This window comes from Pogona vitticeps, chromosome 10, assembly GCF_051106095.1.
Source record: "Pogona vitticeps strain Pit_001003342236 chromosome 10, PviZW2.1, whole genome shotgun sequence".
In the NCBI taxonomy this organism is placed as follows: Eukaryota; Metazoa; Chordata; class Lepidosauria; order Squamata; family Agamidae; genus Pogona; species Pogona vitticeps.
This window is the reverse complement of record NC_135792.1, coordinates 14658026-15788470: the sequence shown is the minus strand read 5'-3', so window position 1 is coordinate 15788470 and position 1130445 is coordinate 14658026. Positions and strand designations below refer to the sequence as shown.

The 1130445-nt window shown below is 42.6% G+C and overlaps 19 protein-coding genes, 6 long non-coding RNA genes and 1 other non-coding gene across 61 annotated transcripts in view; 10 read left to right on the top strand and 16 right to left on the bottom strand.

The window, feature by feature from the left end:
• Nucleotides 1–1566: 1566 nt before the first annotated feature.
• EXOC3L1 (exocyst complex component 3 like 1) lies at nucleotides 1567–23959 on the top strand. The gene is made up of 13 exons (XM_020810980.3): nucleotides 1567–2147; nucleotides 7732–7892; nucleotides 10678–10897; nucleotides 12225–12900; nucleotides 13599–13716; nucleotides 14812–14937; nucleotides 15069–15169; nucleotides 16185–16295; nucleotides 16426–16567; nucleotides 18311–18436; nucleotides 18745–18900; nucleotides 19248–19372; nucleotides 23157–23959. The coding sequence occupies exons 1-13, from the start codon at nucleotides 2105–2107 to the stop codon at nucleotides 23341–23343; spliced, it is 2292 nt and encodes a 763-aa protein (XP_020666639.3). The 5' UTR covers nucleotides 1567–2104; the 3' UTR covers nucleotides 23344–23959.
• Nucleotides 23960–31281: 7322 nt separating this feature from the next.
• Nucleotides 31282–109739, bottom strand: PSKH1 (protein serine kinase H1). Of its 2 annotated transcripts, none has more exons than XM_020811001.3 (3): nucleotides 109602–109739; nucleotides 105026–106044; nucleotides 31282–40718 (listed from the first exon to the last, which is right to left on the bottom strand). In XM_020811001.3, the coding sequence occupies exons 2-3, from the start codon at nucleotides 105944–105946 to the stop codon at nucleotides 40401–40403; spliced, it is 1239 nt and encodes a 412-aa protein (XP_020666660.1). In that variant the 5' UTR covers nucleotides 105947–106044; nucleotides 109602–109739; the 3' UTR covers nucleotides 31282–40400. The 2 variants fall into 2 exon arrangements, with proteins under 2 accessions (XP_020666660.1, XP_020666661.1); XM_020811002.3 differs by lacking the exon at nucleotides 109602–109739 and adding an exon at nucleotides 109347–109563.
• Nucleotides 109740–109756: 17 nt separating this feature from the next.
• Nucleotides 109757–111353, top strand: LOC140702196 (uncharacterized). Its single transcript, XR_012081275.2, has 2 exons — nucleotides 109757–109912; nucleotides 110271–111353. It is a non-coding gene; the product is annotated as an uncharacterized LOC140702196 (long non-coding RNA).
• A 30029-nt stretch (nucleotides 111354–141382) lies between these two features.
• On the bottom strand, nucleotides 141383–166107 carry NRN1L (neuritin 1 like). The gene is made up of 3 exons (XM_072980480.2): nucleotides 165576–166107; nucleotides 149441–149615; nucleotides 141383–143981 (listed from the first exon to the last, which is right to left on the bottom strand). Exons 1-3 carry the CDS (start codon nucleotides 165922–165924, stop codon nucleotides 143693–143695), a joined length of 813 nt encoding a protein of 270 aa, XP_072836581.2. The 5' UTR covers nucleotides 165925–166107; the 3' UTR covers nucleotides 141383–143692.
• Nucleotides 166108–186976: 20869 nt separating this feature from the next.
• EDC4 (enhancer of mRNA decapping 4) lies at nucleotides 186977–271320 on the bottom strand. Of its 2 annotated transcripts, XM_020810983.3 has the most exons (29): nucleotides 271148–271320; nucleotides 253390–253546; nucleotides 252465–252576; nucleotides 251108–251207; nucleotides 250278–250467; nucleotides 249389–249536; nucleotides 247500–247604; nucleotides 246661–246770; nucleotides 246449–246532; nucleotides 246193–246288; nucleotides 240853–240955; nucleotides 240094–240274; nucleotides 238822–238894; nucleotides 231943–232034; nucleotides 231169–231365; nucleotides 230081–230169; nucleotides 225994–226147; nucleotides 218461–218924; nucleotides 217135–217233; nucleotides 216333–216485; nucleotides 215119–215155; nucleotides 213517–213697; nucleotides 212180–212335; nucleotides 209790–209905; nucleotides 209328–209493; nucleotides 193586–193772; nucleotides 191545–191764; nucleotides 188298–188461; nucleotides 186977–187819 (listed from the first exon to the last, which is right to left on the bottom strand). In XM_020810983.3, the coding sequence occupies exons 1-29, from the start codon at nucleotides 271221–271223 to the stop codon at nucleotides 187627–187629; spliced, it is 4203 nt and encodes a 1400-aa protein (XP_020666642.3). In that variant the 5' UTR covers nucleotides 271224–271320; the 3' UTR covers nucleotides 186977–187626. The 2 variants fall into 2 exon arrangements, with proteins under 2 accessions (XP_020666642.3, XP_020666643.3); XM_020810984.3 differs by lacking the exon at nucleotides 217135–217233 and having other exon boundaries at nucleotides 271148–271316.
• A 7656-nt stretch (nucleotides 271321–278976) lies between these two features.
• On the bottom strand, nucleotides 278977–308565 carry NUTF2 (nuclear transport factor 2). Of its 3 annotated transcripts, none has more exons than XM_020810989.3 (6): nucleotides 308448–308544; nucleotides 304762–304880; nucleotides 297298–297422; nucleotides 293387–293458; nucleotides 292312–292410; nucleotides 278977–279523 (listed from the first exon to the last, which is right to left on the bottom strand). In XM_020810989.3, exons 3-6 carry the CDS (start codon nucleotides 297394–297396, stop codon nucleotides 279410–279412), a joined length of 384 nt encoding a protein of 127 aa, XP_020666648.1. In that variant the 5' UTR covers nucleotides 297397–297422; nucleotides 304762–304880; nucleotides 308448–308544; the 3' UTR covers nucleotides 278977–279409. The 3 variants fall into 3 exon arrangements, with proteins under 3 accessions (XP_020666648.1, XP_078236510.1, XP_078236511.1); XM_078380384.1 differs by lacking the exon at nucleotides 308448–308544 and adding an exon at nucleotides 307904–308016; XM_078380385.1 differs by lacking the exon at nucleotides 304762–304880 and having other exon boundaries at nucleotides 308448–308565.
• Nucleotides 308566–313850: 5285 nt separating this feature from the next.
• THAP11 (THAP domain containing 11) lies at nucleotides 313851–315036 on the bottom strand. Its single transcript, XM_078380376.1, has one exon. It carries the CDS (start codon nucleotides 314883–314885, stop codon nucleotides 313992–313994), a length of 894 nt encoding a protein of 297 aa, XP_078236502.1. The 5' UTR covers nucleotides 314886–315036; the 3' UTR covers nucleotides 313851–313991.
• An 8771-nt stretch (nucleotides 315037–323807) lies between these two features.
• On the top strand, nucleotides 323808–372979 carry CENPT (centromere protein T). 4 transcript variants are annotated; one of them, XM_072980939.2, is made up of 13 exons: nucleotides 323808–323991; nucleotides 325126–325234; nucleotides 329725–329818; nucleotides 331719–331852; nucleotides 348836–348869; nucleotides 351574–351719; nucleotides 351934–352446; nucleotides 353142–353357; nucleotides 354359–354559; nucleotides 355651–355747; nucleotides 356082–356246; nucleotides 370291–370395; nucleotides 372874–372979. In XM_072980939.2, the coding sequence occupies exons 1-13, from the start codon at nucleotides 323911–323913 to the stop codon at nucleotides 372899–372901; spliced, it is 1923 nt and encodes a 640-aa protein (XP_072837040.2). In that variant the 5' UTR covers nucleotides 323808–323910; the 3' UTR covers nucleotides 372902–372979. The 4 variants fall into 4 exon arrangements, with proteins under 4 accessions (XP_072837040.2, XP_078236497.1, XP_072837039.2 ...); XM_078380371.1 differs by lacking the exon at nucleotides 372874–372979 and adding an exon at nucleotides 371914–372201 and having other exon boundaries at nucleotides 354362–354559; XM_072980938.2 differs by lacking the exon at nucleotides 372874–372979 and adding an exon at nucleotides 371914–372201.
• On the bottom strand, nucleotides 372834–420488 carry TSNAXIP1 (translin associated factor X interacting protein 1). 3 transcript variants are annotated; one of them, XM_020811470.3, is made up of 16 exons: nucleotides 420150–420488; nucleotides 417926–418016; nucleotides 407986–408083; nucleotides 406923–407052; nucleotides 404446–404539; nucleotides 403661–403857; nucleotides 400246–400381; nucleotides 399478–399647; nucleotides 398346–398505; nucleotides 394921–395051; nucleotides 393311–393439; nucleotides 382745–382906; nucleotides 381441–381550; nucleotides 380624–380741; nucleotides 376615–376721; nucleotides 372834–373625 (listed from the first exon to the last, which is right to left on the bottom strand). In XM_020811470.3, exons 1-16 carry the CDS (start codon nucleotides 420176–420178, stop codon nucleotides 373367–373369), a joined length of 2121 nt encoding a protein of 706 aa, XP_020667129.2. In that variant the 5' UTR covers nucleotides 420179–420488; the 3' UTR covers nucleotides 372834–373366. The 3 variants fall into 3 exon arrangements, with proteins under 3 accessions (XP_020667129.2, XP_072837037.1, XP_020667130.2); XM_072980936.2 differs by having other exon boundaries at nucleotides 373230–373625; nucleotides 382745–382858; nucleotides 420150–420241; XM_020811471.3 differs by lacking the exons at nucleotides 400246–400381; nucleotides 403661–403857 and having other exon boundaries at nucleotides 373230–373625; nucleotides 420150–420241.
• LOC144584362 (uncharacterized) lies at nucleotides 385411–568042 on the top strand. The gene is made up of 2 exons (XM_078380369.1): nucleotides 385411–385513; nucleotides 565196–568042. Exon 2 carries the CDS (start codon nucleotides 565250–565252, stop codon nucleotides 567989–567991), a length of 2742 nt encoding a protein of 913 aa, XP_078236495.1. The 5' UTR covers nucleotides 385411–385513; nucleotides 565196–565249; the 3' UTR covers nucleotides 567992–568042.
• Nucleotides 421185–500786, top strand: RANBP10 (RAN binding protein 10). 2 transcript variants are annotated; one of them, XM_072980943.2, is made up of 14 exons: nucleotides 421185–421452; nucleotides 422360–422471; nucleotides 433148–433200; nucleotides 451115–451282; nucleotides 462316–462338; nucleotides 463824–464008; nucleotides 465998–466110; nucleotides 474348–474456; nucleotides 483096–483244; nucleotides 493348–493543; nucleotides 494010–494134; nucleotides 494829–494974; nucleotides 498993–499104; nucleotides 500277–500786. In XM_072980943.2, exons 1-14 carry the CDS (start codon nucleotides 421233–421235, stop codon nucleotides 500405–500407), a joined length of 1842 nt encoding a protein of 613 aa, XP_072837044.2. In that variant the 5' UTR covers nucleotides 421185–421232; the 3' UTR covers nucleotides 500408–500786. The 2 variants fall into 2 exon arrangements, with proteins under 2 accessions (XP_072837044.2, XP_072837043.2); XM_072980942.2 differs by having other exon boundaries at nucleotides 421187–421452; nucleotides 494826–494974.
• GFOD2 (Gfo/Idh/MocA-like oxidoreductase domain containing 2) lies at nucleotides 523795–544175 on the top strand. Of its 2 annotated transcripts, XM_072980944.2 has the most exons (4): nucleotides 523795–523998; nucleotides 531688–531784; nucleotides 536836–537180; nucleotides 541664–543989. In XM_072980944.2, the coding sequence occupies exons 3-4, from the start codon at nucleotides 536922–536924 to the stop codon at nucleotides 542560–542562; spliced, it is 1158 nt and encodes a 385-aa protein (XP_072837045.2). In that variant the 5' UTR covers nucleotides 523795–523998; nucleotides 531688–531784; nucleotides 536836–536921; the 3' UTR covers nucleotides 542563–543989. The 2 variants fall into 2 exon arrangements, with proteins under 2 accessions (XP_072837045.2, XP_072837046.2); XM_072980945.2 differs by lacking the exon at nucleotides 531688–531784 and having other exon boundaries at nucleotides 541664–544175.
• On the bottom strand, nucleotides 550570–559221 carry LOC110088862 (uncharacterized). The gene is made up of 3 exons (XR_012081315.2): nucleotides 559146–559221; nucleotides 555892–556011; nucleotides 550570–550689 (listed from the first exon to the last, which is right to left on the bottom strand). It is a non-coding gene; the product is annotated as an uncharacterized LOC110088862 (transcript).
• A 4294-nt stretch (nucleotides 568043–572336) lies between the features above and the next one.
• On the top strand, nucleotides 572337–614987 carry ENKD1 (enkurin domain containing 1). Of its 3 annotated transcripts, none has more exons than XM_078380374.1 (8): nucleotides 572337–572558; nucleotides 574035–574256; nucleotides 574350–574522; nucleotides 575015–575179; nucleotides 575846–576009; nucleotides 577059–577195; nucleotides 578589–578762; nucleotides 614856–614987. In XM_078380374.1, the coding sequence occupies exons 1-7, from the start codon at nucleotides 572474–572476 to the stop codon at nucleotides 578747–578749; spliced, it is 1107 nt and encodes a 368-aa protein (XP_078236500.1). In that variant the 5' UTR covers nucleotides 572337–572473; the 3' UTR covers nucleotides 578750–578762; nucleotides 614856–614987. The 3 variants fall into 3 exon arrangements, with proteins under 3 accessions (XP_078236500.1, XP_078236501.1, XP_078236499.1); XM_078380375.1 differs by lacking the exon at nucleotides 614856–614987 and adding an exon at nucleotides 596472–596529; XM_078380373.1 differs by lacking the exon at nucleotides 614856–614987 and having other exon boundaries at nucleotides 578589–579564.
• On the bottom strand, nucleotides 598099–614538 carry PARD6A (par-6 family cell polarity regulator alpha). 2 transcript variants are annotated; one of them, XM_072980951.2, is made up of 3 exons: nucleotides 614338–614538; nucleotides 612002–612224; nucleotides 598099–599379 (listed from the first exon to the last, which is right to left on the bottom strand). In XM_072980951.2, exons 1-3 carry the CDS (start codon nucleotides 614398–614400, stop codon nucleotides 598589–598591), a joined length of 1077 nt encoding a protein of 358 aa, XP_072837052.2. In that variant the 5' UTR covers nucleotides 614401–614538; the 3' UTR covers nucleotides 598099–598588. The 2 variants fall into 2 exon arrangements, with proteins under 2 accessions (XP_072837052.2, XP_072837051.2); XM_072980950.2 differs by having other exon boundaries at nucleotides 598099–599382; nucleotides 614338–614536.
• Nucleotides 614988–623863: 8876 nt separating the features above from the next.
• ACD (ACD shelterin complex subunit and telomerase recruitment factor) lies at nucleotides 623864–668868 on the top strand. The gene is made up of 14 exons (XM_020811456.3): nucleotides 623864–624069; nucleotides 626940–627069; nucleotides 629689–629813; nucleotides 630383–630473; nucleotides 637488–637567; nucleotides 641991–642035; nucleotides 655314–655348; nucleotides 656897–657069; nucleotides 657770–657857; nucleotides 661735–661806; nucleotides 664766–664846; nucleotides 666514–667322; nucleotides 668349–668428; nucleotides 668707–668868. Exons 1-14 carry the CDS (start codon nucleotides 624011–624013, stop codon nucleotides 668762–668764), a joined length of 1926 nt encoding a protein of 641 aa, XP_020667115.3. The 5' UTR covers nucleotides 623864–624010; the 3' UTR covers nucleotides 668765–668868.
• Nucleotides 668869–670318: 1450 nt separating this feature from the next.
• CARMIL2 (capping protein regulator and myosin 1 linker 2) lies at nucleotides 670319–831678 on the bottom strand. 10 transcript variants are annotated; one of them, XM_020811446.3, is made up of 36 exons: nucleotides 746483–746647; nucleotides 745250–745338; nucleotides 743550–743600; nucleotides 742963–743022; nucleotides 742447–742568; nucleotides 742058–742155; nucleotides 732605–732675; nucleotides 732171–732244; nucleotides 728299–728374; nucleotides 728022–728110; nucleotides 727034–727128; nucleotides 726776–726862; nucleotides 725359–725468; nucleotides 724572–724649; nucleotides 724365–724441; nucleotides 723911–724015; nucleotides 723629–723698; nucleotides 723193–723271; nucleotides 722317–722413; nucleotides 721613–721670; nucleotides 721286–721461; nucleotides 720741–720809; nucleotides 720387–720480; nucleotides 720163–720255; nucleotides 719912–720037; nucleotides 718751–718817; nucleotides 717457–717728; nucleotides 712806–712909; nucleotides 711645–712050; nucleotides 703764–703883; nucleotides 700548–700584; nucleotides 694196–694267; nucleotides 692806–693147; nucleotides 692509–692616; nucleotides 673532–673636; nucleotides 670319–672235 (listed from the first exon to the last, which is right to left on the bottom strand). In XM_020811446.3, exons 1-36 carry the CDS (start codon nucleotides 746529–746531, stop codon nucleotides 672162–672164), a joined length of 3900 nt encoding a protein of 1299 aa, XP_020667105.3. In that variant the 5' UTR covers nucleotides 746532–746647; the 3' UTR covers nucleotides 670319–672161. The 10 variants fall into 10 exon arrangements, with proteins under 10 accessions (XP_020667105.3, XP_020667106.3, XP_020667107.3 ...); XM_020811447.3 differs by having other exon boundaries at nucleotides 694199–694267; XM_020811448.3 differs by lacking the exon at nucleotides 726776–726862.
• On the top strand, nucleotides 720033–721486 carry LOC140702199 (uncharacterized). The gene is made up of 2 exons (XR_012081282.2): nucleotides 720033–720243; nucleotides 721013–721486. It is a non-coding gene; the product is annotated as an uncharacterized LOC140702199 (long non-coding RNA).
• Nucleotides 758967–809397, bottom strand: CTCF (CCCTC-binding factor). 2 transcript variants are annotated; one of them, XM_020811457.3, is made up of 11 exons: nucleotides 809259–809397; nucleotides 785867–786656; nucleotides 784689–784859; nucleotides 782561–782694; nucleotides 776378–776498; nucleotides 775665–775814; nucleotides 774576–774736; nucleotides 774310–774492; nucleotides 764561–764696; nucleotides 762861–763025; nucleotides 758967–760540 (listed from the first exon to the last, which is right to left on the bottom strand). In XM_020811457.3, exons 2-11 carry the CDS (start codon nucleotides 786645–786647, stop codon nucleotides 760359–760361), a joined length of 2184 nt encoding a protein of 727 aa, XP_020667116.1. In that variant the 5' UTR covers nucleotides 786648–786656; nucleotides 809259–809397; the 3' UTR covers nucleotides 758967–760358. The 2 variants fall into 2 exon arrangements, with proteins under 2 accessions (XP_020667116.1, XP_078236496.1); XM_078380370.1 differs by lacking the exon at nucleotides 809259–809397 and adding an exon at nucleotides 795682–796576.
• LOC110088864 (uncharacterized) lies at nucleotides 808505–819966 on the top strand. Of its 2 annotated transcripts, none has more exons than XR_012081279.2 (4): nucleotides 808505–808626; nucleotides 816754–816843; nucleotides 817459–817626; nucleotides 818964–819966. It is a non-coding gene; the product is annotated as an uncharacterized LOC110088864 (long non-coding RNA). The 2 variants fall into 2 exon arrangements; XR_002302152.3 differs by lacking the exon at nucleotides 808505–808626 and adding an exon at nucleotides 813957–814094 and having other exon boundaries at nucleotides 818964–819783.
• RIPOR1 (RHO family interacting cell polarization regulator 1) lies at nucleotides 817196–974075 on the bottom strand. 9 transcript variants are annotated; one of them, XM_078380364.1, is made up of 23 exons: nucleotides 956472–956611; nucleotides 871741–871867; nucleotides 867698–867850; nucleotides 864928–865006; nucleotides 864171–864194; nucleotides 856350–856403; nucleotides 854723–854875; nucleotides 854571–854634; nucleotides 854104–854147; nucleotides 853622–853747; nucleotides 853384–853532; nucleotides 851779–851908; nucleotides 843907–844623; nucleotides 842116–842237; nucleotides 840909–841089; nucleotides 838199–838334; nucleotides 837887–838048; nucleotides 836879–837037; nucleotides 823021–823217; nucleotides 822699–822782; nucleotides 822372–822462; nucleotides 821805–821868; nucleotides 817196–818125 (listed from the first exon to the last, which is right to left on the bottom strand). In XM_078380364.1, the coding sequence occupies exons 2-22, from the start codon at nucleotides 871839–871841 to the stop codon at nucleotides 821846–821848; spliced, it is 2949 nt and encodes a 982-aa protein (XP_078236490.1). In that variant the 5' UTR covers nucleotides 871842–871867; nucleotides 956472–956611; the 3' UTR covers nucleotides 817196–818125; nucleotides 821805–821845. The 9 variants fall into 9 exon arrangements, with proteins under 9 accessions (XP_078236490.1, XP_078236491.1, XP_020667127.3 ...); XM_078380365.1 differs by lacking the exon at nucleotides 956472–956611 and adding an exon at nucleotides 939299–939582; XM_020811468.3 differs by lacking the exon at nucleotides 956472–956611 and adding an exon at nucleotides 905195–905338.
• A 4960-nt stretch (nucleotides 974076–979035) lies between these two features.
• On the bottom strand, nucleotides 979036–995845 carry LOC110088860 (C-signal). 3 transcript variants are annotated; one of them, XM_020811458.3, is made up of 6 exons: nucleotides 995584–995842; nucleotides 994343–994394; nucleotides 991522–991709; nucleotides 984609–984767; nucleotides 983062–983172; nucleotides 979036–979275 (listed from the first exon to the last, which is right to left on the bottom strand). In XM_020811458.3, the coding sequence occupies exons 1-6, from the start codon at nucleotides 995794–995796 to the stop codon at nucleotides 979162–979164; spliced, it is 837 nt and encodes a 278-aa protein (XP_020667117.2). In that variant the 5' UTR covers nucleotides 995797–995842; the 3' UTR covers nucleotides 979036–979161. The 3 variants fall into 3 exon arrangements, with proteins under 3 accessions (XP_020667117.2, XP_078236503.1, XP_078236504.1); XM_078380377.1 differs by lacking the exon at nucleotides 983062–983172 and adding an exon at nucleotides 982872–983024 and having other exon boundaries at nucleotides 979091–979275; nucleotides 995584–995845; XM_078380378.1 differs by lacking the exon at nucleotides 983062–983172 and adding an exon at nucleotides 982931–983024 and having other exon boundaries at nucleotides 979091–979275; nucleotides 995584–995845.
• A 10938-nt stretch (nucleotides 995846–1006783) lies between these two features.
• Nucleotides 1006784–1008810, bottom strand: LOC144584366 (uncharacterized). The gene is made up of 2 exons (XR_013538564.1): nucleotides 1008721–1008810; nucleotides 1006784–1006918 (listed from the first exon to the last, which is right to left on the bottom strand). It is a non-coding gene; the product is annotated as an uncharacterized LOC144584366 (long non-coding RNA).
• A 35677-nt stretch (nucleotides 1008811–1044487) lies between these two features.
• On the bottom strand, nucleotides 1044488–1084818 carry LOC144584368 (uncharacterized). The gene is made up of 2 exons (XR_013538568.1): nucleotides 1084680–1084818; nucleotides 1044488–1044619 (listed from the first exon to the last, which is right to left on the bottom strand). It is a non-coding gene; the product is annotated as an uncharacterized LOC144584368 (long non-coding RNA).
• Nucleotides 1084819–1103864: 19046 nt separating this feature from the next.
• LOC144584367 (uncharacterized) overlaps nucleotides 1103865–1130445 on the bottom strand; it is a 54753-nt gene continuing 28172 nt past the window's right edge. The window contains exon 2 of the long non-coding RNA XR_013538567.1: nucleotides 1103865–1103984. This is a non-coding gene — a long non-coding RNA (uncharacterized LOC144584367). The remainder of the gene's footprint in view (nucleotides 1103985–1130445) is intronic.
• The window catches only part of LOC110070385 (C-signal), a 24093-nt gene continuing 15242 nt past the window's right edge, over nucleotides 1121595–1130445 (bottom strand). The window contains exon 6 of the mRNA XM_020778062.3: nucleotides 1121595–1122844. Coding sequence (XP_020633721.2) covers nucleotides 1122725–1122844 — 120 coding nt within the window. The 3' untranslated portion in view covers nucleotides 1121595–1122724. The remainder of the gene's footprint in view (nucleotides 1122845–1130445) is intronic.

The window sequence follows — 1130445 nt, the reverse complement described above, 5'->3', positions numbered from 1 at the left end:
GTCGGCCACAAGGGGCCAGGCCTTCATTGCAGTGGCACCAACACTTTGGAACCAGCTGCCAGTGAAGCTGCATCTGGCTGTCTCTCTCCTAACATTCAAAAGGCTTCTGAAGAATTTTCTTTATAGAGAAGCCTTTCTATACAATCCAGCCAGACCCTATGTCTCCTGTCCTATTCCTGCATTTACAAAACAAGCCTCTTCTACTTTTAGTAGTATTTGTTTTTATTTGGTTCAGGAGTTGATTTTAATGATAATTCTCTTCTAAGTGTTTTATTATTATACAGTGGCGCCTTGCTTTACGATTCCCCCACATTACGATGACTCCGCTTCATGACAATCTTTTTGCTATCGCAATTGCGATCACAAAACGATGGTCTAAATGGGGGAATTTCGCTTTGCGATGATCAGTTCCCTGCTTCAGGAACCGATTCTTCGCAAAACGATGTTTTTCTAACAGCTGATCGGCGGTTTCAAAATGGCCACTGGGTAATTAAAATGGCTCCCTGCTGTGTTTAGGGACGGATTCCTTGCTATACAGGCAGCGTAAATGGCCGCCGTATGGAGGATCTTTGCTGGATGGTGAGTTTTTACCCCATTGGAACGCTTTGAACGGGTTTCAATGTGTTTCAAATGGGGTTTTTATTTGACTTTACGATGTTTTCACTTAACTGCGATTTTCCTGGAACGGATTATCGTAGTTAAGCGAGGCACCAATGTATTGTTGACTGCTCAGGATAGTGCTATGTACTAATGGGGCAGTATATAAATGGAAGGGAGGGGAGAGAGAGAGAGAGAAAGAAAGAAAGAAAGAAAGAAAGAAAGAAAGAAAGAAAGAAAGAAAGAAAGAAAGAAAGAAAGAAAGAAAGAAAGAAAGAAAGAAAGAAAGTTTATTCTTTTCAGTTGTCCGAAAAGGTATCACCTGCTTCTGCAAATATGAGATGGATTGACTTCCTGAAGAAAGCCACAAGCTTCAGTTTGCAAGAGCAGTGCTTTTGAGGACAGGGCATTTTGGAGATCACTCATTCATAGAATTGCCGTATGCTGGAGACAACTTGATGGCATGTAGCAACAACAGCCACCCTCCAAGAGTTTCGACTGAGTTCAAGAATTTGAACCCAAGTCTCTTGAATCTTAGTGCAAAACTCACATTATACCTTAGAAATACCTTGTGTTGCTGTGGTGGGTACTAGATTTCTACAAATTACAAACCATTCAGAACTTGTGTCAGCAAATCCATGTAACCTGAAGGAAACCACATAGGAGCCTCATGTTGCAGTGGTTAAACTACAGTACTGCAGTGAAGACTCTGCTCACAATCTGAGTTTATTCATGGGCTCAGGTAGCTGGCTCAAGGTGACTCAATCTGACATCCTTCCAAGGTTGGCAAACTGAGTGCCCAGTTTGCTGGGAGATCAATATGTAGCATGCATAATTAAATTGTAATTCTGAGAGACCTTTAAGCAGGGTGATATATAAGCAGCACGCTTTAACTGTGGGAAGGGTGTGTTGTTCTCCTTGTCCCCATGGAATAGCAACCGGTCAAGCTCAAGCACACTGGGAAATGCAAGGATGTTGCCCAACACATTTTGGTGCCAGAGGTGAACCAGAAGATTGTGCATTTCACCCACCAAAGTCAAGGTGTGTTAGGTTTTCTGCTGGTTATGATGGCTAAGGCTGCTGGGCCAAGAACTATCAACAGTTGGCCTAAACATTTGTACAGATTTTCACAAAGTTATCCTGGAGTATAAACACAACATCCATGTTGAGGGCTACACACCATGGTCAGAGAATGACAGTGGAGACATGACTGGATTCTGGTACAGTAATCGGAACCCTTATGTGCATGCATGACATGACCTTAGGTCACCAAATGCACTTCAGTACAGAATTGTCCTTTATCTACATCGACTGCTCTGTCTGTATTCCCAAAGAACTAAAACTATCAAGTGTGTTTGCAATTTATCCTGCCTCCCTTATTCCTACATCCTGCAGTGTTACAGGACAAACCCCTGAGGAGCTGTGAGCAGTTATCCCTGGCGGAAACTGCTATGGCTGGGCTCTGCTTCCTCTGCTCAGCCCAGACCTGGACACCGCGACTAAAGCAATGGGTACGTCGCCAGAAGAGGACGATTCTTCCAGTCCCAAAGGTAAACAGAAGGGCCCGTTGTCTCGGTTTGTGAAGTATCTTTTCTCTCCACCTTTTCTCTTTCCTCCAGTGGAAGACAGAAATCCTTCCCCTTCCCTGGGAAAAACCGTAAAAGAACACAACCTTACCCACTACAGTTTTTGCTGAGATTTCAGGAAATGTTCTGAAAATTGCATTCTTGGGAGAAATAGTGGGGTGGGGGACTGTCCCTCTTCAGAGACAGACTTGCATCTAGTAAGAATTGTCATATTTTGATTGTGTCGTATTTTGAAAGAGTTGTCATATTTTGCATCTAGTAAGAATTGTCATATTTTGAAGCTTGTCCCGCACTGACTTGGGGAGACCAGTGGGAAATGTATAATTGTTATATTTCATATGATTGTATCTAGTGACTCCCAGCATTGCCCGTGGAGGATTTGGAGAATTGTACTAGAAAAAGTATTTTTTTCCCCCAAATGCTAGGAAAAACAAAGACTAATAGGAAGTGAGGGTGCATGGAGAGATCTGTAGGAGGACAGGTCACAGACTCTGTCATACTTTTGGGTAAGCTCTCAGGTTCCCTGAGAATCACTGGCTGGAATTTTGTTTCAGTCTCTCAGACACAGTAGGGAAACCCCTGTTTACTGATCCTTCTAGAACTGAAAATTTTCAGACTAAGAGTCCAGCTGGCCTGGCATTATGGTACCACAGTAGTGATGCTGTATATTTTGCAGAAGCACACCAAAAAGGATTCTACAAGCAAAATCAAAAGATGGGATGCCCCAAACAAAAAATTGTAACTATGAAATGAGCTCAGATCACCACCAAATTCAGCACAGATGTAACAGAAAGTTTGCTCTTGCTCTTTGCCAAATTTGGGGGACATTTGGGCAAAGGGTGTTTTTTTTAAAAAAAATAACACAGTTTTACCCCTTGTAAAGTGACCAGAAATCTACAACTAATTGAAAAGCAATTTAATATGTAGATAAGATCATTTGCATACCAGAAAATCTAAATTTTAACCTATTTTTTCCATCCATAGGAATTGGGCCATTCTTAGCTCCAATTCAGACCCTTTAATTACTGTTTTTAAACCCATAAAACCTCTGAAATCGCTCATTTTTTAAATAACTTCTGAGAATTCCAAAGGAACCCATTGCATAGCATGGCATAGCACTCTGGCCAATCAGAATGTGCCCCCGGTCAGCCCACAGAGCAGGTGCCTGCCACTTTTAACCCTGCCGTGGCCTTCAGTGTGAAAGAAAGCATTTAACTCCTTCCTCGTCACACATTCTTAGCTCCTGTCTGTGGAAATATTTTAAAAGTTATTTTAAAAAAATAGATAATAACATACAGCAGCTCATTCATTTCAGCTGTGAAATTATGTGTTTTCCCTTTGTAGCTTTGAATTATCTCAAAACATGTTTTACCCAGTTTATTCGTAAGACTACCCAGTTTATTCATGAGTACGTTTACCCAGTTTACTCATAAGTTTTTGGATCCACATTATTTCATTGAATTTTTAGATGTTACGGTATCTTCCCTACATCAATCATAGATCCTATTTACACCCACAGATTACACCACAGAAATAGGTCCTTCGGTGCATGGCTTTGCACTGGTGCAAAAACATGGAGATGGTGCATGAATCCTCATGGATCCACATGATTTTTCTGCAGGATCATGCCCAAACTACTGTCCAGTCATAGGCCCCATCTCTGTCCACACACTAAAACACAGAAATTGTGGGTCCTTCAGTGCATGGCTTTGCAATCACACAAAAACATGCATCTGAAATACAAATCCTCATGGATCTACATGATTTTTACATAGGATTATGCCGCCCATCTGTGTTCACAGACTAGACCACAGAAATCATGGGTCCCTCAATGCATGGCTTTTCAGTGGTGCCAAAACACCAATCCAAGGCATAGTCAGTGTCAGCAGCAGCAGTGGCGGCAACAGCCACCACCAACATCACCTTAGAACTACAGAGCTGGAAGGGACTTTACAGATCATCAAGTCAAGTCCCAGACAAGGCACAGTGGAGAATTGAACTCCCAGCCTCTAGCTCCACAGCCAGAGACCAAAACCGCTGAGCTATCCAATAGTTCTTGGATTCCACTATACAGTCATACACCACAGGGGTCTCCCAGTGCATTGTTTTGCAGTGGTGCAAAACATGGATCTGATGCATGGATCCCCTTAAATCCACAAGATTTTGATGTAGGATGATCACCAAACCACTGTCCAGCCACAGGCTCCATTTGTGGTCATAGATTAAAACACAGAAATCTTAACTACAGACACATTCTGATTGGTCAGAATGCCATGCTATGAAAAACGTTCAGTCACTTAGAATGTTTATATTTCTATTATATGCGCATGGCACCATAGATTCTGGTTGCTCATTTTTGCTTGAGTGAGAGTTCAGGCTTGACTTGATTGAGCACCCACTTTTCTGCTTTTCTAGGTGTCTTTAGTATCTCTGCCAACACCACATTTCAAATGACTTGATTTTTTTTCTTTCTCTTTCTTCACTATCTTAGTTTCACATAGTATGCATGACTTTGACTTTGTGTTCCAGTGACATTTTTGGCTAACTCCAACCTCTTCTTTAAAAAAAATAATCAAAAAGCAAAGGGACATATTTTGGAAAACGTACAACATATCCTAGAGGTTTTGGTCCAATACAGCTTTTCTTCCTTGGCTTGCCTAGCTCAAAGAAGGGGATATGAAATTGGAACATAGCTTTCCAGTCTGCATTTGGCAGAGCGGGCATGGCAACATTAGTGAACTAAGAGGTTAAGGAGTGTGTATTAGAGATGGGCATGAGCCTCAGTTCGGAGGTTTGTACCACTTCATGGTGCCACATGTTCACTTCTTCCCCCCCCCCCACCAGCTGGATGCCAAGTTCTACATAACAAAGGACAACTTGAATATCGACAACACCAATGGTGTGTGGTCCCCACCTATTTTCACCTTAAAAGCTACAAGGGTTCAAATATGCCATTTACTGGTAAATGTAATTTTGCCTTCAGGCCTCATTTAAAGCAGAGTTAGCCTTTTTTTTTTAGCAACTGGAAGTGGCCAACCTGTCACTTCCTATTTCTGACTAGCCAGGGTGTATGTGTTGCATTTAAATAGCAAATGATTCTCTCAAGATTTCTGGGAGACATGAAAAACTAAAAGGCCATGGTGCAGCCCACTAAACACTGGAGGAGGGTAGGTGAGAAACAAAGGTTCCCAGCCTCTCAGAGATTGACTGTTCTGGTATAAAACACATTCAAAGAATCAGAAATTTTCTGTTTCTCAAGGACACCCATAAGCAGATACCATTCATCTTTCTTTGGATGAACCATCCACTACGTCTTCTCAGTGATGATGTGACTTGAAGCATCCTTAGAAGTGCGTATGTCAAGAACTTATGAAGTATTTCATGGCCATGTCACTGGCACAAAGATCAATGGTATACTTATTAGTTTGTTCAGGAGTGGGAGGCTTTTGCCCCCCCCCCATGTGTACTGGAGTTATAAAACCTGTAATTCCTACCACTGGCTATGCTGGGTGAGGATTTTTGGATATTTGACTCAATTGATATGGTGTTCATGCAAGAATAATGTTGTTTTTCACAATTAATTTTTAAATTGATGAAACAGGAAACACATAATGTCTGTAAGGTTGTTTTTATTAGCAGAATTTCAACAGTCTAAGAGAGTGCTGTAGATTAGATGTGGGATATTTGTCTTCATGTCTCCTGGGAGAAACAAAGATGAATCTCGCCAGCACAAGTAGTTGGCGCGATTAATGCTGCCCCCAGAACCCACTGGTCCACTTACTGCTTGCTGTGCAGTGTACATGGCTGGTGTCATCAAGAGCACCCCAATTGTGGCAGTCGTCCATCTGGTGCTGCCCTGTCTCCCTGCTTGGCTGGCTACTCTGGCGAGGGGGTGGGATGATGAGTCTCCCTGCTCAGCTGCTGAGTGGCCAGCCAAGCAGGGAGGCAGGGCAGTGCCAGTTGCACTGTTGATGATGCCAGCCGTACATGCCACTCAGCAAGTGGACCGTCGGGTTCTGGTGGCAGGCATTAATCAGGCCAGCCACCTGTGCTGGTGAGATTCATCTTCATCCCCCTGGGAGACGAAGACGAACCTCCCATGTCTACTGTAGATTCTGTGGCAAAATTGGCAGGGGCTGGTAGGCCTCACAGTGGGGCCTGAGAGAAGGGCCTCCCGGAAGCAGCTGGACTTGGGGGTTATTAGCACACTGGTGGCACTAGACCACAACATTCTGGACAGCTTTTTTCAGGTCTTTCATGTGAAATAGTATGGGGAATCGTGGAATCCTGAGACACTCCACAGGCTAATGATCAAGGTGTTGAACAGGAGTACCCCAGAAGTTGACTCCTTTTTTCATCAGTTAACCATTTTTATCCAAACACAAAGCAATGGCCAGGGCTATTTTTCAACAAGTGTGACTGATAGTGAGCAGAAGAGGGTATCCTGTGTAGACCGTCTGGATGGCTGCCACTGGTGTTGTCAACATTCAGGCTGCCCTTTGCTATGTAAAGCTTGGCCTCCTTTTTCCTGCTGGCAACGTGAGCACGATATTTTGCAGCCACACTGGGCCATTTCCTAGCTTTTTGAATTGTTGGTACAGAAGCACAATGTCCCACATTCATAAACTGGAGGTTTCATGAAGAACTGAATTTCTGAAAGGGTTCTTTGAAATACGTAAATTGTCTTAATCTATTCACCCTAACGTATCTGGCGATTTATTGCTATATAAGACAATATAACAAGACTGGCTAGGAGAATTTTGCTGAACGATGGCTGATCTGTGAGATGGCTCACTCCTGGTCTTGCCTGTCATCACCTAGAGTCATGCAATTAGCTGCATTTACTGTGTGGAACATGGGGATTAGAAGTGTTTCTGCCTGAAGCAGAACAGTGAATGTCATAAATGTGCATGGCATTCAAAGCCAGTCATGTTATTTTGACCCATGAGGTAGAAAATACAAGCTCCTCTCCCCATCCTTGACAGTAAATTCACAACTGTATACTGCCTTGTCAGTTTCACTGTTTACTGTGTCCATCTGATACTGCCAAATGGTAAGGCCAGCCCTGCTAAAGAACCTGTTATTACAGGCTCATACAGTACCACATCTTCACACATCTGGCTGTAGTGGAATGGTAACGTATGTTTTGTACATTTAGTGAGGGCTACAATTTCCCACTCCTCACAGAATTAGTCTTAAACAGTAAACCCACATTTCACTATTTTGTATCTTCCACTCATCCACATTCACCCCGACTTCCTGTTTGAAAGAGAATACCCATTTTTTAACCTCTAACTGCCCTGCATCACCCACAAAAAATTCCTTTTTTGCTTTTGCCTTCCACGATGGCCCATTATGTCTTCAAGCACTAAAACGTGTCACGCATACAGTACAGCAGAATGCCGGTTTGCTACAGTTCATATCTCTTGAACAGGCCCGGGCGGACACATCCTGTTTCCTTCCTGCATACCAGGGAAGCAGCTGGGACGGAAGAGGCATTCCTGTCTGATGAAAGGCACAATCTTTAGATATGTTTTTTCTGTCTTAGATGCGGAATGGCCAGAAGTGGAGAAAGCTGAAAAATTAGCAAGAGGAGCTGCCTTAAAGTGGGCATCTGGGGTGTTTTGCTGCCCAGAAAAACTGGAGGGTCTTGGTCAGTACCGTATCCGGGAGAAACAGCGCAACAGTTTCATCCAGTCCCGCATAAAGGTGGGTGGTCTGGTCATGGCAGAAAAACCTCTCCCAAGAGGTCTTGGGTTGGTTGGTAATGTTTAAAAAGAATACTTCTCCCTTCATTCTTGTTCCGGTGCCCCAGTCTTCAAACTCATTTTTTACATAAGGTCAGATTTCCTTATATCATCCCTTCAATAAAAAGTCCCAGCATGATTTACAATAAAAGAAAATACAAAAGCAATAAAAGTAGAACAAAAACACTTCAGTAAATTTGTGACCAAATAGTCAGAAAAGCACAGGGATGGAAGGCAGCAATGAAAAGCCTAATTTTAAACAAATAATAAGCAAGACTAAACGTATCTCAGAGTAGCTTAAGAAAACAGACAGGTCCTTGTCTGATGCCGAAAAGAAAATGCCCAGACAAGAACTGAAGCACCGTCCGAAAAAGGCTGTCCTCTGGTAGCCATTCAGCTTGCTTTAGACAGTGAGGAAAACTGCAGAAGTTCCCCATCAGAAGATTATAATGCACAAGGAGACGCCACCTGGTCCTCGGATATTGCTGGATTGCAACTCCCACCTGTCATATAGCCAGTGTAATCAATTTAGATCAATCATGGGAGTTGTAAACCAACAACATTTAGACTGCTACATACAGTATTTCCCATCAGCAGCATTCCATTACCTGAAATATAAGGTCAGCATTTGAGATTGAGGGTGGTGCCTTGGCGACGTCACATACATGAGGCGATACAAAGGTTGGGAAATGGTTCGGAATGACTTGTGGCTCATCTGAACTACAGAAATGGGTGCAAGTGTGTTCTGGGTAAAAGGGCCCAGAATTTAAGTAAAATTTGCACAATGAGGCAACACAGCACCCAGGAAAGTTGCTCTGTTGTCGACAGGTCTGTCCTATTAAACAACCACACTCTGATTTAATAGAAATAAGTGTGACTAACACCACCTCCAAAATGTCAAAACAAAAATAATTGCTATAGAAGCTGGTGAGACATGATGGCGAAGGCTGGAATCCCACGCACGGTCACGCCTTGTATGGGAGTTCAGCCTTTGTGGACCTAGTGGGACATCTATAGGCTTACACAGTATGAACTGTACTCGGGGGAAATCCCTCATTCAAATATTAGCTGTTTATGAAGCTTTCTAAATGCAGAATATTCTTAGGAGAGTTTGCCTGTAGGTTAAGAGCAGTCTGTGCATGTAGATAAAATAACTATCACTCCCCCTCCCCTTGCTTGCTCATGTTGAAGGAAGCCCTTCCTCCCATCTTTAACAACATCTGCTTGCATCTCCCATCTGCTTGAACACTGCTAGATGAAAGCTGTGTGTCTAAAGCCATTACTAATCTAAGGATATCTCTGTGTAACTGCAGCAGGCTTAGGTAAAGGTAAAGGTTCCCCTTGACATTTAGTCCAGTCGTGTCCAACTCTAGGGCACGGTGCTCATCCCCATTTCCAAGCCATAGAGCCAGTGTTGTTCTGAAGACTGTTTCCGTGGTCACGTGGCCAGTGCAACTAGACACAGAATGCCATGACCTTCCCACCAAGGTGGTGCCTATTTATCTACTTGCATTTTTACATGCTTTCGAACTGCTAGGTTGGCAGGAGCTGGGACAAGCGTTGTGTGGATTCGATCTTACGACTGCTGGTCTTTGACCTTGCAGCACAGAGGCTTCTGCGGTTTACCTCGTAGCACCACCACATCCCTGTAAGCAGCAGGTTTACAGCTAGATATATATCTACTGGCTAATGCAGGTATGGGGGAGAAAGAGAATTTTTAAAAATGTGGGGGGGAGGCAAGATGTACTTTTAAGCAGCCATGTGTTTTAAAACAATGAGCAGCACAATTAATTAAGCTAATTTATGCCTTGTTCAAAGCGGTTTACCCCCAGGTAAACCCCACTGAACATAAGATTGCAGCAATCCTAGTGATGTTCACCTAGAAGTAGGTAATTTTAATTCTGACAGGACTCATTGCCTATCCCTCCTTACCATCTCCTTATCCTCACGATTTCAGTTGTTCAGTTACATAGCAAAGGAAAAGGAGGAGTAAGATGCCAGCAGAAATGCCATAAAAACCAGTCACTAAGCACTGCTTCCCAACCTTGGGTCCCAAGATGTTCTTGGACAAAAATTCCTGGAAGCCTTCACCACTAGCTGTGCCGGACAGGATTTCTGGAAGTTGTAATCCAAGAAGAACAGGAGACCCAGAGTTAAGAACTTCTGCACAAAGCAGTGCTTTAAAATCTAACTTTTGAGTCATGATACCAAACAGATGCCAAACTTGCATTAACTCTTCCAGTTTTCTTTTACCCAAAACAGTTAGCTCTTAGAGGATCCATTGTTTTATATCTAAAAAGTGGTGGTGAGTCTATGCCCTAACTAACCCCCTGACATTAATTAGAAGAATGCCAAGGTGGCTGTAGGACAAGATCAATGCTGCAAGTGGTAGACCACTTACATTTTATTTATTTATTTATTTATTTATTTATTTATTTTATTTATATCCTGCCTATCTGGTCAACTAAGGACCACTATAGGTGGCAGCAACTTCTGTCACTTTCCAAATCGTTTGGATTGAATCTCTTGTCATCCTGGTCATACTGTTCAGAGATTCAGCCTTGCACAAGTTGAAGAAAAGGCTTTCTAGGCTCACCATGTGACCTCCTGGATGTGCACCACCCTTCAGCACACAGACAAACTGTGACACTTGCTGCCACAAAATATACATTCAATCTTCCATGCTGCCTCGGATGCATCCATTACCTCTTTGCCACTGCGCCACTTTCTTCTCTCTCTCTCCCTAGTCAACTCTCCAGTCCTATTTGGAAGGGATGAGCACGGGTCTGGAGTTGCTACATACAGCCAAGGCAGATGTCCAGCAGGTGCGGGAAGAGCTGGGAAGTGTACAACAGGACTTGGCGTCCAGAGCTGGCTTCTTTCACAATCTGCAGCAGTTGCAGAAGGTGGCAGAGAAACATGCGCAGCTGAGCTCAGTTGTCCAGACACTGCCTCAGCTTTTCTCAGGTAAGAGCCTCCTTGGGTCTCTTGAACTCCCTCCCAGGGAAGGCTAGGCTAGCTGCACCTCTGTTGTCTTTTCATCAGCAGGCAGAGACATTTTTTTTTTTGCAAGCAAGCCTTGGTTGCTTAATTTGGGCTGCTTTTGATAGCGTTCTTGACTGGCTAATGTCACTTGTGTGTGGTTGCTGAACACTTTTTAAAATCTGCTATACCTTATAATTCCGTTTCTGTTTTTATTGGAAATTTAGGGTGCAGTTAGATGGAAAAATAGCTTGCAGTTTGGACCATTTGTGACAAGGTACAGTGTGAGCTATTTTCTAGCCATGACACCATATGTAGAGGAAATGGCAGGCTAGGCTGATCCGGCTCCATGCCCGAGCTTGAACCCTTTTTGGTCTAGCAGTGGGGAAACTCTTTTTTGTAGCTTGGCTGGAGCAATTTTTGTACAGACAGAAGGGTCACTTTAAGGAAAATTACTCGGTGAAGTGACCCTTTCCAGTACCCTTACTTTCATCAACTATTTTGAGTGATACTTTAGGCAGGGAAAAACCCCTCAGGAGTTAAGTGTAATAAATAGATAACGCAGAGTTCATGAATGATGCCTTGCAGTTCCAAGAATGAATTCAGAAGCATATTCACTGTCACTTTTATCGCAGACATCCATATGCACCAAAGCTTTAGCGCAGACATTCTCAGGCTTGCATATTTTATGTCGCATCCCTAGTCTCTTTATTGAAAAAAATCTGGCTCCACCATGATAGAAAAAAAAAGTTTACTTTCCCCTTTAAAAAGACATGTGTTTATAGGCATCCTGTTGTTCTATTTATCAAATATTTACAGGCCTTCTGTTGTTACATTTGCCATTTATGGTAAGTTGGCAGGTAGAAGGAACAGGGGATAAGTTTTAAAAAGACAGCCACTTCACGATACTAGGAAATTAAACAGAGAAGAGGAAGTAAAATATGTGTTTTTAAAACCGTATTATGGCAGCACTGGTGCACTGCAGCATGTAGAAACAAACAAAAATATATTTAAAACATACTCCCAGAAGTGGCAGGATACAAGAGGAGGCAAGGAAGGGGATTTTGTTGTTACTGTTTCCAACAGGCGGGAGGACCAAAAACAGCCACTTGAGGAGAGTGTGGCATTTTGATGCAAGGATTACATCAAATGGCATAACGGACCTCTGCTTGACCTTTAGCAATTAAGCAGACCACTCCAAATGCACCCTTATAGGAAAGCCCTAGTCCAGTTCTTTTCCTTCTTTCATCTAAGTCATGCTTTTGAAATCCTAAACCACCTTTTCTTTCTCCCCTTTCCTCTCCCTATACAGTACATCGACTCCTTTCTGAGGCCTTTGATCTCCTGCAAGGTCACCACCTCCTGGAAGCCCATGCTGGACTCATGGCCCTCGAAAGCTTACGGGATGAAATCCTGTCCCAGTTACATAATCACAAGCTACTTAACTCATTAGACCTGGCTAGTATAGAAACCTACTTTGGGGACCTCCTGGCCCTAAATGAATCCCTGGCCAAACACTTATGGCATGTTGTAGCACATGGCACAAGGGTGGTGTCTGAGGACCCAACTCTTTTTGTATCGGCTCTACGAATTATTGAGCGGGAAGAGGGCATCGATGCGGTCTTGCTACAAAGAGCCCATCCTCCGGGCTTTCTTCCACCTGGGCGCCCCAAATGCTGGCGACAGAGGTTCTTTGAGGTGATCCAGAGCACCATTGTAGCTTCTCATTTTGAGCCCATTCCAAGCAATGTCCAAAACCAGCAATTCTCTAGACATTTAGCCTCCTTGCAGAGCAGCATCCTGGCAGAGCTATGCATTGTGAAAGATCTCATGGTCCAGTGCTGCCCTCCTCACTATGATATCCTCACAGCTTTTGCTTCCATGTATCACCAAGGCCTTGCCAGTCACCTGCGTCATATCCTTACCTGGGATCTGGATAAGCAAGAGATCTTCGCTCTTCTCCACTGGGCCATCCATGTCTATCCTAGGTCAGTGCCATTGCTGACAGTTGTTATAGAATAGATCATAAGGCAGGGGTAATAGGGATTATTAGCTTTGAGGGGTGGAAAGGAAAGGCTGTCATTTTTCTAGCAGCCGTATTACTAGCCTAAAAGCTTTACTCCACCAATGTGTAGAGATGTGGTGTGGAAAATTTTCTGCTCATGTGTATGGTCAGATCTGATACTGTGTCTCTGGAAGTCATCTTAGCAGGGCATTTTTGACACACACACAGGCTCACTGGCCTGGCAGTTGAATCTCACTTGAATACTGCTGACAAGACAACTATCTCTTGTCCTCCGGAGGGTGGCAAACTATTTTGAGGAAAGAGCAGGACATGCTAAGGTTGGGGACCACAGTGTTGTCCACTAACACAGTGGTCCCCAACCTTTTTCCCTCTACAGACAGGTTTAGTATGCAGGGGGAGGGTGTGTGTGCATGGGAGGGGTCGCGTCTGGACCGGTCTGCTGACCGGGGGTTGGGGATCCCTGCTCTAACACCTTGCCATTTCTATACATATTTCCACCTAAAGCAACAGTCTCACACTGACAGCAGAATTAGATTGGCATCTTCACCTGACTGATTTGAGCATGAAGGATAGTGACTGAGCTTGGTCCTCTGTCTGGTATTCAATGTCCATTATATGTGGATATAAGAAATGCTTCTAATACTTTTTGTGGTTCCGCAGCTCAGAAATGATGGCACATCCAAGCCTTCTTCCTGAAGTGGACGTCTCAGTTTTGGGTCCTCTGCTTCCTTTGGAGACAGTCGAGTATCTAGAAGAGATCTACCTTCGTAAAGTAGAGGTGAGTGGGAGAGCCAGGGTCATGATTCTACGTATCAGCAAGCTTTAGTTGATGCCAAACACAAGTGACACAGTCTTGGGACTCTCTGGAATGAGAAAGTAACTTGTAATTTTTTTTCTTTAAAAAAGGTGATTGATGGGGCAAGTGCTAAGTGTTTCCTCCCCACCAGCTACTTCTCTGTTCAAAATGGATCTTGTTAAGTGCTTCCAAATTGTTTTCAACTCACAGCAAGTTGGCCATCCTATGAACTAGTGATCTCTAAAAGGTCCTGTCATCAATGGCTCTGCTCAGCTTTCCTAAACTCCAGGCTAAGGCTTCCTTTATGGAGTCAATCAGTCCAATACTTGATATTTTGCTTTTCCTGCTGTCTGCAGCTTTCCTAGCATTATTGTCTTTTCCATTGGCTCTTGTATTTTCATCATGTGCCCAAAGTATGATAGACTCGGTTTAATTATTTTTGGTTCAAGGGAGAGTTCAGGCTTGATTTTATCTAGAGCACACTTTGTTGTTTATCTGGTGGTCCACCGTACCTGCAAAATTTTCCTCCGATACTACACCTCAAGTGAATCAATCTTTTTCCTGTCAGCATTCACATTCAAAAATAGTAATTGGCAATATCATGGTGCTTTACTTCAAAAAAAAAAAATCAGACATCAGAACAATGTTATGTGAATTTTTGTGTAAGGTGCACTGCCTTTCGTATAGCAGGGGTGGGCAACTCGTAGCCCTCAAGAAAGGGTTTAAATTAAAGCTCACCTCAATCCCAGCCAGCATAGCCAGGTATTAGGGGTTGTAGTCCAGCAAGATCTGGGAGGCCACAGGTTTGCTTATTCCTGCTGTAGAGCTTTCATTGTCTTTTCACAGCAAGAGAGGGAAAGGAACGGAGACAGATTATGTCAGGTTTGCAACACCGCCAGGAGTAACAAGGGAAATACATGCTCTATGTACGGCAGCTATTTGTGTAATGTTACTCATCCACTGGGCATATGAATTTGAGTACAGATGGAGTAATGATTAATAGCTTATATTCAGTGGGGTGTCCCTAGATTTCCCTAAAGAGGAGCAGTTACTGTGTATCGTCCTGTTTTGTCCTAGGCCAGCATAACTGAATGGATGCAGAAGATGCTGGAGATGGAGTTTAAAGATTGGTTCAGTGAAAAAGAACCAGAATCAAATTATCAAGGCTGTTTCCAGACCAGTCTACCTATCATGGTTATGAAGGTCAGAAGTCATCAAGTTAGAAAGGGGGCTAACTAATTTCCACATGAGATTATCTCTTTTTAAAAGCAGAAGCAAATCCATGACTCTCGCCTTCATCTACTTGCTCTCTCTGTTTTCTGTGCTTACCTCAGATGTTGGATGAAAACATCCGGGTAGTATCTCTCATCTCTGATTCTCTCCAGCAGAAGGTTCGCAACATGGCTCTGGGTAGGTTGGAGGCCTTTGTCAGCAGGTCAGTTCTCCCTCTGCACTCCTAACTCGTGTGTGTGTGTGTGTTGTGTGTGCGTGTGTGTGTGTGTGTGGTGTACGGTAGAATAAGAAGCTGTTTTCCAAATAATTTAAAAAAAATTATAGTTAATTTTTGCCCAGTAACTAAGATATTCAGGAAAACAGCTTAGTTGTGGTACTCTGCTGCTTCAGGAACTCAATGAGGAAAAACTTCACTCTTTTTGTGGCATAATTTGAACTTTTTAATTACTTTTACAGTTACAGGAAAGTATGATCTTTGTAAAAGGTGGAAGAGGAGCACCATATGGTTCAAGGACTATTTGTTCCATGCCTCTGCTGCTAAATTAAAAGCATCTAGAATAGATGTTTGCTTTTAAAACAAATAAATTAAAGGCATTTTGCTGACTTAGTTACTTCTGAGAAACAGAAAAGCAAAATGTTACTATTCAAAACTGTATCTGTAACTTAACTGTTTTTAAAAATAGTTTTCTGAGCATGGGGCAGGACAGGACTGCACTTCATAACAGTAAGGCAGGGAAAAAACCTTTCAGCTAGGCCCTAGAAAACAGTACTGTTACTAGCTGGCAATATTTAACTCGCAATTATGGTTTCTATTAAAGGAATCCTGACTTTGTTTTTCCCTTCTTTCATCCGTCTGACATCCCTGTAAAAGTTTGATTGTCCTAATCCACCCCGTCTGTTGCAACATTTCTCAGCTAGAAAAGGCCATTATCTCTTGATAGACTTGGAACAGGCAGAGGTTGGGAAAATGACATTATTGGACTACAGTTCCCAGAATCCCCAGGGAGCAACGCCACTGATCTGTTGGCCAGAGGATTCGTGTAGTTGTAGTACAAAAAAGTAAAATTTCCAGGCTTTGCCTTGGAATACGGTGGTAATGCAGTCGTATATGATTACTTTACGAGATATATCATTCTGCAGTGGTTCCATTTGCTTTTTATTCCAATTTTACTACTGTAAGATCAAGATGCCCTGACACCTGCTCTGCTTCTCTGCAGTCTTTATGAAGAGCTGGTGGAATTTGGCAAGGAGCATCAAAGAGAGAAGGCAGCATCCAAGCACTACACATCTTATGTGCTGGCCACCCTCAACAACTGCCTGGCCCTCAGGTATTCCCCTAAGATTGGCACCTCTGTAGGCCAGTCTTGCCACCGCTGTCATCTTGCACCCAAGCTGTTTTTTTTCTAGCTGCGTGCCACGAGGCTACTATTTCATGGTTGTATTTCTCTCCATGGGCAGTACTTCCATCTCGGTGCTGTATACCAATGGGACGTCATCTCTGGAGCCTACAGAGGTGCCACCATCATTGAATGTCACCCTTGAGAAAGCCCAGAAGAAAGCAGTCAGGCTTTTACTGGAGGAGGTACTGACAGAGCTGCAGGTACGTCTTAACTGCCAGAAACCTGGCCCAGTCTATAGAAAACAGAACACAGATTACTGTCTCTGTGGTGGAAAGCAGTGGTTCTTAACCTTTGTTACTCAGATGCTTTTGAACTGCAACTCCCAGAAACCCCAGTCAGCACAGCTGGTGGTGAAGGCTTCTGGGAGTTGCAGTCCAAAACTCCTGAGTAACCCAAGGTTAAGAACCAATGGTGTAAAGTACCCTTTTACAGTCATATTGGAGAACCATTTTCAACCAGTGGGCCAAAGTGGCCCAGCCTGAGAGGACACGGGGGGCATCACATGCCAAAAGGGGGCATGAGCACTCCCCGAAATTGAGGCGCTGCTGGCATGCACCCTCCTACATTCTTTCTACATACAGATCCACATTCATAGACAGACACGTTCACACATCATACAGACGCAGGTATCATGCATGCCTGAGCAGGAACACGTTACAACCCTCAAGATCTCTCAGCACGTACAGCCATATGGTCCAATAAAGTACCTTTTCCAAATTCTGGTTCATGCATCCATACGCACACACAGGCACACACAGGCACACACACACACACGCACACACACATCATTCATTCTCCGTCATTCAGACAAACACATGCAGCCTGTGTCTCAGTTCCACCTCCTCCACTCATCCATGTGTAACTGCTATGGAAATCCCGATGAAGTGGTGTTTAATCCACGAAAGCTTGTTTATTGTGTGATGATTTTTAGTGGCCTATTTTTGCATTTGGGTACGATGGAAGAGGCATTTTTCTTTTCCATGGAACGAGAGGTCCTCTTTCTTTGCAGTCAGCTGACAACTGGAGAGAAGCCTTTGGCCCTTCCTCTATGTTGGGACCTGGGAAAGGACTGGGATCTAGCAAATCAGAGGGGAACCCATAATTTTGAAATTCCCCAAGTTTGTTTTATGGAGCTGTTATTTCAACAATCCAAACAGGGTTAGTCCTTGAAAATGCACATAGACATGTTTGAATGTCTATTTTTATTTTAGAACAGGTAGCATGTTAGTCTGTACTAGCATATCAGACCAAAACCAAAAGAAAAATAAAAAAATAAAGAAGACAAAAATGTTGTGGCACCTTACAGACTAACTGCTATATTTCAGTGGGAGCTCTCGTGGAGAAGTCCGCTTCCTCAGACCGCAACTTGTTCATAAGAGCTCACATGAAAAACAAAATTTACTTATTTATTTATTTTGTTTTTGTTGTGTTGTGTTGTGTGTATGTTTGTGAGCCCCACCTTTTAACTTGTTTGGTCACCCCATACATTCAAGTGAAGACTATGGCTATTCTTTTCTCCTTCCACAAAAACATTACACCAAGCCTCCCAGAGACTTTTGGGTAGTGTGGGCGGCATATAAGATAAATAAATAAATAAATAAATAAATAAATAAATAAATAAATAAATAAATAAATAAATAAATAAATAAATAAATAAATAAATAAATAAATAAATAAATAAATAAATAAATAAATAAATAAATAAATATTCTGACACTTATGCACTTGTTTTTGAAGACTTTTTAAAAGTTACATATTCGCATATTGCTTTCCCTCTGTCTCTTTCTGGGTTTAATACTAATATGTTATGCCTATAACTAAACTATGTGCCCTCTTACCTGAGTTTTCTCTATGTATTTGTGATGGTTTCGTAAGCCTTTTTTCTTAACTCTGGAGGGAAGCAGGAGGACATGCGAAATATGTATTATCTTTTTCTGCCCCAGCCTCTGTTCACACAGCTACCCTCCCCTCAGTGGTTGACTGATGAATCCCAGCTGATGAGCGACATATCTAAGGTGATGGACAAGCATACAAAGCACTTCTGCAGAACTCAGAGATCCATCAGTGTGGTAAGATCCTCCCACAGCCAAGGATGATGGTTTAAGGGTGTATGGGTTAAGCAGGGAGACCCCATGGGCTGCAGCCAACCTGCGCTATGCCAGTTTCTACTTTTGTTGCTGGGACATTCTGAAAATTGTGGTGCAGCCCACCAGAAGGGCGGAGTTCAAAAAGCACACGTTCAGTTTCACCAGTGCACATATGGGCCTGCAGACGCATACATGCTGCATTTCTGTCCCTTGTCTCGGTGCTGCTGAGTACATATAACCTTTGGAATAACCAGAATGACCAACCCACCTTTTGCTCCCTTGGTGTTCAGCACCTTCTGTCAGAGACTGAGCACCTGGTCGTGAACCAGTACATCAGAGCCCTCCTGCAGAAACGGATGGTGTGCCGTAACGCTGAAGAGAGGAACCAGATGGCTCGGCGGATGTTGCAGGATGCCTCTCAACTCAAGGAGTTCTTCAGCATCCTGGTGAGAGGATGGGAAAGGTGGAAGGACAGTTATGCCAGTTTTTAAAACATGTTAAAGGCAAAGAAAGGGTCAGTGTGTGCCAATGATAGTTAGGGAAACACAGATCGACTCTCCTGACCAGGTAGCAAGCTTCTCCAGTTGAACACAACTTAGCTAAATTGTATGTTTTTTTAAAAAAGGTACAGTTGTGGTTTAGGGAAATGGTATGGCAACTTCATATATCATCCTATCCGTAGCTGCTAGTTGCTGCTATCTATGATTCTAGGGCCTTCAGATTAAGTTTGAAGACAGGATGTATCTATATATTGCGCTGATTGAATTTCCTTGTCCTCCCTTTCCTCTTTCAGGGTCTAGAGGAGAACAAGCAGACCCTCAAAGTAATTGTTGATCTGCAGGAGCTCATAAATCTTGAGGATTTATCCATGCTCAGCCTAGAAGTGCTGGGATTTGTGGCAAAATACCCTGATATCAGGTAAGATGGCCCAAATGCTGCTGAAACTATCATTTTCCCTCTTGCACCATGACTTTCCATGCTATCATGTCATATCACTCAGAACCTAGAATCATAGAATCAGAATTGTTGTAGGGTTGGAAGGGACCTTGGAGGTCTTCTAGTCTAACCTTCTGCCCAAGGCAGGAGACCTCGTACCATCTTGGACAGATGGCTGTGCAATCTTTTCTTGAAAATCTCCAGCAATGGGGCACCCACAACATCGGGGTGAAAGCTGTTGGTTCTCACCGTCAAGAAATTCCTCCTTCTTTCCAGGTTGGATCTCCCTCTGATGAGTTTCCACCCATTGGTTCTGGTTCTCCCTCAGGCGCAATGGAGAATAAATTGATGCCCTCTTCCCTGTGGCAACCCTTCAGATATTGGAAGACTGCTATCATGTCTCCCTTCAGTCTTCTCTTCATTAAGCTAAACATACCTAGTTCTTTTAGTCATTCTTCATAGCATTTAGCCTCCAGTCCCCTTATCATCTTTGTTGCCCTTCTCGGCACCCCTTCCAGGGCCTCAGCATCTTTTTTGTTTTGGGGTGACCAGAACTGGACACAATACTCCCAAGTGCAGCCTCACCAGCTTCAGGTGGAGCATTGATGCCTTCTCTCTTAGTGCCAGGGGGTGGCACTTGAGTACTGGTCTTACAAGGATTTCTGTCCATATTTATCCTTGAAGCCCAGGTCTCTTTTCTTTTTAAAAAATCAGCCTCTCTTCAATAAATTGTTTAAAAGTATTTAAAAAGGCTTGATGACACCCTTAAAATGATCTTTGCTGGGCGCTTGCTTGTTTGCTTTCTTGCTATGGTAGATCAGCATTGAAAGCCCCACCCAGTCCTTGGTAGTTTTGAGAGAGGGGCGAAGAGAACTGGATCTTCCTTCTGACCACGTGGCTTTGTTTCGGTTTGTGGAGGAAGGAAAGTATGCAGGGCTTAGCAGCCGAAGCGAAGCAACCTGTTAAGGAGCACTCCCGAGGGATACCTCTTTTCAACAAAGCGAGGCAGTGGAACCTTGGAGCTCCTAAGCTATTTTGTTTACTTTCCACATAATTCTCCAAATACTGCTTTGTTTCCCTTCCAACTGGAAGCTGTTCATCTCAAGGGCTGCCGATCTGGTGTATACAACTTTGTATGACTTTTCCTCCTGGGCCTGCATTACGGGCTATTTACACATAGTTGTAATGTGGAACTTGTCCCAAACTGAAAAAAAACACGCACCAAACCTATATTGAAATATAGCTGTTAGTCTTCTTTATTATTTATTTTTCTTTCGGCTTTGCCTGATATACTGATACTAGAGGTGCTCAGAAAATGGCAGCAATTTTATTGGCTATAGTAGCAGCATCCCTGGCATGGGTCTGGGATCCGTGACTTGGCCCACAAGCCATCCCAACTGAGGGGGCTCTCCTTCTGTTCAGATGGCATATTCCACACAGCACTGGCCCTAAATACCAGAGGGGGGGCATTTCTGTGGTCACTACCAGGAGGCCTCATGGGGCTCCCAAGAGCAACAATTCTCTTCCCTTGATTGCTTGTGTGCATGTTTGTGACTGTCTTTTGACACCATCTAGTGCCTGCCAACTTTACAAGGAATCATGTCCTTGGATGGGATCTGCGGTGGCTGCATCATCCTGAAAACTAGAGTCACCTTGTACCAATAGACGGATAAGCAAAGTGTGACCTGAAAATCTTTTTGGACAGCAATTCCTAGTACTCGTTCATATTATCTCTGCTGGCTAAAGTTAATGGAAGTTGCAATCCAACAGCATTTCCCAGGCCCACTATAAAAGTGTAACTATACATGACATTAATAATGCATTAATTTGTTGTTTTACTAAATTGTTGGGGGCACAGTAGAGGGCCTTCTCTGTTGCTGCTTCTAGATTTTGGAACTTCATCCAACAGGAGGCCAGACTGGCCCCATTTTGCTGTCCTTCTACAAGCGGACAAAGATCTTTCTCTTCAAGCAAGCTTTCCATGAGTGACTGGATGCCTGAGTGGGATTTTTAAATGGCTGGCTGTGCCGTACTGCTTTGAATGTTTAAGTATTGCTTTTGTTTACCATTTCTCATGAATCCCAAACCGGAATTAAGATTGCCAGAAGAAGTATCAACAATCTCAGATATGCAGATGATACCACTCTGATGGCAGAAAGTGAGGAGGAATTAAAGAACCTCTTAATGAGAGTGAAAGAGGAGAGCGCAAAAAATGGTCTGAAGCTCAATATCAAAAAAAACTAAGATCATGGCCACTGGTCCCATCACCTCCTGGCAAATAGAAGGGAAGGATATGGACACAGTGACAGATTTTACCTTCTTGGGCTCCATGATCACTGCAGATGGTGGCAGCAGCCCCGAAATTAAAAGATGCCTGCTTCTTGGGAGGAAAGTGATGACAAACGTAGACAGCATCTTAAAAAGCAGAGACATCACCTTGCCGACAAACGTTCGCATAGTCAAAACTATGGTTTTTCCAGTAGTGATGTATGGAAGTGAGAGCTGGATCATAAAGAAGGCTGACCGCCGAAGAACTGATGCTTTTGAATTGTGGTGCTGGACGAGACTCTTGAGAGTCCCCGGAATGCAAGGAGAACAAATCTATCCATTCTGAAGGAAATTAACCCTGAGTGCTCACTGGAAGGACAGATCCTGAAGCTGAGGCTCCAATACTTTGGCCATCTCATGAGAAGAGAAGACTCCCTGGAAAAGACCCTGATGTTGGGAAAATGTGAAGGCAAAAGGAGAAGGGGATGACAGAGGATGAGATGGTTGGACTGTGTCATCGAAGCAACCAACATGAATCTGACCCAACTCCGGGAGGCAGTGGAAGACAAGAGGGCCTGGCATGCTCTGGTCCATGGGGTCACGAAGAGTCGGACAAGACTAAACGACTAAACAACAACAACAAATGAATTGATGACCTGCACGAGGCTCTGCCATCAACAGTATTGCTCAGATTTTGCAAACTGAAGACTATGGCACTGCTCTGTGTATCTTGTAGCACCTGTCGTTTCTTTAGATTAGCCTATTGCATGATGAAGGGTGCTACTCCATTGCCAGTAAGGGTCTGCCTACACAGTGGGAAAAATATGGGTTGAGCAATTGTGATTTAAATCCATGAAAATAGGGTTCCCGAGATGCATTCACAGTAGCCATCCAGATTTGCAGGAGTCAGCATGACCAGACATAGTGCTTTAGCTACACTAAGCTCTAAGAGCAGAAACTGCCGTAAAAGGGCTCTTCCAAGTGCTAATTGGCAATTTCCACCTCTCTGTGTCTCTCTGTCTTTTAATTGGTCTAAGTGCTCTAATGAAAGCCTGTTCCAGCACTGAGATAAAAAATATCTAAAAGGAGAAATGGTTTGGAGACAAGGGGCAGTCAGTTGAGAGGAACTGACATCCCTGTGAGTGCCTCTTTGCTTCAGATCAGGCAGTCACATAAACAGAAAGCCGACAAAAGTGATGTCAAACTAATCACAACAAATGTAAACCATTCCTGGCATCTGAAAATCCCTGCTCAAAAAAGACACTTCCACAATGATCTTCTGCGCATTCAGCTTTACGTCATGTAGTTGCTGGCCTTTAATTCCAATTAATCAGTGTCCAATTTGACATAAATTGCAGAGTAAAAGTCCAATGTAGTTGCTCCCTATGTTTTTGTACGTGTAATAGGGGTGGGTGGGGAAAAATCATGCCTTTTGTCTCAGGCAGCAACAAAGAGACCACAATAGAGGTGACCTATTTCTTCTCTGTTCTGTCTTCAGTGATGATCACATTTCCATACTCCTGGACTTGCGTGGTGACATCTCTAAAGAAATCCACAATAATGTCCTGGAGATCATGGCGCAGAATCCTCAAGTCCTGCATGAGAACTATGAACCTTTTTTTAGCAATATCTTAGTCCCTGCTCCAGAGCCACCCTTCTGTCTAGGCAAGACCAAATGTGCCTAATGTTGGTTTGGATGTTGCCGGAAACAGTCAGCTCCATCTGCCTTTCCAGCTGACCTTTTCGTTTCCCAACAACGGCCAATAGCAAGGAGGAGACTGAATGGGGTTTGGTTTGTTGGTTCCAAATTGCAAACAAGATGTTCTCACACAATTAACACTGTCCCATTTGTTCAAAACACAGTGTACCATTTTGTCTGTTTGGCAGGTGAAGTTAACTGAACCTGTTGTGTTGACTGTCATCTACACATTCACAATGTGCTTAATGCAGTGCTAATATTCTCTGTGCGAATGTGCAAGAGTTGTGTAAATCCTAGATATCAAACAAATTTGCTTCTATAGTTGCATCATTCAGTGTTAGTGTCAGTTCAAATGTAGTTTGAAATTATATGTAGAATTCACAACCCACTTGTCAATTCCATATACTATAAATGTGTGCCTATGTTAATGTAGAATGGGATTGTCAAGTAAAGCTGACCTATTTTCCGCTCCAAAAACAAAACATTACACCACTGCTAATGGTTTTTTATATAACTCTTATGCAGGAGAAAATTTGAATTTCTTAAAAACAGAGAGAATGTATGTAATAAATAAATGATAAATAAATAAGTGTCCAGCTCTATTGGCAAGAGTATGTTATGGGCCCACATATAGAGAATGGAAGCAAAAATTTTCATAGTGGGGTTCTAAACTGTAAGAACTAGTGTAAGGCTGATGGTTAACTACCAACCAGTAGCGAACCTCCCTTATTTGGGCAAAGTGTTGGAGCGGGTTGTGGCTGGGCAACTCCAGGTGCTGCTGGATGAAATGGATTTTGTGGATCCATTTCAATCGGGTTTCAGGCCGGATTTTGGTACAGAGACTGCTTTGGTCACCCTGTACGATGACCTTTGCAGGGAGAGAGACAGGGGGAGTGTGACCCTGTTGATACTCCTGGACCTCTCAGCGGCTTTCGACACCATCGACCATGGTGTCCTTCTGGATAGGCTGGCTGGGTTGAGAGTTGGGGGCACTGTTTTACGGTGGTTCTGCTCCTTCCTAGCTGACTGTGTCCAGAGGGTGGTGCTGGGAGACAGTTGCTCTGCCCCATGGCATTTATGTCATGGGGTTCCTCAGGGCTCGATACTGTCCCCCATGCTGTTTAACATCTACATGAAACCGCTGGGAGAGGTCATCAGGAGGTTTGGGCTGAGGAGTCAGCAATATGCTGACGATACTCAGCTCTACCTCTCGTTTTCCACCAATCCAGGTGAGGCGGTTTCTGTGCTGAACTCGTGTCTGGACCTGATAATGGACTGGATGAGGGTTAATAAATTGAAACTCAATCCAGACAAGATGGAAGTGCTGTTAGTGGGTGCTTCGCCGAACAGGTTGGAGGGCCATTTCCCTGCCCAGAATGGGGTTACAGTCCCCCTAAGGGACAGGGTCCGCAGCTTGGGGGTGCTCCTGGATCCCAGTCTAACACTGGAAGCCCAGGTGGACTCAGTGGCCAGAGGCGCCTTCCTTCAGCTGAGGAAATTATACCAGCTATGGCCCTACCTGGACAAGCGGAGTCTCATGACAGTTACACACGCACTGGTAACATCCCGCATAGATTACTGCAATGTGCTCTATGTGGGGCTGCCTTTGAAGATAGTCCGGTGACTGCAACTGGTTCAGAATCGAGCTGCGCGGCTGGTGAGTGGTGGGGCCGCTAGGGAACATATCAAGCCGATTCTGTTTAAGCTACATTGGCTACCAGTTGCTACCCAGGCCCAATTCAAAGTGCTTGTTTTGACATATAAAGCCCTAAACAGCTTGGGCCCTGGATACCTGAAGGACCGCCTCCTTCCATATGAACCTACCCGGCAGTTAAGATCTAGCCAGGGGGCCCTTTTCAAAGAGCCGTCCTTTAAGGAGATAAGAGGGAGGGCTTGTAGAGAAAGGGCCTTTGCCTTTTTATTGTATTTTAAATGTTGTAAGCTGCCCAGAGACCTTCAGGTAGTGTGGGCGGCATATAAGTTAAATAAATAAATAAATAAATAAATAAATAAATAAATAAATAAATAAATAAATAAATAAATAAACAAACAAACAAACAAACAAACAAACAAACAAACAAACAAACAAACAAACTGATGAAAGTTTTGTGTAAGATATGTCATTATAGTAACATTCTAGAGATTACAATGATTTTAAGGTGTGGTGAAGCAGGTAAAGGTAAAGGTTCCCCTTGACATTTAGTCAGTCGTGTTCGACTCTAGTGGGCAGTGCTCATCCCCGTTTCCAAGCCGTAGAGCCAGTGTTTTGTCCGAAGACAGTTTCTGTTGTCACATGGCCAGTGCGACTTAGACCCGGAACACTGTTTACCTTCCCACCAAGATGGTACCTATTTATCTACTCGCATTTACATGCTTTCGAACTGCTAGGTTGACGAGGAGCTGGGACAAAGCGAAGGGAGCTCACTCCATCACGTGGATTCGATCTTACGACTGCTGGCCTTCTGACCCTGAAGCACACGAAGGCTTCTGCGGTTTAGCCCGAAGCACCACCACGTCCCTGTGGTGGTGAAGCAACCAGCACACAAAAGGGACTCCGAATACAGCTATAACCAAACTCCCAGTCCTCATTTTCTTGTGATGTTTAAGAGGCCAGATCCATCTCACCAGACAGAGGAACAGATGGACAGCAAAAGGAAAGGTATCACAAAAAGAATGCTTCCATAACATCCACAACAAGTACCTAATCGCATACTTTATCCACACACTACGTATGTTTCCTTACTTGATGTGCAGAAGCAAATCAAATGGCTTGTGCTATACTGTGTAACACATGTAGCTTCCTCCATCTTTCAGACTAGGACAGCAAAATAGTAGAGGCTCATCAGTGGGATTTAAAAGATGCTGACACACACCGTTAAGTAGACGGGGTACACATGGATGTGCAGCCCTTCCTCAAAAACCCAGCTATTAACAAAATAGCAATATGGCTGAATAAGGACACACTTGTGATGTACTGTATGTTTTTTTTTCACCCTACTTATCCAATGAGGGGTAGTAAACAGGAGTGTTTGGTTCTTTTCACACAAAGACCCTTCATAAAGAATGCAAGTGTTACAGATAGACCATCAAGTTCTCCAGCACACCAAAGAAAACTAAACTAGAAATAGGAAGTCTTGCCTCACGTAGTTCTAAACTTTTGCCTTATACAGTTTTTTTTTAACATTGAAAAAAGTAATTCTCAACTTTTTGTCTTCCACTCAGCCCTAAAAAGGAGGTGCTCATGGGAAACAGGTGGCTCTGTGGTTCTGTCAGGAAAGCCTTTTGGAACTGCACCTGACTGACATCAAAAAGGCCGGCTGCTATTATCAGCGCAAGGTCTTGGGGTGGGGAGAAATTATTGCAGCTGCCAACGTACTCCTGGGCACAGCTGGCAAGCCAGTATGAGATCCGTGGTGCTGGGCACCCCAAGGTTCCCCAGGGAGGCTAACTGAAATGACTTTCCTTTTGGGCTGCAGCTGCTCACCTCGCCTTCCACGGTCTGTGATGGGTAACACCAGCGTGCCCTGAATAAGCGCAGACCTGCTGCCACCTTTGGCTTTACTAGCTTGCTTACTTCATCTTCCGTTATTCAGGTCTGACAGAACATATAGAGGGGCTGAAGGCTTCTGTCCCTCCCTATAAAACGCCTACAAGATGCACAGGACAGAAATCTGCACTATCGGTGGCCTGTCGCCAGAGCTAAAAGCAGTTGTATATTAGGGAAATGTGACTGAGGTAGTCCTTTGCGTTTAAGAAATCAGGTGCCAAAAACATTATATTTACTAATTTAAAATATTGTTACCTCACCTTTCTCGTTAAAAAGGGCCCAAGGCAGCTTACATCAGCAAAATATAATGTTTAAAGCTAAAAACAATAAGTATACTGAAAAAGATTAAACAAACACCGCGCTAAGAAATGGTAAACAAAAGCAATACTAAAAACACATTCAAAGCGGTAAAGCACAACTATCCATTTCAAAAGTTCACTCAGGCAGCCAAGTTCCTGAGGGAAGGCTTGCCTGAAGAGAAAGCTCACGTCCCGCTTATGGAATGAACGCGAAGCCTCCGGTGAGAGGGAGTCTGGGGGGGGGAGCAGCCACGGAGAAGGCCCTCCCCCATGTTCCACCCAACGCACCTGTGATGGTGGTGGGACCGAGAGAAAGGCCTCCCCTGAGGATCTTGACTAGAGATGGGGGGGTCTCTGTATACAGATACGAATAACCCCCTCCCCACACACACAGCTGGATGTCATGAGGATCTGGGCCCCTGGGGGCTCGACCGTCTGCTCTCCCTTCCAATGGGTCCAGAGCTCACGGTCGGCTAGTCACTCCTGGCAGAAGGACGGAAGACGAGTGTTCCTGCTAGGCTGACGAGTGGATGGCCGACCGCGAGCTCTGGAGTAACTGGAAGGGAGAGCGGAGCTTGCAGCAGCAGCCGACACGTGAGTGGATGGCCCGGCCCCAGGGAGCTAGACCCTCGTTATGCTCAGCTGTGCATAACGAGGGCATTGTATACAAATTGTATACAAATACCCCGATCTCTAACACTAGGGCAGGCTCATAAAGGGAGACACAGTCCTTGAGATAGCTTGGACCCAAGCCATTCAGGTTAGAATCAGCACTTTGAATTGTGTCCAGAAATCCATCAGCAGTCAGGGGAGCTGCTGTAATGGGGAGCATAAGAAGAGCCCTGCTGGATCAGGCCAAGAGCCCCTCTATTCCAGCCCCACCAGATGCTTCTGGGAAGCCCACGAGATCCCTGCCTCCTGATCCCCCTTCCCCTGTATCTGGCATTTTGAGGTCCCTTCCTTCTAAGCCTGGAGATTATACACCCCCATCATGGCTTTTAACCTGTGATGGACTTTTCCTCTAGAAATCTGTCCAATCTTTTTCAAGGTATCCAGGTCAGATGCCATTGCCACATCCTGTGGCAAGGAGTTCCACAGACTAAAAACATGCTGGGTCAAGAAATATTTTCTTTGGTCTGTTCTCATTCTCCCAATGCTCCATTGGAGGGGATGTCCCCTGGTTCTGGTATTGCGTGAGAGGGAAAAGGGCTTCCCTCTATGCACTTTATCCATCCCCTGCATAATTGTATACATCTCCATCATGTCTCCCCTCAGGCAACTTTTCTCTAGATCAGGGGTCTCCAAACTACAGCCCACGGGCCACATCTGGCCCGCCTTGCCATTTTTTTCCGGCCCATTCCCTTCAGCCCGCAGACAGGCGGGCAGGCATCCGGGCAGGCAGGTGTGTGTGCATGTCTGCGTGCGTACATACGTCCAGGCAGATAGGCGCGCTCGCGCGCACGCGCGCACACACACACACACACACACACACACACACACACACACACACACACACACACACACACACACACACACACACACACACACACACACACACACACACACACACACACACACGTTCCTTTGGCCCTCAAAAATGTGAAAAATATACAATGTGTCCCTCATGCTCAAAGGTTTGGAGACCCTTGCTTTAGACTAAAGAGCCCCAAACGCTGTAGCCTTGCCTCATAAGGGAGGTGCCCCAGCCCAGTCATCCTTTTAGTCGCACTCTTCTGCACCTTTTCCAGTTCCACAATGTCTTCTTTGAGGTGCGGCGACCAGAACTGTACGCAATACTCCAGGTGCGGCCTTATCAGCATTTTGTACAATGGCCTTATAATGTTGGCTTTTTTAATTTTCAATCCCCTCTTGAATGATACCTAGCATGGAATTGGCCTTCTTCACTGCTGCCACACACTGGGTTGACACTTTCATCGAGCTTTCCACCAGCACACCAAGATCTCTTTCCTGATCCGTCATGGACAGCTCAGAACCCATCAGCTGATAAGTTTTGATTTTTTTTGCCTCAATGTGCATTACTTTACAATTTCTTATAGTGAAATACATTTGCCATCTTCTGGAGCTAGCTCTTCACAATCCCTTCTGGTCTTTACCACCCGGAAAAGTTTCATGTCATCTGCAAACTTGGCCACCTCACTGCTTATCCCTGTCTCCCGGTCATTTATGAACAGGTAGAAAAGCACCGGTCCCAGGAGAGATCCCTGGGGCACACCGCTCTTCACCTCTCTCTCCATTGTGAAAATTGCCCATTGAAACCTACTCTCTGTTTCCTGGTTCTCAACTAATTCTCAATCCATAAGAGGACCTTATCCCCAATTGTGGAGTTTTCTCAGCAGCTTTTGGTGCTATATTGTTTATATAGTGCTTTCCTGAAGCTCATGAAGTATTTATGTACATTATCTGAGCAATCTTTGGAATGCAAAGGAAGCCAGAATTATTATGTATGTATTGAAGATTAGCAGATATGCTGAGACAGTGATTTCCCTAAGGATCTTAGGGAATTTTCTTGACATAAAAATTAGTAAATTCTCCAATAGTAGAGACAGAAGGTACACCAACAGTAATCTAGTTCAGCTTCTTGTCAGTGCAGACAATGCACAGCTAAATCCCCCTTCAGTTTTACAACTCCAACAAAAGAATATGCACCAACTTCTGAGGCTGTTTACAGTTCTTAGTGACACAAAGTTCTTCCCAATGTTTAGCTGAAATCTTGTTTTATGTAACCTGTGGCTTCCCTTCTGGAGCAACAGGAAAAAACATGCTCTAGCTGTCATTTTAAGATAGTGGTGCCCCGCTTGATGATTACCCCGTTTAACGATGAATCCACTTTACGATGGATTTTTTGTGATCGTAAAACGATGTTTTAATGGGGTTTTTCCGTTTGATGATGATCGGTTCCCTGCTTCGGGAACTGATTTTTCGCTTAACGACGATCAAAAACAGCTGGTCATTGGGCTTTCAAAATGGCCACCCGCTGTGTAAAATGGCTCCCCGTTGTGCTTTAGGATGGATTCCTCACATTACAGGCACAGGAAAATGGCCGCTCTATGGAGGATCTTCGCTGGATGCTGAGGTATTTCGCGCATTGGAACGCATTGAACCGGTTTTCAGTGCATTTCAATGGGCTTTTTCATTTCGCTTGGCGAGGATTTCGCTTAACAGCGATTTGAATGGAACAAATTATCCTCATCAAGCAAGGCAACACTGTAATTCCAGTGATTCTCTTGTGTGCCAGAAAGGCTCAACGTGGACCTTTACTGGGATAGTCTCCTGGGGCACCACTTATGACATCTGGAGTCATACCTAGATCAAAATAGTAGATCAAAATAGTAAGATATATTATTTCCTGCCCAGCAATAAAATAAAAACTTTCCCTGTAACCCCACTTTGTGATACATGTTAATGTAGCATTCTAGCTATGTTCAAGGGCGCACTGCAACTCTTGTTGGCTCTGGAAACAGCCTTTTTCAACCAACAAAGAAAACATGCCATGAGTTTGTCTTCATTTTTGAATTTGTTTTCAGGTCAAAAAGACTTGAAAAGATACCAAATACCTTTTGTATTCATTGGCAACTCTCAGCTCTCTTCCTTTGTCAATAAAGTATCTTTGGAATAGATTCAGTTTATATAACCACCTTGCTACCGCACAGTGGTTATGCCCTTATGGGTATAACAACTTTGGATGCAGCAGCTATAAACAGTGTTGTGTAACATACAAGCCAGTCTTTCATGTTCTTCAGCGAATAAACCTTTCTCCTGAACTTTCCCCCCCACGTATTTTACCTTGAACAATCAATTATAACAATCTGCATTTTTCATTACTCATTACATGACAACATTTTATGTGTTTTATCTTTCCTTGGTACAGTATTTACTGATTTGTCTTAGAACGTTTTCATTGGTCACAGTCTTGAGCCAATACATTAACAGCACTTTGCTATTAAAAGAGTACCTGGCATCTCTAGTACGGAGAAGTCACAGTCCCTGCCTTCCTCAACCACAATGCATCCATCACAGCAACATCTTACTGGCCAAAATAAATCCACCAACCACTGAGTGAAAATCAACATTTTACTGAATAAAAAGAATACACATACAAATTGAAAAACAACCTGGATAAACAAAATAAATAATTCTATACACTAATTTCAACATTACAGGTTAATTGACAGTATCAAAATCACACTCTAAAAAGTAGAGATTTCATAATGTAAAAATAAAAAATGTACCAAAGGCAAAAATCACAGACATGAATACTTGAAATAAAAAGAAATTTTAAAATAGTCTATTGTTCCTTGAGAAGAGATGAGATACATGGAATAACCCCTTTCGGCAACCTGGACATGATGAGATGGGGGTGTCTGCAAAACCAAGCAAGTTTCTCAAAACTTGCCATGGAAGACTTCCAAGAGGCACTCTAGAGTGAAGATTGAGACATTCACAGGATAGGGAGAAGGTAAGGTCAGGAGGATGCTTAGCAGTCACATTCCACAGTCTAAAGGCAACCAGAGCACAATAAACTTGTACTTTGTTTATTAAAACATGAATTTCAGCTGGATCCCAGAGAACTCTAAGCTTCTTTGAAAGCTTATTACCCATTCTTCAGTGAGAAAATCACTAACACAAACAGACTTCCTTAAAAGAGAGTTTGCTTCTCATTACCAATTTTCCCCAAGAACACGCAGCCAGTGATAGGTGTGTTGTCCCTCGTAGCTCTTGTATGTATGGATCTCATATATATCATGTAAAATGTCCCATTAAGCCTATTCAACAACCACTTGAACACCATGTCTTTTCAGCAAGTGCCAATCCTCTACAAATGAGCTGGATTAGAAAGAGGCCATGAAAGCAGAAAATCTGAAAGCTACTTATTTAACTGGTCCTATGAAAATTCTGACTATGTCACCCAGAATCCTCAATAGCATGGCATGCTGGTTGGGGATTCTGAGACTTGTAATTTAAAATGTACATTTTCTCAAGCTCTGCACATGTATTGGACCTTTCATCATACAACATTCAGGCAACTGAACAAAAATGAGGTGGAGGAAATAAGCAGGGGATGTAGAAGTAAAGACAGATGATGGCTCATCCACGGGGCCTGCTCAAGTGGCAAGCAGGATATTTTCAATGGTACAGACCAGCCACTCAATAAATTAAAAAAACTTCAGATTCTTTGCAATGTCTCTGCTCATGAGTAATTGATAGCTAGAGGCAAAATCCCAAGAGCAGCTTCAGGGATGTCCAAGAATCTAAAGGTGTCCAGTGAGACATTATATTAAGATCTGCCCCCACCCCCGGTTGAAGCACAGACCGCACATGCCATATCAAACTTATTTTAACACTGTCCCAAGTTTCAAAAGCAGTTTGTAGTAGAACACAGAGAAGGGAGGGAAGGGGATACATATAAAAACATGAAGACTCCTTAGATGTGCATTACTTGTTGTTTCTGTTCTCCATACCTTGTCGTAGGATTGCAACTTAAACCCGGATTTTAACTAGAGAGACTAAGTGGTTTGGCACCGCCTGGCAAACACAGAATAAAATCGATATTAAACATGTAGCAAAGGAAACTTTCCAAAAGGTATAAGCAGAACACAGACAAAGAAATATGCATTCATATACTGCTCTCCCACACATTGCGAGTCATACTGGACTAGGAACTGGGACAAACATTTGTGTCATATAATACTGTATATGCTGGCTCTCAATAAAAAGGAACCCGGAGTCTTGAAAAGTGTCCCTTTCCATTTAAAAGGCAGGGACTGTATTAAAAGAAGCATAAAGATCAGCTCATGCAGAATTCGAAGCTGCAGTCACAGTGAATTTCAGCTGCAAGGATATGTCAGTTTCAAGGAAAGGGGGCCACAACTGCTGAATGGAATCAACTGCAGACAGAGGTGGCTATTAAAGCTGTGTCTGAGCAGGAGCTCTTGTTCCCCCTCAGGATAGGAAAATGGACTGGAAACATGGGGAAATGTTCCTTTGTTATGTTATGCAAAGTCCTTTGTTATGTTATTCCTTTGTTATGTTATGCAAAGTCTATTTGGTGGGTGTAAGGCAGGGATGAACAACCAGCAGTCCTCCAGGTGTGTTGCTAGTCTTCAACTCAATCTCACCATGCTGGCAAGAGCCTCCACCTGAGAGGCTACACCTTGCCCACCTGATATAAGAAAAGGCAGCCATCATAAGATCTGTGAACATTCCCTGGGAGTTAACATGACTTAAGGGAGAGACTCCACGGGGAGTCTTCCTCATTGGGAAGCTTCAAGGCACAACAGACATTATAGCCCTCAACCTTACCCAACTCCCTTTTACTGATATGGGAAAGGCAGCTTCCTTGCCCTAGAGGAACAGACTGTTTTACCTCTTCTGGCTGACACTAAAATGCTATGACACCACCTAAATACCACCCAAATAGTGGAACAGATACCTTGGGAAAAATAGTTTTGAGTCTGAAAAACCCCAGAATCCCCCAGCCATCAACTAACTTTTCAAAATTGTTTCCTATTTAGCAAACATATTGATAAATAGTTAGCATGAAGAATTTGCCCAAGCACAGCATGTGAACAGCAAACATTTAAAGTGAATTGATCTTGTCTAAATGGAGACTGCCATCAGTCAATTGGAACCCCTTTGCCAGTCAAAACTCTGGAATGCCTCTTCCGTTAGCAAAACAGCCCATAAAGCAAAGCTGCCATTGCCTTGGTTCCATCCCTCAACAGACCAGTGGATTTCATCCCACCCCATCTTGAGTTTTGTTTTTGCTTTTAAAGCACAGTATTGCTAAGTTCCAGTATATTTACTGTATTTATTGTTTCAACAGAGAGGGAAGGGGTGATGCAAGATAGAGACCGATCTCAACATCTAGGGATGATTCTCTATCCAAGCACTGCCATCATGTTCCTTGTATTAGTAAACACACACAACAGATCGTCTTATCTATGGAAAGAAAACTGGAACAGGACAGTGTAAAGTAAGCTGACATCAGCTGAATCCAGAAATCACACAAGTGGGCCATTATGATATTTCTTTGCCTAGAAATGTGAGATTTTTTAAAAATCCAAATGATTACCAACTTGTCTGTCATTATCGTCAGTTGTCATTTATTTATTTAATTTATAAGCTTGTATACTGCCTATTAGTGCTGGGCACTGCTCTGGGTGGTTTAGATAAAAAATATAAATATATAACATGGAAACAGCTCAACACATATAAACCAATAATCAAATAAATCAAAAATGATCTGTGTCTCAACTCATAAATAAAACTATCTCAGGCAACATCAGTATAACAAGACAAGACAAGGCATTAGGGGAGAATGCTCTCCAAGGCTTCAGTAAATAGCCTTGTTTTGAGCATCCTCTCAAAGGCTGAGAGGGGAGGCGTCAGGTGCAGCTCTGCCGAGAGTCCATTCCACAGGGGCAGAGCCACAACTGAGAAACCCCAGTTTTTAGTAGATGTTTTCCTGGCCTCTCTTGGTCAGAGCATGGCCTGAGAGGATTGGGTGGCGTGTTCTTGGGGAAAGACATTTCATCAAGTAGCAAGGTCCCCCAACCATAGAGGGCTTTATAGAACAAACCCAAAACCTTGAACCTGTCCCAGAACAACACAGGGAGGCAGGGCAGGCTTGTCAGGACTGGGGAAATGTTATCAACTTGTTCGTTTTCAACACTAACCTGTCCACTGGATTCTGCACCCACTGAAGCTTCTGGGTCAGTTTCAAGGGAAGCCCCACATAGAGAGCACTGCAGTATTCTATCTTTGAGATAACCTATGCATGCGGCAATATCTTCAGGGCTTCCCCATCCAGGTAGGGGCACAACTGGGTAATCATCCTCAGTTGATTAAAGGCAGACCTGGTCGTGGGCTACCCATGAAAGGGCTGGTTCCAAGACCCATGTTGCACACTTGACCCCCAGGAGGGAAGGTTACACCATCCAACTTGGGGAGATAATTCCCTAACCTGTCTGCAGGGCCCCTGAGAAGGAGGACTCTGTCTTATCCAGGTTCAGCTTCAACCTCTTAACCTTAGTCCATTCCAGAATTGAGGCCAGGCATCATATTGATGGCAACATACTCTGAATTTCAAGACAACCTTTCCCAACAGTTTAACATAGATGTTAAAAAGCATTGGGGAAATCGACAATCCTTGGGGCACGCCATACTTGAGGGTACATGGGACCAACAATTCCTCCCCAGACTGTATTCTCTGAACGTGACCCTCAAGGAAGGGTCAGGACCAGCTTAATGCCAGAGCTCCACTCCACACCCCCAACAACCTGTCCAGGAGGATACAGTGGCTGATGGTATCAAAAATCGCTGAGAGATCAAGGAGCAACAACAGGGTCATTCCTCACTTGTCAGGCTTCTTTAAAAGGTTATTGTGCAGCGTGACCAGTGTTGTCTCAGTTCCATGCCACGGCCTCAACCTCAACTGGAATGGATCTTGGCACTCCTCCTCCAGGTACATATGGTGCTGTTCTGCCACCACCCACTCGATCAATTTGCCCATGAAGGTGATGTTAGCAATGGGCCTAAAATTATTTAAGTTATTTGTTGCTAAATTCAGTCATTTTAGGATGAGCCGTATGATGGCTTCCTTCACACAAAGAGAGGAGCAAGCCTCCTTCAGTGAAGCATTTGATATTTACTGCCCAATCCATGCTAACCGCTGTCAGCAGCTTTCGGGAGCCGTGATGGGCATGGTTCGGGCAATGAAGCAGGTCTACAGTGTACCAGTGCCCCGGACGCCTCCTCCAATGTTACAGGCTGGAACTGAACCAACTGGGTTAACAGAGATGATGCACCAAGGATCCCAATCTGATCGGCTAAACTGTCCATGGAGTCCAGGTCACATTGGATGGCCTCAATTTTTGTTTTTAAAAAAGGCTGCAAACTGACCCCTGGTGAAATCACCAAGGGGTTAGTGAGATCCACCAATGATCCTAATATTAAAAGCCCCCCCTCTTTTTTGGGGGGGCAATCTTTTAAGGCACTGGCATTATCTCCTGATCAAGCTCCTAACCACAGCTAGATTATTCTCTGATGGATCTTTCCTTCACTAACTCTCTAGCCATCTCCTCATGGGGGGAGGGAGAGTGAGAGACACTGAAGCAGAGAGGGTGTTTGGGAGTGATCATGTGGACCTCAGCTTCAACAGGCTCACCAATGAGTAATGTTGCAGGTAGCCACCTCAGATAAGATAGGACCCCCATTCCACAATCTATCATGCAAGTCTGAAATTGTGGTTAGCAGCAAACACTACATACGACGTACAAGGTGGTAAGACAAAAGCCACAAGGCCTGCCTCCTTTTATGTTGTATATAGGGCTATTGTAAATCATGGATACCAATCCCATGGATATGGGAATCCTACTGTACAGCAAATCCCTCAACTTGTATGCTTTGGTAACAGGGACTCCTGCAAGTAACAGAGTAACCCCTTTCTAAACTAATACTAGGGTAACTCTTTTCTAAAATAGAGTTCAACCCAAAATAAACAGTAAGAAAAGGAGAGAAGAGACAGAGAAATGTTCTACCCACACTAGATAAATTATATGAATCTACAAGGTCAGCAGAGGGTATATGTTGGTGATGTGCAATTATGTGCATCTAAATGCCAAGCAACAAACCAATGGCACGGCATGAAATCAAGCAGCAATAAAGGCCAGCTCACTGGTTGCTGGTTATCACCATCAAACAATTCTGACCAAACTTGTGTGATTTTGAAAACTAAGCAGAGTCAGGTCTATGTATACGCGAAGGCTTTCACGGATGGGATCAGATGCTTGTTGCGGGTTTTCTGGGCTGTTTGGCGTGTTCTGAGGGTTTTTCTTCCTAATGTTCCACCAGTCTCTGTGGCTGGCATCTTCAGAGTACAGGAGTCAGAACTCTGTCTGTGCTCTAGTGCAGCTTGTTGGATAGTTGAGTATTTATAGCTGTGGAAACAGCTTTTGTCCTTTTTTCAGGAGATTGGATTTCTCCATGCAGTTCATGACCCACAACAACCATCAGAGTCAGATCTGTTTAGCATTTAGATGAGACCACTGAGGAATGCTAAGGATTTCCAGGCAGGGCTAGGAAAGAATCCTGCCTGAAACACTGCCAGTCAGTTGAAAAAGGTAGGCTAGACAGACCAACTGTCTAACTCAGCATAAGAGCTTCTTATGTTCCTAAGAGACTGAATTCTTGAACCACTAGATGTCACTCTGGACTGAGAACTGATTCATCACAAAATGGAACTAGAAAGAGGAAGAATATAGAGATAAACTAATCCCACTGTAGCAGAATTAATTTACATCTTCTTAGGCACAGAAGCAGCATGTTACATCTACCTTTCCCATGCAGAACTGGTACCTCAACAAGGTAAAGGCTAAACCAGATCCTTTCCAACAAGCAACTCGAAGTCATAGTTAGTGCAGCATTCCCAGGTCCTTCTTTGTGCAGTGAAGGAATGCACACAGAAGCATGCAAAAACTGATCTATTGCAACTAACGTACCCTCTAATTTTCAGTCCCACTGGTGGGCTTCCTCCTCTCTCTTTGGCCAACTCTGGCCCAGCGTGTTGTGTCCCCCCCCCCGCCCACGCACAGGGTTCCCTCGCGACCGGAACATAACATGATCACTACACGGAGAAGGAAGACAGCTGTGTGCAGGAAGGCAGAGACGCACATGCACCCATCTTAGATTGCAACAATGTTATTCCCCAAAACACCTCTGGCACTTCCTGTTCTTACCACCTCTGATGAATCGGCATTTCAGTAAAACAGGGCCAGTTTTGATAAGTGCTAATAAAACTTAACAGAATTTAACTACTCAAATGATACAGCCATTAGCCTACTGTAATTGATACGGTATCCTTGAGCTGATTTCTGTTAACATATTAACCCTCAGATAAAGTGTTACTCTCTAAAAGAGTATGTGCCATCATAAGGAAGGAAGGAGCTGGTTCCTGTAATGTACAGCAAGGGCCAAACAAGAACTGGGCAGAAAAATATTAATTTAGAAGCTTCTCTTACAGGGACAATGTAGGAAAGGCTGCAGGGTGGGTTTTCCATTGCATTAAAGGGCACTAAAGGTCTACAGCCTTCTCTACACAAACAACACAAAGAAATTAGCAGAATGTATTGTACAGCTTCACACTACAGATGGGGGAATGTAATTTCTTTATCTACTCTCTGCAAAGAATTATACTTTAAATAAAAAACAAAACAAAAAAACTCTAGCTCATAGGAGAGACATGGAAATGTTTTTCCACTGGGAAGAAAACCACAGGTATTCTCCCACCTGTTGTCTAAAGCGACATAGTCAATTCTTCTATATACACAATTCTTCAATGGCACCTCATCTGGCTGCATATTTCAACCAGACTGGCTAGTGTTTCTGGAGATGCACTGTTATTATTTAGTATAACCTGAATTCTGAATTAGTACACAACTCTAAGAGACAATTCTGGTGTTAGTCATACTACATATGTTCTCTGGCTATCTGCTCACAGTACATTAAAATTAGGAAAAAGTGGGTTAATCCACAGACGAGGGTGGGTGCGCAGTGTAGATTATCTTTGGGTCCCTTTAAGCTTTGTGGCTTAATGACTCATAAGCTGCAGGGTCTGCACCCCACTGCACCAGCTGCAGCAGCAGCATCTGTCTGAACCCACTCAAGCTTTCAAGATTTTAATGGGAGAGAGGTACCTTTGATGCTATCACTGTCACTGATGTGATGTGCACATATGATGTGGGACAGAAGGAAAAAAGGCACCAAATTTTCATCAAACACTTTCAATGTTCTGGTACTGAATCACACAGAAGTGCTTCTGTTGAGTCAGAATGGTGACTGGGTTGGCAAGAATTCATCCTGGTATTAAATGGGAAAAAGCAATAAGGTCCTTCTAGTGTAAATCATATCCAATGTTGTGTAGTAAATAGAGTAACAGACTAGGACTCAGGAAGCCTGGGTTCAAATTCCCATTCAGCTATGGAAAACTCTGGTGGGGATGGGAATGATACAACCACTCTTTAAATATCTCACTTACACTGAAAATCCTATTAAGTCACTATAGGTTGGTTTTGACTTGACAGCACACAGCAGCAACAAGAACACTGTACTGTACATGGAAGATAAGAAGGAAAGACAAAGCCCCAGCCTAAGCCATTTGTAGCCAGATTTGTGTAGTTAAGGACAGACTTTGGAACTGTTACATTTTAAAAACTAGAACTGAGAATTGTCATTGAAAATGAATCCTTCAGCTATGCTAACTACTAGAGGATTTGAAGAGATAGTCCAAACTTTCCAGGCTCTGATTGAGGTACAGCCATTCCTCCAGCCATAGTTATATTGAAGTTTGCCACAAATGATGTGACAATTGACAATCTTTATTTTCTCCCATCAAACTCAAACAATGGCTCTCTTACAGATAGATGGTGGAAAACTGCCATGAAGTGTAAGACTGAATAAAAACGAAAACCATTTTGAAGACAAATTAGCCAGGATCCCCAAAGACATACACAAGCTGTCAGATTCCTTGTGCCTCCACAAACTGATGTTTCATAGTGCTACTAGAAGCTTTGGGTAATGTTAGCTTAATACAGTGCAAGAGGCTAAAGGTGACAGGGAAAGTTGGCCGTTTCTTTGTGTATCCAGAAATGCCCTAGTCACACTCAAAATGGTATTTGATAATGAGCCCATCAAGAGCAACAGCACACTCGTACCCATGCCCACTCAAAAATAAGTCCAACTGAATTCAATGAGGCTTACTTTCAAGTAAGTGCATACAGAACTGAACTTCCACGTTGCTCATCCACCATATCCTGCAGCTTTCATCTGCTTCAAGTCACTAAACAGAGAGAAGCAGCAAAGATTCTCAGGTGTGCAAGGTCTCTCTTATTCTCTCTGGCTCCAGTATTTCAAGCAACATGTGCTGAATCTTTCCCAGAGCAGGACCAAGAGAGATTTTTAAGATCTTGGTGTAGATACTGTAAGTGACCCTCCCCAGGAAAAGTACCTCATACCAGCTCCATTTGCTTCACAACAGTGGAGATGGAGGTGGGTCTCTGATGGACAACAAGGGCAGCTGAGTGCCAGACACAACCCCCACCCCGCTTACAACAACGCAGTGCAGACCACGTCTAACAACAAAAGAAAGAACAGGGCAGCAGGCCGCTTCCTGCCTAGCTGTCAGCCATTGTACTGCTGCTGGTAACGCAGGTTCAGTTCTCGCAACTCCCGCTCCCGCACTCTCCGGGACTTGTTGGATTTGGTGGAGCGGCTGGACCGCGTGGACTGGGCAGATTTGGTGCTTTGGCAACGAGAGGATGCCCTCTTGAGCAGGTTCTGTGAGATGGAGCGGTGCAGGTTCTTCATGGAAGAAGAGGCTGCCATGCTAACCACCCAGGGGTGCTTCAAGGCTTGGAGCGCTGTCATCCGGTCACTTGGGTCCACTGTGAGCAAACGATCGATGAAATCCTTGGCAAGGTTAGAAACACTGGGCCATGGCTGAAAAAAGAAATAAGGAGGTGTGAGGAAAGCATCTGCTATCACTTGGTTAATAAACACCTCTTCTATTACTGGATTGGTAGCGAGCAAGCTTATTGTTCGCTTTAAATGTAAAAACACTTCTACATCAGTTGCTCTGGCAATACATTCAGCAGAAACAAATGGCAATACTGTGCTAGACTGTATCACTTCAAGCTATACATGAAGAACTACAATTGAAAATATCTTTCAGAATCTTTACAGGTACAGACAGAACTATCACCTTGTTAATATTCCACATGTAAGGATTTTCCTCCCCCCTCCGTACATGGTAGACTAATTAATACATGCCACAAAGATACCTTTACCAGCCTCACAAACCTATACACTGTTCCTCAGGAACACAGCAGAATTTGGCTAGAAAACACTGGATCTGCAAGGCTCAGAATGTTATACTGAGGCCTCTCACGTAATGAGTTGACAGTGTCCATGTAATTCTGGGTATCAACAGTAATGTGTTTTTAAGTACAGTATTCAATTTGACATTTCTAATTTCCTTAAACCCACAAACTGAAAGTGTTTTCCTATACAGGACTGCTGTAATACTGTACATCCAATCAAGTTAATTCTTTGTCCGGGATTTATATAGAATAGAACTGAGAACTGTGGGCCAACCTTCAAGTTATATGTTTTTAGCCAGTACAAAAATAAATTATGCTGGTTCACATCATAATGAACCTCCCCACACAATACACAAACACTCCTACAATTTTTGGATAAAGAACTAGGACAATTGGAAATAAATTACCAATTTCAGCCTCAACAGGCAAGTCAGCACTACCAGTCCAGTTAAGTAGAACTAAACAGAAACAAACTCTCAAACAAGCAGGAATTGGATTTCTTGTCCTTTCAATTACTCTGGCATCAAGAGAAATGGGGAGTACAGAGCCCTAGTAATTAGAAATCTCTTGTAGTCAGCAAAGGCAAATAGGTTTATTGATCTGTTTATGGTACTGGAGGCTTCACCTGCTGTACTGTACATATCTTTAGCTTGATTTAATTAAGCTACCCTCTTGAAGAATAGAAAATTACCCTAGTGAGCTTACACGTGCAATGATTTTACCAGTCTCTTGGTCTAGTTCCTGGCAAACTTGATCACCCGTACATCAGGGTGTTACAACTAGAATGGGAAGTAGAGAACAATATCAGCAGAACAGATGTGTGTGCGTGCACGTGTGCACACTCCTGAACGTGTGTACATGAGAGAGAAAGAGACAGAGACAGAGAATGATTACTCTATTTCAACAGAATCTCATTCTGACTGAAGTATGTGTTTTTGGCTAACCAAGATTTTAACCTGATGAATTTCAACTGAGCTTTAACTGATCTGCTCAAGGATGATCAAACTAGACAGGATGCTAAGTATATGTTTGCACTGTGGATTTTGGATTCTTCTCCGGTTTAAAACAAAAAGAAACCACTGCAACAAAGCTGGGGTGAATTGGGTGGGTGGCTTTCAGCAGGAAACAGTGCAGGGGAAAGCATTAAAATTACTGTTATTCCCTATAATTCAAGAAATGCTGCAAGAGGAATTCCTAGTAAATCATGCCATGATTTGTTTATATCCCAACTGACTTCTACTAAAGCAGGTCTTAAAATGCAAGACTCAATAGTTTGCAAAGGGAATGATAATTCTAGGAAGGCCATGAATACTTGATAGAAATAAAGACAGAACATTCAGTTCTCCTAACTACATCAAAAATCAGTAAGGTTTTAAGAATCACTTTAAAAACATGTGAATGTAGATTTATTTATTATTTGTTTTATTCATAGTTCACCTTTCTCCTGATAAGGGGAACCATCATCTTTGAGAACGCACATATATATGGAGACTTAACATGTTGTCCAGAGAAGAGGTCACAGAAATATCAGAGTCACAATTGCAAATTTCTAAAAGGAAAAAACTCCCACTACTACGTTGGCTGTGTAAATGGCTTTAGAGGTAAATGCCTTTTTTCAACCATAACCATGGTTGGGAAAAAATGAAACCATCAACTCAGAAGTAATATATTAGGAAACACTGTCCAAATGATAGCATAGCAAAAACCAAATGAAAAACCAAACTGTATGGGAACAGCTAATACTGAATTACAGAACAATTGAGTTGGAAGGGGGGTGTATAAGACCATCGAGTCCAAGCCCTACTTAATGGAGGAATCCAAGTCAAAGCAGATCTGACAGAAGTTTGTCATATTTCCTCTTGAATGCCTCCAGTGTTGGAGTGCTCACCAACTCCCAAGAGGTAACTGGTTCCATTGTCATACTGCTCTAACAGTTAAGACGATTTTCCTGATATTCAATCTACATCTGGCTTCTTATAGCTTGACCATTATTATGTGTCCTGTACTCTGGGATAATCCAGAACAGATCCCATTACCTTTCAAGGTACAGTGGTGCCCCACATAGCGACGATAATCCGTGCAGCAAAAATCGCTGCAAAGCGATTTCGTCGCTATGCGGTTTTAAAAAGCCCATAGGAATGCATTGAAACCCCTTCAATGCATTCCTATGGGCTTAAAACTCACCTTTAAGCGAAAATCCTCCATACGGCTGCCATTTTCGCTGCCCGGTAAGCGAGGAATCCGGGCGAAAACACAGCAGGCGGCCATTTTTTTAACCCGGCGGCCATTTTGGAACTGCCAATCAGCTGTTGGAAAATCATCGCTATGCGATGATTGGTATGCGAAACAGGGTACCGATCATCGCAAAGCAATTTTTTCCTATTCCAAACCATCGCAATGCGGTCACAAAAGCGATCGCAAAAAATTCGTTGTTATGCGGATTCGTCGTTAAATGGGGAGCCCGTTAAGCGAGGCACCACTGTACTTGAAAAGTCCCATCACAGTCTTTTATCAACATGCCCAGGTCCTTCCCTCTTTCCTCCTAGGACTTGGTTTCCTGTCCCCTAATCATCCTTATTGACCTACTCTGAACTTCCTCCAGTTTATCCTTCTCAAAGTGTGGTGCCCAGAACTGGACACAGTACTCTAGATTAGGGGCCTCCAAACTTTTCACATGGAGGGCCACATAATATATTTGCAATATTTTCAAGGGCCGAAGGAACATGTGCATATTCACATACGTACCCCCACCTGCCCACCAGCGTGCCCATGCTCCTGCCCACATGCCCACATGCATTCCAGGTCACCCACACGCATGCACGCATGCACGCACTCCCACCCACCCATGCACACTCCCAACCGTACAGACAGGCTGGATAAAAAGGCCATACTGTACTTTGGCGACCCTTGCTCTAGATAAGGCCTAACCAGTGCTGAATAGAGGGGAGCTAGCATCTCATGTGATTTGGAGACTATACTTCTGTCAATGCAGCCTAAAATAACCCTTGCCTTTTCTTTAGAATATCACATCATGTCAGGATCTGGGTGGTGGCAGGGCTTCCCCTGCACCAACACCCCAGCAGCTGCAGGATTCAGGCCAGCTTGGTTCTAGGAATAGCCCAGCGTTTGTAGATCAAGCCCTGCCGGGGCAGCAGCTGCTGGGACTCTCACAAGGGCCACCTGGGAGTCCTGAGGGAAGGCCTTAAGAGGGAGAGTCCATCCTAAGGAAGGACTCTCCCTCCCAGTGGCTAACTCAGCAACATAGGTCTTTGGCATGTTTCTGCTCCTGTACTCCCATGCTCTTGAGCCCTGGTGCTCCTGCTCTGGTTTCTGTTCCTGCTCTGAACTCCGGTATTCCTGACCCTGCATTCCTGCTTCCTACTTTGGCTCAGTGCTTGCACTGCTGCCGCCTGGTTCCAGGCCCGATGTTCCAGTTTCCGCTGCTGTGCTCCTATCCTGGCTAGTTGGTCCATGTGTGAGTTTGGGCTTGACCCTCTGCACTGTTGGCTGGGTCCTGGTGCCCTTGCCTCCATTGTTGAAGGCATCCATGTACAACCCGGACCCTGAAAGATTACTGACTTACATTCAGCTTTTGATCTACAACAATTCCAAGATCCTTCTCACTCATATTACTGAATACTAAGTATTCCCCATTTAGTAACTCTGGATTTGTTCCCCCCGCCCGCCCCAGGTGCAGAACTTTGCACTTATCCCTGTGTTAAATTTCACTCTGCTGTTTTCAGTCCAGCGTTCAAGCCTATCAGATCTTTTTGAATTTTATTCCTGTTTTTCAAGGTATTCACAATTTCACTCAGTTTCGTGTAATCTGCAAATCTGATAGGACTCCCCTCTCATCCAAGTCATTATTAAATATGCTGAAGAGCACTGGGCCCAGGACTGAGCCTTACGGTACCCCACTTGTTGCCTTTTCCCAGTTTGAGAAGGAGCCATTAATAACCACTCTCTGAGTACGATTCTGTAACCAACTGCATATCCCACCTGACACTTATTCTATCCAGCCCACATCTAGTTCACTTGCTAATCAGAATATAATGGGATACTTTATCAAAAAACGAGATAAGATCAGGCTGGCAGGATTTGTTCTTGCTTTTAGCACCTCTTGCTTTTAGCATCTCTTACTAAAAAAAGAAAGCATAACTCAGAGCTCTGGAAATGTATAAGATACAAACTGCCATGGTTTACCTTAAAATAACAGCATTATGAATATGGCAACAATAATTCAAGATTACTGACAAAAAAGAAAGCAAAGAGTATAATACCATCAAAGAAAGGGGGGGGGATTGTCTGAAGAAATAAGTATGAAATTTTATAAATTCTGTATTAAAATATAAACCTCAGGCATTGTTGCCTAGGCCAAAGTTGTACGGTTAATTGACTCCCTGCCAAATCAACAAATTAGAGAGAATTTAAGGCAGTCCTAGAAGCCCAAATAACAGAGGCGGGTGTCAAACAAAATTAAAAAAAGAAAACTTACTGACTATGATGGCTTTCCTGTAACATTATATAAGAAATTAGAAGAAAAAATAGTATATCACCTGATAAATCTATTCAACATAATGATAAAAGGAGACATTCCAGATAGTTAACATGAAATATGAATAACCAGGAATACTCAAGCCAGGTGGTGATTCCACCAAAATGGAGTCATATCTCCTGACTGTACTCCTTAACCAGAACACAGAAATAATTTCATTCATAACATTAAAGGGGATCAAGCAGACTTTATGCCAGGAAAAAACAGAGCAGACTCTATTAGGTGGACACTAAACATAATGAATAGCATAAACACAAGAGAATATTGATTATCGCCTGGTGACCTGAAGGCATCTGAAAAATTAATATGGCCATATTTATTCCAACTGGTTAAAAGAAATTCAGGCATAAATTTATAAGCATTTTGAAAAAAAACCTGTATATACATTCAAAGATGGAAACAGAAATGAAACAATTCAGATGTTATTAGGATGAAAAAAAAAGACAAATATGTCTGCTTTCCCCACTACTCTTTGCCGGAGCAATCAATCAAACAAACAAACAAAAAAGGAACTTGCTACACTGCTTCCTGGATGTTGGAGTTCTTTGGGAGCCGAGAGGCAGCTCCAAGGAAGCACCAGGGCAGCTTCCTTTCTGGAACATCGAGAATTCTTATTCTTATTCTTATTGTGGGGTTTCCAGATCCAAACTGAGAGACACCTTGAACATAATACACCAGACATAGTACTAACAGAATGAAGAAGTACCTAGATAACAGACACTGCAATTCCAAAGGATGCCAGAATTGAAGATAAAGAATTGAAAAAACTAACAAAATCCAGAGACCTGGCAATTTAAATATCCTGCTTGTGGATGAAACACAGTTCAATGGTCCCCATCATCATTAGATCTTTGGCAACAAGATCAAGAAATTTCACACAGTAACATAAGCAGTTGCAGATTTCAGAAATAACATCAGATCTAGAAAAACAGCATTATAGGAACAGTATATATACTATGTCAATATTTAACAGATACTGTACTTAGTTTGTAGGTTAAAACTAGCACCTGTTATACAGTACCCTCCATGTTTTTATAATTATGATTGGCTGTACCTGGTATTTTTGAACAACAGCAACAATATGGATGACCTAAATCAGTGGTTCTTAACCTGGGCAATATTGCCCCCCCCAGGGGGCAATTTCGTTTTTCAGGGGGGCAACAGAACGAAAAGGGGCAACATGGGGGTGAAGGAACAGAAGGGGGTCATAGGGGGTGATGGAACCGCTGTGACGCTGCCACCATTGAGGAAGTTATCATCGTCCCCCTACCCGTGCGGCCAGATCCAGAGCAGCTGGTGCTGGCAGCGGATGTGGTGCCGCCGCGCCGCCATTGAGGAAATTATCGCCCCACGGCAGCAGCGCAGCACCACCAAGGGGAGGGGGGAGATGATAACTTACTCAATGGCTCAAGGGGGCGTTTCTTTCAAAAAGGTTAAGAACAACTGACTTAAATAATAATAACATGGATACCTAAAACTACATACAAAAAGTTCCACAGAGACAGAATCACTGCTAAACACAGTGCAAATATTCAGTGAAGATATTCAAATGACATTCAGAATTGACAAATGTATAGCTCTGTCTATACAGTGTGGCAAGATCCAAAAACTAGATGGAATAGAGTTTAAAAATGACTTTATAGAATCACTATCAAGTGATGAAAATATCTTGGAATACTAGAAGCAGATATCATGCACACAAAAGTTAAAGAACTGACAGAAAGGGAATACATAAAAAGACTGCAGAAATATCTTAAAATCAAAATTAAATGGGGGAAATACAATCAAAGCCATAAACAGGCAATTCCAGTATTAGATACCCAGCTGGAACAATAGATTGGACTCAAAATGAACTAGAAGAATTGGATCAAAAACATGGAAACTAATTAACATGCATTATGCACTACACCCAAAAAGTGATTATATTTGCCATGAAAAATTAAAGGCTGTGGATCACTGCAAATACAGGAGGAGGTACTAGAGGAAAAAAGAAGCCTAAATTATTATATCAGTACAAGCAGAGAAAAATTACTTAAGGAAGTGAAAATGGAGAATATTTTGAAAACAACAGAAACAAAGGCTCAGTATAAGAAACAATTTGAAAATAAATGAAACAGCTGGAAAAGTAAACCACTACATGGATAACACCTGAGAAATATTGGTGGAAATAATAGAATCATAGAAAAGGGAAGCTGAAAGGGGCCTACAAGGCCATCAAGTCCAACCCCCTGCTCAATGCAGGAATACAATCAAAGCATATATGTCAGGTAATTATCTACGTTTTTCTTGAATGCCTCCAGTGCTGGAGCACTCACCAACTCACCACTACTGTTGTACTGCTCTAACAGTTAGGACGGTTTTCCTGATATGCAACCGAAATCTTGCTTCCTTTAATTTGAGCCCATTGTTGCATGTCCTGCACTCTGGGATGATCGACAACAGATCTTGCCCCTCCTCTGTATGACAGCCTTTCAAATATTTCAAAAGTGCTATCCTATCACCCCTTAGTCTTCTTTTCTCAATGCTAAACATCCCCAAGTCTTTCAGCCTTTCCTCATAAGGCTTGGTTTCCAGCCCCCCTGATCATCCTTGTTGTCCTCCTCTGAACTTGTTCCAATTTGTTACCATCCCTCTTGAAGTGTGGTGTCCAGAACTGGACGAAATACTCAAAGAGAGGCCTAACCAATTCTGAATAGAGGGGGACTAGCACCTCACGGGATTTGGAAACTATACTTCTATTAATGCAGCCTAAAAGAGCATTAGCCTTTTTTTGTAGCCACATCACACTGCTGGCTCATATTTAGCTTGTGATCTATGACAATTCCAAGATCCTTCTCGCTCGTTGTTTTGCTGAGCCAGGTATCTGTGCAATTGGTTTCTTTTTCCGAGGTGCAGGACTTCGAACTTATCCCTGTTGAATTTTATTTCTGTCTTCTAGGGTATTAGCTATTCTGCTCAATTTTGTATCATCTGCAAATCTGACAAACATTCCCTGCACTCCCTCATCCAAATCATTAATAAAAATATTGAAGAGAACTGGGCCCAGGACTGAGCCTTGGGGTACCCCACTTGTTACCTCCTCCCAGTTAGAGAAGGACCCATTAATCATCACCCTCTGAGTACGATTCTGTAGCCAATTGTGTATCCACCTGATACTTGATCTATCCAGTCCATACCTAGTTAGCTTGCTAATCAGGATATCATGGGGCACTTGGTCAAAAGCTTTGCTGAAGCCAAGATATACTATGTCTACAGCATACCCTCTATCAGGGAGGTGACATGATCAAAGAATGAGATCAAATTAGTTTGACAAGGTTTGTTCTTGACAAACCCATGCTGGCTTCTTGTTATTACTGTGTTGCTTTCTAGGTGCTTGCACAATGACTGCTTTACCATCAGTTCTAAATTTTGTCTGGGATTGATGTCAGGCTGACTGGCCTGTCGTTCCCAGGTTCCACTTTTTGCCCTTTTTGAAGATAGGGACAACATTGGCCCTCCTCCAATCTTCTGGCACCTCAACCGTTTCCCATGATTTCCAGAAAATAATGGATAGTGGTTCTGAGAGTTCTTCAGCTAGTTCCTTCAGTACTCTCCAATGCAGTTCATCCAGCTGTGGAGATCTGAATTCATTCAAGGTAGTAAGGTATTCCTTGACTATTTGTTTATTTATCTCCAGCTGTATTCCTGTCCCCCCCCCTCCCGCACTTCTAATTTGTTTGGAAGTTCATAGTCTGTCTTATGGGAAAAGACTGAACTAAAATAGGAACTGAGCACCTCTGCCTTTTCTTTGTCATCTGTTATCATTTTTCCATCTCCATTGCGGAGCTCTGCCACTGTGTCTTTTGTTTGTCTATATTTGGATGGTGAAAGTTGTGTATATTTTAACTTTTTTTTGTAGTGTTGTCCAGTTTTACCTTGGGGAAGAGCACCTCATTTCGTTGCACCCACTTGTGAGCGCAATGACAAATAAATTTCTTATGTCTTATGCCTTATGTCTTTGCTACTAACATACCTGAAGAATGCTTTTTTAAATTGCTTTTAGTGTCTCTAGGTAATCTAAGTTCATTCTCAGCTTTTGCCCTCCTAATGCCATCTCTGCATTTCCTTGCTACTTGTCTGTACTCTTCCTTGGTGGCCTGGCCTTCTTTCCACTTTTGGTACATGTCCTTTTTGGTTTTTAGGTCTTCTCTGACCTTTCTGTGAAGCCACGCTGGCCTTTTTTGCTGCTCCTCCCTTTTTGGAATTGTTTGTAGTTGTGCCTTTGGAATTTCTTCTTTTAGAAGCTTCCACTCTTCTTGGATCCCTTTTCTTGTTAGGATCTCCTGCCATGGAGCCTTACTTATCCTTGTTCTGAGATTATTAAAACTGGATTTTTTAAAATCCAGCAGAAGTGTGTGGCTACACTCTGCTTTTGTTTCCTTTGAAATCAGGAATTCTAGAAGGACATGGTTCCTCTCGTCTAGAGTTCCCCTTACTGCCACTTCCCCCACCAAATCATCTCTGTTGGTCAGAATCCAGTGAAAGATAGCAAATTCTCTAGTTTCTTTCTCCAATTTTTGTAGGAGAAAATTATCAGACACACAAGCCAGGCTTTTCTTGGAAGGGCCATGCTTGGAAGAATTTGCCTCCCAACATATATCTGGATAACTGAAATCTCCCATCACTACTATGTTGTATCTCTTTGAAACCCCTGCAATTTGTTTTTCAAACATTCCGTCTGCTTCCTCTCTTCGATTGGGCAGGTGGTAGTAGACTCCAACTATCAAGTTCCTTTTCTTTTTTGGCCCAACTAGATGCTCCTGATGGGACAGACAATCTCCTCCTCCTGTATTTCTGTGCAGGAATGTGTATTTTTGACATATACTGCAACTCCACTTCCCTTTTTATTCTCTCTGTTCTTTTGGATCAGTTTATCCCTTAATTGCGGTATTCCAGTCATGGGAGTCATCCCACCAAGTTTAAGTTATTCCTATCAAGTAATAGTCACCCTCCTGAATTAAAATTTCCAGTTCTTCTTGTTTGTTTCCCATACTCCTGGCATTCATATTCAGATACTGGAGGGTGTGTCATTTATGGCCTGTTTGTCTTTGTACATTTTTATGATTATGATTATTATGATTATTGTGATTATTATTGTTAATGTTATTAATGTTATTATTGTTGCCCTTTTTATCATTTTGGTTCATTCCTCTTATTATGTGTAAGGCTTTATCTACCCTTAACTCTCTGCTCCCTCCCCACTTCCACTTCAGCTTTAAGCCCTCCTGATGAAGTTCTTCGTGCAAACACATTCTTCCCAGTCCTTGTTAGATGCAAGCCATCTCTTGCTAGCCATCCTTCCAGGAAGCTTAGCCCAAAAACCACATCCCTCTCATCGACACCACCTTTGTAGCCAGTCATTCACCCAGAGGATCTTCTTTTCTCTTTCAATTCCTCTTTAGAGCACCGGTAGGATTAGGGTTGCCAGATACATGTGTACGAAAAGGAGGACATAGAAAGCCAAAAAGGAGGACATATTGGGGGGCTCTGTGAATGTGGTGGGGTGGGGTGGGGGGCATGTCACTTTTGGAATTAGGTATTGGGGAGAATAGCTCTTTGATCATGGGGCAATACCATAACCATTCAACCTACTCAGTCTTGAAAGGTCAAGACTGGGAAAGTTACATTTTTTGGACTACAAAACTGAGAATCCACTGGCCACTGTGTTTTAAAAAATGTTTAAAAATAAAAACAAAACAAATCTACATACAGTATACACTTACTGGGCTCCCAGGACCAATGGAGACAATCTATTCCTTCCTTTAATGGAGACCCATCCCCCTTGTTTTATTTATTGATTTTTTATTTTAATAAAAGCATAATAAAGTGAAATAAAAAGTTTAAAAAGTTGTGTGACAGATTTGAAACACTTTCTAAAAACCAGGAAAAAACACAGAAGGCGTGGATTTCTCTCAGCTTGAGAAATGCAAAGGGTGGAGAAAATGGATTTGCAGACACACACACACAAACACACACACAAGCCATCTCTGAAAGAACTGGAGGATATACAAGGGCCACAACCAAGGAAGTAACAGGGAGAGGTTCAGCTGCAGGGGGTGGGGGAAGGGGTGGGGGTGGAAATACAAAAGCCGGACATTTTGAAGTTTTTTAGTTTTGCCTGTCGGATGGAGGACATGATCCAGAAAAGTAGGACATGTCCTCCTTTTGCCGGATGTCTGGGAACCCTAGGTAGGATGGATGAAAAAACTATCTGGGCCCCAAAGTCCTTGACTTTCCTTCCCAGAGCTTCAAAGTCAGACAGCAGCTCCTCTTGGCTGCGTCTTTTGTTCCTACATAGACAAGAAGAAAAGGATATGTATCTGTAGGTTTATTGAGTGAAAGCATGACCTTAATTCAACATGGGCATGGCTAAAACTGGGAACCCTTAAGAAACTGAAGGCTTGATTTTTCCTGCACAAGAGCAAGCACTCTAAACCAACATGATGAAAGCGAAGATCCAGGGAATTACTCCTAACAGCAAAGGTCGACTCTGCCAAGAAAAATATCAAATTGTGTCACACTTTATCTGTGAATGTCCAAAGACTGAACAAACAGATTACAAAGTTAAACATAATAGAGTGGCTAAATTAGTGCACTGGTCATTATGCAAATATATAATTTGCCGGCCTCCAAGAAGAGAAGGCATCGGAAAATGAGAAAGTCAAAATCTTATGGCATTTCCGGATCCAAACTGATAAGACACCTTGAATGTCACACACCAGACGAAGTAGTAATAGAATGAAGAAATATCTGGATCATTAGTTGTAATTCCAGAGGATGCCAGAGTTGAAAATAACGAACTGGAAAAACTAACAAAGTACAGAGACCTGGCAACTGAAACATCTTGCCTCTGGAAGAAACACATTTCAGTGGTCCCCATAGTCATTGGGGCTTTGGGAACAATAACAAGAAATTTCACACAGTATTATAAGCAGTTGCAGATCTCAGAAATTACACTGTGAGAGCTACAAAAAAACGGAAATATTAGGAACAGCATACGTACTGCGCCAACATTTAACAGATACTGAGGTTTTTGGTTAAAACATGTATCTGTTATGTAATACTAGTCAATGTTTTTATAATTTTGACTGTGCCTGATGGTTCTGAAAAATGATGATGATGATGATGATGATGATGATGATGATGATGACAGAGTTCTAAGCCAGAATGAATTCCAATAAAATCAACAATGTACAAACATATATAAAAACACAAACACAATGTTTAAGATTGTTGGTAACTGCCATGTTTTATGTTTGTATACACATCAACATAAAACTCCTCAGAAGAGACAAGGATCAAGAAGAATTAACCAACTGCTAAGAAACCAGTTAAAAAGTTAAAATAAACTCTCCCTACACCCAACACCTATGGCTACACATTCAAGAAATGGGTTTTCAAACCTTACTTAAATTTGTCCAACTCTCGTTCCATATGAAGGTGCTGGGGGAGAGAATTCCACAGCTTGAAGCTGTGACAACCCCAGACCTACTGGAGTATACCACCCTTAACTAAGCTGCCACCAACCATTCCCTATAAGGAGTCACACAGACCAGGAATGGATTTTTAACAAATAAACGAACAAGGTTTATTTAAATAACAAACAGGGTAAAATAAAAAGATCAAGTAAATAAGATACTGTAACGTGGCTTAGTCTCAATCATATACATATAATAGTTTGGTTCACACAGAACACTTTAAAGTAAAGCACAGACCCTGAACCTATCAGTTCTGGCTACCTATAAAGAAACCTGAACCTAGCAGGTATGTACTAACTGACACACAGTTGTACTCAGTCTGACACACAGACTCCCACTCCAGCTTCTCCTCCTCCACACAAGCTCCAAATATATATACAGTACAGCTCCTCCCCCTGATGTCCCGCCTTCCACTCCCCATAGGATGGAACTTTCCCTCCAAACCCATGACAGACAGGTACCATCAGTGCTGTATGTAACACCTCCCCTCTTTATAAGTTGTTTTGCAGGGGGAAAGCTAAAGTGCTTTTCTCCAAAAAACAACCAGGATCAAAACACACAAAAACAGTTATACAATAACATACAATCCCATAACCCATACTTACACTCTAGGTTAAACACATCACTTATGCATTTAAACATATTAACATTTACAATACATTAAGTCACCTTTATTAATACAAACCAAGCATGTTTAATAAACAAGTACATTTAACTTTTGGTCACCAACATATACATAGTCCATAGTTTCTTCGCCGTCTTCATTCTTCGGGTCTTCTTGACAAGGCGTCAGCAACACAGTTCATTGACCCTCTGACCACCTTCACTTCAAAGTCATAATCTTGCAGGTTTAAAGCCCACCTCATAAGTTTACTATTGTGGGTTTTCATTGTCTTTAACCACTGCAGTGGTGAGTGGTCAGTGCACAGAACAAAATGTCTTCCCCAGATGTAAGGTTTGGCCTTCTGAATCGCGTACACTATGGCCAGGCACTCCTTTTCCACGGTTGCCAAATGTCTCTCACCTTTCTGGAGTTTCCTACTCAGGTAGGACACTGGATGCTGGTCACCATTCTCATCCTCCTGGCAAAGAACTGCTCCTACCCCACTGTTAGACGCATCGGTGTAGATGATGAACTCCCGGTCGAAGTCTGGAGCACGCAGCACTGGATAATTGATGAGCGCCTCCTTCAACCTCCGGAACGCCTCCTCACAGTCGCTGGTCCACGGGATGCGGTCATCAGTCTTCTTCCGCGTCAGATCGGTCAGCGGAGTCGCCATCTCGCTAAACCTCGGGATGAACTTTCTGTAGTAGCCCACCAACCCAAGAAATGATTTGACTTTTTTCTTGGTGTTGGGTCTAGGCCAATCACGAACGGCTTCTATTTTGGCCTCCAGGGGTTTGATCACTCCTCCCCCTACTATGTGACCCAAGTATTTTATTTCTGGGCTACCCAGCTGACACTTGCTTGCCTTCACTGTTAGCCCTGCTGCACTTAACCTTTGCAGCACTATCTCCAGGTGTTTCAGGTGATCTTCCCAGGTATTGCTGAAGATCCCTATATCGTCAATGTAGGCCACAGTAAAGTCACTGAGCCCTGCTAAGGTCTGGTCCATCAGCCTTTGGAATGTGGCTGGTGCATTTCTGAGACCAAAACTCAGGACTCTAAACTCATAGAGACCAAAAGGGCTGCAAAATGCGGTCTTTTCTTGATCCCTGGGATCAATCCTTAATTGCCAGTATCCCTTTACTAGGTCCAATGATGAAATGAACCGACAACCCCCTATGGTTTCAATCAGGTTGTCTAGCCTGGGCATTGGGTAGGCATCAGGAGTGGTTACGCGGTTTAATTTCCGGTAATCTACACAAAACCTAATGCTCCCATCAGGCTTGTCCACTAGGACTATCGGAGAGGACCAAGGACTAGAAGAGGGGACGATTATGTTCTCCCTAAGCATCTCGTCCAGCTCCTTCCGCACCTTGTCCCTATAGGGTCCCGTCACTCGGTATGGGGATACTGCTTGTGGGGGTGCATCCCCTGTGTGGATCCGATGCATCACTCCCTTCACTATCCCCGGCTTATTTGAAAACACCTTTTGATATTTGGTGAGCAGCACTTTTAGTTCTTGCTGCTGGTCTTGGGTGAGTGCAGGACTGATCTTTACCTCATCTGGGTTGTATTTTACTTCCCCTCTACCCTCCCAGAAGGGTAATTCAGCTTCCTCACTCTCAGCTGCTTTTATTGCAAATAAAACCCTCTGGTCCCCTCTGTAGTAGGGTTTTAGGGCATTCACATGTACCACCCTCCTCGCTTGGTGTTCCTCCTGCTCTATAAGGTAGTTCAGATCCGACATCTTGGAAATGACCCTATATGGTCCTGCCCATTTGAGCTGCAGTTTGTTCTCTTTGCAGGGCCTAAGCCAAAGCACTTCCTCCCCTGGGTCAAAGTGCCTCTCTCTAGCTTTGTGGTCATACCATGTTTTCTGTCTGACCTTCTGAGCTTGCAGGTTTTCTGCTGCCAGCTCTAGGTTTCTCTTTAGGTCATTCATCAAGGTGTCTATGTATGTCACAACGTCTTGTGGGTCATCCTGGGTGATCTGCTCCCAATTTTGTTTGATTAAATCAAGGGGCCCTTTCACCCTTCTCCCAAACAAAAGTTCAAACGGACTGAACCCGGTACTGGCTTGTGGCACTGATCGATAAGCAAACAAAAGGGATTGCAGCTTCTGGTCCCAATTGTTTGGATTCTCTGCCAAGTAAGCCCTAATCATGCGCATCAGAGTCCCATTGAACTTCTCCGTTAACCCATTACTTTCAGGGTGATAGGCAGTGGTTTCCTTGTGTTTAATTCCACAGATTTGCCATAAGCGTTTCATGAGCTTCGATGTGAACGATGCGCCCAAATCTGTGATTATTTCTGAGGCAAATCCCATCCTGGACATATACCCCACCAAGGCATCTGCCACTGTGTTAGTTTCAATGTTAGTCAAGGGAATGGCTTCAGGGTACCTCGTGGCATGGTCCACCATGGTGAGAATGAACCGGTTCCCCCTCTTTGTGGCCTTGGGCAAAGGTCCCACAATATCCACTCCTATACATTTGAACGGGGTGTCAATCACAGGCAAAGGGCACAACTTCGCTTTGGTCCTGTCACGGTTATTCCCCTGCCTCTGACACACATCACATTGTTTACAGAACTCCTTGATCTGCTTCCCTATTTCAGGCCAGTAAAAATTTTGTGTGATTCTCTGCTGGGTTTTGTTCACCCCTAAGTGCGCAGCAAACATGTCCGAGTGCCCCCTTTGTAAGATCATGGGGTGATACTTTTCAGGTACCACTAGCTGACTTCTGATCCCATCTCCCCCTTTTGAGATATTCATCAGGGTCTCTCTATATAAAATGCCCTTTTTCTCACGAAATCTCGCTGGGGTTTCAGGTGTCAGCTGGGCGTCTGTCACCTTTTCAAAACACTTTTGGAGAGTGGCGTCCACCTTTTGCTCTTGGCCAAATTTGCTGTCTGTGGTTAAGGATTCCACCACAGCTTCGGAACTACCCCCATCTGCTTCCGTTTCGGGCTCTCCAGTACCCCCTTGAACTGTCCCCGTGGTAGCTTGTGAGCGTGTAATCACTAGCACCCTTTTCACATGTTCAGCCAGGTCATTTCCCACGAGCACGGCTGCTGGCAGAGTCGATGAAATCGCTAGCCGCCAAACTCCCCTCCAGCCTTGAAAGCTTACAGGTACCTCAGCTACTGGCAGTGAGATCACCTGTCCCTCAATCCCTGCCACCTTTAGGCTCTCATTTGGGATTATATACTCCCTAGGAATAATGTCTGGATGGCACAGGGTCACCTGGGAACAAGTATCCCTTAGCCCCCTATACTGATGGTCAAGTATTCCTACGTCCACCCCTGCGGTCTCAAACAATTGTGAATCTGTTCTCACTAGTAAGCAGCGCTTGACCTCCACCAGAGGACCATTTTCCTCAGCCTGATCAGCAGACGTAACTGTTCCAGATTGAGTAGCCATGGCAACAGGCTCCCTCAGTGGCAAGGAGCTTTGCTCTGTCTGGACACAGAACACAGCTTTTGGCTTGGTTCCACTCAAATTATGAGGCACATTTCCCTTTAGCTGCTTTAATTTCTCACACTCTGAGATTAGATGGCCCTTTCCTTGACAGAAATAACATTTTCTGCTGTACTTGGAGTCTTTCTCATCTGGTTTTGGTTTTCCCTCCAAAATCTGAGGTCTTGGTGGTTTCATGTCTGAGGGCTTCCCTTCACCATGGGCCCCTCCCCCTTGCTGGTTTCTCCCTGGTCCCTGAGAGTACTTGCTGTAGGTTTCTTTGGGTTTACCCATCAATTTCCCCTCAGCACCTAAGGGCTTTCTTATTTGGGAAATAAAATCTGTGATCTCTGCCACTTCTGCCACAGATTTAGGTTTCCTTTCCCTCACCTGGAACTTCAGTTCCCCATGCAGGACTGAATAAAACTGTTCCAGTGCTATCAGGTCTTTGAGCTGCTGGAAGGTCTCTGTCCCCTCCTGCGACAGCCATTTCTCTAGCAACCTCACCAGTTGGGCCCCCACTTGGGTAAAAGTCTGCTCTGGTTTCTTTGTGAGTGACCTGAATCTTTGCCTCAGCTGTTCCGCATTTATCCCATGCCGGGCAAACACCAGTTTTTTAAACTCAGCGAAATCTTTTAGCAGTTCCTCTGGCATCTCTGCATAGACTTCTGCCAGGCTGCCACTGATTAAAGATCGCATAATGGTCATCTTCTCAGTTTCCCTTACTGAGAAGTCCACAAACGCTCTTTCCACGAGGGAAAAGAACACCTCAGGGCAATCTCCCTTGTGATACACAGGGAATTTCTTCAAGTCAGCTTTAGACAATTGGCCCACCTCAGAATCTCTATTGTTATTATTATTCTGGTTCATCATTTCCAATTTTCTTAACTCAAACGCCATTTTCTCTCTCTCCAATTCGAATTGTCTTTGTTTCTCCCTTTCCTCCCTTTCCCTTTCAAACGCCATTCTTTCTTTTTCCAGAGCAATTTTCTCTCTCTCCCTCTCCATTTCTAATTGTTTCATCCTAAATTCATGCTGTTGGGCTAGGTGCATTTTTCTGAGTTCTGAGGTCTGTTCTCCCGTGCTCTCATCCTGCACTGAGCCAAAATCCTCCTCAGAACCTTGGTCTACCTGGGGTTCTCTTACTTCACCCATTTCTGCCATTTGGCTTCGAGTCAAGGGCATAATCCCCCCCCCCAGAGCAGGCTGCCTTCAAAAGTCAAGCCTCAAAATAAAGCGACGACTTTTTTCCTTTTGCCTCAGAACAGCCTTCTATAGATTGCTGCTGTTCCTTCAGCACTAACTTGCAACTGTTGCCAGGCCGAATCCACCCCCCTCTGCTAGGCCTCTCAGCAGACAGGCTAGATCACTTTTACTTCACACAGCTTTGCCTCAGCCCTTTTCCCGCCAAAACAGGTTGCCTCAGAGCTCCCTAATCTAGTCCCCAATCTCAGTTAGCACGTTCTTCTACTAGCCTACCTCCCCGTGAGGTAAGCCTAGAAGATTACCTACGCGCTCTCAGATTGTCCCTGACTAGACCCCCCTTGCTCTGGGCACACTTGCCAAGGCTTTGCTGGACCACTGGACAACTGGACCAGTCGTATCCCACACGCTGGACACCAATCAATGTGACAACCCCAGACCTACTGGAGTATACCACCCTTAACTAAGCTGCCACCAACCATTCCCTATAAGGAGTCACATAGACCAGGAATGGATTTTTAACAAATAAACGAACAAGGTTTATTTAAATAACAAACAGGGTAAAATAAAAAGATCAAGTAAATAAGATACTGTAACGTGGCTTAGTCTCAATCATATACATATAATAGTTTGGTTCACACAGAACACTTTAAAGTAAAGCACAGACCCTGAACCTATCAGTTCTGGCTACCTATAAAGAAACCTGAACCTAGCAGGTATGTACAAACTGACACACAGTTGTACTCAGTCTGACACACAGACTCCCACTCCAGCTTCTCCTCCTCCACACAAGCTCCAAATATATATACAGTACAGCTCCTCCCCCTGATGTCCCGCCTTCCACTCCCCATAGGATGGAACTTTCCCTCCAAACCCATGACAGACAGGTACCATCAGTGCTGTATGTAACAGAAGCCAAGTGAGAAAATCTGAAGTCTGGATTTTGCCACCTTAGTCCAAGAGACAAACTAAAGTCCAGAATCTGTAGACCAAGTCCTCTCAGGAGGAACATGTCATTCCACCAGCTCTGCTAAATACAGTGGTGCCTTGCTTACAGTAACAAGCGCTTCGTTTAATGACAAATTCACTTAGCGATGGCTTTTTCGGAGTCATCTTGCGCTCCGTTTAACGATGTTCCCTACGGGTGATTTTCGCATAGCGATGTTTGGGACTATGCTTCGCATAGCGATGACAGTTTGGGTCCCCCTGTTTCGCTTAACGATGGTTTTGACAGCCTCATGTTGGCTGTTTTTTATATGTTTAAAAATGTTTAAAATGTTTAAAATGCTTGAAATCATAAATGCACTTAATAAACCCTTTGTTAAACTAATCTGACTTTGTTCTGACTCTTTTTAAATTTGTTGTAATTTTTTCCCCTATTGAGTTGCATTGAATAGGTTTCAATGCATTTCAATTGGGGAACTGCGTTTCGCTTAGCGATGTTTCCTATGGCGATTTTCGCTTAAGGACGGCAATCCGTTCCCATTGGAACGGATTATCCGGTTTTCAATGCATTTCTATGGGAAACCGCGTTTCGCTTAGCGATGTTTTCCCATAGCGATGATTTTTTTGGAACCAATTAAAATCGTTAAGCGAGGCATCACTGTAATTAGGGCAAGAAAATGGTAGCAAGAGGAATTAAGTCTGAGACAAGGCCCTGCTGCAGATCAGCAAATGTAGGTTTCTGTAGATGTGTGTCCGTGGCCTGGAATTCCCAGAATTCTCCCTGGGAAATTTGTTCTGGGTGTTAGAGTGGAGAAAATCTGAATGGCACATTCCTAAGGCTCAACAGACTTACTCTATCCTACAACAGGTATGAGAATCAAGTCTGAAAACAAAGGGTGTGAAAATTAACTTAGAAAACTATTTACAGATGGGACCACAGTCTAGCAGAGCTTTCGAAATACTATAAAAATATTATTGTTGTGTTGAAAAGGATGCTAAGTAAAAGGTACTCTGGCTTATATACGGATAGTGTGCACAAACATACAAAAATACTGGCAAGCTATAAAAGCAAATCAATGAAATAACTGATCAGTCAACAGCACAGAAGGGAATTATTGTTATTCTTTGTACTTAGCAGACACAATGAAAAACTAATGGCCAGGAGACTGACTAATAAACTGTTGCCAGCAGCAAGGACAGACATAGCAAGAAACTGAAAATACTTGCCCAAACTTAAAAAATACAGAAATGTGTGGACGAATTAACATAACATCTACAGGTAACAACAGTACAGTGGAACAGTGGTATCCTTTCATACACTACTACACTTAGCAACAAATGGAGAGAAAAGAAACCCAGAAATCCAATATAGAAAAGATGTACATCACCTTTGTATACTCATTGCTTTGTTCTTAAATACTGTATTGTCTTTAAATGCTCTAAGCTGCCTCTGGTCCTTTTCTAAGGAGAAAGCCAGGTCCAAAATATTTTAAATAAATAAATAATAACGCAAAACGATCTCTTCCAAACAAACTGAAAATACTAGAACTTTGAACATTCTTAATAAAAAGCTTGATTCAATTTAAATCTGTTCAAGAATAAATGCAATTAATGCACTAACTTTCTTTGATGAACATTTTCTAGAATTTATGAAAAATTTTAAGAAAAGAGATGAATGGTACAATTTTGTTATTAATAAAACTTACTTAAGTATAAAAAACCCAAACATCCAAAACAGAACAAATCAGAGCAATTTTATCTGCATAGTGTTTGCAAATTATTCATAGGCTGTTAGCAAGCCACACCATCCTCTAATGGGCCACAGCATAACAAGCCTTTGACCACATGAGACAACACTATTAAACAACCCAGAGCAGATGTAGCGCTGGTAAAGTGTGTTTTTTTAGCATGGAGTAGGCATTCTTATGATCTCTAGCCAATATTCCAATTTTTCATGACTCTCACATCCTGCCTATTTATTTCATTGCCTCGTCTCCCTCTAGTAAACCAGGGGCTAGCTTGACTTCAATTTACAGGAGAAGACACTAAGGAGCAATAATATCTACCACACTGGTCATGTCTTCCTTCCTTCCTTCCTTCCTTCCTTCCTTCCTTCATTGAACTTATATATTTACTGAGACTTCTCCCATCATTCCCAGTCAGAAGTACAACACTACTGCACAGCAACTCCAAAGTATGCAGTCGAATTTACCTTGACTATATGCAGTTCCCCAAGACTTTTCCAGCCTTTACACAGAAAACTTCAACAGGTCCAAAATGCAGCAGCCAGATTGCTGCCTGGGGCTGGTTACAGGGATCTCATATAACATCCCCCATCCGGCGGCTGCTGATCAGTTAGTTGCCGGGCACAATTGAAAGTGCTAATTTTAACCTATTTTACCCCTAACTGGCCTGGGTCCAAGCTATCTCAAAGACCGTATCTCCCATTATGAGTCGGCTTGGGTGTTAAGATCATCAGGAGAGGCCTTTTTCTCAGTCCCATCATCTTCACAAGTGCGTCTGATGGGGACACAGGAGAGAGCCTTCTCTGTTGTTGCACCCAGACTTGGCAACTTCCTCCTGCTGGAGGCCAGACTGGCCCCATCCTTGCTATCCTTCTGCAAGCGGGCAAAGACCTTTCTCTTTAGGCAAGCCATCCCTCGGAAAACCAGTTACCTGCGTGTGATTCTTAGATTGTTATGTATTATTGCTTTGACTGGATTTTTAGTATTACAGTGGTGCCTCGCTTAACGTTTGCTTCGTTTAACGTTTTTTTCGCTTAACGTTTATTTTTTCAGAGGCAGATTGTGCTTCGTATAACGTTTTTCCCTATGGGCGATTTTCGCATAGCGTTTTTGGGACCATGCTTCGCTTAACGTTTTTGGTTTTAGGTCCCCTGCTTCGCTTAACGTTTTTTTTGTTTTCAATTTAAAAAGTGTCTTAGAAGGGTCCAAAACGGTTCTAAATGCTTGGATTCGTTAGAGGACCCCTTAAGTCATGTGCAAACCTGATTTGGCTTTGATCTGACGTTTCGTTAATTTTTTGTGATTTTTTGTTTTTTGGCCCATAGGAACCAATGGACCTGTCAAAATCTGACAGCTCCATGCTTTCCTATGGGGGAGAAAACAATTTACAAAAAATTAACGAAAGTTCAGATCAAAGCCAAATCAGGTTTGCACACAACTTAGGGGGTCCTCTAACGAATCCAAGCATTTAGAACAGTTGCTGAGTCTTCATTAATTTTTTGTGAATTTTTTCTTCCCCCATAGGAAATAATGGAGCTGTCAGATTTTGACAGCTGTCAAAAGTTGGGGGGGAAAAATTCACCATTAATTAACGAAAAGTCAGATCAAAGCCAAATTAACTTTTGCATCCGTTTTAGAGGGTGCAGAAGCTAATCCAAGCATTTAAAACCATTTTTGACCCTTTTATGACACACTTAATTTTGCAAAAATTGACTTCGCAAAGCCATTGAAACCTATTGAGTCAGCTACAATACATTCCAATGGAGGATACATTGTATCGTTTAACGATGTTTCCTATGGGTTTTTTCGCTTAAGGACGGCAATCCGTGCCTATTGGAACGGATTAACCGGTTTCCAATGCATCTCTATGGGAAATGGTGTTTCGCATAAAGTTTTTTTCGCATAAGGTTTTTTTTTTGGAACCAATTAAAAACGTTATGCGAGGCACCACTGTACTTGTGTTTTCCATTTTTGTGTTTTCCATTCCTCAGAGTGGCTTTTATTTTGTATGCCTATTGATCTTTGCCTTAATATTGCCTGTTAGTGTTGTAGGATGCTTACTTATTCATTGTTCATAGTTTTAAATGATGTTAGTAGTCTTTTAATGATGTTAACCACTGTTGTACACTCATTGTTTTCAACTTTAAATATTGTATTACACAGTTGTAAGCCGCCTTGGGTCCTTGGAAAAAGGAGGGGGGCATGAATGAATAATACAGCTCACTCAGCTGAAGAACTATGGTCCTTTCCAGCAGCATCTTGTGAACCAAGAGAGAAACAGCAAACCAGGAATAGATGAATCATATATTTTAATTCAAAAGCTATAGGCAAAGACTAAGGAAATGAAAACAACTCAAACATGAAAGAGCTAACTCAAAACCATCACCTATCACCTGGTACTCAAACTAAGGCAAAAAGATAGTTTGGAAGTGATAGCTCAGAAGAAACAGTCTCACACAATAAATTCAACTGTCGAAGGTCTATATTTATGGCCAAAACAACATGGGAAATGGCCATCAGTGTAAAATTTCACGATATACAATGGCAAAACTTACGCACATCTCTCCCTCTCTTCAATCCGTATTGGCTACAACATGAGAACTTTAAAAATAGTTTAGAGACAGGATTATACCACAGCATAACTCCTAAATACAATGTAGAATTATCTCTGTACTGTGGAAGAGGTGCAAGATTGAACATACAGTGCTCCCATACGTGGCTAGAACATCTCAAAATATTGGGGAGAGATGTTAAAGATAATTTTGAAAAAAATATATTAAAACATTGGAGACCCAGTGTGGTATAGTGGTTAGTGTTGAAGAATAAAGCAAAGCGTGCTTATTTATTTATTTGTTTGTTTGTTTGTTTGTTTATTTATTTATTGTCATTGTAAGTATATACACATTATACCCATACAATGAAATTCACAGGCACCCAGTGACCAGACACATGCACACACATAAAATTCCCCAAACACTCCCCACCCACTAAAAGTCCCCACTAAAAATACAAACATCTACACCGCAGGCCAAGTAACACAGTCCAACTAACTATTCACTACTGGTGGTCTTTAAGCTCATTATTAAGTGCAATTATAGCTCTGGGATAAAAACTATTCAGAAAACTTGTGGTCCGAGTCTTAATTGCTCTATATCTTCTGCCACATGGCAACAGTTCAAAAAAGTTATAAGCAGGATGGGAAGAGTCTCTCAGGATGCTGTGTGACTTCCTCAGACAGCGGGATGTGAAGATGTCATCCAGGGTTGGTAACTGATTATGATTCAAATTCTCACTCTGCTATGAAATATTGGGTGACCTTGGGCCACTCACTGTTTCTTAGCCTAATTTATCCCCAAGACTTCTTATTAGGTTAAAATGGGGGGACAGAGAATACACCAACTCACTAGAGGAGCAGTGGGATGGAAATAATAAATACACAGCTAATAAACAACATATTTGAAAAATGCTTTTAGTATCTGAAGCAAATGGAAACAAATTTGGCATTTGACTCAGAGTGGAAAAATGATTATTTGCATGGACTTTTCCCTAATGACATTAATCACTGTACAGTAACTTTTGTCCACCACTAAAGCTAACACGATGAACTACCTTTGAGAAGGAGGCCTTTTACTGAGACATTCACTTCAGTATGAAGACATGAAGATGGAATGGCGGAATAGACAGAATAGCAGCCTACACTGCAAAAGCTGCAGAGGAAGGAAGTTTTATTACTGCATACACAGGGTGGTGGTGGGGAGAGAGAAGGATACAAATGACGTGGTGATTCTTTGTTTAAAGGGTGATAAATTCCAAAATGCTGCTTTGGGTGGAGTTTCCACCCCATTGTGCTCAATTCACTTTAAGATATTTTGCCTGGTATGAACAACTATGCCATGAAATTTTGGGACTTTATCTTGGTACACAGCCTGATGAAGAGGAATAATTATCATTGAAAACGAGTCATCTACTTGATTTAAGAGCAATAAAGGAATTTGTATTTTTGGAGGGATGACCACACAGACTTTTTCTGATTTTTTCCCCTGCTTTGGCAGGGAGGCAGCTTAATCTAGCACTAAATTCTGCTGTGAACTAAACCCCAAGATAGCTTTACTGCAAAGTGGATTTCACAGTGAGGCAAATGAGTTAATGTCTGCTGTAGCACAAGGGAGCTTTCTGGACTGCAAGAAGAAATAATCCTGCAATAAGCTCCCAAGGAGCTGGTCTTGCCACCAGAATGTTCTAATCTTGCTTTTAATCTTACTTTAAGGAAGATTAAGTAAAATCTCAACCACTCATCTAGCTTTAAGAACCTGACCAAAGTTTTTGGTCCATAAGAAGATTTCAGCACCAAGCAAGCAGTTGCTCTATCCCACCATGTACTTGGATAAGATTCTGAACCAGAACTCTTCAAGTATAAAAGGCTTTTTTTAAAAAAAATGACAGAAAATAAGTTTTCTGAACTACTCATCTGAAGCACAGATTAGATTATGGCATCCACTATAAACCTCTCAAAAGTAGATGAAATAAGAGATATCTCAAACTGGGAGTTCTACTGCAATTTCATTTCACTAGTGAAGGAATGTCAGAGCAAGCTCCACTTTTTAAAGGTTTAAAAAAAAACAACACCCAGTATCTCCTCAGAAAGTCTGTCACAGGAACGTCATACATCAAGAGCACCACTCTGTTTTAAGAGATGGAGAGCCTTAGGTCATCCATGCTTCCTGGCCTCTAGTTGTTGTTATTATTCTGCATTTTGCATACAGAATGACTGCTTTATAATCTGCTCCAGAATTTTCCTTGGGATTGCTGTCAGGCTGACTGGTCTGTAGTTCCCAGGTTCCTCCTTTTTGCCCTTTCTAAAGATTGGGACAATATTAGCCTTCCTCCAGTCTTCCAGGACTTCACCCCTCCTCCATGATTTCAAGAAAATAATAGACTGGTTCTGAGCATCCTTCAGCTAGTTCCATCCACTTGGATGCAGTTCATCAGGCCCCGGAGATCTGAACTCATTCAAAGAGATAAGGTATTTCCTGACTATTTGTATATCAATCTCAAGCTGCAATCCTATTTCCTTCATTTGTACCTCACATTTTCTGGAAGGTCATAGACCAGAGGTGTCACACTCAATTTCATTTTGGACAGCATCGGCATTATGGTTAACCCTCAAAGGGCTGTTTATAGCTGTAAGACGATATAAATGTATCTACTCTTTATCATATTAGACATGGTCTAGAGGGGTGGGGTATAAATTTAATAAATAAATAAATAAAAATAAATATTAAATATAATCCTCCTCATTCAATTATTACTGGTTTTAGTAATAATGTAAGTAATAACTGGCTCTGAAAGTAGAAGTCTATTAGCAAAGTCTAGAAATAATGGCAAGCAGATATTCATGTATAATTATTGTACAATTTGTTGGAAGTCCTTATTTTTCACAATATTTGTGAGGCACAACACATCATTTGCAGCAGTCCATGTTCCAGGAAGTGTAGTCCATGATCCCAAAATCTAAATCCCTCATGTCGGCACCACCTTCATAGGCAGTCATTCACCTCGAATATCTTTCTTTCCTTTTCTATTCATCTTCTGAGCATTGGTAGGTTGGACATGAACACTATCTGCGTCCCAAAGTCCTTGAGTTTCTTTTCTAGAGCTTCAAAGGCTGATGTGATTTCTTTGTAGTTCATCTTGACTGTCATTTGTACTCACATCGATGAGAAGAGAGAGAGATGCATCTGTGGGTTTTATGACTAATGACAATCCTTCTGACACATCCCTAATCTGTTATCCAGGGAGACAGGATATCTGGCAGGTCCACTGATCTTCCCAACATATTTCGATTTCAATCCCACACAATATGGAGTTTCCTACTACTGTACAACTACCCTTCTCTTCTTTTTGTAGGATGTGGCTTCAGTGATACTACCTGGCTAAGCTTCAGCCTCTCTCATGTCCTTGTGTGTGATCTCCTGTATATCTTTCTTTGTATGCTGTTGGCCTGACTCCTCTTCAAGAATCTGAAAGAAATTTTGCAGTTCCAAGGGGGAAGAATGTCTTCTTTTGCTTCTAATGTCCACCCTTTTCCATGATGCTTCCTCCACTATGTTCTCTCCTCGTGGTTCTACTCCTCTGCTTTGTCTTGCTGTTCTTCAACCTCCGGTGCCTCCCTTGGCTGCTGCTGCTGCTGCTCCAGAGTTCTGTCTTCATCTTCTCTTATAGCCTCAAGAATGGCCACTTGCTGTTCCAGTTCTCTCACTCTTTCTTCCAACAGTGCTACCGTTTGCTCTTGCTGCACTTGTACACCATGCTGTTCTGAGGCATGAAGACAAACACTGCACCCACTACGCAGGTCACTAATACTGGCTTCTCTTCCCTTCACAATCTATTACCTTTTTAAAAACTTTCTTCTCTCTTGCAGTACTTTGATACCTTTCCCCCTCCACTTGCTAAGCCCTGCTTAGATTTCTTAATTTTGGGTTAGAAAAAGTGGGGGTTGTCTTATACATGGAAAAATATGGTAAGTAAGTAAGTAAGTAAGTAAGTAAGTAAGTAAGTAAGTAAGTAAGTAAGTAAGTAAGTAAGTAAGTAAGTAAGTAAGTAAGTAAGTAAGTAAGTCATTCAAGCAGGTAAAACTCTTTTTTTTAATATAACCCAGAAGAGAAATTAAGAAAACCTGAGGAATGGTAGCAGTCAACAAACAGAAACTTTCTATCACAACTCAAAAAGATGAGAGATGCAGCAGTTATTGGATGGTGGCTTAAACAGCACATTTTATAAAGACTCTTACATGCTCATTTTGTAATGACCAGATCAGTTGAGCTTAGTAATATAGAACACTGGTTCTTAACCTTGGGTTACTCAGGAGTTTTGGACTGCAACTCCCAGAAGCCTTCACCACCAGCTGTCCTGACTGGGGTTTCTGGGAGTTGCAGTTCAAAAGCATCCGAGTAACAAAGGTTAAGAACCACTGATATAGAAGTACAGCAGAAACAGGCAACTTCAGAGAGCCTGGATGCATAGGAGAGCATTTTTTCAACACACTTTATAATTACATCAGACTGCATCACTGTTTCCCATTGAAAATGGAAGTCTTTACTTCTATTATTCATGTGCACACAGGTACACACTCTTACACTTTTTAAAAACTAAAAAGAGAGGCTATGTACCTTAGTTCAAAATACCTTGCTCTTTCTCCTTAGACCACGATTCTCCATGTTTTAACAAGGAAAAACCTTTTAGGAATGGGAGAATTCCAGGGACCACAAATGCAGGAGGGAACTATGTGCACAGTTACCAAAGCAGATAGCACTAATACAATGCCTGACCCTAAGTGTACTCTTTACAGAGGAAATCCAGTAACTTAGCACAGCGTTTTATGACCTTGGGTAACCCAGGTATTCTTGGACTGCAAATCCCAGAAACCTCGGCAAGCACATCTAGAGACGAAGGCTTCTGGGAATTGCAATCCAAGAATACAGTGGTGCCTTTCTAGACGATTGCCTCGCGGGATGGAAAACCCGCACCACTATGGTGCCTTGCAAGACGTTTTTTCTATGACCATGCTTCGCAAGACTTTTTTTTTAAGACCAATGCTTCGCAAGGCTTTTTTTTTTTTTAGACCGATGCATAGGGAACATCGCAAGACGATTTCTTTCATAAGATGACGATTTTCACGGAACGAATTAAAATCGTCTTGCGAGGCTCCACTGTATCTGGGTTACCCAAGGTTGGGAAACACTAACTTAGCATATCATGCAGTGACAGGTCCCCAAGTATTCAAGAAGTATTTATTAATTTTCCTTGTGAACTAAAGATTGAGATGGCAGTAGTACAAGCGAAAATTCTGTCCTACCTGAATTCTCACACCCAGGTGAGTAAAACTGGGGCATTCACTGATAGCAGCCAAGTTGGACTGGCTATCATCTTGCTTCCCAAAATGTTCAAAGCAGACAGCCACTGAACAACTTGCTTGAGCATACAGTACTTTCAAGACTGGAACTCCCTTTGGTTTCTGGTTGATTAGCTACCAAATCACTCTCTAAAACCAATTACTTGAAATATTTGCTCAGATCGCAAAGGCTTTATATGTACCAGTGTAGGAACTCTGCAGGCTGCAAGCCATTGGACATTAATTCATAGAGCAGAGTCTGGAAATGTAACAGCAGTGGGAAGCTTTCTCCCAAGTCTGAAAAACCTAGCATTTCACCAATCAATGCTTGATCACTTATTTGATATAATTCTCAGGTTTCGGCAGAAGCCCACAATTCTTACAGAAAAAAATTACTTTCAAATGAAGAACTAATTGAGAAACAAGTTTAGAAACCCCAGGCTGGCACTCTTCTAGAGCCACAGGAGGTTAAGCAAAACTACCTGTGTGTGGCTCAATAACAGATAAACTGAACCACACTGAAAGAGGCAGGGAAGTGAATCAAAAATAGACAAAATGCTTTGAAGAAGCAGGGTGGAAATATCTGTTCTGAATTTTTCTGGCTTGTTAATTATAAAAGTAAATAATGAACTGTAGACACTGATGGAAGTCCAGCAGTAAATCACAACTAGAAGGCAGGGATGAGGACACAAGTCATGGGACTCACTGCCAAGTCAGACTTAAGTTGCACTGGTGACTCAACTCAGACTTAATTCAGGGGGGGTTCAATGACTTGGACTTCTCACAACTCAGAACCCACCCACCTCTTCCCTTTTTACTGGGGGAAAAAGCTTATTTTTTAATAAGAACCTGGGCTTGGGAGACTCAAACCTGGGGCTTGGTACCAAAGACTTGGGACTCAAGATCCCAAAACATGCCAACATCCCTGTAACTAGACCCAACTGAAGCAATAGAACTTACATAGGTATTAATTCATCAAATCTTCATTGTTCAGTGGGCTTCTCTAGTTAGCAACTTCTCTAATTTCTCTAGTTACTATTGGATTTCAGCTACAGTAGTATGCGTTTATAACACATAGGGCTTACTTGCTGTGATGCAAATGCTGGGGATTAACTAAGTTTGCACATATAAAAATAATCAGATGCATTGAAAATTGTTGTTACGTATCATGAAGTTGCTCCTGATTTCTGGTGATCCTATGAACTGCACTGAAACTAGCTGTGTTTTATTACTTTTTAGAGAAAATGTTAGATACACGTTTTACTTACTACTCTCCACTGTTTTTGGAGAGGTGGGCAGACTACAAACCTCTGTGTATATGTGATGACAACCCTGAGATCCACCAACTGGATCTCCCACAACTAGAGCAATGAAAATTCACAAATTCTGAGTCCATTTTTTCTTCTTCTTTTTGCTCTGCATACCAGAGAAATGGATGGGACGGATTCTCCACTTTTCATATCATATGTTGTACTAGCCCCTCTGTCGAAGAACTTGAGTCTCCCAAAATGCATGTTAATATATTTACAAGAATATGGGTATTATATTCCTCAATTATTGTGAAATTGACACACAGGTGGAAGATAGCATGCCAATACATATGAATAATCTGTGGCAGGCAGATTTGATAGAAGATAGCATACCACCCATACAAAGGACATGCAGATTTAGGCAGAGTACATTTATAACCATTGTTATTAAAATTCTGTCTTTTACCTGGAACATTTATGTGTTTTACTAATGATACATGGAGGACTAATTGATAACTACAGAGCATTTTTCTAGGTGGCAATGCACCCACATAAGAATACTATGCATTGTGTAAGTGGACATCTAAATTGGAGCTAGAAGCTCTGTTTTTGAGTGTGTTTCTGTATATGCTGTTTCATATTATCCACTTCTAAAAAAACACCTTCCTTTTACGATAAGGCTGGGCAACTGTAATTTCCAGAGGCTTTTGGCTTGCAACTTCTACTAGCACCAGCATATTCAATGACAAGGGACTAGATGGACTACACCTGTCTACCACTGTTTGAAGATATACTGCTGCTGTCCCAGTGTTATTCAGAACATGTACGTGAGCCTCAATCCAGTCAAAGCCTATGCTGGGTAATTGTTGAACTGTTTAATTTTATTTAGAAAATGTTTACTGTTGTTCTTCCCTTATTTAAAATAAACAATGTAAAGACACAAGACAAAAATACAACAGCTCACAGAAGCTTATCCACAGCTTTCATTTTCAGAGTCAATCCTGATTAACCTGTTCCTGAGTTCACTATAAGAAAAAGCCTGCTGTGACCAAAAATATAAATAAATAAATAAAATCTCTTGTGACATCAAGACATCCAACATGTTTACCTAGCCAGATGAAAAAATAAAGAGCATTTGTCAGGTTCACTACCTTGGTGCATGCACTCATAATCTCAAGATTAGACCACTGTAACACACTCTACATGGGGCTCCCTTTGAGGCTGATGTGGAAACTCCAGATGGTGCAGAATGCGGCGGCCAGACTCCTTAGTGGAGCAAGAAAATACCAGCATATTTCTCCTATTCTGGCCACACTGCATTGGCTGCCCATTCGCTTCCGCATCGACTTCAAAGTTTTAATGCTTACTAATAAGGCCCTAAACAGTTTAGGACCTCGATATTTGGCGGAATGCCTTCTCCCACCAAGGTCTACCCAGATCACCTGTGGGAGTCAGGAGGTGAGGCTGAGGAGCTTGACGCCGAGAGAGGCCCAGAAGGAAAAGACATGAAATCGGGCCTTCTCAGCGGTGGCTCCTCGCCTCTGGAACAAACTCCCTCTGGGGATTCCTGCGGCCCCTACGCTGGTTTTAAAAAAAAATTTTTTTTAAGTATTTATTTAAGGACAGGGTAGGGAATACAAAAAGTAAGGGGAAATAGGGAAGAGGGGAAAAGGGTTAAAGGGTTAGGGGGATAGGAGAACACAAAGTATACCATCATCCAATCAATCCATATTACAATAACAGATCAACTTTTTGCTTTTTCACAGTTTGATTACCCTCCTGCTTTCATCTTATCTTTTAATTTTAGTTTAATTCTATGTTACTCCAACACTATCTGGTAACTGCAGACATTTATACAATACATCCCATCGTTCAGTTTCCTTTTGAATTGAACAGTCTTTCAGCCCATCTGACAGAATATCCATTTTTGTCACTTCCCATATTTTCACAATAAGATTCTCTTGTTTCAGTATCTCTGCTTTCTTGAGATTTCTAACAGAATGCTTTTTAATTTTGGAAGCTGCATAGGTCACTGGATAACTCTCTATCCCATCTATGTTATCTGGTGTCGTGCCCAATAAAGACGGTTCTAAACTTTGTGCAGCTTCATTTAAGTTTTCTTTGGCATCTAATGTCCCCTCTTTCATCACTTTCATCAGATCTTCTATTTTGCTGAGACCTTCATTCACTTGCTGAAACACTGTTACTATTGTCTTTTGCATAGTAATCTGCCATTCCTTTTCTATTTCTTGTACCACTGTTCCAGAACTTTGGGATTGAACAGATCAAGTCTCCATTTGTTGTCTTAAATTTTTGGAGGCCATCTCAGGCTTACCAATGAATGGTGTTTGTATAAATAATAGTATGCCCTTAACCACAATGATCGCCCCTTATATATCCTTCAACAATTTCTACAATTTTATCAACAATCCAAACCCCTAATCATAAACCTCCCCTTAGATCTCCCTAGAAATCTTTATCCAAACATTATAATATAAAAATCAACTTTTAACCCAGCAAATTCAAAATCAAATAGAACCCTGGCACGATTATTTCTTCTTCTCCCGAGTTTAGCAAGCTTCTATTATCAGTCTCACACGCAGTCCGGCAAACAAAACAACAATCACAGAGTCTCAAACTGTCCAGTAGTTGTCCTTGAAGCCCGTCTTATGATCTTTCCATTAACCCCTTGATGCCCCTCAGTCCAGTCGACCACGTCAGCTCCTTCTTTCTTCTCCAGAAAAAAAGAGGTTACTTACCTGTAACCATAGTTCTTTGAGTGGTCCTCTGTGAATTCACACATATGGGTATTGTCTGCGCCTACGCTGACTCTCTTGGAAGATTCTAGAGCTAAAAGTAACAATTTTATGGTGTGATCCTCCACGAGGTATATGCTCCTCCCACCCACCATCTTCTCCAGTTCCTGAATTTTATCCGCTGGGTATGAAGGAAATAATTAATTAATTATATAATCAACCCGTGACGGATAGAGGGGAAGGATGGGCAGGTTGTGTGAATTCACAGAGGACCACTCAAAGAACTATGGTTACAGGTAAGTAACCTCTTTTTCTTTTTCGTGGCCTCTGTGAATGCACACATATGGGTGACTAGCAAGCTGCACTTACCAGTTGATGGGTCGTCACGGTAAGAAGGATGACAGGACAGCTCTGCCAAATGCAGCATCTTGGCGTGCTCTGACGTCCAGGCGGTAGTGCTTGACAGAAGTGGACGGTGTGGACCACGTAGCGGCACGACAGATGTCAGGAACCTCAGTGCCACATTGAAAGGCAGTAGAGGTGGACAGCGCCCTGGTAGAATGAGCTGTAAAATATTCTGGAGGGGATTTCCCTGACAGGCTGTAAGCAAGGGAAATAGTCTGTACAATCCAATGTGCTATGGATTGAGAGGAGGCTGGGACCTTTTGTGTGGGCCGTGAAAGCAAAGAAAAAGTTTATTGGACTTTTGTCCCTTCGACATAGAAAGCCAGGGCACGTCTGACATTGAGATTATGTAGCATATGTTCTAGGGGCGAAGAAGGAGACTTGAAGAAGCAAGGCAGTATGATGGGTTGGTTGAGGTGGAAGTCAGAGACCACCTTCGGGAGAAAGGAAACGTCAAAATAAAGAGTCACTTTATCGGGGTGAAACTGGATAAAGGGAGGATCGGCTCAAAGAGCGATGAGCTCACTGGCCCGTTTGGCTGATGTGATTGCAACAAGGAAGGCCGATTTAAGGGTCAGGAATTTGAGGTCGATGGACGCCATGGGCTCAAACGGAGGCTGCATCAAGGCATTGAGAACCAGCTGCAGTGACCACTGGGGGATGATACATTGTTGAGGAGGGCGAATGTTGTTGAGCCCTTTGAGGAACTTCTTGACAGTTGGGTGAGAAAACAACTTAGAGGAAGGAGAATCATCTGGCTGGTGAGCCATAATGGCTGAAAGATAGACCTTTAATGTGGACTGGGAAAGGCCGAAACTGAAGAGATGCAGGAGGTAAGCGAGCAGAGTCTTCAAAGAGACAGGTATAGCAGGTAAGTTATTGTCCTGAGTATACTTTAAGAAAGACTTCCATTTATTTTCATACAGAAGGGTAGTGGAAGGTTTTCGGGCTCGAAGAACCTGCATCACGTCGGGAGTATCCTCCATGCCGCAAGACTGAGAGAGGCGACATCTAGGTGAAGAACAAGGCCGTGGTCAAGCGAGAGGAGATCTGGAAGAGGAAGGCGGAGCATGTCCGACGACATCGAGACCAGGTGAGTGAAACATGGCTGGCAGGGCCAGTACGGGGCTATCAGGATCGCGGTGGCTCCGTCGTGTCGTAGACGGATGATTGCTCTCTGGATTAGAGGCAGAGGGGGAAATACGTAAAGGAGATCTCGAGACCAGTCCATCAGGAATGCGTCTCCCAGAGAGTTGGTGTCCCGTCCCGCTCTGGAGCAGAATTGGGGACATTTCTTGTCGGCATTGGCTGCAAAGAGGTCTAGTGAGGGAGCGCCCCATCGTCGGCACAGGTGCTGAAAGATTTATTTATTTTATTATTTATTTATTTTACAATATTTGTTAGCCGCACCATTACCAGTGGCTGCTGGGCAGTGTACAACATTAAAACTTAAAAATATTAAAAACATTTTAAAAGACAATATAAAATATCATATATTAAAATAATTCTTAAAACATTAAAATTAATAAGTCCTGCTGCTCATGTGGCCAGCTAAGGAATACTGTTTAATTAAAATGCTGGCTAAACAGAAAGGTCTTTGCCTGGCGTCGAAAAAGATATCATTCAGAGTCCATTTGTGCGTTCTCGTAGGTACCCGGCTGAGCCGGTCTGCCAAGGTGTTGTTGTAGGTGGAGATGTGGACGCCAATAGGGAAAACATGGTGGGAATAGCACCACTCCCAGAGGTAGACAGCTAGGTAGAGCAGAGAAGGGGAGTTGGTACCTCCTTGCTTGTTGACATAAAAGAGAGCAGTGGTGTTGTCTGTTGCCAACTGCACTACCTGACCTCGGATGAGGGGAAGAAAAGCATGGAATGCTTTGATGATTGCCAACAGTTCTAGCTGGTTTATGTGAAGTGGCAGTTCTTGACTTAACCAGAGTCCGTGGACTGTGTATTGAAGGCAGTGCGTGTCCCACCCCATGGGGCTGGCGTCGGTCGTGACCTGTATGGAAGGTCTGAGAGGTGAGAAAAGCCTGCCGATGAGAAGGTTGTCGGGGAGAGTCCACCAGTCGAGCTGGGAAGCTAGTTCTGGTGTCACCTGCAGTAGGGTGGAAGGGAGATCTATTTCAGGATTGAACAGGGAAAGGAACCATGCTTGCAGGGGTCTCATTTTGAGCCTGGCGTGTTGGACGACAGTCGTCGTCGATGCCATGAGCCCCAGGAGGTGTTGGGCATGATGCACTGAAACGGAGTGATGTGTTTGGAAAAGGCGGACAGCCTTTTAGATTTTCCTGATCCTGTCTGGAGGCAGGAAGGCTCTTGCACGGAGGGAGTCTATATCCATGCCTATGAACTTGGCCGTCTGCTTTGGGATCAAGTGTGACTTCTCGAGGTTGATCTTGAGGCCGAGACTGTGAAGTGTATGGAGCGTTATGTCTCGTGCTTTTATGCCGTCGTGGTACGATGTTGCCACTATCAACCAGTCATCGATGTAGGGATAAATGTTTACTCCCCGCAGCTGGAGGAAGGCAGCCACCGGTGCCATGCACTTGGTTAAAGTCCGGGGGGCGGTGGAGAGCCCGAACGGGAGGGCACAGAATTGGAAAGCAGTGCCGTTGAAATGAAACCGGTGGAATTTCTAATGGTCCGGATGAATGGAGATGTGGAAATAGGCGTCCTGCAGGTCGATAATTATGAACCAGTCTCCCTACAAAAGCAAAGGGATAATAGAGTCCAGTGTAAGCATGCGGAATTTGTGGGGAGATATGAAATGGTTGAGGTGAGTGAGATCAAGGATGGGGCGGAGGCCTCCATCTTTTTTAGGAACAGTAAAATATTTTGAGTAGAAACCATTGAGGGAGTCCGAAGTAGGGACTGGAAAAATGGCATGTTTCTGGCGAAGCTTGGTAACCTCATCCTGCAGAGGAGTAGGGGGTGTATCAAATAAACCCCAACGGGGGTAATTCAGAGAATTCTATGAGGTAGCCAGATGTTATGATGGATAGAACCCATTTGTCTGAGGTGATGGATTGCCAACGATGGAAAAATAGGGCCAGTCTGGTACGGTTCAGTGGGTAAAGAGGAATGTCAGAAAAGGCAGGCATGGGTAGTTGTCAATATTGCTTACCCTTTTGTTGTCCTTACGAAAGGACTGACGCTGCCGAGGTAGGCTTTGAGGCTGGTATGATGCCATCAGAGGCTGAGGGGCAGGTAAGGACCTGTCAGTTTGAGGAGGACGACACTGTCTATAAGGCTGAAACCGTTGATTCTGGTATTGTCTGGGATGAAATTGGCCCGAAAGGTAGAAGGGCCATTGGTAAGAGGTAGATGGCTGAGCCGAATAGGAGTGCGCAGTTTTGCGCTTCTTATGAAAGTCCTCCATGGTATCATTGGTTGTGGAATTGAACAGTCCGGCACCATCAAAGGGTAAGTCCTCGATTCTGGACTTGGTGTCAGAGATCGTGGAGGATTTGAGCCAGGCATGGCGTCGAATAGAGATGGAGGTAACCAAAGTTTTAGAAGCGGTCTCAGCAGAGTGTCGCGCCGCAATCCTCTGATATTTGGCAAGAGAAATGGCTTGCGAATGGATGTTGATGAGATCAGATCTCATGGGTTCAGGAGATGAGTCAATAAGAGGAAGGATTTGATTCCAAAGATGACACTGAAAGGCGCCCATAGTTGCCTGGTAACTGATACTCCTGAGTAAAAAGGCTTGCAGAGAGTAAATCCGTTCTGCTATTGTGTCAACTTTTCTGCCGTCTTTGTTGGCAAAAGTAGGCTTGGACCTAGCCTGGGTTCGGGCCTGACTGGATCCGGTGATAACAGAGTTAGGCACTGGATGTTTATTGAGGAATTCGACATCGACACCGTGGGTCCTATAGAGGCCATCGGTGCGGCGAGAAATCTGCACAGTAGAAGGAGATTTTCCCCAAGTATCCTTAATAAGTTGAAGGATAGACTTGTTAAAGGGGAGACTCAAAGGAACGGGACACTCCTGGTTGATGTCATCGAACACCAGGTCGGCATCCGCGGACGAGGGCTGTTCGGTGTCGCGATTCAGGGATTGTGCCATTTGGAAAACAAGCGTAGAATAGGAGAAGAAGTCATCTGAGGAGGACGAAGCATGGCTGCCCCTCGTATCTGGGACTGGAGGGGGAAACTCAGGCTCATGGGAGGACTCAAGAGTGTTGTGGGGGAGGGGAAAGGGAAGGGAATAAAAAGACCACGGGGAGCCATTAGGCAAACAAAAGACGCAGAGGATCACTAAGTAGGTAATTTAAAGTAAAGATAAACAAACAAAAGCTCAAAGAAGCCTAGAAAAATAACCAAAAGGCAAATAGAGAAGTGCTCAATCTTTCCTGAGAACCGTTCAGCTCGGCGGAAAAAAGGAACTGGGGAAGATGGTGGGTGGGAGGAGCATATACCTCATGGAGGATCACACCATAAAATTGTTACTTTTAGCTCTAGAATCTTCCGAGAGAGTCAGCGCAGGTGCAGACAATACCCATATGTGGGCATTCACAGAGGCCACGAAAAAGAACAACCAGATTCTGTTATTAACAGTTCACAGAGTCCAGGAAAAGGCAAAGAGAAATATGTCCCAGCCAAACTGCATTCACAAAACTCACATCTCTTAAATCCTGTCCGATGGTATTACCATCTGGGATTCTTTTCCAGAAACATAAGATTTATTTTTCCATCTCACTTTCTCGGCTTTGAAATCAGCCTAATATATTAAGAGTTCACTTGGGGAGGAGAGTTAGTTTCGCTTTTGAAGCAGACTGATGAAGATAGGTTCGCCGCTGCTTTTCTTCTTTCAGCCAAATATTTTCATTCTTATTTTCAGCTTAATGGGGCTGTTTCATAAATCAAAGGCTTCAGCTTGCTTAGTTGTTATATATTTTAAGCTTAAATTGGTTGTTCTCCTGTTCCCCGGTAAAGGGTTACTCATGGCTCCGTGCCAAATATGGCTCCCGCTCCGATTCGTGTTGGGTGATTTCTTCAGAGGGAAGAAGTCTGGGTTTGCCTCACATTCTTCTCCTTCTGCTGCTCACCATCTGCTTCAGAGAGACTTCTCCTAGACTCTCCTTCGATCCCTATTTCAAAAGGGGGATCCCAGACCGGACGGCTCCAGTTTTTCCAGAGAGAGCTCTTCTCTGGAGCTACTGGCGGCACCACAACAAAGCCCCGCCTCTGATATCTCGGAGCCAATTAAAGCCAATTAAAAACATGGATGTTTATTCAGGCCTTCCCTCCAGTCAATACTTGATTCTTTCTTTTTATTCTTTCTTTATTTACTCTTTACTCTATTTTTCTGTTTTGTAAATTGTTATTGGAAGATTTATGTACGTAATACTTTTGTGTTATTTTATTAGTTGTTTACATTATATTGGAAGCCGCCTAGAGTGATCACAAAGACCAGATGGGTGGGATACAAATCAAATCAAATCAAATCCTAAATAAATAAATAAATAAATAAATAAATAAATAAATAAATAAATAAATAAATAAATAAATAAATAAATAAATAAATAAATACATTTATTTTAGAATGCCGCAAAATTCTTCCTTGTTTTTGTTTTCAGTTTGTTTACAATTAGAGCAGCATACAAACACACACCACACAACAGCTGTCAACTCAGATATAGTAAAGTGTATGTAATTTCTCTATCTGCACCCCTGGAAACAATTTCCACTCACCAGAGAGAACAATGCAAGTGCCCTTTTCCAAGAGTCAGTCTACGTGTGAATAGGATTTTTACCTGACTAAACAAATCACTGGTTCTGCAGACGTAGCTCATATTGTATGACAGGTGGGCCATCGACTGGGCACAACAGCTACTCAAGGACAACTGTATTAGCCTTTAGTTGAACAGTTACATTTAGGACAGAGAGAAAAGTGCCAGTGTGGGAGGAGAGGCAGAAGAAAAAAGACTTCAGAGCTTCACCACTGAGTGGATATTTGTCAGGATGACCTCTACATTCCACCTCAGGCAGACTATTTCAAGTTCTATTCAATGCATCCCTTTAAAGAAAAGAGTGAGAGAGAACACTCTGCCTCTTGAACAGAACCCTCTCAGGTCATCTGCAGCCTCCAGAACACATTCTTCTGTAAATGGATTGCTCTTCTTCCAGGAGATGGAAGTAACTCTCAGAGGCACTTAAAAGAAGGGCTCTGAGAGCTCTATTGTTTTTCACGGATTTTTTGTGGTGCTATTTGCTCATTCTTGCATACACGAATCATGGTTAAACTGCTATACTGCAGCCAAAAATGTGCTCACGACCTGGGGTTCAATCCCAGGTAGCCAGCTCAGGGTTCACTCAGTTATTCATCCTTCTGAGGTCAGTAAAATTAGTGTGCAACCTGCGCAATTAATTTGTAAACTGCCTAGAGCAGTGGAGGCAAACCTTTTTCGGCTCCAGTGCCCAAAATGAGGGCGTGGGGACATTTTGGAGATCGCTCAGTCTTAATATCACCATAATTTGGAAGCAACTTAACAGCACAGAACCCCGCCCCTGCAAATGCCTCCGTTCCGAATCGTCCACCGCTCTTTACCAGATACAAGAGAGATGTGACAGACAGAGGGGAGGATGGGTGGGATGTGTGAATTCACAGATGACCACTCGAAGAACCAGAGTTAGAGATAGATAACCTCTTTTTCTTCTTCATGGTCTCTGTGAATGCACACAATAGGGCAACAATGGTGAACCTATGGCACGAGTGCTACAGCTGGAATGTGGAGCCCTTTCTGCCATCATGTGAGCCATAAGTCGCCACATCGCTACCCCCCCCCCCCCCGCACAGCCAAACCTAAGCAGGCGGCTGCAACCATGGTGCTGGTGCCTGGACAGGCAGAGGGCCAGGATCCGAAGCAGATGGTGCTGGTGGAGGATCCAGAGTGGAGTCTCGAGAACAACCATTCTCTAGCATTTTTTAAAAAAAATGGAGGCCATCCACCAAGACCTAGACTGACATATTATTGCAACAAATCAAACTACTGTTTGATCTAAAACAACAGTTCCGCCTTGTCCTGTTCTGTTAAATCAGCTTTGAACTGTAATTCCATTAGAGGCTGACAAGGTGCTTGATCGTTGCAAGGCCACACAACCTCCCTAACCTGACCTGGCTTTTAAAAGCTGCCAGGCTGATGATGACAGAATGGGACACATCCATCATTAATGCATCTTTGTTAGAGAGAGGGGTCCCCCAAACCCCGTAGGAGACCATAATTCGGTTCATCTGGAAGACTATTTGGCAACAGACAATTGTAACAACTACAGACGCACCACCAATATCTCATTTTTAGGCAAGCTACTAGAGGGGATGGTGGCTCATCAGCTCTTCAGGCACTTTTGGAGGAAACCAATGCCCTTGATCCATTCCAGTCTAGGTTCAGGTTGCATCATGGCACAGAGATGGCACTGATTGCCCTACAAGATGACCTTTTCTGAGGGAGGCCAATAAGAGCAAAGTGTCTCTACTGGTCCTCCTCAATCTCTCAGTAGCCTTTGACACCATTGACCACAGTATCCTCCTGGGGAGGTCCTCAGGGTTAAGAATCAAGATGCCTGGCTCTTTCCTGGCTCCAGTCTTTCTCAAGGACCAATCCCAGAGTGCAGTTGTGTGAGACTCTCTCTCTCTCTCTCTCTCTCTCTCTCTCTCTCTCTGACTCTAAATTGTGGAGTCTCATATTGGTAACACGCAACTCTATCTCTCCTTCCACTCTTCTGGAGTGGATGCAATCCCATCCCTTGAGTGCTGCCTAGAGGCAGTCTTGGAATAGATGAGGGCTAACACGTTTGCAGTCTGTGTGTCCTTTTGAACCCAGAGCTGTCCATGGAATAGCAGATAGTGTCCGTGGTTCAGTTCGCTTATTTTCATCTTAGGCAGATTGCCCAACTAAGTCCCTAACTTGACACAAGTTCCCTTGTCATGTTGGTCCATGTTCTGGTAATCCTAAGAGTAGATTACTGCAATGCACTCTACATGGGGCTACGCTTGGGACTGATACAGAAACTTCAACAGGTTCAGAATATGACTGCCAGGTTGGTGAGGGGAATAAATAAATACAAAAACATTTCCCCAATTCTGGCCAACCTCCACTGGCTTCCTCGCTAGACGATTGCCTCGTGGGACGAAAAAACCCCAAGACAATTGGTTTTTGCAGTCACTATGGTGCCTCGCAAGACATTTTCTTCTATGACCGTGCTTCGCAAGACTTTTTTTTTAGACTGATGCATAGGGAACCTTGCAAGGCGATTTTTTCACAAGATGACGATTTTCGCGGAACGAATTTAAATTGTCTTGTGAGGCACCACTGTAGTAAGAAAGCAATTTTGATGAGGGCAAGGTATTCTTACTACTCCTGTATGCTTACATGTCAGTTTCAAGGTGATGGTTCTATCATATAAACCCTAAATGGTTTGGGACCTCATTAGATGGTAGAACACCTATTCTCAGTCTGGACTGCCCATCCTACTCATTCCTCAGGCTGGACAGATGAGGGCATTAATCCCAAAGCTAATCCAGAAGGAGAGAAAAAGGACCTGGGCATTCTTAGTGGTTGCACCCTGCATCTGGAATGGACTGCCAACTGAAATTCACCTGGTCCCCTCCTTGACATTTTTCAAGAAACATTTAAAAACACCTCTGTTTTGCCAGGCCTTTCAACATCCACCAATTTAAGAATCTGCTGACTTTCAGCCTTTTATTCAACTGCCGCCAATTTTTAATTTGTTTAATTTATTTAATTAATGTGTTTTAAAAATAAAAATAATAATAAATGTGTGTGTTTCTCTCTTCCTTAGATCATCTGGCATGTATTTGCTGATGCTTGTAATGTGCTCCTCATCCTGTCAAGCTTGCATCTACTGTCACTGAATCTTACAGTTAAATCTTACAGTTAATTCCTACATTTAAACTGGTTTTGTTGGTCTATCATAGGAGTTGTTGTGCTAGTTCAGAGGATACAATCAGTAGTTTGGAGTTGTTGCCCATCAACCTAGTGAAAGAGGCCAGGAACCAGGCCGAAGAGATCTAATTTTCAGACAAGCACATGGGATCCCCGCTGTTTTATATGCCATAAGGCCAAGGAATTGTTTTGCTTTGATTGTTGTGCCTGGTTTGAATGCAATTATCAAGGTTTTTAATTTGTTCATTCTCTCTTCTGGTAAGTAGGCTTTTTTAGTTGTGGAGTCCAGCAATGCACTGGTGTAATGAATCTTCTGATATGGTTTTAAATTCTATTCACACAAAAACGGAGTTCTGCCAAGAGACAGAGGGTCTTTGCCTTCACCTCAGAGCTGACCACAATCACCCAGTCGTCTATATAAGGGAACACCATAATGCCTCAAAGCCTGAGGCAGACAGCAACTGGCACCATACAGTTTGTGAAAACCCCGATTGCTATAGAAAAACTAAAAGAAAGCACTTTGATATAGTTGATAAATGTGAAATATAGAAAGTGGCGACTGTCCTAGCAAATGGGAAAATGGAAATAAGCACCTTTTAAGTTGATCCAGCAAACCATACTCCCTTTTTTTTGAGAAGTGGTAGTATTGTTTCCTGTGTCACCATTCTGAACATCTTGGTTTCTATATAAGAATCTACAGCTCTTAGATCCATAACTGGCCTTAGACCACCATCCTTCTTTAGAACTGTGAAACAGAGGGAAGAGAATCCGCTGAGAAGCAGATCCAGAAGAACAGGCTTTATAGTGTCCTTTTCTAGTAATGTAGCTATCTCCACCTGCAATACCTGAGATGGTGTTGTGGATCTGAAGAGACCTGTTGGTGGGAGAAATAGAAATTCTACGGCATAGCCATGTTCAGTAGAGATAGAAATCCATTCATCATTGGTGACAGTGACCAAAGTGCTAAAATACGGCACTAGAAAGGTAATGGTGTCCTGTGTGGCAAGAGTGAATGGCAGGTGGATCTTAGTTAGTGAGTAGTGAAATATGCTATTTGGTTTTTTGTTTTGATGTTTGGAGCTGGTTGTTTGTTTGCATTTTTGACATTGGGATTGCTGCCTGTAGTACCGTCAAGTAGATGGTAGCAGAGGTCTTTGATGGTCAGATGGAAACTTGATTATGAGTATGGGTAGGGTCATTTCTAGTATTGCTGGTACTGTTTCTGTTGGTACAGTGTATAAAAGCCTATTGTTTTGGCAGTATTTCTCTTTTTAGGTAAATTCTCCATTATATCATTCATTCATTCATTCATTCATTCATTTATACCCCGCCCATCTGGTCTTGTGACCACTCTAGGTGGCTTCCAGATACATAAAACATGCAAATATACACAAAAAATATACACAAAAAGTATAACATCCACTAATAAATTAATAGATTGTTCAAGATGGCAAAAAAAAGGAAGAGGTAATCAAGGGTTAACTGGATGGAAGGCCTGTACAAACATCCATGTTTTCAGTTGGTTTTTAAAGATACCCAGTGAAGGGGCCACATGAATCATTGGAGGGAGATTGTTCCAGAGGCGAGGAGCCACCGCAGAGAAGGCCCAGCTTCTAGTTCTTTCCTTCCGGGCCTCTCTTGGCATCAGGCTCCTCAGCCTCACCTCCTGACTCACGCGGGTGATACAGGTAGACCTTGGTGGGAATACGCGTTCCGTCAAATATCAAGGTCCTAAACCGTTTAGGGCTTTATAAGTAAGCATTAATACTCTGAAGTCAATGCGGAACCGAATGGGCAGCCAGTGCAGCACGGCCAGAATAGGAGAAATATGTTGGTACTTTCTCACTCCGCTAAGGAGTCTGGCTGCTGCATTCTGCACCATTTGGAGTTTCCGTATCGGCCTCAAAGGTAGCCCCACGTAGAGCGCATTACAGTGGTCTAATCTTGAGACTACGAGCGCATATACCAAGGTAGTGAGCGCCCCCGTGTTGAGATACGGCCGCAGATGGGCAATCCGCCATAGGTGGAAAAAGGCTGTGTGAACTACTGATGCCACCTGTGTTTCCATGGTGAGCGTCACGTCCAGATGTACCCCCAGGCTGCGGACCCCGCTCTTCGCGGCCAGGGTCACCCCCCCAAATGTGAGAGAGTCGCCCAAGCCGCCAGGCATGGGGGCACCCACCCTCAGAACTTCCGTCTTATCCGGATTCAGCCTCAGCCCATTTTCCTGCATCCATTGCAGTACAGCCTCCAGGCAGCGCTGAAGGGACAGGACGGCATCACCTGCAGTTGGTGAAAAGGAGATGTAGAGCTGAGTGTCATCAGCATACTGATGACACGATGCCCCTAATGACCCCACCCAGTGGCCTCATATGGATGTTAAACAGCATTGGGGCGATAATCGACCCCTGTGGAACCCCACAATTGAGGCTCCACAGGGCCGAGACATTCTCCCCAAGCTGTACTCTCTGGGGGCGGTCCTCCAAGAAGGAACGGAGCCAGGCTAACACCAAGCCACCAATTCCCAACTCAGAGAACCTCCCCAGGAGGATACTGTGGTCGACAGTATCGAAGGCCGCCGAGATGTCGAGGAGGACCAACAGAGACGTTTTACCTCCCTCAACAAGTCATCATACATGGCCACCAATGCCGTCTCTGTACCATGGCGCGGCCTGAAGCCCGACTGAAACGGATCCAGGGCATCTGTTTCATCCAAATGTGTCTGAAGCTGATCAGCCACCACCCTCTCGACCACTTTGCTCATGAAAGAAACATTGGCGATGGGCCTATAATTGCCAGTTTCGTCCGCCGCCAAATTAAGTTTCTTTCTTATGGGCCTAATGAGTGTCTCCTTAAGGGCAGAGGGAAACCTGCCCTCAAGGAGAGCCCCATTAATTATTGCTGTGGCCCGTTCTGTTGTTATCGCCCTGGCTGTTTCAATTAGCCAGGCCGGGCAAGGGTCAAGGGAGGTGGTGGTGGCCCGAGAGCGATTAAGCACTTCGTCAACAGTGCTTGGCATCACAGGCTGAAAGGAATCCAAAATTACCAGGCAAGACGGAGCGCTGGACATCACTGTATTCAAAAGGAGATAGCTCGCAGCAGATGGCCCCCATTTAGATTTTTTAAATGCTGCAAATTGGTCCGGTGAAATACTAGGGGGAGGCCTGTCACTCAGACCAGTTCCGGATAGGTCACATACTATACGGAATAACTCTGCCTGCTGGTTGGAAGCTTTGCTTATCCGGTTAGCGAAGTATGCACGACTGGCAGCCTTTACCTTAGTAAGGTAAAGGTTAGTAGCGACCTTGACAGCTATCCTGTTGTAATCTGTCAGGTTCTTCCTCCACTTGCGCTCTAGCCATCTCCTAAGCCACTTCATCGCTCGGAGGTCCTGGTTAAACCAGGGTGCAGAACGAGCTCTGCGGTGGAGAGAGCGTTTAGATGCGATTGTGTCTATAGCCTTGGAGGCGGCGGTGAACCAGCTGTCAACCAGAGCCTCAAAAGGAGCGCCAACCAGATCAGCCGTAACACCTCTCATGGCATCCTGGAATCCAACAGGATCCAGTAGCCTTCGAGGGCGGACCATAACAATTGGTCCCTGCTCCCGGTGAGGGAGGAGAGCCATTGAGAGGTTACATTTTATTAGGTGGTGATCTGACCATGAGAAGGGGACTGACACGAGGTCAGTCACCACCAGACCACACTCACTCCAATTAGTGGAAAAAAACAGGTCCAACGTATGACCACCCACGTGCATGGGGCTGTTGACATGTTGGGACATGTTCAAGGAAGCCATGGTTTCCAAGAACTCAAGAGCTGGCCCAGTAATCTCTGCCCCCATGTGCACGTTGAAATCACCCAAGACCAGGAGCCTCGGGGATCCCAACAACGCCACAGAGACAAAGTCGGCCAGCTCCGGAAGGGAAGTGGCTGGGTCGCGGGGAGCATGGCAACCCAGCAAAATCCCAATACCATTCCTGGCTCCAATCGACACGTGGAGTGCCTCTAGACCCAGCCTTACCACTGAGGAGCACCTAGTAACCTCTAAGATGGATTTGTAGACAATGGCTACCCCCCGCCCCTCCAGTCTGCCCTGGTGCTGGACAGCATAACCAGGCGAAAAGATGAGAGCCAGGGGAGGAGCCCCCTCCCCGCCAATCCACGTCTCGGTTATGCATGCCAGGTCTGCATCCTCCTCCAGGATAAGGTCGTGAATCACCTGGGCCTTACTGGACACAGACCTGGCATTCAACAGCACTAGTTTCAGAGTGGAGGGCTGGCTGGGCTAGTTACCTAGATATTGATGGTTCATCACAGTCCCAGAACAATGAAAAGCCTTCAAACGTCTGTTCATCGTTCTTCTAACACGAGTAAGGACTGTGCCAACGCCATATCTCCCTCTACCCGTAATCACTGAGATGTTCATAGGCCCCTTGCTGGGAGAACAGGCCTTCCACTCCATGTCAAAAGGGGGGGGGGAGAAGAAAAGGAGAAAAAGGAAAGACAAATAGCCTAAATTATTACAACAAATTACACAACAAAAAGTGCCTAAACTGATAACAATATTATCTATTAAAAAGAGAGAGAGAAAAGAAAAAAAGAAAAGAAAGAAAAAAGAAAAAATCCAATTTATAAAATAGATTACTTTTAAATAAAAACAGCTATTAAAGACACCCAGATGTGTTTATCCCCCACAAATAGTCCTGAGCTGTCGTCCCCAGCCACATCACTTCGTCCTCTTGAGTGTTACTGGACTTGATGTTATTATTATTGAAATTAGTGACAGTGAAAGCGCTGGAATAGAAGTCTTACCAACGGGACAGTTCACAGAGATCTTAATAGTGAAGGCAGGAAATATCAGGAACACCACAGTCCAGACTAAGGTTGACACTGTCACTGCCATTTCCCTCTCTTGATAATCAAGTAGAATATCACTGTAACACGTTCAGAGTGAGCAAAAGGAGAGAACCGGTCTTAGGAAGAGTAGTGTCCTTCGAGGCCCCAACATGGCGGTTCGCTATCTCGGCTGGAATCCTCTGCAGGTAGCTCTCTCCTCCTGGCAGGTAGCTTTCTCCTCCTCGCAGGTAGCTCTCTCCTCCTCGCAGCTGCCTCAGCTGTTCCCCCACAGCCCCTCCTCGGAGCTCTGCCTCTGTCTCGCCGCCAACTGATGCTCCTGGGCTTCACAAATAGCCTAACACAGAAGTGGAAGACCTGATGATCCCCAGGCTACAGGCTACAGGCTCCAGTCCCAGGTGGCCTCAGGCAGTCCTCGGCAATCCGTCAGGGCAACCTCCGTCGGGGGAAGCTCCCCAGCCGTTGCCCTCCGATCTCCGGTCTCCAGCCCTGGTCCTCTCCCTCCCTCGATGTCCTCCAGGTCGAGCAAGGCACCTCCGAGCTCCGCGGAAAACCCTCAGCGGCTCCGCGTTTCGAGCCTCAGCTCCGTCCACGCTCGCACCAACACTCGCTCCACAGCTTGTGCCTGAAACGAGCCCCAGGACTCAGCGCTGCTCACACTCCCAGCGCACCAGCTAGGTAAGGAGGGAAGGCAGCTTAGGAAGAGAAAGGAAAAAGTAAGATAGCAGAATAAAAGAAATAAAATAAAGAAAAACAAGCTGGGGTGGAAAAGAAACAGAGCAGTGGAAAACGCTAGCCGCCGCCACCGGCGCCATCTTGAGTTTAGCAAAAACTCACAACTGACTTTTGCTCATCATAATTGAGAACGTACATACTGTAAATGTAAATGGCGAGGTCCTCTATCCTATTCCTTGAATCCTCTGAAAAACTAGCCAACGGAATCCATGGCCACAGCCACTGACATATTCTTCATGGTACAGTCTATTGCATGTCATGAGTGATGAGAGACATGGTCTCTTGTTGAAAGGTTTGGGCTAGCACTCTCTTGTCATCCGCCAGGGTGTTCATGAGCAACTGGATCTTGTTATGGTATCCTCTTGTTCTTGTTTGGAATGCTTCCAGAATTATGGAATTGGTTTGGGGGTGTTTAAGGAGGAATGAGGCTTCCTTACTGTGAAGTTTGTACAGTGTCTCCACTTACTGAGAAGTTAATTGTGATAAAAATGAATCTATTCCAATATTGTTTGACTGGGTAAAGCAAGGATGGCAGCATGACAAAGTGGACCAGAACACCCATGTCCTTATCAATCTGTTTGTAAACTGGATACAACCTAGGTGGAGGTGGTCCAGCTCCCACAACTTGGCCATCCTGATCATTAAATCTGAATAGGAGCCGAAGTCCTCTGATGGAGAAGGAGGGTTGATATCTCCCACAGTGGACTCAGGTGTAGTAACTAGAATGTACAGGGAGTCCTTGTACAAATCAGCATCTGAATTCTAGTTGTTGGAACAAGAATTCTCAATAATTATATGTTCATGTCTTGCAGGTGGCTTCTCGGATGTCTCTTGGTTCTGGTGGATGTTTGCGTAAGTATATCCTTCGAAATCAAGGTTCCATTTTTGGAAAGGTCTTATTCAATATGCTCTGATAATGTTGGGACTTCTTATATGATAGGTGACTTTCAGTAGTGTCTCCCTGAGCTTCCATCCTCATTAATGAGCCATTATGTTCAGGTTCTTTAGAGTTTGCAGACTCTAGTTCTCAGAATCTGTCCCAGGGGCATGGAGTCTTTGCAGTTTTTTGAGACTTCTTTGATGCCAAAACTAATGATTGTGCTTGGCACTGGTATGTGGGTTGGTGCTGTTAGGTCTGTTTCAGAGATTTGGACCATGATTGAGACTGGGGTGAGTAATAACATTTATGTGGGACTGAGTGATTCACAGATACAGAAAATTTAGAGCAGTGTTTCTTAAAATCTTTTCAGGAGTGACCCTCTTTTATAATAGCCAAGTTACTTCTGATCCCCATCACATTTGCATAAAAAGGCATTTTAATATAGTAAAGAAAAATTATTAAAAATAGATTTTCACAATAAAATTCTAACCTAATATGGTTTTACTTGCATCTGCCTGAGTGCTTGTTAAGGCCACTCGCCCCCCAAGTCCCTTAATGATTAATTGGATTTTATTGGGGGAGGACAAGTTTTTCCTCAGGAAGGGAACTGTTGCCCTTTTTGTCCTCCCTTCAAGTAGTGGCTCTGCTGTTGCCACCTTAGCTACCATCCCAAAGGTGGTCGCCGTGATGGAGTTGAAGCAATATGGGATATGGGGTCAGACAGGTTCTGTGTGAAGATGATTTGAGAGATGTTGGAATATGTTTTTCTAAGTGCTATGAGAGTGTTTTTCTGGAGATCGGTACAGCGTTCGAGATAGAGCTGAAGGTCGAATCAAGGAGCCCATGGAAGACTCAACATTCCGAGCTAGTTGGAGAAGAGATAAAACTCCTCGACTTTCATGGGAATCGAGGGAGGAGGTACGTCAAACAGTGGCAATCTGGATACCAAGTGATTTGACTCTTGTCTGTATGCCAGGTGAGCAACCTGCTTTGTCCACCTCCATGTGTACCAACTGCCTGCACTATCTGGGATTCAACATGTCCTTGCACCAGCAATCTTGATACAAGACTGCAGTGCTAGTAGGGCAGAATAGAAGAGTATACAGTATTGGCATTTCCCAGAGAGAGCTCAGACACTTCTTTTAGTGAGTCCCAGGAAAATTGTAGAATGGCTTGGGAAAATACCACTCAGGCCCTGGGTAGTAGTAAAGCACAGAGGCACAAAATATGGTGGCAGGCACACTTGATCCTGTTCAACCTCCTGCTTGTAGTAGGTTTTCTGAAGACTTTTTCACTGTGGTATAATCTTTTCCTGAACAGTGGAGTCTGATTCAGGAGATGAACAATGAGAATGATGTCTGCTCCTAAAGATTTCAAGCACTGGTGGTGGAATTTCTTGGGAGTGGAGAGAGCCTGCTGAGCACAATCAGATGCTTCTCCACTTTGGAGATTGGATGAAAGTTGAGGATGAACTCAAGAGGCATGGCGTTTCCTCCTCCAAAGAAGCCTCAAGGTGTATTAGTTTATCTTGTTTATTCTCCGCAGACCATGGAATAGATCTAGCTGGTGGTGGCCCATCAAAAGACTTTTTTGATGCAAGTGACCTGTCCTTCAATAACTTGGACAAGCTATTATGGAGATAATAACATTTTTCATAAACTTATGACAGTGCTGGCAGGTTTGGGGTTGGTGACCCTCACTCAGGCAATATAGTCACTTGGAATGTCCGTTGGTGAAGGGGATCTTGTTGACACATAAAACACCCTTCTTGAAAGAGCCCATCTTTCAAGCAAGAAGGCCTCAAAGGACAAAGACAAATGATGAACAAATGCTAATGGGGAGAATATTAAGGAGAAGACACAATAAGGTTGAAAATGACAAAGGAAGGCAACAGCAGTGATACTCAAAAGTAAGTTTTGACATATACAATAAACTGTTCTAGATATGTGTTCTGAGAAGGTAACAAAGAGATAACCATTAGGCACAGGAACATCCACAGTGGAGGAGGGCCTGACCTTTGCTGTCTTAGCTCTAGGATGTTTCCATGAGGTTTCACACAGCCACACCCACATGTGTGATTCACAGGGACCCCAGTGAAGAACCACAAGAGCAAACATAGAGTTTTCATATCAGGAATCACCAATAATTTTTCTTTTAATTGCACCAAATGAAGCTGGAGTCACACTTGCAGGGAGCGGAGTTTGTTATATTTATCTAAGCAGATGCAATAGCTCTTAGGTAGAGGATAATACACTGATGAGACTTCATATGTTTGCTTTACAGTCTGTATTTGAAACCTTTCATCTGCCTCCCTTTTACACTATTCCTAACCTCATGTCAACCAGCAAAAAATAAATTAATGAATGTGGAACACCATGTTCCAGGATACCTTTACCAAGACTATCTGACGCACATTGTGCATCAAGGTGTTTAAAGCATCATACAATCTGGAGGTGGTATTCATCACAGAATGAAAGTTGATGTGAGTCACAGAGCAACAAGACGACTGGGGGAGACGTTGATGGAGGCACACCAAGAAACGAACGACAATAAGCAATGACAGTAGCTTTCAGCCACTCATTAAATAGAGAAAGATGAAGCAGCCTGCAATCTCAAAATTATCAAGGGGAAAAGGATTATGATGAACCTTTGCAGATTTTGCTTTCAGTCACTGCACATACACCTCAGGGAACATTCCATACAAGTTATTTTCATGCTTTATGCAAATACAGATCAGAGGCAGTAAAATCCAGAGGGCAGAAAGGATTGCAGCACTACAGGCAACAGGTGCATGGCAGGAACTTTTTTTTTTTTAGAATTGCTCCTTCATGTTGATGCACTCCATTTAAGAGGAGAAAAAAACTAGCAAACCAAAGGAAAGGACTCTATAGTCTTCTACTTGCAGTAATGTATTTGGCATCTCCTGGAACATTCAAAAGTGTCATCCTACTGACCTATAATCTGAAAATGGTGGCATCTATTAGCATGCTACATGTTGCTTTTTATGCTTTATATTAAAAAAACAATTTCTCCTTTAGCTATTCTGAACATTTTGGCATGTAAGGCCTATTACTTTCTGCCAGCGTGGCCAAAGGTTAGGGATTATGAAGCTGTAGACCTAAATCGCTTTATTATACACTGCTGAGTTGCTTCTGATGGAAGGCAACCCTTCTCGAGGTCTTCCGAGTACAAAGTATTTTAAAGTGCTTCCTCTAGCGGCATTCTGGGACCATATAGCTTGACTACGGCCACACATATTGGCTCTTCTGGGAGGTATGGTGGGAAACTGAGCTCTGGATACCTAGCTCCACAGGCAGCTGCTTCAACCCACCAGGCGACCCAGCCAAAACGTATACTCAACATACTTTCCTTCTCCTGCAATTACTCAACATAAAACACAGGTTTGTCCACATTAGTCTACTGCTGCAAACAAAATAAATATCACTATGGCATTTGGTGTTTGTTGTCCCTCAGAGCTCTTTCTTATTCCCCATACTATTCTAATCACACACACAAAGCTGCAAGGGGATGTAATTTGAAGCTCTGGAGTGAGGTGGTACCAATCTACTAACGACATGAAGCTTTATTGCTTCTTGCCACCTTACACCAAGAAAGCAATCAATATGTTTTAATGCTGCCTGAGCTTTATAATGGGCTGGATGTGTGAACAAGCTGAATTTAAATTCTGACAAAAGAGCTCCTGCTGGTCAGCAGAAAGCCAGACTTGCAGTTGTACTCACCCTGGCAGAAAGTGTTCCTATGTGGGGGAAGATGTGCTATCTCCGATCCCTACATGGCAAGGATGCTGCTGTACAACTCTGCTTAGCATGCCAGTTTGGACCTTTTTTGAGTCAATCAGACTGGGCAACATGCCTTATTTACACTGCTCGTTGACTACCGCGGTGTGTTCAAAATGGGGCTATCCTTGCACCTGGTGCAATAAACTGCTAGTCTGTTCACTGGTGCATCATATGACCCTAATAAAGAAAGATCTGCACTGATTACAGTTTGCTTTGCAGTGACAATTCCACCTGTTTCTTTCAGCCTTCAAAACCCTAAATAAATGGACCACCCATATAATTATGAAATGATGAGGATGTTAAGATCTTCAGGAGAGAATTGCTTGAGACCACCCCCACCCCCACTGAGACCGCCCCTCAGGAGAGGCATGTGGAAGACAACTTGGTCTGTCATGGCTTTCAGAACTGTAGACTGCATATCCCTCAGAGTTGTGGAGATCGCTCTTTTCAAACTGATTTATTTAATCTGGACAGTTTTCTTTGCAGACGTAATTGACTTTAGTCATTCTATAATTTTCTTTGTTTTAATGGTTTCATGACTAAACATGTTTCTACATGTTTTTTGTTTTTATTCTGTTGTAGGATTTCTGGCTGCCTTGGGCACTTCTCTATAGCAGACAACAGGCATAAATGTAATAAATAATAATCATAAAGTATAATGCATAATGTATGGTATAACCAATATACTATTGTCATAGTGACATTGTAAAATGTAGAAAATTCCTTGTTTAAATATATGTGCAAGACTTTCAAACGCTCATAGTTAATGTATTCACTCTTTCAAGAGTTCAAATGCAATGGCCAGAATCCTATTGGTTACTTACACCAATGTTGGTGCAACAGTACAAAATGCGGCAGAGAACTGCCACTAGTCAACAAGTTGCCACTTGGTGTGTACAGCTGACTGGAATGTGGAAGAGGATACAAGACATACAAGACATCAACTCATTAACTCACAGCAATTCCCTACCATGATTTTGGTCACTATACATATTCTGGCTTAACAAACCAAGAAACTTCTACCCATTATCCATCTATTAATTAACTGTATTACAAAATCCTAATAAGAATATGGCAACAAATATGGGAAACAAAGCAATAGCCCACAGACTGGAAATATTCAATGTACATTACAATCCCCAAGAAAGGGATGCCAAGGAGTGCAGTAAGTACAGGACCATTGCTTTAATTTCCTGTGCAAGTGAAGTGATGCTCAAGGTGTTGCAACAATTTTTTTACCTTATATGAAATTGCTTGATGTTCAAGCTGAATTTTAAAAAAAAGAGTACCCAAGATCACACTGCAGATATCCACTGGCTACTGGAGTGCAACAAAGAGTTTCAGAAAAAGATCAGTCTATGCTTTATAGATTACAGCAGGAGTCCCCAACCTTTTGAGATATGGGGGCCGCATTAGAGTGCCCAATGCCTAAGGAGTGCCACATGTTAAGTCAAAATGCATTAGAATTATTAACCTACTGATTTAAATCAAAAGTAAACATTCAGAGGCCAATGAAGAAATGCTAACTTGAATTCAATCCATTTGGGAACCAAATTTTACTGTGGAATCCTTTTATCCAGCTACACACGCTTACCTAGTGAGTGTGATTTTTGTGGCGGTTTGCCGTTAGCTAAGACTTTAATGTCCAAGTGAAGGTTTGTGACAGATATCCTTGAAATGTTGTGTAAATGTTCATCCATAAGTCTTGACTTACACTTGGATTTCACAATTTTCATCTTGGAAAAAGTTCATTCACACATGGACGTGGTGCAGCAAATTTCTTTAGACTGATAAATATAGCAGGTAAACCAGAATAGAACTCTTAACAGACTGTTTTCTTTATAAACATTTCTGAAATTATTACTGGTTTGCAAATCAATTAGTTGTCTCTGAAAATAGTTACTTGCATCTTCTGGTGATACTTCAAATGGATTCTGAAACATTCTTATTTCCTTTCCATGCTTATATCAATAAGCGAATATGTTATGCAGTATTCCCCAACCTTTTCCCAACCGTGGACTGGTTCGGGGGGTGTGGCACACTGGCAGGGGCAGAGCTTGCTTGCAGGCGCTCATGCACATGTGCTTGCAGGGAGCAGAACACACTCGTGCACATGCGCTTGGCAGGCTTGTGCAGGGGGTGGCACTCACACACATGCACACTCACAGGGGACGGAATGCGCTCACTCATGCATATATGTGCAACAGCGCTCATGGGGGGTAGGAGATCTGTGTTGCGGCCCAGTCCTGGATAGGCCGCAGACCGCTGCCGGGTCCCGGACCTGGGGGTTGGGAACCTCTATTATGGAATTCAACCTGCAATAGGTTCAGCACTTTGGTGTGTCTTTCTACTTCAACACAGTTGTAAACTCCCGTCTTTCTGAAATTTTAGTTCATTGCAGCATAAGAAGTTTGAAAAGTAACTTTCACCAAATTGCTTCACAAAAATGTTTAGTTTTGCTTCAAAAGTTTTCATTTTACAATACATGTCATGCGCAAGATTTCCTTTCCCCTGCAACCTTAGATTCAGCATATTCAGATGCTCTTTGATATTAGTTAAGAAAGGCAAATCAAAAATCCATGTATGATCAAAAAGCACTTATTGACCCTTTCCTTGAGAAAGCCATCAGCTTCATGAGGAAAACTGAAAAAACATTTGAGGACTTTGCCTCTTCTAAGCCACCTGATTTCTGCATGGTTCAATACACCTCCATCTTCTGCATCTATCTTAGAAATAAAATTTTGACACTAGCAATGAGTAAGGCCATGATGCATGACTTAATTTTTGCTAGATACAATAATATGCATCATGATTTCCCATTGAAGAATCTTACTACACAAGGCTTGCTGATGAATGATTCAGTGAAACTAAATGGGAAGTGTACCTTTTAATTTCAATATCTTTTAAGGGGAAAAACAGAGTTAAAAAAACCCCAACAAATCCACTCCACTCTGGCTGCTGTTAGCTGGAGATTTTCATTTTGACCATGGCAAAGAAGAGAAGAGACCCCTGCATCTACACTTTTTAGGAATATTGAGTCATATGCACAAGCTAGAAAGAAATTTTAATGGATTATGACTCTTGACTTGCCAGATGACAGAATTGCAATTCGAAGCACATTGAATACTATGAGATTTATTTCTGCCTTGAGTTTTGAATTTACATATGTTAATAATTTAAAAATTGGGGGCCCTCCAAAAAAGGGCAGGTAGAGAGAAAGAGTGAACGAAAGGGCAGCCTCCCACCAGGAACAGGATATACCAGTAAGCTGACTTCAAATTATATGCAAGAGACACATACACATCACTGCCTCCCAGCCAAGCCTTAATCATGAGAAGCAAAATGGCAGCAGAGGGAAGGGAACTTGGCTGGAGGAAGATGTGGGAAGAGAAATCACACAGGCTTCCCTGCTGAGAGAATACTCCTTCCCTCTCAACCCAAGAGCCACTCATGAGTAGATTCCCAGTTGGAATGGGTGGAGGAGGAAACACAAAAGCAAGCAAGGCAAAAAAAGGTCAGAGTAACCGGCTCTTGTTCAGGAAGGAACAATGCTTTTACCTCAAGCAGCAACATTACCAGCAACCTTGGAAGCCACTTGGAGGAGCCTTAATGGGTGGCGCCTCAAGAGATGTTTAGTAAGCAAAACCCTCTGTACTCTTTTTGCAAAAATACCAGGGATTTTACTCTCCTTTCTCACCTTTTTTGCAAAAACAAGCCAGATATCTCCTGTACACATCCACCCAGCTCTTTTATCTTCCTTACACATATATAGGACATAGTTTTCAACATAGTAATGCATGGAGGGGGAGCGAAAAAGCTAAGTGGTACATGTACCTGAGCACTGCTGGCTAGCAAAGCACCCAGAATGGCCAAAATGCTAATATGAAGGATAAGACCAAGTGGGGACTGCCAAAAGGAACCATGGAGACCAGAAGTAACAACGTAGCCATTACATCCTTTGCAAGAAAGGGACAGTAAAACAGCAGTAGATGGTGTAGCTTGAGGCAGAAAGAATAGTGTAGATCTGAGGGGAATATTGTCTTGAGGGCGATAGCAGTAAACAAGCAGGTTGGAGGGCTGGGAACCCCGGGGCTACAACAAAGTCTTTGTGTGAGGCACAGGAAACTATAAGTTGTTCTGGAAGAAACAGGCGTGCCTCGACAAGTGATTCTTCTGACGCATAACTTGTACGATGGACAAGAAGCTACCAACAGAATGGTTTCCTATAGGCAAAAATGTTACACAAAAAATGCATTTTATCCCCTTATCTGTTCAACCTGTTCTAGCGTTCTCCATTTATTAGATCTATGGTTCTTGTTCTATTATGTAATGGGTTATGAATATTCATATTGCTGTGAGGCGGAGTCGGGAGAGATGCTATAAGAGGCAGAGTCAGAGAGAGAAAGGAGGTTAAGTGAGATTGAGTCAGTGTGAGAAATGTAAGAGTCAGGCAGGAGAGAAAAGCCAGCCAGAGTAATAGAGTGTGTAGTTTGGGAAATTTAGATGTGATTAGCTACTGAAGATATTTATGAATCTCTGTAACCAATAAACCAAAGCTTTATTTAAAAGGACTTGAAGTGTGGACCTGAGTCTTTCTGAAGTAATGGTGATTTAGAGATCACCTGGTGGCAGCAAGTGTAAAAGAAGAGAGAGTTTGCCTTCGTGTGCTCTGGGGCTTGAAGGTCAAGCAAGGGGCACGAGGGTGGACGCCACACCTGTACAAACATATTATGTGGAAAGTTGAACTAGATTCAGATGAAGGAGTGAAAATTGATGAAAGAAACATCAGTTATTTAAGATATGCAGACTACATCATTTTACTGCCAGAAAGCCGCAGTGACTTGAAACAACTTGTAAGGAAAGTTAAAGAACAAAATGAGTGCTAAAGCAGGACTGCAGCTGAGCATCAGGAAGACCAAAATCATGACTACAGAGGAACTACACAACTCTGACACTGACAATGAAGAAACTGAAGTGGTTAAAGGCTTTGTATAGCATCAATCCAAATGGAAACCGCAGCCAAGAAATCAGAAGACTAAGACTTGGAAGGAACTAGAATGAACTGGAAAAGAACATCAAGTGTAAGGATATGTCACTAGATATCGCATACCGACGAACTTTTTGCAATCGCATTGCAATGTTTTAAATGGGAAAATTGCTTTGCGATGATTGGTACCCTGTTTCGCTTACCGATCATCGCAAAACAATGATTTTTAAACAGCTGATCGGCAGTTCCAAAATGGCCGCCGGGTAAAAAAATGGCCACCTGCTGTGTTTAGGGATGGATTCCTCGCTTACTGGGCAGCAAAAATGGCCGCCGTATGGAGGATCTTCGCTTAAAGGTCAGTTTTAAGCCCATAGGAATGCATGGAAGGGGTTTCAATGCATTCCTATGGGCTTTTTAAAATTGCATAGCGACGAAATCGCTTTGCAGCGATTTTTGCTGCACCGATTAACGTCGCTATGCAAGGCACCCCTGTATAGGTGTGAAAGCTGGACAGTAAAGAAAGCCAAAAGAAAAAAAACTGATTTGTTTGAAATAAGGTGCTTTGCAGATACCCTGGACTTCCAGAAAGACAAACAAGTGGGTTTTAGATCAAATGCAGCCTTACCTATCTCTGGAGGCAAAAATGTTGAAACTTAGGCTGTCCTACTTTGGACAACTCATGAGGAGATTGTCTTTTCTGGAAAATCCTATGCTGGGAAAAACTGAAGGCAGCAGGAAAAGAAGAAGACCAGATATGAGATGGATTGTCTCCATAAAGCCATAGGCTTGAGTTTTCAGGGCTGAGTAGGACGACTGAGGACAAGCCATTTTGGCAATCACTCGTTCATGGAGTTGCCATAAATCACAAACAACTTGACAGCCCTAACAATAACAATGCTGCTTTTATTCCAACAAGAGACTTGAAGTGACTCTATAATCCTTAAAATAACCCTGTAACACACACAAATTTTAAGGGGCTGAAGAAGCAGAATTGTCCATGAAAGCTCATATTAAAATATAACAGTTACTCTTTAAGGTGCCACATCTTTTTCTATTTTTTTAATCTTGTTTTGTTTCTTTGGATTTTGCCTAAAATATAGCAGTATTTTAAGTGCTACAAAGTTTTTGTTTTATTTTTTAATTTTTGTTTTGTTTTTACCTGACCTGTAAAACAAGTCAGTGTTATTTCCCCACCCCATACTATGGTCAGAGAAACTCTGAATTCATAGCATATAGTCTCTTCACCAATTAACTACCCACCTACTAAGCATCTGATATTCACAAATCTGAGGTGGCCAACTCTGGGAATCCAAGGGTCAGTTTCCTGTCCCAGGGACACTGGGGCCATACTGAGTCCAACTCACCCCTAACAAACAAAATAAGAGAATGAAAATAAGAATGAAAATAAAAACAAACACAAACAAAAAGGAAAAGAAAAAAGAAAAAGAAAGGAACTAACTAGGAGAGTAATTCTGGTTTCATAAACCTGGGGGGATTTCTTGGAGTCACAGATTTCAGGGGATCCAAAAATTGGACACAAATAGCCTGAGGGTCCGCATTAATACCTGACCCTGCCATGATGCAACAGCCCCTGTACACATTACAGATTATGTCAAGGTGGAAATGGTTCTTTCTGAAGCTACTTCCCCCTTGTGTATCAATGTTTTTCTGAAGTCAGAAGTAGTGACTGGATGTATTTCTGCAAAGCATTTCTCTTGTTTTGCTGGAATCATCAGATGACAGTAGAAAAATGTTTCATATGTGTAGTCTGTAGAATCTTTTATTGTAAAATTTAGACCTTCAGCTTGTTTAGCAAAACCCTGATCAAAGAAGCTGCAGGAAGCAGAATAAAAGAATACAATTAGTTCCTGATGAATAGGCTGCACTGATCCAGCTTTGATGAGCGGTGTAATCCTTACCCAGGGAGCTAGCATCATCAGATATGCTTGCCAAGTCACTTCTCCCCAAGCAGCCTTAAACTTCATGCCTTAGCCATCAACTCAATACCATGCAAGAGCCAGAGAATGATAATCAGAATAGTTGAGGTCAGCAGAACCTGAATGAGCTATTATGGTGTAGCTTGCCCATCAATTGCTTAATAGCCTCTTAAACACAGACCCTATGCTCCAGGAATAGAACCCCAACAGTAAGCTCTCCTCAGCAGCCACTGTATTAATTGGGTGTCAGCTCATTTCTTGTCAAGAAAATGGGAACACTTCACAAGTCAGCTTGAATTTCAATTTTCATTTTTTTTTTCAGAAAAGGCTCTGCAATCTCCATTTAGCACTGAAGCTCAGCCTTGTCTTGAGAAGTAAGGGTAGGGTAGAGTAGGACGGATGAAGCTGGAGAGGAAACAGTCCCTTGTTTTACTTTCATGTGACATTGTACTAGTTTTCTGATTATCTGTGAAATGTTATGACAGCCTATCTTAGAATACTGTACACTTTCACCTTTCTTATACTGTTGACCCAGATGTCCACTGCTGGTAAGCATGCTAATACCATGGAAAGATCTCCACAGATCTATCTCTTGAGAGTATTTCTGTCATGGAAAAAGTCATTTTCCTCTCACAACACTAAAGTAATCTTAAGTTGGGGGAGGAAAAAGAAACTAGAGAACTTTTCCTTCTCTCCTAGTTACCCCTATGTTTTCTCCCATACACTTTGTTCATCAGAGATGTGTATCAAGCAAATGATTTCAAAATCTATTTATTTATTTGATTAAGATGCTACTCTATTATTACAATGCACTATTCTATAGACCCCTATACTGTACAAGAAAAAAACTGGACTTCCCATTAATATCCATCTCTGCATTAAATGAAGGGTAATTTAGAGTGAGTAACCCCCTATCCACTGCAAAGGTACTGGCCAACCTGTCAATTAAATGTGAACTGTCTTTCCTGTCTAAGAACTTCTCTTCCATTTTTGAGTAACCACTGCTCCACTTAGCCAAAAAATCCTAATGCAACAGACCAATAATCACAACAAGAAATATTGGCCCATCCCTCCAATTGAAACAAAACAAATTTTAAAAAAGCATTGAACAGTAAGACCTTGCCTATCCCAACACAGCAAATTTTAGTACTGGTTGGAATAAACTACACTCCAGAAAATATCAGTTCAACCTTCTTTTTTCCAGTAGGAGGAGAGTAATCTAAAGCAGCATATACCCCCATGGTCTAATTAGGTGGGAACTTGTTGCCCTTTTTAAACTACCAATAAACCACTTGCTACAAAAAAAAAAAAAAAACCAGCAATGTAATATAATCATAAATAAGCTCAGCCATAATTTTCTTGTTCCAGTGAACAGCTTTCTGGACAAATGTTGCAGCTGCAGAAACACATATGGCTAAGGCTGATAAGCCCTAGTGAGGAACAATACATAATTTCTGTCATTCAAATCTTCAGAAGCATCTGCTTCATCCCAAAGCCTGACTGAAACAAAAACTAATAGTGCCACAGAAACATCAATGACAGCCATGGGAGGTCTGAACTTTTGACTCTGCCAATCAGAACCAAATTAAATGTCTCTGGAGAAGAAAATAATTACTTCCTGGCCAAACAGACATTAAAAAGAGTTTCTATTTCAGGTATAAAAATATTTTAAAATACATTTTAAAGAAGAGGATAAATATTCAGAACTTCACTGATTTACAATTTAAATAACTAAATTACTATTTTTTGCTTTGTAGCTGAGGATAGTCTGCTCAATGTTAGCAGAGCTTGAGTGCCTATTCCACACATCTTGTCACAATACTATTCTTTAGTAATTACGAAAAAATCTCCAAAGATGCTATGTGCCATCAAGTCAATTCTGATGTGTGCAGACTATATGAGTCACTGACTTCCAAAACGTCATATCATTAACAGTTCACTCACATCTTGCAAACCAACATCTCATATTAAGTTGTTCTCTCTTCCTACTGCAACATCTTGTGCTCACTACCATTCACTTGTGTTGAAAAACAGCCCTGACAATTGCTTTGTGTTTCAGTTAGAAGTGGTTAACTGATTTAAAAAAGCAGTCAGCTTCTGGGATTTTCCTTTGCATGGTGTCACTTTGGGAACTGTAGTAAGCACAAGAGGGTATCCTATAGACCAGTGGTTCTTAACGTGGGCAATAATGCCCCCCAGGGGGCAATTTCATTTTTCATGTGGGCGGTAGAACGAAAAGGGGCGGCATGGGGGCACTGGAGCAGAAGGGGGGCGGTAGGGGGGCACTGGAGCAAGCCAAACCTGTTAAGATAGCTGCAGCCTTTTTACAATGTGCATAAATATATATTTTCCTCCAATCTTAATTTAGTTTCAGAGTTTTCGTCTTGAAATTTTTAGTTCCTGCATTGTGGTTTGTTTTTATGCCCTTTTTATATTTCTTTTTGCGTCTTAAAATTCGTTTGCAACTAAATCATTAAATGTTACTTTTGGGGGGGGCATTTCATTTTCTTATAATTGAATTTTGTTTTCAGGGGTCATTGTATTTAAGTGTCGTAAATAAATAAATAAATAAATAAATAAATAAATAAATAAATAAATAAATAAATAAATAAATAAATAAATAAATAAATAAATCATCACCGCGGGGAGGGGGGTGATGGTAACTTCCTCAATGGCTCAAGGGGGAGTTTCTTTCAAAAAGGTTAAGAACCACTGCTATAGACCAGTGGTCCCCAACCTTTTCTGAGACCATTTGCAGGTGGATGGGGCACACTTGCACATGCACAGAGAAGCAGGGTGCACTTGCGCAAACGGGTGGAACGCACTCATGTGTTTGCGCAAAGCAGCAGGGCGCACTCACAGAGGGGCACTCATGCGTGCAGGTGGCGGGCCGTGAGTAGGGGGGGCGCAAGTGCATGCAGGGGGGTGGGAGATCTGTCTCCGTGGCCCAGTCCTGGCATGGCCACGGACCAGCACCGGGCCACACACTGGAGGTTGGGGACCCTTGCTATAGACCATCTTGACTACTGCCACTGGTATTGTCGACATCCAAGCCACCCTTAGCTACGTAAAGTCTGGCATTCTTTTTTCCTGTTGGCTATGTGGTCACATTTTCTGGCTTTTCATAGGTAGAGAAGAACAATATCCCACATTTAGAAAACAAAGTCTTTTGAAGAACTGAATTATTACTTATTTCTAATTTCATGCAACATATTGTCTAATAAATTCCAGAATATGGCAACTGCCAGATTCATTCACAACTCATGAATAGAGACGGCGATCGAAATCAGAAGCTCTCATTTCACTTGCTATACAGTAAAAGAAATGTAAGTAAACCAAAAGAACACAAAAGTGGGCTAAAACCCAGGGTAATTGCTTACCATTCCAAAAGTAAACAAGACAGAATTTTTAAAAGTAATTAACATTACTGATTAATGTTGTGGTTTATTTAGATGCAATTGGGTCTATCTATTTGCCTCTGCTCAGACCCACAAAGGCACTTCAAAACTACATCTACACCAAGCCACTATTTTATCTAGAGCATGAATGGGCTTGAACCTCCAAGTGGACCCCTGCTGGGCCCACAGGGCAGCAAACCACAGATCAGCTGTTTGGTCAGGAAACAAACTGTGCCAAACCATCAAATCAATGGTTCACACCCATCTTCAATCAAAGAGACATGGAAGCAAATTCATGAGGCTAAAAAGGAAGCAGAGCATATAAGTAAAGTAGAAAATCTGTGAATTTTACATTTTTAATTTGCAGTTGTAATACTTTCTGCCTCGTCAACAAAAGGTAAAAACTGCTTCAACGTTGACTTGTTCTATATGGCCACTGAAGCACAGAAACTTGGAAGCAACTTACATATGACTGTAAGACAGATCTGAACAATAAATAGACATGGAAACTAGAGAACAAAAAGAAGGAACAGAAAGATTGAGCAATGACATTATTTAGAAGTTGCTTCAAGTTCTGCACAACCAGACTCTCTCAAGATAAACTTCTATGACTTCTCTTTCTGCATCACTTTATATCGTAATTTAGTATTAAGACCATTACAGCCTAAACATCACAAAGACATCTATTATTGAAATGCCATTACAGCCTTATATCTCTAAAATGCTAGAAATATTAACCATCCTCTTTGCTTCTGAGATGGTTATTTTGCTGTCACTCCTCATCCCCTGACTGAAAAATTGCTCTCTTACTCATATATAATGTATGGTTCAATTTTTGCTAAGACGCATACAGACCAATAACAGAACTATTTCCACTTCTGAGGACAACATTATGAATGAGACAGAGTAGGCCTAACTTTATATTGCAACACTCTTTTTTCTGAAACCTGTAGCCCTCCAGGCATTTTAGACTTCAGGTATCGTGTTCCCCATCTCTGCTCCAGCGAAATGGACCAAAGAATGGAAGAAGTAGTGAATAGACCAAAATAATAAAGTGATTTTCTGAAATCTTCTATGCCAGAATATCATGAAAAAATCAATGGATTAGTATTTGATATAAGCAGTTGGAGACCTGTTATCGTCTTTTCTTAGCAGTAGTTTCACTGATGAACAACCATTTTAAAAAATTGCAAAGATAACAATTAACACCTCTGAACATTCAACTAAGAGCCATCCTCCTAAGATTACTGTAAAATCTTAAGGTATCATGTTATCACCTTTCAGAGGAGGCAGAAAACCAAAGCTTCCTTTAGCTGTTTAACATGTTAACATTAACTGATGAAAAGGTGGGTATTATTTTAATTGTTATTTAAAACTATTGTTCACAAAAACTCTTTGGCAGCTTTTGCAAATTCAAAAGAAACAAATACTTTTCTAAAATGGATAGAATAAAGACAATCATAATCCATGGACACATGACTGCCAATATCTACTGTATAGTTAACACTTCTCAGGAAAAAAAAGTGCTACCTCTGGTTTGATAAATACAACAGTTATTGTTTTTAAAAAAAACTATACAAAACATTTTCATGATACAGGCATACCTCAGTTTACAAATTTAATGGGTTCTCCGGGACGTTACTTAATGCAAAAAATTCGTAAACCGAAACGCAGATTGCCATAGGAACTGGGGCAACGCTATAAACCTCCAGGCACAATGCATCCTGGGGAAACTTGCTTCATACTGAGAAAAAAAATGTAAACCAAGGCATTATTTTCAATGGATTTTCCTTTGTAAACCGAATATTATGTTAACCAAGGCGTTCGTAAATCGAGGTACCACTGTAAAAGGGTCTAGTTTCCATAGCTGAAATTATACTATGTTCCAAAATGTAGCTTTTTAAAGAATCTGGGTTACAACAGATACCAAGATTGAACGATCGGGGTGTAGGTGTGGAGATGTCTTCAAAAGTAGACATTTGAGACACTAGAGAAGTGAGTTATTTGACATTTCTGAAGGCACCAGATTTCAGTCCGTTGTAAAGTACTCCAACAAAATGTGCACTTTTCTACATGAATTCTGACAAACTTACCTCCCCTGAGTAACTGTACTTTCCTTTCAGAATTTGCCTGTATAAACGGGTGCGATTTTCATCCTCAAACGGCATTGTCCCACTCAGCAGGATGTATGAGATCACACCAAGTGCCCACATGTCCACAGAGTTAGTGTAAGGCTTTCTGACCAAGATCTCTGGAGCAATATATTCTGGGGTTCCACAGGTAGTCTTCATTAAGCAGTCATCTCCCTTCTTCCGAGCACTTGCCAGACCAAAATCTGTGATCATTATTTTAGAATCCATGCCTGGGTGGTAATACAACAAATTCTCTGGTTTTAAGTCCCTGTGAGTTATGCCCAATGTATGTAAATATTTAACCCCGTCCAATACCATCTGCAGAACCCGGGTAGCATCTCTTTCTGTGAAGGAGCCTTTGGCAATAATCCGATCAAACAGTTCACCACCAGTGGCCAATTCCATCACCATGTAGACACGCTCCTGAGTCTCAAACACTTCAATGAGTTGGATGATATTAGTGTGTCGCACACGACGCAAAACACATAGCTCTGATTCGCACACTTCTCTCCCCTCATGGTACTTGGTCTCTATCAGTTTGATTGCGTATGGCTGCTTGGTGGCCTTGTGCTCTACCCGCACCACACGGCTAAAGCTGCCTCGCCCAATCAGAGCTTTGATGTCATACTTGGCTGTCACTCTGGGATCAAATTTGGCACGATACTTTGCCACCCTGTTCTTGCGAGGTTCTGACTGTTCCACATGTGGACTGGTGTAACAGGGAGGAGATGGGATGGCAGATTTAATGCCATCTCCATCACCCTTGATGAAGAGCTTACATACATCTGTTTTATAACCACTGGATGGCTCGACCTTTTTAACAAGATCCAAATGGACATTCTTGGGAGGCTCAGGAAGTACTTTGCTGGTCCCACAGCCCATTACTGAATGGTACTACTCATCCATCAAGGCGTTCTCCCACAGCAGTACCACAGCAACCATGGCCTGAAGAACTCCAACCATTGCAACATCCCGAAAAGCTGGTGGTGGGAAAGAAAGAATTATGAATGTACAATATTTAATCAAAATAAATGTCTCCCTATTCTTCAGACTCAATTCAAATGTCACACCAAACCACAAAAACTTTAAAAACAATTCAATAAAATAAGAAAATTTTAAGCCTAACACTATTATAGATATTCAAATAATGCTTATCTCCACAGTAATATATATCACAGTGCAATGTTTATCAGGGCTTTCAAACATTTTGGGTTCTTAGCCACAGTATTACTTTTCTGGATGTCTACAGAACTAGGCGCATGGAATCTAGCCTATGATTCACTGGTCTCATTACTTTTTCAGACAGAATTCTGAATACAGAACAAATAATTTATTTCCACTGTGCTGGAAAAAGAAAACACTTCAATATGCCATCACTGTGGAGAAGGTTGCTTGACTTACTTTTATCAAAGTGCGGTACTTATAAACTACTTTTTATAATGAAGTCCTCACAAATCAATATACTATATATTACAAACACAAAATACACATACAGCTACTGAATGAAAAATTTACTCAGGACATTCACATTTTAAAAGAAAGGTCAAAGTGAAGCAAAATTTTCAAGGCTGTACTAAACAGACTTAAAATAAATCAGCCAGAGGGAACAGTTTGAATGAGGCACCAGAATCATAGAATATACAATGGGGGGGTTGTTACATATACAGATCTCCTAGCACTCTTTAGCCTAGGAGGGGAATTTTGCACCAAGACCGGAACCATTAGAGATGGGGGTATTCGTATTTATATAAGAATACCCCCGTGCAGCTGGAGTTAACAAGTGTCCAGCCCCTGGGCAGCCTTGCAGGGTGACTTGTCCTCCCCCTCTTTGCCAGGAGTGGCTAGCTGACCAGGAAGAGAAGGGCACGCCAGGAGCAACTGGAAGGATGAGTGGGCCCAGCGATGGACGTGTGGGTGGACATGTGAGTGGACGGTCCAGCCCCAGGGGCCGGACCCTCGTTAACTCCAGCTGCACGGGGATATTCGTATATTAATACAAATACCCCCATCTCTAGTTACCATCACTCTTCCTAAGAAGTTTGCTTATTACTGCAAACAGGAGAGAAGAAACAGAGAACTGTTAGATCAGCAACTCTTTCCTATCTTAGTTCTTCTAAACTTTTAGAAAGAATACCATCATATGGACAAAGCTGGAAGTGCTAAATAATATCAGTCAATTAAACACACAGCTTATTTTTCTGTACTCCACAGGGTCCCTGCATACCATGTTCAAGATCCTGGACTTCATTTCAGCCAGTCACCTGAAAATCTGCCTTTGTCCAGGTCTCTCTCTTCCTTCTCAGCACAGAGAAAAATATTTGACACATAACACTTGTGCTCAGTAAAATATTGAGATTTAATAAAAGCAGAAGCACAGTTATTTATAAAATTCCACAATGATAATATATCATTGTGGAATTTTGCTATACTGACTATAATGACTACTATACCAAAATAATACCACTATCTATAATTGACCACTACAATGACTGCTATACCAAAATAAGACCACTATCTATGATTATGCAATCAGGTCACATTCTTTGCAATCAATGCATTTTCCAATCTTGGAACAACTTGAGGGAACTACTGTCCTATCCCTCTGGATCATAATTTTTTTGAAAGACAACATTACAAAAGCACTGCAGCCAGGATTACTTGGCTAAAATCCTTTTGTGTAGCTACACAAATAGCATAACTTTTGGAGGCAAATTACCCCAATTTAAGAAATCAAAACTGATAAGATCGACAGGGATTTCTTAACTTAGGGCAAAATGTACACTGCCCTGATAACTAGGTAAGATGACTTAGGTCATTAATAATAATCAGTCATACAATAGTTAGCTGTATAGACATAAAATATTAGGTAGCAGGTTTCAAACTGCTGAACAAATTCAAGAAACTAAAGTTCTGGTTAAACCAGTTTGTTAAGATAACACTAAAAAAAATCCCAAGATATTTCTTAAACAGCTTTCATTAAAACAAAATTCACAGAGTAAGTGATCATCTAAGAAGCAGTTTTCTTCTTACTCTTCTTACAGTAAGAAACAATACATGCTTCCCCCTTAGTTACTTATTTTATACAACTCATAGTTCCCTGACATTTTGAAGAAAATAACTCTGTGCCTACACAACTTTAAAGCCTATACTGTACTCATTCTCATTTCAAGAGCATATATTTTTAAAAAGAATAAAAGCAAAAAGATGCAGTAATCTAGAGTAGTAATCTTAATTTCATACATTAAAAAACAAAGAATAATCAAGAAATAACACATACCATAACTACTCTCATTCATTCTCTCCTTAGTTAGGTTTGCAAAAGCATGGCACCTCAAGCTAAATTCTAATAGCAACAGCCTGATTAGGCTGCATTATTCATAATTATGCACTGCCAAGTCAATTCCAGTAAATTGTTTACTGGTCCTTCTTCTGGTGGTCCTCTGAAGCTTCACAGCTTGCCTAAGGCTACAGTGTCAGCATGGCATGTATCTCTGTCAATAGTCACACATGCTCTAGGTGATTTTGGATCTAAGAGGCACAGTGGGGTTCAAACTCTCGGCCTCTGCTTCTTCTGCCAGGTGCTCTAGTCTAAACCACTGTGTTATACCTGCTCTATAGATGGCACAGGGCTTCATAATTACAGTATACTTTAAATGCTTAATAGTTAAGGAAAAAAGCAAACCAAAAACCCTCAGCAAAAAAGGTAAATGCATTTTGCAAACATGATCTTGGATATAAAGCTCACAAGCTCTAGTTAAAAAAATCAGGTAGCAGTTGATAAGAATTAATTTGGGAGCCTGGAGATCTAAATAATAATTACAAGCTGCCAAGTTGATTTTAAGTTATGGCTACCCCTTCCTGGCTTTTCTAATTACAGAGCACTCAGCAGTCGTTCTGTTCTTCTAAGACTGTGGAATTTTCTCTAAGACACACTGGCTGGCTCTTTTCCCAGGAGGCTCACCGGCAAATAAAACTCCAGATCTCCAGCCAGGTACCCAATTCACTGAACTCTCCACCCACCCTGAAGGCCTAGACGTTTAGCGTAAACTGACCTGGTATGTAAGGAAGCTTTCTGTATGTAAAGTATTGTTTTAAGCTCACTAGAAGCCATAACGACAAGAGAATAGAGTTCAAGCTATCAACATCCACCACTATTGTTATTTCAACGATCTGCCTGCTTGGCGTTAAGGGCCAAGGTGCTCTTCTAGAGCCAAAGGTTTGACCTTCCCGATTCAAAAAAAGAAAAAAAAGAGCAAAGCTCTGGATGGGAAAGGGACACCACCTGCAGTGCTGGTTTAGGGCTTCAAGCGCTCATTCCCAAGATCGGAGAAGAGGAAGGGAAGAATCTGCAGGTCAGGCCTTGAACGAGAAGTAAATAAAAAAAAAATATACAGCCCCGCAGGCCCCTATTGATTTATATGAGCCCCCAGGGCCGGGCCTAAAGCATTCCATGGGAGAGTGGAACCAGAAAAGGCAGCAGGCGCCACGCCGAGCTCCGTGGCTTTTGTGGGGCCTGAGACGCCCCACACCGACTCACCTCAGCCCACAGCAGCGTGAGCGCCGGGTCCAGCCCAAGCCCAAATGGGGGGGGGGGGTGGTATGGTTATGGCCTGGCGCTCGCGTCATTGCGTCATTAGTGCGCGCGCGCAGGGACACAGCGCGTGGTGCGCGGCAGGTTTCCTTGCCTGTGATTGGCGGAGGCGAGTCACGGCCGAGCTTGTCGTGGGTAGTCGGGGAAGGGCCGTCGTTGCCATAGAAACCGAGGCCCGCTCCAGGAAATTCATAGGCACTGGGGCTGGGGGGGTAACGTTAAGAGGCCTGACGAGGTCTAGATTTCTGGCTTCGAGGGTAAGAGGTGGCGGGTGACGCTGTGCTCTTCGGGGTTTCCTACTGCATAATTGATTTCTGTGAATAAATTATGCATGTTTCTTTGGACACCCTTTTATATATATATCGTAAAACTCCATTTCATACAACTGACTTTTTAAAAAAGGCTCCTTAAGTCCTTGTAAACGTACACAGAAGTTATAAAACGAATGCAGGAAGAACGAGTGATGGGGAGAAAGATCAGTTGTTCGTGGGTTTAGTTATTCAGTAAAAGTATCGCCCTACCCTTGCAATTGTGTAATCCTGGACCACAGGGCCTTCTCCTAATTCAGTTCTTATTCTGTGACATTTAAAACTACTCTTTTCTCTCTTTTTTTAGAGGAATGGGATACCAACCACCCAAAAACAAAACCCACAAGCCTTCCTTTACCATTATAAGAAGTTTGAATAATAAGTAATAAAGTATAGCAATAATATAAAAAATGTGTTCTTTTGTGTCCGTGATGCGGCATCCTTGCCTGGAAATAAATCCTCTGATGGGAAATACTTCTAAATGGGAAATACCTCTAAGTAGAGGTATAGGAGACTGCTCAGTCTCTGTTTAACTGTATAGGGATTCATATTTTCACACAAAAACATCCTTTTAGGATGTTCATTTGTTTGTAAACTAAATTCGTAAGGTAAGGTGGGTCTGTTGTACCAAACAACCCTTTGGACTATTAATATATATTCAGTTTAACCACTGTCTTGTGGCTAGAGTGGCTGCCTTCCAACTTTTCCCATCATTGTTGTCTTCTCCAGCAAGTCTTGCCTTTTTCTGATGTGCCCAAAGTATGACGGACTCAATTTCATCCCTTTTGCTTCTAGAGAGAGAGTTCAGGCTTGATTTGATCTACAACCCAGTTGTTTGTTTTTGTGACAGTCCAGAGTATCTGCAAATTCAGATGAATTTTTCCCTCTTGGCTTTCTTCATTGTCTAGCTTTCACATCTGTGCATAGTAATTGGGAATACAATAATATGTATATTATAGTTGTATTGATTCTATTTATTCTTATGTAGTTGTTCTGTGTTATTCACATCTGATCTGTTGATCATACAAATAAAATTAATTATGAATGATGTTGGTGTTAGTAACCATTCTTATAACTGAGATCTTTTCTAGTTCCTTCATAGCTGCCCTCCCAAGTCTTAGTCTACTGACTGCATTATGATTTGATTGGATTTATGATTGAACTGGTCAGGACTCCTCAGTAACCACTGGAATGTTGTGCTCTCTTGTTTTAAATGTGTTTTAATATTGATCTTAATTACCATTTTAGTATAGTACTGTACTTGTTTCATTATTTTTTAATATTGGTATAATTACTGTTTTAGCTTCTAAATATTGTTTTATTGATGCAAGCCACCTTTTGGGGAGAAAGGCGGCATATAAATGTTTTGAATAAATAAATAAACCACTCAGCTACACTTTTCTTGCTCATCCTAGTGTGGGAAAGCCTAGGGAGGAGTCAGATGTGGTGAAGGTTATGGAAGAAACACTCCTAACACCCCAGTCTCTCAAACCTGGCTGTTTTCCTGGGAGTCGAACACACACAAAAAGAATCCCCCAAAGCTAGGTGCACCAAACTTGCAAGGTAGCTGCCATCACTCTCACACAAACATTGAAAAATCCCAGCAACTAGTCAATACAAGGACTGGTTTTAGTACTACAAGGCCTCTTAGCCAAAAATCTAGACAGCTGCTTGAAAGGACTTTTATAATTCATTAAAGAGAAAAGGGGAAAAAAGCAGTGGGGGGGGGGAGTTCCAAACTAGTCAAAAGATTTTTCAAAATAGAGGCACAAATTAGGAGACAGACTTACAGGCATTCAAGAGGAACACCTCAACCTTTTGATGGAGGCTGCTATGTTCTGTGTTGCCTTTCTCCAGCCCCACAGCCAAAAGGGAACTTTATATTTCAAAAGCAGGCAATATGTGGAATTGAGGCCGGGGGTGTGTGTGTGATTACAGAGTTATAAACTCCAGGGTTCTCTTCTAACCTTTGTTAGAAGAGCTGGGTGAAAAATTCAAACTATGCTGCCAGAGGTTATGCTTGAGATCTTGCCCACAGGATTTGAACTCACCTCAAGCAAACCTAGCACAGATACCTGCCATGAATATTTAGGACTTTTATTTACAATTTTTGGAACTTTTATTTATGATTTTTCTGCAGTACCCTTAAAATATTGGTGCTGCTAGATGCGTGAGAGTCTCTTAAAAATTGCAACCAATTCCAGCAAGGGAAAAAAAGGTAGAAGAGTCCAATGTGACTTTACAAAAACCTCAGACAGGACCTGAAAACCAAATATAAAGGACACATATAGTAAGTGGGAAGAAGGTCTGGCCAGAAAGGAAAGGTACAGACAGGTAGCAAAGAATTTCAGGGATGGTGTGAGGAAGGTGAAAGCTGAGAATAGAGATGGGCATGACTCAGAAAAATGGTGATTCATTTTGATTCATGATTAATCAAGGATAACAAGTTTCCTTTTTTTTCTGATGAATCAATTCATTTACTTTTTTTACTTATAAAACAGCCCCTCAAACACCTAGAGACACCTAATGTGCAGGGAGGATTCCCCTGACTCTCTCCTACAAGCCCTGCAAATGGGTTTCAGATGTCCAAATTATACACCCACGATTTTCCCCCAGGCACCTAGAGAAACCAAAATCACAGAAAAGCTACTGACTCTCCTCTACAGTCACTCCAACTTTGGTGAAGAGTGGGTTTCAAACATCCAAGTGCACTTTTGCAGCTGGCTTGGGAAAACCCAGTCTTCACCAAACTTGGGGGGATTGTGAAGGAGAGTTGTGGGAGGTTTCCCTGTGATTGTGATGTCTCTAGGGCAGTGGGGGGAACTTTTTGGGGGCTCTTTGTGGGTGTATAATTTGGGCATCTGAAACCCAACCTTCACAAAATATCAATATCTTGATTTGACAAAGTGCCCTATGATATTCTGATTAACAAGCTATCTAGGTATGGGCTAGATAGGACAACTGACAGTTGGTTACAGAATCGTACTCGGAGTGTGCTTATTAGTGACTCCTGAAAGGAAAGAGGCAACAAGTGGGGTAACCCAAGGTTCAGTTCTGGGCCCTGTGCTGTTCAACATTTTTATTAATGACTTGGATTAGGGAGTGCAGGGCATGCTTATCCAATTTGCAGATTACACAAAATTTGGTGGAATAGCTAATACTAGTAGACAGAAACAAAATTCAAAATGATCTTAGGTAGGCTTGAGCGCTGGGCTGAAAACAACAGAATGAAATTTAACAGAGATAAGTGCAAAGTTCTACACTGAAGAAGAAACTGGATGCACAGTGGCAAGGTGAGGGATACTTGACTCAGTAATATTACAAGCAAAAATATATTGGAATGGTTGTAGATCACAAGTTGACTATGAGCCAACAGTGCAATGCAGCTGCTATTTTAGGATGCATTAAGAGAAGAGTCTCCAAATCATGTGAAGTACTAGTTCCCCTCTATTCAGCACTAGTTACGCCACAAATCAAGTACAGTACTGTATCCAGTATTAGGCATTGCACTTTAAGAAGATTGCTGACAAACTAGAACAAGTCCAGAGGAGGACAACAAGAATGATCAGGGGACTGGAAACCAAGCCATATAAAGAGACTGAAAGAACTGGGCATATTTAGCCCTGAGAAAAGAAGACTGAGGGGAGATATGGCAGCACTCTTCAAATACTTGAAAGGATGCCATACAGAGGAGCGGCAGGAGTGGTCCTCAGTCATCCCAGAATGCAGGACACAGGAAGCCAGATTTCAACTGACTATCAGAAAATACTTCCTAACTGTTATAGCAGTACAACAATAGAACTTATTACCTCAGGAAGTGGTGAGTGCTCTAATGCTGGAGGCATTCAAGAGAAAATTAGACAGCCATATGTCAGATATACTTTGATTTGGATTGCTAGATTGTAGAAATCAGCAAGAAATACAATTTATATGCAAATAACATGTTTGATCATAACTAGAAAATATCTTAGTTTAACTTTCTTTGCTTAATTCACTTTGCACAGACACTCAGAGATACACAAACACATGCACAAGCACACGTGCCAATCCAGTGTGGTAATTCCTCCTAACCCCCTACCTGTTAAGCTGGTGTTTTGTTTCAGTGCAATGGGCCAGATAAAATAGGGAATGTAAGTCATATAGACTCAGAACTTGAAGGCAGGGGATAGGAAGTTTTAAATTCAGATAAAATAAAGATTAATGTCATCAGAAAATGATGTCATCACCACTTATGCTGCAGAGTTGCACCAACTGGATTTTAACCATTATATTTTTAATACTGTAATTGTTTCTTCTCATCATTAATTATGATATTGATGGGGGGGACATATTTTGCCCTGCTTGCCCCAGGTAACAAAACAGCTAATTAAGGCTCTGCAAAATGGTTGACAACCTGAACAAGGAGCTCTACACACATTGCAACATTTTGTGGAAGGGCTGATTTGTCATATGATGTGTCTAGTGATTGCAGGAAAACATGCAAAGGAAAGTGAAAACAAATTGTAGAAACCAATGGGGAAATACAACTTGCCATTTTTTTCAGAGATACAAATCAAATACTGTATTTTATCATAACTAGAAAATATCCTGGTCAATGGTTTAGATTCCTTTAGAAGAAATTGACGCAGCCAAAGAGGAAAATTTGACCAAGAAATATAAATCATACAGTATTAGCTAAGTGTTCATAGGCAGGGGTCTCTGGTTTGCAGGGATCACAATATCATCTGCCACCCCATCATACAGCACTGTTCCTTCTGAAACAAGTCACAGTGGAGGATAAGTGATTTTCCCCACAAAAAAATATGTTATTGTGAACTATTCTGAATGAACTGCAAACTACTGTGGGGAAGCTGGGTCTTAAAAGGATAGTTAAAACCTTCTACTTTATAAAAGACTTACTCCTTGAAAATATAGAAATGCTGAAACTGGATTGCTGGAACAGCCTGCATTTTTGGACAATCATAAAACATGAGATTTTGCTATGGCCCCATGCTCGGAGCTAGGAGAATATATGGCTAGGAAGGTGCCTTTAGAACGCAAAGGGGGGTGGTGTTAAGTACTGAATAGGGGAAGGTCAAAAGGGATGGAGTCACATTCAGTTAAATCTATTTAAATCCATCTTCGCACATGCTACCCCGGGGGCTTTCAGGAAGCATAAGCTTATTTTGATGCAAAAAGGCAGCTGGATCTTTTTCTGAGTTTTGTGCTCAGTCATAAAACCCAGGGATACATATCCTTTCCTTCTCATCCATGTGGGAACAAAGGACACAGCCAAGAGCAACTTTTAAGAGATCACACTTTGAAGCTCTGGGAAGGCAACCTAAGGAATTTGGAGCCGGGATAGTTTTCTCAACCATCCTTTTCTAGTACATGGAAGAGGAAAGGGAAAGAGAAATACTGTGGATAAATGTCTAGCTATGAAGGTGGTGTCAAAGTGAGGGATTTGATTTTTGGGACCTAGCTAAGAAGATAGACTGCTAGCAAGAGATGTCTTACACCTCACAAGGACTGGGAAGAATGTGTTTGGCCACAGCATGAAGAACATGATCAGGAGGGCTGATTTCCCTTACTGCCACTTCCTCCACCAAGTCGTCCTATGGGGGGGGGGGACAATAATAGAATTAACATAAATAATAATATTAATTATTTAGGAGATCCCAACAAGAAAACAAGTCCAAGAAGGGTGGAAGCTTCTAAAAGAGGAAATTCTAACGGTACAACAGCTACAAACAATTTCAACAAGAAAAAACTATGGGAGACAGCAAAAAAGGCCAATGTGGCTTCACTAAAAGCTCAGAGAGGACCTAAAAACAAAAATAAAGACATATATAGGAAGTGGAAGGAAGGCCACACCACAAAGGAAGAGTACAGACAAGTAGCAAGAAATTGCAGGGATGACATTAGAAAGGCAAAAGCTGAGCATGAACTGAGGTTAGCTAGAGACACTAAAAGCAACAAAAAGCATTCTTCAGGTACATGAGTAGCAAAAGACAAAGAAAAGGAACAGTGGCTCAGCTACTCAGTGGAGATGGAAAAATGATGACAGATGACAAAAAAAAGGCTTAGGAAGTGCTCAGTTCCTATTTTAGTTCTGTCTTTTCTGAAAGTACAAAGTATGAACCTCCAGACAAATCTGAAGTACAGGTGGAGGAGACAAGATTGCAGCTGGAGATTGATAAACAAATAGTCAAGGAAAACCTTATTACCTTAAATGAGTTCAGATCTCCAGGGCTGGATGCACTGCATCCAAAAGTATTGAAGGAACTGTAGCCAATTGTGTATCTATCTGACACATAATCTATCCAGGGAGGCTACCTGATCAAAAAATAAGATCAGATTAGTCTTCCAGGATTTGTTCTTGACAGATCTCTGTTGGCTTCTACTTATTACTGCATTGTTTTCTAGATGTTTGCATAGTGGGGACCACTTTATAATTTGTTCCAGAATTTTCCCTGGGATTGATGTGAGGCTGACTGGTCTGTAGTTTCCAGGATCCTCTTTTTTGCCCTTTAGGAAGATAGGGGCCACATTAGCCCTCCTCCAGTCATCTGACACCTCACCCAGTTCCCATGATTTCAAGAAAATAATGGACAGCGGTTCTGAGAGTTCTTCAGCCAGTTCCTTCAGTACTCTTGGATGCAGTTCATCCAGCCCTGCAGATTTGAACTCGTTCAAGGTAGTAAGGTATTCCTTGACTATTTGTTTATTTATCTCCCGCTGCAATACTGTCCCCTCCACTTGCACTTCACATTTGTCTGGAGGTTCATAGGCTGTCCTATGGGAAAAGACTGAGCTGAAATATTAATTGAACACCCCTGCCTTTTCTTTGTCATCTGTTATCATTTTTCCATCTACATTGAGTAGCTGTGCCACTATTTATTTTCTTTGTCTTTTGCTTCGCAAATACCTGAAGTTTTTTTATTGCTTTTAGTGTCTCTAGCTAATCTCAGCTCATTCTTAGCTTTTGCTCTCCTAATACTTAAAACAGTGGTGAACGCCCCAACACTGGAGGTATTCAAGAGAAATGTAGACAACCACCTGGCAGATATCCATTGATTTGCACTGAGCAGGGGGTTGAACTCAATGGCCCTATAAGCCGCTTCCAACTTCTTCATTCTATGATTCTATGAGTCTACAAAACACTTTGAAATAAAATATGCTCCTATATCTGCATAAGATGACCAGACGTCCCTTTTCTTTATGATGATCACCAACACATCCTCCCCAACAAAAAAATATTTCCACAAAAATTGCATATGCAGATTTGTATGAATACTGTATATGTAGCTAACTAACATAGATCAGCACTGTGTGCCCTATGACAGATCTGCAAAGGAAATTTGCACATTTTACACGGAGGTTCACTTTGTTTGCTTTGCAGAGAATTAGTCTATGAATTAGTAACCATAACGCAAAACTCTTGGCTAACAATTTATGTAAAAGAACAAAGAAAAAACATAATTCCCACTATTTGTTGTTTACAAGGTAGCTTCATATGGAAAACTAGTAACAGGTAACCAGTTTTTATGACATATAAAGCCCTAAATGGTTTACGACCTCAATATCTGGGGGAACGCCTCCTCCCACCTAGATCTACCCAAAATCACTTGTTCTAGCCAAGACAGGTGGCTGAGGGGGCCTAACACCAAGGGAGGCCCAGAGAGAAAGAACAAGAAACTGGGCCTTCTTGGCAGTGGCCCCTCACATTTAAAACCGCCGGCCTGCAGAGATCTGCCTGGCTCCCTCACTGGGTGTTTTTAAGAGCAAACGTAAGACCTGGCTCTTTAGGCAGGTTTTCCCTCCTGCCATTACTTAGTTACTTTTGCCATCTTGAATTATATTATTACAGTTGTCTTTATTTAATTACATTTGTTTACTTTTATTAATTATTGTTTGCCACCCAGAGTAGACTTTGGTCTGGATGTGTGGGGTATAAATAAATAAATAAATAAATAAATAAATAAATAAATAAATAAATAAATAAATAAATAAATACATACATACATACATACATACATACATACATACATACATACATACATGCATACATGCATACATGCATACATGCATACATACATACATAAATACATACATAAATAACATAAATAACATAAACAATTTCAGCAAGTAATTAATTTCAGCAAATTTATGTCACTAACCCCTTGTTGTTTAAACATATGTCTACCTAAAATTCCTTTAAATCAATTGAGAGAAGAACATAAACGAATCCCAAATGGAGTAGCATCACAACAAGAGGTACTCGATGGAACTAAACAACAAGAAACAATAGAACACCATGGTCTTGGTGAAGTCTCTGCTGAATTTTGCAAAAAAGATAAGAAACTACAGTATAGCTACATATTTGATTCTATTATTTAATGAGATTTTACAGAAAGCAAAAATCCCAAACTCTTTGAATACTTCATGAATTATAGTACTTCTGAAAGCTGGTAAAAAATTTGGAAAAAGTAGAATCTAATCCACCACTTTCTTTCAGTCAGAATGCTGTATTAGTGACTTCTGTCACAGCCACGAGACCAGTGGCTATCCCCAGGTGTTTTCCCGTAGTGGGTGGGTTGGGAGTTGCTTGATATGTGGGCTTTGTATGTTGCTTTATATTGCCCTTGATAAATAACTTCTTTCTCAACCTTTCAGAGTGCCATATTAAAATCAGTGTGTATCTGTATGTAAAAGAAGCAGGCCCTTTGGGGAAGAAAAAAATTCTCTGCTTTTTGAGAAGGGATGACTGGGACTATTTTTTACATACACAACAAGAAATGCCAGTGGATAGATATAATTGCTGCCACTTCTGCAAGAAAAGGAATTTTAACTAAGATATGTCACTTCTAGAGAGCCTAAAGGGGAGGAAAATGGGGAAAATGGAAAAAAAAATCCCACACACAAACAACAAACCCCCAGGAGGAAGACACAACAGCAAGCAGTCCACCTCTTCTGCGATGGGTGCAAGGAAAGCTTTGTGCTGGTGTCTGAGGGGTATTCTCTCTGCTCAAAGGTTTGGCCACCACCTCTTGGGCACTGTGATGCCCTTCTGCTCTGGCCCATCTTTCAGGTTCTTTGCCTTTTCTTTTCCCTACCGGTAACCTCCCCCAGCCTGTTCTCTCCCCGGTTCTGAAGTGGCGGATGTCACAGTCAGCAGCCGGAGCAGCAGGAGGGAAAGCAGGAGCAACATCGACAATGCTGCCCTGTCAGGGAACATCAACAACAACGGCCAGGGTAGATCTCACTGAGTGGCAGAGGGCATGTCTCTGCCCGAGTGCCCCTTCCTCAAGCTCAGTTGAGAGGAGTTCAAAGAACCCCTCAGCCACATCCAGCCCTTGGCTGAGAAAAACGGCATCTTCAGGATCATGCCCCCCAAAGTACTCTGTGAACAAGGGCTCTTGAGGGATTAGAAACGGGGTCCCAGAACTCACAGAAGAAGAAGCTACACTGGTATGAAACGCACTCTCTGCTTCTCTGAATGTAGCCAGCATCCCCAATGAAGTACATGAAGAATTCTGGAATCTGCAGCATGATTCCTCAGCACGTAATTTGTTTTATGAAAAATTGCAGACTCAGTTCTGGTGTCCTGTGTATCAGTCATATCCAGATGTCACCATGTTTGCCTTTCAGGTTTTGCTTCCATTCACCTCTGCATATCTCTGGGAGAGCAGGTTTTCAAAACAAAGGCAAGAAATAGACGGAATGCTGAAAATGACATGAGGTTGGCTTTAACAAACAATCAGCCAGGAATTTGAAGCTGGTTACCCAGATGCAAGTGCAACCATCACATTAAATGTTAGGTTAGAATTATATTCTGGAAAATTAATCTTCAATGTGCATTCTTTACCCCATTAAAATGTCTTTTTATGCCAATACAGCAGGGGATCACAGTTTACTTGGCTATTCCAAAAGAGGGCCATGTCTCAAAAAAGTTTGGGAACCACTGCACTAGACGAAACATATTTATTGCACCATGGCCAAAATTATTTTGCGTTACCCATGACAGCAAAATGCCACCAATTAACAAGTCCCCTCTCCTGTTCATGAGCCAAGCCACCTGACTGGTACACAATTAAAAATCCAAGCAGGGACTTGTTAGTTAGTGGCAATTTGCCACTATAAATTATTCCATCCGGTGACCAGTTTCCCAACAGTGACTCCAGCATAGCATCTCTCTCCCAATCCCACCTTTGTACTTCTGCCACTATTTCTAAGCCAGCATAGGTATGCAACAGGATTTTAACTTAAATATGCTGTAAGTAAAGGCCACATTGGCTTTATGTTGATAAAGCAAATGTCAGATTCAATCAGATGCTCACTTAATATCTTACATTATGCTAGTAGGCCTAGCAGGGTTGTAGTTCAATAACGCTTCAAAGTTCAAGCTCAGAGGTAACAATCAGCCCAGGAAGTTTCATGACCAAAGGGGGGTCGTCACCCAACATTCCAAGCAATACACTGTACTGACTTTGTGACTAAGGGCACAATCCAAAACCCAGGATAAAATGGAATGGGCATAACTTACCCTTGTGCCAGGCTAACCCCCTGTGCTGGCTGATCTCAGATCTGCCATCACAGCTTTGTCAAAAAGGGTCAAAAAGGGGTGAAGGATGGGCAGGGGAGGAGCTGAGTGATGCCAGTTCCAAACCCCACTCAGCTCAAATCCCATACCCTTTATGCCAGCACAAGTTAAAGGTAGTCCTGAGTAGCTGTCAGAACATGGAGCCCAATGGGAGCCACTGAATCATTAAGGCCCCAATCATCCCACATCTCAGGGAGCCACACTCAGCCTAGGGGACTGAGGTTAGGTTATGGCACAACTACGAACCAATCAGATCACACCACCACTAGTATGTAAACTGCATCCAGGAAAGCTCACACTCAAATAACAACAATGTGCTAGGGAACACCATCTCTCTGGCTCCTCAGTGTGCATACTTTGCACTCGTAAGGAGACACCCGGAGTGTGGTGGTGGCTCACTATGGGAAAGGGCACTTTGCACCACAGGACAATCCACAGGGAGATTTAGCATAAAAAACAAACAACACCCCAAATCAGGTACATCTTTTTTTTCTAACATATTTCTGCCTAGTGTCCTAATAGGTGACCCTTCCAGGAATGTAACAGCCAGCCAGAAATGTGGACCTGTGGTTTGTTTGTTTGTTCAGTCGTTTATACTGTGGAATATAGGTTAAAACTTTTCATTCGTAGCGGCTAAACAGGCATTCACAGATAAGCGAGGCAAGAAACAGCAGCCCCCTTCCAAAGGAATCGACTCCCACTGGGCAGGGTGGCTGGACGAGTGCAGGAGTCAAGAAGACACATCTCCCTTTGCCTTTCCCATGAGAGTCCTTCCCACTAGCAACAAACAAGGCTTGTTGAGTTTCCCTCTCAGCGCTGTCCTTGACTCACAAGTGGAATGAAACAGCTGTGCTAGGAAGCAAACACTAATTCCCACCTGTGTCTTCCAGGACTGAAGTGAAGTTGCCGAGAGAGAAAGCTGACACCTGCATGTGCGCAAGAGACTTCAGGGAGATGGCAGAACACGTGGGCCGGAGCACCTCCCTACAGCAGCAGCACCAGTTGTGATGCACTGCCACTTCAAAAGAAGCAACAGCCTCCCATCCTCTCCCTGTTGACTGTTGTCCTTCCCCCATTTCTCTCTCTCCTTTTATCAGGCAGCTGTGCTACAGGTGCAGCTGCCAGACCACTCAGGCTTGTGTGAGCACAGCCATAGCCTTCCTGAATTTTTCACCTGCATACTGGCAGTGGTCTGGTCTGACAGCTATGCACCAGATGCAACACAGCTACACAAAGGCTGTTCATTGTCTAAGATACAAGGGTGCTTCAGAGGGGAGGCACACTCTTTTCCCAGCATCTTCCCTCTGAAACTGCTCAATAAAATGCCATCTACAACAACTGTGAGTCAAGATTGTTTATTCTTGTAAGCTTAGGGCTATTCTCCTAGGGACCCAAGAGGGGTCCAAAATGTCATTTTAATTCATAATATCAAGAGAAGAATAGGAAGGAACCCATGGCTTGCCTTCAAGGTGGGGTTGAGGCGTGAAGGCAAATGCAGTAGGTCTTGCCACCAACCCTGACCTGGTGATAGAGGTTGACAGTGAGAAGGGCCCATACTGGCTGTCCAATCATGACCCATGAGGCTAAGCAGAGAAGGATGCTAGTGGAAGGGACCCAAACTGGCCCCTCACTCATGCCACTGGAGGGGGGCAGGATGTCAGCGGGATGGATTCCAGTTGGCTCCCCAGTCATGAGCCAGGATGCTGATGGAGTAGGAGACCCTATCTGGCTGCCCAGTCATGAACAAGAAGGGAAGGAAGAGTCCATGTTCAGTCCTTGAACATTACCCAGCCAGAAAAGAGGGCAGGAAGATGGATAGTTTAAAGGCCAGATCTTCTCAGATGGACTACAGCCCCTATGATACCTAGGGAGCACAGAAGTACTTTGCTGCCCACAGTACTATCTGCAGAGCTCTAGAAATGATCCTTTCCACTGATCGTTAGCTAGGAGGAAGGGAGAAGATCATAACTTGGGGCCATCCCACAGAAGGAGGATGGCATCACATTCAGAGAGGTGGCAAAGAGCAATCCAGTGGGCTTGCGTAGGCGAGTCACCTGCAGATGCTTGGGTCTGTGGAGGATCAGCTCTCCAGATCCAAGAAAGCGGGGACAGGGAAGGCCTGGCCACAGCCATGCAGCAGCTTGCAGTTCCTGATGGGCCAAAGTATGCATGGGGCATGGGATCCCCTGACAGTATCCCCTGTGGATCCTGGCCCAGGGATGCTTCTTCCCCATGGCTTGCCTTCAAGGTGGGGTTGTGGGGGTCGTGGCTGATAACAGCCCCCACAACTAGGGGGATCTTGTGCTCCAGAACCAAGTTATGTCGCATGGCACACACTCGTAGCACAACCTCTGACATCTTTTCTGCTTTATGGAGCAGGCAACTCACCCCACCCCTATATAGTGCAAACAGCGGTAACACATTTTCAGGATCTCAAAGGAAGGCTTTATTGTAGTTCTTGTCTTTCAGTGTACTTCTTTATAGCAGTGGGTCCATCCAAGAAAGTCCTCAGGGCATGGAATCAACAGGAAGAGTCGGAGAGGGTAGTCCCAGGCACCTGGAGGATGAAAACATGGCTATCAACCTTCCCCCCCCCACGCACTCATCCATTCAACGCACACTAAACTTGCCAAGCAACCAGCCTCAGCCAGTGGGCCAGCTCTCTAGCAAAGCAAGCAGACTGGATGCCTCCAATACCTCTGCATCATGAATCTATCTTGGCGTAGTGCAATTCACACGTGTGAAGGTTCCTTGGACATTACAGGTGGCGACCACATTGATAGTATACTGGTTGTATCTGTTGTGATAAACACAGCCCCTGCCAGGAGAAGCCAGTATGCTCACAAAGTGTCCATCAACAAGACCAATGACCCCAAGAAAACCTTGCAATTCTGCAAAAGGCCTTCCGGGGGGGTCACTGCCAACTCTTCCTCGGTGGTAGGGAATCAGACAAACCACTGGCAGTGGTGAACCATGGCATCCAGGAAATAACCGAGAGCCCTGCTGGTGGAGGATAGTGACACACCTTGGGTCCTACCCACACCCCACTGGTAGTCTCTGATGACCAAGTAATACATCTCCAGAAGGGTATTCTGGAGAACAGGGATGCTCCAGTTTGGCTGGAGTGATCCCAGAAGCTGTGAGCCAAGCATCACACACCAGTCTTGGATGTACACCCTACCAAGACAGAAGGCCCCAATATACTTGGTGTCTGTCAGGGTGAGACTGGTGGTCCATGGGGCTGTTCTGCAGGTTTGTTGTCAAGACTGATGTTCTTGCTGGTCATAGGTGTATGCAGACAGAATTGTGATTTACAGTTCTGTCTGCATGAGTAGTGTATGTGGAGGGGAGGAATGGGAAGACTGCCAGGCTAGGACTGTCCTCTTTCGTATTATGCTGCTCTCTTTCAGGGAAGAAAAGATGGAGGGGGGGGGAGTTAGGACTCTAGGCATCTTCCCCTTGTGCTGTGGTCTCCACCCTCCCCCAATGGTAGTTCCCTTTCTGAGAGAGCCTGGTTGGCATGAGCCATATCAGCAATGTGGGTACTTTCTCTTAAACTGCCCCATCCAGATTGCCCCCTAAACTGCCCCATCAGGATTTTCACAGCCGTTTGTATCGCCCACCCTTGCCCATCCACTCTTACACCCACTTCCTGGAGTTAGTGCATGGCGTTCCCGTGAATCCATTTTTGTTTGGTCTGTCTTCAGCATCAAGGAGTGAATTCCTGAGAGAATCTTTTCTATTTTGATCTGCATGACCTTGGCTTGTCAGATGAGATGTGCCTGTTGCAGGGGAGCAGCCTAGAAGGGAAGATGCTTCCAAAGAGTTTCTGGATGTTGCTAATCATCATAGCCTAAGCAGTGTGGAAGGGACGTGGTGGCGGTGCAGGTTAAACCGCAAAGCCTCTGGGCTGCAAGGTCAAAAGACCAGCAGTTCGAATCCACACGACGGAGTGAGCTCCCGTTGCTTGTCCCAGCTCCTGACAACCTAGCAGTTCAAAAGAATGTAAACATGAGTAGATAAATAGGTACCACCACGGTGGGAAGGTAACGGCATTCCAGGTCTAGTCGCACTGGCCACGTGACCACAGAAACAGTTTGAGAAGAAGCCATTAATCATCACCCTCTGAGTACGATTCTGTAGCCAATTGTGTGTCCACCTTACAGGTGTTCTACCTAGCCCACGCCGAGTTAACTTTCTAATCAGGATATCATGGGGCACTTTTTCAAAAGCTTTGCTGAAGTCCAGATATACAAGGTCTACAGCATTCCCTCTGTCTATCAGGGAGGTTACTCACTCAAAAAATAAGCTCAGATAAGCCTGGTAGGATTTGTTCTCAACAAATCTGTGTTGGCTTCCAGTTACAGTATTACTGCATTGTTTTCTAGGTGCTTACATAGTGACCACTTTACAATCTGTTCTAGAATTTTCCCTGGCATTGACTGGTCTTTGGTTCCCAGGTTCCTCCTTTTCACCCTTTCTAAAAATTGGGACAATGTTAGCCCTCGTCCCTTTGTCTTCAGCCAGTTCCTTCAATACTCTTGGATGCAGCTCATCCAGCCCTGAAGACATTAACTCATTCAAGGTAATAAGGTTTTCCTTAACTATTTGTTTATCAGTCTCCAGCTACAATCCTGTCCCCTCCACTTGCATTTCGCATTTGTCTGGAGGGTCATAATCTGTCCTTTGGGAAAAGACTGAGCTAAAATAGGAATTGAGCACTTCTGCCTTTTCTTTGTCTTATGTTTTTCTCCCCATCTCTATTGCGTAGCTGAGCTACTGTTTATTTTCTTTGTCTTTATCTACACACATACCTGAAGAATGCTTTTTGTTGCTTTTAAAGTCTCTAGCTAACCTCAGTTCATGCTCAGCTTTTGCCTTTCTAATGTCACCCCTGCAATTTCTTGCTACTTGTCTGTACTCTTCCTTTGTGACGTGGCCTTCCACTTCCTATACATGTATTTCTTTTTGTTTTTAGGTCTCTCTGAGCTTTTAGTAAAGCCACACCGGACTTTTTGGCTGTTTCCCATTGTTTTTTCTTGTTGGAGTTGTTTGTAGTTGTTGTACCATTAGAATTTCCTCTTTTAGAAGCTCCCACCCTTCTTGGACTCCTTTTCTTGTTGGAATTGCCTGCCATGGGACCTTACTTATCATTGTCCCGTTTGTTAAAATTGGCTTTTTTGAAATCCAGCATATGTGTTGCTACACTTTACTTTGGTTTCCATTGAAATCAGTAATTCTCGAAGAACATGGTCACTCTCTTGGAGAATTCCCCTTCCTGACGCTTCCTCCACCAAGTCATCTCTATTGGTTAGAATCACATCAAGGATAACTAGTCCTCTAATTTCTTTCTCCACTTGTTGTAGGTGAAAACTATCAGCTACACAAGCCAGAACTTTCTTGGAAGGGCCATTCTTGACAGAATTTGCCAGGTATTAAGAGGTACCAGCAGAACTGAAATCTCCCAAGATTTATCTTTCAGATCAGCCTGGCCTCGTAAAATATGCTAATAGGGAGGGGTCTGCCTCTCTTCCTGAGAGAGCACTCCAGGTTAGGGAGGAGCTAATTACAGCAGAAAGCGGGAGGGGTGGTTTGGAAGGAAATACGTAATGCAAATAGTCCAATGCTCTGCCCACAGGCCCATGGTCCACAGCCTGCACAGCAGTTCTCCCAGTATGTTTCTTCTCTTTGGGCTTAAGTGGCGTGTGGGCAGCTGGAAGGGGCCTCGATGTGGCCAAATGCAATGACGTCTTCCCAGAAGCCTCTCACCACTGATTCTGAACATGGCAGCTGCTGTGGCGTGGTTGCACATCACTGTGGAGGGAGCTTTAAGAAACTTCATGTGCATATGGATCTGCTCCAGTGTTTAAAAAAGGATATGAGGCATAAGATGGCATTGGGGCATGTAGAGATGGCCCTGTTCCTTTGTGATGTGTGGGGCCCAGCTGGCACAGCATCTGTAGCAGCTCCTGGCTCTACAGCTGCAGTGCCCATGGGGGGGGCAGAGGCAAAGGGATCGCCCAGCTGGCAGCTGGCAATGTGGTACTCTGGGGAGAGAGGTTAGGCTCGATTGTGCACCTGCATCCGTGAGGTGGTGTTGGTGGTGCTGCTGCTTTGGCTACTGCTGGGTGTTGCTCCCAGATGGATGATGCCTTCCCTCCTTCCTTTCCATGGTTTATGAGTGGGGTGTATGCACGCAACTGTGCTGCTGAAGCTGGCTTCCCTTCTTTGCCAACTGAGTCCTCCTCCTGCCATGTAGGAGACTGGCGTGAACGCTTGCCATGCCTGCTCCCCACCACCACCAGCACTTTTGGAGATGTGCCTGCCTTCCCCTACTTCCTCTATTGCCATCTCAGATTTTCTGTGCTGGCATTGCAATATATATGTAATTGTAAACTTCTGCAGGTAGATGGGGTTTCAACTGTCTTTGGCACCCTGATCTGTGTTTACCCCTTTCTGGGTTTTTTAAAACATTTATTTCTGCAGTTCAAAAAATACAATTCTTCTTTGGGTTTCTGCTGTGGTTCATTTAGACTGTGCTGTGCATGCAAATATGAGAGAGAGAGAGAGAGAGAGAGAGATGGCTTGGGGGGCACTCTGACTGCACCAGGTACACCAGGAAGGGCTTAGCTTTTTGGACACTGAGAGCACAAACTGCAATGGGTTTTGTGCCAACTGCAGATGAGGCTTGCATTTGGGGAATTACCGAGTGAATAAATAGGTGCCACCTCGGTGGGAAGGTCACGACATTCCACATCTAGTCGCACTGGCCACGTGACCACGGAAACTGTCTATGGACAACACTGGCTCTGTGGCTTGGAGACGGGGATGAGCACCGCGCCCTAGAGTAGGACACGACTGGACTAAATGTCAAGGGGAACCTTTACCTTTTTACTTGCCTTTTGTAAAGGATGGATGAGTGGCTCTCACTGGCTAGCTGTGCTGCTGGGTGGAGTTTAGGGCTGTGCAAGCTGCCATCTGCTGATGGAGAGCTGTTAACACAGTTTCTATGACGATTGTGTCTGATATGTCATTTCATTTTTTTTCTCCTGTGCTATTTTTGTAGTGGACAGAGTGATGGACTAGGATTCTGAAGAATAGGTTTTGAATCCCCACTTGGCCATGGAAACCTATAGGGGCAGGGGAACTGGTAAAATCACTCCTTCAATTTAAACCTACCTTGAAAGCCCTATCAGGGTTGCTATAACTCGGTTTCAACTTAATGCGCAGAAAAATCGCAAATTCTCCTTTTAGGCCAGCTGAAGCCCCTCCCCTCTTGAACTGAGAGGGTTTTGTCACCTATGTCAGGTTCCATCCCTTTTTTTTTAATTTATACCGCTAGAGCTTTGGATATCTCCATTTCAAATTATGCTTGGATAATGTTCTGCTTTTTGCCAAAACAATGTGACAAGACCCTAAGCTGATGCCTAAACTATTTTGCACAGTTTTTAAAGTGTTGCCGGAGAACAGCCTTCTTGTTGAAGATGTCCATTTAAAGGGCTGTCCAAGTTCAGGTCTGGTTTGAAGATTAAAAACCCCTGAGGTGAGAAATCAAGAGGAAATCAACGCTCTATTCCCCCCCCCCTTGTGATGCACAACCTCCCTTTTGGCCCTAAGAGGACTTGGGTGGAAGGCGGCTTCCGATTTGCAGCTGTCCCTCAGACCGTCCTCTGTCTCAGGATGGCTCTCTTTGATCCGGGCCCCAAGCCTTCTTCTCCATAGCAAGCCTTGTAAGGAGGATCCGCATGGCAGTGTGTGCAATCTTAAAAATCCCGGTTGCAGAAGTGGCCTTGCTTCCCCTCACATCCTTTACTCCACGTGTGTTTGCTGCTGTCGCACAGCTGCCCAGAATAGGCTGACCATCTGGTGTCGTTTCCCAACAATGGATCCAGCATAGCCTCTCCCTCCCACCCATCCCCACCCCCGCCTTGGTCCTTCTGTCCCTATTACAAAGAGCGAATTTAAATCATCATCTCCTTTAAACTCTCCATTCTTGTTGATCCTTTTTTTCCCTTTCGCTTGCCCCTCCCTGCTTGGGAAGGTCTGTCCCTTGGAAGGGGAAGGAGGGGCTGGCGGGCAGTGGTTTGGGATAATGTCTGCAAAGCATTTAATCTTCTGCCTGAAGAGCAGCAGAAAGCAAATTAGGATTGACTCCAATTAATTTGCTTTGATGGCCAAAATTTGGAGCGCAGCCATTTCTAGGAATTAAGACAAAAGGCTGGGAGCCTAAAGTAGGTCACTGGAGACTTTCGTAAGAGGTGAGAAGGGTGTTCCTGATAGTGTCAAGGTGCCCTCCCACCAAACGGTACCAGTTTTGAAATGGATAGAGAAATCGATGGATTAAATCTTACCCAGCTAAAAACCGGGCAGAGCCAAATAATATATCTCCAGGTGGGCAAAAGGGGAGACAAGCTAGACTAAAAGGGCAGCTTGGAAAAGTTATATTTAAAGACTAGAACTCCCAAAACTCCCCAGACAGCAGGTGGATTCTGGGAGTTATAATCCCAAAAAGTAACTTGGTCAAGCTCTGGCCCAGAGAAGAAGGCCCCTATATTTCAGACCATGTTCGGACTGGCCTGAGATATTTTCTTGCTTCAGAAGGCAGCAAAATGACACCTCATATACCTAAGCTGAGTGCCCCAAACCAGCCAAATAATTTGGCTGTGAAGGCAGAAAATCCTTCTAGTACTTCTCCCTATCAGGAGCAATAATAATACAGAAATATCAAATACAGTAGAATCCTATTAAAATCACTAGCCGGTTCCTGCCTTTTCATGACATTCCAGAGATGCAGCTTCATTTGGATTAATTGTAGGGCCAAGCCTGATCTCATCTGTACAGTATTGCTTTTGCTGCCCACCATTTAAGGCCATAAAATAGGTACTTAAGTTTAAAATCTTACAGAGAACTAGAATTTCTTCCACTGAAAACAAATGGATTTTATTCAGTATACATTTAAAGAAGCTGGGTTTTCTTTATCTTGAGTTTTCATACACCCTAGTTCCCTTTTGACGGATTCTAAAAAATTAAAACCAATTTGTTTTGCTGTTTGCTTGTTTGCTGATTTTCTTAATCTCAAAGCAAGACTTTAACTCTGCTACAAGACATTAACTTAATGGATGTCCAGCTTCTTCAGACTGTGTCGCTGATATTCATTGCATCAAGCATATATTTGTCCTGATATTCTTCAAGGAAGCACCAGGTGGGACAGCATGCATCAATCTCTTTCCAACATGGTTCCCTTTTACCTCCCATGCAGATAATTCTGAAGAGGTCAATAAAAAATTAAACCCAAATGGAACAGAACATGAATTGTGAATGCAAGAGGCGCTCTTGGGTCACCTACGAAGAGCAGCGCTTGATGGGAAAAGCACACAACCCAACAGATCAATGAATAAGCAACAGAAAGTACAGCTCACAAAGAAGATGTTGTTTATCTAGGTCTGTCTAATTGGTCTTTTGTGTGGTCTATCTCCTGGACTTCTGGAACTCTTCTTCCTATTCTTCCTCCAACCCTCGACTATTTACACACTCCAAGTTTTGCCCACATAATTCAGAAAAACAAAATGCAATTAAATTGAGACAGTTTAGAAAATCACTGTCACATTTTCTGGAGCTAACATATCAGATATGTTCAATTATAACACTGGCTGGACCAGCAGAAGAAACATATTCCTGTTGTCATCTTGCTATGTCATCACACTATGAGGCAGAATGAGTCAGGCAAGGGCAGAGATTCCAGGAGTTGTGAAAAGACAACAAAGGGCTGGCTATTTAATTTATGATGATTGCATTTGTGCCACCACAGAAGGAGAAACACTCGTGGGACTTTCTGGCTCCTGCTCAAGAGTAGTTGTGGGTGCCGTGCACGTTGACTGGGGATGCCAGGAGTGCTATTTGCTGCTCTGCAGCAAAATGTCATGGGCTGGCTTTTTGTAACACCAAATAGATGCTTTTGGGCAGAGGCAGCGTTTCCTAATAATCTGCACTTCTCTCGTTGTTACTGCTAGATTATTGTCATGTGCTCTATGTGGGGCTGCTTTTGGAAAGTGCTCAGGAAAATTTGGTGGGTTCAAAACACGCAGCCAGATGGGGCTGGTTACAGGGATTAAATAACTCCCCGGTTACAGCAATTCCACTGCTGTTGATCCAGTTCTGGGCACAATTCAAAGTTCAGGTTTTAACCTATAAAGCCCTAAATAGCTTGGAACTAAGCCTTCTTCTCTCTCTATGAGCCTGCCTGGGTGTTAAGATCATCAGGAGACGCCTTTCCTTGGTCCTGCCACCCTTATAGGCACGCTTGGTGAAGACAAAGGAGAGGGCCTTCTCTGTCGCTGTTCCCAGATTCCGGAACTCCCACTGGAGGCCAAGTTGACCCCTCATCTCTGCCGTCTCTTCATGCAAGCTTTTCTTTAGTTTCTGACAGTCTCGACAAGACAATTAATAAAATGGCTCATATATTGTTGCCTTTAAATCTGTTTTTCACAATGCTTTTACCTACAATTTTTAATATAATTATTGTATTTGAATAATTTACTGGATTTTAAAAAATGTTGTTTTAAATTATGTAAAACACAATGTTGTCCTTTAATGAAAAAAGCGGGGTAAAATATTTTAGATAAATAAATAATAAATGAATAAATTATTGTTGTACACAAACTTTTTTTAAATTGTAAGCCTAAAATCGTCACGTTTATTATATATTGGTAACAGAACAGAAAAATGCTAAAATTCAGTGTGGTTTCCATTTTATCAGAAGAACAATAAGTCTTAAAAGACAGCAAAGTTATGACATAAATTTAATTAATTTACTTTACTCCACAAAATCTGATGTCAAAATTGGTTTCTTCTCATAGTTAATCTGGTTCCTCTTTTTTTTCTTTTTCTTTCCTTGATGTGAACTATCTCTGTATTTTGTCAGCTGTGCTGAACAAAGTTAAAACATCTAGTTCTTTCTTCCGACTTGTCAGTGCTTATTACTGTGCCACACTGAAAGGGTAAGCAAACACCCATTTAAAAGCCTGTGCAAAGTAGTTACAAATGTATATGTTCTTGTGAATGTATTTAAATTATAAATACAGTAATTTTTCAGTCTGAGCTGGGTATCGTCTCTTGTTCACACACAATTTATAAACTGGCTTATCCTCTTAGCTGAATCCAGCAGAGATCCAGCACTAATTCACTCTTAAACACAATATTATAAAAACTGTAAATGAAGAATGGGCAGATTATCTGCTCTGCCGGCTGCTTTTAAATGCCTTGGGGACCTTGCAGTAATGTCCAGGAAGGCATATTTAAGAATGACAGCTCCCGTTCCAGTCTGTTAACACATTCAGCTATGGGTCATGATGTAGATAATCAAGGGGAGAAAAGAGGTATCATAATATATTGTGGAATGCACACTTATTGCAGTGCATGACACACAGTATTTAGACACTGTGAATTAGCTGTACTCTTAAGTGCAAGCCAATCAATAGACTTCATTTCCCTTCTTTTAATTTTGATGAAAAGTCTTGTTGCAGGCCTGTGTTTTATCACCCCAATATAAAATAATATATAATGGCTAAACCCCTATTGCAATTCTGTTTTTTGTTTGTTTGTTTGTTTATGCGAAACGTAATCTTGTAAATGTTAGAGCTTTTTGCAACCTTGCACGCTGCCTCTATATGTATAGCTGGGAGGGACCTTTCTGGAATGGGGTGACTGTCATAAAATCATAGAATAATTTAGCACAAGGCCATCAAGTCTAACCCCCTACTTAATGCAGGAATCTAAAAGCAGATATCCAATTTTATCTTGGATGCCTTCAGCGTTGGAACGTTCACCACATCCCAGTGTGATGACTACCATTGCCATACCGCTCAAACAGGAAGTTTTTCTTAATATTCAGCCTAAATTCAGCCTAACACTGGCTTTCTGCAGCTAGAACCCATTGTTGCATGTCCTGCACTCAGGGATGATTGTGAACATATCCTGCTCCTCCTCTGCATGACAGCCTTCGAGAATACAGCCTTTTAACTATTTGAAAAGTTTTATCATATCCCCTTTCGGTCTTCTTTTCTCACGGCTAAACGTAAGAAAATGTCTTTCCACCTAGGGCTTGGTTTCCAGCCCCCTGATCATCCTTGTTGCCCTCCTCTGAACTTGCGCCAGTTTCTCAACATCCTTCTTGAAGTGCAGTGTCCAGAAATGGATAAAGTATTCAAGATGGGACCTAATTAGTGTCGAATAGAGGGGAACTAGTACCTCACAGGATTTCGAAGCTGTATGTCTCTCAATGCATCCTAAAATCACATTTGCCTTTTTTGCAGCAATATCATACTGTTGGCTCATATTCACCTTTTGATTTACAATGTAAAGATCCTTCTCATTCATAGTACTACTGAGCTAAATATCCCCATTTTATAACTGTGCATTCATTTTCCCCCTCCCCAGGTGTAGAACTTTGCACTCATTCCTGTTAAATGTCATGGTGTTCTTTTGAGCTCGGTGCTCAAGCCTATTAGATCATTTTGGATTTTAGGTATTAGCTATTCTACCCAATGTTGTGTCATCTGCAGATTTGAACATTCTCTGCACTCCCTAATCCAAGTCATTAATAAAAATGTTGAACAGCACAGGACCAAGGACCGAACCTTGAGCTACCCCCACTTGTTACCTTTTCCCAGTTTGGGAAGGAGCCATTGTTAAGCACTCTCTGAATATGATTCTGTAACCAACTGTGTATCCACCTGACATTTGTTGTATTCAGCCCACATCTAGTCTGTTTACTAATCAGAATATTATGGGGCACTTCATGGAAGGCTTTGCTGAAGTCAAGATATATTATATCTACAGCATTCCCACCATCTACCAGGGAGGTTACCTGACCAAAAAATGAGCATGTACTTGACTAATGCTTTTTTGTTGCTTTTTGTATCTCTTGCAGATCTTCAGCTCATTCTGAGCGTTTGCCTTCCTAATGCCATCCCTGCTTCTTTGCTTCTTCTCTGTACTGCTCTTTTGTTGCCTGACCTTCCTTCCACTTCCTATGTGTCTCTGAGCTTTTTGTGAAGCCACATTCATCTTTTTTCCTGTCTTCCATCTTTTTTTCTTGTTGGAATTGTTTATAGCTATGCCTTTAGAATTTCCTTTTTTAGAAACTCCCATCCATCTTGGATTCCTTTTCTTGTTGGGATTTCCTGCCATGAGACCTTACCTATCAATCTATCCAGCACTAACTAATCATTCCTTCCCTGCCTCCGAGTCCAAAGAGAGCCGTGCCCCTCTGCTCTGTGTGCCTTTTCCCCCTCTCAGGACTCGGTTGGAAGCGGGAAGTCTGCTGAGGCCCTTTGCTGAAGGTAGTCATGTTGTCAGTTTGTTTCATCTGTTCAAAACAATAAAGGATTTCTTACAAATGCACTTGCGAGTTATTATAACTGTAAGTGCCAGTTGATGAGAAGCAGGGATTATCTACTCTGGGAAAGTTGAAGCTAATTCTGCTTTCCTAATCCCTGCATTTCTGCTGTATAGCTAGAGGAGTTTAAACAAAACCCCCACACAATTTCCACCTGCAACTTGTCACCCCATGAATCACATAATTAGTTGCACAATCAAATTTTATGTCATGGCAACTGAGTTCTGCAAATCTGTTTGTTTCAACTTATATACTGCTGCATAGTGCAGCACACTTGCTTGGCAGCTGTCAGCAAACCTCTGCACAAGAAATCAAGGTACAACATATTGTGATCCTTTTGATGCCCAATTCTGAGCAATTTTGCACAGGGAGAGAAAATACTCTGTATTTTGTGCACAATGATAAAACAATTATGTTCAACCCAAGATTTTTGCCAGATGACATCAGTCTGTTCTGCTTAACTTTGAGCACAAGATATCAAAGATAGCTGATTTACATTAGCTCTTAACCATTTGCATTGAGGTCAACAGAAGATAAGAAAAGCCATGCAGAGCTAAATATCTTTAATGTTCTATTTCCACCAGAGCAAGCCCAAGACTGGCCTACAAATCTGCCTTCTTTTGTTATATATACACGAGGTATTTCTCTAATGCAGGGATGGGTAATTAATTTCTATAGGGGGGGCACATGAAAAATCTGAACTGTGTTCGGGGGCCGAACCAACTTTACTTAAAAATAAAATGAAACAGTGATGTTATGATTGTTTTTATTTTAAACTTGTTAATCTTCACAAATACTAAAGAGTTTTTTTGTGGTATGTTAAAGAGAAGCAACTGATCAACTTTAGACAAAAAGCTATAAATGGTTTTGATGTTCAAAACTGTCCGTGGGCCGGACAGGACCAGCTTGCGAGCCGTATGTGGCCCTTGGGCAGCACTTTGCCCACGTCTGCTCTAATGGCTTACTCTGCACGTCAAAGCAGTGCAGAACAAGTCACTAGACAAAGACTGCTTACCGGCTTCAGAAACTTGATTTTGGCATGCAACGCTGGAATGAAGGACTCCACCTTGACAATACACAAAATGGTGCTAATTGTCAGCTAATATTTTTACAAGTTCAAATCACATTTGGAAACACAATTTGGCTTCTGAGACCTCAGATGAACAATAGGCAATAATATGGCCTCATAATACTTGCAAATAAATTTGAGTGTGTACAGGAAACAACCCTAAAATTGTTATGTAGGTGGTATTTAACGCTAGTGAAGCTGATGCATGTAACAAAAAACACTGCAAATTCATTCTGGATGGTTGTGGTAGAACTGATATTCTGTACCATCTCTGGTAATAGTTATCATTGCTGACTTAATTCAGATTTGACATTAGTATTGAAATTACGATTGTTAATCATATTTTGCATTTACATCTGGTTGCAGCTTTGCTGACTATTTTTGGGGGTCTTAGTATTCTCCTTTACAAAGCCTGGTAACATTTTAACAGCTTACCGTATAGCATTAGATAGTGGTGGGTATATGGAAAAGATCTTACTGAGAAAGTGTGATGTAAGTGTTTGGGAACAAGTGCTAGTTGCAAAACTGACTTGGGAAATCAGAACTGACAGAGACCACACTAAAAGAAACGATTTTGACATCACGTGGTTTTCATTTATTTGCACAACCAGTCAATCAGTATAACCAATGAATTCTCTTGGCAGACTATGGCCCCCTCTAGTTTTTTAAGCGTTCCATAATGTCCATATTTTTTCATAGTTTCAGTGATATGACAGTATGTTGATTCCAACTGAATTGTCTCTCACCTCTTATTTCCAATGCAACGGGCTTCATATTTGATGATAACGATGTTTACTAAGCTTAAACATCAGTCTATTATTACTGTACAGTACTTCCATTTTGCTTCTTTTCACTGTTGTTACATTTCATGACCAAGTGCTTGTTTCTAATACTGTTGTTGTTGGTTTTTACTAAGACTTAAAACAAATATTCAAATACTTATAGCCTGCCTTTGTAATGTAGTGAATGATTATATTAAAATTAAACAAAATTGTGATATTCCATTATATTTTAAATGCTATTAAAATGCAGGCGAGGTGTAATAAAGTATAATTCAGCCAATTGAAAGGAAGGAAAAACCTCTCACTGGGGTCTCTGCTTCTAACCTTCCTTGTCATTGTAAAGGAATAGACCTCCAGTCACACCCCCATGAACGTCTTTGTTAGAAGGATGAATTGCAGGTAAGGGTTAGAATTCACACACGGCACGCAAACAAAGTTCCCAGGTTTAGCTCAGTGACATCTCCATGTCTATAAAGGCTCAGATTAAAATATAATAGTCTTTTAAGGTGTCACATATGTTTGTCTTTATTTACTTATTTGCTTTGCTGCTTTATCTGATATACTTGTGCAGATTGACACGGCTCTCTCTTCTAAAACTAGCTCAGTCCATTTGCCCACACTCTGCAGGACGTAGCCAGTAGGGCCATCGGGACGGGACTCGGGGGCAGAAGTCCAGCAGATCAGGCAGGGTAGGGGCTGCCAAAGCCCAAAGAAAAAGAACGTGGTCTGGGTTTTCTCAGCACCTTTTGATGCAAGTTATAACCCATGTGCCACTCTCTGAAAGGGTGGCATGAGGGTCTCCCGGGCTTAGCAACAGCATTTGGAAAAGTTGCTTTTTACATAATTATTCAGCTTAATACAGTCCCTCCTCCTCCATGGCTTGCCCTGACACAACTGCTGCTATATTAGGACTCCAGGAGGAGATTACTGCTCCCCATAGCATGCCAGTGTTTTGTGTTGGAAATAGCCCCGGCCCTGTGGCAGCTGAAGCTCTCAGGAGGTTCGCAGTTCTTGTTTGTGTGTTTCAGAAACTACGGAGCTCACTGCACCAGAGACGGCCGTTGGATCAGAAGCCCAAATGGCCGACAGGTTTAGACCAAGAAGAGCAGCCTGGTGAAAAATCCAAGATTCAAGAGTAGAGTTTGGACATGTCATAGACATAGCTTGGAAAATTTATGTTTTCAACTAAAACTCTGAGCGTTCTCAATGGCAGGGGACCCCAAGAGTAATTTTTGAAAACTCTGCTCTTACCTGTCTCTGGGTACCAGTCCTCTTCTGATTCGGTGACCATTGCTACTTTAACAGCATCAAACACAACTAGGGAAACGACAACATGTGTAACTTGGGAGCTTACTTTGCTGCAGGGGACAATTACTGTATTTTTTATCAGCAGCCTGGGATCTAGAAATAAAGCAAGCTGTGAAGCCTTCTACTTCAATTTGCTTAATGTTTGCATGCGGGTTTTAATAAAGTGTCCCTCTTCCACAGCATTCTCAATCATTCTTGTGAATTAACACAGAAACAAGAGGGTAGGAAATGGAAGAATGATTATGGAAGAATTAGAAAAGATGATGTGGAAGTTCTTCCTCCTTTTAAACTAGCCCTTCAGCTTCTGAGCTTTTCCATATGAGTGTTCAACTATACAACAGTTTTACAGAACACAACTTCTGCCTAAGGACAGCAAAGGTCAGAAATTAAGATGTTTTCCCTGTGATGCAAGGCAACTTCACACAGTTATTTCTGGATTTGAGTAACCTAGATCCATTAACAGGAAAACACTCAGTGCCGTAAGACACCATGAAAGCCATTCCTGTAATTATGCGTCTGGGGAGGGTTCGTGTGGGGAAAGAACACTCCCTGATGACAACTGTGTGTAGTTGTCCTAGCAACATCCAGTTCCAGGGCCAGTCTGAGAGGGTTGGGCAAAATATGGCCTGTGGCCACCAGCAGCCTCAAAGCCCCCCAAAACTGAATAATTTTTAAACTTTAAAAGCCCTTTATCCCTTCCAGATGATTTTTGTCCCATTTTCAGATGGTCATGACGTGCTTGAGGCCCTTATTGTAGGCAGCAGATTATGGGGACAGCTATTCTAGTAATGTTGGCTGTGAAATTTTGGGAGACATTGCCTAAAAAAGTAAATGAAGTAAAGGCGGGTGACTTAACTTCTGACATTTTAGTATGCACTTTTGTGTATTTCTCTTTCTCTGGAATGAAAAAGAAAAAGACTCAACATGCCAACAGGGACAAGCCCATAGCCACACACCCCAAAAGAAGCCATAATCACAACAGTAGGATATACATCTGTATCTGTATTATCTGGAAAAGACAATTAACGCTAGTGATGGAAGAAGGCAGCAAGAAAAGAGGAAGACCGAATACGAGATGGATTGATTGCCTAAAGGAAACCACAGCCTTGAGTTTACAAGACTGTTAAGTACAGGACATTTTGGAGATCACTCATTCATAGGTGGCTTGACAGCACTTTACAACAATATCTGTGCATGACTTACAGTCCATGAAAGCTTAGTAAAACATGTAAGTTGTCAGGGTATCACATGACTCTCTTGATTTTGTTGTAACACACTAACATGGCAACTGCTATCTATGGTACTTTCAAGCATTTCCACCATTTATAATGAAAAAAGCCCTTGTTAAAAATTCCTAGGCCAACCCAATGATAGAGTGATGGGTTGCAGACCGCACCATAATGCCCATAGCCATGCTTCCAAACAGAATCACCCTACCAGGGGAAATATCACACTTTTCTGGCATTTATTCTCAAAGGAAATAATTCTGGTTAAAACCTCCATCATATAATAGGCACATAAAACCGACCAACCATTAAACCCCCCTCCACAATTAGGTTTATACAGCATAATGGCTATAAAGTCTCAGACGTTCCCAAGGAATAACCTCCACTTAACTCCTTCTAAGCACACAGATGCAACTTGTGGGTTTTAGGGACAATGGCCGATCTGCTGTACTGCAGCCAAAAACACTGCTCACGAGCCGAGGTTTAATTCCAGGTAGACCGATCAAGGTTGACTTGGCCTTCTAGCCTTCGGGAGGCTGGTAAAATGAGTACCCAGCTCGCTAGGGGTGGGGGTGCAGCCTGCATAATTAACTTGTAAACCACCTAGAGAGTGCTTTAAACGCTATGGGACAGTATCTATGTAAGCAGCATGCTTTGCTTTGCTTTTGCTTTAAACGCAACTTTTAAAATTCAAATACAAACCACCATGAAAATGAGTGTGACTGTTTCAACCCCTAGCATAAACTCTGACAATGAAAAGACCTCCAGCCCCTGCTTGATTATGGCCCCTATCCTTGGAGTTTGTCCAGACCAGGGATAGGATACCTCAGACCCTGTGGCTGAGCTTGACCTTTCTGGAGTCTCCCAATCTGGCTCTCCTGGGTCCTTCCAGACTGCCTTGCCTGTGACACCATTGTTTAGTGCCGTTCCAGCTTTTGTACAGCATTGTGTTTTTCCCTCTTTCCATTCTAAAAGATTAAATGATGATTACGGCTTAGTTTCTGGCATTTGAGAGCTTTAAGCTAAAACCTGCTGCAATTGATCACCCTACCCTTTCCTCTTTGCCCTGCAGAATGCTGCCCCCAAGAACTTAACTGGAACTGAATGCATGGCTTGGACTGAAAGGCTCATCCTAAGGTTCCCCACTGTCATTCTGCATGGATGGCTCATAAACAACAATAAAACCTGAAAGCTTCATTATCACCTCATTCACTTGCCAGAGTGTATTTCTGCTTATCCTGTGTATCTTTTCTTACATTAAACTGGAAGGACCCTAGCTGTTTTTCTTTTATAATATTAATCTTATAATCTTAGAACTGCAGAGCTGGAAAGGACCGCATGGATCATCAAGTCCAGACTCTGTCAAAGAGTGGAGAATTGAACTCCCAACACCTGAGCTATCCAGCCATTCTTATGCTGGAATGTCCTGAAACTGTTGTCAGTTCTGGCTCAAACATGAACTAGCTAAGATTTGGCCCATTCAAATTCAAAAGAGATGAGAGGGGGGGGGAGAGAGAACAATGAACTATTCCCATTTCACAGAAGCAGGACTTTTTTTTCCAGAACTGGGAGATAACTATGGTGCATATGCAGCTATGCACATGGGAAATGTACGGCAGGTGCCAAGAGATGCACACAGCATGGCTACAAACCTGATGCAAGTACTTAACGGGGCTGAAACCGAGGTGGGTGTTGAGTGCTCAGTGGAGGCTTTCAACAAAAAGGCAGATTAATTACATTATGGGCAAGCAGCACTGAGCTAAAATCCAAGCAAAGCTGTTAATACCCTTAAAGGTGGGGTGGGGGACACGTGCCATTAACAGACTCTCTCTCTCTTCTCCTAAACTAGTGCTAGAATGGATCTGCAGCCTCCTGCATTCTAGGGCAGAATATGGGAAAGACTTTCATTTCATCAATGATGATGGTTTTCCCAGAGAGTGAAAATATACTGTGTTTCCCCGAAAATAAGACAGGGTCTTATATTAATTTTTGCTCCAAAAAACGTGTTAGGGCTTATTTTCAGGGGATGTTTTATTTTTTTAATGTACAGTACAACACTAAAGGACAGAACCTTTGCTGTCTATGGAGAACTGCCATATGAATGTGGACTCTGGAAAATCAGAGATTTAGTGGAAAACCTCTACAGATAACTGAAGCTTTCTGCTTCAGACTGCTACCTTCCTTATGAAGGAAGCCAAAAGAACAAGAAATGGAGGGACACCATCTCCTCGTGTGTTGATAATACTGTACTATGCTTAAAAAACTGAAGAGGACTGATTTCATTCTGAAGTCTCATTCTGATTTCCTACTGTCCTCCAAAAAGCATTTTGTGGCCACTGAGCATACTCAGTCCTGACTAGGTTGTTTTGAGGGTTTATCCCCTCACAGGTACCTCCCAAAGGCTATTTTCAATTTTAAAAATTTTGGGGTACGTTCAGTCCTGTTGATCCCTCATTGCTGACACCCACAACTCATACTTTGGAAAGAGAAGGAATGATGAAATGCTTGCGATATCCAACATTTCTTTACATTAAAAAATTTCTAAAGCCTGAAAAAGAAAGACAGCGAATGGTTTATGAGCCAAAAAAAACCCTCTCCTTAAAACTTCAGTATTACTCTTAAGACACTTATGTAAAAAAAAGGCTGGCTTCCAACACTGTAGAAACTTATCCGAGATGCAGAGGGTCAACATGGCCAGAATCTCTCGCCCAGTGAGCATGCTGGTTGAGGGTCTCTGAGAGTTGTAATACAAGATTAAAATAATAATTATGTTCCATCAAGTCAATTTCAATTTGCAGAAACCTTTTCCAGGGTTTTCATGATACAGAATATTCAGCGTTCACCTCCATTCCCTTTTTCTTGGGAGTGTCCTGGGGCTGTGAAGTTTGCCCAAGGATACACAGGCTGGCTCTTCTCCTGGGAGCCACAGTGGGGAACAGAACTCCCAACGTCGGATACTTAAGCCACTGAGCTGTCCAGCCACCTAATCCAAATCACAAGTTGCAACTGGCAGTATCATGTATGACCTGCAACACACCACACAGGACAAAGCCAAAGAAACGTAAAAGTGCATTTTAATAGAAATATAGAGATACATCTAAACAGCCGCCTAGAGTGGTCGCAAAACCAGATAGGCGGGATATAAATAGAATAAATAAATAAACAGCTAACCCCAGCAAATCGGAGACTTTAGACTTTACACCGCTCGTTCATTATTCATTCTAGTGGATACCTATGTGGCAGTAATAGAGAGGCTTCCCAAAATAAGACTGGGCAGGACTGAACGTCCCCCTGGGAGAGTGTTTTCTGTTCAACCAGTCAAGATTCACCCGCCCACCTGCAACTCACTTCTGCCTCATGAACCCATCCCCTCCAAGGAAAAGGGCGAAACAGAAGTGTGTGCAAGACAGTGGCGGCAGTCACACACACACACACCCTTGCCAGCAGCAAAGGATGGTAACTGGGACAATGAAATACTCTCCATTTATAGTCAGCAGTACAAAGAAACTGCCAAAGTTGCTTTATTTAACCTATAGCCAAGGGGAGTCTGGTAACTGTATGCCAAGGCCGCAACTCCTCTATTCCTACCACCAGAGTCTCATAGAGGCGATCTGAAGGCTGGTATCTTCTCATACGAGCCTTCCAAGCCCTAAAAGACCTTCAGAAGAGGCTCTTCCCTCAGTCCCTTTGCCATCACAGACATGTTCGACGGAGCCACAAGAGAGGTCCTTCCCTGTAGATGCTCCCAGGTTGTGGAATGCTTTCCCTTGGGAAGTTAGTTTGGCCCTTCCCTTTCATTCCTTCCACCAACAGCTGAAGACCCCCTCCTTCAGGAAGCTTTTAATAACCATGAGCCCTGGATGCTGTTTTTTTGTTTGTTTTTTTGCTCTGTTTCTTTTACAAGTTTGTTTTTAAAGGTTAAATTTTTTTATTATATAATGGATTTTTAAAATTATTATTGTAGTTTTTAATCTGTAATTTACTGTGTTTTTAATATTACTTGTTTTAACATTGTAAGCCACCTTGGTTCTCTTCACTGGGAGAAAGGTGGCCCACAAATGATACAAAATAAAATAACAGGTGGAAAACACACCCGCAGGGGCAAAGAAAAAGAATTGTACTCAACCACTGGTAAATTTGTCCTTCAAGGCCATAAGATTGAGGACACAAATCCGCACACCTGTAGAAATGGAGAAGGAACAAGCAGGAAGAAAAGGAAAGCAATCCAACACAGAAGTGACACGAGATTCCAGGAAATCTTGAAGGAAGGACAAGGGAACAGACATACCAAAGAAATGTGCATACACATAAGTCTGCACAGATGGCTGTGCACACAGTTCTGGTCTTTGAGTGCTCGAGCTAATGGGGATACGTGGACTTTGCACCTGGTCTCTGACAGCCACAAATGAATGAGAACACAGAAGGCTGGAAGGACTCTGTCAAGTGAAGAGACAATGGATGCTATTACTTGCCTCTGGCTCTCTTTCTCTCTCACTCTCTCCAACATCAGCCGTTCGAAAACATGTTAGTGTGGAAAAGTTATTTTTCTGGACTACAACTCCCAGAAAACACCCCCTCTCCAGTACAGCCATGCTGCCTAGGGTATTCTGGGAGCTGACGTCTATAAAAATGCCTTTTCTAAGCTCTGAGTGTTTTTGAGACTAGATTTCTAGGGACAGGGTTAAAAAACAAAGAGGTGGTGGTGTTTGAAAGGGAGGAGGGTCAAGGGTGACTAATGCCAGCCTCAAGACGTCTTGCTGACTGAAACATGGCTGGAAATGTCCTCCCCCGCACGGTGTATGGTGCCCAAGGGCAACCAAGTTATTTTAGCATTTGAGACATTAAATTACACACCCACACACCCCTTTTGCCTGTTCTGGAAGTCAAAATAAAACAGGTTCGATCCATGTTTAGAGCAGACCTGTTTCTCACCACTGGACTAATCTAAATCTGGATCCAGGTCAGCTAGAAGGAATTCACAGCTAACAATTTGCCACCTTTCCACGACACCCAAATATGTCCCTGGCGGAGCTGCCTCACGATGCCTCATGCCAGCCTCGGTGGGGGGTGGGGCAGGGCCCTAGAGACCTGTGCCAGTGGAGGACTCCACCTGTTAATTTTAGGGTGCATCTATATGAGAGGGAACACCTTTCATGCAACCTGGCTTCTCTGAGCAGGGCAGAGGTGAGCTCCCAGCCTCCTGCCTCCTCCATACAGCGGCCCAGGCTGCCCCTGCCATCAAGAAGCCCCAAAGACGGTTGCGAAGTGTTGAGCCTGATCCAGTTTTCTGGAAGGGACCTGTGCTGGGCCATCAGTCTGTGGTATACCAGAGAGTAAGGGAGGGATGCCTCCTCACGGCTTCCATGCTAAGCAAACGACATCACGGCCACCAGAGGCACAAATGTCAGCAGAAGGCTCCAGAGACGGGGCTGGAGAAGGAAAGCGGCTCCACGCAGGGTCTCTTTATTACTTTCATCCAGATCGGAAGCTCTCCCATTGCCTGCTGGCTGAGCCCGTGAGCTGCACAGGTCGTGCAGGTTCCCTTGGAACTGGATCTTCCGGGATTCTTGACGAAGTGATTCCCAGATGCTGGCAGCTTCCTCGGGGCAGCTGGATAAGACCTGGGTAGCACAGATATGGAAGTCATCCCAGGACCTGCAAGGAAGGGAACACTGGAATTAGGGCAAAGCGAAATTCTCACTTCATCAGCGCAGAGGGTGTGGAACTTGACCAAAAAAAAATTTAAGGATTAAAATATTCAGTATCACATTATGGCAATTTTGGCAGATGTAATCTGTAAAAGTAATATTTTTTTCAGACTCAGTAAGAGTTCTTCGTTTACTTCAGAAATGAGAAAATCTTGGCCCACCTTTTTTGAAAACCCCAGCCAACATAGCCAAGAGTATGGGATTATAAATGCTGTAATCTGCAATATCTGAAATGCCATCCTTGAATTAAGAAGAAGAAGAAAAGGAGGAGGAGGAGGAGAAATAGTGATGTGGACAAATTTTATTTACCACAAAAATTGGGAGGCTGTGGAATTAGAAAAACTAAAAAAAATACAGAGATTTGGCAATTGAAACATCTCGCTTGCGGATGAAACACACTTCAGTGGTCCCCATAATCATTAGGGCTTTGGGAACAATATCAAGAAATTTCACACAGTATTATATGCAGTTGCAGATGTCAGAAACCACACTATCAGAGCTACAGAAATCAGCAATACAGTGGTGCCCCACACAGCGAGGTTAATCGGTTCCGGATTAACCTTCGCTGTGGGAAACATCGCACTACGGAACACCAAAAGGCATTGGAACGCATTAAACAGCGTTTAATGCGTTCCAATGCCATAGAATACTCACCGTAGTGCGATGTTTCCCAGGGGCCGGCAGCCATTTTCGCGCCCTCCCCTCGCACAACGAGGGCGCCAAAATGGCTGCCATCAGCTGTCCGGCGGGTCCAAAATGGCCGCCGGAACAGCCAAAAGGGGCCGGGGCGCAGCGTTTTCGCGCCCTTGGTAAGCAAGGGGAGCGCGCGAAAACGCTGCCGGAAGCCCCGAAATGGTTGCGCGCAGCCATTTCGGGGCTTCCGCAGCGTTTTTGCGCGCTCCCCTTGCTTACCAAGGGCGCGAAAACGCTGCGCCCCGGCCCCTTTCGGCTGTTCCGGCGGCCATTTTGGACCCGCCGGACAGCTGATCGGCGGGTCGCAAAGCGAAGGTCGGTAAGCGAGCAGCTTACCGACCTTCGCTCTGTGAATCACAGCCTATACGGGCATCGTTTTGCGATCGCATTTGCGATCGCAAAAACGGCCTCGTAGAGCGAATTCATCGCTCTACGAGGCGCCCGTTGTGCGAGGCACCACTGTATTAGGAACAGCATACATACTGCTCCAATATTTAACAGATACTTATATTTTTGGTTAAAACTTGTATCTGTTATATAATACCAGTCAGTAATTTACAATATTGATTGAATGTGCCTGGTGTTTTTTAATGATGATTGTCATCCCCTCCATGGGCACAGGACATGTTGAGGCAGAGGGGCTTGCGTGCTTCAGTGAGGTTGAGAGCTATGCTGAAGGGTCTCCCAAGCCAGACAGGTCTCAGCTGAGAAGCTAGACCAACTGTGTCCACCAACCATCAATTATGATGAGAGGAAACAAATGGAAATCCATACTGGATCGGTCGTTGCCCGAGTCAACAAGGACTGCGTCAGATGCTATAGCCCCTGGACATCTGGTAACAAATGGACTACAGGGCTCAGCAGACACTGTTGAGCGACCACGACAGGTTGCTGCAAAGCTACTGGAATAACATAAATGCAAAACTTGGACTCTCGCCGAAAACCAAGAAGTTCTGAAATGTTATTACAAGGCAAACCAACAGCCACTGGTTTTAAAAAAAATAATGATGGAAATTTGGAAAAGGAAACACCCAAGTAGTGACATGACTGAACAATGATTAATGGACTAGAGAAGGTTTATCATCCGGAGTAAAGTGTTTTTAGAACTGCAATTGTAACTAGAAAAGGTGGCAAAATCAACAATGACGATAATATGGAAGACAAATGGAAACATATCAACAGAGGAACATCTTATGGAACAAACCAGAAATCATGAATTGACAGAATCGCAAACATCACTGAAGGAAAAAATAGTAGCCCATATTCTCCAGAACACAGAAAGACAAAGGATTTCCAACTTGCACCAATTACAAAGTAAACCACTAAAAGATCTGCTGAATGATGCAAATATTGTCATCAGAACAATCTAAACCAACACGCTGAAGGGAACAAACCAGCTCATGTATAGCACAGATACCAATAATAACCACAGAACTTGGTTACAAGCTGCAAAATCCCCAGAAAACTCATGGCACACCAAAATAGAAAATTTGGCTGGAAAGAAAAATAAACAAATTACATGCAGACATTAGCAATTTAAAACACTTGAAATATTCAAAACTTAAAAATGAAAAAGTAAAAGCCAGTCTGTGCAAAATATATGACCTAGAGAGGAAAACAATTGTTGAAACCATGGAAGAATTAAAATAGTAGGTAACAGCTACAGCAAATAAAACTGAAAGATATGATGGATGCTTGAAACAATATAGAGAAAACATGACATTTTGAAATAACCAACAATTATTTTATACACGACTAGGAGAAAATGCAGAGCAAAAGAAATTAGGGCCATGTAAAGACGATGGTCTAAAATTTTGGAAAGAAATGTGGGAAAGCCCAACTGACATAACAAAAATGCCTCATGGATTAAAGACATTTGTAAAGAAACTCAAGGATAACAAATGGATGATATTGTAATAATAACTGAAATGATTAAGAGACAAGTAAAGGCTGTGAAAAATTGGAGTGTACCTGGTCCAGATAAGCTGCACGGGTTTTGGTTAAAGTATCTAAATTCTCCATCAATGTATAGCAGTGCAATTAACCACTTACTTCAAAATTCTACAACTGAAGACCGGATGACAACATGCTGCTCATTTCTGATAATAAAAGATCATCAGAAGGGCAATGAACCCAGTAATTATGAACCAATTATATGTCTTCCAACCATGTTCAAACTCCTCACAGGAGTACTGGCAAGATCAATATAATTACTTAACTGAAAGCTCCCTATACCCAACTGAACCATGGGCCTTTAAGACAGTTTTCCATTTTTCCATGTTTTTCTTGAGGAACTTCTGAATGTTTTTACTAATCCCAAACATTTTTAGACAGGTGTTAATCCAGCTGAGTGGCAATGAGTCAAATACCTTTTTATAGTCTATGCAGGCCATGTTAAGGTTTGTTTTTTGTGTTTTTGCACTCTTCAGTATCATTTTATGAATAAGCACCTGATCTTTTGGGGCCTCTAAGTCCCTTCCTAGCAGTCCTTCTTCCAGGAAACTTAGCTCATGGTCCCAAAAACCACATCCCTCTCATCAACACCACCTTTGTAGCCAGTTATTCACTCAGAGGATCTTATTTTCTCTTTTGATTCCACTTCCGATAGGATGGATGAAAAAACTATCTGGACCGCAAAGTCCTTGACTTTCCTTCCCAGAGCTTCAAAGTCAGACGTGCTTTTTCAGTAGCTCCTCTTGGCTGCGTCATTTGTTCCCACATAGACAAGAAGAAAGGGATATGTATCTGTTGGTTTTATGAGTGAAAGCATGATCATAATTCAACATGGGCATGGCTAAAACTGGGACCCTTAAGAAAGAAACCAAAGGCTTGATTTTTGCTGCACAAGAACAAGCACTCCAAACCAACATCATGAAAGCTAAGATCCAATGTGGACTCGGCCAAGAAAAAGATGAAACTGTGTCACACCTCATCTGTGAATGTCCAAAGATTGCACAGATTACAAAGTTAGACATGATAAAAGTGGCAATGTTAGTGCACTGGTCGTTATGCAAAAAATATAACTTGCCACTGTCCAAAAAGCCATGAGAACATCAGGTAGAGAAGGCGTCTGAAAATGAGGAAGTCAAGTTCTTGTGGGATTTCCAGATTCAAACTGGTAGACACCTTGAACATCACACACCAGACAAAGTAGTAATTGAACGAAGAAAGGTCTGGATCATTGCCATTGCAGTTCCAGGGGATGCCAGAGTTGGGGAAAAAAAGAATTGGAAAAACTAGCAGAGACCTGGCCATCGAAACATCTTGCCTGTAGAAGAAACACACTTCAGTAGTCCCCGTAGTCATTAGGGCTTTGGGAACAATATGAAGAAATTTGACACAGTACTCTAAGCAGTTGCAGATCTCAGAAATCACACAATCAGAGCTACAAAAATTGACAATATTAGGAACAGCACATATACTGTGCCGATATTTAACAGATACTTAGGTTTTCGGTTAAAAGTTGTATTTGTTATATAATAACAGTCAATGTTTTTATAATTTTGACTGTGCCTGGTGTTTTTTAACAACAACAACAACAACAACAACAACAACAAAACAACAACAACAACAACAACAACAATAATAAAAATGTCCTAGTATACAAGATGTTATAGGACTCTTTTGTTATTTCTGCTATTCACAGAACAGACTCACACGTTTAGAATCAGTTTTTCCTTCGGAAGTTTCTCCTCCGTGTAGCAATTTTGAAAAGGTTTTTTTTGGCAGCCCTGAGGCCAACGGGCATTCATAGCAGAAAGTACTCTGGGTTCTTAGTGCATCACTTAAACATTTTAAAGCTATGTTCTTAACTGTTCAGAATGGAACACAGACAACTAAAAATATGTTCTGCTTAACCGCTAGCAGGAGATTAGAACTGATGAAACATAGCCCAGGGTGACCATTAGCCTTTCAAAAGACTTTTTTTGTGCCTGCTCCCTATTGCCATCACTTCCTCTGGCTATTAAGACCACCAAATTGTCTGCCAAAATCTCATTGTAGGGTGTTTTTGGAAGACTCTGCTCTGCAGTCTCATGGGGCTGAATGGTGCAGGAGGATCCTTTCATATTATCATGCATCAGAGACCCGCTGTCATTGGCATTAAATGTTATCACTAATGCTGGTGACAAATTTGGCATCTACTGCCAGAAGACTGGATAGCAGTGGCCTCTGGTGGGTTCTAAGGTCCCAGTGTCCCCCCCAAAAAAAACCATGAAACATTTTCCCAGTCTTCAGACTAGGTTAGTACAAAATAGGAGAAGTCTGAGACCTTTTTATTTTTACCTTCATAGCTACCCATCTGGATGATTACCTACATTTTCCCTCTGTCTTTGGGAATGATGAAGGGTTAACCTCAGGTGGGACTATCTGGAGGCCCCAGATTCACTCTCAGGCCTTCAGTTACAAATGATACAATTGCAGTGTTAACGGTTATTGGCCATATTAGCCAGGGTGTCCTGGGAGTTTCAGTCCACAAAATCAGACTAGGCAAGACTGGCCTCAGGTGGGCAAACAATCTGGCATACCAATGGTTGGAAAAGTGACCTTGTTGAGCTATAACTTCCAGAACTCCCCAGCCAGCACAGTGGGAATTCTGGAATTTGTAGTCCAAACATAACATTTTCAAGCTCTGGTCTAAGGCAGTTTCCCGCGGCCCTTTGGGGTACCTGAATCGTACCTACAAGTGACTGGAGGAACAAATCTTACACTCACTTGCAAATGGTATCCAGCTCCTGTTGCTGCTGCAGATTGCTGTCGTCATCCCCTTGCTGTTGTTGCTGAACGGTCTGAGCCATGCTGTCCCCAAGATTGATCAGGCACTCAGCAAACCCCTTGTAGATCGTGTTGCACTTTCTACCAGCTGCACTCAATGGCCCCTCGGACAGCACTGCAAATGGGTGGAAACGGTGACACTCAGTTTGGGATCATCTCCAGGGTCAGGAAGGAACTCTAGTAAAATGGTTAGAACCCAGTTTGGAAAATGTTTTGAACAATCCACATGCCATAAGGGCCACTCAGTTTCTCAGCTCTGGCAGAGTGTTTGGCTAGAGAGCAGGGCTCACATCCATACGTACTTAGTAACAAAAACCCAGCAGTTGACCATCATCCTCTCACAGCCAAATCTATCCCATAGAGTTATTTCAGAGTTAAAATAGTATCTGGAGAACTATGTGGTCCATCTCCTCAGAGGATGGCATACATGCGGGGTTGTACTGTTTCATGTTCTTAGGCTGCAATTCCCAGAATTCTCCAAGAATTCCAGAATTGCAGCCTACAAACTCAAATCTTCACACCTGTAGGTTTCACACACCCCTCTCTCCGGGCTTTTGAGTTAGTGTACTTGCACCATCAGGTTTTCCAGCCTTTATTGCCTGATAATTTGTTTAAAAAGGAAAGGTGCTGAGGTACTTGGGAGTCATCGTTCTTTGGGAGGGTGCCTTAATAGAGCCTAATGGGAAGCAAGACTAAGACTCCCAGGAAGCATTAAAGGAACTTTCTTCTCTTTCAAATCAACAACCGGGGCCTATGTTCAGTTATTGGAGTCTTTGTCATCTCCTTTTGCAAGCTTTACCGTGAAGGGAGTGCAGTACTTTTCCAGAGCAAGCTAGAAAAGGACAGTAAGGTTGATTTTTCATTCCTGCTGGGCAGAGTGCTGAAAAGCAGGACATGAAGAGTGCAATATCCTAAGAATCTCATATGGAAAGAAATTCATACTTAAGATATTCTAGCAGATTTTGGAGCAGTAAGCCAGAACATGCTGTGACACCTGAGATGCCAGAGAGTAAAAGAAACTGACCTGGTTTCCCAGTAATCAGAGATGAAGTTCATTGTTCATCCACAACTGTCAGGAAATAATGTCCCCATGCTTTGCAACATATATGTAAGACACAGAATACAGTTGCACTTCATGAAAAACTGGGTATTGTTTTTGTTGACTGACAGTAGTTCTAAATGATGGGAGAGGAAAGAATAACTAATAAGGGGGTCTAATAATTGTGTGAGGCTACCACCTTGCAAATAATTCCACACGTGTTACTAGTCCAGTAGAATTTCATTATGCAACTTGCCTACCTACACGGCTTGTGTCAATAATTTGTGGCATGTTGCAGTCCAAAGGAAAACATGTACAGACTCCTTTCACCACTCTCTCGTAAGTACACTGCAGCCACAGCAACAAAGATTTTTCCCCCTCAAGCAGCCTTACTGCTTTTAGCACTAACTACTTAGTATTAAAGTATTTCGTATTACTTAGTATGCGTGAACCTTGTATCACATGCTTTCTTCCTTTGGCTAGCCCATCCAGTATCAGAACTGAAACACTGAAAAAGAGCTTTAGGATTATAATTGTTTTCACAACCAAGATGGAATATAACTGTGTCATTTTCTGGCTTTGTGGGGGTGGATGGACATTGCTAATCCCTGTCTTGCATCCACTGAGCAGGAATTTCATGGCTTACTATATAAATGGTTTTAAAAAATCAAAAACTAGACAGCTATGCAGCTTCAGGAACTGCTGCACCAAGAAAAAGGCTAGGATCCTCCCCCCCCCCCCCAGTTGTATTGTTCTTTGGAGCAGAGAGCTGGACTTCGTGGTCTCTCTGTGCGGAGGGATATTACAGCCACTTGTATTTTCCCGTGATCAGTTCAGCAACAGGAGAACAGAGCTCAGGGGCAGAACACAGATTCAGCTAAGAAAAAATATGCAGAGTTTCACCCCACGCTGGGCAGAGAAGCATGTGGCTTTCGAGATGCTGTTGAACGTAAATTACCACCATTCCTTACCATTGGCTCTGCAGGTTAAACTGATGGGAGTTGTTGTTCAGTAACAGATCCAGGGACATCATATATTCCCTGCTGCCATCTTAATGGCTATGTTGGACATGAACAGGCAGATCTCCTTATCAACGTCCCTATATCTAGATGACAGCCCCCTTTCGCACAAGGATGGAGGGAATCTCACTCAGTACATAAGCTGAATTCAAATTCAGAAAAATATTTGTGTACTGCGTTTTATTGGTGAGCAAAGCCAAAGGGTAAGACCAAAATTACCTGCATATTTAACCTAAAGCTCTTATTGCCTCTCAGGGCCTTCTCAGATACTTAATCTGAGTTGCACACTGATCTTATTGGAAGTTTCCCTAATATCCAGATGATCTTGCTCTATCTTGCTTTGTCTTATTTTTTGCAATGTTTTCCCCCTGGGTCCCTGCACATTTTTCTCCTTCCTCAGATCACAGTTTTATTATTCGTGCTTGCTTGTATCAAGGATGAAGTGTCGTGCTATCGCACTTACCAACCATTACAATGCTAATGTACACAAAAAGCAACAGTCAAGAAAGCACACAGCAGCAACTAAAACAAACACAATGCTTTCAAGATCCTAGAATAAATAAGACGTTTCTCTGGTTCCCCTTCTCCATCCCTTGCAAAACTGTTGTGTGTTTTTTTTAAATAAGCCTCAGCACAATATCCAGTTATCCAACTGGAGTGACTGGAATAAGAAGAGTAAAAACGTGGGGAAAGTCAGGGAGGGAGGAAGAAAAAATAGGAGGATTGTACTGCAGATTGAGATCTCCATAATTTGCCAGCAACCTGATTTAACCCAGAAAATCTTTAAACGGTCCTATTTATTGACTCCCAAGGCCCTTAGAACAGTTTGGACAGGAGTCTGGGTCTACTTCATAATCTCCTGTTATGAAGTGACAAAAGAGAAAGTAAAAAACAAAGGAGAACAAATACTGTATTGAGTCTGCCCTACCTCGTGCTTTAACATCCAGCCAGGCTGCGCAGTGAATGATGGAAAACTACCTCAACTGAGGAAGCTCACCCCCCCCCCCCTCTAGGGCTGACATGTACAGAAAGCAGATCTGGTTCTAACAGGGGAGCACGGAGCTGGCAATGACCTCTGACTCCCAGTAATTCTACAACAGAAGCTACAAAACCCTAGGATTTTGTGTGTGTTTGTTTTGTCCTCCTGGTTACCCTAAGTTACCTCAAGCAGCATGATTTAAAGCAGGAGATAGGACACAACTAACATAAAGGACAAGCTGGTAAGTGGCCTCTGCCCCCCCAACCTCCCAGTGGATGCCATGTGCAAAAAGTAAGTACCATAGAACTGCCAGCAACTCTGCATCTTATGTCAATATTAATGCTGGAATAGCATCCTCCACTGCCTGAGGCTAGCAGGGAGGAGCTTAGGGGTTACACAGAGTAGCTCTAGACATCCTGCACCGTTCAGTTGCTCTTGCCTGAGAGACTGCCTTTGGCTTATCCAATGGTAGGGCTGGGTTTTGCAAGAGAGGGAATTGTTCTGATGTTCCTATTGTTGAATTTACAAGGAGTCCGAAATCTTTACCATTTATTTCCATTTAAATTAAGTGAAGCTTAAAGTGCAGCCCAAAGAAGCTAATTTTTTCCATCTCTGAAAGACACTCTCAAATAACCAAAATTGTTAAGGACAGAACTGGAAGATATGCACCTACTCAGCGAGTCTGACTCTTCCCTTTGGGCTCCTGAACCCTCTCGGTTTCAGAGGAGTGGACTAAGGTTTGGCCAGGGCGCTGTAACTCAGTCGGACGCTGCAGGAGCAACTGCCCCTTCAGCCTTCCTCACCTCAGGCCAGGTTGGTCACGGACTCTCTGACTCTGTAGAGCAGCTTATAAAGACGCTCCATGGCCCAGTTCTTTTTTGTTGAAGAACTCTGTGTAGCTAAAGAAGCCTCCATGCCCCACTCTCAATGAGATTTTATAATAAAAATATATCTGGGATCCCAGAATGGATACTGTCCCAAAGATATTCAACTGTCTGCCTTAGATAGGCCTTCAAATTCTGCTGTGAGAGAAACATGCAGTGGAACCTGATGTGTTGTCCTCTTGGGCAGAACACATTTAATTAAATGAATATAACAGTCAGGAGAACTCTGTCCATCTTATATGCTGTCATTTGTCATCAGGGCATTTCCTATTCCCCCTCCCCCAAGATCTATAAGATGTTCAAGGACTGGGTGTTTTACCCCTTGTCCCTTTCTAGTGGCATTTCCATGGCTGGCTGGTGATTTGAAAACAGCCCTTCTGAGTCCTGCTCTGACACTCCACTCACTACATGACACTAGTTCACATCTTCTAAAGTCATGTGCAGCTCATTTTATTAGCTGCTCTTTGTTGCAATCTATGGGTTCAGTCCCACTGACAAAATAAACCTGCTGTTGTGCCGGATGCTCCTTTTTACAACAACATTTCAGTTGTCCTGTACACACGAGGTATGTGCTTGCATAAAGCACTGTTACAGAGCAGCAAGTTTTTATTTTGGGGCAGACGTGGAATCGATTCATTGGCATCAATTCCGCCTATGTAAACGCTCCATCCACTTTTTTTAAAAAAAAATTCTGCTCAAGAGAACATGAGAATTTTTTTTAAAAGCATCGGGCTTGCAGAAAAACCCTGTGCCTGCCCAGCCATCCTCCCTTGCTCACTTGCCCCCCCACCCACTCAACTGCCAAATTATCCCTTCACCTGCCCAGCTGCCCTCTTGCTTGCTGGTCCCCCTGCCTGCCTGCCCAATCACCCCTTTGCCTGCCCGGTCAGCCCCTCACTTATTTGTCCTGCTCGCCGCCCGCCCATCCTTCTGTTTGCCTGCCCTCCCCAACCTCACCCCTCGCCCCCTTCCTTCTATCTTCTCCCCCTCCCTTTCTGTTCTCCCCACTGACACCCCCCCATCGGACCCACCTGATAGGAGACGGAGATGTTGGCAGTGGTAGTGGTGGCGCAGGGAGACCAAGTGTTTAGAAATATTTTTATCGCATTATTGCTGAAAATTCATGAACTGCATCTTGTATATTCTGAGAAATTAAGGCTGTGCCAACTTGAGATTCCAAGTAACCAAGAAGTACAACAATAAAGTCAGTGACAAATCATGATTAGGAATTAAGTGGTCTAGCTTTCACACACAGTTGATATTTTGCTCACAGGACCCAATTCTAGTCTGAGGCTCTCTATGCAAAGAACTTACAAGCAAAATCTAGATTCAGTCCCTTTCCTTGAAAAAAGGAAGGAACAGCATCACGGGGCATAATGGCTGGGATCCTATTGCTTAGCACAGCATGCCGCAAGTAGAGTAGATCCAGTGAATCAATGGAAACTATGGAGGAGCTGACTCACCACGTCCCCACGGATTCAAAGAGCCTATTCTTGTGTGACTTATTAGTCTAAGCAACTGGATTTTGGCCAGTATGTTCTAAAATAGAGATAGAAATGTAGTTAAGAAATTTCTTAGCTACACTTCTATCACGCTTTTCCTCCAGTGAGCTCAGGGAAGTAGGCAATGTTCCTCCTTTCCCATTTTTACTTCCACTCCAGCTTTCAAGATAGGTTAGGCTGAGACAGAGTAACTGGTTCAGGGTCAACCAGGGGGTTTCATGGCTCTGCGGGATTAGAACCCGGCTCTCCTAAACCCAGTTAAAACTCTATTCACTACACTGTGCTGGTGTAGATGTGTACACATAGGATCCATAGGAGGAACGGCATTAAGGATTCTACCAGAAATTCAGCAGAGGATGATTATGTTTGCTCTTGAAATACTTTGGAGATTAGGAATGGGGAGAATACAGTGGTGCCTCGCAAGACGGGTGCCCCGTTTAACGACAGAACCACATTACGACGAACTTTTGTGATCGCAAAAGCGATTGCTTTACGATGGTTTCAATGGGGTTTTTTCGCTTTGCGATGGTTGGTTCCCTGCTTCGGGAACCGATTCTCGCAAAACGATGATTTTAAAACAGTTGATCGGTGGTTTCAAAATGGCCACCGGGTAAAAAAAATGGCTCCCCACTCTTTTCTGGGATGGATTCCTCGCTGCACAGGCAGCAAAAATGGCCGCGCTATGGAGGATCTTCACTGGACGGCAAGTTTCAAGCCCATAGGAACACATTAATTGGGCTTTAATGCATTTCTATGGGCTTTTTAATTTCGCATTACGACGTTTTCGTTCTACAGCGATTTCGCTGGAACGAATTAACGTCGTAATGCGAGGCACCACTGTACTTGTGTATGTACTTAAGCCTTCTGCACAATGTGTAGAAAGACCATATTACACATCGGGACTCAGTAATAACAACTGTAACTGGCTGGATCATTCCGTGATCATTCAGCTATCCAGCTGCGGAGTCAGCGGTTGGGAGTTCACTTCCCCACAGTGCCTTTGGGACAAAAGGCAGCCTGTGTGAACTTGGGCAACGCATGATGCTCCCAGAAGAAAGGAATGGATAAATCACTTAGAAAATCCTGGAAAAAAAATGTCAGGATAAGTTGGAATTGATTTGGCAGCACACCGTTTTTATTAATAAATACCATAGTAAACAACATTCATCTCATGCTTCATACATCCGAACAAGATAAGATTTCTTTGCTGCATACCATAGAGATGGTCACATAGTGTGATGGACTTATTTGCAAGTTGAAGCTAGCAAATGGGAGAAAATATTAAGAAAGCCATTCACTACCCAGCACAGGATGGTCTTTAATTGGCATTGTTCTGCCAAAAACACAGAACTGCAGAACCAAAGACTGAAGTCACCACTGTGGGAACATAACTACAACAGTGTCTCATAAATGCAACACCCACCAATAGAACCTGTAGCACACACAAGCAATGTATTTGCATTTTTATGAACAGGATACTGGGAAGTTTCTACAGTAGCTACATTGACCAAGTCTCAAAAGAATTTTAATCTTTCTAAATATTTGGTTGCCACAAGTCAGAATTGACTCAATGGCACATGATGAGGACAATGATGGTTAAATATCTGCAGCAAACACATCTGCACATCCTTAGAAATGCCTGTCTGTATACTGTACTAGCCTGTTTGATCAATTAAGGGAAGCTCTTCTCCAAGAATCTAAGGCAGGGTAAGTGCTACCAAGAGAGAGAATTTTCTCAGTCATGAGTTTTCAACCACATAATACCTTTTCCTTTGCCACTGATGCCGAAACTGCAATTGTTTTGGTGCCAGTTCAAAACCTTTCTGTTTGCCAAGACACCTTAATTACCTGATTTTCTTTGTTTTACCGCATCTACTATATTTGCTTTTTTTAAATGACATTTTATTGTTTTGATCATATTTGTATACTGTTCTGATATCCCTAAGTCAACTCTTAAAGTGGTCAGACAAATAAACAAGAAAAAATACACTCTACTCAGAAAGAAAATGGCAGAAGCACTTGGACCTGGTCGTTATTTGAACTGGTCCAAGATGTTTTGCTGCTTGAGGTGAATAACAAAATGGCTTCCTCAACATCCCATGTACCAACTATAGTGAGAAGTGAATCTTATCACAGCACTGGTGACTGAACACATCGTCCACCACACCCGAGGGCTGCAAGGCACAGAAAACTCCACTGTTAAAATTCACTCTGCCCCTTACCACTTCCTGCCCGAGGCAAACCACCTGCTCTATTCTTGGTAGGTCAGGTTCTGTGTGTTATGTTTGATATCCAAGCTAGACACATTGATGAATGGGCTAAATAGAGAAGGGGTTGAGCAACAAGGAGAAGCAAGCATGATATATTATCTCCCACCATTTTAAAATAAAGATCCCCATCCCATAATGTGGCAGGCTCCAGATTACCCAGGCAAGTTTTAATAGCTGAAGGTAAAAGGAGAGCATTTTTGCTGAGACAGCACATCTTTCTTTGTTGACATCTATTTATTAATCTCAGTCACTGAGCAATGGCTGGAAGAATGACCCCTTCTTTAAGATCTCAGGCAGGGCCTGCTATCTCCATAAAAGAATGAGATAACTCTTTTCTTATCCAGGTCTTCTTATGTGGAACAGAGAACAAAAAGCCAAGCTGATGCAGCTCCAGGACAGAATAGAAAGCTTATGAGCATGATATGAAATTTCTTTTTAAAAATGAAGATAATATTCAACAATACAGAAAGTAACACATACTCATCATAGCTGTACCACACGAGGTACTATCATTCCCTCTCCCTGAAGAACATGAAAAGCTCTTATTCTGAGAGGGTGAGACTTCCAAGTCATTATATTTCTTGCACTTTCCCCATACAGTGGTGCCTCGCTAGACAATGATAATCCGTTCCACTGAAATTGCTTTTAGCGAAATCATTGTCTAGCAAAAAGCATTTCCCCATTGGAATGCATTGAAACCTGTTTAATGCATTCCAATGGAGAAGAATCGTCGTTGTCTAGCGAAGATTGGCCATAGGAAAGCCGCTTTGTGAACCGCCGATCAGCACTTTAAATAGCTGTCTTGCGAAGCTTGTGTCCCAAAAACACCCATTTTGCGAGCACGGAGGGAGCTGTCAAAATCGTTGTCTAGCGAAAATCGGTTTGCAAAGCAGGGACCAAACATTGTCCAGCGAAATTCCCCCATAGGAATCACTGTTTTGCGAATCGCTATAGCGATCGCAAAAAGTCAATGTCTAGCGAAAAAACTGTCGTGTGGAGTAACTGTCTAGCGAGGCACCACTGTACTATAATTTTCAGGATTCCTTGGAGGAGGCCAACCATGACAGTTAAGCTGGTATAAAACTAAGGTAGATTTGGAATGTAGATTATCACACATTTGTAAAATGTTATGTGGTTCAGACTTCAAATATAACACACAGAACCTACTGTAGTCACATATCATGGCAAATTATTGTGTGACTTTGCAGGCATCTGGCCTATTTTGACGTACAAATCCAACACTACAAACCCGCCGTGCTTGTAGAGTTTGGAAAGTTACATTTTACGTTATTTATTGCACGGTACTCTGTGAAAGGGACATGTTAACCTAACCTGCTTGTAACTAGCTGTTTTTCAGTTACTCTCAAATTATTTTTTAAAAAATATGCTTAAAAACATAAAAAAACATAAACTAAATGACAATCAAAAAGCAATTAAGAGTTATATTTTGTTTGTTTGTTTGTTTTGCTACCTCTCTCCCAGTGAACGTACCCAAGGCAAACAGTATTAATTACACTACAATTAAATTTTAATGTCATTTTCAATTGGCACAATACTTTGTGAAAGTAACTGTGGTGGTAAACACATTATAAGCAAGACTGCTACAGTATTTCTAACATGTTACTTCTAAGCTCTTGCTGTTAACAAGTCAAACACGAGTAGACGCTGTCTAGAGGGGTGGGGTAAAAATTGAATAAATAAATAAATATGTAAATAAATATGTAAATAAATGAATGAATGAATGAATAAATAAATAAATAAATAAATCTGAATGAATAAACCTTTATTAGTTCTAGCTATTGTTGTGATGCTTGAACTTGTAACCCAGTCTTTTCTCCCAACTACCCATCCTGATACACAAGTTACCCAAAAGAGAAGAACAAACCAGAAAAGGGGAAGATAAATTCAGTTGTTAATCTCTCATGCAATCTGTGGTTTATGCCACAGATTTGAGATCCATAATGAGATCCAACCATAATTAGCATAAACCACACTTTGCTATCACATGCAAATACACCCATAACTGATCAGAAGAAAATGAGTCAACTCAGGGCAGGCAGTGCCTATTTCCCTATTAACCTTAAATCTTCTAAATGTTTTAAAATTTAACCACTCATTAATCAGTTGGGATCTTCCCTTAATATGGAGAAAGGGTATGGAGGAAGGGTGTATTCAGCCTTGAAATCCAGCTCTACAAATAATCAGGGACAGGGACTCACGCTCTTGAGTCTGACTTAAGTCACACCAACAACTTGATCCGGACTTGATTGGGGTCTTTTTTTAAAAAAGACTCTGACTGGACTCATGACTTGGAGCCATTTTTCTGAGTTGCATTTGAAGTCCCTCCCTGCTGCCGCCTGCCTCCTCCTCCTCCTCCTCCTGCCACTGCCACCGCCTCCTGCCTCCCTTCCTGCCACCACTACCACCACTGCCTAGTATCACCTGCCACCTGCTGCCACCCACCACCGATGCTCACCACCACCTGCCGCCACCACCATCCTCCTCAGAGGCGCCAGGCCGGGCTTCCCTTCTAGGAGCCAACTGCTACCTCCACCCATGCACCTGACACCCAGCTGATAGACCGGCGCAGGCACAGAGGCAGGGGCCAGCTCCAAGAAGGGACGTTGGGCTGCTGTCTGTGCAATTGCCCGGTTCAAATCACGAAATCCAAGTCAAATGACTCAAGATTCAGAATTGAGGCTTAGGACTTGGGCCTGAAGACTCGTACTCCGACATGGGACTCAGCTCCAAAGACTTGCCAAAACCCCTGCTAAAAATTAGTTCTTGGATTTTGTAAATATATTGACTTCCATGTCATCACATTCTGTCCTTCCAGAAGCTAGGAAATGCTACAGAAAATATTTTGAGAAGATAATCAAGGCAAGGTATACTGTCACTTAGGTACCAAATTACTCCAGGCACAATGTCTTATGCTGAGATTACAATCTGTAACAATTTTCATTCTACCACTGAATGATCCACAAGACAATACGTCTCCCTGTAGCTTTTTGTTAGGTACTTAACTTTTGCTTTTTAAACAAATATTGCACAAGACCCTACAAGAAGGGGGAAATCAGAATGTACAGATTCTTCCAAGCAAAGTCCCCTACCAAGCAATAGAATTCTGCTGCTATTACAACCGTCTCCTCTAAATGACATGGGTGAAAAAAGATGAACAAAACAGTGTGAGCTCACAGGGAAGTTGGCAGTGGAAGATGGTTTTCCGGAATACATACACATATGTTAACATTCTACATACAAGACAAGGCAGTCACAGCCTACCCCGTGTGTATGTGTATTTTAAAACCATTTGTCAATTTTATTCCCAGGGTGGGCAACAAAAATAATAAAATAATCACAGCATAAATGCAAAAACAACCCCAAAGCCACAGAAGTGTAAAAGGAGCACAAAATAGTCAACAGGATTAAAGCTACAGTTTTAAAAGCCTGGAAAAATAAAACAGACTTTAACTAGCACTGAAAGGACAATAAAGTCTAATGTGAATAACCTTTGAAACCTAAAACCTGATCCCAAAATGAATTGTTTCTAAATCTTATTCCCTTCCACCCCGTAGTACTTCTGGAAATAAAAATAAATGTCTGTTTTTGATTGACTAAAATAATGTTTGCATTCACACATAAATCTTACCGACAGGTAGAATTAGTACATTCAACATGAACTTACTAAAAAAATAAAAGACGATCTGCTCCAATATCGTCCCAAGGTCTTGTCCCAAGAAGAGAAACCATTGTTCAGTGCCAACTTGCCAAACTAGGAACTAGAGCTTATAAAAATTATTTTTTTCAGTGTACATCTCCCAGAATTTCCATGAATTCTATAATATATTACCCAAAAAAGTAACTTTTTCCATCAGGAGACAGGGTCCATTTACATCTGGAAAGACTAGAAATGCCATTCAGCATGATGTTTGATGGCCTGAGGCATCAAACCCATGTACAACCAAGACTAGCAATGGCTGAATGTCCTTCCCTATACCTTCAAGAGGCTGGCTAATTTGGGAGCCCAAAAGAAGAGAAATTATCTGGATGGACAGGAAAAACAGCTAGAGAGCTCTCACTGCTGTTCACTCAACACCTGCTCCCTGGCGCAGTTGCCTCATGCTGCCCTAATGGTACAGCCACTCTTGTCATTCAAAGCCATAATAACCCTATGTTGATTTAAACACACACAAGTTCGTTTTTCCCACTAATTTTCACTGAACAAGTGTATGTGTAAATCAACCATTGTCATCCTGATTACCAGAGTCACTGTAGCATTGTGACCATAAAAATGTCATGACTTCATCTTGGCTTTTCCTAGCATCCTATCTTATATGGATATGAAGATCTCAACTTGCCCACAATTTTGTGTATTTGGCTGGTCCTATTTACAAAGAAAAATTGCTTACCCACAGTTTTGGCTGTTTTTTTTTCCTGATGGACCTACCTAATATACTGGATGTCTTTAAAAATCCAACTCCTGTGCTTAGATTATGAGCAGATCTCATAATAGCATTTCAGCCATTACTTGTTCAGCTATTACTTGTCACAATTCAGAATGATTCAATTCGGGATCACCCACTTCCCACCACTCATCCATTATTCCCTTCCCTTACTTTAAAGTAATAAAGGGAATTACTGCATAAAGGGAATTACTGATCTCTGGTGACATACAGTTTTAAGCTAGTTTAAACTAGTTTATATCACCAAAGACCATGAATTCTGGTATGTGTTACTTGAAAGTAAGGGAAGAGAATAACGGATGAGTGGTGGGAAGGGGGTGATACCAAATTGAATCATTCTGAATTGTGAATCATAATGTATTTTGCAAAATTACTGTTAAAACTTTTTATGTCTGTATTTTGAGACTATGATGTACCTTTTCCATGTTATTTTTCTGTATTTTCCCCCAGAAATGTAGTAGTCTAAGAAGCTTTAAATGAGAAAGCGCGCGCGTGTGCGTGTGCGTGTGCGCGCGCGCGCACACACACACACACACACACACACACACACACCAATGTAGGAAGCTGTTTCTCCTCCCTCGAGCATAAGTGGCTTGAGGGAGGAGAGGTTTTGTGGAGAGAGATGAATGCTGGTGCTACAAATATACCCCTGTCTTTAACAAACATCTGTAGGGGAGGAAGACCGATCGAATTATGAAAAAATGGAAGCACTCTAGAGACAAAAAAAAGCCAGTTTGGCAGCAAAAAGGCTGGACTAATTCAAATCAGTCATGTACGTCATGCAGACAGTAAAAATACTTTGAATTCTCTCATTTTTATAGGAGCAAATTTTACAGTATTTGACCATGTAGTCACCCTCTTAGTCAGGGGAGATTCAAATCATATTAATCCAGTGGCTGTTTGATTAAACCAGTTTTTTTTAAAATAGCCTGTTTAGACCAAGACATTAGTGACACCGGCCTACTGAGTCGGAGCAACAGCCCACCTTGCTTAACTTTGTCACCTCTTCAGGCAGAATTTCCTCCTAGCCCTTCCCGGAGAACTCTGCTGCTCCCCACTTGTTTTCTCCCATCCAAATACTAGCTGGGTTTGACCCTGCTTAGTTTCCAAAATCAGATGAGGCCCACAGCATTCAGCATGAGCACTGGTTCGCTATGATACGAACCTATGAAGAACAACATCAATAAAGATACAAAGTGGAGATTTGATGGAAGACAAGAAGCACTAAGAATGGGGAAGTGGAATCATTTCCACCATGTATTCAGTCCCCATCTGATTACTGCTTAGCTAGACCTTTTCCTTCTGATTCTTCCAAGTTGGAAGTAATTAACTACAACATAAGCTTTCAAATGAACCAATCTTACAATTTAAACTTGAATGCAGGAACAATCACTTTGGCAGATTACAAGCTCTACATGCAAAATACCCCACATTTAGTTTTTGGCATGTCCTATTAAAAGAATGTAGGTGAGAGGAAAGACTGGTACCTAAAACCTTGGAGGCAGAACTGCCAGTCAGAGTGGAAAACACCACTGCAGTGTAGTAGTTAGACATTAGGAGGAATAACACTCAGGCATAATGTTTACTTTTGGATGACAGCTCCCCAAAAATCTGGAAATGGCAGTCCACAACCACTGAAGTAAGGAACAGAAAGCATAAGAAATAAGCAATATTAGGCAAGATGGAAATCTTGTGATCAGCACCAGACTACATTCTACACAATGTATTCACCAAGTGCACACATCTGCTCTTGTTGTGAATGTTCCCTCAATCCTATAGAAACCTGGCTCCCAACGAAGGGTTTGGCCTTTATTGCCCTCTTTCCAGCCTCTGGCTCTATGCCTCTTGCACCAAGTTTCAGTGGAGAGCATTCTTCCACTGCACCCAACACGGCAAACAAATTCCATATGTCTGAAGAGATTCCATGAAGCAGTCCCAGAGAGGGGAAAAGCAGGAACCTTTTGTGTGGGGGGCAAGAATGAGACTACCCATTCCCTTGTGCCTTGCAGTGATGTCCTTTAAAACTGATGCCACAATGCACACACTTTTTAATGTGCCGCTTTATACGTTCTCCAGGGGGCTATCAATAGTAGACTGAGGGCCTGTACAGCTTGGCCCTTTTGGGTGTGGGCTGGATCAGGCTACAAGGGATCTGTTGAGGTTGAGGGAGGAGCCATGTGCTATTTCACATGCTCCTCCTGTCTGAACAGCACATGGCTCCTTGTAGCCTGATCAGCTGTCAAATTAAGTGCATTCCAGATTATCATGAAGTCATTCTCTGCTTCCCAGCCAATCAACAAGGACTGGAAGCTGGCCTTGGTGTCAGAGAGGCTTGCTGCCTCTTTGCTGCTCCTCTTTGCTTCCCAGCTGATCACGCAGCCGCTCTCTACTCCACAGTTGATCAAAAGAGGCGGGAAGCTGGCTGTGGGGCTAGGGAGGCTCAGAGTGACTCACAATTTCACAGCCAAGATTTGCCGCTTGTCAGCCACTCATATCTGCTCCCCAGCTGATCACTGCTGCCACCCCTGCTCCAGGAATCCAGCAAAAGTTGAATTTTGAATCCCACTGAATCATGCCAACGTGAATGCATGCCTTAGTCCTATATAAGAAAAGTGTGTGACAGCTCTTAAAGGGAAACAATGGATTGTTCTAAGTAGAAACACAAGCAGACATAGTCTTTTTTTTTCTGATCCAAACACTGCTATCAACACTACTATCAACATGAATATATTCCAGTGTAGACAGGCTCTAATATGGCAGTTTCCTTGAACACTGATAAACTGCCACTCCATTGCCACATCTGCATTGATTGGTGGGAAGAGCAGACATCAATATGATGTCATAGTGAGAATGTTAGTTTGGGAGTTTTGAGACTCAGGTTCAAATCCCTATTTAGCTACACAGCTTACCAACTGTAAGAGTGGATGATAACCCTTTACTGGTCCACAAAAATGGTTCAATAAAAGGCATCATTCACATTTGTGTAATCTTGTGGACCAGGTAACCTTTTCCTTGTTCTTTCTCCAATGCTTTCCAAGTGAGCTTGGGCCACTTGCATAGTCTCTATTTTACAAGATTGCTGTAATAAAAAAAATGAGGAGAGAGACCATGCACATTCCTTCAGCACCATGGAATAAAGATGAGATATACTGTAAATGAAGCAAAAGCACCACCTATTTTAAGAGGCTAAATTCGATTTTTCCGTTCCTCACATTGCTAAAGCAAGCCCTGGCAAAGTGCAATAAAGTTTTACTTTCTAATTTTACAGCAATGTCTTTTTTCTGAAGAACATCGCTGGGAAAGCGACGGAATTCAAAAAAGTATAACTGAAAAAAACTTTTAACTGAAAATATATGTGAGAAATGAATAGACAAGGCCGACAGAAAACGGCACGAGGCGGTGGAAAATGAGGGAAAGTTTGGGGTGGAGAGACCCCTTGGGAGCCTACGGGGCAAACCGACGCCAGCAGCCCCCCCCCCCCCGAAAGAAGCCTCGCAAGGGGAGATTTTGCCTCCGCAAGCGGCTGTTCAGGAGCCCACAGAAGAGATCAGACAAGCCAGGCAAGCCGCGCCCGCGCTGTGGGGGAAAAACACGCGGGGTGACACCGAAGCCAAAGCGCAGGCAAGAGACCGAAGCCGGGGAGGGAGCCGTCCGGGCGGTCCCCCGCGGGCCAGGCGCGTTGCAGGATCGGATTGCCCCGCGACCGGGGCGGGCGGTCCTGCTCCGAGGGGATTCCCCCTCCAGGGCCAGCGGTCGCCCACCTGCCCCCATTTCGGGGCGCGCCTCTCCCGCCTGCTCAGCTTCCCCCCCTTTTCTTTTTCTTTTCTTCGCGTCTGCCCGGTGCCTTCCGCGCCCCCTCTCCTCCCCTCCCCGCCCCGCCTCGCTCGCCCGCAGCCCCGCACGGCGGCCGGACACTCACCGAGGTGCCCGAGGAGCGAGAGCGCCAGGGAGCCCACCAGCGCCCCGCCGCCCATGATCCGCGCTGTCCCGACGACGACGACGACACGACGACGCGCTCTGAGGAGGGAGCCGAGGGCCAGGGCGGCAAGAAGCCCCGCGGGGGCCTCCGAGCGCCGCCCCTTCGCCGCCTGGCGCCGCCTCTCCCTCCCTCTCCCCTCCCCCGGGGGGGGGGGTCCTTCCCCGCCGCCCCTGCCGGGCCCCCCCCAGCCCGGGCAGCAGAGGGAGGCGGAGAGCCGAGAGGGTCCCCTCCAGAGGAAGGCGGAGGCGGCGGTGGCCGCGTCGGGGTCCCATCCCTCCGCTGGAGCCATTCGGGCGACAGCTGGCAAAAGTTAATTTTGGGGTGACGGCCCCCCCGGACTCCCCGCTCAGCCCTCACGGAAACTCGGGGGGAAATTCCTTTAACTCGGAGTCCCCTCCCCCACGAACATTTCCAAACTCGTGTTTTGGGGACCCGGGACCGCCGCGGATACGAGGGAACGAGGGAGCGCGCCGCGACTGGCGGGAGCGCAGCAGGATCCGCGCGGTTCTCTCTTGGGCGGCTTCAACAACGGCAGGGCCCGATCCGCGGCGCGACGGCTGAACGGGCTGTAATATAATGTTTTTAGAGTCGTGAAAATACGTCGTTTTTAAACGAAACTCACGAACTTGGGAAGCTGATGGACGGAAACGTTCACCACGGATGGGCTCGAACTGGGATTTTGCAGGCGCTCAATCGTGAAGCGGATTCAGGAAGGTCAGTGAAAGAAGGCGCAAGCAGCCGCAAGAGGGAAACCGGTGCGTCAGAGACGCCTTCCATGTTTATACACAAACCAGAATTATGTTAATAGTAAAAGGCAGCCGACAGGTGAAAAAGCAGCTTTTTGTGTCTGTTTGATTTGCTTTTATTTCCTTGTTATTATTGTTATGCCTGGTTAAGTTTCTTCCAATTCACCATGATGCTCTGAATTACAGTCATATGAAAAAGAAAGTGAACCATTCCTTGAAGATGGTTTTAGGTATCAGGACATAATAAACATCATCTGGTCCTTAGCAGGTAAATTCAACCTCAGGTGAACAACACATGACATATTACACCGTGTCATGATTTATTTAGTGAAATATTTATTTATTTTAACAAAAATAAAGCCAAAATGGAGAAGCCATGTGTGAAAAACTTAAGTATACCTTATGATCCAATAGCTTGTAGAACCACCTTGATCAAGCAATAACTTGAAGTAATTGTTTTCTGTGTGACTTTCTCAATCTCTCACAATGTTGTAGAGGAATTTTGGCCCACTCTTCTTTACAATGTTGTTTTAGCTTATTGAGGTTTGTGGGCATTTTTTTATGCACAGCTCTCTTAAGGTCCTGCCACAGCATTTCAGTCAGGTTTAGGTTTAGACTTTGACTGGGCCACTGCAACACCTCAATTCTTTTCTTTTTCAACCATTCTGTTGTAGATTTTGCTGCTGTGCTTGGGATCATTGTCCTGTTGTGTTACCCAATTTTGGCCAACTTTAGCTGTTGGACATATAGCCTCACATCTTACTCTAGAAGACCTTTGTGTACGGAGGAATTCATGGTCGACTCAATGACTGCAAGATGCCTAGGTCCCGTGGTTAGAAAACAAGTCCAAATCATCACTCCTCTACTGCTGTGCTTGACAGATGGTATGAGGTGTTTCCGCTGATAGGCTATGTTTGCTTTTCACCAAACGTGATACTGTGTATTATGGCCAAACTTCTCCACTTTGGTCTCGTCTGTCCAAAGGACATTGTTCCAAAAGTCTTGTGGTTTGGCCAGATGTAACTTTGCAAACCTTTGCTGTGTTGCCATGTTCTTTTTAGAGAAAAGAGTCTTTCTCCTGGCAACTCTTCCAAACCAACTTCTTCAGTCTTTTTCTAATTGTACTGTACTGTCATTAACTTCAATGTTTAACATGCTAACTGAGGCTTGTAGAGTCTGAGATGTAACTCTTGCATTTTTTGCAATTTCTTTGAACATTGCACAGTCTGACCTTGTGGTGAATTTGCTTGTATGTCCACTCTTGGGAAGATTGCCAACTGTCTTGAAATATTCCACTTGTGAATAATCTTCCTCTCTGAATTATCATTGACTTTAAATTGCCTTATAACCCTTCCCAGATTGATGGGCAGCAACAAGTGCTTCTCTATGATCATTACTGATGTGTTTCCTCTTTGGGGAAACCTGAAGAACACACACTAGAATATTCCAGAGCAGGAAACTGGCAGAATTTTGGCTTTTATAGAGGTGGTCACACTTGTTGATGATTCAAGGGCATTTTGTTAGCAGGACCTGGCTGCTATTTAGCCTCTTAATTCATATGGAAGCAGTAAGAGTGTACTTAGTTTTCCACACGTGGCTTCTTCATTTTGGCTATATTTTTGTAAAACAAACCATGACACAGTATAGTATGTCATTTCTTGTTGTTCATCTGAGGTTGTATTTACCTAAATTTCAGACTTGCTAAGGACTAAATGATTTTTATTGTGTCCTGATATGTAATAGATATGGTTCCTCACCGTAACTATGGTTCTTCAAGTAGTGATCCATGTATCCACAGAAAAAGGGTTTGCGCCTGCACACACGCTGCTTCAGAAAGTTCCAGAATCTCAAAAGCAAAAGGATCTTTGCCTGTCCCGCACAAATGCCGCCCCAGCCTCCTCAGTCCCAGTTGTCCTCTACAACAGTGGTCCCCAACCGTGGGCCTCCAGATGTTCTTGGACTTCAACACCCAGAAACCCTGGCCAGCAGAGATGGTGGTGAAGGCTTCTGGGAGTTGTAGTCCAAGAACATCTGGAGGCCCAAGGTTGGGGACCACTGCTCTACAAGACAGAGGGTGAAATAAGAGGGGAAGTGTGCAGGTTGTGCGGATACATGTATCACCACTTGGGGAACCATAGTTACAGTGAGTAACAATATCTTCTCCTTCATGGTTTCCGTGTATGCACACAAAAGGGGGGATTGGCAAGCTGGAATCTAGAGGTGGCAAAACAGAGGATAGAAGCATCTCTCTGAGATCTAATTGTAATGAGTGATAAATGGAGCTGAATGTTTATGTCATGTGAGAACACAACTCTCTATGGAGAATCCTAGGCAGTGGCTAGTTGGCCAGCTGGTAAGTGAGGGAGAGGGTCAAGGTGATCCATGTGGAGAAACGCTGGGAGGAGACTGGGTGTCCCTTTCTCAGATCCTGGTAGCAGACCAAAAGTCTGTTTGCCAAAAGTCCTTTGTTCTGTCCAGGTGAAGTGCCAAGGCCTTCCTGACATCCAAAAGAGTGGAGTGAGCATTAAATGAAAGATTGCAACGTGTGGACATGGGAGGCCACTTTGGGCAGAAATTTTATATTGTTGCAGGAGAAAATTAGGTATGGCAGGTCACCGCGAAGGGCTGTCAGTTCTACTGCCCAGCGACCAGATGTGAGGGCCACCAGAAGAGCTGTCTTAGAGGTCAGGAGATGGAGATTGGCTATTGCCAGTGGCTCAAAAGGGTGTTTGGTTTGTTGGGACAAAAGCAGTCAGAAAGACCAAGCGTCTTGTGGGGGCTCCACGTCAAGGTAGGTGTTTTGAAGACCTTTCAGAAACCTCCTGACCGGTGTGTGAAAAAAACGGCGGCTTGTTGGTGCACTACTTGTTGGTGCACTACTGTAACTGCAAGGTATACTTTTATAGATTTAAAGGTCCTGCTGCTTGAGGTACAGTGGTGCCTCGACTTACAAACGCCCCTACATACAAACATTTCAACTTACAAACAGCTCAATTTGCAAAATTTTGCTTCGATATGCAAACGGAGCTTCAACTTATGAACAAAAAAAAAAAACCACAGCGGGAAATGGACTTTGGACTGCCTGGTACTGTAATTTTAAAATGTAAAAATTGGTTTAAAAGGTGCTTGGTTTGGTTTAAAAAGCTACTTAGTTTTAAAGGTGTTTTGTTTAAAAGGTGTTTGTTCCCTCCCTCCCTCCTTTCCGGCCCTTTTTTCAATCTAAGTCAGAGGTCATCAACCCTTAGTCGATGACCCATTGCTGGGCCGTGGCTTAAGTCCGAACGGGCCGCCAAGACAGACCTCCCGCCCCACCCCCTGCACGCACTCACCTCCGCAAATGGCTGTTTGCGTCTGCACACACTTGTGACTTTGTGAGTTAATAGGTTGAGCTGACAGCTTTTCCTATTAGCAGGAGTATCTCAAGAAGAGCCTTTGGATCTAAACTGGGCAGTTTGGATGATGACGGAGTTACAGGATGTTTGAAGAGAAACATAGCCTTATCCTGCTGGACTCTATAAAAATTCTCAATCCATTGGGACGTAGGGGAATAGAGGAAAGTTTTTGCCATGATTGGATGATGACGATGACGATGACGACGACGACGACGACGACAATAATAATAATAATAATAATAATAATAATAATAATAATAATAATAATAATAATAATAATAATAATAATAATAATAATAATAATAATAATAATAATAATAATAATAATAATAATAATAATAATAATAATAATAATATGCCACATTTCTCCCAACAAGGGACCCAAAGTGGCTAACAACATTAAAATTCACACAATTTAAAAACACAGTAAGTTAAATATTAAAATATAAATTAAACAATATATTATTTAAAATACAATTAAATGCAAATGAGATCACCTAGAGTCTCAAGCATTGCTATCACCATCAGGGTGTTAGAATTTTTTTTTGTGAACATGTGCAAAGACAGAGTTTTTGCTTTTGATCATGTTTTAAAGACGGGGGGATGTAATGACTTTGCCATTCTCTCTATCTGGTTGTTGTAGGAGGAGAGGTTCTCTAAAGGTGAAGGAAGCACAGAGTCCTGGACATCTGAACTCGGTGAGGGGCCCGGTAGAAGAGACGGTTCATTTTCCTCATCTGGCCATGAATTGTATGAGCTGTCATCTGATTACTTGTCTCTCACAGGAATGGAAGTTGTCATCTGGATCTGCTGGCCATCGAGTGGCAATCGTGAGGAAAGTATGAAGTCTGGATCAGGAGGGGGTAGAAGTACCCCCCGTGAGGCAGGTTGGACGGCCAATGCAGTCGCTGCATGGCGTTGGTCCTGTAAGGAGCGCAGTTTGTTCATGTCCTGGGGACGGAAACTGACTCTAGATGAGGGAGCTCAAGATCCAAAATGGCTTTGAGGCTCTTGGTGGTGATAGGAGATATCTCATTGGTCATGATACTGAGGCGATTGATCCCAGGAGCTGTGCTCATATTTGATTTGCAGAGATCAAATCCAGGTACAAGAATGGAGACTGTTGCTGTTTCAAGATCAGTGTGAATTCTGACGAGATGGCGATGGCCAGCCTCTATTCCTGTAGAGAAACTGGGGGGGGGGGGGGAGAACGGAGCATAGTAAGCATCCTTGTATTGAATGTCTATCGAAGGAGATCTCAAGTAGCGTGGATGATGCTTCTGCGATGCAGATTGTGTAGCTGAGTACGATCTTGGGCTTTGGTTATTCCCAGCCACAGTGCCATGGTGAAGGCAACTGTTGGGCCAGTGGGAGAGATCTCAATCTCAACCTTAATTCGTCCTCGGACACATGAGGAGGCAAAGATGGCTCTCAACAAAGAGAAATCTGAGGAGAGGGAGCTCTTGGAGAGATGACCACACTCTGCACCAAGAGGCTGAGGCATTTGCTTTGGAAACCGAGGCCATGTGCTGGGTGTGGGCAGTATGAGCAGAGGCAGGCTTTCAGGTGGGCCACTGGGGGTTTGAGGTGGCCGTGAGAAGCTCGGTGTCAGGAGGCTGCTGCTTTTCCTTCTGCTTGGGGGCCTCAATATCAGAGGCTGCGGGTCGCATGCAGCTACCGTGTTCCAATTTTTTGGTGGATTTTGCAGACAGATTTGAAGTCAAAGGCCGCAGGGCCCAACACTGGGGTCCGGGCTGGTGGAGCTGCCGGGTCCGTGTCTTCTGTGATCGTGGCTTTAGGGGTTAGATGTCCCCCAGGAGTGGAGTCAGTGTCTTGAAGGGATTACTCCCAAAGAAAGAAGCAAAGGCGGGACTGATGATTTTTAAGAGTGAGAGTGGCAAAGCCCTTGCAGACATTGAAGGATTGGAGTAGATAGTCTCTCCTAGACACAGAAGGCAGGTACTGTGCCCATCCAGTTGTGGAATCTTCTTGCCAAAAGTGCCACCCTTTTTCATGAAGGCAGAGGCCATACCTCAGTAGAAAGGGGACAGCTAGTAGCTGTGGGGGGAGGGGGGAACCACGGCAAAAATAATCCTCTCTTTAACTAAAGTGTCCCTCTCTCTCCCTCCCTCTCTTTTATGGGAAAAGGGTTAGGAAAGGTAGAAGTGAAGAGGTAAAAGGAGGCAAAGACATCACAGGAGTGACACAGGTAAGTAAAGAAGAGGCTCCAGAGGAGTCCAGCACATGTTGTCACAGTGGCTGACAAAAAAAGACTGAGGAGAGCAGGGCTGCGCATGTGCGGTCTAGGCAAAGACACATTTGCTTTTGAGGCAGCTCTGGAACTTTCCAAACTGGCATTTGCGCAGGTGCAAACACCTTTTGTGTGCCTACGTGGACACAATAAAGAAGAACCATAGAATTCAAAAAGGGTGTACTTTCTTTTTTCACACGATTATAAATGACTTCCAAAACATCTTGTGATTAATTAGGCCATGGTTTCCTTTGTTGTGATATGATTCCCGTCTGACTGAATGAGAGCCGACAAACTGAAATTTAATCCAGACAAGACACAGAGGTGTTCTTGGTCAGTCACAAGACAATTCCGGGGATAGCAATCCAGCCTGTACTGGATGGGATCATTTCCCCTGCAGAGTCAGCTTGGGTGTGCTCCTGGACTCAATCCTGAGCTTGGGTGCACAGGTTTCAGCCGTGGCCAGGAATGTATTTGCACAGTTAAAGTTGGTGAGCCAGTTGTGCCCATTCCTTGAGATGGCTGATCTGGCCACGGAGACACGTGCCTTAGTTAATTCAGAAACACCAGCGGGTTCAAAATGCTCTAGCCAGACTGTTGACTGGCACTGGTTATAGGGAGCACAGACAGTAACTCCCGGATTCCAACAGCTTCACTGGCGGCCAACCTGTTTCCAGGCCCGATTCAAAGTGCTGGTTATTATCTATAAAACACTACAGTATATGGGTTGGGTCCAGGCTATCTGAAGGGTTGTATCACCGCATATGAGCCTTCTCAGCTTTTAAGATCTTCTGAGGTCTCTTTCAGTTTCACCCAACTCCCAGTTTGAGAGACGGTCTACTCATGAGCAGCTCCCAGGGTTTGGAATGTACTGCCCTGAGAAGCCAGGTTGGCCCCCTTCTCGTCAGGCAAAGACCTTCCTCTTCAGGCAGGCTTTTAAATGCTTTTTAATAGTTTTCAAGCTTGATTTTTAAACAATATATATATATTTTAAAATTTTTTTAAAAATTATATTCATATTGTGTTTTAAAAATTCTGTTGTTTTCTCTGTTGTGAGCCTCCTTGGGTCACAAAATATGAATAACTTGAATGAATAAATAAATATCCTTAAAGTACCAGAGCCCCAGTTTAGTTATTTTTCAACTGACTTTTTATTTAATTTATAGTTGTGGCGATCATCCTTGTTGATCGTCCTTGTTGCCCCTATTTATTTGGCCCTCACAAGGGATCACGTCCTTTTCCTTAACGCTGCCACCAGGTATTCTCCTGTTAACAATTATGTTATACACGTGTGCTGCCAAAACTCAGGGTTATTGAACTTAGGAATCAGAGGTTTAATTAACAAATATTCTTTTATTTTCAAGTAAATCATAAAGGTAAATCAGTATGAATTGTATGAACTGTATCAGGTAACTGGATCATGTATGCAATCACTTTTTCCAAACTACTATGTCCTTTTAATTAATATCTCTCTTATTGTACTTATAACTTCATTCCTGCGTGTTCAGTATATTTTAACCTTCTCAATTCCTTCTCCTGACACTCTCAACTCAATTCACTAACCCTCTCCTTCTCTCTCCTAAGGCCTAACTGCCATTCCACATCCCCAACTGTCTCCCTGACTCCGCCCCTCCTGCCCTATCCTTGGCTCCTCCCTCTTGAGCTTCTGTGATGGACAGGCAGGAATGACATCACCTGTTGGCATTTCGCTACAGTAGTCATCACCTTGTTTTTATTGCAACCACAATAAAGGTGATGCTACAGCCAGAATTAAAACAGACCAAGCCTTGAGTTCTACCTGTAGGTGTTTTTTTTTGGGGGGGGAGGGCTGTTAACAAGACACAGCGGGGGTTCCAACAACGTCTCAGAGGAAGATTCCCCATCCTTGGTCTCCAGACCAGTGGTTTCCAGAGAGGTGTTAACAAAAGTGTCACAAACTGTGCAGCCCTTTGTGGAATGTCTCTAGTGGTAAGACATGTCTTGAGTAAAAAAAAAAAAAGAACTACACAAGCTTAATGAAGAGACGAAATGTTAGAACACCAGTTTACAACTTGTTGAGAGGCACAGTGGATGGTTTCTGTTCCTCCCAGAGGGCCGGCTGAGACTCAGGCAGCTGCCCTTTGTCTTTTGTGAAGAAAACGGACTCCTGGCTCAGGAGCAGAGGCACAGGGAAACGTGACAATCTGTGTATGAGTTCGAGTTGGAGTGGCCACATAAACGGGAAAATAGGCTACTGTATCTTTGATAGTAGAGAACAATTAACAAATAATTGTTAATTTTACAAGAGCTCTTTCCTTCATTTTATATTGCAGGGCTCCCAAGGAATGAACCCCTCCTTCCCCAGTTCTTCTCAGAAGAGAGAAAGCAAGCAGCTAAGCCTCTGAGAGAATGGCATTCCACCCCCCACTCAGATAATAGAGCCAGATGGGAAGAGAATATTTCTTTTCAGAATATTTTAATCCCTAAAACCCTGTGTGGTCTTGTCTCAATTGAAACAACAGCCTGGAGGATGGGATCTGAGACATGTGTTGTGTGTGTGTGTGTGTGAGAGAGAGAGATATGTGTTGTGTGTGTGCGTGTGAGAGAGAGAGATATGTGTTGTGTGTGTGTGTGTGTGAGAGAGAGATATGTGTTGTGTGTGTGTGCGTGTGCGTGTGCATGTGCGCACGCGCGCGCCCACCAAAGACCAGGAAAGATGACAACTTCCCTCCCTTCAAGAGGAATGTGTGGATAACCCTTATCCTGCCCATTTCCTATCCCTTCTCAGGATGCTTTTGCATTGAACATGGCTAAAGGCTTTGTTTTTACTTGATGGTAAATCATCAGGGAGGATTTGCAAAATCAGGGAAGGACAGTGTAACATTTGGAAAATACCCCCCAAATATAGTCACACTAGTCTGTTTCAGTACAAAGAATAAGAATCGTGAAATAGTGCATGATATCAGTTACTGCCATGATGTTTATTCTAATCATGACTTTGAGTTTATGCTAATAACTGTATTAGCATAACATTATTATCATTTTCTATATCATTTTCCCCCTTTACGGATTGCTGCCTTCTCGTGGCAAAGGGGCTTGAGTAATTCAGAGCAGCTATGGGCTATGCCATGCAGGGACACCCAAGACGGACAGGTCATAGTGGAGAGTTATGACTAAACGCGATCCACCTGGAGCAGGAACTGGCAAGCCACTCCAGTATCTTTGCTGAGAAAACTCCATGGACAGAAATAAAAGGCTAAAAGATATGAATGACACTGGAAGATGAGCCCCTCAGGTCAGACAGCGTCCAACATGCTAGTGAGGAAGAGCTGAGGACAAGGACAAGTAGCTCCAGAGCCAATGAAGTGATTGAGCCAAAGCCGAAAGGACGCTCAGCTGTGGATGTGCCTGGAAGTGAAAGTAAAGTCCAATGCTGCAAAAAAAATCCTACATAGGAACCTGGAGTGTAAGATCTATGAACCTTGGGAAGCTGGATGTGGTCAAACAGGAGATGGCAAGAATAAACATTTACATCCTGGGCATCAGTGAACTAAAATGGACGGGAATGGGTGAATTCAATTCAGACTATTACGGTATATCTACTATTGTGGTGAAGAATCCCATAGAAGAAATGGAGTAGCCCTCAAAGTCAACAAAAGAGTGGGAAAAGCTGTACTGGGATACAATCTCAAAAATGATAGAATGATTTCAATAAGAATCCAAGGCAAACTTTTCAACATCACAGTAATCCAGGTTTATGCACCAACCACCGATGCTGAAGAGGCTGAAATTGACCAATTCTATGAAGACTTACAACACCTTCTAGAACTGACACCAAAGAAAGATGTGCTTCTCATTCTAGGGGACTGGAATGCTAAAGTAGGGGGTCAAGAGGTAAAAGGAACAACAGGTAAGTTTGGCCTTGGAGTTCAAAAGGAAGCAGGGCAAAAGCTTGACAGTGTTGTGGTATTTCCAGGAATCACCACGAGGCGCTAACCAATAGAGCTTCCCTGAGATATGAAGACGCCAAGCACCAAAGCAGTGTTGATAGCAGAATAGTTGGATTATTTACAGGATATATACAGATATATACAGCATAGTCCTTGCTTACAGTCCCAAAGTCATGCACAACAGTTTTCACAGAGTTAAGTGCATAAATCAGAGTCAAAGTCCAGTAAATTAGTTCAGCAGTCGTATACCATACGTTCTGTCCAAGTAGCCAGAGTTCCTCTTCAGCACACAGCACGAAGATACGGCTTCCTCCAGGATTCTCCAGTACAGCAACGTGACGACAGAACTCCACAACCACACAAACAGCAACACCAACCTACACCACCACTACACCAACAGAGTGTGTGTGCTTGGTCTGCTATCTTTATCCTAAGGTTGACCAATCCTGGGATTGCTCTCACAGCTGTCACAACTTACTCAGCTGTCTATATTCATGCTTTGCTTATCTTTACAGTACTGGTTCTGTTAAATACTTATTGCTATGCTCAAAACTGCATTTAACAATTCCCTCAGGTTTACCCCAAACCTGTCAATCTCCTCCAATTGTTAAATTCAGTTTGGCTTATATATATAGTTTAAATTGTTTTTCATTATTACACATTACGTACAGTATATTTTACATATACATTTCATTTCATTCCCAATATGTAACATGCTCTTTCATGTTTTGTGGGTCCCCCAATACCTTAGCTAAGCTGTCTGCAACATTCTTCTCAGTCTCACAATAAATTTATTTATTTATTTATTTATTTATTTATTTATTTATTTATTTAATTTATTTATACCCCGCCCATCTGGTCTAAAAGACCACTCTAGGCGGCTTCCAATATAGTAAAAACAGTGAAATAATACAAAAAACTCAGTTACATAAATCATATTGCAATAAACAGAATACAACAATAGAATAGAAAATACATAAGGAGAGAATAAACAGAAAAGTCAGATATGAACTGGAGGGAAGGCCTGAATGTATAGCCATGTTTTTAATTGACTTTTAAAAGTGTCCAAAGTGGGGGCCGTGCGGATCTCAGGAGGGAGATTGTTCCAGAGGCGAGGAGCCACCGCCGAGAAGGCCCGGTTTCGTGTTTTATTAGATTAGTTTTATCAGACCATTCTCTGTACTTTGCTTAACTTTCTGGTATCGTATGTCTGTATGTTTAGACCTGCTTTTAACATTTGGAGATGTTGCAATTTGTATTACAGCCTGGTTATCCTCATTGACTGCTATTGGACCTTCTAAATCAATTCCTAGATCCTGGGCTAGTTGTTTGTAAAATACAAGGTCAGTACAAAGTTCAGATAGTGCTGCATATTCAGACTCTGCAGATGAAAGTGATATAAACTTCTGCCTTGCTGTTTTCCAGTTAACTATGCTTTCACCTAAATGAACAGTCATTCCTGATGTAGACCTTCTTGTTGCAATATCATTCCCATAGTTTGCATCTGCATATGCTGTTATGGTCAACTCTCCCTTGGGTTCTAAATATAATTCCTTGTTTTGTGTTTCTTTTAAATATCTTAATACCCTTTTAGCAGCTTGCCAGTGTTTCTCATTTGGCTTGCTCACATTTCTGGATAGTAAATTTACTGCAATAGATATATCAGGTCTTGACCATCTACTTATTTTCTGAGATATTTTAAATCCTTTCCCATTTTTCTTTATTTCCACTCCTAAGTAGTTTCTAATCTCACACAAATCCCTTAAATTATAATTTCTCATTAGCATTTTAATTATGTTATTGGCAGGTTTTTCATCTTTTGTAAATATGGCTATGTCATCTACAAATACTAATATGATAGCTTTCTCATCCCTTTTGATAAATAGACATGGATCTGCTTTGCCTGGCAAAAATCCATTACCTTTGAGTGTTTTAGCTAAATGCTGATTCCACTCATATTCACTTTGCCTCAATCCATACACGCTCTTTTTAGTAGCCAACATTTACCTTTTTTCTCTATGCTAGGTGGCAACTTCATGTATATAGTGTGTTGCAAATCTGCATACAGGTAAGCTGTTTCTATGTCTACATGTCTAGAAACTAAATTGTGTTTGGCTGCATATGTTAATACAAATCTTAAGGTTTCTGGCCTCAGAGCTGGTGCAAACACCTGGTCATAATCAGTAGAAGTCTGAGAGTAACCTTTTGCAACTAATCTTGCCCTGTACCTTAAATTGCCATTAGCATCAACCTTCTTCTTGAATATCCACCTGCACCCCATAATTTTAGTGTCAGCAGGTTCCTCAGTTTCTTCATATACCTTGAGCTGTTTTAGAGAATTTAACTCCTCCTCTAGTGTTTCCTTCAATTTTTCTTGTTCTGCCTTTGGCATGTTGCAAATGTCTTTGTATGTTTCAGGCTCAGCTACATTTAAACAATAATAATTTATTATATCTGATTTATATCTATCAGGTGGTCTATGCTCCCTTGCTGATCTCCTAGGCATTTCTCTCTCCTCCTCAGGAGTTTCCCTTTCCTCTGATGTAGAAGGTATTTCACTATCTGGCTGTGGTTCAACAGGTTCAGACTCTTTCTTAATTACCTGTTCTGGCTGTGAGCTTTCCTCATCATCACTATCCCCATTCTCCTGCAATTCTGGTGTGTGGATGATGGTTTCTGGTGGCAAACTTATCCTGTCCCAATAAGCAAGCTCATTAAATGATGCACTGCTGCTAATGATTACTTTGTGTTGGGTAAACTAAATCTATATGCTTTTCTATTTTGTTGGTAACCCAAAAATACATTAGCTTAGCCTTCCTATCACCCTTTCTCCTGGTCTCCTTAGGTATATGCACCCATGCAGGTGACCCAAATACATGCAGAAATTTTAAATTTGGTTTTCTTCCTGTCCAGATAGTATATGGTATATTATTAATACCACTGTGCCAAAGTATATTTAAATAAAAATTTGCGCAAAGAATATCCTCGCCCCAGTAATATTCTGGAAGTTTACTTCCTCTTATAGCCTCAGCCATGTTTTGGAGTGACCTCTTCTCTCAATGAAGGCATTCTGTGTTGGAGTGTAAGGTGCAGATTTCCTATGAATTATCCCATGCTTTTTCAATATTGACTGGAACTTTGCATTTGTAAATTCAGTCCCATTATCTGTCTGTATCTGCTTTACTTTTCTGCCTGTCTTCCTCTCCACAAATCTCAACCACTTCTCAGATTCAATGTGTGTTGAGCTTTTATCCTTCATCAAGTAACAGAACCCGAATCTAGACTTCTGGTCTTGGATTGAGAGAATGTACTTTGCTCCTCCTAAAGATGCACGTTTAGGCCCTATTAAATCCATTGACACGAGGTCTAAAATGTTGTTAACTTTTATGTTACTGTGTTTCTTAGCAGGAGCACATTTACTTTTAGCTAATTGACAGGCTTGGCAGTTTATGTACTTATCACACTGCCTTAAATTCACTCCAATTGAATTCTCTATAGTCTTACGTAATGTCTTATAGTTTGCATGCCCTAGTCTCAAACGCCACAAGTGAATACAGTCATTATGAGGACATACATTCTCATAGACATTATTTGCCTTTACACTGTTCAATCTGTATAGATTGTTTCTAATATAGCAATTCAGCTTTTCATTATTTTCACCAGTGATTACACATTTACTCCTATAGAATGTGCTTGTAAATACCTCTTTAGCTAATGAGCTGATAGTAAATTATGTTTTAGCTTTGGCACATATAATACATCAATTGGCTGTGTTAAACATGGTAATTTTACTTTACCTTTACTGATAATTTTAACACTTAACGCCATCAGCCAAAAATACTTGCTGGTTAAATACTGCCTGGAAATTAAATATCAGCTTCTTATCCTTACACATGTTAGCTGTTGCCCCTGAGTCAACAATACATTCTTCATTGTGGTGTTCGGTGTTATAAATAGTCTCTGTCAGGTTGGATGCATCTTTTATCACGTCGTGTTTTTTTTTAATTTACAATTTTTAATCAGATGTCATCTGGAACCACAGGCAAAACATCGCCTCCCAGGTTGGATATTCGCAGCTGTGACCTCCTCCTTAATTTCACTCAGCTTGTTTCTTTCATTAGAAGGTTTGGAGTCACGTAGTTGCAAGTTATCTTTTCTCCTCTGCTCCTCCAGAAGCCTACTGGTTACATTCAATACTGTCAGCTCGGCTTGTGGAAGTACTTCTAAATTGGACACAAATTGGTCATATGTTTTGTCTAGTGAAGAGAGAATTATGAAAGCTTCCTGAAGCTCTGTAAATGTTATATTTTTCTCTCTTAAGTCCATTATCATTGTTTTCATTAGCTCTAAATGTTGGAGCATATCCCCACCAGTTTGCAATCTTGTACGAAATAGCCTTCTTGAAATTTGGATTTGGCTTCCATCGCTGACTCTTACAAAGAGTCCCCTCAGATCCTCCCATGCCTCCTTTGCAGAAGTTTGGCCTCTAAGATGGATTAGGAGATGGTCTTCTAGAGTCAGCCCAATTATTGCAAGTGCTTTAGAATTCTTTGTTCTTTCATTTAGCACAGCTGGTGGCTTCTCAACAATGTCCCACAATGACTCCTTTTGGAGAAGTAACTGGACCTTCTGCTGCCAAATGGAGTAGTTTTCTCCATTTAGCTTCTTAATACTCAGTCCAGACATTAACATCTCACTTGCCATTTTCACAGACTGTGAACAAAGCTGTTTTACTCACTTCTGCTGCTTGAACACTTCTTAGCTCTTTCCTTCTGGATTTACTAAGGTCAACAATCTCTCTGGTAGCTTCTTGGTCGTGTACCTGGGTGTATACCTGGGCCCATAACCATTGACAGAGTTGCGGTATTTCCAGGACACACCAGGAGGCGCTAAACAATAGAGCTTCCCTGAGATATGAAGATGCCAAGCACCAAAATAGTGTTGATAGAATAGTATTATTTACAGGATATATACAGATACTGTATATACAGCTTAGTCCTTGCTTCCAGTCCCAAAGTCATGCACAACAATTTTCACAGAGTTAAGTGCATAAATCAGAGTCAAAGTCCAGTAAATTAGTTCAGCAGTCGTATACCATACGTTCTGTCCAAGTAGCCAGAGTTCCTCTTCAGCACACAGCACGAAGATATGGCTTCCTCCAGGATTCTCCGGTACAGCAACGTGATGACAGAACTCCACGACCACACAAACAGCAACACCAACCTACAACACCACTACACCAACAGAGTGTGTGTGCTTGGTGTGCTATCTTTATCCCAAGGTTGACCAATCCTGGGATTGCTCTCACAGCTGTCACAACTTACTCAGCTGTCTATATTCATGCTTTGCTTATCTTTACAGTACTGATTCTGTTAAATACTTATTGCTATGCTCAAAACTGCATTTAACAATTCCCTCAGGTTTACCCCAAACCTGTCAAGGCTAATAGAGTTTTGTCAAGAGAACAAGTTGGTCATCACACTCTTTTCGAACAACACAAGAGGCGACTCTATACATGGACATCACCAGATGGGCAATGCCGAAATCAGATTGATTATGTTCTCTGCATCCAAAGATGGAGACGCTCTATACAGTCATCAAAAACAAGACCTGGAGCTGATTGTGGCTCTGGTCATCAGCTTCTTATAGCACAACTCAAACTTAAACTGAAGAAAGGAGGAAAAACCACTGGATTAGTCAGGTATAATCTAAACCAGTGGTTCTTAACCTTTGTTATTCGGATGTTTTTGAACTGCAACTCCCAGAAACCCCAGCCAACACAGTTGGTGGTGAAGGCCTCTGGGAGTTGCAGTCCAAAACTCCTGAGTAACCCAAGGTTAAGAACCAGTGATCTAAACCAAATCCCTTATGAATACACAGTGGAAGTGAAGAACAGATTTAAGGAACTTGATTTGGTGGACAGAGTGCCTGAAGAAGTACAGTTGGAGGCTTGTAACATTGTACAGGAAGCAGTAACAAAAAACATTCCAAAGAAAAGAAATTGCAAGAAAGCAAAGTGGCTGTCCAACAAAGCCTTAAAAATAGCAAAGCGAAGGGAAACAAAATGCAAAGGAGATAGGGAAAGTTACAGAAAATTGAATGCAGACTTCCAAAGAATAGCAAGGAGAGACGAGAGGGCCTTCTTAAATGAACAGTGCAAAGAAATAGAGGAAAATAATAGAAAGGGGAAAACCAGAGTTCTGTTTAAGAAAATTGGAGATATTAAAGGAACATTTTGTGCAAAGATGGACAGGATAAAGGACAAAAATGGTAGGGACCTAACAGAAGCAGAAGACATCAAGAAGAGGTGGCAAGAATACACAGAGGAATTACACCGGAAAGATCTGGATGTCCCGGACAACCCAGATAGTGTGGTTGCTGACCTTGAGCCAGACATCCTGGAAAGTGAAGTCAAGTGGGCCTTAGAGAACATTGCTAGCAACAACACCAGTGAAGATGATGGCATTCCAGTGGAACTATTTAAAATCTTAAAAGATGGCACTGTTAAGGTGCTACACTCAATATGCCAGCAAGTTTGGAAAACTCAACAGTGGCCAGAGGACTGGAAAAGATCAATCTAGATCCCAATCCCAAAGAAGGGCAGTGCCAAAGAATGCTCCAACTACCATACAATTGCACTCATTTCACACGCTAGCAAGGTTATGCTCAAAATCCTACAAGGTAGGCTTCAGCAGCATGTAGACCGAGAACTCCCAAAAGTACAAGCTGGATTTCGAAGGGGCAGAGGAACTAGAGACCAAACTGCTAACATGCACTGGATTATGGAGAAAGCCAGAGAGTTCCAGAAAAACATCTGTTTCTGCTTCATTGACTATGCAAAAGCCTTTGACTGTGTGCACCACAGCAAACTATGGCAAGTCCTTAAAGAAATCGGCGTGCCTGACCACCTTATCTATCTCCTATACATGGGACAGGAAGCAACAGTTAGAACTGGATATGAAACAACTGATTGGTTCAAAATTGGGAAAGGAGTACAACAAGGCTGTATATTGTTTCCCTGCTTATTTAACTTATATGCAGAATACATCGTGCAAAAGGCTGGACTGGATGAATCCCAAACTGGAATTAAGATTGCCGGAAGAAATATGAACAACCTCCAATATGCAGATATGCAGATGATACCACTCTGAGGGCAGAAAGGGAGAAGGAATTAAAGAACCTCTTAATGAGGGTGAAAGAGGATTTGCACAACCTGTCTACTCTTGAAATACTGATCTAGGAACAGCACTTCCACCATTGTGAGGAGGCATGAAGGTTCAGTGGTGTAGTGATACATTTTGAAATACAAGTAATCATTGTTATAATCCTCACAGCAACATATTAATTAAAAGTTAAAAAAAACACTGGTATTTCTGTCTTTTCTGTTCTACCGCATTACATGTCTGCATCAGAACATGGACAGCTCACAACAGTAAGATCCAGCGTTACCATCCCACTGCTACTTTATGGTCTCCCAAGTCCAGTCAACAATTCTACCCCAAAGTGGAATAGTATCTTGGAAACCTCTATTATCATCTAAAATGAGGCACATTGTTAGCACCTTTCGAAGCCTCAAAACCTCTTTCTGGAAAAATTAGCATGGAACTCCAATTTTGAGGCGGTGAAAAAAATTAAATATTTAGGAGTGGTCATCACCAAAAAATGAAGCAATTTAATGAAAGAAAACTATTTAGCAATACAGAAAGTGATTCAGAAAAATCTTGAGGAATGGAGCAAACTACAACTCTCATTTAGGGGAAGAATTTCAACAATAAAAATGATGATTTTACCGAAACTCCTATTCTTATTCCCAAATCTCCCAATACTACTGAACTTTAAGTATTTCAAGGACTTGGACAGCTTAACATCAAATTTCCTCTGGAAACCTAAGAAGCCAAGAATAAAACTTAAATTGCTACAAGATCTGAAAGAAAGGGGGGGGGAGTGGGCCTACCGAATTGGCTACTATACTATAAGGCCTGCGCTATGACCTGGATTAAAGAATGGATAACCTTAGAAAACCAAAGACTTATGAAACAGGAGGGACATGACCTAAAGATGGGATGGCACACATATGTATGGTACGGGAGACACAAGGAACACTCACAGTTTGGAGAACATATCCTTAGGTAGGCCCTAAGGATAGTATGGCAAAAATTCCAAGCACAAACCTATAAGAAAATCCCATTGTGGGTGGCGCTTATAGAAGCATTTACATTAAAAGTCTTCAACCAGAAAGGAATGTTGACCACATATGAAAATCTGTTAACTAAAGAGCAGAAGATAAAGGACAAGCAAGAGCTTGAAAAATTGGGTGTAGCTGTTGATTGGTGGTCAATGGTGAAATTAAAATCAAGATATAAAAAGATAGGACTGTAGGTTTCTTTGAGGGCAAAGTACAGGTGGATAGACTGTGGATATATACTGATGAAAGAATAATTAAAAATGTATACATACTTATTAGAATATGATTTAGATGAGAGGGTGAAAGAGACGATGGTAAAATGGGCAATTTTTTTTTGATATAACAAAATGATGGGACTAAAATGTGGAAAGAAGGCTACAAGATGTTTAAACCAGCAAATCTCAGAGAAAATATCCTCATAATGTTTTACAGATGGCACTACACACCTGTAAGACTAGCAAAAATGTCAGCGAGTAACAGCAATATATGTTGGAAGTGTAAAAAAATGCAGGATGTTCACCACATATGATAAAATGCATGTTATCATATGTGGTGGACATGCGAAAAAGTCAAAAATTATTGGACACAGGTGTGGGAGTAAGTCAAAGAAATTACCCAGCAGAAACTAGATATAAAACCTAAAATGGCATTATTGAATGTCATCCCTGGAATTAATGATAAAAAATTGAAGGACTGTCTAATGTATATACTCACAGCAGCTAGATTACTCTGGGCCCAAAAATGGAAAAGCGAAGAGGTCCCAACGATAGAAGAGTTGTTAAAGAAGCTATGGGATATAGCAGAACTGGACACTCTATCAGAAGCACTACGGGAACAACCAAGAGACTATGTAAAACAAAGCTGGGAACTAATATATTCTTGGGCCCAGAGGAAGACAGGAACCTAGGGCAAATTTTACTATATATGTATATCTACTTAGTTTACACTGGAAACCAAACCGGGGAGCGGAGGGTTAACGAGGCTGGAGTCTCTGACTCCAAAGGGAGGAGGGTTTAGTTTAGTAGAAGGTTTAGTTTTTTTTATTATTCTCTTTTTTCTTTCTCTATTTGTTTTTTGTATGTTGAATTTAAATAATAAAAAAGCAAAAAAATAAAAAACCCTTTCTGTGAATCTATTTTGCTCAAATGGGTAATGTAAGCTGTGCTGGGTATAAGGGATGTATGGGAAATGGACCCTGGACCTCCTGAGATGCATCCCTGATTGTGAGGAAGTCAGCTGTGCACAGAAGAACAAAGAATGCTGGGGACGGGGTGCAGAGTAGGCAGCATTATCATCCTCACTAATCGAAAATCCACAGCCACACTGAGAGCCGAGTCTGTGTCTCTCAGCCTATGGAGAAGTCAAGTTCCTCACAAGCCTTGCATCAGAGCGCACTTCCATGTGCCCTGATGGGCGCAGCAGAATTATACTGATACAGCTGTTAACAGCTGTTGAAAGAAAAATACATGGCACAATCTTCAAGTTTTATGACTCGCACTGCAAGTGACAGTAGTATAGCTTGTTTCCCTGGTGACAAAAACCACAGCAAATAGGGATGTGGGATGTTGTAACATTTGCCTTAGACCAGGGTTCCCCAACCCCTGGTCTGCGGCCCAGCGTCTGTCCGTGGGCTTCCCAGGACTGGGCCACAGAGATGGATCTCCGCCTCTCTGGCTGCCCACATGGTGGGCGTGTCGCGCTCTTGGGGGGATGTTGTGCTTGTGTGGATGTGTGACACGCCCATCCATGGGCGCGGTTGTGCCCCCTCCATGCAGAGCACCCCCAACCGGCCTGCGGTTCCAAAAAGGTTGAGGACCGCTGTCTTAAATCACAAAAACCTTGATGCTTTGGGAACAATTGGGTTGTCACAGTTGCAAAGCCTGTTAAATGGCTTTCTTGGTGCTTGGTTAGGAGCAAATGGGGGCAAAACCAAGAGGGTCACAAAAAGAGAGAGGAGGATTTAACCAAGGAAATCTCAAGGGAGAAAAAAAAGATTAGTAGAGCAAGTCAATCATCCACTATTGTACTTTTTTTTTTTGGAGTGCAACTAAATAAAATACTTTTGGGCTATTAAGCTCCCCTCCTATCCACCCTCCCAGTTCTCACGCTGCTCATCAGTCTTAGTTTATCAGGAGCACAAGATTGCAGAAGGAATAGGGTTAGCACATGGCGGAGGATTTATTCTGTGAATATACAGGGCACAGCAGAGATCCTGGATACAACAAGAACTGGGATTAATAGCTGTGTAAGAAAGGTTGCCATTATTGGTAAGATTGTGGGCTATATTAATCATGATATGATGGAAATAACCATGTTCCACAAGAGGGGTGGAGCTGTTGTCTTTTGAAGGGTGCATGCGTGTGTTGGATAGAGATGAAGTGCCAGACTCGAAAAAGAGGTGGATTGCCATTCTCGCCCTCCCTCTTTCTTTTCTTCTCTTGTTCAGCAGGCTGCAGATCCCTTTCCCTTGCCAATCGACCTAGAACAAGGTTGTCCACATTCTTCAAACGTCATGGAGCTGACTCTTGGCTTTGCCCCCAGCTCTGGCATGGTGGAGGGAAGGTAGTGCCCCTTCATCAAGCTGTCTTAATGAGATAGCCTTTATTTGGTTATACTCCTGTAACATGACAGTAGAATAGTTTGGAAAAATTTCAAGCAGCTGGGAATTGTAGGGGGTTTGGGGAGTATGGAGCCAGAATCTTTACTTGGTAGAGATCTCAGCTACGTTTGCCGCCTTCTCCAGCTTCACAGAAGTGAATATGGCCATCAAAAATCAACACGGCCAACTCATGACCCCACAACTAGGTACAAAAACACATCAAGGAACAAAAACAGCAGTTTGTTTTTCCTCCAAAAAGTTGTTTATTGAATTTTTAAATGTTACTCCAAAATCAAAGATAAAGATTCTAGTTAAAAAGGAAAGAAAATAAATGAAAAAGCCAAAAACCAAACCAAACGAAAGGAATTATTTGAACCATGAACATGCTACATCATATAAAGACTATCACTGCTTCCCAGCAAGGGTGAGCTTCATGAACTTGGATACTGCACCAGGGCTGCTGTGATCCTCCCACTCATCATTACCTTGAATTAACACTTCTAGCCTGTTCACCTCAGGTGGGCAATTGAAGAAACCCAAGGGATGTTCACAGAACCTCCAAACCCCAAAGTCCTTGAGAAGAGGGGACTCCAAGCTTTAAAACTGGAGAACTATGGAATTAAGAGTATCTCTCTCTGCACATCAACTTGTGTGAAGTACAAAGAAAGGCAAATGCAGGGTGGGGGGGGTCTGCTTGCACGGAAAAGTAAATATGCTTTGATTAAACATGGCTAACACAACTGGACTCAATCCACAGCACTTGCCCATTCACACACTTGTCATTTTTCTCTCAGTGTGTGCTTTAGAAGATGAAAGGGGGGTGGGGGAGAACCAGCCATGTTCAGTTAGCAATTCCAGGTGCCATTGTGTAAAGGTGGTCAAAGCCTTGTTAAGACATGCCGGGAGTGACCAGGCCTTGAAGCATGATCATAAGTCGGCGTGCAGGCTTGCTTAGGCTGTTGTGAGGCTCTGTTTGCAGGAACTGGAAGAGCTTCTGCCTCACTTGGTTCATAACTGAGCCCATGTGGTCCCGGGTGATGGGGTCACTCTGGTCTAGATGCATCACCGCTTCCTCCAGGTAACTGTGTAGAAGAGAGAGGAGCACGGGCTGAGTGGGTATATTAAAAGCCCATGGAAGTAGAGAGAAAAAACATAACATCTAGCTTTTTGAGCACTTCTTTCTTTCTTTCTGAACTGAAGAAACATTACTACTCACTATAGATGCAAATATGTATTTCATATTGTGAAGAACTGCCATTTTATCTCGGACGTCCAACAGACAGCTGGGTACAATTACCAGTGGGGTCTCACTAGTTGAAACATTGTACTTCACACCTCTGTGACTTGGAAAATTAGATTCACACTACGGGAAACACAATGACATACTCTACAGAAGTTGCAAAGTTAGCTTTTCCTGACACAGAAACTTAACTTTTCTTATATTTTGTTCTTAAAGCATAGACTATAGAAGAATCGATAGTTTGGCTGTTGAGAGCAGATGCCCTTTTCTTTTGGAAATGAGGACTCGCTTGCCTTTACACTTGACTATGCTGTACTCACTTCAGTTTGAGCTCCGTCCGAGCTCCCAAGTCTGAGGAGAGCTGCTGAATGAGAGACAAAAGGACAGGCTGGGACAGCGGGCAGGGATGCTGCCCAAATACTTGCTGAGGGTCCATCGTCTCACAGACGTAGAGAACCAGATTCAAATCGGCTGCCGTGAGGGCCTGCAAGAAAGAGAGGAAGTATCCCAGTAGTATCTGCATATCAGCGGTCTCGAATAGCTGGAAGCTTCAGGAACAGAAACAGGATAAGTGGCTTTTGATCCATCCCTCCTTTCTGACTTTTGGTAATACATGAAGGCAGGAAAGTCTTTCTTTCTCAGTATTTGTGGACTCTCCAGTACGATGGACTTTCCATGTGACTGACTTGTAACATAATGGACAACATCTGTAGCGTTCCCCTTTATTAGGTCAATGGTTCATGTTTTGTTATGTAATCGTTCATGCATATTCATGCTGCTGAGAGGCAGAGCCGAGAGAGATGCTATAAGAGGCGGAGTCAGAAAGTCAGAAAAAGGCAGAGGAGTTGGAGGAGAGTGAGAGGAAGGGAGAAGGAGATAGAGTGTGGAGTTTGGGGAATTCTGAGGTGTGATTAGAATTAGGAGTGTATTATCAAATAGAAGGTTGTGGTTAATAATAAATTTACCTATAGAAGATATTCATTAATCACTATCAATTTCTGTAATCAATAAACAAAAGTTCTATTTAAAAGACCTTGAAGTGTGGACCTGAATCTTTATCTTCCTGAAGTAATGGTAATTTGGTGACCACCTGGTGGCAGCAGTGTAAAAGGGGATTGATTGCCTTCGTGTGCTCTGAGTCTTGATGGTCAAGAAAGGGACACGAGGGTGAACGCCACAACATCCTTATCAGGACTTTCAAAGAGTAAGTAACTATGGAGCGGTAAAAAGGAATGCTGGTAGCCTCAGGAACTTGGGGCCAAAGACTGCCTTCCCAGAACATTTGGGGGGGGGATTATAACCTCCCAATTCTTTAAAGTATCATGAGGACCTTGCTGTCTGGAGATTCTGACAACTGGAATCCAAAAAGGCACTCTTCTAAGGTCTGGTTATTGCTCATAAATCCATCAAGTAACATGAGTTCTGCTACCTTGAGGAGGAAGACCTCTCTATTCATACACTTTAAGCATCTCTGAGTCTTAGCACGTGTAGGGGAGGGGCTGCATACACTTTTTCAACCTGAAGTGCAAATACCAAAGACAGATCCAACACATGGTAAAGAGTTAGTAATCCAAATCACATTACCATGAATACAACGTCTTTAGAATGGTGGCTATGTGTAGCTATATCTAGATTTTATCCTGCGAATCACAAGACTGCTCCGTATGTCCCCTGGTTCAATAGCAGGCTATCAGCAGTCCTCTGAAGAGACTCTCATGAAAGATTCAGTCATAATGCAGACACCAATGAAGATGTTTCAAGCTAGACTTTATAAAAAAAAAAAACCATAGAACAATGGCGTTGGAAGGAGCCTAAAGGCTATCAAGTCCAACCCCTTGCTCAATCCAGGAATCCAAATCAAAGCAGATCTGACAAGTCTAACTTTCACTTGAATGCCTCCAGTGCAGGAGTGCTCAGCACCTCCTGGGGTAATTGGTTTCATTCTTATACAGCCCTAAGAGTTAAGATGTTATTTGCTGATATTCAACCAAAATCTGGCTTCCTGTAACTTAAGTCCATTATTACAAGTCTTACACTCTAGAAGGATTGAGAACAGATTCTGCCATCCCTATACAGTGGTGTCCCGCATAGCGACGTTAATCCGTTCTGGATTGTTGCTATGCAGAAACATGGCTAAACGGAACGGAAAAAGCGTTCCTATGGCTCCCAAACTCACCATTCAGCGAAGTTCCTCCATAGCGCCGCCATTTTCGCGCCCTCGGTGAGGGCAGGGCGCGAAAACACTTGCGGCGGCCATTTTGGAACCGCCGATCAGCTGTTTAAAAAAACATCGCAATGCGAAGATCGGTAAGCAAAACGCTTACCAATCATCGCAATGCGATGCTTTGCCTATTCAGAACATCGCAATGCGATCGCATTAGCGATCTAAAAAAATTGATCGCTATGTGGATTCGTCATTAAACGGTGCGCTCGTTAAGCGAGGCACCACTGTATATGACAATCTTTTAAGAAAGGGGAACCTTTACCTAACTTTTACCTTTTTATCATATCCTTCAGTCTTCTATTCTCAGGACTAAAAAGGCCCAGTTCTTTCACTCTTCCTCACAGGACTTGGTTTCCAGTCCCTTGACCGTTCTTGATGCCCTCCTCTGTGAACTTGTTTTAGTTTGTTGTCGTCGTTTAGCCGTGTCCGACTCTTCATGACCCCATGAACCAGAGCACGCCAGGCCCTCCTATCTTCCACTGCCTCCCGTAGTTGTGTCAATTTCATGCTGGTTGCTTCGCAGACACTGTCCAGCCATCTCATTAGTTTGTTAGTAACCTTTTAAAAGAGTGATGTCGAGAACTGGGCATAGACGACTCAAGAGGAGGTCTAACCAGTGCTGAATGGAGGAGAACTAGTACTTCATGGGATCTGGAGGCAATATTTCTGTTAGTGCAGTCTAAAACCCCTGGTCTTTTTTTTTTACAGCTGCATCATACGACTGCTGGCTCATCTTCAGCTTGTGATCTACAACAATCCCAAGTTCCTACTTGCATGTAGTATTTCTGAGTCAAGTATCCCTCAAGTTGTAACTGCGATTTTGGTTTCTTCTTCATGCACTTATTTCTGTTGAATTTCATTCTGTTGCTTTCAACCCGGTGTTCAAGTCTATCTAGATAATTTTGAATTTTGTTTCTGTCCTCCAGGATATTATATATTCCACTCAATTTTGTGTCATCTGATTAACATTCCCTGAACCTCCTGATCCAGGTCATTAATAAAAATGTTGAAGAGCACTGGGCCCAGGACTGAGCCCTGAGATACCCCACTTGTGACCTCCTCCCAGTTCGAGAAGGAGCCATTAATCATCACCCTCCGATTATGGTTCTGTAACCACCTGTGAATCCATCTGATAGTTGCTTTATCCAGCCCACACCTACTTAGCTTGCTAATCAGAATATTGTGGGTCACTTTGAGCTCCTCAGCTGACTGCAGATGCTGGGGGAAAACATTCAAACTTTGAAACGAACTGATCCCCTAAAGATCTAGTAGATCTCTTGGTCTTCCAAGGGGCAGCAGCTGGGTGAATGCTCGGTCTCTCTGGGTGGAGCGAAGGGGCATACCTGCTGGAAGGCTTGATTCAGGTGTCCCTGTTGCAGGAGCTGCAGCACATGCGCTTGCTGTGACGGGAAGTCCAGGTGAGTGGCGGGGACGGGGGTGCCGGCGGCCGAGCGCATGGCCTGCATAATGCTGGACGTGACAGCCGCCTGCTGCTCCTTCATGGCCACACTGACCTCTCCTTTAATCACTCGCTGCACTTGGGCCAAGATGGATTCCTGCATGCTGGAAGGAAGAGAAACAGAGCATGAGAAGGTAAAGCTGGGATTGTGCAGATCCTTCAGGACTGAGAGTGGAATGCAACAAACATAAGACAGGCTACAAACTGATTGTAGACCCGGCAGTTCTTTCTTTCTTTCTTTGCATAAAGAGTGCCGTACCAGGAAGACAGAACTCTTCACACCACCAACCACTTATGCCAAAGTGTCCAACGCATGGATTAATTCCATGGAATTAGGCAAGGAACTGTACTATAAAAAGTAAGGTCACACCCCAGCCTTCTCCTTACAATGGGGATGATTCCAAATAATACTTCTGCCCCATCCATCCACTTTTTCTACATCATGAATAACTTTACAATCCTCTGACACTTGAAAACATTCACAGAGATAACCCTTCTCTGGTGGATGGATCTAAGGGAGGGAAAAGGTTTCTAGAGGCAAGGGTGCTTCCCATAGGACTTCATCTGGTTAGCACTCATGAAGATTGTGGCAGGCTAGAAAGTTTCAAAAGGCAGGCATAGCTTTACATTACATATATAAGAACACAAGCAGAGTCCTGCTGGATCAGGCCAAGGGCTCCTCTAGTCCAGCCCCGCCTGTCTCACAGGGGGCTCAGCAGATGCCTCTGGAAGCACACGAGACCACTAGATACCTGTCTCCTGATACCCCTCTCCTGCATCTGGTATTTGGAGGTCCCTTCCTTCTATGTCTGGAGATTATACATCCCCTTCATGGCTTGTGACCTGCGATGGACTTTGCCTCCAGGAATCTGTCCAATCCCCTTTTAAAGGCATTTAGGCCAGATGCCATTGCCACATCCTGTGGCAAGGAGTTCCACAGGCTAACAACACGCTGGGTCAAGATATATTTTTTTTTGTCTGTTCTCACTCTCCCAACACTCAATTTACGTGGATGTCCCCTGGTTCTAGTATTACATGAGAGGGAAAAGAGCTTCCCTCTATCCACTTTATCCATCCGCTACATAATTTTATACGTCTTAGTCATATCCCCCATCAGGCACATTTTCTCTAGACTAAAGAGCCCCAAATGCTGTAGCCTTGCCTCATAAAGGAGGTGCCCCAGCCCAGTCATCATTTTAGTCGCTCTCTTCTGCACCTTTTCCAGTTCCACGATGTCTTTTTTGCGGTGCGGCGACCAGAACTGTACGCAATACTCCAGGTGCGGCCTTACCAGTGTTTTGTACAATGGCTTTATAATGTTGGCTTTTTAATTTTCAAGCCCCTTTTGAATGATGCCTAGCATGGAATTGGCCTTCTTCACTGCCGCCGCACACTGGGTTGACACTTTCATTGAGCTTTCCACCAGCACACCAAGATCTCTTTCCTGATCCGTCATGGACAGCTCAGAACCCATCAGCTGATAAGTTTCGATATTTTTTTTTGCCTCAATGTGCATTACTTTACAATTTCTTATAGTGAAATACATTTGCCATCTTCTGGAGCTAGCTCTTCACAATCCCTTCTGGTCTTCACCACCCAGAAAAGTTTTGTGTCATCTGCAAACTTCACCACCTCACTGCATATCCCTGTCTCCAGGTCATTTATGAACAGAATGAAAAGCACCGGTCCCAGGAGAGATCCCTGGGGCACACCGCTCTTCACCTCTCTCCATTGTGAGCTTTATTATGTTTGCATGTGAAGGCTGCACTTGTCTCAACTTGATTGTCAAGCTTAGTTATGGCCCATCGCACAAGCCTATGTCTATTCATCCCGGTTAGAGCAGGCAGAATTCTAATGCGGTGAGAATGCTCTAAAGTTCTACATTAATTCTAGAGGAGAGGCAAGCACTGCTCCCCAAAACTCACTTGCCCACGATGACATGGAGTTGATGTTGCACCTCGGTGTGTACACTGGTTGCAATGGTCGATGCCAGTTGGTCAGTAGTGCTCTGGAAGGAGCTGACCAATTGTCGGAGTTGGCTCAGCTGAGAGTCCCGGGCATCCTGGTCTCGGGCTTTCTTATTCTTCATGTGGGTCTCCAGCTGCTGAATATCTGTAATGGAAGATTCACAAATACTCACTGCAGACTGGGTAGAGCAATGTGATGTAATGGTTAAGAGCACTAGACTTGAGAGGTCCAGATTCTCAAGATGCTACTGAGCAATGAAATTCTCTAGATGATATTGGGGCAGGAACTCAGCCTAGCCCATTGCACATATTTTTTGGTTGTGAAGACCAAGAGTGGAGGGGATAAACTATATACTGCATTTTGCAATGACTACTGGAAAAGACATAAATTCCATTAATTACTTAATTCTCTCATTGATGTAAGATCCTAGTTTTTTTCTGCCTTGCCACCATTAATTCCCACTCCTACTCAAATCCTTCCTCAAACCTGCAAAGGAAAACCCTGTTCCAAATTCTGTAATAAAGTATAGAAATTAAATGATCATGCAAGAATCTAATTTAATGGTTGTGTTTTTATGAAACATGGATGACATAGACTTATTCTGGTGAAATAAAGGGCAATTTACCTACAAAGTAATAGAACTCCTGAATGGCCAACTTAAACTTAACTTCTAAAGCCAATGTGACTAGAAAGCTATTTCAAAGTTTTCTAAAAAGAAATAAGAGGGCCAACTCCCTTTCTTAGATGTCATCGTCATACGCAAACCTGACCTCCTATTGGGACACAAGGTCTACAGAAAACCCACCCACACAGACCGGCACCTACACAAAAACTCCAACCACCACCCACAACAAAAAACAGGCATAATCAAAACACTGGTAGACCATGTGAATTAGAACTGTGAAGCTCCATTTCTCAGCACTGAACCCAACCATCTGAGTTGCCCTACAGGCAAATGGCTATTCCAAGAATGAAATCACAGGAGCCATCAAAACGAGAAAACAACACTGAACTGAAGAAGAAAAGCAGCCACCCATAAATAAAATATTTCTGCCATACATCAAACGGGTCACGGACCATATGGGGAAACTTTTGAAAAAACACAACCTACAAACAGTATCCAGGCCCACCACAAAAATACAACAAATGTTACAGTCAGCAAAGGACAAAAGGGACCCCCTCATCATTGCAGGAGTATACCGGACACCTAGCCATTGAAATCCACAAACATCAGCAAAACTTCAACAAAAAAGAAGAAAGTCTAAAACTCAACAAAGCCTGGCTCCCAGCACTGAAAAATACAGCCTGCAAGAAGGTCATCAAACTCTACCCAGCCACAAGGACCGGTGATCACTGCACACAAAAGACTAGCTAACAATACCCATCAATCACAGTGATAGATCATTTGCCCCTTTATCACAATAATACACTCACAACAAAAGTACCCTGATCACCCAAGCTCCTGAAAAGGACAAAAAGCTGATCCACAGCTATGAATACTCAACCATCCGACACACTACACCAGAACACAGACAGAGTTCTAATTCCTGTCCTCTGAAGATTCCCACCACAGAGACTGACAAAACATTAGGAAGAAAAACCTTCAGAACATGACCAAACCCCCCCCCCCAAATATACAACAACCATTGGATCCCGGCCGTGAAAGCCTTCAAGAATATATTTTCTAAAGACACCTAGGCAAATTTCCAAATAGAAGGACACTGTAGCGGAACCCAAAAGATGATGTCATTCCTGCATGCGAATCAGAAGATAGAGCAGGAGGGGCGGAGTCAGAATGACAGGACAGCTGGAAGAGACAGAGAGTTGGAATAAGACAGGGATAGAGAGAAGTAGGGACAAGAAGTTACTGAGAGAGTGTTAGGGTTTAGGAATAGATTAGAGGGGCTAGGAAAGAGAATTGAACAGTTTACATCATATTGAACAAACAGGAATGAACATATAAGCATAATATAAATAATACCAGTGATTTAAAAATTGAACACCTGAGACAGTTATATTTGATTCTCCTTATAATTTTTGTTCTTTAATAAAAGAAAGTTTGATCAAAACCCCTGATTCCTAAGTCCTTTGAGTAGCTCCTAAGTGTGTGAGAATTGTATTGGTACTAAGAGAATACCTGGTGGCAGCGAAAAGGGAGTGTTCACCTTTGTGGAGCCCAAAGATATAAAGGGCGCAAAGGGGGATCGCCACAAGTGGTCGCAGCGAAAGTGGGATTCGAAAGATAATCCAGTGAGCCAAAAGGTTTCAGTAAACCAAAGAAAACGTGAATTTCCTGAGTGTAGGGAACCTAGTAGTCTGGTGCTGCCAGGGCAGGAGTGGGACCCTTGAAAGTAGCTTGGTGAAAAGCTTAAAAAGGGACTCCTGAGGGCAGACAAGAGAAAGACTACAGAAAGGGGAAGCTCTGAGGGGAAATTCAACAGTTTAAGGTTTACCTCAAGTTTGTGAAAGACCAGGGGGGCTAGCTTTGGGGTCCTGGGCTCTGAAAGGAGAGGGCTGAAGGGACAAGAAGCGGAAGCCGGGGTCAAAACACAGATCTGAGGGAAACAGAAACAAGCAGAGAAGCTTGGAAATCAGAAAAATAAGTGTGTGGCTGAAAGTCAAAAACAAAAAAGAAACAGTGTATCCCACAAGGAGCTCAGGCAGGGCGCCTGGAATAACAAAGTAGTGAAGCAAGCCTGGAGCAGGTTGTCTAAGCTACTGAGTATCTCTCCCTAGCACAAAGAAAAAAATTTAAGTCCCTTTTAAAAATAAGGCTTGTGTTTTGAATCTGCCAGAGAACAGATAAGCCATGCCTCCTAAAAGAGGGAAGAAGTTAACAATGCAGGTTCCCGAAGGACAGGGGTTACTTCACGAAGAGGAAAGTACTCTTGAGGTAGCTGAGCAGGTGGATGCTATTCAGGAGGATGATGATGATGCCTCAAGGGGAGGAGAAACTACTTTAACCCCCCAAGAATTTCAAACATGGAAATTGGAGAAAGAGTTTCAATTAAGAGAATTACAGCTCCAAAATGAGGCAAAGGAAAGGGCTGAAGCCAGACAATTAGCCCTGGAACAAGAAAAAGAAAAGATGAGAGCAGAAATGGCCATGAAGGAAAAGCAAACGGAACATGAATTACGAATGAAACAACTAGAAATTACAGCCCTAAATCAGAATAATAACAATTCAGCCAATGAAGAGATTTTAAAAGTGGACCTCAAGAAATTCCCACAGTTTAGAAAGGGGGATAATCCAGAGGCATTTCTAATTCTATTTGAGAGAGCCTGCTGGGACTATAAAATCCCAGAATCTGATAAAATGATCCTTTTAAGGACCCTAATTAGTGGCGAACTCGCCGAAATATATGCCCGTATGCCTCAGGAAAAAATGAGAGAATACGAAGCTTTTAAAAAGCTGGTTTTTGCAAGGTTTGGGATCAATGCAGAGCATTTGAGGCGGAAATTTAGGGCACTGACCAAAAAGCCTGATGAAACCTATTCTCAATTAGGGACCAATATGCAGAGGTATTTAGAAAAAATGGCTTGAGCAAGCAGGGGTTGAGACCCTAGAGGATTTGAAAAATGTCCTGGGTCTTGAACAATTCTTCTCAGTGTTACCTGAGGAACTGAGATATTTAGTAACAGATAAAAACCCAAAAACTATATTGGAAGCGAGTGAAATCACTGACCGCATTACAGAAATCAAACGTCCAAATTATTCTGAGGTGAAATCTGAGGGGAAGACTTGGGAGGATAGAAAAAGAGAACCTAGAATGTACCTCAGAGACCAACCGACAGTTGGAAGCCATTTTAAGGGCAATCAGGGCCAGCATAAATTTAAAAACTGGGAAGGGAAAGGAGAGAAATCTCCTAGTTTTGAACAAAAAGCTGTTAATGTTTTTCTTGTGGAGAACTAGGCCACTTTAAAACGCAGTGTGGTAAAAACAGAGATTTTGGCCAACAAAAAAGGAATCTAGATGTGCCAAAGAAAGTATATTGCGTACAGCAGAAAGGGGCACCTACGGAGGCAGTCGAAGCAGATGCCATGGCAACCGCAGTTAGTGGCAGAGCAGAGAGCTTAGAACAAGAACAACTCCCAGTAGCTCAAATTCTCCACTGTTACTTGGCTGGAGATAATCAGGAACTTATGAAATATTCTGGGGATATTTATATAAATGAGACTAAATATCAAGCTCTAAAAGACTCATGCTCCCAAGTAACATTATGCCATCCAGAAATAATCCCTTCAGAGTTTATACTGAAAGGAGAAAGCAAAAAAATCAAAGGAATAGGGACAGAGAAAATTACACTGCCAGTGGCAAAAACACCAATAAATTATCACGGGTGGCCTGGTTGGTGGAGAATAGGAATTAGCTTTGAACTGCCAACATCATGCCTGAAAGGTATATAGACCTCTCTGAGCATGTCATATGTGTTTTGGTGAATACTCGTTCACAAAAAGAAAATAAGAAAACATCTGAGGAACAACTTGAGTCCCCTAAGGAAGTAATATGGAGGGATGAAATAGCTGATTTGGTAACACTGAGAAATCCAAATGAAGTACATTTAAAAAGTATCAAGAAAAAGATCCAACGTTAGAACAGTGCTTTAAAATGGTTAGTAAAGATACAGTATCACCTGAAAACCCTGAGAGATACTTTAAGGCAGTGGTCCTCAATCTTTTTCGGTCCACGGACCGGTTGGGGGGGGGTGCAGGCTCCATGCGAGGACCGGTTGGGTTGGGGCACCCCTACCCTCACGGGTGGGTGTGTCGTACTTGCGGAGGGGCATGCCGTGCTGGTGCTAAACCTTCCCCCAGCACCCCTCACAGGAGAGCAGTGCCCCTTCCCTGCGCAGAAGCCGCCGTGGGGCAGCCTACCTGGGAAGCACCGATGGCTGGCAACTGGGCTCGGCACCACCCCACCCAGGGCGAGCGGCTGGGTGGGAGCACGAGCGCGATCCTGCTGCTTCCTGCCTGGCCAACTCTTCCTGAGTGGGAAAGGTGGGCCGGGCCGGGGTTGTCTGCAGAACTTCTGAGGATCTGGGAGGGCGGCAGGGAAGGGGCACTGCTCTCCTGTGAGGGGTGCTGGGGGAAGGTTTAGCACCAGCACAGTACGCAAGTGCGACACACACCCTGGGCGGGGCTGGGGGGTGGAGACCCATGTCCGCGGCTCAGTTCCAGCAAGCCCACGGACCGGCACCGGGCCGCGGACCGGGGGTTGATGACCCCTGCTTTAAGGGAAAAGACCTTTTATACAGGGAGATCTTAATAAACCCAAGAAGAAAAGGGGAGAGCCTTCAGAAACGACTAGTGGTTCCTTCCAAATACAGAAAGCAAATAATGGAAAAAGGACACACAGACCCCTTATCTGGACATTTGGGGATTGCAGGGATTAAGCAGAGAATATCTCAAAAGTATTACTGGCCAAAAATGGGAAAAGACATAAAAGAATTTTGTCAGAGTTGTGACATATGTCAAAGGAAGAGAAATAGGGAAGATGAAGCCAGTAGGGAGGGCAAGAGTAAGGATGATTATTATAATTACATGGAGGACATAAATAATAATTTTAATCAACTGAAACAGGAAACACTAAATTCAAAAATAGAGGAGAGGCAAGGTCCTACAACAGCAAGTCAAAGTATAGACAACCTAGGGAACACTTTGCAGAGACCCCTAGAAAGTGCAGCAGAAAGTTTGCAGGGCCAGCAACAGAAACAAGAGCTAGAGCTGACAGAAAAGCCAAAGGGGTAATATTTAACCCTGAAAAAGAGGATCTGAAGCTAGAAACCTCCAAAGAGAACAAGTTACAATTAGATGAAGCAGATCCACTCAAAATAAACCCCAAAATGAACCAAAGAAATTCCTAACACAAGAGAAGGGAGAACCAGGGCAGAAAGTGGTTCAAACAAACATGATAGGACCAGATTATAGAAGGGAGGAAGAGCTCCTAGGTGCTAGAAAAGAAGATGCCCAAATAAGTCCCTTACTTTCCCTAGGGAAACAAAAAGAAGCGAGAGCCTTGCTGATAAAACAGAAGCAAGTCTTCTCAAACCAACCTGGGGTAGCACAGGGAATAGTGCACCTAATTGATACTGCAGGTGCAACTCCAAAGTGTTCACCAGAGATTAGAGAAATAGCTAGCCCTACAGCTAACCTAAGATATAAAAAGAAAGCTGAAAATATCCAGAGGGCGAGCAACTGCGAGGAGGTCGTTGGGAAGGCGGTGATGGCCGATCGGATCGTGAGAGGTGTAGAGTCCCGGAAGGAGTCCTACGCTGAGGTATCCAGATTCGAACCCAGAGCCATGCTGAGCCGAGCAGATGACGAGGAAGATCATCAGCCAGCTACGTTCCTAAATGGAAAGCTGCAGCCGGGGAAGAGACATCGTGCTTCGAGGGAACGTAAGTGGGACAAAAGGGGGTGGTTGTTACAGGAGATTAAGCTGTGCAAAGGAAAAGGACAATTTGGACTATGCACAGACTCTTTATCTTTAACTGAAATACGAACTGGGAAAGCCTACAAGAACAAGCTTGCAAACTGGAAGAGAAACTTGCAAGGTATGGACTTTAAATTCCACAAGAAAAGGAAGACTCAAAAGATAGCTGCTGAAGCCTGGGCACGAAGACTGAAAGAAGAATAAATGGACTACTGGAAGGAAATGGAAAATGTAACAATATGCTTCCAGTTATGTATAAATAAAAATAAGTAATTGCAAAAGTAATTGTTTTTTAAAAGGAAAGAATGGTAAGAAATGTAGAATGCAATAAGCTGTTCCAGTTATGTGTAAATAAAAGTAACTGCAAAAGTAACTGCTTTTAAATGAAGAAGGGTAAGCAACTGAAAAGCGTAATAACAAACAAATTGAAAGTGCTAATTGAAAATATTAATTGATAAAAGTGCTATAAATGGAAAAATTTGGTAAACAATGGAAAAGTGTAATAAAGAAATTGAAATTGAAATAGTAATTGCAAATGTTAATTGATTGAAAAAAATGTTGAGTAAGTATTAATGTGAATTTAAAATGTGTAATGTTATTATAAGGTGGTGAAAATATTAAACTGCTATAGGTTTACTCCATCGAACAAACTTGCTAAGGGGAGAGGTATGTAGTGGAACCCAAAAGATGATGTCATTCCTCCATGTCAATCAGAAGATAGAGCAGGAGGGACGGAGTCAGAATGACAGTTAGGACAACCGGAACAGACAGTTAGAGAGTTGGAATAAGACAGAAATAGAGAGAAGTAGGGACAACAAGTTATTGAGAGAGTGTTAGGGTTTAGGAATAGATTAGAGGGATTAGGAAAAAGAATTGAACAGTTCACATCATATTGAACAAGCTGGAATGAACGTACAGTGGTGCCTCGCTTAGCAAGGTTAATCCGTTCCGGATTAACCCTCGCTCAGCGAATCCATCGCTAAGTGAAATAAAAAAGCCCATAGGAACGTATTAAAACTGATTTAATATGTTCCTATGGGCTTAAAACTGCTAGTTTCCTCCATTGTGGCAGCCATTTTGGATGCCTCGTTAGCGAGGCAAAACAGCGGTCGCCATTTTGTTTTAGCGGCGGCCATTTTGGAACCGCCGATCAGCTGTTCGCTATGCTTTGATCGTGTCCACGCGATCATCGCATAGCGAAAAAAGCCCATAGGGGCCATCGCTGAGCGAATGCTCCAGCGATGGCCTGGGACCCCTCTGTTACATACAGCACTGATGTTACCTGTCTGTCATGGGTTTGGAGGGAAAGTTCCATCCTATGGGGAGTGGAAGGCGGGACATCAGGAGGAGGGGCTGTACTGTATATATATGTGAAGCCTGTGTGGTGAAGTGGGAGACGCTGGGATGTGACGAAGCAGCAGCTGGGAAGAAGAAGCTGGTGTGGGAGTCTGTGTGTCAGACAGGGTACTACTGTGTGTCAGAGTACCAACCTGATAGGTTCAGGTGTCTGTTGGTTAGCCAGAACTGATAGGTTCAGGGTCTGTGCTCCAAGTTAAGGGTTCTGTGTGAACCAAACTGTGTGTATGTATGAGTGAGAATAAGCCACGTTACTTTATCTTATTCACCTGATTATTTTATTTTCCCTGTGTGTTGTATTTAAATAAACCTTGTTCTTTTATTTGTTTAAAAATCCATCCCTGGTCTGTGTGACTTCTTATAGGGAATGGTTGGTGGCAGCTTAGTTAAAGTGTGGCAGATCCCAGTAGGTCTGGGTTTGTCACATTGATTGGTGTCCAGCGTGTGGGATACGACTGGTCCAGTTGTCCAGTGGTCCAGCAAAGCCTTGGCAAGTGTGCCCAGAGCAAGGGGGGTCTAGTCAGGGACAATCTGAGGCGCGTAGGTAATCTTCTAGGTGTACCTCACGGGGAGGTGCGCTAGTGGAAGAACGTGCCAACTGAGAAGACTAGATTAGGGTGCTCTGAGGCAGCCTGGTTTTGGCGGGAAAAAAGCTGAGGCAAAACTGCGTAGTAACAGTGATCTAGCCTGCCTGCTGAGAGGCCCAGCAGAGGGGGGTAGACTCCAACTTGCTACAGTTGCAAGTTAAGTGCTGAAGGACAGCAGCAATCTCTAGGGAAAGCTGGTTCTGAGGCAAAAGGGAAAAAAAAAAGTGGTCGTTTTATTTTGAGGCTTGACTTTTTAAAGCAGCCTGTTCTGAGGGGGGATTATGCCCTTGACTCGAAGCCAAATGGCAGAAATGGGTGAAGTGAAAGACCCCCAGGTGGACCAAGGTTCTGAGGATGAATTTGGCTCAGTGCAAGGTGACAGCACGGGAGAACAGAACCCAGAACTCAGAAAATTGCTCATAGCCCAACAGCATGAACTGAGGATGAGGGAAATAGAAAGGGAAGAGAAACAAAGGCAAATGGAAAGAGAAGAAAGATTGGAGAGAGAGAAAATGGCGTTTGAAAGGGAGAGGGAGAGAGAGAAAATTGCTCTGGAAAAAGAAAGAATGGCGTTTGAATTAAAAAAATTGGAACTGATGAACCAGAACAATAATAACAATAGGGATTCTGAGGGAGGCCAATTGTCTAAGGCTGACCTGAAGAAATTCCCTGTGTACCACAAGGGAGATTGTCCTGAGGTGTTCTTTTCCCTAGTGGAAAGAGCGTTTGTGGACTTCTCAGTGAGGGAAACTGAGAAGATGACCATCATGCGATCTTTAATCAGTGGTAGCCTGGCTGAGGTCTATGCCGAGATGCCTGAGGAACTGATGAAAGATTTTGCAGAGTTTAAAAAACTGGTGTTTGCAAGACATGGGATAAATGCGGAACAGTTGAGACAAAGACTTAGGTCAATCACCAAAAAGCCAGAGCAGACTTTTACCCAAGTGGGGGCCCAATTGGTGAGGCTGCTTGAGAAATGGCTATCTCAGGAGGGGACAGAGACCTACGAGCAGCTTAAAGATTTGATAGCACTGGAACAGTTCTATTCAGTCCTGCATGGGGAACTGAAATTCCAGGTGAGGGAAAGGAAACCAAAATCTGTGGTAGAAGCCGCCGAGATTGCAGATTTTATTTCCCAAATAAGAAAGCCCTTGGGTGAGGGGAAATCTGTAGGTAAACCCAAAGAAACCTACAGCAAGTACTCTCAGGGACCAGGGAAAAACCAGCAAGGGGGAGGGGCCCATGGTGAAGGGAAGCCCTCAGACATGAAACCAAGACCTCAGGTTTTGGAGGGAAAACCAAAACAAGATGAGAAAGACTCAAAATACACCAGAAAATGTTATTTCTGTCAGGGAGAGGGCCATCTAATCTCAGAGTGTGAGAAATTAAAGCAGCTAAAAGGAATTGTGCCTCAGGATTCTAGTGGAACCAAGCCAAAAGCTGTGTTCTGTGTCCAGAGAGAGCAAGGCTCATTGTCACTGAGGGAGCCTGTTGCCATGGCTGCTCAGTCTGGAACGGCTGCATCTGCTGATCAGGCTGAGGAAGGTGGTCCTCTTGTGGAGGTCAAGCGATGCTTGCTCGTGAGAACAGATTCTCAGTTGTTTGAGACAGCAGGGGTGGACGTAGGAATACTTGGCCGTCAGTATCGGGGGCTGCGGGACACTTGTTCTCAGGTGACCCTGTGCCATCCAGATATTATTCCTAGGGAATATATAATCCCGAATGAGAGCATAAAGGTAGCAGGGATTGAGGGGCAGATAATCTCACTCCCAGTCGCGGAGGTACCTGTCAACTTTCAAGGCTGGAGGGGAGTTTGGCGGCTAGCGATTTCATCGACTCTGCCAGCAGCCGTGCTCGTGGGAAATGACCTGGCTGAACATGTGAAAAGGGTGCTAGTGATTACACGTTCACAAGCCACCACGGGGACAGTTCAAGGGGGTAATGATGAGCCAGAGACGGAAGCAGAGGGGAGTTCAGAAGCTGTGGTGGAAACCTTAACCACAGACAGCAGATTTGGACAGGAGCAAAAGGCAGACGCCACTCTCCAAAAGTGTTTTGAACAGGTGACTGACGCCCAGCTAACACCTGAAACCCCAGTGAGATTTCTGGAGAAAAAGGGGATTTTATATAGAGAGACCCTGAGGAATATCTCAAAAGGGGGAGATGGGATCAGAAGTCAGCTAGTGGTGCCTGAAAAGTATCGCCCCATGATCTTACAAAGGGGGCACTCTGACATGTTTGCTGCACACTTAGGGGTGAACAAAACACAGCAGAGAATCACACAGAATTTCTACTGGCCTGACATAGGGAAGCAGATCAGGGAGTTCTGTAAACAATGTGATGTGTGTCAAAGGCAGGGGAATAGCCGTGACAGGACCAAAGCAAAGTTGTGCCCTTTGCCTGTGATTGACACTCCGTTCAAATGCATAGGGGTGGATATTGTGGGACCTTTGCCCAAGGCCACAAAGAGGGGGAACAGGTTCATTCTCACCATTGTGGACCATGCCACGAGGTACCCTGAAGCCATACCCTTGACTAACATTGAAACTAACACAGTGGCAGATGCCTTGGTGGGGTATATGTCCAGGATGGGATTTGCCTCAGAAATAATCACAGATTTGGGCGCATCGTTCACATCAAAGCTCATGAAACGCTTATGGCAAATCTGTGGAATTAAGCACAAGGAAACCACTGCTTATCATCCTGAAAGTAATGGGTTAACTGAGAAGTTCAATGGGACTCTAATGCGCATGATTAGGGCTTACTTGGCAGAGAATCCAAACAATTGGGACCAGAAGCTGCAATCCCTTTTGTTTGCTTATCGATCAGTGCCACAAGCCAGTACCGGGTTCAGTCCATTTGAACTTTTATTTGGGAGAAGGGTGAAAGGGCCCCTTGATTTGATCAAACAAAATTGGGAGCAGATCACCCAGGATGACCCACAAGACGTTGTGACATATATAGACTCTTTAAGGAAGGACCTAAAGAGAAACCTAGAGCTAGCAGCAGAGACCCTGCAAGCTCCAAAGGTCAGAAAGAAAGATTGGGATGACCAGGAAGGCAGGGAGAGGCACTTTGATCCAGGGGAGGAAGTGCTTTGGCCTAGGCTCTGCAAGGAGAACAAACTGCAGCTGGGTAGCCCAGAAATAGAATACTTGGGTCACATAGTAGGGGGAGAAGTGATAAAACCCCTAGAGGCCAGGATAGAAGCAGTTCGTGATTGGCCTAGACCCAACAACAAGAAAAAGGTCAAATCATTTCTTGAGTTGGTGGGCTACTACAGAAAGTTCATCCCGAGGTTTAGCGAGATTGCGGCTCCGCTGACCGATCTGACGAGGAAGAAGGCTGATGACCGCATCCCGTGGACCAGCGACTGTGAGGCGGCGTTCCAGAGGTTGAAGGAGGCGTTAATCAACTATCCTGTGCTGCGTGCTCCAGACTTCGACCGGGAGTTCATCATCTACACCGATGCGTCTGACAGCGGGGTAGGAGCAGTTCTGTGCCAGGAAGATGAGAATGGTGACCAGCATCCAGTGTCCTACCTGAGTAGGAAACTTCAAAAAGGTGAGAGACATTTGGCAACCGTGGAGAAGGAGTGTTTGGCCATAGTCTACGCGATCCAGAAGGCCAAGCCTTACATCTGGGGAAGACATTTTATTCTGTGCACTGACCATTCACCATTGCAATGGTTAAAGACAATGAAAACCCACAATAGCAGACTTATGAGGTGGGCTTTAAATCTACAGGACTATGACTTTGAAGTGAAGGTGGTCAGAGGGTCAGTGAACTGTGTTGCTGACGCCTTGTCAAGAAGACCTGAAGAATGAAGACGGCGAAAGAAACATGGACTATGTATATATATTTATGACAAAAAGTTAAATGTACCTGTTTTTTGAACTTGGTTTGTATGAATAAAGGTAAATTGATGTAATGTATATGGTAAATGTTTAAATGCCTAATTGATATGGTTAACTTAGAATGTAAGTATAAGTAAGTATGGTATTATATGTATAACTGTTGTTGTGTGTTTTATCCAGGTTGTTTTTTGGGAAAAAGCACCTTAGCTTTCCCCCTACAAAACAACTTATAAAGAGGGGAGGTGTTACATACAGCACTGATGTTACCTGTCTGTCATGGGTTTGGAGGGAAAGTTCCATCCTATGGGGAGTGGAAGGCGGGACATCAGGAGGAGGGGCTGTACTGTATATATATGTGAAGCCTGTGTGGTGAAGTGGGAGACGCTGAGATGTGACGAAGCAGCAGCTGGGAAGAAGAAGCTGGTGTGGGAGTCTGTGTGTCAGACAGGGTACTACTGTGTGTCAGAGTACCAACCTGATAGGTTCAGGTGTCTGTTGGTTAGCCAGAACTGATAGGTTCAGGGTCTCTGCTCCAAGTTAAGGGTTCTGTGTGAACCAAACTGTGTGTATGTATGAGTGAGAATAAGCCACGTTACTTTATCTTATTCACCTGATTATTTTATTTTCCCTGTGTGTTGTATTTAAATAAACCTTGTTCTTTTATTTGTTTAAAAATCCATCCCTGGTCTGTGTGACTTCTTATAGGGAATGGTTGGTGGCAGCTTAGTTAAAGTGTGGCAGATCCCAGTAGGTCTGGGTTTGTCACACCCTCATTGTACGGTTTCATCGCATAGCAAGGCACCACTGTATAAGCATAATATACAGTGGTGCCTCGCATAACGAGCACACTGTTTGACGAATTCGCACAGCGATCCCTTTTTTGGGATCGCTAATGCGATTGCATACTGATGGTTCCAATGGGCAAAACTTGCATTGCGACGATCGGTAAGCGTTTCGCTTACCGATCTTTGCATTGCGATGTCGGGGAATCAGCTGTTCGGCGGTTCCAAAATGGCCGCTGGAACACCCAAAATGGCCGCCCGCATTGTTTTCACCCCCTGCCCTCGCTTACTGAGGGCGCGAAAATGGCGGCGCTATGGGGAAACTTCGCACAACGGTGAGTTTTAGAGCCATAGGAATGTATTAAACTAAGTTTAATGTGTTTCTATGGCGTTTTCTGTTCCGTATAGCGATGTTTTCCCATAGCGATGGTTAATCCGGAACGTATTAACCTCGCTATGCGGGGCACTACTGTAATACCAGTGATTGAATACATGATTTAAAAATTGAACACCTGAGACAGTTATATTTGATTCTCCTTATAATTTTTGTTCTTTAATAAAAGAAAGTTTGATCAAAACCCCTGATTCCTAAGTTCTTTGAGTAGCTCCTAAGTGTGTGGGAATTGTATTAATATTAAGAGAATACCTGGTGGCAGCGAAAAGGGCATTCACCTTTGTGGAGCCCAAAGATATAAAGGGCGCAAAGGGGGATCGCCATAGACACCCACTGGAAAAAAACATTGAGAATGGCCTGACCCTCAAACAGATTAGAAAGTGTGTACCATATTTTTCTGATGCTACTTTTTCCTAAAGTAGTTAAGATTAAAAATTGAGGGTCATCTTATACATGGAAGTAAGCCGAACCTACGTGCCACAGCTGGCACACAGAGTCCTCTCTTTGGGCACCCGAGCCATGCTGCTGCTGCCCATGCCAGCCCGGTGCAGGGCGCGGTGGTGCTCGCTGCCAGGGCTCAGCTCAAGCTCACCTCTCTGCCTTGTCCTCCGCCCGAAGGGAGCCCATGAGTGGCACTGGAAGCAGTGATCAGGCAGCAACAGGAGGAGGCAGATGTGAAGGAAAAGCTGCTCCCGGCTGCCCCCTCGTGCGAAATTTCTGCTGACCATTGACTGTGATTCTGGCACCACAGGAGAGCGAGCGAGTGAGTAGGGTGCAGTGCAGCGCAGGAAGCCCGGGCGAAGGCCCTGCTTATGGGGAAAGACGTCCCCTGGCTGCCCTCTGGAGGATGCGCCAGCCTGGAGAGTGTCTGCTAATTTGGGCAATCGGGCTCTAAAGGGTCAGAATTGGGGGGGGGGGCGTCTTATACATGGGAGGTCTTCTTATAAATGGAAAAATAAGGTAATTGCATTATGCTACTTATATCTCATCATTCCTCAGACAAGTTGAGGGCAGCATACACAGCCCTTTTCTCCCAAATTATCCTCCCAAAATCTCTGTAAGGTAGGGTAAGGATGGCGGAGAGTTGTTTGATTGCCCCAAGGTCATCCCATAAATTTAACAGCTCAGCAAGAACAGAATCTGGATCTTCCAAGTCTAGCACTCTAAGTGTTACATCACATTGGCAGACTCTCACAAAGGCTACCTCTCAGTTGTAGCTCAGGATGTGATGGGAACTAACAAGAGCAGGCCACCTCTGGAGGATGTTGCTGCTCAAGGCTGCAAAGGCATCACAGATTAAAACTAAAACCTTGAATTGTGTCTTAGGTTGCTGCAGGATTCTGAACCAATTACTCCAAAAACTGACCCTAGAGTATGGAACCCTAACACAGCTTCACAGTAATATGGCAAAAACGGCCGCTCTTTAGCATGAGTCCCAAAATCAGAAAGTCCCAGTTTCAACACCAAAAGAGCATAGCCACTGTTGAACCACAAGTTCACTTTTTTCCCTATTATGCTTCTGTAATAGGCAGCAAATGCTTCCAGGCAGCTCACAGGTTAGGCAGTGGCATATGGTATTAAGAGAGAGATTGGACAAAATTTTATTTACATACAATCAGAGTAAATCTGAGCAAAGAATTGCCACTGGTTAAGAAGTGTACACATTTGCTGTTCATGCAGAACCTCATGATTAAGGACAGACAATGCCTATGCTGTATCTTTATGGTAATTCACTGCTGAGATTTACATTGACTGCCATTATGCCAGCATAGTCTTGTCAAGGGGCAAATTCAATTCACAGCATCTTGTGATAAGGCAAAGAGAGATCCCTGAATGAAGATGCACAGAGCTAGTCAGTGCTGACAATGCTGGGCTAAATTGGGGTGGGAATCATTCTTGGCTTTTTCCTGGCCCACAAGAATTTGGAGGCAGGATCGCTCCCATAAAAATGGATACTCACACATCTAGGGTGTAAGGCTGTCCTCTAAAACAACAAAGTGTGAATTTCCTATATTTTGTTTTAGCCGAAATAATTTTTTTAAAAAGTCACAGAAATGTGATTGTGTTGCAACTTGAAGTAACTTGATGCTCACTTCCAATTTCATCCAGAAGGGCTGGTGCAGCTTCCAAAACATCCAGGGGGTTCTGAATATGGCCCCGGACACCTGCTACCTGCCATCCCCTAGGCTATGCAGAATAATGCTATGAATTAGCAAACTACCAATTTTTCTGTTCTACAAAACTAACAGAATATGCAGCTGGATAAAAAATGCGTTGAGTGGGACATACATTCCTGCGTGCCTTGCTTGAAGGTATCATTGATCTGCTGGAACATGGACTGGCAACTCTTCTCAAAAGCTGGCAGGACCACACTCTGAAAGGCCTCCCTGTATGCTGACTGCATGGGTCCCTGCAAGGTCTCAGCAGCTGTTCGGGCAATACTATCTGTTAGATTCTGGAATTAAAGCACAAGCAAACCCGTTACTTATACAGGTATTTCTTTAAAAGCATCAAGGCATCAGTATTTGAAGTACCACCTAACTTATCCGGCTTAGAATCATGACTTTGCTGCTCTAAATACAAAACAGGAGACGATGGCAGAATGGATAGCCAATGTAACACCAAAACCAGTGAGTACATGATGCACCAATGCTACAAGCCAGCTTGGTCCCTTCTGTTTGGAATCTGAAAAGAAGGACTCCCCTCCCAGAAAGGACAAGCCTGCTTTCAGCAGCCAAGCCCTGCCATTACCTTTGATTTCACCAGTTTTGCAACATTCTCCTTCAACGTCCCCTCAATGGCTGTAAGTTTGGCTGCAATTGTGTTATTCAGCTGCCCAGTGACAGGATCCAAAGTCTTGGAGATGCCTAATCAACACAAGACAAAATGAAGGGATACTTCCATTCTACCACCAAAGGAGATCTACAGGTGAAACACATGGACACACACTCTAAACCAGGAATAGATAAAATGCGGTCTACAGATATTAATGCACGCAATTATACTAATATCTACTAATATACTAATATACTAATGAGCCTCGTGGCGCAGTGGTTAAACCGCTGTACTGCAGCTAAAACTGTGCTCACGACCTGGGGTTCAAATCCCAGGTAGCCGGCTCAAGGTTGACTCGGCCTTCTATCCTTCCGAGGTCGGTAAAAGGAGTACCCAGCTCGCTGGGGGGGGGGGGCAATGTGTAGCCTGCATAATTAAATTGTAAACCGCCCAGAGAGTGGGCAAGCAGCAAGCAGATGGAAGGCCTTTCTTGCTTGTTTACTTGGTAATAAACTTGACACCAACACCCCCCTCTTCCTTTAGCAGAAATGAAAGGACCTCCTTTTCATCCAACAGCTAAAAGGACTGTGCCTTTGCCAAGAAAGGCCTTCCATCTGCTTGCTGAAGTGTGGACCCAGGGAGGAAAAGCTTTACAAGTCCTGTCAGTTTCAGTCACTGTAGCTGATAATGAGATATTAAAAAGCGTGCTGCTTATATACCGCCCCATAACGCTTCAAGCACTCTCTGGGCAGTTTACATCTATTTCACTCCCTAAAACCAGGGGAAAATAAACCAAAAACCCAAGGCCCAAAGACTTCCATTAACTGGGGATGTCTCTAGCATGTGGACAGAGCAGCTAAGACAATGGGAAGGATTTCTTTTATCTATGGAGGAATTAAACTTTATTACCTATGGGATCATGGTTGTAAATTAGGGACTGTCAGACATGTGTGCAATGTGTGTTTATTTCATGGTGTGACATTACACATACGTAAATTACTGTGCATGTGTTTTAATTAAGTTGTGTTCATGGACGGAGCTCTAAGATGATTCTGTCTTTGCACCAATCTCTTTTTGAAGAATGTGCTGTACTCTTTTTATATATGTAATAAAGATTAACTTCTCATATAATCTAGCCTGCCTATTCCCTTTTCTTTACAGCACTTGTACAGAGACTTCTCCAATAAAAGGCAGAGCAGCCTTATGCGCTTGGGTGTTGGTTTCAGAGAAAGAAAGCGGTAACACACAATGGACGTCCTCCTATAAGTTGGGGGAAAAAAAGAGGTGTTTCTTCATCTCTGTTGAATGGAGATGGTAGCAGCTCAAGAACAAAAAAGTAAGTCCCCTGTCTACTCATCATCAAAGAGCGGGCTGAAGGAAATCACGGCATCATGAAGTTAGACAGGGCCATCGAGTCCAACCCCCTGCTCAATGCAGGAATACAAATCGAAGGATACCTGTCAGGTGGTTGTCTAAGTTTCTCTTGAAAGCCTCCAGTGTTGGAGCACTCACACCTCTCAAAGTAACTGGTCCATTGCCGTACTGTTCTAACAGTTAGGACGTTTTCCCTGATATTAAACCAAAATCTGGCTTCCTGTAATTTGACACCGCCGATAGTGCTTCTGGCAGGGGCACCGAAGCCCTGAGTCCACCAGCAGCGGTGATGATGGTGGCGGGGGACCCCTGGAGGGGGGTGTGAGTTTTCTTGGGGCGGGTACAGATCATATGGTTTCCAATGCATTCCTATGGGGAATGCATTTTCGACCTACGGACCCCGTTCCAATATGGATTAATTCCGTAGGTCGAGGGTTCACTGTAATAAAACATGTTGAAGAGCACAAGGCCCAGGAGTAAGCCTTGGTTTACCCTACTTGTTACCTCCTCCCAGTTTGAGAAGGAGCCATTAATCATCACCCCCCCCCCCCGAGTATGGTTCTGTAACCAACTGTGCATCCACCTGACAGTTGCTTTATCCAGCCCACATTTACTTAGCTTGCTAATCAATCACAGGGCACTTCGTCAAAAGCTGTGAAACGCCTTCACAGGAGGTACAGCCAAACATCAGAGAAAGGGTCACATATTTTTCACCCATATTTTTCAACCACATCAATCCTTTCAGGCTGATTAAGGTGACAGAAACTGAAAAGGAGAGACGTAGGCCTGCAGAAGACAATCTTTTTGTAGCAAGACATGGCTATTCAGGATCTTCACGGACACAGGCTCCCTCTTTTTCCCAGTCTCCTTACTCAGAGATCCAATGATTTCCAGGGCTTTCATGTTCCCCTCTCATTTCAAAGCAGCTTCTACAAATCAAAGGCTAGACGGTTGATGTGTAAGCAGATCGGAATCTGCAGGGCGTGACTTACAGGGAGGCACGGCCTTCTTCATCTCTTCGCGGATGGTCCTCTCCAATCGGCTGCAGGCGGCTGCAGAGAGGGACTGGGAGAGGTGCTGGGAGAGGTGCTCCTGCAACTGCCCGCTGCGCTGCTGCCTCTCGGCCAGAGCCAGGTCTAGCCTCTGCTCTACAAGCACAAGGGTTAAGGCCCATAAAAGGGACAGGGGAGAGCGGGAGAGCTCCCAGGGGGGTTCCAGAAAGATACGTGACCAGAGGCTGTAGCCCTTTTGGCATCCAGTGAAGACCTTTGAAACTCCCAACAGGTTTCAGTCTTAAAAATCTTGTTACTTCATTTCATATCTTGCATTAACACTACTATCTGTTTTCATGCTACTAGCTTGTTTCATTTATTTTTAGGGTTTTATATTGGCATTTACTTCGTTTTGTGACCTTAATTCTTGCTATAAACTGTGTTTATTAAAAAAAAACAAAGGTAGTGGATGCCTTTATTAATAATAATTGTGTGTTGCCAAGTCAATTCTGACTTATGGTGACCCTTTCTAGGGTTTTCTAGGTGGAGAATATTCGGAAGTGGTTTGCTGTTGCCTTCTCCCAGGGTGCCTTGGGGGACCGTGCTGTTAGCCGAAGGCACCACAGACCGGCTCTTCCGGGACGCGGTAGGAAATTTAACTCCCAACTTCTGGCTCTGCAGCCAGAAACCTAACTTACTGAGCTATCCAAATAGAGATAACTTTATTAGCTCATCAAGATAAACACATACACTAATGAATTAAATATATATAAAATAACATTTTTATTTATTTTTTCTTGATTTCAAAGTTTCTTGCTTTTGTACTGTGTAAGGACCACATGGCTTTAATTTCTTTGTGTTTATTAGGTAATGCATAAATTCTGAAAAGCAAACAAGCAAGCAAGGCATAATCTAATCAAAATGGAAACCAGTGTGGTACAGGGCTTTTATAGAGCTATTTATTTATTTACAAATGCTTGTGAACTGCTAGAGATCCAGGCACCAGTTTCCATTCAGCTCAAGGTCATCTTTGGAAGACCTTGAGCTAGACCTCTCACCTACCTCACAGAGCTGTTGTGAAGATGAAATGAAGAGGTGAGACCCATGGACGCTGATGTACGTTCACTGGGGGGGGGGGGGAAGGCAATATAAATAAAACTAATAATTGACCTGACACATTGTTTCTTGTAAAAGACAGCCAGCGTCATTTAATCATGATGGCTTTAATAGGGATGCAGATCAGGCTGTGATGCCACAATCCCCAGGAAAGTGAATTCTGAAGGAGAAAAAACTCAGGGAAGAAAAGAGACCAGAAGGCAATTTTGTAGAAAGGATACGCTCTTGCTCTTGTTGGGAATCCAACACCCGCTCGATGTGGCCCATAAGGGAGCTCTGCACAGCATCCAGGTGGTCGGTGAGCCTCTGCATTAGCTCCATTTGGTTCTGTTTTAATTCAGCAATCTCCCTCTGCTGGGCCCTCAGCAGGGACATCAGTTCGTCCTGGTATTCAGGAGCAACCTATTAGAAGAGGAGGGAGGAAAAATGGAACCATTCCACCTCAACCTTGTGATCATGGTGGTGGAATATTATGGGAACTGTGTTTCAAGCCCCCTGTGGACACGATAGACAGATAGACAGACAGACAGACAGACAGACAGACAGATAGATATAGACAGACAGACAGACAGACAGACAGACAGACAGACAGACAGACAGACAGACAGACAGACAGGAGCATGGTAAAAGAAAAAACTCAGAAAAAATATTTTCACACGCATTACCAGATCTGGCCACTAGAGAGCATCAGATACCATGCTATGTGTTCTTCACTAACAAGTATTCATAGCTAGGTCTCTGGCTCCCTTTCTTGGCTACTTCTGGTAATACACGTGAAAGCAGTTTTTATTCATGGGCTTTTTTCTTTTAATATTTTCAGACCATGTAAACCAGTGGACACTGATCTCATGGACAAAGGGGCCCTACTATACTGCAACAAGCAAATTGGCAAATCAACAGATTCCAAGGAAACAACAATTAAGACAGGAGTTAGCCCCAAGATTAAATGCACAGTCCACATGAAGCCTGCAATATGGAAACAGAAGGCAATTTCTGTAAAACTAACATACAGAGAAACCTCTGAGAAAGAACCTCCATCCCAACTGATGTTTTATACTTCAATACAGGGAATTTCTAAAGCAGAACAGACAATCTTGGGAGGGTCTCAAAATCATTCCACACTACCCTTGAACCCACCAGGGGGGTCCACAAGCTTCCTTGGTGCTTTAAAAACAAATAAAACAAGGGGTGGAGGCACATCTTGTTCTGGAGCATTGAGAAGTTAGAGGTATGATTCTCCAATTCATTTGAAGATTTTTCCCCCCCACATTGGGCGGGTCTGAGTGCCACAAAAACTGCATTGGAGGTCACATGTGGTTCATGTACTGTAATTATCACACATTCTAATACCAGGGAAGAATACTTCAAGTTATAGACCAATTTCCCTTCTTTATGTGGATTTCACAACTCAGACAGCTGTTTTACCAAATAGGTAACAACACATTAAATCCAAACTGGGGCTGTATCAGGCAGGCAGGGTTTGTGAGGCAGAGGCCAGAATTTAGATCACATGAGATCTCTGTGGGACATTGCTGTGATTTCAAAGGACCCTGATGCAAAAAAAGCTTTTTGACGTGTGAACAGATCTCTTCACTTTCTTGGCTTTTTGACTCCTGTAAGCGAAAACAATCGTTAAAATCCAATGGACATATTGTAGATATCGAAGTGCAGAAGGGAGAAAAGGCAGAGATGTCCTTCACCTTTCCTTTTTCAATTTCATTCTGTTGGATTCTAGATGAGGAGAAGATGGAATAGCAACCCTCACAAGGAAGGGGAAATGAAAATATTGTTGTTGCACAATTTTGTGGAAGAACATCACTAACCTGTTGATCAAAGGGCCTTGGAGACTGTGTCACATCCCTGGAATTCAAGAAAAGGTTTTCATCATCAGCACCAGCACCACACTACTAACCAGAAACATCCCACCTCAAATCACATAAAAATAAAAAACATAAATATTCAACTAATCCTAAACAACTATCAGTAACCAAAGATTTCAATAAGTATCAGTGAGTCAGCCGTGTTCATTTCACACCCCCCACCAAAAAAACACCCAGAAACAAAACAAACAGGTGCATTTGGTGCATACACAGGAAAGGGCCCACTCTATTGCTGCTCCCAGACTGTGGAACTCCCTCCCACAGGAGGCTTGGCTAGCGCCATCTTTGTTGTCCTTCTGCAGGCAGAGCTTTTTTTTCAGACAGGCCTTCCATGAGTGAGTGGCTTGCCGAGAGGTGTTTTTAAATGAAGTGTTCTACCTTAGTAGCTTTGAATCTGTTTTGGTGTTGCTTATATTTTAGGTATGGTATCTGTCTGGCCTTTTTTAGTATTTGTAAACTCACTGTTGTTAGCTTTAATGTTCTGTTTTTATAATGTAAACTGCCTTGGATAATTTTAAGAAGAAAGGCAGGGTACAAATATTTTAAATAAATTAAAAAAAAAGAGTTGTGATACCTTAAAGATTAAAGGACTTATTTCAGTGTGAACTTTCATAAATTACAGTGTGTACTGGAATAAATCTATTTTTTATGGTGCCACCATACTTCTATTTATGCTATAAAGTAATTCTAAGTCTTTGTAATATTCCCTCAAAATAAACAAGATATATATAACAAAGCAATGTTCAACTCTGAAATTTACAAGGACAATCCAAAGATTCTATATTCCTCTGTCTAAATTACAGCATTTCATATAAAACAAACACCTAAAATTGTTCAAGATGTTGTTTTTTGTTGTCGAAACTGGGAGGAGAGACCAAAAGAAAAAAGGGGGTTGTCCAATGGCTACCTAGTGAGCTCCTGACAGGTAAAATTCAAACCGTGCCCTTCCTGACTGTAAACTGCACCTACTAAGCCATCACACTACATAACTTGCTAGGAGAGGGGAGTCAGTGTTGACTAGAGTAGGCTTACTGAATCAATGGAACTTACAGGACTCATCAAATTCCCACTGCTTCAACGGACTGAATCTAGTCGTGACTCACTATGCTAAGCAATAGGCGTTCTGCCAATTTCACCTTATAAGAGTACATGCTTACCCATCATCTTTCTTTCCCTTCCTCTTTAGCTTTGGGGAGGCTCGGGGGGACACCTTTGCTTTCCAGTCTTTTACAGGTAGCCTCTGGGCAGCCACTTTGGCACTAAATCCACCTGATGCTGAAGCCAAGCTTGCTACTTCATCATCATGATCACTGCAAAGAGAAGATGAGGTACTAACGTCGTCAGTGATACTGCCTCAACAGCAATCTCAAACAGACGCTACGATCAGCAATGGAATAAGTCACCTATGCTTGCTCTGTGCTAAGTTATGCTGACACCTTATTTCAGTAAGTCAGCAGCTCATAAACCTTTAGAAAGCTTCTAATTGTGTAGAAGCAGAAAACCGAGTCTGACTTCAACTTCATATGATTATGAACAACCAGTCTGCAACAGCGGCACGCAAGAATAAATGCTTACTCGTACAAACATCTTCATATTACATTTTCTAATACAGAAGTCCTACTGTACAAATTATGGCCCCAGTAAGCCAAGGTGGACAATCATGTTACAGAAAGCCACAATTTGCCTAACTTCCATCACATCATGGATCAGAGAGCTTATGGTCACTAGCATAAAACCTATCCACTTCTCAACAAAATCAAACCTTAAAATATGGAATGTTAAGTTTAAAAGTTAAAACCAAATTCCTAGCTCTCATGGAGGAGAATGTAATGCTGATTTTAATGATCTCCTAATCTTGCATCACATTATTTTAAAGTTAATTAGAGGAGCTGTGGCCAGAAGCACCAGCTGCATCCAGGACACCACTACAGAGAAGGGGTTATAGGCATATGTCAGTACCTTTGCTCAGCACTAGCGTCCTGACTTTCATGCTGCAGCATATGGTAGGTGTGTCTGTGATAAGAGCTCTTGTGTTTCTCTTCAGCTTCATTCCTAGGGCTGAGGATGAAGAGGAGACAATTCCATCACACTGAATTTCTTCGGAATTCCATCCATGCAAATGCTGGGAGCTAAGTGCTCACATACATGAGCAGTGGAATTTTCTTTGTTATGGAAACACCTGACGTAAGTCTGCCTTTATTTCAAGCAGTTTTGTTGGACTATACAAAACACAAACTTTCGAAGCCAATTTTAGACATTGCCTTCTAAAAAACTTTGCAGGGAAGAGTCAAAGTTAGGAACTGTGGATACAACCAGACGTGTGTAAGAGAGACAGCCATCATACAGTGATAAATGCTTTACATATACAAGGTACAAGGTCCATTTGCTGGCACTTCCAGTTTCAAAAAATCAAATAGAAGGATTGGCAAAGGCAATCCTTATGTCGAAATCTAGTAAAGAATTCACACTGCTGTCTATACTAAATGTTGGGCTAGAGTGACAAACCACTTACAAGGCAGCTTGCCACGTTCCTATTTATTTAATTGCACTTTTATCCTACTTACTAACCAAAGTCCTCTGCGGGATGCACAGTCTCTTAAAAATATAAAACAACAATAAAACAGTGACTAAAGAAATGAAAGATAAAATCAAAATGTAAATAGCAGCAGAGAATAAAATATCTCAGCATATCAAATCAAATAAAAACCAGCATTGGGATAAGCATGCACAAATGCAGAAGCATTGAGACATTCTTTAAATGCTTGGGGGAATAGAAGGGAATTCACTTGGTGCCAGAGCTTTTCCCTATATTCTGCACATTTGCTCATCTTGATTGTTGTGGATTTTGGAATTTACCAAAATACAGTCTAGGATATAGTTCAATTAATTGATAGACATTTACTCTGATTTTTATATTGTTATAGTCATGTGGTTATTATTTAATGTGCTATTGTTATTTTATTCTGTTGTGAAACGCCCAGAGTGGCCTTAGTAGCCAGATGGGCAGTATATAAATTTAAAAAATAAAATAAAAATAAATAAAACACCATAATATGAAAAATAAATAAATTGAAAAATAAATAAAACACCGTAAGTCAGAGGACCATCTCAAGGGAAGGCATCCCACATGTGGGATGCTATCATTGAAAAGCCCCCTACCTTGCCTCCCTCGGCAGGTACACCCAGAAGACAAAAAAATCCTAAACACAAAGCTACTAGTCTCATGAAGTCCAAGAAACAAGCGAAAATCAACCACCACCAAAAGGAAGGGGACGTAGCAGTTACCTATCTGCCATGCTGTTCCTGGTCTCTCTGGTGATGTCAGGGGCAGCTGGCCAAGGTTGGCTCATACTAGCATCAGAAGCTGTTGTTTCCTGAGGTAAGGCCGTCTCCAGCAGGGAGGGTGCCATCAGCATGTCCACTTCACTGGGGGCCATGTCCAAGGAGTGATGGCTGTGTTCTGAGTTGTGCCGATTGCGCGGAGACAGTAAGTGCAAGGCTGACGCCGCAGAAGCCATGCTGTCATCATGATGGTTGGAGTCCAGGACTTCTGCATCATGTCCTGAAGAGCTTGTGCCAAAGCCACGCTGGAGGGTCTCTGAGGCAATTTCAGGGATGTCCTGGGACATGGCAGTTGAAGCTGAGGAGATGACATCAGGGGAGCGTTCGCGAGTGGGGGAAGACTGAGGCATCATCAGAGGCTCCACTTCTTGCCGCTCCGGTGCATGCGGGGAGTTCCCTGAGGAAACCTTGATCAGAGAAGGAAAAGGTTCAATCTCCTTTTCACAATAACATCCTCAGGTGTTCAAGAAGTTTAGATTCCCAGCTCTCTTGCCTGTCTTCCTTCCTAATCCCCCAGATATGTAATTTATTACATCTATTTTAAAATAGTATATACTCCTCACTTTTTTTGGCCAATTCATTCAAAATGCTTCACAATTAAAAGTTAACATAAGAATACACAAAAAGAACAATAATGTCCATTAGCAAAATCCATAACAAAGATTAGTTATTGGATCACTGAAACATTCCTGAAACATGAACTCTCAAGTCCTCATTTTGATAAAGGATCCCAAATACTCAAAACCTCACCTTTACAAAATGTTTCAGTGGTCCAACAAGGACATTATGATACCCTGTTTTGGGACAAACCCCCCACGAGATTTGCACATGGTAAGTTTGTGGAACTAGGGCAATGACAGCGAAGCTTTTTGAGCCCATGTGCCCAAATCGGGGGGGGGTGGGTGGTGGGTGGAACAAAAACAACCCAGTGGGCGGTGGCAGAAGCAGAAGTGGTGGCGGAAGGGGGAATCCCGGGCACGGAGGTGCCTCAAGACCCCACTCCGGATCCGCGGCCAGCGCCAGCTGCTCCAGATCCTGGCTTGCCGCCAGTCAGGGTGCTAGCTGTTACATACAGCACTGATGTTACCTGTCTGTCATGGGTTTGGAGGGAAAGTTCCATCCTATGGGGAGTGGAAGGCGGGACATCAGGAGGAGGGGCTGTACTGTATAAATATGTGATGCCTGTGTGGTGAAAGAGAGATGCTGAGAGAGACACTGGGAGACACTGGGATGTGACGAAGCAGCAGCTGGGAAGAAGAAGCTGTTGTGGGAGTCTGTGTGTCAGACAGGGTACTTCTGTGTGTCAGAGTACCAACCTGATAGGTTCAGGTGTCTGTTGGTTAGCCAGAACTGATAGGTTCAGGGTCTGTGCTTCAAGTTAAGGGTTCTGTGTGAACCAAACTGTATGCTTGTATGAGTGAGAATAAGCCACGTTACTTTATCCTATACACCTGATTGTTTTATTTTTCCCTGTGTGTATTTAAATAAACCTTATTCTTTTTATTGTTTAAAAATCCATCCCTGGTCTGTGTGACTTCTTAAAGGGAATGGTTGGTGGCAGCTTAGTGTAACTGTGTGACATATCCCAGTAGGTCTGGGTTTGTCACATTGATTGGTGTCCAGCGTGTGGGATACGACTGGTCCAGTTGTCCAGCGGTCCAGCAAAGCCTTGGCAAGGGTGCCCAGAGCAAGGGGGGTCTAGTCAGGGACAGTCTGAGGCGCGTAGGTAATCTTCTAGGTGTACCTCACGGGGAGGTGCGCTAGTAGAAGAACGTGCCAACTGGGGAGACTTAGATTAAGGTGCTCTGAGGTAGCCTAGTTTTGGCGGGAAAAAAGCTGAGGCAAAACTGCGTAGTAACAGTGATCTAGCTTGCCAGCTGAGAGGCCCAGCAGAGGGGGGTAGGCTCTGACTCGATACTGTTGCAAGTTAGTGCTGAAGAACAGCAGCAATCTCTAGGGAGAGCTGGTTCTGAGGCAGGAAGGAAAAAAGTGGTCGTTTTATTTTGAGGCTTGACTTTTTAAAGCAGCCTGTTCTGAGGGGGGATTATGCCCTTGACTCGAAGCCAGATGGCCGAAATGAGTGAAGTGAAAGACCCCCAGATTGACCAAGGTTCTGAGGATGAATTGGGCTCAGTGCAGGGTGACAGCACAGGAGAGCAGAACCCAGAACTTAGAAAATTGCTCATAGCCCAACAGCATGAACTGAGGAAGAGGCAATTTGAATTAGAGAGAGAGAGAGAGAGAATGGAGAGGGAGGAAAGATTGGAGAGAGAGAGAATGGAAATGGAGAGGGAGAGAGAGAAAATTGCTCTGGAAAAAGAAAGGATGGCCTTTGAATTAAAAAAACTGGAACTGATGAACCAGAACAATAATAACAATAGGGATTCTGAGGGAGGCCAACTGTCTAAGGCTGACCTGAAGAAATTCCCTGTGTACCACAAGGGAGATTGTCCTGAGGTGTTCTTTTCCTTAGTGGAAAGAGCATTTGTGGACTTCTCAGTGAGGGAAACTGAGAAGATGACCATCATGCGGTCTTTAATCAGTGGTAGCCTGGCTGAGGTCTATGCCGAGATGCCTGAGGAACTGATGAAAGATTTTGCAGAGTTTAAAAAACTGGTGTTTGCCAGACATGGGATAAATGCGGAGCAGCTGAGACAAAGATTCAGGTCAATCACCAAGAAGCCAGAACAGACTTTTACCCAAGTGGGGGCCCAATTGGTGAGGCTGCTTGAGAAATGGCTATCGCAGGAGGGGACAGAGAACTTTCAACAGCTTAAAGATTTGATAGCGCTGGAACAGTTCTATTCAGTCCTGCATGGGGAATTGAAATTCCAGGTGAGGGAAAGGAAACCGAAATCTGTGGCAGCAGCCGCAGAGATCGCAGATTTTATTTCCCAAATAAGAAAGCCCTTGGGTGAGGGGAAATCTGTAGGGAAACCCAAAGAAACCTACAGCAAGTACTCTCAGGGACCAGGGAAAAGCCAGCAAGGGGGAGGGGCCCATGGTGAAGGGAAGCCCTCAGACATGAAACTAAGACCTCAGATTTTGGAGGGAAAACCAAAACAAGATGAGAGAGAATCAAAATACACCAGAAAATGTTATTTCTGTCAGGGAAAGGGTCATCTAATCTCAGAGTGTGAGAAATTAAGGCAGCTAAAAGGAATGGTGCCTCAGGAGTCTAGTGGAACCAAGCCAAAAGCTGTGTTCTGTGTCCAGAAAGAGCAAGGCTCAGTGTCACTGAGGGAGCCGGTTGCCATGACTACTCAGTCTGGAACAGCTACCTCTGCTGATCAGGCTGAGGAAAATGGTCCTCTTGTGGAGGTAAAGCGCTGCTTGCTGGTGAAAACAGATTCTCAGTTGTTTGAGACAGCCGGGGTGGACGTAGGAATACTTGACCGTCAGTATAGGGGGCTGCGGGACACTTGTTCCCAGGTAACCCTGTGCCATCCAGATATCATCCCTAGGGAGTTTATAATCCCAAATGAGAGCATGAAGGTGGCAGGGATTGAGGGGCAGGTAATCTCTCTGCCAGTAGCAGAGGTACCTGTCAACTTTCAAGGCTGGAGGGGAGATTGGCGGCTAGCGATTTCATCGACTCTGCCAGCAGCCGTGCTCGTGGGAAATGACCTGGCTGAACATGTGAAACGGGTGCTAGTGATTACACGCTCACAAGCCACCACAGGGACAGTTCAGGGGGGTAATGATGAGCCAGAGACGGAAGCAGAGGGGAGTTCAGAAGCTGTGGTGGAAACCTTAACCACAGACAGCAGATTTGGACAGGAGCAAAAGGCAGACGCCACTCTCCAAAAGTGTTTTGAACAGGTGACTGACGCCCAGCTAACACCTGAAACCCCAGTGAGATTTCTGGAGGAAAAAGGGATTTTATATAGAGAAACCCTGAGGAATATCTCAAAAGGGGGAGATGGGATCAGGAGTCAGCTAGTGGTACCTGAAAAGTATCGCCCCATGATCTTACAAAGGGGTCACTCTGACATGTTTGCTGCACACTTAAGGGTGAAAAGGCCCCTTGATTTGATCAAACAAAATTGGGAGCAGATCACCCAGGATGACCCACAAGACGTTGTGACATACATAGACACCTTGATGAATGACCTAAGGAGAAATCTAGAGCTGGCAGCAGAAAACCTGCAAGCTCAGAAGGTCAGACAGAAAACATGGTATGACCACAAAGCTAGAGAGAGGCACTTTGACCCAGGGGAGGAAGTGCTTTGGCTTAGGCCCTGCAGAGAGAATAAACTGCAGCTCAAATGGGCAGGACCATATAGGGTCATTTCCAAGATGTCAGACCTGAACTACCTAATAGAGCAGGAGGAGAACCAAGCAAGGAGGGTGGTTCATGTGAATGCCCTAAAACCCTACTACAGAGGGGAACAGAGGGTTTTATTCGCGATAAAAGCAGCTGAGAGTGAGGAAGCTGAATTACCCTTCTGGGAGGGTAGAGGGGAAGTAAAATACAACCCAGAGGAGGTAAAGATCAGTCCTGCACTCACCCAAGACCAGCAGCAAGAACTAAAAATGCTGCTTAGTAAATATCAACAGGTGTTTTCCAACAAGCCGGGGATAGTGAAGGGAGTGATGCATCGGATCCACACAGGGGATGCACCCCCGCAGGCAGTATCCCCATACCGAGTAACGGGACCCTATAGGGACAAGGTGCGGAAGGAGCTGGACGAGATGCTGAGGGAGAACATAATCGTCCCCTCTTCTAGTCCTTGGTCCTCTCCGATAGTCCTTGTGGACAAGCCTGATGGGAGCATTAGGTTTTGTGTCGATTACAGGAAATTAAACCGTGTAACCACTCCTGATGCCTACCCAATGCCCAGGCTAGACAACCTGATTGAAACCATAGGGGGTTGTCGGTTCATCTCATCATTGGACCTGGTAAAGGGATATTGGCAATTAAGAATTGATCCCAGGGATCAAGAAAAGACTGCCTTTTGCAGCCCTTTTGGTCTCTATGAGTTTCGAGTCCTGAGCTTTGGTCTCAGAAATGCACCAGCCACATTCCAAAGGCTGATGGACCAGACCTTGGCAGGGCTCAGTGACTTTACAGTGGCCTACATTGACGACATAGGGATCTTCAGTAATACCTGGGAAGATCACCTGATACACCTGGAGTTAGTGCTGCAGAGGTTAAGTGCAGCAGGGCTAACAGTAAAGGCCAGCAAGTGTCAGCTGGGTAGCCCAGAAATAAAATACTTAGGTCACATGGTAGGGGGAGGAATGATAAAACCCCTGGAGGCCAAAATAGAAGCTGTTCGTGATTGGCCCAGACCCAGCACCAAGAAAAAAGTCAAATCATTTCTTGGGTTGGTGGGCTACTACAGAAAGTTCATCCCGAGGTTTAGCGAGATTGCGGCTCCGCTGACCGATCTGGCGAGGAAGAAGGCTGATGACCGCATCCCGTGGACCAGCGACTGTGAGGCGGCGTTCCAGAGGTTGAAGGAGGCGCTCATCAACTATCCAGTCCTGCGGGCTCCAGACTTCGACCGGGAGTTCATCATCTACACCGATGCGTCTAACAGCGGGGTAGGAGCAGTTCTGTGCCAGGAGGATGAGAATGGTGACCAGCATCCAGTGTCCTACCTGAGTAGGAAACTTCAAAAAGGTGAGAGACATTTGGCAACCGTGGAGAAGGAGTGTTTGGCCATAGTCTACGCGATCCAGAAGGCCAAGCCTTACATCTGGGGAAGACATTTTATTCTGTGTACTGACCATTCACCACTGCAATGGTTAAAGACAATGAAAACCCACAATAGCAAACTTATGAGGTGGGCTTTAAACCTACAGGACTATGACTTTGAAGTGAAGGTGGTCAGAGGGTCAGTGAACTGTGTTGCTGACGCCTTATCAAGAAGACCTGAAGAATGAAGACGGCGAAAGAACATGGACTATGTGTATATAATAATGACAAAAAGTAAAATGTACCTGTGTTTTTTTTGAATTTGGTTTGTATGAATAAAGGTAAATTGATGTAATGTATATGGTAAATGTTTAAATGCCTATTTGCTATGGTTTAACTTAGAATGTAAGTATAAGTAAGTATAGTATGGTATGTATAACTGTTGTTGTATGTTTTATCAAGGTTGTTTTTTGGTGAAAAGCACCTTAGCTTTCCCCCTACAAAACAACTTATAAAGAGGGGAGGTGTTACATACAGCACTGATGTTACCTGTCTGTCATGGGTTTGGAGGGAAAGTTCCATCCTATGGGGAGTGGAAGGCGGGACATCAGGAGGAGGGGCTGTACTGTATAAATATGTGATGCCTGTGTGGTGAAAGAGAGATGCTGAGAGAGACACTGGGAGACACTGGGATGTGACGAAGCAGCAGCTGGGAAGAAGAAGCTGTTGTGGGAGTCTGTGTGTCAGACAGGGTACTTCTGTGTGTCAGAGTACCAACCTGATAGGTTCAGGTGTCTGTTGGTTAGCCAGAACTGATAGGTTCAGGGTCTGTGCTTCAAGTTAAGGGTTCTGTGTGAACCAAACTGTATGCTTGTATGAGTGAGAATAAGCCACGTTACTTTATCCTATACACCTGATTGTTTTATTTTTCCCTGTGTGTATTTAAATAAACCTTATTCTTTTTATTGTTTAAAAATCCATCCCTGGTCTGTGTGACTTCTTAAAGGGAATGGTTGGTGGCAGCTTAGTTAACGTGTGGCAGATCCCAGTAGGTCTGGGTTTGTCACACTAGCATCATGGCTGCAGCCGCCTCCTTAGGTTTGGCTGCCGGGGGTAGTGATCCGGCGACTTACGGCTTGTGTGCCCGCAGAGAGGGCTCTGTGTGCCAGCTGTGCCATAGGTTCGCCATCGCTGAACTAGGGTTTAACAGTCTTTTTGATTCTACCTTCTGTTAAGTCAGCTCAGGGTTTTTAGTTCTCTGGTGTTAGTCTCACAAAAACCTTACAAGCTTGTTTAGGCCAAGAGACCACATTTAGAGAGTGATTGTCACAATTAGGCAAGGATGTAAATGTGCATCTTTATGGCCTCAGCGCAACACTCTCACAATTAAGCTGTTTTCTACAGTGCCCATTATTTAGAATCTTAACTTTAAAAAAATGCATTGAAAAAACTAGTAGCTAGTTGAGCACAGAAGTGTTAAGTCGTGTACTGAATGACAGCAAAAGTGTAAAAAAAAAAAACACAAGGACTGAAACGGAGAGCTACATCACTTTACCGACACCTTAGTACTCCTTTGAACCAAGGAACAGCTCCAAGTGGAGTGGTTTTTGGAGATATTTAAAAACTCTAGTTTATGGAAGGCAACATGAAGACTGTTGGGGGAGAAAGTTTGAAGTTCTGGAAATCAGCAAGGCAGAAGCCAGGAGGAGAGGTGGGAAACTAGCACACTCCAGCAACCGAGTACAGGAGCAAATTTAGGGACACAACGGGGATGGTGGTGCAAGCAAGAGAAAATGAAATGTTGGCACGCTCCAAAGAAGAAGTCACTTTACTGGGATGGGAGGCTTTGGGGCCAGCTTGTCAGGAAGGCCCGAGAGGAGGACCGAATGGCTTCGTGGACTTGTCTGCAGACTCCCACTGCTGCTGCTCAGTCCGAGACTAGCATCCAGCTGCATCTTTGGGCTCAGAGACACATCTTCAGCTGATCTGCAGCAGAAATTGATCAAAAGAGATTAGGGTTACCCCCTTCATTAAAAGTAAGCCCCCCCCATTTAAAGTAATCAATAGACAAAGACTCTGTTTATATCATTATCCTACAGCAGAGGGTGTACTATCTCAACCAGCAAGCTTCCCAACTCTTAAACATTTAACAGAAACAACTCGAAAGCAAAATAAAAATAATTCTCCATCCTGTCTACCTTTGTGTTAACAACTTGCTTTAAAATAAAGGGAACCTCTGTGGTCCATGCAAATCAAAATACAACTGCAAGAATAGGCGATACCTTTACAGACCACTAAGAAATCACTTTACAATATGCAAGCTTTTGTGGATAAAAACACCACTTCATCCGGCTTGTACCAATGTGAAGGAATTAAAGTCCAATAGCTCTTGGCAAGATGGATTTCTCCAGGCATATTGTTCTTAGATGTAAATCAGAGAGGTGCAGGAAGCTGTAGTCGTTGTTTTAAGGTTACAGCTGAGGCAGCTGTGGACTGGACGTCACCCACCAGTTCTGCCTTAGTGTTCCTTGCTGTCAAGTGATTGTTTTTGACCAGGCCTTACTGCAGTTCTGCCAGCTAATTCTAAAGCTGTCTTAGTATCCCTGGTCTACAGGAACTCATGCAAATTTATACATAAACATTATCCCAATGTAAGGCTCATGTTAATGTTTCTATTTTCTTAATGAGCATTTTGTGCCTAGCTCCTCCTCCTCCTCCCCTCACTCCTATCCTGCTCCTGGCTCTCAGTATTGGACCTTGAGGCTCTAGCAAACAAGAAGAACCAATAAACTTCTGTCCAATACTGTCTGACCAAACTTGGCATACACAGAGTGGTCTCCACACAGCACCATACATTCCTTGAAAGAACTGCCTAGGGAAGGATGAGTTGTTGACCTGCAACTGCAGTTTTTCAAGGGGTCATCTGTGAATTGACACTTTTGGATTCCTTCTGAACCTGCATAGATATTTTTGGAAAGTAACCCTCTCTCAGTGTGCATGCTCCCCCAACCCAACAGTTGTTCCTCATTTTCTTTGTCTGCCATTGATAAAAAATCTATGTGACAGAAGGAGGGGAGGAGGGGTTGGTTGTGTGAATTCACAGATGACCATTCAAAGAACTACAGTTAAAGGTAAGCAAGCCGTCCTCTGTCTTTGTGGTCTCTGTGATTCACACTTTTGAAGGACTGAGAAGGTATTTACCAGCTGGCTGGATGTCATACCAACACAGATGGTATTACTGCATGGCTGAACACAGCATCACGTTTCGCCCGGATGTCCAGTCTGCAATGTTTCACGAGTGTGGCTGAGACCACATTGCTGCTCTGCAAATATCTGTCACCTGAATGCCTCTTAGAAAAACTATAAATGCAGCAACTTCTCTCATAGATTTTTCTATGAAAAATCTTTCAACAGAGAGAGCCTTCTCTGTTGCTGCTCCCAGATTTTGAAACTCATTCCCTGAGGACGTCAGACTGGCCCCATCTTTGCTGTCCTTCAACAAGCAGGCAAAGACCTCTCTCTTCAGGCAAGCCTTCCCTCAATAACTAGGTACCTGTGTGTGATTTTTAGATGGATTGTTATGTATTACTGCTTTAAGTGGATTTTAAGTATTACTTGTGTTTTCCATTTCTCAGGGTAGTATTTTTAAAATTTTTGTATATTTATTGTATAGCTTTAATATTGTCTGCTAATGATGTAAGATGCCTCTTTATACTCATTGTTATTTGCTTTAAATATTGTCTTTGAATGATGTTAACTGTTGTCAATGTTGTAAGCTGCCTTGGATCCTTTTCAATGAGAAAGGTGGGGTAAAACATACATACATACATACAACTGATTTTCTTTCCCTCCTTTTCTGCTGTGATTTATTTTGTCTTTCCTTCCATCTTGTAGAAAATTTTTCTAATTGTGTAAATTATTTATATACCGTATTTTTCGCACCATAAGACGCACTTTTCCCCCACAAAACAGGGGGTTGGAAAGCCTGTGCGTCTTATGGAGCAAAGAAAACAGATTATATTTTCCTGTTTTCTTCTCCTAAAAAATTGGTGCATCTTATAGAAAGGTGCGTCTTAAGGAGCGAAAAATACGGTATCTGTTTTATATTTTGTGTTGTAAGCCGCCTAGAGTGGTCGCAGTGACTAGATAGGCGGGATATAAATGGAATCAATCAATCAATCAATCAATCAATCAATCAATCAATCAGATAAAGTGTCTTCACACCATTGTCATCTGCATCAGATTAGAATATCGCACCAAAGATTAACATGGGAGGTTGGTGGAAAATAAGTCTTGTTATCTTTATTAACATAAAAAATAAAAGGAAACCATATATTGAAAGAGTTATCTTGGGAATGTGGCTGTTGAAGTAATCTGATCTGATTTTTCCATTAGGGCAACATACTTTATTCTGTTTCTCCATGCATGCAAAATTAACTTACAAGTTCTCTTTTTTTCCATACAGAAAAAGACAACAATTGCAATTGTTAGTTTACTTAGAGATTTATGAATTATTTGATTCACTTTTGGAAACTGGCTAAATGATGGTGAGGTTTGGTTGGTGACACTTCTTCTGATGCCAGCTCTTATCAAACTTAAGTTCTTTATTCTGTGGTAAACACTAAGTTGTTGGTGGCTGGACTACCACTGAATTTCTTTTGTTTTCTGCACCTTTTTAGATTGTGCATAGTTCGAATCAGTTCTCTTTCTTTTTTAATATTAAAAATTTTGATTTTGTTGTTGTTTGGTGTATCTGGAACCAATGTTTGCTGCCTAGATTCCGCTATCTGTTGTCTTGGGCCTTTTTGAGCATTGACTGATGTTTTTAACTGAACTGCTTCTAGCCGAACTTTTTTGGATGCTGTCTTGCAAATTAAAATGGTCAAAACTGATGTCGTTGTTTGCTTTAGTGTGGTATCTACTGCTTTCAGAGGAATCTTCCTAAGATAAAACCTGAGTCTAGACTGCCTGTTTTAAATTGCTACTCTCATAAAATTTCAGCAAATCTGATAGGTTTGAACCTGGTGGACCTCACCCAACAGTTGAGGCACACTTTAGAGGAGCCATAAATGGAGAAAGACTTTCAAAACAACAATTAACCAATTTTTTTTGGAAAATTTAGGAGAGAATTTGAGAAAAAATGTACAGAAACAAAAAGGACAAAAAGATACGGTCAGAATTATTTACAGATGTTTTGATTGAAAAGAGGCTCCAGAAAACTTTCAGTAAACCACCTTAGATCTCCTTATTGTGAGAAAGGCAGCCTGTAAATAAAACAAACAAACAAACAAACAAAGATGTTGCCTAAGCGGCAATCAAAGGGGAACAGAGGATCAATTATTGAGTGGAGGAGCATGCACACTGAGAGAGGGTGAGTTTAAGGGTTCCTAGGCTTTGAAAAGTTCCAAAGATGTCTGTGCAAATGTAGAAGGAAACCAGAAGTGTGAATCAGAGAGCCCACAAAGAAAAAAGGTGAGAAATTGTCTGACCAAATGATAGGAGGAATCCACAGATCTATCTCCTTATGCAACCTGGAGCTATCGCCAATGTGACCTACTGTCGTCTTAACAACAATCAGGTTTCTCTCTCTGTTATTACACACATGGACACATCAAGAACATGCTGGACTCAAATAAAGATGAACTGGGCTGTTACAGGGTCCTGTTCTGTGCTGCACGCTCTTCTATATCCAGGCTACAACTGTATTCCAAGGAACACTATTTCTCTGCCATCCCTTTGAAGTCTACCTTCTTTCCAGTCTAGGGAGGCTTTGGGGAATCAAGCTGGAAGAATAAAAGTTCCTGATTTGAGGACTACCTCTCCATGAACACAGGGATAGGACAGTTGACCCCTGCAACTCTGGAAAAGACACCAGCAGACAATGGATGACACCCCAAAGGAGTTCTTTACAGAGCTTACCTAGGAATGGGGGGATCGCTGACCATGGAACTGCTCATGGTGGTGACAGCTGTGAGGGAACTGATGCTACTTCCAGGTGAGACTGTGATCTGGCACAAAGAAGCCAATAGGTTAACACAGAACTTTGCTAATTAGCACTTTATTAGGATGTACTGTGTTTGCCCACTCCCATTCTTAACACTACCTTTAACACAGTTGCACTACATTAAATAAAAATGAGTATTAAGATTATTTTTAATAGCAATAAAACAAATCAATGCTTTGTTTAACATTCAAAGTTAATCGCCAGCTATGATCACCTGAGATTCACCTCTTACTTTTGTTTTCATTTTACAGGGAACTTGTGAACTCCTATTAGTGAAAGGAACAGATCTTAATAATTGCTAGCCCTGAAAATATACAAGGGATATGTATATATACCAAGACAAATATAGAAGGAAGCTGGAGCTTCCTTATCTCAGTAGGCTTTGATGCAACTCGACTTCTAACCTGGTTACAAACTTCTTTACAAGTAAAATAAGCATTTTATGTTCATAATCTTTGTGCATAAAATTACATTTATAATCTTCATTTCAATAATAATACTATGTCTCTTTTGATAAAGTCACAAAAATCTTCTGGAAAATAAAAACTGTGAATCCCCTTCTATGATTTTGAACTAGCAATGGGGGTATTCGTATATGAATGTGAATATCCCTTCACAGGTGGAAAGGTCGCAGAGTGGCTAATGTATTGTGGACAACGGCACGATAGAAAGACTCAATGGAGCTTGTGTCAGCAGTGGAATTCTGGAAATAACCCTGGTTATTTCCACCTGTGGGAGGGATATTCGTATACGAATACCCCCATCTCTACTTTGAACAGTTTTTTTAAAGAACACGATAAAGTAATTTCCCCTTCATTAAATGTTACCCAGAAATGCCATTTGAATCCTGTCATTACTGCAAGCAGATTTTCTTTATTTTTCTGAAGCTGACTAGCACAGCAAGATCAGTATCTCCTCCCAAAATTATCCTAAATTAGGCAGCAAGGAAAATGACAGAAATTTGTGATTGCATTTCCTGTCTGAAACTGCAGAGGGCAGCTACCTGTTGCAGAGATGTACTTGGAGTCATGAATGCATCTGGAGTCATAAGTTTGGGTTTCGCATCATTTGATGAGGGAAGGAAGTCTACAGGAACAGACAGCTCTGAAATGCGGCGCAGATCTGGCTGGGAGTCATAAATGGATCCCTTCTCCGATCCCAGTCCTTCTGCGCCCAGATCAGCGAGATGGTCCGGGAATGCTACAAAATATACCATAGCGATTACTATAATTATAATCACATACACAGCCAGCTAATTAAAAAATGTTAAACATAGGTTGCAAGTCTGCTTCCAGGAATTCATGAATGCCTGTGTCCATTTCAAGGATTTTATTCTGAAGAATAATTTTTAAGATATATGGGGAGACTTCATCAGTTTTATACTAATAAAAGAGAACGGGCAATGCCCATCACAAGAGTCAAAAAATTCTGGAAGGGAAATTGGGCTCCAGAAGGGCAAACAGTCGCTGCTCCCAAAAGGCCCCTGGGAGCACTGTGCATTTAGCTATTTTTTACTAGATTTTTTGTTTTTGGTATAATTAAAATGCATAAAATTTAAATATTTAAAATAAAATTATTTTCTTAAAGTTCTTTTTCAGACTGTGAATAAAAATAAAACACACCACTTACCCACTTCTCAAAACCAAAACTTGCAGTGAAATATGTAGAACTTAGACAAAACTGGCTGTTTTTTTTTCTTTTCTTTTCCAGTGACAGAATGACAGATACAATGATGAATTACTTATCCAGAACCTTCAACTGAAAGAAGAGGACTCACCGAAATCTTCATGTGAACCATGGGGAGGTACTGGTGCAGCTGTGTCTGGACTATGGAGAGGCTGGAAGCGGATCTGTACATCTTGAAGGGCCCTGTAAGAGACAAGCACATTGCTTCACTTTACACACCTTGTCTCAGTCAACTAAGCTAAATATGTAACATTACTTAATGCCAAGAAAGAAAAGTCCCTTCAGGTGGATCACTTCCATTCCACTCCATTTGGATTTCTCACTTGTAAGGTTCCTGTTTCAATTAGATCCAAGCTATAGCCTTTCCTTTCCTGGGGCCTCTTTAATCTATGAACATACTTAGTAAGACTACTTGCGAGATTACTGTAAAACCAAGTCTTCTCCTGTGTGATTCACTACAATGCACACAGCACAAATAAAGCAATCCAATACAAGAGAGGCATCAGAAAGCAGACCCCTATCCAAGCTACTCTCACAGCAAAAGAAAGTTACCTACCTGTAACTCTTATTCTTCAAGAGGTCCTCTGTGAATTCACACTAATGGGTTAATCTGCGCCTGAGCAGAGCAGCTTCGGAACTTAAGCACATGGTGCCGGGACCTCCCACACCGGCTATAACCCCGCCCCTGCCCCCGAGTGCCTCAGTTCCGTAGAACTGTCCGCTGCTGTGCAGCATGCCACAAGGCACACGTGACGAGCAGCGGGGAGGAAGGGCCGGAAGTGTGAAGTCACAGATGACCACCTGAAGAACCAGAGTTACAGGTAGGTAACTTCTCTCTCTCCTCCGTGGTCTCTGTGAATGCACACTAATGGGTGACTAGCAAGCTACTTACCAGGTGGTGGGTGTCACGACAAAAGAGAAGCCAGGACTGCTCTACCCACGGCGGCTTCCGCCTTGGCCCGAACATCCAGACAGTAATGGACCACCATGTAGCAGCCTTGCAGAGTGGTGGGTCTATTAGCAGGGCTGTTAGTTCACTAGCACAACAAGCCGAAGTGATGGCGAGGAGAAAAACTGTTTTTACAGTAAGTAATTTTAAAGAAGTGGAAGCCAAAGGGTCAAATGGTGGAGACATCAGTTTCTTCAAGAGGGACCACTGGGGGGGGGGGGGTAGGTGGTCTGTAGGCAGGACGCATATTCCTAAGGCCCTTCAGAAATTGTTTCAATGTTGGATGTCGAAACAATTTGGATGCATCTGAAGATGGTGGCTAATGGGTGACAACTGAAGCAATGTAAACCTTGAGGGTTGAATGGGAGAGTCCGTGCTGAAAGAGCAGGAGGAGAAACTTCAGCAGAGCGTCCAACAAGGTAGGCAGGACAGGAAGGTTATTCTTGTCAGCAAAGTCCAAAAATATTCTCCAGTTGCGGGCATAAGGGGCAGCAGTGGATGGTCTCCGAGCTTGGCAGAGAACATGTGCTATTTATGGATCAATCTCCAGGCTGTAAGGTGTAGCGAGTTCAGGTCTGGATGTAGTGTCCTGCTGTTGTGGAGAGAGAGCAGGTGAGGTAGAAGTGGAAGACAAAAGTGGTCAACTGAGCCCTGATGTAGTGGGAGATCCACGTCTGACGAGGCTACCAAGGAGCAATAAATAACACGTTTGCTCGATCTTGTCGAGCTTTGATAACTGCCTTCTCGATCAGCGGGATGGGGGAAACATGCATAGCAAGCCCTCTGTCCATGGTACTATAAACCCGTCTCCCAACGAGTGGAGGCCGATTCCTGCCCAGGAGAAATACTGGCAGCAGACGCAAAGACATTCATACATGGAGTACCCCACTGGCGGCAAAGAGACTGGAACACCACGTCGTCTAACGACCACTCGTGGGTGCAATCCTGCAACCGGCTTAAGCGGTCCGCCAGAAAGTTGTCGGCAGAGGCAACATGAACAGCAATGGGGAAATATGGCGGCTTGTAGGAGGCATTCCGAATGCGTGCCCCCCTGCTTGTTGAGGTACAAAACTGCTGTAGTGTTGTTGGTTGCAACTTACACTACATGTCCTGCAAAGAGACGCTTGCATGCCTGAAAAGCCTTGAAAATGACAAGGAGTTCCAGCAGACTGATGTGGAGGCGGTGCTCTCCTGGTGTCCAAAATCTGTGTATTGTGAGGTCGAGGATATGCGCCCCCCCACCTGTTGGACTGGCGTCCGTGGTTATCTGTATTGTAGGAGTAAGTGGTCCGAGAAGATTGGACTGGCGAGACCACCAGGTGAGTTGTGCAAGCTCTACTGTAATGGTCGGAAGTTTGGAAGGGGGGTCCAAAAGAGGGTTGAAGAATGGCAGGTACCAGGCCTGAAGCGACCGCATCTTCAGCCTCGCATGCTGAATCACTGCAGTGGTAGAAGCCATCAGACCTCACAGTCTTTGTGCCTGAAGAGCTTGAACCTCCCCCCCCCCCCCCGGTAAAGAGGTGAAGTATAGCATGGATCTTTAGAATCCTGTCCTCGGGAACAAATGCCCAACCCAAGGTAGCACCCAGGACACCTCCAATATATGTGACCTTCTGAGTGGGGTGCAAAGTGGACTTCTCATGGTTCAGCTGGTGGCAAAAGTTCAGACAAAAGGGATAAAGTAAATGAAATGTCACGAAGTAGTTTTTCCGAAGAAGATGCCACTGGCAACCAATCATCAAGGTAAGGAAACACAGTGATGCCATGAAGCCAAAGGTGTGCCGCCAGCAGGGCTAAGCATTTTGTAAATAGCCAAGGTGAAGTGGATAAACTAAATAGGAGAGCCTTGAATTCATAAATTGCTCCATCAAGCGAGAACCTCAGGAAACGACGGTATTCCGGATGAATGCTAATGTGGAAATAAGCGTATTTGAGGTCAATTAGAGCAAACCAGTCTCCTCTCCTCGACATCTGGATAATAACGTCCAGGGAGACCATACAAAAATGGGGTGAAGGTCAAGGATAGAGCAAAGTCCTCCATCCTTCTTAGGGACAATGAAGTGGCGTGAGAAAAAAACTTTGTGCAATATCAGGGTTGTGAACTAGTGTAATAGCATCCTTAGAAAGTAGCTTGTCAACCTCTTGCTGGAGAACGAGAGAGGTAGTTGTGTTCCTGATCAGTCCTGTGCATAGTGAGGAATGGAATTCAATTGCATAGCCCATGGCCACAACAGTAAGGACATGATGGCCGTCCAAGCATGCAGGAATGGTGCCAGATGAATCAAGTGGAGAAGTAGTGCTGGTGGGTTTGCAATGTTAAAGATTCTGCTTGGCCTTCCAATCTTGTCAGCAGGTCTCCTGACGAGGTCCTTGTCTAGTAGGCTGCTGAAGAGACTGACCCTGAAAACCAGATGCCTGTGATCTCTGCCGATCGGAGTAAGGTCGGAAGGGATAAGGATGGCACCAAGCAGTCCGTGGTTGGGTCTTTGATGAATAAGAGCAAGCTGTTTTATGGTGTTAAAGCAAGCTCTCCAAGATCTCGTCAGTTTTGGGGTCGAAGAGGCCCACCCCATCAAAGGGCAAGTCCTCAATTGTAGCTTTGACACTGTCCGAAATGTTTGCCGAACGCAGCCAGGCATGTCGACGTAGGGAGACGGCTGTTGTCAGCTGCTTTGCTGCAGTATCTACCACATGCCTGGCTGCGATCTGTTCTTGATGAGCCAGTGACACAGCCTCTAGATTATAGGCAAGGCTTGGAGTCCTGAGATCTTTGAGGGCAGCTTGCAATGCAGGGAGGACACTATTCCATAGATGCCGATGCTATGCACCCATCGCCGCCATGTAGTTTGCCACCCGCAGAACAAAGGTGGCCAAAGAGTACATCCTCCTGCCCAAGACGTCGAGCTTACAACCCACCCCCCCTTGTCAGTTGGTGTTGAGGATGACCTACCCCAGGGTCGGGTCTGTGTGGCGTCAACCACGAGTGAATTTGGGGAAGGATATTTTGAGAGGAAGTCGGTATTTGTCCTGCGTGTTTTGTAAAGATTTCCGACACATCTTGGAATATGATGTGAGGTCGACAGCCTGTCCCATGGTTCTTTGAGAAGGCTCAACAGAGAGGAAATGAAAGCCAAACGGAGCGGTGGTACCTGGTCTTTGGTGATATCCGCATAAACTTTATCCAGTTGCTCCACCGGAGCCTCAAGAACCACAAGGTCCAACACCTCCACAATACGCTTGATAAGTTGCGAATAGGCCTTATAGTCTTCCGATGGCGGAGGATAACTTCCAACTACTGTACATCAGATGCCGGTGTAGGGATGTGTAGAGGAGAATCCTCTCTGATTTCACCTTCATCCGTGCTGGACCCAGTGTCGAGCTCAAAGTCACGTTCAGGAGACTCAGCATACAACTCTTGGGCCTGAGGAGCGTTGAACTCGGAAGGCGCCAGGGCCAAGTAGTCCACAAACTCATCATCCTGACTGTACAAAGCATGATCAGGAGAGAGGGAAGGGATAGTTGCAGTATCTGGATGCTGCCGAAGTAGAGCTGGTAATCCCGATGGTGGCATTTTGGCAGATGCCACTGGTTCTTGGTGGCGAGACCGATGAATCTGGAGATGGAGGTGGGGGACGGGGGTAATCAGGGCAACAATAAAAGTCCCCCGGAAAGGGATGAAACTGAGGTGGAGGGTAAGCTTCCAAGTATGGAGACCAGTGTCGATCTTGGTAATACAGGGCCGGGTCGTATGGTATTGGGTATATGGGACCCTAGAAACCAGAGCTCTGTGGTTGAAAATAGTTCCGTGGGTTGTCCCAGGGACTGTTTTTCCAATCTCTCGATGACGGTTGAGTGCAGTCGGGCTCGGGATCAAGGTGGCGCGTCTTTTGTTTTTTCTTCTGGGGCACCTCGGCAACCAAGCCCGGTGGAGAACCGGGGCTGGTTCAAGCCTCCTGTTGAATGTTGACCGAGCTATGAGCAGACTCGGGAGATAGGCTCAAGTGTGGTGACAGGACCACCTCTGGCCTGAGGGAGGAAGTGATACCGAGGAAAGCTGAAACTATATTTTAAGGTTGATCAATGAATTGGTGACTGAAACTGCATTCAGAGGAAAACCAGGCCTTGGGAGAATTCAACCCTGAAACATTCACAGATAACCCTTAGCAGAGAAAAAAATAGGCATCAGAGAAACTAGGCCCAGGAAGACAACACATAGACATATTAATAGATAAGGGGAAATAGATACTCTATGCCCCAGACTTTTAGGTGCATCCCTGGTGCATCATGGGCATGGGTCAGGGCAAGATGGGGCATAATATGTTTTCTTACATTTAACCAATAGATTAGTGTAGTTGAGATTGTTACCCAATGAGAGAGTGAATCCAAAGTTGGGGCACAAATGACCAATAAAATTGTAGTACTTTTATGACTCTTTCTCTGTATCATATAAAACATATGTACAGTGGACCCTCTACTTACAAAATTAATCCGTATTGGAATGGTGGCTGCAGGTCGAAAAGTCTGTAGGTCGAGTCTCCATTAACCCACAATGCATTGAAAACCGATTAATCCGTAACCGACCGTTTTTATTCCGTTTTTTTCCATTTTGGTTTTTTTCTGGTCTGTAGGTTGATTCTCTGGCTGCAAGTCGAACCTAAATTTTGCGGCCAGAGAAGTCTGCAATGCAGGGAGCCTGCAAGACGAGCCGTTTGTAAGTCGAGGGTCCACTGTACACTGTATTCTTGGGATCTTCTCTGCTTTTAAGGGAAGTCCCAGCTGACCTTTCTCACTCTTTACTCAATAAAACAAATCAGACCTTGGGTACAGCTGCCGCATCTCTGCCTGATTCCTTGCCGGAAAACTGAAACCCAAAATTGGCCGGTAACAGAATGTCCTCATCTCCCGACAGCACAAATACAGACACCATTTTGCACCGGGCATGAGCCATCGACGTTGGTGGCAAGAACAAAGTGGAAGGCTTAAACTCCCTTAGAAGAAGACTTCTTTTTCTTCTTTGATGTCGAGCCCAATGGAGGCTTCGACATCGAGGCCAAGCCAGTCAACCTCAAGCCCGAGGACATGGATTTTACAATTCTACCAGCCTCAGAGGGGGAACGAACTGTAGTTCCCAAAAGAGGAGTACGTGGCAGTTCCATCGTTGAAGAACGAGCCGGACAAAGAGATTTCTCCCACAAATAGGAATGTAATCTCTGCAGTCTCTGCTTCACAGCCGGTTTTGTGAAAGCCTTACAGAAAGAGCAAGAAGTGGGCTAATGTTCGCCGCCAAGGCAGAAAAGGCAGAGCAAGTGGCCGTCGAAAAGAGGTACTTTGTTGTTGCAGGAGGCACAGCGCTTAAAAGGCCCTGACGTGGCCATAAACACTAAACAAACACAGTTTTATGCTACCAGAACAGACTCACAATTACAGAAGAATCGTCAGGCAAGCCGAGGTCAATAAACAAGGAGGTCTGAGATAGTTGAAAGGATTTTTAATAAGGGAAAAGCACAAGCTCCGAATTGCATTGGTGCCAAGGGCAGGGTTATAGCCGGTGTGGGAGGTCTCAGCACCATGTGCTTGAGCTCTGGAAAGTTCCGAAGCTGCTCTGCTCAGGCGCAGATTAACCCATTAGTGTGCATTCACTGAGACCACGAAGGAGAACAAGCCATTTCTCCTAAACTACTTGTCTGAACATAGACTACTTATCCAGAACAATTTCCAGAAGCTGGGAAATGGGAAGATGGCTTATGTCACAGCCTCCTATTCTTCCTTGCATGTCAACAAATAGGCTACATTCAACAGAAACAGTGACAGAAAGCCAAATAGCAAACAAAATATCAAAAGGTCATCTCTTCATTTTCAGAAAAAGTATGGAAGTGGCTGGGAGACTATTACCTGTGACATTGTCCTGATTGTTGAGGACAAAATTAGATGTGCCAACAAGTACATGAAGTCAACACAGTGGGGTAGAGAAGAGATTAAAAGGTGGCTCCTGAAAGACAGCTACCTTAACAAAATACTCACTTTGTGTGGACACAGAAGAGTTTGATCAGCACCCCTGCAGCTGATTCTACAGCTCCAATGCCCTGTGTTCCTTCTGGAAAAGAAAAACATACAGAATCATAATCTGTTTCCTCATTTGGACAAGCTATCACCTGTATCACGTGGACCAGTCAAAGCTGCAGGATGACGACAGGCTGGAGAAATAATAGCAACATCAGCAGCTGATAATACATCTTTCTCCCTTCAGCTGAACACTCAACACAGGCCTTTTCCTTAAAAAGCAACTAGGGTAACGTTTAAAAAGCCTTCCTCTCACGCACATAACTCTTCTACTTTTGTTACATATATATCTCATCTTTCCTCTAAAGAGCCCCTGACATATCAGGAACCACTAAAAGAGGCAACAATGCATTTCTGCTTTCTGTCCAGTCAGGCACAACTGCCTCAGGAGACACAGCAGCCGTCGCCGCCAAATTCATGACTCTCTTGCTCTCCATTTTATCTTTTGAGGGTGGGGATCCTGTGAAGTTCATCAGACTGAGTGGTGTGTGACTGGACCAATGAGCTTTACTGCTGAGTGGGAATCTGAACTCAAGACCCCTTGGACCTAGTACAATACTCTTAACAACTATACCACATTGAAGCACAGGGTTGCTCATTCTACAAATACACATCGACAGTGACTCCTCTAGAGCCTGTCCTGTTCCTTAAACAACAGGAAACATCCAACCACTAACCATTTGGGAAGTAACTACAGTGGTGCCCCGCGAGACAATGTTAATTCGTTTAGCGAAAATCGCTGTCTTGTGAAAACATCGTCTTGCGAAATGCGGTTCCCCACTGGAATGCATTGAAATCCATTTAATGCATTCCAATGGGGGAAAATCGTTGTCGTTTTGCGAAAATCGCCCATAAAGAAACCGTTTTGCGAACCACGGATCAGCTGTAAAAATTGCTATCTTGCGAAAAATGGTCCAAAAAACATCCATTTTGCGAGTCACGGACTGTCAAAATTGTTGTCTTGCGAAAATCGGTCCCCCCCAAAAAAGTCTTGCAAAGCACGGTCCGAAAGATCATCCAGTGAAAATCGCCCATAGGAAACACTATTTTTGCGAAGCGCTATAGCGATCACAAAACTCATCGTCTAGCGAATTAACCATTTTGCAAGGTAATTGTCTAGCGGGGCACCACAGTACAGTGCGATTCTGCTGCTCTAGCATTGAACTATGAACCCCTTCCCATTTTCTTCTTCAGCCTCCTTATCTCAGAAAATGGCCATACATTGCTACTTACCTGCATTCAAGCCATCACTCTCCTCTTCTGCTGGCAGGACCTCTGTGTGCCTCAGCCTACAGCGACTGACAACCTGGATGCCAAAGCTGAGGACTGGATGGGTCAGCAGGAACTCTGAGATGGAACTGAAATATGCTTTGCCCTCCTCTTGGTTCTGCACAAGCTCCATCACATACAAGACCTTGGAGGAGAATAGTAGCAATATTAGCTCCTAATCAAGGAACTGCTACCAGCTTGTAACTGCGCAACAGTCTCCTATAGCAGAAAACATATGTACACACATACAAATTAGCCTGGAAAATATATTAGGAACAAAAGAATAAGAAAAAAGACCTCTTTCTCCAACGTCAGCAGAATATTTGGCCAACAGTACTGAATGAATCTTGACCTTAAATCTACCTGTTAGTCCCAATGAAAGTAGACCCATTAACCAACAGATGAATGGTGAGCCGATGCTTAAGTAAATTTGACACATTCTTTGATGGTTGGAAATGCCAATTTGATTCCTATGTTTCTTCATTTAAAACTAAAAATTCTAGACAACTCTTCTCAGTATGAAGTTTGTCCCTTCCAAAACAGTGTAAAAAATTGTTATAAAACAACTGAGGAACCTAGTGTTTTGCCCAATCAGGAGGCAGCTACTATCTCTAGTAAAATAATAGCAGGCAAGTAGTTTTTCATGTTCTTGTTTATTGTGTAGCTGTGTAACGAATGCCTTTGCATCCTGCACACAACCACTCCATTGCTGTTGATGCCTACCTTTCTCTGAACATCACTCAAAATCAGATACTCGGCAGACAGATCTAGGCAGGCCTTCAGGCTAGGAAGGATACTCATTGAGCTGAATATATCTGGAGAAAATCTGAAATTGAAACAGTGAGAAGACCAAAATAATTACTTTTGAGTTGTTCACAACTAGCTTTTGTTTTGATTGACCAACTACCAAAATGTCAATATATGTGACTTTTTCAGATATTCTGCAAACGTGTGGAAGGGGTGCAAAATCAAGCTGAGTACAGTGGTGCCTCGCTTAACGATTGCCTCGTTTAGCGATGAATTCGCATAACGATGTGTTTTTTTAGAAAATAATATGCACCGTATAACGATGTTTCCTATGGGCGATTTTCGCTTAGCGAAGTTTGGGACCATGCTTCGCATAACGAATGCAATTTTAGGTCCCCTGCTTCACTTAACGATGTTTCTTTTTTCAATTTAAAAAGTGTCTTAGAAGGGTCAAAAACGGTTCTAAATGCTTGGATTCGTTTGGAACCAATGGACCTGTCAAAATCTGACAGCTCCATGCTTTCCTATGGGGGAGAAAACAATTCACCATAAATTAACGAAAGTTCAGATCAAAGCCAAATCAGGTTTGCACACGACTTAGGGGGTCCTCTAACGAATCCAAGCATTTAGAACAGTTGCTGAGTCTTCGTTAATTTTTTGTGAATTTTTTCTTCCCCCATAGGAAATAATGGAGCTGTCAGATTTTGACAGCTGTCAAAAGTTGGGGGGAAACAATTCACCATAAATTAACGAAAAGTCAGATCAAAGCCAAATTAACTTTTGCATCCGTTTTAGAGGGTGCAGAAGCTAATCCAAGCATTTAAAACCATTTTGACCCTTTTATGACACACTTAATTTTGCAAAAATTGACTTCACAAAGCCATTGAAATGCATTGAGTCAGCTTCAATACATTCCAACGGAGGAAACATTGTATCGTTTAACGATGTTTCCTATGGGTTTTTTCGCTTAAGGACGGCAATCCGTGCCTATTGGAACGGATTAACCGGTTTCCAATGCATTCCTATGGAAAATGGTGTTTCGCATAACGATGTTTCACGTAATGTTTTTTTTTTAACCAATTAAAATCGTTATGCGAGGCACCACTGTATTGTGTCCAAGCTGAGACATCTGGCTTGAGTCTTCTCTGAGGAGTCAATGAGGCCAGGTTTGAAACTGGATCCAGGATTCAAAAAGGAATTATGGTCCTGTGAAACATTCATTTATGTAGTGGAAGGAGATCATCCTCAAGAGATTGGTTGTCCCTCCTACTAGCTCCCATAGGTAGAACTGATCAGCCAATCAGGCAGCATTAGGGCTCCCTTAAGAGAGAGGGTACCAATCCTGGGTAAACCAGCCATTCTCTCCAGTACTGTAAATGCTCCTCCAAGGACCTGTTCATAACTCAAGGGAGGGGGAGAATGTCCTTTTGCTTCATAAAATGAATGTTTTATGGTGAGTAACAGCATTCCCTTTTCCTGTCGCAGAGAAGAACATCCTCCAGAGATAAGATTTACCAAATCCTAACCTCCTAGGGTGGGATGGCAGAGAGGTTCACCAACCCCTACAAGTAGAAAACCATTCAAGTTGGATTTAGATGAGGTCCTCCACCACTTGCTGAAGGACTCTCCTCACAGGCACCTCAACCATGGTAAAGCAGTCCATCTGGTAATGCCTGACAAAGGAAGGCAGCACCTCCAAGTGGCTGCCTTGCAAACGTCCTCCGGAGTGTGTGTATTCTGATACTAAACGTGGTTAAAGTGGCCATGCTCCGAGTGGAGCGGGCAGTGATGATTCTAGGCAGCCATGAACCGGAACTCAGGCAGCCCAGACTGATGTTAATCAGCCACTGAGAGTTGATTGAGAAACCCATTTTCCCCATGGTGGAAGGTCACAAGCAAAGCATCTGTATGCCCAAGTTCCAGATGGTTTGAGATTTGAGGGGCTGCCCTCCTTACATTCATGCCAAATCTTTTCAAGAGGCAATGGGGGTAAAAGAAAGGCAGGATCATCTCCTGTGACCAGTAAAAGGTGCAGTTTATATCTGAAACAAAGGATATAGGATAACTGTATATTTATGCAAAAATGCATAGCTCTGGTCAGGCCAATAATGCTTATAGCTCAAATACCCTCCTGTCTGATGTTGTCAGGATTGCAAATGATGCATAGGCCATAGTACTGAAGTTGCATAAAAACATTTAGCTTATATTATTAGAATGTTGTAATAGGTTTATATAACATTTACTGATGTGGCAAATTAACAATCGCTTTACGATTGCCCCGCATTACAACGAAACCACATTACAACGATCTTTTTGCAATCGCAATTGTGATCGCAAAACAATGGTCTAAATGGGGTTTTTTCGCTTTGTGATGATCGGTTCCCTGCTTCGGGAACCGATTCTTCGCAAAACGACGTTTTTTAAACAGCTGATCGGCGGTTTCAAAATGGCCGCCGGGTAAACAAAATGGTTCCCTGCTGTTTTCTGGGACGGATTCCTCACAAGACAGGCAGCAAAAATGGCTGCCCTATGGAGGATCTGGACGGTGAGTTTTGACCCAACTGGAACGCATTGAAGGGGTTTCAATGCGTTTCAATGGGTTTTTTTCGCATTACAATGTTTTTGCTTAACGGCGATTTTCCTCCAACGGATTATCATCATTAAGCGAGGCACCACTGTATTCCTTTGCTAACTTATGGATACTGTATCTCACTTACCGGTACCTCACAGATACAAAGTCAAACAAATCAAAACAAAGCCTGCTATCTGCTATGGTGGCTACTTGCCAGCCTCCCAATTTACAAAGGTCATGGTTTGCTACCCCAGTAAAACCAACAAAAATTCCTACAGAAAATATCTGAACCATGTACAGAGCTCAGTTACTTAATGGCATTGTTAAAAAATGTTGAGTTGATAAGGACTGATAAGAGAGTATAAATAACAGTCCAAGAGGATGGCAAGGCAAGGAGGGGAGAGACTCAGCAAGTGACAAATGTATTTTTCCCCTTTAATATTATAAATGTATGCTGATCTTTATTTACTTAATGCTTTAGTTTATTAAGATCATGTTAATGTGACTTACTTAATTAAGATTTGATTTAGTTAAAATTATTGGATTACTTTTTTGAAACTTCAAATATTTTAGCTAAGCTCCTATTATTCTATTTTTGACATAATATATTAAGTTTGTAAATATAAATTTTGAGAATAATATCAAAATTTGTGTGCTTGTTCAATAAAAAAAAAAATCAACTAGAGACTGGTCTGGACAATCATAGGGAAATAATGTAAAGGATATCCAGAAGAAGAAAGTGAAGTATAGAAAGTGTAAAAATTTTTATCTGGTTCTATAGGAATTAATCCTTTTGGGGGAAAATCCCACCTGTGACGAACACAGGATTCTGAGTGTTTCTCGAGGTTTATTAAGTTCTATAGGGCTCTTAGGGATATTCTCCAGGCATTAGACTTTCTAATCTGACAACATGATACTCACAAGGAAAACAAATTTCCAAGTCAGAAGTTCCAAGGAAGTTTGTCAAAGTGGCTCAAAGGGAGGCTCTGCGAAGGCTTTCATGACTATATGGGGACCCCGGGCCATAAACAGTACCAGTGCTGATGACATCACTGCCTAACCAAACAACACAAGTTTTTATCTGATGTCTAGTCTGTAATGTTTAATAAATGTCATGGAAGGAGACAATGTGGCTGCCTTACAAATCTGTCATCTGTACTCCTTTCATGAATGACATAGAGGCAGCAAGATGTGTGTCCCTTTAAGGAATTGGGCAAAGGTGAGGAGACATTAGGAGAGAAACATGGAGCCCCAACCTTCCTCCAATATTGATCCCAGACAGACTAATTCATCTTGTTTTGAGGCTTTGTGAGATTGATGACTGTGGGGCTGGAGGACAGGTTACTTACCTGTAACTGTCGTTCTTTGAGGGGTTATCTGTGAATTCAGACCACCCACACAACCTCCCCTTTGTCTGACATGCATTGTCTTTTATTCAGCAGGGGGCATGGGAACTAAAAGATAACCATTTAAAATAAATAAAATCAAAAATTTGTTTAGTTTTGATTTTTGACTTTTTTGGTTCATCTGAAATGGTTCTTTTCTCTTTTTTGATACCAATGGCATCAGTTGAAAGTGAAGTGGGTAGGGCTGAAACAGGTTCTTTCAATGGTGTCTGTTGCAAGGTCTCTGATGCCTGTGGAATCAATTCTTCCTAGGTGTTCAGTGTCCATGAGTACCAACTTAGGAGAAGTCTTGTAGATTGTAACTGATGATTCCAGAGTTTTCTTTGATATCGTGTCACTTGCCTTAAGTAACCTTCGCCAAAAGTATAAGTCTTGATCGTCTGTTTCTTATGGCAACCTCGGTGATTTTTTTTAACAAATTTGGCACAATTGTGTATGATGTACTTGGAGTGTCTACCTATGAGAGGCATTTTATTTTTACAAATGTCACACTTCTTAAAAGTGACCCTAGACATCATTAACTGTAGGAACAAAAAGTAGATGGGCAAATACAGAGTTTGCATGTTTTTCAGGTTCAACCGGGGCTAACTGAAGACAAGGATAAGACTGAAGAATTATTTAGAGAAATTATGGTACATCAAACTCCAGATGACTGCTGAGGTGCCACTTCAATCGTGATCAAAACAGAACTGAGAGATAACTGAGAGTATTTCCCTCAGTTCCTCCATCTGCCAATGTACAAGAAAAGACACAGCAGCACGGAATGGTGAACAATAACAATTTTTTAAAAGGAACACACAAAGGAAGAAGGACGATGAGAATGACAAAAGGTAAGGTGAATGGAAAGGAAAAGGAAAGAATAGTTCTAGCAAACGTTCCTATGACTTTCCTCATCTGAGGGATAACCAGTAAGTGTGGGGACACGCACAGTGAAGGAGATATTCCAATAGTTCTCTCTTTAAGATCTAGAATATTCTGACAAGTTTCACGCAGGCTCAGAAACAGCTAATATTTACAAAACAGTTAATATTTCAAGAAGTTACAAAAAATAGTAATGAAGTTTGTCTGGCAAGGGAAAAAAGCTAGAATAAAAATCAAAGCACTTCAAGACACAAAACAAAGAGCAAGCTTTGGATTTCCAGATTGTTTTTTACATTACAAAGCCTGTGCTCTAGTTTGGATAAAGGAGTGGATAGTTTTAGAAAACGACAGAGTGCTAAAACTACAAGGACATGATTTAAACCTAGGGTAGCCTGCTTTTCTATGGTTTCAAAAAGCAAACGACGTACAAATTAATAGCATGTGCATAGCAGAGCCAATAATTCCAGTAATACTCACCGAACAGTCTGCAGACAGGTCCATGATACAGTGCACCACATTTTCAGTTCCCGATTCTGATCTGCTCCTGTAATGAGGAACCTCCAAAACGGAACTCTGGAGTAAGGTAGTAATGAAGAAAGGAATCGAGTTTTAGAAAAGGTCATTTTGTTTACTTCCAGGTCCCCCCTCTCTACTAGAACTAAATTCAAGTAAATGCAAGTAACATGAAGCTCTTATGGAAAGAGGACAAAAGAAAAATAGAACTGTGACTTACTCAGGGTCTTGTTTTTTATGGTTGTCACAAAAGAGCAAGCAGGAGAGCGGCCTGCCGTCATGGGGCTTCCACTCGTGGAGGCATCTAGGAAGGAAATTTCAAGAAATGGTGACCAAGGAGCCAGCTCCCTCCTAAGTGCAGGGATAAAAGGCTCCAAAGAAAGTATGAGAAGCACTGATTAAAAGGCCGCCTTGTTTTGGTTCTGAAATTACCTTGGCTCATCTTGTCCTTCAATGTAAATCTGCCAGAATTTAACATAGCCATCGTGGCTTGCTGTGGCTAAAACTGTTCCGTCCGGGGAGAGGGCTCCTTCACTGAGGCGCTGGAAAGGAACAGGAAAAGAATAGAATAGTTGGTCTTTAAGCCAACAGTGCAGCTTCACTGAAATAGCAGGCAAGTAGTTGGAATTTATTTATTTATTTATTTATTTATTTATTTATTTATTTATTTATTTATTTATTTATTTATTTATTTATTTATTTCAGTCCTACAGAATACTCTGGGCGGGTAACAACATATCATGTAATAATTTGACAAATTAAACTAAGAAAAAAGCCCAAAGTCTCATATATAAAGTTGCTGTTCCATTTTCTCATAATCAGAATTTACATAATCACTAAATTTAAATTATTGATGTGGCCTAGAATGCAAGTTCTTAATTTTCTGTTTATTCCTAACCATAATTTCAGGTTCAGACATCACAGAAGGTTTTCCCTTTTCAGGCTTACTTATCCGCACGAACAAAGGAGAAATGTACACTAAAATATCTCCTTATTCAAAATATAGTTTATTCTGCCAGGATATTATACCTATAATTGGATAACAGCTTGTTCACTCACTCTGGATAAGTTATTAGCTTGCCCTGATCTTCCTGCCACTGTCATTGAAAACCAAGTAAATGTAGCCACCAGACTTTTCAGAACACTGAAAGCTGAAAAGCTGAGGAATTAAGACATACATAGTTTGGGGGTGGTGGTAATTTTAATATCACGTTTCAAAATGATAATGAGGTCATCTGCCTCCTACCTCTGGAGAGCAGCAAAACTCTTACCGTACTGTGCCCTTTGACCACAATAAACCCTTCTTTGATGTTAGTGACTTCTACTGGCCACGAACTGTGATTGGCTCGGATTATGTCAAGATCCCAGACCTCCGCCTAAAAAGAGGATAGCAAACACATAAACTGCACGGTGATGTTCCTCCAGGAATTAAGTCACCCACTAGTTAGTTACCAGTCTGCTTTGCATTCTCTGCCCATATTCCTTGAAATCCTCAGAAGGATTCCTCAGAAGAACAAGTCAGCCAAACACAGTATTGCATTTGCTCATCATTCCTTACATATGTTTTTGCTCTGGGGTGTACCGGTATACTGTGAAGCACAGCAGCAAATCACAGCCAATGTCCTGAGAAGCATCTAGTCACAATTTTGAAAAATACAAATACCCTGATTTTCTGCTAGTTACACAATAGGATCCCTGTATTTGCAGGATCAGTATTCACAATCTAAAACTATTAGAACGAAAAACCCAGAAATATGTACAGTGGTGCCTCGCTTAACGATGTTAATTGGTTCAAAAAAAAAAACCATCGCTATGGGAAAACATCGTTAAGCGAAACGTGTTTTCCCATAGAGATGCATTGAAAACCGGTTAATCCGTTCCAATAGGCACGGATTGCCGTCCTTAAGCGAAAAAACCCACAGGAAACATCGTTAAGTGATACAATGTTTCCTCCATTGGAATGCATTGAAGCCTATTCAATGCATTTCAATGGTTTTGCAATGTCCATTTTGCAAATCTGAGTGTGTCTTAAAAGGTTCAAAAACTGTTTTAAATACTTGGAATCGTTAGTACACCTTCTAAAACGGGTGCAAACTTAATTTGGCTTTGATCTGACTTTTCGTTAATTTTTGCTGAATTTTTTCCCCCACCAACTTTTGACAGCTGTCAAAATTTGACAGCTCCATGCTTTCCTATGGGGAAGAAAAAAATTCACAAAAAAGTAACGAAGACTCAGAACGAAGCCAAACTAAGTTTGCAAAGGTTTTGCAAGGTGCTCTAACGAATCCAAGCATTTAAAACAGTTTCTGAATCTTCATTAATTTATTGTGAATTTTTTCTCCCCCATAGGAAACAATGGAGCTATCAAAAGTTGGGCTCCATTGTTTCCTATGGGGGAGAAAAAAATTCAGCAAAAATTAACGAAAAGTCAGATCAAAGCCAAATTAAGTTTGCACACGTTTCAGAAGGTGCACTAACGATTCCAAGCATTTAAAACATTTTTGAACATTTTAAGACACTTTTAAAATTGAAAAAACGGACATCGTTAAGTGAAACAGGGGACCTAAAAATGCATTCGCTATGTGAAGCATGGTCCCGAAATCGCTAAGCGAAAATCGCCCATAGGAAACATCGTTAAATGATGCATAGAATTCTTTTTAAAAAACCATCGTTAAGCAAAAACATCGCTAAACGAGGCAATCGTTAAGCATGGCACCACTGTATTCCCATTATATAATTACCAGAACTGGCCACTAGAGGGAACCAGAATGAATGCTACATAAAGGTTTTGTTACTACCTGTGGTTTTTGGCATACATTGGCGGGGGGGGCTTGGAACCAACGCCCAGGGATACTGCAGTCCTACTTTATTCACGGGGTAAAAAATTTCACCATAAAAACATACACATCTAATCAATGAAACAAGCCATTAATATATTCCCACATTTGACAGAGTATGACTGCACCCCTGGAAATAAGCTCCAATGACCATAAATTGTGAAACACATTGAGCTTTATGTACAAAACCTTTGTCAGCTGAAATGCATTCTTTGGCTTTAATTAAAATATTCTGAGCACTGATTTTTAAACATTTTTGTCAGGTACACCTATAATTCTCAATGGGGTACAGTTTGGGGGTGGGGGTGATTAGAACCACTTACCCTGTCCTCATGTAACAGCGCCAGAGTCTGACTGCCCTCCTCACAACTGTCATCGTTCTCATCAGGGATAAAGGGGCACCAAATTATCCTTCTGAAGCTGTTCAGAGGTGTGCCCTCGGGTCGTTTGATGTTCACCAAAATCTCTTCTCTGGTTGTGAAGTTAAAGAAGAGCTATCTATTGTTCTCCTTTATAAAAAATCTCCAAGAAATGTAAAGATTAACCATATCTGGACTTATTTCAGATAGGCTCAGCCGGAGAGAACAGGTAATTGGGCCATGTTTTTAAAGCAGATCCACAGAAACTGACACAATATGACTGTTCAATTCAGGATGCTTTCACATGTCATAAGGCCCAGCTACCTTGAAGAATACCTTTTTATTATTACTTTTATTAATTTAAAATGTTTATTCATTAATTTTTTCTGCCGATTAGGACCACTTAAATAACATGTATTTTAAAAATCTTTTAAAACATTAAAAAAATTAAATAAGCAAAGGTCAAATGGAATGGTACTACTCCCTGGAAGCTCATTAAAGATGGAATCAGCAATGTACAGAAATCAAATGGACTGATAGTTGATTCTTATTTCAATGCTACTGAAGGGACAATGTTATTTACCACACCTCCACACCTTGGCAGATGCTTAGGAGTGGAAAGTAGCAGAAGACTGTTAAGACATTGAGGTGTATTTCCCCTCTTGGTTAACAGGGTTCAGGGATGCTGTATGGAAATACAGCCTTGACTTTTGATAATTTCCCATGACTTTCCTCTCCCTGAGATGGGCGTCTTGCTCTGCCTAATAATAGGGCCTGCCCTACAACCTCTGGCCTATACAAGTGCCAACACTAGAAGTCTCTCCCACAAAGTTAGTCTCAAGCAAGGGGATACTGGATTTTTCCATTCTCCATGGTCAGGCGCCAGACAAAAAGGTTTCCAGCTTCATCCAAACAGGCCACCTGATTGGAATTGAGGTGAGCAAAGGCTAGGTCTGCTACGCCACCGGTGAAGCCTTTCAGCAAGGTCCTTTCAGCTGTGCTGACACTGAGAACTCGTACCATGGCAGAGCCATTGCTGGCACCTGTTATTAAAAAGCAAGAAAATGTGAGTGAAAATGATGGCAATGGCAACACAAAGCCATTGTGAACACAGGAGATGTTGAAACAAAACCCCACGTTCCCAAGTTCCTAAGTAAATAAGTATTGTATGTATGTATGTATGTATGTATGTATGTATGTATGTATGTATGTATGTATGTATGTATGTATGTATGTATGTATGTATGTATGTATGTATGTATGTATTTAATCTGATTTATATCCCGCCCATCTGGTATATTCCATGTATAAGATGATACTATTTTCTACAATCTTTAGAGTAAAAATTGAGGGTCATCTTATACACGGAAAGGGGGGAAAGGGATCAAAACGCTGCAGGATCGCAGCGCTATGATCTTGCAGCTGTTTCATCGCTGCTTTCCCCATGACTTCACAAGTCCCGTGAGGAAAGCAGCGATGAAAGGGCTGCATGATCAAAAGACTATGATCCTGCAGCCCTTTCATCGCTGCTTTACCCCTCCACTTCCGCAGCCTTTTGATCCTGCTTTCGCGGGGCTTAGGAAATGGAGGGGGAAAGCAGCAATCAAATTTTCTTATTTGGGGTTGGAAAAGTGGGGGTCATCTTATACACGGGAAAATACGGTAAGTAGAGAGATGCCTCACCTCTAATGGCATATGCCAAATAGGCATTTGACACGGCTATCAGGTTACCATAGTAATATTTCTGCTCCCAATCATACCTGGCCACTGGCTGGATTTTTACCTGGATGGATTAAAGGGAAACAAAGAACAAATGAAGTGTTGTACAAAACCCAACATTTATGAAAAGAGAAAGCTTGTTGTTGCCAGAAACCTGTAAGAGGTCATAAGGCTGTGAGAAAAATAGGAACACAAAACTTTGAAGATGTGGCTTGACTTTGGCTGAGTGCCAGTGTTGTGTAGTGATCATAGCACTTTTTAGGTAAAGGTTCCCCTTGACATTTGGTCCAGTCGTGTCCGACTCTAAGGCGCAGTGCTCATCACCGTCTCCAAGCTGTAGAGCCAGCGTTTGTCCATAGACAATTTCCATGGTCACGTGGCCAGCGTGACTAGACACGGAACGCTGTTACCTTCCCACCGAGGTGGTACCTATTTTTCTACTCTCGTTTACATGCTTTTGAACTGCTAGGTTGGCAGGAGCTGGGACAAGCGACGGGAGCTCATTCCGTCACATGGATTCGATCTTATGACAGCTGGTCTTCTGAACCTGCAGCACAGAGCCTTCTGCAGTTTAACCTGCAGGGCCACCACGTCCCATAACACATTATGACACTGGAAATACATTGGAAGTCCAAGTCTCCAGCAAGCCCATATAAATCACTGGGTGACCTTAGGCCAGCCACACATTCTGCCTGACCACAGGCGTGTCGCAAAGATAAAAGTGAGTAGGAGGAAAACAAGGTACACAGCCTTGAGATCACTTAAAGAAATGCAAGATATAAAGGAATTTCTATCACCCTTACAATTGGGTGTACTGGGCAGGGTAATCAGGGTTGCAATACAACAACAACACCTGAAAGGCCCACCCTCCTTCTCTCTGCTGTAAGACCAGCAACACTTGCTTCAAGACAGCATGTAGAATATAAGACAGTAGAAGCAAGGAAGGACAGAATGAAAAAAAAATGGCTTATGCCTAATTAACGAGGAAGATTCAATGCAGGATGCAGTATAAAAGAAGACTTGGTCAGGTGCACCCTGTGTAATCACTGGTGTTTTGTTCAGATGTCTTTGTGTTCTGACAACAAAAAGGAAGTATAAACAGTTGAAATATAGATGGAGGAATGGTGGAGGGGAGAGACATGGATGTTGAGACTCAGAAGTCAATTGAAAGAAGTTTTGCCCCATAAATAATCTTTAATGATTTATGGCAAATGAATTACTGACTGGTAACACCTAAAATTGCACACCCAACAAATCTGGAGAACATCAGGTTGAGAAAGGCTACTTTAGACACTAACCAAATGGATCTTCTAATTTTTACCTTGTTGCTCCCTCTAGCTTTACTGGTGATACTGGAGTCACTGCTAGCTACTATTTCAACATCTTTTGCAGTTATGACCACACAGGTGGAGCTATCGTCTCCAGAGAGGCAGCTAGAATATAGGAAAGGGAAAGAAAAAGTCAAATCCCAAAACATTATGTTTGGACATTAAGGCTGTCATCAGTTCAAAGACCCTGACCTGAACGAAGGCATTGATTTGAACAGAAATGTTTGTTACCCTGTTTCCCCGAAAATACTACCTAACCTGAAAATAAGCCCTAGTATGATTTTTCAGGGTGCCCATAATATAAGCCCTACCCCCAAAATAAGCCCTAGTTAAGTGAAAACCTGCCCTCCACCACTGTGCAGCAACCAGAAGATGACATGACTGTATTTGAATAAATGTAGATTATTCTACATTTAAAAAATTAAAAATTAAGAAAATAAGCCCTACTGCATTTCTGGAGCAAAAATTCATATAAGACCCTGTCTTATTTTTGGGAAAACACGGTATGCTGATGTAACATTTTTACTGTCTGTCTTCTTGCAGATGGTAAGACTATATCCCATCCATGACAGAATTGTAAGATGGAAAGCAACATAAGGCTGGAACTCGAAACATTTACTTTGATCTCTGATAATGAGAAATGTACACTACCATGTACCCCAAGAACTCTTCCTTATCTGCGAGACAACACTCTAGCTTAAATCTTGCTCATCATGGAAACGGCAAACAATGATACAAAGGTTTAAAGCACCAAATAAAAAAATAAAACAAAAAACAAAACAATCCTAGACTCTTAGAAACCTTAGTAGTTAGAGAAGAGACCGTTTATGAACTAAGCGTATTCCAGCAGACCCATATTAAAAAACACATCAGGCTCTCAGGTTTAACTGCTGTCCCACTCCCAGACAAAACACCTACATGACTTGTTTCTCTTGCAGGGTTCCCACGGGGACTGGTTGGGGGACTGACTTGGTCAAAGGAAGGCCATCCCCACCTGCTAAGGGATCTGGCACTAGCAAACCATTTAGATCTCCATTGTATGAACTGGATGCCCTCTGGTTTTCATTCACCAAACCTAAATTAGGAAATAAAATAAACAGTTATGTTAAGCACTGAAAGTCAGCACGACTTTTCAAAGTTATTTGTAAGGCTATGGCTCAGTATAGTAATCATACTAAAACACAATTAGCAGAAACCCAAGTTTGCCAACAAAATTGAAATCATGGTGCCCGATTCTGGCTTACCGGCCTATATGACACTTACAAGGACACTCTATAACAGAAGTTCTTAACCTTTTTAGTGGTCAGCACTCCCTTGAATTTCAAAATACATTTTCGTACCCCTTTGAAAAATGTGTTCCAATTTGTTAGAAAATTACATTTACTGCGAAACAGTTTATTTACTGAAAAACAGATATTTATTTATTTATTTATTTATTGGACTTATATACTGCCCCATAGCGCTACAAGCACTCTCCGGGCGGTTTTACAATTTTTTAATTATACAGGCTACACATTGCCCCCCCCCAGCAAGCTGGGTACTCATTTTACCGACCTCGGAAGGATGGAAGGCTGAGTCAACCTTGAGCCGGCTACCTGGGATTTGAACCCCAGGTCGTGAGCACAGTTTTAGCTGCAGTACAGCGTTTAACCACTGCGCCACGAGGCGCCATACATGTAATGACATAATATTAAAATAATGTCTCAGTTTGTAGTGGCTAATTTGTTGTTTATTCTTAATATTTTGAAAGCGGGTTTCCTTTTCTGAAAGAGCTACACGTATCTCATCACTTGCATTTAAGTGATTTTTTTCTTTTTATATGCAAAAGCGATGAAAATCCCATTTCACACAGACAGGTGGTAGGAAATGGCAGGTCTGCAATGCTGCCTTCACCAGTTGTGGAAATGGTTCTAACTGAGCCCATGAGAATTGTTCTAAAGTCCAAATTTTCAAATTCCATTTGAATACGTGCACTGGCCTGTATTTCAATAAGATAATCTTTTATTAAATTACAGTAAGCTATAAAATTAAGGTCAAAAATAAATGGATCCATGGAAAAATGTCCATGAAAAGATGCACTCAATTGTTGCAAATATATTACAAGTTGAGGTAAAATTGTAATCTTCTCATTTTCCAGAATAATTTCATCAGCAAGGGAAAGTTTGCAAAATTACGTTTTTCAGTTTGCTGTATCCAAATGTTTAGTTTTTCAACAAAAGCAGATACTTTTTCAGTTGCTGCTATTATGTTTTTTACCATATCCTTGCATTGCTATATTTAATTCATTCAGGTGGGTGAATATATCTGCTAAGTAAGCCAGTTAAAGTATTGCATTTCTTCTTTCAAGGTCTTTAACTAAATTAAAATTTTGGTTAGCAAGAAACCAAAGTAATTAGTAAGTTATTAGTAGTTAGTAATTTCCCCACAAATTTCAAAAACCCTGCTTAGTACACGTCCCTTAGAGAGCCACCTTATGTCAGTACAGTATGGTCAGCACTGTATTCTTCTAAAAAAGCACAAAAGTACGATTTATTTATTTATTCTATCCATATTTATTTATTTATTTAGTTTATATGCCGCCCACTCTACCCAGAGGTATATCCCACCTATCTGGTTGCTGTGACCATTCTAGGCGGCTATGATGATTAAGCATCCATCCTTGGATATAATTTACTACATTTACTCCAGTAGCTAAGTGTTGTTTTAATTTTTCTGGAACGTTTTCGATACAAGTACATGGCGGTACAACATGCAAAGTGTTATTGTAACTTGTGGTACTTCTTTCTTCATATATGCAAAAAATCTGGAATTTTTGCCTAACATTGCAAGAGGCACCATCAGTGCAAATTGATCCTATTACATCCATTGGTATTTGATGTTTTCCCCAAAAAAGTTTTTAACAAGATTGAAAACATCGGTTCCTTTTGCTGTGAACTCGTTGCTCATAAAAGAAAAAAATCTTCCAAAATTTCCTTTTCCTTCATGTACAGTGGTGCCTCGCATTACGATGTTAATTCATTCCAGCAAAATCGCTGTAGAACGAAAACGTCGTAATGTAAAAATAAAAAGCCCATTCAAACGCACTGAAACCCCTTCAATGTGTTCCAATGGGCTGGAAACTCACCGTCCAGTGAAGATCCTCCACAGCGCGGTCATTTTTGCTGCCTGTGCAGCGAGGAATCCGTCCCAAAAAACAGCGGGGAGCCATTTTATTTACATGGTGCCAATTTTGAAACCGCCGATCAGCTGGAGGAAAATCGTCGTTTTGCGAAGAATTGGTTCCCGAAGCAGGGAACCGATCATCGGAAAGTGAAAAAACCCCATTCAGACCATCATTTTGCAATCGCAATTGCAAAAAGATCGTAGTAATGCGGTTTCGTCGTAATGCGAGGCACCACTGTATTGCACAAATACTAATAGCCGACTGCAATTAGCAACATCAGTTGACTCGTCCAACTGAATACTCACTTTCAGAGGACGAGCTTTGATATCTTGTACTATTTGCACTTTCAAAGGACGGGCTTTGATCTCTTGAATGCACAATCAAATCACATTATTTCCTGGTGGAATCTGCTGAATTTTCTTACAATATGTGTTTCAGAACCTAATAGAATTTTCACAATTTCCAACGCACATAGTTTTACCAATTCCTAGTGTGCTCATGTGGTGAGAAGACTTTAAGAAGACTGAGCTCTCTGGGATAACTGAAAATCATGTATTTATTTAAAATATTTTTAAATAGCAAATATTTTAATAAATATTTTACATCAGAATAAGGCTTGGCGAAAAAGTAAGCTTTATGATTTGTTGGTTGAAATTTTGTTGCCTAGGACTGCAGGACAGGTCAGTGGTTTAGACCTCTGGCTGCGGAGCTAGAGGTTGCAAGTTCAATTCTCCACTGTGCCTCCTTTACAGGGGATGGACTCAGTGATCCATAGGGTCCCTTTCAACTCTGCAGTTCTAAGATAGTAGTAGTAGTAGTAGTAGTAGTAGTAGTAGTAGTAGTAGTAGTAGTAGTAGTAGTAGTAGTAGTCCCACTGAATCAGGGGAAATTTGGTGAGTTAGTGCTTCCATAAATTCCATTTATTCAGTGGACCTACTTTAGTTGTAACTTACTACGACAGCAACAGGATTTCAACCAAAGGAAATTTCAAGAAGTAAATTCCATATGAGTGAAAATGAGAAAAGGCCTGTCTTTCTGTTTTATACAATTCACCAAAGAGATATATGGTTTGGAGGCCATGACAGAGAAGGCCCAACTCTAACATTAGCATGCTGTAAAAATCGACAAACTTTTGACTAGATCTGTACTTGTGAAATGAGAAGCCTTTCTTTCACTTTTGAAAATCATGTATTTATTTAAACTATTTCTGGACTGCTTCTCTCTACTCATTAGGCAAAAAATATACACTGACCAAAAAACAATGAGCAACATTTTGTGCAACAAAACCATAGATTAATAATATAACCGGAAGATGGCCTAACTAATAAAAGCTCAACAGAAGAATTCTGCCTTCTCTGGCAGGAAAGTATAGAGGACGTAGTCTAGTAATATCCCTAGTGAAGGAGTTCTAAAACTGACCTGCTGTTACAGAAAAGACCCTGAGCTGGATATCCACCAAGTCTTTGATAATTAATACTCCAGATGCGGACATGTTTGTGCCTGAATGCAGGAGTGGAGTTGGGAGAGGAGAAAAGAATAACAGAAAACAGAACGGAAGAACCAGGAAGCTAAAATTTCAATGGAAACAGTCTACAAGGAGCACGGCACGGCATGCGTGCAAACATCCTGCTTCTGTGAACATGCTTCAGGAGACATACTCCTAGCTTTTGACACAGGCAAACAGCGGCAGGTACAAAGAAACAGCCATGATAACTTGATTAATCCTCACAACTACAGCCCAAACATCAGAAATAGCATCAAATGCTGTAATGGATTGACCCATACCCCGAAAGAACAAGGCTCCTCAAGCTGGCAGGGCCACCTTTGAATGTGGGCATCTAGAGCCCAATTTTAACTCACGATACTGAATGATGCCCAGTAGGAGATTCCTACGTGAAGGCAAAAACGGCAGGACCAGAGAACCCCATTTTGATCCCAGGTAAAATTCCTTCCCAGCATCTTTAAGGAGACAAAGCTCGGTGGAATCCACAAACCAGCCTATGTGGTTCAGAATTGCACTAATGCAGAAATAATTATTATCATGGATAATGCAGAAAATTCTAGATCAGAGTCTCAAACATTCATGGCAGATGTGTGTGCTGAGTCTGTTTATATGAGGTGAGCTTATACGTACAGTGGTGCCTCGCATTACGACGTTAATTTGTTCCAGCGAAATCACTGTGAACGAAAATGTCGTAATGCGAAATTAAAAAGCCCATAGAAACGCATTAAAACCCGATTAATGCGTTCCTATAGGCTTGAAACTCACTGTCCAGCGAAGATCCTCCATAGCGCGGCCATTTTCGCTGCCTGTGCAGCGAGGAATCTGTCCCAGAAAAGAGCGGGGAGCCATTTTTTTAACCCGGTGGCCATTTTGAAACCGCCGATCAGCTGTTTTAAAATTGTCATTTTGCGAGAATCGGTTCCCAAAGCAGGGAACTGATCATTGCAAAGTGAAAAAACCCCATTCAGACCATCATTTTGCGATCGCAATTGCGATTGCAAAAAGATCGTCGTAATGCGGTTTCGTCGTTAAACGGGGTGCCCGTCTTGCGAGGCACCACTGTACGTAACAGTATCACAGTAACACAAAGAGAAGAAGCAAAGTCAACCAGGAACAGAGTGACAAAATCCATGGAGGATTTGTCTTATAGGCAATGAGTGAACCAGAGATAAGAAGTCTTCCTCCCCAGTTCTTTTAAGCAGGATACCCTGACTTGCTGGCAAGCTGCTTTGGAAATTAAGATGCTTAAAGTCACATCCCAGATTACAGAAAATGATTTCCAAGTGGAAATTAGTAGATCACACAGAATGCTGAACAGCAGGATTTCACTTTCGTTTCACTTCCATTCACATGGCTGCTTGTGGTTCCAAAACAGAAAGGAAATATGCGCTGAACAAATTAGAATTCAGAGCCAATCCAAGGAATGGAAACTAAAAGTACTGGTACTTTCCATTTTTCACTAGAACAAAGCCTTCAAATCAGATTTATTTATGAAACTACATTAAAATTCTGCTGCGTAAAACAGTTTATTCCTTGAGGCATATTTTATCACAAATTCACTGTAACTAAAGGAGAAACTGATCCATTTTCTATTTTCTGGCAAAATTAATAGATTGTGTACTGCAGTGCAAACCATATTACTCATTTCTACCACCACAGAGGCAGCAGGTAACATGTCAATTCCTTTCTACAAAACTGGGGAAAGAGTCAGAGATACATATTGACTTTCCAACACAATCTTTAATCAAAAACTGGAAATACAAGCCATATTTTGGCAGCACAGCACACTAACAACCAAACACAAGCACCTGGCATAATAAAACTATGAGGCTATGGTGCTAAATGTGAACTAGGGCAGCAAACTGCTCACATAAAAATCACTGGTTGAAATCCTGTTGCATATGAGGGGGTGCTGACAAGTATTGAGCCTTTCCCAGAAAAAATTGAGCTAGGAAGCTATAAATTGCAGTGTATATTGGCCAATTTGTCTGTATTCAAGGGTGCAAAAATCAACTACCAATGATTTTAACTAATCTTTCATGTTCAGGTCCAAAGTGAACATGGCAACACCTCCAGAAAAGTTCAATGTGGAAGAGCATAGGACCAGAATCAAGTTCCTGTTTCTCCAAGGGAAAGGTGCAAAGCAGATCCATGATGAAATGTCACAAACTATGGGTGACAGTGGCCTTACATATGCAACAGTTAAACATTGGGGTGTCATTTTTAAAACTGGCCATTTCGGTGTTGAAAGTGAGAAACCCAGTGGAAGGCCTGTTTCTGTCTCTGTGCCTGCAAATGTGAAAGCCATCCATGACATGATAATGGAAGACGGCCAAATATCAGCCAAAAGTATTGCTACATATTTGTGAATATCACGTGAGAGAGTTGGTGCCATTATCCACAACAACTTGGAAATAAGAAGGCTGGCAGCAAAGTGGATCCCCAAACTTTTGACAACCGAACAAAAGAGGAAACATGTGGAGTCATCAGTGGCTGTTTTGGAACATTTTGCAAGAAATGAGTCAGATTTCTTGGGCAAACTGGTAACTGGTGATGATGGATCTACTGTTATGATCACGAGGCAAAGGAACCGTAAGGAATGGAGGCACAGTGGTTCCCCCAGGCCAAAGAAGTTCTGAGTGCAAAGGTCGGTGCAGAACCAAACGGCAACAGTTTTTTGGGATAAGAAGGGAGTTCTGCTGGTGGACTACCTCCAACAGGGTTCAACTATCAATGTAAAATATTACTGTGCTTTATTGACAAAGTTGAAGCAAAACATCAAGGAAAAGCATCGAGGAAAGCTCTCCAAAGGTGTCATCCTGTTGCATGACAACACCCCATCACACACTGCAGGTGAAACAATAACAAAACTGACCTCCTTAGGCTTTCAAGTGATGCCCCATCCACCCTATTCTCCTGGCCTGGCTCCCTCTGACTATTATTTGTTCCCCAAACTAAAAAAAAACACCTAAAGGGACAACAATTTGGGAGTGTTCTGGGGGCAACTAATGCTGCAAAGGAGTGGTTACACCAACAGTAGGAAGAATTTTATATGCAGGGATTTAAGAAGCTGCAGAACAGATGTCGCAAGTGCACTGACTTCCTGGGGGAATTTGTAGAACAGTGTGGCCATTGCAGCTTCCTAGCTCAATTTTTTTCTGGGAAAGGCTCAATACTTGTCAGCACCCCCTCGTAGCTGTCTCTGCAGTGGGGATGATGCTATTGGAAGTGGCAGACTGCCACAGATTAAAGCCTTCCTTTTGTGACATGTATGGGCGGGCTGTCCTTGGTTTGTATACTATGGGAACTCACATGGACCCCAAAATTGCAAAAAGGAAGCCTTTGATCAGCAGCAATATACTGCTGCCAATAACGTAATTTCTGTTGCATAAACAGATCCCGCCCAACACTTTGGTCACTGTATTATAGTAACAAAAAAAGGATGGAGAAGACCCAATGTCTAGCAGACTAGAAAAGTCCAGATTAAAGCCCATTTTGAAGAGACCCTTGTCCAGCAGGCCGAGGCCAAGAGGCAGTCCCGAAACCAACAAAATCGGGGATCTGGACAGGGGACAGATTGTATTTGTCTTCAGTGTGGAAGGGATGGCCACTCTCGAATTGGCCTTCTCAGCCACACTAGATGCTGTTCCAAGACCTCTACTCACAGCACGTTCCCATAGTCTCTCGAGACTGAAGGATGCCTGATCGAAATCTAAATAAATTGTTTTAATGGTACTTTGTTCAATTTGAGCTGAAATCTATCAATATCAATGTGAGAGCAAGACCTTCTCTCACTGCTGTTGTGGGATATCAAGCAATAGACCTGTTCCCATGCAAGTGCGAGCATGATCATATTGCTCTAGTGCACTGCCATCATCTATTTATATAACACGGATGTTTGCTCGTTTGCCATGTCATTCTGCCCCATGTGAATGACTTCAAATTTGGTTAGTGAGTTCAGTGATCTTTCTTTGCACATTATGCTTTTTTGTGTATGTTAATATTTGTACTGTACAGTAGTTTTGTCCATTCCCAGTGCACAGAAAGGATTCTGAGTATTCTGCAGCAATTTTGCTTTTGTAGATGAAATGAAACTGACATATCTTGTAAGTTTTCACTCTTTAATTCAATTTCAGTTCATATGCAGTGGTGCCCCGCAAGACGATGTTAATCCGTTCCATTGAAATCACTGTCTTGTGAAAACATTGTCTTGCAAAACATGATTCCCCATTGGAATGCACTGAAATCCATTTAATGCATTCCAATGGGGACAAATCATCGTCGTTTTGAGAAAATCGCCCATAGGGAAGCCATTTTGTGAAGCACCAATCAGCTGTTAAAATCGTTGTCTTGCGAAAATAGGTCCCAAAAAAAAGTCTTGCGAAGCACAGTCTGAAATATCGTATAGTGAAAATCGCCTATAGGAAACACTGTTTTGCGAAGCGTTATAGCGATTGCAAAAACTCATCATGCGTATTTGTCGTTTTGCGAGGTAATCGTCTAGCGGGGCACCACTGTAATTCTTCTGTGATTATTTATTACTAAAGGCATCTGTATTATTTGGAAACCCACGAAGAGGAGCACTAAATGTACAACTGACAAGATTCCTCTCTGTTCCTGTCTGAAGAATACAGATTCTGAAATTCTGTTTTGTTTATTACTGTATTTACAACAACATTTTCTAACACTGCTACTGTTTGATTTTGCTTAGGTCTGGATATAGATGTAATGTTTGAAATAAGGTCAGCCTTGGTAATATGTGTGATTTCACTAAAGCTGTGCTTCCAAAAGAAGGAAAGTTTACTGCATCCCATCGTTTTAAGTTTTTATTTTTTAAAAACTTCATGGAAAGAATGTGGAAACAATAGCAACAAAATAATAGTACAAGTCTTTCATAGCAATCTGCATCTGATTAAAATAGAACACTGACATGGTAGGCTGATGGAAGATAAGTCTTGGTATTCTTCATATCATATTAATTCTTATTAACAGATCCGGGAGATCTAGCTGGCAATCCTGTTGAAGCAGAAATCACCAGGAGGCATACTGAGGTGGGATGGGGAGTTGACACCATTGTTTCCAAATACCCTCTCCAGAGCTCAAACTTCCCCCTGGTTTACCGAGGAACTGAAGCTGGCCAGGAGACAGCTAGAGAGTAGGGGGAGGAAGGACCAGTTAGAGTCGTATTTGACAGCTGTTAAGTCCTTGACCGAAGGGGACGTGGTGGCGCTGCGGGCTAAACCGCAGAAGCCTGTGCTGCAGGGTCAGAAGACCAAGCAGTCGTAAGATCGAATCCACGTGACGGAGTGAGCGCCCGTCGCTTGTCCCAGCTCCCGCCAACCTAGCGGTTCGAAAGCATGTAAATGCAAGTAGATAAATAGGGACCACCTCAGTGGGAAGGTAACAGTGTTCCGTGTCTAAGTCGCACTGGCCATGTGACCACGGAAGATTGTCTTCAGACAAAACGCTGGCTCTATGGCTTGGAAACGGGGATGAGCACTGCCCCCTAGAGTTGAACACGACTGGACAAAAATTGTCAAGGGGAACCTTTACCTTTACCCAAGTCCTTGACCAGGAGGTATGTGAACGCCCTTAAACGGCCAGAAAAGCCTTTAATGTCAAGATTATTGCTAAGGTCAGGAACCAACAATCAGAACTCTTCTGGGTGGTTCGCAATCTCACCAGCCCTGGTCAGTCTCAATCTCATCCTGGTGATTTCACTGCTGCTTATTTTAAGTGCTGCTTATATACCGCTGCTTATATACCGCCTCATAGTGCTTCAAGCACTCTCTGGGTGGTTTACAAGTTAATTATGCAGGCTACACATTGCAAAATGTGCAAAATTGAGGCTACCCAGCTGGGTTTTGGCCCCATTAATAAAGGTCAAATCTGTGGAGATCCCTGATACATCTCCCTCTGCCCATTTGGTCTGGTCTGGTTACATCGGAAGACATGTCCAGGGTGCTGGTCTGTTGTAGACCAGCTGTCTCCCTGCATGACCTTTGCCCAGCCTGGCTACTTAAAAGCTGCCAGTAAAAGCTGTCAGTTCAGAATGGGCAGTGAATACTGATAACACTTCCCCAAGGAATAGCAACCTTCCTTTATGTGTTAAGGAAATCATCCTCTCGAACATTCTGAAATGACCTAATTTGGCGTCGGACAATTCGGCCCTTCCTCAGAGGTCACGTCCAGAGAGTGCAGCTTGAGAATGAGTTGACCGGCTCTTAGACCCTCAATTGTGGGGTCCCCTCTGCGATCATCTATCTTCCCAATGCTCTTCAACATCTATGTGAACCATTGGAGGTCATCTGGAAATTTGAGGTGCAGTATCATCAGTATGTTGATGATACCAGACTCTATCTCTCCTTTTCCACCTCTGCAGCAGATGCAGGAGATTAGAGCTGGCAGCTCAGGCTAACAATAATAATAACAATACTGGCAGAGATGATTCTGAGGGAAGACAGTTATCAAAGGCAGATCTAAAGAAATTCCCTGTTTTTAGAAAAGGAGATGATCCAGAATCATTCTTAGTGATGTTTGAAAGAGCATGTGAAGATTTTTCTGTGAGGGATTCTGAGAGAATGATAGTGTTGAGATCCCAAATTAGTGGAGGCCTGACAGAAATCTATGCGGAGGTGCCTATCGAATTATGATGAGTTCAAAAAGTTAGTGTTTGCCAGGTATGGCATAAATTCAGAACAGTTGAGACAGAAATTCAGGTCTCTGACCAAGAAACCTGATGAGTCTTACTCTCAGTTAGGGGCCAACCTGTCCAGATATCTAGACAAATGGCTGGCACAGGAAAAAGTTGAGACAGTGGAAGACCTTAAAAATATTTTTGGATTGGAGCAGTTCTATTCTCTCTTACCTGGAGAACTGAAATTTTTGGTTAAGGACAAGAAACCGAGAAATTTGAGATAGGCAGGGGAGTTTGCGGATTTCATTTCCCAGATCAGAAAACCAAGTGGTTATGAGGGAAAGGTTGTGAGAAAAGTGTGGGAAGATTCCAATAAATACCCCAGAGGATGATTTAAAAACCAGCAGAACATTGGGGGCCATTTTGTGGGAAAGTCATCAGACCAAAACCAAGCCAGAGGACAAAATTTGGAGGAAAAAGGAGGTAAAGGTGCTGGAAATGATCAATGGAATGCTAGAACTTGTTTTAGGTGTAATGAAAAAGGCCATATTGCATCCCAATGTGGTAAAAATAAAGAATTTGTACCACAAAAAGTAAATTTAGGTAAGCCTAAGGCAGTATACCGTGTGCAACAAGAGCAGAACAATCCACCAAGGGAGGAGTCAGTCACCATGGCAACACAAGCTGAACACTCTACACAAGATGATAATATTGAACCTGATTTCCCTTTTGCCGAGATTAGACATTGCTTTTTAATTAAAACGGACCAAGAGTTATTTCAAACGGCTGGGGATCATATTTATATCTTTGATAACAAATACTTGGCTTTGAGGGATTCATGTTCACAAGTCACTCTGTGTCACCCTGATATAATGCCTCAGAAATACATCTTAAAAGGAGAAAACATGGTTGTAAAGGGAATTGGTGAGAAAGCATGGCTGAGGTACACTTGAGGTACCAGGAATGGGAAGGATCTTGGAGAATTGGGATTTCTTCTCAGGTTCCAGCAGCGGTTTTAATTGGCAATGACCTCTCTGAACATGTGAAGAGGGTTTTAGTTGTGACACATTCCCAACAAGATCAATCTGAGACAGCTGAGGAGGGGAGTGGAAATCAGAGAAAGGGAATGCCTGACAGTAGTAACTCAGCTGAAATATTTCCACTTCATATTTCCCAAAGCAATACGTTCAGTCAAGAACAGAAATCAGATTCCACCCTGAAACAATGCTTTGAGAGCGTTTCTGAAGCAAAATTAACCCATGAAAGACCTGAGAGGTTCCACCTTGAACAGGGCTTATTGTATCGAGAGTCCTTTTGATTTAAAGGATAGATTGGTGGCAGCAAGTTTTTGGTGAGGGGTAGTGAGCACTCTTATAGGCCTGGATGAGTAAGGGCTTGAGAGTGGCCTGCTACAGTCATAAAGCAAAAATCAGTTCCCGAAGCAGGGAACTGATCATTGCAAAGCGGAAAAACCCCATTTAAACCATTGTTTTGCGATTGCAAAAGCCATCACAAAAACCTACTCGTACAGCGATTTCCTTGTTAAGTGAGGCAATCGTTAAGTGAGGCACCACTGTATTTGCTGTTGCCTGAAAATATGCACAGAGCTGGATCTACCATCCTGGTAATTTTTTGCCCTGTGATTACTTCTATTTCTGTAAAAACACGGATCTGAACAGCTGCTTTGGAGGGGATTTCCACCAGTTATGAAAGAATGTACCAATATTCTCACATTTTCTCCTACAAACAGAACAGACTTCGTTTCTGATATAGCTTAATTGGAGTGATGCAAGGGATGGCTAAAGGAGGGAGTTAATGAGGATGAAACAGAACATAATTTATTTTGCCAGTCCTTCCAAACTTTTATATGCGTTCCTAAGGAATAGATCATTTTATTTTAAAAATCCAATTTAAATTTTAAAAATCCATTTTTCCTTAATTAGGATTTTTTAAAAAATAAATTGCTTACTAACTAAAATAAATAAATAAATACTGTATTTAAATTGTGATTTTAATCTCCACCCTGCTTCATAATGAACTTAGCAAAGTGAAATCTAATGATGGAAGATCTATCAAGGTGGATCTGAAGTCAGTTTGATTTAAATTAAATCCACTCTGGAAATGATATTGTGAAATAACCTTCACTGCATCTTGTATAGTATGTACGAACTCCTCACTTAAAACTAATTACATTAAGTAATGCACTCATGTTTTCCGCACAACTTTTCAAGAGCACTGCACATTTGTTGCTAGAGTCACGTGACAAATTTTAACACACCTTTACATAAAATCCAATATTAGAAAAACTCTTAAAATATAAAAACGCCTTAATCAACCATTCAACTTCAACAAAACTCTTCAAAAGATTTCTCAGCCTAACAAGAAAATCTGTATCATTTCAAACACTATGGAATGAAGAGTCCGCAGTCCTTCTCTAGAATACCACTAGGAATGCCCGTTTAGAAAATGATATTCTCAGTCCATAAATATATTTAAAGAAACAGAACATTGAACCCACAGCCAATCACTGTAGTTGCTATCAAATTAGCTAGCTATATCCTTCCCTCCAAGGCATCACCGTTTCAGTACGAGAGATTGAATCCAAAGGCCAATCTGTCATTTTGCAAATTAAAACAAAAACAGATCAACCTGTGCTTCTCATATCTACCCACCCCTCATCCATATAGAGGCAAGCCAAAGGAATCTATACTAGCCACGGTTCTTAAATTGTTTACAAAGAACTACTTTCATATGAAGCTAATTCCAACAGACAACTTCCCAGGCTGCAAAGCACAAGTGAATCTAAGATGATTTTCCTGATTTAAAAAAGACAGAGCTTGTATAACAATTAAAACTGCTAAAAAGTACTTCTGGCATCACCCCTGATACTTTGATGTTGCTCAGATGTTCTCCCCATCAAAAACCAAAACGAAATGAAAAAAACAGTATTAATGTCATAATACTATGACATTATCTTGTACCAGTTAAGAGTCTACTTGATTGCAATTAGCTCAGGACCATACACAGTGCATATAGTATACAAAACAATTTAAATACTTGAAATACAAGTCCAAGTCCAGACACCACAGATAGCAAGATAGGTACAAATAAATGATTAAAACATTTTACTCAATACAGTCTGCAAATTATATTCTTTATCTAAAGAATGCCATGCTATACAGTTTTTAAAATAACTGAAAGAACCAACAGAATCAGTAATGAGAGATCCACACCAAAGTCCAGACACAATCTGTCAGGACCAGTCTCACCATCCTAGTTCCACAGCAAAGCTAAAATGCATTCTGAAGCAGCCAAGAAACAATATTCAGTCATGAAAAACTGGGAATATTTTATCACTACATTTTTTATTAGCACCATCCTGTACATTTTTATCTAAAATTAGGTTTAATGATATCCAGCTGAGCTTAGTGTCAAGCACATAGCTTTAGGACTGAATTAATTTCCCTAATACAGAATTGTTGGATATTTCATGCCACAGCTGGCTGGGCAACACGAGAAAATGATGGCTTTTTGCAGAGAGGCCAGTCTCTGCTTTCTTTGGTGCTACTGCAAATATTTCTATGACTCAAATAGTTTCCATAATTTATTCCTGTTGGACTTAAGCAGCCACAGTGTGCATTGCAACTGTGACATCACAAGCAATCTATCCAAATCCAGTACTAAATCACTCAAGGCAACTGAGACAAGCAGCTGCCTCTCATACTCTCACACAACTAGTGTATCAAAAACAGTAACAAACACAGACTGCATTTTTGTGATTTTAACACAAAGAATTGTGTAGATATCATAGCAAATTACAACCTACTGCTTCTCTGGTTCTCCTTTTACTTCCAGCAGAGTCATTACTGGAAGTTGTAGAGCCATTAGAGTATGCCTGAAGCAAAAAACAACAACAACAAAAAAACACCTCTACGCCGGGAGAGACAAGGAAGAGCCACAACTTCCAGATGTTGGGGGTACTGTCGAGCTAGGGAAATGTGCCGACAGTTGGATGTTCGTTTCCGTAGAGGAGACTGCTGTGGCGACACCTCCGAATTCAAAAGATAAATTACTGTTGCCCGCCCGATAGAGATAGGGCTCGAATGAGCCGAGGCCGGGCTGGATGTGACATCAGCCTCAAGATGGCCATGGCTCGGAGATTGGCTCAGTGTGGAAACCGAAGCCTGAGCCTGTGGAGGTGGTACGGAACTAATCCCTTCAGAGAGCGAGTCTGGGTCTGGCAGGTCTCAAGATGATTCCTCAAGTATAGGTGAAGGAAGTGAAGCTGGAGCCGGAGGAATTTCTCTAAGTGGTGCAGACTTGGAAGAATGTTTATCCTTCTTCTGTTTACTGACTACTTTATTTTTCTTGTGACCCTCTCCAGGCGGTGATTTCGACGTTGACATCAATGTCAAAGAATTCTGCTTAGAAGATTTAGAGGAGGACCTCGGGGACGGAGTAACCGGGACTGAAGATGCAGCTCAGGATGGGGGGGTAGGAGGCAGAACTGAGGTCAACTCCATGGCTGCCGGGCTTGATGGGGAAAGTGATTTTTCTCAGAGGTACGATCGAAGTCTCTGCAAGCGAAGCTTAAAGACCGGTTTGGTCAACTTTTTGCACTCTTGACAAGAATGAATTTGGTACCTCTCACCCAAACAAAATAAGCAGCTGTCGTGGCCGTCCGTAAAGGGGATCTTGTTGGCGCACAATGTACACCGCTTAAACGGGCCTCAGGAGGCCATAAAATTTTTGAAACCCAGGAGAGGTGGAAAGGGAAAAAGGAAGGAAGACTCACAGGAAAACATTAACGACTGTCCAATATCCAAGCCGAAAATCAGAATCCAAATACTGTAATCACAATCACAATCAAGTCCATAATCCAAAAACGATAACCAATCATCAGTCCGGGGGTCAAAACCGAGGTAAACAACGTACAAACCAGAATCCAATAATCGTAAACTCTAGCCAGTCCAAGATCAAAATTTTCCAGAGAATAGAGACAATAATCAATGAGCCAGACCAGAATCACTATCAGGTAATGGAAGAAGAAAACAGCTCTAGGTACAAAGAAGTCCGATCACAGCGGCGGCAAAAAGAAACTGAAGTATTACGGGCAGGTGGAGCATGTGTGCCATGGGGAAACGTACTATGAATCACATGTTTTAAGCATGTTCTGAGGAGTCCTACGCAGGCGCAGTCTTAACCCAATTGTATGCATTCACAGAGGCCATGAAAAAGAACAATTACCTAGCAGCCATACAGAAAGAAAGAGAGCTAGTAGCAGGGTGGATTTGATTTAAATCAAGTCAATTTAAATCATGATTTTAATTTTAAAAATTGGATTTAAATAAAAATTGATTTTTTGTTAAAACTGTGATTCCCTGTTCCCCAAAAAATAAGACCTAACCTGAAAATAAGCCCTAGTATGATTTTTCAGGATGCTCGTAATATAAGCCCTACCACAAAAATAAGCCCTAGTTAAGTGAAACCCCACCCTCCACCATTGTGCAGCAACCAGAAGATGACATGACTGTATTTGAATAAATGTAGATTGTCGTACATGGAAAAAAAATATAAAACATCCCCTGAAAATAAGGGCTACTGTGTTGTTTTGGAGCAAAAATTAAGATAAGACCCTGTCTTATTTTCGGGGAAACACAGTAATAGTGAAAATCCCAAGGCATCTACATCGAACACGCATACATTCTCTGGTCATCATCTCATCCCTCCCAGATTAAAATCATGGAAGAGTCTTTTTTCAAAACATCTGTGAAGGAACCGTGCAGAATATCAGGACTGTAAGGTGGGAGAATTGGCCACCTCTTAAACTGGATGGAACCCCAGGAAAGTCTATCCATTGGTCACATGGAGTACTGAGATACCTGAAGTCATCTAATAAACTACAAAGTACAGCTGGCAAAACTAAAGTGAACCTATGAAAATGGGTTCCATTTTTTTCTACTAACACAAACAGTCCTTTGCAAGCATGGAGAACAGGCAACTTCACATCTACATCAGTGTTCTCTATGCCCTTCAACATGTGCTACTGAAGACGTGATGTTAGCCGACCCACATTTTCTTGATGTTACCCATATATTTTTGATTGTACTGTTGTACTTCTGAAATGAACCAAAAAAGAAAGACAAACAGAAACAATCAACTCACCTGGATGAGATCATGGAAAGAATAGGAACACAGAGAAAGCTTATGTACCTTTAACTACTAAGAGTAAGAAGGGTCCACAACTATGACTACCCAGTAACATGGGACACCAACACAATTTCAAAAGAATAGCAATTTTTGAAAGACCACTTGGAATAAGAGAAAAGTATGCTTCTTTTAGAATGGCACCATGTAACTATATCATGGTTCAAAGAAGGCTGCTGCAACACATTAATTATTTGTTGCCTTTCAATACACAAAATAGCAAAGTATGGAAAATTATTTCATTTTATTTGTATGGAGTGGGAATCAACAAAGTCTTGTTGGCTGTTAGAACCACAAACTGACTACTGACTGATCTCAGGGAAATATCATCTTCAAATAACTGAGGTGGAAAATCAGTTTGTAAACAGAAGACTGTGTTAAACTGAAGAAACTAGGCAGATAAAGTACTTTGTACATTAAATAACGACAAGAGAAATTAAAAAGGGTTCATTTAGAGATCTGAAAGACCAGTTACCAAATCCTCCTTTCAGCATGAGAAACATAGTGATAGCACCACGTAATAAAAAAAATTACACAAGATTTCTGTCACAAGAAATACAATTAGAAGACAACAACACCCAGCAAAAGCCTAATGGCAGTTCCTATGTTAGTCGCAAAAACTAAAGTAACAACTCTCTGGTATCAGTCACAGTTTGAGCAACCTAGACAAACAGATCTGGATCTGCCTTCGCATAGTTTTAAAAAGGCCAGCAGACACCTGACAGCACTCTCTGGCATATTTTAATAGTTGGGGGTGGGGACGGTCCTAAAAAAATTAAACCAAAACTAAACCACCTATTTGGGGCGTCTAGAAAGCAGGGATAAAAACAAAACAAAAAACCCCAGAAGTTTGAGAGGAGCTGTGGGAGCTTCCTCTCACGCGAACGAGCAAGCAGACGGAACTACGAGTGTCACGGCTGCCCGATTCGCTGCTCTCCCGACCGGCGCTTCTCTTCCACCACCACCCCCGCCGACCCCCGCAGCTGCCGGGGCCCCGGACACACGTCCCCGAACGAGCGGAGAAAAAGAAATCCAGCCCGACCTGAAGAAGGCCGTGTTACGCCTTCGCTCCCCGCTGCCCAACACGGTGCGCCGCCCACCCACCCCAGCCTCGTCCCCGCAGGGACGCGTCCCCCACCCCCGGGTGGCCCGAGATCCTCCTCACCGCCCGGCCGGTCCAGCTTCAGGATGTCTCGCAGGTGCTGAGTCGCATCCTCGATATCGATGCTCGCGGAGGCCATCGGGCCCGCCAAATCAGGGTCCGTCTCCAACACCCCTCCCGCCGCTGCTACCGCCTCTTCCTCCGCCCGGACAGGCCAAACCCCGGCGCCCGACCCCACTTCCGCCTCCGTTCCGCTCTTCCCGGCCCCTCCGTCGGCAAACAAGGCCTCGTCGCTTAGGTTCCGCCGGAGCCTTTAAATTGCGGGAGACCCTCCAAGACGTGTAAAGGGGTCATAAACGCCCGAAGGTGCAGGGTGGCGGGGCCCATGTCTCTCCCGGACCCTTCGGGTGTGAGGAGGCTGGTGTTCTTCACTTGAGCCATAAAATGTAGGTTACACAAGTGTGCCTGCGGGGAGACAAACCGTGTTGAACACGAGGCGGGTTATTTCTGTGGCAACAGAGCGACGGTCGCATTGCCGAGTTAACGAAGAATAACTGCAGGTGAGAATCAGACAGTTTTGCCCGTTTTGAGCAGGGCAGGCGGACCTTGCGAGGCGGGGCTCCAGGGGGGGAAAAAAGAAAAGAAACGCCTCCCTCTTTCTACACAGTTGGCAACAAGACCGGTGCGCTCCCAGCCATCCGTTTCTACGTCCAGCCCGTTCCGTGTTCCGTGCCGGCTGTGCCCGGGTGTTGTGCCTTCGGTGCTCTCCAGTCGGGAACAGACTTGGAGCGGCCCCAACAGGCCTTTCAGGGTGAGATATTTGAAGAGTGATAAATTCACACACTGTTCTCCAGAATCCTAGTCTGTCACTCTGACCGATATCACCCGTTTTTAATCACTGCGTAGCTTAATTACAGAACATAAGACTTGGCTCTGAAAGAATTACCATGTATGTATGTTTCCCCACTTTTCAATAATAGTTGTTCCTTGGGAGATTAAATCTCTACAAAAAAAAGTGACCTCACCACGTTTGCTTTTTATTTATTAAGACATAGTGATCTCTGCCAAAAATTTGTTCAGGACAGATAGAACCAAGATCTTTGCAAAACTCTGTAAACAAGCGTTTCATACATTTCTTAACACATTCGTGTTCATTTAAGGTTCCAGAACAAGTATCCTTGGAGGAGCTAAATCATAATCGAGAAAATTGGTGCCTCATATATGTGAAAGTAATAGTTGCAGAACACATTTTTGGCATACAGAAGGCTTTAAGGTTAATCCTTTACATCCAAATTATTATTTAATGTTCGTACTGTATAAAGGAAAAGGTTCCCCTTGATATTTAGTCCAGTCGTGTCCAACTCTAGGGTGCTCATCCCCGTTTCCAAGCCGCAGAGCCAGCGTATATCTGAAGACAGTTTCCGTGATCACATGGCCAGCATGACTAGACACAGAACATCGAGGTGGTACCTATTTATCTACTTGCATTTACAGTACATGCTTTTGAACTGCTAGGTTGGCAGGAGCTGCAACAAGTGACGGGAGCTCACTCCGTTGCGTGGATTCGATCTTAAGACTGCTGGTCTTTGACCTTGCAGCATAGAGGCTTCTGCGGTTTAACCCGCACCGCCACCACGTCCCCTCATACTGTATACTGTTTAATATAATAAAATCCAAGTGCTTTACTTTTAAAAAAACATTTAATGAAAAGCATCTTACATCAAAAAGACATCTAGTTTAATAATAAGTAATATTTTTTTACGGTCATATTATGGACATTTAGTTGAGGTAGTGAATCTTGAAGTCTGCTGTTCAAGAGTTGTCAGATCAAACACTGCATTAGTTTCACATCCACATATTAAATTCAGGATTTCTGCCCTAGAGCTCTGATTGGTGGAACAGCATGGAAGATATTTGTTTGCTACAAGGAAGATAATACCATTTAAAAAATCCTAGATTTTTGGGAAACAAAACTTTCTAAATGTGTCCATAGAAAATAATGGCAATCGTTATTTCTCTCAATTCCCTCAAGTGACACATTTTTCATTGCAATCAGTGTTTTTTTTAAAAAAAAGCCGAAGCTTTTCTTGACATTTTCTTCCTAGGTGCCTTAAATCAGTGGTTCTTAACCTTTGTTACTCGGATGCTTTTGAACTGCAACTCCCAGAAACCCCAGTCAGCACAGCTGGTGGTGAAGGCTTCTGGGAGTTGCAGTCCAAAACTCCTGAGTAACTCAAGGTTAAGAACCAGTGCCTTAAATTATACCCTGACACACAATCCAGCTTGAGCTGGGATGGAATTTATAGTCCAACACACTATGTAAATTCTAGATAGGCATCCTTGGTATTAATTCAGTGGACAAATTGTCACATAATTCCATCCACCACCTGGTACTGAGTAAATTCAACAGAAGTAGGATCAAAAATTACAAATTCTTCCATGATGCTTTGGGTTACAGATTGGTTAGAAGCATTACAGAAGGTCCTCTTAAAGACCATGTTCACTGGCAGCATACCTTTGAACATTTGCAGTGGCAATCATAGACTCTTATGAAACATTTTTAATATACTTTTCTAACCCAATGTATCCTAATGGTGACTGTTATAATTCAACCCAAGCAGCCATTTCCATCTCAGGCATTTATATGAGAAACCAAAGCTGGACTCTGTAGCAACTCAGTTAAAACTGGCCATCTTATCTGCACAAACATTGGGCAGTCCAGTACCTAAGCATGCTATCATTTCACTTTTATCAAGGGCATCATTTCTAAATGGCAGTAGATACATGGAATGCCATATGGACATGTTTTGTTTTTCATCAGTGCATAATCATAATAAAACATCTGTTTATGGAATGCTACCCATCCTCAGGGTCAGACAAGTAATAAGAGAAAAACATTCTTGTTACATAGAAAAAAATAATGAACGCACAACCATCACCATTACATGCCCCAAAATATCTCCATTCTACCTTGCTATTACAAGAAGTGAAGCATTATCAGTTACTTTTATTATCACTGTTCATCTCACTTGATGCACTGCAACAGATACAACACAGAAATCTGCATTAAACAGCTTAAGATAAATGTAGTGTCTTAAAATGAGGTACAAGGAAAATTTATACACTTCCTGTTTATTTGTGGCTGTGGCGTTTACCCCGTGGCCCCTGCTTGTTTCACCAAACCCAGAGCTCACAAAGGTATCCCAACACGTCTCTTGACACGCTGCCACCAGTTGCTCTTTATCAACCTATATGTCTTTATGAAAGACTAAGGTCCGTTCAGTACTGACTGTTTAACAGAAACAGGTTTATTGATTACACGTGGTTTCAGGAATAATTCTTAAGCACATTCTTGAAGTTTCACAAAGCTTCAAGATTTTTGTTTAATCTCTTCTATATTAATTAACACAGGTCACACTCTGCCTAATCACTCTTTAAACACTCTACCTCAAAACCCCAAACTATCCTCTTCTTTAGCTCTCCCTGACTCTCTCTCTCTCTGGCTCTGACTGAACTTCTCTTCCAGGCTCCGGCTCTTCAGCTGCCTCACAACCATATTAACATACAACTTATGAACAATGCATAACTTATAATACATAACTTAGGGTGGATGCCACAGTGGCCTACCTATGTGACAGGATATTTATCTTGTACTGACAAGGACCCCATTTCACTCTTCCTGTATTAAGAATATTTTGAAATTGGTGATTTTTCTACTCGATCTGCCTACCTACTTTTTCTGTCCATCATGTGGCATTGAGAAGAATTATTGAAATCGTATGGGGAAAGCTTTCCCCTTAATAAAGAAGCTATAGTAATTCTATGCATGAGCTGACTTAGCTCAGTTAGGTTTCCGGCTGCAGGGCCAGAGGCTGAGTTCAATTACCCATTGTGCATCTCAGAAGAGGCAGCCTGTGTAGCCTTGGGCCAAGCTGCACAGTCGCAGGATGACCCCCGGAAGAAGGGAATGAGATACTACTGAGTACCTTCTACCTAGAAAACCATGAAAAGGATTGCCGTAAGTCAGAATTCACTTGACGTCATGCAATTATTATACTGTATTGTAATTCTATGGTTATCTTTTTACCACTGAAAGTAGGATAACTTCTTCACAGGTTTATGGTTTTAGAAATGAATTCTACCTCACCAAATAATTTAAATAATATATATAAATAGTTGGCTATCCATTTTGTAATCCAGTGTTTCAATGAAACAAGGGCAAAACCCCACCTTTCCTTACCTTTATTTTTATCATTACTTTGGATTTTAGGCTTAGCTTTAAAGCCACACTATTTGTTAAACAATCTTTATTTATACATTTGCCACAGATACAGTCTTGACAAGCCAAGTATACACAGTAACTTCTGGTTGCTTCTTGACAAAGTCAGTGTCACTCTTCAGTCCATGCTCTTAGGATATTACTAAAACAAAGCTTGCTTTCCACCTGTGTACACAGGTACCTGCTATGTAGCAGCACGTAAACTGTTACAGTCACTTAGATGTGATACTTCTACAAACACACCACACCCAGTAGTACATAAGCAGTTTTAGGTGCATCACTGTATAGCCAGCAAAACAAAGAAATGCGGAGGGGATTTTAAGGTTTACCCAATTTACGACCCAGGAAGCTTTACCTAGAAGAGAGGAAAGATCCTGGTTTTCTTCTTTATCCAGAATTATAAAAGCAGACTGTAAAACACCTGGTGACAATACATGGCTGATGGGCTGTTTGATTTTGCTGAGTGCAGATCTGTCCTATATTACAACATATTTAGTTTTTTAATGGAAAGTGAGTACAGTGGTACCTCAATTTACGAACTTAATCTGTATTGGAACGGTGTTCGTATCTCGAAAAGATCGCAAGTCGAGGCAAACTTTGCCATAGGAATGCATTGAAAACCATTTAATCTGTACCTGCTGTTTTCTGTTCATGTCGAGGCGCTGTTCGTAGGTAGAGGCATTAGTTCCCATAGGAACTAATGCAAAGCCGGTTAATCTGTACTCTACCACTGGGGGAGATTTTTTTTTTAATTGAACTTAGGTAAAAAAGGGCAGGAAAGTTTTTTTGTTCGTAAGTCAAGGCTCCGTTCGCAAGTTGAAGCAACTTTTTCGGAGTCGTTCGTAACTTGAATCGTTCACAAGTGGAGACGTTTGTAAGTTGAGGTACCACTGTATTTCACATCATTTATTTAATGAGCAGTCATCTATATTCCCAGATCAGACATTCTTATTCTTCCTCCTTTTTTTATTTCTTGATGAAGCATGTCATTTCCATTGAGCAATGCAGGCTGGATCAACTTTTTTCTCCTCCACTTTGATTTGGGGAGGGTATATCCTGTTATTATCCTCCACCTGGCTAACAAAACTGTCTTGTCTTCATGCACCTCCTTTAAGTTCATAATAGAATGCCACATGCTCATGTTGGGAGTCCAAAGTCAGTATGATTTGTTGCATATGGATAACCATCACTCCCTTTGTATGGATGACAAAAAACACGTATTTACTTAGCCAAAGAGTAATGATTCCTTTCAGGCAAAGCATGAAACTCCTATTTCAAGAATTTTTGGTAAGGCATTTCTGTTTTAATATGGCTATTAAACAGGGTCCCTCTTAAGGCCTATACAAGTTCCAAATCAAGACATGGCACAATGAAATGGCTTTAGAAATGAACATCTGTATCTGGACAAACCTTCACAAATTCAAGCCAGCCTCTGTTTGCCTTTTAAGCTGGGTTGGACAACAGCTGCCTTAGGTAGACATGGTATATTCAATTAACAAACCAAATGCCAAGATAACTAAATTCAAACTATAACTGAAAATCAGAAGTTTAAAAAAAGATATTTCTTCTGTTTGATGTTGTGTGCAGTCAAACTGCTTCCAAATTATGGTGCTTGTAATAAGATTTTTGAGATGTCTGCTATCTTCAGTGAGTTTCCGTGGCCAAGCAGAGATCTGACACAAGGTCCTGGTCCAATACTCTATCCGCTATATTGTACTAGCTCTCTTATAATTTTTTGGTATTGTAAGCTGTCAAGTTGGAACCAACCATAATAGAGCTGTCAAGGAAAGTGAGCAATGTCCCCTCTAATTTTCAGCCCTGCTGGGTGAAGCTCTGCCCCTCTTGTGTGCGACTCAGACCTGCCTGTTGGGGCTTCTTCACAACCAGAACCAAAAGGGCTCAAAATGCTCACTGTGGGTGTGTGGAGAAGGAGGAAAACTGCACAGAGGGAGATGGAATTGCACGTGCTCGCACAGCCGCACACCTTAGAGGTAACCTTGTGAGATATATAAGGAGTGCTTTTTACAAGTTCCATACCTGTTGTGAGCTTCCATGGCTGAGTTGGGATTCAAACACAGGCCTCCTGTATACTAGTCTGTTTCTCTATCCACTACACCACACTGAGGATCTCCTCTTCTAACTATTCAACCACATTTGGAAACATGAAGTATCACCTTGAGTACTCAGCACACCCTGGAAACTGCTTAGAGTTCTGAAAGTATCTTAATACTCTGTTCCCAGCAGATACAAGGCAGCTCAACTCATTTTAATAAGTACCTGAATAAATCTCTTAATAAGTTATTGGCAGTTTTTAAAATAGTTGTTCTCCACCTCTCCTAAGCTACCCCCAATAAATTAGCTTTGTAGCTGTAAATATTTTCTAGAGAATTTTCCCAGCAGGTTAGGAATACTGGCACTATTTAATTATTGATACAATGTTATTAGTTGCTGATGGCTACCACCTACTACAATTAGGAACACTCCGCAATGTAAAATACAAGCAAGCATAAAAAGTGTAGTTATCAGTGCCTCAGGCCAAACGTATAGCTTGCTTTGAAACATGCTTTAGCAAGGTAAAAGCATTTCAGGCTAATGAGTGTTGCACAGATTGAGTTCTTGGACAAAAAAAGCAGCAAATGGCATGAATATGTCAGATTAGGAAGCTTAGTGCCCAGAAGGGAAGCTTGCCAGTAATATATACGAGACTGCCACTTTTATTCATGGTCTCCCCAATGCATGGTACAGTATTTTTGTATACAAGAGTGAAGAAAAAAAAGTTCAGTATAATGATCCAATAATGTATACAAAAATACAGATTTATACTATGATTTTTCAGGGAGAGGGAAGGCATCTATTAGATATTAAAAGCAATTAGTAAATTTACACTTTGAAAGTGGTAATCAATAAATCTTCTGTAATTAAAAAATCTGCATTTTAAAATTGGCAACAGAGCAATACAAATTTAGGTTGTTTCCTGCCTTGAACAAGTGGTTGGTTAGACTCAATAGCCTTATACGTAATAAGATTCAAGGAAAATATATTACACCTCTCTTAAAAGATATGGCAGGTCAATCGGACTCGGACTATTGTAACCAATTGTTAATTGACCAAAATCGGAATACTACGGAACTGGTAGCAAAATTTTGGGCAGCATGCTATAGTAGTCAGAACAGACAGCTAAACTCATAAATCTTGGTCTTATATTGCTATATTTGCTGTCTTAGATGTTTTGCTTTTTCGTTTGTCTGGTATGGCTCTTTGTAGTGCATGCCAGTTTCTGAAGTTTTGCATTCAATTTTGTCTTATTTTTATTTATGGCTCGATGCCGTAACAATAAAGTATGTATGTATGTATGTATGTATGTATGTATGTATGTATGTATGTATGTATGTATGTATGTATGTATGTATGTATGTATGTATGTATGTATGTATGTAATAGCCTTATAGGCCCCTTCCAACTCCTTTACTCTATGATTCTATCAGCTATAGAAATTTTTAAAAATTCTATAATTATGTCCAAGCTGTGTATTCCCAGGGCCAGGTATTAAGATAAAGGATTGAATATACAAGACAAGAGGTTACAGACTAGTTACAGACTGAATATTCAACAATTTAACCTGTTAGGAAAATTGCATGGTTTTATTGTTTAATATAGCAGTGAAACACTGGAACAACAAAAAAAAAACCCCAATATTTGAACTGGATTCAGGCTGCTGTTCTTTTTTTTCCTTTTACTTCTTTGGGTTATTAGAAAAACCTGTCAGTACAGAAACACAACCTTTTGTATTAGGATTCTTCCCGAGGCATGCTGGTAAAACACACACTTCCTTTGTCAAATGCAGCTAAGTCTAACTTCCAAACATCATGCACAAGGAACTCTTCTAGTGACACAACATAAACTCTTCGGAAAGACATGTCACAGGTCTCGCTGGCTTGCCATGGTGTTGCAGGTTTGTGTATGATATTTGGAATGTTCCATGAATGTGATTAATATCTGTAAGGAGGAGGAAAAAAGAAATGGACAGGTGCCTCGGAGATGCTGTCTCAACCAAAGTTGTGCAATGCTAGCCTGAACATGTCATTGGTGCAAACCCAAGCATCATTGATGTTCTTTAATAGAAATATCTGGTGGAATCCCATAATAGGATCTTCATCAGCCTGTGAAGATAGAATAAAAAACAATTTAGATGCACTGCATGGCAACAAATATATTTCTGATGGCAAATTCCTTCAAAGGAGCTAACTGTTTCACACATAACATTTCTCTCTTGCGAGAGAGAAAGAGATGTTTCTGACATGCACTATTCAGTCTCAGTGACACAGAATTATTACAGCAGGGACAATAATCAAGCTAACAAAAATTTGGGAAGTGATCCCAAATAACAAATATCAGTTACAATTAATGCTAGATTATAGATAATATCTATGGTGCTGAATGTTTGTGGGCTATAAGCTTCTGGGGATTAAAACACTTTTTAAACAAAACCAAGGCAGTAGTACTATGGTCATCCAAGTATAGTCCAGTTACAAAATTAGATATCATAATTAGTTGTGTGAACTAGTAAAGTTGTTCTTGACATTTGAGGAAGTCAGGCCTAACTTTTCTAGTTCACACAACTAGAAAAGTTATAGTTGTAACCTGATCTGCTCACACATTAAGCCTAAGGCTTAGAATGTATAAGAGGATACAGTTATAAAGAAGTGTCATGTCCCCATAACTACTAATAATCATTCTTTAGTATAAGAAAGGAATGCCTTCGAAAGCAGCAATAAAAGGCTTTTCCAGCTATATTACAATGACATTAGCTATTTGCTGGGATAAATCTTTATTTTTATTACCACCTGGGATGAAAATGTGGTTTCCATCTGTCACCATGAACTAAACTATCTGTACTGCATTCTCGAAGACTTTTACAGCCCGGATCCTATGGCTATTGTATGTTTTTCCGGCTGTTTGGACATGTTCTGGAGGTTTGGCCACGTTCTCCAGAGCATGGCCAAACAGGCTGAAAAACCTACAACTTATCTGTATTGCCTTTGCTTTAAAACAACCAGTTTTAAACTTTATAGTATCTTTTCCTACAGTCACCAATAAAGACTCTGGCACATCTGTTGTTAGGTCAAATAAATGCATCCAGTGGGTAGCCTCCTGAATCCTGGAAAACCTACATGTCCAAAGAAAAATACAAACCCATATTCTACACACACATTACATAGGAATGGCATTTTTTCCAAGCCTGAAATAAGAAAGAATGCTTCTTGAAAGCATCTTCACAAGAGCTCTGCAGAATTATATACAGAAGTGCTTTTTAGAAGCAAATCCTTTTATTACTGAAGGTTTCCCAAAACAGCAACCTGTCTTTTCCTTGCATATCAGCAACAAAATCAGGAGAAGGCAGAGTAGCCACATATTCATGCTGCATGCTCCACAAATACATCCACAGTTGCAGTTTAAACACACCAGGCCAAACCCTTTTTAAAAATCCAACTGTTCTCTAATTTTAGGTTTAATTGGGCAACTTTCCTCTTAGTTGAAAAGAAGCCTGTGTATTTTCAACTGTGTTCTTATTTGCCCTTATTTGCTTGGGCATTTCTCTTTCCCATTCTCTTAACATTTTTGTAACTTTGATTGTAAGTTTCTGGAGCAGAGGCCTGGCTATTTATTTCTTTGCTACATAGTCTATGGTGCCTTAAAGAGGAACTGGACCTTGGCTCCAGAACATTACCTCAATCTGCAAGGAAAAATGCAAATACACCTACAGGCTGTAGCTAAGACTGACTGCTACAAACATAAGGAGGCAAGCATTCATAGTGTGCTACACAAACATCCCAGATTTTGAAGCAATATTAGGTCCAGGATGTGTTAAGCAAGCAAATGCTGGCAAATAGAAAATACAGTTAATCTGAATTAGTTTTGCAATACCACCTTCCTAATAGAAAATTGTCCCTGCTGACTTCATGAGCCACAATCTGAAGATGGGTTCTCATTCTGCAACCCTGCTTTGATAACACAAGCAATGCTCATGCTGTTCAGACTGCAAAGGTCAACTATGATACAGGAGCAAGTAGAGGACTTCTTACTCAGTGACACTGTGAAGATCAGAGGTAGGAGAAGCAGAGGCTAAACATTGTGGAGTGCTAGCCTGAAGACTTCATTGGTGCATACCCACGCACCTTGTAAGCTTTTCAACAAAAAAGTCTGATGAAAACCTAGAACTTGGTCATCATCTGCCTGAGCAGAAGAGGAAAGAAGCCATTAATGTTATAGTCTGTAAATACAGAATGCCTGTGTTTTTGTGGGATTCTGTTATATATTCACTATGTTTTAAGCTTAGGCTTTCTTATGATGCACAGGTAAAGAACTATAATGAGGTGGTAAAAGTAAGATTCAAAGTTAAACTGCTGGACAGCTCAGTGGTTTAGATCTCTGAGTGCAGAGCCAGAGGTTGGCACTTCAATTCCCCCATTGCCTCCTTAACAGAAGCTGGACTTGATGATCAATAGGGTCTCTTCCAGCACTGCAGTTCTAAGTTTATTAGTAATACAAACTTCATCATTATCTCAAAAAAATAATTTAGCTAAAACTGTAGATTGTTTTTCTTTAACTGTTTTGCTGGAAGTATTCCTATAATGGCATGTTCTTAATTCATTATAATAAAACTTGCAAACACTTAACCAGCTATCTGCTGGCTTGAAATTAATCCTAGCCGGGGGGGGGGGGGGTGTTGCAGCGGGAAAATGCCCCATCTGTTAAGTTTTGAACATATGAACATGCTTTACCTAAAGTCAAACTACTGGCATTTAAAGTATAATGCTATCCACTACATGTGCCAGAAGCTCTTCCCCAGCCCTTTCTACATGAGATTTTTTTAACTGTAGGAGACACCACTAGGAGCTGGGACCTTTAATATGTAAAGTAGGTGATTTGTCATGAAGCTACCAGCTCTTCTGGTTTTATTCTGTTAGACTAAAAATAAAAAAATAGTTTGGAAAGGTGTGTAAAAAAACTTACAATATTAGAACACCTGTGAACTTAAACTAAACCTTTGTGTTGAATTCTTTCCACCTACAGTAGTTCCTACATACAAAAAGATCTGCATATTCTTCTGCTGGAATTCTGCTACATATGACAGTAGTGAATGCCTCCTTGCAGCAGGGTAGCATCCCAGCATGTTTAAAGGAGGCAGCAATAAGAGCATTATTGAAAAAGCCCTCATTGGACCCCACAGTACTGGATAATTACCAACCAGTCTCTAATATCCCATTTTTGGGCAAGGTGCTAGAGCAGGTTGTGGCTTCTCAGCTCCAGAAGTTCCTGGATGAGACGGATTATCTAGATCCATTTCAATCTGGCTTCAGGCCTGATCTTGGGATGGAGACTGCTTTGATCACCTTGGTGGACAACCTACGCCGGGAACTAGACAGAAGGAGTGTGTCCCTGTCAGTCCTGCTGGACCTCTCAGAGGCTTTTGATACCATCGACCATGGTATCCTTATGGGCTCTCTCTCTTGGGTGGGACTTGAGAGGCATTGTTTTACAGTGGCTCTGGTCCTTCCTGGGAGAACCCACTGGGTAGTGCTGGGGGACTCCTGTTCAACACTCTGGCCTTTGGCCTGTGTTGTCCCTCAGGGATGTTTTGTCCCCTGTGCTTTTTAACATCTACATGAAATTGCTGGGAGAGGTTTCTGAGTTTGGGGGTTCGATGTCACCAGTACAGTGGTGCCTCGACTTACGACCAATTCGAGTTACGACCAGCCCCGGCCGCAAAATTTTGCTTCAACTTGCAACCTGTGCTTTGAGTTATGAACGGAAAAAAGGCAGGGAATTTGAACTGCTTTCAGTTAACCGTTGGTCAGCGAAGAGGCTGCTTCTCCGTAGCTCTTTCGCCCCAGTGGTTAGAGAGTGTGGGTTCAGAGAGAGACTTTGGACTGCCTGGTACTGTACTGTATTTTTTTTTTTTTTTGCATTTTTTTTAAAAAATTGCTTTTGGGAATTTTTGCTTTTTACTTTTTGACTTTCTTTTTTAAAACAGGGAGACTACCTGTTCTGGGTGAGCACTGTATGTACAGGGTTTTTGCACCGTGGGTTTGGGCTGGGGGGTTATGTTTCTGTGCTCTGGTGGGTCTTGCAGTGTGTAGTTGTAGCATTCTGTCCCTCCTAGAATGTTTTTTTTAATTCTGTGGCTCCTAAGGTTTGTGTACTGTGACCTCTCCTCTGTTTTAAAATCTGTTTGGTTTAAAAGGTGTGGGTTTAAAATGTGTTTTAGACTCCAAAGTCTCCCCTCCCCCAATTGTCCTCTCTCTATCCTCTCTCTGTTTGTGCTTATTTATTTATTTAGTTGTTTGTCTGTTTGATTTATACCTCGCCCATCTGGTCCAAAAGACCACTCTAGGTGGCTTCCAATATAGTAAAACAGTGAAACAATACAAAAAACAAAAAATTACATAAATCATATTGTAATAAACAGAATACAACAACAGAATAGAAAATACATAAGTCAGAAATTAACTGGAGGGAAGGTACAAACGTTTGTCTGAGGGGTCTGTGTGCCCCAGTGATGACCTTCTTTCTTTCTTTCCTCTTTTTCCCATTGTTCCCTCCCTCCTTTCCTGCCCTTTTTTAAACCTGTCATCTTAGTGTGTGTTTTTTTAAAAAGTCTCCCCCTAGTGGTAGTGGACAGATTAACCGCTTTCCCATTAGTTCCTATGGGAACAAATGCTTCGACTTGCATCCGGCACCCGAGATACAACCAAAAAATGGCCGGAACAGATTAATCGCATTTCATTGCATTCCTATGGGAAATGGTGCTTCGACTTACGACCATTTTGAGTTACAACTATCTTCTGGAACAGATTAAGTTCGTAAATCGAGGCATCATTGTACGCTGATGACACCCAACTCCACCTCTCCTTCCCATCGAGATCCAAAGAAACTGTTTTGGCTCTAAACCAGCGTCTGCTGTCAGTAATGGATTGGAAGAGTGTGAATAAACTGAAACGCAATCCAGACAAGGCAGAGGTGCTCCTGGCCAGTCGAGATGCAGATCAAAGAACAGGGTTGCAGCAGCCTGTGCCGGATGAGGCCACACTCCCTCAGAAAATGCAAGTGCGCAGCTTGGTCAGGTGCTCCTGGATTCCTCTCTGAGCCTGGATGCCCAGGTTCTGGCAGTGGCCAGGAGTGCCTCTGCACGGTTAACAGTAGTGTGCCGGCTGTGCCTGTTTCTTGAGAGGGCTGATCTGGCCCCACGGTGACACAAGCCCTAGTTACATCTTGACTGGATTACTGTAATAAGCTCCACGTGGGGCTGCCTTTGGAAAGGGTTTGGAAACTCCAGAGGGTCCAAAATGCAGCAGCCAGACTGCTTACTGGGACTGATTACAGAGATCTTGTGACACCCACCCACCCACCCCCGTTACAGCGGCTGAACTGGCTGCCGATCCATTTTCAGGCACAATTCAAATTGCTGGTCTTAACCTATAAAGCCGTAAACATCTTGGGTCCAATCTATCTAAAAGACTGCATCTCTCTCTATGAGCCTGCCCAGGCATTGAGACCATCAGGGAAGGCCTTTCGCTCGGCCCTGCCTCCCTCACAGGTCTTCTCAATGGAGACACGGGAGAGGGCCTTCTCTGTTGCCGCTCCCAGACTCTGGAACTCCCTGCCAAGGGAAGCTAGGCTGGCCCCATCATTGCTGTCCTTCCGCAAACAGGCGAAGGCCTTTCTGTTCTGGCAGACTTTCCCTTAATAACTGGTGGGCTGAGAATTAATTTAAATTAATGGTTGTGCTCTGTTCTTTTAAATGTGTTTTAGTACTGATTTTATTACTGTTTTTAATGTAATACTTGTTTGATTCATTTTTAATATTGTATACGTACTGTTTTTAGCTTCTACATATTGTCTTTTTAATTATGTAAGCCGCCTTCGGGGTTTTTTTAAAAGAGAAAGGTGGAATAAAAATATTTTCAATACATAAATAAATAAATGGCTGAATCTAGTATCTTCTTTGTTACTGTTGTTTATACTCATTTAGAAACTCATAAGCATTCTACAGCTTGAATGCATTTTAGCATGTTTTCTTTCATTCATTCAATGTGTCTCTGATCTTAATAACTCCAAAATAGTGTTCAAGGAGGTCAACAGTAATAAAAATTGAAAATAACAAATATTATTCAAACTCCTTTCAAGGAAGAAGCTACTGAAGAATCAAAATGGAGAATGGAACATATAAGGCACTTTTTAAAGCTTTAACTTTTGCAATTGTTCCACATTCATAGCAATTTCCAGAGGGATGACCATCAAAACCAAAGTCTCACAAAATAATTTTTCACAATATACTTTTTTTACAGACACTAGTCCATGAAAGCTTACTCACACATTAAATTTGTACTTGAAGAGTTATATATCTCTTTGTTGGTTTTACATTCCTAGCAGACAACAGAAGACTGCACTTTTTGCTTACAGTGGTCTAGCTCACTGGTTCTTAACCTTGGGTTACTCAGGAGTTTTGGACTGCAACTCCCAGAATCCTTCACCACCAGCTGTCCTGACTGGGGTTTCTGGGAGTTGCAGTTCAAAAGCATCCGAGTAACAAAGGTTAAGAACCACTGGTCTAGCTCACGGCTCAACATGCCTGGCTTTAAAGTGTAGCCTGACATCCTACTTCAGGTTGTCTAAATGGCAGCCTAAGCTTTCTGAGAATACCCTTGTAATGCTACCTAATCGCAACTACATTTCAGTTCCCAGAAGAGGGCAAGATAAAGACTCTTGAGATTGATGCCTTCCAGATGATTCTCTTTAAGATCCCCTGCCACAGCAGGGCATGGCTGCACGCAAAAGCTCTATCTCTGAATGCTAAGCTAGTTGAAACATAGCTCTTCCAAACCAACCACCACCAACAGCATGGGACCCTTGCCACACAAGCAAAGTGTGTCCCGATTTTACTTTAGTCTTTTTGAAGGCAATGAAACAGACCAGAAGGAATGACTATGGCAAGAACCGATCTGAGCAGGAAGCTTATCTCACTTAGCAGTTGCTTCTTCCTCAGCCATTCTACTTACATGACCAGACTAAACCTTATCATTTGCATACTGAACAACCTGCCTTCATACTTTAGGCCTGACAGAACCTATCAAACCACAGCTTGGCTTTGAGCTCGTATATACTTTCTTCCCAGTGTTCTCATTCTCTTCCTACTTGGGTCTGACCAAACTGCAGAACATGGAAATGGAGACAGGTTTGAACCCAAAGTCTATTCACAGTAGCTAAACCATGGTGTGACGTGTGCCATGACGTCACCTGCCTGTCTTGGCTAAGGCTGGAGTTTCCTGGCCTATGGCAAGGCAGGAGGTGGGTCTTATAGGGGTGGAGCTTGTGTATATAAGGGGGGTGTACAAGGAGAGATGAGGGTTGTTGAGGGTTGGTTGTTGGGGAATTAGTGAGAGAGTGAGAGGGTTAGGTATAGGTTAGGTAACTGTGTGTCTAGTAACTAAGAACTGTGCAGGGTGAAGGTCTGTTAATATAGTTTGATAAGTGATTCATTTACCCAGTGATTTTCATTTTATTTCTGTAATCAATAAATCATCCTTTTTATTTTAAAATCCATACATCGTCTGAAGTGTCAGGTTTATGTATGGTTGGTGGCAGCGAAGTACTGTGTGTGTGTGAGAAGGATCGTGGCCTGTCATCTCTTGTGGTGACGTAAGAGGAGGTGGCAGTCGCGACAAAACTGGTGCCAGCGTGTGGGATACGAGTTGTCCAGTTGCCCAGTTGCCCAGAAAAGCCTTGGCTAGTGTGACCAGAGCAAAAGGATTTCAGTTAGGAGCACCTGAAGTGGGGTGTGGGTAACTCTCTAGGATTTGTCTCCAGGGGGGAGCAGATCTAGTAGAGAGGCACCTAAACTTCAGAGTGAGGGAACTGACTTATGAGCTCTAGAAGGTCCATTTTGTGAGGGAGATTGAGCCAAAATAGAAGGCTGTTGTGACTTGATCTGAGAGTCCAGAGTTGGGAGAACTCTGAAGGGACAGACAGACCAAGGGCAGCGAAGATTTGGAATCTCCCTAGTGAACTACAGAACCTGAGAGAGGGTGAAGCTGTGGTGGATTTGAAAGCAGAGCCAAGGGCAAAAAAAATTAAAGTAGCTCTAAATCTGGCAAGAGGCCCAGTGAAGGGGCAGAAGCCATTAGAGACTACAGTAACAAGCCTAGCCATATCTGTTGATATACCCTGTTAGAGAGTGTCAGACCTTAGCACAGGAAAGGAAAAAAAAAAGTGACGTTTTAAACAGAGGCTTGAAAATAGAAAAGAGCCTTCTGTGTGATTAAAATGCCTCTCACGCGCAGTCAAATGGCAGAAGTGAGTGAACAAAGAGACCAAGCAATGTCAGACTGGTCTGGGGATGAGTCAAATGGTGAGGGAAGAGTTGCCTCAGTGCAGGAAGAAGCTAATGGTGAACAGTTATCAGAAATTAAGAAAATTCAATTAGCCCAGGCACATGAATTTCAAATGAGACAAATAGAAAAGGAGGAAAGAATAGAAAGGGAAAGAATTGCCCTAGAGAAAGAGAAGATGGAAAGAGAAGAAAGATTGGAGAGAGAGAGGATGACTTTTGAACTTAGGAAATTGGAGATACTGAACCAAAACAACAACAACAACAGAGATTCTGGTACTGAACCTAGCCAGTTATCAAAATCAGATTTGAAGAAATTTCCTACATATAAACAGGGGGATTGTCCTGAAAATTTCCTTAAAATCTTTGAACGAAGTTGTGCTGATTTTTCTGTGAGGGAAACAGAGAAAATGATAATTTTGAGGTCTCTCCTGAGTGGAAAAATGGCTGACGTGTATGCTGATATGCCAGTTGAGCTCAGTAAAGATTATTCAGAGTTCAAAAAAATGGTTTACAATCGTTTTGGCATTAACTCAGAACATCTCAGGCAGAAGTTCAGAAAACTTACAAAAAAATCAGAGGAATCTTATACCCAACTTGGTTTTAACCTAGAAAAGTGTTTGGATCGGTGGCTTGAACAGGAGAATGTAAAAACCTTTCAGGAATTGAAAAATGTTGTGGGCCTGGAGCAGTTTTATTCCTTACTCCATGGGGAACTTAAATTTTTAGTTCAAGAACGAAAACCAACTGATGTTAGAAACGCTGCTCAAATAGCTGATTTTATTTCTCAAATAAGGGGTCCTAGTTGTTATGAGGGGAGAAGTGTGAGGAAAACATGGGACCCAAAGTTCTCTAAAGAACAAGCACAGAGACAGACTAAAGTAGGCGGCCATTTTAGTGAAAAGCCCTCAGAACAGGGCCAGCACAGTAAACAAGTTTTGGAGGGAAAAGAGAAACTTGAAAGATTTGATGGGAAAAGCTCATGGGGGGAGAGAATCTGCTTCATTTGCAAAAAGAAAGGCCACATTGCGGCACAATGTTTTAATACAAGGCAAAATAAAGAAATTCCACCTCAGAAAGTTAATGTAAAAGAAGCAAAGGCTGTATTTTGTGTTCAGAGTAAACCTCAAGCTTCTTCTAGTGAAAGCTCTGTTGTCATGGAAACCCAGGCAGAGGCAGTTAGGAGCTCTGAATTGGATACATTGAAGGAGCTACCTCTCGCTGAAGTTGTCCATTGTTATTACATACAGACCAATGCTGCTTTACTGGAATCTGCTGGGGACAGGATAAAAGTTTTTGAAAATGACTATTCAGCTTTGAGAGACACCTGTTCTGAAATTTCCATATGCCACTCAGACATAGTACCACAAAGTTGTATGATTGCTGACCAGACTCTATCTGTGAAAGGGATTGGGTCAGAACTAGTTTCACTACCTGTAGCTGATTTGAAAATTGAATATCAAGGTTGGAAGGGACTGTGGAGAGTGGGGGTGTCTTCTGAGATCCCTACCCCTTTTCTTATTGGTAATGACTTAACAAAGCATGTCAAGAGTGCCCTAGTGGTAACACGTGCACAATCAGTACAAAGTGAAGCCAGTAGTGGGAATGACTCTCAAGAGCCAGAGAAATTTGTACCACAACCTGAGGCATTCTCAGTTGAAATACCTCAGAAAAGCCTCTTTGTCAAGGAACAAACAGCAGATCCCACCTTAAAAGATTGTTTTGCAAAGGTGACTGATAAAGATTTATCACCTGAGTGCCCTGAACGTTTTATTATCAAGGGTGGTTTACTGTATAGGGAAAAACTGAACAATATTTCAAAAGGGGGGCCTGAAGTTAAGAGACAGTTGGTGGTGCCTGAGAAATATCGCCCTATGATTCTGGAAAAGGGACATGCAGACATTTTCTCAGCTCATATGGGGATCAACAAGACCAAACAAAGAATAGCCCAAAACTTTTACTGGCCTGATATGGGTAAACATATTAAGAGTTTCTGTCAAAGATGCCATATTTGTCAGAGACAGGGCTCTAATTGTGATAAAACCAGAGCAAAGCTATGCCCATTACCAGTGATTTCAACTCCTTTTACACGTCTAGGGGTGGATATCATAGGTCCAATGCCCAATGCCACTAAGCGGGGGAACAGATTTATTTTAACTATAGAGACCCAGACTGTGGCAGAAGCCTTAGTGAATTACAGGAGTAGGATGGGTTTTCCTTCTGAGACAATCACAGACTTAGGAACCTCTCATATATCCAAACTTATGAAAAGGTTAGGCAGGGGGGTCATTCACATAAATGCCCTGAAGCCTTATTACAGAGAGACCATCCATGTGCAGTTTGCAATAAAAGAGGCTGATAAGGAGGAACATGGGTTGCCCTTCGGGGAAGGGAGGGGCCCACAAGAGTTCAATCCACAAGAGGTGCAGATCAGCCCTGCTCTATCCAGAGAACTGCAGAATAGTTGTAGAGCGCTGGTTACAAAACCTCAAGAAGTGTTCTCAAACAAACCTGGTGTTGACAAGGGAATGCTACCCAGGACTGACACAGGGAATGCTTCTCAGTCTGTAACACCATATAGAATAAGAGGTTGTTACTTTGACAATATTCGCAGAACGCTAGACGAAATGCTAAACGATCAAATTATTGTACACTCATCTAGCGCTTGGTTAGCCCTTGTAATTTTAATAGACAAGCCGGATGGCAGTGTCAGGTTCTGTGTGTACTACAGCAAGCTATCTTCAGTAACCAAACCTGATGCTTATCCTAGGCCTAGGCTTGATGACATAAGTAAGATGATTGAAGGAAGAAGTGATCCTAAGGCCCAAGAGAAAAGCACATTTGGTAGTCCATTTGGCCTGTTTGAGTTCCGGGTCCTCAGTTTTGGCCTGAGAAGCTCACCAGCAACGTTTCAAAGGCTCATGGACCATACTCTGAAAGGGCATAGTGACTTCACAGTAGCTTATATCGATGACCTAGGGGTCTTTAGCAACACCTGGCAAGATCACCTACATCATCTAGAGTTAGTGCTACAAAGGTTGAAAGATGCTGGCTTAACTGTTAAAGCTAGTAAGTGTCACCTAGGTAACTCAGAGATGAAGTACCTAGGTCACATAGTAGGAGGAGGCCTAATCAAACCTTTAGAGGCCAAGGTAGAAGCAATCGTGAATTGGCCCAGACCTACCACTAAAAAGAAAGTGAGGTCCTTTCTAGGTCTGGCAGGGTATTACAGAAGGTTTATACCCGGTTTCAGTGAGATTGCTGCACCTTTATCAGACCTGACAAAGAAGCAGAGCAGCAACAGCGTTTCCTGGTCGGAAGAGTGCGAGATGGCGTTTGGACGGCTGAAAGATGCTCTAACCAACCATCCAGTGCTGCCTGCTCCTGATTTCAACAGAGAGTTCATCATCTACACAGATGCGTCTAATGCCGGTGTGGGAGCGGTACTGTGCCAACAGGATGACAGCGGAGACCAACATCCAGTGGCGTACCTGAGCAAGAAGTTGCTTCCCAGGGAGAAGAATCTTTCTACCATCGAGAAAGAATGTTTGGCGATCATCTTTGCGATCCGGAAGCTGAAGGCTTACATCTGGGGTCGACATTTTACCTTGTGCACTGATCACTCACCTCTATCGTGGTTGCGAACTATGAAATCACAGAACAGTAAACTGATGAGGTGGGCGCTTCTTTTGCAGGACTATGATTTCGAGGTTAAGGTGGTCAGAGGGACTATAAACTGTGTGGCTGACGCCTTATCCAGAAGACCAGAAGACGACACCTAAAGGACTTATGGACTCTGTGTATGGTATATGGCAATGTAAAGTGTTTAAAAAGTTATGTATTGTGTATGATAAATGTTTTGCTTTGCATGTTTTTATTTACCTGTATAGAGGAAGTGTAAGTATATCTGTAGTTGTGTTAAAGTGTGTAATAAATGTAATGCTGTGTGTTTGTTGCAGTTGTTTTGGGGAAAAAGCACCTTAGCTTTCCCCCACAAAACAACTTATTAAAGGGGGAAGGTATGTGACGTGTGCCATGACGTCACCTGCCTGTCTTGGCTAAGGCTGGAGTTTCCTGGCCTATGGCAAGGCAGGAGGTGGGTCTTATAGGGGTGGAGCTTGTGTATATAAGGGGGGTGTACAAGGAGAGATGAGGGTTGTTGAGGGTTGGTTGTTGGGGAATTAGTGAGAGAGTGAGAGGGTTAGGTATAGGTTAGGTAACTGTGTGTCTAGTAACTAAGAACTGTGCAGGGTGAAGGTCTGTTAATATAGTTTGATAAGTGATTCATTTACCCAGTGATTTTCATTTTATTTCTGTAATCAATAAATCATCCTTTTTATTTTAAAATCCATACATCGTCTGAAGTGTCAGGTTTATGTATGGTTGGTGGCAGCGAAGTACTGTGTGTGTGTGAGAAGGATCGTGGCCTGTCATCTCTTGTGGTGACGTAAGAGGAGGTGGCAGTCGCGACACATGGTTTGTTCATTTTCATTTGAACTGGGGCATATGGAGCCCTAAAAACTCAATTTCAGAGGACATACGGCTAGGAACAGTACATACCTTGAGCTGCCCAACCACCATACTCAGTATACAGCTATCAGGTGTAGGTTGATGATCTTGCGCTGTGATACTGTGTTGTATTTTCTGAAAGGGAAGGCTCTGTAACAGGAACAAAAAATGCACAGAATCTTACAGTTTGGAAGTTCATGGCAAAAAAAGGAAGACCCTTCACCCTCTGGGAAAGATTCATTGCTACTTTTTTTTGTCTATGACTGACTTCTGCTGTGCTCACCAAAAGCTTTTTAAAAAACTCAACTAATGAATAGAAGACAAGAAGAAATGGTATTCAGTGATGGGGAGGTAGATTTAAACTAAAACCTTATTATTGGGGCTCCAGAGCACAACACAGCAACCAATACTTTGTCTGCAGTATAATTCAATAATACACCCATTTATTTTAAGTATATAGCAGCTGAATACTGAGGCTACAATCCAGTGGTATGTTCCACTGCTCCTAAAGCACTATAAGTGAGAAGAAAATTGCCCCTGATCCTGCATAGCTGCAAGGCAGCAGCAAGGGAAAAAACACTGATCTAGCAATGATAGTTGATGTTCTGTTGCCAAAACTCCCAAAAAGCTGTGGCCTTATTGTGGTCATAATGAACAAAGCTCTGTAAAACAACTCAAAAGACACTACTACAAGTGGGACGATGCATTTCTCAGCTCCATCAAAACTGATTACATTAGTTGCTTTCAATATATTTACTCAGATTTGCTCTGTATGTTTACCAGATGGCACAATCCTTTCTCAACTACTGTTCTCAAGCAAGGCAGGATTCGTTGTAAAGACTCCAACCGTCACAGGTATGCCAACAGCATGCTTAGTATAACACTCAGACAATGTGCCATCTAAAGGTCCTGCTATCACTAGTGCAATATGGTTAAGAAACTGTTGGTAAAACATCGGAGCAGACACCACAAAAGAGGCAGCAATCATACCCTTTGGGGAATGTGCAACGAATACTGAAACGCAAATAAAATTAGAACCTGGCTTGCATAAAAGACTTCAAGAGGGGACATTTAAGAGCTGGGAGAGAAAACTTACCAAGCAATAGTTACTAGTATAGAAACTTACAGAGAGTTTTTCAACAATTGCTGCTTTGCCCTGAAATTGTTGTCCTTCCCATGTAAGGCATGAGGCATCTATCTGAAATAATAACAACAGTATCAAAAAAAGCAATCATAGTCTGCTTGGAAGATTTTGCTTTATGTAAAGGAAACAGTAATTGTTCTTAGCTCCAATCGACTACACAAAGAACTATGAAAGAATAAACTTCTATCATGTCAGCAGAGCACTAACTGATTCAATCCCCAAACCAGCTGGAATCCTACAAACAATTCATAACAGACATCCCAACTAGATCAAACTAGCTGGCTTTACATAGTTTTATTACATAGTCATATTGCATGGGGACAATTTGCTGTTCCACAGAATGCTTCGTATATTTTGACTTGATCTCTTATACACAAAATACAATCTCCCCTGCCCTCAGGGCCAAATTTAATTATTTTGTTTGTTTAAAATGTATGTCTTATTCTTATGTAATAAAAGTCAGGTTGTAATGGGGGCCCCTATGCAGCCATTCCCAGCTAGTGATGAAGGCACCTGGGGATTTTAGTCCAGGAACATCTGGGAATCCAAGGCCGGGAACCACTGCTCTACAATGAACTACCGGTACCCAGTATAATTAGAAATCTTGCATGTATTTCTAGGAGTCAAATGCTAGACGAGAATGCCATTTTCTATCCCTTCCTGACATATCATAGTCTGGAACAGGCAGAGACACCTATCCCCTCTGTGATTTCCTTTGCCTTCAGTCACTCAAACCTTCAATGTTCTGAAAATACATTTCATTTTCTTGCATGCATAGTGCTATGGTTGCTCTATGGATAACTTTAACCAATTCATTTTCTTCCAATCAAGTTTCCAGGCCAATACAAACACTTCTTCATACTTATCACAAAACACTTTTTTATTCTTTTTAAACATTAAATTCAGACAGAATCCACACAATGTTAATTTTAAAGTCAGTTATAGACTTTAAGCTTTTATTTGCAGACATTCTACATACTGAAATAGAAAACTAATCGCAAAATTATTTGGCTTCACAACTGATGAGGGATATTGGTGCTCATGCCATTGATGGACCCCTGAATCCTAAGGTAAATAAGAAACAGCTTTCCTCCCATTGCAAATACTGTCTAAATGGCACGAAGAAAAAATAATAAACTTCCCCAATCCCATGGGGACCATGCTGCTGATGTGGCATAAAGAAGTGCATTGGCTATACAGTACTTCAATTCCTCAAGTCAAGAGGTGGTCACTATATACCTGGAGCACTTAAATTGTTTGAAGCCAAGTCAATAGCCCAACTTTTCTATGGAGCCCAGTTAGGCCCCCTTTCCAATTTTGCACCACTAGAGCTTGTGCAATCCAAATTTATAAAATCAGCCCTACAAATTCCAAAATGTTTCTCTAATGCCACTCTGAGACTAGAGCTGGGCCTTATGAAAATGGAGGCCAGGGTGTGGGTGGTTATCCTTAATTATTGGCTTAGATTATCTCTTCACCCTTGGGACTTGCCCCACTAACCTTAAGAGATGATTTTAAGTCCATCTGGAAAAGGGCTGTGGTATCCAAAATTTCATTCCTGTTTTTTTCCCCAGGTCTCCTACTCAGTGTGGGATATGATCAGGCCAATGCGCTCATTAAACAGCAAGTAATAGACACAGAGCGAAAACTGGATTTAGCCAGATCTCCAACGTTTATTATCAATGAATCCAGTAGGTATCTTGCCTCCCCTACGATATATTTATCCAAACTTGAGATACCAAACCATCGGAGGGCCTTTACCCTGGCACGATGTCATGCCCTCCCCTCAGCTTCCTTGAGGGTCGATACTGGAGGATTCCCTACTTGGAGAGACAATGCCCCTGTGGGTCTGGCCACATAGAATCAACAGAGCACGTGCTCCTTCAATGTTCGTTTTATAGAGATATTCGAACTAATCTCATCTGACCAACAATCCATAAATATCCAGGACGCTCAGGTCAATTTTATACCTCCTTGTTGCTGTCAGATATGTATTACAACATATAATGTTGCTAGGTTCTGTGCGGCAGCAATTAAAATTCGCCAGGTGGTGACTAGCATCATAAACTAGTATTTATATTTATAGTATTTAATACTGGATTAATGCCATTATATATGTGTGTGTATATCTATAATTCCTTGGAATTATTTTATGATTGCACCTTTTATTTATAGATACACTAACTGTTAAGAGTCACAATACTTATTTAACCCTGTAGAATCCTTTTCTTTTCTCTTCTTTTCTATTCACTGCGCCCTGGATTCTTATATTTTGTTTTTTTTTAGAATCAATGTAAGGTTACTTGTTAAATTTTAGATTGCTGTTCAATTTGAGTTATGGCTTAAATAGAGTTTGTAATGGGCATATCAACCGTTTGTATCCTATCCTCATTATGCTGGTCAATGACTGCAACAAAGATTGAATGAACGAATAAACTTCGCCTCTTTTTTAAAGGCTCGTAAAGCAAAGAAGTGAGAAGCAAAGCAAAACCTTACATACTTTCTGACAGAAAGCATTGAAGCCAAAATTGAGGTTTATGTTTTGACCAAAAAGGAATTAGCAATTTGCTGTATGTCTTCTTATGAGATGAATAAGAAATTGAGATCAGATTAATTTGCATTGATCAACGAGCTCAAACATCAACTAGCTTTCCCTGCTACCTTTTGCAACATCTTCCAGGTGTGCTGGACTACAACACCCATGTTCCCAGCTTGCATTGCCATTCCTCACAAAAAGAATGTTAGCTTGAGGGGCTTTCCTCGAAAGAACAATGTAGTAAAGGTTCATGGAGCTGCTGAGAAGTAGCAGCAGATGAGAAATTCTGCACCCATGCGATTCCTTAAATATCTCAGGTTCCAAGCCAAATTGTGGGCAATTCGCTCCTCCCTCAACAGCTGCCCACTCCTAACCAATTCCACATTGTTGAACAGCAGTTTGCTAGACCACAAGAGATATTTGGGGGGCATACATAGCCTCAAGGGATAGGAAAGACAGAACAAATTCCTTCCATTAACTTTATTATGTTTACGGTGGTGCCCCGCAAGACGGGCGCTCCGTTTGACGACGAAATTGCATCACGACGAACTTTTTGCGATCACAAAAACGATCGCAAAACGATGTTCCCTATGGGGGAATTTCACTTTGTGACGATCGGTTCCCTGCTCCGGGAACCGATCATCGCAAAGCGATGACTTTTTTAACAGCTGATTGGCGGTTTCAAAATGGCCGCCAGGTAAACAAAATGGCGGCCCGTTGTGTTTTCGCACGGATTCCTCGCTGCATGGGCAGCGAAAATGGCCGCGCTATGGAGGATCTTCGCTGGACGGTGAGTTTGAAGCCCCTAGGAATGCATTAATCTGGTTTTAATGCGTTTCTATGGGCTTTTAAAAATTGCATCATGACGTTTTCGTTCTACAGCGATTTCGCTGGAACGAATTAACGTCGTGATGCGAGGCGCCACTGTACTTATCTTTAAATATAATTCTATGTTTTAGAGGGCCTATTCTTAAATTAAGCACTTCTTCCTTAGCAACTGCTTGCAGCTTGCAAATTTTATAAAACCTCCAAGTTTATGAGACATACTGATAATCTAACATCCTTTTTTATTTCATAGTAGTAATCTACTTTACAATGTCATTTGGAGGACAAGCCCAGACCTATAAAGCAGCCTGTATATCAGTGCAGGGTAAATAATAAAAGTTCCATACAAGTAACTAAACAGTGTCTACAGTATTTCTTCTGGAGTTAAGAATAATCATCAGATATTCCCAAATGTTTCAAAGCAAAGAGAAGAAAAGTGGAGCAGAAAGTAAACAAATAAACATGGGGGAGGGGGATGAGGAATGTGAGCAAATGAAAATAATGAAACAACTCTCTTTTATCAATTACTTACATATATTGCGCCTAACTGAGTCCTATCTGTATCAAATAACTGGTAATAATGCTGTACAAAGCTGGAACCAATCTGTTCCCAAATAGGCTTGTCTCCCATTCTGAATCAACAGCTGGAGCCAGCAACTGGCAGGGGAGGGAGAGAAAGAAAGACAGATTAACGGGAGTATGTAATAGTTCAAGTACAACAGACTAGCATTTCATCAGAACATTCTATATTTTTCATGTAGCCAGCATTTTTCTCTTGTGAAGTATGAATGAGAACTTTTCCCCATTCATATTGTAGCAGTAAAACAATCTAACTGCAGCCTGATTACTGACACCAGAACTGAGACACTCCTCCTTACATCACAATACTGAGGAACAGAACCTCTGAAAAGAAAAACATAACGAGACTCCTGTTCTGTGACAGCACTCAGCTATAACATTTTTGGTCAATATCCACAAACCAGAATTCAAACTCAATACTGTAGTATCTAGAACCGTATCCCACTGAGGGACATTTGCCTGAAACAAACAGCAAACACCACTGGCTAATCAAGTGTCAAATCCATTTGATGGGCTATCTGCTCAGCTTTGTAAACAAAGACATTTAGAAGCCCATCGCAAGTGGCTTGAGAGTAGGCTGTATCGCCAATATTAGGCAATATTGTGGAAACACAATATTTTGCCTCAGCACTGAAAATATATACATAAAGGGGTCCACAGACTTTTGCTGATAACTAAAGTGAACTAGTCCTAACACAGCGGTGCCCTTTCTAGAAAGGATACAGGATCCCCTCTGCCAGTAGAGACTGAGCAGGAGGCCAAACAAAATGAGGGAAAGACAAGCTCCTACACTTGGCAGCAAGCAGGGCTTCATAACCTTATTACACTAAACCTTGAACATATTCAGGAAGTAGCAATAAGTCTTAGTAAATATTGGGGAACTTCCCACTCAAGAAACATGTGGAGTTTGCCTTGAATTTATTCACCTGTCCTAGTACGAACTGCCCTATATGAAAAGCATGAGGTCTGGTCTACCACAGAGTTGTGGCCCTTTCTTCAATCCCTTCTCAATGTTTCTGAAGTCAGCAGAATGTGAAGGAAACCGTTCCTGAGAAGGGCATGAAAGCTCCTGCTGGAATACTGCAACCTATACTGTGCATATGATGCCTTCAAGAGGTTTTGGCTGGGAGGGAACGTCTCGGACTGGGGTGGATGTCAGTCAACTCGGGAGCAGCCCTGGGTTCCCTCTCTGCCTCAGGTTCTTTTTCTTGCCCGGATTCTGTCCGGGTTAGCAATAGAACCTGAAGACAGAGTGATCTGTTTTGTCAGCTATGTAACTGGTCACTTAGTCAGTAATGGAGCTGGTTAACCAGTTACGTTCAGTGATGTAACAAGTTAATAGTTTTACAAAGATGTTTGTTTTTACGTAAGAGCTGTGAATAAACTTATATGTTTTATTCTTTTTTATCACCTGAGTCTCTGAGTGAAAGATTAAGACAGCAAGTGCCAGTTGAGGTAAACGAACAAATAAGGGGTGGTCTACTGAGGGAGACTTGTCGTTCAATCTGCTCTGTAGGTTCCTGACTGAATCATTTTATTCACTGCATAATTAGAGGAAGTTTTAATTTATTAAGGCTACACTCAAACATCCTCTCACAACGCTCTGCTCCCAATAGCTTCCCTGGTGCTATATTCTTAACAGAGGTAAACATCTTTCAGAAATGTAACACATGCATCCCTTTAAGAGAAGGTGTAAGAGGCAGAACTAGTATGGACACAGATAGTTGTGCTATAGAGATGTGCTGAAATTCTACTCTGCTTTCTTTCAGCATACAGAAAGCCCAGGAACGGCAACATTACTGAATTATAATGTACATTCCTTGTTCTCAATTTGAGCAAGGAGGAAAGCAAGCATTGCCTCCCTATGAAAATATCAAACTCAAAGCATAAGAGCAATACATGAATGTTTGGATTACTGAGCTGAGTAGCTCCATAGATTGGAGCATCAAGCTGCAGAGGCAGGGACTGAGAGTTTGATTCCTCAGCATGCCTCCCAGGAAAAGAGCCATGATGTATGGCTGTGGGCCTCAGAAGACTTACAGAAGGAGGAAGTTGTATACCCATAAAATTCCAGGGACACTGACAATATTGACATGTTCTTAGACCCTCCCGAATTTTTTGGGAAAACTTTTAAAAGAATTTGGCCACTAGAGGTCACAAGGGTAAAACAATTTTTAAAGCCTTTTTTTTGTAAAGCAAAATCTGTGTTTCAATTAACAAAGACGCTACAGCCACCTTTACAAATAACAATAAAAGCAACAAATTAAATAAAATTAACCTCCATGACCATACCTCTCCCCCTTGAGAGTGCAGCACTTGGACTGTTGACAAATGTGGAAAATGGCTTTCAGCTCCACTAAAATTACAGTGGACCCTCTACTTAAGGAATTAATCTGTATTGGAATGGTGGCTGCAAGTCGAAAAGTCTGTAAGTCGAATCTCCATTGACCTACAATGCACTGAAAACTGATTAATCCCATAACCAGTGGTTTTTATTCTATTTTTATTCCATTTTGTTTTTTTTCTGGTCTGTAAGTCGATTCTCTGGCTGCAAGTCGAATCTAAATTTTGCAGCCGGAGAAGTCTGTAAGTTGAGCCGTCTGTAAGTCGAGGGTCCACTGTACTCACTCCCATCTGACCCAACAATGACAACTCTATTCAGAAGCAGTTCTCAAATATTTAGAATTCTTTCCTAGGATTATCTACAGAACCTCTGTATTCCTTGGTGGTCTTCTCCAAATATCAATTAGGCCCAGCTTTGCTCAGCTTCTAAAATCAAATGAGACAGGGTGCATGCAAAGCAATATGGTAGCTGGGTGACTGTTCCCCAAATATTCACAATACTGAGTTAAAGCAGAGGTTGCTACAATCAGGGTTTACAATCCAACACTGATTAAATTAGGCTGAGTATCTGACTTATCAAACAAGCATCTAACTTTTTTTTAAGTATTTAAATTTTTAAGTTATTTTTATCATCAAAAAGTTTGATACTTACTCCAACTAAAAACAGATTATTTCACTCTTGTTAAAAAAGAAAGGTGTCAGGTCAGAAACTATGAGACCAGCATTTCCCCAAGAGTCCTACCGAACATTACAGACCTCTTGGAGGAGAGGGAAGAGACAGAAAGTTGCGTTCATCACAGCTAGCATTTATCCCAAAAAGGGTTAAGTCCAGCATGGCCCAGAAGAATATTTTGCACACTATATAACTTACTCCCTTCTTCTGAATATCCTCTAGTTTTTCTTTTTATTGAACAGACGTCTGCAGGCAGATACATTTGTTTTATTGTTTTCTATCTATTGAACACCTGAAGACAGTGATTACACAACTTAAGACAATATTTTAGGAACGAGGAGAGCTTAGGGGATTAAATGGAAAATATATGTACTCTAACAAAACTTAGAGACTTTTGCAGAGTGCGGGCGGCATACAAGTCGAATTGATAGCTAAATTAATTAATTAAATAAATGAATGAATAAATAAAATCAGGCAAAACCCAAAGGAAAAAGAAAAGAGAGAGAGCCCTCTGCAAGGTTCTTTTTTTTTAAAAGCGCACTAGAGGACAAAAAACATTTTGTCTTCCCCCTCTGCACAGCAATTCCATTAGGTTCTGGTCATGATGGAACCCTGCACCGGGGGGGGGGGAGAGAGTTGTGCGCGCAGAAGCAAAGTCACGCATGAGAGGCAGGGCCCTGCCCAGCGGAACTGAAAGTTAGAGGGTACGTTGGGTGAAAGTTGTAGGACTGGTCCTTCAAATTCCAGGGATGGGCACATGCAGCACATCTGGAACTAGTGAACTTTTCCCTGGCAATCTGGCAACCAGAAGTAATCACTAAATCTACAGACAGACTTCGTAAAGATCAAAACTAAACAGAATATTCTACAGAAGATTATTGTCAGAAGGCCTGATCAGCAATGGTGGATACTAGCCTATAATTCCAACCAAACATCACAGGAACACCACAGAGTAAAGAAGCAGTTTGCAGGTATTCTAGAAATATACTAGAAGTATTTAGAGAACTCTTAACAGTGGTGTTTGTGGCATGAAAGGTCAGACAGAACAGAGAGCCACAGGATGTGCATGAAGAAAATTCAGAGCTGAGAGCTAATCTGTCCAATAAGCTAGCACACACAGCTAGACTTCCACGTTCCTTATCAGGGATTAATGTGACCATGGAAATGCGGTCAGTCAGTTCACAAAAGTCTGTAGATTATGAAAGGATAACAACTATGATGTCATACAAAGAGTAAAACCTATTCTAAACTACAGTTTTTTTAAGAAAGCCAAGATGACATTTCTTGCAAGTTGGGCAAGAAGCATTTAAATCAGAACCCAGCAATAAGATTACAAATGCAAGCTTTTCCAATATGAACATAAAAATATCTGAAGGGACTGGTAATGAATTTTCTAATGTTAACTAATAAAATAAGGACACCTGAAACAGACAGGAAACATATAGTAGTTATAGTTGGACTGCAACCCCAATACATCCTACCCAGCAAAACAAGCATAGCTGATGATGAAGGATGATGGAAGATGAAGTCAAATAGCATCTCAAGGACCACATATTCCACATCCCTACTCTAGATGTTCTGACAAGTCCATTAGTGAACTACATTGTTTATCTGTCGAACACGCTTCGTTGAGTGACTGTGCTTCCTTGTCAAATAAATTTTCCATTTAGCTTCCTTCCTATGGGAATGTAGCCATGACAAACACAGATTTTTAATGTCATATGTAGGGATGTTATTCCTGGTTTGTCTGTCCTCACATGCAAGGAACAGAATTGTAACATTCCTCTCCTGGCTAGCAAGGAATTTTCTTGTGCCTTGAACAAGAGCAATGTTTTGAACAAAATGTTTCATATTTGTGTACAACTGCCTGGAATTTTGTGCAGCCACACTAGTAGTAGGCTGTCTGCTATTTTATTTAAAAATCTTCACTAAATTAGGGACACTAGATAAAGTTGTTTGCTTCTTAACCATCACCTTTCTGTGCTTGCTCTGTCAGCATGTGTCTGCACACTCAGTTTGTGACTCAAACGGAAAGGACACTACAGAGGAGAAAAAAAATCTTACTTTCTCAAAGTGTCTAATTGTCAAGACAGGTGAATTCAATGAGAAAAAGAAATTTAATGTGCATTCTTTTCATCCCAACTGATTTTTTTAATTTCACTGATGGGCTACTGAATAATTCTGACATATTTGTAAATTTTTCATAACTTCTTAGAAGAGTAATATATTTGTTAGCTTGTTCACAAATTCTGTTTCTCTCTTAATACTTTTTTTCTTGAAAGGAAAAGCAATAAAATCTCAACAAGAGTTCAAAAAAAGATAATTCTAGTGTCCTTCTTTAACTCTATCTAGTGCTTACTTGGCAATTTAGCCAGGCTGCAAATTAGTCAAGCAACTAGCTTACTTTAATACAATTCCCAAAAAACAGTTTCCCAAAGGAAGATCACATCCAGTTCTTTACAAGACTATTTGAAAAAGGTGCAGGAGGAAGATAACCATCAAATCTTAGGGAGAATCTTATCCCCAGAAGGCTTCTTGGGCGCGATTCTGAATTTCTGTGCCAGAAAAAGGAAGAGAGCTTGAAAAAGTGTGCACTGGAAGCACAGGTCACACTGTAGAATTCTCATTGCTGCTCCAAAGTGCAAGATGTCAAAATACCACCATCTCCTTTATAGCTTGTACAGTATTTGAATCTTAATAAAGATTTGGTTTTGCCTTTTCCAATAATACACAAAAATGCACTTCCAGAGGAAAGAGAAAACCTATAGGGGAGTGCCATTCAGATTTTTTGGGGCTCCCAACTCCTAGAATTCTTGGAATTGCAGCCCACAGACCGACACCTATACTTCCATAACCAGGGCCTGTCTTGGAGGCTCCATCCCTGATCAAGCTACTGACATGGTATTTTATGGGCACTGCATTTTTAAGGAGGTACCTCTACAGAGCCTGAAGGACAATTAGACCACAACTTCCAGAAAGCAACAAAGGTATTTCCATGTTTGTACAACAGGACTCCCTTAGCCACGGGATCACCTTAGTCCACTGATTCATTTATTCATGGTCTGAAAATTAAAAACATTAAAAGAAAAATCCCAAAATACACATATATTTAAGAATGAAGTTACTAGAATTTGCCATTAGAAGGAGGTATGTACAGAGGTCACTATTAAAAGAGTGTTCTGTGTTTTCCAGTATGGAGCGGCTTGGAACTGATCCCCTGCAGATATGGGGGTGCTACTGTATGCCAACAACAGGTAATAGGCCCAACACAGACCCTGGTTTAGATGAATGCAATACAGATTTCTGTAGAATTTGCCTGAGAAATCTGTGGAGAATTATGGGACTCAAAAGTCCAAAAAATCCAAATAGCATATGCACATTGTTCCACCATCTGTTGTTTTTTGCCCACCTGACAAAACTAACTAGCCATGTTGAGATAATTTCAGATTATTACTAGCTTTTCATATCTCAACACCTTCTTGGACCAAATAAATGCTTCCCCACTATAAGCAGTCTTTCACTCTTTTCCAAAGGTTCTTCTAACATGCGACATTACAGCCACATTTAACCCTATTCTTGCATTACCATTCAATATTAATATTAATCAAAATCATGATAGCAAGCTTGACAGAAAATGCTGCACTGCTCAAACAAATCCTTAGGATTTGATTGAATGAAGCTTGGAAGTGAGTCACCTCTTCCTGTAACAAAACTTCTCAACCCAGTTACAATCATGGTCCAGGGTTCAACAAAAACACAATTCTGAAATTGTACATATCCTTCTTAGCCTTACAAATATGATCAGTTCCACATATTTTACTAGCTTATACATCCATCCATCCCCAACTGTATCAGTCATTTCAGGTTGTAGCACCACATGTTTTTCTTATACCTCCTTCAGACTGCTGTAATATTCAACACACAGCTGCCCTTAAACAGTGTTTCAGCACTTGACCTGGATTGTACACTAGAGCCACTTACAAGAAGCAAAACTCAAAGTGCTGGTTACTACCTATAAAATCTAAAATTACAGTATATTACTTGAAGAGCTGTTCTCTCCTTGCTGGTACTGAGAAGCTTTCAGAAGTCTCGGTCAGCAACTGCATCCAAGTTCTGAAAATCCCATCCTAAGAAAGCCCTCCTTCCTCTCTCTCTCTCTAAACACACACACATACACACTTTGCTTGTCAAACTGATTTTTTTAAAATTGCTTACTGTATCACATTTCAATGTTGTCAGAATTCGATATGTTATCAATGACTGATTTCAACTCTTATTTCTAATTTTATTTTTACAGATTCTTTCATTTTCATTACTACATTTTTATTACTGTACTGTTGATATTGGCTATGCACAGTGCTATAACAGTAAAACATAAATGTAATGAAAGGAAGATTCAACCTTTATAATGCTTTGGTGCCTGCTCCCCTGCAGAAACTCATATTCACCACAGACAAGTGGCCATTCTTTCTCAAGAATAATCCACTAGGCAGAAAACCTCACTGTCTTCCATCTTTTTCCTAATGGAAGGCAAAAGGAACCAATGTTTCAATACTAATATTCAGTCTTCAAGACAAATTAGTACTGTGCTTTTAACATAACATCAAGAAGATTGTTTACAAGAATAAGTACAGGGCACATAGAAATCCAATTCTGCAGATACATTAAAGTTAGAGGGAAGAACTGTTCTATTACCGGAATACACGTTCATCAGAGAATGTATCTAAAGAAAAACAGTTACTGGCTACAGCCAACCACAAGAAGCAATATGTAAGAATTGCCCACTTAATTTTGGTTCATTGTCTTATCACCTTATAAAACTACAAGAGTTTACATACAGTGTCCATCACTGTGCTATTTTTCATTAACTTAAGGGTTGCCTCCAGTCTTTGTTTCATTTGTCAACCTAACTGCCGACTCACAATTTTTTTTTTACATTTGCCAATTTTAAACCCATGGGTACATTTCAACTATCCCTAAACCAAAGAACAATCCTTTGAAGAGAAGAACCAACACCAAAACTGCCAAATCAAATGTTCTGTCACCAAAACAGAAAGCTAGGCATAAACAGAAGAAAAAAAAAGAAATAAAAAGCAAGTGACACAACTACGCCTGACCATACTCTGCAAAACGTGCCTGGCCCCTAACCATCCCCCCCTCTCCAATAATAAAAGACTATGCTCACTTTCATGACATGTTTGGGGAGGAATGCCACTTGTGTAGTTTTATCAACTTCATTTATACTTCCACAACAAAGAAGGACTATAACTAAGAATATGATCCAAACTCAGAGATACACCAACTGTAGTAAACTTGGAATGAAGCAAAGCCCCCTGTGTCAGCACAGAGGCCCTTAAACTGGCACACACACCCCTTATACTGGCTACTCTTGGATTTGCCAGCACCACTGGATCTGATGGAATGGAATATCCAAAAAGGGGAACAACTATGTTATGCCAAATTCAAATTCCTCTCAGCATAGGCCACAGTCCCACTGGCAATAAGAACCACGGTTAAATCAATGTAAATAAAGTTACTAATTTCCAGGCATAACATGTGTATGAAACTGATTTATTTGGGCTGCAAACCAAAGCTTTTTTTTAAAGGGCCAGCAGGGATTTTTTAAAATACCTCAGACCCTAAATCGATTAAATCCAATGCGGTTTTGTGGCGGAGGACACTGCTGTCATTTTAATTTGTGCCTATGCGGATTTTGGGTGGCACAGGCACCACTGTTTTTCCTTTAAATGTTTTCAAAATTCCTTCTTATGTTCATCACTGCATCACGTCATCAACATGTTAGGCATTACAGCCACCTACCCTGTTCTATCCATTCAGCACAGAGCAGGTAACAGGACACAGAGGATGGATGGTCAATGTGCCAGGAGTAGAGATGGGGGTATTTGTATATGAATATTCCCCCCACAGGTGGAAATAACGAGGGCCCAATCCCATGGGGCCGGACTGCTCACACCAGCTCAACCGAGCCTTCCTATCGCGCCATTGTCCACAATAGATTAGCCAATTCTGGCAGGAGGTGGGATGACAGGCCTCTCTGCCAGGTCGCAGAGTGGCTAATCCACTGTGTACAACAATAGGAAGGCTCCATCAGCAGCGAAATAATGAGTGGCCAGTCTGGTTCCATGGGGCCAGACCCTTGTTATTTTCACCTGTGAGGTATCTGTATACACGAATACGAATACCCCCATCTCAAACCAGAAGCATTGCCCCGCAAAGCAGCTGACCGGCCCACTGAACCAGGAAGTGGCTTCACCCTGCTCAACAGCTGAGCAGTGTGTTGGCAGGCACAGAGCAGGCAGAGAATGGCTGGCAGGCTAGGAGCACCACCCCTTCAATGTGACTAATAGGCCTACTGGCCAAGAGATCAGCTGGGCAGCATTCTTCATCAAATCACCTGTTTGATGTTCTGCTGAACAGTGGGGAAGCAGGAGGCAGCTCTAGGAAGTACAATAGTCACCTGTTCAGTACTAAGAGATTTCCCCTTGCTGGAAGTGATGGCAGTGGGGATGAAAACATGACCTGTGAGCCATTCCCCTCCCAGATAAACAGCATCCAGGACAGCCATGCAGGGACTGCAATTCCAGCATTGGCTCCCTTTCTGCTGAACCTGCTGGAAGCCGCCCCTCCCATTCCCATTTTTCCATCATTAAACAAACAAACAAAAATCAAACAAGAGTATGCTAATTGAATGGAAACTGGTTCCGGTCTAGCTTCCCAAACTGGTTTTAATTATCATAAATTTATCAAAGTTGTTTAAGTCAAAATAATGCACCTACCAAGTTATATACGTGACTTTACAGCAGTTTTAGAAACCTTGGGACTGAAATCAATGTAAATTGGCTGTGTGACCAAGCCCACAGACTCACAGCCATAGGCCAGGATCAGTAACCAAATAATTTCAAACTGACTACATTGGAAAAACTAGGGGTTTGGGATGATCTGATTTGCATTTTTCCCCATTGACCACACAACGCGAAGGGAAATAAAAACCAGCCTGGAGTCCTGTTCCCCCCCCCCACACCAAATACATAGTTGTTCCTCTGGAGCTACCACTTTTTAAAAAACTGATCTATCTGCATCGATTGAGACATGTGATCCCTTGAACCCATTGCAGAAAAGCCACCGTGCTAACCTCACTCACTCTTTTTTTTAACATCAGAAAAGGAGGCAAGAAGACAAGGAAGCCCCTGCTGCCTCCACTTCCGAGGAGAGCATGTTAACCAGGAGGGGAAGCGCACGAGCTGGAGGACGGCAAAGATCCAGCCCATAACAAACGAAGGCTCCCTTGACGCCCTGCAGTTGTCTGCAGACTTCCCTCACAGAAATCTGGAAGGAACCGCCCGAGCCTCTCAACGCCCAGGGAAATCAATGGGGAAAATGGGCTCAGGAACTTTCAGCAGCGAAGCTTCTGCGAAACCTTTTAAGAACACCTTTTTAACCTCTGCAGGGTTCGATGCCCAGCATTCCTTTTTAAAAAAAAAAAAGAAAAGCCCTTCTCAACTCTCTCTCAAGAGGCACGAACCTCAGGCACTGCCGCCCTGGGTGCCAACGAGCGGCGGACGCAATGAATGGGAGCCCAAAACGTCTTCGCCCGAAAGGCAGAAACTTTCCGAGGCCCACCTTCGCCCGCGGACGGCGCTCCGAAGAAGCACGTGGGAAGCGCCTGCATGGGGACGGGGGGGGAACCACCACCCGCGCGAGGAAGGGGGGCGGGGAACGAGACCCGCGCCCGCCCCGGGTTACCCGCCTCAGTCCCAAAAGAGGCGAAAACCGGGGGGGGGGGAGCGGGCGGCCTTCAGGAAAGGGAGCCCGTCCCGCGAGGCAGGCGGAGAGTCACGAGGCGGACCCAAGAGTTCGCGGACACGCCCTGATCCGCGCCCGTCTCCGCTCTCAAAGAAGCGGGAGCGACGGGTTGGGGAAGAGAAAAGACAACCCCCCCCTTAGACGGCCAGGAGCGGCAGGCGGCGCCCCCCCCTTCAGTAGGCCCAGGCCGGGCCATGGAGAAACTCGGAAAGGCCCCAGTTCCTTCCCTCCACTTCCGTCGCGCGGGACGCGGCAACACTCACCTCACAGCGCCCACTGGCCTAATGGCGGCGGCGGCGGCGGAATAGCGGCAGCAAACGCAGCCCAGGCCCGCTGAGGTTCCCTGACGTCACAGCCCCCCCCCCCGCTCGCCCCTTCCGGTCACGCCCTAAGGCTGCTGGGAAGGCGAGTGTTATCGCCAAAAAGTAGGGGGGGCCCCTCCCCCCCCAAAAAAGTGGCCGGACTACAATTCCCAGCGCGAATGGCGCGGCGAGCTCTGGATCCCAGAGAGATGTAAGAAGTCACAAAGCATTGTGGGAGAATATTTTTGAGCGGCACCTCCTCGCGCAACCAAAGCGGTGAGCGTTGCCTGCTAAGGTGTCGAGTTCGGCCGGCCCTGTGGAAGCGGGACAACAGACTAAACGGGAGAACATAGCTATCCATCCCCAAAATAGCTGCTGCTCGCGGTTACACCACGTTGTGCATGCCCAAGGCCCTGGTTACAATTTGTCATTCTGCACTTACTTTGTAGAGGATTAGCTAGCAAGCAAGAGATGCAGAAAAGCCTCTGCTTCAGATCCTGGAGAGGTTGCTGCCCTGCAGAACAGACAGCAGTCAGTTGGTATTATCAGAGGTGTGCATATTTATGTTTTTGGACTGTAACTCCCAGAATTTCGTAGGAGAGCGACAAGGCGGCTGAATGCAATGAGTATGAGAAGAGGCTGTACTGTACTGTACTTGTATTGCTGTGCAAATAATTGTATTCCTATTTTGTCTGAACTTGATAGTGCACTAAAATACTTTTGCATTTGAAAGTAGAATTGAATAAAAATAGTTTTATATGTGCAGAGGAAGTTCCTTATTTATAATTAAATTCATTGTGGCTGTAATTCACCCACTCTTTTCAAATACAGCACTCCTGTATTTCACCTGCAAAGCTTTCTCCAAACTGTTTTGTTTATATCTGTGAGCCACGTTACCATTTTTCCTCAATCCCTACCTTTTCTTCATATGTTTATCTTGTATGCTCCTCAGCAAAGTCAGTTATTAAATATTAGCAATATACATGTTTGTAAAATATAAACATTTTGCACAGTGATTTTTTATACAACATTTGGAAGTGCAATCAAGTTTCTTGCAGAACTTATCATCCAACAAACACTATGTACTGTACATGTATGTCTCAAGAGAATATTAACGAGTACTGTAGAACAATTTCAGTATTTGAAATCCAAAAGAGTGAAATTGGATAAGAGTTCCTAGTTCATTGGCAACTTCAGCTGGTGCAAAACTCTGCAGCCAGACTACTGACTGGAGCCAGCTGCAGGGAGCATATAACACACCTGTTACAAGAACTGTACTGTCTACCAGTCTGTTTCCAGGCCCAATTCAAAGTGCTGGTCATTACCTATAAAGCTCTATACAGTCTGGGTCCAGGCTACCTGAAGGACTGTATCTCCCTATATGCGCCTTCCTGGTGATTAAAACCAGCAGAGGAGGCCCTCCTCTCGGCCACACTGCCAGCACAAGCACAGCTGTTGGGGACATGGGGGAGGGCCTTCTCTGTGGCAGCTCCCAGGCTATGGAACGCTCTCCCTTGGGAGATCAGGATGGCCCCTTCCCAGTTATCCTTCTGAAAAAAAGCGAAAAACCCATCTCTTCAGGCAGGCTTTTAACAGTTATAACTGAATCCCTGAACCCCATTTTAGCAGATAATTTTAATCTTGTTCATGTTTTCATGTTTTAATCTTTTAATTCTATTTTAATCCATATACTGTATCGTTTAATTTGTCTTTTAAGATTCAACTTACTGTGTTTTTAATTGTGTGAATTTTAATGTTGTGAGCTGGTTTGCATCCCTTATTGGGAGAAATGCGGCATCATTATCATCATCATCATAGTTCATTAGAAGTGGTTAAGTAAAAAAAAAACTACAGTGGTGCCTCGCTTAATTATTTTAATTGGTGCAAAAAAAACATCGCTATGAGAAAACATCGCTAAGTGAAACACATTTTCCCATAGAGATGCATTGAAAACCGGATAATCCATTCCAATAGGAACGGATTGCCGTCCTTAAGTGCAAATCGCCATAGGAAACATCGCTAAGCGAAATGCAGTTCCCCAACTGAAATGCATTGAAACCTATTCAATGCATTTCAATGGGGGGAAAATTACAACAAATTCCAAGAGTCAGAACAAAGTCAAATTAGTTTAACAAAAGGTTTATTAAGTGCACTTATGATTTCATGCATTCTAAACCTTTTAAAAACATTTTTAAACATTTAAAAGACAGCCAACACGAGGCTGTCAAAACTATCATTAAGAGAAACAGGGGGACCCAAACTGTCATCGCTATGCGAAGCAAGGTCCCAAACATCGATATGCGAAAATCGCCCATAGGAAACATTGTTAAATGGAGCGCAAGATCGCTCCGGAAAACTAATCGTTAAGCGATTACATCGGTAAACGATGCAATCGCTAAGCCAGGCACCACTGTACCCTATATTTTAAAATATAAGTTACCTAAAAAGTGTGCTTTTTTACGTGACATCATTGAAAATTCCACCAATTAACATTTTAAAGGAAAAATGATGAAGTGACATTAAGATTAATGTTACGTCTGAAAAAAAGCATTTTATGTCAAACTTGAATCAATTATAATTGTATTCATCTTGAAGGGTAGGCAAAAGCCTTGTAACCCAAACAGCAAGAAAAAAAAACAGTGTTTACAGGTGAAAATAAGATTGTAGGAAGAAAGTGTAGGAGATTGTAAGTATTGCACACAACATACTCCAGAATAACAAAATGAAATAGACTTTATTCAAATTAAGCATGTTTGTTAGCACCTCAGAATAATCAGGAAAATAGAACAGTCCAACAGATAACCAGTCCAATGATTCAACTAACTGAACATACTGTATTTTAGTGCATAATGACTGTAGGAAAGTACCACAACTATCACAACACATGCCTTCAAAACACTCTCAGTCAGCTAGAATGCAGAGACTTATTTACAAAAAAAGATCAAAGTGTTGCTTAAGATCCCCAATAGATACAAATAGAAAAGGAAAAAGTAAAAGAATAGTTCTGTAACCAAACCTAAGTGCAGCACTTTGTAGCAAGCATATCTGCAATTTCCTTCTCTACTTCATAAGCATAGGACTGAAGTCTGCCAGGTCTGGGGGACCAAAAAAGGAATTAAACCGAAAGATAAGAGTATATAGCAGACAACATTCTTGCAACTCCTAACCAAACAACTGGATAAGTCTACTTATGTTGTTCAAAGTACAGTCCAAATCTTCAACAGCCACAGCAGGGCATCCACAAAATCCATTGAGAGTGTACAGTGTACATTCTTCTGGTATATTCACAAATAAATGGCACAGTGAATTACAGCAGTCCTGGGAGAGAAAAAAGTAGAAGTCTTATTACCCATGTATAGTAAATAGAAGCAAGGGCCATGTTAGACATCCATTCTCTTCATGGTGCATTTTTTAGCATTTCAGTGTAAGCAATCTTTTCCTTTTTTTCCTTTATGTTCACTGCTCTAGGTATATACAACATGAATAAGCAATATACATTTGTGACTTCTGTTTGTGATTGTTGTTTAATGTGTAACTAGTCAACAAATAAAAAGAAGTGGACACATGGCCATCCGAATACTAATTAAATGCAGCAAGTCACAATAATTTCAATTAAAGATACTTACACAGTTCAAAATGCCACACATCCACCAAATTGTGAGCCAATTTAATATTAAGCAGTTTTGTTCTTTAGTTACCAGATGGGGTTGAGAGAATCAAGAACTATATCCATTTGTTTCTCTCCTTCTTAGTACAAAAGAAAAATCTATACATCATTTATCGAGTAACACAGAGCACATATGCAGCAGGTTCTTACATGCTACCATTAACCACTCTGCATGTATTAAGGGGAAGCATCTATTTTATTCTGTAGTCTAAGGGAGTCCATTACATTTCTAACATGTGATTTGGACTGTAGCACAAACTCTTTTTTCATTTCCATTCATGAAAGCAGATAATTAAAATCTGGGCAGTATAAATATCTCTAACGAGTAAACTTGTTAGTCCACACTTGTTTAATTCAAATACAGATAAAAACAAAATAAAAATGTAGTGGCACTTTTAACAACTGTTATATTTCAACATGAGCTTTCATGAGATTTCTCCAAAAAAGCTCACACTGAAATTTAAGTTTGCCTTTATGGCACCACTATGTTTCTCATTTCATTTTGTTTTTGTCTTGCACAGACTAACACAGCTACCTCTCTAGAAACTTGTATCATTAATTTTTGTCAGTCAACAAGCACAGATTGCTAGCTATGCTAATGTACTCAGATGTAGTACTGCATATGTCCAGCGTTTTATAGCAAGTGGGTCACTGGAAATTAACCTAATTCCTCTTACGTTAGCCATAATACACCCCAGAACATGAAAGATACTACACAGGTTGTACCAGAGGAAACCAGGCATTAGCAGAAATGAAACAACTGTTGAATGCCACAAAGGGCATGTATCCAACCTTATGCCATTGCCACAACAATCACTTATCAACTTAGAGAAACAAAGGCAAAAAGCAACTACAAAGCAGGGATACAAACTATGTGCTCCTGCTGTCCTCTTTGCTAAGAATTTATCTGGGCACCAAAAATAGCAAACTCTGTATTTGGGGGGGGGGAGGATTGTGCAGACTGAAAACACCAAGTTTTCTTTTCTTTGATATAGAGGGACAAAAAAATGCATTGATGATCACAATTTCTAAGGTGTTAACCAACATTTACTGCAGAATATTTGTCATATAATACCACCATGAACAACAAGTACTCTAGTGTAAATGGTGTAGAGCCCAAATATGTTTGTAAAAAGTAATGCATCTTCCTCAAAACTGATTTTGTAACAAGTGTAATTTGAGTGCTAGTAGCAGGAGTTCCTACACCCGATTATTGGAAACATGCAAGTCTACCAAAGACATTTTCCATTGATGCTACAGAGGCTTGAGTTCCAAAAGACATCACTGACAGTACCACAGCAGCTGTTGTCTGCCGCTGTCCTTTGGATTCCATAATCCATGGAATATAGTGTCGCTCTCCAAAAATCCAGGCTTATGTTTTAAAAAATATGGTAGCCAAGGATTGTTGATTAACTCTCACAGGAATACAGTTTAAAAGTGAAGTCTTAAGTCCAGTTCAGAGACAACCAGTTCACAGCAATATGTATGGGCTTCCTGGATGGAGAGGGAAATGTTGTCAATCTACTGGTGTAAACTGACACTCTTTCTGTCAAAGAGTACACCTGGCTTAAAGGAACTAGAAATACAACTTGGGCATTAACACTACTCCGGAGCACCATTTGTCTTTACAACAGCTTCTTTTCCCCCTCAACCCCGAGCAGTCTTTTCGGCTGGGCTTTCGTTGCTGCCACAGTAAGTAACCGATTTCCATCGCTTCCTTTTGAACCTGGTCCCTTGCCCTCAGCAAAACAGGTCACCCAAGGAGGAGGGGATCCCCAGCGAGTAGGAGGACGAGGAGGAGGGGGGGTCGGCGGCGGCCAGGGGCGGCCAGGCATGTCTCAGAGGCCGTGGCGCTTGCGAGAGCCTCCCCCGAGGCTGGCGGCGTGGAGCAGGCGGTCCTTCTCTCGGATCTCCTCCCGGAGCTGGGCTTCCGCCAGGCGGAGGCGGCGGATGCTGCCCTTCATCTCCTTCATCTTCACCTCCAGCAGCGCAATGATGTCCCGCTGCTCGTTCAGCTTGCGCAGCAGCTCCTCCGACGTGGTGCCCGACGAGAGCGAGTACGAGTGGTCCGGGGGGCTGTCCGCCAGCGGCCCGTTCTCGGTCAGGAAGGCCAAGCCGACGGGAGCCCCGACCATGGAGGCAGGACCGCCCAGCTCCAACTGGACCGTCAGGTCGATCGGCTTGACATCCTCGCCGGGGACCCCGGAGCCCATAGAGACGCCCCCGCCGCCGCCCCCCATGCCTCCTCCTCCTCCTCCTGGTCCTCCTCCTCCTCCTCCAAGGGCGATCCCGCCCGCGGCGGCGGCGGCGGCGGCGGCGGCTCCTCGGAGGGCCTGGGCTGCCTCCTGGGCGGCTCCTCCCTCCTGCAAAGTGAGCAGGACCGCGGCCTGGGCGGCGGCGGCGGCGGCGGCGGCGGCCGGGTTGGCGGCGGGGGCGTGGCGCGCCCTCCGGCCCCCGCGGGCTCCTTTCCGCTCGTTGACGCCCCGCAAGGGGAAGATGGTGGGCACCCGCACCAGGTAGGACTTGCGGCCCCCCGGGAAGTGCTCGGAGCAGACCCGGTGGCCCGTGGTGGGCTGGAAAGTACTGAAGCAGCCGCTGACGCCCGCCCGGGACACATTCTTCAGCCAGAGGCGGCGCAGCTCCGCGTCCTTCGGGAAGGTGTAGAAGTGGAGCGCCTTGTCCCGGTGAGAGTTGTTGTAGCAGCCGGGCACGCAGCACGTGAACCCGGGCATGGTCTGCGCGGTGTGCCGCCTTGCCTGCCTGCCTGCCTGCCTGCCTCCTCCTCCCTCCTTCTTCCCCCGCCGCCGGGCCCGAGGCAGCCGCCGGGACTACAGATCCCACAAGGCCTCCCAACGCCGAGCCCCAAAACCGGGCGGTTCCACCGCCGTCACCGCCACGGGAGACGCGCCTTCCGCCTACAGCGCCACAGGAAATGGAACTACCCGTCCCACAGAGCACTTCGGCGAAAAGGAAACTACGCTTCCCAGAAGGCACCGCGAGCGCGGCTGGGATAGGTCCTCGCGCATCATCTTAGGAGCCGCCAGAGGGTCCGTCAGATAATTCGAACTGCTCCTCCCAGAAGGCCTCGGGCCGGGCCGCCTTCCCGCGGTCCTTCCGGAGGCGTTCCAATCAGATTTGTGGACGCTTAAGTACTAGTTAAATGCCGCATGAAAATCGAATGTAACTTTTCGTCGTAAACCTCTGTTTTTATCCTGGACACAATGCCCAGGGAAAATTTTTATTGTTTTAAATTTCTAACGCGGCATCAGCTTTATCTGCCCGAGGGAAGAAGCAGAAATTTAACTGAAAAGTGTCCCACACTGTTAAATAAGAAGACACGAAAGTGTTATCAAGCTGCCTTGAACACTACCTTGTGGTAGAACAAGGAGGATATTGATCTAATTCATAGTATTTGCTCCCTCAGAAATATGTTTTATCTCCTGTCCTATATGTTCCGAAACTCCAGTTTCCAAATACAAGGATATTGACCCATATCCTTTTGACCTGTATGCTACACTTATAAATAAAGGTCCAGACTTCCATCATATGGGGTTGTGCAACAACCATGAACCATGTTATTAACAGAATATGGTTCTGCTTATAGAAAGGAAGTACAAAGGTTGATACTTTGGTGTAAAGAAAATCATCTCACACTTAACATCAAAAAAACTAAAGAACTCATAATTGATTTTAGGAGGAAGAGAAATGTACATTTACCACTGTACATAAACGGTGAGGAAGTGGAGAGAGTTGGTAGTTTTAGATTTCTGGGTACTTACATCTCAGAGGACCTCTCATGGACTATAAATGCCAACATGCTAATGAAGAAGGCACAGAAGAGGCTGTATTTCCTGAGAATGCTCGGCAAGTTAAATTTATCTCGGCATTTACTTCTGTCATACTATCGTAGCACCATTGAGAGTGTCCTAACCTATGGCATTCTGGCATGGTTTGGGAGTAGCTCTGTAGCGGACAAAAAAGCTCTACAGAGAACCATTAAAATTGCCCAGAATATCATCGGGCTCCAGCTACCAACCCTGGATGACATCTTCACATCCCGCTGTCTAAGGAAATCACATAGCATCCTGAGAGACTCTTCCCATCCTGCTTATAACTTTTTTGAACTGTTACCATCTGGCAGAAGATATAGAACAATTAAGACTCGGACCACACGTTTTCTCAATAGTTTTTATCCCAGAGCTATAATTGCAATTAATAATGAGCTTAAAGACCACCAGTAGTGAATAATTAGTTGGACTGTGTAACTTGGCCTGCGGTGTAGATGTTTGTATTTTTAGTGGGGGACTTTTAGTGGGTGGGGAGTGTTTGGGAATTGTATGTGTGTGCATGTGTCTGGTCTCTGGGTGTCTGTGAATTTCGTTGTATGTGTATATACTTACAATGACAATAAATTATTATTATTATTATTCCTGTTATATTTATAAATGGTTTAAGACCTCAATATCTGGCAGAACGCCTCCTCCCACCTAGATCCACCGAAATCACTCGCTTTAATAGTCTAGATGGGCGGCTGAGGGGCCTAACGCCAAGGGAGGCACAAAGAGAAAGAAGAAGAAAATGGGCCTTCTCGGCAGTAACCCCTCTGCCTTTGGAACAATCTCCACCCAGAAATTTGCCTGGCTCCCTCGCTGGGTGTTTTTAAGAGCCCACTTAAGACCTGGCTCTTTAGGCAGGCCTTCCTTCCTGTCAATACCTAATTTATATGTTATTTTCAGTTGTATTGATGATGATGTTTTGTTTTATATTATTGTGATTGGGTTCATCTTCGGCTGGGGGTGGCCCCTGAGTTTGCGCGGGAAAGATAGTTGGAGGCAGTTCTGTATTCTTAGCATTTTTCTTTTTATTAGTAAACAAGTTCAACTCAACAGTCTCGAAGGGGTCCAATAAACTTAACTCAGGCAAAATTCTATAACTTCTTACTTTTACATCAGGCGTTCTCAGGTCACTTCTTATAGAGGGGCCGGACTAAATCGCTCTCGATCCGTCATTGGCCTCAGCGGGATGCTCCTCATGGCACAGACTGTCCCACAACATGGGTGTCTCGCCCAGTCCCCCTCGCGTGGTTGATGGAGTAAAGAAGGACTGGGATGGATCACCTTCCTCCCCCGACGCTGGCTGCGTGGGTATACAACCACAGTCCATATGGGTTCTAGGTCTTCTACTCTCGCGCGACAGTCCTCCCCCGAGCTGGAGGTTCGGAAAGTCAGCAGTCCGTGCAATTCTTCTTGCCCATAGCTTAGCTAGGTCTGAACCGCTCAGTCTCTTCTCTCGGCTGCTCTCCGCCCGTTACAATTCTGAAACTTTGTGTACTTTCCCCCTCTTTTATAACATCCTCCCAGACAATCAAGTCCAGCTCCTCCCCTTTCTCATCGGCCAGACACACATCCAATGACCCCTTCCATTCCTCTCCCTCCTAATCTATCTCCACTAGTATGCCTTCTATGCAGCCTCAACTTCCCTTCGGCTTCTGCTCAGTAGAGGATGGCACACTGGCCTTCTCACCTTCACAATTATTCTTGAGTGTTGTTAGCCCCAGACTAGACTTCGGTCTAAATGGGTGGAATATAAATTAAATTAAAATAAAATAAATATTTCTGTCTCAATTATCATGGCTTCACTGCAAAATACGATAGATCACTAAATAAAAACACTAAAAAGTTTTTATTTTCATGAGTAATATGTTTTGCTTTTGTTTTGTTTTGCTTTTGTTTTTAAAAGCTAGATTTTACAGTACCTATGAAATACACAATAAAGCATTGGACACCAGACAACAGACATGAAACTAATAGATAAAAACATTATCTGGGTTGTCCAAGCAGTGAAGGAGGCAGCAGCGTTTTCTCCTGGTTGCCTCCTTATTTTATATTTAATCCAGTCTTTAAAACCTTCTAATCTTTTTATACATGGCTATAAATAGCTTTTATCATTTCAGTTTTAGATAGCTTTTAACATCTTTAATTTTAGACAGCTTTTAAGTTTTTTAGTTTTTAAAATCTTTGAACCTGCTCTTTTGGAAGAAGAAAAGCAGGGAGTAGCCGGAGACTCTATTCTGTGGATACAAATAACCCGGCTCTTAGCAGCAGACTCATTAACTTTGTTTATGCCTTTGAAGATAAAGGAACAATAATATTAGGAATACTACTGCAAAAATACCATATATATTTGTGGCCTTGGAAAGAAATGAACCCGATTACTGGATTATTGGACTTATCCGAATTACAATGGAAACAAGAAAAGGAGCTACTTCTCTGTGAGTAACAGAACAATGCAGCTAAACTAAGAGAACTTGGGGGTTGTGGACTGTTACCAGTTTCAGTGGATATTTACATTCTACCTTTTTCACAAAATGGAAATACTTGATCTTACCCTGTCCCCTCCAGTGTTGAGACAGATACAACGTGGCACTCCAATATCAATTACACCTGTATTGGACCTGGGAACCAGCAGGACAGGTGGAGGCAATCAACTTTCTAAACCATCGCAGGCCCAGTTATGTGGCCACAGCGTTTCCAAGCCTTCTACTCCTCCTGGGAACTTTAACACATACAATGCCAAACATTGTGTTAAAGTCTACCCTGTTGCCCCGAGGAAATTGAAGCAAATCAAGATAACTGACTTTGTTAGTTCACTGAAACCCTTAACAATCAACATAGAGAATTCTGTTACTCCTCATATCGATTTATCTGACAGCTTTTTGACAAACTGTCATTTACTGGAAAGTAGCCAGTTAATAGGCAGCCTGCTAAACAGTACCGTGAATGTAGATTTTGGCCAGTTGAGACTGTCAGCTTTTGCTTCGGATCTGGTATTGGGTTCCAATGGTTTGTTCTCGCCAGACGACTCTGGGACCTTAAGAGAGCAGAAGTTGAACTGTATAAATGCTGAGATGCCAGAAACTAAAGGCACTACACCAGTAACAGGGGAACATGATTCTTCTCAATCCTGTAAATTAATCACATTGGACTGTGATAAAGCAACTCCAACAAAGGATCCAGGGAGCACTAGAATACAAGGCTTTTTAGCACAAATTAGAAACACATTAAAGGAAATAAATCAATCTGTGGCCACTATAGCAGATCATCTGATGGAAAATAAGATGCATCTTGCAAAAAAAAACCAACACACACACACACCAGTAGACCAGTTGAGCCAAAGCCAGGCTGAACATACACGGAGTGTGTCTGATAAGATGAACTATTACAATCTGTCCCCAAAAACTATTGACAGAATTGACAAGCTTTCACTAGAAGAGTTACTTCTATGTGTAAGTTCTCAGACAGAGGTTAAGGGAAATCTTATTACCGCTGTGCCACCTAAAGCGGATTCTCTAAAACCTTTGTCTGCAACCGTCTCTTCAAGTGCAATACATTATCCTCCAGGAAAGGATCCCACCAATATTGGTGGAAAAGCATCTCCCTTACACTCAGCAAAGGCCAAGCCCAAATCTGTGAAGACAAAGGAGGCTCGGAAACGAACATCCAAAAAAAGAAGAACAAATTTTAAACCTTTATTTAAACTAATAGAATCAGCAGAGTGTGCTGCAAAAGGGAAGGAACCCGGCGTTAATATCCAGCACGCTGAAAGACAAGCTAAGGATGCCCAGAGAGAGAAACCTGACTCCAAGAGGCCTCTCAAGAATAGTAGCACTGAACAATTTAAGGACTGCACAACTCTGGATTTAATCCACTCCTCCAAGCAGAGGGCTCAACACTCTAAACAGGGCTCATAACAACTACACCCACAGACAAATAATATTTCATCCATGAACCTACCAAGCGTGGATCCGGACTTGGCTGTTGGATACCCAATTCCAGTCATTATAAGAAATAGGGGCTTGAATCCAAGATTTAAAAAGAAGAGAAGCAGATGGAATGATGAGACTTTAGGTCAAGCTAACACCCATTGGCTTTTAAAACAGTCCTTTGGCCAAGTCATTTGCTATTACCGCAAGGACTGACATGGGGACATGAGCAGGTGAAGAACCCATTGGGCCTAGAGCGTGTAGGCGATGGAGAGAAACCCTGTGATGCCAAGCATACTACGACCAATGTCTCAAGAAATGAAGTTAGCATGCAAACTCATTTTAATTCAGTTAGTTCAGCTTCTCCCTTTCATTTAGCGCCATCATTAGCTCATGGCTTGGGTAATGACTCTCCACCTCCTCAGCTACCCGACTTGGAAGATCCCATGTTTCGGCATAAGAGACCCACAATCAAATTTTTATCTTGGAATATTGTGGGCTGGCAGACGAAGGCCTCGGAACCTGCCTTCATTGAATATATCAGTAATTTTGACATTATTTTACTACAAGAAACGTGGTCTTTAAATGATCCAATGTTAAATGGTTATGTGGCACATTCCATTAATGCCTCACCCAGTGATAGAGGAGGTCAACCCAAGGGTGGTATGATCACTTTCTTATTAACAAAGCTACAGGCAACAGTAGTGGCATGGAATTTTTCCAACAGGATAGCTTCTGCCTTGACACTGAAGACTGCTACGTGTTTGTTATTACTTATTAATGTTTATATTCCTCCGCAACAATCTCGTGTGATGACGGATGTCTTGTGGGTTAACCTAGAGTACAGTACTATATTGAGCATTTAACACAATTGTATCCTGATGCTTCTATAATAGTCGCTGGGGATTGCAATGGAAGGATAGGTACAAATGACGAGACACTTTCTGCACGGTTCAATGTGACCTTCCCAGAACCTATTCTTCATCCAAATTTTAATCACAGGCAATTTAACTATGCCAGTCTACGCTTTATGTATATGATCAATAATTCAGGTTTATCCCTTTAAAAGGGTGCATAACCGGTGATAGACCTGGTGAATTTTACCTTTACCTCTTTAGCAAGCCCTTCCACAATAGATTATGTTTTAGTTTCCAGGGACTTGATGGATCGAATACATGATTTTAACGTAGTATATCGTGCAGAAAGCAACCATCTACCTTTGGTTTTAAAGATCTATTTTAATAATTATAATGTGTTTGTGGACCTTGTTTCTATAACAGCCATTGCAGTCACTACAAGAGGGGCCCACATTAAGTGGCCAGAAGAATTGGATGCATCTATGAGACAGCTGCTGTTTTCAGAACCTTATTTATATTTCAGTAATTTAATTACTTCTCTAAGTTCAGTGGAACCAGTCTTAGAGGCCTATAAACACATGGTACAATCTTTGCAAACTCATCTAACATGTAAAAAGCTAGGCAAACCGACTACTGGTCTTCTCCATACAAAGTCCTGGTTTGATTCAGAGCGCAAAGCAGCTAAAAATGAGTTATCAGTCACCTATGGGACCTACAGAGAACAGAACTTGGCTGGAATTCCAACAGATTGGTTTACGCTTAAGAAAAAATATAAGGCTCTGGTAAAAAGAAAAAAGCTTCAAGCACAGAAGGAAACCTGGCAATGTTTGATAATTGCTTTGACTTTGTAGGACTCGGCTTCCTTCTGGAAGATGGATACAAAGGGAACGCTAACTTATACTCCCAGACAAGATTTCTTTATATTGCCTAGTATATGGGAAGAAAATTTTCGAAGTATTTACACAGTCCATTCAGCTAGTACTTTAACTTCTCAGAATTATCTTGATCATATACCTGAATGGCCCCCAGTCACTACAAGGGAAATCTTAATGCTCATTAAGCAACTTAAACCAGGCAAGGCTCCTGGAACTGACTATATTCCACCTGACTTTATAATGTCTAACTCTGACTGGTGGGCTCCAGTTCTTGCCTCTTTATTCACCTGGATTGACAAAACAGCATGTTTTCCTGAGGATTGGGGCCCATTGTAGTCCCAATTTACAAAAAAGGAAATAGAGGGAATCCTGTTAACTATTGACCAATAAGCCTATTAAACACTATTAGTAAACTATATGCAAGGCATTTATTGGGTAAATTACAAGATTGGTACTTGAGGAGAATATACTTGCAGAGGAACAAGCCAAATTTAGGCTGGGAAGATCCACCATAGACCAGGGTCTTATTCTACACCACCTGTCATCTAAATACTGTGCCCTTAAAGGTGGTGCTCTATATGCAGCCTTCATAGATTTCAAATCTGCTTTTGATCTCATACTAAGGGAACGCCTGTGGTCTAAATTTGAGACCACAATTATTGATAAACGGCTTCTCCTGTTGATGCAGTGACTTCATGAAAATATGCATTTGCGGGTTCTTTGTAACTCCGCGGGGATTTTATCCAACCAAGTCCCTGTGCTTAATGGAGTGAGACAAGGATGCATACTAGCCCCCACCTTGTTTAATGTCTACATCAATGGCTTAGTTGGAAATTTAAGTAACCCCAATTTTCACCAACCCAAACTTGCCTCTCGCCCAATTTCAATTCTACTTTATGCTGATGATGGCGTTTTATTGTCAACTACATGCATAGGATTTAGAAGACTTCTGAGATCTTTCTCCACCTACTGTAATGAAGAACAACTAATAATTAACTATGTTAAAACCAAGATTATGGTTGTGAGTAAAAGGAGAATAAAGCACAAATGGTCTCTAAATGGGCACCCTGTAGAGCAAGTAGCATGCTATAAATACCTTGGAATAGTTTTTCACTCTTCAGGATCCTGGCTTACTCATGTAAACCATGCAGCAATGAGTGCCCAGAAAAATACTGGGGCAATAACAAGATTTTTTCATACTGTTGGGGGTAAACATGTACCATTGGTAATACAAGTTTTTAAGGCCAGGGTTATTTCACAAATGCTTTATTGTTCTCAGCTATTCGCTTACACTAATCTACGATCTCTGGAGATTGTACAGACCAAATTTGCGAGAGCCATTCTTGGAGTTCCACCTTGTACTTCCAATGTGGCTCTTCGCTTAGAGGCTGGGTTAATATCCATTAAAGCACAGGCTAAAGTCCTTATGCCTCCTGAACTGGAAATCTCACCTGCCAGCACTGTATCTTATTTCATTTTGGGTTGTCTCATTGTCGGATTTTCAAGATACTGTACAATATATTCATAAATGATTTACTGTTGCCTTGGCTTTGGGCAAGCTGCACAGTCCCAGGTGGCCCCCAGAACAAGGGAATGGTAAACCACTTGAGTACTCTTTACCTAGAAAACCCTAAAAAGAGCCACCATAATTCAAAATTGACTTGACAGCACATCATCATCATCATCATCTTCTATGCAGTAACAACAAAAGTTAGCTTCAGTCACTCCTGGTGTCTCTGACAGATTCTCCACAGGTGTCACCTCTTCCTTTTGCAGCTCTCCATGACTAGCTGATCTCCAGGAGTTTCTCTGCCCCCATCGGCTTTCGAACTATCCATCCTCTGCTGCTGATGTGACCCTTAACCCAGAAGAGGGTGGTTGCATCTAAGTCAGGGGTCTCATCTTTGCGGGTTGTGCCTTGAGTGACCCTGCTAAGAGTTCAGACCGGTGGAATTAAATCTAGCCTTGCTCTTCGCTGCCCTGACACAATCAACCCTTCTCATCATATTAAGGCATGCTTGCAGGAGAGGCCACTCATGCTTTAAAAAGGATAGTTCACTGCAAAACTAGGCGCTCGGGAGGACTACATTTCCCAGCAACGAATGCACGCGCGAGCCGGAAGTGGGGAATATCGCGAGAGGTACTCGGCGCGGCTATTTGAACCGCTGAGCGGGAGAGGAAGTGGCCGTTGTTGTGTGAGAGTTCCTCCTCCCTCTTCGGAGGCTGCTGCTGTGGGCCGAGGGGGGCAGAAGCGGGCAGAGCTATGGCTGCTCGAGGGGGCTTGCGGAAGGAGCAAGAGCCTCCTCAGAAACGGAGGCGGTCTTTGCGTTTGGAAAACAAGAAGGTATTTTTTTTTCGGGGGGTGGGAGCCGGCCAAGCAGCCGCAGAAGATGAACGGTGGAGAGAGAGAGAGGCGGAGGGGGGGGGAGCTGTTGGTGTCGCCAACGGCTTAGCAAACTGGGGAGAGGGAAGGATACGGTTTTGCAGCGGTGTGTGCCCGCGTTGTGCAGTCAGGTCGGAACCTACAGTACTTATAGCGACCCTAGCAGGGTTTTCAAGTGAGATACTGTACGTATTCAAAGAGTGGTTTTGCCAGTTCGACCCCGCCCAACCCCAGTTTCCATGGCTGAGCCGGGATTCGAACCCTGGTCTCCAGAGTTCTAGTCCATCAGTCTATCCAGTACACTACACTGTGCAGTTTGCAACCTTTTAGGACGTATTTACTCATGGATGGTGGAAAGGGGGAGCGGAAGCTGTCACCAGCACCCCAGTTTTTGGAAACCCCCCCCCCCCAGATGTTTACCTGGAAGGCACAACATTTTTGAAGGGCAAGGTAGTTCTTTGTCTTTCTGATTGTTTGAGGTCTCTTATATTTGCTCCCTTGGTGCTGTTTTTGTTACTTGGTACAAAACAAGACTAGGCTTTTACTCTGCCGTAAATTCTACGGTAGAGCAAAATTCTACCACTTTAATTCTGCCTTTTTAAAGGGAGTTTATGAATGGTGTGGCTAATCTTTGCAGCTCTCCCGTATTTTCCCAGTTGTGTGGCTTTTTTAAAAAAAGAGAAAAACTATTTAGGATAAAAGACTGTATAGCTGTGACACGAAGCCCTGATGTAGTATGATCAGAATTTACAAATTTGGTCTACTTGAAGATTTAAAAATAGATAGAAAAGCTTTTTCAGTGAAGTAGTTATGTTGCTCTTTTGCATATGAACAAGTTAGCTACAGCCCACAAAAGCTTATGCCAATAAAACATACAGTCTTAAAGGTGCCACAGAACTCTTTGTGTACAGTACCTTGAAAAGTGTTACTTTGCTAGAAGTATTATGGGTAAGTTAGACCCAGGGAATAGAAATTAATTTTAAACCAATGTAAGTCGTGTTTGTGTGCGCGCACATGCTTTTGAACTTCTGACATGTATTTGTAAGCTTGTACAGTTCCTACTTGGCTTCAGTGCTTGAATTACTATTTCCCCAGAATCTACCCTTCGATTATAAAAGATTTCTGGCCTATCAGGGCCCTACCACTTCCGAAATTACACAGTACGCAACACCTCGGACTCTAATCAAGAAACTGCTACAAACCTGTAAGTAAGGAAAAGATGGGTGGTGTTTGAAGGGAACTTTTAAAAATGAGACACTGTGTTTATAGGATTATATAATTGTTCTTGAAAGAGCTATCATAAAACACAAGGCATCTTTAAAAAAAGCACTGGTTCTGGTCACTATATACAAAGCAAAGCAAAATTGGAAAAATGTGTAGATGGTGTGATAAGCAAGATATGGTCTTTATTAAGGGCACCCTGTCTGGTTTCTTAAACAAACAGACATATTAAAAAGCAGCTGCCTTGGTAAGGCACTGTTCTTTGACTAGCTTTTTAACTATTGAGTAAATTACTTTTTTAAAACATAGATTTTAAGTGTTATATATTTGTATTTCAGACTGCATTCATGTACAGTTGTAGAAATCATATGGACTGTTATGAGGGATCCTTATTCTTGGATTGTTTGATCAGTCCCTTAATCTATGAGCCAATAACAGAATTTGCATTATTGTATTTTTCATGTTACAATAACCTTACAGAAATTTAGACAATTGTTTTGCCATAGTTCTTTTGAAAAATGTCTCTGTGTGCGCATTCTATTAAGTTTCTTAAACATGACTTATTACACCTAACATTTGGAGTTCACTGGCATGAAATATCCCTGCTATTTAATCATTCTGTCATAATATGTCATTATCATTGCCCTCTTCTCTTTCTTCTTATCTGAGTGTGGGATAATTAGAATAGCAAGCATTCTCTCCTGTCAACACTTGGGGTTGGAAGCAAGGCCCTCTAAACATGCATAGTTTGAGGAGAGTTGTTAAAAATGGGAAGTGAAGAAAGGCATTTTTAATTTATCCTAAATTCTAAGTCTTTGAATGTTTTCTTTAGGCTTTTATGAAATTTTGATTAATTAGCAGTATACTTTCCATTGACAGAAATCAACTCATTAGTTGTGCATTCCCCCATCCTTATAAAATGTTAATCTGTACCACTTAGAGCAGTAACTTTCTTCTTCCTATCTTTACACTTTTTTTTCCTGTTCTGAGGTGAGATTGCTGGCAAGGAGCTCTGGCTCTATCAACAACTTTACTTGATTAAAAAGAAAGAAAGAAACATTATCCCAATCCAGATCAAGTTGCCAGGCAAGAACCTGCCATTGTGATTGCTTTTGCCAAGGAATTCCCTGCTGCTGAATGTCCTTCATGAGACATCTCGAGGTTTACAAAATGGTCAAATTGCATGGTTACGACAACAGATTTCCCTGCATCCCCTGATCTAGGTCATTAATAAAAATGTTGAAGGGCACTGGGCCCAGGACTGAGCCCTAGGGTACCTCACTTGTTACCTCCTCTCGATTTGAGAAGGATCTGCTAATCATTGCCCTCTGAGCACGATTATGTAGCCAACTGTATATCCATCTGACAGTTGTTCTATCCAGCTCACATGCAGCTTGCTAATCAAGATTTCATGGGGCACTTTGTCAAAAGCTTTGCTGAAGTCAACATGTATTATGTATACAACATTCCTTCTATCAGGTAGGTTACCCAATCAAAAAATGAGTTTAGGTTAGTCTGGAAGGATTTGTTCTTGAAAGCCATGTTGGCTTCTAATTATTGCTCTATTATTTTCTAGCCGCCTAGAGTGGTCCGGTGGGCCAGATAGGCGGGGTATAAATTAAATAAATAAATAAATAAAATAAGTGCTTGCATAGTGACCATTTTGTAATTTGTTCCATAATTTCCCCTGGGATTGACATCAGGCTGACTGGGTTGTAGTTCCCAGGTTCCTCTTTTTTTTTTTTTTTTTTTTTTTTTTTTTTTTTTTTTTTTTTGCGCTTTTTGAAGATAGGGACATTAGCCCTCCTCCAATCATGCGGCACCTCACCTGGTTCCCATGATTTCAAGAAAATAATGGGCAGCGGTTCTGAGAGTTCTTCAGCCTATTCCTTCAGTACTCTCAAATACAGTTCATCCCTGGATATTTGACCTCATTCAAGGTAATAAGGTACCATGTATAGCTGTGGTCCCCAACCTTGGGCCTCCAGATGTTCTTGGACTACAACTCCCAGAAGCCTTCGCCACCATGTCTTCTGGCCAGAATTTCTGGGAGATGAAGTCCAAGAACATCTGGAGGCCCAAGGTTGGGGACCACTGATGTATAGGACACCCCATGTATAAGACGGCCTTCCCACTTTTCTAACCCAAAATTTATTTCATTGCAAGAAAGTGGAGGGGGAAGACAGGGATTTTTTTGAAAAGCTGCTTTCCCCCTGCACTTTTTGCAAAGAAAGTGGAGGGGGAAAGCACTTTCCTTGTACAGGTAATAAAGTGGAGGGGGAAAGCGATTCCTGCTTTCTAAAGTGGACTGGGGAAGCAGGAATCGCTTTCCCCTTCCACTTTCTTTGCAAAACATAGAGCTGGAAAGCAACTTTTTGCAAAGAAAGTGGAGGGGGAATCGCTTTCCCCCCTCCACTTTCATTGCAAAAAGTGGAGGGGGAAAGCAGCTTTTTGCAAAGAATGTGGAGGGGAAAAGCAGGAATCACTTTCCCTCCCCATTTTCTTTGCAAAACGTGGAGGGGGAAAGCAATTTTTTCAAAAAAAAGTGGAAGGGGAAAGGAGGAATTGCTTTCCCCCTCCACTTTCTTGTGAGGAAAGCAGAGGGGGGAAGGAGGGATCAAAGCCCTTTGACTCCCCTTACTTCCATGTATAAAATGACCTTCATTTTTTCCGCTAATTATTTTAGGAAAAAGTGTTTTATACACAGAAAAATGAGCTATTTGTTTATCAATCTCCTGTTGCAATCCTGTCCTTGCACTTAACATTTGTCTGGAGTCCTTTGGGAAAAGACTGAGCTAAAATAGGAGTTGAGCACTTCTGACTTTTCTTTATCTGTTGTCATTTTTCCATCTCCATTGAGTAGCTTTTTCTTTTTGCTGCATACATACCTGAAGAATGTTTTTTGTTGCTTTTAGAGTCTCTTTCAAACCTCAGCTGATTCTCGGCTTTTCCCCTCCTAATGACATCCCTGCAATTCCTTGCTGTTTGTGACCTGTCCTTCTTTTCACTTCGTATATACCGTATTTTTCGCACCATAAGACGCACTTTTTCCCCACAAAACGGGGGGGTGGTGGAAAGTCTGTGCGTCTTATGGAGCAAAGAAAACAGATTATATTTTCCTGTTTTCTTCTCCTAAAAAATTGGTGCGTCTTATGGAAAGGTGCGTCTTATGGAGCGAAAAATACGGTATGTCCTTTTTTGTTTTCAGATCTTTTCTGAGCTTTTTATGAAACTACACTGGCCTATTTGCTATCTCCAACCTTTTTTTGTGTAGGAATTGTTTGTAGTTGTGACTTCGGAATTTCCTATTTTAGAAACTCCCACCCTTCTTGGAGTCCTTTTCTTGTTAGGATCTCCTGCCATGAGACCTTACTTATCCTTATTCTGAATTTATTAAAATAGGTGTTTTTAAAATCCAGCATATATGTGTGGCTACACTCTGCTTTGGTTTCCTATGAAATCAAAAATTCTAGTAGAACATGGTCACTCACCCAGAGTTCCCCTTGCTGCCCCTTCCTCCACCAACTCATCTCTGTTGGTTAGAGTCAAGTCAAGGATAGCTAGTCTTCTAGTGTATTTCTCCACTTTTTGTAAGGGAATATTATCAGCCACACAAATCAGGAATTTCTTGGAAGGACCATACTTGGCAGAGTTTGCCTCCCAATGTATATCTGGATAACTGAAATCTCTCCTCACACTACATGAAATGTCTGAAATCCTTGCAATTTCTTTATCAAAGATTTCATCCACATCCTCTCCTTGATTTGACAGTCATTAGTAGACTCTAACTACCATGTTCTTTTGTTTATCACCCCAACTACATTGATCCAGATACTCTCAATGGGACAGCCAGTCTCCTCCTCCTATATCTCTGTGCAGGAATGTGTATTTTTGACGTATGCTGCAACTGTTTGGTACGTTTCTCTTATTGTGTGTACGGCTTCATCTCTCTCCACCTCTGTGTTTGTGTCTCCCACTTCCAATTCACTGCCTGATGAAGTTCTTCATGTTGTGGCCAAACACATTCTTCCCAGTTTTTGTGAAGTACCAGTCATCTCTTACTAGAGTCCATCTCCTAGGAAGCTTAGCCTGTGGTTCCAAAAACCGTATCTCTCACTTCAACACCACCTTCCTAGCCAGTCATTCGCTAGGAGTATTTTCCTTTCCTTTTCTATTCCTCTTCCAAGTACTGGTAGGATGGATGAGAAAACTATCTGGGTCCAAAAGTCCTTAAGTTTCCTTCAGAGAGCTTCAAAGTCTGGTGTGATCTCTTTGAAGTTACTCTTGACTATGTTTTTGTATACCCAGCTGCTAATTATAGCTCTAAGTAAATGATATAAAAAAATTTGGAGTGGTTTTTTTTTGTTATTGATTGGTTGATTGATTGCTTCTCTAGCACTTGTCTAGCTCAGATTCCTGCTGGAGTTTTAATTTAGAAAACTTTAAACATGCAACTTGATATACTTTTGACAGTGCCAGTAACTTCTCCACTTGTTCCTGTTAAACCCGATACCTCCAAACCAGCAGAGCCCGTTGTTCAACTCCCTTCAGAACATATTCCTTGCAGGTAAATGACTTTTTGTCTATTTACAATAAATAATCCAAGTAATTTGAATAAATCCTTGGGGTTCCACACCATCAAAATTTCCGTTCTTTTTTCCTGATTTGACAGTTGAGTAGGATAAAGAAGTATAATGGTAACCACGTGGAAAAGTTTAACTTACATTTGACAAAGGGAACCTCTCTAAGCATGTCTATAAATCCACCAATTCTTTCTTAAATATATTCATAATTTGACTAAAATGACAACAAAAATAAATGTTTTCCCTTTTCTATTACTGGTACTCTTTTGCTATACAGTGGTGCCTCGCATAGCGACGATAATCGGTGCAGCAAAAATCGCTGCCAAGCGATTTCGTCGCTTTGCAATATGAAAAAGCCCATAGGAATGCATTGAAACCCCTTCAATACGTTCCTATGGGCTTAAAACTCGCCTTAAAGCAAAAATCCTCCATACAGCGGCCATTTTCGCTGCCTGGTAAGCGAGGAATCCGTCCCAGAAAACAGTGGGTGGCCATTTTGGAACCGCCGATCAGCTGTTAGAAAATCATTGTTTTGCGATGATAGGTAAGTGAAACGGTACCAATCATCGCAAAGTGATTTTTCCCCATTTAGAACATCGCAAAAGTCCGTCCCTATGCGATTTCATCGTTAAAGGGGGCGCCCGTTAAGTGAGGCACCACCATATTCTGTTTAATGACAAGCATAAATTTGTTCAATCTCCAAAATGGAAAGACAAAGATGCATTTGGATACAACATTTCTTTAATAGCATGAATCAAATCAATTTAATAGCATAAAGAACAGTTAGGAACAATGTCTCCTGCCTGGTTTCAGTTGGTTACTCATTTCATAGCTATGTGGTCATTGCAGGAGCAATGAGCTCTCATTTTGAATAATTCATCTTAGTTATGGCTGATAACAAGAGAGGTTAAATTATATAATCTTCTAATGGGTTTTTTGGGTGTGAGTATGGGGGGAAAATGTCCCGTGGTGTCAAGTCATGGGAATATAGTATGAATATTGTTTACTGACCCTATAAGAGAAAAAGTGGGATACTTTTCCAAACAAATCCAGTTCCTGTAAACTGAAAGGGATAATAATGAATTGATGTAGCATTTTTTGGTTATAGATATTTTACTTCATCACAATCTTTCTACAAATCTATGAAGGACTCTAGGGCAGAGGATTTCCTTCATTCTAATGAAAGGAAAGCAGCGCTCAAAAATATTGTTCCTTGACACTGTGTTCTTGGGGCACTCGGGCGTCTTCAGCCCATCATTCCAGGAGTGCAATGTTGCAAATTTTGTGTATGCCATTATGTGACAAATAAATGTTCCATAGATTTTCACAGAATACCAATTGAAAGCCTTGCTAAAGTACATAAGATAGCAAGCAGAATCTTATGAGTGCACAGTAATAAATAATGAGAATAAATCCAACCCCAGTATTACTTTGTTTTGTTATTACATTGATATCTATAAATATCTGCTCCCGGAAATACCTAATTTTTGTACAAGTCCATCACGTGGAGGCAGGAACACATTTCCTGGCACCCTGTCCAAAACTTAGTCATGGAATGATTGTTTGAAGCTACAGTACATAAAGGAAAATGAAATAACTCCACCCCAAGAGTCCTTTACTGATTTGTGGAAAGAGTGAACTGAAAAAAAAATCAAATAAACGTAGTCTCGGCCCTGATATTAGTGCTCCTGAACAATATTAATTCCCCTCTTCAGTTCTACTATACTGTAATTTTCCTGTTTTCCATCTAAGGAGTCACATTCACAGAGAGATTCACCGATAGAATGACCTTCAAATGCCTTCAAATTGAATGGGGAGATGTTGGCACATTTCCTGATAGATTATACAGTATTGCCTCCACTAAAGTCATATTTTATCTTCTAGTGACATAGAAATCAGTTTGTCTGAATCTGCACCCAAAAAGAAGTGTCAGACTTCATTGCTCAAAACTAAGTCAAAAAAGATTAGTCTATCTGAGTTTGAGAAAGGTCTCAATAAGCAGTTTGACTCAAACACAGGTGAGTGAAACCTTTGATTATTAGATACATCAGAAAATCTGAAGAATTTATTAATTCTGTTGGTCTAAGATAAATGGATGAGGGAAACTGCTGAAGTATGTTTTGTATTTTCCTCTTTTTTTTGGAACATGGGGCAGTTAAAAAACGAACAAGTAAGAATGCCAAACTAAGGCCACAGCTCTAACCAAACTCGTTGTTCTGATGGTTAATAAATGAGCAGGGTGGCATAAAACCAAATCCTCATGCCAGCACTAAAATTCAGCCGAAATGTGCAAAGTTGTCCACAGCACAATCAGAGATTGACAACACAGGCAAACTGATGTTAAAAAAAAATTGGGATTGTCGGGGGGGGGTAGGTAAAAGCTGGAGGAGTATAAAACAGACTTCTTGATAAAAATTGATGCCAGAAACAGCTGGAATATGCTGGACCAACATCCAAACAATATTGAACCCAATGGATATTGCTCTTTCATTACACCTTTATTACCCCTCCCCCCAAAAACCCAGCCAGAACGGAACACAATGGCACATAATGGCAACTTTCAAGTAGGAAACTGGTGCAAATGCTTGTCATCTCCTGGACTGACTATTGTAACACTCTCTATGTGGAGCTTCCCTTGAGGCTGATCCAGAGACTGCAGCAGGTCCAGAATGCAGTAACAGACTGGTGGCTGGTGTGAGGTTATTTGATCACATTATTCCAGTTTTGGCTCGCCTTTGCTGGTTATCCATTCTGTCCCAGATTAGGTTGAACTTTCTGATGTTCACATATAAAGAAAGCCTTCCAGAATTTGGCACCACACTGCTTATTGGAGAATCTCTCCCCAGTGTTATCTGTCTGACCACCAGATCCTCACATACGATGCTCCTCTGTGTTGCCATTTCAAGGGAAGCCCAGAAATCTTCTAAGACGCCTTCTTCACATTGGCACCAGCTCTGTGGAACCAGCTCCAAATGGAGTGGCATCTTGCCCCCCCCCCCGCCAATGTGTAAAAGACATATTTAAAAACTGCTTTTTGGGGAGGCTTTCCATAAAAACTCTGCCTGATGTAAAACCTGTCTACATTCTCATAGAGATAAAGTTCCTGGTAACACAGGTGGTTTTGGTGGTTTTGTGCCTTTTACTGTTTTTATCTGTTTATCTTCTGGCTATTTTACTTGTTGTGAACTACCCAGAATAGTGCATTGCACTAATGGGGCAGTGCATGTGTATAAATAAAACACAATCAAATTCACCATAAAAAGGTGTCCAGATGAGATACATATGCAGCAAGCCACATATCGTCTGCAGAAACAACTCTGGTACACATTCTGGGCAGAAAATCAATATTGCAAAAAAACAGCCTGGAACTGAGATTTCCAAGTAGGACAACCCAACCAAATTCACCAGACCCATCCAGCTAAAGGGAACAGATGGAAGCAACCATGAAACACCCCCAGGGGCAACATTCCAGTACCTGTCCCAGACAGAAAATTGGTCTTGCGAAAACCAGCCCAGAATGGCATCTTCCCAGTAGGCCAGCCCAACCAAATTGATCTGCCCTTCCAGCTAGAGGTGATTGATGTTACCAGCCAAAAAATGCTCCCAGATACAACATTCCAGTACCTGTTCTAGTCAGAAGATCAATATTGTGAAAAACAGCTTGGAAGAGTCATTTCTGAATAAGCCAGCCCAATCAAATTCACTTGCCCCATCTGCTAGAGTAGACTGATGCATCCAGCCAAAACAAAAAAAACCCAAAAATCCCAAGAACAACATTTTATTTATTTATTTATTTAACTTATATGCCATCCACTGTACCTGGTCCTGACAGAAAATCAATATAGTGAAGCACAGCCTAGAGCAGTGACTTCCAAGGAGGGCATCCAAATGTAATTCAATTATTCCTTGCATTTTCCCATTCAATTCTGTTTGACTGGAGAATGTGTTTCCCTTATCCGCCTTATAAACTGCTGTTTTGAGATGCTATACAGAAAATAGTTTTTCAGCCCAGAAAAAAACCTTCTTATAGTTCCTGTGGATCATTTGTGGCTACTTACGATTTACATGATAGGTATGATGTATTCATATGGGACATGATGGCGCTGTGAGTTAAACTGCAGAAGCCTCTGCTGCAAGGCCAGAAGACTAGCCATCATAAGATTGAATCCACGTGATGGAGTGAGCTCCCGTCGCTTGTCTCAGCTCCTGCCAACCTAACCGTTCAAAAGCATGTAAAAATGCGAGTAGATAAATAGGTGCCACCACAGTGGAAAGATCACGGCGCTCCGGGTCTAGTTGCGCTGGCCACGGAAACGGTATACGGACAAACGGTGGCTCTACAGCTTGGAGACAGGGATGAGCACTGCACCCTAGAGTCGGACACGACTGGACTAACTGTCATGGGGAACCTTTACCTTTATGATGTATTCAGAAGTTGCAGTTCCAGGATGCTTTCTGGAATGTAGGACTTTGGCCAAGAAAAGATACTAGAATATGGTACCTTAGGATGTTTTGTTGCTAGAACTGGGACCAAATTCTAAAAATGATGATTTTCCATTATTTGTAATTCATCAAGGTCGCCAAATCGCCAATTGGCACCGTCCCACCATCAAGGTCGCCAATTGGCACCGTGCCTGCTCGTGTTAGAAGAACGATGGACAGATGCTTAAAAGCTGTTCATTGTTCTGAGACAGTGACCAACCCCCAGTATCGAGGTAGCCAGACCAGTCGCCCCTCCACTCTACGCTTGGTGTTGTTGAATGCCAGGTCTGTATCCAATAAGGCCCAGGTAATTCAAGACCTTATCCTGGAGGAGGATGCAGACCTGGCATGCATAACCAAAACATGGATTGGTGGAGAAGGGGGTCCCCCCCTAGCACTCATCTGTCCGCCCGGTTATGCTGTCCAACACCAGGGTAGACTGGAGGGTAGGGGGGGGAGTAGCCATTGTCTATAAATCCAGCTTGGAGGTTGCTAGGCGCTCTTCGGTGGTAAAGCCGGGTCTTGAGGTTCTCCACGTGTCGATTGGGACTAGGGATGGTATTGTGATCTTGCTGGGTTACCGTGCTCCCCGCGACCCAGCCATTTCCCTACCGGAGCTGGTGGACTTTGTCTCTGTGGCACTGTTGGGTTCCCCGAGGCTATTAGTTTTGGGGATTTCAACATGCATGCGGGGGCAGAGACTTCCAGGCCAGCTCTTGAGTTCTTGGAGACCATGGCCTTCTTGAACATGTCCCAACATGTCAACGGCCCCACCCACGTGGGTGGCCACACACTGGATCTGGTTTTTTCCACCAATGGGGGCGAGAGTGGTCCGATGGTGACTGACCTCAAGTCGGTACGCTTGTCATGGTCGGACCACCACCTAATAAAATGCACCCTCAAAATGGCTGTCCCCCCTCGCAAGGAGCAGGGACCTATTGTCATGGTCCGCCCTCGAAGGCTACTGGATCCGGTCGGATTCCAGGATGCCATGAGAGGTGTTACGGCTGACCTGGCTGGCGGTCCTGTGGAGGCTCTGGTTGACGGCTGGTCTGCTGCCGCAGCTAGGGCTGTAGACATGATCGCTCCTAAACGCCCTCTCCGTCGCAGAGACCGTCCGGCGCCATGGTTTAACCAGGATCTCCGGGCGTTGAAGCGGGTCAGGAGACGGCTAGAGCGCAAATGGAGAAAGGACCCGACGGATTATAATTGGATAGCTGTCAAGGTCGCTACTAACCTTTACCTGGCTAAGGTAAAGTCTGCCAGTCAAGCATACTTCGCTAGCCGGATAAGCGAAGCGTCCAATCAGCAGGCGGAACTTTTCCGTATAGTATGCGACCTATCCGGACTTGGTCCGAGTGATGGGCCTCCCCCTAGTTTCTCACCGGACCAATTTGCAGCATTTTTAAAATCGAAAGTGGAGGCCATCCGCCGAGACCTTTCTCCTTTTTTGAATACAGTGAGTCGAGCAGAGATGTCCAGCGCTCCGTCTTGCCCGGTGATTTTCAACTCCTTTCAGCCTGTTACGCCTGACTCTGTGGCCAGGGTGCTTGACCACTGTCGTGCCACCTCCTCCTCCTTGGACCCTTGCCCGGCCTGGCTATTCAAAGCAGCCAGGCCTTCAACAACGGGATGGGCCACTGTAATGATTAATGGGTCTTTCCTTGAGGGCAGGTTTCCCTCCGCCCTCAAGGAGACACTCATTAGGCCCATTAGGAAGAAACCTAGTTTGGCGGCGGATGAAATTGGCAATTATAGGCCCGTCGCCAATGTTTCTTTCTTAAGCAAGGTGGTTGAGAGGGTGGTGGCCGACCAGCTTCAGGCGCTCTTGGATGAAACAGAAGCCCTGGATCCATTTCAGTCGGGCTTCAGGCCACGCCACGGCACAGAAATGGCATTGGTCGCCCTGTGTGATGATCTATTGAGGGAGGCTGACAGGGGCAAAGTGTCTCTGCTGGTCCTCCTCGATATCTGTGGCCTTTGATACCATTGACAACGGTATCCTCCTGGGGAGGCTCTCTGAGTTGGGAATAGGTGGCCTGGCATTGGCCTGGCTCCGTTCCTTCTTGGAGGACCGTCCCCAGAGAGTGCAGCTTGGGGAGAGTCTCGGCCCCGTGGAGCCTCAATTGTGGGGTTCCACAGGGGTCGATTATCTCCCCAATGCTGTTCAACATCTATATGAGGCCGCTGGGTGGGGTCATCAGGGATTGTGGAGCCTTGTGTCATCAGTATGCTGACGACACCCAGCTCTACATCTCCTTTTCACCAACTGCAGGAGATGCCGTTCTGTTCCTTCAGCGCTGCCTGGAGACCGTACTGCAATGGATGCAGGAGAACGGGCTAAGGCTGAACCCGGACAAGACGGAGGTACTGAGGGTGGGCGCCCCCACAGTTGGGGATTTGGGAAGCTCCCTCTCTTTTGGGGGGTTGACTCTGCCCACCAGGGATGGGGTCCGCAGCTTGGGGATCCATCTGGACGCGGTGCTTACTATGGAATTCCAGGTAGCGTCGGTGGTACGTACTGCCTTTTTTCATCTCGGGCGGATAGCCCAGCTGTGGTCCTACCTTGATGTTGGGGCGCTCACCACCTTGGTGCATGCGCTCATAATCTCAAGATTAGACTACTGTAATGCACTGTACGTGGGGCTACCTTTGAGGCTGATGTGGAAACTCCAGGTGGTGCAGAATGCGGCGGCCAGATTACTTAGTGGAGTGAAAAAATTCCAACATATCTCACCCACTCTGGCCGCATTGCATTGGCTGCCCATCCGTTTCCACATCGACTTCAAAGTGATGATGCTCACGTACAAAGCCCTAAAAGGTTTAGGGCCTCGATACTTGGCGGAACGCCTACTCCCACCAAGATCTACCCGTGTAACTTGTGCGAGCCAGGAGGTGAGGCTGAGGAGCCTAATGCCGAGAGAGGCCCGGAAGGAAAAGACAAGAAATTGGACCTTCTCGGCGGTGGCTCCTCGCCTCTGGAACAACTTACCTCCTGAGATTTGCGTGGCACCCTCGCTGGGTATCTTTAAGAATCAATTAAAAACATGGCTGTTTCGGCAGGCCTTTCCATCAGATAATCCCTGACGCCCCTTAACATCTTTTTTCCTCTCTTATTGTTCCTCCCACCTTGTGTGATGTCTTACCATTTAATAATTGTTTTATATATTAATTTTATTGTGTTATTTATGTTGTTAGCCGCCTAGAGTGGTCCTGACGCGACTAGATAGGCGGGATATCAAATAAATAAATAAATAAATAAATAAATAAATAAATAAATAAATAAATAAATAAATAAATAAATACAAATATTTTTGATGAAATTATGAATTAATTTGTGTTCACTTTAGAACATTATAAAACGGGCCCCTAGGTGCCTAGAGGAATCAAATTCCCAGGGCTGCTTCCTCTCACTCTATTCTATAAGCCCTGCAAATTTGATGGTTTTGGTTTTGGACGTCTGTGTTATATATCCACAAGGAGGGCCCTCCCAGGAAATTTCCCCCAGGTACTTTGGAACCTTCTGTTTGATTTTGGTTTCTCTATGTATGTCTTGTGTCTAAAGGCTCTCCAAGTTTGGTGAAGATTGCGTTTTGGATATCCAAGTTATTTACCCACAAATTGGGTCCCCCCAGGAAAGTGACACACTCAGCTGTCAAAATTTGCCACCAGGCACGCAGGTGGATGGCATAGAGGTAATTTGGTTTGCCTCCAGTGGCTTTTTAGCTGGGTGTGCCCCAACAAGGCATTTTGCATTGAAGTAGGGTTTGTCCCTAGCAGGATCAAGGGCGTTTGGAGTTTTTGGCAGCATAGACCCCGAGCTGGCACTGAGGTGTTTGGCATTTCGGGAGGCTGTCCCCCTGCAGAACCAGAGGCTTCTGACATTTTGGCAGCATGTTGCCCCCAGCAGGCACTTAAATGTTTGGTATTCAGGTAGGGATTTCCCCCGGCAGGATCAGAGGCGTTTGCCATTTTGGCAGTATACGACCCCTGCAGGCACTGATGTGTTTGGTACTGAGGTAGTGTTTGCCTCCAACACAATACCTGATTCCAGAGAACGATTGAGGGCATGAATCAGGGGGATTACCTCTTCTAGTGTTGCTGCATAGCTACACAAGATATCAGTGGTCTCTTGAAAGGGCTTGAGCACGTCCACCATCTGGGAGAAGGTCAGACGGTTCATGGCACTGATGCCCGTCTGTCATCCCCCGGGCAGAACAGGCATGGAGGACATGATGTCCTCCAGAATGGTCTTCTGCTCCACTAGGCCAGACAACCGTGGTGTAGGTGGAGTTCCATCTGCTGGGCAGGTCCGTCAGGATAATGTGTCTCTCCTGCCCCAAGTCCTCCTGCCCCAAGTCCTCCTGCCTCTCACACAGCTGGTGGGCAGCTTTCAGACAGCATGAGAAGTGGCCCACCAATTGGCAGTATTGCTTCAGGAATGCCTGTGTCTGCCAGGTGCCTGTGTCTCATTCAGGCTTGACATGGCTGCCCAGGCCACTGGCCTCGTGCACTACTAGGTATAATTTGTGTGCCGTGCACATGATGCCCTCTAAGCCTGCCGTGTTCAATATTGCCAATATGTTCCACCCTGCATCCGTGCTCATGTGCCCATGGATGACCTCCCGTTCCAGTGCCCACTGCTGCAGCATGCACAAGAACTCATTGGCAATGTTCCTCCCCATTTTCTGAGTCTCCATGTGCCACGTCTTCAGCAGTACGGACCTGTAGCCCAGTGGTAGGACAAAGCCCCCCCCTGCGGCACTGTCAGTGATGTCCTACCACTCCTCAGGTCGCCCAGTTGCTATCAGTGGGCCGTGAGTGAGAGGTACCCGTGGTGACCTCCACAGGTCTGCCGTGCAGTGCACCTTACACCCCTGTGCCTGTGAGAGCTGGTCATGGACCACCTCCCTCATAGAGTCAGAGAGCAGGGCAGTACTCTAGGACTGAGGGTTCTCTGGGGGAGGGATCATACCAGGGGGCAAAAAATGCAGCAACTGGCAAAAGGTTGGGGCTTCAACAGTGGACGTCTGAGCAGGGCAATCATCTCAGTTGAGGGCCATTGCAGACCCAATGGGTGCAGCTTCATGGAGCGTGGCCTGCTTCACGCTCCCAGCTCCTGCAACTTTTGGAAGGCGGCGCCTGTGGTAAAAGCGTTCCTTAGAACTGCCTTTACACGAGACAGAGAGGGATTCAGAATGATCAGTCCCTATTGCCAGCAAAACCGGGTCCTGTAATTTTGCTCTAGGCGACTTCTCACTCCTTCACCCAAGTCTGTCTCGATTTTAAATAAACAATCTGGAAGGTCTGCTCTTCCTCTTTTATTACTTTAGGACCCTCATTTGGTAGCGTAATGTAGCCAGATCAAAACAATCCTAGTTCTAAAATATCCAATTTACTACAGTAGCTTGGTCTAAACAAGGAGACAGCTTACAGACAATTTGTCTTTTTTATATTTTATTACAAAAGATATCATTTCAACAAGCTCATTTTAACGTCATTCAGTATTTCCAAAATAACCCCCAGCCTTAGCCATCAGTTATTTCCTCTATAAAGTGAAAACAATAAACAGTCTAGCTATATCTTAAATAAGCATTCTTACGCAATCTCAAAATAAAGTCCTGTCGGCTGCATTTCTCTCTGTGTCGTCTCTCTCCCTTCCATCTCTTCTCCGTCCTTCTCCTTCCGTCTCTCTTCGCCCATCTTTCTTAAATTAAGAAGTTATGTCCTTGTCCATCGGAGTTGAGATAAGATAAGGGTCAGCTTGCTCTTAACTTTTTTTTTCTTTAGCTGGAGAAGAACTGACCTTGTACATTTTTCTCTCTAATTAGCACCTGGACACAAGCAGATTTCTAGCTTTTTTCGTTGCAGCTCTGAAATAAATCCTATGAAATACAACTCTATTCTATTTTCATAATCAAATTCATGACACGCCCCCCCTTAAAGATACAAAATATAGGACTATTAAAGTTCTTATTTTGTTACTAACTTAACATTTGATTATGAAAGGTTAACAAGACTATGTGAACTTAAATTTATCTTAACAAAGTATTAAATTCATAACAGTAATATATCTTTTCTTATAGCTAAATACATCTCTAATACAGAAAAGGAAAACAAGTTAATTTTAACCATAAATTCAAGGTAACCATATTACATCAGCATACAATTTTTCAACGATCTGTTACATTATGTTCGATTTTTCTCCCCACATTGTTACAATTAGAATTATTAGGAACAATCTTTTGACTTTTACCCCATTTAGTTACCATGTCAGTAGGTTCATTATCTGGTTTAAAACACGCCACATGACACTGATACACCATTGCCGATCTGTCTCTATACATTTTTAAACTATTTACATGATACATAACTGGTTTCTTGGATGAATTTAACATTTTCACAAGATAATTCACATTTCCCACTTTTTGTATGATTTCCCCTGGACCTTCCCAAACTGCTTCCAATTTTGAAGGTCTGAGCGGGTTTAGTACAAGTACCATATCACCCACTTCAAACTCTCGGTGACGGGCCTTCTTGTCATGATAGTATTTTTGTTTTGTACAGTCAGTCCATTTCCCTGTTCTTTGACAGTAATCACAGGTACTAACGTAGTCCTTGACGGTCTTAGAAATTCCGGGCCAATAAAAATGTTGTGAAATCCGGCTTAACGTTTTTTGGATTCCAAGATGTCCGCTACTTGGACTATCGTGGGCAAGTTGCAGAATTCTTTCTCTGTACCTCTGTGGAATGACTAGTTGTTGTACTGGTTCCGCCTGTTCATTTGATTTGGGAAAATATTCTCGGTACAATAGTCCATTTTGTCCCCACAAAAAGGTTACTTTTTGTTGTACCGGTTGTACCGCGTAACCGTCGGCTTGTGACCTCAAAGAATCCAAAGTAGGGTCTTCCATCTGTTTTCGTTTGAATTCCTCTGATCCCATTGGTACTAGTAGATCCTCTGGTTCAGTTTTTATCTCAGTTGTACTATCCGTTTCATCTGCAAGGGGTTGATGTTGCGTTACATGTCCATCTGAATGCTCCTCAGAGTTATCTTCAGTTGGGACTTGCTCTATTGCTTTGCTTTGCGCACGTGTCACTGCTTGTATGGAAGCTGATTTTAAAGTGTGTTGGTGGTTAAGAAATGCTAGATCGTTTCCCAATAAAAAATCAGGTTTGCCTTCATGCACTAATAGATATTTTGCACCTTTCCAATTCTTGTAGCTTAAGTGCACATACACGAGTGGTACAAATCGCTCGATTACTTCTCCTGATCCATATGTTTTCACTGGACATCTCAGGTTATTCAAAATTAGTGCCGGATCCACAAACTGTTTGTTAATCGAAGAAATGTCCGCGGCGGTATCTCGAGAGGCGTTTATGGTTATATCTCCTGAAGCAAAATATAGAGTCACGGGTTCTGAAAAACTTTTCAGTGACCAATATAACTGTTCTTCCGGTAGGATGCTACTGGGATCTATAACTGAAAATTTCTCCCCTGAGGATGTCTGTTGGTTTACTGTTGTAGAGACTTGGGCTACCCGTAAGCCCATTATCCTTGGCACAATCCTTGGTTGATTAATGACTTGCGGTTCTTCTGGTATTTCTTCTGGTATTTCTAGTGGTGTTGCACTGAGATAATCCACTTTAGGGGTCGTTGGCTTGAATTTCCGTGGAGTGGGTATGGGTGCCTGCTGGAATTTCCTTGGTGCAGGTACCGGTGTTTTGCCAACTGGCTTCCCCTCTTGATTAGTTGATACGGACAGTCTTGGACAATCCTTCTTTAAATGGGCTCCTCTGCATTGGAAACAAGCCAGGGGTGACCTAGTTTGGCTAGGGCCCATACTTCTGCGCTCCCCTGCGAAGGACTGTCTTGGTTCTGGAACCACTGTCTTCTTAGCTTCATATAGGCTCTGCCTCCTAGGCACTTCTGGAATAGGCCTAACTTTGGGAGTAGGTTCAATCTTCTTAAAGGAAATTATTTCTTCAGTTTCCTGGTAATCAGACAGGTTTCCACTGTCCATGCTCCCTAAAGAGCCTCTGGTCCACTCTTCCCCAGCAATCTTCCTCTGCAAAAGATGCAGTTTCATCTCATGGTATTCCCTTGCTTTTCTCTGACTCGTGGAGTGGGCTTCAAACCATTGCCTCTGGCTCTCCATGAAGTCTGCCATCATCAGGGTAAACTGCTCTTGCAACCTGAAACTCGCATCTCTTTTATCTGCTGGACTGCTGCTGGCCTCTGCCATTGCTGCTCCTGACGACCTCTGGTCATTAGCAAGAATTTTCTCTGTTAGCAGATCCTCCTGAGTTGGAACTTGTTCCGCCCCAGTGTACTGCTGTGTCCTTCTTGGCATTACTTTAAGTTTAACAACTTCTGGATTTGCTTCTATTAATCTTTGGGCATCTTCTTCATCCTCTGGGTTATCTACTTCCCAGTGTTCCACTGCTTCCAAAATCTCCTTATCCACTGATAATTCAGGCAGTGAAAACCGACTGCTAAAAGCCATTTTTCCTTTTTTTTTTCTCTCCCTCCCTGCAGCCTTGGCCGAAGCACGGGAGGAGCAATAAAACAATTAAACTGTCAACTTTGACTAATCCTACTTTCCCTTCAGGAAATCCTTTTGGCTCTGGCTTGGGGTAGGAAATTTTCCTTTTTTAACTTTATTTAATTACTTTTAAATTACTTTTATTATCCTGGCTGCTCCTTATAGACTCCTGCTACACTCAAAACAATTTTGCCACTCTGTCACCTGAGTGAATCGAGCTGGCACTTTTAAACAGCACAATGCTTGTTCCTTAGAACTCTTAAGCCACTGGCAGAATCTCTCCTTGCATCACTTTAGCCTGAGCTTTCTGCATAGGAGTCTTCCCCAGTCACAATAATTTACAACCTTCCCTGCTTTGCTCTGAAGCTCACGCCAGAGAAGTTTCTCTTGTCCTTTATTTAGCAGTGTGTATCTGCTTACTCACACATCTGCCTTCATAAAACAATTACCAGCGCTAATTCAGCCCTTGAGCAAAGCGCAATCCAAGCTGCAACTATTTAAGCTGTCAGCATGGCATAAACACAGCACATGGATTTGTATCCAAACACAGCCACCATGGCTTGTAAATCAAATCCCATCTGCCACTATACTGTAAACACGGCACGTGAGACTAAGATCCCACCGCTGCCACCATTTGGTAAAAGCGTTCCTTAGAACTGCCTTTACACGAGACAGAGAGGGATTCAGAATGATCAGTCCCTATTGCCAGCAAAATCGGGTCCTGTAATTTTGCTCTAGGCGACTTCTCACTCCTTCACCCAAGTCTGTCTCGATTTTAAATAAACAATCTGGAAGGTCTGCTCTTCCTCTTTTATTACTTTAGGACCCTCATTTGGTAGCGTAATGTAGCCAGATCAAAACAATCCTAGTTCTAAAATATCCAATTTACTACAGTAGCTTGGTCTAAACAAGGAGACAGCTTACAGACAATTTGTCTTTTTTATATTTTATTACAAAAGATATCATTTCAACAAGCTCATTTTAACGTCATTCAGTATTTCCAAAATAACCCCCAGCCTTAGCCATCAGTTATTTCCTCTATAAAGTGAAAACAATAAACAGTCTAGCTATATCTTAAATAAGCATTCTTACGCAATCTCAAAATAAAGTCCTGTCGGCTGCATTTCTCTCTGTGTCGTCTCTCTCCCTTCCATCTCTTCTCCGTCCTTCTCCTTCCGTCTCTCTTCGCCCATCTTTCTTAAATTAAGAAGTTATGTCTGTGATGATTTGTGTTTTTATGTGTATTAGAATGGGATATGACCGACCTTTCGTCATTCGTGACCTACTCTTCAGCCATTTGGGACTCACCCTAATGTCTTTCGAGACGGACTGGTGGCCTACCTACATGGACTGGTTCCTATGCTTTGCTGGATTACTTTTGGACTTATGGGATTTTTCCTAAGGACTGTGCATGGACTATTTTCTATGGACTACATATCCCATTCTAATACACATAAAAACACAAATCATCACAATATCCTTGTCCATCGGAGTTGAGATAAGATAAGGGTCAGCTTGCTCTTCTTAACTTTTTTTTTCTTTAGCTGGAGAAGAACTGACCTTGTACATTTTTCTCTCTAATTAGCACCTGGACACAAGCAGATTTCTAGCTTTTTTCGTTGCAGCTCTGAAATAAATCCTATGAAATACAACTCTATTCTATTTTCATAATCAAATTCATGACAGCGCCGCCTCCTGCCTCCCCACTTCTCCTCTTGGAGCTGCTTTCCTCAGCGCCCCCCCCGATAGTGCTGACCCCTCTGAACCTCCACAAGACAGGCATCGCAGCGTGCCAGCCAGGGGTCACCATTGTCCATCGTGAAATTATCCCACAGGGACCCTCTGCCGAGTTTGGCAAAATGACGACCCACTGCCTGCCCTTGACTGCTGCTGGTCTGGGAGGAGGGAAGAGATGACTCTTGGGATGGGCGGGGGGGTTGAAGCCTTCCTTGCCATTACTGGTTCTGAGGACTGGGAGGTTTCTGGATCTTCTGGAACCAGTAACTCCTCAGATTCCTCCAGGAAGAGGAGTGGTAGTTCTTTGGGCTCCTCTGGAAGCTCTGTTTCCATGCCTGCCTGCAAGGCCACCAGAGGAAGAGGGGTGTTGGTGGTGCCTATGCAGCCTCACAGGCTTCTTCCCCTTGGATACCCAATGCTGGCCACTGCCCTTCATGTTCAGTTGCCCTGTATCCCATCCTGCCAAATACGTGGGAGGGGAAGGAACAACTAAGAGCAATAATAGAGAGGGTGTAATACATTTTAATGTCTAAATTATGGTGGGGGAGGAATTGAAGGGATTTTTAAAAAGCAATGTGGGGAAGGAGCAGGAAAATTAATCGTACCCTAAATAACTCAAAACAAATTATGTTAATGAATGAAATAAATGAATTGAATAAGGAAAAGAACTGTGTTTGCTTGGCTGCACAGAAGTGACAGAACTTGCAGTAGCGCAACTAGCCAGTCAGCCAGCACCTGCCCTGTTTCAGTCAAAGACTTGAACAGAAGTGGGAAACGGCTGCAGGGAAAAAGGTACACCCGCACAGCCCTTTCGGCAGCACTATTGACAGCCTGACATGCTAATCCTGGATCTCCTGACTGCCCAGAGCTGCTGATTGGCACCAGCAAGCTGCAGAGATGGCGCAGAGAAGTCCAAAAAGAGTGATGAATCAACAGATATAGACGAATCAATGAATAAAACTGGGTAAATATTTGTCGCTTTGTATTTGCCGGGGTCTCCAGAATTGACTAATACAAAATGATGTATATATGATACAATTTTCATCGAAAATCACAATTCATTTTTATATTCATCCCCATTTTTGTTTGTGGCTTGTTCATTAACTGCTGTTGAGCTCTTTATGGCTGATAAATAAAGCGACTTTTCTTGCTTGGAAGCTACTGCTCCAGGCTGCTTTCTATAGTATAGATGTATCAGATGGGCGGGATATAAATTAAATAAATAATAATAATAATAATTTTGGGACAAAATGGGTGCTGGAATATAGTTCTCTGAGATGGTTTTGAGCCCTGTAACATCAGTAACCTCCAGGATAGATTTGGTTTAAATCAAATCAATTTAAATCTTAATTTAAATTTTAAAAATCAATTTTTAACTATTTAAATCAAAATACTGATTTTTTAAAAACTTAAATAATGATTTCATTTTTTAAAATAAAATCACTGACCTAATTCAATTGAATATGTTCCCTTTATTATGCCAAGAGCACCGATATTTGAGAGCTTTACCACTGGGAGAGCGTACAAACACAATCTGTGTGTGTGGAATTCCAGTGGAAGGTTTGTCGTTTGATGAATTAGTTGGTGTCACCAATTCTGAAGTTGTTGTTCATGGGTCATTCCCAAAACATGGAATTTGGACTTAGAATGGGCCTGGGAATGTGGTTTCTGGCATTGTTTACTGGTTTGGTGCACCAGCCCCTTCTAGAGAGGTGTATCTTTTTATGCTGTCTTACTTGGAAGTTGCTGTTCCAGGCTGTCTTGCTCAATGTAGATTTCCTATCCAGAATGAATATTGGAATGTGGTTCCTGAGGATGTTTTCTAGCTTGTTACATCATTCTCCTCTCATCTGATAAGAATGGTGAATGGCACTCTTCAAGCTGTTTTGTGTAGTATAAATTTTCTGCGTGGAATGGGTACTGGAATGTAGTCCCTGAGGCTTTTTGGCTGGTTGCATCTGTACCCTATAGTCTGATGGGACAAATTAATTTCATTCAGGTTTTCTACTCAGACTTTGCTTTTCGGGGCTGTTTTTCACAGCTGTCAAACCTACAATTCAATGCATTTCAACGGGGGGGAAAATCACCAAAAAATTAATGAAGAGTCAGAACAAACCCAAATTAAGTTAGCAAAGGTTTTACAAGGTGCACTAACGATTCCAAGCATTTTAAACAGTTTTGAACATTTTAAGACACTTTAAAAATAGCGAAAACAGACCTGTCAAAACAACTGAAATGCATTTTATACTGTAGGCTTCAATGCATTCCAGTGGGGAAAAAAATTCACCAAAAATTAATGAAGAGTCAGAACAAAGCCAAATTAAGTTTGCTAAGGTTTTACAAGGTGCACTAACGATTCCAAGCATTTTAAACAGTTTTTGAACATTTTAAGACACTTTAAAAATAGCGAAAACGGACATTGTTAAGCGAAACGGGGGGACCCAAACTGTCATCGCTATGCGAGGCATGGTCCCGAAGATCGCTAAGCGAAAATCGCCCATAGGGAACATCGTTAAATGAATAATAAAATGCTCCCAAAAAAACCAATCGCTAAGCGAATTCTTCGTTAAACGAAGCAATCGTTAAGCGAGGCACCACTGTATTGATTTTCTGCTGGGAATGGCAGATTTTCTGCGGCAGGCTTTTCTGCGGATGGGGGGATTTGTGGTTGGCTGCATCAGTCCCCTCTAGCTGGATGGGGCAGGTCAGTTTGGTTGGGCCGGTCTACTTGGAATTTGCCATTCTGGGCTGTTTTTCACATTATTGCTTTTCTTCCCAGAACGAGCACCAGAATGTTGTTTCTGCAGATGGTTTGTGGCTTGCTGCATCTGTCTCATCTAGCCACATGTGTGTTGTAAATTCGGTTGGGTTATCCTACTTGGAAGTTGTCATTCCAGGCCATTATGTACTTTACACCTGGTAACACATATCAAGGTGAGGAGAAATGGCACATCCCAATTTTTGACAACAGAAGTTTGGCTATAACTTAGAAATTGGCCATCTGCCTTGGATGAAGTACAGTGGTGCCCCGCATAGCGATGATAATCCGTGCAGCAAAAATAGCTTCAAAGCGATTTTGTTGCTATGCGATTATAAAAAGCCCATAGGAATGCATTGAAACCCTTCAATGCGTTCCTATAGGCTTAAAATTCACCTATATTGAAAATCCTCCATATGGCCACCATTTTTGCTGCCCGATAAGCGAGGAAACGGCGCGAAAACACAGCGGGCGGCCATTTTGGAACCGCCGATCAGTCGTTAAAAAATCATCACTTTACAATGATTGGTAAGCGAAACAGGAAACATCGCAATGCGATCGCAAAAGTGATCGCAAAATCTTTGTCGCTATGCAGTTTCGTCGTTAAACGGGGCGCCCGTTAAGCGAGGCACCACTGTATATAGGTATTAAAAGTGATATATTATTTAACTCCAGTTAGAATTATATTTAACAAAATGGTTGTAACTATGAAGGAATGGGAATTCCAAAAACTTTCATTCTGAGATAATCCTGTTTGCCAAATCTCATGACATCAAACACGCACCATTGTCAACTAAAGAAAAGTCAGAAGAATCATCACTTTATTGTGTAACATAGCTCCTTTGCTCTTTTATTCAATGAAATGCACAAGTGGAGGCACAAGCAAATAAATGGGCCTCTTTTCCTTCCTCCATGCTAGAGGGCAAAGAGCACTAGAACCTTGAGGAATGGGTGCTTCTTTGCACAGAAGCCTGGGACGTGTCACAACAATAAAACATGCCTTTGATGCCTTTGATAGGTAAACCATCCACAGAGGTTGGACACACTGAAATATGTATGCTGCTATGAAGAGATCTATTATATTCTCCTATAATCACATGTAGATATGGTTTGGAGCAACATTAATAACATTAACCTGGAGCAACAGGTTTATACCATTTAAATAATTTTGTGGAGCCCAGAAAAAAGCCAGATTGTGCACTAAATAGAAGGGGCTTATTCCTGTGATGTTGCTCTGAAGACATGGTAACTATGAAGGAATGAGAATTCCAATTCTGAAGAACAGCAGTATGAGTGAAAATAACTAATTCTTCAATACATATTGATACAGCAGATCAGATTTGCTCCTGTTTGTAGTTTATTATAAGTAGACTTCTAATGATAAAATGTATTTATCAAATCATTAGATAGTATTTCTTGCAAAATGTAGAACCTTTTTTGACATGCCCATCTAATACACACTTTGTCCTCTTTTTCAGTTCAGTCATCACTGGAAAACACATCACTAACAAAGTAAGCATGATCCAGAACTGCTTTGCTCTCTGATTATGTGAAACCAATTATTTTCCTGAGCAACATAAATCAAAGTCAGCGTCCAATGTACCTTGAGCAGAGATGAATATCAATTACAAATAATGGCACAAACTTTGGAAGTGCTTGGGTGCACTTTGTACCACTAAATTGACTATGAGTGTATGCAGTATGACTAAGTCAGGACTGGCCCACTGAGCCTGGAGCCTGTGTATTTCTTTCTCTTGTGGCTCCTCCAGGTAAGAAGACTTAAGAAACAAAAATTTCCAATCTCTTCTCTTGGCAGACATTGAGAGGGGGAATACACACCTCCAAGACTACTGCTCCTTGTTCTTCAGTTCTAAGGTGTGATTTAGAGGTTTATCTAAATGTTTCCTAAACTCTTGGCAGTGTCACCCAAGGTGGCGTGGTCAATGCTGAGATACCAAAGTAATATGTTCTTTTTATGAATTAATGTCACAGTAGCAGAAGAGAATTGATAATTGCAGTGGGGATGGAGAAACTGAAGGACACCTATTAGGCAGCAACATAGTGGAAATTAACAGTGACTGAGGATCTTTCATAGATAACCACAGTGATGTTCAAGTTAATTCTGATTAAGACCATGGAGGGAAAAAATGGTAAAGCCCTGTTAAATATTCTATATCTCAAAACCCCTATGATGAGACAATCTAAAATGGGGATTTCCTCACTCATAGTGTTTAATCAACCACAGAGGAAAAAGAAAACTAATACAGTGGTGCCTCGCTTAACGATGTTAATCGGTTTAAAAAAACATCGCTGTGGGAAAACATCGTTAAGCGAAACGTGTTTTCCCATAGAGATGCATTGAAAACCGGTTAATCCGCTCCAATAGGCACGGATTGCTATCCTTAAGCGAAAAAACCATAGGAAACATCGTTAAGCGATACAATGTTTCCTCCATTGGAAGGCATTGAAGCCTGTTCAATGCATTTCAATGGTTTTGCGATGTCCATTTTTGCAAATTTAAGTGTGTCTTAAAAGGTTCAAAAACTGTTTTAAATGCTTGGAATCGTTAGTGCACCTTCTAAAACGGGAGCAAACTTAATTTGGCTTTGATCTGACTTTTTGTTAATTTTTGCTGAATTTTTCCCCCCACCAACTTTTGACAGCTGTCAAAATTTGACAGCTCCATTCTTTCCTATGGGGGAGAAATAAATTCACAAAAAATTAACGAAGACTCAGAACGAAGCCAAACTATGTTTGCACACGATTTAGAAGGTGCTCTAATGAGCCCAAGCATTTAAAACAGTTTCTGAGTCTTCGTTAATTTATTTTGAATTTCTTTCTCCCCCATAGGAAACAATGGAGCTGTCAAAAGTTGGGCTCCATTGTTTACTATGGGGGAGAAAAAATTTCACAAATAATTAATGAAGACTCAGAACAAAGCCAAACTAAGTTTGTACACGATTTAGAAGGTGCTCTAACGAACCCAAGCATTTACAGCAGTTGCTGACTTTTCGTTAATTTCTTGTGAATTTCTTCCTCCCCCGTTGAAATGCATTGAGCCCAACTTTTGACAGCTGTCAAAAGTTGGTTTCAATGCTTTCCTGTGGGGGAGAAAAAAAATCACCAAAAATTAACGAAAAGTCAGATCAAAGCCAAATTAAGTTTGCACACGTTTTAGAAGGTGCACTAACGATTCCAAGCATTTAAAACATTTTTGAACATTTTAAGACACTTTTAAAATTGAAAAAACGGACATCGTTAAGCAAAACAGGGGACCTAAAAATGCATTCGCTATGCGAAGCATGGTCCCGAAATCGCTAAGCGAAAATTGCCCATAGGAAACATTGTTAAATGATGCATAGAATTCTTTTAAAAACAACGTTAAGCGAAAATATCGCTAAACGAGGCAATTGTTAAGCGAGGCACCACTGTAACTCTCTTTTCCCCTCAAAAAAAGGAAGGAAATACATATCTAATACTTTTAATGGAATGGTCGCTTGCTTGCGAAATAACCTTGAAATGCAAACTAAAAAAGGGGAAATAGAATCAGGTAACAAAAATTGCCGAAGCCAAAAGTTTGGGAGAGTTGGCCCTTGAGGCTTGGAGAAGATTTACTCCACAACTAAAGTACGTTGCTTGAACAGAAACTAGAACCAGAAAACTCCTATGAGGAAATGTTGATGTTATAGCTTGTGATCTGAGGTCAAATACATGGACAAAGCCAAAGGCTCAATACAGATGATACAATAAATACAGAGTATCTATTCTAAGACCCAATATGTTTTACTAGGCAGAGAGTTGAACTAGGACTCAGGAGACCTTTCCATAGATTTTCTCCATTTACAGGACAATCATAGTGCAATCAATCTGAAAACAATGGATTGCCATTGTTTTATATCAAATGGTCACAGAGCTTATTCTCCAATGCATTTTGGCTTAAATATTGTGTTTTCATACTTTCTAGATATTTAACCTTATTATTTTAAATACCATGTTTTCTCTAGGGCTAGATTTAATGTCTCTTTTCTGCGGTACTAGAAGGGCACTTTCATAATATTCCACAAAAAACTCATCTGTTTCTCTATGCAAATGGAAGAAGTTGAGTCTTTGGGCATTTTTTGAATGGAATCTCTGCAGAGAGGACCACAATAGACTTCTTTGTCTTCTTATAAGAAAATGCCCTGGATCTATTTAATCCATGTTTTCTTGGTCTCAGGTCTCTTCAGATATCTTTTAAGACTCCAGCACCGTTGCCCATTGTTGGGAAAAAAGGCTTAATCCGTAGGCCCAAGAAGTACCGAGGTATAAATGTGAAGGGCTTTGAAGAACAAATTGAACAAAACTTGCTGCGTGTACAAAAATGTAAGTTTGTATTGGTACTCTTCCTAGCTTGAAGTGGGACTGTCTGTTTGTATTGCTGCTTATGAGTAAAGGAGACACCGGTTTAGAATATCCCTAAATTTCTGAAGACAGAAATTAGGATATGAAAGTTATATTGGGTATCAGTAATGGTGCACGTATATGGGGCTGAAATTGGGCTCAGGGCAGTAATTTCTTTTTGAAATATTCCCAACAGCACAAAGCTACCTTCAAGCATTGCAAGCAGCCACTTCTCTGTCAAGCAATGCAGAGCTGACTGCTGCTGACACAGAACTCTTTGCTGAGCCTCTGCCCTCTGGACAGAATGGAGACAATGGTTCCAATGCTCATTCTCAGCACACTGCAGCAAGGCAGTCTTCAACCAGAGGGAGTATGCTGCCCTCTCGTCAGACACTCTTGCCAACCAGAGAAAAGTCCAGAGCAGATTTTGGAATGCCAGAGTGTGGCCAAAAAGAGGTCTTGGGGTCAGAGACTGGATTTGATGATGAGCCAGAATCTGTGGCTGAGGAAAACGCTGATGGGCCACCAGAAGAGCAGCCAAAGAAACTACAGGGCACAGTGAAAGAACTAGTGTGCACTAGAAATGCTGGTGAAATGGGAGCCATTCCCCAAGGAAGGCCTTGTACTTCTGGGAATGTAGAGCAAGAGGATCTGCCTAGAAACAGCTGCGAGGCACAGTTAAGTCTTTCTGAAGAATATCTGACCACGGGTGAGTAATCTGCAATGAAGCCTAAGGAAAAATGTTCTTTTTAATCCTTCCATGCTAGGCAGCTGTTCACAGATTTTCCTTCTGTGGAGCTAAGTGGCATCAAAGTTTCCCATTGTAGTTTTGTGGCGTTGTGCTTTTTCTGACTTCCGGTGACTGATTTTGTGACTACCAGAAAATCTTATGATTCAGAGCCATGTTTAGGACTTGCAAATTCAAGGCTATGATTTCATTTATTGAGTCAATCTATCCCATATTCTGTTTTCCTCTTTCCTTTCTGCTTTTTTTCAGGTTTACTGTCTTCTGCTTTCCGTATACAGTATTCATTTTTTTTAACCTCAGGAAACATACTGTTGTCCTGAGCCAAACTTACTAGATACAGTGTGAGTTGATACCTATGGTGGACTAGGACTTGGGAAGTCAGGGTTCAAGTTCCTATTGAGCCATGAAGCTTACTAAGTGATCTTAGTTCAGTCACTGTCTTTCAGCTTGACCTAATTTTCAGAATCATTGTGAAGGTTAGTTAGGGAAGAAGAGAGTCATGTATACCACCATGGGTTAATTGGAGGAAAGACATAAGTATCAATATAATAAATACATAAGTGTTCCTCTTCCTTCCATTTTTAAGTCTCTGTGACATAATCCTGTGCCTCTGTGCTGCACTGTTCATAACTTTGCTCTCAAATCTGCTAATCTAGAGATACGTCCAGTAAGAACATCTACACCAATTGGTGCCAGACTCCCAGAAGTCTATCCAGGCCATTTGTCCTCGTTACCAAGAGAGAAGTCTGCCAAACGTTCAGTGAAAGAAATGGTGTCACAAATAATTGAGGAGCTGGACAGGAGTGTGATTCCAGCTGTTTCGGGTCAAGGCATTTCAGAAGCCAACCTGAGGGAGGAGCCCAATGAAAAGGGTAAGCGCATACTGCTGGATGTGATCATAGCCCCTACTGAGAGGGACACAGTTCCCAACAAATAGTGTGTCATTTTAAAATTTTCTGTAGAGGTTATATAAAGAGATGCAACTATGGAGGCATCTCTCCTCAGACTGCTGTCAGCCCCCTGGGATCATTGTTCCCTTGCTACCTGGTATATAATTAATGCAACATATTGTTGTAATCAGATTAGAAGGGAGGCTGATTCATGATTGGATACTTTAATTAGGGTCATTTTGATGAGATAGCCACTTTGTAGGAGTTCATAAAAGAGGGCGACTTGTAATTGGATCTGTAGTTCTGGAATTCCTAATCCCTACTGTGTTTTCCCGAAAAGAAGACAGTGTCTTATATTAGTTTTTCTTCCAAAAAACCATTAGGGCTTATTTTCAGGGGATGTTTTATTTTTTTATGTACAACCATCTACATTTATTCAAATACAGCCATGTCACCTTGTTGCACAATGGTGGAGGGCAAGGTTTCACTTCACTAGGGCTTATTTTTGGGGTAGGCTTATATTATCATACTAGGGATTATTTTCAGGTTAGGTCTTATTTTCTGGGAAACAGGGTAGTTCTCTAAGCCTATAATTTCTCAACCCCTGTTCAAGTTATAGTAGTCACTGATAACCTTATGGTGCTTATCTGTCTGAAAATCTTGCGATTCACGCCTGCTGAAATTTCAGTGGCCATCATGAGACACAGCGCTGCCTGTAGGGTGCAGCTTCAATATTTTAAATGTATTGCCCTTCTTCCTTTTGTGAAGATGTAACTCAGAGATTGCTTTTCCTCATTACCTGGGCAGTGCTGTAGGTATGAAAATCCAGACAATGTACAAATTTGGCAATGATGCAAGTGATGTAGCAGTAAACCTAAATAGATGTTCATGGGTGGGATATGTGTTTCAGAGAAGGCTCAAATTAAAGTGTGTGCTTATTTGTCACTGGTCTGTACCCATTCATGTCCTCAAAAATTATAAAGCAGCTACTCCTGGCAGAGGTGTAAGTAGAAAGAACCCTGATCAATTGGAGAGGCAAGCCAGAAAGAAAACAGCTGAAGAAATAACCCCACAGGTTGCTGATGGAGGTAAAACCAGTGAAGTGTTGGACATGATATCAGAAGCTGAAATGGATACTGAGTCTAAGGAGATGTCAGAGGCTGGAACAGACCTTGAAAATGCTGGTGAGGAGACATGGTGGGATTGGAAAGAGGGACTACCTACCCATACTTGTAGCAATATAAAACTGGTCCTCACATGAAGCCATTTCCTTTAGCTGTTCCAAACAGAAGGGAAAGGTTTTTGCCCATTGACTGCTGGAACTTGTCAGAAAGTACACCCTATCCCCGGGGTGGGCAATTAATTTCTATAGGGGGCCACATGAAAAATCTGAACTGTGTTCAGGGGCCGAACCAACTTTACTTAAAAATAGGCCCCCATTAGGTGGGTAGTAATAGGCCCCCAATTTGTGTCACAAAAGGGTGACTACGGGTTCTTTTGTATCCCAGGAAGAACAACATTAAACAGCAAAGAACCTCACAAGACACATTAATAAATGCAAAATTAAAAATACTTTATTATCTGCTGATTACAATTCTAAATAAAGGGGCTTCATGCATTCAGCACATACACACCACATACATACTCACCAAAGAGAGAAGAGTTCTTTATTTGCATTGTCCAAGTTCCAAAGTAATTAGTTCCAAAAGCCTTTTGGTCTCAGCAGACAGACTAACAGACTAATGTTTTCCCAGACCTCTCCTCTTATATTCTATATAGGCAGTAGAAATACAAAGTCCCATAGTTCCTCTGGTTCTATTGGTCTCCATTTTTGTGTTCTAACTCTCTCTGGGTCTTCACCTGATCCAGGCCAAACATGCACACTCATCACATTTGTGGATAGTAATAGCCTCCCATTGGGTTAGGCCCTGCGGTGAACAAACTACAAGGCTGACATAGTTAACTCCCTAATCTTTTTAGAGAGTGAACTATGTGAGCGCTGTAATTCGTTCACTGCAGGGGCGAGGAGGTCTGTCCTATCCCAAAGCATTGGTTGGTCCCCATGCATCTGTATATCAGGTTGTCATTTGTGCAATTCCATTAATTTTTTCCCTAGTCCTGAGGAATCAGGTGCTGGTGAATCATTCAGGATCTGGAAAGTTGGATCAATTGTGAAAGGAGAGGTCCAAGCCATACTGTGACTTACCCACCCCTTCGTAGCTACATATAATTCTCCCTAAAGACAGTATGCACAAGATTCTTTCTTTCCTACCAGAACCAACTGGGAAGACACCAGCATTTGTGCATGTTAGAGCCTTCCAGCGCACATCTTTGCTCTCCACCCTGCAAGCTCAGAAAATGGCTGAATCCAGGTAAATGTGCACTTGAAAAAGTTACTTTTGGGGGCACCAACTCCCAGAACTCTGGGAATTGTTAGTTTTCAGGCCCTGAAACTCACTAAACTGCAGGGTCTACAGAGGAATTCTACAGAGGAATTCTGGATGTTTGTAATATTTTCAGACACCATTAGCTGGGGAAATTGTGTCTTACCAGTTGTTGGGGTCCAGTTTCCATTGTCTTTGTCATTGTCTGTGCAGGATGGAGACAATGGAGTTCTGTAGAAGTTGAGGGACCGTACGTTCACTATCATTGCTACCAAGTTCACTGCTGAGACAAAATGTATTTATTTTTGTATTTCTCTTGGAGGTCTCCTTACACACAGCCTTCAGTAAAACAGGCTCCAAAGCCAGCTAAGAGGGGACAGAGCAGTAAATGTGAGCCAGCACTCCCCAGCAGCTTTGTAAAAAAATTGTTCAAGCACTATGTGAGGATGCCGGTAAACAAAGATGCTTTCAGGGCTGTGGAGACGTGGTGAGTAATATTAAACTCTTTTAATACATGTTAATGATGCTGGGGAAGAGGTTAACCATTAAATAGTACTTGGCCAAGAAAATCAAGCACTACATACTGTATTTTTCTGTGTATAAAATGACACTTTTTCCTTAAATAATTTGAGAAAAAACTGAGGGTTGTTTTATACATGGAAAGCAGCTCTCTTCCTTTTTGCTAAGCTCTGTGCCTTCTCAAAAGGCAAGGAAAAGTGGCAGTCATTTTGACAGCTGCTTTCCTTTCCTTTTGCCAAGGCATGGGGCTTAACAAAAAGGGAGCCCTTTGATCCCTGCTTCTTCTAATTTGGGGTTAGAAAAGGGGGGGTTGTCTTATACTTTGGGTCTTCTTATAAGCGGAAAAATATGGTAGTCTATCCTACATGGATAAAGAAGACCCAGAACCATCAAGCAGAACTGTTATACATAGTATGTGACTTATCCAGGTCTTATCAAGGTGATAGGCCTCCCTCTACCATCTCCTGTGACCAGTTTGTGGCATTTTTTAAGAATAAAGTGAAGGCCATCCTCCAGGGCCTAGACTCACAGATTGTAGCTGTAGACCAGCTCAAGACGTCCACGCCTTGTCCCATCATAAAAATTCAGTTTCAGCCTCTATCTCCATCAGAGATTGACAAGGTGCTTGATCACTGCAGGGCCACCACAACCTCCCTAGATGGCTTTCAAAAGCTGGCAGGCCAATAATTATGAAATGGGCCATGTCCATCATTAACATGCCTCTCTTGGAGGGCCATAGTCCCAAAGCCGTCAAGGAGATGCTAATTCAGTCCATCCAGCAGAAATTAATTTGATGGCAGATGATTGTAATAGCTAGAGGCTCGCCACCAATATTCCTTTCCTAAGCAAGCTAGTAGAGAGGGTGGTGGCTGATCAACTTCAGGCACTTTTGGATGAAACCAACGCCCTCAATCCTTTCCAGTTCAGGTTAAGGCCACATCATGGCACAGAGTTGGTACTGGTTGCCCAGCAAGATGACCTTTTGAGGGAGGCCAATAGGAGCAATGGCCCTCCTTGATCTCTCAGCAGCCTTCAATACTGTCAACCACAGTATCCTCCTGAGGAGGCTTTCAGGGTTAGAGATTGGAGGGGCCTGGCTTTGTCCTGGCTCCGGTCCTTCCTGGAGGACTGTTCCCAGAAAGAGTTGTTGGATGAAATGCTTTCTTCCTCCTGTGGAGTCCCCTAGGGATCCGTCATCTCTCCCTTTCTGCTTAATATCTACATGGGACCACTGGAAGAGGTCCTCCCAAGTTTTGGAGTTTTGTGTTACCAATATGCGGATAACACCCAACTCTTTTTTTTTTAATTTTTTAATTTTATTTTCAAAATTATTGGGTAATGGGGAAGGAATACAAAAGGCAAAGGGCAGTGGGGGGGATGGAAAAAGGGTTTTGAGAATAAGAAAACATCAAATGCATAATCATTCAATCTTTCATATCAAATATATAAACATCTAATCTATTCATGTTCCAATATAGGTTCATCTTTCTTCTTCTTTTTCTTCTTCTTTTGACTATTTTGTCTATGTATTAACCTCTTTAGCTTTCAATTTATACGTGTAATACAGCTTAAATCTATGTTATTCCCACAGCATCAGAACACCAAGGCCAATTGTGAAATATATCCCCTCTTTCACCCTCCTTTTTTCTTGAGAATACACTCAACAGACCCAAAATAATATAACTTCTGCTCTCCCCTCCCCTTTCCTCCCTGTGCATGTTTTGTTTCTGCGACTCTTTTTTCTTCCATATTTTAAAAGGGGAAACAATATCATTCAGAGTTTGCTTTTCAACCTCGATTTCCTTATCTGCTATCGCTACATCGCTTACAGGGTGGCCCTCCATCCCTTGTATATTATCTGATATCTTCATCAATACAGCCGGTTCTGAGATCTCTTTTTGGTGTAATTTAACCTCCGCTACCTTCCCTCCCCTAGAGCCTCCAATCACGTCTTCCATCTGGTCAATATAATAATTTACCTGCATGAATTTTTGCAACAGTGACATCTGAAAAGAGGTTTTCCAGTCTAGCCACCGATCTGTAATTTTCTCAGGGGGAGGTTCCATTTTCTGTTTCCACTATTTTCACTTAAAATTCCATCTCCCCTTTACCCCAATACACATCCAATATTTCTAATATTTCACCTTGCAACTATACAATATTAGCAATAAGATAGCAGGTACATTCAAGTAAGAGATGGAATCTAAAACATAAATCTCTCAAGTGTCTTTGTAGTCCAGCCCTTTTCCACGTCGCTAATAACTTTCAGACCGGTTGCTTTTTCTTTTCACTTCTTTTCTCTTCTCCAAGTTTGTTTTAACCTTCACCCGGCAAGACTCTATTATTAGAATGTCATTTGTCAAGATCCCAGTTCAGTTCAAACCACATAGCCCCCAGTTCACAGCTCACAGTTCGTTTCTCCCTTTTACTTCAAGAGACTTCCTTCTCCTCCCCCGAAAAGGGAGGTCCAGCAATCAGAGTCCCGGCAAATATATTATCCACGGAAAGCAGAGTCCCACACAGTCTAAAAATATATATCCAAAGAGAAAAAGGGGTCCAAAGTGAACAGCTTGCAACAGAATTTATTTTTTTCAAAGCCTGTCAGTTGATTCTTCAAGAGTTATTTTTCCTCCTTTAATGGAGACACGAGCTATTTCTGCCTGGCTGTTCCTTTAGAGATAACTCGACCTTCAGCTTGAGTAAAGCTGGTATGCTAGGAATGCAGCTCCTTATCTCATTTGGTCATAAATTTGCACACAATCACTTGTTCTTTATTTAATGAGGTTTTTCATAGAACAAGGGCTTCCACTTACTTTGATGTATACTTTCGCCGTGCTTCTGTTTTCTTATTCTCGGCGAACGGAGCTGTCTTTGGCTAGTTGCCAAAAATGGCGCCCGTCTTCGTCTGTGCTGATGTGAATTTCCAGAAGAAAGACAAATCGAGTTGCTGCCCAATCTTCTAACTTCTGTGGCTCACCAACTGCTGCAGAAGGGTCTCTCCTGACTCTTCCTCGGCCCCCCGTTTCTGGGAGGGTCCCAGACCGAAGTGGTTCTAGCTTTTCCCGGGAGCTATTCCCGAGAGCTGCTAGCTTCACCAAGACGAAGCTCCTCCTCCGATAACACCCAACTCTTAATTCTCCTTCCATCCCACTGCAGAGGATCCCATCCCATCCCTTGAGCGCTGCCTGGAGGCAGTCTTGGATGGGGGCTAACAGACTGAAACTGAGTCCGGACAAGACAAAGAGCCGTCAGGTGGGGTTTCCTGCTGACTGTGCGTTGGAGGCCTTCCTTACTTTGGAGGGGAGGCACTTTGTCCACTAAGGGTGCAGTTCTCAGTTTGGGTGTCCTCCTTGACCCTGCGCTGTCTGTGGATTTGGATTCTCAAATAGCATCTGTGGTCTAATCTGCCTATTTGCACCACAGGCAGATTGCTCAGTTTGCCCTACCTTGACACCAGGTCCCTCGCCATGCTCATCCACACTCTGATAATCACAGGAATAGATTACTGCAATGTGCTCTGTATGGAGTTACCCTTGAGACTGATATGGAACCTTGAACATATCCAGAATATGGCACCCAGAATAGTAAAGGAAATACAGTAGTGCCCCGCATAGCAACGTTAATCCGTTCCAGGATTAACGTCACTATCCGGAAACATCACTATCCGGAACGTAAAACCCCATAGGAACACTTTAAACTCGGTTTAATGCGTTCCTATGAGGGGAAAACTCACCCGTAAGCGAAGATTCCACATCCGGCTGCCATTTTCGCCGCCTCGGTAAGAGAGGGCAGGGTGCGAAAACGCTGCGGGCGGCCATTTTCTTGATGCGGCAGCCATTTTGGAACCGCCAATCAGCTGTTTCCAAAACATCGCAATGCGAAGATCGGTAAGCGAAACGCTTACCAATCATCGCAATGCAATGTTTTGCCATATAAAACATCGCAATGTGATCATAAAAACAATCGCAAAATCCGCATCTCTATGCAGATTCGTCGTTAAACAGTGCGCTCGTTAAGCGAGGCACCACTGTAAGTACCATCACATTTCCGTGTGTCAGGGTTAACATCATAATGACTTGATAAACCAATATACTGATATGAAGTAATAATGGATAAAACACTCTATGTATGCTCAGGAACATTGTCATACAGAATACCAAGAAAATTAAACATCAGAGTTTTAACAATTCTAGCCATTTTCTCCCCTTGCATCTGCACTAAACATTCAAGATAAGCAGTGGGGAATTAAAGCCTCCTTGCCAGGTAGATGTTCAACATTAAAATCATATTTTTGCAATCTGAAATACCACTGTATTAATCTTGGGCTTCGATGTCTCTGCTTCTCTAAGAATGACAAAGCATTTTGGTCTGCTTGAATTGGATCAGGGCTGTAAATTACAAGGTTGTCTACATAGCCAATCACGTAATATAAATCACCAAACAATTCATCAACCAATTTCTGAAAAGTAACATAGGTATTTGTCTTTCCAGGTGCTAATTTTCTGAGTTGGTAAATTCCCTGAGGGCAAGTAAATGATGTATAAGGGCGATGTTCCTCTTTAATTAAAATCTGATAAAGCCCTCCTTTTATTCCAATCACAGAAATGTATTCAGTGTTTGCAACAATTTCTACCAACATCTCAACATTGATTGTAATAAAATATTTCACCACATTAGTTTCTCCCGGTGAATTCGAGAAGACGTTTTGGTGATTAGCTAACACAGGCTCCAATATCTGTCCTGGGCCAAATTGATCAATGCTTTCACCCCCGAATACCTGTATTGCTGAATTAGCTGTGCTATCAGGTTTGGTCACAAGAGGCCGCTGTTGCGTCAAAGTTCCCTCGGGAGTACTCTGCATAGCCTCAGAAACAGTATCAGCATTCTCACCACTTCCTTGGAAAATAGGCTGTTGAAAATAAGAATGGTCCCCAACCTCCGTTTTTCTCTCTAAAGATCTTTCTGAGAAGATTAACTGTGGTATTGGGCCAAAGTTTCCAGATATGATTTCAGTCTCTGGAGAAACATCAGTACTTTGTAATCCCATAAAGTTAGCGCTTCCCCCTTCATTGGTTGTGTTAGAAACAGTCTCACAATCTGACAGGTTCAAATGCAGCCTTGTATCTTTAAGCAAGTTTACAGGATCAGTCCCATATGCACTTGTACTATTAAAACAATGTGAAAGTTCATGCTGCAAGGTCTCTGTACAAATAACTCCTCCTGTAACATTACTTCCGAACTGCCATGAAGTACACGGGGTCCCTGCCAACCTAACAGGGTCTGATTTCGCTGTTCCCTCGGGGCTAAGAGAAGGGGGGTTGTTTGAGATCTGACATGCATCAAGATCTGCTGACACACGTCTTGGCAAAGAATTGCGCTGAGTCTCTATTACATCATCCTGCTGGTATTATACTCCCCCATCTTCTGGCAAACCCATAGTCTCATCCCGAATTATTTCAGAATTTCTCACCTGTCCTGTGCTCTGAAAAAGAGCTGAAGATGGTGCTGAGCTGAATTCCAATGCACTGCAGTTCTCTGGAGCACTGCAGTTTTCCCTTGGGTCGTCCGATGCTATTTCCCTCAAGTTCCCTTCTCGGCGAACTTTCTCCTGCATTCCTTTCTCTGCGCGCGGCTCCAGGGCCTGTGAATCCTCTGTTTGGACGGGCGATGAATCGCTGTCTTCTCTGGAATGCTCATTAGAATTCCACTGGGCCTCGTTAACTCTTTCCACACAAGCATCTTGCATCTTCGGATCGCTCCCAATTGTTTGGAGCGTCTCGTTGCAGTAATCCCCAAAGGAACCCTGCTGAGCTTGGAAAAACTTTTGCATCAAGCCAGGTTCTGTGCTTAAAAAATGTTTTAGAAGTATGTTTTCATAGTACAGATTTTCTATAAGGGAATCTCTTTCCCTAATTTTCTGCTTGGCTTGCTCAAAAAATCCCGAAGCCACTTCCAAGAGTCTGTCCACAGTTGCAGACTGTTCTTGCTCCCCCATCTTCTGCTGGCAATCTAGCCTAGGCTAGGTCAGCAAAAACAAACAAAAAGGAGAGAAAAAATTTAAAAATCTCCTCTGCACCCTGACCAACTGCTGTCACTCTGTGACCCTAAGATCTGTGAGAAGACAGACAGCTGCCAAACCAAAATACTGAAAAATCCAAAAGGAAGAGAAAAGAAAAACTGTGATCACTCTGTGAACCCTAAAGTTACAGAGATGATCAATGACTGAACTGGGTGCAGATAGATACCTCTAAGATCATAGGGCATGACTCTAGGCCAAGCCAGATGCAACTAGGTACTCCTGACAGATCCTAAGATCGTAGTGGGAGACCCAGATCTAGTCTGGAACACGGCCAGGTGCTCCGGCAAATCCTAAGATTATAGGAGTACACTTAGGCCAAAAACAAAAACAAAAAACCTGGATGCAAGTTCCAGAACAAGGTAGTCAGAGTCATTTATGCAATCCTAAGATTGTGAAATGACCTGCTCAACTTGGGTGCAAGCACTCCAAAAATAAAGGACATGCATCTTGGAATTTCTTCACTACAACGTTGTAACAACCTGCACATGCCTACTGATTAAATCCAATTGTTTCCTAACAGTTTGCTTGTCCCACTGGGAATCTCTTTCTTAAAAGAGCACCCCAGATTCTAACACACATTACCACAGCCTGAAGATTTAACACCTCTCACCACAGCCTTTAGATCTAACTGCTGGCAAGCAGCGTTTCCTAGGAAGCTACTGTTTACACCCAGGGAAGCACCTAGCTCCTTGAAGCCTCAGTGTCCCACTGCAATCAAAACTTAGCTTGTGGATCAGAGTCACTCAAGCTGCCAGATAGAACAAAGATTGGTCATCCTGAGGTACTACAAAACCCAGCACGTGGTCCATCCCACCGCTGCCACCATGTAAGCAAACACGGGTTCGAAAACACACGTGTAAGCTTGGACAGAGAGCAATCAGGAGTTTGCACATGCTAAAATGGGCTGAATGAGTCCAAATTCAGCTAGCCATGATACAACACTCCTTCTCGCAGGTCTGCCCACATAAGAACACCCTGGTACTCTCAGATATTATTGTGAAAAGGGCAAGTGGGCTTTGTAGTCCTTAGACCTAACTTGCACCACTGACAGGACTCTAAGTAAGCTAGGCCGAGGCAGCACTCTCAGATGACCCTATGACAAGTGTACTGTTCAGGAAACCAAATGAGTTTTATAATCTTTATTTTATTAAAGAAAAAGCATGTTACTAAGTATCAGAGCCAAATTAACTCAAAACAAATAAACTAGCATTGTGCTGTTTAGTTACAAAGATGTAGTGAGGCAAAGAAAACATGAAAAATATAAAAGAGTTCAAAAACCTTATTAAAAATACAAAAAGACATTAAAAAGAATCAAAACAGTTCCAGGACAAGAAATCATTAGTAAAAACCAAATAATCCATGTAGGTCATAAGAAGGCTATAGTCCTCAGTGATACTATAGAATAAAAATCCCTAAACAAAAGTAAAAATCCCTTATATGTCCCATAGTCCTTAGAAAAGAAAAATCCAGTAAATATACCATAGTCCTTACAAAATTACAAGAGCATAGTCCATATGGTGTATTCCAAGAAAAGAAGTTCATAGAGAATATTCCATAGAACAGTCCATAGAAAATAGTCGATGCACAGTCCTTAGGAAAAATCCCATAAGTCCCAGCAAAGCATAGAAACCAGTCCATGTAGGTAGGTCACCAGACTGAAAGGTCGGTCTTGGAAAGACAAAGTCCATAGGCAAAAAGTTCCTTTTTCAAGAGTAACTGGCAAGGGCCTAATGCACCTTCCCACGATGTCATCCAATCAGAGTTCGTTACTAGGCAAACAGTCCTGTTACATCACATGACTTCCTTCCCATACGCACCAGATGTTATTTGGGTTTTCTGTGGTTTATCAAAGAGTCACAACAATTCCCATCTATCTAATCACACAGAGTCCTTTCTCAGACCTTCAGAATAACATTCTCTCTGCTCGCCTAGAAAACACTTGTCAGCATAGCAAAGATACTTTATACAAAGAAACAAGATGGAACCTCTCTGGCTTATTTCTTAATTACAAAAACCCATATGCCTTAAAAGATTTTAACTCAAAAACCCATCTCATCACAGCGGTTACCGTATTTCCATCAGTGCACACTGTCACACCTCCATCGCAAACCCTGCAGGACGGAATACAGGCCCTGCTTTTCAAAGATGCCACAGAACCAGTATATCAAGCCGACAGTGGTTTTTTCTCTTGTTATTTCACTGCCCCCAAAAGGGACAGAGATCTGTGTCCCATCCTCGACCTCAGAGAATTAAATTGCTACATCATTACCACCAGCGTTTGCATGGTAACCCTCAAGTCTGTTCTTCGTACTCCAGAGAAAGACGCTTACTTCCATATATCCATTCACTCTTCTACAGACCTTACCTCTGCTTTCAGCTCTGAACTCAGGCATATCAATTCAAAAAGCTCCCCTTTGGACTCGCAACAGCTCCCAGAGTCTTCACCAAGTGTATGGCGCCTGTGGCAGCCTACCTCAGACTTCACAAGATCCACATCTTTCCGTACATTGACAACTGGCTCCTGGTAGCTTGCTCCCATATGCTTCACACTATCTGTTCTGCACAATCTTGGTCTTACTGTAAACATACAATAATTCAAGTTACAACCCGCAAAAGTTGTTCAATACATAGGGGCACTCATAGACTATTCATACCCAAGCATTCCTCCTAATGAACAAGCGAGACAACTTGATATCCTTGCTTCGCGCCTTCACCCTGCATGCACTCATACCTGCGCTAATGGGCTATGGCATCCATGATGTTGTCACGTTTGCCCCTCGTGGCCCCTGGTTGTCTCCCCAAACAGAGCTCACAAAGACAAACCTAAACACCTTTTCACACACTGCCACCAGTTGATTTCTTTATCACTGTACTTTACTTAGGAAAGACGAAGATCTATTCAGTTCTGACTCCTTCTTAAAACAGTTTTATTGATTATAGATGTTGCTACAATAATTCATAAGTATTTTCTTCAGGCTCATCAAACATCAATAACAATCTTTATTTTAAATAACACAGGTTAGTATTCACTCCTCAGACTAATCAATTCTCAGATCCCCCAAACTATCTCTCCTTCTCTCTTATTCCAAATTCTCTGTACTAACTCAGACTGAACTCCTCCTCTCTGGCTCCGCCTTTTAACATCTCTAGTGGCCCCACCTCTCAGTCACATCAGCATAAAACATGAATAATACATGACTTATTTAGGGTACAATAATGCATGACACAGATGTCTGTAATGCAACACATATGCCTCAAAATGAGATAGCTCCAGGCATGGTTCCTTGCCCTATTCACCCCACTAAGGGATCCTCCTCACACCCTGTTAAGGGTCACTCTGGAACTCGTTGCCCAACTTTCTTGGTGGTGCTCTGTTGACAACCTTACAATGGGACGACCTTTCCAACAACCACGTCCTCAAATATAAGTCAGTACCAACGCCAGTCTCACTGACTGGGGCACTCACTGGAAATCCCTAAAGATCCATGCCCAATGGTCAAAAGGGAGAAATTGTTCCACATCAACAATCTAGAACTGTTAGCAGTGATAAAAGCGTGCAAAGCTTTCAGAGACTGTCTTGCAGTCAAGATGGTACAAGTCGCTACCAACAACACTACGGCAATGTACTATATTCTCAAGCAAGGAGGTACCAACTCTCCAAGCCTCCTGTATCTCACAGTTGACCTTTGGGAATGGTATCTGTGGCATCGTATCTGCCTCACAGCAATACACATAGCCGGCCAAGACAACAATCTGGTAGATCTCCTCAGTCGCAAGGAATCCCAAGCTTATGAATGGAAACTAGACCAGTCTGTCTTTCTCCTTCTTTGCAAACGCTGGGGCACACCCACCATCAACCTTTTTGCCTCCCTGACAAATCAGAAGTGCAAACGCTACTGCTTCCCACGCAGGAGTCGGCAAGCATTCACACAGAGACGCATTCATAGGCCGTTGGCCCAGGACCCTTACCTGTTCCCACCAGTTCTGCTCCTTCACACAGTAGTTGTCTGGCTCAAACAGGTCAAACCCAATGCCATCTTAATAGCTCCATGGTGGCTACAACAAACTTTGATCCCGGTTCTACAAAATCTGTCATCAGACATCCATCACCTACCCTGCCTGCCTCACCTGCTCACGCAGAACAAAACTCAAATTCTTTACTCAGAAAATTCTCCAAAACTCAAATTCTCCAATTCCTACTCCCTGATGCCTCCCTGATGGATGTTCTCCATCAGGCAAAGAAACCCTCAACCGGGAGAGCTTATCTGTACAAGTGGAAGAAATTCCAGTCCTTCACTGAAACTTCTACACTACCTTCAATTAACCCCTCTCTCTCCACCATCCTTCATTTTCTGCTTCATCTTAAAAAACGAAGGGTCTCTCCCTTTTTTCCTTGAGGGTTACCTGTCTGCAATAGTTTCCTATCAACCACCATCCTCTCCAGCAGCTCAGTTTTTCAGGCACCGTACTCTGAAGCGTTTCCTGAAGGGTTTATCGAACATGTATCCAGATGTGCGTCCACCTTCATCTCAGTGATATTCAAAGATAGTCTTGCAGCAGCTCACCAAGGCCCCATTTGGGCCCTTAGCTTTGGTTGATCTTAGACTACTTACCTTTAAAACAGTGTTCCTCGTTGCTATCACATCTGCTCGTCATGCCAGTGAACTTGCAGCCTTGCGTCATGATTATCCTTATCTCCAGTTTTATCTGGATAAGGTCAAATTGTTTGTAGATATCTCCTTTCTCCCCAAGGTTGTTTCTCAGTTTCATATGTCCCAACCTTTGGTTCTCCCATCATTTTTTCTGTCTCTGTCTACTACTCATGAAAGAATCCTCCGTACTCTGGATGTTAGATGGGTCCTAGTGTTTTACCTAGCCCGTACACAACCCTTCCAGTGCTTAGCTCGACTTTTCGTCAGCTACCAACTCCCTGTGAAGGGTCTCCAGGTGACATCACAAAGAATCTCCGGGTTGCTTCTACCATCCACCTGGCGGACCAGCTGGCTAGAAGGCCAGCTCCTCAGGTTATTCACCCTCATTTAGCTAGGGCAATGTCAACTTCCACGGCGTTTCTTCATGGCATTCCAGACATCTGTGCCTCTTCAATATGGTCACAGCTGTCCACATTCATCAAACACTATAGGTTGGATGTTTGGCAGAAATCTGATGCAGCCTTTGTATGCTGTACTAGCTTCTACCTTGGCGTGACACCTTCCTCCAGATAAGACAGCTTGTTAGTCACCCAGGGTGTGATTCACAGAGGTCACAAAGAAGAACAACAGGTTACTCACCTGTAATTGTAGTTCTTCGAGTGGACTTCTGTGATTCACACATCCTGACCTGGCCTCCCTACTGTCATGCCATGCAGCTGTAATATGTAGCAGTTGACATAACTGAAGGGAGAGCCTTGGTGCCAAGGTACATATATGGTCTTCACCAATGTGGGGTTTTTTGCTACCGCAGAAGCTCTAGAATCTTCCAACAAGGCTCCATGCAAGTGTAGATTACCCAGGGTCTGAATCAGAGATTCACTCAAAGAACTACAATTACAGGTGAGTAACCTGTTGTTTCCCCAGGTTACATTGTACCTGGAGGTTTATAGCACCGCCCCCATTCCTATGGCAAATCGCGTTCCGATTTATGAATTTTTCACATTATGTAACATCCCAGAGAACACATTCAATTTGTAAACCGAGGTACTAGTGTAATGCCATTCTTCCAAACCATGATAATTTTAATTTTTGATACAGATTTATCTGTTCATTAATTTCTTTCTTTAATGTATCCATATCTAATTTAATCATTTCTTGTAAATTCCATGTAATATAAATTCCTAAATGTGAAAGTATACTTTCAATTCTTCCCTTAAATTCTTTTTTCAATTCCTCCTCATCTGAATGATTTCATAAAATACATTCAGATTTCTCCCAGTTTACTTTCAAACCAGTAATTTCTCCAAATATATTTTAGCAATATAACTTTTGGGTTTTTGATTATTAATAATCAAAATCTGATATTATTAATATCATATGCAAAGAGGTTTATTTTATTCTCCTCTCTAGTATCTATACCTTTAATTAAACTACCATTTCTGATACATGTGCCAGCACTTCTGTTATCAATGTAAATAAAATCGGAGATAAGGGGCAACCCTGTCTTGTTCCTCAGCCCAAGCATATTGATTCTGTTATGGCATCATTTATTATCATTTTTTCAGAGTTCTGTGAATATAGTTGTTGAATTATTTGTCTAAATTGAGGACCAAATCCTATCTGATTAAGCAATATTTTTAATGCTTCCCATTCAACCGAATCAAAAGTTTTTAGGGATATTAAACCTGTCTTACATTTTGATTCTCTTGCCGGGTGCATTAAGTTAAGTACCTTCCTCATTGTATCTGACATCTGCCTGCCTTGAATAAATCAATTTTGATCTTTCTCAGTGTAATTCCCTACTCTTAACTTTCAATCCGCTTTTCCCCCAGTTTATCCTGCCTCTGGAATGATCTACCACCAGAAAAACATCTGGCTCCCTCCTTGATGTCTTTTAAGAAACTGCTTAAAACATTTTTATTCTAGCAGGCTGTCTAGAATCAGCCAACTTAATACCTGTTAAAGTATCAGCCTTTTCTATTTGTTACCCCCTGTTTGATCTATTTAATATTTTAATTGTTTACGTCCTTGTTATTTAATTTAAGTTAGTTTAATTTTGAGCACTTTGTTATATTTATTTATTTTAATTATCCATTTGACTTGTATGCCGCCCTCACTCTTCGGGCGGCTTCCAACATCAATTAACAATCCAATTGAAACAAACACACTATAAAAACCAATACAGTTAAACCAAAAACAAAAGCAGTCTACAAAAACAATCTAGATCCATGACTATGAATTAAAATTAAAACCTTCAGTTATAAAACTTGCGGAACAGGAAGGTTTTAACCTGGCACCAAAATGTCACTAACATTGGTGTCCATCGGATGTTGTTTGGGAGGGCATTCCAAAGACAGCTGCTGAAAAGGCCCTCTGCCTATAGGCCATCCCTCTCACCTCACTGAGGGATGGGTCTTTAAGGAGGCCCCCCGGCTAGGTTTCAGCTGCTGAGTGGTGTCTCAACTTACAAACTTAATTGGTTCCGGAAGATGGTTGTAATTCGAAAGTCAAAGCACCATTTCCCATTGGAATGTATTGAAATGCAATTAATCTGTTCTGGCCGAAGAAAAAAATAACAACAAAAAATCACTGCAAGACCCATTGGAAATGCGATTAATCCCTTCCGGCCGAGGGTGGGGGGAAGCAATCAAGCTTGCAAGACCCATCGGCCACCAAATCCACCTGAGCCTCCAGAGCCAGACTAACAGCGGACCCTGTCCCTCAGAGGGAGTGTAACCCCATTCAAGGCAGGGGAATGGCCCTTTAATCTGTCCGATGAACTACCCACTAACAGCACTTCTGTCTTGTCTGGATTGACTTTCAGTTTATTAGCCTTCATCCAGTCCATTATCAGGTCCAGACACGAGTTCAGCACTGAAACTGCCTCACCTGAATTGGTGGAAAAAGAGAGGTAGAGCTGAGTCATCAGCATATTGCTGACTCCTCAGCCCAAACCTACTGATCAGGTTTATTATGTCTGTATTTCACTGGTCATATGGGCAGTATAAAATTAGATAGATAGAAGTTGAGCAAGTCCTATACAATGTGAAGTATAATTGTGTCTTTAATTTCTATCTTCACAATTTGAGTGGGAGTTTTCACTCAGAAACACACTTCCTCCTTATATGGGTATGTCTGGAACTGGATCCTCCTTATTTGTTTGTTGTTGTTTTTTATTGTTTATTCATTTATTTATTTGAAACAATACAGCTTAGCTCATCTTGGGGAAAATTATGACTACTATTGTGTGCCTTGTTTGACTTTGGGCTTTGCCTTTCCAGTGTAAATCTGTACTTCCGGAATATGAGTAATGATTTGGAGGCCTACACCAATCATGCTAGACGGAAGACTATAGAGCCTGCTGATTTAGAGCTTCTCATGCGACGGTATGGAATGTTTTATGCATCATTTTTAGGCAAGCTGCATCTCTCTCTTTCTTTCTCACAACTGTTATATACTGTGTATCTCAGAATTGCAGAAGCTGGAAGGGACTCGTATCAAGTCCAGCCCCTGTCAAGGACTCAGAGTGGGGAATCAGAGTCCCAGCCTCTGGCTTCGCAGCCAGATGTCTAAATCACTGAGCTATCCAGCAGTTCAATAAAAGAGAAAGGGTGTTCCTGTGCTTAAACCCATGTGATCTGAATTATGTTTGCTTTTTGCTAAGGATCAGTTGAGCAACAAGCAGGGATATCCTACATGCCCAAACAATAGCTTTTTAAAAAGCTGAACTGTGGGGAAAAGGGGGCTTAGCTCCTTTTTCAACACACTCGTTTGAGCAATATAGGGGAATGAACTTGTAATCTTCCTTGCAATTTCTCTTCCTGGTTAGACAGAAATTAATGTGCTTATGATGAAAACAGATTTCATGTGCAACAAATAGGGAATCAAAATAAGAATTTCAGCAGAGAGGAATGTGATATGGACAGAATTATGAAGGCTAACATGCTATTTCCCATCCTGTGTATTAAATGACTTTGCTACACAATGGCCATGTGTTAGAATTCCAGAGTTCTCACTTGTCATGAACAGGGAGTGCAATCTGCATCCAGCACATTTTGCTTACAGTTTGCTTGTCCTTGCTAACATGACCACCAAACAATCAAGAAAGGGGTTTGTTTAGCTTGTCATCATAGCTGCTCCTGTATAAGGCAGGATTCATAAGCCAAAAGCAAAGTCTAGCTACTATAAGGAGTTTTTTAAAAAAGAGAAATAAATTGTTTCCATGCACCAATGTGTACCCATCTGAGATAACCCAGGATTTGTGAGCATTTTGGTATCTGTAGAAACACTGTCAAGAGGTGCACTAAGGATACTAATGTCCATTGTGTGGGCCAGTGTCTGCTACTGACATGTGATAGTCAGAAGTGTATCTGCCTCATCCTGAAGCACCTTTGAAACAACCATGTGCTCTGTCACTAACAGACCTAGGTTTCCACTGCCCCATTTATGCTTCCATTCCTTTGGGCTCCTGTGGCAATCAATAATCTAAATGACCTCTGTTAAACTAAAATCTAGTTGGCTCCCAAGTTGTCTGAACCTCCCAGTCACAGCTGTTAACAACAATAAGGAAAAGGTGCAAATTTAACAGACAATTGTTCGATCCCAGGCTCAGGTAACTGACTTGAGGTTGACTCATCCTCCCATAGTGAGTAAACTGAGTGCTCAGCAATGTGCAGCCTGCATACTTAAATTGTAAACCACCCAGAGAGACTTTTTAGCACTATGGAGCAGTATATGGAGCTTTTTTTTCCTGGCTCAGAGCATGTGCTTCTTGATAAATTGCTTTGGACTATAAACGTAATAACTATTTGCTGAGAGGAATCAAGACAAACTAACTGAAGCAGGAACTTTTTCTCTCCCCCCCCCACCTTTTCCCCTCCTACTACATATCTTCTTTTATCCAGCCAAAGACTGATAACAGACAAGATGCCTTTAAATGTGCTGATAGAGCGCCACTTGCCTCTTGAATACAGAAAGCTGCTCATTCCTATTGCCACCGCTGGAAACAAAGTAGTCCCACCAAAGCCATTATGAGATGTTAGCAATGTATCCTGAGGCTAAAAACATCATGTTCAGTTTAGGGAAGGAAACATCAATCCAGCTAGTTCTACCAGCTACCTCTTGCACTGAGGGAAAATGGAAACTTCAATGCTATATAAAGTTTATAGTCGTAGTAAAAGTTTATGAACAAAGTTCTGTGTCTGTGTTCTTTTATTATTCTTGAGTAAAATATGTAATTCTCTGTTCTTTCCATTCTACAACAAACCAAAACAATATGACATCAAGCTTCATTGCAGATAATCTTGTACTGCTAAAAATTAATAGATTCATATTTCTTATATTTTGAACTTTTATCAGCTACATTATTTTATGGTAGGTGTCTGACAAGGTAAATACTTCAACTGAAACAATCTGCAATCTTTTCTCATATTAGCACAGTTTAAAATTTCTGAACAAGAGCTGTTATAAACAGCAGTTACTTAAAACAGCAGTTACTCCTGCCCTGCAGAAAAACTGTGGACTCATACCCAATGGCCAGTTATTAGGCAAAAGTGTAAGAACCTAATTATTCTTTACAGTACAATTGATTACCTACATATAATACATTAGTTTTTAAATCTAATCAATGCACTTCGGCTTTCAAATACAGTACTCTTTGAGCCTTCAAAGACCCTTCCTATAGCAAATCAAATCCAGGTTTAGCTGCCAGAAACATTACTTACAACATGTAAATAAAACTTAACAAAGATTTGCCCAAGTGTAAGACTTGTTTGTTTGTGGTTTAGTTTTGCTGCCTTCTACCTTATAAGGCTAATAATGAAGATTCTATTGTCTGAAAATTTTTATTTGTCTTTTTTACATAGACCAGGAATCCACTTGGATTACAGCTAGTTCTGAAACTTTTAAAAAGCAGAATAAAATTACATCTTCTAAAATTACATAGGTGGCAAGCTGTGACCATCCAGTTGGGTAAGCTAAAGTTTTGTTGTGATCAAATACTAGCATATGCTATGTTGTAGGCAAAGGACATCAATTTATCAAATTATGAAACTCACTCCTTCTGAAACAGACTCTTCCACTTTCTCTAAGTCTAATCAATTCAATATACCATCTCTATGAAGTGCCATAGTTTGAAATGTGAGCATAAGTTTTATAAAACTTTGTAACAGACCTTGTGTTATTCTACAGATGTCTTGGGTTCTGAACATTAAAAGGGAGCTAAAACACACTGTTCAAGAAGGGTTTTCAATGGTTTAGGGGTCATTTATCGGGTGTGCTCTGCCAAGGAAACTTTGGTCTGCTCAGTAAAATTACTCCAGTAAATCAGTGAAGAGAAGGATTTGTGTCAGCTAGACATTAAATTAACGGGCTCTCTGCTTCTTCAGCTGTAGTGGATGAGGGGAGGCACTTTGCATCTCCTGAAACAACCACTTGGCGTCTGAGATCTGCAGTCATTAGCCTCTGCATTAGTATGTCTATAGGAATGGAGGCAGTAGGATCTAGCTGCTCTTTGGGAACTAGGAAGGCACAACCGATATAGTAGTCTAGAGTTTGCTCAGCCAAACCAGGGTCAATTGTACAGAAAGCTGTCCTCAGGTCATCTGGTCTTACTTCCCTGTGTATAAAAAGATAAACAGAGTCAGTTGGAGACATTTATTTGTAAGGAAGTCTCTTACTGTACATTTGATCAAACTCCGGGAGGCAGTGGAAGACAGGAGGGCCTGGCATGCTCTGGTCCATGGGGTCACGAAGAGTTGGACACAATTTAATGACTAAATAACAACTCTTACTGTTCTATAGTAAGAATCTGAAGTTACACATCTGTCCAGATCAAATTATATATGTGGAATTTCAGTTGGACCCATAATCTGTTCAAACCATGCTATCCCCTTAACTTGGAGTATAACGGAACATGTCTCTTGGTGACTTAACATAGCCTTACTAGCAAAACACTAAACATGTAAATAACATTAAAAAGGAAGTTCAACAAATTTACAAACAGAATGAAACACCTAAAAGCCTAAAATGTAATCTACCAAAGAGATCAATTCAGAATCAAGATCATTCAAACATCCGTAGTCTATACATAGAAACAATATTATACCATTTATGAACAAAACTTTAAAATTATTTGCTGTGGCTGTCAAAAAGTGAGCAAGCAAAATGTACCATTAATCAATCATATAACAGATACAAGTTTTAACCAAAAACCTAAGTATCTGTTAAATATTGGCGCAGTGTTTTCATGAGAACTGGATTTCTCCTATGGAGTTGCTGCATGGCTAGATGAGCCAAGGACTGACATCATATAATACTATCCTTAATTGTATTAAGGATAGTATCCAATAGTGTTATATAATAATAGCTTATTAATTAATTAATCTAAAATATTTATTAATAATTAATTAATTAATATTTTACCCTGCCTTTCTTCTTAAAAATGACCCAAGGCTGCTTACATCATTGAAAGACAATTAAAGCTAAGAAATTGAGTATACAGTGGTGGTTTACATAATTAAAGCAGTAAATATACAAATATTAAAAATGAACAAATTCTACTCTGAGATGAGAAATGGTAAACACAAGTATGTATTAAAAATCCAGTCAAAGTAGTAATGCATAACAATCCATATAGCTGACCGTCTAGTCATGCAACAACCAATTTTTTCACTATATGCTGTTAATACTAAGACAAAAGTCATGGCCTGTTGGAGAAAGCTAAAGAGAGTTGAAAAAGAGACCAACTATGAGACATTGTCTCGTCTCAATATTCCATGGCCTTGAATTTGCAAGAACTGGGAAGAGCTGTAAAAGATAGGACCTTTTGGAAGTCATTCATAGGGTTGTTGTGAGTCAGGGTGACTTGACAGCACATAACAGCTACCAAGCACACAGTGTAGAAAGAAAAACCTAAGATCTCTTACAGTATTACAAAATCTCTATGTAGGACCCTCTCATGAAACAAGTCAGATTTCACAAATCTATTAAATGCGTATTAGAATCTCTCTTTAATTGTTTGTTTGGATATAGAATAGCATGAGAAACAGACTTGCAAGAGAACTTTGAGGACTGACCACCAAGTTTGCTCCTTTTAAAGTCAAAAACTGGCTTAAAGAAAACAATTTAAAAAACTTAAACCAACAAAATTGTCTCGATTCCTCACTCATATGTCCGAAATGTACTGGATGGGATATCGAAAAGAGAACATAATACACGCGTAGAGAGAAGTATCAACTTCTGAGGATAATATAATAGTCTCTAAAATAATACAACATAACTTTTAATAATGCAGCATATTACTGTTATTATCCATCTTCACTAAGGTAAAAAATATTGTTACATAAAAATCTCATCTTCCTTGTTGCTTCAATAAGGCAAAAATCATGCATAAATAGAAAACTTTTCACCACCACCTTGTTCAATTTGGTACAAGATTTTGAGATACTACTCTTGTGGTATATATTCAAAAAATAGGGGGAAAAACTGAAGTAAAAGCTCAGATGCCATTTGTGCAATATGAGAGTGAAAACGCCTCAGCATCTAGGCCGCCTCTAACACATCTGATCTCTGAAAGGTCTTCTAGAGCAGTGGTCTCCAACCTTGGGCCTCCAGATGTTCTTGGACTTCAACTCCCAGAAATCCTGGCCAGCAGAGGTGGTGGTGAAAGCTTCTGGGAGTTGTAGTCCAAGAACATCTGGAGGTCCAAGGTTGGGGACCACTGTTCTAGAGCAGTGGTTCTCAAACTGGGGTCTTGGACTGCAATTCCCAGAAGCCTTCACCACTTGTTGTGCTGGCCAGGATTTCTGCGAGTTGTAGTCCAAGAACATCTGGGGACCCAAGTTTGAGAAACACTGTTCTAGAGAGCATTAAAAAGGATAATCCCTCATCTTGATTGACAGCGCTTTGTACACAGGAGTATTTATTGAGTTATTTTTAATGATGTAGTGTGTACACTACCCTGTTCCTACTCTACCTGTGCAAAACTTTCCTCAAATACTCTAGCTTTTTATTTACTGCTTTGTATGAATCCAATTTTTCTCTTTCATTGTGATGATAAAAAAATTAAAATCTAGAAGTAAATCCTCCTGAATTCACTTCTAAGTAAATATGTAAGGTAAAAGGTAAAGGTTCCCCTTGACAATTTTTGTCCAGTCGTGTTCGACTCTAGGGGGCGGTGTTCATCCCCATTTCCAAGCCATAGAGCCAGCGTTTTTGTCCCAAGACAATCTTCCGTGGTCACATGGCCAGTGCGACTTAGACACAGAACACTGTTACCTTCCCACTGAGGTGGTCCCTATTAATCTACTTGCATTTGCATGCTTTCAAACCGCTAGGTTGGCAGGAGCTGGGACAAGCAACGGGCGCTCACTCTGTCGCGTGGATTCAATCTTATGACTGCTTGGTCTTCTGACCCTGCAGCACAGGCTTCTGCGGTTTAGCCCGCAGCGCCACCATGTCCCTATAAATATGTAAGGACTATATGGTAAATGAGATGGATGTTGGCTCTCCCAGAAACTAAGGGGACAAACTAGTCAAGACAATTCCAAAATGATTTCAGTAGAAAAAAGTTATCAATACTAGCAATTCAGGGCTTGTATACTCACATCAAGTTTCCTAGTTCAGCCTGAAGATCGCACAGATATGCTTGTTTCTCAGTCACATACTGGTTTCTAAGCTTTATAACCAGCAGTTGTATTTTACCCTCCTCATCCTGCAAAAACATAGAAGCCTTTTACTATTGTGGGTTTTTTGGGGGGGCGTTATTATTACTCTTTAATTGGGGGAGATTTACGGCAGCATTATACATAACCTCCATACGGGGCACATTACCATAGTCTTTCTAGACTGAAGGGTGCCTAATGAATGAATGATACATAGCCTATGGGAGCTTCCAGAGAGGCGTACAATATTAGTTAAAGAAGGCTGGGCCGCTGTTTTGTCTTTGTCCTTAATGGATTTTCTCTGGAAACACAAAAGATGGAAGCAATGACAAGAAAGTTGCTGGACATCAATCTCTCCTACTGCTTCCGTTAATGAAGTCAAATTACTAGAGATGGGAATTTGGAGTTTTGTTTTTTGTTTTGTTTTAAAAACTACAACCCTTGCAACATTTTAGCCAGTGGCCATTCTGACAAAGGTATTCTGGGAGTTGTTAACTCTTCCCATTTGTAGCCTGCTGATAAAAACTTTACTCAACCTCCGTTCAACTAAGGCAGTGGTTAAACATAACCGAGGGCGGGGCATGGTTTCTGACTGCACACAGGCCTAGTTTTAGATCTGTGCCAGTGTAAGAAAGAGCGGGAGGGAGAGAGACCCCCCTCTTGGGAGTCCCGTCCCTCCCACCAACCACTGAAAAAGAGAGTCAGACCCCACCAGTCCCCCCACCCAGGAAGACAAGACCTCCAGGACGTGACCCAGAAAACTTAGAGATTTGAAAGGACTAACGATCAGAGACCAGGACTATCTTGGCAGGTGCAGGAGAAAAAGGGCAGGAAGTGGTAGAGGCGGGGTTAGGGGATATAAGAAGGAGAGTTGCCAGTAGGTTGGGAGTGGATTTGGGTTGAAGACCCCTGGACGGGTAAGATTGAAAAGCTACGAGTTCCCAAAGAAGAGGCGAATGCCAGGAGGAGAAGAGAACTCAACCCCAAACCATCTTACTGGGGTGAGAGAGAAACTAAAGAGTGTAGGAAGAAGTTAAGGGAGGAAAGAGAATGGCAAGAGAGATTAGAATGGAGGATATGGGAGATGCAGCAGAGGGGATTCCTGGAACCCCGTGGCAGACAGGAGTGTGGGTGGACGTTCAAGAGGAGGACACCATCCCCCTGCTGGAAGGAGAGGAGGGACTATTACTGAATTATTACACCCCACCTGAGTGGCCGGGATGTTGGAACCCTCCCACCAGATCCGTTGTCGAATGGGGAGAAGGTTTGGAATACTTTTGTGGACACTGGGCTTTTGTTGAATAACCCAATAAATGTTACCCCCATTTCTAAACCGAGAAGACCCGTTGCTTTATTTGAAAAAGAAAAGGAGCGAACTACCGAACCCTCACAGCCACATTGCACATTGTTGAGTCTGTGCCACATTTTGGGGTCTTTACATTGGTTTATTATTCAATAAAGGAATAACTTTGTGTCTTCTCTGGCAGTGCTACTTCATCTCTTAATATTTTTGAAACACTGCATCTGCAGCTCACATCCAGAATTAATTTTTAACTTTTATCATTAAAATCTTACATAGGCAAGCATCTTTATCACAGAAGCCAGCTAGTTGCCATATGAATAAAGCAATAGCCTTCTGCATCATTCAGAATCTGCTGGTTACAACTACATTCTCTTCTTTATGGTCTCTGTGTATGACATAAATGGCTACTCTGTTTCTGCACAGCCATGTCCAGAGACTTCTGGAGAGGAATAACTTCTAGTAGGATCTCTATGTCCACTTCCATATCACGCATGCCTAGAAATGCCCCATTGCCTTTCTCCTCGGTTCCTTTTCATCGGCCACAAAAGCAACTTCAAAAGACATCTCAGAGCATGTTTGATCAATTGGTTTGGACAAACTAGCTTTATCTCTCCATGGTTTGTTGCTATCAGTCCTAGTCTTTACCCTTTTCTTTTTGAAAGACCAAAAAAGGGTTTATTTTTCAGGGTTGTTTTTTGTTTTGTTAATAGACTCTACAGCCTGTTTCAGAAAGTTTATGGGGTTTTTTTGGGGGGGGGAATATTGCTTCCTGAAAGAGGCACACAATGTGTTTATTTTGTTGAGAGTATAACATTTTTCATGGTTGAAGCTGATTTGAGGTTCATTAGGTCAAATTTGAAGCTCTGCCTTTTGTACCTTTTGGAGAAGTCACTTTAAGCAAAATAATTGGAGGCAGAGGACAGACCACTGCATACAATATCTGTTTTGATCTTTAAATCTCATACCATTCAGAATTTGACAGCAACACTGAATCCAACTTCTCAGCACTCAACACTGTCAGGCTGAAACTGTTGCTAGCTTATTGGAAGTCAGAAGCATCAACAACTTTCATTTCAACTTACCATTGACTTCTACAATTTCTTTAGCTTCCACAGTAACTTTGGAACCAGCTGCAAAGGCCTCCAGAAATCAAATTCTGCTTGTAAGAGAATTCACTCTTTTTCTAAATATCAGTTGAAGCCAAAGAAAGGTAAACAAAAGAGCCAGCCCTGTGTTCCATCTTTCTACCTTTCACTTCAGCCTCCCCTATTCTAGATCCAATTGACCATACATAAATGGTATCTGCATCCTCTTCATCTGTTCTTCTGCCACTGTCAATTGTGCCTTCAAATACTGTTACTAGATGTGGCACAAAATTATTTCCCCTAAGACATCCTCAGGTGAGTGTGGTTTGTATTAAGCATTTTGGAGGATAGACCTTCTCTTCTGCACCAAACAGAGGCCTACCTGTTTCTCACATGGACACACAGACAGTGCTCACCAGGTTCCTGCCATTCTGTTGTTCTGCATTACCATTCCAACCTGGTAATACTGCTGATTACTAGCACATCAACCATTTCTTAGGGGAAAGAATGGAACGGTTTCTCCCTGCCTTCCCAGAGGATCATAAACCATGCCTGTTGCTTTTCATTGGGGAGTTTTTATATCAGCAGTCCAATAAATCCACTCCACCACACATCTGGAAAATTGGCATCCAAGGGAATGTTGACAACTTTTGCCTTACACCACCATGCCTGCTTACAATTAGCAGGAGTGACTGATAATATTAGAACATGGTAATATTTCTTGCTCATGCAGATGAAACTATAAACCACTTATTTAAAGCAAGAAACACAGCAGAAAAAATGCCCATCACTGTACATACAACAAAAGCCACCCATGAAACGGTGTAAATATGCCTGGTGTAAACCCTTCTTTGACAAGATCCATGTCACTAGTACAGATCCAGGCAATCTCATTTGCTGGGCTTTGTTCCACTCTCTACCAAAAGTACAATTTTTCATAGAAGAAGGCATCTAGGTGTACAGAACGACACCTCTCACTCCCTCTGCACAAGACTAACCATCCGTCTATAGGGGACGTCCTGGGCATGAAACTTTACCAGTTTAGTGTTCCCATCTGGATTGGTGATAGCAGGGAGCTCTTCCAAAGTTTAACACCCTAATAGTAGCTTATGTTTGAGTATGGGGCATAGTCATATTCCCATACATCAACAAGCTGCTGGTGGCAGATACTTTGTTCTGATCTTGAAAGAAATGTTCCTTTAACCTGGATCCCCTGTTTGATCTTAGTCTTTGTCTCAATTATTTCAAGCCCCCGTTCCATCCTACTCATCAGAATGAATGCATAGGTGTCACTCTGGATTCCACAGTGACACACACCTTTCTGCCTTTTCTGTGACCCACCATGTATCACACACTCGTACATCACCTTCCAAAGAGTTAGATCTGATGGCATCCATAACGTTTGGCATGCTGTTTCCTTAGCTTCATATGACATCAGTCATAATAATGACAGGTTCCACTTGGGTGCACAGAAGGCAAAGTGTGACAGCAACGATCCACCATATCAACAACCCATTCCCAGAACTAATAACTGTGTTTTTATGCCACAAGCCAAGTAACTAACCTCAAAAAACAATGGTTTGTACATAATGGTGTCATACTCTGTTTTGTAGCCTGCTGCTTCAAGTAATTCCTGAATCTCTTCTTCAGTCTTTAATGGGAATGCTGACTTGAGGGCAAGGCTGTAGTAGGAGATAGAAAACACTTCTGTCTTATATGTGTATGTTCATATACACCCTTTCAAGATATACTATTCCATAGATCACTGGTGCAAGTAGATTCGGCTCCCCCCTCCAAATACTTCCAGAAAGCATCATTATTATTTTCCTGAAGAATGCTGTGCCCCCCTGTAAGAAGTATAGATTATTTACATTTTGAGCTTTCACAGACTATATTGCCTACTACTTCAGATGCACAGTCCTAGACATTCAGGTGTACAGTATATACAACACACATAACTGGGCTGATATATGCGAGAGTGAAGCAAATTTAAAGGCAAAGTAGTACAATTCTAATCTTATTAATGCTGGTCATTCACGAGTATTACAAAAATCTTGACCAAGATAAGCCACTTAACACCATGCAGCATAGTAAGAATATTGTATGAATCAAATTGGAACTCCCTAGCATGTGATATTGAGATAATGGAATACAGTCTGTGAAAACTCATGCTATAATAAATATACAGTATAGTTTTAAAGAAGATCCTGTACTGTTGTTTTACTCGCAACAGGTTAACAGAGCCACCCCACTTGAAAAGGAATACTGTAGAACAGATCCTCTTTAGTTGTGCTTAAGTTTGTCTAAAACAACATATTCCTAATCTTATGTGCTATTTTTCTTTGCTCCTTCATGTGACACCCCATACTCCAAGCTCTTACCTAAATTCTTCACGTGTCAGTTGGCCAGTATTTGCAGTATCAGCAGCAGTCAGTTCCTTTAACAAGGTGCCAAGTTGCTGGAGATGGGCATGGTATACAGCTTCATCCAGCTACAAAAGTGATGGTGACAAAGTTAATTTAAAGCATAATTCATGGTGTCCTTTTCAGGTTTGATACACAAGAAACTGAGATGCCCAACAATGGTGATCCCTAAGTTCAGATCCACCTGTTCAGTTCCTTCTTTCCAGGGGAGACCTTTGAAGTTACAGAAAACATGTTTACTTAAATTACAGTATTGCATCAAAGCCAGAAACACAACACATCCATCCACCCAACCCGTTCTACAGTTAAAAAGTAAAGCAACACCAAGACCTACCAAGTAGAAGTGTTAGAGTTGGATTTTTAAAATAAGTCCACCAAATCCATGTGAATTCCCACCTTGGGGCTCGCTGCGGAGGGATGGAGAGCTCCTTGCATCCAATGTTGGATGTTGAAGAAAATATTCTCTATACGGTAGCAACCCTCTTGTGTTGAATGCCAAGTGTACTTGCTTAAGTCTATTTGCAGTTCCTGGGCTTCTACTGAATACAGGGCTTCATATAGCCTAATTCTGAAGTCCTTTGGTGTTAAATTCACTGCCATACATATGGGGCTGGGAACCTCCCCAAGGAAAGCTGACCCTCTTGACCCAGTAACCTCCAGGTATGTTTGATTACTATATTTACATTTTTATCCTTTCCAATGAGTAGCAAAGCTACTACTTGTTATGTTTGCTGCCCAAGGACAACAAAACATAACAATAATAGAAAACAATAAAAACATCAGAAAGGAAAAATTCAAAATTCCAAGACCATATGGGAACAATGATAAAAAAAAAATCCATTAGCCACAAAGAATTAATGACAGGCAGGCCAGGAGAAGAATGGAACATTATTTTGGGGCAAGGCAGAGAAAGGCTTGGGAGAACAGCCAGGTCTTAAGTTGCCTCCTGAAGTCCAGGAGAGATGGGGCCAGCCACACCTCTGGCGGAGGGGCATTCCAGAGTGAGGCAGCCACCACAGGGAAGGCTTGATGACGGGTGGATTACTATACCCATTTTCATGGGCCTGGTGATGATGGAAGTTGTAGTCCAGCATATCCAGAGAGTGCTGGCTTGAGGGGAGGAAATGCAGCATTCTCTTGTATTCAATAATTATTTTCCCAACTCATAGTGTTGCCCTACAGAAATCTGAAAGTGTGCATGCAGGGGGGGGGGCACCAAAAAGAAATAAAATATGAGTAGTGTAAGATAGCAAACTACTTACAGCTCCTATCAGAATATGATAAAACAAAGACATTGTTTCATTGCTCCTATAAAGCTTGATGGTTTCGTAGATGCTGTAAGTCCAGTCAAAAGCAAGGGCATCCCCATACTTCCTCTGGAAGAAGGTAAGGAAAAACTCTTGAAGGCTGGATCGCTTTCCCTTCTGCAAAAGGCAACATGGTTTCAGGGACAATCCTCAGCTGCCAGGACTACACGCCACACTACACAGTAATGGAATTACCTGGCCAGGAATTAAGCTTGGATTATTGTTTAATTCATTATTAGGCAGGATGGAGGAGAAACTTTCCACTGGGGCTGCAGCATGTGGGTAGGGCAGATTTAATCTTGCCTTTCCTGAGTCCAGTCTGAAGAAAATTCTCCGTGCTGTGTACCACAAATTTAGGAATAAATTCTTCAACTGAATTTTTTGTTCTAATTGCAGCGAGTTAGTGGTGGCTACACAGGGATTAGTTGAGCCTTGCACACTGTGCTTCCTATAAACATTGTACAACCATCCCACCATTGCCCAGGTTCCTAGGATTACACCCAAGCTTAATAACTATGCAGTTAAGGTAATGTCCAGTTTGACCCCAGGTTTCTTTATTTACAGCTTCTACTAAACTTACAAACTCTTCTCCACTTCCTTACCAATCTTTCGATTGCATAATAACAATTATTCTCCATGGTGAAGCTCAGCAAATGCTGGCCTAGTATTCTGAAGTTCACAGAGCACAAACAAAAGCTAATCAAATCACCAACCACCATGCCTATTGTAGTCAAGAGACCTAGAAAATTCTACTTTCAGAGTGATGATTCCTATGTTAGACAGTTAACAGTACTGAGGACAGTAGATTTCACCCCAGTACCTTAAATCCACAAGGAAAAGCCAGATGATGCTTGGCCAGCTCACCAAGAAGCCTGAATCATAGAAAAGTGAAGTTGGAAGGGGCCTACAAGGCCATCAAGTCCAACCCCCTGCTCAATGCAGGAATACAATCAAAGCATATCTGCCAGGTAATTAAGTTTTTCTTCAATGCCTCCAGTGTTTGAGCACTCACCAACTCCCAAAGTAAACTGGTTCCACCGTCGTACTGCTCTAACGGGATGTTTTTCCTGATATTCAACCGAAATCTGGCTTCAACATGAGCCCATTGCTGCGTGTCCTGCACTCTAGGATGATCGACAACAGATCTTGCCCCTCCTCTGTATGACAGCCTTTTTCAAGTATTTGAAATATCACCCCTCAGTCTTCTTTTCTCAAAGCTAAATATGCCCAATTCTTTCAGCCTTTCCTCATAAGGCTTCATTTCCAGGGCCCTGATCATCCTTGTCACCCTCCTCTGAACTTGTTCCAATTCGTTAGCATCCTTCTTGAAGCATAGTGTCCAAAACTTGACACAGTACTCAAGGTGAGGCCTAACCAGTGTTGAATAGAGGACGACTGGCTCCTGACAGGATTTGGAGATTATACTTCTATCAATGCATCCTAAAATAGCATTTGCCTTTTTTTTGTAGCCACATCAGACTGTTGGCTCATATTTAGCTTGTTATCTACGACAATTCCAAGATCCTTCTTGCTTGTAGTTTTGCTGAGACACGTATCCCCCATCTCGTAACTGTGCAATTGGTTTCTTTTTCCAAGGTGAAGTACTTTGCATTTATCCCTGTTGAATTTCATTTGGCCCATTGCTCCATCCTATCAAAGTCATTTTGAATTTTGTTTCTGTCTTCTAGGGCAGGGGTTGTCCACAGCCTGGTGCTGGTCCATGGGCTTGCTGGAACTGAGCCGCAGCTATAGGTCTCCACCCTCCTGTGCGGGAGTGTAGCACCTGCAGTGGATGTGTCGTAGGAGCTGTTACATACAGCACTGATGTTACCTGTCTGTCATGGGTTGGAGGGAAAGTTCCATCCTATGGGGAGTGGAAGGCGGGACATCAGGAGGAGGGGCTGTACTGTATATATATATGTGGAGCGTGTGTGGAGAAGTTTAAGGGAGAGCTGAAGGGAAGCTGAAGGAGAGCTGAGAGAAGAAGCTGGTGTGGGAGTCTGTGTGTCAGACAGGGTACTACTGTGTGTCAGTCAGTACCAACCTGATAGGTTCAGGTGTCTGTATGGTTAGCCAGAACTGATAGGTTCAGGGTCTGTGCTCTATTTAAAGGTGTTCTGTGTGAACCAAACTGGTGTATGTATGATTGAGACTAAGCCACGTTACTGTATCTTATTCACTTGATCTTTTTATTTACCCTGTTTGTTATTTAAATAAACCTTATTCCTTTGTTTGTTTAAAAATCCATTCCTGGTCTGTGTGACTCCTTACAGGGAATGGTTGGTGGCAGCTTAGTGAAACTGTGGCATATTCCAGTAGGTCTGGGATTGTCACATTGATTGGTGTCCAGCGTGTGGGATACGACTGGTCCAGTTGTCCAGTGATCCAGCAAAGCCTTGGCAAGTGTGCCCAGAGCAAGGGGGGTCTAGTCAGGGACAATCTGAGAGCGCGTAGGTAATCTTCTAGGCTTACCTCACGGGGAGGTAGGCTAGTGGAAGAACGTGTAACCTCAGATTGGTGGGACTAGATTAGGGAGCTCTGAGGCAACCTGTTTTGGCGGGAAAAAGCTGAGGCAAAGCTGAGTGAAGTAGCAGTGATCTAGCCTGTCTGCTGAGAGGCCCAGCAGAGGGGGGTAGACTCTGGCTGGCAACAGTTGCAAGTTAGTGCTGAAAGAACAGCAGCAATCTATAGAAGGCTGGTTCTGAGGCAAAAGAGAAAAAAAAAGTGGTCGCTTTATTTTGAGGCTTCACTTTTGAAAGCAGCCTGTTCTGGGGGGGGGATTATGCCCTTGACTCGAAGCCAAATGGCAGAAATGGGTGAAGCGAGGGAACCCCAGGTAGACCAAGGTTCTGAGGATGAATTTGGCTCAGTGCAGGATGACAGCACGGGAGAGCAGAACCCAGAACTTAGGAAAATGCTCCTAGCCCAACAACATGAACTGAGGGTGAGGGAGATGGAGCAAAGGGAAAGGGAGAAACAAAGACAATTTGAATGGGAGAGAGAGAAAATTGCTCTGGAAAAAGAAAGGATGGCGTTTGAGTTAAGAAAATTGGAACTGATGAACCAGAACAATAATAACAATAGGGATTCTGAGGGGGGCCAATTGTCTAAAACTGACCTGAAGAAATTCCCTGTGTACCACAAGGGAGATTGTCCTGAGGTGTTCTTTTCCCTAGTGGAAAGAGCGTTTGTGGACTTCTCAGTAAGGGAAACTGAGAAGATGACCATCATGCGATCTTTAATCATTGGCAGCCTGGCAGAAGTTTATGCAGAGATGCCAGAGGAACTGCTAAAAGATTTCGCAGAGTTTAAAAAACTGGTGTTTGCCAGACATGGGATAAATGCGGAACAGCTGAGGCAAAGATTCAGGTCACTCACCAAGAAACCAGAGCAGACTTTTACCCAAGTGGGGGCCCAACTGGTGAGGCTGCTAGAGAAATGGCTATCTCAGGAGGGAACAGAGACCTTCCAGCAGCTCAAAGACCTGATAGCGCTGGAACAGTTTTATTCAGTCCTGCATGGGGAACTGAAGTTCCAGGTGAGGGAAAGGAAACCGAAATCTGTGGCAGAGGCGGCCGAGATCGCAGATTTTATTTCCCAAATAAGGAAGCCCTTAGGTGAGGGGAAATCTGTAGGTAAACCCAAAGAAACCTACAGCAAGTACTCTCAGGGACCAGGGAGAAACCAGCAAGTGGGAGGGGCCCATGGTGAAGGGAAGCCCTCAGACATGAAACCAAGACCTCAGATTTTGGAGGGAAAACCAAAACCAGATGAGAAAGACTCCAAATACAGCAGAAAATGTTATTTCTGTCAAGGAAAGGGCCATCTAATCTCAGAGTGTGAGAAATTAAAGCAGCTAAAAGGAAATGTGCCTCATGATTTGAGTGGAACCAAGCCAAAAGCTGTGTTCTGTGTCCAGAAAGAGCAAAGCTCCTTGTCACTGAGGGAGCCTGTTGCCATGGCTACTCAATCTGGAACAGTTACATCTGCTGATCAGGCTGAGGAAAATGGTCCTCTTGTGGAGGTCAAGCGCTGCTTGCTAGTGAGAACAGATTCGCAGTTGTTTGAAACCGCAGGAGTGGACGTAGGAATACTTGACCATCAGTATAGGGGGCTAAGGGATACTTGTTCCCAGGTGACCCTGTGCCATCCAGATATTATTCCTAGGGAGTATATAATCCCAAATGAGAGCATGAAGGTGGCAGGGATTGAGGGACAGGTGATCTCGCTGCCAGTAGCTGAGGTACCTGTGAGCTTTCAAGGCTGGAGGGGAGTTTGGCGGCTAGCGATTTCATCGACTCTGCCGGCAGCCGTGCTCGTGGGAAATGACCTGGCTGAACATGTGAAACGGGTGCTAGTGATTACACGTTCACAAGCCACCAAGGGGACAGTTCAGGGGGGCACTGATGAGCCCGAGACGGAAGCAGAGGGGAGTTCAGAAACTGTGGTGGAAACCTTAACCACAGACAGCCGATTTGGCCAAGAGCAAAAGGCAGACGCCACTCTCCAAAAGTGTTTTGAACAGGTGACAGACGCTCAGCTAACACCTGAAACCCCAGTGAGATTTCGAGAGAAAAAGGGAATTTTATATAGAGAGACCCTGAGGAATATCTCAAAAGGGGGAGATGGGATCAGAAGTCAGCTGGTGGTACCTGAAAAGTATCGCCCCATGATCTTAAAAAGGGGGCACTCTGACATGTTTGCTGTGCACTTAGGGGTGAACAAAACACAACAGAGAATTACACAGAATTTTTACTGGCCTGAAATAGGGAAGCAGATCAAGGAGTTCTGTAAACAATGTGATGTGTGTCAGAGGCAGGGGAATAACCGTGACAGGACCAAAGCAAAGTTGTGCCCTTTGCCTGTGATTGACACTCCGTTCAAATGCATAGGGGTGGATATTGTGGGACCTTTGCCCAAGGCCACAAAGAGGGGGAACCGGTTCATTCTCACCATGGTGGACCATGCCACGAGGTACCCTGAAGCCATACCCTTGACTAACATTGAAACCAACACAGTAGCAGATGCCTTGGTGGGGTATATGTCCAGGATGGGATTTGCCTCAGAAATAATCACAGATTTGGGCGCATTGTTTACATCGAAGCTCATGAAACGGTTATGGCAAATCTGTGGAATTAAACACAAGGAAACCACTGCCTATCACCCTGAAAGTAATGGGTTAACGGAGAAGGTCAATGGGACTCTAATGCGCATGATTAGGGCTTACTTGGCAGAGAATCCAAACAATTGGGACCAGAAGCTGCAATCCCTTTTGTTTGCTTATCGATCAGTGCCACAAGCCAGTACCGGGTTCAGTCCGTTTGAACTTTTGTTTGGGAGAAGGGTGAAAGGGCCCCTTGATTTAATCAAACAAAATTGGGAGCAGATCACCCAGGATGACCCACAAGACGTTGTGACATATTTAGACTCTTTAAGGAATGACCTAAAGAGAAACCTAGAGCTAGCAGCAGAGACCCTGCAAGCTCAAAAGGTCAGAAAGAAAGCTTGGGATGACCAGAAAGCCAGGGAGAGGCACTTTGACCCAGGGGAGGAAGTGCTTTGGCCTAGGCTCTGCAAAGAGAACAAACTGCAGCTGGGTATCCCAGAAACAAAATATTTGGGTCACATGGTAGGGGGAGGAGTGATCAAACCCCTAGAGGCCAAAATAGAAGCAGTTCGTGATTGGCCTAGACCCAACACCAAGAAAAAGGTCAAATCATTTCTTGGGTTGGTGGGCTACTACAGAAAGTTCATCCCGAGGTTTAGCGAGATTGCGGCTCCGCTGACCGATCTGACGAGGAAGAAGACTGATGACCGCATCCCGTGGACCAGCGACTGTGAGGAGGCGTTCCAGAGGTTGAAGGAGGCCCTCATCAACTATCCAGTGCTGCGTGCTCCAGACTTCGACCGGGAGTTCATCATTTACACCGATGCGTCTAACAGCGGGGTAGGAGCAGTTCTTTGCCAGGAGGATGAGAATGGTGACCAGCATCCAGTGTCCTACCTGAGTAGGAAACTCCAGAAAGGTGAGAGACATTTGGCAACCGTGGAAAAGGAGTGCCTGGCCATAGTCTACGCGATCCAGAAGGCCAAGCCTTACATCTGGGGAAGACATTTTGTTCTGTGCACTGACCATTCACCACTGCAATGGTTAAAGACAATGAAAACCCACAATAGCAAACTTATGAGGTGGGCTTTAAACCTGCAGGACTATGACTTTGAAGTGAAGGTGGTCAGAGGGTCAGTGAACTGTGTTGCTGACGCCTTGTCAAGAAGACCCGAAGAATGAAGACGGCGAAAGAAACATGGACTATGTATATATTTTGGTGACCAAAGGTTAAATGTACTTGTTTATCAAACATGCTTGATTTGTATGAATAAAGGTAACTTGATGTATTGTAAATGGTAAATGTTTAGATGCCTAATTGATATGGTTATCCTAGTGTAAGTATAAGTAAGTATGGTATTGTATGTTATTGTATAACTGTTTTTGTATGTTTTGGATCCAGGTTGTTTTTTGGAGAAAAGCACTTTAGCTTTCCCCCTACAAAACAACTTATAAAGAGGGGAGGTGTTACATACAGCACTGATGTTACCTGTCTGTCATGGGTTGGAGGGAAAGTTCCATCCTATGGGGAGTGGAAGGCGGGACATCAGGAGGAGGGGCTGTACTGTATATATATATGTGGAGCGTGTGTGGAGAAGTTTAAGGGAGAGCTGAAGGGAAGCTGAAGGAGAGCTGAGAGAAGAAGCTGGTGTGGGAGTCTGTGTGTCAGACAGGGTACTACTGTGTGTCAGTCAGTACCAACCTGATAGGTTCAGGTGTCTGTATGGTTAGCCAGAACTGATAGGTTCAGGGTCTGTGCTCTATTTAAAGGTGTTCTGTGTGAACCAAACTGGTGTATGTATGATTGAGACTAAGCCACGTTACTGTATCTTATTCACTTGATCTTTTTATTTACCCTGTTTGTTATTTAAATAAACCTTATTCCTTTGTTTGTTTAAAAATCCATTCCTGGTCTGTGTGACTCCTTACAGGGAATGGTTGGTGGCAGCTTAGTGAAACTGTGGCATATTCCAGTAGGTCTGGGGTTGTCACAGGAGCGCGCGGGTGCCCCTCTGTGCATGGAGCTCGCTCCCCCAGCCAGTCCGCAGCCCCAGAAAGGCTGGGAACCACTGTTTTAGGGTATTAGTTATTCTGCTCAATTTGGTACTGTATCATCTGCAAATTTGACAAGCATTCCTTGCACTCCCCCATCCAAGAGGGGTGTACATGCGTGGGGGGGGGGTGTACATGCATGGGGGTAGGAGATCTGTCTCCATGGCCTGATCCTGCCAAGACCACAGCCTGATACTGGTCCGCAGACTGGGGGTTATGGACCTAGGCATTAATGCATGCATTCTATCAGGTATAAAAGACAGCAGACCATATTTCAGCTAACTTTTCAAAGTGTCATAATTTTCATTTAATTCCAAACAACCCAATGAAGGGTATCAAATTTTAGTTAAATTATCTATTTGTTTCACCTCCAAGTAGTCCAACACAAGTAAATTTTTTCATCAGCGCTATTACCCATATGATATTCAAATATCTTTTAAAAGAAAATCCTTGAGCTTTTTTCCAAGTTCTCACAGGACCTACAAGGATTACCACCAACTCTTTATCAGACAAGTTTTCATTCTCCTGTGAATAATGAGAATCGTTAAGTTTTACTAGGAACTATCTCTTGCTTCCCCTTCATGGGTTGCTGCCTTGTCGTGGCGAAGGGGCTATGCAGTGGAGGGACACCCAAGACGGACAGGTCATAGTGGAGAGTTCTGACAAACATGAGCAGGAACTGTCAAGCCCCTCCAGTATCTGCCAAGAAAGCTCCATGGACAGAAACAAAAGGCTAAAAGATATGATGCTGGAAGATGAGCCCCTCAAGCTGGAAGGCATCCAACATGCTACCGAGCAAGAGCGGAGGACAAGTACGTATGCCATGAGTGGAGCCAAAGATCTGGAACCTGAGGGGTTAACTGTGGGTGAGGAGAATGCTGAGCAATTAGAAATACAAACACCTGAATCGCCTCCAGATTCTCCTCCCCCAGTAGACAGGCTGAGGGCCAGGATTCGGGGAAGACATGACAAAAAGGTCAGAGGATCGCTTGAAGGCTGCCCGCAGAAACATCCGATCAACTAGCCCTGAGTTCTGACAGGATTAAAAGTCTTCCAGCAGTTCAAGAGCTGTTTTTAACTATATAAACAGCTCTCAGACAACTGAAAATCCGTGGAAGCAACAAGTCAAACCTATGGCTTGCATCCACGGTCCTGACAACCTTGAACCTTGTTCCCTGGACCCTTGGCTTTGGACTCTGACCCTGGACTACGTTGTGTGAGTTGGCTTTGGTATTTGGATATCGGCTCTGCATTCCCTGAATTCCTGACATAGGATTGGCTTATCGGACTCTGCTGTTGTAACCCCCGTGAACGTGACAAAGTACAAGTAGCTCCAGAGCTAATGAAGTGGTTGGGCCATAGCCGAAAGGACACTCAGCTGCAGACATGCCTGGAAGTGAAAGGAAAGTCCGATGCTGCAAAGAAAAATACTGCATAGGAACCTGGAATGTAAGATCTATGAACCTTGGGAAGCTGGATGTGGTCAAACAGGAGATGGCAAGAATAAACATTGACATCCTGGGTGTCAGTGAACTAAAATGGACGGTGTAGCGTTCACCCTTGTTAGGCAAAATAAGTCATGTATTATTCATGTACTATGCTAATGTGGTGGAGAGGTGGAGCCTGAGTCAGTCTAGGAGAGTCTAGGGTAGTCAGAATCAGAGTTTAGTTAGTCAGAGAGGGGGGGCGACAGATACAGAGTGATGAGATGGGTTAAGAAAATAGAGAAGGTGGTAATGATATTGCTAGAGAAAAGTATGTACTGAGAGAAGTATTAATTATTTGCTTGTGTACAATGATTATCTGAAGAACTTCTGTTATTATTAAATCTGATTCACTTCAATAAATAAGTTCAGTTTGTATTCACAGGACAAGTGTTCTGACAAAAGTAATTTATATTCTGGATTGAGGTAATCCACGGGTGGCAGCAAGAGGAAAATGTGACGTGAACCTTTGTGAGGGCAAAACACACAGGTGCCATGAAGGTGAATGCCACAGACGGGAATGGGCGAATTCAATTCAGATGATTATCATATCTACTATTGCGGACAATATTTTCATATCAGTATTTGGCAGGAGCATCATCGTTTTCTGAGGTTTTCACTTGACGGGGTAGTCTATGAATTCAAGTCCACTTTATGCCCTACTCAGAAGGTCTCGTATATCGGGGTAGTGCTGGATGCCTCCTTGGGCCGGGCGTTCCTTCCAGAAGACAGAATTACAGGGTGCAGGCTCTTCAGGTGCAGCAGCTCTTGGGATTGACGGCCTCCACCACCCCAGTAGTTGAGCACACCAGGCTGAAAATGAGATCGCTTCAGGTCTAGTACCTTTCACTATATGATCTTCTACTAGACCCTCCTTCCAAACTGCTGATAGTTACAACAGAGCTGGCAGCACAGCTGACCTGGTGGGCTTTCCATCCCAATCTATTGATAGATCTTTTGGACTTCTGACACCAGAAATACAGGTGACCATGGATGCAAGCCTGACAGGCTGGGGTGCGCACAGCGAATGGTTGACAGCACCCAGACTTTGGTCATAGGAGGAGAGGTGCATGAATATCAACTTTCTGGAGCTTCTGGCCATCTACAAGGCCTTCTGGGCCTTTGAGCAACTGCTCTTTGGCTGCGTGGTGCAGGTGGCATCAGACACTATAGCTATGTTCTACCCAAACAAACAGGGTGGCACACATTCCCTTCACCTGTTGTACCACTGTTAAACCTAACAGTGGATATACAGTTCTACTCAGCCCAGTCCTCCTCTTTCTCTTATCAAGAGTGCCAAAAATCCCAAACCTTCTCTTCCTTCTGGGCAGGAAGAATAATTCTGGAGTTCCTCATCCTTACCAACCAGGATTAAACTAGCAAAGATTTGCATCCCTATTATAAAGCTATGGTTCTTCCCCTTGATCTTTCAGATTTTGTGAATTTCAGTTTCCAGAAGCCCTAAGTAGCATGACCAGTAGCCAACTATTCTGGGATCTGAAGTCCAAAACATCTGGAGGACCAAAGGCTGAGAACAACTGCTCTAGAGCAGCGCTTTCCAACCTAGTACCTTAAAGATATCTTGCATGTTGGACTACAACTCAAGTTGTGGAAGGAGTGACCAGTATAACAAAACCAGGTATTTTTCTATAGTTCCAGAGATTAGACAGGATGTGGTAGACAGGAATAATGGGGCTATAGATGTGTCTAGCTTGATGTGCCTTTCTCAATATGTGAATGCTGGCAGGAAGAACTGTTTGGTTTATGGGTGAGAGAAGAGTTGTGAGACATGTGAATATCCAAACATGCTTAGCATGTGGTTCATGTCCTTCTGGTTACTTATGACACATAAAGGTATAGCAGTAGGATCAAAGAGACCTGTTGATCTGATGACAGTTTTTCTCTCCATATTTCCTTCAGAATTGCCACAACCTCCTTTTTGGTCAACTTCTTGTTTCTCACCAGACCATCACACCTTAGGTATATGGGGACCTTTTCACTTCTTCCCTGAGGAGAGAGTGTCAGATCTTTGAAAAAGTGGAATGCCAATCATGAATCAAAACACAATCCAGAGTTGCAAAGTAACTCAAAGTACTCAAAGGAGACTAGGAAGGGGCTGACGAATGGGATACACAAGATGTTTCCAAGTCCCTTGGAAAAAATTGAACTAGGGATTAAAATATTTTAAATACATCTACAAATAAATAAAATAAATCCATCCCCAAAAGTAAAGAGTTCAAATCTGCCCCCGAGAGACAGTGTATCTGGCAAAGCACTTAAGGACCACAAATACTAGCTTTTAAGAAAACATTTTGGTTCCTTTCAGCAAATTCTTAAGATGGGGAAAAAACGTTTGGCCCACAGAGAAGCTGGGAAATTATTTTTTCATTTAAAAATATAAATAGCTGCAGGAAGAAGTGTGCTACCTTGTGGGTAAAAACAATAACAGATTAATAGTCCCACATTTTCTTCAACTTCACACTTGGTGCATTTTCCCTGTAATCTCCAGCCTAGAGTTTAATGGAACAACATACCCAGATATTTATAGACATCAATTCTTTTAATTCTGCCATCCCCCAAATTCCAAGAAAATCTAGCTCTCCTCTTAGAAAAAAAACCAACACAAAATATTTTGGTTTTGGTAATTATTAAAACATTACTGTTTCAGTACTCCACAAAACTGTTTGGTAGTCTCTTAAAGCCCCATGAAGTCTGAGAAAGCAGAACAGCATTGCCTGAGTGTACAGGGAGAATAAAACATGTTGGCACACTTAGGTGGATGAAATTTTAACTTCTCCAAAACTGATACAGTAGAAGCTATAAATTGAATAAGGTGATAGTAAGAACATATCCCCATCTTACACCTTGAGGTAAAGGTAAAGGTTCCCCTTGACATTTAGTCCAGTTGTGTCCGACTCCAGGGCGTGGTGCTCATACCCGTTTCCAAGCCATAGAGCCAGCGTTTGTCCAAAGACAGTTTCCGTGGTCATATGGCCAGCGTGACTAGACACGGAACACCGTTACTTCCCACCGAGGTGGTACCTATTTATCTACTCGCATTTACATACTTTTGAACTGCTAGGTTGTTAGGAGTTGGGACAAGCAACAGGAGCTCACTCCGTTGCGTGGATTCGATCTTAAACTGCTGGTCTTCTGACCCTGCAGCACCGAGGCTTCTGCGGTTTAACCCGCAGTGCCACCACATTCCTTTACACCTTGAGAGGAAGGAACAATTTACTATAGTGAGTTAATATTAGAGCAATGTGAAGTGACTTGATCTTGAGCAGATAATTAAAACTTGTTTAGTAAAAGACCTGCTCCTGAAGGTGAGGGACATTTCTAGAACTAGTTTGCTGTTATGCATTAATACAAGTGTCTACATTTTTGGATTCTTCTTAGGAGTGTATGCTATGGGGCCAGCATTTCATAAAGTATAGCTTTTGTCTACAGCTATGTAAAATAAATAACATTAGCCAGCACTGGCGTACCTTTCCCACAAAGGTCTCCTTCTCTCTCAACAGCCCTGCACCAAGATCTTCCAAAAGTACATCCACCAGCTGGTCACTAGTTTTACCCTCAGACAAAACACTCCAGCGTTCAGCCCCACCAGCAATCACATCTGCAATGAGAGAAAGATGCAAGATGTTAGACAAGACAAAGAAACTGGTGGAACATTTTATGTAAAGGACAACTGTTGTGACTTTCACCACAGCTGCTATTCATACAACACTTAAAATTACTCCCAGTGCCATAGAAGAAATAAAAGGCATCTCTGCCCAAAAGAGGACTGCAGTTTTAAAAGAAGATGCCTATAAACGCAGGAAGTAATTAAGAGCAATTGCAGAAAGAGATGGTCTGTTCTGGTCCTTTCATTAACTGGCTTCCAGTCTAGGACAATCCCTAGGTAAAGGTAATGGTTCCCTTGACAATTTTTGTCCAGTCGTGTTCGACTCTAGGGGGCAGTGCTCATCCCCGTTTCCAAGCCATAGAGCCAGCGTTTTTGTCCGAAGACAATCTTCCATGGTCACATGGCCAGTGCGACTTAGACACAGAACGCTGTTACCTTCCCACCGAGGTGGTCCCTATTTATCTACTTGCATTTGCATGCTTTCGAACCGCTAGGTTGGCGGGAGGTGGGACAAGCGACGGGCACTCACTCCATCACGTGGATTCGATCTTATGACTGCTGGTCTTCTGACCCTGCAGCACAGGCTTCTGTGGTTTAGCCCGCAGCACCACCACAATCCCTACCTCAGAACAAAAGTGAGTGCTCACAAGGAGCAGCCATTTCTATGCTTCTACACTGAGAATGGTGAGCAAATGAGTCTTTTAAATGGAAGTAGCCTTGAGTTTACAGGGTGAGCAAAAGATAAATGCAGTAGATACTTTTAAAGTCCTGTCTCCTGTGCTGATTTCATTCCTGAACCATAAGGGGCTCTGATGCAAGACACAGTTTGTATTATAAACATATTTTAATGTTCACTTTATTAAAATAAACCAACAAGAAGAAACAAGTATTTAGTTCTCATAATTGTGGAAATAGATTTGAATAATGGGTGCTACTATTCCAGAATATTCATTATACTTAACATCCCATTGCTTTCAGCAGAAGTAAACACCCAAATTCTCTTAATTTCAACAGCCAAGAGAGCTGCCTAGAGTGGTCTTAGAGGCCAGATGGGTGGGCTATAAATCAAACAAACAAACAAATAAATAAATAAATAAATAAAAAGTTATATACATACATATATGCGTATCTGGGAAAAGCCTTGCTGAACATATGAGCAAACATGTATGACAAAAGAAGTGAATAAGCCTGTCTAGAGTTGCTATATAAATGTTTTAATATACACAATCACTATCCAGAAATTCAATAAATGTACTGGGTGCAGCTTTTTTATGACCAATATGACTAGCTATCTCATTATCTTAAAAGTCATATTGCCTCTATTGTCTTTTGCTTGCCCATTTCTCTCTTTCCCCCCACTTCTTATCTCAAAGTCTCAAGGTCTTCAAATACATGAAGTCCAGTTGCTAAAGTATTCAAGCCTGAATCTAGTCATGTCACTGCCCGAGACTGAGGCAAGATCCACATTCCATTCCATATATAAAATGTAATGGACCAGTGATGGGACCATTTCCTCCACCACGCGTTTGTTGTTGTTTAGTCGTTAAGTCTAAAGTCGACTCTTTGTGACCCCATGGACCAGAGCACGCCAGGCCCTCCTGTCTTCCACTGCATCCCAGCGTTTGATCAAATTCATGTTGGTAGCTTCAACGACACTGTCCCACCATCTCATCCTCTGTCATCCCCTTCTCCTCTTGCCTTCGCTCTTTCCCAATGTCAGGGTCTTTTCCCTATTATTTTCCTCTATTTCTTTGCACTGTTCATTTAAGAAGGCCCTCTTGTCTCTCCTTGCTATTCTTTGGAAGTCTGCATTCAGTTTTCTGTAACTTTCCCTTTCTCCCTTGCATTTTGTTTCCCTTCTCTTCTCTGCTTTTTGTAAGGCCTCGCCAGACAGCCACTTTGCTTTCTTGCATTTCCTTTTCTTTGGGATCGTTTTTGTTGCTGCCTCCTGTACAATGTTATGAGCCTCTGTAGCGTTCTCCATTCATTAGATCTATGGTTCATTTATATTATGTAATGTTTCTTGTTTGTTATGTAATGGAATGGTCCATGCATATTAATGTTGCTTAGAGGCAGAGCAGAGAGAGATGCTATAAGAGGCGGAGCCTGAGTCAGTCAGGGGGTCAGTTAGAGAAATGTAAGAGTCAGGCAGGAGAGAAAAGCCAAACAGAGTAATAGTGTGTGTAGTTTGGGAAATTTAGGTGTGATTAGCTACTGAAGATATTTATGAATCAATTTCTGTAATCAATAAATCAAAGTTTATGTGTGGACCTGAATCTTTCTGAAGTAATGGTGATTTAGAGATCACCTGGTGGCAGCAAGTGTAAAAGAAGAGAGTGTTTCCCTTCGTGTGCTCTGGGGCTTTAGGGTCAAGCAAGGGGCACAAAGGTGGACGCAACAGCCTCCATCCATAGTTCTTCAGCCACTCTGTCCACCAAATCTAGTTCTTTAAATCTGTTCTTCACTTCCACTGTGTATTCATAAGGGATTTGGTTTAAATTATACAGTACAGTGGTGCCTCGCATAGCGAGGTTAATCCGTTCCGGATTAACCTTCGCTATAGCGAAACATCGCTGAACGGATCAAAAAAAACCATTGGAACGCATTAAACATCGTTTAATGCATTCCAAATGGGCCGAAAACTCACCGTTCAGCGATGCTTCCTATGGCCAGCAGCCATTTTCGTGCCCTCGTTAAGCGAGGGGAGGGCGCGAAAACGCTGCGCGCGGCCATTTCGGGGCTTCCGGCGGCCATTTTGTCCGCCTAACAGCTGATCGTCGGGGCTTCGTTTTACGAAGATCGGTAAGCAAAACGCTTGCCGATCTTCGTAAAGCGAGTTTCGCCCTATCTAAACGACGTTGAGCGATCGCATTAGGGATCCCCAAAAAGGGATCGCTATGCGATTTCGTCGTTGTACGGTGCGCTCATTAAGCGAGGCACCACTGTACCTACTTAGCTCAGTGGCTTTTCTTACTTTCTTCAGTTTAAGCTTGAGCCACCACACCTAAGGGCAGCAAAATAATTTAAGATGAACAGGACAGGCTAATTTAGGAAACAAAGAAGCACTGGAGAGCTGCTACTTGTGCTGCCATCTGAGGCAGCTACCACACGTTACCCAATGGTGAGTCAAGTTTGAAACTTATAGCAAACAAATTCTATATGTGGGTGTTCCGTTAAGTATAATGCAGTCTGGGTACACATAATTGAGTTTCCTAGATGCAGAACATTGAGAACCTTTCATTCCCTCCTGTCTATCTAAGCAGTAACAACAACCTAAATGGGTACCTGCACATTTGTCCCACTGAGGTCGGGGTGTAGAGGTACGTTGGACATTGATGAGGTCATTATAGAACTGGTCTCGTTCCTCTGAAACCTGTTTATGTACCTCCAACATTGTGTCATATTCTTCTTGGAGATCACTAAAGTCTTTCTGAAGAACTGCCATCTGAAAGACAAAAACACGGGAATACGCACAGGAAGGATACACAGTGGGTAATCCCAAGCATTTTGCTATCTGAGACAAACATCAAGATGTAGAGAAACAGACTGGACTGGCAAGGAGATAGGCCCGTACTCCACTCCTTAGAGTACCAGGCTAATATAGGGAATGGAGGGTAACATTGTTTAGCAAATAGAGAGGGGAAAGGCTAGGGAATCAAAGGGAAAAGGTAGGATGGGCTAACACTGGAGCTTTGCAGCATCTATTTTTTGAAGTGCTTGGTTTATTCTACCTAATGACAGCACGAGCCATGAGCCCATAAATTTATGGAATCACAATAGGAAACTGTTTCCCCTTAAAACATCAAAATCTCTTGTTTTTTTAAAAAACTAGAAACTGAAAATTGAAAGGAACATCTAGGAAAAGCAAACAATCCTGAAGTTAATTATTAGTTTCCAGGCCAGTTTCCTCTTAGTACAAATGTTCAGAACAGGAAGTTGGACAAGGACCTAAAGCTCATATACTCTTCTATGCAAAAATGAGCTTTGGATTACGCCATATCATATATCTGCATGATTGCAGTATTGTTCCCTTCAAAATAAACTCTGTGTCTACAGTTAAAAGAAAAAGTTCTGCATAGTGCATATTAATGAGTGATGATTACAGATGACAAACATCTATAAGAAACTGGAGGGATTAACCCCACAGTTAATTGGATAATCCCTTCAGAACAGTGTCTTCTGTGAAACTTTGGCCCTCCAGATTTTTAAAGACTTCAGTTCTCAGAATCCTTCACTATTGGCTAAGCATTCTGGCCCAATGCTTTCTGGGACCACCCCTCTCTCTCAACAGGCAAAACAGATGTTGGGAGAAACCTCTTCCACACCATAAGGTATGTGGGTAGATCCAGTCTTTCACCAATAGGGAATCTCTCCATCTAGGAATGATCAGAAACAGGAGAGACCACCACTCAGTTACCTTTTCAGCCAAGTTGTTATATTTTTCTTCCTGCAACTCATATTCTCTTCTAGGCACCACATCTCCATAGTTTGCTTTCATGGTATTTAGCTCTACTTGAGCTTTGGTGAGGTCCTGGCGTGCCATCTTTAATGCAAGTGTTAGCTTCACTGTGTCTTCCTCCTTGTGTTCTTCAAAAGAAAATGATTCAGAAGTACACACACTGGAACCTAAGCTTATCTTGGGGTTGTATAGTGGGCTGAAATATTCCATCAGAATTAAATGGGAATATTACCCAACAGCTTCTACATAGTCTTTTTTAAGCTACGTCCCATTTTTGTACCAAACCACATAGTTAATTGAATCTGACATCTCACTACGCACTTATAGGCTGAAATTCATTAAAAAAGAGAGGAAAGACTGTGAAGCCACAATGAGACAGTATTGACTGAGAGTATAATTATAATTTTGGGAAAGAAATCAACAAGCACACTTTTAAAAATGTTGTCATCTACTATGGGGATTATGAGGGTTCCTAGAATGAAGGGAGAAGGGTTTAATATTTCTCAGTCCTGGATCCACTCCCAATGAAATAGTCCTTCTGGACGTGCTGTGGTTGGGGGTTCTAGGAGATGGAGTCAAACCTCTCCTATTTTTCCAAGTGGAAGGAAGGGTATTTTGGATATATGTTGGTCACTTCCTAACTGCATTCCAATTTTGCCACGTTAGGGGGTTCAAGCCCATGAATTATCCACCCATTCTTAGCTGAAAAAATTGCATCTCTTTTACCTTGGACATTCGTGAGCTTCATTTCTTCTTTCAGATGGTACATTTCATTGAGATCAATAAGTAGCAGTTTGCGAGCATCGCACTCGTTAAGATAGCGGAGGTATTCCTCTGCCACCGTCTTTCGCATCTTAGCTACCTGTCTCATGTAAAAAAAAAAAAGGATGCCACAGACTGCTGGACATGACAAACACAATGGTTGCACCGTCAAATGTGGAAACCAGGAGTGTAATGCCACCACAGCCAAGAAGCAGGTAGCCTTGATGGGCTGATAACTTTTTAAATAATTACATAGGGTAGGATACCATAAAATATGTTACTCTGAGAAAGTAGGGAACTAAGCAGTCATGCTCCTAAACTTTTGGAATATATCCAATTTAGAAAATCAACATTTGAAAATTTAGCCAAAATATTCCATTAGATGGGGTGGGCAAGATGTGGTGCTCCCAATGTTATGAACACCAGGTTGGGGTTTTTTTTGTTTGTTTGTTTAACTGTGATACTTTTGAGTGGTCTTCTGTTAACTCCCTTATATCACTCTTGTGGCTGCACAAAGACTCGTTCAGAATTTTCCACAGCTCATGTTTTTTTTTAACAGAAACCCTTCCCCCACCCCATTATGCATAATTATATGCATCCTAATGGTTTCCCTTCAATTCCAGTTTGCTACCAACACAGAATATTCGGTGTAACAGTCTAAAGGGAAAGCAGTGGAATGTGCGAGTCCACAGACACTCAAAGAACCTCAGTTACAGGCAAGCAACATGCTTTTCTTCTTTGTAGTCTCTGTAATTTGCCCTTATGGTCCCCTTAGGTACAGGGGGCCTCTTCACACCAGTGTTGATGGCAGTAGAACTCAGCTAAAAGATGCACTGATTTAGCCTGGATATCAGATATGGCGTGGTGAGAAAGGTCCATAGTGAGTAATAAAGATGTCTTGCAAAGGCAGTGGAGAATTCTATTGCGCTATAGAGAGATTGCACTTGTTTTCAGGGATTGGTAATCAAGCCAACTCATCTACTAAACAATTGCTGAAGTTATCCATGTGACAAAGTGCTGTTTAAAATTTGATTCATATATACCTTGAGGAATTTATGGAACTCTTTCATCCCATCAGTATAGAAAGCTAAAGTCTGACAAATATCCAAACCATGGATATTAGAGAGCATTAGTTGGATTAGAAAAAAAAGTATCTTCTGATGGACATAGAACTTCAAAATCACCTTGGATGAGGTTCAGCTGAAATATAAGCTTTTCTGTCCTGAAAGTAATAAATGATGGAGCTAAGCCCAAGGCATAGAACTTACTTGCTGTTCTTCAAAAAATCATCACTGCTAAGAAATACAATAGCTAAAAGCAGGCAGTCAGGCAGAAAGAAGGAAGGATGGAGGGACGGACAGATCACCAAAAGAGACTGTGAAGATATATGTAATGGTGCTGGCGGATACAGATTGTAATGACTTCAGAGAGATTTCTTCACAACTGCAGAGTGTAAAAGGATGATGCACAAAGATGCTCAGCTGATGTTTCAGCTAAAGAAACCAAGTAAATCCAAAAAGGCAAAGGAGAAAAGCCTGTTTCTTTCACATGCATAAGAAAGTTAAGTATTGCAGCTGCTGTTGCAGGTTCATGTGAGAAGTATTCTTATCATGCAACTTTAACTCACTGATTCCATTTCTAAACATAGGAGTCTTGGATTGACACCTTTGAAGATTGCAGCACATGGGGAACATCTTTTTGAAGAGTAAGTGGTGGCAGATACATTACATGGTGCGTTTTGTAAATCTTGACAAGGCAGTAACTTGAAGAGTTCACATTTGGACAACAGCGGCAGTGTCAAATCAAAGGCTGGCAAATTTACCATGAAGCGGCTAGTATCATACTAGTTCTATCCTTCCTGAGTTTGACTGTTACCTGCCAAACAAACTGAAATTGAGTGAATAGATACAGAATTTTTTCTGAACCACCAGGATGTGTTTCCTCATCAGTGATCCTGCTTTTGAGAAATAATGCCAACAATTTTAGTCCTCTCGAGAAACAAAAATATTCACATGATGACGACCCTGCCATGACACCAAGAATGGAAAGACACCTAGAGGAGCCAGTTCCCATTCACGCTGTCAGGTGAACTGTTGACCAAGACCATCTTGTACTTGGCTATTTAGATTACTTTTCCTACAAGAAAATGTTTGAAGGGCTTCAGAACATTGTAGACAGCAGGAGGTTCCAGATTCCTGGTGTGCATCTGGCACCCCTTTAGGTGTTATGACTCTAGCAACACATTCATGAAGAAAGCATTATCACTATAACAGACAGTGTAGTTTCAATCGCATGCACATTTGTACACTGGATTTTTTATATCCACCAGAGCAGACCTAGGCAAACCAACTGTAGTAAGGTAAGTTGTTCATGCAGGGAGTTTGTTTCATAATCAAGTCTGTGAGAAACTGTGACTAGAGGATTCACGTGAAAGCATATAAGAAAATATGCTAAATTGTAAATGTGGTAGAACTTTGCTGACTTGATTTGAGATGCCAACAAGGTATATTTCTGTGGACAGAAATGCACTGCCCACTTTAAAATTGCTAACCAACCCATACATTAGGTAACTTGAATCAGCTGAAGAGATATCTCCCAAAGGTAAAGTTTTAATTTCAGCTCCCTGTTTCTAATTCTAACTTTAGTCAAACCTTGATGGAAAGGAACACTGTTGTATGAGAAAATGTGAGGCAAAATAAACACTTCTTCTGTCCTTCAGAATTCCTCCTATAGGTGACACATTTTTAAATAGTACTCCAGAGGACATTTTTAAAAAGAAAAATATCAACTAACAAATTGTTGGTTTTCCTTAATGGAAACCAACTAAAAGAAAAAGAGATCTACTGAATCAGCATAAGATAAATTCTCTGGAAAATTCATTTCACTGCTAATTGCTCTGTAGATGAAAAGGGATTGGGGAAATCATTAAGGCACAGGCAGTCATGTATACTGGGGGTGGTGTAGAGTTCCTACAGAAGCTACTGAGATCTTGAAGAATCTGATCAAGGCTCTGTGCAGGGGAAGAAGTATATGCATGTCACGGAGACTGTAAAACAACAACAACCTACTAATATCCCCATGAAACCTAACCACCATAGTCAATGTTGAGGGCTGTTGGAAATGACTGACCGACAACATCTGGAGGGCCACAATTTGGCCAACCAGTATTAGACCAACACAGTTACCTGCAATTTTTGTCTGCTTTGGAGAACACTACATCATATTTCCAGGATGGTGTGGTCTAGAATGCAATGAAGATTAATTTCTACGGGGGACAGTTTGCTCATACCATTGCATGAAAAGACGATTGTCCTGACAAGGATGCAGGACCAGATACTTACAGACTAGCTTGCTTAAGAAATGGACAGGCCTGCCTCACCTGGGTCTCTAGAGAACATTTATCTTCCTTCATTTTGTCAATAAGATCCAGCAGGTACAGCCTCTCCTTCTTCAGCTTTGTCATTTCGTTTTTCTCTTGCTCCTGAAAAGCCAGGATCTGCTGAGTACACTGATCCGAGGCTGTGACCAAAACGGCATTCACAGACTCCAGAGAATGGATCTTCTGTTGCAGATGAGCTAGAGAGGGAGTGAAAGGCAAGTTTCCAACTCACCAAAGGCTCCCAGAATAAATGAGTATTAGAATCTGACTCAAATGATGGTGAGCTTTTAGACTGTTTTAATTTCTGGTCACTTTTTTTGCATGCCCTGCCTTTTAAAACCCACATGCTCCCTGAAGGTCATACCCTGTTTCCCCAAAAATAAGATCTAACCTGAAAATAAGACTTAGTATGCTTTTTCAGGATGCTTGTAATATAAGCTCTACCCCAAAAATAAGCCCCAGTTGAGTGAAACCCCGCCCTCCACCATTATGCAGCAACCAGATGATGACATGACTGTATTTGAATAAATGTGGATTGTTGTACATGAAAAAAATAAAACATCCCCTGAAAATGTGCCCTAATGCTTTTTTTGGAGCAAAATTTAATATAAGACCCGGTCTTATTTTCGGGGAAACATGACACATTAAATGCAGTTGTTAGCTCCAACCACAGCAGACCCAGTCAGAATGGGGCTTGTTGATTTAACATTAAAATAAGTCTAATTGATTTGCTCTGACTACTCTGTTCACAATTATCTTTACATTCACTATGACAGCACTCTTACCTATAGTCAGATCATATTCATTCTTGATAGAAGCCAACAAAGGCTTGTAGGTTGTGAATTCTTCCATGAAGAATTCAAATACTTCTCTATAAGGCTGAGGGAAGGGAAGTGGGGAAACAGAAAAGGAGAGAGAGAGAACAAATCCAGTTATTATCAGCAGTTCTATTGTTTGTATATTTAATACTGAGGTTCAGTAAGTCACACTCCAGTTGTATATAACTGGCACAATAACTGCTACTAGATTGTTTTTCGGGTTCTTTGGCTGTGTTCTGAAGGTTGTTCTTCCTGACGCTTCGCCAGTCTCTGTGGCTGGCATCTTCAGAGGACTGGACTAGGAACTCTGTCCATGCTCTGTTGCTGTTTGTTGGATAGTTCAGTATTTAAGTTCAATCTAATGCTACTAGATTTTTTGTGTAGTATCTGAAGGTGCTTTTTATATTGTTCGTTCCCTAAACAGCCTTAACATCACATAGGGCTGATGCCAGTATTAAGCATTGTTGGCAGAACCCAGGGATGACTTCAGCCAAGCTGCTCATTCCTATCCTGCAAAGTATCTAGCCTTACCATATACATAATTCAATTCTCAAAAATTTTCCAGTTTATTAATGCAAAATGTTGTGTTTCTATATCCATAATTCAAAATGACAGGAAATGGCCTGATACTGCTGCATGTTCCTGCCTGGATTACCAGAAGAAGAAAAAATGACAAGCTTTACATAGCAAAGGAAAGCCTAAATGATGACAACACTCATGTCAGCAGTCAGGATGGTCTGTAGGTGTGGTTCTCAACCTTGGATAACCCAGGTGCTCTTGGACTGCAATTCCCAGAAGCTTTTACCATTAGCTGTGCTGGCTGGGGTTTTGGGAGTTGCAGTCTAAGAACCTATGGGTTATCAAGTTTGGGAACCACTGGTCCACAGGATGCTCTCTTGTGCTCACTATTACTCACAAAGCGACACAAAGCAATGGAAAATCCCAGAAGCTGATTCCTTTTTTCCATCAGTTTACCACTTCTCATCCAAACACAAAAGAATAGTCTTGGCTGTTTTTTAACCAGTGTGAATGGTAGTGAGCACAAGTGAGTGAAATTAAAATGTGGTGAGACAGTCATTAGGTCTGTCTGGTGGTGTGACTGAGAGAGCCACCAATTGCCCTGGATGAGGGGATATCAAGAAGGAAGGTCACTTTGTCCAAACCCCCTTGAAACCTTGATATAGTCTGTTTGGGCAGCATGCTTTGAAGAGGAGACTTGAACCCTGCCATTTCTACTGCTAAATACATGATATTTTACAGTTCCAACAGAAGGCCAGCCCTACTATTAGCCTGAGCGAGGCAGGTATGGTGGAAAATCCATGGTTCCTCTGCCTGATCCAGTGGAATTCTTCCTACTTTGGACAGCAGCCACTGTCCCATGCAGCACTGCCCCACCATAGCAGACGACTTCATTAATTCCTAGTTGGAGGCCCCTGCAAAAGAAAGATAAGGACACTGTGCTAGCAAGGCCCATCCCCTTACCCAGCAGATATGAAAAAGGACATGTGGCCATGTCACCTGCTGCTGGTACAAGTTTCTCCTTTTGGGGCAGAGTGAGTATGAGCATTGTTGTTCCACACGCTTATTCTCTCTGGTAAGAATTCTGGGTGTTCCAACAGCATGATATTGGGTGAGGGACAGTACTTTGCTTATTGCCTTAGAAGCTGAGAAAGCTTGTGCTGCCCCTTTTGCAGTCAGACAGAAAGTTATGATTGAAATTGCCAAAGAAGTAGGGATTTGTCTATTTTGTGCCCATAAGACACCTCTCTTTTGCATGACAGCAGCACAACTAACGTTTCTTGAAACAAGGCATGATGCCTACCTCTGGAACCAGAGATCCTTTTATAAGCCTGCTTGAATGGCTTATAAGAACCTTCCATTCCACCAGCAGCAAATCCTCTTTGGAATGGTCTTCATATAGTTCAACAGGAGAAGTTAACATTACACAAATCAGATGACTTTCTGCCACTCTTTACAAATACTGTAACAAGCACCAAAATGTTCCACTCTTGTCACAATTCTAGAACCTGCAGCCATCCAAGCAGGATTTGATGACCACCACTTTCCCCTTTAAGAAGATCCTTGGTCAAGGCTAGTCATAAGGAACTAGGGGCCCATCAGTTATTTTTGCTGAGGTGCCCTAAGGCTGTCAGTGGTAGTGAAGTAAACGACTGAAGTGCCTCAGGAGCCCCCAAAATACCTGAAAGCCTAGGGGCCCAGCCGTGATGTGTTTACACAACAAATTGGGAGCTGCTCTGTAACTAGCAGTGGTGAAGTGCATGTAGTTCTTCAGATGCTCTTGGACTACAATTTCATCATCCTTAGCCAGCATGACCAATGATGAGGGATGATCAATGTTGCTGACCAAGAACTAGAGGATATACATTCCTCATGTTTGATTTATCTTCAGCAGTATCTACATCAGAGCTGCTCAGTATTCAGACCTGGAGCTTCAGTTCCTGAACTTTTCCTTTAGTAAGGTCCAGAGCCTGCAACTCTTTCCGCAGGTAAGATTCCAGATCTTCGAGGTAGCGTGGCTTTGCAACAGAAAGAGAAACTGGATCTTTGATAGTCCTGAAAGATAGAAAATTAAACACTTTATCTCCCATTTCCCCAAAATGATACATTTTAGCATACTTTCCAAAATATTGGTATTTCAGAATAAAAACTCAATTCTGAACACTATTTATAGAGGTTAATTAGTCAGAAAGTCCCAGATTTTCATATCTACAGGACAGAAAATATTACTTAAGAACCATTTATTCTTCCTCGGAAACTTGCTTCACAGATCTTACAATCTTCAGAAGAGGCCTTCTTAAAAATACCAACATTTTCAAAAGCCTACTTAACAAGCATGCTTGGCTCCCAGACAGTAGAATGTGATCCCCTCACAGCTGTGATCTGTTTCCACTCTGATTTTAATAAGGGAGTCGGAAAATATGTGTTTTCAGACTGCCATATGATGTCTAACTTACAGTGAAATATTATTTTTAACGGTATCCTTTGTCAATTTTAATGCATTCATTTGACTTTAATGTTTTTTACAGTGGGGTTCATTTCGCTGGATTTTATTCTTAAAATTGGTTTTACTTGTTTTTATTATTTTATTAAATTTGCAAATTGCCTTGAGCACTTTTAGTTCTACAGTTCTAAGATTATTATTATTATTGTTATGCAGCATGTAATAAATACAGTAATGAAATAAAACAAATAATATGAACATAGACACAAGACCCTGGAGAGCAGGAAGCTGCTCTCCAAGGTCTCAGGCAGAAGGTAACTTACCGATCACCTGCTTATCAGGGCCTTTTAACTAGAGAAACTGGGAATGAAGTGAGAATCATCAGTGTGGACAGCATGTGCTCTGTAACTGAACTGTGCCAGCTTCAGTTAAGTGTGAAAATATTGCTTATGTAAATTTTTGAATTAAGATGAAGCCTAATTTTCTTCTTTAAATGACATACTGTAACTGTAACGTACTTATTTAAATCTTGTTCCCAAACATACCTTTGCCATTCTGGGAGAGCACATGGTTTTCGGTTCTGGAGGATCACTTGCCCTGGAGTGTAGGCAGGCCATGTGGACAACTGGCTACTAGAGAGATTCTGAGAGATTAAAAAGAAAAATGAGGGACTTTTGTTAGTGGCTTTTGCATGCACCTGGCCAGGAGGTGTATTCCCAATCCATGCTGCCTAAGGAAAATTCTCTGATTCAGCACTCCTGTCAAATCCAGAAGAGGAGTCTTTTAACGCCACGGTGTGATGTGTGTGTATATTCAGACATCACAGCTGGTGAGTTTGTGCAAAGAAGGCATGTAGCACCTAAACTATGAGACACACTGCCCTAGGAGAACCTAGGAAACAGCCTAGGAAAGTATTTTGTCTTCGTTTGTTTATAACTTGGCTTGTTCTTGAATCCCCAGCAGTGCATTAACAACAATGGGACTTTTGGATTAGCAAGATAATGATGATCTCTGCTGTCAGGCTTGCTTGTTTCCCCTTATTTCAGCGGCCAACCTCATAGTAGAATTGTTTAAATTTCCCCATACTGACCTGAGTTATCTTTCTGGCAGGGTATTTTGGGGTGACTTGGTCTTGTATGAACTATTAAAACTGACTTACTGTACTTTGCAGAAAATTTGCTCCTGATGGATGTGAAAAGGGCTAGAACTGGTTTACTATTTTTGTAATACCAAGTTTTATTTGATGTAAACTTAAATAGACTGCAGCCCACTTCATCTAAGGTTATATCATAATACATCTAGCTAATCTCTAAAGTGGCACATTTTTGTTGTTGCAAAGATTAACATGGCAACATGTTATTAATTAATTAATTATACTTATATCCTGCCAATCTAGTCATTGACTACTCTGGGTGGCTTACATCAAGTAGAATAAAACAGTTAAAATTTAACAACAGTTTACAGCGATAAACAATGATACAAGATGGAAGGGAAAAAAAGAAAAGATAGATAAAGTGGTGCTTGGAGGGAAGGCCTGCCTAAATAGCCAGGTTTTCAGTTGGCTTTTAAAAATACCCAGCGAAGGGGCGATGCGGATCTCTAAGGGAAGGTTATTCCAAAGACAAGGAGCCACTGCTGAGAAGGCCCAGTTTCTTGCTCTTTCTCTTCGGGCCTCCCTCGGCGTTAGGCTCCTTAGCCGCACCTACTAGCTAGATCGAGTGATACGGGAAGATCTAGGTGGGAGGAGGCCAGATATTAAGGTCCTAAACCGTTTAGGGCTTTATATTTCTTCCTGCCATGGAAAAAAAGGAACTCCTGAAAAGGTTGGAGCTCATACATACATGTGTGTGTATCACACACACACACACACATAAAGAGTACCAGCACATCACAATTTGCCACTACATAGCTGATTCTGCTCTCCTCTCTCTCTTCAGATTTTTATATGCATTTCTTTGCAGTTCTTATCCTGCTTTGCTCATTGCTTTAACGTTCTGATTATTATCTACCTAATAGGGTCAGGAGAAAAAATAACTATTAGCAATCAAATAAAACATATTTTCCTTTGGAAAAAAATAACATATTTCTTGCTCAGACCTGTAAATACTGTAGCTATCAAAAAATTGGAAACTGCAGTGATCATAAAAGGCCATGAAGATAAGATGCATCTAAGAATATTTGAGTATCTTCTTGTACTAGGAAGAAATAAATCACCAGGGATAGATGGTGGCTTGAAACCATGAACTGTTTCAAGCAACAAAGCCTGAATCTGTCAAAATCCTAACAAGAATATACCAACAAATATGGAAAATAGAATAATGACACACAGACTGCAAACAGTCAATATACATTCCAATCCTTAAGAACGGAGATGCCAAGGAGTGCAGTAACTATAGAACCATTGCTTAAATTTCCCATGCAAGCAAAGTGATGCTCAAGGTGTTCCAACAAAGGCTTTTACTTGATATGGAGCAAGAAATAACTGATGTTCAAGCTGGATTCCGAAAAAGAAGAGGCACTTGAGATCATATTGCAAGCATCCACTATCTATTGGAGTATACCAAAGAATTTCAGTAGATTAGTATATGCTTTATAGAATATAGCAAAGCCTTTGACTGGATGGATCTTGAGAAGCTATGGGTTGTTCTGAAAGCAATGGATGTGCTTCAGCATTTGATAGATCCCATGCATAAATTGTACTGTAAACAATAAGGTACCGTTAGGATAGAATATGGACAGAGTGGTTTCTTATAGGCAAAGGTGTCTGTTCAGTCTGTACACAGAACATAAGAAAAGTCAGACTAGATTCAGATGAAGGAGGAGTGAAAATTGATGGAAGAAACATCGATAATTTAAGATAGTCAGTGTGACAGCCTCCTCTCACGTCACAAAGGAGCTGCCACGTCACTCTCACACCCTCACTTTATTCACGCTGCCACCAACCATTCCCTCATAAAACTCTTCAGACAAAAGTATGATTTTTAAAATAAAAACTTATGTTTATTGATAATAACAAAAGGAATGGTAAATCACTATAATAATTAAAATAAAAGGCAATCAGTATAATAAAGTACCCACACACATCTCAGACCTTCACTCTATATATATATAGCACAGTACTACACAACATGTACAAGTCCTAACTCCCTAAGTCCCTAACCAGACCCTATCAAGTCCCTATCTGACTCACACCTCATTCACTCCCCCTTAAATACCCTAGCTCCACCCTCTTATGTTCCACCTCCCGGCACACTATTGGCGGATGACATACAGCCACAGCAGTGACGGGCAGATGACATCACCGCTACTGTAACATTACCTCCCCCCTTATAAAAGTTGTTTTGTGGGGGGAAAGCTAAGGTGCTTTTCACCCCAAAACAACTGCACATAAAACAAAACATTGCACACCACATTATAACACCACAACCATATTAAAACATTTATGCATAACTATATCTTTAAAATATACTTACATTGTAAATAAACAATTGCATATTTATATGCACACATAATAATGCAACAACAATACATTTTATACTTTTACACTTAGTTATATTTTAAGAGTCCATGTTCGTTCAGCCGTCGTCTTCGGGATAAGGCGTCAGCAACACAGTTCATTGTCCCTTTGACAACCTTAACCTCATAGTCCTGCAATATTAAAGCACGTTACTGTCCATGGATATGCAAATTTCAATGACAATTACAACTGCCCAGTCCTCTTCCGTCAGTCATTTGGCTTTCGAGGCAAGATTTGAGTCTCTTTTGCAAAGTCCAGGTTATCAATGTCCAAAGCATGCTCTCTCTCGCAGTCATCAGCGTACCACCTGACCTCTCCAAGTCCATATTTCACAGCATTTGAAATGAAGGCGGACCCACAGTGGTAACCAGGTGTAATGAAGACTGGTCCGGATGTTACCGCCTCTTTCAGCTGGACATACGACTGCTGGCACTCAGGAGTCCATCTGACGTTCACAGGCTCCTTCCTCCGCAACCTCTTCCGTCATCTGGCGGTCATCGGCCACTCGGTTGACCCCGGGATGTCATCAGATGGATGTATCATAGTGAAGCCAGCTCTCTTTCTGGCTTGCGGCTTCATCATCTCATTTGGGGAAAGGACAGGCAATTTCCTCTCCTCCACCTGACCATCTCTGGAGGCGTCCCTCTTTAAAGCCTCAGAGTGGATGCCTTTCTCCACCTCTACATATTGTCTCACAGATACATTCTCAACATTGTTTTCCCTATGGGGAAGAACACTATCATGGGTTACTCTATATGGGGTTGCAGCATGCGGGGGTGCATTTCCAGTAACAATTCTATGCAACACTCCCTGAGCTACACCAGGTTTGCTGGAGAAAACCTGTTGATACTTATTAACCAATGTTTTTAGATCACTCTGCTGTTTTATGGATAGGGCAGGGCTGATCTTCACCTCTTCTGGGTTGAACTTTGGCTGACCCCTCCCTTCCCAGAAGGGTAACTCATGTTCTCCTTTATCAACTGCTTTCATTGTAAACAGCACATTTTTTTCTTCTCTACAATATGGCTTAAGGGCATTTACATGAACCACCTTCCTGCCCAGGTGCTCATCTCCCTCACTAATGGAACTGAGGTCACCCATTTCATGAATAACACTACATGGACCTTTCACCATCCCCTCTATTAACAGTTCAGTTGGAATGGTCCCACCAAACTGCTCCGTTAATTCATCACTCTGCTGATGATAAGGAGAAGTTTTCAAATGTTTTACTCCACAAATCTGCCACAATCTCTCTATAAGTCTGGAGGCAAACGATGGTTCTATAATGTCTGCTTCAATACTTCTAACAGGTGTAGAGATTTCTGGAAAAGGGCACAGCTTAACCTCAGTCTGGTCACTGTTATAACTCTGGTTCTGGCACACATAAAATTTCTGAAATTTCTACTCTGTTTTTCTATTTTAAGCCAGTAAAAATTCTGGGTTATTCTCAGTTTGGTTTTATTTATACCCAAATGCGCAGCGAATATGTCTGCATGTCCCCTTTCCAAAATCATTGAACAATATTTATCTGGTTCAACTAACTGGCTTCTAATCTCAGGTCCCCCTTTTAAAATATTTATCAGATTTTCTCTGTATAGCAACCCTTGTTTGATAATGAAACGTTCAGGGGATTCAGGTAATAATTCTTTGTCAGCCACTTTTTCAAAACAGACTTTTAAAGTGGGGTCTGCTAGCTGCTCTTGGGAAAATATACTTTTCTGAGGTATTTCCAGAGAAAATGCCTCAGCTTGGGGTATATTTCCATCTCTCTCTTGAAAATCAGTAACGTTTCTTTCTGCCTCAGTTTGTTCTGGTTGTGATCGTGTAACCACCAATGCACTCTTAACATGTTTTGAGAGATATGTGCCTATAAGTACTGCTGCAGGGATTTGCAATGAAACTCCAACGTGCCAATTCCCTTGCCATCCTTGATAACGAATTAAAACTTCTGCTACAGGCAAAATCACTACCTCCTTCCCAATCCCTTTGATTGTCATATACTGATTAGGAATAATGTGCTTCTGAGGTACTATATCAGAGTGACAAATGGTAACCTGGGAGCAAGTGTCTCTCAATGCTAAATAGTTGTGTTCAAATATTCCTATATTGTCTCTAGCTGATTCAAATAATTGAGAATCAGTTCTAATATATAAACAGTGTCTACTTTCAGCAATAGGAATATTATCGTCATAGCTTGAGATCTGTCCACCATATGTATCCATTTTAGAGAGCTCGGCTGACTCTGCTGTCGTTTCCATGACAACCGGCTCTTCTCTAGGGGGAGCCATTTGACTATTCTGAATGCAATAAACAGACTTAGCCTTGTTTAAATTCATTTCCTGAGGTAAAATTTCTTTATTTTGTTTTGTTTTAATACACTGGGAAGCAATATGGCCCTTCTCTTGGCAGTTGAAACTAATTCTTTCTCCCCATGACCTTTTTCCAGCCAATTTTTCTAGTTTTTCTTTTCCCTCCAAAACCTGGCTCTGGGCTTGGCCCTGTTCTGAAGGCTTTTCAACAAAATGGCCGCCCACTTTCTGCTGGCTCTGAACTTGCCCTTTGGAATATTTAGGATAGTCTTCCCATGTTTTCCTCATGTTTTTTTCCTCAGAATACAAAGGCTTTCTTATTTGTGAAATGAAATCTTCAGTTTCTCCTGCCTTTATTCCCAAATCCAGTTCCTTTTGCTTAGCCTCAAACTCAGCCCTGATCTGTAAAATTTCTTCCTCAGCCCTAGCTTTTATCTCTTTTAATTTTTCTTCAGTCTTAGCTCTGATTTCTTTTAATTTAATGTCTTTTTGCTGATTATATTTTTCAAGATCTTGCTCACTTTGTCTGGCCTGAGCCTCATACTTTTCTCTTTTTGACATTTTTTTAACTGATAAAGTGTTATTATTATGATTTAGGAATCTTAATTCTAATTGTGCCATTTTAATTTGGTGTTTCAGTTCCATCTCTTTTACCCTCATGGTCATTTCCTTTATTCTGGCATCTGTCTCTGCCTGTCTGATTTCAACTCTTTCTTTTCCTCTTATTTCTCTCTCTCTTGCTTCAGCTTTATTTCTGAGCTGTTTCATTCTGAATTCATGTTTGTGCTAATTCAAATTTTCTTAGGCCTGTTACATGTTCCCTAGAGGACTCTTCCTCTTGCACTGAGGAAAATCTTTCGTCTGCACCATTGAATTCCTCCTCTGAACTGGCTGCCATCTCTGCAGCTCTCAGTTCAATTTCAGATTTCTTACTGCGAGTTACGGGCATGTTAATCACAAAAAAGGCTCTGTTTTATTTCCAAGCCTCTGTTTAAATCACTTTTTTCCTTCCTGTGCTAAGGTCTGATATTTAGTTGCTGAGTACACCAGCTGGCCTAGCTGTGAGCTGGTAACGGTAACTCCACTTCTTTGGCGTCTTCTGCCCCTTATACTGGGCCCCTTGCCAAACTAAGGATACTTTATTAATCTGCCTTTGGCACCACTTTAATTTTAATACAGCTCTACCCACACTTAGGTTCTGCTGATTAAAATGGAGATCCCTCAGCTTTGCTGCCCTTGGTCTGTGTCCCCACAGAGTTCTCCTAACTCTGGACATGCTGACCAAACCACCACAGCCTCTGCTTTTGGGCCACTCTCCCTCACAAAATGGACACCACAGAGCTCCTATCTCAGTTCTCCCACACTGAAGCTCAAGCGCCTCTCCACTAGATTTGCTCCCCTTGAGTCAAATCCTAGAGAGTTACCCACGCTCTTCACTTCAGGTGACCCTAACTCTGGTCACTTTGGCTGGACAACTCGTATCCCAAGCGCTGGACACCAGTTTTATTGTGACAGCCTCCTCTCACATCACAAAGGAGCTGCCACGTCACTCTCACACCCTCACTTTATTCATGCTGCCACCAACCATTCCCTCATAAAACTCTTCAGACAAAAGTATGATTTTTAAAATAAAAACTTATGTTTATTGATAATAACAAAAGGAATGGTAAATCACTATAATAATTAAAATAAAAGGCAATCAGTATAATAAAGTACCCACACACATACTGTCTCTCAGACCTTCACTCTATATATATAGCACAGTACTACACAACATGTACAAGCCCTAACTCCCTAAGTCCCTAACCAGACCCTATCAAGTCCCTATCTGACTCACACCTCATTCACTCCCCCTTAAATACCCTAGCTCCACCCTCTTATGTTCCACCTCCCGGCACGCTATTGGCGGATGACATACAGCCACAGCAATGACGGGCAGATGACATCACCGCTACTGTAACAATCAGATTAACCATTTTACTGGCAGAAAGCAGCAATGACTTGAAATGACTTTTAGTGAAAGTGAAAGAACAAAGTACCAAAACAGGACTGCAGTAGAACACCAGACAGACCAAAATCATGACTGCAGAGGAAATACACAACTCTGACATTGACAATGAAGAAATTGAAGTGGTTAGAGATTCTGTATACCTCAATCATCAATCCAAATGGAGAATGTAGCCAAGAAATCAGAAGAAAACTGAGACCGTGAAGGGCAGCAGTGAAGGAACTAGAAAAGAGAATCAAGTGTAAGGATGTGTCACTGAAGACGAAGATGATAAAGAAAGCTTACGGGAACAAAAATGAATCATTTGAAATGTGGTGCTGGAGGATAACTTTGCGGATACCCTGTGTGATAAGCTTGGTTATGAAAGTTCATAAAATGATTTATTGATGGGATTTGTGATCACAAGGTTAGCCAGAATGAATTCATCTTGGTTTGTGTGTGTGAGTTGAGAGTGGAAATTTCCAAAGTTGATTCCTAGTTGTGCCTCTGTACAGTCCAGCATGGCCTTATCTCGTAACTAAGCAACCTGGCTAGTACAGGGTGAGGAAGACTCAATAAGTTTTCCTTAAACCTCATGGGAAGAAGAAAGGGAGGGAAGCAAGAAGATGGATGTCAACAAGGACTTGGGATGGACTACATAATTCTAAGGACAGTAAGACTGAGCTTTTCCTATTGAGCAAACATATTTTCGGATTTCCAGAAGCCTGATGTATTGTTGTTTTTATAATGGACTATGGAATCTGCAGTTTTGCTTTAAAATGTAGATTTTGCTGAAGTTGGAGGGGAGGTCCGCCTTCCCCTTTTTTTTGTTAGTTAGCTGTGTGATTATTTTCTCTTTTTTTAGAGGAATTCAATCTCTTGTCAATGGGGATGGGATTGGAAATATGTAAATATGCTTTGCTATGCTTTGCTTAAACTGATTTCTCTCAGTACTATATTTTTCTAATAAAAGTAAATATGCTTAAGATCTGGAAGTTAGCTTATTGAATAGACACAAGCTGTTATAAATAATTGGCTATCTAAATTGATGCATTTTACAAGGTCACGTATACTTAACGCTACCAATTTGGGTCCAACTGATTCATGAGTGCTAGAAGGAGGGAATTCCCTGGTACTCACGTACAGTGGTGCCCCGCATAGCGACGTTAATCCGTTCCAGGATTAACGTCGCTATGTGAAATCGTCGCTAAACGGAACAAAAAAACCCATAGAAACGCATTAAATCCTGTTTAATGCGTTCCTATGGGGCAAAAACTCACCGTTCAGTGAAGATCCTCCATAGGGGCGGCCATTTTCGCCGCCTCGGTAAGCGAGGAATACGTCCAGAAAACAGGCGGCCATTTTGGAACCACCCATCAGCTGTTAAAAAAGCATTGTTCTGCTATGATCAGTTCCCCAAGCAGGGAACCGATCATAGCAAAGCACTGCCAACCAGCCAGCTAGCCAGGCGTCCTTGGGCAGCGGGCGAGCGAGGGCTCGGGAGGAAGGCCGCCAGAACACCCGAGCCTTGCCCTCCTCCCGGCTCTCTCCGAAGCACCCCTCACTCCCGTCTCCGCCACCGCCGGACCGCCGGGAGGATGGCCGCCGGAACACCCGGGCCTTGCCCTGCCTCCCCGCTCTCCCCGAAGCACCCCTCACCCCCGTCTCTGTCGCCGCCGGTCAGCTGGGGGAAGCCGAAGCCGGCATTTCAGCACAGTTCCGGAGGGGGGGAATCCCTTCCCCCTCCCCTCCTGAAGCTGACGCTGAAGCCGGCATTTCAGCACAGCTCCGGAGGGGGGAATCCCTTCCCCCTCCCCTCCTGAAGCTGACGCTGAAGCCGGCATTTCAGCACAGCTCCGGAGGGGGGAATCCCTTCCCCCTCCCCTCCTGAAGCTGACGCTGAAGCTGGCATTTCAGCACAGCTCCGGAGGGGGGAATCCCTTCCCCCTCCCCTCCTGAAGCTGACGCTGAAGCCGGCATTTCAGCACAGCTCCGGAGGATGGGGAGGGGAATCCCTTCCCCCCATTCGCTCGAAGCCCCGCCTATCAGCTGCGCAAAGCGATTTTCCCCCATTGAAAACATCGTTTTGCGATCGCTTTTGCGATCGCAAAATCTTCGTCGGTATGTGGATTGTTTGTTAAACGGAGCACCCGTTAAGCGAGGCACCACTGTATGTGGCTTAGTTCTCAATGAAATCGGTCAGACTTGGTGCCAGAGTAAATTTTAGCTGCCCTAAGGCAAAATTTATGGACCCTGTTTTGCCTGGTAAAGGAGCAATTTACTTTGGAACCTCTCTGCCCGTGGCTGAGCAATTTCTTAGGAAATTGGCTTTGCTCACACCCTGGACTGCCAGAAAGATGAACAGGCGGGTCCTAGATCAAATGCAGCCTGGATTATATCTGGAGGCAAAAATGTTGAAACTAAGACTGTCCTGTTTGGGTGCATCATGAGATGGCAGGATTCTCTGGAAAAGACAATAATGCTGGGAAAGGTGGAAGGCAGCAGGAAAAGAAGAAAACCAAATTTGAGATGGAAGCCACAAGCTTGAGTTTACAAAAGCTGAACAGGGCAGTTGAGGACAGATTATTCTGGAGATGGCTCATTCATAGGATCTTCAAGTCAGGGGCAACTTGATGGCAGATAAAAGCTACGATCTTCTTGCTGGGACTTACCAAAGACTTCTTTTTATTCCAAGATGGTTTCTTCAAAACAGGCAAGCTTTGCTCACTTTCTAAATTCAGAGAGGATTGCCGGAATGAGACCCTGGACAACAACAAAAATAGAAATTGCAGTGGCAATCAGAAAGAGATGCTTATTCAAAGGATGTGGAAGCACTATACTCACTTTCCTAATTCCCAGATGGTGGCCATTAACATCAATCTGGGATGGGCAACACATGGGCCATGGGCTGGCTGCCCACCTCTATTTACAGCCTCTGTCAACCCTAGTGGCACCAAAATTCAGTAAAATAGCAATAACAACATAAAACAATATTCCAGATTAAAACAAGATGCAAAAGAAATGGGATATCTTGTTTTATATTGTACCCCTTGACCTCTTTAAGCATAACTCTCCTTTAAAACAAGGTGTCCTATTTTAATATTGAAATATTAATATATTGCTGCCTCCACTGCCAAGCTGGGTGTCTGTTGGGCTGTAGATAGTTTTCATCACAGAATTCTCACCCATCTATCTCTTTAATGTTCAGATTTAACTACTGGTAATTTAAACCAGAACTTTGTAGATGGGCATCAAGAGGCTCCATGTAGATTTATATCTGAAGTTAATCAGGCAACTCTAAAGACAGAAGAGACAATCTGGGAACCAAAAATAGAAGGGTGGGAACCATGTGGTTCTCCTCCAGACACAGTGTTGGTGTAATGCAATTTCCATCTATCTGAGGCACAGAGCCAGTGAAGAAGGATAATTGGAGATGCAAGCCAACAACACGTGCAGGGCCTCAATAGTACAGAATATATGCTCTATGTGGCTAGGAGAGTAGTACAAACTGAAAAATTTAACAAAAACAGTAATAAACAACTGTTATTGGGCCACTGCTGCAAAAGTAGATAATAAAGCCACCATTCTTCCTGCAACTCCGAAAGATAAATGTAAACATTTACAGTACTCTTGTTTCTTTTCTATGGGTCATGTTCATAGGCCCTGGAATAAAAAGAGGGTTTCTTTTGTGACAATAGACATAAGCCTCTACTTATTTAAATAGCTAAAATGTATTTCCTATTCTTTCCCAAAGATTAACGCAAACAGTAACAGGAAATTTGCCCATATATAATAATTATATGCCATAGTTCTGTGTTTTTCCCTCTTTTAGGATGAAAAATGAGAGTCGCTCTCCTCTAGAACACAATGTGTCACCCCACATCTTATTTTAGCAGAAACTTTGGCATCCTCTCCTCTAAAACTGATGTGATTTTTCAAAACAACTTTTGGGGGGGGGGTCTAGTGCAGCCCTCGAGAGGCCCTGGAGCCAGAAAAGTGTCCTCCAACCTTTGCCAACCCAGACAAACAAGTAATCAACTGAAAATAACACTTCTCTGCATCTAAGTCCATCCTTTTCATCTACACAAAATGTGCTCATCACAGCAGATTAAGCAACACTCTCTCCAAAAATTATTGAACCACTTAATAAGTATCCTATACAGCAAGCAAGGAAAAATCCCCCAAAAAGAAATTAATTAATTAGAGCATGTTAGAAGTGCCTGTGAGACAGGTCTTTATGCCCCACACATTCTGTAGTAAGAGTGTTTTGGAATATTAGCAATCTTCATATGGTGCCTTTAAGAGGTTTTGCCAGGGCAGGACGACTTTTCTGGGCTGCAATGACTGACAATCAATCCAGCAATAATAAATTGTTCCTTCTCTGCCTCTGATTTTGAAGAGAGCTCATATGCCGCTCTGCTTAAGAATATTTCCCCCTCTTTTTTGAGCCTAGTGTCGGTGTTAGCATTACTCTACAGTTTAGAGTCAATCATGTGGTAGTCTGCGAGTATGTTATGGAGGATATCGTCTGCAGAAGGGTCCACTGGACGCAAGGATCTTCCTGTGAGACCAGACATTTGTTGTAGAGGATGCCCTCTTAATACCTGTTCAGAACTTTGAGTAAATGGAACCTTTTTTTTTCTTTCTCTTACCAAATGTCTCCGAGTGAGTTATTGACACTAAGTGATAGTTGATGAGCCAGGCAATAAGGGGCTGTCGACTTCAAGCTAATTCTTCTCCACTTTCTGCTGTACTGTACAGCTACAGGGTTGTTGTTTTTTTAAGCTAACAAAATTCGACACTCTGCCAAGAAAGTGAAGCTCACGTACTCCCAGGAGGGAATTTGTGACTGTTTATCTGTGTATTTTCCTGAAATTTCCTTTCTCACAGACTCACCCAGAGAAGGTGGAAGCGTGATGCTCCATGGCCCGAGGGTGAACAGAAGAGGCGTCTGCCCGGGATGTTGATACCTGGTCGCCTTGGCAACGAGCACCGCCTACCTTCTCGACGTCAAAGACGCTGCGCCCTCTAGAGGCGCGTGGAGTAACAACCGCGCGAGGCAACACGGGTTTGCGGCGCGATTGTTTGTGGCTTTCCTGGCCGCAGACAATTGAAGTATTAGAAGAAGCTGGGAGGTGCAACAGGGTGTTCGTAAGCAGGATGAACGGCTGCAGCGAACTGGTGCAAAGCCTCCATCCTGCCGAACTGCTTAAGGGAAAGATTGGAGTTGGCGCAAACTGTGCAGGTGATCCTGCAGGATTATGCGCACAATGTCATTTAAACTAGGGTCGGTTGTGGGTACAGTATATTCTATTTTGCACAGGATTCTTCTTCTGTGAATGCACCTTTGGAGCGCGCGGGGGATCCGATACGTGATTATGCCCCTGACGAAAGAGAGGCGGTGACGGGGGTGGGGAAGGAAAGGTTTTTTTTTTTAATATCCTGTATTTGTGGCACGGGAATTAATTGCTGTCCAGGCAGAAATTCAGGTATTTTGTTAGAAGTGGACAGATTTCTGGTTATTGAACTACAGCTCCCGGAATTCCTCAGTCAGGTATGTTGTAGCCCGCAACTACAGATCCGCAGCCCTCCAGTTTTCGCTTATCACCTTTTTTAACCTCCTGGCTTAGAAGCAGATAACATTTATTTCCCTGGAGCCTTTTGCCAACGCACACAAACGTCCCATGATTGCGTAAAAGTGCTTTACTATATACAGTACACAGCTGTGAAGAAGAGCAGCCTCCTTCTACTCATAGTTCCGACGTGCTTTGCGGAGCAGCGAGTGGGCGGGCCCTCCTGCGCAGAGCTTCTCGGGACCTGAAGTCCTGCTTTCCCTCAACGGCCTCTGTCCTAAGCGGGTAAATGGACTCGTTTTCCCGTCGTGCCCTTCCGGCTCCATTGTCGCTGAGCCCGCCTCCCATTGGACAGCCAGGAAGACGGGGCCCGCTCCCCTCAGCCTGACACAATAGTGGATCAAAGATGGCGGACGGGTGTGCGGTGAGCTTAGTTGGGGCAGACTCGGCGCTACCCCCACCCACCCCGCCGTGCTCCCTGGAGGAGCAGGAGCTCAACCAGCGCCTTCGCCGCCTCTACCCGGCTGTCAACCTGGCGGAGACGCCGCTGCCGCGCGCCTGGAGCCCCAAGGACAAGTATAACTACATCGGCCTCTCCCAGGGCAATCTGCGCGTCCACTACAAAGGTACCCGGGAGGCGGCGGGGAGGCGGTTGGCGGCGACAGGTGGGGGTCGGGCTGAGGGGGGGGGGAAGATTTTTGTCCGGCGCCAGAATCGATGTCACCGGGCTTGTGGGACGGCGGCGGCGGCGGCGGCGAGAAGGGAAGCATCGAAGCGATCGGATTGGAGACGGGGGGGGGGGGAGATCACGCAGGGGGTCCGGCTAGTGTGGGGAGCGTCCAGTGGGGGGGGGGGCGCGGCTGGGAGAGAAGAGAAGGGGCCGAGGAGGAGGAGAAGCGCAGTTGGTGGCGACAGAAAGATTGGCTTGTGGAGGAGGGGGGGCGGCTGGGGGGGCAGGGCAGGGGGGGAGAAGAAGAAGAAGAAGAAGAGATGTCGGGGTGTGGTCAGGCTGTGTCGGCAGGGAGGTCTGAGGGGCGGAGAGAACCCTGTCAAAAGAGAATCTTCCTGGCTCGGCCCTTTCAAGAGTTGGGAGTGATAATGGGGGCTTTGGGTTGACTGGGTTGGCCTTGCCTCCGGTTCTTTCCAGGGTCAGTCCCGTCTGTGTTACAGTGGGGAGGGGGGGCAGGAACTGGAGGCTTAGCCCTGGCCTGAGACCTGTGAGGATTGTGAGCCCCCCCCGCCCCCCGGAGGTCCCCTGATTTTCATTTATATCCTGGTGGCAACCATTCTCTTGCTCTTTTCTTGGAAATTGGACGGCTGATGTGCTTGGCCCAAAGCTGAGAACTCTGTTGGACAAAAAGAAGGCTGGTGTTGTCTCCCTGTCCTTCCCTCCGTGATGCAGTCGGTGTCCTTAGCCAGGCATTCTCTTTGGCAGTTCCCTGCAGGGTTGCTTTCTCAAAAGACCCTATTTTAATCAGTTGATTATTACTGAAGACAAAAAAAAGTTTATCGTCTCTTTCCTATTTCTTTCAGGACATGGCAAGAATCACAAGGATGCTGCTTCAGTCAGGGCTACACACCCCATCCCTGCAGCCTGTGGTATTTATTACTTTGAGGTGAAAATAGTTAGTAAAGGCAGAGATGGGTAAGTGTGTGGTTCTCCTCCATACTGGCCAGTTTGTTTATTTTTTTTTTATCTAGGAGGTTTGAAGCTGGGTTCATTGGTTGTACGTGAACTAGACATCTTGAAGGCAGATGGAGGGCAGAGATGCTGGGTCCTAGGACATTGTACCTATTTAATTTTAAATCAGAAAGCTCACACAGCTGCCTGGGTCTAGAGTTGGGGCATTTGGGAGGATTCATTTTAGGACTTAGTTCCACATCCAGTTCAAATTAAAAAGCTGGTTTGACTTCCTGTCACCAAATTCCAACATAGTAATGCATACTAAAATGGGGCATGTTTATGCTGTTCTCTTTGCTTGCTGTTAAGAGTAATTATACCAAGCCTGCATTTTAAAATTCTGGTTTGGCTTGTTAGTGTGGCTTATTAGTGTGTTAGAACCAAAATTCAATATGGTAGTGACTGAAAGGGATGTAAGAAGAAACCATATTGCTTAGTGGAATGAGAAAACTGTTTTTACTGTAAAAACAGTTTATATAAGGTTTGGTGTTTTGTTTTGTTTTTGCCAGGACTTGTCCAGGAAAAAGAAAAAGCTAGGCTGGCCATTTGTGTAATCATGAGGGATTTAAGAGCATATATAAACCATTAAATCAACAGAACAATGATAGTTACAGATCAGTAATTGCAGTAAGGGAAAGTCTGCACTTACACCTTTTTGGAATCATAGGGGGGTGGGAAATATGGGTTTCACTACATTATTCTGTGGTGGTTTCACTGTCTTCAGCACTGTGACTTTTGGCCAAATATTTCAAGTTAATGATAATTATTCTGAAAATATGAGCTGTGATGTTCTTTGAGAGTTATTCAAATGAAGCAAAAGTGGTGGGGTTTTTTTTTACAAAAAGGTACTGAGGAAAAAAATCATGCTGGGATAAGGCCAAATGCAGGACATCTCTGGCTTTTGTATAATGAAGAACAGCTTTGAGAGGGAGGACAGTGTGATCTTAGCAATGATGCAAACTTAGCTGGCTAGCATGTCAGCAGTGGTGACTTTTTAGATTGTGCGGGTGTTGAAGTATTAATGATAAAGTCACATGAGTGGAAACGAATTTAATGTAAATCACGTGCCATTGCAAGAATGTGGGTGCTGAAAATATGTTTTCTTAATGCTGTTTCTTCACTCTGGTACTTCAAAAACCTTTTGTGTCTTTCTCCCAGTTGTTACCGCAAGCACTTTATTTTTTATTTGTTCTAAACAGTTATGTATTGCCTGTACCTAGGAAAGGATTTTAGAGACAAATCACATACTAGAATACTGCGTTCTGTAGGTGTCAGGTGAGGAGAACAACTGGTGTATCTTGATTTGAACTCCAGTTGTCTTGTTGGTAGTTTTAACATTCTTTGGATGACTGCCTTTTCTGAGGAGTTTTATATTCACACACTGATATCATACTATTATTTTAAAATGTTGAACTTTTGCAAATCTTATTGTTTTTATTGAAATAGGCTTGGTGTAGAGTGTGGTATTATTATTATTATTATTATTATTATTATTATTATTATTATTATTATTATTATTATTATTATTATTATTATTATTATTATTATTATACCACTATTATTATTATTATTATTCAACAATACTAATAGTTTTTAATTATAATACCAATTATCATCATCATCAGCTGTGGTTGAGATATCCACATTATAGGTGCAATAATATATCGTTCCTTTTTTTGGGTTTTGCATAGGTAAGTCATAATAAAGTGTTATCGAATTTAGATTAGATTAGATTGGGCATCCTTCAGTCTTGAGAGACTATGGTAACATGCTCTGTATGGAGGACTTGGAAAATCATCTAGTGTGGCTGAGAAGGCCAGTTTGAGAGTGACAGTCTTTTCCACACTGAAGACAAATACAATCTGTCCCCTGTCCATCTCCCTGATTTTGCTGCTTTGGTGACTGCCTCTTTGCCTTGGCCTGCTGGACAAAGGTCTCTTCAAATTGGGAAAGGCTGTGATGCACTGCCTGCCTCCAGGTTGAACGCTCAGATGTCAGGGTTTCCCATCTGTTGAGGCCCATTCCTAAGGCCTTCAGATCTTACTTGCAGATATCCTTGTATCGCAGCTGTGGTCTCTCTCCGGGGCGATTTCCCTGCACTAATTCTCCATACAGGAGATCTTTTGAAAGTTTTTGGAATTTTATAGAATATTCGGATGTGTAACTGAACATTTAGTGGGAAGGATTGGATTGTTTATATGAATTCTGGGCAACACAAATTGCCACTGAAATTTGATACTAAACCACTTTTCTAAATTTCAGTGCCAAATTGATAATTTTTTCAATGCTTTTTTAAAGGAGGAGTTTGTGGTTTTCCACCAAAATAAGTAACAACTATGAAAATCCCTATAAACTAATACTTGTTCCTTGTTTTAAAGCACCTTTTCTGGTTTTCATTTGAAATCTGGCAACACAATAGCTAGGATACCATATGTCCAAGGTTCTGTGATCAGGGAAGAGTACTGACCCTTAGTCTGGGTCATGATGAACACTCCTGATTTATCCCTTCTTTTTAAATACTTCATTACTTCCAGAACTTTTTTATTACTTCCGCAAGTATTGGTACTGTGTTTCAGCTAAGCTATTCTCCATTTTAACATGCTGATGTAAGTTGCAGGTTAATGCATAACTTCCTTTAATATTGGCTCCAGATTTTAACAGATCTTGAACAAGGTGTTCTCACTGGGTCTCCCTCCACCTTGCCAGTTTCACCACGCCTATTCATTTGCCATCTCTCTGGGCCAAATTAACCCAGCTCTCTAGAGGAAGAACAAAAGGCAAAACCAAAATGTTACCATACTTGTCAGTGATTTAATGCTATGAGAAGGCAGATGGACGGGTAGCACCATCACAAAGGAAAACCACGCAGCTCTATGAATTGGCAGTGCCTCTTCACAGTTATGGCCCCTGGTGGATAACTGGAAGTGCTGAGATACAATATTGGTTTTAGATTCTTGCATTAAACCAACTTTGGCAAAACAGTGGTAAATAAGTGTTGAAGTTCTTTTCATGCTAAGCTCATGCTTTCATGTTAAGTTCATCAGGAGAGGCCTTTCTCTCAGTCCCACCACCCTCACAGGTGCATTTGGTGGGGACATGGGAGAGGGCCGTCTCTGTTGCTTCTCACAGGAGGGTGGGCTAGCCCCATCTTTACTGTCCTTCCTCAAGCAGGCAGACTCTCTTCAGGCATGCTTTCCCTCAGTGACTGGCTGTCTGAGTGGGGTTTTTAAATGGATTGTTGTGCTTTACTACTTTGAATGTGTTTTTGGTGTTGCTTTTGTTTACTGTCTTTTACAGTGGCATTTCTTTGAGTATTTGTATGCTTACTGTTTTTAGCAGTGGTGCTAATAGACTGGAAGAACCATAGCATTTTAAAAGTATTTTGCCTGCAACCAGTTCCAGTCTGCTTTGAGTCAAACTAGATGTATTCATTCATTGAGCAAATGAAATATTGAACATGAAAATATGGAACTCTGTGCCCCATGCCAGAGTTTCCAGGAAAACATCCAAAGCAAAAGCTGCTATGGCATGTCATTCACTTTTATTTCACTCATTTTGATTGTAGATATACCATGCCTATTTATCCTTCAAATTGTGCACCTAAAAGAAGACTTCATTATTCTTTTATGTGAAAGTGGGTTCCAGGCCTACAGGAATTACAGTTAATATCCAGTAATCTGGTCTATATAGTTTGTGTGTTTGTATGTGTGTATGTCTGTGAAGGGAGAGAAAGAAAACATGGGTCAGTTTTTAAGTTCATGCCAGGTCTTCGTTACTTCACAAAGACAACCTTGCCAAACAGCCAAGTAATTTTGAGCTGAAAAATTCCAAACAATACATGGGCTAGAAACCAAATAAATATTTAGGCTTGCATAAAAGCATGAGTGGCAAATAGCTGCTAATTAACAAATCTTCAGTTGACTTCTTAGCCATGTGCTAAGTCATGTAGTTGGTACATGACTAGAAATTCAGTCATGAACTCATTCATTAATGAGTATCTTCCACTTGTAGGCTTACACCATTATGGCAGTATAAATATTCAGTTGCATTCTGGGCATTGGAGTGGAACAATCAAATCTGAATTGGTTGTTGTGGGTTTTTTGGGCTCTTTGGCCGTGTTCTGAAGGTTGTTCTTCCTAACGTTTTGCCACTCTCTGTGGCCGGCATCTTCAGAGGACAGCACTCTGAATTCTGAATTTGAATTCTTTTTGAACTTGGGGAAAACTGCCATGCATTGCAGTACAAGACAAAGTCTGTGCAGGAATATGAGAATAATAGTAACATGGTGGTCCCATGAGAAATAGGCAACTCATTGAATGATTAAAATATATTTCTAGGTTATACTGTTTATGAAACCCTGGTCAGTTACTTAAAGCACAGTGATGGCGGTGGGGGGGGGGGGAGATAGCATTTTTGAAGAAATTTTGAAGAAATATTTTAATAAAAAATTATATAATGTCATACGGCTATTTGTACTATTTCTTGCTTGCATCTTTCATATGAGACCAAAGTGGCTTGTGAAGAATGTAAAAAATAAGTATTAAAACACTGAAGAATGTAATACAGTACAATGCTTTAAAATAAGCATATTACACATGTGTTTATTTATTATAAACATATTAAACATATGCTCCCAGTCAGTAGAAAGGCAGATCAAGGAACAGGGATGCAGCTGGTACTGGATCCCTGTACTGTTCAACTCCCATTGAAAAAATAGGTGCATAGCTTGGGGGTGCTCCTGGATTCATCAATGAACCTGGATGCCCAGGCCAGCAGTGGCCAGGAGTGCATTTGCACAATTGCTGATCTGGCTACTGAGATGCACACCCTTGTTACTTCCTGGCTGGATTGCTGTAATGCGCTCTATGTGGGTCTGCCAATGAAAAGTGTCAGGAAACTTCAGTGGATCCAAAATGCAGCAGCCAGATTACTGACTGGGGCTGGTTACAGGGATCTCATATAAAACCCCCCCCCCCCACATACTGCACCTACGCTGGCTGCCAATCAGTTACCAGGCACAATTTAAAGTGCTAATTTTAACCTATATTACCCCTAACTGGCCTGGGTCCAAGCTACTGTATCAAAAACCGTATCTCCCATTATGAATCGGCTTGGGTGTTAAGATCCTCAGCAGGGGCCTTTCTCTCAGTCCCATCATCCTCACAAGTGCATCTGATGGGGACATAGAAGAGAGCCTTCTCTGTTGTTGCACCCAGACTTGGGAATTTCCTCCCACAGGAGGCCAAAGTGACCCTATCTTTGCTATCCTTCTGCAAGCTGGCAAAGACCTTTCTCTTCAGGCAAGTCATCCCTCAGCAAACCAGTTACCTGTGTGTGATTCTTAGATTGTTGTATATTACTGATTTGACAGGATTTTTAGTGCTACTTGTGTTTTCCATTTGTCAGAGTGACATTTTTTAATTTTTTTGTATGCTTTTTGATCTTTGCCTTAATATTGCCTATCAATGTTGTAAGATGCCTCCTTATTCATGGTTCATAATTTTAAATACAGTACTGTCTTTTAATGATGTTAACCAACATTGTATACTCATTGTTTTCAACTTTAAAATTTGTCTTTCATTGTTATAAATCGGCTTGGGTCCTTTTCAAGGAGAAAGGTGTGGTAAAACATTTTAGATAAATAAATTTAAATAAATATTTAAAAGTACTGAATAAAGCTTTAAAACAATTGTAAAAGGCAAAGGACACAACTCCCCCAGTTATGTCATGCAGCAAGACGTTGAGAAGAAGAGATGTGCTGAGAAAACGGACAGATTCCATAATTTGTTCAAATAAACCAGTACATTTAAAGGCATTAAATAAGAGAAAAATCCCTAAATAATTACAATGGTTTTAGGTCCATACTAATTTACTTTATAATTTACAGTGGTACCTCGACTTGAGAACGTCCTTACATAAGAACTATTCAAGTTAAGAACGGCTCCGTTCGCAAAAAGTTGCTTCGACTTGAGAATGGAGTCTCGACTTAAAACCAAAAAAGAAGGAAAAAAACACCTTTCCTGCACTTTTTTTGACCTAAGTTCACCTTAGGTCAAAATAAGAAAAAATAAAAAAAATCACCCCTTAATGGTAGATACGGATTAACCGGCTTTGACTTAAAAACGAAAAAAGCAGATATGGATTAAATGGTTCTCAATGCATTCCAATGGGAAATGGTGCTTCGACTTAAGAACGTTTCAATTTAAGAACGCAGTCCCAATACGGATTAAGTTCTTAAGTCGAGGTACCGCTGTATTTGCCTGACTGATTGAAAGGACAGATCTACATAAGGGATCTACATAAGGTTTGTAATGTTTGCTCATATGCTCTACAAATACTGCTTCTAGTGGAGTTTCCTAATGCAAAGGAGGTAGCTAATACTGTAAGTTTCTTTGTTGGACATGATGGAGACTTTGATCTAAAGCAGTATTTTATGGCCTGCAGCGCAGTGGTTAAACCGCTGTACTGCAGCCAAAACTGTGCTCCCGACCTGGGGTTCAATCCCAGGTAGCCAGCTCAAGGTTGACTCAGCCTTCTATCCTTCCGAGGTCGGTAAAAGGAGTACCCAGCTCGCCGGGGGGGGGGGCAATGTGGAGCCTGCATAATTAACTTGTAAACCGCCCAGAAAGTGTTTGAAGCACTATGGGCCGGTATATAAGCAGCACGCTTTGTTGTAGAGTGAATTGCTCTGTGCGTGGACAATAGTCTTATTTAATAGTAGGACTGGGAGAATTTATTTCAATATTTCCAGTAGAGTTCCAACTGTGGAAGCAGTGTTCTTTATACATTTGTGTAAATACAGTGGACCCTCGACTTACAGACGGCTCGACTTACAGACTTTTCGAGTTACAGACTTCTCTGGCTGCAAAATTTAGATTCGACTTGCAGCCAGAGAATCGACTTACAGACCAGAATAAAACCAAAATGGAATAAAAATAGAATAAAAACCACTGGTTATGGGATTAATCGGTTTTCAGTGCATTGTAGGTCAATGGAGATTCGACTTACAGACTTTTCGACTTGCAGCCACCATTCCAATACGGATTAATTCCTTAAGTAGAGGGTCCACTGTACATTGAATAATGCAGATGAATGAGTATAACTACAGTATAATTGGTAAATCTGGATTCATTTGGACCAAACTGGATTATAATAATATTTTATGTAGCAAATGCTCCTGAGTAACACGAATTGAATTAATTATGCATTTTCCAGAACAGTTGGAAAAGAGGATTTATTGGAAATAAAATTGGTGAATAAACTATGTTAGTGAAGAAATTCCTTTGTGTGCTCATGATTGCTGCAAAGCTGGCTTGTGGCATATAATAATGTGAGGAATACCCTCTATAGTAATTTTAGATCATAATCTTGACCATTAAATTTATGGCACATTTTCTACTTTTAACTACAGCTTAAAAAGAGGATTACTTATTTTGACACAAAATTTGGGTCAGCTTTCAGTGTTCTGATAGGCTTAATCAGAAATAATGTTAACATTCATGTAACAAACCTGGGGACAACTGATTTACTGTATTCAATTCCATGAAAGTCATCAGATCAATCCAAGATAGGGTCATACATTTGAGGACAGTGTGAATAAATAACAACTATGTGAATCTACCGCTCTTTTGATTATTTTAGTGTACAAATATTGCAGCCTAAGTATCTGAAATATCTTTCTGTTGGGAATGAATGTACAATGACAATGCCTAAGACAGAGAAGGTGTTCATTCATGTACCAGTATTCTGTAGATCCTTTATGTAAGCAAGCAGTCACTTTGATGTTCTGGTAGCTGAAAAACAGTTTTAATTCCAAGATAATAGATCATCATGTAGAATGTGACTTGTAGATTCATGAGTTTATGCCAGTTAAAGGCCTGCTACCTATAGTAACAAATGAAAATTAATTGATACTGACATCGAGCACTAGATGAAAAGAACCTTAAGACATGTAAAAATTATAGGGTAGCACCATCTAAAGAGGTGGCCTCTTAGAGGTAAAGCAGGTTAACACATTTAGATGAATTAATGGTGATCCATTTTCATTCTGGAATACAATACATTCTTAGACATAATAAGTTACATAGGTCTAAAGCTGATGCAAAATCAAAGTGAAATGACTTCCGTAAGATGATTCAGACACCTCCATGAACCAAAGCATTTTCTTTTCATATAAGCACTGCCAAGTGCTCAAGTGCGAAGTGAAAAGAATGGTTGCTCTCATTCCATAATCATACATTGTAGAAACTTAAAGTTTAATTTAAAATTCATTAAAATCTAGCATGTCAGTGACAGTGGCACAAAGGCTAATTTTTGGGGTAGCATCTTAGTGCAATTGCAATATAGTAACAAAACAAGAAGAAGTGAGCAGGGTTCAAGGATATCCCGATGTCTTGAAAAACTTTAAAGAGATTTCCAGTAAAATGTATTCTTGTGTCCATGAAATTATGGGGCTTCAGGCTTATGATTCTTGCCATTTTTCAGCTTTAATATCCTACATATGTTATTATCATTCTAATTAGAAATAGGTCAGTACAGTGGACCCTCTACTTACGGAATTAATCCGTATTGGAACGGTGGCTGCAAGTCGAAAAGTCTGTAGGTCGAATCTCCATTGACCTACAATGCATTGAAAACCGATTGATCCCATAACTGGCAGTTTTTATTCTATTTTTGTTCCATTTTGGGTTTTTTCTGGTCTGTAAGTCGATTCTCTGGCTGCAAGTCGAATCTAAATTTTGCAGCCAGAGAAGTCTGTAACTCGAAAAGTCTATAAGTCGAGCCGTCTGTAAGTCGAGGGTCCACTGTAGTAGCAGTAGTTCCATGCAAGCTCTGCAGTTATGCACTAAATTACCAGGTATCAAGAGATTTTAATTTATGCTATTGATGTCTGACTTTTAAGTATATAAGCATTTGTGTTCAAAACAAATAGGTTTTATTGCATGTCTGAAAACAAAAAATATGTTAAATTAGTCAGTCAGACCTTTCACAGTACGATTGGTGCATTCCAGTTTCACAGATACATCAGCTAAATAAAAGAAGCAGGAGATATATGTGTGTAAAGTTTTAAATGCTATTCCTAGTAGCTGATGTTGGGTGCCATCCTGAATGTACTTAGTTCTATTAAATGCAATGAAACGTACATACTGCAGGGTAAGCAGGATAATATATTGTGTTTGTATCTTAGCAATACTGTGGAATCATGTTTGTCAAGGTCTAACGTAAAGTTATATTGCGGTAAATTGACCGCACAATCAGTTGTATGGCTTCCATTTCTACTGATTGTGCAATGCACCAGTGGAAGTGTTTCTGATTAAAATTATTTAACAGGATTTCAGTCTGTGTGGTAAATTTTAGTCTTTGCAGAATTCACTTACGTAGCCTGTAACTGAGCAGGGAATTAAATTTAAGATTAGAGTGTAACATGGATATTCTTGTGGTGACGCGTTGTCTAAATGGCAGCAAGGGTTTAAGCATCTACTGTAAAGCAGTGTTTAAAATTGCAGTTAAATGCTGACAGTTTCTTCATAGTGGAAATTTCTCTTCTTGAGCTTTTTTTGTGTGAAAGTGTACAAGCAATTATTGCAAAGTGAAAACATTAACAGCTGTTTGCACCCAGTTTTGTCATGACAGAGACTCATTCCTGCTTGTAGTAGATAATTCAGAAGAGCTGTCTGTAATAGGCAATGCTCTTCGCTAAGTCACTGGACAAGAAAGTATATGCAGCTGAAGGTGAGATGTATGCTCAACAAAATGTATGTAAAACTAGACCACTGTTTGCCAACTCTGATAGTTATAGTATGACTAGTAGGCGAGAGAGTTAGGCTATGCACCCAGGTTTAAGGTGTCTCCAGCTTCTCCCTGTGTAGAAGAATCACGTATGTAGTTATTAACTACAGTAATGTTTCTGTGCTGCTTATATCCATATTTTAATGACGTTTGCATTTTTATATCTGACAGACGCTAAGCTTCCAAGAAATTTAGACATGTTTTGAGCACCTCAGCAAGGCTGATTAATTAGTTAATTAAAAGAACTGTCCTGGGCAGCTGACTGAGGGAATTTATTTATTTATTTATTTATTTATTTATTTATTTATTTATTTATTTATTTATTTATTTATTTATTTATTTATTTATTTATTTATTTATTTAGCTTATATGCTGCCCATTTAGACATAGTCTACTCTGGGCAGCTCACAAAACACAGAGTAAAAACAGTTAATATATTTTGACAATTTTCAACATTTATACAGTAGATAATAGTTAAAAATAAAGGAAAAGAAAAGGTAAGTTAAGTAATGCCCAGAGCGAAGGCCTGTCTATATAAACAGGTCTTGAGTTGGTTTTTAAAAATGCCCAGCGAGGGAGCCAAACGGATCTGGGGGGGGAGTTTGTTCCTGAGATTGGGAGCCACTGCCGAGAAGGCCCAGTGTCTTGTTTTTTCTTTCTGGGCCTCCCTTGGTGTTAGGCTCCTCAGTAGCCCCACCTGGCTAGATCGGGTGATATGAGGATTCTGACTGCAGTCTCCATTGACCAGTAACTGACTTACGTCGATGCTTATAGTAGGGAAAAACAGTGTTGTGTGATCTTGCTTGACCATTCTCAATTTGTTGAACTAACAAACTTCTGTTTGTTTGAAGGTACATGGGAATAGGACTGTCAGCCCAAGGTGTCAACATGAACAGGCTTCCTGGTGAGTTTCTGTTAAGCACTGTATGCGCTCATCCTGTAGTGTGCTGTTCAGTGCTACTACGTACAATTCTCAGCATGTGCCTGTTGCCTCTGGAGTCCAGAGCAGAATAATGTTTTTGGAGATGCCTGTGATCTTTCTACTCTGTCACAGAAGACTCACTGTGTTTCTCTTCTAAATGTGGTTTATAGGTTGTATGTCCCTCTCCAGTTCTGATGGGCAAATCTGTATGTTAATGTTTGCGTTCTGTAAGAACTTGCTTCAGTGTGCTTAGGGAAATGTTCTCTTCTGGCTTCTTTCCTTTGCTGAGTGGTAGTATCAATACTGATTAGCTGAAGATGGACATATCCTGTAGAAATGCAAGTTCTCTTATAAATGCTCCGTTTGAAGCATTTTTTGCTCTATTCTTCAACCAAAAAACCCCCAGAGCAAGTAAGGATCAGTAAAGCTAAGATAGTCTTTGTTCTTAGGCTAAGAGTGTAAAAGCCGACTGGATAGCTCAGTGAGTTAGGTATCTGGCTTTGGGACCAAAAGTTGGGAGTTCAATTCCCCACTGTGCAACCCAAAAGAGGCAACCTGTGTGGCCTTGGGCAAGCTGCAGAGTTCCAGGATACCTCCAGAAGAAAGGAATGGTAAACCAGGTCTGAGTACTCTTTACCTAGAAAATCCTTAAAAGGATCGCCGTAAATCAGAACTCACTTGATGGAACATGAATACTATTAATAATAAGTCTGATAAAGGGCCAAGGGAAGTAAACTCCTATGGACCAATCGCACTTATTAACCAAGATGCCAAATTGTTTGTCAGCACGATAACTGCCAGATTAGGAGAATCTGGCAAACATTACATCAGCAAAAAGATTTTTGTCCCATTGAGCATTCATTCAGTATCACACATCATAACAAAACTATTTGAATATCTAAAGAAATAGCTGTGTTAGCATATTAACAAAATTTTTAAAAGGCACTTCATCTGAATAAGGTTTTGATCCACAAAAGTTCATACTGAGAAAAAATTGTTCAAGTGTTATAATATTTGCCTTTCTTTTCTTTTCTTTTTTTCTTTTGCAATTTGGTATAAAGTGTCTCAATGACTCCATGGCTTCTGACAGTTTAGGTCTGATCTTCCTATGAAAGTTGTACAAATGGGGAGTGTACTTGCTTGTTAAATCTGTTTGAAGATGATATAGTCACCACAGCCTGTCACCCAGTTACAGCATTGCTGTGTGTCCTGAGACTTATCAAAATGTTTGGGTATGCATCTGGTTTATTTATCAGTATAGCTAAACATGACATTTTGGGGCTCAGTCTAATACATAAGCTCAGTTCTCTCAGAAACACTCAGATGTTTAAGAGTGTGTGCTCTTAAACATCTGAGTGTTACCCTGCCAAATAATCTTCATAGAATTCCTCTTTGAATACTTTCTATAGTGTGTAATATTTTGTGATCAATATCGATATCATAAACAATTTATTTCTGTTCATTTTCTTGTTTCTCATATTTTGTTCTGTCTAACTTTCCTTCTTTTTATATAATTCTATGTAGAACATTATGTTCCATAAATAGTAATTTTAAAAAGGAGTAGCTCTTCTCCTTCCCTTTCCTCTACTGCAGCCTAATAAAATGGTTCCTGTAAAGTGATGATTGGGTTAGACAATTACGGCTTGCATAGCAGTGGTTTTGTCAGAATTGTGTCATGTCTTAATGGTGTCTTAAACTACTGTATCTTAATGGTCACAGCATGTCTGAAGAAGTCTTGCATGCTGCTGGAGACTGCACTTCCTTATATGGATTAACATAGAATCATTTCATTGAATTACTCAGAAGCTCCAGGTGGTCTTCTGATAAGCTACAGCCCAGCTTTGAAATCTTGTTTTTTCTTTAAATGGCACATTGAAAAAGGGTGGAAGACCTCTTTGCTCTGTCAAGAATTGATTCCCAACCTATGAGCCCTTCAGTCTCTTCTTTCCAATAAGGCCCTACAACAGAGGCTCTTAGAGAGCTTTCCTTCCATAATTATGGAATTATTTGTGGTTAGTGCTGGTCCTCAGGAGCACTTTCCAATCATTGAGACTTTCCACTACCTGTTCACTAACATTTTCTACCTACACACCACTTTCTTGCTAGTAGATATGAAACAATTGGGAGGAGACTGATCACCCTGTTTGGGGAACTTGGGCCAGCACAGTTTTGCCCACTCTTTGAAATGTGCAGCCCATTTAAAATAATGCACATTTGGAAGTATTAGCTTCTTAATAACACTTTCTTGTTTAGCCTACATTTGCAGCTAACAGAGTTGATTGCAAGGTCACATAGAAATGACAGTACAGTATCAGGGAAAGTTGGTGAACCTTATTAGAATGCCCATGTGATTTGTGCTAAATGCACAAATCACATGAGATTGTATTTTCTATTTAACACATTTGTAGCTGGCTGTTAGAAATTCAGCTGGTTGCAGCTTCTAAGAGAATAGCCATTCACCTGATCAGAGATTTGGACTGCAGCCAGTTTTTTTCCAGCAAAAGTATATTGACAATGAGTCTCTAGAAATGGCAGACATTCAGGGCTCTTTGTGAAATATGTATGGTGAGTACAGGAAACTGGGCGTGCTTAGACTAGCTTTTGGTGTTAAAGCATAATCAACAGTTAGGAAGAGAAGACAGTTATTCTACTTGTCTTGATACCCTGTTTCCCCAAAAATAAGACCTTACCTGAAAATAAGCCCTAGTACGATTTTTCAGGATGCTCATAATATAAGCCCTACCCCCCAAATAAGCCCCAGTTAAATCCCACCCCCACCATTGTGCAGCAACTAGAAGATGATGACATGACTGTATTTGAGTAAATGTAGATTGTTGTACATGAAAAAAATAAAACATCTCCTGAACATAAGCCCTAATACTTTTTGGAGCAAAAATTAATATAGGACCCTGTCTTTATTTTATTTTATTTTATTTTATTTATTTTATTTATTTATTTTATTTATTTTATTTATTTATTTATTTATTTATTTATTTATTTATTTATTTATTTATTTATTTATTTATTTATTTATTTATTTATATCCCGCCTATCTGGTCTTGCGACCACTCTAGGCGGCTTACAAACACATGGAACAACAAATAAATGATATTTGTAGGATCACAGCAAAAGCTCAGAGTTCACGTTTGCCACAACTCCGAGATATTAACACTTGAACATATTATGGTCTGATGTCGGGATCTGCAAGATGAGGGGAAGTAGGGGGTCTTGCAGATGAAGCCTCCCCCTTGCCCAGCAAGGGGAAAAAGAAAAGACAAGACACTCAGGCGTAAGGCAGCTGCTCAGAGGGAACCTCTCGATCTCTCGCCCCCTCCTCTTTTATTGTATCCTACTACATTTGCTCTAGTTAATCAATACTATTTTAACCAGAGGCATTTAATTTCCTGAATACACAGCCAGAATCGACAGACAGGCTGGTAAACATTCCTGAATAAAGAGCAGGGTAAACATATACAGTTAATACCTTAAGTAAACAAGTAAGTTAATACAATTTACCCAGAAACAGGAAATTCCTAAATACACATGCAAGTTAATCAACTCAGAGACTGATAATTTTCTTAGATACCAAAGCAGGTTAATGATCATCCTTACTGGAAACTGACCTGTGCCCAAAACAATGTGTGCTATATACATTGTAAAAGCATACGATTTCTCCACAGTCTGAGTCTAAAAACAGGCTGTGATCTAGTTCTTGTGGCCTACTAAGTTGAACCCAACCTTACTGCATATTTTGGTCTGCTAGGTAAGTAACTTACTCACACTCAATCCATGGCTTCAAGCAGGCTGCAGAAACTAATATATTGAACAGTGGTGGCTTTGTCATATGTAAAAGAAAGCAGCAGTATTGCCTAGCAGCGTGATGGCAGAATAGATGATTGCAGAAACATTTTATTCCTTTTTTTAATCCTTCCAGTAACTTGGTGAGGTAGATTAGGCTACAGTGGTAACTGGCCTGAGATTCCTGGCTGAGTTGAAATTTGAATTTAAGTCTCCTTTATACCAGCTCATCTGCCCCCTAATTCTCACTGGCTCTTTTATGACTGCTGTGATATCTTTATTTGCCCATGTTACATAAAACAGAGCTAAATAATACTATGTACTGTTTTCCATGTTAGTGATTTGAAATTACCTCAAAAGTTCATAATTCCTCAGCAAGAAAAAGGAAAATACGTTAGTCTTGTTTTGTGAGATTACTTTTGCTAAGTAACTGTTATAGCTATTTAGATGTTTCTGTTCACTGAAGCCTTCAAAATGTCCTATACGAGTCCAACCAATATCTATAAATTGTTTTTTTTTTTAAAAAGAGCTCCTGATCCAAATCAGGAGTTCCTTTGATTTTGGCGTGCTGATTTGTAAAGTTTGCACTTATTAGCTACTGTATTTTAATTCCAAGTATCATTTTCTCTTTCCCTGTTAGGAGTGGAGGTAAACAGAGGGATCATTTTGATGTTATGGTCTTCCAGAGACGAGTATACTGTAAATCCCTATTCTGAGATTGTTTACTGAAAGGAAAGTAACACAGCATGGCCAGTAATCAGATATGATGGGCATTGTAGGCTGAAATACTGACAAACACTGAATTTTTGTTTTGAACAGTAACATCTTTATTACAGAAATAGAAATTCCTCGTTGAAGAAATGCCCCTAGCCTTATGTGTTACTGGTGTAAAGCAGCAATCATACCTATCGTACATGAGAATTTGAAGATTGGCTAGGTTGACTTCTTGCTTTGTCTTCAAAGTTTTACTGCAGATTAAAATTCTGTATCAGTGTCAAATTCCTGTTGCCTACTATCCTGGTACTTTACATGCCATCAAAATTGGAACAGTTCAACATTTGAGGGCCCTGGTAGCTGCTTCGAAGGGACTTCCACAAAGTGCTGTGATGCTTAGGTTCTGGGAAATACTAAGGATTCCATTGCCGAGTTGTCATATGGGTGTTCACTCTGGAAACGCTTGTCAACATCAGATGTTGTTCATCAGTCTTAAATTAGGTGATTGCTAATTAGTGGCTCTCAGCATGAAGTAGGTCACTCTTTTCCTTTTTTTAATTCTACATAGTGAAGAAGAAGCTGTTTCAGGTGGGTGGAGAGATTTCCTGAACTTTGAGCCATTCTAGATAAAGGCGCTGAAAGCATTTGGGATACGTCTGACAGATCACAAACAAGTGTATTAGGTGTCATGTGTTTGTTTTTGTCTCTGAAGCTAGCTGTGGACACTTTGAGATTCCAGAGTAGTGTTTAAGATTTTTTTTTTTTTGAGACAAGAAGGAAGCTTTTTTCTTCCACTAGTAGCTACCATGCAATATGGCTGTAGTGCTTCTGTGAAACTTGGCTGCTTGTCAAATGGAAGCAGAGTTACAGCAGTCACTATATTGTGTACCTAATTCCATACTTTGTAGGACATTAATTTATCCCCAGATAAGCTAGGGATGTGGTGGCACTGTGGGTTAAACCGCAGAAGCCTCTGTGCTGCAAGGTCAGAAGACCAGCCGTCGTAAGATCGAATCCACGCGGTGGAGTGAGCTCCCGTCATTTGTCCCAGTTCCTGCCAACCTAGCAGTTTGAAAGCATGTAAAAATGCGAGTAGAAAAATAGGTAGCACCTCGGTGGGAAGGTAATGGCGTTCCATGTCTAATTGCGCTGTCCATGTGACCACGGAAACTGTCTTCGGACAAAGGCTGGCTCTATGGCTTGAAAACAGGGATGGACTAAATGTCAAGGGGAACTTTTACCTTTACCTAAGCCAGTCTGGGTCTAAACAGCTTGAGTTTATTTTCTTTAAGGAAAACTGGTAGGTGAGTTGTTGCCTTGGAAACATGGTATACTCTTGTCTTGGCTCTCTGTTGCCAAAAATCTTTGTCTTTAGTATGTAGTGGATTATTTTGTAGTTTTAGAAGAGATAGCTGTGTTAGTCTGTGCAAACATATCAAGCAAAATTCAAAGAAACAAAACAAAACAACAAAAATACAAAAATATGTGGCACAAACACTGTTATATTTTAATGTCAGCTTGTCTACGAAATCCAGTAGCAGCAAAGTCACCACAAGTGATTGGCATTTGTCTTGTTTCAATCATGCTGTGACGATTTCTTCTGAAGCCCTTATCCTCCCAGGCCTTCACGAGGTTCTCGCTCTTCTTCCTTTTGCACTGCCACCAGGTATTACTGCCTTAATACAATTTAATCATGGAGACGTGTGTGCTTTTAAAACTTAAGTCGTTTATTAGATCAGGGAAGTTAATATATGATTAATATTCAATAGGCAAATCAGAGGTTGATAATCATTAGTATTTGAATCAAAACTGCTATAACTTTAAACCGCTTTTAACTCTCTATTCCATTCTTCGTTCTCACATATCTCTAACTCACTCTTAGTTCACTTTTAAGTTTCACACTGTCTCTCACTACCAGAATCTCTCTCAGACTCCATCCACCAGCCTTTATATCCAACCCTCTCCCCCCTCGGCTCCACCTTCTCTCCTCTCATTGGCTCCTTCTCCACTGTTCTGCTGTGATGGACAGGTGAGGGCAGGGCTGTTTGCTACACATTTATTTTCCAAACAGAAGTTGCCACATTTAAAATACTGTAAATAAATACTGTAAATAAAATGTTATACAGTGGTGCCCCAACTTAAAAACTTAATTGGTTCTGGAACTCTAGTCATATCTCAAAATGGTCGTAAGCTGAAGGACCATTTCCCATAGGAATCCAATGAAATGCAATTAACAATCTGTTCGTGCCAAAGAAAAAAATCACAACCCCCCCCCCCCCACAAAAACAATGCAAGACCTATCAGAAACGCGATTAATCCATTCTGGCGGGGGGGGGGAGAAAAGCAAACAAACCATGCAAGACCCTTTAGAAATGCAAAAAAAGCAAAGCAAAAGGCAAGCACACCCCACAAGACCCATCAGAAATGGGAATCCCCCCAAAAAAGCAAACAAGACCCATCGGAAACGGGGGGAAAAACCAAAAACCAAACAAACCCTGCAAGACCCATCATAGCATAGAAACATAATCCCACCACTCAGCTCAAAACCACCCTGCAAAACCCACCCAGAAAGCAGCACCTTACCTTACCAGGCAGTCCGAAGCCGCCTCCGATCACACACACACTAACTGCTGTTGCGAAAGAGCTACAAAGAAGTAGCCTCTTCGTCTACGAACAGTTAGCAATTTAAATTCCCCGCCTTTTCCCCCTGCCTTTTTCTGTTTGTAACTGGAAGCTCTGGCTGCAAGTCAAAGCAAAATTTTGCGGCCAGAGCTGGTCGTAACTCGAAATGGTCATATGTTGAGACATGCATAAGTCGAGGCACCACTGTAGTTCTTGACTTCACAGTTGCAGCAAAAGGCTCAGCCTTCTTACTGACAATTACTGTATCCAGTTTTACTGTTTCCTTCACCCAGGAAGAGTTTTAAGACTAGCCATGAGGCACAGTTTCTTACTATGTAAAATCCTTCTAATCTTTGCATCCGCAGAAATAGCCAGGATACCTTGTCCATATCACTCTCTTGTTTACTTTAGTGGAATGGGTTTTGAGGCTGCCAAAGCAGTTGCTGTTCATTTTTCCTTCTGAGCAAAAAGATATCTTTGGAGCAGCACCCGAACAGCTGGTGTTGCTCATTTTCAGTTATGTACAACAGTTTTCTCAGATGCTGTTCATGACCATAAGAGGAATCTATATTTTGTTTGTCCAGATAAAAAGAAAAAAGAAAAATGTTCTGATACCTAAGTTGTCACAATGTTTTTGCTTTCTATTTTGTTAAAAATCTGGAGATGTTTGCATAGACTAACATGACTACTTCCTTGAAAATTATACAGTATTTTGTTTTGGTTTTCCCAGAAGTACAGTTGATTGCTTGCCCTAGGTAAGACATTTGAAGTTCCAGTGTCCTGCAGATTCAAATGGTTTGTTAGAATGGCAAAATTTGCTTTTAATTCTTGTATGCTATCACAATAGAGCTTCTTGTTGGAAATGGAAGCCTCTGGAAAGGAGATGCTTCCCTGATTAAATCATTTTCAAAATGGGAAAAAATCCCCACATGTCTCACATATGGAGTTACATATTCTAGTCTAAAGAAATAACAGAATGGCTGAAATGCTATTGCTTAACATAATAAAGTAGGCCCATTGAATCAATGAAAGTTATGGAAGAATTGATTCATCAAATCTACATTGATTCAATGGGCCTACTCTAGTTGGGACTTCATTAAACAACAAAATTTCAGCCAATCAGAAAGCAGTCTTAAATGTTAGGTTGAATAGAATGGATTGAGCTGTGCATGTTTGTTTACAGTCCAGAACCTTAATGAAGGTACTGGATCCCCTTCATGGATTGCTGCCTTGTCATAGGAAAGGGGCTTGAGTAACTCAGAGAAGCTATGGGCTATGCCATGCAGGGCCACCCAAGACGGACAAGTCATAGTGGAGAGTTCCGACTGACTGCAATCCACCTGGAGTAGGAATTGGCAATGCCACTCCAGTATCTTTGCTAAGAATGCCCCATGATCAGAAACAAAAGGCTAAAAGATATGACGTTGGAAGATGGGCCCCTCAGGTCGAAAGGCATCCAACATGCTACTGAGGAAGAGCGGAGGACAAGTCCAAGTAGCTCCAGAGCTAATGAAGTGGTTGGGCCAAAGCCGAAAGGACGCTCAGCTGTGGACGTGCCTGGAAGTGAAAGGAAAGTCCAATGCTGCAAAGAAAAATGCTGCATAGGAACCTGGAATGTAAATCTATGAACCTTGGGAAGCTGGAGGTGATCAAACAGGAGATGGCAAGAATAAACATCGACATCCTGGGCATCAGTGAACTAAAATGGATAGGAATGGGTGAATTCAACTCAGATGATTATCATATCTACTATTCTGAGCAAGAATCCCGTAGAAGGAATGGAGAAGCCCCCATTAGTCAACAAAAGAGTGGGAAAAGCTGTAATGGGATATAATCTCAAAAATGATAGAATGATGTCAATACGAATCCAAGGCAGACCTTTCAACATCACAATAATCCAAGTTTATGCACCAACCACCATTGCTGAGGAGACTGAAATTGAACAATTTTATGAAGATTTACAACACCTTCTAGAACTGACACCAAAGAAAGATGTTCTTCTCATTCTAGGGGACTGGAATGCTAAAGTAGGGAGTCAAGAGATAAAAGGAACAACAGGGAAGTTTGGCCTTGGAGTTCAGAACGAAGCAGGGCAAAGGCTAATAGAGTTTTGTCAAGAGAACAAGCTGGTCATCACAAACACTCTTTTCCAACAACACAAGAGGTGACTCTATACATGGAGATCACCAGATGGGCAATACCGAAATCAGATTGATTATATTCTCTGCAGCCAAAGATGGAGAAGCTCTATACAGTCAGCAAAAACAAGACCTGGAGCTGACTGCGGCTCTGATCATCAGCTTCTCATAACAAAATTCAAGCTTAAACTGAAGAGAGTAGGAAAAACCACTGGGCTAAACCAAATCCCTTATGAATACACAGTGGCAGTAAAGAGCAGATGTAAGGAACTAGATTTGGTGGATAGAGTGCCTGAAGAACTTTGGATAGAGGCTCGTAACATTGTACAGGAGGCGGCAACAAAAACCATCCCAAAGAAAAGGAAATGCAAGAAAGCAAAGTGGCTGTCCAACGAGGCCTTAGAAATAGCAAAGAGGAGAAGGGAAACAAAATGCAAGGGAGATAGGGAAAGTTACAGAAAACTGAATGCAGACTTCCAAAGAATAGCAAAGAGAGACAAGAGGGCCTTCTTAAATGAACAAAGCAAAGAAATAGAGGAAAATACTGTAACAGAAAAGGAAAAACCAGAGATCTGTTCAGGAAAATTGGAGATATTAGAGGAACATTTCGCGCAAAGATGGACATGATAAAGGACAAAAATGGGAGGGACCTAACAGAAGCAGAAGACATCAAGAAGAGGTGGCAAGAATACACAGAGGAATTATATCAGAAAGATTTGGATATCCCAGACAACCCAGACAATGTAGTTGCTGACCTTGAGCCAGACATCCTGGAGAATGAAGTCAAGTGGGCCTTAGAAAGCCTGGCTAACAAAAAGGCCAGTGGAGGTGATGGCATTCCAGTGGAACTATTTAAAATCTTAAAAGATGATGCTGTTAATGTGCTACATTCACTATGCCAGCAAGTTTGGAAAACTCAACAGTGGCCAGAGGACTGGAAAAGATCAATCTACATCCCAATCCCAAAGAAGAGCAGTGCCAAAGAATGCTCCAACTACCGCACAATTGCACTCATTTCACATGCTAGCAAGGTTATGCTCAAAATCCTACAATTAGGCTTCAGCAGTATGTGGACCGAGAACTCCCAGAAGTACAAGCTGGATTCCGAAGGGGCAGAGGAACTAGAGACCAAATTGCTAACATGCGCTGGATTATGGAGAAAGCCAGAGAGTTCCAGAAAAATATCTACTTCTGCTTCATTGACTATGCAAAAAAGCCTTTTACTGTGTGGACTACAATAAACTATGGCAAGTCCTTAAAGAAATGGGAGCGCCTGACCACCTTATCTATCTCCTGAGAAACCTATATGTGGGGCAGGAAGCAACAGTTAGAACAGGATATGGAACAACTGATTGGTTCAAAATTGGGAAAGGAGTACGACAAGGCTGTATATTGTCCCCCTGCTTATTTAACTTATATGCAGGATACATCATGCAGAAGGCTGGACTGGAGGAAATCCAAGCCGGAATTAAGATTGCCGGAAGAAATATCAACAACCTCCAATATGCAGATGATACCACTCTGATGGCAGAAAGTGAGGATGAAAGAGGAGAGTGCAAAAAATGGTCTGAAACTCAACATCAAAAAACTAAGATCATGGCCACTGGTCCCATCACCTCCTGAGAAATAGAAGGGGAAGATATGGAGGCAGTGACAGATTTTACTTTCCTGGGCTCCATGATCACTGCAGATGGAGACAGCAGCCACGAAATTAAAAGATGCCTGCTTCTTGGGAGGAAAGCGATGACATACCTTGACAGCATCTTAAAAAGCAGAGACATCACCTTGCCAACAAAAGTCCGAATAGTCAAAGCTATGGTTTTTCCTGTCGTGATGTATGGATGTGAGAGCTGTACCATAAAGGAAGCTGACCGCCGAAGAATTGATGCCTTTGAACTGTGGTGCTGGAGGAGGCTCTTGAGAGTCCCCTGGACTGCAAGGGGAATAAACCTATCAATTCTAAAGGAAATCAACCCTGAGTGCTCCCTGGAAGGACAGATCCTGAAGCTGAGGCTCCAGTACTTTGGCCATCTCATGAGAAGAGAAAACTCCTTGAAAAAGACCTTGATGTTAGGAAAGTGTGAAGGCAAGAGGAGAAGGGGACGACGGAGGATGAGATGGTTGGACAGTGTCTTCGAAGCAACCAACATGAATTCGACGCAACTACGGGAGGCAGTGGAAGATAGGAGGGCCTGGTGTGCTCTGGTCCATGGGGTCATGAAGTCGGTCACGACTAAACGACTAGACAACGACCTTAATGAAATCAGAGCGATAGTTGACTTATGAGAAAGCGAGGAACCAGAGGAAAACAGAGCACACTTTCAAATAATTATTGGACGTGGGGAGGTTGAGATTCATCAGTAGGAAGCATGCGAATCTGCCAGTTATGAAAGAATAAACTCATTGGTGGCTTCTGTTAAATTTAGCTGACAACTTTGTAACTCACCTTGCGTATGTATTGCCGGTATGTCTGAGAAAGTGGACTTGTCCATGAAAGCTCACATTAAGGTGCCACTACAATTTTCTGGACCATAAAGAAAGCAGAGCGCCGAAGAATTGATGCTTTTGAATTGTGGTGCTGGAGGAGACTCTTAAGAGTCCCCTGGACTGCAAGGAGATCAAACCTATCCATTCTAAAGGAAATTAACCCTGAGTGCTCACTGGAAGGACAGATCCTGAATCTGAGGCTCCAATACTTTGGCCATCTCCTGGGAAAAGAAGACTCCCTGGAAAAGACCCTGATGTTGGGAAAGTGTGAAGGCAAGAGGAGAAAGGGACAACAGAGGATGAGATAGTTGGACAGTGTCATCGAAGCTACCACCATGAATTTGACCCAACTCCAGGAGGCAGTGAAAGACAGGAGGGCCTGGCGTGCTCTGGTCCATGGGGTCATGAAGAGTCGGACACGACTAAACGACTAAACAACAACAACATTTTTCTGTTTTATTTGTTGTTTTATTTTAATTTTTTAATTTTGTTGTAATTCGTAACTGTAATGCAATACTTGCATAGGCTAACATGGCTACCTCTTCTTTAATTGACTATGTGTGACATTAGCAAACCTTGGTGAACCTTGGTTGATGCATTATATTCTTCTCAAAATAGGGTATAGATTACACTGGTAGAGGTATCTGTGTGTCAAGAGTTGTTCTTCCTTCCTTTTCTCAGAAAGTTATGACCAAAAAAAGATATACTGTACTTGAAGTATTAATGGCAAGGGGAATGTTTTAGGATTGTATTTTAATGGGATCTTGTACAGTAGTATTGTATTCATAAAATAAGTAGCTTTCTTCTTCCATGTGGGAATCTTGGATTTGCTCAGATGGGTTTCTAAGACCTGTGACAGCATGTAGCATTGTAACTGTAAATTGTAAACTTATTTTCTAATTCATCCACAGAAATCCAATTGCTTGCTAAATTTTAAGTAATTGTGCCAGTTTTTAATAGCACGCTGAATGGCTAGTTTCTATCAGCTCTGTACCAGAGCATAAGAAATATCTGTCAAACTCTTCATTAAAATAGCAGCAGTAAAGAGTAAAGGAAAACAGCAGCTGGAATGGCAATATACATTTGTACATATAATTCTTCCTCAGAACCTTGTTATTCAGACTTTGAATTTTTAAATGAACATTATGCCAATACCCTGAGGTGTATATACCAAAGACTGGGTTAACTGATAGAATCATAGAAGAGTGAAGTTGGAAGGGGCCTACAAGCCATCAAGTCCAAAGGATACTTTCTGGTATTACCAGACTGCTTTTATCCTGCAGACACAGTGTCCTTTGCTGGAGGACTGAAGAAAATAAGGGAAGGAGATCTACAACACCAACAACTTTGTGGGATAAGAAAAGAAAGGAGGTATGGGAAAAAGCTGGAGGTATTGTTAAGGATCAGGAAAATCAGGTAAAGCAAACTTAACCATAATGACCTGCAAAAAAAAACCCTGACATGCAATGATTACTGAACAAAAATGAAAATTCCATTAATGAGTTGATTAATAATACTGTACTGTACTCTTATATTTCAATTAAAACGTCAGATTCTAAAAACAACACTTCTATTCTTAAAGTCTTCCTGCAATACAAAATCAGAACAGTGGTTATGTTCTTTAGACTGGTGCTCTGGTTATCTCAAAATAGAATCAGATTGCTGTGTACAGAATGGATAATTCCATAACTGGTTACATCTATTAGAATAAAGGTGTGCTTTCAGTGTTTTCATGAGAACTGATGTAATACTATTCTTAATTGTATTATATTATAATCTAATTGTATTGTATCTCTCATCCGGGATATCAGCTCTTTAAACTATTACCATCAGGAAGGAGATTCAGGGTATTGAAAGCAAGGACAAGCAGATTCAAGAACAGTTTTTACCCAAGTGCAGTATTGAGTTTAAATGTGGGGCCATAGGTTTTTGGTGGATTTTAATTGCTGAGAGAAAACGGGGTATCTATATTTGGATGGTGAAAGTTGAGTATATTTTAACTTTTTTTGTAGTGTTGTCCAGTTTTACCTTGGGGAAGAGCACCTCATTTCGTTGCACCCACTTGTGAGCGCAATGACAAATAAATTTCTTATGTCTTATGTCTTATGTCTTATGTCTTAATAATAACATATCATTATTATTATTATTATTATTATTAGTAGTAGTAGTAGTAGTATTATTATTATTATTATTATTATTATTATTATTATTATTATTATTATTATTATTATTATTATTAGTAGTAGTAGTAGTAGTAGTAGTAGTAGTAGTAGTAGTAGTAGTAGTAGTAGTAGTAGTAGTAGTAGTAGAAGAAGAACACCACACCAGGCACAGTCAAAATTATAAAAACATTGGTATTATATAACAGATACAAATTTTAAGCAAAAGCCTAAGTATCTGTTAAATGCACAGTGCTGCCTCGCTTAACGGCGATAATCCGTTCCAGGAAAATCGCTGTTAAGCAAAAACATCATAAAGCGAAAATTAAAAGCCCATTGAAACGCATTGAAAAACATTCAATGCGTTCCAGTGGGCTAAAAACTTACCGTCCAGCGAAGATCCTCCATACAGCGGCCATTTTCGGTGCCTGTATAGTGAGGAATCTGTCCCTAAACACAACGGGGAGCCATTTTAATTACCTGGTGGCAATTTTGAAGCCACCAATCAGCGATCGCAAAAATGTCGTTGTGAAGCGGACTAGTCGTTGTAACGTTCAGCCCTGCCCTCAGCTGTCCGTCACAGCTGAGCAGTGGAAAAGGAGCCAATGAGGGAACGGAAGGTGGTGCAAAAGGGGGAGGGGCTGGGATATAAAGGAGTGTATGGAGTATGTGTGGCAGAGTTCTGTGAGTCTGAGAGACAGTGTGCCAGAAAGTCAGTGAGAGTTAGAAGCTTTGTGTTAGTGAGTTCAGTGAGTGAGAGAAATTGATTATCAACTGGTGATTTACTTATTATATTTTACTGATCAAATAAACAAGTTTAAGTTTTAAAGTAACACTGGTCTCTCTGAGTAATTGATATTGAAATTGAAATAGTGGTGGCAGCTACTAGAGAAGAGGAGTGAGCACTCCTGGAGGCCTGAGACAATAGAGGCTCAAGCGTGCTCGTAATGCGAGGTAATCTTAAAGCGGGGCATGACTGTATTCTTGAAAGCTTTCACGGCCGGGATCTGATGGTTGCTGTAGGTTTTTTGGGCTGTCTGGCCGTGTTCTTGAGTTTGTAAGTGGTGGGGTCTAGAAGTTCCCTGATTTTGTCCTTGTATTCTTCTGTTTGCATGATTACTGTGGTGTTGCCTTTGTCTACTGGCAAAATGATGATGTCAGGATCTGAGTTTAGGGACTTCAAAAATGGTGCTTTCCCCCTGCCTTTTTACGTGCTGGGCAAACCCCGGGAGGCTGCCTTTGATAGCGGTGCTGGCGGCGGGGGGCAGCTTTTTTTTCCCTATAGGAACGCATTAATTAAATTTCAATGTATTCCTATGGGAAACGCGCCTCACAAAACGAAAAAATATCGCAAGACCCTTTTGTCTTGTGAGTTTTTCGTCCCACGAGGCATTCATCTTGCGAGGCACCACTGTATTTATAAATTCATTTTCCATAGGGCCTGGAGTTCTTTTCAGTTCTTCAAGACTGGCTGTTGTTTTCTTGATATGAATCTGTCCTTGATTTATTAGCAGATCAGGCTTCTGAAAAATCAGAGTTTTTTCAAAGGCAACAAAAAATCATGGAGAAAATGCAAGGTTCTTAACAATCTGTACTTTTTCAGGGTCTTCAGAATGCCTTTAGCTTTGTTGCTGTCGCTCTCCTTCCCAGAGCTCACATTTTCAAGGTGTGTCACAAAAGATCTCCAGTCTTGAATGACAGCTTTGATGGTCCTCACTTTGCTGGCTACCCAATGTACTGTATGCAATTTCTGCAATTTCAGCAGTTTTGTTGAGAGAACTTCTGTTGTTTCCGACGATTGCTTTTGCTTTTTACTGGACCTGTTGTATAATTTGTACACAGAAATTAGGCAATGGTCGATTTCATCAATATAGGATACTCTTTTAAGTGACTTCAGCACACTTAACTGAAGTTTGTGTGCAACACAATGAACAGTTGTGATATGTATTCGTGAAGGCTTATGATGTGATTTGCACAAAAGTTGTGATATGATTTGCACAATTGGTAATTTTAGTTGCCAAACCATTAACACCCCCTATCATCGAAGGTGTTCCATCGATTTTCAGTGACAGTCCAAGTTTTGCGTTTACGTTGTTACAGTAGCTTTGCATCAGTCTGTCCTGGTCTCTGAACAGGGTCTGCTGAGCCCTGTAGCCCATTTGTCACCAGATGCCCAGGGCGTATAGCATCTGATGCGGTCCTTGTTGACCTGGGCAATGACCGATCTGGTATGGCTCTGTTTATATCCTCTCATCATAGTTGATTTTTGGTGGGCACAGTTGGTCTAGCTTCTCAGCTGAAACCTGTCTGGCTTGGGAGACCCTTCAGCATAGCTGTCAATCTCAATGAAGCACACAAGCCCCTTCGCCTCATCAAGGCCTGTGTCCATGGAGGGATGATGATGATGATTAGTCAATTAAAGGTATCACCTGCTTCTATGTTTCTCACGGCTTACTTCAAACCTAGAACAGTATTATAATTTTTCTTATGATTAAATGTTTGGCCTGGCTTATGAAATAAATAATAATGTTTTGTTCTGCTATTTTAAAAAGCAAAGTCAAAAACTGTAAGGCTGTTCAGAAGTGTTTGGTTATTCTACATATATATTTCACAGTTCATACCAAAGATTGTTTTGTTTTGATTTTGCTTTAGCTATCCTATCCTTTAGATACCTCTACTATGTTTTGGGGAACTTGATATCCCATGTACAGAAAAAATGATCCAGGTCTTCTCTTCCACCTCATCTTCTTAAAACTGTGGGTTGTACTAAAATATCAGACCCCAATCAAAATAAGGGTGTTTTTTGCAGCACATCCAATATAGTGGGTTCCAAATTTACCCAGCATTCAGAATATTCTCATTTAACAACAGATTTGTTAATGCACTATTAAAATAAGGATATTTGATTAATTAATTTTTAAATTAATTAATCCACCAAGCGGCTTTTGAGTTAGATGTGAAAGAACATGAGTAGAGGGAGAATCTGGGGCAAATCTGACTCCCCAGGTATTAAAACCAGTGATTGTTACAGTTTCCATCATTGCCATAGTGTTCCTGAACTATAAATAATCTTGAAGAAAGCTTCATATTTTTATGTGCAGTTACCATAATCATAATTAAATATGCTTAATTTTTAAGTACAATTTGATTGTGCATCTTAAACTTAGTAATTATGTATTTTGTAAACTAAAGAAGAAATAATGGCTGGGGTTCATTTATTCTTTCTTTCTCCCCCAATGTGTATTAAAAACTAGAATGTTTTCCCAGGCAAACCTCAAACCCCAAAATTGATCTTTCTCCATATTCTGGCCTATTCTGTGAAGCTTATTTGAATCTGATGAAAGAGAGATCATGAAATACCACCTTGTTTTTCAAAAATCCTCTTCCTTTTATTAATGGTGTTAAAATGTTTACTATACTTATACAGTGGTGCCTCGCTTAACGAGCGCACCGTACAACGACAAAATCGCATAGCGATCCCTTTTTTGGATCGCTAATGCGATCGCTCAACGACGCTTAGATAGGGCGAAACTCGCTTTGCGAAGATCGGTAAGCGTTTCGCTTACCGATCTTCGCAAAATGAACCCCCGACGATCAGCTGTTCGGCGGCCAAAATGGCCGCCAGAAGCCCCGAAATGGCCGCGTGCAGTGTTTTCACGCCCTCCCCTCGCTTAACGAGGGCACAAAAATGGCTGCCGGCCATAGGAAGCATCGCTGAACTGTGAGTTTTCGGCCCTTTTGGAACGCATTAAACATCGGGTTTTTTTGATCCGTTCAGCGATGTTTCGCTATAGCGAAGGTTAATCCGGAACGGATTAACCCTCGCTATGCGAGGCACCACTTTATTTACCCTTCCTTCATATCATGATGTATTTTTGTATTTTGCAAAAGATGTACATTGCGTGTTAACTCATCCTGTTAAATCTGTTTGTTCCTGTTGTTAATAAAACTACCCTAAACTTGTTCTCTTCTCTTTAGGTTGGGATAAGCACTCTTATGGCTACCATGGTGATGATGGACACTCCTTCTGTTCTTCTGGGACAGGACAGCCCTATGGCCCTACGTTCACGACTGGCGATGTGATTGGCTGCTGTGTGAACCTCATCAATAACACATGCTTCTATACAAAGAATGGACACAGTTTAGGTAGACAAGCAATAATTTCACTTTGTTTAATTTTGTTTCTGAATTGCAAACCAAGCAGTTGTCTGTCCTTCTAATTTAAGCTCTAACAAAGCAGTGAAGAACTTCTTGCTTCTGGATGAAACAAAAAACAGGAGGAGAGAGCATGGCATAATTATTTGTGCTAATGCTTGTAAGTGTGTAAATAGCTAGTGTTATCTATTGACATCCTCTGGCCAGTTCGGCTGTAAGAAACACACAAAGTATTGAACATCAAGATGCCTGAAGCAATCTCACAGTCTGGCCAGAACCTAGATTGAAATGGATTTAGGTAATCCATCTCATTCAGCGTGCTGGAGCTGTGATAATGTCACATGCTCTAGAATTCAGGATAGATATTATCTGGTATAGTGCGTTTCAGTAAGTGTTAGTTAATTAATTTGTTTTAAACAAAGGCCTCATCACGCCTTTTAGGTAAAGTGTAATCAAATATTGTCTCATTCTCCTGTTCCTCCCCCTGAAACTATTTTTATAAGGCAGGAAGAGTTTAACACATTTGTCTCACTTCTACAAGGATCCTCTCCTTGTCCTTAGATTTTACAAATGGAAAAGTAATCCATGATATTGAGACATACAGAGGCCAAATTTGCATCACTATGTAAGCAGAAGAAAACCTGAATACAGTGTTCAAATGCTATATTCTGAAATATCTCACTTTGATAGTGGAGCTGTCATGATAGCTGAGCATATTTCAGCTATTACATTTAAGCTGGCATAGATACAAATGATTTTATCTGATTGTACTCAGTTAACAGGTGGCCTGCAGTTTCTTCTTAATAAACTAAACATAATAGGCCTTGGGCCAAACATGAAACTCTATTGGGCAGTCACAGAGATTCAGTAGGTACGTGCTTTCAAATGCACTGTAGTTCACGCTCTGTCACTGTGCCTGAAGTTTTGGACACACAGAAATAAATGACAGATCAGATCTTTCTACTGTGTTTTACTGATGTAGGCATTTGGTGGATGCTTTTTTGTTGACCTATAATGTCATAAGATCCTATTTGACACTTCAAAACAGTGTGTGCCTTTTCTTTATCCACCACATAATTTACATTGCATCTTCCATTTGGGCAAAGTTGACTAGGGTTATCCTGTGAGACAAATACAGGACTGGCCATGCCTTGAAGAAAGAAATGACCTGCTCCAATAAAAGTATGAGAGGATAGATCAAGATTGGAAATAATCTCTAAATGGGCAGAATATCTCGTGCCAACACTGCTTGGAAGTGTAGATGATGTCATACAGTTATGGCCAAAAATATTGGCACCCTTGAAATTCTGTCAGAAAATGAAACCCTTCTCCCCAAAAATTGTTGCAGTTGCAAATGTTTTGGTATTCACATGCTCATTTCTTTGGTTTGCGTTGGAACAACACAAAAAACAGAGGAGAGAAGTCAAATCTGATACAATCCCACACAGAAACCCAAAAATGCACTGGCATTCTCTCCTCTGTTTTTTGTGTTGTTCCAATGCAAACCAAAGAAATGAACATGTGAGTACCAAAACATTTGCAGCTGCAACATTTTTTTGAGAGAAGGGTTTCATTTTCTGACAGAATTGCAAGGGTGCCAATATTTTTGGCCATGACTGTAAGTAAACTGAATTCTAAAATTCAAATTGCTTATGCATGCATTTCATCTACATTTTGTATTAATGCCATGCTCATCCTTAAACCATCAAAGCCTCAAACCAGCACTTGGTCATATGAACCCCACCTTCGCCCTTCTAAAAATTGTGAGGAATTCTTTCTTTATTGAGCAAGTCCTCTTTCACCCTCTGATGGCCAGTTTTGAATAAAAATTAAAATTGGGATGTGGGGTGTCTTCAGAACATGGCAAAATTGACTCCCTCCTCAATCAATCTCTACAGGGCACAAGGGGGCATTCTGAGTTGGAGGTTTTTGTTTTTTGTTCTTTTTAGATAAAAATCTGATGTGTGCTGTGACTCATTGGTGCTGGAGGATGCAGTCTCTGAGGGCTACGTGTTGCCCACTCTGATCTAAATGTAGTTATAGAAGAGCTAGCCATGCTAGTTTGTGCAAGCATTATAGATAAAAACAAAATTTTAAAAAAGAAAAGAACAAATAAAAAGACAAAAATGTGGTGGCATCTTGTTATATTTTAATGAGAGGTTTCATGGACAAGTCCACTTCTTTAGACATAATAAGTAAGAAATACATGACAAATATTTATACGTAGTATAAAAATGCAGAGATCCTGGTTGGTTGGAAAGAAAGTCAGTGGGTATTTAATAGTGCGGTGATAGCCTCTTTAATATATAGGTATATTCCATTGAAGCTAAATGAAGAGTTCATTTCACCATACCACTAGCTTCATCATGTTCTTCCCCAAATATCATCCCAGTCAAATATCTGAGAAATTCGTCCAGTAGTAAGGAGATTTCACAAGCCTTAGTCCCTTAGCTCCTAGGCTTTAATCAATTTCATGCAATCTTTTGGTTTGCATTTTATAATACTGCCCATCCCAGAGAGTATATATTATGCTTCATCTAATTCAGAGTGCAGTCAGGAAAGGCTAATGTGTCTTCCTGTCACCCCCAGCTCCTGTACCATACTCATGGTCAGGCAAATCAAAAAGGGACAAGCGAGTGACTGCAGTAAACTATTTGGGTGGTCTTAGTGAAGAAAAAGTATTACAAACAAAGGCTAAGCAAAGGAGATTCAGGTGTGATTTTATAAAAGATTTATAAAATTGTGCAGTATGGAGAAGCTTTTTTTCCTCTTTCCTATATTTTTTGAATCGTCAGTGGAATAAATTGTAGAACAGAGAAAGGACTACTTGTTCATGGCCTCTTATGAATCACACTCTGGGTGATCTGCACATGCGCAGAGCCTTGTTGGAACATTATAGCGCTTCTGTGGTCTGGAAAGACACATTAGTACAAGCTCCTCCCTCCTAGTGTATATACCTTGGCGCCAAGGCTCTCCCTTCAGTTTCTCTTCACCCGCTGTGTTGAGAGACTCACTCATAGCTTCTGTGAGTCTTTTCTCTGAAAAAAAGAAAGGAAAAAACCCTTATTATTTTAACTTTATGTACTTATTTCTTTACCTTTTCCTATTAGCTTCAGCCTTCGGGCCAGCTCCCCCCCCTCTTCAGGCCCATTTAAGTAACAATGAGATTGCCCTCCGACGGCCATGCTAAGTGCCTGTTTTGTTTTGAAGAGGCTCATCAGACCACTCTCAGTCTCCACTGTAAGAACTTCAGGCATGGGGTTCTACACAGTCGCCTTTCGAGGCTTAAGCTTCGATTTTGGGAACAATCCCTCCAACCAGGCAAACGGATGGCACAATCATTGTGCAATCTGTGCCGCAGGCTAGAGCCATGGACAAGGCCATTTCCAAAGTAGCAAAACATCTATTGGCCATCCCCTTCCTTTCTGGAGAACAAAGGGCCCCTTCAACTTCAACTTCAGCCTTATGTTTTGCCTCCCAGCCTCACAAGACCAAGCATTCGACATTGACGCCTCCAGTCACCAATCAGAAGGCGTTGACCAACCAACCTTTGGTGGCTGAACTTCATCCATCAAAAAAGGCCAAGTTCTTGGAGTCGAAGACTATTTCAGCACCGACTTTGCAACTACCTCCCGAATCTACCTTGTCTACGTTGAATCCCTCTCCGATAATGATGCTCCTCCGTCCATCCTCATCCTTCCCAGTCACCTGATTGGGACCAGTTCATTGACCGACTGGCTACTTTTCCACCTACCAGTCCTCCACAGTTCTCCAGATGCCCTAGTGGGTCCTCCAAGGCTGCTTCACCTGCTGCACAACATGACACCATGTTGTCATGGTGTTCCCCCTGTGGGCCTGTCACCTTGGCCACCAGTGCACAGACATAGGCACCAACCTTACCAGAATGTCCATTTGCCTTCCTGTGTGGACACCACTTACCATTGCCGTTGGTATCAACATTGGGAGGCCTTTTTCCCCAGTCAGTGCCCTACCGAGATGCCTGCCAATTACTATCAGCTGGCCGCCTTCCCTTCGCCTGTCTTAACTGATGCTGCATATTCATTGGCGTCTAAAAAGCCTTGGCAACCCAACAGATATTCTTGCCCTGATTCTTGGCACCGACAAGCCATTACTTCCCTTTGCAGCTGGTCCTCAAACATTTGGCCCGCTCGGCATCACCACCGTCCATCTACTGCATAGCCATCCAGTGTGGTCCATCAGGGCCCTTACTAACTCGGCAGCCCCATTGACACCGACAGCAGGCTCCGCAAGCTCCATATCAAGCCCACTTCCACACCGATCTCATTGACGTCAAGGATCCTCAATACCAACCTCTTACCAAGCCTCCCACTCCCAGTATCTGGGTGAGCAGCTTTATGACACTAACGTCAATCAGCAGTCAATCAAATCACCTCACCATGCTGATCCCTCCAACCACGGCTCAAGGCCACAAAGAGCACCATCAGTGCTCTTAACGCCACCTGATTCAGACCTGGCAAATCTGGACCCACTGTCTCTGGCTGAAGTCTTCCAGATTTATGCCCAGTTGATGGTTCGCATGGCTAAGTCTTTCGAGCTCCAGATTCATAGACCTGCTGCAGAACTCTCGGACCATCTTTATGATCCAATTTCTAAGGATACTGCCACACCAGTCCACATCTCTATGCTTCCTTCTCCTCTTAGCACAGCTAAACGTTCTTGGACAAAACCAGCTTCTATCAGGTTCATGATCCTGATACCATTTTTCTACAGAAGCAGCCTGCTCCTAATTCCATCTTTGGTGAGGCTTCTCAGTCTCGCGCTCAACAAAATCTGATTCGACCTGATAAAGACAGTCGACACATAGACTCAATGGTCTGATGGCTCTATTCCTTGACTGCTTTTTTGATGCAAGTCGCTAACTATCATGGGGCTATAGGCACGTATCAGGCCACCTCTGTGGCCATCTCTGTTGCGCTTCACTGCTTCTCCTGGCTTATAGCAGCCTTGCAGAGGATGCCTGCACATGTATCGAAGACCTTCCCTTTGATGGCATTGACCTTTTCAGTGCTGAAACAGATGACATTCGTGAAAATGTACAAAGGAAGCGAACAGCTTCCAGCTGCTGGAGAATTTACCCTACATACCAACAGCGCCCACAATGCACACAGTGGCGTCACCTCTACACCTCCTATCAAAGGTTTCAACAATAATCTTGGAGGCAAACAACCACTGTTCCTTACTACAAACAACAGTCTTTCCGCAAGACCTGGCAACAAACTATAGTCAGACACTGCAACCACAAACCTAAGCATCAAGTTTGATATCACACTAGCCAAGATCTTGCTACCACCCCCCACCGGCCTCTGCCCACTCTCTGGCAACACTTACCTGCATGGAGGAACATCACCACAAATCTGTGGGTCCTCTCCATCATAGAGTGGGGGTACCACATACAATTCCGCCAGCTTCTTCCACTATCTCACACTATCACGCCTCTGTCACTAACCCTACAGGATGAAATGCAATCCTTATTACTCAAGGACGCCATAGAACCAGTGCCACTACACCATGCAGTCACAATTTTTTTTCTCTTGCTATTTCACCATTCCCAAAAAGGATGGAGACTTCCATCGAATTCCAATGTAGATTTACCTCAGGGAAGTAAATCCTACATTACCACTACCAAATTTTGCATGGTTACCTTCAAGTCCATTCTTCTGCTAATCCAAAAAAAGAGACTGGTTCATGGTCATCAATTTACAAGGCCCCTACTTCCATATTTTCATCAATCCAGCTAACAGGCCTTACTTTCATTTCCAGCTAGGGGCTCAGGCCTATCAATTCAAAAGGTTACAATTCAGGCTGGCCACAGTAGCCCGGATATTCACCAAATGCATGGCCACTGTAGCAGCATACCTCAAGTTGCAGGGTGTTCAAGTCTTCCCATACATCAATGACTGGCTTTTCGCGGCTCGCTCTTGCTGCAGATTCTAGTGCGGTGTCCATTTCACTCGCCTTCAAGATCTCAGCCTTGCAGTAAACTTACAAAAATCTACCCCAGTACCTGTCAGATGTATCCATTATATTGGAGCCTGCCTGGACTCTGATGAGGCCCGAGCATTTCTTCCACATGACAAATGTCTTAAATTAATCTTTCAGCTCAGTACCTTCACCCCTCGTGTACTTGACGGTACAGTGTGTCCTGGGTATGATGGCCTCAGTTACCTCCGTTGTTCACCACACCCGCCTGAAGATGAGATCCCTTCAGTCATGGTTTCTAGCGCTGTTCAACCCACTCTCTGACCCACCACATACTCTCTTATGTGTCACTCTAGAACCTACTACCCAACTCTCATGGTGATCCTCCAAACAAAACCTGACAATGGGACAGCCCTTCCAGCAGCCCCATCCATGGATACAAGTCACTGCAGACGCAAGCCTTACAGGCTGGAGAGCTCACTGCAGATCCCTCCAGATCCATGCCCAGTGGTTACTGAGGGAAAGAAGGGTTCACATCAATGAGCTAGAGCTACTAGCCATCTGCAGAGCCTTCAGAAACTATCTCTGTGGCAATACCACAGCAATGTATTATATGCTCAAGCAGGGTGGTACTCACTCACCAAGCCTCCTATAGCTCGCTATGGACCTATGGGAGTGGTGCCTTTCTCACCACATACGCCTCACGGTAGTCCACATAGCCAGCCAAGATCTACTCAGCTGCACGGAACACCAAGCTCAAGAGTGGGAGCTAGACCAAACAGTTTTCTGGTCCCTCTGCTCTTGTTGGGGGATGCCCATAATCAACCTATTTGCATCCAGAACAAACCAAAAATGCAGACGCTACTGTTCCCACACAGGAGTCCGCAAGAACTCCCTCGGCAATACCTTAATCAGACATTAGCCCAAAATACTGACCTACCTCTTTCTGCTGTTCCCACTCCTCCACAGGGTAGTTGTCTGTCTCCATCAGGACAGAGCCAGTGCCATTCTCGTAGTCCCATGATGGCCACAACAGCCTTGGTTTCTGACTCTCTGCCAGCTGTCTTCCAAAGTCTACCATCTTCCCTGTCTCTCTCATCTTCTCACGTAAAACAGGGCTCAGATCTTCCACCCAGATCTCCCAGCACTTCATCTCACAGCATGGAAGATTCTGCCTCCTTTATGAATGTCCTCCATCATGCAAGAAAGTCCTTGACCAGGCGAGCCTACATGTATAAATGGAAAAAGTTTCAACCTTTCACTTCCTCAATAGCCCAGTCACCAACTAACCCCTCCCTCTGGACAGTTCCATGTTTTGTTCTAACACCTTAAGCACACAGGACTTTCTATGTCATTGCTCAAGGTATACCTCTCTGTTATTGTTGTGCACCAAGCACCAGCCTCTAAATTCTTTAAACATCCTACCCACAAGCATTTTTAAAGGGTTAACATATATCTACCCTGATGTGTGCTCTCTTCCACCTTAGTGGTCATTGACACTAGTCCTCTGACACACAGGCCCCTTTCAAGCCCCTCTCATTGGTCGACCTGCATCTCCTAACCTTTAGAATTGCATTCCTCATGATGATCACATCCACATGACGCGCCAGTGAGCTTGCAGCTCTACGGTCTGACTACCCATATCTTCAGTTCCACCCTGACACGGTCTGGCTTTTTGTAGATACTTTGTTCCTTCCCAAGGTTGTCTCCCAGTTTCACCTTTCTCAACCCTTGGTCCTTCTGTCCTTCTTACCATCTCCGTCTGCTCCTCAGGAACATATCCTTCACACTCTGGATGTCAGACAGACTCTGACTCTTTATGTAGCCCACATGCAGCCATTTCGGTGGTTCTCCTAGACTATTTTATCAGCTACCAGCCCTCGTCAAAAGGCCTCCAAGTCACCTTCCAACGTATGTCCAAGTGGGTCGCCTACCAGCCCGCACGTATTTTGGTGCCACAACCCCTCTACCCACACTCCACCAGGGCATTGGCAGCATCCACAACTTTCCTCCAAGGGATTCCCCTGCAGGAGGTTTGCGCATCCGCCACTTGGTTGCAGCCTTCTACCTTTATCAGTCTCTATTGGCTAGATGTTCACCAGACGTTCAATTCCTCTTTTGGTTGTGCTGTCCATTTTTCTACCTCGGCGTGATACCCTCCTCCGCGTAAGCCAGCTTTTTAGTCACCCAGGGTATGATTCACAGTGACCACGAAGAAGGAGGACAGGTTACCTACCTGTAATTGTAGTTCTTCGAGTGGTCCTCTGAGATTCATACATCCACCCAACCTCCCCACTGTCACACTCTCACTTGCAGCGGTGGTTGACTTAACTGAAGGGAGAGCCTTGGCACCAGGGAACGTATAGTAAGGGGGAGAGGCTTGTACTAATGTGTCTTTTCTGATCGCAGAAGCTCTAGAATGTTCCAACAAGGCTCCGTGTGAATCACAAAGGACCACTAGAAGAACTACAGTTACAGGTGGGTAACTTCCCTTCTCCACACAGCACATAATTAACGCAAGATGGAACTGTAAAAGAAATATGACTGTGAAGGTAGAGTGGACAGATATGAAAAGACGTGACATTTGATTTATGGTTGAACTGCAATACTCAGCCAGCTACAGCAACATAGCCAGTTGATATGGTGGATAGCAGCTCTTCAATATGTATGCCCCAAAGAATTTCCAAGTGTGGAAGTAGTGTGCCACTGAATAACAGTTGGTGGGGGGAGGCCACTGTGTGAATGAAGCACTGCTGCCCTTGTGCCCAGTTATTGGGTTTCCTGAAAACATCTATCAATTTTGTCAGATAGAATGATAGATCAGAAATTTGGCCTACAGTTCCTATCAGCCTCACACAAGTTTTGGCCTGTAATTTTCATCAGCCCCACTCAGCAGAAAGGGATTATGGGAGCTGCAATCAAAAATATCTAGATGGCTAAGGATTCCCCTCACTTGTGCTAGATTAATGTTTGGCTTGAATGTATAAGGCTGTACATAGGTTCAGACGTCCTGTTACCTGTTACATCTGGAGCTTTACTTGTAGGAATTGTCTCATTGGAGCTTTTTTCTACTTTGGAGAGTAAAGAAAGATGTGATAGAGGCCAAACTGTTCCTAGATATGTCTGCTAGTGATACTGAAAATAATGCTGTTTTCACAGCATCCAAGTGACTTGTTTTTGTAATGAGATGCTGTTTTTCACTCAAGATTTTTAGTAACCCATTCCTTCTGATACACAGTACTGATTGTTCTGACCAGTCTGTAGCATTGCTAGTTTATAAATATTAAAATTGCTGCATTTAGCTCAAATGGGAAGCACTCTATCCTCAGATTATCATATTCTGGTGACAGCTTTCTAAATGGTTGTTGTGGGTTTTGGCTGTGTCCTTAAGGTTTTTCTTCCTAATATTTCGCCAGTCTCCAGGGCCAGGATCTTCAGAGGACAGGAGCCAGAACTCTGTTTTCTGGTGCAGTTTGTTGGATAGTTGAGTATTTTTCAAGCTTTCTATTTGCCTATAGAACAACTGTGTCGCCAAAGACAGGCAGCCTCTTGTGCAAACCCAATAAGGGTTCTGACAGGAAAGGAGAAATGATATGACATCTTTTACTGGTAATCTGAACATCTGTAGCATATTCTCAAGTTGTTGTTTAAAGGTTGTGTGTGCAAATAGCACAGATAAGGTGTTGCATTGTAGTTTGTACATACTACCATTTACATGCTATCTCTTGCTTTCTGAGTCAGCACTGTACTGTCTTAAAAAATGTACATGTGTGGTGTTGATACAAACAGTAAATTTGTGGGCACATAGGCAGTTCTTGGATTCTGGAAGGTCTTTCAAAATTTTGTTACTGATAGGCACTGTTTGCATTTTCAAGTTTTCTGTATAGAAGGAATCTATTCCATCACAAAGGGAGTGATTAATGGATTAAATCACTTGGACAAAAGAGAAATCTTCAGGTGATTACAGCCAGAAAGGGAAGGACAAAGACTAGTCTAAAGGACCTGACAATAGTTACCTGATTTCTCATCAGCTTGAGATTTATTGGTAAGGTCATTAAACAGAAGATAGTGTCTGAATGCAAATACAGTACCTCATGATCATGAAGTTCCATAAAAAAACGAAGTGTCAAATGTCGCCCAGACTTTATTGATAAAGGTATGAAGATTGCATTCTCAGACTTGTGAAAAATCAGGTGAAGTTTTTTGCATGTACATCTTTTTATATCCTTTCTGTGAAATACTGAATAAAAATTGACAGAGAAGAAAACAATCCACTGAAGCACTGTCAAATTTGAAAATCAAAGCACGGAGTTTTCCCATTACTTCTGTGAAATGACCATGTATAGCATGATACTACTTGCCTTAGTGTTTTCAAGATAGGGTGTTGTGCAGGAAGAGATTAGAAAAACTACTCTTTCCCTACAGATTAGAGGTGAGCACAAACCTCATGCCCATCTCTGCTACAGATTAATTGGGAATCATAGCACCAATGACTGTGTTTCTGCTAGAAACGCATGCTGTCTCTGAATTCTGTTAGCTTCTGCTTTCCTTATGTGTTACCTGATTTGTTTGTCATTGTTGCTTTAATAAGAGCATAAAAATATTTATCTTCCTAGATATGCTTTATAGGCATCTTTAAGCATGTGACCTGTAATTCTCAGGGTATCTGTGGGTTTTCCTTGGCAAGGCGAAGTTAAGGAGATACCTTTGATCTTTCAAATGTTATGGAATTCAACTCCCAGAAGCCACCATGGTCAAGGGTAAGAGATTTTGGGAGTTGTAGTCCACAACACTTAGAGGACTGAAGTCTCCTGACCCCAGCTATCAAAATGCAGTAGAGTTATCTGGTGAGTAATCCTGTCTAGGATTGCACTGTGACATATTGTAGTGGGAACTTGATCACAGAAAATTGGAATACATAGGAGGCCCTTCTGCTGCATACCCAGGTGTTTCTTTTGGGTCCAACCTAGAATGTGTAGATATATTTTAGAATGTTTAAATTTAAAGTTACAGACAAATCAATTATCTTAATTCTGTTATTTCCCCTCCACCCCACCCCACAGGTATTGCCTTTACAGACCTCCCTGTAAGTACAACTGTTTTTAATATTTTAACAAAAATTACAAGATGAAGGGGAGGGGTGAGGGAAATGACTTGGGGTGTACTGATGCCAACTCTTTGCCATGCCATCTGGAAGTGGTTAGTATTAGACTGTTTGATGTCCTCCCTTTTTAGTGAAGCCTAGCAGGTTCCTTAGAGAAACCATTTCAAAAAGGATGGTGGTAATGAAGAGGCTTTTCCTAGAATTTCCTGAGAGCCCATGGAAAAACTAAATTGTTAATGTGTCAACTAAAAATATTAGAAGGTCTTTTGTAACTTAATACTTTTGCCAGGAATATGGCCTACTAATACAAATAAACAAAACAAGTTTGTATCCTTAAATAGAAAAAAAAACTATGTTCTTGCCTTGCCTGTCATGAGCAAAGTAAAAATAACTTGCTACTGAATTGTTAAGCAGCATAACTTCAATAGGGAAACAAATGGGCATTCCCTGTTTCTGAAGTTGACTTCTGCAATGTAAGTTATTTCTGCAGTCCAGACATTTCATTGCTTCTCTTGGCACATAGATTGGAATGGAAATATTGCAAATGACCTTTAGTGGGCATGGGACTTTAAAAAAAAATCCTACTCAACAGCACAGCACTTGCCTTTTCCTCAAATGTATATAGGCATGTATTAGAAAATCTTTTGAGGCTTCAGATCAATGGAGAAATTTCACTTATGTCTCAACAAATTACTCAAACACATTCTGTTACCTTCACTGCGAGAAGTGCACCTTTTGTCATGATCTGTTACATGTCTCTTGTCTGATTTGATGAAAACGGAAACTTTTCATCTTATGTAACTCACATTGTCCTGTATGTACAGTGGTGCCTCACTTAGCGATGTTAATCCGTTCTAGGAAAAACGTTGCTAAGCGATTTTAAAAAGCCCATAGAAACACATTAAAACGTATTTAATGCTTTCCTATGGGCTTAAAAACTGACCTTATGTGAAGATCCTCCATAGGGGCGGCCATTTTCGGTGCCTCTAAAGCGAGGCAAAACAGTAGGCGGCCATTTTGTTTTTCCGGCAGCCATTTTGGAACCGCCGATCAGCTGTGCAAAAAGGGTCGTTTTGCCATGATCGGTTCCCCGCGATCATCGCAAAGCAATTTTTCCCCATAGGGGCCATCGCTAAGCGATCGCTCTGGCGATGGCCAAAACCCCATCGCTAAGCGATTTCATCGCTCAACAGAGCAATCGCTAAGCGAGGCACCACTGTACTTAATTCTTCTCCTTTACTCCATAACTATTGTTGTCACAAAAGATTCAGATTGTAGCTAATTGTTTCCTTGCAAAATTATTCTTAGTAATGTTCTCAGCACAGCCCATCTCTTCAGTCTAGAGTAGAGCTTTCATTCAACCCTTCTTTACTAAGAACTGGCTCTCCTGCTCTGAAAGTGTTTGTTCCTTGTTGCTTCCTTCCCTAAAGAGCCTGGGGCTTTAACTTGGGTCTTTTTTCTTGGCAGGCCAATCTGTATCCCACTGTGGGGCTCCAGACACCTGGAGAAATAGTGGATGCCAATTTTGGGCAGCAGCCATTTGTGTTCGACATTGAAGATTATATGAGAGAGTGGCGAGCAAAGATTCAAGGCACAATTAAGAGGTTTCCCATAGGTGACCGGCTAGGTGAATGGCAAGCCATGCTGCAGAAGTGAGTGGGTGCTTTGATTTAATTTGAGTTAAAGCTTGAATTTAAAACAGCAGTTGCTCTGCAATGCTCTATAGTCAAAGTACTTTCCACATATCTTCCTTGAAGTTTATCACTTGTGTTCCTAATGTGCAGTCTGGTGTTGGAGGGGTTCCTTAACGGAAATGAATAAGAAACTAGCTGCATGCTTATGCTGCACCTTTTATTCTATTGGCAAAAGGTCCTGTTGCTTAGGATAGTAAATTGCATTAGAGTAGGCTCATTGAATCAATGGGACTTGATTCAAATGGGCTGACTCTAATTGCAATTTGCTAAATTAAAATGATTTATAGTTAGAGTAGGTAGATTTAAATCATTGGAACTTATGGATGATTGGACTCACTAAAACCTCATTAATTTAATGGGCCTTCTTCTAGTGCAATTTACTGTGCCAAGCAACAGCATTTTGGCTATTGTGTTCTTTCTTTAAACTATGTAAGTCTCATATTCTAAGTGATGAGAAGATGCTTTCAGCAATGTATTTGACTTGATCAATTCTTAGCCCCTCAGGGAATAAGTTAAAATGAACAAATGAGGAAACCAGATGTTAAGGGGAGGATGGTGGGTAGAATAATGTTGAGAACTTTTTATCTGCGTCTCTAAGGGATAAGAGAAAATGAGGCATTAAATGCATGTACATATAGAGGCAAAGTGAGAGAGAGCTCCTGAACAGAATAGTTAGAAGGGTTAAAAAATATGAATATTTCTCCTTTTTATGAAAGAAAATTTAGATAAGGCTTAACAAAACTATTAAGCACCCTACTTTAATATACACTTTCTATGAAATCTATTGATTTGGGCGTTTTTAAAGTTATATATTTCAGTGGTTCTTGTACTGCATTTCAATTATATTGTTAGAGTAGTTTGTAGCAGTAATTAATCTAATATTTTGTTTGGCTTTCAAAGAGGGTTAGACAGACTTACACAACAGTTTCAGGCCTCAGTGAAATCAGCAAGTGGATTTCATGGCTTACTACAGGTCTCGGCACTTGGCCCAGCACCATTTGCAATTTGCTTATATTAGTATAATTCTCTTTTGGACATTCCTATGCAGACCTCTTGATCTTTTGTCCCTATGTATGTAGGAGCCAGATAAATTTCCTTTCTCATAATGAATATTTATTTTTCCTCAACTACAGTGGTGCCCCGCATAGCGACGATGATCCGTTCTGAAAAAATCGTCGCTATACGGATTCGTTGCTATGCGGGGCAAAAAAGCCCATAGGAACGCATTAAAACGTGTTTAATGCGTTCCTATGGGCTTAAAAACTGACCTTAAGCGAAGATCCTCCATAGGGACGGCCATTTTCGGTGCCTCTAAAGCGAGGCAAAACAGCTGGCGGCCATTTTGGAACCGCCGATCAGCTGTGTGAAAATGGGGGCGTTGCAATGATCGCTGAAGCGCTTCCCCCCCATCATCCCGAAGCCCCACCGATCAGCTGTGCGAAAATGGGGCATTTGTGATGATCGCTTCCCCGCGATCATCGCAAAGCGATTTTTCCCCATAGGGAACATCGCAATGTGATCGCAAAAGTGATTGCAAAATCTTAATCGCTATGCGGATTCATCGTTAAATGGGGCGCCCGTTAAGCGAGGCACCACTGTACTTGACTTCTCACACTTGAAAGGAGTCAGTTTAAGGAGAGAACAAGCATGACAGTCTCTTACTTCTTAATGACTGAATTCCTGTGCTTTCAGTTGTTTGACTGTCACAGGAATGCTGCCTGTCATTCTCTTTTCAAAATACTTTTGTTCACTGAAGATCGTATGTGTTATATTTTAAGTGTGCCAAGCAGAGCTAAGAACAATTCTAGGATACACCCAACTGACCTTACATTAATATGATCCTCTCAGATATCTTGTTTCAGAGAGGGTCAGACCGACTTGCATAACAGATTTCTTGTGGATCCCAACTGATACCCACTCATCTATTCACCTTCTGTATTTTCCCAGTATGGTCTCTTCTTATCTGGTGCATCATGGCTACTGTGCTACAGCAACTTCCTTTGCCAGGGTGACGGAGAGTACAATTGAGGAAGAACAGATCTCCATAAAAAATAGACAAAGTAAGCTTGTTCTCATAGTTTCTGCTGTTTTCTGTGAAGTCTTCTGCAAACAACCCATTTGCTTTGCAGTATGATTCCTGTTCATTGTCTGCATGCTCATATACCATGTGTAAGTTAACAGTGGTGAGGAGGCAGAACCTCAGTGCACTGCACTGATCTTTCTATTTGTCCTTGTCCCTTTCTTTGCCTATCCCCCAGAGTCTCATCATACCTTCCTTCATTCTGCCACTCACAATGTAAATTCTGTAATCATTTAAGGACTTGGCTGGTTTATTTTTAGGAAATCAGTGCTGCCTCTGATGTCTTCATGTGGGATTTCTAACACTAGACAACCAGTGTTTCATCTAAACTCCCCACGCGCAGCTCTGGATCAGGGCTGCACAGCTGAACCAGTGTTGCCACCCGTTTGCTTCCAGTTGTGGCCAGAAGCCTGTGTGCACAGAGCAGGGAGCCTTCCCAATGTCTGGAAAACTAGAGGGAATGTTGCAGAGAACCCGATGTGTGCAATGCCATAAGCTGGTACAAACTTTTGCAGCTAGACTAGAGACTGAGGCCAGCTATAGGGAGCACATAACACCCCTGCTGCAACAACTGCATTGGCTACCAGTCCCTTTCTGGGCCTATTTCAAAGTGCTGGTCATTACCTACAAAGCCCTATACAGCTTTGGTCCAGGCTATCTGAAGGACTATCTCCTCATCTGAGCCTTCTTGGTGTTTAAGGTAACCAGAAAGGGTCCTCCTATCAGTTTCATGGCCTGTGCAGAGAGGGCCTTCTCTGTGGCAGCTCTCAGATTATGGAATGCTCTCCCTCAGGAGATCAGGCTAGCCCCCTTCCATTTATCCTTCTGCCAACAGGTGAAGACATCTCTTCAAGTCATGAATGTCTTCTTAGAGTCAGTTTTTTTTTTAATGTTCACTTGCTTTTAATTATTCAATTGTACTTTCATTAACATGTAGTTAATTTTTTAAAATATTTAGCATGTTTTTAACTCTACAGTGGTGCCTCAATTTACAACCATAATCCATTCCAGAAGATGGAAGTAACTCGAAATGGTCATAAGTCAAAGCACCATTTCCCATAGGAATGCATTGAAATGCAATTAATCCATTCTGGCCTAAGAAAAAATCACACACACCCAAAAAATCACTACAAGACTAATTAGAAATGTGATTAATCCCTTCTGGCCGAAGGGGGGGGGGGAAGAAAAACAATCAACCGTGCAAGACCCATTGGAAATGTACAGAAAACAAACGGAGCAGATCGGAAATGCACAGAGAACAAAGGAAAATGCAAGGGAAGCATACAGGACCCATTGGAAAAGGGGAAAAAATCCAAAAGCACAAAAAATCCCAAGACCCATTGGAAATGTGGGGGAAAAGCCAAAAAACAAACAAACCCCCCAAGACACATCGGAAATAGGGGGGAACCAAACACAAACCCCCCAAGGCCCATTGAAAATGGGGGGAAACCCAAAAGCAACCGAACCCCCCCAAGACCCATCAGAAATGGGGGGGATGAAAAACAAATAAACGCCCCAAGATCCATCGTAAATTGGAAAAAACATTCCAAAAAGCAACAAAAACCCCCAAGACCCATCGGAAATGGGGAAGAAAAAACAACCAACCAACCAACAAACCCCCAAGACCCATCACAGCACAGAAACATAACCTCCCCTCAGCTCAAAACCACGCTGCAAAAACACCCAGAACAGTTTTTAAAAAGCAGAAAACAGCACCTTACCTTACCAGGCAACCCAAAGCCTCCCTGCAAACACACACACAGGCTCACTCAGAAGCAGAAGCGAGGCAGTCCCAAGCCGCCTCTGATATATACTAACTGCTGGGGCGACAGAGCTACAAAGAAACAGCCTCGTCACCACCTACAGTTAGACATTTGAATTTCCCGCCTTTTCCCCCTGCCTTTTTCTGTTTGTAAGTGGAAGCTCCGGTCACAAGTAGAAACAAAATTTTGCGGCTGGAGCTGGTTGTAACTTGAAATAGTCGTAAGTAGGGACGTTCGTAAGTCGAGGCACTACTGTATTCTTTTTAATATTGTGAGCTGCCTTGGGTCCCCTTGCTGACAGTAAGACAGCATATAAATCAAACAAACAGTGCCATTTCATCTTACCCAAGTTACTGACACTTACTGACTATACTGGTGGACCATGATATTGAGAAAAAATTACTGATTTACAAGCAATCAATATATTTTTCTTTGTTGTCTCTGTGGTCTCTGTGAATGCATACTACTGTGATGGGTTTTAGTGCGCTTGCGCAGAGAACCTCGGAATCTTTTAGAGCTTAAACACATGTTGTTGGGACCTCCCTCCTGTCGCGCTTGGCCCCACCCACAGCACAGTGTGTCTCAGTTCCTTTTTTGCCGTCGCTGCAGCAGCACCTCTGCTTCAGAGCTTTTTGTTTCCTGTGGGGAAAAAATTTACCTTGTTGATCTTCTTTTAATCTGCTTCCTGATTGGGACCTTCCTCATTCTGATCTCTCCTGAGTAGAAAAAGAAGAAGAAGAAAGAGTTAGGAAAAAATACCAATAGTTTTCCTGCCCTTTTTCCTTTGGGCCTACTGTTTTATGGCCTCTTCAGGCCCTTTCAAGAGATGCGAGTCCTGTCCAAATAAATTAACACTGTCAGACAGGCATTCCAGGTGTCTCTTTTGTCTGGGGGAGGCACATCAAACCTATGCGTCAGGCCTGCAAAAACTTACCAAGCCAGCTCTTAAACTTAGGCTCCAATGTCTGCAGTCCTTTCTAAGGAGAAATCCCTTCAACCACCTCACAGTTGCAGTATGGATGGTCCCCAGACCACTGCAGATCCGTCCCCAAACTCTTAGGTCTGTTCTCCAACCATTAGATCTCAGCCTGCTAAGAGACCTAAGACGGCTTCGAAATCACACCCATTGACATTGAAGCCTGCCTCAACTTGTTCTTCAGTATCGACATTGAAGTTCACTTCGATACAGACACCAAATAAAAAGAAGAAAACATCTACAGTGGTGCCTCGCAAGACGATTTTAATTCATTCCGCGAAAATTGCTGTCTTGCGAAAAAATCTTGCGAAATGTGATTCCCCATTGGAATGCATTGAAATCTATTTAATGCGTTCCAGTGGGGGGAAATCGTCATCTTGCAGAAAAAAAGTCTTGCAAAACGTGGTTTCCCATAGAAATGCATTGCGATCTAATCAGTGCTTTCCTAAGGGCATGAAAAGTCAGAACTAAGTCAAATTTGGTTTACAAAGGGTTTATTAAGTGCTCTTTAACATCATAAATAATGTGCAGGTGATTTCAAAAATTTCAGTCAATAAACTTTAACTTTATAAATATCATTGAAAAACATTTAAAAATCAACAAACATGAGGCAGGAACATCTGCCTTCATTGAAACTGAACAGAAACAGTCACTAACAGTCATTGGATTGTGCAAAACTCTTCAGAAAGTGCATAAACATACAGAAACTCGTCAGAAAGTGCACAAACATACAGAAATCAACAGTACAGAAACTTCTTACGTTTCACATTTTAAAGTGAACAAGTGAGGCTCTAAACCACCAGGACCAGTGTTTTAATTGAGGAAACTGGAGGCACACAAAACTGTCCCAACATCACAGCAGCAGTCTTCTAGGAAGAGGAGGAGGAGGAGGAGGAGGAGGAAGGCAACTGGGCATCACTGGTTGAAGCAGCAGGTTCCTCTTCCTGTTTCTGCCTTTTTGTGAGGAACTTCTCCATATCCAGCTGCTTCTGCCGCCTTTTCGGCATCCCTCTGAAAGGGGATATGACCCTTGCGTCAAATGTGTTCACAAGGTGATGTGCCACAGACTTGTCCGGGTGGTATTGCTGTGCTACAGTCTGCACATGTCGGCAGTGTTCTAAGAAATCTTTCAGTTTACTGGTGGACAGCTGTTCCTCGCCTGGCTCTTCATCTCCAAAAGAGGCCTGCTCCTTCGTAGCCTCTGCCTGAAGCTCGACCAGCTCCTGGGTGGACAGATCCTGGTTCGTGGCCCTCCACCAGTTCACAGATGTCCTCCTCTGTGACCTCAAGGCCCATGGTCCTCCCCAAGGCAACAATGTCCTCCATCATTGTTGACTCTGGTTCAGGCGCAGAAACACCAGAGTCACTTGTTGCCACACAGTCTGGCCACAGGTTGTGCCAAGTGGAATTAAGGTTTCTCTGGCTGATACTGTCCCAGGCCGTGGTGATCATCTTTAAGCAGCTGACGATGTCAAAGTGCTCCCTCCAGAATTCACGCAGGGTGAGGTTGGTGGAATCGGTCACCTCGAAGCAGCGCCTGAAAAGTTCCTTGCTGTACCTTTTCTTGAAGTTGGCAATCACCTGCTGATCCATTGGCTGGAGTACCTGGGTAGTGTTAGGCGACAGGAACAAGATTTTAATGAAATTGAATTCCTCCAACAAATCTTCCTCAAGGCCTGGAGGATGAGCTGGGGCATTGTCCATGAGGAGCAGGGCCTTCAGTGGCAGGTCATTATCCAGCAGATACTTCTTGACAGCTGGGCCAAAAGCAAGATTGACTCAGTACACAAACGGGACACGTGTGACGCAAGCCGTACGTTGGATCGCCACATCATGCTCACCTGGCCTTTGTTCACCTTGTGCTTCCTGAAAGCCCATGGATTCTCTGAGTGGTATACCAGCAAGGACTTTATCTTCAGGTCCCCGCTAGCGTTGGCGCAGAAGAGGAGGGTCAGACGGTCCTTCATGGGCTTGTGGCCAGGCAGCTTGCTCTCCTCTTGAGTGAGGAAGGTCCTTTTGGGCATCCTCTTCCAAAACAGCCCGGTCTCATGGCAGTTGAAGACCTGCTGTGGAAGGTAGCCCTGTGTTGTCATGACCCCCAGGAACTCCGTGGCAAAGTCCTCAGCCGCAGGAACATTGGAACTGGCAGCCTCTCCATGCCTGACCACACTGTGGATTCCAGATCTGGTTTTGAAGCGTTCAAACCAGCCTCTGCTTGCCTTGAAGACTTCTGGCTCAGCTGAGGTTCCGGGCTGTTGCTGCACAAGGTCTGTGTACAAGGCCTTGGCCTTCTCGCAGATGACCGCCTCAGTCATTGTGTCCCCTGAATGCTGCTTCTCTTGCATCCAGATGAGCAGTAACTTCTCCACTTCCTCCAGAACAGCTGGCCGGTTCTTCATGATCCTGGTGACTGCCTTGGCTACATCTGTGGCAAGGATCTTCTCCCTTATCTTCATGATGGTCCCGATGGTGGATGGATTCCTCCCGTACTCCCTGGCGATGCCCACGATTCACGTGCCTCCTTCGTACTTCCTGATGGTCTCCTTTTTCATCTCAAGGGTAATCCTCTCCTTCGTCATTTTCCTGGCATCTGCAGAAGCAGGCTTCTTGGGACCCATGTCAGCAGCTGCTACATTCACAAAAACAAAAGGCAGTGCTTTACATCCGCTTCCCACACACCTTCCCACACATCTTCCCACCCCTGGCCAAAACTGCCCTGGACAAACAAGTGGCATACCAAACACACCCCAGCACAAGCTAAGAAAAATAAAAATAAACCTTGGCATAAGACTCCCCCCACCAACAATACAAGAGAACAAATGCACACCTACCTTTTGCTGACCATAAAGTTCTGCAAATCTTCAACTTCTCCAAAGAGCACAGCAACTTCTCCAAACACAGGGTGCCTTACAAAAAAAAACCCCAAAACCCCAACAACTTTGCATCAACCCCCCCACCAGTAGAAGCTAACCCCCTAACTTTCCTCTGCAAGTTACCTAAAAATAAAAATTAAAACTTGACATAACACCCCCCACCAGCACAAGCTAAGCCCCCTAACTTTCCAGTGCAACTTAACAAAAATAAAAATAAAACTTGGCATAACCCCCCCCAACACAGAAGAACAAATGAACACCCACCTTTTGCTGGCCAAAAAGTTCTGCAAATATCCAACTTCTCCAAAGAGCACACTAACTTCTCCAAACACAGGATGCCTCCACAACGGAGACCACAGCAAACACAGGATGCCCCACAACGCAGACCACAGTTGTTCCTCACAAAGTCAACCTTGGAACTGCACGTGGAAAAGTGAACCCAGGCTGCATTGGGGAGGCTTTTTAAACCTTTCCGGCACAATGCACAATGCATCCTGGGTATTAACGATTGAGATTTGAACCAAAACAACAACAACAAACCCTGCAGACATTCGTCTTGCGAAAAACCGTCCATTAAAAAAATAGTTTTGCAAGTCATGGACCCAACTGTCAAAAAACATTATCTTGCAAAGCATCAGTCTAAAAAATAATCATTTTGTGAAGCATAGACCCAAAATTCGCCTTGCGAAAATTGTCCATAGGAAAAACCGTCTTGTGAAGTGCAACAGCAATCACAAAAACTAATCGTCTTGTGAGCAATCGTCTTGCGAGCCAGCACTGTACTTCACATAAGGCTAAGCAGCCTACATATAAATCAACACCCATCAGTTCCATCGACAGATCAGCCACAAAGAGAGGCGGTATGTCTTGATCTTCTTTCTGGGAATGAGGATGCCCCTCCTCTTTGGCCCTCCCCACAGTTCAGTCACTCTCCTGACTGGGGCTGAGGTTACTGTTACTGCTGTGGCACAGGCAAGCCTGTATTCTCAGGCTGGCTCCATATCAGGCTGTTCTTCGGTATCGGTCCCGGAATCAGTGCAGGAGGAACATCCTAGAAGGAGAAGAAGGAAGACCCATCATACTGAACCTCCTGAGGATATGGGAGATTGCTGATACCGTACTACACATCACATGGCTGTCAGCTGAGAGCCACAATATGACCACCCCACCTACTGTCAGCTGGAGCCTGAATTCTATGAGCCTGAGCTCTATTACAGTTAGAGACCTTATGAGATGGTCCCTCAATACCAACAGCACCATTATTCCCAGGTTTATCGTTCAGAGTCACCTTCTCTTTCGCCGTCTCCTCAATATCGGACACAAGCTGAGCCACGCCAGTATCATTCTTCTGAGGATGAATGGCATGTTGTTCAACCAGCTTCATCTTGGCATCGTAGAAGACTGCTACCACCTAATCCAGAGGATTATCGCCTGCAAGCGAAGCATCCATACCATATACCATCAGCATCAACCCGGCCATCATGGTCTCAGGGCCCCCCAGAGGTTCAATCCTTGCCTTTGCAAGTCACTACGACATACTGAGGACCTCCACTGGTACCAGTTGTTCAGCAGTATCCTTACAAGTCAAAGATCTCAAGAGGTACGCAAAAGAAAACCATTAACCACCCCTCAGCATCGAGACAGGAGCTCTTTCCACCTTTAGACCATGTGCCGGTCTGTCTTGATATCGACTGAAAATTCTGATTTCGAGATTCTCCACATAACATTCCCACACATAACATTCTCCAACATTGTAGAAAACTATCCTCCCTATCCACAATTCATCTGGCATATGAACTTACCACATGCTGTAAGGGCTCACTCTGCCAGAGCTATAGCAACATCCACGGCATTTCTGAGAGGGGTTGAAAAGACGGACATTTGCAAAGTGGCCACCTGGGTTACGCCATCCACCTTTGCAACCCACTATTGTCTGGATGTCCATGCCAAGGCTGATAACACATTTAGTCACACTGTTCTATCCTCTCCTTTGTCATGACGTCCCACCTCCTGGTAAGTCAGCTTACTAGCCACCCATTAGTGTGCATTCACAGAGACCACGAAGAAGAAAGAGAGGTTATTTATCTGTAACTATGGTTCTCTGAATGGTCATCTGTAAATTCACACTTCTCGCCCTTCCTCCCCTCTGTCACGTATGCTTCTTGCTTGCTGGGCAGTGGCGGACTGTTCTTCGGCCCACTCCCTGCTGTGGGTGGGGTTCTTTATTTCAAAGAGCATCTCAACTAATAGAAAGGCAATTAAAGGAAGAATTACAATATGTACTTGGTTCCAATTAAAACAAATGTTGGCCCTTATATAAAAAATAAAAAAATAAGGAAGGAACACTCCTTAACTAAGTATGAAGCGTATGCAGATGCTACTAAAAACTCCAGGGACAAGCTTCCATGCTTTATAAATGGATTCTCTTTTTCCTTTTCTGTGTATGCACAATTTCCTAATTTGTTCAGAACTTTAAAAAAACTGTTTAGGAAAGACATCTTGGACAAAACAGTTTTATTGCCTGGCTACTTACGGGATTTCATTTTACCTACTAATTGGAGCAGTAAGATGGTTTGGATCCTAGTAATTCTTGACTCATTTATAGGAATACAGAAGCTGATTTTGGCAGGAAGAGTGGGAGAAGCCATTGAAGCTACACAACAGCTGTATCCAGGACTCCTAGAGCACAATCCTAACCTCCTCTTCATGTTAAAGTGAGTATGTCCAGATCCATACAGGCAAAGTGAAAAATGCAACAAGGAAGATAAACAAGCTAGAACTAAAGTTAAAGTATGAGCAATAGATTAGAGAAAAGTATAGATAAGAAGACAATACAGTATATCACTTGAATAGGCATGGGGTAGAAGGTGAAGAAAAAATTAGTAGTAAAAATTAGTGTTTGGATGGTGTAGTAAAGGAATAAGAAATCAAAAAGGGAGGACTGGAGATGGATTACCCTGTTTTTTGTTTTTTGGGAATAGACAGCAGCCAGAATGTGGGTTCTCAGGCAGAAGAGAGGGGAAAGATTGGGGGGGTTGATGGGTTTGGGGGGGCTGTTTATCATTTTGTTTATGGTTTTATGGGGTTTCACTATTTGGGACCAGAAGGGGGAAATGAAGGTAAACAATTATGGTTAGCAGATTAAGAATATCAACTTTAAATGTGAAAGGCCTGGGAAAAGTTATAAAGAGGAAAATAGTAGAGGTGCTATTAAATAAGAATAAAGCAGATATAATAATTTTGCAAGAAACTCATCAAGCAAAAGAAAATTTTAACTTATTTAAATTAAATTGGTCTGGTATTTATGACAAAATGTGGAATTTCGAGATCAAGAGAGGTCACGACGATCATTTCTAAAAAAGTGGGGGGTTTAGAGATAAAATGAAGAAAGATAGTAAAGGAAGATGCATACAATAGGAACTCCGTATCTGTGGGACATATACACATTTTCACTAAAAAATTGCAGGAAGAGCCTCGTGGCGCAGTGGTTAAAACGCTGTACTGCAGCTAAAACTGTGCTCACGACCTGGGGTTCAAATCCCAGGTAGCCGGCTCAAGGTTGACTCAGCCTTCCATCCTTCCGAGGTCGGTAAAATGAGTACCCAGCTTGCTGGGGGGGCAATGTGTAGCCTGTATAATTAAAATTGTAAACCGCCCGGAGAGTGCTTGTAGCGCTATGGGGCGGTATACAAGTCCAATAAATAAATAAATAAATAAATAATACAGTACCTGTAAACATTCACTAAATAAATTGTGTGCACTTTTCTGAGTAACGTGATGAAATCTTCTGTGGTGGAAGAAGCAGCTAAGGACACTAATCTTCCCTTTGCTTGTGCTGTATAAGCTACTCAGATGTTAGTTGTTCATGGCATACAGATCAACTCTTGCAATACTACAGTGCTCGTAGTTCAAGTACATTACCTCTGTTTAGCTAAATATTGTACATAATGGCCTCAAAGCACAAGAGCATTGATGCTGGCAAATTAGAAGTGCCAAAGAGAAATTGCAAAGAACTTCGAGAATACATATAAAGAGCTTCCTTTAAGTGAAAAGCTGAGAATTTTTTATTTAATAGGGAAAGGGGAAGGCTATGCCGAGGTTACTAAAACGTATGGTAAAATTAATCTTCTATCCAAGAAATTGGAAAAAAATGTGCTACTTTTGCTGTCGCATCTCAACTTGCATATGTTTGGTTGAGATGGAAAAGGCATTACATTTGTGGGAGGAAGACATGAACAGAAAGTGTGTTCTTATGGATGGTAATGTGTTGCATTAAAAAGCAATGAGCCTATATGAAGACTTTAGCAAATAATTCATTAAAACAAAGGACACATTTATTGCAAGTAGGGGATGGTTACACAGATTTAGGAATAGGTTTGAACTAAGAAATAGAAAACTTGCCAGAAAGGCTGTGTCATCCAAAGCAGAAGCTGCTGCCACATTTCCAGCAGAGTTTAAATAGGTGATTTAAAAAAAGGATACCATCCAAAGTAAATCTCCAGGGCCGGATGAATTGTATCTGAGACTACTGGGATCTTGCTGGGTTAGCAGGCTCCCTGCGACCCAGCCATTTCCCTGCCGGAGCTGCGGACTTTGTCTCCCCAGCACTGTTGAGATCCCCAGAGCTACTGGTTCTGGGTGATTTCAACGTTCACGTGGAGGCAGAGATCTCTGGGCTGGCTCTTTAGTTCTTGGAAACCATGGCTTCCTTGAACATGTCCCAACATGTCAATGGCCCCACGCACGTGGATGGCCATACACTAGACCTGTTTTTTTCCCACCAATTGGAGTGAGTGTGGTCTGATGGTGACTGACCTCGTGTCGGTCCCCTTGTCATGGTCAGATCACCACCTAATAAAATGTAACATCACAGTGGCTCTCCCCCCTCGCAAGGAGCAGGGACCTATTTCCATGGTCCGCCCTCGAAGGCTACTGGATCTTTTTGGATTCCAGGATGCCATGAGAGGTGTTATGGCAGACCTGGCTGGCGCTCCTGTTGAGGCTCTGGTTGACAGCTGGTTCACTGCTGCTGCTAGGGTTGCAGACACAATCGCACCTAAACGCCCTCTCCAGCGCAGAGCTCAGCCAGTGTCCTGGTTTAACCAGGACCTTCGAGCGATGAAGCAGTGCAGGAGAAGGCTAGAACGCAAGTGGAGGAAGAACCTGATGGATTATAATTGGATAGCTGTCAGGGTCGCAACTAACCTTTACCTGGCTAAGGTAAAGGCTGCTAGTCGTCTATACTTCGCTAACCGGATAAGTGAATCTTCAAACCAGCAAGCGGAATTATTCCGTATAGTGCGCGACCTATCCGGAATTGGTCTGAGTGATGGGCCTCCCCCTAGTTTTTCACCGGACCAATTTGCAGCATTTTTAAAATCTAAAGTGGAGGCCATCCGCCGGGATCTCTCTCCTTTTTTAAATACAGTGAGTCAAGCTGAGATGTCCAGCGCTCTGTCTTGCCCGGTGATTTTTGATTGCTTTCAGCCTGTGATGCCAGATACTGTGGACAAGGCGCTTGATCGCTGTTGTGCCACCACCTCCTCCCTTGACCCTTGCCTGGCCTGGCTTATCAAAGCAGCCAGATCTACAACAACGGAATGGGCCACAGTAATAATTAATGGGTCTTTCCTTGAGGGCAGGTTTCCCTCCGCCCTCAAGGAGACACTCATTAGGCCCATTAGGGAGAAACCCAGTTTGGCGGTGGATGAAATTGGCAACTATAGGTCCATCGCCAATGTTTCTTTCATTAGCAAAGTGGTTGAGAGGGTGGTCACTGACCAGCTCCAGGTGCACTTGGATGAAACAGATGCCCTGGATCCGTTTCAGTCGGGCTTCAGGCCGCGCCATAGTACAGAAACTGCATTGGTCACCCTATATGATGACCTGTTGAGGGAGGCTGACAGGGGCAAAGTGTCTCTGTTGGTCCTCCTCGACATTTCAGCGGCCTTTGATACTGTTGACCGCGGTATCCTCCTGGGGAGGCTCTCTGAGTTGGGAATTGGTGGCCAGGCATTTGCCTGGCTCCGTTCCTTCTTGGAGGACCATCCCCAGAGAGTACAGCCTGGGGAGAGTATATCGGCTCCGTGGAGTCTCAACTGTGGGGTTCCACAGGGGTTGATTATCTCCCCAGTGCTGTTTAACATCTATAGGAGGCCGCTGGGTGGGGCCATCAGGGGGTGTGGAGCATCGTGTCATCAGTACGCTAATGACACCCAGCTCTGCATCTCCTTTTCAACAACTGCAAGAGATGCTGTTCTGTCCCTTCAGCGCTGCCTGGGGACTGTACTGGAGTGGATGCAGGAAAATGGGCTGAGGCTGAACCCGGACAAGACGGAAGTTCTGAGGGTGGGCACCCCCACAGTAGGTGGTTTTGGAAACTCTCTTTCGGGGGGGAGGTGACTCTTGCCGCCAAGAGTTGGGTTCGCAGCTTGGGGATCCATTTGGACCCGACGCTCACTATGGAAACTCAGATGACGTCGGTGGTCCGCATCGCCTTTTTTCACCTTCGGAGGATAGCCCAGCTGCGACCCTATCTCGATGTTGGGGCACTCACTACCTTGGTGCATGCGCTCATAATCTCAAGATTAGACAACTGTAATGCGCTCTGTGTGGGGCTACCTTTGAGGCTGATGCGGAAGCTCCAAGTGGTGCAGAATGCAGCAGCCAGACTTCTTAGTGGAGTGAGAAAATACCAACACATCTCTCCCACTCTGGCCGCACTGCATTGGCTGCCCATTCGGTTCTGCATTGACTTCAAAGTGTTGATGCTTACGTATAAAGCCCTAAACTGTTTAGGGCCTCTATATTTTACGGAACGCCTTCTCTCACCAAGATCTACCCGTATCACTTGATTGAGTTAGGAAGTGAGGCTGAGGAGCCTGACACTGAGGGAGGCCCGAAAGGAAAAAACAAGAAATCGGGCCTTCTCGGCGGTGGCTCCTCACCTCTGGAACAATCTACCTCCAGAGATTCGTGTAGCCCCGTCGCTGGGTATTATTAAGACCCATCTAAAAACTTGGGTGTTTAAGCAGGCCTTCCCTCTGGATAAAAATTAATTTTTCTTTCTTTATCTATCCTATGTCATCTTGCCATCTTGGAAGAATCTGCTTACTGTTTATTGCTTATTGTTCATTGTTTATTGTTTACTGTCTATTGTTGGATATTTTTATTTTGCTATATGTATATGTTTTTGTATTTTTACTTGTCTGGAAGCCGCCTAGAGTGGTCGTATTGACCAGATAAGTAAGTAAGTAAGTAAGTAAGTAAGTAAGTAAGTAAGTAAGTAAGTAAGTAAGTAAGTAAGTAAGTAAGTAAATAAATAAATAAATAAATAAATAAATAAATAAATAAATAAATAAATAAATAAATAAATATCCATTGTTTACTTGAAATTATGGGAAACAGGTGAGGTGCTAGAGATTTGGAGGAGGGCCAATGTTGTCCCTATCTTCAAAAAAGGCAAAAAAGAGGAACCTGGGAACTACAGACCAGTCAGCCTGACATCAATCCCAGGCAAAATTCTGGAACAGATTATAAAGCACTCAATGTGCAAGCTCCTAGAAAACAATGCAGTAATACCTAGAAGCCAACATGGATTTTTCAAGAACAAATACTGCCAACTAATTTGATCTTGTTTTTGATCAGGTCACCTCCCTGAAAGAGGGAATGCTGTAGACATAGTATATCTTGACTTCAGCAAAGCTTTTGACTAAGTTCCCCATGATATCCTGATTAGCAAGCTAACTAGTGTGGGCTGGAGAGATCAAGTGTCAGGTGGATGCACAATTGGCTACAGAATCTTACTCAGAGGGTGATAATTAATGGGTCCTTCTCTAACTGGGAGGAGGTAACAAATGGGGTACCCCAAGGCTCAGTCCTGGGCCCGGTGCTCTTCAATATTTTTATTAATGACTTGGATGAGGGAGTACGGGGAATGCTTGTCAAATTTGCAGATGATACCAAATTTGGTAGAATAGCTAATACCCTTAGAAGACAGAAATAAAATTCAAAATGACCTTGATAGAATAGCACACTGGGCAGAAAGCAATAGAATGAAATTCAGCAGGGGTAAGTGCAAAGTCCTGCACCTTGGAAATAGAAACCAATTGCACAGTTACAAGATGGGGGATACCTGTCTCAGCAAAACTACGAGCAAGAAGGATCTTGGAATTGTTATAGATCAAAAGCTAAATATGAGCCAACAGTGTGATGTGGCTACAAAAAAGGCAAATGCTATTTTAGGGTGCATTAATAGAGGCATAGTTTCGAAATCCTGTGAGGTGTTAGTCCCCCTCTATTTAGCACTGGTTAGGCCTCACCTTGATTATTGTGTCCATTTCTGGACACCACACTTCAAGAAGGATGCTAACAAGTTCAGAGGAGGGTGACAAGGATGATCAGGGGGCTGGAAACCAAGTCTTATGAGGAAAGGCTGAAAGAACTGGGCATGTTTAGCCTTGAGAAAAGAAGACTGAGGGGTGATAGGATAGCACTTTTCAAATATTTGAAAGCCTGTCATACAGAGGAGGGGCAAGATCTGTTGTCGATCATCCCAAAGTGCAGGACACGCAACCATGGGCTCACGTTAAAGGAAGCAAGATTTCGGTTGAATATCAGGAAAAACGTGCTAACTGTTAAAGCAGTATAACAGCGGAACCAGTTACCTCAGGAGTTGGTGAGTGCTCCGACACTGGAGGCATTAAAAAAAAAACTTAGATAATCACCTGGCAGATATGCTTTGACTGTAATCACGCACTGAGCAGAGGGTTGGACTTGATGGCCTTGTAGGTCCCCTCCAACTTCACTTTTCTATGATTGCTAAGTTTTCAGTTTCAATTAAACTGAAATAAGATGCCCAAAAGAACCTACATACATAAAAGTGCAAAGCAGGCAACAGGACATAAAGAATGGAAGGATAGATTAACTCTGATACTACAGTATGTGCAAATGCTGCAGGCCATATGATAAATCCAGCCATAGTGTTCCCCATGCACTTAAAAACAAAACAAAAATTCTCTGCCTGTGTTCTGGCGATATAACAAGAAAGCTTGGATGACAGCCAACTTGTTTTTGGAGTAGTTCCACCAATGCTTCATCCCAGAAGTTAAAAAAAATTAGAGCAAGAAGGGTTGCCATTTAAAGCTCTATTAATTAATAATAGACAGTGCACCTAGCCATTCTGAATCTGTATGGCATGAGGATGGAAATGGTGAGATTGTATTTTAAACTTCAAATATAACCTCATTTCTTCAGCCATTACATCAGGGCATCATTCAGTGTAGGGCACCTTATGGAGAGAAGAAAGTGAAAGTGGCAGCAGCAGTAGTCTACCGGGGCTGGGTCACTCAAGTGCCTTCGCAGACTGGCCAGTTGTTGACTTCATCCCTGCTCACTGTCTCCCTGTTGTCATCCCTGCCAACCTTGTTGCCTCAGTTGCAGCTCCCTCAGGATGCGACATCTCCCTTCTTACCCAACTGTCTCCTTTTTTCTTTGGCCTCTTTTTTCAAGCGCTAGATATTTAGTTATTCCTCTATTCCTCCTTAGTGCCTGCCCACCCTTTTGATACTTTGAAACGTGATTGGGTCAGTTGTGAGTGACCAATTCACAGATTGGAGGGCAATATCTTCTGTCATTTCACTGGACAGCCATATGTTAAAATGCCACTGTTCTCACGAAGCAAACTCTGCAAGTTAATCCATGTTGTGCTGATCTGCAAAAAGTTCCAGGAATTGTCGTCTTGCCCCGCTGTTACACAGCGGGTCTTCAAGAATTTCCCAAAGGATGGGTTGCACATGTAGAAGTGGCTGCATCAAGAGGCATGGCAGATTGATGTTCATATTATATTCCACATCAAGATTGTCCGTGCTTTGAATCCTAAGAGGACTACAATAAAATCTTAATTGAAGTATTTTATTATAAAGGTTGCTGCTTGTACACCACTCCATAGTGCTTAAAGCACTCTCTGGGTGGTTTATGATTTAATTATGCAGGCTACACATCCATCCCCCAACAAACTGGGTACTGAATTAACCAGCCTTGGAAGGATGGAAGGCTGAGTCAACCTCGATTCAGCTATCTGGAACGGAACTAAGGTCATGAGCAGAGTCTTGGCTGCAGTAGAGCAGTTTAGCAACTGCAGCACTATGGCAAAGGTGTCTTATATTTTCTGTTTTATTCCCAATGCATTCTAAGGATTAAAGCTGCTGAAGAATTGCATTGACATGTGCTTTTTCTGCCATTGTCTGTGTGTGTGTGTTATTTTTTTGCATACCCCCTAAATGTCCTGCTTAGTATGCCTAGAGGTATGCGTACCCCAGGTTGGGAATCACTGTGTTAAAATATAAATATGGAGATAGGAGACACATATATCCACTGATTAGGATTAATTCATCACAAGACAGCTTTGTGTTATGCTACACACACTAAATATCAACAATGCTGATATCATGGGGCAGAGTGCTAGTGGCACCAGAAAATCAGTAATAGCATTTTCTCCTTAGACTTTAACAGTTAGACTGAGTGAACTCTTGTTTTACAATTTTTTTTGTTTGTGTTTCAGTATGCTAAAAGGCTGAGTAATGTATTTTTCTTTCAAACATTCTTAATTTTAAGAACTCTAATATTTAGAGATGCTCTCTACCTATATAGGATATAATGCTCCTGTATTTTTAAATACAACTTGTAACATTCTTTTTGGTCTTTTATTATACTTTGGTTTCTGTGTTTTCAGACTTAAATATCTGCTTAGAACTTTAGTTCAGTAGAAGGATTTGTGTGGAAGAAATGTTTTCTCCACCTGTCTTTAATAAATTTTGACTTGTTATTAATTAGAAGTAATTTTATTCATATGGCACATAGAAGCAATGTAAATTAAATAAAGTTGGTGGAAACAGAAGCTGAGGTTGCCTGAAATTATTGTAGTAATGAAAAGACTTGCACTTACTCTCAGCTGAATATTAATATGATTGTGATTATTTGATTTCACTGGGATTTGACTCTTTCATTTTGGGCAAGGACTTGGTCATAATCCATGTGGCTTTTACCCAGCTCCCCTGATTGCTGTTGTTGGAATATGATGTTCAATTTGTGCATCATTGTGTGACTTTCAACTGTTTATAAGTTATTACTGGCTGGAAGATTTAGTTTCTATGCCAGTAGGGCTCATCTCAGAGAGGTGCTTCAATTGCCCTTTTTTGTTCTAATACTTGTCCCAGAAAGCCCTGGAAAGGATTGCCATAATTCTGAATTGACTTAACATTACATGATGAAGACGATGATGATGAAACCACAGTTTTTCCACATGCCATCCTTATTCTGCTATTTTTATGTTTAACTTCTTCTCCATGAACAGGTGCCGACAGTTTGTGGAAATGGTGAATGGAACTGACAGCGAAGTACGTTGTTTCAGTGCTCGCAGTCCCAAATCCCAGGACAGCTACCCTGACTCCCCCAACCTAAGTCCCAGGAACAGCTCTAATAGTTTGCACATTCACAGCACTGGTAAGCACTTGCTTATTTTCTAGGTAGGTAGCTGCTTGGCTATGTGCATTTACTTTATCCTTACATATATGTGGAAGCCAGTATTAGGACATATTTTCCTAAATTCTGAACAGTGCCTTTTCCAAAGAAGTGTATATTGCATTGCCTGCAAAGTGCTGTTCAGATAAATTGTCTTTCTGTTTGTTTGGCATGACCGTGACCTAAACTCTATGGTAGCTGTCTGGATAGCTCAGTAAGTTGGAGTACCTGGTTCTTCTTCATGGTCTCTGTGAATGCACACTAAGGGGTTAATCTGCGCCTGCGCAGAGCAGCTTCAGAACTTACCAGAGCTCCCACACACTGGCTATAACCCTGGCACCAAGTGCCTCAGTTCCCTTCTTGCCGCCGCTGCAGCAGCTCCGTTAGGAACTGCTATGTGTTTGCAAAACCTTTTACCTACCTTACTTATGTTTGACACACACCCCCCCCGGCTTTGTTTCGGACCGTTGACCATTCTTCATCGTGAGTTTTGTATCTGAAAGAATAAAAATGGACTGTTAGTGCTGTTTACTGATTGCGGGGTTTATGGCCTCTTCGGGCCCCTTCAAGAGGTGCGAGGCCTGTTCTAACAAGATTCCCCTTTTGGATGGACATTCTCAGTGTTTATTTTGTCTTGGGGAAGAGCACCAGCCAGCCCTTTGTACGTTTTGTAAGAACTTTACTAAGCTGGCTTTGAAGTTGAGGCTTCAACGCCTCCAGTCCTTTCTGTGGGAAAAGTCCCTCTTTCCATCTCAGGGTGCCTCCATGGGCCCCCCGCAAGCTGAACAGCAGCCTTCAGTCACAAGATCTTCTCCGGCTTCTAAGACCCATAAGGGCGCTAAGATGGCAGCCAAGTCCAAAACTCCCTCCTCGGGCTTGAGGTCGACCACCCTGGTTTTGACACCAAAGCCCTCGGCGTCAATGACGAAGAAGGCACCCAACCTGTTCAGGCGGCTGAGACCTTGTTACTGATGCCGGAGACATCCTGGCAACATTCGGTATGCCTGAGCCTGCCGCTGGGAGACGACGATGTGCTTCTGCAGGTGCCAGAGGCCACACCATCCCCGTGTGTCAGTAACTATCCTGACTGAGGTAACACCTCGGCTGAGTTGGAGCAGGCTAGCCCGCAATCTTCTCCGGGCTTGATTGGGCGGCAAGCCTCCATATTACCTACGGAATCGTTCATGGCAAAGGCTCCGCAGAAGTGGACTCATAAGTTGAGGCACTTGGAGCTCCCCCTTGAGGCCAGGCCTTGCAGGTACCCGTTGGTACTGGTGCGTGAGTTGGCTCACTATGCGAGATGGTATTATAACAACCTTCTTCCATAAGCGGAGTCAGAAGGTTTCAAGCCCAACCCATGATTCTATTCAAAGGCTTACGGATACGACCCGTACCATTGGTATCATCCTTACCAGACCTAATTGCCCTCACTGTCTCCCTCTCCCCCCCAACACCAACGGTTTCACGATCAACTGGTCGATACTGAGAGTGCTATCTGTCCTCTGCCTCTACTGTGGCCCACCAAGAGGTGCCTGCCTTCTGCTACGGAAGCTAAGCAGTAGTTTTGACCATTGTTAGACCCAGAGGGTTCGCAATTGGGCATGGAGCGCCCGCGCTCCCCTTCATGTCTCTCTGCTAGGCTGCAGGCACGCAGTCTGCAGGGCGACGCGGCTACCTACCACTTACCGTCAGCTCCAGAGCACTACTCTCCTTCGATTGACCAGGAGGCTCTGGACTCGGACTCTGTGGCGTCGCTTGGTGAAGAGGAATCTCCTCCTAATGTTCCCACGCCGGTGTCTGATATTGCAGAAAATTATCCCCCTTGGCCATCTGAGGATTATTCTTACTATTTGCAACTAATCCTTCATATCACGAAGGTCCTGGAGCTCGACGTCGAGCAGCCTCCTGTGAAAAAAGTGGATAAGGTGTACGAGGACATAACCCATCATCAGTCTCCACCTCTCAGGCTTGGCTTTATACCATCCTTATCAGAGCTCATGAGGGAGTCCTGGGTGAAGCTCTCCTCCTCCTATCAGATCCCCAGGAGGGTGGAGAATCTTTATAAAAACTTACGGAGAGAACACAGAGTTCCTCCTGAAACATCCTTTACCTAATTCTTTCATGGTAGATGCTACCCAAAATAGATCAAGGAACTGATCGGTGTCTTCACCTAACAATAAAGAGGGCCATAAGTTAGATATTGTTGGCAGAAGGATGTACTCCTTGGTTTCTCTTGTTTTGAGAGTTGCCAACTATTCTGCCACCATAGGGACCTACCATCACCATCTATGGAATTTGGAGCTACCTGTTCTTGAGGTGGCATCTGAGGATGTCCGGGCCCAGGGCCTATCTTTTCACCAGGAGGCCATGTCGTTAGCTCGTCAAGAGTGTATTGCGGCTCAGCATAATGTGGAAGCGGTGTCAAAACAACTGGCCACAGCTATCTCCATGCGCCGCCATGCCTGACTGTGCTCAGCAGGTATTTCTGAGGATGCAAGGGCAAGGTTTGAGGACCTAGCATTTGATGGCATTGGTCTTTTTCATGAAAAGACCAATGAGATTCTTGACAACCTGCTGAAGCTGAGGAAGACTGGCAGGTCCTACTCCAATCAGCAGTCCCGTCCCAGAGGCTCCATGTCAGTCCAGAATTTTTCAAGATCGGCAGAGGCCTCAGGCCTTGGGGTTTCAGTCCTCATCTTCTAGGCAAGTCGACAGCAGGCGCACCGCCCAGATCGGAAGGCCAGGCAAACTCTTTGACACTTTCACCTTGTCTGGAGTTGATCCTTCGGTCCCCCGTGCCCCCTTCTTTCACTCCTAGTGCTCTATCACATTGGACTCCTGGGTTCTTTCCAGGGACTACGCCATTGAGTTCGATAGTTCCCCTGTCATGGGCCGCTTCTTGTCCACCACCTCCTTTCCTCCTTTGGAAGATGATGTTTGGGCCCTGCTCCAGAAGGATGCTATTGTCCGTGTACATCACCCCGACATGTCAGTGGGCTTTTATTCTTGATATTTCACCATTCCTAAAAAGGACGGGGGACTCTGCCCCATCCTCAACCTCCGCAACCTGAACTGGTATATTACTCCTCGACGGTTTTGTATGGTCTCTCTGGAGGCCACCATTCACATCCTTAGGCAAGGTGACTGATTTGTGGTAATAGATCTGAAGGACGCCTATTTTCATATTAGCATCATATCAGATCACTGGCATTTCCTCAGATTTTCAGTCAGAGGAGTAACATGAGTTCAAGGCCCTTCCCTTTGAATTGTCTACTGCACCTCGAGTTTTCACCAAGTGTATGGCCCTTGTGGTAACGCATCTACATCTTCAAAGTGTCACAGTGTTCCCCTATTTGGATGACTGGTTGTTGATAGCACAGTCAGAGTTGCAGGCAGAGAGGCATACGGCACTAACTCTGTCTCTGCTGTCGACCCTAAGCCTGAAAGTCAGCTTGGAAAAGTCAACATTCCGTCCTACTCAGTGAGTGGCTTATATCGGGCCTCTCTCCCCTTAGAAAGGATCTCAAAAGTCCATGCTATGCCTACTTTGCCCAGATATGTGGTACACGCCACATCTACCCAGTAGCAGTCCATGTGTTGGGCGAGGGAAATGCTCTGGCGGACTACCTCAGTTGGCTCCACTCCTGTTCTCACGAGTGGTCCCTAGACGCTGCCATTTTCCATCAGTTTTGCCATCATTGGGGCACTCCACAGCTGGACGTCATTGCAACTCAGGACAACAGGAAATGCAGGACTTACTGCTCCAGCGTGGGAGTAGGCCTCCATTTCTTGGAGGATGCCTTTATGGTGAGCTGGATTTCACACCTGCTCTACATGTTTCCTCTCATTCTGCTTTTACAGAGAACCATTGTAAAAATCCAGCAGGACAACGCAAGTGCCCCCTTGTGGCCCCACCAACTGTGGTTCTTGGTGCTCTGAGACAGGGCATCGGATTCCATCAGGCTACCATTCGTTCCCCAACTGCTAACCCGGCACCAGGGCAGGGTTAGCAGTCCAGACCTGCAATCTCTTCACCTGATGGCATGGAGGTTTCCCGGTCTATAGCAGAGGTTCTCAGTCTGGCACGAAAGTGCTCCACGTCCCTGACATATGCCTATAAGTGGAAAGCTTTCTGTAAGTTTATGATGTCCTGCCACCTACCAGTCAGTTCAACATCCCTCGACACAGTCCTGCAGTTTCTGCTTCACTTGTTTCGCCATGGTCTCTCCCAATCGACTCTAAAGGTATATATGGCAGCTATTGTGGTCCACCAGCTGTCTTTCTCTCAGGCAGCTACACTCTTTTGACACCCTACCCTGAAACAATTTTTTTGAGAGCTAAGGAACATGCGCCCAGCCTGCAGACCTCTCACGCTGCAGTGGTCACTCCAGCTGGTCTTTAGTAAGCTTATAAAGCCTCCTTTTGAACCCTTTTGAACCCTTAGCTTCAGCATCAGACCATCGTTTGACCTTGAAGACCACCTTTCTTCTTGCAGTTATTTTGGCTCGTAGGGCAGGGGAGACAGCTGCCTTAAGGGTGGACCCTCCATTCCTCCAGTTTCACCCTGACAAGGTGACCCTATACCCGGACCTCTCCTTGCTACCTAAGGTGTCATCTTATTTTCATTTAAGTTAGCCAGTTGTGCTGCCCAACTTTTTTCCCAGCACCTACCTCATTATTGGAGAGAGCCTTGCACTCCTTAGATGTTCAGCGGGCTCTCTTATTATGTTCATCGAACTTCTACCTTCCGCACTTCAAAAAGACTCTTTGTGGCCTTCCATGGCCCCTCTAGAGTGGCACCGGCTACCTCTCAGACCATCGCCAGATGGATTGTGGTGACCATACGCCTTGCCTACCAGCTGGCTTAGACACCTCTCCCAGGCACAGTTAAAGCACACTCAACAAGGGCGGTAGCCTCTTCGACTGCTTTTCTTTGAGGGGTGGACATAGCAGACATATGTAGAGCTGCCACATAGGCCATCATCCACCTTCGTGTACCACTACCACCTTGATGTCCGGGCCAGGTCTGAGACTGCAGTGGGTCGTGCTGTCCTGTCTTCAGTGCTCTTGTGATGTCCCTCCTCCAGATAAGTCAGCTTGCTAGTCACCCATTAGTGTGCATTCGCAGAGACCACAAAGAAGAAAAAGAGGTTACTTACCTGTAACTCTGGTTCTTCAAGTGGTCATCTGTGAATTCACACTCCCCGCCCTTCCTCCCAGCTGTCCGTCACATGTGCTAGTTGCATGCTATGTAGTGGCGGACGGTTCTAAGGAACTGAGGCACTCGGTGTTGGGGGCGGGGTTATTAACTTTATTTGTCACTTCGTTGATTTGTATACATTTGTTGCTTCGTCAGCCCTTTTCTGGGTCTCCTGTGCCGCATGCAGTGTGCTGGTACCAATCAGGAGCTCTGGGCAACCCTAGGAGGGACTTCAAGACTCCTGGATTGGCGAGGCGGCCAGCCAGTAGCGCTGCTGAAAGGGCTGTGCAGGTGTACCTTTTTCAGAGGCTGTATAAGCATTTTCTTTGCAGCCATTTCACATTTCTGCTCTGAGGCAGTAGAGTTGGTGCTGTGCTGTACTTTGCTTTCACTTTTCTTGCAACAAAGCAAACACTTCTGTTTTTCATTTACAGTGGTGCCTCGCATGGCGATTGCTTCGTATAACGATGAAATCGCTTTGCGATGAAGATTTTGTGATCGCTTTTGCGATCGCTTTGTGATGTTCCCTATGGAGGAATTTCACTTTGCAATGCTTCTTTAACAGCTGATCGGTGGAAGGAGGGGCGAAGGGCCTGGCCCTGATCCCCGCGCGCACCCTTGGGGTGCTGACCTGGCAGTGGGTGGTGCGCCCCTTGGAGGAGGAGCCTGCCCAGGACCGGGATCAGGGCGGCAGCGGCTGGGCGGGGGGGCGGCACACCAGAGACCCCCTCCTCGCCCCGTCTGCACCCCGGGAGAGCCCCACCAAGGAGACTGGGCATCGTGCGGGGCTGGCTGGCGGTGGAATTTCGTTTTGCCATGATCGGTTCCCTGCTTGGGGAACCGATCATGGCAAAGCAATGCTCCTTTAATAGCTGATCGGCAGTTTCAAAATGGCCGCCCACTGTTTTCTGGGATGGATTCCTCGCTTAACAGGCAGCGAAAATGGCTGCGCTATGGAGGATCTTCGCTGAACAGTGAGTTTGAAGCCCCTAAGAACGCATTAATGGCGTTTTAATGCGTTTCTATGGGCTTTTTATTTTCGCATTGTGACGTTTTCGTTTCGCAGCGATTTCGCTGGAACGAATTAACATCGCAATGCAAGTCACCACTGTAATTTATCTCATTATTATTTGAAAATGCTGGGAATTTTGGGAGGGCAAATTTTTAGTTGAGAAATTATTTTGAGGCTTGTGTTCAGGCAGGGTGGGTGTGGTGTGTACTGGGTGTCTATTTGGTTATTTTAGGGGTATACAATTAATTTTCCTGCTCTTCCCTGCCCCAGCTACTCTTTAAAAAAAAATTTAAACCCTTCAATTCCTCCCCATCATCCTGTTTCTCCTTTTAAAAAAAAATGTATTATTATACTCTCTCTATTATCTCTATTAGTTTTTCCCTTCCCTTTTATTTGTAAAGTGGTTTAGCAGGCAGGAATAATAAAGCAGGTGAAAATAAAGGACGATGTCCGTGGGGTATCCAAGGGGAAAAGCCTGTAGGCCAGGCACCACTGCCATTCTTCCTCCAGTGGCCTTCCCTGCAGGTGTGGAAGCAGAGCTTCTAGCAGTGCCCAAGAACTGCTGCTCCTTGAGGAATCCAAGGGGCTACCGGTTCCAGAGGATGAAATCTCCCAGTTGTTGGAACAAGTAAGGACAGGGGAGGCTTTACAAACACTCCCACTTCTGTCCCCAGAGTGATCTCTTCCATCCTCCCAGACCGCACCACTGGCACACAGTTTTTCCACACCAGCAGTATTCAGGCAGGCAGTGGGTCATCATTTTCCCAAACAGGGCAGAGGGTCCCTGTCTGATCATTTCACAGCAGTCAGTGATGACCCATGACTGGCATGCTGCAATGCCTGCCTTGTGGTGGTCTGGAGGGGGTCAGACTCCAGGCATCTGTCTTCCAGCACCCTCCGCCATCATCTGGAGAGACGCCACCCAAGGCTGCTGTCTGGGGAAGGCTGTTTGTCACCGCCGTCTAGTGCGGAGAGAAGAGCAGCCCCAAGGGAAGAAGTGGGGAGTCAGAAGGAGACACCTCCTTTCAAAAGGGCAGCCTTGGGCTTGCTGGAATTGAGAGCATGAGGCAAGTCCACCCTCCACAAAGTTGTGCCCGTGAGATCTGTACTGACCCTCAGCTGGTGGATGAAGAGCACCCATTGCCAATAAAGTTGCTCTGCTTGACTTTCTACTGTTCTTTGTGGAAGCCCTGCCCTTCTGCCAGTTGCTGCATTTTTTTCACCCTCTCATATGACACCCCCCCCCCCTCATGGAGAACTATCAGTTCTAGAGTCCTGCTCTCACTTTATGACTCCGTGAGGGAGGTGGTCTAGTTTCCACAGAGCAGAAGATGCACTTCACAGTGGACCTGTGGAGTGGAGGTCACCACGGGTACCTCTCACTCACGTCCCACTGGTGGCAGCTGGAGGACCTGAAGAGTGGCAGGGCATTGGCAACATGGCCATAGGGGACGGCCCTTGTCCTGCCACCAGGCTGCAGGTCCATTCTGCTGCAGGTGCAGCACGTGGAGGCTCAGGCGACTGCGAGAAACATCGCTGATGATTCCTGTCTACACTGCAGCAGTGGCCACTGGAAAGGGAGGTCATCCATGGCCACATGGTCAAGAATGCTGGATGCAACATGTTGAATGCAGTGGGCTTTGAGGGCATCATGTGCATGACAGACAAATTAAACCTTGTTGTGCACAATACCATTAATGCAGCCACGTCAAGCCCGAGTGGGACGCAGGCACCTGTGAGACAGACACTCTTGGAGCAACGGCGTCAGCTGGTGGGCCACTTCTCATGCAGCCTGAAAGCTGCCCACCAACTGTGTGAGAGGTAGGAGTGGTTGGTGCCAGAGGCATGTTCTCCTGATGGAACCAGGTGGAACTCCACGTACACCAAAAGTAACCTGACCACCTTTGTCTGAGGGCTTTCCTCCTGTAGAGCAATCAAAATGTTTCCCCCGGAATTTTTCTCTGGGGTTTTGGTAGAGGTGACAGTTAAGTAAATAGTGGACAACATCCTCTATCTCACCTGCTCCACAAATACACAGCCTTAGATGCTCGGGGACATCCATGTACCTGTCGTCTAAGACAGTGGTTGGCATGGTTTGATAACGGAGTTCTATGAATGCGGTTCTCAAGGAGGGAAAAGTAAGTTTTTGTACATATTGCACCCTTGAGTGGTTTGTTTTCAGCAGATGGTACCACTGAGAGAAATTTGAAGAATGGATTAAGGATAAGTCCTGGTCGTTATCCAGTTTGTACAGCAAGTCCCTCAACATTCTTTTAACCCCAGAAAAAACAAAAATATCTGTAGAGAAGGGTTTAAAGTTTAGTAGGGCTTGAACTGAGGTTGCCCAGCCGCCACTCTTCCATTGCTCTTCCATGCAATGTTTAGGTAGACGGTGCGATTTGCAGCAGGATCTGAGTAGGCTCAAAGATATTCGTGTTCCTTGCAGCCTCCCTCAAGTGTTGGGCAAGTTGGGATTGGGGTTTCTTTTGTGGATCAATACTGTTGTTTTTCCCCATCTGGTTGCCTTGCGTGTTCCTCTTTAATTGAGGGTTTCTTGGTGCTTGGGTCAGTGATTCCGTGAGTTTCCCCAAAGCGGTTTCATCTGCATTCATTTTATGGCACACCCTTTGTAGATTATTAAATATTGCAGAAACAGGTTGAGCTGTGAGCAGACAGCGTTCTGCTAAGAGGGTAGGCAGATGTTCGATAAGTGGCATCTGAAAGAGCCTTAGCCGGGGAAGGCAGGGAAGGTTCAGCATTTAGCTCCTCAGGGATTGGGAGCGTTTCATCCCCCAATATTGCAAATTGGTTGCTTAGGGCTGTGGGGGCCCCAGCAATTAAATTACTCACTGCGCAGTTGGTTGTTAGAAGCTTTTCTATTTTCACTTGCTTTGGCTGGGTGATGTTTATTTCCCATTCTCACTAATTACGCTGTGTTTTAGGTCAGTGAGAATTTGAGGATTTGCTGATTGCAGGTTTGCTCCTCTCACTGATGACAATCTGTCTTCCTTGTTTATCTCAAATACTTCTAATTACAGTCACTGCTCTCTGGTATGCAATGTCCAAGTTCTCGTAAAGTAGAAGTAAAGGTTTTGTAGTCCTTTGTGAGGAGGCTTGTAGTTCTGGAAGGGGAATTTAAAGCCACAGGTGTGAAGCAAACTCAAAAGAAATGCTTCAGCCAGAAACCAGGACACAAAATCTTTATTAAAAAGTTAGGCAGTAAAAGTCCTTTGTTGTCTTATGTGGCACTCTTCTTCCTTCATACCATCCAGTTTTCAGTTAAAATATAAGATAAAATGTGAGGTAAAATATAAGGTAAAATATAAAAATATGTTTAAAAATATAGAAAATATAAAAGCTTCAGCATTCTGGATTCAGTAAAAGGCTATTTTTGACGGCAAGCAAATCTCATTCAAAGAAATGCTGAGTGATTAGTTTTTCGGAGTAGGCAGTTAAAACCATAATAAAACAATGCTAAGCAGTAATAAGCAAGTGGAGGAGGCTACTCCTGGTAGCAGCTGACTCTTCTATGATGAAAGCTGCAAGCAGTAAAAACTTATTTCTAAAAGCTTAAAAGATAAAAGAGTAAAAACATAAAAGGGAGTGGAGCTTGGAGCTTGCCTGCTCGTTCCTCAGCACCCCCGGCAATAATCGGGTCGTTATACCCAGTGTGAAGTGTGCCCTCTCCAGAATCTGTTTGCATGCTCAACTGTTTCTGTTCTTTTCTTTCTTCACTGAGCATGCTTACTCCTCAGTGAGCTGCGTTGGGGATTCCCACTGACCTCTCACCTAGCAATCACCTTTCATCATTAAAACAGAGAAGGAGTGTCTTCTTCCCCCACCCCAAATTTTATTCTTTTTCTTCTGTTTTAGGAGCAGACAGCCCAACCTGTAGCAATGGAGTGACGTCCATAAAAAACAGACAGAGTCACAATAAATATCCAGCACTCACTTCGTCGTCATCGTCCTCTTCCTCATCATCCCCTTCCTCAGTCAACTACTCAGAATCCAACTCTACAGATTCCACCAAGTCGCAGCAGCATAGCAGCACCAGCAACCAAGAAACCAGGTAGCACAGAAGCATTTTTTCTAGAAAGAGATCTGTGCAGGTGCCAGCTATTAATAGCAGGTGGTAGAAATTCTGGGTTCTGGATCTTCTGTTCCAGCCGGCTCTGGAGCAGCCTTTTAAAACCTTTCCTCCTTCAGAGGAGGTGGACTGAAAGCCAGCTTACTGGTTATGGAATTATGTAGGATATAACTGCAGATTTCTGGAGGGCGTTGGGGAGAACTACTCTGGGGAGTTTGAAGAGTGCAAGCAGATACACCCAACTCCATTTTCACCACAGTTTTTTATTGTGGTATGTCTGGATCACAGCAGAATATAATCTAAATAATTTCATTCTGAAAATCCACCCAGAACTCTTTATCAATCTGCAGCTTCTTCCAGCTGTGGATTGAGGCTGTGTCTTTCTTGCTTATCTATTTTCCTACTTCACTACTGAAATGCAGTGGTTTTTCTCTTTTGCTCCATGCAGCGATAGTGAGATGGAGATGGAAGCAGAACATTACCCCAATGGAGTCTTGGAGAATTCCACCACAAGGATAATGAATGGCACTTACAAGCATGAAGAGATACTTCAGACAGATGATTCTAGCATGGGTAGGATTCAGGATGGAGAACGTCCTCTCTTCAGTATATTCATCAGGTTTCAGTGATGCATCCAGTGCAGGAGCAGATTTTGCTCTGTCCAGGGCCCATTTTCATCCTTCCCCATACCTCAATGGACCATACTTACGTACATACCCCTTAAAGTCCCCATGCAAAAAAAAAAAAAAAAAAAAGTTTGGGGACATGAAAATGGACAGTTGCTTTAATGAGCACAGTAAGTGAAATAGTTAAGTGGCCAAACATGCCCCTGCCCTGAAAACCTCTGGTAACAGTAATTTTCATGCTAAAAATACATATATTTGCATAAGGGATTAGACACTTTGCTCATACGCACAAACTAGTGAAACAACTAGCTAGAAGACTTTTGCAATTGTTCTGTCTTTCTTGTAAAAACTGTTATTTTTGAAGAATTTGACTTTGGATGTTCAGTCTGAATATTTATGAGGGTACAGTTGGTGTGGGAAATCCAGAAACCAAAAATAGATGGTTTCTTCTTTCTGTGGAGCAGCCTTTCCCAACTTTTTCTCTCTATGCAATGCAGCTCTTATGATACTTCTGTAGTTGCTTTTGGGCTCACTAGAATTGGACTAATGGCTTTTTGGTGAAGGGGATGCGGAGGAGGAGAATTGCCTCGGTGCTGTTTAGACTCATGTTTGTTGACAGTGTCCTTCTTTTCCTTCAGTAGAAGATGGCTGTCATCAGAAGCAGCTTTGTGGAGGAAACCATGCTGCTACTGAGCGGATGATCCAGTTTGGACGGGAGCTGCAAATCCTGAGTGAGCAGCTATGCAGAGAATATGGAAAAAACACTACACATAAAAAAATGTTGCAGGTATTTCATTTTGCTCAGACGTCTTCCTGATTTGTAGCTAGAATTGCTACTGCTTATTTGTTAATTCAAAAGAATTCTATCCCATGTTTTGGTTATAAAATTTCAGGAGCAGCTTACACCTTTCTATATTTTTTCAGTTTCACAACAGCATATGATAAAAATAGAAAAAAACAATAGTTAAAAGGAATGCTAGTGCAAAATATATTTTACAAATTGTGTTGTTGTTTAGTCGTTGTCATGTCTGACTCTTCGTGACCCCAGGGACCAGAGCACGCCAGGCCCTCCTGTCTTCCACTGCCTCCCGGAGTTGGGTCAAATTCATGTTGGTTGCCTCAATGACACTGTCCAACCATCTCATCCTCTGTCATCCCCTTCTCCTCTTGCCTTCACACTTTCCCAACATCAGGGTCTTTTCCAGGGAGCCTTCTCTTCTCATGAGATGGCCAAAGTATTGGAGCCTCAGCTTCAGGATCTGTCCTTCCAGTGAGCACTCAGGGTTGATTTCCTTTAGAATGGATAGGTTTGTTCTCCTTGCAGTTCAGGGGACTCTCAAGAGTCTCCTGGACTGCAAGGAGACTCTTGAGAGTCTCCTTGCCATCCAGGAGACTCTTGAATTGTGGTCCTTGCAGCACCACAATTCAAAAGCATCAGTTCTTTGCCAGCCAGCCTTCTTTATGGTCCAGATCTTACTTCCATAGTTCACTACTGGAAAAACCATAGCTTTGATTATGTGGACCTTTGTCAGCAAGGTGATGTCTCTGCTTTTTAAAATGCTGTCTAGTTTTCTCATTGCTTTCCTCCCAAGAAGCAGGTGTCTTTAAATTTCGTGGCTGCTTTCACCATCTGCAGTGACCATGGAGCCCAAGGAAGTAAAATCTGTCACTGCCTCCATATCTTCTCCTTCTATTTGACATGAGGTGATGGGACCTTTAATCTTTAATCTCTTGAGAGCGAAGACCAAAGTCCAACTGAAATGCATGCAGTAATTCCTCTTTGGCGATGATGCAGGCATTGTTGCCCACTCTGCTGAAGACCTCCAACAACACATGAATCGTTTTAGCAAGGCCTGCCAAGACTTTGAACTAACTATCAACTTGAAGAAAACACAAGTCATGGGCCAGGGCGTGGTCACCTCCCTCTGTTACCATCTCCACACAAGAATTGGAGGTTGTTCATGACTTTGTGTACCTTGTCTCAACGATCTCTGACACACTCTCCCTATATGTCAAGTTGAATAAAATCATTGGCAAAGCAGCTACCATGTTCTCTAGACTCACAAAGAGAGTATGGGTTAATAAAAAGGTGATGGCATATACCAAGATCCAGGTCTATAGAGCCTGTGTCCTGAGCACACTCCTGTCCTGCAGTGAGTCTGTGCACACCAAGAGAGGAAGCTGAACACGTTCTGTATGCGTTGTCTTCGACGCATTTTTGGTATCACCTGGCAGGACAAAGTTTCAAATAGAGTAGTCCTAGAACGAGCTGGAATTTTTAGCATGTATACATTACTGAAACAGCGACAGCCATAACACAATCAGAGGCTGGAATCTTTCTATCCTCCTCCATTTGCCCACTAGTTTGTTGTACAAAGTGATGGGACTTCTTCAGAACTTGCAGAAGAAGGTATGTGCTGCTTCTTTGCATAGTCATAATGCCATGTTGGAAAGAATGGGGCAATCTGCTCAGGTCACTCAGCGGAGCCCAAGTGCAATCCCATTGTACAGGAAAGGGAGGCAACAGACCTAACAGCACCTTCACCCCTCCCCCACTGTTTTGGGCTGAAGGAGGAGGAAGAGCAGGTTTCTGGTTGAGATTATAGAAACGCCACAGGTGGAACATGATGGGCACTCTGTTGGGCACTGGTCAAAGAACTAGAATGCTAACAGTCTTTTAATGAGCCAAGAAAATAGCACTGTTTTGCCTTGGAACCTAAATCTTGTTAGATTTGCTAACAAAGGAACAAATGAAAAGAGAGTGTTCCACAAATAAAGCACCATTACCAAGAAGTCTTGTTTTGTATTCATTTGCTATCTCATATCAGAGGACAGTAGATTAACTGCAGTGAGGAAATGTGAGCGGTGGGCTCCAGAATGGCAATTCTGTGCCTGTCCTCCCTGCGTATAAATGTGTTTATTTGGGTACAATTCTGTGCTATGGAAAAAAATATTTTCTGCTTACTTTCAGTATTATGGCTTTCAAATTGCTTTAAGTTAAACAGAAAATCAGATAAGATTCTCCTGTTAGCTTGGAACACCTTACAGCATGCTGCACCTTGAAAGCCCCATATCAGTTCCGACTTCACAACATACAACGACGACAAAAGATCTAGACTACTATCCAAAGTTCCCAAGGTGCATGGGGTGAACCATACCTAAGAAGCCCTTAATTTCTTTTACTGGGAAACCTGCCCCAGCTGCAGCTGGCTGGCGTAGTGAGCAGACCACCTTGTTAGGCACAGCAAGCGCACTTTCTTAGTGTACTACATCTGGATCCTGGGGTGAGGCCAGGGAGAATGCTGCTGACGCCACCCTTGCAGGCAAAGCTGTAGGGTTGGCTGTCCTAGAGATAAGAAGACTCCGAGGGGGAGGGATACTGACAGGATGCTAAAGACTGGTTTGTGCTCAAGGGAGGAGAAGCCTGTGCTGAGACTCCACCGTGAAGGGAGCAATGCCTGAAGCAACTGCCAGGGCAAGAAGAGACAAAGCGAGGCTCCAAGAAAGCTAGAGGGATGCCAGGATATGCTGGAGACCAAGCAGGCAAACAATCGGGTCCCCTGCCTTCCTGCCTTGAGCCCTGATCCTCCGGCTACCACACGCATCCTGATTTCTGCCTCCATACCCTGCGCCCAGCCATCTCCTGAAGCAGTTTCTGCTCTGCCTCCTGTCGTGCTGCCCCAGGAGGGGGAGATGTATGAACATTCCTCCTGTCAGGGACCAAAGACTAAGGGGTATTTGCCTCCTGCCTGCAAAGCCCCTGACAGTTTTCTTTAAGAGACATTTTGGTGAAACTGGACTTTGGGAGTGAAGTAACTTCCTGGTGCCCATAAGACTATGTTGACCTGTTGGACTGGGGTCTGTGGCTCATTGCAGGAGCTGGACCTAGTTGGGGACTTGTCTGCTACCTGCCCAAAGGGACCTGACTGGACAAAGACTTCCTCCTTCTCTAGCTTGACAGAGCCTGGGTCTGACTGCACTGTGCCCAGTCCTGCTAAGGACTTTTTAGTTATTGGCCCAGAAGGTCCTGGGTCTGCAAATGATCATGTATCCACTGTATGTTGGGGTCTGCGTCTGTCAAAAACTTTTTCTATTCAGGGTCAAGCCAGACCTGATACTGTAAAAGACTTTCGGTCCAAGTTGTTTTTCTCCCTTTAATAAAGCTCCTTCTTCTGGAAAGACTCAGCCTGTCATCATGGAAGGGTGGCGGGGGTGGCTCATAGTTATGTTAGCATTTAACTTCATCATCACTCTTCTTTCCATGCTGCAGTAGATTGTGGAAGCTAACTGAAATAACTCTGTTCTTTTTCACCTGAAACTGCATGCCAAACCACAGTTAAAATTCACCAACCATGCTTGACTTTTCATAGTGTCTGGAATGAGCAATTATTTATCTTGATCTGCTCAAGAACCATCTAATTAATTTCAGTGTTGACCACAGTGCTAACAGAACAAATCCAGCTCACTCTGGATTGAAAATGCTTAATTCAACATTTTAAGTCAAGTTGTGGTTTTATATAATTCTTTTTTTTCCTCCTTGCTCTTGAACAAGTCTTGAAGTTGATGTGACTACATGTGCCTATTTTTTGTGTACTCTATACATCCACTTTGACATTTTGATTCATACATAGTGGCCAAAATCCTATTGCTTAGTGTAGTAAATTGCTCTAGAACAGGAACATAGAATCAGTGGGGATCTGATGAGTCAAGTCCTCTGTAAATTCTGTTGGTTCAAATGAGCCTACTCCAACTGCAACTTGCTTTAACCTTTTGTTTCCACTTCCTTTCTCTCTCTTCTCCCCCAGGATGCCTTCAGCTTGCTTGCCTATTCCGATCCATGGAACTGTCCTGTTGGTCAGCAGCTAGATCCAATCCAGAGAGAACCTGTATGTGCTGCACTCAATAGTGCTATATTAGGTGAGTTGACCCATTGGGAACTTAGCTCACACTTAGTTTTTTCTTCTTTGTACATTTGTCGATACAATGAAGTGACAAACCTGGAAAGCCCTTTGCAGAACTTTGGCAAGGGATAACCTTGTCAAAGGATTTCGGTCAGAGAAATCCAGCCGTACATTAATTGTCCAGCTACAAGAGAGAAGCGTTTCCACAAAATGAGGCATTAGTAGGTTTACTTATGCTCAGCTGTCTGTCAAAGTGGGCTCCATTTATATGACTGCCACCAGATGGATACCACTTAACAAGACTTCTGTATGGCCATTGCTTCGTGGAATAGTTGTAATGGAAGAGCATTTTCTTTTGATTTCCTCATCATCCGTGAGGACCTCCTGGGAAATAGACCATGACTGCTGTCACCATTTTAAGAGTTAGGCAACAACAAGATGATTGCCACATGCACTTTATAGTGAGGTTGTCATGGCAAGCAAGCTGGCTAAAGGTCTGAGCAAAGAGGCCTCCCTTGAAATCTGTCTCCCTCATGGAGTACTTAGTAGCTTTAGACAGACTAAATCTCTCAGCTTCAGCTCTCCTATTTCCAAAATGGCCATAACAGAACTATGTATTATGTAATATAGGGTTATTGGAAATATTTATGACATAATATGTGTAAGTGGTTTTGATATCCTAACAAAAGTAATGACTCAGGCCAACTAAAATTAGACAAATCGTTATAGTGGGAGAAAGTTAAGCAAGTATTCAACTTCCATATTGAAATAAATGGCCTATTTGATCTTGGATAGATTGGCATCACAATGCTGTGTTTGTATATCCTGGATCTCTGTCATTAGGCTTCAGAGGGATCTTTCCCCTGGTACGCCCTATAAGCATCTGATTATTCAAGTTCCCTAAAGTCTCACAACCCTTTTCCAGCTGTGTGACAAGGCACATTCTTACAAAGCTAACTTAAGCTCTGTGCTGTGTGTGTGCTAGAGGTTTGCAAAAGTTACTTTTTAAACTATAGCTTCTAAAGACTCCCTAGGATTATGAGAGTTACAGTCAAAAAATTGAATTTTCCAAGTTCTGGGAGAGCTTTAATAGAGCTTATGGGTACAGAGGCGGGAGGAAAGAAGCTGGGATCTGTGATGAATGTTGTGAAGTCCTCTTTTTCCTCTCTTTTCTCTTTCTTTTCCCAGAGTCTCAGAACTTGCCAAAACAGCCCCCGCTGCTGCTTGCCTTGGGCCAGGCCTCCGAGTGCTTGCGGCTCATGGCCCATGTGGGCTTGGGCTCCTGCTCCTTTGCCAGAGTGGATGACTATTTGCACTAGCCACTGAGTGAGACAGAGGGACCCCCTCCAGTGCTGCCACCATCACCTCCCCTTTTCCTGCCACCCCTCCGCCTCCCCTCTGCAGAAGGACGCATTTCGTGACTGAAAGGGGGAATCTTTGTTATGCCTTCATTTCTGACATTGGAAACTGCTTGGCAGGGTCCTCTCATCATCCTCACCACCAACTCTGCCCTGCAGCTGCTGCAGCACTCAGTATTTTCACTGGTCATTCTGATGTATAGCGCCTTCTGACTTTAGGATTTTATCTTTATTTTATTTTATTTTATTCTGTTTTTTCTCTGAGCCACCAGTATTTATATGTGGAGAATTTGTGCTGAGCTGGTTTCTACTAATGTAGAGATAAAAGTGTATCTGAGTTGGTGATGGCCTGGTTTTTAAAAAAATATATATCATGAAGGGAAACTGTTGGCGTGCACGTCACTGGCACAGTATTGTTCTGTCGTGCTAGTCCTCTAAAAGGGCAAGAGGTCTTAGTGTGTTCACTGAAGTCTGACGCATGCTGCCAGAACTCTGCTGCTTTGGATGAATGGTCCTTTTTTATTTCTTACACATCCTGCACCACACAAAGTCAAAGAAATCTCTGCTTTGCAGAAGGATCATTAGAAGCTCTATCTTGGCTAGAGACGAGTGCAAAGAATCAAAATAAAAGGTGCTCAGTATCTTCAGTCAAATGTCCCCTGAAAGTGAGGATAAGCCTAGACCCAATCAGTGGCTGAAAGTAGTAAGTCACAGCTAGAGTAGGCTTAATGAATTAGTGGACCTTACAGAGGAGCGGACTCAGTAAACCCTCACTGATTCAGTGTGCTGCTCAAGTTGTAACTTACCACTGGATTTCACTGCATCTAGAATTTCTTGACTTGAATCTATTGGCAATCAGATACCAGATTGAAAATTCCAGGACCAATGAAAGCTATTAGCACTTCTAGTCTAACATGGTCATTTTAGATGGCAGATGGGACATGCCTTATAGAAATGTAGGGAGTAGTGACTTTTCCCTATCATAGTTACAGCACTCATACGATATTTTGCAATTGGAACGGAAGAAGGGAGCTGTGTGCCACTTCACTCTTTCCTGTTTTATTTCAGCTGGTAGCCCTTTCCTGGGGCCTTTCACCTGGACTGACATCTACCTCTTGATGCATTTGTTACTCATTAGTTTCTCGGTAACTTGTTCATCATAACCAGTGAGTAGCCCACAGACTAGCTTCAAGACTCAGATGGATACATGGGGAGCCAGCTCTTATCTCCATTGTTGGTTACAGATCTTGGAGATACTGAACTGAAGATTCTTGGGTGTTTCTGTGACAACAATATAAAATAATTTTTTCATTCAATTGGCTTACTGACTAAAATGTGAAATTCAGCATATAAGCCAATGTTTTTACCTTTTTTGAAACAAAATTGTACACATTTTTTACTCCAGGGAATAGCCATTATTTATTTTTATTGCTTAGCTAGCCTTTTCTAATCCAGTGTGTTGCCATAATCTTCACAAAATACTGCTAGACATTGTGAATGGAAATCTCACACGCCAACTTAAATTATTTGTGGGTGTACATATGTACTTGGAGAAGCATGCTTTATTAAAAACCGCTATATCTGGATATGTGATATATAGTCAAACTTTATAGTTGTTGGCTTGCTGGCATATTTTCACCACCTTGTCAAATCTCAAAATATGGGGAAATGGAAGAAAAGTAGATTCTCATACATTCAGCATGCAAAGCTTTTAATTAGTGATATTTCAGTTTACATTACAGAGACTCTTAATGTTACTAATAACACTGTCCATTTGGGAAGAAATCTATTGTTATATTTAATGTGAAGACAGACATGCAGAGAGGACCACATACACACACAAATGCACAGTAAAATTGGAAAATCATGGATCCAGAGCTGTTGACAGAAATTAGAACTGTTCAGGAAATGGGAATGTTCCTTCACAATTCCTATTAATACTACTGGATAAATGAAAAGTAACTCACTATGGATCAGTGGATACCCACCTTCCCTCCCAGGGGTGTACATGAAGTAGCCAGAGAGGCCGGATTGCTGCATTCTTTGCAGGGCTGGATTGAATATTTCTAAGAAATACTGCAAGAATGTAAATCAACAACATGACTGTGGAAAACACAGTACCAATTTCCTCATTTTGCCACTTTTGTGTCCTTCCCTTTTATGTTACTCTTTTTCCATTATCCTCTTTATTGCCTTTTTCCAGGTGCTAGCAGATAACATGATTCTTTGACAGCATATTTGAATGTGTTTCTTTGTTTGTGCATTATCATCCTGCAATTTTACCAGTTTAAAGCCCTCTCAATATTAACTTACATATTTAAAACTGTGCAATAAAATTGCATTAACATAGTAATCAGTCAATGCCAGTCTGAAAACATAGATGGATAAAATCCATCCCTACTACCATTCTCAGCTGTACGCCGTAAATGGCAGATGCCTATGTAAACGTCCATGTCTTCACCCCATACTCATTTCCTTTCCCTGTACTGTTAGTCTTTCTCTGCTCTCCTTGTTTTTGCCATTTAATATTTTTAATGTTATTTTAAGTTTTTGAGTTTGAGCACAAAATCTCTTTGCTGTGGGTTTCCTCCCCCCCCCCCCCCCGTTTTTCCTACATTTTCTGTATGGTTTTTGTTTACAATGTTAAGAAGATTGTGTGTTTCTCCTTTCTCTGGCCTGTGGTTCCTTTGTCATTCTTTGTCTTTATGGTCATTCCTCAGTCTTATGTTTTTTTATATTCATTGAGAATATTTTTGGGTTCAAGAAACGTTATTGTAGCCTGTATTAATGTTGCAAAGGTTACATTTCCCCCTTCAAAGAACAAGGGCTGTCGCGTGTTTTTATCTAGACAATCAGCTTGCTTTTGTTGTTCATTCAGGGTTTTGATCTTGCAGTCCTGGAGCCATTGCACATTCTCTTTGTTACAGTTCAGGGGGATTTCATTGCCATTCAAGCTGTCTCATGATGCAAGAGTTTTGTTACTTTGATACAACTAGTGTTCACACTGAACATTTTTGAAGTTCTATCTTCTAAAATGACTGTTTCTGCAAGGATTGGGATTGGGAACATATTGTTGTTCAGATGTTGATGGGCTGTTTTCCCACCATCCCTTATATTTGGCCACACTTGGCAGGACTAATGGAGTTGCATTTCACTCATATCTGAAGTGCTACCCTAGTACGGCTCTTGCTCTTGAAGGAACAGACTGTGATATAAATTTATTTTGTAATGGCAACACAGCTCCCCCCCCCTTTTATTTCAATATAAATATGTGTACCATGAAAAAATGATTTAGCCCAATCTTGTGAAACAAAATCATCCCAGATTTATGTTTCTCTCTTGACATGAGGTAACCGCAAATTCTTTTTCACTCTTGCCCACATATATGAAATCTCATTTGGGTGCAATTTGTATTAACCCAGATTCTCACAGTAATGATGATCAAGAATAATAGGTAATATTTCTGTCCTGGGTGTGGATATAAAACTAATTGTTCACAATTTCCTCCCCTTCATCAGTATTTGTCATATAGATGGAACTGCCAGAAATTCCCTTGATAAGGTATCTGTAGAATTTGCATCAGGAGATCTCAGCAAACTCAGGCTCCAAAAGTATTTGTCTGTTTGTCTGCTGTCTAATCTGTTTATGGTATGGTCTGTGTGTCAGTAACAGTCTGTTTTGAAATTCTACACCAAAGAATACTTCCACATCAAAACTCAGCTAGCACATCTCTACCACCTTCCAAAGAAGTTCCATTAACATCATACAAACCAGAATTACCACAAATAAATGTGCTTGGTCCTGAACTCATTTACAAACAGATGGTTCTATAGAGAGAGAGGTGCAAGTCCTTTTAAGGCTTAGTTGAGAAAATCATCTTCATCAATTCTGTAATTTTAGCAGTTGTATAGCTTGATATTTTTGCACTCTCCCAAACCAGCTCCTTTTGCACAAAATCGGAGTGATCCAGTTGTAGATGACCAACCTGACTTGTTTTACAAAATCTGATCTGATAACTAATCTCTTAAGCACAGATGGAAGCATACTTAAGCTATCAATTTCTTCACCAGGCATCTTAGTTTTCATTTGTCTTCCTTGGGTATTGTCATTCGCTCCATCAGGACTTCATTCCAAATTAGGATTTGAGAGATTGGGGGCCCAACTGGCCACCTAGATGCTAGTTGCCAACCTTATGTTTAAAAAATAATCTGGAGGGAGGAATAAGTATGATAGTGGGATTTGCTGACATATCATTGATCAAGTAGATACTGGGACTTTCTCCACCTCATTTTGTTTCACAGCCAACATTCAGCAAAAGCAGTTGCTGGCTAGGACTCCAATATCACCAATTTGCTTTTGCATGTGTGCGAGCGGTACTCTGAAGTGCACTGAAAAGTACATACTGAGATTTACAGTATGGAAGTATTTCAGGTTCAAATTTAAGCTGAGTAAAAAAAATGTTTTGATTCAGTTTTGGGGTGTTTGTGTGTTCGGCTTTGGGTGAACAACAGTGCATGGGGTGGATTTGCAGTCTAGGAACTCAAGCAAAGGCTGGAAAACCTCAAGTACAAATTTTAGTTATTTCTCCACAACCCAAATTTTTTTCTGTTCCGAACTCAGGTACTAGCTCTAGCATGGAATATCAGGACACTTTTGTTTCCTTTATTTCTTTGTAATAGTATTATGGACTGTACAAAAATAAATATTTCAACCACAAGGTAGGCTGAGCAGAATCTCAGCTCGACAAGGTTTTAGTCATCACTTGGAATGTCTTCCTCACTGAGGATAATAATTTGATGGACATCGTGCCAAGCTGTGCACAGTGGTACAATCTGCTTAATAGCTGTGAATTCTCAAACGCATGAAATCTTCCAAGAGAAGGAAATTTTAACCGAAGAAAAATTAATATTGGAAACAATTGTACTGAGAATATGGTAAAGAAATTCAGATTCTGTTGTATTTTGACAGAATTATTTTTATTAAAATATACATTCATGCGCATCTGCCCACTGTTCTGTGTCACTCTCCTGTACTTCATTTTGTGCTGCTTGTGTCTTAAAAGAAGGAGAAATTATTTCAGTAAATATCCATGTGTCCTCACTTTCATAATTTCCTGATTAAACATTTGCTATTCCACTTCAGAAAAACAAAACCCACAATACTCTTAGTCTTCTAAAATCTTGGATAGTAACACTAAATGTCGACATTTTTGAAGTTTCTGCAACTCACTGTAATGCTTATATCTCATTTAAGATAAATTTGACAATGAATAAATGCTACCCAAGAGGATTTCTTATCTATTACTTCTAGCTTACTAATCAATCTTGTTTTCCCAAGCAATGAAAGTGTATAGCTAGAGGAGGTATGGTTATAAGTCTCTTGTTTGATTTTTAGAGTACCTACATCTCTCATGTTCACTTGGTACTCAAACTGTAGCAACTAATATTCACCTTTCACTTGATGATTATGCTTTCCCTTAAATTAAAAACTGATGCTTTCTACAATGCCTATATAAATAAAATAGGATGAGCAGGAATTATTATTGTTATTATTAAAGAACACTGCCATTGTAAAGTCAGAAACTACAGAGGGATAGAAAGCATTAATGAAAATTAATTTTCCAATGATATTTTGTTATTTACCTTGAATCCCATTGAGTCATTGCCTGCAATTTAAATTGTTATTTTATTTATTTACTTATTTATATTTGCACTAATATTTAAATAAATAAATTATACCAAATCCACATTAATCAAGTTTAAAACCCAAAGATCTGAAAGAATCAATTTTAATTCTCAAATGTTCAAGTTGCAAATACCTAGGTATAGAAATACTTAGATCTTTTAGGCAATTAGTGTACAGAAATTACACTCGGATAGTAAAAAAATGATTAAAACAAAATTAGCTACATAGGATAGATTAAGACTGCTTATGCCTACTCTGCTGCTTTGTTTCGGTTAAAATTATAATACTCTCACATTTTCCCCCCAAATCAGAACTGTTTCCTCTTCAAAGGAAAAAAGTGCTTAAATGGCCAACCTTGTTGGGTTAGAGGAAATTTTTAAAAAAAATTTCAAATATGACTCGACCACGATGGGTGGGGTGGTGCTACCTAACTTACAGCTGTTATAATGCCTTTCAATCATTTTTTTTAAAAGGCAAGTAGTCTTCCTGAACTGATATTCTTCCTAGGCTATTAAGAAAATGCTAGCTTCTACATAACACATCAATGTTTTATCAATAACATTCTGAATAGCAAATCACATTTTTAAAAATTAAAAAGAATACAAAAAGTATAATAAGATAAAAAAATAAAAGCAACCAAAAGGAGTGGAGTAATCGATCGATCGATCGATCGATCGATCGATCTATCTATCTATCTATCTATCTATCTATCTATCTATCTATCTATCTATCTATCTATCTATCTATCTATCTATCTATCTATCTATCTATCTATCTATCTATCTATCGAAAAATCCTAAAAACATAGTAATATTGGCCTAAACAAGGTGGCCCAAATAAACACAATATATTGGTTGTTGTGGGTTTTTCGGGCTCTTTGGCCGTGTTCTGAAGGTTGTTCTTCCTAACGTTTCGCCAGTCTCTGTGGCTGGTATCTTCAGAGGACAGCACTCTGAGAGCATAGAGTGCTGTCCTCTGAAGATGCCGGCCACAGAGACTGGCGAAACGTTAGGAAGAACTGTGACGAACACGGGTTCGAAAACACACGTGTACGCTTGGACAGAGAGCAATCAGGAGTTTGCACATGCTAAAATGAGCTGAAGAGTCCAATTCAGCCAGCTATGTTACAACACTCCTTCTCGCAGGTCTGCCCACATAAGAACACCCTGGTACTCTCAGATATTATTGTGAAAAGGTCAAGTGGGCTTTGTAGTCCTTAGACTTAACTTGCACCACTGACAGGACTCTAAGTAAGCTAGGCCGAGGCAGCACTCTCAGATGACCCTATGACAAGTGTACTGTTCAGGAAACCAAATGAGTTTTATAATCTTTATTTTATTAAAGAAAAAGCATGTTACTAAGTATCAGAGCCAAATTAAACCAAAACAAATAAACTAGCATTGTGCTGTTTAGTTACAAAGATGTAGTGAGGCAAAGAAAACATGAAAAATATAAAAGTATTCAAAAACCCAAAAAACCATTAAGATGAATAAAAACAATTCCAGTCCAGGAAATCATTAGTAAACAAAATAATCCAAGTTGGTTATAACAAGGCTATAATCCTCAGTGATCCTATAGAATAAAAATCCCTAAACAAAAGTAAAAATCCATTATATGTCCCATAGTCCTTAGAAAAGAAAAATCCAGTAAATATACCATAGTCCTTACTAAATTACAAGAGCATAGTCCATATGGAGTATTCCAAGAAAAGAGGTCCATAAAGAATATCCCATAGAACAGTCCATAGCAAATAGTCCAGGCACAGTCCTTAGGAAAAATCCCATAAGTCTATAAGTAATCCAGCAAATCATAGAAACCAGTCCATGTAGGTAGGCCACCACACTCTCTCTCAAGACATCAGGGTAAGTCCCATATGGCTGAAATGTAGGTCACGAATCACTGAAAGGTCGGTCTTGGAAAGACAAAGTCCATAGGTAAAAAGTTCCTTTTTCAAGAGTAACTGGCAAGGGCCTAATGCACCTTCCCACGATGTCATCCAATCAGAGTTCGTTACTAGGCAAACAGTCCTGTTGCATCACATGAATTCTTTCTCATACACAACAGATGTTATTTGGGTTACGGTGGTTTATCAAAGAGTCACAACAATTCCCATCTAATCGCACCGAGTCCTTTTTCTCAGGCCTTCAGAATAACATGCTCTCTGCTCGCCTAGAAAACAACTTGTCAGCATAGCACAGATACTATATACAAAGAAACAAAATGGAACCTCTCTGGCTCACTTCATAATTACAAAACCCATATGCCTTTAAAAGATTTTAACTTAAAAACCCATCTCATCACAAGCCCCCTGAAGATTAACAAAATTCCTAAACAATTTAAGTTTTAATTTTGATAACCGAATAAGATGAGATGTCATAATTAAGCAGTAACAAAATAGAGAAAGATATTAACATGAGCATAAAGTAATACATTTCAAATATGATTCTAAAATAGCAAAACAATTGATACATGAGAACTATCATAATTACAGAATTTACCATACATGATAGAAATTTGCATTAGACACTTCTACTAGTCTGAAAAACAGAAGAATAAACAAGTTAGTATACTTAATCAAATACATCACTCTGCATATGCTCAGATAATACTCTAGCTATCAAACAGTAAAATAGTGAAACAAGGGTTAACATCATAATAACTTGACAATCTAATATACTGATATGTAGTAATAATAGGGAAAACACTCTATGTATGCTCAGGAACATAGTCATACAGAATAACAAGAAAATTAAACATCAGAGCTTTAACAATTCTAGCCATTTTCTCCCCTTGCATCTGCACAAAACACTCGAGATAAGCAATGGGGAATTAAAGCCTCTTTTACTGGTAGACATTTAACATCAAAATCATATGTTTGCAATCTGAAATACCACTGCATTAATCTTGGGCTTGGATGTCTCTGTTTCTCTAAGAATGACCAAGCATTTTGGTCTGCTTGAATTGGATCAGGGCTGTAAATTACAACCAATTTCTGAAAAGTAACATAGGTATTTTCCATTCCAGGTGCTAGTTTTCTGAGTTGGTAAATTCCCTGAGGGCAATTAAATGATGGATAAGGGCGATGTTCCCCTTTAATTAAAATCGGATAAAGCCTTTCAACAGTTCCAGACCCTAAATTGCCCTTAGACCCTTCTAGATCTATAGGAACAGAAACAGCAGTAAATCCTTCATTGACTGTAATAAAAAGTTTCACCACATCAGTTTCTCCCGGTGAATTCGAGAAGACGTTTTGGGGTTTAGCTAACACAGGCTCCAACATCTGTCCTGGGCCAAATTGATCAATGCCTTCCACGCCTTGGTCCAGAAATGCCACACCCCTGGACACATGTATCACTGAATTAGCTGTGCTATCAGGTTTGGTCACAAGAGGCCGCTGTTGCAACAAAGTTCCCTCGGGAGTACTCTGCATAGCCTCAGAAACAGTACCAGCATTCTCACCACTTCCTTGGAAAATAGGCTGTTGAAAATAAGTATTGTCCCAAACCTCTGCTTTTCTTTCTGAAGATCTTTCTGAGAAGATTAACTGTGGTACTGGGCCAAATTTTTCAGATATGATTTCCGTCTCTGTAGAAACATCAATACTTTGTAATCCCAAATAGTTAGCGCTTCCCCCATCATTGGTTGTGTTATAAACAGTCTCACAATGTGAAAGTCCATGCTGCAAAGTCTCTGTACAAATAACTCCTCCTATGGCACTGGGCAAAGACTCTGAGAAAACCTTCACTCCTCCAGCTTCCTCAGCTGACTTCTCCGGTACCTTGAGTAGGCCACCCCCTTGGTATTTTTCTTTACTTCCGAACTGCCATGAATTACATGAGGTCTCTGCCAACCTAACAGGGTCTGCTTTCACTGTTCCCTCTGGGCTAAGAGAAGGGGGGTTGGTTGAGATCTGACATGCATCACGATCTGCTGACACAAGTCCTGTTGCTTCTAAGCTCTCAGTCCCAGCAATTGCTTTATTACTTTGGAAAATCCCTTGCTCTCCTTCTTCTAGCAAACCCATAGTCTCCTCCCAAATTATTTCAGAACTTCTCACCTGTCCTGTGCTCTGAGAAAGAGCTGACGTTGGTGCTGAGCTGATTTCCAATGCACTGCATTGGTCGCCCGATGTTAATTTCCTCAAGGACACAGCTTCTCGGGAAACTTTTTCCTGCATTCCTCTCTCTGCGCGCGTCTCCAGGGCCTGTAAATCCTCTGTTTGGACGGACGATGAATCGCTGTCTTCTCTGGAATGCTCCTTAGCATTCCACTGGGCCTCGTTAACTCTTTCCACACAAACATCTTGCATCTCAGGGTTGCTTCCAACTGTATGAAGCGTCTCATTGCAGTAATCCCCAAAGGAACCCTGCTGAACTTGGAAAAACCTTTGCATCAAGCCAGGTTCTGTGCTAAGAAAACGTTTTAAAAGGACGTTTTCCTGATAAAGCTCACGTATCAGGAAATCTCTTTCCCTAATTTTCTGCTTGGCTTCCTCGAAAAATTGCGAAGCCATTTCTAAGAGTAAATCCACGGTTTTAGACTGATTTTGCTCCTCCATTCCTGCTGGCACTTTAGCCTAGGCTAGGTCAGCGATAAAGCCAAACAAAACTCTAATAATAAAAATGAAAATTTAAAAATCTCCTCTGCACTTCTGACCAACTGCTGTCCCTTCAGCTATCCTAAGATAGGCGAGAGAACAAACAGCTGCCAAACCAAAATAAAATTAAAAATCTCTTCTGCACTTCTGACCAACTGCTGTCCCTTCGGTGACCCTAAGGTCTGTGAGAGGCCAGACAGCTGCCAAAACCAAAATACTGAAAAATCCAAAAGGAAGAGAAAAGAAAAACCGTGATCACTCTGTGAACCCTAGAATTACAGAGATGATCAATGACTGAACTGGGTGCAGATAGATACCTCTAAGATCATAGGGCATGACTCTAGGCCAAGCCAGATGCAACTAGGTACTCCTGCCAGATCCTAAGATCGTAGTGGGGAGACCCAGAGCTAGTCTGGAACACGGCCAGGTGCTCCGGCAAATCCTAAGATTATAGGAGTACACTTAGGCCAAAAACAAAAAAAAAAAAAAAGGAAAAAAAAACCTGGATGCAAGTTCCAAAACAATATAGCCAGAACAAAGTGGCCAGAGTCATTTATGCAATCCTAAGATTGTGAAATGACCTGCTGCTTTTACAGAGTGCAAGCACTCTAAAAATAAAGGACATGCATCTTGGAATTTCCTCACTACAACGTTGTAACAACCTGCACATGCCTACTGATTAAATTCAATTGCTTCCTAACAGTTTGCTTGTCCCACTGGGAATCTCTTTCTTAAAAGAGCACCCCAGATTCTAACACACATTACCACAGCCTGAAGATTTAACACCTCTCACCACAGCCTTTAGATCTAACTGCTGGCAAACAGCGTTTCCTAGGAAATTACTGTTTACACCCAGGGAAGCACCTAGCTCCTTGAAGCCTCAGTGTCCCACTGCAATCAAAACTTAGCTTGTGGATCAGGGTCACTCAAGCTGTTAGATAGAACAAAAATTGGTCATCCTGAGGTACTACAAAACCCAGCACGTGGTTCATCGCGCAGCTGCCACCATGTGACGAACACGGGTTCGAAAACACACGTGTACGCTTGGACAGAGAGCAATCAGGAGTTTGCACATGCTAAAATGAGCTGAAGAGTCCAATTCAGCCAGCTATGTTACAACACTCCTTCTCGCAGGTCTGCCCACATAAGAACACCCTGGTACTCTCAGATATTATTGTGAAAAGGTCAAGTGGGCTTTGTAGTCCTTAGACTTAACTTGCACCACTGACAGGACTCTAAGTAAGCTAGGCCGAGGCAGCACTCTCAGATGACCCTATGACAAGTGTACTGTTCAGGAAACCAAATGAGTTTTATAATCTTTATTTTATTAAAGAAAAAGCATGTTACTAAGTATCAGAGCCAAATTAAACCAAAACAAATAAACTAGCATTGTGCTGTTTAGTTACAAAGATGTAGTGAGGCAAAGAAAACATGAAAAATATAAAAGTATTCAAAAACCCAAAAAACCATTAAGATGAATAAAAACAATTCCAGTCCAGGAAATCATTAGTAAACAAAATAATCCAAGTTGGTTATAACAAGGCTATAATCCTCAGTGATCCTATAGAATAAAAATCCCTAAACAAAAGTAAAAATCCATTATATGTCCCATAGTCCTTAGAAAAGAAAAATCCAGTAAATATACCATAGTCCTTACTAAATTACAAGAGCATAGTCCATATGGAGTATTCCAAGAAAAGAGGTCCATAAAGAATATCCCATAGAACAGTCCATAGCAAATAGTCCAGGCACAGTCCTTAGGAAAAATCCCATAAGTCTATAAGTAATCCAGCAAATCATAGAAACCAGTCCATGTAGGTAGGCCACCACACTCTCTCTCAAGACATCAGGGTAAGTCCCATATGGCTGAAATGTAGGTCACGAATCACTGAAAGGTCGGTCTTGGAAAGACAAAGTCCATAGGTAAAAAGTTCCTTTTTCAAGAGTAACTGGCAAGGGCCTAATGCACCTTCCCACGATGTCATCCAATCAGAGTTCGTTACTAGGCAAACAGTCCTGTTGCATCACATGAATTCTTTCTCATACACAACAGATGTTATTTGGGTTACGGTGGTTTATCAAAGAGTCACAACAATTCCCATCTAATCGCACCGAGTCCTTTTTCTCAGGCCTTCAGAATAACATGCTCTCTGCTCGCCTAGAAAACAACTTGTCAGCATAGCACAGATACTATATACAAAGAAACAAAATGGAACCTCTCTGGCTCACTTCATAATTACAAAACCCATATGCCTTTAAAAGATTTTAACTTAAAAACCCATCTCATCACAAGAACAACCCTCAGAACACGGCCAAAGAGCCCAAAAACCCCACAACAACCATTAGATCCCGGCCGTGAATATATGCTGCTAATATTTTTAGATTCTTTTCCAACATAAAATAAAGCAATTACTTTAATGATTTTAATAACATTATTTACAAAATCCGGAGCTGGAGTCCCGAAGGCAGCATGTGTCGTTCTGCCAACTCCTGCGACATTGCTGGAACCAGTTGTATTGGCTCTTGCCTTTCCATTGGATCATTTCAGCAATGTGGAGAGGGGGGATCTGCTGCTTGGGTAACAGCCTATCCTCCATATTACCTTACCCGGGCTTCATGCTCTGGAGAGGACACTCCTCGATTCAGAGCATGTTACCATAGTCTCTTGAGACTGAAGGATGCCTATGCTAATTTACAATGTATGAATTTCAAGCTCTGCTGTGTATGAGAGCAGTTATTCCATCCATAGCAGTTACCAGTTGCACGTAAATGAGGTTTTAGTTTTCTGTGTACTATAGACATCCTTACAACAAAGATAATATTACATATTTTCTTTCTCTTAATTAAGCAATTATTTAAGCAATTTTACTTGTCTTATTACTCCCCATATTTGTTATGTAGGCAGTAGTTCACTCTGAACTACTCCAATGATGCTTCACATTCTAATAATCTGCAGTGATAAAGTTTTATGTCAGTCAAAAGTTAGAGTGTATTACTACCCGTACATCAGGGAACCCTTTTCATTTGTTCCATAGTTAATGGAGGATTTAAGCAAACAAAGCAATGAAAAGTTGGACTAGATTTAAATACTATAAATTTAATTGTGTTTCAATTTAGTAACTCTCCCATATTCTGCAAGATATATAAAGGAAAATTGTGTGGTAAATATAATCCAGTTTTTTAAAGAGTTTTGCACAATGCTAAATATCATATGGAATAATGTGAGCAAGGTTTGAATTATCAGCAAAAAGCAATGTCCACAGGAGCTTGGAAAGGTGGAAGATAGTCAGTGGGATCCAAGATATGATTCTGGTTCTAGCACTGAAGAAGAGGAACAGCAAGAGAAATCAGCATTGCCTCAAGGAGTCCAGGCAGGATGTTCTTTGGGAGACACTTCAACTGAACAAGCAGTGATGATGAGGAAGAAGAAAAGGGCTACTGAGAAGGAGAAGGCCTAGTGGATTTCTTTGCTAATATAACTGGATTATTAAATATAATTAATGTTTTTGCATTAATGATAGTGATAGAGTATTACAAATATTATTGATCTAAAAATACACAAATAGTTAAAATACATTTTAAAAACTATGTAGGAGTCCAGGGGAAGGATATGAGTAGGGAGGACTTAAAGAAAAGTGAGCTGGAGGAGGTTTGGGAGAGAGAAGAAAGCGCAGAGTGAAGAAATGGACAGAGATGGAGGGAGAGGAGGTAAGCAACAAAGGTAATTTGGGAGTGGAGAAAAATAAATTTAGATTAAGGTTCTCCAGGGGATTTAGGGGATTGTGGAAGATACAAATTGTTTGACTTTTGTATGGATAAGTGAACTGGTGAAATATTTGTGATAGAAGTGAAGGTTTGACTTATTCAAATGAGGCAATTGCCTCATAAAAGATTGTTCTTACTTGAAAAAGAAAAACAAGCTGTTTGTGTGTGTATTCAGAAGAGATTATCCAGCCTTGTAAAAACAGGCTCCTCGACCCCCCTTCTCCTTGCTTTCTTTCTTCATAACTCAAGGCTAAAAGCTAGATAAGCATGGAATGTTGAGACAAGGGGCCCTTTAGGGAAAGTGATTGTTCTGCGCATGTCTAAAATGTGTTTTCACTAATCCAATGAATTGTTGCTAACTAACTTAATGACCTCAAAGGCCCACCCCTCTCGCCCTGAGGGGACAGCTATAAGACTGTACCAATTCCTTTGTTCTTTGAAGAAATCCTAATCACCCACAATTAAGGTGAAATTGGTTTTTCTTCCCGCCAAACTGCAGTGGCGCTCTGTTTTTGTTTTTCCTTTTTATGTAAATAAAATGAACTTCAATAGAAAAGCCTTCGTGTCTCAATCTTTTGTTTAAGGTAAATTGTTTGGCATAACAATTTGGGGGCTCGTCCGGGATTTCTAAACGCCCCGATTGGGGCTGGATTTTTATCCAGTTGAGGTCAGGCAGAACAGGCGGCGGTGAAGTGAATCGGAAGGCGCCTCTGCCTTCTTTTAAGGCAGCCGCTTCCTTGCCGACGCTTTGGCTGCTTGGCATCAAGAACTCGGAAAGAGGCACGAACGTGAGAGTTTTTTTTAAGCCGGCCGGCCAACGAATCAACGAGCCAGCAGATCAACGGACCTGGTAAGTCGTAGTGGGAAACTCTGAAAGGGTTGGTTGTTGTTGTGTGAATGAAGAGTGAGTGACCTTGCGGTTCCCAGAGGTGGCCGTTGAAGTAGTCCGGGACCCTGGGCCAAGGTGTGCGACTGTTGTCTGTACCCTCCTTGTGTCTGCGTCAGAGAGACCCCTTACTCTCTACGCAACCTCCCTATCCTTATGTCTTTGTCTCCCGTGGGATGGGAATACAGACTTCCAAAAAGGGCCCGCGGGGGTCCAGAAGAAGGTCCAGAGGGGACCGAGGTAGGAATTCCGAGGGGGACGCCCCGACTCCAGGCCTTCTTGTGGGGGGGTGGTAATGAGTTAGGAATTCCTGGCAACAGTGCGGTGGGCAAGCTGTTGCTGCATTGGGAGTCTGTAAAAAGGTACAGGAGTTTCAGACAGAGAAGGGAATGGTCCGTGTGCTCTGGAGTTTAGACACAATTTGATATTCGTTCTAAAGGGCCAAAATTTGGCCCATCCGCCCCGTGTCCCTTATGTAGATTTTTGGATATGGTACCTAATCAAATTTGGAGAAGAAATAAAACTGGCAGTGAGTAGAGACTTGATAGGTTCTAAGTTACAAGGTGAGGAAATGACAAAATTGGAGTTTGTAAATTGGACTGCTCCACCTCAGTAAAAGAAAAGGAGGGGGATGGCGAAAATAAAGACGGGACGCTGTCCAAGGGACCAGTGACCCGTTCTCAGGCACGGCAGATGAAAGAGCAGGGAGTTAGTGCCCAGTATCCACTCAGAGAAGTCTCAGAGATGCTTTAGGGATTATGATTTACAAGCCCACAGAGCTGCTGCACATTTGTAAGCAGCTGGCCGGAGTCACCTAGGAGACTCTGGCAATTGCCGCTCGAACAGAACAGGCGGCCGGGGAATCCCTTCCAGGAGTAACCCCTGGAGATTGGGATTTTCAGGATGAAAATATCAGAGGGCGAAGTGCAGAAATGAAAGAGTTCTTGTTGAAAGGGTTGGAGGCAACAGTCCCTAAGACTGTTAGCATGAAATTGGCTTTTTGGTCAACCGTAGGTTCAGTTGAATATCTGGAAAGGCTAAAACGCAATATGCGAAGGAACACTGGGCTGGACCCAGAAGATTCAGGAAAAAGTGGTAGCAAGAAGAGAAAACTGGAGGAGTTTTTCTCTGCCCTACCCGCTCAGAAGAGAAGGGAAAGAGAAAGGAGGGGCAAGGGGCCCTGACTGTGTTCACTTTTAAGGTGGCTCAGGAAATACTTAGGTGAAGCTAGGCAAAGAGAGAGAGAGTATGTTGTAAAGAAGGCAAGGAAAGTTGTTGCAAGATCAGATAAAGAGTTTTGAGGGGAAATGGGAAAGGAAAGGCTAGAAAATGCAGCTAGAGGAGGAAGGAGATTCAGGAAAGGAGTCCTTAATAGTGCATGCCAGCTCGGACAGCAGAACTGTTTGCTCTAAGCTGAGCACTACAGTTAGCTGACAGGAAAAAGGATTAAAAAGAGAAGAAGGAACGTAACTTTCTCAAAGTTCATGAAAAACACAGAGAATGTTATCCAAAAGTGTATATGAAATGGAATCCTCAGGAGGAGTCCTAAGAGAAATAGGAGCGAATGGAGAACAGGGAGTGAGAAAAAGCTCTTTTGGCTTGTTAAACTTACTGGGGTATAAAGGGTTAAGAGTAGGCACAGAGTAGGAAAAAAAAAAAATCGCCTGGTGTTGAGGGAGGGAGATCCCCGCCAGCTTAGGACTGTATAAACACATGCAGACTTTAGTGATTAACAGGGTAATTCTTTTCCATCTAAAGGGGCTGTAAAAGCCTATTGGAAAGCTACACTTCTGGATCTGTAAAATTTGTAGTTAGAAAATGGGGAAAATCACACACACACACAAAAGACACTAGGGGAATTGTTGACTATGGAGTCCCACAGAAAAACATGCAGGAAAATGACAGATGCAGTATGTGGATTGATTGGCAGAAGTACGTGTTTAAAGGTCTGAATTGAAAAGGAGGCTTTGGAAGTGTGAACTATGTTGGCAGTGATAGAGAAAGAGAATTTGACAGGAGAAAGAAATAGGTTAGTAGATAAGAGATAGCAAGCAGAATTGCTGGGAATGTTCAGATCCCCCTCCTTGCTTCTCCAGATGCACAAAGTGGGAGTTGGAGAGACAAGGGGGGTTGATTTCACACCAGGAATGGTTTGCCTGTTTTACATAGGCACTTTCTGTGGGAATTCCTTAGAAGTCACTTTTGCATTCAGGGGTCACTACCAGTTTTAAGAGATTAAAATGTGTAGTATTTTTATTGAGAGTGAATTATCTAGAAGCCACAGAGGATCTAATCATTGGCATGGATGCCTTGCAAACTATGGGTTATGGTTTAATTCCTATAACAAACAACTACATCGAGCCTAAATCCGGAAATCGTTAGGAGAAAATATATTCCAGTTTTAAGGTGAAGAATTTGAGAACAGATGCCTGTGAATTTCGTTGTATGTGTATATACTTACAATGACAATAAATTATTATTATAAATGCAACATAGGAACAAAGGAAGCGATTGTCCTGCATTCTTCACACCAGCATAGGACTATCCTGGCGGTGGATGATGGTCAGTAGGCTGCTACAGATCGAGGCTATTCTCCTTGAAAAACTCGATCTAATACTGAGGGTTTATCAGAAACTGTCAGGAAGGAACTGTGTAATGAACATGATTGTATTGCCCTGACTGGTCTACAGATAAAGTTTAGGGAAAACCTACAGGAAGAGGCAATAGAGGGAACATGGAACTTGTACACTGACGGTTCCTCTAGAGTAGTGAATGGGAAAAGAATAACGGGATATGCAGTGGTAGAGAGGATGGGGGGGGGTTCGAAGTTGAATCTGGACCCCTTCCCCCGTCCATGTCAGCTCAGACAGCAGAATTATATGCCCTAAAGGAGCTTTAGAAATAAGCACAGGAAAATCTGTAAATATCTGGACAGACTCTAAGTATGCATGTGGAGTAGTCCACGTTTTTGGAAAAATTTGGAGTGAAAGAGGACTACTTACATCCCAGGGAAAGAATCTGGCCCACCATCAGTTGATACTGGACACCCTGGAAGCGTTGAGCCTCCAGTCCAAGGTAGCTATTATCCACATTCCAGGGCACCAGAAGGGAAACTCCCCGGAGGTAGTAGGAAACCGGCTGGCTGACGAAGTGGCAAGAAAGGTGGCAGGAAAAGAATTGAATCCCGCCCTCTTAGCAGCCCTTATTCCTACCAGTAAAGAGATCACTGCCCCTTTGGTGTATTCACAAAAGGAGCTTGAATTAGCAGAGGAGCAGGGAGCTACAATGGTGAACGGCACGCTAAAGTTGAGAGATGGAAGACAATGGCTGCCCGAGGGGGTGGTCAGGGAAGTCCTCAAGGCATTGTATGAGGGAGGACACTGGGGAGTTAAGGCTCTGGTCTCAGCCTTTCTGCAAAAATATACAGGGAAGAAAAGTGTGGTCACACGCCAACACCATTTTAGCCCACTGCATTCCTTGCCAGAGAGTAAATAAGAATAACCTGAGAAAAACAGAAATGAGAGGACGACCTCTGGTCATCCACCCCTTTGAACATTTGCAATGTGATTTTATTGATATGCCAAAGTCAGGACTTTGGAATCAGTGTTTGATAATAACTGATCAGCTCACTGGCTGGGTAGAGGCATACCCTACGGCTCGGGCAACGGCAGGGACAGTTTGTAAAATCTTATTGGAATCCAATCAATGGTTAGCAACAGAGGCAAAAACTGAAAGGATGAACCAGACTTTGAAAGAGCAAATTAATAGTTGATGCAACAAGCGCAGTTGCCCTGGCCGAAGGGTTTGCCCCTAGCAGCTGCATAGCATTACAGGACTCTCGCCCTTTAAAGCCTGTGCAGAATGGAAATTTGGGATGTTAATGCACAGAGATACACAGAGAGTGAGCCTTAATTTAGATTTGTTCAAGGATGCCTTTATAAGAAAGTATTTGCTGGCCCTATTCTCTATTTTCTCCGATAACAGGGAGCGAGACATTTCAGTGCAACGGACGCCATTGGAGGTAGCAGTGCATTCCTTCCACCCCGGGGATTGGGCTTATATCAAGGCATGGGAGAGTGAACCGCTCGCCCCAAGATGGCTTGGTCTGTTCCAGATACTGCTGACAACAGAGACTGTCATCCAAACTGAGGAAGCTGGTTGGACTCACTATACCAGAGCCAAGCGCGCAGTCGACCCTGAGGGACAGTGAAAAGTTGTGCCTGTGTCCAAGGACGGACTAAAAGACTGTTTTTAAATGACATATGTAATGTCCATTAGTCGGTTAGCGCATAAATATTGTCCCTTCTTTAGTGTGTATATAGAAGTAAGAAAAGTTAATAATCTGGTCCAAACTCGGAAGGTGAATTTAAAAGTAGACAGAAGCGGGTAGGGGACTCTATTTCTTTAAAGGATATTCAATTGGTGATCAAGTAGTGTTGGAGGACGAGGGGACCATTGATTGGGAGGAGGAAAGGAAAATCTTTAAAGATCAAGAACCTTATGAAAGTACTGACACTGATAGTTGCTCTGAAGAAGAAGGGTTTTGAATGAGGATTGTCGGATTTCATTGTCCTGCCCAGGTTACCACTATTTGGGTAATTGCTGTCAGAGTAATGTCTATAACTCCCTATATAACAGGTAGAATTTGTCCCTGGTTTTCCTGTTCAATTAGTCGAACACCAAAAGGGGAGGTGGAAGAGTGGAAGGTACAGATACAAACCACTTCCTATTGGGACACTGAATACAAAGGGTTGGCCTGTGGTAACCAATTGATGGTACGCAAAGAGGTACGAGGTAAGGGCCGTGGAACTTTGTATACCAGCACTGAGTTGGCTTCAAGTCTAGAGTTCTGGCATAACCGAGATTGCAAGCAGTGCCCCCTCATTAAAATCAGAGATAGCAACATCAGCCCTGGATCAGAGTCAGACTCCGACTAGGTCATTCCCCGAAGAAAGTGGTCTTTCTACTCTCATACTTTCACCTCCCGGCAGTTTACTCGGAGTATCAGGTGATATCTGAAACTTAAAGACCCCCTGATAGGATTGGATCCTTTTGAGCCTTACTGTTATTTGTATTGCCATTTTTGCCCTCACCATTGGAGTGCCAGAATAACTAAATTTGACGAAAACCCGGCTTTGAGGTGGTATGTGCTTAAGGTGAGATATCCTGAAGGGTTGTGGACTGAAGCTTGTAGGCTGTAAAAACGCCAATTGCAAGCTGTCCGTGGAGAATTCAATCTGATAGCTCGGCGCAGGCAGAGACCAATTCCCAAGGGATGGCTCCGTTACGCATCTTCGGTGCACCACGAAACGTGTTAGAAGTGCAAGAACGCAAGCCCCTGGTCAATGCCCAGTCTAGATTCAGAGGACGAGGAATGGAATTCCCACTACAAGCGGAGGTAAAGCCCACCCCTCTAATGTCTTGGAGAAATATCAGGCAATTGTTTATTGGCAGACCACGGGTTGATGGCAAAATAAGGATAGTGTTAGGGCTCTTCTTGAGCCTTGTGCTACAAGCTACAGGATCCACCTGCCCCTGTGTAATAACGACAAGGCAGGGAAGCAGGGAACAGCAGACCTTAACCTATAAGTCCATCTTCAATTGTGTTGATAATATTGCCTCCTGTGCATTTGACAAGGTAGAGTACAAAATTTGTCAGGACTCCCTTGGAACTCAAACTTGTTACGACCCTAGAGAAAACCCCGAGAGAATTTGGATTGAATTCCGTGTTACAGTAATTAGTAATGGAGGCTGGACTAGAATTAAATGTGGTGGAATAGGCTGGGTTCAGCACAACATGGTATGGAGAATAGCAGCAAGTGTAGTCTAGAAACTCACCTGTTTGTTCCTGTATGAAACTGTGTGAAGTTAGTCACCTAATCTACCACGCCCTGCAAGCCTCAGGAAGGTGCCTGTAAAGTTCGATTGTACCTGGGGCTCCTATGAAAATTGTCCAAGTGAAAGACACCTTTGGTTGGTCTGGGGGAGGGGGGAAGTTTTCATAATTGTGAATAAGTCAAAAGAAATTATAAAAAGAAAACGGGGGAATTGATAGAAGTGAAGGTTTGACTTATTCAAATGAGGCAATTGCCTCATAAAAGATTGTTCTTACTTGAAAAAGAAAAACAAGCTGTTTGTGTGTGTATTCAGAAGAGATTATCCAGCCTTGTAAAAACAGGCTCCTCGACCCCCCTTCTCCTTGCTTTCTTTCTTCATAACTCAAGGCTAAAAGCTAGATAAGCATGGAATGTTGAGACAAGGGGCCCTTTAGGGAAAGTGATTGTTCTGCGCATGTCTAAAATGTGTTTTCACTAATCCAATGAATTGTTGCTAACTAACTTAATGACCTCAAAGGCCCACCCCTCTCGCCCTGAGGGGACAGCTATAAGACTGTACCAATTCCTTTGTTCTTTGAAGAAATCCTAATCACCCACAATTAAGGTGAAATTGGTTTTTCTTCCCGCCAAACTGCAGTGGCGCTCTGTTTTTGTTTTTCCTTTTTATGTAAATAAAATGAACTTCAATAGAAAAGCCTTCGTGTCTCAATCTTTTGTTTAAGGTAAATTGTTTGGCATAACAATTGGTATATTTAATTATCTTTTGTGGCAAGGCATCTATGTTACAAAGAATCATATGCATCGTATAATTTTCATACGAAGCATATAATTTAACAAAAAGATGCAAATATTTAAGAGGTTAGAAGATAAATTAAGATAATTAAAATTTAAATATATTAAGGACAAAGATATAATTTTTTAAGAAATACAATTTATTAGAAAGGAATTGCAAGATATAGTAACAACCTATAACAAAAGAGGAATAGGGAAAAATATAGATAATTTAAAGATAAGTAAAATTCTGGGAATAGATAGATTGGGTCCAGAATATATTTTTTTACATTAATACTGAAAATTTTAAAAATTAATAAAATAATGATTTAAGAAGAAATGTCATCTTGGAAGCAATCAATGTTTATAGCAATACTAAAACCTAATAAAGACTCTATCGATATGGAGACTTACAGACCTGTCTCACTAATCAAGATGCAAAGATTTTTACAGCATTATTGGCCAAAAGGATGAATATTTGTGCTGCCTGCCAAATATACAGTTAGGTGTGTATGCCACCACAATGGATTTGAAATTAAAGAAACAAGATGCGATTGAAGTGGAGACTTTCATCTTTAATTCAAAGGACTGAACAAAAATATTGTATGAAACATTTAGGAATTGCAATCATTTTCATACACAGTCCTCTTATTTCAGGGGCTCAAATGTAATTGGACAAATTAACACAATAAAATGATAATTTTTAATACTTTGTCAAGAATTCTTTGCAAGCAATGACTACTTGAATGCATGGACATCACCAAACGTTGGGCTTCCTCCTTTGTGTTTTTCCAGGTCTTTACTGCAGCTGTCTTCTGTTGTTTGTTCGTGGGTCTTTCTGACTTAAATCTTGTCTTCAGCAAGTGAAATGTATGTTCAGTTGGGTTGAGATCAAGTGATTGATCTGGCCATTGTAGAATATTCCACTTCCTTGCCTTAAAAAACTTCTGGATTGCTTTCACAGTATGTTTTGGGTCACTGTCCATCTGTAAAGTGAAACTCCGTCCAACTTCCTTATTTTCCCACTTGGGTCACAATCCCAAGTGGGTGGAAAAATCCACTACAATATATAATGGATTTTTAATTGAGTAGGAATTGAGAGGCTTTGGTTTTTTAGATGTTTTGGACTGCAGCTTCCATGATCAATAATCACTGGCAATATTAAGAGGAAGTGGTGGAACCTCTGCAATGCTAACCAGCCACGTTTCCCATTTTCTGTTTCACATCAGGTATAAAGATTATGCGACACCTATCTAAGAAAGAAATACAAGCAGAATAAAACTGCATGAAAGGTTTCAAATCGTCATATCATCATCTTAGAACTGCAGAACTAGAAAGACCTTATGAATCATGGAGTCCAGCTCAAGGGCATCCAGATTGTTTAGAATCCTGCTCCTAAATTATGGCTGGATAAATCAACTACGGGCCTTTAGCGAAAATTAAAATGAAATCCGGAATTCAATCGCACAGCCCTTGGTTTTAGCGATCCTCAAAAATCTTGGGCACAGATTCCGGTTTGCGCTCATCCTGGGACAAAGCACGCCGGTTTTTAATTCTTTCCTTACTTCCGCGGGGGCCGGAAAGAGCTCGAGGATTTATTAGGAGAAACCTGGCAAAGGCTTGCCTGTTCCTTGTGCGCATGCGCCCCACCAACTCCTTTCCCCCCCCCCGTCCAGCTGATGGAGAGAGAGAGAGAGATGGCCGAGGCGGGCGGCGGTAGGTTGTTTCCTCCGGGAGGGGCAGCTGCGAGCGCCCTTCTGGTTGGTGCGCCGGGTGAGAGGGAGGCGCCTCGGCCCTCAGGAGGGGCGGGGCTTTGCCTCTCCATTTTACCTCACGAACCTCTTCTTCGCTTTCGTCTCCCTCACCTAGGCGGGAAAGGAGGATGGGAGAAGGTGGCCTGAGGGGAAGATGGGCGCCGGGCGCGTAAGTGGGAGAGGCCAGAAGACGAGCGGCGGCGGCGGCGGCGGCGGCGGCGGCGGAAGAAGAAGGGCGAATACCGGAGTTAAAAAAGGTGGGAAGGGAAGGCGGGGGGGGGGGGAATCCCGAGTGGCGGCGGCGAGAGTGCTGTTGTGAGTTTTATTGCGGCAAACCTGGCCCGTTGTGCGCCCCCTTTGCACTCGCGGCTGCCCCTCTTGGCGTCCACAAGGGGTGTTGTTCTGCCGCAGCAAAGAAACAAAACAAAAACACAACAACAGGCAGGAGCCTTGAGGCGCTTCCCAGATTAAAAAAGGGTGATCGTGACAGGAGGTGTCGTGGGCGAGGAGTCCACTTTATAGGATACGTGATGTGAACACGCAGGATCACGGTGGATGCGCGTGCCTGCCTCTAAATATGTGTGTGTGTGTATGTGCACGCACGTGGGGAAAAGAGGCAAAACTTTGTAACGGACCTTACACGTTTCTTTCTTGCTACGCGGCGCTGAGATCGTTTAGGTTTTGGTGGACAGAGAATCTACCTCCCTGGATGTGGAAACAAGAGAGAGTCTTGTGGCGCCTGAAAGACTGTTCTTATTTCTATCCGTGTGCTTGGGGTCCAGAAAAGCTAATGCCAGGCAAAACTGATTACCCTTTAAGGGGCTGCAAAACTGTTGTTTTTGCTGGAACTCATTGCTGCAAATTCTTTAACTGAATGTGTAAAAGATGTACAGGAAGGTCTGTGCATATACAAACTGATGTTTTACTTTTTTTATCTCTCTCTGTATATGTAGAGATTAAAAAATGTTAAGCATCAGTTTGTTTCAGGGTGGGTTAAAATCTGTTATTTAAAAATAATAAAAAACGGATTTTTAAATTTAAATCAGATTTTTAAAATTTAGATCGGATTTATTTTAATGAAATGATTTTGAAGGAAAAATTTATCTAAAGATACTTTTATCTTTAAGATACATTATAGTTCAAAGGTTATTCAGCATGAGAGCTTAGTTATGTAGCATGAAGCTGTATATTCATACAATATTTACTTTTTGACAAATTAATTGAAATACTGTAATGCCAAATTATATAAGCTGAAATAACATGCACGTTTTCACAGTAAAAATGGTATAAAATATACAAAGTTCAGGAAAAGACATTAATCCCATTGTTGTTCTGCAAATCTATGTACAAACAATGAACAGATTATAGCAGGACTGCGGTATCCATGGGGGATTGGTTCCAGTCCTTCTTTGCAGATGCAGAAAAACAGATGTAATGAACACTACACATTGCATGGTCTCTGGATCCCTGTAGTAGCCACCTCTGGTAAATATACCTAGGAAATACATACAAATATGTATTTGGGGGATGTTATTAGTATTTTCAGGCAGCGGATAAGTGACTCAGCAGATTTCATTCAGCAGATAGGGGGTTCCTTCTGTACCCTAAATGCTAGGTTTGAAGGTTGTTTGGAAGATAGTTTGCTTTTTAAAAAGATATTTTGTTTAACGACTTCAGTTAATAAACATTGATGTTTACGCAAATAAAAGAATATGTATGCTATATAATGTTATTACGTATTTAAGTTAAATTGAATAGTTTACGTAGTTTTCCAAATACGAACGGGTAACCTATTAAACTAAAATAAGTTCTCATATAACTGTTGTACTAATCTGACAGGTATTATTCAAAATACGAAATTTCCATCTGGTTGCAAATATTAAAGATTAAAAATACCAGCAAAAATTAGTCCTTACATTTAAAAATCATGGTTTAAATTGAGTCTTATTGACTAGTGATTTAAATCATGATTAAAATTGACTTGATTTAAATCAAATCCGCTCTGGTTTGTTTACAGATAGAGTTGTGTCATACCATTGGTTGTAGATTAAGGTTTTGTAGAGATCAGTTTGTCAAATGTATTAAAGACTATCCCAGTCCATGAGAAAAGTGGGCACTCATTATGAAAACTAATTAATTTTTAGTCCTAAAGGGTGCTTCAAGACTCTTGCGTTGTATTAACTGGTGTTTCCTCCTAATATATATTAAAAAGTTTGTTTATATATATAAACAAACTATTCTGGTCAATTTACTACTACTGAATACCAGAAAATTGACTGATTAATTAACTAGATGATGTATACATATATACCAAATGTAAGATGATATTTGATTCATATGTATTCGCGAAGGCTTTCATGGCCGAGATATAATGGTTGTTGTGGGTTTTTCGGGCTCTTTGGCCGTGTTCTGAAGGTTGTTCTTCCTAACGTTTCGCCAGTCTCTGTGGCTGACATCTTCAGAGGACAGAAAAAGACAAAAGCCTATCTCACAGCCATAAATACTGCACTCCCAAGCAAGCTACACCAGAGCACAAAGTACTGTCCTCTGAAGATGCCGGCTCTTCCTCCACTCTTCCTCATTAGCATGTTGGACGCCTTCCGACCTGAGGGGCCCATCTTCCAGTGTCATATCTTTTAGCCTTTTGTTTCTGTTCATGAGATATTCGTGGCAAAGATACTGGAGTGGCATTGCCAATTCCTACTCCAGGTGGATTGCATTTAGTCAGACTCTCCACTGTGACCTGTCCATCTTGGGTGTCCCTGCATGACATAGCCCATAGCTTCTCTGAATTACTCAAGCCCCTTCGCTACGACAAGGCAGCAATCCATGAAGGGGGCAGTAAGTGTAGTAAAGTATATCCGAAGACGAGCACTTAATCATCATATCTTTTGTGCTTTTTTAAAAGAAGTATGCTGACCATACTGTGTTTCTTTATCACACTGACATAAGGTGGCTCTCCAAGGGATGTGTACTATGCAGGGTTTTTCAAATTTGTGGGGAAATTATTCAGTTTCTTACTAACCAAAATTGTAATTTAGTTAAAGACTTTGAAAGAAGAGATGCAGTATTTCAACTGGCTGCTTAGCAGATATATTCACTCACCTGAATGAATTAAATATATCAATGGGAAGAACATACTAACAGCTAGTGAAAAATTACCTTCTTTTTATTGGAAAACTAAAAAAAAATAGATACATTGAACTGAAAATGGTCATTTTGCAAACTTTCCCTTCATGAAAACGTTCTAGAAAATGAGAAAATCACAATTGTAACTGAACTTGTAATACATTTGCAACTGTTGAGAGCATCTTTTCATGCATATTTTTCCATGGGAGATATTGCCAAAGAACAGAGACAGATACTGGATCCATTTCTTTTTTTACCTTTATATGATGGTAATTTAATAAAAGATGATCTTATTGAAATATGGGCCAGTGCATGTATTCAAATAGAATTTGAAAAATTGGACTCAGAACAATTCTGGTATGCCCAGTTAGAACGACTTCCACAACTGGCAAAGGAGGTATTGTAGACTACCACCTATCTGTGTGAAATGGGATTTTCATCACTTTTGCACATAAAAACAAAAAACAGAAATCACTTAAATGCAAATGATGACATATGTGTAGCTGTTTCGAAAGAGGAACTCCGCTTTCAAAATATTATGAATAAACAACAAATTAGCCACTAAAATTTGAGACATTATTTTATGTCAGTACTGTACATATATGTCCACCTGTTTTTCAGTAAAACTGTTTTTCAGTTTTGCAATTGATGTAATTTTCTAACAAATAAATTGGAACACATTTTTCAAGGGGGTGCAAAAATGTATTTTGAGATTCAGTGGGGTGCCGGTACTGAAAATGTTAAGGATCTCTACACTAAAGGAAGCCATGGCTTGAGTTTACAAGAGATTGGAAGTTGGTTAAGGGCAGAACATTTCGGAGATTATTCATTCATAGGGTCACCATGTTGGAGGCAACAGTGCATAACAGCAGCATATATGTATGAGTGAGAAATGCAGTATATGTGTGTATGAGAGAGAAAGAAATCAATACAGTATCTTAGACTCATATCTAGAACAAGCCTGCTGAAATAAAGAGTTTAAATTTTTTGATGGATTTAATTTCAGTGATTCTGATCTAAACATGACTAGATCTGGATTTAGCTGAATGGTCTCTATCTGCAAAAGAGGATATGGAAATGAGGATATGGAAAAGAACCCATGGCATATTAAAACCCATGGCGGAAAATATCTAATTATACTATATTAATGCTTTGCTTCTCTCTCAGGGTGCTTGCGGCAATGGACAACAAAGCATTAACATGCTTTGCTTCAGATAAGTGAAGCTAAAAACCATCAGGCCAAACTATTGTACATAGTACGCTATTAATCCGGGATTGGTCACAGTGACAGGCCTTCCAGAAGTATCTCCTGTGACCAATTTGTGTATTTTTCAAAACACAAAGTGGAGACCATCTTCTGGGGACTTAGACCACCAATTCTGACCAGTAAATGGAGGTGAGACATCCACTGCGCTGCCTTGTGATGTTAGCACCATTTCAACCTGTGGCGTCAGATAAAGTTGACAGGGTGCTTGCTTGCTGCAGGGCCCCAGCAACCTCCTTAGATCCTTGCCCAGTTTGGCTCAAAAGCAGTTACGCCTATAATCACGGAGTGGGTGGTTCTCTCCGGGAGGGCAAGGTTCCCCATGTCTTCAAGGAGACACTCATTAGGCCTGTGCGCAAAAAAACCACACATCTTGCTGCAGATGATATTAACAACTATAGACCCATTGCTGATGTTCCATTCTTAAGCAAGGTAGTGGAGAGGGTAGTTCCTGTAACAGCCACCTTATACCTCACAAAGGGGCCGCTACGTCACACTCAATCACCCTTCGTTTCCACTGCCACCAACCATTCCCTCAAATGAAGCTTCAGGCCAAAGTATGATTTCAAAATAAAAACTTAGGTTTATTGTGTACAAACAAAAGGAATGGTAAATCACTTGAATATAAATAATAAAGCAATCACTATAATAATATAACAATCACACACACACTCTCACAGACCCTCACTATATAGCACAGTTCTTATCTCACAGTATCTCCAAGCCCTATCTCCCTATCTTAACCCTATCTCAAAGCACTATCTGGCCCTATCTGAAACTCTCACACCATTCACTCCCCTTATATACAACAGCTCCACCCCTTATGTCCCACCCTCCGTCACGCCATTGGTAGATGACACACAGCTTCAGCAGTGACGGGCAGGTGATGTCATAGCTGTATGTAACAATACCTCCCCCCTTTAAAAGTTGTTTTGTGGGGGAAAGCTAAGGTGCTTTTCACCCAAAACAACTGGAAACAAAATCAAACATTACATTTTCCCCATATTTCAACACTTACCATTAATATATTAGGCACATTCTTACATAACTATATTATTCAAAATATACTTACACTTATATAATCAATTGCATATATATATACAGAACAATATTCCAATAACCACATATTTTCATAACTTATTAAACACAGTTATTAATTTCAAGAGTCCAATTTTTTTCATCTGTCGTCGTCTGGTCTTCGGGATAAGGCCTCAGCAACACAGTTCATAGTCCCTTTGACCACCTTAAGCTCGAAGTCATAGTCCTGTAAAATTAAAGTCCACCTCATTAGCTTGCTGTTTTGGGCCTTCATAGTCTTTAACCACATCAGAGGTGAGTGGTCTGTACACAGAATGAAGTGTCTCCCCCAGATGTAAGGCTTCAACTTCTGGACTGCGTACACGATGGCCCAACATTCTTCCTCTATGGTCGACAGGTGTTTCTCGCCTTTCTGAAGTTTGTTGCTCAGGTAGGACACAGGATGCTGGTCTCCGTTGTCATCACACTGGCACAGCATGGCTCCTACCCCGGCGTTGGATGCATCGGTGTATATGATGAACTCTCTATCAAAGTTTGGAGCACGCAACACAGGGTGGTTGGTTAACGCCTCCTTCAGCTTCCCGAACGCCTCCTCGCAGTCACTGGACCATGGGATGCAGTCATCACTCCTTTTCCTCGTCAGCTCAGTCAATGGTGCTGCAATTTCGCTGAACCTGGGGATAAATTTTCTATAGTATCCCACTAAACCAAGAAAGGATCTAATTTTTTTCTTGGCATTGGGTCTAGGCCAATTATGTATTGCCTCTACCTTTGCTTCTAGGGGTTTGATTACACCTCCCCCTACCATATGACCTAAATATTTCATCTCGGGGCTACCCAGCTGACATTTACTTGCTTTTACTGTTAACCCCACTGCTTTCAACCGCTGCAGTACTATAGGTGACACAGGTGATCCTGCCAGGTGTTGCTAAAGATCCCTATATCGTCAATGTAGGCAACTGTAAATGCACTGAGCCCTTGCAGAGTTTTGTCCATCAGCCTTTGGAATGTAGCTGGGGAATTCCTAAGGCCAAAACTGAGGACACGAAACTCGAATAAGCCGAAAGGGCTACAAAAAGCAGTCTTTTCTTGATCTCTAGGGTCTATCCGCACTTGCCAAAACCCTTTAGTCAAGTCTAAACAGGAAATGTATCGACAACCCCCAATGGTTTCAATCAGGTTGTCAAGTCTGGGCATGGGGTAAGCATCTGGTTTGGTTACTAGATTTAATTTTCTGTAATCCACACAGAACCTAATGCTTCCATCCAGTTTGTCCACCAAAACTATTGGAGCTGACCAAGGGCTAGATGATGGCACAATAATATTTTCTTTTAGCATCTCATCTAGCTCCTTGCGCACCTTGTTCACATAAGGTCCGGTTAGTCTGTATGGGGTTACTGCCTGCGGGGGTGCATTTCCAGTATCTATTCTATGCATCACTCCCTTGGCTAAACCAGGCTTGCTTGAGAAGACCTGTTGATACTTAGTAACCAACATCTTTAGTTCCCTCTGCTGTTCTAGGGTGAGTGCAGGACTGATCTTCACCTCCTCTGGGTTGAACTTTATTTCACCCCTTCCTTCCCAGTATGGCAAATCATGTTCTTCTTTATCAGCTTCTTTCATTGCAAAAAGCACTCTCTTTTCCTCTCTATAATATGGCTTAATGGCATTTACATGAACTACCCTCCTTCTTAGGTGATCATCTCCTTCAATAATATAATTAAGATCACTCATTTTGGAAATGATCCTATAAGGTCCTGCCCAGTTCAACTGTAGTTTGTTCCCCTTGATGGGCCTCAACATCAGCACCTCATCTCCAGGGTTAAACTGTCGTTCCCTAGCCTTTTTATCATACCAAACTTTTTGTTTGATTTTCTGGGCTTGCAGGTTTTCAGCAGCCAACTCTAAATTTCTTTTGAGGTTGTTCATTAATGTGTCTATGTATGAGACTACATTTTGAGGATCTTCTTCTACAATCTGTTTCCAATTTTGCTTAATCAAATCAAGTGGTCCTTTCACTTTTCTCCCGAATAGCAGTTCAAAAGGACTGAACCCGGTACTTTCTTGTGGGACTGATCTGTAGGCATATAGCAATAATTGCAATTTCTGGTCCCAGTTATTTGGGTTTTCTGCTAAATAGGCTTTAATCATTCTCATAAGGGTTTCTCTGTTAACCCATTACTCTGCGGATGATATGGGGAAGTTTCTAAATGTTTAATACCACAAATCTGCTATAGTCTCTTCATAAGTTTGGAAGTAAACGATGGTCCTAAGTCAGTTACAATCTCTGAAACAAAACCCATTCTACTCATCGAGTACCATCCTCAGAGAGTGCAGCTTGGGGAGATGATGTCCACCCTTTGTACTCTTAACTGTGGAATCCCTCGGGGTTGATCATCTCCATGTTGCTGTTTAATATCTCTATGAGACCACTGGGGGAGTCATCAGGAGTTTTGGAGCTTCAGGTCACCAATATGCGGATGATACCCAGCTCTCTTCTTCCATCTGTCTGCAGTGGATGCCTTTCTATCCCTTGAGCACTGCCTGGATACCATGCTGGAATTGATGAGGGATAACAGACTGAGGCGGAACCCAGACAAGACAGAGATTCTGTGAGTGGGCGTCCCCAGTGTCTGTGGACCTTTCATTTGGTGGAGCTCTTCTCTCTGTGAAGGTTGAGGTTTGCAGTCTGGGTGTACTCCTGGACCCTGCACTGTCAATGGAGTCTCAGGTAGTATTGGTGGCCCGAGTGACCTTTTTCCATCTGAGGCAGATCACCCAGCTACCTTGGCACCGCGGCCTCACTAGGTTGGATCATGTACTGGTAGTCTCAAGATTAGACTACTGCAATTCTCTCTATGTAGGGCTGCCCATGAGGCTGCTACAGAAATTTCAGCAGGTCCGGAATATGGTGGCCAGATTGTTGAATGGAGTGAAGAAACACCAGCATATCTCCCCTACACTGGTTGCCTTGCACTTCAGCATTTGTTGAATCCTTGTTTTATTCATTTTTTAAATACTACCCCAATGGTGTTTCTTGCCTCTATTAACTTGGCCTTCAGTCTTGCTAGAGACTTAAGAATTAGAGATATACACAAATTGGCGGTTTGTGCTGGTTCATCTGAGAGCCACACAGCTGAACTGTGGTCTGGTGCCCCATCCCCACTGGCAGGCGTGCACTTGGGGGCAGCCCTCCAGCTGTGCTGCCTCTGAGCAGGCGCCCCCCAGAGAGGGCAAGATGCTGAAACACAATCAATTGTGTGGCTGTCGGATGAACTGACACAATCCACCAAATTGACAGTTTATGCCCATTTCTACTAAGAACAGCAAATGTTTCCCCGGAATCTTTTCTTTACTTTGTATGCCATACATGATAATCTTTTTGACTTGTATGTCTATACTTCAGAATACTACCTGGAGTTTAAAATCTTTAGCCAATGTGCTTTTGGCTAAATATAGAGCAAAATGGTAATTGAATAAGCATACAATCTCCTTCCCTTTGTAGACCAAAATCGTAATTGAATAAGCATGTCACCTCCTTCCCCTTGTAGATCAGTTGCACAACTAGTGTGATAACAGACATGTGAGAGGGAGCCTTCAAGAGCAGGATGGGGCAGTCCTTACAAGATTGCCCTTCTACTTCACAGTAGATAATAGTGTCATAGAATAATGGTGTTAGAAGGGGCCTATAAGACAGAGTCTAACCCCCTACTCGGTGTAGGAATCCAAACCAAAGCACATCTAACAGATGCTTATCCAGTTTTCTCTGGAATGCTGCCAGTTTTGGAGCATTCACCATCTCCCGAGGTAATGGTTCCATTGTTGTACTGTTAAGATTTACCCAATATTCAGCCTAAATCTGCCTCCCTATAGCTTGAGCCCACAATTAAGTGTCCTGCACTCCGGGATGATCAAGAACAGATCCTGCCCCTCCTCTGTATGACTACCTCTGTATTTGAAAAGTGCTGTCATACCTCCCCTCAGTCTCCTTTTCTCAAGGTTAAACACGCCCAGTTCTTTCAGTCTTTCCTCACAGGGCTTGATTTCCAGTCACCTGATCATCTTCATTGCCCTCTGTATTTGTTCCAATTTGTTGATATCCTCCTTAAAGTGTGGTGTCCAGTACTCTAGGCGAGTGCTAACCAATGCCAAATAGAGAGGAACTGATAGTTCATGAGATTTGGAGGCTATACTTCAGTTAATGCAGCCTAAAATAACATTTGCCTTCTTTGCAGCCACCATCTGTCAGGTCTGTGTCAATTTGGACTCCTGCATTGAGCAGGGGGTTGGACCAATGGCCTTATAGGCTCCTTCCAACTCTATGATTGTCTTTATTTAAAATATTTTACCTTATTTTTTTTCCTTAAAAAGGGCCCAGGGTGGCTTACATCTTTAAAATACAACATTAAAGCTAAAAACAGTAAGTATACAAATACTAAAAAAGGATCAAGCAATGCCACACTAAAAAATGTAAGCAAAAGCAACACCAAAGGACATTCAGTGCAGTAAGGCACAACAATCCATTTAAAAACACCACTCAGGCAGCTAGTCTCTGAGCTTGCCGAAAGAGAAAGATCTGTCTTTTTACAGAAGGACAGCAAAAAGATGGGGCCAGCCTACTGTCCTTTGGGAGGGAATTTCAAAGTCTTAAGAGCAACCACAGAGAAGGACCCTCTCCGGTATCCTCACCAAATGCACCTGTGAAGGTGGTGGGACTGAGAGAAAGGGTGCTCCATAAATGGAGACGTGATCCTTAAGATAGCTTGTTTTTTTTTTTTATTAAAAGAATACAAAATACACCTACTACTACAGAAAAAAACCCTATAAAATACAAAAAAAAAACCCAGTACAGTTACCCATGTGCACCCATCACCTTCAGGACTAGCATTACACTTCATTCCATCCATTTTCACTCCAAAATTTCATTGTTTCTTCCCTCGGTGTAAACCCCCTCCCTCTCCGAAATACATGTTCTAAAAATACATTCCATATTTTCTTAAAATCATTTTTCATTTGGCCTCTACTTATTTTCATATCACATGTCAGTTTATCATTAATAGCCATGTCCCATAATTCTCTATACCATTCCTCCAGGTTAAATTGATTTTCATTTCTCCAGTTCCTTGCCATAATTATCCTTGCTGCCGTAATCATTATTACTATTAAATCCTTATTTTCTTTCGCCAGTTGATCTTTAATCATATTCAATAAAGCTATTATTGGGGACATTGGAATATTCGATCCAGTTATTTCAGATATTTCTTTAAATATTAATTTACATTCTTTCTTTCTTTTTTCACATAGCCACCACATATGTAAATACGTCCCCTTCTCTTTTTTGCAACTCCAACATAATGTTGACACAGTTTTGTCCATCATATTCATTTTGACCCTGTTAAATACCACCTCCATATTACTTTATAACAGTTTTCTTTTATCCTTACTGACATGTTCTTCATAATTCTCTGATCCTATATTTTATCCCATTCTTCTCCTATTACTTCTTCATCCAAATCATTTTACCATTGCATTTTTAACCCTAAGATACCCTGTTCTACTTGAATTAATAATTTATATATTTGGCTTACAGTTCCTTTTCTTTCTGTCTTTTCCTCTGATTTCAATCTTTTTTTCTATAATCTCTTCAAATTTTGTCATTTCTCTACCTTTCCCTTCTTTAGTACACCATTCTTAAGATAGCTTGGGTCCAAACTATGTTAGGATTTATAGGTTAGAAACAACCCTTCAAATTGTGCCTAGAAACAGACTGGCAGCTACTGTACTGCTTATGTTACCCCTGTAACCAACCACAGTTAACAATCTCACTGCTACTTTATGAACCTGCTGAAGTTTCCATACACTTTCCAGTGGCAGCACCCCATAGAGCACATTACATAGAGCTTAGATGTAATCACACTGTGACCAGATCAGAACTCTCCAGGAATGGGCACAGCTGGCACTCTAGTTTTAATTGTGCAGTTGATTAGAGTCAAGTCCCCATTGGAACTCCTTGGTCTGTTCCGATTACTGTTCATAAGCCTTCATTTGTTTTTACCTCTGAGCTTGCATCTCCCTCCCCTTCCCAATTCAGTTTAAAGCCTTCCTGATGAAGTTCTTCATGCTGTGGCCAAACACATTCTTCCCATTCCTTGTGTGATAGAATTCATCACTTGACAGCAGTCCATCTTCCAGAAAGTGTGGCCCATGATCTTAAAAGTCTAAATCCCTCACATTGGCACTATATTCATAGTCAGTTGTTCACAGTGAGTATTTTTCTTTCTGTTCTTCTGATTACTGTCTGAGTAAATTACTGTATTTGAGCCCCAAAGTCCTTGAGTTTTCTTCCAAGAGCTTTAGTGTCTGATGTGATTTCTTTCTAGATCTTTTTGGTTGTGTCATTTGTTCCTAGAAATGGATATGTATTCTGTGGGTTTTATGAGCGATGGTAATCCTTCTGTCACAGCCCTAATCTGTCCTCCAGGGAGACAACATACCTTTTTCTTTCATCTGAATTGATCAGTAAGGAGTTTTCTGGTGGGGAATCCACACTTGCTTAATTTTGTCCATAATGTGGAGCAGTTTGGACTTTCATGCATTTATTAACCTACTTCTTTATTGCCCATAATAGATATCTATTTTGCTTAACTTCTCACAGAGCAATTAAAACTGGTGCCAATAAAGATTTTGTTATGTTCTAGGCAATATAGTGCATAGCAACATGTACAAATGCGCCTAAAAAGAATAGTTTTATAAAGTAGTACAGAAATACTATATATTGTCCAAATGGTAAACAATATTTCAAATGCACACAATATTACTATTTAAAGGTAACATTCACAATATTTTTTATATTTAAGTACCTAAGTACCCCTTTTCTGTCTTTAAATACAGTCACTTAGAACTGTGGATATAAAAGATTAGGAGACCTGATTTTTTCTTGATTAACATTTAACAGCTTAATCCTTTGGTATTGGCTAGAGATGGGGGTATTCGTATACGAATATTCTCCCACAGGTGGCAATAACGAAGGCCTCCATGGGGCCGGACAGTCTACTCACCGATCTGCTGCAGATGCTGTGATTCTTCCAATGGCTTTGCAAATTGCGATCTGCTACCCACTCTTGGCAGGAGGTGGGAGGACCAGCCTCGCTGCAAGGTTGAAGAGTGGCTCGCAGCAGTGGCGGATTGGTCTGTGGACCGTTGGGCCCCATGGGGCTGGACCCTCGTTATTGCCACCTGTGCGGGTTTATTCGTATACAAATACTCCCATCTCTGGTATTGACTCTTCAGTGCTGCTTCAAGGCATTATACATCTTGTTCAGCTTAGAAATGCTAGCTGTATCTAACAGTTTCTAAAAAAAAATTGATTATCAGAACCAGTGGATTTTCCTACAGAGACTGAAAAGTTTGCCAATTTTCTAGTTATAAATGCATACTTGGATGTCCTTTGAAGGCAACAGTATTTATGCTGTGTATATTAAATATTTGTAGGATTAATGTATAGTTTAGACATGTCTTTTAAAAGTAAGCTTAATTTATACTGGAAGTTGAATAAAAGTAATATTGGACTGCACTAGTGTAGAATGTATATACTGTAGTTAGTAATGTGTCCAGTGTGTAGAAAAGGTGCCTTTTGCTAATGTTTTCTGTTTGTTTGTTTTAGGACCTGTGGATTAAAAAAAAGGCCGAGAGCTTAATTTTTGTGCTTGAGCCCTGCTGTCAGAAACTGAAGTGTGAAAAGACCACAAAATGAAAATGCTTCCTGGTGTGGGGGTGTTTGGGACTGGAAGCTCAGCTCGAGTGTTGGTACCTCTGTTGAGAGCAGAAGGGTTCTCTATTGAGGCTCTCTGGGGGAAAACTGAAGAGGAAGCAAAGCAACTAGCAGAGGAAATGAACATTTCCTTCTACACAAGTCGGACAGATGATGTTTTGCTGCATCAGGATGTCGATTTGGTTTGCATTGACATACCCCCACCACTAACCCGGCAAATTGCAGTGAAGGCTCTAGGTAATGTATTTTTGTTGCTACTTGTTTGGGCTCTTATCCACAGCTGTATGGTATATAAAGATGGAAAAATGAAGCATTCATAGAATAATTTTGGAAAGGGCCTATAAGGCTATCAAATCCAACCCCTGATCAGTGCAGTTTTATAATACTAGTTATTCAGCAGTTATCTAGTTATCTTACATTGGCTAGGATGTGAAGAACCTAAGGGAAGTGAATTGAAATAATTCACCTCCGTTTAAGTTCTTCCTCACTTCCCAGCTGGCATAAGGTCACTATTGCTGAAAACTGGCAATCATAATATTGAATGCTTCTTTTTCCATCTTTATATCATATAGCTGTAGAATCCCAAAAACATTAAAACTTTGTCTTGACAATTGAGAGATATTACATACATTGGGCTGATATTTGTGCTTTGTTACAGATTATTGAGGCTAGTCCACGCACTCATTATTTTCTTTCATTTGGCATATAGGAAAATAATGGAATGTATGCAGGCAAATTATTGTATTTTGTTCTCTTGTTACTGGGTTTTTTTTATGCATTTGGTAAATAGATGTGTATAGCAATGCAGGGGCAATGGAAGGAGAGAGCTCTGTTTTGTGTATATATAATGTAGCCTTCCACATTTGCTGAATTGATTTGTGTATTTATTAACCAGAATGATACTTTTAATGTATGGTGAGGTTAGTATATTTCAGGACTAAAATAATTATTATAATAATGATGATGATGAAGATGAAGCAACGTGGAAGTATATATTTCTCCTTAAGGAGAGCTTGACACAGGATGGCAGACCTGAGGAAAAATGGCTTTTTATAGAGTTTAGAAAGGGAAGCATTGTGTTTGGGATTAAATTACATTTGAAGGAGAGAGTAAAATGTAACAGCATGTTTTCCTTCTTGCCTGATCACTGGGTGGTTGCAAAGATTATATAGTGCTCCTTTTGTGTTATGGAAGAGATCTGGGCAGGGTGCAGAACTAAACAATATGTGGTCATTGCAAATGGTGTTGGGGATCCTTTCTATTACTGTGACATATAAATTACAAACACTGGGACAGATAAAATTTTAACTGAATGTTTGCTAGAAGTAGTAAATATATTGATTTCTTGCTATGCTGATACAGCTGTAGTATTGAAGAGAAAACAAGTTTAACAAACATATGACAAATAGAAAGATGAAAGGGTAGCAGGAGGCTTATAGAAAAATTAAGAGAAGAAAGGCAATCAGAAATTAATATTACTTATCCTGAAATTTATTCATTCTCAAACTGACTGAAAAGAGGAAAAGCACAGAACTCTATGTATAAGAAATAGATGGGCAGCATACTACAAAATTAAAATGAGAAACTTAGGTTGTCATGCTGTACATATTGGCCAAACTTTAGCATAGTAAGTTACAGTTAGAGTAGGCTCATTTGAATCAGTGAAAATTATGGAGGAATTTGACTCACTAACACCCATTGATTCAGTGGACCTACTCTAGTGCAATTTGCATATTACTATGCAACAGGATTTTGGCCATTGACTTGGGAGTAAGACTCAGTAAACCCTGTATGCCCTCTGTCTGAGCAAACATTTATAAGGTTGTATTGTTAATACAGAACACAAATTAACAAAGCATTAAAATAATCCAAGTACAGTACAGTGGTGCCTAACACAACGATGTTAATTGGTTCCAAAAAAATCAACGTTGTGTGAAACATCGTTCTGTGAAACACCATTTCCCATAGGAATGCATTGAAAACCGGTTAATCCGTTCCAATTGGAACAGATTGCCGTCTTTAAGTGAAAAAACCCATAGGAAACATCGTTGAGTGAAACAATGTTTCCTCCATTGGAATGTATTGAAGCCGACTCCATACATTTCAATGGCTTTGCAAAGTCATTTTTCGCTCCTGTAAAAGTGCCTTACAATGTTTGGACCAGGTTTTAAATGCTTGCATAGGGTCCAAACATTGTAAAGCACTTTTGCAGGAGCGAAAACGGACATTGGAAAGAGCTCTTTGATCTCCGTTTTCCTGCTTTTGAAGCTCTTTCCGATGTCCGTTTTCGCTCATTTAAAAGTGCCTTACAATGTTTGGAACAGGTTTTAAATGCTTGCAATCATTAGCCCACCTCCTGAACCCTATGCAAACTTAATTTGGTGTTGTTCTGAGTCGTCCTTAATATTTAGTGATTTTCTGAATTTTCTCTCATTGGAATGCATTGAACTTTCCGTCCAATGCATTCCAATGAGAGAAAATTCAGAAAATCACTAAATATTAAGGACGACTCAGAACAACACCAAATTAAGTTTGCATAGGGTTCAGGAGGTGGGCTAACGATTGCAAGCATTTAAAACCTGTTCCAAACATTGTAAGACCCTTAAAAATGAGCGAAAACGGAAGAGCTTCAAAAGCACTGGAGCCGGCTTCAGTGCTTTTGAAGTCCTTTCCGATGTCCCTTTTCGCTCATTTTTAAGTGTCTTACAATGTTTGGAACAGGTTTTAAATGCTTGCAATCGTTAGCCCACCTCCTGAACCCTATGCAAACTTAATTTCGTGTTGTTCTGAGTCGTCCTTAATTTTTGGTGATTTTTTGTTTTCCCTATTTAAATGCATTGAACTGTCCATTCAATTGATTTAAATGGGGAAAATAAAAAAAATCACCAAAAATTAATGAAGACTCAGAACAAAGCCAAATTAAGTTTGCACATGTTTCACAAGGTGCACTATGGAATCCAAGCATTTAAAACAGGTTTCAAACATTTTAGGACACTTTTAAATGAGCAAAAAGGGACATCGTTAAGTGAAATTCCCCCATAGAGAACATCGTTAAACGATGGGGGAAATTCCTCAAAAAAACCCATCGCTGTTTGAATTCATCGTTGTATGAAGCAATCGTTGTGCGAGGCACCACTTTCCAACTATTTGAAGCCACAAAGATCAATTCTGTCAAAATTCTAACAAGAATGTGCTAACATATATGGAAATAGTGGCCTACAGACTGTTCTATGTGCCAGCCTCCCGTGGGAGGGAGTTCCAAAGTCTGTGTGTAGTGACAGAGAAGGCCCTCTCCCATTTCCCCACCAAGCACACTTCTTAGGGTGATGTGGCTGAGAAAAATGTCCCCTCTGTTGATCTGAACACCCAGGCAGACTTATTAAGGGGAGATGGGGTTCTTGAGATTGGACCCAAGCCATTTAGGGCTTTATAGGTTAAAACCAGCGCATGAATGGATGAATTGCCTGAACATTTTAAAGCTTTGAATCCTCCCTTGAAACAAGTGAATAAGGTTTTAGCCGTCCCAAGGTGATTTAAAATAAGCTATAGCTACTACCTTTGGCATATACAGTACTTCAGAAAGAGATTTTAAATCCAAGGAACCCAGAAGATTAAAGGTTATCAATATTAATATAAACAACATAATACAATAAAGTGTATAATTTTCAACTCTTCTGATCTCGGTCATATTACCATCTTCAGTGAGAGAGTGTCACAGTTAACAACCCAGTTAACAACCCCTCTTTGCTGTCCTCAAGACAGGTAGAAAAGAGCAACTAGCTGTGCACCTTCCCGTGTAATTTTCTTCACATGAGCAAGAGTAAGTTTGAAGAGGAGAGGTTCTGGCTCATATGCAGAGCCCACACACATGTAGATCCTCCACGCTGTTCTTCAGCCTTATTTTGCGCACACAAATGGGAGACATGGCTAGCCACTCTTCTATATCCATGTTGATAACTCTAGGTGAGGTAACAATTGAATAATTGTTGTCCCCAGTACCTGGTGTTTTCTGAAATGCCATTGAAATTTTATCACACTGAAGCTGAAAACTGCTTTAGAAAGCCTGTGGAATATTTACCTCTTTGGTTCTGATGTGAGATGAGAGAGGAAATGAAACAAACCATTCTGAAACTTCTTTTTCTTGTTTCATCTTATGTTCACTTCCATGAAATACACACTGATGCTATATAAATAAATACTGTACAGTGGTGCCCCGCATAACGAGCAATTCGTTTAACGACGAATCCGCATAGTGATGTGTTTTTTGCGATCGCATTGCGATGTTTCTAATAGTAAAACATCGCTTTGTGATGATCGGTAAGCGTTTTGCTTACCGATTTTCGCATATCGATTTTTTTTACAGCTGATTGGCGGTTCTAAAATGGCCACTGGGTAAAGAGAATGGTCGCCCGCTGTGTTTTCACGCCCTTTCCTCGCTTACCGGGCAGCAAAAATGGCAGCTGCATGGAGGATTTCCGCATAACTGTGAGTTTTTTGCCCATAGGAACGCATTAGACGTGTTTTAATGCATTCCTATGGGCTTTTTTGCCCCGCATAGCGACGAATCCACATAGCGACAATTTTTTCGGAACGGATTATCGTCGCTATGCGGGGCACCACTGTACTATCTTTGTTACTACTTGAGCTCTCTGGAAATCTCAAGATTTCCTCATGGTACAGTATTAAAATGTTGAATTAAAATGTTGTCATTTATTTACAGGTATTGGAAAAAATGTCATCTGTGAGAAAGCTGCTACCTCTGTGGATGCTTTCAGAATGGTCACGGCTGCCAGGTATTACCCCAAACTCATGAGCCTTGTAGGCAATGTCCTCAGATTTCTACCAGCTTTTATCAAAATGAAACAATTAATAGAGGAGCATTATGTAGGCAGTGTGCTCGTCTGTGATGTACGAGTGTATTGGGGGAGCCTTCTCAGCCAAAAATACAATTGGATCTGCGATGAACTGATGGGTGGGGGTGGACTGCACACAATGGGAACTTATATCATAGACCTCCTCACTCATCTGACAAGTCAGAAGGCAGTGAAAGTCCATGGCTTGCTGAAAACATTTGTGAAGCAGAACTCTGCTATCAGTGGCATCCGCCATGTCACGAGCGATGACTTCTGCTTTTTCCAGATGCTAACGACCGGAGGCATCTGTAGCACAGTGACTCTGAACTTCAACATGCCTGGATCATTTGTCCATGAGGTTATGATTGTGGGATCATCTGGACGCCTTATAGCACGTGGGACAGATTTGTATGGCCAGAAGAACACTGCTTCCCAGGAGGAGCTTTTGCATGCAGACTCTTTGAATGTCAATGCAGAGCTTTCTGAGAAAGGATTCAAAGACATGCCACTGTTGTACCTCAAAGGGATGGTATACCTAGTACAAGCACTTCGTCATTCCTTCCAGGAGCAGGAAGACCAGCGAACATGGGATCCTAAGCCAGTTGCAATGGCAGCTTCTTTTGAGGATGGCCTCTACATGCAAAGTGTAGTAGATGCTATTAAAAAATCCAACCGGTCTGGGGACTGGGAAATTGTAGAGCTAATGACTGAAGAGCCAGATGCAAATCAAAACCTCTGTGAGGCATTACAGCGAAATAACCTATAATAGAGAGACTCCCAGAGAGCAGAATCAATTTGAAATATACATAAATAATTAAGATGGATATGTTCAATTAATGATGAGAAGGAGGAAGAATGGGAAATCATACTTGTGGTGAAACTTCTAAGGAGATGCTTTCAGGTTTTAGAGAATTTTAGAGGTTGCAAATTTGTGTGTTCTTGGTCATTTTAAAGCTAAGCTTTCTGAGTTGTATATAAACTTGAATTGCCCTTTCTGTTCAGCAGTGGTTAAAACAAACAAGAGTGCTGTAGGAAAGAAGTAAATCTCGTTTTTGTGTGTGCAGCTTGTGTATTCCTACAGTTTGAACTTGATGGCATATAGTGTTAAAGAAGGCTATGTCTCTTTAATAAGAATGGAAGTTATATCTTAATATCCTTTATGGTATAGCTTACCAGCAAAAGATAAAACATGAGATAAATTTTAAATTTGGGAACAATTTAAAATTAGAGTGGACTTTATAATGGGATTAGAGTGGACTTTATAATACAGGCCTGAACTAGTATCAGCCAAATTTCTTTTTATGACTTTTTCCTGTTCCCAAAGCATGATGCTTATAGTAATAGATGCTTGAAGTATAGTGTTGCTTATAGTAACACTAAAAGAATGCTGAGAGAGAAGGGGATGAACACTAGATTCTTCTAGCCTTAACTCCTCTTGCAGTTCTTTGCTCCAGCTGCTTCTGTCCAGCATGCTGTTAGTGGAAATAGACTTTTAAGTGGAGAAATAATAGCTCGGAGTAATTGACTGAAAGAAGAAACAGTGTGGTGGAGAGGGATTCAGCACCTTTCTGCCTCCTCCCTGATACTGTTAAAATAAGGTCCCTCCCATCTGTTTGCACCCACTTCCCACTTTATATGTAGGCAGGATAGACACAAGAATAACAGCTCTACCTTGGTGTTGAATGTTTCAACTTAAGTTGCTGTTATTTGAGACTAACAGTTCTCACATCCTTTTTAGAAGTTGGTGTTATGTGAATTTAACCTGCTGTTTACACATGATGTTCCTCCTTTCCTATGGCATGTCAAGAGTCTGAAGGTCTTTTGTGCTTCTCTTCCCGCATCTTGTTTTGCTGTCCAACAACTCCTCAAAATCCCAGGAAGCATGGTTGTTCCTAGATGGAGTGTTCTAGGAATAGTCCAAAAAGATAAATTTTCCACACTTTGTTTCTAGCACTGGTTAGTTGGAAGCCAAAGCCACAGCTAGCTTTGTTAGCAGAACATTTCACAGATCAGGGACCATTCTGGCTGTTTAATGAGGCAATTAATTGATTCACCAAGGCATATAATAATGAATAGAGAAGAACTATTCCATTGTCATCAACTCTATGCTTAGTAAGGAACTGCTGTTTGTCAGAGGCACTAAGAAAGAGACTGGGTTAGATTTAGTAAAAAATTGAAAGAAATCCCGTTCCCTTCTCTGTCTGACTTGTATCCTGTCAGAGATCTTAGAAACTATAAGAATTCAGAACTGCCTTCACCGGGTTGACTCTGAGAAAGGACAGCTAACTTTTGTATTAAATATATTGTTTACTTGAATTTTTAAAACATTTTTCTACTGTGTTTTAATCCTCTGCATTAATAAAAAGTATTAATTAGTAACCTTTTGTGTAGTTTTGGAAATGGTGACTTGCTGTAGAAAAGAAACTACTGTATAAGAATGAGAACCAAGAACCAAATCGTTTGTTTGTTCTGCTCCTGACTAATTTTTCATTTTTTAGCTTATAAACTTACTTTTAATCAGAACAGCTGTTTTCTTAATTGTAGTAAATTTAATTACTGAAGTGAAAAAGAAAGCAGACTCTGCTGTTTTTAGTAGTGGGGAAAAATCAGTTCTAGACTAAGCCAACTCTCTGTTCACAGTATTTGGAAATTAGGAACTCTGCGTGTTTTGACAAGGATGATGAAGATTGTTGTTGTTTAGTCACCCAGTCACATCCAACCCTTCGCAACCAGAGATTAGAAGACAAAATGAAAATTTGGGACTAAACTTTTCTTTTAATGCCATGGGGGAATTACATTGGAGGATAGTGGAGTATACACACACACATACACATGTATGTATGTATGTATATTTGTGTGTGTTGTAGGTTTTTCGGGCTGTTCAGCCGTGTTCTGAAGGTTTTTCTTCCTAATGTTTCTCCAGTCTCTGTGGCTGGCATCTTCAGAGGACAGGAGTTAGAGCTCTGTCTGTGTTCTAATTCCTGTCCTCTGAAGATGCCAGCCACAGTCTTGCAAAATGTTAGGAAGAAAAACCTTCAGAACACAGCTGAACAGCCCGGAAAACCTACAACAGTCATCGGATTCTGGCCATGAAAGCCTTCAAGAATACTTTGTGTATGTTGTTGATCTAAAGTATTTCCACCAAGCTACTCTGTGTTTGAAAAGTACTAGGTAAAGGGGATTTATATAAAAATCTTACCCAATGCTGTAGGTCTAATCCCTTCCCCCTGCAGTTTCTTTTAAAGGAAATTAAGATGGAAGATTGAAGTACCCATTCATTTTAGCCCTAGATTAATTTCTTTGAAGTGGGAGATTAAAAACCATGGGGATAAATTGTACAGAGGACACAAGGTATGGCCTTTGTACATTAAGGAGGTCTTGCTTTTTCTTTCCTTGATTTCAGAGCCTTTAAGAGATACACTCTTTGTACGCTTTCATCACATTAATGTAAGAAGCCTAGGAATTTGCTCTTAAAATACAAACTGAGTTTATTAGTTGAATTTTGCTTTATATCACAAGAGAATACTTTATCCAAGTTCACAAAATAAAATGCTGGTTGGTAACTTTTGCTTATACTTCATCATGGTCAAAACAGCCTGTTAAGTCATCAAATTTACCCTTGTATGAATGTTACAATCCATTGGAGCTGGTAATTCTTCTGCTTTTTAGTACATGTGATGGAGCCACATGATCTTGTATTTTGGAAAATAAGGGAAGAATAAAGGTTTCCTTTTTTATTACTTCTGGATACTCTCATTTTTAGTGGCAAAGGTTGGTATTATTCCTGCTACCATAAGAATTTCATTTTACACTTGTCTGCTATGATAGAGCACATAGATATCCAGGAGTAATTGTGGGGCAGGAACAGAGGAACAATACTATTATCCTACGACAATTTTTCTCTCTTCCACCTTCCCTGAAGCAAAGCCATTGTTGCTGGGTTGACATGATTTGTAAAGAATGATATATAGATCTGGCACACTGTGGTAATATCAAATATGAAAAAATTAAGAAGATCACTGCTGGGATAAGATGCAGTGCTCAGGAAGTCCAAGATTCCTTGCCCAGTGATTGTTAGATGCCTCTGGAAAGCTCACAAGGTGGTTATGAATGCCAAAATGTCTCCCTACCTGTGTCCTCCCCTCAATGGTATTTGGTAGTCATACTGTCATTACATATGGAGGCACTATTTTAATCATGCAAAATGAACCTACCGCCAGTCTTCCAGGAAGTTTCATACTTCTCATTAAAGATGGGGGTATTAATATACAAATATCCCCGCACAGTTGGACTTAATGAGGGACTGGACCATCCCCTCATGTGTCTGGTGGCAGCCTTGCTCATCCTTCCAGTCACTCGCAGATTGCTGCTCTCTTCCAGCTCAGCCAGCCACTCCAGGCAGGGGGAGGTAGGACGAGTCTCCCTGCACGGCTGCCACTGGGAGGCCAGCTGAGCGGGAAGAGAGGGGTGCTTCATGAGTGATTTGAAGGATGAACGGGGCTGCTGGTGCTGGTGGATGTGTGAGTTGGCCCGGACCATCATTAAGTCCAGCTGCACAGGATAGTTGTATTTGTATATGAATACCCCCATCTCTTCTTTGCATACCTGAAGACATTCATTTAAGTGATAATAGAGTTCTTTGAGGCTGAAACAGACTCCCTGTTAATTTTGTGTTCTGGTACAATTCCCCTTTGAGAATGTTGAGTTCAGTCTTCCTCATCCTGGTGCCCCCAGATGTGCTGGTCAGCAGTGATCATGACTGCTAGTCAGTGCTGCCATTGATATGATGGGTGTTATATTCCAACCCATTTGTGGGATGCCACATTGAACATAGGTAGTTGAAATAAATAAATTGAATATCCGTATCCTTGTGTGTGTGTGTGTGTGTGTGTGGTGTTTTTTTTTTTTATCTTGTTGTTCAGGAACTGGTAGCCAGAACGCTACTCCACTCGTGCAGCATAAACTTGAGATAGCTGGTTTGCACACTCATTCCAGTTATCTGCTACAGGCTCAGACATGTTAGAAAATTTGTGAAAATTTCAAAAGAGAATTTTGGGCAGTACATTTAATTCACAGTATTCTGCATCTACATGGGCTGGCATCCAATTTCCTTTTATGTGTAAGTGATGAGACAGCTACAAATACTGACTTGAGACCTAAATATAATAAACAATGCTAAGGGAAATACAGGACAAAAGGAAGGGTTAGCAAAACAATATGTCTGTGAGCACTGTAAAGATTTAAAGAGCTAAAGTCATTTTTGATGTTCTGAAGCTTGCTTCATGGATACGCATACTACTAGATATTACTACTTGTGTTGTGGCGACAACGGTGGGACAAGGTGAGCTGCACAGACACTGAGCATCTTACTGATATCCACCTGAGTAGACTTGTCTACCTCTGTTCTCACTGTTGCTCCTGATGTGCCACTTACTGAGCCTTTCAGTTCTTTGCCTTTGTCATCTGCAAATGGAACATAGAATGTAAGTTTGGGGTGAACTGTTATGTCTCATCAGTGGATAAGCATTGAGCAGTGGGTGGGCTCAGGGCCTTATAGGCCCCTTCCAATTCAGTTATTCTATTATCCTATGAAAGACAAGACTAACTGGCTAATGAGTTTCTTTAATTTGCCATACCACTACATACTCACGCTCAGTAACTTCTAATTTAAAAGACTGGGAGAGGGGATTATAGCAACAACAACAAAAAGTCATCTGTTGTAATCAACATACCCTCTAATTTTCAGCCATGCTGGGTGGGGCACAAGGCAGACCCCATGGGTATGCATGCGACTCCACCCCCCCCCATGTGCTGGTTTCCATCGCTACCAGAACCTAACACGGTTACTGTGCCAAGGAAGAGAGCTGCACAGATGGAAGCGGAGTCATGCGGTTGTGCCCAGCTTAGCAGGAACCTTGATTCCAATTTATCAAAGCTTAGAGGAATTATTTCTATGGATTACAATGCTCAGAATTTCCCAGCCAGCATAGCCACTGGAAATCATAGTCCCAAAAGTTACTTTTCAAAATCCTTATTTCCCCCAACCTGTTGTTCTGTCCTGTCATTATGTTGCTGGATTTGGAGAAAAAGAGTGAATACACTTCTCTTGGTGTTCTCAAATTACCTGTGTTTGGTGTTATTTTCAATTCTAAAGGGGCTGTTCTACTTCTTCGGGTAGGAGGAGTCTCCTGTTGGTTCAGGTCACATTCCTTACCCAATGGTTTGTTCATCTCTGGATTATCATAATTGATGTATTGGTATAAAGGGCGAAGACGTTGGGACTTCCCTAAAAATAAGATGAAGTACACATCTAGGCTATAGAACTCTTGATGAAACAAAAAAAATGACTGGTACGTGGTGCCTCGCTAGACAGTTACCCCGCATGACAGTTTTTTCGCTAGACATTGACTTTTTGCAATCGCTATAGTGATTTGCAAAACAGTGATTCCTATGGGAGAATTTCACTGGACAATGTTTGGTCCCTGCTTCACAAACCGATTTTCGCTCGATGATGATTTTGACAGCTCCCTCCATGCTCGCAAAACAGGTGTTTTCGGGATCTAAGCTTCGCAAGACAGCGATTTAAACAGCTGATCGGTGGTTCGCAAAGCGGCTTTCCTATGGCCGATCTTCGCTAGACAATGACGATTCTTCCCCATTGGAACGCATTAAACAGGTTTCAATGCATTCCAATGGGGAAATGCTTTTCGCTAGACAATGATTTCGCTAAACAGCGATTTCAGTGGAACAGATTATCATCGTCTAGCAAGGCACCACTGTATATATTTGTATGGCTATATCACACAACCCTCAACCCCAACTTTCCCTTGCTCCAGAGTGGGAAGTACTTGAGCAAGAATTGTCCCGCTGCTTTATGTCTCATCTACTTAGCTAACAACAAGGTGTGTATGGTCACACTTTAGCTGGAGCACAAATTGTTTGCAAGGGTCATTTTGGGCCTTTTGAATTAAAAAGATACCTTTTCCTTCATGTATCACTGGGAACTAATGTTCATTTTGAAGAACAGCAAGGAAAGACTTACTTGAAGTGCTGCTGTTTTCAGCAGCTGCCACACTTTTCATGTAAGCTATATTCATTTGTAAATGACTGCTGTTTTTTTTCCATCTCTGAGCCCTCATCATGGGACAAGTAAGGCAAGGATGGGTGATGTCTTTATTAGGCCACTTTAAAAAATCACAAATGCCAGCCAGCTTTCCATCCTGCACAGGTCATTAGGCTGGGCACCACAGATGGAGATGGTGTAGAAGAAACCCAAAAGTTCATAAAGTTATGGCCAGATGCGAGAGCCATGAGTCATTTGAAGCAAATTTCAAAATAAGGGTTGTCGACTCTGGACAGAGAATTAGAATGTCTCCCCTAATCTTGTTAGATAAAAGGTTGCCAAACAACTAGGATCCTTTCTCCTTGTACAAATCAATCATGTCTGCACCAGACAGAATATGCTGAAATACTACTATTTTAGGAACGGCTGGTTCATCATCCCATTTTTCCTATTGAACAGCACCTAATCTGTGACACCCCTTCATCTTTCTACTCACTCTCTGCACCCACAGACTCTGGAGGCAATGTGTTGCCAGATGGGGTGACTATGGTATCTGTTGAACTTTTCCTTTTCTTGGATTTCTTGGGTTGCTTTGGAACTTCAGGTTTGAGAGGAGCATCAGCTTTTGGGCCATATCCCTCCACTGCCCATAGAGAGAGCTTCTTGAAGTTTGCATGCTGGAATGCAAGAATGTCGGGTTCATTTCTGTGGGACAGAAATGAGAGGTGGAAGATGAGATGTGATTTGAGTAAACCACCCCATGATCTGACCAATAGATGACCTTTCCACAACCTGGTGTCTTCCTGGTGTGTTGGACAACTCCCATCATTCCCAATAAGGTAATGCACCTGGGAAGGGACAACAAGTTAATGGCACCTGTGGTAGTTAATCACTGTAATCACTGTCTCAAGGCTAGACTGTTCTCTGTGTTTCTCCTTTCTGGCATTTTTCAGCAGCCAAAAGATAATGAAACTGTTCTATAGCTTTGCATCCATGCAAATGCTATTACTATTTCTTACAACTTCACTGCTTAATGTGAAATAAAAGATGGAGCCCTGACCATCTATCTCTGTAAAAAAAAAGCATCCTTGGAGCGGCAATTAAACTAATTTCAACACTCACAGATGGGACAGCACCTTCTACTCTAATGTAAAAGTAAAAAAAGAGCACAACATAGGCCATATGCTACACATAATTCTGTCCCCCAATAAAGAACAACAGCTGGATAGTTCAGTTTAGGTATCTGGCTGTGGAGCCAGAGGTTGGGAGTTTGATTCCCCACTGTGCCCCCTTGACAGGGGCTGGACTATGATCCATAGGGTCCCTTCCAGCTCTGGAGTTCTAAGATTATTATAACTGGTGGAAGAGGTTAAGGGGCAGTCATTGGAAGTATTTCCATTTCTCCACACAAATCTGCATTCTCACTTTGCTTCCATTGTATCATCAAGGTGTTTTATAGAACTACAGTAGTTCCATTAGCAAAATAGTCACAGTGCAACATAGTCATATTTTGACTAAATATGAATGAAGCTGTCTTATAGCAAGTCAGATGGTCCAGGCCCATCTTTCTCTTGCGGCACCAGCTGGGCTGCTGGACAATGTTTCGGGCAGACCTTTCTCCTAGCGCTGCTGTCCTTCACTTAAACAAAGTGGACCAAAAAACCTGACTTGCTTAGTTATTTTTGCTTTAAAGCCATAGGTTGTCAGCCAGGCTTGTAGCACAGAAACAGGCTTCAGGTTTCTGAGTTCCGGAAACAGATCTTGGTGCCTCTGGATCTCCTCTTCATACAGGCTAGTGTGGAGGAGAATACCTTTCCCATCTTCATGCCACTGGAAAAAAAAACACACATAATTACTCATTGGAGGTAGAGCCCAATAGTGCTACTATTTATCTGTCCCAAAGACTTGGTTTCACAATCAAGTGACAAGTACTATCTTGGCAATCATAGAAGAGGAAACAGCAAGACAGTTGTCAGAACTGGATCCATTAGTGAAATAGTTGCTGTGGAAAAGAATTACTAAAGATTTATGCATTAAGTTGTCCTACAAGTTAGATTTGCTTGCATTTTATATTGAGCCTGGAGTAGCCTGTCAGTTTTGCCAGTTGAATGTATTTTTAGGGAGGGAAATGTTTGATTTGTAAGTATAATGTCATTATCTGATTCCACTTCCCCTCTTATCTGAGCCCTCTGCCCTTAGCTATAGTCATAATAGAAACAGGTGCAAGAATGAATTTCCCCCAGTAAAAATACTGTGATGCAAAGTATTATGTACAGTATGCTCTATTTAAAGGGTTGCTTCATTAGCAAAGGGGAAGGCATGGGGGGGAGAAAGCAGACATGCTTGAGAAAACATTGTGAGTGGATCCGGACTTTGAGGGGCCTAGGGAATATTGATTTTTGTTTCTGGGGGGGAGGCAAGGATTTTTGTGTATGAGAACTTCTGTTCCTGGCTAGTCAATAATATGGTAGGAGAATAATCTCTGAGATTATCACTTCTAACCTTGCTGAATCATCTTCCGAAGAGGAGGCAAACCTCACATAGCTGGAGATGAGCAATGTGGAAAGAGAATGGTGTTTCCCATTTATTAATATTTTTCCAGAAGTTTCAGAAGCAACACAATCAATAGAAAGAAACCAGAAGACAATGGGAATGCAATCAACGTGCATCCCATTTGTCCCACGGAAAGGCAGATAGAAAACATTAGACTAAAAGTGGAACCAGTATTTCAAGGCTCTTTGGACACTCATTGGTTGGGAGCTATAAATTCTTTGTGTATAGTCAGCAGATCCTCTCTGGGAGACAATGTGGAACTTCACCTCTTGCCTGCTACTCTGTACTGCCTGTCCAGATTCCTGGAAACTTCGACAAATGGACTGTCAATTACCTTGCTTCTTCCTGCTCCCTGTTGTGAAAGTAACATTTATTCAGATTGAACCAACAATTTGACCCACAGACATTACCAATTCTCTGCTTTTTGAAGTAGGACTGTCTTAAGATGATGCAGTCAAGAGCTGGCATTGCTCTTGACATATAGGAGAGCTTCTGGATGGAAAGAAAAAAATTCACTGGTACTAGTTTGGGACGCTCAGCTGTGGACGTGCCTGGAAGTGAAAGTCCAATGCTGCAAAGAAAAATACTGCATAGGAACTTGGAATGTAAAATCTATGAACCTTGGGAAGTTAAATGTGGTCAAACAGGAGATGGCAAGAATAAACATTGACATTCTGGGTGTCAGTGAACTAAAATGGACAGGAATGGGCAAATTCAATTCAGACGATTATCATATCTACTATTGTGGGCAAGAATCCCTAGAAGAAATGGAATAGCCCTCATAGTCAACAAAAGAGTGGGAAAAGCTGTAATGGGATATAATCTTTAAAATGATAGAATGAGGTCAATATGAATCCAAGGCAGACCTTTCGACATCAATTCAAGTTTATGCACCAACCACCAATGCTGAGGAGACTGAAATTGACCAATTCTATGAAGACTTACAACACTTCTAGAACTGACACCAAAAAAAGATGCTCTTCTCATTATAGGGGACTGGAATGCTAAAGTAGGGAGTCAAGAGATAAAAGGAACAACAGGGAAGCTTGGCCTTGGAGTTCAAAACGAAACAGGGCAAAGGCTAATAGAGTTTTGTCAAGAGAACAAGCTGGTCATCACAAACATTCTTTTCCAACAACACAAGAGGCGACTCTATACATGGAAATCACCAGATGGGCAATATCGAAATCAGATTGATTATATTCTCTGCAGCCAGATATGGAGAAGCTCTATACAGTCAGCAGAAAGAAGACCTAGAGCTGATTGTGGCTCTGCTCATCAGCTTCTCATAGCAAAATTCAAGCTGAAGAGAGTAAGAAAAACCACTGGGCTACTCAGGTATAATTTAAAGCAAATCCCTTATGAAAACACAGTGGAAGTGAAGAACAGATTTAAGGAACTCGATTTGGTGGACAGAGTGCCTGAAGAACTTTGGATAGAGGCTTGTAACATTGTACAAGAGGCAGCAACAAAAACCATCCCAAAGAAAAGGAAATGCAAGAAAGCAAAGTGGCTATCCAACAAGGCCTTAGAAATAGCAGAGAAAAGAAAGGAAACAAAATGCAAGGGAGATAGGGAAAGTTACAGAAAATTGAATGCAGACTTCCAAAGAATAGCAAGGAGAGACAAGGGGGCCTTCTTAAATGAAGAATGCAAAGAAATAGAGGAAAAGAATAGAAAGGGAAAAACCAGAGATCTGTTCAGGAAAATTGGAGATGTTAGATGGACATGATAAAGGACAAAAATGGGAGGGACCTAACAGAAGCAGAAGACATCAAGAAGAGGTGGCAAGAATACACAGAGGAATTATATCAGAAAGATTTGGACATCCTGGGCAACACAGATAATGTGGTTGCTGACCTTGAGCCAGACATCCTGGAGAGTGAAGTCAAGTGGGCCTTAGAAAGCCTGACTAACAACAAGGCCAGTGGAGGTGATTGCCTTCCAATTGAACTATTTAAAATCTTAAAAGATTATGCTGTTAAGGTGCTACATTCAATATGCCAGCAAGTTGGGAAAACTCAACAGTGGCCAGAGGACTGGAAAAGATCAGTCTACATCCCAATCCCAAATAAGGGCAGTGCCAAAGAATGCTCCAACTACCGTACAATTGCACTCATTTCACACGCTAGCAAGGTTATGCTCAAAATCCTACAAGGTAGGCTTCAGCAGTATATGGACTGAGAGCTCCCAGAAGTACAAGCTGGATTATGAAGGGGCAGAGGAACTAGAGACTAAATTGCTAACATGCGCTGGATTATGGAGAAAGCCAGAGGGTTCCAGAAAAATATCTACTTCTCCTTCATTGACTATGCAAAAGCCTTTGACTGTGTGGACCACAGCAAACTATGGCAAGTCCTTAAAGAAATGGGAGTGCCTGACCACCTTATCTATCTCCTGAGAAACCTATATGTGGGACAGGAAGCAACAGTTAGAACTGGATATGGAACAACTGATTGATTCAAAATTGGGAAGGGAGTACGACAAGGCTGTATATTGTCCCCCTGCTTATTTACCTTATATGCAAAATACATCATGCGAAAGCCTGGATTGGAGGAATCCCAAGCTGGGGATATGCAGATGATACCACTCTGATGGCAGAAAGTGAGGAGGAATTAAAGAACCTCGTAATGAGAGTGAAAGAGGAGAGTGCAAAAAACGGTCTGAAACTCAACATAAAAAAAACTAAGATCATGGCCACTGGTCCCATCACCTCCTGGAAATAGAAGGGGAAGATATGGAGGCAGTGACGGATTTTACTTTCTTGGGCTCCATGATCACTGCAGATGGATACAGCAGCCACAATATTAAAAGATGCCTGCTTCTTGGGAGGAAAGCGATGATATGTTTATGTTGTAAGCCGCCTAGAGTGGTCGAAGTGACTAGATAGGCGGGGTATAAATACAATAAATAAATAAATAAATAAAATAAAATAAACCTAGGTAAAGGTAAAGGTTCCCCTTGACAATTTTTGTCCAGTCGTGTTCGACTCTAGGGGGCGGTGCTCATCCCCGTTTCCAAGCCATAGAGCCAGCGTTTTGTCCGAAGACAATCTTCCGTGGTCACATGGCCAGTGCGACTTAGACACGGAATGCTGTTACCTTCCCACCGAAGTGGTCCCTATTTATCTACTTGCATTTACATGCTTTCGAACCACTAGGTTGGCGGGAGCTGGGACAAAGCAACGGGAGCACACTCCGTCACGTGGATTCGATCTTACGACTGCTTGGTCTTCTGACCCTGCAGCACAGGCTTCTGCGGTTTAGCCCGCAGCGCCACCACATCCCTAAAAATAAACCTAGATAGCATCTTAAAAAGCAGAGACATCACCTTGCCAACAAAAGTCCCAACAGTCAAAGCTATGGTTTTTCCTGTAGTGATGTATGGAAGTGAGAGCTGGACCATAAAGAAAACTGACCACCGAAGAATTGATGCCTTTGAATTGTGGTGCTGGAGGAGGCTCTTGAGTGTCCCCTGGACTGCAAGGAGAACAAACCTATCAATTCTAAAGGAAAGTGTGAAGGAAAGAGGAGAAGGGGATGACCGAGGATGAGATGGATGGACAGTGTCATCGAAGCTACCAACATGAATTTGACCAAACTCCACGAGGCAGTGGAAGATAGGAGGGACTGGCGTGCTCTGGTCCATGGGGTCACGAGGAGTCAGACACGACTAATTGACTAAATGACAATGAGCTTGGGAAGTGGGTCAGTTTAAATGGAGACTTTTGCAATGTTTAATTCAAACATTGTAGTAAAGGCTAGGAAATAATTTGCTGCATCTCCTGAAGTTATAGTGCATTTCTGCTCAAAGATGTAGGATGAGAGAAGCAATAAATAAAAAATATTTATGGAGGGAGCCCAGTACAGATCCTACGATTATGCCAAAATACCTTGGCTGGATTGGTACTATGCATCTTTACTAGCCATTGTGGGGGTGGCCAGCAGAGCTTACCACTTTGTCAAAGGCAGCAAAATGTCTTTGGCCAGACCTGCAACCTTCTATATTTTGCTACTCCTGGCCTGAAGCCATCTCTACAAAAAACACAATACAGATGTAACTTCCAAAAACGTTGAGAAAAGGCAGTTGGCTCCTCTCCAGCTATTTCTGCAGCAAGATTCCCTTTTGACTACTCCCATCTTGAGAATCCTGTGAAATTACGCCCTTGCTGTGTGGAAATGAGGTATAAGGAACTCTACCATCTGGGGTCAGCTCTGTCCCTCCTAAAATGCCAAATTGAGATTCAGTCTTTCCAGTTAGACACACCTCTCCCCACTACTGGGTGGTTTCCTAGCTTTGATAGTGGCATTGCCTGAGGCAATAAGAGCCTTAAGCTAACAGCTGCTGGTATTCTGGATCCCACCTTTTTGTCCTGAACTGAAATGTGTCTGTGATAACTTCTTGCCATTGCTGCTGTAATTAGCTGACATGGTTGTATTCTTCCTTCTCAGACTTCCATAAATAGCACTCATCCTTTACCTCTAGTGATTTGATGGTGGGGTTGTCCAAAGCTGCAGCCAACTGGAAGAGGAAGTGGGCAGGTGCCACCTTCCCTCCAGACTTCTTCTCATTAAGGCTCTTTGCAGAGCTGGCCATTGCCTGGGAAGGAGATTAGAAATGGTATCGCTCAGAAAAAAACCTTGCCTTTAGATGAGGTTTGGCAGGCAGGCAGGCTATCTAGGGCTAGGTGGGCACCTTTTCTGTATTTCACACTAAAGGGGCACTGGCTGAGCATTGTGCTCTGTGCAGTACGCTAGGCTAAAAAAAGGGTCCAGTCTGGTCAAGATAAACTTCATTGCTTGCAATCAAAGCACATTTGAAAATATGTAATGCAACAAATTTGCAACAGTAATTACTAAAAAGTAAAATTATAATGAGAAAACATGCAGTAATTATAAAATAGTATCTGAAAAACACTGTAAAACAATGACTACTATAATTAACAAATCAGAGCATCATCATGGAATTTAAAGATAGCATCCCTGACAGTACATTTTCCTGGTTCACTATTGCAACAACAAGAAAAACAGACAGCACACGTCATTAGCTTTTCCCTGTGGACATTCTGTTGTTGTTTTTTTAACCACTTAAAGAATATTTCTATTCCACTTTGATACAATTAATCATTATGTGAGTCTGTGGATGTTAAACTTTGGTGGCAAAAAAGAAAGGGTTGGGGAGAAATCAAATGGAATATTTTGAGGGGGAAAATAGCTAGTTGGCTATACTTCTACATAGCAGTGCTCCACACGGCAACATTTTGTGGCAGATCCCATGTCTTATGCCCATGCTGCAAGTGTGAATGGGGTGGAGTGCTGGGGTTAACAGGCTGAGTCTTGCCTGAAGCCACATTGTCTAAGATTTCTTGAATTTTACAGTGCTATGCAAGTGTTCTCTCATTTTCTGTTTTCTCTTTGCTAATGTGCTCTCTCACATCACTCTTTTCTCACTCTGTACTCACTCTGTGAGTACAAAAAGTATGGCAAACAAATGTTCAAGAAAATGCCAGCAGGCAGCAATTTGATAGGAACATATGGTTTCTACTAGGAAGTGAGGGTGGCATGTGTCTTGTAGGTAGAATGTTTTCAGCACCAGTAACAAATCGGAAATACAGAATCAGTCTAACAGAAATATTGCTCAAGGTCCTGAAATTTTCTGGAAGAAAGACCTTGGCCTGGTATAATTTCCTGCTATGGTCCTTGTTGCAGGAAGGCATGACTATAGTATGGAAGTTGTCCCTTCCTGTTCGTAAGAATTATTGGCATATCCAGGCTGGATAGTATCTCCCCCATTTAGATTTGCTCTTAAAATTGACAGATGCTCTTTCTGCTTTCAAACTGAGCTAAATAACCTGGGAAACTTTGTGCTAAGTCAGTCAATGTGAGCACTGTTTGTCTCATCTCGTCTTGCCACTGGATCATGAGTGTTAACTGTCTGGACAAATCATTAAAGTCTGAAATCCTAAAGCAAACACATTGAAAAAAAAAGATTGGGGTTCTTCCCTCACCAAATTGGGAGAATAGTTTCAGAATGTGCTGACAGCAAGCAATATACATTTGAAGTACAGTGGTGCCTTGCTAGATGATTGCCTCACGGGACAATTAATCCGCAAGACGATTGGTTTTGAAATTGCTGTTGCGCTTCACAAGACGATGGTTTCCTATGGACGATTTTTGCAAGACAACGATTTTTCCCTATTGGAACGCATTAAATAGATTTCAATGCATTCCAATGGGGAACCACGTTCCACAAGACGATGTTTTCTATGGACGATTTTTGCAAGACAACGATTTTTCCATTGGAACGCATTAAATAGATTTCAATGCATTCCAATGGGGAACTGCGTTTCGCAAGACGAGTTTTCGCAAGACAGTTTTTCACGGAACGAATTAACATCGTCTTGCAAGACACCACTGTATATAGAACATATTTCATGGACTCAGTTTTCTGCCTCTGATATTGTTTGCAGATGCATTTGGGAGAACATGCAGAGGCATAGGAAGTAAAAAGCATAGCACCTGTACCTTTGCTAGCTATCTTCCAAAGATGCAGGAGGCCTTTTCTCTATGTATCCATCTCAACACACATACAGTAGGTCTTTTAAGGCATTGTGATTTTTAATGCACTTAATTTGGGCTTTTTGTAAATGGAAGAGAAAAGGTAATGATTTCCAAATATATACATTATGCAGGGACTGAGTTATGATCTCGAAAGAACCATTGTTCATTACTAGTAATACCATGAATGGGCCATTCATATAAAAGACTTGAACCAGATGAATTTTATCAGTTTGATCTGGCTGATTAAAAGACAATGTGATTTCCCACCAAGCCCATGATTATCTAGAAGCACAGGTGACTTTTCACAGGGAACATAGTTTGTCCACTTATCACTCTGCTTTCCTTTACTACCAGTTGTTCAGCATTCTGACCATTGGTGGGTCGGTAAGGGTGCTTCAAATGGCTTGGAACAGAGCATGTCTTTAACTTTCCTAGTTTAACAACTGTACTGGTGTGACTCTCTTCCACCATCTTATTCTAACCACTTATGGGTGCTGCATCATGGTCCTATGATGATGGCCCTTCTTCAAGTGCTAACCAGTAGCTTACGGATTTGGAAGCAGGAACAGAAATGATGACTTTTTCAAAAGATTTCCACAGGAAAATATGCAAGCCCAGTTAACAGAGAGCGTGATCGCACAGAGAGCGGCCGCACCGCCCGTTTTTGAATCGCTTGCGGCGCAGTCCAGTCCAGCCTCTTTCCCAGCCGTAACTCGATGCGCGCGTGTGGGGGGGGGGGGGACAGCCCTCCAGATTGGGTCCGAGCCGCGCCCGAGGTGGGCCGTTTTAGTCCGGCAGAAGGGCTGCTGCTTTTTAAGGACCAGGCTGGAGCCCTTCCCCGAGGGGAGGGCCCCTTTGAGCCAGATAATCCCCGAAAAAGTAACCCGTTCCAGGACGATTGGGAGCGTGCTTTTTCCTGACGTTTGATTGTGCCCCAAATTAAAAGAAGGAAACGGGGAAAGACAAAACACGGTGTCACTTTAGAGCTTGGTTTCCGTGTGAGGATGTTTTTGGATCGGAGTTTACTCTTCCAGGCACAAGGAGGGCAAGCGGCACGTCCTCCCTTCTTTCTACCTATCCCCGCAGTGGCGGCAGGTTTCGCGACCAGGTGAGGGCACAGGAGAGAGATCTGGGAGAACGGGTCGCGCCAACACAGCAACGGACGCGGTTTACCTCACAGGGGTTCCCTCTTGTGGGAAGATCGAGAAAACTCCCCTTCCCAGCGGCCTCTTTCCCGCCCGGCTTCCCCTGACAGGAAGTAGCCGTTGCCTAGAGACAGCGGGGAGCCCAACGGCCGAGCCCCGGCTTCTCCCTTCCCTTCCCCGGCAGAGCCCCAAGACGTGAGTGTCGGACGGGGCGAGAGGGGGGAGCCATTAGGGGGGCGGGAGGGGGCGTCGGTCCTGAGGCAAGTGAGGAACAAACGGGTTGCTTTTCATGGACTTTTCGGGGCTGAAATGGCAGTTTTGTGTTTTCTGAGTGCAGTTTAGTTTTGTTTGTTTATTTAAAGTATTTGCAACCCTCTGTTTATCACAAGATTTACCTAGTGTAGGATAGTGGATAAAATGAGGGTCCAGGACTCAGCAGGCCCTATGTTTGAAACTCACTGGGGAGTGGGAAAGCTCTCCTGCTCACTTACAGTACCTTGAAAGCCCAGTTGTTGTGTGCCCTCAAGTCACTGCTGGCCTACGGGTGACCGGTCTCCTGTCCTCAACAGCCGTACAGTCTCAGTGCCTACAGACTCCGGCCTGTGGCTTCCTTGAAGGGCAGTGGTTCCCAACCACCGGCTACCAGATGTTCTTGGGCTAAAACTCACGGAAGCCTTCACCACTAAGCCAGGATATGTGGGAGTTGGTCCTAGAATATCTGGGGGGGGGGGCAGTGTTGGCAACACCTGCTTCAGGGAGTCAAATAACAATGAAGAAATTGAAATAGTTAAGAGATTTTTGTATACCTTGGTTCAACCTTCGACCCAAATGGAGAGTGCAGCCAAGAAATCAGAAAAAGATTGAGACTTGGAAAGGGAACAATGAAGGAATTAGAAAAGATAACCAAGTGTAAGGATCTGTCACTGGAGAACAAGATGACTGCCACTCTTGTATTTCTGGTCACCATGTAATGGATGTGAAAAGTGGAAAGTAAAGAAAGCTTACAGGGGAAAAAAAAGATTCATTTGAAATGTGGTGCTGGAGGAGAACTTTGCAGATACCCTGGATTGCCAGAAAGACCAACAGGTGGGTCCTAGATCGAATGCAGCCTGACCTATCTCTGCAGGCAAAAATGTTGAAACGGAGGCTGTCCTGCTTTGGGCATATAATGAAAATGCTGAGAAAGAAAAGAGGAAGCCCAAATACAAGATGGTTTGACTCCCTAATGGAAACCACCGTCTTGAGTTTACAAGAGCATTGGGTTGCTCTAAGTTGGTTCTGACTTGAGGGCACATAATGTAGTACTGTATATCATAGGATCTCGGGGTTCCAGGGCCATATAAAATAAATGCATGAGATGTTAATTTCCGTGCCAGCTTCAAGGTGATTGTCATACAAGGCTCTAAACAGTTTGGGACCTCCATACCTGGTAGAATATCTTCCAGTGAGATCTGCTTAATCTACTTGATCTTCTCAGGCTGGGCAATTGAGAACATTGACCTGAGAGAGGCCTGGAAAGAGAAAAACAGAAACCAGGCCTTCTCAGTAGCTGCTGCCCACCTTTGGAATAAACTTCTGACCAAAATAGTCCTGGCCCCATTCACTGGGAATTTTTAAGAGATATTTGAAAACATGGCTGTTTAGACAGGCTTTCCTCCAGATATTACATCGACAGAGCACAATGGTGCTTTCAGTGCTGAAGTTATCTCTGCTCCACCACCTTGTCTTTATTGATTGTTTTCATGTTGTCTTTTTCTTAGTTTAAGTTGACTGACATTTGATTTCTTGTATTGTTACCATAGTCTCTCAAGACTGAAGGATGCCTAAATAAAAAAATATATGTTTTGTGAATTTATTTAAAGTGTTATTTTATTATGGAGTGAACTGCCCAGAGTGGCCTTGGTAGCCAGATGGATGGCATAGAAATTGAATGAATGAATGAAGTTCAGAACCATTTAAAATGAAATCAATTTAAAACAATTAGTAAAGTGTGCTACTTAAAAGATTAAAACCTGCACAAGCCACGGCCCTCAACCCTAAAGACATAAATAATTTAATAAATAAGAATTTTTGACCTGGTGCTGAAATAATGCCAACATTGGTGTAGAGCCTCCAAGGGGAGGATATTTCACAGTTGCCCCCACTGGCCAAGCTCGAGACAGTCAACAATATTTGATGGGCCACAGCTTACCCACCCCTCTTTAAAGATAACACTGAATGGTCTTGGGAGAGATTTTTAAATGGCAGTGGGTATTATTTTCTTGCCCCCACATCCAGTAAGCTCACCTAGCTGCTGTACTGGGAAATCCTGTATGATGTCTTGAGCATCTGTCCCAAAGTCTTGCCCTAGCTGTACTGCAAGGTGACTTCTGTAGTGTGCTGAAGGGAATGGGCTCTGCTTTTGGGATAGTGCTAAAAAAGTGACTGGAGGAAAAAAGTAAAGTAAACCTATTCCTGGTTGAAAAGATAGATCAGGTGTGGTGTTAGTGTTAACATGTAACAATGATACAGTGGTACCTGTACAAACTTAATCCGTATTGGAACGCAAGATTTCCCATAGGAATGCATTGAAAACCATTTAATCTGTTCAGGCTGTTTTTCGTTCATGTGTTGAGGCGCTGTTTGTAAGTAGAGGCATTAGTTCCCATAGGAACTAATGCAAAGGTGGTTAATCTGTACTCTACCACTAGGGGGAGAATTTTCTTCTTCTTTTGACCTAAAATGAACTTAGGTCAAAAAAAGAGCAGGAAAGTTTTTTTCATTTGTAAGTCGAGGCTCCGTTCGCAAGTCAAAGCAACATTTTGCAAACGGAGCCGTTCGTAACTCAAAATGTTTGCAAGTGGAGATGTTCGTAAGTCGAGGTACCACTGTACAGTGGACCCTTGACTTACAGACGGCTTGACTTACAGACTTTTTGAGTTACAAACTTCTCTGGCCGCAAAATTTAGGTTTGACTTGCAGCCTGAGAATTGACTCACAGACCAGAAAAAATCCAAAATGGCACAAAAACGGCCTGTTACGGGATTAATCGGTTTTTAATGCACTGTAGGTCAATGGAGACTTGACTTACAGACTTTTTGACTTGAGAACCGCCTTCCAATACGGATTAAGTTCTCAAGTCAAGACCCCACTGTATATGTTTTATTTCAAAAACTAAAATGTAGGAACCTGAGTATTTTATTCCCATCAGAGTCCATTTCTTATCACAGCTTGAGTTTGGGCTAAATGTCTTCCTTTTCTTGTCAGTTAGCTGTGCTTGTGTGCATTGTTTTCTTTGCTGATAAACTGTTTATTCTTCTTTGTGGTTCTCTGTGAATGCACACTAATGGGTTAATCTGCGCTTGCACAGAGGTCTCCAAACATGAGTTTGCCAGGACCACCCCCCTAGCACACATGGTCCACCCGTCCTGGCGATTGCCTCAGTTCCTTTTTGCCGCTTCTGAGGTCTCATCATATGACGAGCTCTCTGTTCACAACTGTTTCTTTAATACTTAAAACAAAAAAGAGTAAAAAATAGAAAATCAATCCTATATAGAAGAAAAAGTAAAATACTTCAAATTGTGAGAAACTTTTGATCTGTTTCCCCCTTCTTCTACCGTCACCCCACCCCACACCCTCTCCTGCCTTTTATGGCACCCGCAGGGCCATTTAAGAGGTGCACTTTGTGCCCGAATAAGATGCCTCTTTCTGATGGCCATGACTCTTGCTTATTTTGCCTGAGAGAATCTCATCAACCAGCTTCTTGTCATTTTTGTAAAAACTTAACAAAACAAGCCCTCAAACTCCATCGTCAGTGACTGTCTTTTCTGTGGGAGCGATCCCTACGTCCACCATCTACCATGAACGAATCACAAGGTTCACAGCCACCTCTGCTCCCTACTGACATTACCACTACTTCTCCATTACTGACAACTTCCAAACCTAAATTGAAATTTTCTAAAGCAAAGTCCTCAGGACTTCGAAACCAGTCCATTCCAAACCTAAGAAACTGAAAAAGTCTTCTAATGATCCCCAAGCTCCTGCTCAACAACTCACTACCAAGGATCAACCTATCATAGATCTTGATTCTGACCGTGATTCCATCCCACCTCCAGATGGTCAACCACCCTCTCCTCTTTTGGCTCAGTCTCCATCGTGGACAGATACCTCAGCTCCCGTATTCCGCTTGTTTGAGCCCCAAGTCTATGGGTTGCTCTGTATCCGTGTGTGAATCGGATTCAGCATCTATCCCTGCTGATCTGTTACCCCTGCGTAAGTGGAAGGCGAAACTCCACCATACACCGGACACTGGCCGATCCGATACTGGACATTCACAGCTTCCGACACATTCAGGCCTGTCGCTATCACATGACTCTCAGGCTCGACACCATCAGCTTAAATGAGTCACTGTCTATGAGCCTCCTGTTTATTATGATCCTCCAGCCAAGCAGTACCAACATTGCTCATACTGATACCGGCAGACCGATGCTGGGCATTATGTCTAACCCAAGTGTCTTTGATATGCGTATTACTATCCTCCTGGTGCTTCAGACTCTCCATCACCTCCTCGATATCATCTGAGGCATGGCTACCACCAGTCATCTGAGGATGATATTGTTCATCTTCCGCCTCCTTGGTACCGAAACCATGCAAGGCTCATAAATGACACCATACTCAAGATACCTTAGTTCAGCCGCTTTCAGTTCTGAAGAAACCAAGACCATCAACTAAAGTTTCCTTACCATCTGCTGAATTGGCTACACTCTCACAAGTTCAATCATCCTCTTTACAGGTTACCACGACTTATACTGGGCCCTCACCTGTATCCATAGACAATACCAAAGCCTACACATGTCTCACATCACGCCAACATACTCAATTGGTACCATCAAAGCATGGTACTGCAAGTTCCAAGCGCCACTTGCCAGAGGCTCCTCCCGACACATCGGCTTCTTGATACTGACAAACCTCCTCACCGTTGCCTGTACAGTTTTCCAATTCCAACACTTCCGATTCAATGACACTACAAGAATCACCTCCTGATCACCTAAAAAGTGACTTGTTGTCAGAGTGAGGTTTTTAATGGATTGTTGTGCCTTGCTGCTCTGAATGTGTTTTGGTGTTGTTTTTGTTTACCATTTCTTAAAGCAGTATTTGATTATTTTGTAATAGATGTACAGTATACTTACTGTTTTTAGCTTTTCAACATTGTCTTCTACTGATGCCAAGTAGTCACTGTTACATAGAGCACTGATGGTACCTGTCTGTCATGGGTTTGGAGGGAAAGTTCCATCCTATGGGGAGTGGAAGGCGGGACATCAGGGAGGAGGGGCTGTACTGTATATATATTTAGAGCTGGTGTGGAGAAGCTGGAGTGGGAGTCTGTGTGTCAGACTGAGTACAACTGTGTGTCAGTTAGTACATACCTGATAGGTTCAGGTCTCTATCTAGGTAGCCAGAACTGATAGGTTCAGGGTCTGTGCTTTACTTTAAGGTGTTCTGTGTGAACCAAACTGTTGTATGTATATGATTGAGACTACGCCACGTTACAGTATCTTATTTACCTGATCATTTTATTTACCCTGTTTGTTATTTAAATAAACCTTGTTCTTTTATTTAGTAAAATCCATTCCTGGTCTGTGTGACTTCTTATAGGGAATGGTTGGTGGCAGCTTAATTAAAGTGTGGCATACTCCAGTAGGTCTGGGGTTGTCACATTGATTGGTGGCAGCGGTGGGATACGACTGGTCCAGTTGTCCGGTGGTCCAGCAAAGCCTTGGCAAGTGTGCCCAGAGCAAGGGGGGTCTAGTCAGGGAAAATCTGAGAGCGCGTAGGTAATCTTCTAGGCTTACCTCACGGGGAGGTAGGCTAGTGGAAGAACGTGCACACTCAGATTGGGGACTAGATTAGGGAGCTCTGAGGCAACCCGTTTTGGCGGGAAAAAAGCTGAGGCAAAACTGTGTGAAGTAACAGTGATCTAGCCTGTCTGCTGAGAGGCCTAGCAGAGGGGGTGGATTCTGCCTGGCAACAGTTGCAAGTTAGTGCTGAAGGAACAGCAGCAATCTATAGAAGGCTGTTTCTGAGGCAAAAGAAAAAAAGTCGTCATTTTATTTTGAGGCTTGACTTTTGAAGGCAGCCTGTTCTGGGGGGATTATGCCCTTGACTCGAAGCCAAATGGCAGAAATGGGGGAAGTAAGAGACCCACAGGTAGACCAAGGTTCTGAGGAGGAATTTGGCTCAGTGCAGGATGAGAACACGGGAGAACTGACCCCAGAACTCAGAAAAATGCTCCGAGCCCAACTGCGTGAACTGAGGGTGAGGGAACTGGCGTTTGAAAGGGAAGTGAAACAGAGACTGTTGGAAGTAGACAAAATGGTGTTTGAGCTGAAGAAGATGGAAATAATGAGTAGAAATAGGAATAACAATAATGGTGAAGGGAAGCCCTCAGACATGAAACCACCTAGACCTCAGATTTTGGAGGGAAAACCAAAACCAGATGAGAAAGACTCCGAGTACAGCAGAAAATGTTATTTCTGTCAAGGAAAGGGCCATCTAATCTCAGGGTGTGAGAAATGGAAGCAGCTAAAGGGAAATTTGCCTCATGATCTGAGTGGAACCAAGCCAAAAGCTGTGTTCTGTGTCCAGAAAGAGCAAAGCTCCTTGCCACTGAGGGAGCCTGTTGCCATGGCTACTCAATCTGGAACAGTTACATCTGCTGATCAGGCTGGGGAAAATGGTCCTCTTGTGGAGGTCAAGCGCTGCTTACTAATTAGGACAGATTCGCAATTGTTTGAGACCGCAGGGGTGGACGTAGGAATACTTGACCATCAGTATAGGGGGCTAAGGGATACTTGTTCCCAGGTGACCCTGTGCCATCCAGATATTATTCCTAGGCAGTATATAATCCCAAATGAGAGCTTGAAGGTGGCAGGGATTGAGGGGCAGGTGATCTCACTGCCAGTAGCTGAGGTACCTGTGAGCTTTCAAGGCTGGAGGGGAGTTTGGCGGCTAGCGATTTCATCGACTCTGCCAGCAGCCGTGCTCGTGGGAAATGACCTGGCTGAACATGTGAAACGGGTGCTAGTGATTACACGCTCACAAGCTACCACAGGGACAGTTCAGGGGGGTATTGAAGAGCCCGAGGCTGGAGCAGATGAGGGTAGTTCCGAAGCTGTGGTAGAAACCTTAACCACAGACAGCAAATTTAGCCAAGAGCAAAAGGCAGACGCCACTCTCCGAAAGTGTTTTGAAAAGGTGACAGACACCCAGTTAACACCTGAAACCCCAGCGAGATTTCGTGAGAAAAAGGGAATTTTATATAGAGAGACCCTGATGGATATCTCAAAAGGGGGAGATGGGATCAGAAGTCAGCTAGTGGTACCTGAAAAGTATCGCCCCATGATCATACAAAGGGGGCACTCTGACATGTTTGCTGCGCACTTAGGGGTGAACAAAACACAGCAGAGAATCACACAGAATTTTTACTGGCCTGAAATAGGGAAGCAGATCAAGGAGTTCTGTAAACAATGTGATGTGTGTCAGAGGCAGGGGAATAACCGTGACAGGACCAAAGCGAAGTTGTGCCCTTTGCCTGTGATTGACACCCCGTTCAAATGTATAGGAGTGGATATTGTGGGACCTTTGCCCAAGGCCACAAAGAGGGGGAACCGGTTCATTCTCACCATTGTGGACCATGCCACAAGGTACCCCGAAGCCATACCCTTGACTAACATTGAAACTAACACAGTGGCAGATGCCTTGGTGGGGTATATGTCCAGGATGGGATTTGCCTCAGAAATAATCACAGATTTGGGCACATCGTTTACATCGAAGCTCATGAAACGGTTATGGCAAATCTGTGGAATTAAACACAAGGAAACCAATGCCTATCACCCCGAAAGTAATGGGTTAACGGAGAAGTTCAATGGGACTCTGATGCGCATGATTAGGGCTTATTTGGCAGAGAATCCAAACAATTGGGACCAGAAGCTGCAATCCCTTTTGTTTGCTTATCGATCAGTGCCACAAGCCAGTACCGGGTTCAGTCCGTTTGAACTTTTGTTTGGGAGAAGGGTGAAAGGGCCACTTGATTTAATCAAGCAAAATTGGGAGCAGATCACCCAGGATGACCCACAAGACGTTGTGACATATATAGACTCTTTAATGAATGACCTAAAGAGAAACCTAGAGCTAGCAGCAGAGAACCTGCAAGCTCAGAAGGTTAGAAAGAAAACCTGGTATGAGCAGAAAGCCAGGGAGAGGCACTTTAACCCAGGGGAGGAAGTGCTTTGGCCCAGGCCCAACACCAAGAAAAAAGACAAATCATTTCTTGGGTTGGTGGGCTACTACAGAAAGTTCATTCCAAGGTTTAGCGAGATGGCGACTCCGCTGACCGATCTGACGCGGAAGAAGACTGATGACCGCATCCCGTGGACCAGCGACTGTGAGGAGGCGTTCCGGAGGTTGAAGGAGGCGCTCATCAATTATCCAGTGCTGCGTGCTCCAGACTTCGACCGGGAGTTCATCATCTACACCGATGCGTCTAACAGCGGGGTAGGAGCAGTTCTTTGCCAGGAGGATGAAAATGGTGACCAGCATCCAGTGTCCTACCTGAGTAGGAAACTCCAGAAAGGTGAGAGACATTTGGCAACTGTGGAAAAGGAGTGCCTGGCCATAGTATACGCGATCCAGAAGGCCAAGCCTTACATCTGGGGAAGACATTTTATTCTGTGCACTGACCACTCACCACTGCAGTGGTTAAAGACAATGAAAACCCATAATAGTAAACTTATGAGGTGGGCTTTAAACCTGCAAGATTATGACTTTGAAGTGAAGGTGGTCAGAGGGTCAATGAACTGTGTTGCTGACGCCTTGTCAAGAAGACCCGAAGAGTGAAGACAGCGAAGAAACCAGGGACTATGTATATTTTGGTGACCAAAAGTTAAATGTACCTGTTTTTTTTTTTGAACAGGCTTGGTTTGTGTTAATAAAGGTAACTTAATGTATTGTAAATATGAATGTTAAAATGCATAAGTGATATGTTTAACCTAGAGTGTAAGTATGGGATTGTGTTATTGTATAACTGTTTTTGTGTGATTTGATCCTGGTTGTTTTTTGGAGAAAAGCACTTTAGCTTTTCCCCTGCAAAACAACTTATAAAGAGGGGAGGTGTTACATACAGCACTGATGGTACCTGTCTGTCATGGGTTTGGAGGGAAAGTTCCATCCTATGGGGAGTGGAAGGCGGGACATCAGGGAGGAGGGGCTGTACTGTATATATATTTAGAGCTGGTGTGGAGAAGCTGGAGTGGGAGTCTGTGTGTCAGACTGAGTACAACTGTGTGTCAGTTAGTACATACCTGATAGGTTCAGGTCTCTATCTAGGTAGCCAGAACTGATAGGTTCAGGGTCTGTGCTTTACTTTAAGGTGTTCTGTGTGAACCAAACTGTTGTATGTATATGATTGAGACTACGCCACGTTACAGTATCTTATTTACCTGATCATTTTATTTACCCTGTTTGTTATTTAAATAAACCTTGTTCTTTTGTTTAGTAAAATCCATTCCTGGTCTGTGTGACTTCTTATAGGGAATGGTTGGTGGCAGCTTAATTAAAGTGTGGCATACTCCAGTAGGTCTGGGGTTGTCACAGTCACTTTTAAGGAGAAAGGTGGAGTAAAATTATTTTAAATAAATAAATAACATCACCATGTCTCTAGTAATTGACCTGTACAGTAAGACCTTTTAAATGTTCCTTTTCCAAATTGCTTTCTTTTATTTGCATCACAGTGTTACACAATTTAAAATTATGGACTGTGAAGGAGAAATAGGAGAGAGAGAAAAAGAACAGAGTGAGCTGTCCCCTCAAATAGAAACCTCAGAGAAAGAGGAAGAGAAAAGGGAGAGAGAAGTACTAGAAAGGGAAGAATTGATCATGGAAGAAAGAGAAGGAAAAGAATCAAAGGAGAAAGAGGCAAAAGTAAAAATCTGTTTGGTAGATAATAGTGTAATACAGTAGTGCTATCTCAGCCATTTTCTAGAGCTTCTTTAATACATGTGATGGGGCATAAATTGCATGTACAAAAATGCTGCATTGATCAGATTTTTCCACATTCACAGAAAATTTGTCCTGTATCCAAATAGCCCCATTTTACTTGATGATCTTTAATCTTCCTACTTTGCTTTGAAGTGTATTAATGGCTTCTAGATCATCCAGCCAGAATTTTATCCTGGTGGAAGACACTCTTTGACATTCATCTATTCAGCAAGGTGTATTGTTTTTTAATCTCTATAAATTCAGCCTAGTCTCTTCTGGTTTAATATTTATATGTGTGCAGAAAACCTATCCTTGACTTTAGCTGTTGTCTAGGTTGGTGCCCATTAAGTGGATGGATTTGGTGCTGAATTACCTTATTTAATTATTTGCTACCACTTCTCGGTATACTTCCAGAGGGGCAGTGACAGCCAAATAATAGACTATTTCAGTGTTTGTGGGGGTAGGTTTTAGGGAGCCAGTAATAATCCTGCACGATTCATTAAGACCTACACTCACTTGTTTGGTATGTGCTTATTCATAACATACAGCACTAGCATATTCTTCTCTGGAGTAGCACATGGACAAAGCTATTCTTATTTTTTGTGGGAGTTCAGTTCCAGTTGACTCAAACAGTTTCCTAGGTACTGTATGTTATTTCTGCTAACAACTTTCTGTTTGGAAACAGTGGTTTTTGTAGGTCAGTGTTTGATTCAGGGTGACATTCAAATATTTTGGATTAAGCGATGTTCCAAAATCTTGCCTTCTAAGCTAACTTGGAGCTTCCTCTCCGTTTCTCTGTTCTTTAAGTGGAAGGCATAGACCTGTTTTTAAAAAAGGATTTGGTTTCAGCTGGTTGTTTTTGTAGTATAAGGAAATATATTTTAATGCAAAAGTTAGCTGTGCTTGATGCCTCAAAAGTTTCCTTCTGGATTGTCAAGGCAAGATCCACATAGCTGAAACTTTTTGAATACAGGAACATTGGCTGATCATTTGTATAAATGTTAAAAAGTACAGTAATGGTACCAGGACAAAACCTTATGGGAGACAGTTCCTTTATTTCCTCAGTGACAGTGCCTACTTAAAAATTCAACAAAGAACCTTTGGTTTTGAAGTAGAACAGCAATCAGTTCTGTTAGTCCACAATCTTTAGTAAGAAGGTAGAGATTTTTGAGCAGCAATTTATGGTGGACATTATCATATGCTGCTGTTAAGTCCACAAATGCTGCTCCAGTTATTTTATGTGTTTCAAAACACACACAAAATATGCTAGGTTAGATTTAAGATTTGATTAGTAAAGCTTGTTCTGGAATTAGAAAAGGTTCAATTTTAGGGCTAGATGAGTGGTTCCCAACCTTGCATCCCAGATGTTCTTGTACTGAAATTCCGAGAAGCTTTCGCCACTAATTGTGTTGGACAGTATTTTTGAGAGTTGTAGTCCAAGAACATCTGGGTACCCAAGACTGGGAACCACTGGGCTAGGTGATTTAAAAGTATTCATTCAAACACGTTTTATTAGTGGCACAGTAGGAAGATTGGGCAGTAGCTTTTAGAATCTGATTATTCTTTGCCTATGTAGGGAAAAGTAGTCTTTTAAATCATTATTTTGTACTTTGCTCTTAACAAACAACCTTTCAGGTTAACAGAATAAACACAGTACTGTGGCTGGCATGAGGCCAAGAGTGCCTTGTTAACTGCCTTTTTCCTTCCACCTAAGAAAAGTGTGAGGAAGGTGTTTGGCCTTCTGTTGCTATCTCATTGTTGCCCTTGGTTTACAGTTTAGAGTAAACAGTTTTTATTTAGCTCTGGACACCAGCCAACCATCTCCTTCTTCTCTGCAAGACAGTGGTGATCTGCCTCATATTGTCTTTGCTAGGTAAGTGGGATGTATTTGTGAGATGCGAGGCAAGAGGGTAGAAGCTCTCAACGGGGTGTCGTCCTCCCTCAAAAAGGAACAAGAGGCGCAGACAGACCCGCCTACACCACCCATCGAGACTATACAGCGGGGAGTTGATACCCGGGAATTAGAGCAGGAACTGTCAAAGATGACAGTGGCTACTCAGACTGGGAGTGACTTGGCGGGTAGAGGAGAAAGAGGGAGGTCCCTCGTAGAGGCGGGAATGGTAGATATAAAAGGGGAGGTGGACGTAATACTGGGGGGTTGGGAAATGATATGGGTAGAAGACCCATGGATGGGAAAATGGCAGAAGGTGCGGGTCCCTAGGGAAAAAGCTGTTTACAGACGGAGAAGGGGGCTGCCACCGCGTCCTTCCTACTGAGGTGAGTCGGAAGCCAGAGAGTGGCGTAGACGGCTCAGGGAAGAGAAGGCGGCGGTAGAAAGGCAGGAAAAGGAATGTCGGTTATGGCGTCTGGAGGACGACCAGCGGAAGGGATGCCTGATGGACCGTGGGCCCCTCTTTGAGGAGAGGAAGACCCTTATGAGTTGGAGGGGGTGAGATGAAGAGACTACCCCGTTATTAAATCCTGAGGCAGGAGCTGCTGAGATGGAAAGCAGTAACCCGTTTGCGAAGGGACCTTGGAATGACTCAAATTGTAACCTCTTTAATAAAGACATTTGGATGCCCTCGTTGGACCCATTGACGACAAGAGACAATGCAGAAGTTGAGTTTGAGCATACGGACTTGCTGTTACATGTTCCAATAAAACATAGTTATGATTTTCTAAAGCCAGTGTCCCCAGTGTCTTTGTTGAAACCAGAGGAGGTAAAATTTGAACCCTCATAGTATTATGTTTAGAATGTTCCCTGAGAGTTTTTCAAGGGAAATTCCATAGCATTGAAAGGAAGTGGATGGCAGTAGTTGTGGAGCAAGGATTGGAGGCTATGGGAACCTGACTTCTAATTATGTAACAACAATCACAATGACTCCTTTCCCCTACCCCAAAGTCTGAAATACAAGGTACTGTTGAATGAAGAAAGCTTGGGGCAGCCAAATCAGATGTGGATTTCTGTGTGAAAGGACTGTGCTTTTTGATAAGCAAAACAAATTCTGAGGGACAATAAGTCTTTACGAGTTCTCGTAGCACAAACTCCACTTGTTGGATCTTGTGGTTCTAGTAGAAAGCAAAATAGATGCTGGAAGCCTGCACTTGTGTTTTATACAGCAATCCCGTGTGCAAGTTTGTGGCCTCATGTTAACATCCATGAGTTACCAATGCTTTAAATTAATGTTTTCTTCCCCTCTGACAGGTTGTCTACAAATCTGTGCTCCTCCGAATACATTTGTGATGTTTCATCAATAGAAAGGGGAATACTTTTTGGTGTGCCAAGTGTAAGGAAAGAAAAACATTCCAGTTTCTGGTTGCTGGCCTAGAGCTCAGGCTGAGATGTCAGAGGGGCCATCCAAGATCACGGGGCCCATTCCCCCAGACCCTACCGTTTGCCCACATTATTACAGAGGCTGCCTATCAGGTGAGTGTGTTTAATGATTTCAGTGCTATTACTGGTTATTTTGTGGGAGAAAGTACATTTGGATGGATAGGAAGACAGGAAGACCAGAAAAAAAAAGAAACAGGGCTGCCCCTTTGCTGATGTTCTCTTTACGTCTTGCTCCTCCCTTTAAAGCAAGGGAATTCTGCAGGTTGTAGGCTGAAAAGTAACTTCTCCAAACTTCCTATACTGGCTTTTCCGCACCACTGTAGTAGGAGATTTGGCTGTGGTCATTCGCAAGCTCCAAAACTCCCTGCCAGGCTAGGCCAAGCCAGATAAAACTAGGCCAGGCTAGCTTTATCTTTATTGTCCATCCATTAATGGGCAAAAACCTTTTTTTACTTTATCCACTACACCAAGCTTTGGTTACTGGGGTCTCTTGCCACAGAAGTAGTTTTCAACTGTGGATGCTGTTTATTCCTTTTTTAATTAGTGTATTTTTAATATAGGCTACCCAGTGTGGTGTAGTGGATAAAGTGACAGACTAGAACTCAGGAGGACTGGGTTTGAATCTTCATTCAGCTATGGAAACTCATTGGGGGCGTGGAACTCCTTAAATATCTCACCTTGAAAGCCCTTCTAGGGTTGCTATAAGTGAGTTCTGACTCGACAGCACGTAACAATAATTTTAAATATGTCTAAGTGATGTGCTTCAATGGCTGTGCTAAATTATAATTATGTTAAAACTTAGCAATTTAAAAAATAATTTTATCTGTCCCAGGCACTGGTTTTTTAAAAGAAAGGCTGGATATAAATAACAAAAAATTAAATAGTGTCAGGAGCTGCTCATCACTGCTTTAGGAGAATTCTTTATATCACAGGTTATGGTGGAACAGGAAAAGAGCTAGAGTCATGTGACCACACTTTTGTCCCTTTGGAAAAAGAGGCCTTTTGCAAGCTGCCTTCTACATCAATATTGGGGAACCCCTTGCCCTCAAGATAAATAAAGCACTGCAATCCTAATCTGGCCCTCTGGACTTCCCTGTAAAGCAACACCTACTTCCTTATGACATAATTGTTTCATAGATCTCCAACTTTGTACAGTCTGGAATTTTTGGTCCTTTCATTTTGCCTTTGGTTATAATCACCAGTGGAATACTGCCCCCAAGAACTTTGGAAATGAATTTGGCCCCTTGTCTGAATTTAACCCCCCAACATGGTTAGACTAGTTTTGTCTGTTTCAGGGCTGGAGGAAGTGTTGGCTCTTCAGATGTTGTAAAGCCACCTTATGTTGGCTTTAGGGCTTATGGGTGTCACAGTGCAAAAACGTTTGCAGGCCAATATGTTTCCCAGTCCAGGTCTCCTTTGACTGGTAGCACCTATCCAGGATCTCAGATACAGGCTTTTCTCCAGTGTATCTGATAATTTTAATTGAGGGTGTCAGAAATCCTCTGTATGCAGAGTTCTAAATTTGCCCCACAGCTATGGTTGTTTTTAACTCTCTTTTTATATCTTTAGCCCGAGGGAGACTAGAAGGAAATGATGTGAAGCTTGACCTGTTCCCTGGTCCTATTCCACCAGAGTTTAGCCTCTATCCCACATACTATAGCACTCACCTCACTGTCCCTCCTCCACGGATTAAACCTAATGCCAAGGATGTTCTGGAGAGGAGTCAGAACGGCTCAGTGGGTGCCCTGCTGCAGCTGGATGGGCTGTTCTGTGAGAAGTGGCCACCAAAGTGTAAGTGCTGATTTGCAAGACAGACACAGCTGCAGTGTGTCAGTCCCAGCATTTCAGCTTATATGTTAACCATGTGCTTTCTTTCCCTCATAGGCAAGGAGCAAAAGGACCATGAGAAGGAGAATCTGAAGCGCATGAGGGAAATTCAGAGGAAATGCCGAGAGAAGGAGCAGGCTCGGGAGCTAAGCCAGCCCAAGCCTGTGAAAGCCCTCTGGAAATCTCAGAAGTATGAGAATGTGGAGTCCAAAGTGAAGGCCAAGTTGCAGGTATTTTAAGCCTGTGCAGCAATTTTGTTGCTCACACTGCTTACTGGGTGAGACATGCAAATCCACATCAGTGAAGATGCCGTATTGGGACAGGGTGATAATGGAACTGCTTGTGATAGAGCACATGTGATAAACACAGAAGGTCACCAGTCAGACAGAAGACTCAGGGAAGGCATCAGCCTGAAAGCAGAGTGAGTGGTTAAAAGGTCCTCTTTATTTTTAACAGAACTTGGAAAAGTGGGGAGGGCAGGTAAGACTGTAATTTCCAGAGTCCCTTGGCCCTGGAGTTGTAGTGCAAAGATTTAAGTTTACTGGGTTTTAATTTATAAGCATAATAATTAAGAAAGAGGTGAGGGCATGAATAAACTGAGTTTCATTCAGTGAGAGTACTGGCAGTGAACACACTGTGTGTTGTTCTTCAATGTGGAACTGTCCCTGACCATGCAGTTACTTTCTCCCCTGTCCTCTTATATCTCTTTCTCCCTTTCCCAGGTGTCTCCTGTTCTTCCAAACCCCAGTACTCAAAACTATCTGAGAGCATATTCTCGCTGTGGCACAGGAGTTCATCCACGGAGGTCAATGTCTCCAAATCCTTCCCAGTTGAAGGGAACAGCGGACACAGTTGCTGAAATAAAAGGACAACCAGGCAGTGTCAAGGTATGCGAGTGGGGGCTTGGGGCTCCCAGCAAACCTGCTAAACACACATTTCAAGGGATGCAACAACCAGTGGAGCATTTACATTTGTGAGATCTGCTTTGTTTTCTGCTAGGGGCTGTGGGGTCCACAGCCTATATAGTGAACATACAATTACAAAATAAACAAATATAGAAGTGCAGGTGTTTATTTATTGTCAGAACTGGAGCTTGCACACACCAATCTACTGTATTCTTATTTTTCTCCTCAAGCTTTCTTAATTTGGTAGCCAAGAAATAAATAGGACTTGTCTGTAAACCAGAATCAGAAAAAGAATCAGAAATGCTCACTTTTTTTTCAGATCACCCAGAGAGCTACCATGATAATGATAATATTATGCTTATATCACATTTTCCTGTAAGGAGTTTGTAGAAGCATTGTTTTGGAGTGGACCTCAAGATTCAAAGTAGTTTATATGGTTGTTGTTTCTGTTTTATTCTTACAAAAATTAAGTGAAGTAGGTAGGTTGAAAAAATTATTGTCAGTGAGGTTCATGACCAAGTGCTCTTGCAAATCCTAGCTGAACAGTCTATGCCATTCTTACTGTGTTGAAAAACAATGTTTCTGAAATTGCTGTTTGAAAATCTCTGTGCCTTCTACCTTTGTACCCTTCTCTTGTTTGTGATTCAGGAAAACAGCAAAGAGGTGGACTTCATCAGCCACAATGCCCAAAATGCCAAACGAGCCCAGCTACAACGTTCGCGCTCCCTGCAATCACTAATCAATGTGCTAGAGAAGAAACGTAAGGAGCAGGAAGAATACAATGACAAGCAGAAGGGTCATGTCCCCCACTAGTATGTATTAACTTCCCCATCTATTCAGGAGGTAGCTAGAATGAGGAAAGTGTCTTTCCAGCAAGGACTGGACCTACATTTGAGCAGAGTGAAGGAGTTGTCTCAGGTGGCAGATGCTGGGAGGCATCAGGAGAACGTTGGAAGAGAGAAGTTTCCTGGCTTGCTTTTTCTATACCTGCTAAACTAATCTGTTATATTTGGGTTTGATGGAGAAATGCTATTCCATCACCACTGTTGGAAGAAGGTACCACTATCTGGTAGCCCAGTTGGAATGAGATGGAGTGCCAACTTATTCTTTGCCTGAGGCAGTAAAATATATACAGTAGGTCTAATCTGAGTTTACAGAGATGTGTGAGTTATCCTCTCATATATCCAAGACTATACTTTTGTCTGTCAAAAGGATTGATGGATGTATCATGCCCATGCACAAGTCTAACATCTGACCATGGGTTTTCATGTCCTCTATTGAATTTGGTTACCTGAGAGCCTCTGTTCTGCCCCACTTTACCTTCCTGAGAAAGCTTCTAGTCCATATATACATAATTGAATAGGGCTGCACTCCCTTTGAAGGACCAGCTTTATGTGCTTCAGGATTCTGCGTTGTAATTGTTGCCCACAGCATCTGAAGGACGGAGCTATACGATCGTTGTCAGAGCTGCATTGGGGAGGGTTGGAAAATAAGAATGCAGATGATGAGAGGGCTTTGATTTGTATATTGCCCAAGATTCTCTGTTGTTACAACGTCTCTGAGTAGAGTTTTTGGGAGTCTGGATAGGTTAGGCTGCGGTAGCTTGAATTGAGAGATAAGTTATAAGTTATTATCACTCAGTGGGATTCATGACCAAGTTCTCTCCCACAGGCAGTGTTACTGATCTGTATACATCTCTTCTTTCAGCAGCTTTCTGGCTGCTGTGTTGGCTTTGTGGGAATCGGAGGCCAGAAAATGAAGTCAAGTGTTTCTCCTTTCCTCCTAGCTTTCCCTGCCATATTCCTCTTGTCACTGCTGACTTGCTCTGTTTTTTTATTTGTTTTCTTGTTTTTGCTTTTAGTCTAATTGAGAGGAAGAACAACTGGCAGAAAGAAGCAGAAGAGAGGCAGCGCAACATGCCTGACCCTGCCAGCCCACCAGGCCATATCATGATGGCAGACAGCCAACGACTAGAAACTCTCAGCAACCTCAAACAAAGTAAGATGTGTTGAAGTGGGACATCTCAGGCTGCTTCTAAGTCTGCCCTTGATGCTGCCTAAGAAAATCCCTTCTCAGGGTCATGGACAGAGGTCTTTCCCAGCCTTGAAAGGATTTAACTAGAGATAGTGAGAATTGAAGCTGGACCTTATTTGCAGCTTCTTGTGTAAACATTGAAAGAGAAACTCTGGGAATAGTATAGTTTGTAAGTGCCTTCTTTCTCAACCCTTGGCTTCTGGAGAATCCCCCAAAAACTAGCTAACAAAATCTTCAGAAGGGTAGCTGTTAGCCATATAAAGCTATTTTTATATGTGTAAAAAAAAGCAAAAGAGTTGTTGCATCTCAAAGACTAACAGATATGTTTCAGTGTGAGCTCTCATAATTATAATTCCTTGATGTGTCTGTGGAAGGAGATCATAATCCGCAGAAGCTCACATGGAAATAAACTGTCAGTCTTTAAGATGCAACACCTTCTTACGTGTGGCCCCAGATAGCCATAGGTTCATGTGGTCTTTTGCCTTCCCACCCTACAAGGCCTTCCCTTCAAGGAAGCAATTGACTCGTGATATTTGATTTAGCCATGTTCTCCTAGGCCTCATCTGGGAACCCCCTCTACCTCCAAGAATTCTGCCCAGGCAAGTTGGCAGCCACATGGTGTCTGGCGTGGGTTTCTGTTGATATTTTTACAAGGAGGACTCTTGCTTTTGGGCTCTGATGCAATTTCATCTAGTTCTTCTGAGGGCCTTGATCTTTAAATCTGATGCAGAAGTTCACCTCAGATTCCCAGCTACATATTGTAGGACCTTCTATGATGTCTCTTTGGATTCCGATGTCTGGTTGACATATCACTAAATGATGAGCAGGTGTTCTCAGTTAATTGGAAAAAGTTTGATGTATTATATAACTACTTACAAATTATGAATTATGATTTGGAAAAGGGCATTTCCACCCCACATCCTCCCTTGGGCCTTAGAAAAGCTTCTTCTTTAAGAACTCATTTTATTTAGCAGCATAATTAATCAGCCTGTTTCAAAATTTGCATAGCTTGTCCACATGGAATGGTAAACAAAAATTCTCAAGCAGGTGGTGACTCCTGTAGAATTGTGGAATATGAAAGTTTACCTTTCATGCTCAGTGCTAGAGCAGTTGGCTGTGCATCATAAGCAGGTTATCTGAATCTGTAGTTTTGGATGGTTGCACCCTTCATAAACCAGAATTGTAAGCCATGTTTGTTCTTGGGCTTATGAAACATGACCTGTTTGGGAGTTTGTTTACAGCAAGCCAGGATTCTCCAGATTTCTGGTTTATCATTTTTGTGTGAATTGACTGAAATTTCTTTTAGCCATATAGGGAGTCTGAACTGTATCCTGTTCACTTTCCTCTTCTATGGTAGGCCAAGAGCAGTTGTTGAAAGAGCTTCTGTTACTTCCAGTGCGGATTGACTCACTGAGTGTCCGAGCCCGACAGATCACCCTAGAGAAGAAGCTGTCACAGATTGAAGAGGCACTGAAGATATTCTCCCGGCCAAAAGTCTTCATCAAACTGGACTCTTAGATAGGACTAAGAGGTACTTCCTTTCCCAGCCTCCCCATCTGGAATATAAGGGAGAGTACAGTTTAGATTTTGCTTTTTGCTCTTAGATTCTGCTCTTAGATTCCATCTTCCTCCCCAATTCCCACTCAACTGTCACAGTGATGCAGACATTTTCTGCTACATCCTTGTGGCCTACTTCTCCTTTTGTGCTTTTTTCTTAGCACCCAGTCTTTGAGAAGTTAGGAAGCTAAAAATACTCCTCCATGTCAAGAATGTAAGCCTGCACCCCTCTGGTAGATGTTTCCACTCCAGTTCATACCAGTTCAGGGCTCCAGTCAGTGTGGCCAGTGGACAAGGATTATGGGTATTATAGTGTGACAACATTTGGAAGGTCATGGTTTCCTCATCCCTATCCTATATATGTTTGTCTGTGCTACTTTACAAACTAATAGACTAAATTGCCCAAAATATGTAAGGAGAGTGGGTGGCATGGAGATGTCTTTGTTGCAGAGACATCCACCAGTCTGAGAACTGTAAAATATATATAGCCACAGCTTGAGAATTCCTCTCTGTGGCATAAGGGAGTGGGTGTATGTGCTGGAGAAAGCCCCATTTAGTGGTGCAGTAGGTCAGAACCTGCTGGGAAGCGATTGCACTCCAGTAGATCTTAGGCTTTGCACAAAACAGTCCAGGAAGGACCATACATATAGGTGATGCGCCATGACAAAAGTGCCTGAAGCTTATAGGAATGTGTACAGTTGTAACAAGCAATTTGATAGTTCAAAATAAAATAAAATAACTTTTTGAATGCATTTGATACCTCAGAGAAACCAAAACTGAGTATGTGCCTTTGTGAGTACAGTATCCTGGAGTTTCCTTTGGTGTTTTTATTTATTTATTTATTTATTTATTTATTTATTTATTTATTTATTTATTTATTTATTTATTTATTTATTTATTTATTCATTCATTCATTCATTCATTCATTCATTCATTCATTCATTCATTCATTCATTCATTCATTCATTCATTCATTCATTCATTGTATTTACATCCCGCCTATCTAGTCATTTCGACCACTCTAGGTGATTTTGATTTTATATATTTTTAATGTATTCTTAGTGCATGAAACAAGCTCTGTTTAGTTATTTATTCCTATAAGTGTGCTTAATTAGTACCAGTGAGGCATTCTGCTCTGAATAGGTGTCAAAGGGGACCCTAGTTCAATGGCAAACCATATGTCTTGCATACAACGGGGATCCCTCTCCCGGGTAGGTTCCCCACGGTCCTGTAGGTATCTCATCCGGCGGGCTTCTTCCACTCGCCATGCTCAGCGTTCTTCAGCTTCCTGAGCAATTGTGTCTCATTCTTCTTTCAGTCTCCTTCTCCACTCCCTTGCCTCTGATTTTCCCCAGCATGATGGTCGCTGGGGTGAAAATCTTTTCTTCTTCTATAATCGGCCTCCTCATGTGGAACCTTTACTTGCTCCCATAACCCTGTCCATGGGTCTTGTACCCAAATCATCTCCCAACCCCCGGGTATGTTATCTCATCCTGTATTTATATCCCCTAAGCCCGTCTCTACCGTCGACCGTCCCCATTCTTCCCTTCCCACCAAAATCTGCTCCGTTTGGGTGGACACGCTTAACCCTTGCAGACTCACTTCCAACTCTCTGGTGTCTAGGCTTTGATTTACCATCCTGGGCAGAGACGGAGGTGGAGAAGTTTGTATTCCTGCATTGGCTTTCGGGAGAGACGGCACTCCCACGAGGGCCTCTACCGCCTCGTCCCCTTGGCCACAATATCCTACATTTGGAGGGGTGGTAGATGAAACTTTGCTAGTGGCAGTCAAGACTGCTTTTGGGATGAACTGTGGAGCTGTTGAAAAAGAATGCAAAAGAGAAAATGTAGAGGAGAAATGTAAACTTGTCTGGAAAGCATTTGAGAATTTTTGTAGTTAAAATATTCCGCTGTGGTCCCTTGTTGACTATTGACACTTTGGAATATACAGTAATACTATGAATTTCCAAAACACTGTAGATTTATTCACATGGTATTTTAAAGTTCATGAAATTAATATTCAATGTTTTCCTCCACCACTGTTATTTAATCTCTTCCCACCCACTTCTGAAATAGACGGACCCAGGTGTTGGCGTTAACAAGGGCCACACTTTATTGCTTTTAACCTCCAATCACTCTCATCCTGCAGAGGGGCCTGGATGTCATGTGGATCCCTGGGGCAGGCTCTAGGGGCATCTCTTACTCCCTCTCCAATCCTAAGCGGGTGAATCCCAAGTCCCCTGAACAGCTCGTATCCAGATGGTCACAAACTGGAAAGAAAAACCTCCCTATCTGCCATCCATCCAATTGTCTAGAACTAAGACATGCAATGGATGGGACTATACCTTATTCACCCCTCATCCCAGCAAGCGAAACGCTAGATCTAGGTTGCTGTGATGCTCGGTGCAGTAGGACCCCATGTGCTTTTTGGGAGCTCACTGAAACTCGCCTTCTCTTCCGCATTACCTGACAGTTTGACTTATTTAAACATGACTCAAACCTAGAATAGCCCTCAGAATCCCATGGGTAAACAGTGTGGGATAGGCAAGAATACGTTTGCCCACCTTTTATATGCCAATCAGGTAAGACAGACTCAAAATTCCTATCCAGCCCTGAAGCAACCACCTCAGCCACACTGGACCCAGGGTGGGCAGGTTAACTCAAAGGAAAAAGGGTTGGCTGGGGGCAGAATGATGTTATAATTGCACCAACATCCAGCCCCAGCACAGCCTTGTGGGAAGCACCAATTGGTACCTCTACCTGCCTAAGTCAGATCAGGAGATGTGGGAAAAATAGTTCGAAGCCAGCATATGAATCCACGCCGGCAGAGTTATACATTGCCCACCATCTCCAGAAATACAGAGATGGACTCAAGTGTTGGGAATTAACTAGGAACACACTTAACTGATATTAATTCCTCTGTTGAGGGGTGAGTTGTGGGGGGCATGTTATAAATGGCGTGAGGGATTGGTTAGGGCTGTTGGGCATGGAAGGGATGAAGGGAGTGCATAGTGGGATGCTCTTTGTCCATGTGGGGCAGAGGAGTCATAACGTGGCATGGTGTGGGATTGAGAGGGGAGGATCTCCTTTAGGGGTGTCATACGGCTGGGAAGAAGGTGGAGTGTGTATGTATGAGAGGGGAGTTGGGTGGGTCTAGAGGTGATGGGTTGGTTTTTTTTTTTGAAAAAGTAATAGTATGTTTGGGTATGTGCATATGAAGAGCAATGATGGGGGCTTGTGGGTAGGAGGATAAGAGACATGTTCTGTCGGTTGCTGGAGGGAGGGAGGTGTGGGGAGGGCAGGTCAATGTGATAGTGGATGAATTCAGATGTAGGGACTGAGTGGGGGGGTGATGATTTGGCTAAGGAGTGAGATGGAGACGAAATGTGTGAAGTATATATGGGAGAGAGCAGGTCTGGATAGGACTTTGTGTTCCTCCCGAACATTTACTTACATCTCCTGCCAACAACCTATTTTGTTGTTTAGTAGTTAAGTCGTGTCCGACTCTTGGTGACCCCATGGACCAGAGCATGCGAGGCCCTCCTGTCTTCCACTGCCTCCCGGAGTTGCTTCAAATTCATGTTTGTAGCTTCAATGACACTGTCCAAACATCTTGTCCTCTGTCGTCCCCTTCTCCTCTTGCCTTCACACTTTCCCAACATCAGGGAGTCTTCTCTTCTCATGAGATGGCCAAAGTATTGGAGCCTCACCTTCAGGATCTGTCTTTCCAGTGAGCACCCAGGGTTGATTTCCTTCAGAATGGATAGGTTTGTTCTCCTCACTTTCTACCATCAGAGTGGTATCATCTGCATATATGAGGTTGTTGATATTTCCTCTAGCAATCTTAATTCTGGCTTGGGATTCATCCAGTTCTGCCTTTCGTATGATGTATTCTGCATGCATAAGCAGGGAGGCAATACACAGCCTTGTCGTACTCCTTTCCAAATTTGAACTATTCAGTTGTCCTATATCCAGTTCTAACTGTTGCTTCCTGTCCCACATATAGATTTCTCAAGAGATAGATAAGGTGGTCAGGTGCTCTCATTTCTTTAAGAACTTGCCATAGTTTGCTGTGGGCCACACAGCCAAAGGTTTTTGCGTAGTCAATGAAGCAGAAGTAGAAGTTTTTCTGGAACTCTCTGGCTTTCTCCATACATGTTAGCACATGTTAGCAATTTGGTCTCTAGTTCCTCTGCCCCTTTGAAATCCAGCTTATATTTCTGGAAGTTCTTGGTCCACATACTGCTGAAGCCTACCTTGCAGGATTTTGAGCATAACCTTGATAGCATGTGAAATGAGTGCAATTGTATGGTAGTTGGAGCATTCTTTGGCACTGCCTTTCCTTGGGATTGGGATGTAGACTGATCTTTTCCAATCCTCTGGCCACTGCTGAGTTTTCCAAACTTGCTGGCATATTGAGTGTAGCACCTTAACAGCATCATCTTTTAAGATTTTAAATAGTTCAACTGGAATGCCATCACCTCCACTGGCCTTGTTGTTAGCTGTGCCTTCTAAGGCCCACTTGACTTCACTGTCCAGGTTATCTGGCTCAAGGTCAGCAACCACACTACTGTGGTGCCTCGACTTACAACCATAATCTGTTCCAGAAGATGTGCATAACTCGAAATGGTTGTAAGTCGACGCACAATTTCCCATAGGAATACATTGAAATTCCCATTAATCCGTTCCAGCTGGAAAAAAATACAAAAAATAAATGAAATAAAAATAAAACACTGCAAGCCCCATAGGAATGTGCTGGGGCCAAAAACAAAACAAAACAAAACCACACCAAAACAAACAAAAAGCACAGCCAGCCCCAGCGGAACGCTAAGGGGCTGGGAAAAAACACTCAAAAATACACACACAGCCATCCCCAGCAGAATGTGATGGGGCTGGGGGGGGGAAAAACAACCTCCCCACGCACAGTCAGCCCCAGCAGAACGTGATGGGGATGGGGAAAAAACACTCAAAAACAAGAACCCCCACACAGCCAGCCCCAGCGGAATGTGATGGAGCTGGGGGGGAAAACATAAAAACACCCTCCAGATACACACAACCGGCCCAAATGCGATAGGGCTGGGGAAAAAATACACCAATACACAAAAAACATCACAGCACAGGAGGGAAGGCAGTAAAATTTGAAAAAATAAACCAAAATTAGTTTTGATCTCTTACCTGGCCAGTGTTTTGGCCTGTATAAGGAAGGAAGGCAGTGAAAATGGAAAAAATAAACCAAAATTGATTTTGATCTCTTACCTGGTTGGTGTCTTGGGCTGTATAAGGAAGGAAGGCAGTTAAAAAGGGAGAAATAAACCAAAATTAGTTTTGATCTCTGACCTGGTCAGTGTTTTGGCCTGTATAAGGAAGGAAGGCAGTTAAAAAGGGAGAAATAAACCAAAATTAGTTTTGATCTCTTACCTGGTTGTTGTCTTGGCCTGTATGAGAAGTAAAAAAAAAATCTAAATTGAGTTTTGATCCCTTACCTGGTCAGTGCCTAACCATAAGATATGTTGTTTTACCTAGAAGATAGTTATGTCATATATATTAACATTTATAAACCACTATCTCTTTAAATTTTGAGCAAGTAATGAACACTATGAATAGGGAAATAAATACAAGAGAAATCAACCGAGAAAGAGAACTATTAAGCTGAACAAGTCAATAGATCCTGGCATTAAATGGGTAAATATTTCAGACACAATAATCTTTGGAACCCTTCAGACTTGGAAGCAATATGTAAAGAGGTATGTTGTTCATTTCTAAACCACATAAACAAAAATATTTTTTCTAATTATGGTTACTAAGGAAAGAGATTAACCGAATACAATCTAATGAATGCTAGGGATGAAATACAGATTAATCATGCAGAGTGGGCAAATGTTTCAGAAATAAAAAATTTCTGTTTCATTTCCAACAACTACACTCACAGCTCCATCAGAAAGGGGCCACCCAGAAAAGGATCCCCACAAATGCTACTCTTTCCCATCTGTGTGGGAAGTCTGTTCTTGAAATCCAGCTTACATCTGGCTGCCCCCTAACAAACCCATTTATCTCCATTAAAAACCAACAGCAATCTCTCAAAAGTCCCACATCAACTGCCCTGCCAGACCTCACCACCTTAAACCTACACTAACCGGGCAACACCTCAATGTAGTTTCCAGAGCTATAGAAAAAACAGGAAGCAATCCTGTCCGTTGATAACAGTATATCTCTACAAACTATGAACCTGAATGGCTGAGAAACTCCATGGTTAAGCCTGGATGAAAGGTAAATGTAAGTAGTTTTGAAAAGCCAAGGTGTCTCGAACTCATTCTGCTCCCAATGGCTGTTGAGGCAGGAAAGCAGCAAGTGGGCAAAGACCAACTGTCAAGAACTTACAGCACTGTTGCTCCAGCAACCATGTGACCTCAGGTCATGTGACACCTTCTCTCATTATGTCCTCAGCGGTATGTCAAAAGTTATTTAAATGTCTCTCACACTCTTCAGCCCAACTTAAGGCTGCTTGCAAGAGTGACATAAAAGTCTTGTCCTGTGGATCATAAATACTTCTGCATGGGCTGCTGTTGGGCTGTTTTGTTTTTGTTTTTCTTTTAAGCTCATAAATGATAAGTAGTATCTCCAAATGAGCATCCATTAACTATCTTAGGCTGCTCAGAAGAGTGGTGAGTAGTAATGATCCGTTGGATCAAGTCCAGGTGCTTCTGAAGGGCCTCTCGATCTGGTGGAAGACCTTGTTTCCAGTTAAATAAATCAGCAGTGGGGAATGGGGTATGGGCCAGAACTTATTTATTTCCCATTGGAAGCTCCATTAAGGGGAGAACTTTCTCCACAGGTTTAGGTGTAAAGCGATCTGGGGGCACCCCCTGTGTGATTAGTTTATCGTGAACGGCTCTAGAAGTGGATTGTAGGGAAGCAGAGGTAGGCAGCCATGTTATCAGCCTGGTAGGTTTGTAATACTTGACCTGTTTGCTCAGCTAGAACAGCTGTTATGTGCCATTGAGTCAAAACTAAGTTATAGAAATCCTAATAGGGCTTTCAAGGCTGGGTATGCAGCGACCATTTTTGTTTTAGGGTGATGATGGCAGCAGTAAGGCTCACCAAAAGCCCAAAGTCAAGACTGGGAATGGCTTTCTTGGCAATTGCCATTACAGGCTTTTTTGAGGTATATGTGGTGTTTTGGGCTCTTTTGGGCCTGCTGTATCCCATGCTGTTATTGCAGAGGACAGTACTTTAGCCCATGCATCCACTAGCATTTCCCACTCTTGATTTAACAGTTATGTTTACCATAGTATAACGTGAACACAGGTTTGTGAATGCTCCCAAAGGCCACCAGGAGAAAGGACCAACAAAGATTGTGGGACAGTCTGTCCCGACGTAGGTAAAGCTCTGCTCTCTTTAAGCTAGCACCCTTTTTATTTAAACAGGCTTATGTCCACCAAATGGCTATTGAGGAAGGATCTTTTAATGCTGGATATGGGACATGGTGGCACTGCAGGTTAAACCGCTGAAGCCTCTGTGCTGCAAGGTCAGAACACCTGCATTTGTAAGATCGAATCCACGTAACGGAGTGAGCCCCCGTCTCTTGTCCCAGCTCCTGCCAACCTAACGGTTTGAAAGCATGCAAAATACAAAAATGTGAGTAGATAAATAGGTACCACCATGGTGTGAAGGTAAACAACGTTCCGTGTCTAGTCACGCTGGCCACGTGACCATGGAGGATTGTCTGCGGACAAACACTAGCTCTATGGGTTGGACGTGGAGATGAGCACCGCTGTCTAGAGTCAGACACAACTGGACAAATTGTCAAGGGGAACCTTTTACCTTTACTGATTCCACACTCCCAGTGAGTTTGGATTCAAATCCATGCCTCCTGAGTCCTAGTCTGCCACTGTCTACTATACCACATTGGGTATCTTCAGTTAGTAGAGAGACCAGTAAATTTCAGGCTTTAAAGTATCTACACATACATTGTGTAGATTTGGTGTGCTTCACTAGATTCTCAAGGGGGAATTACATGAGACGGATGTACAAATAAGACAGTCTCAGCCCAACGATTTGTTTGAACAAAATAGTCCTGGCACACACAAAAATACACAAATATTTGTCCCAAGCTTTATTTCCTTCAGGAGCAGCATCTTGTTGAGATGAGCAACTGAATCTCCAGATGATTTCAGCCTACAGCTCCCATAACTCCTAGCTTTCATAGCCACTGGCAAGGAGCCCCCCAAACATCTCAAGAGCTATAGTTGCCCACTCCTGTCTTCATAATGACCACCCAAAACTGAATATACTACGCACAGTGCTTAAGATGCCTACAAAGAATTTAGATCAGTTATCAGCTCTGTGAGCTAGTTACTTTGTTAGACTACAATCCCCAGAATCCCTCAGTCAACATGCCCTGAAGCCAACATGTCTTATAGTCATCTTGCCTATGGGAATCTAGGACTTGTAGTCTTTTTAAAAAGTTTCTAAACTCTGTTTTAGTTGCAGTTTGGATTTCCCAGTCAAGGGCAGGGAGAGGCTTGAGCCCCATGCCAGAGGCCTGTTCTGCTAGTTCATACTGTCCTCTAGTGACAGGCCTAGCACCTTAACACTATTAAGAAGATTCTCAGCAAATGAAGTCTTCAGGGCTTAGGTAGTAAAGTCTTAAAATGATTGCAGCTGGTGTGTGCCTGTCTGGAAGGATTTAAGAATATTACTACACTGACCAATATGTTATTTTACTTCTTTGCCACCATCCAAATAAAGCTTTGGAGTGAGAGAACACCAGTCTCTGGTACTTCTGTATTTGTAGTGGTGGCAATTAAGGGCATGCTGAGACAGTAATTGATCAAATGTGGCATCACAGAAAGAGGTTAGCTATTTGTTTTTTATTTATTTATTTATTCCATTTATACCCCGCCTATCTGGTCATTGCGACTGCTCTGTTAGTCTCTGTTAAGTCCAGCAGGCAAGAGAATATACATGTGCACTTTCTGTATTGCCAGCATCCAAGAAGCAGATAGAGTAAAGTAGGGCTTGGAAAAATGACCTTTTAGACTATGATTCCCAGAATTCTCAAGCCCACATGGCCACTTTCATAAATTAAGCCTCTGCCCTAGTCTGACCGTGGCTTATTTGCTATATGGTTTCCTTTCACCCTTCTTCAGTTTTTTTTTAAACTACACCTGCAGAGACACTTACAGCTAGTAACAGAAGGGGATGTGAAAAAGATGTCCAGAACAGAAGAGGCCAATGGTGGTGGATGGTTACTCAGGGGTGGGTTGCAGGTGAACAGTACTCTTGGGGGGATACTCCTATTCCTGTAGGAATTGCATTAAATAACATTGAGTGCCTGCCTATCTTGGAAGAGTTGGACAGCGAACCACTGGCAATGGTGCGGCTAAAAAATATTGTAAATAAATAAATAAATAAACTTTAGCAGAAATAAAAGCGGCCTTGGATTCCCTCACCTCCGGCAAGGCACTTGGGAAGGATAACATCCCTGCTGAAGTGCTGTAAAGAGATAATTGCCACTGAGCTGTATGAAATCTTTTATCTTTGCTGGAAGGCAGGTGAAGTACCACAGGACATAAAGGATGCAAACATTGTCACATTGTATAAGAACAAAGGACTGCAATAACTACCGTGGCATCTCTCTTCTCAGCATTGTAGGGAAGCTGCTTGCCCGTGTTGTGCTGAAGAGGCTCCAGGTGCTTGCACACAGAGTCTATCCAGAACCACAGTGTGGATTTCGAGCTAATAGATCCACCATCGACATGGTATTTTCCCTCAGACAGTTGCAGGAGAAATGTAGGGAACAACAACAGCCACTCTTTATGTCCCTCATAGATCTTACAAAGGCCTTTGATTTGGTAGCAGGAACGGTGGTTTTAAAATACTTCCCAAGACTGGATGTCTACCTCGACTCCTTAACACCATCAGGTCCTTTCATGAGGAAATGAAGGGCACTGTAGTTTTGATGGCTCAACATCAGATCCCTTTGACATCCAAAGTGGAGTGAAACAGGGCTGTGTCCTCAGGCCGATCCTGTTTTGGATCTTTTTGCTGAAGCATGCCTTTGGAACTGCAACTGAAGGTGTCTATCTCCGGACTAGATCAGATGGAAAGCTCTTTAATCTCTCTAGATTGAGAGCGAAGACCAAAGTCCAGCTGAAATGCATGAGGGACTTTCTCTTCACCAATGATGTAGCTATTGTTGCCCATTCTGCTGAAAACCTCCAACAACTCATGAATCGTTTTAGCAAGGCTTGCCAAGACTTTGGAGTAACAATCAGCCTGAAGAAAACACAAGTCATAGGCCAGGGCCTGAACTCACCACCCTCTATTACCATCTCTGCACAAGAATTGGAGGTTGTTCATGACTTCGTGTACCTTGGCTCAATGATCTCTGACACTCTCTCTCTAGATGTCGAGCTGGATAAACGCATTGGCAAAGCAGCTACCGTGTTCTCTAGACTCACAAAGAGAGTATGGCTTAACAAAAAGCTGATGGCATATACCAAGATCCAGGTCTATAGAGCCTTTGTCCTAAGTACACTCCTGCACTGCAGTGAGTCCTGGACCCTTTGTGCACGGCAGGAGAAGAAGCTGAACACGTTCCATATGCATTGTCTCTGACGCATTTTTGGTATCACCTGGCAGGACAAAGTTCCAAATAGAGTAGTCCTAGAACAAGCTGGAATTTTTAGCATGTATACATTACTGAAACAGCAACATCTATGTTGCCTTGGGCATGTCGTGAGAATGGCTGATGGTCAGATTCCAAAAGATCGCCTTTATGGCCTTCTCAGCCACACTAGACACTGTTCCAAGTCCTCTATTCAGAGCATGTTACCATAGTCCCTTGAAACTGAAGGATGCCTAATCTAAATCTAAAGTAGGAATTGCATTTGTTTTGGTCAAAGGAGCATACAGGGCTGACAAATCCCAGAAAGCAGTGAGCTGGAAGGGGGGAAAATCAGTTCCCAGTGAGGGAAAACAATCTGGAAATATAAGGGAAATGGAAGGTATTGATTTGAGTCTCCAGTAATATCATGTAGATCTGTAAACTGATACTGAATCAATGGGCAATGGAATCACCTTTTAAATAGGAGAAAATTTGTTGTGTGGATGAACCCTTTGTTTACTATTTTAAGGCATGTTCTTTGTGCAGCAGGAGCATTTGATATAACTATAATGGGGACTGATGATTTCTCAGCCCATACAGATTTGTCTCTCAAACAGAAACACAATGTTAAGAAAACAATACATTGGGTCAGGGAGGTACAGTCGTGCCCCGCTTTACAGTTACCCCGCATTACGACAAATCCGCTTCACAACAACGTTTTTGCGATCGCTTTTGCAATTGCAAAACAATGGTCTAAATAGGGTTTTTTCGCTTTGCAATGATGGGTTCCCTGCTTCGGGAACCAATTCTTCGCAAAATGATGTTTTTTAACAGCTGATCAGCAGTTTCAAAATGGCCACCGGGTAATTAAAATGGCTCCCCACGGTGTTTAGGGACGGATTCCTCGCTATACAGGCACTGAAAATGGCCGCCGTATGGAGGATCTTTGCTGGACGGTGAATTTTTAGCCGACTGGAACGCATTGAACAGTTTTCTATGCGTTTCAATGAGCTTTTTATTTTCGCTTTACGACGTTTTCGCTTAACAGCGATTTTCCTGGAACGGATTATCGCCGTTAAGCGAGGCACCACTGTACATGAACTGCACATTGGATGAACCCAGCTGTATTGCTGCTCTTTTGATAATTTGGAAAAGGAAGGGAGATGTGCATGCAGACACCTTGTGTCTTCTAGCTTGAACACATCCAGAAATACTATCCATTAAGGCACAATACTGAGAGCCAGTATGGTATAGGACTAGGACTCAGGAGACCTGGGTTCAAATCCCTGCTTACCTATGAGTATTCACTGGAGGAGTGGCAATGATACACTGCTACTATTTCATATACCTTTAAAGCCTCATTATGAATTCTTTAATTTGGATATGAGAAGACATGCAACAAGCCACAGTATTTGTGATGCTTGGCCTCTAGTTCTACTTTAAAGACCTATTTGTTTTTCATAAAATCATGCAGCTGGAGAGCATCTAGGCCAGTCATCTCAATGAAGGTTCTGTAATGCTGTCATGAGTGCAGCCCAAGACCTGGAACCAGAAGAGTTAACTGAGGCTGAAGAGAATGCTGAGAGATCAGAAACACCTGAACCGTCTCCAGATTCTCCTTCCCCAGCAGACAAGCTTTGGGTCAGGCTTGGGAAAGACTTAGGACCAAAAGGTCAGAGGATCGCTCAAAGGCTGTCCACAGAAATATCCGTTCAACTAGCCCTGAGTATTAACAGGATGTAAAGGTTTCCAGCAGCTCAAGGAGCTGTTTTACTATAAAACAGCTCCTAGCCAGCCAAAATTTCTGTGGAAGCAATGAGTCAAAACCCCTGGCTTGCATCCACGCTTCTTGAACCGTGTTCCTGACTCTGAACTCTGACCCTGGACTACGCTGTGTATTGGACTCTGGACTCTGGACTTGGACTGCATTCTGTGAGTTGGTTTATGGACTTTAGCTTTGCATTCTTGGTATTCCTGACCTTGGACTGGTTTATCGGACTTTAGCTGTTGTAACCCCCGGGAACGTGACAAATGCAGATTGTGTTTTTTAAAAGTTCCTTGTACTTTGAGCTGTAATGAGCTAGCACCTCCAGATTCGAATTTGAATGCATCTTCCTTGTCTTCCTTGTTAAATGAGCTAGATGCTTTTTGGCTAATCTACATTCTTGGTCATACCATTCCCTCTATGAGGGGCCGGGAGAGACTCCTGTGGCTTCTTGGTTGATAGAGGTCTTAAGTTAGAATTGATATAGTTGATGTCTTCTATTGGATCCCTGTGTCCAATTACAATATCCCTATGTGCACTCAGCAGATGTGGGTTGTTTAGCTGTTCCTGAATTGTTTGTTCGACAAGGGGGGGGGGGAACCATTTTAAGCGTTTCCCTACAAACATAGTTTTCTCTGCCCAATCAGCCAGTGGTGGGGGCTACTGTGGAGTTGTCAGGGGAACGGAGAGACAGATGGGTAGGTGGTCACTATTGGGTCAATTTAATATATTTTGTCTCCTGGGACACCAACCTAGGGGAGCAAAATATATAATCGATGATACTCCCTGCCCAACTATTAAGGAAGGTGAAATATCCCTCTGAGTCATCCCGAGAGCTGCTCTCAGGTGTAGGAACTCGCAGCAGTTGATGGCTTCTACCAATTCATTCCAGAAAGAGGTGAGATTTTCTGTTTTATCGGGTGGACAGTAGGCATTGATGCATATTAGTGACTCCAACCCATAAAATTACTTTCTGACCGGTAAATTACTTTCACCTCCGTGTCCAATTTGTCAGAGACTAAAATAGCTAAACCTCTTGCTCTCCCTTTCCTAGATGGTTTAAGAGCAGGAAGCAAAAATGAGGTATACCCATGTAACACCAGCGGAGTGGAATCAATTAGCCAGGTTTTCTGCAAAGGATATGAAACATTGAAGGAAATTTCCCAGACTCCTGGTTCCACCAACTTACTTTGCCATCCAGCGATGTTCCATGATAAAACTGAAAGTGAGCACTGGGAGATGAAGCTGTTCTGTGGGTCAAGGCAGTTCTATCATAAAAGGGTTGGAACATCAGCAGGGGTTCTGGGTGTACTTCAGCCTCAATTGCAATGTTGGGCCAGCGGGTTTCAAGGAGAGTCTCAAGCTCCTGCCTTGCCACCTCTGTCTTTTTAAGTGTCAGTACCTGCTTTTCCCATGGGGAGCGTTGAAGCTGTCCAGAACCTCTTTGATAAAACTTTGTTTTCAGTATCAAGCTGTAACTGCAAATCTCTTGGAGTTTGATTGGTAATAGGGCAGTGGTCCCCAACCTTGGGCCTCCAGATGTTCTTAGACTACAACCCCCAGAAGCCTTCACCATCACTTGTGCTGGCCAGGATTTCTGGGAGTTGAAGTCCAAGAACATCTGGAGGCCCAAGGTTGGGGACCACTGTAATAGGGCTAAATCTTGGGGATGCAGGAACAATAGGGGTTATTGCCACATTAGGTTTAATGGGTGATTTCAGTGTATGTCTGGTGGTTGAGTTGTCCTTGAGATCTTCTGGATCTAGAAGCATAGGTCCATTGGATGGCAGTCCATCAACTGTGTGGAGATATTTGCCCGCTTCTGTTGGCTCATCATCCTAGAAGCTTGAAAATGGGTTTCATGGTTGGGTGGGGTAAGAATGAGTGACATAACAGTATGATCTCTCAAGGATTCAGCTGATATTTGTAGAGAGGCCAAGCTGATTTTGGTTTCCTCCCAGTTGGTACTGAAAAAGAGTAGCTAAGGCCTCCTTATCAAAGGGTGGAGCTTCAGATTGAGTGAGGGCAGTCTCCTGAAAGGTCCTTTTCTTAGGTTTAAGTGCTTGATCCCTTGGTTGCAGAGTTGACAGAGCTGCTGGGGACATGAGGTTACTTTTCAGGACCTCTGGCTTGGTTTCTGACCTGGTTTCCCAGCTGTTAGTGCTAGGCTCTCTTTGTGTTAAGTTTCTCTGAAACAGGGATATATGAGATGTATCTGAGAAAACTCTAATGGGTCTGATCTGAAAATTGGCTAGAAAACATTTCATTTTGAATAGCATGAGTGGGATCGCTGCAAAGGAGAATTGTACCCTCTTTTGACCCCTGGAGTAAGGAAGTCATTTAATGGTTGTTAGGTCTATTTTGTGCATAGTGGTGCCTTGACTTACGAATGCCTCTACATACGAACATTTCAACTTACAAACAGCTTAGTTTGCAAAATTTTGCTTCGACTTGCGAATGGAGCTTTGACTTATGAACAAAAAACATGGGGGAAAGAGGAAATGAACTTTGGACTGCCTGGTACTGTAATTTTTAAATGTAAAAAATGGTTTAAAAGGTGTTTGGTTTGGTTTAAAGCTGCTTGGTTTTAAAGGTGTTTTGTTTAAAAGGTGTTTGTTCCCTCCCTCCTTTCCTGCCCTTTTTTTTAACCTAAGTCACCAGGTTGAAAAAAAATTCTCCCCCTAGTGGTAGAGGATGGATTAACTGGGTTTGCATTAGTTCTTATGGGAACTAATGCTTCGACTTACAAATGGCACCTCTGCATACAAACAAAAACAGCCAGAGTGGATTAATCAGTTTTCAATGCATTCCAATGAGAAATGCTGATTTGACTTATGAACTTTTTGACTTACGAACATCTTCTGGGATGGATTAAGTTCGTACGTTGAGGCACCACTGTACTTCTGTCATTAACAGTTGACTTAGGGAAGTTAAAACTGCCTCATGTGAATCCCATCTCCTCCTATTGATGGAGATTGGTGCGATTTGCAGCAGGATCTGAGTAGGCTCAAAGATATTCGTGTTCCTTGCAGCCTCCCTTAAGTGTTGAGCAGGTTGGAGTTGGGGTTTTTTTGTGGATCAATACTGTTGTTTTCCCCCATCTGCTTGCCTTGCATATTCCTCTTTACTTGATGGTTTCTTGGTGCTTGGGTCAGTGATTCCGTGAGTTTCCCCAGAGCGGATTCAACTGTATTCATTTTTTGACACACCCTTTGTAGATTATTAAATATTGCAGTGACAGTTTGAGCTGTGAGCAGGCAATGTTCTGCTAAGTGGGTAGGCAGATGTTCGATAGCGGCATCAGAAGCAGCCTTAACAGGGGAGTGCAGGGAAGAGTCAGCATTTAGCCCCTCAATGATTGGAAGTGTTTCATCCCCCAATATTGCAAATTGGCTGCTTAGGCTATAGTCCAGCAATTAAATTACTCACTGAGGTTGTTAGAAGCTTGTCTATTTTCAGTTGCTTCCCTGCTTTGGCTGGGTGAAGACTTGGGCTTGATCTATGAGGTTTATTTCCCATTCTCACTAATTACACTGTGTTTTAGGTTGGTGAGAATTTGAGGATTGCTCCTCTCACTGACGACAATCTGTCTCCCGTGTTTATCTCAAATGCTTCTCGTCCAGTCGCTCCTCTCTGGCGTGCTTTGTCCAAGTACTCATAAAGTAAAAGTAAAGGTTTTGTAATCCTTTGTAAGGAGGCTTGTAGTTCTGCAAGGGGTGTTTAAAGCCACAGGTGTGGAACAAACTCAAAAGAAATGCTCCAACCAGAAACCGAGAGACAAAAATCTTCATTTAAAAAACTTAGACAGTAGAAACCTTTCGTTGTCTTATGTGGTGCTCTTCTTCTTTGACTTCTTGGCTCTTTGTCCGATGTTATCTTGCCTAATGCAGATTGTAACTATACCATACCTGGCAGGTGCGCCCTCAGCCTCTGCATAAATGCCTGCAGTGAAAGAGAGCCAACTTCACCCCACATCTCAGGGTGGCCAGTTCCATTGCTAAACAACTTCTAAAGTTTTCAGCTTCCTTGCAATTCCTTCCCACTACATCTAGTCATGACTCTTTTGAGCAAAACGGAACAAGTTTGCTCCATTTATTTTTAACAGATATCACTTTGCTTCAATCTGCTCCAATTTCATTTTTAAAACATTTTAAATGTAGAGTGGTCCATACTCTGGAATGAAAGCCAGACATTGAAATGGCGCTTTAAAAATGGCAATACATTCATTACAATTTGTTGAAGAAACTTCAGTTGAAAAGTTTCATACTCACCATGCTCCACCATAAGAGGTGGTCCATCCTCCTTTTCTGGGTGTGACAAACACAAACATTGCTTCAGATTTCAGCAGCAGATTTCTGCCACTTCAGTTTGATTCTGAGGCATTTGGAAAGCCCAGGAAACATGACAAGCAAAAGTAAAAAAAAACTGGAAGGGCTGAAGGTTCCTCACTTCAGGGCATCGTTGGCTTCTCATTTTGTCACTGGTTAGCATAACAGTCGAAATCTGTGGGTTCCCAGCTATGATAGTTAGGGTGCACTCACACAAACATTTGTCCCAACCGGATACAAATCACACCCTGACATTTCAATCACTGTTGCCATTCAGACAGATATGTTCAGTTATTCTGGGACAGTGTGTTTAAGGTGTCCAACCACCACAGAGAACCCCTTCCCCCATCATCCCCTTCTCTGCCACTGTCAGTCACCTCTTTTGCCTACTTTCAAGTCCTTTTTTTTGTAATGTTTAGTGCTCTTATCAGTTTAGTGCCATAAGAGAAAAATGTTTTTAAAAATAGTTTACAAATCCCTTGCTATTGTAGTCCTTATTAGCATGAGCAGAAAATAGGAAAAATGAGTAAGGTTCATTCCAATACGTCACCCCACTCTTTGCATCTGGACTTGCTCAAAAATTGTCCCAAAGGACTGATCCTGACAATCTCATACACCAAAAGCATACATGCATGGCATGGAAATGCTACAAAAAAGGCTCAATCCCTGTCAGCCAAACAAAATATTCCACATATTCATGCAACAATATTGGCTCTACTCACAGTTAGTACTAAAATTGTGTAGTTGATGGAATAAATATCAAAAGGAACAGTGACGAGCATGGCACAAACAGTGGGACAAATACTTATTTGATTGTTCCCTCAGTCAGATATGCTTCTGAAATTAACAAAGGGGTGAGTTATGGTTTTGGTTTTTGTTCTGTTCTAAGGCTGCAGTTATGGAACAACTGATTGGTTCAAAATTGGGAAAGGAGTACGACAAGGCTGTGCATGGTCTCCCTGCTTATTTAACTTATATGCAGAATACATCATGCAGCACTGAATGAATCCCAAACCGGAATTAAGATTGCCGGAACAAAATCCGATATGCAGATGATACCACTCTGATGGCAGAAAGTGAGGAGGAATTAAAGAACATCGAGGGTGAAAGAGGAGAGTGCAGAAAAATGGTCTGAAACTCAACATCAAAAAAATTAAGATCATGGCCACTGGTCCCATCACCTCCTGGGAAATTGAAGGGGAAGATTTGGAGGCAGTGACAGATTTACTTTCTTGGGCTCCATGATCACTGCAGATGGTGAAAGCAAGCAACAAAATTAAAAGACGCCTGCTTTTTGGGAGGGAAGCGATGATAAACCTAGACAGCATCTTAAAAAGCAGAGACATCACCTTGCCAACAAAGGTCCGCATACTCAAAGCTATGGTTTTTCCAGTAGTGATGTATGGAAGTGAAAGCTGGACCATAAAGAAGGCTGACCGCCAAAGAATTGATGCTTTTAAATTGTGGTACTGGAGGAGACTCTTGAGAGTCCCCTGGACTGCAAGGAGAACAACTTATCCATTTTGAAGGAAATCAACCCTGAGCGCTCATTGGAAGGACAGATCCTGAAGCTGAGGCTCCAGTACTTTGGCCATCTCATGAGAAGAGAAGACTCCCTGGAAAAGACGCTGATGTTGGTAAAGAGTGAAGGCAAGAGGAGAGGGGGACGACAGAGGACGAGATGGTTGGACAGTGTCATCAAAGCAACCAACATGAATTTGATCAAACTCCAGGAGGCAGTGGAAGACAGGAAGGCCTGGCGTGCTCTGGTCCATGGGGTCACGAAGAGTCAGATATGACTTAACGACTAAACAACAACAAGGCTGCAGTCATAAAATACCTGACTTGGCGTGGACATGGTATGGGAATGAACCCTACTCCTTTTTCCTGTATTCTGCTCACACTGATTAGAACTCCAACCACAATGTGATTTGTAAACTGTATTTTTAAAAATAATTTTATCTTAAAGGGCCACTTATACACTTCACTGAATTCAGTGGGTCTTATTTCTGAGAATGACTTACAGGGTTATTCTGTAATTAACTGAATCCTTCAAAAGCAGTTGGCATTTCCTTGACTCTACAGTTGACCATGTTTTTTAACCTGTCAGATGCTGAACTCTAAACTTCCTCAGAAAGGTTTGGTTCACCTATGTCAACTCTATGAATTTATGACCGTGAATCGGTGCTTGTAGTTGAATTAACTAGCAGTATTTTTTTAAAAGCATGTGCAGAAAAACATTGGCTGTCTAACTGTTGCAGAAGGATAAAGGGATAGGGGAATAATATGGAACTCATAACTTTGGCATGCAGGATGGGAAAGGGAAATGGAAGAAGTCAATGGAAGAACAGCCACTCTTTCCACTGATTTCCCTTTTTGCCATTTAGAAGGAGTTAATCCACCATGTTCCCTTACCAAAGCAAATTGAGTTTGATTGTCCCATTCTCAGGTTGTCTCCATATCCAGTCCTGCAGTTCTAAAATAAGATTAATATTCACTCAGCTAAACTGTTCCCATTTCACCCTTTGTCTCTCATCTTCTCTCCCAGATGCAACACACCTTTAAAAATTACAACAGGACACATTTCTTTAAAACAAAACCCCCACTACTTCTTTCTTTAAAAAATGTTTTAATAGTCTGTTGCAATATATTAATCTGTGATGCATGTAACTAAAAACAAACACTTCATGAGAGTCAACACAGTTGGTGAATGCAGGACCGTGGCCTGGTGAAAGGGGCACATTTCCTTTCTGCATGAGCACAAGTTGGAGAGGGAAAATCCCAGAGACAGAAGTAAGAGAACACCCATTGTTTAGTTCAGTAGGGACAGGAAGATCTCTTCTTGGCAGAAGCTTCAGGGAAAGTTACTAGACCCTTGTTGCTCCAGTCTTGCCTGCCATCTTTACTCCAGGGAACTACAAAGAGCACCGTTAGGCTTGCAAACGATGTGCAAGTGAGGGTCAGGAATGGCAAGCCTCAGTAGCATATCAGACTCCAGATTTCAGCTCCACTGCACAGGAACAAGGCTGCTGCCATACTGACCTTGGAAATGTTGTGATTCAAATATCGGGGCTGAATGGGGAAGGTGATGCCAGGGGGCTATAGTGTGATGACTGTACCATCCTCACGGAGGCTCCCCGCTCGGCTGCCCCGGATTGGACTGCCATTGCCACTGTGACTGTTCAGGGAGGGCAGGGAGCCCTGAGAGCTATAAAGAGACAAGCTGTGCTGCAAGCTCTCCAGCAGACCACCATTGGGGCAGCTGGCAGGCAAATCACTCTCAATCACAAGGTCACCCTCTTCATCGCTTTCTCCTTCGGCGGCGCTGCAGTTGCTCAGGTACTGGGAAGCTGGGCTAGGCGTCTGCTGGCTAGGAGTGCTGTCCGTGGAGACGCCCGAGCTGCCTGAAGCTTTGCTGCTTCGGATCACGTTGTTACGTTGGTTGGCTGGCTTGACAGTAATGATGAGATTGTGGCTGTTCGCCACCATCATGTCTGTGACCTGGTCCAGTGACTTTCCTGCCACATCAATGCCATTGACTTCCAGGATCTCATCATTCACAGCCAGTAGCCCAGTGCTCTCTGCGAGACCCCCCTTGACCAAACGGGAGATGAAGATGCCAGGCACCTTCTCAACACCATGAGGGGCCACACGCATGCTGACTCCATCCCGGATATAGAAGCCCAGTGGTTTGTTTGACCCATGCTTATGGAGCCGCACACGTCGGTGGGTCTCTGGTAGAATGTCAACATCAATGATGGAGGAGATCTGGCGGAAGTCCTGTGGCATGCCAATCAGCAAGTGGGGCTTGGCCCGCTGGTGCACCGGGCGCAGGAGTCCCTTTTTCTTCCGTTGAAGGGAATTGGAGGCAAAGACACTGGTGTCAGCTTCTGCTGCAAGAGAACAGGGAAGACAGCACAGATCAGACCTTCAGTTACAATCTGTCAGAATTCAACCATTCCTAGAACCGATAAGAGAATGTGATAAAACTCAGTTTAACAGTCTGTTGCAGCAAATAAGAAACCTTTAGGCGGCACAGTTAAGACCAATAGATTTGTTACATCATCAGAGATTACCTGGAGAAGGATTCAGCTGCTAGAAACCAGTCTCATCTAACTAAATGGACAGTCCTAGCAAGTGTTAGGTGTTGACGTCTGATTCTGTTGCCCTTTGATGTACAGCATGGTTATCATTAATGAGGTGCTCTGTTATCATTTTGCCAACTAGGAAAGCATCAACATCCAACAAGTTGGACATATGAAAATCTGCTAATGAACATTTCTTGGATGTCACAGAGCCTTAATGTAGACCTGCTCTGAAGAGGTGTTGCGCAGCCACTGATTCTCATTGTCCAGGGGCTCCCAGAACGCAGAGGGCGTCCTTGTGCACTGACTCTCCTGTCTCTTTAATATGGTTTAGTGGCTTTTCCTCCAGTGATGCCTTCATTGTCACCAAAGTCCAAAAGAAGCCCTTGCCAGTCTTGACAAGACAACTGGTTTCCTCAGATGCTTTATCTGAGGAAGTATTCTCTATACTTATGACAGTTCATGCAGGAATAGCTCTCCAGTAAATATTTCTAAATCTGTGTTAAGTCAGTGGCAGCAAAAAAAGGGCTCATGTAGCACCTTAAAGACTAATAAGTTTTATTTGGCACAAGCTTTTGTGGACTGTAGCCCACTTTCTCAGACATTCTATGCATCTGGGGAAGTCTAATAAAAAGTCAGTGAACAACACTGCTCAGTTTTTAAGGTGCCAAAGGCTCCTTGTTACAGTAAATCAGTCTTAAAGGTGCCACACGTTCCTTTGTTATTTAACTGGAAACTCAAAACAATAGAGGTAATATCATTCTTATTTGTGTTCTTTCTATTTTGCCTTCATTAAAAAGGACAAGGAGAGAAATATGAAAAGCAGTTTATTTAAGGTAACTGTAACCAATTCCTTATAAACTCAGTCAAATACAATGCAGGCCTCTTCTCTGATCAGTAATCCTGTCTCCCTTTTCCCATCCTTCTCCAACCCAGGCAGTCCTGGATATGTAATACCTACTAGTACTGCAGAAGCCAGCCTCCTCTTCTGGGATTACAGACTGTGTAGCAGGCTGGGATTAAAAGGGATATGAATAATTCAGTTTTAATCACACTTTGAGTTGCACCCCTATTGATTTAAATCTGTAGCTGTCAGAGCAAAGCGCACAGAGCAGCATCAGAATCTACAAAGCCTGCTTCACCACTGCAACTGCCCATGCTCAAAAGAAAGACTGCCAATGGTATCAGTGGAGGGAGAAGAGGAAAATGCAGACAGGACAGTACATGGAATTTTAGAAGGATCCACCACAGGAGTAACAGCAGCTCAAATGCACTAACAGAGATGCTTGATTTGCTTGTTCTTCAGGGCCTGGATAGTGCTCCGTTGTCCTCTTTCTAATCACACTGTATGTTGATTTAGTTCACTGTAAACCTATCTAAAATGATATGTTGATTAATATGTAGGAAGAGGAAACATGGTTATAGTGGAATGAGGGCTTTCAGAATTAAAGCACCAGATCTTTCTCTTAGCGAAAAAATAATTTGCAGGGAGGTTGATCTCATCTGCAATCTCTCTTAGTTTCTCTGTTCCCTCTGTGTATAGCTGCAATCTTCACTGAATATGGGGGGGCTGAAAGTGGGGGAATGAATTTCCCCAGCAGCAATACACTATTGTGAACAATCCCTGTTCTGAGAATTATTTTGAGGTGGATTTGTCCTGAGTGAAGGTGCAAAACCCTGTTCCAAGTGGTGATAAAAAGTGCTACATCTGGCTTGTGCATGTGGGTCGGCCTTTCCCAAACTGGGGACTACAAGCCCCATAACTCTCAACACATGTCCAAGGCATTATGTTGGAAAAGGAGGATATGGATCAACAAGCTGCATGCAATTTTGGAATCACCTTGTAGCTGTGGCTATTGGTGACTATAATCTTTAGTGCCTGCGCCTACCATTCAGCAGTCAATCACTGCATGGTACTAAAAGCTATCAGTAAACCACTTCTGAATGCCTCATGCGTAGGAAAGGGGGAAATTTAGCCCTTAAGCACTCAGATTTGAACTGTTAAAAGAGACAATTGAGTCTACCTTTTTTACTCTCCCATAAAATAGGGAACTGAGACCTACAATTGCAGTTCCCTTTTCAAAAGAAAGAGAAGACCGTTCTTCTTCAGGTATGGCTGGAGAGTTGCCCATTGCCACTGAGAAGGAGAGGCTGGAGAGTTATAGAGAAAAGACTTATTAGTAACAGGCCTGGGAAAATTTGCTTTCTAGACTGCAGCTCCCGCAGTCTCACGGATAGCATAGCTAGTGGGCATGCTTAGCAGTTGAATTTGAGGTTGTTGTTTAAAAAAAGGAATGTTTCCAACAACTGGTTAATTAGTGACATTAATTTTACTTGATTAAATTAAACATCTAATATTGTTTTAAGTTCTGATTCTGCATCAGAATATCACAGAGAAGCAGCTCAGGGCAGGGCAAGAAATTAAGCCATATCCAGAATGGTTGAGACATCCAACCTGCCAAAGGGTCCCTCCCCCTGATGAACAATTTTACTCAATTCATAACCTCCTAGAACAAACACACTTTGCAATCAGAAAAACTGTACATTTCTGAGTTTATAGTACATTCCATGAAATGAAAAAAGTGTTGGACAATATGTGCACATATGAAAAACTGCTTAAAGTTCTGAAATGCGTACAAAATGTTTCAGTCCACAGGTACATACATTTAAAATTGTACATTTTAAAAATGCATGCACAAAAAGGTGCAAGGGAGGGAAGATTACATATCAACTAGAAAGGGGAAAGCAAGGTAATTTGGATGATAAATTTGCTGAATTCAAGATGATCAATTCACCCCTTCTCTACCTTCAGACCAGGAATATTTATACAATTTTGCTGGCAACAGAAGTCTTCTTACACTAAACCTAGCAGCACAGATTACTCATCCCCTGAAGAGGACAGAGCTTCTGAGTGGACATAAAACAGCAATATTTACTGAATCAATCAGAACAGGTTAGTGTTTTAATACAGGCACAAACACTGTAATAAGGGATCAGTTATCCAGGACCTGAACTCAAAGCACAGCACCCACAGAAGAAATGTTACTAGAGTCTTGGAACCCCCACTCCCATCATAGGGAGTGGCAGAGTCAACCTGGAAGACAAAAAAACAGCATGTGACTGATACTGTCCTGTTTATTGTTTTTCCCCATCTGATTGCCCAGGGGTAGATTTCTGCTTGATAGAGCCAACAAGATTCCCAAAGTGGAGGGGATAAAATCTTTTCCCAGGTCATGGTGCTTAAAGTGATACAGCCCTCATTGGACAGAGCTCCTAAGTTAAAAATACTGCACTGTATTTTTGGTGCAGCAGTTTATTTTTAACTAGGAAGACTCTGCAGCAGGATAGAAGACTTATTTTTCTTCTATGCAACGGGTAAAAGCACATCCAGATCCAGGTTTTCCCCTTTCTTGAGTGGGGCGCCCTCTTTGGGCCTTTCCACCCAGGTGGCCCCACTCCCCTCCCTCCCTCCCTCCCTCAGCCTTTGTTTCCTATGGGTTCACCTTACAGGACCTCTCGGTGCTACCGCCCTTGTCAGCAACTGCAGACTGAAATCTGTGGTTCCCTTCTTGAGTCATTCCATCCCATCCCATCCCTGATCTTTTTCAATCCTCACCAGCACTGCGGCTGTTTCCGGTGGCCCCTGGCATCTCATGAGGCGCCTAAAGTAGAGCAGCCTTGATTTACTTTCTAGCAATTCATGCCATCTGTAAAGCTCTCCTCGAACACCACATTTGAAACAAAATAATTTCTTTCCTGTCAGTTTTCTTCACTATCCAGCTTTCATATCTGTACATAATAACTGGGAATATATGTGATCTTCCTTTTTGTCTCCAATGAGACATGCTTACATGAGTCTCTGTTGTCTTCTGATTTCTTGGCTGCATTTATATTGATGATTGAATGCAGGTATACAAAACTTGAAAAATTTCCATTTCTTCATTATCAACATTAAAGTTATATAGGTAAAGGTAAAGGTTCCCCTTGACATTTAGTCCAGTTATGTCCGACTCTAGGGCGTGGTGCTCATCCCCATTTCCAAGCCACAGAGCATGCATTTGTCCGAAGATAGTTTCCATGATCATGTGGCCAGCGCGACTAGACACGGAACACTATTACCTTCCCATTGAGGTGGGAAAAAGTTCTTCCCTCAGTCTATACATGCTTTCTTCCATTGGTTGTCTCTTTTATCCTGACCTACCTCACAGTTTGTTACAAGGTCTTTCTTATACACCTTTCTCCTGTGGTGTCACTAATGTCTCCCAACTCTATATCTCCACCTGCCCTTTATAGCCATAATGGCTGTCCCCTGCACCCCTTCAGCATCCTCCACTTTAAAGACCCCCCCCCAACAGATGGAGACCGGACTACAGCAAAGTCAGGCAAGAGAGGACAGATTAAACAAGCCCCTGCTTCTTCCTCTGTCTTAAGGTGGTGTCTGACACTCGCTCTCATTACTCCTATTGAGAAGCAACCCTGCCCCCACACCAGCTCTGGTTTAATGCACTCCTCCCCAAAGAGGTGGCACAAATCAGAGGAGGGATAATGGAAGCTACCCTGCAAAGCAGCTGCCTCACAGTCCAGTGGCAGGGAAGGCCTGGTTCTCCAGAGAAGAGGAGGTCCAACAGGCTGGAATTTTGCAGAGGGAATCAAGAGAGGCCACGGCTGGTCTTTTCTTGGCCCTTGTCCTGGCAGACGGCAGAAGGACCTCTCCTCCATTCCACACAGGAATGCTGACACTACCAATCCCTTCACAAGGTCTGACTTTATGCATTCCTTCTCCCAAAAGATGGTGCAAATCAGAGAGAAGGAAGATGGAATGTAAGCTGCAAAGCAGCTGCCTCACAGTCCACCTCCTTCCCAGTGTTGATGCTTCAGTCAGCTTCTGAACGTGGACTGTAGAAAGAGCACCCTCTAGTCCTATGCTTCAGAGGACAAGCTCTTAAGCTATTCTGGAGTAAATAGTTGTTGGCTACTTCGAACCTCCCTCTCTGGGATGCATGCCTTAATATAATCAGAGGGCTTCAGGGAACCTGGAAGCAATGTCGTCAGGAGGCTAGACTCCATTACGAGTTTAGGCTCCCAGCAGGGTCACCCAAGATGGAATGATCATAGCTGAGAAACCAGACTAAGATGTGTCCACCCTTTTCAGGACAGAATGTCATGTCAGCAGAAGAGGAGAACAGATAAGTCCAGTGGTGATTAGGGCAGAGAAACTCTCAGAGGACAGCTACTGGGCAATAGCAGTACTACGTGACACTAGAGGAGCATCTTTCCACAGATGATGGCAATGATTCTCAAGCTAACTTACTGTGTACTAGTACTGCACAAAAGGCATTGGTCAGCCACTTCTGAATATTTTGTACCTTGGAAACCCTGCGATGAGACTCTCCAAGATGAAACAAGAACCAGTGCTGGAAGATAAGGCTCCCAGGTCAGAGGGCACACAATCAAGTACTGGGAAGAGCAAATGATAAATACAAATAGTGCTATCACTGATAGAGCAACTAGATTAAAGTTGAAAGGATGTCAGGTGACCACCATGAACAGAGGTGAAAGGAAAGTCTGATACTGCTCAACACATACCATTAGAACACAGAAGTATGAATCAGGGTAAGCAGGAAATCATAGCGTAAAAAATGAAATGTTTAAACATTGCAGTACTTGATGAGAGCCAACTAAAGCAGACTTTTCAGTGAAAAACAACCTGTTTTACTCTGGAAACGATAACATCAGAAGAAATTGTATTTTTCTAATACCAATGCAATATGTACCACAAGCTGTGGTGTCATGATGTAAGTCTGATTAAATAATATTAGTCAGATGATGTGGAAAACCTATCAAGATAATCCTCATTGAAGCATGTGCTCCAACTATAGATACAGAAAAAGAAAAAAATGTTTTTATGCAAGGGTCCAGGAGGAATCTGATCATACGCCAAAACAAATGCATTGATGATCATAGATGACTGGAATACAAAAGTAGAAACTAAGTCAGAGCCAAATGTTATTGGAGAATTTGGCCTAGGAGTTAGAAATGAGCAGGAAAATGTCTCTCAGAATTCTGTGAAGCCAATAATGCGACACCAATCATCTCCTTATTGCAAATCCATGCTTCAGGCAACAGAAGAGGCGTACACATAGGTGTCTATATAGATTGTAGTATAGACACCAAATAGAACACATAGCTGGATCTAGTAGATGGAAAAGTGGTATTCCCTCAACCAAAAGAAGACCGGGAGCAGACTGTGGTACTGGCCACGAACTGTTAATATAAAAAAGCGAAGTAAAAGAACCCTAAAAAAATCATGGAGTGAAAGTATAATTTAAATAACATTTCTAATTAAAGTCCATGTAAAGAATATATTTGCATTACCAAACTCAGTCGACAATGAACTGGAAGAACTAAGTATTAAAACCAGAGGAGGGATGCAAAGATGATAGATTCCACTGAAGAAAACTCCTGTGATGAAGAACCTGCAATTTTTTTAGAGCAAAGTGAAAGCGCTTGGAAGAAATGAATCACCAGGAGTGGGTTGTATACCAACAACTATTTCAAACTAAAGAAAGTGAATTTGTGAAAATGCTAATAAGGCTGTGCCAAAAAATACTGAAAACGAAACAATGGTGCATAGACTGACAGTCAATCTACATTTTAATCCCCAAGAAATGCGGTAAGTATAGGAAAATTTTGTTAATTTCACTACAAGGAAATGATGCTCCAGGTTTTGCGAAATAACATTTTTACCATATATAGAGCAAGGGATGCCTGATGTTCAAGCTTTATTCTGAAAAGGAAGAGTTCCTAGAAATTATATTGCAAATATACACTGGCAACTGGAGTTTCAGAAACAAATAGTTTCAGAAGATCAGTCTGTACTTTATAGATTGTGCAAGTCATGAAAAGCAATGGACTTTTTTTAAAAAAAGGTGTGCCTCAGCACTTGAATATCTTGATGCTTAAATCTTCTTGTGGACAAGAAGCTTTTGTTCTTGAGAGAATGTGAACAAGCAGAATAGTTTTGCATAGACAAAAGTATCAGACAGAGATGCATTTTATCTCCCCATCTTTTCATTGTGTATGCATAATATATCACATGCAAAGGAGGATTACATTCTGATAAAGGAAGAGTGGTACAAGAAATATTAATAATTTAAGATACATGGATAACGCTATCTTACTGGCATTCAGGAGGAATTGTTTGACTCCTAATGAAGGTGAAGAAGAAAGTGCAAAAGCAGGACTATAGTTGAATATGAACAAGACAAAAATCAGAAGAACTATATAACTGTATAACTATATAAGTGGGATGTGGTGGTGCTGTGGGTTAAACCTCAGGAGCCTCTGTGCTGCAAGGTCAGAAAACCAGCAGTCATAAGATCAAATCCACGTGACGGAGTGAGCTCCCGTCGCTTTGTCCCAGCTCCTGCCAACCTAGCAGTTCAAAAGCATGTAAAAATGCAAATAAATAGGTAGCACCTTGGTGGGAAGGTAACAGCATTCCGTGTCCAGTCGCGCTGACCACGGAAACTGTCTTTGGACAAACGCTGGCTCTATGGCTTGGAAATGGGGATGAGCACTGCACCCTAGTCAGACACGACTGGACTAAATGTCAAGGGGAACTTTTACCTTTACCTAAGTTTGGGAATTAGTAATTAGTGATAAGTTGATATGTCATAGGACAAAAAAGGAGAAGATAATGGAGAATAATTTTGTAGATATATGGTAAGGTTTTTTGGACTTTGTATTATTGAAAGGGGAAGGCCAATTACCCAAACAAGAGATAATGGCCTTCTGGAGGGGGGTACAGTGTAGGGAACCATAAACATTGGACTGTGAAGGAAATATACTGTATCTCTATTGGTCCTGGTGACGGATGCACTAATTTAGTTATATTTATTGAGCTGATATTATGTACAGTAATTCACGTGTGAGGAATTTTTTTATTCTTTAGTATCTTAGTATATTTTAAATCTTGTTTCCTTTCATTTTGCCATTTTTTGTTATATACAATAAAAATACTGTATAGCATAATAAAAAGAATTAGGGAGCAGAGCAAGGGGGAAGAAGTTTTGAGGGAAAAGTGTCTAAGACAATAGCAGGTTTTTATGTTGACTAGAAACAGAAGTAGAAGATAGAGTTAGCTTATATAACCTAGTAGCATACAATCATATATTATCTTCTAGAGGACCTGCATCCTATTTTTTTCCAGAGAGTCCACCATGTTATTCTGTAGTCTAGTGAAGAAAAACCAATAGCTAGGTTTGAGTATAACCTAAGGAAGTAACAGCTTCAGTTCACAAAAGCTTAAGCTAAATACAACTTGCTAACATTTCAACTCCCACAAAACTCTTTGTTGAATTCTGTTTTGCTATTCTGCTCTTCAGCTAAACGTTTGTGCAAAGGAGGATGAAGACAGAATGTTAACTCTTTCATACATACATTTAAATCTTAGTATATTAATTTCATGTATATATTCCCTTTTGTCCAATAGACACAAGGCTCATTCCCTCTTTATTCTCACAATAGTAGTTGATAAGATAGGTCTGGTGTGACTACCCCAAGGCCATGCAGTCAGTTTCATAACCCAATGGGAATTCAAACTCTGGTCCAGCACTCTAACTGCTACACCACATTAGTTCTCATTTATATCTTATATTAAAATAAAATATTACTTTGTTTCTATCAAACATCCATAAATTTTCCCTTTCTATATTTGCACATCTTAACTACAGATGGAAAATGTTGAAGGCAGTTGCTCAGAGTGGCAGAAAAAGCATAGTGATTATTCCTGAAGGGCAGAGGAATAATGGGTATAGATGGTAATGACAGAAAATGCGCAGAAGGTAACCACCACTGTGACTCTAAGGGTGTACTTCCTGTGCTGAGTTCACTTTGTGTTGATGGCTGCTCCAGTCTCCAGACAAGCAGGGAGAAAAGCAAGATTTGGTGAAGCTATTAAAAGAACCGCTTGTACAATTATTTATTGCCATAGACAGCCCAAAAGACAAACCGGTGTGGAATTTCATGTGGGTTGAGCAGTAGAGGCAATGCTCATGGGAATAAACATTTCTTCCAATTTTAGAACAAAATCCCTCCTCCTAAGGACAATACTAAGCATGCTAATTTTGCACAGGCCCTTTTGTTTGCAGAAGGCAGAAGGCTAATACTGTTGAATAGAAGTGAAGACCTATTCCAGAATATTGCTCCTGTACAGATCAGCAGTAGAAAACTTCTGGGTATCCTGGCGTTTCGGAATTCATCTCCCAGAATTCCAACCAGACCAATAGTAAGAGATGACAGGACTTGTAGCCCGAAAGAATTCAGAGGACAAGAGGCCTGCCATCCTGACATAGACAAATCATTACTAGAGATACAGAACTTCATGTTTTTGGATTACAACACTTGGAATTCTCAAGGTAGTATAGCACCTGTAGTGCAAAAGCGCAAAGCTCCATTCCATAGCACCACCATCCCCACATGATGAGAGAGAATCTCTGAAGTGAAGAATTAATGTGGGCTATTAATGTGGGCATAGAAAATTAGGTGGAAGATTGCAGGTGTTTGACTCAATCTTGTGAAGGGAGGAGAGGATGGTAACAGGTGGATTTTGTTAGTATGCTTGATTTCCAGACTCACACACTAAGTCATCCACACCAGTGGTTTCCAACCTTGGGTCCTCCAGCTGTTTTGAGCCTCAACTCTTACAATCTCTTATTAAACATGCTGATAATGGCTTCGGGAGCTGAAGTCCAAAACATCTGGAGGACTAAAGACAGAAAACCACTTAGCTACATAGAAGCAGAATGCCAGAACAGACAGACCCAAATACTAATGCATTATTCTGTGTGAAATTCAGAAAAGAAATGCCATTGCCAAACTATGGAAATAAATGCTTGAACACATTAGAGACAGGAATGAACCACACTCTCCCTTGCCTTATGTCCAATTTTGGTGATACTGCTAATGCTGGGACCAAGGAAAAAATTTAACACTTTCTTTTGCTGAAGTCTTGATTGTGATTATAAGCAAGGCTGAGCAAAATTTCTAGTCATTATAGGGACAGCTTCATTGCTCTAGTCATTCCCTTGTTGACAGCTTATGGAGTAGACATAGACACAGAAACAAAGGTCTTTGCTTCTAATTCTGATTTTGCTTCTAATTTATATCAAATAAATCTGAATAGTATGGAATTTAGCATGGAGTATATCGTCCCTTGATGTTAGGAAAGTGTGACCTTGATGTTAGGAAAGTGTGACGGCAAGAGGAGAAGGGGACGACCGAGGATGAGATGGCTGGACAGTGTCTGCGAAGCAACCAACATGAAATTGACAGACCTCCGGGAGGCAGTGGAAGATAGGAGGGCCTGGCGTGCTCTGGTCCATAGGGTCACGAAGAGTCGGACACGACTAAACAACAACAACATATCGTCCTCATTTATGGTCCAACAGATAATAGCTCTCAGCAGGTAAGCACTGAGATTTAATGGTTAAGATAACATATGAGGCTCAGGACAATCCAGATTCAAATTCTCACACTCTCGGGCTATCCAGTCTCATTGTAAAGATAAAATGGAAGGGGCAGAAGGGAAGCAGAGTGATATACACCACTTTGAACAAATGGGTACACACTTCAGTCTTCTGATATCTAATTTGTTTTTTTTAATTAGAGCAGCAGAGGATCATTAATTAGAGCAAGGTGTCAGACCATGGCAGGAGCAGGGAGGATTCAGATGTACAATACATACTAGTTAAGGGAGCGGAGCTAAGTATGTTGTTCAGGTGAATCTCTGGCCCTTTGGCCAAACACAATCTCTAAGGCTTCCCTCACCTGATCTATACCTTCCTTTGCTCTTATCTCGAGTCAGTGATAGATTATTATTATTATTATCATCATCAACATCATCATCACCTTAGAACTGCAGATCTAGAAGGGACCATATGGATCATCAAATCCAGCCCCATCAAAGGAAGTACAGTGGGGAACCAAACTCCCAACTTCTGGCTCTGCAGCCAGATGCTTAAGCTACTCAACTATCCAGAAGTTATTCAAATCCCAGGGATTGCATTAATGCCTTCACAAAGCTGAATTCTGAGGCACAGAGCTTGTCACACTGGGGCTTTCTGAGTAGATATGCAAAGAACTGAGGTGCACTTTATATAATTGGAGAGGAAAAGTAAAAATGAGTACGAATTACATCTGGCCAGCCCAGTTTGTTATGGGTCCCATAGACTGTAACTGGTTTTTAGTTGGTGTGTGCCGTCAAGTTGGAACTGATTTACAGAACCCTAACAGGATTTTCAAGGTACATGAGATATTTAAGCAGTGGCTTTACCAGTTCTACACCCCTAGTGAATTTAAATGGCTGAGCAGGGATTTGAAACCTAGTCTCCATAGTCCTAGTCCATCACTTTATCCACACTGGAAGTCAGAGAGCCCTTAATTTTGCCCAGTGCTGGAATGTGCCCTTTCAGCCCCTGAACAAATTAGAAATCCAACTCCTGATCTGAAAAAGAACCCCATACCCCACCCCAGTCTTCTGCAGCATGCCAGCAGGAGACTGCATGTGTTAAATTACATGTATAAATCTATGGCTGATCTACTATTTCTAAGCATAGTAAATTGCAATTAAAGTAGGCCTATTGACTCAATGGAGATTTGGTGAACCAATTTCTCTTTAAGTTCCATTGATTTAGTGGGCCTACTTTAGTTGCTTTACTTGCTACACTAAGCAACAGGATTTCAGGCTATATCTGAATTGCTCTAGATCTGAAATTTTAAACACAGCCCAAAATAGAGGTTTTTGGCCAAAGAACCAGTTTACAGAAAAATATGAAGACAAGGAGGTAAGGGACAGACTCAAGGCTACCCACAGGTACAAACAAATTAACAAATTTCTCTGTTGTGCTTTTTACACTTTTTGAAGGACAAGTTGTTCCATTCCATTTCTGCATCAGTTCACAATTAGGGAATACAAAAAAAAAATCATATGCATATATAAAATGCATCTATTTTTTTCTAATGCATCTATTTTGGAGTGCTATCTTTTGCTTGGCAGGCTTTTGCAAAATTTAGAGAAGTATGAACACTTGACAGGTAGGTATATTTTGGTTCAAAGTATATTCTGGTTCAGGAAAAGTGAATTAGGCTGGTTCATGCTAAATTGTGAATCAGATGGATTTTGCTTCCATCCTTAATTTTGGACAGAAAACTAATTTTTAATTTCATTTTTACTTGCTGCTGTTAAACTGCTGAGATACAGAAAGCTTTGCTGAACTATTGTAAGTCACCCAGTGATCCGCTGTAGTCTAGATCTGTTTGCTCTAAGCTCCCTGATTGAAGGACATGAAGAAACAAAAGAATGACACAAAATAACTTTGCTGAGTCAAGAAAAGAAAATTTGCTACCTCCTTGAGTGTTTCCTTACCTCGCTTCTGGATGATGATCCGGAGCAGAGGATTGGCCGATGAGAGTGCCTTATGGTAATTGTCATCATTATTGATGGGCAGCAGGTCACCATGAATGTCTGTATATCCAAGCAGGACATCCACACATGGGATTTGGTGGACTCTCTGAATCAGCTGGTAGAATTCTTGGAAGCCACCCACGGTCGAGCGCTTCACCGCAAAGCGGCGGAATTCAGCATCAAACTGTAAAGAAATTAAAAACTTAACATTATTACTCAAATGTAATTTGTAACAGGATACAAATGTACTAAAAATTTAAAAACAAAAATTAAATACAGCCTATCTGTTACACGAGTAAGGTTGCTTGTTTATAGGATTAGTTTTCCTCAAGAGGGTAGTTTTCTGCCTCCCACAGCAACAGCCAGTCTAATCATAAAATAACTAGCCATGCAGGTGTTTTGTATGACAAATGCCAATCCCAAGTATTACTACATAGGACTGGGAAGCCATGAAACCTTAGAGAACTGTGTTCTGCAGGGTTGGCAATACCAAGCGGAGGGATCAATAGTCCAACTAATTGCAAGATGATGGGATGCTGAACCTCAGCCTTATTAATGCAGTGGCACAAAAGATTGGCAAATGCAGTGAGGAGTTTGCTACAAATATACAGCAGGCAAGCAGGTCAGTAAAATATGAAGAGGCATATCTGGGAATAGCAAGAAATACTTTGAGGTGCCTGATTTTGATACCACCCAAAGGAAATGGTTGAAACAAAAGTTTACAAAAACTATAGGCTTCTGACAGTATTGTTTTTCATCCTTCACTTTCCTGCAATTCCCAAAGTAGTCTTGACACTCACTGTAATGCACTTATTGTGGGAGTGTTTGGCTATGCTGACTGGAGATTGTGGGAACTGCAGAGGATTCAGAGGATACCAGGTTGGAGAACATTGTCCTTAAGGAACTTTGCCTAGAGCTCAGTCCAGAAGAATAGCATTCATTGCTGGAATCTTTCCATCTAGGTTGTATTGTAAACAACAGCTTGTTACAAATCCTTTATCTGAGGTACGCCCTCTTCCACACTAATGTGCAAACCCTGAAATGAAAAGAAATAATAGCATTCCTAAAAGGAGGGCAGTACCATGTAATGCTTTATTTTGTTGTTATTGGCATATTGCAAGTTGACTACTGTGTTTTCCATATAGCTTTATGATCCATCTTGGAAGAAACTACGTTCTTAAAATAGGAGACATAATTTTGTGTCATAATATAAATAAATAGACAGTAAGAAGTAAATAAAGTAATAAAAAGACAGGACAACTGGAAGCTGCCTTCCACCAGGTCAGATTGCTTTTCCATATCACCATACGGCCATGCTGTCTGGTGACGATGGGAGTTGTAGTCTCGCACAGCTAAAAAGAACACCAAATGACAGATGATCCAAAATGTTGCATTGTGCGGAAAGGGGGTGTTCTGTCCCAGTTCTCTTAGGTGTACCTCTAAAAAGACTGTCAGATCAGTCTCTAAGAAGAGGCCCATTATAAACAGAATTCTAGAGGGCTTGGGTCTCCAAAAAAAATCCCACATGCCCTATTTCCTTACTCTTTTAGGTAGTGTGCAATAAACGTTCCTCCTCTCTAGAATATTATATCCCCAGACACATGCTAATAATCCCCAAAAGGGCAGATCGGAATCCTTGCAGCACTGAAGCCGCCTCGGTGCTAAGCCCTTCCCCGGGCTCGGGAGGCGGCTTCTGATGGTTCACCATTGCATAACCCCCTCTAGGAACGCCGTTATTTCCCCAATTCTCGTTCCGCCGGGAGGCGAGCAGCAGGCGACGGTGCCCGCCGGCGGATACAACCCGGGAGAGCGAGAGAGGCGCGGGCAGAGTCAGCGCCCGTCCCCGGCAGGCAGGAGGAGTCCCCCCCCCCCCCGGATCACGGATCCCAGCGCTAATCCTCCGCCGGCATCTTCCGCACTGCCGGGGTGGGGAAAGGATCGCCCGGGGCCGCCATCGGCTAGGCCGGGCGAGCTGCGCCAAGAAAGCGCACCCGGGATGGACCCGGCGGCGGGTCGGAGAGCGCCGGGGACGCGCCGCGCACCTGCTGCAAGGCTGGCCCCCAGCCGGGCATCCCTCGCCGGGGCCAGGCGGGCCGGGTGGGATCCCTTGGGCGGCGCGTCGCCCGAGTCGGGAAAGGAGGCAGCTCTTGCGCGACGCGACGCGCGCCCGGGAGCGCCTGCCTGCCTGCCTGCCCGCCTGCCTGCCCGCCTGCGCCCGGCCACCGCGGACTACAGCGATCCCCCCCCCTCGCCCCTTCTCCCGGCGGGGTCCCTCCTTCCCCCGGGCTCGGGCTCACCTTGCTCTTGACCTCGATGACGGGTTCCGGGCTGCGCGCCGGGGTGCGGTGGTGTTTGGCCATGCTGAGGCCGGGAGGGCCGCCTCCTCGCGCCCGCCCGCCCGCCGCGGCGGCTCCTGCTGCTGCTGCTGCTGCTGCTCCACACCGAGCCGAGGGAGGAGGCCGGGCGGGAGGGCGGACGAACGAACGAACTCACCGGCCATGACGTCACCGCCCCAGCAGGTTTCGGGCTTCGCGTGCCATTGGCGTAAGCCGGTTGGCGGGGGCGGGCTCAGAGCGTCCGCGCCCCAAGGATGGAAGGTTGCTGACAACGTCGCCTAGGTAACCGGGGCTCGGAACGCTCCGAGGTGTCGCCGACGGCAGGAGATCAAAAGGAGAGCCACCTGGGCGGCGGCGGCGGGGGGGGGGGGGGAGGCTGAGCTCGCTCCGGAGCCGCGTATTTACGTATTAACAGGGCCAGGGGTTGTAAACTTGCTTACTGGCTGCAGGAAGGAACTGACACCTGCTTTGTTGTTTAGGTCGAAACAAGCGACAATCAAGAAAGCTGGGCTTCCAAAAAACGTGTGATTCCTTCCGATTGCACAATGACTGCAGCTAACCTATTCGGAGACACGAGCAGAACAAGGGCATGACGGACGGGTCACTTGACGCTGGTGCCCATCTAACCTTTGGATGGTCTTGTCGTTCGCACAAGAGCCTAGGAGGCTTGCCAGTAGTACGCGTAAGGTAGTGGAGGAAACGGATGTTATAATCTTTGAGGCCCATACATAATTTGCATGGCTAATACCTAACACCTTTTGGCACCAGGAAAAAAACCACCTGAATCAAGTGGACATATTTTTCCCCAGTTACTTATCTGGTCCTATGCATACAATTTCCTTAGAGCCAGAGTTGGAAATACAATTGAAATTTATTTCACTTGGTTTATGTTCAGAGCAGTAGCTATTTCTGTTGTTCCATTGTCAACATCATAGTTGTTGTATTCTTCTGTAGTCATGCGTTTGGTCTTCTTTAGTAGTTATTTCAAGTGAGCACCGCTTTCTGCCAGTAATATAGTATCATCTGCATATTTTAAATTATTAGTGGTTGTTCTGGCATTTTTCACTTGCCCTTCTGAATTTAATCCAGCATTCTATATAATCTGTATTGAACAGATACAGAAATAAAATATGTGCTTGCCTGTCACTTTCTGAAAGTGTCTGGTACACTGCAACAGTGAACATATATTTTCAGCATGACCTCTAGTACCTCTTTCATTTTTCAAGCCAGCTTGAACAGCAGGCATTTATTGTTCCATTTATGATAAACATTTTTGTTGCAAAATCTTAAGTATCCCTTTGCTTTTGTGGGAAATGAATGTTTAGTCTTATTTTTGTTGTACTGTTTGTGTTTTTTGGGGATTGAAATGTATGTTGAACATATTCAGTTTATGGGAATGTGGGCCATTGCCTTGTTTTCCATATTTGTTCACATATTCTTCTTTGTGTGTTGATAGATTCCATCTCTGTAGCTTCAAATACGTAGTTGTGCTGGTACCCCATCTTTCCCCAGTGATTTATTTCTTCCAGTCCTCTGCTTTGAGATCAGCCTACACTTTACTTTCTAAAATTGCAAGTTCTTCATCACAGGATTTTTCTTCAAAGTAATATGTAATTCTTGCATATAATTTATATGATTCTTCAGTATATAGCTTTCATCTTCTACTTCTGAATAAGTAGTTTATTTCATTTCTCTTTGGCCATCTATTGACATTCATATATTCATGTGTTCAGTTGCCTGAAGCATATAGTTACAATAAATAAATGATTGACTTCATAGAATTCCGTGAGTCACTCCTGTTTCATTTCTGACACTTAAGCCAAATTCCCCAAAATATTGGGTTAATGGCACAGTGGTTAAATTGCAGTACTGCACTGAAGACTCTGCTTGTGACCTGAGTTCAATCCTAAACTCAGGTAGCTGGCTCCAGGTTGACTCAACGTTCCATCCTTCTGAGGTTGGTAAACTGAGTGCCCAGTTTGCTGATGAGGGGTTGGAAATGTGTAGCTTGCATGACTGAAGTGTAAACTGTCAAAAGAGAGCTTTAAGCACTGTGGGGTGGGATATAAACAGTACACTTTGCTTTGCTTTATTTACCCATTCTATTATTAACCTATCAGCCTGTTTTAGTCTGTGATCAGTTTCCTCCGGGATACTTGTGTAAAAGGTTTTGGTTTCTTCATCAGCATCTATAGTTGGAGCATAGACTTGGTGATTGTGTTGATAAATATTTTTGTTGAATTTTGCATTATGGCCCATACCTATTTGTGTTATCTTCTTCCTTGCTGTTAGAACTATTCAATTTCTTCTAATTTTTGTCTTTTCCAGAGTAAAACACTTCATAAGTGAATGACAGAAAACATTCTATTTCAGTCACACAGAATACTGCATTGTTTAAATGTTAAGTTTCTTGCTTTAAAGTTTTGAGTGTGCAATGTTTCATACTGTTCCAGTTCTTCTTTGTGAAGTTTCTTCAGCTTTTATAACAGTAGCACCTCCTTCACAGCTTGAGGTGTATATATGTGTTTCTCTTAGAGGACTTAAACAGTTACTTCCATTAAACATTCATCAGTAAGGTGGCAGGTTCATAGACAAATATTTTACTCTTTGTACAACTTACTCTCTTCCTCTGAATATCCTTTAAGTTCTTTGTCCTATGCAAGATAAATAAATTTAAGTCTACTTTTTCTGCTTTTTATTGAACAAGCATATGCAAACAAACATAGATATGTGTGTTATTGTTTTCCATCTATTGAATATCCCAAAATTGTAACTAGATAAACTTAATATGATGTTTTGAAAATATAATTATGAAAACTTAATGAAATGTATAAGTCCTTTAACAAATGTAATATGGTGTTTCAAAATGAAAGAATAAGAACTGAAGTAAATTAGTACAAGAACTTAACTAAAGTATTAAGCAAAGCAAAGCAAAGCGTGCTGCTTATATACCGCCCCATAATGCTTCAAGCACTCTCTGGGCGGTTTACAATTTAATTATGCAGGCTACTCATTTTACCGACCTCGGAAGGATAGAAGGCTGAGTCAACCTTGAGCCAGCTACCTGGGATTTAAACCCCAGGTCGTGAGTACAGTTTTAGCTGCAGTACAGCGGTTTAACCACTGCGCCACGAGGCTCTTACAGAAATATAATCAAGGTATTGTTGTTTAGTCGTTTAGTGAGGTAAATGAGATGCTGCCTGTGTAAATTACAGGAGTAAGTTACCAGTCCAGCAATTTGATACATCAGCAAATGCCACCTGTTGGTCACATTGAAATATTGCAGCATTTCACATAAAACAGGCCAATTATTTCACAATTTCAATACTATTACTGATGCAGCACTTGCAGTCTCGACAATTATAGAAACAGTAAGCTTGCATAGTCAGCTTATATATGTGTAGAGTGAGAAGTGATGCCATCTTGTCCTTTGATTCAGGCAACAAAATGTCTTAGGTTGGCCATGGTTGGCCTCTGGGAGGTCTGATATAATAGGAAAGTGATTTTCAGCGAGTCATTGCAACTGATGCCATTGTGACTTTGGAATACTTTTCCAGAGATGGAAACACATTGTTTTTCATCCAAAATCTCCATCTTCAGCCTCTTACTAAACCATCCTGCATTTTTTCTAAGCAGCAGCCACACAGATCTCGGAATATCAGCTTCTTCTCACATCTAATACATTCAAAATACTCTCCATTTTCTTCTGCTTTCTCATTCAAACTCTTGGGGCAGGGGCTGCCACCAATCAAGTCTCTGGATGCAATGGCAGGTGTACTAGGGGTTCCACAGCTGATCTGAAAGAGCAGGAAGAAGAGGTGATGGACTATTTTGGACTAACTTGTATTTAAAGCTAACATGTAGTGAAGCTGACTCTAGTCCACAATAATAGAAAGTGTGAATTACAGTTCCCAGAACCTCCCATCCAGTTTACTATTGGGCAGGCTGGCTAGGCAATTGAGTGATCTGCAGTCTACAAAGTACTGTACCTTTTTCAAGTGAAAACCCATAATACAGTTTTCACTTAAGGTTTCAGACTTGTTGAAACCACCTCTTTCTATTTTCTTCTTCCTCATTCCCAAAGGAAAATTGAGGACCAGTTTTTGCCTCCACTCCTCACAAGTCCTATAAAAATAGGAATGGAAAAAGATGCCATAGCAAAGCTTCAAAAACTTGAGTCAACAGACCCTCTCCCAGCCCTACTTTAACGTCATGAATTTTGACTTAAGATAAAAAAAAAACTTGCTTGATGATATTCCTTTATTTATTTTTGGATCAAAGGCTTTAGATCTTTTTGCTGTCACACTGACATTTGCCAAGCTTTTCTACCCACTACAGGGGTTGAAAATGGGCTTTCTAACATGAAAGAGATTTTTTCTCACAGTTTTATTACATGCTTATTTGGTTCTGTTTGATTTTACACTTTAAAGGAATCTACAGTCTGACAAGGCTAGGGATAAAATTTGCAGGAACTGGCAACAACAGTTGTGTGGATACTTTTCTTGCTCCTGGTACTTTTCAAGCTTGGAAAATGTGCCTTTTTAATACAAATTTGGCAAGTGTTTGTTTAACTATATGAAAATGCATGTTTTGCTGTTTTTAATTTTATTTAGCTTGCAAGGAATAGAAGACTTGTTGTGGTACAAAAGCCTGTTTACCATGAATCTCTACGATGAGGGCGAAGAAGTTGAGTTTCACCTTCAAATATTTCAGTAACTAGCCTTCCAGGCTTATCCCATAATTAATTTTAAGTAGTGGAGATTCCTCTCCTTCTCTAAATCTGTATTCTTTTGATTTTAAAATGTTACATATGTTCCTTTGTGACAGCAGAGATGCTATTTAAAGTTTTATCATACATTACAGGTAAAATTAAACTGCACTGGGGTATATCTAGTAGAAAAACTATCACTCCTGGTTCTACCAAGAGAATCAATCTGTCATAGGATTCAGAGATGAATCATGTTGGTTTCCTGAGAGAAGCTGTACCTGCACAGTGATAATGAGTACTGTACATTGTTTTAACCTTGGCCGCGTACTGATGAGAGACAAGTGTAATGTATTAGATACGGTGTTGGATTGGGACTTAAGATACCCAGGTTCAAATCATTGCTTGGCCATGTAAACTCACTAATAATTGGCAATAGTAAACCACTCAGTGAACATCTCATGTGCCTTGAAAGCCCTACTAAGATCTCCATAAATTGAAAGAATCTTGCCTGCACCTAACAACAACATACTGATTGATCTTAATGTGTGATCTGTGGCTTACCATAGACCAGCTATAAATTCCTGTGGACAAATGAACAACAGAATTTCATAATCTTATGATAGAGACTAGCACAAATAATAGCTACAGGGTGAGCATCCTTATGGCTTCAAAGCAGATATAAATTATCATGCATGAAATTGTTGGCCTTCTTAAGGCCTGACACAGCCTTTGCTGCTGCTTTGTGCTATATTGAACGGCTGACTCCAAGGGTACGGGAACAGAGAGACCAGTTTGCCCTGGACTGACTTCTCACCAGGAGCTTTTCTCCCCACTTCGCAGGCTGAAATTCCCCCCCCCCCCATACCACTAGCACAGTGAAGGCTGTTTCACCTCGGCGGCTTGCCAAGCACCTTATTATCTGTGAAGTATGTGAAATGCAGGAGGTCTCCTGGTTATCTTGCCCCACCAGGCAGTTGCTGAGCAAGTCTGCATCAGCTCCCTGTCAGATCTGCCTGCCTGAAATTAGCAATTTAGCAGATGTCTAATATCACTAAGAAATTCTTGCCATATTGCCTTGTATGCTGCAGAAATATTATCTGTGTAACCCAGTTATCATCAGTCTTCATGCTGGGGTGGGGTCATATAATGAGGCAGATTGTTTCAGGCCCTGGAATTCAGGGTAATATAGGAAGAGAGAAACTCAGTGGCATGTTATGCCCAAACAGAAAATCTCAGGTTCAATCCCTGGCATCTTCAGCTAGGGATGGCTAAAAAGCCTTGTCTGAAAACCTGCAGAGCTTCTGTCCGCGTGTAGACCAGTCACGGGCAATCCAGGTCTCTCCGTGTTTTGAGCCATGACTCCCATAATTCCTCAACATTAGTTATGTTTGGTTGAGGCTAATTGGAATTATAGTTCAAAATATCTGGAGGGTATGTCATTGTTCAATGCCCTCAAGTCATCTCTGACTTATGGCAATCATATGAATGAATGACCTCAAAAATATTCTATACTCAATACACTGCTCAACTCTTGTAAACTCAGTGCTGTGGCTTCTTTTATGCAGCCGATCCATCTCATATTTCTTTTTTCCTCTTTTCCTCTTGCCTTTGACTTTGTCTAACAACCAGAAGGGCTCCTGGCTATTTATTGATTTTTTTTGTACAAATAAGGAACTGGGCACAAGGAAACAATGTTTCTGCCCCCCCCCCCCCCATGCTGCAGGGCACACTTTAGATGTGTTTTTCTGTACTGGGGTAGATGTTGGTGATCTGGGTGTGGAGGAAATCTCTGCAGTTCTGTTGCTTGCTGGGGTGGGGTGGGGTGGGGGGCAATGTGTACCCTGCAGTTCTGTTATCATGAACAGATCATCATCTGGTGGGATTTAGAACTTGGAGCCACGGCAGTGGTGGGCGACTGATTAAGATAGTCCACCCTAGGAGGCTGATGGACCCAAGTGGTTTCCGGATGGCTCTTGGAACCTTGTGGCACAGTGGTTAAACTGCTGTACTGCAGCCAAAACTGTGCTCACAACCTGGCCTTCCAAGGCCTGTAAAATGAGTTTCAACTCAGTGCTGGAACAGAGTTTCTCCAGGACACTCAGGATTAAAAAAAAAAAAAAAAAAAAAAACAGAGAGAGAGAGAGAGAGAGAGAGAGAGAGAGGTGGAAATAGCTAGTTAGTATGTTTGTTTACTAACTATATTTCTATACTGTGCCAAATAGTGGCAACCCACTACTCCGGGTGGTTTCCAGTAGTGAAGTTAAACATAAAAAGATAACTATCCTCCCACCTAAGCCACAAAACGTAATATAAAAGGATGGCAGCAGTCTTAAGAACCCAAGATGGTGGCAATGGAACCAAATGGAAACTGCAAAATATTATAACCATAAATCGTTGTTGTTTAGTCGTTTCCGACTCTTCGTGACCCCATGGACCAGAGCACACCAGGCCCTCCTGTCTTCCACTACCTCCTGGAGTTGGGTCAAGTTCATGTTGGTCGCTTCGATGACACTGTCCAACTATCTCATCCTCTGTCGTCCCCTCCTCCTCTTGCCTTCACACTTTCCCAACATCAGGGTCTTTTCCAAGGCGTCTTCTCTTCTCATGAGATGGTCAAAGTATTGGAGCCTCAGCTTCAGGATCTGTCCTTCCAGTGAGCACTCAGGGTTGATTTCCTTTAGAATTGATAGGTTTGTTCTCCTTGCAGTCCAGGGGACTCTCAAGAGCCTCCTCCAGCACCACAATTCAAAAGCATCAATGCTTCGGCGGTCAGCTTGCTTTATGGTCCATAAATAGGATGAAGTAATAAGGAATTATCAAGGGAGAATATCCTGGAATACTTTCCTTATTTATTTATTCATTTTTCCATTTCGATTCTATTTTCTATATGTAATTATCTCTCAAAGTGGTATATGTTTGCTACCGTGTTCTCTAGACTCACTAAGAGACTATGGCTTTATAAGAAGCTGATGGTCATATACAGTACCAAGATCCAGGTCTATAGAGCCTGTGTCCTGAGCACACTCCTGTATTGCAATGAGTCCTGGACCCTACGTGCATGGCAGGAGAGGAAGCTGAACATGTTCCATATGCGTTGTCTCTGACGCATTTTTGGTATCACCTGGCAGGACAAAGTTCCAAATATAGTCCTAAAATGAGCTGGAATTTTTAGCATGTATACATTACTGTGACATCTATGTTGGCTCGGGCATGTCGTGAGAATGGCTGATGGTCAGATTCCGAAATATCTCCTGTATGGAGAATTAGTGCAGGGAAATCGCCCCAGAGGGAGACCACAGCTGCGATACAAGGACATCTGCAAGTGGGATCTGAAAGCCTACGGAATGGACCTCAACAGATGGGAAACCTTGACATCTAAGTGTTCAGCTTGGAGGCAGGCGGTGCATCATGGCCTCTCCCAATTTGAAGAGACCCTTGTCCAGCAAGCCGAGGCAAAGAGGCAGTCCTGAAACCAACAAAACCAGGGAGCTGGACAGGGGACAGATTGGATTTGTCTTCAGTGTGGAAGGGATTGTCACTCTCGAATTGGCCTCCTCAGCCACACTAGACGCTGTTCCAAGTCCTCTATTCAAAGCATGTTACCATAGTCTCTTGAGACTGAAGAATGCCTAAAATCAAGCTACTTTTTAACTGAAATATACTTGGTGGGTCAGCTGATAGGAATTAAAATAGACAAAATTACAGTAAAACAACAAAATATGATTGCCATTATAAAATCACAAACCAATTTTAAAGCAAAAATAGAGGCAAATAAAATGTGCAATATCAAATTAATTTTAAACTTTGTTGTGATTTGCTGTCAAGGTGCCTCTGACTTATGGCAACCCTATAAACGAAGAACCTCCGAAACGTCTGTTCATTAACAGCCCTGCACAGCTCTCATAAACTCAAGGCAGTGGCTTCCTTTATGGTACAAAAGTTAAAAATAATTAAAATAGGAAAGAATTACAACAGGAATATGACACAGGTAAAACAAAGAGGGAAGGGAAGAGAAAATGTAGTTAGCTGGGAAGAGGATATGGAGGAGAGAAGGAAAAGGGAAATCTGTGTTGGCAGTGAGACCTCAGGGAGCATTCTGGATGACCCACTGCATCCCAGGACACCTAGCAACAAATTGTACCGCCAATCCCCAGGGTGGATCTACTCAGATCTGCAAACAAAAATATCCAGGGCCAACAACATCGTGCGGACATCGCCACCCAAGAGTTCCCTATGGTGGCCGCCTCTTCCCTGGACCCTCCAGATGGGACCATAAATACAGCCACCATGACATTTAGGACGGCAGCCTCTAGTCCCGCTTGCAAAGCCTTTAAGGCGGGCGGGGATGGTGAATTTTCGTGGACTTCAGATCCCAGAAGTCCTAGCAAGCACGGCTAGCATAAAAATATTACGGGAGTTGTAGTGCAAATGTCCCGCCAGGTCTGAAGTCCCACATCACCAACTAGTTCCGCGGCAGGCATTGAGGCGGCGGCAGCGCAAAGGGCACGTGTTTGTACACAAAAGGCTACGGGGCAGGGAGCGGGCGCGCAACTGCGGGAAGAGGCGCACAAGCGTGAACGGCTTGGGGGAAAGAGAGGCTCCCGTTTGCAGCGGACATCCGTCCGACATCTTGAGTCGTCGAGAGACTCCGCGATGGTGCTTCCCGTCGCTCTCTGTGGTTAACTTCAGTTGCCGGCTGCGGCGGGCGGGGCTCCGGGCGGGAAGAACCGCGCGCTCCGCCCCCCCCTTTCCGCCCGCCCTCTGAGATCGGCGACGGGGTGATCCTGCTCGCCGGTGGCAAGAAAGAGGAGCCCGGCCAGGGACGTGGGCAAGAGGCCGCCTCGTCCTCCTCCTCCTCCCCGCCGCCCGAAAGAGAGGGGCAGCTCGGTTTGTTTGGACTCCGGGGCTTCGGCCGCACCGTCGGGTATGAATCCGGGGCCGTCGCGATACCGTTTGCAGGAGCGGAGGGAGCCGGGGTCCGAGAGGTGAGCTTTGATAAGGTTGCGTTGCCTGGCGAGCAGATATTTTTTTTTTGGGGGGGGGGGGAGACCACATGGTGGGATTTTATGGTACTGCCCTTGGTCTCGGAGGTAAGCCCAGTTTGTTTCCGCGGGGCTTGTTTCCCTGAACGTTGGTGCCTAGAGAGTATCGCACTCCTTATGGGTGGACTTGTAGGGTGTTCCATATACAGAACATAATTGACCCCCGTCCCCGAATATTGAAAGAAAAACTTGTGTAACCCTCTTCTACACCTGCATGCTTGGTTTCCTCTAGAAAAGGAAAGCCCCCCCCTCCGTCCCGCCCCCTCCCGCGGGGAAGGCACGCGGCAGGGCTTCTTGGCGCCATTAGAAATTATAGGCACGAAAGCCAGAGATTCCCATTCTGTGAGCTCTGGGCCAGCTTGGAAAGATCAAGCAGTTTAGTAATAGGCCCTGGATTCCTAGGAGTCACGTTTATACTGCTGTTTTTTTTAAAAAAAATTTATTAAATGAAGCTAATAATGACAACACTAACGTAAAATGTTTGAATCCTCAATACAGCCCACCTACAATTCCCCTCCTGTGCCACCCTCACCCTTGGGACTAGGTGACCAGAAATATCCCTTTTCACCCCATTCCACTCCAAAACTACAGTACATTGATTCTTGTTATGCTGGTTTATGACTGTTCCCATTCACAAAGACATACAGTACTTCAAATATAAATTCCATACTTTTAAAAAATCGTTATATTTTGTCATTCTCCTTATTACTTTCATTTCACATTAGTTTATCATTAATCGCTAAACTCCACATTTCTTTGTACCAATCTTCAAGATTAATTTGCTTATAACTTTTTCAATTCTTTGTAAATATTAGTCTTGCTGCTGTGACCGCTATAATAAACTCTTTCTCTTCTTTTTTTAATGTGATTGTTCTTAATTATATTTAATACGGCAATAATTGGTGATATTTGAATATTATGGTATATCAGTAATTTCTCTAATTTCTTTAAAAATCAGTGCCCATTCTTTCTTCCTTATTTCACAAGTCCACCACATATGCATATAGCTCCCTTTTTCTTTTTTATATCTCCATCATTGAGATGGTGCATTTTTATTAATTATATTCAGTCTTGCTGGAGTAAGGTATCATCTCCATGTAACCTTGTGACAATTTTTTTTACCCTTATAGACTTTTACCCTTATAGATTTATTGTTATGACCATATTTTATTCCAATCCTCACTTTTGACTTCTTCCTCTAACTCCTCTTTCAACTGATTTTTCATCAGTCTTTCATATCCTGCTTGTGTTAACATCTTATAAATTACACTAACTGTACCCTTTATTTTGGTTCCTTCCTCCTGAATTTGTCTTTGCCCTATAATCTCCTAAAATTTTGTCAATTGTCTAATTTCTCCTACTATTCTGGTTAACTTCTTTGTCCAAATTTCCATTTAACCAAGATATCCCCTCTTCCTGCCCCCAAATTTCCTTTATAGTATTTTTATCTTTTTCATCCAGCTCCTTATTGTATTTAACCCTTTCTCTACTAATTTTATTTATTTATTTATTCGATTTGTATGCCGCCCGCACTCTGCAAGAGTCTCTGGGCGGCTTCCAAGATCAATTAAAACAGTTCAGTTTAAAACAGACACTAAAAACCAATACAGCTACATCCACTCTACAAAAGCAAAAACAAAAACTAATACTTCTTTAAGTTCAATTCTTTTTTAAAAAATTTTTTAATTTTATTTTATACAAAAAATACAGGAAAAAAACATATATAACATCAGAAATACAAAAAAAATTACAAGTAATAGTGCTTATTATAAACTAAATTCCAACGTGCACGCCATACCCACGGGACTCTATTTACTATAATAATTTTTTTTACATATTACCTCTCCAAAATTGTATTGAGTATTCTTTAGAGGCTTTCCCCCTTCCTTTCACTAACACAAATTCCACAAATTTACCCCAAATATCATAGAAATTGTTACAACTTATTTCCCCTCTTTTTATTTTAAGTTCCATAGTCAATTTATCATTTAATGCTATGTCCCATACTTCACAATACCAGTCTTCAATTTTAATATCATTCTTGTCTTTCCAAAATCTAGCACCTGTCATAAAATTAGTGATTAATTCTTTTGACTGATGGTCCAAATCTGTGTTATCAAAAATTGACAATAAAGCAATTTTGGCATTAAAATCAATATCTTTACCAAATATATCACACATTTCTTTAAGTTTAATTCTAAGAATTTTGGGGAGGTTCTTATATTGCTATTTGTTAAGATGATAGAACATGCCCAAGCAAGTTCTTCATTCAGATTGTAGGAAAATCAAATTCCATTGGCTGGTCCCAGCGTTGACAGTGAAGCACAACAACTCAGTAATTTCAGATTTGAATAATACTGATAAGTAAAACATTGCTGAATTAAAAGGGATTCTGTTTTCAGGGTCTGAGATCCTAATTTTCACTTAATCTGAGGAAGTGGAAATCCTGAGGTCCTGTTCTGGTTTTGTATTTGAGGAAGGTGCTTTTGAGCCATGAAAGCTCACACTGCAATAACACTATTAATTGCTGCAATACTTTGCCATTCACATTTTTCTTTCCTTTTGTCAACATGCTGAAATAGGCTACTGTGGCTACTTCTTTGGAAACTGTGGTCAATCTGGAAGCTAATTAATCTTCTAGAAATCTTATGTTTATGCCTTTAAATTTCCATGATAGTTACTTATAGAAAGAAGCAGCCAGAGTTGTGGTAACAAGGTAAATGTACAATCTCTGTGGTATCCCCAACAGTGTTCCTTCTACAATTCATCCCTGCTTTTTCAGTGTTCTGACCTCACAAATTGCTTTTTCACAGTTTAGACAGCGAAGATAGCCAAACAAACAGAGGCAAACCCAGCTACTTGGACCCTTGGATTGTGACTCTTCTGCTGGAGTACAAGGAGCCAGAACCCCAAAAAGATGGGCAGGTTGGACATGTTCTGAAGGTAGGTTGACATGACTTTCTCAATAGCAGTGGATAAGGAACTCTTTTTGTGGGCGTCTAGATTGTGCGGTTGAGCCTGCTGAAGTCTGTTATCATCACATTTCTTTCTGAGTCTTTTCACATTTTGCATCCAAACTGCAGTGGTGCCTCGCTTAACGAGCGCACCGTTTAACGAAGAATCCGTATAGCGATCCCTTTTTGGGGATCGCTATACGCATCTGCCCCAATCGCCGCACTCGCTTTGCGACGATTGGGGCGTCCGGCGGCCATTTTGGAGCCGCCGAACAGCTGATCGGTGGCTCCAAAATGGCCGCGGATGGCCCGAAATGCCCCCCCCCGCAGCGTTTTCGCGACCTCCGTAAGCAAGGGGAGGGCGCGAAAACACTGATAGGGGCCATTTCGGGTCATCCGGCGGCCATTTTGGAGCTGCCGATCAGCTGATCGGCGGCTCCAAAATGGCCGCCGGACGCAAAAACATCGCTGGAGGGGTAAGTTTGGACGCTTATTGGAACGCATTAAACTAAGTTTAATGCGTTCCAATAGGCTTTCTTACCCGCACAGCGATGTTTTCGTATATACGGGGCACCACTGTACTTTTTTCCATTCATACCCCACCCCCACTACTTTTGCTGTTCTTTGAACTGGAAATACTGTACAACGTTGACACAGAGGACAAATCCCTTCCCAGTGAAATGAAAGGATGCACCCATAACTGTCCTGATAGGTTACATACTCACTGCTTTCCTCCTGTATTCTGGGAGGGTGATCCAAATATTTCAGAAAGTGAGAGAACCAACTTATATCCCTTATTGCCTATGGCTCTTCCCAGGTTCTTTTTGGTTTGGAAAAGCACTACTTACAGATCCATTTCATGGATCTTAAGGTATGTGTTGTTAAGATGACCAGATTACTACTGGTAAGTTCTGTTTCTCTACACTAGGTGAAATGATGTAAAAACTTATCTGGTTTCCACCTTTATTTTAAATGAGCATATGTTTTCTTTGTTTTTGCTTGAAACACTTCTGCATGGTAGGTTAAATTGAGAAAGAATGATGGGCTCAAGATTTATCATTATGCTTTACGGCTAAGCAAGGATTTGAAATGGGTTCTTACCAGTTCTTGTCCAACACTCTAACCATCATATCATCATACTAGTTGAAGAGTAATCCTGTAATGTGGCCATAATTGATTATGCTTATTATTGGGGAAGAGGATGAGGCACTCTGTGCCACCTCTTGAACAGTGGTGATAATCAGGATTTCTGCTTAGTATGTGGCTTGCTGTCGGTGTTCCTTATTGTTTCCACTGACTGATTGGCTAGATTAATTATAGCACAGCCACTATGACAGCACAAAGTTAAGACAATGTGACTGTTGTTGTTGTTTAGTCGTTAAGTCGTGTCCGACTCTTCGTGACCCCATGGACCAGAGCACACCAGGCCCTCCTGTCTTTCACTGCCTCCCGGAGTTTGGTCAAATTCATGTTGGTAGCTTCGGTGACACTGTCCAGCCATCTCATCCTCTGTCGTCCCCTTCTCCTCTTTCCTTCACACATTCCTAACATCAGGGTCTTTTCCAGGGAGTCTTCTCTTTTTATCATGTGGCCAAAGTATTGGAGCCTCAGCTTCAGGATCTGTCCTTCCAGCGAGCACTAAGAGTTGATTTCCTTTAGAATTGATAGGTTTGATCTCCTGGCAGTCCAGGGGACTCTCAAGAGCCTCCTCCAGCACCACAATTCAAAAGCATCAATTCTTCAGCGGTCAGTCTTCTTTGTGGTCCAGCTCTCACTTCCATACATCGCTATTGGAAAAACCATAGCTTTGATGATGCGGACCTTTGTCGGCAAGGTAATGTCTCTGCTTTTTAAGATGCTGTCGAGGAGTCTTTTAATTTTGTGGCTTACTTTCACCATCTGCAGTGATCATGAAGCCCAAGAAAGTAAAATCTGTCACTGCCTCCATATCTTCCCCTTCTATTTTCCAGGAGGTGATGGGACCAGTAGCTATGATCTTAGTTTTCTTGAAGTTGAGCTTCAGACCATTTTTTGCGCTCTCCTCTTTCACCCTAAGTAAGAGGTTCCTTAATTCCTCTTCACTTTCTGCCATCAGAGTGGTATCATCTGCATATCGGATGTTGTTGATATTTCTTCTGGCAATCTTAATTCCGGTTTGGGATTCCTCTAGTCTGGCCTTTTGCATGTTGTATTCTGCATATAAGTTAAATAAGCAGGGAGACAATATACATTCTTTTTGTATTCCTTTCCCAATTCTGAACCAGTCAGTTGTTCCATAGCCAGTTCTAACTGTTGCTTCCTGTCCCACATATAGATTTCTCAGGAGGTAGATAAGGTGGCCATGCACTAACATATTTTTAAGGACTTGCCATAGTTTGCGTGATTGTAGTCCTAAGTAATTTCCAGCAGCTTAACCTGTGTGGTGTTTGGATGCGACATAAGTTCAGCTGTCAGTGGCTAGTTAAAACTGCATTTTAAATCTGCAAATCTTCCTTATTTTCTTCATCATGGAATTAGAGATTCTGGACTCATTTGGTTCTTCTTTGTCCTTTTTTTGTTGTAAATGCTTGCTCTTACTTCGTACTTTATTCCCCCAATTTACCACTAGGTTTTAAATGATGCAAGTGCTCTCAGTCATGATGAAGAGTGCCCAGCAGCTATTCTCTGCATTGGGGATGGACACCATTATATCCAAACTGTTATTACAGCCCATGCTGCTCAGATGCCAACATGGTAAGTTTTAAGGTTTGATTTAGATTTCTGATTGACGTGGAAAAAGTTCTATAACTGGCAACTCATCTAGTTTGGCTAAATTTCTTTTGTAAGGGAACTGTCAGAGAAGAAAAGTTGAGACAGTGCTTTCTCATTTCTTCTGCACTTAAGACCATGTGTCTCCTCTGGCTGAAATCCTGTTGCTTAGTGTATAAGTCACAATGAATCAGTGGAGATTTGGTTGGTCAACTCCTCCATAAGTTCCATTGATTCAAATGGACATTGTATAGTTGTGATTTATGCTAAGCAACAGAATTTCAGCTAGAAGATGGAGCAAGCTTGGTGACTAACAGATTGGTTGCCTTATCTGTCAAAACATGCCAATTTAAAAAGGCATGACAGTATTACAGAAATGTCAAAGCAAGCTAAAAATTAGTCAAAAAAGTCCATAGGAATTTAACATTGGTCTAAAACAGCAAAATTAGTTGATCCTAAGCATTTGTGGATTACAGGAACTTGGTGAACACTATGCCCAGCAATCATTTGAAGATTTCTTTATCCATTGACTTTTCTCTCTATCTCTTTCTTAGTGGTGTACCACAGTCTGGATTTTCTGGTCTCGTTGGTCAGTTCATCATCCTCCAGAACTACAGAGTATGCTTTAAAGAGGCATCAAAAATGGTAAGGCATACACTATATTTAATACGTAATTTATGAGAAAAAATGCCGATGTTCATTGTCTTTTTTCCGAGTGATCTTGGTGGTTTTGGTTTTAAGAAATTCTGATGTCTGCTATGGGACTTTGCCCCAGATGTACAGTGGTGCCTCGCATTGCGACGTTAATTCGTTCCAGCAAAATCGCTGTTGAACGAAAACGTCGCAATGCGAAATAAAAAACCCCATAGATTAATGCGTTCCTATGGGCTTAAAACTCACCGTTCAGCAAAGATCCTCCATAGCGTGGCCATTTCTGGTGCCTCTTAAGCGAGGAATCCGTCCCAGAAAACAGCGAGCGGCCATGTTTTTTCCGGGCAGCCATTTTGAAACCACCAATCAGCTGTGCGAAAATGGTCGGTCATCGCAAAGCGAAAATACCCCATAGGGAACATTGCAAAAGCCATCGCAGAATCTTCATCGCAAAGCGATTTCGGCGCTAAACAGAGCGATCGCTATGCGAGGCACCACTGTAATAGGAAGCAAAGCCATCCCAGTATGGCTTTTGAACAGGATGGTTGACTGAAATATATTAATACAGTACTGAGGGAAGGACAGACAGTAATATATCAGTTGAACTTTCTGGGTGAGAGAATTCAAGCAGATGTCTAACTCCTGAGAAGCACACTATCTCTAATTATTTTTAACTATAAAGAGGGAGTATAATCTCAGTTTTTTTGTCAGTGCTGTTCTGGAAATAAGGTGCATTGGTTGGAGGTAAAATTAAGTGATGTGTATCACTTATCCTTAAGAAGTGTTCTGCTGTTTAAACATCTTACATAGATCAGAAATATTATACTTTTTTACACATGTATACTTCAGAATCATATTTTCATGACTGTTAAAATGAAGGTGAAGATTAAAATGATTTGAGAAAATAATTATAGCAATGTAAACTTCCTGACTGTTAGGACTGTACATCATTGGAACCAGTGCTCCAATGTTGGAGGCATTCATGAGAAAATTAGGCATTAGATATGCTTTCATTTCGATTCCTGCATTGAACAGGGAGTTGGACTTGATGGCCAGTCCAACTCTATGATTCTATGCAATAAAGTTCTTCTGTCATTCATTATTTTCATTTGTTACTATTTTTTGCAACACTTGGCAAGGCTGTATATTACTGCAAGAGTCCTAAACACCTGAAATAACAAATAAAATTTTTTAAGAATTTCTTGTGAGAAATTGCTTGTTTACTGTAGACAAAGATTTGGCCATAGTGATATTTCAGGGGATTTGAGGTAATCTTGGACTTCAAATTATAAATGATCTATGAAATTCTTGCAAATGGATAGGTGTTCTTTATTGTTATATTGGAAAAGTGGTACAGTGGTGCCCCGTATAGCGAGGTTAATCCGTTCCGGATTAACCTTCGCTATACGAAAACATCGCTGTGCGGGTAAGTAAAACCTATTGGAACGCATTAAACTTAGTTTAATGCGTTCCAATAAGTGTGCAAACTTACCCCTCCAGCGATGTTTTTGCGTCCGGCGGCCATTTTGGAGCCGCCGATCAGCTGATCGGCGGCTCCAAAATGGCCGCCGGATGACCCGAAATGGCCCCTATCAGCGTTTTCGCGCCCTCCCCTTGCTTACGGAGGTCGCGAAAACGCTGCGGGGGGGCATTTCGGGCCATCCGCGGCCATTTTAATGACCACGGATGACCCGAAATGCCCCCCCGCAGCGTTTTCGCGACCTCCGTAAGCAAGGGGAGGGCGCGAAAACGCTGATAGGGGCCATTTCGGGTCATGCGGCGGCCATTTTGGAGCCGCCGATCAGCTGTTCGGCGGCTCCAAAATGGCCGCCGGAGCCCCAATCGTCGCAAAGCAAGTGCGGCGATTGGGGCTGATCCGTATAGCGATCCCCAAAAAGGGATCGCTATATGGATTTTTCGTTAAACGGTGCACTCGTTAAGCGAGGCACCACTGTATTTACATAGTTGTGGAAATTATGTGATATGTCCAATATCTTTATATGTGGATATTGTGGATATTTGAATATTGTAATAGGAAATGAGATCTGAAGATAGAAATTATTTTAAATTAAAATTACTAAAAGTCCCAGCTATGAAACATGAATTTATGTTTGGTAGGTATAAGTCAGTTCTGATTTGAAGATGCAGAACAACAAACTTCAAGACAGGGTTAAGATAGACTGATAGTAGAGATTCCAAGTAACAGTGAAACAATGAATTGAGGCCAGGAGTCCATTTCCGTTGGCTGTAATAATTCTCAATAATGCTATAAGATAGGGATGGGCACCCTCCCAGCACCCTTGAAGAGACACCAATACTCCCACACACCCCAGAACTCTTTAATTTTTTTAAAGAAGAGTTAGATTAGTTTTCTTTGCTCTTTGGGGCCATGAGGTTAAATTTGGTCATGCTTTGAGCCCTGCCCCTGGCCTTTTAGCCCCAAATTACAACAATTCTTTTGGGACTAGAATTTGCAAGGAGACTTTCCTAATACCCCTCCATTTTTATTAGGAGAAATTGGGGAGATAAGGTTTGTGGGAGTGGGTGCAACTTTTCAAGGTCCAGAGAAGAGGATATGCAGCCTCAGATCTCAGAAGATTATCCCTTTCTTATATCTTTAGCGCTTTTCCTTCAAAGCTATCAGGTTAGCTTTATTAATGAGCATTCTGTTTTAATAGTGAGAGTAATATATGTGAGATACCTGTAATAAGTTAGAGTGAAATAATAGCCAGAATTCTGCTGGTGTTTGCATAAAGTCTGTATAAGTTGTATTGGTTAATGAGGTGGTGGGACACATATTGGTTGTATGCATAGTCATTCTCTCATTGTGCTATTAAGATATGTCCTAGCATCTTGTCAGTTAGCTGCAGTTAGCTGCAGTTAGCTGCAGCAAGCTATGCAAGCCTAATGTGAGCAAATCTTATGCGAACAGCAATAGAATTCTGGCCATTGCGTGACATTAAATGAATTGGCCGTAAAGCCATTTGCTCACTATCAGTTTTTTTTTTTTTTTTTTTTTTTTTTTTTTTGCTTATGGCTATATCCATTTGAGTTTATTTAACTTGAAGAAGTCTTGGGTAAGATACCATCACATCTTGGAAAAAATACTTTTACTAGATGGCCATGCCAGTTGTTGTCCAAAACTGATAACTTGCCACAGTTTGTAGGTGTGGGGAGATGACTGGGAGATATATTTTGGTCCTATGAAGTTGATTGTTTTTAATACATGCAGGTCATTTCAAAAAGGATACACACACAGTATGGAAGGAGGAAATGACATGGAATTCAGTGGTGCCTCGCTTAACGAGCACCCCGTTTAACGACTAAACCGCTTAGCAGCGAAGAATTTGCAATCGAAAAAGCGATTGCATTGCGATGTTTTAAATAGGAAAAAATCGCTTTGTGATGATTGGTAAGCTGTTTTGCTTACCGATTATTGCATAGCGATCTTTCTCCTACAGCTGATCGGCGGTTCCAAAATGGCCGCTGGAAAAAAAACATGGCCGCCCGCTGTGTTTTGGGACGGATTCTTCGCATACCAGGCAGCGAAAATGGCCACCATATGGAGGATTTTCCCTTAAAGGTACGTTTTTTGCCCATAGGAACACATTGAAGGGGTTTCAATGCATTCCTATGGGCTTTTAAAAATCGCTTAGCGATGTTTTCGGTTAGCGGCGATTTTTGCTGCACCGATTAACATCGCTGAGCAAGGCACCACTGTACTTGTAAAGGAAAAATGGTATTATTGGGAGACATCTGGCACACAGAATGCATGAGTGTTGGCAATTTTATGTCCTTTTCAGGTGTCATACAGGGCTAAAAGAGCGGTAGGGATCATAGAATAATTGAGTTGGAAAGGGCCTATAAGACCATCAGGTCCAACCCCATGCTCAAATCAAGGGATACAAATTCAAGAAATCCAAATCCATATGCAAGGAATATAAATCAAAGCAGATCTGACAGATGGCTATCCAATTTTCTCTTGAATGCTTCCAGCATTGGAGCACTCACCACAATGGTAATAGGTTCCATTGTCATACTGCTCTAATAGTTAAGTTTTTCCTATTATTCAGCCTAAATATGGCTTCCTGTAACTTGAGCCTATTATTACGTGTCCAGCACTCTGGGCTGATCAAGAACAGATCCTCCTCTGTATGATTACCTTTCAGGTATTTGAAGAATGCTGTCATTTTAGAAAAAGCATGCCTAACATTTTGAATTAAAATCACAGGACCTCAGTTTTCATTGAGCCCTAGCACTGATTTCCTATTGAAATAATTTCCTTCTTGGCTGCTGTTTGCTCTCAAACACTGTTTAAACACCACCTTTGGAAATATATGGCTGTGGAAATAAGTGCAGCAAAATAAGAGTGCAACATTCTGTGGATGTTTTTCTCCTAGGGTCACAAGGGTGTTAATTTAATTAATTAATTAATTTTAAAATTAGCAGTAATATATTAAATTTGTAAACATGACTTTCCATATAAATAAGAGATAAATATGGTGGTTAAAATTATTATATACAGAATTGTAATTGAATCACAAAGCAGGTTTTTTAACACAGCAGAGTGGATTTGCTTGAAATCAAATTGAATATAAATCATAATTTAACTCACAGTTTAAAAGTTTTTGGACAATTTAAATCAAAAATTGGATTTAAAATTTAAATTGCAATTTAAATCAATTTGATTTTTTAAAAAATCATTTATTTTTATTCACCGTGGTTCACACAAGAAATCTTTAAGAGATTTAAAGACAAACATATATTACAACAAGCACATTAGCTTAGAAACCAAAAGATTGCTTGAATAAAAATGGCCTTTTTTGGTCAACAGGATGACATCAAAGTGGAGTAGCTACCCTTGTCAGGGGGCTGCAGGGCCAGGAAACCTTCAGTCTCTTTTTAAAAAGTTGACTAAGCTATACCTAAAATGCAAAGCTTTTAGAGTAGAGGGTGCTTTTAATGTCAGAAATTTATATTCAGATCTCTCTTCCATTGTGAATATAACATACACTTGAGCAAGCCACTGTTTCTCAGTCAGTTCTGAACAAAGAAAATGCCATGTAGTTCCCAAGATTACACAAATGTAAGAGTAGGTGATACTTTTTATAAGGACCACTAAAAATTAAAGAAATTTCCAGCTTTTGTCGATAAAATTCCTCTTCTTCAGGCTTAGCACAACTCCTCTATGGATACTGCAGAAAAACTATTTTAAAAAGTCCAGGAATGGATGGTACATGTCTGTGAGAGGTGACAGGAGTCCTCTTGAGGATGTTGTCTTGAGCAGGTTTGTCGTGGGGTTGGATTTTTTACATCCCTGCTGGGAAGACGGAAAGGTTGGCAGTTGTTCTGCGACGGCCCCTCCCCCTCCCCCGATGTGCGCCCGCTCCCGTTTCTTGTTTGGCTTATGGGTGTGGAGAGAGAGAAGACGGAAGCATAGCAGCCTCTAGTCAAGCACAAGTTGGAGGTTATCATTTGGTTTATTCACCAAGTAGAGATAGCTAATTGCACTAAACTAGTCAAATTGTTTTATTTTTACCTGGCGAGCGTGCAAGAAGATGTCTCCTCAGGTTGCAGTCGCCTCTGGCTGATGTGAAGCATCCATCCATTGTAGCTGGTGTTGAGAGGCCATGCCATCTTGTAGATGGTGCTGCGCATGGCCGTTAATGGGATCTTACATAGTCCAGAAGGAACAAAGACTTAATAGGGATTTTGTTGGAGGAGAAGCAGGATGAAAATAAAATATAATCACTGATCCGTCCCCTTTATTGTCCTTTTGTGGACAAATTACTTATCCAGGCTGAGGTTCATGACTCTGATAGCCAAACCTAACTTGAAATGGCTTTTGAATCTCAGAAATAGGCCTGTTGTTGTCCTGGTGGTCTGGTGTGGTGTTTTGCTGAGAGGATTTATGTGAGGCCTCAACAGGGGACAGGGGCTGCCGAGGTGAGGCTGTGTCAGGAAGATTCAGGAGGCCTTTAGTTTGATTTTATGTTTTTTAATAGGAATTCACCCAAGTTAATGGGTTTCTTCAAATTCAAGGAAGGAAAACAAGGAATGAACCAAATCAGACAGGGTTTTTGAGGGCTTAACTCTTGTCTGGGTTTGAATCTTTCAGTATTCAGCCATGTTTGTGGTGCTGATTTAAGATATGGCAAACAAATAATTGTAAGCAAATCATGTAACACAATGTTTGACAAGCACAAATTAAATGTAGATAGAGTGAAAAACTAATAAAGGGTATTTTTAAAAAATATGGCAACTCTTCCCACCCCCACCTCTTGACTCTCTCCTCACCTGAGTAGCTAAAGAACTGGCAACAACACAGTGAAACAAATGGAGGTGGCTGGTTTGTGGGCGTCGTGAAAGCACAACAAATTATTTGCTGTTATATTTTTCCTGTCAGGAGGGGATGGTGTAATTGTGTAATTTTCCCTATGGTTCCAAAACAACTTGACTAGCCTTGAAATAAGGGGAGACAGTGCACAATTTACTGCTTGGCCTCAGACAGCAAGTTGACTTCAGCCACAGGAGACTAGTTCCTGCTTTTTATTTAAGAAGCTCTCGCTGCATGCTAGTGTTCTATTTAAAGAGGAGTAGAAAGGGTCCTTTTTCAGTCCCAAAATAGTGCTTCTGCAAAAATCACTATTCCAATCAACCAAGTTATATTTGTACAAGGAGGTTTTGCCTGCATACTTGCAGAAACTCTGTAACTATCAAGCCAATCGCACTAACATTGTTATGCAAAAGGTTTCATCCAAAAAGAAACCTGACCTTTGTCTTTAAGGTCTGGTCCCCTTAACTACATAGTGGAGGGGCATAAAAAAGTTAAAATTAGAAGAATTCTGGAATAGGACTGTTGGGTTTCAATCTGGGCCCTGCCAGTTTTCCCCACAATATTTTTCAGTACTATTGCATCCATCACACAGAGAACATGGATTGTCTTATTTGGGACTCAGTCCTTGTCTAGGCAGAGTGTGCCTAACTGCGTGTCCTTTCTATTTTCAGGAAGATTGTGAATTCTACATCATACTAGATTGCTTCCGAGTGATGCCCTTGAACAGGCAGGCAACAAAGCAGCATGATTGGTGAGAAGTTTAATTTCTCCAAGTATGATTTTGATGTTGGGATGTATTGGGGGGGGGGGGTCACAGATTGCTAGATTCCTTTCTTGTGCTAAAGCAAGAGAAAATAAATCCAAAATATTGTAGTGAAAGTTGTTTCCTGTCTTGCAAGGCAGCAATAAGAAATTCCTCAGAAAAAAATCCAAAACATTTCTAGCAGTGCAGTTTCCTGTTTTTATACCTAGAAAGGTGAAACAATGGTAAAGGCATTTGTCCTAGTAATTTTGTTCCATAATGTAGCCTTGAAACATCTACAAGCAACTAGAACTCTCCAGTCTGTGACTTACTTCCTTATCTCTTTCTTGCCACATACATTATGCAAACTTGTAAAGTAGCGATCAGTAACTATTAGCATTAAAAAACAGAAATGGTTATGTACCTCAAGTTTTCTCCCTTTTGTCCCTATAGCAGGAGTCCCCAACCCCTGGTCCATGGCCTGGTGCTGGTCTGTGGGCTTCCTTTAACTGGGACGCGGACATGGATCTCCGCCCCCCCTGACACGCATGCACAGTGGGCATGTCGCACTTGTGGAGGGGTGTGTCCTATGCAGTGGTCCCCAACCTTTTTCGGTCTGCGGACCGGCTGGAGAAGGTGGGGCACCCCCCCGTGCTCGTGTGCATGAGCGAACAAGTGCGCATGCTCTCACACGAGCATGCATGTGCCCATGCGCATGCACAACTGGTGGCACAGCACTTGTCTGCACACGCGTGCTCGTGCACATGTGGAAACAGCGGCATGCTGGAGCACGTACACAGGTGCAAACGGGCTGTGTAGGGTGTGTGCAGGGGTGGGTGGGCCGGGAGGTCTGTCTCGGAGGCTTGGTCCGGCTCAGGCCATGGACCGGCACTGGGCCGCAGACTGGGGGTTGGGGACCTCTGTCCTATAGGAGAACATTCCAGTTTCACTTTTCATAAACACTTCAACAGCATCATTATAAGCCTCTTTTCTTCCTCCAGCTTAAACAAAATGTGTTACATCCTTTCTTTATTCATTACACTTTTAGCTTTCTTTGTGCAGCAATGCAGACAGCATTTAAACAGATAAAGCTGGGCCACTATTACTATAGTATAGTATATTCCTTCTTACATTGTCGAGACATTTCAAAGGTTCCAGTTACCCATGACCACAAGTCCCCTGGCCTGTCCTCTGGGATATAAGCTGTCTTTCTGATTGTTTGGTATAAGATCTCTTCCCTTTTTAATTTGTAATTTTTTAAATTATAAACCAAAATACATATACTACTACTGTTTCCCTGAAAATAAGACCTAACCTGAAAATAAGCCGTAGTATGATTTTTCAGGATGCTCGTAATATAAGCCCTACCCCAAAAATAAGCTCTAGTTAAGTGAAACCCCGCCTTCCACCATTGTGCAGCATCCAGAAGATGACATGACTGTATTTGAATAAATATAGATTGTTGTACATGAAAAAATCCCCTAAAATAAGCTCTAATGTGTTTTTTGGAGCAAAAATTAATATAAAACCATGTCTTATTTTCATGGAAACACAATAACACATAAAACTTAATACAGTTGTGTTCAAAATTATTCAACCCCCAATGCTGTAAAGGGGTTTAGGGACTATAGTGTACATTTGGAATTGTATTCAGAATGAAATCCTACAAGGACGTTTTAAAGAACCAAATGCAACTAAAATAACATCAATTGTTTATGTAATACAGTAGTAAATGTTTCTTTTGTGGTTTCTTCATTGCCACAATTATTCAACCCCTTAAAGACTACCACTCTGAAGAAGAGAGGTTCATTCAGGTGTTTTCGATCAGGTATTGAAAACACCTGTGGATGTCACCGAGCACCAATCAAGCATAATAAGCACCAATTAGGCAGCTTTAAAATGACTGTGATACTCAGCTCCTTCTAGACATTTACTGGTATGGTTACAAACATGGTGAAGTCAAGAGAATGGTCCAGGAAGACAAGAGAAGAGGTGATTTGTCTTCACAGGAAGGGCAATGGCTATAAGAAGATTGCAAAGAAGTTAAACATACCAAGAGACACCATAGGAAGCATCATTCACAGATTCAAGGCAAAGGGCACTGTTGAAATGCTACCTGGTCGTGGAAGAAAGAAGATGCTGACTTCGACTGCTGTGCGCTACCTAAAGCGTAGAGTGGTGAAAAGTCCCCGTGTGACTGCTGAGGAACTGAAAAAAGATTTGTCAGATGTGGGTATAGAAGTTTCAGCTCAGACAATAAGGCGCACACTGCGTAATGAAGGTCTCCATGCCAGAACCCCCAGGCGCACCCCCTTGCTGTCTCCCAAGAATAAGAAGAGTCGACTGCAGTATGCCAAAAGTCATGTGGGCAAACCACAAAAGTTGTGGGATAGTGTTCTGTGGACTGATGAAACAAAATTAGAACTGTTTGGGCCCATGGATCAACGCTATGTTTGGAGGAGGAAGAACAAGGCATATGACGAAAAGAACACCTTGCCTACTGTGAAGCATGGCGGAGGGTCAATAATGCTTTGGGGCTGTTTTGCTTCTGCAGGTACAGGGAAGCTTCAGCGTGTACAAGGTACCATGAATTCTCTTCAGTACCAGGAGATATTGGATGAAAATGTGATGCAGTCCGTCACACACCTGAGGCTTGGGAGACGTTGGACCTTTCAACAGGACAATGATCCCAAGCATACCTCCAAGTCCACTAGAGCATGGTTGCAGAGGAAAGGCTGGAACATTTTGGAGTGGCCATCGCAGTCACCAGACTTAAATCCGATTGAGAAACTCTGGTGGGACTTAAAGAAAGCAGTTGCAGTGCGCAAGCCTAAGAATTTGACTGAACTGGAGGCTTTTGCCCATGAAGAATGGGCGAAGATACCCGTAGATCGCTGCAAGACACTTGTGTCAAGCTATGCTTCACGTTTAAAAGCTGTTATAACTGTAAAAGGATGTTGTACTAAGTACTAAGATTGAATGTCACTTGGGGGTTGAATAAAAACTAATAATGATGTGAGCACAGAAAAGACATTTGTGGTTATTTCATTATAAACTTAAGGTTATATTTCTCTGACCTACAAGTGCCTCTTTCATGTAAATGTAAGCAAGATGACTGAATGATCAAAATCAATGTCAAAATGGCCAAAACATTCAATTTCAGTGGGGGTTGAATAATTTTGAACACAACTGTATATGAGCACAAAATACTAGTACACCCCTCCCCATAGGGACCATTATAATTTGTATAGTTTTGCTTATAATCATGCTTTTCCTTCCCCTTTATCTACTCCCAAAATCCTTCCAAAATTACATATATTCATTGCCCATTGTTTCCCTTCCCCGTACACAATACAGTTTTGTAAATTCTTCACATGTTTCATTGAATCTATTAATCTTTATCGCTCCTTTCCTTGAATTAATTTCTGAAGTCAGTTTATCATTAACTGCTATGTCCTATACTTTTTCTCTTGTAATTTATTTATTAGACTACTTTTAACACATTCTGCTGTTCACTAGTGTTTTACAATGATTACTTTTTCTCAGTCTGCTTGGCTTCTGATCTGCCAATTTTAACTCAGCAGCTGCAGCCTTACTTAATCTCCGACAGTGGCTATAACTGCATTATTTTATCTTAAATCATTCCACACACTTCACAAGGGTTCTACTCACAAGGGAGAGTGGTGAGAAAGTGAAGGAAGTCTCCTTTAAACAGGGCAATCTTATTATTCCATGAGGGTCCAGGAGTTATATGGTCTAGCATCTGCACATCTGCAGATGCTGGGTCCTTCCCCAAAATCTCTTACTCGTTCATGGGCATCAGGACTATATACACAACATTCTGGGCCCATGAATGCATGCAGTCCCCACTTTTAGTGGACATAATATCTAAAGCTATTCAGTTCTGGACAGTAATTTCATGAATTTATTTGCTAACTGTCCATCAGTTCCAAAGCTCCAGTCAGTTCTTAATTTTGCATGTTATGAACTAATGAAGTCCCTGTACTTCTTCCTCTCTTGCTGAGGACTGGATGTCATCATGGCTATTGTGATTATTTTGACATGTCAGCTCTGAATAGTGATGTTGTGCCACATCCAAACAAGACTCCAAGATTTTTTGGCCAATAAGTTCTTCTCCTTTATTCTGTTTATTTTACTTTTAATAATAAGCTGTATCAATTCTTACTTTTCATTTTTCATTGCATGACCAGAATATTTTGTCTCTATATTTTATGTGTTTTTTGATTTCCTGGTAATATTTATTCGCTTCATTGTTTATCATATCACTTTCTGTTTAAAAGCTTCACTGATTTTTATTTTATTTTAATTTTGTTTTGTTTTATTCACTTCTATGCTATCTTTCCTCTGGCATCTTATTTGATCTTTTGACTGTGGCGAAATCTGAGATACTAAGATGTCATTTTTTAAATAGCAATCAAGAACCATCAGTGCTGCAGAAGATAAAGGAACTATGGCAGTAAGTATATATTTTTTAATTTATTTGTTTTATTTATATCCCACCTATCTAGTCCCTCAGGACCACTCTAGGCGGCTATATATGGTCCCAAATTTGCTGTTATGTGGTTCTCATTTGATTTAGTTTAAAGTTAGCAATTGCAGTGGCTTACCAGTACTCATCCTAGGTATAATTTTGCAGATATTTGTAAGCATTTTAGAATTTTTACTTTAGAGTGTAGAATGCTTTCATTTTCCCATAAATTCCATGAAAAAATGACTACCAGTTTTGAGTTCTGCATTATGCCAGATAGCAAACTTCATTAGTGTAGTGGTCAAAATTGTGCGGGCAGCTCAGATGACGAAATGTTTTCAAAGGGTAGTACAGGTAGTGAGATATTCTCATCCCAAACACAAATTTGTTTAGAGCCAAGTGCAGCTTGTCAAAGCTGGAAGAGCAAGATGTTCAAATTTTGCCTAGGCTGGTATATGATAAGAGGCTCCCAAATGCCACTTATTTAAGCACTCAGTCATAAAGCTAAAGCATCCCTTTTGTATCATTAATTAAATTATGTGTAATTTTCAATTAAATATAAACACAAGAATATATTAAAAATATCTATTTCTTCTTCGTGGTCTCTGTGAAGTCCCATATGGGTTAGTTCAACACATGGACAAACAACTTTGAACCTTCTGGAACCTGCAGAGTGTTAAACCATACCCCTCTTCCCTATCCATGCTCTGCACTCTGCCTATTGCCTGCCAGATAATTTCCCCACCACCACCACCACTGTGTGAACAACTGGTGTCCTCAGAACCATAGGAAAGTGCAGGAAAGTCTTCCTTTTTTCTTTCCTTTTTCTATTTACTGAAATATATTTATATTATAAAGGAGTAGTTTAGCATTAGTTTTCCCTCTTTCCCCGTAGTTTTTCCTCAGCTCTGTTTTTCCTGCTGCTTTGCAATCTAAGATCATTCCCATCATTTTGTGGCCTCTATGAGACCTTTCAGGCACTGTGTGGAATACAGTAATAAGGGCCATTTTTGTCTAGGTGAGACACAGCAATCTCCTCTTTGCCAATTATGTAAAAAGCTGAACAAAGACACCATCTAAAATTGCCAACAGTGACTGTGGACTGGCAAAGATCCTTCCAGGCTGTAGATGTTACTGCCAAAGAGTCGTGTGTTGTTAAGGATCCTGTTCCTCTGAAACTGCTCGTTATGGAGCCTCTAGCTTGCGCTGCAGATGCACCAGAATTGGTGCCTGGGGACTCAGAAAAACCGTTCACCAAGTCTGACCCTAAGCTGTCTTTTTCTGAGGTGGCAAAAGCATCAGATTCTATACGCTTTGACTAGAAAAATAACAAGGTACTGATACCAAACAGCAGCTGAAGAAAACAAAATAAAAAAAACTGAGATCTCCAACTCTGACACTGATCCCCCACTCAGCACCAGAGATCCCTCCTTGAGACAACAAACTTGTCTGCATCGACTTGGCTTTGGAGTCAGAATTACATTTGAGACTGTATAGCCTATTGAGGAATTATCATATCTGCCTCCACCCATTCACCCAAGTGGGGACATTTTAAAGAACTCAAACCTCAGCCTCCTCCTCTGGTTCCATCTCCAGAGTGCTTATCCATTTCTTCATAAGCCTCGGCATTAACTTCAAGATGAAGCAAAGTTCAGACTAAATCTAGTCATCACCATCCGCATTGCTACTGGTGTCAGGAGGAACACAGGCTTTCAGCCCCTCTGTACCCAGCCCCAATAACATATTTTATCCCTACTCCAGATTGGCCTATGCTTTCTTGCTCCTACCACATGCTGCCTGGACATGACATTCTCCGCATTCTACACTCTTCCACCTCAAGAGCCATCACAGTCACCTTCTCCAAAACCAAAAGTTTCCTGGAAGGCCAGCACTACACTTGATCTTGGTCAGGATCACTCTAGCTTGCCACCAAACTTAACTCAGTTGCCAGAATGACCTTGACCGATTAAGAGAAAATGTGCACCAACTCCTCATGCCTCAGATGAATCCAATGATGCCTCAGAGTGCTCCCCCACTTCAACTGCATGTCAAGCCTTCCTGTCCCATTGTGAAGAACTCTACATCGCCCTTTCAGTCAGTGTTGAGACTTCCTGTAACATCTAAGGCTTGCAGCAACTTCTAATTTCCAACAGCCATACTTGGCATTGAGCCCTTCTACACCCAGCCCTGACATTTCTCAGGAGCTTTCCATACATTCTCAGATTCAATTATCTGTTGACCTTGGTTACAGTTAGTCACCACCCACCAACTTTGAGGAAACATCTTCCTCAGCTCTATATCAATCCGAATGTCTACAAGCTGCCATGAGCCTGAGTCCACCAGACTTCAACCATCTGAATTACTTACCTTGTCATCCTCTTCAAAACATTGTTGGGATCTGAAAGAGAAAGAAACTCTTATTAATATATTGGATGGTAACACTGAACTCCCTGATGGCAAGGGATCAGAACTCTCTTTGCTTCAAGTGACAGCCTCCGAGTCCGATGTCAGCGACACCCTCTCCCTCTGAAGATTTTGAATCTTATTCAGAGCTCATCTTCCAAATTGCAAAAACCTTCTAGCTTGAAATACAACCACCCTCTACTAGGTCAGATCTGGTTTATGATGAAATTAACAAGGATCCCCCCTCCCCAGTTCATATTGGTATTCTGCGTTCATAGCTAGATCTTGCTAATCAGCTCTGGCAAAAATCATCCACCCTGCCACCCATATCGAGCTGGGTAAAAAGCCTTTATAAATGCCTCAACAGTTTCTACATAAACACCCAGAAATGAACTCTATTATTGTTGAGGTGTTGTGAACAAAGACAGGAGGACATCCCAGTGCAACACCTAGTAACAGGAAAGACAGGGAACTGAACATTATTAGAAAGTGAATTTATTTCACCACTCTGCTGAGAGTGAAGGTGACTAATTACCAAGCAATTACGGCTGCATATCATAGATTTGCAGCCGTATGGCCAAAATGCAACCACTTGTAGAATTCCTGCCAGAGGAAGAGAAAGTGCTGGCGCTCTATCTACACCTACCCTTGCAAAACAGGAGATGTACTCCATGCAAAAGATGGTACAGCAAAAAACATTGCTGCTGTGGTTGCAGCATATGCATGATATGCATAAAATCAAGAGGCATCTCAGAGAACTCCAGAGCTTGCATTGAGGATCTCCCCTTTGATTAGGGGTGGTCCCTTCAGTACAAAAACTGATGGTATTTTATTATTTTTATTTATTCGATTTTTATATCGCCCATCTGGCTGCCAAGGCCACTCTGAGCAACCTCTGTGGGCATATGGGCTTCCTCCCGAACCTCATTAGTGGCATCATCCTTACTGAAGGCGTACTTATTTCACACCTTCCTCCTGCTATACCTCTGACAGGTCCCACCCACCACCTGTAGTTTCCTCACAACATGCAAGACATTTCTCTCGTAAACCTTGATATAGGTTTAGCCCCCAACAATCAGGCCAGAAAACCAAGCAGCAAATGACTCCCCTTTGGTCAAGAACCAAATCCAATTTCCCACTCTACATCCCACTATAGTGCCATATTTGAACACCTTGTACCGTATTACAAGAAACAATTGGTTTCTCTCCATATTCCACCATGGCCGTACTTCCAACTGGATGCTTTAGGAGCACTCCACCATCCCACATCGCTGTTGCAGAAAACTGCCATCTTTGCAGTCCCTTCAAGCCGACCATGGCTTCTATTCTCAATGTTCAGTTTACAGCTACTTTGGATCTTAGCCTATTCGTTAATACTGAAAATTCTCATCTTACCCCAACACAAACTATTCAGTACATCGGAGCTCTGCTTGATTCCACCAAAGCAAAAGCATTCCTGCCCAAATAGAGAATGAAAAATATCTGGAATCTTGTACCAGTTTTGCTCCCAGTGTTCCAGTTACCACACACACAATTCAGAGACTGCTGGATCTGATGGTGTCAACCACATCAGTCCTCCCACACACACAAGATGAGACCTGAAACTTGGCACTTTACTATCTATTAACAGACAGCATCAAGAAAAAATTGGATGGCAATAGAACTAGGCTTCCATGGGATAAATATTTTCCATCCATGTTGCAGGGGAGGACAATCAAGAGGCTAATGTCCTGAGCAGGAATTGCTCCTCCATTCAGTTTTTCAGTGCATCTGTACCATCTGTAGAAAACCTATTTGCAACTGCAGCAGACCTATTGACCTATTTGTAACCACAGAAAAAAGAACTGTGAGCTTTTCTGCAGAGCAGGATACGGAAGTGAATCCTTAGGATAGCATTTCTAATCAAATGGAAGAGGAAGACGTTCTACCTTTTCTCTTATTTCTCTGTTGCATCAGGCTGTAGTGACACTCAGACAGGACAACTTAAGATGCTATTCTCATCGCTCCTTGGTAGCCAAACAATGGTTTGCCACCATCAGGGGGATGGCGTTGGACATCATACAGCTCCCATCTACACCTGATCTTCTTACTCAGGGCATTTTTGTACACCCAGACCTGCCTCACTTCAAATTGACAGCTTGGCAGGTTCTCCCAAATTAAAAGAGATCATGATTGAGTCTCGCAAACCATCCACAAGATGCAGCTGCCTTTACAACTGAAAGAAGTTTAAAGACTTCACACAATCTGAAGAAGATTCTCACATCCACCCACAGCTCTCTACTCTTCTTCATTTTCTCCTACCCTTAATATGATTTGGCCTTGCACAGTCCTCTGTTTAGGTTTATTTGTCTGCTACAACTGCTCATCAACTTCACAACTCGGCTGCCTCCCATTTTTTTCAAATACCCAACCTTAAAGAGGTTGCAGATGGGTCTTCAAAATACCAACCCAGATATAAAAATATCACCTTCACAATGTTCTCTTCCCCTTGTTGTATCCTGCCTCACCAAGCCTCCTTTGGGGCAAATCAAACGTGTTTCTTTTAAAACTCTCTTCCTGGTTGTCATCATATTAGCATGACAAGCAGGTGAGCTGACTGAACTCTGATCTGACTTACCTTTCCTTCAGTTCCACAGAGACAAAGTGACTCTCTTTTTGGACCTACCTGGCTTTCCTCCCCAAAGATTTTTCTTGTTTCCAGCTGAACCAACGTATTGTGTTACCCAACTTTTACCCCTTAGCCCTTTTCTAACGTGGAAAGGATTCTCCACACTCTAGATGTGTATTGGGATCTCGCTTTTTACTTGTCTGAAACCAACTTCGGACAATCCCTTAAACTCTTTTGTCTTCTAAGGTTCTAAAAGGGTACATCATCTCCCCCCTCATATGCATCCCAGCTCACAGAGGTCACAAAGAAGAAAAGGTTAGTTTAATTGTATTTCTTTGAGTTGTCATCTGTGAATTCACACAACTCGCCCGGCTTCCCCACGGTCTGTCATGAAACATCTTCACCTTTGTGGGATCAGTGGCAGACTGTGACAACTGAAAAGTAAGAGGCAGTGCCTGGAGCATGTGTAGGGAAGAGGGGCATTGTTTAACATACTTCAGGTTCTAGAAGGTTCCCAGATATTTGCTTATGTGCAGAATTTACCAATATGTGTGCATTCACATATGACCACTGGAAGAACTACAGCTACAAGTAAGGAACTTTTCCTTCACTTGTAGCCAAGCTGGAAAAATATGGACTAGACAATGCAATCTTTAGATGGATTATTAGTTGGTTGATTCTACCCAAGAATTCTCACCAGTGATTACTTGTCATCTTAGAAAGAAGTGACAGGCGGAGTGCTGTCCTAGAATCCAATGTTGCTCAACATCTTTCCTAGACGTGCCCAGGACTGCAACTCTGATATTCTGTGATTAGTCAAAGTGACATTCTGTAAGCCATTATTCATAGAAAGGCAGTCCAAACAAAAAGTTATAACTTTTGAGTGGCTTCTTAAATCAAGACCATATTTAGCAGAGTGGCAACTATGGGCTTGCTCTATGCTGAATTTGGAGAAGGCTCTACAAGGAACAGTGGTGCCTCGTATAACGAGTGCCCCGTTTAACGATGAATCCGCATAGCGAAGGGTTTTTTGCGATCGCTTTTGTGATCGCATTGCAATGTTGCCTATGGGGAAAAATCGCTTTGTGATTTTTTCCCCATATTCCCCATTTCCCCCCAGCTGAGCAGCGGGAGCCTCCGAAGGACCGCTCCCACCGCTCAGCTGGGGGAAAATGCCGGCAGTAGCCTCGGAAGGACCCTTCCGAAGGGTCCTTCCGAGGCCACCGCAGGGATTCCCCTTCGCATTGGGCATTTTCGCCCAGCTGAGCGGGAGCTCTCAGGCGCAGCGCTTTCGGAGAAGCCTCTCGGTGGGGGGAAAAGACCGGATCGGCTTCAGCCTTCCTTCCCCACAGCCTGGCTTCTCCCAAAGGGCTGCCCCAATTGTGCTTACAGCAGCGGAAGAGGTGCCCAGTGGGGGAGAAGGCAGGAGCCGATCTGTCATTTCTCCTCCACCGGGCACCTCTTCCGCTGCTGTAAGCACCATCGGGACAGCCCTTTGGGAGAAGCCGGGTGGTGGGGGAGAAGGCAGGAGCCAATCCCGTCTCCCCCCCCCCGAGGCTTCTCCCAAAGCACTGCGCCCGATGGTGCAGATAATCAGATAATCCTTTCCTATTGGAACGGATGTTTTCCCATAGCGATGTTTTTTTTGGAACCAATTAAACTCGTTAAGCGAGGCACCACTGTATTTCTAAAGTTATAATTTCAGTTAAAAATAAAACTTCCTCCCCTCTGTCATTTCATTTTGCTACATTTTTTCATGGCTCATAAGGAATTTGAAGTTTCCTAAAAGAAATAATTCTTGATACAACTTTGTTTTGTTTTAAGTTGATCTGACTTGTCATTTAGAAGACACAGCACCTTAAAGATGCTTATTTTACAAATAATATTTCAATAAACTCTGATTGCTTTAGTTTATTAAGGTATTTCATAGCTATTGTCCAAACTTCTTGCCAGTACCTTAGGACAGTGGTTCTCAAACTGGGGTTCCCAGATGTTCTTAGGCTGCATTTCCCAGAGGCCTTCTCCACTTGCTGTTCTAGCCAGGATTTCTGAGATTTGCAGTCCAAGAACATCTGCGGACCCCATTTTGAAAACCACTGCCTTAGGATACTGATGAATCTCAGTTAGGTGAAAGGGCTTACTTCTAGGCAAGATGATATATTGGGACTTTAGTATTACCACAGGAATGGTAATACTGGAAGCTGCAGGTGTGGCTATGGTGGGACTTGGACTTAAGGAGGAAGGGAAAACAGGACAGGAGGACTGTTTGAAGCATGCAAGGCCTAGGAGATACTGCCGCTACTGGAGAAGTTGAAGGCTAGGTGGGAGATGGACTGCAGATGTGATCCCAAGATTGGCTACTGAGCTGCACATGCCCACTGGAAGAAGCCACCTAGGTACACTGGGATCAAGCCAGGCACCAAGAGGCTCAAGAACCAGTATTAAGCTTGCTGCTGGCAGAAGCAGCAGCAAGGGCAGGCCGCGTTGCCAGAGAAACCCCACAGTCAGCCTACCTACTGGTCCCAGGAGCATAGGCTTCCTGCTCCTCCCCACCCTACACCAGCCAGGTCTGCGTAGCGTGTAGTCTCTTCCCCCGAGAGGTTTAGCACATCTACAGGCTGCCGGTTGCCAATGGGACTATGGAGGAGTGGCTGGAGAAGGAGGCTTTGCTGAACACCTCCAGGGACACTTGCCAGCGCGCATTGAGCATCCTTGTTTCAGCATCCCATGCCTAGCCTGACTGTGAGGGTTCCTGGACCTGATAGAGGAGGCAGGACTCTGCTCCTCTCCATAAGAAACACCACAGAAACAGTGCTCCAAAGACTGGGGAATGAAGTTAACTTCCTGTCACCCTGAATTACTGGTTTTACGTTGGCCCTTTAAAAGTTCAGCTTTAAACCTGGGATTCCTTCTTCACCTCTTCCAGTGTGGTCTTTCACACTCCACATTGAAGGTCTATATTGCGGTGATAGTCGTTCATCAACCTCAAAATGCTGACTACATCATTTGTTCAGGCATCCCACACTCAAATGATTTCTGCGTGGCCTACAGCATATTCACGCTCCATGCAAACCATCTACTCCTCTGTGGTTGCTCCAGCTTGTTCTTCCAGCTTGTCCTTAATCGACTGATGCACCCACCATTTGAACCATTGGCAATAACGCCAGAAAGACGCTTGACCTTGAAAACTACCTTTCTTTTTGCTGTCACTTCAGCCCGTAGGGCCAGTGACCTCTCTGCCCTATGTGTTGATCCACCTTTCCTACAATTCCATCCGGATACGGTTATGCTCTACCCTGACCTGACATTTCTCCTAAAGGTGGTATCTTGACTTTCATTTAGGACAACCTAAGTTCTATCTACATCAGGGGTCTCAAACATGCGGCCCGGGGGCCATTTGCGGCCCCCCAGATGATAGTTTGTGGCCCTCGCCTTGCCTGCCCCCCAAAGCGCCCACAGATCCTCTGCTGTCAAGAGTAAAAAAAAGCCTTGCCTCGCTCGCCGGCTCTCTCCCAAGACAGCACCTCTTGCACCCTCCATCCAGAACTGCAGCCTGCCAGCCTGCCCACCTGTCTGTCAGCTAAGTCAGTGGTTCTTAACCTTTTTGAAAGAAACGCCCCCTTGAGCCATTGAGGAAGTTATCATCGCCCCCTTCCCCGCGGTGATGATATCTTATTTATTTATTTATTTATTTAAGACACTTAAATGCAATGACCCCTGAAAACAAAATTCAATTCCAAGAAAATGAAATGCCCCCCAAAAGTAACATTTAATGATTTAGTTCCAAGCGAATTTTAAGATGCAAAAAGAAATATAAAAAGGGCATAAAAGCAAACTGCAATGCAGGAACTAAAAATTTCAAGACGAAAACTCTGAAACTAAATTAAGATTGGAGGAAAATATATATTCATGCACATTGTAAAAAGGCTGCAGCCATCTTCACAGGTTTGGCTTGCTCCAGCGCCCCCCTTCTGCTCCAGCACCCCCACACCGCCCCTTTTCGTGCTATCGCCCCCCTGAAAAATGAAATCGCCCCCTGGGGGGCATTATCGCCCACGTTAAGAACCACTGAGCTAAGTAAACTCCTGGGCGGCTTCCTCGGGCTCTTGCTCCGCTTGGCGGAAAATCTGATGCGGCCCAGCCTCACCCAGACTCTGTCTCTAGCGGCCCCCAGGTAAATTGAGTTTAAAACCCCTGATCTACATTCTTCCAGTCACCTGCTAATAACTTAGATAACTTTCTACACTCCTTGGATGTTAGGTGTGCCTTGGCATTTTATGTCTCTCATTCTGCTTCATTCTGGAAGTCTTAAGAGGTTCTCCAGTCACCTCTCAAACCATTTCCAAATAGATTGTATCCACAATTCATCTGGCATATTACCTTGCCCATGAATTCTTACTATGTCCAGTTCAGGCCCACTCTACAACAGTGGTTCTTAACCTTTGTTACTTGAATGCTTTTGAACTGCAACTCCCAGAAACCCCAGTCAGGACAGCTGGTGGTGAAGGCTTCTGGGAGTTGCAGTCCAAAACTCCTGAGTAACCCAAGGTTAAGGACCAGTGCTCTACAAGAGCCATAGCCACATCCACGCCATTCCACGCCCTTCATTTTTGCCATCCATTATCGGCTAGATGTCCGGGCCAAGGCTGATGCCTCATTTGGTTGCGCTGCCCTTGCCTCTGCTTTATCGTGACGTCCCACCTCCTGGCAAGTCAGCTTGCTAGTCACCCATTTGTGTGCATTCATAGAGACCATGAAGAAGAAAGAGAGGTTCGTCGTTTAGTCGTGTCCGACTCTTCGTGACCCCATGGACCAGAGCACACCAGGCCATCATATCTTCCACTGCCTCCCATAGTTGTGTCAAATTCATGTTGGTTGCTTCGATGAAACTGTCCAACCATCTCATCCTCTGTCGTCCCCTTCTCTTGCCGTCACACTTTCCTAACATCAAGGTCTTTTCCAAGGAGTCTTCTCTTCTCATGAGATGGCCAAAGTACTGGAGCCTCACCTTCAGGATCTGTCCTTCCAGTGAGCACTCAGGTTTGATTTCCTTTAGAATTGATAGGTTTGTTCTCCTTGCTGTTCAGGGGACTCTCAAGAGCCTCCTCCAGCACCACAATTCAAAGGCATCAATTCTTCGGCGGTCAGCTTTCTTTATGGTCCAGCTCTCACTTCCATACATCACTACAGGAAAAATGATAGCTTTGACACTGCCTCCATATCTTCCCTTTCTATTTCCCAGAAGGTGATGGGACCAGTGGCCATGATCTTAGTTTCTTCGATGTTGAGTTTCAGACCATTTTTTGCACTCTCCTCTTTCACCCTCATTACAAGGTTCTTTAATTTCTCCTCACTTTCTGCCATCAGAGTGGTATCATCTGCATATTGGAGGTTGTTGATATTTCTTCCGCCAGTCTTAATTCTGGCTTGGGATTCCTCCAGTCCAGCCTTCTGCATGATGTATTCTGCATATAAGTTAAATAAGCTGGGGGACAATATACAGCCTTGTCGTACTCCTTTCCCAATTTTGAACCAATCAGTTGTTCCATATCCAGTTCTAACTGTTGCTTCTTGTCCCACATATAGGTTTCTCAGGAGATAGATAAGGTGGTGAGGCACTCCCATTTCTTTAAGGACTTGCCATAGTTTGCTGTGGTCCACACAGTCAAAGGCTTTTGCATAGTCAATGAAGCAGAAGTAGATATTTTTCTGGAACTCTCTGGCTTTCTCCATAAACCAGCGCATGTTAGCAATTTGGTCTCTAGTTCCTCTGCCCCTTCGAAATCCAGTTTGTACTTCTGGGAGGTCTTGGTCCACATACTGCTGAAGCCTACCTTGTAGGATTTTAAGCATAACCTTGCTAGCATGTGAAATGAGTGCAATTGTACGGTAGTTGGGGTATTCTTTGGCACTGCCTTTCTTTGGGATTGGGATGTAGACTGACCTTTTCCAATCCTCTGGCCACTGTTGAGTTTTCCCAATTTGCTGGCATATTGAATGTAGCACCTTAACAGCATCATCTTTTAAGATTTTAAATAGTTCAACTGGAGTGCCACCACCTCCACTGGCCTTGTTGTTAGCCAGGCTTTCTAAGGCTCACTTGACTTCACTCTCCAGGATGTCTGGCTCAAGGTCAGTGTGAGCAAAGCCAGTTTCCTAAGAAACTGTTCTGCTACGGGACAGAGAGGATTCTGAGTGAATGATTCCTTTAACAGGCAAAAACGGGTCCAACAATTTTACCTTAGGGCAGCCCTTCCACTCATGCACCAAGTCTGACCCGATTTCTTTGAGAACCAAGATATACACGTGAGTTCTAGAGAATCTAATTCTCCTAGTACCCAGGAATATTCTGGACCCAAGGTAGCGTTACCGTGGCCTTGTAAAGAATAACCATTTAGGTAATCCAAATAACCAATTGTAGCATTTGTTCTGTTCAAGAAGCCAAAATCCAGATATTAAGCATATTTTGTTTTATTAGAAAAATAAAGTTCTGAAAGAATAAAGTTTATGCAATGCAAGGCATCTATATACATTTCCATCTCATCCAGTTAGATAAGAAACTGGACTCCTCTAGAAGAAACAAACATAACAAACTTTCTAACTAATAAAATTGGGAAAGGCAAGCTCCCCCTTTATTTCAGTAAAAATCTGCATCTTAAAATAATACTGTAAATCCCATTGTCCATAGTCCAGTCGAGAACATACCAATCTCCTGGAAAATCCAAGATCCATCAGTCCAAGAGGGAAAATCCTCTGCTAAAATCCATCAAACAGAAATAAGTCCCTTCTGTGTCTTTCAACCGTCATCCATGTTCACTTTCTCTCTCCTTCTGCCACTTACTCCCGCCTTGTTCTTCACAGCTAACAACCAATCAGGGGTAAGGAAAAAAGTAACTTGTCCCACCCCATCTTCTCATGAGAAAAGTTGTTATCATTCTAAGCTCTTGGAATGTTATGACTTTGCTCTCTCTGTACCAGGCCACCGAGGTAACGAGATAACAGGTCAGCCTGACCAATTTCTGTGAAGCAAAACTGCCTTTTGGAATTTTCCACTTTCAAGCACACAAGGACCAAAATGGATTCTTTTAGGCTAACTTCATAACCACATATCCAATCAGTAAATCACTTTCTAGCTTTCATAACCAAATTCATCACAGTCAGCAGCTACATTGTCTGGGTTGTCCGGGATATCCAAATCTTTCTGATATAATTCCTCTGTGTATTCTTGCCACCTCTTCTTGATGTCTTCTGCTTCTGTTAGGTCCCTCCCATTTTTGTCCTTTATCATGTCCATCTTTGCACAAAATGTTCCTCTAATATCTCCAATTTTCCTGAACTGGTTTTTCCTTTTATGTTATTTTCCTCTATTTCTTTGCACTGTTGATTTAAGTACGCCCTCTTGTCTCTCCTTGCTATTCTTTTGAAGTCTGCATTCAATTTTCTGTAACTTTCCCTATCTCCCTTGCATTTTGTTTCCCTCCTCCCCTCTGCTATTTCTAAGGCCTCATTGGACAGCCACTTTGCTTTCTTGCATTGCCTTTTCTTTGGGATGGTTTTTGTTGCTGCCTCCTGTACAATGTTACGAGCCTCTATCCAAAGTTCTTCAGGCACTCTGTCCACCAAATCGAGTTCCTTAAATCTGTTCTTCACTTCCACTGTGCATTCATAAGGGATTTTTTTAAGATTATACCTGAGTAGCCCAGTGGTTTTTCCTACTCTCTTCAGTTTAAGCTTGGATTTTGCTATGAGAAGCTGATGATCAGAGCCACAATCAGCTCCAGGTCTTGTTTTTACTGACTGTATAGAGCTTCTCCATCTTTGGCTGCAGAGAATATTCTGATTCTCTGAATGGTCATCTGTGAACTTACACTTCCCGCTCATCCTCCCCTCTGTCCGTCACCTATGTCTGTTGAATGCTGTGCAGCAATGGATTATTATGTGGAACTGAGACAATCTGTGCCATGGGAGGGGCACGTGCGACTGGAAGGAGGTCCTAACAACACGTGTTAAAGCTCTAGAAGAGTCTCTGCCAGGCAGATAAGTAACCTCTCTATTGCCCTGAGCCTCTATGGTGCCTGCTCAATATGGGCAGTCTGTTAAGGTAGTCAGACTGGGACTGAATAAAATCAATCAATGAATAAAATATATTGGAGTGCATAAGATAAATCTAAGGATTAAGATTTAATAAGGAGGCATTTTTAAGGTTTTATGATTGTTGTGGTGTTTAACACTGGATTCTTTTTCCTCAATTTCAGAAAAAGACTTGCCTTGCAGCCTTGGCTAAGCTCAGGTATGATGTAGTAGCATTTGATTAGGGTGGATTTATAGTTATAAAGTGCATTGCTCTCTCTATATTAAACAGTGAGGTCCATTTCTGTCTGACTCTCTAATGTGTAAATTTAAAATGTTTTAAACTCCTTTTTCTCTTTTCAATTATAAAATTAGTTTTTGTATTGGAGGACTTCATGTTGCCTAGTTCTGTGTGCTTTTGTTCTTTGTGGTCACCATGAAATCACACAACTGGATTATTCTGTGTCTGCTTGATAGCCTCTTTGGAACTAAAGCAAAAAAGCCATTAGTGAGTCCCTCCCCACGTGTATGCCTGCCCAGCCTGTCCAAATACCTCAGTTCCCCCAAATGCCTCAGTTCCCCTCAGCTTCTTGAAATGCTTCTGGACCAAAAATCTCTCATTTTATTTTTATTTTTTACTTATCTTGTTTTCTCCTCCCTAAAAGAGAGAGCGAGAGCAATTGAGAGACTTGTTATCATTTTACCCTTTTAGGAACCCATCCCCTCACCCATTATTGATGACTTAATTTTTTTATGATTATCAGTAAGGACCTGCTTATAAAATGTGTTATGTACAGAAGCAAATTATCCTTCACAGACAGTCATTCTGAGTGACCGTCGGTGTCTGGCTGAGGAGCATGTAACTTGTTTGTGTATACACTTCAAACAACAAACAAAAGCCTAACAGGAAACTAACATAAAGAATAGACAGTCTCGTTCAAGACTTCATTTGTGGGAAAAGTCTCATAAGGCAACCTTTTCCCTGTCTAAAAGTCCCATTGTGGAACCTGCTCAGTTGGAGCCTAATCCAGTGCTCAAGCCAGGGGAAACTTTACCTTTACCTTACCATTCTGTCAGGGTGCAGCTTGTTTTCCCTCGATATTAGAAGAGCATTCACTTTCTACATTTCTTAGACTGAGCAGTTCCATAGGTTTACTTGACTTTTTGTCCACTAGCTCTGTCAACTAGATCTGTTGCTTCCTCTACCACAGTCTTTTTGTAAGGTGGCAGCCCGGCACAGCCTTCCACTTTTATCAGATGCTACTGCCTCCGGTTGAGAGTTTGCTGAGACACCAGATTTGGCAACACTATCCTTTCTTCTGTACCACAGTGACACTTCCATCATTGGTGGTTGCTTACCTATACCTGTGGTTTTTTTGAAAAGTCATCTGTGGAGTCATACATATCACCTGACTTTCCTACATTGTCCCCCTTTTATGGTGGACAGGAACTGAAGAGAATATTCTGGGGAGCACTAGTCACATGTGAGGAGGATTGTGGGTGGGGCTTCCACCATAAAAGAGCAGGGACTGTAGAATGTTCAACGAACTAGCTCTGCACAGGTGCAAAGCTGCAGCTCAACAGATGACCACTTGAAGAACAGTTTGAGGTGAGCAACTTTTTGTTAAGTTAGTCTGTTATTGATAGTATCTCTTTAGAATCAATTGCAATGTGAAATGTTATAGAATGTTTCTTTGTAAACTAATGCTGCATTGTGCTTGCTTTGTAAGCTAACACTGTATGCCTTTATTTTTCCTTTCTTTAAAAGAATCAGCATCTATTTCAGAAGCGTTGAAGGAGATAAAGGAAGACCGGCTCAGTACTTTGAAACAAAATGTTAAAGACTGCCTCAGTGTATTAAGCCATAGTAATGAGTTAGATTCTGAGCAGCTGGCTGTATATCCTGAAACCAAATGGCAAACAGGATGCAAGCAAGATAAGGTGTGACTTTATTTTGCGTCCTTCTTGTGATGTGTCATATAAAATCATAGGGATGTTAAAGTAGTGGAAAGTGTCAGGGATCCTCTGGTAAGTGAATGGGTGATTGTGGACTAAGGCAGTGGGTCCCAACCTTTTTGACACCAGCAACTGGTTTAGTTGAAGACCATTCTCACAAGGACTGGGGGTGGCTGATGGGTGTCCGTGCGTGTGTGCGAGGGGAGTGCAGACATCTGTGCAGGCGGGTGAGGGTGCATGCATGCGTGTATGTGGGAGGTGGGCGGGCATCCACGTGGGTGGGGGCCTGTGTGCGTGTGGGGGATCAGGTGTGTGCGCGCATTCCTTTGGCCCTTGAACATTTGTCTTAGTGGCCCAGTCCTTCCAAGGCCACAGTACCAGCCTGCGTGCGACCCAGGGGTCGGGGACTCCTGGACTAAGGAACATATATATCAGAATTTGCCAGACATGCTGAACATGAAGCAGCACTGTATCACTTTTTTTCTCAAAGGAGGGGATCTGATGGTGTTGTCACTGTTACAGTTGACTCACATTTGCTTTTCAGAGTTCATTAACTTCTAGCTAATATTGGGAAGCTGGGAAAGTTGCAAAGAATTGTGGTGTTATTGAACATTGAGTAGGATTATGTGAGTTTAATGTGTCATGTGTTGTAAAGCAGAAACAAAATAATGATTTTGATTTTCAGATACACCAGGACATCTTTACAGTACCAGCCAAGTTCCTGGCAATCAGTGCAGAAAATAAGAAAGCACTTGACAAGTCCTACTCACCAAGTGAGTGTCAGAACTTAGAAACCACGGCAAGATAGTTCTAGCTCACATAGCGCATCTGCATTCCCACAGATTTTGTTTGACTCCAGTTTTCATAAATCCAAAGTTTTTTAGAATTTGTAGTTTGACAACTGTCTGGAAGATCACAGGTTTCTCTTCCTTGCTCCACAGATTTCTTCCTCCTGTCATGGTATCTATACTGCTGAGTACAATGGTTTTCATAGCAATCTGTAAAGAATGGCAAATCCTATAAAGAAAAAATGAACCTGTTTGGTAGCCTGAGACTTGTGGTTGCAAGAATGTGATATTTGCAGGCAGGGAATATCTTTTTATTCCTAAGCTAATACAAAAAGAGCAGGGCACAGTGTTTACTGAGATGTGTCATGACAGCCTCCTCACACGACACAAAGGAGCTGCCATGTCACACTCACACTTTATTCACGCTGCCACCAACCATTCCCTCATAAGACTCTTCAGACAAAAGTATGATTTTTAAAATAAAAACTTATGTTTATTGATAATAACAAAAGGAATGGTAAATCACTACAATAATTAAAATAAAAGGCAATCAGTAATAATAAAGTACCCCCCCCACACACACACACTCTCTCAGACCTTCACTCTAATATATAGCACAGGACTACACAACATGTGCAAGCCCTAACTCCCTAAGTCCCTAACCAGACCCTATCAAGTCCCTGTCTCAAAACCTATCTGACTCACACCTCATTCACTCCCCCTTAAATACTCTAGCTCCACCCTCTTATGTCCCACCTCCCGTCACGCCATTGGCAGATGACACGCAGCCACAGCAATGATGGGCAGATGATGTCACCGCTACCGTAACATGTGTGTTTGATGTTTGCATCAGACATCCTTGTTGGATTGTATTAGGTTCTGAAGCATATAAGAAAATTTAGCAGATTCCACTATCAAACTATGCATTCAAGATACCATTCAGGATATTTTACTGCAAGTGGTACAAGATATTAAAGCCAGTCCTCTGAAAGTGAGCATTAGATTGAACAAGTCAACTGATGTTAATAATTGCAGTCAGCTATTAGTATTTCTGTGATGCGTAAAGAAAAAGGAAATTTTGGAAGAATTTTTTATTTTGTGAGGAACTAGAGTTGACAACAAATGGAACTGATATTTTCTGTCTCTTTAAATACCGTATTTTTCATGTATAAGACTATACTTTTCTCTAAAATCTTTTAGACCAAAAATTGAGGGTCGTCTTATACACAGAAGTAAGGTGAGGAGAGAACAAAAACAAGTGGAGGGGAAAGCAGGGATCTAAGTGATCATGCAGGGCTTTGATCCCTGTTTTCCCTTTCACTTGCTAAGCCTCAGCAAAAGGAAAGCAAGGATCAAAGTGCTGAAGGATGGCTTTGATCCCTGCTTTCCCCTTTGCTTACTAAGTCCCATGGGGCTTAGCAAAAGGAGGGGGGAAGGATCAAAGCAATCCTATGGTTGTATAAGGGGGAAAGGAATCAAAACAATCATGCAGTCATGGGATTGCTTTGATCCCTTTCCCCCTCCTCTTGCTAAGGCCTGTGGGGCTTAGTACGAAGGGAGAAAGCATGAATCAAAGCGATCCTGTAGTGTTTTGATCCCTTTCCCCTTCTTTTGCTAAGCCCCACTTAGATTTTGGGTTAGAAAAGTGGGCATCTTATACATGGAAAATACAGTCTTTTTTGGAAACATCAAATACCAATGGATATAATAGGCCCAGTTTGCCCTCATGGTGGCTCTGCAATGTTAGGCAAAAATTCCAGATTTTTTGCATATATGAAGAAAGAGGTACTGCAAGTTACAATTACACGTTGCATGTTGCACTGCCATATGCTTGCATTGGAAACTTTGCCAGAGAAGTTAAAACAGTACTTAGTTACTGCAGTAAATGTAGTAAATTACCGTATTTTTCCGTTTATAAGACATCTCCGTTTATAAGGAAACCCCACCCCCACTTTTCTAACCCCCAAATTAAGAAAACAGCTTTCAGTATTTAGCCTCTGGGCTCAGAACACTGGGACATTACGACTCCCTGTTGAATCTGAGCACCGCCTACAGGCTCCAACTCCAACTAGGTGTGTTCCAATTGGTTTGTACAGCATCAGCTGATGTCAGTTCCATAAGGCTTGTGATTGGAGGAAGCTAAGTCTCCTGACTGTAGGAAGCTAAGCCTCGAGATTGAGGGAACCCTGTTTACAGAGGCAAGATATGTGTAATTTTGTTATCTCCATGTTCTCAGTTTACTTCCATGTAAAAGATGCCCCTCAATTTTTAGTGTAATGATTTTAGGAAAAAGTAGCCTCGTGGCGCAGTGGTTAAATCGCTGTATTGCAACTAAAACTGTGCTCACGACCTGGGGTTCAAATCCCAGGTAGCCGGCTGAAGGTTGACTCAGCCTTCTATCCTTCTGAGGTCGATAAAATGAGTACCCAGCTCGCTGGGGGGGGGGCAATGTGTAGCCTGCATAATTAAATTGTAAACTGCCCAGAGAGTGCTTGAAGTGCTATGGGGCGGTATATAAGCAGCACGCTTTGCTTTTTGCTTTGCTTTTATACACAGAAAAATACGGTATATCCAAGGACAGGTGCACAATCGTATCTTTTGTGCTTTTTTTAGAAGAAATCAGTGCTGACCATACTGTACTTCTTTATCGCACTGACTTAAGATGGCTCTCCAAGAGATGTATGCTAAGCAGAGTTTTTGAAATTTGTGGGGAAATTATTCAATTTCTTACTAACCAAAACTGTAATTTAGTTAAAGACTTTGAAAGTAGAGTTGCATTACTTCAACTAGCCTACTTAGGCAATATAGTCGCTCACCTGAATGAATTAAATGTATCAATGCAAAGATATGGCAAGAACATAATCACAGCTACTGAAAAAGTATCTGCTTTTATTGAAAAACTAAAATTTTGGATTTGTTGAGTTGAAAAATGGTAATTTTGCAAATTTTCTTTTGTTGACTTTAATGCTTTAGACCACTGGTTCTTAACCTTGGGTTACTCAGGAGTTTTGGACTGCAACTCCCAGAAGCCTTCACCACCATCTGTGCTGGCTGGGGTTTCTGGGAGTTGCAGTTCAAAAACATCCGAGTAACAAAGGTTAAGAACCACTGCTTTAGACAAAGGTAAATTAATAAAAGACTATCTTATTGAAATATGGGCTAGTGCACATATTCAACTTGAATTTGAAAAATTGGACTTAGAACAATTCTGGTGTGCTCAGTTAGAACCATTTTCACAACTGGCAAAGGCAGCATTGCAGACACTTCTGCCATTTGCTTCTACCTATATGTGTGAAATGGGATTTTCGTCACTTTTGACAGAAAAACAAAAATCAGAAATCGCTAAAATGCAAGTGATGACGTGTAGTTCTTTCAAAAAAGGAACCCTCCTTTGAAAATTCTTTTAAGAATAAACAACAAATTACCCATTAAAATTGAAACATTTTTTTAACTTTATCTCAATACATATATGTGCAACTGTTTTTCAGTATATTTTTTGCAATAAGTGTAATTGTCTAACAAATAAATTGGAACACAGTTTTCAAGGGGGTGAAAAAATGTATTTTGAGATGGCGTGCTGACCACTAAAAAGGTTAAGAACCTGTGAGTTAGATAGTTACATTGCAGGATTTCCTTTAACTGTGTATTTACTCCATCTTTCCCAGTGGGCTTAGAAGTAATTTGTTGTTATGAAAAGAGCTTGCTTCCATGCATTGTTGTGCTTCTTTTGCTCTCATGCTGGCTGCTGGAGAGCTGTGCATTAACCCATAAAGTTGGGGAGGTAAGTTTGTTCAGGAGCATGTCTCTTTTCAGAGAGCAAATCCTAAAAAAAATTACACACTGGTCTGATTTTCTCTTTCAGAGATTTCGCAAGTTCCTGGTACTGATGACAGCACTGAGGATGAGGATTGCAGTACTATATCCTTTTTCAGTGGTAAATACCAATAGTTGTATTTTGTGGTCTAGCAGACTGAATTATGTCTGATTGTTCTGCTAACAAACCTCTGAAAGAACTGAGAATACTGCTGAGCCGTTTCCTTGGTTCTCATTGTGGCTTTCTGTTTTCAACTGATCTCTTGGCTAAAATCAGAGACCTTGTGGTCTGGTCTGGAGAATCTGTAGCCTTCCAAATGTCATTCAGTCCCACTTCACATCACTCCATTCAAACTGAGGTTTGCTATGGGTAGATAATAAATGTCTGTGGGGTCCCACCTTATTTTGGTTAGTGGCTGCTTGTTCTATCTGGTCAGCATCTTTTGTAAGAATAATAGGAAGTCAGCCATGTAAGCTCGTGTACAATAGCCCAGATGGCATTTAAACCAATAGTAATTTTGTGTAGTACACACACTCATCAGGAAGAGCAGTATTTAAAAGAAATAAATGCTGCTGCTACACTAGTATTACCACTGATTATATTGAATTAATCAGTACAATTTTGAAACACTGTAATAACTGTCCCTGCTTGTATACAAAATTTACATAGCAAATATGAAATTAACCTGTCTGTGCTTCTTGGTATGTTTATTGAGGAATCTGGATGGTAATTTTTAAGTTAACAGTTGAAAACAGCTCATATCCTGTTGATTTTCCTTTTTCGTATGTATTTACTGTAGGTCAGATGAATTCTGAGTGTTAGTCACTTAAGAACCTTTAGTACAGTGGTGCCTCGCAAGACAGAATTAATCCGTTCCACGGTTAATGCTGTCTAGCAAAAATTTCGTCTTGTGAAGCGGATTTTCCCATACGAATGCATTGAAATTTAATTAATGCATTCCTATGGGGGGGAAAGTAAGAAACAAAAAAAGTCAGTAAAAAGTCACTTACCAGGTACAGTAGACTCACGGTGCCCCGGAACAGCCTGGAAAAAAGTGACAAACAGCAGAGACTCAGCAGCAAGCAGGGAGCCGGCTGCCATTTTGTGGTATTCTCCGCTCCTGCCTCCCCCGCCTCTCAGCTGATTGGCGCTGGGTCTAAGAGGCTTTTTCCCTGCTAGGCAAGCCTTGGGAAGACTCTTAGACCCAATGCCGATCAGCTTTCCCGCCTCTCAGCTGATCAGCGCTGGGTCTAAGAGTCTTCCCAAGGCTTGCCTAGCAGGGAAAAAGCCTCTTAGACCCAGCGCCGATCAGCTAAGAGGTGGGGAGGGGGGGCAGGAGCAGAGATGACCACAAAATGGCTGCCGGCTCCGTGCTGGTTGCTGAGTCTCCGCTGTTTGGCACTCTTTTTCAGGCTGTTCCGGGGCTACCTGGTACATGACTTTTTGCTGACTTTTTTGTTTGTTTCTGAATTTTTCCCCATAGGAATGCATTAATTAAATTTCAATGCATTCCTATGGGAAACGCGCCTCGCAAGACGAAAAATATCACCAAAAATCTCTCAAGACCCTTTCATCTTGCGAGGTTTTTGTCCTGCAAGGCATTTGTCTTGTGAGGCACCACTGTAATGAACACTTCGATGACCAAACTGAGAACCACAATTAGTTGGCTTGCTAGAATAGCCTGAGATTTGTTGAGAAGTCTTGTTGGACAAGGGATGGTGACAGTAAATAACCATGAGTGGCTGAATGTACAGTGGTGCCTCGCAAGATGAAATTAATCCGTTCTACGGTTAATGCCGTCTAGCTAAAATTTGGTCTTGCGAGGCATGGTTTCGCATAGGAATGCGTTGAAATTTAATTGATGTGTTCCTATGGGAGAAAAAGTACAAAAAAATTTTAAATGAAGTCATTTACCAGGTACTGTAGACTGAGCCTGGTTCCTCACAGTGCCTTGGTAGCCCCAGAACAGCCGGAAAAAGAGCGCCAAACAGCTGAGAGCCGGCAGGCAGCCGGTAGCCATTTTGTGCTCTTCTCCGCTCCCGCCCCCCGCCTCACACCTGATCGGCGCAAGGTGTCAGAGGCTTCTGCTGGCTTTCCCAGCAGGTAAACAGGCAGTGGAAATGCACTGGGGAAGCCTCTGAAAGCGGCGCTTTGCCGTGGGGGTGGGTGAGTGGGTGGGGTGGATGAATGGGTGGCAGGGGGCAGGCCGCCACTTTCAGAAGCCTCCCGGGTGCTTTTCCACTGCTGAACAAGCCCTGGGAGGCTTCTGAAAGTGGTGCTTTGCCATGGGGGGGCGCGGGGGTGGCAGGCCTCCCCCTGCTACCCACCCCCACGGCAAAGCACCGCTTTCAGAGGCTTCCCCGGTGCATTTCCACTGCCATTTTGCCTGCTGGGAAAGCCCAGAGAAGCCTCTGACACCCTGCGCTGATCAGCTGTGAGGCGAGGAGGGGGGCAGGAGTAGAGAAGAGCACACAAACACCATCCCCCGCGGCAAGCACCACTTTCAGAAGCCTCCCGGGGCTTCGTCTTGTGAAGCAGGGCCATAGAAACAATCGTCTTGCAAGGCACCAAAACCCTTGCCGGACCCATTCGTCTAGCGAGTTTTTCATCCGGCGAGGCAATCATCTTGCAAACCACCACTGTACTTCACATGGATTTCAAGATAGCTGTAGAACTGTGAAGGTAGTGCTGTGCTTATGGTTGCAAGCAATTTGTGATCTCTTAGTAATTTCAGAGCCCAGCATTGTTCTTGGTTTTCAGTTTCTTGAAACTTATTTCCTAAAATTCATTTTGAAGATAACCATGTAAGAGCAGATTTTGAGCAAATGTAGTGAAAATCATTCTTGATTTTTAGATGTGTTCTACATCATACCTTGATGTACTTTATTGAGAAAGGTGGCTCCTGCTTACTTTGGTTACAGCAGTTGTCTCCTTGGAAGAGAGGACTTCCCAAATCTCTTGCAATGGTTGAATGTCCTTTACTGCTCCCATAATTGATTGTATTCAGACTTCAAGAATATCCTGCTTTGTCCGAGTCCTCCTTACGTGGAGTGAAATTATACTCTTTTTTTTTTCTTAGCACCAGAATCTAACAATCTAGATGACTCCTTAGAAAACCCTTGGGACGTATTGCCAGGATTGACATTGAACTCCTCCAGTGGTAAGTAGTGTTATCAGTTTCAGCAATCTGGTTCAGCAGGTAAAAAAACCCCTCAAGTATACAGTATTAAAAGAAGTGTAGTAGATAGGGAACTAGGACTCAGAAGGTTTGTTCATCCATGGAAACTCACTGGGGTGTGACATTGATAAAACCATTCCTTAAACATCTCACCTACCTTGAAAACCTGGCTGTGCTTACTGTATCTTTTCCAAAAGAAGGACTGAGAGAAGGATGTTAACGCTGCTTCAGAAGGAGCTTGTTCCATTTGTCACTCAATTGGCTGCTCTACACTCAGAGGTTTTCATTCTTTCAGGCCTTCACAGTCAAAATTCAATTTCCTTCCCAAAATTAACAGCCTGCACTCTCTAGAAAAGACCCTGCTACTGCTGCTGGGGAGTAAAATACCAATACTGACTGAGACCCCTCAGCCCACGGTAATAGGAAGACTTCCGTCCTTGCTCATGGACCACCAGTCTTCCTACAGATACTCAGTTAAACTTTCTAGAGCTTCAAAGGACCCATTTCCTTCTTTTTGAGTGTGTGCTTCTACTAGAAACAAGTCTTCATGCTTCAATCTGTCCACCATTTCCTGCATGTAGGGGCAGTCGAGCCAGTCCCAATGAAGAAAATTATAATTTCATCACATCATGCATCCTTTTTTATTTAATTGTATACACCACGGTGCAAAAGTATATAATAGAAGGTGCATCTGGATAGTAAAAACAATAATAATCATTACATTCTCTGTTGACTTAAAAAGCAGCTGCAATAAACATTTTGACTAAGAGTCTATTAATGTATAAAACGTAATATGTAATTACATGGAAGAAAGTTATTTGAACATTATGTATCCTTTGTATACACACAATACGTAAGGACTCTGTATCCTTCTCTCCTTCAGTGTGAACAGTTATTTACCAAGGCCCCTTCTTCTTAAACATTTCAAATACTTCTTTTGCTTGAATATTTGTTCAGTGAGGAACATGGGGAAGAGAAATACAGTAAGGGAGCAGTATTGCTAAAGCCTTTGATATTGTCCATTTTCATGTATCTATATCTCAGAGCCAGAAAAGGATTAAAATCATGATCAGATTTCCAAGGCTTGAAGAGGCAAATCTCAAACTTTTAATGCAAATGTGATGTGTTTTAGATGGAGCAGCAATGTTGGAGGAAGAAGTATTTCATCTTTTATGACATCAACAAATCCCTCCTCTGAGTGGCAATTAGCCTTGCTGAGAAAAATGCTGACATTCCATCATGTCTGTGTTTCTCTCCCATCAAAATATAATTAGCAACAGGAAATCCCATATCTATTCTGTCAACATTCCTTGCTGTTTGATTCAAGTAAGATATTGGTAAAAAAAAAAGAGACTGATTTATAGCTGGCCTTCTGTCAAGTAACGTTTATTTGGAACCAGAGTGCCATCTTCCTTGTCAGCATGTTTTATGAGTCATGAAACAACCTTCCAGAACATGATGCCATACTTGTTTCTCCCTTGAAGTACCAGGGTTCTTATGTAGATTTGACTTTGCTGCTAAAGGACCTTATTTGTGCACTAAGGTCCAGATGGCCTCCTTTTGATAGTGCTCTGTGCTTTGCACTCTTGTGTACTTTAGAAACTGTTATTTCTGTATATTTGTTTACTTATCTTTTTGTGCTTTGGCAGACAGTTCTGACACACTACCTGGTCTTCCTCCAACACAGCAGATGCTCTTAGCTAGTACTGCTGAGAAAAAAGGTTCAAGCTCCAGCAGCTGTACCCCAGAGTTCCTTGAGCCTTGTCCTCATACATCTCACTGTAATTCTGAGCAGATAGAGCCAGTAGTGACAGTGTCTCCAGCCTGGCTTCCTTCTCGCAATGTGACAACTCTCAAAGAATCTGTCAGCCAGGAATTCAGAGCTCAGCAGATACACATAACACACAACAGCATGGCAGATACTGATGAAAGCGTTCCCTACAATCAACCACTGAGAAATTCACCTTTCCCCACTACACTGGCTCTCTCTTCTGCTCATCCCCCTAGTAAAAATGATGTCTCCCTTGAGCTTTTGTGTGAAAATACAGAAGAAAATCATACAGACAGTTTACAGATGATGGAGAGAAGAGCTTGGGATGAAATTATGGAGACAGACAGGAGAGGTGTAGCAGTGAAAAGGAAACAGATGATGGCAGATGATGGTGATAAACCTGAGACTTTCTTCATTTCAACCTGCACTAGGCAGAAAGCTTTAGAACTGGCTTCTGCCACAGTTTCTCCACAATCCAACAAGTTAGATAAGCTGCCTGCATGGAAGCCTCCTTTAACATTTACAAGTACACCCAAGAAGAGCCGGACTGAGGAGATCCATGTCCAGCAGCATCCAGTCCCCACCCATTTGAGACGTTCAGACAGACTTCTAAGGAAAGGAAGGAAGCAGGGAGGAGCAGAAGGTGCAACTAGAAATGTGGAACAACAATTTGGAATTCAACAGCAGGTAAATCTTTGATCTCATTAAGGGATAGTATGGTAAAAATAAGTAATTTTGGTGTGGGTAGAATTCTGATTGTGAGAATAGAATTCTGTCATTTGCTTGGGAAAGCAGACTATTTTTTGATACATCTACCCATTTTTGCATTTTTTTTGTTAACAGGCAGATTTATGAGTGACCTTGTGTTCATCCAGTGTAACATACAGTGGTGCCTTGCTTAACAATTACCTTTATGACCATCGTAAAATGAATCCGCTTAACGATGAAGTTTTTGCGATCGCAGAATGATGCTCCTATGGGAAAAATTTGCTTGACGATGATAGGTTCCCTGCTTTGGGAACAGATTTTTTTGCTAGACGACGATTCTAAAACAGCTGCTCGTCGGCTCTAAAAATGGCCGCCCACTGTGCAAAATGGCTCCCCGCTGTTTTTAACATGGATTCCTCGCTTTACAGGCACCGGAAAATGGCTGCCCTATGGAGGATCTTCGCAAAACGAGCAGATATTTCACCCATTGGAACGCATTTAAGGGTTTTCAGTGCATTTCAATGGGTTTTTAAAATTCGCTTGACAACGATTTCGCTTAACAGCAATTTGAATGGAATGGATTATCGTCGTCTAGTGAGGCACCACTGTATTTGATTTTTTGCTTCAACAAGCAATTCCATTAAAAGAGAGTTGATCCATTAGATTGCATTCTCCGTATCTTACCTCCATGTTTTGGACAACAAATCCTGTCATTCTTCACTACTGGTTATAGTAGTTATAGTGTAACCAGTAGACATGGGCTATTCATATTCATATCCCTGGAAATACGAATACAAATATTGGCACCAGAAATGCCATGGAGGCCAATTACCTTCCTCAGAGTGACCTGTGGTGCCGCTGTTCATATTCATATCCATATCCCCAGAGATACGAATCGCCCATGTCTAGTAACAAGAAGTAAAGGACCATATTCCCTACCCATGCTGTAAAGCCTTACAAGCTGGCAATTCTGACAAAATGATAGTGTATCTCTCTTTCTTCTAGGAGTGTGTGAGAGGAGTGTGTTTTAATCACACATACAAGTCATCAACACCTGAACTCTGTGCCCAAATATGTTCTACAAGGTTAGTGCCATGTCTTGGAGCCAATCTAAACTGTGATCACTTGATGCAGGGAAGGTATATACAAACTAACAATGTCCAAAAAGGCCATTTTGTCTAAAATCCAACCAAACTGTGGCAAACTGCTTCTGGACTGGTGAGTAGTAAGTTGGTATGGGTAGGAACTGCAGAGAGGTCTGAAGGCCTATTTTTCTGCATATGAGACATAGTGGACAGAAATGAAATGTTTATCCCCAACTCCTTGTTCCCATTTTATATGATATCCTGTGTTTGATTTGTAGGATATCAAGAGCATTACTGGAATGGGCTTGCTGGGTTCTCAACAATATGCAGGACTAAGCATCTTTACTGAAGTGCCTTCATGATCTCAGGTGTGATTTAGGTTTATTATGTGTCAATGTTATCTTCATTATCCATTAAAATGAACCTTTGACTACAAAAAACTGCTTGTTTAATGGCACACAAGTTTGTTTTTCTTTTAAATCTTAAATCTTATTAAAGAGCTGGGTGTCTGACCCAGAGGTTGCTGTGTTTGAGCACAAAGGCATGTGGCAGCTGCTTTTTAAGGAGATGGCAAACATGGTACATAGCCCTCTAGCACAAGCAGTTTCTCAACCAATAGCAAAAAGTAAACTGTCCATGTACTTAAATCTAGAGGTGTAGAGATCTGTGGATTCTAGCCATCCGGCCTGTGAAATTCGGGAAGTAAAATCCAACAACATAGATTTGCACACCTGTACTTAATTCTGTGTCATAAAAACCAGTTTTTTAAAGCAGGCAGAAACACCTGTATAATATTTTCTATTCATTTAGCTGCAGTTTTCAAACAGAATAAGTAGTAGTGCTGGAATTCTGATGTGTGGAGCCATTTGTCTTACACAAACTCAGCAGTGATGTGCAAAATCACAGATTAAGTGTATAAGCTGCCATAGTTCAATAGGTAGGAACGCTTGGGTACAGAGCCGAAGTTTAGGAGTTCGAATTCACTCCATGTCTCTCAGGTCAGTGGCCAACCAAGATTTTCTGAAGCATGTGTTGCCAGTGGGGTTAAGTGTCCTGTTATCGGTCTGTCTGAGTATTCTGGATCTGTCTTCAGCAAGCTGCACAGTCCCAGAGGGCACTGTGAGGAACCGGGCTCAGTCACCAGAAGGAGTGCCATTGGAAAAACACTTATGCAAACTTTAAACATGGAAAACTGCAGGCTTTCATGGCGGGGATCTGATGGTTGTTGTGGGTTTTTCAGGCTCCTTGGCCATGTTCTGAAGGTTGTTCTTCCTGACGTTTTGCCAGGCTCTGTGGCCGGCATCTTCAGAGGACTGGAGTAGGAACTCTGTCCATGCTCTGTTGCTGTTTGTTGGATAGTTGAGTATTTATAGCTGTGGGAACAGCTTTTGTCTTGTTCAGGAGATAGGGTGATGATGGTGATTGGCGTGTTTTTGTTGTGGATGTATTGTTGTGATAAGAGGGAGAGATTATCTGTCACTATGATTGATGGGTGTCTTTAGCTGGTCTTTTTTGTGCAATGATCCAGGGATTGCACAAAATCCAGAGATTTTGTGCAATCTCCCTCTTATCACAACAATACATCCACAACAAAAGCTTGCCGATCACCATCATCACCCTATTTCCTGAACAGGACAAAAGCTGTTCCCACAGCTATAAATGCTCAAATATCCAACAAACAGCAACAGAGTTCCTACTACAGTCCTCTGAAGATGCCGGCCACAGAGATTGGCGAAACGTCAGGAAGAAAAACCTTCAGAACACGGCCAAAGAGCCCAAAAAACCCACAACAACCATTTTTTACCTTTTTAATGGCAGAAAACAATCATTTTGATGCCTTAGAGGGCATAAACGTGTCACAATACTAGGGAACTCAATAATACAATCTCATGCCATCAGTTGGATAGCTTTAATTCTTTTGCTCATATCCCTTTTGCATTTAATTACAAAATATTCTGTATAGCTTACATGCTTGATTAAATGTTTTGGATACTTAAAACAAATTAGAAAACAACTACATAGAAAATCTTTGTGCCCCTTTTCCCATAGTTGAACACAGTAACTGAAACGTGGTTCAAAAGATGAAAGAAGAAAAAATTCTGTGACTCTTTGTTTTAGAAAATAATATTATTGTAAAGAGCATCTAGTTGATGCTAGAATATTCCATAAATATACATGCATTAATTACTTGGTAATGGATGGCAGATACCCAAGAACAATACATGGATCTAGATTCCCTCCGGTTCTGAATGTCTACAATATTTTGAATTTGGCAGTTGTGTTCTTACGCCAGTTTGTGTAGAAACAGATTATGTGGAGTTTACCTTATTGGTAGTACACAAGGTTGTGGTGAGATAACCCTGTACCTACCATTCAGGCTGCAGCTGCATTTCCTATCACCGGGGGGGGGGGGGGGAGTGGCCATGAACACCACAGCATTCTGCAATGCTCCTGGTTCCCTGAAGTAACTCCAGCTTATTGAGACCACTTTTATTATTCGTTACGTCCAAAGCACTTGGGTGTAGGAAGCAGTCATCTTGTATGATGACTGCATATTTGTAGTGGGCACACACAGCAAAACTACATTTAGTGGCATTTGTCAGTTGCAGATTTTCTGCCTTTGAAATGTGGGTTCACATTTGTACACACAAGTGCTTTGCATGTAGAAAATTTTAATATTTTAAGTGACCTGTATTGCGAAATTGATTGATCACTTACTGCCTCCTTGAAACAAATACCGTAGATTAGGGTAAACTGTTCCTTCAAAGTGGCATTGAAAATTCCCAAGCTTAGCATGACGCCTACACTTTACACCTTTCCAAATTACATTAGTATTGTTTTGTTTTCTCCCATTCACCTTGTTAACAGCAAGGCACTGCTGGATGTTATAGATAATAAGGAAGGAAAGAGAACAGTCCTAATACCACAATAAATGAGACAGGAAGAGTTCTACTAATTTAAATTATTCTCATTTAATTGTGGAATGGAGGGGCTGAATCTTCAATATTTGTTTTAGCTTGCTAAAAGCTGCCAACACATACTCCTTTCCTACAGGAGTAAGATTGTCAATGTGAGACAGACCTTGACTTTGTTTCTTAGCTGCATTATTGTGTTTTGCTTTTTTCAACACTTACTGCAATCCTATGAATCTGTGACTTCCAAAAGGTCTTGTGATTCACAGCCCTGCATTCCTCAAAAGTACAAAGCAAGGCCAGCAAGTTTATTGTATGTAAAATGCCCCACCTTATGCTGGCATATTTCAGTTTCTGGCATTAATATTTTCATATCCGCCTCAACTCCCCACTGCACAACTATAGCTAGCAGTGGTTGGTTTCCTTGTATAGCCAGCATCTAGCTTTTCTCACCTGAACTATTAGTACACTGGACTCTCACATATGAGTCTACAAGAGTGAAAGGGGGACAACCCAGAATATGTTCAGGACTTTAAATGTTACCATTCTGTACAGGACATACCATTTTCACCAAACAAGGAGCTATGCTGGGGGCCTGGCGTGTGTTTGGCCATCTGCTGAATTTTGTTTTACTTGACAGCTAGGCCTTGCTGTTTTAAATAAGAAGCTTTCATTCTACACCTTGTTTGAGCTGCCATCATGCCGAAGCACCAACTACTGATTCAGTGGTTGTGTCTTGGTGATAACTTGGAGAGCAACACAGCAGTTCTTTGGTCTAGAGCTGTATGTTGTGTTTTCTCTAGAGTTTGTTCCAAAGTATGTTATGATTTTTCTCCCATTTCTGGTCTTAGCTTTGACTCGGGAACTTCCATGTTCCTCCCTTGGGATGGAGTGCCTGAGAGAGAAGACACAAACATCATGTCAGAATACGATTTCCCTGAAAATTAACCTTAGTATGATTTTTCAGGATGTTCATTATATAAGCCCTACCCCAAACTAAGCCCCAGTTAAGTGAAACCCTGCCCTCTACCATTGTGCTGCAACCAGAAGATGACATGACTGTATTTGAATAAATGTAGAGTGTGGTACATGAATAAAAATAAAACATCCCCTGAAAATAAGCCCTAATGCATTTTTTGAGCAAAAATTAATATATGACCCTGTCTTATTTTGGGGAAAACAAGGTAACACTAGTGGCTTGTCTGACCAGTCTAATACAATATAGTAATGATTTAACTTTGGGAACTTTGTAAAGTACTTAACATAGCACCAATATTGCATAAAGGGGGTTTAAACTGATGAGGAAATAGACCACTGACTCAGCCATAAGCAGTAGATGGGTAGGGGCACAACTAGGCAATCAGCCGGAGTTGACAAAAGGCACTAATGGCCATGGCCGATATTTGAGCCCTCTGTAGAGAGTACTGAGTCCAGGAGTATCCCCAAGCTGCAGACCTGATCTTTCAAGTTAATGGAGTGTAGCCCCATTAACCAGGTAAATTCTCCTTTAAGTGCTTTGACAATCTTCATGGTAGGATCTCCATCTTATCTGGATTTAGTTTCAGTTTATTGTCCCTCATCCAGTCACTACACTTGATCTTAGCCAAAAGGTGGAGAAGCGATTGATCCAGTCCAATATTGATGCTTGGCAGCGCTTAAGGAAATGTACAGGATTCCCACCAGATGAACCAAAAAAGAGAGATAGAGCTGTGTGTGTTAATCATCCAAAATTCTCAGTGGCTTCATGTAGATGTTACAGAATTGGGGAGATGAGCAAACCCTTAATAGGATCAGCCATCAAGGAATTAGTGGAGAGCATAGTCATTGATATCAAAGGCCACAGAAAGATCTAGAAAGACCAACAGGGTTACACACCCCATCTGCCTCCTGTAGGAGATAATCTTGCAGGGTGATTAATGTTGTTTCAGTACCATGCTGTGACATAAACCCTGATAGAAATGGATCCTAAGCCGTAGGCGGGGTACAAATAGAATAAATAAATAAATCCAGGCTATCAATTTCTCCCAAATATACCTGTTAATTGTGACACAGTTGTACCAACTTGTATCTCAGTTAGCAACAGTAAGAAAAGTATTAATTTGGGAACAAACCTAGTAAGTTATTACAGAACAGTAATTAAACCTTATGTACAGAGAGGCCAATTGCATCATTTCATTTTTGACACATTCACCTAATCTGTCAGATGATGCAGATGCTTCAGGCTCCAGTGGGAACTTGGGCTTACTCTTCCATTTCAGGATAGGAGATGGCTGCAGACAATGAGGGATCTTTGCATCTGTGAAGAATAAAGATAGGTGAATGAAAACTGGAATGAGGCCTGTCGCAGCTGAGATAGAAAATGAGTTTAGCATTTAGTTACACTGTAGTTACACTGTGTGTAATCATCAAGAACCACAGGATAAAGAACTTCAGGAGATGTTGTGCTCTTGATAGTCCATTAGGAAAGTAGCTCTAAGGCCATTGGGGTGCATAACAGCACTTACAGGCTAAACATAGCTATCCTGACACAGGCCTTGAAAATACCATTACAGTGGTGCCCTGCATAGCGAGGTTAATCCGTTCCGGATTAACCTTCGCTATGGGAAAACATCGTAAAACGGATCAAAACCCCCAATTGCGTTCCAAATGGGCCCAAAACTCACCATTCTCCGATGTTTTCCCTTGTTCTGGTGGCCATCTTGGGTGTACCGGTGGCCATTTTGAGTGTACCGGCGGCCATCTTGGGTGTACCGGTGCCCATTTTTGTGTTCTGGCAGCCATCTTGGGTGTACCAGTGGCCTTTTTTTTCCCGACCGCCATCTTGGGTGTTCCAGTGGCCATTTTTTTGTTCCGGCGGCCATCTTGGGTGTGCCAGCGGCCTTTTTTTTTGTTCCGGCGGCCATCTTGTGTGTACCGGCACCCATTTTTTGTGTTCCGGCGGCCATTTTGGAGCCGCAGAACAGCTGTTCCCCCATCGTAATGCGAGCGTGCCCTCGCATTAGCGATGGGGAAATCCGCATTGCAATGCGGATTCATCGTTCAACGGTGCACTCGTTATACGAGGCACCACTGTACAGTCCTTCAGCATGAAAATAATCATTTAATTGTATATATTTTATAGATGCCCACTTCAAATTCTAGCTAAAGACTTCTTAACACTTGAGCAATGTCATTTCTGTTCTAGGAACTGCATTTCAGAGACATAGGGATCAGAAATGCCATTTTATAATTTGGCTGTAAATGTAACTGTATGGCAAAACAAGCAGTTCTGTGTTAGAAGATTACTAAAGATCTGAATCATTCTTACCATATTTTCAGGTTTTCTGGGTAGTGTTATCTGTCTATGTCTTTGTTTAGGAAAATCCAAAGAGTCTTTGTCAGACCAGTATGAGGATACAAGATGCAACTTGCCCAATAATATCTTATTAACGTGATTTTATTCCAGACTTAAACATGAATGTGATAGTTTCTTTGCATGAATATTCTGAGTAGAATGATCTTTTACAAAATAGAACACCTTACCTGTATTTCTGTTCACCCTATATCAGAAAGGAATCTTATCAACACAATTTTAATCTGTCTTCCTCTTGGGTTATACCAATGTTTTCCAACCTTTTTTTAAAGTCACAACCCCCTTTTAAAATAGCCTGCAGTCCACAAAGGTCCGCATAGTCAAAGCTATGGTTTTTCCAGTAGTGATGTATGGAAATGAGAGCTGGACCATAAAGAAGGCTGACCGCCAAAGAATTGATGCTTTTGAATTGTGGTGCTGGAGGGGACTCTTGAGAGTCCCCTGGACTGCAAAGAGAACAAACCTATCCATTTTGAAGAAAATCAACCCTGAGTGCTCACTGGAAGGACAGATCCTGAAGCTGAGGCTCCAATACTTTGGCCATCTCATGAGAAGAGAAGACTCCCTGGAAAAGACCCTGATGTTGGGAAAGTGTGAAGGCAAGAAGAGAAGGGGACAACAGAGGACAAGATGGTTGGACAGTGTCATCGAAGCGACCAACATGAATTTGACCCAACTCTGGGAGGCAGTGGAAGACAGGAGGGCCTGGCTCTGGTCCATGGGGTCACGGAGAGTCAGACTTAACAACAACAAACCTGCAGCCCAACAACAACAAACCCGCAGCCCCACATTTGCATAAAAGGGTATTTAATGGGATAAAGAAAACACATGAAAATTGATTTTTCAGAGTATAATTCTACCCTAATATAGTAATATTAATGCATAATTATTGGGAGGGGCTGTAAATCTGCATCTACCAGATTAAATTTTAGAAGGGAAAATGTCAATACACTTTGAGTTTAATTTACCTTCTGAGGTATGGAAATGACCCCCCCTTCCTGTCTCTCCCCCCAAAGCCCCCTCAAGCCCATCCTGCAATCGCAAATGAACACCTTCCACATGGGCTCACCTCCCGCATGGCCTCCCACCCCACACCATTTCTCCTCCCTCACCTTTTTATTACTCATGCCTTCCTCCTCCATGACTTAGGTGAGACACAGAGGCATCTCCCTGCCCAGGTTCCTTCTCCCTTCACTGTGCTGCCATCACTACACCCAGAAGAGTAGGAGACTCAGGGAGAGAGATGCCACTGCCATTGTGACAATAACTTTTCAGTCCTTCTGCTATCTTAGGTGTTAGCTTTCCTTGTGTGCACCATGTGCTTGCCTTATTTCAGGCCTCTTTGAGTCGGGCTAACATCAGTCCTCCAAAGGTGGATGTGGAGGAGCAGAGAAAAACAAGAGTAGCTCTTATAGAAGGGTTGGGAGGGATGTGCATGCATAAAAGCAAAATATAGAAATATTTAAGAACTCTAGATTGCCTGCAATTTAAGTTCAGATTAAAATTGTCTATCTTTGGTCCAAGAGGATTGAAATAAAATAGCAATGTATATATCATACTTACTTACTTACTTACTTACTTACTTACTTACTTACTTACTTACTTACTTACTTACTTATTTATTTTATTTATTGTATTTATACCCCGCCTATCTAGTCATTTCGACCACTCTAGGCGGCTTAATATAAATACTTAATATAAATATAATTGCATCTAAAAATTTAAAAAGTGTGCTGCTTATATACGGCCCCATGGTGCTTAAAGAACTCTGGGTGGTTTACAATTTAATTATACAGGGTACACATTGCCCCCCCCCCAGCATTTTACTGACATCAGAAGAATGGAAAGCTGAATGAACCTTGATCTTGGATTTAAACCCTGTGTCCTGAGCACAGTTTTGGCTACAGTGCAGCCGTTTAACCAATGCACCATGTGGTGTCCCCCAGAATACACCTTGTGACCCTCCTTGCAACCCCAACCGCCAAGCTGGGAGCCTGTGGGTTATATCAGCTGTTCTCATGTGGGTTATATCAGCTGTTCTCAGTGGGGACACTGGCGCATTTGAAAGGGGCCACAGCCTGAAATCTCTGAGAACGGGAGCCCCAGGGGTTTGGAGGGGGCCTGATAATTGAATCAATGAAATACCCAAGCAGCATGGTCCTGGACCTTTGCACAGGTTCCCTGCTTTTTTCATGGATTTTTAGAATAGAACAGAGGCCACTCTGTCTGCTGCCTCCCCAGCAATTGCTGACAATACGCACTCTGCTTGTTTTTCATTGGAAGCCAGCCATGATTGTAACCTAACCTGCTAAGGTAGTTCTGTCAGCTGCCTCCTCAGCAATTGGTGATGCAGACACCGTGCCTGTTTTTATTGGAAGCAGCTGCCAACTGCTTCTCTCTATATTGTAATGTGTGTATGTGTGCGCGCAGCTTAAGTAATTGATTGTTCTGGAGAAGAAAAAACAGTGCAGAAAAGCAAGGTTGTTTTTTTTTACTTGTGTCTTTGTGCTTTGTTTTTTCAACTTGTTGGATCTAGTGAGGCTGTGTGTCCCCTGCCTCCACATCCCTGCCAGGTCGGTGTTGCTCAGGTCGGTGTTGCTACAAACACACTTGAATGTGCTGCAATAGGATGGAATGTTCCTTCTTTTCAACATACACAGGCCAGTGTTGCTGCAAAAATGGCCTGTGCAGCTCACAAAATGCCATATAGACTTCTGTATAAGTCAACACAGGTTTTTAGGATCAATTTTAAGACCTAAATTTTGTGACTTATACACAAGTATACAGTACTTGTTCATTATTTTCTTTTTGCTACTATTATTTTCCTATTTTAAAATTTTAATTAATTTCAGAAATAATTCTACCCATGAGTTCCTTGGTGAAAAAAATAGCAGCGGTATTATTTGGAATACTTACCATATAGTTTCATTGTATCTACGGAAAACCCATCCTTGCCTATGTGTTTGAATTGCATGACTGCATTTTCAAATGAAAGCATGAAACCAAGCAAACTGAAAAAAAATATTTGGATACCTTGCATCCAGAGAAGAAAGATAAGCCTCCAAAAACCTTTGAGAGAATTCCAAGAGAAGGCGAACACTGACACAAATTCTTAAACATCACAGAAATTAGACAAGGTTGTTGTTGCATTACACAAAATTAATAAACTGATTGCTAAAACTGAAAATGCTTACATTTGCTTACATTTGGTGAGTTGCTTCAGGGTCCATAATAATATCTGGTATGAATTTGAGTGCCAAAGAAACAAATCAGGCAACTCCTTTGATTAACTCCACTGTTGCCAGAAGAATCGATGTGATGGCACTTAACATTGAAGAGGGGTTGGTCAGTTCAGTCTAATCCAAGAAATTCTCTTTACAATTAAATGAAACTACTTTACAAGATAATGACGCTCTCCTCATGGCTTATGTAAGATTCTGGAATAGTAGCAAACTGATGGAAGAGATGCTGTTTGCCAGGAGGATTAAAATGGATACTAATAGATTGTCTAAAATTTCTGAACTGAGAACAATATTCCAATTTAGAATATAATTACTTGTGCAACTGATGGTGCTGCTTCTGTGGTTGGTTGATACCAAGATTCCCTCTAAGCTGCATGCCTGTGTGCAACTCCACCTCCCTTTGCACAGTTTTCCTCCTCCACGCAACGATCGTTTTCAGCCCCTTTGGTTCTGGTCACAATGGAACCCCACACATGGGGGGTGGTGACGTTGTGTGTGTGAGAGACGGAGCAACGGCCAGTGGGGCTAAAAACTAGAGTGCCCTCTAATTGGTTGATACAGAGGATTCATCACCCATCTAGAAAGTTATACCTTCTGTCTTTAGTATTAGTTGCATTATTCACAGGGAACACCTAGAATCTAAGAACTGGGGAGGATGCCTCAATATTTCACTTTCAGTTGTCCTAAGGCTGTGAATTTCATCAAATCCCATGCACTTCAGGATTGTCTTTTCCAGGAGCTATGTGAAGAAAATAATGAAGACTTCCAGACACTGGTACTGCACACCAAGGCTAGGTGACTTTACAAGGGAAACTGCCTTCAGTGTTTTGTTATATTCTGGGACACCATAGATTCCTTGATAAAGAGCATGGAGAATAACTTGTTGATGCTAAGGCAGACATATTTTATGTGGCAGATATTTTTCAGAAAATTAATTTGTTAAAAAAGACCTTATAGGGCAAAAGCCTTGTAGATAGTAAGGAAGCCATTGTTTCTTTCCTTAAGAAGTCTGTTGGCACAATATGGGATGTTGGGAATTTTTTAAATTTCAAAACCTGAAGACAATTGCAGATGCACTGAAGGATGAGGACCTTACCATTTATGTGAAGCATCTCAAGCAGATATGCAAGGATGTGCAAGAAAGATTTATTGACCTGTTAAACCTGAGTATCGTGGATTGGATTTTGAATCCATTTGAAGTACAACCCACTCAAGTTGAGGCAGAAATTCAAGACAGTTTGATTGATCTGAGTGATTTAAGTGCATAATGTAAATTCAGTCAGTTTCAAAAAGATTTTTGGATCAAGAGTGATCTGTCAAATTTCCAACACTGTGGGAGAAACCCCAAAAATGTTTTATTATCTTTCCCTCCACTTATTTGGTTGAGTATGGATTCAGCAAGGTAGTTTCCTTGACAAAATCAAGGAACAGAATTTATTTGCAAAAAAGAGGTGACCTTCAGCTGTCATCGCAGAAAAGTGCCAAGCTCCAGAATCGCAGTAGGCCTAACAGATGTTTAATTTTATAGTCTTTTTAAGGTTTTGTCAAATATGTTGGAATGTTCATGTTTTCTTTTTAAAAAAAATTGAAATATGTAGAAGTACGAAAGGAAAAATACAGATAAAGCAAAAATGTTCATACATTTTACATATACAAAGAACAACTGACAGTCCATTTATATAGTTTATATAGCCTTCTTGTTTTGACATCTATACTATACATATAGTATTACAGTGCCATAATTTAGTTTTTGTTAACATTTTAGCATGTGAACTCATTTTACATAGTACTTTTTGCAGTTTTGGTTCTGTACCCCTTCTAATTATTTATAACAGTCAAAATAGTTTTCCCACTCTTTTTCAAATTCTCTAACTGACCTTCTGTTTACAGAATTTGTGAGTTTTACCATTGTGGCATTTCAAACATTTTAACTCTCAAATCTTCTTTTGTTGACCATGTCTCCATTTTCCAATTTGTTGCCATTACTACCCTAGCTGCTGTCAACATGTAATTTAAAAGTTCTTGCCAAGAGCATGGTCTCTGGTTTTATTTCAAATTCAGACTTCAGAATCTTTTGTATTTCAGAATGAATTTCCTTTCAGAATTTCATTGTCACTTTGCAAGTCCACCACATGTGGCAATATGACCCTTTAGCTTTTTGGCACTTCCAACAGAGACACTTTTGTCTGCATTTTTAATGTCAGTTGGGGTTATATACCATCAATAATACATTTTATACCCATTTTCTCTTAAAGTTTGACTTGCAATGAATTTTATATTTTTTGTCCATAGTCCTTCCCGTTGTTGGAAGGTTATCACTTTCCCTAGACTCTATATCCACTTTAACATAAAGTGGTGCCTCGCTTAACGAGCGCCCCGTTGAGCGATTAAATCGCTTAAGGAGGGGCTCTGGGCCATCGCTGGAGCATTCGCTCAGCGATGGCCCCTAGGGTGTTTTTTCGCTTTGCGATATTCGCTAAGCGATTCGCTTAGCGAATATCGCATAACGAAGTGGGGGAGAACAGCTGATCGGCGGTTCCAAAATGGCCGCTGGAAGGTCCGCGCTGCATTTTCGCGCCCTGCCCTCGCTTACCGAGGCCGCGAAAATGGCGGTGCTATGGAGGAAGATCGTTTAACGGTGAGTTTTAAAGCCATAGGAACGCATTGACTTTTTTATTTCCGTTTAGCGATGTTTCGCTATAGCGAAGGTTAATCCGGAATGGATTAACCTCGCTATGCGAGGCACCACTGTACTTTAACTGGCTCCATTTCTGTTTCAAATTAAAGTAATGGTTTGTATATTTGCCCTAATAGTACCTTGGCTTTTTACATAATTATTCTCTCAAACCCTGTTAATTTTCTTAATCTTCCTCTGTTATCTTGTGTAGCCCCTTTATATCTTGAAATTAATTGAGGATAAGATAGCCAAGTTAATTTTTTCCCTCTTCTCTTGCTTGCCAAGATTTGATTCCTCTCAGTTAATCTCTCATGTCCTGAGAGGTTAAAATGTCATGTAAGGTCTCTTGATACAAGGTCATGTAAGGTCTCTCATGATAAGATCTCTTGCTTATTGAAATATGCATCTGCTTGAGCCATTCTCGGTGATATTTGATGATCACTTGATGATTTTAAGGAATCCCCTTTTTTAACAGGCTGTCCCTGATTAAGTAGCTTTTATAGCAGGATTCACTTATTTTTTTTTATCTATAACAGGATTCACTTATTTTTTTTTATCTATAACAAAATGTGAAGGTGTAGACTTTCACATTGATCTGTTGATTCCAACTTCATTAACTTGTCATTTGAGGTTTTCATCCAGTCAACAATCCACTCTAAACTTGCTGCTTGATATTATAGCAGCAAGTTTAGACTTGTTGACTGCGTGGCTTAATAGCACTGCCAGTCCTCCTTAGATAGATAGATAGATAGATAGATAGATAGATAGATAGATAGATAGATAGATAGATAGATAGATAGATAGATAGATAGATAGATAGATAGATAGATAGATATGCGCAATTCAGGAGAAATTTTTAAAAGACTGGAAAAAACAAATAAATACACACACGTGCGCGCACACGCACACAGCCATGCTCCGCATTACGACGAAACCGCATTATGATGTTTTTGAGATTGCAAAACGATGATCTGGGTTTTTCGCTTTGCAAAACGACGATTTTCCTACAGCTGATTGGCGGTTTCAAAATGGTCGCCGGGTAAATAAAATGGCTCCCCGCTGTTTTCTGGGACGGATTCCTCGCTGCACAGGCACCGAAAATGGCCGCCCTATGGAGGATCTTTGCTGGACGGTGAGTTTCCAGCCCATTGGAACGCATTGAAGAGGTTTCAATGCATTTCAATGGGCTTTTTATTTTCGCATTACGATGTTTTCGTTCTACAGCGATTTCACTGGAACGAATTAACGTCGTAATGCGAGGCACCACTGTGTGTGTGTGTGTGTATGTATATGTGTGTGTCTATGTATGTATGTATGTATGTATGTATGTATGTATGTATGTATGTATGTATGTATGTATGTATGTATGTATGTAAATCCTTATACTGTGCTTTATTGTTTCCTGTTAAATAAATACCTAGATACTTTGTTGGTTTATCCATGACTTTACATCCCAAAATTTTTGTAATATTATCTCATTTTGTTAGAAATTTTTGGTTTATTTTCCTATTAATGTTAAAGCCTGAGTGGAGTCAAAACTTTGCTATTTGTCCCATTACCCGTTCTATTGAATATAATGAATTGGAGATAGTTAAAACAACATAATCTGCATAATTTCTTAGCTTAAACTCCTCTCTGTCTGTATTTAATCCTTTAATTTGGCTGTCTTGTCTAATCTTGGTTGCAAAGACTTCCATGGCTAAAATAAACAATAGTGGTGACAGTGGACTGGATTGTCTGGTTCCCTTCTCAATAATAAAACCATCAGTTAAAATCCAATTTATTAATATATTTACATTTTGTTTCTTATAAATTCCTTGACTTCAGTTTTCTAACTGTACCACAATTCAAATGCTGCAAAACTCCATGAAATATTATCAAATGCCTTTTCTACATCTAAAAACATAAATTCTGTTTTATGTTGTTGTTTTTCTACACATGCCATTGGATCTATTACAAATCTTACATTGTGTCACATAAATGTTTTAGGGACACATCCAGTCAGATCAGGGTGTATTGTTTCTGTAATACACTTCTTAAGTCTGTTTACTATTATCAAGGCAAACATTTTATAACACACATTTAGTAGGGAGATTGATTTGTATGTCTGTGGTTCTAGTGCATCATTACTTTATTTGAAGATTAATGTCATGTCATGCTTCTTGCCCTGAAGGTGGAAGTTCTTTTGTTTCATTTATTTCATTCATTCATTCTGCAGTGGTGTAATAAGTTCATCCTCTAGGCATCCTGTTGCTTTATCTATTTTCAGATTTCTTATTGCTTGGGATATTTCTTGGACTGTTACCTTATGATTTAAGGTTTGTTCTCGGGTGAAAAAAATGCAATATTTGTTTCTTCTTCGTGGCCTCTGTGAATACACACATATGGGTTTAGTCTGCGCCTGCGCTGACATTCTCGGAGCATTCTAGAGCTAAAAGTAACAATTTTATGATGTGATCCCCCATGAGGCACAAGCTCCTCCCACCCAAGATTCCCCTCAGTTCCTTTTTTCCGCCGTGCTGTAAAGTTCTACAGAGCATAGAGCTATTTCCACAGGGTTTTTTCCCTTAGCTTATTGATCAATTCCCTCTAAATTGGATTCTTTCCCTTCTCAATTATCTAATCTATGATCCCCCGTGAGTTGTTTTCTTTTTTGCTTGCCAGCTATTTGGCTTACCCCCCCCCCCGCACACACACACAGTTCAACTGTTTGCTTCTTTCTCCTTTCCCGCCTTTTTCGGCCTACTCATTTTGACTCTCAGGCACATTAATGATTTTCTGCCTGAGTAAGCTACATCTTACCCAGATAGGTGCAGGCCGCAGTAGGGGACCCGACAATGCCAAGGAGTCCTTAAAATCTAAGTCTACATCAACAGAGGAATCCTTGCCGGAGGCCAGCGAATTTGCCTCTGAGGAGACGACGTGCCAGCTCTACCTGCACAGACTTCGGATCGCCTGATAGCCTCTGCTCCAACTGGCCATTTAGTGACTGCGCTACCGTCCAGTCCGGCCGTGGCCCTTTTTAGCCCTACGTGAGGGCGGGCATTTGATGTTCCAGAGTTGGAGCTTAAGTCTCTCTATCTCATGAGGAGAAGAGAGTGAAAAGGAGGCATGTCTCACCACACCCTCTCTCTGAGCAACCATGAGAGAGACTGGTGAATCATCGATGGATGATTGTTTCAAGGGGCTTGTTCAAGGGACCCTGCAGGAGTTAGGGCTCTGTTGCCCTGTCCCTAGGAGAAGAAGGGCCTCCTGTTGCCCCGGTCTCCTTCCCTGACTGTCAGTGATTCCTCCTGACATGGGAAGCGCCTCTGTGTGTGAGTGCCGCACACCAACCCTCCTTCGTGCGCCTGCTCAGGTAGCTGCGACTTCTGGAGGGAGCTGCACACCGAGGCTGTAGATGTGCCTGCGACATATGGTAAGGCTTGGGTTTTCCCTTTGGGGATGCAATGGGCCCCTTCAGCTCCTGCGGCTAGCCCTGCATGTCAGTGCTTCGCCTGTCTGGGGTAACGCCCTTGGGTGTTTGGTGTGTTGGGCCTGATTTATCAGAGGCCTTGTTCACGTGGCTGCTATTTCCAAAACCAAGTGCCGAGGCGAAAGCTTTCTGGCAGCATTTGACAGCCCTAGTTTGCCTCTGAAAGGGGGGGCTGCAGCAACTCCCACCACTACCCCTGCTAGTCGGTGATATTCCTGCCTGGGGTAGCACCTGCAGGTGGCTGTTAATTTGGCACAAAACAGCCCTCTTTATCAATGGGCTCGCTCACAAAGTAGCCTGCAGCCCTGTCTCAGGTGCCAGTGCCTGCATAGGCTCATAAGGAAAGGACTCACAAGGGTCCACCCGAGAACCCTGCCGCTGTCTGGTAAGTCTGGATAATTTTCCTCAGGTAGGTCCTGTCACACTGACAAGGTTGCGTAGGACCAGTCCCTTTTGTTTGGGATAGGAGCTATGAGCTCTCGGCCACCATCACCATCCCGCTCTACCTGGCATCGTTCTGAGCCATGGGCTATGGAGTACTTTATGCCTCCACATGCGCTTTACAGATGTAGTGCTCCCTCGAACTCGGCTCCGGCATCATAATGTTTGGAGCCTTGATCAAACCTGCTGTTAACCCATTCAGGTTTGAGACTCACATGAGTCACTGGGGGGTGGAAGAGTTTCCAACCAATCTTCCTACACCCCTCTCGGTTGTCGCAGATGGTCACACTCCTTTACTGTCAACAGATGAGTTCTTTGGTCGGCGTTGTTATTTGTTTTTAGTCGCCGTGTAGCCACGTACTCCTCTGCCATGAGGGCTTATCACCACTTATGGAGTTTGGTTCTGCCCACCCTGCAGGTAGCTCATGTGCACGCTTACAGTTCAGGCCTTCCACATCACTGGGAGGCACTGTTGCAGGTGCATCACGAGCGCACTGCTGCTCGATACGCCTAAAAACCAGTGTCTAAGCAACTGACAGGTTAGGACCTGCCATTTGTTGGTGTATGGCTTTTTAGCCAGAAAAAGGTTGTTATTTTGATAACCTGCTCAGGCTCTAGAAGGTGACACATTCATTGTGCTGTAACATCTGCAAGTGCCTAAAGATGTTCCCATCAGCCTATGGCATTCCAGGAACGTTAAAAGCCTCAACCCCAAAGTTACCAGCCGCCACCCCTAGACATGTGGGGAGGCAGTACCTTGACTGGCAGAATTGCTGGTAGGACTGCAAACTGAGCGGGCTCTTTACTTCTCTGCTGTTGACCAGTCAGTCCGTTTGACTTCTTTCTATCGTAGCTACCAGCTTTGCCACTATCTTTGATGTACGTTGAATCCATTAGGATCAACCTCAACATGGAAAAAACTTTGTTCTTTTTCTCTACCATACAACACTTTGGCAGGAAAAGATGCTTTCCAAATTCCAATCCATCTCGTGTCAAGGCACATTATGATCGAGCGCGACTGGTCCTGGCTTCGAATCTGCCAATTCTGGACATAAGCTCGGATCTCACTCCTTGAACGAATCTCCCTCCAATATGATGCGATCCATTATCATTCTCTGTCACCTTCAGTGTGCTTCTTTTCATTTGCACAGCTCACTTCTCGGTTCACCGCATCCCGTCTATTGGGATTGGAGGAACCGCCTTTTCCAGACCCAGCCATCACTTAGCTGAGCACTTACACTAACTATGCTGAAGCTAATAAAGGATGCTTGCACCAAGCCACTTCCTATTAAAGATCTAGGAAGAATGTATCACAGGTACAAGGTACGAGGAAATGACATAGAAATTTTGGGATGACTCCAGTTCCATTTCTATCATCGTAGAACAAATTTATCCAAAATGAGAAATGATTTCCCTGAACCCTACTAATAAGAATACAGAAACATTGATGTCTTTGGCAGGGAGACTTATTCCCTTCATTCACTTCTGCTCCATGTGGCCAACTATCAATCACAATAGGCGCCTACCTGGAGCAATTTTGGTCTCAAATTCTACCTCTCTTAAAATCCATTAAGACAGAGCTTAGAAATTCTTGCTCTGAGACCACGACTCTAGCAAAGGAACACAGGATTGCTGCTTGATATGCAAAGGGCTTCAACTACTGTCGCATCCTTAGTATCTATAGAAGGCTCACCTAGTCACGATCCACTGGCTCATCAAGGACACATAGGACAGAATTGAATGTCTTCCATTACATGGTACCAGTCTCTTCAGTCTTAGACTGGTGACACTAGAAATATTATTATTATTTACACAGAATAGGAAAACAGCTAAATTATATATGGGCTGACAGCCCTTTCATCCCTCTTTCAGTTCTACCCATAGTCCTTTCAATCATATCTGGAGTTTCAGCCTCCCAGACATTTTGGTTCATACAAGAATGTCACCACATCTCTCAAGGTTACGTTATATAATTGTCTTTGTTCCCCTTTGAGTAACGTTAGACTCACTCTTTTTGTCTATATCCTCCAGGAAGAGACCTCTGCCTCCTGGGCAAACATGCCATAATCCAAGTTCCTACATCTGGCTTATGCATGGCTTCTACTTCTGTGCTATTATATACATAGAAAGGACGGAGGCATCCGTCCCATCCTTGGTCTCAGAAATCTTTTCATGTGTATTCTACCGTAAGTTTCAGATTCCAGCCTCAACACTATTATCTAATCAGTAATTCCTAAGGTTTCATGCCATTCAGTTTTTCAACATTTGCAAGGTCTTTCAGATGGTACAGGACATCAGTTTGATAATAACCTTCCCCTGCGAGATATGGACATCTACCTGTACTGGTACTATAGTGTATGTTTTTCTTAAAAAAAAAAAAAAATTACTAGCAGTCATCTCCCCAAATTCATGACCTCCACGGCTTCAGTGCTAAAGCAATCCAGACTCAGCCTCGAACCACTCCAATAGTGGTATCTTTTCTTTTTGACCAACTAGAGGATCCCTAATCCAAGTAACTGCAAGTTTGGTTCTATCACCATTGGAAAGTATCGACCTTCAGTGTATTCACTGGGGTCCGTACGCCAACTACAGGTTTTATTGCTCCTGTGCAGGTGCGGACGGAAACACTGTCGGGGACATATTCATATGGCAGTGGACAGGGAATTTGCCATAACTCTTCCCTCCGATACATTTCATTCTACGGAGAATCTTCCATCACCATCATTCCTAATCAAATGCGATCCAAATACCTCCTTGAGGTACTTGGTTCTAGTTCGCCTGTCTCAGATCGATATAGAGAGACACATGTCAGTTCCCTCTGGTTCCTCACCTCCTAACTTCCATGAGCTTGGCAACCTGGGAAATACTCCCACTTTGGCATCAGTGCTTGATTGAGCTCAAAAACCATGAACTCGATGTCGATGTGTAAATAAATAAATCTTTATTAAATATATTGAAACAAAGAGCTACCTTACCAACTTTCTTAGAAACTGTTGCCTACTTGGCTTTCTGTTTATGCTTTAAAATGTTATATATCTGCTATTGTTGCCCATTAACCAGATTATTCTGGTAGGTAGGACTTTTGTCTCACTCTAGGGTCAAACATCTTTTCACAGGACTCAGTACCACCCGTCCTCCATGTAAACGCATTGTTCCTCAATGGTCTATAGATTTCTAAATTCACTCATGTGCCCGCCATTCGAGCCCATTTTCTCTTCAAATGCCAAATTACTTACTTTGAACAGCCTTCCTAGTGGCTGTCATATCTGCCAAGGGAACACGCGAAATAGCTGGATTGTGATTCGATCCACCTGTTATTCAATTTTCCTGATAAAGTGACTTCCTACTTTAATGTCTCATTCCTGACATATTCGACTAATTTTCATGTTTATCTATGCTTCATCTTACCATCATTCTTCAGATCACCATCATCTCCTTTAGAGCACATGCTCCACAATATTTATGTAAGATGCTCACCAGCATTTTCTCTGGACACTACCAGAGCTTCTAAACAGATGACAGGCTCTTTTGATGCTTTCATTCTTTTCATTTCAAAAGTCCAGTTTCTTCCTATCCATCTCTAGATCGATGGTCCAGGCTGTATCTATGGCTTGCCAGCGGTCAGACGAGTCACCGTCTAATTAGCTTTAGCCTCGCTCCACGGAGTGCTGTCTACCTCGGCTGCATCCAGAGTACATCTACCGTGCACCAATATGATCCATGGCATCTACCTTTGCAAAGCAATACTGGCTACATGTAGGTACACGCAGTAACACTGGATTTGGCAGAAATGTGTTGGCATCCTTCCTACCGTGACGTCCCACCTGCCAATAAGTAAGCTTGCCAGTCACCCATATGTGTGTATTCACAGAGGCCACGAAGAAGAAAGAAAGGTTACTTACCTGTAACCATGGTTCTTCGAGTGGACCTCTGTGAATTCACACTACCCGCCCATCCTCCCCTCTGTCCGTCACGGGTATCTTATTGTTGTATAACTCTCATGCCCGGCGGACAAATTGCAGGAACTGAGGGGAATCTTGGGTGGGAGGAGCTTGTGCCTCATGGGGGATCACATCATAAAATTGTTACTTTTAGCTCTAGAATGCTCCGAGAATGTCAGCGCAGGCGCAGACTAAACCCATATGTGTGAATTCACAGAGGTCCACTCGAAGAACCATGGTTACAGGTAAGTAACCTTTCTATTCTTTACATATTCTTCAATCCCTTCTTCTGCTGACTTTTCCTTCTTATATAATTGTGTGAAATAAGAGACAAATTGTTCTTGTATTTCTTTTTCCATGTATACAGAAAGATTTGCTGTTTTCACTCCTGTTATCATTTTTTTCCTCCACATCCTGTCTTAAACAGTGTGCCAAAAATCTGATTGGTTTGTTTGCATGTTCGATATATTTCTTCTTAAGTAAAATTTCTTCTGCAGCTCTTCAGTGTGTAATAGGTCTAGTTGAGCTTTAAATTTCTTAATTTCTCTCGTTTGTTTGTTACCACATTTTTTTAAGGATTGAATTTTATCTGTTACTTTCCTTCTTTGTTTTCCTTTTTCTCTTTTCTTTTTGATGCAGTTGAGATAAGATTTCCTCTAATAAATGCTTTACTTGTTTCCTATATAGTTGCAATGGGGAGTTCTTCTGTCCAATTTATTTTAAAGAATTCTTTCAGATTTTTTTTTTTTTTTGCATTTTAAAAGAAAATCCTCTTGTATCAACAAGTTATCATTTAGCCTCCATCTTCTCACAATTCCTTCCTTATTCTAAGTCTTCTTCAAGGGCTTATGGTCTCCCATTATTTTTGGTAATATTTCAGCTTTTTCTAAGTTCTTAATACTAGTTCACGATAACCAACACATGTCAGTCCAACAGTATGTTTGATGTCTGTCTGAAAATAAGGTGTAGTCTTTCTCCATCCATCCATCCATCCATCCATCCATCCATCCATCCATCCATCCATCCATCCATCCATCCATCCATCCATCCATCCATCCATCCATCCATCCATCCATCCATCCATCCATCCATCCATCCATCTGTCTACTGCAGTAGTCCCATATATTTGAATACATTCTGAGGGAGTTTACCTCCTTTTGTTTTCTTAGATTTTTCTTTCTTGGGGTCCATTACTCCATTCATATCTCCAAATATCATAATCGCACCTTCTTGAAAATCTAAAAGCAAAATTTTTCTTCAGCATTGTTTGGGGCGTACAGCGATATTATTGTGTTGCTTTCCCCATCAGAGAATCTGATCTTTAGCATAATCAATCTTCCCTCTGGATCTTTGTATTCTTCTATCATATTGATACTTTAATGTATATCACAAGACATTTTTTCTTCTTTCTAGCTGATGTCAGGTATGCTTTTCCGAATTTTTTTGAATTTAAAATATGTTCCTGTTCTTTCTTTATGTACTTTTCTTGGACATATATTATATCTGCTTTTAATTTCCTTAGTTGATTAAAAGTTCTTGAACATTTTGTGATGGAATTTGACCATTGATGTTAGCTGATACAGTACTTAGAACCTCCATCTTGTTAAAATACTGCCACTTATTTTAGTTTGCTATTATTTTTACATTTTTTCCCTGCATCAAAATTTTGTATTTCACTTGAAGTGTCTCTGTTAAATGATTTTCTAGATGGTGAATTATCTAATCCTACTAAATCTTGCAATGTCTCTGAGTTGTCTCTCTTTAGAATGTCTTCAAATGATTGTTTAACTTTTTCTAGGTTGAATATAATACATTTCCTTTTTGGTAGTGTCACTTTGAATGCAAAGGGAATTTTCCAACAGTACCTTATTTTTTGTTTTCTAAGTTCTTGAGTGAAAAAGTCAAAGTCTTTTCTTTTCTTCAATACATCTGATGGAAGAGATTGAAAAATCTGTACTTCCGTCCCATTTACTTCCAGTGGGTTAATTATTTATTTACTCAGTATGTTTCTAGTTTTCTTGTGTATAAACTTGACTAGAACATATGTTGGGACTTTGTTCCTTGTTACAAATTTGAAGTTAATTCTATAGATTTGATCACAATCCAATAATTCTTCTTCAGTCTGAAAATGGTCCCATATCAATGTGGAAAATTCCTCTTTCAGGTCTGTTTTCTTGATGTACAATAATAAATAATTTTATGTTTATCTGTTAATGTTGTATTCTTGTTTGACAGGGGTACCTTGGAACCTAAGAAGAGCTCCTGGGGGCTGTATCTAAAAAGGGTTAAAAATGACTGGGTTAAACTGTGGAGTTATCTTATATTTTCTTTTTATTTTACCTATTTTAACATTCTTCAATGTGCCTTGTATCCTCCCACACACTTCTTATGAAGAAATGGCAAGTGAAGCTAATGGTCATGCTAATAATATACTGTATTCTGTTACATGTCATCCGGTCATGGAGATCACTGGTTTCTAGTGACCCTATAAACTAGTGAACTCCAAAATGTCCTGTATTAACATATTAAGGGACTTGACTTCTTTACTGAGTGGGTCCATCGCCAGTTTTCAAGAGCATTAGCTTTTCCTTACATTATTGTCTATGTCCAGTTAATTTTACTGTTTCATAATATGCCCCAAATTTGACTTAGTTTAGTCATTTGAGCTTCTAGTGAGAGCTCAAGCTTGATTTGGTCTAGAACCTACTTATTTCTCTTTCTGGTGGTCTATTGTATCTGTAAAGCTCTGCTCCAGCACCAGATCTCAAATTAATTGATTTTTTTTTCCTGTTAGGTTCATTGTCCAACTTTGTGCCATATATATTATTTGAGAATGCTATGATCTTGACCTTTATCTCCAGGGAAACATTCTTGCTCTTCAAGATCCTTTAAAAAAAAATCCTTCATGGCTGTCCTTTCTAGAATCAATCTCCTTTTGATTTTTGAGTGCAGTTCCATTTTGGTTAATGGTTGAACCAAGGTACAGAAAATCTTTAACCATTTCAATTTCTTTTTCATCTGCAGTAAATTTATGTAATTCTTACATAGTCATTAATTTTGTTGTCTTAATATTTAGGTGCAGTTCTGTTTGCACTTCCTTTTAAATGACACCATTACTGTTTTCTACATCTCTTCCTCCAATTTTCGCTCTCACAACTGAATCTGAATTAGCTTTCCATATTGTATGCTGTATATACAAACTGAGCAGATAAAGAGACAGAGCAGTCACAGAGTTAGCTGCAATCTTTGGCAACTTCTTTCTTTTGGGTTCAAATGTATATTGAACATGCCCAGTCTGAGCGTCATTATAATAGCCGTCAGGAAGAATGGTAAGCAGAGCCAAGCTAATGTCTTAAGTAGGAAAATTCTTTTAAATAAGTACTTTTATTCTTGGCCTTTCAGTTTTTCCCAATCCCCCCATTAGCATTAGTTTTCCAACTTTGTCCGTGTCTTATTTTCATACAATATACTGATCTATAAAAGAACTCTGAGCATTTACAGAATACCCCTCCCGCAACAGGAGCCCTGTCTCATGTTCTTAGATTTCAGTAGAGTAGTTTAGAGAGGCAGACCAGAGGACTTGATACTTATCAGTTAAAAGCATTCTCAGAACATGCTCCAAAACACTTTTTCTTAAACCTCTTAGGAGCTACTTTCATTACTGAACAGATCAATATGATGGTTGATCTCATAGAGAATGTGTACTTTAGTGAAAGGTAAAAAAGCACTAATCTAAAATTCTGGCAAGCTGATAATTCAACAAAATCTAAAATGATTACTGGAGAAGCAAATTCCCTGGAAATAAGAAGGGAGTGTTTTCCCCACATGCAAGATTTGTCGTAGAAGCATTCATTTAGACCAGGAATGTGTTGCCCTCTAGATGTTGCTGGTTTCCATTTCCCATCAAGTCCCCCGAGCTGTGCCAATGGTGAAGGATATCAGAAGTTCAGCAACATCTGGAAAGCTAATGGTTTCTTGCCCCCACTAATATGACCATTTGAGAATATAATATGACCATTATTTATTCCATCTTTACTTACGCTGCAGCTCTGCCACACAGGCCTGGTCCCTGAGCTGTTCTTCATGAACAGACATGGCCCTTCGGTTTGCCACAGGCTTCAGATGAGGTTTGGCTTTGAGTTGATTGTCTAAAAAGAAATGGATGCAGTTACTTGGCATGTAGAGGGAATTCTAGGGGCAGTCAGAAAATAACTAGGCTTCTTAAGTAAACTGGGACATAAGAGAAAACTACAGATATTAAAAAGGTTGATGTAACCCCATTGTGAGGATTACTGTTTCAGTGTGCATGCCCTAGCACCAGCATCTATGTAACATACCTTCAGCAATTGTGTTTACATCACCATGCAAGTTCTGTTGTCCAGCACATGACTGTCCCTCTCCAGCAATGCTGGTCCTCCTCAGAAGTGGTGTGCTTCTCCCAGTTCTGGGCAAACTGCTGCTCCAGCTTTCTCTTTCTTTCTGCTCTGTATGGCTGGCTGTCTCCTGAGCAGCAAAAGCTCTTCTTGGAGAATAGCTGAGCTCTGAACACTTGCCCTTCAGCTCTACATTCAGTTGCCTCCCAAGAGCTTTCCAGGAAAGCCTCCCCTCACTCGATCTTCCACTTGGTTCTGCATCTGTTCTGCCAGCAATATCCGTGGGATTGATTCGCACAGAAGGATCTATGAAAGAGTGCCATTTATTATTACTTCTTGCTATGGTTTCGTCCACAACAAGTGCTCTATCATCTCTCACTAGATAATTACATCTCCAAAGAAGAATTTAACTGCAGATTCTATAGGGAAGATGGGAAACTCTGACCCTTGAGGATGCCAGTAAGGACCACATATTCCTCCCTCTATCTGTGGTTAGAGATTAACAGCAAGGATTTCCTCCTCCTCTCAACTGAAAGGCCAACTGCCCAGACAGGAAGAATCCCTATTGCTATCTCTCTGCTGTCATTTCCACTTGCTGAACAGTTTTAACAGCAAACCTGTGTGGTAGGCTAATCTGAGATATAGAAACTGGCCTAATGTCCATCCACAGAGCCTCATAACTTACTTCCTGGTTTCAATTTGATGCTTCAGCCCTTACACCACGCTGGATCTCTGCCAAACAACTTCAGGACTAACTACACTGGCATAACCCACAAAGGACATCCTAGGTGCCTTTTATTCATATCACACAACGGGAGTCAGAAAGAAAACTTAGTTTATAACTTCAGTTACCATTTTTAGTTATATATAGCCCATCTGTGCTCTCTTCCATGTATATAATTCGCAGAAACTGCTTCCTTGATAAATTATGAGATGAAGCAGCATGACCTTTGCTCAACCTACATTGGAAAAATACAGCCCCCATCCCAGTGTATTATATTGTTCCCATCCCAGATTGTCCAGTAAGCAGATTGTCCTGTGACCTCAGGCTTGTGGCATGTGAAACTGAAAGTTATGCTAGACATTAAACACAGGCCATTTTGGAAATGCAGCAAGTGGAGTTGGGACAGGTTTAATCCTTCCTTGCCTTGCTATGCTCTGAACTTCAGTTGCTTTTTGAGGCCAATATTTGTATTGTGGGGAAAATCCTCTGTTGGCCTACAGCTAGTTTGGCCCAAAGTTTTGTGGACATGTTGCTGTACCAAGTCTGAGAATAACTGAAGAGAGACTGGTTCTACCCAAAGGTGAAAGTGAAAAGCACCAAAGAACTGAACTCTCCAGTCTCAAATACTACTACCTGTGGACATCGAGTGTGTACGTGATTTCAAGGAACAAGGAGCCTCTGCTGAACTGTCCACAATGTCTCCTGCAAATCAAACAGTCATGTTAAGGGTGTTGGCCAAAGTCAGAGAAGGTTCTTTGTCAAGAATTCTATCACAGCATAATGCACAAATAATTATTTGTTCCCTTTGCATCTATAGTCTACATAAGATATTGTTGCTAAGACTGAAAAGTGATGGGGCCACATATTCTCAGAACACAAGTGATTACTTACATGATCTAATATTTTATGCAAAAGAAATGTATTCTGCATATGGAATACAGGAGGGGAAAGGCTGAGAACTTTTCTCAACATTAAGTTTCTGTGAATTGCCTATCCCTGTGCTTTTAAGTTCCACAATGTAAGAAAGGTCTAAATGAACTAATATAAATAATTTCCATCATGTGACTCCTTATGAATAATCTGGAGTGGTTCATCCAATCATTTACCATCCTAAATAAGAATTAGGCTTCCATAACACTTTTGAAAGTTTATTATGATAGTAGGAGCGGAGGTCAAGTACAAGTAGCTCCAGAGCTAATGAAGTGGTTGTGCCAAAGCCGAAAGGACGCTCAGCTGTGGACGTGCCTGGAAGTGAAAGGAAAGTCCATTGCTGCAAAGAAAAATACTGCATAGGAACCTGGAATGTAAGATCTATGAACCTTGGGAAGCTGGAGGTGGTCAAACAGGAGATGGCAAGAATAAACATCGACATCCTGGGCATCAGTGAACTAAAATGGACAAGAATGGGCGAATTCAGCTCTGATGATTATCATATCTACTATTGTAGGCAAGAATCCCGTAGAAGGAATGGAGTAGCCTTCATAGTCAACAAAAGAGTGGGAAAAGCTGTAATGGGATACAATCTCAAAAATGATAGATTGATGTCAATACGAATCCAAGGCAAACCTTTCAACATCACAATAATCCAAGTTTATGCACCAACCAACATTGCTGAGGAGACTGAAATTGAACAATTTTATGAAGATTTACAACACCTTCTAGAACTGACACCAAAGAAAGATATTCTTCTCATTCTAGGGGACTGGAATGCTAAAATGCTCAGATTCGCAGTGGGTTGGACTCCACAGTTACTGCAGAATCAGAGGATGTGTCCAGTGTGCCGTGCTTAGGTCAAGTATTAATGGATGAGTTTCAATTGTTGAGACCCGAGGACGTGGACAAGGTGCTTGGATTTGTCAATTCTACCACCACTCCACTCGACCCTTGCTCATCCTGGCTAATTGGAATATCGGCCAGGGGGGTTCGCACCTGGGTCCAGGAGGCCGTGAATGGCTCTTTGAGAGAGGGAGTGGTCCCTGCCACCTTGAAGGAGGCAGTAATTCGGCCACTCCTTAAAAAGCCTAACCTGGACCCAAGGCTGGTGGTTAACTACCGACCAGTAGCGAACCTCCCTTATTTGGGCAAAGTATTGGAGCGGGTTGTGGCTGGGCAACTCCAGGCGCTGCTGGATGAAACAGATTTTCTGGACCCATTTCAATCGGGTTTTAGGCCGGGTTTTGGTACGGAGACTGCCTTGGTCACCCTGTACGATGACCTTTGCCGGGAGAGAGATAGAGGGAATGTGATTCTGTTGATACTCCTGGACCTCTCAGCGGCTTTCACCATCGACCATGGTGTCCTTCTGGATAGGCTGGCTAGGTTGGGAGTTGGGGGCACTGTCTTACGGTGGTTCCGCTCCTTCCTGGCTGACTGTGTCCAGAGGGTGATGCTGGGGGACAGTTGCTCTGCCCCTTGGCGTTTATGCCATGGGGTTCCTCAGGCCTCAATACTGTCCCCCATGCTGTTCAACATCTACATGAAACCGCTGGGAGAGGTCATCAGGAGGTTTGGGCTGAGGAGTCAGCAATATGCTGACAACACTCAGCTCTACCTCTCGTTTTCCACCAATCCAAGTAAGGCAGTTTCTGTGCTGAACTCGTGTCTGGACCTGATAATGGACTGGATGAGGGTTAATACATTGAAACTCAATCCAGACAAGACGGAAGTGCTGTTAGTGGGTGCTTCACCGGACAGGCTGGAGGGCCATTTCCCTGTCCTGAATGGGGTTACACTCCCCCTAAGGGACAGAGTCCGCAACCTGGGGGTGCTCCTGGACCCCAGTCTAACACTGGAAGCCCAGGTGGACTCGGTGGCCAGAGGCACCTTCCTTCAGCTGTGGAAATTATACCAGCTACGGCCCTACCTGGACGAGCGGAGTCTCATGACAGTTACACACACACTGGTAACATCCCGCATAGATTACTGCAATGCGCTCTACGTGGGGCTGCCTTTGAAGATGGTCCGGCGACTGCAACTGGTCCAGAATCGAGCTGCGAGGCTGGTGAGTGGTGCGGCTGCTAGGGAACATATCAAGCCGATTCTGTTTAAGCTACATTGGCTACCAGTTGCTGCCCAGGCCCAATTCAAAGTGCTTGTTTTGACATATAAAGCCCTAAACGACTTGGGCCCTGGATACCTGAAGGACTGCCTCCTTCCATATGAGCCTATCCGGCAGTTAAGATCTAGCCAGGGGGGCCTTTTGAAAGAGCCATCCCCTAAGGAGGTAAGAGGGACGGCTTGTAGACAAAGGGCCTTTTCGGCAGCTGCCCCCAGACTATGGAATGCCCTCCCGACTGAGATTTGTCTGGCGCCGACACTGATGACATTTTGGCGCCAGGTCAAAACCTTCCTGTTACAGAAGGCTTTTAATTGAAATAATATTAGCTATGGGTCCGATGGCAATTTTAATATATATTTTAATTGTATTTTAATTGTTTTGAATTTTTATTGTATTTTAAATTTTGTAAGCCGCCCAGAGACCTTTGGGTAGTGTGGGCGGCATATAAATTAAAGAAATACATAAAGAAAGAAAGAAAGAAAGAAAGAAAGAAAGAAAGAAAGAAAGAAAGAAAGAAAGAAAGGGAGTCAAGAGATAAAAGGAACAACAGGTAAGTTTGGCCTTGGAGTTCAAAACGAAGCAGGGCAAAGGCTAATAGAGTTTTGTCAAGAGAACAAGCTGGTCATCACAAACACTCTTTTCCAACAACACAAGAGGCGACTCTATACATGGAAATCACCAGATGGGCAATATCGAAATCAGATTGATTATATTCTCTGCAGCCAAAGATGGAGCAAAAACAATACCTGGAGCTGACTGCAGCTCTGATCATCAGCTTCTCATAGCAAAATTCAAGCTTAAATTGAAGAGAGTAGGAAAAACCACTGGGCTACTCAGGTATAATCTAAACCAAATCCCTTATGAATACACAGTGGAAGTAAAGAACAGATTTAAGGAACTAGATTTGGTGGACAGAGTGACTGAAGAACTTTGGATAGAGGCTCATAACATTGTACAGGAGGCGGCAAGAAAAATCATCCCAAAGAAAAGGAAATGCAAGAAAGCAAAGTGGCTGTCCAACTAGGCCTTAGAAATAGCAGAGAGGAGAAGGGAAACAAAATGCAAGGGAGATAGGGAAAGCTACAGAAAACTGAATGCAGACTTCCAAAGAATAGCAAGGAGAGACAAGAGGGCCTTCTTAAATGAACAATGCAAGGAAATAGAGGAAGATAACAGAAAAGGAAAAACCAGAGATCTGTTCAGGAAAATTGGAGATGTTAGAGGAACATTTTGTGCAAAGATGAACATGATAAAGGACAAAAATGGGAGGGACCTAACAAGCAGAAGACATCAGGAAGAGGTGGCAAGAATACACAGAGGAATTATATCAGAAAGATTTGGATATCCCGGAAAACCCAGAACAATATAGCTGCTGACCTTGAGCCAGACATCCTGGAGAGTGAAGTCAAGTGGGGCTTAGAAAGCCTGGCAAACAACAAGGCCAGTGAAGGTGATGGCATTCCAGTTGAACTATTTAAAATCTTAAAAGATTATGCTGTTAAGGTGCTACATTCAATATGCCAGCAAATTGGGAAAACTCAACAGTGGCCAGAGGATTGGAAAAGATCAGTCTACATCCCAATCCCAAAGAAAGGCAGTGCCAAAAAATGCTCCAACTACTGTACAATTGCACTCATTTCACACGGTAGCAAGGTTATGCTCAAAATCCTACAAGGTAGGCTTCAGCAGTATGTGGACCGAGAACTCCCAGAAGTACAAGCTGGATTCTGAAGCGGCAGAGGAACTAGAGACCAAATTGCTAACATGCGCTGGATTATGGAAAAAAGCCAGAGAGTTCCAGAAAAATATCTACTTCTGCTTCATTGACTATGCAAAAGCCTTTGACTGTGTGGACCACAGCAAAGTATGGCAAGTCCTTAAAGAAATGGGAGTGCCTGACCACCTTGTCTGTCTCCTGAGAAACCTATATGTGGAACAGGAAGCAACAGTTAGAACTGGATATGGAACAACTGATTGGTTCAAAATTGGGAAAGGAGTACGACAAGGCTGTATATTGTCCCCCTGCTTATTTAACTTATATGCAGAATACATCATGCACAAGGCTGGACTGGAGGAATCCCAAGCTGGAATTAAGAATGCCAAAAGAAATATCAACAACCTCCGATATGCAGATGATACCACTCTGATGGCAGAAAGTGAGGAGGAATTAAAGAACCTTGTAATGAGGGTGAAAGAGCAGAGTGCAAAAAACGGCCTGAAACTCAACATCAAAAAAACTAAGATCATGGCCACTGATCCCATCACCTCCTGGGAAATAGAAGGGGAAGATATGAAGGCAGTGACACATTTTACTTTCTTGGGCTCCATGATCACTGCAGATGGAGACAGCAGCCATGAAATTAAAAGACGCTTCTTGGGAGGAAAGCGATGGCAAACCTTGACAGCATCTTAAAGAGCAGAGACATCACCTTGCCAACAAAAGTCCGAATAATCAAAGCTATGGTTTTTCCTGTCATGAAAGTGAGAGCTGGACCATAAAGCAGACCGCCGAAGAATTGATGCCTTTGAATTGTGGTGCTGGAGGAGGCTCTTAATGGTCCCCTGGACTGCAAGGAGAACAAACCTATCAATTCTAAAGGAAATCAACCCTGAGTGCTCACTGGAAGGACAGATCCTGAAGCTGAGGCTCCAGTACTTTGGCCATCTCATGAGAAGAGAAGACTCCTTGGAAAATACCTTGATGTTAGGAAAGTGTGACGGCAAGAGGAGAAGGGGACGACAGAGGATGAGATGGCTGGACAGTGTCTGTGAAGCAACCAACATGAAATTGACAGAACTACGGGAGGCAGTGGAAGATAGGAGGGCCTGGCGTGCTCTGGTTCATGGGGTCACGAAGAGTCGGACACGACTAAACGACGAGGATAAGGGAATTTTCTTACCTATCTGTCTCCTGCTGGTCTGGCTTTAGATCTGAGAGTTAAGCTGTGTCTCTCAAAATCTTAAATGTCTTCTTTTGTGGACTTCACATAGCTACATGAGCTCTGTAGAAGTTGCTTATATCCCAAGAAATCACCCTATTTCCATTCCACAGAGAGACGCTGTGAGCCCTATATATAGGCTAATATTTGAGAAGACAGAAACGGCTTTTCTTAAAGAGAACTGAAAATTGTTGAACAGAAAGAACTTAGTAAGCAAAAAAATAATTTGCCATTGTGAGAAGTAGCTTTTCATTTCTGCAAGGTAATTTAAATCTGTCATTTATTATATTCTTATATCATTTAAAACATTACATCATAAGCTGTAATTAGACTTCCTCAGATTTTCTTGTGCTAACAGAGGAACTCACTAAAGACATTGCAACGCAACAAACAAAATAGCTGCAATGCTAGTTCTCTTTTAAACAGGATACCAACACGTAATGAATGGGTGGAGACATGCTGTGGGAATGATAATCTCTGAGTCTCTTTGGTAATATATTGAATGGTAATTTCCTTTCAGTCCCAGTAGATGTCATCTATGCTCAAATAAGCATAAGCAAAACATAATAGCTCTTCCTGTCAGGCTAGATACATTCCAAGGGGAATCTTTCATGTTCCAAAATTACAAAAAATGATGCTCAATCCACGTATCCCAATGTCTCTGTGTTTCTCAAATTACAGGTGTGAATTGTCTAACTAAGGGAAGATTCAGATGTCTTTGGTGTGATATGGCTTGGCAAGTGGATTTAGTGTTTACAAGTCGTTGGTTGCACAACATATCTGTTTGGATCCCACAGCTAGATTTGTTTGTCCACCTCAACATCATGGATGATGCTCACACAATTAGATTCAGGCACACAGACATTTGAAATAATTTACACTGCCCAAATAAAAATAATTGGAATAAAGAACCCTTATAGAGACTGTTCAAACCCAGAAGATAGTTTCTGTTAGAAACAGAAGGAGAAAGAATATTGATACTCACCATCAGAACCTGCTTTCTTGATCTCCCCGTCTTTGCTCTGCAAAATAAGACAAAGAAGCTCTAAATAGAGACTAGTTTTTAAGAAAGTACTCTGTAAAGTGGTCTAAATAAATAAGACCTAGTAAAGGCAACCCCATGACCTGTCAGGAGGTGGAATGAAGCAGCCATCAGGATCTTGCTGGAACAGATCGCTGTAACTATGTGACAGAGTTTCACTACTACTGTTGTGTGTTCTCTAGGAACTGTATAAATTATCATTTATTTGGACAATTCATGATCTCATTATAATTACAACAATGTCTTCTGAGGCTAGAGGTGGACTTGAAATTTAAATGGCTACACAGATCACAAAACCTGATTTTTGCCAAATGAGAAGACTGGCTATGTCAGTTTTCTTCAACCTGACACACTCCAAATGTATTTTAATACCATGTCTAGGTTAATAATAGCATGATTTATGTTGCAGTCTCAACATATTTGGAAGGCAACAGGTTGGAGAATATTGATTGATATCCACAACCAACAAGTGAGATCAAATCAAGTGACGGCAGATACTTGAAACTTGCCTTTTCTACAGCAGAGGCTCTGACTTGTTAGTATTATGAGATGCACAGACTCCCACTTTATCTGTAAAACATTTCCTCCTTTGGTTGTTGTGGGTTTTTCAGACTCTTTGGCCATGTTCTGAAGGTGGTTGTTCCTGACCAATGCAATGCACGGTGTACCAGAGGCATAATCGAAACACTGGTAGATCGTGCAAATCGGAACTGTGAAGCTCAATTTCTCAGCACCAAACTCAACCATCTGAATTGGGCCCTGTCATGGTTTAGGATATTGAAGCTAAAATGTAATTTCTAAATGGGATTTGTAGTCATGGAATGGTGTAGAAGGAATTCATCTTAGTCTGTGTCATTTTACTAGACGTATCAAGAAGCTGTTTTCTCTTGCAGCTAGTTAGGAATGTTATCATGTAGATAGCTTGGCCAAGGCCGAAGACGAAGAGCCGAGCCATAACATCGAGGAAGAATGTCAACAACACCTGTGATCTCATGAGGAGGAGAGAGATGAGCAGTCCTTCGTCCTGATTGGCTTATGTCAGTGGAGAGTGAAGAAGGAGGTGTTACCAGTGTGTGAAGAAAATGACAGGATGTTACAGGGAGAGAGACTCTTTTTTGGATTATTGGATGTTACCATGGATTTTTGAGTTTTGAATGGACTTTGGAGTTCCCAATGCTAAGATTAGTTTATAGTAAGAGAATAGAAAGGGGGGCTTAGCCTTACCTCCCTTTCTAGATAGTAGAATTTTCTTATTTTAATTTTTGTAGCTGGGATTTGCTAGATTTCTAACTATAGTAGATTATGGAAATGATTTTGAATGCTATGCTTTGCAACAAACTGAATATCTCTAATTCTTTATTTTTTTAATAGAACAATAATACTTAAAGACATGTGCTTGGTCTCTTGAGCAGATAAACTGCTACATTACTTAATTGGTTTTTCTTGAAGGCCACAAATTAAGCTACTTTGAGTCCAGTAATTGCCTGAGTTTTGAGAGCTCTGGATGACTCTAAGACTCATGATTTTAACTTGGTTTTCTCAGTGATTATTAAGTGGAAATAGACTTGGCAAAAGGGTGCCAGTGGGACAGCCTGGTTGAGACAAGGACTCATCTCAACTTAAATAGGGGTCAACTGGACTCTGAACCTCGCTATTCCAGCCTCAGCATTCTCTTGAATTGAGTTTAGTTGAGAGCTTACAGGCCCTACAGGTGAATGGCTATTCTAAGAATGAAATCAAAAGAGCCATCAAACCAAGAAAACAACTCCATACTGAAGAGGAAAAACAGCCACCCACAAATAAAGTATTTCTGCCATACAGTGGGGTCTTGACTTGAGAACTTAATCCATATTGGAAGGCGGTTCTCAAGTCAAAAAGTCTGTAAGTCAAGTCTCCAGTGACCTACAGTGCATTGAAAACCGATTAATCCCGTAACAGGCCGTTTTTGTTCCATTTTGGTTTTTTTCTGGTCTGTAAGTCAAACCTAAATTTTGCGGCCAGAGAAGTCTGTAACTCAAAAAGTCTGTAAGTCAAGCCGTCTGTAAGTCAAGGGTCCACTGTACATCAAAGGGGTCACGGACCGCATGGGAAAACTTTTGAGAATACACAACCTACAAACAGTATTCAGACCCACCACAAAAATACAACAAAAGTTACAGTCAGCAAAGGACAAAAAGGACCCCCTCACCACTGCAGGAGTACACCGGATACCTTGCAGTTGTGGACCAGGTATATATTGGAACTACAAAATCCAGCATTCACACCAGAATCAAAGAACATGAGAGACACTGCAGACTAAAACAACCAGAAAAATCAGCAGTAGCTGAACATGCCCTAAAGCAAGCTGGACATGAAATTCTATTTCAAAATACTGAAGTACTGGACAACACCAGCAATCATTATGTTAGACTGCTCAGGAAAGCCATTGAAATCCATAAACATCAGCATAGCTTCAACAATAAAGAGGAACGTCTGAAACTGAACAAGGCCCGGCTTCCATCACTGGAAAATACAGCCTACAGAAGGTCAGCAAACTCTACCCAGCCACAAGGACCAGGGATCATTTCACAAAAGAAACCAGCTAAAGATACCCATCAACCACAGTGACAGATAATCTCTCCCAATTATCACAACAATACAACCACAACAAAAACATGCTGATCACCCTGTCTACTGAAAAGGACAAAAGCTGTTCCCACAGCTATAAATACTCAACTATCCAACAAATAGCAACAGAGCATGGACAGAGTTCCAACTCCAGTCCTCTGAAGATGCCGGCCACAGAGACTGGCGAAGCGTCAGGAAGAAGAACCTTCAGAACACGGCCAAACAGCCCGAAAAACCCACAACAACCATCAGATCCCCGCCATGAAAGCCTTCAAGAATACATTTCCTCCTTTATCCAAATGTAAGAAGTCCCCTATTATTTTTATAGATAAATTTGCATTTCTTACTAAGACAGAGAAGGGCTGCAGTTAAGATGGTTTACTTTAAAGTCAAACTAATTAGATCACACAAAAGACTAACTTAACAATAGATTCAGGTTTCGAATTGCATTACACTGTGATATCCATGGGGATTCCTGTGAAACAATGTCTAGGAATGGCAATGCTTTCAGTTTAACTGCTTTTGTAGAGTAACCCAATAACTGTTGCTCACCTGTTTCTTTTTGCCTTCTGAAGTTAACACCTTGGTTACACCGATCCGATGCAGCATGACATGGACACGCTGTTCGAAGGAACTGGGCAGTTCAACATCACTCTTCTCAAAGGGCCTCTTCTGCAGGATAAAAAGCATGACAAAATCTGAGCATCCCCCTAGCTCAGCCTTATAGGCTTTCACTTCATTCAGCAGTGAGATTCTAGGTCTTCATGGCCTCTGTGAATCACACATATGGGATTTTGTAGTGCACATGCGCGGAACTTGAGAACGAATCTAGAGCTTAAAAGAATAGACTGTTAGTCCCCTCCCCTCCCAGTGCGCATGTATTGGCATGCAAATACCCAGCCCTCTCAGTTTATTTTAGCCACCGCTGTGAAAGGTTCTAGGAATGCTAGAGCTACTATTGGTCTCCATTTGTATTTTAGCATTTTGGCTTCTTTTTCTTATTATTCTTTCTTTGTTATTCTCTTTCTTTGTTTTGCTTGTTTAAAAAAAAGTTTTGTATATCACCCTTCCCATCCCCAAGAACATATTTTATGGCCCCCGGGGGACCATGTAAAAAGTGCATTGTTTGTGGCAGGAAGGTCCCTTTGAAGGACACTTGAAATACCTTTACTGTTTGGGTGAATCCCATCAGTCCCATTCCTGTCCATACTGCAACAAATTTTGGCCATCGGCTGTTAAAAACTGTTGATTTCTGCTAAACGTGTATCTGTTAGAGAAATCTCTGCAGCCGTCTTCTAAAATGAAAGATCCAGCCCAATCTGCCTCCCAATCACCCCATATTAAACAAGAGAAAACAACTTTTACAGCTCCCGAGTCTTCTGTTGCTTCAGTGCGATCTCTTGTCTGCGCCTGACATTGCAGTTAAAAAATTTAAAAGCCTCTCATCTAAGACTTCATCTAAGCCAGGGGTCAGGGAACTTTTTTACCCCCCCCCAAAGAAAAATATTTATATATGCCAACATTACCCCCTTGATTTGAAAGGAAGGAAATGACACATTATTTGAATTCAAAATCTTATTGAATCTCTCGGAGGATATATCATCAGTATCAATGGCTGCCAGGCTATGTACTGAACTAGCAGGATGCACCAAATTTAATAAAGATGTGCACTATTTTTGCTGGAACACATTGCACACCAGCCATGGGGTGGTATAGGGAGTAGTAAGGTGTCCAACATGCCTTGCAAGTTGCATTAAATTTTTGCTAGCTCATTTAATCATCATCAGTGGCTGGAAGACTGGTGCTAGCAATGACATGCTTGCTAGAGAGAGACAGCCAAGGCAGAATTTGGGGGGGGGGGAGTGCCTACCACTTTAATCATTCTGTGTGTGGTGTGCAAAAAGGAACAAACCAGGCTAAAGGTCATGTCACCTACCCTGGTGCCACAGCCCAACATCAAAGGACCAATGCACTTTTTAAAATCATCATCAATCAAACTCAGTGTCATGGTTTAGGTTATTAAGGCTAAAATGTGGTTTATGAATGGGATTTGTAGTCATGGAATTTTGTAGAAGGAATCCATATTGGTCTTGTTAGCATGACTGGATGCTTTGAGAAGCCGTTTCTTCTCGAGCGAGCTGGAATTTTCTATGAAGCTGCCTTGGCCAGAGACGATAAAGAGCCAAGACACAACATCTTGACAAAGGACAACAACACCTGCACATCCCCGTGGGAAATGGAGGTGGAGACAGCCCTTTACGCTGATTGGTTAACATCACAGAACAGTGGAGAAGAAGGGTGGTCCCAGCATGAAAGAAAATGGAGAATGGAGACAGAAAGAGAGCTTGGATTTTAGAATGATTTTTGAGACTGATTTTTAGTATGGATTTTTGAGTTCCAAATGCTAGTTTTTACTGTTATGCTAGGATGTGGTTCAGAGTAAGATTAGAGAAAGGGGGGCTATGCCTAGCCTACCTTCTAAACTATTTTAGAGTTTTTTGTTTATTTTTGTACCTGGAATTTGCTAAGATTCTAACTGCTTTGATTTATGGAAATGTACTAGAATGCTATGCTTTTGCAACAAACTGAATATCTCTAAATTCTTTATTTTTCTAATAAAACAATAATTCTTAAAATCCTAAATTTGATCTCTTGAACAGCCAATCTGCAAATATTAAGTGTTAGGCCACAGAGATGCTACTTGGGTCCATTACTAACCTGAGTTTTGTTTGTTCTCCATTAATTGTTCTGTAGAACAGACTTGGGGGAAAAACTAAGAGATACTGCTTGGCTGGGTTACCTGGACTCTGCTCAGCTGTTTTAGGAGTACACTTACACCTGGAACCTCTCCGTTCAAGCATCAGGTGTTCTTTTAGAAGACCCTGGGTGCTCGCACTCAGCAGTGGCCAGAGGATTGGAAAAGATCAGTCTACATCCCAATCCCAAAGAAGGGCAGTGCCAAAGAATGCTCCAACTACAGTGGGGTCTCTACTTAAGAACTTAATCCGTATTGGAAGGTGGTTCTCAAGTTGAAAAGTTCTTATGTTGAATCTGCATTTCCCATAGGAATGCATTGAAAACCATTTAATCCGTATCTGCTCTTTTCCGTCCATAGAAACTACAGTGGAATCTCTACTTAAGAACTTAATCCGTTTTGAAATGGTGTTCTTAAGTTGAAACATTCTTAAGTTGAAGCAAAATTTCCCATAGGAATGGACTGAAAACCAATTAATCCGTTCTGGCTGTTTTTTTTTTTTTTGTCATGTAGAGGTGCGTTCGTACATTGAAGCATTAGTTCCCATAGGAACTAATGCAAAGCTGGTTAATACGTACTCTACCACTAGGGGGAGAATTTTTTTTTTAACCTAAGATGACCTAAGGTTAAAAAAAGAACAGGAAAGGTTTTTTTTCCTGTTCTTATCTTGGATTTCTGTTCTCAAGTAGAATCAAAATTTAGCAAATGGAGCTGTTCTTAAGTTGGATTGTTCTTAAGTAGAGACGTTCTTAAGTAGAGACCCCACTGTACTGTACAATTGCACTCATTTCACATGCTAGCAAGGTTATGCTCAAAATCCTTCAAGGCAAACTTCAGCAGTATGTGGACCAAGAACTCCCAGAAGTATAAGCCGGATTTCAAAGGGGTAGAGGAACTAGAGACCAAATTGCTAACATGCACTGGATTATGGAGAAAAGCCAAAGAGTTCCAGAAAAACATCTGCTTCATTGACTACGCAAAAGCCTTCAACTGTGTGGACCACAGCAAACTATGGCAAGTCCTTAAAGAAATGGGAGTGCCTGACCTCCTGAGAAACCTATACGTGAGACTGGAAGCAACAGAACTGGGTATGGAATAACTGATTGGTTCAAAATTGGGAAAGGAATACGACAAGGCTGTATATTGTCCCCCTGCTTATTTAACTTATATGCAGAATACATCATGCGAAAGTCTGGACTGGATGAATCCCAAACCGGAATTAAGATTGCTGGAAGAAATATCAACTACCTCAGATATGCAGATGATACCACTCTGATGGCAGAAAGTGAGGAGGAATTAAAGAACCTCTTAATGAGAGTGAAAGAGGAGAGTGCAAAAAAACGGTCTGAACCTCAACATCAAAAAGACTAAGATCAAGGCCACTGGTCCCATCACCTCCTGGCAAATAGAAGGGGCAGATATGGAGGCAGTGACAGATTTTACTTTCTTGGGCTCGATGGTCACTGCAGATGGAGACAGCAGCCACGAAATTAAAAGACGCCTTCTTGGGAGGAAAGCGATGACATGCATGCGTGGGTGGGTGGGTGCATGCAGGGGGGGGTTGTATATGGGGGGAGATATGTTTCCGCTGCCAAGGCCACAGCCTGATACTCTACATGATCATCCTTCCCAGGTCCTTCAGGTGACTCTCAAGCTCAGTACATAACTGTGTTGGTGGATTAATCCTCTAAACATGTCAGTGGACAGGCCATTTGTGCCCCTATCTTCTTTGATTCAAATGGTCTCAGACGCAAATCTCCTGGGATGGGGTGGTTTGTGCCTTATATATCAAATCTACAATACCTGAGACTCCTGGGAATCTCTGCTCCACATAAACTGGAATTGCTAGCAGTTTTCAAGGCATTCTTACTGCTTCTTTCGTGCAGAGTTGTATAGGTAGTCATGGACAATACAACTGCCATGTATTACATAAGCAAACAGGGAGGTACCCATTCATTATCTCTCCTACTGGCTGTGGACTTCTGGGAATGGTGCATGGAGCATCACGTCTTTCTGATCGCCATCCACCTGGCAGGTCAGGGCAAGGAAGCTGCAGATCAAATCAGCAGGAAGGGTTTTCAAACCCACCAGTGGGAGTTGAATCACCAGGTGTTCTTTTCTCTACGGAACATGTGGGGACTCCCTCAAGTAGACCTATCTACCTCGACAAGAACAAAAAATGTGAGGTCTTTTGTTTGCGAATGGGGATTGATCTCCACTTCCAGGGATTCATTAGGGTCGTTGTCTTCTTTACATATTTCCCCCTCTCCCCTTGATTCAGTCACGAAAATCAGGCAGGAGAATGCAGATGCCATCATGATAACCCCCTGGTGTCCAAGGCAGGTTTGCTCCTCTCCTTCAGATGCCACTGGGGCACTTCAGGCTCCCAAAGTGTGTAAGCCTGATAGCTCAGAACAAGGGAAGACTTAGACCGCCTCACTCTGGTAGCCTAGAGGATACTACCGAAATAGAGAAGGGATTTAGAGATCACTTGGTGGCAGCAGTGAAAAGAGGGATTGTTTGGATTGTTTGCCTTTGTGTGCTCTGAGACGTAACGGTCAAGCAAAGGGGCACGAGGGTGGACATCACAGTGCCCTCTAGCACGACCCTCCATACCTACAGTTTTTCAAAGACAAGACATCCTGATGTCTCTTTACTCCCAACAGTGGTCTCACTTTCATTTATTTCAACTGATAGTCTTTCCTACGTTCTTTCCCAACCCTTCTTCCACCCTGCAGAAGGATCTCCGCTTGCTGGACATTTAAAGGGCATTGGCCTTTTATATTTCCCAAACTGCTTCATTCCATTCTTCTCGGAGCTTGTTTGTTATGATACCTCTTCAAAGGATTATCCTGTCTCTTCTCAGTGCTTTTCTCACTGGGTTGTTTTTACAGTAATCCTAGCTTACCAACTGGCAAAGATTCCATTACTGCAGTTCAACAAGAGCTGTCTCTACGTCAACTGCCTTTTTGCAAGGCATTCCTCTCCAAGAAGTGTGCAGAGCTGCAACATGGTCTCAGCCTTCAAACTTTGTGTGTAACTACAGACTGGATATTCACAATTAAGTGTCTGCAGCTTTCAGAAGAGCTATGCTCACAGCTTCTATGATGTGGTATCCTGCCTGGCAGTAAGGCAGCTTACTGCTCACCCATATATGTGATTTACGGAGGCCACGAAGAAGAACGGGTTACTTACCTGTAAACGTGGTTCTTCAGGTGGTCCTCCGTGAAGTCACATGACCCACCCTCCTTCCCACTGCCTGTCACGCCATCCTTCCTTCTTAAACATGAGATGGCACCAGTCATGCAGAATTGAGAGGGCTGGGTATTGCGTGCCAGTGCATGCTCATTGGGAGGGGAGAAGACTAACGGTCTATTATTTTTATCTATAGAATGTTCTGAAGTTCCACACATGTGCTACAAAATCCCATATGTGTGGCTTCACAGAGGACCACTCAAAGAACTATATTTACAGGTAAGTAACCTGTTCTTATATCACATATCCTAGCACTGTTGTTTTGCGTACTCTTTCAAAGGGAAGGGCCAGGACAGTTTGCTGGCTGAGATGAAGAACAAGATAGTTACTCTCCCATTCTATTTTTAAAAGCTGGCAGAACTGTGTAGACTCTTTCAAAACTGGTAATGATTTAAAACTGCTTCTGAAGGCAGCAAGAAAAAGCCAATGCTAATTTCTTCTCCAAAACCTTTGTGCTGCTTCACAGCATCAACCACTGGAGGCACGTGCCTCCCTCTGCCCAGGGGTAGTGCCAGCTCTGTCTTTCACTCTGTGTGGGGGGTTTTTCTTTCTTTTTCTGGAGACCAGCTATCTTGGATGCAGCCCAGAGAGACAAACTAACCTAGACCAGATGCCTTCTGTCACAAATTGCCAACTGCTCTCTGCTCTTGCAATGACAACGCAACAGTTTTTAATTACTGCATTTTTCTGTTTATAAAATGACCCAATGTATAAGACGACACTCCCTTTTCTAACCCAAAATTAGAAAATTTGATCCCTGCTTTTATTTATTTATTTATTTTATTTTACTTATATTCCGCCTATCTGGTCGGTTAAGACCACTCTGGGCGGCTAACAGCATAAAAATAGGACAATAAATATATATAAAACAATTTTACATAAAGATAGATATTTCAAAAACTGGGAGCAAACAAAGGGAGAGAGAAGGGCATCAGGGATTGACTGAAGGGAAGGCCTGCCGAAGCATCCATGTTTTTAGTTGATTTGTAAAGATACCCAGTGAGGGAGCCACACAAATCTCAGGTTGTTCCAGAGGCGAGGAGCCACCGCCGAGAAGGCCCGATTTCTTGTCTTTTCCTTCCGGGCCTCCCTCGGCATTAGGCTCCTCAGCCTCACCTCCTGGCTCGCACGAGTGACATGGGTAGATCTTGGTGGGAGTAGGCGTTCCACCAGGTATCGAGGTATCCCTTTTGCTAAACCATGGAGATCTTTCACTATTAAGCAGCAAACAACATCAGCTTGTTTAGCTTACTTTAGTCTGTAAACCTCATCTTGTGTTCATCATAAAGCATCCTTCAGACATTTTGCAGTACATCTAGAAGTAGAACTAAACAGATGGACAGTTTATGCCAGTTATGCAACTATAAATCTGCTTTCTTTATCTTTGTAACAGAAGGGGACATGGTCAGTTAACTCTATTAAGTTTCACCATTTCCCCTTTACTTCTCTAGCTTTTAGGCTGTAACTGCAGGGCATGATCCAAAGGCTAATAATGCATGAAGTGTCGTGAAGAGCCTTGTGGCACAGTGCTTAAACTGCTCTACTGCAGCCAAAAACTGCTCACGACCTGGGATTCAATCCCAGGTAGCGGCTCAAGTTTAATTCAGCCTTCTATCCTTCCGAGGTTGGTAAAATTAGTACCCAGCTTGCTGGGGGGGGGGGGGGAGAAAGTGTAGTCTGCATAACTAACTTGTAAACCACCCAGAGAGTGCTTGAAGCACTATGGGGCGGTGTCATGAGTGCATCCGAAGACCTGGAACCAGAAGGGTTAACTGAGGCTGAAGAGAATGCTGAGAGATTAGAAACACCTGAACCGCCTCCAGATTCTCCTTCCACAGCAGACAAGCTTCGGGCCAGGCTTCAGGAAAGACTTAGGACAAGAAGATCAGAGGATCGCTCAAAGGCTGTCCACAGAAACCTACATGCATCTAGTCCTGAGTATTAACAGGATAGAAAGCTTTCCAGCAGCTCAAGGAGCTGTTTTACTATAAAACAGCTCCCAGTGAAGCCAGAAATTCTGTGGAAGCAAAGAGTCAAAACCTTGGCTTGCATCCACGCTTCTTGGACCGTGTTCCTAACTCTGGACTCTGCCCCTGGACTACACTGGTATTGGACTTTGGACTCTGACCCTGAACTATGCTGTGTATTGGACTCTGGACACTAGACTTCATTCTGTGAGTTGATTTATGGACATTGGGTTTGCATTCTTGGTATCCTTGACCCTGGACTAGTTTATTGGACTTCGGCTGTTGTAACCCCCGGGAACGTGACAGGTGGTATATAAGCAGCACACTTTGCTTTGCTTCTTGATGAAGCTAAGAAAATCAAGATCTGGAATACATCTTACTGAGTTCCATGATTGAAAAAAGGACAGGATATAAATAACAAATTAATACTGAGCCACAGAATAGTCAGAAGCTTACCTTTTCATGTTGCACACCAAGCCCTTCTTCATCTTCGCCTGACAGTAGTATCAAAGACTGAGATTTTCCCTCCCTGGAGTACTTTGGCTTAACCCTACGACCACTGTCTGGTGTCTGGCTTTGCTCCAGGTAGCCCCTGCTTTCCACAGCCAACCCATCTTCATCAGACTTGCTTAGCACTTTAATTGATTGATTGGCTTTGCTTTGAGTCCTTAAAATGTCACTGAGCATTGATTTCCTGCTCCTTGCTGCCACTGGGTTACTCTCAGGCTCCTTCTCTGGCCTGATACCCCAGCTTGACTTTGGCTTCTTGAAAGCAAAGAAATGTCCTATTTTCTTTTTGAAGGTTCGAGAGCCAGAAGATGTTGATGTTGCTGCTGCCAGGGAGGTTTCCAATGAAACAGGGCTGCAGGCCAGTAAGGAGAAAACAAGATTTTAGGAGCTTTTCAAGGTTCCAGAAGGTTAGGGTTCCAGTGAATCTGAATAGGCAGGATATTATTGGCACAAATGCTCATAATCTTGTTAATGAAAATACATTGAAGCATGATCAATCTCTACTGACAAAGGATGTAATCAAATAGTGAACATTGTCTGATTAACCAGAAAAGGTTACTTTTGCCAGGAGCAATCTCCCTTAAAGCAACCCTTCTATGTGCTGGATAATAGCTCCAACTTAACCCCCAAAACTAATAGCCCTGCTGCTAGATCAAAAGAGCACAGATAGGCATCAGGCTGGAGCACTATTATCTTATGTCACATGATTGCCAGGAAATAGTGATCATGTCCTAAACCCTACTGATGAAGACACCAGTTGCGAATGCTCCTCAGCTTAAAAACATGGAACACTGCCAATATAGCAGACCCAGTGAAAATTACTCTTTTTTGAAAGCTGTAACAGTATTCCCAGTTTTGCATTGTCATTAATGTTTGGATCTTTTGGGGCCAATTTAAGAATTGACTATGAAGCAAAATACTCCAAGGAACATTTTCTTAACCTGAAAAATTTGTCTACACTGAAAATAGCAAATGTTAATGATGAAACTCATCATGCCTTTGGCATTATTACTGGGGACTTTTTCCTCAAGCTATGTTGTAAGAAAGGTGGACACTACTCGGTTTATATCTGGAAGTTAAGAAGCTGATAGGTAGAAAACTACTTACGGTAAAAGTTCATGAATCACCTTCTTGGTAAAGAACTCATCTAGCCCTTCGTCCAGTCTGGCAATGCTTCTGTCTTCATCATTCTCACGTAGGAACACTTGCACCTAGGACCAAAGCCACATTTGGAGTGACATGCAGGAGAAGCAGGACATGACAGCATGAAATACAGAAAAAAGATATGTAGGTTGTTTTCCTGCTCTCACTTGCTGGCAACTGTGGACTCAGAGAATGGGGTATTAAGTTGGATGTGTTTTTGTAAGAGTGAACCCCAAAATCAGACATCCAGTTCTGCCAGCTACTTGTTTGGTTTTTGAATAAAAATACAGAGCCATTTGGACAAGGTAAAAATCTGTAAAAACAGGTGGATACCATGGCGATTCAGTGCATCTCAGTCTAGCCAACAACAAATACCCTCCCAAGTCACATCTGCAACTCAAGTAAATAAATAAACATAAATAAGTCCTTAGCTACATCCTAATCTCACATAGTACTTAAATCAATGGGATATATTAGTAAAAAATAATTTATGTATTATTGATTTCATTGGATCTTTAGTGTGACTAATGCAAATTCCAAAAGTTTTTCTTAGGACGTCTGGTGGCATGAGAATCTTTAAATTATGGCATCAAGATCTGCCACAAACAGCCAAGCCACTTGGATGATGCCGTCCTTAATCCAGTTTACCAAATAATTCAACACAGTAGTAATGGGAAAATTCAGCTGTGCCAAGAATTAAGATCCAACAAATTCCTTACTCATCTTGCTGATAACTTCATCGTCTAGAAGGCAACAGCAAGAGGATCAGCTACTTAGATATGATCCTAGCCTATAAGGGAAAACAGGTCAAGTACAGTAGTGGGAATCCCAAGTGGGTGGAAATGACATGCACCCTACTGAGAGTCATTATATTGAGAAAAGTTTCTAAAATATGAACTCCTGAAGGCATAATCACAAACAATTCCTGTGAGTTGGGGGGATGTCAGAAGGCAAAAATAATGACTACAGAAGTACTACACAACTTTAATGTTCATGAAGAAATTCAAATTGTTAAAGATCAGTTCAAACAGTCTAAATTAAGGCTGCAGATAAAAACTGAAGATTGACTTGTAAGGGCAGTAAGAATGGAATTAGAAAAGATTGTCAATCAAAATCATCCAAATTTTGTGTTCCCAATCTGAGAGTGTCATACTTTGAGAATATCATGAGAAGCAGGGCTCTCTGGAAAATACAATAAATTTGTGGGCAACAAGAAAAGGGGAGACCAAATATGAAATGGATTGACTCCCTCAAGGAAGTCACACCCTTGAGTTTACAAGAGCTAAGCAATGCTGTTGAGGACAGGACATTTGGGACATCGCTTATTCATGGGGTCATCATGGGTTTGAGGTTACATGACAACAACAAAGAAACCAGAATAGCTTCATAAGGAACTTTATACTGAGCTGATTTAAAAGGGCAAATCATTGAGGAAGAAGTAAGAAGAGGATGGCTAAAGATAATATTTTAAGAGAGGTTTAAAAATAGCAAAAGGGCCCACCTCAAGTTATGAAACTTAAATAAAATTTGCCTGTATCTTCCTCCCAAAGTTTTAAAAAAGCACTTGGTGAAAACAAAATCAGTTACACACTGCTGGGCACAGCCCAACGGGTTATATGGACACATCTAGTTACTTCAAACAGATTTGTTGGCAGGGTAAGAGGAAATGCATTCATGAAAGGAATGTGTAGACTAGATTAATTTTATTATTCTATATTTTTGTCTACTTTTGTCCATGTTTTAAAGCAGCTTTTTAAAAAAGGGATGTGGTGGCACTGCAGGTTAAACCGCAGAAGCCTCTGTGCTGCAAGGTCAGAAGACCAGCAGTCGTAAGATCGAATCCACGCGACGGAGGGAGCTCCCGTCACTTGTCCCAGCTCCTGCCAACCTAGCAGTTTGAAAGCATGTAAATGCAAGTAGATAAATAGGGACCATCTCGGTGGGAAGGTAATGGTGTTCTGTGTCTAGTCTCACTGGCCATGTGACTACAGAAACCATCTACGGACAAAACGCTGGTTCTACGGCTTGGAGATGGGGATGAGCACTGCTCCCTAGAGTCGGACACGACTGGACTAAATGTCAAGGGGAATCTTTACCTAAAGCAGCTAATCCGGTTCTTTATATCTGGATCAAGGTATCATTTAAACAATTCAGGAGGAGTCATTGTTTCTCTTACAGAGCAGGTAATAAAAGAGATATTGAAATACACTACTAGTCCCACCAGATCTGCATACACAGGTTATATGCTCTTTCCTGAAATCCACTCTCTAATGTTACATATGGCATTAATCATTAATCAACAGAAAATTAGCATTTCTCATGCTTTAAATGTAATCTGTTTAATCATTGGGAATTAAGGATGCAATTTTGTCTGAGAACAAACATTGGATATAATGTAAACGCAACTCCAATTGGGTATTGTTGACTGACAGAATTATGATTAGATGGATTACAATCCATTTCCTCAATACATTAAATGGTATTTTTATATAAGAATACATATTGGTTGGCAATTCAATGGCAACACTGAAGGGTAAGTTAGAAATTTACTAAGTAAAGCTCATTCTAAGAGAGTGAAACTATCATGGCTTTTTCAAAGGATACAGATAATCTTCATTATTATATCAGATAATAGTGGCCATGTTCCTTACACTGGATACATTACATCACTGCAGTGATCTGAATAACAGGGAACACACCCTGTTTATATGGTGGAAATTAAGGAAGAAGTAAGAAGGGACATTTCCTGTAACTTTGGCAACAAAAAAGTGCATAGAAGAGTTTTTACTGTTTCTTCAAAGTTTAAAGCTAACTTAGTGTTCCCTAAAATTCCACAACCTGTTGTACATCTACATAATTTTTTAAAAAAATACAGGTTAATGGCTGATGAGTTAGTCAAATTAAGAATCTTAGAGTTTGTTTGTAACATCACATAAAACACGAGGATATTTTTCATTCTCCACATGGAACCAACAGATGTAGTGACTGTTGGGTTGGTTGGGGAAATTTACCAAGCCTTTAACCACCTGTAAAGCTTGCAAACAAGAATGGGCATGAATCTCAAACACAATAAATTGTACTTGATTAGCAACCAGTCATCTACACATCCAAAGGGTAAAACTTTGCAGTGGAAGGATGAGCTGTAACTGCCAATCATTATTCTGCCCTCACTAAGAGAACATGGTTCAATGCCTCCTTGCTGATGTTCCCACACAGTTCACCGTTACAAAAAGAAAACATGTCATTAAAGATCCACTAATTCACATCATACTGCAACAGTATGCCATGCAAAATACAGTGCAATCCAATTAATAAACACTCTTACAAAAGACTATTCCACAAACTTTCCATTAATGAAAATTCTGCATTAATGGAAAACAGTCAACAGTGCCATTGGCTATACCTTTACAGAGTAATTTCTGCCAGATCAAACTCCCCCCCCCCCCGGCCAGAATTGGCATCCCAGGTGTCATGGAGGTAGAAAAGTGCAGGGTGTCCAAAACAGGATATGGAAAGTTATAGAAGATGTTTTTCTTACCTTAGTCCTGCCCTCCCCCTTTTTCTGCAATGGAAAAATGGCATCCCCTTTGATTTCTCCTATAATTCATTATGGGTTCTCACTGGTATAAATCTAATGACCAGCTAATAACGTCAGAAAACATCATTGTCTGGTCCAGCTCAACCTTGAAGATGTAGAAATCTGTGCAGTTATACCCAATCACATATGGTCATAATGCTACTGAAATGTCTGTGGTGGAGGTCACCACAAAAGTGTTGGACAATGTCCTCATTTTCCCTTCAAAATCACTTTCCTTGAATAAACAGGTAAGGAAGAAGCATATACCAGCTTTCACATGATACCAAGCTCAGCCTTGCATCTTCCAAGAGATAATAACACTATGCATAATAATGTGGGTGCCTATTGGTTAAGCAATGGACACACCCACTGCTTGAGGTAAATACTTCTTTCTCACTAGTTTCCAAACATAAAAGGTTGGTTGCATCATAAGCCTGCTTGTTCATCTTTCCATCCTCAAGGGGTGAAATAAATTATAATTCTTTTAAGGGATAATTGTACAAATGACAGATCATCTCTTGGAGCTAAACATCTTCACTTTATCTCCTTCGTTTGGAAAAAAAATCAAATCAGTACCAAACATGTACAGATCCACTTAAACCCTGGAATCTACCTTGAGCAGAAATTCGCAGCTTTTCCAGGAAAAGTAGGCAGGCCATGCAGCAGTATGTAAGTTTAAATCTCCGTAAATTCCCATTAATTAATTTATCATAAGAAAACATGCTCACAGGGTGATACAGACTGCAGTTTTTGCCAGGCAGGGTACCTTTAGGATCTTTTCATCAATGCCCAAAATATAAACCTAAGCAGCACTGAGATATTTCCAGCCTTAAAATGCTGCATCTCCATAAACAACCGACTCCGTGCCCGGCAGAGCACATACTCGGACAGCTGCTCTTTCTGCTGGGTTGCCGGCGACACCCAATAAGGCATGTTGGACTATCGTGTATTGACAGACATCCCGCGGCGCGCCCCCCCCCCCCAGACACACACCTTGTACATCCGCAAAGAAACAAAACAGGAAGGGGGGGGACTTACACGAGGCTTGCTGGGAGGCTGCCGGTTCCTGCGGTTGGGCCTGGGCCTGTCTCGGGAGTAATGCTCCAGCTTCTCTCCTGCAGTCGGCAGGTCCATAAGGGATGGTGCGGATGGAGGCGCCGCGGAGAGAAGCCGCCCCCTCCCCGCCTCAGCATCCTTTGTGGCGGCAGGGCGTGACTTCGCGGAGGCCCGGCCGCGGAGTGACAGCTCAGCTCGGGGAGCCTCGGCTTGCTTCTCTTCTGCCTCTGCCTTGACCGCGAGCGCCGACAGACCTGGGAGAAAGTGGGGGGGGGGGGGAAGGAGGGTCACAAAAGCCCCCCCCCTCGCGCAAATTATCCCCCTGAATGCGCCAGGTGGAGAGCAGGCGGCCGCTAAGCAGCCACGTCTGCCGCGACACAGGGAGGCTTGTTGCGCGCCAGGCGGCGGAACCAATGAAGCAGAACTGGCGACTGCTGCGAAGTGGGCTCGGGTACCCTTCGGGTGTGTGTGTGTGTGCCGATTGGAAGAGCCGGGCTGGTCTGAAGGAGCTGGCGACGGACGGGTCCCCTTTCACACGTGCCCGCACCTAATGCTCTGGCTGGCTCCTGCTTTGATAAGTGGAAGCTGCCTGGAGCACTTGTTACATCTGTTTTTCCAAACTAGATTTCTTGAAATGCACAGAGCTTTTTCAGCGTTTGCTTGTTTGCATTTATTTATTTTATACCAAAAGCTTAGACATGTCATGAGCCCAACAGAGCTACCCACTCGCATGGGAACAGCAAGGAGTTATTCTAAACCCAATCCTGTGTTGCCCCACATTGCACTCCACACTGAACTACCCTTATGGCTTCACAGCAACCCACAGCTGCCTTTTTTGCTATCACTTCAGTTGCTATATATCATCTCACTAAATGCCATTGTCTTTTAATAGAAAGCATACATATTATTAGCATCGGGATGCACAGTGTAATCAGGTGGTGTAAACTACAAACTCCTAACAGGTAATGAAGAGGAATAACAGTTGTACAGTTGCTCTTCCCTTCCTGTTCAGTTGTACCAGAAAAGGAGCCGTGGTAATGGTGATAAACAGGAACATTATTATATGGAAGTATAAAATGCCAGAGCATCAGCTAAAATACTCGTCAATAAGACAAGATTGAGTGCTTTATGATGCTATGAACAGCAGAACATTTTCCTCTCAATTGGGCCATTATGTATTTGTACACCTATGTATTTGTACACATATTCAGCCAAGAAGCACTTCTGTGAATTTTAGAAGCTCAGTCATATACATTTTTACAGTATTGAGCCTTACTGTTTTCAGCCAGTGTTGGCATAGGGTCCATGGAGCAGCTGGGTTCCCATTGCACTGCCAGTTTGTACTGTGGAGAGAGAAAACAATGCAGGTGTTGATCTCAGAAGCCACGGCCCATGCTATCATTGACAAGGCAAGCTGGTCAGTGCCAGGAAGAAGCATGGTAAATGTGCAGAGTTTTATTTTGTGATCCTTTTTTGTTTGTTTGTTTGTTTCTTTTTGCACTTCTTTTCATGAAGATTCAATACTATACAGACCTAATAAGTCCTGAAACATGGTCTGTCAATAGGAAACTTTACTGTACATAGCACAGAGGGTATAGAAAGCAAGGCCCTGAGACTCCACAACATTCTAATTTTCCCTTCATAGATGATCCTGTCCATTTCCTATGATCAAGCACTAGGAAAACTACATTACTTCCAAAATTCCCTCAGCAAAGAAAGGGTCCAGTTTTCACTGCTGGTTTTGGAACCCTGTAATTATAAAATTTTACAATAATATCTACTGGTAAGCAATTCAAGCTAGGAATCGTGCATGTAAATTAAGCATTCACATGCACTTCCGCTGCTGATGGCACTGAGAAAGGAATGGACGTCATGAAAGCTGCGTTCACAACTCGCTAAGATTTCACAGCAGGTGACAATAGGTCTTGCATATACTGTATATGGAAAAAAAGCGTTCAGAAATTGGGTTAGAAGGTTTAGAATGTTTTTCATGGCAAGTCTTCATGGACCATAGTTTTCATTAGATACAAGTTGGTTTTCAAAAGACTAAAACCAACAAATTGTTTTTCAAAGGACTAAAGTTGCTTCCGCATTATCTCCTGTGATTGCAGGATTTCTGTGACATACACATTCTGTTTTTGTCATACAATAAAGTGGCAGATTCTTCCTCACTGGCAATTACAATTAACCTGGAACTCTCTGTAGCAGGTCCAAGCAACTTTCTCAAGTAAGCTTTCCAATTTCTGCTGAAGTTTTGTGTTAAAGTGGAGAGTACTTCTGATCTCATTCAAAATGAGCTATCTTCATTATGGCAATCCCCTTAACCCATTGGTAGTGCTAGAATGTATCCATTGGCAATTGCAACCCAGGCTTCATATCTGGACTTGTCTCCATTGTATGACACTCAAGTTCAGAATGAAGCTGTCAGGAAACTTACATCAGTGGAAAGGTTTGAATCTTCTATGACTTCTTCTGCCTGCTGGATGTCTGCTTTAACTTCCACATCTTGCACAGAGCTTAGCATTTCAATGTGTGTCTTCATGTAATGGTATGCATCCATTGTCTGTAAAGAATAACAAATTTAAGACTGTACACTAGGTGCAAACTGGCTTTAGGAAGTACCATCCAGAATAAAAGCTAGTAAGCAAGATGAGTAACGTTTTTCGGGGCTCTTGAGTCAGAAATTACCTTTTCCTGATTTCCATTATATGTTTTGCTCTTCTGTCTTTCTTTAGGGACCAGGGCCTCTTTCATTTGATTCCTTGCAAGGTAAGACTGTATCTATAAGCATGGCAATATATGAAAATGACAGTTTAGCACATTGGAACCTAAGTAGGTCCCTCAGCTTAGGAAAACAGGCATCCCAAACTGAGCATGTTTCCCTACTCAAACAATACCTCCGTTTTTGTTACCTTGTGCACAATTTCATTCATTTTCTCTGGATTGCTCCGGTAAACTTGAGTAACATCAACCATAGGTAAGGGCATAATCTTTAGTGTAAAATTCCTGTGGAACATACATTAGTTCCTTCTCAGCTACAATGGATTGGCAAAGACAATTGACAAAAATATGCAATTATACATGCAGTGATGAGCCATACATCATAAAAGTATTTTAATGTTAGCATAAAAATATTGTAGGTGCCTTGACAATACATTGTATATTCATTCAGACACAACATGCCTAATGTGGCAAGATATCTGACACCAACATTTATTTGAATACATTTTGAGCTATTACTAGTGACACAATAACTAAGGTGATACCTTTCCAAAGCGTGAGTGAAATGAAGGAATCCACACAACATCGTATTGTTCCTGTCCCAAATTAGAGTTCTATGAGAAAATGAATTCAGACAAAATGTCAGGCTCTTTGTTCATTTGTTTTATTTTGCATTTTCAAGCAATTTAAAAACATTAAAAACTCTTAGTCTCTAATATTTGCTATATGTTTTTAAAACCCTTGTACATGTTTTTGGAAAAATAGTAATTTAGGCATTAGAATTAATCATTTATTTATTTATTTTTTAAACCATTAGGCAAAAATACCATCTTCCAAAGCTGTTTCCCATTACACGCTAGCAGATATGGACCAATCCTATTTTTTCAGAATGGCAGGAAATACAGAGATGAAAAGTATATCCGTATGAAAGCCTACAGATCTGCTTCCCCTCAGATATTGTCCCTCTACCCGAAGCTGTTTTTATTTCGAGAAGCATTGAGAGCACTGAAAACAATGTGAAAGGGAACTCTTGTATCCAACCCAGTCCCAGTGGTACAGATCTAGGGGCAAAGAAATTAGGTTAACACACCTGAGTGTTGTATTCACCGACAAAGCTTTTGCTAGTAACTTGGCACCCGTATCTCCCATACCATTGCCACTGATATCAAGTACCGCAAGAGAACTTCGGCTGCTTCTCAAGCCATCTAGAATAATGCTGGTTCCCATTTTCAGGTGCGAGTCTGCCACTGATATGGACTGAATAAACTGAAATAAAATCAAGATTTGCTGTGACTACTCATATTGCTTGTTACGACAGCTAACTATAGACACAGAGTTTAACAAGATAACAGCTTAGTGAAACTATCTGAGCATAATGGCCAAAGGCTGTTGAAGCACATGTAAGTGCCATACATACACAGTCCTCATCCTGAGTCAGCTGAACAATTCGGTGTAGAGTATCCACCAGGGTTGCCCTGTATGGGGGGAAAACAAGAAAAAGCCACTTTGACCCTATACCTGGTTTGTTCTCTGCAGTTACTGTATGTGTCACGTTGATTAATTAAAGAACATTAGCAATATAAAATTTTGTTTGCTCCACATTGGTACCAAAAGTTTAAATGGTGCTTTGCTCTTCAGATACATTTTTGGTGCCTCACAATTAGATTGCAGCGAGCTCATTGCTATTGCTGGGTTGTTTTGAAAAGAATAATGCATGATCTCATCGTTTGTGAGCCATTTTAGGTTTATAGAAAAGTGAGTGCAAAAAATTAAATATAAACAAACACCGTAACAAAAAAAAAGTAATAATTGTAATCCACGTGTATTTAGCAGTGGTGCCTCTCAAGATGATGTTAATTCGTTTCGCGAAAATCGCTGTCTTGCGAAAACATCATCTTACGAAACACGGTTCCCCATTGGAATGCACTGAAATCTACTTAATGTGTTTCAATGGGGAAAAATCATCGTCTTGCACAAATCATCTATAGAAAAATTCATCTTGTGAAGCGCAACAGCGATCGCAAAAACTAATAGTCTTGTGGATTAATCGTCTTGTGAGGCAATCATCTTGTGAGTCACCACTGTACTACTAAATGTCATTTCAAAGAATGCTGTGCTCACCTGGACCGGATATTGAAATTCTTCCCTAGGCCAACGTGCTTGATAGATCTACTTCTGCTGATGGCCAGCACCAGTGTCACAATGTCACAATCAAAACCTAAGGAAAAAATTACCTGCTGATAGGTAAAGATTACCACTAAAGTTTAACAAAAGTCAAGCTGTGTGAATCAAAACTAAGACCTAGTTAATGTAATTTTCCTGTATACAAATAGCAAAAGTAATATACAAGATCACATCAAAGTATTAGAACTATTACATATTCAAAGTTATAAGATTAAGGAATGGTTTTACCAAAGCCATAGTATTTGATTTAATGTTTAAGTTGTGTATTGGCTATATTTCTTGTCTTTTTTCATGGTTTCTTATTCCTAGAATGTTACAAAAAATATTTTTGAAAAGGGGGTTAGCGAAAGCTGGGAGTTGAAAATAATATCTACAGCTTTTTTGAAAACGTGAAAAGAAAATTTTAAAAGACTATCTAAAAAAGACAATAATATCTACAGCTGCCAATCAATGTAATGTCTGAAACAAGATACAGTGGACCCTTGACTTACAGATGGCTTGACTTACAGACTTTTTGAGTTACAGACTTCTCTGGCCGCAAAATTTAGGTTTGACTTGCAGCCTGAGAATTGACTTACAGACCAGGAAAAAAAACAAAATGGAACAAAAACGGCCTGTTACGGGATTAATCGGTTTTCAATGCACTGTAGGTCAATGGAGACTTGACCTACAGACTTTTTGACTTGAGAACCGCCTTCCAATACGGATTAAGTTCTCAAGTCAAGACCCCACTGTAGGCTAACAGACACATTTGGTTTCAGAGAACTGCATGGGAGATGTTCCTGACAAAATAGGTGAAACTGAAAGACCTACCATTGTCCGACAAATTCAAATCACAGATGTTGGCATCTGACACTAGATCCTGGATGACCTGGGCACCTGCTGATCCCAGCTTTGGAATAAAGATAAAAGAAATGTGTACTAATAATCCTTGCACATCCAACAGTCCTCTCCTGAAAATATGGAACATAGCTCCCCTAATTATTAAGTCTGGGTTCTGGAGATTGTGCAGAGTCTCCATGAATGATTGTCTTCATAGCAACCTTCCACAAATAACAAGTGAAAAAATCGCAATCCTGCATCCCCCCCCCCAATCTTCTATTAAATTTTCACAGTTTGTAGTTTTCTCAGCTAGCTGAAGATTGTGGTAACAAACCTTTGGGCAGTAATATCCAGACATTACTGCCCTTTGCCTTTTAGAACTAAAAGCAAATTAAGACACATTTGGGAAGAAACTTTTTTTTTTTACCTCACAGCTACTGAGGTCCAGATGCAGTCCGTTCAAATGTATGTTGTATGCCAAGCCCTGTAGCACAGCTCTGTCACAAAGTGGAAAGGAAATTAATGCATTTGCCACCACTTCCTTATGACCTCAAATACATGCAATGAATATTGTTTCATTTCATACATGATTGGTTATTTGGAAAGATGATTTTCCCAAAACCTTGCCAAAAACGACCCTTTAACTCTGACCATTAAGGACATTTTATCTCCTGTAACCCCTGCTAGTCTGTTCACATCCATCGCTTACCTCAAGGCCTCTGGTGGTAGTTTAGTTCCAGCTAATGAAACATGTTGGAGGACAGACGCGTTGCTGAAGAAGTCACTGATTGCAGATGGAACATTTTTCTTCCTCCTAGAAGTATTAAACGTATGATTAAGGTATAACCTGCCATTCCAAATGCTTCAGTGAGGTTAAATTTTAGCAGTACTAATGTATCTTCGAAACATCCCATCCCATGACAGGAACCTGTTCAGCCTTTGTCAAGGGAACACTGGGGGGATCCTAACCTCTGGCTCTGCAGCCAGATACCTAATCAGCATGGTAGCCGGCATTTGTGTTTGTCCATAGCAGCTGTATCCTTGCTTCCCGTTATATGATTAATATTAGAACCAGTAGTTTTACTTTAAACATTTTCAGATTTCCATAACGTTTAGTTTACACGGGCACAAAACAAAAGGGAAAGAAAATTATGCGTTCTTACTTGTAAGTGTAAATGTTCTTGGAAAGTTTTAGATGGATAAGATTCTCACAACATCCACTAGCTAGAGCATCAAATATCTGGGAATGAGATATAAGAGTCTTAAGAAAAAAAGGTCAAAAACAGGTAGCAAAAGCTAGTGCATTTCAAACAAACGGATACCAGGTAGAGCATGTGTTGAAGCCCTCAAATGAAGAAAGCTTTGCTCACCACATCTAAAGCACAGTCTGTTCCAGAAAGATCGAGGTAACTCAAAGCATTTGGCTGTTTCAGGAGACAAGACAAACCCTAAAAGGATATTGAGATAAAAATTTGCAGTGTGGTTAATGGAATAAAACAGCATTGCTGTAATTCCCTAGGCATATCCTTGAAACTGAAGTTAGAAACTAGAATTTATTTTATGTAATTACTGGTGAGAGTGGCTCCTGATGTTAAAACAAGTTACACTAAATAAACAAAATAGGTTTTAAACATTAAACATGCAATAATATTTAAATCCATTACTTAATTAAAAAAGCATTTAAAACTAACACATCTAAGGAGAGGGAAGCTATAGATTCTGTCATATTTATTAAATGTATGTCATCTTCAACTGATAGAAGAGAGGGGTCCAACAACCTTTCAAGGTAGAGTATTCCATTACAGGACCTGCAACAGAGCACATCTTGTGTCACCATCAAATGTTCCTCTGATGGGAAGACTCATATGGGAATTTGCTCATCAGATGACTCCTTCCTGGTATTGAGAAAATGTATCACTGATTTTCCAAACTAATTTCAGAACTCCGCATTTCAAATGCAAGTGTTCCAGGGGGTTCTCCTACTTAATTGGAGGACCTTTTGAACTGCAGCAGCACTGCTTGGCATGCAGGTGCATTCCTCGAATAACAGATTAGAGGAAGGTACCTCAACAAATACGAGGCTGTAGATAATGGCAGTCTATAAAACGAGATACTAAATATCCTATGAAATGAGAGATTATGAAGCAAGATACTTACTCCTGTACCTTCACTGACTAGACTCCCTGGGTTCCCAGAAAGGTCCAGGTGACACAGTGATGTTCTGAATAGTCCACTGGAAACCAGAGAGAGGCAAAGGGCATTTATTCCTGGGAGAAATAGAAAAGATGAGAACAAATGCAGGAAAAGGCGAAGTTTTATCTGCGAGGAGTCATTTGTGAATTACAAATGAGATTCACAATGCCTGTGCTGTCCCGAACTTTTCCTAGCTGATCCTGAGAATTTTTTGCAGTAGGACAGAAGTATGAAATCCATTTGTAGGTGACCAGTGGCCAACGTGGAATGTCAAAAATGTCAGGCTTCCCAAACCTAGATGTTGATATGAGCTTTAAAAAAAAAAAAGAAACACTCCTTAACCAGACAAAACTTGTTTACAAGCTGAAATATATTTATCATGGGTGAAAATATTGCGAACTAGATGGGAAAAAACGCAATGTATAAATTATTTCTTGGGAACATGGAGTGACAGTTTAGCAAAATCTCAGCAGTTTTTTCCAATTTTATCCAGCTTTAACTAGTTAATTGAAATGGGACATGGTGACGCTGTGGGCTAAACCGCAGAAGCCTGTGCTGCAGGGTCAGAAGACCAAGCAGTCGTAAGATCGAATCCACGCGACGGAGTGAGCGCCCGTTGCTTGTCCCAGCTCCCGCCAACCTAGCGGTTCGAAAGCATGCAAATGCGAGTAGATAAATAGGTACCATCTTGGTGGGAAGGTAACAGCGTTCCGTGTCTAAGTTGCACTGGCCATGTGACCACGGAAGATTGTCTTCGGACAAACGCTGGCTCTATGGCTTGAAGAGTGGGATGAGCGCCACCCCCTAGAGTCGGACACGACTGGACAAAAAAATTGTCAAGGGGAACCTTTACCTTTACCTTTACCTTTAACTAGTTAATTAGCAAAAGTGGAGTGACAGCAATTGATTACTGTTTTCATTTTTGATTTCTTATTAAATCAAATTTCTCTGCTTGAAATTTTACTTGAATTTCTCTGCTTCATATTGTAGTTAGAACTTTCAGAGCAAAGCAAAGTGTGTATAGGGCTTGATTAAACTAATTTAGAATTACAATTTACCATATAGCACAGAAATATACACGATACACACTAAATGTTTGAGTTGGCAGGGATTTATTTTTTGTTTACTGTATTAAAACTTTTGTCTACGAAGTTCAATTTCTAATGCAATTAAATAATGTGCAAGATTTTACATATACTTTTATACCTGGAAGAGACTTCTGAATCTTCAGGGCTAGACTCAAATTCTAGGAGGCAAAGTGGGGAACCAACCTGCTTCCATAGTCTGACAAGTGAAGGGAGTTAAATGTATTTATTTAAAATTATAAGTAATATGTGATGTTCCACTTTTTTTTCAATATCACCAGGCTTCTCCTTTATACCTTTTGGAGTCATGTAGGTTTTGGCAAAGTTCAAGCTTTGGGGACTCTTGATGAACTGCTCAAAGATCTGGCTCAAGGCAATTATCCCTAAGGAGAGAAACCAAATATCCATCTATGTTTCTTAAAACACCAATGAGGCCTATTGTGCCAAGAGGCCCTAATTTCAATGTAAGGAGACCAAGAGAGAGGTGGGAGACATTGCCGAGCTTTCATTGTGGGCTTATGAATAAATTTGTTTCAAAATTGAAAGTATACTACCTCGGTCTTCTAGAAGATTTCTTGAGAGATTAATGGAATTTAAGGCAGAGTGTGGATGGTTTCTCAGTACCTGGACCATTTCTTGAGCAAAATCACTGCACAAAGGAAAATTATATGGGACAGAATGAGAGAAAGTGAGAGAGATCATCTCATGTCCAAAAATTATAATTAGCTAACAAGAGTCTACAACAATGTCCACAAGAATGTCTAAGAGTAAGTGTGACTATGTGGTCAGTTACTATGTGGTCAAATACCATGAATTCAAGGCATTTTTTTGGTTGATCATGTTATAGCTGATTCAAAATGGCCATGCACATTTTATCAAAATTTGGTGAGTTCCTCTCACGTTAAATATCTTTCTAATTGCTGAGGGATGAATTTTAATGTTTTTCTCAGTGACACTACAAAACAGCGTTATCCAGTTTCATCCTGTAGGGGAATAACCAACCTGAAAGTTCCAGTTGAGGTGAGCCTCAAGTAACATCAAATGTTCCATTATTAGAAAATTATGTCCAAGAAAATTGATATAACGAAGTGCTCTGATCTTGGCCTCCCAAGCCAGAAAGGATAGAGTGCTCACCAGAAATAATAGTTGCTCTCATTAATAAAAACTGGATACTACTGCTAAATGACAGGGGGAAAAAACTAGGAGAACTGTCAAGCTTTTTAGGCTAACGGAATGGCATGAGGTCTGAGATTTTAAGAGGCATAGTGTCCCTATTCCAAAGCTAAACTATATGTCATTGCACATCTTTTTTGTAAAGTAGGAGTCAAACCATCTTTGACTGGCAAAAGGGCACTGATGGTTTCTACTGCTGAGAAAGTGATGCAACTGCAGAAGTGTACAATGGCCATGGGGTCTTTGTGGATTGGTCCTCCCAGTTCTGACCTAGCTCAAGGGTTTTTGCAGTGAGGATAGTCATGCCTTGAATAAAAAATACTTTACTAACCTATTATCTGATAAATTACAAACCCAAGTCTTGCTTACAACTTCAAGCTGCAATTTTCTAATGTCAGTTCTTCCAAAATCACTGACTTGCCAAGCACATGAAGGATCTGTTTCACAATGTCTGGATTCTACAAAAAATATATTGTCAACAATTGCTGAGCTTTCATGATATGAAACAGAAAGAAGCATCAAAGACATATAATTCTATTATTTTCTTTTTTCCTAGCAATTATGTACTTTTCATACAATTATGTAAGCTCTTCCTAGAATGCATCTTCTTTAAAGCATTTTGGTATTCCACCATTTCCAAACTTACCAGTTTGAAATCCTTGCAACATAGCTTTGTGAACCACCGGTTACAGGACAAAGCAGCTACACTAAGAGCTAAGTCCCTGAATCAGGAAAAACAACACTATTAAACACATTTACAAATGACAAAAGGAACAGCATTTTAAAAAATAAAGTAACCTGCGAGCACAAAGAAACTGTATTTTAAACTGTTTCTAAATTATCTCTGTACCTGAGTTACGTTTTCATACTGCAGAAAACTCAGGGAAAACCCAATGTTTTTTTTTTTTGTTGTTGGGAAAAAATGATTAACATGGTAAAGAGTTAATCTATATTGAAAGCCCTAACAAGGTTATTGAACTAGGACAATGCGGAACAAGTTTAAACATTTCAGCTACCTAACATGCAGATTTCCGAATCCATTACTATTCTCCAATTCTTCCATTGATTCCCATGGACCTCTGTGAATTCACACAAGTGGGTTTCTTCTGAGCTTGTGCAGGATGTTTTGGAAGTTTCTAGAGCTTCAAAAGATTTGACAATGAGACATCCCCCCCCCCCGGAGCACAAGCTCCGCCCTCCAGTTCCTTCCTTAGTCCGCCACTATCAAATTAGAATACTGTATGTGTATGTAAGAAGACAACGTGATGGACAGAGGGGAGGAAGGGAGGGATTGTGCAAATTCACAGAGGTCCACTAGAAGAACCATGGTTACAGGTAGGTAACCTCTCTTTCTTCTTTGTGGCCTCTGTGAATGCACACAAGTGGGTGACTGACAAGCTCACTTACCGAATAGTGGGACATCACAGTAGCAGAGATGTCAGAATCGCCCTGCCAAATGTAGCATCACTCTTCGCTCTGACATCAAGGCAATAATGCTTCATAAAGGTTGACAGATTGGACCAGGTTGCTGCTTGTCAAATGTTTGGTAAATCTGTTCCACAATGAAGAGCAGCTGATCTTGACATTGCTCTAGTGGAATGTGCCTTTATTCGTTCAGGAATTGTTTTGCCTGAAATTTTGTATGCAAGCGATATAGCTTGAATTATCCATCGGGATATAGTCTGGGGTGATGCTGGAGCACCCTTATGGGGGCCATGAAAACATACAAATAGTCTTGGAGACTTTCTGAAACTTTTTGTCCTGTTGGTGTAGTAGGCTAAAGCCCTTTAGCATGTGGAGCGTGCGCTCAATAGATGTAGAAGGAGATGGGAACAAGGTTGGTAAGATCAAAGGTTGGTTCATGTGAAAGTCTGAAACAACTATGGGAAGAAATGAAACATCAAAATACATCGTGACTTTGTCAGGATGAAACTGTAAGTATGGAGGGTCTGATCTGAGAGCTGTCAATGCACTAGCTCATTTGGCAGATGTTATTGCTATTAAGAAAGCTGCCTTAAGGGAGAAAATTTTTTCATCACATGTAGCCATTGGTTCAAAAGGTGCTTTAATGAGGGAGTTCAAAACTAATTGCAGTGACCAATGAGGTACAATTTATTGTTTTGGGGGTCTGATATTTTGAAGACCCTTAAGAAATCTCTTTAGTGTTGGGTGAGAGAAGAGTTTTGCTGACGGAGATTGTTGTGGTTGGTATGCTACGATCGCTGAGATACAGTGGTGCCTCGCTTAATGACATTAATTCGCTCCAGCGAAATTGCTGTAGAGTGAAAACGTCATAAAGCGAAAATAAAAAAGCCCATTGAAATGCATTAAAACCCGGTTAATGCGTTCCAATGGGCTAAAAACTCACCGTCCAGCAAAGATCCTCCATACAGCAGCCGTTTTCGGTGCCTGTATAGTGAGGAATCCATCCCTAAGCACAGCAGGGAGCCATTTTGAGCACCCAGCGGCCATTTTGAAAACCCAACGATCAGCTGTTTTGATCATCATAATGCGAAGAATCAGTTCCCGAAGCAGGGAACCGATCTTCGCAAAGCGAAAAACCCCCATTCAAAACATCATTTTGCGATTGCAATTGCAATCGCAAAGACATCGTCGTGAAGCAGATTTGTCATAATGCGGGGTAATCGTTAAGCGGGGCATGACTGTATAGACTTTAATCATGGAGCATGAGAGTCCGAGGTCGAAAAGGTGAAGAATGAAGGTATGTATCTGTAATGGGCAGACATAACATCACATGTCCATCACAGCTGGGCAGTGAGTCACCAGCCAATGGTGTGACGGAGGGTGGAACTTAAGGGGAGGAGCTAGTATAAAAAGAGGGTGAAGTGTGTGTGTGGAGAGATTGGAGATGAGAGTCTGAGCTGAGAGTTGAAAGTGATTGTTCGTTATAGTGAGTGAGAGAGTCTGTCAGTGAGAAATAGTCTGTGTGAGCCAGTGATTTAAGAACAATGATTGACTAATTGATTCGTTACCAGTGATTTACTATTTTTATTTCCTGTAATCAATAAACCAGTTTTTGTTTTCAAAGTTACATTTGTCCTTTTATGATTTTTTAAGGATAGGTTGGTGGCAGCAGAGTTTTAAAGTAAAGTAGCAACCACTCTTTGAGTTTGAGGGTGGCTGTTACAGTATCATTTTAAGTGAAACTGGTTTTACTACTACTACTATTATTATTATTATTATTATTATTATTATTATTATTATTATTATTATTATTATTATTATTATTATTATTATTATTATTATTATTATTATTATTATTATTATTATTATTATTATTATTATTATTATTAATTTATTTATTTATTTATTTATTTATTTATTTATTTATTTATTTATTTATTTATTTATTTATTTATTTATTTATTTATTTAATTTATATGCCGCCCACACTACCCAAAGGTCTCTGGGCGGCTTACAGCATTTAAATTAGATTCTCTGAATTAGCAAACTTTGTGAAAGATTTCCATTTGTTGTTATAGAGTCTCAATCTATAATATCTAGGATATGTTGGAAGGTGAGAATAATCTCCACGCTGTCAGTTTCAGAGAGTGGATGTCAGGATGGAGTATCGACCCGCTGCTCTGGGACAGGAGGTTCGGTATGGACGGAAGATAGAATATGCCCATTGCCATCAACCTGAAGTGGGTGAACCACAGCTATCGTGGCCCCCATGAAGCAATGACTATGGCGTTTGCTTGATATTGTCTTATTTGAATGACAGATTTTTGGATTAACAGTATCGGGGGAAACATGTACAGAAATTCCCCTGTCCAGTCTATCATGAAGGCATTTCCCATAGATCTGGGATCAATGCCGGCTCTGGAGCAGTACTGTATCTGAGACATTTGGTATTTTGCTTTGTAGCAAAAAGGTCTATGGATGGGTGTTCCCATCGATGGCAAATAGATTGGAATATTTGATTGTCAATGTCCATTCCTGTGTCCAAGTGGGTAGTCGGCTTAGATAATCCGCTATGTAATTTTTGCTCTGTCAATATATGAATAGCTACTGGGAACATGTGGTGGAGATAATACCATTCCCATAGATCCTCTGTGAGGTTCAGAAGGGAGGGTGAATGTGTGCCTCCCTGTTTGTTTACATGGTACATAGCCGTGGTGTTGTCCGTAGCTAGTTGAATGGCTTGTCCTTCAACGCATGGTAAGAAAGCCCGGAATCGTGGAAAAAAGGAACTGAGGGGAAGATTGGAGGGTGGAGCTTGCGCTCTAAGAGGGGCTGTCTCATTGTCAAATCTTTTTGAAGCTCTAGAAACGTCCAAAAAGTCCTGCATAGGCTTAGAAGAAACCCTCTTGTGTGCATCCACAGAGGCCACGAAGAAGAAATTTGGTTATGTGGTGTTTTAAAAATCGCTAAAACATGAATGCTACCAATTGGGAATTGAAGTCCATAGGATTTTTCATATTCCATCCTAACAGCATATGATATGAATCTCATACAACGTCAGGGCACATAATACTACACATTCTCTAGACTTACTGGCTTTGCAGATGGCTGAAATCCTGTAAGTTGAATTCTCTGCTTTCTTGACCATGATAAATATTATCAACATCCTGTAATACACAATAATATATTATTGGGTGGGGACAAACCCTAATTTTTGGGACGCAGCCAAAATAAAAAATAATTTCCTGGTGCCTTAGGATGATGACTATTTTGGCATGTTAGGAGCAAATTATTTTTCTCTCCAGTGCATCTTACTGGGTATTCCCTGAGGTAGACAGAAAAAGAGTGAAAACACACAACAGTTTTTTTTGGTACATTGGTCATATACATTGTGAAACATCAAATTCTCAGTACAAATTGTAATACAATATACCCTAACAAAAACCAGCTAGAGAATACGCTGCCAGCTCTGTATTCAACAAATATTCTTACTTTAGTTTCTTATGGATTCTGTTGGTTTGTCTTACCCATTGAATCTCCTCCTGTATAGGGAGGCTGGTGTAATCGCAGAGAGCAGCATATGTCTCTGAAAATCCACCTGTAAACATGAGATGCAGTTAACAGAAAAAAACTTTCAAGACTGAACATCAATCTATATAGCTCAGAAAAAAAGACAGATTACTGTAGTTAATAGCACTAAATGAGACAACCAACAAAATCACATTCATTGAAAGGGTTTAATGCAATAACTTCTTCAGGTATAGTTCAGAAAAATTATAAATGAATGTCGTAAGCATTGCCATAACATCTGCTAGAATTGCCATGAATTCAGATTCTATGTGGATCATTTAAGATTTGTTTTCGTTTAGTCATTTAGTCGTGTCCGACTCTTCGTGACCCCATGGACCAGAGCATGCCAGGCCCTCCTATCTTTCACTGCCTCCTGTAGTTCTGTCAATTTCATGTTGGTTGCTTCAATGACACTGTCCAGCCATCTCATCCTCTGTCATCCCCTTTGTGACAAACCCAGACCTACTGGGATCTGCCACACGTTAACTAAGCTGCCACCAACCATTCCCTATAAGAAGTCACACAGACCAGGGATGGATTTTTAACAAATAAAAGAATAAGGTTTATTTAAAACACCACACAGGGAAAATAAAATAATCAGGTGAATAAGATATAGTAACGTGGCTTAGTCTCATTCATACATGCATACAGTTTGGTTCACACAGAACCCTTAACTTGAAGCACAGACCCTGAACCTATCAGTTCTGGCTAACCAACAGACACCTGAACCTATCAGGTTGGTACTCTGACACACAGTAGTACCCTGTCTGACACACAGACTCCCACACCAGCTTCTTCTTCCCAGCTGCTGCTTCTTCACATCCCAGCGTCTCCCTCCACCACACAGGCTTCACATTTATATACAGTACAGCCCCTCCTCCTGATGTCCCGCCTTCCACTCCCCATAGGATGGAACTTTCCCTCCAAACCCATGACAGACAGGTAACATCAGTGCTGTATGTAACACCTCCCCTCTTTATAAGTTGTTTTGTAGGGGGAAAGCTAAGGTGCTTTTTCCCAAAAAACAACCTGGATAAAACACACAACAACAGTTATACATACCATATCATACTTACTTATACTTACATTCTAAGTTAACCATAGCAATTAGGCATTTAAACATTTACCATATACATTACATCAATTTACCTTTATTCATACAAACCAAGTTCAAAAAACAGGTACATTTAACTTTTTGTCATCAATATATATACATAGTCCATGTTTCTTTCGCCGTCTTCATTCTTCAGGTCTTCTTGACAAGGCGTCAGCAACACAGTTCACTGACCCTCTGACCACCTTCACTTCAAAGTCATAGTCCTGCAGATTTAAAGCCCACCTCATAAGTTTACTATTGTGGGTTTTCATTGTCTTTAACCATTGCAGTGGTGAATGGTCAGTGCACAGAACAAAATGTCTTCCCCAGATGTAAGGCTTGGCCTTCTGGATCGCGTAGACTATGGCCAAACACTCCTTCTCCACGGTTGCCAAATGTCTCTCACCTTTTTGAAGTTTCCTACTCAGGTAGGACACTGGATGCTGGTCACCATTCTCATCCTCCTGGCACAGAACTGCTCCTACCCCGCTGTTAGACGCATCGGTGTAGATGATGAACTCCCGGTCGAAGTCTGGAGCCCGCAGCACTGGATAGTTGATGAGCGCCTGCTTCAACCTCTGGAACGCCTCCTCACAGTCGCTGGTCCACGGGATGCTGTCATCAGTCTTCTTCCTCGTCAGATCGGTCAGTGGAGCCGCAATCTCGCTAAACCTCGGGATGAACTTTCTGTAGTAGCCCACCAACCCAAGAAATGATTTGACCTTTTTCTTGGTGTTGGGTCTAGGCCAATCACGAACTGCTTCTATTTTGGCCTCTAGGGGTTTTATCACTCCTCCCCCTACCATGTGACCCAAATATTTTCTTTCTGGGCTACCCAGCTGCAGTTTGTTTTCTTTGCAGGGCCTGGGCCAAAGCACTTCCTCCCCTGGGTCAAAGTGCCTCTCCCTGGCTTCCTGGTCATCCCAAACTTTCTTTCTGACCTTTTGAGCTTGCAGGGTCTCTGCTGCTAGCTCTAGGTTTCTCTTTAGGTCTTTCCTTAAAGAGTCTATGTATGTCACAACGTTTTGTGGGTCATCCTGGGTGATCTGCTCCCAATTTTGTTTGATCAAATCAAGGGGCCCTTTCACCCTTCTCCCAAATAAAAGTTCAAATGGACTGAACCCGGTACTGGCTTGTGGCACTGATCGATAAGCAAACAAAAGGGATTGCAGCTTCTGGTCCCAATTGTTTGGATTCTCTGCCAAGTAAGCCCTAATCATGCGCATTAGAGTCCCATTGAACTTCTCAGTTAACCCATTACTTTCAGGATGATAAGCAGTGGTTTCCTTGTGCTTAATTCCACAGATTTGCCATAACCGTTTCATGAGCTTTGATGTGAACGATGCGCCCAAATCTGTGATTATTTCTGAGGCAAATCCCATCCTGGACATATACCCCACCAAGGCATCTGCCACTGTGTTAGTTTCAATGTTAGTCAAGGGTATGGCTTCAGGGTACCTCGTGGCATGGTCCACAATGGTGAGAATGAACCTGTTCCCCCTCTTTGTGGCCTTGGGCAAAGGTCCCACAATATCCACCCCTATGCATTTGAACGGAGTGTCAATCACAGGCAAAGGGCACAACTTTGCTTTGGTCCTGTCGCGGCTATTCCCCTGCCTTTGACACACATCACATTGTTTACAGAACTCCCTGATCTGCTTCCCTATGTCAGGCCAGTAAAAATTCTGTGTGATTCTCTGCTGTGTTTTGTTCACCCCTAAGTGTGCAGCAAACATGTCAGAGTGCCCCCTTTGTAAGATCATGGGGTGATACTTTTCAGGTACCACCAGCTGACTTCTGATCCCATCTCCCCCTTTTGAGATATTCCTCAGGGTCTCTCTATACAAAATCCCCTTTTTCTCCAGAAATCTCACTGGGGTTTCAGGTGTTAGCTGGGCGTCAGTCACCTGTTCAAAACACTTTTGGAGAGTGGCGTCTGCCTTTTGCTCCTGTCCAAATCTGCTGTCTGTGGTTAAGGTTTCCACCACAGCTTCTGAACTTCCCCCACCTGCTTCCGTCTCTGGCTCATCATTACCCCCCTGAACTGTCCCCGTGGTGGCTTGTGAACGTGTAATCACTAGCACCCTTTTCACATGTTCAGCCAGGTCATTTCCCACGAGCACGGCTGCTGGCAGAGTCGATGAAATCGCTAGCCGCCAAACTCCCCTCCAGCCTTGAAAGTTGACAGGTACCTCCGCGACTGGCAGAGAGATCACCTGCCCCTCAATCCCTGCCACCTTCATGCTCTCATTTGGGATTACATACTCCCTGGGAATAATATCTGGATGGCACAGGGTCACCTGGGAACAAGTGTCCCGCAGCCCCCGATACTGACGGTCAAGTATTCCTACGTCCACCCCTGCTGTCTCAAACAACTGAGAATCTGTTCTCACCAGCAGGCAGCGCCTGACCTCTACAAGAGGACCATTTTCCTCAGCCTGATCAGCAGATGTAGCTGTTCCAGATTGAGTAGCCATGGCAACAGGCTCCCTCAGTGACAATGAGCCTTGCTCTTTCTGGACACAGAACACAGCTTTTGGCTTGGTCCCACTAGAATCCTGAGGCACCATTCCTTTTAGCTGCCTTAATTTCTCACACTCTGAGATTAGATGGCCCTTTCCCTGACAGAAATAACATTTTCTGGTGTATTTTGATTCTCTCTCATCTTGTTTTGGTTTTCCCTCCAAAATCTGAGGTCTTGGTTTCATGTCTGAGGGCTTCCCTTCACCATGGGCCCCTCCCCCTTGCTGGCTTTTCCCTGGTCCCTGAGAGTACTTGCTGTAGGTTTCTTTGGGTTTACCTACAGATTTCCCCTCACCCAAGGGCTTTCTTATTTGCGAAATAAAATCTGCGATCTCGGCGGCTTCTACCACAGATTTTGGTTTCCTTTCCCTCACCTGGAATTTCAATTCCCCATGCAGGACTGAATAGAACTGTTCCAGCGCTATCAAATCTTTAAGCTGTTGAAAGGTCTCTGTCCCCTCCTGAGATAGCCATTTCTCAAGCAGCCTCACCAATTGGGCCCCCACTTGGGTAAAAGTCTGCTCTGGCTTTTTGGTGATTGACCTAAATCTTTGTCTCAACTGTTCCGCATTTATCCCATGTCTTGCAAACACCAGTTTTTTAAACTCTGCAAAATCTTTCATCAGTTCCTCAGGCATCTCGGCATAGACCTCAGCCAGGCTACCACTGATTAAAGATCGCATGATGGTCATCTTCTCAGTTTCCCTCACTGAGAAGTCCACAAACGCTCTTTCCACTAGGGAAAAGAACACCTCAGGACAATCTCCCTTGTGGTACACAGGGAATTTCTTCAGGTCAGCCTTAGACAATTGGCCTCCCTCAGAATCCCTATTGTTATTATTGTTCTGGTTCATCAGTTCCAGTTTTCTTAATTCAAACGCCATCCTTTCTTTTTCCAGAGCAATTTTCTCTCTCTCCATTCTTTCTTCTCTCTCCATTCTCTCTCTCTCTCTCTCTAATTCAAACGCCATTTTCTCTCTCTCTAATCTTTCCTCCATTTCCCTCACCCTCAGTTCATGCTGTTGGGCTAGGAGTATTTTTCTGAGTTCTGGGTTCTGCTCTCCTGTGCTGTCACCCTGCACTGAGCCAAATTCATCCTCAGAACCTTGGTCAACCTGGGGGTCTTTCACTTCACCCATTTCTGCCACTTGGCTTCGAGTCAAGGGCATAATCCCCCCTCAGAACAAGCTGCTTTAAAAAGTCAAGCCTCAAAATAAAGCGACCACTTTTTTTTTCTCTCTCTCTCTTTTGCCTCAGAACCAGCTTTCTATAGATTACTGCTGTTCTTCAGCACTACTGTAACTTGCAACAGTTGCGAGCCAGAGTCTACCCCCCTCTGCTAGGCCTCTCAGCAGGCAAGCTAGCTCACTTCTATTTCACAGTTTTGCCTCAGCTTTTTTCCCGCCAAAAACAGGCTGCCTTAGAGCACCCTAATCTAGTCTCCCCAGTTGGCACGTTCTTCCACTAGCGCACCTCCCCCTGAGGTACACCTAGAAGATTACCTACGCGCCTCAGATTGTCCCTGACTAGACCCCCCTTGCTCTGGGCACACTTGCCAAGGCTTTGCTGTACCACTGGACAACTGGACCAGTCGTATCCCACACGCTGGACACCAATCAATGTGACAAACCCAGACCTACTGGGATCTGCCACACGTTAACTAAGCTGCCACCAACCATTCCCTATAAGAAGTCACACAGACCAGGGATGGATTTTTAACAAATAAAAGAATAAGGTTTATTTAAAACACCACACAGGGAAAATAAAATAATCAGGTGAATAAGATATAGTAACGTGGCTTAGTCTCATTCATACATGCATACAGTTTGGTTCACACAGAACCCTTAACTTGAAGCACAGACCCTGAACCTATCAGTTCTGGCTAACCAACAGACACCTGAACCTATCAGGTTGGTACTCTGACACACAGTAGTACCCTGTCTGACACACAGACTCCCACACCAGCTTCTTCTTCCCAGCTGCTGCTTCTTCACATCCCAGCGTCTCCCTCCACCACACAGGCTTCACATTTATATACAGTACAGCCCCTCCTCCTGATGTCCCGCCTTCCACTCCCCATAGGATGGAACTTTCCCTCCAAACCCATGACAGACAGGTAACATCAGTGCTGTATGTAACACCCTTCTCCTCTTGCCGTCATACTTTCCTAACATGCAAGGAGTCTTCTCTTCTCATGAAATGACCAAAGTACAGGAGCCTCAGCTTCAGGATCTGTCCTTCCAGTGAGCACTCAGGGTTGATTTCCTTTAGAATTAATAGGTTTGTTCTCCTTGCAGTCCAGGGGACTCTCAAGAGCCTCCTCCAGCACTACAATTCAAAAGCATCAATTCTTCAGCAGTCAGCTTTCTTTATGATCCAGCTCTCCCTTCCATACGTCACGACAGGAAAAACCATAGCTTTGACTATTCGTACTTTTGTTGGCAAGGTGATGTCTCTGCTTTTTAAGATGCTGTCAAGGTTTGTCATCGCTTTCCTCCCAAGAAGCAGGTGTCTTTTAATTTTGTGGCTGCTGTCTCCATCTGCAGTGATCATGGAGCCCAAGAAAGTAAAATCTGTCATTGCCTCCATATCTTCCATATCTTCATTTAAGATTGGCTAATCTTAAATGATCCAACTAGACTCTTCCATGCCAACAGTGTTATCTACATAAATTGCCTTTAACTTAGGTTAAAGGCATTTGTAAACTCTCATAGTTTACAAATGGTATCAAGGTCATTTCTACATATTGGTCTGATAAGCCAATATGTAGGGGCCTTGGCCATATTGGTCTTTTATCTTTACATCTGATGGCAGCTGCAAACTCCAGTCCATAAAACTCAAAACCAGGTCATGTTTCAAGCACTACTCTATTTCCAAAGGGTCTGGCCCTAGTCATAAATAAAATAAAATAAAATAAATCAAGACTCTTGAGTTGTCACCAGATCTGTTGGGCTCAATCCCAGGTATTCCTCATAATCAAAAATAAAGTCTTGGATATTAATGGGTAAACGCTGCATGGTACTGCACTAAAGATTTGCTCTCCGCTATACTTCCAGCTCCACTTCTAAGTCAAAGCAGAAGTCCCCTTCTAAGTGGGCCAAAAGTGGGTCAAAGCATGGCTAACAACAAGGCCAGTGGAAGTGATGGCATTCCAGTTGAACTACTTTTTAAAAAAGAGAATGCTGTTAAGGTGCTACACTAAATATGCCAGCAGGTTTGGAAAACTCAGCAGTGGCCAGAGGATTGGAAAAGATCAGTCTACATCCCAATCCCAAAGAAGAGCAGTGCCAAAGAATGCTCCAACTCATTTCACACGCTAGCAAGGTTATGCTCAAAATCCTCCAAGGTAGGCTTCAGCAGTATGTGGAGCGAGAATTCCCAGAAGTACAAGCTGGATTTCGAAGGGGCAGAGGAACCAGAGACCAAATTGCTAACATGCACTGGATTATGGAGAAAGCCAGAGAGTTCCAGAAAAACATCTACTTCTGCTTCATTGACTATGCAAAAGGCTTTGACTGTGTGGACCACAGCAAACTATGGCGAGTTCTTGAAGAAATGGGAGTGCCTGTCCACCTTATCTATCTCCTGAGAAATCTATATGTGAGACAGGAAGCAACAGTTAGAACTGGATATGGAACAACTGATTGGTTCAAAATTGGGAAAGGAGTCGGACAAGGCTGTATATTATCTCCCTGCTTATTTCCCTTACATGAAGAATACATCATGCAAAAGGCCGGACTGGAGGAATCCCAAACTGGAATTAAGATTGGCGGAAGAAATATCAACAACCTCAGGTATGCAGATGATACCACCCTGATGGCAGAAAGTGAGGAGGAATTTAAGAACCTCTTAATGAGGAAGAGGAGAGCGCAAAAAATGGTCTGAAACTCAACATCAAAAAGACTAAGATCATGGCCACTGGTTCCATCACCTCCTGGAAAATAGAAGGGGAAGATATGGAGGCAGATGTGGAGATTTTACTTTCTTGGGCTCCATGATCACTGCAGATGGTGACAGCAGCCACAAAATTAAAAGACGCCTGCTTCTTGAGAGGAAAGTGATGACAAACATAGACAGCATCTTAAAAAGCAGACATCACCTTGCTGACAAAGGTCCACATTGTCAAAGCTATGGTTTTTCCAGTAGCGATGTATGGAAGTGAGAGCTGGACCATAAAGAAGGCTGGTCGCTGAAACTGAATTTGAAATTCAAATGCTTTTGAATTGTGGTGCTGAAGAAGACTCTTGAGAGTCCCCTAGACTGCAAGGAGATCAAACCTATCTGTTGTGAAGGAAATCAACCCTGAGTGCTCACTGGAAGGACAGATCCTGAAGCTGAGGCTCCAGTACTTTGGCCATCTCATGAGAAGAGAAGACTTCCTGGAAAAGACTCTGATGTTGGGAAAGTGTGAAGGCAATTGGAGAAGGGGACAATAGAGGATGAGATGGTTGGACAGTGTCATTGAAGCTACCAGAATGAATTTGACCCAGGCAGTGAAAGACAGGAGGGCCTGGTGTGCTCTGGTCCATGGGATCATGAAGAGTTGGACATGACTTAACGACTGAACAACAACAACATACCTCCAGTTTCCCCCCTCCCATGTCAGGAGACCAAATTATCTTTATAGTTTAGATCATCCCCAAGACTGCTCGATTTTCACCCTTGCAAGATGCAATGTTGTACTAACTTGGTTCAGGGCAGATTTAGGGGATTACCCACAGAGCAGAGAATGTGCCTGTGTGGCTAGGGAGCGTTTGAATCATTGCAGCACATGTTGTTGTACTGTATGTGGTATCAGGATATCCGCCTGCAATATGTGAGCCCCTTCCTTTACTCTCACTTTGGCTGGGGCAACCCGGATAAAATCCGGCACCTGCTGAGTGGCACTAATAAGGAACTTACCCAGACAACAGCCAGATATATCCATTCCATCATGCACAGGCATTGCATTATGCTGTCACATGCCATTGACCCCTAATGATATCATCTGGGTATCCCATGGCATATATGCTTTTTAACTTTTTACCATATCTTACTCTCTTGTACTGTATGTCAAAAAAGGTTCTGAAACTGAAACTGAAACTACATACAGTGGGGTCTTGACTTGAGAACTTAATCCGTATTGGAAGGTGGTTCTCAAGTCAAAATGTTCTCAGGTCAAATCTGCATTTCCCATAGGAATGCATTGAAAACCATTTGATCCGTATCTGCTCTTTTCCGTCCATAGAAACTAATGGGAAGCTGCTATTCTGCCTTCGACCACTAGAAGGGGATATTTTGTTTCTTTTTTTCTTAGGTCAAGAAAGGTTCAGGGAAGGCAGGGAAAATACAGTCCAGGCAGTACAGTACCAGGCGGTCTGAAGACTGCCTCCCAATCCACTCTCTAAACGCTGGGAGGAGTGAGGAAGCAGACAGGCACCCTTTTCACTGGCCAACAGTTAACTGAAAGTTCAAATTTTGCACTTTCCCTGCCTCCCACGTGGTTTTTTTCAGTTCTTAACTCAAATTTAAGTATGTAAGTCAAGTCAATATTTTCCTATGAGAGTGGTTCTTAAGTCAAAATGTTCTTAACTCAAGCTGTTCTTAAGTCAAGACCCCACTGTATTGGTAGGAAAAATCAGCTATGAAGGGACTATTAAGAACTGCAGATTAGGCTGCCTAGATTTGCAGGACTGAGATATGGAAATGTTAGACATGGAAGAAATATGAAATTTTACAGCTAGTTAATTTTTCTCCAAATGCAGTTTGGATCAATAATTATCCATCTTTATTAAATTTGCATATGTATTACCGCATGGGCCTTGCTTTTCCTTCAGTAGCTCCTCCAAGGAATCCGTTGCTCTTTGAATTTTCGCAAGCAAGCTAAGAGAGGCATGCTGGAGTAGATTTCTTTCACATAAAAAAAAAATTGAATTAAAAAAATCCGATCAGCATCACTTTTGTGTTTTTATCTTTACAATATGGCCTCTTCCTCTTTAACATAGAGATAACATTAACATAAAAATTATCTAATTTAGTCTTTAGTCTAATCAGATTTGTAGTCATTTTGGTTAATTACGAAGAAAGTTCCAGTTGTGGTTACTGTGGCATACCAAACAAAACACTGCAGTTTAGTCCAAAAGTGTACAAGGTTTATATCTAGTTTAAAAGATTGATATCTGGATTATTAAACTTCCTTACCCAGGGAAAGAATCTGGGAAGAGCCTTTTAAGTGACGTGACCACGTGGATTACCATATGCTCCAATTCATCCAATGATGAGAACTCAAATTGAAAAGAAGACTCATCTGTTTCTATGACAATCTGAAGAAAAGAAGGAGGGAGATATATGGTATCTGGTATCCCTTCCTAGCCTGAGATAATAAAACAGAAACCACAATGCTGCCCATGAGTAGGTTAATTATTCCCCCAGAATACAGCGAGGGACTGTAGTGCTTTAATATTGATGATAAAGCTCTATGTGCCTTGTGAAGTATACAAGTTTAATATACACATTTAGGCCTTATTTTATTATGCAATTTAGACAGGAGACAGAGAAGGAAAGAGAGTTTATGCAGAAAAAGAAATAAAAAAGTAATATTAAAAACGGGGGAGGGAAAGTAAAAAAAATTGTGTTTGATGAAAAGTGCAGCAAAATTATTATAAAACTGATTACACAGTTTCCTTCCAAGTTTAAGAAAAAGTTAAGAATTATCACCTGGTTTGCTTTTCCCACTTTGATCAAATGCACTGCTAGGAAGCTGAAGCTCTCCTGTACCTGCAAATGGAAACCTGCAGAAATTAATTGGCTTTCCATGATTTAGCATCGTTATCAGGTAAAAGGTAAAGGTTCCCCGTGACAATTTTTGTCCAGTTGTGTTCGACTCTAGGGGGCGGTGCTCATCCCCGTTTCCAAGCCATAGAGCCAGTGTTTGTCCAAAGACAATCTTCTGTGGTCACATGGCCAGTGCGACTTAGACATGGAACGCTGTTACCTTCCCACCGAAGTGGTCCCTATTTATCTACTTGCATTTGCATGCTTTCGAACCACTAGGTTGGCGGGAGCTGGGACAAGCGATGGGAACTCACTCCGTTGTGTGGATTCGATCTTATGACTGCTTGGTCTTCTGACCCTGCAGCACAGAGGTTTCTGCGGTTTAGCCCACAGCGCCACAGATTACACCACCCTTGGAAATATTTCAGGCATTATGCAAGACAGAATATGAAATATGAGAATCCCCACACTCTTTCAGGAGTGCCCCACGTTCTTATGATACTTGAAAAAAGCCCACGGACAGAACTTACCTTGAATGGGAGCTTTTTTGGAACCACCAATGCTCTCCAAGGCATCAATATCTGCACAAAGGGACAAAATCTTTAGCTGAGGCCGTCATATGTACGACATGATTCCCAAATAATATATGATTCCTAAATTTGGGAATAATATAGAATATTCACCTTATATCAGGCAACCCCCCCCCAAAAAACCAACAAAGACTTGTGACTCATTTTAGTGGTTTTGTAGACACATCCACTTCATATGGAAACAAAATAGCTTAAAATGCCACTTTTGTTATTTTGTTTTGTTTGGACTTCGAAAGATGCTTGCCCACACAGCTACTTCTTCCAATATCCACCTAATTTTGTTGTTCCTCTTCCCTTTCCTCCTGTTCTGCTCATCATATGAACATTTGATAAGACAGTCATGTCACTGTATATTAATATTACTCTTCCTCACAAAGAAAAAGAAGCTATAGGTTTACCCTTCATTTAGATTCCCTTGCTAAGTTTGGCAAGTTTTCCGTTTCACCATTCGATCCACTGAAACCACAAATTGGCAGTAAAGCACAGGTCAGGGGTTTTTAGCAACAGTTTATTGTGTGCCCCTTTTTCCTCACCAATTTCATATGTGAAGTAGATCCTCATAGCCTTGTTACCATAACATAGTGGGGTGAAAAATCATGCATACTGCATGAGTACCTTGGAGGGTCTTAAACCTACACAGACAGAATTCTAGCTCCTGTCCTCTTAAGGATGCTGGCCATAGGGACTGGCAAAACGTTAGGAAGAAAAACTTCCAGAACACAGCCAAATTTGAATTTGGGGGGAGGGGGAATGGATTGTTCCTTTCAAAAGACACATGTAAAACTATGTTGGCTACAGAGAACATTTAACAATGTTTAGACATTTCAAAAGTAGTATTTAAATTGCTACCGTATTTTCCCTGAAAATAAGACAGGGTCTTATATTATTTTTTGCTCCAAAAAACACAGTAGGGCTTATTTTCAGGGGATGTTTTATTTTTTTCATGTACAACAATCTACATTTATTCAAATACAGTCATGTCGTCATCTTCTGGTTGCTGCACAATGGTTTCACTTAGCTAGGGCTTACTTTTGGGGTAGGATTTATAGTACCAGGATCCTGAAAAAATCACACTAGGGCTTATTTTCAGGTTAGGCCTTATTTTGGGGGAAACAGGGTAATTAAAATATTGGTGTGCTCCTGCAGTGCAGTGATAGCTGTGCTAGCTCTATGCTAATTTTTTTATCTCTTGTTTTGACCTTTTGAAATGCTGGTAGCAGCGCAATTAAAAAGGCATGCCATGCCATAGTAGGTTTCAGTAAATGATCTGAGCATGCCTCCTGACAGAAGGAAATGGCAGTGAAAAAGGACACAGGGAAAGCTCTGAGTGTTACTGTGTACTTGAAAAGGAAATCAAAATTAGGACAAGCGGTGGTTCTAGCTGCTGTATATGTGCCAAGCACTCGGAAGTCCAGGAACCACATTGTCTCAAAAGAGACAACATTGAAAATGTATAGAAAATTTGTAGAAACAAGCAAAATGTTATTTCAAGCTGTAGAAATAAAGATGAATCAATCCCAGAACGCACAGCAACATTTGTTCCTGTGATCTTGGAAACAAGGTAGTTGGTATGCAAAGAATTTGTGAAACATCAGATGTTCATACAGATCGAGTGCTGGATCTCAGCTATCATTACATACCAGGATAATATCTTCAGTTTTAGATTTGGCCTGGAAGTAAGCATTCAGCAAGATGAATTCCTCTGTTACAAGCAAGTTCGTTATGGTATCTGAAAACGCAGTAACACAGCATGAGTGGGTGGTCTGTGATAGTAGACTGGCAGCAGCTATTCATTTTGAAAAGCCCTTCAGGAATATTTAAACAAATTTGTGGTGAGCAGTCATTTGCAGAAAGAGGCAGGCAAAATGGTAGATCATGTGAGCAAAGTGAACAGTTACTCTCACAAAACGTTTGAATAAAACTGGGGAAAGCAACAAAGTTTTGTCATGGTGGGTGGCAAATTATGAGAATTCCATTAGATGCTATATACTATATAATATTTTAATGAATAAAACCACAGAATGAACAAGAAAATTAACTATTGAACTTTAGGGTCTGTGAATTAAAACATTTGCCAATCAGTAGTAGCACAATTGTTGCGGTTCTGACAATTATTAGCCTTTTCCCCAACCTCAGGTGCTATTAATGTTTTTAATAAGCATAAAATACGAAGACATAACCAGCTGTTCAATTTTTTTTAATGGTGTTTTTTGTTTTTGTTTGAACAAACAGGTCTGCCAATTTTGTCTGTACATTCTGTCATGTTACATTCTCCATTAACAAGAGATTCTAGACCTTTTATATTTAAAATATGCTGAAAATTATACTTTCCTGATAACTTTGCCTAATTTTTTCTGTTTCAAAGGGAACTGGTCCACTGGAACAATTTTCATTAAACTACTACATGTGGTGAGGTTTCACAACAGTAAGCACGCTCCTTGTCTAGCTCAGGAATTTCAAACTCTTTCTTAGTCCTTTTGAGCTTTCTGTGGAATTCTGAGTTAAACCAGTTAGTTTAAATAGAAATAAATGTAACACGTCACAAATACCATTAATTTTTTGGTTCTGAGCAGTGACCTTAATTTGCCTCCTAACTTAATTTTGCTAGTCCTGATGACCCCAGGAGAAATGGCTGTAAGACATCTATCCCATTAATTAAACTGAAATTATTGGACATTTCAAGTTCTTTCGATTGCCCTCCCCCCCCTACAGATGGCCTTCTATATCAAGCCCAATTGTCAGTAACAGTTCAGACAATTGCAAGCCAGCAATGTTTCCATTAGAAGAATCAACTATCAGAAACAATATTCAGAACTGAGATGGCTGGAGTGGTCCCCCCGCTTCTGCCAAATGACACAAAGTCTTTTGCTTACCATATAGCTCTGCTGGAATATTTTTGAGACAATCATCCATCTTCTGCATCCTACGCAGGCAGAAGCAGCTTGGGGCCCTCTGCAACCCACAGGCACAATGAAGCTGTTTCCACACATGTATTTGCTCAGGCAGCACGCAAGCGTTTCCTACCTCATCACCTCTTCCTGTCTCCCACCCACCTCAAAGGGAAAGACAGCTACCAAGAAAAAAGCAACAAGTAAAAGCAAAAATGCAGATGACTAGCTCATGCAGAATTTTTTTTTTTTGTAGATGAGGTCCATATAAAGTGCAAACAACATATCATTAAACTGGTTCAGCTGATAAAAAGAGTCTGGGCAGAGAAAGTAGGCATGCTTTTGTCTTGTTCATATCAAAGGACATCAGTGCATCTGATGAAAAGCCCTCACATTTTGACTGGTTTTACTATAGCTGGCTAATAGTACAGTGGAACCTCTACTTACGAATGTCCCTACCTACGAATGATCCAACTAATGAACAGCTCCGGCCGCAAAATTTTGCTTCTACTTGCAGCCGGAGCTTCAAGATATGAATGAAAAAGGCAGGGGGAAAAGGCAGGAAATTCAAACTGTTGGTGGCAAAGAGGCTGCTTCTTTGTAGCTCTTTCGTCCCAACGGTTAGGAAAAGGGAGGCCCAGCCTCCCAGGTTTCCAGCACAGCCACCACAGACTTTCCTGGGGTTCGCCGCAAGCACCGCCTTTCTCCCCCACTGCGCGGCTTCTCCGCCGCAATGGGAGGCTTTCCCGGGGCTTGCCCCAATTGCCGCCTTTCTCCGCCGCCATCTGCTCACCACCTTTCTCTGCCGCCATCCACTGCCGGGCCAGGGCAGCGGATGGTGGCGGAGAAAGGCGGTGATTGGGGCAAGCCCCGGGAAAGCCTCCCATGGAGGCAGAGAAGCTGCGCAGCAGGGGAGAAAGCTGGCGGCGACGGCAGAGAAGCCCTGGTCTGGCAGCAGTGGCTGGAGCCCGGGAGACCTCCTGGCAGTGGCGGTCGAGGCGGTGGAGGTAAGGTGCTCCTTCTAAAAAACTGTTTTGGGTGGCTTTTGCAGGGTGGGATTGGGTTGGTGGGGTTATGTTTCTTTTTTGTTTTGGTTTTTTTTGGTAGCCCCAGGGGCTTGCAGTGTTTTATTTTTTATATTTATTTTTGGTATTTTTTTCTTCAGCCAGAACAGATTAATCGGTTTTCAATGCATTCCTATGGGAAATTGTGCTTCTATTTATGAACGTTTCAATTTACGGCCACCGTTCCGGAACAGTGGCCATAAATTGAAATGTCCGTAAGTAGAGGTACCACTGTAGTAGTAAAGAGTATTAGTACTGGACCAACAAAATCACACTACCTTGAAAATTGAAGCTATGAAGACAAATCAATGGAGCATAGTTTTATTAATGGTACCTGTCACAACAAACTGATTCACTTCATATCTGGCAAAAGTGCTCCAGCTAAGTTAGCAATCTTCTCATTTGTTTTTTATTTTGTTTTGGTTTTCAGTTTCCAGAATCCCACAGCTAGTTTGGCAAAGAATAATTTTTCCAAGCTGTTTTTTGCAGATGATTGTGGATCACACGTTATGAAGTCCATTTGACCATGCATTCCTGAACACTAGCAATTAAAAAATAGTATATGTAAAAAGAGTTACTTTTCAGGACACAATGCAGTTAAATGTGGAAGTTATAAGGTAATAACTGGGACCAGAGTTGTTGGGTGTAACAGGTACAATTTTCTGGTTCATTTCAAATTTACATTTTAAGAGGAATTTTGGCAAGAATTCTTTTTTGAAATGTTGCTGTTCTCTTACCAAGCCTGAGTTGTTTTCTTTTATTTATTTTTTATCAACTAAGAATAAGGCGGGAAATACAAAGAGTAAAAGGAAGTAGGGGGAAAGGAAAAGGGTTGGGGGGTAGGAAAACACAAAGTATACAATATCCAATCTATTCATGTTACGATAACAAATCAACTTTCCGCTTTTTTACAATTTGATTACCCTCCAGCTTTCAACTTACAGTTAGAGTGCGTCATTGTTGTTTAGTCGTGTCTGACTCTTCGCAAGCCAGGCCCTCCTATCTTCCACTGCCTCCTGTAGTTCTGTCAATTTCATGTTGGTTGCTTCGCAGACACTGTCCAGCCATCTCATCCTCTGTCGTCCCCTTCTCCTCTTGCTGTCATACTTTCCTAACATCAAGGTCTTTTCCAAGGAGTCTTCTCTTCTCATGAGATGGCCAAAGTACTGGAGCCTCAGCTTCAGGACCTGTCCTTCCAGTGAGCACTCAGGGTTGATTTCCTTCAGAACAGATAGGTTTGATCTCCTTGCAGTCTAGGGGACTCTCAAGAGTCTTCTTCAGCACCACAATTCAAAAACATTTGAATTTCAAATTCAGTTTCAGCGACCAGCCTTCTTTATGGTCCAGCTCTCACTTCCATACATCGCTACTGGAAAAACCATAGCTTTGACAATGTGGACCTTTGTCAGCAAGGTGATGTCTGCTTTTTAAGATGCTTTCTATGTTTGTCATCACTTTCCTCTCAAGAAGCAGGTGTCTTTTAATTTTGTGGCTGCTGTCACCATCTGCAGTGATCATGGAGCCCAAGAAAGTAAAATCTCCATATCTGCCTCCATATCTTCTCCTTCTATTTTCCAGGTGATGGAACCAGTGGCCATGATCTTAGTTGTTTTTTTTTTATGTTGAGTTTCAGGCCGTTTTTTGCACTCTCCTCTTTCACCCTCATTGCAAGGTTCTTTAATTCCTCCTCACTTTCTGCCATTAGAGTGGTATCATCTGCGTATAGATCTCTCAGGAGATAGACAAGGTGGTCAGGCACTCCCATTTCTTTAAGGACTTGCCATAGTTTGCTGTGGTCCACTGTAGTCAATGAAGCAGAAGTAGATATTTTTCTGGAACTTTCTGGCTTTTTCCATAATCCAGCGCATGTTAGCAATTTGGTCTCTAGTTCCTCTGCCCCTTCGGAATCCAGCTTGTACTTCTGGGAGTTCTCGCTCCATATACTGCTGAAGCCTACCTTGTAGGATTTTGAGCATAACCTTACTAGCGTGTGAAATGAGTGCAATTGTACAGTAGTTGGAGCATTCTTTGGCACTGCTCTTCTTTGGGATTGGGATGTAGACTGATCTTTTCCAATCCTCTGGCCACTGCTGAGTTTCCCAAACCTGCTGGCATATTTAGTGTAGCACATTAACAGCATCATCTTTTAAGATTTTAAATAGTTCAACTGGAATGTCATCACCTCCACTGGCCTTGTTGTTAGCCAGGCTTTCTAAGGCCCTCTTGACTTCACTCTTCAGGATGTCTGGCTCAAGGTCAGCAACTATATTGTCTGGGTTGTCCGGGATATCCAAATCTTTCTGATAAAATTCCTCTGTGTATTCTTGCCACCTCTTCTTGATGTCTTCTGCTTCTGTTAGGTCCCTCCCATTTTTGTCCTTTATCATGTTCATCTTTGCACATCTTAGTTTAAATCTATGTTACTCCAACACTATCTGGAGACTGAACCCATTTGTATAATAAATCCCATTGTTCAGTTTCCTTTTGAATTGGACACTCTTTCAACGTGTCTGAAAGAATATCCATTTTTGCCGCTTCCCATATCTTCTCAATAAGTTCCTCTTGTTTTGGTATCTCTGCTTTCTTCCAATTTTTAGCATAAAGCTTTCGGACTGTGGTAGCTATATAGATCACTGGGTAACTCTTTATCTCACCTATATTGCCTGGTATCATACTCAATAAAAGCAATTCTGGGGTTAGTGGAGTTTTATTTAACTGTTGTTTGACATCTAATGTCATCTCTTTCATCTGATCTACTATTTGGCTAAGATGTTCATTTATTTGCTGAAATCCTGCTATTATATTTTGCATGGTAGTCTGCCATTCTTTGTCTGATTCTTGTGCCACTAATTTTTCCAAACTTTGAGACTGGGCAAGAAAGGTCTCCAGCATTTGGTGCTTTAGTTTTCTGGAGGCCATTTCAATCTTTTCAATGAGTTGGGTTTGTGTAAATAATACTATATCCTTCACCAGTGACCAACTCTCAAATATACCACCTACTCTTTCAGAGGTTTTCACTATTTTATCAACAAACCAAACCCACCATCAAAAACCTCCCCCAGGATTTTCCTCCAATCTTCACACAGATGTTATAGTATGTAAATCAACTTTTAGCTGAGCAGTTTAAAATACAACCATGGTAAAAACATTCCTTCCTTCTCCAGAAACCTAACAAAGTTCTATTATCAGAGTCCCACACAGTCCAGCAAAAAAGTCCAAGCTAAACAGCAATCACAGGGTTTCAGTCTCTCCAGTAGATGTCCTTATAGCCCGTCCTAAAAGATCATTCCTTCTTCTCAGAAACCTAACAGAATTCTATTATCAGAGTTCCACGCAGTCTAGGGAGAAAGTCCAAGCTAAACAGCAATCTCAGGGATTCAGTCTCTGTTTCTCAATCTGATTTCCTTTTTTCTAAAAGCTTTAAGTCCCCATCCACTCTTATTCACTCTGGGATTTTTTCCAGAAACAAAAGATTTTTTTCCATCTCACTCTCTCACTTTTGGCCTTGAAACAACCTGCTGTTTAAGAGTCAGCTTCACTTTCAAGGATGCAGACTGGTAAACAAGCTTGCCGCTCCTTGCCTTCTTTCAGCCAAATATTTGCAATCTTTTCCTCCTCTTAATGGGGCCATTCATAAATCAAAGGCTTCAACTTTGTTGTGTATTTTCAATGCCACATTTGTTTGTTCTCCTCTTCTCCAGGGTGGGTGGGTTACTCACAGCTGAGTGCCCGAAATGGCTCCCGCCTGATCTGTGCTCAGGGTGATCTCTTCCGAGGGAAGAAACACCAGGTTGCTGCCCAGCTGCCCTCACCTCTGCTGCTCACCATGCGTCAGGGAGACTTCTCCTAGTCTACCCTTCGGTTCCTCATTTCTGAAGGACCCCTAGACTGGGCGGTTCCAGCTTTTCCTGGGATCTATTCCCGGGAGCCGCCGGCAGCACATGACAAGACCCACCTTCCCGAGCCTGAGTTGTTTTAATGTATCAACAAGTATTACCAAATATTAAAAAAATTTAATAATGTAGAGTTCCTCTCTCATTTGAATAATGTAATAAACAGGAACAAAATACTTTTTAAAACAAGTAACAAAACACTATAAGACAGCAGTATTTGAGAAGCTAGGCCGTGGCGCAGTGGTTAAACTGCTGTACTGCAGCCAAAACCGTGCTCACGACCTGGGATTCAATCCCAGGTAGCCGGCTCAAGGTTGACTCAGCCTTCTATCCTTCCGAGGTTGGTAAAATGAGTATCCAGCTCGCTGGGGGGGGGGGGAGAATGTGTAGCCTGTGTAATTAACTTGTAAACCGCCCAGAGAGTGCTTGAAGTGCTATGGGGCGGTATATAAGCAGCACGCTTTAGCACGCTTTAATCATAAAATTTAATGTGATACATGGGGCATTGCCTACAGTATAGGTGTACACACTAGCTTCCAGAAGAGCACATGTTATGATGTTATTAAAAACTCAAAAGACAGCACTAGCAAGAACCACTTTATCTGACACGGAAATTTTCTGAGGAAAGTTTTGGATTGTTTTAAATGGCAAAATACTAAATATACAAATTTAAATACTCCAGCTCAGTTCTGATACTGGAACATCTCAGCTTGTCATAAATATTACTGAGCATTATTTTCTTTCTCCTCCCTCTGTTGATGATGTGACCACCAGCAGCATGTTTCCGACGTTTAAGTAATTGGAACTGGTGGTAGGGGTCAATTTAGCAAGGGAACTAACAGTAGCTGTTTTCTGCAAGAGGCTAATGCTTTTCTCACATTGAGTGTGGACAGCCTTTTCTCACCTTTTGGGCAAGTTGGAAATCACACACAAACTTTGGCAAGAAAATTATGTTTAATCTGAGAAGGACAGGTTACTTACCTGTAAACATCATTCTTCAAGTGGATTCTCTATGAATACACACTGATGGGTTAAACAGCACCTGCGCTGGTCCTCTCGGAATCTAGGGAAAAGTAACAGTTTAGGTTGCCCTGCATTGCGCACGCTCTGCCCGCCAAATCCCCAGTTCCATGTGCTCGCACATAGAGAGAGTTGGAACTCTTTCCAAAGTGACAGACACGTGGGGAGGCCGGGCGGGTCGTGTGTATTCATAGAGAATCCACTTGAACCATGTTTACAGGTAAGTAACCTGTCCTTCTTCAACATGGTTCTCTATGAATCCACACTGATGGGTGACTAGCAAGCTTACTTACAGGATGGTGGGCCGTCACTGCAGCATCGATGTGAGCACCGCTCTCCCAAACTTGGTCTCATTCTTGGCCCTTAGGTCCAGTCTATAATGTGTGATAAAAGTAGACACATTGGACCAAGTAGCTGCTCTGCAGATATCAGGGATGTCAACCCCTCGCAGCAGGGCCGTAGATGTGGCAACAGCTTTGGTAGAGTGAGCCCGAAGACCTTCAGGGACAGGCTTATGCTGTAACCCGTAGGCCAGGGAAATGGTGGAAATCAGCCATCTGGACAGGGTAGATGATGAGGCAGTAGACCCTTTACGTTGACCGTAAAAACATAAAGAGTCTTTGGACCTTCCTAAAGTCCTTGGTCCTTGTAACATAAAAAGACAATGCACGTCGTACATCTAAACAGTGGAGCATGCGCTCAACCTCCGAAGTAGGATTAGGAAAGAGTGTGGGTAACAACAACGGCTGATTAATATGAAATTCTGAAACAACTTTGGCGAGAAAAGAAACATCTGGATACATGACCACCTTGTCTTTAAAGAACTGTAGGTATGGGGCATCCGCTCGGAGTGCAGCCAGCTCGCTAGCCCTGCAAGCCAAAGTAATTGCGACTAGAAATAGAGTTTTGAAAGACAGAAACTTGAGGTTGCAAGTAGCCATAGGCTCAAAAGGAGTCCGAGTAAGGGAATGCAGTATGATTTGTAACGACCATTGAGGCAAAGGTCTCTTCACAGGGGGTCTCATATTTGACAGACCCCTGAAGAATGCCTTCACAGTTGGATGAGAGAACCATTTCGATGACTGAGATCCCTGGGGTTGAAAAGTCACTATAGCTGATGTATAAACCTTTAAAGTGGACTTGGTGAGACCCAAATCAAAAAGATGTCGGAGATACAACAACAGCGTAGACAGTGATACTGGCGAAGGTTGCAATCCTCGCTCCATAGTAAACTGCAGGAAGCCTTGCCATTTATGCTGGTAAAGGCGAATAGTTGACGGTTTTCTTGCTTTGTCAATCATTCTCTTTTATCGATGGGATATCCTCCACGCTGTCAAGTGGAGAGATTCCACATCCGGATGAAAGATCAACCCCGAATCCTGAGTGATTAAGTGTGGGACGAGGGGGAGCTTCAGGTTGTCTACGGCTGTCTGAAGAAGTAGAGAGAACCATGGCTATCTGGGCCACCAGGGTGCAATTAGGATCACTTCTGCTCTCATCTGGAGAGCCCTGACAAGAGACCTTTGAACAATGGGAATTGGAGGGAACATGTACAGGAGGCCTTTATTCCAAGGAATCATGAAGGCATCGCCTAATGACCCCTGGCCTCTCCCCGCACGGGATGCATAGTTCTGACACGTTTTGTTGTTCAAAGTGGCAAACATATAGATGCAGGGTGTCCCCCACTTGTCGCATATTGCTTGGAATACATTCAGGTCTAACTCCCACTCGTGACTCTGGGAAGATCGGCGACTCAGTTCGTCTGCCACCTGATTGTCCGAGGTGGATATGTGTATGGCCACACGGTAGATGTGTTCCTGGTAGCAACACTCCAAAAGATGTATTGATAAAAGGAGAAAGGACTTCGACTTTGTCCCCCTTGCTTGTTCACATAGAACATGGTCGTGGTGTTGTCCATGACCAACTGAATTGCTTTGCCTCGCACAAGAGGAAGGAAGGCCTTGAGTGCCTTTATGACAGCCAGGAGCTCCAGATGGTTGATGTGGAGTGATTGTTCCTGAGGAGACCATAGTGCGTGAATCTGATGACCTTCGCAATGTGCTCCCCACCCCAGAGGGCTGGCATCTGTTGTAACGTGCTGTGAGTTGAATAGGACGGAAGGGGCATCCTACTAAGAGGTGAGGTAGGAACGTTCACCACTGCAACTGCCGAGCCAACTCTGGGGTGACTGTCAATCTTTTGTTTTGACTGTCCTGAAGTGGATTGAAGAGTGTGAGCATCCAGACTTGCAGAGAGCGCATCTTGAGGCGAGCATGAGACAGAGTGGAAGTTGTAGAAACCATAAGTCCCAGCAGGTGTTGTGCAAGCTTTGCCCTTACTCTTGCGTGGGGCCTGAATTACTTAATGGCCCTCTTTATCTTTTGGATGCGTTCTGGTGGCATAAACATGCAAGCCTGGATGGAGTCTATCCTTGCTCTGATGTATTCCATAACTTGAGGACGCAATTTGGACTTCTTGTAGTTTATGGTGAGACCCAACCACTCCAGTGTGTGAAGGACGTACTGGGTATCTTTTAGCGCCTGTTGTCTTGACTTGGAGACAATCAACCAGTCGTCTATGTATGGGTATATCTGGATCCCTTGGAGACAAAGGTAGGCTGCTACAGGCGCCATACACTTGGTGAAGGTTCTTGCCGCAGTCGAGAGTCCGAATGGTAGAGCCACAAATTGGTAGATAGTATTGTTGAAGAGAAGACGCAGGTATTTCCTGTGGCTCCGATGTATGGTAATGTGAAAATATGCGTCTTTCAGATCCACAACCACAAACTAGTCTCCTTTCCTCAAAAGGTGGATGATGGATTCCAGAGTCACCATTCTGAACCGACGTGGCTTGAGAAAGTTGTTGAGATCCCTCAAATCCAGAATGAGTCTCAGGCCGCCATCCTTTTTCGGTACCAAGAAATACCAGGAGTAGAAGCCGTTCAGGATGTCTTTGGCTGGCACTGTTTGGATGGCTTCCTTCACCAGAAGTGTAAGAATCTCTTCTTCTAGGACAGGATCGAACGATGTAGGGTTGACCTGTCCTAGAGGAGGCAATTCTGTAAACTCCAGCCGGTAGCCGGAGCTTATAATGCTCAAAACCCAAGTGTCCTGAGCTATGAGTGTCCAGTTGTGAAGGTAAGGAGAGAGGCAGGTGGTGTGGTTGCTGGTTGGTATGAAGACTCCTCAAAATGTGGCTGATCATCCTCAGATTGGGTGAGGATGACAGGTCATTGAGGAGCCCCAGGCACGGTGACGATCTGCTTTGGGTGCGATGGTACAGGCACCGTAGTTTGAGGGGGTTGTGAAGGAGGATGAGATGGATTAGCAATAGCCTTCGACGTCGAGGTTTTAGTAGGCTTGGTGTCGAGAGGTCGTCTTGTTGGAAGACTCCTAGGAGAGGAACAAGAGCGGGAGGAAGACGAATAAGAGTAACTAGATCTCTTCCGCCTCCGTCTCCTATCCCTCGACGTCAAGGAGGACTCTGTCAAATAGTCCCTCTTTCGGTGCCGGCGGCGGTACCTTTTGCGCCCATGGCTGTAGTCAGAGTCAGTGAGGGATGAATCCCTTCAACGTCAATGTCCATGCCTATGCTTATGGCGATGTCAACGCTTTTTTTGCGGGTGGTTTGTCATCATCACGGTCAGATATTGGGCATTGAGGGGCAGGGTCCTCGACTAGCTTCACAGGTCGACCTCAAGGAGTGGGAGGGGACCTGGAATGAAGTGATCCCAATATGGCTGAAGGGGATCGAGATGACCGCCCAGTTAGAATTGGGCTAGAAGGGGCATTAGCTAAGCCAGCAATGACTTGACCAAGCTGGCTAGCTGTAGGCGACCTTCCCGTATCCACTGGTGGTTCCTGTCGAGGTGGGAGGCGCTGAAATCAGACATCGAGTCTCGGTCCCGAGACAAATCTTCTAAGATGGGAGAAGGCAGGGAGGCAGAGACAGGGGGAACGACGAGAGTTATCTCCTTAGTCTTCGCCTTAGTTTTCTGAGAAGCCGCCTTTTGCTTCGGCTCCGATGTTGAAGGAGCTGAAGAAACCGATAAAGCTTTCTTTCCAGCAGTTAGCTTTTTAGGCTTCCCTTTAGATGTTTTCTTAGCCATTTCCTTAGTTGGTTAAGGGGGAGGTGAAGATACGACAGTAACCTCTGAACCGACGGTTGAAGTTGATTGAACCGACTCCATGTCCGAGGGTTGTGAAGCAGACAAAGTCTGGCTCCACAAGAAATATTTCAAACACTGTTGGCGGGCTTTTAGCGTTGCTTTGGTGAAGTCCTTACAGTGTTTGCAATGGGCAGTTGAATGTGTCTCTCCAAGACAAAAAAGACAGAGAGAATGTCCGTCCTGAGAGGGTAACTTTCTTGAACGTGATGAACAGTGGCTGAATGGTCCCTTTTTTGCTGACATAAGCCAAATAGCGTGGGAAACTAGTTGAATAGATCTTATTTGAAAGAGTCCGGATGGCGCATGGCGCCTCAACAGGCGGCAAATAGGCCGCAATTAGGATCACACAAACACAACAAATACTTGCTGAAATCGCCAGAGGCAAAAGAGAGGTCAGGCAGTCCGTAATCAGGGCAACAGAAGTCCGGATTAGACGAGATAGCCAAGTTTGAAACGAAAGGCAGTCAAATAAGCGATTTTACACGAGCTCTGAGACGAGAGGTTCCAGCTCTGCGGGCGGAAAAATGGTTCCGAGAGGACCAGCGCAGGCGCTGTTTAACCCATCAGTGTGGATTCATAGAGAACCACGTTGAAGAACCATCTTGTCTAGGAACTAGTACAAAGCTTAGTTCAGCAATTATTTCACTGTTGGTGTGAAGATGGAACAGTTGCCAGGTGCCCTAGTTCTTTTTGCTATAAGGAGCAGCCTGAGTTAAAACAATACCAGGGAAAAACACAAAGGTGGTACAGGTGGAGGTATAGAACAGAATCTATGTGGTGCACAACATAAAACCTTTTGACTGTAAAGTTAGGCCTACCACCCTGGTGTAATATGGGCTGCCAAGTATGCCTGTATGTAATGGGTGAAAAGCTCTCCTAATTTTGAACACCACCAAAACTGATGTGATGTTGTAGTTCTTTGGCTATACAATATCAAAGGCCATGACCTCTCCAGTCTTTTGAGGCATGTTGTCACAACCAGGAAAGGTTTGGGCAGAATGAAAGTCTTGCTTTCAAACAAGTTTGCTGACTTGGTCCAACAACAAAATATTGAATGAACAAAATTCCACCTTTGGTGGAATACCGTTTCCCCGAAAATAAGACCTAACCTGAAAATAAGCCCTAGTATGATTTTTCAGGATGCTTGTAATATAAGCTCTACTCCAAAAGTAAGCCCCAGTTAAGTGAAACCCCACCACTCACCATTGTGCAGCAACCAGAAGATGATGACATGACTGTATTTGAATAAATGTAGATTGTTGTGAATGAAATAAAATAAAATATCCTCTGAAAATAAGTCCTACTGCTTTTTTGGAGCAAAAATTAATATAAGACCCTGTCTTATTTTTGGGGAAACACAGTAAATAGTGTGACAATAGGTGAAGGGGCTGGTATGTTGTATGGAAGGTGTTGTCCTGACTGAGCCATAATGCTTAGCTGTCTATGGGCAATGCTATTCTCTTGAATTTTACTTTACAGTGTTGACTCCTGTGTAGGTCCTGTGGAGGATGCCCTAACTGTACATGCAGAACTGGGGACAGATGGACTGTTTATAGTGAGCAAGGGGAGGAAGCACCCTCTGTAACCACTGTAGTCCTGGATGCTTCCTTCCATCTGCCCTGATTTTCCTCGAGTTGGGAGACTAGCATAGGGAGATCCCCTTTTGAATGAATGCTGCCCTAGTACAGTGCTGCCTGATGGGTGACGACAAGTCTGGCAATAAGCCTGGGCTGTTGTCGTTCTGTCCAGTTAGTGATAATCACGGGTAGGAAGAGCAGAGGGAAGGCAAATCAGAGCAGTAGAAGTAATTTGACTTTTCTTTTTGGAAAGTAATGGTTTGGAACAGAAAGATGGATGATAGCAGAGGCAGAAGAACAGCTGTCAGAGCTGATGGAGTCTAGATTACAACTGATTGTGAAAATAGTTCCTGCCTAGTGAAGTGATGAGGAGGGACAATCCATTTCAAGGATATTCTTCTCCTCTTGAAAGTCTTCACCCCGGGGTAACTTTATTACAAGAATTAAGAAAACAGATGGAAATGTCCGCTTTTGGTCTTGGCATGGGTATAATGAATGGAATGAATCCACTGGGTGCATGTGCTTTAAGCATATGTTCTAGGAGAAATCCATGGGCCACCATTCATAGAACACATGAACAACTTAAGGATGAGTGCTGTCTGACTGCAATGGATTAACACTTCTCAGAGTCAGATCTCATACAACGTAAGAGAAAGTAACTCCATCCATGCCCAAACCAAACAAGGCATTATTTTACTGAAAAAGCTGCTTAAGATTCGAAGGTGGCAGAAACTGCACACAAACACATACTCATTAATATTTATTAGCTGTACAGCAGTATATTCTCCTTCCCAGAATCCAAACCCATTATGTGTTTTATAACATTTTATCTCATGTTGGGTTCCTAAAATAATGAAAAATATCACACAGTACAGCTAAGTACAAAATGCATCAACCTAGGATCAGATAGCTAACCTGATAGCTCTCTTAAAAAGCAATAGACAGAAGAAAGTTCTTCTGAAATCAGCAAGACTCTATAAAAAGCTTATGCATTTTTAACATGTGATGATTTGTATCCAGGCATCATTTTTGTATTTCACATTATTCTTTTTCCTTTTTAATTAAAGACACCCCCCATGTTATAATTACTGACCTAGTAAAATTTCCTGCCATAGGTATCAAGGGCCGGGAAGCCCTATTACAAATTAACACCTTGGTTGTCAATATAGAATCCATAAACACACACAAAAAAGCAAAGAAAAATATAGCTGTGAAAACTTGAAACTCAAAAAGGTAGTTTAAGTGACTCTTATAAAGACTATGTCCATGTACTTAGCAACGGAGTTGGGTGTTGATTTTTGCCATATTAACACCTGACCAACATTCTTCCACTGATTTCACTTCCAGTTTTCATTTTATACCAATTCCTCAATAATTCTTCCCTCCCCCCCCCAAGTTTCAAAATGATAGGGCTTTCTTTTTTTAATCCACATCCCCCAATTCTCTTAATTAAATGGAAAAAAGATTAAAATGTAAAAAAAAAGTTATTTACAAATTTGATCATTACAGAGATGCCCTTAAGAATGCAAAGTATCAGGGAAGAAAGACACCTGCTGGAACATGCCAAACCTACAGTGCTGACATGGAACCTGTCAGTGGAAGGGGAGAAAAAGTGAAACCAAAATAGCAAAAAGTTTTACAACCCTCTCATGTCTGCATTTACAATTAAAACCTCTACAGAGAGAAACAAGTTCAAAGAGCTTTGAAGAACAGCAGAAGCTGATCCAGAGAAATTGGTTGAAGTTTTCAGTTTAGGCTTCTGTTGTCCCCTTCCGCCCCATGTTATGTATGGCTGGTTGTCTCCTCACTACAATGCAGTTCAGAGCTAATGGAATCAAGTGATTCGCAAGAGACCTCTAGAGATTCCAGACAAACAAAAAAAAAAACCCCACCCCACATTCCATGATCCGGTTAGGCTAACATTTAACAGATAAAGAGTTATAGGCAAATCACTTTCTAACATCATTTGAAGTTTGCTTCCCGGCTTGTTTGGTAAATGGTCTAAAAAAATATGATGCATTTCCCAAAAACAAAGAAATAATAAAATAAAATAAAATAATAAAAAAGAACAAAAAGAAGGGATTGATCCACTTCCAAAGAGGCCAGGGCCAGTTCAGTCCGTGCACAACCCTTCCTCCATCACCGGTCCATCATGCTAAGAATCATCTCTGGAGTGAGGTCTCCATTGGGTGCTTCCGCTGCAGCCGGCTGTGTTCCTGCAGTGGCTCCTACAGTCTCTGCTTCAGGCTCTTTCTTGACTTCCACTATAATGTTTTCAATTGCATCAGTGTTCTGGTCTTCCACCTGAATGATTGTTGTTGCTAATGAACAAGAAAAGGAGAGTGTCAGACTCTTTCTGCAAAGAACATTTCCAAGCTACCTCAGTGCATTTCACAAATTTGTACTGGCAAACAACTATGCAGGAGGCCTCCTTAAAAATGAACTACAGTGGTGCCTCACACAACGATGTTAATTGGTTCCAAAAAAATCAACGTTGTGTGAAACATCGTTCTGTGAAACACCATTTCTCATAGGAATGCATTGAAAACCGGTTAATCCGTTCCAATTGGAACGGATTGCCATCGCTGAGTGAAAATCCCCATAGGAAACATCGCTGTGTGAAACAATGTTTCCTTCATTGCAATGTATTGAAGCCGACTCAATACATTCCAATGGCTTTGCGAAGTCCTTTTTCGCTCCTGTAAAAGTGTCTTACAATGTTTGGAAGCTGTTTTAAATGATTGCAATGGTTAGTCCACCTCCTGAAACCTAAGCAAACTGATTTTGGTGTTGTTCTGACACTTCGTTAATTTATGATGATTTTTTGAATTTTCTCCATTGGAAACCATTGGATGGTCTGTCTAATGGTTTCCAATGGAAAAAACAAAAAATCATCATAAATTAACGAAGTGTCAGAACAACACCAAAATCAGTTTGCATAGGTTTCAGGAGGTGGACTAACCATTGCAATCATTTAAAACAGCTTCCAAACATTGTAAGACACTTTTACAGGAGCGAAAAGGGAGATCGGGAAGAACTTTAAAAGGCAAACGGAGATCAAAGAGCCCTTTCCCGATCTCCCTTTTCGCTCCTGTAAAAGTGTCTTACAATGTTTGGAAGCTGTTTTAAATGGTTGCAATGATTAGTCCACCTCCTGAAACCTATGCAAACTGATTTTGGTGTTGTTCTGACACTTCGTTAATTTATGATGATTTTTTGTTTTTTCCATTGGAAACCATTAGGCAGACCATCCAATGGTTTCCAATGGAGAAAATTCAAAAAATCATCATAAATTAACAAAGTGTCAGAACAACACCAAAATCAGTTTGCATAGGTTTCAGGAGGTGGACTAACCATTGCAATCATTTAAAACAGCTTCCAAACATTGTGAGACACTTTTACAGGAGCGAAAAGGGAGATCGTTGTGTGAAAATCCCCCATAGGAAACATCGCTGTGTGAGGCAGCAAATTTGACAGAAAAAGGCATCGTTGTGTGAATTCATCGTTGTGTGAGGCACTCGTTGTGCGAGGCACCACTGTATTATCATAAGTTCTGACCAAACTGGTTTCTGTGCTGTAAGTTCTAAGTTTCTCCAGTGATGGAGAAAACAAGTGCTTTCATGGCTGAATCATCACCATGAAATGCTACCATAGGAAATATGGCCTGACATCTACTTCTCAGTATTTCTTTACAGTGTTTGAAGATATGGAAAAAAATATTTAATTTAAGGTTGGCTGCCTATGGACAAGGTGAGCTATCTTATCCTGAGTCAGACTGCTCGGCCATCTAACTCAGTGCCCAGATTCTTAGTAATAATAATACTTATGTGCCATCCGGTTGTTTCCAACTTACACAACCCCTTTTCAAGGTTCTTTAGGTACACAGTACAATACTCAGAAGTGGTTTATCATTTCTTTTTTCTGGGGGGACCGTGAGACTGAAAGCATGCCCAAGGCTACACAGGCTGCCTATTCTCCTAGGAGACACAATAAGGAATTGAAATCCATGCTAAGCTATTTATCCTCAGATTTGTATGCAGCAGCAAACTGCTGTTTAGTGTAGGAGTGAGAATTAAGGTTTAATGCAGGGCTGAAAATCAAGCAGTTCCCAAAACTATTTTGTGGGTCCTGGGTTCCTCCTCGGGGGAAGGAAAAATTGCTGTATCACCAGAGTGTTTTTAAAATTAAACACACTCTGATACCTTTCAAACGTACCTTCAACAAACCAAAATAAAAGTGAATCCCAGTGCCTGCAAACATGCACTACATTACACGAATGAGTTCCATCCCTTCTTTGTAGCTTCATGCTTTACCTCTAAGGAAAGCTTTTTAATTATCTCTTTAAATTGAATCCTCTGCATATCTGTCTTATGTATGTTTCTGTACAACCCTAGAAATCTAAATTTCCTAAATCTTGAAGAGCTGAGCCATCCACAAGAAAAAGATACTCAGGAATGCCTGCATTAACGGCTACTAAAAAGCATATGCAAACTCAGCTGCAGATGTAAAGACCACTGTTGACTGTACATATTCCGAGTTTCCCCGAGACTCTTGTGTCTAAGGAAATTCCCAAGATTTTAGATGGCTGCTGAAGGTCTCAGGCTGATTTCTAGAGTTCATCTTCTCCCAACCCTAACTTACGCTGGGTCTGTTTCGGTTGATTGGATTTCCCTGGTGGCCTTCCTCTTCGTTTCTTAGCTGGTGGTGGCACTGGGGCAACAGGTTCCACTTCTGGTTCAGCTTCAATTTCAATTGCTGTCTCCTCCTCCTCCTCATTATTATCCAACTCTGGTTCTGCATTTTCCTCTTCAATAAAAAAATAAATAAATTACAATTTAGACCTGTTATCAATGAAGACAATAAAATGGTAATCACTTGAATATACCTTCCCTTAGGATGGGGTCACCATTTGAGATCAGGAATAAAACCCAGAACTTTAAAGAGGGCTAATCAGAAGCGGGAAGCTCACAATGATCGGAATGCCTTCCACATTCTCCTTACATCACACCTATGGAAGGGAGAAGAGGAAGGGTACCTGCATTTGCACACACACATTTAGGGTCAGGGCTGAAATTTTGTTCGTGCCACATAAGCCAGATGGTGTCATCATCCATCAATGGGAATATTTAATTTAAATTAATTCAATGCTTCCTACCCCATCAGGTTCTGAGGCTCCTCAGCACTCCCTTTCGCCCTGGAGAAGCCTCAGGACTAGTAGGATGGGCTGTGTTTTGTGCCGTTAAGTTGGAACTGATTTATAGTGAACCTAATAGAGTTTTCAAGGGTACATGAGATATTTTTACCAGTTTCACTCCCACACTGAGCTTCCATGGCCATGTGGAGATTCAAACCTTGTTCTCCAGAGTCCTAGTCCGTAACTCCATGTAGATACACTACATGGGGAACCTTTAATAGATGAAAATCCCCACTAGATAGCTGATGACAGTTCTAATACTGGCAGCAGCAATCCAGTTGCAGGGTTTTATTTTGCTATTAAAAACTCTCCCATTCCAAGGTTCCCATGCCTGTCTACAAGCACCTTAATTCAACAGGTAGTCCTTCCCTCATCTGATCTTCCAAATATGCACAATGTACCCCACTGCCAACAGATTCTTGGGAGTTTTTGTCTGTAATTACTTCCTAATACACTCACCAGACAGATTCTAGCCCCACAATGAACAAGTGCAAAGATATGCACACCCTAGCATAAATTATATATAGCACTTAAAACAGTCTATGGGCTTTAAATATGAAATATAATTATACAGGCTACACATGCCCCCCATGAGCTTGGTCCTCAATTTACTGACCTTGGAAGAATGGAAGGTTGAGTCAGCTGGCTACCTGAACCCACAGGGACTGAACTCAGGTTGTGAACAGAGTCTTGACTGCAGTATGGCACTGCACCACAAGGCTCCTTAATAATAGTAAATTATTACCATTTTGTAGAGAATTATCAATCCTACTCACCAAAATCTATATACAGGCTGTACATACAAGAATCCAAGGGAGAAAAGCTACAATTGCTCCAGCTGTCAAGCACTCCTCTTGACACACTCATGCCTTCCAAATGTTAACTGCCAGCTGAATCTATTCAAGGTCTGAGTTTGCTGCAATACTTCAAATTGCAGACAAGCCAAGAAGTAAGGATACAAGCTAGGAGAAGAGTTAAGCAGCTGGCAACAGGGTCAAAATAACCACTGGCCAGTTACTGGTTCTGAACTAAGTGTAAAGCTAGCCAGCTATACTGTGTGATATGCCTGAGCATGTGTCCAATGACTGGCCAACCTATAAAAAAGCTTGGATGTCGCAGTGTGTTGGAGACAGCACACAGTTCTTACCACTGTCAGAAGAGTCTTCTTTCTTGGAGCGCATCTTTCTCTTTCGACCACGTTTCCCCTTCTTGGGCTCCCCTCCATTCTCTCCTTCTACTCCATCAGGACCTGTACAGTTGTCTGCATGTCTGGCCATTGTGTTCTGATCAAGACAGGTGGACTGATGTTAAACAATGGCACTATTTGATGAATGGTATTTAAATCTAACCCCCAAAAGTACAGATTTCATTCTCCGAAACAAAAAATATGACATCATTTGCCAAACCAGATTCCAAACTCAAACACTGGGTCACTTACTTGGGATATGCAAAATATATGTGTACCATTATTCTAAGCAATCTGAGCAAAATTATGGAGAACATAATCCATAATCTCTGCAGGAGATGCCGTTCTGTCCCTTCAGCGCTGTCTGGGGACTGTACTGCAATGGATGCAGGAGAACAGGCTGAGGCTGAACCCGGACAAGACGGAGGTACTGAGGGTGGGCGCCCCCACAGTTGGGGATTTGGGAAACTCCCTCTCTTTTGGGGGGGTGACTCTGCCCGCCAAGGATGGGGTCCGCAGCTTGGGGATCCATCTGGACCCGGCGCTCACTATGGAATCTCAAGTGGCGTCCGTGGTCCGCTCCGCCTTTTTTCACCTTAGGCGGATAGCCCAGCTGCGGTCCTACCTTGATGTTGGGGCGCTCACTACCTTGGTGCATGCGCTCGTAATCCCAAGATTAGACCACTGTAATGCGCTCTATGTGGGGCTGCCTTTGAGGCTGCTGCGGAAACTACAGGTGGTGCAGAATGCGGCAGCCAGACTACTTAGTGGAGTGAAAAAATACCAACATATCTCACCCACTCTGGCTGCAGTGCATTGGCTGCCCATCCGGTTCCGCATTGACTTCAAAGTGCTGATGCTTACGTACAAAGCCCTAAACGGTTTAGGGCCTCCATACTTGGCGGAATGCCTACTCCCTACCAAGATCTACCTGTGTCACTCGTGCGAGCCAGGAGGTGAGGCTGAGGAGCCTAATGCTGAGGGAGGCCTGGAAGGTAAAGACAAGAAATCGGGCCTTCTTGGCGGTGGCTCCTTGCCTTTGGAACAACCTACCTCCTGAGATTCGCGTGGCACCCTCGCTGGGCATCTTTAAAAATCAACTAAAAACATGGATATTTCGGCAGGCCTTCCCTCCAGACAATTCCTGATGCCCTCTCCTCTCCCTTTCCTATTGTTTCCTCCCTCTCCTAAAGTTTTTTCTATTTAAAAAATTTTATACTATTTTCTGCTGTTAGCCGCCTAGTGGTCTTAACCGACCAGATAGGCGGGATATAAAATAAATAAATAAATAAATAAATAAATAAATAAATAAATAAATAAATAAATAAACAAACAAACAAATAAATAAATAAATATATAAAGGCTTCCAAAACAATTCCTGAGGAGCAATGTGAGTAATCCCATCTATTATATCTTCTAATCCTTTTCTATGTTTGCATTATTCCACTCCATATCCAACAGAATTCCTTTTTGGCAAAGGAATCCAGGTAGAAATTTGCCTAATCTGGCCTAATTTCCTTTACAAAATGGTACTGCTAGGCTCGATTGCTGAACAACAGATATGATTTACGAAGCATTCATAGAGACCATCAAGAAGAAGAAATGTAACCCTGGAAATGTGAGATGTGATCATAAAATGGAAGCCTGAACAGCAATGCTAGAGGTTACTTTAGGACAAACAGCTCATTTTGCTAGAGTGGCAAAATAATGCAAAAGGCTACTGGTTTTGTAGCCTTTTAGCAGACCACATTTTTACTGAATGGAGCTTTCTATTTTAGCAAACCCTATAACAAAACCCATTCATTTTGCAAGTTTAGCAAAAGAAGCAGATTGTTTACATTTTTCTTATCAACCATTTTCTGCTCATGTAATGTAGTCAATGGGATTTTGTACTGGTCTTGCTACTAATGTAATATGCAAGTTAGGTGAAACTATATCAACAAAGGCTGTGGGACTGAAAACATCCTATTCCTATCAAAGGCTAGTGGGTGGGGGAGAGCCAAGAAACAGGCAAAAGAGACAGCAGAACAGAATTATAAATTTTATAGATTTTTAGATTTTTTTGCTTTCAGAATAAATGTTTTATCTGCTTTTGCCTGCAACTTAAGATTTATTTAGTTTTTGCAAGTTTCATAGTTTAAAGAATTTTGATTTTGTATCTACAGCATTTTCTCATGGTTATAAGAATTGTTTTTTTAAAGTAAGATGCCTGTGACTACTCAAAAATTACCGTATTTTTCGCACCGTAAGACGCACTTTTCCCCCACAAAACGGGGGTGGAAAGTCTGTGCGTCTTATGGAGCGAAGAAAACAGATTATATTTTCCTGTTTTCTTCTCCTAAAAAATTGGTGCGTCTTATGGAAAGGTGTGTCTTATGGAGCGAAAAATACAGTACTTTTGTATTTCACTTTATGTATGTAGAACACAGAAGCAATGTACAATCATGTGGAAAAGAAAGTACACTCTTTGAATTATATGGTTTTACATACAGTGGTGCCTCGCATTACGATTGCTTCGTTTAACGACGAAATTGCATTACGATGAACTTTTTGCGATTGCTTGTGATCGCAAAACGATGTTTCTTATGGGGGAATTTCGCTTTGCGATGATTGGTTCCCTACTTCGGGAACCGATTCTTCGCAAAACGAGGATTTTCCTACAGCTGTTCGGCGGTTTCAAAATGGCCACCGGGTAAATAAAATAGCTCCCCACTGTTTTTAGGGACGGATTCCTCGCAAGACAGGCAGCGAAAATGGCCGCCCTATGGAGGATCTTTGCTGGACGGTGAGTTTTAAGCCCATCAGAATGGATTAAACAGGTTTTAATGTGTTTCTATGAGCTTTTTAATTTCGCTTTACAATGTTTTTGTTCTACAACGATTTCGCTGGAACGAATTAACATCGTAATGCGAGGCACCACTGTATTAGGACGTAATAAAAACTATCTGGTCCTTAGCAAATCTGAAAATTAGGTAAATACAACCTCAGATGAAAAACACCACATGACAGATTACACTGTCATGATATATTTTACAAAAAAAAAGCCAAAATGGTTCAATAGCTTGTAGCACCATCTTTAGCAGTAATAACTTGAAGTAATTGTTTTCTATATGATTTTATCAATCTCCCACATTGTTGTGGAGGAATTTTGTCTTTATGTTGCTTCAGTACATTGAGGTTTGCCGGTATTTGTTTATGCACAGATTTCCATCACAGCATTTCGGTCAGGTTGAGGTCTGCAACACTTTCTTTTCCTTTCAGCCATTCTGTTGCAGTGCTTGGTATTGTCCTGTTGAATGACCCAATTTTGGCCAAGCTTTACTTGTCAGAGAGATGGCCTCACATTTCACTCTAGAATACTTTGGTGTACAGAGGAGTCCATGATTGACTGAATGACTGGAAGGTGCCCAGGTTGTGCGGCTGGAAAACAAGTCGAAATCACTCCTCCACTCGTGTGCTTGACAGATGGTATGAGATTTTTGTGCTGATATGTTTTTAGTTTTTGCCAGACATGACACTGTGCATTACAGCCATACATCTTCACTTTGATCTCATCTGTCCAAAGAATGTTGTTCCAGGAATCTTGTGGTTTGTCCAGATGTAACTTTGCAAATCCAAGCCATGCTGCCATGTTTTTTTAGAGAAAAGTTTTTTTCCTGGCAACTCTTCCAAACAAACCACACTTGTTCAGTGTATTTCTAATTGTACTGTCATGAACTTTAACATTTACCATGCTGGAAGAAATTTAGAAGAATACTGAATCCAAAGGTTTTTTCATTGACTCATGTGGTGGAATTAGATAACTTTCCAAAAAAACTCTTAAGAGAATAAACAAGTGGTTGTTGTGGGTTTTTCGGGTTTTTATAGAAAATACCAATTAATTAAACACTGGATAAGAAATTAAAGATCAGATAAGAAAGATGTATAGTATTAAAAGAATACTGAAATAATTGCTAGAAGAAATAATTATCTGGTTGAATGTAAGGCAGTTAGATAACTGGACAAAGGAATGGAAAAATGGAATGTAGAGTGATGACTAAATTTGAGTAAATTATTGAAAAAAGCGAGAAGATGGAAACCAATAAAGCAAAGCGTGCTGCTTATATACCGCCCCCATAGCGCTTCAAGCACTCTCTGGGCAGTTTACAATTTAATTATGCAGGCTACACATTGCCCCCCCAGCGAGCTGGGTACTCATTTTACCGACCTCGGAAGGATAGAAGGCTGAGTCAACCTTGAGCCGGCTACCTGGGATTTGAACCCCAGGTCGTGAGCACAGTTTTAGCTGCAGTACAGCGGTTTAACCACTGCGCCACAAGGCTCAAGGAATAATAAGCTAAGGAAAGGGATAATAAGTGTAATATATATGTTAGTAGAGGATCTATATAAAATAATAGCCCCAAAAGAGATATGGCATGGAAAAATAAACAGATAAATCAGCAAGGAAATATGGAGGAAGATATGGGAAAATAGAATAATGAAAAATGTGTCTGTTAGGGTAAAAATTGTTACAAGTAATATTTAACACTAACAAAAATGAATATAATGAATATAATATATGGTGGTGATGTAAGAAAGAAAGGGGAACTTATTAATGAAATAGGTACTGATATACAAAGATGTCCAATATTAGCCTTGCTAAGTATGTCTGGAAATATTTAATTAAAGGGGAGGAAATTATATTAATTAATATTATGTTAACAGTGGCAAGATGGATATTTGCAAGGAACTGGAAGAATAATGACCAGTTTAATATGGCGGATTGGTACAATGAAATGTGGAACTTGGCCATTAATGATAAATTAACCTGTGAATTGAAAGTTAAAAAGGAATATTGAAAGAAAACTGTTTTAATTAAATTTGGATCTTTTTTTAATACACGTATTTTGTAAACATAAGAGTTATACCCCGACACAAGAATCATAATTCTGGAGAGATATGGGTACACAATTAAAAACAAAAGAAGTTGATACTTAGGGTGGTGGGCTACACTGTGAACTTGAGTTATGATTGTATTTTAGTTTTTTGTTATGTATTGTTTAAACTATAGTTTTTGTTATGTTATTTTTGAAAATAAATTATTAAACAAAATTTAAAATGCTATCTGAGGCCTGCAGAGACTGAGATGCAACTCTTGGATTTTTTGCAATTTCTCTGAGCATTGCAGTCTGATCTTGGGGTGAATTTGCCTGGATGTCCACTCCTGGGAAGATTGGCAACTGTCTTGAATATTTTCCACTTCTGACTAATCTTCCTCACTGTAGAATAATGAATTTTAAATTGTTTGGAAACGGCCTTATAACCCCTTCCACATTGATGGGCAGCAACAGTTGCTTCTCTAAGACCATTGCTGATGTGTTTCCTCCTTGGCATTATGTAAACACACACTTGAATGCTCCAGATTACCAGACTGCTAAAACTTTGGTTTTTATAGAGGTGGGCTCACTTGCTGATGATAAATTACTTACAGGCATTTCATTAGCAGCACTAGGCCTTTCAATTTCTATGGAAGCAGTAAGGGTGTACTTTGATTTTCACACATAGTATCTCCATATTGGCTTTATTTTTGTTAAATAAATCATGACGCAGTGTAAAATGTTGTTATTCATCTGAGGTTGTATTTATCTAATTTTCATACCTGTTAAGGACCCGATGATTTTTATTATGTCCTGATTAACGTAATAACCACAGAATTCAAAGAGACTGTACTTTCTTTTTTACATGACTATAGAGATGAACAAAGGGTAAGAAATAGGTAGGCTAATGATGTATGGAATTATTTAACTAATTAAATGATTTATACTTTGATACACAGATGAACTTTGGCATGATTGGTAACAATTATCTGATTTCTCACTGGAATTAATTTTTTTAGGGATAAATGTCAGCTGTGATGGGACACCACAGATTCAAACTATCAAGGTTCAATGCTCTAAGGACTTTCTTTAATGTCAAACATTTGACCTTGACAGTACAAAGGAAAGCCTAAAGATCAGTATCCAACAACTTTTCTAACACACTTGTGTCTCATTGTTCCATGCAATAACTTTGTCCCCAATACAACTGTGCAGTTGTGGAAAAGGAAAAAGAAATGTTACCTACCTGTAACTCTGGTTCTTCAAGTGGTTCTCTGTGAATTCACACAAATGGGTTTCTTCTGCGCTTGCGCAAAGGTTCTTGGAAGATTCCAGAGTTTTAACACGTGTTCACTAGGACCGCCCCCTCAGTATGCATGCTCTGCCTGCAGTGGAGAGATCCTTAGTTCTTGATGAACAGTCCGCTGCTGTCAATACAATAAGAAGACCAACATGACGGACAGAGGGGAGGACGGGTGGGATGTGTGAATTCACAGAGGACCATTTGAAGAACCAGAGTTTCAAGTAGGTAATCTCTCTTTCTTCTCTGTGGTCTCTGTGAATGCACACAAATGGGTGACTAGCAAGCTGACTTGCTGGAAGGTGAGCTGTCATGATAGGAGCAAAGAAAGGACTGCTCTACCAAAGGTGGCATCTCTTGACCACATGGCTGTCTTGCAGACATCCAGCAGAGATAAGGTGACAGCTCTGGTCAAGTGCCCCTTAACAGGACCCAACAGTGGTTTGTGGGCAAGTTCATAGGCCAATGAGATGGACTTTCCATCTGGAGATTGACTGGGAGGAAATTGGCTGAGCCATGATGGAGAAATTGATGAAAAGTTGAGGAGGATGTGCAGGAGACATAGAAAGCAAGAGTATCCAACAAATGTAACAAGCGTTCTAGAGGCATAGAGAGTGACAGAAAGAAGACAGGAAGAATTATAGGCTGATTTAGGAGGAAATCAAGACTATTTTCTGGACGAAGGTGGGATCAGGATACAAGGTCACTTTACCTGGGTGGAACCGAAAATAAGTTGGATTCACACAATGAGTGGCTAACTCAACATGGTTTTAAGTAAGAGTAACTTCAGGCTGGCTGTTGCCAAGGGCTCAAAGGGGGGGGGGGTTGGGTCAGATGGTGTAAAAGAAGTTGCAAGGGTCATTTGGGGGGAGAAGGTCTGGGTGAAGGGTGTAGGTTCTGGATACCTTTAACAAATCTTTTCAGAGTAGAATGGCAAAAGAAGGATACCACTTCTGAGTTGGCGGGTTGATGGATGACTACAGGAGCAACATAAACCTTGAGAGTAGAATGGGATAAACCTTGTTTGACGAGATATAGGAGGAAGGCTAGTAAAGCATCTAAGGTTGTAGATGTAAAAGGCAAATTGTGTGCCTGAGTGAATTAGGTAAATGCCTTCACCTTGTACATGTACAGTTGTGATGTTGAGGGCTTTCTTGCTTTGGAGAGGACAAAAGCTATGGATGGCAAGTTCTCCATGTAGTGAGGTGCTGGCATGAGAGACTCTGCCACTGTCCTGTGTTAGGTGGTGTGATAGTATTGCAAGCCAGAGGAACCCGCAGGTCATTGACCTCAGAGTCATGAACCACAGTTATCAGGGCCACCATGGTCTTTTGAAGGAGTGGGATGAGGTAGAAAGGTATAGAATGCCCTGGCATCCCCCATGGAGTGTGTGCAAATCTTGAGCAGAAACAGGTCCATTTTCTATTCGATGTGAGAATTGTTGAAAAGCTGGGGCGACCAAATTAGTGAAGCAGTGATCTCCTAAGGTGGAACCTTTGAGTAAAGTAGACACTGTGAAAACTCAGTCCATCAGAGCAATTCTCTGAGGTAAAAGTCTGAGGTAAATCGGTAGGAGAACTCCTAAAAAGCTGAGTGAGAATAAAAGCAACTGGTTCAGTGACCTCCTGAGGTAAAAGCTTTGGATAAAGTGAGGAGTCACTGTTAAAACTTAGCCTGGAAATAAGTATCAGAACAGCTTCAATGTATTTCCTGAGGCACAGCAGAGCGGAAAATCTCCTAAGCAGAATGAAGGAGAAATAGTTTACAAAGGGAAAAATAGGAAATAAAATCTGTTTCTGATATAGTAAGGAAGGACATTTCCAGGTCAATTGGGCAGAAAAAGATAATAGAAAAAAGGGCACTCTGAAGACAATGTTTCAAAACCTGGGAGTTCAAGCTAAACCACTCACCAAATGGAAAGACTAACAGGCAGGTCGCTACAGAAACAAGACGGTCAAATGGGAGTGAGGCCAGGCTGAGAGAAGTGAAACACTGTTGATTACAGTGAATACAGAGTTAGTGGAAGAATATGGAAAGAGGATTCAGAGTCAGGACCAAGTTGTGTGCTTAGCTTACTACAGTCAGGACCCTGCAGCTCTTTGATGCCCTTCCCCCTCCACTTGCTAAGCCCCATGGGGCTTAGCAAGAAGGGGGAAAGCAGGGATCAAAGTGATTGGGCAGCCACGGGATTGCTTTGATCCCTTTCCCCCTCCACTTGTTAAGCCCCACAGGGCCTGGTAAGTGGAGGGGGAAAGGGATCAAAGTGATCGTGCAGCTGTGGGAAAGCAGAGATCAAAGCCATTCTTGGAGGTGGAGCCTGTAGGCAGAGTTCAGATTCAACAGGGACTCAGAACAGTGTTCTGAGCCCATAGGCTGAATACTCAAAGCTAAGTTAAGATTTCTTAATTTGGGGTTAGAAAAGTGGGTTTGTTGGGCGTCTTATACATGGGGGAGTCTTATACATGAAAAATACAGTAAGTGATTCTCAAATAATTTGGAATTTAAATATGCACCTGAATTTGCTATAATGATATAAAGTGATTTTATTAAAGGAAAAATGTGAAAAAATAGAAAAGCGGATTGAAAAAGTATGCTGAGTAATGTTAATTATAGCAACGTAAGTACTGTAGTATGATTAACTAAATGTAATGTTTGTATAATGTAATATGATGTGAGTGTATTTTGGATAAGTATGATTATAGATGGATAAGAATTAAAAATGTGTGTAATATGTAATAACTGTGAATTATATATGTGTATGATGATTCATGTTCTTCGCTTGTTGTGGAGAACCGTGCAGGTATTCTCAATTGAGCAATGTAGGGAGGAATGTGATGGAACCTTCACCAGTTCTACCTAGCAATGGCAGCAAGAAGGTGATTGGTTGGAAGGGGAAGAAAACAAGAAAAACATTTTTCTTTTTTCTAACCTCACCACAGAGACAAAGGGGGTAGGGTCAGAAGAAAGCCGAAGGGTTGAGAAGAAAAATGTTGAAAACCCAGTGAATTGAGCTCTAGTCATTGAGGACAAACTTCAGTGGCATTAAAAGGAACTGAGTATCTCTCCATGACAGGAACACCATGCATACTGAGGGGGTGGCCCTAGCAAATACATGCTAAAGCTCTGGAACCTCTATGTAAGTCCAGAAGAAGAAACCCATTTCTGTGCATCCAGAGACCACAAAGAAGAACTAGGACTTACTGGTAGACATCCCAGTAGTTGGCAATAAATCAGCACAGATTTTGGTCTCCCAATTGTCTAACAATAGCAATAAAAGGCTCCCCCTCAGATCAGGTTGCTGAGGAACTGGCAGGATTTCCTGTTTTTTTTTTTTTTTGGTGAAAGGACTAATGAACTTGTTTTTAATGGAAGTAATAAACTCCTGAACGTGGTGCTCACCTTATTCCTTACTTCTTAGTTGATGTTTGTGTGCACAAGTCACTGGTTAATACCTGGCTCCAGACCATTGGTCTCAGCATTGTAGGAAAAATAAAATTAAAAAACAAAGTCTAACTAACTCAAAGGTTTTAAATCTGTCCCCCATCCCAACTTACACGACGTGTGAATGTTTTGCCACACTTGGAGCAGACAAAGGCAGCTGGGACAAAGGTTGGGTCATGGTAGCGCTTGAAGTGCATGTCAAGTAGCTGCTTCTGGCGGAAGGTTTTATCACAATGGCTACAGGCATAAGGCTTTTCTCCAGTGTGGGTTCGCTTGTGCATGATCATATGCCGTTCCTAGAAGGAACCAAAGAAGGAAACATCAGTAATCCTCCCAGTGTACTATTTGATGATCAACGGACTTCACTTCATATCCTCACCTGTCGACACGCATAGTCACACTGATCGCATTTGAAGCGCTTCTCATTCTTGTGAGATTTCTGATGCTGGATTAGTGCGTATCGCTCATGGAATACAGCATCACAGTAACGACATTTCTTGCCCTGTTCAATGTAGGAATGCTGTTTTCGCAAATGGACACCTAATACAAGAAGTAAATAATGTTTTGTTACATAAGCAGTGGAATACGTTGAGGTACTTAAACCAATTCCTTGGATATTAACAACGTGAACTGAATATTCTTGTTCTGATATGGTAAAATTAACATTTCAGTTCTCAATAGCAAGTCTTCTTGTTTCCCCATTTAGGAACTACCAGTACTACTTGATTCTAAGCCTCAGGGTGCAATTAAAAGCATAGTGCTATTATATACATGGATCTGCAGTTCTGTAATTAGTACAGAACTCAGCAAGAGTTCTCATATTTTAAACTTCGACTTCCACAAGCAAGTCCGTTGCCCCCATGGTTAACTGGAAATATGTTCTGACTCAAAGACAATTAGATTAAATGCCCTTAAAACAGACCTGGCAAAATGCGGCCCTCCAGATGTTGATGAACTGCAACTCCCAGCAATCCTAGCCCACATAGCCAATAGTGAGGATTGCTGGGAGTTGCAGTTCAGCAACATCTGGAGGGCTGCATTTTGCCCAGGTCTGCCTTAAAACGTCACTTTATGAATGTGGCTCCTGAAAAGTCTTCCATTCAAGTAGTTTGAATGGACAGAGCTCTTAGCTTTGCAGCAAGACAGTACTACATTATTTCATTTCATTGTTTAGATTAGAACATTATTTGTTCCATTCACTAACTTTTAAATTACTTTTTATATTTGGTGGTTGGGTTTGTGGTTAGAGGCTGGTAAAATTTAGAGTTGGACAATTGTCTCTCAGCCTCCTGTGTGTAGCTTGATTTGTCCATGCCAACCACCACACCACCCTTGTCAGCCTCTTTGATCACTATGTTGGCATTGTTTCTGAGGCTGTGTTTTAGGTGAGGCTGTAAGTTTTCCCTCTGAAATACGTTTGCCACTTCTTTCATACAAAAGTCTGGAACTTCAACCTCAACCTACTCACCTAAGTCACTCTTCCGTGCAATAACTGTATCACAGTGTGGACAGTGAAACTTAGCCACATTCTCCGTGTGCTTCTGCAGAATGTGCATCTTCATAGTCCCACTCTGTGTAAATCGTGCATGGCAAATGTAACACTCATAGGGCTTCTCACCTTTCAGAAGAAGAACAAGATTCAGTAAATCCAGGAGACTCAGTTGCTGGTAGAAAATTGCTCAAGTTGATGGTAAGGGTTAAGTTGGGAAAGACATCCCCTTCAAACTAGTCAAAGCCAATGGATGGGACAAAAAGAGTTTGAGGAAGGGAAAAAGGTCCTTAAACACTTGTTAAACAGTTAATAACTGGGATTTTATTTGACTGAATGTTAAGCTAATCTCTTTTCCTGCCTCTCAATTATAAGAATTCTTATAGCTTACACTTGTTGAATCTGCTTAGCTTTTTTTGTGTTCAACAAGAAGTTTTACTAAATACATTGCAACAGCTTGTGAAGAAGCAGGACCTGCTGAAACAGAGGGCTACCCTAGTGACTGTAAACCATCCTACTTCCTGTAGGATCCCAGCAGGAATTATTGCCATGGCTTCCTTTAAGCAAAATCTCAGAACTGTCAAAGTAGTCCCTCTTGCAGCTTTCCATGGCAACTGTGGATAGGATTTACATGCCAAAGGAACAATGCACAAACAACTTCCAGTTCAAATTGGCCACTGCAGACAGCATACCAGAATGGGTCCTCATGTGCCTCTTCAGTTTGTAAGTGTCTCTGCTTGCATAGCTGCACAAGCTGCACTGGAATGGACGCTCCCCAGTGTGAGAGCGAATGTGGCGTTTCAATTTGCTGACCTGAAACCAAGAATGGCAAGACAGAGTTAACAACTCAAGGACAGAGACAACTTTCAGCTTCTAGTCACTGTCTTCCCATATTCTTTTCATACATGTTCTTAATTGCTAGACAGGAGAACAAGAAGGCAGGAGGATCAAGGGTTAAAATGCTTTCTGGTATCCAAGGAAGTGTATACATGTCTGGCATTTGTTATTTTGAACAGCAGTCCTCCTGTGTCAAATCCACAAAAATGTTGTTGGAAATTCACCATGATATTGCATTTCATATTAGAGGTTACAGAAGAGTTGTCTTTGAAAGCAATGACTTTGGACAAAAGCAATAGCTGAGTAGCATGACAGCTACATAGAGAGAAGATAAATATTCAGGGCCCAAAACTGTAAATGTCATACACTGAATACCAACCACTAAAAATGAATTCTCCTTTTCAACAGCAAATGGACAGGTTCAAATGGGAAATAGACTACGTTGAACAGAGCAAACAAAAACAAATGAAAAACAAAATGTTGTGGCACATTAAAGACTAATTTGAAACACTTGAGACAAAAGTGAAGGCGCTGACAAAAGCTCATATTGACAGTCTTCAAAGTGCCGCTGTATTTTTATTTTTGTCTCAATATGCTTGCACAGACTAAAATTGACTACTTCTTTGAAAACTGGGAATGCAGTCAATCAAGTTCTCTTACACTGGGGATGGGCAACCTACAGAAAGATTTGAGGGCCAAAAATGTATCATTAGACCTTGAGTGGCCATATCCATTCCCACCTATCTACCCAGACATTTTTCTTTTAAAATGACTCCCTTTTAAAAACATGAAAAAGCCCTCTCACACCCTCTAGTGGTCAAATCCATTTTTTTAAAAAAAATATAAGATTTTTGGAGAATAGAGAAGGTCCTTGGAGGCCCAAAACATGACAACATTGCTTCTCATATTCCCTTGATAACACAAAGCATTTTACAGTCAAACAGATTTTAAAAATTTGAGATACTTGGAAGGCCATTTACTGCCAAGGATCTGTGGGAGCACACACTGCCATCTGCATTGCTACATAATATATATTTCTGTCAATACACAAGAGGAGAACGTGCTATTTGTAGCATTAAACAGATTAATCCAGAATATAAACTCCACAAAGAAATAATATAAAACATGCTTTGTAAAACGCGCAGCCTTTTTAAAAAGCTTCAAAGACTAATGAAGCTTGTTTTTTTTAATTTTTTATATAAATCATGACAATCCATCATGTTACAAGTAGTACATACAAGGCTTAACATAATAATTTATCATCTTACTTATGTAATTTAACTGTTGACCACCTGCTATTCCCACATTTCACAAAGTCACATTTACACCATTCCCATTCCCAATGCTTTTATATATTAGTGAGGTTAGGCCTCTCTTTTTATTTTTTATCTTTTTGGACACAATATTGTTCACATTTGGTTAATGATCTTAGAGAGCCAGGGTTTTTTTGTAAGTAAATTGCAAAAATTATTTGTTTTATTTGTAACCAACTAGTTTTTATTTGCTTTGTTTTATCTTCTATTTGTCTAATAGTGATTGGTTCCCCTGAGACAAACAAGTCAATAATTTTATATATTCCAATTTGTTTTTCCTCCTTAAATTGTACATATTTCTCTTGAGATTTAAAGTCTGGGTGATCCAACAGGGGGCATAAAGGGGATATTGGCGGGGCCAAAGTTTTACTGTGTTTTCATCATATCAATGTTTCATAAATAAACAGGTTCTGTATTTGTTTCCCCTTTCTAATTATTTTGGTGGTATAAATATACTGATTTATTATGTCCATTTTCCTTTCACCTTCCATTTCCATCCAATCCGGATTCTTATGAGTCTCATCTATTTGTATAAATTTAATAATTGGGTTTATTTATAGAGCTTCATAATATTTTTGAAGCTGTGGTATCCCTAATCCCCCTGTTGGATGCTACCTATATTTAACACTATTTATAAACCTTTTCTTCTTTCCCTTTCCTACAATAATTTTTTTTCCTTGCCATAGTTCTACTTTTTAAAATATCTGGCTGTAGTGGAATATTTTGGAATAGAAATTGAAAATTTTATAATATATGATTTAATTAGAACAATTCTCCCCAACATAGATAGGTTCAGATTCACCAACTTTATCATTTTTTATTTTGACAATTTAAATAGATTTTATAGTTTCTATAAATTAATTAAGGTTTTTTGTTACCCATATTCCTAAATATTTAAAACTTGAGTAGCATAACTTAAGTGAGATGCTTTTTAAATTTCGTTTTGTTCTGTAACAGGTATATTTAGGTATAATAACTTAGATTTTTGAAAATTAACTTTTAACCCTGTTTACTGACTATATTCCTGTAATATTTCTTTCAAATACTCTATTCTTCATGATGGGTTCTCCAAAAAAAGGAGCTTATCATCTGCATATAAATTTATTTTGTGTTGTCTGTTTTTCACCATTAGTCTCCTAAAGTTTCCACTTTCTCTTATGTTTGCTCCTAGGGGTTGTATTATTAGTGCAAATAAAATTGGAGACAAGGGATCACCTTATTTTGTTCCTGTAAATCAGTGGTCCCCAACCTTTTCTGAGTCGCAGACTGGTTGGGGGGCGGGGCACCCCCCATGCTCGCGGGTGGGGTGCACTCAGAGGGGAGAGGCACGCTCGCGCAAAGAGTCAGGGCACACTTGCGGATGGGCAGGTGGAAGAGGAACCCGTGCCTGCGGGTGGTGGGCCGTGTGTGGGTGGAGTGCATGCGGGGGGCAGGAGATCTGTCTCCACGGCCCAATCTTGACATGGCCATGGACTGGCACTGGCCAGCAGACCAGGAGTTGGGGACCCCTAATTTAAATAACATAAATTTGTTAGATTCCACTCCATTTACCGTATTTTTCGCTCCATAAGACACACCAAATTTTTAGAAGAAAACAGGAAAAAAGTAATCTGGGAATTTCGGCCTGCTGGGCCAGCAGGGGGGAGGGTGGGGGAAGCCTGCAAAGGGTCCGAGAGTGCCTTCCAGGGTCCTGGAATTAAGATTGGAAGGGTCCTGGAAGACACTCTCGGACCCTTTGGAGGCTTCCCCCACCCTCACCCCTGCTGGCCCAGCAGGCCGAAATGCCCAATTATTTTTCCAGTTTTCTTCTCCTAAAAATTTGGTGAGTCTTATGGAGAGTTCCGTCTTATGGAAGACACCCTAGGACCCTTTGGAGGCTCACCCAGCCCCCTGGGGGCCAGAGGGGGGTGAAATCACCACCTTCAGGGACTCTTCTGAAGCTTCCCAAGTCTCAGAAGAGTCCCGGAAGGTGGTGATATCGCCCCCTCTGGCCTCGCAGGGTGGCTGGGTGAGCCTCCAAAGGGTCCTAGGGTGTGCTCCAGGACCCTTTGGAGGATCACCCTGCCCCCCATGGGGGCCAGAGCAGGCGAAATTCCTCTTCGGAAGAGTTTTACAGTATCACATAGCGATGCTGATTTTATGTCTGCAGTATCATTTCCTTCACTAAAATTTTTAATCTCTTTATTTTTCTAATAATTTCTATATCTTATGCCCCCAATACAGGTCAAGCAAAATTCATGCAGAACCTTTTAAGAAAGGTAAAGGAATTTGCATGGGGAGAAATTATCCTAGGAGGAGACCCAAATTGTATTTTAAACAAAATTGATACAACATCAAAAAATAGAAAGGTGTCAAATGATGGTAATAAAGTGGTTGTTCTGGGTTTTTCGGGCTCTTTGGCCGTGTTCTGAAGGTTGTTCTTCCTGACGTTTTGCCAGTCTCTGTGGCCGGTATCTTCAGAGAACAGCAACCTGTCCTTCAGAACACGGCCAAGAGCCTGAAAGACCCAGAACAACCATTAGATCCTGGCCGTGAAAGCCTTCGCGAATATATTGATGATAATAAAATTAGGAAGCTAATAGAGAGTTCAGGTTTAATTGATGGGTGGAGATACTTAAATCCTAAAGTGAGAGAATATACATATTTTTCTAGAAGATATTCTACCTATTTAAGAATTGAAAAGGGACGTGGTGCTGCTGCAGGCTAAACCGCAGAAGCTTGTGCTGCAGGGTCAGAAGACCAAGCAGTCGTAAGATGGAATCCACGCAACGGAGTGAGCGCCCGTCGCTTGTCCCAGCTCCCGCCAACCTAGTGGTTCGAAAGCATGCAAATGCAAGTAGATAAATAGGGACCACCTCGGTGGGAAGGTAACAGCGTTCTGTGTCTAAGTCGCACTGGCCATGTGACCACAGAAGATTGTCTTCGGACAAATGCTGGCTCTATGGCTTGGAAACGGGGATGAGCACCGCCCCCTAGAGTTGAACACGACTGGACAAAAGTTGTCAAGGGGAACCTTTACCTTTACCTTAAGAATTGATCATTTTCTGAATTCAGAGACTTTGGCCTCAAATATGGATAAAATACAATTTGCCCCAGTGATAACCTCTGATCATGCACCATTAAAACTCTCTTGGGTCACTGAACCAAACTTGGCGGCGGACGATATTGGCAATTTTAGGCCCGTCGCCAATGTTTCTTTCCTTAGTAAAGTGGTCGAGAGGGTGGTGGCTGATCAGCTTCAGGCTATTTTGGATGAAACCAATGCCCTGGATCCATTCCAGCCGGGCTTCAGGCTGTGACACGGCACAGAAACAGCACTGGTTGCACTGCTGGATGACCTGTTGAGGGAGGCCGATGGGGGCAAAATGTCCTTGTTGGTCCTCCTCGATATTTCAGCCGCCTTCGATATCGTCGACCACAGTATCCTCCTGGGGAAGCTTTCCGAGTTGGGAATGGGTGGCCTAGCGCTTGCCTGGCTCTGATCCTACTTGGAGGACCGTCCTCAGAGAGTTCAGCTTGGGCAGAGTGTCTCGGCCCCCTGGAGTCTCAATTGTGGGGTTCTGCAGGGCTCGATCATCTCCCCAATGCTGTTTAACATTTATATGAGGCCGTTAGGTGGGGTCATCAGGGGGTGTGGAGCTTCATGCCATCAGTATGCTGATGACACGCAGATCTACATCTCCTTTTCACCTACTTCAGTGGATGCCGTTCTGTCCCTTCGGTGTTGCCTGGAGGCCATACTGTAATGGATGCAGAAGAATGTGTTGAGGCTGAACCTGGACAAGATGGAGGTTCTGAGGGTGGGCGGCCCCTCCACTGGCGGCTTGGGAAACTCCCTCTCTTTTTTGGGGGGGGGGACTCTCACTGCGAAGAGTGAGGTTCACAGCTTAGGAGTACATCTGGAGCCGGCGCTCACCATGGAAAGCCAGGTGGCGTCAGTGGTCCGCTCCGCCAATTACCACCTATGGTGGACTGCCCAGCTGCGTCCCTATCTTGATGCTGGGGCCCTCACCACTCTGGTCCATGCACTTGTAATCTCGAGATTAGACCACTGTAATGCGCTCTATGTGGGGCTATGTTTGAGACTGATGCGGAAGCTTCAAATGGTGCAGAATGTGGCAGCAAGATTACTTAGCAGAATGAGAAAATTCCAACATATCTCTCCCATTCTGGCTGCTTTGCATTGGCTGCCCATTCGTTTCCGCATTGATTTCAAAGTGTTAATGATGACATACAAAGCTCTAAATGGTTTAGGACCTCGATACTTGACAGAACGCCTGCTCCCACCTAGATCTACTTGCCATAGCCAGGAAAGACGGCTGAGGGGCCTGACACCAAGAGAGGCCCGGAAAGAAAGAACAAGAAACCGGGCCTTCTTGGCAATGGCCCCTCGACTCTGGAACAGCTTGCCGCCAGAGATTCGCCTGGCACCCTCGCTGGGTGTTTTCAAGAGCCAATTAAAAACTTGGCTCTTTAAGCAAAGGCTTCCCTCCTGCCATTACTTGACTTTTACTTTTCTTGATTTTGCCGTTCATTCCCATCTTGATTATAGTATTCTTGTAGATTTTAATTGTTGTTTTTAACTTGTTTATGCACAATATACTGTGAGCCGCCCTGAGTAGATGTCTGTCTAGAAGGGCAGGATAAAAATCCAATCAATCAATCAATCAATCAATCAAAGAACAATCTGGTATGGTAAAGAGGAATGCTGAAGTGGAAACATACCTCCACACTAGCGTAGTCACACATGGAACACTTGAATGGCTTCTCATGGGTGTGTTTATAGCGGCGATGCCGAACCAACTCACCACTTGTCACAAAGGCCATGTCACAGTCAGGGCATTTATGAGGACGAGTACCTGAGAATTCCCAGAGACAGTGAAAATGTAAAAAAGGCAATGTGATTTTGTCAGTGAATGTTTGCTGTTTGCATCTTCACTTTGCAAGAATGTTAATAAATGGGTAACAAAAAGTATGTTAAAAATAGCTATTTCAAAATAAATAAATAAATAAACCATAAAAAAGATGGCACACATCTAAGAGCAATAATGCTTGAAAAAGCTAAATATGATACTAACATGTGCGAACATCTTCTATAATCTCTATCATACAGATGTAAATAAACTCTTGTTAGTTAGGAAGGGATGTGACTGCTTCAGAAAAAAGAATGTGTGCATTTTTCTTTCTATTATATTTTACCAGACATTATGCATGTATCCAGTATGGTATAGCAGATAGAGTGACGGACTAGGCCTCTGAAGAAAAGTTCAGTTCCCCACTTGTCCATGGAAACTGACCGAGGAACTGGAACTAGTAAAGGCACTCTTTAAATACCATACAGTGGGCCCTCCACTTACGAATGGCCCTAGTTACGAACATTTTGGGTTACGAACCCGATCTCATCGCAAGTAGTACACCCTACTTGCGAATGCAGATCGGGATACGAACCAAAAAGGCAGGGAGAAAGGGTGGGAAATTCAAATTTCCTGCCCTTCCGTCCTGCCTTTGGAGCTTTCAAAAGGCTTCCTCCAACATCGGAGGAAGCCTTCTGAAACCTCCAAAGCCAAAAAGGCAGGGAGAAAGGGCGGGAAGTTCGAACTTCCCGTGCTTTCTCCCTGCCTTTTTCACTTCAGAAGCAAGCCAGGCAGCTGGGGAGAAATCGGCTCCCTCCTTTCACCCGATGCTGAGTCCTCTTCGTGCTGGGCTGAGCTCAGTCACCACGAAGGGGACTCAGCATTGGGTGAAAGGATGGATCCGATTACTCCCTGGCCACCGAGCTTGCTTCTTGTTTGGAAAAGCAAGCCAGGCTGCCGGGGAGAAATCAGCTCCCTCCTTTCACCCCATGCTGAGTCCCCTTCAGCATCAGGTGAAAGGAGGGAGCTGATTTTTCCCCGGCAGCCCGGCTTGCTTCTGAAACCAAAAAGGCAGGGAGAAAGAGTGGGAAGTTCGAACTTCCCGCCCTTTCTCCCTGCCTTTTTGACTTCAGAGAGCTCCGAAGCCGCCCATCGCGGCAGTGGGGACCCCCAGGGAGGTCTCCCAGGACTTGCACGCCTCAGTGGGAGACCTCCCTGGGGGTCCTCGCCGCTGGGATTGGTGCCTTCAGAGCTGGCCGGGCACCTAGCCGCTCGTCCCCGGCTGCGCGGAGGCAGTGGAACGCCAGGAGGCTAGAGCTGGCCAGGTGCCTGGCTGCTCGCCCCCAGCCGCAGCGGAGCGCCAGGAGGCTAGAGCTGGCTGGGCGCCTGGCCGCTCGCCCCCGGCCGCAGCGGAGGCAGTGGAGCACCGGCAGGCTTCGGACTGGTAAGTCCTTTTTTGAAAAAAACTTTTCTGTGTGGGTTTTGGAGGGTGGGTTTGGACTGGGAGGTTATGTTTCTGTGGGTTTGTGTGTGTGTGTGTGTGTTTTGCAGTCCCAACATGGGACTTGCTCTTTTTATTTTTTATAAATGCTGGAACGGATCAATTCCATTCCCATGCATTTCAATGGGAAATGGTACTTTGACTTACGAACTTTCCGAGCTACGAACGTCCTTCCAGAAGGGATTAAGTTCATAAGTTGAGGGCTCACTGAACTTATTTTGAAAGCCCTTTCAGGATAGCTGTAACTCAGTTTCAACCTGACAGTACATAACATAATATTCTGCACCTTGCAGAGTGATCACAACTTTGAAAATGACTATTAGTGGCAATACAGAATCGAATAATTCTATGTCAGTTTTAAAACCAAGAAGAGACCTGTTTCATAATGTGGAAGGAAGTGTTTACAACTGCAAGCACTGATTGGAACATGTGCAGTTTTCAAAGAACCCTCTAAAAAAGAAACTGAATCTTTTAGTTCTTTCCCCACTCCATATAGTACCTGTGTGAGTGTTGAGGTGATTTCTCAGCAGTGTGACTGTACGAAAAGCTCTGCCACAAAGGTGGCACTTGTGTGGCCTCTCATCTGTGTGGCTTTTCATGTGACGATCCAAGTTTGAACGACGTGGACAAGTATAACTGCACAGTTCACACTGGAATGTTTTCTTTACACCTGTCCAGAAAGCAAATCTCTTTTAGCAGATATAAAATAGCAGCCTTTTGAGCCAGTCATATATACATAGCCAGGAACATTTCTGTAACACTCCAATCCAAAACCCCAGTATCGAGTCAGGATTCTCCCATCATCTCATTTACAATACACATCATCTAAGGCAGGGGTCTCCTAACTTATCAGTATAAGGGCCATATCACATATTTTATACATTGTCGAGGGCTGATGGAGGGAAGGGGTACCCAAGTGATCCCTCACCCCTGCTGTCTTTGCAAAGACAGCGAGGGTGGAGGATCACTTCTGCCAGGCTTCGCTCCTCTTCCTATCTCCACCTGGGCATAGGCAGAGAGGGAAGGGAGACCCTAGCAAGGTGGGGGATTGCTTGGGTCCCCCTTCCCTTCTCTTCCTATGCCCAGGCTAGATAAAAAGGCAAGGTGGGCTGGGTGTGGCCCAGAGGCCATAGTTTGGAGACTAAGGGGACAAGATTCAACATTAACCTCCCTTAAAATAAGTCGGATGGCTTGCCCATGTAATCTAGTTTTGTCAACTCCGACCGGCAGTGATCCTCCAGATCTAAAAGCAGGATTCTTTCCTAGTCTTACCAGGCTAGTACCTAGTATCAGATGCAATTGGGTGTGTTCAGAGTGACACAGTGAAGGCATAGAATGACAGCAAGTCAAGTGGAGTCACTAAGTCACACAGTACTATAACAGGCAATTTCCCCACTTTGGACAGTGAACTGGTCTGAAGAAAAAGAGCTTCTTGGTCCCAAATCCAGCACGCTGATTTCACACCACAAAAATCACCCATCATCCTGGTATCTGAATCTTCCTACATTGCAATACCTGCTCCTTCAAAAGAGGAAGGAGAAAAGAAAATCCTTCCTGATTGCAATGGCTCACATTTGTGTCTTGTGTTCTTGAGCAAGGTTAGGCAACATATTGCAGGAGTTGAGAAATAATTTACTTCTAGCTGCCCTCACTCCCCAAATTTACAACCCCACATACCTTTCTTTTTAATTTTTGTTGGCTTAGGAGGCTTCATGTTGCCCACCACCTTCTCTGCATTGACCTCTGAGAGTAATCCCTCCTGCTGCTCCTCCTCAAAATCATATACAGAAACATCCACATCTTTCCCTTCCTCTGTGTAACGGAGTTTACTTTTTTTGGTTTTCTTTGTCTTTTTGGCTGGGGGTTGATAGTCTGGGTCTTTCTGCCAATTAGGATCTTCCTGGGGTTGAAGTTCACTTTGCTCTAATGTCTCCACTTCGCCATTTGCCCCAACTTTTACCACTTGGAAACCTTCTGGCAACGGGAGTGTATGGCAGATCATGGGCTCCCCCTCCTGAAGACCCCCCTTCGAGACCTCATTTTCATAGGCCCCTTGCAATTCTTCCACAGAAGTGGTGGCAACAGGTACAGATACTGGAACAGGCACCTGGACAAGCTGGAGTTCACCAAGGTTGATAGGCTGCTCTTCCATGTTTACAACTTGCAGTGTTATTATTTGCGTGTCATCCACTGTTGCCTCAGCTTCCTGTTGCACAGTGCCCTCCATGACCTCTGTCTTCATCTGTAGCAGTGTTGGATCAAGCTGTTCCATCATGACCATCTGAACACCAGCATTTACATCCTGCACCACCTCAGACCCATCTGCCTGGTTGGGTGGCATTGGGCAAGCATCTTCTTCCTGCCCACCTTCCCGGCGCCTCTGATACGTCTTCCTTTCTTTGCCTTTAATGAAAGTTTCAGATTCCTCGCCAACAGCCTCAACTGCTTCACTTTCCATGTCACTTTCCTAGTGGTAATCAAAGGAGAGAGAAAAAAACCACACTGCTTAGGAGGTTGGCGTAGCAGCTTATGAAAAATAATGGGTCAGATTTCCATTTTATAGGCAATTCAACCGGATAAATATGCTAAGACTGCGTTTGCTGAAAACCTGTGTAGAACTGCAAGACACATGTATACACAACAGACAAGAGAGATTGACAGACAGATGGATGGATACAGACAGACAAACACACATGAAGTTATAAATCACTCATTCATCCCAGACTGTAAAATATGGATTCAATTCATCAAATTCTTGGATTTAGATGTATTAATGGGCTGCAAACATACAAGCACAAGCAAATCGGATTGGGGAAACCTTGAATTATTGATTCACAACTTTCATAATCATCAGGCTGGAGTTTTTAGGAGTTGAAATTCAGAACACCAAAAGGGTCAACAGTTCTCCACCTGCATTTTAAAGAACCACTTGAAAGCTTGATTTTTATAGTTCTCAAAATACGCTAATGGAGCTAAAATGTTTTTGAACCATGCAATTGTATTTTTCAAAGTTTTCCCCTTCAGGAAATATTTTGTACTTTGGCTTATCTATTGATTACTCCCAAGCGTCTGAACACATTGTACTGTGCAGTGGAGTACAACCTAGAGCATGATTCTTAACCTGGGGGATATCGCCCCCCCAAGGGGCGATTTTGTTTTTCAGGGAGGCAATGGAATGAAAAAGGGCCATGTGGGGGTGAAAGAACAGAAGGGAGGCAATACGGGGCGATGGAGCCGCCGCACTGCCACAGCCACTGAGGAAGTTATCATTGCCCCCCTCCCCACGGCCGCGCTGCTGCAACAGGGAGGGGAGGGCGATGATAACTTCCTCAATGGCTCAAGGGGGCGTTTCTTTCAAAAAGGTTAACAACCACTGACCTAGAGCAATGATGCAGACCCATCCTGAACCAGAGAAAACTCTGCATGAACAAACTCCAGGATCAACATTCCTGTCGTGAATGGAAGCAAAAGATGGCAGGAACAGAGTGGTATATAAACACAAACACACACCCTTTCTGAAGCACTCCCAAGGATTTTCAGCAAGTGCAAAATGCAACTGTGAAGCACATGAAGTGGGGACAATAATGGGGGAAAAGAGGCAGAAACTTAATCTCAGAAATCTCAGGCACTCAACAGGCAATCTAGCATTTGGAGGTAAGTAATTTAAATGTTCTGGGGTGTGTGTGATGCAACTAAATCCACACATTTTTAATTCATCTCGTAATAGTCATTTTTGGGATACTGACTAGATGCAAAAGTGGGTAAACTGAAGAGAAACAGATCTAGAAACCACCATCTTTCTAAACCCAAGTGGCCAGAAACTAAGAGTTCATCCATATGGAGCATTTGGTTCAACTTTTCTTGCACCTACAATAGCAGTACAGTGGTGCCTCGCAAGATGATTTTAATTCGTTCAGCGAAATTCGTCGTCTTGTGAAAAAACAGTCTTGCGAGGTTCACCATGCAATGGTCTAAAAAAAAAAGTCTTGTGGGAGGAGGAGGAGCAACGAGCAGCGAGAACAGGGGAAATTCCAGGGCTCTGGATTCCCCTGGGTTTTACTCCGAGTTAGAGACACCCCCCCCGGAGAAGGGGGGCAAGTTCCACAGGAGAGTAGGACTTGTTAGCAAGTGGGGGCCTTGGAACCACCGAATTTCAGATGGCAGTCTGTTTTTTGGAAGAGTTCCCTTCCTGCATGCAATCTGTCTCGTGAAGTTACCATGACAGTGAGTTAGCTGCTCGGAATGGGGAGATTTTGAAATTTATTACCTGACTGCAGAACAGAGATGAACAATCTGCTGCTAATCTACAGCAAGTAAAAGACCAAATCTGCTATTTGAAAGCTGATAAGAAGGAGATCTTCAAGTGGCATCAACTTGTTGATGCCTGTAACATCGGAGTTTTCTTTACTATGCCACAGTTCAGAAACTAAACCAACTTGCTCTTTTTCTCTCTTAACCCTTCCTCCCAGAGAAACTGGCTTCTCATAAATTTATAAAGTCAGGACTTAAGAACCCTAAATAACTCTGCATAATTTAATATACGTGACTCTGTATTTGACTACAAGGTGATCTGTAAATCAAATAACATCCATGGAGTCCCCCCTCATAAGACCTTAAGTGCGGACTAGCTAATAAATCATGTGGGAAATCTGAGTAACTAATCTGCTGACTGCTATGGCCATGGAAGGTGGGGGAGAATTATCATCGCAACTGGCAATGGTTCATATCAAGGAACTTCTTCAAGAATGTCAAAGTAACACAATTAATCACTTGAAAATGCAATTTGATGAGTTCAGAATGGACCTGAAAGTGACTTTTTCTGCTTTACACTAAAAGATCGAAAGCAAGGAGAAACTGCTTAACCGGATCCTTAATGAACGGTCTTCAATGCCGGAGAAACAGCCACCGTCGTTAGAGAGAGGCGAGGAATCTGTACGATTTGAAAACTAGAGCCAAAGAGAAAGAAGAAAAAGACTCCTCTTCTTCAAAGAATGACTAAAAAAGACAAAAGGGGGGGGCGGGGAAGGGAGAATGTTCCTTAAGACTGTTCCGAAAAGAAAGAATCTAGAGGGGGAGGGATGGGCAAAGCTGAGGGCAGGAATTTACGATCAGAGGTCATATACTATGTTGCTCCAAAACCAGAATACAGACTACATTGGGATCAAATTAGTCAATTGCATAGAAAATGTTTTTAAAAAATATTATAGATGGCATTTCAAAACTGGAAAACACTTTGTTTGTGAGGCATGTATATTAAGACATTAAATATGTGTGACCATAATAGTGACAATGTTGACAAGATTAGAGAGCCAATCCTGGTTTGATGACACTGGAGCTGATAGAAACCAGAAAGGAGGAAGTTACTTGCTGAATAAATAATAGAAGTCAATTGGTTTAAGATAGATATAACTAATATATAATTAATATATAAAGCAACATGACTAATATACTATAAGCAAATTTTACCTGATCTGAAATTTAAGGTTAGACAACCGTATGTGATTTATGAATTTTAGAAATGATGATGAATAATAATATTGGATGTTTTGCTTTAAGGCATGTATATGGAAATATCAAATATGTGTGAACCAAAAGAATGATTATGCTAAGAATGGAGATCATCAAGGAATGAATAGGCCTGTGAGGATATTATGATGGATATGATGAGAGAGATGGATGGAAATGCAGATGAGAGAATTTAAAAAAAATGATTATAAATTTAGGATGTTTAGATGCTTAATTAGATATATAAAATAGTGATGTGGAATATAACATGTGCAGATGCACACAGATATATTTCTGTAGTCAGAACTTATATAATAGATAAGCTGGCATGAGAAATACCTCCCGGCCTATATGTTTGTTTTGTTAGTCTTGTATGTTGTGTTAGTTTTATGTGTTATTGTTTTGTAGGTTTTGTAGGTATTTCTGTTGTTTTTTTGGTTGTAGATATGTATGTCATAAAAAATAATAAAATACTTTAAAAAGGGAAAAAAAGTCTTGCGAAGCACGATCATAGAAAAAAAGTCTAAGTAGGCACCAAAAACCAATCGTCTTGCAGGTTTTTCGTCCCGCAAGGCAATCGTCTAGCGAGACACCACCATACTTTCCCACTGTGATGAACCTGGCTTCAAAGAGAGTCAACATGGGACAATTTTTAAAACTTTCTTGGGCTTTTTACAGCACCACCAGCTGGTGGTTTATTTTTGTTGTGTTTGGACCCAGTTTGCTCCAGTCAAGTGGTGGACTGGAGCAAATTAGAGACCCAAGTGCTGAATTGGGGTGTGCGTTATTAGATGTTGTTTCCTTACAGGTGTGTTTTTGCTGTTCAGCTGCCACCTCTCCACATCTTAGGGCTATTCCCATCTTTTGTTTTGTCTCGTTTTCTTGTGATATTTCTGCCTTCAGTTTTATCCATCTCCTCTTCCTTTTTGTATGTGTAAAGCATAAATTTAGTGCTAAGGTGAATAGACTCTTTATAAAGTACTGTATAACACAACAGCAATATTGTATTCTATATTTTTGTTTTTCTCCTTTTTTTGTTTTCTTAACATGCCCAAATTCTTTTTTGTTCTACCAACTTCCCATTCATATTTTACAGACCAGGGATGTTGTTTTACATAGATTTAGGCAACTAATACCAGGAAAGTGATACCCAGTGTGGTGTAATGCAGCGGTCCCCAACCTTTTTGGGACTGTGGACCGGTTGGGGGGCTACAGCTGCGCTCGCCGTGTGTCGCACTCGCATGCCCACTGTGCAGGAGGGGGGGAGATCAGTCTCCACAGCCCACGGACTGGCACCGGGCTGCAGACTGGTGGTTGGGGACCCCTGGTGTAATGGATAAGAGTGAAGGACTAGGACTCAAGAGGTCTCAAATCTTCACTCAGCCATGGAAATTCATGGGGTGTGGAACTGGTAAAATGTATCCTTAAATATCTCACTTACTTTGAAAGCCCTGTTAGGCTTGCTATAAGTCGGTTTAGACTTGACAACACATACTGTAACAATACCAGGAAAATCTATTCTATTCCAATACATCCCACAACAAATATCCTCCTAGATGCAAATATTAAGACAATCTATTCAAATTGGGGAGAGGGGGACCAGAATGACCTGGAACAACCCCAAAATGACCAAGGGCAATCCCAGCGTGTGGCTAGGTTCTATAACTGCTTGTAAAATCTAACAGCACTTACGGCATTCACTTGACAGCAAAGGAGCAGGACACAATCAAGAATGCTTATACTAAACCAAACTTGTTAGTCTTTAAGGTGACTCAAGCGCCTTATTATTTCTGCTTTGACAACAAATGCTAGCTTTCCTTAAAGAAAGCATCAGTTATTTCTAGGGATAGGACTTTGGATTTTAATGGAAGGAGGAAAACATGAAAGCGCCCCTCCATTTCCATTGATTTCCGAGTGAGAGTCCCCAAGCATTAATAATTTGTATTAATCATAAAGGGCAACACAAATGCTTCATGTTCTTTGACTTTTTTCTCTTTTAATTTTTTTTCACCCGTTGTCTGTCAAATCACCCAGGATTTTTTTTTCATCAAATAGTGTTGCAAGTGCTGGGTATCAATCAGAATATTCAGAGGGCAGGTGGGAGTTTTAAAACTGCAAAAGGGCTTAGATTAGTTGGAACCCAACTGATTGGAAACACTCTTTTCATGTTTCAATGTCCTTCTTTGTAGGTACAACAAGCTCATGGAGCTCTCCATCTTAAGCTGCCTGCCTCTGTTTTTCTTGATGGGGGGGGGATTCCCACTCCCACATATCTTTGGATTACCATATGCTGCTGCCTGTGCCACTATGCTTCCTTGAGATTATTTTTTGGATTTTTCTCTCAATTTCATTGGGGTCTCCTCCTCTGTTTTTTCCCCTTTCTTGCATTATTTTTTTGCTTCTTGTCTCCTGCTATGTTGAATTCAAAGAAAATAGATTCACAAGAAAGCATCACATTGTAGGGGGAAGAAATCTCCCCACATTTTAGTTGTTTTGTTTTTTGGGGGGCTTGTTTATACAGTGGTGCCTCGACTTGCGATCATAATCTGTTCCAGAAGGTGGACGCAAGTTGAAATGGTCATGCATCGAAGCACCATTTCCCATAGGAATGCACTGAAATGCAATTAATCCATTCCGGCTGAAGGAAAAAAATCACCAAAACACAATCCATCCCTTCTGGCCGAGGGGGCGGGGGCAGAAAAGCAAGCAAGTGGGCAAGACCTATCAGAAATGCACAGAAAACAAATGGAGCAGATCGGAAATGCACAGAGAACAAATGGAACAGATGGGAAATGCAAGGAGAACAAAGGAAAAAGCAAGGGAAGCATGCAAGACCATCAGAAATGGGGGGGGAACCCAAAAGCAACCCCCCAAGACCCTTCGGAAATGGGTGAGGGAAAGCCAAAAAACAAGCAAACCCCAAGACCCATCGGAAATGGGGGAACCCCCAAAGCAACCAAACCCTCAAGATCCATCAGAAATGGGAAAAACACTCCAAAAACCAACCAAATCCCCCAAGACCCATCAGAAATGGGGAGGACCAAAAAACAAACAAACCACCCAAGACCCATGACAGCACAGAAACATAACCCCCCCAGCCCAAAACTATGCTGCAAAACCAAACTGCAACAAGAGCTTTTAAAAAGCAGAAAACAGCACATTACCTTACCAGGCAGCCTTCTCCAATCACACTCACTAACTGCTGGCGCGAAAGAGCTACAAAGAAGCAGCCTTGTCGCCATCTGCAGTTACGAAATTTGAATTTCCCACCTTTTTTGTTTGTAAGTGGAAGCTCCAGTCGCAAGTGGAAGCAAAATTTTGCAGCCAGAGCTGGTCATTAACTCAAAATGGTCATAAGTAGGGACATTCATAAGTCAAGACAGCACGGTATATTCTGCCTTTTATTTGCTTCGTTGCTTTTATTGTTTTTGGGAGAAGAAACTCTGCATGTGTTTTATTTTGTTTTTTGAATTGCTAGTTGATTTATTTATGGTGTAGTTTTGTTAAAGGTGTACACAAAGCTGGGAGTTTTGAGGACTGTTTTGTTTGTTGGTGGTTCTGCTCTTGCCTGCTTTTGGACCAGAATGATTATCTGGTGCCTAGCCTCTGCTTTTTCATAGCATTTACAGTTCCTTTAGGACAGTGATGGCGAACCTATGGCATGCATGCCACAGTTGGCATGCGGAGTCCTTTCTGCTGGCACGCGAACCATAGGTCGCCAGATCGCTACTCCCCCCGCCCCCACGCGCAGCCAAACCTCACTAGGCAACTGCAGCTAGTGCTGGCGCTTTGGCAGGTGGATCTGGAGCAACTGGTGCTGGCAGCAGAGGGGCCTTGAGGCCCCTCCGTGCCGGCATTCCCCCTTCTGCTGCCACTTCCGGTTCCAAGTCCTCCACCGCTGCTGTCGCGGTGGCTGCACACCACCCACCGTTTTTTGTTTTTTTTCCCCAGTTTGGGCACATGAGCCCAAAAAGGTTCACCTTTTAGGGACTATTTGAATTAGTACTTGGAAATATGACTGGGAGAAAATGAAATGAAATGTTAAATGAAAGGACAAGTGCACAAAAGGCATGAGAACAAAAGAGGTACTTCTCTGAAATAATCCAAAATGAAACAAAAATGAATTTTTTTGCCATGCACATCCCTAGCTATTTCTACTGACAATGGTTCGCTTCTGTTTTGTCTTGAGTATGCTAGATAATCCTGATTCCTCAATGTATGTCAAAGACTAGTAAATAACAGATTACAGTAGAACTACATACAGAGTACAGTACTGTATTTGCGGGTGATCAGTTCCAAGCCCCCCCCCCCATGCTGAAAAAGTGGAAGTATCAAATGCTACATGGTCTCTCACACTCTGTAGTGGCCAGTTCTGGTAAATAATCCCAGGAAATACCTATAAATAGGTATTTCTGAGGATTTTTATTTAATCTTTTCAGCCAGCAGATAAGTACATCAGCAGATGCTGATTCCACAGATGGGTGGTGGTGTTTTCTACTGTGTTTCCCTTTCCAGGCTCCAGTCGGAGCTTGGCAGGATCTACCATCTGACAGCGTGTCTCTTCAAATGAGCCTTCACAGATTTTAAGATCCTCAGAGCAGGCTCTTCTCTCAGGTCCCATCACACTCACATGCATGCCTGGAGAGGAACATGAGACAGTGCCTTTTTGATTGCTGTTTCCAGCTGATAGAATTCCTTCTGTAGGACATTATATTCACAGGCAAAGAAATTTCCATTCAGGTAAGCTTTTCACAACTGAATGGAATGCTTTTCGTTGGGTGTTTTAATGGGGGATGATACATTTCATTAAAAAATTAATGCAACTTTTGAATTTTAAAAATTGTTTTAAGTTAGCGGCCTTTTAATATAGTAATAATAGAAATTTAAGGTAATTATTTATGTATCCTGGTTTTTAAGTTCAATCATTCAGCAAGTCACCTCTCTGAGACTGAGAGAAAGGCTGGCACCCAGAGTTGCACCAGCTTGCTCCTTACAGAAAGAAAGTTCTGTCAATAGTATTGCTTAAATTCTGATGCTTTCAGTGAAAATGCAGACAAATGTCCTGTAGATTCACTTTGCAGTTCAGAATTGCTGAAGATACTAGTTTAGTATGACATCAAACCATTAACCTTCAGGATTCACAAAACAAGCATAAACTGTTGTTTTAGAATGTGATTAATGTGGAACAGATAAACCAGCAGCGACTAAATGAAACCAGAATACTGTCACAAACCAATAAAATGTTCAATAAACTATTCTGGTGCTTATTAAAGTCATTCCCTGAGTAAAAGGGGGACGGGCATGCAAGGTTAGGTTATAGGCATCTGAGAAATACTACTGCATTGATTCAGGTACAGCTTTCTTAAAATTGGGAGACACAACTCTGAAATGTTCCTATAACCTTTAAAGAAACAAGTCTTTAAAGGTAACAGGAAAAGCTCTAGCATGTGATAAAGTTTAAACTTGTATTTCCAAGAAGACCAATGCCTTTTTCACCATCACAGTTTTCTTCACTTAGTCATACTGATTTTATTCTTATATGACTTATTTGGTCATGCTTGCAAATATTGCAATCATATCTGCAAGGAAGAGCAGCAGTTTAAAAATATTTCAATATATAAAATAAAACTTCTAATGAAGAATTCACTAGATAATATAGTGTTAGCAACAAGGACTACGATCAGAAGGACACCTGGAGTTACCATGTTTTTTGTGATAAGTATCAAAAATTTATGAATCCAATCTGTTATGCGCCTACGCAGAAGTCCCACTGAGTTCAACAAAACTCTCCTTCTCAAGAAAGCGTGGACAACTCTTAATGAGTGAAAAAGACTTCTATTTGGCTTTTTAAAGGAGTACAACCATCTTTAATTAATGAGAACGTTAGTAATTCCAGCTCAGTAAGTGAAACGGAGCATAATTGTTAGCAAATTAGTCCTACTAAACGTTCAGAATGACAAATATTTTCAAAATTCTGGCAAACTTACTTCAGATTGTCTTTACGTCACCTACAGGCAAACATTCTGTCTCCATTGGAATGCTCTGGATATAGTTATCATCCACAGACAGGAAAAGTAGCATTATGTGGTTTAACAAGGAGGGTAACAATTCTCTAGAATCGTAGGTCTGAAAGCAGGGTGGATAAAAATCAATGATGTTTAAAAAAACTTAATTGATCTGAATCACAGTTTAAATTAAATGATTTTTAAAATTTGAATCATAAAAAACCTGACTTTTAAAATGTTTTAATCAAATCCACCCTGATTGGAAGACCTTGCTTCTCAACAACAAGTGTCCCTCACTTTGATGCGGTGAGTTATTTGTTCCTGCTATAGCAGGACTCCTTGATACAATAATTAAAAGTGGATATTGTAAATTATTGTAAACTGGAAATTCTCACGGCTCTTTGTTTTTATGTAGAATGAGAATGATTTCCTGCTCTAGCTTCTCGGCCAGGCCTCCTCCAGTTCCGTATCAACTGCTTCCTCCATTTTTGAAAAAGGTTTGCAAAAGGATCTTCATTAGCAGCTAGCCATGGCCAATAGAAAACTGGTATTTGTCTCTAATTCTCTTACACCAGGAGCTGGATTTGATACCAGAAGTGAGTAGGAATAGTTGTTTGACGCAAATGTTTGCCGGTGACAATGAAGAATCAACAAGGTATTGAGATGACCAACTTCTTTGGGACTAATCAGCAGGGATGTTGACAAGTCTTTGGGTCTGAGTCCAAGTCTTTGGTACCAAGTACCAAGCCCATGTCCCTATTAAAAATAAGCCTTTTCTTTCAGAAAAAAAGGGAGGGGGTGGATGGGTTCCAAGTCATGAGTTGAGTCTGAATCATTAAAAAAAACACCTTGAACTAAGTTGCTGGTGTGACTTAATTCTGATTTGACAACCAGTTACAGTGGGGTCTCGACTTGCGAACTTAATCCGTATTGGAAGGCAGTTCTCAGGTCAAAAAGTTCTTAAGTCGAATCTGCATTTCCCATAGGAATGCATTGAAAACCATTTAATCCGTATCTGCTCTTTTCGTCCATAGAAACTAATGGGAAGCTGCTATTCCGCCTTCTGCCACTAGAGGGGAATATTTTTTTCTTTTTTCCTTTTAACCTAAGATGACTTAGCTTTTAAAAAAGGGGGGGAAAGAGTCCGTAACTCGAATCTAAGTTCGTAACTCGAGTCCATATATTCGTATGAGAGCAGTTCATAAGTCGAAACGTTCGTATGTCGAGCCGTTCGTAAGTCGAGACCCCACTGTATGTGCTTTGAGTCCCCACCCCTGCTAATTAGTGTACAGAATGCCCAAAAACACAGTAATTCTTAATTACAACATACCCTTTTGATTACACATGACGAGGATAATTCAATTTTCTCCAGTCTTTCTTAGCTTTTACCCACAAAAAGAGCTAAGAAGTCAAAACAAGTTAAGTTCTACATAATATGGAAACAACTGGGAATGGACACACTTCAATGACAGGGTAATTATTTTCATACATATGTGCACAGCCTTCCAGGAACTGGATTTGGCATCTTCCTGAAGCCTGGGGAAACCACACCCAGACACATAATAGCGATAAGCAACAGCACAGTGAATTTCATTTAAAATAAACTGATATACATCATGATTTAAATCATTACTCAGAAAGATTAGTTTTAATCATGTGATCACCTTCCCAAAAATCTTGCAATCTTGCTTGCTAGAACTTTAACACATTTTTACCATCTCCTTGCCTAAATGACTTTCTCTAATCATTCTCTACTGGTTAACACTTCAGTGTTTAGAAGCAAGCACTTCCACAGAAAGAGGGGGATAACAGTCTGCTTACAGACAGTTGCAGAGGGAAAACAGCTTTAATGCACTTTTAAAAAAATTGGCACTCAATAAAACTACAGAAAGCAACCCTAAAGTTTTTAATAGATCTTCCAAAAAATTCCAGTATTATAACAGATAACAGAGGGAAAAACAGCTTCAAGAATTTTGGAGCTTGAAAACTGGACGATAAGTCTGTTATTTCTCATTTCCATATACTGTGTTTCCCTGAAAATAAGACAGGGTCTTATATTAATTTTTGCTCCAAAAATGCACTAGGGCTTATTTTCAGGGGATTTTTTTTCATGTACAACAATCTACATTTATTCAAATACAGTCATATTTTATTCTGGTTGCTGCACAATAGTGGAGGGTGGGGTTTCACTTAACTGGGGCTTATTTTGGGGGGTAGGGCTTATATTCCAAGCATCCTGAAAAATCATACTAGGGCTTATTTTCAGGTTAGGTCTTATTTTCAGGGAAACAGGGCACTGCTATTATTAAGTATGCATTTCTAGAGAAACAAACCCAGTTTAAATGTGAATTTTTCTAATGGTTATCTACTGAACAGAGTACTAGGGAAGAGAGAACAATTATCCTACATAATTTATATAGCAATCTATGGAATACCCTAGAACCAAGCCCCCAATTCTGGTGAACTGTATTCACACAATTTTATAACCAGATTATATGAATATATTATTTCATAATATATAATTAGAGTTTATAATCCTTATTCCACAGTGTTATGCTTTCAATTAGAAATATCTTGCACTGCTTTTTCTTTTCTGTTCTTTTTTTTTCAGACAAATCATGTTAAAAATAGAAATAAAAAACACAATTTAAATTAAGGAATCCTTTAGTTAAAAACAAAAACGATCTTTGGCCATTCTGACAAAACTACCTGATTCTGACAGCTTTAACTGCTTATGTGAACCTCCCACATACAGTATGCCCACCCCTAGACCTTGGAAGGTGGACTTGTTCCTGTGAGTTCCACTAGGCATTTTTTTAAATTACAAAACTTTATCACTAAAAAGGCTCTTGAATCCTCTAGTGCTGCCCCAAAATTGTGGATGTGGGGACTTATCAAGGTCCTGGGGAGAAACATGAGAAAATTATACCACCATGCCTGCAGAGGACAAGATGAATCTTTGAATCAAATTTTCCCACCAGAATAATTTTAATTTTTTTGGGGGGGGGCATATTCTGCCCATCCTGGGTTTATACTGAAGCTCTCTACATATAACCTATCCAGCAATTGGAATGGGGAAATTGACCCAAATTCTATGTTAACTGTATTCTAAACTAGGTTCTAATAAATTCACAACATCTCCCTCTAGATTTCCTCCAGCAGCCTGCAGAGAAGGGAATCTATGCAAGAACATAAAATAATGAGTTTTAGTTATTTCTCACCTAATACTTTAACACTGCAAAGGCAGAAGACAATATGTCACATTTGAAATCACCAAAACTACAATTTGGGAGAAGAAGGTTCTAGGAGGGTAACATTTTGAGATAAGTCTTCTATTTTGACCAGATTTCCAGTAATAATCGCAGAGCAACCAACCCCTTTCACTCTAGTGAGATATGACCAGGTGCACTTCTTTTAACCCCTTCATGGATTGCTGCCTTGTCGTGGCGAAGGGGCTTGAGTAATTCAGAGAAGCTTATGGGCTATGCCGTGCAGGGACACCCAAGACGGACAGGTCATAGTGGAGGGTTATGACTAAAAGCGATCCACCTGGAGTAGGAACTGGCAAGGCACTCCAGTATATTTGCCAAGAAAACTCCATGGACAGAAAGGCTAAAAGATATGACACTGGAAGATGAGCCCCTTAGGTTGGAAGGCATCCAACATGTTACTGAGGAAGAGCGGAGGACAAGTACAAGTAGCTCCAGAGCTAATGAAGTGGCTGGGTCAAAGCCAAAAGGACGCTCAACTGTGGACGTTGTCCTCTGAAGATGCCGGCCACAGAGACTGGCGAAATGTTAGGAAGAACAACCTTCAGAACATGGCAAAAGAGCCCGAAAAACCCAAAAAAACCATTTGATCATCATATCTACTATTGTGGGCAAGAATCCCGTAGAAGAAATGGAGTAGCCCTCATAGTCAACGAAAGAGTGGGAAAAGCTGTCCTGGGATACAATCTCAAAAATCATAGAATGATTTCAATACGAATCCAAGGCAGACCTTTCAACACCACAGTACAGTGGTGCCCTGCAAGACGATGTTAATTCGTGCCATTGAAATAGCTGTCTTGTGAAAACTTCATCTTGCAAAATGCGTTTCCCCACTGGAATGCACTGAAACCCGTTTAATGCATTCCAATGGGGAAAAATCGTTGTCCAGCGAAGATCGCCCATAGGGAAGCTGCTTTGTGACGCGCCAATCAGCTGTTTTAAATCGCTGTCTTGCGAAAAATGGGCCTGAAAACACTGTTTTGCAAGGATCGCCCCTAGGGAAGCCATTTTGCGAAGCTGACAATCAGCTGTAAAAATCGTCATTTTGCGAAAAAACGGTTCGCGAAGCACGGACCAAATTGTCATCCAGCGAAATTCCCCCATAGGAATCACTGTTTTGTGAAGTAAAATGTTGGTCGCAAAACCTCATTGTCATGCAGATTCGTCGTTTTGAGGGGGTAACTGTCTTGCGTGGTACCACTGTAATCCAGGTTTATGCACCAACCACCAGTTCTGAAGAGGCTGAAATTGACCAATTCTATGAAGACTTACAAAACCTTTTAGAACAGACACCAAAGAAAGATGTTCTTGTTATCATAAGAGGACTGGAATGCTAAAGTAAGAGAGTCAAAAGGTAAAAGGAACAACAGGGAAGTTTGGCCTTGGAGTTCAAAATGAAGCAGGGCAAAGGCTAACAGTTTTGTCAAGAGAACAAGCTGGTCATCACAAACACTCTTTTCCAACAACACATGGACATCACCAGATGGGCAGTACCAAATTCAGATTCAATATATTCTCTGCAGCCAAAGATGGAGAAGCTCTATACAGTCAGCAAAAACAAGACCTGGAGCTGACTGTGGCTCTGATCATCAGCTTCTCATAGCAAAATTCAAGCTTAGACTGAAGAGAGTAGGAAAAACCGCTGGGCTAGTCAGGTATAATCTAAAGCAAATTCCTTATGAATACACAGTGGAAGTGAAGAACAGATTTAAGTAATTAGCTTTGGTGGACAGAGTGCCTGAAGAACTATGGTTGGAGGCTCGTAACATTGTACAGGAGGCAGTAACAAAAATATTCCAAAGAAAAGGAAATGCAAGAAAGCTAAGTGGCTGTCCAACGAGGCCTTAAAAATAGCAAAGAGAAAGGAAACAAAATGCAAAAGAGATAGGGAAAGTTACAGAAAATTGAATGCAGACTTCAAAAGAATAGTAAGGAAGAGGGCCTTCTTAAATGAACAGTGCAAAGAAAGAGAGGAAAAGAATGGAAAGGAAAAAACAAGAGATCCGTTCAAGAAAATTGGAGAAATTAAAGGAACATTTTGTGCAAAGATGGACATGATAAAGGACAAAAATGGGAGGAACCTCCCAGAAGCATAAGACATCAAGAAGAGGTGGCAAGAATACACAGAGGAATTATACCTGAAAGATCTGGATGTCCTGGACAACCCGGATAATGTGGTTGCTGACCTTGAGCCAGACATCCTAGAGAGTGAAGTCATGTGGGCCTTAGAAAGCATGGCTAGTAACAAGGCCAGTGAAGGCAATGGCATTCCAGTTGAAATAAAGTGGTGCCTCGCTTAGTGATGTTAATTCGCTCCAAAAAAATCACTGCTAAATGAAAACATTGCTAAGCAAAATAGAAAAGCCCATAGAAACGCATTAAAACACGATTAATGCGTTCCTATGGGCTTAAAACTCACAGTTGAGCGAAGATCCTCCATAGCGGCGCCATTTCCGGTGCCTCTAAAGTGAGGAATCCGTCCCAAAAAACAGCGGGTGGCCATGTTTTTTCCTGGCGGCCATTTTGAAACCGCCGATCAGCTGTGCAAAAAGGGTTGCTTTGCGATGATCATGTCCCTGTGATCATCGCAAAGTGAAAATACCCCATAGGGACCTTCGCAAAGCGATTGCTTTTGCAACCACAAAAAATGCGTCGCTAAGCAATTTCTTCGCTAAATGGAGCAATCACTAAGTGAGGCACCACTGTACAGTGGTGCCTCGCATTATGATGTTAATTCATTCCAAAAACATCATAAAGCAATTTTAAAAAGCCCATAGAAACACATTAAAATCCAATTAATGCATTCCTATGGGCTTGAAACCAACCATCCAGCGAAGAGCCTCCCTAGAGCGGCCATTTTCGCTGCCCGTGCAGCGAGGAATCAGTCCCAGAAAACAGCGGGCGGCCATTTTTTTTACCTGGCGGCCATTTTGAAACCGCTGATCAGCTGTGCGAAAATCTTCATTTTGCGATAATCGGTTAGCAAAGCAGGTAACCAATCATTGCAAAGCGAAAAAACCCCATAGGAAACATCATTTTGCAATCGCTTTTGCGATTTCTTCATTAAACGAAGGGCTCGTCTTGCGAGGTACCACTGTATGCATTTAAAATCTTAAAGATGGAGCTGTTAAGGTGCTACACTCAATATGCCAGCAAGTTTGGAAAACTCAGCAGTGGCCAGAGGATTGGAAAAGATCAGTATACATCCCAATCCCAAAGAAGGGCAGTGCCAAAGAATTCTCCAACTACCATACAATTGCATACTAAGGTTATGCTCAAAATCCTACAGGGTAGGCTTCAGCAGTATGTAGACCAAGAACTCCCAGAAGTACAAACTGGATTTCAAAGGGGTAGAGAAACTAGAGACCAATTTGCTGACATGCGCTGGCTTATGGAGAAAGCCAGAGAGTTCCAGAAAAACATCTACTTCTGATTCATTGACTATGCAAAAGCCTTTGACTGTGTGGACCACAGTAAACTATGGCAAGTCCTTCAAGAAATGGGAGAGCCTGACCACCTTATCCATCTCCTGAGAAATCTATATTTGGAACAGGAAGCAAGAGTTAGAACTGGATATCAAACAACGGATTAGTTCAAAATTGGGAAAGGAGTACGACAAGGCTGTATGTTGCCTCCCTGCTTATTTGCCTTACATGCAGAATACATCACGCAAAAGGCCGGACTGGAGGAATCTTAAACCGGAATTAAGATAGCTGGAAGAAATATCAACAACCTCCGATATGCAGATGATACCGCCCTGATGGCAGAAATTGAGGAGGAATTAAAGAACCTCTTAATGAGGGTGAAAGAGAAGAGTGCAAAAAAAAAAATGGCCTGAAGCTCAACATCAAGAAAACTAAGATCATGGCTACTGGCAAATAGAAGGGGAAGATATGGAGGCAGATACGGAGGTTTTACTTTCTTGGGCTCCATGATCACTGCAGATGGTGACAGCAGCCCCGAAATTAAAAGACGCCTCCTTCTTGGAAGGAAAGTGATGCCAAACCTAGACAGCATCTTCAAAAGCAGAGACATCATCTTGCCGACAAAGGTCCGCATTGTCAAAGCTATGGTTTTTCCAGTAGCAATGTATGGAATTGAGAGCTGAACCATAAAGAAGGCTGACCGCCGAAGAATTGATGCTTTTGAATTGTGGTACTGGAAGACACTCTTGAGAATCACCTGGACTGCAAGGAGAACAAACCTAGCCATTCTGAAGGAAATCAACTGAGTGCTCACTGGAAGGACAGATCCAGAAACTTTGGCCATCTTATGAGAAGACTCCATGAAAAAGACCCTGATGTTAGGAAAGTGTGACGGCAAGAGGAGAAGGGCACAATAGAGGATAAGATGGCTGGACAGTGTCATCGAAGCAACCAACATTAATTTGATCCAACTCTGGGAAGCAGTGGAATACAGGAGGGCCTGGCATGCTCTGGTCCATGGGGTCATGAAGAGTCGGACACAACTCAACGACTGAAACAACAACTTATTTTAAAAATGGAACCAAATTCTATTTAAAGATTTATACTGTAGTTCAGTTATAGAGCTATAAATAGAGCTATAAAGCACATACTTCATGTGTAGAAGGTTTGAGGATTATTTCCTGTTCCCGCTGATTCAACATCTAAGTGGACGAACAGATAATCCAAAATAACAGATTTGGGGATACTTGAGAAAATAACTAGACCACCTAAAGAAAGTACTACTCTTTTCTACCAAATGTGCTGAAATGGGTACTAGGGCTCCTGCTGAGGCGCACATTCTTCCTGGGCAAACTTGTCCAGGGTAGAAAGCAAATGATCAATGGGAAGTTTTGATCCTAGAACCTACTGGAAGTTTGGGCAGAAGAAATATAAATCGAAATGTCTAAAATAACATGTGAGCTGCCTTGGGAGAAAGTCAGCATAACAATGTCTCCTATAGACGGACATACTGCAGCTTAAGCTGTGATTTTTACAACCAACTAGTTCTTGGTTGATAAAAGAAGTCCTGATAAAAGCAGAATAGTGTGGTACTACTATTACTTCCCTTGAGTTGGACACTATATTTCTGTAGATGAAACTCAGAACCGAATTACTGTAGCTTTTCTCACTGCTTGCACTACACTGTTGACACTGCTGCTTGCTTGTTTTTTAATTGTGAGCTTCTTTGGGTTTTAGGTTTTAACTTTGTAAACTGCCAAGATTGTTGCTTGGCTTAATGGAGTGTTCTATAAATAATAAAAAATTAAATATGGACATATGTTTAGTCTGTGGTCATCAATAATCCTATATACTTTTCATGAAGATGAAGTGACAAGTGATAAAAATTAACTCTGCTTAAGATCTTAGAGAGCTCCTGAAAACTGTAGTAGGGCAATACTGAATTAGTTGGATGAATAATCTGGCCTTATACCCTGTTTCCCTGAAAATAAGCCCTAGTATGATTTTCCAGGATGCTCTTTAATATAACCCCTACCCCAAAAATAAGTCCCAGTTAAGTGAAACTGCACCTTCCACCACTGTGCAGCAACCAGAAGATGATGACATGACTGTACTTGAATAAATTTAGATTGTTGTACACGAAAAAAATAAGACATCCCCTGAAAATAAGCCCTAATGCGTTTTTTGGAGCAAAAATTAATATAAGACCCTCTCTTATTTTCGAGAAAACATGATATAAAGTATTTCCCAAATACTGTATCTGCAAGCGGGATCTGAAGGCCTTAGGAATACTGTAGACCTCAACAGATGGGAAACGTTCACATCTGAGCGTTCAGCCTGGAGGCAGGCGGTATGCATCATGGCCTCTCCCATTTTGAAGAGATACTTGTCTAGCTGGTCCGAGGCAAAGAGGCAATCCCGAAACCAGGAAAATCAGGGAGCTGGACAGGAGACAGATTGTATTTGTCTTCAGTGTGGAAGGGATTGTTACTTTTTAATTGGCCTTCTCAGCCACACTTGATGCTGTTCCAAGTCCTCTATACAGAGCACGTTACCACAGCCTCTTGAGACTGAAAGATGCTTAAGTTTCCTAATACCCAATCCTGCAAACATCTTTTCAGGAGAAAATTCTACTGTTTCAAAGAGTGTATTTCCAGTGTGTTAATACTATTTACCTTTGGAATTATGAAGAGCCAAACAAAACACTACAATGCCTGTCACCAAAAACCCTGAAACTGGAAGTAACTCAAAACACTTGCATCTTTAAAAAGAGGTGGGGCAGCGCTAAATGGTAAAAGGGAGCCCCTGAAACCTAAAGCAAGCTACCATCCTTGGACCCTCCCAAAAACAGCAAGTTATTATCTTTGCTAGGTGAATGATTTCCAGCTATGGCCAGGAGACTACTTAATAACACAAGTTGGGCTCACTTTTCCAAAACTTACAGCCTCTGTCTACTGTCGGCTATAGTATTTTAGCAGCCTCTAGGTGTACAGACAACAGGTATCAGTCACCTGCTAACTGATTAGGGTTTATGGGAATTGTGACATTTAAATTAAAAAAAAGTTTTTTTTGACAATGTAAATAAAAATATGTATTTTTTGGATTTAAATTGTGATGGAAATCAAGATTTATATGGATCTGATTAAAAATAATAATTGATTTTTATCCTTAGGTCAAAGACATCCATCCAGAGGATAGCTAATCGCCACCCCCCTCCAAATATTACATAAACATAAAAAAAATTCTTGTACTTTCAACCTACAGCTGAATTCTCCAGACCATTGCTTAACATAGAATTCCACTTATTAAAGCTAGGGTACAGTCAGAGACTATACATGTCTTATACATACAGTGGTGCCCCGCATAGCGAAGTTAATCCGTTCCAGGATTAACATCGCTATCGGGATTCTTCGCTATCCGGGCGGGGAAAACCCACAGGAACGCATTAAACTCTGTTTAATGCGTTCCTATTAGGGAAAAACTCACTGGTAAGCGAAGAATCCTGGATCCGGCCGCCATTTTCGCCGCCCGGTAAGTGAGGGTAGGGCGCGAAAATGGTGCGGGCAGCCATTTTCTGCACCCGGCGGCTATTTTGGAATCGCCAATCAGCTGTTCCCAAAATGGCTGCCGGGTGCAGAAATGATCGCAATGCGATGTTTAGCCTATCTAAACATCGCAATGTGATCGCGTTAGCGACCGCAAAAAACGGGTTGCTATGCGGATTCGTCGTTAAACGTGTGCTCGTTAAGTGAGGCACCACTGTAAATTCATTTTCAAAAGACTTTTACACTTCTGTAGAAGTACAAGAATATAGCAAGTTAGAAATGTTTTAAATCACTACATTACTATGACTTTAAACTTTGAATATAAAGTCTGGTTTCATATTTATGAAGTAGATTTGTACAGTATAGCACTTGACTCAGTGAGTTCAAAATATGTTATATAATACAAGTTTTGTCAAAAAGTGTGGGTAGATCTAGTCAAAACAATTATGTAACAGGAGCAGCTCATGTTTTCATGATCGAAAGGAGAGCAAAGACAAGAAATGGGGTTAAACACAAAAAAGTTCATGTGGTTATGAGGAAACTGGCCAATCACAAACAAGCAGTATTTTAGAACTGTACTTCTGATATACAGTATAAGGGATTTCAACTTGGTGAAAACAATCAAACTAGAGCTCAGAAAATCACTATACAGTGGTGCCTTCCTTAACGAGTACCCTGTTTAACGACAAATCCGGATAGCGATTAGGTTTTTGCAATCGCAAAATGACGTTTTGAATGTTAAAAAAATCACTTTGCGATGATCGGTAAGCTGTTTCGCTTACCGATTTTCGCATAGCGATTTTTTCCAACAGCTGATCGCGGTTCCAAAATGGCAGCCGGAAAAAAAATGGCCACCTGCTCTTTTCTGGGACGGATTCCTCGCTTACCGGGCAGCGAAAATGGCTACCATATGGAGGATTTTAGCCTAAAGGTAAGTTTCCCCCCCATTGGAACGCATTGAAGGGGTTTCAATGCGTTTCAATGGGTTTTTTAAAATCGCATAGCGATGTTTTCAGTTAGCGGCAATTTTGTAATATTATAACTACCGAATAATATTTTGAAGGGACCTAGTATAGTTTCCATACTGTTGAAACAGTAATAGCTATCACTAATAGCTATGGAAACATCAGCCTCAACAAGTTGCAATATAAACCACAGTGGTGCCCCGCATAGCAACGATAATCAGTGCAGCAAAAATCATCGCTATACGGATTCGTCGCTATGCGGGGAAAAAAGAGCCCATAGGAATGCATTAAAACCTTAAAGTGAAAATCCTCCATACAGAGGCCATTTTCGCTGCCAGGTAAGCGAGGAATCCGGGCAAAAACACAGCGGGCGGCCATTTTATTTACCCGGTGGCCATTTTGGAACCGCCAATATACGAAAATTGGTAAGCAAAACAGCTTACAGATCACTGCAAAGCGATTTTTTACCATTTAAATCATCGCTTTTGCGATCAAAAAAAATAATTGCTATACAGATTCTTCGTTAAATGAAGTGCTCGTTAAGCGAGCCACCACTGTATAGTAAACCTGCTTCTGAATCTTCTTATATGACTTCTATTATTTATGTGAAAATGTAAATCTAAACAAAAAGCAAACTTAACCGCAGCAGACTATATTTAAGGCTTCATCCATCAGAATTCCCCACTATTCTGCAGACAGCACAAAACAGTACTGCTTCCAGGCACCCTAGCATGCAACACTGGAGTACAGTATTTATTTTATTTTTATTAAAATAACAAGAAATCAGAGACAGCAGGCACCAGCTATTAAAACTGCAAAGGGGATTTCCTATGCTTCTTCCTATGTCTCCTTCCCATATCAGGAAAAAGTAGCTAACCTGTGATTGGTTAGAAAAACTTATTAACTCTTGGTCAACTATGATTAACCAGTAAAGCTTTGGGCAACTCACCATTTCCCACTCTTGTTTTTTTTTGGGGGGGGGGAGGAACAGAGATGATAGCAACCACTTCCTCTAATGACCTGATCTTGTGAGCTTTACACTTACTTAATAAGCTGTTCTTGCCTGTCAGCATGTTGATGGGGGGGGGGGGAACCAATACTGCGATATCCCTGATTTTAAATAACGACATATTCTTGCTTACTAAACTGCGAATTTCCAGCTCAGCATGGGCAAAATAAGATCCCTACAGCTTCCTCAGTTGTGTGGCCCAATTTTTCTGAAAACCTTAGAAGGCATGTGGAAATGCCAAAAGTGAATAAGTCGTATCTAAGCAAGGATAATAGGGAAATATCCCGATATCGGAGAAGGTCTCAACCACAGCCATGGTATTATCTAATGAGCGCGATCTTGAAGCGGATCTCCAACCCTCCGACGACAGACTTAACTCTCAGGGAGCTCGCTCTCCAACCATAGATAGAGGGAAACGAGGCCCAGAAGTAAACTGACGCCTGCTTCTTCCAAGGCGGGCGGGCGGGGGAGGCGGCCGAGCGGCGGACCAGCGAGCTCGGGCGTCCCCGCCTGGCGCTCGCCTGTCCTGCATGGCGCTTGCAAGCTCAGGCTGCCTTGCAAGAGGGAGCTCCAGTCCCGATCTTGCGCTCGCAGCGTCTCTCACTCCGCAGCGCGCACAGCGAGGTGGCGGCCAGCGGGAGTAGGCGAGCGAGGACGGCCTGCGCGAGACGGGCCCGGGGCGCAGAAGGGGACGGAATCACCAACGGCCAGCCGGTAGAGTATGAGGAAACGAGGATAGGGGCGGGCGGGCCGGCGGGGGGGGGGGAAAGAAAGAATAATAAGAGACGAAGACAGGCGAGAACGGACGTGGCGCGGGCGCGATCAGGCGGAACAATAAGGAAACCCGAAGAGGCAGGAGGGGACAGCAGGATCGGGGCCGAGCAAAAAAAAAAGGGGGGGATAGGGGCGGCGGCCCGAAATCCAGGGACTCGCCAAGCCGCGAGGCGGGTTGGGCGGTGTTTGAGGCGGAGGAGGCTGTAGCGAGGTGGGGAAACCCAAGCGGGCCATTTCAATAATGGCGGCCTCGTCAAATGAAAAACCAGGTCAGCCTCAGAGGCCTTCTCCGTTGGCAACGCCCGTGAAGGCAGCGGTGAGCTGGGCAAGGCCGCTCTCCCGAGACTGTGCACCCCCCCCCGTCTTTATCCAGGCCCGTCTTGATTCCGGCAGCGGCGCTGCGCTGGGAGGCCGATGGGCGGCAGTACCAGGCCGGCATCAGGCCGGTGGGGACGGTAGAGGGAGACAAAGCCCCGCTCCCCATCAGCGGCGCCACGGCGGGTCCCAGCCCGAGCCCCATCGTGACACCTAGAGGCCGGAGAAAGCGACTGCAAACCCCCCGAGCTGCTTACCTGCCCCGGGGGCGCCTCCGGGCCGCCCTTGCAGCCCCGGACCCCGCCCCGTTCGGGTCCTGCGGAGCTCCTCAAGCCGCTGCCCTGCCACTAGCGGCCGCCGCCAGCGCCCAACACCAGCTCGCGGTTTAATCGCTCCACAGTCGCTTTGGACACAAAATGGCGGCTGGGAAGGACAGTGCGCGTGCGCAGGCCCGGCAGCCGCTACCGCCGGAGCCGAGCGAAGGGAGGGGGGGAGCGGGGAAAGCGGCCGCGCGGGGCACCATGGGAGGATTCGCTGGGCGCCAACTTCAAATGGAAATTCTCTGATGGCCCGCGACCACGTGAAAATGGGCGGTGCTCTGACGTCATATACCTTGCGCTGGGAGGCGCGGCCTTGGGCTGGTGCGGGGGTGGGGCGACTCTGGTGCTTAAGGCGTGGAGGGAATGTGTGCTGTTAAAGCAGGGTGGCGCCTCCTTCAGGTGGTGTTGGCGAGGATGCTGTTTGTCCCAGGAGGAAAATTCCCTTCAGGACAGATTGAGAGGTCGATAAAAGTCAGGTGTAGGAACTGTTTTGCGCCACACTGTTTTTTGTTAGTGTCAGTAACCACATGCAGTTTGACGTTTACGTTCTTAAATCCAAAGTAACTTATCTGGACAGAAAGGACATATAAGCTGCGTGCCCCTGTTTAAGAGAGTATTTCTCATATGGGCGCATTGCAGTTGAAGACTTATACATTTTAAATACTTTCCCAGGTGTTTTGTAAAGTAACCTAGCAAAACCTTGATATAAAGATGAATAGCATCGCACAAAAGCTGAAACAACAAATAGCATAACAACAAATTTGTTGCGTGGTTATTAGATACAGGACCTGTATAAGAGAAAGATGACAATATCACACATTTAAAGTGCAATCTGCAGCCTTTCAAAAACTGCAGTTTATTCCTCAAGCTGGAAGGATGTGGAAAGCAGCTGGTGTGTATTTCATATGGCACTAAATGTGTCCTACCTGCAGGATACAATGAAAACAAATTGGTATGACAAACTATTCATCAGAAAGGGCAACGAGATGGACTGAGGTCCTGTTCTCATGTATCTTAAAAAATATTGTATGTGCAGAAATTGTAATTGTAATCCACCCTGCTGGGAAAAAGGAAGTCTCACTTCTAATACTTCAGGCAGTAACTTAGTTTGCTTTTTCTTATATCCAGTAGTTATACATTTAGGCAATTCACATTTGAGTTAGAACTATGCATAGCTCTCAAAGCACGAGAACAAAAGACAAGAAAAAAACTTTTCCCCTTGAAATCATCTCAATAAATATTGCCTCTGTGCTGTTATTTTTTTTAATCTTCCGTTGCTTCTTGTTATTTGAGATCTGTGTGACACCTGATAGTCAACTCTTTAATCTCATACATATACACCCAGATATGCACTTCCCCTCCTACAAGTGCATTTGGAACTCCCAGAGAGATATTTTTCCAGAAGAAACCATCTGCCCCAGCTGATGTATCTTCAGCTTCATGGTGGCCAGCATCCTTAATCAACTGGTAGGATCCGCTAATATGACAAATATAAAATAAGATTATTGTGTCATATTCAAAATTTACAGATTTAATTCAGTGTGAATTTTTCTGGATCACTGTCAACTTATTTACAATTTATTTATTTAAAATATTTTACCATGCCTTTCATCTTAAAAAAGGACCCAAGGAGGCTTATATCATTAAAAAACAATGCTTAAAGCTAAAAACAGTAATCTGTATACTTACTGTCTTTAGTTTTAAATATTGTCTTTTAACTAGGGAGAGGCAACAAAAAAGACCATCTCCCATGTCCCCACTGAGCATACCTGTGAGGATGGTGGGACCGAGGGAAAGGCCTGATTATCTTAGCACTCAGGCGCACTCATAAAGGGAGATGTGGTCCTTGAGATAGCTTGGACCCAAGATTTTTAGGGCTTTATAGATTAGAACCAGAACTTTGAATTTTCCCTGGAAACGGATCAGCTGCCAGTGGAACCGCTGTAAGAGAGGGATTATGTGATCTCTATGACCAATCCCAGTTAGCAATCTGGCTGCTGCATTTTGGACCCAATGAAGTTTCCAGACACTTGCCAGGGGCAGCTTCAGGTACAGTGCATTACAGTAATCCAGCTGGGATGTAACTGAAGCATGTGTCACTGTGGCCAGATCAGATCTCCAGGAATGGGTGTAGCTGGCAAATGTACTTCTGGCCACCACTGAAACCTGGACATCTAGGCTCAGAGATGAATCCAGAAGCACCTGTGTTTTTAGAGGGAGTGTAACCACATCCAGCAGAAGCCGCATTCCTGTTCCTTGATTTGCCTTTTTACTGACCAAGAGCACCTTGGTCTTGTCTGGATCAAGTTGAGGTTTATTGGGTGTTATCCGCATAGTGGTGACATGGAACTCTAAAACTCCTTATACAGCATATCACAGAAATGAGTACACCCCCTCACATTTCATAAATATTAGTATATATTTTCATGTGATAACACTGAAGAAATGACACTTGGCTACAATGTAGAGCAGTGAGTATAAAGCTTGTATAACAATGCAAATGTTCTGTCTCCTCAAAATAACGCAACACACAGCCATTAATGTCTAAACTGCTGGCAACAAAAGTGAGTACGCCCCCTAAGTGACAATGTCTAAATTGGGCCCAAGTAGCCGTTTTCCCTCCCTGGTGTCATGAGACCTGTCAGTGTCACAAGTCCCAGATGTGAAAGGGGAGCAGGTGTTATCGCTTTCACTCTCTTGACTGGTCACTGGAAGTTCCACATGGCACCTCATGGTAATGATCTGAGGATCGGAAAAAACAAATTGTTGCTCTACATAAAGATGTATAGGCTATAGGAGATTGCCAAAGCCCTGAAACTGAGCTGCAGCACGGTGGCCAAGACCATACAGCAGTTTAACAGGACAGGTCCACTCAGAACATGCTTCGCCATGGTTGACAAAAGAAGTTGAGTGCCCATGCTTAGTGTCATATCCAAAGGTTGGCTTTGGGAAATAGACATACAGGTGCTGCCAGCATTGCTGCAGAGGTTGAAGGGGTTGGGGGGTAATCCTGTCAGTGCTCAGACCATACGCCCCACACTGCATCAAATTGATCTCCAGAGCTGTCATCCCAGAAGGAAGCCTTTTCTAAAGATGATGCACAAGAAAGCCCGCATACAGTTTGTTGCAGACAAGCAGACCAAGGACATGGATTTCTGGAACCATGGCTCTCTGGTCCAAAGAGACCAAGATAAACTTATTTGGTTCAGATGGTGTCAAGCGTGTGTGGTGGCTACCAAGTGAGGAGTACAAAGACAAGTGTGTCGTGCCCACAGTCACGGATGGTGGTGGGAGTGTCATGGTCAGGAGCTGCATGAGTGCTACCAGCACTGGGGAGCTACAGTTCATTGAGGGAACCATGAATGGCAACATGTACTGTGACATACTGAAGCAGAACATGATGACCTCCCTTTGGAGACTGGGCTGCACGGCAGTAGTCCAACATGATAACGATCACAAACACACCTCCAAAAAGACCACTATCTTAAAGAAGCTGAGAGTAAAGGTAATGGACTGGCCAAGCATGTCTCTAGACCTAAACCCTATTGAGCATCTGTGGGGCATCCTGAAACAGAAGGTGGAGGTGTGCAAGGTCTCTAACATCCACCAGCTCTGTGTTGTCGTCATGGAGGAATGGAAGAGGACTCCAGTGGCAACCTGTGAAGCTCTGGTGAACTCTTATGCCCAAGAGGGTTAAGGCAGTGCTGGAAAATAATGGTGGCCACACAAAATATTGACACTTTGTGCCCAATTTGGACATTGTCACTTACGGATGTACAGTGGAGCCCCGCATAGCGACAAGAATCCATTCCGGAAAAATTGTCGCTATGTGGATTCGGCGCTATGCGAAATAAAAAAGCCCATAGGAACACATTAAAACCTGTTTAATGAATTCCTATGGGCAAAAAACTCACTGTTATGTGAAAATCCTCCATACGGCCACCATTTTCGCTGGCTGGTAAGCAAGGAATCGGCACGAAAACACAGCGGGCGGCCATTTTTTTTACCCGGTGGCCATTTTGGAACTGCCGATCAGCTATTAGGAAAACATCGCTATGCGAAAATCGGAAAGTGAAACAGCTTACCGATCATCGCAAAGCGATTTTTCCTATCTATATCATCACAATGCGGATTCATCGTTAAGCGAGGCACCACTGTACTTACTTTTGTTGCCAGCAGTTTAGCTATTAATGGCTGTGTGTTGCGTTATTTTGAGGGGACAATACATTTACACTGTTATACAAGCTGTATACTCACTGCTCTGCATTGTAGCCAAGTGTCATTTCTTCAGTGTTATCACATGAAAATATATACTAAAATATTTATGAAATGTGAGGGGGTGTACTCATTTCTGTGATATGCTGTATAAGGAGTTTTAGAGTTCCATGTCACCACTATGCGGATAACACCCAATAAACCTCAACTTGATCCAGACAAGACCAAAAAATATATATTAAAGTATTTATGAAATGTGAGGGGTGTACTGTGATATACTGTAACTCTTCCTGTGGTTTCATGCAGATATTACATAACAGGAGAAACAAACAGAACCCTGAGAGAGTCTGCAGTGCACTGTCCAGAGTGTCAAATAGGATTCCCCCAGCATCACCTAGGTTTTCTCCTCTAGGAAGGATTGCATCCACCATAAAGTGGTGCTTCCAAGTCTCATTCGAGAGAGACAGGCCAGAAGGATACCATGGTCGATGGTATCAAAAGCTGCTGAGAGGTCCATCAGAATCAACAGGGATACACTACCCCTGTCCAGTTCCCAGTGTAAGTCATCTACCAAGGCGACCCAAGTTCATCGCATAGCCAGGCCTGAAGCCTTGACACATAGAGCACAGTGTTTAGGCCACAGGTTTATTTAACAAGGCCAGAATCCTGTTGCTATTTACTTTACATGGAGCTACAATCTCAGAAGTAAACTACATGGCAATGTGACTGGCATTTCACCAAATCTGCTTCCATGATTGCTCCGTACAGACAAGATAGTGGCGATAGAGTCCACAATTGTCGGGGTAAGCAACAATCAAGTGAAAGGAGCTACAGATACAGGTAATGAAATTTCCCAGTGACAATAGCATTATTAACACGGGGAAGGAGCTGCCAAAGCGTTGATTACATGTGTCATCAAGTCAGAATTCATTTACACTGACCTCGATAGGGTTTTTGAGGGAAGTGAATAATTTGAAGGAGTGGTTTTACCAGTTCCACACCTTCAGTGAGTTTCCATGGCAGAGCTGGGGCACTGAACTATAAAGGGCTATTGAGTCCTGTTCCATTAATCTGTCCACTGCCCCCCCACACACTGGGTCCCTGATAGGTAATTAGTTAATGTAAATTTGCTATTGGATTGTAGTAGACAGTATTTAGGTTGTTTATGAAGTGTTGATACACTGACTTTTGCATTCACAGGAAGCTGATTTTGCTGAGGCCAGAGGGTTACTAGAGAAAACAAAATTTTGGCTACCCTGTTTCCCCGAAAATAAGCCCTGGCCTGAAAATAAGCCCTAATGTGTTTTTTGGAGCAAAAATTAATATAAGACCTAGCTTATTAATATATACAGTACACTGTGCTAAATCACGTGGCCCACCTTTGGCTAGAAGTGTTGCAGCCTATGTACAAGATTAACATCTCAATGAGAATTAGGCCTAATTCAAAAGTTATTAGACGTTATTGGAGTGGACCAAAGTAAGACCAAGCTTTTAAAGGAGGCAAAGTAAAGCAGTCACGTAGCAAACAAACTCAAGGATATGCAGTGAAGCGACTCTATATAAGAATTATTCAGGGAGCTTGGCTGAGTTTTTTTTATAGATGCATCCTTCACTGTTGGCCCTGCTGGCAAGGCCTTTTAGGAGCTGAAATTCAAAATATATGAATGGCTAGAGGTTACCCAGATAAAGACTCAAATCCCCAACTCAGTGGCAGTATGGAACTTGTGAAAACATTCCTTAAATGTCCCACTTACCTTGGAAACCCTATTAGTATCACTGTAGTCAGTTCCTGCTTTGACGGCACATAACAGCATCACCGGTTTCCTGTTCTATGTAAAGGGAACGAACCTTCAACCTATGTTTTTTGGGCATTTTGATATGGCCAGCTCAGGAGTAATACACTAGGAACATCCTTCTTTTATTTTCTGTGCCCTTTTTTTTGGTTTATCTTAACACAATTAGATCCTGCGATTTCCTTAAGAAACAACTTGTTTTGCCGAAAATAAGGTAAGGTTTATGTGTCTAAAGAGGTATTGCTGAAGAACCTTGCTGGGTCTGGATAAGTCTTTATATATTTCCTAAGTGTCCAGGGAAATAGAAAGCTTTGCTGACTCAGCAGGACTTTGAAAACCTGTAGTAACTCAAGAGGATCTGTCTGCCATTTGGTCAGAGTGTCAGGTTTGTAATAGTTACACGAATAGTAGCTTGAAAGAGATGGCACAAGAAAAGTCACTGTGTGTTACGTCTTTTAACAGGAACACTTTGTCTATTCCAGGTATTGTATTATATAATAACAATAATTTTAGAACTGCAGAGCTGGAGGGGACCCCGTGGATCATCAAGTCCAGCCCCTGTCAAAGAGGCACAGTGTGAATTGAACGCCTAACCTCTGGTTCTGCAGCCAAATATCTAAGCCGTTGACTTCTTTGCAAAACTTAACATTATGTTATGTCACTTCCTAATGGCTTAGATGCAGCTCCTGGCAGTTTTTTATTGGAACACTGATTAAATAGTGGTATAGAATCAGGTATTCTAAAAACATTTAAAGAAAATTAATCTTTATGCTTTTGTAGGGAGAAAAAGACACTGTTTTTAGGAGACATCCATGAAGTATGGAATCAGGATGTGTGAAGAATCCCATTCCTTCCATATGTCTGCTCAATGCCACTGTTCACCCCCTTTAGCTCAGTAGGCTCATCATATCTGCTATTGCATCACACTGTACCCAGTGTTGTTAGTGGACAGATTGACATCCGAGGAGTCGAGACCTGGGCTCAGTTCCCCACTTGGCCATGGAAACTCACTGTGGGATTGGGTATTACTGATGAAACCACTTCTTAAAATATCTCACGTACCTTGGAAAACCTTATTAGAGTTGCTGCTAAATTGGTTCTGACACAATGACATACATGTAGCATCCCAACGGAAGTACACTTTAAAACAGTATCGATTTTTTCCCAGCAAGTTTTTTAATCTCCATAAGATTTTTACTTCAGTATCTCATTTGTATGCTCATTTGTCTAGTATAAGCTGTTTTGAACCTTATCACCTCTTTTATGAACAATATACTGTAAAGGCTGCATCTTGTTTCTCATGTAGTCTTTTATATTTTTATTCTTGTTTTACATTGATTTGAAATTTCTAAAGTGGTTGATAAATATTCTTAAATAAACAAGCAGTATATATGTTGAAAATAATCTTATTTTTTCTACTACAGGAAGGATGAGATGATTCTATTGTTTATGTGGTCCTCAAAGTTCCCCGTCTGCTTCTGAAAAAAGCTTCACCCATCTTCCCTCTTTTGTAGGTAAAAAAGACTCCCAAAGCTCCAGGGCTGCCTAAATGAGGTTTTTAAACGGGTGTTTGTACCTGACTGCTTCAAATGTGTTTTGTAGTTGTTTTGTTTACCTTTTTTAAGTATGGTATTTGATCCTTTTCAGTATTTTTTATACTTAGATTTAAATAGTATCTTTTAGTGAGGTAAGCCGCTTTGGGTCCTTTTAAGGAGAAAAACAGGGTAAAATATTTTAGATGAATGAGTGAATGAATGGTTGGTTGACTTGACTTCACCGAAGAAGCTTTTGACCACAACACCTCACCTTCCTGATGGGCAGGAAAACTCCAGAGCAGGTTTCACAAAATGACAGTGACTTAATGCATTTGGTTTAAGCTTCTTTTTATTTCAGGCTTAAAGTCAAAATTAGCCAAACCTTTTCTCTCTCTGTGTGTGTGCAAGATATATCTCTTTGTGTGTGTATACGCACACACAAAGAGAGAGATACATTTATAGATACTTTATAGAAAAGGGACTTTTTTGCTTTCATTTATCTGCAGTCTCCTCAAAAATATGTCAATAAAAATAATAAAATAGCACAAGCGGTGGCAGCTTCTGCTTTATCCATATTGCTTCTGTCTTCCACAGCATCATAACTAAAAACAACCTTCCCCCACCCACCAGAAGGAAGAAGATTCCCTTCTCTGATTTCTCTCCCTCACACAACCAAGACAGAAATGTTCCCTGTCAGTAGCAGAATATACCTTGGCCCCAATTTCCTGCAGTATTCCCCACCCCAGAAGATGGGAGAATATGGTAAGATGACAACAAACTAAAGTAGGATTTTGAACATACACAGCTTTTCAAAGATTTTTCTTGAATGAGAAATTGTCTTTAGACCTGAGGACAATCTGCCATGTCTAGCTTTTGTTGTTTCCCCACCAGAAATCCTGGTCCTGGCTAATAACAAGAATCCCACATTCTTTCAAAATCAACAAACACGGGATACTCTCAATGCCCTTGTGCCCATGAGTGCAGCAACCAGTGTGGCTAAGGAAAAAAGGCATTATCCACATAAGGCAGCATGTTGGTGGTGCTGATACTGCTATGTGTGTGCATACTGAGAGGCAAAGAGCTGCCTTAGTCTGTGACACACTGGTTTGAATGCTGGCTATGTGACTTAGTTGAAATTCTGTGGCATGTGAAGTCTGTGCCTCTCAGAATGCAGTGCTGGCCAAGCTCCCTGGGGCAAAAATCCGTGGCAGACTGTCAAGGGATTCCTCCAGCCGTCGGTGAGCAGATTTTCCATCATCCCCTGTGAACACAGAACAGTTGGATGCTAATTAGGAGATTGTTTGCCCACCCCCCAGCACTGTATATAATCACAAATGTTAGCCCACAAAACCTTTACACTGGCAAAACAGAGTACCCTGAAACGGAAGCAAAAAACAATGTCAAAAAGTTGTATTGCTTTGTTGCCTACAACGACCCTCCCTTGCCGTGGACAAACCTATACAAGTGACTGATTCAAATCAAACTGGGTTCAAGAATACTAACTAATGCTGGTTTGTTCAGATTTCTTGGGATTTGGACTCTGCTGCTGCTCAAATTTGAATCCCCCATGGTACAGTCTGCTAAAGGCTCACTGTGTAATTTTTGAACATTTTGGTTTGGTTACAGACTCTCTTGTATTTTGAGTGCTAAGTCATTTATTTAACCATTTTTTACCTGACATCAAATCTGCATTTAAAGCCGGCTGTTCTATTTGAATTTGTCCTTTGTGTTTTAGTTGATCTTTGCTTGTTTGGAATACGCATGCTATAACAACACCTATGAGATACAAGTTGTCTGTTCAATCGACAACCTGAAGAATTTTCTGTGCATGTAAATGCCGCCGATAGGCATTCTGACATGCCTGAAAGTTTACTGTGAGGAAATAAAACTAAACAAGCTTGCTGACCACCTAGGAGGAGACACAGACTTCACCAGCCATTTAAAGTCCTTTTTCAAACCTGGTTGTGGAAAAACGAATGCAGATATTCCCCCAACCAATCGTCCACTCCTAAGCAGCATCCTGGCTCAGCTAGAAGGTGAAAATTTGCTATGTACGGATTACGTAAAGTCAGTGCATAACTTCTTTTGCTTTCTTGCAGAATCCTTATAGATGGCATCTGTCCAGATGGCATTCAGCTCTTAAGTCTGCTTCAGCCAGAGATCAAGCTCAAGGAGACGAATGGGGGATGTGTTTTTTACTCATACGATGCTGTTGAACTGCAACACTGAACATTACTCACTGTTGGCTAGGATTAAACAGCACTGCAGTTCAACAGCATCTAGAGAACCACACATGCTCCACATGAGTTCAAAGGCTGCATTTAGGCAGTAGTTTCTCAACTTCTTGTGAAATTTAAGAACTGAACTATAATTGCAAGAAATAGTAGTTACATTATCCACAACTCGTGAGTCTGTCACCTGGAACAAACTAGTGATGGGCCAACAATGTCTTTGTGGCTGGCACGTGCAAACAGCTCCAGTGCTCCCAAAATCTTTTTATGTAGAAGTTGCCTAAGTGAAGATGGGTAACTGGAGGCTCCTATCCTTGAGATGTGACTTTTTCCATATGGGGAATGAACACAGATGGGCGAGGGCCCAGCTCATTACACAGCAGCAACCCAAAGGCAGTAAATGGGGTGGGGGAATGAAAAGGTGGCTTAGTAACTGTGAACAAGTGCAAAAATCATTTGCTGTCAGGCGGTGTAGCAAAGTTGCTGCAACTGGCAAAAAACAACAACAAAACAGAACAGCCTTGGGAAAGAACAGGAAGACCTTCATTATTGCTGCTGCTGAGATAAAGATTTGTCTCAATTCTTCTCTTGTCCCCTCAAAACTGACACCCCGTCCTGTCACTTTCTGTAGCCTGAGAACAGGCTTATGAGTTTGGGAAACTATTTCTAATGCTACACTAATATAGAATACTGACAAAGAACAGAGATGGTCGGCTCTCCTAGTGCAGTGGATCTCCTGCATTGGCAGCAGATTGGACTAGATAAGCTTGGTTATCTTCCACATCTATGCCATCAAAACTGTTCAGTCCCTTTAAAAGCATTAAAAATCCTCACACCCAGTGATATGGAAGCCCTTCCTCTTTATAGCAAATGCAGTCAGCTATGTATTACTGACTCCTGTGTCTTTGCAAGAGCCATTTGATGTCCAACTTTTCTCCTGCTTTGAGGAGCTTACATTTACAGCTCATGGCCAGCAAAAGTCATCAAGCCCTGTGGCTCAGCTGGAGTGGAACAGGCTCTGTGCAGAGAGCACTGCAGAGTAGGGGGCAATCCATGCTCCTCAGTGAGGGGGTGTGCCTATGAACCTGTTGTCAAGGAAAATTACAGGCCTGAGCAGAATGGAGTGTATTAATGAGAATCCATAATGATCAGGTATGTTAAAGCTGAGTCAGGATGACTCAGCAGTGCTGATGCAACTCAGGGATGATGCAATATGTGATCTGATTGGTTCTGTATATGTGTGTGAATTGTACAGTCAGTTGTATCTTCTTCCTGCTTGAAGATTACTTCTACATGTTATGCTGCCAGACTGCTGTGAATACTGATGTAAATACACGTTGCTGAAGGAAATGCTGCTGGACTGTGTGTGAGTTATTTCTGGACTGCCTGGACTGCGAATCACTCTGCTAAAACCACGATTTGTGTTAAGAAATGCTGACACCTGTCTCCGTGTGGATGAGGGCAAGGGCCTTCAATCCTGCCTTTGTTATCAGAAAATGCTAGGGTAGAAGAAATGGGCTATTCCTTTGTAAAGCATTCTTAACATAACTAGAGCCAAATACAGGTAGCTGAGTGCCAACTAGCTATCATCCTAATGGTACAGTAATTCTTCAAAGTCAGTTTTCCATCACTACAGGTCTGCGAGAACATTTTCAACAATTATGTGAGGAGTTCTTAATATACCAAGGAACAAACTTCTATGATTGAAAAAAGCAGGAAAGCAGAGGGTCAGTCAGTGCCAAGCCCAAAAACTAGAGAGTGGCTATCTGGATAAGACAGAGCAATGTGTTTTGTAAGCAGAAAAGCCTCAAATTCAGTCCCTGAAAACTCTACAGTGGGGTCTCGACTTATGAACTTAATCCGTATTGGAAGGCAGTTCTCAGGTCGAAAAGTTCTTAAGTCGAATCCGCATTTCCCATAGGAATGCATTGAAAACCATTTAATCCGTATCTGCTCTTTTCGTCCATAGAAACTAATGGGAAGCTGCTATTCCGCCTTCTGCCACTAGAGGGGGATATTTTTTCTTTTTTTCTTTTAACCTAAGATGACTTAGCTTTAAAAAAAGGGAAAAAAGAGTTCGTAACTCGAATCTAAGTTCGTAAATCGAGTCCATATAGTCCTATGAGAGCGGTTCGTAAGTCGAAACGTTCGTATGTCGAGCCGTTCGTAAGTCGAGACCCCACTGTATTTAGAAAATTCAAATAACAGATGAAGGGAAACCTCTCTTGTTACTTAGCACCCTTCTGAGTTGGTGGCAGTGAGAACAGACTGCTGTGCTAGAGAGACTAAATGCTTGACCTGGAGCTTGTACATATTAATTTTTTAGGCCACAGCTCCAAAAATTTCCAAAACGGCTATGAGAGTTGTAGTTCAATATTAATTTTCACAAGCATTTGGGACTGACTTCACAGAAGGTAGTTTTAGAAGAGGTTGTCATGTTAGTCACAGAAGGTAGTTTCCTAAGTATGTTATTCTACATTGTAGCCCGTCCACATGCATGCTGTTTCCTTTGCAGCAGTGACACAGATGCACAAAACCAAGACACAAGTGTACTAGGAAGAGTGCCTACAAAACTTGCAGGGAGTGCCACAACTACGATAAAGACCTGATTCAGGACCAATAAACAAATATATTTTTTTAAAAAGACACTGGCACAACATGCAGCAGGATGGGGAGGGGAACTGAACAGACAGGCTAACACATCCCAACCTGTGCAGCTGCTGTCATGACCAGGAAGTCTAGTTAGCCAATCAGATGGTTCGTTCAGTGCCATCTAACAAACAATAAACAACAGCTTAACATTTCTCACTCAACAACTCCAGTCAAGTGTGCTCAGTGAGTGACAACACAATGCAAAGAGAATATTTCTTCAGCTGCAGAGACCAAGATATAGGCCATTTTCCCCAAACCCTTTTTTGTCATAGGCCTGTATGCAAAAGCTCTGCCTAATGGCCCAGAATAAAGAGAGATTTATATAAGACCGTCTGTCTTCAGCCTCTGCTTGCCCCATCCCCCAACAGCAAGCCATCAGATGAGGAACCACTATGCGCCTTAAGGCCAAATCTGGCTCCTTGGGGCTTCCTAGAATGCCACACCCCATTGCCCATGAGACCACTCTTAGCTTTTTTACGTGCCCCTTGCCCCATTTAAATGAGCTGAAACACTTCTTAATTACTGGCAGTACAAGTTTACAGCTAACAGGTGTCCCACCCTTAAGGAAGAGCTATTGTCCAAGCTGTGGAGATAAATGTTTCTGGAAAAAAAATAGGCACTTACCACACAGCATGAGGCTCTGTTTGGCTGCCTCTCGCACAGGCTCTTTGTCTGTTTGACACAGGTACACCAGCTGCTCAATACTTTCCTTAGCCTATGGGAGGGAGTTAAAGGAAGCTGATGTTACTGGTTTCTAGTTCCCCTTTGCTACTAAGACAGCAGAGGAGCAGGATCAAATATGAATACAGAGTCTGAAAGCTGTTGCGGGAGTGTGCCTACTTTCACAACTTTCGTCAGGCAGGGGGGCAAAGCACTTCCTCAATACACGTAAATGTGGCATAAACTACTTCAAAAAGAGATTTATTTTACATCAAGAATCCAGCCCCTCACCTTCAGACAGCCCAGAGCTGCACAAGCAGCAATCCGTATTTGCACCTCTTCATCCTCCAACTGGTCAAGGTAGGAAATCAGGGCCTGAGAAAGACACATTAGTCAGCTTGCTTCTACCCAATGTTGTTTTGTTTCATCAAAACAACATTTTTATACTTCATGTACTAAAGTTCCCAGAAATCTTTGGGAGAATTCAGGCAAGAAACTGGCTTCAAATGCTTTAAAAAGTTCTCATGTTGCATGTAAAACCATGTTATTTCCCAATCTGCATTCTACGCACATACATCTGCACCTGGTTAAGAAAGGCGAAGTAGATACTTGCCCGTTCTCGGAAGCCAGGATTTTCTGACAGGCTGCGCAACTGTGCGGACACGGCCCCAACGACTTTGCTATTTCCTTCTATAAGAAGCAAGCTCAAGGCCTTCAGTCCATCCTTGCGGAGTCGACTCTCAGGAATGCGCTTTAGGGCCTTCAGCACCACATCTTGGTCATCAGAATTCAGGTTCTGTGTTAGCAAAACTGCAAAGGGATGATGGGACAAATGCTACTATCAGCAACATTTGAGTCTCTGTACATCAATTCCCAGGCTAAACAGGACAACAGTACCCCAACAGGAAAGCGAAAACCCTCCACAAAGCTTTTTTTTAAAAGAGTTTCTCTTTCAATAGACACAAAGAATTGCTGCCACTGAAAAATGTCACATCGGAGGTGATGCAGAGAGATTATATCATCCTGATGCTGACTCCTAACAGAGCACAGCAGAAGAATAAAATTGAGACATACCCTAAGGAGTGAACAACCAGAGCAAGCGAGCAGATAATGCTAGCAGGAGTGTGAGTAAGGAAAGGGTCTACTAGAGAAAGAGACAAAGGAAAAGGGGAGACAAAAGCAGAGGTACAAAAGATTTAGATCAGTGGCGGGGAACCTTTTTGGGCTTGTGTGCCCAAACTGGGGGGAGGGGAACCCCAGCAGGCGCTGTGTGGCAACGGAACCAGAAGTGGTGGCGGAAGGGGGAATCCTGGGCACAGAGGTGCCTCAAGACCCTACTCTGGATCCGCCGCCAGCGCCAGCTGCTCCAGATCTGCCTGTTGAAGCTCCAGCACTGCAGCTGCAGCCGTCTTCTCAGGTCTGTGCTGGGGGAAGTACGCATCCGGCGACTTATGGCTTGCGTGGCCCCAGAAAGGGCTCTGCGTGCCAGCTGTGGCACGCATGCCATAGGTTCACCATTGCTCATTTAGATTAACAAGAGGAAATGACTTGGAATAACTCTGGGAATTCCACATCCAGAAGCATCATGTTCTCTGTTTAAAAGGAAGTCTTGATGGCTGCTGAGAGCAATATGTAGCAGCTGTAAGTACTGATAGCTGACTCCTAAAACAGCACAGCAAAGGAATAAAACTAATCCCCCAGTTACAGCTAATGGGAGTTTGGTGAGGGAGGCCCTAACAAAATTTTTGATTCCTGCATACGGTGGTGCCCCGCTTGACGACGATAATGCGTTCCGTTAAAATCGCTGTTAAGTGAAATAGTTGTCAAGCGAAAGTAAAAACACCATTGAAATGCATTGAAAACCGGTCTGCATTCCAATGGGGGAAATACATCATCTTCCAGTGAAGATTGCCCATAGAGAACTGCCGATCAGCTGTTCCAATTCCCTGTAATGCGAAGCTTCCATCCGGAAAACTGCCATTTTGCCAAGGGAGGGAAGCCATTTTACAAAGGGAAGCCATTTTGCAGAGCCGGAAAAATCGTCGTTAAGCGAACAAACGGTTCGTGAAGCAGGCTCCTAATCGAGATCAGTGGCGATTGCAATAGCAATCGCAAAAAACCTATCGTAAAGCAATTTCAACGTCATGTGGGGTAAGCGTCAAGTGAGGTACCACTGTATAGTTATATATTGGTGGATTTTCCCAGCAGATAAGACAAAAGAAAGGACACTCATAGACAAACAGAATAAAAGTACTGTAACAGGATTATGGAGGGAAGAGATACTTCACTGGTGGTGACCTGCAAAGCCAGTGCAATGTTTGTCTTCCTTCCTGTGGCAAGTGCAAACTGGTAGCACTGTTGGAAGGAAAAGTGAAAGAACTAGAGCAGCAAGTGGCCATGCATAAGTCTATACATAAAGAGTACATAGTTCTCAAACAGCAGCAGCCAAGGGCGGTACTGGAGATGAAAAACAGCAAGATAAAGAAGAGGAGGAGAAAACTGAGAACAAACATAGTGGAGAAAGCACCACAGAAAAGAGTCACAGTCGGGAGCCAAAGAAGGAGAACTACAGAACCACTTTCAGATTTTGCGAAGGCTTTCACGGCCGGGATCTAATGGTTGTTGTGGGTTTTTCAGGCTCTTTGGCCATGTTCTGAAGGTTGTTCTTCCTGATGTTTCGCCAGTCTCTGTGGCCGGCATCTTCAGAGGACAGAACTCTGTGCTCTGGTGCAGTTTGTTTGGGAGTTGAGTACAGCCATAAAACCCCACAACCACCACTTTCAGATTCTTGAAGAGGAGTCTGGCAGGCAGCATACAGAGGAAGACCTACAGGAGACCCCACATGAGAGAGGCTGAAGTGCAGCCAAGCAGAGTCACCGATCCTACACTCTACAAAAAGAAGAAGAGAATACTAGTTTTAGTAGGGGAATCCCTACCGCATGGGATTGAAGCTGAAATATGCTGAGAAAATCCATGGACCTGCCAGATATACATTGGAGGACAGATTAGGGATGTGACAGAAGAATTGCCATCAAATGACTGCCTACAAAGGTTGTGCTGATGTGAGGGATTTGGATTTTGGGACCATTTGTCTCTACCAAAAAGTTTGCATTTCCCTTTCCCTTCCAATTCATTTTAAAGATCTTCTAATGAAGTTCTTCATACTGTGGCCAAACATATACTTCCAAATCCTTGTGAGGAACAATCCATCATTTGCCAGCAGCTCACTTCCTGGAAGATGACTCCCATGACTGGAATACAGCAATTGAAGGACATTAACTTGTTCAAAAAGAATAGAAAGGGTGTGGCAATGTACTATATGTCAAAAATACATGTTCCTGCATAAAAATACAACAGGAAGAGCTTGGTTGCCCCATTGAGATATCTGGATTAATGCAACTGGGGAGTTCTTAATCTCAAAGGAAGATAGGTAAGGCCCCATGGCGGAAGATCCTAACAGGAATAGGAGTCCAAGGTGGTGGTGGGGAATTACTTAAAAAGGAAAATTTAAAAACAGAACTACAAACAATTCTAACAAGAAAAAAGGATGGAAGATAGCAAAAAAGACCAATGTGCTTTCACAAAAAGCTCAGAGAAGACCTGAAAATAAAAAAGGATACATATAGGAAGTGGAAGGAAGGAAGAGTACAGATAAGAAGCAAAGAACTGCAAGGATGACAATTGGTAGGCAAAAGCTGAAAGTGAGCTGAGGTTAGCAAGAGACACTGAAAGAACAAAAAAAATCATTCTTCAAGTACATGCGGAGCAAAAAAGAAAAAGCGCCTCAACTACTCAGTGGAGATGGAAAAGATGACAAAGAAAAGGCAGAACTGCTCAATTCCTATTTTAGCTCAGTCTTTTCCCAAAAGGGATGTGGTGGCACTGCGGGCTAAACCGCAGAAGCCTTTGTGTGCTGTGGGGTCAGAAGACCAGCAGTCGTAAGATTGAATCCACGCAACAGAGTAAGCTCCTGTCACTTTGTCCCAGCTCCTCGCCAACCTAGCAGTTCGAAAGCATGTAAATGTGAGTAGATAAATAGGTACCACCACGGTGGGAAGGTAACAGCGTTCCGTGTCTAGTCACTCTGGCCACGTGACAACGGAAACTATCTTTGGACAAACACTGGCTCTATGGCTTGGAAACGGGGATGAGCATCGCTCCCTAGAGTTGAACACGACTGACTAAAATCTCAAGGGGAACCTTTACCTTTACCTTTCTCCAAAGACAGTCTATGACCCTCCAGCAAATGTGAAGTACAAATAAAGGGAACCGGACTGCAGCTTGAGATTGATAAACAAACAGTCAATAATATCTTATTACTTTGAACAAGTTCAAATATCCAGGGTTGAATGACATCCAAGGATGTTGAAGGAACCAGCCGAAGAACTCTCAGAATCATATTTTCTTGAAATCACAGAATGTCAGATAATTGGAGGAGGGCTAACCTTGTCCCTATCTTTAAAAAGGACAAAAAAGAGACAAACCTAGGAACTACAGACCAGTCAGATTGACATCTATCCCAGTGATCATTCTAGAGCAGATTATGGAGCAGTCACTCTGCAAGCATCTCGAATACCATGCTGCAATAACTAAAAGTCAACATGGATTTGTCAAGAATAAATCATGCCAGACTAATCTTATCTCATTTTTTAAATCGGATAACCTCCCTGGTTGATGGTAGGAATGTGTAGACACAATGGAATAGCTAATATCCTGGAAGCCAGAAACAAAATTCAAAATGACCTAGACAGACTTGAGCACTGGGCAGAAAACAATAAAATGAAATTCAACAGGAATAAGTGCATAGTACTGCAACTAGGAAAAAGAAACCAAACACAGTTACAAGATGAGGCACATCTGGCTCAGCAATACTATAAGCGAGAAGGATCTTGGAGCCGTTGTAGATCACAAGCTGAATATGAGCCAGCAGTGTGATGTTGCATTAACAGAAGTATAGTCTCCAAATCCCATGAGGTACTAGTTTCTCTCTATTCTGCACTGGTTAGGCCTCACCTTGAGTAGTGTGTTCACTTCTGGACACTGCACTTCAAGAAGGATGCTGACAGATTGGAACAAGTTCAGAGGAGGGCAACAAGGATGATCGGGGGCTGGAAATCAAGCCATATGAAGAAAGACCGAAAGAATTGGACATGTTTAGCCTTGAGAAAAGAAGACAGAAGGGAGATATGATCACACTTTTTAAATACTTGAAAGGCTGTCATACAGAGGAAGGGTAGGACCTGTTCTCAATCATCCCAGAATGCAGGACACACAACAATGGGCTCAAGTTACAGGAAGCCAGATTTCGGTGGAATATCAGAAAAAACTTCCTAACTGTTAGAGCAGTTTGGCAATGGACCCAATTACCTCGAGAGGTCGTGAGTGTGATGATTTGTGTTTTTATGTGTATTAGAATGGGATATGTAGTCCTAAGATTGTCCCAATAGCATCCATTTTGAGTTAAAGTCTGTTCTGTAGTAGGAAAGTTTTACATGCTGTTCCAGAGAAGCTTCGCTCTCTGGTTATCTCGTTGCTAAGATGAACAGAGAGCAGAGAGTTTCGTAGTCAAAATAATTCTGCCACAAAGAATGATAACAACTGAAGCTCCATGAGAAAGTTAGGCGGGACAACAAGACCCAGGAGGCATTCTGGGAAGAAGAAGGAAGAAGAGGAGGGGGCGAAAGATGGAGTTTGCCTGAGAAAGGGGCAGACACGTGCTTTTCCCATAATGGACTGGTTTTTCATCTAGCATCAGCCTTTGAAGACCCAAGACACGTGAGATGGATGATTTATGCTTTTTGTTAGTTAGCATAGTTTCATTTCTTTATTTTTTTTAGCTGGAGTGGGGGAGTGGTGTGTTCCGTTGGTCTTGAATGAAAATGTACCTACTGACTTATTGTACTATCAACTGAAACCTTTTCTGAAGTAATTCATTTTAATAAAACAGTAATGATTGATTTCTAACTAGAAGCATTGTTTCTTGAGCAGACTAGCTGAATGTCTAATTGGCCACGTGGGTTTGCTACCAAACTTTCAGAGCCAAATCATTCTGAGTATATCTCATGGTTATGTCTGTGTTGCTTTCTTAATAAGGAGATTGGCCTCTGAGGAAGAAAATTTAGACAGAACCTGGCTGGGTTTCAATTGGCTCTGCTCAGCAGTTAGAGGTTTGTCTGGTTTTCGTACTCGTCCCAATTTCCTGCACCCCCATAAATCTCTTTGGAGATACGGGGCTGCTTACATGGTTGGCAGCGGTCGGACGGAACACGTGCTTTAGGGTGATTTATGGATTTATGGTGCTTGCTTTGTAAGTGAAGCTGCAGGCATTCTTCCGGAAGCCTTGGCTGAGGGAGTGCGTGCATGCTGACAGGCTGTAAATTAGCCAAATTGCTTTTCTCTTTCCAGCTAAGGATCTTACGGAAAGACTTAGCTGCAGTGAGGTCTGATAAGAAACAACGCTTAGGTTTTAACAGACATTAAAATCTGTTTAATTGGGCTGTTTAATGAGTGGGCATTTTCATGCAAGTAAACGGTCGCCCTTCTGAAGCTCCAGTTTAGGGCTGTTCCTGCCAGAGTGTTTTATGGCTTTGCTCTTGCCCTACAGTTTCGGCTACATGGGCAGAGAGAGATTTGGCGTTTGCGTTAGTTGAAGCTTATATGGAGCAACACTTAGCAGCAGAAGAATTTTTGGAATTGCCTGGAGAGCTGTTTGTGACTCAGAGAAAAGTTAAAATTGGTAGTGCATCTGCTAAATTGGTTAGTACAGATACGAAGCCCTGGCACCAAGAGCTTTTGGAGGCTCTTGAACACGACGTCTTGACTCCAAGTGGAGCTAAGCAAAGGATTACTTATGATTCTTCACAACTGAGAAGGGAATTACAAAAGGGAGATATAATGGCTAAACTCCCAGCACAGGACGTCCAGGATCTACTTAGATCTGATTCAGATCAGACTTGGACTAAGTTGCAACAGATGGATCAGGCAGAGGAAATGGCGGGTGCCAGCACTCCAGTAGGGAGGGGAGTGCCAGGCAGAGGCATTTCTGATGGGACAGCAGGAGCAGCAGCAGCAGCAGCAGCCGGTGCTGTGGGTCCTGATCCTAACAAGAGTTTATCACAAGTGGATAAGTTAACAATGATGTTTGCAGATTTTGTTGCTTGTCACACTCAATCTATTCATAATCAGAACATTGATGATGAGTTATTGAAGCAGTACAGAGAGGCAGAGGTGGAGCGTTTGGTTAATAAGCTGAAGGAAAAAGAGGAGTCTGAGGACTCAATAGCCAGTGTTGATAGGAGCAATCTACCTTACTACCATGATGACCTACCTGTTAGGGCAAAGACTACACCAGTAGTCCCTAAGAGACAGAGTCAGCCTGAATTTAGAAAGTCTTTTCCTCAAGAGCCCAGGCAAAGTTCATTTGAGCAACGCAGGAGTCTAGCTCCTAGCCAGAGTAAAATGCCTCTTAAATGTTTTGAATGTGGTGGCTCTCATCTGCGACGAGATTGCCCAAAGTTGAATGTGCCAGCTAGCCAAGTTAAGGAGCCAGCTAGGAAAACACCTGTGCCAGCTCCACGCAGATCTAAAGCAGGCACACCCAAGATGGCGTATGTAAGTTCTGTGCCAGCAGGAACTCAGCAAGTGCCAGCTGCCAGTAATGCAGTTTCTGTGCCTCACCAGTCAAGCATTGTGCCTTCACAGAGTCATGAAGGAGTTAACTTAACTGTAACCCCTTCGCAAGCCAGTGGAATGCAGGCAGCAGTAAACCAATATGTGCCTAGAGTTTTGGACTTACAAATTGCTTCAATTTCCTCAGAAATTGTAAAAGAGACTGCGTCAGGAGAGAGGTTTTCAGTTATGGATCCTGATTGCATAGTACCAACTGCGCAAAGGGACTGGGCAACCCGCACATTTTCTGAGGTGGTTTTTCTTCACACACCTGGAGGTGATATGGCTTTAAGTGCTTTTCGTGACTCGGGTGCCGACATTTCTTCGATAAGCAAACGTTTTCTAGACCCCACCTTAATCTTGAACAACCTGAGGTGTCCAGTAAAAACTTATGGATCTATAGAGACTGATCAGCGTTTCATTCCTTTAGCGTATGTCAAAATTTCGTATAAGAGCTGGTCAGGGGCAAAACATATTTTAACCCATGAGGGAAAACCTGATTTTCTTCTTGGAAATGATCTTGCTTTTTTGGATCACATGCAGAGTCAAAATGCAACTTCAATGTCGGTAGTTACGCGTTCTCAAAGTAGAGAGATGCATAATCTTGAACGGGAGCAGGGATCCACTGAGGATAGCTCAGATGGAGACCTTACCCAACAGCAGCCTCTTGTGACCGAACCTGATAATGCAGCTACAACAGAAACTAAAATGGAGGAGGTGATACCTAAGGGATCAGAGGACTTTAGACTGAAGCAGCTTAATGATCCCTCTCTAGCTTCTTTGAGGTCACAAGCAGACAACTATGCTGAACGCCCTGCGCATCAGCAAGTTAGTTTCCTGTGGGGAGAAAATGGACTTTTGTACAGAGAATATTTCCCCAAATCCAACTTGGATGCCCAACCTGTTCAACAGTTAGTCGTGCCTACTGAATATAGACTGAGAATACTAGAAATGGCTCATGATCATCCGAGTAGTGGGCACCAGGGAATACAAAAAACCCTAAAGAGGATTTCTCAACATTTTTACTGGCCTGGTATTTCAAAAACTGTAAAGGACTATGTCAGTTCTTGTGACTATTGCCAACGCACAGGCCATCAAACTGACAAGGTAAAGGCCGAAATGCATATTATGGAAATTCCTGACCAAGTGTTCCAGTGTTTGCAAATGGATGTACTAGGACCTTTTGTTCCTACTAAATCTAAGAAGAAATATATCATTTCTTTCATCTGTTCTGCCAGTAGGTGGATCGAGGCTTACGCTATTAGCAACCTGACAGCTACCACCATAGCTAGAATCATCGTGGACTTGTGCTCACGTATTGGAGTACCATCCAAAATAATTTGTGATCAAGCAGGAGCCTTTACAAGTGAACTTATGCGTAAGATCTGCGAGATAAGTGGAATAACCATCAGTTTTTCCACGGCCCATCATCCTCAATCTCATGGCATGGTGGAAAGAGGTCAACAAACTTTGCTTAGGATGATTAAAACTTTGACCCAAGAATATGGAAACATTTGGGATGAGCTTTTGCCTTTTGCTTTGTTTGCTTACCGTAGCTCAGCTCATTCTTCACTAGGTGGCTTTTCTCCAAGTGAGGTGGTGTTTGGAAGAAATCTACAAGGACCATTGGACTTCCTGAAATCCGATTGGGAAGGTGTGGTTAAAAGTAGTACTGTGCCAGTTGCTGATTTTGTTAGAAAACTTCAAGAGAAACTCTTGGCTGTCCAGGAGTTAGCCAGAGACAATTTGTTGGACGCTCAAGCAAGTCAGAAGTTCTTCCACGACAAGAGATCCAGACACAGGGAATTTTCTGTGGGTGATTTGGTACTTGTTCTGAACCCACTCAGACCTTCTAAGCTAGAAGTTGTCTGGGAAGGTCCAGGTGAAATTGTTCAAAAACTGGGAAATGTCAATTATCTTGTCAAAATGTTGGATTCTAATAAGAAACCTGTTCTTTACCATGTCAATAGTTTGAAACTGTACAAAGATAGATCTGCAATGGTTTTTCAATGTCATGCTGAATATTTTCATGCTGCAAATGAACCTATTGATATGTTATCTGAATTGCAAGATGCAGGTACCTGGTCTGATAATCTTGTTTTAACAGGTACCGTTGATCAGAAAGAAAGGTTGTTTCAAATTTTAGAACAATACCAAGATGTGTTTTCAGATAAACCAGGTTACACCAAATTGATCAGTCATGTGATAACTACTGAGAACAACGCCCAGCCCATACGGTCTAGCCCATATAGAGCAATTGGTAATCATGCTATCCAAATTGAACAAGAGATACAAAAGATGTTATCTTTGGGGGTGATTGAACCGTCATTCTCCCCTTGGGCTTCTCCGGTGGTTCTGGTGCCAAAACGTAACGCTTTGGGTGAAATTCTCGAGGAAGTAAGATTTTGTGTTGATTACAGAAAGTTAAACAGTGTTACTGTTCCAGATCCATACCCATTGCCTAGAATGGATGATTTAATTGAACATCTTTCAAAGGCTAAGTTTATCAGCATTCTCGATCTAAAGAATGCTTATTGGCAGTTAGATTTGGCTGAAGATTCACGAGATAAGACCGCTTTCATCACGCACGTGGGAACTTTCCGTTTCCGCAGATTGCCATTTGGTTTGAAGAATGCAGGTGCGTCATTTCAAAGGATGATAGACAAACTTTTACAAGGTTTACCTTTTGCAAGTGCTTATCTTGATGATGTTGCCATTTTCAGTTCTGATTTTGATTCTCACATGTCTCACATTGAAACTGTTTTGTCCAGACTTCAGCAAGCAGGACTGACAGTCAAAGCCAGCAAGTGTCAGTGGATGCAAGGAAAAGTCATGTACTTAGGTCATTTGATTGGGCAAGGAGAAATTCAGACTTTGCAAGCTAAAGTACAATCTATTAATGATTGGCCTATTCCAAAAACTAAGAAACAGGTACGCTCGTTTTTGGGCCTAGTCGGCTACTACAGAAAATTCATTCCTGATTTCAGTCATTTGGCTTCACCTCTGACAGAGCTCACTAGGAAGAGACAGCCTGTCAAGGTAAAGTGGACACCAGAGTGTCAAGGTGCCTTTGAAGCTTTAAAAGCTAAGATTATGGATGCACCTATACTGAAATCCCCTGATTTTGACAAACCATTCATTTTACAAACTGATGCTTCTGAATTAGGACTGGGAGCTGTTTTGTTACAGCAAGGAGAAGATGGGAACCTTTACCCTATCTCATACTTCTCTAGAAAACTCTTGGATAGAGAGAGAAGTTACGCAGTACCTGAAAAAGAAGCTCTTTCTATATTTTGGTCTCTCAATTTACTTAGGCCTTACCTATGGGGTCGTAAGTTTACACTCCAAACAGATCACAGAGCTTTAGTTTGGTTGCAGAAGATGAAATCTCACAACCAAAAATTGTTGAGATGGAGTCTAGCATTGCAAGATTTTGATTTTGAAGTTCAACACATTCCTGGAAAATTGAATGTAGTGGCAGATGGTCTTTCTAGAATGTACTGTGAAGATTCTTATGAACCTGAACGTTGAAACAATGTATTCAACAGTGTGCTATGTTTCAGTATTGTAATAGTTAAATCTGTAGTTGAATTCTGAGATGTAACCAGTTAATTACTTTGAATTACTTTTTAGTTACTTTTACTTGATTTCTTAAAATTTGATCAGATTAACTGCTCTGAATTTTAACGATAATCAGGGGGGGCATGTGATGATTTGTGTTTTTATGTGTATTAGAATGGGATATGTAGTCCTAAGATTGTCCCAATAGCATCCATTTTGAGTTAAAGTCTGTTCTGTAGTAGGAAAGTTTTACATGCTGTTCCAGAGAAGCTTCGCTCTCTGGTTATCTCGTTGCTAAGATGAGCAGAGAGCAGAGAGTTTCGTAGTCAAAATAATTCTGCCACAAAGAATGATAACAACTGAAGCTCCATGAGAAAGTTAGGCGGGACAACAAGACCCAGGAGGCATTCTGGGAAGAAGAAGGAAGAAGAGGAGGGGGCGAAAGATGGAGTTTGCCTGAGAAAGGGGCAGACACGTGCTTTTCCCATAATGGACTGGTTTTTCATCTAGCATCAGCCTTTGAAGACCCAAGACACGTGAGATGGATGATTTATGCTTTTTGTTAGTTAGTTTGTAAGCAGCCCCGTATCTCCAAAGAGATTTATGGGGGTGCAGGAAATTGGGACGAGTACGAAAACCAGACAAACCTCTAACTGCTGAGCAGAGCCAATTGAAACCCAGCCAGGTTCTGTCTAAATTTTCTTCCTCAGAGGCCAATCTCCTTATTAAGAAAGCAACACAGACATAACCATGAGATATACTCAGAATGATTTGGCTCTGAAAGTTTGGTAGCAAACCCACGTGGCCAATTAGACATTCAGCTAGTCTGCTCAAGAAACAATGCTTCTAGTTAGAAATCAATCATTACTGTTTTATTAAAATGAATTACTTCAGAAAAGGTTTCAGTTGATAGTACAATAAGTCAGTAGGTACATTTTCATTCAAGACCAACGGAACACACCACTCCCCCACTCCAGCTAAAAAAAATAAAGAAATGAAACTATGCTAACTAACAAAAAGCATAAATCATCCATCTCACGTGTCTTGGGTCTTCAAAGGCTGATGCTAGATGAAAAACCAGTCCATTATGGGAAAAGCACGTGTCTGCCCCTTTCTCAGGCAAACTCCATCTTTCGCCCCCTCCTCTTCTTCCTTCTTCTTCCCAGAATGCCTCCTGGGTCTTGTTGTCCCGCCTAACTTTCTCATGGAGCTTCAGTTGTTATCATTCTTTGTGGCAGAATTATTTTGACTACGAAACTCTCTGCTCTCTGTTCATCTTAGCAACGAGATAACCAGAGAGCGAAGCTTCTCTGGAACAGCATGTAAAACTTTCCTACTACAGAACAGACTTTAACTCAAAATGGATGCTATTGGGACAATCTTAGGACTACATATCCCATTCTAATACACATAAAAACACAAATCATCACAGTGAGTGCTCCAACACTGGAGGAATTCAAGAGAAAATTAGATAATCACCTGGCAGATATCCTTTGATTTGCATTCCTCCACTGATGGAGTGGACTTGATGGACTTATAGGCCCCTTCCAACTTCATAATTCTATGATTTTATGAATATATCTTGACTTCAGCAAAGCTTTTGACAAAGTGCCCCATGATATTCTGATTAGCAAACTAACTAGGTATGGGCTGGATAGAACAACTGTCAAGTGGATGCAGCACTGGTTACAGTATTGAACTCAGAGATTTCTTATCAACGGCTCCTCAAACTGGGAGGAGGTAACAAGTGGGGTACCACCAGGCTCAGTCCTGGATCCAGTGCTTTTCAACCTTATTAATGACTTGGATGAGAGGGTGCAAGGAACGCTCATCAACTTTGCAGATGACACAAAACCGAGTGAGAGCTAATACCTTGGAAGACAGAAATACAATTCAAAAAGGTCTTCACAGGCTTGAGCACTGGGCTAAATACAACAGAATGAAATTTAAAGGGGTAAGTACAAAGTTCTATATCTAGAGGAACAAATGAAACACACAGTTATAAGATGGGGAAGTAAAACAATGGTTCAGTAAAACTATGAGTGAGTAGGATCTTGGAATTCTGGATCAGAAGCTGAATATGAACCATCATTGTGATATGGCTGCCAAAAAAGGTAAGTGCTATTTTTAGGGTGTATTAACAGAAGTGTAATCTCTAAATCATGGGTCTATTCAGCATTGATTAGGCCTCATCTTGAGTACTGTGTCCAGTTCTGGACACCACATTTTAAGAAGAATGATGACATACTGGAACAAGTTTAGAGGAGGACAACAAGAATGACCAGGGGCTGGAAATCAAGTCCTATAAGGAAAGACTGAAAAATGTTTAGTCTTGAGAAAAGAAGAATGAGGGTAGGTATGATACAATAGGCAAAGGTTCCCCTTGACAATTTGTCCAGTCGTGTCCAACTCTAGGCGGCGGTGCTCATCTCCATTTCCAACCCATAGAGCTAGCGTTTTGTCCGCAGACAATCCTCCATGGTCACGTGGCCAGCGTGACTAGACACAGAACGCCATTTACAACAGCACTTTTCAAATACAGTACCTGAAAAAGAGAGGCACAATCTGTTCTTCATCTTCCCAGAGTGCAAGACATGTAATAATGGACTCAAGCCACAGGAAGCCAGATTTAGGCTGAATATCAGGGAAAACATCCTAATTGTCAGAGCACTATTACGATAGAATATATTGCCTCTGGAAGTGGTGAGTGCTCCAACACTAGAGGCATTCAAGAAAAAAAAATCAGACAATCATCTGTATATACTTTGATTTGGATTCCTGCACTGAGCAGGGGGTTGGACTCAATGGCCTTATAGGCCCCTTCCAACTCCATTATTCTATGATTCTACGTGCTGGCATTTGATCCGTGATGGCTGTTCACACATACAAATGATTGTTTATTGTTGTAGCCATCCAGTGTTGTGGTATTTCTATGGTAAAAGGGCTGGGATAAAGGACAACATAGTGACTCCTCCCCAATGAGTGCTCAGAAGGTAACAGAATGCCACTTCAATATTGACTACTGAATAGCATTTATCATACCTTGTGGTATCAGTAGGCCAGATCATATAGTCCACATAGTTGTACAGTATTCTCCAATCAAGGAGGCTCTGGACAGTAGCCAAAGAGCTACTATTGCTGCCCTAAAATCTGTGGGCTGAGGCAGGAGCCTCTTCACTGAATGGTAAGAGTCAGTTCTTGGTGGGAATTTTTCCTGCATTCTCACTTATCATTTGAGATACCTTCTTCTGTCAACTCCATGATGCATGAGTCCAGGGCCAAGGCAGGCAATGCCTCAAAGTAGCTCCAGTACTGGAAGAGGGTGACCTGCTCAACTTGACAGCTACCCTGGCGTCTAGGCAGCCTGCGTTGTAGAAGTTCCTCCACCAGTTTCACACACACTGTGGTGGGAAAAAAGTCATACATAAGTAGGTCTTCCAAATACTTAATATATGCAGCTAGAATATTACTGTATTTGAAGATTTCTACTTGAGATTAGAGGACAACAGAGATGGGCAGGAGGGATACAATCTCAAGGTGACACACCTGGAATGGTAGGGCGGCTGCTCTTTGGACAGGATGGAAGCCTGGAGAAATGGTGATACAATGTGTGTTCAATCTGACTTCACTCTCAAAGTAAACTCACCTAACAAAGTGCTGGCAAGTCTCAATAAGCAGGAAGGAGGCCTAAATTTGGCTTGAGACAGTACCACATTTTTCTTGGGTCTTGAATGAGTCTTACTCTCAATATAAGAAAAATAAATTACCTCTCCATCGAAGAAAAGACAAAGTGCCCTAGAAGTGATTTTGGGGGTACCACTGAGCTATTTCCTTTCTTTGGCTGTGTGAATCCAGTATAGACTGTTGGATGGAGTCTTGTCTCAAGTTCCCACTGAGCCAGGAAATATGTGGGGTGATCTTGGGCTAATCCCACTCATCTACCTCACAAGTAATGTTCTAAGTTTCTGTCCTGCTGCACAGGAGCCTCGCTCTGTGTGTGGAGGGATAGGCAGGGCTTCATATGAAATGGGAAGTAAACAAAACCGGCTGTTGGCTGCCCGTGTGCAACCCCAGGGAGCTCTTAGCAAGAGCGTGTGCGTACAGTTTAGAGGGAACCTTGTTCACAAGGTAGTTGTTAGGATAAACTGAGTAGGTGTACCCTGACTTGGGGTCAGTGAGAAAAGGTGGAATATAAATTTTAAGACACAGAATAGAAAGGAGATACGGTCTTAAGCTCCAAGCTTACTTACCTGGATCTGCTAGACCTTGTTGGTGTTCATTGATTCGGGCTGCATATTGGGAATTAAGTGTCTGGAGGAACCTTTCTACAGGGCAGGTATACACATTAGGCATAACCGTGCAGCTGTCCCAGAAAGGAAGGACTCCCTCCTTCCATGTAGAAAATTGTACCACTGAGAATAAATAAGAATTCACAGAATCATTTTTAGACTTCTGGTCACAGCCCCCGGAAGAAGGACTTCTCCTGCCTCTATGGGATTCCACAAAGGCAGGTGTCACATTCTACCTTCAGTTTCACTCTGTCCAGGTGCCCTTTTTCCTACCTTCCTCAGCAGAGTTGGCTAACCCTGTTCGTTCCTCCACCAGACGGCAGATGATTTCCAGGATCTGCACTTCCCTTGCCAGGCCATCAAGAGCATACATTTCCCGGCAGCGGAGGGGTCCAAAATTGCCCAGCTTCTAAGAAATCAAAGGCATATAGCAGATTTTTTAAGGGCGGAAGATGTGATTCCCCCACTGTAGTGTGAAAGGCACATGGGGAGTCATTCTTCATGCTAAACAAATAGGTACTCAACAGGTCATGTTTGCAAGAGCATAAAGCACAAAATAGAATAAAGCAAAGTGGAGACATAGTAACATGAGGATAATATCACACTGGCATGACAGACAGAAGGGGAAGGGGAAAAAGTTGCAGTCTCAAATTTCCCATAGAACAGGGGCAGGGGATATGTGGTCTTTCAGGTTTTATTAGAGTGAAAAACTCCCATTATCTTGCATTGCAGACTACACTGGTTGGGGCTGATGGGAGTTATAATCCAACAATTTCAGGAAGGCTACATTTTTACCATCTTTAGTCTAAGCAGGATCAATGAGCTGGCTTCTGGTTTGTTTTTAGACATCAATCCAAGGGCTAGATTAGACCTACAAAACTGCCAATCCATGATTTCACTTCGTATTTTTCTAATTGATTCTGCCTGTCCTCTCTTCCAGCAGATGGCAGACCATCCTCAGGGCCTATATCTCCCTCACCAGCCTGAACCAGAAATTTCAGAAATGAATCAGAAACTGCTGATTCATTTAATATTTGTCTCCTTGTATTCATCAGTTCTGGAGACCCCAACGAATACAAAGGAACGGATATTTACCCATTTGTCCCCCACAGCCAGAGAGGGAAGACTAGCCTTCCCTCTCTGCCTATGGCTTATCTTCTCTGCCCATGGGCCTGCCAAACAGCTGACTGGTGGGCCCATAGACACAGAAAAGGGCAAGGCCAGCCCAGCCCCCTGCCCCCACAGCTGAGTCCCCCTTCCCACTGCCCCTGTTGTCTCCTTACCTAAAAGCTGACACCCAGAAGGGAGCCTGGCAGCCACTTTGTGATTTTCCCCCGCTCCTGCAGCCTCCTCTCCCCGCCTATCAGCTGATGGGCTGGCTCTGAAGAGGCTTGGGGAGGCTTGCTCAGCACCTAAAAAGCCTGGCTGTGTGTCTTTGTGCTGAAAAAATCAGCACAACATGCTTTAAAACATGATTTAAAATTGGCTTCGTTGAAAAAAAAATATTTCTAAAGTGCTTTGCAAACGGTTCCCTGCCTTCCTCCTCCTTTCCTGAACCTAAGGGGGAAAAATATCCCCCTCTAGTGGCAGAAGGCGGAATAGCAGCTTCCCATTAGTTTCTATGGACGGAAAAGAGCAGATACAGATTAAATGGTTTTCAATGCATTCCTATGGGAAATGCAGATTCGACCTAAGAACTTTTTGACCTAAGAACCACCTTCCAATACGGATTAAGTTCGTAAGTCGAGACCCCACTGTAGACAAAATTCTTGCCACGTGTTGGCTGGATTTTGAGTGCAAAAGAAATCCAGATACTAATTTTCAGTGCTTTGCCTTGGCAAGCAACTGGGATTTTGGTAAATAGTTGAATGGGAGTAGTGGCAGTAATTTTTGTACATTTTGATTAAACTCTCTGGAGGCTATTAGGCAAGAGCAGAGATGGGAAGGCCTGGAGGAGGGGGCAGAAAATTTTTTGAGGAAATTTTTTTCTCAAAACCGTTTTTTGTTGTTTTCCAGAAAAATTTGGGGGGGGGAATGGAGTGTGGAATATGTTCTTTTACAATGATAAATAATATGTCTATGACATGATATTCAAACTAGGGAGGCCCGGAAGGAAAAGACAAGAAACCGGGCCTTCTCGGCGGTGGCTCCTCGCCTCTGGAACAACTTACCTCCCGACATTCGCGCAGCTCCCTCGCTGGGTATTTTCAAGAAACAACTGAAAACATGGATGTTTAGGCAGGCCTTCCCCCTTTCTACCTAATACCTCTTTTTCTGTTATAATATATCCCGTTTCTCGCCATCTTTGGGAAAAATTTTTATTCTATTTTTTAATTTATGTAAATTGTTTGTGATGTGGTTTGTTATATGTTTATTTTTAACTGCATGTTGTAAGCCGCCTAGAGTGGTCACAATTGACTAGATAGGCGGGGTATAAATGAAATAAATAAATAAATATAACATGGAGACCTTAATGAAAGATGTCTGAGACTTTATGTATTTAAGATATCTGCTGCAAGAGAGCTGGAAAGATGGCCAGTGTAAAGGAGAAATTGTCATCCTGTTGAGCTCAATGGGCTTCTCACCTCCTGCAGTTTTCTTGAATTCCCCCATCTCAAGGCAACAAAGTGCAGGGAGGTAGAAGAACTATCAGAGGGGCAACCCATGTACTGTGACATGGTGCCAGAGGCTAGACTGTGTAATCTACACAATAACAAATAAAAATGTATTCATTTACAAAGACTATGGGTTGTTGGAACTTGTGTGTCTCACAACTCAATGCATCCTGTAGCACTGCTGTATTAAATTTATATTCTTATGATATTTTAATTTGGTTTTACTCCTATATTTTGTACAATTATGATTCTTCTATGTTTTTATGGCATGTTAATCTCCAGTTTGATGGAAATGTGAAGATAAGAAACACGAAATCCCTTAAAATAAATTAGTAAGAGATTCCATCAAGGCTGTACTTTGAACTCACCAACAGCAACCGATTACAATGGTTGAGATGGAGAACCAAGGCCTGGTCAAGGAATTCATTGCCGGTGCTCATAGGCTCTGAGCCACTCTCTGAATTCAAATATCCAGCTACGTCTTCAGCAACAGCCTCCCCCACTGCTGGTACCCTGTCTGAAGGTGCAGACTGTGTGCTGCTAACCTTCCTGTGAAAAGAAAATAACACTGATTTAGTCCTTCCTAAACCCAATGCTGTCCACTTTGGTAAATAAGGGGACCTAAAATGGTGTGTGTGTGTGTGGGGGGGGGGTATTTGAGTCCTGTACATGCGGTTGGACTGCCACTTTTATTAGTCATAACAGCCAATGGTGAGGAATGTTGGCAGAAGTAGTCAATACTCTTGGCCTAAACAAGACATTTGTTGTTGTTTAGTCATTAAGTCGTGTCCGACTCTACATGACCCCATGGACCAGAGCATGCCAGGCCCTCCTGTCTTCCACTCCCTCCCGGAGTTGTCTTTCCCAAACAAGACATACACAGCTGCAATTACATCCTGCTGAGAACCACTGACTAGCATTGGTGGGCATCTTAATAAAAACTTTAGTTTTTCCATTCCTTTCCCATTTTAATTGCAAACTCTAGTCTCTCTTCCCTGTTTCCCTGAAAATAAGACAGGGTCTTATATTAATTTTTGCTTCAAAAACTCATTAAGGCTTATTTTCAGGGGATGTCTTATTTTTTTCATGTACAGCAATCTATATTGATTCAATAGTTCTGTCATCATCTTCTGGTTGCTGCACAATGGCGGAGGCCAGGGTTTCACTCAACTGGGGGTTATTTTGGGGGTAGGGCTTATATTATGAGCATCCTGAAAAATCATACTAGGGCTTATTTTCAGGTTAGGTCTTATTTTCGGAGAAACAGGGTACTTCAGCTTAACATTATTTTGTCTCTGATTGCCATAATGATCTGAATCTAGTGCTCTGCATCAATGGGGCTTACTCTCAAGCCCAGAGCTTGGCAAATTATTGGCCCCTAAAAGTTTTGCACCATAACTCTTTGCAGTTGTCACACTGGCTGGAGCCAAGTGGAATTCTAGTCCAAAAGGTCTGGAATCACTAGGTTCTCTAGTCCTGCCTCAACAAAATATCCCACTTATCCCCAGTTTAGCTGTCAGCAGCCTACAATTCAATCTATAGTGAACTTTTCCAGTCTGCCCCATTCTTAATTACCCATCTTCTTCTCCATCTGAATCTTCAATATCAGAAGCATTGAGAAAGCTGAAACTCTCCAGGGCATGCTCCACTGTCAGGCTAGTGCTGGATGCTCGGCTCAGACAGACATTCTTTTTTTGCTGTTGAAGGGGGGGAAAGCATGTATCACACAGGCATCATTTCCTGTCCATTCTAGTAGTTGTTACCTTTTCTCCACAAAGAAATTTTGCTTTGGCCAGAGCAGGATCACCCATTTCCTGCTTCCACAGCTGCAAACACTTGAGTTACTACAAGGGAAATAACCTTGGTTATGGCTAATTTAGAGGCCTGGAAGTATAAGATCTGTCAATGTTGCTGCCACAGGCAAATCTGAAATGTGAGTGATGCACATTCTCAACACTTATTTGCAAATCCAAACACATCTTCCAGTTCTGTCCCACAATGTCCAGCCCCTCAGTGTGCAAGGAATGGATACAGGTCTTCCAGGGAAGAGACACACCGCTCCTCTGTAGCTCCTTCGCCCCAGCGGTCAGAGAGTGTGCATGTACTGCAGGGTTTGTTATTAGCAGAGAAGCCAGGCTCCTTTCCAGGTTTAAAACGGAGGACTGGCATGCAGCAATACATTAACGCAATCAACCCTAAAGTGAACATTTTAAAAGGAAAAGAAACCAACTGGCACCCATTGCAGGAGCAAGGCAGCTCCCCCACCTCCCCGATCCTTGAGAAACGTAGAGCGGGGGAGGGGGACCAGGCCCAACTCTCGGCCGCTCAGTCCGGTAGTTCGAGCCCACACTGGCCGGGAAACAGAGCGAGATGGGATGCCCTTGCAGCCCGTGTTGGAAAGGGACAAGAAGAGGGAAGGAGGGAGGGAGGGAGACGAGGATCGCCTTTCAGGCCCCAACATCCCACCCCCACTGGAAAAGGCCGTCAGCGGTGCTCTCTCCTCACACCCTGCGACTCCATCTCCGCTCAGCTCCTCTCCAAGTAGTGCGCAGGCAGTGGTGCAAGGCTGAGGAGCCGCCTTCAGCAGGCGGAGGAGAGGCAGAGGAGAAAGTCAGGAGGAGGAGGAGGAGGGGGGCGAGCTGCTCCAGGCAGCTGCATCTTGTGGTGCGGCACCGGCTGGGAGGCAGGGAAGGAGGTGACCCTCCCAGGTGGGGCCACCCTGCCCACACACCCTTCGCTGCTGCAGCACAGGCTTCCCCGTTCGGGGCCGTCCCTGCAGCGAGGCACCAGAGCGAGCGCTGGTGTGTGTGTGTGTGTGTGTTTGTGTCACCTGGTGGGCAGGAACGTGCCCAGCCTGCCAAGGTGCCAGGTGCAGCCGCTGCCCAGAGGCTCAGGGGTTGTCTTGGGTTCAGGTTCACCCCATCCCCACCTGGAAATACTGTAATGCTTTGAATGAATTAATTAAGTTTCGCTGGATTCCTATGGGAAACGGAGTTACAATCAACTTGAGTTACGACCATCTTCTGGAACCAATTAAGTTCGTAATTCAAGGCACCACTGTACTGTGTTCAGGAAGTGCAACTTTGCTACCCTACCCAATTGCTTTGTGCTAACAATTGGTAACAATTCTGCAAAAGGCATAGAATAACACCAGAAAACAATGGAAACCAAAACTGAAAATTAAAGCATTCAGAATGAGCTAATCTATATCACTAATTAATTTTGGTTGGTTGGATTCTGGCATCTCATAATTTGCAATAGTTCACTGCAACGTTTAGGGATTACAATTTTTACCTCAGCACTAAGTATGCAAATGTTTGAAGTCACTTTTCTGTCCCCAGGCACAGTCTCTTGCCCTTCACTTACCAGGATAATCTCTTCCAGGTGCTTGAGCTGCTGCTCCAGAGTTTGTAACTCTGGGAACTGGCCCCGGTAGTCATCCAAAGCAGATGCCAATGAGCTGATGGCCTCCTCCAGCCCACAGTCCATGGGTCTGGGTCTAGCTGCTTCCGAGACACTAGTCAGCTGATGGCGTTTGGGGGCTGCAGGGAGGGACAGAGTGAGTCTAGGTTGGTGAACTTGCTGGGATGGAGAGGCCGTGTCCCCACTCTCTTCTGCACGAGGGGTAGTCTCCTCCGGTTCAGCCTTCAACTCTTCCCTTTCACTGATCTGAGCAGCATTGTCCTGCACTGAGTCCACACTTTGAGGCAAAGTGTTTGTTTCCAGGAGAGGCAACTCTTGTTTAGGACAAGAGTCTCTGGGGGTAGGGCACTCTTTGTCCTCTGCCACAGGCAGGTCCACACTGGCCTCACTGATCTGGCTAAGAGTCCTGGCATAGGGCACATGCCCATTAGCCACAGCCATCACTTCCTCTTGGAGGACTGGCAGTTCTTTGTCCTCAGGCTGTGTAAAGGCAATTTCAATGGCAGGTGCAACAGCTTGCACTGCAGGTTGCACCACTGGTCTGTGCAGAGTATGGCGGGCACTTCCAGAGAGTTGGGGGCTGGACGAATCATCTGACGACTCTGAAGAGATGGACCAAGCTGCCCCATTCTCCAGTTCCTCCTGTTGCCGCAACATGTTCTGGAGAGAATGCAGCATAGATAAGATGCAAGAGAGTGGCACTATATACTGAGTACTACATACCCATGCAAAAAAGCAAGCACTTTTCCTTACATTTAGGCACAAACACAGACACACACACACTTCCTGTCATGGCCCCCAACCCAACCACAGCATTTTAGGCTATCATATCCGATTCTTGACAAAGTAGTAAACCCACAACTAAAACATTCCTGTTCAGAAAACTTCCAATATAGGGGAGTGCACTGTCTTCTGAGGAGTCCATTCCATCATCAAATAGCTCTTACTGTCAGGAAGTTCTTGCTAACGTTTAAAAGAAATCTTCTTTCTTGTAATTAGAACCCTATGCAACCTTGTTCTACCCCAAGTCTTAGCATTTTTTCCCCATACTAGTATCTTCCCCTGGCCCCACCCCATACCTGGCAAAAGACAAGCTGTACTCAATCTTAATGTATTCATTTCCTTGATATTTCCAAGACATCTCTTCAGCCAGTTCCTTCAATATCTTTGGATGTAATATCCTATGGATTTTAACTCATTCGAAGTAGTAAGGCACTCCTTGACTATTTTTAATGAATCTCAAGCTGCAATCCTACCCCTCCTTCTGTACTTCACATTTGCCTGAAGGGTCATAGACTGTCTTTTCGGAAAAGACTGAGCTAAAGTTGGAATTGAGCACTTCTGCATTTTCTATGTCATTTGTTATCATTTTCCATCCATACCGAGCAGCTGAGCCACTGTTTCTTTTCTCTGTCTTTTGCTATCCACATACCTGAAGAATGCTCTTTTGTTGCTTTTAAAGTTTCTTGCTAACCTCAACTTATTCTCAGCTTTTGTCTTCCTAATACCATCCCTACAATTCTTTGCTACTCTCGGCAATCAGAAGACCTAAAACACAGTACCAAGCAGCTTCCATCCCCTTGGTGAGGTGGGTCTCAACCCCGCACAGCCTCCTCCTCTAAGCCTGACTGTGGGAACCAAAGGCAGAGATGGATCATGTGGCATGGCCTGCTTCCCTCCCCCTACTCAGGCCTCGGCACTTAAGAAAATGAGGGGATGGGACCAATGAAATTCTTGATGCCACAACAGCCACCTCCATCTACTGGCACCATGTTTCCCTTTGCTCTTGAAACACCTCCACACCCACTTGGTGCTCCACTTTCTGCAACCCCTTCAAGAATCCCAACACAAGATTCCCCAGCTTCCCCCTAAGCCAGTGGTTCTCAAACTAGGGTGACCCAGGTGCACTTGGACAGTAATTTCTAGAAAGCCCAGCCGGCACAACTTGTGGTGAAGGCTTCTGGGAAGCAGTCCAAGAACACCCGGGTTACCAAAAGTTGGGAACCACTGCCTTAAGCTAAAGGCCAACAAGGCAGCTGCGGAATGGAAAGGCAGCCCAGCCAATCCCATCCCACGGTGTTGACCACACCTTCCTCTCATCTATCAAACAGGAACCAATTGATGAAAATAAAGTTGAGAGGCGATGGAATGGACTTGCTCACTGAGGACTGTGGAGGGTTGTGGATGCTTGTTAGGAAGCTCTCAACACACATTTTGTCTGAATGCCAACCCATAACCCATTCCACCTCCCTCCGTTTCCCTAGGACTTCTTCCGCTATTATGCAGTTTTTCCCCACATGCCCCCAAATGCCCTGGTTAGAACCTCTGGGGGTACATGTACTCCAGTTTGGGAACCACTGCACTAGGTGAAAGGCTGGCAATGCAACAGGCAAACCAATGTGAGGAAGGAACTACGGCTACAAAACTGCAGAGGCAGAAACCTGCACTACTCCATCTTGCCTGCAGGGGCTGCAGCAAACTAGCAAATGGCCACTAAGGAACACCACAACCTAGCAAATGAAACAGAGGCTCATTGCTCAATGCTTACTACTGCAAAATGCTAGGAGTGTTCCTTGTGCTAAACCAGCTCTGGACTAAGCCTTATAAAACAGGAGGCACGGCACAGCTACAGGCAACTACGCTACTCTAGAGTGCCAGCACTTACTGAGCCCTGAGGTGCTCTCATGGCGAGCTGTACAGATGAGACATCGCTGCATGAGCAGCTCCTTGGTAACCTTTCCAGGACTGTCTCCCGGAAGATTTCTAGCAAGGCCCGCCTGTGCTTAGGGGCAGCATCCTGTGGCAAACTCTTGGGCAGAGAAAGAGACAGCCATCAGCACCAAGAGCTTGACATTGCAGCCATCACAAGATGGTATCCCAGTTTGATCACTTGTTGTTGTTTAGTTGTTAAGTCGTGTCCGACTCTTCGTGACCCCATGGACCAGAGCACGCCAGGCCCTCCTGCCTTCTACTGCCTCCCGTAGTTGGGTCAAATTCATGTTGGTCTCTTCAATGACACTGTCCAACCATCTCATCCTCTGTCGTCCCCTTCTCCTCTTGCCTTCATACTTTCCCAACATGAGGGTCTTTTCAAGGGAGTGTTCTCTTCTCATGAGATGGCCAAAGTACTGAAGTCTCAGGTTCAGGATCTGTCCTCAGGGTTGATTTCCTTCAGAATGGCTAGGTTTCTTCTCTTTGCAGTCCAGGGGATTCTCAAGAGTGTCTTCCAGCACCACAATTCAAAAGCATCAGTTCTTCAGCGGTCAGCCTTCTTTATGGTTCAGCTCTCAATTCCATACATTGCTACTAGAAAAACCATAGCTTTGACTATGCAGACCTTTGTCGGCAAGGTGATGTCCCTGCTTTTCAAGATGCTGTCTAGGTTTGTCATCACCTTCCTCCCAAGAAGCAGGCATCTTTTAATTTCATGGCTACTGTCACCATCTGCAGTGATCATAGAGCCCAAGAAAGTAAAACCTCCGTATCTGCCTCCATATCTTCCCCTTCTATTTGCCAGTGGCCATGATCTTAGTTTTTTTGATGTTGAGCTTCAGGCCATTTTTTGCACTCTTCTCTTTCACCCTCATTAAGAGGTTCTTTAATTCCTCCTCACTTTCTGTCATCAGGGTGGTATCATCTGCATATCTGAGGTGGTTGATATTTGTTCCGGTAATCTTAATTCCGGTTTAAGAATCATGCAGTCCGGACTTTCGCACAATGTATTCTGCCTATAAGTTAAATAAGCAGGGAGACAATATACAGCCTTGTCGTACTCTTTTCCCAATTTTGAACTAATCCGTTGTTCGATATCCAGTTCTAACTCTTGCTTCCTGTTCCAAATATAGATTTCTCAGGAGATAGATAAGGTGGTCAGGCACTCCCATTTTTTCAAGGACTTGCCATAGTTTGCTGTGGTCCACACAGTCAAAGGCTTTTGCGTAGTCAATGAAGCAGAAGTAGATGTTTTTCTTGAACTCTCTGGCTTTCTCCATAATCCAGCGCATGTTAGCAATTCGGTCTTTGGTTTCTCTGCCCCTTTGAAATCCAGCTTGTACTTCTGGGAGTTCTCAGTCCACATACTGCTGAAGCCTACCTTGTAGGATTTTGAGCATAACCTTGGTATGCAATTGTATGGTAGTTGGAGAATTCTTTGGCACTGCCCTTCTTTGGAACTGAGATGTATACTGATCTTTTCCAATCTTCTGACCACTGCTGAGTTTTCCAAACTTGCTGGCATATTGAGTGTAGCACCTTAGCAGTGTCAACTTTTAAGATTTTAAATACATACAGTGGTGCCCCGCAAGACGAGCGCTTCGTGTAACAACGAATCCGCATTATGACGAGGTTTTTGCGATCGCAAAAGCGATCGCAAAATGACTTTTGAATGGGGGAATTTCGCTGCACGATGATCGTTTCCTTGTTTTGGGAACTGATTTTCGCTTCCTGACGATCAAAACAGCTGATCGGTGGGTTTTCAAAATGGCCACCGGGTGCTCAAAATGGCTCCCCGCTGTGTTTTGGAGCCATTTTTTGCTGCACAGGCACCCGAAAATGGCTGCCCCTATGGAGGATCTTCACTGGACGGTGAGTTCTTAGCTGATTGGAATACATTAACCAAGTTTTAATGCGTTTCAATGGCTTTTTTATTTTCGCTTTACGTTTTCGTTCTACAGCGATTTCGCTGGAACAAATTAACGTTGTAACGCGAGGCACCACTGTACATAGTTCAAATGGAATGCCATCACCTTCACTGGCCTTGTTATTCGCCGTGCTTTCTAAGGCCCACTTGGCTTCACTCTCCAGGATGTCTGGCTCAAGGTCAGCAACTACATTATCTGGGTCGTCCGGGACATCCAGATCTTTCTGGTGTAATTCCACTGTGTATTCTTAACACCTTGATATCTTCTGCTTCTGTTAGGTCCCTCCCATTTTTGTCCTTTATCATGTCCATCTAATCTCTCCAATTTTCCTGAACAGATCTCTGTTTTTTCCCTTTCTATTCTTTTCCTCTATTTCTTTGCATTCTTCATTTAAGAAGGCCCTCTTGTCTCTCCTTGCTATTCTTTGGAAGTCTGCATTCAATTTTCTGTAACTTTTCCTATCTCCCTTGCATTTTGTTTCCTTTCTTTTCTCTGCTATTTCTAAGGCCTTGTTGGATAGCCACTTTGCTTTCTTGCATTTCCTTTTCTTTGGGATGGTTTTTGTTGCTGCCTCCTGTACAATGTTACGAGCCTTCATCCATAGTTCTTCCAGCACTCTGTCCACCAAATCTAGTTCAAATCTGTTCTTCTCTTCCACTGTGTATTCATTTATTTATTTATATTTATTTATTTATTGGACTTATATACCGCCCCATAGCGCTACAAGCACTCTCCGGGCGGTTTACAATTTTAATTATAAAGGCTACACATTGCCCCCCCAGCAAGCTGGGTACTCATTTTACTGACCTCGGAAGGATGGAAGGCTGAGTCAACCTTGAGCCGGCTACCTGGGATTTGAACCCCAGGTCGTGAGCACAGTTTTAGCTGCAGTACAGCGTTTTAACCACTGCGCCACGAGGCTCATAAGGAATTTGCTTTAGATTATACCTGATTAATGCAGTGTTTTTTCCTCCTTTCTTGAGAAGCTGATGATCAGAGCCACAATCAACTCCAGGACTTGTTTTTGCCGACTTTTGAGCTTCTCCATCTTTGGCTGCAGAGAGCATAATCAATCTGATTTTGATATTGCCCATCTGGTGATGTCCATGTGTAGAGTCGCCTCTTGTGTTGTTGGAAAAAAGTGTTTGTGATGACCAGCTTGTTCTCTTGACAAAACTCTATTAGCCTTTGCCCTGCTTCGTTTTGAACTCCAAGGCCAAACTTACCTGTTATTCCTTTTTTCTCGACTCCCTACTTTAGCATTCCAGTCCCCTATCATGAGAAGAATATCTTTCTTTGGTTTCAGTTCTAGAAGGTGTCGTAAGTCTTCATAGATGTTGATAGGTCTGTCTTGGATTTGTATTGAAATCATTCTATTATTTTTGAGGTTGTATCCCATTACAGCTTTTCCCACTCTTTTGTTGACTATTAGGGCTGCTCCATTTCTTCTACGGGACTCTTGCCCACAATAGTAGATATGATAATCGTCTGAATTGAATTTGCCCGTTCCCGTCCATTTTAGTTTACTGATGCCCAGGATGTCAATGTTTATTCTTGCCATCTCCTGTTTGACCACATCCAGCTTACCAAGGTTCACAGATCTTACATTCCAGGTTCCTATGCAATATTTTTCTTTGCAGCATCGGACTTTCCTTTCATTTGTACCAAGCAACTATTTGCATAACAGGCAATCTGGTAGACCATTCCCTGCAGCCCCTATGGCAATCAGGCCCTATTTTCCATGAGAGACCTAGCTGTAATTTCCCTGCTAACTTCCATGCTTCCTCAATGTATCCTGCTCAAGTAAAGAGGTTTAGTTCAGAAGAACCATATTTTTCCATGTACAAAACAACACTTTTTCCTTAAATAATTAGACAAAAAATTGGGGGTCGTTTTATACACTGAAGGCAGCCGCTTTCCCTGCCTTTTGTGAAGCCACGGAGTTTAGCAAAAAGGAAGGGAAGGCTCCCTTTGGGTAAAGCAGCTATGAAAGGGTTGCACAATCGCAGCCCTTTGATCTTGTAGCCCTTTCATGGCTGCTTTACTAACTCCCTAAGCCCCACAGGGCTTAGGAAAGCAGCCATGAAAGGGCTTCGGGATCAAAGGGCTGCAATTGTGCAGTTGTTTCATCATTGCTTTACCCAAAGGGAGCCTTCCCTTCCTTTCCACTAAACCCCGTGACTTTGCAAAAGGCAAGGAAAAGCGGCCATCAAAGGGAGCCCTTTGATTCATGCTTTCCCCTTCCTTTTGCTACGCTCCGTGGCTTAGCAAAAGGAAGGGAAAAACAGGGATCAAATTTTCTAATTTGGGGTTAGAAAAGGGGTTGGTCATCTTATATAATGGGTCATCTTATAAACGGAAAAACACGGTAACTGTTTGGGTGTAATACACATAGTTTACAGGAGCTCATATGCTCTTTTCATTTCTCTCCTTGGGTGGAAAGGGCATATTACATAAGCTTAATGTAATACTTCCCCAATTTGTTACGTCTAGTGTGACATCCAAGCCAGATTGCTCTTGTTTTGCAAACCAACAATGTAGTCAGAAGCTAATTCAGTTTTCTGATTTAGACACAGTAAGGTACAGATTTAAGAATGTGAAAGGGAGAAGGGACTGAGCAAACACAACTTTTGTTCTCAGTCTAATACACCATAGTATAAAACTGAGCTGCGATTGTTTTAAAATAAGACTTCATGGCCCCAATATCTACCCTAATTTTTTTTCCTTTCTTCTACCCTCATCTTCTGCTTTTTGTATCACTTACCATGGCTCAAGAGTTTCTTATGTGATATTTTGCTTTGTTCTAAAAAAAACAAAACCCATTGCCCACTGTGATCATTTTACAAACACATATTCTTGGATGGCCAAAGAACCATTGCAACTCCAAGGGGATGTAGCACTGAATAACATAATCAAGTATATTCAGGACTGCCTCTCCACCCCCAAATTGTCGGTTCTAACATTATGCTGCAAATATAATGTTTGTTCTAATATTAAGTGGCTTGGACCTTATTAGGTGTTAAAACACCTGGGAACCACATCACAAGCTCATCATACAAAGGAGCAGGATACAAATGGAAGTAGGTGTTCTACCCATTCCTTGGGGACATGTTGGCAGAACGAAAGGAAGCCCAGCTTCATTTCTCTATCTTTATAAACCCAAAGAAGCACTCACATAAAATGCCTGCTCCCTCATGGAAGGCGTATCAGGTGGGCTCTGGTTATACGTGGAGAATCTCTTGTTGACTGTAGAGGTCTTATTCATGGTGCTGGCAGATGACGGCTGGTCCTCTTTATCGAAGGGGCTGGCCAAAGGAATGCACAGAGATCAGTGAAAAATGTTCCCAGCCTAATCTGGGAGTGGTTAACTGCGGCCCTTCAGATGTTTTTGGACTTCATCTTCCATCATCTCTCATTTTTGCCTATGCTGGCTTAGGCTGATAGGAGCTGTAGGTTAAAAGCACCTGGAGAGTGATACTTTCCCTAGCCTAGGACAAAGGAGGCTGATATTTTAATTATCCCTCCTGAAGAGTGATTACCTCAGGTGCCCATATGATGCAGATGGAAATGTTGTCAGACCACAATTAAAACATGGGCCCCCAGATAACTACTGGAATATAACCCCTCTCATTCCTCACCATAGACCACATTGGGTGTGAGATAAGAATTACAGCTGGTTCACAGAGCTTAAGGCTTCATTCCCATGCACTCAAAAGATGTCCCTAGTAGTCTGCAACATCTCTGCCTTCCCTACAGTGACCTAAAGCATTGGTTCTTAACCTCTATTACTCAGATGTTTTTGGACTGCAACTCCCAGAAGCCTTCACCATCAGCTCTGCTGGCTGGGGTTTCTGGGAGTTGCAGTTCAAAAACACCTGAGTAACAAAGGTTAAGAACCACTGACTTAAAGCAGTGGTCCCTGACCTTGGGCCTCCAGATGTTCTTGGACTACAATTCCCAGAAGCCTTCACCACCACCTCTGCTGGCCAGGATTTCTGGGAGTTGAAGACCAAGAACATCTGGAGGCCCAAGGTTGGGGACCACTGACCTAAAGGATCCTCCAACATGGATTCAAAATAAACTCAACAAGCCTCAAAGTAGAGACTAATGGGGGCTAGTGCCACACTCCAGAAAATCTAAACTCAACTCTTCACTGAGCCCTCCCTGGGGATATGAATATGAACTTCCAGTCCCTCCCTGAAATGGCACGTCCAATTACTGGTCACGGTATGTGCAGTCAGCATTGTTCTCATTGCACCAATCACAGAGGTAGCTGGCCAGCACTTCCCTGCCTTCCTATGCAACTGACCACTCTGATGAGGAGGCGGGATGAGTCTCCCTGCTTAGCAGTTGAATGGTTGGCTGTACGAGGAGGTGGGGAAGCGCTTGATTGGTGCAATAGGAACGATGTCAGGTGCACATGCTACCTCGTGACCAGTAATTGGACCTGCCAGTTCAGAGGAGAGGGACTAAACTTTCCAGGCACCTCTGGTGCCGATATTTGTATTCGTATCCCTGCCATGTCTACCTCAGTCACATCACAAGATTGTTGCAAGGTGGAAATTAGGGAGCAGCTGAGCCTCACATGCTGCCTTGTGTTCACTAGAGCTGTGGTTCCCAACCTTGGGTAACCCAGATGTTCTTGGACTGTGATTTCCAGAAGCCTTCACCACCAGCTGTGCTGGCTGGGGTTCCTGGGAACTGAAGTTCAAGAACATCTGGGTCACCCAACATTGGAAACCACTGCACTTGAGGAAAGGCAAAAAACAAAGACACTCACTTCCAGTTCACCTCTAGACTCAACTTGATCGTTCCCAGGTCGTTGATATCTACTGCCACCACCTGAGGCAGCGCTGCAAAGAGATCCTTAGTTTCACAAGAGACGTTCCCCACTACCACATGACTGGCCAGGCTCTTGAGCTCTGTAACCTGAAGTACAAAGGAAGGCCAGTGAGATGAGAAAGAAAGGTCTGGCTTTCTCATCAAAAGGACCTGCTGGCTAGTATGGCATCCGTTACCTTGATAGACAAGAACTCTGTGATGAGAGGAAGGAAAATAATCTCCTCACTATCCCACACTTGCTTGCCATTTGCCTCAATGCGTCCCCTCAGCTTCCATCGCTGCCGCCCATACCTCATGAAGATCTGCCAGAAGAGAAAAGAAAGGACTGGGTGAAAAACATCCCAGATTCAAACAGACAACTAATAACTAATAAATGAATAAATAAAAATAAATAATAGCCAATAAACTAATAAGCTTTTAACCTTTCTCAGAAAACATTTATGCATGAGGGAACTGACCCTCCTTATTCCTCTAACAGCTATATTACAAATGGTAATATTATGACTAAAGAGGAGCTTGACTTCCCCAAATCAACGGCTGCTCGGCCACCAGCCAAGCACAGCAATCCACCCTACCATCACCATATTTTCAAACTATAGAACTTGGGTCCCCTGATTCACAAAGAAACCATACAAGCATCTGCATCTCTCACACAAACCTCATATTGGTCCCCAGCACACAGCCTAGCAAAGCCAGCCAGTCCTGAAGAAGAAACAAGAGTCAGTGCAGGTATCATAGCCTCCCTCAGGACTCAGTAGAGCAGCCCTGATTTTGCTGACACACATTAACAGCAGCACATGGGAAAGAAACCCAGAGTCCCAGCTGATTTCTTCCTGAAGAACTGAGTAGAAAGATTTGAGCAAAATATCAGCAAGCAGGAAATATGTATTCTCAAAGGCTTTCACGGCCGGGATCCGATGGCTGTTGTAGGTTTTCTGGGCTGTCCAGACCATGGCCAAACAGCCCGAAAATCCTACAACAACCAAGCAGGAAAGACTTCAGCACTCTTTTCTTCCCTTCTTTCCTGATTTAAAATCATGCCCCCTCAAAGCTGTTTCTCAGTTTTAAAAATGGCTGCCAGAGTTCTTTTACACCTGTTTATATTGTTACTTGCCCCTTGGGTACCTTTCATCTTGATGTGAAATTCTCCCAACTGGCTCTCCAGTTCGCTCTCCAACAGGCACATGTTCTGAAAGGGGAGAAATCAAGCCAGCCCATCAGTGCCCTGTTCTCTGGAGCCGAGCCCCCACTCCCGCTATGAGATTGTTCTGACCCACCTCTGTGTATTCTTTGTAGCCCTTGCCAGCTTCAGCCAAGCTCTCGCGTGCCTCCTTGCTGCCAGGTGAACCAGCTGTGTAGGCCTTGACCATGTTGTGGGCTCCGTCCCGGAGTCGTCGCTGAATACAGTAGGCCTCATAGAGCTCATCGATCTGGTTAAAAAAAAATCCACAGAGCGAGGCTTCAGGGAGCCTTCGCAGCAAGTTGGGCACCTCTGAGCTCAGAAAGAATCAAGAATTAACTAATGTATTCGCGAAGGCTTTCACGTCCGGGATCTAATGGTTGTTGTGGGTTTTTCGGGCTCTTTGGCCGTGTTCTGAAGGTTGTTCTTCCTAACGTTTCGCCAGTCTCTGTGGCCAGCATCTTCAGAAGACAGCACTCTGAGAGCATAGAGTGCTGTCCTCTGAAGATGCCGGCCACAGAGACTGGCGAAACGTTAGGAAGAACAATCTTCAGAATACGGCCAAAGAGCCCAAAAACCCCACAACAACCCCAAGAATAAACTAAACTTACTATTGTCCACATAATGTACCGGACAGGTTCCATGAAACATAACAAACTACTTTGTTCTGCAAAGTTACTCTCCATGCCTTGTTCTGCAAATCTTTCTCTTTGCTCTTCCTTCTCTTTGGAGAGGGTTCGTGCATGTGCTCTTTAAAAAGGTAAAGGTTCCCCTTGACAATTTTTCCAGTCGTGTCTGACTCTAGGCGGCGGTGCTCATCTCCATTTCCAACGCACAGAGCTAGCATTTGTCAGCAGACAATTTTCTGTCACGTGGCCAGTGTGACTAGATAAGGAACACCGTTTACCTTCCCACCAAGGTGGTACCTATTTATCTACTCACATTTTGCATGCCTTCGAACTGCTAGGTTGGCAGAAGCTGGGACAAGCGACAGGAGCTCACTTTACCCAGGTTCTAAATCCCTGGCTATTTCCATTACAGCAGATCATCTGGGACCTTCTGTTCCAGAGACCATGGAGAGCCCCTGCCGGTCAGAGCAGGCCATCCTTCCCTCGAGGCAGAAACACCCTGATCTGGTACAGAAGCTGCTTCCTAGGTCATCCTTTACAAAACTAGAAAGTGTGTTAAGGAAGAGGCCTGAGAAAACAGGATACAGATAATGAGTGTAGGCACTCTCCCATGTCTATGCCAATGAAGCCTTCATAGAATTAAGGAGGCTCTTGTCTAGAATGATGAGGGGCACAATATTGGAACTTGGGTATATAAGAAACAAATATATATGTGTTTCCATGAGGTGGGATTTCCCCCCAACAAAGTCAAGGCACAGAGAAAATAAAAGGTGGTATCTATTCAGCAAGGTGCTGTGCAAGAGGAAAAATTAGCACAAGCCAGTACCTCCAGAGTCTAATATCTTCCCAAACTGTAAAGAAACAAGTTTTCCAGTTGTTACAGCTTCAAGTTGTGCCTGCAATGCCTGAAGAGGATCCCTAGCTATCAGGCTAGAACTCCTTTTTTCCTGTGAAATTTCTTACCCCGTGACTGAACTATAAAAAGTTTTAAAAATCAGGCACATCTATTCTATTTGCATAGTTTATAAAGGCCATAAAAAACTTTCTTGGTGGAGAAACACTCTTTGTGTGCCCAATACTGAAAGAAGTACGTACCTTGCTAGCATGAAACTCCAAACGACGCAGGAACCGTTCGATGGCCTTGACTTGCTGTGAAATAATTAAAAAGGAAACACATTAGATCAGACACAGAAATCCCACCATCAAAGGAGTGAGAACCTTTTGCATCCTCCATGCTCCCAAGCTGCCCACGAAGGAGTTCCAGGTGGAATAGTTTTAGCTCACTAGATGTTCCATGTGAGGTTATAACACTGGCCATGTCTACTGGGGCTTTTCTAGCAAGGGGAGCCATCATGGCCTCAAAGAACCAGAGCCTGACGAAGTAGAAAACTACATAAGGGACTCGGTGGAAAAGGTTGTTGTCCCTTTATTTAAACTCATTTCCTAGGCGCATCCAGAAGCTGCAGCTGAATCTTCAGACATTTTCTTTTTAAACAGAAGAGTTACTACTGTAGTATTAATACAGTGGTGCCTCGCTTAACGAGTGCACCGTTTAACGAAAAATCCGTATAGCGATCCCTTTTTGGGGATCGCTATACGGATCAGCCCCAATCGCCGCACTCGCTCCTCTGGCTCCTTCTTCATTACCATCACCACCACCAGCAGCAGGACAGAGAAGTGGAGAAAGGAGGGAGCACTGGCGACCGCCTAGCGGGGGGGGGGGGGGGGAGGGCATGACATAAAATAAAAAAAAACCTCACAGAATCGCCTTGCCAAAGGAGAAAAGCCCCCATTGGAACCTGCGAAATTTAACAGAACAGGGTGGGGCCCCCCACAGGTGCATGCGGGCATGCGTGCCCCCCCACGGAGGTCCAGCAACCTTACTCTGAGGGCCCCCCTTAAAAAAAGGCGTACTCAGCAGGAGCAGCTAACCCCACCATGACAGGGGAGCAAACTTCACGAGGCGAGTCTGGGGGGGCAGGCAACACGGGGCCCACAAACTATCATCTGGCGGGCCGCAAATGGCCCCCGGGCCACATGTTTGAGACCCCTTCATTAGACTGTACAGGGAAGCTGTTGAAATCCACAAACACCAGCACAGCTTCAACAAAAAAGAAGAAAGTTTAAAACTCAACAAAGCTTGGCTCCCAGCACTGAAAAATACAGCCTGCAAAAGGCCAACAAACTCTACCCAGCCACAAAGACTGGTGATCACTACAAACAAAAGACCAGCTAACAACATCCATCAATCACAGTGACAGATAATCTCTCCTCCTTATCACAACAATACACCCACAACAAAAACACACTGATCGCCATAATCACCCATCTCCTGAAAAGAATAAAGTTGATCCAACAGTTATAAATACAGTACTCAACTCCCAAACAAACTGCAGCAGAGCACAGAGTGCTACTCCTGTCTTCTGAAGATGCCGGCCACAGAGACTGGCGAAACATTAGGAAGAACAACCTTCAGAACACGGCCAAATAGCCCGGAAAACTCACAACCATTAGATCCCGGCTGTGAAAGCCTTCGCGAATATACTTAAGGGGCTGTGTTACCCCACACCACCCCAGTGAGCTTCCATGGCTGAGCAGGGTGTCAAGCTTACTTCCCTTGAGTCCTAGCCAATCACTCTCTCCAGTACACCACACTGGGCATTGTGGTATCAGCAGATCAGCAATATCTTTCTTGAATCAACTTAGCTTTTTGTGAGGAATAGAGGAAGCTAACCCACTCTTCTTCACTTCCTTTTTAAAATTTCTTCTTAAAATCCAAAACAGCCTGCAAGGTTGCTAGTCTGAACAAATAAAAGGAAAATGGGAAGCTATTTGACCTTTTACCCCACAGTATTTTTTTAAAAACCTCAAACTGGTCCTCTCTGGGCCTCTTTTTACCCAGAGGTTGGGGGAAGCAACTTGGAGACAGTGCAGCCTTCATCAGTCCCTTTTCTCTACTCTTGGTTACAACTTCTGAGCTTGGTTGTACATTTTTTTGAAAATGCATTGGGGAAAGAGATGCAGAACTCCTGAGCCGTATCTTGTTTGGCTCTTACATGTTGCTCCAGGAATTGGTCAGGTGTTCTTCAAAGGAAGTAAGTGTTACATACAGCACTGATGTTACCTGTCTGTCATGGGTTTGGAGGGAAAGTTCCATCCTATGGGGAGTGGAAGGCGGGACATCAGGAGGAGGGGCTGTACTGTATATATATGTGGAGCGTGTGTGGTGAGGGAGACACACTAAGAGATGCTGAGAGACACTGGGTTGTGACGAAGCAGCAGCTGGGAAGAAGAAGCTGTTGTGGGAGTCTGTGTGTCAGACAGGGTACTGCTGTGTGTCAGAGTACCAACCTGATAGGTTCAGGTGTCTGTTGGTTAGCCAGAACTGATAGGTTCAGGGTCTGTGCTTCAAGTTAAGGGTTCTGGGTGAACCAAACTGTATGCATGTATGAATGAGAATAAGCCACGTTACTTTATCCTATTCACCTGATTGTTTATTTTTCCTGTGTGTGTATTTAAATAAACTTTATTCCTTTATTTGTTTAAAAATCCATCCCTGGTCTGTGTGACTTCTTATAGGGAATGGTTGGTGGCAGCTTAGTGTAACTGTGTGGCAGATCCCAGTAGGTCTGGGTTTGTCACATTGATTGGTGTCCAGCGTGTGGGATACGACTGGTCCAGTTGTCCAGTGGTCCAGCAAAGCCTTGGCAAGTGTGCCCAGAGCAAGGGGGGTCTAGTCAGGGACAGTCTGAGGCGCGTAGGTAATCTTCTAGGTGTACCTCACGGGGAGGTGCGCTAGTAGAAGAACATGCCAACTGGGGAGACTTAGATTAAGGTGCTCTGAGGCAGCCTAGTTTTGGCGGGAAAAAGCTGAGGCAAAACTGCGTAGCAACAGCGAGCTAGCTTGCCAGCCGAGAGGCCCAGCAGAGGGGGGTAGGCTCTGACTCGATACTGTTGCAAGTTAGTGCTGAAGAACAGCAGCCTAGAGAAGGCTGGTTCTGAGGCAAGAAGGAAAAAAGTGGTCGTTTTATTTTGAGGCTTGACTTTTTAAAGCAGCCTGTTCTGAGGGGGGATTATGCCCTTGACTCGAAGCCAGATGGCCGAAATGAGTGAAGTGAAAGACCCCCAGATTGACCAAGGTTCTGAGGATGAATTTGGCTCAGTGCAGGGTGACAGCACAGGAGAGCAGAACCCAGAACTTAGAAAATTGCTCATAGCCCAACAGCATGAACTGAGGATGAGGCAATTTGAAATGGAGGAAAGGGAAAGAGAAGAAAGGGAAAGGGAGAGGCAGAGACAATTTGAATTGGCATTGGAGAGAGAGAAAATGGCGTTTGAATTAAGAAAACTGGAACTGATGAACCAGAACAATAATAACAATAGGGATTCTGAGGGAGGCCAATTGTCTAAGGCTGACCTGAAGAAATTCCCTGTGTACCACAAGGGAGATTGTCCCGAGGTGTTCTTTTCCTTAGTGGAAAGAGCGTTTGTGGATTTCTCAGTGAGGGAAACTGAGAAGATGACCATCATGCGGTCTTTAATCAGTGGTAGCCTGGCTGAGGTTTATGCCGAGATGCCTGAGGAACTGATGAAAGATTTTGCAGAGTTTAAAAAACTGGTGTTTGCCAGACATGGGATAAATGCGGAACAGCTGAGACAAAGATTCAGGTCCCTCACCAAGAAACCAGAACAGACTTTTACCCAAGTGGGGGCCCAATTGGTAAGGCTGCTTGGGAAATGGCTATCTCAGGAGGGAACAGAGACCTATGAGCAGCTTAAAGACTTGATAGCACTGGAACAGTTCTATTCAGTCCTGCATGGGGAACTGAAATTCCAGGTGAGGGAAAGGAAACCGAGGTCTGTGGCAGCAGCCGCAGAGATCGCAGATTTTATTTCCCAAATAAGAAAGCCCTTGGGTGAGGGGAAATCTGTAGGTAAACCCAAAGAAACCTACAGCAAGTACTCTCAGGGACCAGGGAAAAGCCAGCAAGGGGGAGGGGCCCATGGTGAAGGGAAGCCCTCAGACATGAAACCAAGACCTCAGATTTTGGAGGGAAAACCAAAACAAGATGAGAGAGAATCAAAATACACCAGAAAATGTTATTTCTGTCAGGGAAAGGGTCATCTAATCTCAGATTGTGAGAAATTAAAGCAGCTAAAAGGAATGTTGCCTCAGGAGTCTAGTGGGACCAAGCCAAAAGCTGTGTTCTGTGTCCAGAAGGAGCAAGGCTCAGTGTCACTGAGGGAGCCTGTTGCCATGGCTACTCAGTCTGGAACAGCTACCTCTGCTGATCAGGCTGAGGAAAATGGTCCTCTTATAGAGGTAAAGCGCTGCTTGCTGGTGAAAACAGATTCTCAGTTGGAGACAGCCGGGGTGGACGTAGGAATACTTGACCGTCAGTATAGGGGGCTGCGGGACACTTGTTCCCAGGTAACCCTGTGCCATCCAGATATTATTCCTAGGGAGTTTATAATCCCAAATGAGAGCATGAAGGTGGCAGGGATTGAGGGGCAGGTAATCTCTCTGCCAGTAGCAGAGGTACCTGTCAACTTTCAAGGCTGGAGGGGAGCTTGGCGGCTAGCGATTTCATCGACTCTGCCAGCAGCCGTGCTCGTGGGAAATGACCTGGCTGAACATGTGAAACGGGTGCTAGTGATTACACGCTCACAAGCCACCACGGGGACAGTTCAGGGGGGTAATGATGAGCCAGAGACGGAAGCAGAGGGGAGTTCAGAAGCTGTGGTGGAAATCTTAACCACAGACAGCAGATTTGGACAGGAGCAAAAGGCAGACGCCACTCTCCAAAAGTGTTTTGAACAGGTGACTGACGCCCAGCTAACACCTGAAACCCCAGTGAGATTTCTGGAGAAAAAGGGGATTTTATATAGAGAAACCCTGAGGAATATCTCAAAAGGGGGAGATGGGATCAGAAGTCAGCTGGTGGTACCTGAAAAGTATCGCCCCATGATCTTACAAAGGGGTCACTCTGACATGTCTGCTGCACACTTAGGGGTGAAAGGGCCCCTTGATTTGATCAAACAAAATTGGGAGCAGATCACCCAGGATGACCCACAAGACGTTGTGACATACATAGACACCTTGATGAATGACCTAAGGAGAAATCTAGAGCTGGCAGCAGAAAACCTGCAAGCTCAGAAGGTCAGACAGAAAACATGGTATGACCACAAAGCTAGAGAGAGGCACTTTGACCCAGGGGAGGAAGTGCTTTGGCTTAGGCCCTGCAGAGAGAACAAACTGCAGCTCAAATGGGCAGGACCATATAGGGTCATTTCCAAGATGTCAGACCTGAACTACCTAATAGAGCAGGAGGAGAACCAAGCAAGGAGGGTGGTTCATGTGAATGCCCTAAAACCCTACTACAGAGGGGAACAGAGGGTTTTATTCGCGATAAAAGCAGCTGAGAGTGAGGAAGCGGAATTACCCTTCTGGGAGGGTAGAGGGGAAGTAAAATACAACCCAGAGGAGGTAAAGATCAGTCCTGCACTCACCCAAGACCAGCAGCAAGAACTAAAAATGCTGCTTAGTAAATATCAACAGGTGTTTTCCAACAAGCCGGGGATAGTGAAGGGAGTGATGCATCGGATCCACACAGGGGATGCACCCCCGCAGGCAGTATCCCCATACCGAGTAACGGGACCCTATAGGGACAAGGTGCGGAAGGAGCTGGACGAGATGCTGAGGGAGAACATAATCGTCCCCTCTTCTAGTCCTTGGTCCTCTCCGATAGTCCTTGTGGACAAGCCTGATGGGAGCATTAGGTTTTGTGTCGATTACAGGAAATTAAACCGTGTAACCACTCCTGATGCCTACCCAATGCCCAGGCTAGACAACCTGATTGAAACCATAGGGGGTTGTCGGTTCATCTCATCATTGGACCTGGTAAAGGGATATTGGCAATTAAGAATTGATCCCAGGGATCAAGAAAAGACTGCCTTTTGCAGCCCTTTTGGTCTCTATGAGTTTCGAGTCCTGAGCTTTGGTCTCAGAAATGCACCAGCCACATTCCAAAGGCTGATGGACCAGACCTTGGCAGGGCTCAGTGACTTTACAGTGGCCTACATTGACGACATAGGGATCTTCAGTAATACCTGGGAAGATCACCTGATACACCTGGAGTTAGTGCTGCAGAGGTTAAGTGCAGCAGGGCTAACAGTAAAGGCCAGCAAGTGTCAGCTGGGTAGCCCAGAAATAAAATACTTGGGTCACATGGTAGGGGGAGGAATGATAAAACCCCTGGAGGCCAAAATAGGAGCAGTTCGGGATTGGCCTAGACCCAACACCAAGAAAAAAGTCAAATCATTTCTTGGGTTGGTGGGCTACTACAGAAAGTTCATCCCGAGGTTTAGCGAGATTGCGGCTCCGCTGACCGATCTGACGAGGAAGAAGGCTGATGACCGCATCCCGTGGACCAGCGACTGTGAGGCGGCGTTCCAGAGGTTGAAGGAGGCGCTAATCAACTATCCGGTCCTGCGGGCTCCAGACTTCGACCGGGAGTTCATCATCTACACCGATGCGTCTAACAGCGGGGTAGGAGCAGTTCTGTGCCAGGAGGATGAGAATGGTGACCAGCATCCAGTGTCCTACCTGAGTAGGAAACTTCAAAAGGGTGAGAGACATTTGGCAACCGTGGAGAAGGAGTGTTTGGCCATAGTCTACGCGATCCAGAAGGCCAAGCCTTACATCTGGGGAAGACATTTTATTCTGTGTACTGACCATTCACCATTGCAATGGTTAAAGACAATGAAAACCCACAATAGCAAACTTATGAGGTGGGCTTTAAACTTACAGGACTATGACTTTGAAGTGAAGGTGGTCAGAGGGTCAGTGAACTGTGTTGCTGACGCCTTATCAAGAAGACCTGAAGATTGAAGACGGTGAAAGAACATGGACTATGTGTATATAATGATGAAAAAGTTAAATGTACCTGTTTTTTGAACTTGGTTTGTATGAATAAAGGTAAATTGATGTAATGTATATGGTAAATGTTTAAATGCCTAATTGATATGGTTAACTTAGAATGTAAGTATAAGTAAGTATAATATGGTATGTATAACTGTTGTTGTGTATTTTATACAGGTTGTTTTTTTGGTGAAAAGCACCTTAGCTTTCCCCCTACAAAACAACTTATAAAGAGGGGAGGTGTTACATACAGCACTGATGTTACCTGTCTGTCATGGGTTTGGAGGGAAAGTTCCATCCTATGGGGAGTGGAAGGCGGGACATCAGGAGGAGGGGCTGTACTGTATATATATGTGGAGCGTGTGTGGTGAGGGAGACACACTAAGAGATGCTGAGAGACACTGGGTTGTGACGAAGCAGCAGCTGGGAAGAAGAAGCTGTTGTGGGAGTCTGTGTGTCAGACAGGGTACTGCTGTGTGTCAGAGTACCAACCTGATAGGTTCAGGTGTCTGTTGGTTAGCCAGAACTGATAGGTTCAGGGTCTGTGCTTCAAGTTAAGGGTTCTGGGTGAACCAAACTGTATGCATGTATGAATGAGAATAAGCCACGTTACTTTATCCTATTCACCTGATTGTTTATTTTTCCTGTGTGTGTATTTAAATAAACTTTATTCCTTTATTTGTTTAAAAATCCATCCCTGGTCTGTGTGACTTCTTATAGGGAATGGTTGGTGGCAGCTTAGTGTAACTGTGTGGCAGATCCCAGTAGGTCTGGGTTTGTCACATTGATTTTGGAAGGGAAGCTGCTATGCTACAACAAAGCATAACTAAAGCCTACTAACCTGGACTTGTGTACCAGCAAGAGCAGAGATGAGACATGGAGCCCAAGGTCCAGATGACCAGCTGTCTTGCACTGAACAGATGTGGGATATAGTTGACCTATTCCACCCCAAAACAACCCCCTGTTATCCCTACTTTATTTCCAGCATGGCTTACCTTATCAAGGTCATACAGAAAGCCCTAGGAAAGAAAGGAGGAGAGACTGACAGTTAGGTAGAATTCATTAACAAGAAACATTTCCTAAGTGTACAGTTGCATGCAGTGCCAATTACCTTAGGCCATACTCATTGTTAACACAGCAAATAATGGCCTGTGTTTGCAGCAAATGTGTTGTGTGCGTAGGAAAGAGCATCCTGTATTCAATATGTTAACACAGTACCCCAAAGCCCAAGGGAAACCAAGGGTGGGGGATGGGGAAGAATTTCTGCAAAAAATAGCAGGGCAGAAGCAGTTATGTATACAGTATTAGGCAGAAGCGTACCTTTAGGCTCTAAACCCCACAACAACAGCAGGACATGTGCTATCTTAGGACAAGACAACACCTCTCCCTGTTCATGTACAGAAACTAACTGACCTATCTGTTGAATCTTCAACACAGTAATTGTACAAAATCCTCCGTCATGCCTGAGGACAGCAGTCTATTATACGGGCCTGACAGCAGAGTAGTTTTTAAGGGGATGTCACCACAATGCTGTCCTCCAGCTCCTTCTTCGCCACCTTTGCCACCCTCAACATCTGCTGGCTGAGGTGGCTGCTTCATTTTGTCTAATGATAGGACAAGTCCTGAGCCATCAAGATTGCTCCCCCACAACCTGAGTTTTCACAGCTTCTTTGTAATCATCAGTCGTGCACTTTGAGAGGATTTAAGCGCAGTAGGAGGGTTTTTTGTGGCCTGCACTGATCCTTCACTCACCAAGCGAGAATTCCTCTTTGACTCCCGAATCTGGGTATTAAGCTTGTCCAGTTCCACCTGGTGCACTTCTAGATAAGCACTGTAGGAGAAAAGAGGCATGTATAAAAATAAAAACAAAAATACTGTGGTACCTTAAAAACAGATTTCACTATGAGTTTCTGTGGATTCTAATCCACTTTCTTAGACACAGAAACTTAAAAGTAGGTTTATATGAGGTAGCAATCTCAGCCTGTGCATTACATGTAGGCCACAGGTGTATATAGTTCCCTGTCTTAGCATGCTTTAATCGGCTCCCTGTTCATTTCCATGCCAAATTCAAGGTGCTGGTTATGACCCATAAAGGCCTTAACAGTTTAGGATCTTGATACTTGTTGAAACGTCTCTCCCACATGACAGCTACCTATCCCATCCACTCCTCACAGTCTAGGATGCTACATATGGTAACACCTAAGGAGGCCAAAAGAGTTTGCCAGGCACCTTTCCCTCTCAGTTTTTAAAAAACCAATAAAAACAATGTTATTTAAAACTGCTTTTTAGTAGTGCTTTAGCATTGGAGATGCTCAAATCTGTTTTATATGTTTAATTCATTTAAGATATGTTTTTTATTCTGTTTTATTGTATTTATTGTTAGGTCCTTGGTTTCATTTATTATAATGTGATTTTAATGTGTTCGGTACTGCTGAGACAGGGCACACTCTATGGGGCGGTATACAACATGAAATAAGGAAGGAAGGAAGGAAGGAAGGAAGGAAGGAAGGAAGGAAGGAAGGAAAAGGAGTAAGGAATGAAAGGGAGAGAGAGAGAGAGAAAGAACAAAAGAAAGAAAACAGTGCTAGGGTGGGGATCAAATTAAACAGGAAAAAGAGGGTGAAAGCTGCATTGTTAATGAACTTTTAATGTATCAGTAGTATTATTAACAGCTGTAATGAACACTGACAGTATTGATTACATAGACATCTTGCGACAGAAACAAATCAGCTTGATACCAGCCTACAAGTGTAGACAGAGATAGGAAATTGCTGCTGTCAGTTATGTAAAAAAATTATGTTTAGCTGTAGCTCTGCAGAGGACCGCAGATTAAACCAAAGTGTCAATATATGTGGTATAGGCCACTATCCCACTACTAGTCTCAGCTAGAGGGTAAACCCACTGAGTCAACTGCTGGATGTTAAATCAACATCTGTGTAAATCTCATTGAGAGATGCTACAAAAGAATGAATTTCTCACTGAACAGTCTCCACTGCTTAACAGCATTTATATAGCACCTTTCAAGCATTCTGGGGACTTCACTGGAATTACTTCAATAACAATCTGAGAATTATGGTCCATAAAGCTAATTTATCTAAATTCTGGGAATATTCCAGCCAGTCATTCAAGATAGGCCAAGTTCTGCAGGATGTTATTCCTGGCAGCTAGGCTTTCAACAAACCAAATGCTGCTCAGTCCTCCAGCTTCCAAGCATTTTGCATTTTAACATGGGCTGTCTTAACCCAAGATTCTGTTTCACAAGTTTAACTTAACACAGGGACTGGTCTTAAAGGGTGTATACTGTGCTAACTAACACAAATCAGAAGAAGGTGGGGAGAAACAGGATGCATAGGCACACAGTGCATTAATCTACAGCAAGAAATACTGTTTGTACAGTGCAGGAGGCATTAAAGGTATGCCATCGCCATTTACTTGTTTACTTATTAAACTGTTTACATCCTGCCCATATTAAAAAATTTTTAGCATACCATCTTTAATGCCTTTGGCCCTCCAGCTGTTTTGAATTCCAGCACCCACATCCCCGTACCCTTGGGTAATGGAACGGATGGGAATTGTAGGCTGATACTGACTGGGAGGGCAGCAAAGATTCTCTATGTCTAATTTTAGTAGCTACAGCAAATTATGGAACTAGTATGCAAGAGAGAGATGCCTGACACAAAGTCTCCTAGTTTCGGAGTGCCAGGGAAGACAGTTTTGTTTACCCAAGCTTTGGGTTGGTAGCTTCCATACTACTTTCTTTCGGCTCTACATGTTGTTCCTCATGATCAACGGTGGCTCTGCTGGTTTTTACAACCCAAAGCTGTTGGGTTTCTGTATTGCCAGTCTGTTTGATTTTCACTTTCTTACTTGCAAGCAGTTTTAAACTCATATTAAAAAGTTGCATGTAAGTACAGTGGTGCCTTGCAAAACGAGCGCTTCGTTTAACGAAGAAATCGCATAACAAAGTTTTTGCAATTGTAAAATTATGTTCCTTATGGGGTTTTTTCGCTTCGCTTCACTAACCGATTATCGCAAAACGAAGATTTTCGCACAGCTGATCGACGGTTTCAAAATGGCCGCTGGGTAAAAAAAATGGCCACCCGCTGTTTTCTGGGACGGATTCCTCGCTGCACGGGCAGCGAAAATGGCCACGCTATGGAGGATCTTCGCTGGACGGTGAGTTTCAAGCCCATAGGAACACATTAATCAGGTTTTTATGCGTTTTTATGCGCTTTTAAAAATTGCTTTACGATGTTTTTGTTCTACAGCGATTTCGCTGGAACGAATTAACATCGTAATGCGAGGCATCACTGTATTTTGAATAAATAAACAAAGCATCCCTACTCCAATGATTGGAAAATTTACTTTTTTGGATTTTAACTATCCAATATCCCGTACCTGCACTGGCAGAAAGAAATGAGGAAGTTGCAGTCTGAAAAAGTAAAATTTCCAACCTCTTCCCACCCCAAGCTAAAAGTTGAAAGAAAGTACTTGCTGGGTGGGAAGCAGCATCACCACTTACGTTAGTCCTTTCTTCAGTGCTTCATACACTTCGTCAAGTCGCTCTGGCTGGGGTACCTTGGGTGGAGGGGACTTGTGGGACATTGAAAACATCCTACTGACTCTGGAGCCAGACTTCCTGGAAACTGTCGGTGTGCTGAATGCAGGGAAATTCCTACAACAACAACAACAACAAAAAAAAATGCAAAGGAAGAGGTGAAGCTGGTAGAGTGGGCTGAGACTAACTAAACGTAGTGCTGAGGGAGAGAGATTTCTGACTCACCGTGCAAATGACCCACCTTGGCAAAAACGGCACTTGATGGGCAGCTCTCCACACAACTGTTATGGTGGTAATACCAGAAGTACAGGAAAATGCTCATAAATAATCCTTCGGTATAGAAAAGACATTTCCCCATGCTTTGGGCTTGCAAGGTGGGTCATGCAGACTGCATGAGTTGGATTCCTCTTTGCAGTGCAGGCTGCTGGAAGCAAAGGCATCCAAGGGTGACCATTATCTACATCTCTGTGCAGTGGTGTTTAGAAGTGTACTGCTGAACCCTTGTAAAACCTTGTGTGTTGTGTCAAAGTAGAGGTTAATATGATAGTCAAAAAGGTCAGCCTTAACTGCTCACCCCCAAATGGTGAATCTGGTGGAGATGGTCTTGTTAAAAAACAAAGGAGGAACTATTATGTGAAAGCGGTGTGAAAATAATCTCTTAGGAGCAGACATTAGTCTTGCAGCTCTGTGATCTGTCTGGGAATGTTACGCTAAGTCTGCTTACAGCACAAGAATAAACAAGTTCAGTGTAAGTCCCCTATGAATGAGGTGGAAGAAGAAAAGGGGAAAAACAACAGGAGAGTGGAATTAATAAGTATTTTTGCTCTTATTGGTTTTCAAGTCACTTAGTTTGTGGTGACTCAAGATGGGATTTTCAGAATTGTAACCTCATCCTTCCATAATTTAGTGGGAGCTGTCCAGGCCAAATTATGGGACTGGGAGCCTGCAAATTGGTTGGAGGTAGAACCACCCTCTTCCCTCCATGCTGTTTCTACACCACTACTTCAAACTGGTAGGAAAATGCCCTGCTCCACTGTGGGAGTTGTGGGGATTCCCTACAATCTGCAAGGGTTCACTGGGGAAGGAATTTAGATGGAGGCTGCCTCTATACACTCTTCAAAGGAAGCAGCCTCCACTGGAACTCATTTCCCCATGCACCCTTGCAAGCAGCAACTCCCATGGTGTAGTGTGGCATTTTTCTACCAATGTGTAGAAATGGCATGGAACAGCATGGAAGTATGAGGGCTGCTTTACTCCTGTTGGTTTAAACCCTCCCAATATCACAGAATCATAAAACAGCTGAGTTGGGAAAGGGCTTGGCTCCCACCAAATCATGGGTTTAGCAGTTCATTAATTGCAAAAATCCCATCCCTAATGATGACCCTGTGAATTGGACATGCCACAAAGGTCTGCCATCAGCAGTCCTCATCGGTTCTTACAAATTAAAAGTCATGATCTCCTCTACTGAGTAAAACCTTCTCATATTTGGTCTTTTCAGGCTGCCTCCAACTTTTGCCAGCATTACTGCTTTTTCCAGTTACTGTAGTTTAATCTACTCACAAGATGCTCAAAGTATATATGTGTGTTCTGGCTTGACTGGAGAGACCATTTAGAACCTGTCCACACTGTGAAATCTGGTGCAACCCTGCCTGTGCTTCAGTGCAATTTATGCTCCTCAGGGCTTGGTCACCCTGCATGGATTCCTGGTCTGACTTTTTAAATATCAGTCACATGGTACTTAAATTGGTATGCACGTTCACTTTGACTTAAATTAATTTGATGTATTTCTGGTAGTTAAAATCGGTTTGGGAATCTACACTTGAATGTTGGACTTTGACAGTCCCTTCGTCACTGGCTCCCCTCCCTCCCGCAACTCCCTAGCCACGTGCAGCCTCTGCACCACTTTGACCTGGCTGGTGAACTTGCCCCAGGCCTTGATCAGTTGGTTGGTGCCTGTCTTGCTTGCCTTTGGCTCCGGCTCCAATGCCTACCTTAAAGGAGCATCAGCTCTGAAATTGTGGAAATGGGGGGGGGGGGAGAGATAAGGCTGTGTTGCATTTGAGGGTTTGTCTTGTGCCCACCTGGACTTATACTGGCCTTTAAAAAAAAACTTTCCCAAGAGGGCTATTGACAGACTGACGTGACAGGGGAAATTTAGGAGATAGCAGAGAGAAAAAGAGGATCAGAAAATGAAACTGACCAGAGAAATTTACAATATTGGGAGCTTCTCCACTTTGACAAGGAGGAGGGAGTGTTTTTCCCTGACTCCTAAATTTTTACTGTCATGTTAGACTATCAATATCCCCCTTGATTTTCTTTAAAAGTAAGGCAGCCAGCTATGGGAGGAAGCTGGCAGGAGGCAACAGATACAATTTATACTGACAGAGGCATTCACATATGCCAAACCAATGAAATAAACAACCCTCTACCAAGCCAGTAAAATACCTCACTTCTGGGGAAAAATGATTCCTGGGTAAAAAGTCTGCACTTCAATTTGCTTCATGTAGCCAGGATTGTTAAACTCAATTTTATGTAAGAAAAACCTGATGCAACAGCTGTTCTGATTGCTAGTACAGCAAGCCCTTCTTTGACTTTATGGTGCTTCACAGAATCTTCAAAGTACCAACACCACATTTCAGACGAGCCTGTTTTCTTCTTGTCAATTTTCTTCGCTCTTCAAGTTTCACATCCATACACAGCAACTGGAAATATCACAGTATGGATGATCTTGGCCTTAGTCTTCAGTGAAACATTCTTACATTTCATGATTTTTTGTAAGTTCCTTCCAAGTTTCATTCTTCTTATTCCTTGATTGCAGTTTCCATTTGGATTGATGGTTGAACCATGGTATTTGAAATTTTTAACTAATTAGATTCCTTCACTGTGAGTATTACAGTTACAGCATTCTTCTCGATTCATGATTTTCACTTCTTAATGTACAGCTATCAGTACATTAAATCTGATTTTGCACTTTCTTCTTTGATCATCCTCAGCAGTTGTTAGAAATACAGCATCATCTGCATATTGTAAATTATTGATGTATATGAATATGAAGATTCCGGCACAGTTGGCCAGCCTGATTACCTCCCATTCCTATCCCTAGACCCCACTGGACCATGCACAGCATCATTGTACCAATCCACAGCCACAGCCCTGCCTCCCTACTCACCCAGTCACTCCAGCAAGGGGACAGGAGAACAAGTCTCCCTGCTCAACCATGAAGTGGTTGGGTAAGCAGGGAGGCGGGGCTGCAGCGATCGAGGCGCAGAAGATAACGCTGGCCACGTGGACCACACGGTAAGTGGTCCAACAGGGTCTGGGGACGGGAGGTAATCAGGCCAGCCACTTGTGTCATATACAAGTACAAAGACCCATCTCTAATCTTTGCCAATGGAAAATCATTATGGTTCTCCACAGTCTGTCCCGACACTCACCCCTTTTCCAGAGTATGGGTTATACATCAGGACAATCAAATGCTCTGACATGCTCAACTGTGAGGCAAATGCAATGAAACCATACATAATTCAGGTTACATTTCAAAAGCAAATATTTCAAGTCTTTATGATGGTGGAAAGGAACCACAAGAAGAAATGATTAGCCTCTAGAGCAGGGCTGGTCCTTTGGCACTCCAGATGTTTTGGAGTACTACTTCCATGGTCCTTTATCATTGGCAATACAGGTGAAGGATTTTGGGACATGAAGTTTAAAACATCTGGAGTACTAAATGTTTACCGCCCCTGCTCTAGACAGCTCTCTCTAAAAACTGGAGAGAGATTAAGCAAGACTTCCAGCTGCAAAGAGGCTGACCTTTGGCAGAAGTTTGAGTCCTTCCATGACAGTTAGGAAAATAAATTACTCATTGCAGCTGAAGATACCCATATCGCTGAATAATTTTCCATTAAAGGGGAAGAAGAAAAATGGGAAAAGAGAGAGGTATTTTGACAAAACTAGTCAAGTGAGCTAATCTCAAACCCCATTCCCATCAAGGAAGATTCTCTTGGAGCTACCTGAAAGATTTGTCTTGAACAGAATTGACCCCAGCGAAAGACTGACTCCTATTGATCCTGACCACCAGACTGTGCCGCTGGGGCCGCACTGAGAGTGACATTGTCGAGGTCCACTGGGAAGGTCTCCCTGCAAGAAGAGAACAGGCATCAGTGGGGTATCAAGGGATGCATGGCAAAGAACAAGGCATTGAGAAAGAGAGGCATCAAAGCTGCAGGGGACTGTCACATTTTGAACACACCTAAAGGAATAATATGAGTCATACATCTACATGAATAAATACATCTGATTAGAATGGTATGCAGCTCAAAACAGAGTATCAGTGAAGAACTGATGCACAGACCATAATGCCTCAGTAAACAAAAAAGTGAGATGGCAAAGTATGATACAATTAGAGGATCGCAGTCCTAGGGGTTAGCGGAACCAGGGTTCAAAGGGTCAAAGTTCTAGGGATTTTTGAGTAGCACAGAGTACAACATACTCATATAGTCATACAGACGATGGCATCTCACCCTACCCCATTGGCTCCCTTCATCTTTCTGAGCAATCCTCACAATAACTGGGGAAGAAATGTTTTCACAGGAATTGCACACTGCTGCAAGCTACTCGTGTTGTAATGCAAATTATTTGAGGGTAGTTTAGCGTTCAGTAGGTAATTATCAGCTATCATCTTCAAAAAAGGCCTGTTTGCCAGTCATTAATGTGTACTGATCCAACAGTCTGCATGTCTGGATTCTCCTTACTGCAGAGGAGCAGAGTGGGACTGTCATGATCAGTTTCTGCACTCTATTTTTCACTACACCAATGCAACTCTATCCTCAAAAGACACCATTTATTTAAAAGCAACTGAGACATTCAAAATATATGAATACTATAGAAGTGGCTTGCCAAGGTTTCGGGGAAAGATCTCTGGAGAGCCGAACCCCAAGTTGGCAGTGCCTCAACTGCTGGTCCTCCAGATGTTTTCAATTTTAACTCCAAGAAGCCCTCACCAGTATGATCCAGGAAGGGCCACAGGTTGAAAACCACTTTGAACCTGGAATTATCTGGACACAAAGCACGTACTATACCACTGAATATGACTTCCCCAAACGTTGCACAGCAGAAGGTGATGAAGGTAGATTCTCTTGTCTTGACATTTGGGTGCATCTTACCACCTCCTCATGACAGCCACTCTGCCAAGTGACACACTCACTTAAATTGATACCTGCACTTCCAAGCATTCAACATGGAGATTTACTGGAGGTCAAAAATAAAGCCAAAATGGAGAAGCCATGTGTGAAAAACTAAGTACTGTGTACACCCTTACTGCTTCCATTGGGAATTAAGGGGCTAAGTAGCAGACAGGTATGATCATCAGCAAGTGTGACCACCTGTATAAAAGCTGAAGTTTTAGCAGTTTGCTGGTCTGGAGCATTCAGATGTGTGTTAGGAAACACATCAGCAGTGATTGTAGAGAAGCAACTGTTGCTGCCCATCAATCTGGGAAGGGTTATAAGGCCATTTCCAAACAATTTAAAACTCATCATTGTACAGTGAAGAAGATTATTCAAAAGTGGAAAACATTCAAGAAGTTGCCAATCTTCTCAGGAGGGGACATCCAAGCAAACTCACCCCAAGGTCAGACCGTGTAATGCTCGGAGAAATGGCAAAAAACTGAAGAGTTACATCTCAGACTCTACAGGCCTCAGTTAGCATTTTAAATGTTAAATTTCATGACAGTACAATTAGAAAAAGACTGAAGAAGTATGGTTGGTTTGGAATGGCTGCCAGGAGAAATACTCTTCTCTCTTAAAAAAACATGGCAGCACGGCTTATGTTTGCAACAAACCACAGGACTTCTGGAACAATGTCCTTTGGATAGATGAGACCAAAGTGGAGGTCTCTGGCCATAATGGACAGCACCACATTTGGTGAAAACCAAACACAGCATATCAGCACAAACACCTTATATCAAACATGGTAGTGGAGGAGTGATGATTTGGGCTTGTTTTGCAGCCACAGGATCTGGGCACCTTGCAGTCATTGAGTCGACCTTGAACTCCTCTGTATAGCAAACTATTCTAGAATCAAATGTGAGGCCATCTCTCTGACAGCTAAAGCTTGGCCAAAACTGGGTACAGTGATGCCTCACAAGACAAATGCCTTGTGCAACGAAAAACTCGCAAGACAAACGCGTTTTGCAATTTTTTTTTTGGTGACCCGCAAGATGAATTTTTCTATGGCTGTGCTTTGCAAGATGAATTTTTCCAATTCATTCCTATGGGAAATGCATTGATTCCGATGGGAAAATTTGCAAGACGAAATTTTCGCAATACAAAATGGCTCAGGAATGAATTATTTTTGTCTTGCGAGGCATCACTGTAATTCAACAGGACTATGATGCCAAGCACACCAGCAAGTCTACAACAGAATGGCTGAAAAAGAAAATAATCAAGGTGTTGCAGTGGCCCAGTCAAAGTCCAGACCGCAACCCGATCAAAATGCTGCAGCAGGACCTTAAGAGAGCTGTGCAAAAACAAGTGCCTGCAAACCTCAATGAACTAAAGCAACCTTGTAAAGAGGAATGGGTGAAAATTCCTCCACAACAATGTGAGAGATTTATAGTTATGCAGAAAATGATTACTTCAAGTTATTGTTGTTAAAGATGGTGTTACAAGCTACTGAATTACAAGCTGTACTTAGTTTTTCACACATGGCTTCTCCATTTTGGGTTTATTTTTGTAAAATAAATCATGACACGGTGTAATATGTCATGTGCTGTTGTTCAGCTGAGGTATTTACCTAATTTTCATATCTGCTAAGGACCAAATGATTTTTATTATGTCTTGATACATAAAACCATAGAATTCAAAAAGGGTGTACTTTCTTTTTCACATGACTGTACTGTCGTGCCCCGCTTCATGATTACCCTGTATAACGGCGAATCCGCTTCACGACGATGTTTTTGAGATCACAACTGCGATCGCAAAACAATGTTTTAATGGGGTTTTTTCGCTTAGCGACGATCGGTTCCCTGCTTTGGGAACCGATTCTTCACATTACGACGATCAAAACAGTTGATAGTCGGGTTTTCAAAATGGACACCGGCTGCTCAAAATGGCTCCCCACTGTTTTTAGGAGGCATTTTTCGCTTAACAGGCACCCGAAAATGGCCGCCATATGGAGGATCTTCGTTGGACGACAGGTATTCAGCCCATTGGAACGCATTGAATGTTTTTCAATGCATTTCAATGGGCTTTTTTATTTCACTTGACGATATTTTCGCTCTACAGCGATTTCGCTGGAACGAATTAACGTCGTCAAGTGAGGCACCACTGTATAGTGTCTTCCCTTGGTAACCAAGGTATTCTCTTTTAAGACAATCTGGCTTCCAGACTAGCCTTTTTCCCAATAAGGGGTCCCAAAATGGATCACAGTATTAAAAAGAATAGAATTAAAAACAGTGAAATACACATTAGATATATTGTTTAGATGGGCAGTATAACAATTGAATACAGGGGTGCCTTGCTAGACAGTTACCCCGCATGACAGGTTTTTTTTTTTGCTAGACATTGACTTTTTGCGATTGCTACAGCGATTCGCAAAACAGTGATTCCTATGGGTGAATTTCGCTGGACAGTGTTTGGTCCCTGCTTCACAAACTGATTTTCGCTAGACAAGGAGGGAGGCTGAGGAGCCTGACGCCAAGGGAGGCCCGGAAGGAAAAAAAACAAGGAACCGGGCCTTCTCGGCGGTGGCTCCTCGCCTCTGGAACAATCTGCCTCCAAAGATGCGCGCTGTATAGGCAGGCTTTCCCCCCAGTTAATTCCTGACCCTCTTCCCTTCTCTCTCTATTTGATTTATTTTTGTATTTCTCCCATCTTGCAGAATAACTTAATTGTTATAATTTTTTACAGTATATTTGTTACGTTTTTATGTTGTAAGCCGCCTAGAGTGGTCAAAATGACCAGATAGGCGGGGTATAAAATAAATAAATAAATAAATAAATAAATAAATAAATAAATAAATAAATAAATAAATAAATAAATAAATAAATAAATAAATAAATAAATAAATTTGACAGCTCCCTCCATGCTCGCAAAACAGGTGTTTTCGGGACCTAAACTTTAAACAGCTGATCAGCGGTTCACAAAATGGCTTTCCTATGGCCGATCTTCACTAGACAACGACGATTCTTCCCCACTGGAACGCATTAAACAGGTTTCAATGCATCCCAATAGGGAAATGCTTTTCGCTAGACAATGATTTAGCGATTTCAGTAGAACGGATTATCATCGTCTAGCAGGGCACCACTGTACATAAACAAATAAATAAAAGTAAATAATTTTAAAAATTCAATTAGGAAACTGATTAATATATACTGAATAACTTAGACAGGTAAAAGATTAGAAACATCTGAACTAAAAATGGCACTCAGGGACTCTGTCATGATTGTTAAAAACTTGCCTGAAAAAGTGGGTCTTCAGCTGTTGTCAGAAGGGTAAAAGGGAAGGGGCCAACCTGATCTCCTGACTGAGAGCCTTCCACAGTCTGGGAGCTGGCACAGAGAAGGCCCTGTCTCTCATGTCCCCATCAATCACGCCTGCACTGGCAATGCGACTGAGATTAGAGCCTCCTCTGATGATCTTAAGCACCAAGAAGGGTCACCACACCTGGTGCCCTCCAGTTGTTTTAAACAACAAAGCCCTAATGACTGGGTATTCTGGCTGGGTTCATAGGAGCTACAATAAATATCTGAAGTAAAGGGATGTCGCTAGAGATGAACTATTCTACCCACTAGCACAGTGGTCCCCAACCTTGGGCCTCCAGATGTTCTTGGACTACAACTCCAAGAAAGCTGGCCAGGATTTCTGGGAGTTGACGTCCAAGAACATTTGGAGGCTCAGGGTTGAGGACCACTGCACTAGCAGATGAAAACAGAACACAATTGGCTCTGGGGAAAGCAAAAACTCCTATTCTAGCAGTTTATTTTAATCAGCAATTTTTAGCTGAAGGCTTGTCTACACAGGCTCATTTGGAGCAGGCTGGTGTAGGCTAAATAGAGATGTTTAAAGCCAGATAGAGGTCTGGCATGCTATTTGGTGCAATCTTTACATTCAAATGACATACACATCTCCGGCAACTCTATTTGGTCTGGCTCCTTTGTCTTTCAATAGCCCATATCATGAAGCGGCTTAAGAAGATAGCCAAATCACAATATTGGTAAGCACTTTCTCTGCTCCATGGAGGGACAGAGAAGCAAAAGAATTCTTATACTGTATTAGGGGAGCACTAATTCACTAAATCACTTATAATTTTTTTTTAAAATTGAAAACTTCCTTCCAGAAGCAGGAGGAGACAGGAGGAATCAACAATGAGGAGCGCCCTCCCCTTTATTGTGCATTTTCTTCAAAGTGGGCCAAGAACTTGCCCACAGTCAGATCTACGGCAAAATATTGGCTGGCAGTGGATTCAACTGCGGGCACGTTTGCAACCTGACCTTTAAGAAAAATCACCAAAAAAATTCCTCTACTTACTCCTCTCTCTTTTTCTGCTTCCAGAAGAAAGTTTTCAATTAAAAAAAGAGTGAAGCAGCACATCGCAGCTGCCCTAATACAGTATTTTTTTAAAAAATCCTCTGCTCCTCCACAAAAGTTGAGGAAGTATTTAGTTTAACTATATTGTGAAGTGGCTGTCCTCTTAAGTCACTTCATGATATGGGAAATTAAAAGAGGAATACAAACTGACAGCTGGAAACAAACCAACCAGTGTGATCCTACCTGCATCAAAAAAGTAGAAGCCACTGACAGAGACCCAGAAAGGTGCATATAGGAATGCTCTGGGGATGGGCTGCTTTGCTGAGCAATTAGGTTGTGTGAAAAAGGAGCAAATCAGTCTGTTCCCCACAGTGAACTAAATATTGGGACAAATGCCTATCTGATCACATTGTAAATCAATCACCCTGAGTCTTGCAAACCAATTCACAGCCTATCTGTGGCATCCTGCAACAGCCTGAAAAGTGGCAGAGAAGAGGAAAAAACACATCAAATTATGTCCTCAGATTGCCCTATTTACTGAATACAGCAGGTTTTAGAACATTGCATCCCCTATAAGAACGTTTCCCCTATTTCCTTTAAAGTTATTTTCCTCAATATTTATAAATCAAATTCTTGGCCAGAAATAGCACCCAAAAGTGCATCAGATTCCTGAAGGACAGTTGTTTTGGTTGTTAGAGGCAATATGGTCCAGATAGGCGGGGTATAAAGCAAATAAATAAATAAATAAATAAATAAATAAATAAATAAATAAATAAATAAATAAATAAATAAATAAATAAATAAATAAATAAACAAACAAACAAATAAATATGTAGACAAACAACAGAGAAAGTCAGAGAGAAATCTAATATCAGCTACAGAAAATAAGAGGTTGGAAATATTATCTTTGGGCTATAACTCCCACATTGGGGGATTCTGTGAGTTATAGCCCTTCAAAAGTAACTTTTCCAAGCTCTGAAAGAAAATACCTACATACACATACCTCTCTAAGGCTACATAGGATCACAGAAACAGCCTAGTATCATGGCTTGCTATCTCTCAGGGAACTATTTCTGATTCGGGGATAGTAACCTAACAGAATGAACTAAAACATCCTTCCATTAAGGGTGATTCACGGTGAAGACCAGTGACTCAAAACTTCCAAATATCTACAAAATGGTAGCTATAAATATCTTCAAGCCATAACTCAGGCATGAATCCCATAGAAGCTTCCTTGAATTATTCTTCTAAAATGACATTGCTTTGAATGATTGTTGGAAGCATTTGTGAAACAAGGAAGTCTTTCTGATGCTTCAGGACTGGGCAACTAGCAAAGAAAGTGCTGTTGTTATGTGCTGTGAAGTTGGAACGAACATATAGCAGCCCTGATAGGGCTTTCAAGATACAGTGTAGATGAAATATTTAAATACATGTAATGCTTTTACCAGCCCCATACCCCCAGTGAGCTTCCATGTCTGAGTGGGGGTTCGAACCCAGGCATCCTGAGTCCTAGTTCATCACACTATCCCCTGCAACCGGGGTCCCCAACCTCCAGTCTGTGAAGACAGATATCCCACCCCCCACATGCACACACAGGTGCTCCACCACCCCCCACATGAAATGGTGTCCCTGCCCCTCCCCACGTACCCCACCCCCCCAACCAGTCTGCGGTTCGGAAAAGGTTGGGGACCACTACCCTATATCATACTGGGCATTCAAAGAAAATGTATAAATATGTAAAAGGAAATTGGATTTATTGACGGATGGATATGATTTGATTTTGATCTCTCCTTTCTTCTGACAGAGGGTGTGCCACACACAACTGTGCACTCATATTACATAAAATTTGTTTCTCCAAAAACTAGATAAAAAGTTAGAGTCAGAAAGAAAGTATACAACACCTTTGGTACCTCAGACAAATAAAGAATAGCGTTGGCTGCATAAGAAACAAAACTTAATTCTATAGTTTAATTTGTTTCAAAACTTCTGTAAAGTAATTGTCAATCAAGTGAAGTATGTCACAAGGGGAACAAGGAAATGAGTGGGTGAATAATACTAACACTAAGAGATGTAAGAACTTGTATATAGGAAACCAGTTTGCCATTATACTGCTTTTGAGTGTGGGGTTCCTAGCCAGAATAATTTGAAGAGTTACAGTGGATATAAAAAGTTTACATACCCCTGTTAAAATGTCAAGTGTCTGTGATGTAAAAAAAAATGAGACAAAGATTTCAGAACTTTTCCCACCTTTCATGAGACCTATGAACTGTACAACTCAGTTGAACAACAAACTGAAATCTTTTAGGTGGAGGGAAGTAAAAATAAAAAACTGAAATAATACGGTTGCATCTGTATGCATACCCTTAAACTAATACTTTGTTGAGCACCTTTCGATTTTATTACAGCACTCAGCCTTTTTGGGCATGAGTCTATCAATATGGGACATCTTGATCTGGCAATATTTGCCCACTCATCTTTGCCAAAACGCTTCAAATGTGTCAGATTTTATATCCACTGTAGCTTGTATATATCATAAATCCCCAACTTGTTTCCACCCATTGATTTTTTTATGCTGTTTTGCAACAGTCTAGCCATACAAATCCTGTTTGACTTCAGCTTCTTCTTGGAAAAGTTGTGCTAAAGTTCTTACTGTAAGGAAGGTTTCACTGGAATCAGAGCACTTTTTTCCATCTTTCTCTTCTGGTATGCCACACACAGCATACTTTTGGGAGATGCAATCTAAGTCTGATTTTTTCCCCCTAATCCTTACAATGTGGGCATTTTTACTCTTCTGAATGAGTACTTTCCAACGTGGGAGTCTCATCTTCTAGCACTATCTCTTGTTTCATTTTGGACTGTCTTATTACAGATTATCATGGTAAACGAAGTTCAGTAGTAGTTTACCTTTGCATTCTTATGAACAGTACCCCTTATCTGTTCAATCTGTATGCAGAACATATTGCACTGAAAGCCAGACTAGATTCAGATGAAGGAGGAGTGAAAATTGGTAGAAGAAACATCAATATTTAAGATATGCAGATGATATCATCTTACTAGCAGAAAGCTGCAATGACATGAAACAACTGTCAGGGAAAGTGAAAGAAGAAAATGCTAAACAGGACTGCAACTGAACAGGAGACAAAATCATCACCACAGAAGACTACACAACTGTAATGTTGACAATGAAGAAACTGAAATTGTTAAAAAAAAATTGTATATCTTAGTTTAATCATCATCGAAAAGGATACTGCAGCCAAAAAATCAGAAGGCTAACTTGAAAGGTTGGCAATGAAGGAATTAGAAAGGATGTGTTACTTGGAGACCAAGACAAGATCATCCACGCTCCCGTAATTCTGATCACCTTATATAGGTGTGAAAGCTGGACAGTAAGGAAAGCTCACAGCAAAAAATGATTTGTTTGAAATGCTAGAGGAGAGCTTTGCAGATAACTTGGATTGCTGGAAAGATAAATAAGTGGTTCCTAGAGCAAATCAAGCCTGAACTATCTCTGGGAGGCAAAAATGATGACACTGGGACTGTCATATTTTGGGCACCTCGTGAGAAGGCAAGATTATCTGGGAAAGACTATAATGCTAGGAAAGACTGAAGGCAGCAGAAAAATAAGTCGACTAAATATGAAACGGATTGGTTCCATAAAGGAATCCACAAGCTTGAGTTTACAAGAGCTGAACACGACATCTCGGAGATTGCTCACTCATCGGGTAGCCATCAGCTGGAGGCGACTTGCAGCACACAACAAAAACAACATCGCCATCTCAACCACTGTCATTCAGTATCACAGGAAAAACGCTTTTGAAAATAATTAAAAAAGAAGAATTTCAGAAAAATTCACATGGATGAGTTGCGTGGCCTACAAGGTGCAATAAATTATTATTATTATTATTATTATTATTATTATTATTATTATTATTATTATTATTATTATTATTATTATTATTCAGACCAGAGGGGGGGAAATATATCTGTTTAATGCTGAAGACCCAACTGAGCTGGCCGTGGTGACTGCAAAATTTTGTTTCAATCAATCAAACAAAAAAAATGGAACAATTGATGAGCATGGAAAAACACCTGTTACTACAAATAGGGTGTTTCTTCTTATTGCAGAAGTGGTACTGTTGAACTGGACAGGGAAAAAAAGTAGATTCAAAATGGTGCTACCTGGCTGTTTGTGAATCATTTCATACAAATAACCAATTCTGCAACTGGGCCTCCAGCAATGGGGCAGCCTCTTTTCTTCAGACTAGACAGGCTTTTCGAGTGGAACTACACCAATCATTGCAGTTTGGATAGTGAAGCTGTATTTCTTTTCAGATGAGGACCCCTTTGAATGAATGTGGGTGCATTAGGAATCAGTAACTACGAATGCAACCACCACCTTGGATGTGGGGTAACAAGATCTTTTTGTCCATTTTCACTTAGGCCTGTGATTTCGGTCAGACCTTAGACTGCCAGATTAGAGAATGTAATTGGGCATAGCAAATTTGTTATTTGAGGACCAACATTTTGGAGATTTTGAGCTGTAAACAATGAGAACCACTAACTTTTAACAACTGCAATGATAGTGTCTGGCTATTATAGTCCAAATGTACCAACATGGTCGAGGTTGGACTACCACATATAAATTTAATTTTGGAAGTTTAGATACAGGATCTCTTCTCTTTGGGGATGGGAATGTGGAATGACACACTCCTTCTGTTGGGGAAGAATTAACATTTAATCTTATAAATGTGTTACATGAACTAAAGATTTCTGTTTTCCAACATTTATAGCAACAAGCTAACTTTCTAATTTCTGACTAATTGATTTTTAAACTAAAATTCTGAACTTTGGTTCAAAGACACTCTGTGTGCAGCATTGGTGATTTCAATCCAGGTCTACCTTGTCCAATACTCTTATCTCAGTGGTTCTTAACCTTTTATTTACCATGGACCCCCTTTAAATATCTTTTGTTGCTGTGGACCACCAAGACTTAACTAAAGATTTAAAACCCTAAAATACATCAAATGTTTATTTAAAGTTTCTCATGAAGGATCTTCAATTTTGGAGAGAAGGGGGAATAAGTTAATCTGTTAATGCACACACTCCTATTATATTATTTTTGTTGGAATGATTCCATTATCATTATCAAAAGCAAATGTGCATCTGTCTACACACCATGGCAAGATGCAAAAACTAGATGGAATAGAGTTAAAACTGATTTTTACTTTTAATTGTTTTTAATAGAGGCCGTAGGTTAGAAAAGGCAAGTTTTACAGAAAGCAAGGGAGATTAAGATTTTGTTCTTTCTTTCTTTCTTTCTTTCTTTCTTTCTTTCTTTCTTTCTTTCTTTCTTTCTTTCTTTCTTTCTTTCTTTCTTTCTTTCTTTCTTTCTTTCTTTCTTTCTTTCTTTCTTTCTTTCTTTCTGTTTTAACTGCAAAAGATCATAACATTTCTTCAAGCCTCCACAGACCCCCTATGAAAGCATCACAGACCCCCAGGACCACCAGTTAAGAACCCAGGCTCTATCCAGTATATCACACAGAACTACTCAATAAACTGCAGAAAATATGCTACCTCACTCTTTCCTGCCCGTATTTCAAACAGGCTCTCTGATGGTAACAAGGATCACATTTCCAAGGGAGCCTCTCTCTCCATAAAACATAAAGGTGAGGGTTGGACTCAATGACCTTATATGCTCCTTCCAACTCTTGTTATTCTATGATTCTGCTGCATTGCATCTGTGCCCACTTACTACTAAGCACTCCTTCCAATATGGATTGACCATCAAAAGTTGAAACCTAAAGGCTGAAATGGAATATAACTGGTGGAGAAATGGGAAAAGATGCTGACTGCACTCTGGAAGAGGTAATAAGTGGACTGAGGTCCAGAGTCAACACCTTGCTTGCTCTAAAAACATTCCATTGTTCTTTCTCATTCCATGTGGGGAAGCTCAGGCTTTAAGGGTGTTGAAGAGCAGTTTGCGAAGAGGAATTTGCCCGCCTCCTAGCATTTCCTCCTAGCCCTCAGTCTTGGTCATAGCTCCCTCTGAAGACGACCTGCTGAGTCAGACTAGAGTCTCCCAAAGACCCCACAGCACTGAGCAGATGGGCAGGGATAAAGCATCATGTAAAAGCCATGGTTGAGGTCTGGAGCAGGCGGGCATTTTTGTAATTGGTTTATTTGGACTCCTGATTCTCAATATTCCCAGTAGCTCCCTCTGGTTCTGCTTTAGCACTCTGTAAACCTAGTTGTACCTACCTTGCCCAACATATATTAAATTCTGCACTTTGAAGGGTAGTGCAATATCTCTGAATTATGCAAAGGGAGCTAGTTTGCCTATTTCTTTTAAGTGTGCATGCTTTATTTTGGCTGTATGAACAGCAAAGTTGGGAAAAGGAAGAGAGAAGAACCAAAGAGCAGTAAATCTCCACATGACTGGATATCCTATGCAGCCCCTCATAGGCTTCGTAAATGCTCACACATTTCAAAATGTATTTTGTTATGTCTCAAGGACAAGAAACTTAGCACTGCAGAGCTTTATAAAAATCTGGATTCTATATCCAGTACTCTATTCTGGATTTTTTTACATTCCCCAGAACCACCACAATGTGTATTACTGTAGTACCTGATACAGAATATGCCTGGGAGATTATGTGAATTGAACTGACTGTAGCAAAAAATAAGACAAAGGGGATCATAATATTCTAGTGGAAAACAGATCAAGAAAATATACGTAATACTACTAAAAGGAACTAAAATACATCCATGTGTTATTTGAGAGACTGCAACATTCCATAGTATACTATCAAGCATGGCTTATAAACCTAACTGTTGCAGCACACAGTAGAACAGATTATTCTGATTTTTTTTTTGTTTGAACTATAGTATAAATGTATATACTGACTTATTGGTTGATCTTGGTCAGGCAGTAATTTATTGTATTTCAATCTTGTGATCACCTAATGCACAGGGTAGATGGCTGGATATCTGAGTGAGTTAGTTAAGTATCCGGCTGTGAAGCTGGAGACAGGGAGTTTGATTCCCCACTGTGCATTCCAGAAAAGACAGCTTGTGTCACCTTGGGCAAGCTACACAGTCCCAAAATGCCTCCAGAAGAAGGGAGGGGTAAACCACTTCTGAGTACTGTACTCTTCACCTAGAAAACCTGAAAAGGATTGTCTTAAGTACGAACTGACTTGATGGCACATTATTATTAATGCACAGGATACTATTACATTTTCCAATGTTTTTCACTGATTCTGTTCAAATCAACCTTTTCTGTTGGCTAGTTAAAGGGAGGGGGAAAACAAAGAAGAAAAAGAGCATGGTCCATGTTTTCATATATTGGCAGGACTAGCATTTGATTGGACTACAGGAGAAACATACAGGGAGTCTGTCCTCTGCAGGACAAAGCACAAAACATTTTTGATTCCAGAGTTAAACAAAGCATAGTTTCAAAATGTGTAATAATACCTGACAAAGATTATTGATTGACCCAAATACGTTATTATAAAGAACCATTTGCAATCCCATCTGTCCATCTCCTTTACAAATGCTGAACAACAAGAGGAAGGGGGAAATGGATAACACAGCAAGCAGCACAAATTAACCAAGAGCACGGTCAACACGGCAGCTTTTGGCTAACAGCTTCCTGGCCAGCCTAAGTGGCAGAAGAGAAAAAGATAACCCATACAAGTTAGTTTGGGCAATTCTCACTTGCATTCAGAGCCATACAGACCTGAACAAAGGCCAATCCAAGTCAGCTGGCATCCGCACTCAGAGAACAGGAGCCGCAAGGTTTTTCTCGCTGAGTAACTCGGTCACCATGATTGAACGCCTCCATGGCAGTGGATCCGGTGCTTATAGGCATTCCAGTCCAGAATCCCGGAACCGAGGAGAGTTGGTTGACCCATGAGACGCAAGAGCCAGCCACCTTACAGTTTAGGAGCACTCTGCAGCAGCCACACTACCTCTTTCTCAGCTCTAGCCTGTTTTCTAGGGCAATGCTGGCCCACTTACATTCATTACGAAGGAACCGTAATCCCAAACAGACCTTTTGGCAGATTACACCTCTCTCCGTTGGGGCTATTTAATCAGATCATTGAGTGAGCCATGCCGTGTCGCCCACACTGACCTCAGGGAGTATTTACAAGCGACAGTGACAAAGCAAGGAATACTGTTGCCAAGTCAGCATGATCCAGCGAGCTGCCCCACTCTGGAATGAGGAGGAGGATGACCCCCTATGGCCAATACAAGAATGCAGGTAACAACAAAAGAAGCCTAAATCAATCATTACAGCCCTTGCTGGCTGGATAGCTCAGTGGTTTAAGTATCTGGCCGTGAAGCCAAAGTTTGGGAGCCTGATTCCCTACTGTGCCTCCTGGGAGTAGAGCCAGCTTAGGTAGCCTTGGGCAAGCTGCGCAGTCCCAGACTGACCCCAGAAGAAGGGAATGGTAAACCATTTCTGACTGTACCTAGAAAATCCTAGGATCACCATAAGTCAGAATTGACTTGATGACAAATATTATTATATATCATCCTAATAATTATTAAAATATCAGCACTGATAGGAGGGGAAAACATGTCAATTGCAAGAACCTACCTGCACAGTTATGTTAGTGCCCAACTCCAAAAATATTCATAAGATCTTTGGGTCCATAGGACATGAAATCTGGAAGGTGAACGGCAAGCCAGTCTGGGGTGCAAGAATTTCACTCAGGTCTTTGAGGTCTAGAACAATACATGGAATCCTGAACAGACTCCCCGTGAAGCACACGGGACACTTCCCAGGACCTGTAGGGTTGGGCTCCACTCCTGCATTCCTAGCATTTCATACATAATCAGCAACTGGTACTGCAGACAACAGAGGTGCTGCTAGTAGGCTGGCTGAGGAAAGGTAATTTCTTTAAGAATATGCCTTAAAATAGAACCAAGTTAAAGAGGAACAGAGCTGACACAATGGGCTAGTAGGTCAGACGTTCCCATTTTTCTTGTTTTGTTTCTAACTTAAGGAAATATACAGAAAACATAAATGCATGCTTTTGTTATGTGGAAACGGATAAAAATAGGTGTATTTAAATTATTAGTTACATTTTTCAACTTTTCCTTACAATGACCTTAAAGCCAAATAATCTGCTCTCCTTTCCCCAATGTCTGTGAGGGAAATCAGACTGAGGCACAGTAATTGGACAAGGTCACACAAACATAGAATACTGGAGTGGGAAGGGACCTATAAGTCCATCAGTCCAGCCCCCCCGCTCAATGCAGAAATTCAAATGGAAGTATATTTGATGGATGGTTATCTATTCCTCCGGCCAACCTAGCGGTTCGAAAGCATGCAAATGCAAGTAGATAAATAGGGACCACCTCGGTGGGAAGGTAACAGCGTTCTGTGTCTAAGTCGCACTGGCCATGTGACCACGGAAGATTGTCTTCGGACAAAATGCTGGCTCTATGGCTTGGAAACGGGGATGAGCACCGTCCCCTAGAGTCGAACATGACTGGACAAAAAATTGTCAAGGGGAACCTTTACCTTTACCTATCTATAATTTTCTCTTGAATTCTCTCAGTGTTGGAGCATACAACACTTCCAGAGGTAATGGGTTCCAGTGTTGTAGTGTAACAGGAAGTTTTTCCTGATATTCAATCTGGCTTCCTGTAACTTGAAGGCCATTAAGAGAGTTTCCCAAGTCCCTGTTCAACCATCACAGACGGATTTAAGAACCAATGTTATTACAGTCTCTCTTGTATTTAACAGCAGTTTAATTATCTCTGTAACTAAGTCTGAGAGGTATTAAGTAGTACAGTCTAATTTTTTGAAAATGAGTCCTATGTTAATTTTATCTTTTCAAAATAAAGTATTTCAAGTAACTCCAAGCCTGCTCAATCTAAAAAAAAAAAAAAAACACAGTTCTTTAAATGGTACGAACAAAAATTCAGGAGAAATGAGAAACAGTGCCTTTCATAACAAATGCAGTCAAAACAGCAGCGTTTGTTTATCAACACTTGGCTTGCCTGAAGATTAACAGATACAAGGTTGAAAAATGGTATCTCTGAAAAACTGGGAACGCTTTCCCAATGTATAACTTTTAACTTGTTATGGCCCTACGAATTAATTATCCGTCAAACTTCCTACCATTAGCAGTTCTGCTCAGATCTTGCAAACTCAAGGCTTCTCTTATTTAATTTAATACACTTCATATTCACTCTTTGTTTTCTAGCTTCCTTCAACTTTTCCCAAATTAATGCACTTTACAGTGAGTCCTGCTTTCCCAAAAGACAATAGGCTTTATTAATTTTTGCTTCTAGGACCCTCATTTTTCTGGAATCCTATGATACCTGTAAAGTTCTCCTTCCATACCACATTTTGAATGCATCAATTCTTTTCCCATTGTCTTTCTTCACTGTCCAGTTTTCACATCCGTACATAGTAGCCAGGGATATCACAATACAGATTATCTTGACCTAGGTGCCCAGTGACACATCCTTAAACTTCAGGATCTTCTCTAGTCTTCTTATAACTGCCCTTGGTTCTTTATATGGGGTTTAAATTCAATAGAAAATATTACTGAAATTCTATTTTGGCTCTGTGATCATTTGAGTGTTCCTCTTCAGCTTTACTCCAAATTTTGATATTAACAGGTTCAAAGTCCGTACTATAGCTTGCTCCTGGTCTTGTTTTGAAGAGAGAACATAGTCTCTCCACCTTTTGCTTCCAATTATGTACTTCATTTGATTTCTCTACTGTACATCTAGTGACATTCATGTGTACAGTTACCTGTTTGGCTGCCTAAAGCATGAATTTGCAATAAACAAGTTGCTGGCATCACAGAATTCCATGAGTTTCCTTCCTGTTTCATTTCTAAGTCCTGGGTCAACGTCTCCAATGAAGACTGGTTCTGTTTATTTCTGACCTTTGCATTCCAATCACCTATGATATCAACACAATGTACAAAATCCTGGTTTAAGCAGTTCTTTCCAGCACTTCTATTTCCTTTTTTAAAAGCTATTATTGGTCCTTTAAAAAACATTTTAATGTTATTTTATGAGTCACTGTAAAAAGGACACAGTGGCAAATGCTGGACCCAGGAGTGAGCTATCACCTCCATTGTTTAAATTGAAAGGGTTTGGCACAATTTATACTCTATTGCCTGTGATGGCTCAATGCAAGACACTGGAAAGTAAATGTGGGAGAGCTGAAGGAAAGCAGAATGGTGATATATTGGATGGAGGAAATCAAGCAATAGCGGAGGGGTTTCTGACAACAGAGGGGGAGAAAGGGAGATTGGGAGGAAGGGATAAAAACCTACAGAGGGAAGGAGGAGGACATTCCAATCAGTTGGGACTGGCCAGAGCTAGGAGATCCATGGTCACATGAAAAAGTCCAAATGAAACTCCCTTTAGAGGAGATAGAGAGGTGACAGCAGTATAAGTCACTTCCCAAACCTACTCTTGGAGGGGAAAAGGTAAGGCAGAAGCCCAAAGGAGGAGAAGGAGCCCGAATTGAAGTGCAGACTGATGAAGCAGAGCCACTGGAAGGGACTGCATATGTGCACCAAAGGGGAAAGGAAGGTCCTTGGACGAAGGTGGTACTACCTAAATCGATCCCCCATGATGCCTCCCAAGGGTGACTGGACTTGACACCCTGGTCACTGGACCTTTTCCATGGTCTTGGAGCCAAACCTTGTGGAAACCCACAGATCAAGTGAGATTTGGAATGTACCCACATTAAAGAACTTGTTTTACATCCCCGAGTTAAAGGACTTTTGGACAGATACGTCCCCTTGTTAATGGTTCCGTTGGACCTTCTAAGTTCATACAACTTAGTTGAAACAAAATAAACCGTTGTTACAGAACCCCTTGTCTCCTGTTATGTGTACACCAAAAGGTGAGGAACTGTCTATGGCAAAGCCAGAACCCAATCACAGTCACCTTGAATATTTTATTTTTAAAAAGGTATAACTAAATTAAAAGTTAACCTTAGAACAGTAGTTTCCAACCTTGTGTCCCCATATGTCTTTGGACTAAAACTTCCAGAAGCCGTCACCACTAGCTGTGATGGCTAGGATTTCTGGGAGTTGTAGTCCAAGAACATCTGGGTACCCAAGGTTAGGAACTGCTGTACCAGAGAAACTTGCTACAGTGGTGCCCCGCTAGACGCTTACCCTGCTAAACGATGAAATCGCTTGACAATGACTTTTTTGTGATCGCAACTGCGATCGCAAAACAATGTTTCCTATGGGGGATTTTCGCTTTACGTTGATTAAGTCCTTGCTTCACGAACCGTTTGTTCGCAAAACGATGATTTTTCTAGCTCCGCAAAATGGCTTGCTTCCCTTCGCAAAATGGCTTTTTCCCAGACAGAAGCTTCGCAAAACAGTGATTTTAAACAGCTGATTGGTGGTTCTCTATGGGCGATCTTAGCTGGACGTTGAGGTAGTTCCCCATTGGAATGCATTAACCAGTTTTCAATGCATTCCAATGGGTTTTTTCATATGACGATGATTTCGCTGTACAGCGATTTTAACAGAATGGATTATCGTCATCATGCGGGGCACCACTGTACTTGAAAATATTTTTTTGTCCAAAGAAAGGGTAGGGAGGATGCTCCCTTTCAAAGGCTGATGGACTGCAACTGCCACCATCTCTTACCCATTAGTTATAATGGCTACAGGGCTGATAGGAGTTGTAATCCAATAAATTCTAGAGAGCTGCATGTTTCCCTACCATGGTGTAAATAAGGACGTCTAGAGGACCCAAGTACTAAGGAAACAGTTTCCTAGGAGAAACAAGACCATGACAATCATTCTATCTCAGCAGAGAGGAAGATGCTAGGTTTGTTGCAGAATCATTCAAAAATATGACTGCCCATAGTCATTTCTGTTGTAGTATCATCCACTCTGACACTTCAAGATTATCACATTTCATTCGCTACCTATGTAGATCAAGTTTACTTTTCCAAATTAAAGAGTGTACTGGACAAGCAAGCCCTCAAAGGAGAAATAGAGAACAGCCCAAAATGGAGGCACTGGGTCTGAGGAAGAGAGAGAGAACGGGAGAGGAAGAACACATCCAGTCAGAAGGTACACAATGCAGCCTGTTCCAAGTTTAACTGTTGATTTTCCAGGTTCTAGACAAAGCACGCTAGCACAAAAGCTCCCAAAATATGGCAAGGCTTCTGCTAAGTCAACTGGTAAATCACAAACTATTTTGTCATCTAAGTCTGCTGTGACTCATCAAGAATTTGAGTTTATTTTTATTTCTTTTTAAGGTGAGCAAAGCTTTCCATGAAAGCAGAAAAGATTCTAGGCAAAATTGTGAGAAACTAGAATAAAAGAATAATGGAGTTAGATCATAGAATAATGGAGCTGGAAGAGGCCTATATGGCCATCAAGTCCAATACTGCTCAATGCATGAATCAAAGCAGATTTGAGAGATGACTGTCCAAATTTTCTCTTCAATGGCTCCAGCACTGGAGCATTCACCATTTCTCAAGGTAATCGGTTCCATTGTTGTACTGCTCTAACAGTTATGAAGCTTTTTCTGATATTCAGCCTAAATCTGTCTTCCTATAACTTGAGTCCATTGGTATATATCCTACAGTCTGGGATGACTGAGAACAGATCCTGCCCTTCCTCAGCCTTTATAGGGTTTAGTTTACAGTCCCCTGATCATGCTTGTTACCTTCCTCTGAACTTGCTCCAGTTTGTTGGCATCTTACTTAAAATACATTATCCAGAACTGGACACAGTACTCAAGAGGCAGCCTAACCAGTGTTGAATAGAGGGGAACTAGCACCGCATGAAATTTGGAGACTATACTTCTCTTAATGCATCCTAAAATACCATTGGCCTTTTTTGCAGCCATATCACACTGTTGGCTCATATTCAGCATTTGATCTACATTTTAACTCTGCACTTATCCCTGTTAAATTTGATTCTGTTGTTCTCAGCCCAGTGCTCAAGCCTATCAAGATATTTTGTTCCTGTCTTCCAAGGTTTTAGTTATTCTACTCCATTTTGTGTCATCCACAGATTTGATAAGCATTCCCCATACTCCCTCATCCAAGTCATTAATAAAAATATTGAAGAGCACCAGGACCAGGACTGAGCCTTGAGGTACCCGACTTGTTACTTTTTCACAGTTTGAGAAGGAGCCATTGATAAACCCTCTCAGAGTATGATTCGTCATCCTGGACTACATTTACAAGATCTTTGAGAGTTTGCGTGCATAAAGAGGAAAAGGTGGATCTCAAGGCTCAGGAAAAGATATTTTAACTAACACACTCCATACTCCACACTCAAGAGAGAGAAATGAGAGGCTGGAGGAACAAATGGAGGGACAAAGGAGCATGCCAAGCACCACACGCAGGAAAGCCACAATCAGCAAATTGTGGATCCAAGTGTTATATCTGATGTAGGATGGTGGGTTGGTAGCTGCACCCATGCTCTACCCACAGCTAACCATATAGAGATGAGAATTAACTCTCCATCCTCTGTCTACTGAGATTAGGGGAAAGAAAAATTGGAGTGGTGGACAAACAACAGGAAATCAGTGGTCTCTATACCCAAATCGCTCACAGGAGAGAAAAAATTAATGCTCCCCTCTGAATGATCCTGATCAAGTTCTTTGCACAGGAGGAGTGGGATTTTTCCTGTTGCCTGGTGTGGCTGCAGGAAATAGTGAGCAGAACATCGGTAGACCATGTGGTGACTGTCTGAGATCTGCATACGACTCATAGGTAGCCCACAGATGCTTTATGGGCTACAATGCTATTTTAAAAGGCCATGCTTTCCCAAAAACCCTGAGGTGTGAGATCTTCAAGGGTAGTGAGCATCAGGCTACAGACCTTTAGCTTGCAGTCCATTCATAGAAGTGTGTGGCATGGGGAAATGTCTGTTAAATCTTTTTTAATGTTTGCTTTTCAGAAATGGCCCTGATTCTAATTTTGCTGGAAATTATAATTTTATAGCCAACCAGATTCCTATACTACTACCTGAGCAGTAACTGTGTAAACTATCTATATCTATGGACATGACATGATCATAAGTATCTCCTAAGGCAGGGGTGGGCAATTAATTTCTATGGGGGGGCACATGAAAAATCTGAACTGTGTTTGGGGGCCAAACCAACTTTACTTAAAAATAAAATGAAACAGTGATGTTATGATTGTTTCTATTATAAATTTGTTAATTGGAAAGGAGCAGCTCGCGGGCTGTATGTGGCCCTTGGGCTGCACTTTGCCCAGGTCTGTCCTAAGGTTACTGTGAAAAACTAAAAAGTTCTTAAGGGCTGTTTTCACCAAGAAGGAAGCTGTTAACAGCCCGAATTGTAGTTTTGAAGTACATGTTATATACCCAGCACATTTCCTGTTTCCCACATCCACTCGTGCTTGCTTTGAACTGTGACCTTTGCATACTTAAGAGACGACTGCCTGCATACTTGGAGCACATGTTACTAAAAAGTCCTGCATTTGACCCTTGGCACCTCAGTCAAAACACATCAGGTAACAGACGACATGAAAGGCACCCCTGGGGTGCTGTTGCTACAACAGACAATACTGGGCCAGATAGACCTGATCCTACACTATGGAACAGCCATGGAGTTATCAGCAATTACACTGCCAGGAATCATCTGATAATCATGGAGGTGGGGAGAGAATGGGGGAGGTACTTACCTGTCGTTTTGGTTTCCAAAGGAAAAAAAAAGAGAGAGAGAGAATTGGTTTCCTTCCTACGGTACTGGATGGTACTATGGACATTTATTAATTAGTCAAATTTAGAGCCCACCTTTCCTCACTGTGCTCAAGGTGAAACACAGAATTCTATTCTTCCCCATTTTAACCTCACAAGTCCACAAAGTGGGGAAGGCTGTGAGTGAGGGACTACTAGCCAAAGTAAGTCTCATGGTTCAGTGGAGCTACAGCCCGGGCCCTCCAAGTTTCAGTCCAATGTTCAAACTACTACCCAACTCTGGCTATCACATAAACCCTAGAAAACAAAAAGCACAGTAGCAGTTCATCCATGGCCATCAGGATGTTGCCATAGTGATATTTCTGATGCTTTCATCTCCCCAGTGTCTCTCTCCTACTTTCCAGTCTTTCAATAAAACAAATGAAATCCAAATTGTGGAGACAGAGTTCAGGGAAAAACATGGATGCCCATATCATGTATTCTAGCCACAAAACTTCAGTTTGCCGTCAGAGCAGGATTTTGGGCGTTGGTATCACTGTTTAAAAAAAAATAAAAACAAAAACAAATCCCTGAGCTGAAAAAATCTCAATTTAGCAGTGTGGATGAGATTTGTTTTAAAGATAGACAAAAGCCTTCCTGTCTGACAAAAGCCTTCTCAGAAAAGCAGAACAATTGAAGGAAGTGACTGCTTACCCCTCCAGCATCTCTCCACCTTGGGTGGGCTTTTCCTGCCATGCTAAGGAGTCATCATACCACCTACGTTTGACAACTCTTTAGGAGCCAAAACTTCTTGCAGAGTTCATTTTTCACAAGCACTTTCATGCTCTAGACCAGAATAAGCAATTTAGAACTAAACTCAGACCCCTGTTCATCTGTGATGTCATCTGTGATTTCACCAAGCAACTTTTAAGGAAACTATTATGACCTCTGTCTTACTTTAGTTTCCTAAAATAACAATGAGCAACCTGCTTGGATAGTAACCATGATATCCAGACTATGCAACACTTCTCCTAAATCTTTTAATACATTATTAAGTGCTATGTCCAATACCACATCATTCCTCTCTATATAATTTTAAGTTAAGATACATTTAGCAAACTACCTCTCTTTCTCTACTATACCACACCTCTGCTCTGTCCACCTAAGCTTTGAAAATGTCCAGACTACTGCTCATGAAATATCCTGACTATACTTACAATTCTGTTATTTAGGTCTGTATTCCCAAAATATAAACAAGGAGCCAAAGGCATGAGACAGACACACCAATTCAGTCATCACAAACAAAGACAGGATTGTGCTTGCATATTCCCTCCTATTTTTGCATGCAAACATTCTCTAACTGAATTCCTAATTCAGAGCAAATTCTGTTTACCAAGATGTGCAAACAGGTGGAGCTTGGAAGAGTTACTTTTTTGGACAACAGCACCTAGAATCCCTCAGCCAGCACAACCCATGAACGCAGAACACATGCTGGTTGGGGGTTCTGGGAGTTGTAGTCCTGCTGTTTATTAGGATCTGTAGAAAATGCCTCCCAATGAACTCCCCTTCAAAGAATGCCTCAGAGTGAGGCTTAGACTCTCAGGAAGCACCAACACAACTTTCCTTCTTGTTGAAAGGAGAAGGAGGTATGTAGAACATGGAGGTAAAGAGAGCTGGAGTGTAAACTTCTGTTTTTGGTCTGCATCTTCCAGAATTCTGTCTGGGGAATTCTTGGCAAATACTGGAAACTAAATAATAATAATAATAATAAAAATAAAACAACAACAACAACAACAACAACAACAACAACAACAACAACAACAACAACAACAACAACAACAACAACAACACAGTGGTGCCTCGCAAGACGAATTTAATTCATTCTGCGGTTAATGTCATCTTGAGAAAAATTCATCTTGCGAAACGCGATGATTTCCCATAGAAATGCATTGAAATCTAATTAATGTGTTCCTATGGGCAAAAAAAGTGAGAACAAAGTCAAATTTGGTTTACAAAGGGTTTATTAAGTGCTCTTTAAAGCCATACATATTGTGCAGATGATTTAAAAATTTTCAATCAAAAAACTAACTTTTTAAACATCATAGAAAAACATTTAAAAATCAGCAAACATGAGGCAGGAACATTTGCCTTCATGAAACTGAACAGAAACAGTCACTAACAGTCCTTGGATTGTGCAAAACTCTTGAGAAAGTGCATTTTCAAGGCATGTAAACATACAGACACCAACAGTACAGAAACTTTTTACATTTCACATTTTAAAGTGAAAAAGTGAGGCTGAAGTCTCTAAACCACCAGGACCAGTGTTTTAAGTGAGGAAATCGGAGGCAGACAGAACTGTCTCCACATCACAGCAGCAGTCTTTTACATTCCCAGAGCTGCGGAGGGTCTCTCTGGCGATGGCCCGAACGATGGTCAACTGGGAGAAGGCTTGAAGGCTTGACCTCAAGGCTTCTAGGACGAGGAGGAGGAAGAAGGCAACTGGGCACCGCTGGTAGAAGCCGCAGGTTCCTCTTCCTGTCTTGGCCTCTTCATGAGGAACTTCTCTATGGTCAGCTGCTTCTGCCGCCTTTTCAGCATCCCTCTGAAAGGGGACATGATCCTTTCATCATATGTGTTTGAAAGGTCATGTGCCAGAGCCTTGTCTGGGTGGTACCATTGTGCTTGAGTCTGCAAGTTTTGCCACTGTTCTAAAAGCAGTTTAGTGGTGGACAGATGTTCCTCGCCTGGCTTTTCTTCCTCTTCCAAAGAGGACTGCTCCTCCATAGCCTCTGCCTGAATCTCGACCAGCTCCTGGGTGGACAGATCCTGGTCGTGGCCCTCCACCAGTTCACAGATGTCCTCCTCTGTGACCTCGAGGCCCATGGTCCTCCCCAAGGCAACAATGTCCTCCATCACTGTTGACTCTGGTGCAGGCGCAGAAGCATCAGAGTCATTTGTGTCCCCTGCATGCTGCTTCTCTTGCATCCAGATGAGCAGCAACTTCTCCACCTCCTCCAGAACACGTGTATTTCAATTATTTGAGAGAGTACCTGTGTTAAAGAAATAACTAAATACCACGTGCTCATCGTGTGGTACCTCCATGGTGAGATGCAGTGTACCACTAAATGTCAACTGCCTGCAAGGCTGGCCTTACCATGAGAAAGAGTGAGGAAGTCAGCCAGGCAGTGGATATTAACTACCTGAATCTCCAACATAGCATTGCCCTGGTCATTTGAGGGGCTGTGAAGTCCAGCAAAACCTTCCTGAGCTCTGGGTATAAAACGCCACTCCATCATCAGTTTTGAAGTAAAAGTCAACTTCTGATTTGGTCAGTTTGTGTACCTGGAATAGGAGGAGCATCTTCTTGCCCTTTGCCTCAGGTGGCAAAATGTCTAGGAAGATAACAGCAGGAGAGAGTAAGCCTGTAAAGCTTTCCATCACAAGGCTTTCAGGCTTCCCAGATATGTGACTGGGAATCATAGGAAACAGGACTGTGGTTGAAGTGGGTCTGACCCTATCTAATCCAGAAGGACTCTTAGCTCTTAAATCTACCTAATTCTGTATATAAGAGTTGCTGGACAAGAAAGGGCCAGTCTGCCTTTAAGTGCCCCTGCAGAGGCCTCCTCAGCTATGAGGAATCAGCCTGTGTTTATTTTTGAATTCTCATTACCACTAAGTAGCAATTTAAAATGGAAAACTGTGGGAGTGTGACAGGAGGAACAACCTTAAAAGGAACAAGCTCATAAAAGTAGGAAAACTGTGTGCAGTGAGACAGGCTGTTTGAGGAGGCAGGATTGCTTTCCCACCTGGCTGGCTGGATGACTGACCCTGGGGTAGCCCTAAGCTTGCTACCCAAGTAGGCTGTGAGCCACGCCAGAGGAAGACAGAGACAAACAATACAGTACTGCACTCACCACTGCCAAACAACTGGTCTCAAGACAATACACAGGGTACTCACCGGCCCACTTTTCCTTACAAGATCTCTGTTAGGTAGAACAAGAAGAAGGTGACTAGATGAGATTATCATCCTATACATTCTCTGGAACATGGATTTACCACATCCCAGTCTAAACTTTAACCACCACATCACTACATTCAGAGACAGCATAAGCATCTGGCATCTTCAGATGACTCCCATGCCCTCCTTACTTTGGCAAGGGGCACTGCTTAAGCCTGTACCTTCCGCCCCCAATTTATCCTTTTGCCTAGCACTTGAAGCTGTGCCAGGAATCTGGATCTACTCAGAGATAGGAATGTTTTTTTGTTTTGTTTTGTTTGGATTGTAACTCCTAGAATATTGTGGCTGTAGTGTTCAAAAAGCTGTAGTCCAGAACTATAACTTTTTCAAACTCATGACCTAACCACCCTTTCACTTTCTGACAACACTCCAGATTAGTCTTACTCTGGGACTTTGTGGGAAATTTACAACGTATAAAGACTCAGGTGTCCACCCATTCATGTAGCCATAGTCACCATAATGTATCTTTATCCCCCAGCAGAGCAACTGGTCCACCAGCCAGCAATTTGCCCAGGGCCACCTTCAAATATGAGGCTGTCTTCCATAAAGAAGACATTTCTACAATGTCTCACTTTTGAGCCTAGGAGGTAACCAGGAACAGGGCCTTCTTTGTAGCAAATGCTATTTTAGGATGTATTAATGGAAATATAGTTTCCAAATCCCACAAGGTGCTAGCCCCCCTCTATTCAGCACTGGTTAGGCCTCACCTTGAGCATTGTGTCCGGTTGTGGACACCACACTTCAAGAAGGATGCTAACAAATTGGAACACGTTCAGAGGAAGGTGACAAGGATGATCAGGGGGCTGGAAACCAATCTTTAGGAGGAAAAGCTGAAAGAATTAGGCATGTTTAGCCCTGAGAAAAGAAGACTGAGAAATGATATGACAGCACTTCTCAAATATATGAAAGGCTGTCATACAGAGGAGGGGCAGGATATGTTCTCAGTCATCCCAGAGTGAAGGGCACACAACAATGGGCTCAAGTTAAAGGAAGCCAGATTTCGGTGGAATATGAGGAAAAACTTCCTAACTGTTAGAGCAGTACAACAAAGTTTCAGTTATCTCAGGAGTTGGTGAGTGCTCCAACACTGGAGGCATTCAAGAAAAATTTAGATAATCACCTGGCAGATATGCTTTGATTGTATTCCTGCATTGAGCAGGGGGTTGGACTTGATGGCTATCACGTTCTTGCCTGTCCCTTGGTTGTTTCACCAAGTAAAGGCACAAGCTATGTGTCGTTTAACTGCCACCAGTTGATTACATCAACTTTATTCACTATTAATTACAGAGGTCCGGGCAACGTATCAGTTAAGAACAAAGTAGAATTTTTTTATTGGTACAAGTGATAAAAGTCCAGTCAATGTGGTTAACCTTCTTCCTCCACTCTCAACCGCCTACTCTCCTCTCTCCCTTCTATTCTTCACCATCACTTAACTCCACGCCCACCAACTCCTATAGGTATATACAAATTTCAACATAAATATTCATAAGCAGGGTGAATGCTACATCCCTCCCTCCTTAATTAGTTTGTTTTAGGAGGGGAAACTTAACAGTGGATAAATGTCTCTTGACAGGTTGGAGTTTCTTGCTTATATAAGTCACTGTTTGGCACAGCAAGGCTCCCAGTCCCACTTCAACGCATCTATGTAAATGATGAACTCATGGTCAAAATCCAGTGCAATAAGGACAGGTTTTGAAGTCAGTGCCCTCTTCAGACAATCGAAGGGTACCTGGCACTCTGACCTCCATGGGATGTTTTCAGCTTGCTTCTCTCAGGTTAAGTTTGTTAGTAGAGCAGCTATCTCATTAAACTTCAGGACAAAACGTCTATAATATCCAGCCAACCCAAGGAATGCTTGGACTTTCTTTTTAGAAGTCGGGGTGGGCCAAGTACCAATAGCTCCTATCTTTGCATCTAGGGGGTTGATCATTCCCCCTCTGACTAGATGCCCTAGGTACCTTATTTCAGAGTTCCCAATTTGACATTTAGCCACTTTCACTATCAAACCGGCATCTCGTAACCCTTGCAACACAACCTCTAGATGGGATTTATGTTCCTTCCAGGTCTTGTTAAAAATACTCTCTCAGGCCATACATGGTTTTATTTACTCTTTGGAGAATATAACTGACACATTCATTTTGGAGACCACTGTGTATGGTCCGATCCACGCTAACTGCAATTTATTTCCTTTTGTGGGTCTCAACATTAATATGGCAGGTCTGTGGAATTCGACACATATAACTAATTAACGCATCCACCACAGTTTCCATCTCTGTTTCGTAGGGGGACTGCTTCTGGGTATCTGGCGGCAAAATCAATAATGGATAAAATATACTTATTTCCTCATCTAGTCGCCCTGGGTAGGGGTCCCACCAGGCCAAGACCTAAATGTTGGAAAGGGGTTGAGATAATAGGCAATGGGCAAAGTTTAGCTCTATTTTTGTCATTTCCAATACCTCACTTCTGGCAAGCATCACAGGTTTAGCAATACTGTATTGCTTAATTTGCTGTCCCATCCCTGGCCAATAAAAATTCTGTGCGACATTTTCCTTAGTGCGAGAGACTCCCATGTGTGCTCCAAATACATCTTTGTGTGCTTTTCCCAGAATCTTTTCTTGGTATTTAACAGGGACAATTAGCTGTTTGTGGAGCCCTTCTCCACCCCTACAAGGTGCCATTAAAGCCTCTCTATACAATAGGTCTTGGTCCACATACATCTTGGTCCACACAATACCTCTTTGGATGTTCAGTGGACGGTGGAATGGGATTCTCTTTAACCTTTTCAAAGCAATTATTTAAGGTGCTATTTCCTTTTGTACTTTAATAAAGGATGAACTATTAGGATTTTTCATCAGCACCAAATCAGCAGTCTCTCTTATTTCAGGATGTTTCCCTAAACCGGGTCTTTCAACAAAAGTTTCAGTGGTTGAGATTTCCATGCTTTCCCCAGGAGCTACAATCTGCCTCCCCTGAAAGCGGATTACCATGCAAACACTCTGCACATGCTTTGAGAGATCCAAACCAATCAGACAAGGAGCTGAAACTTGATCTGACGCAGCTACACTCCATATACCAGATCACCCGTGGTAATTCAATGCTACTCTAGCCAGAAAGGTTCTGTGTGAAGATGATTTGAGAGACACTGAAATGTTTTTTTCTAAGTGCTATGAGAGTGTTTTTCTGAAGATCAGTGCAGAATGGTTCAAAATAATGCTGAAGGTTGGACCAAGGAGCCCGCGAAAGACCCACATTCTGAGCTAATTGGAGAAGAGATAAAACACCTGGATCTTCATGGGAATTGGGGGTGGAGGAGGGTGTTACAGCCCCTTGAGGCTAATTTTATTTCTTAGATTTTTACACACACCCCACCAGACAATGTCTACTCGGGGCAGCTTACATGGATATTCTTAAGAGTCCTACCTAACTGAGCTGTTGTGTGTTCTAAGGAATCATAAAGCCCATGTGTCAGTACTTGCAAAGTACTGGGTAAAAGTAAAGTGTTCTTTTAAGGTCAGACTTGTTCAAGGGTCTTACGCTACACACTGCTGAGGTCTTGGAACTTGCCTCAGCACGTGGCCTGTCAAACTCTCTGACCAAGTGCTAAGCGCTCCTTAGGGAGGCTTCGGCACCACAATCTCTTTGAGACTGACCCTCTCCTGTTCCAACATGTTTTCTTCAGGAATTATGTTGGGGTGAGTCACTTATTAAGATACTGAGTTAAACGTGCCCCTAGTTGAGCAAAACAAACAAACAAACAAAAAAAAACTCCTCAGGTTTCTTTGAAATTGATTGAAATTTTCTCCTGAGATGCTCTGAAGTCTCTAGCTTGTTCAAGAGGCATCAGTGAATAGATCTCAGATAAAACTCTCTATCTGTGACCTTGAAGTTATCACCCTCTCATCATCTTTAACCCTGAAGTCCCAACAAGCTCTCTCAATTTATTAATCAGGAAAGATTCAGGACAATCTCCTTTCTGGTATTGGAGAAATTTCTTTAGATTGATATTTGAGAGATTTCCCACACTGGAATAATAATAATAATAATAATAATAATAATAATAATAATAATAATAATAATAATAATAATAATAATAATAGTAGTAGTAGTAGTAGTAGTAGTAGTAGTAGTAGTAGTAGTAGTAGTAGTAGTAGTAGTAGTAGTAGTAGTTATTGGCAGCTAATTCCAATTTCTTCATCTCAATTTGGAACTGCACTCTCAACTGCCTACTCTCCTCTCTCACTCTCCTCTGTTCTTCACCCCCACTTAACTCCGCCCCCACCAACTCCTATTGGTGCATGCAAATTTCAATATAAATATTCATAAACAGGGTGAATGCTACAATGGCCTGGTAGGCTCCTTCCAACTTCACTATGATTCTATGAACTTGGCTCTACAATTTCATTATACAGAAGAGCTAGCCAACCAGCAACACTTTCTGATGGTTAGAGGCAATGCATAAAGTTTGCTTCCCATACACAGAACATTTAGTGTGTCTGTGAATCATATTTGGAATTTGTGTTTCGAGAGGTAGGGAAGAAAATGGCTCTGAGCATAGGGCATTAAAGGAAGTGGAAGGTGGGTTGGAGGGAGCAGACAATGAGAGTTTGAAAGAGTGACAGTCAGAAGCAGGAGAGTCTGGAAAGGCTACTTTGGGGGCTATAACTCCCAGCATCCCCCAGCCAGCATCACCATGATGGCTGAAAGATTCTGGAAACTGCAGTCAAAAATAATTTTTCCTAGTAGGAGGGATTATTTGGGTGAGAATGAGATGAGAAAATTACTAGTTCTAATTCTCTTTCAATCCACATTGCATTTGTTTTTCATTGATCCTCAAACCCTCTTATTCAACATTCCCTCTAAGCTGCTCAGATGGACGGCTGTGCAGCGCTGCATCAGGGCTGCACACCCACAGCCACTGTTGCTGCCCATTTGGTTCTGGTTGTGGCTGGAACCCAAAGGTGGCAAAAATTAGAGGGAACCTTGCTTTCATTTGTTGTTTACAGCGGATTGACTGTCAAGCCAAACCTTAATGGGTTTGACCAACTATGCAATACTCATATCTACATGGTGCCAGACAGCAATTAGGAAGACCAACAACAGTATCTCAAATTATTCATTGTGCTGGTCCTGGTACAGCAAAGATCCTCCATAGGGCGGCCATTTTCGCTGCCTGTGCAGTGAGGAATCTGTCCCAGAAAACAGCGGGGGGGGGGCATTTTGTTTACCTGGTGGCCATTTTGAAACCACCGATCAGCTGTCCGAAAATCACCATTTTGCGAAGAATCGGTTCCCGAAGCAGGGAACCGATCATCGCAAAGCGAAATTCCCCCATAGGAAACATTGTAAAGCGATCGCTTTTGCGATCGCAAAAAGTTCATCGTGATGCAGTTTCGTTGTTAAACAGAGCAATCGTAACGCGAGGCAGCACTGTATAATAATCATCATTATAGAGGCATCAAGCAAAAATTTATTTAATGTGCAGTTTGTTGAACTGCTGATAATACTTACAAAATTATTAACAGTTCAGTTTATATGGAAGTAAAAACACAAACTGCCTGACTGCACTACACTGTTTCATGAGCAAGAAGCCAACAAATCAAAAAACTGTAAAAGCTATACCCTGTGCTAGTTCAATGTTAAACTAATTTGGGTGGGCTTTGCTTACAAAGCTTGCTACATGTGCTTGAGCACTGCAATCCACTTGCAGGCTGTACCTACAAGTTAGAAAATGCTTCTCTAATCACAACACAATACTCCTTATCTTTTCCAGCCTAATTACACTGCCTTGCATCCACCTGAGTAATAATTTCCTTGAGTCACACCCCTTCCTGCCATTCACAAGTCACTGTATCTGTATTAACACTTCTGGCAACACTTGCAGTTGCTCCACCCAGCATTTCAGGTTATGAGGAACAGGACAAGGTTAGTATCACCAACGTTCCCATGATACTTCAAAGTAGCTAGCTCTCCTAGCCATTAAACAGCAGCCTCCCTTGACCTCGTGCCTTCCAGAAGTGTTGGGCTGCAAACTCTAGAGATCCACCGCCCCTCTATGGAATGTACCAGGCCAAGAAAGGTATAGGGATATACTAAGGAGTGGTCGCAATTGACTAGATAGGCGGGGTATAAATGAAATAAATAAAATAAATAAATAAATAAATAAAGGAAGCAGAAAGAAAAACATAACTTGGAAAAGTCTATTTTTATTTAACTTTTTATTTATTTTATTTATTTCTACCCTGCCTTTCTCCCCGCAGAGGGCCTCTGGGAGCTGAAGTCCAGGAAAAACAAAACAAAACAAAAACATTATTTCAAAGCCTTGGAGAGAACATGGCAGAGTTGGCACCAGAACCTCTTACACATAAGGGTCATTTAGTGACCCTATTTAGTCTGCACCAGCCCATTCCAAATGAACTCAAACCCCGAGTTTGAACCGTAATGGGATTTTAGAGATGACTTGTTCCCACTTTCTGGATTTGGGTGAGACAAGGGGCATTTAGTGTGCCTTGAGTTCTGTTACAGTGGACCCTCTACTTACGGAATTAATCCGTATTGGAATGGTGGCTGCAAGTCGAAAAGTCTGTAGGTCGAATCTCCATTGACCTACAATGCATTGAAAACCAATTAATCCCATACTGGCAGTTTTTATTCTATTTTTGTTCCATTTTGGTTTTTTTTCTGGTCTGTAAGTCGATTCTCCGGCTGCAAGTCGAATCTAAATTTTGCGGCCGAGAAGTCTGTAACTCGAAAAGTCTGTAAGTCGAGCCGTCTGTAAGTCGAGGGTCCACTGTATTTTGAAACTGCCTATCTTGTATCCTGACATAGACATATGACAAAGATAGTGAAAGAGGAATATGGGGCTCTAGTATGCCATTTGGTATGATCCTCACATCCAAATGCCATACTGGACCTCAAGCACCCCTATTTGTTCCAGCTTCTTCTGCTGTTAATTTGCCATACTGTGAAGTGGCATATGAAGATATTGGCAAATTAAACACTCCCTCTGCTCCTCCTCAGAGGGAAAGAAGTAAAAAAATTAGACTATATTAGTCTTATAAAAATAAAATACAAGGAAGTTTTCTGTATATATTTAAGGTGATGCAGCACATCTGCACTGCCTTAATAGAGTCTATTTTTTTAAAAAAATTCCTCTTCCACATAGGAGTAGAGGAACTGTTTAATTTGTTAATATCCTGAAGTGGCTACTTATGTCACTTCATAATATGGAAAACTGACAGAAAAAGGAGCTTGACAGCTGAAGGCTTGTTTTGGTTCATTTCCGGTGACTGCATGTGCTGGAATTGAATGCAAAGGCAGCAATCCCACCTGCCGCCCCCCCCCCCAAAAAATAGAAGTCCCTGACAGGGACCTGGAAAGGTGTGGGTAGGAACACTCTGGGTTCACCCCAGGAATTACATTGTGTGATTGCCAGAAAAAGAAGTGAACCAACCCATCCTTGTAGCAGGCCACACATGTCTGATCACACCCTTAGTTTTTCAACTCTCTTTTATTACTTTATTATTTTAAAACTTTTCATCCCCCCCTCCACTTTTCTCAAACCCTAAGTGTATAAATTGAAATATTAAAACACAGCAGTTAACAAAATATGACAAATCTATGACAAAATGTTGAGACCATTTCATAAGCTGCAGCAATAAGCTGTACTCGACAGAGACTACATTTTAACACACTACACAAAACTATTACAGTATTGGCATCTGTTCTTGGGAGGGGAATTCCGCAGCCACTAGAGAGGACTCTATTCTGTGCGCACCTCTGATGTCAGGGACCCCGCTCCTCTTCCATCTTTTTCCTCCTTATCAGCCAGAAGATTTTGGCCGATTAAAAGAAGCCAAACAGGCATACATTCCACCAACTCCCTATCTCACAGTCAGTGCCCTGTCCAACCTCCACATTAAAAACAACCAACAGACCTAAATACTGAGAGCCACTGGGAGCTAATTATAGACAAAAAAATAACTATTCCAATCACTTCAACCCTTTCAACTTCCTGAAGAAAACATGGAATAAAACAAGTTAGCATGTTTCCCTGTGTGGCAAATGTTGGGGTGCATAAGAGGTTTCGGTCGGTTGGGAAGGTTTTAACTTGCCACTTTCACAGCCCCTCAGATTGAAGTCTCTCAGCTTCCACAGCTTGGAAACTGTGTGAAGATTTACATCTTAAGATCTACACTCCCATCCATCTGGGAACCCAGGAGGAAAAAGACATGATCAAGGAACAAGTTACCTCTGTATTTCTCTTTCATCCTGAAGCCAAGATTTAGGCTTCATCCACTCAGAATAGTGCGACACAGCATTAAGTACCTGTGGCCTGTGCTACTGCTTCCCATTGCTCGTCTCAAGCACTGCAACAGCAACAGGTTTCACTCGTAGCCAGCCGGCCAGCCTGACGGCCAGCCAAACAGGGCACGGTGCCTCCTCCCACATCCCCTTGCCTGCCTGCCTGCCTGCCTGCCTGCTGAGATCACCAAAACCAGTTCCTGCTACTCCCAGAGTGAGTCAAACCTACAGACAGATGTGGAGAAGAAAGAGAAGGAATCCTGACCTCTGATGGAAGAAAGCAAGGAAGAAAGGAAAAGGAAAAGGAAAGAGGATAGACACATATTCAGCTATTTCCCTTTTTCCAAAGGTCAAACAAGCCAGAATATCAGAAGCCCTTAGGAGTTCCTGAACATGGGACTCCAGGTATTGTTAGACTACGATGTCTGAATCCTTGGATGCAAGCTAATGATTCTAAGGGTTGTAGTTCAGAAGAACAAAGACAGCTGCTTAAAACTGACTCAAGCAACAAACCCCTCCACAGGCCAATATTTCCAGCCATAACCAGGTATTATTTGGTGGTCTCCAGTCAACTACTAACCAGGCCTAGTGTTGCTTAACTTCTGGAAAAGAGAGGGAGGGAGGGAGAGGGAGAGGAGAGTGATATTTTCAGTATGGTACTGTGGACCAACAACCCCTGGGATCCATGTTTGGAAATTCATGCTTTTATCTATATTATTTTATATACATCTTGTTGTTTTTCTACAAGCAGGGCTCAAGGCTGTTTATGATCAAACAGAACAGATTCAGCTAAAACACATGATGAATTAAAAATATAAAAACACTGTTATAATTGCAGCTGGTGCCTTTGCAGACCTCAGGCCTTACCTTTATTGCCAAAGAGCACACTACAATCACATTGGTTTCTTTTACAACATACAGTACAGTGGTTAACGATGTTAATTGGTTCCATTAAAAAATCGTTATGTGAAAACATTGTTAAGTGAAATACCATTTCCCATAGGAATGCATTGAAAACCGGTTAATCCGTTCCAATTGGAACAGATTAATGCTTGCAATCGTTAGCCCACCTCCTGAAACCTATGCAAACTTAATTTGGTGTTGTTCTGACTCGTGGTTAATTTTTGGTGATTTTTTCTCTCTCTCATTGAAAAGCATTGGACCGTCCGTCCAATGCTTTTCAATGAGAGAGAGAAAAAATCACCAAAAATTAACCATGACTCAGAACAACACCAAATTAAATTTGCATAGGTTTCAGGAGGTGGGCTAACGATTGCAAGCATTTAAAACAGGCTTCAAACAGCTTAAGACACTTTTACAGGAGCGAAAAGGGAGATCGGAAAGAGCTTTAAAAGGGAAACGGAGATCAAAGAGCCCTTTCCGATCTCCCTTTTCGCTCCTGTAAAAGTGTCTTAAATGTTTGAAGCCTGTTTTAAATGCTTGCAATTGTTAGCCCACCTCCTGAAACCTACGCAAACTTAATTTGGTGTTGTTCTGAGTCGTTGTTAATTTTTGGTGATTTTTTGTTTTTCCCTCATTGAACTCTATTGAACTGTCCGTCCAATGCATTTCAATGAGAGAGAAAACAAAAAATCACAAAAAATTAACGACGACTCAGAACAACACCAAATTAAGTTTGCATAGGGTTCAGGAGGTGTGCTAACGATTGCAAGCATTTAAAACATGTTCCAAACATTGTAAGACACTTAAAAATGAGCGAAAACGGAAGAGCTTCAAAAGTACTGAAGCCGGCTTCAGTGCTTTTGAAGTCCTTTCCGATGTCCGTTTTTGCTCATTTTTAAGTCTAACAATACCTGGGCAGGAAGGCAAAAGAACTGGGAGCTCAGGTGGTGTTTCCATCTGTACCTCCGACAGAGGGTCAGAATTCCGATGAGGGACTGGAGGATTGCAGAGGTAAAACGCTGGCTCAAGGGATGGTGCCGTCAAGGAAACATGGGCTACACTACCCACATGAAGGGCTCCTGGCAAGAGATGGGCTGCACCTCACAAGGACTGGGAAGAACATGTCTGGCAGACACCTTGCTCACTCATCCGAAGGGCTTTAAACTAAATCTGCAGGGGGAAGGAGGACCATCTCTAGGACCAAACCAAAAGCACAAACCCCTAGACACTTAACTTGACAATGAGGAAGGAAGTGGTGAGAAGGAAGGGACACTCGGGTATAAAACACGAGACACAGCAAGCAAACAAAAGGTCAGCCATAAAGGGCTCAGATGCATATACAGTGGTGCCTCGCAAGACGGGCACTCCGTTTAATGATGAATCTGCATTACGAGGTTTTTGCGATCGCAAAAGCGATAGCAAAATGACTTTTGAATGGGGGAATTTCGCTGCACGATGAGCGGTTCCCTGTTTTGGGAACCGATTTTCGCTTCCCGACTATCAAAACAGCTGATCGTCAGGTTTTCAAAATGGCTGGCGGATGCTCAAAATGGCTCCCTGCTGTGTTTAGGAGCCATTTTTCGCTGCACAGGCACCTGAAAATGGCTGCCCCATGGAGGATCTTCGCTGGACAGTGAGTTCTTAGCCGTTTGGAACACATTAACCAGGTTTTAATGCGTTTCAATGGCTTTTTTATTTTCGCTTTATGTTTTCGTTCTACAGCAATTTCGCTGGAACAAATTAACGTCGTAATGCGAGGCACCACTGTACACGAATGCTCAAAGTATGGGGAACAAACAGGGAGAACTTGGAAGTCCTAGTACGTGAGAGCAGGTATGACATTGTTGCCATTACCGACACTTGGGACGAAACCCATGATTGGAATATGCCGCTAGAAGGATGTAATTTGTTCAAAAGAAACAGACCCAACAAAAGAGGAGGAGGAGTTGCACTGTGTGTAAAGAATTATGACTCCTGTCCTGTAATACGGGAGACAAAGGATGAAAGCCTTCTTGAAGTTCTTTGGGTGAATGTTAGGAGGAAAATAAATGACATAGCTGTAGGCGTGTACAACAGGCCACCTAACCAAGCAGAGGAAATAGATTAACATTTTGCAAATCAGTTAGCTGAGAGGTGTAGGAGACACACCACCGTAGTAATGGGGAACTTTAACTACCCAGATATCAACTGGGAAACCAACTCTGCAGCAAGTGGGAGATCCAACAGGTTCCTGACATGCCTGGTTGACAACTTTATCATCCAAAAGCTGGAGGAGGGAACTAGAGGGTCAGCCATACTGGACTTGATACTTACTAATAGGGAGGAAATAGTCGAGGGAGTGGAAACTGTAGGAGAACTTTGGGAGAAAGCGACCATGTCATATTAGAATTCACCATCATGCAGGCAAGGGTAACTGTACCAAGTCAGACTAATCTTCTAGATTTTAAGAGAGCTGACTTTAACAAACTTAGAGATGTAATAGGAAGGATTCCATGGATGGAAATCCTAAAGGGAAAAACAGTTCAGGATGCTTGGGAAACCCTGATAGGTGAGATAATAAAGGCCCAAACCAAAACAATACCACAGAGAAAGAAAAACAAGAGACCTGTGTGGATGCATAGAGAGTTCTCTAACAAGCTAAGGGACGAAAAGGGGAAGAATAAAAAATTGAAAAAGGGGCTCATAACTAGAACAGAATACAAGCGAACAGCTCGAATCTGCAAGGATGGAGTCAGGAAGGGTAAGATTCAGAATAAGCGAAGACTCGCAACAAATGCGAAAAATAACAAAAAAGTTTCTTTCAACACATAAGGAGCAAGAGGAAAGTCAAGGAAATGGTTGGTTCACTAGTAGGAGAAGATGACAAGAAGCTGACAGGCAACAGGGAGAAAGTGGAACTGCTTAATTCTTTTTTTGCATCTGTATTTACGCAAAAGGAAAAATTGGCCCACTCTGACAAAAGCAGCACTGTGGGAGACAGAAGAGGGAAGCAGGTCAAAACAGGTAAGGAAGTGGTAAAAGAACACCTAGCTGCTTTGAATGAGTTCAAATCTCCTGGGCCGGATGGTTTACAGCTCAGGGTACTAAAAGAACTGGCAGATGTGATCTCGGAACCACTGAATGAAATCTTTGAGAGGTCCTGGAGCATGGGCAAACTGCCAGAGGACTGGAAAAGAGCTGATGTGGTTCCAGTCTTCAAAAAAGAGAATAAAGTGGATCCAGAAAATTACAGACCAATTAGCTTGACATAAATACTTGGGAAAATCCTTGAAAAAATAATCAAGCAGCAGATTTGTGAGCACCTAGAAAATGACAAGATGATTACTAGAAGCCAGCATGTGTTTGTTAAGAACAGGTCATGCCAACCAAATCTTATTGCTTTCTTTGATAAAGAGACTAAATTAGTGGACCAAAGAAACACAGTGGATATAGCATACTTAGACTTCAGTAAGGCATTTGATAAGGTAGAGCACAACCTACTTCTGCATAAAAAAGAACAAAGTGGGATAGACAGCGCAACTACCAGATGACCAACCGCACTCAACGTGTGGGCCTCAATGGAACCACATCTACGTGGAGGGAAATGTGCAGTGGGGTCCCTCAAGGTTCTGTCTTGGGCCCAGCTCTCTTCAACATCTTCATAAATGACCTTGATGAGGGGATTGAAGGAGCACTCATCAAATTTTCTGATGAGACAAAGCTGGGGGGAACTGCTAATACTTTGGAAGATAGACTCAACATTCAGAAGGAGCTAGACAGACTTGAACATTGGGCCCTATCCAATAAGATGCAGTCCAATAAGATGGCAGATAAGTAATAAGTAAGGCCCTGCACTTAAGCAGGAGAAACTGGATGCACAGGTACAAGATAGGTGGTACCTGGCTTAACAGTAGTACCTGTGTGAGGGATTTAGGTGTCCTGATGGACCACCACCTGATGAGTCAGCAGTGTGCGGCAGCTGCCAAGAAAGCCAACACAATCCTAAGCTGCATCAACAGGGGGACAGCATCAAGATCACGGGAAGTGATAGTACCTCTTTATACCACACTGGTGAGGTCCCACTTGGAGTGTTGTGTCCAGTTCTGGTCATCACAATACAAAAAAGATGCTGAGGCCCTGGAAGGGGTGCTGAGAAGAGCAACAAAGATGATAAGGGGACTGGAGGCTAAATCCTATGAAGAATGACTAAAAGAACTAGGTATGTTTAGCTTAATGAAGAGAAAACTGAGGGGAGACATTATGACAGTCTTCCAATATCTGAAGGGTTGCCACAGAGAAGAGGGCATTGATTTATGCTCCCTATGCACCTGAGGGTAGGACAAGAACACAAGGGTGGAAACTTGTCAATCTGGAAATAAGGAGAAATTTCCTGACGATGAGAACCATTAAGCAGTGGAACAGCTTGTGGGTGATGTTGTGGGTGCCCCCATTGCTAGAGGTTTTCAAGAAAAGACTGGACAGCCATCTGTCCAGGATGGGATGAGGTCTCCTGCCTTGGGCAGGGGGTTGGACTAGAAGACCTCCAAGGTCCCTTCCAACCCTACAACGATTCCATGATTCTATGACTGGCTGTCTGAGAGGAGTTTCTAAATACCTTGTTGCTTTTAAATGTGTTTTTACTATTTATTTTACTTACTGTTTTCAATACATTTGTTTAATTGTTTAAATACTCATTGTTTTTAGCTTTTAAATATTGTTTTAATATTTAATCTGCCTTGGGTCTTGTTTAATGACAAAAGCAGGGTAAAATATTTAACACATATAACTAAACAAATAAATAAATTCATATCCTCATTGTAGGAGTCAACTCTATGAGAAACGAAATTATTCAAAATCCTATTCTTGGTTTATTTCACAGATCTTGACAGGTCATTGTGGAACAAGGAGAAAGGTGTTACTCTAAATGTTAAATAAAACAAGAGAGCATTGCAGCTAAAAATGAGCTTCTATTTTGGGGGGGGGGGCAATGACCCTAGACTGGTTTGCTGTCAAGTCAAATAAGGATGCACCTCTAAATCTTGCTAGCATCATCCTAGTCCCTTCTGGCAAACAGCCAGCGCCTTTAAAGAAAAGGCTTTTGTCATGCCACAGAAGGAAAAGTTTCCTCCCTGAATGTCTTCCTTTCTACTATTAGTGCAGAACAGCTGCCTAGGACACCTCTATAGCACATTAGCCTTTTTGGAGCAAGGTGGTGCAGTTTAAATAGGGTCAACAGAGTTTCAGGGGGTGCACATGTGTGCTGATTTCTGGTACTGTGAAGTGGCTTAATAAATGAATCACTTCTGCATACCAGCAAATTGAGCACTCCTCTGTGGAGGGGTAGGGGAAATACAGTGGACCCTTGACTTACAGACGGCTTGACTTAGAAACTTTTTGAGTTACAGACTTCTCTGGCCGCAAAATTTAGATTTGACTTGCAGACTGAGATTTGACTTACAGACCAGAAAAAACCCAAAATGGAACAAAAACGGCCTGTTACGGGATTAATCGGTTTTCAATGCACTGTAGGTCAATAGAGACTTGACTTACAGACTTTTTGACTTGAGAACCGCCTTCCAATACGGATTAGGTTCTCAAGTCAAGACCCCACTGTAATAGTAATAGCAATAGTAACAGTAACAACAAGAAGATGAAGATAAAGCTGACCAAGTCAAGATCTTGTGGAATTTATGGATCCAAACAGATAGACACCTTGAACATAACACACTAGACATAGTAGTAATAGAATGAAGAAATGCCTGGATCATTAACATTGTAATTCCAGGAGATGCCAAAGTTGAAGATAAAGAATTGGAAAAAATAACAAAAGCAGAGACCTAGTAATTGAAACATCTTGTTTGTGGATGAAACACACTTCAGTGGTCCCCACAGTCATTGGGACTTTGGGAGCAATATCAAGACATTTCACACAGTACTATAAGCAGTTGCAGATTTCAGAAATAACAGTACCAGAGCTAAAAAAAAAACAAACCCAAACCCAGCAATATTAGGAACAGCTGTCAAACCTACAGTTCAGTGCATTCCAATGGGAGGGAAAATTCACCAAAAATTAACGAAGAGTCAGAACAAAGCCAAATTAGGTTTGCAAAGGTTTTACAAGGTGTACTAACAATTCCAAGCATTGAAAACAGTTTTTGAACATTTTAAGACACTTTAAAAATAGCGAAAAGGGACCTGTCAAAACCATTGGAATGTACTGAATAGGCTTCAATGCATTCCAATGGGGGAAACACTGTTTCGCTTAGCGATGTTTCCTATGGCGATTTTCGCTTAAGGATGGTAATCCGTTCCCACTGGAACGGATTAACCGGTTTTCAATGCATTCCTATGGGAAATGGTGTTTCACTTAGCGATGTTTTCCCATAGCGATGTTTTTTTGGGAACCAATTAACATCGTTAAGCGAGGCACCACTGTATATGCTACCCTGATATTTAACAGATACCTAAATTTTTGGTTAAAACTTGTATCTTACAGAATAAAATGTTGTGGCTTTTTAAAGACTAAACTCCACTTTTCAGACACAAAGAACGCAAATGCATGTCCAATACGTTTACACATATCCCTATGACCAAGTGAGGGTACAAATGATAAACAAAGTGAGATGGTTGTTAAGACACCAATAGGACTGTCAAGCTGTTAATTGCTTGAGTTGGCAGGCCCTATTGAGTATATAAGTTGTATGCTAGCCGGACTTGGAAGTCATATGAATTCTAAATGTAGTTTCTGGAACAGAGGGACAAGAAGAACTTGTTTTTCTTGTGTAAGGCACCTGTACCAGACAAAACATACACACATGGACACTTAACTTCACTGGTAAAAAAAAGCCTAGTTCCAATCCTCATATGAAACACAAACACACACACACAAAGTTCCATTTGGCTTTCCACGACAATCACTGACCCATCCAGTTCTTGGAGCGTCCTCTGCACTTCAAATCTGCCTTGTCTGTCCAATGTGGATGTCTGCGTGACAATGACACACCAACTAGACAGGTAATGCTAGGTGCAAGGTACCACGTGCATGTTCTCACCTTGTTTGGAATTCCTGTTTCCCAACAGATGACAAGATTAACCAAAGCCTGAGATAGAAATTCCAACATGACTACAAATACTTCAGTCTAGCCTTTGACATTTGGTGGAATGTGGAAAAAGATGTAATATGCCTTATATGACCAGAGATGCAAGTTCCAGCCTAGGAAAATAAAGAACAGACACTCAGATACTTCTTCATGTCTGCAATGATACAATATTCCTGCTTGCCTACATACAGAATCTGGGGTTAGTGAGAAAGACAGTGCTTCACTTTTTGTCAGTAGATTATTTTAACCTTTAGACTGATATCCGGGATGAGCTTGGACACAAATCTGTCCAAAACCACACCAGTGTCTGGACAATGCCCAGCCAGATAGACCAATGGTGTGGCTTGTATAAAAACTAGCTTTCTTTCTTTCTCAACTCCAGAAAGAGAGTGAAACTCAACTGTGGCTGTAGAGATCAATGCTGAATAGGTCAAGCTACTATAGCTCTCCCTAGTGCAAGATGGCATCACAATGTCTCTGGGTTAACAAAAACTACTTTTCCTAAGGGCCAAACTATATACAGTGGTGCCTCGCATAACGAGCGCCCTGTTTAACGACAAATCCGCACAGCGATGCAGATTTTGCGATTGCAAAAGCGATCGCATTACAATGTTCCCTATGGGGAAAAATCGCAAAGCGATTTTTCCCCATAGTCTCCATTTTCCCCCAGCTGACCAGCGGGGGCTTCGGAAGGACTGCGAGGGAGGGCTCCTCACGCGGTCCTTCTCAAGCTCCTGCCGGTCAGCTGGCCAAAAAAGCCGGCGGGCGGCCAGATGACTCCTCCCGGTGCAGAGGCAGCGGCGGGGGAAGGGAAAGGGCCCTGGCGTGGCTGTGCACCTGGCTCCCCTTCTCCCGCTCCACCTCCTCCTTTTCCTCCTCGGAGGAGGCGGCGGGTGCTCAGTCCAGGGCCGGTGGTGAGCGGCACTTCGCCCGTCTCGCTCCTCCCAGGGTGGTGGCGGCGGCATGGGAAGGGAAAGGGCCCTGGCATGGCCGTGCGCCTGGCTCCCCTTCTCCCGCTCCACCTCCTCCTCTTCCTCTGAGGAGGTGGCGGTCGCTCAGACCCAGGCCGGCGGTGAGCGGCGCTTCGGCCAGCTCGCTCCTCCCAGGGTGGCGGCGGCGGCAGGGGAAGGGAAAGGCCGGGCGCCTGGCTCCCCATCTCCCACTTCACCTCTTCCTCTTCCTCTGGAGGCTTCTTCTGAAGCGCCCCCCGGCCAGCTGGGGGAAAATGCTGGCCAGTGCTTCGGAAGGAGCATGGGGGAGGGCTCCCCCGCGCTACTGGCGAAGCGCCCGCTGCAAAAATGCCAGCCGGCGCTTCGTAAGGAGCACGGAGGGGGAGCTCCCCCGCGCTACTGCCGAAGCGCCCGCCGGCCAGCTGGGGGAAAATGCCAGCTGATTGATGGTTCCAAAATGGCCACCCACTGTTTTCCGGACAGATTCCTCGCTTACCAAGGCGGCGAAAATGGTAGCCCCTATGGAGGATCTTCGCTGAACGGCGAGTTTTTGCCCCATAGGAACGCATTAAACAGGGTTTAATTGGGTTTTTCTTTCCGTTTAGCGATGTTTCCGGATAGCGACGTTAATCCTGGAATGGATTAACGTCGCTATGCGGGGCACCACTGTACTAAGGAGGCCCAGGATTGTCTTTCTTGGGTGAACACAGGGCCAAAATGGATTCTGATAATTAAGTGGACACACTCGTCAATAATGCTGAAGTAACATGTTCTGTAGCCTACCACTCCACGGTACATAGCTTGGTTGTCCCAAAAATATTGAACATGGAAATCCACAGAGCTTGGAAAAGTTGTATTCGTATTATAATTCCTGGAATCCTCCACACAACCAGAACAGATAGGTTACTTACCTGCAGCAGTAGTTCTTTGAGTGGTTCTCACACTCTGGATGATCCATGCATGCACGGAGCCTGATCGGAACCTTCTAGAGCAGTGGTGTCCAACCTTGGCCTTCCAGATGTTCTTTGACTACAGCTCCTAGAAGCCTTCACCACCACCTTTGCTGGCCAGGATTTCTGGGAGTTGAAGTCCAAGAAAATCTGGAGGTTGGACATCACTGTTCTAGAGCTTCTGCAATCAGAAAAAGACACATTTGTATAGGCCCCTCCCTCACCACTATACTGTATGTACTTTGGTGCTGTAGCGATCACCCCTGTCATGCATATTCAGCAGTGTATTTGCATGAACCAATAAGGAGCTGGTGGGAGGCCGAGCCAGTTAGATAGAAGGGGGACTGTAGAAGAGTAGAGTGATAGATGAGAGTCTGAAGTAGAAGTTAGTCTGTGGTAGTTAGAGAGAGTAGCAGAGTTAGGAGTTAAGACTGTGAAACTTATAGAGAGCTAAAAGAGTTAAGAGTGAAAGAATGCATTAAAGTCTGTGAAGAACCTGTTTAAGCAAACTGTAATCAATAAACTTGTGCTATTCAATGTTATACTCAGCTTGGACCTCAGTCTTTCTAAGTAAAGGGTGTTGACAGAGGTCAACTGGTGGCAGCAGAAAGAAGAGAATGTGTTGTGGGCCTCAGGCTAGTGAAACAAGCAGGGGCCACGTGGGTAAACGTCACCGGTGCCAAGACTCTTCTCTCAGTTAAAAATCAACCGCCGCTGCAACTTAGAGCATGACAAAGAGGGGATGATGGGTGGGATGTGTGACTTCACAGAGGAATACTTGAAGTGTTACTGTTATAGGTAGACAACCTGTCCTCCTTCTTTGTGGCCTCTGTGACCAACACTCTGAGTGATGAGCAAGCTGGGTAAACCAGGAGGAGGGAGTCACACCAAGGTAGAAGAAAGTACTGCTCGTCCAAAAGAGCCATTGGACTTCTGCCTGACATCCAGTCAGTAGTGGCTGATAAATGTAGACAGCTGTGACCAGGTAGCCGATGTGCAGATATCCTGGAGAGAGAGTCCACTAACAAATGCCATGGAAGCTACCAAGGCCCGGGACGTCACTTCCGTTTGGGAGGGATGACCAGCTAAGAACTGAACCTTTGCATTACAGATATGGTAAACAACTTTTAAAATGAATATTATATATAAGATAGAAAAGGGAAAAACAAAGGCAACAGTTTTATCATTAGACCAAGAAAGTTGGGTGGAAAGTTTGGGGGTGTAGGAGGGTGGAGGGCAAGTTGGAGAGAGGATCGAACAGTGTGAGGAACTGCAGAGATCTCATTTTTAGGTGGGTGTGCTGGACAATGGAGGTCATAGAAGTGCTGAAGCATCAGGGCTGAAACCATTGCATGAGGTGTTAAGGTGCTGAGAAGCGAGCTCAGCCTGAGGTGCTAGTCCTTTGGGAGAAATGCCCAAGCCTTGTTGTAATCCACATAACTGCCAATACAGTGGATGCCCCTGGTCGGAACGCGGGTAGACTTTTCCAAGTTTACATTGTGGCTGAGATCTTGAAGGAGAGATAATGTGATTGTGCCGAGTTTTGCAATGGGAGTGTGCAACCAGGAGCCAGTTGTCGATGTATGGGAAGACGTGCATACCTTGTAACCTGAGGTATGCTGCCACAGGGGTCGTGCATTTGGTAAACACCTGAGGTGCTGCGGCAAGTCCAAGCAGAGGGAGAACGGACTCGAAAGTAACCATACGGAATTTGGTAGTGGTAATGTAATGAACGGTTCATGTCTCTGAGGTCCAGAATGGGGCAGAGGCCTCCGTCTTTCTTGGGGAATGTGAAATAGCAAGAGAAGAATCCTTGAGCTGTGCTGAGGGAGGGGACCCACTCTATGACATCTTTGAGTAATAGGGTTGCTGATGGAGGCATGATCCTGTAGGACAATGGAGAGACTTGGTGAAACTCTATATGGTACCCTTGCTCTACAATGGACAAGACCCAGGCATCTGTGGTGATGTACCTCCATGCAGGTAAGTATCGCCAGAGAGCAAGGTGATGAGGGTGGGGCCTGGGAGGCAGTGGAAAGATCTCAGCCATTGTGATGTCAAACCTGACGCTTGGGTCCTGGTGCTTGGTCATGTGTTGTTGCTGGGATTTGGCAAGGGAAGACTGCTATCTATAGCAGGGGGTAGTGGTTGTTTGGAAACGGGGATGAGCACCGCGCCCTAGAGTTGGACATGACTGGATTAAATGTCAAGGGGAACCTTTACCTCATGGTTGTTTGCTTCTGTGGTTCTTGCTGGAACCGTTGGTAGGCAGTGTAAGGATGACACCACTGTGTGTGTTCTGGGCACTGTTGGAAGATGGGGTAAACTCCCCAGCACCTAGCAGCCATTCTCTTCTCCTGTACATTCTCCAATATGTCATCTGTCTCTGCATTAAACAAGCCCATACCATCAAAGAGGAGGTCTCTGACACGGGTGCAAGTGTCCTCTGCAAGGCCTGCCATCCTGAGCCAAGAGAAACAGTGGAGTGAAACTGAGGAAGATATAAAGGTGGCACTGACAGCATGGCATACTGCCAGCACTTGTTGTTTGACCACCGATAGTCTTTCTTGTTGGAATGTCTGTGCTAGGATTCTCTTATCCTCAGGTAGAGTTTCTATGATGGGGGACAAGCTGTCCCATAAGAAGCACTGATACGTGCCCATGGCCTGACTCAGACCTGGTGGAAATGGATCTCCTATCCCCAACCAAAGACTTTCAAACCTATGCTCAGTTGATGGTCCATGTAGTAAAATCTCTTGATCTACAGATACATAGACCAGTTGCAGAACCATCAGACCACCTTTATGACTCAATTTCTAAGGAAACTATCATACCATGTCTCTGTACTTCCATCTCTCCTCAGTACAAGAAAGCGTTCCTGGATGAAACCAGCTTTGTCTCACACTATCTCCTGTAGAATTAACAACCTCTACAGGTTTGTGATCTGGATTCTGCCGTTCTACAAAAACAGCCTGCTCCCAACTCAGTCTTTGTAGACTGTCTCTGAGGCAGAATAGGCACTTGGTGTGGCCATCGGAGAGGGGAATTTATTATTGTAATCAATGTAGTGTTTAAATGGGCCTAAAGAGGCCATGAACAGTAAGAACCGGGGGGGGGGGGGCACAAAGATTGAAGCCAGATAGAAAAAATAAATATGGAAAAGATGATTAATAGTAGTAGAAACACAATAAAAGGTTTCTTTTTTTTTGTTTTTTTTGGTAGGTGATAGACTCACAGAAGATGTACAGAGAAGAATAAACAAGGTTTTCAACACGGCAGTTGAAAAAAAACTGAGAGGAGAACCTTGGTGCCAAGGTACATATAGTGGGGGGAGGGGCTATAATAATGTGTCTTTTTCTGATCGCAGAAGCTCTAGAAGGTTCTGATCGGGCTCTGCTGATGCGTGGATCACTTGGAATGTGATTCACAGAGGCCACAAAGAACTAAAAGTATTCTTGAAGGCTTTCACAGCCGGAATCCAACGGTTGTTGTAGGTTTTTCAGACTGTCTGGCCACAATCTTGAGGTTTTTCTTCCTAATGTTTCGCCAGTCTCTGTGGCCGGCATCTTCAGAGGACAGGAGTCAGAACTCTGTCTGTGCTCTGGTGCAGTTTGTGGGATAGTTGAGTATTTATAGCTGTGGGATCACCTTTTTGTCCTTTTCAGGAGATGAAAGGACAAAAAGCTGATCCCACAGCTATAAGTGTCTGTGGTAGTCCATCACAGTTGAGCATTTATCCCTGAAAGGGTTAATTCTGATATCTGCCTTCCTGGTGTGCAGCTCCCTAGTAGATTAGGGAGTCAACACAGAAGGGGCAGGAGACACCCCTGAGGTCACAGGTATAGCCTACTTAAGGAGGAATGAGAAACCATCTAATAGGTAGATGCTGTTGACTGGGAAGGCACACAAGATGCAAGAGGTGAGACCCAGGAAGGTGATCTCCATTGATGGCTGGGAGATACGTTTGCTGGCAAGACCCCAACACAGGTAAATGGGAAGACCTGCTGCCGCCACATTGATGAGAGGCTTGCTGGGCAGAGAACCAGCGACAGGCCCATCACCACTACCATAAGCAGAAGAAACAGCACCTTCCAAATGAGCCACCCCACACTACCACCCACTCTGACCAGCAAGGGGTCCCTGGTGCCACCACATTATGTCCTCCACCATGCATGCTAAGAGGAAGCCAGCCAAGTTTGCTAGGGGTTTGGCCAGGATCTACCAAACCTACAGGCCAGGGGAAGCTGCTGGTGAGTCCTATGGTTTGGCCAGAGGAGCCTATGCCACTCACGTACAAGGGCAGCTGACTACCTGCATACAACACCTGTGTTGCCGCACCTCCTTCTTAGCTCACTATGTGGGGTCCTTGACTTGGTGGTGGTGAAGGACTCTGGAGTCTGACCCCATGAGGCTCAGACTCCAGGACTAATAGCGGGAGGACTGGAAGTGGAGCCAACTTTCCAACATCCTGAGAACAGAGAATGACATTAGCGGTCAAATTCTACAAGCTTCATTTGTCCACTCTATTTCTATATTCCATAACCAAAAGGATACTTCAAAATTGTTGCAAACGTGGAACTTTTCAGAAGTGACAGGCCTGTTACTTCAAAAACCATTCTTACAACTATAGGCAAGCTGTAAATACAAATGCTTTAAATTTAATATATGTGGAGACTAAACTTAAGTTGTAGGCAAATGTTAGTTAAATAGTTAAATACATTTCAATTATAAGCTATTAACAATAAAAGTTAAAGACAATAACTTCTTATTTCAATCCAAAATTATAAGAGCTAATAGCCTTAAAAAGCACATCTTGTAAAAAACTCCAAAATATTTATATAAATAGAAATACGTTTCTCAGCTTTTTAGCACATTTGAACATACACAGAGAAAAATAAGACATTTTCTAAGTGCTGACATTCATGATTTCTGTGTGTTGCCTCTTTGCTGCTATCTTTTTTTCCTCCCCTGGCTTTTTTGGCTCAGCTTGGATGAGCTCCATTGTGGCTCTGCTGGCTTCATGCCAGCTAGCATCTTGCTTATGTTGTCCCAGCCTTTTTTATATGCATGGGATGTTTATATTTTTTCATCTTTGCTTATCTATCCTTGCATAACTTGCATATTCCATTACTAGCAGGCTAATATAAAATCTCACTGATTTTGCTACCTGAGCAGAAACAGACTTATTAAGACTATTTATGTAGTTTTGGACAGGGTTTTGGGTTTTGCCTGATAAAACAATTTATCTACTTCTTTCCTATCCTAGCAGACTTAATGGGCTTTTTCATAAGGGTTGCTACCTTGCAAGATTCCACTGAATTAACCTAAGTCTTTGTATGGCAAGTGAATCTCATACAGAAACAACATGCTTCTGCAGAGCTAGAGAAATACATATGTGAAGAAAGTAAGGAATATGGGGAACATGGGACATAAAATCTGTTTAGAAACTTTGAGGCTTCTTTGTTAGTGCCCAGGAAAACTGGCTGAGAATGCAAGGGTCAAGACCCGCCAAGAACAAAAGGGGAATTGACACCTTAATTTGAATTCCTGCCTAGGAGATCAAAGCAGAAGTGATGCCAAACACCTCCACCTTATCTTTTGCCATCAAAAACCAGCCTACTTTCTTCCCTGGAATCATGCAATGTGATATAGGATTACAACTGTGTAAAAGGGAGAAAGTGGTTTTGTTGTTGTAAAGATGAAAAGAGATTAAAATGTTCATTAAGACAGAATAGGTGATTTAATGTATACCCTGTTTCCTCAAAAATAAGCCCTAACCTGAAAATAAGCCCTAGTATGATTTTTCAGGATGCTTGTAATACAGTGGTGCCCCGCATAGCGAGGGTTAATCCATTCTGGATTAACCCTCGCTATAAGGAAACATCGCTAAACGGGATGCAAAATGCCATTGGAATGCATTAAACTTAGTTTAATGCGTTCCAATGGCTTCTATACTCACCATTAAGCGAAGTTTCCTCATAGCGCCGCCATTTTCGCACCCTCAGTAAGCGAGGGCAGGGTGTGAAAATGGTTGCGGTGGCCATTTTGGGTTGTCCGGCGGCCATTTTGGAGCCGCCGAACAGCTGATTTCCTGGCGTCGCAATGCGAAGATCGGTAAGCGAAACGCTTACCGATCTTTGCAATGCGAGTTTTGGCCATAGAGGCCATCGGTAAGCGATCGCATTAGCGATCTCAAAAAAGAGATCGCTATGCGATTTCGTCGTTATACGGTGCGCTCGTTAAGCAAGGCACCACTGTATACCGTAAGCCCTACCCCCCCCCCAAAAATAAGCCCCAGTTAACTGAAACCCCACCCTCCACCTTTGTGTAGCAACCACAAAAAGATGACATGACTGTATTTGAATAAATGTAAATTGTGGTACATGAAAAAATAAAACCACCCCTGAAAATAAGCCCTAATGCATATTTGGACCAAAAATTAATATAAGACCCTGTCCTATTTTCAGGGAAACATGGTAAAAGGGATTCAGAAAACTGATTAGTCGGGTTAGTTAGCCAGTCTTGACTCTAAGGAGAGAGGGTTTTGCTCACAGCTCAGTCCCAGGAGGAGACACTTTCATCCAGGTACTGTATGTGATGCATTCTGTGCATGTCCAAAGAAGTTGACAATAAGAAGTTGACGGCATATACCAAGATCCAGGTCTATAGAGCCTGTGTCCTGAGTACTCTCCTGTACTGCAATGAGTCTGTGCACAGCAAGAGAGGAAGCTGAACACATTCCATATGCGTTGTCTCCGACATAATTTTGGTATCTCCTGGCATGACAAAGTTCCAAATAGTGTAGTCCTAGAACGAGCTGGAATTTTTAGTATGTATACATTACTGAAACAGTGACGCCTACGTTGGCTTGGGCATTGGGAATGGCTGATGGCCGGATTCCAAAAGATCTCCTGTATGGCGAATTAGTGCAGGGGAATTGCCCCAGAGGGAGACCACAGCTGCGATACAAGGACATCTGCAAGCAGGATCTGAAGGCCTTAGGAATGGACCTCAATCAATGGGAAACTTTGACATCTGAGCGTTCAGCCTGGAGGCAGGGAGTGCATCACGGCCTCTCCCATTTTGGAGAGACCCTTGTCCAGCAGGCTGTGGCAAAGAGGCAGTCCCGAAACCAGCAAAAGCAGGGAGCTGGACAGGAGAGAGGCTGTATTTGTCTTCAGTGTGGAAGGGATTGTCATTCTTGAATCGGCCTCCTCAGCCACACTAGACACTAAGTCCTCCATGCAGAGCACCTGACCATAGTCTCTCGAGATGGAAGGAGGCCTAATCTGTGCATGTCCAAGAACTACACTGACCCCTCAAAGGTGCGAGTATCAGTTAAGTTGTTTTCCTTTGTTCTTCTCTGGTGTGAACTCTGGAACTGACTTAGACAATCTCTGTATTTTGCTGTAAGAAATTTTGAACAATGTTTTTGCAACGCTGTGGAACTTTTGTCTTTTTATCCTTTTCCCATTTTTTCCTTTTAATAAACCATGCAAAATCTCTTCAACTGCCTGCCTGAGTTTTTGCCTCAGAAAGTTTATAGTATTAAAACCAGGTCCTGCCTAACTAAACCAGCTACTGGAAAACTGTAGTGTTTGTGTGAGTGTGGTGGCAAATATGGTGCCTGTTCTAAGTGCCTAGTCTTGTGCATATTTTGAGATTCTCTGCAGACCCTGGCAGTGTTTGGGGGTAATATGATTCCAGTCAGGCTCCATAGTCAACAGCGTTAACTGATTCTTCCCTGGACTCATCCAGTCCAGGATAAGGACAGCATGGCTCAATGGATATACAGTGGTGCCTCGCATAGCGATGTTAATCGGTGCAGCAAAAATCGCTGATAAGTGATTTCGTCGCTATGCAATTTAAAAAAGCCCACAGGAATGCACTGAAACCCCTTCAATGTGTTCCTATGGGCTTAAAACTGACCTTTCAGTGAAGATCCTCCATACGGCAGCCATTTTCGCTGCCCGGTAAGCGAGGAATCCATCCCTAAACACAGCGGGTGGCCATTTTTTTTACCCAGTGGCCATTTTGGAACCGCCGATCAGCTGGGTAAAATCATCGCTTTGCGATAATCGGTAAGCAAAACAGGGAACCGATCATCGCAAAGCGAAAAAAAACCCATTCAGACCATCACAAAGCGATCTCAAAATCTTCATCGCTATGCGATTTCGTCATTAAACGGGGCGCCCGTTAAGCGAGGCACCACTGTAGAGAGGGTGCCCTCACCCGGCAACCATCACAGCATGGAATCATGGACTTTGTTAATTACTCTGCAGTGACCTTTAATGGACAGTCAACACATTGTGACCACTATCTGCTTTCAATGTTTATCTGCTTGCCCTAAAGTAACCTCTAACTGGTACAGTAATCCATTGATGTTTAAACTTCCATGTTATAATCATATTTTGTATTTCTGGGATTACAATTCATATACCCCCTTAATCATTTAATACTTTATTTATATAAAATACCAACCTTTGACAGTCCCCACTTCCATTACATGGGTATAAGTGTGTTTGTAGATTCTCTCTTGAGATGGGCACCTACTGTGGCACAAGGGATTGGGCCCTCAGGTGTTGCCCTGTGTCCTTCACGCGCTGCCTCCTTCTGTGGGTGCCCTGTCAGAAGCAGCGCTGTGGGCTTCCCTGCCCCTCGTCCTCCTGAATGGGCACCCGTGGGAGGATGTGGAGTGTGGAATCCGAGGCACCTGCACAACACCTGAGGGCCTGATCCTCTGAACCATGCCAAACCACTGAACCATCGCTATAGCGATTCGCAAAACAGTGATTCCTATGAGGGAATTTCACTGGACAATGTTTGGTCCCTGCTTTGTAAACTGATTTTCGCTAGACGACAATTTTGACAGCTCCCTCCGTGCTTGCAAAACAGGTGTTTTTGGGAACTAAGCTTCGCAAGGTAGCAATTTAAACAGCTGATCGGCAGTTTGCAAAGCGGCTTTCCTATGGCCAATCTTCGCTAGACAACAACAATTCTTCCCCACTGGAACACATTAAACAGGTTTCAATGCATTCCAATGGGGAAATGCTTTTCGTTAGACAATGATTTCGCTAAACAGTGAGTTCAGTGGAACGGATTATCATAGTCTAGCGAGGCACCACTGTAGTCCAAAATATCAGGAGGGAAGAGCCTATGGATCTTCTAGAGTAGGGGTCCCCAACCTTTTTCACCCCGCGAACTGGCTGGGGAAGGTGGGGCACCCCCCAAGCTCGTGGGCATGTGCGAATGAGTGAGTGTGAATGAGCATGCCTGCACGTACAAACAGTGGTGTGGAGGTTATGCACGCTCGCTCACTCATGTGCATGCACAAACAACAGCGCAGTGCTCATGCGGGGTGCGTGTGCACTTGTGCGCATGCGCAAACGGCGGTCCAGAGCTCACACAGGTGCACGCAGCACGCGCAAATCAGCTGTGCGGGGCTGAGTGCGTGTGTGAGGGGCAGGAAGTCTGTCTCCACGGCCCGGTTTGGCTCAGGCCACGGATCAGCACCGGGCCGCAGAACGGGGGTTGGGGACCTCTGCTTATGGATAGAGGGTCCTACTGTATAGTGACAGAGATGTGAGCCTTGGAGGCATCTAGTTTTCCAAAAGTTCATAGCAAATGTAACGTAACTATCATTGTGGGATAGTGAATTCTGCTGGTAAAGAATCTGCAAAGCAGGAGTGCTGACTGCATTGTCATAGTTTCTAGAACCAGACAGTTTTTTTTAAAGGAATGGCACCGTTGTGTATCTGCAATTTCTATTGATTTTATTCTGTAGATTAGTCATCCCTTCCAGATGCACTCCCTGGCTGATTCCTTTCAACACTTACAGCCTGGTCTCAGTTAAGTCGTCAACTGAACCACCACAACAATACATAGCATGGGCTCTGGCTCCCTGTATTGGCCAGTTCAGGTAAATACATTGTGAAAATACTTATTTCTAGGTTTTTCCCCTCTTTCAATCGTTTTCAAAATTTCAGACCACATATAAGTGAAAACATGGATACTCATCCAGCAGATACTGGGATCCTACTGTATGCCCAGCCTGAGAGAAACGGATGTCTACCCAACTGTCTGCAGTACTTTTGCAGTAATGTGTTCAATGCTGAAAGGGAGACAGAAAGGAAGTACTTTCTATTTAAAGATATTTTAATTCAAATCCTCTTGGCAATTGCATAAGATTTTAGTAACTTGCCATCGCTATCTGCAGCTGATTGATGAAGTGTTGGGGTACATTCTGGTTGAACAAATCAGGCACATGACCAAGCATGTGACCCAGACATTCCTTGACACCTTTCAATTAGCCAGGACAAGTTACCCAAACCTTATGCAAACACCAGCATGCAAGCACCAATAATAGTTAAATTTCTTGGCTGGAATCCATAACCTAATGCCACCTAAGGCCAGTGATGGCATCAGCAATGGAGAATGTGACAGGATCAACTTAGTTCAGAGGCTGGCAGCAAGTTCGTCATGCAGGAAGTTGCAGGTTCAGTCCCTGACAGCCACACTTAAAAAGCTGCTGGAAAAAGGAGTTTGCAGGAACAAATACCCCACTAAAAACAGTAAACAAAATCAACACCAAAAACACATTCAAAGCAATAAGTCACAACAGTTCATTCAAAATCCCAACCCAGGCAGCCAGTCAATAAGAGAAAGCTTCCTGAAGAAGAAGGTCTTTGCCTGCTTATGAAAGGACAGCAAAGATGGGGCAAGTCTGGCTTCCTGTGGGAAGGAGTTCCAAAGGCTGGGGGCATCTTTGAAAAACAGCTGCATGTTTGATAGTGCAGGGATGGTGTTAAAATACTGGTATGTGTTTCAAACACTTAGGTCTTTTTTTAATTGGCTCCTTATGCTGTCTTTTTCATGGCAAGGACAAGAAAAAAAGTCCAAAAACAGGCAGAGTGAGACTCCCCAAAAGGGCCAAAGGCTGCATTGTGTTACTGTGCCCATCCTTATTCAATTATTACTTTCATTTTTCCCCCTAGCTCAGAGCTTAGGAAACTTCCTTTTCATGCAGGTGCTGGAAGATGACTTTTTGGAGCACCAGCCTAGAATCCTGTCAGAAGGTCAACATGGGGAGATTTAACAATCAGAGGGATTGGTGACAGGAGATACATTTATAGGCTACTAATAAAAATATATATTTAAAAATCGTATAAAATGCAAGCTTCTGTGGGTAAATCACATGATAAAAGGGACTGCTGACATCATCTTCAGGACTGCCAATCCGGAGGGTGCTGCTGCCTTGGGAACCCAACCTCACTCTCCTGGGTCTTTGTGGCCTCACAGGGGCCCCACCTCTCTGCTAGTAGATTAAAGGGGCTTGCTGGACAGGGCAGGAGACCAGATGGGAGGCCACTGGCCAGAGAGCAGCCCGGCAGAGAGAGTGGCGGCTGCGGCTGCAGGGGACCCAGCCCTTCTGCCCAAGGCAAGTTCTGAACTTGCTAAGTGGGTTTGCGAGTTAACAAGGCTGGTGGAGATCGGTGGCTTGAAGCTGGCTGATGTCAGCGATGGACCGGGGGGAAGTTGGTGGAGGTTGGCAGACAGAAGCTGGTGGAATCTGCCAGCGGAAGCTGGCTGAGGCCACAAGGCAGAGGCCGGCAGAGATTGGTGGATGAAGCCGGTGGATGTTAGCCATAAACCAGCTGGCAGAAGCTGTGGGGATATTGGTGGATGGAAGCCTGGGCGTGTGTCAGAGGGGGAGTGAACGTGTGTGTGTGTGTGTCAGGGGGGCTGGCTGGTGTGTGTGTGTGAATGTGTGTGAATGGGCTGGCTGGCGTTCCATGGGGATGTCGCCAGGGTGTGTGTGTGACCCAAGTATTCGGGAGCTGGCAGAGGCTGGCTTCAGAAGCTGAGTGGAAGAGATGAACAGGTGAATATTCCCGGTGGAAGCCAGTGGATGCTGGCAGGCGGACCTTTGAGATGAAGCTGCCAGAACATTGGTCGGTGGATACGCCTGGGTTGAAGCCGGTTGATGGCAGTGGACGAGCTCACCCCTTAGTTGTTTTTCTCTCTTTTTCTCTTGCAGGACCAGAAGCGTCGTCTTCCCCGGAGTGATGCGAGGGACCAGAAGGCAGGCGTCCTGCTGGAGCTGAGCTGGGCTGTCTCCACTGAGGACTGGGATACCCATTTAGGCTCTTTTCAAAAGCCAATAAAAATATTTTTTTGGAATGATTTTGAAGTGCCTTGTTTGTCAGGGGCTTTCATGGGAGCGTCTTCCCCATCCCCTCATTATGTCTGGGGCCCAATGCCTGGGATGGGTCTCTGTGAGGTCATGGTGTGGGGTCTTGTGATGTCACAAGAGGCAGGAGCCTCTTCAACAGTGGAAACGTAATGTGTCTGCTGCAGGTGTGAAGGAGTGGGAGAGGCACCTTTGGTCCCCTATACGACTTCTTAAACATATTATGCACCCAACACATGCCAGTGAGCCCTGGTGCCATTCAGAGAGGGTTGGAGTTGTGTACCCAAACACTATGCCCACCCTGTAACAATAAACGAGACTTGCTCCTTCCCTTCCACCACTGCTCCTGACATTTGTCTGCCTGGCCTGGAGAGATTCAGGGAAGCACAGCCACTTCCTGGCACTGCAACTCATTCTCTGAGACCTGGCAAGCCTCATCTTCATCATCAACACCATGAGCACTCCATGAACAGCTCCCTGCAGAGTACATGTGGGGAGAAAATATGCACTTCAAAGAAGTGTACAGTCCAAACTCTCATGCCAGTGCCACAATTGAGGAAACTGAGATGGGCAATAATTTGGAGATGAGCGTACATTAAAATTGATGTGGATCCATACACTGGCACCGCAAAATCTGCTGCCTGAGGGAAGTGGCTGCCTCTGAGCACCTAATGGTTCACATGTCTATGAATGTAGCAAATGTAACATAACTCATTGTGGCACAGTGAATTCTGATGGTAAAGAATCTGCAAAGCAGGAGGATTAAACACTGGAGGTCCACCCATGGACTCATTCAGGGACCCAGCCTTCCTCTCCACTCAGCTGTCATGATTCTTTTTTCCCTCTTCTTGAATGCCCAACAATTCCCCTTTGTCTTCTGTTTCTTTTCTCTCCCACCCAGCTTTTTCCCTTGCAGGTCTATTCTGGGGCTAATTCAGACTTTCACTCTGCTCACTCTTCTCCCACAACACAAGGTGTTTTCTCTCTTTCAACATTTTGAAGAGTTCTGTTGTAGTCATGTCCAGGATGATGGTTTCTACTCCCCTGAGGATGATCAGGGGACTGGAAATGAGCCCTATGAGGAAATACTGAAGAAGCTGAACATGTTTAGCCTTGAGAAAAGGGGACAGAAGGGAGATGTGATAGAACTTTTCAAATACTTGAAAATTAGTCATGCAGAGGAGAGGCATGATCTGTTCTTGATCATTCCAGACTGCAGGACACGTAATCATAGGCTCAAACTACAGGAAGCCGGATTTAGGCTGAATATAAAGAAAAACTTTAACTGTTAGAGCAGTACAGCAATGGAACCAATGACCTTGACAGGTGGTGAGTGCTCCCATATTGGAGGCATTCAAGAGAAAATTGGACAACTGTGTGTCAGATCTGCTTTGATTTGGATTGCATCATCGAGCAGGGGGTTGGACCCGCACGGCCTTATACACTCCTTCCAACTCAATTATTTTATGATTCTATGAATTCCACAATCACATGCATCATCTTTTGAGGTGACAGGGAGTACAACATCATTAATATTTTACTCCAGAGGTGTTAATCTGAATGTGCCTGTATTATTATATTGGGAGGCTTTGGGAATTTCAGCTCCTTATAGTGTATTCTCCTACTTGTGTGAGTAGGTGTGTGTGTTCAACTGACTGTGATTTGATATCAGCATTTTGGTAAGGAAGCAATTTGTATGGGTATGCACTACAGAAGTAAAGTTTCTGAATCAGAAAAGCACAGTAGGATCCCACATCTGCAGGGGAATGGTTACAAGCTCCCCTTGCAGATGCTGAAATATCTGGATAATCATGAACACTATACCTAGCATGGTCAAAAAATAAAATCCAAGAATATGTATTTTCACCTGTATCACCAGAACTGGTCAACCAAGGGAGCCAGAGACCATGCTATGTACTCTTCAACAACAATGGTCGTGAATGACTTCTATCAAGGTCCAATGGTCAAGAGACCTCCAGGTGGTTTCATGAAGCACTCCCCAAACAATAGCATCCAAAAACAACAGTTGCTTCCTGCACTGATTTCACACAGGAACCATATTTGAATCATAAAACTAATCCCCTATGGTAGGGGTCCCCAACCTTTTTCACCCCATGGACCAGCTGGGGAAGGTGGAACAAACCCCCCCCCCCAAGATCATGGGCATGTGCGAATGAGTGCGAATGAGCGTGCATGCGTGCATAAACGGTGGCACGGCACTTATGCACACTTGCTCACTCGTGTGCATGTGCAAATGGCAGTGCAGTGCTCACACGGGCGCACGCAGCATGTGCAAATCAGCTGTGTGGGAGGGAGTGCGTACGTGGGGGGGCAGGAAGTCTGTCTCCACAGCCTGGTTCAGCTCAGGCTATGGACCAGCACCGGGCCGCAGACCGGGGGTTGGGGACCTCTGTTGTAGAGTACATTAAAAGGATACAATGGAGCACAGCTATCACCTCCAAAGCAAACAGGCCCACTTCAACGAAGAGACCAAGACAGAAGAATGCAACGGAACAACCACTCACTTCAGTGTATCTCACCCTGCAGTTCTGCCTTCTTTGCTCAGCATACCAACTTATTTGTTCTCATTAAATGTTAATAGGAACAGCACTCTTGAGGCAAGAGGGGGAAAATGATATCCCAAGAGAGCTTTGCTACCAGAAAAACCAAAAGCCATGTTTCTTCTTAACATTTTGCCCACAACGCTCCCATTCTGGGCAAAATCTTTGGGCTGAAGTCCCCATCATTCTCTAGTAGGAAGCTGATGGAGGATTCTCTGGCTTACCAGCCAGCCAAGATGCCTCTGCCTAATGTCCCTAACAGGCATTCCACCATGGCCCTAGATATTCTATTGTTGTTACAAATCGGCAGAGACGTCACATGACATTTTGAGGCATGAGGCACAGCAAAAAATAGCAAACCTAGTGCACAAGTTAGGTAAAAAGAAATGCTCCTTATATAAATGCCCTGCACGTGCAGTGACTTCTGGGGTGGAGTGGCATCCAGGGGTGTTAGGCAGAGATATCTTGGTTAGCTGGCAAGCCAGGGTAACTGCTTTTATGATCCACCCCATAAACCTTTCAGCAGAAATGGTCCGCCCTCTTTTATATACAAAACACACAAAGAAAAATTGAGGAGATTCATCTGAATGCAATTGTTCTCTGTATACATAAACTCAATGCCCTTTGAAAGTTAGGCATATGGGCCTACTGGTGCTGAAGGAGGTGGAAAGAACACAGCCAGCATAATTTTTGCGTGGGGTAGAAATTCAACGTAACTTTGGGTAAGAGGTTTATAGCCAGCTGGATGATTACTTTGTCTGAATACTAACAGGCATAACATTGATCAGCTCTAAGAGCACAAATCTCCCTAACTTGCCATGTAGGTACAATGGCCACTAGAAAGGAGGTCTCAGCTCCAAAGATGCAGTGACCAAGGGCTGAAGAGAAGGCTTCATATGATGAGTTAAAACTAAAGGAAAGCTCCCAGATAGCAATGGTGAGTAAGCAAGTGGAAATCTGTGTTGTCCCCTTTTTAATTTTTTTTAACTCCAGTGCTGTAAACACTGTAAACAGTTCCAAAATGGCAGACAAAAAGCCAGAAAGGTGCAGCTTCAATGAACAAATTCCATGTTAAGACCAGAAATGGTTGCCTGGCTACTTTTAACCCTAACATTCTTCTTTTGATTTGTAGGCTGATCCTCAGAGCTCTCTCCTTTGGCTTTGTCTACGTGTCCCTCCATGTTGATGGCAGCAATATGAAGTCAGCTTTCTTGTGCTGAACTTGCTGAAATGGTGTTATTGACTATGATGCAATGGCCGTGACCAATGGGATGAGAGTCATGAGAACATATAGGACCCCGGGGGCATTTTGCTAATGGTTTCCATTCTGCCTGAGGCAAAACTCATTATTGAAAAGGCAGACAAGGCTGTTCTTTTAAAAAAAGGTACAGTAGGCCCTCGACTTACAGACGGGTTGACTTACAGACTTTTTGAGTTACAGACTTCTCTGGCCGCAAAATTTAGGTTTGACTTGCAGCCGGAGAATCGACCTACAGGCCAGAAAAAAACAAAATGGAACAAAAATGGAACAAAAACGGCCGGTTACGGGATTAATCGGTTTTCAATGCATTGTAGGTCAATGGAGACTCGACCTACAGACTTTTTGACCTGCAGCCACCGTTCCAATAAGGATTAATTCCATAAGTAGAGGGTCCACTGTAAGACTCACTCCTATTCCCTCCCAACAGATCTTATAAGCAAAGGTTTTATGACTCCCCTAGAAGAAAAAGGCACTTTTTGTAGATGTCTGTAAGGGGGATTTTCCCCCCAATGGTCCACACAATAGTTAAAGAAAATTACAAGAGCCATAAACTCTGAGGAGAAAAAATGTTATCAACTACTTATTTTATGTTTATAAGTAAGAACTACAAAAATAAATAAAACTTGAAAAACAGTAATAATGATTTCTAGAGATAACTTAAAATTGAAGCTCTCAGAAGAGCTTTGCTTTGAATGTGGCCACTGTGGGAAAGGCATGTGCACTGCGGGGAAACCAACGGTCAAAACCAAGGATCACAGGCTGTTCCACAGCAGAAGGTTGTAAGGTTGCAATGGGAGTTAGTAGGCCTCAAAAAATTAGCTGAATACTGATTAATACTGTCACTGCCAAGAACAACATCCTTGATTGCCAAAAGAAGTGACGATGCAATGCTGCATGAGCCAAATTGCCACTAATAGCTTGGAAAGAACAAAAAAACATAAAATTGAGTTAAACTGCTCACTGCAATGGCTCTGCAGGAAGATTTTTATGAAGACAAGAAATCTTGGATTTGGGTGCAATAAAATGTATTGGGGGGGGGACTCCAATATCCACAACATCAGTGTTTGCTATCATGTTGAATAGGAAAACAGCAAATTAAAGAGCAGCTTTTTCTTTCTTTGTTTTTAAAAACATGACCGCAGCACTTGCCTGTCATTTGGGAGTAGTGGTAACAAAAAACTAGCATTCAAAATCCAAATGCATACATCCCACAAATTATCCGAATTACTGAATTATGTCAGCCATTAAGAAACTAATCCTAAAATGAAGCTGGGTTAAAGCTACTTTTGCTAAGCTTTGCGTTGGACAGCCCAATCTGGTAGCAGTTAAGAACATGAAGCTAGAAGCCGCAGCGCTGTCTAACCCAGGGCTGGATGTCTATGACTCTCCAGATATTTTTCAAGCTACACCTCACATAATTCCTACTAGCTATGCTATGTCCATATCTGTCAGGAACCCATCCATGGTTCAGCTTGTCTGCTAAGTGGCCTTAAAACTCTTGTCTCAGACACATGCTTTCTCTTTCTCTTCTATTCCAAAAGACAGAGATAACAACAAAGACTTATTTTACAAGGTAGTCATTAAGAATGTCTGAAATAAATACAGTACGTATATACTTGCTAGTTAAAATTCAGCCTGCGTTAAAAAAAAAACCCTAAATAAATTATTTAATTAATAAATAAACATAAGATCCAAAGTATCTTAGCATTCAGCTGGTTGAGGAGATGGGAACAGTAGTCCCAGTGGATCTAGGAGGTGTCAAACTGGCCGGGGTGGGGCTGTCTAACACATTCACTGGTATTTCAGAGGAGTGGAGGTTAGGAAGTCTTGCATTGTAGGTGGGAGGAACATTATCATTGTCAGTTGGTTGCATATTTGCAGCAATGGGCAGAGAAGACCCAAACCAGGGTTAAAAGTCAGGCAGCAATTTCTGGCCTTAAAATGGACTCTACCTGTTGAATGGCTGCACCTGCTTTTTGGTCTGGTATTTTGGGACTGGGAGTGCTGGCAGTAGGCACTGTGACTTGCCAGCTGTCCCAGGAACAGATCCAAACAAGACTGTAAAAGGGAACCAATCCATTACCCATTGATATACAGCTGGAGTCAGTAAACATTGTTCCAGTTCATTATTTTGCAATGGAGCAGTTCCAAGGAAGGGAAGAAAGGGGAGGAAAATGTACGTAGCCCTCCAGATACTGTGGGACTGCAACTCCCAGCATTTCTCACTATTGACTATACTAGCTAGGGCTGATGGAATATGCAGACAAACAACATCTGAAAGTCCATACTTTGCCCATCCCTGTTTCATTAACATCATACTAAATTATCATGGAATAAAGGGATTTTTCCAGTCTTTCTGCAGGTCAGATACTGTATACTGTAATTTGCATTCTGGAGTCCGCACACTGATGAGCAGTCAAAGATGCATCTGAAACAATGTGCATCTTTGCACATTTTTTGCATTGGAAAATGCAAACATTAAAACAGTATGGAGAACATTGCTTAAGTACACTTTAGCTGATAAGGGAATGCAGTTAATGAACAAGTACAATTTAAAATATATATGCAGATATGCAATCATAGGAGTAGATGTCAAAAGGAAGACAGATTTTAGTCTGTGCATCGATGGATTTGAAAAAGGGAGGAAATCCATGAATGCAGACTTTGTATCAGGGTGGATTTGATTTAAATCAAATTTATTTAAATAATGATTGAAACTCTTTAATGATTTACGTTTAAAAATTGATTTTTTAATTTAGAATTTTATTTAAAACATTTTGATTTTAAAAAATCACTGATGTTTGCCCACCCTGCTTTGTAGCACGTGACTTGGAAATTTTACCTTCTGCAGAGCTTGGTATCAACAAGTAGTCTACTGCTTTAGACATCTCCAACACATGCTCTTCTATCCCGGACCCAGAATTAACCACCTCCAATTTCAGCCCAACCTACAAACAACTTTGAAGCAATGTTTCAAGCAAGAATGCTGTCATTTGGCAGAATCCAACAATCCTTTCTGCGTTATCAGCCAGCCCTCGCTTTATTTGCTGCTGGAAGACTCCAGAACTGACTGCAGCCTAATTATTTCATGTCACTGTTATATGCCATTAAGTCAGAATTGACTTACAGCAACCCTAGTAGGTATTTAAGTGAGGCATTTAAGCAGTGGTTTTTACCACTCCCCCTGGGCCCACACCCCAGTGAGTTTTCATACCAGAGCCAGAGAACCAGACTCAGGTCTTGAGTCCTAGTCTACTACAAAGTGGAGGAGGGGAGATAAGCAGAATCCTTAAACCCAGGCTTCAAGAAGCCAAAAAACTGAACAGATGGCCTCCTCTATTCAACACAAGATAGTTCCAAATATTCTCAGTCTTTGCTCAATTGCAGTGTCTCCCCAAAACTATATTGTGACATCTATTGATCTCATTGCTTCTAATTATTAAATTGATCAATAAATCCCTGTTGTCCAAAGTTCAATTATCTAAAATACTTGATGATGTGGAATTGCTGTTTCTCCATATCTGTCAGGGGCTGAAATCCTGTTGCATAATTATGCAAAAGGCACAATGTTTGGAAGAGAATTGTTTTAAGTTAAGAAATCTTCATAAATATTATCTATTGTACCCAAGTCATACAACTTGGGGCTTACGAGACATCTTGGAGAAGTAAAGTGCAATGAAAGAAGACTAAATATTTTTTTCAGTTTTAGTTCCACTTCAAATTGGGCAAGGGGACTGAAACATACAATGTTCTTCCATACAAGGGGGGGGGGGAGGAGAATCTCTAGTCTTAGAAAGCTAGTACACCAGAAAGTAGGTTATACAGTACTGAAATGTTTTTCCTGAAATCTAATTTTCTGAACTACAGTATGACAGGAAGAAAGGTGCTAACACAGTCTTCTTTCTGATATGCTAGCTTTATGTGTACAATGTTTTTTCAAAGGGACTACTAGATCACCTGAGATCAGCATTTGCAATGGGTCCAAGATAGACACAGCTTTACCACCTCAGAGAACACTAGCAGAAGGGCAGGGTGGGGCTTTTTTGCCTGCTTCATTTTCTCTGCTGAAGTTTTGTACACTTTATGTGGCTTAATATTTTCTCTGTTCCATGCTAAATACATAAATAACTGTGTGAATCAATTGTCCTCGCTATGAAAGATTTATGCTTCAATTTTACTATTTAAAACAATGATTTTATGTCATTATAAATCACCCTGACTTCAGTTATTTTTTTCATAGAAAGTGATCAACCCTTTTTATAAACCAGTCAAAGGTGAAAACTCTCCTCTGTGGTTACTGGAAGGGCAATGGCATAAGTCATCGTGGCAAACTGCTGCTACTTAATGAGTCTTCACTTGGGACTCCTGGTCACAAGCCAAGCTACCCAACTGGTGCACAGTGAGGAATCCAAGTGAGGACTCATCATTTAGCAGCAATCTGGTGCTGGAAATTCTGCAATTGTACCTTTTCCAGAGTAACAGGATTTTGGCTAACATAAATAATAATGCCAACCAGCTTCCCTCCCCCCACACCCCAAAAAGAGAGAGATGTGTGCTGGAGTACATTTAGTTTCTTGCTCTTTCAATCCCCTCCCCTCCAGAAGACAGTGGAGTGAAATATAGGGAAACACAAAGCACTTTCCCATTTAGCAATTGCTATGGAAGAGGCAACAGCCTTCCCAAAAGTTTCTAATATAACTCTTCCATCAAGATACCTCTCCTTTGCAACCAGACCCATATCATTTGGGATTGAATTGGTTAACTTTTAGCTGGAAATAGACATTTGCTCAAGCAAACCAACTTTTCACTTCCCTCACAGCTGTTATCTTGGCAGGCAGAGAGACAAGGAAGAATCCAACTGCAGAACAAAGCAAAGCCAATTCTTATAATTCATTCCACAAATCAGAAACAAAAAAGAGAAACTGATCCTATACATAGGACTTTAATTAGACCTGTAACTCCCACTCCTTCAGTCCCACAGAAGCTGCCAATGGCACATTTTATCTTTAAACTGCCACTTAAAAGGAGATAGATTTCCCCCAATTAGTTTGTGTTATATGCTGTTAAGTCGGAACTAATTTACAGTGAACCTAATAGGGCTTCCAAGGTAAGTGAGGTATTTAAGGAAAGGTTTTACCAATCCTATTCTCCCTGTGAGATTCCATGGCCAAGCAGAGATTTGAACCCTGGTCTCTAGAGTCCACACTAAACTGGGTATCTCAATGAGTTTATTAACAGATTAATTTAATCAAAGTCAACAAAATCAATAAACTAGCTAGCAGCCCTATTAAAAAGCCTTTGTTAATCAATGGAACAGGAAGGCATGCATTTAGCAGTACAGAAGATCAATATCTTAATAATATAATGTTTAATCAGTTTAAGTAGAAAACACAGGAATCTTTCTTGTATTGTCCCCATGTGTATTGTTGAGCATGATCCTACCATGTGGTTCATCTAATCCAGTGGTTCTTAACCTTTGTTACTCGGATGCTTTTGAACTGCAACTCCCAGAAACCCCAGTCAGGACAGCTGGTGGTGAAGGCTTCTGGGAGTTGCAGTCCAAAACTCCTGAGTAACCCAAGGTTAAGAACCAGTGATCTAATCTCTGGTGTCTATTTGTCAAAGGACCAGGATTGGACAGTGTTTCACTGAAAAAAGGGACCTTGACAGTGTTAGGCATGACTATCTTGTCTGGCATTTTTGAGTTTACCGCCTTTGGGATCCACAAAAGAAGTGCTTTTTTAGTCAACTGCTTTAAGGTTCACAGGTTTTCACAAGGATGCTAGAAAATGTAACCTTTTTACCATCAGACCACAATAACAAGGTAGGTTGTGAATGTAATCCAAGAGTCATTAAGGGGAAAAATCAAAAGAAAAATGTTTTTAAATTCCATATTTGTAGAGTACTTTTTTAAAAATAACTTTCTGTGTTGTAGATCTTGTGCCTTGAAGACATGTAGGAACTTTGTTAGGGAAATTTTTGTCATATTTCCAAGGTAAACCTTTTCTCAAGCAGTGTCAATTTCCAGCAGCAAATTTCTGACAAAAATTAGCGAAGAATTGCCTGGATATGAGAAGCAGGGGTCAGGTGACAAGCATAATAAATGCAGTGACTGGCAGGCAGACTGACAACTCCTCATGAGTGAAAGACCAGTAACTTTGGCATGTTTATGCCACAGAGAAGCTTCTGTTCACCACCTAAATGTGTCAGGATGTGACTTTTAAGCCCAAATTCAACAGCACACATCAAGTATCACAAATTCAGAGATTATTTTAGAAGCCAAAGCTTGATTGACCAGGTCATCTATTCCCATTTGACCTGCACTTATACCGCACGGAGGTCATACTCTTCAAACTCAACCCATTAAGAGAAATGATTTCCTGCTAACATAAAATTTTGCATACATAAAATAACAGTCATAATGAGCAGTCCCTGACTAGCCCTCCATCAGCATTAGTTTTCTGCTCACAGAGAGATTTTTCACAGTGAAAACATCAGGAAAAAAACTTTAAAAGAGACAAACACATTATGACAACTTAAAGACTAACTTAAAGACTAATTTTAATGTGAGTTTCATGGATTGCCCACTTCTTCAGATATTAGACTGTGTGTCATACTTATACATGGCCCCATGGCTATATGGCAGTCATGTAATCTTACTCCAATGTCTGAAGAAAGCTCACATTCAAATAGTTCAATTAGTCTTTAAGGTGCCACAATGTTTTTGCCTCTTCTTCGTTGCTTTTGTTTTGTTGTCTGGTAAACGTGCACAGATTAACATGGCTACTTCACATTGAAAATTATGTTCTATCACCTGCAGTCTAAAATGGTACAGCCCATGAAACCACTGTAGATATTGAGAGAATCTACTATATGAGGTATACCTTAGGGCTAGCTTGTGAGTCAGCTGGACACAGCACAGACCACACTGAATGCCATACTAAACAGTTTGCTGTGACATGAAAGTCCCTGGTTTTTAATGTGGCGTTTCCAACAAACCGCTAATAAAATTAACCATAATTTGTCAGTCTGGACAATACAACAAGCTGTGATTAAACAGAAGAGAGTGCGAACCATCACGTTGCCTGGCCTCATTTGTGTCATACTAAACTAGGATACAGCATGACATTTGAATATGGCTATAGACTTGGAAGGTGATTTCGGATCAACACAAACTCTTCAGCAACAAACCTCACTGAAGGAAGGCCAAGCAAAGATACCTGAGATCAATACCCTACATTAAAGCCATTGACAAGAGAGAATGTTCATTGTCGTTGACAGAAGACAAAAAGAAGGAGAACAAAAAAAGATAGGACATTTTTGGAGAAGTAGTCACATGATTCGAATCCACCTTTCTCCCATTAACACATAAAAGAGAAAGAATTTTTCCGCCACCATGTCAGCAAGTAAAACAACAAAAATTAGGGAAGCATGAATGTATCAAACTGCAGAACTGCTGGATAGTTTAGTGGTTTAAGTCTCTGGCTGCAAAGCCAGCGGTTGGGACCCCCCATTGTCCCTGCTTGACAGGGGCTGGACGTGTTGTTCCATAGGGTCCCTTCCAGCTCTGCAGTTCTACGGTGGTGGTGATTCTGAGTTTTTAAATGATTTTTAAAATCATGCTGACAGCAATGCAGAAACGAGTCTGAAGGTACTGGTGAGAGCAGAGAGCAGACAATTACTGGGATGGAGATCAAACTGTTTTTAAAATTCAATTGGATACAAAATGTTGACTTTAAAACAAAGACTGAGTTCCTTTGCCTCCTGGAGATATTCCTCAAGCAGCCTCTTATGCCTTTATTCTGGAAGTCAGCAAGCAAGCAGATGAAAAATCGACTCCCTCTGAGATAGGTCCACACAACAAAGCTTTTCATCCCTAACCAGTCAATTATCTTACAAAATAAAGCCAGCATAGCTAAGATCCTCCTCCCAAGGCCTGGGGATCTTTCTCTTCAGAGCAGAACCCCTTCTCGGCACTGAAGTACATAGCCAGAGACTGTGTTGCAGCCTTCCCAGCTACAAATACTGTAAATATATACTGATCCAGTACAAAGCAAGAAAAAAGGAAGCACAACTCCATTCTCCCAGAATGACCTCCCCAGTCTTTTAAATACTGATAGTCAAAAAATGATTCTGGGAGCTCTTCTGGGAACTTACATGTCCAGGTGCCCAGGCGGAGCAAGCAGGGGGAGACGGCGAGTCCAGCTTGTTGTGCTTCCTTTGTTCCACTCCCGTGGACAGAGTGAAAACACTGAAGTCTTAAATGTGCTCGCTCGCTCAGGAGCACCTACCCCCCTCCTCTCTTGCCTTTGCCATGGAAACCATCTGAAGCCATGTGATTGAGGCAGGAAACCAAAGGAAAGCGCCCCCTTCCTACATTATTCCCCCCCCCCGCCGCCCCCATACATACGATAAGGAGACCAGAGAGTGCTGCCACTCTGGTGTGACGCTGTAACCCTGAGAGGCTATTTTAAGGTGGATCCCCATCTCCTTCAAAGCCCCTGGGCGTGCAACACAACCGTTTATCCAGACGCTGCTGCATGCGAACGCAGTCCTTTCTTTCAGCTTTGGCAACCCAGCACCCTCCTCAAACCCCTCTGACTTGGTGAACAATGTGGGGGAGACCCTGGCATTTTTGTGCTGCATGAGAGTTTCTGCACTACCAGGGTGGCCAAGCTTCCTTTTGGAAGATTCATCGGGAGGGTTTTTCTTTTGTCAGAATCTGGCTGACTGCTGTGTTTCTGCTGAGCAAAGAATTTGACCTCTATTCCACATTGGTTAGGAACCCCGGGACGGGATTATTAGAGAACGTGTGTGTGAGCTCCTGAACTGCTTAATGTAACTTGGTTCACTTGCTTAAAGCTCTTGAAAAATATTTGTTCTCTTGACACCTTTCTGTGGTGCACTTTTCTTTACTGAAAACTGACATCAGAAATGAACATGTATTTATTTTCTACATTTATATCCCACCTTTCCGCCAAGGAGATTACCGTGGTGTACATCACCTTCTCTCCACTTCAACCTCAAAACAACACTCAGCCTCAGCAGGGGAGGCTGAGAGAAAGAATGAGAAGCCCGCGGGTGCTAGTGAATTGTGCTTTCTTTCCCAGAACATGTTTACCTTAAGACAGGAGGCAGGATTGTATGAAAAATATGATTGGAGATTTAAGAAAGAAAAAAACATCTCATGGAAAGAATCTGAAACACACTGTTTAGAGGTAAACAAGGGTGAAAGAGGGTTCTTCCATGCAGAAACCCACAGATCTCACCTGCAGTTAAAACGATTAAGGGGCTGCTCCTGGCAAGGCCCTCTCCCCACGAACATGGAGCGTCTCTGCCAAAGAGAGCAGTCCATTCTTGGCTGGACAGACCAATGCTCTGACTCAGCAGAAAGAAGGTTCTTATGCTCAAAGAAGTGGCACTCTTTGTTTCAGGAACAGCCCAGTAACAAATGGATATAAATAGACAGAGACAAAGGCTGAGATGTTTGCAACCACGAATACAGTATACACAGCACAGTTTTACTGGTACTGGTGGGGAAAAATGAAATGCTGGCTACTCCAGAACCTATTTACCAAGCTGCCCCTGGCCTCAAAAACAAGAGCCAGAAAACCACCTGACCCATTTTCACCCCATTTGTTGAAAAAAACTATGTTGTTTTCTGCATGGCTGAGGACTTGCTTGCAAATGGCTCAGATCCCAGTTTTTAGTGTAATTTTAAAATGCATGTGGAGAAATTTTAAAAGTCTTATAATTATAAAGCTAGAAAGGACCCCAAAGCAGGAAAACCATAGCTAAAGCATCGCTGACAGGTGGCCATACACCCTTTGTTTAAAAACATCCAATGAAGTAGAGTCCACCACATGGGGAGGCAGCCCATTCCACTATCAAAGAGCACTTACTTTCCAAACACAGTCCTTTTGGCCCTTTTTTAAGGACAGGGCAGAGAGAACCAACTTGCAAACGGCAACACTAATGCACTGCATTCCAGCGGCTACAACAGCGGCCAAAATCCTGTTGCTCAATGTAGTAAATCAATTAGAATAGGACCCCTGAATCAATGGCAATTTTGTGAATCATCTCTCTTGTTTAAATGGTGTACTCTAACTGTGATTAACTATGCTGAAGTAATCCACAGTTAGCCCATTTGAATCAATGAAAACTGCAGAGAAGGTGTCTCAGCAAATCCCTATTAATTCAATGGAACTGCTCTAGTGAAGATACCCAATTTGGTGTAATGGATAGAGTGATGGACTAGCACTCTGGAGACCAGGGTTTGAAACCCCGCTCAGCCATGGAAACTCAGTGGGAGACTGGAACTAGTATAACCACTCCTTAAATATCTTACATTGAAAGCCCTACTAGAGTTGCTACAGTGGACCCTCGACTTACAGACGGCTTGACTTACAGACTTTTCAAGTTACAGACTTCTCTGGCCGCAAAATTTAGGTTTGGCTTGCAGCTGGAGAATCAACATACAGACACCAGAAAAAAACAAAAATGGAGCAAAAATGGAACAAAAATGGCCGGTTACGGCATTAATCAGTTTTCAATGCATTGTAGGTCAATGGAGATTCGACCTACAGACTTTTCGACCTGCAGCCACTGTTCCAATACGGATTAATTCCGTAAGTAGAGGGTCCACTGTATTTGTTGTCTCTGATTTTACAGCATGCAAGAGCAACAACAGTAGTACAATTTACTACACTGAGCAACAGGATTTTGGCTAACCACTGGAAACCAGATCTTGAAGAGTTACTTTCTAAGGACGACAGTTAGGAAGCTTTAATACTGCAACCTTCAGCAGTGGCCAACTTAAGGGTCAAGCAGAAGGCAGACAGATAGTGAACGCCCTAGTACCCCCACACCTCTTTTACTAAAAGCAAAGAGCAGCAAAACATGAGAGAAGCCAAACTGAAGCCAGAGAGGCAGCATGACTAAGACCCAGGATTTCATTCCCAGTTTTGCCTTGAGTCACTGTGATGTGGCTGTTTTTCCACATTTCCTACCAAGTGTCTGAACTCCTTGTGAGGCAGTGTGACTTTTTTCCACACTGGGACTGACCATATGCATCTAGGCAGCTTTCCTCCACCCCTTCTATTTCTACCTCTTGAGCTTATTATAAAATTGCACCCTGCTTTTTTACTTTTACAGAGTTAGAGGTCTCAAAAGCGGGATCATTTTATGGCCTTTGATTTGGCCTAATAGAAGTATAAGATTAATTTGTATTTGGCAATCCCTTTGCTCGGTTATTTTTGAGTCTCGCAATGATTCTGCTGCCATCCTGCTGCATTCCAACATTCTCACATTTTTAAAAAGTCCTGTTTTTTTTCCCTCCTGACATCCATCACAATTATAGCAGAGAAGTCTATCATATGCCTTTTGAGGATGAAACACTACATATCCATCACGTGGTCCACAGGCAATTGGTGACATAGCTGGGGTTGCCTCACATAGTGCTGTTTCCATTAACTGTCCAAATACTGCATACATGTAGCATTTTTTTCTGCCCCTCCCTATACCCTACCAGCAGATCTGACCAGCGCAGTCCTAACTACAGTATGTGGGATTTAAATCATCCCAATCATATTTTTCACCCAAGCAGAAAAAATTATATACCTCCATGTGTGCATGTAAACATAAAGATATGTACGTAAAAACAGTTGTCATTTATTTCGGAGAAGGAATAAGCTAACCAGACTTAGAGATTTCAGATCTATTATTTGTTTGTTTGTTTGTTTACTTCCAGGTAGTAGCTGCATTAGTCTCTTGCAACAAAATATAACAGCAGGAAGAAGTCCCATGTTGCCTTAAAGACTACAGTGGTGCCCCGCTATACACTTACCCCGCATGATGTTGAAATCGCTTAATGATGAGTTTTTTGCGATCGCAAAACGATGGTTCTAATGGGGTTTTTTTTCACTTCACATTGATCAGGAGCCTGCTTCGCGAACCATTTGTTCGCTTAAGGACTATTTTTCCGGCTCCGCAAAATGGCTTCCCTCCCTTCTCAAAATGGCTGCTTTCCGGAGGGAAGCTTCATATTAGAGCGATTTCTAACAGCTGATCAGCGGTTCTCTATGGGCAATCTTCGCTGGATGATGAGGTATTTCCCTATTGGAATGCACTGATCAGTTTTCAATGCATTCCAATAGGGTTTTTTTTCACTTGACGGCGATATCCCTTAACAGCGATTTTCCTGGAACGGATTATCGTCATCAAGCGGGGCACCACTGTACTTACTATGTGTTTTATCGCATAAGCTTTCTTCTGTATCACCCTTTGGGCAAAATCCTATTGTGGAGTTACACTAGATGGAAATAATTAATTTCCAAACCTGTAAGTTTTCTTTTCCCTCATTTCAGGTTCTGAGGCATCAGACTCTTGATCCATCTACCCAATTATTATTGTTAGGTATTGTCAGTGGCTTCCTAGGTTTTAGCCATATTCTTTTCTAGCCCTACCTGAAGATGCCAGGACTGAACCTGGTACTACCACTGAACCACCACACCTTCAGTGACAATATCATTGGGCATTGGAAGTTGGGAAGCTTTTTTAGCATTATTGAAAATGTCTGTAGCTTTTGATATAGTCAGAGAAGTTAACTGCAAATAGAAGAACTGGAAAAAGTGGATTTCAAATGTGAGTTTATAAGGTCAGTACAAACAAAATGGTTTCAGGGTACTGATATCTGAAAACTGACATTAAGATCAGGATTCCTCTCTCCCTAAATACAAAATTACACACAGAGAAGAAACACATTACAATATCCCTTCGAAGCAGCAACAGGAAATGAAATATTTGGCCCTCTATGTTTTTTACACACCTGCCCACCCACCAATTAATGCTGGACTGTAATTCCCAACATACATTATCAGTGGCTATGCTGGTTAGAGCTAGTGGGAAATGCAGTCCAACAACCCTTAGAGGACTATACAATTGCCATCTCTGTCTAAGATGAGTGCCCATATTCCATGTAAACCAGCCTAACTCCAATTCCCAGTAAAACTTTCTCAAAGATGGCACGATCTTTCCAATCTGGCACTCTTACTGCATTTGAAGGACACTCAGCCAATAAAAGTCAATAGGAACACATGGAATGGTAAACTCTCACCAGCTCTAAAGATGGGAAAATTTACCTCAATTATGGGCAACCACAGAATGACCTCCAAATGACTAGATAATAGCAGGTTCAACATTCAGTCCCTCACACAGCCAGCTGAATGGATTACAAGTTATGGTAGCATTTGAAAGTAGAAACTCTGGGAGAGACATAGCTCATCAAAGTAGACAGTAACAGGCTATGTCAATGATGGGAACCATAAGGCTATATTTGTGGCCCCTGGAACATCCCCCACCCCCCAGGGGAAAAATCCCCCCTCCAAAAAATGAAAGTGTGTTAAAAATAGGGGAATTACATCTCCAGAGCGCATGTTGTGTCCACCAGCCTTTATGTTAAAAAAGCAAAAAAATCAACCAGTTTGCTTGTGTCTGAATTGGGTTTTGGTTGGTTGGTTTTGAAACCAGAAGCAATCTCACAGTCAGTCATTTCCTATTCCTTCTGAAGGGACTGAAAAGGTTTGTGGGCTCAAATTAATGGCCCAGAGTTTCTTCACTCTCAAGCCAGGTGGGCAAACAGCCTGACCAGGTATAAGGCAGCTACCTATTTGGGATTGGTGAGTTTTGTTTTGTTTTTTGAAACAGAGATGCTGCTGCTGACAATATACCGTATTTTTCGCTCCATAAGACGCACCTGTCCATAAGACACATCTCATTTTTAGGGGAGGAAAACAGGAAAAAAATATTCTGCCAATTTCGGCCTGCTGGGCCTGCAGGGGTGGAGGGAGTCTCGGAAGGGTCCGAGACTGCCTTCCAGGACCCTTTGGAAGCTCCCCCCCCCCCCGCAGGGCCAGCAGGGGTGAAATCGCCAGCTTCCAGGATCCTTCTGAGGCTTTCCAAGCCTCCGAAGGGTCCTGGAAGCTCGCAATTTTGCCCTCGCTGGCCCCGCAGGGGAGCCTCTGAAGGGTCCTGGAAGGCACTCTTGGACCCTTCCGAGGCTCCCACCACTATCCCCCCGCTGGGCCCTGGGGAGTGCTGTTTTACAGTATTCACTCCATAAGATGCAGATACTCCCCCCTCCCACTTTTTTTGGGGGGGGAAGTGCATCTTATGGAATGAAAAATACAGTAAACTTCAGATGAATGACAGTCTATAAATCAGTGGCTCTTGAGCTGTTTTGGCTCATACCTCCCATGTTCTCTGACCAGTGGTCACACTGAACAGAGCTGATGGAAGTTGTAGGCCAAAGTAATGAAAGGCTACATCCTTGCTGGAAATGTTCTCCACTTTCATGCAGGCAGGCCACATTTCAAAATGACTTTTTTAAAAAAACTGAGCAGCCTAGGCATCTATACAAGAAAGCTTCATCAATTAAATTTAAAAAATGTAATTATGCATATTTCCTCTAATTGCACAGTTCTGTAAAACAGCCAAAATTAACAGAATTTACAGATTATGCTTATAGAAGTGCTGGGATGAAAACTGTTTCAGCAGGAAGATGTGTAAGGTAAGGGTTTTTACTCTGCCATTTATCAAACCCGTATTTGGTCTCTTCCCATCTCTCTCGCTTTCACAAACAAGATACAAACAGAGAAAATTATAATACACAAAAAAACATTGTTGCCACAAAAAACACAATTCTTCACCAGGAAAGTGAAATTCTATATTTTATGTTGTGTAAAATCTGTGTAACCCATACTTGATTTGCATAAATACTTGTGATTTTCAAGTGACTTTCCATAAAATTACCTCAAGTGATACTAGCACAAGGTAAAATGTGCTTAGCTTCTTCCTACTTTTGTTTTCTACTACACCACAATTGATTCTTTGCAAACTATTTGGCATTCACACAATTAAAAAAGGACCAGCTATTTGAAATGAGGAAAGAGGAAATACAAAATGATACAGCAGACTGACCCGTGGCAAAGGAGAACTCAAGTGACAGTTGAACCATCCTTTTGTTACAATCATAGTGCCATTTATTATATTCTATGTTTTATAAAACATACATATGGTGATGGGGCCAAGTATAAATATGGCGGTCATATACAGTGGTGCCCCGCTTGACGATGATAATCCATTCCAGGAAAATCGCTGTTAAGTGAAATCGTCGTCAAGTGAAAAAAACCCACTGGAATGCACTGAAAACCGGTCAATGCGTTCCAATGGGGAAATACCTCATCGTCCAGCGAAGACTGCCCACAGAGAACCGCCGATCTCTTTAAAATCACTGTCTTCTGAAGCAGGGGTCCGGAAAGCAGCCATTTTGCGAAGGGAGGGAAGCCATTTTGCGGAACCGGAAAAATCATTGTATAGCGAACAAACGGTTCGCGAAACAGGCTTCTAATCAACATAATGCGAAAAAACCCCATTGGAACCATCAATCGCAAAAATGTCATCGTTAAGCGATTTCGACGTCATGCGGGGTAAGCGTCTAGTGGGGCACCACTGTAGTCTCATTCTTTTGTCTGAGGAAGCAAACTTGATTGTCAAAAGCTCACATTAAAAGATAGCAATTAGCAACATTTGTCCCTTTGTTTTTGTTTTGCTTCATGTCTTATCAATTTATTACTTAATCACTGAAAAGGAAAAGATAATTAATTAACTCACGCTTTTAACTAGTTGCTTCAAAGCTCCAATCAGATAAGGAACCATCCTAGAACTGGCAGGAAGAAGGAAACTTTGTGGGAAAACATGAGGAGAAGTAAATAACAGATGCTAAAAGAAAACACCTCTGACATTTGTTCTTGGTGCTGTCTATGGACAACAGACAGCCCTAGATGTTGAACTGCAGCTCCCTGCCATTGGCTAAACTGGCTCTAGCCAATGGGAACTGCCAGAATTCAGCATCTGAGGCCATGCACAGGTTCCTAGTCCTTGTGGAATGTCACAATAAAAATGCACAGACAATGTAACCTCAGAAGGGAAGGTGGTCCTATTGGCTTCAAGTAGGCTCAAAAATATCAAGGGATCTAAATCTTCCCTCTCAAAATGCAGGGCCATACATTCATTTCAAGTTACAGTGGTGCCTCGCTTAGCGAGCGCACCGTATAACGACGAATCCGTATAGCGATCCCCTTTTTCGGGATCGCTATACGGAACACCCAATCGCCGCACCTCGCTCTGCGACGATTGGGGCGTCCGGCGGCCATTTTGGAGCCGCCGATCAGCTGATCGGCGGCTCCAAAATGGGCGCGGGAGGACCCGAAATGGCCCCGCGCTGTGTTTTCGCGCCCTCGGCAAGCGAGGGGAGGGCGCGAAAATGGCTGCCCGGGGCCAGGAAACTTCTCTAAGTGGGAAGTTTAGGGCCGATTTGGAACGCATTAAATGAAGTTTAATGCGTTCCAATGGCTTTTTACTTCCCACTTAGCGAAGATTTCATATAGCGAAGATTTCATATACAGGGCACCACTGTAATTTTTCTTGTGCCACATGTCTCCCTTCTCATTTTTCATGAGAAATCTGCCTTCTCCCCAAACCACATTTATCCTAACAGCTGTCTTGGGCCTGGAGGAATATTTCAGGAGGTACTGTGTCTAAACAAGTTAGCTGCTGCCTCAGCATGTTGTAAGATGGGAATGATTCTAGTTCCATGCTTTATCCCAACCTCCCACATTGTCTTCATACCCCACATCTTTACCACTCCTATAGAGAACGCCTCCTATCCAGACAAACTCTCTGAGAGCTCTAGGGACGGACCTGGCAGTGAATGAGATTCTCTCAGAATTCCAAGGACTACAAGACAAAATTACACAACTATTGGCAGAAACAAGATGCAAGATTTTGTCCTTCAAGGCAGAAGACACAAAAGGATCCTATAATAAAGTCACAACTTGCTTCTCTCTCAATTCCAAAATCCACAACTCTATTAGGCAAATTCAAAGGCCACAAACTGAGTTGGAATTTTATTTGTTAAACACTACTTTAATCTTTAATAATACTTTTAAAAGTTTCCTTAATTATTTCAGTGTGAACAACATTAACGATTTGAAAAATGGTATTGAATGTTATTTTGTTACTTTGGGAAAAGAGTTAGCGTTTTTAATAATTTTAATGCATGTTTGAATGTTTAAGAAAATGTGTCACTAATACAGTATGTTACTGACAACTAATAGAACAAATTAATTTTATAATAACTGCTAAAATACATATGCTACGGATTTTAATTGTTGGATGGGTATTGAATTTTAACAGTAACATTTCTAAGCTCTGATCACAAAAGATTTGCGGAACTCTGCAGTTTCTAGAACTCTTTATTGCACAAGGTCAACAAAGTCCAGTGCCATCTTTATGACTAATACATTTTATTTGGGAGAACACTCTAAATCAGGGGTTTTAAACTCAATTTACCTGGGGGCCGCTAGAGACAGAGTCTGGGTGAGGCTGGGCCGCATCAGATTTTCCGCCAAGCGGAGCAAGAGCCCGAGGAAGCCGCCCAGGAGATTCCTTAGCCCAGGGGTTTTAAACTCAATTTACCTGGGGGCCGCTAGAGGCAGAGTCTGGGTGAGGCTGGGCCGCATCAGATTTTCCGCCAAGCGGAGCAAGAGCCCGAGGAAGCCGCCCAGGAGTTTCCTTAGCCCAGGGGTTTTAAACTCAATTTACCTGGGGGCCGCTAGAGGCAGAGTCTGGGTGAGGCTGGGCCGCATCAGATTTTCCACCAAGCGGAGCAAGAGCCCGAGGAAGCCGCCCAGGAGTTTCCTTAGCCCAGGGGTTTTAAACTCAATTTACCTGGGGGCCGCTAGAGGCAGAGTCTGGGTGAGGCTGGGCCGCATCAGATTTTCCGCCAAGCGGAGCAAGAGCCCGAGGAAGCCGCCCAGGAGTTTCCTTAGCCCAGGGGTTTTAAACTCAATTTACCTGGGGGCCGCTAGAGGCAGAGTCTGGGTGAGGCTGGGCCGCATCAGATTTTCCACCAAGCGGAGCAAGAGCCCGAGGAAGCCGCCCAGGAGTTTCCTTAGCCCAGGGGTTTTAAACTCAGTTTACCTGGGGACCGCTAGAGGCAGAGTCTGGGTGAGGCTGGGCCGCATCAGATTTTCCGCCAAGCGGAGCAAGAGCCCGAGGAAGCCGCCCAGGAGTTTCCTTAGCCCAGGGGTTTTAAACTCAATTTACCTGGGGGCCGCTAGAGGCAGAGTCTGGGTGAGGCTGGGCCGCATCAGATTTTCCGCCAAGCGGAGCAAGAGCCCGAGGAAGCCGCCCAGGAGTTTCCTTAGCCCAGGGGTTTTAAACTCAATTTACCTGGGGGCCACATCAGATTTTCCACCAAGCAGAGCAAGAGCCCGAGGAAGCCGCCCAGGAGTTTCCTTAGCCCAGGGGTTTTAAACTCAATTTACCTGGGGGCCGCTAGAGGCAGAGGCTGGGTGAGGCTGGGCCGCATCAGATTTTCCGCCAAGCGGAGCAAGAGCCCGAGGAAGCCGCCCAGGAGTTTCCTTAGCCCAGGGGTTTTAAACTCAATTTACCTGGGGACCGCTAGAGGCAGAGTCTGGGTGAGGCTGGGCCGCATCATATTTCTCGCCAAGTGGAGCAAGAGCCCGAGGAAGCCGCCCAGGAGTTTCCTTAGCTGACAGACAGGTGGGCTGGCTGGCAGGCTGCAGTTCTGGATGGAGGGTGCAAGAGGTGCTGTCTTGGGAGAGAGCCGGCAAACGAGGCAAGGCTTTTTTTTAACTCTTGACAGCAGAGGATGTGTGGGTGCTTTGGGGGGGCAGGCAAGGCGAGGGCCACACACTATCATCTGGGGAGCCGCAAATGGCCCCCGGACCGCATGTTTGAGACCCCCTGCTCTAAATCCTTGTTGCTGAGCAGAAATTAAGAGAGATTTAAGTCGGATGAGGATGAGGTACCGGATAATTTCTTTCTATTTTTCAGGATACATTCTGTGCTCTGCAGTTCTAAGATGAAGATGTTAATGTGCATAAATGCTTCAGTCTGTACTTTGTCATATAACTGTAACAAATACAGTAATTGTTATTTTAGAACATTTTACTTGATATAACCATTCATGGACCAATGGAAAATCACTGCAACAGGTTTTTCATAATTGTTACACATTACACTAAACTTGGGTCTATCTTGATTGAATTTTGTTTCTGATGCAAAAAAATACCTGGACCTTTGACAGGAAAAGAAGAGTCAACAAAGTGAATGCTATTCCAAAGGTAGCAAAAAGACGAAGAAAACAGAAAATGAAAAGAATCACAGTATCAAAATAAATAAATAAACCAACCAACAAACAAAATACACTAACCAAAACCTATACGACTTAACACAATTTAAAGCTGATTTTTGATAAACATCAATCTGTATTTCTCCGTGACCTTCCAGAATTCCCTAAACTAGGTTTCTTCAACCTGGGCACCTTCAAATATGTAGAGTACGACTCCCATCATCCCTGTCACTTGTCAGTAGTGACAGAGTTGTACTCCCAACTCATCCAGAGTGCAGTAGGATGTGAAAGGTTGGCCTAAACATTCAATAGGTAGAACAGCTATGAGACTGTAAAAGACACTGAATGTGTCTTTAATCCAAATTGTTCCTACTGATTTAGGGAAGGGAAAAGTGCAGACTTCTCAATCTTGTGACTCCAACTCCCAGCAGTGAGAACCTGGCTATGCTGGCAAAGGCTGATGGAACTACAGTCCAACTCCATCTGGAGAATTGTTCTTTGCTCACCCCTACGTTAACCATTGGGTTCTCAAAGGTTTAGGATGATAATCCTTTTAGGAAGATCTTAGCCAGGCCAGAAAAGTAACATGAAGTTCTGCTCTGTTTTTCTGCCCTTAGGAAAAATGAGCCTTTTGGATTACAAGCAAATATTGGAAAACTAAACAGGAAGAAGCAGTTATGTACAGCTTAAGATAAAAATGCAATAACAGCAAGTACACAATCAAGCAGCAACATAGCAACAGGAAGTGGCTTTTAATAACCTCCAGCCTCTTCTGGACAGCAAATGACCAAATTGCATACTCAGAAGGAAGTCACATGGCATAGACCAATGTCATAGAAGAAAACATGTGCTTTTCTTCCCTGCACCTAACTTTAGCTCCAGGGTCCAAAATTGCATTCCTACAGTTGGCCAAAACAGAAAGAAACAAGGAAAGAGAAAGAAGCTCTGGATGGGTCCATTTACAATGTATTTCTCAATATTTTGCAAATTTTGCATATATTGTCCCCTCCCACTTTGCAGTGTACATTTCTTCTTGTAAGCAAGCCCAGATCCAGGAAGCATGTATATGGACACCAAAACAAGCTTGGCAAAACAGTCACAGCTCTTGTTTGTATGGCCTGGGGTAGGAACTGGGAAGACAAGAGCCACACATACTTAGTAACCTCATACTAACTGTAAGTAGCAGTTAATGAACAGCAAACACAAAGTAGACTTGTAAATCAGAGTCCAAAACAGGCTACAATGCTGCCTACCGTTCCACCCCCAGCTTTTTCTGCAATTTTACATCTTAGATCCAAAAAGTTTTACTTCTAAGGCCGTTGCAATTTTAAATAAGCAAAAAAGGGAACTGATCCCTGCAGATGTCAGTAGGAGTGAGTTCCAAAAAAAAAAAAGTTTGGTGCAAAAATATTGCACTGAAATGACTTCTGTGTCTCCTCAGTTGCATTTGTGAATACTGTACAGTCAATTCTGCATGTCATGCAGAGAGCAATGGTGAGATCTATCTTAATAATAAGCCTCAGAAAGTTGAATAAAATGTTTAAAGGATAATGACAGAACTTAAAGTAGTACATTTTAGATGCATATCCATTATTCCAGGGCTGAGAAGCATGTGGCCCTGTAGGTACTGTTGGACTACCACTCCCATCACCTCTCATCATTGGCTATGATGGTTAGAACTAATGGGACATGTAGTTCAGTAACATGTATACAACCACACGTCTCTTCATGTTTTTTTCTTTTTAAACAAGCAAACCCTGGAGCCCAAACGAAGCCCTAAAAGCAATTTTCCTTGGCCCACAAATTGCCACCTTTAACAAATAGAAGCTTAGCATCGTAGGAACAGGGGAGCAAATCTATATTACTCAGGTTAGTACGATACCACTTAAGGCACTTCCTGCTTCCATTTGCAATTAGAGCTATGTGAATTTGGTTTTTCTGGAGAGCAGTTCCTAAAATTCCTTTGACAGCATGGCCAGTCTAGGGAATTCTGGAAGTTATCATCCCCAAACATAACTTTGCACAACTCTAATTACAATATGCATATTACAATGTGGTGGTGCTGTGGGCTAAACCGCAGAAGCCTGTGCTGCAGGGTCAGAAGATCCGGCAGTCATAAGATCGAATCCACGCAACGGAATGAGCACCCGTCGCTTGTCCCAGCTCCCGCCAACCTAGCGGTTTGAAAGCATGCAAATGCGAGTAGATAAATAGGGACCACCTCGGTGGGAAGGTAAACAGGGTTCCGTGTCTAAATCACACTGGCCATGTGACCACAGAAAGATTGTCTTCGGACAAACGCTGGCTCTATGGCTTGAAGAGCGGGATGAGCGCCGCCCCCTAGAGTCAGACACGACTGGACAAAAATTGTCAAGGGGAACCTTTACCTTTACCTTTTAAGGATTTTCTACATTTTCTACCTATATCAGGTAGATTCTCTCCAGTCCACACATGAACATGTGAGGAGAATGGCAGTACTTCAGTGATTCAATTTCATAGGAACTAAATGATTGACCAAATGTTTCTTAATAGAAAACCACAAGGGAGGAACGTTCTATATCAGTGGTTCCCAACTTTGGGTAAGCCAGGTGGTTCTTTGTTTGCAACCCAGAAAGCATGGTATTCACCTGAGTGCCACCCATTCTGGGGGGGGGAGAGAGAAAGGGGAGAGGAGCTGAGGAACTGAGATGGTGACTTTGACAAGTGATTTACATAGAGGGGTTGTGATGGAGGAAGTGACTCAGGACCCAAGGGAAGTAGAAGAGCTGGGAGAACAGTTAGAAAGATCAGGAAGAGAAGGAAAAGGGGAGGAAATGTCAAGACAGAAGGAGACAGAAGAAGTTGGCGGAAAAGTGAATATAAAAAGGGGAGAAAGCAGGAGAAAAAGCTTAATGGAGGCAGGAACAAGTGAGAGCGAGAAGACAATCCTACCCCCGGAATGGGAATGGATTTGGTTGGAAAACCCCTGGACACAGAAATGGGAGAGGCTGATGGTGCTGACAGAGGAGGCTCAGAGGAGGAGAAGAGCTGTCATTTGCCCCATACCCTTCTACTGTACTGGGGAGAGAAAGAGGCCTGTGAGTGGAGACATGAGCTGAGGGAAGAAAGAAAGAGAGAGAGAGAGAGAGAGTGGAGAGAGAGAGAGAAACGGAGAGCACAACAAGCAAATGGAGAGGAGGGAATCCCAGAGGCCTGGGACTTCTATGAGCCAGGTGGAGGACTGGGTCAAGTCAACTATGAGGGAGAAGCCTTCATGCCCTTGCCGCCAATCTCACAGGGGCTGGCATTAGCCAAGCATGAATAGTTTAACCCACCAGATCTGTGGGATGTTAGTTATGGAAACCCATTTGATGTTCAAGGAGGGAATCCCTTTCTCGCCCTGCTGGGCAACAATATTATTAAAATCAAACTTGATGTAAATAGTTTTATTGATGTTCCTACAACAAATGTTGGTGTTTTGCACTTGAGCATGAGTAATATCGAGTCAGAAAGAGTTACTAGATTGATTGTCCCTAGAAACGAACTCTCACAAGCAAGTTAGTGGTGAAGCCTTCTGGGACTTCAAAAAGAACTGGGTTACCCAAGGTTGGGAACCACTGTTCTGGATAGAAAGAACAAGCTTTTGAGGCAGACCTTCCTCTGCCTTAACTAAAAATTATGTAATCCAGATGTCCCTACATGAAGCACTGTCTACAGTTTTAGACCACAGGTGGGTGGGTGCAAAATACAAAGAACTAAGTTTCTCCCTGTAAGTTTACATCACTGATAGAAACTAAGGGGAAGGAGAAAGAGTTACATAAATGCTCCCAACCCTCCTGAGTTGAGCTGCAAGATAAAATCCAGCTAAGGTGAACGTGTCAGGATTACATGCACTATACAGTATAGGTGAAAATGTTAGTATTATTTAAACACGGCAGAAACAAAAGTAAATTTTCTGTCACCAGTAATACAATTTTGCATTAACATATCCAGTGCATTCTGAGCCTATACACATCTATCTCAGGCTTATCCATCTCTGTCACTCTCTCTCTTGCAAGAAGGGAGTTAGATATCAAACAGCACTCCCAGTAATTATTTTCAATTGCTAAATCTGTGGCTTCATTTTATCAGGAAATGAACCTGCTTTGGGCCACAACTAAATCTCTTCCATCTCACCTCCAAACTCAGAACTGGTTATTTTCTGCAACCCACCTCTGAACTGAGCTTCTCATTAATGTTAACTGTTCCTGCTCAATTAGAATGACGGGACACAGGAAAATTCACACTAACCATTCACATTTCCAACACACACACACACACACACAGAGAACCCCAATCTTAGCATCAACTTCAGACTATAAGTTTTTGGGCTGGCAAAGCCAGGAGCAGAAGGCTTTCATCTAATAATTACACCCTGCTAGCCTCTTCAGAAGAACTTCCCAGCTGTGAAACCCACACTGCAAATTAGAGAATAAATGCAACAAGCTGCCTGACAAAGGGAGCAGGCAAATTACAGCCAACTGGCAACCAGACAGAGCATTGCTGGAAATCTAATCAGGCATTTGTAGAGAATGGCTACTCAGCCATAAAACAGAAAATGAATTTTACCTGATATTACTCAGGCAGCTACTGCTCACAACACATGGACCTGAAGGCAATATGCAAAAAGGGGAAACTTATTGCAGTGCCAGCAGTTCATAAACAGTTCAACCTATGCATCCCTCAACTCTCACCTTCCACAGTCTAGGCCCACAGGTGGGTGGGGTGTTAAGAGTCTGGAAAAGTTACTTGAATTAAACTCTCAGAATCCTCCAGACAGCATGGCCATTGGCATAGGCATTCTGGGAGTTTTAGTCCCCAAACCTTTATCATCCAGAATCCCAGATTCCTTCCTTTCCCGTTGCTCACATAACCCTCGGCTCTTTTCTGTCCGTTTTTCCCACTACCACAAGCACCAGATGCCCTGTCTTGCCACTAGTCTGAACAGCTAAAAATTGAAAATCTGCACACATGCTAGAGAAAAACATTTGGACTACAGGATGTGGTCCCCCTAGAGCAGCATTCCTCAACCCAACCCCTCCCTATGTTGTCAGTGACCATTCCCGTCATCTCCATCCACGATGGCAAAGGGCACCCTGGACTAGGAATGAGAGAAGCTGAACTCAACATACAGGACTGTATTTGGAGGCCAGAAGGTTGGGAGAGGATGCCCCAAATTCCATTCTCAACGCCAGCGCTCAATCCAGCAACACAGGATGTAATAACACTCAGTCTCTGAGCATATGCAGAGCTCAGAAGGGCAAAAAGATAAAACATACACAACGCACACAATACACGGAATGCACTTGATAAAGAGACCTTCTAGTATAGAAGAAATGACTTCCATCTGTTCCTCTTTGTATAAATTGAACACTACCTCTTTAAGACAAAACAAAGAAATATCCAGTTTTTTTTTAATCCTACAGGACTCAGGAGGAAAACAGAAATGGCTGCCACAGCAGGTACACTGTCCTGCTGAGCTCTCAACGAAATACCGATATAGAAACCATATTCCATCCTCATTTCTAGATGCCCAGAGAAGGAAGACTTGCTGTGGGTCCTCGATTCCGACTTTTGATCCTTGTCAGGGTTTGCCAAAGTACTCAACAGTGATTTTCCTCCTTTAGAAAGGGGGAGCCCCTCGGTCCTTTTTCCTTTCTTCCTATGACATAATAAAATATCCACTATCGTATCCATTTTTGTAAAATGATGAAGAATCCGGACAAGGAGAATGGAATAAGGACCCTAGACTTGGGAGCCATTTCGGAAGCGCAGGAATGGAGGCAGCGAGGGCCCCTCCTGCCATCACCCCTCCCTACCGCTCAGGGAGCCGGCCAGGCGGCGCCTCCCAGCCCCGGCCCGGCCCGGCCCCAGCCCCGGCCCCGGCCCGTCGCAAAGAAGGTCAGGCAGAGTCGCGGCCGACGAGACAACGCGCCCCGCATTCGTCCCGCACTCTCCCGGCGGGCCCCGTGAAGGGCAAAGCCCCCACCCGAGGGTCCCGGAAGCCAACGAAATAAATAAATAAAAAAGAGACGCCCCCGGATCCGCGCCGAGGGCGGCCCCGCTGTGGGTCCTCCTGTCCCAGCGCTCACTTACATGACTGCCCGGGGCGTCTTCGAAAGTCATGCGCGCCGCCGCCGCCGCCGCCGGAGGGTCAAGGCAAGAAGCCGAGAGGATCCGTCGCGGGACGGAAGGCGTCGGGCGGAGCGCGCACCCGGGAGGCGGCTCGCCCTGCGGGCACTGCCGGCGTGGGGCGGAGGCGGCGCGAGCACCGAAGGAGGGAGGCAGGGAGGGAAGGAAGGAAGGAAGGAGGGCCGGCCACGTTGTTTCTGGAGGGTGGCGCTTTCGGGATCGCTGAGATGCTGGCCGGGGAGGAGTTCCTCTTGGAACACCCCGTCTCGCCTCGTCACAGTAATCGGTTCTCCCTCCGCACGTGGCACACTCGGGTCGCAGAAGAACTCTTGCTCATGCGAGGCAGAGGCTTTCTAAACTTCACGTTGAGCCGGGGGGGGGGCGGGGGCTTCTCTTGACAAGCCTGCACCACACGGTATCCTTCCAATCTCCCCCTTCCATGGACCGGTGAAAAACAGCCCTTTGAAGGTTTGCTTTTAACCCCTAAAATTGCAGGTTTGTAATTTTTTAAAAAAGGGGACGCAGCACATCTTTCTCAATATTTTTTTAAATCAAGTATTTTAAATTCGTTTTACATCACCTTGTATTCCTTTGTTGGAAGAAAGATGAGATGTAAATGAAACAAATCCATGGAGCACACTCTGCAAGAGATCAAAGATCAAGTCTTGGAAGTCTTTTGCACGCTCTTGTTGAGGAGGAAGAGCTCAAGGCTTGTTACAAAAAGTGGTGAGGACTGGCTGAGTTGAACCTAACCAAGCTGAGGCTGTACTGAATGCAAACTCCTCCCAGCCAAAGGATGTTGGAAATGGTTTAGGGCTACCCTGACCTAACTATGTGACTTGGTCTACCTCCTCTGGACTAAGAAGAGTTGGATCTGGTGTAAATCAGGTCCTCTCCTTTTCTGGCTCTTCTGCCTGCAGATCTTTTCTTAGCCAACACAGCTCTTGTGTCAGCAGATCCAGAAGTGCAGACAGATTTGAGATGGATCAGCAAAAGGACTGGTGTGCAGGCTCAAAAAGATCCTACCTGTTCCACATCCACTGTGCCTGGCATATCCTTTGTATTAAGATTGTATTTTAAGTCCCATTCTAATTAGTAGGACTTGCTTCCATGGAAGAATCATGTTATGTTTTTTTCTCCATCTGTAATTCAGATGTAAAAAGATAACCATCTTTCTTTCATTCTCTCCATTTTTGATGGTTCTAGTTTCTGTTTTGTATTGCAATGCTTTGATTACACTTTCTGTCCATACTGCACCCTAGCCACATGCATAAATATGAAGTAGTGGCTTAAACCAAGTAGTACTTGTAAACTGAGTGCAATATGAAAGTGTCTCTTTAGATTCCTCTCCTGATACTGAAGTGAGAAAAGACTCACCAGTTGCTGACACCATTTCTCCGAGTGAGCACACAAGCACCTTGCCAGATGTTTGTTTTACCATTGCAACACAATTTCATTTGCTGAGTTGTTTGTTTTTATTTTGTATTTTGTTTACTGTTGTTGTTTAGTTAAGTCATGTCCGACTCTTCGTGACCCCTTGGACCAGAGCACGCCAGGCCCTCCTGTCTTCCGCTGCCTCCCGGAGTTTGGTCAAATTCATGTTGGTCGCTTCAATGACACTGTCCATCCATCTCATCCTTGGTCACCCCCTTCTCCTCTTGCCCTCACACTTTCCCAACATCAGGGTCTTTTTCAGGGAGTCTTCTCTTCTCATGAATATTGGAGCCTCAGCTTCAGGATCTGTCCTTCCAGTGAGCACTCAGGGTTGATTTCCTTCAAAATGGATAGGTTTGTGCTCTTTGCAGTCCAGGGGACTCTCAAGAGTCTCCTCCAGCACCAAAAAGCATCAATTCTTCGGCAGTCAGCCTTCTTTATGGTCCAGCTCTCACTTCCATACATCGCTACTGGAAAAACCATATCTTTGGCTATGCGGACCTTTGTTGGCAAGGTGATGTCTCTGCCTTTTAAGATGTTGTCTAGGTTTGTCATCGCTTTCCTTCCAAGAGGCAGGCGTCTTTTAATTTCAGGGCTGCTGTCATCATCTGCAGTGATCATGGAGCCCAAGAAAGTAAAACCTCCGTATCTGCCTCCATATCTTCCCCTTCTATTTGCCAGTAGCCATGATTTTAACCACTGATGCATTTATTATAGCATGAGATTTTTTTGGACTATTACCTACTTTATCTGATGTCCAGAAAACATCGTGCTATAGTAAATGTACAAGTTTTCAAATTACCAGAGGATGCATTGCTGGTTTTGTTGCAACAGGCTAACACAGCTCTCCCTTTGGAGATCAGTAAAAGGCTCCTGCAGAATTTGGCAGCTGGAAATGAGACTCTGCTTCAGTTCAAACACAGGCATTCACTTACAAATAGTGAACTTTTTGAAGCTGACATGCAGGGTGTAATTACTTGTGCTCCCTTTACTATTACAGTTGTGGTACCTTTAAGAGTCACAGCCCAACTTTGTGAAGGCTTTTTACCTTGGAGGAATAAACACAAACACACACACTTTTGTTCTCCTTTTGCTACATCCCTCTATTTATAGAACAAACTCACAAAGGGTTGGTTTTGTTTTCCTATGCAGCAGTTTGCAATTATACTATATGCTGCTATAGAGTTTCCACTTTTCTGCCCTCTGTGTGTGCACACACACACAGTGGGGAGGGGAGAGCTACTTCCATTGGAGAGCAGCCCAACAGGGGCCTGGTTCCTAATTCCAGTGTAGAGGGGGGAACTGTGTATGTTATTTACTGTTGATTGGTGGCAGATACGCAACAGCTGAGCCAAACTGTAAAGTAGTGTTGCTGCAGTGCTGGAATACAAAGGGAGACATTGTGAGCTTCTTCAGTAGATCATTCTTCTGAAATGCATGGTGTAGCCATAAAGGTCAGGAAGGATGCCTTTTCATGTGGAGGAAGATAGAAAAAAGACCTCCTTGGTCTTTATATGGAAAACCCACGTGCTTTTCCATATAAGCTGGCTTCGGACCACAACTAACAAAGCTTGGCTAAAGAGGATGCTCATGTGGCTATCAAATAACAGTTGGGTATGGGGAGAAGGAAGTTACACTTGCAAATTCAAGATTGATCAGACTCCCAACATATGTGTGAGCATCCATGTGTTTTGACCACAACTCTAGACAATGTAGGCCAACAATGAAGGACTGGGAGACTGGCTGTTCAGTTATGTTCTGGATGGTCACACCTTACTCACCCCAGAGGTAGAATCAACCATTCTGAATGCCTCTAATTGTAATTTACAGGTGTGTTACTATTTTCTAAACTAAAGGCACTTATCCTCCAGCTAAAATATAAAATGATCACAATTAAAAAGCTCTAATTAGGAGGAACTTAGATGGACAAGAGTTTTGAGTTGCAAAACAGAAAAAAATGGAAAAGGTCAGTTTCTTTCTGCTTGTAAGCAACATGAAATCTGAGCTCAGCCTTCCCCACAGAAGCAAGAGGTCATAAACAAGAAAGATTTACATCTCTTGGTCAAATTTTAAATGGATGAAGTTAAGAACATCATCTGAACATGTTTTTTAAAAAGTATTTTAAATATTAGCCCCACCTTCCTGTCAGTTTGAACAGCAAGCTTGCTTCTTCTATAAAATCACAAAAAGCTCACCAGTAATTTAAAAATAGAAAATCAGAACACAACCATGCTAAAATTAAAACTAGAAAAGCCAGACCAAAAATGTCAACACTTGGGAGATAATAGGTTTTTCCACTTGTTAGCAAAATGCAAGGGGCCAAGAAGAGTCCTGTTTAGCCCAAATTAACTCAGCATATCCAGTTCATCTCAATATGTGGGCACTGGGCCAGGGCTGCCCTGATGACTTAAATAAATGAGCAGATTTGTATGGGAGGACTTTTACTTTTGTTTTATTTTGGAAAATGTTGGGCTATCAATGTGGGTTGGCTGGTTGGTTTATTGATTTATTTAATATGCTGCATTTCTCCCAGCAAAGGGGGCCCAAGGCAGGTCCAAAATGGCTCCCAATTATATATTTTTGCTGGGAATATATTTCTGCCTCTCCAAGAATTACTGCTGTGCTAAGAGAGAAGAGGGATGCTACAGGGGATAGGTGGAAGGAGGCAGGTAATTTCAAAAAGACTCCGCCCTTTTTTGGGAGGGGATGGATGGTCAGAACCCTGCATGAATTGTCTGCCTGAGGCAAAAGCTTTAGGGGCATCAACCTTCCAGGAATGCTTTTCCTTCTTTGAAGGAAGTGTTTGGCAGCTGCAGTCTTGGGAATGCAGCTGTTCCTTAGGGCAGGGAGCTCCAGTGGTCAGAGGGACACTGCACAGAGCAATGTTACATCAACGAACAGGTTTTTGCCAAGAAAGAAACTGCTGTTAATCCTCCAAGGGTGGAACAATGTAAGATCAGTTTCTCTGGGAAGACTGCACACCTTGGCGCATTTCAGGGCACATCCAGAGGCACTTCTGTACAGGCCCTTTGCTGGTCATACAATAGCTCTGTTTCACCCTGAAATGAGTGACTAAAACGGATGGTCTCTTCCAGCCATTGTGCAGCTCCAAACAGTTAATCACTTTGTCTATTCACATTTGCAGCCTTCTGTTTCCTGGATTGTACATGCAGCATGCCACAATGTAACGCAAGCAGAGAGACATCACAATATTTGTTATATAGCAGAATTCCTTCAGTGCACATGAAGTATGCTGCAATGCACATATTCAAATGTGCATACTGTATTCTAAAGCTGCACATATAGAGAGCTCTGTTGGAATAAAGCATCAAGGCAGAGAGCAAGGGATCTGAAATGGTTGCTGGGGATATTAGTCAGTTACATAGCTGGAATGAGTATTCCATTACCCCTTTTGGCTTCTGTGTACAAAATGGTATTATTGCATGTCTTCTCCTGTGAAATCACTTCCTGCTTCTTTGTCTTTTCCAACTCAGCTTACACATCTTTATCCTCTTGCACTATTTTAAAATGCCTTTCCTAGTTAATATGCTGTAAGTGTACTTTTTCCTTTTACTTTATTGCCAGTCTCTAGAGTGGTTTTCTCGCAAGCCTGTCATAGGCCTCTGCCAATAAAAACACTAAATAATGCTAATAAGCACAATGTTTTGAAAGTGAAATTGTCTAAAATATCCAGGTTTTACGATCTGCAAGAGCTTGCCCTGCACTCAAACCCACCACCACGAAAGACACATCTGGTTGCAACATGAAAAATGGCATTCTTGTTGACTGGTCCCATAGTGGGCCTGCATGTCACCAGAACTGCACATGCACACATGCAGATGTGCCATTTTCTTCTCACCTATGTCTTTCTATACTGAAGGGCTCTGGAAGAAACTGTAGCTTGGATAGATATAGCCAGGCTGGTTTGGGTTCTCTTTAGTGTTTTCGAAAGATTGGCACAAATATAGGTTTGCATTGGCTTACATTACTTGGAACCCTTTGGAGTCCAGCTGGGATGAGCTCACTGCCTGTGAAATGCATTTGGCCAAGCAATTTTCAAGAGATGAAATCCAAGACATTTTGGTGCCCAGCAATTTTTGGCATGAGAAGCTTAGAAAACAGATAAAATGTATACCATCTAGTGGCTGGAGAGATGGTCAGTTTTATGTGAAAGAAGAAAGATGCAGCTGGAAGGAATTGGACTGAATAAGAGTTACAATAGGATACCCAGTGTGGTGTTGTGGATAGAGTGACAGATTAGCAGACTAGACTATACAGATGTAAACCATCACAAGAAAAATACATTTTTAAAGTGTAGATTGTATGTGATCGTCACAGCAGGAGTTTGTTTTCAGCCCCAATAATTTACAAATTAGAGGTCAGCTACGTGGGGGTCTACCCTGCTCAACAGCCTCTGCTAGAACAGCTGGAATCGCTCTAAAAAACATCAACCAGACAAAAGACTTGTTGGAGTGTTCCATCCTGTCCCTAATGGGTACCAATCCATCCTCGATTGGTCTAGGACTGGACTCTATTTTTTATTTTGGACTGATTAGGATCGGTCCAAATAAAGATAGTTTTCTTCCTTCCTGATCATCTTCCTTGCTCCAGTGTGGGATCAGTGGTGTGTTCTTCTTGAGGCGAATGGCAGTCAGACATATCTTTCTTTTCTCCCTGCCATCTCGCGCCACATGCTTACACACGTGTGTGTGGGGGGATGTGCACCCATACAAGTGTGTGTCTCTGTGTGTGTCTGAAGTGCAAGGATGTGTGGGATTTGGTCACTAGAGCTGGACAGTGTGCTTAATTTTAAAGCTGGGGATGATGGGGCGACAAAGCAGATAAATACGTGCATGGAAGAGTGTGTATGCGCAACAAACCCTCTTGACAGTGCCTATGTGTGTCTGTCTTACCCCCGTTCAATAGATCAATGGGCCCCATTTAGTTCCTCCTTGCCTTGCCCCATTTTCCATCTCACACATTTTTGTCACTTTCCCTGCCATCTGCTGAGTAGGGGAAACAGTTAATTTGCCAATATCCAGAAGTGCCTTGCTTTTTAAGCCTCCTGCTGCTAGTGTACCCATATCCTTAATTTGTTTTATGTTGAACTACAAAATGATTTCAGGTTTGATGACAGATTATGTCCTTTTCCTCTCTTAACTAAGTGCCCTTCCAGCTGGGCAAAAATGCTATTATCGTTTCACTACATGCTGATTTCCTGACTGTACCTGTGTGTGTGTGTCTTACTCCCTTTCAGTAGATCAAACACATTTGTGTTGCTTATGTACCCAAATCACAGTGTCTTGTTACTATGAAATACACCAATTAGGCCTCACTGTCCAGTTTTGGATACCAGATTCAAAAAGGATGCTGACAAACTGGAACAAGTTCAGAGGAAGGCAACAAGGATGATCAGGGGGCTGGAAACGAAGCCCTATGGGGAAAGACTAAAAGAACTGGGCATGTTTAACCTTGAGAAGACAGAGGGGAGCACTTTTGATGGCACTTTTAAAATACTTGAAAGGCTATCATACAGAGGAGGGGCAGGATCTGTTTTTGATTATCCCAGAGTGCAGGACACACACCAATGGGCTCAAGTGGCAGGAAGCCAGATTTCGGTGGAATATCAGGAAAATTTTCCTAACTTTTAGAGCGGTATGGCAATAGAACCAGTTACCTTGAGAGGTTGCGAGTGCTCCAACAATGGGGGCATTCAAGAGAAATTTAGACCACCATCTGGCAGATATCCTTTAATCCGTGTTCCTCCACTGAGCAGGCGGTTGGAGTTGATGGCCTTATAGGCCCCTTCCAACTTCATGATTCTATGATTCTGTGAAGGTAAAGGCAAATGCAGCCAGTCAATGGTGACTACTGCAATATGAAATACTATCACTTTTCTTCTTCTTCTCCAAACAGGAAAGGAAGGGGCTTTAACTTGGGGACGGTCAGAACCCCACTCCCATCATCATCATCATCATTAGCAGAGAGAACAATAAAAAAACCGGGTATCTCTGAGTGAGTTAAAGACACTGTAAGTGTCAGTTCATAGATTGCTGCCTTGTTGTGGCGAAGGGGCTTGAGTAATTCAGAGAAGCTATGGGCTATGCAGTGCAGGGCCACCCAGGACGGGCAGGTCATAGTGGAGAGTTCTGACTAAACACAATCCACCTGGAGCAGAATTGGCAAGCCACTTCAGTATCTTTGCCAAGAAAACTCCATGGACAGAAACAAAAGGCTAAAAGATATGACGCTGGAAAATGAGCCCCTCAGGTTGGAAGGCATCCAACGTGCTACTGAGGAAGAGCAGAGGACAAGTAAAAGTTAGCTCCAGAGCTAATGAAGTGGTTGGGCCAAAGCCGAAAAGACACTCAGCTGTGGACATGCCTGGAAGTGAAAAGAAAGTCCGATGCTACAAAAAAAAAATACTGCATGGAATGTAAGATCTATGAACCTTGGGAAGCTGGATGTGGTCAAACAGGAAATGGTAAGAACAGGAATGGGCAAATTCAATTCAGACAGTTATCGTATCTACTATTGTGAAGAATCCTGTAGAAGGAATGGAGTAACCCTCATAGTCAACAAAAGAATGGGAAAAGCTGTTCTGGGATACAATCTGAAAAATGATAGAATGATTTCAATATGAATCCAAGGCAGACATTTCAACATCACAGTAATCCAGGTTTCTGCACCAACCACCGATTGCTGAAGAGGCTGAAATTGACCAATTCTATGAAGATTTACAACACTTTCTAGAACTGACATTAAAGAAAGATGTTTTTGTCATTATAGGGGATTGGAATGCTAAAGTAGGGAGTCAAGAAATAAAAGGATCAACAGGTAAGTTTGGCCTTGGAGTTCAAAATGAAGCAGGGCAAAGGCTAATAGAGTTTTGTCAAGAGAACAAGCTGGTTATCACAAACACTCTTTTCCAATAACACAAGAGGCGACTCTACACATGGACATCACCATATGGGCAGTACCGAAATCAGATTGATTATATTCTCTGCATCCAAAGATGGAGAAGCTCTATACAGTCAGCAAAAACAGGAGTTGGAGCAGATTGTGGCTCTGATCATCAGCTTCTTATAGCAAAACTCAAGCTTAAACTGAAGAAAACAGGAAACACCACTGGGCTAGTCAAGCAAATCCCTTATGAATACACAGTGGAAGTGAAGAACAGATTTAAGGAACTAGATTTGGTGGACAGAGTGCCAGAAGAACTATGGATGGAGGCCCGTAACATTGTACAGGAAGCAGCAACAAAAACCATCCCAAAGAAAAGGAAATGCAAGAAAACAAAGTGGCTGTCCAACGAGGCCTTACAAATAGCAGAGAAGAGAAGGGAAAGGAAATGCAAGGGAGATAGGGAAAGTTACAGAAAATTGAATGCAGACTTCCAAAGAATAGCAAGGAGAGACAAGAAGGCCTTCTTAAATGAAGAATGCAAAGAAACAGAGGAAAAGAATAGAGAGGGAAAAACCAGAGATCTGTTCAAGAAAATTAGAGATATTGTGCAAAGATGGACATGATAAAGGACAAAAATGGTAGGGACCTCTCAGAAGCAGAAGACATCAAGAAGAGGTGGCAAGAATACACAGAGGAATTATACTCGAAAGATCTGGATGGCCCGGACAACCCAGATAGTGTGATTGCTGACCTTGAGCCAGACATCCTGGAGAGTGAAGTCAAGTGGGCCTTAGAAAGCATGGCTAACAACAAGGCCAGTGGAGGTGATGGCATTCCAGTAGAACTACAGTGGTGCCCCACATAGCGATGTTAATCCGTTCCGGATTAATCGTCACTATCCGGAAACATCGCTATACGGATAGGAAAACCCCATAGGAATGCATTAAACTCCGCCGATCAGCTGTTCTAACTCCGTTTAATCCGTTCCTATGGGGCGAAAACTCACAGTTGAGCAAAGATCTTCCATAGCGTCACCATTTTTGCCGCCTTGGTAAGCGAGGAAACTGCGCGAAAATGCTTGCGGTGGCCATTTTTTTAACCTGCCGGCCATTTTGGAACCGCCGATCAGCTGTTCTAAAAACATCGCAATGCAAAGATCAGCAAGCGAAACGCTTACCGATCATCGCTATGCGATGTTTACCCTATCTAAACATCGCAATATGATCACATTAGCGATCGCAAAAAACAGATCGCTATGCAGATTCGTCGTTAAATGGTGCGCTCGTTATGCGAGACACCACTGTATTTAAAATCTTAAAAGATGAAGCTGTTAAGGTGCTACATTCAATATGCCAGCAAGTTGGGAAAACTCAGCAGTAGCCAGAGGATTGGAAAAGATCAGTCTACATCCCAATCCCAAAGAAGGGCAGTGACAAAAAATGCTCCAACTACCGTACAATTGCAATCATTTCACACACTAGCAAGGTTATGCTCAGAATCCTACAAGGTAGGCTTCAGCAATATGTGGACCAAGAACTCCCAGAGTACAAGCTGGATTTCAAAGGTGCAGAGGAACTAGAGACCAAATTGCTAACATGCGCTGGATTATGGAGAAAGCCAGAGAGTTCCAGAAAAACATCTACTTCTGCTTCAGCCTTTGACTGTGTCGACCACAATAAACTATGACAAGTTCTTAAAGAAATGGGAGTGCCTGTCCACCTTATCTATCTCCTGAGAAATCTATATGAAAGACAGGAAGCAACAGTTAGAACTGAATATGGAACAACTGATTGGTTCAAAACTGGGAAAGGAGTACAACATGGCTGTATATTGTCTCCCTGCTTATTTAACTTATATGCAGAATACATCATGCAAAAGGGCTGACTGGAGGAATCCCAAGACAGAATTAAGATTACCGGAAGAAATATCAACAACCTCTGATATGCAGATGATACCACTCTGATGGCAGAAAGTGAGGAGGAATTAAAGAACCTTTTAATGAGGATGAAAGAGGAGAGCGCAAAAAATGGTCTGAAGCTGAACATCAGACCCAGATCATGGCCACTGGTCCCATCACTTCCTGGCAAATAGAAGGAGAAGATATGGAGGCAGTGACAGATTTTACTTTCTTGGGCTCCAGGATCACTGCAGATGGTGACAGGAGCCTGGAAATTAAAAGATGCCTGCTTCTTGGGAGGAAAGTGATGACAAATGTCAACAGCATTTTAAAAAGCAGAGACATCACTTTGCCAACAAAAGTCTGAATAGTCAAAGCTATGTTTTTTCCAGTAGCGATGTATGGAAGTGAGAGCTGGACCATAAAGAAAGCTGACCACTGAAGAATTGATGCTTTTGAACTGTGGTGCTGGAGGAGACTCTTGAGAGACTCCTGGACTGCAAGGAGAACAAACCTATCCATTCTGAAGGAAATCAACCCTGAGTGCTCACTGGAAGAACAGATCCTGAAGCTGAGGCTCCAATACTTTGGCCATCTCATGAGAAGAGAAGACTCCCTGGAAAAGACCCTGATGTTGGGAAAGTGTGAGGACAAGAGGAGAAGGGGACGACAGAGGATGAGATGGTTGGACAGGGTCATTGAAGCGACCAACATGCATTTGACCCAACTCCGGGAGGCAGTGGAAGACAGGAGGGCCTGGCATGTTCTGGCCCATGGGGTCATGAAGAATCGGACATGACTTAACGACTAAACAACAGCAGCAACAACATTGATTTCATATGCTTCTGTCTTTCAAAGAGCCCTTACTTTTAAAAACAGAACTCAAGTTCCTGGCTGAAAGAGGAAATACATAAAACTAAAACTTCATGGTTTCCCTCAAGGCCATTCTAAAAATGTGCTATAGGATTTTGTGATTTTCCATTCACACCCATGGAAACCAATTATAAGACTGATTTCTTAGCTTGGGGTTTAACCATGCCCAAATAAGTTGCATGTTCATAGTTGAAATATATCTGAACATTACACTATTAAGTTTTGGTGTTGCATCTTTAGATTTTCTGGACTAACAAGGAGCTATGACTTCATACACTCTCAATTAAGCTGTTCTTAAAATATTTCATCCTCCTTTGATTTACAGTGAGTCTGACTTTTCCAAAACATTTTGCTATCTGGTACCTTTAACATAGCCACACATTAATTTTCCATTTTTTTCCTGCCCAGAGATCCCTTCCTGCAATATAAGTCTATTAATCTCTCTCCCACCTATGTGAACTGTGACTACATATGAAGAAGATATTGCTAGCTTTAACATTAAACAGTCAGTTCTGAAGGGCATTTTGCATAATACATTTTAGATATATACAGTAAGCCCACGTGAATGCAAACAACACATTTATCTTATGCTCACAAAGGAATCAATTTTTGCTGCACTCTTTCCTCAGGTTTACATCTAGGATCAAGCTCAGTGAGATGGGCCCACTGTTGAAAGCAAATTCATGCTCAGTTCAATTCATAAGGAACAGCTGTATGAATTAAAGGGAAGTCATTTCCTCTCAAGAAACTAACATGTACATTTGCTCTGCCCACTATTCTTGCAGGTGCTGCCACCTGCTGCTGTACTGCAGTATTCCTCCTGTTGACATTGATTTTACAAATCCTGCTGAGACAGAGAAAATGGTTTAGGCTGGTTTTCCTTTACATCCCATCACTCGTTCTTCCCATATGCCAGTGTAAAAGTGCTGGTTCAAGCCCCTATTTGCTGTTTCAGGAACTCAGATTTATCTTTGCATTATGGGTTTTCAGCAAATGACCACATGAAATTATACAAAAACCCAAGGCAGGTGACAAACTGAATAAACATGCTGTGATTACAAAGTACCAATTCATATGAATTCGGCTAGAAGAGGGTGAAACATGGTCCCAAATCACTCTCTCCCCCTCCAAAAACAAAACACAGATGGGGAGATTTCTAGAGACACATGAGCAGCAGTAAAAAAAAAGATCAGGAAAAACCAGGAAAAGGCTGGGTGTCCTCAAAACAATACAGATGTAGGAACAGGTGATACCTTTATTGGATCACTAAAAACAAACAAAAGCAAAAAAATCAAAAATTAAACAGCTACTTTTCAATTATAATTAATCTTCTTCAGGCTGCATACCAAGTTATAGTGGGTAGTTTCAAAATTACACTTTCAAACTGCCCACAAGAACCTGGTACACAGATTGAAGAAGATGAATTATCATCAAACACTAGCTGTCTTTTTTAGTGATCCAATAAAGGTATCACTTGTTTATGCAGTTAAAAAAAGAGTAATAAATCTATTATTGCAAAACTTTAGTTCTAATGAAGCAGATTGTTTTAAAAATAAGTCTCCATAAATTAAGATTCTCGGGGGCTAAATAAGCAGTCAGCTGTACTGAGGAGAACAGTCCCACAGCTGATGTTAGAGGGGTTCTAATTATACATGTCCCCACAAAAACTAGGCTCGCTCAGGACAAGGAAGCACACGGGGATAACAGACCTGGAAGGACTCAGGCTGCTGAAAAAAGAAAAAGAAAAAACTTTGCAAGCAAGGAAAAATAATCGTTAATCTAAAGGCAAAGACGAGGAGTTGATTTCTATAGTTGTTGCATACTGAAAGCCTGCCAAATGTGATCCTGACAAAGGGGAAAGGCAGATAATGCAGGAGGTTGCCCGGTCTCTCTTGGCTGCCATAGATCCTACATGTCCCCAGTAAAATGATGCAGATCTGGTAAACTAATCAAAATCAATACTGGAGCAAATAGGACGTCTGGATGAACCTTGGCTCACATTATGCCCCTTTTAGTTCAATTGTCTCTTTTAAGTCAGAGCCCTTGAGCAATCCACCATTCAAACAACAGATGATTCTACAGTTCAGAACATAGTGTTCTGAATACTCTCTCTCTCTCTCTCTCTCTTTCTCTCTCTCTCTCTCTTGTACTCCTTGACCAGTCAGTAGTGGACAAAAAGCTCGGAAGGCTTTGATGACTGCTAACATTTCCAGATGATTCATATGTAGCAGCCTCTCTGAGCTGGACCACTTGGTATGCATCTTGTGAATGCCACAGTGTGCGCCGCATCCTATCGTACTGGCATCTGTTGTAACTTGCACAGTCAATTGGAGGGGCTTGAAAGGCTGACCAATCAGCAGGTGAGGCTGGAAAGTCCACCATGTTAGTTGACACGGCAACTCTGGAGTGACCTGAAGGCGCTTGGCAGGATTATCCAGCAAGGCATCGAACTGGGAGAGGTACCATGCCTGTAGTGAGCGCATCTTCAGTCATGCACGTGGAAGCGCAGATGTGGTAGAAGCCATCAAACCCAGGAGATGCTGAGTATGGTGTACTGTTACTCTGGCTCCAGGCCAAAAAGGACAAATGGCAGGATGTAATTTGTGGATCTTTTCAGCCGAGAGGAAGATTCTGGCTCTGTTGGAGTCCAGAACTGCGCCAATATAGTCCATTGTCTGAGATGGTATGAGATGGGATTTTGTTACGCTGACTTGAAATCCTAGATCTGCCAGTGTTTGCAGCGCGAAAGCTGTGTCCTTTTGTGCCTTTGTAAAGGAGCCAGTCGTCGTCTATATATGGGAAAACCATGATGTTGTTGAAACGAAGGTAGGCTGCTACTGGAGCTAGGCACTTTGTAAAAATCCTTGGGGCGGCGGCAGCAAGGCTGAAAGGGAGGGTGCAGAATTGGTACATTGATTCCATGAACATGAATCTGAGATACTTGCGGTGACACTCATGGATGGTGATGTGAAAGTAAGCGTCCTGCAAGTCTATCATGACAAACCAATCATCTGGAGCAAGAAGAGACATGATGGACTCCAATGTTACCTGCGGAACCTTCAGGGATGAAGGTAAGTGTTGAGACACCTGAGATCCAAGATAGGCTGTAGACCTCCATCCTTCTTGGGGCCTGTGAAATATTGTGAGTAGAAGCTGTCCAGTGCTTCCTGAGAAGTAACACATTGAACGGCATGCTTCTGAAGAAGGACAGAGATTTCTTCCTCTAGAGCAGGTGAGTAAGAAGTGGTCTGGAGATGACCAAGAGGAGGAGAAATACCTACAACATTTTTGCTGTTGGGTTTCATTTTAGCCTGAGGACCTATCTTTTGCACTAAGACTTGGTCTTGTAAGACATGAATTATGATTAAGAAACTCTCTTTAGGAATACAGTGGTCAGACAAAGAGAGAGAGAAAACACCCATGCAGTAAACCCTGTAATGGGATTTAATGTACTGTAATTGATTTAACAGCTCCCGTTCATTCTAATGGATCCACAGGTTGGAGCAATTGGTAGCAGGGTCAGGGGGTCTGAAGTTCAAATTCCCACTGTTCCTATCCAGAGAAGGGCCAGGCAAGCTCACCCAGAGAATGTGTGGGTGATAGGCTTAGGGGCCCTAAGGTGCTCTGGGAAAACAATATGGCCCAGGATGCCACCAGAAAAAGACACTGGGAAACCACAACTAAGCACTGAGTACAAACCCGGATAAGGTTACCATAAATTCCAATCAACTCGAGGGTACCTAACCATTCTAGCTGGGATTACAATCAGCATCTACTTTGTTTGAACATTATGAACACATTTTTTAAAATACTTCTTTTGTTTTAGCTTCAGTGTATTGAAATATACATACAATAGTAACCTCCTAAACATAAATGAAAATGGAAGCAGGCAGGTTAAAGCATGGCATGGAGTCGTAAGAGACTGCTTTTTGATGGAATGAGACAGGAGATCATCCGCAATCTGAAGAGAATATGTTGTGGCGCCATCCCTCCAACAACTGATTCCCCATGAGGAAAATGTTTTGCAAACCAAAAGTATATGTCGCTTACACCATTTCTGCTTCCTTTCATATTACCATGGACCCTGTTGTCTGCATGCATAATCACATTTCTCTAAATGTCAGATAATACATCTACTGTTGTTTGTCTCTAGTTTGTAATTCTGTCAGTATAACAAATGGACAGAAAGGTATATCCCTTCTCTCTCTCTCTCTCTCTCTCTCTCTCATACATACATGCATACCACAGCTGGCCAGTGCAGAGTTAACTTTCAGGAGAAGGAGGAATTTGTTATTTGCTGAGGCACTTCCTTTTGGCCAACAATAATAAAATCCTCACAAAGAGGAGTAATACATGTGGGGTCTATGTCAGCAGGGAGAGACCGGGTGACACAGGCCAAGCTAAGAGGAAGCCTCCTGCATTATCTGCCTTTCCCATTTGGTCTCCCTTGGCAGGCTCTCTACAGAAAACAAGATGTGCTTCCTTCCAAACAAGGCCAAATTTCCCCAAGGTCTGTTTTTGCCATGGAAACCATCTCTTCAACAATCCCATCCCCCCACATATGAAATGTAATGCAAGAGGCCAGGTGGACATGAGTTTAAATACACATCTAGAATGTGGAAGAAAGTGCCCCCCCCCCCCCAGTAATCACATTGGTCAGAAGATTCTTGGAATTGTAGTCCAAGAGAAAAGCAACTTTTCAAAGCCCCATGTTTGGTTTCCAGGAAAGCCATTTCTAAAATGATTTTTTTCCATAAAACTGGAGAGGTACAGTTTTATGGAAACAGTATATACTGTTTTATATACAGGACTCAGTGGACCTGAGTTCAAAAGACCTATTTACACCTCATGGAACAGAAGCTGCTGTGGCAAGCTGACGCTCTCACATAAATCCCAGCACTTAACAGAATAACAATGCAACTGCAGTGTAGTGATTAATGTGTTGAATGATAGGTCAGGAAAACTGCACTCAAATCCACGTTTAGAAATGAAACTTGAAGGGAGAGTTAGGTCCAATCATGTTCTATCAGCCTGACCTACCTTGGAGTTTTCATTTTTTTTAATCCACCTCATAGAGTTTGTTAATTGGGATAACAATGGGAGGAGGAGAGGCATGTACAGTGTGCTAAGGTAAATGTACGAGAGGCAGGGTATTAATGTAACAAATATAAATAATAAAGATAGGGATTTGCTTTTATATAAAGCAGAAAGTTCGGTTTCCTTAGTACATCTAGGTATACAGTAGCTAGCATGAGAGGTTTTTTTTAAAATAAGGCCTACCTAGGCAGTGGGAGTAGTCATGCATACAAACAATGTACTGTATCAGAAAAGTATCTTTTGGGAACAAAGCATTAGGGAACAAAGAATATTATTTATATATCAAGAATGTGTAATATCTTAAGAAACTAGCAGGTTACAGGACAACTGCCCTACCTCAACATGAAATATTAAATATATGAATTTCACAACATGTGTTGCCCTACAAACCAAAGCACTAACTCTTTCATATCAGTTAGCTCCTTTTTACAAGTATAGCACACAGTATTGTACTTCTTCAAAGGCAACAACACCCAGAATTTCTGAAAATTCTGTACACACTAAAGCTGCGAAAGTTAATTCCTAAGTATAATAAACAGCATCATGCCAGCCAGAATAGGTACAAGAGCCAAATATGGCCCAATGAACTATACACATCAATAAACAGTATAAAAAAGTTGTGGCTTTAAAAATAATTAATCTTCTCATACAGCACAGTGATACCTGCAGTTGATTTATACTAGTGGCTGAAACACACTCTGACAAATGGAAAAGATCCAACAGGACTATAGTTTATAAAATATCACACACTGACATGACCAGATAGGCGGGATATAAATAAAATAAATAAATAACTAAATAAGAAAATGTCCCTCAGACAGCTGTAGTTCAATATACCCAGATTTTGGGATTTACTTTTTGTTTGTTTGTTTTTACAATTCCCAGAATCCCAGAGTCAGTGACAGTATTGGCTGAAGAATTCTGGGAGTTTGTATTCAAGAAAGGAACTTTTCCAAGCTTTGAATTTACCATATTTGGCATATTTCAGTTGGAGGTTTGATTATCCCTTGTGCCTAACTAATTCTGCTTCAACTCACACTGTCGTCAAAAGTAACTTCCCCTGGATGAGAAGCATGCCCTTTCTCCTATATTCCACCATCTCCATTTTCATCAAGATTGAACATTCCCATTGATGACTACAATCTGGAGGCAGTGGGCTAATTGTCCAAGACATATATCTACTGAGACTCAAAGCCACATACTTACCAACCCAAAGGATTCGATCTAGAGGCTAGGAATCCAGTTTAATCCCAAATTCAGTCAGACCTTGATCAGCTTTCTTCACTGCCCAGCAGGAATGCTTTCCCAGCCTTGGGTGTTAGCTAAAAATTCCCTCTCCTGATTAAGCTGGGCAGGCACACAGAGCTTCCTCATTCTTTCCAGATGGACAGTTATGACCTGCCTCTCATTTCATGCTCCACCTCCCACAGAGTAGATTCAGACTGAACATGTTATAATCAAAGGGCTATCTCCTGTCAGAATATGCCACATGGTTCTCAAAACCCTTTGCAAAATTGTTTTATGTTTAACGCTGTGCTGCAGGCTGCCTTCTCCAGTACTTCATGCATATTAAGCACACATTTATAATTTCTGTGATGTAAAAGTTCATTACATGTAAAGATAACAAAGATAGAAAAGATAAAATACACCCTAGAACAATAAATAAATAAACATACGCAAAAAATGGACCAGCACTGTTTAACAACACGGCCTTTGGCATCACTCAGAGTTCCACTTTTCCCCCTATAGTATTTAACACTTATATGAAGTATCTAAGAGAGGTCTTCTAAGGCAGGGGTTGTCAACCCCTGGTCCATGGCCTGGTGCCAGTCTGTGGGTTTGCCGGAACTGGGCTGCGGATATGGCTCTCCACCCTCCCCCACACACGTGCAGTGGGCATGTAGCGCTCATGTGAGGGTGTCGCGCCCGCAAGGGGTGGGTCACGGTCACGCAGGGGGTGTCATATCTGCAGGGGGCACCCACGTGCCCCCCCGCACATGGAGCTTGCTCCCCCCAGCCAGTCCACGGTCCCAAAAAGGTTGGGGACTGCTGCTCTTAGTTTTGGAGTGATGTGCCATCAATATGCTGATGACACCCACCACTTTATCATCCAACACCAAGAAAACAGTCAGTACCTTTGCACACGGCCTAAGCTTAATAATGGGCTGGATGAGTTGAAATTAAATCCTCAAAGATGGGAGGTGCTGCTGGTCAGGAGAAAGTCTGATTCAGGAATTGAAATTCAACTTATTCTAGAAGAGGTTGAAATCCTCCTGACAGGTCAGGTTCATAGTATAGGAGTACTCATATTTTCAGGGATGGAAGCTGAAACAGCAAGATGTAACAAAACAAAAACAGCAGCTAAGTGAACCCAAACCCCCTTTTTGTCAGAGGAAGTACACTGGAGGGCAGACAAAAGCTGTTTCTGCTTCCTAGTTAATTTATCTCAAGTGCCTGCATGGTTAGGATAGTGATAGCAGAATGATGGCTGCCTAGTCTGCTCATATAGAGAAGTTATTACATTCCTTTATTAAAATTATAGGGCAAGAGCAGAATATGGAAAAATTATGGCCATGCTGTATGAGGATTCTGGGCATTGTAGTCTAATCAAGTAACTTTTCCAGGGTCTTCACGAAAGGCAGCTTTGAAAGCTACATGTCCAACAGGTCAGGAAATGCTAGGACAAGCTTCCTCTCATTAGGTTCTAATCAGATGCATGACTTCAACTCCCATCATCCAGCCAAACCAGCTGGATGGTGGAGTTATCATCTAAGATATCTGGAGGGCACAACCTTGAGGAAGAATGAAGCAGGGCGTAGAAAAGTTAGTGTGTATTGTTTCCTAGAATAAGAGATGATGTTGGCTTCGCTACAGGTATTGCAGATAGTCAAATTAAATAGTTTAAAAAGGGAAAGAGATTTTTTGTTCAACTATAGCTCCCATCATCCCCATCACATCAACAACCAAGATTTACAGCTCCCATAATCCCTCACCACTGGCTATGTTGAGTTAGGGCAGATGGGTGTTGCAATTTAATAGTATAGTATCTGAAGGGTCACATGACCCTCCAACCCATCCCAACTTAAAACTATCATTACCCATGGGTATAAGTGTTCATTTCCCCTCCTGACCCACTGGAGATCTCTATCAAAAAAAGCTTTGTTTCTGCATCTAAACTCCAGTTGGGAAAAATAATATCATAGTTGAATTAAGAGTCTTCTGAGCTTTCTGAAGTAGAAAGATTGAGCCCTGCGGGAAGCTCCTTTCCCCGTTCTAAAACAATAGAGCCATTTCCGTTTCAGCTCCTCAGATGCAACAACAACGATAGCTGGGCTTGGCTATAAGCAGCAACCTGGCTTGTCATGGGAAAGTCCCCAGTAACACTATTGTCAGAGAAACATTTAGCAATATACAGCATTGGGCACACGTAAGAATTTGTTCTCACTGTGCAGGATAGAAAGTCAGCTTCAAAAGAGTGGAAAGTTTTAGAAAAATTTGTAACCTTACAGATGTTGGAGATAATTAATGACTGGCTTCCTGTCCTTATATAGTACATTGAAAAGATTCTAATGAAGAACGCCCCCCTTCTGCTATAATTGCTAGGGAATTCTGAGGGAGAAGCAGAAAAGGGAACAGCACCCACTGTGTTTAGACCCCTTTCCACGACCTTCTGAACGAAGCTGTGAATGATGCAGAGCTGGGAATACTTTGAAGAATAAAATTATGTATTAAAACCATCCCCAACTGAACAGTGCTAGAATAAGTGTTCTGGGATCCAGAGCATCCTCATACACAGTCAGGGATGATTTTAAGTCAACTTTACATGTGTTCTTTTTAGAGGTAATTATCCAATAACTCTTAGAAGAACATAAAATCATAGAGGTAGACAATACTCCAATACTCTATCCTGGCAAGGGGATTGTGAGAGCTACAGCTTGAAAAAGTAACTTTCCCCACATCTGCTGCTGATTCTCCTCATCTTAAATTTTCACAGGATGGCCTGAGGTCAGTCTCCTTTTCTTCCATTTTCACAGCAAGGCCAGGCATGCTGTGAAGCAAAGCAAAGAGGTACTAACCACACAACATCTTCATTCCTGAAGAAGGCCTCTAGGTATTAGGGACCATCTTGTACAAGAGACATTTGAGGGAGAAATGAAGATGGAAGGCAAAAAGAGTCTGAGGCAGGGCTTTATATACCCAGCTGGGCCTGCACAAATGTAAATTTCAGAAAAATATTTTTAAAACTCTACTCTTGTGGAATGGGAAGACAGTGCATAAAAGGAGTAACTTCAAAGACAATAAATGTGTCACTTTCCAGAAAAGAAATACTCTACCACCACTTTGAACCTAGATGTTGTCTAGAGGCAAAACTGTAATCAGGAAGCCCCATCTGTGAAAACGTCTTCAGCACAGTGAAACTATGGATCTCAAAACACCAAAGTGAAATTTATTTCGGAAATTTAAAACAAAAACATGGATTTTGATGCCACCGTGTGGTGAACATCTTCACTGCATCTTAAAACTTCATGCAAGCTGTCAAACAAGTCTGATTGTACATGATTATGTTCAGAGAAGAAAGTTTTTGCACTTTCAGGATGAGGCTGAAGCTGCTAAAAATTAATATTCAAAAAGAAACTAAAATCAAAAGGAAGTGGAAGGGAAGGAAACGGATGAGAAAGGACAGATAGACAGGACAGGGCTTGGCAATGCTTGAATTAATAGGGCTGATGGGTAAATAGAAATGATAAATTTGAGCTTAAACCAATTATGAACTCTTCTTCTCCAAGCAAAAAGCAAAGGCAAAGCTGAGACAACTTCATTTGGTAAATGGCAAACACCACAAAGAAAGGTAACTGTGCCTTAAACAAGAGCCTCATGGTGCAGTGGTTAAACTCTAGTACTGCAGTCAAGACTCTGCTCATGATTAGAGTTGGACCCTGGGCTCAGGTAGCTAGCTTGAGGTTGATTCAGCCTTCCAACCTTCTGAGGTTGGTAAATTGAGTGCCCAACTCACGGAGGCAATATTTTTTAATGTTATAAAATATTACCTGTACCTGTTTTAAGTCATGCTGTGTGTTTTTTCTGGCTGCTGCACTTGAAGAAATCTAGGATACACATTAATGGACTAAATCAAAGCAAGAGTCAGTAACCTGATACAGTGAACAAGACTGCCATTGTTAACCAAAGTTACACTCCTTCAAGGTAAGGAGGAGATGATGAACACTCAATGTCAAAGTAACTCCAGAGTCCAAAAAGAATGAATTGCCCAGAACACACATGTTTACCACATAGCATATTGGTAGAACTGGAAAGAGTTATCCTTTTTGGACCAAAACCCTCTATGCTGGGTACAGGATTCTGAGAAATGTAGCCAACAAAAGGAACTTTTCCAAACTTTGCATATGGGGCAGCTGTATGCAACGCTGCAGATTTCCAGTTGTTGGCCCAGCAGCAACTAATCAAGTGTGCTGCAGCTGCCAAGGAAGCCAACACAGTCCTAGGCTGCATCAATGGGGGGGACAGCATCAAGATCACGGGAAGTGATAGTACCTCTTTATACCACACTGGTGAGGCTGCACTTGGAGTGCTGTGTCCAGTTCTGGTCACCCCAAAACAAAAAAGACACTGAGGCCCTGGAAGGGGTGCAGAGAAGAGCAACAAAGATGATAAGGGGACTGGAGGCTAAATCCTATGAAGAACGACTAAAAGAACTAGGTATGTTTAGCTTAACGAAGAGAAGACTGAGGGGAGACATGATAACAGCCTTCCAATATCTGAAGGGTTGCCACAGGGAAGAGGGCATCGATTTATTCTCCATTGCACCTGAGGTTATTACAAGAACCCATGGGTGGAAACTCATCAGAGGGAGATCCAACCTGGAAATAAGGAGGAATTTCTTGACGGTGAGAATCATCAAGCAGTGGAACAGCTTGCCCCCATCACTGGAGGTTTTCAAGAAGAGATTGCACAGCCATCTGTCTGGGATGGTACAAGGTCTCCTGCCTTGGACTGGAAGACCTCCAAGGTCCCTTCCAACCCTACAATGATTTTATGATTCTATAAGTAGAGCATTTGACAGAGAGGTGGCCACCAGAGAAAGGTCAGTTCCTAGCTGCGCACTTTCTGGCCTCCTTCAGCATGATCACTCACAGCATCAAAGCCTAAGAGATGCGAGTGACACAGATAGTTGTTCTCAGGGAGAGGCGCTCCATCGAGTAGCAATGTCCCAAATTACCAGAATGAAAATTGTCATGGTGCCCCAGATAGATTTTGTGAGTGCCGCTATGTGCTACCATTGGGTTATAAAGGAGAACTGACGTATCCCAATTATGAGAGGTTTATTAATAGCATGAGAAACTGCCACACTGAAGTAATTTGGGTGTTGGAGCAGTGCTGCCATTTTGGTCTGCCAGCATTCGTTAAAGACCCCTTAAATACATCACATCTTCACCAAGGCAGCTTTTCACCCTTCCAGTTTACAAGAATGCCACTGTGCCTATCGTCAAGTTTGGAAAGCACACTGAGGATCCCTCGCACACTGTCATCTACCGTCAGATCAGCCTGCAAAAAAGACAAACAGGAGAAAAAAAGTAGCAGCATGTTTTCAGGAGAGCAGAGTTTACAATGGCTTTTTAATTTCATCTACCACTCCCTGCATAAAATGATAATTTCATTCACCAAAGGACAATTTATTCTGCAAACTCAGTCATTAGCATAAAAACCCTTAAGCCAAACTCAATAACCTTAGTTTTCAACAGAGTGATCACAGGAAAGATAATTCAGTGGAGGAAGAGGGTTCATGATTGCGGCTGTTTATAAATAGATAGTGTGACAACAGGCTGGGTTAAACCTAAAAAGCTGACTTTTGCATTTCCCCCAGTCCCTAATGCTACCTACATGGAATATAACTCTCAATAAGGGTGTGTCCACATGGAAGACTGTCATGAGTTGACACAAACTTCTCTATACTATACCGAAGCACTTAAATCATTGTCATCATTCACACAAAAAATATTTCATTATCCTGGGAAGCTGTATTTCAAGTGCATCACACAGCTCCTCTTTCTCATTACTGCTATGCTTTAAACTTGCCCCTTTCATCAGGATTCAAATTCCTTCTTATTTTTAATGTTTAGCAAATTTTACTTCTTTTGTCTCATTATACATTATACTTTTCTCTCAAGGGGGGGGGCTCTGTGTAGCTCACTATGTTAAACCAAGTAAAATTAAAAACACATTTAAAAAGCAGTTAAAGTATAATAATAATAAAATACATTGTTATTAAAAAGACTTAAAACTCAGCTAAAAACCTCCCAGGGACTCAGATATGCTTATTAAAAGCCTGTCTGAAGAGGTGGGTCTTCAACTGTCAGCAGAAGCATAAAAGGCAGGGGACTAACCTTAGCTCTCAAGGGAGAGAACTCCACAACCTTGGAGCAACCACTGAGAAGGCCCTCTCTTCCATCCCCATCAAACCTGCCTGTCATGGCAGGAAGACCAAGAGGAGGGACTCCTCTGAAAGGGTCATGTGGGCAGACACAGTCCTTCATTTAGTCTAAATTATATAGTGCTTCATAGGTAACAAACTCACAGTTTAAATTCGGCCTTGGAAACTGACTGGTAGCCAGTGCAGTTGTTGCAGAAGAGGCTAGAACAAATGTAATGGAGCTGAACAGACAAGATACAGTAAACACTTGTTTTGTCAACAGCACTGCAGCATACGCTAGGAGAAATATGTATTTAAAAATACAATATTCAAATTAAACTGCAGTCATAGTCATTACCTATGCAAAAACGAGACAGGCAAAAGGAGCCAGGTTCATCCCATACTCTGCTCCGTTCTAAGCACCATCAATGACATAATCTGAACATGACTCCAAAGGATCATGTGAGTCAAAAAGCAAGACAAAATAATAGCAGTGGAAATGTTACAAACATACTCACAAGCTTTGCTGGCTGAATAAAATATACTTCAAATGCAGGCAAAAAGATCAGATCGACTCAGAATGAGCACTCCTGCCATGTTGTCCACACAGTAAGTATCAAAAGGAACAATGATGATGGTATTGAGAGTGTGATGAGTTGTGTTTTTATGTGTTACGAGAATGGGATATGTAGTCCTAAGATGAAAATTTTACATGCTGTTTCAGAGAAGCTTCGTTCTCTGGTTATCTAGTTGCTAAGGTGAGCCAGAGAGTTACATTCCTGGTAGTCATAATAATTCTGCTACAAAACATGATAACAACTCAAGCTCCCATGAGAAAGTTAGGCGGGACAACAAGACCCAGGAGGGGGTGTTCCTTATGAGGCATCCTGGGAAGAAGGAGGAAGTTCGTAGAAGTTGAAAAAGATGGAGTTTGACTGAGAAAGGGACAGACATGTGCTTTTTCCCAAAATGGATTATAACTTTTGAATGGAGTCTTTTTGCCAACATGGACTAATGGATTACAACTGGATTTTACCTTACCTGTTGGACTATGGACGGTGAAGTCTCAGGATACGTAAGAATGACTACGCTTATGCATATCCAAGTTTAGAATGCGTTTCTTGTTTTATTTTTATAGCTGGAGTGGTGGGAGTGATTTGTTAGCCTTGATATGAAAATGTTTCTAACTGAAATGCTTTACTATAATCTGAATTCTTTTCTGAACCATATGTCTTAATAAAGCAGTAATGTTTTGGAATTGCATGCATTGGTTTCTTGAACAGACTAACCTATCTAATTGGCCATGTGTATTTGCTACCCTATAGAGCCCAGATTTGCCTGAGTGTAAACTCATGGATTGTCTATGTTTCTTGTTTTTACTTAACAAAGGGGATGGACTTGAGGAAGGAAAATTAGTGCAGGGCCTGGCTGAGATCTAGGGCTCGTCTTAGCTCATAAGGACTGACTAATTTTCTGGAATCTCTCCTTCTCTGGCTTCCCCTTAATCTCCTTGGAGATGGGGGATTGCTTACAGAGAGAGCCCGCAAAAGCAGCAGATCTGAACTCAAAGAATCCTCCCAGATAGCATGGAGGGGCCATGCAGGCAAGGGATTATAAACATTCTAGTTACAAAAGGTTTTTTTAAAATATGTCTGAGCAGATACCAGCATGGGGTGTCTAACCATCTGTACTATTTTTGTTATTAATAATTGGGTGCTTCCCATGCAAACAAAACAAAAAATAGGCTTGACATCAATCCCAGGCAAAATTCTGGAACAGATCGTAAAGCGGTCATTGTGCAAGCACCTAGAAAACAAGGCAGTAATAACTAGAAGTCAACGCGGATTTGTTAAGAACAAATCCTGCCGAACTAATTTGATCTCATTTTTGATCAGGTCATCTCCCTGATAGACAGAGGGACATAGTATATCTTGACTTCAGTAAAGCTTTTGACCAAGTGCCCCATGATATCTTGATTAGCAAGCTAACTAGGTGTGGGCTGGATAGATCAAGTGTCAGGTGGATACACAATTGCCTACAGAATCATACTCAGAGGGGGATGATTAATGGGTCGTTCTCTAACTGTGAGGAGGTAACAAGTGGGGTACCCCAAGGCTCAGTCCTGGGCCTGGTGTTCTTCAATATTTTTATTAATTACTTGGATGAGGGAGTGCAGGGAATCCTTGTCATATCTGCAGATGATACAAAACTGGGTGGAAGAGCTAATACCCAAGAAGATCACAAGCTAAATATGAGCCAACAGTGTGATGTGGCTACAAAAAAGGCCAATGCTCTTTTAGGCTGCATTAATAGAAGTATAGTTTCCAAATCCTGCGAGGTACTAGTCCCCCTCTATTTAGCACTGGTTAGGCCTCACCTTGAGTATTGTGTCCAATTCTGGAGACCACATTTCAAGAAGGATGCTAACAAACTGGAACAAGTTCAGAGGAGGGCGACAAGGATGATCAGGGGCTTGAAACCAAGCCTTAGGAGGAAAGGTTGAAAGAATTGGGCATGTTTAGCCTTGAGAAAAGAAGACTGAGGGGTGACATGACAGCACTTTTCAAATATCTGAAAGGCTGTCATACAGAGAAGGGGCAAGATCTGTTCTCAATCATCCCAGAGTGCAGGACACCCAACAATGGGCTCAAGTTAAAGGAAGCTAGATTTTGGTTAAATATCAGGAAAAACATCCTAACTGTTAGAGCAGTATGACAGTGGAACCAGTTACCTTGGGAGTTGGTGATGCTCCAACACTGGAGGCATTTCAAGAAAAACTTGGATAATCACCTGGCAGATATGCTTTGATTGTATTCCTGCACTGAGCAGGGAGCTGGACTTTCATGGCCTTGTAGGCCCCTTCCAACTTCACTTTTCTATGATTCTATAAAAAACCACAACATCTTCCCCTTAGTACTCACAGCTTGGGTGCCCATGTCTGTCTTGACCCACCCAGGATGAACTGCACTGCACAAAATCCCATCCTCCTTGTAACTCAGAGACTGGCATTTTGTCAGCATGTTAAGGGCAGCCTGTGAAGAAGAGGGGAGAAGTGGGGGGGTGGAGAGAGAAAATGATTGTGAGACCACAGAGAAAAACACTGCCTCTGTTCTCAAAAATCAACCATAAGACTGGAAATCGGGTCCCTGTCATAAATTACACAGGGAAAAATCAAAATTTGCCATGAAGAGTATCTTCTATGGGAATTTACAGCAAAGCTGGCCTAAACAAACTGTTTCCTGCCCTAGAAGAGTCAGACTGTCAAGTTATTTGGGCACATAGGTCAGAACCCTTTTGCTCCTGTCCCTCCCCACCTCCATCCATTCTGGTAGTAAAAACAAAAACACACACTAATTTAGTAAAAAAAATCAGTTTCCTACCCCTTTTAATGTTCTTTTAATATGCCCAAGCCCTGCCATCTTAGGCTGTGGTCACACCAGCAAAATGTCCCCCTATGATTACACAAGTTTTAATTGCATTTCTGTTGTACTTTGAGGCCATGTGGTATCCATTTCAGGATGTGTGTCCCAATCAGTTTTTGGATCACTGAGTCATTTCCTTCCAATTCACTAAGTGCCTAGAGCTTCTTGTTGAGATGGCTTGACAGAAATTAATGGACACATCAACACAAATGCCATGGAATTTTTTTTAAAAAAATTAAAAACATTTTAAAAGGACATGCAGTGACAGTTCAAAAAAGTTACAATAAGATCATTCACATATGCAGCAATGCAACATTATTTTTAAAAGATTAAAAAAAAGTAGAAGTCTCTGGCCAAGCGAGAAACGATATATAGATAGCACACTTGCTGGGTAAATGATTTGCCAATGGCCATATATCACGTGACCGCAAATTTAAATTGTGAAATCAAAGGGAGAGAACTGGAAAACATTTTGTTGGTGGGGTCACAGCCTGAGGGAGCTGCCCCTGATGGGGCCAGTCTTGAACTGCATCCAGTTACAGGCTTCTGATATGAGTCTGTCCACACTGGCATATAATTATATGGTTCCCTGAAAACACTGTTTGGAGCTCGGGGAAAAACCTTTATCTGCCTGTGTTTTTACTTAAAATGATCCATTAAGAGCTGGCCTATATCTTCCTGGCACAGAGCTAGGGCACACAACCTTTTTTGGGGATGATTCACTGAGATGCAAAACAATTCTGGTAAAACAGATTGCACTTGTAAGGACCTTTTAAATACCAGCGGAATCACACCAAATTTCACAGTGTAGACAGACGGATTCTTGAGTTTTCGCACAGTTTACAAAAGGAAAGCATGCCCCATCTGCTCACTTACAAGTACTGTAGCATAGAAAGACATAAGACATAAGACATAAGAAATTTATTTGTCATTGCACTCACAAGTGGGTGCAACGAAATGAGGTGCTCTTCCCCAAGGTAAAACTGGACAACACCACTAGGCTGGAAGCTACAGTACCTCATTTCTGCATAAGAGATCGCACCTACCTTGCTACATCGGTAGGGAACTGCAGGCTTAATGTAAGTATGTGAGACTAATTCAACTGAGCCCATGGAAGAGGAGATATTAATAATGGCCGCCCTGCTGCAGCTGAGCCCCTTCTGTGAACCTCCTTTGGCTGCCATCTTTAACAAAGGCAGGAAAGCCTGAGATGGAGAAAAAACACGAGGTGAATAACATGGGAAGGAGCAGACTCACCTGAAATCAATCTGCTTCCATCCAATGCATTCAGTACACTTCATTGTGTAAAGTATGGTTTCCAATTATATTCTTCATTTACCTCAGAGTTCAAAGTTTTAGAATCCCTTTTGCCACTTTAATTTATTATCCCAGTCCATGTAACATAGGTAAATAAGCCTTCATTAGGGACTTTTTTTTAAAAAAATTCTGAACAGAAAATACAGTAGGACTCCCATATCCATGGTATCAATATCTGCAGTTTCACTTATCTGCAGCCTGAAAATATTAAAAATATGAAAGGAAAAAAAATGAGAAAAAAGCATTTTCATGGCTACTCGAGGGAGTCAGAGACTATGCTGTGTATTCTTTGTTGTCCCTCTAGTGGCCATTTTGTGTAACTACAACATGAAAAAAAATTCTGTTTTTTTCCTTTTACAGTGTTACATATAGTGTTTATTTATTTATTTATTTATTTTATTTCTATCCCGCCTATCTGATCATATTAGACCACTCTAGGCGGCTTACAGTAAAAACAACAATGTAATTTTAAAACTTTACAGCAGAAACTTAAATAAAAAATAATAATAATAAAGAACAGAATAAGAAAAAAGATTGTCAAGGGTTTTCTGTTGGGAAGGCCCGCCTATACATCAATGTTTTTAGTTGTTTCTTAAAAATGCCCAGCGAGGGAGCCGCGCGAATCTCAGGGGGCAAGTTGTTCCAAAGGCGAGGAGCCACCGCCGAGAAGGCCCGGATTCTGGTCTTTTCCTTTCGGGCCTCTCTCGGCGTTAGGCTCCTCAGCCTTATCTCCTGGCTCGCGCGAGTGACACGGGTAGATCTAGATGGGAGAAGGTGTTCCGCCAAGTATCGAGGTCCTAAACCGTTTAGGGCTTTGTAAGTAAGCGTTAACACTTTGAAATCAATGCGGAATCGGATTGGCAGCCAATGCAATGCGGCCAGAGTGGGGGAGATATGTTGGTATCTTCTCAGCCCACTGAGTAGTCTGGCCGCCGCATTCTGCACCACCTGTAGTTTCCGCAGCAATCTCAAAGGTAGCCCCACGTAGAGCGCATTACAGTGGTCTAATCTCGAGACTACAAGCGCATGCACCAGAGTGGTGAGAGACCCCACATCAAGGTAGGGCCGCAGCTGGGCTATCCGCCTGAGATGGAAAAAAGCGGAACGGACCACGGACGCCACCTGGGTCTCCATGGTGAGCGCCGGGTCAAGATGGACACCCAAGCTACGGACCCCATCCCTGGCGGGCAGGGTCACCCCCCAAAAATGAGGGAGTTTCCCATGTCCCCAGGTGTGGGGGCACCCACCCTCAGTACCTCTGTCTTGTCCGGGTTCAGCCTCAGCCCGTTCTCCTGCATCCATTCCTGTACAGCCTCCAGGCAACGCTGAAGGGACAGAACGGCATCTCCTGCAGTTGGAAAAAAGGAGATGTAGAGCTGTGTGTCATCCGCATATTGATGGCACTGCGCTCCACACCTCCTGATGACCCCTCCCAGCGGCCTCATGTAGATATTAAACAGCATTGGGGAGATGATCGACCCCTGTGGGACCCCACAATTAAGGCACCACGGGGCCGAAACATTCTCCCCAAGCTGTACTCTCTGGGGACGGTCCTCCAAGAAGGAACGGAGCCAAGCAAAGGCCCGGCCACCTATCCCCAACTCGGCGAGCCTCCCCAGGAGGATACCATGGTCAATGGTATCAAAGGCCGCTGAGATATCGAGGAGTACCAACAGAGACACTTTGCCCCTGTCGGCCTCCCTCAATAAGTCATCACACAGGGTGACCAATGCCGTTTCTGTCCCATGACGCGGCCTGAAGCCCGACTGGAATGGATCCTGGGCATCTGTTTCATCCAGGAACGCCTGGAGCTGATCGGCCACCACCCTCTCGACTACCTTGCTTAAGAAAGAAACATTGGCGACGGGCCTATAGTTGCCAATTTCGTCCGCCGCCAAACTGGGTTTCTTTCTTATGGGCCTAATGAGTGTTTCCTTGAGGGCAGAGGGAAATCTACCCTCAAGGAAAGACCCATTAATTATTACAGTAGCCCATTCCGTTGTTGAGGGCCTGGCTGCCTTGATTAGCCAGGCCGGGCAGGGGTCCAAAGAGGAGGTGGTGGCACGACAGCGATCAAGCGTCCTGGCCACAGTGTCGGGCGATACGGGCTGAAAAGAGTCAAAAGACACCGGGCAAGACGGAGCGCTGGACATCCCAACTTGACTCACTGTATTCAAAAAAGGAGCGAGATCCCGGCGGATGGCCTCCACTTTGGATTTTAAAAATGCTGCAAATTGGTCCGGGGTAAGACTAGGGGGAGGCCTATCTCCCGGGCCAACTCCGGATAGGTCACGTACTATACGGAATAGTTCCGCCTGCTGGTTGGATGCCTCACTTATCCGGTTAGCGAGGTAAGTTCTACTGGCAGCCTTTACCTTAGACTGGTAAAGGTTAGTTGCGACCTTAACAGCTATACGATTGAAAACCGTCGGGTCCTTTCTCCGTTTGCGCTCCAGCCGTCTCCTGACCCGCTTCGACACCCGAAGATCCTGGTTAAACCAGGGCGCCGGGCGATCTCTGCGGCGGAGAGGGCGTTTAGGTGCGATCGTGTCAATGGCACTAGTCGCGGCGGTGAGCCAGCCGTCAACCAGGGCCTCGACAGGAGCGCCAGCCAGGTCAGCCGTAACCTCTCTCATGGCATCCTGGAATCCAATCGGATCCAGTAGCCTTCGAGGGCGGACCATGACAATAGATCCCTGCTCCCTGCGAGGGGGGAGGGCCATCTTGAGGAAGCATTTTATTAGGTGGTGATCCGACCATGACAAGGGGACCGACTCAAGGTCAGTCACCATCGGTCCACTCTCACTCCCATTGGTGGAAAAAACCAAATCTAATGTATGGCCGCCCACGTGCGTAGGGCCGTTGACATGTTGGGACATGTTCAAGAAGGCCATGGTCTCCAAGAACTCAAGAGCTGGTCCAGCGGGCTCTGCCCCCGCATGCACATTGAAGTCCCCCAAGACCAATAATCTCGGGGAGCCCAGCAGTGCCGCGGAGACAAAGTCCACCAGCTCCGGTAGGGAAGTGGCTGGGTCGCGGGGAGCACGGTAACCCAGCAAGATCCCAATACCGTCCCTGGCCCCGATCCACACGTGGAGAGCCTCAAGACCTGGTTTTACCACCGAGGAGCGCCTAATTACTTCCAGGTTGGATTTATAAACGATGGCAACTCCCCCCCCGACCCTCTAGTCTGCCCTGGTGTTGGACAGCATAACCGGGCGGGCAGATGAGAGCTAGAGGGGGACCCCCCTCTCCGCCAATCCATGTTTTGGTTATGCAGGCCAGGTCTGCATCTTCCTCCAGAATAAGATCATAAATTAGCTGGGTTTTGTTAGATACAGACCTGGCGTTCAACAACACCAGGCGTAGAGTAGAGGGTTGGCTGGTCTGACTACCTCGGCACTGGAGGTTGGTCTCCATCTCAGAACAAGGAACAGCCTTTAAACATCTGTCCCTTGTTCTTCTAACACGAGCAGGGAAGGAGCCAACACCATATCGCCCTCTACCCATGATGACAGAGATGTTTTGTGGCCCCCCGCTGGGAAGGCGGGCCCTCCAATCCATGACGAGAAGGAAAAATAGAAAGAAGAATAAAAAAAGAACTAATAACTTAATATAATTAAAGAGAAAAAAGAATTATACAATACAACAATAAACTCAATACATCAATGAAACATGTAAACAACAGTATCAAACTTAATAATAATTAAGATAAGTAATCAAAAATAATAAACAATAAAGACAAAAATAATAATAACAAAACAAAACAAAATAATAAAAATATTAATCACAAACTAAATAATTAACCCCCACAAATAATAATTGGGAAAAACATTAATAACAATGAAACAATTACAATAGGCATCAATTATAATTATATCCAAATTAGAGAAATTCAATAAAATTCAAATTATACAGTTTAAATAAATAATATTGAAATTTAAAATATGCATTTACTTCAAATGGATTAAACAAAAGATAGAATGGGGCAAGCTAATAACCATAAACGAAGTAAAACAAAATAAGACAAAAAGCAACAAAATTAATATAGTGAAAAAGCAGAGAAAAGAAACCCAAGCTTCTCCCCCCATATAATTAGTCCTGTCTTGCAGCACCCTAACAGCAGGTCTTATTTTCCTCAGAGTGGTTGTTGGGTATGAGTTCAAATTCATGGGGGCAACAACCCCCACCCAGACAGTCAGAGGTAGAGCTTGATATAGCATTGCAAGGAGGGAGAACAGGAAGAGAGCCACTGAAGACATGATACCTGTGCTGGCTCTCTCGGCATTATAGGGTCAAAAGGGAATTCCCCATTCAACCTTTCAGGGTTTGCTGCTGTAAACTGGGCTTCTCTGGCCATAAATAATAGGAAAGAGTCACAGTTCCATCTGGCTCTCCAAGAGGCCCTGAGAGAGAACACAGCCAGCGGTATTAGATTTCACAGGCTTCAGTTAGTCTCTCAGTCTCTCAGATTCCTAAGCACAGGCTCAGCCAACTCCTTCCAACGGCGTCCACGGCCTACAGGGCTCTAGCTCTCGAACCGGCAGGCTCTTCTGGACCCTTCCCAAGGCCCCCAGCGCCAGGCCCACCAAGCACGATGGCCTTCCAAGGGCTTAAGCTCTTCCAGCCCCCTCAGAACGTGTTGACTATCATCTGCGATTTTCAACATCTGTGAGGGTGCTTGAAACCAATCCTCCATGGATACAGGGGCCCTACTGTATCACAGTTCTCCATTCTGGGAGTACTTAAGATACAATGTGATGCACATGCAGGAAAGGCCTGAAGCTCAGAAAGCATGCTCCCAGCTAGCATCAGGTAAAAACAGGAAGCTTCGGCAGAGCCAGGCTTAAAAACCTTCCACGTTCTCCCAGATGCGTCGTGTTTATTTGTTTGTAACTTAGACAGAACTTTCAGAATGGGAAATCATGGCATTTGGAGCCCAGAAAATTCTATCCTTATTTTTCATAGCTGCACAGAGGCATTAGACATACTGTACTTTAGTTTGCCACCAGGCACAGAGGTGTGAGTCACTGATGTCGAGTTTGCCCCCAGCAGGCACTGTCATTGAGGTAAGTTGGCAGGCATGTGAGCGGACAGGCAGAGAGATGGTGTGTTGAGCCTCGGGGACTTAGGCGGGCAGGTGTGCAGGCACAGAGACTGTCACTGGAACCCTACCTCTTTGGGCTTTCTCTCGACACTGGTGGGAGGGGTTGAAAGGAGGTCCATGGCCACAGTGGGCAGCTCTGGCCATATCACCACTTTCTGGGAGCTGAAATGGAGTGGGTCTGGTTCGGAGGGCTCCGCATAGTACTCCTACACCATTGTCTCTGCCGGGTCCTCCTCCGCCACCTGTCTGTCTTCCGAAGCAACCACCCAGACCATCACAGAGTTCCAATAATAGGGGTTGGGGCCCTCACCAGCAGAAGTCCCTGCCTGTGGTTCCTACAAACCACCCTCACCTGTCTCCGATTCCGGCCCTGGCATCCCCGGGTCCCCATGCATGCGTCATGTGCCCAATGTTCTGCAGACCTCAGCAGAGAGCTCCATTCTCCACTCCTCAAGCCAAGCCCCCCTTGATTTGAGGATCACACAGGCAAGCCAGGTGGTAAGCTTTATCCCTGCGGGCAGGATGGAGTCACTTCCACATATCTGCCTGTGACCTCTTCACCAAGACGCCGGTCTATGGAAGGAGGGAGGATCCCGGTGCCAGAGCAGACTCCAGGGACCAATCGAGGGCATGAATCAGGGGAATGACCTGCCCCAAGCTTTCCATGTAACCACAAAGTATATCAATGGTTTCTTGGAAGGGCTTGAACACCTCTACCATCTGGGAGAGGATCAGCCAATCTGTGGCACTGATGCCCACCTCCCTTTCCCTAGGCAGAATGGGCATGGAGGACATGATGTTCTCCAAAAAGGCCTTCTGCTCCACCAGGCTGGACACCACAGTGTAGGTGGAGTTCCACCTGGTTGACGGGTCTGGCAGGAGAACATGTGTCTCCTGCCCCAACTCCTACTGCCTCGCATGCAGCCAGAAGGCAGCTTTCAGTGGCCCACCAGTTGGCAGCATTGCTCCAGGAGTGCCCACGTGCCCCAAGTGCCTTCTTCCCACTCAGGCTTGACATAGCTGCCCAGGCCAATGGCATCACACACTATCAAGTCTAATTTGTGCGCCATGCACACAATGCCCTCAATGCCCACTGCATTCAATGCTGCCAATAAGTTGCAAGTGACAAAAGAGATCTGAGGTCTGGAACCGAGACCTCACAAGACATTGCAAATAACAAGTTATTGTGATTCCTTTCCCCCCAATACTAAAGCAAAACCAAGTTACACTGCAATTGTAACAGCACAAGCAATAACTTAACTGTTTTGTGGTATATGTTAAAGCTATAATTGTTCAATAAATAAAGCTATAGCAGAAGCTTTAAAATTTAGCTTTAAAATTATGGGCACTATTTAGATGTGTTTTCTACCATGGGTTATCCCAATATCATATTTGTTGAAAATAACTATTGAAACTCTTTGTTTTATAATGAAAAGATAATTATTTTTGCAAGCTAAACAGTAACTAGTTGCTTATGGGGGAAGGCCAGAATTATCTTATTTTTTAAAAAAGTATCAAATATTGCCAAACCATACCTGGCTTACTAACAGTGGCCCAATCACATTGGTCTTGTACTCATTTAGCATGTCTTCAGGATGTGCAGCTTCCAGTGATAAATCGGTAAAAATGGCAGCATTGTTTATCAATACATTAAGCCCAGTGCCTTTCAAATGGCCCTCAACGTAAGTGGCTGCTTCCTTAATGGTAGTGGGATCTGTAACATCTATGAAACAGGAAAAGATGAGATGGTCAGGAAGGGAAAGAATCAGAAAGAGAAAGTAGATACTCCTTCTAAACTGGCCTATAAAGTGTTGGATATATTGAAACCAATATGATGCCTTTAAGAGGTTTTGACTTTTCTGGACTGGGTTTGCTATCAAACAACTCTATAGCAACTGGTAGTTCTTTCTCTACCTCAGATTCCTTTTCCTGCCTTTTTTCGAGTCAGGGTGAAGCCAGAGTTAGCAACGGAATCTGTTAGAAGTGGCCAGTTAGAGCTAAATGTTCGGTCATCTATGTTAACAGTCAGTCAATCAGTAATGAAGCTAGTTAACCAGTTACGCTCAAGTGATGTAACAAGTTAATATTTTTACACAAGATCGTTTGTTTTAACATATGAAGAACTGTAATTAAACGGAAACATTTTATTCTTTCTCATTACCAAAGTCTCTGAGTGAATTACTGAGGCAATAAGTACCAGTTGAGGTAGACTAACAAACAAGGGGTGGACTACTGAGGGAGACTTGTAGCTCAGTCTGCTTTATACTGAACCATTTTATTAGCTACATAATTAGGAGGAAGTTATATTTTAATTTTTAATTATGCTACACTCAGTTTCCTCACACACAAGATAAAATCTTCAGCTTCCACAAAATTAACTTAAATGACTGCATTTTTGTTGTGATTTGGTACTTCTTATAAGCAACCTTATTTCATTTCTATACTGCCCCACTAGTGCATGCACTGATTTACCCAGCTGAATAAGTTGTCAAATTACTTAATACATAAAATGCCTCAGCCCTTTTGATGATTCTACAGATTTCTAGTCCTAAAAATGTGTAAACCTGTCTTCCTGCTTGTCTCTTTCTGTGAAAGAGATATAGAGAAGTGAGAAAGTGGAGACTGAGCTGTCCCCTCAACAAAAGATACCCGTGCATGATGAAGTTGTGAGAGTGGAAGGGGTATTAGACAACAACAAACTGTTGAAGGAAGAGGAAGATACAAAAAGAGAGGAAAAGGAAAGAGAGGAAAAGATTGGGGTTTGTTTGGTAGAGGAGAGAGAGAGAGAGAGAGAGAGAGAGAGAGAGGGGAAGATATAAAAGATCAGTGGGAGAAGACAATTTAGAATACTGGGAACATCAAAGGGGAGACAGGATAAAGAAGTATGTTAAATATAATAGAATGAAAGGAATGTTGGATGGGGGCAGGGTTGTTGGAAGAAGGTGGTCTGGCCGGACTCCTCGTTCAACAGTCCACCTCCGGAAGGCGACTGGGCCAGACATCTCTCCTGTGGGACCATCTGTGCAGTGAGGAGTGCACCCCTGAGGAAACCCAACGATCGAGAACGGTTTGGACCAGCCCCTTCATAAATCGTGTTGATTCAAGGACCAATTTATTGACTCCTCATTACGGACAGTTGTCAGACATTAGTTTATTAGAACTGGTTGGGGTGATAGTTGATTCACCTAATGTTAAGTTCAATAAAACCGCTGATGTTCAAAAAGAGAATCCCTCATTATTTCCCGCCAAAAGAGAGGAACTGCTCCATATATATGACAAACCTGATCATTTGTAGGTTCTCTTGCAGCCTAAACGTCTTTTTCCTTCCAGTTGCACCCTTTCCTTCAAAAGCTCTCTCCACTGGTGTTCTCCAATCAATAATGTCAAAGAGGCTATGAAAAGGTTGCTGGTCTACGGTCATTTGCTAATTTCAGGTCTAAGCAAGCCATATTCCAATACTACAAATAACATGCTAAAAGCAATTCTCTTCCATTTTACAAAACTTCAAAACTGGAAATAATTGCCACTCCCCACACACATGACCAGAGAAGTGACTGATTACAAAGCTCAACACATTTTTTTCACTGACACCCAACTGAAGGTAGCTATCAGAACTTTATCAATCATTCATATGCACGTACATAAAAGGAGACTGCTTATAATCAAGAGCTATACGGAGGAAAAAGGAACTCTAAATACCAGTGCCTAATAATGGAAGAGAACACACAAACAGTATGATTAGGTTGGACACAAATACAGTAAATACCTCAGTCATTGAGGCCTTGCCTAGCACTGTTCAAGAGTGGCATGATCCAGCCGGCGGGCATTTTGTGCCACTTGAAAGTAACAAGTGCATTATTGTTCCACTATCCAGATACACTATTTCTATTGTTTTTTAATCTATCCCATAGGGCATCATTTACTGTTTAATGCTCCATTTTCTATGAATGTATTAACAGAGCTAAGTGGGGGAGATCCAGTTAAAAAGATGGGGGACAACGCCCCCAATATCATTTTGAGCACTGGTTAATATTCCGTTTCTGTTTAATACAGTCTCTTACCCATGGCATCTGCACTACCCAAACTCCTGAAGAATATCAAATATCATTATCAATTTTATGTGCATCATGATCTCCTTTACAGTTGGGATGAGAAATGAGTGGCTCTCCAGATACCCTTAGATGGCAACTTCCCTCATTCCTCGCCAACAGCTATGTAGGCTAAGACTGCTGGGAGTTGCAGTTCAACAATAAGCTCTCCTATTTTACTGCAAATCAAAAGCATAGGAAGAGAAGAGCTCTCAGGTCTACTGTTGAGCAACGTGAAGCATAACAAAGTGTGAGAAAGATATCATACCCAGTTTCACCATCGTAACATTTGGGTGGTTAGAAATCAATGTCCTCAACTCCTGAAAAATCAAAGACATGAATAAAAGCAGGAGAACAAAGAAATGACTACCATTTGAGACATAGTAGAAGCTCTCAAATATTAAGGAGCTTTTCATAAGCTACTCTTATTTATCACTATCATATTTATTTATTTCATTTATTCCATCTTTCTGCTGATGAAGAGATCTAAGGTGGCTTAAAATGATCTTTTAGAAGATTCTAAATTAAAATATTAACGTGCAATTAAACATATATTAGTAGAAGGTAACACGAAATAATTATGGAAATTTCAAAGAAAAAATGGAGCATCTCCCATTAAAACCTCCATTCACCAGAGCCCATTCCACTATCAAATGCTTACCCAAAGAGAAAGATCTTTGCCTTTCAACTTTTAAAAATAATATGAAATTATTATTACTGGATTACATGATCCAGTGGCAGCTAAGTACTTAAAAGTACTGTTCATAACAGTGGGAGAGAGCTAAGCATGCACTTAACTTCCTAATAGTTTCATTGTACTAAATTAAGATCTGAACCAACTGCTCCATGTATGATAAAAATCTAAGGAATTCAAGGGAGAAAAGACTACTCTAGCGTATAGGATCTTTACCGTGGAATCCTACTATTTTAACACATTTTTGTTTTATTTCCTAAGGCGCTCTGAGCAGTATGCTTTCTTCCCATACCCATTTTATCTTTACAACATGGGCTGGGCACAGTCCTGGTCAAAGTCCGTTGAATCAAATAAACCTATTGTACAGTGCAATTAATGTTGAAATGTAGTTTGGGAGATCCAGATTAAACTTAGGTATGAAACTCACTGGCTAACCTTTGAATGGTCAATATAGAGAGCAGGACTTGAGAGACCTGAGTTGAAAACCCCTGCTGTAACTCACTGTTGGCAATGGAAAAATCATTCCTTAAATGTCTCACTTACCTCAGAAACTCTACCAGTGTCCACATAAATCAAAGTCCCTGCTACATTTAGAGCGTATTATTACCTGGGGGTAAGCAACCCCCCCCCCCCCAATAATTCCTGGAATGGAATTCCTAGATTGGAACAGGCAGTAGGAGAAACACAAGACTGTCCCGAAGCATTTCTGCCCACCTCACCCCCACTCCTTCAGTTACACTACTAGGAACTGCTGCTGAGTACTATCAGTAAGTCCCTCGCTCGCACTCGTCCCCATAGGTGGTCCACGCACACACCTGCCCGCGCTGCCCGTCCGGCTGGCGGCTGCAGACGAAGAGGTGCTGGGGCGGGTCGGGGCTGCTCAAGAGCTGCCGAACCAGCTCCAAGCCGATCCCGCGGTTGGCTCCAGTTACCAGGACGCTACGCGCTCCCAGTCCCGCCATGAGCTCCTGACCTTGGGCAGCCCGACCGAGGAAGCAGCTGGCACGCGACGCTCCCTCTGAGCTCATTCGGCCCTTGAGGGCCGCCTCCGCCGCCTCCCTCTATTCCCGCCACGTTGCGCCCCCTACGGCGGCACGTGGGAACGGCGCCTTTCTAAGCGTCTGAAAAAGAATCCTGAGGGTGAGGTCTGAACAATTTCGCGAGGTGCCTGCTTTGCATTTTTCCTGAATGCTCCTTTTTCCCTCTCCTTTGGTCACTGGAATGATTTTCTTTTTTAAAAAAGGGAGGGCATTTTTTAAAAATAGCCTGAGCAAAGCTGCAAGATTATTTATACTATGGTATTCCTGATTACAACCTACAGATGTGAAAGTAGGACAATGAAGAAAGCACTCTCTGGGCGGTTTACAAGTTAATTATGCAGGCTACACATTGCCACCCCCCCCCCCCCCCCAGCGAGCTGGGTACTCATTTTATTGACCTGGGAAGGATAGAAGGTTGAGTCAACCTTCAGCCGGCTACCTGGGATTGAACCCCAGGTCGGGAGCACAGTTTTGGCTGCAGAACAGCGATTTAACCACTGCGCCACAGGGCTTCCTTACTATCAACAAAGTTACTCTTTTTGCCCTGTAAGGTCTTGGTTAACAAATTACGTTTCTGAAAAATATCTCTCAGATAAAATCTGTCTACAAGTTTTTCTCCATGCTCTTTATTTTATTTTATTTTTATTTTATTTATTTGATTTGTATCCCGCCCATCTGGTAGGTCATGTCCTTCAGACATGAAGGAAACTATGGTGTCCAAGAATGTAACAAAACACTGAAGGCAGTTTCCCTTGGAAAGCCACCTAACCTTTGTATGCAGCACCAGTGTCTGGAAGTCTTCATTATTTTCTTCACATACAGTGGGGTCTTGACTTGAGAACTTAATCCGTATTGGAAGGCGGTTCTCAAGTCAAAAAGTTCTCAGGTCAAATCTGCATTTCCCATAGGAATGCATTGAAAACCATTTGATCCGTATTTGCTCTTTTCCGTCCATAGAAACTAATGGGAAGCTGCTATTCTGCCTTCGACCACTAGAGGGGGATATTTTGTTTCTTTTTTTCTTAGGTCAAGAAAGGTTCAGGGAAGGCAGGGAAAATACAGTCCAGGCAGTACCAGGCAGTCTGAAGACTCCCAATCCACTCTCTAAACGCTGGGAGGAGTGAGGAAGCAGACAGGCACCCTTTTCACTGGCCAACAGTTAATTGAAAGTTCAAATTTTGCAATTTCCCTGCCTCCCACGTGGTTTTTTTTAGTTCTTAAATCTAAGTATGTAAGTCAAGTCAATATTTTCCTATGAGAGCGGTTCTTAAGTCAAAATGTTCTTAACTCGAGCCGTTTTTAAGTCAAGACCCCACTGTAGCTGCTGGAAAAGACAATCCTGAAGTGCATGGGATTTGACGAAATTCACGGCCTTTAGGACAACTTACAGTGAATATTGAGGCATCCTCCCAAGTCCTTCGATTCTAGGTGCTCCGTGTGAATGATGCAATGAATAGTAAAGACAGAAAGTATAACTCGTTTTAGATGGCCAATGAATCCTCTGTATCAACAAACCATTGAAGCAGCACCATCAGTTGCTCAAGCAATTATAAAGTGGTGCCTCGCTTGACGAGGATAATCCGTTCCAGCAAAATCGCTGTAGAACGAAATCCTTATCAAGCGAAATGAAAAAGCCCATTGAAATGCATTGAAAACCGGTTCAATGCGTTCCAATGGGTGAAATACCTCAACGTCCAGCGAAGATCCTCCATAGGGCAGCCATTTTCTGGTGCCTGTGTTGTGAAAAAGCCTTCCTAAACACAGCGGGGAGCCATTTTAAACAGTGGGCGGCCATTTTGAAACCCAATGATCAGCTGTTTTCTGATCGTCATAAAGCAAAAAATCAGTTCCAGAGGCAGGGAACTGATCATCGTAAAGCGCATTTTCCCTATCTAAACACATCATTAAGCGATTTCCTCGTCTAACGAGGTAATCATCAAGCAGGGCACCACTGTATTCTCAATTGGAATATTGTTCTTACTTAAGTAACTTTTTACTTCTTCAAAAATAGACAGAGCTTTAGTGTCCATTTTAATCCTCCTGGCAAAAATGTATCTTCCATCAGTTCATTACAGTTTTAGAAACTCACATAAGTAAGCCATGAGAAGAGTGTCATTACCTTGTAAAGTACTAGTTTCATCTAATTGTAAAGAGAATTTATTGGAGTGGATTGAGTTGACCAATCCTTTTTCAATGTCATGTGCCACCTCATCAATTCTTCTGGCAACAGTAGAGTAATTCAAAGGAATTTCCTGAATTTTTTCCTTGGCACTCAAATTCATGACATTATATTATTATGGTTACTGAAGACAGGATAAGTGACTCACCAATGTTGTGAGCATTTCTAGTTTTAGTGATCAGTTCATTAAATTTGTATGAGGCAACTGTGATGATCAGAAGGAGAGTGGGATTTGTAGTCAGAGAAAATGGAGACTGTTAGGTTCAAAGTGGTACAGAGAGAACTGTGATAACAAGGCAAGGATGAAGAGGCTCAGTGAAACTCAAACATGCATATTGTCTTAATTGGCAGCGAGACAAGACACCTGGACTTCATGAGAATACTGGGCGGAGAGTCGTGTTAAACCTCTTTGCAATTAATTGGCTTACAGCTATTGAGTGTAAAAAGCAGGAGGTCTTAGAGATGTAAGAAAAGATGAATAATGGAATGTGTTAAGAGAATCAAGTATTGGATGGATTGTGTTATGGGATAGAATGCTTACAGAATGTAGCAAGGAAAATCGGTTTGTCTTTTTAAAACCAGAAGGAGGAGGGGGAACAGCCCATCCTGGAAACTACAATGATTACTTAGCTTAGTTTTTACTGTTTCTTATTTTAATAAGAAATAGCAGCTTTATTTAACTATTGTAATCTTTTGGATATGTTTTTATGCTCATGCTTTTACAAATAACTGCTTTTCTATTAATCTTTATTTTCTTAATAAATAATTATAAACTCAACTGAGGACTAGTCCCCTGAAGAGTAAGATTACACTTAAATCCAGTGGATTGGAATAGATCACTAACTGGCTACTAAGAGAGGTCCTACCTTGCAGAGCTGTTGTGTATTCTGAGGAAACACAAAGCCCATGCTTACGTAAGTGCTTTAAGAGTAAGCAAAAGTTTTGTTTTTACGGTTAGGCTTGTCTATGAGGCTTATGCTACACACTTCTGAGGCATAGAGGACCTACCTCAGAGAGAAGATGGGAGATTTGTGCCCACAGTGACTCCCTGTCTGAACCTCCTACTCTCTTTAGGGAGAGCTTGAGCACCAGAGCAACAATTTCTGTGATGTTTGAGTAAGAATTTGTTTCAGCGTTGTCCTTCAATTTTCTTCTCTGGATGCAAAGTGTCTAAATTGTTTTTTTTCCCCAATTTGCTTGGCATGCTTTCATTTAAAATGTAGTCATGCAGATCCAATACATAGGCAAAGATGGGTTTTGTGTAGATGCAATGAAACCATATGTTAAGTATTCCACAAAATACTGTAAACATTTTTTTTGCTAAAAGAACTCATGGGTAGAATAATTTCTGAAATTAATAAAAGAATAGGAAAATGATTAAAAAAGAAAAAATGAACAAATACTGTCTACTTGTGTATAAGTCAAGCAATTTAGATCTTAAAATGTATCCTAAAAACCTGGGTTGACTTATCCACAAGTGTATATGGTATATCTGGTATAGAGGCAGAGAGAGGCACATGAGAGAAAGAGCGTCCTACCTCCTCCTGCCGCTTGTCCCATCACGCTCCACTTTCTGACTCACTCGGCTCACTCTCCTCACTCCACAAATACACAAACCATTACATATGCACCCACCTTCACGGATTGCTGCCTAGTCGTGGCGAAGGGGCTTGAGTAATTCAGAGAAGCTATGGGCTATGCCATGCAGGGACACCCAAGATGGACAGGTCATAGTGGAGAGTTCTAACTAAATGTGATCCACCTGGAGGAGGAATTGGCAATGCCACTCCAGTATCTTTGCCAAGAAAACCCCATGGACAGAAATAAAAGGCTAAAAGATATGACATTGGAAGATGGACCCCTCAGGTGGGAAGGCGTCCAACATGCTACTGAGGAAGAGCGGAGGACAAGTCCAAGTAGCTCCAGAGCTAATGAAGTGGTTGGGCCAAAGCTGAAAGGACACTCAGCCGTGGACGTGCCTGGAAGTGAAAGGAAAGTCCGATGCAGCAAAGAAAAATATTGCATAGGAACCTGGAATGTAAGATCTATGAACCTTGGTAAGCTGGATGTCGTCAAACAGGAGATGGCGAGAATAAACATTGACATTCTGGGCGTCAGTGAACTAAAATGGACGGGAATTCAATTCAGATGATTATCGTATCTACTGTTGTGGGCAAGAATCCCCTAAAAGGAATGGAGTGGCTCTCATAGTCAACAAAAGAGTGGTAAAAGCTGTACTGGGATATAATCTCAAAAATGATAGAATGATTTCAATACGAATCCAGGGCAGACCTTTTAACATCACAGTAATCCAAGTTTATGCACCAACCACACATGCTAAAGAGGCTGAAATTGACCAATTCTATGAAGGCTTACAACACCTTCTAGAACTGACACCAAAGAAAGATGTTCTTGTCATTATAGGGGATTGGAATGCTAAAGTAGGGAGTCAAGAGATAAAAGGAACAACTGGTAAGTTTTGCCTTGGAGTTCAAAACCAAGCAGGGCAAAGACTAATAGAGTTTTGTCAAGAGAACAAGCTGGTCAGCACAAACACTCTTTTCCAACAACACAAGAGGCAGAGGAGAAAGAACGGCAGTGCCAAAGAATGCTCCAACTACCTTACAATTGCACTCATTTCACACGTTAGATGGAGAAGCTCTATACAGTCAGCAAAAACAAGAGCTGGAGCAAATTGTGGCTCTGATCATCAGCTTCTTATAGCAAAACTCAAGCTTAAACTGAAGAAAGGAGGAAAAACCACTGGGCTAGTCAGGTATAATCTCAGCCAAATCCCTTATGAATACACAGTGGAAGTGAAGAACAGATTTAGGGAACTAGATTTGGTGGACAGAGTGCCTGAAGAACTATGGAATGAGTCTTGTAACATAAGAAAGCAACCAAAACCATCCCAAAGAAAAGGAAATGCAAGAAAACAAAGCGGCTGTCCAACGAGGCCTTACAAATAGCAGAGAAGAGAAGGGAAAGGAAATGCAAGGGAGATAGGGAAAGTTACAGAAAATTGAATGCAGACTTCCAAAGAATAGCAAGGAGAGACAAAAGGGCCTTCTTAAATGAACAGTGCAAAGAAACAGAGGAAAATAATAGAAAGGGGGAAACCAGAGATCTGTTCAAGGAAATTAGAGATATTAAAGGAACATTTTGTTTAAAGATTGAAACGATAAAGGACAATAATGGTAGGGACCTTACAGAAGCAGAAGACATCAGGAAGAAGTGGCAAGAATACATAAAGGAATTATACCAGAAAGATCTGGATGTCCCAGACAACTCAGATAGTGTGGTTACGGACCTTGAGCCAGACATCCTGGAGAGTGAAGTCAAGTGCGCCTTAGAAAGCTTGTCTAACAACACGGCCAGTGGAGGTGATGGCATTCCAGTGGAACTATTTAAAATCTTAACAGATGATGCTGTTAAGGTGCTACACTCAATATGCCATCAAGTTTGGAAAACTCAGCAGCGGCCAGAGGATTGGAAAAGATCAGTCTACATCCCAATCCCAAAGAACAGCAGTGCCAATGAATGCCCCAACTACCATACAATTGCACTCATTTCACATGCTAGCAAGTCCATTTATTTATTTATTTATTTATTTATTTATTTATTTATTTATTTATTTATTTATTTATTTATTTATTTATTTATTTATTTATTTATTTATTTATTTATTTATTTATTTAGCTTATTCCGTTGTGAATTTCGTTGTATGGGTATACAGTGGTGCCTCGCATAGCGAGGTTAATCCGTTCCGGATTAACCTTCGCTATGCTGAAGCATCGTTGAATGGGGCAGGGAATTCCATTGGAACGCATTAAACATGGTTTAATGCGTTCCAAATGGGCCGAATACTCACCGTTCAGCGATGCTTCTTAATGGCCGGCAGCCATTTTCGCGCCCTCCCCTCGCTTAACGAGGGCGCGTAAACGCTGCGCGCGGCCATTTTGGGCCATTTCCGGGCTTCCAGCGGCCATTTTGGCCGCTGAACAGCTGATTGCCGGGGCTTCGTTTTGCGAAGATCGGTAAGCGAAACGCTTACCGATCTTCACAAAGCGAATTCTGCCCTATCTAAAAAACGTTGAGCAATCGCATTAGCGATCCCAAAAAAGGGATCGCTATGTGATTTCGTCTTTGTACGGTGCGCTCGTTAAGCGAGGCACCACTGTACTGTGTATATACTTACAATGACAATAAATTATTATTATTATATGCTGCCCACACTACCTGAAGGTCTCTGGGTGGCTTACAACATTTAAAATACAATAAAAAGACAAAATAATTAAAATGCAATTAAAATATATATACTCTAAAAATTCCATCAGACCCACAGCTGATATTATTTCAATTAAAAGCCTTCTTGAACAGGAAGGTTTTGACCTGGCGGCAAAATGTCATCAGCGTCGGCACCAGATGAATCTCAGTCGGGAGGGCATTCCATAGTCTGGGGGCAGCTGCCGAAAAGGCCCTTTCTCTACAAGACCTCCCTCTTATCTCCTTAAGAGACGGTTCTTTCAAAAGGGCCCACTGGCTAGATCTTAACTGCTGGGTAGGTTCATATGGAAGGAGGCGGTCCTTCAGGTATCCAGGGCCCAAGCCGTTTAGGGCTTTATATGTCAAAACAAGCATTTTGAATTGGGCCCGGGTAGCAACTGGTAGCCAATGTAATTTTTTCCCCCATTTTTTTTATTTTTTAACCAAAGGGGTGACAGAAAGGAAAAGGGGAATTGGAATTGATGGGGGAGAAGAGAAGCAATAACATACTAACATCCATTCTATACCTATTGCCATATCAAAATTTCAAATTATTTCATTTACTCTTTTCTGCCTTCTAGGCTTAAGTTCTCATTTCAATATATGGTATTCATACGCTGCCTGTTAATTCAGTCCACTTGTTGAATAAATCCCATCTTTCTGTTGCCTTTTGTATAGGACAGTCCTTCATCACTTCTGATAAAATGTCCATTTCCGCTATTTCCACCAATGTAACTTAAACAGAATCAGCTTGATATGTTCCCTAGCGGCCCCACCACTCACCAGCCGCGCAGCTTGATTCTGGACCAGTTGCAGTTGCTGGACCGTCTTCAAAGGCGGCCGCATGTAGAGTGCATTGCAGCAATCTATGTGAGATGTTACCGGTGCATGTGTAACTGTCATGAGACTCCGCTCGTCCAGGTAGGGCCGTAGATGGTATAATTTTCGCAGCTGAAGGAAGGCGCCTCTGGCCACTGAGTCCACTTGGGCTTCCAGTATTAGACTGGGGTCCAGGAGCACCCCCAACCTGCGGACCCTGTCCCTTAGGGGGAGTGTAACCCCATTCAGGGCAGGGAAATGGCCCTCCAACCTGTCCGGCGAAGCACCCACTAACAGCACTTCCGTCTTGACTGGATTTTCAATGTATTAACCCTCATCCAGTCCATTATCAGGTCCAGACAAGAGTTCAGCACAGAAACTGCCTCATCTGGATTGGTGGAAAATGAGATGTAGAGTTGAGTATTGACTTCCCAGCCCAAACCTCCTGATGACCTCTCCCAGCGGTTTCATGTAGATGTTAAAGAGCATGGGGGACAGTATTGAGCCCTGAGGACCCCCGTAATATAAACAACATGGGACAGAGCAACTGTCCCCCAGCACCACCCTCTGGACACGGTCAGCCAGGAAGGAGCGGAACCACCATAAAGCGGTGTCCCAACTCTCAACCCAGCCAGCCTATCCAGAAGAACACCATGGTCGATGGTGTCGAAAGCCGCTGAGAGGTCCAGGAGTATCAATAGGGTCACACTCCCCCTGTCTCTCTCTCTGCAAAGGTCATCGTACAGGGTGACCAAGGCAGTCTCCGTACCAAAACCTGGCCTGAAACCTGATTGAAATGGATCCAGAAAATCCGTTTCATCCAGCAGTGCCTGGAGTTGGCCAGCCACAACCCGCTCCAACACTTCGCCCAAATAAGGGAGGTTTGCTACTGATTGGTAGTTAATCACCATCCTTGGGTCCAGGTTAGGCTTTTAAAGGAGTGGACAAATTACCGCCTCTTTCAAGGTGGTAGGGACCACTCCCTCTCACAAGGAGGCATTCATGGCCTCCTGGACCCAGGTGTGAACCCCCCTGGCAGATCTTCCAATTAGCCAGGATGGGCAAGGTTCGAGCAGAGTGGTGGTAGAATGGACAGATCCAAGTACCCTGTCCACATCCTCAGGTCTCAACAATTGAAACTCATCCATTAATACCTGACCTAATAATGGCACACTGGAACATCTGATTCTGCAGTAACGGTGGAGTCCAACCCACTGCGAATCTGAGCGATTTCCCCCTCAAAATGGATGGCAAACTCATCACAGCAAGCTGATAAGCAGTCCAGGACCTCCACAGGATTTTCCGGTTGAAGAAGATCCCGGACCACCCAAAACAGCTCTGCTGGACGACATTCTGAGGAAGCTATACAGCTGGAGAAATATTGCCGTTTTGCCAGCCGTATTGCCACGAAATAGCCCAGATAATGGGCTCTAAGTCGTGTTTGATTGAACTCCCAGCGGGATTTTCTCCACCTGTGCTCCAGCCGTCTCCCCTCTCGCTTCATCGCCCGCAGTTAAGAAGTATACCAGGGAGCTGTCTGGGCTCTGAGTGCAGGGAGAGGGCGCTTAGGCGCAATCGTGTCAACTGCCCGGCTCATCTCCCTATTCCATAGGGTGACCTGAGCTTCAACAGGAGCGCCGACCATATCAGATGGATAATCAAACCATCTGGATCCATTAGTCTCTGAGGGTGCATCATCTTAATGGATCCCCCACCCTTGCAGAGGGGAGAAGAAGCTAATAGACTAAACTTGATCAGGAAGTGGTCTGACCATGACAATCAGCTCCTCCACATCCAGACCACCATCTTCCAGTCCTGTTGAGAAAACCAGGTCCAAGGTATGGCCCTTCTCATGCGTCGGGCTGATGACACATTGAGACAGCCCCATGGTTGTCATGGCGGCCATGAGGTCCTGAGCCGTCCCAGTCAAGGCAGCCTCAGCATGGATGTTGAGGTCCCCCCAGCACCAACAGCTTGGGAGTCCTCAACACCAGGTCCAAGACTACCTCCGTCAGCTCAGGCAGAGAGACTGTTGGCATGCAGCAGAGTGGGCGGTACACCAGCAGAATCCCTAATCTGTCTTGCAAGCCCAACACACAATACAGGCCCTTAAGACCTCCTCTCAAAGGGATAGGAAGTTTGGTCAAGGAGATAGAAGTCCTATAGACTATAGCAACTCCCCCTCCCTGACCCTCCAAGCAACATTGGTGCGGGACCAAGTACCCAGGTGGACACAGCTGGGAGAGGGGAACACCACCCTCCTCTCCCACCCAGATCTCAGTAATGCATGCCAGGTCAGCACCCTCATCCAGAATTACATCATGGATGAGGACAGTGTTATTTTGTACTGACCTGGCATTCATCAACAGCACCGTGTGGCTCAAGGGTTTGCTGATATGGTCACCTGATACCATCTGGTTGGGGTTAGGACTAGAAGAGGGGATAGATGTAAGATATCTAACTTCTCTTCTCCTACGCGGGCATGTTCTACCCCCACCGCCATTCCCTCCCCTACCCAGCACCATCTCAATGGCTGCCCCCTCCAACACCCTCCCCCCTTCCTGTTCCCTCAAATCCATTGTGGGTTTCTTTTAATTGGTGGCAATTAATAATCACAATTTAAAAATAAAAATAAGTTTAAAAAAAACCCTTCTAGACCCTTCTCTCCCCCCCAGGCCAGGTGACTGATGTTGAGAGGGGGTGAGACAGCCAGGAGCAGCAGGGCCCAGTCCTGCAACCACAGAGGGAGACCCAGTAGGGGCCCAACCACAGTCCCACTGCCTCTCACACAGTGAGCTGTGGCCGGCAGGTGGTCTTCAGCTCCTTCTGAGTGCAGGCACGATGGTCTGGTGGGGTCCCAAGAGCAGCTCCGGCCTAAAAACCCGCTCTTCCCCTAGGCCAGGTGGTTGATGTTAGCATAGAATAGCTATGGAAAATACTTTTGTGGCAATCTCCTCTGAAGCCCCTATTCCCCCAGGCCTTCACGAGGTTAACTTATTAACTTTGGGAGTAAAGTAACTCCCTAGCACCCATGAGACTGTGTTGACCTGTTGGACTGGGGTCTGTGGCTCATTGCAGGAGCTGGACCTAGTTGGGGACTTGTCTGCTACCTGCCCAAGGGGGACGGGTCTGACTCCTCAAGAACTTTTTCCTTCCCCAGCACAAGGGAACTTGGGTCTGATAAGAATTGTGTTGCTCCTAGCCCTTAAGGGCCTGATCCTGCTAAGGAACTTTTTAGTTATCACCCATAAGATCCTGGGTCAGCAATGTACCTGCTGTATATCTGGACTTGAGTCTGTCAAAGCATATTTCTATTTAGGGACAAGGCAGACCCAATTCTGTTAATTTGGTTCAAGTGGGTTTTCTCCCTTTAATAAAGCCCCTTCTTCTGCAAAGACTCAGCTTATCATCATGAAAGGGGTAGCTTGGGCGGCTCACAGCTAGTTACCAAGTGAATTCTTGGTTATCTCTGACTGTTGCACACAACTGCTATGCTGACTGTGAGGGAAAAAAAGAGGTGGAGACATGGCAAAACCCATGTTAAAAAAAGCTCTTCCTTCTTTTCAAGAACTGAGGAGGAAAGACTGTGATGTTTTCCCATCTATGTTGGAAATGAGTTAAATAAGTATTCTGAAATGCACAAAACTCACTGTTCAGAGATATTTCTGCCTGATACTTTGACAGGTCCAGAAAATGTAATAAATGCATTCCTACATGAGACAGGAGGGATTTAATCTTCTGCCTTCACTTTTCTTCCTATCTTGTTTCAAGGAATTCTGTATCTAGGGTTTCCACTTCTATCCTGAGTATCTGGTTTCCATTTCTTTCAGGATCTGAAGAATTTGGCTGCAAAACACAAACAGATAAAGATCATTGTCATGAATTTGATCATGAAAAGTGTAAAAGTAGAATAGAGATGGATTTTGTTTCATAACTGCAATGAAACAACTAGAAGCTGACTAATGTCCAGGTGTTAATTAGGAAGAAAAAATTGTACAAGGTCAGTTCTTTTTCCAGCAGAAGAAAAAAAAAGTAAAGAAGAACAAGCTGACCCTTATCTTATCTCAACTCCAACGGACAAGGACATAACTTCTTAATTTAAGAAAGATGGGCGAAGAGAGAAGGGGAGGACGGAGAAGAGATGGAAGAGAGAGAGACAACACACCGAGAGATATGCAGCTGACAGGACTTTATTTTGAGATTGCGTAAGAATGCTTATTTAAGATATAGTTAGACATTTCATTATTTTCACTTTATAGAGGAAATGACTGGTGGCTAAGGCTGGGGGTTATTTTGGAAATAATTTGGAAATACTGAATGACGTTAAAATGAGCTTGTTGAGATGATATCTTTTGTAATAAAATATAAAAAGACAAATTGTCTGTAAGCTGTCTCCTTGTTTAGACTAAGCTACTGTAGTAAATTGGATATTTTGGAACTAGGATTGCTTTGATCTGGCCACATTACGCTACCAAATTAGGGTCCTAGATTAATGAAAGGAAGATTAGATCTTCCAGAGCTCCTAGACATTGTTTATTTAAAATCGGGACAGACTTGGGTGAAAGAGTGAGAAGTCGCCTAGAGCAAAATTACAGGACCCGATTTTGCTGGCAATAGGGACGGATCATTCTGAATCCCTCTCTGTTTCGTGTAAAGGCAGTTCTAAGGAACGCTTTTACTACAATCATTACATTGGGTATGTAGTTGCCTCTGCAAATCCCTTCTTGCTGAGTTTGGAGGCAAGAATCAAAGACATGAGTCAAGGACATTAGGCAAGACTGCTTTTGTTCCAGATTAAGGCTATGCAATTGGGATGCATCTTTCTCGGAGAGTAAGACATACTGACCAAAAGGATTATGCTGTTCACAGCTACTTATGCCATTCTGTTCTAATTTCATAAATTTATTTTGGAAATGTGTAATATCAAAACAAGAATGCTAGCCTTCTGCCAAGTAGATGCACAGAAGATATTTGCCATTACAGAATATAAATTCTCTATATTTTTCAAATCAGTATGTCTGATGAGCAAACAAACATGTAACCATTCCCTTTGATAACCACTATCAGCAGTGTAAAATGAAATGGGGACACAGGAAAAGAAGGGATAACTGCCCTAGCTAACACTGGAGTTTGAAAAAGAGCCCACAACCAGAACATACTCACTTAATAAAAGCCATGGACAAACAAACAGAACAAAAATTACAGCAAGGACAGAGCATGCTTGGAATTTACAGCAGCACTTTCTCTTGGCAACATTATGTCATGGGCCTCACATTTAATAAAGTACAGATCAAAGTTCTGTCCATTAGCATGTCACAACACAAGAGATAGATTATGCCTCCCTGCTGTGGTCTGCCCATACATCTGCCAATGCTGTGGAGCTTAGAGCAGAAGGCAGCAAAAATGGAAGCTAAATTTTAGCATGCTAAGAGATTTCAGAGGCACCAATATTACTATTCCATAAAGTTCAGCAATTGTCTTCAGTGATTCAAGTCCATGTGGTGAGTTTATAGGGATGAGATTTTTGGATCAATTGGACTACAACCAGAATTCTCCTTTCTGGGAGTTTTATCTGACCATTGTTGTTATGTGCTATCAAGTCAGAACCAACTAAGTATCTGACAGAGAGACAGCTAAATGTGGCTCACCTGGGAGAAAGCCCCCAACTGGAAGTCTTTGGGGCTCAGCGAGGCATAGCTCTGCCCAATCTACTGCTCTAGTGCTAGCTGGAAGCTTTCTTTTTGAACAGGAAGCTTGACCTAACCCTCAAAGCCTTCCAGATGAGGGCTTTCTTCCAGGTGAGCCACATTTACGTGTCTGTCAGACAAGACTTCCGGAATGGAGAATTATGGAATTTGTAGTCCAAGAAATCAGAAATTCCCATTCCTAAAAGTTGACTAAGTTACTACTACATTACTGTTTGTGGTCTTTGTGTAGTAGAAAGATATGTGTTTTGATTTTTAACTGTTAAAGCTGTTATAAAAGAAATGGCAGTTTTCACACAGATCTGGGTTTTACATGAATGCCTCTTTAACCTGCTTATGACTGTATGCTTGATGATACAGTGGACCCTCTACTTACAGAATTAATCCACATTGGAATGGTGGCTGCAGGTCGAAAAGTCTGTAGGTCGAGTCTCCATTGACCTACAATGCATTAAAAACAGATTAATCCCGTTCAATTTTTGTTCCATTTTGGTTTTTTCTGGTCTGTAGGTCGATTCTCCGGCTGCAAGTCGAACCTAAATTTTGTGGCCAGAGAAGTCTGTAACTCGAAAAGTCTGTAAGTCGAGCTGTCTGTATGTTGAGGGTCCACTGTAAATTGTTCACACAACCATATTTGTTAATTATATGTCTTCAGTGTTGAATGATGAACTGCATGTCTGTAAAAGCATTCACAGATCAAAGGCCACAGATACAGGTTTCTGACCACTTTCAAAGACAGCACGCTCCAGTGGAAATTCAGGCACTTGGGTACTAGTCATTAGTGACTAAATAGTACAGAATCAGTTATCTTCTATAGTGGTGAGGTGGCAAATCCTGAAGTCACTCAACTCCAGAGACTCCATTGACAGTTCAAATCCATATCAACTTCTAGCAGTTTTCAACTTCAGCAAGAATTTGTAAGTTTAAGTTAAGGGGTCTTAATCACCTTAATAAGGTTGTCATCCCTATGAAGTCTTGTTAATTTGAGAGAATTTGCCTTTTCCCCAGCATGGAAAAACATTTAGAAATAGAAATAGTTTGTAGCCTTCTCTTTGCTTTTGTAGATACTTCTGAGCCATCTAGCATCAAGGCGATGCAGCCAGAGTCACTGAGTGCCTAATGACATGGGTTAAATTTGCTGATAAACAATGCTGGGATTTTAAAACTAAGCACCCTGAGCTCAGAAATCCCAGAATGCATGTCAGAAGTGTACAGAACCAACGTGATTGGACCCTTGATGGTGGTAATGATATTGCAAGCGATAAGAACTATGCATTGAGATAACTGTTGATGAATTGCTTATTTATACTGAGTATCTGAAAGACTTCTGTTGTTACTCATTCTGCTTCACTTCAATAAATAAGTTATGTTTCTGTTCACAAGGCAAGTGTTCTGACATACATCATTTATACTGTGGATTAAAGTAATCCACTGGTGGCAGTGGAAGAAAATGCGATGTGAGCCTTTGTACGGAAAAAAACAAGCAGAGGCCACGAGGGTAAACATCACAACAACCTCTTGCAATGTCCAGGGCCATAGCCCCCTTAGGTACTTTGTCAACCATCCTTACTTTAATATGAATATAATGGAAAAAGAGAGATATCTGCCCAGCTGTGTAGAAAATATCCAGGTGTATTTTCTACAGTTGGGCAGATCTCTCTCTTTTTCAATTATATTTAAGGAGACTAAAAAGTCTTGTTATCCTCTAAGAGTCAAAGCATTTTGGCTGACATATTTTGAATATCAAGAGCGAAATCCTCCTCACAACTTTCTGGTTTGACTTCTTTCCATTCTAACCAACTTTCAACAAATGGAGATGGTAGATTTGAATATGCTAGGATTCTCCACCACTACTGTTGGGAGCTGTGCCTTGAACCCAAAAGCCTGTTACAGAGTTTTAAATTTTGGTTAAATTCCTCTAGCTGTGTGGCAGAAATGCAGAGATTCACAGAGAATAGCTTCAGGATCCCCAGATTCCAGCCCTTTTTCATTAACTGGCACTTATAGTCTAAATAACTCAGTCTACTTGTAGGAGACAGAATAAAATATATAATTACTTACAATTGAACAGATCAAATAGTAAACTGACAAACATGATTGCTTTCAGCAATAGACTTCAAAAGAGAGAGGGAAAGAGAGCACTTAGTAGAGAGATGGGGCTCTCTTTGAATTTTGAGACAGGAGGAAAATATTGGTTAGTGCTGGATAGATTGAAAGTCAACCCAGTCCAGAAAGATCCCTCCCAACCAAACCTACTAAAGGCAGCATGTGAGATTGCTAAAACTCCAACAAACCCTACAATGCTTTCTGAAGGACAGAGAGGCCATTTGTGTAATATGTAATTTCCTTTATTATTCAAACTGAGACAACACCCAGGAGCAACACGGAGGGGAAATGACTCAGAATCTGTCATGGTGGGAGGCAGGTTGTGTAGATAATAGAACTTTAAGTAGGTAAATTGCATAGAGTTCAGGACTGGGGATGAGGTAGTTTTTCAAGAAACACTATAGGAGCTGAGGAAAGTTGTGTATGATTCAAGACTAAAGCCAAGGGTGCGGTTATACTATGAAAATAAATTTAAAGACAGATCAGGATTCTTGAAGTTGGTTTAAAGTCACATGGTAGTCATGTGTTTTTGGGTTGGTGCATGCATCCTTTTGGAAAAATTTTTAACCCATTTTAAACTATGTTGTACAGTGGTGCCATGACTTACAAAATTAATCCATATTGGACCGGTGGCTGTCACTCGAAAATTTCATAAGTTGAAGCACCATTTGCCATAGGAATGCATTGAAAACCATTTAATCTGTTCCAGCCAAAGAAAAAAAATCCTGGGCTTCCAAAGCTGCACCCGCTGCCCTCTGTCTCCTGTCCCCACTGCCCTCTGCCTCGCATCCCCACGGGGATGAAAGCCAGCAGCAGGCGCAGAGGTCAGGGCGGCTTTCGGTCTCCTGGGCTTCCAAAGCTGTACCCACTGCCCTCTGTCTCCCGTCCCCGGTGCCCTCTGCCTCCTGTCCCTGCGGGGACAGGAGGCAGAAGGCAGTGGGGGCGGGAGGCAGTGGGGATGGGAGGCAGAGGGCAGAGGGGACGGCTTTGAACTTCTTGCCCTTTCCCCTGCCTTTCGTAGGTCGAAGCTCCAGCCGCAAGTCAAACCAAAATTTTACAGCCGAAGCTTTTTGTACCTCAAAATGTTCGTAAGTAGGGACGCTCGTAAGTCGAGGCCCCACTGTATATTGATGGAGGGGGCTCACAGGCTTTAGCATTGTTGCATTTGAGGCTTTGTTCTGTGCCTGCCCACCCTCATGCTGGCTGCCTCTCACAGCCATTACCAGTGCTGCTGTGGTGCTATTTTTAACACTTTTAAATATTTCATTTCTTTCAGTCTGGCCTAGTGCTAGTTCAGTATGATAGACATAAAAAATTAAAACAGATTGAACTGTAAGCTTTCTCTGCAGCTCAACAAATATGCATGGACACAGAGGAAGTGACAAAACCAGTGCCCAGAGGAAAGCACACCAGTGAGTGGCAAAGAGAAACTGAACAGAGTAATTAACAAGTTCAGCAGCTACTAGGATTGTGAAAAAGGAAGCACTTTCTCTCACCCAACCTTTCTCTCTACAGGGTCTCATTTCAGATAAGACTGAAAGGTTTTCCTGTGGCCTGAAAGATGTGGCCCTGCTATCCAGTACTTGACAAACACCAGAGACACAAGTTACAACTGCACATATGCCAAAATGATTCAAAATAATGTGAGATCACAATTTAAAATCTCACACAATTGAAAATCTACCTTCCTTTCCAACTAAAAGCATCCACAATTCCTTGTGTGTCGTGTAGCTGATGGCTGACATTAACTCCTCCAAATGGGCTTCGAACCAGTCAGCCATCTTTTTGGTCTTCTTACCAAAGGTGGACAAGGCAGTGTTATACACAGTGTTCTTGAAATGTTCCCATCATTCAGGTGCATTTACATTAGCTGGACCCTGAAGGGTTTCCTCAAGTGCTTGGGCAAATTCCTTCACTTTTCTTTGATCGCGAGTCTTGCTGATGTCAATACGTGGTCTTCCTTCCTTTTTCATGTGATACAATCTTTGTTCACAGTTTTACTCTGCTACACACCAGGGAGTGATCAGTATTGCAATCAGCACTCTGGTAACTGTGTGTGATCATAATACTAGGAAGGCTAGAATGTCTAAAAGGTAAAGGTTCTCCTTGACATTTTAGTCAGTCGTGTTCGACTCTAGGGGGCGGTGCTCATCCCCGTTTCCAAGCCATAGAGCCAGTGTTTGTCCATAGACAGTTTCCGTTGTCATGTGGCCAGCGTGACTTAGATTCAGAACGCTGTTTACCTTCCCCTCGAGATGGTACCTATTTATCTACTCGCATTTACATGCTTTCGAACTGCTAGGCTGGCGAGGAGCTGGGACAAAGTAACGGGAGCTCACTCCGTCGCGTGGATTCAATCTTACAACTGCTGGTCTTCTGACCCTGCAGCACACAAAGACTTCTGCGGTTTAGGCCGCAGTGCCACCACATCCCCAGAACGTTTAGTGAGGATCAAATCGAGCTGATGCTTTGATCTTGGATGTCTCCAGGAAACTTTGTGTTGAAGCTTCGTATTAAAGAATGTGTTGCTGTCACAAAGACCATAATAACAGCAAAACTCCAGCAAGCATTGGTCATTTTCATTCATCTTTCCAATGCCAAAACGGCTTAGACAAGTAGGCCAAGAATTGTGATCAGCACCAACTCTAGCATTAAAGTCTCCAAGAATGAACAGTGCCTCTCTTTCGGGGACTTTTTTGATAGTAGCTGCCAGATCATCATAGAATTTGTCTTTCACTTCTGTAGTGGATGACAGTGTTGGTGCATATGCACTAATGAGGGTTACTGGTCCTGCTGATGAGTGGAGCTGCAGAGACAGGATTCTTTCAGTCCCCACAGTAGGTGGAACAATGCATCTCAGAAGAGTATTTCTGACTGCAAATCCAACACCATATTCCCTGGTCTCATTCGATGGTTTTCCCTGCCAGAAGAACGAGAAGTTTTTTTGTTTGACAGATCCCAAGTCTGGCAGTCTTGTCTCTTGCAGGGCAACAATGTCCATCTGCAGTCTACTCAGTTCCATGTCAATAACAGCTGTCTTGCGCACATCGTCTATTTCTTGCAGGTCGTCAGGAAAGCTATAGTCAGAAAAGCCAGGGGTCATTGTCCGTACATTCCAGGTGCCCAGCTTTAGGGCAGAAGTTTTCTTACGATTGTTGCATGGTGCACGGTTATCGATCTGCTTGTCGGGTTTCACCCTAAACCCCACGCACCCCGTGAAGTTAACAGACTGTGGCGAGGTAGCACCTTACTGGCTGGGGGCTGCCCAGCTTAAGGCAGGCAGTATTTACCTAGTGAGGTGCAATGACCTCTCCCACCGTCAGAAGTAGCCCCTGGCATCGTGCTCTATGCCAATTGAGCAAAGACTTATAACCAGTAACTGCTACTTTCCGTGTTGTTTCGATGCTGTATGCGAAGCTGGAGTGTCCTCTCCAGAGCACGAAGCCTGGGTAAAATAATATGGAGGCTAGGCTGTTACCCAAGCAGCAACCCCCCCTCTCCACGTCGCTGAAATAGTCCAGTGGAAAGGCAGGAGCCAATACAACTGGTTCCGGCGACGTCGCCATAGTTGCCAGAACAACACGAACTGCCTCCGGGACTCCGGCTCCGGATTTTGCCTTGAGGTTATCTCCTGAGGCCTTTTCCATAAGTGGATATAGCGACAAGGCAGTAGAGGTTTAAAATCGGAGTTTTCCTTCTCCTAGATGGGCTGCCTTCCAGGGCTGATAAGCCCCATCTACCCGGCCTGCTCTCTAATAGTGTGGAAGTATCATCTGACCTTTAAAAGTATACTTCCCCCAGGTGTATGCAATGTTAATTGGCTTTCCTATTAAAATATGGAACGCTTCATGAATTAGAGGAGAGCTCTAGCAGCATACAAAGCCTGTCCTAGCAAGCACAACTTGCAAGCTCTTCGAGCTGCTTGTAGCCAGGTCCAACAGGCTGGCAGGAGATACTCCAATGATTATTGGCTTCAGCTCTGCTCTCAGATACAGATAGCAGTGGACACATCAAAGGAATGTATGACGGTATCAAGCAGGCCTTAGGTCCAATACAGAAGAAATCTGCTCCCTTGAAGTCTGCTACTGGTGTGATCATCAAGGACTGAGCACAGCAGATGGAACGCTGGGTGCAGCATGTCGCGAACACGGGTTCGAAAACACACGTGTAAGCTTGGACAGAGAGCAATCAGGAGTTTGCACATGCTAAAATGAGCTGAAAGAGTCCAATTCAGCCAGCCATGCTACAACACTCCTTCTCACAGGTCTGCCCACATAAGAACACCCTGGTACTCTCAGATATTATTGTGAAAAGGTCAAGTGGGCTTTGTAGTCCTTAGACTTAACTTGTACCACTGACAGGACTCTAAGTAAGCTAGGCCGAGGCAGCACTCTCAGATGACCCTATGGCAAGTGTACTGTTCAGGAAACCAATTGAGTTTTATAATCTTTATTTTATTAAAGAAAAAGCATGTTACTAAGCCAAATTAAACCAAAACAAATAAACTAGCATTGTGCTGTTTAGTTACAAAGATGTAGTGAGGCAAAGAAAACATGAAAAATATAAAAGTATTCAAAAAGCCAAAAACCATTAAAAAGAATAAAAACAGTTCCAGTACAAGAAATCATTAGTAAACAAAATAATCCAAGTAGGTTATAACAAGGCTATCGTCCTCAGTGATACTATAGAATAAAAATCCCTAAACAAAAGTAAAAATCCATTATATGTCCCATAGTCCTTAGAAAAGAAAAATCCAGTGAATATACCATAGTCCTTACAAAATTACAAGAGTATAGTCCATATGGAGTATTCCAAGAAAAGAAGTCCATAAAGAATATTCCATAGAACAGTCCATAGAAAATAGTCCATGCATAGTCCTTAGGAAATTCCCATAAGTCCAAAAGCAATCCAGCAAAGCATAGAAACCAGTCCACGTAGGTAGTCCCAAATGGCTGAAGAGTAGGTCACGAATCACTGAAAGGTCGGTCTTGGAAAGACAAAGTCTATAGAGAAAAAGTTCCTTTTTCAAGAGTAACTGGCAAGGGCTTAATGCACCTTCCCACGATGTCATCCAATCAGAGTTCGTTACTAGGCAAACAGTCCTGTTACATCACATGACTTCCTTCCCATACGCACCAGATGTTATTTGGGTTTTCTGTGGTTTATCAAAGAGTCACAACAATTCCCATCTATCTAATCACACAGAGTCCTTTCTCAGGCCTTCAGAATAACATTCTGTCGGCTCGTCTGGAAAACACTTGTCAGCATAGCAAAGATACTTTATACAAAGAAACAAAATGGAACCTCTCTGGCTCACTTTATAATTACAAAACTCATATGCCTTAAAAGATTTTAACTCAAAAACCCATCTCATCACACAGCACAACTCTGAGCTATATTCCAGAGAGAATGTAGTAACCGAAGAAGCATTAAACAACATTGAGTGCCTGTCTGTCTTGGAAGAGCTGGACAGCGAACCAACCTTAGCAGAAATAAAAGTGGTCTTGGATTCCTTTGCCTCCGTCAAGGCACCTGGAAGGGACAACATCCCTGTTGAAGTGCTGAAATGCTGTAAGGAGATCATCACCACCGAACTGTATGAAGTCTTTTGTCTCTGCTGAAGGGAAGGTGGAGTACCACAGGACATGAAGGATGCAAACATCGTCACATTGTACAAGAACAAAGGAGACAGGGGCGACTGAAATAACTATCATGGCATCTCTCTTCTTAGCGTTGTAGGGAAGCTGCTTGCCCGTGTTATGCTGAAGAGGCTCCAGGTTCCTGCAGACAGAGTCTATCCAGAATCACAGTGTGGATTTCGAGCTAATAGATCCAGCACTGACATGGTGTTCTCCCTCCGACAGTTGCAGGAGAAATGCAGGGAACAACAACAGCCACTCTTAGTGGCCTTCATAGACTTTACAAAAGTATTTGACTTGGTTAGCAGGGATGGCCTTTTAAAAATACTTCCCAAGATTGGATGTCCACCTCATCTCCTTAGCATCATCAGATCCTTCCATGAGGCAATGAAAGGCACTGTAGTTTTTGACAGCTCAACATCAGATCCCTTTGACATCTGAAGTGGAGTGAAACAGGGCTGTGTCCTTGCACCAACCCTTTTTGGGATCTTTTTTGCTGTCATGCTGAAGCATGCCTTTGGAACTGCAACCGAGGGTGTCTATCTCTGGACTAGATCAGACGGAAAGCTCTTTAATCTCTCTAGATTGAGAGCAAAGACCAAAGTCCAACTGAAATGCATGTGGGACTTCCTCTTTGCAGATGATGCAGCCATTGTTGCCACTCTGCTGAAGACCTCCAACAACTCATGAATCGTTTCAGCAAGGCCTGCCAAGACTTTGGACTAACAATCAGCCTGAAAAAAACACATCATGGGCCAGGGTGTGGACTCACCTCCCTCTATTACCATCTCCACACAAGAATTTGAGGTTGTTCATGACTTTGTGTACCTTGGCTCAACCATCTCTGACACCCTCTCTCTGGATGTCGAGCTGGATAAACGCATTGGCAAAGCAGCTACCATGTTTTCTAGACTCACAAAGAGAGTATGGCTCAATAAGAAGCTGACGACACCTACCAAGATCCAGGTCTATAGAGCCCGTGTCCTGAGCACACTCCTGTACTGCAGTGAGTCCTGGACCCTTTGTGCACGGCAGAAGAGGTAGCTGAACACCTTCCATATGCATTGCCTCCAACCGATTTTTGGTATCACCTTGCAGGTCAAAGTTCCAAATAGAGTAGTCCTAGAACGAGCTGGAATTTTTAGCATGTATACATTACTGAAACAGCGACGTCTACGTTGGCTTGGACATGTTGTGAGAATGGCTGATGGTCGGATTCCGAAGGATCTCCTGTATGGAGAATTAGTGAAGGGAAATCGCCCCAGAGGGAGACCACAGCTGCGATACAAGGATATCTGCAAACGGGATCTGAAGGCCTTGGGAATGGACCTCAACGGATGAAAGGCCCTGACATCTGGGCGTTCAGCCTGGAGGCAGGTGTTGCATCACGGCCTCTCCCAATTTGAGGAGACCCTTGTCCAGCAGGCCGAGGCAAAGAGGAAGTCACAAAAGAAGCAAAGCCAGGGAGCTGGACAGGGGACAAATTGGATTTGTCTTCAGTGTGGAAGAGATTGTCACTCTCGAATTGGCCTCCTCAGCCACAATAGATGCTGTTCTAAGTCCTCCATACAGAGCATGTTACCATAGTCTTTCGAGACTGAAGGATGCCTAACCATGTAGTTGAAATTTTTAAAATTGTTTTGAGACATGCTGTGAAGAATGATAGTTTATGGAGTTAACATCTGTGACGGACAGGTCAGTAACCACTCCTGTCCATCACAATAGAACCTTGATATATCAACCAATGGTTGAACAGAAGAGGCGGAACTAAGGATATATAAGAGAAATAGAAGACAGTTAAAGATCAGTTAGGGATGAGTTAGGAATGAGTTAGGGATATGAGATAGAGTCAGGGACTTCAGTTAGGGATATCAATTAGAGAGAAGCAGTTTAGACAAGTAGGACCAGCCTCTTGTTAAAGAAGCATAGAGAGATAGAGAACAAGATAAGAAATGAATAAATACCTTGATTAACATGATTATACATAAGCAAATATAAATGTTATCAAAGCACAGTTGATTGAATGAATCAAATAAGACTATCCATGATTTACTTTATATGATTTACTTATAAACACTTAAATAAACATTGTTTTATTGAATATCACTGATTTAAGAGTCATATTTATAGTGAGGAATAACTCCTCTGGTGGCAGCGGAAAGGGTTGAAAAATAAATGTTATACCCAAAATTGAACCTGGGTTGTGTGGAAGAACAAACAGGGGAACTGGGGATGTGTGACATAAAGTGGTGAGCAGCGGTTGGGATTCGAATGAAATTCAGTGAGCCAACATAAAGTGAAATTTGTTAGGCTGGATATGAATGAAAAAGAAATTCAAAGAGACAAAAATAAAGAGAAGTTTTCTGAGTCTGGGATTCAAAGAGAAGGAATACCAGAAAGCCTAAAGTAAAAGAAATTCTCTGAGTCTAAGAGACCTGGTTGTCAATAGCCCAGTGAAGGAGTAGGGAACTCATGTAAGCCGCCCCAAGTAGACGTTGTCTAGAGGGGCGGGGTAATAGGTCTAATAATAAATAAAATAAAAAACAGTAAACCCTAAAGCTCTGTGTAAATAGCTTAGTAGGGGCTCCTGATTGTGGAAAGACAAAGGCAGAAAAAGACTCAGAGGAGATTTCTGTAGTTAAAAGTTGATCTCAAGCTGAGAGTATAAGGACCAAGAGGGCTAGCTTTAGATCCCAAAGCTCTGAGAAAGGGAGCGCTGAGGGGACCAAAAGTGGAAGCCAGGGTCTAAAAGAACAGTTGAGGTAAATATAACTGAGGCTTACAAAAGAAAAATAAAAGTAAGCTGAAATAGCTGGGTGGCTGGAGGCCAAAAGAGATACAAAGTAACAGACACAAGGAACAGCGAGGATTGAAGTCCAAAGATACAACGTAGTGATCTTGAGGTGCTAAAAGAAAGCTGCATAGTTGAAATTTCTCTAACACAGAAAAAAGGGTCTTTTTAAATTGAGGTTTGTATATTGAAATTGGTGAGAAAGCAGCCTACCAATTTAATAAAAATATAAACGATTAAGTATGCCTTCCAAGAAAGGGAAGAAGGCAGTTATGGAACTTGCTGAGAGTCAGACTTTACCTCAGGAAGGGGAAATTTCAGACCAAGAGGGACAGGAATATGAGAGCCCAAGGGAACAGGAGGATGCCTCAGGGAGAGATAAATCCCTAGATTTTATAAAATGGAAATTTGAAAAAGAACAGGAATTTCCATTTAAAAGATTGCAGCTGGAAATGAGAGAAAAGGCAGAGGCCAGAGAAATGGCCATGGAACAAGAAAGAGCAAAAGAAAGGGCTGAGGCAGAAAAGAGACAACTGGAGGCAAGAGAAAGGGCTGAAGCCAGACAGCTGGAAATCAGGGAAAAAGAGATGCAACATCAACTAGAGATGAAAAAACTGGAAATGGCATCTCTAAACAGTAATAACAGTAATAGTACAAATGAAGGGATCTCAAAAGTAGACCTTAAGAAATTCCCTCAATTTAAAAAGGGGGATTGCCCTGAATCTTTTCTAATTTCATTTGAGAGGGCCTGCTGGGACTATAGTGTGACAGAACAGGAACAGATGCTGATATTAAGATCTTTAATTAGCAGTGAAATGTCCAAAATTTATGCTAGTATGTCAGAAGACCAAGCTAGAGATTATGAGATCTTTAAGAAATTAGTTTTCTCAAGATTTGGAATAACCAGTGAAAACCTCAGATGCAAATTTAGACAATTAAGTAAGAAGCCTGAAGAGTCATATTCACAATTTGGGGCAAATGTGGTAAATATTTACAAAAATGGATGGAGCACTCTAACGTGCGAACGTTGCAGGATATGCAGGACCTCATAGGATTAGAACAATTTTATTCAGCTTTGCCTGCTGAATTAAGATACAGTGGTGCCCTGCATAGCAAGGTTAATCCGTTCCGGATTAACCGTCCCTATGGCAAAACATCGCTGTACGGAACGGAAAAAGCCATAGAAAAGCATTAAACTTCAGCGAAGTTCCTCCATAGCGCCGCCATTTTCGTGCCCTCGGTAAGCGAGGGCAGGGCGCAAAAACAGTTGCGGTGGCCATTTTGGGTGTTCCGGTGGCCATTTTGGAACCGCCAATCAGCTGTTCCCCCGACATCGCAATGCGAAGATTGGTAAGCGAAACGCTTACCGATCTCCACAAAGCGATTTTCGCCCTATCTAACCATCGGTATGCAATTGCATTGCCGATCGCAAAATCCACATCGGTATGTGGATTCGTTGTTAAACGGTGCGCTCGTTATGCGAGGCACCACTGTATTTAGTTAGAAACAAACAACCTAAAACAGTACAACAGGCTAGTGAATCTGCAGATTTAATATCAGAGATTAGGAATTCAAAATATTCTGAAGTGAAATTGGACAGGAACTTTGAAGAAAGAAAAACAGAACCTAAAGATTTCCACAAAACCAACAAACATACAGATGGAAGCCATTTTAGAGAGAAACCCTCAGAGCAGTACCAACAGAAGGGTAAAGGCTTTGAAGGGAAGGGAGACAGAACCCCTTAAAATGAACAAAGAAATTTAAAAACTTGTTTTGCTTGTGGGAAACCAGGTCATTATATTTCAAATTGTGATTTTATTAAAAATAAAGAAATGGGACAACAGAAAACAGGGGAATTAGTACCTAAAAAGATGTACTATATCCAAAAGCAGGATGAGGACTCTAAAGTAAGCCAAATGGTGGTGATTTAACTGACAAAACTTTAACGCAGGAGCAACTGCCTCCTCTAGCAGAGATAGTCCACTGCTATTACATTAAAACTAACAGGGAATTGATCAAGTCAGCTGAAGAAAATATTTATATTAACAACAACATCAAGTACCTAGCATTGAGAGACTCTTGTTTTCAGATAACTATATGCCATACAGATATTATTCCACAGGAAGATATCATTACAAATGAGAAAATTAGTTAAAGGGACAGAATTAATTAAGTTACCCATGGCTAAGGTGCATATAAAGTATAAAGAGTGGACTGGTAAATTTAAAGTAGCTATTTCAAATCAGATTCATACGCCTTGTTTAATTGGTTTAGATTTGATAAATTATATCCAGACTGTTATGATCACCACCCACTCACAGACAGAAAAGATAGAAAATCTTTATGGTAATAGTGAGGTTCCTGAGGAAGTTATGAGTGTCAGTCAATCACCTAAACCTGCAGAAGGTGTAGATGTAATAAAGTCTCAGAAAAAGAGTTTTGAACCAGAACAAGAAAATGATTATATGCTACAACAATCTTTTAAAGCAGTCAAAGAAGAACCAGAATCCCCTATAAGAGTCTTTATAGATAAAAATATCCATAAACAAATGGATATCCCTTTCAAGTACAGAGAGAAAAGAGTAGAAAAGGGATATGAGGGAGATCCTAATTTAAAATTGAGACCTGAAATAGCAGGAATAGTTAAGAAAAACTTAGTTGAAAAATCTTATAAAAAGCCCAATGGTGAAGAAAAGAGGAAAACCGATAATTGCAATAAGTATATGGAAAAATTAAGTAAGAACCTTAATCAACTGTCCCATGAACACTTGGAGAGGTCTACAGTTGATAGAGATGATTGCAGTAAAATGAAACATGTTAAGGGTGGTTTCATATATACAGTGGTGCCTCGCTTAGCGAGTGCTTCGCTATGCGATGAATTCGCATAGCGAGGGGGTCCGGGCCATCGCTGGAGCATTCGCTCAGCGATGGCCCCTATGGCGATTTTTCGCTTTGCGATGATCGCTAAGCGATTCTCTTAGCGATCTTCGCAAAACGAAGCGGGGGAGAACAGCTGATCGGCGGTTCCAAAATGGCCGCCGGAAGGTCCGCGCCGCATTTTCGCGCCCTGCCCTCGCTTACCGAGGGCGCGAAAATGGCGGCGCTATGGAAGAAACATCACTTAACGGTGAGTTTTCAAGCCATAGGAACGCATTGAACAAAGTTCAATGCGTTTCTATGGCTTTTTTAGTCCCGTTTAGCGATGTTTTCGCATAGCGAAGGTTAATCCGGAACGGATTAACCTCGCTATGCGAGGCACCACTGTATTAGCTTTCAAGGTAGTCAGGACTATATCAACTAGAGAAAGTGGGGGAGAAAAATTTTTGCTAGAGAGCCAGAGAAATAAATGGGTAGAAGAAAGTTGTAAGGATATGAGAAAGCCCAGTGAAAGGAGTTTTAACTAGGAGATAAAGGAGAATAATAGCTCAGATAATTGGTTAAAAGAGTTTCAAAAATATCACTCTATTATTCTCTGAAAGTCCTGAGAAAATCTGTATAGACAAAGATCTTGTAACTAAAGAAAATTCCTTAGTGATGACTCCTGAAAAAGAGGAAAACTTACATGAGGATCAGGAAACATCATGCTACCCTGAGATAGTGAAACTGAAAACTTTAGAGGTAAGTAAATTGCAGTCAGCAAAAGTAATATCTAGAGAAAGGACACAGTTAATCGAAAAAGCTGATTATTCTGTGTCTGCACAAGTAACTAAAACCAGGCAACTTGAAACCCTATCTAAGAAATTGAAGAATAAAGAAATAGAACTAGATACAGTGGACCCTCGACTTACAGACGGCTCGACTTACAGACTTTTCAAGTTACAGACTTCTCTGGCTGCAAAATTTAGATTCGACTTGCAGCCAGAGAATCGACATACAGACCAGAAAAAAAACCAAAATGGAATAAAAATAGAATAAAAACCACTGGTTATGGGATTAATCGGTTTTCAGTGCATTGTAGCTCAATGGAGATTCGACTTACAGACTTTTCGACTTGCAGCCACCATTCCAATACGGATTAGTTCCTTAAGTAGAGGGTCCACTGTAAAGTTAAAGATGCATCTAAAATTAATCAAGTAGACGAAATGGAAATGCAAGGAGTATTATAATTAAATTTACTCTAGTCATAGAAAAAGAAAAGAGGATAGAATGAAGGCTATGATAAGGATAGCAGACTATACCCAGCGGGGGGAAAGAAAAGCCAGATGTATAGCCTCACCTTTAAAAATTATAAAAGCTAAAAGAAAAGACAAGAAGATCCAGAGGTCGAGCAGATGTAAAGAGAGCCTAGAAAAACTGCAGACTACAGTAAAGAGAGGTCGATGTAGTATCCAGAGATGTCGTCGTTGTGAGGAATTAAGTTAGGCAGCAAGAACTTTCACCTAGTTTTTTCTGCACATTGCTTATCTGGTAACTGGGAAAAAAAAAATATATCTGGCCAAAGGGAGTGGGAGTTTCCCGAGATAAAAAGACAGTTTAAAAAACAGCAAGAGAGAGTTCGTTTTTTGCTGCTGAGAGGAAGAAGACAAGATGGAGATTTATGATGGACTGAAGAAACATTTACATGATTGATTTTATAGTCGTTGCTGAAATATCCCTACAACTAAAAAACTTCTGTGCTTTACCAGCTGTATTCAAGGACGTGAGATAATAATTTTTTTTTTTATTTAGAGATTGTGTTTAAGTATTTTTCTAGAGAAATGCAATGAAGGGGAGGGAAACTGCTTAGAGTAAAAATAATTGTACAAATATCTATTTATATTATATTAGAGTTATGTTGATTTAATTCTTTAATAAATACTTCTGTCTATTTGACAGTTTCAAATTATGTTCTTTCCTGACCAAACCGAATGCATTTTGAGTACTGAATTTACGCTACCTAATTAATTGATGATTCAGCCCAACCAATTAAAATCTTATATGTCGGTGTTGTGTTATTTAAAATCAAGTGGGCTTTTTGAAACAGACAAGAGTAAAGCTCCTAACTGTTTGTATTTGGGCTGACGGACAGCAGAGAGAGAGAGAGAGAGGGGATTGCTTTGTTTGTTTATCAAATCCCTACTTGTGCTTCTCTAATTACTTTATTACAGCTTCTTAGGAACTGAATGAAGTAAATAAGAGTCGTGATATGGTGGCAGCGGTGGGATGAAACACGTGCTTTGTCTATTTTTGCTGGCAACAGTTTGAAGATTTATAGCTAGGCAACGATCGTAAAAGTAAGACGTTAGCCTACTATATATTTGATTTATGGCATTAAAAGCAGTGTCTGCTTAAAGCAGAGCTGTGTGAGTAAGTGAAAAGCTAATGGGTTTTCTTTGATAAAAACATTAGCCATGCAGGAGTTTGGTAGGAAAGAACGTTTTTAAAGTTAAATTGGCTTATTAAATGTACATTTTTCTCTGAGTGAATTCCTTGAACTTCACAAGCATTTCTGCAGTGATTTTTTTTTCTCTATGTGCTAATTTCATTTTTAAAGCACATGGACAGTTTTGCATCTTTTTTGGCATCAGAGAGAAGGAGAAGGGCGACATCTCGTGGTCTACGGGGTACATTGCTCCGAGGAGATGTCGAAGTGACACCTGGTGGTCTTCAGACATTATTGCAGCATGACATTTCAGATTCTTACGAAGCTGATACAGAAAGTGCAGCTCATCTATCTCCAGTAAGCAGACGGTTGCAACTAAGTGAGATGATGGCTGGAGTTCAAGAAGATCAAGCTATTGAAGACCAAAGAGGAGAAGAAGTAAGGTTAGATGATGAAGAAGCAGCAGCAGCAGCAGCAGCAGCATCCCAACTGGATGAAGAATTAGACCCAATTGACAAACTATCCAAGATGTTTGCTAGTTTTATTGCTAACCAAAATCAAGAGAAGAGAATCAGAGAATTGGAGTTAAGGTTGTCCAAACAGTACAGAGAAGCAAAACTCCAGCAAATGGAAAAGGAAAGGAAGCGAAAAGAGGAATATGACAAATCGATTGCCAGTGTGAACAGAAATAACCTACCTTTTTATCACGAGGGTATGGATGTTTTATCATTCCTATCTTTGTATGAGAAAGTTTGCCAAGATTTGAAGATCCCTCAGAAATGGTACATACCTTTGATTCGTACACAATGTAGTGGACTTCTTGCTGAGATTGTGGCAACTGTACCTAATGAGGACGTCGAGTGGGAGATTTTTCGTGAATATATCAAACGAAAATTTGGATACACTCCAGAAATTTTGAGACAAAATTTCAGGAAACTGAAAAAACAACCTAATGAGTGCTACTCTGCAATGGCTGATAGGTTAGAAAAACTTGGGGATCAATGGCTAGACTCAGTAGGCGCCAGTACTTTCCAAGACATGAGAACACTGATGTACCAAGAACATTTTCTTTCTTTAGTACCTGCAGAGATCAGAAGTGTCTTGATGCAGAAGAGGTTCAAGGATCTGCAAGAATTGGCCTTAAGAACCGATGAGTTACTTTCCTTCAAACGACCTGACCCGACGGTTAGGCCGAAGACTGCACCAGCGTTCCCCAGGAAACAGAGTTCATTTCAAACTAGAGAGTCTTTTGAGCAAGATCCCAGACGAAGGACAGAAGATACACGTAAGAGTATAGCTCCGGGACAGACAAGACCACCTCTCAAATGTTTCGAGTGTGGTGGTTCTCATTTGAGAAGAGACTGTCCGAAGTTAAACATTCCGGTTAGACAGGAGAAAGAGCCTGGGAGAAGAACATCTGCTCCAGTACAACCCAAAGGCAGACCTAGTGCTCCTAAGATGGCTTATACGAGTATAGAGTCAATAGGAACTGTTCAAGACCATGTTCACAGTACTACATCATCAGTACCCTTCCAGTCAAGCATTCGACATTCACATAGTCAAGAGGGTGGAAGAGCAACTAGAACCTCAACTCAAGCTAATGGGGCTCAAGCCAAAATTAATTATGGTGTACCTCGTGTTTTGAACTTACGAATGGATTCTGTAACCTCAGACTACATCGGAGAAACTGCTGATGGACAAAAATACTCTATTTTAGATCCTGACACCATAATACCAGATTACCAAAGGAACTGGACTATAAGGAAGTTCACCGAGACTGTTTTTTTGCATACACCATCCGGAGATGTAGCTTTATGTGCTTTCAGAGATTCTGGAGCTGAACTTTCTTCAATAAGCCGTCAGTTTCTTGATCCAGCTTTGGTCTTGTATAACTTGAGATGCCCCATAAGAACCTATGCAAGCGAAGGAGATGAGCTAAAACATATTCCTGTCGCGTATCTGAAAATTACATACAAGTCCTGGACCGGAGTAAAACATATTTTGACCCATGAGGGGAAACCTGACTTTCTTCTAGGAAATGATCTCGCTGTGTTGGACGAAATACAAAGCCAAGGTCCACCTGTAATTCAAGTAGTTACCCGATCCCAGAGCAAGAAGATGCGAGAAGTTGAACCAATAAAAGAACTAGACTTAGAACCAGAAGAGGAGGAGCCAGATCAAAGTTATGAGCCAGATGAGGAACAAGATTCAGAATATGAACAAGATCAAGTATTTCCAGATGATATTCCAGAGGAACAGCCTACTCCTGATGATATTCAAGGAGAAGAATCTACACCGCAACAGCTTTTTGAGACCGAATCTGATGACTCAACTACAATTGAGGCCGAAATAGAAGAAATCGTTCCTAAAGGATCGGAGGTCTTTAGACAAAAGCAATTTAATGATCCCTCTTTAGCATCTTTAAGAACCCGTGCAAACGAATACGCTCAACAGCCTGTCCAACAGTCAGCATACTTTCTATGGGGAGAAAATGGACTGTTATACCGTGAGTACTATCCCAAGGATTTTATGGCAGCTCAACCCGTGCGACAGTTAGTAGTGCCCTCAGATTATAGACTGAGAATTCTTGAAATGGCACACGATCATCCTTCCAGTGGACACCAAGGTATGAGAAAGACACTCAAGAGAATTTCTCAACATTTTTACTGGCCTGGTCTTTCCAAAGCCGTAAAAGAATATGTTGGTTCCTGTGATGTTTGCCAAAGAGTAGGACACCAAACAGACCAAACCAAGGCTGAAGTGCAAGTTATGCAGATACCCGACCAAGTGTTCAAGTATCTACAAATGGATGTATTAGGACCATTCATCCCTACTAAGACCAAGAAGAAGTACATCATCACTTTCATTTGTTCTGCAAGCAGATGGATCGAAGCTTATGCAATCAGCAACTTGTCAGCTACCACCATAGCTAGAATCATCGTGGACTTATGCTCACGTATTGGTGTTCCATCCAAAATCATTTGCGATCAAGCAGGAGCTTTCACTAGTGAACTCATGAAAAAAATCTGCGAAATAAGTGGTATCACCCTTAGCTTCAGTACTTCTCATCATCCTCAATCACACGGAATGGTGGAAAGAGGTCAACAGACTTTACTTCGTATGATCAAGACGATGACCCAAGAGTATGGGAACATTTGGGACGAACTCTTGCCTTTTGCTTTATTTGCCTATAGAAGTTCCGCTCATTCTTCACTAGGTGGATTTTCCCCGAGCGAGTTGGTATTTGGAAGAAATCTTCAAGGACCTTTGGATATCCTGAAATCCGAATGGGAAGGTGCGGTCAAATCTAGTTCAGCACCAGTTGCAGAATTCGTCCGACAACTTCAAGAGAAACTTTTAGCTGTTCAAGAGTTAGCTAGAGACAACTTGATGAACGCTCAAGCTGAACAGAAATACTATCATGACAAGAAATCCCGACACAGAGAATTTGCAGTGGGTGATTTGGTGTTAGTACTGAACCCGCTCAGACCTTCTAAGTTAGAAGTGGTCTGGGAAGGTCCAGGAGAAATTGTTCAAAGATTTGGAGATGTTAATTATCTTGTTAAAATGCTGGATTCTAAAAAGAAACCTGTTCTTTACCATATCAATAGACTGAAACGTTACAAAGATAGATCTGCAATGGTTTTCCAATATCATGCTGAGTATTTCCATTCTTCTAATGAACCAATTGATATGTTGTCAGAATTGCAAGATGCGGGTGATTGGTCTGATAATATTATCTTAACAGGTAATCAAGATCAGAAGGATCAGTTGTACCAGGTCCTAGAACGACATCAAGATGTGTTCTCAGACAAACCAGGTTACACAAATTTAGTCAGTCATGAAATCACTACAGATAGTGATGCTCAACCTATACGGTCGAGCCCATACAGAGCAATTGGTAATCATGCTAAACAAATTGAGCAAGAGATTCAAAAGATGTTATCTCTAGGAGTTATTGAAGAGGCAATCAGCCCTACTTGGACTTCACCTGTGGTACTAGTCCCTAAAAAGACTGCTACAGGTGAAATTCAAGAAGAAGTGAGATTTTGTGTTGATTATAGGAAGCTGAACAGTGTTACCAAATCGGATCCTTACCCTTTGCCTAGAATGGATGATTTGATTGAACACCTTGCTAAGGCTAAATTTATAAGTATCCTTGACCTAAAGAATGCTTATTGGCAATTAGATATGGCAGAAGAATCACGAGATAAGACCGCTTTCATCACACATGTGGGAACTTTCCGGTTCCGCAGAATGCCATTTGGTTTGAAAAATGCAGGTGCTTCATTTCAAAGGATGATTGATAAACTTTTGCAAGGTTTACCTTATGCTAATGCTTATCTTGACGATGTTGCGATTTTTAGTAATGATTTTGAATCTCATTTGGCACACATTGAAACTGTTTTGTCCAGACTTCAACAAGCAGGACTGACAGTAAAAGCCAGTAAATGTCAATGGATGCAGGGAAAGGTCATGTATTTAGGACATTTGATTGGGCAAGGAGAAATTCAAACTATACAAGCAAAAGTTCAAGCTATCAATGATTGGCCTATTCCTAAAACTAAGAAACAAGTACGCTCGTTTCTAGGTCTAATTGGCTACTACAGAAAGTTTATTCCGGATTTTAGTAATTTGGCAGCACCTTTGACAGAGCTAACTAGAAAAAGAGAACCTGTCAAAGTAAAATGGACTCCTGAATGTCAAAAGGCTTTTGATGCCTTAAAAGCTAAAATTGTTAATGCGCCTATTTTGAAATCTCCTGATTTCAACAAACCTTTCGTATTACAAACTGATGCATCTGAATTAGGCCTAGGAGCTGTTTTATTACAACAAGGAGAAGATGGAAACCTTTATCCGATATCCTATTTCTCTAGAAAACTTTTGGAACGCGAGAAACACTATGCTATTCCTGAAAAAGAGGCACTTTCAGTTTTTTGGGCATTGAATCTTTTGAGACCGTATTTATGGGGACGCAAATTCACGCTTCAAACCGATCACCGAGCTTTAGTGTGGTTACAAAGTATGAAATCTCATAACCAAAAATTGTTAAGATGGAGTTTGGCATTACAAGATTTTGATTTTAATATCCAACATATTCCAGGAAAATTGAATATAGTAGCAGATAGTCTTTCTAGAATGTATGAAGAAGAAAACTCATGCAACACTGAGCGTTGACTTAGATACCTGATGTAATTTCATAGAATGTAGTGTTTCATTATTTCATATATACTTTTGTAGTAGAGTTTTGATATATAACATGTTTTATATTTTCTTAATTCCTTGTATCAAATTACTATAAATTAGATAAGTAGACTAATCTGAATTTCTGTGTAATTTCGGGGGCGTGTGAGGAATTAAGTTAGGCAGCAAGAACTTTCACCTAGTTTTTTTCTGCACATTGCTTATCTGGTAACTGGGAAAAAAAAATATAGCTGGCCAAAGGGAGTGGGAGTTTCCCGAGATAAAAAGACAGTTTAAAAAACAGCAAGAGAGAGTTCGTTTTTTGCTGCTGAGAGGAAGAAGACAAGATGGAGATTTATGATGGACTGAAGAAACATTTACATGATTGATTTTATAGTCGTTGCTGAAATATCCCTACAACTAAAAAACTTCTGTGCTTTACCAGCTGTATTCAAGGACGTGAGATAATAATTTTTTTTTTATTTAGAGATTGTGTTTAAGTATTTTTCTAGAGAAATGCAATGAAGGGGAGGGAAACTGCTTAGAGTAAAAATAATTGTACAAATATCTATTTATATTATATTAGAGTTATGTTGATTTAATTCTTTAATAAATACTTCTGTCTATTTGACAGTTTCAAATTATGTTCTTTCCTGACCAAACCGAATGCATTTTGAGTACTGAATTTACGCTACCTAATTAATTGATGATTCAGCCCAACCAATTAAAATCTTATATGTCGGTGTTGTGTTATTTAAAATCAAGTGGGCTTTTTGAAACAGACAAGAGTAAAGCTCCTAACTGTTTGTATTTGGGCTGACGGACAGCAGAGAGAGAGAGAGAGAGGGGATTGCTTTGTTTGTTTATCAAATCCCTACTTGTGCTTCTCTAATTACTTTATTACAGCTTCTTAGGAACTGAATGAAGTAAATAAGAGTCGTGATAGTCGTATCCAGAGATGTCATGTCCAGAGAGGTCGGGTCCACAGAAGTCACATCGTGAGAGGTCCAGAGTTTCGGGGTGACTTCACCATCATCGCTGTGGCAGGATTCAAACTAGGAGCCGTGCGGAGACAGATGGACAACAAGAAAGACCGAGCAGGTGAGAGACATTTAATTGGCAACTGGAAAGGGAGATGGTTAATTGATGGGACATTGCAAATAAAGAAACTTTATGTGAGGTTGCGAACTGTGAAACATAAAACCAACAAATTTGCAAGAGTTTAAATCTGAAAGACGTTGCTGAGGAGATCCAAAGCAAAAGAAAAACTCAGAATAAGATTACAGATGCATGGTCTTGAAGACCCAATGGATAACAGAAAGCAAAGAGAAGCAGTACAAGAAGACTGAAGAGGGAAGAAGAAAAATTGTGATAACAAATCGTAAATAAATGAAAATGTAAATGTAATAGAATGCAAACTGTACAAAATTAAAATGTTATAATTGCATGTAATAAAATTGGAAAAAATGTAAGCTATATAGTATAAGAAATGTTAAATATGTAATGATATAAATAATGAAAATGGTGATACTGTACATGTACAGTGGGGTCTTGACTTAAGAACGGCTCGAGTTAAGAACATTTTGACTTAAGAACCGCTCTCATAGGAAAATATTGACTTGACTTACATATTTGGATTTGAGTTAAGAACTGAAAAAAAACCACGTGGGAAGCAGGGAAAGTGCAAAATTTGAACTTTCAGTTAACTGTTGGCCAGTGAAAAGGGTGCCTGTCTGCTTCCTCACTCCTCCCAGCGTTTCGAGAGTGGATTGGGAGACAGTCTTCAGACTGCCTGGTACTGTACTGCCTGGACTGTATTATCCCTGCCTTCCCTGAACCTTTCTTGACCTAAGAAAAAAAGAAACAAAATATCCCCCTCTAGTGGTCGAAGGCGGAATAGCAGCTTCCCATTAGTTTCTATGGACGGAAAAGAGCAGATACGGATCAAATGGTTTTCAATGCATTCCTATGGGAAATGCAGATTTGACTGGAGAACTTTTTGACTTGAGAACTGCCTTCCAATACGGATTAAGTTCTCAAGTCAAGACCCCACTGTAATGAAAAGTAAAATGAATTTTTTAAATAAGTTTAAAAGAGGTAATAGAGAAAATGTAAAAGTATAAAATGTATATTTGTTCAATGTTTAAAGAAGATTTGTATAATGAAAAAAATATTCTCTCATACGTTGTACATGAGGGTAAATCACTGTAGAGTTTACCCCCATGATACAAACTTTTCCAAGGGGGGAGGTATGTGATGGACAGGTCAGTAACTGTCGTAAAAGCGAACTTCCTAAGAAACTGCTTTTACATGTAACAGAGAGGGGTCCAGGATGAACAGTTCCTACTCAGGTAAAACCGGGTCCTTTAATTTTACCCTAGGCAACTTTTCCACCCTTTCTCCCAAGTCTGCTACGATTTTTAAATAAAAAACTTCTAGTCATTCTAGAAGATTTACTCCTTTTTATCTTATATGTAGGACCCTAAATTGGTAGCATGCGCGTGGCCTGATTAAATAAATTAATTTTAAATTAGCCAATTAACTAGAGTAGTTTGATGGTCTATTCAAGAAGCCAACGTACAGACAAACAGCCTTTTTATATTTTATTAAAAAGATAGAGATTAATTTGAAACACATTTAGATAAGCCAATTTTTACACAAATAATCATTTCCAAATTGTGTGTGTGTGTTTAGTCGTTTAGTCGTGTCCGACTCTTCATGACCCCATGGACCAGAGCACGCCAGGCCCTCCTGTCTTCTACTGCCTCCCGGAGTTGTGTCAGGTTCATGTTGGTTGCTTCGCAGACACCAGGGAGTCTTTTCTTCTCATTAGATGGCCAAAGTACTGGAGCCTCATCTTCAGGATCTGTCCTTCCAGTGAGCACTCAGGGTTGATTTCCTTTAGAACTGATAGGTTTGTTCTCCTTGCAGTCCAGGGGATTCTCAAGAGCCTCCTCCAGCACCACAATTCAAAGGCATCAATTCTTCGGCGGTCTGCTTTCTTTATGGTCCAGCTCTCACTTCCATACATCACGACAGGAAAAACCATAGCTTTGACTATTCGGACTTTTGTTGGCAAGGTGATGTCTCTGCTTTTCAAGATGCTGTCCAGATTTGTCATCGCTTTCCTCCCAAGAAGAAGGCGCCTTTTAATTTCAGGGCTGCTGTCTCCATCTGCAGTGATCATGGAGCCCAGGAAGATAAAATTTGACACTGCCTCCATATCTTCCCCTTCTATTTCCCAGGAGGTGATGGGACCAGTGGCCATGATCTTAGTTTTTTTGATGTTGAGTTTCAGACCGTTTTTTGCACTCTCCTCTTTCACTCTCATTACAAGGTTCTTTAATTCCTCCTCACTTTCTGCCATCAGAGTGGTATCATCTGCATATCGGAGGTTGTTGATATTTCTTCCGGCAATCTTAATTCCGGCTTGGGTTTCTTCCAGTCCAGCCTTCCGCATGATGTATTCTGCATATAAGTTAAATAAGCTGGGGGACAATATACAGCCTTGCCGTACTCCTTTCTCAATTTTGAACCACTCAGTTGTTCCATGACCAGTTCTAACTGTTGCTTCCTGTCCCACATATAGGTTTCTCAGGAGACAGATAAAGTGGTCAGGCACTCCCATTTCTTTAAGAACTTGCCATAGTTTGCTGTGGTCCACACAGTCAAAGGCTTTCGCATAGTCGATGAAGCAGAAGTAGATATTTTTCTGGAACTCTCTGGCTTTCTCCATAATCCAGCGCAAGTTAGCAATTTGGTCTCGAGTTCCTCTGCCTCTTCGGAATCCAGCTTGTACTTCTGGGAGTTCTCGGTCCACATACTGCTGAAGCCTACCTTGTAGTATTTTGAGCATAACCTTGCTAGCGTGTGAAATGAGTGCAATTGTACGGTAGTTGGAGCATTCTTTGGCACTGCCTTTCTTTGGGATTGGGATGTAGACTGATCTTTTCCAATCCTCTGGCCACTGTTGAGTTTTTCAAACTTGCTGGCATATTGAATGTAGCACCTTAACAGCATCATCTTTCAAGATTTTAAATAGTTCAACTGGAATGCCATCACCTCCACTGGCCTTGTTGTTAGCCAGGCTTTCTAAGGTCCACTTGACTTCGCTCTCCAGGATGTCTGGCTCAAGGTCAGCAACTACATTGTCTGGGTTGTCCGGGATATCCAAATCTTTCTGATATCATTCCTCTGTGTATTCTTGCCACCTCTTCTTGACGTCTTCTGCTTCTGTTAGGTCCCTTCCATTTTTGTCTTTTATCATGTTCATCTTTGCGCAAAATGTTCCTCTAATATGTCCAATTTTCCTGAACAGATCTCGGGTCTTTCCTTTTCTGTTATCTTCCTCTATTTCTTTGCATTGTTCATTTAAGAAGGCCCTCTTGTCTCTCCTTGCTATTCTTTGGAAGTCTGCATTCAAGTTTCTGTAACTTTCCCTATCTCCCTTGCATTTTGCTTCCCTTCTCCTCTCTGCTATTTCTAAGGCCTCGTTGGACAGCCACTTTGCTTTCTTGCATTTCCTTTTCTTTGGGATGGTTTTCGTTGCTGCCTCCTGGACAATGTTACGAGCCTCTATCCAAAGTTCTTCAGGCACTCTGTCCACCAAATCTAGTTCCTTAAATCTGTTCTTTACTTCCACTGTGTATTCATAAGGGATTTGGTTTAGATTATACCTGAGTGGCCCAGTGGTTTTACCTAATCTCTTCAGTCTAAGCTTGAATTTTGCTATGAGAAGCTGATGATCAGAACCGCAGTCAGCTCCAGGTCTTGTTTTTGCTGACTGTATAGAGCTTCTCCATCTTTGGCTGCAGAGAATATAATCAATCTGATTTCGATATTGCCCATCTGGTGATTTCCATGTATAGAGTCACCTCTTGTGTTGTTGGAAAAGAGTGTTTGTGATGACCAGCTTATTCTCTTGACAAAACTCTATTAGCCTTTGTCCTGCTTCGTTCTGAACTCCAAGGCCAAACTTCCCTGTTGTTCCTTTTATCTCTTGGCTCCCTACTTTAGCATTCCAGTCCCCTAGAATGAGAAGAACATCTTTCTTTGGTGTCAGTTCTAGAAGGTGTTGTAAATCTTCATAGAATTGTTCAATTTCAGTCTCCTCAGCAATGCTGGTTGGTGCATAAACTTGGATTATTGTGATGTTGAATGGTCTGCCTTGGATTCGTATTGACATCATTCTATCATTTTTGAGATTGTATCCCATTACAGCTTTTCCCACTCTTTTGTTGACTATGAGGGCTACTCCATTCCTTCTACGGGATTCTTGCCCACAATAGTAGATATGATAATCATCTGAGCTGAATTCGCCCATTCCTGTCCATTTTAGTTCACTGATGCCCAGGATGTCGATGTTTATTCTTGCCATCTCCTGTTTGACCACCTCCAGCTTCCCAACGTTCATAGATCTTACATTCCAGGTTCCTATGCAGTATTCTTCTTTGCAGCATTGGATTTTCCTTTCACTTCCAGGCACGTCCACAGCTGAGCGTCCTTTCGGCTTTGGCCCAACCACTTCATTAGCTCTGGAGCTACTTGTACTTGTCCTCCACTCTTCCTCAGTAGCATGTTGGACGCCTTCCGACCTGAGGGGCCCATCTTCCAGCGTCATATCTTTTAGCCTTTTGTTTCTGATCATGGGGCGTTCTTGGCAAAGATACTGGAGTGGCTTGCCATTTCCTACTCCAGGTGGATTGCGTTTAGTCAGAACTCTCCACTATGTCCTGTCTGTCTTGGGTGTCCCGGCACGGCATAGCCCATAGCTTCTCTGAGTTACGCAAGTCCCTTCGCCACGACAAGGCAGCAATCCATGAAGGAGATTTCCAAATTACCCCAGCAATTACCAACAAACATTTCCTCTATAAATACAACCAATCTAACTACATTTTAGAACAGAGATCTGTCTTACTGTCAGTTCCAAAAATAAAGTTCATTTGGAGTTTTTCTCTGACGTTCATTCCTCTGGGCAGGAATTCTCTTGCTGTGTTTGGGCAGACGTCCAGGCTGTCTCTCCGTCCATCTTCTCCTCCTTCTCTCTTCTCCCATCTTTCTTAAATTAACAAGTTATGTCCTTGTCCGTCGGAGTTGAGATAAGATAAAGCTCTTCTTGACTTTTTTTTTCTTTAGCTGGAGAAGAACTCACCTTGTACATTTTTTCTCTCTAATTAGCACCTGGACACAAGCCGATTTCTAGCTTTTTCGTTGCTGCTCTTAAATAAATCCTATGATATACATCTCTATTCTATTTTCATAATCAAATTCATGACAGTAACCATTCCTGTCCATAACAATAGAACCTTGATATATCAACCAATGGTTGAACAGAAGAGGCGGAACTAAGGATATATAAGAGAAATAGAAGACAGTTAAAGATCAGTTAGGGATGAGTTAGGAATGAGTTAGGGATATGAGATAGAGTCAGGGACTTCAGTTAGGGATATCAGTTAGAGAGAAGCAGTTTAGAGAAGTAGGACCAGCCTTGTGTTAAAGAAGAATAGAGAGATAGAGAACAAGAACAATGAATAAATACCTTGATTAATATGATTATACATAAGCAAATATAAATGTTATCAAAGCACAGTTGATTGAATGAATCAAATAAGACCATCCATGATTTACTTTATATGATTTACTTATAAACACTTAAATAAACATTGTTTTATTGAATATCACTGATTTAAGAGTCATATTTATAGTGAGGAATAACTCCTCTGGTGGCAGCGGAAAGGGTTGAAAAGTAAATGTCATACCTGAAAGTGAACCTGGGTTGTGTGGATTGGAAGAACAAATAGGGGAACTGGGTGTGTGTGACAACATCAAATCTGTAAAAGCAAGTAGGGAGTTAACATAAAGTTCTGAAACACTGAAATGCACCACATAGAGAGGTTTTACTTAATTTATCCCAGAGTTTATCTTGCCTTGTAGAGTCGAAAGTTGCAGAGAAATCAATAAATGCCACATAATGCCGACGTATACCAAGTGAGATAGAACAAAGCAGTAATCTACTGTTGAATCATTACATCCAAACCCTGCCTGTTCTTCTGTAATAATCTCACTAGATATTTAGTATATATTTTTGATGAAATATCCTGAAAACTGATAGGGTGAAAATTGGCTGGTTTATTTGGGTCACCCTTTTTATATATAGGGACCACTATATTGATATTAAGATTGCCAGAAGAAATATCAACAACCTCCGATATGCAGATGATACCACTCTGATGGCAGAAAGTGAGGAGGAATTAAAGAACCTCTTAATGAGGGTGAACGAAGAGTGCAATAAACCATCTGAAGCTCAACATAAAAAAAAAACACAAAGATCATGGCCACTGGTTCCATCACCTCCTGGCAAATAGAAGGGGAAGATATGGAGGCAGTGACAGATTTTACTTTCCTGGGCTTCATGATCACTGCAGATGGTGACAGCAGCCACGAAATTCAAAGACGCCTGCTTCTTGGGAGGAAAGCAATGACAAACCTCGATAGCATCTTAAAAAGCAGAGACATCACCTTGCCAACAAAGGTCCGCATAGTCAAAGCTATGGCTTTTCCTGTAGCAATGTACGGAAGCGAGAGCTGGACCATAAAGAAACCTTCCGCCAAAGAATTGATGCTTTTGAATTGTGGTGCTGGAGGAGGCTCTTGAAAATCCCCTGGACTGCAAGGAGAACAAACCTATCCATTCTAAAGGAAATCAACCCTGAGTGCTCACTGGAAGGACAGATCCTGAAGCTGAGGCTCCAATACTTTGGCCATCTCATGAGAAGAGAAGACTCCCTGGAAAAGACCCTGAAGTTGGGAAAGTGTGAAGGCAAGAGGAGAAGGGGATGACAGAGGATGAGATGGTTGGACGGTGTCATCGAAGCTACCAACATGAATTTGCCCCAACTCCGGGAGGCAGTGGAAGACAGGAGGGCCTGGCGTGCTCTGGTCCATGGGGTCACAAAGAGTCAGACATGACTAGATGACTAAACAACAATAACATATTGATATTCCACTGTGGGAGGGAAATGACCACTATCATTAATTGTCAGAGTATTGAACAGAACAGACCAAAGCAAAAGTAATAATGAGCTGCCATGTTACACAGGTGTGTAATTTGCTGAGTCACAGTGACTCTGGAGACATGGTGCTTGGATGATGCAACACCTGCTGTGATTGGATAAGGACAGAAGCTCAACTGTATATGTATGAACTGTACAGAGAACATGTACCACCACCTTCATTTGATGATGCCATGCTGTCTTGTTGCCGTTTTCTACACTTGTATATATGCTGTAAGTACACGTGTCATGCTGGAGGAAGCTGAATGTGTCTGAGTGATTTATTTTTGCCTTCTGGACCTGAAAATATTAACTCTGCTGGATTCTACGTGGGTTCGCGATAACATTAATTTCTGTGAATATGGTTGAAAAGATAGAAGCCCATCAATTTGGTGCTGCTTTGTAAATTTCACCCACAATTCCATCCACACCAGGCACCTTCTCATTTTTTAGAGTAGCAATTATTTCACAGATTTCACTGGGGGAGACAGGATCCCATACTGGCAAATCCTTTCCCACCTCATCAGTAGGTCTATTACTCTCCACAGTACAGTAGTTCAAAGGAGCTCAGCCACACTCCTGACATTAACTCGTATCATGCAGTTTCTTCATAGCACTACTAAGAAGATGTTCAGAGTGCTTGATTCTTTAATCTCCTTTCCAGGCTTTTCTGCTCTTGCTGGGGAAAACAGCACAGGAAAGCCCCCCAGAAATAAATAAGCTGCAACTAAGTGCCCTCTGAAGCTGGATCCATTACAAATGTCCAAATCTGGCCTATTAGACAAGCTATCACTGTAGGAAGGAACAGAGATGCTAGGATTCCAAAGGGCAAAGGATTGGCTCAATTAGCACCCATGCATAACAAATAAGAGTGTAACTTTCAGTTGTTTTCACTCTAGGAAACAAGGAATATTTTGTCCTATAACATACTGTCTCAATTCTTTCCTATCAGCCAGAGGAGACTAATAATGTTGATGTGCTTAGAAGTCAATACTGTTGCAGAGTTTTGAATTTCTGGTAAAATTGTCTTTTAATTTCTACTTTTTAATAGAGGTACAGAGATCCACAGAGGGGAATCAGTGAAAGTTCCCCAGAGTCCATCCCTTTCTCATGAATTGACACTTAAAGTCTCAATAACTCCCTTTGAGACGTCTGTATGAGAAAGATTTTTTTAACTTACAGTTGCTTGAAACTACAGATGTCTGTATTCAGGTTTCTTTACTGCACACATACTAGCAACCAACTGAACAGATCAACAGGAAACAACTGTGACGTCCTTCTTTCACGTCACAATGGTCAGGACACTCTCTCATTCACATTTTATTTACACTGCCACCAACCACTCCTTCATAAGACTCCTCAGACAAATGAATGATTTTAAAAATAAAATCTAGTGTTTTATTGATAACAACAGAAGGAATGGTAAATCACTTTATCAACTAAAATAGAAAGGCAATCAGTAATAATCAAGTATCCCCTCATACACACTATCACTCAGACCTCAACTCTTACTCTAACTCTCCATAACTCTTAACTAACTAAAAACTGTCTCACATCATTCACTCCCCCCCCCTTATATACACAGCTCCACCTCCTGGAGTCCTACCTCCTGCTCTGCTATAGGCAGATGGGTTCCAGCATAACCATGATAGGCAGGTGACGTCATCGCAGCCGTCACATACCTTCCCCCTTAATAAGTTGTTTTGTGATGAAAAGCTATAGTGCTTTTCAACACAAAACAACAGCAAGCAAATTACATTAATAACCACAACATTACCATAACCATCATAAATACAGCACATTTTTATCTTCAATTACTTATCATTTGTAATTACCCTTTTCAACTTCTTTGTTTTTACAATTTTTTTCCATTGCTTATTAATTTTTCATTTACAGTACTTTTATCAATTAACATCTTCAATCAATACTTTCAATTTCTTTGTTAATACATTTTTCCATTGCTTACTCGGTACAGTTACTTTTGCAGTTACTTACTTTTAGTTACCCATAACAGGAACAGCTTATTAATTTCTACATTACTTACCATTCTTTCATTTTCAATGCGATTACATTTATAATTACTTATTTTTACTTATACATAACTAAAACAGTTTATTACATTCTACATTTATTTTTCAGTGGACAATTTGTTCTTTGATAGGTCTTCGAGCCCACGCTTCAGCAGCTATCTTTTGAGTCTTTCTTTCCTTACGGAATTTAAAGTTCATATCTTGCAAGTCTCTCTTCCAGTTTGCAAGCTTGTTCTTGTAAGCTTTCTCAGTTCGTAAGTCCATTACTAGTATTGAGTCTGTGCATAGTCCAACTTGTCCTTTTCCTTTGCACGGCTTATTCTCCGGTAACAACCACCCTCTTTTGTCCCACTTACGTTCCCTCGAAGCACGATGTATCCACCTCGGCTGCAGCTTTCCTCTCAGGAACTCAGCTGGCTGATGATCTTCTTCATCTGCTTTGCTCAGCACGGCTCTGGTTTCGAATCCTGCTACAGCGATGATGTTGAAGACACTCTGGAACTCTGCACCCCTCACGACATGAAGATGCCTCTTGACACGACCTCTCTGGGTACGATGACATCTCTGGACACGACCTCTCTGGATATGATGACATCTCTGGACACGACCTCTCTGGATATGATGACATCTCTGGACACGACCTCTCTGGATACAGTGCTGACTTTTCTTTAATGTAGTCTGCAACTTTTCCAGGGTCTCTTTACATCTGCTCAACCCCTGGATCTTCTTGTCTTTTCTTATAACTTTTATAATTTTTAAAGGAGAGGCTATACATCTGACATTTCTTTCCTCCTGCTGGGTATAGCCTGCTATCCTTATCATAGATTTCCCTCTAGCTTCTTTCCTTATTTCTATAACTAGAGTAAATTTCTTTAGTACTCCTTGCATTTCTCTTTTATTTACTTGTTTAAGTTTAGATGCATCTTTAACTTTCTCTAGTGCTACTTCTTTATTCTTAAGTTTCTTAGATAGGGTTTCTTGTTGCTTGGTTTTAGCTATGGGTGCAGACACAGAATTATCAGCCTTTTCAGTTAGCTGTATCTTTTCCTTAGATACTACTTCTGCTGACTTCAATTTACTTTCCTCTAAAGTTTTCAGTTTTGCTATCTCAGGGTAGCATGATGTTTCCTGATTTTCTTTTGATTTCGTATGCACAAAATTAACCTGTTTCACCTCATCCTCACTCGTTCTAAGTTCTGACACCTCTCTGTGTTCCTGTTTCTGTTGTTCAGTGTGTTCCTGCCTCAGTTGAATAAAAGTCTTATCAATATCTTCCATATAATTTTTATAATCATCCCTATTCCTGTCCTCCCTGTTGGCCTTATCCTCACTATTTCTTTCTCCCTGACATGTGTCATAAGCTTGAGAGAATTCTTTTATCTCCTTTCCCATTTTTGGCCAATAATACTTCTGAGGTATTCTTTGCTTAGTTTCTGCAATACCTAAATGTCCCTTTTCTAGAATCATAGGACGATATTTATCAGGAACAATCAACTGACTTTTAATCTCCTTTTGGAATATTAATTAGTTTTTCTTTGTAGTTTAGTGGATAATCCTTTGCCAGCCACTTCTCCAAAACAGCTTTTTAAAGTGGGGTCTGCTATCTGATCCCTGGCAAATACACTTTTCTGAGGTATTTCTAACGAAAACGCCTCAGCCTGGGGTATGTTCTCTTCTTGTTCTTGAGAGCCAGTACCATTACTAGCTTCCCTTTGTTCAGGTTGTGATCGCGTAATCACCAAGGCACTCTTGACATGCTTTGTTAAGTCAGTGCCAATAAGACAAGGTGTAGGAATTTGAGAAGAAACCCCCATTCGCCAAACTCCCCGCCATCCTTGATAATCAACTAAAACATCTGCCACAGGCAAGCTCACTAACTCCTTCCCAATTCCTCTGAGAGTCATATTCTGACCAGGAATTATACATTCCTGAGGTACAATATCAGAGTGGCAGATCGAAACTTGTGAGCAAGTGTCTCGTAAAGCAGTGTAATTCTGTCCTAAAATTTTTATTCTGTCCTCAGCTGATTCCAGTAGCTGAGAATTTATCTGAATGTACAAACAATGTCTTATTTCAGCTATTGGCAGATCCTCATATTCTGTACTCTGGCCACTAGATGTATCCATTTCTGAAGAGCTAGCTGCTGCTTCTGGCTGCGTTCCCATGGCAACAGGGCTATCTCTAGAGGGACTCATTTGGCTGTTCTGTATACAATACACAGACTTTGCCTCTTTCAAATTCACTTTCTGAGGAGAAATTTCTTTCTTTTGAGTTGTGTTAAAACACTGTGTCCCCTGCCTTGACAAGCAAAGCAAATTTTATCTCCCCATGAGCCTCTGTTAGTGAACTTTTCTGATTTTTCTTTTCCCTCCAAAATCGGGTTCCTGGACTGGCTCTGCCCAGAAGTTTTACCCACAAAATGGCTGCCCATTTTAGCCTGACCCTGACCTGGCTCTTTGGAGTACTTTGGCTCCCATGTTTTCCTCATACCTTTTTCCTCATAACTTACAGGCCCCCTTATTTGTGAAATAAAATCAGCAATCTGCGCAGCCTGTCTAATGTCAGTAGGTTTCCTTTCCTGAACCAAATATTTAAGTTCACCACGGAGCAAGGAATAGAACTGCTCCAAACCTACAATATTTTTTAACTGTTGAAAAGTCTGTACATTCTCCTGTTCCAACCACCTGTCCAAACATCTCTCTAAGTTATAACCCAGCTGTGTGAAAGTTTCATCTGATTTCTTGGTGAGCTTTCTGAATTTCTGTCTGAGGTGTTCTGAATTAATGCCAAATCTAAGAAAAACCAACTTTTTAAACTCTGAGTAATCTTTACTGAGTTCTATTGCCATATCAGCATATATTTCTGCCATTTTCCCACTAATCAGAGACCTTAAAACTACCATTTTCTCTGCTTCTCTGAGAGAAAAATCTGAGGCTGCTCTCTCAAAACTTGTAAGGAACGCTTCAACCGAATCCCCTTGTTTATAGGATGGAAATTTCTTTAAATCTGCTTTCGATAATTGGCCCACCTCAGAGTCTCTATTGTTATTATTGTTCTGGTTCATCATTTCCAATTTTCTTAACTCAAACGCCATCCTCTCTCTCTCCAATCTTTCTTCTCTTTCCATCTCCATTTGTCTCATTCTTTCCTCCTTTTCTAATTGTCTCATCCTATATTCATGTTCCTGGGCTAATTGAATTTTCCTCAGTTCTGATAACTGTTCCCCATTAATTCCTTCCTCCTGCTCTGAGGTAAATCTGTCCCCTTCTCCATCAATCACTTCTCCAGTTCCCTCAGACATCTCTGGAGATTTAGGCTCACTTTCAGCCATTTTACTGCGCGTCAAAGGCATGTTTCTTACACAAAAGGCTCCTGACTATTTCCAAGCCTCTGTTTAAAATACTTTTTTCCTTTCTGTGTTAAGGTCTGATATATATTAGCAGTGTGTTCCAGCTGATCTGACACTAGAAACTGTAACTAAGCTTCTATGTCGTCTTCTTTTCCCCTTTTCTGGGCCTCTTGCCAACTAAGGATACTTATTTTATATTACTGCCTTTAGAATCACCACAGCTCTCTCCACTCACTGGAGCTGTTTAAAATGGAGATCCCTCAGCTTTGCTGGGCTTGGTCTGTCCTCTCAGAGTTCACCTAACTCAGGACACTCTGACCAACTCGCCACAGTCTCTGCTTTGGGGCTACTCTCCCTCACAAAATGGCCACTACAGAGCTCATAAATCAGTTTTCCACTCTGAAGCTTAAGTGCCTCTCCACTAGATTTGCTCCCCTTGAGTCAAATCCTAGAGATGCCCACACTTTCCACTTCAGGTGACCCTAACTGAAGTCCTTTTGCTCTTGCCACTTTAGCCAAGGCTTTACTGGCCAACTGGACAACTGGATAACTCGTATCCCACACGCTGGCACCAATTTACGTTGTGACGTCCCTCTTTCACGTCACAATGGTCAGGACACTCTCTCATTCACACTTTATTTACGCTGCCACCAACCACTCCTTCATAAGACTCTTCAGACAAATGTATGATTTTAAAAATAAAATCTAGTGTTTTATTGATAACAACAGAAGGAATGGTAAATCACTTTATCAACTAAAATAGAAAGGCAATCAGTAATAATCAAGTATCCCCTCATACACACTATCACTCAGACCTCAACTCTTACTCTAACTCTCCATAACTCTTAACTAACTAAAAACTGTCTCACATCATTCACTCCCCCCCCTTATATACACAGCTCCACCTCCTGGAGTCCCACCTCCTGCTCTGCTATAGGCAGATGGGTTCCAGCATAACCATGATAGGCAGGTGACGTCATCGCAGCCGTCACAACAACCAACCTAGGAAACAGAGGGAAAAGAAACAGTAGAGAGGCTCGGTTCTCTTTGAATTCAAAGGCTATAAGGTACAATTGGTTAGTCCTGGATAGACATACAATCATCTCAGCCCAGAAGAGTCCTTCTCAGTCATACAAAGTACAGATAGCATGTGAGGCTACAGACAAAAACTTCAACACTCACTGACAAATCCAAGGTAGTGTCAGTAAAGCATAAGCTGCAATTAATTAATTTCAAAGGTCTTACCCTAGACCTATAAGCAGAGTTGCCATAGACAGGTTTCCTCCCTCTCCATTTTAGAGGTTCCACATGACCTTCTGGTGTATCATCTGGCCTATATTCCAAGTTTTCATTTTTTTTTAAAAAAAAGTATGTCTCTGCCACAATAGACCTAGAAATATAAAGGAAAATGTGTGGTCAATGCACTGATCTACTGTTTATAGTGTGACTCCTCCCAGGCCATCCATAGGGATGCAGGTGTTGAGTGATCCTTGAGGAAATGACATACAAATCAGGCAAGCGATGTACAGTGGTGCCCTGCTTGACAACGAAATCACTTGACGACTTTTTTTTGCGCTCGCTATAATGATTGAAAATGATGGTTCCTATGGTTTTTTTTCACTTTACGATGATTAGGTCCCTGTTTCGCGAACCGATTGTTCACAAGACAATGATTAAAAACAGCTGATCGGCAGTTCGCAAAATGGCTCCCTGTTGTTTTCCGGACCTATTTTCACAAGACAGCAATTGAAAATGGCTTCCCCTATGAAGGATCTTCGCTGGACACTGAGGTATTTCCCCCATGGAACGCATTAACCAGTTTTCAATGCATTCCAATGGTTTTTTTTTTCCGCTTGACAACGATTTTGCTTAACAGCGATTTTCCTGGAACGGATTATCATTGTCAAGGGGGGCACCACTGTAATCCAACCAAACTTTTCTTTATTAGTTCTGCATTTCACAATTATCTGGCTGATCCAGGTTCTGTATATTGTCCACATCTCTCATAGTCCATAGTCGAGCCCAAGATTGGTTCCACTCCCAGGTTCTGTTCCCATTCAAGTCCAGCCACTCCAGTGGTGTCCACATTCTTCAGCTCAGGGTCTGTTGACAATGTGTAACACTTAATCCTTTTGATTATAGAGTTGCCTCACCTGTTGCTTTCAATGCCAGCACCTCTTTTTTTCTAACCCCAAATTAAGAAATCAATATTTTACACAGAAAACAGAATACATTTTTATTCAGTAATTAGGTAAAATTTACATACCAGAACTGTCCCTGTTGCATTTGAGCACTACCTATGTGCTCCACCTTGAACGAGGTGTGTTCCAATAGGTTTGTTCAGCATCAGCTGATGTCAGTTACATAAGGGTCATGATTGGAGGAAGCTATGTCTCCTGACTGTAGGAAGCTAAGCTTTGTGATTGAGGGAAGCCTATTTGCAGAATCAAGATATGGGCAGTTTTGCAATCGCATGGTTCTCTCCTTGGCTTACTTCCGTGTATAAGACAACCCTCAATTTTTAGTCTAAAGATTTTAGACAAAAGTATCATCTTATACACGGAAAAATATGGTAAGTCACCTTTGTCGTGATCCCCTCTGAAGTCCTTATCCCCCCCAGGCCTTCACGAGGTTCTCGCTATTCGTTCTTCTTCGCTGCCACCAGATATTAATGCTTTAATATCAAGTATTGAGACATGTGTGCTGTCAGAACATAAGTCTTTTATTTAACCAGGGAATAAATACTCATGGGATAAATTATGAGTTGGAAATCACTTATATTTGAATCAGTTAGGATATAAAACTCATTTAACTCTCTGCTTCAATCTACCCCCTTGCAGTTCTATAACTCACTCTTCTATTACTTTTAAGCCAGACACAGTCTCTCTCTCTCTCCCAGACTCCATCCACCAGTCTTTTTTATCCTGCTCCCTCCCTTCCACCTTCATTGGCTCCTGCGTCAATGTTCTCCGGTGACAGGCAGGTGAGGTCAGGGCTGTTTGCTACACTCCTCCCCCCTTTAAAAGTTGTTTCATGGGATAAAACCTATGGTGGTTTACCCTCATGAACAATGAGCAGCTTTCTTGTAAGTCACCATCAAACTTTACAACATTACAATCAAACCTTACTACCTTTGAATGTATGTAACATTTAAACAACTTTTATGCTTTCTATACATTAAACATTGTATTTCAATTACTAGTTTAATTATATTACTCACCATTTCAATCAGATACACAGGTGCCTACTGAACAAAATCACTTTAGCATTTTTTTAAAAATTGTATTATTTGGATAACTTGGAACAAAATCACTTAGCATTTTTAATACTTACATACATTTTTTCCATTCAAACCCACAGCTTATAACATTTAACTTGGTACAGTTAACATTTTATAGCTTTTGCCTTTTTACCAAAGTCCATTTCCTTTATCTTCAGTCTTCGGTGCTCCTCGACAGGGTGTCTGCTACAACGTTTTGAGTCTCTTTTGTTCCAATTTTTTTCAAAGTTTTTGTGTCATTTGAGTTCCTTCTCAACAACATGTTTTTGTCCTTTTCGAAAGTCCAGAATCGTAGTCATGGTGGAGAGTTAGTGCATCTACAAAACTGTCCTTCCCTCCTGCACAGCTTGAGTTGTGGTGAAGTCCACCTCCCTCCGCCCTTTTAAGATACTCACGAACCACCAAAGGATGGGATCTTTTGTCAGCCTGCCACCTCCCTCTCCAGAACGCCCTCAGATGACGGTCCTTGCAGTCATCTGCCTGGCTTGGCATGGCTACCAGTTCAAATCCAGACACCTCCGCAATGGTGAAGCCTTTCTGGCACTTAGGAACTCTCTGTACGCGGTCTGCCACCAGCGTGGTCTTCCATCTCTCTTTCTGCTGTGCTATTTTAGCTGCTCTACAGGATTTCACCTCCATCACTGTAACGGCCATCGTGGTGCTACCGGGTAAACCCTTTCGGTGATACCCCATTAGTTCGAGCCAAACTCGAAATCTTTTAGCCGTTTGCACCACTGGCAGGGTAAGGCTACATTTTAAACTACTTTGCTTATGATAGGTCACCCCTCTGCCTTCCCAGTATGGCCATGTATGTTTTCTTTTGGGCTTTCCTCTTTTCATATATAGGACAATCATTCCTTTCTTGCCCCACAGTTTGATTCGATAGGCTCGGATTCTGTAAGGTGTAACTGCTTGTGGGGGTGCGTCTCTGGTTTCAATCTTGTGCACTACCCCTTTGGCTACCACTGGTTCACTAGAGTAAGCTTCTCACTTCTCCTTGCTGTTCTAGGGAAAGTGAGGGACTGATTTGGACCTTCTCTGGGGTGTATTTGGATTCTTTCCTCCCTTCCCAATAAAGTAATTCGGCTATTTTTTTACGGCAAGCAAATCTCATTCAAAGAAATGCTGATTAGTTTTTGGAATAGGCAGTTAAAATCATAATAAAACAATGCTAAGCAGTAATAAGCAAGTGGAGGAGGCTACTCCTGGCAGCAGCTGACTCTTTTATAATGAAAGCTGCAAGCAGTTAAAACTTATTTCTAAAAGCTTAAAAGATAAGAGAGTGAAAGTATAAAAGAGAGTGGAGCTTGGAGCTTGCCTGCTCATTCCTCCGACTCTAGATCTGATTTCTTGTTGATCATAAAGTAATTTGGGTCCTTCAATGTCTGCTTCTTTCAATGCCAGCAAGACCATGTTTTCCTTTCCATAGTAGGGTGGTCCACTCTCCTGCCTTTCTCTCTCTCCCCCTGTATAATGTAGTTTACCTCGTTTATTTTGGAGGTTACTTCCATCAGCTTGGCTGTGAAAGAGGTTCCTAAATCCATGACTATCTCAGAAGGAAACCCCATGCGACACATATAATTCCAGCAGAGTGTCCACAACTGTCTGAGTCTCAATATTTCTCAGGGGAGCTACTTTGGGGTAATGTGTTGCATAGTCAACGATAGTCAGGATGAATCTGTTTCCCCTCTTGGTAACTCTGGGCAACTATGTTGGAAAGGGTTCGAAATGATAGGTAAAGGACACAGCTTGGCTTTAGTTTTGTCATTGCTGTTTCCTTGCCTTTGTCACACGTCACACCTCTGGCAAAATTCTTTTATCTGTTTCCCCATTTCAGGCCAGAAAAGTTTTGGGCTATTATTTGTTTAGTTTTTGTGATGCACAAATGAGCCAAAAAGGTACCAGTGTGCCCCCGCTCCACTATCCCCACTCAATATTTGAGAGGAACAATTAGTTGTGGTGTTTCCCCTCCCCTTCTAGGATTCACTAAGGTCTCTCTATACAAAAAGTCTTTTTCTAGGAAGAACCTTTCTGGACTCTCATGGGTTAACTGACCTTCACCAACTTTCTTAAAACATTGATCCAGTGTGGGATCTGCTTTTTGTTCCCTTTTAAATGTGTTTTCTAGGGGAATCCTAATAGGTATTAATTCAGCTGTTGAATCCTCTCCTCCCAACCAGCTCTGTATGAATTTCACCCCTATTCTTTGCTTTTTCTTCTTCTTTCTGCTGGGAGCGAGTCTGCACTAAAACACTTTTGACATGCTCAGTGAGATTGATCCCGATTAAACAGGGTACAGGCAATTGATCAGCTATGCCTGTTCTCCCTACTCCTTTCCACCCTTGATATCTTATGGGTATCCTCAGCCACTGGCAGGGTAATTATTTCTGAACCTATCCCCTTAACTGTCAGGCTTTCACCTTTCAATATGTATTCTGGAGGGATTATGTCTGGATGACATAAAGTAACTTGAGAGCAAGAGTCTTTCAGAGCCATAACATTTTGTCTCATTTATATAAATGTTATCTCCAGAACTTTTAAAAAGCTCCTGGTTGGTTTCGATTAAATAGCAATGGAGTATCTCAGCTTCAGGCAACCGTTCTGCTTGCTGTTCATGACTCTCTGCCCTAGTTGCACTTGTATTAAGAGTTAACTGTTTCACCCTTCTCTGAGGTAATTTTGTTTTGCTGCATGCAGTACACTGATTTAGGTTTGAGTAAATTTCCTTTTTGCCCCCCCCTTTAGCCTTAGTACATTGTGAAATGAAATGGTCTTTCTCTCAGCATCTGAAACAAATTCTGAACTTCTGTTCTGAACAAAGGGTTTTATCTCCCTTTCCTTCCCAATTCTTGTATTTATGCTGGCTCAGTTCTGTGGGCTTGCCTACAAAATGGCTGCCGCCAGCCTGTTTATTCTTGAGGTAATCTTGTCATGAGTGCTTCCGAAGATCTGGACCCAGAAGGGTTAACTGTGGCTGAGGAGAATGTGGAGAGATCGGAAACAGCTGAGCAGCCTCCAGGTTCTCCCTCCACAGCAGACAGGCTTCGGGGCAGGCTTCGGAAAAGACTCAGGGCAAGAAGAGCAGAGGATCGCTCTAAGGCTTTCCCCAGGGACCTGCGTTCACCTAGTCCTGAGTACTAGCAGAATAGAGAGCTTTCCAACAGCTCAAGGAGCTGTTTTAGTATAAAACAAGCTTCAGCGAAGCCAGAAACTTCGTGGAAGCAAGGAGTCAAAACCTTGGCTGGCATCCACGTCTCTTGTTCCTGAACTCTGGACCTTGACCCTGGACCTGCGCTGGTATTGGACTTTGGACCTTGGCCCTGGACTATGTACTCTGAACCCTGGACTCTGACTGTGTATCTGACCCTGGACTTTGACTTTGGACTGCACTCTGTAAGTTTGTTTCGGAACTCTGGCTTTGCATTCTTGGTATCTCTGACCTTGGACTGGTTTATCGGACTTTGGCTATTGTCACCCCCGGGAACGTGACAGATTGCTTCCACTCCCACACTTTTCCCATCATGGAGGGAAAAGCAAACGAAGACTCAGGTCCACTGAATGCTGTGCTTACTCAGGTGCAGTAACTTACACAGGCAGTCGGTCAGCTGCAACAACAACAAATAAAACTACAAACCGACGCCTCCTCTCTAGCTAAATGTCCTGTGTTGCCTCCTGAAAAATTTGAAGGCAATGTGGAGGAGTTTCCGGCATTCTTGGCACAGTGTAAACTGTACATTGAGCTGTGCGCCAGAGACTTTCCCCGCAGACAAAACCAAGGTATGCTTTATAATCAGCTTACTCAAGGGTCAGGCTGCTAAATGGGTGACTCCCCTGCTTCTTGCTCCTTCACCCCTGTTAACTAATTACCAGGGGTTTCTGGAATGTATCTCAGTCGCATTTGCTAACCCCTTGCAAGCTGCCACAGCTAACAGAAAGATTCGGGCTCTGAAACAGGGAGAGGCTTCAGTTTTTCAGTATTCTACTGAGTTCAGACTCCTGGCTCAAGACTTACTCTGGAATGAGGCTGGCCTTATAGACCAATATATGGAGGGGTTAGCTGATAGAATCCTGGATGAACTGGCACGTGTAGATCAACCCAACACGTTGCAAGAGCTAATCTCCCTCTGCTTACGCATTGATGGCTGCTTGGAGAGCCGACGCTTAGCACAAAGTGGTCCCTGTTTCCTGCAGCCACCCTTGCCAGCTCCCAATAATAAACCAGAGGACTCTGAACCTATGCAATTGGGAGCAGCTCGGCCCCGCCTCAGCCCCGAGGAAAAGACACGATGCCGCTCCCAGAATCTTTGTCTGTGTTGTGGGGGAGCAGGACACTATGCTTTGGGCTGCATGGCCAAGCGGTGTAACCTCGACTCTGTGGGGCACTTAGCTGGGTCCCCTGAACTCTATCCTAACATCCCAGGACCATTCCTTGTACCCGTTAAACTTTGCCTGCCGGATGGACGTTGATTGTTCGTTCACGCCATGGTTGACTCTGGGGCGGATCGCTGTTTTATAGACACCGCTTTTGTAAAACAGAACCGGATCCCTGTACAGGATAAAGAAACTCTGACCCTAGTCGAATCCATAGATGGACGTCTCCTCCGTTCTGGTCCTGTGACCCAAGAAACCCAACTGGTCACCCTCCGGGTTCAACAACATCAGAAACAGCTACAATTTAACATTGCCCGTATGCCCCGTTTTCCACTTATTTTGGGACTGTCCTGGCTCAGAACCCATAATCCCCTAATGGACTGGACACGAGGGGAGTTAAGTTTCAGGGATCCGTGTCCGCATCTGGATCTACCAGCTACCTTGGCCGCAGCAGGATCAGCAGATAAGTCCGCAATACCCCCGGAGTATGAGGACTTTGCTGATGTCTTTGAAGAGAAGGGGGCTGACCAACTACCTCCGCACCGACCCTTTGACTGTGCTATTAATTTGGTGTCGGGGGCACCCCTTCCTGTGACACGGATCTATCCCATGTCGGAACCTGAACTCGTAGCTTTGAGGGCCTTTCTGGATAAAAACCTGAAACGGGGGTTCATCCGGCCATCCACGTCACCTCTGTCTGCCCCTGTCATCTTTGTCAAAAAGAAGGGTGGGGAGCTTCGCCCCTGCAATGACTACAGGGCTTTGAATAAGATAACTGTCAGAGATCGCTACCCTCTACCCTTGATCGGTGAGCTTCTGGATTGTCTTAAAGGGGCCCAAGTCTATACCAAGTTGGATCTTCGTGGCGCCTATAATTTTGTACGAATTCGTGATGGTGACGAGTGGAAGACGGCTTTTGGAACACGTTATGGTCAATATGAATATCTAGTCATGCCTTTTGGATTACTAATGCGCCAGCGGTGTTCCAACGATTTATGAATGTCATCTTTCGAGACTTGCTTGATCGCTTTGTAATTGTTTACCTGGACGACATTTTGATTTATTCCAGAGACCCCGTTCGGCATAAGGGACATGTTCGCCAGGTTTTATAGCGATTACGTGAACATCGGCTCTACGCTAAGTTGGAGAAATGTGAGTTTAACCTGGCAGCAACCTCGGAACCGTAAAGATGTGCAACGGTTTCTTGGCTTTGCAAATTACTATCGTCAGTTTATACCAGGTAATGCGGATGTAACCACGCCATTGTCCTGTCTCCTCCGGTCCAAGGAGCCGTTCCTGTGGACTCCGGAGGCAGATCATGCCTTTGCCACCCTAAAGACCCACTTTACTACTGAGCCCATCCTACGTTATCCGGATCCCCAGCTTCCGTTTACAGTGGAAACTGATGCCACCAGTATTGCCCTGGGGGCAATACTATCCCAGCGGGAGGACCCTTCACAGCCACTACGACCCTGTGCATTCTACTCCCGGCAGTTCACGCCCCCGGAGTGTAACTACACCATTTGGGAGCAAGAACTTTTGGCCATCAAAGTGGCGTTCGAGGTTTGGAGGCATTACCTCGAACGGGCCCGTCACCCAGTCCAGGTTTTGATGGATCATCGAAACCTGGAACACTTACAGACAGCCCGATGCCTCAACCAACGCCAAATCCGATGGAGTCTCTCTTTCTCATGGTTCGACTTCCGTATCACTTATGTCCCGCATACCCAGAATTAGAAAGCTGATGTCTTGTCCAGCAAACCAGAATACGCTTTTTCGGCTTCTGAAGAAACCCCGATTTCACCGATCCTGCCTCCCTCTGTCTTTGCCGCCATAACCACTCGCTCCCTGGCCGACGAGATTCGAGTTAGCCAAGCTCAGGATTCCTGGGCCAAGCAACACCTGCAGGAACTTCAAGAGGGCTTGGATAGTGACTTTACTAACCGCCAGGGCCTCCTACTATATCGTGGACGCGTATATATCCCTCCGGGACCCCTCCGAGCTCAGGTCCTCCATCTGACCCATGACTCCCCTCCTGCAGGACATTTTGGTCAACATAAAACCCTGCACTTGCTCACACGAGAGTTCTGGTGGCCCCAGGTTCAAGCTGACATCGCCCGGTATGTTGGATCCTGTGAGGTTTGCTGTCGAGCCAAGGACGTACCAGCTAAACCTGCAGGTCTGTTGCAACCTTTACCCGTACCAGCTGGCCCTTGTGACACAGTCTCCTTGGACTTCATCACAGATCTCCCGCGGTCACAAGGGTATACCTGTATCCTAGTGATTGTAGATCTGTTTACCAAGATGGCTCATTTTGTCCCATGTTCCAAACCTCCCACAGCTCCTGAAACCGCTCAATTATATCTCCAGCATGTTTTCTGTTTACATGGTCTCCCGATGCACCTCATCTCTGATCGTGGTTCCCAGTGCACTTCCCGGTTCTGGAAAGCCTTGCACTCCAGTTTGGGCACCCAGGTGCACTTGTCATCCGCCTATCATCCGCAAACAGATGGACAGACCGAGCGTACAAATGCCACCCTGGAACAGTATCTTCGTTGTTACACGTGTTACCAGCAAGAAAATTGGGCTACCCTGTTACCTCTGGTGGAATTCGCTTCCAACAATGCAAAACATACATCCACTGAACAGACACCCTTCGAAGCCAACTATGGGTACCATCCTCGTTTTTTCCCGGCTACTCTACCCTCGACCATGGTTCCTGCTGCAGATGCCCACATACTAGAGTTGCAGGCTATTCAAGATTTACTCCGAGAACAGCTTCAGCAGGCTAAAGAAGCCTATAAAACAGCAGCTGACCAGAAGCGACGGGCCACCTCTCAAACCAGGAGACCAGGTCTGGCTTTCTACCCGTCATCTTCGCCGACCTGGCCGAACCCATAAGTTAGACCCTCGATTTATAGGACCCTATGAGATAAAAGAACAAATCAACCCTGTTGCTTTCCGGCTACGACTTCCAGATACTCTCTGTGTCCACCTGGTCTTCCATCGATCCCTCCTTGTTGCTGTCTCAGCTCCAGACCCTGCTCGACCTTCGCCCCCAGCTCCACCTCCACCTGTCTTGGTCGATGGCGAAGAAAAATATGAGGTCTGTTACATACAGCACTGATGTTACCTGTCTGTCATGGGTTTGGAGGGAAAGTTCCATCCTATGGGGAGTGGAAGGCGGGACATCAGGAGGAGGGGCTGTACTGTATATATATGTGGAGCGTGTGTGGAGAAGTTAGGAGAAGCTGGAGGAGAGCTGGGAGAAGAAGCTGGTGTGGGAGTCTGTGTGTCAGACAGGGTACTACTGTGTGTCAGTCAGTACCAACCTAATAGGTTCAGGTTTCTTTATGGTTAGCCAGAACTGATAGGTTCAGGGTCTGTGCTTTACTGTATGAGTGTTCTGTGTGAACCAAACTGGTGTATGTATGATTGAGACTAAGCCACGTTACTGTATCTTATTCACTTGATCATTTTATTTTCCCTGTGTGTTATTTAAATAAACCTTATTCCTTTGTTTGTTAAAAATCCATTCCTGGTCTGTGTGACTCCTTACAGGGAATGGTTGGTGGCAGCTTAGTGAAACTGTGGCATCCTCCAGTAGGTCTGGGTTTGTCACATTGATTGGTGTCCAGCGTGTGGGATACGACTGGTCCAGTTGTCCAGTGGTACAGCAAAGCCTTGGCAAGTGTGCCCAGAGCAAGGGGGGTCTAGTCAGGGACAATCTGAGAGCACGTAGGTAATCTTCTAGGTGTACCTCACGGGGGGGTGCGCTAGTAGAAGAACGTGTAACCTCAGATTGGGGACTAGATTAGGGAGCTCTGAGGCAACTTGTTTTGGCGGGAAAAAAGCTGAGGCAAAACTGTGTAGTAGCAGTGATCTAGCCTGCCTGCTGAGAGGCCTAGCAGAGGGGGGTAGACTCTGGCTCGCAACTGTTGCAAGTTAGTGCTGAAGAACAGCAGCAATCTATAGAAAGCTGGTTCTGAGGGGGAAAAAAAAGTGGTCGCTTTATTTTGAGGCTTGACTTTTGAAAGCAGCCTGTTCTGGGGGGGGGGGATTATGCCCTTGACTCGAAGCCAAATGGCAGAAATGGGTGAAGTGAAAGACCCACAGGTAGACCAAGGTTCGGAGGATGAATTTGGCTCAGTGCAGGGTGACAGCACGGGAGAACAGAACCCAGAACTCAGAAAATTGCTCATAGCCCAACAGCATGAACTGAGGGTGAGGGAAATGGAGGAAAGATTAGAGAGAGAAAGAAGGCAATTTGAATTGGCATTGGAGAGAGAAAATGGCATTTGAGTTAAGAAAATTGGAACTGATGAATCAGAACAATAATAACAATAAGGATTCTGAGGGAGGCCAATTGTCTAAAGCTGACCTGAAGAAATTCCCTGTGTACCACAAGGGAGATTGTCCTGAAGTGTTCTTTTCCCTAGTGGAAAGAGCGTTTGTGGACTTCTCAGTAAGGGAAACTGAGAAGATGACCATCATGCGATCTTTAATCAGTGGCAGCCTGGCAGAAGTCTATGCAGAGATGCCAGAGGAACTGATGAAAGATTTTGCAGAGTTTAAAAAACTGGTGTTTGCTAGACATGGGATAAATGCGGAACAGCTGAGGCAAAGATTCAGGTCAATGAATCTGCTTCTTAACCAGAGCAGACTTTTACCCAAGTGGGGGCCCAATTGGTGAGGCTGCTAGAGAAATGGCTATCTCAGGAGGGGACAGAGACCTTTCAGCAGCTCAAAGACTTGATAGCGCTGGAACAGTTCTATTCAGTCCTGCATGGGGAACTGAAATTCCAGGTGAGGGAAAGGAAACCGAAATCTGTGGCAGAAGCAGCCGAAATCGCAGATTTTATTTATCAAATAAGAAAACCCTTAGGTGCTGAGTGGAAATCTGTAGATAAACCCAAAGAAACCTACAGCAAGTACTCTCAGGGACCAGGGAAAAGCCAGCAAGGGGGAGGGGCCCATGGTGAAGGGAAGCCCTCAGACATGAAACCAAGACCTCAGATTTTGGAGGGAAAACCAAAACAAGATGAGAAAGACTCAAAATATAGCAGAAAATGTTATTTCTGTCAGGGAAAGGGCCATCTAATCTCAGAGTGTGAGAAATTAAAGCAGCTAAAAGGAATTGTGCCTCAGGACTCAAGTGGAACCAAGCCAAAAGCTGTGTTCTGTGTCCAGAAAGAGCAAAGCCCCTTGTCACTGAGGGAGCCGGTTGCCATGGCTACTCAATCGGGAACAGTTACATCTGCTGATCAGGCTGAGGAAAATGGTCCTCTTGTGGAGGTCAAGCGCTGCTTGCTTGTGAGAACAGATTCACAGTTGTTTGAAACAGCAGGGGTGGATGTAGGAATACTTGACCATCAGTATCGGGGGCTGAGGGACACTTGTTCCCAGGTGACCCTGTGCCATCCAGATATTATTCCTAGGGAATATATAATCCCAAATGAGAGCATAAAGGTGGCAGGGATTGAGGGGCAGGTGATCTCACTGCCAGTAGCGGAGGTACCTGTGAACTTTCAAGGCTGGAGGGGAGTTTGGCGGCTAGCGATTTCATCGACTCTGCCAGCAGCCGTGCTCGTGGGAAATGACCTGGCTGAACACGTGAAACGGGTGCTAGTGATTACACGTTCACAAGCCACCACGGGGACAGTTCAGGGGGGTAATGATGAGCCAGAGACGGAAGCAGAGGGGAGTTCAGAAGCTGTGGTGGAAACCTTAACCACAGACAGCCGATTTGGCCAAGAGCAAAAGGCAGACGCCACTCTCCAAAAGTGTTTTGAACAGGTGACTGACGCCCAGCTAACACCTGAAACCCCAGTGAGATTTCTAGAGAAAAAGTGGATTTTGTATAGAGAGACCCTGAGGAATATCTCAAAAGGGGGAGATGGGATCAGAAGTCAGCTAGTGGTACCTGAAAAGTATCGCCCCATGATCTTACAAAGGGGGCACTCTGACATGTTTGCTGCGCACTTAGGGGTGAACAAAACACAGCAGAGAATCACACAGAATTTTTACTGGCCTGACATAGGGAAGCAGATCAGGGAGGTCTGTAAACAATGTGATGTGTGTCAAAGGCAGGGGAATAGCCGCGACAGGACCAAAGCAAAGTTGTGCCCTTTGCCTGTGATTGACACTCCGTTCAACTGCATAGGGGTGGATATTGTGGGACCTTTGCCCAAGGCCACAAAGAGGGGGAACAGGTTCATTCTCACCATTGTGGACCATGCCACGAGGTACCCTGAAGCCATTCCCTTGACTAACATTGAAACTAACACAGTGGCAGATGCCTTGGTGGGGTATATGTCCAGGATGGGATTTGCCTCAGAAATAATTACAGATTTGGGCGCATCGTTCACATCGAAGCTCATGAAACGCTTATGGCAAATCTGTGGAATTAAGCACAAGGAAACCACTGCCTATCACCCTGAAAGTAATGGGTTAACTGAGAAGTTCAATGGGACTCTAATGCGCATGATTAGGGCTTACTTGGCAGAGAATCCAAACAATTGGGACCAGAAGCTGCAATCCCTTTTGTTTGCTTATCGGTCAGTGCCACAAGCCAGTACCGGGTTCAGTCCGTTTGAACTTTTATTTGGGAGAAGGGTGAAAGGGCCCCTTGATTTGATCAAACAAAATTGGGAGCAGATCACCCAGGATGACCCACAAGATGTTGTGACATATATAGACTCTTTAAGGAATGACCTAAAAAGAGACCTAGAGCTAGCAGCAGAGACCCTGCAAGCTCAAAAGGTCAGAAAGAAAGCTTGGGATGACCAGGAAGCCAGGGAGAGGCACTTTAACCCAGGGGAGGAAGTGCTTTGGCCTAGGCTCTGCAAAGAGAGCAAGTGTCAGCTGGGTAGCCCAGAAATAAAATACTTGGGTCACATAGTAGGGGGAGGAGTGATAAAACCCCTCGAGGCCAAGATAGAAGCAGTTCGTGATTGGCCTAGACCCAACACCAAGAAAAAAGTCAAATCATTTCTTGGGTTGGTGGGCTACTACAGAAAGTTCATCCCGAGGTTTAGCGAGATTGCGGCTCCGCTGACCGATCTGACGAGGAAGAAGACTGATGACCGCATCCCGTGGACCAGCGACTGTGAGGAGGCGTTCCAGAGGTTGAAGCAGGCGCTCATCAACTATCCAGTGCTGCGTGCTCCAGACTTCGACCGGGAGTTCATCATCTACACCGATGCGTCTAACAGCGGGGTAGGAGCAGTTCTTTGCCAGGAGGATGAGAATGGTGACCAGCATCCAGTGTCCTACCTGAGTAGGAAACTCCAGAAAGGTGAGAGACATTTGGCAACCGTGGAAAAGGAGTGCCTGGCCATAGTCTACGCGATCCAGAAGGCCAAGCCTTACATCTGGGGAAGACATTTTATTCTGTGCACTGACCATTCACCACTGCAATGGTTAAAGACAATGAAAACCCACAATAGTAAACTTATGAGGTGGGCTTTAAATCTGCAAGACTATGACTTTGAAGTGAAGGTGGTCAGAGGGTCAGTGAACTGTGTTGCTGACGCCTTGTCAAGAAGACCTGAAGAATGAAGACGGCGAAAGAAACATGGACTATGTATATATTTTGATGACAAAAAGTCAAATGTGTCTGTTTATTAAACATGTTGGTTTGTATGAATAAAGGTAACTTGATGTATTGTAAATGGTAAATGTTTAAATGCCTAATTGATATGTTTAACATAGAGTGTAAGTATAAGTAAGTATGGTATTGTATGTTATTATATGACTGTTTTTGTTTGTTTTGGGTCCAGGTTGTTTTTTTGGTGAAAAGCACCTTAGCTTTCCCCCTACAAAACAACTTATAAAGAGGGGAGGTGTTACATACAGCACTGATGTTACCTGTCTGTCATGGGTTTGGAGGGAAAGTTCCATCCTATGGGGAGTGGAAGGCGGGACATCAGGAGGAGGGGCTGTACTGTATATATATGTGGAGCGTGTGTGGAGAAGTTAGGAGAAGCTGGAGGAGAGCTGGGAGAAGAAGCTGGTGTGGGAGTCTGTGTGTCAGACAGGGTACTACTGTGTGTCAGTCAGTACCAACCTGAGAGGTTCAGGTTTCTTTATGGTTAGCCAGAACTGATAGGTTCAGGGTCTGTGCTTTACTGTATGAGTGTTCTGTGTGAACCAAACTGGTGTATGTATGATTGAGACTAAGCCACGTTACTGTATCTTATTCACTTGATCATTTTATTTTCCCTGTGTGTTATTTAAATAAACCTTATTCCTTTGTTTGTTAAAAATCCATTCCTGGCCTGTGTGACTCCTTACAGGGAATGGTTGGTGGCAGCTTAGTGAAACTGTGGCATCCTCCAGTAGGTCTGGGTTTGTCACAAGGTCCATCAGGTGCTAGACTCCCAAATCCACCGAGGGGGGCCTACAGTATTTTGTGGATTGGAAGGGTTATGGTCCTGAGGATCGATTGTGGGAACCAGCCAGTAATTTACATGCTCCTGAGTTAGTGCAACAGTTCCATGCTACCTACCCCGATTGTCCTGACCCATCTGAAGGGGGGAGTCCTGGAGAGGGGGATGCGAGCAAACACAGTGTTCGAAAACATCCGTGTAAGCCTGGACAGAGAGCAATCAGGAGTTTGCACATGCTAAAATGGGCTGAGTGAGTCCAAACTCAGCTAGCCATGCTACAACACTCCATCTTACAAGTCTGCCCACATAAGAACACCCTTGTACTCTCATATATTACTGTGAAAAGATCAAGTGGGCTTTGTAGTCCTTAGACTTAACTAGCACCACTGGCTGGACTCCTTAAGTATGCTAGGCCGAGACAGCACTCTCAGATGACCCTAAGACAAGTGTACTGTTCAGAAAAACCAATTGAGTTTTATAATCTTTAATTTATTAAAGAATAAGCATGTTACTAGGTATCAAAACCAAACTAAGCCAAAGCAAGTAAATAAGCATTGTGTTAGTTATTTACAACTCTGTAGTGAGACAAAGAAAACATGAAAAATAGAAAAGTGTTCAAAAACCTTACAAAAACACAAAAAGCCATTAAAAAGAATAAAAACAGTTCCAGTCCAGTATTCCATTAATAAAAACAAAATAATCCAAGTAGGTTATAAAAAGGTTATAGTCCTCAGTGATCCTGTAGAACAAGAATCCTGTACTAAAAAGAAAAATTCAGTAAAAGTCCCATTGTCCTTAGAAAAGTCCAAGAGTATAGTCCATATGAAGTATTTCAAGAAAAGAAGTTCATAAAGGGTATTCCCTAGGTAACAGTCGATAGGAAATAGTCCATGCATAATCCCTAGGAAAAAGCCCATAAGTCCAAGGGTAATCCAGTATAGTAAAGGTTAGTCCCATGTGTCACGAATGAATAAAGAGTCGGTCTTGAATGACAATGTCCATAGGCAAAAAGTTCCTTTTTCAAGAGTAACTGGCAAGGGCTTATCGCACCTTCCCACGATGTCATCCAATCAGAGTTCGTTACTAGGCAAACAGTCCTGTTGCACCACATGACTTCTTTCCCATACACACCAGATGTTATTTGGGTTACTGTAGTTTATCAAAGAGTCACAACAATTCCCATCTAATCACACCGAGTCCTTTTCTCAGGCTATCAGAATAACATTCTCTCCGCTCGCCTAGAAAACAACCTGTTAGCATAGCAAAGATACTTTATACAAAGAAACAAGATGGAACCTCTCTTGCTCATTTCTCAGTTACAAAACCCCATATTCCTTACAAGACTTTAACTCAAAAACCCATCTCATCACAAGCCCCTGGAAGATTAACAAAATTTCTGAACAACTTGAGTTCTAAATTTGATAACTGAATAAGATGAGATGCCATAATTAAGCATTAACAAAATAGAGAAAGATACTAACTTGAACATAAAGTAATACATTTCAAATAAGCTTCTACAATAGCAAAAAAATTTGATACTTGAGAACTATTATAATTACAGTATTTACCATACATGAGAGAAAATTGCGTTAGACACTTCTACTAGTCTGAAAAACAGAAAAACAAACATGTTAGTATAACTAATCACATCATCACTCTGTATATGCTCAGATAACACTGCAGTCATTTAACAGTAAAATAGTGAAAACAGGGTTAACATCATAATAACTTGACAAACCAATATACTGATATGAAGTAATAATGGATAAAACACTCTATGTATGCTCAGGAACATTGTCATACAGAATATCAAGAAAATTAAACATCAGAGCTTTAACAATTCTAGCCATTTTCTCCCCTTGCATCTGCACTGAACATTCTAGATAAACAGTGGGCAATTAAGGCCTTCTTTCCAGGTAGATGTTCAATGTCAAAATCATATTTTTGCAACCTGAAATGCCACTGCATTAATATTGGACTTCAATGCCTCTGTTTCTCTAAGAATGTCAAAGCATTTTGGTCTGCTTGAATAACCACTTTCCATGTACATCCATATATTCTGAAAACATGAAGAGCCCATAAAATTGAATAAGCATTTCCCTCCTGACAATTATACTTTCTCTCTCTTTCCTTCAATTTTCTGGCCACATAAACTACGGGGTGTAAAAACTTATTGTTATCTTCTTGTAATAAGATAGCGCTCAGACCTCTCTCTGAAAAAGCAGTTTGAATTATCATGGGTTTAGCAAAATTAGCTGATTGCAAGATTGGTTCTGTTATAAGTAACATCTTTAAACACTCAAAAGATTGGTTGCATTCTCGTGTCCACTCCATTGCAACAGATCTTGCTTTTCTTATTAATTTCTTTAGAGGTGACACCAAATCACTGTAACCATTAATGCATCCTTGGAAATGGTCAACTAATCTTAAAAATACCAATATCTGTTCTCTTTCTGTAGGAACAGGCCAATCATTAATAGCTTTCACTCTGAAATACTCAGGTAGAGAACAATTAGTTCCAATTCGATATTTTAGGTAGGACACCTTCCCATCAAACCAAACACAATGATCCATTTGCACTTTCAATCCTGCGCTCCTCAACCTGCGAAGTACGATTTCTATATGTTTTACATTTAACATTGGATCAGGGCTGTGAATTACAATGTTGTCTACATAGCCAATCACGTAATATAAATCACCAAGCAACTCATCAACCAATTTCTGAAAAGTAACATAGGTATTTTTCATTCCAGGTGCTAACTTTCTGAGTTGGTAAATTCCCTTAGAGCAAGTAAATGACGTGTAAGGGCGATGTTCCTCTTTAATTAAAATCTGATAAAGCCCTCCTTTTATTCCAACCACAGAAATGCATTCAGTGTTTGCAACAATTTCTACTAACGTGTCAACATTGATTGTAGGAATAGTCTCTGTCTCAGTGAACTTATTTAACTGGCTAAAATCTAATTCCACTTTGAGATCATCCTGTTTGCCTTGACACACTGAAATAGTATTGAATACAGCTGTTCTACATGGTTCAATCACTCCTTGTGAAATAAGACTTTCAACAGTTCCAGACACTAAATTTCCCTTAGTCCCTTCTAGGTCCATAGGAACAGAAACAGCAGTCAAACCATCTCTAACTACAATAGAATGTTTCACCATATGAGTCTCTCCAGGTGAATTCGAGAAAACATTTTGGTGATTAGCTAACACAGACTCCAATACCTGTTGTGGGCTAAATTGATCAATGTCAAAAATTCCACTATCTTCCTCATCACCTTCTCCATCTTGCCCATCATTTTCTGGGTCTACCTCTGCAACCACAGGTACAATATTGGGAACGCCTTGGTCCAGAAATGCCACACCCCTGAAAACCTGTATTGCTGAATTAGCTGTGCTATCAGGTTTGGTCACAAGAGGCCGCTGTTGCATCAAAGTTCCCTCGGGAGTACTCTGCATAGCCTCAGAAACAGTATCAGCATTCTCACCACTTCCTTGGAAAATAGGCTGTTGAAAATCAGTATGGTCCCAAACCTCTGCTTTTCTTTCTAAAGATCTTTCTGAGAAGATTAACTGTGGTACTGGGCCAAAGTTTCCAGATATGATTTCAGTCTCTGGAGAAACATCAGTACTTTGTAATCCCAAAAAAGTTAGCGATTCCCCCTTCATTGGTTGTGTTAGTTCCACAACCCGACAGGTTTAAATGCAGCTTTTTATCTTGAAGCAAGCTTACCGAATTAGCATCACATTCTCTTGTACCATTAAAACAGTGTGAAAGTCCATGCTGCAAAGCCTCTGTACAATTAACTCCTCCTGTAGCCTTACTCAACGTCTCTGGTAAAGGTACTTTATCTCCTTCGGTCTGCTTTGATGTGTTCTCTCCTGCTCCAATTAGTTCCTCCACACAAATTCCTTCAGATCCTACAGTTCCCAGTTGCTCAGGCAACTGAGGAACAGTAAGCTGTCCCTCCTGATCTGACATAGTTACTAATGCTGGGCATTCTCTCAAGTCCGGGAGCGAACGAGATTCTGCCAATGCTTTTATGCAAAGGCCTTCTGGCAGTACTTCCTCCCTCTTAGCAAGCAAACCCATAGTTCCAGAGTTTCTCACCTGTCCTGGGCTTTGAAGAAGGACTGAGGGGTGAGCTGAGCTGCATTCCAATGCACTGAAATTCTGTGGAGCACTGCAGTTTTCCCTTGCGTCGTCCGATGCTAGTTCCTCCACGGAAACAGCTCGGTGAAGCGATGTCCCTTTCTCCTGCATTCCTTCCTCTGCACGCGACTCCGGGGCCTGTAAATCCTCTGTTTGGACGGATGATAAATCGCTGTCTCCTCTGGAATGCTCATTAGAATTCCACTGGGCCTCGTTCACTTTTTCCACGCAAGCATTTTGCATCTCAGGATCGCTCCCAATTGTCTGGAGTGTCCCGTTACAGTAATCCTTAAATGGACCCTGCTGAGCTTGGAAAAACCTTTGCATCAAGCCAGGTTCTGTGCTTAAAAGACGTTTTAAAAGTAAGTTTTCCCGGTAAAGCTGTTTTATCAGCCAATCTTTTTCCTGAATTTTCTGCTTGGCTTGCCTGAAAAATCCCGAAGCCACTTCCAAGATTCTGTCCACGGCTGCCGACTGTTCTTGCTCCCCCATGTTCTGCTGGCAATCTAGCCTAAGCTAGGTCAGCAATAAAAACAAAACAAAACTCCAAGGAAAATAAAAAAAATTAAAAATCTTCTCTGCACCTTCGACCAACTGCTGTCACTCTGTGATCCTAAGATCAGCAAAGAGGACAGACAGCTGCCAAAACCAAAATAAAATTAAAAATCTCCTCTGCACCTTCGACCAACTGCTGTCACTCTGCTATCCTAAGATATGTGAGAGGACAGACAGCTGCAAAACCAAAATACTGAAAAATCCAAAAGGAAGAGAAAACTGTGATCAACCTGTGAACCCTAAAGTTACAGAGATGATCAATGGCTGAGCTGGGTGCAGATAGATGCCATTAGGGCCAGGTCATCCCGACAGATGCTGAGATCATAGGGCATGACTCTAGGCCAGCTAGATGCAGCTAGGTACTCCGACAGATCCTAAGATCGTAGTGGGAGACCCAGATCTAGGCAGGATACAAACAGGGCCAGGTCCTCCGACAAATCCTAAGATTATAGGAGTACGCTTAGGCCAAAACAAGCTGGATGCAAGTCACCAGAACAAAGTAGCCAGAGTCATTCATGCAATCCTAAGATTATGAAATGACACTGCTCAACCTGGGTGCTATCAAAGACTGCAAAGGCAGGGTCATCCCTAACAGATCCTAAAATCCTGGGCATGACCTGAGCCAGCACTGAATGCAAGCACCCCAAAAATAAAGGACATGCATCTTAGAATTACTTCACTACAACGTTGTAACAACCTGCACATGCCTACTGATTAAATCCAATTGTTTCCTAACAGTTTGCTTGTCCCACTGGGAATCTCTTTCTTAAAAGAGCACCCCAGATTCTAACACACATTACCACAGCCTGAAGATTTAACACCTCTCACCACAGCCTTTAGATCTAATTGCTGGTAAACAGCGTTTCCTAGGAAGCTACTGTTCACACTCAGGGATGCACCTAGCTCCTTAAAGCATCAGTGTCCCACTGCAATCAAAACTTAGCTTGTGGATCAGAGTCACTCAAGCTGCCAGATAGAACAAAGATTGGTCATCCTGAGGTACTACAAAAACCAGCACGTGGTCCATCGCGCAGCTGCCACCATGCGAGCAAACACGGTGTTCAAAAACATCCGTGTAAGCCTGGACAGAGAGTAATCAGGAGTTTGCACATGCTAAAATGGGCTGAGTGAGTCCAAACTCAGCTAGCCATGCTACAACACTCCATCTTACAAGTCTGCCCACATAAGAACACCCTTGTACTCTCATATATTACTGTGAAAAGATTAAGTGGGCTTTGTAGTTCTTAGATTTAACTAGCACCACTGGCTGGACTCCTTAAGTATGCTAGGCCGAGGCAGCACTCTCAGATGACCCTAAGACAAGTGTACTGTTCAGAAAACCAATTGCGTTTTATAATCTTTAATTTATTAAAGAATAAGCATGTTACTAGGTATCAAAACCAAACTAAGCCAAAGCAAGTAAATAAGCATTGTGTTAGTTATTTACAACTCTGTAGTGAGACAAAGAAAACATGAAAAATAGAAAAGTGTTCAAAAACCTTACAAAAACACAAAAAGCCATTAAAAAGAATAAAAACAGTTCCAGTCCAGTATTCCATTAATAAAAACAAAATAATCCAAGTAGGTTATAAAAAGGTTATAGTCCTCAGTGATCCTGTAGAACAAGAATCCTGTACTAAAAAGAAAAATTCAGTAAAAGTCCCATTGTCCTTAGAAAAGTCCAAGAGTATAGTCCATATGAAGTATTTCAAGAAAAGAAGTTCATAAAGGGTATTCCCTAGGTAACAGTCGATAGGAAATAGTCCATGCATAATCCCTAGGAAAAAGCCCATAAGTCCAAGGGTAATCCAGTATAGTAAAGGTTAGTCCCATGTGTCACGAATGAATGAAGAGTCGGTCTTGAATGAGAATGTTCATAGGCAAAAAGTTCCTTTTTCAAGAGTAACTGGCAAGGGCTTATCGCACCTTCCCACGATGTCATCCAATCAGAGTTCGTTACTAGGCAAACAGTCCTGTTGCACCACATGACTTCTTTCCCATACACACCAGATGTTATTTGGGTTACTGTAGTTTATCAAAGAGTCACAACAATTCCCATCTAATCACACCGAGTCCTTTTCTCAGGCTATCAGAATAACAGTCTCTCCACTCGCCTAGAAAACAACCTGTTAGCATAGCAAAGATACTTTATACAAAGAAACAAGATGGAATCTCTTGCTCATTTCTCAGTTACAAAACCTCATATTCCTTACAAGACTTTAACTCAAAAACCTGGTTAGTTACAAAGATGTAGTGAGGCAAAGAAAACATGAAAAATAGAAAAGTGTTCAAAAACCTTACAAAAACATAAAAAGCCATTAAAAAGAATAAAAACAGTTCCAGTCCAATAATTCATTAGTAAAAACAAAATAATCCAAGTAGGTTATAAAAAGGCTATAGTCCTCAGTGATCCTGTAGAACAAGAATCCTGTACTAAAAAGAAAAATTCAGTAAAAGTCCCATTGTCCTTAGAAAAGTCCAAGAGTATAGTCCATATGAAGTATTTCAAGAAAAGAAGTTCATAAAGGGTATTCCCTAGGTAACAGTCGATAGGAAATAGTCCATGCATAATCCCTAGGAAAAAGCCCATAAGTCCAAGGGTAATCCAGTATAGTAAAGGTTAGTCCCATGTGTCATGAATGAATGAAGAGTCGGTCTTGAATGAGAATGTTCATAGGCAAAAAGTTCCTTTTTCAAGAGTAACTGGCAAGGGCTTATCGCACCTTCCCACGATGTCATCCAATCAGAGTTCGTTACTAGGCAAACAGTCCTATTGCACCACATGACTTCTTTCCCATACACACCAGATGTTATTTGGGTTACTGTAGTTTATCAAAGAGTCACAACAATTCCCATCTAATCACACCGAGTCCTTTTCTCAGGCTATCAGAATAACATTCTCTCCGCTCACCTAGAAAACAACCTGTTAGCATAGCAAAGATACTTTATACAAAGAAACAAGATGGAACCTCTCTTGCTCATTTCTCAGTTACTAAACCCCATATTCCTTACAAGACTTTAACTCAAAAACCCATCTCATCACAGGGGATAGTGTCATGAGTGCTTCCGAAGATCTTTACCCAGAAGGGTTAACTGTGGCTGAGTAGAATGTGGAGAGATCGGAAACAGCTGAGCAGCCTCCAGGTTCTCCCTCCACAGCAGACAGGCTTCGGGGCAGGCTTCGGAAAAGACTCAGGGCAAGAAGAGCAGAGGATCGCTCTAAGGCAGTGGTCAGGGAACAGGGGTAAATTACCCCAAATGGGGTAAAAGTGAAACTCCTGGGGGTAATGAGGATGAGCAGAGCCCCAATATTGATGCTCTCATATCCAAGATGAAGCAACATCATTTCTCCAAAACCTGAAGTTTTCAAGTCGGTTGAAGCTTTCAATGTAATTTTGAATAGATTCAATAAGATTTTGAATTCAAATAATGTATGATTTCCTTCCTTTCAATTCAAGGGGGTAAGGTCGGTGTATATAAATTTTTTTGGGGGGGGTAAAAGGTAAAAAAGTTCCCTGATCCCTGCTGTAAGGCTTTCCCCAGGGACCTGCATTCACCTAGTCCTGAGTACTAGCAGAATAGAGAGCTTTCCAACAGCTCAAGGAGCTGTCTTAGTATAAAACAAGCTTCAGCGAAGCCAGAAACTTAGTGGAAGCAAGGAGTCAAAACCTTGGCTGGCATCCACGTCTCTTGTTCCTGAACTCTGGACCTTGACCCTGGACCTGCGCTAGTATTGGACTTTGGACCTTGGCCCTGGACTACGTACTCTGAACCCTGGACTCTGACTGTGTATCTGACCCTGGACTTTGACTTTGGACTGCACTCTGTAAGTTTGTTTCGGAACTCTGGCTTTGCATTCTTGGTATCTCTGACCTTGGACTGGTTTATCGGACTTCGGCTATTGTCACCCCAGGGAACAAGACAAATCTCTGGGATCCTTCTTACTGTCATCCCAGGTTTTCTTTCCCAATTTTACCTCAGAAAAACTTGGGTTTTGTATACAGTGGGGTCTCGACTTACGAACTTAATCCGTATTGGAGGGCGGTTCGTAGGTTGAAAAGTTTGTATGTTGAATCTGCATTTCCCATAGGAATGCATTGAAAACCATTTAATCTGTATCTGCTCTTTTCCGTCCATAGAAACGAATAGGAAACTAATGGGAAGCTGCTATTCCGCCTTCTGCCACTAGAGGGGGATATTTTTTCTTTTTTTTCTTAAGTCAAGAAAAATTCAGGAAAGGAGGGGGGAGGCAGGGAACAGTTTTAAAAGCACTTTTGAAATCTTTTTTAAACGAAGCCAATTTTAAAGCATGTTTTAAAGCATGTTGTGCTGATTTTTTCAGCACAAAGACACACAGGCAGACTTTTTAGGTGCTGAGCAAGCCTCCCCAAGCCTCTTCAGAGCCAGCTGATCAGCTGTTAGGCAGGGAGAGGAGGGGGCAGGAGCAAAGCACAAAATGGCTGCCAGGCTCCCTTCTGGGTGTCGGCTTTTATCTGTTTGCTGCTCTTTTTCCTGCAGTTCAGGGGCTACCAAGGCCTGGTAAGTGACTTTCTTTTATTTATTTTTAAGTTTTTGACCTTTTTTCCCCCTCCAGAAGCCTCTAAGGGGAGGGAGGGGGCACTTTTTCCTGTTCATAAGTCGTGGGAAGTTCGTATGTTGAGTATGCAATTTCCTATCAGGCGGGTTTGTAAGTCGAAAAGTTCATATGTAGAACCATTCGTAAGTCGAGACCCCACTGTAAGTGAAATAAAATCTGCGACCCCTCCTGCTTCTTGAACATCTTTGGGCTTTTTAGCCTTCACTAAGTACCTCAGGTCTCCAGGTAGAAGTGAATAGAACTGCTCTAGCCCCATGATGTTCTTAGTATCTTGTACAGTTTCAAATCCTTCCTGTTGAAGCCATTTGTCAAGATATTTGATTAAGTTTGCCCCTAGTTGAGAATAGGATTCTTCAGGTTTTTTTTGTCAGGGCTCTGAACTTCCATCTTAAATGCTCAGCACTGATGCCAAATCGCAAGAATACCAACTTTTTAAATTCTTCAAAATCCCTCACTAATTCCAATGGCATCTGGGCATATATATCGGCTAACTTGCCACTTATTTGGGACCTCATCAGAATCATACGTTCTGATCCCCTCACTTCAAAATCTTCACACTTGCGCTCAGAGTAATAAAACATTCAGGATCATCGCCCTTTCTAAATACAGGGAATCTTTTAAGGTCTGCTTTGGATAAATGTCTTTCTTCAGAAGCCGAATTGCTATTATTATTAATTATTAATTACTACACTACAACTACCAAGTCCTGCTCCTGATCCATTTGCCTCAATTTAGACCAAGTTGGGTCTGGGTCAGATTCAAGTAGTTCCTGGATGTCACCTTCTGTGAGCTTGGACATTATGTTGCCCTTTTGTAATTTCCTTAGTAGTTGTGCGGAACCAGAAAGAAACCTCTGCTTAGCTCCACTCTGAGTCAAAACACTGTGCTCAAAAGCATCCAAAAGCTCCTTGTTCAAAGTTTTCTTAGCTGCACTGGCTAAAGGCAGTTCAGCAGATGCACATGCATGGCGAAACATGCTATCACTTTTAACCTCAGCCCTCCTGCGGCCGCGGCCGAAGCGTTAGCGCAGGGAGAGCCATAAAACCATAAAACTGTCTTGACGAAAAACAGACCTACTCTGGAGTTCTGCAAAGTATCCACTGACTTGCTTGAAAATGCATCTGAATTCTCACATATGTAACCAAAAACATATAGGATTGGTCCCTTAACAGACTTCACCCTAAAGCTACATCTTATCAATAAGACCCTTAGCTGAAAAGAAAACTGCAATTTAGCTCTGATTTATGGCAGCACTTCAAAGTAAGACACATTATGAGGATTCCTTCTGTAGCCGAAGCTTGAAATCACCCAGCTGTGAATTACAGCAAGACAGCATGTGTATCGGGACACACTGCTGCTTTCCACTTAAGCAAAAATAAACGAAATAAATCACGGCCCGTGTTCCGTGACACCACTGCGACGATGTAGACATGGCGTGTGATTAAGATCCCACCGCTGCCACCATGTAAGCTACCCCCACCTCCAAGGAGATTTAGGGGCGCCGGAGATAGAGAGATTCCAGAAATTCAGTCAGTCCTTATGTGGCTAAGATGAGCCCAAATTCCAGCCAGGCCCTGCACTGAATCTTTTTCCTCAAGTCCATCCCCTTTGTTAAGAAAAAGCAAGAAACACAGACAATTCATGAGTTAACACTCAGGTAAAATCTGGGCTCTATGTGGTAGCAAAATATTTGTGGCCAATTAGTTAGGCTAGTTTGTACAAGAGACCAATGCATGCATTCTTAAACATTACTGCTTTCATTAAGAAATATAGTTCTAAACAGATTTCAGATTATAACATAATAAATCAGTTAGTAACATTTCCATGTCAAGTCAGATAGACCACCCCACAAACTCCAGCTAAGAAAAATAACACAAGAAAAACATACTAAGCTAGAATTATGCATAGGCGTTGTTTTTCTTACGTATCCAGTGACTCCATAGTCCATAGTCCAACAGGAATGGTTAGAGTCCAGTTGTAATCCAAAAGTCCATGTTGGCAAATAGGCTCCATTCAAAAGTTATAATCCATTTTAGGAAAAACTGCATGTCTCTCTCTTCTCCTCCCTGTCTTTCTCAGTCAAACTCCATTTTACAAGTCTTCCCCCTCCTTCTTCCTCCACAGGATGACCAATTAGGAACAAGCAACAAGTATCTTGTCCCGCCTAAGTTTCCCAGGAGAATCTTGCAGGTGCAAGGACTTGTTATGACTACAAATTCCTCAGCTCTCTATTCCTCCTAGCAACGAGATAAGACTGAGAGCTAAGCAGTTGAAAACAGCATGTAAAATTCGTTCTACAGACACAGACATTTGATTCAATATGGATGCCATTAAGACAATCTTATGACTACAAAACCCATTCTAACAAACACAGAAATAGCTTAAAAAACACATATCATTACATTCTTGCATTCCTTCCCCCTCCTGATCTGGGGCATCTGAAACCTCAGGAGGCAACTTTGCCGCCTTTTTCCTCCGTGTGGAAGGCATGTTTATCTATTTATGCTTCTGATTCAATTTACAAGCCTCAGATTTAAAAGGAACACTTTTTTCTTTTTCTTTTTTCAGTGAGTTAGAGATACTGTAGAGTATTTGCTTCCCTGCTAACACCCATGGTTAGGATACTCTGTTTAGAACTCTGGCTCCCAGCCAGGCCTTTAGCATGAGACAAAGTTTCTCCCTGCCTCTAGCCACCAAAACAAACAGAAATATTTGCTTTAACCAGTTCCAGCTTTAGCTGTTTTAAACCACCTCAGCTTCTCTGATCCTGGCCTCCGCTTTGTCCCCTCAGAGCTCTCTCCTTTGAGCTCAGGACAAGCTATCCCACTGGTCCTTTTCCTGGTTGAGGTAAACTTATGCCAGAAATGGTTTCTTCAGAGCCTATTCCTATCTTAGCTCCCCGATCTGAGCTTAGGAGTCTCCCCCACTAAGCTTTCCCCCCTAAAAAGCTCTAGGGAGTTACCCACTCCATCCACTTCAGATCCCCTGACTAAAACATATTTTCCCACTCTGGGAACCTTTCTGTTCTTAGGCGTCACTGGATTAAATTCGATCCCGCTGCTGGTGACCACTTTGCCGCAATGCCCTCTGAAGTCCTTATCCCCCCCAGGCTTTCATGAGGTTCTCGCTATTTGTGAGGTCAGGGCTGTTTGCTACAATCACCACTTGGCCTATACCAACTCGGCTAAGATATGAGACCACAATCAGTAGCTGGTGCCATTGATCATGGTCTCAACAAGGGCAGAGCCTACCACTTAATAGCCTCAGGTGAGGCCATATTCTTTGTTGTCATCCTCAGCCATCTCTTTAATTCCAGTGCCCACTGCCAGCTGTCTACCTGGGGACACATTGTGAAAAGAAATTGTAGATAAAAATCATAGTCAAAGTAGACAAAAATGAAATGACTATTTTAATATTTTTCATGGGCAACATGTTTGCACACTGTAGTTTTTTTTGCCATAGGTAAAAACTGACCATGAAGAATAAGCCCAGAGTATGTAGCAAAATGCTTTTATTTATCTATATGCATTACCAATATATATGTCTGCTTTCTATGTTTCTCCTATCCCCATTTTAGTCTGTAAGGCAGGTTGGCTGAAAAGTACTGACTGACCCAAAGATACCAAGGAAACTTTGTGACTAAGGAAGGATTGAACTTGTTGTTACATAACAGCACTGATGTTACCTGTCTGTCATGGGTTTGGAGGGAAAGTTCCATCCTATGGGGAGTGGAAGGCGGGACATCAGGAGGAGGGGCTGTACTGTATAAATATGTGATGCCTGTGTGGTGAAGAGATGATGCTGAGACAGACTGTGAGACACTGGGTTGGGACGAAGCAGCAGCTGGGGAAGAAGAAGCTGTTGTGGGAGTCTGGGTGTCTGACAGGGTACTACTGTGTGTCAGAGTACCAGCCTGAAAGGTTCAGGGGTCTGTTGGTTAGCCAGAACTGATGGGTTCAGGGTCTGTGCTTTAAGTTAAAGGTTCTAGGTGAACCAAACTGTATGCTTGTGTGTGTGAGAATAAGCCACGTTACTTTATTTTATTCACCTGATTGTTTTATTTACCCTGTTTGTATTTAAAATAAACCTTATTCTTTTGTTGTTTAAAAATCCATCCCTGGTCTGTGTGACTTATTATAGGGAATGGTTGGTGGCAGCTTAGTAACTGTGTGATAGATCCCAGTAGGTCTGGGTTTGTCACATTGATTGGTGTCCAGCGTGTGGGATACGACTGGTCCAGTTGTCCAGCGGTCCAGCAAAGCCTTGGCAAGTGTGCCCAGAGCAAGGGGGGTCTAGTCAGGGACAGTTTGAGGCGCGTAGGTAATCTTCTAGGTGTACCTCACGGGGAGGTGCACTAGTAGAAGAACGTGCCAACTGGGGAGACTTAGATTTAGGTGCTCTGAGGCAGCCTAGTTTTGGCGGGAAAAGCTGAGGCAAATCTGCGTAGCAACAGTGAGCTAGCTTGCCAGCTGAGAGGCCCAGCAGAGGGCGGTAGGCTCTGACTCGATACTGTTGCAACTTTAGTGCTGAAGAACAGCAGCAATCTCTAGGGAGAGCTGGTTCTGAGGTAAAAGGAAAAAAAGTGGTCGTTTTATTTTGAGGCTTGACTTTTTAAAGCAGCCTGTTCTGAGGGGGGGTATGCCCTTGACTCGAAGCCAAGTAGCAGACATGAGTGAGGTGAAAGACCCCCAGATTGACCAAGGTTCTGAGGATGAATTTGGCTCAGTGCAAGGTGACAGCACAGGAGAGCAGGACCCAGAACTCAGAAAAATACTCCTAGCCCAACAGCATGAACTGAGGGTGAGGGAAATGGAGGAAAGATTAGAGAGAGAAAGAAGAGAGGAAAGGGAGAAACAAAGGCAATTTGAATTAGAGAGAGAGAGAGAGAGAATGGAGAGGGAAGAAAGAATGGAGAGAGAGAAAATTGCTCTGGAAAAAGAAAGGATGGCGTATGAGTTAAGAAAACTGGAAATGATGAACCAGAACAATAATAATAATAGGGATTCTGAGGGAGGCCAACTGTCTAAGGCTGACCTGAAGAAATTCCCTGTGTACCACAAGGGAGATTGTCCTGAGGTGTTCTTTTCCTTAGTGGAAAGAGCGTTTGTGGACTTCTCAGTGAGGGAAACTGAGAAGATGACCATCATGCGTTCTTTAATCAGTGGTAGCCTGGCTGAGGTTTATGCCGAGATGCCTGAGGAACGGATGAAAGATTTTGCAGAGTTTAAAAAACTGGTGTTCGCAAGACATGGGATAAATGCAGAGCAGCTGAGACAAAGGTTCAGGTCCCTCACCAAGAAGCCAGAACAGACTTTTACCCAAGTGGGGGCCCAATTGGTGAGGCTGCTTGAGAAATGGCTGTCGCAGGAGGGAACAGAGACCTATGAACAGCTTAAAGACTTGATAGCCCTGGAACAGTTCTATTCAGTCCTGCATGGGGAATTGAAATTCCAGGTGAGGGAAAGGAAACCGAAATCTGTGGCAGCAGCCGCAGAGATCGCGGATTTTATCTCCCAAATAAGAAAGCCCTTGGGTGAGGGGAAATCTGTAGGTAAACCCAAAGAAACCTACAGCAAGTACTCTCAGGGACCAGGGAAAAGCCAGCAAGGGGGAGGGGCCCATGGTGAAGGGAAGCCCTCAGGCATGAAACCAAGCCCTCAGAATTTGGAGGGAAAACCCAAACAAGAGGAGAGAGAATCAAAATACACCAGAAAATGCTATTTCTGTCAGGGAAAGGGTCATCTGATCTCAGAGTGTGAGAAATTGAAGCAGCTAAAAGGAATGGTGCCTCAGAATGCTAGTGGGACCAAGCCAAAAGCTGTGTTCTGTGTCCAGAAGGAGCAAAGCTCATTGTCACAGAGGGAGCCTGTTGCCATGACTACTCAGTCTGGAACAGCTACCTCTGCTGATCAGGCTGAGGAAAATGGTCCTCTTATGGAGGTGAAGCGCTGCTTGCTGATAAAAACAGATTCTCAGTTGTTTGAGACAGCAGGGGTGGACGTAGGAATACTTGACCGTCAGTATAGGGGACTGCGGGACACTTGTTCCCAGGTAACCCTGTGCCATCCAGATATCATCCCTAGGGAGTTTATAATCCCAAATGAGAGCATGAAGGTGGCAGGGATTGAGGGGCAGATAATCTCTCTGCCAGTAGCAGAGGTACCTGTCAACTTTCAAGGCTGGAGGGGAGATTGGCGGATAGCGATTTCATCGACTCTGCCAGCAGCCGTGCTCGTGGGAAATGACCTGGCTGAACATGTGAAACGGGTGCTAGTGATTACACGCTCACAAGCCACCACAGGGACAGTTCAGGGGGGTAATGATGAGCCAGAGACGGAAGCAGGTGGGGGGAGTTCAGAAGCTGTGGTGGAAACCTTAACCACAGACAGCAGATTTGGACAGGAGCAAAAGGCAGACGCCACTCTCCAAAAGTGTTTTGAACAGGTGACTGACGCCCAGCTAACACCTGAAACCCCAGTGAGATTTCTGGAGAAAAAGGGGATTTTATATAGAGAAACCCTGAGGAATATCTCAAAAGGGGGAGATGGGATCAGAAGTCAGCTGGTGGTACCTGAAAAGTATCGCCCTATGATCTTACAAAGGGGTCACTCTGACATGTTTGCTGCGCACTTAGGAGTGAACAAGACACAGCAGAGAATCACACAGAATTTCTACTGGCCTGACATAGGGAAGCAGATCAGGGAGTTCTGTAAACAATGTGATGTGTGTCAAAGGCAGGGGAATAACCGCGACAGGACCCAAGCAAAGTTGTGCCCTTTGCCTGTGATTGACACTCCGTTCAAATGCATAGGGGTGGATATAGTGGGACCTTTGCCCCAGGCCACAAAGAGGGGGAACAGGTTCATCCTAACAATTGTGGACCATGCCACAAGGTATCCTGAAGCCATACCCTTGACTAACATTGAGACTAACACAGTGGCCGATGCTTTGGTGGGGTATATGTCCAGGATGGGATTTGCCTCAGAGATAATCACAGATTTGGGAGCATCGTTCACATCAAAGCTCATGAAACGCTTATGGCAGATCTGTGGAATTAAGCACAAGGAAACCACTGCCTATCATCCTGAAAGTAATGGGTTAACTGAGAAGTTCAATGGGACTCTAATGCGCATGATTAGGGCTTACTTGGCAGAGAATCCAAACAATTGGGACCAGAAGCTGCAATCCCTTTTGTTTGCTTATCGATCAGTGCCACAAGCCAGTACCGGGTTTAGTCCATTTGAACTTCTATTTGGGAGACGGGTGAAAGGGCCCCTTGATTTGATCAAACAAAATTGGGAGCAGATCACCCAGGATGACCCACAAGACGTTGTGACTTACATAGACACCTTGATGAATGACCTAAGGAGAAATCTAGAGCTGGCAGCAGAAAACCTGCAAGCTCAGAAGGTCAGACAGAAAACATGGTATGACCACAAAGCTAGAGAGAGGCACTTTGACCCAGGGGAGGAAGTGCTTTGGCTTAGGCCCTGCAGAGAGAATAAACTGCAGCTCAAATGGGCAGGACCATATAGGGTCATTTCCAAGATGTCAGACCTGAACTACCTAATAGAGCAGGAGGAGAACCAAGCAAGGAGGGTGGTTCATGTGAATGCCCTAAAACCCTACTACAGAGGGGAACAGAGGGTTTTATTTGCGATAAAAGCAGCTGAGAGTGAGGAAGCGGAATTACCCTTCTGGGAGGGTAGAGGGGAAGTAAAATACAACCCAGAGGAGGTAAAGATCAGTCCTGCACTCACCCAAGACCAGCAGCAAGAACTAAAAATGCTGCTTAATAAATATCAACAGGTGTTTTCCAACAAGCCGGGGATAGTGAAGGGAGTGATGCATCGGATCCACACAGGGGATGCACCCCCGCAGGCAGTATCCCCATACCGAGTAACGGGACCCTATAGGGACAAGGTGCGGAAGGAGTTGGACGAAATGCTGAGGGAGAACATAATCGTCCCCTCTTCTAGTCCTTGGTCCTCTCCGATAGTCCTTGTGGACAAGCCTGATGGGAGCATTAGGTTTTGTGTTGATTACAGGAAATTAAACCGTGTAACCACTCCTGATGCCTACCCAATGCCCAGGCTAGACAACCTGATTGAAACCATAGGGGGTTGTCGGTTCATCTCATCATTGGACCTGGTAAAGGGATATTGGCAATTAAGAATTGATCCCAGGGATCAAGAAAAGACTGCCTTTTGCAGCCCTTTTGGTCTCTATGAGTTTCGAGTCCTGAGCTTTGGTCTCAGAAATGCACCAGCCACATTCCAAAGGCTGATGGACCAGACCTTGGCAGGGCTCAGTAACTTTACAGTGGCCTACATTGACGACATAGGGATCTTCAGTAATACCTGGGAAGATCACCTGATACACCTGGAGTTAGTGCTGCAGAGGTTAAGTGCAGCAGGGCTAACAGTAAAGGCCAGCAAGTGTCAGCTGGGTAGCCCAGAAATAAAATACTTGGGTCACATGGTAGGGGGAGGAATGATAAAACCCCTGGAGGCCAAAATAGAAGCTGTTCGTGATTGGCCTAGACCCAACACCAAGAAAAAAGTCAAATCATTTCTTGGGTTGATGGGCTACTACAGAAAGTTCATCCCGAGGTTTGGCGAGATTGCGGCTCCGCTGACCGATCTGACGAGGAAGAAGACTGATGACCGCATCCCGTGGACCAGCGACTGTGAGGCGGCGTTCCAGAGGTTGAAGGAGGCGTTAATCAACTATCCAGTCCTGCGTGCTCCAGACTTCGACCGGGAGTTCATCATCTACACCGATGCGTCTAACAGCGGGGTAGGAGCAGTTCTGTGCCAAGAGGATGAGAATGGTGACCAGCATCCAGTGTCCTACCTGAGTAGGAAACTTCAAAAAGGTGAGAGACATTTGGCAACCGTGGAGAAGGAGTGTTTGGCCATAGTCTACGCGATCCAGAAGGCCAAGCCTTACATCTGGGGAAGACATTTTGTTCTGTGTACTGACCATTCACCATTGCAATGGTTAAAGACAATGAAAACCCACAATAGCAAACTTATGAGGTGGGCTTTGAACTTACAGGACTATGACTTTGAAGTGAAGGTGGTCAGAGGGTCAGTGAACTGTGTTGCTGACGCCTTATCAAGAAGACCTGAAGACTGAAGACGGCGAAAGAACATGGACTATATGTATATAATGAAAACAAAAAGTTAAAATGTACCTGGTTTTAAATTGGTTTGTATTAATAAAGGTAAATTGATGTAATGTATATGGTAAATGTTTAAATGCCTATTTGAAATGTTTAACTTAGAATGTAAGTAAGTATAATATGGTAGGTATAATTGGTGTTGTGTGTTTTATACAGGTTGTTTTTTTTGGGAAAAAGCACCTTAGCTTTCCCCCTACAAAACAACTTATAAAGAGGGGAGGTGTTACATAACAGCACTGATGTTACCTGTCTGTCATGGGTTTGGAGGGAAAGTTCCATCCTATGGGGAGTGGAAGGCGGGACATCAGGAGGAGGGGCTGTACTGTATAAATATGTGATGCCTGTGTGGTGAAGAGATGATGCTGAGACAGACTGTGAGACACTGGGTTGGGACGAAGCAGCAGCTGGGGAAGAAGAAGCTGTTGTGGGAGTCTGGGTGTCTGACAGGGTACTACTGTGTGTCAGAGTACCAGCCTGAAAGGTTCAGGGGTCTGTTGGTTAGCCAGAACTGATGGGTTCAGGGTCTGTGCTTTAAGTTAAAGGTTCTAGGTGAACCAAACTGTATGCTTGTGTGTGTGAGAATAAGCCACGTTACTTTATTTTATTCACCTGATTGTTTTATTTACCCTGTTTGTATTTAAAATAAACCTTATTCTTTTGTTGTTTAAAAATCCATCCCTGGTCTGTGTGACTTATTATAGGGAATGGTTGGTGGCAGCTTAGTAACTGTGTGATAGATCCCAGTAGGTCTGGGTTTGTCACACTTGTGTTTCCCTGTTTCCACTAAAACTCAAACCATTATATTCTATAGTGCCTCCCTCAGGTCAATGGTTAACATACAGATATTCCAAGGCTAAAATATAATGGACAGAATTCTGTTGCTGGTATAATGGGAATGACAGTAGCAGCAGATTGCCACTAATTAAAGAGTCCCTACTTTAATTTCAGGGTATTGGTAGAACATTTGGAAACAAAATCCAGCACTGACTGTTTCTCTGTTTAAATCCTCCCCATGTATTGATGTAACACTTGTATTCTTTATTTCATTTAGTTCTTAAAAAGTTAGTTTAGCCAATATAAGGCAGAATTCAATCTTGTTAGTGCTCAGCCTTTGGCCTATTTAGAGTGCAGGAAGAATGCAAGTAACAGTTTTATTATTTTCTCGACATGGTCAAATCAGGAATCAGGAAATACCTGTTGGAGAAACAATTGGGAAGTAATCTGGCTGGATTACTGTAACATGGTCTACATGGGGCTGCCTCCAGAAAATTCAGAGGGTCTAAAATGCCACAGTGAAATTGGTAATGGGCTGCTTATAGGGATTACATGACCCCCATGTTACAGCAGCTCCACTCATTGCCAATCTGTTTCCAGGCATAATTCAAAGTGCTGTTTCTAATCTATAAAGCTCTAAACAACTTGGGTCCAAGGGCCACATCTCCCTTTATGAGCCTGCTATGCTGTTAAGATAATCAGAGGAGGCTTTTCTCTTGGTTCCACCACCTTCACATGTGGAGCTGGTGGGGACATGGGAGAATGACTTCTGTGTTGTTGCTCTCAGACTCTAGAACTCCCTTCTACAGGAAGCCAGGCTGGTCCCATTTTTATGTCCTTCAACAAGCATGGAAAGATTGTTCTCTTCCCCAGTGACTGGCTGCGTGTGTGTTAGTGATTTTTTAAAAACATTTTATTAGTTTTTCAATCTATCTACATTGTTTTGTGCTTGTCAAACATCGTGTTACATACTTTGCTTACAATTACAGTGGTGCCTCGCACAACGATGTTAATTGGTTCCAAAAAAAAGTTCTGTGAAAACATCGTTCTGTGAAACACCATTTCCCATAGAGATGCACTGAAAACCGGATAATCCGTTCCAATTGGAACGGATTGCCGTCCTTAAGCAAAAATCCCCATAGGAAACATCGTTGTGTGAAACAATGTATCCACCATTCAAATGCATTGAGTAGGCTTCAAGGCATCTCAATGGGGGAGAAAAAATTCACCAAAAATTAACGAAGACTCAGAAGAAAGCCAGATTAAGTTTGCAAAGGTTTCACAAGCTGCACTAACGAGTCCAAGCATTTAAAAGTTTCTGAGTCTTCGTTAATTTTTGGTAAAAAAATTTCTGCCCCATTGAGATGCATAGACCCCCCCCCAACCAAGAAGCAGCATGGCAGCAGTTAAAAAAATTTTAAAATCAGATTTGAACTTGGGCATCCAAATCCCAGAGGCAGGCATGGCCACAAGAGAACAGCAACCATTTCCTTGCAGAATCAAGCAAGTTACACTGCTTGTTTCTGCCCGTTGGCTGATTAAGGAGTTTCCTGGATCGAACAGGGGTGACCGCCGCCCCCGTGATCAACAGGCTTCCCCCCCCAGTTCACCACCCCTCCGGGGTGGTTCCGACACCCTAGAGTGTCCCAAACAGGACAGAATCCAGCCCAGGGGACAGAGCTCTGTCCTCCTGCTGCTGTCTCATCGCGACGTCAAGCCGGAAGTCCTTGTGTTAGTGATTGTTGTGCCTTACTACTAATATGTTTCTGGTGTTGCTTTTGTTTACTGGTTTTTAGTGTGATATTGCTTGATTCTTTTTGGGATTTGTATAATTACTGTTTTCAGCTTTAGCATTGTATCTTAATGATGTAAGCCGCCTTGGATCCTTTTTAAGGAGAAAGGTGGATTAAAATATTTTAAATAAACAATTAAACAAACGTATAAGTATAGAGCAGGTATTGAGCAGAGTGTTGCGCTCAATTACCCTATAGGCCACTTCCAACTGAATTATTCTATGATTCTATGATTGCAAGGTTACTGAGGGAGTGATGAACATACCTATTTCTACATAGTAGGTGCTTGGACTATTTTTGGTGTTTATGACTATGATTATGACCGGTGATTGTATTTAAGTATTTAGATAGGTGTCTATATAATGAATGTACACTTGATAGGTGCCAGTCGTCTCATTACTGAGCTGAACTCAATGCACTGATTTTATTAATAAAGAACTTTTGTGTAGTATTTAGTGAATTAAGACCCTTATCAAAGTACTTCTCCAGAAATGTGCACAATTTTTTCTCATTGCTTGTAAGTTACTTTGTCGTTTAGTCGTGTCCGACTCTTTGTGATCCCATGGACCAGAGCACGCCAGGCCCTCCTATCTTCCACTGCCTCCCGGAGTTGTGTCAAATTCATGTTGGTTGCTTCGCAGACACTGTCCAGCCATCTCATCCTCGGTCGTCCCCTTCTCCTCTTGCCGTCACACTTTCCCAACATCAGGGTCTTTTCCAGGGAGTCTTTTCTTCTCATGAGATGGCCAAAGTACTGGAGCCTCAGCTTCAGGATCTGTCCTTCCAGGGAGCACTCAGGGTTGATTTCCTTTAGAATGGATAGGTTTGTTCTCCTTGCAGTCCAGGGGATTCTCAAGGTCTCCTCCAGCACCACAATTCAAAGGCATCAATTCTTCGGCGGTCTGCTTTCTTTATGGTCCAGCTCTCACTTCCATACATCACAACAGGAAAAACCATAGCTTTGACTATTCGGACTTTTGTTGGCAAGGTGATGTCTCTGCTTTTTAAGATGCTGTCAAGATTTGTCATCGCTTTCCTTCCAAGAAGCAGGCGTCTTTTAATTTCGTGGCTGCTGTCTCCATCCGCAGTGATCATGGAGCCCAGGAAAATAAAATCTGTCACGGCCTCCATATCTTCCCCTTCTATTTCCCAGGAGGTGATGGAACCAGTGGCCATGATCTTAGTTTTTTTGATGTTGAGTTTCAGACCATTTTTCTGCACTCTCCTCTTTCACCCTCATTACAAGGTTCTTTAATTCCTCTTCACTTTCTGCCATCAGAGTGGTATCATCTGCATATCGGAGATTGTTGATATTTCTTCCGGCAATCTTAATTCCGTTTGGGATTCCTCCAGTCCAGCCTTCCGCATGATGTATTCTGCATATAAATTGAATAAACTGGGGGACAATATACAGCCTTGTCGTACTCCTTTCCCAAATTTGAACCAATCAGTTGTTCCATATCCAGTTCTAACTGTTGCTTCCTGTCCACATATAGGTTTCTCAGGAGATAGATAAGGTGGTCAGGCACTCCCATGTCTTTAAGGACATGCCATAGTTTGCTGTGGTCCACACAGTCAAAGGCTTTTGCATAGTCAATGAAGCAGAAGTAGATATTTTTCTGGAACTCTCTGGCTTTCTCCATAATCCAGCGCAAGTTAACAATTTGGTCTCAAGTTCCTCTGCCTCTTCGGAATCCAGCTTGTACTTCTGGGAGTTCTTGGTCCACATACTGCTGAAGCCTACCTTGGAGGATTTTGAGCATAGCCTTGCTAGCGTGTGAAATGAGTGCAATTGTGCGGTAGTTGGAGCATTCTTTGGCACTGCCTTTCTTTGGGATTGGGATGTAGACTGATCTTTTCCAGTCCTCTGGCCACTGTTGGGTTTTCCAAACTGGCTGGCATATTGAATGTAGCACCTTAACAGCATCATCTTTCAAGATTTTAAATAGTTCAACTGGAATGCCATCACCTCCACTGGCCTTGTTGTTAGCCAGGCTTTCTAAGGTCCACTTGACTTCACTCTCCAGGATGTCTGGCTCAAGGTCAGCAACCACACTATCTGGGTTGTCCGGCATATCCAAATCTTTCTGGTATAGTTCCTCTGTGTATTCTTGCCACCTCTTCTTGATGTCTTCTGCTTCTGTTAGGTCCCTCCCATTTTTGTCCTTTATCATGTCCATCTTTGTTTAAAATGTTCCTCTAATATCTCCAATTTTCCTGAACAGATCTCTGGTTTTTCCTTTTCTGTTATCTTCCTCTATTCCCTTGCATTGTTCATTTAAGAAGGCCCTCTTGTCTCTCCTTGCTATTCTTTGGAAGTCTGCATTCAACTTTCTGTAACTTTCCCTATCTCCCTTGCATTTTGCTTCCCTTCTCCTCTCTGCTATTTCTAAGGCCTCGTTGGACAGCCATTTTGCTTTCTTTCATTTCCTTTTCTTTGGGATGGTTTTTGTTGCTGCCTCCTGTACAATGTTACGAGCCTCTATCCAAAGTTCTTCAGGCACTCTGTCCACCAAATCTAGTTCCTTAAATCTGTTCTTGACTTCCACTGTGTACTCATAGGGATTTGGTTTAGATTATACCTGAGTGGTCCAGAGGTTTTTCCTACTCTCTTCAGTCTAAGCTTGAATTTTGCTATGAGAAGCTGATGATCAGAGCCACAGTCAGCTCCAGGTCTTGTTTTTGCTGACTGTATAGAGCTTCTCCATCTTTGGCTGCAGAGAATCTAATCAATCTGATTTCGATATTGCCCATCTGGTGATTCCCATGTGTAGAGTCGCCTCTTGTGTTGTTGGAAAAGAGTGTTTGTGATGACCAGCTTATTCTCTTGACAAAACTCTATTAGCCTTTGTCCTGCTTCGTTCTGAACTCCAAGGCCAAACTTCCCTGTTGTTCCTTTTATCTCTTGGCTCCCTACTTTAGCATTCCAGTCCCCTAGAATGAGAAGAACATCTTTCTTTGGTGTCAGTTCTAGAAGGTGTTGTAAATCTTCATAAAATTGTTCAATTTCAGTCTCCTCAGCAGTGGTGGTTGGTGCATAAACTTGGATTATTGTGATGTTGAAAGGTCTGCCTTGGATTCGTATTGAAATCATTCTATCATTTTTGAGATTGTATCCCATTAAAGCTTTTCCGACTCTTTTGTTGACTATGAGAGCCACTCCATTCCTTCTACGGGATTCTTGCCCACAATAGTAGATATGATAATCATCTGAGCTGAATTCGCCCATTCCTGTCCATTTTAGTTCACTGATGCCCAGGATGTCGATGTTTATTCTTGCCATCTCCTGTTTGACCACCTCCAGCTTCCCAAGGTTCATAGATCTTACATTCCAGGTTCCTATGCAGTACAGTATTTTTCTTTGCAGCATTGGACTTTCCTTTCAGTTCCTGGCACGTCCACAGCTGAGCGTCCTTTCGGCTTTGACCCAACCACTTCATTAGCTCTGGAGCTACTTGTACTTGTCCTCCGCTCTTCCTCAGTAGCATGTTGGATGCCTTCCGACCTGAAGGTCCCATCTTCCAGCATCATATCTTTTGTTTCTGTTCATGGGGTTTTCTTGGCAAAGATACTGGAGTGGCTTGCCAGTTCCTACTCCAGGTGGATTGTGTTTAGTCGGAACTCTCCACTATGTCCTGTCCATCTTGGGTGTCCCTGCACGGCATAGCCCATAGCTTCTCTGAGTTACTCAAGCCCCTTCGCCACGACAAGGCAGCAATCCATGAAGTGGTTGTAAGTTACACACACCCAAAAATCAAATCAGGAGCTCTTTAATTATCAGCAATGTGTTGCTGCTGCTGCTATACATACCTGCCATTCCTGGGTGTCTTTAAAAAAAAGGATATTAACATTTGGTAGAAAAATAATGCAAAATTAATATGTTATTGCAGATTTTTCAAATTATGTAAATTAAACTAGCATATTAACCAAAACTGTATGGTATGGAGACTGAACTATCTGATTTGTTTAGGCTGCCCAGATTTGGAGGACTGGAACTTGGTGTATTCATGGTAGGAGGAGTATTTGACCCGATATTTGTAGTTGATATTCAATAAAAGGGAAAAATATTTTATAGTTACCTGACTTCTCTTGTCATATGAGCAATTCTAATTCAACAGGTAGGCATTTTTGCCACAGCACCAGTATACTGGTGCATCTGTCTGCTAGGTAGCTATTACTACAGGCCTTGTAGCAATGTCCAAGGTGGGAAACCAATCTTATTTAAGAACCACTCATCACATAGCATTGTTCCATGAGAATTGCTGGCCCATTTTCACATACAGTAGCCTGTATCATCTGCCACTGAAGGGGAGGTGTCTAAGGATTAATGGTACCTTAGATCTGCCTTACCTGGCTTTCTAGCATGGGCCCAATCACATTGGTTTTGTACACCTCCAACATGTCCTCCGGTGCTGCCAATTCCAGGGTGCTCTATATGTTTACTATCCCAGCATTGTTTATCAGCAGATTCAGCCTAGCTCCTTTCAGCAGCTTTGTGACTTTGACTGTAGCCTCCATGATGCTGGATGGTTTACAGACATCTACAGCAGGAAAGATGATGAACAGGGAAAAATCACTCATCAGGATGCTCTACTTAAATTTACTTAGGAAAGATATTTCCATCTTTTTCTACTTCCAATGCCAAGGCAGTGTACATGTCTGTACATCTGCTGCTGTGCCACCAGTATTTTACATTCACAACAATTTTTATACTAAGAGAGAACAACTGCCCCATCTCCATCTCTTACTATACAAACGTCTTTGAGAACCTCTTGTTGAAAAGTGCTCCAGCATATCCCCTATGACAGGAAAAGTGTGACATCTATCCAGGGGACACTATAAAACTCAAAATGGAACAAGATACAGCAGCCCACTTACTTAAAAAAATTATACCACAAAACGGTGTGATATCTAACAAACAACAAAACCAATATTTCAGACCTCTCCAATATTTTACCTCCGTTAATCTCTTAATTCAAAATGTAATTCGTCTGTAGGCCTCAAAATTCACATCCGATACCAAGTTCACCTTTGGCCCTGTGCAAAATGTGCTGAAAGTTCTGTAGAGTTTTTGCACCCTCACATACTGGTTCTAGTAGGTGGAGCCCGGAGGGAGCTTTCTTTGTTTGGGGGTGACGTGCAGTCTATTAAGCACTAGCCAATGGTTCCTTCCCTGCTTCTGGATTCAAAGAGAGCCCTGATTATTCGCTAAGAGCTCCCTCCCCCCCACACCTTCCTTCATCTGTTGGAGTCTGCCTGTTGAAGCAGGCAGGGAGTTTGTTGAGGCCTGTTGCTGAAAAGCAGTCAGGTGTGTTCTCAGTTTGCTGTTTGATCTGTTCAGAAATGTAAGTAAAGAAAATATTTTTTCTGTCGCTAATGTCTCACAGTGAGTTACTGAAACTGTAAGTGTCACTTACTGAGAAAAGAGATGGACTAATCTCGTGAACTTGAAGCCATTTTCCTCTTTGAATCCTTGCATTTCTGCTGCACAGCACAGAGAATTTAACCAAAGTTCAAAACTATGTAATAAGTTCATCTACGTAGGCTATAGTTTATCTGTGCCTTGCCAATAAACCAATTCAGTGCTTAACCTTTAACCAGCCAGAACAGTATCTCATAATAGCATGTTTATTTGGGCTCCAAATTCTTGTTGGAAATCCAAGAGAGATGTGTTCTGAGTTGTTATGTCCCTTTAACCCCCTCCCTCTCCTCTACTGGAACAAATAAGTGTCAGAAGAGGACAGCTGCACAATGTTTTTGGCAGGCTTAGAATTTGGAAATGTTTTATTATTTTACTACTGCATCCAGTCTACCTCAGGCACCATCTTGGGTGATGACTCCAAAATGGAACTTTGGCAAGCCCTTGACAGGCTAGTCTTGCAACTGGAGTGAGGTTTAGGACTGCCTAGTTCCAGTCAGACTGATTATGAGTTAACACTGCATTTTCCCCACACTGAGCTTGGAAATAATTTAAAAATAATTTAACTTAAATCCTTGTGGTCACCATGACCAGATAGGCGGAGTATAAATAGAATAAAAATAAATAAATAAATAAAATTAATAGTATTATCCCCAATGCATCAAAATCCAAGAACTATTTCAAAATCTACTCTTTTTAATAGCTGAAGACCAACACTGTCTATTCCTGGGCACAATCTCTTGCCTCTGGGGAGAAATAATACCCATGTTAAGAAAGAGCTCACTTCATCTTGGACATGCTCCACCTGAGCATGTGGTGGACCTTTTGGTTTTGAGTAACATCTACAGTTCTTTATGGTGTAATTTATTACTGGCTGTTATTTGTCCATGTTGTGAGCCAGATATAAGAAATCTGGAAGTGTTAAAACACTCTTGTACCAGCAAGCATGAGATTTGACCATACACAGACTCAAGAGAGAACAAGCGCTGTTTATTTCGAATGGCCATTCGGGTCCCCCAGGCACGAGGGACATTGACTCATAAGGGCGAAGAACTTTTATGCCTTCTAACCACCAGGAAATACAGATACAGAAAAATCCTCATTGGCTGAAAAGTAGGTTAAGGGAGTTATTCAGTATGCATTCTATAGGGTAGAGCAGCAAAGGGCATATATTTTCTAAGTATGCAGGCAGTTCCCCTCCCCTTTGGGTATTCTAACGATTCTCAACAGGAAACTGAACAAAACAGGATATCTGTGGTCGGCCGATTTTAACCACAGGCTCAGCCAGTTGGGGCTGCTAGCAGGTGCATCTGTAAAGCAAACAAGAAGAGTAAGGGTCTGGGGAGGGGGCTATGGAAGCATCCTTTAATAAACTCAGGCATTCATGCTTACGATGTAAAGGATGTTTTTACACTGCTCAATATTTTTACAAATTAATTAAATAAACTGTGAGGCACTCCTGCTGCCCCCCCCCATCAGTCTGCAAAAGCTATTAATGTGGGGGGAGAAAACAACTTGCAACAAAAGTCTTTTACAGAATTGAGTCCAGCTTGACCCTGAACTAGGGTTGCCAGATACATGAGTATGAAAAGGAGGACATAGAAAGGAGGACAAAGAGGACATATTAGGGGGGCTCTGTGCACGGGGTGGGGGGACATGTCGCTTTTGGAATTAGGTATTGGGGAGAATAGCTCTTTGATTGTGGGACAATACCATAACCATCCCTTGAAAGGTCAAGACTGGGAAAGCTACATTTTTTGGACTACAAAACTTAGAATCCTCTGGCCACTGTGTTTTCTTGTTTTAAAAAATGTTTTTTTTAAAAAACCCAAAACAAATCTACATATACACTTGCTGGGCTCCCAGGACCAATGGACACAATCTATTACTTTCTTTAATGGAGACCCATCCCCCTTGTTTTATTTATTGATTTTTTTATTTTAATAAAAGCATAATAAAGTGAAATAAAAAGTTTTAAAAGTTGTGTGACAGATTTGAAACACTTTATAAAAAACAGAAAAAAACAAGGTGTGGATTTCTCTCAGCTTGAGAAATGCAAAGAGTTGAGAAAATGGATTTGCGCACACACACACACACACGCACGCATGCGCGCACGCGCGCGCACACACACACACACAAAGCCATTTTCTCCACCATTTGCAATTTCTCAAGCTGAGAGAAAAGCACTTGTATGTGTGTGTTCCAGCTCCCACAAGCATGGGGGATAACTGCATATGCTCCTGGACCTGGAAATGCACTCTGCACATGCCTCAGAGTCAGGGGATGTCAGGGCAGAAGGGGGGATAAAAGTGCCTCCTCTTCCCCGGCTTTAGGAGGAAGGAGGGACTGGCCTGGCCCCTATTTCCCTGTCTCTGAACCCCAGACCAGCCTCCCCTCCGGCAGGCAAGCAAGTGCACTCACTTCACTCCACGCCTCTCCTGTCCATTTCCATCCATCCATCTCTCTCGCACCTTCCTGCCTTATTCAGCTCTGGGCAGAAGCAGCCATCCACAAGCCGGGGATTGATTGCACCTTATCTCCCATCTCTGAAAGAACCGGAGGATTTACAAGGGCCGCAACCAAGGAAATAACAGGGAGAGGTTGGGCTGCAGGGGGTGGAGATACAAAAGCCAGACATTTTAAAGTTTTTTAGTTTTGCCTGCCGGACGGAGGACATGATCCTGAAAAGTAGGACATATCCTCCTTTTGCCGGATGTCTGGCAACCCTACCTTGAACCGAAATAGGCTTTGGTAGACTCAGGCCCTGATAGGCAGTGGATGTGATGAGATGAGTTTTTGAGTTAAAATCTTTTAAAGGCATATGGGTTTTGTAATTAAGAAATAAGCCAGAGAGGTTCCATCTTGTTTCTTTGTATAAAGTATCTTTGCTATGCTGACAAGTGTTTTCCAGGCGAGCGAGAGAATGTTATTCTGAAAGCCTGAGAAAGGACTCTGTGTGATTAGATAGATGGGAATTGTTGTGACTCTTTGAGAAACCACCGTAACCCAAATAACATCTGGTGTGTATGAGAAAGAAGTCATGTGGTGCAACAGGACTGTTTGCCTAGTAACGAACTCTGATTGGATGACATCGTGGGAAGGTGCATTAGGCCCTTACCAGTTACTCTTGAAAAAGGAACTTTTTGCCTATAGACTTTGTCTTTCCAAGACCGACCTTTCAGTGATTCGTGACCTACACTTCAGCCATTTGGGACTTACCCTGATGTCTTTAGAGAGAGTCAGGTGGCCTACCTACATGGACTGGTTTCTACGCTTTGCTGGATTGCTTTTGGACTTGTGGGATTTTTCCTAAGGACTATGCATGGACTATTTTCTATGGACTGTTCTATGGAATATTCTTTATGGACTTCTTTTCTTGGAATACTCCATATGGACTATGCTCTTGTAATGTTGTAAGGACTATGGTATATTTACTGGATTTTTCTTTTCTAAGGACTATGGGACATATAAGGGATTTTTACTTTTGTTAAGGGATTTTTATTCTATAGGATCACTGAGGACTATAGCCTTTTTATGACCTACATGGATTATTTTGTTTTTACTCTTTTTAATGGCTTTTTGGGTTTTTGAATACTTTTCTATTTTTTATGTTTTCTTTGCCTCACTACATCTGTGTAACTAAACAGCACAATGCTAGTTTATTTGTTTTGGGTTAATTTGGCTCTGATACTTAGTAACATGCCTTTTCTTTAATAAAATAAAGATTATAAAACTCATTTGGTTTCCTGAACAGTACACTTGTCATAGGGTCATCTGAGAGTGCTGCCTCGGCCTAGCTTACTTAGAGTCCTGTCAGTGGTGCAAGTTGAGTCTAAGGACTACAAAGCCCACTTGACCTTTTCACAATAATATCTGAGAGTACCAGGGTGTTCTTATGTGGGCAGACTTGTGAGAAGGAGTGTTGTATCATGGCTAGCTGAATTTGGACTCTTCAGCCCATTTTAGCATGTGCAAACTCCTGATTGCTCTCTGTCCAAGCTTACACGTGTGTTTTCGAACCCATGTTCGCGACAGTGGATACATAGTCCTTTGCAAAACCAGGACCTTCTGGGCTGATAACTGAAAAATCTTTAGTGGGACTCAGCCCCTCTGGGTCAGATGCAACACAGCTCTTGTCAGATCCAGGCTCTGCTGATTTGGGAACTTAAAAACTCCTTATGGACACAGGAGCTTCAAGGTTGATGACAAGGCCAAAACATGGTCCAATTCCTGTAGTGAACCACATTGCAGTTCAATGAGTCAACAGAGTTTTTAAAAAAAATTTATTTATTTGTTTGTTTGTTTAATTTATATGCCGCCCACTCTACCCAAAGATCTCTGGGGGGCTTACAACAATTAAAATACAATAAAAGATAAAACGATTAAAATACAATTAAAATAGATGCTCTAAAAATTGCTATCAGGACCCATATTTCATGTTATTTCAATTTAAAGCCTTCTGGAGCAGGAAGGGTTTGAACCGGTGCCAAAATGTCATCAGCCAGATGAATCTCAGTTGGGAGAGCATTCCATAGTCTGGGGGCAGCTGCGGAAAAGGCCCTTTGTCTACAACCCATCCCTATTATCTCCTTGAGGGACGGCTCTTTCAAAAGGGCCCCCTGGCTAGATCTTAACTGCTGGGTAGGCTCATATGGAAGGAGGTGGTCCTTCAGATATCTAGGGCCCAAGCCGTTTAGGGTTTTATATGTCAAAACAAGCACTTTGAATTGGGCCTGGGCAGCAACTAGTAGCCAATGTAATTTAATCAGAATTGGCTTGATGAGTTCCCTAGCAGCCCCACCACTCACCAGCTGTGCAGCTCGATTCAGGACCAGTTGCAGTCGCTGGATCATCTTCAAAGGCAGCCCCCACGTAGAGCGCATTGCAGTAATCTATGTGGGATGTTACCAGTGCTTGTGTAACTGTCATGAGACTCTGCTCGTCCAGGTAGGGCTGTAGCTGGTACAACTTCTGCAGCTGAAGGAAGGCATCCCTGGCCACTGCATCCACCTGGGCTTCCAGAGTTAGACTGGGGTCCAGGAGCACCCCCAGGCTGCAGACCCTGTCCCTTAGGGAGAGTGTAACCCCATTCAGGGCAGGGAAATGGCCCTCCAACTTGTCCGACGAAGCACCCACTAACAGCACTTCTGTCTTGTCTGAATTGAGTTTCAATTTATTAACCCTCATCCAGTCCATTATCAGGTCCAGACACGAGTTCAGCACTGAAACCGCCTCATCTGGATTGGTGGAAAACGAGAGGTAGAGCTGAGCATGGTCAGCATATTGCTGACTCCTCAGCCCAAACCTCCTGATGACCTCTCCCAGTGGTTTCAGGTACAGTGGTGCCTTGCTTGACGATAATCCGTTCCAGGAAAATTGCTGTTAAGCGAAATAATTGTCAAGTGAAAAAAACACCATTGGAATGCATTGAAAACCGTTCGATGCATTCCGATGGGGGAAATACCTCATCGTCCAGCAAAGATCGCCCATAGAGAACCGCTGATCAGATGTTTAAAATCGGTGTCTTCCGAAGCAGGGGTCCAGAAAACAGCCATTTTGCGAAGGGAAGGAAGCCATTTTATGAAGGGAATCCATTTTGCAGAGCCAGAAAAATTGTTGTTTAGCGAACAAACAGTTCGCGGAGCAGGCTCCTAATTGACCGCAAGCGAAAAAAACCCATTGAAACCATCGTTTTGCGATTGCTATTGCGATCGCAAAAAACTCATCATAAAGTGATTTTGACATCATGCGGGGTAAGCGTCTAGCGGGGCACCACTGTAGCTGTTAAACAGCATGGGGGCAGTATCGAGCCCTGAGGAACCCCACAATGTAAATGCTATGGGCAGAGCAACTGTCCCCCAGCACCACCCTCTGGACACGGTCAGCCAGGAAGGAGTGGAACTACCGTAAAACGGTGCCCCCAACTCTCAACCCAGCCAACCTATCCAGAAGGACACCATGGTCGATGGTGTTGAAAGCCGCTGAGAGGTCCAGTACTATCTGTTACATACAGCACTGATGTTACCTGTCTGTCATGGGTTTGGAGGGAAAGTTCCAGCCTATGGGGAGTGGAAGGCGGGACATCAGGAGGAGGGGCTGTACTGTATATATATGTGGAGCTTGTGTGGAGAAGAAGGAGAAGCTGGAGGAGAAGCTGAGAGAAGAAGCTGGTGTGGGAGTCTGTGTGTCAGACAGGGTACTACTGTGTGTCAGTCAGTACCAACCTGATAGGTTCAGGTGTCTGTATGGTTAGCCAGAACTGATAGGTTCAGGGTCTGTGCTTCAAGTTAAGTGTTCTGTGTGAACCAAACTGTGTGTATGTATGATTGAGACTAAGCCACGTTACTGTATCTTATTCACCTGATCATTTTATTTTCCCTGTGTGTTGTTTAAATAAACCTTATTCCTTTATTTGTTAAAAATCCATTCCTGGTCTGTGTGACTCCTTATAGGGAATGGTTGGTGGCAGCTTAGTGAAACTGTGGCATACCCTAGTAGGTCTGGGGTTTGTCACATTGATTGGTGTCCAGCGTGTGGGATACGACTGGTCCAGTTGTCCAGTGGTACAGCAAAGCCTTGGCAAGTGTGCCCAGAGCAAGGGGGGTCTAGTCAGGGACAATCTGAGAGCACGTAGGTAATCTTCTAGGTGTACCTCACGGGGAGGTGCGCTAGTAGAAGAACGTGTAGCCTCAGATTGGGGACTAGATTAGGGAGCTCTGAGGTAACCTGTTTTGGCGGGAAAAAAGCTGAGGCAAAACTGGGTAGTAGCAGTGATCTAGCTTGCCTGCTGAGAGGCCTAGCAAAGGGGGGTAGACTCTGGCTCGCAACTGTTGCAAGTTAGTGCTCAAGAACAGCAGCAATCTATAGAAAGCTGGTTCTGAGGCGAAAGAAAAAAAAGTGGTCGCTTTATTTTGAGGCTTGACTTTTGAAAGCAGCCTGTTCTGGGGGGGGATTATGCCCTTGACTCGAAGCCAAATGGCAGAAATGGGTGAAGTGAAAGACCCCCAGGTTGACCAAGGTTCTGAGGATGAATTTGGCTCAGTGCAAGGTGACAGCATGGGAGAACAGAACCCAGAACTCAGAAAAATGCTCCTAGCCCAACAGCATGAACTGAGGGTGAGGGAAATGGAGGAAAGGGAAAGAGAGAAACAACGGCAATTTGAATTAGAGAGAGAGAGAGAGAGAATGGAGAGAGAAGAAAGATTGGAGAGAGAGAAAATTGCTCTGGAAAAAGAAAGAATGGCGTTTGAGTTAAGAAAATTGGAAATGATGAACCAGAACAATAATAACAATAGGGATTCTGAGGAAGGCCAATTGTCTAAAGCTGACCTGAAGAAATTCCCTGTGTACCACAAGGGAGATTGTCCTGAGGTGTTCTTTTCCCTAGTGGAAAGAGCGTTTGTGGACTTCTCAGTAAGGGAAACTGAGAAGATGACCATCATGCGATCTTTAATCAGTGGCAGCCTGGCAGAAGTCTATGCAGAGATGCCAGAGGAACTGATGAAAGATTTTGCAGAGTTTAAAAAACTGGTGTTTGCCAGACATGGGATAAATGCGGAACAGCTGAGGCAAAGATTCAGGTCAATCACCAAGAAACCAGAGCAGACTTTTACCCAAGTGGGGGCCCAATTGGTGAGGCTGCTAGAGAAATGGCTATCTCAGGAGGGGACAGAGATCTTTCAGCAGCTCAAAGACTTCATAGCGCTGGAACAGTTCTATTCAGTCCTGCATGGGGAACTGAAATTCCAGGTGAGGGAAAGGAAACCAAAATCTGTGGCAGAAGCAGCCGAGATCGCAGATTTTATTTCCCAAATAAGAAAGCCCTTGGGTGAGGGGAAATCGATGGGGAAACCTAAAGAAACCTACAGCAAGTACTCTCAGGGACCAGGGAAAAGCCAGCAAGGGGGAGGGGCCCATGGTGAAGGGAAGCCCTCAGACATGAAACCAAGACCTCAGATTTTGGAGGGAAAACCAAAACAAGATGAGAAAGACTCAAAATATAGCAGAAAATGTTATTTCTGTCAGGGAAAGGGCCATCTAATCTCAGAGTGTGAGAAATTAAAGCAGCTAAAAGGAATTGTGCCTCAGGATTCGAGTGGAACCAAGCCAAAAGCGGTGTTCTGTGTCCAGAAAGAGCAAAGCTCCTTGTCACTGAGGGAGCCTGTTGCCATGGCTACTCAATCTGGAACAGTTACATCTGCTGATCAGGCTGAGGAAAATGGTCCTCTTGTGGAGGTCAAGCGCTGCTTACTTGTGAGAACAGATTCTCAGTTGTTTGAAACAGCAGGGGTGGACGTAGGAATACTTGACCATCAGTATCGGGGGCTGAGGGACACTTGTTCCCAGGTGACCCTGTGCCATCCAGATATTATTCCTAGGGAATATATAATCCCAAATGAGAGCATGAAGGTGGCAGGGATTGAGGGGCAGGTGATCTCACTGCCAGTAGCGGAGGTACCTGTGAACTTTCAAGGCTGGAGGGGAGTTTGGCGGCTAGCGATTTCATCGACTCTGCCAGCAGCCGTGCTCGTGGGAAATGACCTGGCTGAACATGTGAAACGGGTGCTAGTGATTACACGTTCACAAGCCACCACGGGGACAGTTCAGGGGGGTAATGATGAGCCAGAGACGGAAGCAGAGGGGAGTTCAGAAGCTGTGGTGGAAACCTTAACCACAGACAGCCGATTTGGCCAAGAGCAAAAGGCAGACGCCACTCTCCAAAAGTGTTTTGAACAGGTGACTGACGCCCAGCTAACACCTGAAACCCCAGTGAGATTTCTAGAGAAAAAGGGGATTTTGTATAGAGAGACCCTGAGGAATATCTCAAAAGGGGGAGATGGGATCCGAAGTCAGCTAGTGGTACCTGAAAAGTATCGCCCCATGATCTTACAAAGGGGGCACTCTGACATGTTTGCTGCGCACTTAGGGGTGAACAAAACACAGCAGAGAATCACACAGAATTTTTACTGGCCTGAAATAGGAAAGCAGATCAAAGAGTTCTGTAAACAATGTGATGTGTGTCAAAGGCAGGGGAATAGCCGCGACAGGACCAAAGCAAAGTTGTGCCCTTTGCCTGTGATTGACACTCCGTTCAAATGCATAGGGGTGGATATTGTGGGACCTTTGCCCAAGGCCACAAAGAGGGGGAACAGGTTCATTCTCACCATTGTGGACCATGCCACGAGGTACCCTGAAGCCATTCCCTTGACTAACATTGAAACTAACACAGTGGCAGATGCCTTGGTGGGGTATATGTCCAGGATGGGATTTGCCTCAGAAATAATCACAGATTTGGGCACATCGTTCACATCGAAGCTCATGAAACGGTTATGGCAAATCTGTGGAATTAAGCACAAGGAAACCACTGCCTATCACTCTGAAAGTAATGGGTTAACTGAGAAGTTCAATGGGACTCTAATGCGCATGATTAGGGCTTACTTGGCAGAGAATCCAAACAATTGGGACCAGAAGCTGCAATCCCTTTTGTTTGCTTATCGATCAGTGCCACAAGCCAGTACCGGGTTCAGTCCGTTTGAACTTTTATTTGGGAGAAGGGTGAAAGGGCCCCTTGATTTGATCAAACAAAATTGGGAGCAGATCACCCAGGATGACCCACAAGACGTTGTGACATACATAGACACCTTGATGAATGACCTAAAGAGAAACCTAGAGCTAGCAGCAGAGACCCTGCAAGCTCAAAAGGTCAGAAAGAAAGCTTGGGATGACCAGAAAGCCAGGGAGAGGCACTTTGACCCAGGGGAGGAAGTGCTGTGGCCTAGGCCCTGCAAAGAGAACAAACTGCAACTGGGTAGACCAGAAATAAAATACTTGGGTCACATAGTAGGGGGAGGAGTGATAAAACCCCTAGAGGCCAAGATAGAAGCAGTTCGTGATTGGCCTAGACCCAACACCAAGAGAAAAGTCAAATCATTTCTTGGGTTGGTGCACTACTACAGAAAGTTCATCCCGAGGTTTAGCGAGATTGCGGCTCCGCTGACCGATCTGACGAGGAAGAAGACTGATGACCGCATCCCGTGGACCAGCGACTGTGAGGAGGCGTTCCGGAGGTTGAAGGAGGCGCTCATCAACTATCCAGTGCTGCGTGCTCCAGACTTCGACCGGGAGTTCATCATCTACACCGATGCGTCTAACAGCGGGGTAGGAGCAGTTCTTTGCCAGGAGGATGAAAATGGTGACCAGCATCCAGTGTCCTACCTGAGTAGGAAACTCCAGAAAGGTGAGAGACATTTGGCAACCGTGGAGAAGGAGTGTCTGGCCATAGTATACGCGATCCAGAAGGCCAAGCCTTACATCTGGGGAAGACATTTTATTCTGTGCACTGACCATTCACCACTGCAATGGTTAAAGACAATGAAAACCCACAATAGTAAACTTATGAGGTGGGCTTTAAATCTGCAAGACTATGACTTTGAAGTGAAGGTGGTCAGAGGGTCAGTGAACTGTGTTGCTGACGCCTTGTCAAGAAGACCCGAAGAATGAAGACGGCGAAAGAAACATGGACTATGTATATATTTTGATGACAAAAAGTCAAATGTGTCTGTTTATTAAACATGTTGGTTTGTATGAATAAAGGTAACTTGATGTATTGATATGGTTAACTTAGAGTGTAAGTAAAAGTAAGTATGATATTGTATGTATAACTGTTTTGTGTGTTTTAACCAGGTTGTTTTTTTGGTGAAAAGCACCTTAGCTTTCCCCCTACAAAACAACTTATAAAGAGGGGAGGTGTTACATACAGCACTGATGTTACCTGTCTGTCATGGGTTTGGAGGGAAAGTTCCAGCCTATGGGGAGTGGAAGGCGGGACATCAGGAGGTGGGGCTGTACTGTATATATATGTGGAGCTTGTGTGGAGAAGAAGGAGAAGCTGGAGGAGAAGCTGAGAGAAGAAGCTGGTGTGGGAGTCTGTGTGTCAGACAGGGTACTACTGTGTGTCAGTCAGTACCAACCTGATAGGTTCAGGTGTCTGTATGGTTAGCCAGAACTGATAGGTTCAGGGTCTGTGCTTCAAGTTAAGTGTTCTGTGTGAACCAAACTGTGTGTATGTATGATTGAGACTAAGCCACGTTACTGTATCTTATTCACCTGATCATTTTATTTTCCCTGTGTGTTGTTTAAATAAACCTTATTCCTTTATTTGTTAAAAATCCATTCCTGGTCTGTGTGACTCCTTATAGGGAATGGTTGGTGGCAGCTTAGTGAAACTGTGGCATACCCTAGTAGGTCTGGGGTTTGTCACACTATCAACAGAGTCACACTCCCCCTGTCTCTCGTACAGGTCGTCGTACAGGGCGACCAAGGCAGTCTCCGTACCAAAACCTGGCCTGAAACCCAATTGAAATGGATCCAGAAAATCCGTTTCATCCAGCAGCGCCTGGAGTTGCCCGGCTACAACCCGCTCCAACACTTTGCCCAAATAAGGGAGGTTCACCACTGGTCGGTAGTTAACCACCAGTCTTGGGTCCAGGTTAGGCTTTTTAAGGAGTGGACGAATTACCGCCTCTTTCAAGGTGGTAGGGACCACTCCCTCTCTCAAAGAGGCCTCCTGGACTCAAGTGTGAACCTCCTGGCAGATCTTCCAATTAGCCGAGATGGGCAAGGGTCGAGCAGAGTGGTGGGAGAACGAACAGATCCAAGCACCCTGTCCACATCCTCAGGTCTCAACAATTAAAATGCATCCATTAATATTTGACCTAAACACGGCATACTGGACACATCCTCCGATTTTGCAGTAACGGTGGAGTCCAACCCACTGCGAATCTGAGTGATTTTCCCCTCAAAATGAATGGCAAACTCATCACAGCGAGCTGATGAGCAGTCACTGGATTTCCCGGTTGAAGAAGATCCCAGACCACCTGAAACAGCATTGTACCACATTGATGTCCTTGTGCGGTTTGTTGCTGGGCAGATTACACTCGATGCCCCTATTGGTTCAAGCCCCAAGTTATGTAACTTTAATACTCAATAAAAGGGGGTGCCGGGCGTTGCTGAGGCAGTTCTCTTCTCTTCTGTTCTGTTCTGTTCTGTGTTCCTGTACTTCAGCCGATAACCCTGAGCATGCTTGAACCAGATAACTCAACTGCAGTCTCCTTTATTTCAGAGATTTCTCCCTTCACCACAGGTTGTCGGAGCCGGATTCTGACAAATACATTTAGCAGTTATTTTCTTTTGTATGGAGATCTTGCATGTAATCATCAGTTTTCACATGGAAAAACTTTCCTCGTTAAATGGGAGATCTATGAGTGATCTACAGCAGTGTTCCCCAATCCCTGGTCTGCAGACCTGTGCCAGTCTGTGGCCTTGGCAGGACCGGGCAGTGGAGACATATCTCCCACCCACCATGCACGCACATACACCCATACATGCATGGCCTGCCCCCCACGAGTGCCTCATGCCCCCGCAAGGATGCCCTGCGGCATGCACACGAGCACACCCTGTAAGCCCAGGGGGATGCATGGATCCCACGCCTCCAACCGGTCCGCAGGTCGGAAAGAGTTGAGTGTGATGAGATGGGTTTTTGAGTTAAAATCTTAAGAAGGCATATGGGTTTTGTAATTATGAAGTGAGCCAGAGAGGTTCCATTTTGTTTCTTTGTATATAGTATCTGTGCTATGCTGACAAGTTGTTTTCTAGGCGAGCAGAGAGAATGTTATTCTGAAGGCCTGAGAAAGGACTCTGTGTGATTAGATAGATGGGAATTGTTGTGACTCTTTGATAAACCACAGAAAACCCAAATAACATCTGGTGCGTATGGGAAGGAAGTCATGTGATGTAACAGGACTGTTTGCCTAGTAACGAACTCTGATTGGATGACATCGTGGGAAGGTGCGATGAGCCCTTGCCAGTTACTCTTGAAAAAGGAACTTTTTCTCTATAGACATTGTCTTTCCAAGACCGACCTTTCAGTGATTCGTGACCTACACTTCAGCCATTTGGGACTTACCCTGATGTCTTTAGAGAAAGTTTGGTGTCCTACCTACATGGACTGGTTTCTATGCTTTGCTGGATTACTTTTGGACTTATGGGATTTTTCCTAAGGACTATGCATGGACTATTTTCTATGGACTGTTCTATGGAATATTCTTTATGGACTTCTTTTCTTGGAATACTCCATATGGACTATGCTCTTGTAATTTTGTAAGGACTATGGTATATTTACTGGATTTTTCTTTTCTAAGGACTATGGGACATATAAGGGATTTTTACTTTTGTTTAGGGGTTTTTATTCTATAGGATCATTGAGGACTATAGCCTTTTTATAACCAACTTGGATTAACTTGTTTTTACTAATGATTTCCTGGACTGGAACTGTTTTGATTCTTTTTAATGTCTTTTTGTATTTTTAATAAGGTTTTTGAACTCTTTTATATTTTTCATGTTTTCTTTGCCTCACTACATCTTTGTAACTAAACAGCACAATGCTAGATTATTTGTTTTGGTTTAATTTGGCTCTGATACTTAGTAACATGCTTTTTCTTTAATAAAATAAAGATTATAAAACTCAATTGGTTTCCTGAACAGTACACTTGCCATAGGGTCATCTGAGAGTGCTGCCTCGGCCTAGCTTACTTAGAGTCCTGTCAGTGGTGCAAGTTAAGTCTAAGGACTACAAAGCCCACTTGACCTTTTCACAATAATATCTGAGAGTACCAGGGTGTTCTTATGTGGGCAGACTTGTGAGAAGGAGTGTTGTAGCATGGCTAGCTGAATTGGACTCTTTCAGCCCATTTTAGCATGTGCAAACTCCTGATTGCTCTCTGTCCAAGCTTACACGTGTGTTTTCGAACCCGTGTTCACGACATGGTGGCAGCGGTGGGATGGACCACGTGCTGGGTTTTGTAGTACCTCAGGATGACCAATTTTTGTTCTATCTGGCAGCTTGAGTGACTCTGATCCACAAGCTAAGTTTTGATTGCAGTGGGACACTGAGGCTTCAAGGAGCTAGGTGCTTCCCTGGGTGTAAACAGTAGCTTCCTAGGAAACACTGTTTGCCAGCAGTTAGATCTAAAGGCTGTGGTGAGAGGTGTTAAATCTTCAGGCTGTGGTAATGTGTGTTAGAATCTGGGGTGCTCTTTTAAGAAAGAGATTCCCAGTGGGACAAGCAAACTGTTAGGAAACAATTGGATTTAATCAGTAGGCATGTGCAGGTTGTTACAACGTTGTAGTGAAGAATTTCCAAGATGCATGTTCTTTATTTTTGGAGTGCTTACACCCAAGTTGAGCAGGTCATTTCATAATCTTAGGATTGCATAAATGACTCTGACTACCTTGTTCTGGAACTTGCATCCAGGTATTTTGTTTTTGTTTTTGGCCTAAGTGTACTCCTATAATCTTAGGATTTACCGGAGCACCTGGCCGTGTTCCAGCCTAGCTCTGGGTCTCCCCACTACGATCTTAGGATCTGTCAGGAGTACCTAGTTGCATCTGGCTTGGCCTAGAGTCATGCCCTATGATCTTAGAGGTATCTATCTGCACCCAGTTCAGCCACTGATCATCTCTGTAACTTTAGGGTTCACAGAGTGATCACAGTTTTTCTTTTCTCTTCCTTTTGGATTTTTCAGTATTCTGGTTTGGCAGCTGTCTGTCTTCTCACAGACCTTAGGGTCACAGAGGGACAGCAGTTGGTCAAAAGTGCAGAAGAGATTTTTAATTTTATTTTGGTTTGGCAGCTGTTTGTTCTCTCGCCTATCTTAGGATAGCAGAAGGGACAGCAGTTGGTCAGAAGTGCAGAGGAGATTTTTAAATTTTCCTTTCTATTATTAGAGTTTTGTTTGTTTTTATTGCTGACCTAGCCTAGGCTAGAGTGCCAGCAGAAGATGGAGGAGCAAGAACCGTCGGCAAATGTGGACAGACTCTTGGAAGTGGCTTCGGGATTTTTCGAGCAAGCCAAGAAGAAAATTAGGGAAAGAGATTTCCTGATACGTGAGCTTTATCAGGAAAACATCCTTTTAAAACGTTTTCTTAGCACAGAACCTGGCTTGTTGCAAAAGTTTTTCCAAGCTCAGCAGGGTTCCTTTGGGGATTACTGCAACGAGAGGATCCAAACAATAGGGAGCAACCCTGAGATGCAAGATGCTTGTGTGGAAAGAGTTAACGAGGCCCAGTGGAATGCTAAGGAGCATTCCAGAGAAGACAGCGATTCATCGCCCGTCCAAACAGAGGATTCACAGGCCCTGGAGCAGCGCGCAGAAGAAGGAATGCAGGAGAAAGTTCCCCGGGAAGCTGTGTCCTTGAGGAAATTAACATCGGACAACGCAAGGGAAAACTGCAGTGCTCCAGAGAATTGCAGTGCATTGGAATTCAGCTCAGCACCAACCTCAGCTCTTTTCCAGAGCACAGGACAGGTGAGAAGTTCTGAAATAATTCAGGAGGAGACTATGGGTTTGCTAGAAGAAGGAGAGCAAGGGATTTTCCAAAGTAATAAAGCAATTGCTGGGACTGAGAGCTTAGAAGCAACAGCAGTTCATGAGGGAGTGAAATACCGGGATGATGAAATAGAGACTCAGCTTAATTCTTCGCTAGGACTTGTGTCAGCAGATTTTGATGCATGTCAGATCTCAAACAACCCCCCTTCTCTTAGCCCAGAGAGAACAGTGGAATCAGATACTGTGAAGTTGGAGGGCATTCCTTGGTCTTCCTGGCAGCTTTGCAGGGAGGCAATGCTCCATAAGGGAGAACTAATTAGGACCGGACAGAACACATCAAAGCAGACCGAAGGAGATAAAGTACCTTTACCAGAGACGTTGAGTAATGTTACAGGAGGAGTTATTTGTACAGAGACCTTGCAGCATGAACTTTCACATTGTTTCAATAGTACAAGTGACTGTGTAAACTTGGTTAAAGATACAAGGCTGCATTTGAACCTGTCAGATTGTGAGACTGTTCCTAACACAACCAACGATGGGGGAAGCGCTAACTTTTGGGGATTACAAAGTACTGATGTTTCTCCAGAGACTGAAATCATGTCTAGAAGCTTTGGCCCATTACCACAGTTAATCTTCTCAGAAAGACCTTTAGAAAGAAAAACAGAGGTTTGGGACCATTCTTATTTTCAACAGCCTATTTTCCAAGGAAGTGGTGAGAATGCTGATACTGTTTCTGAGGCTATGCAGAGTACTCCCGTGGGAACTTTGATGCAACAGCGGCCTCTTGTGACCAAACCTGATAGCACAGCTAATTCAGCAATACATGTGTCCAGGGGTGTGGCATTTCTGGACCAAGGCGTGGAAGGCATTGATCAATTTAGCCCAGGACAGATATTGGAGTCTGTGTTAGCTAATCCTAAAGTGGAATTGGATTTTAGCCAGTTAAATAAGTTCCCGGAGACTGAAACAATCTCTACAATCAATGTTGAGATGTTGGTAGAAATTGTTGCAAACGCTGAATACATTTCTGTGATTGGAATAAAAGGAGGGCTTTATCAGATTTTAATTAAAGAGGAACATCGCCCTTATACATCATTTACTTGCCCTCAGGGAATTTACCAACTCAGAAAACTAGCCCCTGAAATGAAAAATACCTATGTTACTCTTCAGAAATTGGTTGATGAATTGTTTGGTGATTTATATTATGTGATTGGCTATGTAGGCAACTTTGTAATTTACAGCCCTGATCCAATTCAAGCAGACCAAAATGCTTTGTCATTCTTAGAGAAGCAGAGACATCAAAGCCCAAGATTAATGCAGTGGTATTTCAGATTGCAAAAATATAATTTTGATGTTGAACATCTACTGTTAATTCCCCACTGTTTATCTCGAATGTTTAGTGCAGATGCAAGGGGAGAAAATGGCTAGAATTGTTAAAGCTCTGATGTTTAATTTTCTTGGTATTCTGTATGACTATGTTCCTGAGCATACATAGAGTGTTTTCACTATTATTACTTCATATCAGTATATTAGATTGTCAAGTTATTATAATGTTAACCCTGGTTTCACTATTTTACTGTTTGATGACTAGAGTATTATCTGAGCATATGCAGAGTGATGTTTTTGTTTAAGTATACTAACATGTTTGTTCTTCTGTTTTTCAGACTAGTAGAAGTGTCTAACGCAAATTTCTCTCATGTATGGTAAATACCGTAATTATAATAGTTCTCATGTATCACTTGTTTTGCTATTTTAGAATCATATTTGAAATGTATTACTTTATGCTCAAGTTAATATCTTTCTCTATTTTGTTACTGCTTAATTATGACATCTCATCTTATTCAGTTATCAAAATTAAAACTTAAATTGTTTAGGAATTTTGTTAATCTTCAGGGGGCTTGTGATGAGATGGGTTTTTGAGTTAAAATCTTAAGAAGGCATATGGGTTTTGTAATTATGAAGTGAGCCAGAGAGGTTCCATTTTGTTTCTTTGTATATAGTATCTGTGCTATGCTGACAAGTTGTTTTCTAGGCGAGCAGAGAGAATGTTATTCTGAAGGCCTGAGAAAGGACTCTGTGTGATTAGATAGATGGGAATTGTTGTGACTCTTTGATAAACCACAGAAAACCCAAATAACATCTGGTGCGTATGGGAAGGAAGTCATGTGATGTAACAGGACTGTTTGCCTAGTAACGAACTCTGATTGGATGACATCGTGGGAAGGTGCGATGAGCCCTTGCCAGTTACTCTTGAAAAAGGAACTTTTTCTCTATAGACATTGTCTTTCCAAGACCGACCTTTCAGTGATTCGTGACCTACACTTCAGCCATTTGGGACTTACCCTGATGTCTTTAGAGAAAGTTTGGTGTCCTACCTACATGGACTGGTTTCTATGCTTTGCTGGATTACTTTTGGACTTATGGGATTTTTCCTAAGGACTATGCATGGACTATTTTCTATGGACTGTTCTATGGAATATTCTTTATGGACTTCTTTTCTTGGAATACTCCATATGGACTATGCTCTTGTAATTTTGTAAGGACTATGGTATATTTACTGGATTTTTCTTTTCTAAGGACTATGGGACATATAAGGGATTTTTACTTTTGTTTAGGGGTTTTTATTCTATAGGATCATTGAGGACTATAGCCTTTTTATAACCAACTTGGATTAACTTGTTTTTACTAATGATTTCCTGGACTGGAACTGTTTTGATTCTTTTTAATGTCTTTTTGTATTTTTAATAAGGTTTTTGAACTCTTTTATATTTTTCATGTTTTCTTTGCCTCACTACATCTTTGTAACTAAACAGCACAATGCTAGATTATTTGTTTTGGTTTAATTTGGCTCTGATACTTAGTAACATGCTTTTTCTTTAATAAAATAAAGATTATAAAACTCAATTGGTTTCCTGAACAGTACACTTGCCATAGGGTCATCTGAGAGTGCTGCCTCGGCCTAGCTTACTTAGAGTCCTGTCAGTGGTGCAAGTTAAGTCTAAGGACTACAAAGCCCACTTGACCTTTTCACAATAATATCTGAGAGTACCAGGGTGTTCTTATGTGGGCAGACTTGTGAGAAGGAGTGTTGTAGCATGGCTAGCTGAATTGGACTCTTTCAGCCCATTTTAGCATGTGCAAACTCCTGATTGCTCTCTGTCCAAGCTTACATGTGTGTTTTCGAACCCGTGTTCGCAACATTGAGGACCACTGATCTAGAGGCATCCATCATTCCAGTTGATTTTAACCATTTATGACATCTCAGAGTTACAGCTGCTGAAATAATTTTTAAGTACAGTCTGCTACATGATATGCACCCCTCATTGCCTGATAATTAGAAATGCACATATGAAGTGCAGCTTACGAATATATTTTCTTGCCTAAAGCACATAATTACCTTCCTTCTTTATTTACTGGTACCTTCTGTAATATTCATTTAGTTCTACTTTGTGTTGTCCCATGGCAAGGGATGTTTAAATAAGAAGTTTACACCCTCTTGAACTCTAGAAATTTTCAGTTTGTTTAAATGTTAGTGGTATTGTAGATGGTGTTTTCCAAAATTGAGTTTTCAAATCTGTTGAATTCTCTAACATTGTCATTTTATTGCAATTTTACTATTTTTGTTTGGACTCTTGCAAAACTGAATTGTTTGCTGGAGGAACTGGTTTTATAACTTGTAACTGCAAAGATTTAGCCATTCTTTCAACCAAATCATTATATGAGGTCACATCCTCTGATGGAGAAGGAGCAATATCTTGCACCTCTGGATGTGGAAAAGAAAGTAAAGCAATCCTTTGTCTAAATCAGTAGATTCAATATCTGTATGTCTCACATCAGCCAGCTCAGTCATATTATTTGGCTCTAATTTGTAGATTGATGTCTTATGTTGATATCAAAACTGTAGATGGATAGATTAATTGAATTGACTCAGTTGCCTGTCCATTAGAAATACTATCAGGCACCAATTTATTTGAAGTAGTTGTTTGAATTGCATAGTGTGATCGGGTTCAGTTTCACATTTTGACAACTCCTCATTTTGCGCAAGAAATATCACAGGGGACATTTTTTAACCTTCACAACTTCATCTTTACTGATTACATGTTGATCAATATTGCTCTTAATTGGATCAAAAAGGCTTAACTCAGGCAACATGCTGTAATTGTCCAACACAAATTCCCACCCCATATCCATTGAACTCACAGGGGTGCTGGGCCAAACTTCTCCATGTCAGTGGGTTTCTGGAGGGGCGTGCTCCACACTGCACAAATGGTGCCGCAGCATGGGTGCCAGGCCCAGTCTCCTTCAGGAGGAGGTGTGTTGTATCGAGAGTCCGGGCAGATCACTTGACATCATCTACCTTTATTCTTAGGGAAGACTATGACAGACCATTCCAGCATCTCTTGTCTCACCTCACGTACTTCTTTTGGTGTGGGGTCTGATAGCAACCCTCCTAACTTAAAATTGAGAAAATCCTGTAATAACTCCTGTGTCTTTACTCTTTCATACTCTTGCAGCCTCTCCAGCCTCTTTTATGTTTCCACAACTCCACTTCCCCCTCTTGCTCCTCCCTCTTCTGACTCCCGCTCTCCTCCACAGACATATTTCAAATTTCCCGCCTCGCTCTGTTTTCACCCCCTACATAGCTAAGTTGTCCTTTAGGTCCACTTCTACATTGGCACCTTCCGGCTTCCTTACCCCCTCTTCTCTCTCTTTCTTGTGGGACGGCACACTCTCTGTGGGACCTCCTTCACACATAGGAAGTTGGAGATCGAGATTGAAGCCTCCTACCCCTTATTAAAGGTGATTTTAATCTGAAATGCGATCTACTGATCTACTCCTACAACATCTATTTTGAGGAGAGCTACTTCTAGAATGATATCTATAAAGTCTTAGAGACTGTGAGGATTACCAATCTGTGGTAAACAGCACCAGATGTAATGACTGTCCACTTGATAACGAGATGGAACTGATGGGAAATGTGAATATGAATGCCCTGATACTGTGGGGAGCTGTGTTCTGATCTCATAGAACATGAACTTGTATGCTCTTGATTTCATCTATATTGATTTGTCCTCATAAATGAATCAGATCTGTTATATTCCTTGTGGGGAGCAGACCTATGAGTACACCTGTGCCCTTGAAATGAAGAGGGGATTATAAATGCTTTCTGTACAATCAGTTTTCATTGCTGTGGGAAGCAGATTCAAGAGCATGATCCTGATATGTAGACAAAGAGCAGGAGTGTGACTTTAATTGTGAATAATGATTGCTCTGCAATTGCATGGGAATATTTCCCACTGAATTATCAGAAGGTCCAGGTGGCGATCCATTGCCTATGTCTCCTTCTAGTATTGGTCTAATTTGATATTGTGTAGTTGTAGCTTATGTTATGTTAGATTTTTTTTCTTTGCTTTCTTTTTTGATGTACAGTGGTGCCTCAACTTACGAAATTAATCCGTTCCAGAAGATGGAATGTAACTTGAATTGGTCATAAGTCGAAGCACCATTTCCCATAGGAATGCATTGAAACCCTGTTAATCCATTTCGGCCAGAAAAAAAAATCACCACAAAAACCAAAACAACAATGCAAGCCTCATCGGAATGTACTGGGGCCGAAAAACACACCCACCAAAAAACAAAACAAAAAATCACAGCACAGAAATATAACCTCCCCAGCCCAAACCCATGCTGCAAAAAACCCTGTATGTACTCATTCAGAAGCAGGGACCAGGCAGTCTGAAGCCTCCCTGCAAACGCGTACACTCTCACTCAGAAGCAGAAACCAGGCAGTCTGAAGCCTCCCTGCAAATGCACACACTCTCACTCAGAAGCAGAAACCAGGCAGTCTGAAGCCTCCCTGCAAATGCACACAATCTCACTCAGAAGCAGAAACCAGGCAGTCTGAAGCCTCCCTGCAAATGCACACAATCTCACTTAGAAGCAGAAACCAGGCAGTCTGAAGCCTCCCTGCAAATGCACACACTCTCACTCAGAAGCAGAAACCAGGCAGTCTGAAGCCTCCCTGCAAATGCACACAATCTCACTCAGAAGCAGAAACCAGGCAGTCTTAAGCCTCCCTGCAAATGCACACACTCTCACTCAGAAGCAGAAACCAGGCAGTCTGAAGCCTCCCTGCAAATGCACACACTCTCACTCAGAAGCAGAAAGCAGGCAGTCTGAAGCCTCCCTGCAAATGCACACACTCTCACTTAGAAGCAGAAGCCAGGCAGTCTGAAGCCTCCCTGCAAATGCACACACTCTCACTCAGAAGCAGAAACCAGGCAGTCTGAAGCCTCCCTGCAAATGCACACACTCTCACTCAGAAGCAGAAACCAGGCAGTCTGAAGCCTCCCTGCAAATGCGCACACTCTCACTCAGAAGCAGAAACCAGGCAGTCTGAAACCTCCCTGCAAATGCACACACTCTCACTCAGAAGCAGAAACCAGGCAGTCTGAAGCCTCCCTGCAAATGCACACAATCTCACTCAGAAGCAGAAACCAGGCAGTCTGAACCCTCCCTGCAAATGCACACACTCTCACTCAGAAGCAGAAACCAGGCAGTCTGAAGCCTCCCTGCAAATGCACACAATCTCACTCAGAAGCAGAAACCAGGCAGTCTTAAGCCTCCCTGCAAATGCACACACTCTCACTCAGAAGCAGAAACCAGGCATTCTGAAGCCTCCCTGCAAATGCACACACTCTCACTCAGAAGCAGAAACCAGGCAGTCTGAAGCCTCCCTGCAAATGCACACAATCTCACTCAGAAGCAGAAACCAGGCAGTCTGAAGCCTCCCTGCAAATGCACACAATCTCACTTAGAAGCAGAAACCAGGCAGTCTGAAGCCTCCCTGCAAATGCACACACTCTCACTCAGAAGCAGAAACCAGGCAGTCTGAAGCCTCCCTGCAAATGCACACAATCTCACTCAGAAGCAGAAACCAGGCAGTCTTAAGCCTCCCTGCAAATGCACACACTCTCACTCAGAAGCAGAAACCAGGCAGTCTGAAGCCTCCCTGCAAATGCACACACTCTCACTCAGAAGCAGAAACCAGGCAGTCTGAAGCCTCCCTGCAAATGCACACACTCTCACTCAGAAGCAGAAAGCAGGCAGTCTGAAGCCTCCCTGCAAATGCACACACTCTCACTTAGAAGCAGAAGCCAGGCAGTCTGAAGCCTCCCTGCAAATGCACACACTCTCACTCAGAAGCAGAAACCAGGCAGTCTGAAGCCTCCCTGCAAATGCACACACTCTCACTCAGAAGCAGAAACCAGGCAGTCTGAAGCCTCCCTGCAAATGCGCACACTCTCACTCAGAAGCAGAAACCAGGCAGTCTGAAACCTCCCTGCAAATGCACACACTCTCACTCAGAAGCAGAAACCAGGCAGTCTGAAGCCTCCCTGCAAATGCACACAATCTCACTCAGAAGCAGAAACCAGGCAGTCTGAACCCTCCCTGCAAATGCACACACTCTCACTCAGAAGCAGAAACCAGGCAGTCTGAAGCCTCCCTGCAAATGCACACAATCTCACTCAGAAGCAGAAACCAGGCAGTCTTAAGCCTCCCTGCAAATGCACACACTCTCACTCAGAAGCAGAAACCAGGCATTCTGAAGCCTCCCTGCAAATGCACACACTCTCACTCAGAAGCAGAAACCAGGCAGTCTGAAGCCTCCCTGCAAATGCACACACTCTCACTCAGAAGCAGAAACCAGGCAGTCTGAAGCCTCCCTGCAAATGCACACACTCTCACTTAGAAGCAGAAGCCAGGCAGTCTGAAGCCTCCCTGCAAATGCACACACTCTCACTTAGAAGCAGAAACCAGGCAGCCCGAAGCCTCCCTGCAAACACACTGTGAGGCCCCCAAGATGGAGGCCATGGTAGGAGTGCCGTCGCTCCCGAAGAAAACCCATCACACCCAGACATCCCCCCCTCCGTCCCCACCGCGTCGGGAAGAGAAAGGTGTGGAGACCCCTGATTGGGGGAAGGAGAGCGCCGGACCCCTTACCCTGAACAAAGGGGTAGACACCAAAGATTTGGAGACGGCCCTGAAGGAGTTAACCCTCACCCGAGAACCGGGGAGAGTTCTGGCAGGAAACCGGGGGGAGGAGATTGAGGCCGGGGTAGGAGATATAAGGGGAAAGCCTAGAGATATACCAGGCGGTTGGGAGTGGGTGTAGATGGAGGATCCATGGACCCATAAATGGGAGCAGGTCCGGGTTCCTCATGAAGAGGCGGAGAAGCGTTGCAAATTGGGGCTGAAACCCCAGCCCTCGTATTGGGGCGAGACGGAGGCAAAGGAGTGGAGGAGAAAGCTCCGCGAGGAACGGGAGGCAGTTGCCCGTGAGTTGGAGAGGAAGAGGCAATGGCATATTGCCGAACTGAGGAAGTTGGGAAGTTACCCGGCCCCTGGGGGGCAGAAGGAGGAGATGGGTCTTCCTGGGATGAGTGGAGTGGAGATGAAGAGACAGTACCGTTAATCTCGTTAGAAGAAGCATTGGACCCTGGGCTGGATCTGTGCCGCCATTAACAAATCCCTGGAACCCAGAGACGACAAACCCATTTGTAAATAGTTTATGGACCCCATTAAAACGGAGCCATGTTCTGCAAGAGTCTCTAAACCCCTTTGTGGGGGGAAATCCTGTTGGTGTTAATGTTGCAATAAATACGGAACCGTTTGATATACCTCCGCCGCCTTGTCCTTTCTTTGAAGAACAGAAAGCCTTACAAAACGAACCTTCACATATTGGCACCCAACGTGGGGCTGTCACCCCCTCCAAGGGAGGTGGACGGATGGATGAGACAAATAACAGAAGGGCAAGAATCCCTGATGCGGCAATTGGCAGACCAACAGAAACTAATCATAGAACAACTAAGCAGAACACAGTTGGGATTGTCCCCCCAACCGACCACTACGGAAGGGAGAAACCCCATTGCACAGCGCTCACCAATTAAACTACAAAAAATGGGCCCCCAGGATGACCCAGCAGCATTTTTGAACACGTTTGAAAGAGTAGCCGTTTCGGCACAGTGGCCAAAAGAGCAATGGGCCCTTATTGTAACCCCATACCTGACGGGGCTACCCCAGGAGATAGTGGACACGCTAGACCCAGAGGATGCGGGGGACTATGAGAAAGTGAAGACTGCGATCCTTAACACGTTGAATCTGAATGAGGAAACTTACCGCAAGCGCTTCCGAGAATTGCGATTGAAACCTGGCATTCACCCATGAACGGTAGCACAAAAGATGAGAGTTAACGCCACAAGGTGGGTGTAGCCGAAAGGGAAGACGGCTGAGCAAGTGCTGGAACTGATGATATTAGAGCAGTTGATTTCAACATTGAGTCCCGGGCCCAGGAACTGGGTGGTAAAGCACAAGCCCACCTCAGTAGAGGGCGCTGTCACTTTACTAGAAGACTATCTAGGAGCGGAAGATCCCTGGTTGAACCGCCCTCCAGCAGGGGGAGAGAAACCCCGGAGCAGAGAAAGAATGATGGAGGTAGCGAACGCCGGAGCTCCACGAGGGAACCAGGCTGCAATCCCCAAGAAGCAAGGCCCCGACCGTATAGAGCAGGGGTGTCAAACTCAAATTCATCGGGGGCCGCATCAGCAGTTTGGTCCCTATCAAAGGGCCGGTTGTATCTGTACTGATGGCCTTGCAAGGACCCCATCTGGCCTTGCAAGGACCCCATCTGGCTTGGTGGGAAAAGGAAGGAAGAGAAAGTGTGTGTGTGTGTGTGTGTGTGTGTGTGTGTGTGTGTGTAGGAAGAGAAAGTGCCGGGGTCTCTGTGTGTGTGTTTCTGTGTGTGAGAGAGATACAGGAAGGAAGAGAACGTGTGTGTGTGTGTGTGTGTATGTGTGTGAAGGAAGAGAAAGTGCCGGGTTCTGTGTGTGTGTGAGTGTGTGTGAGAGAGAAAGAGAGAGAGAGAGACAGAGAGAGTTACAGGAAGGAAGAGAACGCGTATGTGTGTGTGAAGGAAGGGAAAGTGCCGGGGTCTCTCTCTCTTTCTCTCTCTGTGTGTGTGTGTGTGTGTGTGTGTGTGTGTGTGTGAGAGAGAGAGAGAGAGAGAGAGAGAGAGATTCCCACCACACTTCCCTTCAACCTCCCTGCGGGGGCAGAAAAGCTGCTGCCAAGGAATGTTGCCCGCTGGCCCCTCACAGAAATCAGGCCTTTTTCGAGCAAGAGAGAGAACGGAACGGCTGGGAAGGGAAGGGAAGGGAAGCGAACAACCAGCCAGCCCTCCCTCCCTCCCTCCCTCCCTTCTCTCCGCGGCTGGGTCCCGGGCGGCCGCCCTTACCTACCTAAGCCCCGGTTGGGCAACGTCGGAGGCAGCCGTTCATCGAACGGCCGCCTCCACCGTTGCCCAACCGGGCCGTTGTGCTGCAGGGCCGGCGCATCGCTCCGCGTTCCCTCTTCTCTCCCTCTCCTCAGGGCCGCGCTGGCCGCTGCCTCCCGCGTCCCCCCAGCATCGCCTCCCTCCGCCTCGGAGCCCGGCCAGGAACTCCCACCGCTCCCCTTCCCTTCCCTTCCCCTCGGGGGCGACAGAGGCTGCGCAGAGCCCCCCCCTCGCGTGGCCTTGGGAACGGCTCTTGCCTCAGGCCGAGAGCGAGCGAGGAACAGGCACGGGAGGGAGGGGAAGCGGGGGGCGGAGGGAGAGGAAAGGAGTGACAGCGCCACAGCCAATCGGAAGGAGGACGTAGCCTTGTTAACTTGAGCCATTTTTTCAATGAATTTACTCCATGCAGGCACGGAGTAAATTCATTGGAAAAAAAAAGGGGGGAGGCTGCAAGGCTGGCGGCGGCTCCGCGGGCCATCAGACGAGGTCTGGCGGGCCGGATTTGGCCTGCGGGCCCTGTTTTTGACACCTGTGGTATAGAGTATGTCAACCCAATGGGGTCGCGGATTCCCTGCCCGACAATCACAACAGACCCGGCCAAGAGCAAGCTGGCACCCACCTGGAACCAGGGCAAGGAGAAAATGATGGCCTGTTTTGGGTGTGGCCAGTTCGGCCATATAAATAAATTCGGCCCAGTGGAGGAATACGCGTGGACAAACATCTACGCGAACATGGCCAAGGTGGGTGAGAAGTACCATCCCGGGTGGGTAGTGACGGCTGAGGTCAATGGACGGAGGAAAAGGGCCCTAATAGACACGGGGTGCACACGATCCCTAGTGAGAGAGTTAGAAGGCCCGAGGCTGGGAGAGACAGTGGTGGTGAGGTGCATCCACGGGGATGCGAAGGAATACGATACCGCCCGGGCGAATGTGACTATCGGAACCCAGGAAGCAGTGCTGGAGGTTGGTGTGGTCCTGGGCTTATCCAGAGAGATGTTGTTGGGCAGGGACTGGCCAGGCCTGGAGGACTTGGCGCAGAAAGTGGAAGACGGATATCTTAGCGAAAAGGACAGGGGAGAAGGGGAAGGCGAAGTGATGCAGCTATCCAGAGATCAGTTAAGGGGTTTGCAGCAAGACGATCCTTCCTTGGGACCCTGGATGCAGAGGGCCACCCCAGAGGGCGACACCCCGGTGAACGGAGAGGGGTTCGAATTCCGCAAGGGTCTGCTATACCACGTCTACAAAGGGGAACAGAGTGAAGAGACAGCTTTGGTGGTCCCTGAGCATTTAAGGGGTTGGGTAATGCATTGGGCCCATGATTTACCGGTGGCAGGACATTTGGCAACCCAGAAAACCCTGGCACGAATTCGACAAAGGTTTTCCTGGCCCAACATGGTGAAGCATATAGAAGAGTACTGCAAATCCTGCCCGGAGTGTCAGCTGACCCAGCCTAAAGCAGGCCCTGGGGCAGGATTGATACCTATGCCGTTGGTAGATAGACCTTTTGACCGGATTGCTATGGACATTGTGGGCCCCTTGGTCAAGTCAGAAGGTGGACACCAGTATATACTGGTAATTATTGACTATGCAACCCGGTACCCCGAGGCCATCCCCCTAAGGTCGACGACTGCAAAAGTGCTGGCAAAAGAACTCCTTGGGGTCTTTTCGAGAGTGGGGTTTCCGAGGGAGGTGTTAACGGACCAAGGATGTAATTTCATGAGTTTGACCTTTAAACAAATGTGGGAAATGTTAGGGGTCAAGCCCCTCAGAACCTCCATTTATCACCCGCAAGCCAACGGCTTGGTGGAGAGGTTTAACCGCACCTTGAAGGGAATGCTAAGGAAAGTGGCGTTGGAACACCCAAAAAATGGCATATGTTTGTGAACCCCTTAATGTTTGCGGTCTGAGAAGCCCCTCAGTCATCGACGGGTTTCTCGCCGTTTGAATTGTTGTATGGGAGACAGCCTCGGGGGATATTGGACCTGGTACGAGAAAAGTGGGAGGAAGGAGAAGATGCATCACAGAATGCCTTACAGCAAATAGTAGAGATGAGGAACAATCTGAAGGTAGCGTGGGAGGTAGCACACGACAATCTAGCGAAGGCACAGGGAAAACAAAAGGAGCGTTATGATAAAAGGGTCAAGCCTAGAGAATTCAAGAAAGGACAAAGGGTATTGGTGTTGCTGCCCACTGAAACATCTAAATTTCTGGCCAAGTGGCATGGGCCCTACGAGGTAACCAGGAGGGTAAGTGAGGTAGATTATGAGGTAGAGACCCATGACCGGAAGAAGAAACTGCAAATCTTCCACGTCAATCTACTAAAAGCTTGGGTAGACCGTGAATGCTTCTTCGATGGGGAGGCTGATGATGATTTGGGGCTCGAGATGGATGAAATGGGGAGGGAAGACGACATCACGGTTGGTGACGTGCTGAACCCTCTTCAAAAAGGACAGGCCCTTGCTCTAAAGGGGGAATTTCCCCAGGTATTCTCTAAGATACCGGGACAAACCTCGCTAGTGGAACACTCAATTGAAACGGATCCAGGGGTGGTAGTGAGGGAAAATGGGAGAACGTGGCCACACCACGTGACGGCAATTATGGAAAAAGAGGTCGAGGAGATGTTGTGCATTGGGGTTATAGAGCCTGCCAAGGGCCCCTGGCGGAGTATTCCTGTAATAGTGCCCAAACCCGATGGGTCTCTAAGGTTTTGTGTTGATTTTCGAAAGGTGAACGCAGTTTCAAAGTTCGACGCTTACCCTATGCCGCGGATAGGGGATCTATTGGATAAACTGGGGAATGCCAGGTACCTGAGTTCAATCGATTTAACCAAGGGATACTGGCAGATCCCGGTGAGACCCCAGGATAGGGAAAAGATGGCCTTCTACACCCCAAAGGGGCTTTTCCAATTTGTCAAAATGCCATTTGGGCTCCACGGAGCGGCGGCGACCTTTCAAAGGCTCATGGATAGATTATTGGAGTCCCAGAGAGACTGGGCAGCGGCGTACATCGACGATATCATTGTGTTCAGTTCCAGTTGGGAGGAACATCTCCTACCTTTGCGGAGAGTGCTTAGGGAATTGCAGAAGGCCGGGTTGACAGTTAACCCCAAGAAATGTCGGATTGGATTAAATAAAGTGGAATATCTGGGATTCAAAGTGGGGCAGGGGGAGATACAGCCCCAGGAACAGAAAGTAACCAAGATATCAAATTGGTACCGCCCCAAAAATAAAAGAGAGGTTCAGCAGTTTTTAGGGCTAATTGGCTATTATCGACAATTTATTCCCCAATTTGCCTCCATAGCTGCACCCCTCACAGACCTCACTAGGAAGAGGGCCCCGGTAATGGTCAGGTGGGGCCCGGCCCAGGAGAAAGCCTTTGAGACCTTAAAGGGGATAATTTGTGAGTTGCCCATTAGATTCTCGCCTGATTTCAATCTTCCCTTCGTGTTGTTCACAGACGCCTCAGAGCGTGGCCTCGGGGCAGTGTTATCCCAAGTCCGAGAGGGAGTAGAGTACCCCATATTATACCTAAGTAGGAAACTTAAACCACGGGAAGAGAAATATGCGGTAATTGAGAAGGAGGCCCTGGCGATACGGTGGGCCACTCATGCTTTGAAATATTATTTGCAGGGGGCCCCCTTTACTTTGATTACCAACCATGCACCCTTGCAATGGTTAAACCGTATGAAGGAAACCAATCCCAGACTCACCCGTTGGTACCTCGCCTTGCAACCCTTTTCTTTTACCATCAAGTACGGCAAGGGCTTGGAACACGCTAACGTAGACTATTTCTCCTGGCAGGGTCCGTGGGCGCGGAGCGAGAAGGAGCGAGCGGCAATCTTGGATGGGGGGGTATGTGAGGCCCCCAAGATGGAGGCCATGGTAGGAGTGCCGTCGCTCCCGAAGAAAACCCATCACACCCAGACATCCCCCCCTCCGTCCCCACCGCGTCGGGAAGAGAAAGGTGTGGAGACCCCTGATTGGGGGAAGGAGAGCGCCGGACCCCTTACCCTGAACAAAGGGGTAGACACCAAAGATTTGGAGATGGCCCTGAAGGAGTTAACCCTCACCCGAGAACCGGGGAGAGTTCTGGCAGGAAACCGGGGGGAGGAGATTGAGGCCGGGGTAGGAGATATAAGGGGAAAGCCTAGAGATATACCAGGCGGTTGGGAGTGGGTGTAGATGGAGGATCCATGGACCCATGAATGGGAGCAGGTCCGGGTTCCTCATGAAGAGGCGGAGAAGCGTTGCCAATTGGGGCTGAAACCCCAGCCCTCGTATTGGGACGAGACGGAGGTAAAGGAGTGGAGGAGAAAGCTCCGCGAGGAACGGGAGGCAGTTGCCCGTGAGTTGGAGAGGAAGAGGCAATGGCATATTGCCGAACTGAGGAAGTTGGGAGGTTACCCGGCCCCTGGGGGGCAGAAGGAGGAGATGGGTCTTCCTGGGATGAGTGGAGTGGAGATGAAGAGACAATACCGTTAATCTCGTTAGAAGAAGCATTGGACCCTGGGCTGGATCTGTGCCGCCATTAACAAATCCCTGGAACCCAGAGACGACAAACCCATTTGTAAATAGTTTATGGACCCCATTAAAACGGAGCCATGTTCTGCAAGAGTCTCTAAACCCCTTTGTGGGGGGAAATCCTGTTGGTGTTAATGTTGCAATAAATACGGAACCGTTTGATATACCTCCGCCGCCTTGTCCTTTCTTTGAAGAACAGACAGCCTTATAAAACGAACCTTCACACACACACACACTCACTCAGAAGCAGAAACCAGGCAGCCTGAAGCCTCCCTGCAAACACACACACTCTCACTCAGAAGCAGAAACCAGGCAGTCTGAAGCCTCCCTGCAAATGCACTCTCTCTCACTTAGAAGCAGAAGCCAGGCAGTCCGAAGCCTCCCTGCAAATGCACACACTCTCACTCAGAAGCAGAAACCAGGCAGTCTGAAGCCTCCCTGCAAACACACAATCTCTAACCATTGGGGCAAAAGAGCTACAAAGAAGCAGCCTCTTCGCCATCAAGGGTGAGCACTTTGAATTCCCCGCCTTTTCCCTGCCTTTTTTCTGGTCGGAACTCAAAGCTCCGGTCTCAAGTTGAAGCAAAATTTTATGGCCTGAGGTGATTGTAACTTGAAATGGTTATAAGTCGGGACGTTCGTAAGTCAAAGCAGCACTGTAGTTGTAATTGTTATATGAAGAATCCTTTCTCTTTTTTATTTGAGAAACTGGCTTTGTCTGTGATATTGATGGTTTTGATATTGAAGTTGATACTGTAGTACTGACACTGAGTTGTACTGAATTTGCAGTTTGATTTACTGTTACATCAGTGTGAGAAGACTCCATTTCTTTAATGTTCAATAAAGTCTTTGTTATATCTACCAAAGCTGAAAGAGATTTTTTCCCCACAGGAACGACCTTAGTGTAGATTGGCAATTTTTAAGGGTTAATTTTGTGAACTTTTAAGAAATTTGACGGGACTTAACTAAATGAAATTCTCCTAAACAAAATAAATACGTATCGTGTTAGTCAGACTATGGAATTTTAGATCCACAATCTATACAACTTTTCGTTAAGGCTGTAGAGGCCATAAAACAATCTGTTTTAACTGTTAAAATGGTAAAAGGGGAGAGAGGGAGGGTTTTTTAAAAAAAACATTTCTCTCTACTAACAAACTACAGTGGTGCCTCGCTTAACGGGCGCCCCGTTTAACGATGAATCCACATAGTGATGAAGATTTTGTGATCGCTTTTGCGATCGCATTGTGATGTTTTAAATGGGTAAAAATTGCTTTGCGATGATCGGTACCCTGTTTCGCTTACCGATCATCGCAAAGTGATGATTTTCTAACAGCTGATCGGTGGTTCCAAAATGGCCACCGGGTAAACAAAATGGCCACCCGCTGTGTTTTTGCACTGATTCCTCGCTTACTGGGCAGCGAAAATGGCGGCCGTATGGAGGATTTTCGCTTAAAGGTGAGTTTTAAGCCCATAGGAACACATTAAATGGGTTTTAATGCATTCCTATGGGCTTTTTCTTTTCGCATAGTGACGAAATCGCTTTGCTGCACGGATTATCGTCGCTATGCGGGGCACCACTGTAATTATTATTTTTAAACTATGGAACAGTAAAGGAGAAAGAGACAACAAGGGAAATTTAAAAGTAAACAGAGCAAAACTTATTTGGAGCCACATAAGGCTCCAGAACAAAGAAAGATTCTCTCAACACAGCAGACAGAAATGGACTGAGATGAGTAGGTTGAGTTAGCATATATAAGCTACAGAAAAGACACACAAGACATAAGTTCTGGAATGTTCCTAAGATCGGCTGTGCAGGTGCAAAGCCCCATTTATGTGTATACAAAGAGACCATGATGAAGAACTGAAACTTCTTACATCTGACATTTAACCCTCTCAGCATCTATTGGCTGACACTAGACACAATCTGTCTGGTTGTACATGTTCTCTTATGCAAATAATACAGGTCATTAATTCTTATATATGTACACAAACTCTGGTAAAACACATTTAACATTTCAATTTATACACATACACACATATATGCAAACAAGCAAACAAATGCTGGTTTGCATAGTATTTACATATATTAACAGATGTGTGTGAGAAATCCGAATGGGTTATATGTGTGCATGTATGGATACCTGCATTTCAAAAAATGATATTAAAAATGTCCCACGAAGGGAAAACAGTTGGGTCTTTGAAATGCACTTATAATTGAACAACTCGGGACCAAAAAAAGGGGGAAAGGATGAAGACAAAAGAGGAGAAGAAAGAGGAAGAGTGGCCCCACTTCCCACCACATCACAGTTTACAATAATGTGAAAGAACTGCTGACGGTAACAGTTATTATCACTGCATGAGAGTGCAGCGGTAGGTACTGTGCAACAGAGCAAATCAGAATTCCATAAGGCAACTCAAAAAACGGGGGCATCCAAAACAACAAATTTATACAGCAACTCTGAAACTGGGCATGATATTAAATTCAAATTTGGCACAGATGTAAACTGACAGTCTGTCCTTGCTTTGTGTTAAATCTAAGGCATTTGGGCAAATAAGATTTGAGTTAAGATTGTTTAAATGTAAAGCTGTTTCACCTTGTGTCCCTATGCAGACACCAGTGGCCTTTTCTGTCTGCAGATTTATAATAAGTCAAGATCAAACTTGCTTACCTTGAAAGAGAATAGTCAGTGTGTGTGTATGTGTGGGGGTGATACAGACTTTGAAAAAAGCCTTTCAGGAATGAACCTCTGAATTTCTGGCTTTCTTTCTTATAAACTGGTTATCAGAATGAATGTTCTCACATAAACATTGAGAGCAAGAAGTGAGATTTGAACTTTTGCCCTTGCCAGCCAGGACAAAATGAAACAATTCTCAAGAGGATAATTTTTTAACTGCTTTGAAACAGATATTAAAGAGATTCTGTTTCTGATGTAAAAATATTGTAAAAGATATTTAGAAAATAGAGAATAAATATTCAGAAGCTCGCTCATTTAAACTGTGGAATTACAGTTTTTTGCTTTGTGGCTGGAAATGGTCTTACTTGATGTTAGCAGAGCTTTGGTGCCTCTTGGACCCACCTTATCACTATATAATTGTTTGGTAATTAAGAAAAAAAATCTAAATATACCATGTGTCTTCAAGTCACTTTAGATGTGTGGTGACTATAGTGTATGACTTCCGAAATGTCCTGTCATTAACAGTTCTGCTCAAATCTTGCAAACCAACATCTCATGTTAGGTTGTTTTCTCTTCCTACTCCCGCCCCACTTACTAACAATATCATCTTTTCCATTAAGTTCTGCTCATTTCTTGCAAACTAACAGCTATTGCTTCCTTTATTAGAACAATCTGCCTCATATTAGATCTTCCTCTCTTCCTACTGCCTCCCCCTTTCCCAGCAATATTGTCTGTTCCAGGCATTTCTGTGTTTCTCTTATATGTGAAAGGCAGGATAGGCCCAGTTTAATCATTTTGCGAGTTCAGGATTGACCTGATTGAGTTACCCACCTTTCGGCTTTTTTTGGCTAACTTTTGTATCTTATGGCTCTCCTCCAACACCACATTTCAAACTTCAAATGAGTTGGTTTTTGTCCCTGCCTATATACACTGTCTTTCTTTCACATAGTATGGATGATTTTGACACTGGTTTCCTGTGACATTATTTGTTAACTCCCTTCCTTTTTTCATTTGAAAAGGCACATTTGTCCATAATACAGGTTTTCTTCTTCAGCTTGCCTAACTCAAAGAAATACTTTGGAAATTGAAATATAGTTTTCTAGTCTGCATTCGGTGGAGAGGGCATGGCAACATTAGCTTACCCAAGAGGTTAAAGGGTGTGCATTTTCTCCATTGGATGTGTTGTACCTACTCACGCCATTGCTTCACTGAGGTACTCTCTAAGCTGGGTATGTGCTTCACCATTTCATTAAGTCAAAAACAGCCCTTCAAAATATTTTTGCACAGAGAGACTACAGCCACATCTCAGCTGTTCTCACTGATGTCTTCTTCCAGGAAACATAGTACAGATCATCATGTGCTCATCTTATGGAATTCTCTAGCACTGGATAATTCTATATGAGGGAAGTTCCTGTTGGAATTTGTGTGTAGTATATATATATTTAAACTCCCATTTTAAAGAGCCAGGGAATTCATTTCTTCAAAGAACCTCTAGTTTATGAACATGGGATATTATGCTTCTGTAGCCATAATTCAAAAAGTGAGGAAATTGCCTGATATTGCTGCCCAGTATTGCAGCCTGCATGTTTGCAAGACCAATGGCAGCAGTCAAACAGTCTACAGTATACCTTCTTCTCCTCACTACTATTCACAGATGTTGAAAAACAGCCCTGACACTTACTTTGTGTTTGGGTGAGAAGTGGTTAACTGATGAACAAAGGAGTCAGCTTCTGGGATTTTTCCTTCCGTGGTGTCACTTTGTGAATGGTAGTGAGCACAAGAGGGCATCCTGTACACCATCTTGACTGCTGCCACTGGTGTTGTCAAAATTCAGGTTGCCCTTCACTGTGTTAAAGCGTGACATCTTTTTTCCTGCTGGAAATGTAGGCACGATATTGTGCAGCAATATTGGGCCATTTTGTGGCATTTTGAATTGTGGATATAGAAGCAAAACATTGCACATTCATGAACTGAATTTTTTTTAAAAAAAGAACTTAATTTATTCAAATCTTTTAAGCTTTTCTTTCAGTTTCCCTTATTGCCTCCATGAGACTGTTCTCATGCACAACTGTAGAATGACTTAAAATACAAAAAAGTTTTTTAAAAAAAATAGCTGCAGTACAAGTAATTTGATTCCTGATCAACTTAAATAAAAATTAAAACATAAATATAATATGTATTCTTGAAGGCTTTCATGGCCGGGAACTTGATGGTTGTTGTGGGTTTTTTAGGCTCTTTGGCCGTGTTCTGAAGGAAGAACAACCTTCAGAACACGGCCAAAGAGCCTGAAAGACCCATCACAACCATAAATATAATAAAAAATTTTAAAAGAGAATAGGAATGCATACTACATACACACTAAATATGTGAACAAGCCAGACCTCGGTTCAATTCAAGTAGGTTGGAACAGCCAGTCCTGTGAAATGTGTAGACTCCAAATGGGGCGTATATAATACAGAGTGACACAGGCTCTCCTGCCACTCAATTTAGGAAAAAATGTGTGCCCATGGACTGAATGGGGACTGGCTGTTGCCACTTGAACATTCACACACATTTGTTATCCACAAATAACAAAAATCTGAAGCCTACCTGCTTAGGTCACCAAATTCTCAGGTGTAAGGTCCAACAAACCACCTCATCCTTGGAACCTATTTTAAATAGATTCCAAGAGATTGAAAATTCTGTAGATTATCCACACCTGACCATCCTCTCTTCAAGGAAGAGTTTTGTAGTGTGGAACCCAGAGAATTTACAGCATTTCATCTTTAAATTAATTTTTTTTCTGGACGTTCAAAGATACAAGTTTAAAAATATTATGTATTCTTTTTACATAACATGTTTGCTTGAAAGCAAACAAAAATTATGCATGGTCCTCATGGACCATGGATAAAAATTGCATTCATATATACATTATTTTGTTCCTTTTCACTTCCTTTGTGTCTAAGTTGACAGTGCTATACATTGCAAAATGTCATGTATAGGTAGGCGCTTGGACATGAACATAAGGAACTTCCTTACATCACCCATCTGCTATCTATTTTGGTAGTGCCCAGGAACTCAATTTTCTGCATGTAAAGTACAGCCAGCGTGGTGTGTAGCAGATGGAATGTTGGACTAGAATCCTGGAAACCTTGGTCACAGAAACTTGCAGGGGATAGCATTGTGACACTTGTTGTTTAGTCGTTAAGTCGTGTCTGACTCTTCGTGACCCCATGTGTGAAACTGTGAAACTAGGCCTAGAGTATCAGAAATACTGTATATATTTTTTAAAAAGGCAAAAGCATTGTGGCACCTTAAAGACTATTATATTTTAATGTAAGCTTTCATGGACATCAGACATATGAAGTGGAAAACGGGTTTAAACTGTAGATAATTCCTGCCAGACTCTTAAGAGTCAGTGGTGTCTGTTTCCATTTCACATGTGCCATAATTTATGACCTCTGGTTCTGTAAACATTCCAACAACAGACACAAAACTAGACGAAAGCAGAGAGAGAAAAAAATAAAACTGTTTTTGCTTCTATCATCTCCCAGCAACTGTAGTATATGTGGATTATGTGCTCATCTTGTGAAATCCTCTAGTACTAAATAAATCTATGTGAGGAAAGTTTCTGGTTGCACATAGTGTATATATTTAAACTACAAAGCACAATATCCCATAAATGTAAAACAGAGGGTTTTTTTTTTTTAAGGATTGAATCTCTTACTAGGAGCACCAAAACTGTCCTGGTATTTGTCAGTTCATGTTCAAGTCACCAGAGCCTTACACTGCCATTACTCAGAATCTTTGTTTGGGTTGTGTTACCTGAGGATAAAAGAGAAAGAAGTGACATCAAATTTACACTGAGAAAAACAAACAAACAGGTGGGATCCCTTTGAAGATATGACTGGAAGGAAGGGCAGTGGGAAGGAAGAGGAAGCTGAAAAATATTTTAATTAAAAATATTTTATTGCAGTCAGAGGCTCAAATGGTTATGCATTCCCCTTGGCCCATAGTAATAGGTTCCTTCTGAAGGAAGGTCAAGTAGAACACTGTCAGTATGTGAATGCATTGTAGCTGCGTCTTACCAGGGAAGAACTTTCCCCTCCAAGTCAACAAACGTGCCACTGTCTTTCTCAGAGAGTTGGAAGAGCGTATCCAGGATCTTCTGAACACCCTCCTCCACTGTCATTGGAGCCTGCCTCTGGAAAAAGAGAAAGGAGACTGACACAAGGACTTCCGGAAAACACAAACCACGAGATATAAATATGATTTTCAATCTGCTCAGAGCATCACATCCTTGCACCAAAAGTTTGGAGGTTACACATTGCATTGGAAAGCATTATTTTGCTAACAGATTTTCACAGTAATAAGGTTTGGAATTGCAGTGACCGTGGCTGTAATTTACCAGTTTTCAATGTAACACAAACTTTCGCTGTTACTTATTACTTATCTGAACAGTAGGTCAGACATTCATAGATGGGCCATTTACAACAATTACTAATTGGTCAGCACACGGACCCATCTTTCATTCCATATTCCTAATATCATTGAAGTGTGACTGGAAATAAAGTATTAGCATACATAGGATCTGTGGCTTTGACAGAACTGCTAAGGTATACGCAGGCAAGGGGACATGGTAAATGTGAATTTCCAGAGAGTCAGAGGAACCTGTAAAGTCCAGCTTTAGTTTCTCACAAAGAAGGCAGAGAGGAAGGTGGTAGCTCTGCTTGAATTTTATAAGTAATTTGACAAAATCCTGTTGTGTAAAATCACAACAATGTAAAATGAATTGCATGCTGAAAATAGTTAATTTATATTAATTGAAAGCTTCCTATCCCACACCTCTTTTAGCTTCTGAGGCTCTTTACAATTTTTGCCCTGGGGAATCCTTTGGAAGCCTTGGAATGAGGTGGTGGGGGAGGCTTTAATAGTAAAAATTACTGTCAGGTCCCTACTCCTCGTACCAGGGAAAAAGGAAGCTTTAGGGAACTTGTAATCTGATGAGTCGGGGAGATAGGAATAGTTCTATTACTTTAAATTAATTATTTCAGGTGCCAGATGTAGTTTATGCCATCCCTTTATGCAATAGGATTTAATCCATTGTTGGGTTATGTGGAGTCAACAAAGCCTACAAAAAGATATTCCATATTCAGTAGACAACTGGCCATGGATTTCCCAATAGCTGTCCCAGTAATGTGTAATACTATCATGAAATGTGAACAAGAAATGGGAATGCACTATATTTGCAGATAGTAACTGTAGTGATTTCTTATTGGACAAAAACAATGAGTAAAACAGCAAGTTTTTTTTTTTAAAAATCATTTTAAAAAGCTCTGCTTCCACCAAGTTCTGCTATAAAAGGCAAACAACAAAGCGTTATTGAAAGCTGCTGCACATTCCATGCCTGAGCACATTTCGAATAAGTGCTGGAAATGTAAAAACCAAGAAGGAACCTATTACCACACATGGTGGACATGTGATATTGCAAAGAAATATTGGGTCAAAATGTATACATGGATTAAACAAATGATTAAGCAAGAAATACAATTTAAACCAGAAACTTTTTTATTGGGATTAATACCAAATAATATAAATAAGCAAAGTTACTACTTAATATCGCATGCCCTTACAGCTGCTAGATTAGCATGGGCACAAGTATGGAAGGAGGGAGACCCACCAAAAGATGAATTGATTATCAAAAAAATATTAGAGTGCACAGAAATGGATAGACTTACAAAGAGACTAAAAGGGCAAGAAAAATCAACTTACTATGAAAGCTGGAACATGTTCTACGAATAGTGGAAAACAAAAACTTTGTAATAAATAGAAAGTAAGTGACCAAAAGGAATAATGAGGAGAAGACACTGCTGAAAGAAATGTGTTATTATACAAAAGGCTTGTAGGCTAAGCTCTACAGTATGTATCGTTTGTAGATAGAGACTTAGGCATATGTGTGTATATATATGTCTATGTATGGATATATGTATATATATATAAAAAAATAAAAAAGGAAAAAAACACAAAGCGTTATTGAAAGCTGCTGCACATTCCATGCCTGAGCACATTTGGAAGTGGTGCAGATGCTTGCAACCAATTGACAAAGACTTTGTAAAATATCATGTAGCAAGTGCAAACCAGTAGCACTATTAGGAGAGAAAATGAGGGAACTAGAGAAATGAGTGGCCACACATAAGGGTATATGGAGTGTACAGTAGGACAGTGGTGTCTGCCTGGGATAAGTTCCAAGCCCCTCCATGCCAGAAACTATAGATATAGCAAACCTTATATATAAAATCATAGAATCAGAGAGTTGGAAGAGACCACAGGGACCATCAAGTCCAGCAGGAACTCCATCAAAGCATTCCTGACAGATGGCCATCCAGCCTCCGCTTAAAAACCTCCAAAGAGGGAGACTCCACCACACTCTGAGGCAGCCTGTTCCACTGCCGACCAGCTCTGACTGTCAGGAAGTTCTTCCTGAGATTCAAAAGGAATCTCTTTTCCTGTAGTTTGAAACCATTGCTCCTTGTCTTAGCTGTGGAAAACAAATCTGTCCCTTCCTTGACATGACATCCCTTCAAATATTTAAATATGGGTATCATGTCCCCTTTTAAACTTCTTTTTGTAAGGCTAAACATTCCCAGCTCCCTAAGTCGCTCTTCATAGGACATGGCTTCCAGGCTTTTAACCATTTTGGTCGCCCTCCTCTGGACATGTTCCAGGTTGTCAACATCCTTCTTGAATTGAGGTGCCCAGAAGTGGACACAGTACTCCAGGTGAGGTCTGACCAAAGCAGAGTAGAGTGGTACTATCACTTCCCTTGATCTAGACACTATACTCCTATTGATGCAACCAAGAATTGCATTGGCTTTCTTGGCAGCCGCATCACACTGCTGACTCATGTTCAGTTTGTGGTCTACCAAGACTCCTAGATCCCTTTCACAGGTACTGTTGTCTAGCCAGGTATCTTCTAATCCTATATCTGTGCAGTTCATTTTTTCTACCTAGGTGTAGGAAGCATTTTCTGACAGAATTGCAAGGGTGCCAATATTTTTGGCCATGACTGTAGGAGCACAAGAAGACACTCTTCACCTGTGGTCAACAAAACCACTTTCAGATTTGTGAAGGGGAGTCTGGTAGACAATATGCAAAGGAAGACATACAGGGGACCCGGACATGAAAGAAATTGAATCTACTTGGGAACATATGGCAAAACCAAGGGGAATTATGAAGAAATCACATTAGACTTTGAATCTCTGGGAACAAACTGAACGATATTGGGGCCCATGTAATCTTCTCATCCATCCTACCATTACTCAGAAGAGGAACAGAATGGGAAAGAAAATATTCCAGGTGAACAGCCGGCTATGAAAGGTGTGCCAGTGTAAGGGATTTGGACTTTGGGACTATGGGCTTTGCTTCCTGGAAGATGGCAAGTGATGGCTTGCACTCCAGAAGGACTGGGAAGAATGCATTTGGTCATAGCATGAAGAACTTTTTCAGGAGGACTTTAAACTGAATTAGAAGGGGGAAGGAAATGCAAACTCAGAGGCAAAGAAGGCTTATACACAATAAGAGGAACAGACCAAACAGCTCTAGTGAGGTCCAGTAATAATCTTAATAAAGACATACGAATCTCTGGTGCCTATATATGAATGGTGTATGGGAAACAAATTGGGACGTGGTGGTGCTGGGGATTAAACCGCAAAGCCTCTGAGCTGCAAGGTCGAAAGATCAGCAGTTCAAATCCACGCAGTGGAGTGAGCTCCCGTCAACTTGTCCCAACTCCTGCCAACCTAGCATTGCAAAAGCATGTAAAAATGTAAGTGGATAAATAGGTACCACCTAGGTAGGAAGGTAACGGTGTTCCGTGTCTAGTCGTGCTCGCCATGTGACCACAGAAACTGTCTATGGACAAACACTGGCTCTATGGCTTGGAAACGGGGATGAACATCGACCCCTAGAGTCAGACACGACTGGACATTTGTCAAGGAGAATCTTTACCTTTACCTTTTTATGGGAAACAAATAAAGAACTGAAAATCCTAGTTCAGGAGAATAAACAGAACTTGATAAAGATAACTGAAACTTGTGGAATGACTCTCATGACTGAAATATCAAATGTTCAAAAAGAACGGATAGGGTGATGGAGTTGCACTATATGTCAAAAATACATATTCCTGCACAGAAATACAGAAAAGTGAGCTTGCTTGTCCCATCAAAAGCATCTGGACTAATATAATTGGGGTGAAAATAAGTGAAACGTGGTACTGAGCACCAATCAAGGAGAAGATGAGGAAGAAACCTTTTAAAAATTGCACGAATTTCAAATAGAAATGATGTATTTATTTATTTATTTATTTGTTTTATACCCCGCCCATCTGATCTAAAAGACCACTCTAGGCGGCTTCCAATATAGTAAAAACAGTGAAATAATAATAAAAAAACACAAACAATTACATAAATCATACTGTAATAAACAGAATACAACAATAAAATAGAAAATACATAAGGAGAGAATAAACAGAAAAGTCAGATATTAACTGGAGGGAATGCCTGAATGTATAGCCATGTTTTTAATTGACTTTTAAAAGTGCCAAAAGTGGGGACCGCGTGGATCTCAGGAGGGAAATTGTTTCAGAGGCGAGGAGCCACCGCCGAGAAGGCCCGGTTTTGTGTCCTTTCCTCCCTGGCCTCCCTCGGCGTTAAGCTCCTCAGCATCACCTCCTGGCTTGTGCGGGTGATCCGAGTAGATCTAGGTGGGAGCAGGCGTTCTGCCAAGTATCGGGGTCCTAAACTGTTTAGGGCCTTATATGTAAGCATTAACACTTTTTATTATGTAGTAATAATGGGAAATTTCAGTTATCTTCATATCTGCTTGGAGGCAAATGCTGCTAAACATGATCCTTCCAAGAATTTCCTGGCTTGTGTGGCTGATGATTTTCTCCTACAAAAAGTGGAGGACAAAACTAGAGAATTAGCTGTCTTAGACTGGATTCAAACCAGTAAAGATACTTTGATGGCTAAAGTGGCAGTAAAGGGAACTCTGGGGGGAAAGAACCATTTTATACTAGTGTCAGTTATAGATTTTTAATAGAAATATGTGGCAGGAGAATATATGAAAATATAAGAAATTTGAGTGGGATGTGAAAATGTTGCCCTATGGTGAAAAAGTAAATAATGATGCTTACGTTTTGTGAACAGATAAAATAACAAAGGGGAAAAGGAGTGTCATTGGTTTTACTTCTTGAGTTATGTTTGCCTATAATGTTACTTTACAAAGAAATCCGATGAAATAGATGTAGAAACCTGTGTTAGACAAATGAGAACAAGCATAGATAATACTAAAGAATGCTTTTCCAGAACAGTGTAAGAAAAGAAAAAGGTGAATATTATCTTAAATAATTGGGTTTTTGATAAGCAAGTAGAAAATAAAAACAAAAGTGTTGTTCGTTTCATGAGGTTTTAGCCTAATAACAAATAATTAATAATTCCTTAATCTAGTGTGGTAACTGTGACAAACCCAGACCTACTGGGATCTGCCACACGTTAACTAAGCTGCCACCAACCATTCCCTGTAAGAAGTCACACAGACCAGGGATGGATTTTTAAACAATAAAAGAATAAGGTTTATTTAAATACACACAGGGAAAAATAAAACAATCAGGTGAATAACATAAAGTAACGTGGCTTATTCTCACTCATACATACACACAGTTTGGTTCACCCAGAACCCTTAACTTGAAGCACAGACCCTGAACCTATCAGTTCTGGCTAACCAACAGACACCTGAACCTATCAGGTTGGTACTCTGACACACAGAAGTACCCTGTCTGACACACAGACTCCCACACCAGCTTCTTCTTCCCAGCTGCTGCTTCGTCACATCCCAGCGTCTCTCAGTGTCTCTCAGTGTCTCTCTATTTCTGAACTTCACCACACACGCATCACATATATATACAGTACAGCCCCTCCTCCTGATGTCCCGCCTTCCACTCCCCATAGGATGGAACTTTCCCTCCAAACCCATGACAGACAGGTAACATCAGTGCTGTATGTAACACCTCCCCTCTTTATAAGTTGTTTTGTAGGGGGAAAGCTAACGTGCTTTTCACCAAAAAACAACCTGTATAAAATACACAACAACAGTTATACATACCATATAATACTTACTTATACTTACATTCTAAGTTAACCATAGCAATTATGCATTTAAACATTTACCATATACATTACATCAATTTACCTTTATTCATACAAACCAAATTCAAAAAACCAGGTACATTTAACTTTTTGTCAATATATATACACATAGTCCATGTTTCTTTCGCCGTCTTCAATCTTCAGGTCTTCTTGACAAGGCGTCAGCAACACAGTTCACTGACCCTCTGACCACTTTCACTTCAAAGTCATAGTCCTGTAGGTTTAAAGCCCACCTCATAAGTTTGCTATTGTGGGTTTTCATTGTCTTTAACCATTGCAATGGTGAATGGTCAGTACACAGAATAAAATGTCTTCCCCAGATGTAAGGCTTGGCCTTCTGGATCGCGTAGACTATGGCCAAACACTCCTTCTCCACGGTTGCCAAATGTCTCTCACCTTTTTGAAGTTTCCTACTCAGGTAGGACACTGGATGCTGGTCACCATTCTCATCCTCCTGGCACAGAACTGCTCCTACCCCGCTGTTAGACGCATCGGTGTAGATGATGAACTCCCGGTCGAAGTCTGGAGCCCGCAACACTGGATAGTTGATTAACGCCTCCTTCAACCTCTGGAACGCCGCCTCACAGTCGCTGGTCCACGGGATGCGGTCATCAGCCTTCTTCCTCGTCAGATCGGTCAGCGGAGCCGCAATCTCGCTAAACCTCGGGATGAACTTTCTGTAGTAGCCCACCAACCCAAGAAATGATTTGACTTTTTTCTTGGTGTTGGGTCTGGGCCAATCACGAACAGCTTCTATTTTGGCCTCCAGGGGTTTTATCACTCCTCCCCCTACCATGTGACCCAAGTATTTTATTTCTGGGCTACCCAGCTGACATTTGCTGGCCTTTACTGTTAGCCCTGCTGCACTTAACCTCTGCAGCACTAACTCCAGGTGTATCAGGTGATCTTCCCAGGTATTACTGAAGATCCCTATGTCGTCAATGTAGGCCACTGTAAAGTCACTGAGCCCTGCCAAGGTCTGGTCCATCAGCCTTTGGAATGTGGCTGGTGCATTTCTGAGACCAAAGCTCAGGACTCGAAACTCATAGAGACCAAAAGGGCTGCAAAAGGCAGTCTTTTCTTGATCCCTGGGATCAATTCTTAATTGCCAATATCCCTTTACCAGGTCCAATGATGAGATGAACCGACAACCCCCTATGGTTTCAATCAGGTTGTCTAGCCTGGGCATTGGGTAGGCATCAGGAGTGGTTACACGGTTTAATTTCCTGTAATCGACACAAAACCTAATGCTCCCATCCGGCTTGTCCACAAGGACTATCGGAGAGGACCAAGGACTAGAAGAGGGGACGATTATGTTCTCCCTCAGCATCTCGTCCAGCTCCTTCCGCACCTTGTCCCTATAGGGTCCCGTTACTCGGTATGGGGATACTGCCTGCGGGGGTGCATCCCCTGTGTGGATCCGATGCATCACTCCCTTCACTATCCCCGGCTTGTTGGAAAACACCTGTTGATATTTACTAAGCAGCATTTTTAGTTCTTGCTGCTGGTCTTGGGTGAGTGCAGGACTGATCTTTACCTCCTCTGGGTTGTATTTTACTTCCCCTCTACCCTCCCAGAAGGGTAATTCAGCTTCCTCACT

Excerpts from the sequence above, each read along its gene's own strand:
- EXOC3L1 (XM_020810980.3), top strand. The coding sequence starts at position 2,105 with ATGGGTACGTCGCCAGAAGAGGACGATTCTTCCAGTCCCAAAG. Across the intron at positions 7,893-10,677 it reads TCATCCAGTCCCGCATAAAG|TCAACTCTCCAGTCCTATTT; the intron begins GTGGGTGGTCTG and ends CTCTCTCCCTAG. Across the intron at positions 18,437-18,744 it reads CTCAGAGATCCATCAGTGTG|CACCTTCTGTCAGAGACTGA; the intron begins GTAAGATCCTCC and ends CTTGGTGTTCAG.
- PSKH1 (XM_020811001.3), bottom strand. The coding sequence starts at position 105,946 with ATGGGCTGTGGGACCAGCAAAGTACTTCCTGAGCCTCCCAAGAATGTC. Across the intron at positions 40,719-105,025 it reads AGTACAGTTACTCAGGGGAG|CCATGGCCCAGTGTTTCTAA; the intron begins GTAAGTTTGTCA and ends TTCTTTTTTCAG.
- NRN1L (XM_072980480.2), bottom strand. The coding sequence starts at position 165,924 with ATGGCTCCAGCGGAGGGATGGGACCCCGACGCGGCCACCGCCGCCTCC. Across the intron at positions 149,616-165,575 it reads CTCGCTCCTCGGGCACCTCG|TGCTGTCCGAGGGGCCATTG; the intron begins GTGAGTGTCCGG and ends ACCCATTTGCAG. Across the intron at positions 143,982-149,440 it reads GAGCTGGATACCATTTGCAA|GTCCTGGGATGACTTCCATA; the intron begins GTGAGTGTAAGA and ends CCTTCCTTGCAG.
- EDC4 (XM_020810983.3), bottom strand. The coding sequence starts at position 271,223 with ATGGCCTCCGCGAGCATCGATATCGAGGATGCGACTCAGCACCTGCGA. Across the intron at positions 250,468-251,107 it reads TTTGGCATATGCCATTAGAG|GTGCCAGCAATGGCTCTGCC; the intron begins GTGAGGCATCTC and ends TTTTAATAACAG. Across the intron at positions 247,605-249,388 it reads CGCTGTTACATGAGGACAGG|GCGGAGGTCTGGGATCTTGA; the intron begins GTAAGTGGTTCT and ends TCCTCTTTTTAG.
- NUTF2 (XM_078380385.1), bottom strand. The coding sequence starts at position 297,396 with ATGGGAGACAAGCCTATTTGGGAACAGATTGGTTCCAGCTTTGTACAG. Across the intron at positions 293,459-297,297 it reads CTCAGTTAGGCGCAATATAT|ATAGATGCCTCATGCCTTAC; the intron begins GTAAGTAATTGA and ends TTATTATTTCAG. Across the intron at positions 279,524-292,311 it reads TGGTGGTTGGGCAGCTCAAG|GCTGATGAAGATCCTATTAT; the intron begins GTATGTACTGTT and ends CTATCTTCACAG.
- THAP11 (XM_078380376.1), bottom strand. The coding sequence starts at position 314,885 with ATGCCCGGGTTCACGTGCTGCGTGCCCGGCTGCTACAACAACTCTCAC.
- CENPT (XM_072980938.2), top strand. The coding sequence starts at position 323,911 with ATGGCTGCTCGAGGGGGCTTGCGGAAGGAGCAAGAGCCTCCTCAGAAA. Across the intron at positions 331,853-348,835 it reads GCAGTTTGACTCAAACACAG|TTCAGTCATCACTGGAAAAC; the intron begins GTGAGTGAAACC and ends CCTCTTTTTCAG. Across the intron at positions 355,748-356,081 it reads CAGAAAATGGCTGAATCCAG|GTCTCCTTACACACAGCCTT; the intron begins GTAAATGTGCAC and ends TTTCTCTTGGAG.
- TSNAXIP1 (XM_020811470.3), bottom strand. The coding sequence starts at position 420,178 with ATGGAGCATCACGCTTCCACCTTCTCTGG. Across the intron at positions 407,053-407,985 it reads GCTCTCCCAGAATGGCAAAG|GACTATCAAAGATCCAGTTT; the intron begins GTATGTTTGGGA and ends TCTATCTTTCAG. Across the intron at positions 380,742-381,440 it reads CTGACACGTGAAGAATTTAG|CCTTGCCCTCAAGTCAGCAT; the intron begins GTAAGAGCTTGG and ends CTCCTACTACAG.
- RANBP10 (XM_072980942.2), top strand. The coding sequence starts at position 421,233 with ATGGCGGACGGGTGTGCGGTGAGCTTAGTTGGGGCAGACTCGGCGCTA. Across the intron at positions 422,472-433,147 it reads GTTAGTAAAGGCAGAGATGG|GTACATGGGAATAGGACTGT; the intron begins GTAAGTGTGTGG and ends GTTTGTTTGAAG. Across the intron at positions 466,111-474,347 it reads CTCCATAAAAAATAGACAAA|GAATACAGAAGCTGATTTTG; the intron begins GTAAGCTTGTTC and ends ACTCATTTATAG.
- GFOD2 (XM_072980945.2), top strand. The coding sequence starts at position 536,922 with ATGAAAATGCTTCCTGGTGTGGGGGTGTTTGGGACTGGAAGCTCAGCT. Across the intron at positions 537,181-541,663 it reads AATTGCAGTGAAGGCTCTAG|GTATTGGAAAAAATGTCATC; the intron begins GTAATGTATTTT and ends ATTTATTTACAG.
- LOC144584362 (XM_078380369.1), top strand. The coding sequence starts at position 565,250 with ATGCCCTTGACTCGAAGCCAAATGGCAGAAATGGGGGAAGTAAGAGAC.
- ENKD1 (XM_078380374.1), top strand. The coding sequence starts at position 572,474 with ATGTCAGAGGGGCCATCCAAGATCACGGGGCCCATTCCCCCAGACCCT. Across the intron at positions 575,180-575,845 it reads GACAACCAGGCAGTGTCAAG|GAAAACAGCAAAGAGGTGGA; the intron begins GTATGCGAGTGG and ends TTTGTGATTCAG. Across the intron at positions 577,196-578,588 it reads TCTCAGCAACCTCAAACAAA|GCCAAGAGCAGTTGTTGAAA; the intron begins GTAAGATGTGTT and ends CTTCTATGGTAG.
- PARD6A (XM_072980950.2), bottom strand. The coding sequence starts at position 614,400 with ATGGCCAAACACCACCGCACCCCGGCGCGCAGCCCGGAACCCGTCATC. Across the intron at positions 612,225-614,337 it reads TCATCGAGGTCAAGAGCAAG|TTTGATGCTGAATTCCGCCG; the intron begins GTGAGCCCGAGC and ends ATTTCTTTACAG. Across the intron at positions 599,383-612,001 it reads GATCATCATCCAGAAGCGAG|CAGAAGCTGACACCAGTGTC; the intron begins GTAAGGAAACAC and ends GTTCTCTTGCAG.
- ACD (XM_020811456.3), top strand. The coding sequence starts at position 624,011 with ATGAATCCGGGGCCGTCGCGATACCGTTTGCAGGAGCGGAGGGAGCCG. Across the intron at positions 637,568-641,990 it reads GCAACAAAGCAGCATGATTG|CAATCAAGAACCATCAGTGC; the intron begins GTGAGAAGTTTA and ends TTTTTTAAATAG. Across the intron at positions 657,858-661,734 it reads TGACAAGTCCTACTCACCAA|AGATTTCGCAAGTTCCTGGT; the intron begins GTGAGTGTCAGA and ends TTTCTCTTTCAG.
- CARMIL2 (XM_020811446.3), bottom strand. The coding sequence starts at position 746,531 with ATGCAGAAGATGGATGATTGTCTCAAAAATATTCCAGCAGAGCTATAT. Across the intron at positions 728,111-728,298 it reads GTTGCAAGGATTTCAAACTG|AATCCAGACATTGTGAAACA; the intron begins GTAAGTTTGGAA and ends TATTTTTTGTAG. Across the intron at positions 692,617-692,805 it reads TGTAAACACAATTGCTGAAG|ACAATCAACTCAAAGCCAAA; the intron begins GTATGTTACATA and ends ATTTCTTTTTAG.
- CTCF (XM_020811457.3), bottom strand. The coding sequence starts at position 786,647 with ATGGAAAGTGAAGCAGTTGAGGCTGTTGGCGAGGAATCTGAAACTTTC. Across the intron at positions 784,860-785,866 it reads AACAAAAATTAAAAAGAAAG|GTGTAAAGAAAACATTCCAG; the intron begins GTATGTGGGGTT and ends CTTTCTGGACAG. Across the intron at positions 774,493-774,575 it reads GTGACTATGCGTGTCGACAG|GAACGGCATATGATCATGCA; the intron begins GTGAGGATATGA and ends GGTTCCTTCTAG.
- RIPOR1 (XM_020811463.3), bottom strand. Across the intron at positions 844,624-851,778 it reads TGAGGGAGCAGGCATTTTAT|AACATGTTGCGGCAACAGGA; the intron begins GTGAGTGCTTCT and ends CATTCTCTCCAG. Across the intron at positions 822,783-823,020 it reads ATCCTGGCTTCCGAGAACGG|GCCCTGATTTCCTACCTTGA; the intron begins GCAAGTATCTAC and ends TGTCTTTCTCAG.
- LOC110088860 (XM_020811458.3), bottom strand. The coding sequence starts at position 995,796 with ATGAGCTCAGAGGGAGCGTCGCGTGCCAGCTGCTTCCTCGGTCGGGCT. Across the intron at positions 991,710-994,342 it reads TGTTACGATGGTGAAACTGG|ATGTTACAGATCCCACTACC; the intron begins GTATGATATCTT and ends CCTGTTTCATAG. Across the intron at positions 984,768-991,521 it reads GGCCACTGTTAGTAAGCCAG|GCTTTCCTGCCTTTGTTAAA; the intron begins GTATGGTTTGGC and ends TCTCCATCTCAG.